Source organism: Budorcas taxicolor, chromosome 19 (assembly GCF_023091745.1).
Source record: "Budorcas taxicolor isolate Tak-1 chromosome 19, Takin1.1, whole genome shotgun sequence".
Taxonomy (NCBI): Eukaryota; Metazoa; Chordata; class Mammalia; order Artiodactyla; family Bovidae; genus Budorcas; species Budorcas taxicolor.
In genome coordinates, this window is record NC_068928.1 from 11,309,703 (window position 1) to 12,463,135 (window position 1,153,433).

Below are 1,153,433 nucleotides of genomic sequence, written 5' to 3' on the forward strand. Positions count from 1 at the left end.
TTTCACATTGCAGTGAAATTCCACTTTAAAAGTTTGCATTGTTGAAGTAATTCTCTCTTATCTCTGTGTTTTTTAATCTATTCATTTACACTTAATCAGACAATGCAAAGATTAGCCTTGTAAAATAGGGATTGGATTTCCAACTCAAGGTACACTACCAGTGCACATCCTAAACCAAGCAGATTCAAAATTATAATAGTAATGTAAACAATTTGGTTAGAGACTTTACAGTTCCATCAGAGGATGGAAGTACTTTCACCAAATATACTTTGAATAAGACTATGTTCTTAAAGAACTACGAATAACATCACTTAAATAAAATGAAATCCCACGTAACCAGGTGTAGTATGATTTTTAAAGATATTTTCTTAGTGTAATATAGTAGGGCAGGTTAAAATGTGAACTCTGCAATGAGACTGGTTGGATATCAAATTCTACTTCTGCCTCTTCATTTGCTCTATGACCTAGAGCAAGTTGCTTATCTTATCTGTGCTTTATTTTTGTGCAAAACTGGGGAAATAATAATACCTAACTAATATGGTTGTTTTAAGGATTAAATGAGTTAATTCCTATAAACCACTTACAATGTTGTCTGGAATGATGATACAAGAGCTCATGCAACAATAATCATAATGATAATAATGCTATTACTTTAGAAGTTTAGTTATTAAAAAGAACAGGATCATTCATTATCCTAGCATTAACAAAATTAGAGACTAGAACATTTACCATTTTAGTTTTTAAATTATCTGATGATAGCTAGGTATATTAACAATTTAAACTATCATATTTCTGTTTTTGCATCATGAAATGGTAACCAAGACGCTTAGCAACAAGAAATGCTCCACTGCTGTGGATTTTATAAGGTGAGTTTCAATACACATTCAGAGGAAATACCATTTATAAGCATAGAGTTAATTGAATGCTCACAGGAAGAGCATAGTTAAGTACTATTCCTTGGTGGGCTGGTGAATTATGCCTTACAATTACTACTTCGCTGTGGGAAAAAAAACAGCTTGTCTTTCTTCCAAGGAAGGTAAAATTGGCAGTATGGGAACATTGAAAAGTTCTGGCAGGTTTATATATTTTATTTTTTTTTAATTCATTCTTCCCAATTGGAAATATAATAAAGATTTTTCTAACAAGGTTTTGTTCCATTGTCTTGTCTGATAAGTTTAGACAGGAGGGTAAACATGACCTTATTTTAGTTGGGACCACTGGGGATTATCTTTCAAATATGACTTTTTCTTGTATAGTTATGCCTCTATATCATATCTATCCATATTACACACTTTATTAGTGAGTTAGGAAATTGTATCATTTATCATGTGTTAACCAAACATTCCCATCACCTGTGTTCAGTTCAGTTCATTCGCTCAGTCGTGTCTGACTCTTTGCGACCCCATGAATTGCAGCACACCAGGCCTCCCTGTCCATCACCAACTCCCAGAGTTTACCCAAACTATGTCCATTGAGTCGGTGATGCCATCGAACCATCTCATCCTCTGTCGTCCCCTTCTCCTGCCTCCAATCCCTCCCAGCATCAGGGTCTTTTCCAATGAGTCAACACTTTGCATCAGGTGGACAAAGTATTGGAGTTTCAGCTTCAGCATCAGTCCTTCCAATGAACACCCAGGGCTGATCTCCTTCAGAATGGACTGGTTGGATCTCCTTGCAGTCCAAGGAACTCTCAAGAGTCTTCTCCAACACCACAGTTCAAAAGCATCAATTCTTCGATGCTCAGCTTTCTTCACAGTCTAACTCACATCCATACATGACCACTGGAAAAACCATAGCCTTGATCAGACGGACCTTTGTTGGCAAAGGTCTCTGCTTTTTAATATGCTATCTAGGTTGGTCATAACTCACCTGTGTTACTGAGATGTAACTTTTTATTCTCTTGTTTAATCTTACCTAATAGTAACATGGTAAATGAATTGATGCTTTTGAACTGTGGTGTTGGAGAAGACTCTTGAGAGTCCGTTGGACTGCAAGGAAATCCAATCAGTCCATTCTAAAGGAGATCAGTCCTGGGTGTTCATTGGAAGGACTGATGCTGAAGCTGAAACTCCAAAACTTTGTCCACCTGATCCGAAGAGTTGACTCATTGGAAAAGACCCTGATGCTGGGAGGGATTGGAGGCAGGAGAAGGGGACGACAGAGGATGAGATGGTTGGATGGCATCACCGACTCGATGGACATAGTTTGGGTAAACTCCGGGAGTTGGTGATGGACAGGGAGGCCTGGCGTGCTGCAATGCATGGGGTCACAAAGAGTCGGACACGACAGTGACTGAACTGAACTGAACACAGTAAAATTCAGATATTATTTTTTTGCTTGTTTTAATATAGTTATTCTTTTTAAGTATTGAAGATATTTGGAGATCTAAAATCTGAAATGACTACATGCAAATGAAAGATTAGTTCTGCTGTTTCTGGTTTTACTGAAGGTGGGTTTTATAGCTGTAGTTGGCATCTCACTGATGAAAATAAAATGTGCTCTAGAGATGCTAATATTTTTAACCCAGATATATCATATGTAACTTAATAGCTTATGGGAGATATATTTTAATTATCATGAAAGGTAACAAACTATATTTTCTCTGATTTATGATTTTTAACATCTCCCTTTTTCCTTTTATCTTTAAAACACCCACTGAGTATTAGTTTTGTAGAAAGTTCTGTAAATCTGTTTTTTCTTATTGACTTATTTCTCTCAATTATTCCTGTTTATAACCCTTCTCTCTTTTTTGGCTTCTATTTATACTAAATTAGGACTTGCATACTAGTACTCCTTAAATAGGACTTTCCAGGTGATTCAGAACGTAAAGAATCTGCCTGCAATGCAAGAGACATGAGTTCAATCCGTGGGTTGGGAAGATCCCCTGGAGAAGGGAATGGCAACCCACTCCAATATTCTTCCCTGGGAAATCCCATGGACAGAGGAGCCTGGCTGGCTACAGCCCATGTGATTGCAAAGAGTCAAATGTGACTGAGCAACTAACTTGCACTTTCACTTAAAATAAATGTATATAACATGTCAATTGATTAGAAGATGTAAAATGTTAATTATTCCCAAATTGATAGACAGGTTTAATGAAATTCCTTTCAGAATCCCAGAAAGAGTTTTGAAGATATAGACAAAGATTTAAAAATGTGTATGAAAAGGAAAAGGCACTGGAATAGCTAAAACAATTTTGAAAAAGAATAAAGAAGAAGTCTACTTGATTCCAAGACTTGGTATATACCCACAGTAATCAAGACTGTGTGAAAGCCTTGACATATATACACTCAGTTCAGTTCAGTCGCTCAGTCATGTCCGACTCTTTGCGACCCCATGAATCGCAGCACGCCAGGCCTCCCTGTCCATCACCAACTCCCGGAGTTCACTCAGACTCACGTCCATTGAGTCAGTGATGCCATCCAGCCGTCTCATCCTCTGTTGTCCCCTTCTCCTCCTGCCCCCAATCCCTCCCAGTATCAGAGTCTTTTCCAATGAGTCAACTCTTCTTGACCAACTCTTCTTGAGGTGGCCAAAGTACTGGAGTTTCAGCTTTAGCATCATTCCTTCCAAAGAAATCCCAGGGCTGATCTCCTTCAGAATGGACTGGTTGGATCTCCTTGCAGTCCAAGGGACTCTCAAGAGTCTTCTCCAACACCACAGTTCAAAAGCATCAATTCTTCGGTGCTCAGCCTTCGTAACAGTCCAACTCTCACATCCATACATGACCACAGGAAAAACCATAGCCTTGACTGGACGGACCTTAGTCGGCAAAGTAATGTCTCTGTTTTTGAATATGCTATCTAGGTTGGTCGTACCTTTCCTTCCAAGGAGTAAGCGTCTTTTAATTTCATGGCTGCAGTCACCATCTGCAGTGATTTTGGAGCCCCCAAAAATAAAGTCTGACACTGTTTCCACTGTTTCCCCATCTATTTCCCATGAAGTGATGGGATCAGATGCCATGATCGTTTTCTGAATGTCAAGCTTTAAGCCAACTTTTTCACTCTCCTCTTTCACTTTCATCAAGAGGCTTTTGAGTTCCTCTTCACTTTCTGCCATAAAGGTGGTGTCATCTGCATATCTGAGGTTATTGATATTTCTCCTGGCAATCTTGATTCCAGCTTGTGTTTCTTCCAGTCCAGCGTTTCTCATGATGTACTCTGCATAGAAGTTAAATAAGCAGGGTGACAATATACAGCCTTGACATACTCCTTTTCCTATTTGAAACCAGTCTGTTGTTCCATGTCCAGTTCTAACTATTGCTTCCTGACCTGCATACAGATTTCTCAAGAGGCAGGTCAGGTGGTCTGGTATTCCCATCTCTTTCAGAATTTTCCACAGTTTATTGTGAGCCACACAGTCAAAGGCTTTGGCATAGTCAATAAAGCAGAAATAGATGTTTTACTGGAACTCTCTTGCTTTTTCCATGATCCAGCGGATTTTGGCAATTTGATCTCTGGTTCCTCTGCCTTTTCTAAAATCAGCTTGAACATCAGGGAGTTCACGGTTCACATATTGCTGAAGCCTGGCTTGGTACTAGCATGTGAGATGAGTGCAATTGTGTGGTAGTTTGAGCATTCTTTGGCATTGCCTTTCTTTGGGATTGGAATGAAAACGGACCTTTTCCAGTCCTGTGGCCACTGCTGAGTTTTCCAAATTTGCTGGCATATTGAGTGCAGCACTTTCACAGCATCATCTTTTAGGATTTGAAACAGCTCAACTGGAATTCCATCACCTCCACTAGCTTTGTTCATAGTGATACTTTCTAAGGCCCACTTGACTTCACATTCCAGGATGTCTGGCTCTAGGTGAGTGATCACATCCTCATGATTATCTGGGTCATGAAGATCTTTTTTGTACAGTTCTTCTGTGTATTCTTGCCACCTCTTCTTAATATCGTCTGCTTCTGTTTGGTCCATACCATTTCTGTCCTTTACTGAGCCCATCTTTGCCTGATATGTTCCCTTGGTATCTCTAATTATCTTGAAGAGATCTCTAGTCTTTCCCATTCTTTTCCTCTATTTCTTTGCATTGATCGCTGAAGAAGGCTTTCTTATCTCTTCTTGCTGTTCTTTGGAACTCTGCATTCAGATGCGTATACCTTTCCTTTTCTCCTTTGCTTTTCACCTCTCTTCTTTTCACAGCTATCTGTAAGGCCTCCTCAGACAGCCATTTTGCTTTTTTGCATTTCTTTTCCATGGGGAAAAGATCCCGGTCTGATCCCTGTCTCCTGTACAATATCATGAACCTCAGTCCATAGTTCATTAGGCACTCTATCTATCAGATCTAGGCCCTTAAATCTATTTCTCACTTCCACTGTATAATCATAAGGGATTTGATTTAGGTCATACCTGAATGGTCTGGCGGTTTTCCCTACTTTCTTCAATTTGAGTCTGAATTTGGTAATAAGGAGTTCATGATCTGAGCCACAGCCAGCTCCTGGTCTTGTTTTTGTTGACTGTATAAAGCTTCCATCTTTGGCTGCAAAGAATATAATCAATCTGATTTCGGTGTTGACCATCTGGTGATGTCCACGTGTAGAGTCTTCTCTTGTGTTGTTGGAAGAGGGTGTTTGCTATGACCAGTGCATTTTCTTGGCAAAACTCTATTAGCCTTTGCCCTGCTTCATTCCGCATTCCAAGGCCAAATTTGCCTGTTACTCCAGGTGTTTCTTGACTTCCTATTTTTGCATTCCAGTCCCCTATAATGAAAAGGACATTTTTTTGGGTGTTAGTTCTAAAAGGTCTTATAGGTCTTCATAGAACCGTTCAACTTCAGCTTCAGCATTACTGGTTGGGGCATAGACTTGGATTACTGTGATATTGAATGGTTTGCCTTGGAAACGAACAGAGATCATTCTGTCGTTTTTGAGATTGCATCCAAGTACTGCATTTCGGACTCTTTTGTTGACCACGACGGCTACTCCATTTCTTCTGAGGGATTCCTGCCCGCAGTAGTAGATATAATGGTCATCAGAGTTAAATTCACCCATTCCAGTCCATTTTAGTTTGCTGATTCCTAGAATGTCGATGTTCACTCTTGCCATCTCTTGTTTGACCACTTCCAATTTGCATTGATTCATGGACCTGACATTCCAGGTTCCTATGCAATATTGCTCTTTACAGCATCGGACCTTGCTTCTATCACCAGTCACATCCACAGCTGGGTATCTTTTTTGCTTTGGCTCCATCCCTTTATTCTTTCTGGAGTTATTTCTCCAGTAGTGTGTTGGGCACCTACTGACCTGAGGAGTTCCTCTTTCAGTATCCTATCATTTTGCCTTTTCACACTGTTCATGGGGTTCTCAAGGCAAGAATACTGAAGTGGTTTGCCATTCCCTTCTCCAGTGGACCACATTCTGTCAGACCTCTCCACCATGACCCGCCCATCTTGGGTTGCCCCACGGGCATGGCTTGGTTTCATTGAGTTAGACAAGGCTGTGGTCCTAGTGTGATTAGATTGACTAGTTTTCTGTGAGTATGGTTTCAGTGTGCCTGCCCTCTGATGCCCTCTTGCAACACCTACCATCTTACTTGGGCGTGGGGTATTTCTTACTTTGGGCGTGGGGTATCTCTTCACGGCTGCTCCAGCAAAGCGCAGCCGCTGCTCCTCACCTTGGACGAAGGATATCTCCTTACTGCCGCCCTTCCTGACCTTCAACGTGGGATAGCTCCCCTAGGTCCTCCTGCGCCCACACAGCCACCACTCCTTGGATGCGGGGTGGCTCCTCCCAGCTACCCCTGACCTCGGACGCGGGGTAGCTCCTCTTGGCTGTTCCTGCGCCGTCGCAGCCTGGCACTCTCGGCCGCTGCCCCTGACCTTGGACATGGGGTAACTCCTCTTGGCGGCCGCCCTTTGGGCATGGGGTCCTCCCGGCTTCTGCCCCTGACCTCGGATGTGGGGTAGCTCCTCTCTGCTGCTCTTAGTGCGCCTGTCGCAGCCGCCCCTGCCTAGTATATGTACACTACCATGTCTAAAATAGTTAGCTAGTGGGAAGCTGCTATATAAAATAGGGAGCCCATTTTGGTGCGCTGTGACAATCTAGAGGGGTAGGATGTGGGGAGTGGGGGAGTAGGAGGAGGCTTAAGAGAGACGAATATATATATATGTCTACACACAAGACCACCTTACCTGCCTTCTGAGAAATCTCTATGCAGGTCAAGAAGCGATAGTTAGAACTGGACATGGAACAACAAACTGGTTCAAATCTGGGAAAGGAGTATGTCAAGGCTATATATTGTCACCCAGCTTATTTAACTTATATACAGAGTACATCATGTGAGATGCTGGGCTAGATGAAACTCAAGCTGGAATCAAGAATGCCAGGAGAAATATCAGTAACCTAAGATGCAGATGACACCACCCTAATGGCAGAAAGTGAAGAGGAACTGTAGAGTCTCTTGACGAAGGTGAAAGAAGAGAGTGAAAAACCTGGCTTGAAATTCAACATTCAAAAAACTATGATCATGGCATCTAGTCCCCTCATGTCATGACAAATAGAAGAGGAAAAAGGGGAAACTGACAGATTTTTGTTTTCTTGGGCTTCAATATCACTGCAGATGATGACTGCAGCCATGAAATTAAAAGACGCTTGCTCTTTGGAAGGAAAGCTCTTACAAACTGAGACAGTATATTAAAAAAACAGAGACATCACTTTGCTGACAAAGGTCTGTATAGTCAAAGCTATGGTTTTTCCAATAGTTATGTATGGATGTGAGAGTTGGACTGTAAAGAAGGCTGAGTACCGAAGACTTGATGCTTTTGAAATATGGTGCTAGAGAGTCTCTTTGACAACAAGGAGAACATACCAGTCAATCCTACAGGAAATTAACCCTGAATATTCATTGGAAGGACAGATACTGAAGCTGAAGCTCCAATACTTTGGCCACCTGATGTGAAGAGCTGACTCATTGGAAAAGACCCTGATGCTGGGAAAGATTGCGGGCAGGAGGAGAAGCGGGAGACAGAGGATGAGATGGTTGGATGGCATCACCAACTCAATGGACATGAGTTTGAGCAAACTCTGGAGATAGTGAAGGACAGGGAAGCCTGGTATGCTGCAGTCCACAGTGTTGCAAAGACTCAGAACTGACTGAGCAACTGAACAACAACAGGAACAACAACATAGTTATGACTGACTCACATTGTTGTGTGGCAGAAACCAAAACAATATTGTAAAGCAATTATCTGCCAATCAAAAATAAATTAATTTTTTAAATGACTGTGGTATTTGTGGAGGAGTAGACGTGTACATCAATGGAATGCCATAGAAAATCCACAAGTTTATCCACGCAAATATGCCCAGTTAAGTTTTGACAAAGATGCAAAAAAAATTCAATGAAAGAAAGATTACCTTTTCAACAGATGGGGCCACAGCAGTTGCACATCCAAAGGCAAAATAATGAATGGATGGCATCACTGGCTCAGTGGACATGAACTTGAGGAAACTCAGGGAGATTGTGATGAACAGAGAAGCCTGGTGTACTGCAGTTCATGGGGTCTCAAAGGGTCAGACATGACTTAGCAACTGAACAGTAACAACAACAAGGCAAAATAAAACAAACTTTGACAGAAACCTCACACCTTACACAACATGTAGCTCAAAACTGATCAAGGATTTAAATGTAAAGTTACTAAACTTTAATGTATTTTTAAAATTAATTATTTATTTATATTTGGCTGTAACAGGTCTTCATTGCTGCATGCAGGCTTTCTCTAGTGGCGGTGCATGGGCTTCTCACAGCAGTGACTTCTCTTGTTGCACCGCACATGCTCTGGGGCACACAAGCTTCAGTAGTTGCATCACACAAGCTCATAGTAGCGGTGCCCAGGCTCTAGAGCAATGAATTCAGTGTTCAGTAGCACTGAATGGGCGGGCTCAATAGTTGTGGCCCATGGGCTTAATTGGCCTGTGGCACGTGGAACCTTAGTTCTTGGACCAAGCAGCAAACTATGTCCCCTGCATTAGCAGGCAGATTCTTAACCACTGGACCACCAGGGCAGTCCCTATTAAACTTTTAGAAAACAGTCATAGGACAAAAATCTTTGAGATTCAAAGCCAGGAAAAGAGTTTTTTAGACTTTACCCCAAAAGCATGATTCATAAAAGGAAAGAATAATCAAGTGGACTTAATTAAAAACTTTTGGTCTGCAAAACACGCTAGAATGAAAATTCAAGCTACAGAGTGGGAGAAAATATCTGAACCACATTTCTGACCAAGGACTGTCAAATAGGTGAACCCTCAACACTAATCAGTAAAAAGAAACAATCCAATTAGAAAATGAGCAAAAGACATGAGACGTTTCACCAAGGGAGATATAAAAATGACAAACAAGCACATGGAAAGACAGCTGACAGCGTTAGCCATTAGAGAGGCAGATGAAACCAAAATCTGATATCGCTACACACCTAACAGAATGACTAAAATCTTTAAGTTGTGACAATACCAAATGATGAGAATACAAAGAAACTGCATCGTTTAAACATTACTATGGTAGTATACGGAGAAGGCACTGGCACCCCACTCCAGTACTCTTGCCTGGAAAATCCCATGGACAGAGGAGCCGGGTAGGCTGCAGTCCATGGGGTTGCGAAGAATCAGACATGACTGAGCAACTTCATTTTCACTTTTCACTTTCATGAATTGGAGAAGGAAATGACAACCCACTCCAGTGTTCTTGCCTGGAGAATCCCAGGGACGGGGGAGCCTGGTGGGCTGCCGTCTATGGGGTCGCACAGGGTCGGACACAACTGAAGCAACTTAGCAGCAGCAGCAGCAGCATGGTAGTATAAAATAATACAACCATTCTCAAAAACAATTTGGAATTTTCTTTAAAAACCAAGAATGACAGCTTCCCTGGTGGCTCAGTGGTAAATAATCTACCTGCCAATGCAGGAGACACAGGTTTGATCCCTGATTCAGGAGGATCCCACATGCTGTGGAGCAGCTAAGCTTCACTGAGAAGCCTGCGCACTGCAGTCACAACTAAAGGAAAGCCCAGGCAGCAACAAAGACCCAGCACAGCTAAAAAATAAATAAAATTATATAAGAAAACAACAAACCAAGAATGAACATTCACCAAAATAGACTACATTTATTAATGAAAGAGTAGAAATCATACAATATCTGCTCTCAGACCACAATAGAATTAAAACAGAAGTAATAGTGCTTAGTCTCGTCCAGCTCTTTCTGGCACCATGAACTGTAGCCCACCAGGCTCCTCTGTGGAATTTCCCAGGCAAGCATACCAGAGCGGGTTGCTTTCTTACTCTGGGGATCTTCCCGACCAGGGATTGAACCCGGGTCTCTTACGTCTCCTGCATTGGCAGATGGGTTCTTTACTACATGCATCACCTGGGAGGCCCAGATATAACACAAAGATAACTGTAAAATCCTCAGGAACATGGAGATTAAGCAACATGCATCTAAATAACACATGAGTCAAAGAAGAAATCTCAAGAGAAATTTTAAAATATTTTCAACTAAATGAAAAAACATCAAACTTTGTGTGATACATTGAAATCAGTGCTTAGAAAAAATGTACCATTGAATGTATTTATTTAACAAAGATCTAAAATTTTAAATCTAAGTTTTGATCTCAGGAAAGTAGAGAAAAGGGCAGGAGAAAAATAATAATATAGCAGAAATCAGTGAACTTAAAAATAGAAAATAAGTAGAAAAAGTCAATGAAACCAAAAGCTGCTTCTGTGAAAATAAAAATTACTAAGTCTCTAGCCAGACTAACTAAGAAAAAAGAGGACAAAGATTACTAGTATTCAAATGAAAGAGGGGACATCAGTACAGAACCTAAAACTTTAAAGAATAATAAAGAAATACTACAAACAATCTCTGTCCACAAATTTGACAGCCTAGATGAAATAGATCCCATTCCTCGAAAGACATAATCTGCCAAACTCACACAAGGAAATAAGCAATCTTAACAGGCCTTTATCTATTAAAGAAATTGAATCAATAAATAATAACCTTCCAAAACAGAATGTACCCAGCCCAAATGGGTTCACTGGTGAATTATACCACACATTTAAGGAAGGCATTATACTAACCCTTCACAGTCTCTTTCAGAGGTAAAAGGCAGAAGGAATACTCATGAGGCCAGAATTACCTTAACATGAAAATCAGACACCAACACTCCTTTTCAACATTGTACTGTAAGTCCTTACTAAGGCAATAGACAATAAGCTATAAAAGATACATGGATTGGAAAGGGAGACACAAAACTGACTCTGTAGATCTCATGGTAGTCTATGAAAAAAATCTGAAAGAATCAACAAAAAATCCTCCAGGAACTAATAAGCCATTCATAGCACAGAGTCAGACACGACTGAAGTGACTTAGCAGCAGCAGCAGCTGCAAGATGGTGGGATACAAAGTTAATCTAGAAAAGTCAAATGCCTTCCCTGTTACAAGCAATGAACAAGTAGAGTCTGAAGTTAAAAGCACAATACCACTTACATTAACACCCCTCAAAGTGAAGTCCTAAGGTAGAAACCTAAATATGTGTAGGTCTATATGAGGAAAACTATAAAGCTAATGCAGGAAATCAGAGAAGAAACAGATATTCCATGATTGCAGTTAAGAAGGCTTAACACAAGGTCATTTTTTCTTGAATTGATGTATAGATTCAGTGCAGTCCCAATCAAAATCCAAGCCAATTATTTTCTGGATGGTGCCAACCTGATGCTAAAGTCTGTGGGAAGAGCTTCCTCTGAGACAGCCATTGAAGAGCAGCAGCCATGGCTCTGCTGTGGGCCTCATCAGGGGTCACAAGGGGACCACAAAGAAGCAAGCTGAGGCACTGCTGCTGCGGAGGCATGTCCTGAAGCACTGCAGTTTCATGGAAAACATGATTCAAGAGGCGTGCAGCTTTGCTTCTTATAAGCAGCAGGCCACGGACTGCTCAAGGCCTCCAAGGGCGAGCAGGCCCTCAAGTCCATCAGAAAAAGGCTGGGGATACACATCCATGCCAAGGGGGAAGGGAGGTGGGCTGAGCAATGTCCTGGGAGTTATGAGGAAAGCAGCAGCCAGGAGCACTGAGCCTGAATGCCTCTGTACATAATGAAACCTTTACTATATATATACAGTTTATTAGAAGAGTCCAAGGACCTGGAAAACCAACACAACATTGAAGAACAATATTATAGGACTGAGACTACCCAACTTTAAGACTTAACTGTAAAGTTATGGTAATCAGGACACTGTGTTATTGATGAAATGACAGACAAATAGATCAATGTCACAGAATAAGAGCCTGGAAGTAGACCCCCATAAATATAGTCAACTGATATTGGATAAGGGAGCAAAGTCAGTACAATGGACAAAAGGTAGTCTATTCAAGAAATGGCTCTGGAACAACTGGACAACCACATGTAAAAAATTTTTTTCACAAAAATTTGTTAATTTTTCACAAAAATTAACTCAAAATCAATCACAGACTTAAAACACAAAGGTATAAAACTTCTAGGAGATAGCACAGGAGAAAATCTAGATGACCTCAGGCATGACAATGACTTTTTAGATACAATACCAAAGGCACAATTCATGAAAGAAATAATTGATATTCTAGACTTAACTAAAATGAAAATTTTCTGCTGTGTGAAAGACAATGTCAAAGAGAATGGGAAGAAAAGCCACAGCCTGGGAGAAAATACTGGCAAAAGACACATCTGATAAAGAGCCATTATTCAAAACTTATGAAGCCCTCTTAAAACTCAAGAAGAAAACAAACAACCCAGTGTAAAAATGGGACAAAGACCTTAACAGATCCATCATCAAAGATGACATACAAGCAGCAAATAAGCACATGAAAAGACGTTCAACATCCTATATCATCAGGAAAATGCACATTTAAACAGCACTGAGATAACCACATACCTATTAAAATGGCCAAAATCAGGAATACTTACAACCCCAAGTGCTGATGAAGAGCAAGGAATTCATTCATTGCTGGTGGAATGTAAAACTGTACAGCCACTTTGGAAGATAGTTTGACAGTCTGTTACAAAACTAAACATATTTTTACTGTACAATCCAGCGATTGCACTGCTTGGTATTTACTCAAAGAAGCTGAAAACTCACACATGAATGTTTATAGCAGCTTTATTCATAATTACCAAAACTTAGGAACCACAAAGATGTCCTTCAATAGGTGAAGGTACAAATAAATTGTGTTATATCTGGTCAATGGAATATTATTCAGCACTAAAAGGAAATTAACTATTAAGCCATTAAAAGACACTGAGGAACTTTAAGTACATGTTACTAAGTGAAAGAAGTCAATCTGAAAAGGTTACTTACTGTGTGATTCCAACCATATGACGTTTTGGAAAAGGCAAAACTATGGAGACAATAAAAAGATCAGTAGTTGCCAGGGTTTGGGGATGGTTGAAAGGATGAATAGGAAGACCACAGAGAAATTTTATGACAATGACAGTATAGCATTATTGTTGTTCTTGTTTAGTCTCTACATTGTGTCTGAATTTTGTGACCCCATCAACTATAGCCCACCAGGGTCCTCTGTCCATGAGATTTCCTAGGCAAGATTACTGGAGTGGATTGCCATTTCCTTCTCCAGGGGATCTTCCTGACCCAGGGATCAAACTCAGGTCTTCTTGCACTGGCAGGTGGATTCTTTACTACTGAGCCACCAGGGAAACCTTTAGTATAAAAGGTACTAGAAGAATGAATGTGAAAAAAGGGAAAGTGTTGCTCGGTCGTGTCTGACTCTTTGCGACCCTGTGGGATGTAGCCCACCAGACTCCTCTGTTCATGGAATTCTCCAGGCAAGAATACTGGAGTGGGTAGCCTTTCCCTTTTCCAAGGGATCTTTCTGACCCAGGTATCAAACCTGGGTCTCCTGCACTGCAGGCAGATTCTTTACCATCTGAACATCAGATGGTAAAGAATAATGGTAAACTATAATCATAATCTATATAGATGGATGCTGTGGTAAGTCTCTTCAACTGTGTCTGCAACCCTATGGGCCACAGCTCGCCAGGCTCCTCTGTCCATGGGATTCTCCAGGCAGCAATACTGGAGTGGGTTGCCATGCCCTCCTCCAGCGGATCTTCCCAAACCAGGGATTGAACCCACATCTCTTATGTCTCCTTCACTGGGAGGTGGTTTCTTAACCACTAGCGCCACTCTGGAAGCCCCAGGGATGGATACATGTAATTAATACAGCGAAAAGTGAAAGTGAAAGATGGTCAGTTGTGTCTGACTATTTGTGACCCCATGGACTAGACAGTCCATGGAATTCTCCAGGCCAGAATACTGGAGTGGGTAGCCATTCCCTTCTTCAGGGGATCTTCCCAACCCAGGGGTCGAACCTAGGTCTTCCACAATGCAGGTGGATTCTTTACCAGCTGAGCCACCAGGGAAGCCCAATTATTACAGTATCATTATCCATTTGTCCATAAATACAACACCGAGAGTAAACCATAATGTAAAATGTGGACTTTGTGTGATTATGATGTGTCAATGTAAGCTCATCACTTACAACAAATGCATCACTCTGGTGGGGAATGTTAACACTGAAGGAGGCTATGCATGCCTGGGGTCAGGTGATCTATGTAAATTTCTGCACCTTCCTCTCAATTTTTCTGTGACCATAAAATTGTTCTGTCTTAATTATTAGATGAAATCCCTTATGGTTATACAGTGGAAGTGAGAAAGATTCAAGGGATTAGATCTGATAGACTGCCTGAAGGACTATGGACGGAGGTTAATGACATTGTACAGGAGGCAGAGATCAAGACCATCCCCAAGAAAAAGAAATACAAAAAGGTAAAATGGTTGTCTGAGGAGACCTTACAAATAGCTGAGAAAAGAAGAGAAGCAAAAGGCAAAGGAGAAAAGGAAAGATATACCCATTTGAATGCAGAGTTCCAAAGAATAGCAAGGAGAGATAAGAAAGCCTTCCTCAGTGATCAGTGCAAAGAAATAGAGGAAGACAATAGAATGGGGAAAACTAGAGATCTGTTTGAGAAAATTAGAGATACCAAGGGAATGTTTCATACAAAGATGGGCTCATAAAGGACAGAAATGGTACGGACCTAACAGAAGCAAAAGATATTAAGAAGAGGTGGCAAGAATACACAGAACTATACAAAAAAAGATCTTCATGACCCAGATAATCACAACGGTGTGATCACTCACCTAGAGCCAGACATCCTGGAATGTGAAGTCAAGTGGGCCTTAGGAAGCAAAACTAACAAAGCAAGAGGAGGTGATGGAATTGCAGTTGACCTATTTCAAATCCTAAAAGATGATGCTGTGAAAGTGCTGCCCTTAATATGTCAGCAAATTTAGAAAACTCAGCAGTGGCCACAGGACTGGAAAAGGTCAGTTTTCATTCCAATCCCAAAGAAAGGCAATGCCAAATAATGCTCAAACTACCACACAATTGCACTCATCTCACATGCTAGTAAAGTAATGCTCAAAATTCTCCAAGCCAGGCTTCAACAGTACGTGAACCATGAACTTCCAGATGTTCAAGCTAGTTTTAGAAAAAGCAGAGGAACCATAGATCAAATTGCCAACATCCGTTGGATATCAAAAAAGCAAGAAAGTTCCAGAAAAACATCTACTTCTACTTTATTGACTATATCAAAGCCTTTGACTGTGTGGACCACAACAAAGTGTGGAAAATTCTGAAAGCGATGGGAGTACCAGACCACCTGACCTGCCTCTTGAGAAACCTGTATGCAGGTCAGGAAGCAACAGTTAGAACTGGACTTGGAACAACAGACTGGTTTCAAATAGGAAAAGGAGTACATCAAGGCTGTATCGGAGAAGGCAATGGCACCCCACTCCAGTACTCCTGCCTGGAAAATCCCATGGACAGAGGAGCCTGGTAGGCTGCAGTCCATGGGGTCGCTGGGAGTCGGACATGACTGAGCGACTTCACTTTCACTTTCCACTTTCATGCATTGGAGAAGGAAATGACAACCCACTCCATTGTTCTTGCCTGGAGAATCCCAGGGATGGGGGAGCCTGGTGGGCTGCTGTCTATGGGGTAGCACAGAGTCGGACACGACTGAAGCGACTTAGCAGCAGCAGCAGCAGCAAGGCTGTATATTGTCACCCTGCTTCTTTAACTTATATGCAGAGTACATCATGAGAAATGCTGAGATGGATGAATCACAAGCTGAAATAAAGATTGCTGGGAGAAATATCAATAAGCTCAGATATGCAGATGACACCACCCTTATGGCAGAAAGTGAAGAAAAACTAAAGAACCCCTTGATGACAGTGAAAGATGAGAGTGAAAATGTTGGCTTAAAACTCAGCATTCAGAAAACTAAGATCATGGAATCTGGTCCCATCACTTTATGGCAAATAGATGGGGAAAGAGTGGAAACAGTGACTGACTTTAATTTTGGGGCTCCAAAATCACTGCAGATGGTGACTGCAGCCATAAAACTAAAAGACGCTTGCTCCTTGGAAGAAAAGCTATGACCAACCTAGACAGCATATTAAAAAGCAGAGACATTACTTTGCCAACAAAGGTCCATCTAGTCAAGGCTATGGTTTTTCCAGTGGTCATGTATAGATGTGAGAGTTGGACTATAAAGAAAGCTTAGCACCAAAGAATTGATACTTTTGAACTGTGGTGTTAGAGAAAACTCTTGAGAAAGTCCCTTGGACAGCAAGGAGATCCAACCAGTCCATCCTAAAGGAAATCAGTCCTGAATATTCATTGGAAGGACTGATGCTGAAGCTGAAACTCCAATCCTTTGGCCACCTGATATAAAGAACTGACTCATTGGAAAAGACCCTGATGCTGGGAAAGATTGAGGGTGGGAGGAGAAGGGGACAACAGAGGATGAGATCGTTGGATGGCATCATCAACTCAAAGGACATGAGTTTGAGTAAACTCCAGGATTTAGTGTTAGACTGGGAGGCCTGGCGTGCTGCAGTCCATGGGGTCGCAAAGAGTCAGATGCTCCTGAGCGACTGAACTGACTGAATTATTACACACACAAAAAATCTAATAGTGCAAACCCCATATAACAGCAGTTATTCTCTAGGTATGTATCCCAGAGAAATGCAGACTGTGTTTATCCAGAAATCTATACACAAATGTTTATAGGAGCTTTATTTATATTAGCCAAAAGATGAAAACTATGCAAAAGTTCTTCAATAGGTGAGTAAACAAACAGTATATACATACTATGAAATACTACCTAGCAACAAAATGAATGAATTATTAGTACACAAAACAACCTGGACAAATCTCTAGAAAATTAAGTAGAGTAAAATGTCAGTTTCAAAAGATTGCATACTGTTTGATTCCATTTATAAAAAATTCTTGAAATGAGTAAATTTTTCAAATGATGAATGGACTACTGGAGAATTAAAGAGGGATTAAGGAAGAAGTACAGATGGGAGCCCATGGGTGTGGCTGTAACAGGCCAACACAAAAGATCCTTGTCACATTGAAAATATTGCATGTTGACTCAATGTCAATATCTTGGTTGTGATATCATGTTCAGGTTCTGCAAGATATTACACTTGATGAAACTGAGTAAAAATTCATAGGATCTTACTACTATATCTTACATATCAGTCTCTAATTATCTCAAAATAAAAGGTTTAATTCTCTAAATGAAGGAGAAATTGTGACCGTCTCAAGTGAACAAAAACAGAGAATTCATCACTAGCAAACTTTCCCAGCAAGGAATGCTAACCAGAGTCCTTCAGGGTAAATGAAAACACACTGAATGGTAACTCAGATCATCGTGAAGAATAAACAGCCCTGGTAAAAGTAACTACAGAAATAAATGTTCATGACTGTAAATTTATGTTCCTCTAGTAGCCCTTTTTATCTAACCTCTTTTCAATAACAACAACATAATGTAACAATTATAAAACTATCAATGAGGTTATAGTAAAGATGTAAATTGAGTGGAAATAATAGTACAAAGGAGGGGAGAATGGAAATATCAGAGAAAAGATGGAATACACTCTTAAAATTAAGATACTGTTAATCTAAAATAGATTGTTTTAAGTTAAGATGGTGATTGTAATCTCTAGAACAGCCACTAAGCAAATAACTCAAAAAATATGGGAAAATATGAATTTTGAGAATACAATTTAACTGATAACATTGAGCAAAATTTTCTCCTTTTTTTCTGAAGAATTTCTTCTAATATTTCTTGCAAAGCATGAAAGTTGTCTACTGGCAACAAATTTCTCTCCATTAAAAAAATTTTTTTCGACACATACGCACCACTATATTTATTTATTTATGGCTGCTCTGGGTCTTTGTAGCTGCAGCAGGCTTTCTCTAGCTGTGGTGCTCAGGCTTCTCCTTGTGGTGGTTTCTCTTGTGGAGCACAGGCTCTAGGCATGGGCTTCAGTAATTGCAACACAGGGCTCACTAGTGATAACTTGAGGACGCTAGAGCATGCAGGCTTCAGTAGCTGTGGTCTCAGTAGCTGTGGCTTGGGAGCACAGACAGTAATTGTGGCAGACGGGCTTAGTTGCTCCATGGCACGTGGAATCTTCTTGGATCAGGGATCAAACCCATGTCCCCCTGCACTGGCAGGTGAATTCTTATCCACTGGGCCACCAGGGAAGTCCAGATTCCCTCAATTTTTGTTTGTGTGGAAGGATATTTATTTTTCCTTCACTTTTGAAGAATTCTAGGTTGGTTACCTTTTTCTTTTAATACTAAATATTTCACTCCTCTCTCTTCTTGCTTGGATATTTCTTGAAGAGAAGCCCAATGTATTTATTCTCTTTGCTTCTCTATAGGTAATGTGTTTTCTTTCTCCAGCTTCTTTAAAGATTTTTCATTTGTCTTTGATTTTTCTGAAATTTGAATATGATATGATTTGGTGCAGGTTTTCTGGAGATTTCCTCTTTAGTAGTGGATGAGGTTCCTGGATCTGTGAAAGTGAAGTCGTTCACTCGTGTCCGACTTTTTGCGACCTCATGGACTGTAGCCCACCAGGCTTCTCGGTCCATGGGACTTTCCAGGCAAGAATACGGGAGTGGGTTGCCATTTCCTTCTCCAGGAGATCTTCCCTACCCAGGGATTGAACCTGGGTCTCCCACATTGTAGGCAGATGCTTTACCATCTGGTTTGATGTTTATCATTGATTTCGGGAAATTGTCAGTCATTATTGTTTCACGTATTTCTTCTGTTCCTTTTTCTCTTTTTCTCCTCCTTGTGCTGTTCTCATTACCCATGTTACACCCTTTGTAGTTGTTAACTGAATATTTCTTAAATATTCTGTTCTCTTGCATTCTTTTTCTCTCTTTGCATTTTACTTTTGGAAGTTTCTATTGACATTTCTTTGAGCTCAATGATTCTTTCCTGACCTGTGTCTCCAATCTATTGATGATTCCATGAAGGCATTCTTTATTTTTATTATTGTGTTCTTAATTTCCAGCATTTCCTTTAGATTATATTTAGAATTTCCATTTTTCATTTTTTTTTTAGTATTAAGTTTTTTATTTTTTTAATTTTAAAATCTTTAATTCTTACATGTGTTCCCAAACATGAACCCCCCTCCCACCTCCCTCCCCATAACATCTCTGTGGGTCATCCCCATGCACCAGCCCCAAGCATGCTGTATCCTGTGTCAGACATAGACTAGCGATTCAATTCTTACATGATAGTATACATGAAACCTCGAATTGCCAAAGCAATCTTGAGAAAGAAGAATGGAACTGGAGGAATCAACTTGCCTGACTTCAGGCTCTACTACAAAGCCACAGTCATCAAAACAGTATGGTACTGGCACAAAGACAGACATATAGATCAATGGAACAAAATAGAAAGCCCAGAGATAAATCCACACACATATGGACACCTTATCTTTGACAAAGGAGGCAAGAATATACAATGGAGTAAAAACAATCTCTTTAACAAGTGGTGCTGGGAAAACTGGTCAACCACTTGTAAAAGAATGAAACTAGATCACTTTCTAACACCGCACACAAAAATAAACTCAAAATGGATTAAAGATCTAAATGTAAGACCAGAAACTATAAAACTCCTAGAGGAGAACATAGGCAAAACACTCTCCATTTTTCATTTTATTCATCCATTGTTGAATGCTGTCCACTCTCTTTTTTTTTAATTTTTATTTTTACTTTATTTTACTTTATTGGTTTTGCCATACATTGACATGAATCCACCACGGGTGTACATGAGTTCCCAATCCTGAAGCCCCCTCCCACCTCCCACCCCATATCATCTCTCTGGATCATCCCCGTGCACCAGCCCCAAGCATCCTATATCCTGTATCGAACATAGACTGGCGATTAGTTTCTTACATGATAGTGTACATGTTTCAGTGCCATTCTCCCAAATCATCCCACCCTCTCCCTCTCCCTCTGAGTCCAAAAGTCCGTTCTATACATCTGTGTCTCTTTCGCTGTCTTGAATACAGGGTTATCATTATCATCTTTCTAAATTCCATATATATGTGTTAATATACTGTATTGGTGTTTTTCTTTCTGGCTTACTTCACTCTGTATAATCAGCTCCAGTTTCATCCATCTCATTAGAACTGATTCACATGTATTCTTTTTAATGGCTGAGTAATACTCCATTGTGTATATGTACCACAGCTTTCTTATCCATTCATCTGCTGATGGACATCTAGGTTGTTTCCATGTCCTGGCTATTATAAACAGTGCTTCAGTGAACATTGGGATACACGTGTCTCTTTCAATTCTGGTTTCCTTGGTGTGTATGCCCAGCAATGGGATTGCTGGGTCATAAGGCAGTTCTATTTGCAATTTTTAAAGGAATCTCCACACTGTTCTCCATAGTGGCTGTACTAGTTTGCATTCCCACCAACAGTGTAAGGGGGTTCCCTTTTCTCCACACCCTCTCCAGCATTTATTGCTTGTAGACTTTCGGATCTCTGCCAATCTGACTGGTGTGAAATGGTACCTCATTGTGGTCTTGATTTGCATTTCTCTGATAATGAGTGATGTTGAGCATCTTTTCACGTGTTTGTTAGCCATCCGTATGTCTTCTTTGGAGAAATGTCTATTTAGTTCTTGGGCCCATTTTTTGATTGGGTCGTTTATTTTTCTGGAATTGAGCTGCATGAGTTGCTTGTATATTTTTGAGATTGCTTGTTTGTCAGTTGTCCACTCTTTCAGTTAGAAACTTTAACATATTTATCATATATGTTTTGAGTTACAAGTATGATAATTTCAACATCTCTACCATATCTGAGTCTGCTTTTGACGCTCTGTCTCTTCAAACAAAGCGTTCTTCTCTTGTAGCATACCTCTGTTGCTGTTTTCAGTTGCTCAGTTGTGTCCGACTCTGCGACCTCGTGGACTGCAGTGCACCAGGCCTCCCTGTCCATCACCAACTCCCAGGGCTTGCTCAAACTCATGTCCATTGAGTCGTGGATGCCATCCAACCATCTTGTCTTCTGTCGTCCCCTTCTCCACCTGCCTTCAATCTTTCCCAGCATCAGGATCTTTTCTAACAAATCAGCTCTTCTCATCAGGTGGCCAAAGTATTGGAGTTTCAGCTTCAGCATCAGTCCTTCCAATGAATAGTCAAGATTTATTTCCTTTAGGATTGACTGGTTTGATCTCCTTGCAGTCCAAGGGACTCTCTAGAATCTTCTCCAACACCACACTTCAAAAGCATCAATTCTTCAGCACTCAGCCTTTTTTATGGTCCAACTCTCACATCCATACATGACCTCTGGAAAAACTATAGCTTTGACTATACAGACCTTTGTCAGCAAAGTGATGTCTCTGCTTTTTAATATGCTGCCTAGGTTTGTCATAGCTTTTCTTCCAAGGAGCAAATATCTTTTAATTTCATGGCTGAAGTCATCATCTGTACTGATTCTGGAGCCCAAGAAAATAAAGTCTGTCACTGTTTCCATTGTTTCCCCATCTATTTGCCATGAAGTGATTGGACTGGATGCCATGATCATAGTTTTTTGAATGTTGAGTTTTAAGCCAGCTTTTTCACTCTTCTTTTTCACTTTCTTCAAGAGGCTCTTTAGTTCCTTTTCACTTTCTGCCATTAGAGTGATATCACCTGCATATCTGAAGTTGGTGATATTTCTCCCAGCAATCTTGAGTCAGCTTGTGCTTAATCCAGCCTAGCATTTCACATGATGCACTCTGTATATAAGTTAAATCAGCAGAGTGACAATGTATAGCCTTGACGTACTCCTTTCCCAGTTTTGAACCAGTTCTTTGTTTCGTGTCCGGTTCTAAGTATTGTTTCTTGACCTGCATACCAGTTTCTCAGGAGACAGATCAGGTAGTCTGGTATTCCCATCTCTTTAAGAATTTTCCATAGGTTGTTAATTAGTGTTTATTTAGATAAGAAACAATTATCAAACTCCACTGGATCCAAGGTATTTTAGAATTATATATCTGAGTGAAACAATCCCTTCAAGTTTTTCAGAAAAGACCATTAGTAGAAAAAATTAATCAATGAGACTGCTAAATCTCCGATGACATGATTTTTCTGTTTTCAGTGTTTGGAGATCAAACCAAATTGATTTAAAATGTCTCTAAAAAATATGATACCTACAACTTATAAAGAAGTTTGGTCTATTATTTTCCTAGCTGATCAGATAAGTGAGCAGTTAAAAAGGTGCCCTTTGTCTAGTAGGGATTTTGTGTTTTTCCTTTTTAGGGGAATCCATGTTAACACATTTGATAAACTTTTATCTTAATGCGCCTTTCTGGAATCAGTCTGACCTCAATCTGAACAAAGCCTTAGTTGATGTTTACAGGTGGTAGCTTGGTGATTTTCTCAGCCTGTACATTTATTATTGACTGTTAATCAGATTCATCATTAAAGGTTTCATCTGCCACACAAACGCATAATTGACTATGTCTGAGTGGCCACCTTTTGTCTCGAGCAGATTGTTAAAACTGCATTAAGCATCATTAGTCCAAAACAATGACCTTCTTAATTTGTCCTTTCTTGTTTTCTAACAGATTGGGTCTTACTATTATTGTAAACACACTATAAATAACAGTCTTAGGGAAAACTCATATGAATTCTTCTTAGTTTGTAACAGGCATTTTTATTGAAGGATGTATGAAATAATTGCTAATTATGTTTATTAAACTGTTTCCTTTTGTGAGTATTATACTGCACCATTCAGAATCCTTGGGTTAAAAGTTGTATGAAAGTGAGAAATTTGTAAGCATTGCTCTTCTACTCTTGTGTCTTATTATCCAACTTATTAATGAAATAATATAGAAGTTAAAAGGATTAAGTATATTATTTAAACTTACAGGTTTTCTCTTAAAAATCAATCAATAAGATAGAAGTAAGCAAAAAATCATCATGAAAGTATAATTTTAAATACTATGTGTATATATCTACATTTTCCTACAACATATTTTTCTTAAACTCTTATTTGCTGATCCACAGAATTTTATTTGGAAAAATATCTATCTGATTTCCAAATGAATTATATGTAGTGACATCTTTCTTGTTTAATTTCTATTACCGTGGCTATCAAATGCATGAAATTGGCTGTCATCTGTGTTCTGACAATTTCTTCATAATTGGTTTATGCAGAATGTGCTTCATACTGATCTCAGAAAATCTTTGGTAATCCATCTGCTTCTGGAGCTGAGACTTGGCCACAAATGAAATTATTGCAGCCTTAGAAATGAAATCCTCACTGGTGAAGGGTTCAGGTGGACTTAGCTTTATAATCTGGTTTAAAAGTTTCGAGTAGATGGAAGTAGATGATTGTATCTTGTATTTTCTATCAGTGAGCTTTTAGGGAAGAATATTTATTATTTTATATTTTATCAAAGAACTGAATTCTCTCAAATGCATAAATTCCAAATCATACTGAGTTATTGTCAAGCATAAGCAAAGCAATTATTATAGGCTATGAAATTTATTTCTGTAGAATCTATTTGAGTGAAAATATTCACTTTAAAAATTGTCTACTGCCTTTGCTTTTTTACTCTTCTCACTTAGATTTATCATACATCTAAGTTTTTCCCAGCTTCAATGAAATATAATCGACAAATACATAAAACTGTGTATATTTGAAATGTACAATGTGATGTTTTGATATTGTGAAGTAATTACTGCCACCAACCTAATTAATATACCTATCACTTCTCATTGTCACCTTTGTGTGTGTGGGTGTGTGTGTGGTGAGACAATTAATACCTACTCTGTTCGAACATTTTGAGTATACAATACATGGCATCTGGTCCTATTACTTCCTGGCAAATAGATGGGGAAACAGTAGAAACAGTGACAGACTTTATTTTTCGGGGCTCCAAAATCACTGCAGATGGTGAGTGCAGCCATGAAATAAAAAGACACTTACTCCTTGGAAGAAAAGCTATGACCAACCTCAACAGCATATTAAAAAGCAGAGACATTACTTTGCCAACAAAGGTCCATCTAATCAAGGCTATGGTTTTTCCAGTGGTCATGTATGGATGTGAGAGTTGGACTACAGAGAAAGCTAAGCACTGAAGAATTGACACTTTTGAACTGTGGTGTTGGAGAAGACTCTTGAGAGTCCCTTGGACTGCAGGGAGATCAAACCAGTCCATCCTAAAGGAAATCAGTCCTGAATATTCATTGGAAGTATTGATGCTGAAGCTGAAACTCCAATCCTTTGGCAACCTGATTCGATGAACTGACTCATTTGAAAAGACCCAGATGCTGGGAAAGATTGAAGGTGAGATGAGAAGGGGACGACAGAGGATGAGATGGTTGGATGGCATCACCAACTCTCTGGACATGAGGAGTTGGTGATGGACAGGGAGGCCTGGCATGCTGCGGTTCATGGGGTTGCAAAGAGTCAGACATGACTGAGAGACTGAACTGAACTGAACTGATACAATATATTATTATTTATCATAGTTACTATGTTGTACATTGGGTCTCTAGAATTTTTAACTGAAAGTATGTACCCTTTAGCCAATGTCTCTCCATTTTCTCACTTCCCCCTGCCCTACCTCTGATAACCAATTTTTCACTCTCTTACTCAAAGAATTAGGCTTTTTTAGATTCCACATATAAGTGAGATCATGCAATAATTGTATTTTGTGTCTGGCTTATTTCACTCAGTCTCTTGATGCCCTCCAGTTTCATCTGTGACATGCAAATGGCAGGATTTCTTTCTCTATTTTTTAGGCTAAGTAATATTTTATATTACATTTGAATATGTATGCATATAACATATATGCATATACACATGTACAGACATACCACATTCATTTTCTTTATCCATTCATTCATTGACAGTACTTAGGTTGTTTTCATGTCTCAGCTAATGTGAATAAAGCTGCAGTAAAACTGATGGCAGCCCACTCCAGTACTCTTGCCTGGAAAATCCCACGGATGGAGGAGCCTGGTAGGCTGCAGTCCATGGGGTCGCTAAGAGTCAGACTCAACTGAGCGAGTTCACTTTCACTTTTCACTTTCATGCATTGAAGAAGGAAATGGCGACCCACTCCAGTGTTCTTGCCTGGAGAATCCCAGGGACAGGGGAGCCTGGTGGGCTGCTGTCTATAGGATTGCACAGAGTCGGACACGACTGGAGCGACTTAGCAGCAATGGTAAATGATGTTTGCTGTTGCTGCAGCCTACCAGGCTCCTCTGTCCGTGGGATTTTCCAGGCAGGAGTACTGGAGTAGGGTGCCATTGCCTTCTCCGAAATGATGTTTAGTACCTTGTAATTTACCCACTGTCTGTTCATATATCTTTTTTGGAAAAATGTCTACTCAGTTCCTCTGATCATTTTAAAATTGGATTTTTTTTTTTTTGCTGTTAGTAGTATGAGTTCCTTATACACACAACACACACACACACACACACACACACACACACACACACGTATATACCTGGATATTTGTTTTCCAAATATTTTCTTCCATTCCATTGGTTGTCACTTCACTCTGATGATTGTTTCTTTTGCTATGTAGAAGCTCTTTAGTTTGATGCATACCCACTTATTTATTTTTGATATTTGGTTTGATGCAGTCCCATTTATTTATTTTACTTTTGCTATGCATTTGCTGTCATATCCAAAAAATTATTGCCAAGACTAGTATCAAGGGTCATGAAGATCTTTTTTGTATAGTTCTTCTGTGTATTCTTGCCCTCTTCTTAATATCTTCTGCTTCTGTTAGGTCCATACCATTTCTGTCCTTTATTGAGCCCATGTTTGCATGAAATGTTCCCTTGGTATCTCTAATTTTCTTGAAGAGATCTCTAGTCTTTCCCATTCTATAATTTTCCTCTATTTCTTTGCACTGATTACTGAAGAAGGCTTTCTATTTCAAATCCTAAAAAGTAATGCTATGAAAGTGCTGTGCTCAATATGCCAGCAAATTTGGAAAACTCAGCAGTGGCCACAGGACTGGAAAAGGTCACTTTTCATTCCAATCCCTAAGAAAGGCAATGCCAAAGAATGCTCAAACTATCACACTATTGCACTCATCTCACATGCTAGCAAGTAATGCTCAAAATTCTCCAACCCAAGCTTCAACAATACGTGAACCGTGAACTTCCAGATGTTCAAGCTGGATTCAGAAAAGGCAGAGGAACCAGAGATCAAATTGCCAACATCCACTGGATCATTGAAAAAGCAAGAAAGTTCCAGAAGAACACCTATTTCTGCTTTATTGACTATGTCAAAGCCTTTGACTGTGTGGATCACAATAAACTATGGAAAATTCTGAAAGAGATGGGAATACCAGACCACCTGACCTGCCTCTTGAGAAACCTATATGCAGGTCAGGAAGCAACAGTTAGAACTGGACATGGAACAACAGACTGGTTCCAAATAGGAAAAGGAGTATGTCAAGGCTGTATATTGTCACCCTGCTTATTTAACTTATATGCAGAGTACATCATGAGAAACTCTGGGCTGGATGAATCACAAGCTGGAATCAAGATTGCCGGGAGAAATATCAATAACCTCAGATATGCAGATGACACCACCCTTATGGCAGAAAGTGAAGAAGAACTAAAGAGCCTCTTGATGAAAGTGAAAGAGGAGAGTGAAAAAGCCTTAAAATTCAGCATTCAGAAAACTAAGATCATGGCCTCTGGTCCCATCACTTCATGGGAAATAGATGGAGAAACAGTGGAAACAGTGTCAGACTTTATTTTTTTGGGCTCCAAAATCACTGCAGATGGTGAGTGCAGCCATGAAATAAAAAGACACTTGCTCCCTGAAAGAAAAGCTATGACCAACCTAGACAGCATATTAAAAAGCAGAGACATCACTTTGCCAACAAAGGTCCATCTAGTCAAGGCTATAGTTTTTCCAGTAGTCATGTATGGATGTGAGAGTTGGACTATAAAGAAAGCTGAGCACCGAAGAATTGATGCTTTTGAGCTGTGGTGTTGGAGAAGACTCTTGAGAATCCCTTGGACTGAAAGGAGGTTCAGCCAGTCCATCCTAAAGGAGATCAGTCCTGAATATTCATTGGAAGGACTGATGCTGAAGCTGAAACTCTAATACTTTGGCCACCTGATGTGAAGAGCTGACTCATTGGAAAAGACCCTGATGCTGGGAAAGTTTGAAGGCAGGAGGAGGAGGGGACGACAGAAGATGATATGGTTGGATGACATCACTGACTCAATGGACATGAGTTTGAGTGAACTCCAAGAGTTGGTGATGGACAGGGAGGCCTGGCATGCTGCAGTCCATAGGGTGGCAAAGAGACGGACATGATTGAGTGACTGAACTGAACTGAATGTCAAGGGGATTTCCCTTTATGTTTTCTTCTAGGAGTTTTACAGTTTCAGATCATATTTTTGAGTCTGTTTTCCATTTTGAGTTGATTTTCATGTAGGGATGAAAAATAAGGATGCAGTTTTATTCTTTTGCATGTGGATGTCCAGTTTTCTCACCATCATTTCCTAAAGAGGCTACCCTTTTTTCTTTGTGCATCCTTGGATCTTTTGTCAAAGAATTACTAGACTGTACATGCTTGGGTTTATTTGGGGGATCTTTATTCTGTTCCATTTGCTTGTGTGTTTTTGTTTATGCCAGTACTATACTGTTTTGATTACTATAGATTTATTTATAATGTAGTTTAAAATCAGGAAGTGTAATGCCCTTACATTTGTTCTTCCTCAATATTTCTTTAGCTATTTGGAGTCTTTTGTAGTTTTATATGAACTTTAGGATTTTTGAAATATTTCTGTTAAAAATGCTCTGAAGTTTTTATGGGGATAGCATGATTTTATGGATCACTTTGTATAGTATCTAATTTTAACAATAATTCTCCCAATCCAGTACAGATATCTTTCCATTAGTTTGTGTCTTCTTCAATTTCACTCATTAATGTTTTGTAACTTTCAGTTTAAAGATTTTTTGTGTCCTTAGTTAAATTTGTTCTTAAGTATTTTACCTTTTTGATGCTGTTATAAATGGGATTGGTTTCTTTTTTGGATAGCTTGTTGTTAATGTATAGAAATACAACTGATTTTTGTATGTTGATTTTGTGATTTTAACTTTATTTATTAGTTCTAAAAGTTTTTTTGAAGAAAAAAAAAAGGTTTTTAGATGGTGTCTTTAAGGTTTTTATAAAGATCATGTCATCTGCAAACAGAATAATTTAACTTACTCACTTCCAATTTGAATGCCTTTTATTTCTTTTTCCTGCCAGATTGTTTGGGCTAGGACTTCCAGTACTGCGTTGAATAGTAGAGGTGAGAGTAGCTATCTCTGTCTTTCTCCTGACCTTAGAAAATTTTTTTTCAGATTTTCACCATTGGGTATGATATTAGCTATATACTTATCATAGATGGCCATCATTATGTTGAGGTACAGTTCTTCTACACCGAATTGTTGAGTTTATATCATGAAGAATGTTGAATTTTGTCAAATGTTTTTTTCTGCTTCTATCAAAATGATCATGATTTTTATCCTTTTGTCTATTAATGTTATATATCACATTTACTAATTTTCATATGTTGAATCATTCTTGCATTCCAGAGATAAATGCCACTTGATCATGGTATGTGATCCTTTTAATGTGCTGTTGAATTCAGCTTGCTGATATTTTTTGAGGGTTTTTCCATCTATGCTCATCAGGGATTTAGCCTGTAATTCTTTTCCTTGAAGTATCATTGTCTGGCTTTTTTAGTAGGGTAATGCTGGCCCCATAAAATGAGTTTGGACGTGTTCCCTCCACTTCAATTTTTATGAGTTTGAGAAGAATCAGTTTTAATTCTTCTTTAAATATCTTGTGTATTTCACTCATGAAGCATCTGGTCCTAAAATTTTGTTGTGGGTGTGTTGGGCATTTTTAAAATTATTGCTTCAATCTCTAGGCTTCTGTGGTGGCTCAGATGGTCAAGAAACTACCTGCAATGCGAGAGACCCAGGTTCAATTCCTGGACTGGGAAAATCCCCTGGAAAATGAAATGGGAACCCACTCCAGTATTCTTGCCTGGAGAACTCCATGGACAGGGGAGCTTGGTGGGCTACAGTCCATGGGGTCCGTAGAGTTGGACACGACTGAGCAACTAACACACTTTCAATCTCCTTAATAGTAATTCATCTGTTTGGGTTTTTTATTTCTTCATGATTTAGTACTGGTAGATTGCATGTTTCTAGAGATTTATCCATTTCTTCTAGGTTACCCAATTTGTTCATAGTAATCTTTTATGAAGGCTTCCCTGATAGCTCAGTTGGTCAAGAAACCACCTGCAATGCAGGAGACCCTGGTTCGATTCCTGAGTTGGGAAGATCCGCTGGAGAAGGAATAGGCTACCCACTCAAGTATTCTGGCCTGGAGAATTCCATGGACTGTGTAGTCCATGGGGTCACAAAGAGCAGGACGTGACTGAGCAACCTTCACTTTCACTTTCAATCTTTTATGATCCTCTCTGCTTCTGTGGTATCAGTAGTAATGTTCCCACTTTCATTTCTGATTTTATTTTCCTTTCTCTTTTTTTCCCCTTAGTCCAGCTAAAGACTTGTCAATATAATTTACTTAAAAAAAAAAAAAACAACTCTGTCTTTGATCTTTTCTGTTCTTTTTCTAATCTCAATTTCATTTGTTTTTGCTCTGATCTTTGTTATTTCCTTCCTTTTGCTAACTTTAAGTTTAGTTTGCTTCCCCCGCCCTACCCTAGTTCTGTGAGGTGTGAAATTAGATTGTCTAGTCAAAGTCATTTACTTTTTTTGGCCACACCACCTGGCATGTGGAATTTTAGTTCCACAAAGAGAGATGGAATCCATGACCCCTGTAGTGGAAGCTAAGAGTCTTAACCACTGAACCACCAGGAAAATCCCTCATTTTATTTTTTTACTGTAGATGTTTATTGCTTTCATTTCGCTTTTAGAACTGCCTTTGCTTTGTCTCTCAAGATTTACATTATGCTTCTATTTTTGCTTGTCTCAAGATAGTTTATTTCTCTTTTGATTTCATTTTTAACCCACTGGTTATTTAGGAATATGTGGTCTAATTTTCACATATTTTGGATTTTCCAGTTTTTCTCCTGTTACTGATTTCTGATTTCATATCATTTGGGTCAGAAAAGATATTTGATAAGATTTCAGGATTCTTAAATTTCTTAATTCTTGTTTTGTGGCCTTACAATTTATCCCAGGAAAATTCTGTGGGCCCTTGCACGTGAGAAGAATGTACACTCTGCTGTTATTGGATGGATTGTTTTGTTAGGTCTATTTGGCCTGAGGTGTAGTTCAAGTTCAACATTTCCTTATTGATTTTCTGTCTGGATGATGTATAGCTGTTGAAAGTGAATAATGAAATCTCCTACTATTATTGTATTGTAATCTACTCTTCCCAGACAGTGTGTTAATATTTGATTTATGTACTTAAGTATAGTAATGTTGGGTGCATATATATTTACAATTGCTATATCCTCTTGATGAATTTACTGCTTTATCATCATGTGGTGATCTTCATTGTCTCTTGTGACTTTTTTTTTTTTCTTGTGACTTTTTTTGACTTAAAGATCACTCAGTCTGACTTAAAAATAGCTGACACCTGGTTTCTTTTTGTTCCCAATTACATGAAATATCTCTTTCCATTTCTTTCCTTTCAGTCAGTGTGTGTCTTTAAAGCTGAAATGAATCTGCTGTAGACAGTATATAATTAGATCTTGTGTTAAAAAAAATCCATTCAGTCATTCTATGTCTTTTCTGGAAAATTTAACCCATTTACATTTATGTTTTATCTATTTCTATCTTATTGTTTTCTGGATGTTTTTGTAGCTTCTTTCTTCTCTCCTCTATTGCTACTGTCCTTTGTAAATTATTGATTATTCCTTAGTGGTATGCTTTTATTCCTTTTTCTATATCCTTGTGTATTTACAACAGGTTTTTGGGTTTTGGTTTTTGGTTACCATGAGGCTTATCTAAAATATCTTATAGTTATAACAGTTTTATATCTATTTTAAGGTGATGACTTCAATTGCAAAGAAAAACCCTACACTTTTCCTGCCCCCCAATATTTTACTCTTTTAATGTTACAATTCATATCTTTTAAAATTGTATATTAATTAATAACTTTAGCTATAGTTATTTTTAGTACTTTTGTCTTTCATCTTTCATACTGGAGTTAAAAGTGATGAACACACTACCATTGAAGTATTAGAGTATTCTGAAACCAGTGAGTTTTATTGTTGGTTGGTTGGTTGGTTTTGATTGTGTTGCATGAATTGTGGTATTTTAGTTCCCCAACCAGGGACTGAACCTGGGCAGTGAGAGCACAGAGTCTTAATCACTGGATCTCCAGGGAATTACCCCTCCATATGTTTTTTTATATTGCTATTTATCATCCTTTTGTTTCAACCTTGAGAACTCCCTCTAGCATTTCTTGTGAGGCAAATTTAATGATGATAAACTTATCAGTTTTTGTTTGTCTGTAAGAGACTTTATCTCTCCTTATTTCTGAAGGACAGCATTGATGGGCAAATTTTTTGGTCGGTAGGGTGTCTTTTTGTTTCAGCACTTTGAATATACACATGCATGCCTGCTCAGTCACTTCAGTTGCAACCCTATGGACTGTAGCCTGCCTGTGTCCTCTGTCCATATGATTTTCCCAAACAAGAATACTAGAGTGGGTTGCCATGCCCTCCTCCAGGGGTTCTTCTCAACCCAGGAGTCAAACCCATGTCTCCTGTGACTCCAGCATTGCAGGTGGATTATTTGCCACTGAGCCTGAATATACACATAAACACATCAATATTGTCTCCTGACCTACAAGGTTTCTATTGAAAAACCTCATAGTCTTGTGGAGATTCCCTTATATGTGATGAGTCTCTTCTTTTACCACTTTAATAATTCTCTCTTTTTGATTTTTGACAGTTTGACTATAATGTGATCTCATGAAGCCCTCTTGGGTTAAACTTGTTTGGGAATCTTTGAGTCTCATGTACCTGGGTGTTCATCTACCTTCCAAGATTTGGGAAGTTTCCAGCCATTATTTTTGAACTTTTATGAAAAAATATTCAATTTAACTAGTCAGTGTGCACTTCTTATAATAGATACCTTGATGTTATATTAGATTTCCAAATCCTTTGAAGAGCAGTTAATAAGTGATCTCACAGTTCATCATCAGTGAGTGAAAAGGAATTCCATTCATTATTATTTCAATATAAGTATACTTTTTAAAAAAGAAGTCACTTACCATTTCTTATTGTTCTATCTTTTCCATTTCTATGCTTCTCTCATATGTATTTGTTTTACTTTTACTCCTTCTGATATGTCTTCAGTATCCTGAGATATTTAGTTTATCATCCCAGTAAAGTATTTAGCCATTATTTCTTTAAATAAGCTTCCTGCCCCCTTTCTCCCTCTCTTCTGAGATTCTCATAATGCATATATGAGTATTTTATGCTTTCCCATATATCCCATAGTTTTTCTTCTTTCTTTTTTATTCTTTTCTCCCCAACCCCTCTGATTTTATCATTTCAATGACTTATTTTGAGTTTATAGATTAATTTTTCTGTCTTATCAACTATGCTATTAATGCTCTCGGTTGCATTTTTCACTTTATTTATTGTGTTCTTTAACTCCAGAATTTCTGTCTGGTTGTTTTTTATGATTTGTGTCTCTTTGTTGAACTTATAATTTTGTTCATGTATGTTTTCCCTGGTTTTGTTGAGTGGTCTGTGTTTGCTTATTGCTTGTTGATCTTCCTTAAACAAATTCTTTTGAATTCTTTTCTCCATATTCTCATCAATACTTACTATTTTTTGTCTTTTTGATAGTAGCCATTCTGACAGCTGTGAGGGGATATCTCATTATGGTTTTGGTTCTCATTTCTCTGATAATTAGTGATGCTAAGTATCTTTTCAAGTGTCTGTTGGCTATCTGTATGTATCCTTTGGAAAAATGTCTATTCAGATTTTCTGCCCATTGTTTAATTAGGTTGTTTGGGTTTTTTTTAAATGTTGAATTGTATATATAATTTGTGTATTTTGGATGTTAATTTCTCTCACTCTTTCTCAGTCTTTCTCTCTCTCTCTCTCTCTCTATATATATATATATATATATATATATAATTTGCAAATATTTTCTCTTAAAAATATATATATAATTTAAAAATATCTTCTCTTAATCTGTAGGTTGCCTTTTCATTTTTTTGATAGTTTTCTTCACTGTGCAAAAGCTTTATAGTTCTATTTGTTTATTTTTGCTTTTGTTTCCCTTGCCTGAGGAGACAAATCCCCCCTCCCCAAATATTACTAAAAGCTATATTGCCTATGTTTTTTTTAGGATTTGTATGGCTTCAGGTCTTACATTAAAGTCTCTAAACAAGTCTGAGTTTATTTTTGTATATGGTGTGACAAATTAGTCCAATTTTATTCTTTTGCATGTACCTGTCCAATTTTCCCAATACCATTTATTGAAGATAGTGTCTATTCCCCATCGTATATTCTTGCCTCCTGTTTTGTAGACTAATTGAACATAGATGTATGGGTTTCCTTCTGGGTTTTCTATTCTCTTCCATTGATCTATGTGCTTATTTTGGAGCCAGTACCATACTGTTTTTGATTACTGTAGATATGTAGTATACTTTGAAATCAGAGCATGATACCTCCAACTTTGTTCTTCTTTCTCAAGACTGATATGGCTGCTCAATGTTTTTTGTATTTCCATACAGATTTTAGAGTTATTTGTTCTAGTTCTGTGAAAAATGCCATTGGTATTTTGATAAGAACTGCATTGAATCTGTAGATTGCCTCAGGGAGTATGGTCATTTTAACAATATTGATTCTTTTAATTTATGAGTATGGTATATTTTTCCATTTGTTTGTTTCATCTTCAATTTCTTTCATCCATATATTAGCAGTTTCTGAGTTGTTGTTTAGTTGCTAAGTCATGTCCACTCTTTTGCGATCCTATGGACTGTAGCCGCCAGGCTCCTCTGTCCACAGGATTCTCCAGGCAAGAATACTGGAGTGGGTTGCCATTTCATTCTCCAAGGAATCTTCCCAACCCATAGATCAAACCCATGTCTCCAGCATTGCAGGCAGATTCTTTACCACTGAGCCACCTGGAAAGCCCAATAAAAACAAATTTTATTCTTTTTGATGTAACTGTAAATGAAATTGTTTTCCTAATTTATCTTTTTGATAGTTTATTATTAGTGTGTAGATATGTAAGATTTTTGTGTATTTTGCATTCTGAATTCATTTTGTATTACTGAATTCATCTATTAGTTCTAGTAGTTTTTAAGCTTTTCTGTATGTCTTAAAGATCACACTCACACACACATACACACACATATACATAATCATGCCATCTGCAAACAGTGAGTTTTACTTCTTCATTTTCAATCTTGATTCCATTTGTTTTTTTCCCTTGTCAAATTGCTGTGGCTAGGGCTTCTGATACCATATTGAAGAAAGGTGGTGAGAGTGGGCATCCTTGTCCTATCCATGATCTTACAGAAGATGCTTCCAGCTTTTCACCATGAGTATGATCTTAGCCGCTTGCTTGTCATATATGGCCTTTTTAAATTTGAGGTGTATTCCCTCTCTACCCACATTATTGAGAGATATTACCATAAATGAATGTTGAATTTTGTCAAAACATTTTTCTGCATTTATTAAGATGATCAAATGAGTTTTTATTCTTCCTTGTTAATGTTGTGTATCACATTGATTGGTTTTTGAATATTGAACCATCCTTGCATCCTTGGGCTAAATCCCACTTGATCTTGGTGTATGATCCCTTTAATGGGTTGTTGAGTTCAGTTTGCTGACATTTTGTTGAGGATTTTTGAGCCTATGTTTATCAGTGATTTTGGCCTTTCTGTGTGTGCGTGTGGTTTCTTTGTCTGGTTTTAGCATCATGACTTTTGCCTTGTAGAATGAGTTTGAAAGTGTTCCTTCCTTTTTTTGGAATAGATTGATAACAATAGGTGTTGACTCTTTTTTAAATATTTGGCAGAATTTACCTGTGAAGCCATCTGGTTCTAGACTTTTATTGTTTAGAGTTGCTTTTTGTTAGTTTGTTTATTACTGATTCCATTTCATTATTGTTAATTGGCCTGTTTATACTTTCCATTTCTTTCTGATTCAGTCTTGGGAGTTTGCAGATTTCTAGGAATTTATCCATTTCTTCTAGGTTGTCCCTTTTATTGGTGTATAATTGTTTGTACTAATCTCTTATGATACTTTGTATTTCTGTGGTGTCAGTTGTAACTTCTTTTTCATTTCTGATTTTATTTATTTGGGCTCTTTCTCTTTTTTACCTGATGAGTCTGGCTAAAGGTTTATCAGTTTTGTTTATCTTTTCAAAGAAGTAGCTCTTAGTTTCACTGATCTTTTTTTTTCAGTTTCTATTTTACTGATTTCTGCTATGATCTTTATTATTTCTTTCTTTGTATTAATGTTGAGCTTTGTTTGTACTTCTTTTTCTAGTTTCTTTAAACATAAAGTCAGGTTGCAATTTTCTTGTTTCCTGTATTAAGCTTGGGTCACTCCAAACTCTCTTAGAACTGCTTTTGCTCTGTTTCATAGATTTTTCTATCATGCTATTTTCATTTTCATTTGTCTCCAGAGTATTTTTTTTTATTTCTTCTTTGATTTCTTCAGTGACCTATTTGAAGTTTAGTAGCATAACTGTTTAGCCTCCACATGTGTGTTTCTTGCAGGATATTTTTGTTGTTGTTTTTCCTTTCATAATTTTCATATTTCTAGTCTTTTTCTTTTTTTTTTTTCTTCTTCTTCTTTTTTTCCATTTAGAGAAGTCTGTTTAACATTTTTTGTAAAGCCAGTTTGGTGGTGCTGAACTCTCATAACTTTTGCTTGTCTGTAAAACTACCTCTCCTTCAAATCTCAATGATAGCTTTGCTGTGTTGAATTATCTTGGTTGTAGATTTTCTCCTTTCATCGTTTTACATATATTGTGTCACTCCCTCTGTCCTGCAAAATTTCTCAAGAAAAGTCATATGTGTGTTCCCCATATGATATATCCCATACAATATGTAACTAGTTGAATTTTCTTTCTGTTTTTAAGATTCTCTCTTATCTTTAATTTTTGTCATTTTAATCACAGTATGTCTTGGTGTGGATCCATTTGAGTTTATCTTGTTTGGGACTCTCTGCTTCCCCCAAATGAGTGTCAACTCTTCACCCCAAGTTAGGGAAATTTTCAATTATTATCTCTCCAAATTAGATCTCTGCCTTTCTCTCTCTCTTTCTTCATTCTGAGGCCCCTATAAAGCGAATGTTAGTATGCTGAATGTTGTAGAACTCTCATAAACTGGCCTCATTTTCTACAATTCTTATTTTTTTCTGTTCACCTTGGGAGATTTCCACTAGTCTGTCTTCCAGATTGCTGATGCATTCTTCTATATCTTTAAATCTACTGTTAATTACTTCTTGTGCATTTTTGAAAATTTCAGTTATTGTGTTTTTCAGCTCTGTTTCATTCTTCTGTATATTTTGTAACTCATTGTTAAACTTCTTGCTATGTTCTTTCATTATTCTCCCAAGTTTGATGAGCATCTTTATGATTATTACCATGAACTCTGTTGAGTAGATTGCTTATTGCTACTTTACTTAATTCTTGTTCTGAAGTTTTATCTTATTCCTTCATTTGCAATATATTTTTCTGTCTCCTCATTTTGCTTAATTCTCTGTTTATTTCTATGTATTTAGTTGGTTGGCTACATTTCCCACTATTGAAGAAGTATCATTATGTAGGAGACATCGTATGGAGCCCTTTCCTTCTGGTTATCAGAACTATGTGCCCTGGAAGCATCCTCTATGTGGGCTACATGTGCCCCTCTATTGTGGTGGGGCCAACTATTGTTGGCATGCTAATAGCCAGGGCTGGCCCTTGGCACAGGTTGCTGTTAGTTCCTACTTCATGCAGGGGATGCTAGCTCACTGGTGCATGTGGCTGGTTTGGCTGGCTGCTTGACCTTGGGGGCATCCCAGGACTTGTATCAACCACCTGGTAGGTGGTAAAGCCCTGGAACTCATAGCCTAGAGGGAGGAGTCCAAAATGGTGTTGCCAACACTAGTGTCTTCTTTGTAGAACAAGCTCCCCCAGATGGCTGCTTCTACCATCTATATCACCAGAGACAGACCCAGATGTCTTTTGTCTCTCTGGGAGTCTTTTCCAGATCAGCAAGTGGGTCTAACCCAGGCTTCTTTCAAATTACTGCCTCTACACTGGGCATATGAAACCTGTGTGAGCCTTTATGAGCGGATTCTCTTTTTCCTGAAGCCCTCTGTCTCTTTCATATCCAAGCCCTGCTGGCCTTCAAGAGCAGATGTACTTGGCTTTTTTCTACCTAGTTCAGGACCCCTGGATGAGGGAGTCAAATCAGACCCCTTGCTCCTTGGGGAGAACCTTTTCGATTGTGATTGTTTTCCCATTTGTGAGCTGCCTACCCAGGGATGTGGGTCTTGAATGTACCCTGTTTCCTTTCCTCCTATGCATCTTGTTGTGGTTCCTTCTTTATTTCTTTATTTGTTGAAAATTGTTTCTACTAGTCTTTAATTGTTGCTCTGTAAATAGCTGTAATTTTGGTGGGAAGTGAACTTAAGGTCTTTCTATTCTTGCATCTTGGCCACATGCTATCCCTCCCACCCCCAATGGGGAATATTTTTTAAAACTTTCAGCTATCTTCATACTTAATGAGAAACTTCAAACTTTCCCGCTAAGATCAGTATGAAGCAAGGATGTCCCCTTTCGTCACTGCTTTCCAACACTGTTCACTGAGATACTTATGCATAGATCTAACAAAATATGTACAAGATCTATACAAGGAAAACTGTAGAACTCTGATGAATGAAATCAGAGAACAATGAAGTAACTAGAGAGATATCCCATGTTTATGGTTAGGAAGACTCCATATTGTCAAGATGTAAGTTCTTCCCAACTTGATCTCTATAGATCAAGTGGAGTCTTCATCAAATCCCAGCAAGCTACTTTGTAGGTATCAATAAACTGATTCTTAAGTTTATGTGAAGGGGTCAGAGATCCGGAATAGCTAACACAACACTGCATGCATACATGCATGGGTGCTCAGTCACTTCAGTCGTGTCTGACTCTTTGCTACCCTGTGAACTGTAGCCTGCCAGGCTCCTCTGTCCATGGGATTCTCCAGGCAAGAATACTGAAATAGGTTGCCATTCTCTCCTCCAGGGGATCTTCTAGAACCAGAGATGGAACCTGTGTCTCTTGAAGAACAATATGGTAGACTCAGACTACCCAAGTTCAAGACTAACATAGTAATCAAGACAGTGTGGTATTTGCAAATAATAGGCACATAGATCAACAGAACAGAAAGAAGAGCCCAGAAATAGACCTCTGTAAATATACTCAGCTGATATCTGACAAAGGAGCAAAAGTAGTATAATGGAGCAAAGATAATTTCTTCTACAAATGGTGCTGGAACAACATGCAAAATCATCATTATACAAAAATTGACTCAAAATGGATTACAGATCTAAATGTAAAAGGAGCATAAAATTTCTAGAAGGTAACATAAAAGAAAACTTAGATTACCTTGGGGGTATTGATGATGTTTTGGATAAGGACCATAAGCGAAATAATTGAGAAGGTGAGCTTTATTAAAATAAAAACTTATGTTCTATGAAAGATAATATCAAGAGAATAAGATAGTTCATAGCTTCAGAGAAAATAGTCACAAAAGATTCATATGATCAGTTCAGTTCAGTCGCTCAGTCGTGTCCGACTCTTTGCGACCCCATGAATTGCAGCACGCCAGCACTCAAGGGCTATTATCCAAAATACACAAGGAACTTTTAAAACTCAAGGAAAAAACAACTCAATTTTGAAATGGGCCAAAGTCCTTAGCAGACACCTCATCATGGAAGATATACAGATGGCAAATAAGCATATATAAAGATACTCAACATCCTATGCCATCAGAGAAATGCATGTTAAAATGATGGAATACCACACACATCTATAAAGTGGAACACTGACAACACCAAATGATGACGAGAATGTGGAGTAACAGGAACTTTTTCATTGCTGGTGGAATGCAAAATTTTAAAGTCACTTTAAAATATAGTTTGACAGTGTTTAGGAGATAATGAAGGACAGGGAGGCCTGGCATGCTGCAGTCCATGGTGTTGCAAAGAGTCGGACATGACTTGGTGACTGAATAACGATAATATTAGTAGTAATTTTAGCCAGGAATAAACTTAATTATGGTAAAAGATTAAGTACTTTTCTCTAAGAGCAGGAACAAAAAAGGATATCTGCTTTTACCACTTCTGTTCCGCATTGTACTGGAGGCCCGAGCCAGTGCAAGGAGGGGGGTAATAAAAGTAAAGCATACAGATTTTAAAGGAATACGTAAAACTGTTTTTATCCACAGACATCATGATCACCTGTGTATAAAATGATAAAGAATATATCATTAAAAGTTACTGGAATGAATCAGTGTGCTTAATGAGGTCTTACAATACAAAATCATTACAAAAGTAAATTATATTTTTATATGCTGCTGCTGCTGCTAAGTCACTTCAGTCGTGTCTGACTCTGTGCGACCCCATAGACAGCAGCCCACCAGGCTCCCCCGTCCCTGGGCTTCTCCAGGCAAGAACACTGGAGTGGGTTGCCATTTCCTTCTCCAATGCATGAAAGTGAAAAGTGAACGTGAAGTCGCTCAGTCGTGTCCAACTCTTTGCGATCCCATGGACTGCAGCCCACCAGGCTCCACCATCCATGGGATTTTCCAGGCAAGAGTACTGGAGTGGGGTGCCATTGCCTTCCAGTTGTCTGAAAATTCACTTCTTTCATATTTATTTTTGAAGGGTATTTTTGCTGGATGTAGAATTCTAGCTTATAATTATTTTCTACAACCATTTTGAAAATAGCAATCTATTGTCTTCTGACTTTCATTGTTTTCATTGGAATGTCATATGTCCTTTCTTTCCCCTGGCTACTTCAAAGACTTTTTATTTATCATTGGTGTTCAACACTTTGACTATGATATTCCCAGTCCACTTTTTCTTTATGTTTATTTTCCCTGGGGTATTAGCACTTCTTGAATGTGTGGCTTGACATCTTTTGTGAGTTTTGGACCATTCCCAGGAATTTTCAAATCTCTTCAACATTTCAATATTCAGTATTTCACATCTCTTCAAATAGTTCTCTTTCCCATTCTTCCTCTCTGCTCCTTCAAAAAAGTCTTGGAATTTTTGTACCCAACTTATTCCATGTTTACTGGAAGAAATACCCTCATCCCTCTCTGTGTTAATGTTTTTAGACAATCATGCTATAATTTTGTTGCATGGTATAACAGAAGTAATTCATTACTTAAGATGAGTACCAAAGCTCTTGAATAGCTTTCCAAAGGGCAAGTGTAATCTTTCTTTATTTGATTTATACCTTCCTGTGAATTAAATGGATGTTTCGGCTTTAACAAAAGAAGCATCAATCTCAAATACTGTTTTGGTACTTTGTATTTTATAAGCATTAACTTCTATTCACCCAAACTTATGGAAAAAGTCTGTATCCTTCATTTATTGCTACCAGCCAGGGATATATGATTGTGGATGCATATTTCTGTTTCAAGTTTTGTTTGAGCAGCTTCCAAAACATCATCCTATAGGTTTTTAGAATCTGTGCCAAGTTCTGCTCAGATTAAGTTTCTTTGTTAGAATTTCTTTTTAAAGCATCTGGATCAGAAATCATATACCTCTGCTGCATAGCAAAGAAACATTTGGAAATCATCATAGACATCACAATAGAGGATAATAGTATTGTATGTTTTTTCTCAGTATAGGTAAAGGCTACAACAACAAAAAATTATTAAGAATTTTTAAAATGTTGGGTTGATATTGTTAAAACATGTTAAGCAGACAATAGCTTGCTTTGAAAATAATAATATTGTTCCTAAAGCTATCATGGAATATTTCTGAGTAAAAGTAGAGATTTCTGCTTTTGCCTATTATTAGTGCTACACATACATACAGCCATGTTAAGAAGGCATGAAAGATTAAAATTGTTAGTTTAATCATAATTTTATTTTTGTTTCTTGCTCAAAAGACCTAAATTATTCTCATATCATTTCAACAAATAGCATCCATTTCTTTGGGGTGATTTAGATTTCATTAGATGACAATAATCCATATGCTTTCCAAAAAAGAAGGACCTTCCTTTATTTAAAAAAAAAACAAAAGCAAACTAATAAACAAAAATCTCCAAGGGAAGCCTTCCATTTCTATCAATAATATAATATATTGTGTCATTTTCATAAATAGGCTAGAATTTAAGAAATGGTCTCAGAACTTTTGTGCCTATGAAACAAATCTATTGGTTTTAGACTCTCCAATAGTTTCCAAAATGATTAATGGGTTTGAGGGAGGTCATTTAATTATCCCATATATAGCCATAAGAAGGTACATTTAGGCTGTGGTCTGGAAATCCAAATGATTTAGTGGATAAGCTCCTGACTGGAGAACCAGAAGAAAAAGAATTCCTTTTCTGGCTGGAGTGTGACCTTTTTCATGCTTCCTTCTGTGCTTTGCTTAAATTTAGAAATAACTTCCTCCTCAAGTTATCTAGGTACATCACAACCTAAATGTACTGTCCCATGACTACATGTGGTATAATCAAATGTCTCCAAATCTTACCAATCATGAAACCATACTAAGTATGATTAGTATAACCATTTTGGTGCCTAGTAAACATCTGTGGTTCTAATGTTTGTGAGTCAGATCCTTCATATTGGTAGAGGTATTTTTCCAAAATCCCTGATACATATTTCTTTTTCTTCATCTTATTAGCTAAGGAAGATATTAGAGGAAAGAAGGAGAGATTCTTCAGGGAGTAAAGAAATATACTTTTGCTTCTTTATAGCCTACCTTATCTCCACCTAAAAGACAGCTAGAATGTGATGTCTGAAATATGTGCAGCAATGAAGTTTTTATTGATTGATATAAATATGGATAGCTTTGTTCAGTTGAATACTGCTGGTAGGAGTTAGTGGCGTATGTAATACATTATCTTATTACATTCATTTTATGGAAGCTGGTCCTGTTGGGACAGTGGAAAGGGAGCTTACTCTGGTTTTCTGGAAAAGCAATTAATCCTACTGCTTATGTAGCAACCATGTCTTGGATCACATTGGTGTGCTGGCACTCTTTCTCCTTTTATTAAAACAAAAATGCAGCTGCTGACCAGAAGTACAGCTCTACAAGTGGGGCTTTCATCGTTTTGGTAAGAGATTCATATCCAGGGTTGACATCATTTCAGTTATGGCGTTTTCATTATTAAAGCTTGGAATTTCAAGTTTGTTTATTAAAGATTTAAAGCTTTAGGTTAAATCACCAAATTGAAATCCACTTATTTTCCCATACTATGATAAGTGGATAGGTGTGCTGGAAAATATATTTTTCAGATTTTCCCACCAAATGAATTATTTTAATTGTGAAATGCATTGTATCATACAGAAACTGACACTGTCCCCCTGAATCTTAGCATTCTTCTTTATAAAAGTAACTCTCTACATCCTTCGGTTTCTAGTAAATTTAGCAAATAAATTTAGCTCTAAGAAGAGCTATTGACTATTAAGCATTGACAAAAATAGTGGCGAGGATTTTTACTTAGCCCTTGTGGCAACTTTGCTGTGTACATCATCTGTTTCTCATCAGTCTCTAAAATTGATAATTCTTTAAAACATGTGGCATTCACCAATGTTTACAAAGGTTTTAAACTCAGTATAGTCTCGTATATAGGGTTCTCTTAATTGGTAATCCTATCTTTTTCACAGCAGTGCATCTTTCATTGCAAAGCAAAAATTAGCAGAATGCTTGTAATCTAAGGTTTAGTGTAAATTCTATTTTAAATAGAAGAATTAACATTGTATAGTTAACAAAGACACTTTCACAAAAATATTAATGAAACAAAGTTCCAGATACATTAAAAAAAGTCTGGAAGTGCCTGTAGTTCAGGGCTATTGTCCCTGTGGAGTCAGAGTGTGCCACCAGTAAATCTGTATGTTCACCAACCAGGAAGCCCCCAGGCCAGGAGGTCCAGATAGTTTCATTACACTGGCAAGATTGATCAAATCGTAGAATATTGATTGAATGTTCGAGCCTGTCTCCTTTCCCTAAAGATTGGGCTGGCCCCAAATCTCAGTCCTCAAATCATGCGGTTGGTCTTTCTGATGACTAGCCTTATCCTGAAGCTTTTATGGGCCCCATCTTGAGTAACCTCCTTAGCATAACAAAGACATTTCTATCACTTAAGAGATTTCCAGAGTTTTTGAAGCTCTATGCCAAAAACTAGGGACAAAGGTCAGATATGGGTTTTAATTACATCAGAGTTCCATATTATAATGACTGTTAAATATAAATAGTTATTGCAATAAAACCCAAAAAGATATTTAAAAAGATAGTTCTGATGAAATTTCACTTGCAGAGATAATCAGTAAATAGATCAACCCTGGGATTTCTTTGGAAGGAATGATGCTAAAGCTGAAACTCCAGTACTTTGGCCACCTCATGAGAAGAGTTGACTCATTGGAAAAGACTCTGATGCTGGGAGGGATTGGGGGCAGGAGGAGAACGGGACGACCTGCTAAGTCGCTTCAGTTGCATCTGACTCTTTGAGACACTATGGACTATAGCCTGCCAGGCTCCTCTGTCCATGGGATTCTTCTGGCAAGAATACTGGAGTTGCCAGTATTCTTGAGTTGCCATGCCCTCCTCCCGGGGATCTTCCTTAGGAACTTCCTCTCCTATGTCTCCTACCCTAGCAGGTGGGTTCTTTACCACTGGCGCCATCTTGTGGGAGTTGCAAATTTTAAATTTCTATATCTACATTTGAAATAGATGTAAAGATCCATTATAACTGGTAACTTATTTGATGCAGAATTGTGAAAATAATATTCTGATTACAATTTTAATATCTAATAAATGCATCTAGTTTTTTTAAAACAGATAAACATTGCTAGAATTTCACAATCAAGTGTTTGCTGAGTATATTTCTTACATACTCAACACTATGCTAATAGAGGGAATGAAGGGGAAGTTTAAGACATGGTCTCTGCTTTTAAAGAATGTAAAATCCAATGGGAGTTGGATTGAATTAGCATACATAGCACAACCAGAGGAGTTATATGGTAGTGGTGTGGAATAAGTTAGCTTCACCAAGGAGGTAGAATTTGCAAGTTTTAAACAAAAAGCATGTAAATTCCTTCCTGAAGTTTTATACAAACATTCCTGAAATCAGGTCTTCTTTGTGTTCACTAGGAGATTATAATGTCTTTCCTAAAGAGTATGGTTACCACAGTTCCTTTTACAGAGAAGCAGATCTATTTTAATGCTAAAACATCACTATTTTATGTTTTTCTAAAACATAGCTGCTAAAGATTTAAAGCCACATTTTTGCAACCTTTCCTGTTCCTACTTCAAGAACCAGATAGAGTTAAGTTGATGTTTTTATTCAATCCTGATATTAGGCTGCAAGTTCTACTTTCTTTTTTGTCCCTCCCCTTTGTAGAATAGATCAAGAAAAAAATATTAACAGGAAGTGTCCACAAAACCACTTAAATTATCAATGGGGATACATTTGCAGGAAATAATTCTTCATCTTATTCCAACTCTATTAAAATTATTTCAGAAAACATAAATTTTTAATATGAAAACTTTAAACTAAAATTAACATCCATTTGGTGAATGTTGTTGTTAACTAGAATTGTACAGATCAAGACTGTTTTACAATAAAGGAGTCATTTGTGGTCAGTGGGGCATAAAATGTGGTTTTAGATGCCAAAGTGTAATGAAATTAAATTTATGTCACTCTTCTTGCTTTCTTTTCTATGGACTAATCATGAATCTACTATGTCACTCAAGTTTGTTTAACAGCTGGTGTTGATGAAAAGACACTGGTCTTAAAATATAGTAAGGGTGGTTATAATAAACCTAGTACAATATGCTGAAAATTTTTATGAGTCAATTCATAAAGTACATGTGAACTTGTAAAAAGAAAATCAATACCTTAGTGAAGGATAAATTTGGGAGGGATGGATAATATCAGAGCTTTTCAATTATTCTATCATTTGTTTTTAAATTTTTTGAAAGCTATTTTAAAATTATATGTGGATTACATTTGCATATTTTAGCTGGCTATTTTGTCTTATTAGATTAGTAAACAAATCAAAGATACCTTACTAAAGAACTTTTCCCAATCTGATAGCTTCTAGATGTTGAGAAAAATTGGGTATGATGATATTAATTTGCTGTTAACTAATGTCGTACAACATTGCTAAATGACAGTCCATCTGTCAAATTAACGTCATGACATCCTACTTGTTATTTTAATATGTTATGAGGATGAAATGTGTTTTTTAGATATGTTTTACATTTGCACTAAGTAATGGAAAGTACAATATATTATGTGCCTGTGCCCTGAGGAGAGTTTTTAACAAAAATAATTGAAGGTAATAAATCTTACTCCGTTTCCCTCTCTGTTGCCCCTGCGCCAGCATACATACCTTCTGTATTATTCTATCTTCTATGCATAGGAATCTTGCTAGATAGTAACAAAGGCTGAACATGATTGTGTGTGCTATAGAATAAACTCCATAATACTTGCGAAAATTTTGCTTTGCCCTAAAATGTCACTTTAATAAACCTCTCTGTGATCACTTTTATAATGTTTTGATCCCCTCTACTAAGACTGAAATGTGCTCTTGAATGATGTTGCTATTGAACAGAAGACAAGTTTTTCAAATAATTAGGAATGTCTATAAGCTAATAAATCTCTCCAATGTTTAATTTGTATACCTGGTAGGTGTTTTTGCTTAAAAGAGTGTGTATAAGGGTGATTGATTTATAATGTGTTTAAATTTTTTGTTTGTTTGTTTTGTTTAAATTGTCATAGGTAACAGTGATAAAATTTGCTGCAAAGAAGTAATGCAATTCATATCTGATATATAACTTAACATTGTCTTTAATCATGCCTTTATCTTGCCAACATTTCTTAATGTGAATTTTTAAAATGTGAAGATAGTTCATTTTAAGCACATTATTCTAACAGCTGGTATTCCTCATAATGCTTGATTTTCATGTGTAAATATATAGCACATATGATTATTTTTAACAGTGATTAGAGAGTTTCCTAGCTTTTGTGTAACAATACCCAGAGCAGTTTCAGTGTATATTTAAATGTGACAATGTATTGTGAAAAGTGAATTTTTAAACTATTTAAATAGGATACTTTTCAACAAGAAATAATGATGTGAATGAAAACTAATCCAATATATATGAATGTAGCCCAGGCTTGCAATATTGGTTTATCCATTAATTTTCTTACCCCAGGTGTTTGTTTAGTGGGAAGTCATCTCACAAAGTGATGATAGATGTATTTTACTCAGAACTGGTTATACAAGTCCAACATCTTGTACTTTTCATGCTCAAAACTGTTTGCTTAGAAACAATTGCCTATAAATGTTTTAAAGTCACAATTCAAAAAAATCGTTCACGATTTTTTGATAGAAGGAACACTTTCTAAAAGCTTTCAGTGAACAAATTAGAACATTTAAAAACCTAGGTAGAAGTGAATTTTATTCATAATTTTATTATAAAATTCTTATTGAATAACATTAGAACAGAAATTTTTCTAAAATGGAAACACTTTACTGATTTTTCACACTCTTAAGTAATACATTATCATTTTCAAATAGCAGATTTTTGTTGTAAAAATCAAGCAATAAGAAAATATCAAGATTGTAAATTTTACCTATAATCTCACCTTTCAGAGAAAACTATTGTTAACACCCTGTTGTATATCCTTCCAGGATATTTTTGAACAAAATACTTCAAAAATATACTTATGCATAGTACTTTGCAAGCTGATGTTTTCACTTCATATATCATGGGTATCTTTCCATGTCAATGTAGGTAGTGATGATAATTTTTAATGATGACATAGTATTTTGGTCATAGTTAACTCCCTATAGGTAAACGACAATTCATTTGTTGTTGTTTTATTTCATTTGGAAGATAATTGCTTTACAATGTTGTGTTGGTTTCTGCCATACAACAACATAAGTCAGCCATTAGTGTATATATGTCCCCCTACATTGAACCTCCCTCCCACCCCCACCACATCCAATCTTTCTAGGTTGTCACAGAGCACTGGGTTGAGCTCCCTGTGTTTTACAGCAACTTCCTACTAGCTGTTTTACACGTGATAATATACGTATTTCAATGCTGTTCTTTCAATTCATTCCACCCTCTCCTGCCCGCGCTGTCTGTTCTCTGTGTCTGCGTCTCTATTCCCGCCCCGCAAATAGGTTCATCCTTGCCATTTTTCTAGATCCCATATATACGTGTTAGTATGTGACATTTGTTTTTCTCTTTCTGACTTACTTCACTCTGTATAACACACTCTAGACTAAGCCAGCTCACTAGAATGGACTCAAATTCACTCCTTTTTATGGCTAAGTACTATTCCATTGCATATATGTACCACAACTTCTTTATTCATTCATCTCTTGATGGTCATCTAGGTTGCTTCCACATCTTAGGTATTGTAAGTAGTGCTGCAGTGAACATGGGGGTATATATATGTTTTTTTGAATTATGGTTTTTTCACGTCAGAATCTATTTAATGAATCTATTGACAGACATTTAGGTTGTGTCCAATTTGAGGCTATTATAAACAATGTTGTATTGTTTAATGATTTTCTTGGAAGAAAAATTTATAAAAATTGAAATTACTGGGTTAAGTGTTTAGATGCTTCAAAGTTTTACACAGCTCATCAAATTGCTCTCTCAGAGTTATGCTGATCAATATATAAATTTACAGTGTCGCCAACGGTTGTATGGTGCTCTCCACCCTCCACCACCCTGTGTACAGTCCATGTTCCTAATATTTGCTAATTAGATGCAATGGAGTAGCACATCTTACACATTTATTGATGATTATAGATTTCTTCATTTGTGGAGTACCAGGAAGTGCATGCTTTTCCCCTAGTCTTCTAAGTATTTGTCTTTTTCTTATTGATTAGTAACAGGTTTGTAGTGATGATATTAACCCTCTGTGCATCATGTATTGAAGTTTATCCTTTAACGTGATTGATGTTATATGTCAGCTTGTGGTCAATTATATTTTGTTAAATCTTTTTACTGTTAGTTTCTAGCTTTAGTGCATGCTAAGAAAGTTCTTTCTCACCCAGGTTATGAAAGATATTTTATTTTATTCTAGTGCTTCTACAGTTTATTCCATTTATTTCCTTTCTAGTCATTTAAAACTGATATAATTAACATACGATAAGTTGCACATATTTAAGGTATACAATTTGACAAGTTTTTATATACTTGTGACCCATGAAACCATCAGCATGATCAAAATAATGAATATACCTGTCACCCCCAAAAGTTGTTCCATGTCTGTTGTAGTCCTTTCCCCCCACCTCTTTCTTCCTCACCTCTCACCCCCATCCCCAAACAGTTACTGATCAACTTTCTGTCCTGTAGGTTAGTTTTAATTTTCTAGACTTTCATATGAATGGAATCGTGGAGTAGGTATCCTTTTATGTTTGGCTTCTTTAACTTAGCATAGTTATTTTGAGATTCATCTATGTTGGTGCGTATAACAGCAGTTCATCCCGTTTTATGGCTGAGTAGTACTCTTTATATGAATATAATAAAATTTGTTTATTTAGTTACATGGCAATAGACTTTGGGCTATTTCCAGTTTCTGGCTATTACCAATAAAGTTACTGTGACCACTCATGTACAAGTTTTTGCATAGACATATGCATTCATTTCTCTGAGCAAGCAACTAAGTGAATGTTATGGTAGGTGCATATTTCACTTTTTGAGAAACTGCTAAACGTTCCTAAAGTCATTATACCATTTTACATTCCTTCCAACAAGGCCTAAAAGTTTCAGTTTTTCCGTATTTTTACCAATATTTGGTAGGATCAGTTTTTTAAATTTTAGCCATTTCCGTGTGTGTGTGGTTGTATTTTATCGCAGTTTTCATTTGCATTTCTCTAATGACTGATGATGGTGAGCATCTTTTCATATGTTTTCAGATATCTGTATATTTTACTTGATGAAACGTGTGGTCAAATCTTATGTCCATTTAAAATACTTGGGTTGTTTCTTAGCAAACTTGAGAAAGAAAATGGAGCAGGAGGAGTCGGGCTCCCTGACTTCAGATTATACTACAAAGCAACAGTCATCACAAAGTATGGCACTGGCTCAAAAATAGAAATATAGATCAATGGAACAGGATAGAAAACCCAGAAATAAACATATGCATTTATGGTCAATTAATCTATGACAAAGGAGGCAATAATACACAATGCTGGAAAGACAGTCTCATCAACAAATGGTGTTGGGGAACTGGAGAGCTACATGTAAACAAAAATGAAATTAGATCATTCTTTAACACCATACACAAAAATAAGCTCAAAATGGATTAAAGGCCTAAATGTGAAATTAGACACTATAAAACTTCTAAAGGAAATCGTAGGCAGAACACCCTGATATAAATCGTAGCAATATCTTTTCTGATCCATCTCCCAGAATAATGGAAATAAAAGCAAATATAAACAAATGGGACCTACATAAACTCAAAAGCTTTTGCACAGTGAAGGAAACAATAAACAAAATGAAATGACAACCCACAGATTAGGAGAAAATATTTGCAAATGATGTAACCAACAAAGGATTAGTCTCCAAAATTTACAAACAACCTGTGATGCTTAACAGCATCAAAAGAAACACCCCAATGAACAAATGGGCAGAAGACTGAAATAGACATCTCTCTGAAGAAGACATATAGATGTCCAAAAGGCACATAAAAAGATGTTCAACATCACTAATCATTAGAGAAATGCACATCAAAACTATCATGAGACATCACGTCACACAGGCAGAATGGCTTATCATCAAAAAAACCACAAATGATAAATGCTGGAGATGATGTGGAGAGAAAGGAACCCTCCTGCACTCTTGATGGGAATGTAAATTGGTAGCTGCTATGGAAAACAGGACATATCTGAGCATATATCTGGAGGAAAACATGATCTGAAAGGATACATACAACCCAGTCTTTACTCATTTTTTCATGACTATGGGAAAAACTATAGCTTTGACTATATGGACTTTTGTTGGCAAAATAATATCTGCTTTTTAATATGATATCCAAGTTTGCCAAAGCTTTTCTTCCAAGGATCAAGCGTCTTTTAATTTCATGGCTGCAATCATCATCTGCAGTGATTTCGGAGCCCCCAAAATAAAGTCAGTCACTGTTTCCACTGTTTCCCCATCTATTTCCCATGAAGTGATGGGACTGGAGGCCATGATCTAAGTTTTCTGAATGTTGAGCTTTAAGCCAGCTTTTCACTCTCTTCTTTCACCATGATCAAGAGGCTCTTTAATTCATCTTCGCTTCCTGTCAATAGGGTGATGTGCACAGAGTCGGACACAACTGAAGTGACTTAGCAGCATTGCATTGCATTGCATATCTGAGGTTGTTTATATTTCTCCTGGCAATCTTTTTTTTTTAATCTTTTAATAAATTTTATTTTTACTTTAATTTACTTTACAATAATGTATTGGTTTTGCCATACATTGACATGAATCTGCCACGAGTGTATACGAGCTCCCAATCCTGAACCCCCCTCCCACCTCCCACCCCATATCATCTCTCTGAATCATCCCCATGCACCAGCCCCAAGCATCCTGTATCCTGTATTGAACATTGACTGGTGCTTCGTTTCTTACATGATAGTATACATGTTTCAATGCCATTCTCCCAAATCATCCCACCCTCTCCCTCTCCCTCAGAGTCCAAAAGTCCGTTCTATACATCTGTGTCTCTTTTGCTGTCTCAAATACAGGATTATCATTACTATCTTTCTAAATTCCGTATATATGTGTCAGTATACTGTATTGGTGTTTTGCTTTCTGGCTTACTTCACTCTGTATAATTGGCTCCAGTTTCATCCATCTCATTAGAACTGATTCAAATGTATTCTTTTTAATGGCTGAGTAGTACTCCATTGTGTATATGTACCACAGTTTTCTTATCCATTCATCTGCTGATGGACATCTAGGTTGCTTCCATGCCCTGGCTATTATAAACAGTGCTGCAATGAACATTGGGGTACATGTGTCTCTTTCAATTCTGGTTTCCTCAGTGTGCATGCCCAGCAGTGGGATTGCTGGGTCATAAGGCAGTTCTATTTGCAATTTTTAAAGGAATCTCCACACTGTTCTCCATAGTGGTTGTACTAGTTTGCATTCCTACCAACAGTGTAAGAGGGTTCCCTTTTCTCCACACCCTTTCCAGCATTTATTGCTTGTAGACTTTTGGATCGCAGCCATTCTGACTGGTGTGCAATGGTCCCTCATTGTGGTCTTGATTTGCATTTCTCTAACAATGAGTGATGTTGAGCATCTTTTCATGTGTTTATTAGCCATCCGTATGTCTTCTTTGGAGAAATGTCTATTTAGTTCTTTGGCCCATTTTTTGATTGGGTCATTTATTTTTCTGGAGTTGAGCTGCATAAGTTGCTTGTATATTTTTGAGATTAGTTGTTTGTCAGTTGCTTCATTTGCTATTGTTTTCTCCCATTCAGAAGGCTGTCTTTTCACCTTGCTTATAGTTTCCTTTGTTGTGCAGAAGCTTTTATTTTAATTAGATCCCATTTGTTTATTTTTGCTTTTATTTCCAGTATTCTGGGAGGTGGGTCATAGAGGATCCTCCTGTGATGTATATCGGAGAGTGTTTTGCCTATGTTCTCCTCTAGGAATTTTATAGTTTCTGGTCTTACGTTTAGATCTTTAATCCAGTTTGAGTTTATTTTTGTGTGTGGTGTTAGAAAGTGATCTAGTTTCATTCTTTTACAAGTGGTTGACCAGTTAAAGAGATTGTCTTTACTCCATTGTATAGTCTTGCCTCCTTTGTTGAAGATAAGGTGTCCATAGGTGTGTGGATTTATCTCTGGGCTTTCTATTTTGTTCCATTGATCTATAGTTCTGTCTTTGTGCCAGTACCATACTGTCTTGATGACTGTGGCTTTGTCAGAGCCTGAATTAAAAAAAAATTTAATCTCCTGGCAATCTTGATTCCAGCTTGTGCTTCATCCAGCCTGGCATTTCTCATGATGTACTCTGCATATAAGTTAAATAAACAAGGTGACAATATATGGCCTTGACGTACTCCTTTCCCAATTTCGAACCAGTCTGTTGTTCCATGTCTGGTTCTAACTGTTGCTTCTTGACTTGCATACAGATTTCTTAGGAGGCAGGTAAGGTGGTCTGGTATTTCCATCTTTTGAAGAATTTTCCATAATTTGTTGTGATCCACACAAAGGCTTTTGCACAATGAAGCAGAAGTAGATGTTTCTCTGGAATTCTCTTGGTTTTTCTATGATCCAGCGGATGCTGGCCATTTAATCTCTGGTTCCTCTGCCTTTCCTAAATCCGGCTTGAACACCTGGAAGTTTTTGGTTCACATACTGTTGAAGACTAGCTTGGAGAATTTTGAGCATGACTTTGCTGGCATGTGAAATGAGTGCAATTATACAGTAGTTTGTACATTCTTTGGCATTGCCCTTGTTTGGGATTGGAATGAAAACTGAGGTTTCCAGTCCTGTGGCCACTGTTGACAGTTTTCCAAATTTGCTGATATATTGAGGGCAGCACTTTCACAGCATCATCTTTTAGGATTTGAAATAGCTACCTGGAATTCCATCACACCACCAGCTTTGTTCATGGTGATCCTTCCTAAGGCCCACTTGACTTTGCAGTCCAAGATATCTGGCTCTAGGTGAGTGATCACACCATCGTGGTTATCTGGGTCATGAAGATCTTTTTTGTATAGTTCTTCTGTGTATTCTTGCCACATCTTCTTAATATCTTCTGCTTCTGTTAGGTCCACAGTGTTTCTGTCCTTTATTGAGCCCGTCTTTGCATGGAATGTTCCCTTGGGATCTCCAATTTTCTTGAAGAGAGCTCTAGTCTTTCCTAGTCTATTGTTTTCCTCCATTTCTTTGCATTGTTCATTTTGGAAGGTTTTCTTATCTCTCCTTGCTATTCTTTGGAACTCTGCCTTCAGATGGATATATCTTTCCTCTTGTCTCTTTCTGTTCTGTTCTCTTTTTTTCTCAGCTATTTGTAAGGTCTCGTCAGACAACCATTTTGCCTTTTTGCATTTCTTTTTTTTCTTGGGGGTGGTTTTGATCACTGCCTCCTGTATAATGTTATGAAGCTCTGTCCATAGTTCTTCAAGCACTCTATCTTATCAGATCTAATCTCCTGGGTCTATTTGTCACATCCACTGTATAATCATAGTGATTTGATTGAGGTTATACTTGTATGGTCTAGTAGTCTTCCCTACTTTCTTCAATTTAAGTCTGAATTTTGCAATAAGGAGTTCATGGTCTGTGCCACAGTCAGCTCCTGGTCTTGTTTTTGTTGACTGTATAGAGCTTCTCCATTTTCAGCTGGAAAGAATATAATCACTCTGTTTTCAGTATTGACCATCTGGTGATGTCACTCTATTTTCAGTATTGACCATCTGGTGATGTCCATGTGTAGTGTTATCTCTTGTGTTGTTGGAAGAGGGTGTTTGCTATGATCAGTGTGTTCTCTTGGCAAAACTCCGTTAATCTTTGCCCTGCTTCGTTTGATGTTAGACATAGATTGTTTTGGTAAATACCTTTTATTTATTTATTTATTTATTTATTTTTTTGGTAAATACCTTTTAATAACTTGAAAAAAGTTTTATTTCCATTTGCCGAGCATATTTATCAGGAATAATTGTTGGATTTTGTGAAATGCTTTTTCTGTGTCTATGAGATGATAAAATAGTTCTTTTTTCAAGTGTTAATAAAATGATTCATATTGATTTATTTTTGAATGTTAAACCTACCTTTCACTCCTGGAAGAAATCCAACTTTACTATTTTATATATTGATTATATTTGCTAAAATTTTACATATAATTTTCATGTCTATGTTTGTTAGTAGTATTGGTTTACTTTTCTAGTTTGGTCTAGTTTTCTTTTCTTCTGATATTTTTGATGTCTTTGATATTAAAGTGATGAACTCATAGAATGAGTTGAGAAATTTTACCTACTATTCACTCTTTGGAAGTTTGTGTAGAATTGATATTATTTCTTCCTTAAATGTTAGGTAGGAATCAAAGTACAGTTTTCTCTGCGGGATTGCTTTTTTAAAAAACTTTTAATTTTATATTGCAGTATAGCTGATTGACAATGTTGTGATCATTTCAGATGGACAGCAAAACGTGGGATTGTGTTTTCTTTTTGTTGTTTTTCAGTCACTAAGTTGTGTCTGACTCTACCAGGCTCTTTTGTCCCACACTATCTCCCAGAGTTTGCTCAGATTGATGTCCATTGAGTTGCTGATGCTATCTAACCATCTCATTCTCTGCCTCTCCTTTCTCCTTTTGTCTTCAATCTTTCCTAGCATCAGGGTTTTTTCCAATGAGTCGGCTCTTTGCATCAGATGGCCAAAGTATTGGAGCTTCACCTTCAGCAACAGACCTTCCAATGAATATTTGGGATTGATTTCCTTTAGGATTGACCAGTTTGATCTCTTTGCAGTCCAAGGGACTCTCGAGAGTCTTCTCCAGCACCACAGTTTGAAAGCATTAATTCTTCAGTGCTCAGCCTTCTTTATGATCCAACTCTCACATCTATACATGACTCCTGGGAAAACCACATAGTTTTGTTTTACAGACCTTTGTTGGAGAGGTGATGTCTCTGCTTTTTAATATGCTGCCTAGATTTGTAATAGCTTTTCTTTCAAGGAGCAAACATCTTTTAATCCCATGACTCCAGTCACTGTCCACAGTGATTTTGGAGCACAAGAGAATAAGAATCTGTCACTGCTTCTACTTTTTCCCTTTCTATTTGCCATGAAGTGATAGAACCAAATGCCATGATCTTAGTTTTTTGAATAGTGAGTTCCAAGGCAACTTTTTCATTCTCCTCTTTCGCCTTCATCAAGAGGCTCTTTAATACCTCCTCACTTTCTGCGATTAGAGTGGTATCATCTGCATGTCTGACACGGCTGATATTTCTCCTGACGATCTTGATTCCAGCTTGTGATTCATTCAGCCTAGCATTTTGCTTGATGTACTCTGCATAGATAACTTCATTTGGGAAATAAAGCTAGAGACAGATGGGGCTTTGTAGGAGAAATTTAGTCTTTATCCTGCAGGTTATGGGAAGCTATCAAAGGATAGTAAGTAGAGTTAATGTGATAAGTTGGTGTTTTGGGAAGATCACTCTGGCTTCAGTATAGAAAATAGTTTAGGGAGGGACAAGACTAGAGGCAAGAAGACTAGTTAGAAAGTTATTGCAAAGGCTCAGGTCAGTAATGATGATGGTCTGAACTAAACCAGTAAAAGTGATAAAGGAGGCATATTTTATTTTATTTTAAATGTTTGTTTATTTATTTATTTGGCTGCTTCTAGTCTTAGTTGTGGCATGTGGGCTCTGGAGCTTGATGGCTCAGTAGATGCCATGTGCAGGCTTAGGTGCTCTGTGGCATGTGGGATCTTAGTTCCCTGACCAAGGATCGAACCTGTGCCCCTTGCATTGCAAGGCAGATTTTTAACCACTGGACCAACAGAGAAGTCCTCAGAGGCATATTTTAGAGATTAATTAAAAGGAATTAATGATTTAGCTATTGATTTAGGTTGGAAATAATGGTGAAGATAAGAGAAGAGAATGTGGTGTGATGTTTCTCATCCATTCATTTAACCACTGAATGAGAGAATTCTTAAATATTTTCTCCAGGTCAGGTACCCCACTGGGTGCTGGTGATCCATTGGTGAGAAAAATAGATATGCCTCCTACCCTCATGAAACTTACAGGCACTGGGGAGAGCAGACATTAGGCAAATAATTGCATAATTAAGGACATAAAAATAGTGGTAACAACTATGAAAGAAAGGAACAAAATACCTTGAAAGAGGAGAGCAAAAACTTGTTTAGAGTAGGAGATAAAGAAAGGCCAGCCAGGCACATAATTGAAAGGGAAAAGTAGCCTAGGTGGAGGGAGCCCCAAGTTTGAAGTTCTTCAGATAATAAAGAGCTTAGTGTATTTGAGAAACCAAAGGAAGCCAGAGTTGCTGGAGCTCCATGAACAATTCTATAAAACAAGATTGGTGAAGTCATCAGGGTCCAGATTATAAAAGGTCATGTGAGCTCTCTTAAGGATTATTAATTTTATCCTATGGAAAAGGGGAAACAACTGAGAAGTTATACTGAGGACCAACATGATCAGATTGGAGTTTTAAAAGATCACTGTGGGGGAATTCCCTTGTGGTCCAGTGTCTAGGACTCCAGCACTTTCACTGCCAAGGGCACAGGTTCAATCCCTGGTCAGGGAACTAAGGTCCTGCAAGTCACTGGCATGGCCAAAAAAAAAAAAAAAAATCACTGTTGTCACAGTATGAAGAATAGATTAGATTTGAGAATGACCATAGTGGAGGCATGAAAGCTCTTGCAGTGACCTGGGTAAGGAAAAAAGAGGTTGTGGGTTGGATTAGGGGTGATGTCAGAATAGCTGTATAGATATGCATGTAGAATCATCTTCAAAGCAGAATTAACAGGACCAAGTGATGAATAAAGCAGTGGAGAAAGGGATATTGAATTAGAGTCTTTTTTAAGGTGACCCTTTTTCCTTAATTTCATTTTCAACACAATTTTAGCTCAGACAGCAATTCAGAGAGAGTTTCCCAGTAAATGATCTAAGTGGTCTTTTTTATATTGAAGTATAGTTGATTTTCAATGTTGTGTTAGTTTCTACTGTACAGCAAAGTGATACAGCAATAGTGTACAGCAAAAATATCAGTTTTATATTCTTTTCCATTATGGCTTATCACAGGATTTTGAATATAGCTCCATATATAGTAGGACCTTGTTTTTTATCCATTCTATGTATAATAGTTTGTATCTGCTAATCTCAAACTCCCAATACATTGTTTCCCTACTCCCCCTCAAGAGAGGCAACCACAAATCTGTTCTCTGTCTGTGAGTCTGTTTTTGTTTTGTAGATAAGTTCATTTGTGTCATATTTTAGATTCTACATATAAATGATATCATACGGTATTTGTCTTTCTCTGATTTACTTTACCTAGCATGATAATCTTTACGTCCATCCATGTTGTTTCAAAGGGCTTGACTCTTCTTTATGTCTGATTAGTATTTCATTGTATATATGCACCACATCTTCTTTACCCATTTACCTGAGTAGACATTTATGTTGTTTCCATGTCTTGGCTATTGTCAATATTGCTGCTATGAACAATGGGTTTCATGTATCTTTTCAATTAGAGTTTTCTGGGATGGTAGGATCACATGGCTAGTTATAGTTCTTGGTTGCAAGATGTAAAAACCAACTCTGGCTGACTTAAACAAAAAGGGAAGTTTAAAAATAGGGATTATGAACAACTCATGAAATTGATTGAAAGGTTAGAGAAGTAGGATTAGGAATGATGGAGTAGAGTCAGGAGGAACTAATTGACAGCCTTATCAGGATACCAGCCCCAGAATGAAAGAAGTCTAACTGACTTTTCTATCTTTGTATCAATCCACCTGTGACTCAGAGTCCCAGAAAAGGCACTCTGAGCAGCTGAGCATTAGCTATATGCCTGGCTTTTGATATAAGACAATAAGAGAGGAAGAAAGCATTAATTGCATCTGGGAACTTCTTCAGCTTTCATACAGGGCAGGCACATTATCTTGATTTACAGTCCTCAAAACTGCACAAAATTTAGTGAAGGATATACCTACTCCCCACCCACAAAATTAAGGTGTGGTTAGAAGGGGAAATTGAATTTGGGTTAGCCAAAGAAAAATCAAATATCCACCTCAGAGAGGGAGATATCAGGGGTGACTCCTTTTCTCAGACTTAAAAAACACAAATGTCTGATTAATCCAGTTAAAGAGAAAGACCATGGGCACAAAATGATGTTACTTGTGCTAAAACTCATGATATCAAACCTAGATTTAAGACCTAACCTAATTGCAGTTTTGACCTTCCCCAGAAATGTAATCTTAATCAGTTTGAAATTTTCTGGTCAGCATCAATCAGGTTAATCTGTCATGTGGACCCTTTCCATCACCCCCTCAGGAGGAAGAAGAGGCAGTCTGCATGATAAAAACTCTTGCCAGTTCTCCCACAAAGAAGACCTCTGGCCCCAAATAATCTTTTACTTTCTTTCCTAATTACTTCCTTGCTCCACCCTCCTTTCTACAAAAGCTTTCCATTTTGTACCATTTCTCTGAGTGCCTTCTAGTCGCTTGATGGGATGCTGCTTGACTCCTGAATTAATTGTTGAATAAGGCCAATTAGATCTTTAGATTTACTCAGCTGAATTTTGTTTTTTGACAATCTTCTTTGAAGTATTAAGAGGGTCTAAATGAAAGAAACATAGAAGACCTCTTCACCCAAGGACATGACCTCTTTGCAGACTCTCTACCCTTAAAAAAAAAAATGGTGAGAAGCACCCTACTACAAATGGAAAAATGAGCGAATTTGGGAATAAACCTGCAGTCCCCAGGGCATATTAATGATTGGAGGCCTTATAGTCCTCTTTAATCAGAGAAGGCAATGGCACCCCACTCCGGTATTCTTGCCTGGAAAATCCCATGGATGGAGGAGCCTGGTAGGCTGCCGTCCATGAGGTCAAGAAGAGTCGGACACGACTGAGCGACTTCACTTTCACTTTCATGCATTGGAGAAGGAAATGGCAACCCACTCCAGTGCTCTTGCTTGGAGAGTCCCAGGAACCGGGAGTCTGGTGGGCTGCCCTCTATGGGGTCGCACAGAGTCAGACACGACTGAAGCAACTTAGCAGCAGCAGCAGCAGCAGCAGCAGCAGCAGCAGCAGTCCTCTTTAATAGGCTTCCCAGGGGACGGTCCTAAGATGGTGGAGGAATAGGATGGGGAGACCACTTTCTCCCCCACAAATTCATCAAAAGAACATTTAAACGCTGAGTAAATTCCACAAAACAACTTCTGAATGCCGCCAGAGGACATCAGGCATCCAGAAAAGCAGCCCATTGTCTTCAAAAAGAGGTAGGAATAAAAATAAAAGACAAAAAAAGAGACAAAAGAGGTAGGGACGGAGCTCTGTCCCGGGAAGGGAGTCTTAAAAAGAGAGAAGTTTCCAAACACCAGGAAACACTCTCACTGCCGAGTCTGTGGCGAGCCTTGGAAGCACAGAGGGCAACATAAAAGGGAGGAAAAATAAATAAATAATTAAAACCCACAGATTACGAGCCCAACGGTAACTCCCCCAGCAGAGAAGCAGTGCAGACGCCTGCATCTGCCACTAGCAAGAGGGGGCTGGGCAGGGAGGTGCGGGCTGCATTGCTTAGAGTAACGATCAGGCTCGAATGCCCCGAGGGTAATCAGAGCAAACTAACTTGGGCTAGCAAACCAGACTGTGGGATAGCTACCACGCAAAAAGCTCTAATATAAGACACCGCCAAGACCGCACACAGAACAAAGGACGGAACAGAATTAGCCGGCTGCAGACCATCCCCCTCTGGTGACAGGCAGCCAGAGCCAGAAGGGCTGGAAGGGGGCAATCGCAGCCCCAGAGAGACATTATCTACCAGACTTCAAGCAGGCTTCTTTGCTAGCTAAGACTTCTTGGGGTTTGGACAGTCATCATCTGCCTGAGAAGGTGCACCAGTTGTACACCCAGAGAACCGAGCAGCAGGGATGGGAGAGGCGATAAGTTGCAGCGACCACACTCGCCAAACACCTCATCACCTGAGCTGCTTGGACCTGAGAAGGGCACAAAACACAGGCCCAACCAAATCTGCACCTCTGAGGACTACCCGAGTGCCTGAACCTGAGCAGCTTAGACCTGGGTGGTGCATGCAGCCCAGGGCCGGCCTCAGACGGTTCCCAGCGGAGCAACCTAGAGCCTGAGCAGTGTGGGCAAGGAGGGCACATGCGCCATGAGCAGGGGCAGGCCCAGTGTGGCTGAGACACTGCGAGCACACGCCAGTGTTATTTGTTTGCAGTGTCCCTCCCTCCCCACAGTGTGACTGAAAAAGTGAGCCTAAAAAAGTGTCCACCACCACCACCTTGTGTCAGGGCAGAAATCAGACACCGAAGAGACCAGCAAACAAAAGAAGCTAAAGCAGAGGGAACCGCCTTGGAAGTAACAGGTGCAATAGATTAAAACCCTGCGGTTAGTACCGACTACATAGGAAGGGGCCTATAGATCTTGAGAAATATAAGCCAAACCAAGGAACTATCTGAAAATGAACTGACCCCACACTGCCCACAACAACACCAGAGAAAGTCCTAGATATATCTTTACTATTTTTATGATCATTTTTTAAAACTTTTTTAAAATTTTAAGTCCTTTATTCTCCTTTAATTTTCATTTTTATAACCTACTATTACTTTTCAAAAAAAACCCCAGTTTTAAAGCAAACTTCATATATATATATATTTTTAAAATAATTTTTGTGACTTTTTTTCTTTTTCTTCTTCTTTTCTTTAATATTGTATTTTTGAAAATCCAACCTCTACTCTAGATTTTTAATCTTTGCTTTTTGGTATTTGTTATCAATTTTGTACCTTTAAAAACCCAATCTTCAGTACCCATTTTTACTTGGGAGTGAGATTACTGGCTTGACTGCTCTCTCCTCCTTTGGACTTTCCTTTTTCTCCACCAGGTTGCCTCTGTCTCCTTCCTCCCCCTTTTCTTCTCTACCCAACTCTGAATCTCCGTGTGTTCCAGACGGTAGAGAACCCTTAGGGAACTGATTACTGGCTGGATCTGTCTTGCTCCTTTTCATCCCCCCCCCCCCTTTTATCCTCCTGGCCACCTCTGTCTCTTTCCTCCCTCTTCTTTTCTCTGTATAACTCCGTGAACATCTCTGAGTGGTCAGACTGTGGAGCGCACATAAGGAAGTGATTACTGGCTAGCTTGCTCTCTCCTCTTTTGATTCCACCTCATCTCATTTGGGTCACCTCTAACTCCCTCCTCCCTCTTCTCTTCTCCATGTAACTCTGTGAACCTCTCTGGGTGTCCCTCAATGTGGAGAAACTTTTCATCTTTAACCTAGATGTTTTATCAGTGGTGCTGTATAGAAGGAGAAGTCTTGAGACTATTGTAAAAATAAGACTGAAAACCAGAAGCAGGAGGCTTAAGTCCAAATCCTGAGAACATCAGAGAACTCCTGACTCCAGGGAACATTAATTGATAGGAGCTCATCAAACACCTCCAGCCCTACACTGAAACCAAGCACCACCCAAGGGCCAACAAGTTCCAGAGCAAGACATACCACGCAAATTCTCCAGCAACACAGGAACACAGCCCTGAGCTTCAATATACAGGCTGCCCAAAGTTACTCCAAAAACATTGACATCTCATAACTCATTACTGAACACTTCATTGCATTCCAGAGAGAAGAAATCCAGCTCCACCCACCAGAACACCAACACAAGCTTCCATAACCAAGAAACCTTGACAAGCCACCAATACAACCCCACCCACAGTGAGGAAACTCCACAATAAAGAGAATTCCACAAACTTCCAGAATACAGAAAGGCCATCCCAAACACAGCAATATAAACAAGATGAAGAGACAGAGGAATACCCAGCAGTTAAAGGAACAGGATAAATGCCCACCAAACCAAACAAAAGAGGAAGAGATAGGGAATCTACCTGATAAATAATTCTGAATAATGATAGTAAAAATGATCCAAAATCTTGAAATAAAAATGGAATCACAGATAAATAGCCTGGAGACAAGGATTGAGAAGATGCAAGAAAGGTTTAACAAGGACCTAGAAGAAATAAAAAAGAGTCAATATATAATGAATAACACAATAAATGAGATAAAAAATACTCTGGAGGCAATATATAGTAGAATAACGGAGGCAGAAGATAGGATTAGTGAAGTAGAAGATAGAATGGTAGAAATAAATGAATCAGAGAGGAAAAAAGAAAAACAAATTAAAAGAAATGAGGACAATCTCAGAGACCTCCAGGACAATATTAAACGCTCCAACATTCGAATCATAAGAGTCCCAGAAGAAGAAGACAAAAAGAAAGACCATGAGAAAATACTTGAGGAGCTAATAGTTGAAAACTTCCCTAAAATGGGGAAGGAAATAATCACCCAAGTCCAAGAAACCCAGAGAGTCCCAAACAGGATAAACCCAAGGTGAAACACCCCAAGACACATATTAATCAAATTAACAAAGCTCAAACACAAAGAACAAGTATTAAAAGCAGCAAGGGAAAAACAACAAATAACACACAAGGGAATTCCCATAAGGATAACAGCTGATCTTTCAATACAAACTCTTCATGCCAGGAGGAACTGGCAAGACATGAAAGGAAATAACCTACAGCCCAGATTGTTGTACCCAGCAAGGATCGAATTCAAATATGAAGGAGAAATCAAAAGCTTTACAGACAAGCAAAAGCTGAGAGAATTCAGCACCCAAACCAGCTCTCCAACAAATGCTAAAGGATATACTCTAGACAGGAAACACAAAAAGGGTGTGTAAACTTGAGCACAAAACAATAAAGTAAATGGCAATGGGATCATACTTATCAATAATTACCCTAAACGTAAATGGGTTGAATGCCCCAACCAAAAGACAAAGACTGGCTGAATGGATACAAAAACAAGACCCCTATATATGTTGTCTACAAGAGACCCACCTCAAAACAGGGGACACATACAGACTGAAAGTAAAGGGCTGGAAAAAGATTTTCCATGCAAATAGAGACCAAAAGAAAGCAGGAGTAGCAATACTCATATCAGATAAAATAGACTTTAAAACAAATGCTGTGAAAAGAGACAAAGAAGGACACTACATAATGATCAAAGGATCAATCCAAGAAGAAGATATAACAATTATAAATATATATGCACCCAACATAGGAGCACCGCAATATGTAAGACAAATGCTAACAAGTATGAAAGGGGAAATCAACAATAACACAATAATAGTGGGAGACTTTAATACCCCACTCAACTAAACAGAAAATTAACAAGGAAACACAAACTTTAAACGATACAATAGACCAGTTAGACCTAATTGATATCTATAGGACATTTCACCCCAAAACAATGACTTTCACCTTTTTCTCAAGCCCACACAGAACCTTCTCCAGGATAAATCACATCCTGGGCCATAAATCTAGCCTTGGTAAATTCAAAAAAATTGAAATCATTCCAAGCATCTTTTCTGACCACAATGCAGTAAGATTAGATCTCAATTACAGGAGAAAAACTATTTAAAATTCCAACATATGGAGGCTGAACAACACGCTGCTGAATAACCAACAAATCACAGAGGAAATAAAAAAAGAAATCAAAATATGCATAGAAATGAATGAAAATGAAAACACAACAACCCAAAACATGTGGGACACTGTAAAAGCAGTGCTAAGGGGAAAGTTCATAGCAATACAGGCATACCTCAAGAAACAAGAAAAAAGTCAAAGAAATAACCTAACTCTACACCTAAAGCAATTAGAAAAGGAAGAAATGAAGAACCCCAGGGTTAGCAGAAGGAAAGAAATCTTTAAAATTAGGGCAGAAATAAATGCAAAAGAAACAAAAGAGACGACAGCAAAAACCAACAAAGCCAAAAGCTGGTTCTTTGAAAGAATAAATAAAATTGACAAACCATTAGCCAGACTCATCAAGAAACAAAGGGAGAAAAATCAAATCAATAAAATTAGAAATGAAAATGGAGAGATCGCAACAGACAACACAGAAATACAAAGGATCATAAGAGACTACTATCAGCAATTACATGCCAATAAAATGGACAACGTGGAAGAAATGGACAAATTCTTAGAAAAGTACAACTTTCCAAAATTGAACCAGGAAGAAATAGAAAATCTTAACAGACCCATCACAAGTAGGGAAATTGAAACTGGAATCAGAAAGCTTCCAGCAAACAAAAGCCCAGGTCCAGATGGCTTCACAGCTGAATTCTACCAAAAATTTCGAGAAGAGCTAACACCTATCCTACTCAAACTCTTCCAGAAAATTGCAGAGGAAGGTAAACTTCCAAACTCACTCTATGAGGCCACCATCACCCTAATACCAAAACCTGACAAAGATGCCACAAAGAAAAAGAAAACTACAGGCCAATATCACTGATGAACATAGATGCAAAATTCTAGCAATCAGGATCCAATAACACATTAAAAAGATCATACACCATGACCAAGTGGGCTTTACCCCAGGGATGCATGGATTCTTCAGTATCCGCAAATCAATCAATGTAATTCACCACATTAACAAATTGAAAAATAAAAGCCATATGATTATCTCAATAGATGCAGAGAAAGCCTTTGACAAAATTCAACATCCATTTATGATTAAAAACTCTCCAGAAAGCAGGAATAGAAGGAACATACCTCAACATAATAAAAGTTATAAATGACAAACCCACAGCAAACATTATCCTCAATGGTGAAAAATTGAAAGCATTTCCCCTAAAGTCAGGAACAAGACAAGGGTGCCCACTTTCACCACTACTATTCAACATAGTTCTGGAAGTTTTGGCCACAGCAATCAGAGCAGAAAAAGAAATAAAAGGAATCCAAATTGGAAAAGAAGAAGTAAAACTCTCACTGTTTGCAGATGACATGATCCTCTACATAGAAAACCCTAAAGACTCCACCAGAAAATTACTAGAGCTAATCAATGAATCTAGTAAAGTTGCAGGATATAAAATCAACACACAGAAATCCCTTGCATTCCTATACACTAATAATGAGAAAATAGAAAGAGAAATTAAGGAAACAATTCCATTCACCATTGCAACGAAAAGAATAAAATACTTAGGAATATATCTACCTAAAGAAACTAAAGACCTATATATAGAAAACTATAAAACACTGGCGGAGAAGGCAATGGCACCCACTCCAGTACTCTTGCCTGGAAAATCCCATGGATGGAGGAGCCTGGTGGGCTGCAGTCCATGGGGTCGCTAAGAGTCAGACATGACTGAGCGACTTCACTTTCCCTTTTCACTTTCATGCATTGGAGAAGGATATGGCAACCCACTCTAGTATTCTTGCCTGGAGAATCCCAGGGATGGGGGAGCCTGGCGGGCTGCCATCTGTGGGGTCACACAGAGTTGGACACAACTGGAGCGACTTAGCAGCAGCAGCAGCAGCAGCATAAAACACTGGTGAAAGAAATCAAAGAAGACACTAATCAATGGAGAAATATACCATGTTCATGGATTGGAAGAATCAATACAGTGAAAATGAGTATACTACCTAAAGCAATCTATAGATTCAATGCAATCCCTCTCACACTACCAGTGGTATTTTTCAGAACTAGAACAAATAATTTTACAATTTGTATGGAAATACAAAAAACCTCGAATAGCCAATGCAATCTTGAGAAAGAAAAATGGAACTGGAGGAATCAAACTGCCTGACTTCAGGCTCTACTACAAAGCCACAGTCATCAAGACAGTATGGTACTGGCACACAGACAGAACTATAGATCAATGAAACAAAATAGAAAGCCCAGAGATAAATCCACACACCCATGGACACCTTATCTTCGACAAAGGAGGCAAGAATATACAATGGATTAAAGACAATCTCTTTAACAAGTGGTGCTAGGAAAACTGGTCAACCATTTGTAAAACAATGAAACTAGAACACTTTCTAACACCATACACATAAATAAACTCAAAATGGATTAAAGATCTAAACATAAGACCAGAAACTATAAAACTCCTAGAGGAGAACATAGGCAAAACACTCTCCGACATACATCACAGCAGGATCCTCTATGACCCACCTCCCAGAATACTGGAAATAAAAGCAAAAATAAACAAATGGGACCTAATTAAAATTAAAAGCTTCTGCACAAAAAAGGGAACTATAAGCAAGGTGAAAAGACAGCCTTTGGAATGGGAGAAAATAAGCAACTGACAAACAACTAATCTCAAAAATATACAAGCAACACCTGAAGCTCAACTCCAGAAAAATAAACGACCCAATCAAAAAATGGGCCGTAGAACTAAATAGACATTTCTTCAAAGAAGACATAGAGATGGCTAAAAAACACATGAAAAGATGCTCAACATCACTCATTATCAGAGAAATGCAAATCAGAACCACAATGAAGTACCATTTCACGCCAGTCAGAATGGCTGCAATCCAAAAGTCTACAAGCAATAAATGCTGGAGAGGGTGTGGGGAAAAGGGAACCCTCTTACACTGTTGGTGGGAATGCAAACTAGTACAGCCACTATGGAGAACAGTGTGGAGATTCCTTAAAAAGCTGAAAATAGAACTGCCTTATGACCCAGCAATCCCACTGCTGGGCATATACACTGAGGAAACCAGAACTGAAAGAGACACGTGTACCCCAATGTTCATCGCATCACTGTTTATAATAGCCAGGACATGGAAACAACCTAGATGTCCATCAGCAGATGAGTCGATAAGAAAACTGTGGTACATATACACAATGGAGTATTACTCAGCCATTAAAAAGAATATATTTGGATCAGTTCTAATGAGGTGGATGAAACTGGAGCCGATTATATAGAATGAAGTAAGCCAGAGAGAAAAACACCAATACAGTATACTAAAGCATATATATGGAATCTAGAAAGATGGTAACGATAACCCTGTATGTGAGACAGCAAAAGAGACACAGATGTATAGAACAGTCTTTTGGACTCTGTGGGAAAGAGGGAGGGCAGGATGATTTGGGAGAATGGCATTGAAACATGTATAATATCATACAAGAAATGAACCACCAGTCTAGGTTCGATGCAGGATACAGGATGCTTGGGGCTGGTGCACTGGGATGATCCAGAGGGATGGTATGGGGAGGGAGGAAGGAGGGGGGTTCAGGATTGGGAGTGCGTGTATGCCTGTGTCGGATTCATGTTGATGTATGGCAAAACCAATACAATATTGTAAAGTAATTAGCCTCCAATTAAAATAAATAAATTTAAATTAAAAAAAAATAATAGGCTTCCCAGGTGGCTCACTGGTAAAGAATCTGCCTGCCAATCAAGAGACACAGAAGACACCTGGATTGGGAAGATCTCCTGGGGAAGGAAATGGCAACCCACTCCAGCATTCTTGCCTAGGAAATTCCATGTACAGAGGAGCCTGGTGGGTTACAGTCCATGGGGTGGCAAACAGCTAGACACAACTCAGCAACTAAACCACCACCACCCGTCCTCTTTAACACTCTTAAGGACTGGAAAACATTTTCTTTAGTTCTCCTATTTTCAAAACAATTAACTTCAGCTTCCTAGTGACCCTTATACCTACACAGTTTTCCTATTTTCTCTGCCACACCAAACTAAATGTTAAATTTCTTTCCTTCCTATACAATGCCTTCCCTCTCTCGTTTTCTTCCTTCACTGATTGAAATAAGCAGTGCTGTGGAATTTGAGGTTTGCACAATTCAGTATTTCTTAGGAGTACTTTTTTGAGTGGGGTAATTTTAGATTTGGGGACCTTCTACTTGCAACCAAACAGCATCCAGAAATGTATGCATCTGATATTTCACTTGGTGAGCATGATGGGGGAACAATATTAGTACTTTGGTCAAAAGCCCAGGCTTTAGGAGTTCTAGAGAACAAATTCCATATGGAAATTCCTGGAGTCGTTAGAAAATTAGTGCGAGTGCATGCATGCTCAGTCGTGTCTGACTCTGCAACACCATGGACTATAGCCCTCCAGGCTACTCTGTCCATGGGATTTCCCAGGCAAGAATACTGGAGTGGGTTGCTCTTTTCTCATCCAGGGGATCTTCCCGACCTAGGGATCAAACTCACATCTCTTGGATCTCCTGCATTGGCAGGCAGATCCTTTACCACTACACCACCTGGGAAGCCTTAGGAAATTAAAATTGTTCTCTAAGTCATGATTGTATCTTTGGTCCTATTTGAAGAATTGACACTACTATCTGGACATGACTATGAAGGTACTGTCATGAAGATGGACCTGAGTAAATGGGAACCACTCTAATAAACTGAGACCCTTTAACAAACATCATTTTGGTCAGAACTAGTGATGAAAGACTTACCGTTTGTAGTTATGAGACTATAGTATTTTTATCTCTCATCCCATAGTCACCTATTGATGCGACACTTGGAAGCCATTTTGGATGCTTTCTTAAGATTGATTTTCTTTCCTACCTGTAAATGGGGTCTGAACCATGCTTCAGCTTGCCCTATTCACTTCCATAAATCTATCCTTGTCCCTAATCTTGTCTCAATCTGTCTGTTGCTTTAATGAGTTCCAGTCTAAATTAATCCCATTGTTAATCCTGTTGTTTGTGCATTTTGCTATTGTTTTGCAATCACTTTTTCCTGGTTCCTGCCATTTGACCATGCACTCACTTAATATTATTGCAACTCCAACTTGTCTGCATAAAGAAACTAATGTGGTATATATTGGTATTTGTTGGCAGATCTACGGGTCAGATGCCTGCAATGCAGGAGACTCAGGTTCGATCCCTGAGTAAGGAAGATCCCCTGGAAAAGGGAATGGTTACCCACTCCAGTATTCTTGTCTGGAGAATTCCACAAACAGAGGAGCCTGGCAGGCTACAGTCCATGGTGTCACAAAGAGTCAGATACAACTGAGCAACTAACGCTTTCACATTTCTCACTTTCATCATTATAGTATCCTGGTAGCTCAGTGGTTAAGAATCCACCTGCCAGTGCAGGAGATGTGGGTTCTATCCCTGGGTCGGGAAGATCCCCTGGAGAAGGAAACAGCAACTCACTCCAGTATTCTTGCCTGAGAAATCCCGTGGACAGAGGACCCTGATGGGCTACAGTTCATGGGGTTGCAAAGAGTCAGACATGACTGAGAGACTAACACTTTCAACAAGCCCACAGTGGTTGAAAACTTCCCACTGATTTTGAAGGTCATCATTGCAATTAAATCAGTGAACACTTCTTTAAAGATGTAATGCCTGAATATGCTAGTGTAAAACTTAATAAACAGAAATTTCAATTAAAATAGAATCAGGTATTAAGTCAACTATACTTTATATATATGTATAAGTTTATATATATATTTAAAATTATATATATATATATAAAATTGTATATATATATAATTACTTACACACACACACAAAAGAGTAGGGAGGCCACAGGGGGAGCTCTCATGCCCTACAACAATAGCAGAGCCCAAGAGGAGAAAGAAAGACCTACTCTTCTTGCCTGGAAAGAGCATAGGGAATGAGAGACTGTCACAACTCAGCCAATGAAAAGCCGCTACAAACTCTCAAACACCAGTGGACTCTGCTTGCTAGAGACTGCCCAACTTCCCTTTCCCCTCTTTAAAAGAATTCTTCTCTCCTTGCTGTGTGGAGACTTGCAGGTGGCTTACCACAGCTGCAGACCCTGAATTTAATTCTTTGTTGATCCTAAGTGAATCTATGTTTTTCTGGAGAAATAACAGTGTATTTGTTTTATGTCAGGGCTAAGGACTGGGGAGGAGGATGATTCAAAGAGAATTCATAGTTCATAGTTCTTGCCTCAAATAGCTTACTGTCTCATGAGGGAGAGGGAAAAATAAACAATTAAGTTCAATATAAGTATAAATAGGAAAACAAGCTCAGGGTCTTACAGAGATGAGGATGAGGAAGATTTCACAAAGAAGTTAGAATAAAACTATATTAAAAGTTTCTACAGTACCTTGTATGTTCTACATATATTTTCATTCATGTAAAGTATCATTTTTAAAGATATAGGTAGGATTTTAATATATAACTACAGAGGGATGAGCATAAGTCAAAGCCCAAAAGCCTGACTCCCAAGTTCTTTCTTATCTGTAAAAAAGAAAGGTTGGACTAATATTATCTCTTTCTCAAGACCAGTAAAGGATCTGATTAGACTGCTTGGAGAAGTGGACTGCATGGCTGACGAGAAGTCCCCAGAACAGTCTTTTACTAGGGTTAGTCACTGTGCTACGAAAAGCTAGATTATGGAGCTGCTTTACCTACTATAATGTCAGCCTATAGTTATTTTTCTTTTTATAAATCTCACCTAAGTAGTGAATAATTTTTTCCCACTCAGAGAAGATAAGCATTTTGAGAGTGTGTTGCTATAGACAGTTTGAAACAAGATGTACAAGAGAAAACAGGGCTACCTCCCCAAGCTGTGAACACAGGGAGAAGCCTTAAGCCCTTGGGTGGTGGCAACAAAAGCCGGAATTTAGCATTTCCTCACAGGATGTGAGAGAGTAATCTCCATTTGTATGTGTAGAGAAGACAAGTCATTTAAACAATTTATCTATTGCTACATAAGGAATTGGTATTGGACAAGGAATTAAATCTAATTCAGCTAGAATATATGCTCAGCTGCAGTTTAAATTACCTTTCAGGTAGCTGAATAAGCAGGAGGTAGCATACACAGCTCTGTTAATTTTGGCTAATGTCAAACTATAGTCCGCCTGTAACCAAGCAGGCTGTCATTTTAAGACCAGGGCCAGCCCCTCTATTTATAGTGCTATAAATCCCAAAGGTCTATAAGTTAAAGCTGGCCACTTACAGAGATCTCTTTGAGACTACACATATGAAATGAATAATGGGATTAAAATTTAAAAAATTAAATCCAGAGAGGTTTCCCAGCAGTTATGTATAAACCTTCACTAGGTACATTTTCCATTTTGAATTCTGATGGATGGGAGCCAATAGTTGGTGAAGCCAGCATCACATACTTCAATATACTTGATACTTAAATGCTTAGTATTTTTGGCTGAGTATAAACCAACATTTTCAAATCAAGTGAGCATGATGAAAATTTTCATAGGTTAAAAAAATACCCACCAATTTTAATAAGACACTAGAATCCCATGATGCTTTGACACCTAACCCCAATATTTTTAAACATATTTTTATTCATACATATTTCAACTTTATGTATTTATTTATTTTTGGCTGTGTTGGGTTTTGTTGCAGATAGTGGGGGCTATTCTTTGCTGTAGTGCATGGACTTCTCATTGCAATGTCTCCTCTAGTTGTGGAGCCCGGGCTCTAGGCTTGTGAGGTTCAGCAGTTGCAGCACATGGGCTCAGTAGTTGTGGCTCATGAGCTTAGTTGCTCTGAGGCATGTGGCATCTTCCCAGATCAGAAATCAAACCCGTGTCCCCTACACTGGCAGGCAGATTCCTATCCACTGTACCACCAGGGGAATCCCCTAGCCCCCATTTTTAAGTACATAAGGAAAAAAAAGTATTTATCTTTGATGGCTTTGGAGAAGAATCCTTTGAGGATCCAAATAAAATAAATACACATATATTAATTTTTGTTTTTATTTTTAAGTCTTCAGACTTAAGCAATGTATATACATATATTTATAAAAATACATATGAAACAAATAAAATTATCTTCTTATTTTTAAATGGTCAGACTTAAGCAGGAGAAATAATATTAATGCAAACTTATGCTCACTAAAAAACCAATATACAAATTGGAAGGGATAGAAGCTGTATGTGGCATCTTTCCATATTGCTTTGCTCTGGCTCCCTCTGGGAAAGTGAGGCATTCATAATGTCCTTGGAAGGGTGATGAATTGAGAAACATTGTCTTCTGATAAGACTCTGAACGTAAGTGTAATCCTTCTTAGGAAGCTTCACATCAGTAGTTCCTTTACAGACCCAACAAGTTACCAGACAGAAACTGTGACATTTTCTCAGACAGAGATCCAGATGGCAACAAGCAAGAGATAAGAGTAAAGGTGTAATTTCTTTGGATGTGATGAGAAACACAGCTGTAGTTATATATTAAAATCCTAGCATATCTTTAAAAATGATACTTTACATCAAAGAAAGTATATGTAAAGCACTTAGAACATACAAGGTACCCAGCTGGGGATGTGACTGGTGATAGAAGCAAGATCCAATGCTGTAAAGAGCAATATTGCATAGGAACCTGGAATGTCAGATCCATGAATCAAGGCAAATTGGAAGTGGTCAAACAAGAGATGGCAAGAGTGAACGTCGACATTCTAGGAATCAGCGACTAAAGTGGACTGGAATGGGTGAATTTAACTCAGATGACCATTATATCTACTACTGCGGGCAGGAATCCCTCAGAAGAAATGGAGTAGCCATCATGGTCAACAAAAGAGTCCGAAATGCAGTACTTGGATGCAATCTCAAAAACGACAGGATGATCTCTGTTTGTATCCAAGGCAAACCATTCAATGTCACAGTTATCCAAGTCTATGCCCCAACCAGTAACACTGAAGAAGCTGAAGTTGAACGGTTTTATGAAGACCTACAGGACCTTTTAGAACTAACACCCAAAAAAGATGTCCTTTTCATTATAGGGGACTGGAATGCAAAAGTAGGAAGTCAAGAAACACCTGGAGTAACAGGCAAATTTGGCCTTGGAATGCGGAATGAAGCAGGGCAAAGACTAATAGAGTTTTGCCAAGAAAATGCACTGGTCATAGCAAATACCCTCTTCCAACAACACAAGAGAAGACTCTACACCTGGACATCACCAGATGGTCAACACCAGAATCAGATTGATTATCTTCTTTGCAGCCAAAGATGGAGAAGCTCTATACAGTCAACAAAAACAAGACAGGGAGCTGACTGTGACTCGGATCTTGAACTCCTTATTACCAAATTCAGATTCAAATTGAAAAAAGTAGGGAAAACCGCTAGACCATTCAGGCATGACCTAAATCAAATCCCTTATGATTATAGAGTGGAAGTGAGAAATAGATTTAAGGGCCTAGATCTGATAGATAGAGTGCCTGATGAACTATGGAATGAGGTTCGTGACATTGCACAGAAGACAGGGATCAAGACCATCCCCATGGAAAAGAAATGCAAAAAAGCAAAATGGCTGTCTGAGGAGGTCTTACAGATAGCTGTGAAAAGAAGAGAGGCGAAAAGCAAAGGAGAAAAGGAAAGATAAAAGCATCTGAATGCAGAGTTCCAAAGAATAGCAAGAAGAGATAAGAAAGCCTTCTTCAGTGATCAATGCAAAGAAATAGAGGAAAAGAACAGAATGGGAAAGAATAGAGATCTCTTCAAGAAAATTAGAGATACCAAGGGAACATTTCATGCAAAGATGGGCTCGATAAAGGACAGAAATGGTATGGACCTAACAGAAGCAGAAGATATTAAGAAGAGGTGGCAAGAATACACAGAAGAACTGTACAAAAAAGATCTTCACGACCCAGATAATCATGATGATGTGATCACTAATCTAGAGCCAGACATCCTGGAATGTGGAGTCAAGTGGGCCTTAGAAAGCATCACTACAAACAAAGCTAGTGGAGGTGATGGAATTCCAGCTGAGCTGTTTCAAATCCTGAAAGATGATGCTGTGAAAGTGCTGCACTCAATATGCCAGCAAATTTGGAAAACTCAGCAGTGGCCACAGGACTGGAAAAGGTCAGTTTTCATTCCAATTCCAAAGAAAGGCAATGTCAAAGAATGCTCAAACTACCACACAATTGCACTCATCTCACATGCTAGTAAAGTAATGCTCAAAATTCTCCAAGCCAGGCTTCAGCAATACGTGAACCATGAACTCCCTGATGTTCAAGCTGGTTTTAGAAAAGGCAGAGGAACCAGAGATCAAATTGCCAACATCTGCTGGATCATGGAAAAGGCAAGAGAGTTCCAGAAAAACATCTATTTCTGCTTTATTGCCTATCCCAAAGCCTTTGACTGTGTGGCTCACAATAAACTGTGGAAAATTCTGAAAGAGATGGGCATACCAGACCACCTAACCTGCCTCTTGAGAAACCTATATGCAGGTCAGGAAGCAACAGTTAGAACTGGACATGGAACAACAGACTGGTTCCAAATAGGAAAAGGAGGACGTCAAGGCTGTATATTGTCACCCTGCTTATTTAACTTATATGCAGAGTACATCATGAGAAACGCTGGACTGGAAGAAACACAAGCTGGAATCAAGATTGCTGGGAGAAATATCAATAACCTCAGATATGCAGATGACACCACTCTTATGGCAGAAAGTGAAGAGGAGCTAAAAAGCCTCTTGATGAAAGTGAAAGAGGAGAGTGAAAAAGTTGTCTTAAAGTTCAACATTCAGAAAACAAAGATCATGGCATCCAGTCCCATCACTTCATGGGAAATAGATGGGGAAACAGTGGAAACAGTGTCAGACTTTATTTTTGGGGCTCCAAAATCACTGCAGATGGTGACTGCAGCCATGAAATTAAAAGACACTTACTCCTTGGAAGAAAAGTTATGATCAACCTAGATAGTATATTCAAAAGCAGAGACATTACACTGCCGACTAAGGTCCGTCTAGTCAAGGCTATGGTTTTTCCAGTGGTCATGTAGGGATGTGAGAGTTGGACTGTGAAGAAAGCTGAGCACCGAATTGATGCTTTTGAACCGTGGTGTTGGAGAAGACTCTTGAGAGTCCCTTGGACTGCAAGGAGATCCAACCAGTCCATTCTGAAGGAGATCAACCCTGGGATTTCTTTGGAAGGAATGATGCTAAAGCTGAATCTCCAGTACTTTGGCCACCTCATGCGAAGAGTTGACTCATTGGAAAAGACTCTGATGCTGGGAGGGATTGGGGGCAGGAGGAGAAGGGGACGACAGAGGATGAGATGGCTGGATGGCATCACTGACTCGATGGATGTGAGTCTGAGTGAACTCCAGGAGTTGGTGATGGACAGGGAGGCCTGGTGTGCTGCGATCATGGGGTCGCAAAGAGTCGGACATGACTGAGCGACTGAACTGAACTGAACATCTTTGGATGTCGGTGACCTCTGTTCAGCCCTTGTTAATATTCTTCCTCATTGGTAACATTAAAGGGAAAAACTTGATAGTATCAGGGCAACAGAGGATGAGATGGTTGGATGGCATCACTGACTCAATGTATATGAGTTTGAGCAAACTCCAGGAGATAGTGAAGGGCAGTGAAGCCTGGCGTGATGCAGCTCATGAGGTCACAAAGGGTCGGACATGACTTAGTGATTGAACAACAACAACAAACATTGGAAAGCAAAATCTTCAGGACCTTCATAAATTCAGACTTTAAAGGAGGAGATTTCATAGCAATGACTGACAAGAGTTTCAATAAAGGAAAAAAGAATTCCAAACCAGGAATTTGAAAATTGAGGAAATTCTCAGTGTTGATGAAAGATATGGATATGGAGATTTAAGGAAAAGGAATTGGTTTCCCTTGGAAAGTCTGAGAACTCCCTGGAAGCGTTTTTTCCCTGGCATCCAGGGAATACAATTTCATTTTTTTTCCTGTTCTTGAAATTCCTGGCACAGTGTCCATTTGGCACTTGAGACTAATTTACATTCTCTTGTTTGCTGAAATTAGAAAATTTTGTTTGATTTTGAGGCACAGAAGTTATGTTTGTCCAGAATTACTATATTCCCACTATGAACCATTTTGCTGCCATTATATTTAAATCAAAATATATCTATGAGTCATGTAATTTTAAATCAAATAGAAATTCCATGACTAAAATTTAATTTCTCAGAAGATGATGATGCCAGTCAGCTCTGAGCTCTTCAGTTTAGTTCAATGCTCAGTTGTGTCCAACTCTGCGACCCCATGGACTGCATCATGCCAGAGTTCTCTGTCCTTCACCAACTCTAGGAGCCTGCTCAAACTCATGTCCATCCAGTCGGTGATGCCATCCAACCATCTCATCCTCTGTCATCCAGTTCTCCTCCTGCCTTCAGTCTTTCCCAGCATCAGGGTCATTTCCAGGGAGTCACTTCTTCTCATCAGGTGGCCAAAGTGTTGGAATTTCTAGCTTCAGCATCAGTCCTTCCAATGAATATTCAGGACTGATTTCCTTTAGGATGGATTGGTTGGATCTCCTTGCAGTACAGGGACGCTCAAGAGTTTTCTCCAACACCACAGGTCAAAACATCAATTCTTCAGTGCTCAGGTTTCTTTATGGTCCAACTCTCACATCCATACATGACTACTGGAAAAACCATAGCTTTGACTAGATGGACATTTGTTGGCAAAGCAATGTCTCTACTTTTTAATATGCTGTCTAGGTTAGTCATAGCTTTTCTGCCAATGAGCAAGCGTCTTTTAATTCCATGGTTGCAGTCACCATTTGCAGTGATTTTGGAGCCCAGGAAAATAAAGTCTCTCACTGTTTCCATTGTTTTCCCATCTATTTGCCATGAAGTGGGACCGGAAGCCGTGATCTTAATTTTCTGAATGTTGAGCTTTAAGCCAGCTTTTTCACTCTCCTCTTTCACTTTCATCAAGAGGCTCTTTAGTTCTTCAGTTTCTGCCATAAGGGTGGTGTCATCTGCATATCTGAGCTTATTGATATTTCTCTCGGTGTTCTTGATTCAGCTCTTAGAATACAGGAAATAGAAAATTCACTAGTTTTGGCTACAGCTCACTGGAAAATGCCTGGGGATTGAGATTCATTTTGTTGACTTAATTTACCTGGGTCAATTTAGGTAATACAATGGAGGAAGAAGAGAAAACAAGGAGTCAAAGAAACCTGGCTTCTCATCCAGAGTGTCACTTATTAGCTAAGTGACATTGGACAAGTTATTTAACCTTACGGAGACTCAGCTTTAAAATCTGTGTAACGGGGATAATAACACCTATTCTGCATTCCTCCTAGGCTGGTCAGTTATGAGAATCAAAAGAAATAATATGACTAACAGTTCTGTATAGGACTCCCCTGGTGGTCTAGTGTTTAAGAATTTGCCTGCCACTGCGGGGAACATAGGTTCAATCCCTGGTCCAGGGATATCCCACATGTCAGTGGGCAACTAAGCCCACAAGCCACAACTACTGAAGACCGTGCGGTTAGAGCCCATCCTCAGCAACAAAAGAAGCTACTGCGAGAAGCCTGTGCACCACAGCTAGAGTAGCCCCAGTGCACAGCAACAAAGATCCAGTGCAGCCATTAAAAAAAAAAATTCTGTGTAAAGAGTTGAGAAGTGTCTAAATATACTATGCATTCACATATACAAAGGGATATATAACTATTAAGTGATTACTGCCGGAGTTATAAAACATAGATCTGATTGTGCTATTTTCCCACTAATTAAATGCCAGTGGTTCCCTGTTGACTGAAGATAAGTTCAGAATACTTTCTCATAGCATGAATAAACCTTTAGCAGATTTTACAGCTTTACCTTTCCCCTCTCACCATTCCCCACATCGACATTCATCAGCCGCACCAGCCTTCTCAGTGTTCTGCAAGCAAAGACACCCTTTCACCTCGCCACTTCTTTGCTCATGCCATTCCCTCTGCTTGCCATGTTCTGTTTACTTGTCAAGACTCAGATGGAAGATTATAGGGCACAGTGGTTAAGAGTGGTTGAACTGAACCAGATGTGATTTCAAACTACTGCTCTGTATCTGCTTAGCTCATGTGGCATTGGCCAAGTTAATTTACTTCTCTTTATTTCAGCTTCTTGATCTGCAAAATGGGAAATACAATGCCTCCCTCATAGGATTGTTGTGAAAATTATACAAAATGATATAAGAGCACATTGTGAATGGCCAATGAATGGTAGCTCATTCTTTTTATTACTATTTTAAAATATTTTCTTTTCTGCGAAACCATTCCTGACACTGTCAGACAGGGTTGTTCCTTTACCTTCATGGCACTTTTATACGTACTGTGATAGCACTATGGAACACAGAATATGTAACATTTGAAATGATACTCTTTTAAAAAATAGTTTATGTATTTTTTATTTGGCTGTGCTGAGTCTTAGTTGTGGCCTATGGGATCTTTTTAGTTGTGGCATATGAACTCTTAGTTGTGACTTGTGGAAGCTTGTTCCCTGACCCCGGACCCTGCATTGCCTGGAATCTTAGCTGCTGGACCACCATGGAGGTCCCTGAAATGACACTCTTGTTCCTTTATTTGCTTGATTGACTACTTGATGGTCTTTCCATTGTGAACTATAATACCTTCCAAAAGATGTTTAACCATAAATGTATTAATACATTATAACAGATCATTGTTCCTGGAAAGAAAAGCTATGAACAACCTAGACAGCACATTAAAAAGTAGAGACATTGCTTTGCTGGCAAAGGTCTGTCTAACCAAAGCTATGGTTTTCCAGTGGTCATGTATGGATGTGAGAGTTGGACCATAAAGAAACCTGAGCACTGAAGAATTGATGTTTTGAACTGTGGTGTTGGAGAAGACTCTTGAGAGTCCCTTGGACTGCAAGGAGATCAAACCAGCAATCCTCAAGGAAATAAGTCCTGAATATTCATTGGAAAGACTGATACTGAAGCTGAAACTCCAATACTTTGGCCACCTGATGCAAAGAACTGAATCATTTAAAAAGACCCTGATGCTGGGAAAGATTGAAGGTAGGAGGAGAAGTGGATGGCAGAGGATGAGATGTTTGGATGGCATCACTGACTCGATGGACATGAGTTTGAGTAAGTTCTGGGAGTTGGTGAGGGACAGGGAGGCCTGATGTCCTGCAGTCCATGGGGTCTCAAAGAGTTGGAGTGACTGAACTGAACTAAACTGAACAGCTAATTATAAAGTGAAACTCATGTAGCCACCTGAGCTGGACCATTTTATTTTCAAATTGATAACCTGGGAACTGTATTTCCCAGAATCCCCTTCCCTGAATGGCTCTGGTTTAGGGTTGGGTGAAAGAACATATTGTGTGAGATTTGGGAGATGGAGGTGAAGCAGCAGCAATTCCTCTCTGCAGGCCTTTGGTTCTAACTTGTCCTCAATCTCCTCTGCTTCTCATGCAGCTCTTCTTCCCAACAGCAGGCCCAGGTTGATTACCAAATGTTTGGCTGCAGACTCACAGAGGCAGTAGCTTCTCATAGACTTCTCCACTGGTTATTCCTTTGCTGTCACAGTTGAACAGCTGGGCAAGCTGGGCTTCAAACTCTTCCATCCTCGAACTCCCTCGTGAAGAACGTCACTTCTCCAGCTTCTCCTACAATTACTTATGGTCTAATTTCTGTAATAAATTCCTCTCTCTAACCCAAAGTGGATTTACTTTCTTGATTAAACTATAACTAAACGTACCATTATCCAAGTCAAGAAACAGAATATAACAAGCACCCAGGAAGTCCCCTATATGTTCCATCCTGATCACACTTGTTTCCTTTCTCCCAGAAGTAACCATGACCAGACTTACAGTAATCATTCTTTTGCTTTTCTCATATTTTATTAGATCTATGTGTATGTACTCTTAAAATATATAGTTTAATCTCTTTTTGAACTTTGTGGAAATGGAATTTTACTATATGTATTTTTTGTGCCATGCTTTTTGCACTCAACATGAAGTTTTTAAGATTTGTTCCCATTACTATGTGAATCATATGCCAATTTGTTTCATAATATACCAAAATTTATACATTCTTTTCTTTTAAAGCTGTTTGTTTATATGTCCCTCTTCCCCATTTGGTTAACAGGAATGATGTTTTATCCATTTTTGCATCCTCCTTCCATTCCAACTCTATTTAACCCAACATATAACATAGTGTTTACCTGTCGCAACTAGGACCTCAACACTGAGTCGCAACCCTCTGTATTTCTTTAGTCATCATTTCCCCCCCTTCTACACAACTTTATTTTAAATATTTGACATTGTCCATAAACCTTTAACTGTCTTGCATTCCCCTCATTTTCAGCAGATGATTCCTCTAAGTTCTCAGAAAAAAAAAATAGATGTTATCAGATATGAGCTCCTTTAGGTTTGTGCCTTCAAACCTGAAACCAACCTGCACCTATATCCATCTTTTCCTCCTCCTCTCTTATTACAGCACAAAAGATGCCATTCCTATTATTCAAGACTAATTATTCTATGTGTTCACTGAATTTTCATTCCTGCCTTGGCTGATCATCTTCTCTCTTTTCTTTATGCTTAGCTACTCTTTCTAGTATTTAAACTTGCTGAAGTCTCTTCTATCTTAAGAATAATGCATATTTATCTATACACCAACTGTAATTATGTCTTCAGTTACTACACTCTTCTCCCTCAAGGTCAAACTTCTTGAAAGAGCAGTCTAATTCAATTTTCACATTCCTTCAACTCCTATTTCCTTTTTAGTTCATTGCAATATAACTTCCACCTGATCATCTCTGGGCTCTACATTAGAAACTCTCATAACTAACTTCCATTTAACCAACATAATACAAATTAATTGGTACTCTCCATTACCTTTATAAAGCATACCAACTGATGCCTACAGCACACTGAACACATATGAGTAATACATTGCTGCTTAGTTTATTTATGGATTTTTGTTCTCCCTAGATTGTAGTAGGCTTACCAAGAATCAGTTACGTTGAGATATCTCTGGCGGTCTAGTGCTTCCAATGCATGGATGCAATTTTAATCCTTAGGCCTGGAACTAAGACTCCACATGCTGTGCAGGCGAAAAAAAAAAAAAAAAAAAATTAGTTGTGTCTATTCAATTTGTTTATACGAGGTATAATTTTTACTCTAATTATAGAAGTTGGTAATTATGTAAACCATCATTTATTATTATATGAAATATTAATAGGAAAAAGAAGATACTTATTTCTATGAAAATTGAATCAAATATTTTTGAAAAATCATAAAAGGAAAACGGCATTAAATGTTTTCATTGGATTGAGGTGAACAAAAATAGATTGGGGAAAATCATATTTAGGGTTCTGAACTCAGATTGTGAACAAGCACTTTTTTCCCAATTTTGTTTTTATTATAGTGAACAACACACAGCATGAAATCTTAACCATTTTTAAGTGTAGACGTCAATGGTACTAAATGTATTCATAATGTTGTGCTATCATCACTACCACCCATCTTCAGAACTCTTTTCATCTTGTAAGACTGAAACTCTATACCCATTAAATTCTAACTCCCCAATCCCTCCTCTCCTCCTGTCGCTGATAACTATGAATTTGACTACTTACTATCTCATGTAAGTAGAATCATACAGCATTTTTCACTTTGTGATTGACTTATTTCAGTTGACATGATGTCCTCAAGGCTCATCTATGTTGTAGCATGTCAGAACTGCATTCCTTTTAAAGTCCATATAACATTCCATTGTGTGCATATAACACATTTACTTATCCATTCATCTGTCAATAGACATTTGGGTTGTTTCTATGTTTTAGCTATTGTGAATAATCTGCTATGAACACAAGTGTACAAAGTTTCTTTGAGATACTACTTTTAGTTCTTTGAGGTATACCCAGAAGTGTAATTGCTGCATCACATGGTAATCCTATTTATAACTTTTTGAAGAATCATCAAATTGTCTTACACAGTGATTATACCATTTTACATTCCCACCAACAGTGCACAAAAGTTCCAATTTCTCTACATTCTTATCAAAAGAATTATCGTAATGGATACAAGGTGGTATCTCATGGTAGTTCTGATTTTCATTTCCCTAATAATTAATGGATTTAGAAAAAGCAGAGGAACTAGAGACCAAATTGCCATCATCTGTTGGATTATAGAAAAAGCAAGAGAGTTCCAGAAAAACATCTACTTCCTCTTCATTGGCTACTCTAAAGCCTTTGACTATGTGGATCACAACAAACAGGGGAAAATTCTGAAAGAGATTAGAATACAAGACCGCCTTTTCTGCCTCGTGAGAAATCTGTATGCAGGTCAAGAGGTAACAGTTAGAACTGGACATGGAACAACAGACTGGTTCCAAATTGGGAAAGGAGTATGTCAAGGCTGTACATTGTCACCCTACTTATTTAATTTATATGCAGAGTACATCATGAGAAACGCTGGGCTGGATGAAGCACAAGCTGAAATCAAGATTGCTGGGAGAAATATCAGTAACCTCAGATATGCAGATGGCACCACACTTATGACAGAAAGAGAAGAGGAACTGAAGAGAGCCTCTTGATGAAAGTGAAAGAGGAGAGTGAAAAAGTTGGCTTAAAACTCAACATTCAGAAAATGAAGATTATGGCATCTGGTCCCATCACTTCATGGCAGATAGATGGGGAAACAATGGAAACAGTGAGAGACTTTATTTTCTTGGGCTCCAAAAATCACTGCAGATGGTGACTGCAGCCATGAAATTAAAAGCCGCTTGCTCCTTGGAAGAAAAGCTATAACCAACTTCGACAGCATATTAAAAAGCAGAGACATTACTTTGTCAACAAAGGTCCATCTAGCCAAAGCTATGATTTTACCAGTAGTCATGTATGGATGTGAGAGTTGGACCATAAAGAAACCTGAGCACTGAAGAATTGATGCTTTGAACTGTGGTGTTGGAGAAAACTCTTGAGAGTCCCTTGGACTGCAAGAAGATCCAACCAGTTCATCCTAGGGGAGATCAGTCCTGGGTGTTCATTGGAAAGACTGATGCTGAAGCTGAAATTCCAATACTTTGGCCACCTGATGCGAAGAGCTGACTCATTGGAAAAGACCCTGATGCTTGGAAAGATTGAAGAAGGAGGAGAAGGGGATGACAGAGGATGAGATGTTTGGATGGCATCACTAACTCGATGGACATGAGTTTGCTCAAGCTCCAGGAGTTGGTGATGGACAGGGGAGCCTGGTGTGCTGCAGCCCATGGGGTCACAAAGAGTTGGACATGACTGAACAACTGAACTGAACTGAATAATTAATGATGTTAAGCCTCTTTTCATGTGGTTAATAGCAATTTGTATATCTTCTTTGAAGAAATGGCTGTTCATGTTCTTTGCCAATTTTTGAATGGAATTGTTGGGGGTTTTTGTTATTTACTTTTATTTATAAGTTTTTTTCTTTCAGCACTTTAAATATATCAGCCAACTACCTTCCAGCTTGCAAAATATTTAATGAGAAATCTGTTGATAATCCCATTGAAAAGCTCTTGTATGTGACAAGTCACTTCCCTCTTTTGCTTTCAAGATTCTTTCTTAGTATTTGTCTATCAAAAGTGTAATTATTATGTATCTTGTTGTGATTCTCTTTGAATTCATCTCTTTGGAGTTCCTTGAACTTTTTAGATGCTTATTTTTAATTATTTATTTTTATCAAATTGGGAAAATCTTCAGCCATCATTTTCAAATATTCTCTCTACACCTTTCTTTCTCTTCTCTTACAGGGATCCTCACAATGTGTGTATTGGTCCATTTGATTGTGTCCTACAGGTCCTTCAGACTCTCTTCACTTTTCTTCAATCTTTTTTCTTTCTATTCCTCAAACTCAATCATTTACGTTGTCCAATCTTCAAGTTTCGAATCCTGGAAGATGATGCTGTGAAAATGCTGCACTCAATATGCCAGCAAATTTGGAAAACTCAGCAATGGCCACAGGACTGGAAAAGGTCAGTTTTCATTCCAATCCCAAAGAAAGGCAAAGCCAAAGAATGCTCAAACTACCACACAATTGCACTCATCTCACATGCCAGTAAAGTAATGCTCAAAATTCTCCAAGCCAGGTTCAACAGTTCGTGAACCATGAACTTCCAGATGTTCAAGCTGGTTTTAGAAAAGGCAGAGGAACCAGAGGTCAAATTGCCAACATCCTCTGGATCATGGAAAAAGCAAGAGAGTTCCAGAAAATCATCTATTTCTGCTTTATTGGCTATGCCAAAGCCTTTGACTGTGTGGATCACAATAAACTGTGGAAAATTCTGAAAGAGATGGGAATACCAGACCACCTGACCCACCTCTTGAGAAACCTGTATGCAGGTCAGGAAGCAAAAGTTAGAACTGGACATGGAACAGCAGACTGGTTCCAAATAGGAAAAGGAGTACATCAAGGCTGTATTGTCACCCTGCTATTTAACTTCTATGCAGAGTACATCATGAGAAACACTGGACTGGAAGAAACACAAGCTGTAATCAAGATTGCCAGGAGAAATATCAATATCCTCAGATATGCAGATGACACCACCCTTATGGCAGAAAGTGAAGAGAAACTAAAAAGCCTCTTGATGAAAGTGAAAGTGGAGAGCTTAGAGCTCAACATTCAGAAAACTAAGATCATGGCATTTGGTCCCATCACTTCATGGGAAAGAGATGGGGAAACAGTGGAAACAGTGTCAGACTTTATTTTGGGGGGCTCCAAAATCACTGCAGATGGTGATTGCAGCCATGAAATTAAAAGACACTTACTCCTTGGAAGGAAAGTTATGACCAGCCTAGATAACATATTTAAAAGCAGAGCCATTACTTTGCCAACAAAGGTCCATCTAGTCAAGGCTATGGTTTTTCCAGTGGTCATGTAGGGATGTGAGAGTTGGACTGTGAAGAAAGCTGAGAGCCGAAGAATTGATGCTTTTGAAGTGTGATGTTGGAGAAGACTCTTGAGAGTCCCTTGGACTGCAAGGAGATCCAACCAGTCCATTCTAAAGGAGATCAGTGCTGGGTGTTCACTGGAAGGACTGATGCTGAAGCTGAAACTCCAATACTTTGCCCATCTCATATGAAGAGTTGACTCACTGGAAAAGACCCTGATGCTGGGAGGGATTGGGAGCAGGAGGAGAAGGGGATGACAGAGGATGAGATTGGTGGATGGCATCACTGATCGATGGACGTGAGTTTGAGTGAACTCTGGGAGTTGGTGATGAACAGGGAGGCCTGGAGTGCTGCAATTCATGGAGTCACAAAGAGTCGGACAATACTGAGTGACTGAACTGAACTGACCTTCAAGTTTATTGATTTTTTCTTTTGCTGGCCCAAATCTGCCTTTGAATCCCTCTAATGAATTCTTAATTTCATTCATTGTTCTTTTCAGTTCCAGAATTTCTTTTTGGTTTCTTTCTAGATTTTCCTATTTCTTAATTGATAGTCCCATTTTACTGATACATTGTTTTCTTGACTCTCTCCACATCTTCCTTTAGTCCTTTGAGCATCTTTAAAGGAGATTTTTTGTTTGTTTGTTTAATTTTTTTGACAACTCTGCATGGCTTGTGAGATCTTAGTTGCCCAAGCAGGGACTGAAGCTGAGCCCCCTGCAGTGGAAGTATGGAGTCCTAACCACTGGACCTCCAGGAAAGTCCCTTAAAGTCTTTATCTAGTAGATCCACTATCATGTCTTTTTCAGGGGCAGTTTCTATTGATTTATTTTTTTAATTGAATGGATCCTACTTTCATGTTTCTTTGTATCTTGTGGATTTTTGTTCAGTACTGGGCATTTGACTTGAATAATGTGGTAGCTCTGGAAATCAGGTTCTCCTATTTCCCAAGAATTTGAAGAGTTTTGTTTTTGTTTATTATTATTATCATTATTATTAGTAGTATCTTGTGCCAAGGATTAACCTGAGGTGTAAACTTTGAGTTCTTTTCGGGTCTTTTCTGAGCCTGTACTTTTCCCTGGCCAGGCACGATGACTTTCTGATTTTCTTCACTCACCAAAAGGGAAAGGAAAAATGAAGGGAATATAAAAATGTACCAACCTTTTAAATTCCCTGAGGTCACTTCAGATAAGGGGATGGAGATTGCAACAATTGGGGGAGGTACAACAGTGGGCACCCATCTCTTGGTCTGCACCTCCGAGTTTAGAACCAGTAATCAACAATCAGAGCACAGATCCCTGATATTTTATGGACAGAGTTTTCTCTGCTACCTTGGCTCCTGAGAACTGCATTGCAAGCTGTTCCTGGAATCTGCTCACAGCTATCTGCCTCTGAACTGAGAGGTGGGGAGATGGATAAAAACTACTGTGCTGAGAGCTGAAATTGATCAAGATTAACCACAATTTACCATCTAAACCTTCCATTGGGATTGCAAGACTTCAGGAGAGTCTAGAGTTCCAAAATAGTTATATCAAACAGATTCCATCAGTATAATTGGTTTAAAAGGGAGAAAGAATCCTTGCGCTTCTTTACCATCTTCTCAGAATCCTGTCCATGAGTGTCTTTAAATTCTTGATTTACTGTAAATAATTCCCCCAAACAGGGAAATACATTTATGACAAGGCATTTATGTATATTAGTTATGCAAGAAACCTGAGGCTGATTTCAATACACAGATTCAAATAACAAATCATAAAGCAATGTTTAAGCCCTATATCAAAAACTGGCAAATAAATGTACAGTTGTATGTTTTAGATTAAAATAATATGTGAAAGAGTGTAATTTTGTTTGTGATTACCCAATTTAATCACTTTTCAGTTAACTACTAACCGATTGGAGACCCAGGTTTGATTCCTGGATCAGGAAGTTCCCCTGGAGAGGGAAATGACAACCCACTCCAGTATTCTTGCCTGGAGAATCCCATGGACAGAGGAGCCTTTCAGGCCACAGTCCACGGGGTTGCAAGAGTCAGACACAACTTAGCAACTAAACCACCACCAATTCCCAGGTCCCATGCACAAGACATTAATTAAAAGAGTTTCTACTGTATTCTGGATAATCTGTAACTTATATCCTCTAAGCCCCATAGATGCATTTCATGCCAACCTTACTTGACCTCCTGGCAATATCTGACACTATTGACATATGTCATTATTTTTTTTAACGCTGTCTTTCTTTGGTCTCCATGCTACCACATTCTTCTGGTCTTCTTTCTCTCTTTCTTACTCCTCAGTTTTAGCAGGCATCTCCTCCTCTGCCCAGCTCTTAAACAGTATCTCAGGGGTTTTTCCGAGCTTTGTATTCTTTTCACTGTATACTTACCTTAAATGATCTGATTCATTCCTGTTGCTGATGCCTCACAAAGCTATAATTCCAAGTTCAGTCTCCATCTTGAGGCACACACTTATATATCCAACTGTCTTCTTAATATCTTTACTTGGATACCCCTCTGGTACCTCAAGGATAGTATATTCAAAATGGACTAATCACTTCCCCCCCCAATGAATGATTAGAGCTGATTCTTCAGTATCCCTAACTCAGTGAGTGGCACCATCACACCCTTATTTTCAAACCAACAACCTAATAATTGTTCCTAACTCTTCCTATCCTTATCTGTGATAGCCAATGAATCTGTTCCTTTTACCTTCTGAGTATTTCTCAAATCTACGTACCTCTCTTCATCTTTACTGCCATCATTCTCTCCTAATTTTTATAATAACCTACTAAGTGGTCTTCCTACCTCCAGTCTCTCTTCCTACCATTTCACTCTGCAACTAAAGTTGCATTCGCATGCTTCAGTAAGGGTACAACTGAATTAGTAAGATGGCTTGTTAGGCTCTGTATGGTCCAGCCTCTACCAGTAGTCTTGCTATTCCCCCAAACAGTCTAGCCATGCTGACTTTTTTTTTCAGTTCCTACAACATCATGCTTCCTTGCCCTCAATATTTTACATGGTATTCCCCTACCTGGAACACTCCTACTCGTTTTTCAAACCTCAATTTTAAAGTCAGTTCCTCAGGAGAGTTAACCTATCCCTAGACTAGCTTAGATCTTCCTGAAACATGTTCCTATTACTGTAATTACTTACTGTAATTACTTATTTAATATTTGTGTCCCTACTAAATGAAGTGTCTATAAGAATAGTGGCCTTAATTATCCTACTCACTGCTGGATCCATAATCCAGTGCCTAGTGATACTCAATAAATACTTGTTGAGTGAGTGAATGAGTAAACAAATTGGCAATAGTTAGCACTTGATAAACGTTTGTCGAATGAAACAGTCAAAAAATATACTACAACTTTATATTCAGAGCAGAATTGTCCTCAGTGAGCCCAGTGACATGGAAGATGTTATTCAAGTATCTGGAATTCTGGAGTTCTTTTTGGAATTGCCTTCAGAAATGTGATATATTCTCCTAAATACCCTAGATAGTGGCAAATATTCAGTGTTTACCCTTTGAGGATGGATTTTATTTTGGAATTAGAAAAATCACTCAGAGCCAAGACGGGTAATCATGCTGGGTAACACTATCAGAGGTGAAAAATTATGTGTGACTATAAATTAATGAGTCTGACTTTTTTGTACGGCTCATAAACTGGGTCTTAAGGCAGTTCCAAAAGAGAAGTTCCAAAAATGTTTTGAGCAATGGCAAGATTGTTAGAATATTTGTATAACTTCCCAAGGGAACTACTTTGCAGGGGGTACTGCTCATTCAGATGTATACAGTCAGGGATGTTTTGTTTCATTAAATAATTCTTGTTTCCTTTAGACACAATTTCTACCTATGTATAAGTTTTACTCAGAGCTTCACGGAGAGCATGATATAGTAGATGGAGCCCAGAAATGTGAAGTCCATGTTACTTATCATCACCGTTATTGTGAACATTTAATAATGAGCAAAGCAATTACAAATTAATCATCACTATAATTTGGCCACATAGCACTGCAAAGTAAAGCTGCTTTAGCCCACCTACTTTAACTACCTCTCCCAGCTTAAAAAAAAAGTTATGAAATGTAGGGTAATCCTTTGCCAAATAAGATAGCTCTCAAGGGTACCAACCACAGTGAGATTTGGTTGGCTCAGTTTATTGAAGCTAATGAGTGAGACCAACTGCCACAGATGGTGCCTTCAGACTCTGGTCAGACATCTCAAAAATATGTATTATTGGTCACAAGGGAAATTATAGGCAAGAACAGAACTACAGAAATAAATCTATCTTCCCTATTAAAAGCAAAAATAATAGAACTCTCTTAGATCTCCCACTACATACCAGAAACTATGCTAAATTAGGCCCTTAATATACAAGTATTTTTTTTTCATTTCAGAAATCAAAGCTAAGAGAAGTTAATTAATTTGTCCATTATCATACATCTAGCAAGTAGAAGAGTTAGACTGAGAACCTGTGATCTGTATAATTCCAAAGACCCAGTTCTTTCCACTTTACTCATCATATGCAAAGTTGGTACATTTTAAATCCCACCTTTATCAGTCTGATTCTTTTTGTGGCCCATCTTCTCACCAGTGACTCAGTTTTCTGGTGACTCTCCTTTCTTCAAAATGAGTATTAAAATGTTTCTATTGAGTATATTTTTATCAACTTCTTACTATAAAGTTGAGTGTTTTCTGATTGTGGTCTCAGGAACTGTCTTTGAAGAGTTATGCCTAACTTCTAACTTCATTGCTCCAAAGTTGTTACTAAGGCTCAGATCCTGCCTATATGACCTGCCCTAAATAAACTAACTTTCCATGGTCTTTGCTTCCTATGGAATGCTAACGCACCAATCTTTCTTTGTGGGGAATTTTTCTTGCCACCTGACATTGAGTCTTCTATGGGAAATGGGAATGGTGGTTGATGGGACATTTCCAATTACTAAATCTGATGTCTACACCTTGTCCAAGCATAGACTCCAACTTGTTTGTTCACCTTGCTACTGTCAGCCTCCCACAGAATACGTTGACTGTCGTAAAGTTTTTGTCATATTTCCATCTTGATCATGCCATTATGTAGATGGAACCACATTTATTTACCACTTTTAACTGGATGCCCTTAAAGAAAAACATTTGTCTTGGGTAGATAGTATGACATATTATCTCTGTCTTCTAACTTAAAATTAGCAAAACAAACTATGTTGCAAGAAGCTTTAGTCCCCAATGACAAGGAAACACGCACCTAAAGGAAATTAGAAAAGGATAGTAAAACTTTATGTCAAAAATTTAGCAATACATTCAAATATATACTAAACTATAAATAATTTTTTTTACCTATTAACAAGCTAGTACACTTTAACTCCATGGTTTTGTGTTTTTCCCTTTGTCTCTATCCCTGACTGATTTCATGGCATTTATTTTAAGAGTCTGTTTCTAGCTCCTGATAAATTTTAACTCTTCACCTGTCCTTCATTGTGATTTAATTACTATAAGCATCTCTTAAGTCACATCCATTCATAGAGTTCTTTTCTGGGTCTTAAAATAATGTTGAACCTTCTAAATCATGTTCTGTATTCTCAAAAGTCTTCTTGGATTGTAATGGGAAGATTACAGATGTGAAAAATAATCTTACCTAAGACAAATATATTTTGGTGAAGTGAAAGTAACTCAGTCATGTCTGACTCTTTGGGACCCATGGACTGTACAGTTCATGGAATTCTCCAGGCCAGAATACTGAAGTGGGTTCCCTTCTTCAGGCGATCTTCCCAACCCAGGTCTCCCTCATAGCTGGCGGATTCTTTACTAGCTTTACTACCAGGGAATCCCTAAATATTTTTAAAGGAACAATCAAAAAGAATATGCAATGAAGCTAATTAATAGGGGTCTTGAAATTGCTGGTTTAGCAGGTCTCTCCATCCATATATTTATCCTACTCTTGCTCAGAACAACCTATAGTAGTATTAGTCTGCTAATATTAATTTTCCAAGAGTTAGCATCGGGAATTATTCTTACCAAATAGACTAGGGAACTAAGTCACAGCAGACTTTTACAAGGTCTTGTGACAATCACAGAAATAATATTTAGATGACCTGACTTCTCCTTAGTTATTTACTAAAAATAAGTTGATTTCTAAGGAGGTCTAACTACATGTTCCTTTGTTATCTGTTAGCATACAGTTTTATTACATGTTAGAATACTAATATATATGTTAGTATAGTTATGTGTTAGTATATGTATTTTTCCTCCTGCAAAGCTTTAAGTGTGAAAAATAAATTCCAGGGTGTGATAATAAGTGCTAAGAGAGTCAAGGGTTACTAAGAAGAAAACCAAAAAAGAGAAACATGTGCACGGCGTTGAAGCAAACTAGCAATGATTTTCATAATTCTCTTACTCTGACTCAGGGCCTTTCAGACTTTTAAAGCCATGATTCACATTAATAAATACATTTTATTTTAAGACTCAGAGTAGTTACCCTTTCTATGCATAGTACACCTTTGATGCTATTTCTGTTTCATTTTTAAAAATTCTGATCAGAACCTAATAAATGGGCCAAAATTCATAGTTTGAAAATCACTGTTCTGGGCAACCAAGGAGTGTGTCAGGTAATGGTCATCAGCACAGGGGTCATTTTGTAGCTGGGAAGCTCTCACCCTTGGAGATGGTGGTTAGCAAGATGCACAAAGATGTACAGATGAGAGCAGCGATTAACCAAAAGTTGATGGAAACTGGAAAAAGAGAGGACTTCCCTGCTGGCTCTGCTGGTAAAAACAACCCACCTGCAATGCGGGAGACCTGGGTTCGATCCCTGGGTTGAGAAGATACCCTGGAGAAGGGAACAGAATGCCTCAAAGAGTTGCTAGAAGCCAAGTTAATTGAATGTGGCTGAAAGGACACAGTTGAAGTCACACCATTAAGAGGTAACTCAAGGAAAAGGACTACAACATGTTACTGTTGATGACTGGGTGGCTCAAATCACACCCAAAGGCAGAACCCAGGTACCTGACAATGTAAAGGAGGAGCTCCTAGGAGAATAAGAACATTCCTTGCTTAGCAAGCCAGCCTTTAAGACTGAATTAGATTGTGTTGTTTTGTGGTTTTATTTCTGAAAGTAAAACTTGCCATAAATTAGGAATCAGTTTCCCAAAATAAAATCCTTTTTTTGGTATGATGGTATACAGTTTTTGGCTTCCCTGGTGGCTCGGTGGTAAAGAATCTGCCTGCCAAGGAAGGAGACGCAAGAGACACAGGAGGATCCCTTGGAGGAGGAAATGGCAACCCGCTGCAATATTCTCGTCTGGGAAACCCCATGGAGAGAGGAGCCTGGCCGGCTACAGTTTATGGGGTCACAAAAAAGTCAGACACCACTTACTGGCTAAACAACAATGAAAGGTCAGGGCGAGGTCAGGATGAAAGGTCAGGGCGAGGTCAGGACGAAAGGTCAGGGAAAGGTCAGGCGTGCTGAGGCATTCCCTGGGCATGTCGGGACATCCCCGGCAGAGGGCGCTACAGACACACCCCGGAGACCGGCCGGACACAAAGCCGACCAATCAGGAGCCGACATGAAGCCCTCGCCGTCCAATCAGGAGCCGACACAAAGCCCTTGAACACCAATCACCGCTGAGCCCGCGTTTTCTTCCTTATATGGGAGCCCCGGCCCGGGCTATAAAACCCCTTCCCCACCCCTCACACCTCGCAGACTCCACAGACTCCCTTTACCCTGCAGACTCCCTTTGCTTCGCAGGCCCCCCCTCGCTCTCCTGCTTACCCGCCCCCGGGAGTTCTGCCGGAGAGCGACCGCCCAATAAAAGGCCCTGTTCAACGGTCCATAGGGGTGGTTCCTTCTTCCCGCGGCGTTTCTTACAAACAACAAACATGTTTTCAGTAACGATGCGTACGTTGTATTGATTTTTTTCTGCTCAATGTGTTGTTTTAATAAATATCTCATGAATGAAGAAAAAAAAAAATCACTGCTTTAAGTTGTCCATATCTACCAAGGGGGAGAAGAAGAGGAGGAGGAAGAGGAATTAGTTAATGATGACATAGGCTAATCGAAGTCAAATTTTGTAAGCGATATTTAATATGATCCTTTTTTCCCCTCACTAACAAATATGTACCTTTTCTTCCAAAGAAACTTGTGTGTGAAGTCGCTCAGTCGTGTCCGACTCTTTGCAACCCCATGGACTGTAGCCTACCAGGCTCCTCTGCCCATGGGATTTCCCAAGCAATAGTACTGGAGTGGATTGCCATTTCCTTCTCCAGGGTATCTTCCCAACCCAGGAATCGAACCCAGGTCTCCCGCATTGTAGACAGACGCTTTACCGTCTAAGCCACCAGGGAAGTCCAAAGAAACTTGGTATACTTGAATTCATATTTTACTTAACACTCACCTGGGAACGTAAAACATTGTGTTTACTAGTTATGGATCATACAAGAAACATTTTTTTCTGAATTTTATACCCGATTTTAAAAACAAAAGATATGACACAAATGGTATTCTAATTCCATCTTTAAAAATTTCCAAGGGAAGTTATGTTTCATATTTTAAGAGTCCTGAGGTTTCTTGTTCTTATTTCAAGTGATTGTCCAAAAGCAAAGATGTATTTGCTTTTTTAAAAGATCAGCTAGTGTGAATTTTGAATATCAGGTTTCTGCTTTCACAGATAAATCATTTGTATCAAATTCATCTGTTTCTTCTTCCGTCACAAGTGGATTGCAGCTGGCTGCTTTAAAAACCAGAATTTGGATTCTATTAACAGCTCTGGTGTAAGTTCCCTCTCTGGTGTCTGGGCTTCTTCAGTGCTGCACACACTGAACATGGCTTTAGCACAATTACTTAAAGCTCCTTCAATTAGAAATTGCAAGACAGTTGTCATCAAATTTATGTAACATGGATCAGTCAAGCATCTGGAAGAATCTGTATGTGCAACAGATTAAAAACCTACAATACTTTCTCATCTTGAAATATATTATTGATTTTATAGCTAGTGGAAAAATCAGCAGTGTTTCCCTTTTCCTGGTTTTAAAAATACATATACATCAAACCCAATCTCAAAGTATATGTTTTTTTTTTTTAATTGCAGTTAGGAAGTACATAATCTAGCTTTTCTTTTATCAGAGTGAAATGTTAGCATTACTTTTAAGACATGAAATAGAAAAATCACAAGAAATTGATAATTTTTGTATAAAGTAGCCTAGTTGCTAAGCATAATGAATTTTTCCATCTGGAGAGCCCATTTAAAACTTCACTCTACTTCTAAGCAATATTGTGTCGTATAGTAGAGTAGATGGTATAAAAGGCCAGGGATTTGGACTTAGCATATCCATTAACTGATAATGCAGATTTGGGTGATATGCTTATCCTTTCTAGCCCTTGGTTTCCTAATTTTTAATTTACTTTTAAGATTTTTAAAAATGTGGACCATTTTTAAAGTCTTTATTGAATTTATTACAATATAGTTTCTGCTTTATGCTTTGATTTTTTGGCCATGAGGCATGTGAGATCTTAGCTCCCTGACCAGGGATCAAACCCGCACCCCCTGCACTGGAAGGTGCATCTTTTTGTTTTCTTTTAGTTTTACTTATTTATTTTTATTTTTGGCTGCACTGGGCCTTTGTTGCTGCATGCAGGCTTTCTCTAGTTGCAGTACATGGGCTTCTCACTGAAGTGGCTTCTCTCGTGGAGCATAGGCTCTAGGAGCGTGGGCTACTAGGCTTCAGTAGCTGTGGTTCTCGGGCTTAGTTGCCTAGCAATATGAGGAATCTTCCCGGAGCAGGAATTGAACCCATGTCCCCACATTGCAAGGCAGATTCTTAACCACTGGACCTCCAGGGAAGTCACCTAATTTTAAAAAATGAAGATATTAACCGCATGGTTTCTAACTTCCATGGGAATAGTGAGGGTTGAGATAACTGAGTCTACAAATATTAACAAATTATCCACTTTTTTCTTTCTGCATTAATTAATGGGTACACCTCATAATCTAGATAGGAAATAAAGCAGTATTTTTGCTTGAATGTTTGAGAGTTTAATAATCCTTAAAAAAAAAATCTCTGACCCCACTTAGGAACAACAACAACAAAAAGAGGTTTCTGAAAGTCTGTCCTGGTTATCTAGGCAAAGCTTGTGATGACTAGAGTAAAAGAATAAATCCTATAGGAAAACACATTAGCAAAGACTGAAGTGAATAATAAGATGAAACAGTGTGCTCATCCACCCACGTCAGTGAGAAAAGGCAATGTGTTTTTGTACAATTGAATTGAACAAAAATTACACTAACATATGAATCCTAGGGCTACCCGAGAGAGAATGGTGACCATCTGGGGTGAAGAAGTTTCTTCTTCATGTAATCACAGTGATGACATCATCCACAAACGGCAGAACACAGTGAAGTCTTTATCTTTCATTCCACAAGGTGGTGTGTTTTATGTATAAACTATTCGGGTCGTGTTTTTATTCTGAATCTAATGATGTGCTTTTTAAATGGTTTTCTTATTTTTGCCTTGTTAGTACATCACTTAGGATCTTGCCTCTGGGTCTAACAAATTGCCTGATGCTGATCTAGGTGCACATACTAGTTCCCAAATTGATAACACATGCCAAGATTTTCTGTATTGCCCTCAATAAACACACTCCTGGGGGTGTTCTTGACCCTGATCTCAATGAAAACTCCAACCGTATTCCCACTCTGCAAGAAGATAAGTTTCCATGTGCTTTCCCCTCTGTGGATATGGCTTTAAAAATCAAATATACTTTAGGGAAATAATATGACTCTTTTCTTAGAAATATTATTTGCATATAGTATAGGACTGAATGCGGTTTGTGAAATAATAGTAGAAGTTATTTAAAACAAAAGCTGAAGAATTGTTGGCAATAAACCTCACCAACTTTAACCTAAAGTACCTTGTTGTTGTTGTTTAGTTGGTAAGTCATAGCTGACTCTTGCAACTCATGGACTGTAGCCCACCAGGCTCCTCTGTCCATGGGATTTCCCAGGCAAGAGTACTGGAATGGGTTGCCATTTTCTTCTCCAGAAGATCTTCCCGACCCAGTGATTGAACCCAGGTGTCTTACATTGACAGGCGGATTCTTTACCACTGAGCCACCAGGGAAGCCCAAGAATCTACTCAGAACCTGCCAAACACCTAGGATTCTGCTTTTCTTCTTTTCCATAATGACTTCTTCAACCAAACTCCCTCTGAAAAACTGACTCTCAAAAGAGTCTAAGATTAGTTTCAAGGAGTCTAGGTTAACAGCGTTTTCCAATTCTTTGTGTTTGTCTCCTAGATCTTTGTTTCAGATACATCTGTAAACTGAACGTCAGTGGGTAAGGTAAGATACAAACTTATTCATACGCTGCAGTGTGTATTTAGAGTGCATTCGCCATTAATTAACTCATTCATTCATTCTCTCACTCATTTGCCAAATATTTATTAAATGCCTTCATCGTTCCAAGAATTATGCATTAAAACTAAGGGTACAAAACATAACAAACTCTAAGAATAATATTATAGTAATGACAGCATTAAACCTAGTAATATTCAGCAAGTTGAATGAAACAATAACTTTATTTTAATATCAGAGGTTTTCCCTCCATTTTTCATTATTGATTTGAAATCATTGTTTCAATTATTTTCTGGTTTCCTGTCTTCAGCATAGTTTAAGCTAAGAATTATTTATGGTTTAAACACCACAACTTGCCAAAAAAAAAAAAAAGATCAGAAAATGCATTTAAACTTTTTATGAGTTTTAACTGACTCCTAATTGTTATTCCACTTTAATGTTTGCTTTAAAATAATTTTATAATCCTATCCTTGGGTCCTAGAATACTAGAAAAATGGAAGGAAATGTTCTCTGACAGCAGATCTATGGGGATTGAATCTTAGATGTTATTTATTTAGAGAAGATTATAATAGTAATGAGCTCAGAGATCAGGAGACAGTGTACACTACAAAAGCAAATATACTTATTAATAGGATACATAATAGAAGGTTTAACTGTGTATACAACAGAAATGAATAGTCACTTTCCACCCTGGGAGCGGCTGGTTGTCTTCTTAAAGAGTGTCCTTGTTCAAAAGTAAAGCAAAACTAGTGATCAAATGCTTTCCTTACTAGAGATTAGCTCAAGTGTTTACCTTTGACAGTCTTTCTACTCGGGGCATAAAAAATGGCGTGTTAAAATGAAAAAACATTCTGTATACTGAGAGAAAAAGATGCTATTTAATGGCAAGATAATTCTTATTCAAACCAAAAATGTCTTTTTTTCTTTCACTCAAATTGAGTCATCAGAATGTTCAGTATTAAGCTTAAGCCGATAAAAGGAAGAAAGAATAAAATATTCAGAAGTTCAACATGTCCATACTTACACAGTTTCAAGCTAGAAAGTGTTGGTTAATTACCCGCTGCAATATTTAGTGCTGTCTATTTCTGAAGTGCTGCGCAAAGACCAACAAATTGGTTCTAAAAATTCTATAAAGTTTGTTAGTGTTGTCCCTGAGATTTCTAAAGCAAAGAGAAAAGAGATTATTTTAGTGGGTGTACTCTGGGTTGAGGGGACTAGAGCATGTTTAAGACACCCTTAAAATTAACTGTTTTGAAAGTAAGGTATGCCCTTCTGCAACATTTAACGAGTCTTCAAGATTGTAATGATGATTACCAAAATAGACAATAAATGCTAGGAATCAGCGTAGAGGAAACCAGATCTATAGTTGATCTTAGAGCAAAGAGTTATGCTACTCTTTAGGAACAGGAGGAATTAATATACCACAATTTTGTCTTATGCCCTAACTACCTCAGTAGTTAGATTGAAAGCAAGGAAGGTAGTTGTGCTTCCTCAGTTAACTCTGCACACATATGGAACATACTACCCTTGCACTCAAAGGCAGTTACTTTAGCATCTAGTAAGGGTGCAGCCATGCCTGTCAGATTTTTCCAAAACAAGGCTCAGTAAAAGCTAGCCCTTCCCCAGAAGCAGATCTTCAAAATTAGAAAAGTGATCAGAAATTTGGAGGAAAAAAAAAGTTGGGGCAACACTGTGTCAGTTTCTATATGAACTCCCTCCACCCACTGGCTTTCTAAAAAATAAATTAACTCATCATGAGATTTTCAAATGCATTCTTTTAACATATGGTAAGAGTGTAAACATACTGGATTTATTTCAGGGGGAAAGTAACCTGATCGATTCAAACAGTACCTCGGAATTTATTCAGTCATGTCAAAAGTCACAACTTCTTTTTATCACTTTGGATTCACAAAATTGCATCAGGGGAAGATATATGCTTGAGTGTGATTGCTCCCAGACATGCATTTTTCCCTCCATCAGGGATCTGAAATAAGACTAAAAAAGCCAACTTGTATTGGTGTGGGTTTTAGTGACATCCATCCAGAATGATTTCCTACTGAATACTATGCCAAACCTGTGAAATAATAAGGATATATCATGACACCAGTAATTTTCTCTCCGGCATCTAAAACTCAGATCCTTCTGTTGATAGAACTGTTCTCCCTTGAGTTGCTCCTGCTAGGTGAGGGGAGAAGTACTGAGCAGGCAAGTATGGGAGTGAACCTGGGAAAAATCAAAAGAATGTGAGAAATTGCTTAATAATAGAAGGGTTCTAATAACAGAGATAATGGTATTCTTACACTTTGAAATGAGCAATGCGAAATTCAAAACACAGTTTAATTGAATGTAGAAAAAGTATGCTGCGTGCTCAGTCGTGTCCAGCTCTCTGCAACCCCATGGACACAGCCCGCCAGGCTCATCTGTCCATGGGATTTCCCAGGCAAGAATACTGGAATGAGTTGCCATTTCCTCCTCCAGGGGGGATCTTCCCGGTCAGGGATCGAACCCGTGTCCCCTGCATTGGCAAGGCGGATTCTTTACCACTGAGCCACCTAAACTAAGGTGAAAATATCTCCTGGAATAAAGTCAAGTACTGCCAAGGATTGAGTCTTCATTCCTTCTCACTTGGACGAGTTCCTCCTCTTGCACATGTGTCTTCACGCTAATAGGCAGCAGGAGACACAGTTGCTCTGTTTTCTTCCCAACCTGAGAGGCCTGAGGATGAAGTCAGAGATCATCTGCTTGTGAATATGGGGAAAAGAATCCATTTTTACTGCAAGGATTTAATGTGACATTGATGGTAAGTGACATGATCACTGAAAACACATGCCATCTGGAGTCTTGCTGATTGATGTGCAAACCTCTGACAGCAGAAACCCACGTTGTCAGTTTGCTCTCCTGGTTGTCTTCCTGAGGTCTAGTCAGGAAAGGATCCTCTTCATTTCAAATGTTGGGGCATGAATCACGCTGACAAGAGAAATAAAAGGGCCTTCTAACTGGCCTTATTATTCCAAAGTGTAAGCAACAGGGGGAATTTTTCTAAAGGTGAGACTCAGGACTTTTGAAATCCCCTTTAACCAATTCTCTTAGAATGAATAACATCACTAGAACCTGTTTTCTTGTTTAAAACAATGTTTGATTGTCCTTTTCGACGTGTAGCTATTACCTTGAAAGTGTTTGCTGTTCTTCCGGTTCTCTATGTGACAACTTTGATTAACTCGTGCGTTTTTGTGAAATGAAGAATTATGGCCCCTCATGCCTTTGTGTGAGTGCAGATACTGCAAAGAGAAAACAGGACTTTACCATGTGCAGCAAGAGAGGGACTGACTTCAATTAGGAAACCTCTCAGGAAGCAGCCAGGAGCCTCTCCACCTGAACTAAGTTTGGGAGACAAGTGAGGTTTGGTTTTAATTGGTGCGGTCTGACCAAGCAAATCAAAAGAATGATGTATTTATAAGCTCTGGAGTGAATGGTATTCTTTAGAATCTCAAAAAACTATTTATTATGATAGATACTAATCGTACGTGATTCTGTAAAGAAAAGCACTTGGCAACAACATGCGAAATGATGGTATTGGATAATGCGATGTAGTGGAAAGTCATCTGAACCCAAAGCCTATAAATACTTCATTCCAAAGGCAGATTATAATTTTATTTTTTGAATTGGTTTTTCATTGGTTGGCTCATTTTGTGTTTATTTTAATAACAGCACCTATTAAAGGTTTTCTACTATAAAAACCATACATATTTTTCATTTAAAAATTGGATAATATAAGCAAAACCACCCATAGTTTTACTACTGAAAGGCAATCAATGTATGTTTCTATCCATAAGTTTTTATATTTTTAAATATATACCACATATAAAATTTTGTATTCTGCTTTTAAAACTTACTATATCACATATTTTGCATTAAATTCCGAATTTTCTTTTATTAGCTACGATGACAATTGTCAATTGAAAATACTATCATGTTTGCCGTTTCTTCTCATGATAAATAAGGCTGCAACGAACCTTTCTCTGCAAAGCTGTGTTTCTGGATCATGGTTTATATTTATATAATTAGTTTCCAGATATAGATTTATTAGTTTAAACTATAAAAAATTTCAAAGGCCTTTGATAGAAACTGTGAAACTGTTTTCCAGAATGACTGTTTCCCTTCACTCTCTCTAGCAGAGTGTGATATTATTCGTTTTCATGGTTCATTCAAATGACTAATTTTTTTTTTAACCCTCTTGGGATTTTTGTGAGGCACAGTGGAATTTGGAAAGAGATGTGATTGTTTCCTGGCTCCTTCCTTAACCCTTCTAATCTCTCCTTGTGCAATTTTCTTTAGCATGAGATGAATTACAAAATATCTCACAAAACTGTTTGTGTATATTTTACACAAAAAATAAAAATAAATGGAAAATAACTCATAATTTAAAAATATTCCTTAAATGCCTACTATACATGAGATTATTTTACATACAAGTATTTTTTTAAAACTGGAAACACCTAACAAATTTTAATTTTCCCTAGATGATAGTAGTTTAGGGAATGAGAGGATGCAAATTTGGGGTTAGAGAATCAAGAGAACCACTTTCTGTTCTACTCTTTCACTAACTTGCTACATGACCTTGCACAAATTACTTAACCTCTTTGGGTCTTTGTTTCTTCATCTAGGAAGGCAGTGGATTTAACCAGATTATCTCTAAAGTGCTTTCTGACTCTTAAGATTCTTTGATGCTATCAAAACCATTTTTCCAGAAAATAATGACCCTCCTGACTATTCCTCCTTCCAAAATCCAAGTGGAGAACGTCTGAAATATTATTTCCAAAAACTTTAAGTGAGTTCAAAACTAGATGTTTGTACTGGGGTAACATTCATGTTTCTATCCAAATTTACTTTAAAGAAATATCAGAATGAGATATCATCATAACCTTTGCTTGATCCTTTTGTCAGTTAAACAAAAACAGATGAAAGTGACAACAAAGAATCCTTTAAAAATATAAGTATACTGCACAATGTGCCAAATGATGCCCTACGTTTTATCGTGTAATGGTGGGTTTCAGTGGAATTTCACACAGGTCTCTCAGATTATAATTTGGGAATCAAGACTGTAGCACAGTAAATATTCTGTCTCATAGACAGCAACACCTTATCTGGGCTGCAGTGAACATTTAGTTTGTTTATTTCACTTTTGTATACACTCTTAAATATGATGCTAACAAGGAAAAAATCATTTATTTCCTAGCAGGATTTTCTTACAGAACACTTAGTTAGATTTTTAAAAAATAACAGCTTTATTGAAATATAATTTACATATCATAAAATTCACCCTTGAAAGTGTATAATTCAGTGGGTTTTAGTATATTTACAGAGTTGTAAAACCATCACAATAAATGTGTTTTTAAAACAAAATGAAAGTGTGTGGACAGTACACCAATTGCTTCCTTCTGTTTACTGGATTTGGTATTATGTGTAGTTTTTTTTTTTTTTTTTCCACTCAAGACATGGTTCAATTGCAAGAATTTAAACTATTCAGAGCTAATGAAATAATTGCTGTGTTATGGGCACTTTTTAAATTTAATTTGAAATCCACCATCTACCAAATCCTACTTGGAAATCTTTTGTTTACATAATATAGAAAAATTGACAGGGCATGTGTTTGATGGTTTTGCAATATGATGAAAGGTGAATAAGAGACTGAGGAGAATTCATGTTTCTCAATGTATTTGAAATATTTAGAGTCATTCAAAACTTTTTGCTCCCTCTGTTGACTTAGAATTCTAATGGATGATTAAACACGTAGCCCAGAGGATGGTTGGGGGGACTTCTGAAGGTGAGAGAGGGATGATCTGGTCTTTTCAAGCCATGAAAAATAAAACCAAAATCCTGCTTACGTTTTGAGAAAGCATTGGTATGGTTCAAAGTGCTAAATAATAACTGAGACATTTATATTTTTATCCTAAACATTTCATAAAATCAATTATGAAAGAGTTAACTAGATTTTTGTCACTTAAGCCTTTGCCGTAAACTTACTGTAATCTTTTCTTAACTATTGTAGAAACAAACTGAATAACTTGCTACTGCATCAAATGACTTTTTTTTAACTTGTACCGTTAATACTGAGGCTGTAAAAAATGCAACACTACTTTTGTAACTGTAGATAAAACCTTTTCTCTTTAATACTCCAATATAAACTTTCAAATGTAACATCTCGTTTTTCTTCCCCAGTCCATCTCTTAGGAATTGAGTGGGTTGTCATAAATTATCCTCTCATTGTTAACTTTGAGAAATTGACACCTGTGGAAAAATTGAAGTAAACCTCTCACTAGAGAGAGAGGTGAAAAAGAGGAGGCCTAACATTCTTGCTAGGACCTCAGGGCAGTTGTAATGATAGAGTTTCTTCTTTAGGTGTAATTTGTACAAATTACTTGCAATGACCTTGAATAAGTCATTTAACCCTCACATGCCTTATTTTTATCATCCACCAAATGAGAGTAAAGAGTGATCTGAAAAATGGTGGCGATGACCTTACTTGCAAAGCAGAAGTAGAGACATAGGCTAGAGAACAAACATACAGATATCAAGGCGGCAAAGGCGTGAATCGGGAGACTGGAACCGACTATCAATATACACTACTGATAAAATAGATAGCTAATGCAAATCCACTGCATAGCACAGGGAACTCTCCTCCGTGTTCTGTAGTGACGTAAATGAGAGGGAAATCCAAAAAAAAGAGGGGATATATGTAAGCAACAAGCTGACTCACTTTGCTGCAGGACAGAAAGTAACATAGCATTGTAAAGCAGCTATATTCCAATACAAATTAATTTTTAAAAATGAATGGTCTAGTTAAGTGATTGCTTATGATGATCAAAAGTATAGCGTCAAATGTATATATTTTGTCCCTCAGAAAGACATTAAAAACTAATATTTTTAATGACTATAAATTTTCTGTGATACTTTTATCATATTCGAGGAACTAGTTGGACTCTTTAGCCTGAAGTACACGGAAACATTGTAAAAGAACAAATGAGCTAACTCTTTTCATGGTATTTCAGAGACATTGTGAACGTTGATTTTTGTTCTTTTGTATTTCGGTGAGTATTGAGACCTATAAGAAGCAAAGTTAGCTCAAGGAAAATAGCTGACTCATAATGAGATATAAGAAATATTCAGAAAAAAAAAGTAAGACAGCAGAGACTGAATACTTAGCTGAGAAAAAACAAACTTGGAAACAATAGACTGGAAATAGTGGGCATGATTTTAATTTTTGTAATATTGGTTGGTTATTTCTGGGAAGAGTCTGAATTGTATAAATATGATTTATATCTGAGTTGGATGCTACTTACTGAGGCAGCATTGTTCTCTAGAGAAAAGACAGCTCTCTGCTGTCATCTTATTTCCTCTGCTTGTTGTCAAAACAAAGAGGGAAAGAGCAGAACCCAAGTAGAGGGGTCCAGGTGCAGTGCTGGAAAATTCTGGTATCAGCACCCCCTGAGCTGAGTCATCTGCCTATGTCTGACTGGTTTATAACTTCACTCAGAAGTGAGTTCATCTCTTCATAAGAATAATGAACATAATCCTTTTTAAAAGAATTTTTTCCTAGTAATTCCATCTGATAGACATGTATGCTGTGGGAATTCAGGAAAATTCGTATGAGGCAGACGTATCTTTTGTATGAAATTTGAAGTAAAGCTAAAATAGATTGCTTTGGTAATCAGAAGAAACCTCAGCTAAAAATTTTTTTGGAACTAATGAACTTATTTCATGAAGCGAGCAAAAATGTAATTTGAAGTGTATGAACAGTGTATGAATTTGACTGAACAGGCCTGGTGTTGTTCTTTTTCATTATTTTATCAAAGCACATGGAAAATTCTGGCTGTAGATGGCAGCATTGCACTAACACATCCTTTCTAAAGCCTTCCAGGGTGAATTTGGGAAAAAGATGCTAAGAGCTCTGGTGCCTGGAGGACTGCAGTTCATTCACTAAAACCAGCTGCAATTTTTCTTTGTCGAAGGTGAAAACTTCCCTTGATTCTACAAGCATCCACCTCTGAATTCACTACATTCAGATTCATCCTCAAAGCTTCGAGAGTGTTCCTTTAGTTGTGGGGTTTGGCAGACACAATGAATATGTATTTTATTAGGGCTTCTGAAAATACCAGTTGAAGGGCCTTTGAAAACCCAGATTTGTCAGCCTTTTGCATTAATGGGTCTTTGAGTTGTTTGTTTTTCTTCCTGATTTATAGATAGCACCCCATTATAGAGGCAATATATCTTCATTTAAATAACTTTCAAGTTATTTATGACGGGCAATGACTTTGAGGCCGAGGTGTTTAACTTTGTTTTATTTTTGTTAACAGGTTCATTCTGGTGCTAGTGGTAACAGTAGAACCTAAAACAAAGGCAGTTTTACAGAGTTCTCTGGATGATTAGAATAATCTAGCTAATTGCATGAAAGAACCACGTTTTTCACCAGAAGTCCTTTTTCACTTTCAACTATATTCTAACTTTAAAAACTTTTTAGTTTATTTATTTATGTTGGCCGTGCTGGGTCTGCGTTATGATGTACAGGCTTCTCTTGTTGCAGAGCTCAGGCTCAGTAATGGCGGTGTCCAGGCCCAGTTGCCCTGAGGCATGTGGAATCTTAGTTCCCCAGCCAGGGATCAAACCCACATCCCCTGCATTGGAAGGCAGATTCTCAATCACTGAACCACAAGGGAATTCCCTAACTTAAATTTTTAACAACAGCAAATAATAAGTTGCCAGTAAATGATAAAAACTCACTATGTGACAGATATTATGTATGGCTCTTTTGTGTCGTATTTCATTTAACCCTTTTACAAGCCTGTTCAGTTCAGTTCAGTCACTCAGTTGTGTCTGACTCTTTGTGACCCCCTGGACTGGCACGCCAGGCTTCCCTGTTCATCAACAATTTCCCGAGTTTGCTCAAATTCATGTCCATAGAGTCGTTGATGTCGTCCCCTTCTCCTCCTGCCTTCAATCTTTTCCGGCATCAGGGTCTTTTCCAATGAGTCAGTTCTTTGCATTAGGTGGTCAAAGTATTGCAGTTTCAGCTTCAGTATCAGTCCTTCCAAGTTATTCTTATTTTGCTCATAAGGAAGCAAGGGCAAAGAGATTCAGTGACTTGCCCATATTTCATGACTAATTGTGGAGGAGCCAAGCTGCAATACAGGTTTTTTTTTTTTTTCATATCAGTCTCTTCTCTTTTTTAAATATTTATTTATTTGGCTGCACCAGGTCATAGTTGTGGCACATGGGATCTTGGATCTCAGTCGCAGCATACAAGCTCTTTAGTTGTAGCGTATGGGGTCTAGTGCCCTGACTGAGGATTGGACCCAGGACTCCTGCATTGAGAGCATGCAGTCTTACCCACTGGACCACCAGGGAGGTCCCTCAGATCAGTTTCCTCAGAACCATCCCAGCTGCTTCTCTGAGGAGAAGGATGGACTGATAAGTAAGACATGAGAGATTTAAAACAGAAAAATGGACACCATTTGTAAGCAAGTGCTTGGGATGGGTAGATGGGTGATTTTAAAAATTGGTTTCTTTGTTCAATAAATACTTATTAACTGTCTGGTATGTTCCAGGTCCAGGATAAGAACTTCAGAAACATTGATATAGCCTACTATACACAGTCCTTGTCCTTTCATAGACCGTAGGGAGAGACCAACACCCAAGTATATTATAATACCCATGTGCTTGTATACTCTATCATTATCTGCCTTATGTGGTAATACAGGAACAAAGAGAAGGCAAATCTCACCTGGGGTAAGGAGAAGAGAGCCTTCTTGAAGGAAACGATATTTCAGTTGCATTTTATAGGCTGGACTAGTCAATTTTAAGGGATGGAGAAAGGGCATTCCACACAGAGGGGTAGCATATATCAAAGAGAGCATGATCAGCACATTAAATAACATAATCTCTCCAGTGTTCTTGCCTGGAGAATCCCAGGGATGGGGGAGCCTGGTGGGCTGCCGTCTATGGGGTCACACAGAGTCGGACACGACTGAAATGACTTAGTGGCAGTAGCAGCAGCTCTGATACTAAAGTGCAGAATTTAGAAATAATATTATTGAGTTCAGAGGGCTAGGGTCACTATTTTTTCATCAATCCTTACTATAACCTAAAAACTATTTTAATAATGCTAAATCTCAAGGACACTTACATGACAACCTTATCCATTAAAAAATATAGTGAAGTACCTGGGAGGGGAAAGAAAATAAGAAGACTGACATTTATTGAATAGCATTCATGCTGTCTCAACACTTCAATTAACTCTGTAATACTAATATTAATGTACGTATTTTATGTTACTTGGAGGAGGGCAAGGCAACCCACTCTAGCATTCTTGACTGGAGAGTCCCCATGGACAGAGGAGCCTGATGGGCTGCAGTCCATGGGGTCACAAAGAATCGGACACAACTGAGCGACTAAACACAGCATATTTTATGTTAAGACTTAAAAACATTTAGGAACTTGCCCACACCAAGCTAGGAAATGGTAAAACCAGAGTTGGTGGTTTGGTGACTCTAAAGTCCAAGTTCTTTTTATGCTTTTGTAGGAAAGGAAAAATATCTTTTCCCCTACTGTCCTTCCAAGATTTTGACTGGGGTCCCTATAACAAAAGACAGATTAACAAGAGTAAAGAAGACAAATTTATTTATGAGTTTTATGTAATATGGGAGCTTTTGTAAGGAAACGATGACCCTAAGAATGATTTTATGCAAGTGTGATGAAGAGTAGAAAGTCATGGGAAAGTGTGACAGGACAGAAAGAGTATAAGCCAAGTGTAGTAGACTGGGGGACACTCAGTAGGGCCTCTTTGGTGAGAGTCCTTTTGGTGTCCCTCTGTCTTCAGACATAAGGGTGCTCCTCTCCTCCAGGTCTGGGTGGTGGCGTGGTGGGGGAGGGTGGGTAGGGCTCTCACGTGAGAGTCTTATGATCTGTTTCAGGGAGGCATCAGGAAGTTCCACCTGGAATTGCTGCATCTCAAATTCCTTTAACGTAAGATATTCAGTGGGCTTCCCTGCGGCACTAGCAGTAAAGAACTCGCCTGCCAATGCAGGAGACATAAGAGACATGGGCTCAGTCCCTGGGTCAGGAAGATCCCTTGAAGGTGGCTGTCCTGGAGGATCCCCGTGGACAGAGTAGCCTGGCAGGCTACAGCCCGTAGGATCACAAACAGTCAGACACGACTAAAGCGACTTGGCATGCACGCACACACACACAAGATATTCAGTGTCAAGGGGCAGCATATCCTGAACCCCGTCACTTTATTTCCTTGTAAGAGCCCACAGTTAAGGATCACAAAGTCTATACACTATAACTTCCTTATGTACTTTACCCATAAGAAAGTTCCCTGAACTCTGACTCAGGTGGTTTACTTTCATAAATCACAAATCTATTTTGGTTACCCACTGCTCATCATCACAGACAGAGATTAAAAATTAACTTCCTCTCTCTGCCTCAGTTTTACCACTAGTACCACACTGCATACCACTTAAGCCATTTTCCTAAAACAGAGCTAGTCACATCACTTATCCAAACAAAAACCTTTACTGCCTTCCAGTTGCCTTCATCATGAAGTTCAAGCTCTGCACAGTATTCAAGGTTTTCCACTTAGCCCTGGGCTTGTCCAGCTGTGTGTTTCTCTCCTTCCCACTCTCTCCCCACCCTACCTTTCCCTCTCTTTCTCCCTCTCCCTCTGTCTCTTGCATCCTCTGTCTTCCCCTCTCCACCTGTCTCCTCCTCTTCCTCTGCCTCTCTCGGTCTCATCCCCTTTCCTTTTACCGTGACCCTAGTCACGCTGGAGTTTATTATTGTTCCCTGAACATAGTATATTCTTGTCCCCTAAAATGTTCTTTCTATCATTCTCTATCTGATATGACCTGCCAAAATCTGATTCATCCTTCAAAGCACATTTAAATGTTACCAACCCTGTGAAATCATCTCCCATCCCCCCTGGGTTAAATTTGCACTCACAATACCATTGTCACCTGGATTAGTGTTCTTAGCATTTTATTTGATGATTCGCTGTGTATCTGTACACCAGTTAAATGGGGAGTGTGTTCATGCTCACCGTAGAGTATGAAAGTCATTAGCCGAACCTCAAAAACTGAAATACTGGACGCTCAGAATGTTTATCGAATAAATAAAGCTTAGTTATCCAAATTCACAGAGGCATTAAAAACAGTGAATTAGGAAGGGAAAAAGGAGATTATAAGTTATGATAGGCATCGTGATTGTAGCAAAAATGGCAGCTGTCACAAAGGGAAGGTAGAAACCACATCTTCTTTATTGGCAGGCGGGTTCTTACCACTAGCACCACCTGGGAAGCCCCCACATAAAACATAAATGACTAAAAAATACCAGTCTGGGACACTTTGTTGTGGAGCCAAACATCCAATTTATTTTGGTGAACCTTGAAGTGGCACTATTATTATATTATAGAATATAATTGATACTAAGAGTAATGATCTCATATCATTACAAAAGTATTTACAATTTGTTCTGTATAGCGTGTTTAAGAAAGCATGGTAGCATAAACACAGTCATGTAGATGAGTGGAATAGAACTGAGATTCCAGAGATAAACCCGTGTCCACAGTCAACTCATTTTTGACAAAAGTGCCAAGACTATTCAACGAGGAAAGCGCAATCTCTTCAACAAATGGTGCTGGGACAACCGGAAAAGAATAAAGCTGGGCTACTACCTTACAGCATAAACAGAAATTAGTTCATAATGGATCCTAAATGTTGTAAGCACTAAAACAGTATAACTTTAGGGGAAAATTTTGATGTCATTCCTTATGATGTTGGATTTGGGAATGGATTCTTAAGTATGGCACCAAAAGTGCAGGCAACAAAAGAAAGAATAGATAAATTGGGCTTCATCAAAATTTAAAACTTTTTAGATCAAACGACACTAGAACATGAAAAGACTACCAAAGCACAGGAAGCATTATCTGAAACTCATATATCTGATAAGCATCTATTATCTAGAATATATATAAAACTCTCACAACTCAACAGAAGATACACAGTTCAATTTAAAAATGGGCAAAGGACTTGAAAAGGCAATGGTCAATTAGTGCGTGAAAATATACTCAATATCATTTGTCATTCAGTTCAGTTCAGTCTCTCAGTCGTGCCCGACTCTTTGCAACCCCTTGAACAGCAGCACACCAGGCCTCCCTGTCCATCACCAACTCCTGGAGTTTACCCAAAGTCATGTCCATTGAGTCAGTGATGCCATCCAGCCATCTCATCCTCTGTTGTCCCCTTCTCCTCCTGCCTTCAATCTTTCCCAGCATTGGGGTCTTTTCCAATGAGTCAGCTCTTTGCATTAGGTGGCCAAAGTATTGGAGTTTCTGCTTCAGCATCAGTCCTTCCAAAGAATACTCAGGACTGATTTCCTTGAGGATTGACTGGTTGGATCTCCTTGCAGACCAAGGGACTCTCAAGAGTCTTCTTCAACACCACAGTTCCAAAGCATTAGTTCTTCGGTGCTCAGCTTTCTTTACAGTCCAACTCTCACATCCATACGTGACTACTGGCAAAACCATAGCCTTGACTAGATGGACCTTTGTTGGCAAAGTAATGTCTCTGCTTTTTAATATGCTGTCAAAGTTGGTCATAGCTTTTCTTCCAAGAAGCAAGAGTCTTTTAGTTTCATGGCTGCAGTCACCATCTGCAGTGATTTTGGAGCTGAAAAAAATAAAGTCTCTCACTGTTTCCATTGTTTCCCCAACTATTTGTCATGAAGTGATGGGACCAGATGCTATGATCTTCATTTTCTGAATGTTAAGTTTTAAGCCAGCTTTTTCACTGTCCTCTTGCACTTTCATCAAGAGGCTCTTTAGTTCTTCTTTGCTTTCTGCCATGAGGGTGGTGTCATCTGCATATCTGAGGTAATTGATATTTCTCCCAGCATCTTGATTCCAGCTTGTGCTTCATCCAGCCCGACACTTCTCATGATGTACTCTGCATATAAGTTAAATAAGCAGACTGACAATATACAGCCTTGATGTACTCCTTTCCCGATTTGGAACCAGTCTGGTGTTCAATGTCCAGTTCTAACTGTTGCTTCTTGATCTGCATACAGATTTCTCAGGAGGCAGGTCTGGTAATCTCATCTCTAAGATTCTTCCACAGTTTTTTTGTGATCCACACGGTCAAAGGCTTTGGCATAGTTAATAAAGCAGAAGTAGATGTTTTCCTGGAACTCTCTTGCTTTTTTGTTGATCCTGCCCTTTTCTAAATCCAGCTTGAACATCTGGAAGTTCATGGTTCACATACTATTGAAGCCTGGTTTGGAGAATTTTAAGCATTACTTTACTAGCATGTGAGATGAGTGAATTGTGCAGTAGTCTGAACATTCTTTGGCATTGCCTTTCTCTGGTATTGGAATGAAAACTGCTCTTTTTCAGTCCTGTGGCCACTGCTGAGTTTTCCAAATTTGCTGGCATATCGAGTGCCACACTTTAAGAGCATCATCTTTTAGGATTTGAAATAACTCAACTGGAATTTCATCACCTCCACTAGCTTTGTGCGTAGTGATGCTTTATAAGGCACTCTTGACTTTGCACTCCAGGATGTCTGGCTCGTGGTTATCTGGGTCATTAAGATCTTTTTTTGCCACATCTTCTTAATATCTTCTGCTTCTATTAGGTCCATACCATTTCTGTCCTTTATTGTGCCCATATTTGCATGAAATGTTCCCTTGGTATCTCTGATTTTCTTGAAGAGATCTCTAGTCTTTCCCATTCTATTGTTTTCCTCTATTTCTTTGCATTGATTGCTGAGGAAGGCTTTCTTATCTCTCCTTACTATTCTTTGGAACTCTGAATTCAAATAGGTATATCCTTCCTTTTCTCTTTTACCTTTCATTTCTCTTCTTTCCTCAGCTATTTGTAAGGCCTCCTCAGGCAACCATTTTGCCTTTTTGCACTTTTTTTCTTGGGGATGGTCTTGATCACTGCCTCCTGTACAATGTCACCAACCTCTGTCTATGGTTCTTCAGGCACTCTGTCTATCAAATCTAATCCCTTGAATCTATTTTTCACTTCCACTGTATGATCATAAGGGATTTGATTAAGGTCAAACCTGAATGGTCGAGTGGTTTTCCCTACTTTCTTCAGTTTAAGTCTGAATTTTACAATAAGGAGTTCAGATCTGAGACACAGTCAGCTCCCGGTCTTGCTTTTGCTGACTGTATAGAGCCTCTCCATCACTGGCTGCAAAGAATATAATCAACCTGATTTCAGAATTGACCATCTGGTGATGTCCATGTGTAGAGTCTTCTCTTGTGTTGTTGGAAGAGGGTGTTTGCTATGACCAGTGCGTTCTCTTGGCAAAACTCTGTTAGCCTTTGCCCTGCTTCATTCCGTATTCCAAGGCCAAATTTGCCTGTTACTCCGGGTATCTGTTGACTTCCTACTTTTGCATTCCAGTCACCTATAATGAAAAGGACATCATCTGGGGTGTTAGTTCTAGGAGGTCTTGTAGTTTTTCATTGAACCATTCAACTTCAGCTTCTTTAGCATTACTGGTTGGGGCATAGACTTGGATTACTGTGATACTGAATGGTTTGCCTTGGAAATGAATAGAGATCACTCTGTCATTTTTGAGATTGCCTCTAAGTACTACATTTTGGACTCCTTTATTGACTATGAAGGTTATTCCACTTCTTCTAAGGGATTCTTTCCCACAGTAGTAGATACGGTCATCTGAATGGAATTCACCCATTCCAGTCCATTTTAGTTCACTGATTCCTAAAATGTCAATGTTCACTCTTGCCATTTCCTGTTTGACCATTTCCAACTTACCTTGATTCATGGACATAACATTCCAGGTTCCTATGCAGTATTTCTCTTGACAGCATCGGACTTTACTTCCATCACTAGTCAGATCCACAGCTAGGTGTTGTTGCCTTGGCTCCGTCTCTTCATTCTTTCTGGAGTTATTTCTCCACTATTCTCCAGTAGCACATTGGGCACCTACCGACCTGGGGAGTTCATCTTTCAGTGTCCTATCTTTTTGCCTTTTCACACTGTTCATGGGTTTCTCAAGGCAAGAATACTGAAGTGGTTTGCCATTCCCTTGTCCAGTGGACCACGTGCTGGCAAGGATGTGCAGAAATTGGAAATCTTGTGCTTTGCTCATGTGAATATAAAAAGTGAAGCTGCAGTGGAAAGAAGTTCGGTGTTTCCTCAGAAAGGCATAGCATTACCATATTATCCAGCAGTTTACTCCTAGGTATATACTCAAGCATTGAAAAAAATGTGTTCATACAAAACTTTGTAAACAAATCTTCAAAACATCACTATTCATGATAGCTAAAATGTGAAAACAACCCAAATATCCATCAACTAGTGAGTGGATTCTATAAATGTTAACATTTTGCTGGATTGGCTTTATTTTTGCTTCTCAAGAAATAAAATATTACAGGTAAAGTCCCTTTTGTATCCCTCCTTGATTCCATTTCCCTTCCTCCTGCTTCCAGAGAAAACTGCTGTCCTGAACCTGATGTGAAGTGACTCTGTCCCACTTATTTTTTACACGTTGAAGCCGTAAGCATTCCATAGTGTTGTTTGATGTGATTTTTAAACTTTATACGAAAAGTATCATATCTATCCAGCTGCATTTTGCTTTTATCACTCAACATTTTATTTTATTTTAGGCTAAATCATGTGGCCTGTGGGATCTTAGTTCCCTGACCAGGGATTGAACCTAGGCCCTTGTCAGTGAGAGCACAGGATTCTAACCACTGGACTGTTGGGGAATTCCCTTGACATTTTAAATATATTACAAAACTTAGGTAACTTTGAGACATTAAAAGATTGTCACAAATGTCACCTAATTTGGTGTCCCTCCATTGAGTGTTCCACTATCTCCATGCAACCCTGTTTAACTATTTCATTAGCTGAAAATTCTAATGAATCAAGGTAATATATGAATACAAGACAATTCTGTGGTCCAAAAATATAGTTTTACTATGGTATACATACTTTTCTGTTAAAACTAAAATTAAAAAGTATTTAAGCATACTTAAAAGGGACAGCAAGTACCCAAGAATTTTGTTTAATTATATTTCAGTTTCTGGAGGACATTGGCCATATATATAATTCAAATTTTTATAAAGATTAACATTACTGAGAAATGTAAGCACATTCCAAATAGTCAGATAACTTGGCAATAAAACTATGCAGATAATCATTAAAGTCATAAGTATGGGCTAGATCATAACAATATTTAATATCAAACACACGTGGCTCTGCATGTTTGTATCTTTAGATCAGAACTTACAATAGTGTATACTCAGACCAATACTTAGGCTTCAACCATATTTGCTTTGAGAAACTAACTTTATCAATGGGTAAACTTTGGTGTTTGATGGTTTTATACATCCTTCAGGTACTCCTACACCTCACTTGAGTCTGGCTGTTTTTCATAACTGTATATGAGACAAAGGCAATCATTCTTTTGACTCAGGAAAGATATTTATTCTGACATGAAGTGTTGTGTAAGCCCCTGAGCTTCTCCTCCCTCTCCCATTCTGCCATTTTTTTGTACTCATGCTGTGAGCTACAAGAACTCAAAGATGGATCAGAGGTTTATCTCCAGTTAATATCCTCCAGCACCTGAGCAATTAGGTTGGCAATTCATTTATGTATCTTTCTGGGTGGATTGTGGCTAACTCATGATCCCCCTCAATGACAGCATTTTCCTGGGTGGTATTTTTTGTTGTTGATCATTATGCTTAAATATGAGTTATTTTTCTCTGTGAATCATTGTATCAACATAGGTGTGGCTGGTTAAGTAAACACAAAAGAGATAAATGAGCTAAATCCGAACCTGTAGAAACACTCAATTTTCAGTGCTTATAGTAATGACTTGCACATTTGTAATATTTATATCTGGGGGGTAGTGAGTGTGCAAGCAGAAAAGAAGAAGATAGGTAGAGGTAGGTAGGGAACGTTTCCCACCGTGAGCTCAAGACAGGGAAAGAAAAAACTGGCTTTTGAGTAACAAATATGTGCATTAAACACTTAAAAGGAAATAAAGATACTTAATAGTTCTCAGGTAGAATTAGTCACCATAACATTGCAATACCTTCCAAAGTGTGCTTCTTCTTTGAACTTCCAGTTGAAATGAAACTCATGTTAACTAGCATGCAGCTTCTTGTCTTAAATATCAACACATTTCAAAACCAGGTTGAGAAGTCAATTTCAGTGTTAATCTAGGAACAGCCTAGAATAACCTTGAAACTTCCTTTAACTTTAAAACAGACAGCCTTCCAACTCTATTTTTTTTAAAAAGTTCATTGAGGAACTTTTCAGCTTGTTTTTGCTTCATTTTCATTGTTGGTTTTCATAGGGATAATAGTTCTTAATAATAATTGTTTCCAGTGAAAAGAAGTTCAAGGCAAGTTGAAAATACTTTTGAATGAGCTCAAACAACTTACAATTTATATAGAATGCAGCACTCTCTTACTCATAGGCAATATTGTTTGGTCATTGTTAACATGTTAGGTACAAGATCAATGATTTCTGCCTAATAATACCTTGCACTTTAAAGTGTGTTTAGTGTTTACTTATCATCTGGTTTTAATGTGGTGGAGTCATAATACATAAAAGAGGATATTCACTAGAGACATCTTTTGGGTTACACCCATTAACACAAAAGTTGTAATGTTTTCCAAAATGCCTTCATTTAATTACCAGTTATGCCAAACTTTTCACAAGTTGCATCAATGGTGAGTCACTTATACTAAAATCCACCAGTGTGTACAATAGAACAAAAGAAAGGCGCAAAAGAAGTTTCAGTCTCTAGACAAAAGTAGAATTTTCAAAAGGTACAAAGAAATAACCTTTTGTCAACTTTCCATCCTATAGAGGAGCTGTAAGAAAAAGACTAAATAGTCTAGTACCATGTAAACATTTAATAGAAAACTAATATTTCAGCAGGTGTGCATGTTGCTTTTAAATAGAATACAGTAATCCTTTGATCATGTTTCTGAAAAGGTTTTCTTTCCCAGATATGTTGCAGCAACTTTTCTTAAAGGTATAGCTTTCCTTTCTGGAAATCTTTTGATATAATTATTAGTTTTTGTTTAAAAAAATAATAAAATAATAAAAATAAAAACCTCCGCAAAAGTAATTTGGAAAGTAAGTATTGGCCATTCTACTTTTAGAATAGAGTAGGAAATAGCAACCCATTCCAGTATTCTTGCTTGGAAAATTTGGAAAATTCCATGAGCAGAAGGGCCTGGCGGGAACCACGAGGTTCCAAACCATGTGGTTCCAAAGAGTTGGACACAACTGGGCACACATGTGCTGCTTTAAACTCTCTCCTATTTCGATAAATTTACTAACTTCTATTATTAGTCTTGTTATTAACTGATTTTAAGCTGTAATGTAGTTAGAATTATACTTTTCTTCATAAGACCACACTATATTGACATAATTAATTTCACTAATAATTATAATGATAAAATAATAATTAGATGATCGAGTTCACTAATCAAATATTTATAGTATTCCTATTACATATTTAGAACTAAACTATATACTGTGTTAGATAAATTTAAGAAGCAGTTACTGTCTTCAAGAGGTTTATAGTCTGAGGGAATGACATTAACATACATTAACATAGTATGTTCAGGATTAAAACTATACATGACACCAAAATAATAGCCAGCCAAACTGTCAGCAATTAGAAAAGTTGTTGTTGTTGTTGTTTTAGAAAAAACTATACAATTTTTAAAACTATAAAACATATTAAGGTGATAACCTCAAAACACTGCAAAATGTTTCCATCAAGTTTTGTCCAAGTCCTATTGACATAGGCTGAGGACAAATGTCTCCATCGCTGCCTCACATTCTTTAATTCAAACCTGCATCCTATCTTGCCTCCAAGATAGATTTCCTGCCTCTCTCTAATCTTACCCTCTCCTAAATCTGTCATCCATATTGCACCCGGAACAATCTGCCTACAACCGCTTGCTTAAAACTTCAATAGTTCCTCACTGCCAACAGAATAAAACACAAGTTCTTTAATGTGCATGTAAGGCTTCTGGCTCCTCATTGCTCCATCCTATCTTCTGCAGTTCTCCATCTAGACTTTTATGTTCTAGTAATACTGGATTTTCTTTTTTTTTTTTTTGGTCCCATATACACACGTACTATTTCAGACCTTTGATGCCTTTTTTCTTATTATATTCTCTTTACCTGGATTGCTCTTTCTGTGAGTCTTTGCTTGTCTAATTTCTTATTCATCTTTTAAGACTGCAATTCAGGCATCATTTTCTCCTGAGGTCTTAGGCTGAACTTAAAAATCCCTTTCTCGATTATCCCATAACAACCTCTGGAAATCTCTATTCAGGGTCTAATGTGTGGTGAAAGCATTTATACACATATGGAGAGAAGATATGTCTTCCTTTTTATGTCAGCAGTGCCTAATACCAAACTTAATGCATACATTTGTATGTTTTCTGGTGCAACCATCTAACTGTATAATAGTTTAGTAGGCATTTTCTTTCTTGTATATTGCTTTACTCTTTTTTAGCTAATTTGCTTGGGCCAATTATTTGCCTCTTTGTAACAGTTTGTTCATCTTTAAAGTGAAGATAATAATTGCTAACATTTATTAAGCACCTGCTATGTTACAGGTATTCTTCTAAGTACTTTGCGTGTGTGTGCAAAGTGGGGTAGATGCTATTATCATCCCTATTTGACGCATAAGAGTACTGAAGCATAAGAAAAGAAACTTTGGGGCTTCCCTGGTGGTCCAGTGGTTAAGAACCCACCTTTCAATGCAGGGGATGCTGGTTTGATCCCTGGTCTGGAAACTAAGATCCCACATGTGGGGCAACTAAGCACGTGCACTGCAACTGCTGAGCTCACCCGCTCTGGAGCCCAGGGAGCCACAGCTAGAGAGAAGCTCACACAAGATCCTCCTGACACAGCCAAAAATAAATAAGTATTAGAAAAAGAAAAGAAAGGTAACCATTTTGCATAGTTAGTAAGTGGAATAGCTGAACTTCTAGCCTTAAGCTGGCAGATTCCAGAATTCAGACTTTTAACAGCTTCACAATGCTACATCACATGAGCAAGGTTAATCAGGGGACTAAGTGAGATGCCGGTGACTACATTTTGTAAAAAGCATATGTTGTCTTTAGGGTTTTCTATGTAGAGGATCGTGTCATCTGCAAACAGTGAGAGTTTTACTTCTTTTCCAATCTGGATTCCTTTTATTTCTTTTTCTTCTTTGATTGTTGTGGCTAAAACTTCCAGAACTATGTTGAATAGTCGTGGTGAGAGTGGGCACCCTTGTCTTGTTCCTGACTTTAGGGGAAATGCTTTCAATTTTTCACCATTGAGGATAATGTTTGCTGTGGGTTTATCATATATGGCTTTTATTATGTTGAGGTGTGTTGCTTCTATGCCTGCTTTCTGGAGAGTTTTTATCATAAATGGGTGTTGAATTTTGTGAAAGGCTTTCTCTGCATCTATTGAGATAATCATATGGCTTTTATCTTTCAGTTTGTTAATGTGGTGTATCACATTGATTGATTTGCGAACACTGAAGAATCCTTGCATCCCTGGGATAAAGCCCACTTGGTCATGATGTATGATCTTTTTAATATGTTGTTGGATTCTGTTTGCTAGAATTTTGTTGAGGGTTTTTGCATCTATGTTCATCAGTGAGATTGGCCTGTAGTTTTCTTTTTTTGTAGAATCTTTGTCTGGTTTTGGTATTAGGGTGATGGTGGCCTCATAGAATGAGTTTGGGAGTTAACCTTCTGCAATTTTCTGGAAGAGTTTGAGTAGGATAGGTGTTAGCTCTTCTCTAAATTTTTGGTAGAATTCAGCTGTGAAGCCATCTGGTCCTGGGCTTTTGTTTGTTGGAAGATTTTTATTACAGTTTTGATTTCTGCACATATGATCAGTATGTTCAGATTTTCTATTTCTTCCTGGTTCAATTTTGGAAGGTTATACTTTTCTAAGAATTTGTCCATTTCTTCCATGTTGTCCATTTTATTGGCATATAGTTGCTGATAATAGTCTCTTATGATCCTTTGTATTTCTGTGTTGTCTGTTGTGATTTCTCCATTTTCATGAATTTTGTTGATTTGATTTTTCTCCCTTTTTTTCTTGATGAGTCTGGCTAATGGTTTGTTTATTTCATTTATCTTCTCAAAGAACCAGGTTTTAGTTTTGTTGATTTTTGCTATAGCCCTTTGTTTCTTTTTCATTTATTTCTGCTCTGATTTTTATGATTTATTTCCTTCTACTAACTTTGAGATTCTTCATTTCTTCTTTTTCTAGTTGCTTTAGGTGTAAAGTTAGGTTATTTATTTGAATTTTATCTTGTTTCTTGAGGTAAGCTTGTATTGCTATGAACCTGCCCCTTAGCACTGCTTTTGTTGAATCCCATAGGTTTAGGTTGTCATGTTTTCATTTCCATTCATTTCTATGCATGTTTTTATTTCCTTTTTGATTTCTTCTGTGATTTGTTGGGTTATTCAGAGGCGTGCTGTTTAGCCTCCATATGTTTGTGTTTTTAATAGTTCTTTTTTTCCTGTAATTGACATCTAATCTTACTGCATTGTGATCAGAAAATATGCTTGAAATGATTTCAAGTCTTTTGAATTTACCAAGGCTAGATTTATGGTCCAGAATGTGATCTATCCTGGAGAATGTCCTGTGTGCACTTAAGAAAAAGGTGAAATTCATTGTTTTGGGGTGAAATGTCCTATATATATCAGTTAGGTGTAATGGGTCCATTGTATCATTTAAAGTTTGTGTTTCCTTGCTAATATTCTGTTTGGTTGATCTATCCATAAGTGTGAGTAGGGTATTAAAATTTCCTACTATTATTGTGTTACTGTTAATTTCCTCTTTCATACTTGTTATCATTTGCCTTATGTATTCCTATGTCAGGTGCATATATATTTATAATTGTTATATCTTCTTCTTGGACTGATCCTTTGATCATTATGTAGTGACCTTCTTTGTCTCTTTTCACAGTCTTTATTTCAAAGTCTATTTTATCTGATATGAGTATTGCTACTCCTGCTTTATTTTGGTCTCCATTTGCATGAAATGTCTTTTTTCTAGCCCTTCACTTTCAATCTGTATGTGTCCATTGGTCGGAGGTGGGTCTCTTGTAGACAGCATATATAGGAGTCTTGTTTTTGTATCCATTCAGCCAGTTTTTGTCTTTTGGTTGGGGCATTCAACCCATTTACATTTGCAGATGACATGATCCTCTACATAGAAAACCCTAAAAACATCACCAGAAAATTACTAGAGCTAACCAATGAATACAGTAAAGTTGTAGGATATAAAAATATACAGAAATCCCTTGCATTCCTATACACTAACAATGAGACAACAGAAAGAGAAATTAAGGAAACAATCCCATTCACCATTGCAATGAAAAGAATAAAATACTTAGGAATAAATTTGCCTAAAGAAACAAAAGACCTATATGTAGAAAACTATAAAACACTGATGAAAGAAATCAAAGATGACACAAATAAATGGAGAAACATACCATGTTCATGGATCAGTTCAGTTCAGTTCAGTGGCTCAGTCGTGTCCAACTCTTTGTGACCCCATGAACTGCAGCACGCCAGGCCTCCCTGTTCATCACCAATTCCCAGAGTCCACCCAAACCCATGTCCATTGAGTCAGTGATGCCATCCAACCATCTCATCCTCTGTCGTCCACTTCTCCTCCTGCCCTCAATCTTTCCCAGCTTCAGGATCTTTTCAAATGAGTCAGCTTTTCGCATCAGGTGGCCGAAGTATTGGAGTTTCAGCTTCAACATCAGTCCTTCCAATGAACATCCAGGACTGATCTCCTTTAGGATGGACTGGTTAGATCTCCTTACAGTCCAAAGAACTCTCAAGAGTCTTCTCCAATACCACAGTTCAAAAGCATCAATTCTTCAGCACTCCGCTTTCTTTACAGTCCAACTCTCACATCCATACATGACTACTAGAAAAACCATAGCCTTGACTAGATGGGTCTTTGTTGATGGATCAGAAGAATCAATGTAGTGAAAACGAGTATACTACCCAAAGCAATCCCTATCAAGCTACCAATAGTATTTTTCACAGAACTAGAACAAATAATTTCACAATTTGTATGGAAACACAAAAAACCTCGAATAGCCAAAGAAATCTTGAGAAAGAAGAATGGAACTGGAGGAATCAACCTGCCTGACTTCAGACTATACTACAAAGCTACACTCATCAAGGCAGTATGGTACTGGCACAAAGACAGAAATACAGATCAATGACACAAAATAAAAAGCCCAGAGAAAAATCCACATGCCTATGGACACCTTATCTTCGACACAGGAGGCAAAAATATACAATGGAGAAAAGACAATCTCTTTAACAATTGGTGGTGGGAAAACTGGTAAACCAGCGTAAAAGAATGAAACTAGAACACTTTCTAATACCATACACAAAAATAAACTCAAAATGGATTAAAGATCTAAACGTAAGACCAGAAACTATAAAACTCCTAGAGAAAAACATAGGCAGAACCCTCTCTGACATAAATCACAGCCAGATCCTCTATGACCCACCTCCCAGAGTAATGGAAATAAAAGCAAAAAATAAACACATGGGAACAAATTAAACTTAAAATCTTTTGCACAATGAAGGAAACTATAAAAAAGGTGAAAAGACAGCCTTCAGAATGGGATAAAATAATAGCAAATGAAGCAACTGGCAAAGAATCTCAAAAATATACAAGCAGTTCATGCAGCTCAGTACCAGTAAAATGAACAACCCAGTCCAAAAAATGGGCCAAAGAACTAAACAGACATTTCCCCAAAGAAGATATACAGATGGCTAAAAAACACCTAAAAAGATGCTCAACATCACTCATTATCAGAGAAATGCAAATCAAAACCACACTGTGCTGCCTCTCAAATGTTAGTTATTATAAATACAGTCACTGTGTGTTCCCTATAGGTGAATTTTATCACATAAATCTTCCCATTTACATTGTATGTATCTGAAATTAAATGCGCTTTAATCAAACTGGGTTTATTCCATTTGGAACCAAAAGGAAGTGTTCCTAAGTGAAATATATCTATCATTGCAAATGAGGACTTTCAGGGTTGGCACCTTTAAATAACTTGCTTACCTTCTTAAAAGGCATGTGTTTAAATTTAGAATCACATATATACTAAATTACTTACACATATATTGTAACTAGTGGAGGAAATCAATAAAAAATTCTATTATGATTTAGAAATCTAAGTAGTTCATTATTATCTAATTAGTTACTTCTTAAATAAGAAATAACAGCATTATATCCTCTTCTAAAGAATTATAGCAGATAAAATAGCCACAGACACATTAAAAAAAAAAAATCCTAAATTGGGATCCACTGCTTACTGGAAATAGAGGATATTAGTTCCAAACACCCTTACTTTAGTGGAGCTAGGTGACAAAATAGAGTGATTTCATGTTAGCGCTGGTTTTTAACATTTAATTTCCTTTTACTAAAGTAGTTTGACCTTTGTGGAACATGGGAAATGTAAAAGGACTGAAAGAAAACCCCAGGGTTCTCTCCAGAACCATCTTCTCCAAAGGATCTCACAAGCAAACCATCTGCTCTAGTATTACTCAGATGGGTAGGCTTATATCTTCTAACAGCAGAAATGCTAACTGAATCTCCTACACAAGAGACCCACAGGTTAATGTTGTCCTTAGAAGTTATATACTTGATATAATATGGCATGTTTACCTAGCGGCTTGCTACGTGCCTAACCTGTGAAGTTCCTTCTAATGTCTGTTTGTTTCTGTTGGACTCTACGTGTTAAAAATAATATAAGGTCAAATTCCATAGGAAAGCATGGTTCTGATTGAATTTCCAGTTCCAAACTCTGGACCTAAGCCAGTAGGATCTGGGAATGCGGCAGGGAGAGTATGCCTTACATGGCAGCACTCAAAAGTGACTACTTAGGTTGACTAACTAGTGGTGAAGATAGGTTTGGAAAGAGATTTCAACCAGGCTAATTAGCAAGCAGTCAGATGTGACAGAACAGTGAGTAAAATATATGCCGCCTCTCTGGAAGGGAGCTAAAAAATGCACTGGGAAAAGATGGAAATAAGTCAGATATGTGCTGGGGCCAGGGTGAGAAAGTTAGCCCCATTGCTTGCTTCACACTGTTTAAAAATAGAAGCGAGAGCTCTTAAACGTGATTTGACTTAAGACTCAGAGTCCAAGCCTTAAGTCTGTGTCTTTAACTATATAATTTTTGGTGCAATTTATTATAGGCAATGTTGCCTTTAAGCCTATTTTAGAGTTTGAATTAAGACATAAAATCTTAAAAAAAAAACAAAAACAAGCCCTTATGCATAGGTCTCCTGTTTTGATTATTAAAATTTAATCACTTTTTTCACACACACACACACACACACACACACACTTGCACACAAAGCCCTTATGATGTCCCTCCAAACTGCTTTAGTCTAAATTTAAATTCTGAAAGGATCAGTTTCTTATCTTTATAATTTCCTTTGTAAAACAGCCAGCAAAACACATGTATTTATGCTGACACTTTTTGGAGCAAATGATACTATTATATGAAAAAATCTGCTCAAGAAAAGTACCCTTTTAAAATGGATTGTGATTGTGAAGATGATGACTTCTCTTACGTGACTCACACAATTAAAACTTTAACCATTGTTTGGTCACTCACACACACTCAATTTTTGTCTCTTGGATTTTGGTTCTCACTTATATTTCCGCTCTGGGACACTTTCAGTCATCTGCCTAGAATGCCTTTCTCACCTTTTTAGCTTAATAAAATCCTGTTCATCTTTCGAGGAATAATCACATTTTAAAATCTGGCTACACCACCTGTTAGTTCTGGCACTTGGGACTTTCAATCTTCATTATGACATGCAAGATCTTCAGTTGTAGCATGCAGGATCTAGTTCCCTGACCAGGGATCAAACCCCAGGCTCCCTGAATTGGGAATGCAGAGTCTTAGCCACTGGACTATCAGGGAACTCTCTAAGGAATATTAAATATTATCTCTTATAGACTCTTCTCTGCTTCCCACCCTCCATTCCTCCCCACAGAATGATTCCTTCCCCCTCTCATGGTTCTGTAGAATCCAGTACTGCTTCTATCACAGCACTTATCAGGTTATATTACAGGTAGTCTGTCATTCTCCTAAATGAATTGTAAGCTGCTTGAAGGCAGGAATTGCCTTCCTTATCCTGGAACACCTATTCTCCATGTTCAAGAAATTAACACAAAGACTTGCACATGGTTGACAATATGTTTTGAAGCCAAAGAACCTTCAAAGTAGAAATTCTGGTGAGCAGGGAGCATTCTTCCAAACATTGTCCTGCTTTGCTATTGAACTAGGCTTCCTATTTGTCCACATTCTCCATGATATAGAGATGGGCTTTCCTTCTTATACTGGCAAATTTGTTTACCAGTTGTTCTCACTATGAGATTGGACAGGTTACTTTGAATCCATTTATTTATTCAGAAAGTGTGTGTTCACTATCTACTCTGGCATTGCTGAAATTTTCAGCAATGTGAACTCATCATTTTTCTAAAATACTGATAATCGTATCTACTACCACGATTGTTTATACAGCATTTTGCAGCTTCCAAAACTCTCTCATTTCATTAAAATTTCCAAAATGGATGGAGTGGATATTATTATTATCTCAACTTTTGAGGCATTTCTTAGTTTCCTAGCTAATTCACTGAAGAATGTTTTTGTTGTTTTTCAGTCACTCAGTCGTGTCCTACTCTTTGTGACCCCGTGGAGTGGAGCATGCCAGGCTTCCCTGTCCTTCACTATCTCCTGGAGCATGCTTAAATTCATGTCCATTGAGTCACTGATGCCATCCAACCATCTCATCCTCTGTCACCCCCTTCTCCTCCTGCCCTCAATCTTTCCCAGCATCAGGGTCCTTTCCAATGAGTCGACTGTTTGCATGAGGTAACCAAAGTACTGGAGCTTCAGCTTCAGCATCAGTCCTTCCAATGAATATTCAGAGTTTGTTTTCCTTTAGGATCGACTGGTTTGACCTCCTTGTTCTTGTTTAACCATGTGTAATTATAAAATTTAAGATCTCTAAGGGACCTTAAAGGGCTTCCCTAGTAGCTCAGCTGCTAAAGAATCCACCTGCAATGCAGGAGACCCCAGTTTGATTCCTGGGTTGGGAAGATTCCCTGGAGAAGGGATAGGCTACCCACTCCAGTATTCTTGGGCTTCCCTGGTGGCTCAGATGGTAAAGAATCCACCTACAATGCGGGTGGTCTGGCTTCAGTCCCTGGGTTGGGAAGACCCCCTGGAGAAAGGAACAGCTACCCTCTGCAATATTCTGGTCTGGAGAATCCCCACAGACAGAGGAGCCTAGCGGGCTACAATCCACAGGGTCACAAAAAATCAGACAGGACTGAGTGACTAAGCACACAGCATGGGACCTTAAAAGGTCCTTCCCTTCCTCTTACAGATGAGTAAAATATCTGGACAGACATAGTGGCTTCTCTGTCACATATTCTTTTCTTTAAAAATTGGAGTATAACTGCTTTAAATGTGTTAGCTTCTGCTGTACAACAACACGCATCAGCCATATATACACATATAGCCTCTTTAGCTTACTTTCAAAGTCTCCCTTTGGGTTCCCTGCATCATACATCAAACTCCCACTGGCTATCTATTTTACATATGGTAACGTATATTTTTCAATGCTATTCTCTCTGATTATCCCACCCTCTCCCTCCCCCACTGTGTTCAAAAGTCTGTTCTTTATGTCTGTGTCTCCCTTGCTGCCCTGCATGTAGGATCATCGGTACTATCTTTCTATGCATTAATAAACAGTATTTGTCTTTCTCTTTCTGACTTGCTTCACTCTGTGTAATAGGCTGTAGGTTGATCCACCTCGTTAGAACTGACTCAAATGCGTTCCTTTTTGTAGCCGAGTGATAGTCCATTGTGTATATGTGCTACAATTTTCTTTTCCATTCATCTGCCAATGGTATGTCACATATTCTTAATAAATGGCAGAGTCTAACCTGCAGTAGAGTCTGTCTTCTGAGTCCTAGTTCTAGCCACTACCCCTATTGCCTCTAGGACAAAAACAGTTTTGAGGGTGTCACCCTCATTTTTGAGATATTCCATTCACTCATTTTGGGGAACTGTCATTTTGGACACAGTTTTGTACATCTTGGTGTTCGTATCAGTCTTCTTCCTGGGTTTGTGTTCTCTTTTTCTTTATCTGCTTTCACTACCTGAAATGTAAATTTTACTAGCTACAATAACATTTCTATGCAATTTTCTCTCTCAAGTGGCTTTTATCTAACCCTCATGTTTTTCAAAACTCCTAGTTTCTAGGCCTTTAGTTCCTACTTCAATATTCATATAGGTAATTGGGTAGTTTTATAACATTTACCCAAAGGTCTACAGACATACCTGGGTGATGTGATATGTGGGCAACATTGTCTGGTCCTCCTCCGTTGCTGAGAATTCAAGAGTTTTAAACTGGAATGAATTATTAGAGATACTTGGTCTAGTTCTCTTGTTTTCCAGATAAGAAGAATGAAAATTTTAAAACTTGCCTAAATTTATATAGCCTAGATCCAAATCCAGGATTCTAACGATGATCCTTCTACAACTTACAGGGCTTGTTGAATGGAAATAAGATCTCTGAACAAGGACAAGGGCAATAATTGAATAGAAGGGCGGGGGGGGGGTGGGGGGTGGGGGGGGGGGTGGGGGTGGGGGTGGGGAGGGGAGAAGGGAAAGCAAGAGTTTCTGCTAATGAGGCTCCCAAACTCGAGAATCCAAAACTGTTTAAAATTTTTAAAAATTGACCTACTTTGCAACCTGACAAGTCTTCTGCAGAGCCTGACAAATCTTATCTTCCTATTTTGATTAATCAAATTATTAGAAATGTGCTGTGTAGCACAGGGAACTCTACTCAGTGCTCTGTGGTGACCTAAATGGTAAGAAAATCCAAAAAGGAGGGGATATATGTTTCTATATGGAACTTCCCTGGTGGCTCAGTAGTAGAGAATCCTCCTGCAAAGCAGGAGACCTGGGTTCTATCCTGCGTTGGAAAGATCCTCTGGAGAAGGAAATGGCAACCCACTCTAGTATTCTTCCCTGTGAAATCCCAGGGAAAAGGAACCTGGCAGGCTACAGTCCATGGAGGTGCAAAAGATTCAGACATGACTTAGCGGCTAAACAAATATATGTATACATATAGCTGATTCACTTTGCTGTACAGCAGAAACCAACACAACATTGTAAAGCAACTATACACCAATAAAGAAAAAGACATGAAATCATTTTTTCCTAAGGAAAATTATCTTCGTGTGACAATTTTCTAGCACTGTATGTCATTTTACCTCTAGATGCAAGTCCCTTTATTCTTTTCAGGACACATTATAGAGGAACGCTGATTGTGTCTCAGCTGAGACTAGTTGAACTTAAACACGGTATGTGAACCCTTTATAATTTATTAACAAGATTTGAGCACAGAGGCTGATTTTTGTAAAGTTTGGTTCTGTGAGACAGAGTCTTTTGCATTGATTTAGGATACCTACATTCAGACTGAAACTTTCCAGACTTGAGAGTGTTCACATGTTCGTAGCTTAATGGTAAATCATCTTTCATTTAGAAGATTTAAAGACAGGCTCAAGACCTAAATCTTTTCAGTCACCTTCCTAACTGGGAAAAGCCTCTAGATGAGCCTTATTATGGTTTTTTTGAATGGATTAGAACAAACAGTTTGATAACAGTTCAAATAGAACAAATACCATCAGAAGAAAAACAACTCTTGCCTCCAAGAGTTAAATGTAAAATTAGGTGTCATTATAAGGCATTTGGAAGACGTTTGAAGCCGTCTAGCCCAAGCAGGCCAAACCGCTTGACTGTAATGGGCAGCAAATCAAAACCAGAGTGGGAAACTTGTTTTCTCCTATTTGTTTTGCTTCATTCTCTTTGATTATTTTGGCAAAGTTAAGCTGAAACGGCAGTGCTCTGAAGTTCTGTAAATGTAAGCTTTTAATTAGGTTAAAGACTCCTTTGCAGCTCTTGTCGAGTGCTCATTTTGTGCTTGGAATGCTTTCTTCCATACTTTGGTATGTTTTGAAAGGCGCTGTGGTCCTCTTTGTCAGTTCCCTCCAGTAGCCATGGAAACCCTCTGTGGCTCTTTTCCTGAGTTTTATCTTTTCTTGGAAGTTGCTCTGTAGGTGCTTCGTGCATTTGAACAACTCGGATTGTCTGCTCATTTGCACCATTAAAAAAACAAACAAACTGATTTCTGCTTCAAGTTGACTCTGTTTAAAGATCTTCTATTTTAAATCATTTTTAAGTGTTCAAAAACTTTTCATTAACCCCACTTGTAGATGGTAGATTTTTCTCACAGGAGTATTTTCTACTTCACTTTTTTTGCTATGATTCTCTTAAAGATTTAGCTGCTTTGCACATGTTTTTATACCTGTGGTTTTAACTAATAAATGGAACATAGGAGAGAAATGGTTATCAAATGATGGTATAAGACTGTAGCTGTATGTGTTAAGAAAAAAAAAAGTATGGTTTTTACATTGATATTTCTCATTTGGACAAAAACCTATAAATAATACTCTCATGTACTAGGATTTTCAGAAGTTCAAGTCTCCCCTTTGAAGAATTCTTTTGAACATTGTAAGGATCATGAGGAAAATCTGGATCAAAATCAAACAGGTTAAATGTGTGTGTATAGAAACATAAGTCACTTTTAGTGTGTTTTGGTGCAGTTAGAGGAAATCTCGAAATGGGTTTCTTTCTGAAATAGGAAATACATTGCTTATAAATTAGTAACCACAATTAGAGGATACTCTATTTTCAATTAGAATCTGGTCTGCTTTTTTCCTGGAATTTAACACTTATCTGTATTAAAGATTGGGCTTCCCAGGTGGTGCTCATGGTAAAGAATCCGCCTGCAATGCAGGAGACTGGGATTTGATCCCTGGGTTGGGAAGATCCCCTGGAGGAGGGTATGGCTGCCCACTCCAGTATTCTTGCCTGGAGAATCCTACAGACAGAGGAGCCTGGCCGGCTACAGTCAGTAGGGTTGCAAAGAGTCAGACACAAGTGAAGCGACTTAACACGCATGCGCCGCTTGCACTACCTTCTAGATAAAGCAGCCACGCTTATGAAAATAGATCCTCAGGTATGTGTGCCAATATTCAGATGTTAAGACTGTCTACAGACAATCTTATCACACTTACTTTGTGAAACAGGTGACTGAACTGATCTGGGAGCTTTGGTTTTATTTTTGTCAGTGTTTAATTTCCTGCCACGCAGATGCACTTCGTGTTAAGGGATTTATGTGATTAAGTGGCAAAATGACAAACAAGGTTGTCTGGCGCTCATCTTCTCTCTTTAGTCGACTAATCACCTTTGGGATTCTGGGCTTGTTCAGAGTGAGTCCCTTACGCAAATAAGCCACGCTTCTCAATCTAGACATTTGATCTGTAGACAACCATATTGTCAGAGGGGGAGTCAAAGACAAAAGTTACCATTTGGATTTAGGAAGAAATTTTATAATCCTTGATTGGAAATGGTTTCCTTGGTTAGTGTAAGCGTCTTTTCTCCTGGTAAAGTTGACACTCCTGTCCTGCACATGTATTTACTTCAGCTTAACTGGGACTCACAACACCGTTGCCAAGATCTAAAGCCTCAGGAGAGTTAAACTAGTCAAGGCCGTATCTTACAGCGATTCAGCATCATTTTCTTAGAAGCCTACTGTTCACAGTGAAGCCCTGAGGCCTATACAAAATCATTCTGACACCAACACTATATTACAGTCTGCATATATCTCTCAGTTGCCCTTGACTTGACACACAGCTTGAGGGATTTAAGGTGATTAATAGCTCTCCCTCTCTGCTCTCCAAGGTGATGATTACCTCCCTGCAGGTACTATCATCCTAGCCTATTAGTGGTAGTAATGACTGGGATTTATGTAACACTGTCTTAAGGAAGATTACAAAGTATTTTATGCTTATTATATCCTCCCTTTGAGGTATAAGCCAGAATTGTTATTTAGAGCATTCTGGCGGGGAAACTGAAGCACCGTATTTAGAGGACTTATCTTCGGGCCCACAGATAGACGGTGGCATAAGCAAGGTTTATTGTTGATCTCCTGATTGCCAAACCACTATTCCTTTAGCCAGATTGCTGCTCCCTCTTCATTTTTCAAAGAAGCCATTGACTTTTATATTTCACCTGAGCCACTGAAAACAACAAAAATAAATCTATGCACTACCTTGAGTTTGCATTGTACCACACAATTCTCTGCATGTGGTTTGGCATCAGTTCAGTTCAGTTGATTTGCTCAGTCATGTCTGACTCTTTGAGACCCCATGGATTGCAGCACACCAGGCCTCCCTGTCCATCACCAACTCCCGGAGTTCACTCAGACTCATGTCCATCAAGTCAGTGATGCCATCCAGCCATCTCATCCTCTGTTGTCCCCTTCTCCTCCTGCCCCCAATCTCTCCCAGCATCAGGGTCTTTTCCAAGAGTCAACTCTTCGCATGAGGTGGCCAAAGTACTGGAGTTTCAGCTTTTGCATCATTCCTTCCAAAGAAATCCCAGGGCTGATCTCCTTCAGAATGGACTGGTTGGATCTCCTTGCAGTCCAAGGGACTCTCAAGAGTCTTCTCCAACACCACAGTTCAAAAGCATCAATTCTTCGGCACTCAGCCTTCTTCACAGTCCAACTCTCACATCCGTACATGACTGCAGGAAAAACCATAGCCTTGACTAGACAGACCTTAGTCGGCAAAGTAATGTCTCTGCTTTTGAATATGCTATCTAGGTTGGTCATAACTTTCCTTCCAAGGAGTAAGCGTCTTTTAATTTCATGGCTGCAGCCACCATCTGCAGTGATTTTGGAGCCCAAAAAATTAAAGTCTGACACTGTTTCCCCATCTATTTCCCATGAAGTGATGGGACCAGATGCCATGATCTTTGTTTTCTGAATGTTGAGCTTTAAGCCAACTTTTTCACTCTCCTCTTTCACTTTCATCAAGAGGCTTTTTAGTTCCACTTCACTTTCTGCCATAAGGGTGGTGTCATCTGCGTATCTGAGGTTATTGATATTTCTCCTGGCAATCTTGATTCCAGCTTGTGTTTCTTCCATCATGAGAAACGGCGTTTCTCATGATGTACTCTGCATAGAAGTTAAATAAGCAGGGTGACAGTATACAGCCTTGACGTACTCCTTTTCCTATTTGGAACCCGTCTGTTGTTCCATGTCCAGTTCTAACTGTTGCTTCCTGACCTGCATACAGATTTCTCAAGAGGCAGGTCAGGTGGTCTGGTATGCCCATCTCTCTCAGAATTTTCCACAGTTTATTGTGAGCCACACAGTCAAAGGCTTTGGCATAGTCAATAAAGCAGAAATAGATGTTTTTCTGGAACTTTCTTGCTTTTTTTCCATGATCCAGCGGATGTTGGCAATTTGATCTTTGGTTCCTCTGCCTTTTCTAAAACCAGCTTAGCTTTGACTAGATGGACCTTTGTTGGCAAACTAATGCCTCTGCTTTTTAATATGCTGTCTAGCTTGAACATGGTTTTTCTTCCAAGGAGCAAGAATACCTTGTAACAAAAACTTCTGTGACAGAGTGGCCTAACTCTGACTCTTCAAGGGTGAGGCATGGAGCTGTTGAGCTTTCTTTGTGTAAGCTGTTCAGCTACACAGGTTGCATGTTGTGAATGTGACTGGATGATATTAGAGGGGGTGTCAGCCCCCTTTATGATTGGAGCTTCAGTTTCTCTTGTTTTTAACTTTCATTAGAGTCTTTCTCTTATCAGCCGCTGTACCAAACCTCACATTCACATGTGACTATAGGAGTTGACTGAACTATTTTGTAATTCTATCAAATTCATTATACAAAATTTGGATTATGCCTTTGGTACTTATATGTACAACCAAACCCTCTAAAACTTAGTTCCTTTGGTCAGGATCAATATCTGTCTTATAGTCTTTCTAGCTATAAAAATCCACTCTGATGAAAAGAAGAATTTGGTTTCACTCACATTTCACTTTTAAAATGTTGTTGATAAAGGACTCCACCTAAGCATATTTTTTTCAGGTGAAATTGACTACTTCCTGAAATATAGGCTTATTTTAAAACACAATTCTTTGTTGTTGTTGTTGTTTAGTTGCTAAGTTGTGTCTGACTCTTTTTTGACCCCGTAGACTATAGCTTGCCAGGCTCCTATCGTCCATGGAATTTTCTAGGCAAGAATGCTGGAGTGGATTGCCATTTCCTTCTCCAGAGCACCTTCCCGATCCAGGGATCAAATTCATATCTCCCGCATTATAGGCAGATTCTTTACTGCTAAGGCACTGGGGAAGCCCAGATAACTCTAACTTTAAAATTTTTTAAATTTTATATTGGAGTATCATTGATTAACAATGTTGTATTAGTTTCAGGTGTACAGCAAAATGATTCAGTTACGCATACACATGTATCTACTCATTTTCAAATTCTTTTTCCACATATATTATTACAGAATATTAAGCAGAGTTCTCTGTGCTATACAGTAGGTCCTTGTTGGTTATCAAATATAGCAGAGTGTATATATATTAATCCCAAGCTCCCAATCTATCTCTCTTCCATCCTTCCCCCTAGGAACCATAAGTTTGTTCTCTAATTCTGAGTCTATTTCTGTTTTGTAAATAAGTTCATTTGTATCATTTTTTTAAGATTCCACATATGACTGATTTATTTGTCTTTGTCTGATTTACTTCACTTAGTATGAAAATCTCCAGGTCCATCCACATTGCCACAAATGGCATTATTCCATTCTTTTTAATGGAATAATATATTACAGATAATTCTTACTTTGAAGTAATTATTTAATGTGCTGTTTATAAAGGGAAGGGAAAGGAAAAGAAGGGATACTTAGAATATTGAGCACTGATTTTGTACCAGTCTTGGTGAGACATGTTTTCATAAATGCTATTTTATTCAAACCTCATAAAACCTGCAAGATAAATATTATCTTCTCCCATTTTAATAGAGGAGAAAATTTAGAATCAGAGAGGTTAAGTAACTTGAACCAGTTATGTAGTAACGAACTAATAAACAGCAGAACCCGGATTCAAGCCCTAGTGTGTCTGGTAGTTATTAGCCAAACTATAACTGGAGACATAACAGATGGTATGGACCTAACAGAAGCAGAAGATATTAAGAAGAGGTGGCAAGAATACACAGAAGAACTATACAAAAAAGATCTTCATGACCCAGATAATCACAATGGTGTGATCACTCACCTAGAGCCAGACATCCTGGAGTGCGAAGTCAGGTGGGCCTTGGGACGCATCACTGTGCACAAAGCTAATGGAGGTGATGGAATTCCAGCTGAACTATTTCGAATCCTAAAAGATGATGCTGTAAAACTGCTGCACTCAATTTGCCAGAAAATTTGGAAAACTCAGCAGTGGCCACAGGACTGGAAATGGTCAGTTTTCATTCCAATCCCAAAGAAGGGCAATGCCAAAGAATGCTCAAACTACTGCACAATTGCACTCATGTTACATGCTAGCAAAGTAATGCCCAAAATTCTCCAAGCTAGGCTTCAACAGTACATGAACTGAGAACTTCGAACTTCCAGATGTTCAAGCTGGATTTAGAAAAGGCAGAGGAACCAGAGATCAAATTGCCAACATCTGCTGGATCATAGAAAAAGCAAGAGAATTCCAGAAAAACATCTACTTCTGTTTCACTGACTATGCTAGAGCCTTTGACTGTATGGATCACAACAAACTGTGAAAAATTCTTTAAGAGCTGTGAATACCAGCCCACCTTACCTGCCACCTGAGAAATCTGTATGCTGGTCAAGAAGCAAAAGTTAGAACCAGACATGGAATACCAACTGGTTCCAAACTGGAAAAGGAGTACGTCAAAGCTGTATATTGTCACCTTAGTTATTTAACTTATATCATGTGAAATCCTGGGCTGGATGAAGCACAAGCTGGAATCAAGATTGCAGGGAGAAACATCAATAACCTCAGGTATGCAGATGACACCACCCTTTGGCAGAAAGTGAAGAGGAGCTAAAAAGCCTCTTGATGAAGGTGAAAGAGGAGACTGAAAAAGTTGGCTTAAAACTCAACATTTGAAAAACAAAGATCATGGCATCCGGTCCCATCTCTTAAAGGTAAATAGATGGGGAACAATGGAAACAGTGACAGACTTTATTTTGGGAGGCTCCAAAATCACTGCAGATGGTGACTGCAACCATGAAATTAAAAGAAGCTCACTCCTTGGAAGAAAAGCTATGACAAACCTAAACAGTGTATTAAAAAGCAGAGACATTACTTTACCAACAGAGGTCTGTCTAGTCAAAGCTATGGTTTTTCCAGTAGTCACGTATGGATATGAGAGTTGGACCATAAAGAAGACCGAGTGCCAAAGAATTGATGCTTTCAAACTGTGATGTTGGAAAAGACTCTTGAGAGTCCCTAGGACAGCAAGGAGATCCAACCAGGCAATCCTCAAGGAAATCAGTCCTGAATATTCATTGGAAGAACTGATGCTGAAGCTCCAATACTTTGGCCACCTGATGCAAAGAACTGACTCACTGGAAAAGACCCTGATGCTGGGGGAGGCAGGAGGAGAAGGCAACAACAGAGGATAAGATGGTTGGATGGCATCGCTGACTTTATGGATGTGAGTTTGAGTGAACTCTGGGAGTTGGTGATGGACAGGGAAGCCTGGTGTGCTGCAGTCCATGGGGTCACAAAGAGTCAAACATGACTGAGCAACTGAACTGAACTGAACTGATACCTGGAGAGGCCCCTGTGTTAGTTTAAACAAGTATCATGGAAATAGTGGAACTAAGGCTTTCCTAAAAGGAAAGCTGTACACGTGCAGATATTAAACAAAAGAAATCTCTCCCAGTCCTATAGGTTGTGGCATTTGAGAAAATCTTCTCACAAAACACCACTTTAAAAGCTAACTGTAATGTTTAAAAATCTTCTGAGATAACTATGAGAAAACCTGAGGGAAAATGAATGCCAGAGGCTCAATGGCTTGGCAGAATCAAACATCTTTTGGTTTCAGACTTTGTGGGGGAGTAAATTTTAGGAGAATTTGATGCTTCCAGTCAATGTTTCAGCATCTGAGTAGAGTAAAGGAAAAATTATCTGAAAAGGAGACTATTTCTATTGACCATTTCACGTTTCTAAGCACTTACCATTTTAGATGGAGAGTTTTTCTTGAGAGGCAGGAATGGACATAAGAAAAACACCCTCTCCCCTTTCTAAAAGGATCTAAGCATAGACTGGGGGACATTAGATAACTTTTACTTCCAACTCTTTGATTCAATGGATTTAAGTAGTATAAATATTAAATTTGCTTGTAATTGTGACTTGACAAAGCTTCAGGAAAATGTAAGCCTCAAAAAAAAAAAAAGAAGAGAAAACACTAGCAACAGCAACATGGTAGTAATCAGACCCAGCACACACAAACCAAAAGAGAGCAATAGGACAGGCTCAGTGAAGGTCAAGGTGAAGAAGTAGTTCCAGGAGGTAAGATGGAACCTAGATTCTGCGTTATAAGGATGTCTGCATAGAGTCCAGTGACACAGATACCCATGTCCCTCTGCAAACCATTTCCAAACTTTAGCAGGCTGTAAATTGCATGTGCTTGGTTGATGTTTTTCCGAATGTCTGATCCTAGCTTTGAAGTCATTTCATATTCTCAACACTAGAGGTCCTCAGCGCCACTTCAACTAAGTGCCACTGCAACTATCTCTTCAACGGAAACACTGAAAAATTCTCCCATCCTTGAATTACTTGGCATTTATTGTTGCTTGTGGAATTTAAGTCATTTTGTGGATACTAGTGTCTATTTTTATGTCACTAATAAATGAAAAAAATTGAGTCCTTATTGCCTGATCTTGGCTTAAATTTTCAGTCTTTTGTGACAGCTGAAATGATGTGTCAAAATGAGTTGATTCCATAGTGGGATATACGAAAAGTATATAAATCATTTTCTTGAAATTTTGAAATAAAAAGACCATGAGAAACTATTTAGAGAAAACTTTATTTAAAGTTTCTTGAGATGAAGGACAACAGTGATTCAGTGGGAGAGGTTTCAGGGGTTACCAGTTCTGGAAATAGATGGGGAAACAGTGGAAACAGTGTCAGACTTTATTTTGGGGGGCTCCAAAATCACTGCAGATGGTGACTGCAGCCATGAAATTAAAAGACACTTACTCCTTGGAAGAAAAGTTATGAGCAACCTAGATAGCATATTCAAAAGCAGAGACGTTATATTGCCAACTAAGGTCCGTCTAGTCAAGGCTATGGTTTTTCCAGTGGTCATGTATGGATGTGAGAGTTGGACTGTGAAGAAGGCTGAGCGCCGAAGAATTGATGCTTTTGAACTGTGGTGATGGAGAAGACTGTTGAGAGTCCCTTGGACTGCAAGGAGATCCAACCAGTCCATTCTGAAGGAGATCAGCCCTGGGATTTCTTTGGAAGAAATGATGCAAAAGCTGAAACTCCAGTACTTTGGCCACCTCATGCGAAGAGTTGACTCATTGGCAAAGACCCTGATGCTGGGAGAGATTGGGGGCAGGAGGAGAAGGGTCCGACAGAGGATGAGATGGCTGGATGGCATCACTGACTTGATGGACGTGAGTCTGAGTGAACTCTGCGAGTTGGTGATGGACAGGGAGGCCTGGCGTGCTGCAATTCATGGGGTCGCAAAGAGTCAGACACGACTGAGCGACTGAACTGAACTGAACTGAGTTCTGGTTTTCTTAAAACTTCCAATTCACTTATGGTCTATTATGTTTAGAACTATGGATCTACAAGATACTTGAGGAAGGAGAGGGTAGGTTTTGGGGGTTTTTGTTTTTGTCCCAGGGTTTTTTTTTTTACTTGAATTTTCTGCCCATAGATGCCATTCACTAAGAATGTCCCCAGTTACACTTTCTTTTCACCCAAACCCTGCATTGTCCTTGTTTGCATGTGTGCTAAGTTGCTTCAGTCATGTCCTACTCTTTGAGACCCCATGGACTGTAACTCGCCAGGCTCCTCTGCCCATGGGATTCTCCAGGCAAAAATACTGGAGTAGGTTGCCATGCCCTCCTCCAGGGGATCTTCCCAACCCAGGGATCAAACCCACATCTCCTGTGGTTCCTGTATTGCAGGGAATTCTTTACTGCTGAGCCACCCAGGGGAAGCCCGGCAATGTCCTTAATTCCTCCCAGTTGCTTTTACTCCATAGCAAAACAATCACTATATCTTTCACTTCTATCTCCTGTGTATTGCTTGCACCGTTTCCCATCACGGCTCTAGTTTCAGCCTTTAACTTAGCTATTGGAACTGTCTTCATGCTAATCTCCCTATTTCCAGTCTCGCCTCCTTCTAAACCATTCCCTGCATATTTACAAAACCACCTTCCTAAAATGCTGTATTCTCGCTTAATACTTTCAGTGGTTTTCCATCACTACTCAATAAAGCCAAATTTCCTTAACATAGCCTACGAGTTCTTTTATAACCTTGTCCCTAACTATATTACCAGCTTTACTGCTTCCTTCTCCCTTCACCACAGCCCTCAAACCTACGTTCTAACCATATAGTCAGCTACTTAGGTTTCTTCAAATGCATCTAATTATTTCAACCGTTCTGTCTTTATGCGCTGTTGTTCTAATACTGCTTTCTTCTCTAACTCCTTGTTTGCCTGAAAAACACCTAGCTTTTTCCTTAAGACTCTGGCCAAATATCTACTGCTTTGAAAAACGTTTCCTGAACCCCAGGCACAGTTCGACTCCTACCCTTTGTGCAGATACTCCACTGTGCATATGCTTCCTCTAACATACTCCCCATATTATATTAGCTACTTTTCCTGCAGACCAATGGTTCTGAGGGGAAGAGGGAGCGTTTGGCAATGTGTGGAGACATTTTTACTGTCACACGGGGCAGAGGCAGTGCAACCGGCACCTAGTTGGTTAGGAGACAGGGACTCGGCTTAACCTATAATGCCCAAGACAACCTCTCACAACAAAGAATTATTCAATCAAAAATGCCAGCACTGCCAAGGTGGACAAACTGCCAGACTGTAAATGTGTGTCTTTTTTCAACTTTGGATTCTCAGGATGTAGAACGATATTAACCAAAATTACATAATAAATAAATAGGATTCAATGAGTAAAACATTTCATAGGATTCTCTGAAGGCATTCATCCAAAGGTAGAAAAAATTCTTTGAGAAAATAGCCGGAGCCCAAATTCAATCACATGCAAAGGTATAATTTTGAAATTCATTTAAAAGTTCTCTTCATAAGCATGAAATTGAAAGTGTTAGTTGCTCAGTCACATCCAGCTCTTTGGGACCCCAACAACTGCTGGCTCAGATGGTGAAGAATCTGCCTGCAATGCAAGAGACCTGGGTTTGATTCCTGGGTCGGGAAGATATCCTGGAGAAGGGAATGGAAACCCAGTCCAGTATTCTTGCCTAGAGAATCCCATGGAGAGAGGAACCTGGTGGGCTACAGTCCATGGAGTCACAGAGTTGGACATGACTGAGCAACTAACACTTTTCCCTTATAAGCATAGAGAGACTAGATTAAAATTATGATCTGATTATGTGCCTACTTCTTCTCTTAAAAAGTCATGTAAAATGTAAGGGAATATGTTAAATGAAGAAAAATTTCATCAGATAGATATTTTGAAGAATCTCTAAAAGAGATTACAGAGGATAAAAGGAAGAAAATAATTAAAGAAATAATAGAAGAAAGTTTCCAAGATCTAAAGGGAAATAGAAGCCTTCAGATAGAAAAAGCCTACATCAGAATACCAAGGATAAGGAGAGGAAAAACAAATAATCTAGTTAAAGATAGAAAATTATTTTAAAGCTAAAATCTTATTCCTAGCCAAAGTATCATTTAGGTAGGGTGGAGAGATGCAAAATTAAGACATTTTCAGACACATTAAGACTTGTAAGTTAATCACTCACAAACTTCCTCTTTAGAGAATTACTAAACAATAGAACTCAACCAGTTTTCCCCCAAAAGGATTTATAGGATTAAAAAATATATAAGAAACAAATGCTCAGCAAAGAAACAAAACCTAAGTAAGTCTAATGATGTTCATGAACAATAAGAAATCATTAACAACAACCTGGAACTAAAATGCAGATAATTTCAGCATAGGCAGTAGGAGGGGAAAGATGAGAGTACAGGGAAATGAATGAATGCTTGCTAAGACAGTGCGGTCTTAAATCACTGCAGATGGTGATTGCAGCCATGAAATTAAAAGACACTTACTCCTTGGAAGGAAAGTTATGACCAACCTAGACAGCATATTAAAGAGCAGAGACATTATTTTGTCAACAAAGGTCCATCTAGTCAAGGCTATGGTTTTTCCAGTGGTCATGTATGGATGTGAGAATTGGACTATAAAGAAAGCTGAGCGCTGAAGAATTGATGCTTTTGAACTGTGGTGTTGGAGAAGATTCTTGAGAGTCCCTTGGACTGCAAGGAGAGCCAACCAGTCCATCCTAAAGGAGATCAGTCCTGGGTGTTCATTGGAAGGACTGATGTTGAAGCTGAAACTCCAATACTTTGGCCACTTGATGCGAAGACCTGACTCATTTGAAAAGACCCTGATGCTGGGAAAGATTGAGGGCAGGAGGAGAAGGGGATGACAGAGGATGAGATGGTCGGATGGCATCACCAACTCAATGGACATGGGTTTGGGTGGACTCTGGGAGTTGGTGATGGACAGGGAGGCCTGGCGTGCTGCAGTTCATTCATGGAGTCGCAAAGAGTTGGACACGACAGAGTGACTGAACTGAACTGAAGACAGTGTGGTAGGGGACAAAAAGCGTATTGATATATAAACTAACCAATAGGAAAAATGATTAAAATATTTTAAAATTTAAATTAATATTTAAAATGTAAAAATAACCATTAGAAAAGTAGAATAATATCTTTCAAAACAGTAAGAGGAAAATAGAGAACTAAATCATCCAACAAAATGCAATAAATAAGAGAAAAGAAGAAATCACAGTAAGTAAAAAGCATAAAATAAAGTAGCAGGACTGAGTCCAGATATACCAGTAATCACAATTAATGTGAATCAGGTTAAATTCTCCAACCAGAGGATAAAAACCCAATTGGGCTTTCAAATCTTCCCAGATGCTGTTTAAATATGTGTGTGTGTGTGTGTATTTTACAAAAGGATAAAGAAAAGTTTAAAAGAAAGAAATGGAAAAATGTATCTCATGTAAATGCTAACAGAAATAAAGCAGACATAGGAATATTAATTTCAGACAAAATATTAGTTTCGATCTAAAAAGTGAGAACAATCCACCAAGGAGAAATAAGACTTTTGACCTTTTATCAACTAAGAACATAACTTTGAAATATACAATCTTAAGCAAAATCTGATAGAAGTACAAGGAGAAATTGACAAATCCACAATTAGAGTGGGAGTTTCTAGCCACCTTTTCTCAGAAATCAAATGATCAAGTGCACACACAAGAAGTGTAGATGGAGAGGATCTAAAATACACACCAAAAAGCTCTTTTTGTTGTTGTTCTTATTTGCACTCTGGCAAATGGCAAAACTCTCAGAAAATGAGCCATCAGAGAAATGAGAAAGTGAACCAACTGGAGGAAACAGCGCAAGAAAGGGTTAAAGGAGATATTGTAACCATAACATGAGGAAAGTGAGAAAGATCTTCTCATGCCTTTCCCTCACTCATTCTGTTCCTGCTCTTTGGTTGAAGCATCTCTGTTTTAATGATACACGTAGAATATTATACCCAACAAAGAAGAATACACCTATTTTTTTAAACATCCATGAAAGAGTCTTAGAATTTAGCCATGAATTAAATTACAAAGAAAATTGTAACAGGTACCAGAATGGAATGATCTCTCTATGTTCTGCAAATCTCTGACCATAATGCAGAAAATGATGATTAGGAAGTAATAATTAAAGATATGTCCCCAAACTTCTCTGTACAGAAAAAAAAATTTGATGTCCTAAATGCTGTTGTATCAAATCACAAACTATTTAGAAATGCAAACCAATAAAAGCACAACATATCAAAATCTGGTGGAATCAGACAAAGTGATATTTAGAGGAAATTTTCAAGCATTACCTGCATTTATTAGAAAATAATAAAGATTAAAAATGAATGAAGTAAGCATTCAACTCAGAGAACTGGGGAGGGGGGACATAAAATAAACCCTAAAAGGAAGAAATAACTAGTCAAGATGGCAGCAGAAATTAATAGGAAGATCAAACTAGAAACCAATAAAACTAAAGATTGGAGTTTGTTTTTGAAGACCAGTAAAAAGTAATTTGCTTAGGCAAATCTGACCCAGAAAAAAAGAAAGCACAAATTAACTCATTGGAAAATATATAAAGTTGTATTTATATACCCCAAATTTGAAAATCTAAATGAAATGAGGGACTTTTCTAGGGGTCCAGTGGTTAAGACTTTGTCAGGTTTCATCCCGGGTTGGGGAGATAATATCCCACATGCCTCTCAGCCAAAAGAACATAAACAACAGAAGCCATATCATAATAAATTCAATAAGGACTCCACAGAGAGGCCACATTAAAAAAAAAACAACTTAAATGTTTAAAGAAAATAAATGAAAGACTTTCAGAAAAGTATAACTTAGCAAAATCTACTTCACAAAATAAACAATTTTAAATATCAAAAGTAAAAGCAATTTTAAAAGTGTGAAAAAGCCTTCCTCTAAGAAGGCATCAAGCCCAGTTTTTTTTTTTTTTTTTTAGATCTTACTTTATTTAAGTCCATGCTAATGTATTTACATCTTACTGATTATGATACAGACTCTTTGTTGGGTTTTAGTACTTAAACAGTGCACTATAAATAAGAAGGTAATTTTAAATTTTAATTCCTCAGGCTCTCTATCTAGAAACTGAATAGCTTAGACCAGACTTCTGATTCAATACCAGGATTTTTCCTGAAAATGAAGTGGTTGCCAGCTTATTTCCAGTAGTATATTCTTGAGTTAATGCAGTGTTAACACGATAACAAGAAAGCCTTTGACAACTTGATGGACAAACAGTACTGCATGCTAATTTCCATTTATACTAAAGAAATTAACCCCTATACACTTAAATCATTCTTTTTCTGAAGCAACTATAGTGGGTATATATACCCACTCAAGTTATTCAGACATTTGCTGGCCCTTTCACAAGTGTTTTCAACAGTCAAGCACCTTGAGTTTAAGAATGTATAATATTCAAATTCTCATTCTTGCAATTCAGAATCACTGGTTTAACATGATTTAGTTTACAACTGTACTGTTCATCAAAGTAATATACTTATAACTCTGCATAAGAGGAAATTATCTGATCGTCCAGGCATCTTATATTCTCCATAGTTGCCACTTACAAAATTGTCAGATTCTTGCAATCTTCTAGAAACAGGCACACAAGCCCAGTTTTTTACAGATGATTTCTACAAAGCCTTAATGAAAACTGTCTCTTGATGGATAAAATGCTCTAGAATGTAGAGAATGAGCTCAAGCTTTCTAACTCAGCTCCTAGGCTGAACCCAAATCTAGCTGTGGTCAGTATGTACTCCAATATACACTACTGTCGTTTATAAAAAATTCAAAACTTTAAATAACATATTCAAAAATCAAACCCAGTGATGTATTAAAAAATAAATGCATTATGTCCAATTAATGTTTATCTCAGAAATTCAAAAATTATTTAATATTGTGTAAATTATCAGATTAATAGAGGGGAAAAAAAGGTAGTCTCCAAAGTCCCCACCTCAAAAAAAGAAACGTTTAATATAATTCAGCACCTTTCCTCCTTAAACAAACAAAAAACAATATAAAATTTAGTACATTAGGAATAGAAAGAGACTTCGTTACCTTGACGTTTATCAGAAATATACAGGAAATATATTAGCAGTCCCTTCAAAATCTAGAACAAGATGGGATGCCCACTACAACTACTGTTTAATGTTATCACTGAAAGCCAATGCAATATGAAAAGGAAAAGAAATGAGAAAAATATTGGAAACAGAGACAAAAGTGTCATTGTTTGCAGACCACATGAAAGTCTGGTTAGAAAAATCAACAGCTCTAAAAACTAAGAGAATTTAGCAAAGAAGCTAACTAAAGATCAACATAGAAAAATCAATAGATTTCTCATATCCCAGAAATTACATGTAATAGATAAACTGGGAATAAACCTAACAAGAAATCCAAATGACCTGGATAGAGTGAAATACAGAAGTTCAGTGAAAGTCATAAAAGAAGAATCAATGGAGACAAACACCATGCTCTCGCATTGGCAGACCCAGCATTGTAAAGACGTCAGTTCTCCTCAAATTGCCTGTAAGTTTAATGCAATCCCAATCAAAATCCCAATAAGTATTTTTCATGGAACTTGACAAGCTGATTCTCATTTACTGAAGGCAAACTGAAGGAGACCATGAGAGAACTGTTAGACGCAGAACAATGAGGGGGGAATTGCCTTATGAGATATGAAAATATACTGTAAACCTATGATAATTAAAACATTCTGACACTCATGCAAGAATAAGCAATTCAGTTAATAGAACAAATGCAGAGCTCAAAAACACACGGTTGTGTACAGGAACTCAGTTTATGATAAAAACAGGTGTTTCAGGGTATCATTTACCAGTGAGGTAATTAACAGTCAACATAGACAAATAAATATCACAATCTCACGCCAAATACAAAACTAAATAACTTAATTAGAAAGCTAAAATAAAAATAGCAGGAAAAATAGAAATGAATATTCTAAATCTGGTCTGTGAAAGTCCTTCCTAAGCGTAATGAAAAATCTAGAAACCACAAAATAGACTAAGAGTAAATGAAAACTACTGAAGCTGAAAACACAGGAAGTGTTAACAAAATGGCACAACCGTAAGCATTTACAAACACTTCTGAACTCTACACTTACCATATATAAATTATACCTCAATTTTTGTTAAAAGATAAGAAAAACTGTAGGGAGAAAATAATTGCAAGCTGCATGCAAAATGTATGTATATGAGTAAACTAAGTTGGCAGGCTAGACATCAAAATATTAGTAGTGGATATTTCTGGATTACAGGCTAAATTTTATTTTCCTGTTTCCCTCCTTTGCAACCTGCAATTATTTTCATAGGTTTACAGCATATGTTATAAATTCATTTAATGTAAGAGATACAGAGTAGTATAAAGCAATTAGAGAAATTAGAAACCAAGAGTAAATATGACAATAGACAGAAGAAATAAAAATGACCAGTTATCATCTGAAAAGATATTCAAATACACCAGTAATCAGGAAAAGGCCAATGTAAGCAACAAATACCACTTCTTTGCCCATTTGACTGGCCAAACCTTTTAAAAAGATAAGTAATAGCTACTGTTGATGAGTGTAGAGTAGACACTCGTATGAATCACTGACTGAGAACTAATGGAGTTTGAAAGGTGATTTTAAGTTCTCATCAGCCATTCTCATCTCTGAAGTTTCTTGGTTTTTATCCTAGATAACTCCTTACACCTATAAATGTTGAAATACATATGAGGATGTTTATCAAAACATTGTTTATAACAGCCAAAAATAAAAGAGGAATAACATAAACAGTCCCGGAGCTAAGTAGACTAGGATTCTATGGACTCATGAAATATGCTTTCATTTATAAACAAGACAAAAAATGAAAATATATAAACAAACATAGATAAGATACAAATGTATAGAAAAATAATCAAGAAGGATACACCAAACTATTGAGTAGTTACAACTTAGGGAGGAAGTAGAATTGGAAATAGAGATGAAAAGAAAGAACTTTTTGATATTTATGCTATCTACTTGCATATTTTTAAAAATTTAATGAGACTATTTCTTATATAAAAATTTTAAATTTACATAAATGTTTGAAATGATACCATTATTATAAAAGCAATGCATGTTTATTATAGAGAAGTTAGAGGAGGAAAACAGGAAAATAAAATTTAGCCTGTAATCCAGAAATATCCACTATTAATATTTTGATGTCTAGCCTGCCAACTTAGTTTATTCATATACATGCATTTTAAAATAGAAATGGCATTGTATATTGTGACCATCTTCGCTAACATAAAACTCTGTGTGTGCAACATCCTTTTCAAAAGGATATATTCTCCTTCATTTGTTCAGTAAGTACTAGGAATACAACATTGGGTTCAAGTATAATGTATTTAATTAATCTTCTGTTGTACTTTTAGATTTCTCCCAATTTTTCATAGAGGTGTTGAAATACCTCTATGACAATTTTGTCATTGTGATTTTATTTGTGATTTTGTTTCCTCAGACTAGATTCCTAAATTGCTGGAAGTGTTGTTGCTGGATCAGATATCATGTGCATTTCCTAGACCTTTGACATGTATTTCCACAAGCCTTTTGGTAAACTACTATTTAATACCCACCAGCAGTGCCTGAGAGCAGTTTCCCAATGCCCTGACCAACACTGGGATATTGCAATTTTTAAAAACATGAATTTAATAAATAAAGTCTAGCATTTGTTTTTATTTGTGTTAATCAATTCTTTGATTACGAATAAAGTTTAATATTAAGGATATTAACCCTTTGACAGTGTGTTGCAAAAACACATAAACTTTTTAGCCCCCAAGCCATAAACTAAGATTACATTTGATTGCCTTTAGAAGTCTCAGTAATATTAGTTGCTTAAACATGCTCTTAAGCAAGTATTATGTGTTTGTGTGTGTGTGTGTATGAAATACATCACTCTACATACGAAAAAATAACATTACCATCTTGGCTTGTGCTTGACTCTCATATTCCCTTCTAGAAAAATTAATTTATTTTCAATCAATTAACAATGTTTTTAAAAAAATTAAAATGTTTTCTGGAAAACTACATTCTTTGGGAAAGCCTTTCTTCATGAGAGATTAAAATCTGCCTTGGACTTTTACATGGATTAAGTTTTAAATTAGTATAGAAGAATAACAATATGAATCAATTTGATCAAAGAAAAAGTGTCACTAATTATTTAAACAAGACACTTACAACAGGGATTTAAAGGCAAAGCAGCGGATTTCCCTTGCATGTGGATCAAATCAGAAGTATCCCATAATTGACTCTTTACAAGACCCTGCTTCAGTATAATGGACTAGATATTAAAGCTCTAAGTATTTAAAGCTAGTTTCCGTCTTTCTCTAAATGGAGGCCCGCCACTAAGAGCTATTTTACAAGTCTGACACATTAGCTACATCGCAGGGAAATACACTGGCTCTGCTTCTAGGGTCCGGAATTTCAAGTGCTTTCAATAGTTAAATGGTGTGAAATGGGTAACATTGAACCTGTGAGAAGCAATGAGCGCCTAAAAAATAAATTCCAGATGGGAAGGCTGATGGAAAGGGATATAGATACTGTAACGGTTCTTTCAATGAATTAATTCCAAAAAGGGCTCATACTTTTTTTTTTCCTGTATTTTTAGCCAACTTATCTGTGCATGACTTTGGGAAAGAAAAATATATTATGATTTTCCCATTCTATTATTTAACTTTGTTTGGAAACAAAGCAGGTTTTGTAAACTATTACTGTCAGATCAAACACAGGAGTAGCATAGGAGGAGTCATATAAGGAGTATTTTATAACTTTCTTAAAGCAGTAAAGTCAAAAGGGTCAAGTCAAGACCACAGCTCTTCCTTACAGTGTAATGTTAGACTAAATAACTAACCGCGTCATATGTTAGGATTCCCACTACAGAATAGACATTTTGGTACCTAGCCCTGCAGTACATTTTTTAGCGTAATGAGGTGTGTTTTCATGTACCCTAGCATTTTGATCTCATAGCATCTTTAGTAGGTCACATACAAAACACCTTTGAAGAAGAATTATAGTGTAGTGAGAAGAGTTTTAATGTTTGACTAGAATTGGGTTCAAATCACAAATTTGCCACTTAGTCATTAATCTGGATCATTTTACTTAATCTCTCAGGGTCTCAGCTTCCTCCTTTATAAAACAGAGCTCATAGTCATATTGCCAGGAATGCTGAGAGGATTATACAAGATGATGTCTGAAAAGTGCTAAACAGAGAGACTAACTTGTAAGTCTTCAAAAATCATAGCTCTTATTATATTCACTGTGAGTGCTTATTGAATTAATTTTTGTGTAATGTTTCTACCCCATAATCAAAATAATTACTAATTGGTATCCAAAAGAGATGTCTATTTTGACACGCAAATATTAGTCATTCTTTCTCCTGTACAGAATATAGAATGTTGGAAAATGCATTTGTGCTTCTACCACCCAATATAATGAATAAAATAGAGCCAATGCAACACCCTCAGAGTGGGTTTTCGAAGATCTAGCTTCATAACATATCAAGGCAACTGCAAAAACCAAGAGCTCTAAGCCACTGCTGTATTCCGTAAGTCTGAAAGTCACATCCGCCAGTGAAAGGGGACTCAACGGGCAATCCCCCGCCCTCCATTTGGCAGTAACTACTCGTCACTGAAAGGTGCTGGAGGAGTCGAGATCGGGGTCTGGCTCTGACTCTAGTTAAAGTCCTCCATGTTTTCATTACCAACTCCATTTTTATGGCTTAGATCTTGGCTATAGTAAACTCCAGATTGAATAGACGCCTCAAATATACATCTGAGACCAGCATTCAGTCTTAAATAGCAGCCAAGTTGCCTGCAGATGCATTTTTTTTTTTGAAATGGGCCATAGAAAGGGTTTTTTTGTGTTTTTTTTTTTTTTAAGTCAGGCTTCAAGCAGCCTCACAAATCATTTTTACGTGGCTTCCTGGACCTTTGTTTTTAGCAAATCCTTTAACGGGGGATAGACTCATTTGTGTATTTCTTCAAAGGAAGGATTTTGCAGGTAGCTCTTCATGAGGTCTGTCACCGTCTAGATTTGGGAGAAAGAGAGTTTTAAAAGAGTAGAGATGTTTACTTTGGGGAAGTCATTGTTTGGTACCTGTAGCCATTAGCACAGGGGCTAAACCACTGGCAATGTGGAGTAAAAGCCAGTGTCTATACTACAGGTCTGAGGTCCCAGGACTGAGCTGGAGACGAAGCAGTGATGTTTTAGAATCTCATTAACATCTTTCCATCTTACAATTTCTTTTTTCTCCAGCTTTATTGAAATCCTATTAGCATTACTATTAAATGGACCTGGTTCCCCATTAACCTAAGAGCAGATTGTGGCCTATTCATTTTATAAGCGTGAATTCTGTTGCACGATGCCCATTCTGAAAGCAAAGTCATTTAACATTATGAAGTTATTTTTCGTCCCTTCATTCTGGGTTTTTGAAATAAAAATATATATGTAATTTAGGTGGCGTGTGCCTCTAGCTAAGTTAAAACATAAGCAAATCTACTTAGCCAAAAAGCCAAATTTATTCTCATTTTATTAGGCAGGTGGTGTACATATTAGATGATTTCCCTCTTGGGTTTTACATTTATTTCATGTGTTTTCCTCCAAAGAACAGGAGTTATTCTGTCAAAAGTGGGGAGGTGAAACCTCGGTTAAGGGGATACTGCAAATTCTACCCTTTCAGCAGAAGTAATTTATAGTTTCATAATATTCCAGAGTTTCTCTTTGTCTTTTGCATGACAATTTATGGCCAGGGTATTTTCATGTTTCCCTTACTCCTTGGTACAAGCCTGAACAAATAAACTGTGTGCATTTAGGGTCTGTTTCCCAGTGCTATTTTCCAGGTAACGTTATTTTTTCTTCCCCCGACCTCAGATGACATAAGCTGAATTCTGCATTGCAGTATTTTAATCCAGAAGGCACATAATGTGAAACTAAACTAATGAGAATGAGGTTTCTGTGTTATTTTGTCTAAAAATATTCTTTAAATAATCTATTTGTTAAAAACCTATATCCTGAATAATTTTTAAAAGTTCTTGGCTTCATAAATATATATGTATATATATATACATACATACATACATACATATATATGTATTTTGGTTTTTTGTTTGTTTTGTGTTTGTGTTTGGTGGTGCTGAGTCTTCATCGCTGTGTGGGGGCTTTCTCTGGTTGCAGCGAGCGGGGGCTACTCTCTAGTTGGGGTGCATGGGCTTCTCACGGAGGTGGCTTCTTTTGTTGTGGAGCACAGACTCGAGGTGTGCAGGCTCAGCAGTTGTGGTGAGTGGCTTAGTTGCTCCCTGGCATGTGGGATCTTCCAGGACCAGGGATCGAACTCATGTCCCTTGCATTGGCAGGCGGAATTGGATTCTTAACCACTGGACCATCAGATAAGTCCCTTTATTTGGTATACCTAAAGAAGGACTTTTTCAGGCATCTGCTTTAGGGTTTTTACAAAAATTATTGTTACAGGTATAAAATTGAGGGAAAAATAATACAACAAACCCCTTTCTGCTCTAACTTAAGAAATGAAACATTAGCCATAAATTTGAGGTGCTCTGTGTGCCCATCTCCTTAGTTGCATCCTCTTTTGAGTCCCCTAGATGAGGGAATCTGGAATTTGTCATTTCTAGGCATTTCTGTATATTTTTTATTGCATAAGTATGTATCCCTAACTGATATTTAGTATTAATATCCATTTTTAACATATTCTATGCATGTTGTCCTACTTGCTTATGAAACTTGCTCTTTTCTCTCAACATTTTGTGTCTGAGATTTGTCCACATTGATACATGTGGCTCTGACTCATTAATTTCCATGGCTGTAAGGTATTACATTGATGGTTAAACCACAATCTATGTAGACATTTCCTGTCAATGGACATTCAGTCTATTATTGCTTGCTAGTATTAACATGGCTGCTGTGAATATTCTTGTCCATATATTTTGTGCATACACATGAGGATTTTTTAGGACATAGCCCCAAAGTAAATGCATATTCACTCTTTTCTACTTATTGCCAATTTTTTTTTGCCAAAGTGGTTGAACCCCTTAAACTCCCACCAACAGGTTCTGCTTCACGGTCTCACCAACACTTAACACTATAAGGCTTGGAAATTTTGTTAATCTGGTAAGTATGAAACTCATTTCCCTCATCACTGAGTGAGATTTACCATCTATTTCTTTGTTAGCCACCCATGTTTTATCTTCTGTGGAATGTAAGCTCATGCCTTTTGTCTTTTTTTGGGGGGGGGGAGGGGATTATTGGTCTTTTTAATACAGATTTGTAATATATCCTGAGCACTTAACCTTTGTTTGTTCTGTGTATTACAAGGTTCTTTTCTAGCCTGTGCCTTCTCTTTTCATCTTCTCTGTAGTGTGTCATTTGATAAACTAAAGTTTCAGTATCTAAAACAGTATCTATCTTTTCTTTCTAGCTTTTGCTTTTTATGCCTTGATTACAATAGTTTCATAATAAATCTCAATTTGGGATGAGAAGATTTTCTCCATCTTGTTTTTATTCAAAAGTGTGTCTTTGGATTTTTAAAGTGTGATTATTACTGCTTTTCTAATAGTAGGACTTTACTTTGAATAGCCTTTTCTAGACTTCTGATCGTTGCCATACATGCACTGATTATATCTTTCCCTTCCTCTGCTCCTTCTGTACTTCATTTCCATCCGAGTCTTCTGCCTGTTTGGATTTCCAGGAAAATGTAAAAAAAAAAAAAAATGGTTATCCCTATGCAGATTGTCAAATGAATGATTGCTCACTCTATAAGGATAGAAGATTCATACACTTTTAATGCTATTTAAAATTTTTAATGCTAAAAAGAATCCAAGATGATTGATTTAAACCCCTTCGTAAATGATACAAAGATGAGAAAATCTTTAGCTAAACCAAATTTCTCTAGATGGTAAGAAATCTAACTAATAATTAAGTACAAAGAGCATTTGCTTTGGATTCAGCAGTTGCTCTTACCAGCTACATTATTCAGCCTCTCTAAACTTTGTTTCCTCATCTGTAGAATTATCCCACAGTGTTTTTTTTTAAACTTTTAGAAAGATTACTTATTTACTTAATATTTTTTGGTCTTCGTTGCTGCTCATGGGCTTTCTCTCATTGGGATGAGCCTGCAGTTGGGAGTTGTGGTGCATGAACTTAGCTGCTCCAAAGCATGTGGGATCTTCACAGAGCAGGGATCAAACCCGTGTCCCCTGTGTTGGCAGGAGGGTTCTTAAGCACTGTTTCACTAGTGAAGTCCCCTATCACAAGTATTTGTAAGGATTAAATGTTAAATATCTTGCATGATGCCTGAAATAAGGTCCGGAATAATGTTATTCTTTTGCTGCCCCCATGATAACCCTTTTTCTTGGTGGTGAGCACAGTGCTTTGGGTATACGGTCTTAGCGGACTCAAGAAAGCTTCCCTAAAGAGGTAATGCTCAGCTGAAACTTGAAGAATATGTAATGGTTAGGGTTAGGCAGGGCCAAGGACACTCCAGGACCACAGAGCAACATGTGTTTGGGAAGAGATCACAGTCTGTTTCTTTAGACCACAGCTATCTTTTGATAATTAATAGAGAAAAGGACTTCCAGAGTCTTCCCTGCAGGTTATGTACTGTGGTGATGTTTTGGCATGAAGGGGTTGGCTTTCTTAATGAGTTTTGGATTTCCATTCCTTGCTAAGCATTTCTATCGGTTGTGATTGTGTCAGCATAAAAGCAGTATAGAGCAGTGTATTTCAATTTGGATGCAGCTCTGGGAGTTCCCAAGATCCTTTCAGGGGGCCCACAAGGGCAAAACTATATTCTTAACAGTACTAAACATCATTTGCCTTTTCCACCATGTAAATATTTGCAGATGGCTCAAAATGATGGTAGATAAAACTGCTATTAATAACATTCAGTAATCAATGCATTCTTCACCACTGCACACAAAAACAAAGCAACAAATAAAAGCAGCCAGTTTCATTTGAGAAATTCTTGATGAAGCGATAAACATTATTAATTTTTATTAAATCTCAACTCTTAAGTACTGGGCTTTTTGAATAGTCCATGTAACAACAACAACAAAAAGCGTAGAGCACTTCTGACTGCTAAGGTGTGATGGCTGTCTCTAGGAAAAGTGCTGTGCAGCTGTTTGAGTTGAAAGTTGAGCTAGCTGCTTTTTGCACAGAATCTTGTTTTTACTTGAAAAAATTACCAACAGACAAGTTGTGATTACTGAGGTTTGGCAGATATATTTTTCAGTTCAGTTCAGTTCAGTCGCTCAGTCGTGTCCGACTCTTTGCGATCCCATGAATCGCAGCACGCCAGGCCTCCCTGTCCATCACCAACTCCCGGAGTTCACTCAGACTCACATCCATCGAGTCCGTGATGCCATCCAGCCATCTCATCCTCTGTCGTCCCCTTCTCCTCCTGCCCCCAATCCCTCCCAGCATCAGAGTCTTTGCCAATGAGTCAACTCTTCGCATGAGGTGGCCAAAGTATTGGAGTTTCAGCTTTAGCATCATTCCTTCCAAAGAAATCCCAGGGCTGATCTCTTTCAGAATGGACTGGTTGGATCTCCTTGCAGTCCAAGGGACTCTCAAGAGTCTTCTCCAACACCACAGTTCAAAAGCATCAATTCTTCTGCGCTCAGCTTTCTTTATAATCCAACTCTCACATCCATACATGACCACAGGAAAAACCATAACCTTGACTAGACAGACCTTACTCGGCAAAGTAATGTTTCTGCTTTTGAATATGCTGTCTAGGTTGGTCATAACTTTTCTTCCAAGGAGTAAGCGTCTTTTGATTTCATGGCTGCAGTCACCATCTGCAGTGATTTTGGAGCCCCCCAAAATAAAGTCTGACACTGTTTCCACTGTTTCCCCATCTATTTCCCATGAAGTGATGGGACCAGATGCCATAATCTTCGTTTTCTGAATGTTGAGCTTTAAGCCAACTTTTTCACTCTCCTCTTTCACTTTCATCAAAAGGCTTTTGAGTTCCTCTTCACTTTCTGCCATAAGGGTGGTGTCATCTGCATATCTGAGGTTATTGATATTTCTCCCGGCAATCTTGATTTCAGCTTGTGCTTCTTCCAGCCCAGCATTTCTCATGATGTACTCTGCATATAAGTTAAATAAGCAGGGTGGCAATATACAGCCTTGACATACTCCTTTTCCTATTTGGAACCCGTCTGTTGATATATTTTTAATGACGAATAAAAGGAACTAGTTATTTCAACAATTAATATAGTATTTGTCAACCATGATAAAAGTCTAGCTCCCAAGAAAGATTCAAATTTTGGAAAACTTCAGATATTTTAAATTACATCAATAGTGATATTAAGAAGGTTGATTTTTTCATATTGTATAATGAAAAGTGTCAACATTTGGAAGATCTACCCAACCCAGTGAACAAATATTTTCTAAATTACTAATGACTGATATTAAAAAATGGGTAAATGATCCATTCTAAGTGCATGAGAGACTAATGATTTTAGTGTAACAGAGTACAAAAACTTCATTGATAAGGTTGCAGATCCTACCTGGCAACTAACCTCTAAGAAACTACTACTTGTCAATTTGGGGGGTAGCATCAAAGAGAAACAGCCACAGCTATCTCCAAATCCTACGTAAGACACTTTTTCAACTACGGGTCTGTATGGCTGCTTCTCTTCATGTACTTCTGCCAAAACATTTCACAGCAGATCAAATGCGGAAGGAGGTATCAGGATCTCTCTGTCTTCTATTAAATCCAACATTAAAGAGATTCGTAAAAAATATAAAGCATTACAACTCTTCCTGCTATTTCTTATTTGTTTGTTTTGGAAAATACAGTTTTAAAAAATTACTTCTATTAACATACATTATCAAATAATGACATTATCTTTAAATCAGTTAATAAGTACATACATATTATTTTCTCATTTTTAGTTTCTAGTTCTGTAAATACTGATAGGTATAACTTACATACGTAAGAAGTCTTTGGGGTTCTCGAAAACTTTTACGAGTAAAGGGTCCTGAAACCAAAAACTTTAGACAGAGAAGAAACTTTGAGATTTAAAGAAAACAGTAATCAGTATGTTAGTAATTAGTACGGTTGACGGATTGTGTTGGGTTAGGGCAAAACTGTAATATATTACAAGATAGCAGAGTGAATTAAAAAATGTATCACTGGAGTCAAAACTGATTTCTCCTAATTCTACCATTAAGCAACAGTTACTTCAAGTCAAGTCACTAGAAGTCATTTCCTCTTAGGGCTGCTAGAATTAGCAAATAAAAATGTAGGATACTCTGTTACATTTGAATTTCAGATAGGCAATGAATAATTAGTATGAGTACGTCCCAGATATTGAGTGGGATTCACCTTAACCAAGTGTCCTGCATTTTATCTGGCAGGCCTACTTCATTCCTGAAGGAGGGCATGGCAACTCACTCCAGTATTTTTGCCTGGAGAATCCCATGGATGGAGAATCCTGGTGGGCTACAGTCCATGGGTGGCAAAGAGCTGGACATGACTGAGCAACTATCACTGTTTGTTTTTTTTTTGTAATAATTGATCCTTAAAAGTGCTTTTGAAATTTGGTTGTGTAAAATGCGAAAGATTGGAAACCACTGCAGCAGACAGGATCTAAGTTTTCTCCTGGCTCTTACATCTTATGGACTTTGCCTTTGGGAGTCAGGGGGCATGAGAACTACGCAGACTTTTTCTCCTATATGCCTATGCGACTCTAGTACAATTTCTTTTCTAAGTCGTATTTCCTCACTATGTAACATACAGAGGACGGCTCTCACTCCCCTCTCCTGCACCGTTACTTACTGGGAGTGAATGAAGTCATGTCTGGAAAGTGCTCTGAGCTCTTCAAAGAAGTACCTAGAGAGGGAGGGAGGCACACATACTCCGCACTGGGAGAAAGAGTGGAGTTTTTTAGGATAAACTGAAAAGCTGAGAGTATGTTTAAAGTATTGTTTTTGATTTGCACATCTTCAGTTTGATCCTTAACAACATGTTTGCTCTGATTCCAGGAATTTTGTGATCTTAGTTCAGTGTTGACATTTTACATCCTCCCCAGGACTCTAAGTACTCTTTAAGGAATGCGTGGTTAATGTAGTAGAGAGAAAAATCCAAAATCACACTGTATCTGGGAGCCAAAAAGTCCAGCCTTTTTATTGGCTTCCAAAACTGGCCTTAAACAAACATAACTCGCTTTTCTGGAAACACCTGTCAACTTAAAACAAGCAAAAAAGGACAAAAGGAAAACCCTCAAGATTCACTGAAGAGCTCAGTCAGACATCATTTCTAATCTTCCAAAAGTTGTGATTGTTTGTTTATTTTTCCATATAATTTCTTAGACTAGCCTTTCACAAGAAATAAAGGCTACATAGGAAGTATCACAGGGAAGAGGATCCTTGATCCAAAGCTCCAGGGGTTACCTGACTTGATTATTCCACATGCTTGGTATTCTCTACCAAAATAGACTTCTTTTTAAAGAAAATCCAATTTCCAATGGGTTTAACCTAGAAAAACAGAAAAAAGCTAATAAAAGCTTGGAGACTGGTCCAAGGAAAGCATTGTGGCTGCTACACGTTTGGAGGCCTGGTCCAGTGGAGAGGTTTGCAGTCGCTGCCAGTTTCTGCAGTGAATTTGCTGCTCTCTGGGATGTGGGATGGGGTACCTGGTAGCCTCCTGGTAAGTTCTCAGGAATCAATTATGCTTGACTGCTTTCCTGTATTGCCAAAACCTGTAATAGTTGTGATACTGGAGTTGTTAACAGAAAAATATATTTTAAACACCTGGAATAATGCCTACCACTCTCCTATTCATTCTCCACCCTGAGGCAGTAAGTCCTCTGCATGCAAAACCTTTAAGTTGTGAACTTTCAAAGATTCAGACATGCGTTCGCATCCAATCACGTAGGTTAGTTCACGTGTCTGGTGTACATTGTCATGTGTGTGCAGCCTCTGGTTGTGCTTTTGGGTACTTTGTACAGTACTGTATAGAATACAGAAATAGCGTATCTTTGTTTCAATCCCAGGATGTCCAGGGCAAATGTAAAAGCAGTGAAGTAGCTGGTACTACTGTACTTTTTAAGGTACTGTACTATAAGATTAAATTTTTTTTTTCATTTTTATGTTTGCTTTTTTAATGTATTATTACGTGAAAAGTATTATAAGCCTGTTACAGTACAGTGCCATATACAGCCAATTGTGTTAGTTGGGTACCTAGGCTAACTTTGTTGGACTTAGAAACAAGTGGGACTTAGAACACACTCTAGGAATGGAACTCGTTGGTATACAGGGGACTTATTGTATCTCACACCAGGAGTTTCTACCCCACATCAGGAATTCTAACCAAGCACTATTCAAACTTGATTTTTCTGTTATTAGTCGCTCGGTGATCTTAAGCACCAGATGGACAATGGCCTTCCCCCACCATTCCCCCACATAAGATCTGTGAATCTGGTGCTCTAAGTCCTGCTGTCAGATTTAAGTCTTTGTATGATGGCTTTGTACAGATGGAGAAACAGTGGAGACAGTGGCAGACTTTATTTTTTTGGGCTCCAAAATCACTGCAGATGGTGACTACAGCCATGAAATAAAAAGACGCTTACTCCTTGGAAGAAAAGTTTTGACCAACCTAGACAGCATATTAAAAAGCAGAGACATTACTTTGCCAACAAAGGTCTGTCTAGTCAAGGCTATGGTTTTTCCAGTAGTCCATGTATGGATGTGAGAATTGGATTATAAAGAAAGCTGAGTGCTGAAGAATTTATGCTTTTGAACTGTGGTGTTAGAGAAGACTCTTGAGTCCCTTGGACTGCAAGGAGATCCAACCGGCAATCCTAAAGGAAATCAGTCCTGAATGTTCATTGGAAGGACTGATGTTGAAGCTGAAACTCCAATACTTTGGCCACCTGATTCGAAGAGCTGACTCATTTGAAAAGACCCTGATGCTGGGAAAAATTGAAGGCAGGAGGAGAAGGGAACGACAGAGGATGAGATGATTGGATGGCATCACCGACTCAATGGACATGAGTTTGAGTAAACTCTGGATGTTGGTGATGGACAGGGAGGCCTGGCATGCTGCAGTCCATGGGGTCGCAAAGAGTCGGATAAAACTGAGCCACTGAACTGAACTGAACTGATGATGGCTCAAACAGTAAAGAATCCACCTGCAATGTAGGAGACCTGGGTTTGATCCCTGGATCAGGAAGATCCCCTGGAGAAGGGAATGGCTACCCACTCCAGTATTCTTGCCTAGAGAATTTCTTGGACAAAGGTGCCTGGTGGGCTACAGTCCATGGGGTCACAAAGAACTGGGCATGACTGAGCAACTTTCACTTCCACTTTTTTGCTTTTTTATTTGCATATATTGTATAGTATTGTATGGCAGATTTCACATCTGCATATTGTGTAGGGTCTGATCAGGAATTTCTATTTTACTTCCTGCTGAGTTTCAAAATCTACTTGTTTTCCTCTTTTTCAGCAGGATTGACTATGAACAAGAAGTTCATAAAAATTTAGCTGTCAAAGCTGTTAAATTGAGAGGATTTTTTTTTTTTTTTTGGCTAGTTTTAAGGACCTAGTATGTCTCAATATTTCTCTGAATTCCAGGTTTCTTTGGCTGCTTCTTTTCCATATCTTAGAAAAACTGACTGAACACCCTCTAGATAAGAAAAGTTCTACCTAGAAAGTGCAAAGCAAACAATTAGGAAACATCATGATGGCCAAGGAGGAAAGTAGACATCAAATACAAAATAGTAAATGTCATTATATTAAAATTCTCACTGAGGCTCATATTGATGCTACCTCGAAAGAGCTCATTTCCAGTATATTATACATGTGGGGAGAAGGAAATGGTAACCCACTCCAGTATTCTTGCCTGGGAAATCCCATGGACAGAGGACACTAAGCACACAAACATGTGGGATCCTAACATCAGTTTGGAGAAGGCAATAGCACCCCACTCCAGTACTCTTGCCTGGAAAATCCCATGGATGGAGAAGCCTGGTGGGCTATACAGTCCATGGGGTCTCTAAGAGTCGAACACAACTGAGCGACTTCACTTTCCCTTTTCAGTTTCCTGCATTGGAGAAGGAAATGGCAACCCACTCCAGTGTTCTTGCCTGGAGAATTCCAGGGACGGAGGAGCCTGGTGGGCTGCCGTCTATGGGGTCGCACAGAGTTGGACACGACTGAAGCGACTTAGCAGCAGCAGCAGCAACATCAGTTAGTAGTTTGGGAGGGTAACGGACAAACAGAGAAGTTTTTGTGTGAGATGAACTCAGCCTGTTGGGTTTTGATGGGCCTGAACCACTGAGAAAGTCAGGTGATTCCAAACTAACTCCTAGAACAGCTTCAGGGAATTTGCTTCAGAGTGAATTTACTGAATCTCTCTGATGGGCCACAGAAAAGGAAATCGATAACTCATTAGAAAACAAAACTAATTTTTTGAGAGCTTACCGTGTGCCAGTAATTATGCACATGCTATTCTATTCTTAAGACAGCTCTGCAAATCAAGATGTTATTGTCCCCATTTTAGAAATAAGAAAATGCTTCAGAGAAATTAAAGGATTTAGTCAAGTTAATGAGACAACTGGAATTTAAAATCAATCCGGTGGCTCACAGGTTAAAGCGTCTGCTTCCAATGCAGGAGACCTGGGTTCGATCCCTGGGTCAGGAAGATCCCCTGGAGAAGGAAATGGCAACCCACTCCAGTATTCTTGCCTGGAGAATCCCATGGACGGAGGAGCCTGGTAGGCTACAGTCCACAGGGTTGCAAAGAGTCGGACACGACTGAGCGACTTCACCTTCACCTATAGTCTTAGAAGTCCTTTGGTCTAAATTGGTCCTCTTTATACAAATAGGGAAGCTGAATCCCAGAAAAAGAAAATGGACTTTCAAAGTCAATGCTGTTGGTAAGTAGGAAAGCTGTAGTTAGAACCTGTTTGGACTGTCTGATTGCATTTATATGAAGCAAATCTATAGACAGGAAGTGATTAGTGGTTGCCTAAGGGTAAGGTCTGGAGAAGACTCTTGAGAGTCCCTTGGACTGCAAGGAGATCCAACCAGTCCATCCTAAAGGAGATCAGTCCTGGGTGTTCATTGGAAGGACTGATGCTGAAGCTGAAGCTCCAATACTTTGACCACCTCATGCAAAGAGCCTACTTATTGGAAAAGACCTGATGCTGGAAAAGAATGAAGGCGGGAGAAGAAGGGGAATGACAGAGGATAAGACGGTTAGATGGCATCACCAACTTGACAGACAGGAATTTGAGCAAACTCCAGGAGATAGTGAAGGATGGGGAAGCTGCAGTTCATGGAGCCACAAAGAATTGGACACAATATAGCAACAGAACAAGCATAGGGTCTGTGAGGTATAAGGGGGTGATCACTAGATGACACAGAGCCTTTTTTTGAGGTGTTGAAAATGTCCTAACGTTGATTATGGTAATAGTCAACAACTCTGTGAACATACTAAAAATCATTGAGTTGCACACTTTAAATAGATGAATTACATGGTGCATGAATTATATATCTCAAAAAAGCTTTTAAAAAATGCATCAGTGAAAGACAGTATTATAATTAGAGCACTTCTGTTAGTACAAGGCCAAACAAAGAGGCAGCAAAATAAAACTTTTCCAAATGTTTTAAAAAATGACCCTTAAAACTCAAAAGAAAAGTGAGGTGAGGTATGAATTTGAAAAATCACAAGATCAAGGCTGACTAAAATCAAGTCACCTAACATAGGTTCTCACTCAACGTGTTGAGATCTTTCAAGAAATCACAAGGGCTCCCATTGTCAGTTTCAGGTCCTGTGTTTCTTCACATTCAAAAAATTTCTGAACAAGAAGGAAAGGGTTTAGTTGTGATAACAATGAGAAAAGAGGAGAATGCTTTCTGGGGGGCATGGAGACAGTGGTTGAAATCCACAGAGATATATTAAAAGCCTATTGTATGTTTTGTACTAGGCCTTGTAGGAAACACAAAGATGAATAAAAATACTATGTCCTTGCCCATCAGGAGCTTGCAAACTCTAGAAGAGAAGATAGAGAAAATGACCAAGCTGCCTGAGATGGAGAGATGGAGGGAGGAGGGACTATCTGTCCTGAAGTTTCCTGTCACGTTTCATGCGTCACAAGGTTAAAAAACTGGAAAAGCACTAACCGGACTGGTTACAGTCATGACACGGTGTGATGGATGTTTCTTTTTCACGTGTCTGGTCAGGTCAATCTAAACTTTTCCAGTGTAGATCCTCCAGCAAATGCAACAGTCCCTCTCGGTGATGTGGTTTCTTGTTTCCTCCCCGTTTCCTTCACCGTCTCCTGTTGATCTCCCCACATCTAAATGGAGAGCAGAGCACAGTCCTTTCTGACCTTAAAGATAGCCATCTCTGTCTCCTGTGGCAATCAGAGTTTACCTGTCGGAGCCCCAAATTGGCCACTTGTTGCACGCAAGGCTTCTGTTGCTTTTTTTTTTTTTTTTAATAGAGCCAGTAATGTTCTGGGTGACTCTGCGGTTAACTGTGGTCTGACCCTGCACCTCAGTGGTTTTATTAGCTGTGTGTTTGGCTCTGGGATCCTCTCTCCAGCTATTGTCGTTATTGGGACTGTGTCTCCAGCGAATCTCCCCTAAATCCCTGGCTGTTATCTGGCCTGGGTATGTGTGTCTAAGAAGTGAGTGCATTCCTGTCTGAAGTATGTCCTGACTGTCTCTGATAGCAGCCATTTCTGACCTAACTTTACTGGTACTCAGATTGATATGATTAAGATTAATGAGGCTCCCTCTCAGTCATGAACCTATTCAAGGATAAACTTGTAAATCCAATGAGTTCTGAAGATGACTAGTTACTACTTACCTTTCAACCTTTAGGGATTTGAAGGACGATTTACAACTGCAGTCTTTTTCCCTCCAACAATCTCATTAGAAAGACATCGAGAAAGATACTGCTTCTGCAGCCCCCAGCTTATTTTTCATGGAAAAATAGCTTTTATTAATAACAATCCATAAATTAGATTTATCTGTTTGTAACAAACAGTGGTTCAATAAAGTCATGGCCCCAAAGGCAGGATAAACCACACACCAACTGAAAAATGTACCGTTCTCATGTTTTTTGTGATAAAATCCTTCCTGGAATGGATGCTTTCAAAATGACCATTTAGAGAACGGTATAAGATCTAGAAAGACAGACAAGAAAATTACAAAATTGCACTAATGTAAAGATAAAGTTGTGAAAAGTATAAGGAGTCTGATTGTATGGTTGTTGTTATTGTTTAGTTGCTAGGTCATGTCCAGCTCTTTTGTGACCACATGGATTGTAGCCAGATGGGTTCCTCTGTCCCTGGGATTTCCCAGGCAAGAATACTGGATGGGGTTGCCATTTCCTTCTCCAGGGGATCTTCCTGACTCAGGGATCGAACCCACATCTCCTCCATTGGCCCTTGGACTTCCTTACCGCTGAGCCACCAGGGAAGCCCGATTGTATGGTAGAGCCTGTTTCAGAGAGTTAAGTTTTCCAGGTAGCTGGGTGCTTGCCCTTTAAGTACACTTTTCCATGAGTTTAACCAATGCCATTTCCCTGGCTTTTTAAACGGTTATAAGTTAATCTTCTTTTTGTGACTCGGAGCCAGCCCTATGAACGCGGAGGCAGCATTAACAGTGGAAAAAGCACTGGCTCTAAAGTCTGCAAACCTGCGTTTAAATACTGGCTCCTGCTCTTCAGAGCTATGTGACCTTGGGCACATTTCTTGATGTTTTTGAGCTCTACTTTCGCATTTATAAAATGAGAGTGGTGGAATGAAACTTAACAGTGGCTGATTTGAGGATTAAGTAATATAAGGCAGTGGTTTTAAGTATTTCTCACCCCACAGTTCTTTTTGCAAATATCTTATGCAGAGCCCCATTGTGAACAAATAAAAGTGGAAATGCTTTGAGTTTTAAAAGTCACTGTATCTAGTACAGAGCCTGGCACATAGTAGATTTTGTTTAAACAACCGCAGTTTAGTATTGTTATCATTTCATGGGAAGCTTTTATTCATATTAATGCTTCTATTCTTGTATCTACTTTTTTAAAAAAATTGAAGTATCGTTGATTTATAGTATTGTGTTAGTTTCAAGTGTATAGCAAAGCGAGTCAGTTACACATACATACATATGTATGTATATATATATTTTTTCAGATTCTTTTCCACTATGTTAAAATATTAAATATAGTTCCTTGTACTATACAGTAGGTTCTTATTTATCTGTCTTACATATAGTAATGTGTATCTATTAACCCCAAACTCCTAATTTATCTCTCCCCTCCTCTTTCTGTAATCATAAGCTTATTTCCTATGTCTGTGAGTCTATTTCTGCTTTGTAAATAAGTTCCTTTGTATCATTTTTTAAAGATTCTACATATAAGTGATATCATGTGATATTTGTTTTTCTGTCTGACTTAACCTGATAATCTCTAGGTCATTCCATGTTGCTTTTTAAAATTCTTTCTCATGGTTAAGTAATATTCCATTATATATAATTCATACACACACACACACACACATATATATATACACACATATATAGCATATCTTCTTTATCCATTTATCTGTCAGTGGACATATAGGTTATTTCTATGTCTTGACTATTGTCAATAGTGTGGCTATGAACATGGGGCACACGCATCTTTTCAAATTAGAGATTTTGTCTTTTCTGGATATATGCCCAGGAATGGGATTGCTAGATCATATGGTAGCTCTACTTTTAGTTTCTTAAGGAACCTCCATACCGTTCTCCATGATGGCTGCACCAATCTTAAATCTGCTTTTTTAATGTGGCCTTGCCATCAAGATGTCTTTTATCTCTTCTCCTTGTAATCATTGCTCTTGCTTACAGAAACCTTTCTTCCTCTTTTCACCCGTCACTTCTCTCTGATCAGCTCTGGACTTGGAAATCAGGCAACCACAACTTAGAATTCTGTGTAAAACAAGAGCAACCAAGTTCTGCAAGAGGGTTTTGTACCCCTTATGTGAGTGAAATACACAATCACCTACTTTGGACTTATACTTTGTAACCCAAATCATGGTTATCCAGAAACGTTTTCAGAAAATACCTATATGGGGGAAAGAATCTGAGTTTGTGAAAGCCAAATCTGAATGTTTGACTTCCATACTTGTTAGTTATATGACCTTGGGCAAGTTACTTGATTTCGCTGAACCTCAGATTTATCAACTTTGGAGAAAATGAAATCTGTATGGTAGAATTACAATGATTGAATGAAGATATATCTATAGATATTGATATGTCTATAAATATATATAGTAGATAATGGAGTCCTAGACACATAGTACGTGTGTGTGTGTGCACGCGCACAGTCGCTCAGTCATGTCCAACTCTTTGTGACTATATGGACTGTAGCCCACCAGGCTCCTCTGGGATTCTCCAGGCAAGAATACCGGATTGGGTCACCATGCCCTATTCCAGGGGATCTTCCCCACTCAGGGGTCGAACCTGCATCTCCTGCATTTCGCGCACTGCAGGGGGATTCTTTACTGCTGAGCCACCAGGGAAGCCTGCTGCATTCTTGATCATGCACTGTGCTGAGCTATCCTCTCTGTTAATTTTCCACATAAAATCTTGACGGTCATGTGAACTGGAATTTGATTGGTTTGAGTAGCATCAATAGCTAAAAGGTTTGGGGACTTCTCTGGCGGTCCAGTGGTTAAGACTCCACTTTCCCAATGCAGGGGCATGGATTCAGTCCCTGGTGGGGGCACTAAGATCCCACATGCCGTGGCCAAAAAAAAAAATGGTTAAAGGGTTTTGTCTGCTTCAACTCAGGTCTTCATAAAGACTTTTAAAAGGATCTTTGGAGAATAACTGTATATTACAGAATAAACTATATTTTATCAAATAGTTAATTTAAACCTAAGTATAAATACAACTATAGTAATAAATGATACATTTCCAACATTAAGTACTGGAAGAATGGCTTTCTGTAGGTCCAGTTCAGACCCTCATCTTGCCTTGTACGCCGTCTGCCTGTCTTCATGCTGTCTGTAGTCCTCACTTTTCAACCCTGTCCAAATGTTTTAACTAATCGCAGAAAATTTTCAGCTTCTCTGTCTGCAGTGGCTCAAAGTTTAGTCTTTAATGACAGTCCTTCTGAACTGTACTACCATAGCACTAGCGAAAGCTCTTCCACGTCTGCTCCCGAGCAGAACCACTGAAAGCTCTCACGTGGGAAGGCTGATTCTCGGTGGCTGTGCTCCCTGCAGAAGGATGACCGTGCTCACTGCAGAAGGCATGCCACCGCCGTCCACTCCTTATCTCACGCAGCTTGCATATCTCTTGCTCTCGCTCACTTGTTTGCATTGTCGCTCTCTGTCTCTCTCTGTTTCTTCTTTTAAGAATGAGACTAGTTTCCAGGTTGAAACAACTTGAGAAGTCTTCTCCTCTGTGCAGAAGAAATGATATTCTGTGTCATACCACACTTTCCTTTCTGGCTGTGGCAAACCAGAGTTCTGTCTAAATATTTCAGGCCCATGGGTATGGGAACATCAACTATCTAAGGATATCTTACTGAGTTATGCAAAATTTCCTTCTTGTTTCCTTTGTTTTGTGTTGTTTTACTGTATTATTCGGAGAAGGCACTGGTGACCCACTCCAGTACTCTTGCCTGGAAAATCCCATGGGCAGAGGAGCCTGGTAGGCTGCAGTCCATGGGGTCGCAAAGAGTCGGACACGACTGAGTGACTTCACTTCACTTTTCACTTTCATGCATTGGAGAAGGAAATGGCAACCCACTCCAGTGTTCTTGCCTGGAGAATCCCAGGGACGGGGGAGCCTGGTGGGCTGCCGTCTTTGGGGTCGCACAGAGTCGGACACGACTGACATGACTTAGTAGCAGCAGCAACTGTATTGTTCTCTCATTTAATTCTGATCATGAAACGTAAGGTTTTATAAAACAGTCTCTGAGAACAAGAAAATCACTAAAACTAAAATTGGAGAAAGTATAAAAGAAAAAGGAATCAAGTTAGACAACAGATTTAATTCCTTTTAAAATTTTTATACCCTCATTTAAGCCTTGATTGCACCTATCCAAGGTAGTTTCTGAGGTCCTTGGTGATAAAGAGATGCTATATGCTTTCTTTAAATGATAAGTCCCAAGTGAAAGTGTTAGTCACTCAGTTATGTCTGAGTTTTTTGTAACCCATGGGCTATAGCCCACCAGGCTCCTCTGTCCATGGGATTTCCCAGGCAAGAATACTGGAGTGGGTAGCCATTCCCTTCTCCAGGGACTCTTCCCAACCCAGGGATTGAACTTGCACTACAGGCAGATTCTTAACCATCTGAACCACCAGGGAAGCCCTAGTGAGACTTTTAAGAAGTATAAGATCAGTCTTTTAAGCAGTGAACCCATAAGGTGATGAGGATTCACTCTTGCTGCCATGAAGCGAAAAGATTCTGATAGAGGTTTTCTTTCGGGAGGATGTAAACTCAGCACCAGCCAAAAGCCATTGGTAGATCAGAGGGAGCCCTGGAAGCTTCAGGAATGGTACCTTTCTGCATCAAAAGAAGGATTCACAGGAAGGCAGTGGCTGGCCCCAGGACAACAGCTTGCTGAACTCAGGGCCACTTGGGAGATCTGAGGCTTGGAGAGCCTGGAAGACAGCAGTCTACGGCAGCACCAGAGAGCTTTGAAGCCAGTGAGGCTTCCACAGGCTGGGCTCTACAGCCGGTCCAGGCCCCACACTGAACATCTCCAGATGGGCCTGCATCTCAGCTGCCTTTCAGAGCTGGGCCAGGGGGAGGTTTGAGAGATCTGAGAGAAAAACAAGAGGCCCAAAGTAAAGAAAGCTGGACAGGGAGTTTCCTAGCACCGCAGAGGCCAGCAGTGGCAAGAGAATAGCGCGTCCCCCCACCAGCACTCAACCTTTTACAAAATGCAAAGATTGTGTCAGCGTTTCCATTTTAAACCCCTAATTTCATAGGCTTACAGCTCAAGTCATAAAAATTCACTCTGGGCTGGAGTTTGGCAACCCGTCTCTTAGCTGTTCTTGTGTGCACAAAAGTAAAGACATTTCTAGTTTCAGACCTTTGGGGGGCTTCTAGAAATACCCCCAAAACTTCATCTGGGAAAAAGGAGTTTCTAAGCTGTTGTCTTCTATACAGCAAAAGCCTGCTTCTATAAATACATGAGAAATCTGTTTTGAGAAGATAACATTGGCCCACCAGAAATATGGATTCTCCACACACTGCCCGAGGACAGTGGAAATGAGTGGAATCTAAGGTTATTGCATATTTCGAGTAAAATGTCATGTGACCTTCACTGCCTCTGACCACCGGGGGCTGGAGCTGTTCTTGTCCTAAAAGACATTTGAATTTCCAACTGAGCAGCTTTGTAGGGGTTTGGAGTCAGCGGTTGATTCCAATTTTTACAGGTTATTGGATCTTGACTGTTTACACCTCAATTTAGACTTCCCTTGAAGGTTTGGTACAATCAGAAAAGATAATATATGTCAACATAGTCTGACATATTTTCTGTTCAGTCGCTCAGTCGTGTCTGACTCTTTGCGACCTCACTCTGCAGCACGCCAGGCTTCCCTGTCCTTCACCATCTCTCAGAGTTTTCTCAAACTCATGTCCATTGGGTCAGTGATGCTATCCAACCATTTCATCCTCTGATGCCCCCTTCTCCTCCTGCCCTCAATCTTCCCCAGCATCAGAGTATGACATATAACAGACTGACTTTCATCAGGAGAAACGTAATGGTAACTCAGGAAAGTATATGGGTAGTCATTACTGAAAAGTCCTCTAACCTCTTCATTTTAAGATTTCCAGGGACTTCCCTGATGGTCCAGTGGCTGAGCCTCCACATTCCCAATGCAGAGGGCCTGGGTTCAATCCCTAGCTGGGGAACTAGATCCCATATGCCGCAACTAAGTTTGAAGGCTGCAACTGAAAAAAGAAAAGATATCGAATGCCACAATGAAGATCCCACATGCTATATCTAAGATGTTGCACAGTCAAAGAAAAATAAGTCAATATGTTCACCCATTCTGCTCTTCCCTAATACCTCTCACTGGCCCCTAAAGCTACGAAGACATTAAAAATATTAGGTAAATTGAAAAATAAATTCCCAAGAGAAAGCTCCTAACAGTGACGTTATAAACTCCCATGTTTGATTAATCAGACAAGTGACTAGGAGTTAATAATTCTATGGGTATGATGGGGTCTCTGAGACCTGTGAGAGCTTGAATCAGATGACTCAGCTCTGTAAGAGATGCTCAGGCAGCCCAGCTCCTTGTCACAGTCAGCTTGATCTGAAAAGAAGTTAGGAGAGGCTGGTCTTGGGATGTTCCTGGTGGTCCAGTGGCTAGGACTCCCCCACTCCCAATGCAGAGGTCCCGGGTTCGATCCCTGATTCATAAACTAGATCCCAGTTCTGCAACCAAAGATCCTCCATGCCACGATGAAGACTCAGTGCAGCCAAATAAATAAAACTAAATAAATATAAATATTAGGGACTTCCCTGGTGGCCCAGCGGTCGAGAGACTGCCTTGAAAGGCAGGGGATGTGGGTTCGATCCCTGGACAGGGAACTAGGGTCCCGCGTGCCATGGAGCAACTAGGCCCATGTGCCACAACTACTGAGCTCATGCACCACAACTTGAGCGTCTGTGCCCCGCAACAAAAGATCTCCTGTGACGCAATGAGGATCCCACATGCCACAGCTAAGACCCGACACAGCCACATAAATGAGTGTTTTAAAAATACTAAAGAAGAAGATGAGGCTGGTCTTCTCGAGAGATTTTTGGCAGCTAAGGAAGAGGAAGAATGACAGTAACTGAGGCATATGTCACAGCTGGAGGAAGGGCAGGGTGGGAGCAGGGCAGCCACCATATGGGACCACCCATCCCTGGGCAGGAGGTTGCCCTGCTCCCCAAACACTCCGAGAGGCTGGGGGAGTCAAGGCTTATCTCAGGAGAGAGAGAGGGAAGGTCTGGCTCTGAGGCCTGGTTTGGAAACCAAGGGAGGAATTCATGACTCTGAACCCCAGTCCCAAGCTGCCAACATGATTTCTCTCTCTGGAAACAGGTTTTTCTATCAACAAAGGGATTTTTTAGAAACATCTTCTTCATTAATGGAGGCATCGCTGAGATGTCTGGGGACCGTTTAGGGGTCAGGGAAACCTGAAGCTTAACTTTTACTTTTGAGATGTCGAAAGCAAACTTCAGATCGACCAACAGTTAACAATTTTACCTACTGCTGTCTCATCCTTTTATCCACTGCAAATTCCATTCCGAAGGGAGTCGTTAAAGCAAAGCAAAAGTGTTTGGTGAATACTAACTGATTAAGGAAGGGAAGTTAGTGAGATTCCTATTAAAATCAATGTGTTTCTAAGCCCTTAATACTTTCTTTATATTTTTAAATTATGCATTCAACAGAACGCATATAAAGTATGTATTAGGCAGAAGAAGAATGAGATAAATGCTGATGTACCCAAAACGCTCCAGAATTCTTGCCTGGAGAATCCCATGGACAGAGGAGCCTCGTGGGCTACAGTCCATAGATTTGCAAAGAATCAGACACGACTGAAAGGACTTAGCATGCATTCACGTGCTCAAAACAAGGCTATGAAAAGAACACCCATACGCCCAATGACTCCTGTGTGCTCCTCCCCCGTTTCAGATTCTTTTCCCTCTTCCCTGGAGGTTACCATATCCTAGCTGTCATATTTATTACTCCTCAACTTTTCTCTAGCATGTGGCTCAGCTATTTGAGTACATATCTTTAAAGTATACTCTCAATTTTTTCTCTTGAGCTTCATAAAAATGGTGTCATATCATATCTTTCTTCCACAATTTATTCATTCAACATGCTTGCAATATTCACCCATGTTGATATATATGGTTTAATTAATTTTCAGTGCTGTAGAATATTCCATGGTTTGACCGTACTAAAATATATCTAACCATTGTCCTTTTAGATGTTTTGGTTGATTCCAACGGTTGGCTCTTGCAAACAATTTTGCTTTGAACCTTATTATACCTGCAGCTTAGGGAACATCATGTGAATTTCTCTAGAAATTTATTCCTGGCAGCTCATAAAGTTTTCACATCTTCAACATCCCCTAAAAATGTCAAATGATCTTCCAAATGTTTATATACAACATCTAGCAATGTGTATTTGTTTCACTCATTCCATATCCCTTTAAATTCTTGGGGGTTTTTTGACATTTCTAAGTTTTGAATGTGAAATGTTATCCCTTTTGATTTTAATTTGCATTTCCCTGATTTTCAATGAGGTGAAGCATCTTTTGAGCTTCATAAAATGGTGTCATATTGTCTCTTTCTTCCACAATTTACTTTATTCATTCAACATGATGGATATATTTACCCGTCAATTATGTTTATTCTTCTGTGAACTGGTTTTTCTATGCAGTTGTTTACCTTTTTCTTATTAATTGGGAGAAATTCTTTCTATGTCACTTGATGTGCTGCAAATATGTTACTGACTTGTCTTTTCACTTATTTATGCTGACTTTTGATAAGCGGAAGTTTTCATACAGTTTGTTATTACTATCTTTGTTCTTTTCTTACATGATAGCTTCTCACAGGAGGGAAAATAAGCTGGAATTCAGTTCACCTTTTGTAAATGGCTCTGCTAGTCCCTCTTGGGTAGTATTGGTTGGGATGGATCTGGAGTTGATTCGGTTTATTTTACACTTTTTTTTTTTTTTTTTCCAAAGCAGGAGCCTGTCTCTAGAGGGTCTCAAAAACGTACTGGCTTTTGTTGATAACTTTCACCTGTTTGGGAGGAATTCTGCTTAGTGTCAAACAACCATCCGAGTCTCAGAAAGATTTTTCTGTTTTAAGTCAGTGAGAAATTATAAAAAGGAATCCTTACCCTTACTTAGGGTTGGTGGTGATGTGGCCACATGGAGCTAACAAACCTGGCATCCAAGTTCCAACCCTTATCTACGTGTAAGCTCTCAAACCCTCAGGCTTCTTGTCTATTTCATGAAGACAACTGCACTTGCCTCGCTCCCTTGTGAGACCCAGTGAGCTGAATCAGGTCAAGTGCCTCCATGACACACAGCTCTCAAAAATATGTGTTCCCTTCACATTAGGAAGGCTAGTCTTTTGACAGCAGACAGCCTGTTCAGCTCATCTTTGATCTTGGACCAAAACCCTTTACTCCACAAATCTCCCCAAACTTGCACCTGTACATTTGGCCTATGTTAAAACTAGAGTAGACAAATAATTATTGGCTGGGACTTCTGATATTTTTCTCTTATTTTTCAAATGCTCGGGAATATTAGCACCATGTGCTTAACCATTCCAACTCAACACACTCACCATGGTTCATATATTTGTCAAATGAAAAGCTGGTTTTATATTTATAAGCAGAGAATCTTAGGGAAGATCACTTACAACAAAGTACAACTGGACATTTTATTAGTCTCAAAGTTCACTTACAAATGCCACATAGACTTTCCTTCATATTTGGTCTGTCTTCTCTCTCTCTCTCCAGTTATGATCAGAATGACTCAGAAGCAGTTGCATTAGTGTTCCAGTTAAAACCTTCCAATTCCATCTTTACTACTTTTTATCATAAAATTTAGGAAGCTTTCTAAGACCTTTCTCCTTGGTCAACCTTTTCATTAATTGACCCTGCTCTGGCTGGCACCAGCATTTGTGATCATGGTAATGCGTTGACCCAGCATATATGCTGCTCATTTTTTCTTTAGTCAACTTTACTTTTTACTAAGTGTACCAGCCCAGAATCTCAGATACTTTTCGTAAGCCATTCATTCCTTTATTTTACGATCTTTCCTGCTTGATCAGTTGCACTGGTTCACTCATCACTTTCCCATTCTGAATTACTTCAACAAATTCTTCATTCATTCATTCATTTAATCAACATATGTTGAGTGTTATATTTTACTTTTAAAAATGTGCTCTTGGACATCCCTGGAGATCTAGTGGAAGAAAGTTCGCCTCCACCAATGTAGGGGACATGAGTTCAACCCCTGGTCCAGGAAGATTCCATGTGCCATGGGCAACAAAGCTCATGCGACACAACTGCTGAGCCTCTGCTCTAGAGCCGGTGCTCCAAAACAAGAGAAACCGCTGCAATGAGAAGTCGGTGCACTGCAGTGAAGTGTTGCCCCGGCTTGCCGCAACTAGGGAAAGCCCACGCGCAGAAACCAAGACCCAGTGCAGCTACAAATAAATACATAATTAAATTTTTTTCATGTGCTCTTAAATTTACCATTGCAGAAATCATTGCTACAGCTTAAAGTAATGCGGAGCATATTTAATCTGTGTATCGTTGGTACGTACGGTGCTTTTATTCTGTATATATTCAGATGGTTCTATCTCATTCTACTTTCATTAATATCAAAGCTCTCCTTTGAAATGATGATCTCCAACATTTCTGTTTTCCAATTCTGTTCTTTGTACACACCACTCTGATGGCATGAATTTTACACTGCTTTCTATCATAGTTATGATTTTACTTGCGTTATCTTCCCTTCTAGATTGTAAGTGCAGCCTAAGTGTCTGCCTGCCTTGTTTCAAAGATCGCTTTCTTCTGAGATCCTGAAGAAAGGGAGGGGTGGTGTTCATTTCAAGGGTAAATCTTGAATTGTCTTCCACTCATTGCATCTACCAGCCACTCTGCCTCAAGCGGAGGGATGTGGAGAAGGCTTCACTTCTTTTTACTGCCCTCACCCTTGGCTTCCTGCAGACCACTTATGCCAAGCTGTTATGGATAGCATATTTTCACTGGGGACATAGACAGGCTACCAACACAGCACAGCACACAACTCAGAAGTGAACATCCCTGTCCCAAAGTCCCCAGGCCATCCCCATTACAGAGAATTTTTCCCAGAGAGAAAGGAACTTTCTCTTCTTCGGTTCCCGCTTCTTGCCGTCGTCTTAGGCTCTCTTTTCCCTCTTCATATCTCCAGACCTCTCTATCTTGTGGTCCCACACCGTCTCTTTCACTCTGATGTTCTATAGAAATTCAAGTCTTCTCTCTTTCTTTCACAGAGAAATTCAGCTCTCTCTGTGTTGAGCATATCTAGGCTAATCCTTTCTCAGCCAAAAAGTTCCGTCAAAGTGTTCTAAACAATGGACAGGGAGGCCTGGTGTGCTGCGATTCATGGGGTCGCAAAGAGTCGGACACGACTGAGCGACTGAACTGAACTGAACTGAACGTTATGTACCCTGAAAATCAGTTTGGCAACTTCCCTATAGTAGAAGTGGCTGCAATCAGGTGTTTTTTAAATAGCATCATTTCACATCACTACAAATGTGAGGACCGTATCTTTCACACATCATAGCATCTTGCATACGAGGAGCTCTGATTTTGCTATTTCACTCTTTTGGCCTTATTTAACAGAAGCATCTGCATTTCCATTGTATGTGAAAAGGAAAGGGGAGGAAAATGAAGGAGATGACTTTACTCCAAGTTTTCCAGCTTAGGTGAGTCATCAGTCTCTGCATAGGGCAACAGGAGGAGGAACTTTTTGTGTGGGGAAAAGAGTTCAATGTTGAGCAGGTCAAACTTCAGGTATCCGTGTGTGTGTTAGTCACTCAGTCATGTCCAACTCTCTGCAACCCCATGGACTGTAGCCCGCCAGGCTCCTCTGTCCATGGAATTCTCCAGGCAAGAGTACTGGAGTGGGTTGCCATTCCCTGCTCCAGGGGATCTTCCCAACCCAAGGATTGAACCCAGCTCTTCCCCATTGCAGACTCTTTACCACTAGATATCCATAACAATCATATCAGATAACAATTCAGATAAATATTCTGGTCTCAGATAACAACACCCAAATGGCAATACCTATGCAGATGTTCTACTGGAATTCTATCACCTTCACTAGCTTTGTTCGTAGTGATGCTTTCTAAGGCCCACTTGATGTCACATTCCAGGATGTCTGGCTCTAGGTGAGTGATCACACCATCGTGATTATCCGGGTCGTGAAGATCTTTTTTGTACAGTTCTTCCGTGTATTCTTGCCACCTCTTCTTAATATCTTCTGCTTCTGTTAGGTCCGTACCATTTCTGTCCTTTATCGAGCCCATCTTTGCATGAAATGTTCCCTTGGTATCTCTAATTTTCTTGAAGAGATCTCTAGTCTTTCCCATTCTGTTGTTTTCCTCTATTTCTTTGCATTGATCGCTGAGGAAGGCTTTCTTATCTCTTCTTGTTATTCTCTGGAACTCTGCATTTAGATGCTTATATCTTTCCTTTTCTCCTTTGCTTTTTGCTTCTCTTCTTTTCACAGCTATTTGTAAGCCCTCCTCAGACAGCCATTTTGCTTTTTTGCATTTCTTTTCCATGGGGATGGTCTTGATCCCTGTCTCCTGTACAATGTCACAAACCTCAGTCCATAGTTCATCAGGCACTCTGTCTATCAGATCTAGTCCCATAATCTATTTCTCACTTCCACTGTATAATCATAAGGGACTTGATTTAGGTCATACCTGAATGGTCTAGTGGTTTTCCCTACTTTCTTCAATTTAAGTCTGAATTTGGCATAAGGAGTTCATGATCTGAGCCACAGTCAGCTCCCGGTCTTATTTCAAATTCTGAAAGATGATGCTGTGAAAGTGCTGCACTCAACACACCAGCAAATTTGGAAAACTCAGCAGTGGCCGCAGGACTGGAAATGGTCAGTTTTCATTCCAATCCCAAAGAAAGGCAATGCCAAAGAATGCTCAAACTACCACATAATTGCACTCATCTCACAAGCTAGTAAAGTAATGCTCAAAATTCTCCAAGCCAGGTTTCAGCAGTACATGAACCATGAACTTGCAGATGTTCAAGCTGATTTTAGAAAAGGCAGAGGAACCAGAGATCAAATTTCCTACATCTGATGGATCATGGAAAAAGCAAAAGAGTTCCAGAAAAACATCTATTTCTGCTTTATTGACTATGCCAAAGCTTTTAACTGTGTGGATCACAAGAAACTGTGGAAAATCCTGAAAGAGATGGGCATACCAGACCACCTGACCTGCCTCTTGAGAAACCTACATGCAGGTCAGGAAGCAACAGTAAGAACTGGACATGGAACAACAGACTGGTTCAACATAGGAAAAGAAGTATGTCAAGGCTGTATATTGTCACCCTGCTTATTTAACTTATATGCAGAGTACATCATGAGAAATGCTGGACTGGAAGAAACACAAGCTGGAATCAAGATTGTTGGGAGAAATATCAATAACCTCAGATATGCAGATGACACCACCCTTATGGCAGAAAGTGAAGAGGAACTCAAAAGCCTCTTGATGAAAGTGAAAGAGGAGAGTGAAAAAGTTGGCTTAAAGCTCGACATTCAGAAAACGAAGATCATGGCATCCAGTCCCATCACTTCATGGGAAATAGATGGGGAAACAGTGGAAAAAGTGTCAGACTTTATTTTGGGGGGCTCCAAAATCACTGCAGATAGTAACTGCAGCCATGAAATTAAAAGACACTTACTCCTTGGAAGAAAAGTTATGACCAACCTAGATAGCATATTAAAAAGCAGAGACATTACTTTGCCAACAATTGTCTGTCTAGTCAAGGCTATGGTTTTTCCAGTGGTCATGTATGGATGTGAGAGTTGGCCTGTGAAGAAAGCTGAGTGCTGAAGAATTGATGCTTTTGAACTGTGGTGTTGGAGAAGACTCTTGAGAGTCCCTTGGACTGCAAGGAGATCCAACCAGTCCATCCTAAAGGAGATCAGTCCTGGGTGTTCATTGGAAGGACTGATGCTGAAGCTGAAACTCCAATACTTTGGCCACCTCATATGAAGAGTTGACTCACTGGAAAAGACCCTGATGCTGGGAGGGATTGGGGGCAGGAGGAGAAGAGGACGACAGAGGATGAGATGGCTGGATGGCATCACCGACTCGATGGACATGAGTTCAGGTAAACTCCAGGAGTTGGTGATGAACAGTGAGGCCTGGCGTGGTGTGATTCATGGGGTCGCAAAGAGTCGGACACGACTGAGCGACTCATCTGAACTGAAGTGATGCAGATGTTGGTCCTCAAAAGAGGAGTAATTTATCTCTTGACTTGGGGATCACTGGGATACAGGGCACTGGTTGAGCCAAAAGAGAAGTCAAACAGTATTCTAGGAAAAGAGAAAACACAATGAGAGAGGACATGACAGATATCGAACTCAGTAGATACATGATGCCCCTGAAAAGACTAGAACAAGTGGGATCAGATGCAATAATCAAATATGTAATGAAAGAAAACATAAGGAAAAAAGAAAGAAAAGGAAACATAAGGATAAAACACTAGGAGGACTTCAATAGATGTCAGGGTCAAGACAAGAAGGTTTACTATCTCTCCACTTATCATGGTTGTCAAATAAATTCTATCCAACGACAAGATATTAATAAAGAGGAAGGAAGGGAGGGGAGAGGTCACAGAATGATCAATGTTTGCAAATGATAAGCCTGTGTAATTAGAAAAACCAAGAGAACCAAGTACAAACTACTAAAACCAAGAGAGTAAACGTACTTATTTACAAAGTAAAAACTGTTTTCCTCCTATCTCTCAGATACAACCACTTAGAAAATATAATGGAAAAGTGTTAAAGTAAATATGCTTGTGCTAAGTCGCTTCAGTCATGTCCAACTCTGTGCCACCCTATGGACTCTAGCCTGCCAGGCTCTTCTTTCCATGGGGTTCTCTAGGCAAGAATACTGGAGTGGGTTGCCTTGTCCTCCTCTAGGGGATCTTCTCCACCCAGGGATTGAACCCAGGTCTCTAAAGGCTCCTGAATTGGCAGGCGTATTCTTTACCACCGGTGCCATGCATAATAAAAAAAAAATAAGGAAAGAGCAGAAGAAGGGAGTTCAAGGGACTCCTTTCTTATGGTTCATGTTACGAGAGGTAACTATACCCCACACTTTTGCTGTTGCTGCATACGGGCTAGTTCTGAGCCCCCAGTTAAACTGCACACTCCTAGACCACAGGACGTGTCCCTCTTCTGCTTCTCATCTGAAATCCACAAAGTTAAGCACGATATGGGATCTTGGTTCCCTGACGTTGGATTGGGCCCCCACACCCTGCAGTGAAAGTGCAGAGTTTTGACCACTGGAGGACCAGGGAAGTCCATGCCACACATGCTTTATAAGACAGCATTCCGTGCACATCACTGAAGGTTGGGTAGTTTTGGTGGCCACTTGAAACTTAGGTGCATACATTGTTCCTCTTATGCCAAATTGATTACCTTTACCCACCATGTGCTGCACTGAAGTCTTATTTTAAAATAATTTTAAAAATATTCATTGATTTATTTATAGCTTGTCCTTCATGCACGCAGCCGAGCCCAAAGGACACCATTCACTTTCAGGGCCTTACCACCGAATCTCTGGCTCAGACTTGTCTTCCAGCTCAGAATCTGCATGCTGGACTGCCATTCCACCTCTTGACCTGGGTGTTTTCTAACATCTCAAACCTTCAGTAGAACTCTTGGTCTCCCACCTGGAAGTCCACCCTGCCTGCTTTTCCCCATCATCCAAGCAACACCCTCACCACCCACTGGCTCCAGCCAGTTGCCCTGGATCAGGCTGGGGAGGGGACAAACTCATAGAAAAAGAGACCAGACTGACTTGTGGTTATCAGAGGTAGAGGTCAGGGGAGGCAGAATTTGGATAAAGGTGGCTCATAGTTATAAATTTCCTGTTATAAGTACTACAATGTAATGTATAACATGATGACTAGAGCGAACACTGCTGGAAATTTGCTGAGAGTAAACCCTAAGAGCTCATCACATGGAGAAATTTTTTCCTTTCTTCTTTTTTCTTTCTTGTCATTTTAATTGTAACTGTATGAGAAGATGAATGTTAGCTGAACCTATTGTGGAAATTATTTCACAATGAATGTAAATTGAACCGTCATGCTGTGTGCCTTCAACTTACATAGTGGCGTGCTGTATGTCAGTTATTTCTCAATAAAACTGGAGGTGGGGGATCCACAGGAATCCAGGGTGATATATGAAGAATCATTTAACTTAACCTAAAGATTGTCATTCTCAGTGACATAAGTCAGACGGAGAAAGACAAATATCATATGATAGTGCTTCTATGTGGAATTCTAAAATGACACAAGTGAATTTATCTACAAAACAGAAATAGAGTTACAGATGTAGAAAACAAACTTATGGTTACCAGGGGATGATGGGGGAGAGATAAACTGGAAGATTAGGATTGACATATGCATCAGTTCAGTTCAGTTGCTCAGTCATGACCAACTCTTTGCAACCCCATGGACTGCAGCACACCAGGCCTCCCTGTCCATCAACAACTCCCGGAGCTTACTCAAACTCATGTCCATCGAGTTAGTGATGCCATCCAACCATCTCATCCTCTGTCGTCCCCTTCTCCTGCCTTCAATCTTTCCCAGCATCAGGGTCTTTTCCAGTGAGCGAGCTCTTTGCACCAGGTGGCCAAAGTATTAGAGTTTCAGCTTCAGCATCAGTCCTTCCAATGAATACTCAGGACTGATTTCCTTGAGAATTGACTGGTTGTATCTCCTCACGGTCCAAAGGATTCTCAGAGTCTTCTCCAACATTACAATTCAAACGCATCAATTCTTCCATGCTCAGCTTTCTTTACAGTCTAACTTTCACACCCATACATGACTACTGGAAAAACCATGCTGCTGCTGCTGCTGCTAAGTCACTTCAGTCGTGTCCGACTCTGTGCGACCCCATAGATGGCAGCCCACCAGGCTCCCCCGTCCCTGGGATTCTCCAGGCAAGAACACTGGAGTGGGTTGCCATTTCCTTCTCCAATACATGAAAGTGAAAAGTGAAAGTGAAGTCGCTCAGTCATGTCCGACCCTCAGCGACCCCATGGACTGCAGCCTACCAGGCTTCTCCATCCATGGGATTTTCCAGGCAAGAGTACTGGAGTGGGGTGCCATTGCCTTCTCCAGGAAAAACCATAGCTTTGACTATATATGAGCATATATATGCATATATATTTATGCATACTACTATATATAAAATGGGGTTTCCCAGGTGGTGCAGTGGTAAAGAATCCACCTGGCCGTGCAGGGGACACAAGAGATGCAGTTTCAATCCCGGGGTCAGGAAGAGCCTCTGGAGTAGGAAATGGCAACCCACTCCAGAATTCTTGCTTAGGAAACCCCATGGACAGAGGAGCCTGGCAGGCTACCATCCATGGGGTTGCAAAGAGTCAGGTACTACTGAGGGTCTGAGCACACACACATATATAAAATAGATAAATAATAAAAACCTACTGTATAGCACAGGGAACTCTATACAATACTCGGTAATGGCCTATACGGGAAAATACTCTAAAAGAGAGTGGATATGTGTATATGTATAGCTGATCTACTTTGCTGTACACTGGAAACTAAAACTATGTTGTAAATCAACTATACTCCAATAAAATTTTTTTTAAAAACTATGAAAAAAGTCTCTTCTAAATCACTAGTCTTTTATCTCAGTTGACTGAGCCTAGATTCCCTGCTTCAGTTAGAACAGAGTCACTTGAGGAGTAAAAATGCTTATGGAAATTCAAATAAACAGGGGTATAATAATATTATATTGTGGCTATCATTTGCATTTCACTGATGACTACTGAAATGGATCATATTTTCATAGAAGACTTTCAATTTTGACAGTCATGACATAGATAACCTGAAAATGCTTCTGTTCAAAAACCTTTTGCAAAATGGATAAAATGTAGCAACTTTCTGCTAAGACAGTAGATCTTAAAAGTTCTCATCAAAAAAGTGTATAACTACATGTGGTGATGGATAGTAACTAAACTTTATTGTGGTGACCATTTTGCAGTGTATACAGACATCAAATCATTAACTAGTACACCTGAAACCAATACAGTGTTACTCATCAACTACACCTCAATAGAAATATATAGCAGTTTTCACTTAAGTATACAGCTGACCCACTCCAGTGTTCTTGCCTTGAGAATCCCAGGGACGGGGGAACCTGGCGGGCTGCCGTCTATGGGGTCGCACAGAGTCGGACACGACTGAAGTGACTTAGCAGCAGTAGCAGCAGCATACAGCTGAGCTTTCAAGAAAGCAAGAAAATCCTCAAAAAGGAAAAATGTAAGAGGAACGAAGATAGTCAGTTGTAAATTTAAGTTGATGCTTGAACTACCTGGGGGTAAGGAACCTATCTTACTCACCCAGGGGCTGAAATTTTTTTCTCTTTTTAATTGATTAAGGATTGTATTTTTTCTTTTTTTTAGTAAACTTTTTTGAAGTGTAACCTGCATAGCAGAAATTTGCACAATCATAATTGTACAGTTTGATCTATTTTAACAAGTGAACACCCCCATGTAAACTAGTATGCACACCAAGAAACACCTTTTTTTACTGGCACTCCAGAAATCTCCCTTGTATCCCATCCAATCACTGTCCACCTCTTCAAGGGAAGCCTCTATCCTAACTTCCAACAGCATCAAATTAGTTGTGACTGTTTGGACTTTGTATAATGAAAATGCGTTATCTGTGTACTAATGTGTATGACTGAAAAAGGAAAATGTTCGTCTCTCAATTGTGTCTGACTCTTTGGACCCCATGGACTGTAGCCTGCTAGGCTCCTCTGTCCATGGATTTCTCCAGGCAAGAATACTGGAGTGGGTTACCGTTTCCTTCTCCAGGGGATCTTCTCGCCTCAGGAATTGAACACAGGTCTCGCGCATTGCAGTGAGATTCTTTACCATCTGAGCCACCAGTGAAGCCCCTGCATACACATATACTTAATACAGACTTAAATACATACTCATCTAAGTCTTTTTGTTTAACGTCTTATCTTTGTAAGACATATCTACAATCTTGCAGTAAGTTGTAATTCATCCATACCCATCGCTGTGTAGTAGTCCAGTGTATGAATACATGACCGTTTGTTTATTTTGCCTACTTCAGATGCCACTGGGTTGCTTTCACTTTTGAGATAAAATGAATAGTGCTACTGTTAACATTCTGTACAGACCTTTTTATCAGCATGTGCACACATTTCTTTTCTGTATATACCTAAGAGGGGAACTGCTTGGTCATCAGGTATGTTCCCATGTTCCTACTAAACATCATTATAGGATACTGACAAACAGTTTAGTAGACACTGTCAAATACTTTTCCAAAGCAGTTATGCCAGTTTATATTCTCACCAGCTGCCTATGAAAACTCTACCAACGCTGTGTTGTTGATATTTTTGCTGTTTTCGGCCATACTGCATGGGTTGTGGGATCTTAGTTCCCTGACCAGGGAGTGAACCTGAGCCACAGCAGTGAACGTGTCCAGTCCTAACCACTGGACTACCAGGGAATTTCCCTGTCTTTTTCATTTTAGCCATTCTAATGGGAGTACAGTAGTATTGCATTATGGTCATAATTTGCATTTTCCTGGTCACTACTGAAGTTTAGCATTTTTTCATATATTTCCTGGAAATCTGGATATCCTTTTTTTGCAAAGACCCTGTACAAGTATGTTGCCCATTTATCTACTGGGATGTCTGCTTTTTTCTTTCCATTTTACTATTTCATATTTTCATCACAATCCATCTGGAATTTATTTTTCTGTATGGTGTGAGTCAAGGGTCAAGCGTCACTTTGTTCTACAAGGATATCCAATCAATAGAGCACCATTTTATTTTCCACTGTAATGCCATGTTTTTCATCATTCAGGTAGTATATGTACGTACGTCAGTTTCCGGACTCTGTTCTGTTGGTCTATGAAACCTATCTTTGTACCAGTATCATACTGCTTTAAATGTTCTAGTTTTACGACAGTTCTTCTTACCTTATAGTATAAGTCCTCCAGTTTTGTTCTGCTCCAGTGTAAGGGACTTGAGCTTTTAACTGACATATAAGGACAGGAAAGTAGAGAAGTAGATACTGAGACTTAGGAATAGATAAAACCCTAAAAACTTTCATCCAGAACAAGACAAATTTTCCCCTCCTTTCAATTTCCTGGTCTGAACTTATTCTTCCTGCATAGTTTAAGAACCCAGGCTGAAAAATCAACGTAAAAGGTAATCTTTCAAAGCAAAACCCAAAACGTTCTGAAAGGATCTGACAGGAGATAAAGACTGACATAGGATGAGTTCTTAAAAATTTGTAAAACAACAGAAGAAAAAAAAAAAAACTCATGAAACATCAGTAGACCCAATAAATAGCAGAATTAGCTCTTGCTCCCCAAGAACCTCAGATAACAAAATTGTCATCTAGAGATTATTTTAAAGCAGGTTTAAGATAATTAAATACATAGAAAGAAGAGAACAGAAAACAGAAAAAGCAATATTTTTTCAAGACTGAACTGACTTGAAAAAGAATCACATAGAATTTCAAAGAATGAAATATATACTCCTTAAAACTGACCGTATTCACTGATTCCATGAAGGTGGAAAGTCTTAGTTAAATAAATGATGGGTTTTAATCATAGAAGCAGAAACATGACCCCGATTATTGTCCTTTCTAACTGCAGGCATCAAGCAACCTTTCATCTTTGGTTGTGACATGATTAATGCCAGAAGACACGGAATAAGCAGGAAATGATCAGAATGGACTGGGCATCCCTACCAATTCATCTTCACGGTATTTGTCTTAAACGTCAAAAGTGGCATTTGTAGTGAGACACCACCAAGAGGGTAATGCTCAGAAATGACCGAGCAAAATAGAAATTCAGAGGAAGCTTTCCTGGTGACTAAGTAGTTAGTGTTGGAAGAGGGGTTTTAATGTCACATGAGCAAAATAAGTGCCATCTGGCTGATTCAGGCTTGGGTTGTGTTGCAGGCAGCTGGCATAATTCTCCATATTTAACTTCCCCAAGCGGGATAGTAGAACCAGACTTTGGAGTCAAATCTGGATTTAAACTGTGCGTTTTTGTCGCAGAATTGGGTGTCTAATCCCTATATTTGGCCCAGAGTTGGGCATCCAATCCCTGAGGTCTCTCTTCCTCTCCCACTTTGAGGACCTTTAACAAAGCCTGAGCACTGTGGACATAATGTTAGTGCTCTGCCTACCTGAGTCCTAAGGCCCCTCACAAGAGAGCCGTGATGGCTGTTTACAAACACTCAAGTCAGCCACGACACCCAACGTTTTATACATTGGGTTGGCCAGAAAGTTCGTTAGGGTACGAACTTTTTGGCCAACCCAATACATCCCTTTGGGGTTACCTGATAGCTCAGCAGTGAAGAGTTCCCCTGCCAATAAAAATACAGGCTTGATCCCTGGGTCCGGAAGACCCCCTGGAGGAGAAAATGGCAACCCACTCCAGTATTCTTGCCTGGGAAACCCCATGGACAGAGGAACCTGGTGGGCTACAGTCCATGGGGTTGCAAAGAGTCGGACACAACTGAGCATGCACGCATACATACATCCCTTCATTTCAGTCCTCACAATAACCCTGAAATAGGAATAGACAAATAGAGATATAGCTAATTTCCCCCATTTTGTTTGCCCACGATCATGTGCTAAATTGTGCCTGAAAGGAGATTTGAACCCATGTCTATTCTCGGTTCTTTGCATAATACTCAGTTGCCAGACTCATGGCTCATTTCCATACTCGCTACCTCCAACTTCCTTCTGAACAACAACAGCAGCAAGCCCTGGCAAAGAAACAAAAGGCTGGGTTGATTCACTCCTAGGCAGCTCTGTGGTCTTCCCGGCAGCCATGTTTCTGTTGCACGGCTGGCCGTTCCCCCTGAGCTGTGTGTAAACCCCTTCTTATGTAAACCCGTCGTCCAGGGCAGGCTTTATTGAGGCCGCCTTCAAAGCCAAGGCGGCCATCTGAGAGGATGGAAGAAACCAGTAAAAGATGGGCTTCTGGGGCGCCATCCCAGGTAGAGTTGTGTTTTCATGCACCAGCACATTTGTGGAGCAAATTTGGTGCACTCATAACGGCAGTTAATGAGCACAAGTGAAGTTCAGTTTTTTGTGTAAACAAGGGAGAGAGCATGTGTCTGAATGTAATTCTGACTGCATCAAGGTCATTTTAGAGCTGGTAGAGCTCTATTTGTCTTAGGAAATCTCGAAAACTTTTATAGGGAATTCGGAAAATATTTTCTGCCAGCAGGAAAGATAAAATCCGTGCACACAAAGTACAGGCATGGGCCCAGAGACTGAACAGACAGACTGCTGTAAAACCCCCGTTTAATAAGGCATTAAAATGCCATCGACCTGGACACATTTTAAAAAAGAGAGAGAGAGAGCTATGAAAACAAATACCATTCAAATAATTAGGATCTTATGCCTGAGGCCAGCCTTGATGCCAAGCAGGGACTTCCCTGCAGGAATCGGAGCTGAGCCTGACCCCCGAAAGGAGGAATTGGCGAAGACAAAGGCCAGTTCTGCACCGGGGTGTCTTTCCCAGTCCCGCTGCCATCACCTGGCCCTCGATGCTGAAGGCAGAGCATTTCAAACATTTTCCCTCATCTTGGGGGACTTTGCATTCCAGTAACTCAGTGGGGACTCTGGGCCCCGGAGGACTGCTGACGAGTCTTCTGGAAGGGTGCGCTCCCTAAGGTGGCCACGAAGCTGTCTCCAGCTCCATAGAGGACAAGGAGGCATTTGAAGGCCCACTCTATTGGGTAAATATGCTCCCCTCGGGGTGGGGGTTGGGGAGAGCACATTTGTTTGTGAATGTAGCTGTAAGGGGAAAAAAGATGTCTTTTCAGCGGCTCCTGCAAATACGGAAGCCGCTGCAGAGCTATTTCCTGCTGCCCAAGCTTCTGAATAGTCGAAGGCCAGGTGCACAGCCGCACGCTTCATTACCCGTGTCCCCCAAGGTAGTTCCCAAGGGCTCAGCCTCAGAAAATTTGAAAAATAAAGGACTTGTCTTCTTATTTCTGGAGTGATTGTTTGTTGGGAGGGTGAGGGGGCAGGGCACCAGTATTGTGTGCAGAACGGCCTGTTATGAAATGATGCTTAGCAGGTCTGATGGAAGGAGCTTTCCTAAAATGGAATTTTAAATCAGATATGTCTCTGATACAGTCGAGAGGACCTTGTATTTTTCCTTTTCATTCTCTTTTTTAAAAGCTTCTCATATGAGTTTGTGTCACTCATCAAGAACTTTCTTTAAAGAAGCCTGTATAGAAATTTGTGACTTATCCGCATGTTTCCCATATGTTATTTCTTATTCCTCTTGTACATTCCGTTTCTTCCAGTAGATTGTAATCACCAGCAACATTTGAAAATGAGAGAGTGATGAAAGGGAGAGAAAAAGAAAAGAAAAAGAATGAAAGAAACCTAATTAAAGTCTATGCATTTGCTGGGGTTCATTTGAATGGACCAGTTGGTTTCATTTTGCAATACAAAAGAAAAATTCAGGCCTAAGGGCCTAAGACTTTCATTAAATTCAGCTTTGGTGAGTTCTAATAATACAGCGGTTTATTAAAAGTGTGAAAAATGTCATTGCAGAGGCCTTCCCTGAGCTGCAGCCTCACCTCCCGGGTATGAGTCATGCTTCCTCCATGGCCGCCTAGGCTGTAAAGTTGTGGGCAGGATATTTAAGGTCCAGGGAACAGGCTTCTTGAATCTCTCTTGCCATTTGGCTGGGATCACACCCCAGTTAGCAATCTTGCCATCCAGAGCAGTAGCTGGACAGCAAAAGTGAAAGAGGGGCAGGGTGCTTGAGGCTGTTGTAAACGATTAGTCCAAAAAGAGTAACATAAAGCTTAGAACTCAGTCCCCGGCAGGAGTTGGCTGGAGGAAATGAAAAGATCAACAAGGAGAGAGGAGCACCGTGGCTGATTGTTCCCGACCACAGCCGCGGGCTTTTCTGCCTGTGCCGGAAATTGATCTCGTCAAAAGCTGAGGATGCAGGCAGAGGATAACGATAAGGCAGGTGATGATGCTAAATCATCCACCCCGCAGAGCTGATGAGATTGCTCAATGCCTCGCCAGCCATTCCCCTTCCTTAACCTATATATTAAAAAAAAAGCAGTGGTGGATTTTTTTTTGTATGAAAATGCAAAAATGAGCGTGGATTGGTACGCACTGGACCAACAGAAAGCTTCATAATTGCAATCCCTTTCATTTCTTATGAAGTATTTTTACGCAGAACATCTCATTTGGCCCATGAACCGAACCTAGGAGGTTGGCAGCCCAGATATGACCCATCTCTCTTCGTAAATGAGGACCTTGAAGCCAAGAGAGGCTGAGGGATTTTTCCAAGGCCTCCAACAACATAGTGGCAGAACTGGGCCTATCTTTCAAGAATAGATTAATTCCTAGTGTCCCTGAGTTTGGTGATGGGTTCTGAAGGAAGAACCCAGCAGAAAACCCAGCCCATCCCTTCCTGGAGGCACTGGTAAAGATAGCTGGCTTTTCCTTTGCAGGGCCACCCCTTCCTAACTGTCCTGGAGTGTTGTCCTGAATCCTGGATGAGCCCCAAACCCCTGAGAGTGTGAGGTGCTCCGAGGGCTGGGGAGACAGCAGGATTCTTCCCAGCATCACTTTCCCACTCCCCTGGCACTGTGTACCTAACTGCGCCTAGATCTCGGCTTTGGCATCTGTTAAAGGAGGCTTAACTGTGAGACAGGAGAAGCAATAAAGTCCTGAAAGGCAATAAAAGGAATTTCCTTGGGGGGAAAAAAAAAAACCCTCACATCTTTTAAGCATCAAAAATGAAATCTGTGTAGACTGGCATTCCATGTCAGGGAAGGGGAGCACACTTTTTCTAAAAACATTTAATTGGAGTATAGTTGTGTTGTGCTAGTCTCTACCATACAACAAAATGAACCTGCTGTACGTACACATGTGTCCCCTCTTTTTTGGATTTCCATCCCACTTAGGTCACCCAGAGCACTGAGCAGTGTTCCCGGTGCTATACAGTAGGTTCTCATTAGTTATCTATTTTATACATAGTATCAACAGTATATAATATGATATTGGAATACATTCTTAAATAAATAGGGTTATGTTATTTTTTAAAAATTTAAAAAAAAAATGTGTATATATCCCAGTCCCAATCTCCCAATTCATCCCACTCTCCCGTTCCCCCTTGGTTTGTTCTTTAAGTCTGTCTCTCTATTTTTGCTTTGTAAATAAGATCTTCTAAACCAATTTTTTTCAGATGCCACATGTATGTGCTGATATGCACACTTTTATCGTTATTATCTTATTTAATCTTGTCTATAACCTTGGAAGTTAGGTAGTACTTCATTGGTCCTAATCAACAGGTGGGGAGATGAGGCAAACATCTAATAAGTGGTGGTTATCCAGGTTCCTTCTCTCCACTACCTCCCTGTACCTCTCATTCCAAAGCTCTGATAAACCATTCCTTGAAGATCACGCAAATCAGAGCTTCATGGCGACTCCTCTATCACCCTACAGTCACCATAATTTTTAATCTTACCTTAAGGCAAAAAGCCTTAAAGTACATGCTCCCAATATATTCTTTATTATTTAAAAGCACTGGAGAAGACTCTTAAGAGTCCCTTGGACTGCAAGGAGATCCAACCGATCCATTCTAAAGGAGATCAGTCCTGGGTGTTCTTTGGAAGGAATGATGCTAAAGCTGAAACTCCAGTCCTTTGGCCACCTCATGCGAAGAGTTGACTCATTGGCAAAGACTCTGATGCTGGGAGGGATTGGGGGCAGGAGGAGAAGGGTACGACAGAGGATGAGATGGCTGGATGGCATCACCGGCTCGACGGATGTGAGTTTGAGTGAACTCCGGGAGTTGGTGATGGACTGGGAGGCTTGGCGTGCTGCAATTCATGGGGTCACAAACAGTTGGACACGACTGAGCGACTGAACTGAACTGATTGTGTGTGTGTGTGTGTGTGTGTGTGTGTGTGTGTGACTTAACAATGTAGACATTAGATATTTGAAAAAGAATGAGATTAAAATAAATAGAAAAGGAAGTTCAGCTGATTCACAGTGCTGTACAGTAGAAACCAATACAACATTGCAAAGTAATTATCCTCCAATTAAAAATAAATTTAGGGACCTCTGTAGTGGTCCAGTGTTTAAGCCTTCACCTTCCAATGCAGAGGGTGCAGGTTCAGCCCCTGGTTGCGGAACTAAGATCCCACATGACTCATGGCCAAAAAATCCAAACAGACAACAGAAGCAATATCATAATAAATTCAATAAAGACTTTAAAAAATGACCCTAATCAAAAAAAAATCTTAAAAATATATTTTAAGAAGACTTTAAACAGAAGCACTTATTTTTAAAAAATACAATAGTTGCATGATTGTTTTAAAATATTTAAGCCTACCCTAAAATAAACCCTGCCCTCCATAAAAAAGAAAAGAAAAAAGTTGTAGTATTTCCTTCTGTTACCCTACTTTGGAGAGTCCTACTACAGATTCAGACAGAGTGCTAAGTATAACTAGGAAATTCATGACTGTAGACATTATTGATGGAATCACAGACTCCCAGTGCTGCAAAGGATATGAGGAGCAGTGTGGAAAAAGGAAAAGGAGGCTCAGAAAGAGAGCAAGTCACACAGCCAGCATGTGGCTAAACTGGCACCAGGACCAACATCTCCTCACGCTAGGTCCCTAGCCCTTTCCACAGATCTACACTGATGTAGAAAGAAGCCCAAAGCTCCTTTTCTTGGGCTAGAAAATTACATTAGGGTCTTCGGTGTGACAGCCTGGAGCTTAATGCCTGAACCTTCAGTGCTGTGTTTGGAGTAAATGCGGTCCTTCAGCTGCCCAGAAGAGGCAGCCCCTGACTTTTCAGTTGGGCTACAGAGCACGTGCACCAGGCCTCCAGCACATGGGGTCCACAGAGAAGGAAGACTGCTGTGCCATGTTTGATGCTATTAAAAGCAGCTCACATAGTTTCCATCATTCTTAATGGAGCCACGTCATTTGACACCCAGCCCTCGCTTCAGGCACCCTAACAAGGAATTCTTGGTGTAAAGGAAAAGCAACTCCAAAACAAAAAGTAACTCTCTTCTAGGTCATCCCAAGACAGCATGTTGTGACCAGGAGTTGGAAAGCAAGGAAATCACCCTGACTTTGCCATCCATACCCGTGTGGGGCTTGGGGCCATCGCCCAAAACACTTTAAACAGTTGTTTTAAAGGTATCTGGATTATTTACTGACTGTTGGTTTGGACCAAGCAGACCCAGCCTCATGGAGAAGATGAAGCCTAATGCAATGACAGCCCCTTCCTTTATCAGCTGGGAGGCAACAGATAACCCAAGTTCATGGCCCGGAGTGGGTGGGTGGTTGTGGTTGGTGGAAACAACTGTAAATTTCAGTGCCACAAATTATTCAGTAAATCATATTTAGAAAAGTCTCCCAATTCCTTAGACCCAAGCCTGAAGAAGTTCCAGATTAGACAGGAATAGAGACACAGACATAGAGAACAAATATATTGATACCACGGGGACAGTGGAGGGGGGTGGGAAGAATTAAGAGATTGGGATTGATACGTATACACTATTGATATTGTGTATAAAATAGATAAGGGCTTCCCAGGTAGCTCAGTGGTAAAGAATTTGCCTGCCAGTGCAGGTGATGCAGGTTTGATTCCTGCGTCGGGGAGATCCCCTGGAGAAGGAAATGACACCCCACTCCAGTATTCCTGCCTGGGAAATCCCATGGACAGAGGAGCCTGGTAGGCTGTAGTCCATGGGGTTGCACAGAGTTGGACATGACTAAACAACGACAGAAACAACAAATGAAATAGATAACAAGTGAGAACATATTGTATAGAACAGGGAACTCGACTTAATGTACTATGGTAGGTGCCCTGAATGGAAGGAAGTATACGGACATATGCTGATTAGAAACTAGCACAACATTGTAAAGCAACTATAAAAAAAGAGAAGTTTCCGATCAGAAGACAGTGAGGAGCCAAGGTTGCTCCATAGTTGATTGTGCAGGCAGGATGGTGAGTACCACTCCCCAGCTCACGCCAGCACCTGCGTGGGACAGAGGTCGAGGTGTGAGGGCACAGGGGAGTAAGGAACACCATCGCTGCCCAGGCACACGCCTTCTCCCAGAGGCTTGTGTAGGAGGCCATGTCTGTTCGCCTTGGTTTGGTTTTTCTCTTCTTTAGCAAGAAACAAGGCCAGTCCCTTCTTGGCAGAGGCAGAGTGGTCTCACAGAAGAGTTTGGGGGAGAGGATAGTTTGGAAATCCCCAAAGGAGAAAGAGATGTGAAGACAACCGAGAGTGGAGGCTGGGATCTAGTACTTCAGGCGCTTATTTGCCCCGAGGAAGTAACTGGATAAGAGGACAGAGAGCTATCAGCCAGAGCATCGCTGTGGGTGTCAGCCTGTCAAGGCAGGAGGTTCTCAGATAGCTTGTGACCCTGGGGACCAGGCTGTGACCCTGAACCTGAGCTGCAGGAGTGTCCCGCTTTCTCATTTCACCCAGGACAGTGGCCAGGAGCAGAGGACTCAAGCCACTCCAAGCTGCAAGCAGAGTCCCCAGTGAAGGCAACATTGCTATCCTTGAGTAGCCTCCTGTCTCCTGCTTGGGCAGTTCCCTGACTCTATGTGTCTGAATAGCCTTCACCCCGAGATGGATACTTTACAACAGCCCGAAGCTCTGCAGCCTCACACAGCTGGCAGCCCAGACCTAAGGCTTTGCCACTGGGCAGAAAAGCCAGGCCTAATGGAAGAGAGGAAAATTGCACTGATGTAGGCACTCTTTACAAAGTAGAATCTACATAATTCCACAAGTGTTTGGGGTGGGCAGGTGGTTAAGTCAGCTGAGGGTGTGCCATTTACCCAAAAGTAGAAAGGGAGGGGAGGCCTGGAGGGTGGGGATGGGAGGCCTGGAGGGTGGGGATGGGTTCAAGAGTGAACTGGTGGAGTCGGAGGTCCTGACATTTCTTAAGTAGAACCATCCAGGAGACAGACTCAAGAGAGGGAAGTGAGGTTAGACTTGAGATGCAGCGGTGTTTCTTGATGAAGGACGCCTGTGGAAATAGCATCATTGAGGGAGACCAGTTAGTGAGAAGAGTGAAAAGTGAGAGTGAAAGCTGCACAGTTGTGTCTGGCTCTTTGCGGCCCCATGGACTACAGCCCGCCAGACTCCTCTGTCCCCGGAACTCTCCAGGCCAGAATACTGGAGTGGGTAGCCATTCCCTTCTCCAGGGGATCTTCCCAACCCAGAGGTTGAACCCAGGTCTCCCACATGGCAGACACATTCTTTACCATCTGAGCCACAAGGAAAGCCCAAGAATACTGGAATGGGTAGCCTATCCCTTCTCCAGGGGATCTTCCTGACCCAGGAATCAAACCGGGGTCTCCTGCATTGCAGGCAGATTCTTTACCACCTACCAGCTGGTATATAAAACTGATAAACAATAAGGACCTACTGTGTAGCACAGGTTACTATATTCGATATCTTATAATAATCTATAATGGAAAAGAATCTGAAAATTATATACATATATGAAAGTGAAAGTCACTCAGTCATGTCCAACTCTTTGTGACTCCATGAACTATACAGTCTATGGAATTCTCCAGGCCAGAATACTGGAGTGGGTAGCCATTCGCTTCTCCAGGGGATCTTCCCAACCCCAGGAACGAACCCAGGTCTCCTGCATTGCAGGCAGATTCTTTATCAGCTGAGACATGACTGAAGCGCCTGAGCGTGCGTGCACACACACACACACACACACACACATGCACATATATATACATATGGGGTTCCCTGGTGGCTCAGTGGTAACGAACCTACCTACCAATGCAGGAGGGCTGAGTTTGATTCCTGTGTTGGAATATCCTCTGGAGAAAGGAATGGCAACCTACTCTAGTACTCTTGCCTGGGAAATCCCATGGACAGAGGAGCCTGGCGGGCTACAGTCCATGGGGTCACAGAAGAGTCAGACAAGACTTAACGACTGAGCCCCTGAGTGTATCTGTGTGTGTGTACATGTGTGTATTCACACACATAGATACAACTGAATCACTTTGCTGTATACCTGAAGTTGACAGGTTGTAAATTAACTGTACTTCAATAAAAAAGTGAATGTGTGAATGAATAAATGAGAAGGCTAATGCTCCAGCCCTTGCACAAGAGCAGCGTCAAAGGCCTAGGCGGAGGAAGGGCTGTCTAGGAGGGAGGTCCCAGGGTCAGGAGGAAAGGGAGGGACAGGAGGGCCTGGAAGTCAGTCTCAGGCCTCTTGACTTCCGTCCATAGCGTTTGGGCACAGTTTCTTTCACTCTTCCCTCTTCTATTTCAGGCACTTCGATAACCCTAACATTTTTCTTTTTTCTCTAAGTCTTTTCATTTTGAAAGTAGTGCATGTTCATTGTAACAAGTCAAACAAAAGAGACTATCAGAAAACAATCCTTCCTAAATTGTTCCTGTGCTCCATCAAACACACACACATATACACACAAGTACATATCACAGGCTCACACATCACTCACAAGCATATAGACTCACACACCACACACATAAGTTGCACACACATGTGTGCACACATACACAGAGGTTTTGTTTTATATTTCACACAAATGGGAAGCCATACATATTACTCAGAAATTTTTTCACATAATATATCATGGAAAAGTGAAAGTGAAGTTGCTCAATCGTGTCCGACTCTTTGCAACCACATGGCCTGTAGCCTACCAGGCTTCTCGGTCCATGGGATTTTCCAGGCAAGAATACTGGAGTGGGTTACCATTTCCTTCTCCAGAAGATCTTCCCGACCCAGGGATTGAACCTGGGTCTCCCGCTTTGTAGGCAGACACTTTACCGTCTGAGCCACCAGGGAAGTCCATATATCATGGAGGTATATATTTATATATTTCTTGATCTTGTTGATTGCTATTTAATGATCTATAGTTTGACTCTGCCAAAATATTTTTCATTTTCTAGTATTATTGAGATCATATTCTACATTCTGTTCTATAGTGTTCAATCATGTCTGACTCTTTGTGACCCCATGGACTGTAACCTACAAGGCTCCTCTGTCCATGGGATTATCCCAGCAAGAATCCTGAAGTGGGCTGCCATTTCCTCCTCCAGGGAATCTTCTCAACCCAGGGATCGACCTGGCATCTCTTGCATCTCCTGCATTAGCAGGCAGATTCTTTACCACTGCACCACCTGGGAAGCCCATATACTATATTACAATCCTCTTTTTTCACTTGGTTTTTAAATCATTTCCCCATGTCATTAAACACACTTTGTAAACACAGGGTCAATGACTACATCATATTCCAGAATCTGAGTATATCATAATTTACTTAACCATAATTTACTCTCTGCCGATTCAAAGCTATTAAAAATAATAACCACAATGAACATTATAGAACATTAAGCTATGTCCACATTTCTGGTTATTTTCTTTAGGATATGAACACTTTTAGAGTCTTTGTGCGCACTACCAAATTGGTTTTTCCAGAAAGACTATAGCAATCTGTTCTCCTGCCAGCAAGGGCTAAAAGAGGCTACCCACATCTTTTCTTAAATGTTGATTTACTTGTTAGAAAAAAGCAGTATATTATCACTTTAAATCGCATTTTCAATTATTAGGGAGGTTCTTCTTGTTCAAGACATTAATCATTTGTCCTTCTTCACTTAAGAGCAATCTGATGGGTGGAGATGGAAGGAGGGAGATTTAAGAGGGAGTGGATATATATGCATACGTGGCTGATTCACTTTGTTGTACAGCAGAAACGAACACAACTAACATTATAAGGCAATTATACAACAATAAGATTATTTTTCAATTTTAAAAATTAAAAAAAAAAGAATGATCTGATCATGGGCACCCACAGCTCTCATCTTCCAAGCCAGCCCTTTCTCCCTCCTCTCCAGCCCTGCCCCAGCCCTGAGCCCTCCTGGCCTGGCTGTTCACTCTTCTCCGTGGGCTCTGAGATCAACCTCCCCATCCAGCTTCTGCATCCCATCTGCCTCTCCTGTCCCCTCCACAGTCCTAAGGCCAGTCTCTCTCACAGCCTCTGTGCCCAAGGGTGCCCCCTTGTTCTGAGTCCCCTAAACCCCTTGCACCAGAGAACCAAGCACAAGCCTGGAATTCTCCAGCAGGCTGCCAGGGTTCGCCATCAGCCTGGGGTCAGTGGTGACGGCGGGCAAACCCAGCAGGGCCCTTCTTGCCCCGCACTGGACCCGGGTACCTGGGGAAGGGCACCCAGCAGGGGCCTAACCTGCTGGCACTTTGCACAACCTCATCTCATCTTTCCCATTTTCCTGCCCTCTGCATGATTCCAACTCGGGCTTTAATTTTCTCAAATGATACAATTTGGTGGTTTGGGGTTTCTGCAGGAGAATTTCTGTGATCCTCAGAGTACTGGGGCCTGTTTGCTCTTGTTAGAGAAGAGGGACTGTGGATGCTCTGCAGACCCCGTCAGGCTGTGGTAATAACCAGGGGCTGCTAGTGCGGCAAGGCATAAACCTGGTCCTTCTTAGTGAGACTTCGCAGAAATCCCACTGGAGATTTTTCGGCCCCTGCCCTGTCTACTTTCCTTCATCATGATAAATGACTGAAAAGAAAACTATCTAATCTCCAAACTGCTCGCTCTTTTTTTTCTTCCCCCAACTCTTTCTTCAAGGAGAGATGGAAGCACACAGTCACATAAAACAGAGTCCTTCATCGCCTGCTTCTCAGGAGACGGTTCTTTCCCTTTTCATCCGGGCCTGTTTCTGATCTGTGATGGGCTCGCCCTGAAAGCTCCAGCGGGGCCCTCTCTAATCAGCTGCGACAGACGCGGCTGTGGCTCCGGTTGCCCATCGAAATTGAATTGATTACCTGGCCCCTTTGCCATTTTGTTCTGCACACAATTGCTTAATAGCTGTCACCTTGGCTTTCAGTCGCAGCCGGCTTTGGGGCTGACTGGTTCCCATTACTCAGGATGGCCAGTGCAAGTTCATCACCTTTACAGGATGTCCGTGATTGATTCCGTATGCCTTGGAGACCAGTAATGTATTTGCATAGCAGGGCGGTGGGCGGACCCAATAGAGATCTCTAGGCATCGGGAACTGCCAGGTTTTGCTGGCGGCCATATTTGAATCATTACCAGGGCTCCTTGTCAGGAGTCTGGCCTCTGCTGACATCGCTGCTAATGAATTTGTAAATTAAAAAAAAAAAAAAAAGAAACAGCCTCTTCTAACCTTTGCTGTTGCCACCTGCTGCCTGTAAGGCGGGGCGGGGTGCGGGGGGTGGGGGAGTTCGGCCCGTGGGACCCCAGATTTTCCTGCCTAAGCTCCTGCCAGACTTTGAAATGAAGCTCTCTCCTTCCTCATTCCCTCCCCCTGGTCACCAAGCAGGAGAAACCTGGCTTGGAGGCAGACATCTTTCAAGTGAAATCCTTTGCGCTGGGAACTACTTCAATTAGACAGCAGGGGGAATGTTAACATGCCCTCCGGCCTTTTAAGTGGGTTTTAATTTTATGTTGTAAGATAAGACACTGCATGGCTGGGACTGCTACTCCTTCAGGAGGCTCCATTAGTGGGAAGAGGCGAGGCCTCTTGACCCCCTGAGGCCCAGCGGAGGCTGCAAGTTGGTTTGGTTTTTTAACAATTTGTCAGCCTGACCCAGCTTCATCTTTGCGTTCTCCCTTCAGTGATCCCGGGCTCTTCTGCTGTTGGCGGGGAGCTGGGTGGCTGAGTTGAGGCTGGGAGTCTGGTCTAGTTCCTCCCGGGGCCTGGCCCTGGGCTGAGAGCAGGGCCCTGTTGGGGGTGGGGGGGAGTTTGACGGGGGGCAGGGTGTTGAGGGGGCAGCCTGCCTGCCTATGGCTCACAGTTGAACGTTCATCGTTTTTTTTTTATTTCCCTTCCCAGGCAGGGCACCGCCACAGCAGCCACTTTTCATGTGGCAGGTTTCTGGCCTGATGATGTATGACCTGTTGGCGCTACTGAATGGTGCCCTTTGTTCCAGGGGATCCCATGTGCCCCCTTTTTATTGACTTGTTGATTCAAAGGGGCAGGAAAGTTCCACAAATCCCACAGCAGGCCCTGTTCTAGCCCTGCCCAGGTGGGGAAGTCCACGGACCTCATGCTTCCCAGAAAAGCTGGTAGGAAGCTGCGGGCTGCCTGAAGACAAAATCTCTCTTAAGAAGCAGCTTTCTTTACCTTGAACTCAGGCAACTGTGTGTCTGGAGAGAGCCTAGGAACATACATCAAGCTCCCAGCCCTCTACTTGTGGAGTATTCCAGAATGCCATCTGCACCCAGAAAGAAAAGAGCAGAGCAGGTGTGTGTTAGGAAGAGCCCCCACTGCCCTGTCCCCTGGGCCAAGTTCAGTGAAGTTTTTCTCTGTGACCGACAAGGTGGGTACGTATGTATGCATTCAGTCGTGTCCAACACTTTGCGACCCTATGGACTATAGCCCGCCAGGCTCCTCTGCCCATGGGATTCTTTAGGCAAGAATACTGGAGTGGGCTGCCATTTCCTCCTCCAGGGAACTTTCCCAGTCCAGGGAATGAACCTGTATCTCCTGCATTAACCAGTGGACCCTTCACCACTGAGGCACCTGGGAAGACAGCAGCAAAATGAAGAAGGCGCCTGGCTTCCTTCTGCAGGGACAAGTCCTGCCAGAGAGCAATCCCAGGGCCACAGGGGAGGACTCTGGGGAAATAGGAGACAAGATTGATGTCTACCCAGGAGGAAATTTCATCTTAATCCTGCTGAGGACAAGGATTTACAGGGTCCCCCTTACCCTTGTCTTCTCTTCTCTGGCTCCCTCCTGGAGATGGTGGGTGACAGTGAGCAGTTTTGGAAAAGGAGCCAGGAAGGGTAGGTAGCCAAAGAGGTGAGGAGTTGCTAGGAGGGAGACCCAATACACCTTTGGACATCAGTTTCTCTTCTCATTTAGGACTGTGAACCTGGACTGGATTTTGTCTCCTTTTTTTTACCCCATCCTAAGACCAAACTTCAAGCATTTGGCAGAGGACTGGACAAACAGCGGTCTCTGCCAAGCCTCAGTTTCCCTTCTAGGGGGTGAGGTGCAGGGGGTTGATGGGCGCACACATCTGATTGTTGTTCCAGGAAGCCGCAGGCTCTGACTCCAACCAGCTCTTCAGTTCCTTGTCTGAAGCAGCCACACAGATCCCACCAAGAACTCCCTACCTGTGAGCATACTTCCCACACATTTCAAGGCTGCATATCCACTACTCAAAGGTGACAGATTCTTGTATACTGTCTCCCTGCCCTTCTGGGGTTTTCATGGGTCCTGGAATCCAGACCCACCATCTGGGGAGTAGCGTGAGATCAAAGGCACGATTGCTGCCTTGGTCCTAAATTACTTCCCTCTAAGCTCAGAGGCTCCAGGGTACGAATGCACAGAGGCACTAAGGGCTCCCCCTGGCCCTTGAGAAACTCAGTAAGGAAGAGGGAAAGCAGAGACTGTGGCAGAGCCAAGAAATGACAAGTCAGGAGTAAAGAGCATCCACACACTTCACAGTTGTAAAATGGCTTTATGTTCCAATATGTAAAATAAAATGTCCATGCTATATAACAAAACACTTGACGTTTCATATCCCGTTTGCTAATGTGTCTTCTAAAAAAGTGGAATCTGTACTGTGTGTGTGTTTATATATATTTATTTATTTATACATTTTATCTAAGTCATTCTTTGTTTTTAACATCAAATGTGTAATAAAAATTTAAATAGATGTCTTTCCAAATACCCTCTCCAACGTTCATTTTATTAAGTTTGTTCGTTTAAAAAAAAAAAGCAAAGCTGAATTTGACATGTGGCCTGCATTTGTGAGATATATATATTTATATATTTTATTTATTTATTTTATTTATATAATATATAAATAGCTATTCGGCATGCAAAGAGTTTAGTGATTTCCCAAATTTTGATTAGAGAGTTCTCACCAGCCCCACGGATGGGCTGGTGACATTCAATGCTGAAGAGCTGGGCTCGGGACCATGGGATCCACCTTCCTGGAAAAGCGTTATCCTTGCTCTGAGCTCACTGGCTGAATTTACTGGAAGAAAGGAACGCTTTCTCAACTCTCATTTTATTTCTGTTGGGCTCCAGGCGCCAGAGGCGAGGGTTTTCTGGGAGCAGAACAGGCTCTGGAGGTGCTGAGCAGCGCGGTCTCCTGGGGACACCGCCAGGTCAAGTGCGCTTCCTAACGGCCAATTGTAGGCTGCAGACGGCGCCTGAGAAGAGTCTGGCTCATCAGAGTAAGGGTTGTATGCTGGGGACCAAGGTGGAAGGGCTCTGTCCTTTATAAGAAAACCTGAATGATTCCAGAGATGTTATTGGTTGCGTTTTCACACTTCTTGGAAAAAAAAACAGGGTTTTAATACCTGTCAACTGGTGCTTAGCCCATGATTCTCTCTCTAAAAATGGTCCCTCAGACCTCAGAGCTCCAGGGATCAATTTCCAGGCCACTAACCGAGCAGTCAGCCCTCCTCTCCGAGCGGGCTTGGAGGCTTAGCTGAGCCCACCTCTCAGGTAGTCTCGCAGACTCTCCGGAAGCTGAAGGAGTGGGCCTCCTCCTCCCTGAACAAGATGCTCAGCGCCTTTCACAAGAGCCAGGACTCTGCAAGATGGGCAGACAGCCCCACCTCCCCAGCCAGGAGAATCCTCCTCCCCCAACCCCCTACTCTCGACTTGCCCTGCCAGAGAGACTTCACCACCTGGCCCCTGAGTTAATCGAAAATTATAAAAACCTCTAAGTGACTCACATAAACACTCCACTCCCTTCCCACCCAAGGGCATGTCAAGAGATGTCAGAAAAGACTGGATCCAAATCCTGCAGCCAAAAATCTCTTCTTCGTTAAGTGTGTATTTTTTCTTTTTTCTTTTCTTTTTGCTTTGTCGGGGCCTCAGTTGTATGTCAGAAGACAGGTGCTTTCCAAATACAGGCGCGCGGGTCGCTCACTGCACCCCATCCTTCGAAATACCTTGCTGGGTTTCTTGGTGAGGGGCAGGCCAACCCTCAGAGGTTAAGACTGGGTTAACACGGTCCAGGGGCTGCGGAGGGGACCTGGGAGTCATCCGTCAGTCCAGTTCTCCACGGTCCCCATGCCTGAATGGTACTGTAAGGAAGCTTCCCGGGACAAGGAGAAGCTCTGCGAGTAGAGGAACTCGTTGGCCGCGTTCAGGTGTGGCGAGGGCGGCTTCCGCTCGCACACGGCGCCCGGGAGGCCGCGATCTCTGGGGAAGGAGGCGCTGGGGCCCCGCTCTCGGACCTGAGACTGGGAGAGTTGATTGTAGACGCTGAAGTGGGCGTTGCCCGGCGGCTGGGAGCCCTGGGCAGAGATGGTGGGCAGCCGGGGCATCATCGTGGTGGCGGTGAAGTGCGTGGGGAAGGACTGGTAAGGCACAGTCTCCATGGTCTGAACGCTGTAGCTCGTGTAGGGGGACACGGACGTCCACATGTTACAGCTTAGAGGGGGCGGGGGCAAGTCGTCCACCCCGGACACCCCCGCGATCTCGGGCCCCGACCCTGAGTACATGCAGGCCTCTCGTGGGGTCACCTCGCTGCAGTAGGAGGGGCTCAGCATCTGCTGGTCGTAGGGCGGGGGAGAACGGAAATAATGGTCCTCCCCCACCGCCGAGGGTGCTTCCAGATAAGATCGCTTACAAGGTAAGTCCAGGTGGCGGGCACTGTCTGCTGGAAGACAAAGAAACCTCAGGAAGAGCCAGGTCTGCCAGCCCAGGGCCCAGAACACCACTGCCCCACCACCACCACCCCGCCCCCGCTGGATGCCAGGACAGCCTATCCTTGTCATTGGTGGGAGGGGGGGTGCCCCACACTGCGACGGCACTCCCAGACCATTTTAATCAGCGACAGCTTTTATAAGGTGGCAGTAGCCCAGAAGTGGTCAGATCATGGACTGCACTCAAAGGCCACTGGGGGACAACGCATCACTGGACACTGAGTGATGTGTTTAGCCAGGCGGCGTATGCCTTTGATCCCTTGCCGCCCTGACTCTTGGGGACGGTAAGAGGCTTTAATGTGCACTGGCATTCTTAGGCCAGGCCCACCCTGGCCAAGGAAAGTGCAAGCGACTGCCAGGCCACACCAGGCCCAGAGGCTACAATCTGTCTGAATTAGCCAGAAAATTAAAGCCACAGTGCTTCTGCCTCCATCCTCCGCTCCCAGGAAGGCCTCAGCAAGCCAAAGCTACTCACAGGCACGTTCCTGTTGCTCTCATAAGAGGAAGTAAACCTTATGTATGTTCAAAGAAGTCCCATCAGATTGTCATTACGCAGATTCCAACATAACAGGGTTTACACAATTAAGAAATGGAGCTGTTAATAAGTAAAAGGTGACTTGCACTTCTAAGGCGAAGCTAATATACTCTGTTAGGGGGAAAGATGACATTAAGTGCCCCAGACCATGGATGTGTACCTTTCAACATCCTCAAGCACGAAGGCTTGATTCTGGACGAGCTCATCCACCCCTGGGACCCAAGGATAACCCAGGCCTGAGCACTTGGGCAGCAGCCCACTCTACAAATATAAGAACACTTGTCCAGTTTCTTGTCTTGGCCTCCATCCTTCTATCTTCCCTAGGGATTCTCAACAGGAAATCGGCCATAGACAATAGGTAAATAAATGTGTATGGCTGTGTTCCAACAAGATTTTATTTATAGATACCAAAATTTGAATTTCATAGAATGTTCATATATCACGAAAGAGTCTTCTTTTGATTTTTTTTTCAACTATTTAGAAATGTAAAAACCATTTCATATGACTCAACAGATTGAACAAAAATGGACTGCAGGCCAGATTTGGTCCAAAGGCCACAGTTTGCTGGCCCTTGTCTTAGGTCTCTAATTCTAATAGGACTGGCGCAGTGGCTACTCAGGGGTCTTCCAGGGTGGTCCCTAGGAGCTGGGCTGAGAGAACATTCTGTGCGGCAAGCAAAGTCCCCAAACCTATTCCCAGGAGAATTTCAGTGGCCCTGTGAGGACTTCTGACATGGTAATACTAATCATTTGCATTTTAGAGAAGACAAACTTGAATCCTCGTACCAGGGCACAGACTCTTCCTCACAAAGAAGCCAGCATGGACAGGTCCGTGGCCTGTCTTCCTAGCCCCCAGTCTACATCCCCCAACAGCCCCCATCCACTCTCAAGAAGCCTCTGGAGATCTGACGGGATAGGGTGGGGAATCTGTGCTCGGCCAGGACTCCCAGGGTCAGGGTGGAGGTCGCTTCTACAAATGACCAACTCCGGACTGGGACGCTTCCGCCTCCCCCATGCCCAGAGGCAGCGCCTGGCTCACTCTGTGCCCTCTGCACACCCCGAGGAGGTGCTCAAAGCAGCGGCTGCCAAGGGACACCTGGAACTGGGGACTGCTTGCGGCAGACCCTCCGATCCTGTCTTCTGCTCCCCCGCCTGCTGTGTGCTCACTTCTGCCCTCATCACTCTCTCCCCGATGCCTGTAGAAGCCTCTGTCCACGTCACCCCCTCCTCATCACCCCGTCCCACACGACTGTCGCGGCAGGCTCCACATGCCTGTCCTCGATGCCAGTCTGACTCTGTCCCTCTTCTGCCTAAAATCCTTGTCTAGGGGACACCCCGGCCACAAGCTGTCTGCGTGCAAAGCAAGAAGCACTGAGCCGGACCATGGTCCCCAACACTGTAGGCTCGCTCTCCCAGGCCACAGCAACCTGTGTGTGTGTGTGTGTGACAGAGAGTGTGTATGCGCACACACACCCATGCACAGCCGCATGCTCACGTGTGCAGTGGGGAGTGTTTGTGGGGAGGGCATCACCCCCATCCCGACCCTCCGGGGCATCCAGACCAGGAGTGAGCTACCTCGTCTTTTCAGGCAGTGGTAGAAGAGGCTGGAGTCCCTCTGGGCTGGGAAGGTGTTGAGGGGAAGGTCCTGGGGCTCGGCCGTGGCAAACTGCATGTGAGCCCCGTTCTCGTACTGGTAGTGCTGGAGCGCCTGGTGAGCCCCGTGCAGGGGGCTGACGTCAGGCTTGGACGACAGCTGGGTGGAGACGAGCCTCTGCCTCACGATGCTTTTGGAGATCACGGGGTATTCTTTGCTGGAGGCGAGGGAAAGACAGTCAGCCGGAGACAGGAAGGAAGGGGAGATACTCTGAGGGTTCTCGCATTCATGTGCTTGAACCCTGTCCACCCGCCCCAGGCCCCCTGGCCAGGGCGGCCCCCACCTCTGCAGCCGGGCCACACGCAGGTCACTGTCATCACTGCCCCGAAATCCCTTGGCGAAAGGGTTGTTCTCAATTTTCAGCTGTGTGATCTGTCAGGAGAGGAGACACAGAGGAGTCATGGGGGGAGAGGCCTGGGCCGGCCCTGCCCACCCCCAACCACAGGCACATTCAGAACCCCAGGCAGCATCTGGGGAAGTGGCATCTTGCAGGAGCCTCCCCGGCCTTGAAGTGCTTGCTGCAGCCCTTACCCGTTCTCCTAGCGGCAGACCCCCATTCTATGTCCTGCGCTCCTAAATTCAGCCCCTCGCCACTCTCTTCTAGGGCCTGTAACCGCTTCCCACCCACATCACCCCATCCCGCACAACTGCCACGCCAGGTTCTGCCTGCCTGTCCTAAACGCCAGTCTGACACAATCTGACACAAGAGGGACAGTCTTGTCCCTCTTCTGCCTAAAATCTTTCCCCCACATCCGACCAGTCCCAACACAGGTCTAGAAGCCTTCAGGGAAGGGCAGCTTGGGCACAGGCAGGGAGGAAATAGGCTAGCCCGTTAGGGGATCAGAAGACAGTCTGGGGTAGTCGGGCCGGGGCGGGAGGTGGGCCAGGATATGCCAGGCGTGTGCTGGGGAAGGGCTTCCGAATGGCTCAGTCACCTGCTCCCCCACCACTGGCAGTGCCCAAGGGCTCCTCTCCCACCCTCTTCCCCTACTCTCTGCAGGCCCGGAATTCCACCAGGGAGAAGACTGCAGAACAAAAGGGCCCCACAGTGAAGCCACAAGGCAAGCTCCACGCTCCCGGTGTTCCTAGTTGCCACCTCTGTCCGTCCCGGGCATGGACCACAGACAGCTACCCTGTGCTGGGGATCAGGAGCCTCGTCTCCTTCCCCTGCATGTCTTCCATTCTCACGGCTCTGTAGGACTGAGTGGGTTCCTGAAGCAACTGCCCTGCCCGTCTTGCACCGGGGCTTCACTGCCTGCCTCCCTGGTGGCCCAGAAATGTGTCTGCGCTGGGGGCGGTGGGGGGCTGTACCTTGTGATTCTGGTAGGAGGTCACAGAAATGAAGGAAGTCTCTGGGAACACGTGGGTGCAGAAGGCCGTGTTTTTGGAGCCAAAAGCATTGTTCTCGTCGGCCTTCACGATGTGCAGCCGTGGCTGGTACTTGTGCATGGAGTTGAGGATGATCTGGAAGAGAAGGGTATTGAGTCAGTGCCAGGGCCCCCAGCCTTGTCCAGCCGGCCCAGGGCTGGATTTCCTTCTCCTGAACACCCAAGTCTCCAGGGTTTGACCACAGGGGGCTGAGCCCAGAAGGGTCCATAAACCTCCCTTGCAGGGTGAAGAACCAGGCCCCTGGGCCCCAAACTCAACCTCAGGGACACCCGTTGGCCTGTCTGCTTCAGCACCAATGCCTGGTCCCAGGGCCTCCCAGATGACAGTCCCTTCGCTGTAGTAATGGGGGACGGAACCGTTTAAAGGCCCCCAATGACTCGACACAGTGTTAGTAGGCGGAACTGAGTTGCAAGCAGAAGTCCAGGTGCCACTGACTGATGTGTGATCTCAGGCAAGGCCCTGGGTTTCTCTGAGCCCCGGCCTTCAGCCCTGTGGGCTGCCTCTTCCCTGGCTCATCCCTCCCCCACATATGTGGGACCTGCCCTATGGTGGGTGCTCGGGCCCTCCTCTCACGACTGTCAGCAGCAAAAGCCCAGGGTCTGCAGGACGGGGGAGGGGGAGGCCGAGGAAGATGAACTCTGATCTGTCTGGTCTGGGCAGGCGCCCATCCCTTCATCCGCAGAGGGCTTGCAGAGCCGAGGCTGGGAACACCCTGATGCACCCAGCCTTCAGACCCGCCCCAGGCAGCCCACAGCCTGGGCGGGGGCCGGGGGCGGCGGGGAGCGCCATCGTGGGCTGAAGTTCACAGTACCAAGGCTGGAAGAAGACCGGAGGCCCCGGGCACCCCCCAGCCCTTGCGGGTGCCTGGGGAGAAAGGCCGAGTGCCTGGGACACTCAGCCCGGAGCCCTGGGACCAGCACACGGTAGTTGCGGCCCCAAAGCCTCTTCCTTCGGCCATGCCCCACGGTAGCGGCAGCATCATATGCCATTAAAATGTATTTTTTATCGTTGACATTTGCCAGACACCCTCCCCACTGGAGGTAGGACAAGGCATTTGGGGCATTTTATCAGCAGGGCGCTGGTTTTTGTTAACCCTTCAGCTCCCTTCCTGGCTGGACGAGGCTGGTCCCTGGCAGAGCTCCTTTCTCTCCACCGGGAAGTGCCCCCCTCTTGGGCTGGCTCCCCCACTCCCCACCACCCGCCAGGTTCCCAGGGACCTGGCCTGGGCTGAAGCTTAGTGGGAGATTTAACCCCTGAGTGACAGAGTGCCAAGCGAGAGTTCAGAGCCAGGTTTCCTCTGGCGGGGCTCGGCCTCCTCACCCCCTGGGAAGGAAGGCGGCTCAAGGAGACGCTCAGCTGAAGGAGTGGGTGGCCTGGCACCCAGGCTGCGGGCTCCGCCCTGCCCCGGCCTCCAGGCCTCGCTGGGCAGCTCCAGCAGGAACTCTTCCACCTTCTGCACTGGCGCCTCCCCTGCTCTACTCTCAGTGGACAGCGACAAACCTCCAGAGCCTCCTGGGACAAGTGCAGAGCCCCCCGAGCCCCAGATCCCATCTGCAGCTGGGGAACCCACTGCCCAACGCGGGGCCTGCCAGGTGAAACACTCAGAATGAGGCTGAAGCCAGGGAGGCCTCCTTGGACGGTCCATTCCAGGAGCCCAGGGAGGGGCACTGGGGAGAGCGGCTAGGGACACACTGCCCAGGCCCCAGAGGTTCCTCTGTCACCCTGCGTGGTGCCAAGGTCTCAGAAGACCCAGCAGCTGAGTGCCTGGGAGGTGACCTAGGGGCCGGATTCCTGCCTCTGCACCTCCGCACCTGCAGTTCTCTCTGCTGTCTTGATCTTTTTGCCCCCATTCTCCCTCATCTTCTAGGCCCAACTCTTCCAGGAAATTGTCCCAGATTACCTGAGGCCTGCTCTAAACTCCCAATTCTGAAGCTTCCTTTCCCCAGTACGGTCTACTGAGCTATGGTGCTGCTTCCAGGGGCCTCCCGTTCCTTCTCGTCCCTCCAGTTAAATTATAACTCCTCAAGAGGAAGGGCTGTATCTTCTACTCCTTTTGCACCTCCAGGCTCCTCCTTTACTCCAAAGCAGGAACAAGTGAGTGCAAGACCAGGTTACGGGAAGAGGAAATCCAGGGCCATAACCACAAACTCTCTGTCCCCTCCTCCCTCATCTTTCTTTGCCCACAGGATAAACTCTAAGGCATGTTTCAGGCAGAAGTACTGAATGAACATGTGCACAGACAGTCCTTCTGTGATCACTTACATGCTCCAGCCCCCCTGGGTGTGGGGTGGGGGTGATGGGGGCCCAAGGGGAGAACACAGACAGGAGGCAGACAGAACCCAGAGCAGGCACTGTAGTCCCCAAGCAGTGAGGCTGTGCCATCCCTAAGGACCGCTTGGGACAGACCACAGCCACCCTGCGCCTCTGCCACCTAAGCAGTCAGAGCTCTGGGCATTGTCAGGCCCCCTGGCCCCTCACTGTCCCCCACCTCCGAGTCTGGTCAGTGACCAAGCCCTGTGACTCCACCTGTAAAACAAAGATCAGGTCACTCCCTTGCTTAGAACCTTCTGGGTCATCCAGGAAGACTGCACCTTGCTTGAAGGCAAGGCCCTTTGTATTTCTCCCTCTTCCTCCCATTTTCCCACCACCACCACCAACCACCATTCCTGCCATATTTAAGGCTCAGTACTTGGCTTCTGGGCTTCCCTGATGGTTCAGACAGTAGAGAACCTGCCGGCAATGCAGGAGACCTGGGTTTGATCCCTGGGTTGGGAAGATCCTTTGGAGAAGGGCCACCCACTCCAGTATTCTTGCCTGGAGAATCCCATGACAGAGGAGCCTGGGGTTGCAAAGAGCTGGACACGACGGAGAGACGAACACTTCACTTCACTTCACATGCCACTTCACTTCTATTCCTAATGCCACCTTTGATGGTTCCCTCTTGCCCTTGGGATAAAGGCCAAACTCCTTAGCCCATGCATCAGCCATGGTCCTTAATGACAAGGGTGGAGAGACTGCCAAACACACCTTCTAGGAGAGTGAACCAGACAGGCAGGCAGAGAAATCTGGGGGAGAGAGCCACTGCCAGACTCACAAAGGAAGGTGGGGGCCCCTAGGGGAGCCCAACTCCAGCCACAGGGAAGTCAAGGAGGGGCCCAGAAGTGTCTGCAGATCTCTGCCCGTGAGCTGCCAGTCCTGGGCAAGCACTCGGCCTCCAGTCATCGCGGTCCCCATCTGTACAGTGAGGCTTTCGACTACCTGGTCCCAAACACCCTTCCTGATTCTGCCAGTCTGGAACCTGGGCAGGTGTGTGGAAGAAAGTTCCAGCCACTGAACTAATGCAGACTCAAGCTGGAGCATCGGCCCCGACCGCCTGGGAGAACGGGAAACCAGCTCGGTGACTCACACCTGGCTTTCCTCGGAAGTTCCTCGGGCGCCACACTAAACTATTTTGCCAGGGCCTCACATTTATATTTCTTGCAGAGGACATGGGGCCAAATGGGCCAGCCACGTCAACAAACCCCACTACACGGCTGGTCCCGTCATCATCGCCGTGCTACAGAAATGGGATTCATTATGTTCTGGCTACAGTTCAGAAGCCTGTTCTATTTTAACAATTGTGATAGCGCCAAACAGCCATCTCCTCGAGAGATCACCATGGCCTGCTTGGCTTAACGAGGCCCAGATTCATCTGCGCTGGAATCACAGAACATTAGGGCATGGAAGGGCAGGACATAGCGATCGCTCTAGTGCCACCCCCTCATCGTACAGATGAGGAGCAGGAGGTGAGTAGTGGGAACGAGACGCGCCCAAGGACACACAGCTGGTGGGAGACTGGATCCGGAGAAGACTCCAGATGGCCCTGGAGCGAGCATGAACTGCTCTCAACCACAGGCTCGGTCATTAATGATAAGGTTTCAACTAAACATGGCGGGAGATGAGGGTCCACCCGGCCCCGTCGCCCCTCGCACGCGCAAGGTTATCTGGATGCTAGGCACACAACAAGTGGGGCTAACGTCTGCCTGTCAAATATTAAAACCAGATTGTTTCCTGCCTCACATTTGTACTTTCTGAGATAACCTTCTCCATCATCCTTCTCACCCTCTCCTACCCCACAAAGAGGTTTGGGACAGAGACAGGATCTGCAGCTCAGAAAAGTTTTTAAAAGAAGAAGAAAACACTGAGACCACAAAGGCCCAAAGATTGGCTCAGAGAAGATCCAAACCAGGACTGAGTTGGATGGCCCATCAGCCGACTCAAGAGGCCTGGGCCGGGCAGGCCTGAGTCCTCACGCCCAGGGGAGCGGGCGTGGTGCTTCCTCTGCCAGCCAGTGTGGACAGAGCACAGCCTCTGTGCCAGGCCCTGTGCTGAAGACTGTCAACGCAGCACACAGTTAAGCTTTACAACGTCCCTGTGAAGTATTAATTGTTGTTGTTGTTGTTGTTCATTTGTTAAGTTATGTCCCACGGACTGTGGCCCACCAACTGGAGTGGGCTGCCATTTCCTTCTCCAGGGGATCTTCCCGACCCGGGGATCGAACTTGCACCTCCCAAATTAACAGGCATATTCTTTGCCACTGAGCCACCAGGGAAGCCCCAAAGTATTAACAGGTGTTAGTATTCGCCCCACTGTAACAGACAAGGAGCTGAGGCTCAAGAGGGTGCCGGTGTCTGCCCAGCCTCAGACAGTGATGGGGGCAGAGCCAGCATCAGCACTGATCTCTGAGCCTCAGCTCATACCTGCACCTGTACCTGGCCGGGGAGGGTGGGCCGGTCTAGAGCTGGGTGGGGAGTCTGTGTCCCAAAGCACACAGCAAAGCTTGGCACATCGTCAGGGCTCAGCAAATGTGGGAGGAAAATAAAGAGATCGGTAGTTCTGGGTGCCCCCGGCATATGCTTTGTGGGGACATCAGCTCCCAGCAGAGGAAGTGCCTTCGCTAAGTAAACCCCGCTTCGGCAGGTTACTGAGAGAAGTAACAGTCACTCCTGCTCACTGCCACTCACACTGTCCGGCAGCAGGACACGATGGTGGTAAAAAAAAAACAACAACAGCAAACTCCTGGTTTACCGTCTAGTGGGAAACCCACACGGTAATCCAAAATCAAGCAAAGATCAGTGGTGAGAAAAAGTGGCAGACGAGAGACTGCATTGATGATAGCAACAAACGCGATGACACGAAATGTGAAGGGCCTTGCAAAGAAAACACTTGAGTACACTTTTGAAAGACAAAAGGCAGGCTTCAGTGAAGAGAAAGGCATCATGATCAATGCCCCCCCCCCGGGAAATTTATAACTTAAAGTGATTCTAACAAAAATACAAGTAAGTTTTTTTCTCAACACTACAAGCTTTTTCTAAAGCCCATAAAAAAAAAAAAAGACAAGACCAGCCAAGAAAACTCTGAAAAAAGAAGAGCAACGGGGGAGGACCGAGTCTGCCAGACACTAAAACCTATTATGATGTCTCAACGGTTAAAGCACTGGCGTAGGAACAGACACAGATTCAGGAGGGGATTTACTGTACAGAACCAGAGAGTGTCCTAAACCAGAGAAGGGAGAGGGCTAGTCAGTTATTGGTGTTGGGACCACTGGATAGCTCTCTAGAAAAAAAAAAAAAAGTTGGATTCACACTTGGTATCTAATGCCAGAATAAACTGAAAAAGGGCCAATGGTTTAAATGTAATAATAAATCCATAAAATACTATAAGAAAACACAAGAAAAATCCCTTATAAGTAAGGAATGGATAGGGGCTTTTCAATTACTCAAAATCCAGAACCCATAGAGAAAAGACCGACACAGTCAATCAAAAACGTCTGTGTAGGATTACCACTCTAGGCAAGACCAATAAGACAAGTGACAAACTGGGAAAACATATAAGCAACTCAATTTCACAGATGGGAGCTAAATCTTCCTAGCTTATAAAAGCTTCTAGAATGGATAGGTGACTTTTTAAAAAGTAATCTAAGAATGAGAAAAGGATAAGGGCAGGAGTTCACAGAAGAGGAGATCTCACAAAAGTAAGATGCTTATGTTTACTCATAATAAAGGAAAGAGAAACTGAAGCTAAAACTGATATCTGTATTTCAGCCATGAGACTGGAAAAGATCCAAAAATTTCTCTCCCACCATGTTCGTGAGGCCACAGCGATGGTGGGAAGACACGTCACTGTGACACCAATGCAGGACAGGGTGACAAATTGCAAATCCATATATCCCTCAAACAGGCACTTTATCACAAAGAATACTTGGCAGAGGTATAAAGCGACATATGTACAAGCTTAATCGAAAGAGCAAAGATAGGGAAACCTCTAATTCCTTCCATAAGGACTGGCTACACGATTAACGGAACAATCATTGGATGAAACGCTACGCAGCTGTGTAAAAGGAATGACACAGCTCTACGTGAATGAAATGATCTCTGAGACACAGTTTACAAAGCAAGGTGCAAAGTGTTTACAACATGGTACCTCTGTGTCAAAAAGAAGGGATCTGAGACGGTATTCTGCCTACATATGCAAAAAGAAACACAGAAAAGAAATTAGTAACACTGGCTCCTTGTGGCCAGAGCTGGAAGAAACTGGGTGGATGGGAAACCAGTGGAGGGAGATCTCTCACTGCAGACCTTTTTCATTTGTTCACTGATTCATTTTTCAATCATCTGAATGTATTTCCTATTTAAAAACAAATTTGACAAACAAGTATAAAATTATAACTGTGGCAAGTACTCAAATTGAAAAGTGTGTGGTGCACTGAGGGCATATAATGGGGACCCCGAACTGTCTCCCTGAAGCCATGCATTTGAGCTTGGATCCCAAGGCTCAGGAGTAACTGACTAGGCTAAGAGGCCCGTGGCTGGTGGAGGAAGCACACTGAGGGGACGGTGCCTGTGCCATTCTGTGGCCCGGGGAGCCCACATCCGCGGTCTGGGGCTAACTCAGCCTCTGCAAGGCTCAGACTGACTATGTGAGCAATCATAAGCTAACCTTTCTCCTCTGCAACATGGGAGTCCAGAGACACAGGAGGTGGTGAAGATGGCCATCTCCCTGCACACACACACACACACACACACACACATACCCACCACGCAGCCATCCCCTCCCTGCCTCCAGATTAGGAGAAAAGCAAGACACAGGAGGTGGTAAAGATGGCCATCTCCCTACACACACACACACCCCCACCATGCAGCCATCCCCTCCCTGCCACACACACACACACATACCCACCACGCAGCCATCCCTCTCTGCCTCCAGATTAGGAGAAAAGCAAGACCCAGGTGCCAGCCATCTCCATGTCCCACTGCAGGACGCAGGCCCCAGCCTAGCAAGGCTCTCCTCAACTGCCCGGAGCAGCTTCTCTTCCCATCCCGTGGTCACCTGGCACAGGACCCTGCTGGGGACAGGGGGCAGTGAGCAGGAGCGGAGGTTGGCAGGTGTCCTCTTAGCCAGCAGAGCCACAGCTGTGAAGCTGACTTGGAGCAGCCGGGTCCCAGGCTCCCGACCGTTTCTGCCCCTGCTGCCTGCTTATGCCCAGAACCTAAAGGTCACACCCTGACTCTACCCCTCAAGAACAGAGGGCTTTCCTGGACTCACAGCAAAAACCCACAGGAGTTTTCTAATTAGAAGCCAATTTTATCTTATCTGAACACGTGGCCTGCGGGGCTTCTGGAACCTGGACCCTTCTCCTGGGTGGCTGGGTGGCACATGGGAGACAGCTGCTGATGTCTCTGAAATCCTGAGTGGGGAGTCCACCGTCCACCTGGCTGGAAAAAGTTCCCTGAGGTTTGGAAGCTTTTAGGAAAAATGGCAAAGTGTGGAGGTCAGCTGTGTGCGAGGACTTGTCAGGGGCAGGTTCACAGTACAAATGGGTTTTTCCCAGGTTTCTGCACCGAGAAGCCAGGAAGGGCGACTTGGAGAGCTCACTGCTCCAGTTGGCACAGACCAAGGGGCAGAAAGCCAAGGCTCAAATGGGCCACTTTGCCTTGATATGTCTAGGAAGTTAGCTCATCCTCCACAGCCCTTCCCTGCAGGGTCAGAGGCTGCGCGCTCTCCAGTGATGCTCTAGATTGCTGAAGATCTGACAGCTGGAGCCCTGGGTACCGAAAGATGGGGGGAGGAGACAAAGGAGCACAGGTGTAGGCATCAGAAGGCAGGGGTCCATCTGTGCTCTGTTACTCCAGGCTCCTGAGACAAGCACTTTGTCTCCGTGAGCCCCGCCACCCCCACAGAAGGTGCAGTAACCAACAGACTGCACTTGTTGGGAAAACGGGATGGGGAGAAGGAAGATACTCTACACCGCAACCCTCCGGGGAGGAAGCTGAGTTAATAGCCCCCCAGCCGAGGAGAGGAGGGCCCCAGGCTGGTGTGGCGAGTGTAGCCAGGGGCACGCCCAGCATCACAAGCCCAACAAGCCAGCCCCGCTGGCTGCTCAAGACCACTGCAAACCCTTTCAGGACCCCAGAGGAGCCACCAAAGCAGCAAGCCAGGGTGAGAAACCTACTGCTGGGCAACGAAAGTCGGGTCACACCCTCCTGCTTCCAAAACAGCCCCACTTTTCAACCACCTGACTCCCTCCCCTGGCCCTCTCTGCAGGGGTCCAGGGAGGTGGAAGGGTCCTCAGAGACATTCCTGCAGCTGGGAACCACGAGAGCGACCTGTGTGTCTAAAATTCTCACCAGAGCTTTGATCCCTGGGTATTTCTGGTCACTCACCCAAGGATCCAGTTCCCGCCCAGCTCTGCCCACCCCAATGGTCGGTCCCTGGGGTGTGTGTGTGTGTGTGTGTGTGTGTGTGTGTGTGTGTGTGCAGTTGTGGGAAGAGATGTGGCTCCCACCGTAGAGGCCCTCATTAATCTTTCGAGGTGGATCCCAAAGCTTGGCCAAGCAGAGGAGGCCAGAGAGGAGCTGACCACGAGCAGTCTTGGCCAGAATGGCAGTCTCTCTGGCCCTCCGTCATGAAAGACCCTGTGATCTGAGAGGTGGGGGCTTGGCTGACCCTTCCCCTTGGAGGGCGGCCTGTTGTCGCCCCTGTGGAAGGCTGCAGGGGCACATGTCCCGGGGCCCACCTGGGTGTCTCTGTCCCACACCCAACAGCATCTCCCTGTGTGGGAAAACCCCATGCTGCTTGCCAAACAGACAAGTCAGGAGTTGATCATATTAACTAAGCATTCTCCTAATTGTTGGTTTATCGATCACCGATGACTTGGAAGAGAACTGAACAGACTCTGAGAAAATTAGAACCAAGAGCTGCTTGCCAATTACACACCCATCAACCAGAAAGGACGCATCGCTGGCATTCTCCATAAGGAGCTATGATTCACAGAGTGCTGATTTGCACACAGCTCCCCAGAAACAGAACTGAGGTATAAAAGAGGCACGTGCCTGCACGCCCCCCACCCTTGCTTTCCCCCACCACCCCCCACCCCCCACACACACAGATGTTATGAGCGTGCAGCCGGGGCAACCACATCCAGGAGCCAACGGCACCCACTGCATCAACACCCCACCCTGTGTCTCCAGGGTAACCATGCGTAACCTAGAGGGGCGAGGCTTGCTCCCTGGCAGATAATACTGGGTCCCCAGGCTTCTGTTTGCCACGCGTATGAGCTAAAAATTTCCACATAAAGAGCTTTTTGTGGGCCTGCCAGGGCCAGACTGGGGAAAGAATGAGCTTCAGCAGCCTGGACAGGGCGTCAGCAGCAGCATCCCTACGGTTTCAGAGTTGCTCTTGTGAGAGCCAGGCCCCGGGCGAGGCCAGGAAGGGGCTGACACAGGAGCCAGTGCAAGGCCTGCCTTTCCAAGGCGGGCGGCTGCGGGGCCAGGCGGACGCCAGGGATGAGGCTTCTGAGCTCATGGGTGACTCTTTCTCAAGACAGTCTCCTGGTCTTAGGCCCCAGCAAGGCCAGATCTGGGGAAACTGAAGCTGAGATTTGTGAGGTGTGGGTCCATCCATGTCGTCGTCGTCATCAAGTGTTACTTGCTCAGTCGTGTGTCCGACTCTTTGCAACCCCATGGGCTGTAGCCCACCAGGCTCCTCTGTCTGTGGGATTCTCCAGGCAAGAATCCTGGACTGGGTGGCTATCCCCTTCTCCAGGGGATCTTCCCGACCCAGGGATTGAACCCACGTCTCCCACATTGCAGGCAGATTCGTTACGGTAAAGGGAAATCATCATAGTCGACATTCATTCAGAGCCTCTTGGGCGCCACATGCCTTCTGCATAATCTCATTTAATTTTCACCTGGGCATCCCCATGTTCTGACAAGGAAACTAAGGTGCAAAAAGGCTAAGAAACTTGCTCCAAGTTACCCAGCCAGTAAGTGCCAGGGGAAGGATGCTTACTGTGGAACTCAGACCCTGTGCTCTGGCCCATAAACCTGCCTGGGACTGGGTCCCAAGAATGGATTCTCCAGATGAGCACCTCTGAGCGCCCCACCTCCCTGCCCCAGCACCACACTCGAGGCCAGGCAGCCCCCTGCTTACATGCCCAAAGGGGTCCAGGTGGTTGTTTGTCAGCTTCAGCTTCTGGAAGGAGACCAGCTGCCGCATCCAGTGGGCCCCCGTGGCAGGAGAATCCGGGTGCACGTACAGCCGTCCAGGCATGGCCGGCTCAGCCTTCCCTGCCACCATCCTGCCAACAGAGTGTGGGGAAGCCACAGTCAGTGAATGCCCTGTGGTCTTGGGGAGCCCAGATTTCCTGTCTCCCATCCCACAAGAGCAAATCTCCAGAGGCCTGAGAACCACATCACTGCTGGAGCTTACTGTACCGTCCATTTAGGGCTTTGGGGGTAAAAGGGCACGGGGGGTGGCGCAGAGGAGAGGGTGCTGGGAGGGATAGCTGTCCTGAACCTCCCGTATCTCACTGCAGTAGAGAAAGAGGGAAACTGTAGAGAAATGGGATGGTTTATTTGGAGGAGTGGGGCTAATCACAAGTGTGTCATGGGGAGATTTAGGCACTTCCATGTCTGGGTTGTATTTACACTTTTTACATGTTAGAAATAACATTATTTGGAGGTAGCTTCTCAGACGACAGAAACGATTTTCAGACTGCTTGCCCCCAAAACAATGGGAAGAAGTGAACTGGTAGCTGTCCGCTCAGGGAGAATCTGCCTTGAGTGCTAAACCAGCCCAGAGAGAAAACAGAACCGAGCTCCTGGCAGGACCCGGACACCGAACCTGGCCTTCTGGGCTCAGGTTCTGTGACCTTACTACCCCACATAGCCGCGCTCACGTGCTGGGCTGTGGGGTCATTCATCCCTCCCACTCTCTCCTCAGGAGCTGTCCTAGGCTCCGGGGGGCAGACGGGGAACATGAATGGGATGGCCCAGGAAAAACTGCCTTCATTTACTGGGTCCCAGTTTGGGTTCGGCCTTTAACCTGCCTGCTCTCCCTGGATGGTGGACATGCAGCTTAAGAGGGAGGGTCCTGGGGTGGGTGGGGGTGGGAGGAACTGGGAGATTGGGGGTGACACCCATACCCTACTGATGCTATATGTAACACTGATAATGAATGAGAACATACTGTGTGGCACAGGGAGCTCTACTGTGCTCTGGGGACCTGAATGGGAAGGAAGTCCAAAGGGAGGGGATGGATGTGTATGTCTGGCTGGCTCAGTCTGCTCCACAGTGGAAACTAACACAACATCGTAAAGCAGCTGCACTCCAATAAAAATTACTTTAAAAAAAAACAACACAAGAATAAAAAAAAGCCGGAGCAAGGGGGTGGAGAGACAGGAGAGAGAGTCACAGTCCAGGATCTAAGCATGGACTATCAAGGCCCCCAAGGAAAGTGGCTCCTACCTTCCGCTGTACCCCCACCTCCAGCGCAGCCCTGTCAGAGCCTAGACCCACCCAGCGCTGGGACTCGCGCGTCACCCCACAGCCCAGTCACCCACCCTTGGGTGTCCACAGCCATGGGGAGAGCGCAGACCCTTGAGATCCATCAGACACCCAAACACTGTGGCTCGTTTTCACTCCAGCCCCCACCCCATCTGCAGCAGGTGTGCAGACGACCCTGTGGCTTCGGCAAGCCCGGTGCCTGAGCTGCGGATCTGGCCAGTCACTGGGACTAATTGGTAAGTCCCCAGACCACACGGCAGGCAGGGGACGGGTGTGCATGACTGGGAAGGCGGGTGACGTGAGGGTCCCGAGTTCTTACCATTTGTTGTCACAGAACTTGTAGCGGTGGTCATCCGCCGGGACGATGTCGATCAACAGGATGTACTTGGTCTTGGGGTTCATGCCCGTGACCTTTACCTTGTAGCTGGGGAACATCCTCCTGGGGGAAGCCGAGGGGTGAGGCAGGGGCGGGGACAGAGCACCAGAGGGATGGCACAGCGCAGGCGAGATCTCGGCACCAGTCGGAGCTTCCTGACCTCGTGTAAATCACTTCCCTCTCTGGCCAGCCCCTCCCACCTCCCCTACAAGGAAAGGGCTGCACAAGCCACTCCTCTGAGCCCCTGCAGTTGTCAGCCTGTGGCTGTGAGCAGCTGAAGCACAGAGGCCCTGCTCAGGACTTTAGCACCAGCCAGGCTGCCTTCATCTCCCTCCTGTCTGTCATCCATACACAACAGAAGTTCCAGAGGGTCATTCCAGGGGACCAGAGCAGAAGACCTGGGAATCCCTGGCAGCTTCCTCTATGGTCCATGAGATGCCACCTCTGGGCCATGTCTCTATGGAAACAAACCCCCAGCCTCAAACCAACTTGCAGGAGAGTGCTGCGGGGTCTCTGGATGCCTGCTGTGTGTGGAGAAGAGGTGTTTATCCCTGTGAATGCCTTGTCTGGGCCTGTGCACACTAACTGGGTCTCAGGGAAGGTCAGTCCAGGAACCTTGAGGAGAAGAGCATGGATTTCTAGAACCACCCTGCCGTGGTCCACAGCCTGGCCCCACCACTGACAAACCACGATGCCTTAGGCAACTGGCTTGGATATTTTTACACCTTGGTTTCCCTATCTCTGGTGAAAGAAAGTGAAAGTGCTCATCGCTCAGTCGTGTCTGACTCTTTGTGACCCTATGGCTTATAGCCCACCAGGCTCCTTCATCCATGGAGTTCTCCAGGCAAGAATACTGGAGTGGGTTGCCATTTCCTTCTCCACTCCAAAGGGGGGACGTTATCAATACACCCATCTCACAGGTTGCTGGGTGGATTGAATGAATCCACTTTTGGCTCTTACCGCTGACCCTGACTGCTCTCCTTCCTCTGCAGGAGGTATGACCGACCTCCATGAAAAAAGACTCATCGAAAAGAAAGTCTTCCAGTTCCTGCAGCCCATGCTGAAACTGCCCAGGACCCCGAGGCTCAGGGGACATTTTGGAGAGGGACACTACCTGGGACCACTCAGTGCACCCACACCTACATCAACATGTACACATACCTGTGGGCTATGCCCCCGGTCACCAGGTCCCTGACCCTGGAATTCCCCAGAGGGGAACTTCCTCACGGTCCTCATCAGACCCTCACACTGCTTCCTAGCTGACCTTTTACAAAGATGCCTCCGAGACAGGCAGGATCAAATCCAGCAGGACAAGCCAAGACAACTGGGACCCAGATCCCCAGAGCCGATAGAGTGCCCACACAGTCCACTCTGGGAAAGCCAACAGGGGGCCTCTGGCTCTCACGAAGCCGAGAGACAGCACAGGGACCCTCGAGAGTAGCCGTCCTAAGCGCCTCACAGACAGATGACCTGAGTCTCCCATTGCGCCAACATGGAACCAGCTTACCTCGACAGGGCAGGGCTTCCAGAAGGGATCAAGGCCTGCCCCCAGCCCCACAGGCCCTACAGCAAGCCCAGGACCCTGAGGCGGAGCGTGCCCTGGCCTCTGCACCCTCCCTGGTTGAAGGACAGGCCCTTGAGAGCCTTGCCAGGGGCCAGGGGTGCAGGAGCCGCGTGACCCTGTGCGTGCCCGAGCACATGAGTTTGCGGACCCAGAGGAGTGCGCATGAGTGCATGTGTGCGTGCCTGGAGGGAGGAGGGAAGTTCTCGCTGCAAGTCTAGGGACTTATAAACTGTGTGGAAGAATTTGTCTCAGATGTCAACTGAAAGCATTTTCGAATGTCCACCCCACCCCCTCTCCAGGAATGGGCGGAGCGAGAGGACCCAACCCTGCCTCCTGCTTACCCTTGCCCAACCCTGGGGGCGCAGCTGGAGCCTGCACTGCCTCGTTCCTGGCCCGGCCTCGCCTTGTGAGCCTGAGACTGGAGGGGAGGGAGGGAGGCGGCACTTGCCTCAGCTCCCCCCATCCCTAGAGGAAGGCCAAGAATCCCGTCCCCTGCAGGCTACCATTTTGCAAGGGCTACAGAAACAGCCACGAGAATGACTTGGGGCTCTCCCGGAATCAGGACCCTGTACTTGGCCTGTTTCTCCTGCAATCACTCCAGGTGGCAACAGCAGAGGACAGACCCAGCTTCCCCCCACATCCCCCCCCCCCCACCCCCCCCGGGCCGGTGACCACAAAGGGGGCAGATAAGACAGCTGGCTGCCACTGCCACAGTCTTTATAATCTAGGTTGGTGGCGAGGCAGGGGGCGGGGGCAGCAGGGTACTCGATCCTATTTTTTCCCCTTCTACTCCCTACCACATTAAAAAAAAGATTTTCTTGATGTCTTTATTGAATTTGTTACAATATTGTTTCTGTTTTATGTTGTGATTTTTTGGCCCCAAGGCATGTGGGATCCCAGCTCCTCAACTAGGGATCAAACCCATACCCTCCCCGTCGGAAGGTGAAGTCTCCACGGCTGGACCGCCAGGGAAGTCCCTCCCTACTGCAGTTCATCTCAGCAGCTCAGGAGGCCAGGCTGACACGACTGGTACTTTTTAGGAGGCAGGCGAGGAGCTTGTGCTCAGCCGCTCAAGGCCTGGGGCCGCTGTCCTGTGATTTGGCCTCTCTTGGAAGCTGGGTGTGGACCAGGTTCCCAGCTGATAACAGCCTTCAAGAGGGTCTGAGGGAGTTGGGGCAGGGCAGGAAGGTGTCTCCTAGCCGCTGCCTCCCTCTCCCCTCTTCGGAGGGCAGGAGCCCTCAGGAGTCAGAAAGGAGGATGAGGTAGGTAGTCTCAGGGTGGAGTCAAAGGTCCTTTGCTCCAGGATGAGCAGGCCCAGGCTCAGTGAGCACCCCTGACTTCGTGGAAACAGGTATCTTCATCTCTCTGAGGATCCAGTGTGGTGGCTGTTTCTGGACCATGGAGGACGCAGGCACTGGGGACCCTGGGCCCCCTCATCTCCCCACCTAAGGGGCTCCAGAAGGATAAGGCCCTCTGTGCATGAAAGGCGAAGGAAGAAGGTGAGGCACACCAGCCCGCCAGCCTCCTGCCCCAGCTGATGGCATCTGCCCTTCGGTTCCAGAGGGGCTGAGCTTGGAGCCCAGAGGCCTGGCGTTGGAGTGTGCCCCAGGAGGGCAGGACGCAGGCCACAGGGGCCAGGAAGGCCTGGGAGCCGCGACCTGCCCTGGGCTTGCCCTGCACTCTACAGGTCCTCTCTGTTGCAACAGATGAAACCACAGATGAAACCGCCTGAACTGCTTCTGTGATTTAGGATAGAAAAAAGATACCCGAAAACCAACCCCTTTGGGGGGAAGTGAACCCCTCAGAGGGACAGGGAGGGGCGACGTGACTCTGCGCAGCCCATGTGGCGCTCAGCCCTGGCACCCGGCTGGCAGGGAAGCCCTGTCTTACTTGTGCCCAGCACCCGTAGCCACCCAGAGGCGGGCTCCGCGAGCCTTCTGTCCTGCCCGCTCCCTGCGCCCCTCCGCACCCCTTGCATGTGCACTGCGGGCCTCCTCTCTGAGGCCGGGGCCCCCTCTCCCGGCTCTGGGTCCCCGCCTCCTCGGGGCACTCTGGGGGACCTTGCGGAAACCGCTCCGCCAGGGGATAAACAAGCCGCCTGTCCTGCCAGGCCGGGAGGAGATGAAAGCCTGGGGGTTTCTCCTCTGATCATGAAACAGGCTCTGGAAGGGTGTGGGCCTGAAGCCTTATCTACCATTCTAGGAAATGGTTTTAGAATGAACTGCTAAAACAAGCTTCCTTGGACGTTTCTTGGTGTTGGAGGCTTTCAGGGCGCGGGGCAAGGGTCTGGGGCATTTGGATTTTGGCAGCAAACCAGTAAATACGAACGATGCTGAGAGAGGGGCCAACAAGCTTCATCTGGGCTCAGAGAGCTGTGGGGTGCCAGGGCCTGGGCCCAAGGAGGGGGCAAAATTCAAGGTGCTGACCTGTTCCCTCTCCACCAATCCTGCAAGGAGCTGGGGTAGCAGGGAAGAGAGGACCTGGGGGATTGGACAGATTCTCTCCAATCAGTGGGGACCCCAAACTCCAAGTCCACTGCAGTCCCAGCTGCTCAGGAATCCCAGGAGCAGCTATGTGCGCTTCCCTGAAAATGGAGTTGCAAAATCAAATCCAAGGGGTGAGAAGCCTGGAGAAGGCTTTTGAGGTGGGGAGAAGTGGTGACTGGGAGGGCAGACAAGGGATGCTGGGGGTCAGTAATGTTCTGCTCCTTTATCCGGGTGGTGGTAACACCAGTGTGTTCAGTTTGTAGAAGTCCATAGGGCTGTACAATTAAGACTTGTTCACTTTTCTGCAGGAATGTTCCACTTCAATAAAATTGACATTAAAAATTATATATGTGTGTATATATCATAAAGATGTGTACACACACACACAGAGGCCAGAGTTTGAAAGGAAAGTGCTTCAGGAAAAGGGTAGGGGGTCCACAGAAAACCCCATCTATTTTCTATTCCTAGTGTCTGAGGGTCTTAAAGAAGAATTCTGGGTGTTTTGGGAACAGGTTGGGGCCCAGCAACTAAGGCTGAGTTTGGGGGTGGGAGGTAGGGGGTGCCATTTAATACTGAGACCAAAGCTTTTGTAGCCAAATGATTTCTGAGAGCAATGGACAGAGCAATGTAATTTATTTCCACTTAACACACACACACACATTTACATACTCACACACACATGCACAGAGTTTTCTACTTCTCTCAAAGCATTTTTCAGAAATATTTTCCCTAAGATGGGGGCAGGAAAGAGGGTGTGTGGAATGGATGCTGTTTTGGAAGACCAGTTGGTTCTCTGAGATTTTTTTTTTTTTTTGAAGACACTTCCTTCTGATAGACTTTTGCTTTCAGAAAATACTTTAGAAAGAGATCAAAGCACTCTCTCCCCAGCCCACTTTCCCAGTGTCTTCAACCCTTACTTCTCTTATCACCCACGCCACTGGGCTCTGACGCTCTGTATACAGAGTGAGGGCAATTGGCTTTGAAGCCCCGGATTAAGCCGGGCCAAATCCTTGCCTCAGAATAACAAACAATACAGGTTCAACAGGAGTTCTCATCAGTAGTTCATTTTTCAAACACAAATTCACTGTCACTAACACAAGCAACATTGAACTCAACAGGCTATGAAGGCTGATAGTGGAGATTTATCTGGTGGCAAAACCATGACCTAGGAGCGGAGCAGTCAGACGGTTAGGAAATTTTCATATTGGGGAGGTTTTTATTTAAATTTTGTGGAGCTCACTTTTATCTGTGTTTGGGAGAAAAGGCAGTTTCTCACATGGATCAAGCTTGGCAGAGATGAGAGGTGGCAGAGAGGGCCCTGCTCTCTGCAGTTAAGGGCATAAACTCTCTGGGTGCAGCCTTCTGAGAGGCTTAGAGAACACTCTGGCCCCATCTGACACTCGACTTCAGGGCTTTCTGAGCATTCAGAAATCGGCTGTCTTGAACTGTGGTTGGCATGTTATTCACCCTCTCGCGTTGTCAGAGAACTTAAAGTCACTGTCCGATGAAGGAGACCCTGTTTCCCTTTGGCCGTCAGCTCTTCACGGGCTTAAGGCATAACTAAGGACTCACACTGGCTTGAGAACATTCGGGCTCCTTTTCTCCAGCCCCGCTCCTTCAGCCAGAGAGCAGTCGTGCCCCTAACCAGCCAGGGTCTCTAGGGCAGCACAAGAACTCCACCTTGAGCAGGCCCCCATAAACAAGCAATCAAGGGGATTTCTCAAAGTTGGGGTTTCGTTCGGGGGGTGGGGCATCACTTCTTGGCTTGTGTAGAACCTGGTAACTGCCTAACCCTGCTGCTATGGGCAAGCGCCAAATGCCTCCCCTTCTCAGGGGTCGGGTTTATGTTCTCTTGGTTATCCAGCTCAGGCAGTCTAGGACTCTATGACACAAGGTTCAGGAGAAACATTGAGAAACAGAAGTGTCCCAGGAAGGCCGATGGTACAGAGCACAAAGAAGAAAAGAGGGAGAGGCACCAGACAGGACATGGAGGAGCCAGGAGCCTGAGCAAAGCAAGCTGCCTTTCAAGGCTGCCGTGGGCGGGAGGCGGGGGGAGGAGGTGGACACAGGGGTCGGAGCAGTGAAAGTGGTCTCTGAAGTCAGTGGGCAGCTAGGCAGGGGGTTCTGTGAGAACCGTGCTGGCAGGGGATGAGGCTAGAGACTTTCCTAAGCACTAGGCTGGTGCAAGGAAAACTTTCTGCCAGAGAAATGAAAGACTGCGATGGATCCTTAATTGGCCAACATCATCACGGCCATTTAAAAATTATTATCATCATTCCCTGAGGTCCATCTCTAAGCCTCCATTAGGATCAGGCACAAATATCTGCCTGAAGCCAGTCACCTCTGGAAATGTGGGATGTGTGTATGTGTGTGTGTGTTGGGAGAGGGAGGGAGGAGGCCTCGTGCAGGTGCAGGAAACCCCACTGAGGAGAATCACAAATGCCTTTTGTTTAAAAAGGCAGGGGCCAGGCATGCCCAAAGAGCATGCCGACCATTCATTTTCAAGAGACAAGGTTATTTCTGCAGCCTAAAAATGGAAGTTCTGGATCTTTCTCTTCTTTCCTTCCCTATATCCCAGCAGTAACAAGAAATAACCACCTCTTCCATTCACACCTATAATCCACTTAGCCATTTACCAAGCACTGCTCACAATATCCCTGGTTTGAATCTCAGAGTAACTGAAAAAGAAAGAACGGCAGGTAGGTCTATAGTCGCCTTCCTGTTTGAACAAATACCTCTGAGCCACAGGAAATTTGGGGACTACCCCAAGTGCACACAGCTAGGAGAAGGCAGGGCTCATGACACCTGGCCCCCACTGTCCTCAGTGAGTGCTCCATGAGGCACTCCCCTCACCACATCCCCCAATATATCTTCTCTCCCATTCCCAAGTGCAGCAAACTCAAGCCCTGACATCTTGTTCCTTCCCTGATAGAAGCCCTGGATGGCCATAGCACCTCCCTGACTTAGGCAAAAGGGCAGGGAAATACCCAGACCCCCATCCCCAACAAAACAAAAGAAAATTTGCAAGGCCTGTCAGTGGGCAGACTGGAAGGACCCAGCACCGCTACTCTGTGTACAGCAAACCACCAGCTTTTTATGTCCTTTGACGCATCATTCCCTAAGCAGCTCGGGGGAAGTTCTCTAAAAAGGAGAAGAAAAACGCTGAGTGAATGCCGGACATTTCTCTAATTGTGATGAACGGAATTCGCTAGCATTCACCGTGTGCTCACATGTGCCAGGAGCTGTGCTAGGGCTTTACAGGCAACTGTACAGAGACCTCTTATTTTACAGATAGAGATGAGAGAGCAGAGACGCTAAAATACCTGGCCGGAGGGTTGCACAGATGGAAGGAGGTGAGCGGAACCGGAAGCCCCAAGTCGGACTCCCCATTCCTGGCGCCTGATGCTTCACCGTCTTATTCCTCAGAAAACTCAGCTAGGGGCCCACGGCCAGACAGAGGGACATTTTCACACCTAAACTGTACCCCGGAGACCAAAATCGAGTGTGAGTTGGTGGAGGAGGCAGAGTAGAGGGAAGGGACTCCGGAACTGAACTTTGTCCAGGTTCGGTCTGCAGCAAGCCCCCTTCACCTGATAACCGCCCCCCTCGCGGTTCCAGCCCCACCCGGGCCGCGCCACCCCAGCGAATGTCTCCATCCTGCCCGGGTCCGCGGCTTCCTCCTCTCTCCCTCTCCTCCCGGGTCTCTCCCACAGACACCAGCGCATTTTAAAGATGTTTCCACTTTATAAATCACTCCTCTCTGGCAGCCACCCGAGGACTGCTCCCCGAACAACACACACACACACACACACACACACACACACAGCCGAAGGGTGCCTTCTCCTTGGCTGAAGGGGACCGGCAACGGCCAAGCGGCACCCGTGAGATGAGAGCCTTGGGGTTCACGCTCCCCACCACCCCACCCCACAAAATTTAGGGAAATAGGAAAACATGGTCCAGTCCCCTTCCATCTGTGGAGGGGCATCTCGAGTCCCCAGTCAATGCAACCCTGAGCAGGTCCCCAAAAGGAGGCGGACAAAGCTGCACCCCCACCCCCACTCCCCCAGGGCCCAAAAGTTCTGGAGCCGGGACCTCCGGCGGCGCGACCCGAATTTGCATTTCATTTGCATAACACTGCCCCGCCCCTGCCTCCGGTCCCGTGGGTCCCGCCGCTGCCTGGGCCGTGCAGCTCGCTACCGGCTGCCCGAGGCCAGTTCAGAAGCTCCGGCAGACCAGGAGCTAAGGCCTGAATGGCGGAGGAGGCTAAGTTGTCCTCTGGGCTGAAGATCTAGGGGGCTGCTAAGAGAGCCCCTGGGGATCCCCACTGCCCCCGTCTGTCACCCACCCCGAAGGAAAATCAGCGCTGACCTGCCGGCCTTGGTGATGATCATCTCGGTGCCCGCCTCGTGGAACTTCTTCCAGAGCTCCTTCTCGTGCAGGCCCACCTTGATGTTCTCGATGGTCTAGGGAGGGCAGGGAGGGACTCGTGTCGGCCTGGCCCAGGGCTCAGAAAGAAGGACACAGGCCCAAGGGGCCAAGCAGGACACTGCCAGCCCTGCTAGGAGCCCAGGCTCCCGGAGTCCTGGCAGATTTCGTTTCACAAAATGGTTCTGTACCATTGGTGAGTTTTTAAAAATGTGAATGTAATCAGTGAGTCTCCCTTCTTCGGAGCTGCACCTACAGACGGGCCCACAGAGGACAGGCACACCGACCTTGCCTGGGTCAACGACACACTCCTACACAAACATAAACACTCTACCCAACACGGCCACAGACTTGCGGGCAGACACACCGACCTGGGAGGGGCACCTCTGCCCCCGACCGACAGCGCCGCACTCGCAGGCGCGGCCTGCAGACCCGCACAGGCAGAGGGCGTGCACAGGGTCACGGTGACGTCCGTCCCCTCGGCCCCCGGAGCTGGACGGATTCCCGCAGCCACCGGACCAGGGGCCACTCTCCCCGCCTGGTCCCAAGGCTTTCGCCTCTCGTCCTCTCCAGGTCGAGGCGCCGGACCCTTTTCCCAGGCTCGCGGCACTGCGGGGTACCCCCTGTCGCCTGTCCCAGAGCAGCCTCGAGAGCGCAAAGTGGAGGAAGGACGAAAGGCAGAGAAGGCGCCCTGCCCGGGGGAGCGCGGCAGTCCTGCCCTCACTGAGGCGGGTTGGACAGACGCTGGTGGCCCTGCAGACAGATCGACGCCCGACCTTCACGAGACGGCCGGCCGGGCCCTTACCTGCTCGGCGGCGGCGGCGGTGGCGACGGCGACGTCGGCGCCGGGGCCCGGGGGGCTGGCGAGCGCGGCTCCGCTGAGGCCTGGCGCAGCCAGCGCCGGCTCCGGAGCGTTGGCAGCGTTGGCGGCGCTGGCGGCGCTGGCGGCGCTGGCCTCGCCGAGCGCGGCTCCCGGGGCCCGGAAGGCCTCCTCGCTCTCCGACAGGCCCTTATCCTGCAGCATCTCCTGTGGGCACAGCACACACGAGTCACATGCCCCGGTCCACACTTGCCTGGGACCCCGCAGCCCTCTGGAGCCTGGCCTTGAGGGGGCTTCGGCCCTGGCGCACGTGGACCCCGCCCCCTCCTGAGCTGGAGGAGCGAGAATACGCGGGGCCGGGCCAGGACCCTTTCCTCCTCCCTCCAGGTCTGGACCTGTGAGGGTTTGTGCGCGGTTCAAGGTCCTGCCTGCCCCTGGGTGTGGGGCTATGCGATGAGTAGGTCTGGGGGAAGGACCGCCCTCTCGGCATGGCCCCAGCTGCACCCCGAGTCCCTCCTCCTGCTGGGCTCTAGTGGAACCTGAAGCCTGGTTCTTTTTCGGCTGATCCTCCATCACTGGGGTCCAGGCTCCCTCCTGGCCCAGTGCAGCTAGGACCCTTTCTGAGCCGGAGGAGAGGAGAGTCAGGCCAGGAGGGAAGGGCCCAGGTTCCGGGGGCTCCACACCAGCAGAGAGGGCCTCTCTGTTGAGTGGCCTCTCAGGCCCTGGCTCACTCCCCTTCCCTAACCCACTCCCTCAGACAGCAACCAGGTAGATGATTCCTGAGCCAAAGGGTTTCCCTCCTTCACAGTCCCACTCCCTCGCCACCTGTGTGGCACCCACGCGTGCACACACATACTCACAGCCAGACGCAGCTGGCAAGTCACCCAAGGAGCCACATTTCCCTAGGGTCGCTCTGATTCAGGCCCTGAACTCAGCCAGGGGCACTCCAGCCGTGCCCTCACATGCACACTGGCTGGCTCGGTCACTCACATTTTTAGTTACAAAGGGCTCTGCTTTGCGGAAGGGACCCAGACCCCTCCCAGCTAAGGACCAGGCCAGCTGGGTGGGCCCAGTTCACCAGCACAGCCTAGTCCTGCCCCTTCCCCAAGCGACTAGGACTATTCACCCTCTTGCTCATGTGCCTGCTCCCTTCTGGAAGCTGGTCCTGGGATGTCAGGATGAGAGCCCAGCCTGCAAGGACCTACCTGTCCTGCCTCCATCGTGGGTGCAACCCTGCATTATCTCTGCTTCTCCTTTCCACCTCCTAGCTCTTCTCCCTTCATCTGGATCTGGGCAAGCTCTAGGGAGGCTTTCTAAATGTCCAGCTGCCTCTTTTGTGACCGAATGTTCCCCCTTTCTCCTCCTACCTTCTTTCCGTCCTCCCCAGGATCTCTCTGGGCATTCCTTGGCCCAGGCCTCTCATCCACTGGCCTCCTCATCCCAGGCCTAGACATCGGCTCCCAGGGCCTCACAAAGTAAACAAGCCAAGTGCAACCGAGGAGATAAAAAGGGGCCGGGGCCAGTTGGGGCTGGGAAAAGCCCATAAAGATAAGGCCGACAGCCCTGCCAGTCCTTGAGCCACAGGCACGGAGGAGGCAGGCCCGCGGGGCATAGCCAATGCCAGCACGGTCCCTGGGCCACAGGCGGGTTGCGGGACTGAGCCTAGAAACCCAGGAGACCCCACACAAGGGGACACCGCAGCACCACCACGAGGGTGGTTATGCACTCTGGCCCAGGCGTTGGTTCCGATTGTATCTGAGGTCAGCCTGGATGGGCCCCCGGGGTCGGCTGGTCCAGGTGTGGCGGCCCCCGGGCCGGGAGGGGCCGCCTGGTGAGATGTTCTCCTGGCCGCTAGGTCCCCTGCGGGGCACTTGTCACGCGACGCCCCGCGACTTGCGCCGCGCTCTCGGTCCTGCCCCGTGCGGAGCACATCCGCGGCCCGCGGCCACTGAGCGCCAGTCCCGAAGAGGGACGAGTGCTGTGCGGGGCTCTCCTTCCCCAACTCGAGGTTCGCCTCTTCCTTGTCTCTCAGCCACGCAGCCACATCCCGACATCCCGACGATTCGCCTTCCCTGGAGCTCTCCGCTCGTTTCTTTGTCTTCCCGCCCGGCACGAGCAGACCCGAGGTCCGGTCCGCTCGGACCCCTAGCCCCGGCGCGCTGGGACGCCGGTACCAGCAGGTCCGGCACCAGCCAAGGGCCGCGGCCGGCGCTCGCCCTGCTCCTAGAGCCCTCAGCGGGCGCGGCCGATCGGCTCCGCGCCCTGTGCGCTCGGGTCCGTCACTTTCAGCTGTCTCGTTTTTTAAGGATAGCATTTTTCTTTCCGTTTCTAGATTACTGGTGATACTTTTCTTGTGCCGGGGGAATTGTTAATAGTTTATACTATTTTAAGCCTTTGAATTATCTTTATTAGCAGAGTAGTATTCTGGCCAGTTCAGTAACATTAAAACTATCCTATCACACACTAGTTATTAGTGCTTTTATTTTTAATACTGTGTGGTTCAAGTACTGGTTTGATTTGTTAATTCGTCATTATCAAATATGTTGTTATGGCTTTCCTGTCACATCATTCTAGGGCCTCCTGGCATGTTAGTAATTCTATTAGTATTCTACTAATACTTAGGCAATCATTAAATACAGTCTTCCAATAGATCATGTTAATCTATCATTATTTTTACTCTGTATCCCTAAAATATAGGGATAAAATAAAATCCATGGCTGGTTCCGCAGTCTCCGTTCTTGGTCACAGTTTTGATAATTTATTTACCATAATATTATTGTTCTCAATATTCACATTAATTTTTTTCACATCCGTATAACACTCTTTGTTATTTTACCGTTACTTGTTTTGTTAAGATTGTTCATAATACTTCAGGTATTCTTCATCACATTGTTACAATATCTCGTTACTTCGTCATTATTTGTAATGTGAATCTTAATTCGCTTCTCGTTACTTTGTTATTATTTGTAATGTGAATCTTAATTCGCTAGTTATTTTTCATCACATCATTACTTCTCGTTACTTTGTCATAATTTGTCATATTGTAGCTCTTAATACTCTGATTATTTTTCATCACATTGGTACGCTACTTCTTATTACTCTATCATTATTTATACTGTTGTTGGGACTATTAAAACCTTGGTCATAAATTGTCATATTACTCCAGTAATTCTTGTTGCTCTCTTTATTTATAGTACTACTGCTCTTAAGATTTTGGTTAACATTTATTATAATAATTCACTACAGCATCAATAATAAATTATATTATAGTATTCTGTCAATACTAAAATTAGTATTTCCCTTATTAGTATTTTCATTGTTCACCTTTTTCCTGTGGTTTTATCATTTTGACATTATTGCTCTTTCTTATTCTATTGCTATTGATTTTAAGACTACTGATTTTAACATTCTTCTCACATTGTTCCATCACTTTGTCTATGATTCTTTCAAATTTGAGGTTACAGTTTTCATTTCGTTTTAAGAATGACTATTATTTTATTCTTTTACAGTCCCGAGTACTCTGTTAGTTATGCCGTTTAGCCCTGCTTTTTGGGTAATGGCTTATATTTTGGTAATTCTTGACCGTGGATCATTATTTATATATATTTATATATCCTTGCTTTAATTTTGACGACCCTTGTTGCATCAAAGGCTCTAAAGTCCAATGTTCTCATCACACACAGTTCCACATCGATATTCGCCAACTACCGGGCCCTCAACCTTGGCCTTTCTTCTTCTGCAAACACCAATTTCAAGACCACCGCTCTGCGTGTCTCATCCTAACCTTGTTCCTTTGGCGCTGGCGCTGTCCTCCCTATGCTCTTGGGTCCTCAGACCCAATTCGCCCGGCTGCTCGGAGGAGAGGTCTTGAGCCACGACCGCTGGGAGTCGGGCCGAGGCGGCAGCCGGATCGGAAAACACTTCGCGCCGCCCTCTTGCCGCCTTGACCGCCCCCGAGGTTCTTACCCCGGTCCCGTTACTCGCCCCCTTTCCAGCTCATCCTCTTCCACCTTGCAACCTCACCCTGGTTTCGGGGTGGCCCCTGTCCCGCACACCCTGCTCACCCCCACCCACGCCGGGACCCTCACTCACCCTAACTGCTCTGCCGCAAGCGCTGGTGCTCGCGGCCCGAGGTCCACTGCAAGCCCGGGTCCGAGGAGCCCGGGTCAGCCGGGACTCCGACTCGGGGCCGCTGGGTCAGGGTCCCACTGCCCGCCGCGCCCTCGGGGCCGGACGCATCCCGGTTCTGGAGCGGGCCCTTGATCTCCGAGGCTGCACTTCGGGCCCTCAGCTCCCTCCCCTCCTCCCTCCCTCCGGGGCCGCCCCCCTCCCCGCGCTGACGTCGCCGCTGTCAATCAGTCCGCGCCCGCCGCCCCCCGGGGAGGGGGCTCAGGGTCCCCGGGCTCCGCTGCCGCGGGACCCCGAGCTCCGAGCGGGCTGCCGGCTCCCCCAGCGCGCGGCCCGCTGCCCTCTCCGCGGCCCTCGGGCCCCGCCGGCCGGCCCGGGCTGGGTTGGGAGCCCCGCATGGTTTAGATTAGAGGGGGCAGGAAGAGAGGGCGAGCGGCCCGACCGCGCCGCGCGGCTCCCACCCGAGGCTCGACAACCCGGACGGCCCGCCGGCCGGCCCGGAGCGGGGCGCGGCCCGCATCCCGGGACGCCGCACCCCGGGGTCAGCGGGGCCGGGTCCCGCTTCCAGACGGCCGCCCCGCGCGGAGCCGCGGGCCGCCGGGTCCCCCGCCCGCACGCGCCCCGGTCCGAGCCCGCTCCTGGGGCCGTGCCCGCCGCGCACCCGCGCCCCGCCGGCCCGCACGGCGGCTCCCGACCATGCCAGCCACACATTCTCACACCTCCGCGCGCCGGCCCGCGCTTGCGCCTGCGGCCGGGCCCTGGGCCTTGTCGCGACGGCCGGGCCCGGGCCTCGTCTGGGACCGACCCCGCTGCTCACCGGCCCGCGCTCTTCCGGGCCCACCGGGCAGCGAGCGCTGCAGTTGGGCGCGGGGGTCACGGGTGAGGGCAGGCCCTGCGCCCAGGCGGGGAGGAGGCCCCGTGGCCCGGGCCTGCAGCGGCGGCGGCGGCGGCGAGGAGGTGCGGCGCCGGCCTGAATCGGAGCCCAGGCCCAGGCTCCGAGGTGCCAGCGCTTGGCAGAGCCTCTTGGGGAAACTGCGGCCGAGGGCCAGGACTCTGCCAGCAGCTCCCCGAGATCCCGGAGGGCTGAAGAGGAAGCCCAATGCCTGCTCCAGTCTAAGAAGCCCAGACGGCTTCGCACCGAGCCAGCCGGCCTCTGGGTCTCGAAAGTGAGTGCCCCTCAGCGGTCTAGACCTTCCTGCCCAGCCTCTGTCTCACTTATCTCCATGTCTCTGTGTCTGTCTGTACCTCCCCGCAGGCCCCTGCAGCTGCACAGGCAGGAAGTCCCATGTGGACCGCAGCCCATGCCCAGCCTGCCCATTCATGTGCAAAGGCCCCGGAGTCCTTGGTCAACAGAATTCCTAGATAAGCTCCTCAGTTCTCAGCATGGGCTGCATCCTCAGTGGTGTTCCAACCTCTCCAATCAGCCTCTGTTCCTTTCCAGATTCTGACCTCAAAAACAGATTCATGGGAACAGGACAGGGAAAATCCTTTGCTGGATGTCTCCGTCCCGTTTATAATGCTAGGAGATGGAGAGCAGGGGATCAAGGCTTTCCCCACCCCCGGCACACAAAGCAGGAAGGAGAACACCAACTCAAGAAAAGCCAGCTGCCCTTCTCAGGAGCCTGTGATGCTGGTCCATCGTGGGCCCACTGCCCAAGAATCCCTGTCTCCCCCCATCAGTACCAGAGCCTGCGGCCCCATCTTCCCTTCATGACTTCTTTGACTTCTCTCATGGAGCAGGCCCTGGTCATGGAGTCCCAAACCAGGAAGGGAAAGTAAGGTCTGAGAGAGGTGGAGAAGCTTAATCCTCCTCTAACTGTGCCTCCTCCTGGAGTAGAGCCAGGGAAGGCCCTGGTGTTTCAGGAGATGCCTGGGGAGTCATGTTTCCTATGTTAGGGAGAACTGGATGACATTCCTCAGGGTCTGGCCCAAGCCCCCTCCCATGTCTTCTCCAATAGCCTGGAGGGAAATCCCTGGCAGGTAAATAGCATTTGGACTAACCAAGCAACTACTGTGTGGCATGGTGAACAGCGAGGGCAGTCAATCACCAGTACCATGGGAAGACCAGAGTTAGGCCAGACCCTGGAAAGAGTTTCCTGACAGTCATGGAGGAAGTTCATAATGAGACCATCTAACGTAGCTCTTTAGAGAAGCTATAGAATGGAAACTTCCTAGCAGTTCAAGGCTTTCTGGAGACTCACGAGAGATAACCTAAATCAAAATTGACCAGTTCATGACAACATGGAGAAATGTGATATGGAAGAGACAGGCTAGGTTTTGGTGACTAAAAGGAAGGGGCAAACCAGCCAGCAACTGAGGAAGAAAAGGGGAGAGGTTATATGTACAAATTCTCCATTACTAGAATGGAATACATTATTTTGTTGATTCTAAGAAACACATTTTTTCCACATTTCGACATCTCTTAAATTAGGATGCATCTTAACATCAGTGGTGTGTCATAGTTTAAGTAGCAGTTTTATTTTTCTTAGTGGTACATAGTGGGTGGGGAAAGCCTTGATGCCCCGCTCTCCATCTCCTAGCATTATAAAAGGGACGGAGACATCCAGCAAAGGATTTTCCCTGTCCTGTTCCCATGAATCTGCTTTTGAGGTCAGAATCTGGAAAGGAACAGAGGCTGATTGGAGAGGTTGGAACACCACTGTCTTCCCTGGTGGCTCAGATGGTAAAGCGCTGCCTGCAATGTGGGAGACCCGGGTTTGATCCCTGGGCTGGGAAGATCTCCTGGAGAAGGAAACAGCAACCCACTCCAGTACTCTTGCCTGGAGAATCCCACGGGTGGAGGAGCCTGGTAGGCTACAGTCCATGGGGTTGCAAAGAGTCGGACACGACTGAGTGACTTCACATAGGGTAATAGATAGAATAGTTTACCATTGATGAAGTATAGTATTTGCTGATAAATGGCCTGTGGAGAAAAGGAAAAGACCAATTTTTCCCTCCCAGGACAGATTCGAGGAGTTCAAAGTGCAAACACTCTCCCCAACTAGCTGAGCTAAGTTGATCATAGCCAAGTGTCGATAACACCACCTTGGGTTACTCAGGGGAAGAGTCTCAGGTTTGGTGTCAGACTGTTCAAGGTTTTGAAATCTGGCTCTGAGTCCTGGCTCACTATTTACCAGCTGTATGACCTTGAACAAGTCCCTTGACACCTACATAAAAAGGGGATAATCACACCAACTGGCGCAGTGGTAAAGAATCTACCTGCCATTGCAAGAGACAGGAGACCCAGGTTCAATCCCTGGGTTGGGAGGATCCCCTGGAGTAGAAAATGGCAACCCACTCCAGTATTCTTCCCAGGAAAATGCCATGGACAGAGGATCCTGTAGGCTATAGTCCATGGGGCTGCAAAGAGTCAGACATAGCTGAGTGACTGAGCATGCACGTGCATAGCAACATACTAGCAAATTGTGAGATTTGGGTAAGTCAGTACATATAAATGCCTGGCATGTAGTAAGTAGATAATAAAGGTTAGTTCCCAAGTATTTATAAAATGTATTTTACCCCACCTCTTTCTCAAAAAGGCTTGAGGTGATTTGTAACCAAAATAAGAAAATAATAATACAAGTAGAAAGGCAAAGTAGGGTCGAGGAAAAAGGAGAAAGAATATATGCCATCACTAAGTGTTGAAGAAGTTGCTATAATTGAGAGAAAATTCTGGCTTTCTACCAACAGGGCAAAATGGTAGTTCTCCATTTCAGAAATGTGGAAACACTATTTCCTTGGTGAAGAATGGGGGAAAACTTTACCTTGGCCCTAAACATTAAAGTATTAATAGCTTCTCATATAAATGTTTATTCTTATTCTGTACATTGTCTTATCATTTACAAAATGGTTCCACAGCTACTTTCTCATTTGATGCTGTATTAACTCTATTTTTAATCTCCATTTTATGGATTCATCCACCCAAAGAAATATTTATAGAGTACCTACTATGTGCCAGACACATAAACAAGAGGAAAGGCCAACTAAGCATTCTATTAGTTAGCCAGCTGCTTAGCTAACCACTTACTAACTGCAAATTCACAAACAACCTAAAAATGTACTAATTCATCACCTATACAATCAGTCCCAAAGGGAGCAGGGGCTACAGGATAATCTGGAGAATCCTAGTCAATACGATAAGGTGGCTTGTTCAGAGCCTAGGGTGGGCTTGGTTGAAGATGATTACTTGAGATGCCACCATATGGTAGTGAAAAACAATTTTCACTAAATTACAATTTTTTAGAAAACCCTAGGTTTTGGAGCATTTAATAAATACCAACATCAAGCCCCACCCCAGACCAACTGAGTCAGAATCTGTGAGAATAGAGCCAAGGTTGTGCCAATCATGGAAATCCTATTTCCAGCTCTCCTAGTCTCTTTCATAGCTGAGAGTGGTCATGTGACTCAATGTTGGCCAATGAGGCCCAAGGGAAAGACTGGAGGGGAGATAGGGTGTGGGGAATTTTTTGCTTTGTTGATAAAAAAAAGGAAGACAGGCTTCTTTGCGCCTGTGGATGAGATCCTTGGAGTCCTCATGCTCTAGAGACCTTGAGGCAAAAAGGATGAAGATCAATGTGCTAAGGATATCAGAGCAAAAAGAAAGAGCCTGGGTTCCTGATGCCATCACTGAGCAGGTAAACCTGCTCTTGCAATGTGAGAAAAAATAAAACCCTATTTCTTTACATCATTGTTAGTTTGACTCTCTATTACTTACAGTCTTACTCCTGAGATATATGTGAAGGTACCAGCTCAGTGCTGGGTGAGTCCTTGGTGTTCCATAATGAAAAATACACATTTTAGTGTCTTTATGTGTTCTCGTGTATGTGCACATACCTTCTCATTCCAATCCAAGAAACAAAATCCCTCCACACTTCCTCCCAGCCACATATTCTGTGTGTGCTATGATCTAAGGCCTGGGATCCTTAGCAAGAGAAAAAAGAATGGGTGAGGCAGCAGGGAATTTACCTGTCCCCTGTGTCTTTCTTGTTACCCAGTAGCCCTATTCTTGGTTCCAGATTCCCCAGCCAACATCCCACTGGGATTATCAAACTCAGGACAATTGGTGGGGGCAGGAGCTTGAGCTCATTCTGGAAATTGGAGGATGGAACAAGGAGAATGGGTAGTGGGTGGCAGCTGCCGCTGCAGGTGCTTCCCCTCTTACCACAGGCATAGGTCTGCACACCTGACCTCTCACCCTGGCCTCCCAGGCCTTCTCCCACAAAGAGAATTAGGAAACTTCCAGTTAGAAGGAACTGGGGACTGGACTGGCTGGATCCTGGACCTGGGTGAGATAGGCTGCTCTGAGCTGCCTCAGGACTGAGGACAGAGGCAGTGGTTCACCAATAACACAGGTAGATCCCTCCTAAAATTCTCACTGGAGGAACTACAGAGATAAAGAATCATCAGATCTGGGTTTTGCAACCTAGATCTCCTGTTCCAGAGTCCTTAACAGTAGGTGGATTCACTGCAGAAAATCAGCTAATTTCTTCCCCCTTACACTACATGCTCCTGAACTGCCACTTCTTTCCATTTCCCCCGATAAGACTTCCCTGAAACACACATTTATTTTACGATCTGTCTGAGGAAGGTATATCTGCACTATCGTTGTGGTCAGAAATTATTTAAATTTTCCACCCTCCTGCCCCTTCTTTCCTTCTCTTTCTCCCTTCCATCCTTCCTAAGCACAGATTATCCACAACCAGCTTTTAATTTGGGTTTTCAAGGGTTTTTCTGAATAAGGGGCTGAAACAAATCAGAATTCAAGAATAAGAGAGTATTTAGGCTATCAGACAGCCCTTGAAATTTGAAGTTTAAGAAAACCTGAATTCATGTCCTCAACAGGCTGTTGACAGAGGGACCTAGAGCGTGATCTCCTTTAAGCCTCTGTTTCCTCATCTGTAAAATGAATTGAATAATAACTGTCACCTCATAGGGTAGTAGAAAGCACGAAGTGATTTCGCATAGATAAAAGTGCTCGCGAGCTTTCACCCCTCTTGCTGCACTTGGTCCGTTCTCTTGCTTCTAAGCAGTCAGAGGCACTCTGGGGTTGTTAACTGGTCAGACCTCCGTAGTAAGAGTTTCCATTCCCTCAGCCGAAGCTGGGTGGATGGAGCTGTCCAAGGAGCCCTGCACTCAGGGGCCATGCCAACACTGGCACTGAACAGGGCACAGCCCCCGGCCTGTGCGTTCTTGGGAGGTAGCACCCCAGACCGTGGCTCCTCTAGAATTCAACAAACCCTCGAAGGGGAGGGCAGGAAGGCGTCCAGAGGCCCGACCCCCACGTCTCTGCATTTTCTGAAGTTTCCCCTTTGAACACGTTCCTTTATTTATTGGGCCTCATTTAACCTCAGCCATGTCCTCCTGGGATCATTTATTTGGTAACTGTCACTCAGCCTGCTCTGGTATTAACCCCATAATCCTATTGATTTCCTCCAAGCTAGCTGGGGGCTTTCTCGACTTCTTCCCGGGGCCGGTAGGGGCTGATTCCCAGTTCTGGTCATTACCGAGGAAGAGGCCCCAGACGGGAAAGGGCCTGCCTGGAGGACCATCTAGGGGTTCCTAGTTCCCACCTTGGCTCCTTCCAGGCTCGGAGAGGCAGATTGGTGAAGCCTTGGATGCTTAAGTGTGAGGTAAAAGCGGCTGAGCACCCACCAACCCCGCCAGGAGTTCTCTGACTGGCTATCGAGGCCGTCTTTCAGCTCCAAAGGCCTGCTCTTCACCAATCGCAGCTTTGCTTGGCCAGGAGCCCCGCCCCCTTCCGCCATCTTGGACTCCGGAGGGGTAACGGGCCCAATCACTGCGGTGAAAGGGGGGAGGTGGGGCCGAGTCTGCAGCTCGTGCCCACGTGGCCGTGGGCCTGCGCCTTCCCGCCACCTGCGGCTGGAGCCTGGCCCCTGTCGAGCTGCAGCTGCAGCTCCCAGACACCACCCCTGCCCGTCGCCAGGGGATTAGTGTCCGTCTGTCGTTTGGGATCGCCTCGGTGGGGGTTGTCCCAGCCCGGACCAGGGCCTCCCTTTTGCCCTTCCCACAACCACTCTTTCAAGGGCCCAACCTGGGCGGAAGGGATTGTGTTGGGGATCCAACAGCCCGGGGTGCTGATCTCTCCCAGAGCGGAGGTGTGGGGTGACGGGAGTCCCCCCTCCCCACCAAGCCTGAGCCACATGTGCTGGGAAGTTCATTTCCCCTTGTTTTGCAGAACGGGCTCAGGGATTGACCCCAGGAGTGACCCCAGTGTCAGGAGGCATTAATGATCTCCATACGGGCAATAAACAGGCAGACTGGCTGGTTTGGTGTGGAGGTGCCCTGGAATGGGGCAGCCTTATTAGCCTCACATTCGCTCAAGGGTAGAGGCTTAATTAGCAAGGGCTCCCTCCCCCAAACATCCTTGAGCTCCTCGGGTACATGGTTGGAGACACTGGAGCCCTCTGGCTGGTTCCTCTGCCTTGTAGGCCTCCTCAGGAGGCAACTTCTTGAGGGCTCTGCTTAGCTATTTGGCCACTTCCAGCAGGAATTCTTGCTTGCTCCTGATGAAGTCTCTCTTCGTTTAAAAAGCCTCCAAAGACCAAATCCACACGTTCTGAGTCACCTCTCTTTTTGGTCTATAAGAACCCAGGAACAAGAAGACCTTCCTCGTCTTTAACTTAATTCTCCCTAAGCCCTGTTTTCCCAAAGAGCAAGGGGACTAAGTAGGTGGTTGCCAGCCTTTTGGGGGAGTGGGAAACTGCCTCAACATGAAAAACACAATCTGATTTGTCATATTTCCCTCCAAATGTATTTCCATCAGGTTGGTTACTTGTTCTAGATGCTTGTTGGTTACTTATTCCCACCCAGTCTAGTGGGAGAGATAGACTTGTAAACAAAAGCCCAGTAATAAAAGGGGCTCAGGGCTCTGATCTATTTCCATGTTAAATGCGAAGAAACTACAAAAGAGGGGATAACTAACTCATCCTTCCTTGTTCCATGAGGTTCCACGAGGAGATAACATCTGAGTGCATTTTTGAAAGATGAATATGTGTAGGATCCTGAGAGGTAGAGGATGTGAAAAAGAAGTCCCAGGAAAGCAGAAGGGCAAGTATTGGGTTGGCCAAAAAGTTTGTTCGTGTTTTTCCTAACTGTCTTCTGAAAACAAAACATTCTAAAGGAGATCAGTCCTGGGTGTTCTTTGGAAGGACTGATGCTATAGCTGAAACTCCAATACTCTGGCCACCTCATGCGAAGAGTTGACTCATTGGAAAAGACTCTGATGCTGGGAGGGATTGGGGGCAGGAGGAGAAGGGGATGACAGAGGATGAGATGGCTGGATGGCATCACTGACTCGATGGACATGAGTTTGAGTAAACTCCGGGAGTTGGTGATGGACAGGGAGGCCTGGCGTGCTGCAATTAATGGAGTCACAAAGAGTCAGACACAACTGAGCGACTGAACTGAACTGAATAAACTTTTTGGCCAAAGCAATATAAAGGTTCAGGGGCTTTCCTGGTGGCTCAGTCGGTAAAGAATCCACCTGCAGTGCAGGAGACATAGGAGATGCTGCTTCAATCCCAGGATTGGGAAGATCCACTGGTGAAGGAAATGGCAGCCCACTCCAGTATTCTTGCCTGGGAAATCCCTGGGCTACAGTCCATGGGGTCTCAAAGAGTCGGACGCAACTGAGTGACTAAGCACGCATGATACAAAGGCACAAAGGGCGTGTCTGAGGAGCAGCATCACTGCAGTGGCAGAAAATGAAGCTTTGTAGAAAGGTACCATTTGGGAATGGCCTTGTAAACCGTGTTAATTATCTAGATAGTGGTTGCAGAACATTGAGCTCCTCAGAGACAGCGCAAATGAGAGCTCAACAGGTACTGAGTGACTCAGCCTCACTGAGGAAAAAAAATTAAACATGAGCAAGGAGAGCCTAAGAAACTGAGAGGCAAATTGTCATCATATGCATTCTTTGTGCAGACTTACCAATTTGCACAAGAAGGGAAGTCCCTGGCAGTCCAGTGGTTAAGGACCATTTGCCTTCTGATGCAAGGGGTGTAGGTTTGATCCCTATTTGGGGAGCTATGATCCCACATGACTCATGGCCAAAAAAAAAACAACAACAAAAGATAAAACAGATCTAATGTTGTAACAGATTCAATAAAGATGTTAAAAATGGTTCACAGAAAAAAAAAAAAACTTAAAAAAAAAAAGAAAAGCACAAGAAGAAACACCCAGATGCTTTAGTCAGTTTCTTGGAGTTTTCAATAGACCACGTCTATAAGGAGAAAGAAAAATTTGAAAAAGAAAGAAAAATGGGCGGACAAGGCCCATTGTGAAAGAGACATGAAAACCTGTATCTCTCTTAAAGGGGAAACAAACAGAAAAAAAATGTTCGAGGGTACTCAAGAGGCTTCCTTCAGCCTTTTTCTTATTTTATTCTGAGTTTGACCCCAAATTCAAAGGAAAGCGTCTGGGCCTATCCATTGCTGATGTTGCAGAGAAACTGGGAGATATGAGGAATAACATTGCAGCAGATGACAGCCAGCGGCCTTATAAAAAGAATATTGAAGGGAAAATATGGACAGGATATTAGTGTCTACTGAGCCAAAGGAAGCTGATGTAGCAAAAAAGAGAGTCACCAAGGCTGAAAAAAAGCAAGAAAAAGAAGATTAAAAGGGAGAGGAAGAGAAAGAGGAAGAAGATGATGATGAATAAGTTGGTTCTATTGAAGTTTTTTTTTTTCTTGCCTTTAAAACATTTATGGAGAAGGAAATGACAATCCACTCCAGTATTCTTGCCTGGAGAATCCCATGGACGGAGGAGCCTGACAGGCTACAGTCCATGGGGTCGCAAAGAGTCGGACAGAGCTGAGTGACAAAATAGCGTAAAACATTTAGCTCCCTCATACGCAACTCCTTTTTAAGAAACAACTGGAATGTAAGGCTGGATAAGATTTGTTTTTACACTGTACAGTGTCTTTCCCCCCGCCCCACCCCCCGTAGTTACACTGCTAAATGTGTCTTTAGCTAGCTCTGTTTTGGTGGTATTTTCAATGGCTGCTAACCTGATATAGTGTGAAGGTTATAAACTGGTATGGAAATTTAAAGCAGGTTCTTGTTGGCTTCCCTGGTGGTCCAGTGGCTAAGACTGCACTTCCCACTGCAGGGGGAACAGTTTCAACCCCTGGTCAAGGAACTAAGATTCCACATGTCTTGTGGCTAATAAATAAGTGAAAAGTAAAAAGTACTTAAAAATAAAATAGGCTCTTGTTGGTGCACCACACAAATTAACTATGTATGAGGATGGTAGTCTTCTCATCGTCAGTTGTCTTTGATGTGGTTTATATTAATACAAAATAATTGTTCTTCTGTTACTGAATACCACTCTGTAACTGCATTTTTTTGGGCTCCAGAATCACTGCAGATGGTGACTGCAGCCTTGAAATTAAAAGACGCTTACTCCTTGGAAGGAAAGTTATGACCAACCTAGACAGCATATTCAAAAGCAGAGACATTACTTTGCTGACTAAGGTCCGTCTAGCCAAGGCTATGGTTTTTCCTGTGGTCATGTATGGATGTGAGAGTTGGACTGTGAAGAAGGCGGAGCACCGAAGAATTGATGCTTTTGAACTGTGGTGTTGGAGAAGACTCTTGAGAGTCCCTTGGACTGCAAGGAGATCCAATCAGTCCATTCTGAAGCAGATCAGCCCTGGGATTTCTTTGGAAGGAATAATGCTAAAGCTGAAACTCCAGTACTTTGGCCACCTCAAGCGCAGTGTTGACTCATGGGCAAAGACTCTGATGCTGGGAGGGATTGGGGGCAGGAGGAGAAGGGGACGACAGAGGATGAGATGGCTGGATGGCATCACGGACTCAATGGACGTGAGTCTGAGTGAACACCGGGAGATGGTAATGAACAGGGAGGCCTGGCGTGCTGCGATTCATGGGGTCGCAAAGAGTCGGACACGACTGAGTGACTGAACTGAACTGAACTGCAAAAACAAAATGTTGCAACAATTTTGTTGACCATCTGAATTCCTCTAAGTAAATACAATTTAAAATATCAGTCTTGTTGTCCTTTTCCTAGGTCTGAAGCTTTTCTTATTGAGGGGAAGCTTGTCTTTTGCCTTCGCCCATTTTGGATCACATAAATTATTAGCGTGTTTATCTTTTCAATACAGTTAGCTGATAAAAAGCTATTGTCTACACACCTTGTATATGATGAAGGTAATAAAAGTTGAATTGAGACCAAAAAACCCCCACAACTCCCTCCCCCAAACCCAAACCAAAACCCAAGCAAAAACAACAGCAAAAAAACTTTATTGAAGGGCAATGGGTAAACATGAAGGGTTTTTAGCAGGAAACAGAACTGGACTGATCAGATTTGTGTTTTAGAAGGTGACTGCTGGTAGGGTGGGTAGATTTAGGGGTGAAGAATGGTAACAGGGATACCAGTTATGAAGGCAGGGAAATTATTCAAAAGATGTTTAGAAGACGTGGAGCAGGAAAGAGGCTGGAGTTTAGGATGTCTCTGGGTAGGAATATGATAGACATTTGTGATTTTGTATCCAAAGAGTTGACTCTCCTTTTTCAGAGTCAGAATCCCAGTTTCATTGTAGAGGAAAGAGTCATTGTCATTGGGTAGAGTTGGATGAGAAGAGTTTCAGTGAAGGAGCTCTGCCCAGCCCCAGCCAAGACATTAGATGCTCTCTTCCTAGAATTCTAATCTTGAGCATCAAGGCAGAAAGAACAGAGGCAAAGGAATTGACACATCCTCTTTGGGCCTCAGCTTCCTTACCATACAGTTCATTTAAGATTCAACAAACAGACTTCCCTGGTAGTCCAGTGGTTAACACTCTACATTTCCACTGCATGGAGCGCGAGTTTGATCCCTGGTCTAGGAACTAAGATCCCATACGCTGTGTGGCATGGCCAAATATAATAATAATAAAATTCAACAAATACTACATAGTGAGTAACATTCTTCTTCTTTTATTTCATTGAAGTACAGTTGTCTTACAATGTTGTGTTTATTTCTACTGTATAGCAAAATGATTCAGTTATATGGTGTGTATGTATGCTTGTGTGCTTGATTGCTCCATCGTGCCTGACTCTTTATGACCCTATGAACTGTATGTAGCCTGCCAGGTTCCTCTGTTCAGGGGATTTTCCAGGCAAGAATACTGGAGTGGGTTGCCATTTCCTTCTCCAGGGGATCATCCCAGACCAGGGATCAAACTCACGTCTCCTGTGAATTCCGCTGAGCCACAGGGCAGTTTTTAATCCTTCCTGACCCAGAGATCAAACTCGTGTCTCCTGCATCTCCTGCACTGCAGGTAGGTTCTTTACCACTGAGGCATTGGGGAAGCCCGTGTGTGTGCGTGTGTTATTTTTCATAGTCTTTTCCATTGTGGTTTCTCACAGGATATTGAATATAGTCCCTTGTGATATACAGTAGGACCTTGTTTTTATCCATTCTATATGAAATATTAATAGCATGTATCTGCTCATCTCAAACTCCCAATCCATCCCTCCCCACCCCGCTTTGCCCTTGGCAGCATGGTAGGTAACATTCCTATTCTACATTCTCCAGTCTTTGTGCCCTGAAGGAGCCATTCACCTGTACCCACTGTTCAGCTCCCCATAGCTGCTCCTACCTCGGTCACTTCTGAGCCTGGATTTTGAGCCTTCCCTTTGAGTCAATGAATTGCTTCATCCTTCCAATAAATCCCCTCCCTCTGCATTCATTTCAACAATTCCGAAAACAGAACCCTATCTGGTTGTGATGACGTTGAGAGAAGAGGCAGCGGGCAGAGATGAGTTTCGTTTTAGCTGTGCCAGGACTGTAGTTGGAAGGATGGGGGGCTGAAGATTCAGAACGCATCAGTGCATGGTGGGGATTCACATTGTAGCTGAGAAAACCAGTATGGGAGAATTCTCTAAAAGGAAAAGGAAAGAAAAGAAAAGAAGGAGACCAAGAAGAGAATCTGGAGGGTATGGAAAAGAAGATAGGAAACAAGTCCCAAATGGTGCTTGGGACTTGAACCCCTGTGGCTGGGACTCAAACTCAGCCAAAACCCGCAGTACCTACTTTCAGGACCTAATGAAGCTTGGGTCCTTGATGTCTTATTGCAGAAACAATTCAGCGAGCGACAAAGTGATAGGCTAAGAAGTGGATTTATTCAGATACAGCAAGAAGCACACTCCACAAACAGAGTGTGGACCATTGCAGACGGTGAGTGCAGCCCTGAAATTTGGTGTGGTTAGTTTTCATAGGCTGCATAATTTCATATGCTAATGAGTGGGAGGATTCAGTTCAGTTCAGTTCAGTCACTCAGTTGTGTCCAACTGTTTGAAACCCCATGAATCACAGCACGCCAGGCCTCCCTGTCCATCACCAACTCCTGGAGTTCACTCAAACTCATGTCCATCGAGTCCGTGATGCCATCCAACCATCTCATCCTCTGTCGTCCCCTTCTCCTCCTGCCCCCAATCCCTCCCAGTATCAGGGTCTTTTCCAATGAGTCAACTCTTCGCATGAGGTGGCCAAAGTATTGGAGTTTCAGCTTCAACATCAGTCCCTCCAATGAACACCCAGGACTGATCTCCTTTAGGATGGACTGGTTGGATCTCCTTGCAGTCCAAAGGACTCTCAAGAGTCTTCTCCAACACCACAGTTCAAAAGCATCAATTCTTCAGCACTCAGCTTTCTTCACAGGCCAACTCTCACATCCATACATGACCATGGGAAAAACCATAGCCTTGACTAGACGGACCTTTGTTGGCAAAGTAATAGCTCTGCTTTTCAATATGTTGTCTAGGTTGGTCATAACTTTCCTTCCAAGGAGTAAGCGTCTTTTAATTTCAAGGCTGCAGTCACCATCTGCAGTGATTTTGGAGCCCCCCCAAAATAAAGTCTGACAATGTTTCCACTGTTTCCCCTTCCATTCCCCATGAAGTGATGGGACCAGATGCCATGATCTTCGTTTTCTGAATGTTGAGCTTTAAGCCAACTTTTTCCCTCTTCTCTTTCACTTTCATCAAGAGGCTTTTTAGTTCCTCTTCACTTTCTGCCATAAGGGTGGTGTCATCTGCATATCTGACATTATTGATATTTCTCCCGGCAATCTTGATTCCAGCTTGTGCTTCTTCCAGCCCAGCATTTCTCATGATATACTCTGCATATAAGTTACATAAGCAGGGTGACAATATACAGCCTTGATGTACTCCTTTTCCTATTTGGAACCAGTCTGTTGTTCCATGTCCAGTTCTAACTGTTGCTTCCTGACCTGCATATAGGTTTCTCAAGAGGCAGGTCAGGTGGTCTGGTAGTCCCGTCTCTTTCAGAATTTTCCACAGTCTACTGTGATCCACACAGTCGAAGGCTTTGGTATAGTCAATAAAGCAGAAATAGATGTTTTTCTGGAACTCTCTTGCTTTTTCGATGATCCAGCAGATGTTGGCAATTTGATCTCTGCTTCCTCTGCCTTTTCTAAAACCAGCTTGAACATCTGGAAGTTCACAGTTCACGTATTGCTGAAGCCTGGCTTGGAGAATTTTGAGCATTACTTTATTAGCGTGTGAGATGAGTGCAATTGTGCAGTAGTTTGAGCATTCTTTGGCATTGCCTTTCTTTGGGATTGGAATGAAAACTGACCTTTTCCAGTCCTGTGGCCACTGCTGAGTTTTCCAAATTTGCTGGCATATTGAGTGCAACACTTTCACACCATCATCTTCCAGGATTTGAAATAGCTCAACTGGAATTCCATCAGCTCCACTAGCTTTGTTCGTAGTGATGCTTTCTAAGGCCCACTTGACTTCACATTCCAGGATGTCTGGCTCTAGATGAGTGATCACACCATTGTGATTATCTGGGTCGTGAAGCTCTTTTTTGTACAGTTCTTCTGTGTATTCCTGCCACCTCTTCTTAATATCTTCTGCTTCTGTTAGGTCCATACCATTTCTGTCCTTTATCGAGCCCATCTTTGCATGAAATATTGCCTTGGTATCTCTAATTTTCTTGAAGAGATCTCTGGTCTTTCCCATTGTGTTGTTTTCCTCTATTTCTTTGCATTTGGCTTGTAGATTCCAGGGCCTGGCTTCTAGAAGCCATCGGACTCCAGAAGTCTGCACAGGCCACTTTCTATTTGTGTGACTTCGGGAAGATCTCTTTACTTCCCTGAGCCTCAGTTTCCTTATTTATAAAAAGGGTGCGATGATCCCACTTCCTCTGTTTCTGTTCCTCAGGGCTATTGCCGGCTCAGGTATGGAAACTGTCAAGTGTGCGCATAGGCAGGAAGTCAGAGGAGAGAAGCGGTGGAGAGTGAACAAGATGCAGGCAGGCACTGTGAGAGAGCTGTGTTCAGGGGACTTTGGGGTCTGAGAAGCAGGGTGGGGTGGGGATTTGGAGTTAGTCGTGGAGGCTTTACTGACAGCTGGTTGAGTCTGGACGGCAGCCAGCCGCCGTGAGGTGGAAGGGTGGGTTGTGAAGGAGAGTCTGCTGCAGGGATCCAGGACCTCGGCAGGTTGTCTTCAGCTTCTCAGCTGGGCCCTAGGCTCCTCGCTGAGTCTGAGACAGAGTTCCCTAGGACAGGCCCTCTGGGTAGGTGAGGGGTCCAGTGGGGTGTGGGGACTTACTGGCAAATTTTTGTCAATGTCCACAAGAGAGAAGGATGATACAGGAGGCACGCACTAAATTGCTCTTTCTGGAAGCCCCTGGGAAATCAGAGTACCAGCTTTTATTTGGTGCACCCCCACCCCACCCCAATTCACTGCAGCCAGCTCATCTGAGCCTCCAACAGTCTGGAGGGAGGTCGACTCTTCTCTTCCCTCCACTCCATCTGCTCTTTCTAACATCCCCAGTCATTTATTTTCCTCTGTGACACTCTGGCTAGTATCTTACACTATACTGACCTCTTTCTTGCTCCAAAAAAGTTCTTTTTCTGCCAGGACCACACCCTTTCTTGGCCAACCCTTTAACTGATTCTGTAATAGGAGGGAAGGGGGCAGGGCACAACTTTTGAAAGACTGCCATAGCCCAAGGACACAACTTAAACGCATTAGAATCAAATGGGACCAAGTTGGCAGACAAGGCCAGGCCTTGATCTTCAATCAGCAAGTGAAATGACACACCCAGAAGTGCCATGACAGTTCCAAGCCACTGTTAAGAGACCAAGGAGTGGGTGGTGGCCCAAATTCTGGAAATCTCCGCCCCTTCCCAAAAATAGTTGGAATGTTCATGCAAAGATGGACTCGATAAGGGACAGAAATGGTATGGACCTAACAGAAGCAGAAGATATTAAGAGGAGGTGGCAGGAATACACAGAAGAACTGTACAAAATAGAGCTTCACGACCCAGATAATCACAATGGTGTGATCACTCATCTAGAGCCAGACATCCTGGAATGTGAAGTCAAGTGGGCCTTAGAAAGCATCACTACGAACAAAGCTAGTGGAGCTGATGGAATTCCAGTTGAGCTATTTCAAATCCTGGAAGATGATGGTGTGAAAGTGTTGCACTCAATATGCCAGCAAATTTGGAAAACTCAGCAGTGGCCACAGGACTGGAAAAGGTCAGTTTTCATTCCAATCCCAAAGAAAGGCAATGCCAAAGAATGCTCAAACTACTGCACAATTGCACTCATCTCACACGCTAATAAAGTAATGCTCAAAATTCTCCAAGCCAGGCTTCAGCAATACGTGAACTGTGAACTTCCAGATGTTCAAGCTGGTTTTAGAAAAGGCAGAGGAAGCAGAGATCAAATTGCCAACATCTGCTGGATCATCGAAAAAGCAAGAGAGTTCCAGAAAAACATCTATTTCTGCTTTATTGACTATACCAAAGCCTTCGACTGTGTGGATCACAGTAGACTGTGGAAAATTCTGAAAGAGACGGGACTACCAGACCACCTGACCTGCCTCTTGAGAAACCTATATGCAGGTCAGGAAGCAACAGTTAGAACTGGACATGGAACAACAGACTGGTTCCAAATAGGAAAAGGAGTACATCAAGGCTGTATATTGTCACCCTGCTTATGTAACTTATATGCAGAGTATATCATGAGAAATGCTGGGCTGGAAGAAGCACAAGCTGGAATCAAGATTGCCGGGAGAAATATCAATAATGTCAGATATGCAGATGACACCACCCTTATGGCAGAAAGTGAAGAGGAACTAAAAAGCCTCTTGATGAAAGTGAAAGAGAAGAGGGAAAAAGTTGGCTTAAAGCTCAACATTCAGAAAACGAAGATCATGGCATCTGGTCCCATCACTTCATGGGGAATGGAAGGGGAAACAGTGGAAACATTGTCAGACTTTATTTTGGGGGGGCTCCAAAATCACTGCAGATGGTGACTGCAGCCTTGAAATTAAAAGACGCTTACTCCTTGGAAGGAAAGTTATGACCAACCTAGACAACATATTGAAAAGCAGAGCTATTACTTTGCCAACAAAGGTCCGTCTAGTCAAGGCTATGGTTTTTCCCATGGTCATGTATGGATGTGAGAGTTGGCCTGTGAAGAAAGCTGAGTGCTGAAGAATTGATGCTTTTGAACTGTGGTGTTGGAGAAGACTCTTGAGAGTCCTTTGGACTGCAAGGAGATCCAACCAGTCCATCCTAAAGGAGATCAGTCCTGGGTGTTCATTGGAGGGACTGATGTTGAAGCTGAAACTCCAATACTTTGGCCACCTCATGCGAAGAGTTGACTCATTGGAAAAGACCCTGATACTGGGAGGGATTGGGGGCAGGAGGAGAAGGGGACGACAGAGGATGAGATGGTTGGATGGCATCACGGACTCGATGGACATGAGTTTGAGTGAACTCCAGGAGCTGGTGATGGACAGGGAGGCCTGCTGCATTTCATGGGGTCGCAAGGAGTCAGACACGACTGAGTGACTGATCTGAACTGAACTGAACTGAGTGCCGTTGTCGCCTCTCTGCCAGCACAGGACAAGCTGTTGGCTTCTGCAGTTTGGCCAGAGGTGCTCTGGGGGTGTCCTGGGTGCAGCTGTCAAGAGTTTGGCCTCTGGACTCATGTGCCTTGGGTATTACCTTGGGTAATTTAGCCTCTCTGGGCCTCAGTTTCCTCATCTGTAAAATAAGCAAATAAAAAAGAAAGAAAGTAAAAGTTTTAGTCTCTAACTTGTGTTTCTTTGCAACCCCAGGGACTGTAGCCCACCAAGCTCCTCTATCCCTGGAATTCTCCAGGCAAGAATACTGGAGTGAGTTGCCATTCCCCTCTCCAGGGGATCTTCTCGACCCAGAGATCAAACCTGGGTCTCCTGCATTGCAGGTGGATTCTTTACTGTCTCAACCACCAGGGAAGCCATAAAATCAGCAAAATAATACCCATTTATGTAATCAGATCATTAAATATTTGGAAAGCATTTAGAACACTACATAGTAAATAGATTTAATTGAAAGAAAATCAGTGAACCCAGGGATGGATTTAGGCAGGATAGCACTTGGTTGAAAAAGACGAGATCCAGTCACTCACGGTGCTGCTGCTTTAGAGTCAAATATCTGCCACACAGGAAACCTGCCAGTCACAGCAGGCTGCAGAGGAAACGGAAGAGCCAACCACTGCCAACATTGTACCATATTCCCTTCACTTCTTTCTTTCTTAAAAAAAATTTTTTTAATGTATTAAATTTTAATGAAATAGATCTAGAAAAGTCAGTCATCAGCTTTTCAGATGAGGGTCATTTTGATGAACCATTGAGCGCCTTTTGTGCCTATATAAGAATTGGTGTCTTTTTTTTTTTTTTTTTTTTAATGTTTTTAGGGTTTTATCCCCTTTCCAATTAATATTTAGTTCATTACTTGTGCTCTTGGTTACTTGTAACAGCAAAGAGTGGGAACAACAGAAATGTTACTTAATCATGACCACTTACCAAACTGCATGAGGGGTGTGATCCAAGTTTTATAAAAAATTAGTTACATCTCAGGAGGAGTACATGGGAAGGTGTGACCAGTAGTTGCCCCAGGGAAGATAGGGTTGTGGGTGTTCTACTTTGTTCTTTTGTGGGTTATGTTTTCCTTTGGCTCACCTGTAAATTTTTCTGTAATGCGTATGTATTGCTATTTTTATTATAAAAATAGAAATAAGAACAATAATGATAAACAGTAGGTAGCTTTAGACACTTACCGTATGCCCGTGTAATTAAATCCTTGATACTGGTTTCCCAGGTGGTGCTAGTGGTAAAGAATCTGCCTGCCAATACAGGAAACGCAAGAGACGAGGAGGATTCGATCCTTGGGTTGGAAAGATTCCCTGGAGGAAGAAATGGCTACCTGCTCCAATATTCTTGCCTGAAAAATTCCATGGACAGAGGAGCCTGGCAGGCTACAGTCCATGGGGTCGCAAAGAGTCAGACACGGCTGAGCAACCGAGGATGCACGCACACATCTCCATTAGCTCATTACATTAAGTAAACGTAAACTATGGATTCCCTAAGCGGGTGCATCAGCATAATGTAGGCGCTGTTATCCACTTTTTAAAAAAAACTTTTATTTCAGAATAGACTTATAGAAAAGTTGCAATTGGAGTTCCCCAGGGGCCTAATGGCTAGGATTCCAGGCTTTCACTGCTGTGACCCGGCTTCAATCCCTGGTCAGGAAACAGATCCTGCAAGTCACCCAGTGAGGTCAGAAAAACAAAAGTGCAAAGATGGACATCCCAGATAGCTCACCTCCAGTCTACCCTACTGTTAGCATCTTTTACACCACACGAATAGGGTATATTCATCCCAACTAGTGAGTGAATATTATACATTGTTAACCAAATAGAGGCTACCCTTACTTGATTCAGATTTCCTTAGTTTTTGCTTCCTGTCCTTTTTCTGCTCCAGGATCCCATCTAGCATACCACATCACAGTCAGTCATCGTCTCTCCTGAGGCTCCTCTTGGCTGAGACAGTCAGCTTTCCTTGTGCTCAGCAACCTCACAGCTTTAAAGACGGTGTGTCAGTCGCTCGGTCACTCAGTTGATCTCTTTGTGACCCCATGGACTGTGGCCCTCCAGGCTCCTCTGTCTGTGGGATTCTCCAGGCAACTGGAGTGTGTTGCGATGCCTTCCTCTAGGAGATCGTCCCAATCTTGGGATCAAACCCGTATCTCTTAACGTCTACTGCTTTGGCAGGCGAGGCTCTTTAAAACTACGCCACCGCTGGTCAGGTATGTGGATTCTGCCCCTTGACTGGGGTTTGCCTCGTGTGCTTCTCCTGGTTAGACTAGGGTCGTGGGTTTGAGAGAGGAAACCCTCAGGGGTTTCAGAAGCGCCCTTCTCATCACACCCTATCAGAGGGACGTGTTACCCAGATGACTTACCACTGATGATACTGACCTTGATCACTCGGGTGAGGTAGTGTTTGCCAGGTTTCAACTGGGACGTTCTCTGCTTTTTCGGGAGCAAGGGAGGCACGGGGCACAACCCACATTTTAGGAGTGGGGCATTCTGCTCCCCTCCTGGAGGGAGGGGCATTTACATCCATTATTTGAAATTCTTCACAGTAGATTTCTCTGTTCTCCTCAATTTATTCCTTTATTCAATCACTTAGTTATATCAGTATAACCTCTCAGACATTCATGTCATACTTTGGGCTATGATCCAATGCTATGTTATTTATTTTTTCACTCACCTTGTTGCATTTTGGCCATTGGGGGCTCTTTCAGCTGGCTCCTGGGTCCCTTTGACATCCCACCATTATCCTCCACCTTCCACGGATGAAAAAAATAAAATTGAGAGAAGATGACTCACTGCAGAAGTGTCACACTGCGGGTGAATAGAGGTCTCTTTCTAACTTCTGGGCAGCCAATATGATCATTAGATACCATTGTCTCCTCTAAACTCACACACACACGTTTTAAGAAATTTTGGAGTTTGGATAAACTTTGCCCCGCTTACAAAACTTTTCTAATTTTTCTTAATCAGTAATCTTGGCTATGGTACATTTTCATGCCTTTGTGTGTGTGTGTATGAATATCTAGTTTTTCCCACAAATCCTTGTGGTTATATAATAATTTTGTTTTGATAAATACTTTATTGTTGGACATGGCAGTTATTTCAAATGTTTGCTAATATACGCAACATAGAGAAGAAATAATTAGCTATAAAAGTTAGAAATAATAAGTAGATTTAATGCTTCTTGAAAAGATGGACAGAAATGCTTAAAGGCGTCTAAAGGTTGCAATACCACTTCACAAGCAACTAAAAATTCAAGGACTTTCAAAGCAGCAGCTGTGGATATATATGTTCATCATTTCCAAGGCCATGCGGTTGATTCTGCTTTGGGCCAGCTACCTGGAGCCTGTCTGCCGGCTCCTCTCTGCCGGATAACTTCCTTCAGCACAAATGGCTTGGGCACACTTCCGGTTTCCCGTAGGGCTCCTGCAATGCCCACACCCCCTGCCCCCGTCGCCACCCCTGATCTGAAAGCTGCAAGACAGCAGAGTCCACGGAGGAAAGACTGCCAGCTGCCCGCACCATGATGCCAGGCGCTCCCCATCCTCCCCGGTGCTGTCCCAGCACAGCCCAGCAGGTGGCTTGCACGCTCACAGCTTACACGCTCCACCCTCTGCCCAGAGTTGCCCTCCTCCCACCTGCCACCACCTCGGTCACCCCTACCCCTGCACATACCTCCCACAACAAAACCCTGTGAGGGGGGCAAGGGCAGGAACCGATGCCCAGAGGAGGGACTGAGGAAACCGAGGCACAGAGGTTAGGGAGCCAGCCAGAGGCAGAGTCAGGCAGAGCGAGAAGCCAGGCACCTCCCTCAGAGTCCAGGGCCCCTTCCTGCTCCCTGGCTGGGGGGCTTCTGCCCTGGACCCTCTTCTGTGGTGGGAGATGCTGACTCAAGACCTTCCCGTCTCTTGCTGTGCTCGGCCTGGTGTCTGTGCGCCTCCTCAGAGGCGGTGGTCCTGCTTCTGCCAACATAAGAGGAAGCAGTGGAGCACTGGGGGGCCCCCAGCCTCTCCCCTCGGACCCCACCAGTCAAGACAGGACCAAAGTCAGGAGGAAACACCCATGCAAGACGGACACCCTGGGGTGCACACATGCAGCCCCAGGGGGCCTAGACCGAGGTTTCTCAACCTCCCACTGTTGACGTTTGGGGCCAAATAATGCCTTGTAGTGGGGCTGCCCTGTGGTTGCAGGACACTCAGCAGTGTCCTGTCCCTCTCCGGGGGCCTTGAGCATCCCTACTCCAGGTTATGGAAACCCCAAATATCTCCAAGCACTGCCACTGTCCTTTGGGAGGGAGGTCAAAAATCACCCTCATGTAGAAACACTGGCCTAAATAGACAACTGCTGGGTTCTGAGGATAGTGTCTGCCTTGATTACATTCTTTTCCAGAAATATATTCCTATTTATTCAATATGTAACCAACTGTGACTTGATTTGTATACTTTTAAGATTGAAAGCAAAAGGAGAGGGCGGCAGAGGATGAGACTCAGTGGACGTGAATTTGAGCAAACTCCAGGAGACGGGGGAGGAGAGGGAGGCCTGGTGTGCTGCAGTCCATGGGGTCACAAGGAGTCAAACACGACTTGGCCACTGAACAACAACAACAAAGCAACTTTTCACATCAGCGATTTACAAACTTTTTATCAGAGCATGATGTCCTAATTTGGGGGTTTGAAACTATGGTCTCCGTGGCCTGTTTTCAAAGAAAGGATAGCAATCATCTTACAGCTAAGACTTGAACTCCTATCCTTGACCCAAAGTTCCAGTGTCCTGGGGAAGAATCTGCTTGGCTTTGGGAAAGGGTGTAGCTGCTGACCCAAGGCGTTGGGGCATCTCTGGCAGTGACACAGACCCTTCCTGAATATTGTCTCTGCACCACACAGCCTCCTGGTGAGCAGGGGCTTTGCCCATGAAAGCAGGATGGCAGCTTGCTGAGCAGGGGGTGCTCACAGCCCTGGTGAGTCTTCTGTGGCCTAAGTGAGTACAGGATGGAACATCCCCCCAACACATCCATCCAGACAGGGTGGGCAGTGTGTTTCCTAGGTTAGCACTGAGTTCTCAGGCCAGAGGAGCAGGCACAGTCTCATCAAAAGATACATATATTTGGTCCATATGGCGGTCTCAGAAAAACATTCGCCCTTCTGAAAGATGGTGGAATTGAAGTAGAAAGCCCTGTTTTTTGCTTTTCCCAGGATGGCCCAATAACGGGAGAGTCAACCAGACAGGGGTACTTCTGGCAGACAGGCGAGGTCTGGGGATGGAGGGAGAGAAGATGTTGGTAAACTTTGACTCTCACTGACCAGAGGCAGAGTGGGTAATTCAGTTCAGTTCAGTTCAGCCGCTCAGTTGTGTCCAACTCGTTGTGACCCCATGGACTGCAGCACACCAGGCTCCCCTGTCCCTCACCAACTCCTGGAGCTTGCTCAAACTCATGTCTACCAAGCTGGTGATGCCATTCAACCATCTCATCCATCCTCTGTCATCCCCTTCTCCTCCTTTAATATTTCCCAGCATCAGGGTCTTTTCCAATGAGTCAGTTCTTCGCATGAGGTGGCCAAAGGATTGGAGTTTCCGCTTCAGCACCAGTCTTTCCAATGAATATTCAGGACTGATTTCCTTTAGGATGGACTGGTTTGATCTCCTTGCAGCCCAAGGGACTCTCTCAAGAGTCTTCTCCAACACCACAGTTCAAAAGCATCAGTTCTTTGGCACTCAGCTTTCTTTATGGTCCAACTCTCACATCCATACATGCCTACCGGAAAAACCATAGCTTTGACTAGATGGATCATCGTTGGCAAAGTAATGTCTCTGCTTTTTAATATGATGTCTAGGTTCATCATACCTTTTCTTCCAAAGAGCAAGCATCTTTTAATTTCAGGGCTGCAATCACCATCTGCAGTGATTTTGGAGCCTGAAAAAATAAAGTCTGTCACTGTTTCCACTGTTTCCCCATTATTTGCCATGAAGTGATGGGACCAGAAGCCATGAACTTTGTTTTTTGAATGTTGAGTTTTAAGCCAACTTTTCACTCTCCTCTTTTACTTTCATCAGGAGGTTCTTCAGTTCCTCTTCACTTTCTGCCATAAGGGTGGTGTCATCTGCATATCTGACATTATTGATATTTCTCCCAGCAGTCTTGATTCCAGCTTGTGACTCATCCAGCCCGGTGATTCACATGATGTAATCTGCATATAAGTTAAATAAGCAGGGTGACAATATACAGCCTTGATGTACTCCTTTCCTGATTTGGAACCAGTCCATTGTCCCATGTCTGGTTCTAACTGTTGCTTCTTGATGTGCATAAAGATTTCTCAGGAGGCAGGTCAAGTGGTCTGGTATTCCCATCTCTTTCAGAATTTTCCACAGTTTGTTGTGATCCACACAGTCAAAGCTTTGGCTTAGTCAATAAAGCAGAAATAGATGTTTTTCTGGAACTCTCTTGCTTTTTCAATGATCCAGCGGATATTGGCAATTTGATCTCTGGTTCCTCTGCCTTTTCTAAATCCAAAGTGAATATCTGGAAATTCACGGTTCATGTATTGCTGAAGCCTGGCTTGGAGAATTTTGAGCATTACTTTATTAGCGTGTGAGATGAGTGCAATTGTGCGGTAGTTTGAGCATTCTTTGGCATTGCCTTTCTTTGGGATTGGAATGAAAACTGACCTTTTCCAGTCCTGGTACTCCCTTCCAGTTCAAAGTTCTTTTCTTTGGCCATATACAGCATTCCCACCTGTGCCTGAAATGGAGATCAAGTCAAACCTTTTTCTAAACTTACCTGATCTGAAGATTTACCTGGGCACTTGTTGAAAATAAAGATTCCCAGGCTCTTTCAGCGATTCTGACTCAGTACGTCAGGGACTGAGCCCAGATGTTTCTAGTATCTGTAACAAGCACCTCATGGGCTTCCCTGGTGACCCAGTGGTAAAGAATCTGCCTGCTAAGCAGGACATTCATGTTTGATCCCTGTGTGGGGAAGATCCAGTAGAGGAGGAAATGGCAACCCACTCCAGGATTCTTGCCTGAGAAATCCCATGAACAGAAGAGCCTGGTGGGCTGTAGTCCATGGGATCGCAAAGAATGGGACATGACATAGCATCTGAACAACAACAATAAGCACAAGGCAAGCTGGGCAACACCGAGGAGGCAAATTTGTATTCTTTGCCACTGGCATGTTCTTTTCATCTAGCTCCTCTCTCTCTTTGAGAATTTGGCAAGTTCTGATACCACCTGGGGCTCCTGAGGATGGGACTTATCCATCTCTAGGGTCAACCAGATGCCTACACTGAGGGAAGTTCAATACATTTTTGTGGACTAATTAACTTCTCAAATAGACCTCCTCCCAGGCAAGTCCCATATCCTATTTTTATTGGAGTAGAAGATGAAGTATTCAAGATACAAACTTCATCAATTTTCTTTTTAATCAACTTCATTGAGATACAGTTTTACATACAATAGATGGCACCCATTTAAAGTATCCATTGGATGAGTTCTGACAAGTGACAAGTTCTGACAAGTTCAGCATTGATATAACCACAAAAACAAGAGAAAGACTATTCCATCATACCCAAGAGTCCTGTCTTGTCCCTTTGCAGATAGTCCCCCTTTTGCGTCAGCTCCAGGAAACTTTTCCCTGGCAACTCCCTATCACTATAGATTAGTTTGCATTCTCTATCAGTTCAGTTCAGTCGGTCAGTTGTGTCTGATTCCTTGGAACCCCATGGACTGCAGCACACCAGGCCTCCCTGTCCATCACCAACTCCTGGAGCTTGCTCAAACTCGTGTCCATAGAGTTGGTGATGCCATCCAACCATCTCATCCTCTGTCGTCCCCTTCTCCTCCTACCTTCAATCTTTCCCAGCATCAGAATCTTTTCCAGTGAGTCAGTTCTTCGCATGAGGTGGCCAAAGGATTGGTGTTTCCAATTCAGCATCAGTCCTTCCAATGAGTATTCAGGACTGATTTTCTCCAGGATGGACTGGCTGGATCCCCTTGCTGTCCAAGGGACTCTCAAGAGTCTTCTCCAACACCACAGCTCAAAAGCATCCATTCTTCCGTGCTCCGCTTTCTTTATAGTCCAACTCTCACGTCCGTACATGACCACTGGAAAAACCATAGCGTTGACTAGATGGACTTTTGTCAGCATTCTCTGTAATTACATGTAAACAGAATCACACAGTATGTAGTCTTTTGTGTCTGGCTTCTCTCTAAAATCTAATGCTTTTAGATTCATCCATACTGGTGGGTAAATGTATCACATTTATTGGTGAGTAGTGTTCCATTGTATGGATATAAGCACAATTTGTTTATTCAGTCACCTGGTGATGGGCATTTAGATTGCTTCCAGATTTGGCTGTTGTAAATAAAACGTCCATAAACGTTCATGTACAAGTCTTTGTGTGGAAATACGTTTTCATTTCTCATGGAATTTTCTAGGACTGGGGCAGAGGTAGCCAGGAGTAGGGAGACAAGAAAAAGCCTTCCCTCATCTGTTAAGTCAATAAACATTTATGAGGATGGTGATGTGCCAAGCCTGGACTACAGGCTAAGACAGCCAGGACAAAGAGGGCTCTTATGACCTTTCAGTGTGGTCAGCACCGTGGCAGAAGTGCCCTCTGTGGAAGGGGGCCAGCCCAGCAAAGGAGGCCAAGACGGCCTCAAAGGTCTTCAGACCACAGTCCACCAAGAAGGCTTCATTTGGAATGCAGGTGTGCGAGGGAACATTTTTTAATGGCTCTGAGGGAAAGACTTTTAAATTAAATTATCGTATTTTTTTCCCACTTAACACCAAGGTAAATTTCCCTAAGAGATGGGAGTTTCCACTGGGAGGAGAGAGAACTGTGGACAGACCCCTCTGGGGACAGTGAGTCTGCGTAAGGTTTCTGGACAATCAGACAGAAAAGTATATTCATGTAGCACAAACTTGGTGGCTCAAACAAAAGACATGGATTCTCTCATGGTTCTACAGACCAGAGTTTGGAATCACGGTTGTGTGGGGCCACACTCCCTCTGGAGCTTCTAAAGGAGATCCTTCCAATTTCCTCCCTCCCTTTCCCTCCCACCCCTCTTTCCTTTAAGACCTAAATCCAGGATGATGTCACTTGAAATCCTGAATTGATTGCATCTGCAGAGACCCTATCCAAGTAAGATCACCTTCACAGGTACTGGGGGATAAGATTTGGTCATCTCTTTCTCAGGGCACAGTTTAACCCACTGCAAATGGTGAACTACCAGGAGTTTAAAAAACTCTGGCCCAGAAGCTAAATAAAATAATAGTAATAAAATGAAAGTGAAAGTCACTCAGTGGTGTCTGACCTTTTGTGACCCCATGGACTACATGTCCATGGAATTCTCCAGGCCAGGATACTGGAGTGGGTAGCCTTTCCCTCCTCCAGGGGATCTTCCCAACCCTGGGATTGAACCCAGGCCTCCCGCATTGCAGGTGGATTCTTTACCATCTGAGCCACAAGGGAAGCCCATTAAAGTCAGTATTATTAAGAGTTTCCTACATGCTAAGATCTGTCCTGGACACTAGACACAAATTCTCGCATCTAATGTCCCTGGCTGTTCTGAGGCACGTGAGGTCACTGGCTGCAGCCCAATGGAGGAGGAAACCACGGGTGGTACCAGGCACTTGATTAGCATGCTCACAGCTGCACTGCAGACAGATAGTCTGTCCAGCTCCAGAGCCACTGCAGCACTTTACAGGTGATGCAGCAGGTGTCCCCCTAAAGTTCTTGGAGGTGTTGGACATCTTTCTCCTTTCAGGGCTTGGGGGAGTTGAGGTGGGGGAGAGCCTTCCCCTTGGGAAGGGGACAGAGGTGATGAGTGAATCTCCTGCCAGCTGGCTTTGCCCATGCGTGCTTTAAACCCTTGAGCCTGGGAGCCACCACTGAGTCAGAAGGGCCAGGCAGAGACCCACACACAATCTGGGAAGAGAAGCTAAGGCAACATGATGGTTTTGAAACATGCAACTCAAGAGTGGGACAGGAGACCCAGAGAGGTTAAGAATGAGGGTGCTCAGGGTGAGGCTAGTCAGCAGCTGAGTACTGCCTCGGGCATCTCTTCCAACTGGGGAAGAGGTTTGCACTGCCTGGGAGTCTGGGTAGGCCAGGCAGCCACTTTCTTGGCCTGGCATTTAGGAACAGGGTATGGAAAGCAAAATCTTGACAGTACCACCAATGACAAGTAAGAGGCAAAGGGGGCAGAGGGGCCCTCTCCTAGTTTAGCCAGTCCTCCTTTCTCTATTCTCTTCTCCCCGTTCTTCCTTAGATAATCAATCTACTTTCTTCAGGTCATCAATTTTGAAACCTACCCATTGCCCAAACCAACCCACAAAAAGCTGAGGCCAGTAACTGACAATCTCTAGCTTCAGTGTGGGGTTGAGCAGTTTAGAAAAGCACTCAGCACAGATTCATTACCAGGCATGTTAAAATAAATGTCACTATCACTTAGGTGCTAGGCAGCTAGGCATTATTTATTTATATGACTGTGTCAGGTCTGAGTTGCCACAGGTAGGGTCTTTGTTGCATCATGCAGGATCTTTCCTTGTGGCGCACCGGCTCTCCAGTGGTGGTACATGGGCTCAGTGACTGCAGAGCACAGGCTTAGTTGCTCCACAGCATGTGGGATCTTAGTGCCCCGACCAGGGATCGAACCCACATCCCCTGCATTGCAAGGCAGATTCTTAACCACTGGACCACCAGGGACATTCCAGCAAGGTGTTCTTATACATTACCTTTTTAACCCACAGTTACCCTGTTAGGTAAGATTATTATCTCTATTTCAAAGAAATTGAGGTTCAAACAGGTTAAGGTCTACCTGACTCTAGAACATTTGCCGTTATCCCCCCATACATCAGTGGTTCTCAAAATGTGGTCCCTGGACCAGTGGCCTTGGCATCACCTGGGAATTTACCAGACATGAGAATGCTGAGGCTCTATCCAGAATCTGATATTCTTTGGGAAGAGCCCAGCCGTCACCCTCTAGGTGATTCTGATGCAAGTTTGGAAACAACGCCCTGCAGTATCCTACCCCCTTCAAAGATTCGGGCAAGCCGAAGTTCTTTTGTAATAGGACGTCCAGACTTTCAGATGAATGAAATAGCCTCTCTCCAGAGTTTAGTAAAGACTTTCATCTAGTTCTCCTGAAATCTTTGAGGACAAATGAAAAGACCAGTGAGAAAGGAGGCTGGTAAAACGTGACAGTGTGTCTTCAATCCAGAGGCACAAGTAAGACCAATAGCAGTTGGACAGTCAAAGAGTGCTGATTAACAGGTCAGTACAAATCTGGCAGGAAGTCTCCACCAAGGAGCCGCAGGAGTCCACCCAGTTTGACTTTTTACTCAATGATATGGAAAATGACATGGCATCAGCTTGGTAGGTGCCACAAACTGGAGGACATGGTAAATACATCAGATAACAGAATGAGGACCAAACATGATTTTGACCAATCAGAAGGAGACATAGATATGAAATCCAGCACACGATTGCCATGTATGGTTGTGTAGGCTGTTGACTACCCAAGTGAATTCTTTGAGTTGAGAAACTAAATGGGGGCTGAAATTCAAACAGCGCTTCACTTAATTCCACTCAAAAGGGGAGGAACCTTTAAAAGATTCAAATCAAAGGTATTTTATGAATTTGCAACATGCTGGCTCACCTTTTTCTACTGGAGTAAAAAAATATACATAACATAAATTGGTCATTTTTAAAAAATTACAACAGCTGGAAGTGTCTATTAAACTCTTTTTAATGTAGCACCATTCACAGTCGGGCAAGATTCTTGATTTCAGGCAGGGCAGAGTTTTGCATGTGGGTTTCATGGAATATGTAGAAATTACCTGGATAAGCAGTGGCTGCTGAGTCAAGGATCAGAAAACTAGGGCCACGTGAGATCTTGTTCTTGCATCAGCTCCCTCCCAGGGCACCAGCCATCACTTGAAGCAGGCATCCTTGGGAGAGCTGGCTATGAGTTGGCAGACATCCGACATCTCATCCACATACAACTGGCAGATGAAGAGCTAGCTGGTCCTTCTCCTTCATGGATTTCCCCTTGTCAGAAACCTAGGGCACATATTCGTGGGGAGGCTGCAGAGCGTCTGTGAGCTGGGCTTTGGTGTATAATAGCTGCCTGCCACCATCCCCCATCGCACACTCCATCATGGAGTCCAGGGACACCTTGGGAGCTTAGATCTGCAGGCAGCACGGCTTCAGATTTTTCTCCATGTCATCCATTTCCTCCATGCAGACAATGATCAGGAATACTGAGTTCTCCAGCTGGTCTAACCAGCAGGCCTCCACCTTGCTAAGCCGCACTCCTGCTCACCATGGTGACACGTGAACTCCTGCACGCTGCTGACGTTTCGTTCCTGAGCGTTTCTGTAGGGCACCGAAAGAACACTGAGGGTTTTCTGGACCATCAGTTGCTATGGGAGGAGCTCTCGGTTGCTATGGGAAGAGCTCTCGGTTGCTATGGGAGGAGCTCTCAGTAGCTATGGGAGGAGCTCTCGGTTGCTATGGAAAGGTACCAGCAGCCAGAGCGCAGCTCACACCGTAGAGCTCACACTGATGCGCAGGGCAGCAGGGGGTCAGACTCTGGAGGCGCCTGCAGCCACAGCTCACTGGCCTTGCAGGGGGCTGCCCCCTCAGGGAGTTTTCCCAGTGGGAAAATATTTTTTCCACTCTGTTTACTGTTCTTTCACTCTCTTGATAATGTTTTTTGAGGTACAGAGATACTTAATTTTGTGAAGCTTATCTATTTTTTTTTCCTGTCACTTGTGCTTTTGGTATCACATTTAAGAAACCATTGCTAAGCCTAGAGTCATGAATATTTTCCTGTATAATTTCTTCTAGGATATAGTTTTAGCTTTTAAACTTAGGTCTTTCATCCCTTTTTGAGTTTGTATATCATATAAAGTAAGAGTCTAAGTCCATCCTTTGTATGTGAATATCCACTTTTCCTAGCACCATTTTTTGAAAAAACTGTCTTTTCCCCATTGAATGACTTTAGCTCCTTCATGGAAAATCAATTGACCATAAATTTGAGGGTCTGTTTCTTGGCTCTCAATCTATTTCTTTAGTCTATATGTCTATATGTCAATACCACACTGTTTTGATTACTGTAGGTTTGTATTATAATTCGAAATTGAGAAACCTGAACCTTTGTTCTTCTTTAAAAAAATTTTTTTGGGGAGGGGACTATTTAGGGTTGCTTGACATTCTACATGAATTTTAGGATGGATTTCTCCATTTCTGAAAAAACTACTGTTGACCCATCACTTTTGATATTTTAAAAAAAATCAGTGTCACCTGTCCATAGTGGAGAGTGGAGAAGGGATCTGGCATAGAAGCAGCTTGAGCTAATATTGCTCCGTGGCAGCCAAAGAATGAGTGACATTTTTGTTGTTGTTCCGTCACTCAGTTGTGTCTGACTCTTTGTGATCCCATGGACTCTAGCCCATGAGGTTCCTCTGTCCATGGGATTTTCCAGGCAAGGATACTGGAGTGAGTTGCCATTTCCTTCTCCAGGGGATCTACCCTACTCAGGGATCGAAACTGTGTCTCCTCCATTGCAGGCAGATTCTTTACCACGGAGTCAGCAGGGAAGCCCCAAGTAACTCTGGACTCTGTTTAAACCAGTACAAGAGGAGAGAGGGCCCTGAGGCCTGTGTTCCACCCACTCAGGCCCATATTTTTCTAGAGGACTCTTGAGACCACAGATACTGTCTCTAGGGACAGGATAATATATACTGTGAACAGTTCTCAGTTGAGGAAACTTGGGAGATGACCAGGTAGAGTTAGAGGAAGGGGTTGTGTGTGTGTGTGTGTGTGTTCAGTCACTCAGTCATGTGCGACTCTTTGTGACTGTATGGACTGTAGCCCACCAGGCTCCTCTGACCCTGGGATTTCCTAGGCAAGAATACTGGAGTGGGTTGCCATTTCCTACTCCAGGGGATCTTCCTGACCCAGGGATCAAACCTGCGTCTCTTACATCTATCTCCTGCATAGACAGGCAGATTCTTTATCACTAGCACCACCTGGGAAGGGGTTGTGTGGTAACTTTCAAATATTTGGATGGCCCATCCTACCCAAACTTTCTCTCTCTTCTTCTACCTATAAAACAAAAGCTTCCCCTACAGATGAATGAAGACGAACAAACAATCTGGAGCTAGTCAAGGCTATCCTGTTTCTAACCATTGGTGAAGTTTTTAACTGTTAGATCTGTTCAAATCTGTAACAAGCTGCTACCTTGGGAGGTGGTGAGCTCTGCATCATGGACAGTGTCCAAACAGGGCCCAGGTGATGGATGACTGATTCAGTATGGCAACAGGAGTCAACGACCCCAGAGACCGTTTCAGTCATGGAGCAGGGTTTATAAAAGATCCTGTCTGAGAGTGTGGCCTCCTTCTCCTCCCAGAGCCTCTTCTCTGTGACAGGTGTTGCAAGAAATGCTGGGAATGACATGGCTGCCAAGAGGAATCTACTTCAAGTGATGTTTCAATGTCCCTCGAGAAGGAGGCAGAGTAACAAACAAAAAGAAAAAAGAAGAAAAATAAATAAATGAAGGAGACACAGTGAAGAATGTCCCTGGTGGTCCCATGGCTAAGACTCTGCACTCCCACTGCCGGGGCCTGTGTTCCAGCCCTGGTCAGGAAACAACTAAATCCCACATGTGGTGCCACTAAAGATCCCACACGCTGCAACTAAGATCCTGTGTGCTGTACCTAAGACTTGATGCAGCTAAATAAATAAAGAAATATTTTTTAAAAGGGAAGGCAAAGTGACGTTCTGGGAAGGGCAGACAGACATAGGTCCCAGCTGGGGCTCTAGTTATACGGTGCTGGCAAGTTACTTTATCTCTCCAAGACCCAGTTTCCTAATCTGTACAATGGGAGAATTAATACTGACTATAACTGACCGTACGCATACTGTCTGCCCCCAGACAGTTCTGGGGCACCAACTCCCACAGCCTCATCCTCTTGCTTGCAGATCTGGCCAATTATGGTTGCCTTCCCCTTGCCCACTAAGTAGATATGGAACCCTCAAAGGAACCGGTCAGAGTCTCCGCAAGTGATCTGCTCGACACACAGAGAGCCAGGCCTCTCTCTTCCCCTGGGATGGAGTGATGTAAAAGCCACCTGAGCCTCAAGTGCTTTGGGCGTCTCTCCTGTTTTGTGGGGAGAATGTGCCTGAGAGTGGAGCCAGTACAGAAGAGAGTCAGCTTAAGACCCAGAGCTAATGAGAGATGTCCTGGACTACTCTGACTCCCTGGATCCAGCTATGCCTGAAGTCCATGCCTGCTTTTACCAATTATGTAAGTAATAAATTCCAGGTTTGGCTTGAGCTAATTTGAGTTGGGCTTCTGTCAGCAGGAATCCAAAGAACTTTCTGCAGAGCAGTTGTGTGGATTCAGAGAAATATTGCCAAGTACCGGGCACTTAGGCAGGCATTTTGGGAGAGCCCAGCAAGCTGTAACCATAATGGGTAACAGTGGCGGATGGGAATGGTGTGTTTGAGACAAGTGAGTATGTGATTCCCACGGTGCCAATCAGCATTTCCTTGGCTTGTTCTGAGGGGCACAAGGGGCAATTTCCTCTCCTCTTGGGCCACAAAACTGGATTTCTATAACCACAGTCACCCACAGCCAAGCTCCCTGTCCCACAAAGAGGCCCATCTGCGGTGGGAGAAAATGACACCAACCCAACCCAAAGAGAAGAAATGACAGAGGAGGCCAAGAGCGTGAGAGCCGGGGACGGCCATGCGCCCGGCCACCCGTGTTCTGAAAGTGGGCTGCCCCCTCGCCTGTTCTCCAGGTACCACATGAGCCAACAAACTGCTCTTTTTCTTCAGCTTCAGCTGGATTTCCGTCCCTTGCCAGCAAAGGATTCCTGACTGACACGCCCAGAGGCCGGCTGAGGTGAGGCCGTAAAAGAACCAGTGGGTTGGCTCTGCGGCTGGGACCGTCCATGCCTGGCTCCCGCGTGGGAAAGGCTGGCTTCCTTGCCTGTCAAGGAGCTCTCACATCTGGTGTCTCCCCGGAGGGGGACAGATAAGGCCGATGGAGGGTACTGATGTCACGGTCAAATGCCCTCTCCAACCGCCACCTCTCAAATCCTCTGAGTAAACTGTGCCCATAAGCCATGTGCTATCCGGTAGGTGGGCCAGTCTCAATGACTGCATGGCCTCCTGCCGGTTTGGAGGGTGGGCTGTGTTCCCCTGCGCCACTGGAGGGTGAGGGTGAGAGCTTGAGTACTCTGGGCTGAGCCCCCAAGGCAGGTTTGACAGGTGGAGAAGTGCGCGGGGCCTTGGTAATACTCAGGGTGCCCCCACCCCCCAGCCCCCACCACGTTCTGCCCTGGGTGCCCAGCAGAGCGCCCTCCATCTCTTTATCTGGGTGTCACTCGACAAACACTGAGCAGATGCTGCGTGCCCGGCGTTGTGCTAGGAACATGATGACAACCATGAGCAAAGTGAAGCTTACGTTCTAGTGAGGGGAGACAGTCAATAAAACAAGTTTAAAAATCCATAGCATGTATGATGTTAAAAATGACAATGAACAGAGGAAGGGAGAGAGAGAGTGGGGAGGATGAAGGTGGGTGACTATTTTTACAAAGGTCGACCAAGGACAGTCTCAAGAGAGACATTGGGAAGAGAAGCGGAATGTGCCTGGCGTGTTCAAGAAATGGCAAAGAATCGCTGGTGGGAATGGAAAATGGTGCAGCCATGTTGGAAAACATTTTAGCAGTTCCTCCAAAAGTTAAAGTTATCCGTTGAACCAGTCAAGTCCACTCCTCGCCATAGACCCAAGAGAAATGAGAACATGTGTCTACCCAAAGACGTGTACATGATGTCCACAGCAGTATTATTCATAATAGCCAACAAGTGGAAGCAACCCAAATGTCCATCAATGGACGAATGGATAACGAAAATGTGGTATATCCATGCAATGGAATATTATTCAGACTTAAAAAGGAATAAAAGTGCTGATCCCTGCAAAGGACAACATGGATAAGCCTTGAAAATATTATAAGTAAAAGAAACTAAGTCACTGAAAAACAAATGTTGCATGATTACGTTTATATAAAATGTCCAGACTAAGCAAATCCATAGGGACACAAAGGAGCTCAGTGGGTGCCAAGGGCTGGGGTCAGGGGTAATGACGGCTAATGGGTCAGGATTTCTTCTGGGGTTGAAGAAAATGTTCTGGATTTGGATAGTGGTGATGATGGCACAACCTTGTGAATGTACTAAAACCACTGAATCATATACTTTAAAAGGATAAATTTTATGGCATGCACATTTTAATCTCAAAATTTTTAAAAGACATTAAGAAATAAGGAGACCAGTGCCCCTGAGAGAGGGAGAATGACGTCTGGAACACAGCAGTGTAGAAGTTGCGCAGGGGCTCAGGGGGCTGGCTCAGTGGTAAAGAACGCGCCTGCCAATGCAGGAGACGCAGGTTCGTTCCAGGGTCCAGGAAGATCCCACATTCCAAGGAGCAGCTGAGCCCTTGGGCCGCAACTACTGAGCCTGTGCTCTAGAGCCCATGACTGAGCCCACGCACCCTAGAACCCGCGCTCCGCAACCAGAGAAGCCGCTGCAGTGAGAAGCCCGCACCCCGCAACCAGAGAGTAGCTCCTACTCAGTGCAGCCAGAGAAGAGCCCCCGCAGCAATGGCGATCCAGCACGGTCAAAAATAAATAAATAAAATTATTTTTAAAAAGCACTCAGTGTGTACTTGAAGTGACATAAAAGCGAGACTAATTAACCCCGTTGTGGCCCCCGTCTTTTCCCCTGTGGGGAAGAGACCTCTGGATCCTCAAATGGTGAGAACCAGCGACCACAGCTGTCTGTGGGCCTGGTTAGTTCAGATTTCTCCACAGCTGAGGATTCTCACTCAGTCCCTCCCACTCCAGGGGACAAACGGAGGAGCTCTGGGGAGGAAGGGCCACCTGATTCCAGGAAAAGGCCCCTGATGTGAAAGGAGCCCTCCCAAGCTCCACGATCTGCTGCACTGGACCAGTCCTTCGCTTCTTCCCCCTTGTGGAACCTGCGCTGGGCCCTCTGAACCGCAGTTTTCCTGCCCATCATTGGGGGGAAAAGGGAAATGAGCCCTTGGCCCTGGCCCGGGGCTTGATGGAGTGAGAGGAGACCATGCCTTTGTGTGAGGGGGGCCAGGAAATTCTGAACATCTGAACCGACGCCCTGGGGCCCAGGTCAGGGTCTGCTCCCCGGCTGCTGATGGGAGCTGCCAGCAGGGGAGCCCTGGGAAAAATAAGTTTCCACCAGTGATCTGGAAAAGCGGGAAGGGCTTGGAAAACAAGGCACTGTCCAGAAAGATGGGGAGGGGGTGCGGGCTGGACAACCCTGGGTGTTTGGAGGTTGAAGTGCAAGGACATGAGGCCACAGAGACTCAGACACAACTGAAGCAACTTAGCAAGCCCCGAGGTCACCGTGCACGCCGTCAGGGTGGCCCCGTTTCCTCCCGTCCTTTGCAGGATCCGCAGACGAGTTTATGTCAGAGACCCCGACACTTGAGGCTCAAAGGGTTAAAGCCACAGAGCTAGAGGTGCGGCTGGGAATTCAGCTCAGGTCTCTGTGGCTGCACAAGGTCCTTGCTCGTATTCACGTTCCTCAGTGCCATCGTCTGGCCGCAGGACTAGCCAGAAATCAGGACGGCGGCACAGAGGGCAGGCCCGGACCCCCCACCCTAGAGGTCGGCAGGAAACCCCTGTCCTGAAATCGGCCTGGAGCTGAAGGGACGAGGTTCCAGGTCCGACTCCACGCCGGGATGACTCTAGACCTCCACCTAGTGGTGAGAGGAGGGTACTGCCGCACCGACCACGCAGCTCAGTGAGACAGGTACAGGCAGGTCAGCAGCGACCCACTCTCTAGCAACAAACACCGCCTGTCTGGGCCTGGGGTGAGGGAGGCCCAGAAGAAAGGGCCTCTTAGGAGGCAGAGGAGGCCCCACCAGCTGGCCCCAGTGGGCTTCACTGCCCTCCGGATTTCTCTGTAGCAGCCTGGTCAAATGTCGGGGCTCTGTGCTCAGCCACAGACCCTCCAACACCCAGCCCCCTACCCCCACCCCCTAGCCTGACATCCAAGTCTAGGACAGGTGCCCCTGGCTCAGGGACTTGGTGGTCTGTCACCCCAGACGGTAGGGTCTCAGTGGCCCGAGGTGGTCTCCAGGGTAGAAGGGGTCACCCAGCTCTGGTGGGCTCAGCCCTGGCTGCTGCCCAGGCCGGGGGAGAATTTGCCCTGCCCCCAGATGGCCCCCAGGTCCCATCCTTAAGCTCCTCCAAAGGGCCAAGTCCTCCCCAGGAGGGGCAGGGAATCAGCGTTCACTGCACCAGGTGCTGCTCTAAACAGCCCCTCATTTCAGCCTCAATCAACCCCAAGAGCTAAATACTATAATCTCCAGTTTGAAGAATCGATGGGGAGGAGTAAACTAATTTGCCCACATCACAGGTTCATTGAATCAGTTCAGTTCAGCCACTCAGTCATGTCTGACTCTCTGCGACCCCGTGGACCGCAGCATGCCAGGCCTCCCTGTCCATCACTGACTCGTGGAGCTTGCTCAAACTCAGGTCCAACTATAAAATGATGTGAGCGACACCCACTCAGAAGGGAGAAGGCCAAAGGGAAGGTTCTTGGAGAAGAAAGTGATTCCAGGCAGAGGGCAGGGCATGAGTGTGAGAAGTCTCTGAGGCAAGGCCAGAAGGGTTACCCCAGACCTGGGTAGGCGGACAGTGGGGTGGAGGTGTGCGGGGTGGGGCTGGGGAGAGGTGGACTGGGGTGGGGGGGGTTGTAGGCAGGACTCATAAAAGCCCCTCTCCCAGGCTTGACCCCAAGAGCGCAGGAAGACTTTGGAGGGCGTCAAGTGACCTTATCTGGTCTGTATTTCAAGAAGGTCCTGCAGGCAAGAAAGATCAGTGGGTAGACATGCTGGGAGAGTCCCACTGGTCCTGGGCAGAGGGCATTGCCCTGGAGTCGGGGGATGAGGGACGTTTTTGGCTCAAGGCAGGGGTTCAGAGGCAGCAAAGACCCAGAGGCCAGAGAGCCCCAGAGCCCTTGGGGAAGAGAGTCACCCAGGGTGGCTGGAGAGCAGGGTGCGAGGGCTGGGAGGGCCGAACGTAGTCCATTCAGGCTACTGTAACAAAATTCCAGGCTGGGTTCCTTGTAAACAACAGACATTTCTTTCTCCCAGTCCTGGAGCCTGGAATTATGAAATCCAGGTGCCAGCATGCTCCGATGAGGACCTTCTTCCGGGTCGCAGATGTGGAGGAGAGAGTCTCTTTCTTTTCTTTTTTTTTTTTTTAAACTTTATTGAGATACAATTTATGGGGTATCTTTTATGACAGCACTGATCCCATTCAAGAGAACCCGATCCTTACAACCTAAGCAGCTCCCAGAGTTTCCACCTCCTAATACCATCACTTTGGGAGTTAAGTTTCAACATGGATTTTAAGGGGACACAAACGTTCAGACCATACAGCAGCCTGGAGGCTTCTCCTGAAGAGACAAGTCCTCAGGCAAGATACCTGCCCTCCCCCAGGCCTCAGTTCCTCAGAAGAGAGAGGAGGAACTGTCTTTAGTCGACTCCAAGTGAACTGCAGCTACTGGTCCAGGGCCGGGCACACACAGCCTGAAAGGATCAGGTAAGGGCTTCTGGAGGGGGCATGTCATTCATTCACTTATTTGGTCACTCATTCAGCAAATGTTTCTTGCACCGCTTCCACGTGTTAAGCAGTTTTAGGTCTGGAGACCCAGAAATAAGCAAAGCAGACACCAGCACTGCCTTGCAGGAGCCAATGACCTCATAGGAAGTGTGTTAGCCACTCAGTCATGTCCGACTCTTTGCGGCCCCACCGACCGCAGTTCACCAGGCTCCTCTGTTCATGAAAATTCTCCAGGCGAGAATACTAGAGTAGGTTGCCATTCCCTTCTCCAGGGGATCTTCCAGACCCAGGGATGGAACCTGGGTCTCCTGCATTCTTTACCATCTGAGCCACAAGAGAAGCTCCTAGGAAACAGAGACCCTAAACAAATGTGTCCCTTCCCAGAGGAAATGTGGCAAGGCCAAAAGGCAGTGTGGGAAAGGGGTTGGACCTAGCAAAGTGGGGCAGGGGGAGAACCTCAGAACTTCAGAGAGGCTGGAGCTGCCTTCTCCATGGAAAATCACCCCCACCAAGAGGGTGTAGGCTTGTCTCTATGTGTTTGCATGCACAAATGTCTGTGTGGTAGGTACAGGTATATGTCTGTAAGTGTGTCTGTGTGTGTCTGTGGGCATTTGTGTGTCTAAGTGTGTTTCTCTGTATGTCTCTGTGCATCTCTCTGTGTGTGCAGGTCTATATGGGTTTGTATGTGGTTGTTAAATGCATGCCTGTGTATGTAGGACTGTCCATATATGTACACATTTGTGCGTCCGTGGGGGGGGGGTTAGCATGTTACATCTGGGTCTCCATGTATGTGCATGCATGTGTGTGTTGGTGTGTGAGTGGCAGGGTGACCAACTGGGTGACTTGCTACAATTTAAAGAGTTTCTTAGAAGTTGACCTATCAGTACGAAAGTCAGAACTGTAGGAGACACAATCACATCAGAGTTGTGGGAAGCCAAAGCTGGGAGGGTGGACAGCCCCTCCAAGGAGGAAATAAGACCCAAAGTGAGTATCACAGAGTGTGCATGCTCAGTTGTCTCCGACTACATGTGGCCCCACGGACTGCAGCCTATCCGTTTCCTCTGTCCATGGAAATTCTCCAGGCAAGAATACTGGAGTGGGTTGCCATTTCATTCTCCAGGGGATCTTCCCGACCCAGGGATCAAACCCATATCTCCTGCATCTCCTGCAGTGGCTGGAGGATGCTTTATCACTGTGCCAAAGTGGGACAAGGCTAAATTAGAAGGGGGGTGGCCTGGACTGAGTACCCAGTGGGATGGGCAGCAACTCTCAGGGCTCCAGGAAGGAGCCCAGGCTTGGGGTTGGCCAGACCAAGCCATGACCCAAGACTTGCTTCTTAGCAGCTCTGTAACCTTGGGCAGGTCTAAGCCTTGGTTTTCTCCTCTGTAAAATGCGATGAGCATATCCACCGCCCAGCTGAGAATGAAGTAAGAAAAAGCATGCCCAGCATGGGCACACGGTGGGTTTTCCACAGCTCCTCCCCTCGGGCTGAGGAGAAGGTGTGGAGGGGCCAGAGGATACCTTGTTCTCTAGGGGATGGAAATGAAGAGAGCAAATGTGCCTGAGCTTAGCACTTGCTGGGTGACGTCACCTCTGCTACGGTTTTACCCAGAGGAAGTCACTGCCCCTTGGGTTGGGGTGGGGGGGCCTTTGCTGGGCTGACATGAAGCAGGGTGGCCACACTTCCCCTGATGTCCTGGTCTTGGGCTCCGAGCCAGGCTGCTTCTCCCATGGACACGTGGCCTGGTGGCCAAAGAGGGCACCCGGCCCCTTTGCCCTTTCCCAGCTGCAAGGCTGACTCTCACCCATCATCACTTCATCAGCTAACATTTCCAAGGAGCAGGCCCGTGGGATTGTGAAAGAACTCTTCCTTTATTTACTGGATGGCTTGGGGGCACGTCACTTCACCTCCCTGAACCTCACTGTCATCGGCTGTGAAATGGGGATTCATCATGAACACCCTGCCAATGAAAAAGAAATAGTAAAAAGAAAAGGGGGCTTCCCTCGTGCCTCAGATGGCAAAGAATCCATTTGCAGTGCAGGAGACCTGGGTTTGATTCCTGGCTCTGGAAGATCCCCTGGAGAAAGGAATGGCAGCCCACTCCAATATTCTTGCCTGGAGAACTCCATGGACAGAGGAATTCTGTCCTAGTCGGCTACAGTCCATGGGGTTGCAAAGAGTCAGACAGGACTGAGTGACTAACACTTGACTTTCAGTGAAAGCCCATACACAAAGGTGCTTCGACTGCCCCCCACCCCCGACCCCCGACCCCCGACCCCCGACCCCCGACCCCCGACCCCAAGCCTTACTCCAGTTAAGGAATTAGCCCGTTGGGTTTCCCAGGTCTGGGAGGCACCCTTAAACAAGAGTATCTGAATGTCCTCATGAGTATGTACCTGAATGAGTATCCCCTTGTCTCTTTTGAAGAAGTCACAGTCAGCGAATAAACTGCCGTGCTGGGTGCCCAAACCACCCTCCATCAAGATACGCCTCTGCTGCAGCGTGTACCAAGGTGCCCTCTGGCTTGGATGGGGGAGGAACCACATCCCACAAGGATGCTGGAGGCAGCTGGAGCCAGCCGGTTCCGGAAGTGTTCAGGACCTGGAATGTGATTTCCTAATTGTGAATTCATTCTGGCCACCAGCCCTGCCCCCACCCCCAGGAATCTCATCAACAGCCTGTGTGGATGACCCGGCCCATGTTCCAGGCTTAGGTTCCTCAAACTTAAATGGAAGTGGAGTCCCAGCCTTTTATCTATAGACCAAGACTGGGGTTTGGAGTCTTGGCAATGGCAGATCAAGATCACCTGGCCGCTCACAGACCAATTTGATTTTACTCCAAAGCACTTATTTTCGGGAGGAGGATTTGGGGCCCAGAGGAGGAAGTCACATTGTCGAAGGTCATTACACATTGGAGGACATTCAGGTACAGCGAGTCAGAGCTTGACTTTATACCTATCCTCCCAGCTTCAGCGGTAGATGGACATGGAGAGGACTACTAAACTTCCAGGGTTTGATCCTCTCCTGGGTTACGCTGTGTTGAAGGGGAAAGAGCTGGAGGCCGAGTACAGGAAAGACACCGGCTGGGGTCACACAACAAGCTGGTGAAGTGTGTCCTGGCTTTCTAGCTGTGGACCCTTAGTTAATAAGAAGGGAGGTCATCTCTGGGAGTGAGATGACCAGAGCTCCTCCGGGGACCTTAAGGATCAGCTGGAAGCAACCTTTCAACCCCGCCACCGAAATCAACTTGGACCTCACACTCCCTCCTCCCCATTCAAGCCTGACCCAGAACCTCGGTGGCTTGTAAACCCAACCCTGTCGGGCTGACTCCTGGGGCCTCCTCAGTCCCCACCACTGAAACAAAGCAGACCTGAAGCCTCCCCAGGCGTCTGGCACCCGGGCCTACGCGGGCAGGACCCTGGGGGTGAAGCTTTGCAAAGTTCTCCCGGGCGAGGGGGTGGTGGTGGCGGAGGGTGCATCCTGCCCGCCGCCGCCCTCGATCTGGGAGACGGAGTGGGGGAGGTGAGCTGGGGGAAAGCGCCTCGGGGGACCTCCGGGCAGGAGGCACCCTGGGTCCGGCCCGTCCCTTCACCCCACACCTTCGAGGGCCCCCACCCGGCAAAGCAGTTCGTCCAGCGCGCGACGAGACCAAGCCCATAGCTCCGCTTTTGAGACGCCGGGAAGGCGGTCGTCCGGCGGCCTCCGGCTCCGGCGGGGAACGCGAAGGCTCCAGCCCGCGGCGCACGCAGAGGGCGGCCGGGCCGGGCCGGGGCGGGCTTGGGTGGTGTTTGCAGGTGGGGCTTCGCAGGCCAGGAAACTGGCCCGGCAGGGCGGTCCCAGGAAAAGGGAAGAACCCCCCACCCCATCCCGAGCCTCGGGCAATCCCATCCTTGTGTCTGCATCCTCTGTCTGGAGTTTCCTTCGGGTGCGCGGAGCGCCTCGATCTCTCAGCGGCCTGCGTCCACCCCCTGGGCCTGTGGCCCAGTCTCGGAGAGGATCCTGCCGCGGCTCTGGGTCCAAGGTAGGCTCCAGCCCGGGGGCGGGCTGCCCGGCTGCCGCTCGGCCCCTGGCCTGGAGCGCCATCTGGTGGACATGTAGGGGGTTGCCACGGCCTGCGGACAGGGCCGGCTCCCAGTCGGTTCTCCGCCCGGTGCTGCGGGAGAGGGGCGCTGGGCAGAGGGGCTGCCGTCGGCTCCGGGAACCAGGTGCTTCAAGGAAGAAGTGAGCGGTAGGGGGAGAGGGTCCGCGCCTCCAGAGAACACAGAAGGAGCTCTAGGTGCAAACCAAAGTCCCCGGCGCGTTCTGGACTGAGACTGGGATGTATTCAGCGAGCGTGAACAGGTTGCACTGCCAAGGACGCGCGCAAGGCAGTGCCTAGATAGGACCGGAGCTCAGGCTCCGTCCCCTTGGCCCCTGACCCCCGGGAGCGCACAGGTCTCCCCTCTGCTGCCCAGGCCCTCGGCCCCTCGCCGGACCGTGTAAATGCCCGGCTGGTGCTACGGACTTTGGCGTCCAGGGAAAGGAGAGGACAGAGTGGGATTGGATTGGGGGTGCTTCCGAAAGCCGGGAAGAAAGGCAGGCCCAGAGTTTAAACCTCGGTTTCACCGAGACTGTCCCCTGAACCGTCCCTTTTACTGGGACTTGGGGAGGAGGGCGGGTAGGGGCCTCGAGCTGGGGCTTTCACCTGTGGGGTGTCCTGGGGGCGCGTCAAACTGAACGCACCCCTCTGGCTCAAGGGGTTGCCCTGCATGGGGTACCCTGGGGAGGCCGGTCCCAGTTCTGCGTCCTTGGGGTGGGATTGGGGGAGGGCCGGGCCACTGGTGCTCAAGATTTCCTCCGAAGATAGGAGAATGACTTGAGGGCTGGGGAGACTTGGATTGACAGAAGAGAAAGCGAAGTCCCTTTGGCTTCCCAGGGTGGCTAGGATGGCAAAAAAATCCGCCAGCGATGTGCGAGACCCCGGGTTCGATCCGTGGGTGGGGAAGATCCCCTGGAGGAGGGCATGGCAACCCACTCCAGTATTCTTGCCCTATGGACAGCGGAGCCTGGCGAGCTACAGTTCACGGGGTTCACGAAGAGTCGGACACGACTGAGCAACTAAGCACAGCACAGGTCACGCAATCATTGCTGCCTAGCCGCTAGGGGTCTCATGGCAAGCCCCCTCCTCCCCCAGCCTCCAAGCTCCCCTGTGAATCACACTCCTAACCCCAACACCGACAAGCACAACTCCCTCCCACACCCCCTCGGTGCCAGCGCTCAGCGCCCCGCGGCGACGCATCAGGTCAGCAGCGCCCATCACGCCCAGATTCGCTGGTCCGCTGGGGATCCTGCCGTCTAGGGCACCCCCCGCCCCGGTGCCAGGCCCTGAAGGGTTAAAGAGGCCTTGGGGGCACCGGAGCGGCGGGACGCGGGGCGCCTGGGCTAATTGGCGACCCGGGAACAATGAAGGCGGGGAGGCGGGTGGCTTAATTGGGATAGAGAGCGCCCTGGCCTTTGTCTGAGGCCCGACCGCGCGGGTTCCCGCAGCAGAACGCAGGAGGCTCGCAGCTGGGACCCAGCGCACGGCGGCGAGGGCGACCCCGGGAGGGGGGACAGTGAGGTGGGGGGCGGCGGTGACGGGGGAACGGCTCCCCAGGCTGCGCTCGGGGCCCCGGGGCGTCTCGGGGCCCTGGAGGATCACTCCACCCCACCGGGGCGCTGCAGCCGCCCTGCGGCGAGAAGGCGGCCGCCACTAAGCCGCTCTGCGCGGCCGTGACCGCGACCCTCCTCGGGAACCGGGTCTTCCCGCTGGCGCGGCCGCGGCGCCAGCTCGGTGCTGCCCCCTGGCGCCAGCAGCCCACTCCGCAGCCTCTTCACCACTCTCCCTGCAGCTGCTGCTGCTGCTGCTGAGCCGCTTCAGTCGTGTCGGACTCTGTGCGACCTCATAGATGGCAGACCACCAGGCTCCTCTGTCCCTGGGATTCCCCAGGCAAGAATAGTGGAGCGGGTTGCCATTTCCTTCTCCAATGTATGCCTGCATGCTAAGTCGCTTCAGCCGTGTCCGACTCTGTGCGACCCCATAGACAGCAGCCCACCAGCCCGTGGAAGTGTCCATGGGATTCTCTAGGCAAGAATACCAGAGTGGGTTGCCATTACCTTCTCCCCATTCTCCCTAGACAGTGAGAAATCAGAAGAAACCCACGCGCCCCTCTTCAAATGTTAGAGACCTCCAATAAACACACTGTCCACGCAGGGTTTTATTTGAGCCGAGAAAGGGGCCTTTCTGCCCTGCCCTGGTCCTGAACTGCCCTTCTGCACGCCCGAAGGTCAGAGGCAGGGAAACTCCAGCCCACCCTCCCCAGAGCCGGAACAGTCTTCTGTGCCCTCGCACTGGTTCACGGGCCGACACCCTCCCCCGAATTCAGCGTGGCGTGGGGGCCGGCTCCCTCTCTGGAAGAGGAGGACACGATTCTCTTCTTTGCAAATGGATGAGCCCACGAAGGTGTCCAGGGAGCCTGGAGGCCAGTTCTCCTTCACCCTTCCTCCATCTTACCGTCCCTGATGTCCCTGGTGAACTGGAAGCCAGCGCCTCTCGGCCTCGGAAGTGCCCAGGTTGAGCTGCCTGCTAAGCCAGGGCATCATGGACACTCACACGCTTCAAAAAGAGGAAGCAGCTGGGAAGGGGTGATGCTGAGGAATGGGCAGACCCCGCGGTGGTCTGAGGGAATGACTTGCCGCTCTCCCACCCCTTCCACTGCTAGGATTTGGGGCTGGAGACGCCTGTCGGCTGGGTGAGGAGGGGTGGAGAGGCCGTCCTCCTGGGGCAGCAGCTGTCCTGGCAGACTCGGGCCACTGGGAGCGAGGCCTAACGGCGACTGACACAGTGCGACTCCCTGCGCGATCTCCAGCTGAACCCACTATTGTACAGGGGGAAAGTGGGAGAGGAAAAAAGAGCCTCATGAGCCCCAGTCTTCATACACTGCTCCCCACCCCCGAGAGAGATAGATGATTTCCACGGGAGGACCTTCAGTCTAGACTCTGCCACTCCGGTCAACAATCCTGATAGGAGAGAACGTGTCCTTTTGAGGTTCAGGAGACGGAGGGATAGAAAAGGATTCTAGGTTCTCGGTATTTGGGTGGCCATGGCCAAACCCCTCCTCCGGAGGGAGAGAGAGAGCACCCGTCTTATCAGCCCCCCTCCCAAGCCAGAAGCTCCGAAAGGAGATGCAATTCCACGGTGGCGCGCGCCCCAGGCCGGGAGCCGGGAGGCCAGGCGCGGAGTGGCGGACGGCGGAGAGCGGCCAGCAGAGGGAGCCCGGCCCCCGGCCCGGCGGCGGCGGCGGCGCTGGACGCGCGCGGGGGGCTCACGGCGGCGCGGCGCCTCCCCGCCCGCCCGCAGCCCGCGCCGGCGCCGCCCGGCCTCGCGGCTCCGCTCGCGGCCCCGCCGTCCCTGGGGGAGCCGCCGCCGCGAGCCCCGGGCGCCCGCCCCGCCATCCCGGCCTCCGGTCCCGCCTGACGCGCTCGCGGCGCCCCCTTGCCCCGCGCGGCCCACAGAGCGCACTGCGCCGTTCACTTCGCATTGCAGCGTTTTATTGTTTTCTCGAGTTTTTGTCGTTTTCGTCTCGCTCCGGAGCGAAAAGTGAAAACCTGAGGTGGAGCCCGCGGGCCGGGCGAGCAAAAAACGCCCGGGCGCAGGGGCCGAGGGGCTGGCGGGGTGGAGGCTTCTCCGGGGGCCGGGGGCCCTCTCCCGCAGCCAAGGACCTCCTCCCCACCCCCCAGCCCTGTACAATATAGATGCTCATGTAAAAGGAAAAAAAAAATTATAGGCTATGAGTTAATCTCTAAATATTCTGTACACAGCAATGTACACCTTTGAATAAATTAATACCAATTTGCATATTCTGGGAACCTTAAAGCTTATTTACACAAATTACCATTTATTTCATAAATATCTCTTTTTTCCCGCCCCCTGGGGACTCAAGGCAGAAATGCCACTCCCTCCGCTGACCCAGGGGTGGGAGGGGCGCCTGTCCGGGAGAAGAAATGGAAGGACTAAAGGAACAGGCCCCTCTCAGCTCAAGTCTACACTGACTTCGTCTTCACTGACCTCAGCTCCCCTCACCCCAGATTCTCCAGCGGTCCGGGGCTCCAGGATAGGGGCCTTTGGAGCTTCCTCCCTGACCCCTGCACCTTCTGGCTCCCCAGCCAGCCAGCCCCTGGCTGATCCGGGGACGAGGCCTCCCCCATAGCGCTGGAGGAACCCTGAGAGGCCCCGCCGATGACACCTTGACACCAGAGCAGACCTGGACCAAATCCAGTGGCCCCAAAGCGACTGTGTTCCGGATTCCTTGTGAGGCCCAGGGAAATGTCCCAGGCCCCGGCTGGCCGATCAGGGTTTCATTCCGGCTGCAGCCCGCTTTCTCTCCTTTATTTAAATAAATACCCATTCTGTGCTGTACACGTCCCAAGCAGCAAGGAAGGCAACCCAGGAGGCCTGCGCGGTGGCGGCGGCGGCGGCGGCAGCGGCAGCGGAGCAGCAGGGCGGGCCCCCTCACTTGGGCGACTCCCTGCCAGGGGAGAGGGCTCGCTGGCTCTCCAGCCCACTCACCAGTCTCTGAATGCTCTGCAGTTCACTGGCCGCCTCTTTGGCCGCACCGCCGGGCGACAGGGCCACGCGGGCCGAGGCCCCCACTTTGCGGAGGGCCAGCTCCGGCAACGGGCTGGGCTCCCGGCTATTGCCGCCGCCTGCAGCCTTGGAGCCCTCCGCCGCCAGCCCGGTGGTGAGGAGACTAGTGCTCGGTGGGATGGAGACCGGGATCTGGTAGGGGCTGAAGCGCAGGCGGGGCCGGGCACTGCCCAGAAAGGGGCTCCGGGACAGGGAACCGGCGGCAGCCGCGGCCGCGGCCGCAGCGCTGGTGGCTGGCAGAGCCGAGGCCGCGGCCGCAGCGGCCGCCATGTAGGTGTAGGGATAGGGGAAGAGGCCTCCGAAAGTGGGCATGGGGATTCCCTGCAAGAAACAAAACAAGACAAGGGTTAGGCATCCCGCCTGGGGTGTTCCTGGGGGTGATCTGGGTGCTGGTGGCCGGGCAACAACTGGGAATCCTTGCCCTACTCTGCTCAGGAAGACCGGTGCTCACATAACCTTACTCCCCAAAGAACGCAGGTAGTAATGGGCCACTATGCCTATGTCCAAACCCACTTAGAGGGGAGCCCACTTAAGGTTATGTTTGGGAGTGGGCCCTACCAAGCTCTGTGCCAGGTATTACTCTAGGAGTAAGGGAAGGCCATTACAGGCAGCTGAACTAGCAAAGGGCCTTGGGGGAAGAAACAAGGCCAGCTGGGGGCCAGGTGGCCGGCAGGTAACTTTGGCTGTGTTGGCAGGGAGGTGCCGCTCGCTTCCAACAGTGCCCTGCCCTGCCTTTCTATCCACGGGTGCCCTGAAGGGCTGGGGCCACGTAGGACTGGAGGAGCTTTGTACACTCTCCCTTCCTCTGCCCACCTGCTCAGGGGTCTCCTGCCCCGGCCAGGAGAAGGCTCCAGATGCCAGTCTGTTCATAAACTGGCCTGAATGCAAAGAACTCCCAGCGGCTCCCTAGTGGCGGCTGAGGAAAGAATGCAGAGTCTTTGCCTGTGGAAAGCCCAGTAGCTGGGAAACCCTGCACAAAACACTGCCTGCGGCCCAACTTTTGGATTATCTGACCTTTGGGATCATGGTTCCCTCCACGGAGTACGTGGGTATATGGGGAGGAGGGCAGGAGCTGACTGAGCTGGGCTTCCAGGAGCCTCAGGCCTGGCTCAGGCAGGGAGAAGGAAGGGAAGTAGCTTAGTCAGGGATGACAAAATACCCTTCCTGAGAAGGTCAAGCCCTACTGAGCATTCAGACCTGGCATCTCAGAGGAAGGAGGGGGCTTCAGATCTCCAAGGTTCTGTCTCTTTCTGATGGCCATAGGAAGATCCCCTGGAGGAGGGCATGGCAACCCACTCCAGTATTCTCGCCTAGAGAATCCCCATGAACAGAGGAGCCTGACTGGCTACAGTTCATAGTCGCGTAGACTGAAGTGATTTAGCACGCACAGTACGATGGCCATAGGTGAGCGGTTAACCACTAGCAGTATACCTAGTGATGCCTCCTGAGTGCTGAGTGCCTGTTCCCTGGCCTTGCACCTGTTAACCAGGCTGCCTCTGGAGGCCCTGACTTCCCTGTGACCTCTGCGATGCCCATGCTCAACACCAGAATTTGTCTGGGGAGGAGGTATTCACATACCTCCAGGCAAATTAAACCTCCAGGCTCTGAACTCCACTTTCTGGAGGCTTCCTTACCAGCTCAGAGCCCCAGATACGTGATGCCAGTGCCTCCAACGTTCACTCCACACACCCCTGATGCTGAGCTCTATTTAAAACTCATTTCAGAATCCCTTCCCCCACTTTAAAAATATTTGCTTCTGAACCGAAGGACCTAAACTCCTATTTTCCTTCCCTTAAGATAAGATCTTAAAGGTTCAATTTGCCAGAAACCTCAGAGGGAAGAAAATGAATGTAGAGATTCCAAATCTTTCTACAGGGAATATTCCGCCCAAGCAACCAAAGAGGCCACTCTCCCCTTCGGATCTTCTAATTTTGCCCGCAGTTTCATAAGCTCTCCCCTGGGAGCTCAGAATTTCGACCTGGGCCTGGAGGACTGAGATGTGTGGCTGGGGGAGTTGGGAGACTCACTGTGGGGGAAGGAAAAGCCCTGTCCTTTGCCAGGTCGCTTCCTGAGGGTCTGAAAAGAGCCCGAGACATCTGGGAGGTGGGTCAATTTGGTGGTCAGTTATCCAGAACACACTGCAAATTCTCCTACTTTTTTTGTCCAGCCACTTTAGCCTTTCCGGGACTAACTGTGGTTCCCAAGAAAAATGTCCTGAGGCAGGCCAGGCAAGTGGACTTACAAAAGCTGGAGGCAGCCCCAGTCAGACAGGGCAGAAAGAGTCTAATGGGTCCCAGTATTCTGGGGTTAGAGGGAAGAAAATAGGTCCAGAGAGGGTCAGGGACTTGCCCAAGGTCACGCAGGAGTCAGAAGCAATCTCCTGGCCAAATCCTGGACCTGGTCCTGGTCTCCCAGAAGCCAGGCAGGTGTGGTTCAGAGGGCCCACCGGGTCTCCCCAGGAGGGAGTCCTTGCCGGCTGGAAGCCTGGAGCGCCTTCAGGCCCTATGCCTTCCTCCTCTGCCCGCCTCGGATTCCCCTTCCTTTCTCATGCTGCTGCCAGCTCACAGGCCTTACCTGAGATGCCAGCATGTGCTGGGAGAGGTGGAATGGGAAGGGCCCGGCGGTGCTGGCCGCACTCCCCGCGGGACCCAGCCCGCCCGCGTCCAGCCCGGTGGCGGTCCCTGGCCCGCCGCCTCCGCCACCGCCGCCGCCGCCGGCCACCGAGGCTAGTAGGTGGCCCATGCCCATGGCAGAGAAGGCTCCGGGCCCCATGGCGAACTGTCCCGGGTGCAAGAAGAGCGGCTGGCCGGCCCCCAGCGGACCGAAGAACTGCTGCCCGTGCAGGTGGCCGGAGAAGGCCAGGCCGGGCAGGTGTCCGGCGCCCAGCGGGGACGCGCTGTCCGTCTGCACCACCAGCGGCGCCAGGCCGGGCTCCTTGCCCTCGCCCGCCTCCTTGCGCCCCTCGTCCTTCCGCCGGGCTTCGGCGCGCTCCTTCTCTAGGCTCCTCAGGCCGAACGGGCCGTTCCCGCCGCTCTCGGCCGGCTCCTTGCCCCTCTCGGGGCTGCGCCGCTCCCTGGCGCGATCGGGTTCGGTCAAGCGAGGGGGGCTGCTGCTGTCCAGGGCGGGGCTGCGGCCAAGCGCCGGCCCCGCGCGCTCCTCGCCCAGCCGCTCGGGCTCCGGGTCACTGTCCGCGGCGCACGACTTCTCCTCGGCTGCGGGGAGAGAGGATGCGCGGCGTTACCGGCCCGGGGACAGACAGGCGCGAAGTCCGAGCCGGAGAGACGTGCACAAGCCTGCTCTCGGGAGGCCACGTCGGAGGAACTCCTGGAATCTCGGGGTAGTAGGGGTCACCCCATCCAAGATCCCTTATTTACAGTGGGGAGGAAAGTGAACCCGGCAGAGGAGGCCTTGCTGCCGCAGTCACACAGCGCCAGGGCCCTAGCTCAGAGCCCAGAAGGGTCTGCGGGCCACCAGGGACCGCACTCAGGGGAGGCCTGGGGTAGAGGCCCGTCCCAGACTCGCCGCTGACGCTCCCCCCAGGCCTTTAGTCAGCCAGATGCTGAGCGCCAAGCCAACCCGGCGCCCGGGGGACACCCTGCCCTTCTCCTCCCGGCCCCACCCGCACCTCTGGTCCGGTGCAGGCGCAGGGGACTGGGCGCCGTCCCCGGAGAGGGTGGCGGTTCCCGCGCAGGGGGAGGGTCGCAGGACGAGGCGTCCGACTCCGCGCCGTCGCGCTCCGGCTTGCAGTGCTCCTCGTACAGGCGCAAGGACGGCAGCGTCAGCTGCTTCCTGCGGATGAGCCGAGGGAGCGGGTCTGAGCGCAGCCCACCCTCTGGGCCCCTGCACGTCCTGTTCCCCCAGGCACCCGCCTGCCGGCAGCCCCGCGCACCCTCACCTTTTCTCCCGCCGGCCGTTCCCGGTGTCCCGGAAGCCCTTGGCAAACGGGTTGTTGTCGATCTTAAGCTGCGTGATCTGTGGGGACCAAGGGGGCGGCGCCAGGTCAGGCTGCGGGCTCTTCTAGTCTGGCCCGGGGCACCTGGAGGTCAGAGGCTGCTCGCCCCAGAGAATAGCCCCCGGGGAGGGTACCCTGGGTACCTGTCCACCTGGGCTGGGCCGCCCCAAGCCACAAAGCAAGGTGAGGTCGGCGGGCGGACGTCGAAGAAAGCGACCTCCAAAAACTATTTTCGAGATATAATCCCTCGACTTGCACACACAAGCCCAAAGCTGTGCACCCCGAGTGGAAATCTGTCCAAGCGAGCATGCAGGCCCACCCGGCCATTCGAGTTAAGGGAACCCCGCACCTGAGCAGGAGCACACGGACAGCAGAGCACACCCAGGTCAGCAGACACACATGTAGACAACCACACGCACAGGTCCACGCACATGCAAGTACACACATGTAAAACAAGTGCCCAGGGAGTCAAACGAATTCACACGCCTCCACACGGATTCAAGGCACTCCAAATGGTGCACGCATATACCGGCCCAGGACAGATCGGTTCACAATGACAGAAGAAAAAAAAAAGAAAAAAAAAATACGGCCGGCAGGACACTCAGACACTGTACTTCAACCCAGAGGGGTGCACACAGAGAGGGTGTAGAAAGAGAGCAGCCAGGAAAAGCCCTTCCCCTTGAAGGAGAAGTCGCCGAGCACATCCCAAGGGGTCCCAGGCCTGAACTGACCCAGAGAGGGATGGGGGGCGGGAGGGGTGGTGGCTGTCACCTGTCCCCCCCACCCCCACCTCTGGCTCGCCCAGGAGAGGGAAAACTAGGCCCCAGGTTCCCAGCAGCCGGAAAGCCTGGGCAGATTGCCTCGGGAGCCCTCTTTTCATTTAAATTCCCATCCCTGAGCCAAGAAATAAACGAATAAAATGTAAAAATGTCAGCGCGGGCCCGGAGTCTCTGCTAATTGCTAAGTAAACATCCCCACCCCAAGGAGCGCCCAGCTGTTCGCGCGCCCCGGGGAGCGTGTGCGTACGTGTCGCGGGCTTGCGAGAGAGAGTCCGGGGGGTTTCGCTGGGTGCTGCGCTTACAGAGACTGGGGGCCCGGGAGCCGATCGTGAGGGTGCGGGGGGCGGGCGTGCAGGGGGCCGCGGGCGGGTGTGAGTGGAGGGTCGGAGGCCGCCCGACCCGCGCACCTTGTCGTTCTGGTAGGCGGTGACCGCGATGAAGTCGGTCTCGGGGAACACGTAGGTGCGGAACGTGCTGTAGGGCAGCTTCAGGATGTCGTTGGCTCGCACGATGTGGAAGCGCGGTTGGTACTTGTGCATGGAGTTCAGGATGGTCTGCAGGGAGGGCGAGGGTCAGCCGACAGCCCCCAGCCTGTCTCCCGAGCCTTTCTATTCTCTGGGGGCCGGACCTCCTGCCATTTTTCTCAGTCTCTCTCACGTTCTGCCTTTCCCACTTCACCCCCAAACCTTCCCCCCTTTTCTCCTGTCTTCTCTACTCCTTACCTCCCCATATTAATTTTTATTTCCCTCCCCCTCGATTTTATCACAGTTTCTCTTCCCATTAAAAAAAAAATTACCCCAGCTGGAAACCGAAATAAAACAAAACCCACTACCATTCCACTCTTAACTTCTCTTCCTCTTCATGTCTAAGCCCCTAGTAAACTCAGGGAGAGAAGACTGGAACCTTTGCGGCCTCACCGACCTGCCCTACCTCTGGATGGGGTAGTCCCTTTAGCCCCATGAACTGCCCCTTCCCATTCACTGGGACCCTGGCTCAGGCAGAAACGGTGAGAACCCCAAATTCCCTTATCCCAGGTCAGACATCTGCCTGAGGGAGGAGGAAAAGGTATGGAGGGGAGTTGTTTGAACTTTTAAATCTCCTCCTTCAGGGATGGGGCTGGTCTTGGGGAAGGGTGAGAACCAACTGAGGTCCTGGGCCAGTCTTCCAAGCTCAGACCCCAAAGACCAGCGGCTCCACAACCCGTCCCAGCTGCACCTGCCTCCTGCTGGACTCCAGAAGGGAGTTTGGAAGGCCTGAGATTTTGAGAGTTTGGAAAGTGAGATTGTGGGCAGCCTGGAGCTTAGTGGCCACGAACCCCAACATTCCCCAGGCTTGCAGAGCAGAGCCTCTGCGTCCAGGCAGCAAAGGCCACAGGGCAGTGATCTGGGCAAGGGCACTCTGGGGGTTCTGCGAGCACTCCCCTCTGGGGAACCGGGGTCTCCTCTCCTCCCCACCACCCCCTGCAGTGCTAGGTCCTCGACCCCCAGGGCACTTGGCCTGCACTCACGAAGCCGTGCTTGTCCGAGATGTTGTTGGTCAGCTTCAGCTTGTGGAAGGCCACCGGCTTGGCCATCCACTGCTCCCCCGTGGCCGGGCTGTCCGGGTGGATGTACATCCGCTTGGGCATCTCGGGGTCGGCCTTGCCTGCCACCATCCAGCGTGAGTTATGGAATTTATACCGGCAGTCATCAGCGGCCACAATGTCCATCAGCAGGATGTATTTGGCCTTCTTGTCCAGGCCGCTGACTCGCACCTTGAAGGGAGGAAACATCCTCCTGCGAGAAAGTGAAAGAGGGAGAGGTCAGGGAACCCACTGGATCTCGAAGACCCCTCTCCCCCGACGCCTGGAGCTTCGCCACCCGTGTTCCTCTGTTACCCTTGCCTTGCCCTCTTAGGAAGGTCTGGGAGATTCCACCTGTGGTGGTTATTCCTAGGAGATCTTATTTCTGCCTGTCAAGACCCTCTTCTGTTATAAGGCTTGCTCTCAGCCCTGTGCTCAGGTCTAGTGACCCCTTTTTTCTCCCTCATCTGAGATGAAAGCCGAGCTCCAAGAAAGAAATCCAGGGCCTTTGCAAATATACCCGCTTCTCATGAACCTCCCTGAAATTCGTTCTTGGGAATATGTCCACTTAGGGCCGAAGCTCTCAGAAGTGCAGTCGGGTGTTTGTTTGGGGGAAGGAACTGGGTTACAGCAGCAGAACAAGGACCCTGACCCTGAAGTTCGGGCGAAGAGGGTGAGTGAGCCGAGGCCTGGATTCTCTGCTTCCGAGCCAGAGGCTTGAGCGGTTGGCGATTGTAGCTTTTCTTCCGGCTTCAGGGCCTAGGGAGCCGTGTGCCTCCGGAGCTCCTGGCTCCTCGGCCGGGACAAGGCTCACAGGCCGGGTCAGGCTGCGGCTGGGTCAGCTCGCGGCTCGCGGCGAAGGGCCGCGACCGGCGGCAACTGGAGGGCCGGGCTGGGCCTAGCAGGGGTGAGAGTCTCATTCCGGGCTCCGGGGTCGGAGGAGAGCTTGGGATACGCCGCATCTTCGCGGAGCACCGAGCCAGATTCGCCTCCGAAGCAGGAGAGAGGGGTCTCGGGGCTGAGGAGTTGCGGCCGAGACCGCTGAGACCCTCCAGGGCCGAGCCGCGGGGCCTCCCCGGCTTTGGGACTCTGAGCGCTGGGGGACTATTCTGCAGGGGCACGTTTTCGTTTTCATTTGGGAGACTTCGATGCTTCGTTTTAAAAAAAAAATTCGTTCGGTGCCAAATGAGAAAAGTCGACTCGATCGTCTGTGCGTGGCTCGGGGGCCGGAGCCGAGAGCCGGGAGTCGCGGGCGGCGGGCTCGGCGCTGGCCAGTGCTGTCGGGCTCCCCTCCCGCCCACCCGCGCGCCCTCCGGCCAGCCGGCCGCCCTACCTCCCGGACTTGGTGATGACCATCTCGGTGCCCAGCTTGTGGAACTGGTCCCACAGCTCCTTGGCCTCCAGCGTCACCTTGGGGTCGTCCTCCACCTCGTCCTCGGGCTCCAGGCTCTTAAGCGAGCGCAGATGAGCGGCGGGCGGATGCGGGCCGAGTGCCGAGACGTGCAGCCCCGCCTCGGCCGCCGCCGCCGCGGCCGCCGCCGCCGCCGCCGCCCCCGCCAAGCCCGGGTCGGGCAGCGGCTTGGCCAGAGCGCCGGGCGGCAGCGCGAGAGCCGGGAAGAAGGAGGGCTGCGCCGCCGCCAGGAAGGCGGACATGGGGAAGTCGGCCGGCCGTGGCGCGTGGAACGGGTGGTAAGCCATGGCGCTGGCCGCCAGCGCCGGCTCTCTCATCGGGACATCCGGCCCAGGCGCCCGGGGGCCGGGGCCGGGGGCGCGCGGCTCGGACCCCCGGCCCGGGCGGCGGCGCGCGCGGAGGAAGGGCGACCCGGGTGGCAAGCGCGGTGGCGGCTCCTCCCGGTTCCCCGTCCAGCGCACGGCGAGGGACGCGGGGCGCTGGGCGCGGGGGCGGCGGGGGCTCTGCGCGGGGCTGGGCTGGGCTGGGCCGCTCCGGCGCCGGGGACCACGCGCGACTGGTTAGATCTTGTCGTGATCTCTGGAAAACTGTGACTATCTCACATGTCCTGCCCTGCTCGGATCCCCTGCGCTAACGAGCCAGGCCCCCCTTGATTGCTGATTTTACGCTTTTTGGACCAATTGTGGGTCTCCGGGGGCGGGGTTTTGACAGCTCAGGCCAAGCTCGGAGCGGGAGGGGGGGCCCGGGGAGAAGGTGTCGGAAGCCTCAGCAGTAAGAAAACATGTCAACAGAATAAAATATTAACCAATGACGGGCCAGCGGGCCCCGAGACCCCTCCCACTGCCCTGGCCCCCACCCCACCGCCCGCGCCCACGGCTGCCTGCGCCCGGACGGCAAAGCGCGGCGGGCCGAACCGACCCGCCGAAAGGGCCTGAGGCGGGGGGCGCCCGGGCGCCAGGGCCCGCGGGGAAGGACCCCCAGCCGCAAGCCGCCCCAAGTGCAAAGCATTGACATGGCCCCGCGAGGAGAGGGGGCGCCCTCCTCCCACGCCCGGCGACCCCGCAGCCCTGGCCCGCGCCCCGGCTTGGCCTCCGACCCCGCTCCCGGCCGCGGCGCCGCCCGGGCCCCTCCACTCCGAAGGGAGTCAGCGGATGCTGGAAGGAGAGGCCGGTGGGCGGGCGAGGCGGGAGGCGCCGGCTGCCGAGGTCCCGGAGCGGAACCCAGGTGGCGGGAGCCGGTGAGTGCGGCGGTGGCAGAGCCCTGGTGGGGCCGGCGGGTGCGGGAGGCGGACGCGGCTTTTCCTCGGGGAACGCGGGGACCCCCCTAGCCCGCGCCGACCCCCTCACAGGAAGCCCCTGGAAGAACCGGGAGTTCCGGGAAAGCCCTGGACTCAGCCCAGTATCCTTTTGCGTCCCCGAGCTAATCGGAGCTCTCCTAGGAGAGCGGGTCCTCCGGACCGGGAAGGTGTAAGCGCACCTTCCGCCGGGCACCAGGCTGCAAGACGCGGGCGGATCCCGCCCCCAGGTTCTTGACCCAACGAATTTTCGTCGCATCCGGTATTAGAGACACAAGCATGCCTCATCCTCAACACTGACATCTTCTCTACGCCACTTTTCTGGAATTGGTTCCCAGCTCTCGAAAGCTCACGTCTCCCGGGTTCCGTGGTGCCGACTAGCGAGTGTGGGGGTCTGAGTGTCTGTGCGCACCTGCGGTTGAACCTCCCTCCCCCCGCCCCGCAGCCAGACTTCGTTCTCCCGCAGGACCAGGGTTTTCTCCCGCCCTCGGTGTGTGTGTGTGTGTGTGTGTGTGTGTGTGCGTGTGTGTGTCTCGCGCCCACGGTGGTAGTTCCCTCTGTGCTCAGCGGGAGTGTCGAACTTAAGGCGGGCGGCCACACACCTGCCTCGGATCAGTCTCGAGCCCTGACACTGCCTGATTCCTGGAGGTTGGAGGGCAAGACGGACCACGCAGTGGACACGGGTGACACGCCTGCCCGCACCCCTGATTCAAATGCGAGTTAGTTCGGCCGGCACGGGCTCTGCCCTGGCGTGGTGGGCGCGTACAGCCCACACCCACAGTGTCCATGCGTTGCGCACACCAGCCGCAGGGACTCTTTATGCTGCACATGCAGACCTGGCGTGTAAAGTCTGATCACCCCGGGCAGTGCAGTTTGGGGACCGGCTGGAGTGGTTTGGCCTCCTCGACCTTTTTTCTACTTTCCTGAGCCGACCCCAGAGATCTCGCTACATCCCTGTACAGCGCGCCACAGGGCGCCGCCCCCAGAGGGTTTTCCTTCCCGACCTCACTCTCCACGGGGTCGCTCCACTTAGTGCCTCCTCTCTGTCCAGAGCGAATCTTTGACTCCGCGCCGCGCAGTCTATGCAGCCGGGGCCAGATTCATTGCCGCTTTGCCCCGGCAAAGTCCTGCCGGCTCCATCTTAGGCGAGATGTTGCCCCTGGGGAGGGATTTGTGTGGACAGGATTGCGCAGCTGGTGGGGTGACCAGATAAGAGCCAGCGTTCCGTACCCAGGAATTCGGGCACTGGCCTGGGAATCCGCCCAAAGTCGTGTGTGTACGCGTACTTTCAAACTTAAGAATGGCGTGGAGAACACCTAAGTGTGTGCAATTTGCACATCTCCCTGGGGAAGGTCTGTACCTGGTAAAGGGGTCCAAGACCCAGAGAATTTGAAACACGCTGGCCCAGGTTGTTTGCCCAAGAAACCGCGTGGCGACGGTGCAGCGGCTGTCTTTGGGGGACCACGATCCCACCTGGCCAGCCACTGGGCCACGGACTTGCCCTCTGGCGGCCGCGGGCTCTTTCTCGGCCCGGACCGCATCAGCTGCCCTGCCCTGCCATCCCGCAACCAACCCGAGGTCCCGCTACAGCCACTCTTAATAGTCTGAATTAACGTCCCCATTCCCCCCACCGCGCCCAACACCTCCCGCCAAACTCTCCAGCGAGGAATATCCTTGGCTCAACGAAAACCTGCGAAGGGGAGGCCCAGGCAGCCCCGGAGCTGCGCCGTGCGGCGCTCAGCTCCCGCTCGGCCCCTCCCCCGCTGGGTCTCCCCTCCCCTTCCCCTTCCCGGGAACAGGCGCCTCCGGGGGGTCCCCAGGGCTGAGAGTGCGTGTCTCTTTAAGAGGCCCCGGGGGGCGCCTCGCGAGCCGCCCGGGGCTGAAGGGGGAGGGAGCGGGCGGGAGCGGCTGGCGCCAGGCGGCCGAGGCTCCACAACAAAGCTCCGGCCCCTGTCACTTCGCATCGGTCGAGCCGCGCAGACGGGCGGGGGACGCGCGCTCAGCCGCGCCCCCCCTCCCCGCCGTGCAGGGCCCGGGCGTCGGGCGGGCGCGGGCCTCCGGCCTCCGGCGCGTTGCGCGCTCCGGGACCCTCTGCGCCTCCCGCAACCCGGAAGCCGGGCAGGGGCGGCCCGGGCCGGGTGTGGCCGCGGCCCTGAGCCCGGGCGGGCCGCCGCCGGTCCCGGGCCCCTAACCTTCCGCGCGGTCAGAGGCCGCGGCGGGGGTCTTCCCGGGTGTCTCGGGCTGTGTCCCTGGGCGGGGACCCGCCTGGAGTGATGGCCTGGGGCGCACGGGCCTGTGGCAGAGGGGGCACGCGTCCCCGCGGGTAGCGGGGCGCCGGCCTGAGCGGGTACCAAGCGCGCGGCGGTTTAGGAGTGTGCCCGGGCTGAGCGCGGGTGACGCGCGGGGCCCTGCGCCCGTGACCAGCAGTGCAGGCGCCGCGGGGCGCGTGCATCTTCGCCTTGGCTTGTTGTGTGCGCAGGAAGGAGGGAAGAGGAGGACAGCGTTGCCTCCCATCCCCGTCTCCCCGACCGGACCCGCGCCTTCCGGAGCTTTGGCGCCAGCCTGCCCCGTTCAGTGGCCGGGCCTGGCTCCCCCGCAGTCCCGGGTCCGCCCGGGGTGGGGGCCGCGGCCTCGATGACCCCGGCCCGCAGCGGCCCGGCCTGTCCCGTCCACTTAGACAAATTGCGGCTGACAGGCGCGCAGTCTCTCTGGAGTCGCCGCCCGCCCGTCGCCTCCCTCCCGACCCAATTACCCCGCGCAGGGTCGGGCCAAGTGGCTGGGACCGGGCGGAGGGCGCGGGAGGCGCGACCTCTTCTCCGCCGGTCTCGCGCGAGGCCTGGCGGCGGGGCCCCTTCTTCCGGTCAGGTTCTGGGGATGCCCGGTAGCAGCACGGCCCCTGGGGTCCTGTCCCCAGGCTTCCAGGCTGGCGGGAGGCCCGGGCTGGCAGCTCTGGCGTGGGACAGCCCCGGCCCTCGAGGGTGGTCGCTCCGCACTTCCGAGGGCAAGCAAGGTCGCAGGGCCCCAACACCCAGGACGCGTCCCTGCCGGACTTTGGGCGACTTCCACAGAGTGTGGGGCACTCCCATCATCCCGGGAGCTCCTGGGACTACTCTGTGCTCTGGGGTCGAGGTCCCGGGGTCGCAGCGGTCCGCTTGGGACGCAGGGGTTGGTAAAAGTGAGGTGGACCTGCACAGGTGTGAGTTCTCAGTCCAGGATCGTGGCAGAGTGAACAGGCCACGATGCTCCGTGGCTTGAGTGAGGGGGCAAAGCACAGGAAGGACCCCCGCCCCCCCAGGACCAGCCCACCTGCGAGAGAGGGGCGGGGCTGGCCTGAGCGCTCTCAGCAGGTTTTTCATTCGCTTTCTGCAGAGACGTTTTGCCGGATTCCCTAGAGCGGCTTCAAGGCAGTTCGTGACAATCGGGTTCCAGCGTCGCCTCACCCGCCCTTCCCTCTCCCTTCCAAAGAGCTACCTGGCCTGTCCCATTAGCCTCTAGGCCTCCAACCAACCTTTTGCTTTTTTGACCTGCAGCTTCCTCTTGGATCTTGGACCTTGTTGCTCGTCTCTGCTGGGTATATTCCTGTCCCCCATTTTGCAGATGAGCCCAGAGGGGCAGTCATTTACCGGGGGCCACACAGCTACCGGTGGCAGAGCTGAGATGGAACCCATGGACCTTAAAAGAGAGCAAGGCCGCTCCTTAGCAAGTTAGTGATGTCGTTGCTGGCCCACTACCTACACCTGCACAGGCAAACAGGCAATACTGAGACTCCTGGGCCCCAACCCTCAAGCGGGGCCCTGGGTTCTTCGAATCCAAGATAGTCCAAGATGCTCTTCCCTTTTGCCCCTCGAGTTTCCAGCTCTAGGTCTGCAGAAGGGGGATGCTTTCTCAGTGACACAGGGACATAGCAGCAGCTTCAAAGCCAGCCAGGGGCCAGGCCTGGATGCTGTTAGGGGTAGGGAATGGGGGAGACGGGGCCAGAGTCTTAGACTGTGTGGGGGCCCAGGACAGGGAGGTCGATGCAGAACAGAGCCCCCTAAGGGAACTGGCCAGGGCACGTGAGGCAGCAGGGAGCAGACAGGGGTCCACAGATTAGCTGTGTGACTTCTTAACCTGGGACAAGGGCTCAGGCTTCTCATCTGCCGAAATGAGGACCGAACAGTGCTCTCTGGGGTGCCTTCCAGTTTAGGGATTCTCTGATCTGTGAAAATCAGAAAAATCAGCAAGCAACCATTTCCAGTCTCGGACTGGCAGCTGCTTGCTCTGGCCTCAGCTTGCTTGCAGAGTTGACACTAGTGTTGGACACAGGTCAGTGGCACTGAATTTACCGTGGGGCCACTGGGCCATGGCCCTAGTCAATCCCAGACAGTGCTCTGCCTCCTTGAGCTGCCACCCCAGTTCCCATCAGCCTCCGCGCAAACCATGAAGGTATTTTTTTCCCCTCCATCAAACTGGGAGAAAGTCCACAGTAATTTGCCTGTTGAGCGGGTAGCATTGTAAGAACCAGGGAGGTCACATGGCTTCCTCAAGGTCACCTGGTCAGGCCATAATTAGATGCATGTCCTCCTAGGTGATGCCATCCTGCGGGGGTGCGGTGGAGGGGAGCTGCTGGAGGTGAGGCACAGATTGCCCTGGGAGTTATCTCTAGAGGACAGGAGGCTGGCTGCTCCAGGGCCAGTGGGCAGTAAGGCCCCCCACCCTGGGGCCCAGTCTCACTTCCAGCTGATTACAGGCTGTGGCAGGGTCTATAACCTCTCCAATTAGCCGGAGGCCAGACCCAAGGCCTCTCTGATAACCCCAGCTCCAGTGGCAGCCGCCATGGGGCCAGCTTATCTGGCCTCTCTTATCCTCCCCCTTCCCCCACATACTCCAAGAGTTGCTCTGGCTGCGAGCAGATGAATAACCAGATTGTCCTGCAAGCTCAGCCGGCAAGTCCAGCCCTACACCCACCACTTTCCCTGACCGAGGGAGGCCACAGCTGTTTTTTGCACCCCCTGGAGAGAATGGGCTGAGCCAGGGAGGACTCCTGACTCTAGGCTGCCAGTCACTCCCGAGTGGTTGGGGAGCACTCCTGGCTCTCCATCTTTGCTCCGGCGTCTGTGTGCTGGAGGATGGGTGAGAGAGCTGGACCCTGCCTGGAGCTCTAGATGTGGCCCCAAGGAGCCAGCCAGTAGGCACAGCAGGCTGGGGGCACCCCTCTCTCTCCTGGCCCCCTTTTGACTGAAACACGGCTCTGGAGGGGTGGGGCTGTGCCTGGCATTATCAGTGTGTCCAACTGAGCCAAAAAGGCGAAAGCTGCTGGTTGCTGTCAGCCCCCGCTGGCTGGGCCTCCTTCCTTCTGGGCATGTGATCCTCTGCCCGTGGGTCCCTGGGCAGGAGGGACTGGCTTCGGCCACCCTCTGCAGGGCCGGCCACTCAGCCTTCGGAGCGGAGTGTGGTTTGGGTCCTGTCTTCCCCCACCACGCCCAGCTGGCTCTCCACTGAAGATTAAATCTGTCCTCGGGTGCCAGGGCTGGATGGGGTGCATGTGAGCAGGGCCGGGGCCCCGGGGCTGCCCTGCTCTGGATGGACGGCTGGAAGGCAAGGCCTGCCTGTTTGTGAACTCACCTCTTCTGTGGGTGTTGCATTAAACTTCACCCCAAAGCACGCCTGGCTCAGTGGTTTCCTTCAGTACCCCCAGGCCTCTCCAGGGTCTCCGGGGAGGCAGGATGGGGACTCGCACCCATTTCCTTCCCACTCAGCACCCCCTCTTCGCTACCCCCCTGTGCTTGTCTCCTTCCTGCCCATCACCTTAGGTCCAGAACTGGGAGTGGTGAGGGGACCGCATCCAGAACCTGTTATCCAAGGTTCTGCCCATTCTTCACCTTCTGAGTTGGCAAAGAGAGGTATGGGACTTCCCTGATGGTCCGGAAGACTCCCAGCTTCCAATGCCAGGGGTGTGGGTTTGATCCCTGGTTGGGGAACTCAATCTCACAAGCCTCGGGGTGCAGCCAAAGAAAAATTTAAAAATTAAGGAAAAAAGAGATATATGCTTTAAAAGAGGTAATAACAGGGAGCCTGTCCCAAAGAGAAGGCCAGAGTCTTCATCAGGCTCTCCTTCCCACGGCAACCCAGCAGCACATTGCAAGGACCTGACTGCCACAGCCAGGGAGGCCCGGGGTGCCCTCCAAAACCCAATGGCTCCAGTGACAGGCAAGAAGGTCAGAGGATGGGTTTGTCAGACGCCATCCAAGTTCTGGAGTAAACATCCTCCTCCACCTTCCTCCCTGCTCCCTGACTCCCCACCTCCCACACTCGTCCAGGTGGGGGCGTTGGGCGCAGGGCCATGCGGTCAGGCTCCCAGGACCCTGCTCCGTCCTTGGAGAGGACCCTGACCCCAGCCACTCAGGGATGGACACCAATTGCAGCGTGATTTATTGAACAAGACGTGCACTTTTTGACAGGGCCTCAGAAACCACGGTTTCCTTCACCGAACAGTACAGGATCAGGGTACAAGGACTTACAGACAAGAAAGACAAATCCTTTCCATGAGCCAAAGAGGGGAGAAAAGAGGAAGGGGAGCTTCTCTTTCCCTCCTCCTCCCCTAATGCTCCGGGCCTCAGTTCAGCGCCAGCGGGACGCTGGGCAGTGTGTGCTGAAGCCAGGCCTGGGTCGGGGCTGGCCGCTTGGGGGCCAAGATGCCCGCCGAGCCATCCCCGCTCCCCACCCTAGCCACCCCCCCACCCCACCCCCCCCCCCCCCACAGGAGCTGAGTTAGAAAATACAAAAGCGGTTCGACGCGGGACGTCATGTGCAAATGGAGGCGGGGACGGAGCTTCTGCAGAGTCTCGGCCGCGGCCTGCCCCACGACGGGGGCAGAGGTCAGCGCGGGCAGAGGTGCTTTGGAGAAGGGTCTCTTCTCGATCCAGGAGGCTGGGCGGCTGTCATCACGAAGCTTGGGAAAGGTGGTGGGTTCAAAGAGGAGCGGAGTCTGAAGGGTAGGAGCAGACGAGGGGGGGGGGGGGGCGTCTCCCTCTCCCTCCGGCAGGAGAGTGGGCCGGCCAGCCTGAAGCAGGCTGCTGGGACCTACGGGAAGCTGGTAGGGAAGAGGCTGAGGGGCTGGCTCTCGTTGGTGGGCAGCGGAGATCGGTAGCCATCGAAGTTCCTCGGGATGCTGCCGCTGGTGGAGCCCGAGCTGTTACTCAGAGTCTCGATGCTTCCCTCTCGCTGGAGCTCTGTAAGACAGCAGAGAGGGCCAGGCCGGGTCAGGCGGCGTTCTCAGGGGGTAGGCGGGTGGGTGTGCACTCTGGGCCGGCTGCCTGCCCCGAGGCCAATCTGGGCCCACTGACATCCTTTTACGGTGGGCAGGACGGTGGGCAGGGCGGCGGGCGGGCGTGGTGGGGGGGTTGCCCAGGGAGAAGCCCGCTTGGCTGGCAGGCTCCCGTCGCTTCCTCAGCGTGTGAACCCCGTTAGCCAGGAGCATGGCTGCCCTGATGATACATCTGGGCCACACTGCCACTCGTAGGGCACGTGCCCAGGCCTGGCGCAGACTCGTGCTCAGCCAGCTTGCTTCCCAACTCCACGAGAGGCTCCTGTTCTGGAGCTCCTGGTCTGGCAGGAGGCAAGAAGCCGGGAGGCAGGAAGGACCGAGGCGTCCCCGTCTGGTCTGTCCGCCGCTCACCTCTCCTACCAGACACCCAGGCTCAGCCACTCACTTGCTCACGCATCCTCACCCACACCATCTGCCTGCCTGCCGGGCCCCTCCTGTGCCCTCCCCCTTCAAGGGGGAGTGCCTCCCTTCCCCTTCCTCTGGGCTCCCACGTGTCCTGGAGACCCCTCTGGAAGGGACGTGCTCAGGGTCCACCCGGGAGTCAGGTCAGGAGGCTCCCAGGCCCTCCCCTGGCATCTGTAAGCCAGGCTACCATCTTGGAGATGGCACCTGGCTCCATCTCCTTCCACTATGGGCACCTTCCTCAACTGCCCTGCCATCTCTTGACCCAAGACAGGTACTAGGGTGGGTGGGCTGGGAACAGACTTCCCGGCATGCTAAGTGCAAGGCAGAAAGGATTACTTCTTGGCTTTCTGAGAGTGGTCAGTTCCTATCCCCTCTCCCTCACAGTGAGATGTGGGCATACATATCCCTTGGCAAACTCTGGGCCTCAAGCCAAGATGAGGCACCTGCGGTTTCTCCTTCCCCAAGGTACACCTGCCTGGGACAGAGTGGGAGGGGGTCTTGCCTGTCCACTCTGGACGCCCAGGCTCTCAAACTGGTCATATGAGATAGCAAACGAGTGCGCTCAAATGTGACACGTGTCTGGTCTCTTGTGCCTGCAGTCCGTGCCCAGGCCCCCTGCCACCCTCCACGCGCAGCACAGCTGGCTTTGGTTAGGGGATGGGTCACGGCCTTCACTCCTGGGCTAGCCACCACCGGCCAGCCAGGAAGTGACCACTGACCCCCACTCCCCGTGGGTGAACCCTGAAGCATGCTGGTGGCCCAGCAGCAGCAGCAGCAGCAGCCACAGAGTGGGTTGGGGGCATCTGTGCTGGCCTCCTTCAGACGCCTCCCAGTTCCAGTGTGAGGCGTGAGGCACCAGCTGTGTCTGAGGCCCTGGCTGGAAGGGTGTGACTGCAAACCAGAGCCTCTCAGCAGATGGGGGCCATGGACACGGGCTGCAGGCCTGGCAACGGGCCCTGACTGCCAGGAGGCACCGGCTGCCCTGTTGGGCCTGACCCTGAGAGTAAGTCAAGTCATCCAGATACAGCTGGAAAACCCAGACCCCCGCATGGGCTCTCTCCTTCTCCACTCAGCCTCTAGCCTCCCCCTCATTTGGGGCCCGTTGTGCCAAGAGGGACGGGACAGGAAAGCAGGGAGCAGACCCCCAGTTTTCTACACGGAAGCTTAGCACTCCAGGAAAGCTCTCCCCATCCCCTTGGTTTCCCACGAGCGCAGCCAGGAGGCCCTGGCCCCGGTGCCGGCCGTCCCGGCGCTAGGGGGCGCCGACAGCAGGCCGGGAGGGAGAGAGGAGGCGAGGCCCCAGCAGGGCAGTAGGGGATGCCGGGCCTCAGGACGCCAGGCCTCGAAGAGAGCCCGGGACGAAGGGGCGAAGGGGCGGAAGAGGCAGCCTCCCGAGGCAGGCCCAGCGTTCCTGATGCAAAGTGCAGGCGCGTCCATACCGCCCCGGAAGCCGAGGCGCAGGGAGCCTGGGACCAAGCAGGGGACCCCCACTGCCCCGACACAGGCCTGTAGCCACCTCCCAGCAGCGCAGGGACCCCGGCCCGCGAGCCTGCACGGCCGCCTCGTACCCCATCCTGTGAGAGTGCGGGGACAGGTGCCACAGGGATTTCAAGATGACTCTGGGGTCCTGGGGCCAGGGAGAGCCTGCGCTGTCTTGCTCGTGTTTTCTTTTCACCAGCTAAGTCTTGGGTGAGACGGAGGTGGCCCCCGCCTCCCAGGTGACCAGGCTCCGCTGGACTCATGTCCCAGGCGTCTCCCCTGGCCTCGTCCCTCCTCTCCTTGCCTGTGGCTGCTGCCCACCAGATAACCCAAAGCTCCCTACTGGTCTCCGGACCCCCAGAGCCCCCTTCTCCAAGCCACCACATCCCAAAGCCAGAGCGTTCTGCCTGCAGCATGAACCTCATCTTGCCTTTCCTCTGCTTAGAACCTTCACCGTCTACTAAGGGTCCTGAGGATGAGGTCTCTCAACGCCTCACCTCTATCAAACTGCCTTCCGGGACCTGCTCCTCTCCAAGACCTCACCTCACTAAAGTGGATTTGAGGAATCCAGATAATGAGCTTGGGCAGTCTGGGGGCCTCGCGAGGCTGCTGCAGGCCTCTGGGTGTGTGCTCATCCGGGGAAAAGCCTTTCCCAGGCTCCTGTGGCCCCCAGGACACCTACTTATCTTTGAAGCTTGGCATGCCTGCGAGCCTGTGCTGTCTCCCTGGTAGCATGGCCAGGCCCCACCGCACTCTGTACTGACTCCTGCCCGGGGCCCCCTAGCACGCTGGGCATCGTCTGCTCACGTGTGTCACCGTCCATGTTGGGGGAGTCCCTTGGAGGCCGGCTCTGTGTTTGATTCCCTAGTGCCAACCACAGGGCCTACAAAATAGTTGGTGTTCAGAAAGCAGTTCTTGAATGAATGAGTGGATGAATGAGAGTGAGTGTGGAGGGAAAGGGATGGGTCACTGCTTCTGCAGCTCGGCTGCCAGTTTAAGAACCCGGGGCCTGGGTGCTCCTGCGCCGTTACCTACATGCCCCGGTCAAACCCCTTGCTCTCTGCTCCCTGAGATAGGACTGTGTGAGTGTGTGAAGCAGACGTGGATGTGGAGGAGGGGTGCACACGCGGCCCCCCGCAGGCCACCCAGCCGCCCAGCCCTTTGGAGCAAGCGGCGAACGGAAGTGTGCGGCCTTACCTTCCTCCATCCCGAACACATGCTTTGTTACTGTTGGGTTGTTCGCGGGCGCTGGGCGGTTGGCATTGTTTTTTTTTTCCTTTTTTTTTCCCTTTTGAAAAGAAAAGCATTGAGGAACCTTTTGGGAAAAGATCCGGACAATGATGGAGTACACTGATGTTGGCAAGCAGGAGGCGAGGGCACCAGGAGGTGTGGGGAGCTCACGCCAGGAGAAGGGTAAGCTGGCAGCAGAGTTCTGCAGTGACATGCACGTGTGGGGGGCTGGGGACCAGTCTTGGGGGCCCTGGAGATGGAACTGTTGTGGCAGAGCCGAGACCTCCTTTGTCAAGGGGGCGATGTGGGGGGAGAGGGTCCGTCCCCTGAGCAGGAGGAGCAGCTGTGGGGAGAGGAAAGGCGGGCCTGCCGGCCCATGCAGTGCCCGTGCAGGTGGGACGCAGGAGAGGACAGGAGGCAGAGAAAGCCTGCGGTTTCCAGGGATGCCTCCATGTGATCTGACTCAGTGGTCCAGCTCAGGCCACCACCCTCCTCCCCCCAATTCCAAGACTCCTGGGTCTGAACGGCAGTTGTGCAGCTGCACTGGATTTGCGAGGAAAGCCCACCAGAAACCTGCCAGGGCTGCAAGGGAGAGCGAGCTGGGGGCTCGTTATGTGGGGGCCTGGTGGCTTCCCAACTCAACACAAGTATGTGGATTCTGGGTGGTGGGAAAGAGCCCGCTCTTACAGAGGCTGCTCTCCAGGCCCCTAAGATAACGGACTGCACTCGGACGGAAAATCTTACTGTGACCTCATGTTCCCCAGCGCCTCTGTACACCTGGGGGGTGGGTGCTGGTCTCCCCATTTTGCAGGCAGCTAAACCAAAGAGCAGGAAGCCGCTGGCTCTGGGTACACAACCCCTCGAGAAAGAACTGGACTGGTGGAGACGTGACAACTTCAGGCATCACTCTGACTAGTCCCAATACCCTCCACTGGCTGCGTCCACCCGCTCGCTGCTGGCTCTTTTTGGAAAATGAGGCCTGCCACCCAAGCTGCCCTTCAAGGTCATGGGCGGGACGAGGTAAGCCACAGGGGGTAAGGGGTGATGGAATGAGCAGCAGCTCCAAAGAAGAAGCCTCAGCTCTCATGAAATAAGCAAAGGACCGAGAAAGCTCAGTTCTCACGCCTCCCTCACTCTATATGGAGCCTGGCAAATTTCAAAGGTCTTGGGGGGCGGGGCGCAAACAGGTGGCTGGCCTTGTCAGGGAGAAGCGACCCTGGTTCCCTGGGTGTGTATGCCAAGGGAGACCCAGGGGGAATGGAAGGAGGCAGGAGCCTGGCTGCCCGCAAACGCTGCCCCCCTCTTGGGGTGGGCCGTGCAGATGAGGGACATGGTCTGTCCTGGCCCCTCGATTCTCAGTGGGAGACTGTGGCCCCTCGGCCAAGGCAGGGGCAGTGGAGACCGGCTCCTGGGAGATCCGGGTGGGTGCTGATGGCCAGGGCTGGCTCCACCTGGGGAGAGGCAGAGGATGAGCCAGGAAGGGGACACACAGCCCCGAGACGGCACGGGGGGTGGGGCATGAGGAAGCCCCTCCCTCTGGAGTGCTGGTCCCCGAAGAAGCTGCTTCACCCTGGAGGGCCTTCTTCCCTGGGCCTATCCTCTCCCCAGTGTATACACCCTTCACTCCCTCGAGGCCACTCTACGCCTGGCAAGGCAGGGACTTTTGGGGACACCCTGGATGCAGGTCTCTCTAAAGCAACAGTCACTTTCCTAAGCATGTGGTCTTGGTTCCCCCAACCCCGGGGAGGCATGAAACCCTGAGGACACAGGGTCTCTGTGAGTTTCAGGGAGAGCTGCGGTGCCCAGGAAGGCAGGGGACCCGGGGGGGGGGGGGGGGGGGTGGTGTCAGGTGTGACGCACTACCTTGGGCTTGGCCTTCGGGCCTCTTCCAGGCCAGATGGCAGTGGGGGTGGCTGGAAAATCAGAGCCCCCAGGGAAGCCCCGGTCTCTGGACTCAGAGGGAGGCCTGTTTCAGGGACCAGTGAGGGCAGTGCTGTGCTTTGGGGAGGAGGGTCCCTGGGCCCCCTGGCACTTCTCTTACCACAGAAGGAGCAGCGTGTGCTGCGGGGCCCCTCTGGTGTGCTCAGAGGCTCCAGCCAGCCCAGCTCTGCATGTTCGGCCTCTCGATGCTGCTCATTAAAGGGATTAGCAGAGCACTTTTATTGGGCCCGGCTGCAGCCACACACCCCATTCCCAAGCTAACCTCCCGGGCAGCCTGCGGGGAGCAGGATGAGGCCTCAGGGCAGAGTCTCAGGCAGCACTGGCCACAGGCTTCCAGCAGAGAGAAGGGAGGGGTCCCCCACCCCACCCCTCGGCCTCAAGACCCAGGTTGGGGAGGCAGATGAGGCGAGTGGTTCAGAGAGCCAGCTCTGGGCCCTGCGACCTGGGAGACTTTAGGCAAGGTCCTCAACCCCTGTGCCTCAGTTTCCCGCACAGGAGGCTAGCAAGGTCTGTTTCATGGTGCGCGTGTAGAATTAAATAATGCATGCAGAGTGCATCACAAAGTGCTTAAAGCTTCCAGTCAGCAAATGTGAGTTTCTCCCATTGCTGCAATTGTATTAGTGATTGTGATTACCCGCAAGACCTTGCTGGGGGTGCCTCCGGCTTCCCTCCCCTGGCAGGTGTCCCTGCCATCCAGACCCTCACCCCCACCCCTTCCCCACTGGAACCCTGGGAGAGTCTTTCTTTTTAATCAAGAAATGGCCTGAAGAGGAAGATGGCAGATATGTGTTTACAGCTTTTCATTTCCCTCCTTGCCTCTTTGGAAGTACCCTCTTCCAAGCTGGAAAATAAATTTCCAACCCTGTTGACGTGCATTGATTTTTCCCTCCTGCGTGCACCTCCCAGTTCTCCCCTGTCAGCAGGACCTGTGGTTAAGCCCCCTGCCTGGGTTGGGCTCAGTGGTACCTCTGAGGAGCGATGGGGGGTGGTGCAGGCAGAGCACAGAGCAGCCAGCCAAACTGCCCCATCCTGCCCAGTGCCTAGCTCAGAGGAGGTCTGCAAACAGAAATAATCTGGGTTCCTTTCCATGGTGAGGGGTCTTGGCTGGGGGCAGGGGGAGGGATCCTCTGACCCAGATCTTCAGCATTTTTCCTGCAGCCCCCTGGGATATACAGGGAGAAGACCAGGGGACCACAGGATGGCTTCGAGCTCAGCAAATGGTTCTAAATGGGCTCTGCCCCAAGCAATGGACATTATCCACAGGGGGCCTTCCAATGAGGGCCTGGGACCAGCTGTGCAGACTCAGAGACAGAGGTGCAGAGGATGGGGGGCGGTGGCTGGCCGCCTCCTGCAGGGCTCAGCTTCGGGTGCAGGAAGAACCCAAAGAGATGGTCTGGATGCCAACGAGGGGGCGGTCCTGGCGGATGTGGCTCTGGGCTGCTTGTCTCACACCAGCCCTGGGCCTGGAAACTACTGTCCTCTCTTCCAGAGTGTCACTTGGGGAGGTGAGGGGGTCTCTTCAGGGAGAAAGAGGGGGGAGTCAGCTGAGATCGCTTCCTGAAACTCGGACAGCTCTGTCCACACTGTGGGCGAAGCCAGCCTCAGCCCCAGGGCATTTTTCAGGTGGTTAAAAGGGCAGCAGTTAAAGAGGAGGCGACCTGCAGGGGGGCCCTGATTTTCTTCCCACTCGGACACACCCACCGTGGCTCCTCCTGCCCCCTCGGCCACCTCAGGCACCCCCACCAGGCTGCAGAGGTGCCAGCTGACCAGGGACCCGCTTCTGTACCCACGCCAGGTCTTGGGGGCTGGGTGGGGCTGAGAAGGTGTCCTCTTTCTCCTCCAGCAAGGAGTTTCTGCTCCCCTCCCAGGCTTGCTTGTGAAAGGAAGGAGGGCAGTTTCCCACGTTGAGGGGCTGAGGATGAAAAGGCCCTTCCACGTTCAGATAAGGGGAACCCTGATCTGGTCGATGGAATAAAGGAGTGGATGAAAAGATGGCTAACAATGGCCTGGGACTCTTCCAGGCTCCACACCTGTGTCTGAGCTCTGAGGCTGCCTACTTCCGGGCCTCTCACCGCACACTCAGCCTGGGGTCCCTGAAAGCTTGTGCCCCCGGCCCCTGAGTCCTGTAGCCAGTGAGCAGGCACACGCCTTCCTTCCCGGCAGGAGTCTCTTCCAACCCAAGTGCTCCTGCAAACCTGCTTTCTTATCTCCCTGCCCAGCTCTTCTTCCTGGCTGTCCCGCAGGTACTGAGACCCAGAACATTGCAGGATGAGGCCAAGGTCACATGGCCTGCCTTGCCCCTTCCCTCTCCCGTTCCCCAGCTCCAGACGTTCAGGGCAAATACTTGCTACTCTTGCCTTGGGTCCCTTGAATTGTTTCCCTCGGCCACTGGGGCCACGCATGGGTGCCTAATAACCTCAGGGTTTGGGGGAGACTTGGGGCCTAAGGGAGACCCCAGTCCTTCTGGGCATCCACTGCACCACCCCCCCCCCCCCCCCGGAAGGTGAAAGTCATGATCAATACCTGGAAAGGATGGCTAAGGAGACCATCAGGTGGAGAGCCCTCTCTGTGTCTGGAGGAAAAGACACAGCCCTTTCCTTCCCTCCAGGAGGATAGGTCCTCAGGGCTCTGGAAAAATCCTACTCAGAGCAGGCCAGTCTGGCATTAATACGCGAGGCAGGGACAGAGAGGCAGGCTAGATCCTGGAGCTCCTGGTGGGCCCAGTGGGGATGACACAAGAGGCGCATGCCGGAATGCCGGGGAAGAAATAATCAAAGAGGGAAAAAGAAGGGGGGAGGGAGGCGTGAAGAATGAGGAAGGGTCAGTGTTCAAAAGGCGTCCTCCACCTACAGCTGGGTATGTATGTGTGCATGTGTATGCATGTGTGTACATGCGTCCACGTGTGTGCACGTGTGTACGTGCATGCGGGCATGCGTGTGTGCTGGGGTGGGGCAGGGAGCAGAGCATCTGAGTTCCAGGCAGAGCAGCTCCCTGCCCAGCCTTAGACAGGGGGTTACCCAGGAGGTGGGCTGGAGTCTGGGGGCTGCAGCCTTTCCCTGAGGCCCCTCCCACCACAGCCATGACGTAGCACCAACTCCAGGCAGGGAGAGACCCACTCCCAGGAGCCCCACGTGACCTAGGCCCTCTCCAGGCTTCAGGGCAGGAGGGCAGGAGCCCCCATCCCGGCTGCCCAACAGCACCCCGTGCGCAGGGACCCTCTCAGGGCCACTACATCAGTCTAACTGTAAATCCAGACCCAGGCAGAGTGAGTCCTGTCACGGAGTATTACACATGGGGCCAGCACGGGCGGAGCCGATCTGGCTCATGATCCCGGTTTTGAGTGATGTGATAACTCTGGCTGGAACGTGCTTGAGATCAGCCTGATGGAGGAGCGGCCTGGAGCCGACCCTCCCAGTGGCCACGAGGAAGAGGCAGCAGAGAACTAGCCCTAAACCCCGCTCTGCCGCTGACGTGCTCAACGACCTGGGCAAGTCCCCGCACCCCTTCTCCGCTTTACCACCTGTCAGGCAGGAGGGCAGCGGCTGCCCTGGTGACCTCACAGGCCGTGTGAGGCTCTGAAGAGAGGAGGATGTGAAGGTGCTTCGAGAAGCAGGATAAGCCCTGAGGGCGTGGCAGAGACTCTCACTGCAGTGGGGTCTTGGCTAGAGAGCTGGGGGTGACGTCTCTGAGGCCCCTGGAGAAGCGGTCCTCACCCAGGATGGCCCAAACCGCCCCCTCTAGCCCCAGGCCAGCAGCACGGCCCGGAGGCAGAGCCTCGGCAGATGGCACCTGAGACAGACATGGCGGGGTGGAGCAGGGCATAGAGCTAAGGGATGCCTGGCCAGGCTCTGGGAACAGCCTCCTCTGCGCACGCCTGCATGTGGTGCCCCGCGAATAGGCTGCTCAGCACAGCTCCGGGGAGGACACGGGCTCCCAGCGAGGAAACTGTCCCAGCGAACCAGGTGTCCAGCAGCCAGTCTCAACCTGCCCTGCCTCCTCAAGTGGGGTCTTCTCAAGACCCTCTGGGGCTGTGAGATGGTGCAGTGTGGCTTGCAGATGGCAGGGGAGACGCTGCTCCCCAAACGTGGCTGGCCTGATGGGCTCGAGCCACATCTGGTTCCCATTCAAACGTCCAAACGTAATTAAATTCTCTCCGATGCAGCGGAAGAGTTTGGTAAGATGTGGCTTTCCCCCTTCCACCGGGGTTAAGAAATCACTGTCTCGCACTCCGGTGGCTGACCGGCACTCCTCTCGGCCGCTGATCCCTCCTGCTCCACCAAGGAAGGGCCTGTGCTCGGCTCTGTTTTCTTGGGCTGAAGGGGCCGGGGCCCTCCCCGCAAGGAGGAACAGCCGAAGCCAGAGGTCCTGGGGGCTTCGTTGGGGCGGGGAGGCGAGCCACCCTGGGCAGACAGCTGTGGGACCCAGGCTCACCCTGGGGACACACCAGTGTCTGGATGTGCGGGGTCTTGTGACACCCTGCCGAGGGATTCCCCTCTCTGTAGCTCCTCACAGCAGGATGTGCATGCATCTCTAGCCTGCCTCTGTGGGCAATGCAGCCTCCCCCAGTCAGGCCCAGGGTTGAGGGGCGGCTGCCCACCTCCCATGCATGGAGGAGGGTTGCAGACAGCCAGGGGCAGCCCGGGAGCCTGCCTGAGGGACCCCCGGGGCCGCCACGTCACAGGGGCTTGCTGGTTGCCTCTGGCCTGTCAGAGCCCCAAACGGGTTAAGGGGCAGCTGGGTCCAAGGTGCCGGGCCTTGGTGGGATGGAGGGCAGTCCCTTCCACAACGAGGAGGTCCACTCACCCGAGGCATTGGTGCCTCTCCTGGCCTCCTATTCAGTCCCTGCCTGAATTCAAGCAGTTCCCTGGGCGGGTTTGCCTTTTCCAGCTTCCTTCCCAACTGAGCACCTTCAGTATACGGCTTCTTTTTACTTAGGGATTTATGGCTGTCACGGTAATGGGTTCCATTCTACTTCTCTATGGCTATTTTCCTAATCATTGTGGTATAGGCTTTATGAGACTTTTTTTTTAATATAAAATAAGTCGGGGTATTATTCTTTTTGAAACAATCTGTCCTGCGAGTTAATGACTTCAAGAGGGTGTGGATGCTCCCCAGAGACAAACGGGGGCTGGGAAGGGGATAATTCTGGTGGGGGTAAGCGAGAATCTTCCAGATTCAAGAGAGGTCCCCTGATGACTCTAGGCCAGGTTGCTCACTGACACCCCTGTCTGAGCTCTAAGACCACTTTTAGGCTCACAAGGCATTTCCACACCAAAGAACACTCACCCTGGGCCCAGCACACACAGCAATCCCAGTACTGCTGACCTGGCTCTAAATAGGAAGAATTTTGTATATCTGGTTCCAAATGGTTAACGGTTAGTAATGGATTTAATTTAATTTCTGGGTGGCATGACCGCCAAGGCCATGTGTCTGGTGCCTTCATATCAGTGAAGGTTTTAAGGAAATAAACCCAGTTCATGGATCAGTCATCCTAGGCCAAGCCTAGCCAAGACATTGGCGCTGGGGTCAAGGTCTCTGTGGCCCCCGTTAGGGTCCTGGCCTAGGATCCTGAACCCATAGTCACGAGTCTCAATTAATTGCCGTGGCACCGCCCATTGCAGAGGAGAAGGTGGGCAGACGCTGCGTTAGCCTTTGTGCTCTGCGCACAGACTGCCTACTGGTGCCGGGGCTCTATTCATTATTCAATTCCGCTCGCTCAGACGAGCTTTTCCATTTGCTCCTCCAGGAGGAATAACAAATCTAGAAATGCAATTCCACTTTGCTGTATTAAGATATTGATTTGCCTGTCGAGTGGAAGTGCATTTGTTCCGTCACCCCCCCTCCTGTGGGCAGGAAGGGGTTAACCAAATGTTTATCACAAGGCTGGCTTCAGAGTTGAAAGTAATGTGATCAGTAATGAATTTTGTGTTACATTAGGTTGTATAAATGGACAGACAAGCGCAGACAACAAGTGGCCAGGAGTCGGGGCTAATCTAATGATGTAAAAATAGAGACAGGACCAATTATACTAGGGGCCAGCTCCAGGCTCCTGCAGGGACTGCAAATGAATAGGTACAAATCAAATTACTCACTAATAGACGCACTACAAGAGGGGCAGTCAATGGTAAATGCATTAGAGCCTAGTGACCTCTCTGCTCTGCACTGCAGAATCCGAAAATTTGACTTCCATCTTAAAAGTGGGGGGCGGGGAATGAGCTTCTCAAAGAAACTCTTGTTGGGGGAACAAGAGCGACTACTCCCCACCCCAAACCAGGCCACGGTCAGAAGGTACCCCCCGTTTGAGTCGACCTCCTTCCCTCGCTCCGATGGCTCCCAAAGCCTGAGCACCAGGGGGTGGGGGGGGCGGTGGTGACCTCTGGGGGGGACAAAAAAGGACCAGGGGATGAAGCCCTGCACGTAGGCAAAGACAGGAAGTTACATACCAACACACTTCACAGCCACGTGTCTCTCAGGGGTGGTGGTTTTTACTGCTACGTCAAGGGCTGTGTCTGTATTGAAAATAAAATATTTCTTTAAAGAGGATTGCAACACGGACCCTGCAAGGAGCAGCCGGTGCCGAGATCAGGGGAGGAGAGATCAGAATCTGGTCTGGCCACTGGGAGCTGTGTGGGATGCTTGCGGTCTGTTCTGAGGTGCGGCGTGTGCAGAGCTTCATCTATCTCCCCCAAACTGGTCTGTCCTCACCCCTCTGCTCCTCCTCCCAGTCCCGCCGACTTTCCTGCCTGGGGATGGAAGCAGGGAAGGCTGTAGAGGTCCCGCCAGCACGTGGGCAGCCCCTCAGGTTTTCTTCCTTCTGTCAGGCTCTAAGAATGGAGAGACCAGGCCTGAAGTTCCAACCTGCTGGGCAGGGCGAGGGGGCTGCTCAGAGAAGCCTTCTGACGTGCCCCAATGCATGAACCATATGCTTACGTCGCATGAACCATATGCTTATGTTCAGCTCCCAGTGGCTTGGGGAGGCATCAAGTATGAAACCAAAGACCCTCCAAGCGGTCGTCCAAGGACCCGGCCCACGCCCGAATGGAGGCGGGGGCCCTGGTAGGCCTGGCCCCACCTGCTCCCCCGTCTAACCGAGCCCTAAGGCCAGCCCCAGTCACACACATCGAAGTGGAGAGTGCACACTGGTCCTGGCCAACTGGAGATGAAGGGAATAGGCCAGGAAGATGGGGCCCGGCCCCCAGCCGGGGCAGGGACAGGCACCCAATGGGAAAAAAGCATCCTGAACAAATGAAGCAACAGGATGTCAATTCTCCGCAAACTCAATTAAGCACATGGAGGGGTGGGATTGCAAGCTATCGGGCTACAATAAACAAAACACATGTGAGGGGGTTGGGGGGAGTCTGGGAAGCCTGGGGCTGGGAGATTCTGCCAGCATATCTTAGAATGCCTTCTGGAGTGGGCCTGAAGGTGTCTGGCTGCGGGGTGGCGGGGTGCAGGGGTGGGGTTCAGAGAAAAGTGAGCAGGAAAACAATCACCCAGTGTCAGAGGGTAGACAGCTGACTCTGGTGTGGGTGCTCGGAAACGCCTCGTTCTGTTAAACCCAATCTGATGGGCGTGGCTTGGCCTTCTCAGTACAGGCCTCTCTTCTGCTTTAAGAGCTCAGGCTCTGGCTTCCTAAGGGGTCAGAGGGCCATTTCCAACGTTTATTGTCTGTGTGTCTGTCTTTCCTCTGTCACCAGCCATCCCACCTCGGGGGTGGTCCAAACACCTCAGACCATCTTCTGAGGCAGAAGGGCAGAGGCAGGGGCCGAAGGGAAAGATGGGTATTTAACCATCCATGACTGTATTCAACTTTGTTCAGATCTTACACCTCGCAGAAAGGTCAATGGTTAAAGATGAATTCTCTGGCAGAAGAGGAGGAACAGAGAGAAAGCCTCCCTTTTGTTAACCATTTACCCGTGTTCATGTCTTCAGAGAAGGGCCCTTATCTGGGGGGTCCAGTGGCCCTTCTCCACCCTTTGTCCAAGCCTGTCCATTTCCCACAGGAATCCCTGCTTCCCTGTTGAGGCAACGCCTGGAAAGGGGACTTGAAGATTCACCTGTGAGGTCACGGGGGCACTTCCTCCTTATAGATAGGAATCAGTGTGCTCTGGTTAAAGAATTCAGAGTCAACTTTGGGCAACTGAGAAATGAGCAGGATGCTTCTCAGCCCAAAACTTCTGCATTATAGCTCTGCCTTTGCCTGGGGCTTTCAACAGCCTTAGGGGAGAAGAAGAGGGGGGTGTGGGGGTGGTGGGGGGCAGAGGGAGAGGAGGCGGGGCAGGAGAAGCTGCCTACCTAGAATGGGCCGGGAACCAACAAGTGTGTATTTTAAACACAATCCCTTTTCCCATTGCTCTGACTGGCTTTCATTGACCTCTCAGGAGCCACAAAAGCCCATCCAGTCATTCAGCAAACATTAACTGGAGTTCAGCTTGGCTCTGCTCCCAGAGCTGGATGCTGGGCAGGGAAAAGGTTGCTGGTTAGAGGTAACAAAGATGAACTGGATTCAGTCCAAGGACCCGGAATTGGGCTAAGACACACCGGACGGGCAGTCTGGGTGAGGTAGGGGCTGGAAGGACCACCGGAGCTGAGCCTTACCCCAGTGGGTTGGAGAAGGGAATACGCTGCTGCTCACTAATGTTAAAGGCAGCATGCGTGGCCTGTCCTGGACCAAGCATCCTGTGCACAGGCAATGCAGAAGTTGAGAGAGAGGGGAGATTAGAGCCTGGTCTAAAAAGGGGACTGGGTAGGGGGCGAGGGCAGCAGGCCCCTGAACAGAGACAGGTCAGCAGGGCTCGTGCTGGGGATGATGGCCAAGGGTGTCGGCATGAACTACGAATGGGGGGTGACTGTGGAGGGGGTGGAGGGGAGAGGCTGGAAAGGTGCGGGAGCCGGAAAGAGACTCTGAAATGTGATGGCAGGAGCCCGGGCGGTCAGCTGTGGGCCCAGGAGGGCGGACAGGGAGAGTGGGCCCTAACATGAGGGCGGCTTCCTTCTCTGGGGCTCCCGTCTCGAGGGTAATGGGCGGAAATGACTCAGGTGACTGGATATTAAGAACCGGAAGTTCTTCCTGGGCATCTCCTTTTAATCCCACAGCTCTGAGTTATGATTTCACATCAAAGCTCTCATTTTCTCCTCCTCTGTCCATTGTAATAAGGGACATCTACTGAGTGGTGGTGTGACAGGGCGTTTGCACGGGTGGCATGGAGTCTGAGGCGTCGAAGCCGTTTGGGAGGTGGTGCCTTGAGGACAAGACAGGAGGAGACGAGGCGACCGAAGCGCTCAGCATGGGGAATGGCGGCGGCCAGGACGTGAAGGAACAGGAGGCCAATGTTTACTACACGTCGTGGCTTCCCTCTCCCAGGCCTTAGAGAGGAAGAAAGGAGAGAGGGGAAGCTTTCTCTCTCCCTGAGGGCAGAACTGTGCCCAGGGGCACCCTCAGAGAGCCCGTCTACAAGGGGAGCCCCAGAGAGACAGCACAGGTCTCCAGAGGAGGCAGTGGAGAGGAGGCCCTGAAAGCATTTTGTAAAGACACCGAAGAAGGAGGGGGAAATCTAGGGCCCAACTAGGTAAAGCAGAGAAGGATCTACGGGACTGGCCAAGTTGCTTGGACGATGGCGCTTGCCGGGGAGTAGGGACGTTTAACAGCTAAGAGAGGGCTCTGCGGTGGCTCCCCGGTGATAGAGTCCGCCTCCCAGTGCAGAAGACACGGGTTTGATCCCTGATCCAGGAAGATCCCACGTGCCGTGGAGCAACTAAGCCCCTGAGCCACGACTGAGCCCATGCACCCTAGAGCCCACACTCCGCAACCAGAGAGTAGCCACTGCTCTCCCCAACTTTTTAGAGAAAAGCCCGCCCGGCAACCAAGACCCAGCACAGCCAAAAACACAAATACACAAAAAATTTAAAAGCTGAGAGAATTAATTCAGCCCCCACGCCTGCAATTATGGTCACGTGATCACATGGCACCTGCGATGGGAGGGGATATTACGGCTCCTGCCGCCTTAGCAGGAAGAGGTCCCCAAGCTGCAGCAGCGAGGCAGGCAGGAGTTCCAGGCCCGTTGGAGCAGCTAATCCTAGACGAAGGATGCAGGGGCCAGCATGCAGGGTTATGTGTTTTGGGGTGCCTAGCTGGTCAACTCCAGTACCAATAACTAACACTGGTTGAGAGCTGAATTCCTACAGTCCTGAAATGAAAGCTACACACACACACACACACAGTGCTTGGAGTTATCTTTTGCAAAACATAGGTTGTCAGTGGACATTTATTAATTCACTTATTGAATCCTTCCTGAGATCATTTAAAAACTTCACACTGTTCAAAATGTGCTTTCCATGTTAGGAAGGAAACAAGGTACTTTTCAAAGTACCTTTACACCTTTTCAAAGAGTAAAGGTAAAGACTTCTGACAGAAATCTTTGGAAGACCTTTAGTTGAAAATAAACTCATAGCCTTTTCAGTTGAGTAATTAATATACATTCAGGAAAACTCAGAGGATTTAGCAGAATAAACTAGAGCACTGGTTTCCAAACTAGATTACAATTCATCAATGTGTTGCAAAATCAATTTAGTGGGTCCAGACTGCATTAAAAAAATGAAATAAAATAGTCCTAGAGTGCTGTGCCTATACTACTGTTTTCTGAAAGTTCTGACTAAGAAATATTTGAGAGAAAGTATACTTGAGCAAGGAAGTAAGTGTATGGAAGGTAAGAGGTAAAGACTGAGCCCCTGGGGGGTTGTAATCCCCAAGAGTAACTGCTTCTGGACTAGAAGAGTCAGTTAAAGAGATGCTGGACACAGTTCCATGTGCTATTCAGTAGCTCCTTGCCTGTCATTTTATATATAGTAGTATGTATATGTTAATCCCAAACTATGCTCAGTAATCCCAAACCTACAGGGGAAAAGAATCTGAAAAAAAAAAAAAAAAATGTATGTATAACTGAATCACTTTGCTGTAACCAGAAACTACATTGTAATCAATTATATTTCAATTAAAAAAATACTTTAAAGAAAGAGACGCTAGACAGAAAAAGTTGCAGCCTCTTTCCTACCCTGAGAGCTGTGATCAAACAGGAGAATGAAACAGAGTTCCCAGGACTGTGGGAAGCCAGCTCTTGACCATGACTGCTGGCTTAGTGAGCTCCTGAGAGTCAACAGCAGCCAGGGGAGGCAGCCTGCAACAGACACGTGTCAGGAATACTTCAAGCAGCTGATCGGGACCTGTGAATTAGGCCTAAGGGCTTTTGCTATTGGATGTGGGAGAAAGCCACACACACAAAAAAGACAAGGTTTAGCTAAATAGTGATTGAAAGAGTTAAGGTCTAAAGTGACAATGAAATTAATATGTATCTAGGTGTTTATGAAAATTTTTTGTGTTATATTTTTGCCATTTTTGTTTAGTCGCTAAGTTGTGTTTGACTCTTTGCAACTCCATGGACTAGACAGCCTGCCAGGCTCCTCTCCATAGGATTTCCCAGGCGAGGATACTGGAGTGGGTTGCCATACCCTCCCCTCCAGGGGGAATCTTCCCGACCTAGAGATCGAACTTGCGTCTCTTAGGTCTCCTGCGTTGGCAGGAGGATTCTTTATGGTTGAGCCACCAGGGAAGCCCAGGTGGTATCTTCCCTCAGACACAAAATGACTGGAATAAGTAAATGTTTTGCTTATGGAAAAAAAAAAATCCTATTTTTCTAGAAAAGGCAATATTGAAAGGAATGTCTGCTAAGCGGGAATTAGTCAAGTTATTTTGAGGGGGAGTGATGGAGAGAGGAGGGGGCCGCGGGAGACAGCATTCCAGGCCGAAGGAGAAGTATGTGCAGAGGCCCCGCAGGCAGAGAGAGCACGTGTGCTCAGGGACCCTCCGGGGAGTTGAGTGGGGCTGGGGCTCGCCCAGAGCAGGGACAGGAGCCTGGAGAGAGGGCAGTGGCTGGTCACGAAGGACTTGGTGCATGACAAGCCGTGAATCCAGGAGAAGGACAAAGCTGAGGGCAGAGCAGCCCAGTGTATAGATACATGGAAACATGGGCAGGGGACTGGATGATGGGCTTGGAGATCAGGAGAGAAAGCCAACCTGGAGGCACTTTGGAAATCATCGGTTTATGGATAGTAACCGAGGCCACGGAAGCGGAGGAGATGGCCCTGGATGGATGGAGGGAGGGGAGGAAGGATTGAGATAGGGCCTTGAGATATGGATTTAAGGCTGACAGAGGAAGGAAACTCAGGGAAAGGATGGAGAAGTAGCTGGAGGCAGGAGAAAACCAGGGGCGTGCGGTGAGGCAGGAACCACAGCGAGATCACTCCAACATCACCGGGCCTGGCTCACCAGGCCAACACTGGGGCAACATGGACACTCGGGGGGACTCTGGGGAGGATGGGCACTGTGGTTGCGCAGGCTGCGGGCAGGGACTGCTCTTCCTCTGGACAGGAGGAAAGAGGGTTTTCAGGGTCTGGGTGCAGGAGGCCAAGGGATTTCGCAAATGCTGACCACTCTCTTCTGATTGGGAGAGACAAGCTGGTGGGAGTAAGAGATTTGAGGGGAACAGGAAACCTGGAATAGTATCCATCAAGAAGGAAAGAGACCGATTTTAAGCTGGTGGATGGATGGAGCCCAGGTACCATACTGAACAAAGAGCAGACTAATTCATACTCAATAAACAGCAGTAACATGGGAAAGATAATAAAATACAGACTCTCAGAGGACCAGAGACACAAGAGACTCTCTAAGGGAATGAAAACAGGCTGGAAGCCACGGCAGTGAAGCAGGGGCTACAGAGAAACTGCTAACATGGAGGTTAAGTGCAGGATCCCAGGCACCCGGCAGTTCCTGCACATCTGCCACGTGCCAGACACTGTTCTAGGCACTGGTGTCTCCTGTGAGAGATGAGTGCAAACTGAGAATCGGGAAAAGGCGCAGAAAGACTGCCTGGGCTCACTGGGGAGTAGAGACCGCACATTGGCAGAGGGGCACCGACCCATCTGAACAATTCACGACTTTTCTTCAGCCACCTAAGTGTACAAGCAGGGTTGGCCTGACCTAAATTTTGCTTTGCTGAATGGGGAGATGTGATGATGTTAGAGAGAAAGCAATTTAGTCAGTTATTTTCAAGCTGGACTTGCAAATCCCACATGTGATCTAATTATTCATAGACTACTTGGTCAGCAGCCAACCTGGAGGACTGAGCCAACACCTGCCTCTAGTTAACCATGTTTTAAAATGGATCTTCTCTGACTTTATACGCACGGTGAAAGTGAAAGTGTTAGTCGCTCAGTCGTGTCTGGCTCTTTGTGACTTCACTGTAGCCTGCCAGGCTCCTCTGTCCATGGCATTCTCCAAGCAAGAATACCGGAGTGGGTTGCCATTTCCTTCGCCAGGGGATCTCTCCCTACCAGGGAACAAACCCGGGTCTCCCGCATTCCAGGCGGACTTTGCCGTCTGAGCTACCAGGGAAGCCCCATGCACAGAGATCTTGTCCAGCTGCAGGTGCTGAGTCAGCAGGGTTCGGTGGGGCCTGAGATTCTGCATTTCTAATCAGCTTCTGGATAGAGATGTTGCTGCTGGTTCACATACCACTCTTGGAAGAGTAAGGTTTTGAAAGGCTTTGCTTTACTTTGGGGGAGAGCTGGTGTGCACTATGGTGCAGCTTACCAGTGGAATGCTGGGGCTGGCTGGCTGTTACACTTTCAGGAATTCTGCTAGATGACTGAGATCGTGTTGACAGCCTGAAACTGGCTGTAATGGGAGCTTCTATGCTATGGAAATGCCCAAATGCTATAAATCAGGACTTTCCTGCTTCCCTTTGTAGAGCTGGCTGTTAAACCCTCACCAGCACATCACTGGCTAAATCTGTACAACAGTGAAACATGGGTACAGTGGGCTTTGGCGTCAGGGGTCATGAAAGCATGTGCCATTCACAGCTTGATAAAGAGGCCACCTGTCCCGGATGTACACTAAACAAAGAACCTGCTGGAGGCATTACAGGGACTGATCGTCTCTGCCGCCTCAGAGAGACCAACGGAGGCAGACGCCTGGGTCACCCTATCCTCCACCCAGAGAAGCAGGTTGTGGAAAGAGACAGGGACCAGGAGGCTCCCTTGAGCAACGGGTGACGTGCAGGAAATTCTCAACCACGTCACACTGTACTTCCCTGGCTATCCCCGGGCACCAGGCGGACCCTGCTGGGGGTGGGTCAGCCTGCCCTCGCTAGGACCCATGGCTGCACTGCTAGGCTGAAACTTTATCTGGAGTTGCGAAATGTGAAGACTCAATCTCAACAAAGGCAGAGGGGAACAGGTTAACTTCTACGATATCTGCTTTACTTAGTGACCTTTAAAATCACGGCAGAGATGGGACTTCCCCAGCGGTCCAGTGATTAAGACTTTGCATTCTAATGCAGGGGGTGAGGGGTTCAATCCCTGGTCAGGGGGCTGGGATCCCACATATCTCAAGGCCAAACACCAGAACACAGAAGAGAAGCCGTGTTATAACAAATTCAATAAGGACTTAAAAAATTGCCCACGTCAAAAATAAAAAAATCTTAAAAAATAAAAAACCAAGGCAGAGTTTTATATATATATAAAACACACACACACACTCACACACATGTCAAAGTAAACCAAATGAATCCCATTTGGTGACAGTTTGGGGAGGAAAATGAAATCCCTCAGCTCTCAAAGGGCGTCTCCTATTTTCTGACCTGTGGGTCAGGCAGTTTTAATTTCCTCTTTCCCTCTCTCTCTTTTTTTAATTTCATGAACCCGCTTAAGGCCACAAAGACTCCTGAATCCCTCAGCTGTCCGGCAGATGAACCGCTGCCAGCTTCTCTCAGGTTACTAATGGTCCGTGCCAGGCTGAAGTTCCCCAGCCCGGCCTGAGCGCGCCTTCCCGTCTGACTGCTGGATGATACGGCCGGGCTCTCCGTGGCTTCCGAGGAAGGCGGCCAGGAGGAGGGCCGACCCTGAGCTGCTCTGGCCCTGGAAGAGTGGCTCCTGGGCATGTGTCCGGTGCCACTGGCCCTGCTGGTGTGAGCGGGGCTGGACGGGGCCCCAGGGTACAGGGGAAAGCTGGGCTGCAAGTGAGGCTCATGAAGGGAAAAGCTTTTCTTCCAGCTTCTGAGCAAAATGGGGTTAGTAAGTGTTAGTCCTCAGTCGTGTCTGACTCTGCGATTCCATGGACTGTAGCCCGCCAGACTCCTCTGCCCATGGGATTCTCCGGGCAAGAAGACTGGAGTGAGTAGCGATTTCCTCCTCCAGGGGACCTTCCCAACCCAGGGATCAAGCCCGGGTCTCTTGCGCTGCAGGCGTATTCTTTACCATCTGAGCCGCCAGGGCAGCCACATGGGGTTCAAATCCCCTGATAATGGCCCTGCTCCTCATCTCTGGGTCCAGGTGGGAGAACAATGGTGTGATGAGCTGCCGTTCACAAGGCAGAGGACTTTACAAGGAGGGCTGACAGGTGGTGTGCCTGTGTGCATGGGAGTCAAGGGTGGAACATGGTTGGTCGCAGCTTCCAAGGCCTGCATCTCCCTTCCCAGGGAAGAAGGAGGCATGGAGCGGGGGTTGGGGGGCTGGTCCTGAGACGGCGGTCTCCCGTGGCTGGATAAGGCACCTCTCCATCTCTAGCCAACTCTTTCTCTCGCATCTGTTCTGCTCGTTTGCCGATTATCACACGAGCGCTATGGGCAGGCGTGAAGCTAATGCTGTGGAGGCAGAGTCGAGGACAATATGTCTCTATCCTCTTAGGACAGAGACAGAGGAACTGAATGGAATGGGAAAGAAGAGAGGAAAACCTAGCCACTAAACCCAAAGATCTAACAGACCGAGAGGTTCCACAGGGAATCGGGATCGCGTGATAATGTCAGGCATTCTGAGTTCTGCCAAAAATGCTTTGACTCTCAGTCTTGCTGGTCCTACTTCCTGCCCCAGGTGTGTCCGTTTCTCCTCCCTGGGATCCTCTCTCCAAGGAGGTGCATGGAGCGGGGATGAGCAGTTCATGGTAAAGGACAACAGGCTTGAGAGGACAGGGGCAGGCAAGAGCAGGAAGACCTGCAGCCAGGATCTGAGGATCTGTGCTCCATCCCCTGGTGACCTCAGAACACTAAGAAGATGCCTGTCGGGTGGTCCTCCTCGGACATAAACGCTGAGCTAGAGCCCTCACTAACAGCACAGATGTATAGGAGGAGCTTTAGGAAAAAGGAGAGGCAGGCTGTACTGTAATTCTGTAGAGATGGAGGAGGTTATAGCCTTTCCTAAGTGCGTGTGTGTATGTGTGTGTGTGTGTGTGTGTGTGTGTGTGTGTGTGTGTGCGTGTGTGTGCTTATAGCTGCTTGCCTGGGGCAGGGCACACCCAATCATCCAAGGATGCAAGAAACTGCCCTAGCCCCCAACTGCTGGACTCACTGGCAGACAACAGTACCAAGGCCAAAGGCAGCATAAGAAAAAGCTGTCTGGCGGGGGTGGGGGCGGTGGTCACACCAATCCTGCCTGCTTCATCCTTGCCCCTCGGGCTTGCAGGACCCACTGACACTCGCCAATCTGTAAAGCCTGCAGCAGGATAGAGGAAGGTGTGCTGCCTCAGCGTTCGTTGCCCAAGGGCTGCTGAAACCTTAGTGGGCAAGGCGGTCCCTTTCCCTGGAGAAGGCTGTCCTTCAGGCACCGCCTGTACAACACAGTGGTGGAACCACAGCAAGCCTGTAGGCAGCAGTCCATGGAGCAGGGGTCGGTTCCATGGGAACTCCCCTCTGCACCGGGTTTCTCAATACCAGAAGCTTCCAGAATGGATGGCAACCAGAATGTTAACTAGAGAAACACAGAGGGTTAAGACAAACACACGCACCCTCTCCCAGCAGAGAAGCTCCACACCCACAGGTGCCGCTCACGACCAAGTCAGGCTAGGAGTGCGAGGCCATCTTTACCTGTTCCGGGTCCCACTACGTCCCGGCTCGGGGACTCAGCCATGGCGTCGGCCAGCCGCTCCCGCAGGCCCTCCTCAGTGTGCTCCATGGAGGCCATGTGCCGCAGCCCAAAGCCCTCTGGCCAGCTCCCGCACACCTCCAGCAGGGTCACGCTCCGGTCGAAGGTACCTGCAGCACACACGGGGACATCCGACCTGAGTCACCTTGCAGAGGACAGGCTGTTCTCGGCGCTGGCCCACCGCCACCTCCCCACCCCCGCCCAGGGCCTGTTTCAGCCCTTCCTGAGGCTGGAGGAAGGAACACAATGAAACACGGATGTGCGGGGCAGGACGAGACAGCTCATGCTACCAGCTCAGGGCGTGGAGACTGCCACGGTATGGGGCTAGTAGTTTTTGAACTGTTTTTTCTTTTTTTTTTTTTTCCTATTGAGTGGCTTGTAAGATCTTTATTCCCTGACCAGGGATCGAACCTGGGCCCTCAGCAGTGAAAACATGAAAAAGAGTCCTAACCACTGAACTGCCAAGGAATTCCCTGAACTGTTTTCGGAGGACCTACAGGGTTCCCCTGAAGTCTTCAGGGACTACTTCAGGCTGGAGGTCAAGGGCAACGGAATCCTTGCCCAGGTTCAAGCAAAACTCCCCTACTTGACTCTGTTAATGCAACAGGACTTCCCCTAAAGCTTCATTTTTAAAAGGGCTTACTGAGTTCACATTAAAAAAAAAAAAATGCTTTCAAAGCCACTATAGCCTCTAACCTATACCAAATGTCCTCGTTTTACATCTGAAGCTCAGAAAAGTTACGTCCCAAGATCCAACAGCAGGTCTGTGGGCCGGTTTGGTTCAAGGACTTGGATGCCCTGACAGTTCGGTCTACACCTCATCCTCCTCCACTGCACAGAGTTCCCCAGGACATGCTCATCACTGGGGTGCCATCTGGGGGGACGGCAGCAGGAAGGCTGGGTGACAGCATCTTCCCCAAAGATCTTTCCTCCACCAGGAGCTGCAGCCCAGTTCCAAAGATACACGGCGCTCTGCTGAATGCCAAGCTTAGACTTTACATGCAAGATCACTTCAAAGGCTACCTTTAAATGATTCGACTTTATTATACAGCAAGTCTTCTGTGAAAGCTTATTTCAGCCGCTCTCTCGGAAGGAGATTATAGTCATGCTCTGTTACTTTAAGCACATACCCCTTCCCCAGTGATTAGGTAACTGAATCCACCACATTTATTGGGCTTGGTTCCTGCCAGCACCAGGAAGATGGGGGAAAAATGCAAATGCCAATGTTTCCCAAAGTTAAAAGTACACCAACACACACTCTTTTTATCGGGCCTTGCTTCTCCTCTTTGATCAGCCGTCAGAAACTATCTTCCTTCGGCAGTCTGGACTGGGCAGCGTCAGCGCACACTCCCTGCCAATGACAGGTGGTAATAGAGAGGGTGCGAGCCCCAGCCCCGGCAGGCGGCCCTGCCTCTGATAACGGCCCAAGCATCGAGGTGATAACCATTCGTAAACACTCCGACAGCCGGTGACTCCATACATCAGCAAAGAGGGCCAGATAATCCTGGGCTCTCCTGACCAGACAAAGGCCCTTGGCCAGTCCGCTGGGATTTCTATGTGTGGCTGGGGTCACTCCTGGCTCCTGAATGTCATCAGCCAAGTTTGGCTTTGATTTATCTCTTGCCTAGTTGGAGGGTGGATTCCTGGTGCTGGAGGAATGGGCAGCGTCTATAAATGCATCTCCCCAGGAAGAGGCCCACCTGGGGCGGGGGTTGCTGGGGATCAGCTTGCTGGGTGGCACCCGGGAACGGGGACCTGCCCTGTACCACATCCTCTCTCCATTGGGCAGGGTCAGGTGATGGGCCTGGGGAGCCAGGTGCTAGGCAGTGGGGCTGGAGTGCTCAGTGTCAGCCCCTCAGAGGCCTGGGCTGTGCTTATCTTGCCCTGGAGCCCACATTCAGTATCAGCATCAACCACGACTCAAAGGTGCCCAGTCCCCAAGGACATGCGAGGACTGATGACACCCAGCGGACTGGCGATCCCACTGTCCACTCACTAAGTGGGAAGAGGCAGGGCCCCGCATGTCCTTTTTCCATTTCTGAAGTGGAGCTAACAACACTCTGCCCTGTGTCAAAGGAGGGGAGAGATCAAGTGAGGTTCCTGCCAGCTCTCCTCCAGCACCGCCCCACTCTTAGTTGACAAGATCAAGAGCTACAGCACCAGTGTTTCTCTGAAGGGTCTGCCTGGGACGTCTATGCCTAGTAATTTACAGAAGAGGAGATTAACAATAATACACGGGCATACTCCTCTGCTCTGTGCACTCAGGGCTGAGGCAGCAGCTTCTTCTTCTTCTTTTTTTAATGGACAGAGATGTCCCAGAGCCAGGGAAAGGAAAGAGAATCATTGCTCCTTTTCTCACTTCTCATGAGCACAGTGCCTGCCTTGAGAAAGGTGCTCAGTTAAGGTTTCTAGGGACTGTGTTCGGCAGTCAGGGCAGGTAAGCTGAGAGCAGGACCGGGAGAAATATCAGAAGCCAAATCAAGAAGAGAACAAAACAACGCAGCAAGATGTTATAGCAAAAGCTGTGTAGGACAGAGGCCGTGACAGAGGGTAAAGGCCGGAGGGTCTGTAATATTTTAAGGGACAAAGTGACAGGACACAGGAGAAAAAGATCAGGACTTAGTGTTAGAGTGGAGAATGGAAGCAGAAATATAGGCTCCAACACAGAGGAGTTGTGTGTGTCCTGGCTCTGGGCAAGCCGGTTATCTTTCTGGGCCTCTGACTCCTCATCCATAAAAGTGGAAAACCAATACAGTCTCACAGGGGTGTTGCAGGGTATGTGTTAGATAAACGGCGCATGGTGAGTTCTCTGCACATAAGGGGTATGCTTGTGTATATGATAATAATAACAAGTTTACACCATGTGAAGCATCATCATAGATGGTGACTACCACGACGATCCTGACAGGCAGGGACGGGTACCACTCCAGCATACGGGAGAGGAGCTGAAAGCGCAGAGAGATTCAGGGAGGCTCAGGGTCTCCGAGTGACAGATCTGGAACACAGGCTGCTAGTCCTTAGCTAGGAGCTCGTTCTATCAGCTGCATCTGCCCTGGAGAACTGTTCTAGGGAGAAATCACCCCTGTCTTTCTTAACTTGTTCTGGGAAAAACTCCTGTCACCTTCAACCATGGTCTTTTAAACATGCTTTCCATTCCCAACCTGCCCAAGTTCCTTGGAGTATCATGATTAAAGCTATAACAAACCTAGACAGTGTATTAAAAAGCAGAGACATCACTTTGCTGACAAAGGTCCGTCTAGTCAAAGCTATGGTTTCCCCAGTAGTCATGTACAGATGTGAGGGATGGACCATAAAGAAGGCTGAGTGCCAAAGAATTGACTCCTTCAAACTGTGGTGCTAGAGAAGACTCTTGAGAGTCCCTTGGACAGCAAGGAGATCAAACCAGTCAACCCTAAAGGAAATGGACCCTGAATATTCATTGGAAGGACTGATGCTGAAGCTGAAGCTCCAATACTTTGGCCACTTGATGGGAAGAGCCGACTCACTGGAAAAGAGCCTGATGCTGGGAAAGATTGAGGGCAGGAGGAGAAGGGGATGAAAAAGGATGAGATGGTTGGATGGTATCATTGACACAATGGACATGAGTTTGAGCAAACATCAGGAGATGGTGAAGGCCAGGGAGGCCTGATATGCTGCAGTCCATGGGGTGGGTCACAAAGAATCAGACACGACTGAGCGACTGAACAACGAACAAATCATGATTATGCTGAGGAGCCATTCTGTCTGGTGGATGGTACACAGGAGAAAAGAAAAATTGATAGGAGATCCAATCTGCTCTCTCTCAGCAGGGGCACTGTGAGGAAGCAGGGGTTAGGGAAGTGAAGCATTAGTCACTCAGCCGTGTCTGACTCTTTGTGACCCCATGGACTGTGGCCCTCCAGGCTCCTCTGTCCATGGAATTTTTCAGGCAAGAATACTGGAGTGGGTAGCCATTTCCTTCTCCAGAGGATCTTCCCAACCCAGGTCTCCCACATTGCAGGCAGATTCTTTATCAGCTGAGGCACCAGGGATCCCTTCCCAAGCAAGTGTTCAGTAAAGGAGCACCCAATCATTTCTACTGTCCCGAGAGGCCACAGAGAGGAGGTACTTAGAGGGCGAGGAGGAGTCCCAGCAGAGGCTCAGCAATGCCCCTTCCTGCCCATCCTTCCACCCCTCCAGTGCAGATGAGGGCAGCAAAGGAGCTCACAAGATCTCCTCGTCCTGGAGCGAGAGAAGGGCTGCAGGTGTGTGTGTGCGTCAGCAGGCGCTGGGGTGAGAGGCCAAGCCCTGGGGAGAGTGAGGTCACCTCTGGGCTCTTAGGCAACTGCATATCTTGTCAGCATGGTCGACGCTGCCATCATTCATCTGGCCAGCCCACAGACACTCCATCAGATGGGCTGGCCCTTCGAGCCCCATTACGGGGGGGAAGGGTCAGTTTCAAGGGGGAGAAGACACTTAGTGCAGGCTGCTTGCAAAGCACAAAATACATGTACTTAGCAACTCAGATCTTTAGCTGAAGCAACCCTCTGCTGTTTACCAAACCTTCTCACGTTGATTGTTTTGGTGAACTCACACATTCATTAAATATGGATTAGTGTCCACTGTGATATGAGTCAAGCACTGTGCTGAGGGGTGGGGAAAGAAAGTGAGCCAAAAAAAAAAAAAAAAGGCCCACAAAGCTCGGAGAAGCAGCTGTGATCACCGTTTCACAGACCTGCGTTTTACTGAGACTGAGACAATGGAAGGTCACCGGTCCTGGGAGTGACAGTCTTCCCTGATACTTCCTGGGAGCCCCTTCCATCAGGCCTACCTCCCACCCTACTCTTCCTGGAATATTTCTAAGATTCAGTTTAAGTCCCACTGGCGCAACGAAATCTTGCTATAATGATAATCAAAATTATCAGGAGCGCTCTTCCATGAAGTTTGATTGTCTACAAAGTTCTTTACCTGTTGGGGGGAGGCTGGTGAAAGCAATAAACTCACCACCCCCGAAATGTGTGTGCTGGCAAACATGAAATGATACAGGCCATTTTGGGGTGCTGATGGATGCCTCTGAAGCCCGTCCTCAGATTCCCAGGTTAATGAGATCGGTTTCACGGCGTCTTTCCCACGCTGCCTGACACGATTCACACGATCTGCTCTTCAACCTAGTTTAGAAGCCGCTTGAGGGCATGGATTCCTCCAGAAGCCACAAGTCTGTAATAAACACTGGGCTTTGTGTATTGCGCTTGCTCAGAACATGTTTATTGACTGATTACAACCATCTGAGAAATTTGACAGTCGCTCTGGAGTCAATATACCCTTTGGGCGTATTGTCCCAGAGATCATACCTCTAGGGCCAGCATGGTGAGGGGAGAGACGGAGGTGGGCAGAAAAAGCAGCTAAGATTAGAGGAAGGAAACAGCTAAGTGAGTGAGCAGAAAATGCTGCAATATCAATTCCTACTGTCTTCTGTGCACTTATTTTAGAGCCAAGGTTCTGGGAACTGGAAGAACCAAAACAATCTGCCTTGGATGATAACAGAGAGTCGGGCTCGTACAGGTGAGCTTCCTGAATCCTTCATCCCAACTGGGCATCCTGTATTATACTGTCTCCCCAGAGGAGAAACAGGTCAGGTTCTTGGGTTTCACACGCCCATTAAAGGCCTGCCAGTGACAGCTGGTGAGCCAGCAAGGTCCTGGGGAGGCTGGGGGCACACGTGCTCTTTTGTGCCCCACTGTCGAGGGGCAGGGAAGACCAGTGGGTGAGGCAGCATGGGGGAGCTGGGATGTCCTCGGAGCTGATAGTGTCTAATCACACCCTCGCTATTCAGGAGACTGTGGCTCAGCCTCCGCTTTGGACTTTCATGAGAGCCTGCTGATCTGATTTCCAGCCACCGGGGAGGCCTGGTACCAAGAGTAAAACTTGTCATTAAACAATGCTCTTCAAGGCACAAGCCCTCAGGATGACAGCGCGTGATGATCATGATATCCATGATAACTCAGAGATGATCCCAGGCATGATGAGACCAGCCATTGGAGAGTCTCTCCACCTGCTCTCCAAACTAGCTCACCAAACTGAGCTCCAGACTGGTGCTTTCACATAAGCATGGGGTGTGGATATTAGCTTCCTGGTTATTAGGTGTGGCCGCGGGCATGTTTCATTGTGTCAGCATGCGCTATGCCATGGCTAACAGACATGAGGAAGGGAGGCTGAGGGCAGAGGAGGACCCCACCTGTCCCTCTCAATCCTTCAGGTCACTCCCCAAGCTAGCTGTAACCCACATCCACCGACGGAGTACAGAGCAATCTTGTGGACTCAGGTTATCGAATGTTCACCAAACTTGTGGCTGGGCACTACCTTTGTTCCGTAGTCATCCATTTGGCTGTGAGGTTCAGATTTGGGAGTTAAGTCATTCCTAAAGGCTCTACTTCTCCAGTTCAGAAGTGAACTTAGGAAGAGAAGGGAAAGGTACCAACAAAGCACAGAAACACCTAGGCTGATGCTGGAAGCCAGGGGGTGCGTCCAGACGTGCTGATGGCATGCCTGTCCTCACGGGCCCTCAGGGCCACGAGCAGGAAGGGACTATTCACTGCTCATCAGAGGTCCGGAACAGACAGCTGTGAGGGGCCAACATGTCAAAGGCACCTGAGCCAGGGAAGAGGAGTTCAACAGCAACGGAGACACCAAGAATTTCTTTGTAACGTAAAAAGAGGAGTTAAAAGCAACGATACAAATGAGCTTATTTACAGAACAGAAACAGACACACAGACTTAGGGAAGGAACTTGTGGTTGCCAGGGGGTAAGGATGGTGGGAAGGGATAATTAAGAAGCTTGGGATGGACAGGTACACAACGCTATATTTGAAATGGATAGCCAACAAGGTCCTACTATATAGCACAGGGAACTCTGTTCAATGCTATGTGGGGGTCTGGATGGGAGGGGAGTTTGGGGGAGAATGGACATGTGTATGTACGGCTGAGTCCCTTTGGTGTTCGTCTGCAACTATCACAACATTGTTAATCTGCTATACTCCAATATAAAATAAAAAGTTTTAAAATAGATAGTGAATAGGAAAAAAAATAGTCATTTTGACAACTACTTGCCCAATTGCAATGTCTGTTCACAACTCATACTTTAAAAAGCTTATAATAGAGATGACAAATCCAGACATCCAGGCTGTAACTGGAACTCTCCCATTAGCTTCTCTGCTTACTCTAGGCCTTAGTTTCCCCACTTACCACATGGAGAATAAACGAGTGACTCTCATTTAAGGGCTCTGCTAGTATCTTCAATGTAATTCATAGTAACGCACTAACAAAGTAATGGTGAAATGATGTTTGAGGTGCCTCGGGTACCCAAGGACCTCCCTGGTGGCTCTGATGGTAAAGCGTCTGTCTACAATGTGAGAGACCTGGGTTCGATCCCTGGGTTGGGAAGATTCCCTGGAGAAGGAAATGGCAACCCACTCCAGTACTCTTGCTTTGAAAATCCCATGGACAGAGGACCTTGGTGCAGGCTACTATCCATGGGGTGGCAAAGATATCCAAGGGCACCAAATTTCATTTTCTGTGAAAAAGTGAAAGTCGCTCAGTCGTGTCCAACTCTGCAACCCCACGGACTATACAGTCCATGGAATTCTCCAGGCCGGAATACTGGAGTGGGTAGCCTATCCCTTCTCCACCAGATCTTCCCGACCCAGGAATTGAACTGGGGTCTCCTGCACTGCGGGTGGATTCTTTACCAGCTCAGCTACCAGGGAAGCTCTCATTTTCTGTGAATCAGTTCCATTAATCAAACAACTACCCCTGTAAAGCAGTCTTGCCTGGAAGAAGCAAGGAAGGTTCTCCCACGGAAACTCTGGCGGGAGTGCAATGCTGCGAACACCTTGATTTTGAACTTCTGGCCCCAGAAATGCAAAAGAATAAATCTCTGTTGCTTTAGCTCGCCAAATCTGCAGTGACGTGTTATGGCAGACTTAGGATAATAAAGGGATAATACCTATAACACAGGGAAACGAGCATCTGCCTTCCAGGGCTGTCACGAGCGTCTGACCAGAACCACTAAAGGCCTTCCCTGGCGGTCCAGAGGTTAGAATCCGCCTGGCAACGCAGGGGACACGGGTTCAATCCTTCGTCCTGGTTGATCCCACGTGCCAAGAAGCAACATCACTACTGAGCCTGTGCTTTAGAGCCTGAAAGCTGCAACAGGAGAAGCCACTGCGATGAGAAATCTGTACACTGCCAGGAGAGAAAGCCTGAGCAACGAAGACCCAGTGCGGCCAGAAATAAATGTGGACAGTACATGAAAGCGTGCTTTGCGTAACTGCACAGGGCCACCGGGCCACTCCAACATAGCGGACGACCTGGGGGCTGTGTGAGCAGCTCTTCTGAAGGACAGTGGGATCTGTGAGAGGCTTAGAAAGTGAGTGGGGGCCCTTATAGGCCAGAAGACAAGCAGCTTGAGGGAGATACTGGGCAGGGAGGGGAAAACAGTCACATCAGCTCCTAGTCTGGTCAACTCCATCGTGAAACCTAAGGGCATCTGTGTTATTATGTAGCCAGAGCCTTTGATGGGGAGTCATAGATGGCATCAGCACGGGTGTGTGTCCCCACTTCTCTGAGGATGCCTGCAGGGGGCACAGGAGGGCAGGACAGGTGGCCTCTTAGCTTCGAGGTCAGGCCCTTCACATCCTCTGATCTCCCCATCTGCGGGTGGGGAGAGGATGCTTCGTCATCCTAAATTCTTTAATGGATAAACAGGATTGTAGTCAACGTGGATAAGGATGAAATGAGACAACTGTTGCTAGTAGGAATACTGGGCTTCCCTGGTGGCTCAGTGGTAAAGAAGCTGCCTGCCAATGCAGGAGACATGGTTCGATCCCTGGGTCAGGACGATCACGTGGAAGAGGAAACGGCAGCCCGCTCCAGTATTCTTGCCTGGGAAAGCCCACGGGCAGAGGAGCCTCGCGGGCTACAGCCCGTAGGGTCGCAAAGGGTCAGATATAACTTACTGACTAAACAACAACAAAATGGGAATATTATAGATAGAAACCATCTCAAGGGCAATGTGGCAATAAGTATAAAGAGCCTTTTAAAAACATGCTGAACTACTGGCCTGGGGATGCTGCTGCCAGAAGCCTAACCCGAGTAAGTAAGATGCCGACAACCTTCACGCATACAGATGCTCACTGCCACTTTAAAAATAGGGTATTTGTTAGTAAACTATGTTTCATTGCAGCCGAAGAATACTAGGTAGTCTTGAAAAACGACGTTTATAATAGTAGAAATTCTATAAGAGATGATGCTAAATGATTTGAGATCAACAGATACACACTACTAGAAAGAAACAGATAAACGAAAAGACCTACTGTATAGCACAGGGAACTCTATTCAATATCTTATAAAAACCTACAGTGGAAAAGAATCTGAAAAAGAGTCTATAACACACATATCTGAATCACCTTGCTGTAGACCTGAAACACTGTAAATCAACTTTAATTCATTGTTCTTACAAAAGTAACACAGGGACTTCTCTGGCAATCCAGTGGTTAAGAATCCATCTAGCAGTGCAGGCGACATGCGTTCGCTCCCTGGTCAGGAAGCTAAGACCTCACATCCCTCGAGGCAGCTAAGCCTGGTGCCATATCTACTGAAGCCTGCGTGCTCTAGAGTCTGAGCTCCACAACAGGAGAAGCCCCGGAGCTGCGACGAGAGAGAGCCCACGCGCAACAGACTCCCAGCGCAGCCTAAAAACAAATAATATATTATAAAAAGTAAAACAAAACCATATAGTAAATATACTATAGTATATTAGTATTTCATATAGTAAACTGAACAATGTAAAGAAATCATAAAAAAAAAAACCCACTTTACATGATTCATGTAAAGTGTTATTAACTGTGGTTGCCTCTGGGCAGTTGGGTTATATGGGACTCATCTGTTACTTTAAGCCTTCTCTATATGCTTCTTATAACTTCCATAATCAGCGTAAAACAAGCCCACAAATACTAGGAAAAAACTGAGAAAACAATGCCTGTGGCAGGAGCACTCATGCTGGGACCTGGATGCGGAGCCTGTGACACGCACGGGACGGGAAGCCCGCTGGGCTGGCTCCCGAGCCCTGTGCTTGACTCCGCAGGGGCACCTGAGCCTGCGGCCCCGCCGCCCACATGCGGCTTCTCTCCCAGCGGCCTGGCTGGCTGCCCGCGATGTTGACCCATCCTTGTGTACCTCCGGCATGTTTCTTATTAACTCGTATCAGGAATGTGCACCAACCGGCATGTGACAGATGACAAACAACTCCACCTCTGTACAAACTTCATACATCAGATCAGAGAGGGCCAGTGGAACACCCTGGAAGGAGTCGGTTTTTACATTAAGTTCCTTTACCTGTCACTTTCGTTCCCACCCTGCCCTGCCCCCCGAAACTCCCACTATCCTTTGGATGAAGAGGATGCAGCTTCCTAGGAGACACCCTTTCGTGTCTGCCAAAGAAGGTTCGAGCCCCTCACACATCATCAAGAGGTCACCAAGCAGGGCCCTGCCTTTTGTCTGGGAGAAGGGTTCAGTCATGTCAGGAAGGAGAATTTCCACTGGCTTCACACTCGGACCAAACCTGGGGGTGCCTCCAACAGCAGAGCTTTCCGAGTCAGGCTGACACTGGCATTTCCCAGACAGGATCTCAGAGACCCTCTCCTCCTCTGCTTTAAATGAGGCACAGTCAAGATTCGTTTCCTTCCAGGTGGGAAGAGAAGAATCATTTTGCAGCTCAACAGCAATGAAAATATTCCCTTGGGATGCTTGGGTGGCTTCTGAGGGTGGAGAGAAAGCTCACACACAGCCTAGTGTCATGGGACTCTTACAGCAAGGCTCAGAATACACTGCAGGACCAACAGTATCCCAGGAAACCTAACAGCTCCTTGAACGGAAAGACTTTACGCCACTGTATCGCTCAAGACAAGTAAGCACACAAACTAGGTTTTCTAGGACAGTCCCGACTCCATCTAACTAGTTCGGTGATCAGATATCAGGAAAGGGAAGACAATAAATATTTGTTGAGTGTCTCTTTTGTCTGGGATCAGCCACTTCACGTGGATGAGACATCGCTCCAACAAGTCTAAGAAGTTGGTGCTAATATTCCCATTTTAAAGATCAAGAAACTGAGGCAAAGGGAAGTAACTTTTCGCCCAAGGTGACAGTATCAAAGGTACAGTTAGGATTCTGATTCTTCCTCCAACATCTGTACTTTCCTCATGAAAATCCAGGCTGAATTTTGATTTTAAAAACATGGCTGTAGGAACAAGAAGGGTATTTTCAGTGGAGCCTGTCTTCCTATTCCAGAATTTTAAAGTGGTTCTTGAAATTGAGCTGTAGTGGGGGTGGGGGCAACAACCCCACTAAAATCCTGTGTTTGTCTTAAAAGAGATTACAGTGCTCCACAAAGAAGCCGAATTTGAGGCTCTCAACTGAGGAGAACTTTGAAGTCGGAACCTGGGGCTAAGACATCCTCTATTTTTATTAATTAAGGGTAATGTTTCAAAACCATCAGATTTATCACAACTGGATTTCAGATAAATGCACAGGCAAGCATGACTTGTCCTTTGGGTTATTTTTGCTCCTCCCTGAGGATCTGTATTTCCTCACATGAGACTTCTCTGCGTCCTGGGCTGGCTTGAGGTAGATGGAGGCCCAGCTTTGCAGGCCTGGGTCCTGCTAACCTCAGGGCTTTTCAGAGGCAGGAGAGGGATGGGTGTGCACAGTGGGTGCTACTGCCATCTGCTCCTGGAAGCAGGGGTAAGAACTCACCTGCCAATGCAGGAGGCATAAGAGACACAGGTTCGATCCCTGGGTCGGGAAGATCCCCTGGGGGAGGGCATGGCAACCCACTCCAGTATTCTTGCCTGGAGAATTCCATGGACAGAGGAGTTTGGCGGGCTACAGTGTGTGGGGCTGCAATGAGTGGGACATAACTGAAGCACATACGCACACCCCGGGGGCAGAGGCTGAGGGGAGAGGATGGGAGCTGCCCACCCCCACCCTGTGCTGCAGGAGGCTCCTGAATGCGCCTGTGGATCCTGGAGCTGACTGGTTCAACATCCTGGCCATTTTTTGCTTTGTTATTCTGGTAGTCACTGAACTCTGCAGCCTTGAAAATGGTACCTTCAGCTCGGGCAACGGGCATTTTCATCAGGAATATGTGGTCAGCTTTTACCAATCTCCACCACCAAGATCCACCAGCCCTCACTCCATGGGGTAAACGTGCATCAGATTTGCTGCCACAGGCACCCTGGGATGAAGCTCTGGGCCTGGCCTGCCATTCTGATGTGGGCTCAGTTATATTACATGTCAGGATCTCTACTTGCCAGGCCCTTGCAACAAAGCTGTTCAGCAAAGACTCAGCCTCGGCCTTAGGGGAGCCAGATGAGAAAAGCAGTGTTGGACAACACGGGACACCGACGGGAGCTGGGGTGGCTGGGGACGCCGTCCATCCGAGGTGGAGACGGGTGGTGGACAACCCACAGTCGGGGAGGAGGGGTGTCTGAGCACAGAAACAAAAGCAGGGATGTTTCTCAACTGGGGGCCATGAGTCAACTCCACAGGAGCAGGAAGTCTCCCACGAAGAATGAAATCTCATGTAATTTCACAGAATCATTGCCTATTTTCACACAATCATTTCACTTTGATTCTGTAGTGTGTACCGTAGACAGGACAGACAGTGGTGATCCCATTTTATGGAGGAGGAAACTGTGGGTCAGATGGCTCGAGGACTTGCCTCAGTCACCGTGGTCTCTTGCTCATGGGGTGGCTATGAAGCCACCCGTTCAGGTTGTCCGTGAACAGACCCGGACATGTGAAAGTATCATTGGGGCTGCCTGTGGCGGGCACAAAAGTAGGATCGAAGTGGGGACCGGTGAGCCACTCTGCCGGAAGCTTGGCTCGGGCTTTGCTGGGGTCCCCTGTCCTTGACTTCTGGCCTCATTTCTTGGCCTAGCAGCCCATGGGGGAGGAGGTGTAACTCTGCCTGGTATCGCTTGAATTTATCACAGAAGGGTGTGTTCGGAGCTTGTTCTGCATCTGAATCAGTGAGGTGCCCAGGAACTGTCATTTCCTGTCTTGACATGTCCAAGGATTTGTTCAGCCCTGGCTGGTGACCACGACTAGCAGCCCAGGCCTGGAGACCAAGGAGGATGGAAGGAGAAGTCAAGCGGCTGCAGGAACACACAGCGGGGAGCAATGAGGCAGAGAAATCTGCACGATGACGATGATCCCTTACATTCACACTGCCTTGCCCTCTACAAGGTGCTTTCACAGGCCTTTCCCCACCCTGATCACACAACACCCCCAGGCACGAAGGCAAGGCTACTGTAACTAGTCCCCATTTCACAGCTGAGGAAAGTGCAGGGAGCTGAGCAGGTGGTAGAGAGGAGACTGGGGAACCACCAGCCTCCACACCTTCCATACTCAGAGGGTGGGGCCCCAACCAGGGGCAGCGGGAAGCCCGTCAGAAATGGAGGCTCTCAGGCCCCACCTGAGAGAGGAATTAACCAGCATCGGGGTTTAAGTCAGGCCCCCAGGGGATGCACAAACCGTGAGGCAGGAGGCTGACAGCGCTCCCCCACCCGCCCCGGCCCTGTCTCCCCACCATTCCTAGAGCCTGTTTGGGTCTAGACAAAGACCCTGAGGCCCAGGGAGGGGATGGGTTCCTGGCCCTGAGAAGAGCAGGAGCAGACAGAGCCTTGGTCGTGCAGGTCCTTCCCAGGCCCCTTGCATCCAGCGGATGCCCGAGGGCCATCTCCCTTGCCTCCTCTGCCCTCCGCCCCGCCCTACGCATCTACCCCCAGACCACCCTCAGCGGCCGGCCCCTCGGCCTCTCCCCTTGGTTCCAGTCTTGTGTTAAGTGTTGACGCAAGTTCTAAGGCCCAGGGTTAACCCTCTATTAAAGCAAACAAAGAGGGCAGTAGCTTGTGCTAAGTCTAGGACCCAAGTGGCAATGTACACGTGTGTGTGTTGGCCGGTAGGATCGATGCTTGGATTGTCCCTGTCCATCCCCCTTGGGCCTTCCTGCCTCTAGGAGAAGGCTGGGGAACTCTTGTTTGCCTGGGAAGGAGGCTCTGCTCACGCTCTGCAAAATACCTACTTCATTACTAAGTGTGAAAATGACCCCCGAAGTGCGTTAATCTGGTTATGATTTCCCCTCCGCTCATTGGTCGCACTGTGTGCCAAGTTTGGCGCCTGTGGGTAAAGCGATTCGTACGCTGTGGCTGGAGACTGGGGCCAGGATTCCCCCTCCTTTTCCTCCACTTCTGCTCCACTGGGGCCAATCAGGATGTTATTCATTTCCCCAGTTGAGAAGCGAGTTCAAAAAGGCCAGCAGAGCCTCCTCTGCCCCTTCCCTGTGTAAGCAACGCCAACCCCTCCCACGAGGAGGAAGCGACATATTTTGTTTCTGCTTCACTCACGCAAGGAGCAGGTTTACAGAGTCGGCCCAGAAGGAGTGTGTTTGTTGAAACCTATCTTTTCATCTCTGAACCGAGGGTACACAGTGAATTAGAGGAACAGCAGAGCCATCATAAGGAGAGGGTGGGTGGAGGGAAGTCAAGGCACCCAGAAACCCTTAGGAGGAGGCTGGAGACCTCATGTCACCACATCCGCAGACACGGCCTTGTCATCTCCCCTTGAGTCAGAGCTAACAGCTGAACGAGAGAATTAATTTCTCACTGTGCTTCATCTGAGTTTTAGAAGTGCCTTTAGGGTAGAAAAGTTACCAGAATAGCTTTCTCATATGTCTTAGGCTGTTACGAAAAAAGTAAACAAATAAAAACCAAGCCATTTTCTTATAGAAATACCTACCACGCTGCTCAATGAACATGCAAACTCACCGACATCCTCTTGGGCAAGTCATTAACGAAGCAGTCTGGATATGAGCTCGATAATCTCTTGATCGGGGGGGTGACTCTCTAGTTCTCAAGAGCCAAGATGGTGGGGTACCCCATGGACTGGTGAACCAGCCCTCCTCCTCTTCCGCCTGCCTGCGGTGTCTATCTTCAAGGCCCAGTAGTAACCTGCACCCTCTGAATCTAGCTGCAGTCTCTTCTCTTCATGGAGCACTATGTATCTTATTTTTAAAACCATGGGGAGGGGCTTCCCTGGTGGTCCAGTAGTCAAGTCCACCCTGCGATGCAGGGGACGCTGGTTCGATCCCTGGTCGGGGAAGAGCCCACATGCTGGGGAGCAACTAGGCCCCGTGCGCCACAACCGCTGAGCCCACGTGCTGCGACCACTGAAGCTTATGTGCCCTGGAGCCCGTGGTTCTCAATAAAGAAGCCCCCAAAATGAGATACTTGTGCACCCCAACTAGAAAGTAGCCCTACTCAACCAGAGAAAGCCTACTTGCTGCCATGAGACCAGGCACAGCCAAAAAATTGCTAATTAAATAAATAAAAACCTAAAAGAAAAAAACATGGTGAGATGAGAGCAGGGGGCCAGATCCTTTGGACCTATGAGGTGGTTATATGGTCACTGAACTCTGCTGGCAGAAAGAGCATGTGGTTAAGCGTGGGACACGAGCGCAGGCTTTGGTTCTGGTCTGCTCTATGTGACTCTGCGGGCCTCCCTGGTGGCTCAGTGGTAAAGAAGCTTCCTGCGATGCAGGAGACATAGGTTCAGTCCCTGGGTCGGGAAGATCTCCTGGAGGAGGGCACAGCAACCCGCTTCAGTATTCTTGCCTGGAGAATCCCATGGACAGAGGCACCGACAGCCCACAGGGTCACACAGAGTCAGACCCGACTGAAGCGCCTTAGCACGCACATACGCATGTGACTTTGTGCAGGTTCCTCAACCTCCGGGCACCTGAGTTTTCTCTGCTGGGAAAGAGGAATAACAATGCTAGTTATTATGGCTAGTTATTCATAATTTTCAAAATCATGTGAAGATTCAAATGACAAGGTATGAGACAGAACCTTCAAGACGATAACGTGTAATCGGCTTGCAAAGTACTGATTCTGCTTTCAGAAGTCAGACGGATGGCCTTAGGCTGGTGGTGCCTTCACCACTTCCCTCCAGCTCCTCTGAGACATCAGGAGGGTGTCTGAGCTGTGTGGCTTCCTGTGGTGTGGGAACATTCGCATAGTTTAGCCGGGTTGCTCATTTCTAAACCAGGAATGTGAAAGTCACCCGTAACGTCTTTATTATAGCTTTCATGTTGCACAAGATTCCCCCGCTGCTGCCCTCCAGGATCAAACGGGCTCACCCTGCAGTTGTCCTGATGTCCCAGAGATACCTGAGAGCCAGGAGCCTGCAGCACAGATCTTGCCACATAAGAGGTGCCCAGGAAAATGCTTATTAAATGAATGGATGGAATGGCAAGGCTTAGTTATCTTTCCATCTGAAGTATGCGTGTATCATGGGTCTGAAAGGGAGCTCCTAAAGGCATTTCTCAGCCACCCTCCTACCTCCAGGCAGCATCACTCTTCAATCTCTCTTTGTAAAATAACTCCAAAAAGGAGAGGTCGCTATGCTCCTTAGAGGGACACTCCTGAACCCTCGACTCAGTAGCCACCTTCCGCCTACAATATTAATCTAAGTATAATCAGTATCTCTATTTATGCTGGAAAGATCATATCCCAAGGCCAATCATTTAGGAAAGATTATTTATCTTGGTCGCTTATTAAAGGTGATATTTGAATTTTATAGATTCACAACTTTATACTCAGGGCATAGGCCCTCTGAACAGCTTCTATGCTTAATCAGAAATACCTATGGTAGGGACAGGGCTTCCCTGGTGCAGGAGATGTGGGTTTGATCCCTGAGTTGGGAAGATCCCCTGGAGAAGGAAATGGCAACCCATTCCAGTATTCTTGCCTGGGAAATCCCATGAACAGAAGAGCCTGGCAGGATGGAGTCACAAAGAGTCAGACATGACTTAGTGACGCAACAACAACAATGGTAGAATCGTCTATACATCCGACAGTCTATACATTGTTGAGAATAGCTGTCTTGAGCATACTTCATGGATCTCACTGCTGAATCAGTGAGTAGATTTAGTCTCTAAGCCTGTAAGTGAATAGAGTTGGCTCTGGCAATGGCGGTAACTTCAAAATGTCCTGTCTACACGCGCTGTCTCTTTCAAACTTCTTTAATGGTCAGCTTCTTAACATACGGTGCTTTTTTTTTTTTCTTTTTCAAATACTGGATTACATTCAGATCCATTATCGCACAAAGTGGAACCGGCAATCAGACTGTCTACACAAGAGGGCAGTGAGGGTAAATGCTTTCAGAGAAGTAGTGCGGATCAATTATCTATCTTAAATGCAGGATTTCCACTGGATTCCCGAATCCTCAGACAGTTGTTCAGAAATGCTCCTTCAGATCGGTGGGTTAGCACTTCCATTTCCACACATCTGAGGAGTCCCACCAGTCACAGCGGCTCCTGACTACAGGGATTCTTCGGAGCTTTAGGTCAGAGTCTGTGTGTAGGGTGGGGGCATGGTTGATAAACGGCAGGAAGAGTGCCCATGTTATATGACGGAAGAACCTCTGATCTAGAACATCATTCTCAGACTTTCCTAATAAGAAGAATCCCCAGGGTGCTTATTGTAAAAAAAACCTATTCTTAGGTCTGTCTCCAAGATGTTCTAATGCAGTAGAAAACAGATAGATTAGCAGATCCTGGAAGAGGGTCTGATTCTTACCTGGGAAGCTTGGGAACCAATGCTCTAGGGAAGCCGGGGCTCAAATCTAGCCTTAAGAATCTCTCAAGACTGAAAAAGCAGGTGGCTGTCCCCCGCATCACGACCGTGGTAGCTCACTCACAACCACGCGGCAGCTCAGATGCTGTAAAGGAAAGCTGACTGCGCGAAACGGGCCTTGTAGGCTGCTCGCGTCTCTGTTTCCTCTGATTTTCCTCCGTCCTCTCCAACCACCCCTCAGGCCTCTCCAAGGCCTTGCTCAGCTCCTTCCGCTCTTCAAATGTTGGTGCTTTTTCAGGGTTTCATTGTTAAGCCTCTTCTCTTCCTTTTCTGTGCACCGTGCCTGGGTGAGCTTATCAGCTCTCAGTCACAACTACCACGGACACATGGCCAACTTCCAAACCGTGCTTCTAACTCAGTTCTCTCCTGGCCTCCCAAGCCACTTGTGTCAGACCGAACACATTCCCTGGGCACCTCCAAGTCCTGTCCAAAATAAATCCATCGCCTTACTGCTCCGGAACGTGGCCTTCCTTCTCTAGTCCCCAGACCAACGGCCACACGATCTTCTTGGTGGCCCCAGGAAAACCCCTCCTCATCCCATCCCCACAGTCAGCTGACCAGGACGTTCTCTGGGTTTTACTTCTTAAACCTCTTTTATAAAATTAATTAGTTAATTCATTTTTTTTGGCCGCACTGTGTGGCTTGTGGGATCTTAGTTCCCTGACCGGGGATTGAACCTGGGTCCCAGCAATGAAAGCGCCAAGTCCTAACCACTGGACCACCAAGAGATTCCTTTCTTAAACCCTCCTGAATCCGCCCCCTGCTCCACAGCTACTGAGCTCAGGCCCTCATCAGGTCTCACGGGGAAACGTCGACGACTTAACACTGGTCTTCCTGCCTCTGTGTGGTTTCCCTTCTTTTCATTTTCCTTAGTGCCGCTTTGTCTACAACACAAATCTCAACATCTGCCTCACCAAGGCTCGGGATAAAGCACCACTGGGCCCGGTCGCTCTTCACACTCTGCACACCACTCCCCCCGCCCCCTCCAGGCACGCCGCCCCCTGTACCTTGGAAGTTGCTGCTCCTGCTGCCTGGACTGTTCTTCCCTAGTGCTAGTGTTAAGTCGCTTCAGTCATGTCTGACTCTTTGTCACCCATGGACTGGAGCCCTCCAGGCTCCTCTGTCCATGGGATTTTCCAGGCAAGAATACTGGAGTGGGTTGTCATACGCTCTTCCAGGGAAACTTCCTGACCCAGGGATCGAACCCCTGTATCTTATGTCTCCTGCGTAGGTGAGTTCTTTACCACTAGCGCCACCTGGGAAGCCAAGTCCTGTTTACCCCTGAAGACTCAGATCAGCTGAGGAGTGGCCTAACACTCTTCTTCCAGGGTGGACTTAGGTCTTCCAACAGGCCCCCCAGCACCCTGGGCTTCCCTTCCTCAGAGCCCCACGTGCAGTCACTTACACAGCGGACCCTTTTGGGGGTCTACTGGGGCTTCCCTGGTGGCTAAACAGCCTCTTGATGAAAGTGAAAGAGAAGAGCGAAAAGTTGGCTTAAAACTCAACATTCAGAAAACTAACATCATGGCATCCGGTCCCATCACTTCATGGCAAATAGATGGGGAAACAATGGAAACAGTGACAGACTTTATTTTTTTGGCTCCAAAATCACTGCAGATGGTGACCGCAGCCATGAAATTAAAAGACGCTTGTTCCTTGGAAGAAAAGCTATGACCAACCTACCCAGCATATTAAAAAGCAGAGATGTTACTTTGCCAACAAAGGTCCCTGTAGTCAAAGCTATGGTTTTTCCAATAGTCATGTATGGATGTTAGAGTTGGACTATAAAGAAACCTGAGCTGAAGAATTGATGCTTTTGAACTGTGGTGTTGGAGAAGACTCTTGAGAGTCCCTTGGACTGCAAGGAGATCCAACCAGTCCATCCTAAAGGAAATCAGTCCTAAATATTCACTGGAAGGACTGATGCTGAAGCTGAAATTTCAATCCTTTGACCACCTGATGGGAAGAAGTGACTCATTGGAAAAGACCCTGTTGCTGGGAGAGATTGAAGGCAGGAGAAGGGGGTGACTGATGATGGGATGGTTGGATGGCATCACTGACTCTATGGACATGAGTTTGAGTAAACTCCAGGAGACAGACAGTAAAGAATCTGCCTGCAATGCAGGAGACCTAGGTTCGATCCCTGAGTCAGGAAGATCCTGTAGAGAAGGGAATGGCTTCCCACTCCAGTATTCTTACCTGGAGAATTCCATGGGCAGAGAAGCCTGGCAGGCTAGAATCCATGGAGTTGCAAACAGTTGGACACTAACACCTGTATTATTGAGCAACTAACACTTTCAACTTATGGTCCAGCCACCATGCTGAGTGCTGGGAATTTGGTAAAGGTGACAGACTACAAAAAGAACAATATTTTTTGGTCTATTTTCCCATTAGGGTATAAGTTTCTGGAGGGCAGCATCTGCTTCTTCTTTTTTTAAAAACCTCTGTATCCTAAATGCAGGCAGGAGGAAAAGGGGACGACAGAGGATGAGATGGTTGGATGGCATCACCGACTCGATGGACATGAGTTTGAGTGAACTCCAGGAGCTGGTGATGGACAGAGAAGCCTGGTGTGATGAGTCCATGGGGTTGCAAAGAAGCAGACACAGCTGAGCAACTAAACAACAACAACAATCCTAAATGCACAGCACGGGGCCACAGCAGGAAGGAAGAGGGGAGGGAAGCAACTGAGGTTGCCTAACCTGGAGAAGAGATTCGGACAGTTGAGATTCTAGTACTCAAACATTTGAAGAGCAGTTTTACAGAAAGGGGAATAGATGTGTGTGTGTGGCGGGTGGGCGGCGGGTGGGGGGGTGGCCAGGGGCCAAAACAGGACCCAGGGGAGAAAACAGCACATTGGCATGTCTCAGACCAACACGAGGGGAGGGGCCACCTGACGCAACAAGCTGCCCCTGCGGCAGACAAAAGGCTCGACCCGAGCCCAAGCGCCTCCTGAAGCCTGTCTGTAGTCACGTGGCAAGTCACGTGGTTGGGCACTGGTCCCTCGGCTGAGTCTCCACAGCACACACACACCTTCAGTGATGGGACTGTGGTCGAGTAAGCTCTTTCCATGTCTTTCCTTCAACTCTGCACTGTGTTTCATTTTATTTTTGTATTCAGAAGCTAACAAAGACAGGATAGGAAGTGGTGAAAGGCTCAGGCATGTACTAGTAATATAATATTGGGCAAATCAGTTAATGCTCCTGGTTCAATGTATACATCTGTAAAACAGGAGTAAATAAAAATAGTACCTGATGCAAAGAGCTGACTCACTGGAAAAGACCCTGAGGCTGGGAAGGAGGAGAAGAGGGTGACAGAGGATGAGATGGCTGGACGGCATCATCGACTCAATGGACATGAGTCTGAGCAAAGTGCGGGAGACAGTGAAGGACAGGGAAGCCTGGCGTGCTGCAGTCCATGGGGCCACATAGAGTAGGACACGACGGAGCGACTGAACAACAAAGGCTTAAGCGAATGTGACTGATGCAATTAATGCTTAAAGGGACAGCAATCCCACTGATCATCAAAATGACCCTGCCAAGCTCTTCTGTTTCAGAAAGAAGCTGTGGTATAAAGACACTCTGTATTAGGCCAAGGAGCTGACCTCAGGGCCAGGATTTGAGACATCTCATATAGTATTCCTTTCGGGCATTAAAAAGAAAGTTTTCTCTCTGATTTTTCAATCATACTAAAATGATCTGACAATAAAAGGAAGTACTGTGTTCACCAAGAGAATACAAATGCTCTTCGTGAATGACATCACCTCTCCCAAAGGAATTATCTGACCAACCAGGGGAGAAGCTCAGAGCTCATCACCCAGTCTCTAGAATAGCGCACTGCATCCTTGCCATGGGGCTCACCAGACCTAAGTACCAGTCCCGAGACTTCAGAGAGGACTATGGCGCTACACCCCTGTCACCGCCTCAACAAGCACTGCCAGATACTGAGAACGTGGGGTGCTCAGATGCCTGACCAAACCAACCCCCTTGGCCTCACAATTCTCTGACCTCTGCACACCAATGACCTTCACCTTCTTTCTAGCCATTCATTCACCTGGATTCTTGCAATTGGCACTTCCAGTGTTTGAAGCAAGAGACCCCGCAATTTTGATCATGAAACTTCCTATCTGTCAGTTTCATTCACTTCCTTATTTATACTGGGTTGGCCAAAAAGTTCATTTGGATTTTTCCATAACATTTTACAGAAAAATCTGAATTATCTTTTTGGCCAACCCTATCACTTCATGGCAAACAGATGGGGAAAGAATGGAAACAGTGACACAGTTTATTTTCCCAAGTTCCAAAATTACTGCAGACAGTGACTGCAGCCATGAAATTAAGATATCTGCTCCTTGGAATAAAAGCTATGATAAACCTAGACAGTGTATTAAAAAGCAAAGACATAACTTAGCCAACAAAGGTCCGTATAGTCAAAGTTATGGCTTTTCCACTAGTCATGGACAGGTATGAGAGTTGGACCATAAAGAAGGCTGAGTGCCTAAGAATTCATGCTTTAGAATTGTGGTGTTGGAGAAGACTCTTGAGAGTCCCTTGGACAGCAAGGAGATCCAACCAGTCCATCCTAAAGGAAATCAACCCTGAATATTCATTGGAAGGACTGATGCTAAAGCTGAAGCTCCAATACTTTGGTTACCTGATGGAAGAGCTGACTCACTGGAAAAGTCCCTGATGGTGGGAAAGATTGAGGGCAGGAGGAGAAGGGGGTGCCAGAGGATGAGATGGTGGGGTGGCATCATCAACTCAATGGACATGAGTCTGAGCAAACTCTGAGAGATGGTGAAAGACAGGGAAGCCTGGTGTGCTGCAGTCCACGTGGTCACAAAGAGTTGGACACAACTGAGTGACTGAACAACAAAATACTAATGATGCTTTTCAACCTCGCGGAGTCTGATAGTCTCTGAAGCCCTCCTTAATATCTCAAGCCACTAGCTCCCTCCTGGTGATACTTCACCATTGCCGACCCCCTGCCTCCTCTCCCCCTGGTTTATCTGCCCCTCCTGCTTTGCTAGAGGCATCCGGAATGATCCATCCAATCATCAAATTTCTCTGTTCCTGGGTTGCTGAGCTGTGCTGCAGAAAGTTGACTTGTGTCAACTGGCACCATGACAAATTTATCAGGCAGGCTCTCCCTGCTCCTCAACCTTAAAAAAATTTTTTTTTATTTCCCATTTGTTCCTGGTCGGCTCCCTCCTGGATTTCCCCATCTCCTCAAGCTCCTCCATCCTGTCACAGCTCGCTCCCTCACTCTCAGCAGATGACCTGCCAACTCACTGCCTTTGGGATTTTCTTTTGAGTTCTTTCTTTTAAAGATTCAGAAGTCCTTGCCTCTTAAAAGCGACCCGGGGCAGGAGTGACAAGCAGAAAACACGGCCCCTGAAGAATCGTCGAGCCAGCCAGTCAGGCAGAGTGGAAGCAGAGCCTTCTCTAGACAGACAAAGTGGGCGTGGGGGTGTCGGCTGGGAACACGCCCGCAGCTCTCCCTGACTCTCCTCTCCCACCGAATGTGTTCTGCAGAGTTTTTGATTTTGCCCTTGTCACTTCCATTCTCCGTCAGCTCGCTGGTGCCGTGTGAGGCTGAGTGCCATCCTAAGGTGGAAGGAAAGCTGATGACAGCCGGCGGTGAGCCCCTGCCCCGGGGTGGTTTATAATCCAGATTACCCGGGGCTGCCTCCAAACGAGGAGAGACAGAACAGTAATCATTCCGGCGAGATTTGCGTGTGAGTGTGTGTGTGTGTATTCACTGCAGAGTCATCCCCGGATTTGGAAAATACCTGTCCAAGGTAGCAAACAAGAGGCTATCGTGTTACCACAACTCCTGGCCATGGTGGCCAAGCTCCTTGGTGACCCAGCCCGGCTCGCTGCCCCCAGGCTTGTCTCCCTGACTCTCCCTTGCCCCTTGTGTTACACGTGATGTACCGCTTTTACTTCCTCGGGTAGACTCCTCCCTCTCACCTCTGGGCCCTCACAATCTCCGCTCGACGACAGCTTGAACAGAACTGGGCAGGTCCGGTGCCCCTCCTATGCGCTCCCATAGCAGAGCCCCCTGAACCCACCTGATCACATTCTCTCCATGGACGCTGCTGGTTTGTCTGTTTCTCTTTCTACAGTGTAAGCCCACGATGGTGTAGAGATCATGTTTTGCTCTTTACCATATTCTCAAAACCTAGGATCCACGTATGCCAACGTCTCGAGACTAATCCCTGAGAATCAGGGGTTTTGGAGGCTAACGGAAGACTAACATCAGTGCATAGAAGGGGAAAGAAAGTCCCAGAGAAAATAACGCTGCAAGAGGGAACCGGTCTTGACCAGAAGACCCAGAGTTGACTGCTGCCTGGTTTCTCAGTGCAACGGCTCCAACTTTCAGCCCAGGGTCTTGGATAAAGAGGCCCATGTCTCTGATGAAGCAGAAGAAACAGGTAGGAGGTTGGCCCTTTAAGACCCAGAGGGTCTGCTGGCCAAGGCCGATGAGAGAACGCAGGTCCCTCCGTGCAGAGGGTTCCCGTAGTCCAGCTCCTTGCCGGTGTCAGTGAGCCGCTCTCCTAGGCTCTTTGGGATGGGAGTTGGGTGCTGGTCTGATCTGCACCCTCAGCCTGCCCTCCAGGCTAAGACTGACCCTTGCCTGTCTTAGCCCACCCGGGCCCTTCCTGCCAACCACATTTCACCAGGCCAACTCCATCCAAGTCTGCATCCAACCAGGCACTCAAACCAGCTGGAACAACCTGACTTCACCAACTGGGCACCAAACAGAGCGCTGGACTCTGTGGCAGGAAGAAAGTGGGGGAGTGATGTAGAAAGGGTGCCCCATGGAGGCTGAAGAGCTGATCGAGCGAAGCACGCTGCCACAGATTTGCTTGTCTCATTCCAGGCAAAATGCCCAACTGGCACTGTTTTCAGAGGAATTAAGCTGCTTTTGACTTAGACTGAGGATAATCACAAGTTCCTGGAGGATAACGCTGAGAAAGGAACTGTCAGAAGAGACATTTGATCACACTTAGACCTGGTGGAGGAACGGCCGTGGGCTGCTGGTTATCTTGCCATCCAGCTGTTTGGCACAAACCCCTGCATACACTCCTCTAATAGTACTTCTCATCGGGGTCTATACATCAGAATCCACAGGGGAGCTTTTCAAATATACGGAGGTGCAAGTCCCATCCCAGATCATAACCCGAATTTCTGGGGCCTAGGATTAGGGAGCCTGGGCATCTTTATCTTTGAAAAGCTCCCCTAACCCTATACTCTAATCTGAGCCCTAACCCAGGTGACTCTGAGGCAGTCCCTGTTGCCATAAACCATAGCCAGGCCTCTCCTGTCTAAGTTAGTGTGTCTGCCTGAGACCATTACTATGCAGAGAGCAGGGCACACACATCTATAACTCTCCCTTCTCAGAAGCCACCCTAGTGCCGTTTTCTATGTTTGCGTCTCCCTTGCTGCCGGAAGGAAACGTTTTTAAGAACCAAGCTCTGAACCACCACCCTAAATTCATGATTTCCACCATGGCCAATTGCCTGCCTTTATCTCACAATAACATTTTTTATTCATTGTTGCTAGAAAGGCATGTTTTAGGACACCTAAATTCCTTAAAACTAAAATATTGTGTTATTTCTAAATAGGACATTGTCTTCCAAATCATTCCTGGAAGGGGCCTGTCAACTTGTGTCCCACTGCTGGCAGCTAAGTTTAAGATAGTTTGGGTATGGAGAATGGTCCTTAATATCCAGGTGGACCCAAGGGGGCAGGGTATAGGTCAAATGATCACCACTTCCCCTAGCCTCTTTCTGGGTGCCAAATCTCAGGCTATAGAGACAGCACGGGAAGAACAGTCAAGACTCTGGATCAAGTGGGTTTGATGGGTTCTGTGGAAGGACTGCTGGCCTCCTGAAGGAAGGGAGAACCATGTGGTGAAAAGGACACTGGACTTGGAGTCAGAAAGCCTGGACCCATCACTGGCTGGCAGAGTGTCACTGCACAAACACTTCGTGCGAAGGACACTTCACTTCAAGTGTCCTCAAGTGCAAAATATCTGCCCTCCCTGTGCGAAGCTTTGTTGGAACAATCAAATAAAATTGGAAGTGTATATATGCTCTCTATAAATTCTAAGAGAAAGTGTTTGTTAGTCGCTCAGTAGTGCCTGACTCTTTGCGACCCCATGGACTATAACTCTCCAGACTCCTCTGTCCATGGAATGCTCCAGGCAAGAATACAGGAGCAGGTTGCCATGCCCTTCTCCAGGGGATCTTCCAGACCCAGGGATCAAACCCGGGTCTCCTGCATTGCAGGCAGATTCTTTAACAACTGAGCCAGCAGGGAAGCCCCTAAAGTGATGATATAGTTTGAGAAATGCCAGGTTTTCCTCTGAGGACCTGGCCCATCCAGCAGTCTGCTCCTGACTCTCCCACATCCCTCAGCCCCTGGGATGGAGCCAGCATCATCTGGCTCCATCCCAGAGGCAGACATCTCTTCTCTGTTTCACAGCAGCTCTGCTTTGGCTCCGGGGCTATTAGACTATACAGCCCCGCCCCTCCTCCAAGTCCCGCCCCTCCCCTGACACCCCTCATCCTTCAAAGATTTCCTGGGTTCACCATCAGGCTCTCCATCACAAACCCCATCAAAAGTCACCCAGATGGCCCTTCCAACAACTTGGCCTCTCAGCTTCTGAGCCACCTCACTGCTAGTTTACTTCTACCACCTGGTAAAGAATCTGTGTGCAATGCAGGAGGCCTGGGTTCGATTCCTGGGCTGGGAAGAGCCCCTAGAGAAGGGAATAGCTCCTCTAGCCTCAAACCTCTGATACCTTCTCCAACTTTTTCACCTTCAGCTGAAGCCTTATGACTTTGCTAAGAAAACGGATGCAACGAGAAGGGAACTGAATCCACCCACCCCTCTGCATCTGAGCCAAGACCAATCCCTCCATGTGTGAGCTGGACCCCAGGTCCTCCTGCCATCATGCTGCTAGTTTTTCTTCCATTCAAAGAAAGGCAGACTCTTGGACCCTCCTCCTCCTCTAGCTGCCCCCTCATTTCTCACCTTCCCTTAAAACTCCTGGAAAGAGAGGTCTGGACTTGCTGTCTACAATATCCTTCCTTTCCATTCTCTCTTGGAACCCACTCCAATCAAGGGGTTGCCCCCACCTCTCCACAGAAATGTTTCCTCCAAGGGTGGTGAGCTTCACGTTACTAAACCCCACGGCAGGCCAGGTGTGCATTTGCCATGACTGATCCCGCTCTTCCTTTGGCTGCGATATGCCGCTCACCTGGTTTCCCTCCCATTTTCCAGCAGTTACTTGTCAGTCTCTTTATTCTCCCCTCCAGCCTCTAAATGCTAAGATGCTCAAGTTCACATGCAAAGCCACAGTCTGCTCAGAGAAGGATTAGAGGGCCCGGGAAGCCCTCATCACAGCTCCTCCCTTGTCTTCCCACTGTGTACTCATCACCTAGGTTTTGCTCTCACTCGCTGCAGCAAAACCTTTTCTCCAGTAGCTCTGCTGGTGTGACCTGGGGATGAAGGAGAGTGAACCCTGGCGGGACAGATGGTAAAACAGACCGAGGGCAAGGGTGGTGGCCACTGTTAGACTTGGTGTTCAGGCCAAGAGCTTCAGAACGTGGTTGCCAGCCATCAGCTTTGCAACCTCCACCGAACCTTCCCCGGAGGTCACGTGTTGCTTCTTGAACAGGCTGACTAACAGAGTCCAAAAGAACATGAGAGAATGGGAGAATCAGATGGGTTTTTGCAAGCTTTCTTTCTTGAACGAAGATGTTAAACTGCCTCGTTAAGAAATTGAAGACAAAGATGGATGTGACGACCATGAAGCGGAGAATCCAGGGTTCATTTTATTTGTTATTTTGTGTGTGTGTGTGTGTCTGTGTGTGTGTGTGTGTGTGAGGGTACCAGACAGGCTTCCCATTTGAGGACTGAAAAGGATTTGCATTAGGACACTGAAAAACACACACACACACACACACACACACACACACACACACAACAAACTTTTCTTAGCGTCACAGGGGAAAAGGCCTTCTTCCTGGGAAATGGGAAAGGCACTAGTTCGAGTGAGGGCAGGAGGGCCTACTCCCCCATGGGCCTGAGTTTCCAGATCTAGTGGTGTCTGGCTGCCTTCTCCTTTCAAGGCTGGGCTTCGCCTGACTCACAGTTCCAAAAGCCCCTACCTCCACTCAGCCAGCAATGCCAGAAAAACATCTGCTATCCCTAACCCTCCACTTCCCCAAAGAAATGATTAAAAAGTTAAAGAAACACTTCCATATGGAAAAATCCACTCCCAACAGGTCACCACAGAGATACTTCAAACACAATAAAACAGGAAGGACTGAAAAAAAAAAGGCAGAGAAGTTCATAGAACCCACACAATCTTTTATATATGGGGCGGGGGAAGCCACCCTGTAACTTTACACAGTTCAGAACACCATTTGGCAGTTAAGTATGTCCTTAATCTGCTCGATTTGCTCATTACAGTAAAAGGTTAGAAGAATTTGAGAGTGGTGGCCAAAAATACTGCCATAATCTCTATTCCTAAAGTAAACTCACAAAGTGAATTAACTTCTTCAACTGAAATATTTCAAAGTTGAAAGTCCCACCTCCCCCTACCTAAAGACTGGCCACAGGGAAGACACGGTCACTTAAAATCAGAAGCACTTGAGTGGATGTACTGTTATCTATCCAACGAACATTTATTGGGCATCTAAATACAAAAAGGTCCGGGACCAGTCACTGGGATACAAAATGAGGCATGACATTCAACCTACCTTTGAGGTGATTATACCACAGAAGGGATGCTGTGGTTTTCAAGCCAGAACTCAGACCTTCGACAGGAGAAGGGACTGAATGGAAGCAGCGGGGAGAGACACACAGCCCTGGCTTGAAGTCACACAGATCCAGGATCTAGCTGTTCATAAACCTTGGCCCTGCCATGGCTGTGTGTCATCAGACGAGGCCCCCACTGAGCCCCGGCCTCCTCAATGATAAAATGAGGTGAGAACCAGCTTCCTTGCAGGGATAATATAATGCTTAACAGAAATATACATAGGCATGCCACTAATGGTTGAAACCAGAGAGACTTTTTCCATCTCGAACGCCCTGTGACATGCTGAAAGGCTTCGACTAAGAGCCTTGGGTTTCTTTAAGGCCAGAGGAGAAGGAGCAGACAGAAAATCATCTCCAAGGAGTGAAAGAAAAAGAGAAAAAGGGAAAAAAAGGAACACTACCAAAAGGAAAAAAAGAAAAATCCCACCGATACTTAGCTTAGGTGGACGTTCTTTGGAGAGGGAAAAAAAAAAAAAACCAGAGGCAGTTCACACAGAGCTTGGCAAACCCGAGGCCGAGGGAAGCCCACTGGGAGCTTGGCAGAATGGTGACCGGGCACTTTGCTGCTCGAGGGGCAGACTGGGCCTCCCTTCCAGGAGGTTGAAGGCTGACTTCTTTGGCTACCTCCCCTTGGCCTTAAATTGCTTCCTGAGGCAAGGACCCAGCTAATGGTTTATTTACAACAGGAAGAAGCAATTACCTTGGAGAACACGGAGCCATCTACCCCACTATTAGCCAGGAATACGGGCACTCTCCACCAATAACCCCGAAGATATACGGAGCAGCGACTGCCCCATTTAAAGACACAGCCCCTGCTCTCCTCCCCACACTGCCCTGGGAGGTGATCACGAACCAGGCAGGAGAAAGGGAGCCCGACCAGCCACACCAGGCCTTGAGTTGGGAAGGTATAAAGTCATTTTTGGTTCTGCTAACGCCTTATTGGGTGATGCTGGGCCTTTTTGGTGAGACTCCATCATGTCTGGGGAAAAGCCACAACACATTCATGTGCCAAATCTAGGTCTCCCCAAAGAATGCCATCGGTCATGCTAACACAGGGCTTCCCTGGGGGCTCAGCGGTAAAGGGGCTGCTCGCAACGCAGGAGATGCGGGTTTGATTCCTGGGTTGGGAAGATCCCCCTGGAGGAGGGCACGGCAACCTACTCTAATAATCTTGTCTGGAAACTTCTATGGACAGAGGAGCCTGGAGGGCCATAGTCTATGGAGGTCACAAAAAGTCGGACATGACTGAGCACATACACACACAACAGACACAGACACACACACAGACACACAATGTTAAAACAAACAGAAGATCCTTGTGGATGAGTGGAACTGAGCATTAGGACAAATTCCTCAGTACTGGGAGTGTGGGGAAGCCAGGCTTGGAATGAGCACACTGCACCTTGAAACTAGAAAGTCAGATGACCCAATAGGGAAAAATTGACAGGAGTGCCACCAGGGGAGCTGGGCTGGGGGTGAGAACAGGTAGGCAAGGTTTCTAGAAAACCCCAGAGAGAGAACAGGAGGAAAGCTGGGAGCTCTCTATGGGAGGAGGCTGACAAAGACAAAGGGAAAGAAGCCTCAGGGAATGCAGGCTGTCTGTTCTGATATTTAATATCCGAGAACGAAAGGCAGGAGAGGTGCAAAAAGCTTAATAGTATTTGTAGTTCAAATTAAAGTGTTCAAAGCCCCGTTATAGAGCAGGGTAATGTATGCAATGACATCTGGGACTGTAATCAGCAAAGCGCTTTCAAGAGCTGCCAAAGCAAACAGCCAAATAACAAATCCACTTTACAGATCATCAATCTGGTCCCGGACTTGCCAAGGTAAATAGTACAAGGCTGAAGTTTGCTTTGCAAACCAGGGAGCTGAGAGTTTAGCGAGGCCTCGATCCAGAGCAGCACCGTTGGGGCAGGGCCTCTGGAGCTTTGCTCGCATCAGGGGAGTCCGATGAGACCGGCATCTGAGGAGAAGGCAGGCGGGGGGCCGCCAGAGCCCCCCTCAGTCTGCAGGCCGCCGGAGCCCCCTCAGTCTGCAGGCCACCGGAGCTCCCCTCAGTCTGCAGGCCGCCGGAGCCCCCTCAGTCTGCAGGCCGCCGGAGCCCCCCTCAGTCTGCAGGCCGCTAGGACTGCCAGGCCAGGCTGTGCCCGCTTAGGTGCCCACTCTCCAGCCCAGACTCGGGCCAGGCTGAAGTCTGTAGACTTTTAAGAAGAAAATCCAGCCTAGAGTTGGGTTTTTTCCTCCCTTTTTCCTAGTCACTGTGAAGGGCTATGAATTCCCAACACGGGAAAGATGTCTCTCAGAAGCCAGGCAGTCTTTGCAGGAGGCGCAGCCCTTGGCAGGGGACAGGGGGCACACGTTCCAGCTCACAGGCACCCAGACTCCTTGCTGCTTCTGAGTCTGCAGCGGCCCTAAAGGATGGCAGAGGTTGTGACCTGTGGGCACTGCTCAGTCTTAGAGAACAGGGGAAAGGGGGCCAGCCTCGCCTTCATTTCCATACCCAGCTGGCCTCAGCAGCCTAGAAACACAGCCATTGTGCTCCTTTCTCTTCCACCCAAAACTGTCTTGATGCAATCTGCCTTAGTCCCTGAAGGGCAAGAGAAGGGACATTTGTAATTCCATATTTATTTATGTGATTCTTTGTTTAATGTCTTTCCCCTCCTAGATTGGGCTAATGACTTCCTAATTGCCTAGGTCTCTGCATGACACTATCCCCAGGGTCCCCTGCAGAGTCTAGTCCATATATGTGCTCAGTCAGACCCTGCAATCCCATGGGCTGTAGCTCTCAATAAATATTTGGTAGCACTAAAGGCAGATGACCAACAACTACCAAGTACTGAGCACCTCGTCTGGGCAACTCATCTAAAGACAGTTTAACCCTTAACGAGAACTATATGAGGTATTATTACTATACCCACTTTCCAGATGAGAAAACTGAGGTCTATTAAGCAAAACAACCATTTAAATAAATTTCCCTCAATGTGTAACATGATTACTTGGCAACAGGAACTCTGCTGGTAGGGATACAGCTGCTTAGATGGTCCCTATCCCTTCTGTCTTTGCATTTCTCCTAGCGTGGGGTTCAGAGAAGCAGTGAGGAAAGTTATCTGTTGAATGACTAGCAAAGAAGAGTAGAGTCCACTCTGCTTACATCTTGTTCGGTTGGCTAAGAAGTTTGTTCTGGTTTTTTTGCAAGATCGCATGAAAAAACTTCAACAAACTTTTCCTGGGCTACTCAATACCACTCTAAGTTGCTGTTTAGTCACTAAGTCATGTCTGACTCTTCAGGGACCCCGTGGACTGTAGCCTGCCAGGCTCCTCTGTCCATGGGATTTCCCAGGCAAGAATACTGGAGTGGGTTTCCATTTCCTTCTCCAGGGGATCTTCCTGATCCAAGGATCAATCCTGCATCTCCTGCATTGGCAGGCAAGATTCTTTACTGCTGAGCCACCAGGGAAGCCCCACTATGCTAAGGGCATGGGGCAAAAACAGCTGATTTGGGTGACAGGGGATGAAGGAGAGACAGTTCTGAAAAACCAAGTGCCTTGACTGAGGACACATGGTAAGTCAGCCCTGGAAAGCAGGACTCAGCGGCGAGGTCGGAGGGAATATCCCCGCCCCACCTGAGAGGAATCTGCTGCCCTGAACTTACAGGGTTTTCATGGAAACAGACTTGACTAAAGGAAGGTTTGCCTAGGTTGACTTGCTGAGAAGCAAAAATGGGCTGAAAACGATACAAGGCTACGAGAGGCGGGCAGTGATGAGTCTGAGAGAGAACGCCTCGGCCTTCTAGGACCTTCTGTGGTAACAAGAGTGCCGGCGCCATCAGAGCTTCATTCTCGAGGCCGAGGTCCAGAATCGGGTCAGGCGTTTACTGGGCACTAGTGACTACTACTTGCTGCTACAATAAGTCATCCCTGTGACACTCATGCTTTCCAAAAAGGACAATTCAATAATCTCTCTGGCCCTTCTGCTATGATTTATCACGTGCAAGGCACTGGCTTGATGCTTGAATACACTCTGTATTATCCTTATGCTAAAACTCTGTAACATGGGCTTTATCATTCTGCTTTACAGACAAGGAAACTGAGGCTCAGAGAAGCTACAGAACATGCCCAAGGTCATCCAGCTTACCCGTCTCCCACATGCCTTTCCCTGACTTCTAAGGAAGGATGCCCATGTTCGCCTTCCCTCAACAGCTCTCAGCGGACACAGCTTTGACAGGAGCTGGGAGATCCTTTGTCCATGTTCCCACTGCGTCATGATCATCTGTTTACACATCTGTCTGCCTTGCTAGACTATGAGCATCTGAAGGGTGGTGAGATTGTGTCCAATTACATTTCAGAATCTCTAGGGCTTCGGGGCCCTAGAATCTGAATCTTGAGGACTCATCAACTTACATGTTGAATTTTTATAGGGGAACAAATTGGTAAGTGTGAGCATGCGTGCTGACCTCATATCTCAATCAGGGAAACCAAGGACCAGAAAGGTTCAGGAACTCGATAAAGCTGTATAGCTATTCTAGTGGGCATAAAAGGGACTCTTGGGCTTGGGAAGGAAGTAAGAGCTGGCACGACGGTGTGGTATGCACGGGACTGGTGAGGTTGGGGGCAGCAGGGTGTGGGCTGAGAGGCCCACCTGGCTCACAAAATACCTCCATTTTGACCAGGGTCTGGCTTGAGGTCACAGACAACTACTATCACCTGATGAGAATGGGTACCCTCTGAAGACTACAGGTCATGTACAAACCCTTCTGAAGACAGAGCTCTTTCTGTCTTCGGAGCAGCAGTGGTGGACAGAATCTTTGAGGGTCCCTGGGCAGTGACTGTGCTTGTTCTTCTCACAAGGATTTCATCTTCCTGCTTAAACAGGCTTCTCTCCTGACCCAGACGCCAACCAAGGTCCAGAGATCGGCCTGAGGTGTCACCATGATGACAGGAAGAGCCTTGTAAAAGCACCTTGATGAGGCTAACACAGAGGGGCTTGAGGAAACCCTAGACAGCAGCCTGCAGTTTGGGGGAGGACAGAATTCTAGAAAAGAGCTCTGAATCTGGAGTTAAGGGCCAGGATTTGGTCCTGGCCCTGCCTCTTACCAAGCAACAAGATTTCTCTGTAGTTTGAGGAGACAATTCCTACTTCAGAGGGTGGCTGTAGGGATTAATAAAGGTATTGACTCTGAAAGAACTTTGTAAAACCATAACACGCCTTTCACATGAAGTTTCTTCTTCTACTGTCAAATGGTTCCCCTTTCTTCAACCTGCAACCATGAACTCTACCCAACACGAACATAAACCCCACCCCATCACAAACATAATGGGCAAGGGTTCCATCCTGCTGGGGAAGGAAGCAGCTTTCTAGGACGGTGAAGGGAGCTGAGAAGAGGAGGCTGGTAGTCAGAGCAGGGAGTTCGAGGCCTAGAGGGCTCCTGATGTGAGCGCCACATGGAGCGGCTAGCAGCCGGGTATACTGCAGGCCCACCGTCCTGGTGAGTCTCAGCTCCGGGGGGGTCACCAGTCAGTATCTGTTCAAAGAACCGCTTCTTCTCACACCCCACTCAACTCAGAAGAGAAGCCATCTAGGTTCCTCTTCACAGAGCCTTTCCAGAGAGAGGAGGCCTAACAGGGGCTGGCCCCTTCAGAGAGCCGGCCAGTGGCCCAGCTCCAGGGCCTGGCGGGCTGGGCGGCAACTCACTGTGTTTGTCTGAGGCAGCCTCACCCTCTCATGGGAGGTAGAGACGCACATGCCAAACCAGACACACATATGGAGAAGATTAGCCCGACGTGCAAACGAGACAGACCGGCACAGGAGGGTCTGTGGAAAAAGACTGGCTTGGTACAAACCAAAAAAATAGAAAAGTACACCACCCAAGCCCATGGTGGGCTAAGTTATGGGCAGAGAAAGCTCTTGTCAGCCCTGGTGATGGGTTGAGGGTTCAGAAGGGTAGTTGCTTCAGGTCAATAAACACAGGCTGTACACCTGCTGTGTGCTGAGCACACACTGACAAACCCACATGGGACAGAAATGACAGACGTGGCGCTGAAATGTGCTCCTTGTTCATGGGTTTCTTGACAGGAATCCCCTTTCATTTTCCCTGAGGAGTGGGATGTAAGAAGGGTTGTATTATTCGGACCTTTCCTTTTTGCCAAGGTGGGCAGTCAGGGCATTCTAGAACAGAAGGGGAGGGGCTGCTCAGCGCTTTCCAACCAGGCTACAGCCCCAGGAAATTCCAGAAGCTCCAGCATGCGCTCTGTCAGAAAGTGACCCAGAGAACAGGACACTCGGGTATCAAACAAGCCAGTGGGATCATCAAACACCTTTAGAAAGAGGCAATTTCTCAGCAGGAACCTTTGAACACTGCCTAAGGAGCCCACCTCTCACGTCCAGCCTTCACTATCTCCACCCCTTTGTCCTGATAGTTCTTGGGGCTGCTGCTGCTACACAGATATTTCTCTTGCATTTCAGAAAGTCTGGAAGCTCCTAGAAGGCAGGATAAAGTCTTACAGGCTTCTCTCACTTCTACCACACCCAGCACTTGTAGTAGGCTGTCAACGATGAACACACGTGGAAAACCTACTCTGTGCCTGGCACTGTGGCTTCAGGGACCATCAGGGAGATGGCAGAATTGTTTCAGCCGTGGTTGTAGCAGGTCAAAGCTATTGGGGACCACTCAGCACCAGCTGCTGATCTTGCAAATGAGGAAACTAAAGTCCAGAAAGGGAATATTAGGTGTCCTCTGGGTACTCATCAGCTTGTGTTACTGATGACTGACCAGGCAGGTTGGGGGACTTTCTTTGGGGCTGACTTTTGAGAAGCTGTAGGTTCATCGGTTCAGCCAGCTGGCCACAGACTCACGCGACTGCCTCCCCCATAAGACCTTCTGCTGAGGGGAACAGCTTGCTGCCCAGTCGATTCAGGTGTGCCTTTGGGAGCTGAGGACAATTCAGGAATGAATACTGCTCACAGGACATTGCCCCCAACTTGTGAAAAGAAGCTGGAAATTTCAGCAACTGAAGCCTTTTCAACTGGGAAGAGACCTCAGGGCATCCAGACCTAATTCTGTACTGCACTCATTTGCTTCCCTGGCAATTTCTGCCCCGCAACAGTAAGTGGCTTCAGGGCAGAGACTGTATCTTATTCACTCTCTCCACTAGGCATCTCCAGAGCCCAATGATGGTTGATTACAGGAGACTGTCAAGAAATGCTCACCAAACCAACATCCTGAACTTGATAACAGGGAGCAGCCTCCTAGAAGAGTTGGCACTTGAGCACGGTCTTGCAGGACGCTGGCGGCTCAGTGGCCAAGAACTTGCCTGCCGATGCAGGAGATGCGGGTTTGATCCCTGGGTTGGGAAGATCCCCTGGAGAAAGGCATGACAACCCACTCCAGTACTTCTTGCTTGGGAAAGCCCATGGACAGAGGAGCCTGGCAGGCTACGGTTCATGGGGTCGCACAAGAGTGGGATTTGACTAAACAATAACAACTTGCAGGGTCCATAAGCAAGTGTGGCTGAGTCACATAGGTGAGCCTCGAGGAAGAACAAGTAGAAGCAAAGAGATCTTCCTGATCACCACCCAGTAGGCACTCCTGGCCCCTATATAAAATCTTCACTCTCATTTCCAATTAGAAAAGTCATACATGTTTTTACTGCAAAATATATATACATAAAACCTCATAAAAATGAAAATTCTTTTTTTAACTTCCCCAGATAACTACTATTAACATAGGTTTGGTTTCTTTGCTAGCAATAAAATGATATTATACACACCGCTTTTCAACTGCTTTTTGTAAAGTCTAACAGTGTTCCTCATACCTACCTGCTATTGCTATGATATGTACACACTCAAATTTACTCTTACCCATGCCTGTATTGATCGACAGCTGTGTTACTTATTAATAGCTTTTCTTTGCTATTACAACAGCACTTTTTCCTGTACCTTAGTAATTTGACTGATATTTTTATAGGATAAATTCCTAGAAGATAAATGGCTAGGTCAAAATGATTGAACTGTTAATATGTATATGGTTATCACCAAACTGCCCTCCAGAAGGGGTGACCCAGTTATACATGCCACTGCCAGGGCCTGAACAAGCACCAAGCACGAAGGAGAGCCAGTGCCTCCTGCTGAACTGTTGTGAATGGATCTGCGGCCCTCACCTTCACCTGAGTTCCTGCGTCAGTTCCCTCATTCTCTATGGGCTCCGTTGCCTCATCGCTACACCCTGCACACTTGGCTGTCATCTCACTCTCAACACAGTCTCATCACACTTCTACAAAATCATGAATATTTACATTTATTATATTAATTTGTAAATGTCTCCCAGCCTCTCCAAATTGATCTGGGGCTGCCTCAAGGGAGAGAAGACCTCTATTTCCACCCTCTATCATCTCCCAACCTCTCTCCCCATCCTTCTCCAAAGTAACACCAAGCCCAAACATCTCTTCTGTGCTGAAGACCCATAGACTCCACTCCCCAGAATTGGAGTCCACATCTTGACATCTCCATAAAAGCTCAAGTCGGAGCTGACTTCTCCACGTGACTGGCGACTTCCAGTGAATGAAGTGAAAAGAGTAAAATAAGTCAGCAAACTGGAGAGCATCCGTAACATCTTTTCTTCCCTCACTCATACTGATTCGATCACAAAGGCCTCTGACTGTATGTCCTAAATATAACTGCTGTCTGCCTGCTTCATTTTGTTACTGAGACCAGCCTAATCCATCCCATCACCTCCTACCGGACTTCTATAGAAGTCGGTTTTCCAGCGTGATCTTTTCAAAACTCATACATGATCCTATCACTTTCTGATGAAAATATATTTCCTGTTCCCATGGGGTCGCAAAGAGTCAGACACAACTGACCGACTTCCACTTTCACTTTAGGATGAGACTCATATCCTTCCCGTGAGCAGCTAGACCCCACAGCCTTACCCATGCTATTTTCTGCCCTTTCCTCCCTTGAACACTGAGCTATAGCCACACAGGACCTCTTTCTTTGTTTTCAGGTTAATTTGTATTTGAGTGGAGTTTATTTATACTGTTGTGTTAGTTTCTGCTGTACAGCAAAGTGATTCAGTTATACATAGGCACTTTTTTTAGATTCTTTTCCCATATAAGTCACTACAGAGTGCTGAGTAGAATTCTCTGTCCTATACAGGAAGTCCTCATTAGTAATCTATTTAATATAAAATAGCGTGAATACGTCAATTTCAGTCTCCCAACTTATCCCTGCCCACCCCCTCTTCTCCCTTGGAAACCGTAAATTTGTTTTCTATATCCACACAGGCCCTCTTTCACCTTGACCACTCCCCTCACCTCTTATGCCCCTGCCCTCTTGGCTGACTTAACTCACCCCCCTAGGGCTTAGCCTCAATGTGACTTCTCAGGAAAAACTCTCCCCAAATAGCTCTTTCAGATGCTCTCATACCACGTGGAATGCCGCCTTCGTAAGACTTCACACAATTTGTAATCATGTTTATTTGGGAGTCTATTTGATTAATGTCTTTTTCCCTCCCTAGACCATAGGCTTCACAAGCCCCATTGTGTCCAAGCACAGTGCATTTGACAGTACACACAGCGGCATTGAATAGCTATTTGATGGATGATGAACTAATGAATGGCGGGTGCTCAGGCACATATGACAACACGATTTCTCAATTCTTTTCTGTCAAGGTCTCCTCACTGGCTATTTTAGCCAGATTTAATCAAATACTGTGAGTCTTTTCGTGGGAGAAGCACTCAGGCTGACTGTTCCCAGCTGACAGTCCCTAGGGACCACCCTACACTGTTTATCCTACTACAGAGACCAGCAGCGATGGAGTCGCTCTTTTCAAAAACACCTCCTTGAAAGAGCCCCGGCTTTGCGGAGTTGGCCCATCTCTCTCTCGCCAGTCAGGCCTGTTACTCCTGGAATCCAGCCAGACACTTTTTGAAAAAGAACCCCTGTCACTTTAAGATTTTAGTCCCTTGCTTGGGCCATATATCAGTGTTCTTTGCTGCAGTGGCTATGCTGCCTGCTGTTCAAATTTGTCCAATTAGACACAGCCCCATGGGGTGGAATTCAGTGTGAAATCTGCCTGCCACTGATCAAGAATGAATTGGTGTCAAAGCTCCTCCTTTGCTGGGCAAAGCCCACAGGGAGCCCAACACAGGTCTTCCCCAGAGATGGCTCACCACCCTCGGGCAGTGCCCAGTGCCCTGAGGCTGAGGGTCACCCTTCCCACCCCAGTGACACCTGAGGACTGAACAGGGCAGGGTGGGGAGGGGCAAAGCTGCTGGGGCAGGTGTGGGATGGGGTGGAGGCTGAGAGGAAGCACCAACAGACACAAAAAGGTACGGCTCAGAGTTCCTTGTCATCTCTATTCAAACAGCACAGAAACCAGGATTCTCTCCCTCCCTGAACACAACTAAGCTACAGCCTACGTCCTGAGCTGTGGTCCGTGGAGACACAAACACTCAGAGTCTCTAAACAGTGACACAGTTGGTGGTGGGAAGAGGCATGAGATGCTTCCAAAGCACAGGCAAGGGATTTCCCTGGTGGTCCAGTGGTTAAGCATTCACCTTGTAATGCAGGGGACGTGGGTTTGATCCCTGGTCTGGGAAGATCCGACATGCTGCAGAACAACGAAACCCACAAGCTGCCAACTACTGAGCCTGAGCACCACAACGAGAGTTCTGTGTGCTGCAACGAAATCCGCGTGCTGAAGCTAAGACCTGGCACAGCCAAACAAACACTGCAAAATAGATAAGCAATGGAAATTCGCTGTGTGACTCAGGGAACTCAAACTGGGGCTCTGTAACAACCTAGAGGGGAGGTGGGAAGAGATTCAAGAGGGAGGGACATATGTGTACCTATGGCTAACTGAGGTATGGCAGAAACCAAACCAATATTGTGAAGCAATCATCCTTCAGTTAAAAATAATTAAAAAACAAAAAAACAAATTAAAAAAATAAAGCACAAGCAAAGTGCTTATGAAACCACGGAAATGAGTTTCCAGGTAACAATTGTGAACAAAAACCCTCCTTTGCAGTCAGTCTCTAACTTATTTTTTAAATGTTCTCAAATTTCTTCTCGAGAAGCTCAAACTTAAACTTAAGAAATTCTTAGGATATTAGACGTTTGAACATGGAGAGACTTCAGAGGTCATCTAATCTACATCCTTATTTTCTACACGAGGTGCCTGAGATGAGGGAGAGGAAATGACATAGCCAGGATCATACAGTCAGTCACTAGCAGGGCGGGAAGCCAGGCAGCTGACTCTGAGCTGGGTTCCTGGGTTCCTGCCTTCCTGTTCGGCATTGCCTTCTTTTCTGGGCTATTCCAGTTTGCTTTTTAACACATGAGCAATGCTAAGTCAGGACATACTATGCTCATGAACCCGTGGTATATGGAGTTGGGATATATTAGAACTGCGATTATTTACATATATCATAAATATATAAATACATCTATTTGTTATACATACATATGTAATCCCAGTTCTAGTTTCCTCTACATGATCAATTCACACATGATCAATTCACACAGGATCTGTGCTGTGGGCTTCAGTTTCATCAATGTGTATAGTAAAGGAAGTTGGGGGCTATAAGTATTCCAAGGCTCCATTCATCTCTCATTCATTGATTCACTCACTGAAACATTTTCTGAGTGCTTAGCATGAGTCAGCCACTGGGGACACAGAGATAAAGAAGGAGTCTTCAGACTTCCCTGGTGGCTCAGATGGTAAAGAATCTGCCTGCAAAGCAGGAGACCTGGGTTCAGTCCCTGGATTTGGAAGATTCCCTAGAGAAGAGAATGGCTACCCACTTCTGTATTCTTGCCTGGAGAATTCCATGGACAGAGAAGCCTGGGGGACTACAGTCCATGGGGTCACAAAGAGTTGGACACAACTAAGCAACTAATACTCGGGACTTCCCTAGTGGTCCAGGGGTTAAGAAGCTGCCTTCAAATGCAGGGGACACAGGTTCAATCCCTGGTTAGGAAACTAAGATGCCACATGCCCCAGGGCAACTAAGACCACACGCTGCAACTAGGGGGAAGTCCATGCACAACAAAGATTCCCACGTGCGCCGCAACTCAGATCTGATGCAGCCAGACAAACAGATATTTAAATTTAAGAAAAAGAGAGAGGAGGAGTCCTGACAGGAAGAGAGGGCCACAGAAGGCCCCGAGTGCTAAGTGCTCTAGCAGATGCCCGTGCCCTGGGAACACAGAGGAAGGAGGCGCGAGCTGAAGCAGTGTCAGAATTCCTGCTGGAAGCTGGGGTGAGCATGGTGAAAGCACCCCCAAACCCTTCATAGACCCTAGCAGCTCGAATCCTGTCTCCCACCCAAGCCTTGACAGTGACTTATCATCTCCAGGAAGAACGCACAGATGAGAAGGAACAGGTAGTCTGGGAAAGAGGAGGAACAGACAGCCCACTAACCCACACAGGGGACCGGGGGGCCCGAGGAAAAGCAGAGCTGCTGGATAGCTTACGAGCAGCGGAGCACAGCAGCTGGGCCCCGCCTGCTTCCTGGGGATTCTGCACCGTGGTGATGAATGGTCTCTGGGTCCTCACAGGGAAGAGGGGCTACTCAGGAAACTGAGACCCACCTTTTGACTGAGAAGCCATATGGAGGAAGGGAGTGCAGAGTGCGTTCACCAGTCCCTGCCCAAACTCACCCCTTCCACGACCCTCAAGCGAATAATTTTAAGAACATCTAAGATCTTTTTTTTTTTTGGTGGGGAGGGGGGCATACCGTGCAGCTTACGTGATCTTAGTTCCCCCATCAGGGATCGAACGTGGGTCCAGGCAGCATGGTGTCTTAACCAATGGACCACCAGGGAATCACCTAAGATACTGCTGAAAGCACTGGACATTATCAACTGACTTTCTCCTCCACACCAGTCTTCCAAGGTAGGAAGGAGTTGTTTCATTGCTTCATTTTACAGGAATGGAAAACGCAAGGCAGTTCAGGGCCAGTGTCTCCACGGCTTTCTAGGGAGAGTCAGAGCTGAGACTGGGACCCAGGGCTAGGACTCCCTGATGCCAAATTCTCACTGCATGACTTATTTTCATGTTGTAGTGGAGGGTTCCACATATATTCATATTTAACCAGTGAGATTTCAGAGGGAAAATTAATCAGAATGGGTTATAAATGAGTCCTTCCCCCTGGGGAAGTTTGGGCTCTAGACAAAAGTCTTCTCATCTTTAAAAGACTCCCTTTTGTGAAATGAACAATCTGGCCCGTGGTCATCAGCTGTCTAAAAGACTGCTGGGTTACAGCGAATTTCCCCATGTGATGTTAAATCCATGTGACCATTATCCTTTCTCTTTCTTAAAAAAAAAAAAACCAACGGCTAAGCAGCTCAATCAAATTAATTGTGGTGCTTTCAAAAGGCATCAAAATAGCCACGACTCTCCCCCGCCAAAAAAGGAAGGCGCCTTGTTTTCAGGGAAAGATGTAAAGTCCTCACTCGAGAGTACTCAAACAGATATTCATTCCATGACAAATCCTCCTTTTCTCTCAGAGCATTTTTTTTTTTTTTAAAGAGAGACTTAAAAATATCAACACTAATAACGAGACTATATTCTCAGCTTACTTCTGGCCAAATTTTATTTTCAGCTTTGAGTAACTGGGAGTTCTTTATGGCCAAGGACAAAGAAACAGGAGGCTGGAAAAACCTCATTAAAGAGCTAAGCAACACAACTCACTTGTTTGAAATGAAGTGGAGGCCAGAGAGAGGGAGGAGAAAGGGAAGCAGGGAGGGAGGCATGGCAAGGCCATGCACTTGGCCAAGCCTTGGGCCTGCAGAAATGTCCTGGCCAAATCGTGGCTGAGTTACAACTTCCCTCCTAAGAGGATGGCCGAAGGCTTGGAGGGGTGGGTGTAACCCCAGGGAGGCAGTCCTGGTCCTCAGCAAGAGTGAGGAGAGGAAAGAATCCTTTCTGCTCCTATAAACTGCTCGGTTTGGCAGCTCTCCTAAAACAGAACCTTCCAGAGACTAGCACTTTCCCTCAGAGTGAGTCCCTTGCATTTGCCTGGGTTTTACAATGAGCAAAGCGCCTTCACACGTGAGCTCACTTAAAAAAAAAAAAGTTTATTTTATATGGGGTCGCAAAGAGTTGGACACGATTTAGTGACTCAACAACAGCAACAACGAATGAGCCTGTGGTTACCAGGGGAGAAGGGAGGTGGTGGACAGGTTGGGGTCTGTGATCAGCACGTACACACGCTATGTTTCAAACAGGGAGAGGAGGTGGGCGAGGAGACGTGTAAGTTCATCTCTCAGTGATAACCAGCATCTTTCTTCTTCTGCTACTGCTTGGTCCTGCCTTGGATTAGTAAAGTGCAGCCATTTAATTTCACGCCACATATATCCAGAAAACTGGACGCTAGGAGGAAGGTGAGAGTCTACTTTAAACAAATAAGCAGAAAAGGGAAAATGGAAATACCACATGTTTAGTTGTATCTTTAAAGCTCGTAAGAAAAAAGGCTAGATGAAAGGATTCAAAAGACTTAAATTCTAGTCTATAACTTACCCATCATATGATGTGGGAAAATCTTAAATTCTCTAGGCCTTTTTAAAAAAAAATCTGTAAAATGAACTAATAATAATAATCCCTGCCTATATCACCACATGCTTTAAGGTTCATCTGAGATAACATCTTTGACAGCTTTCTATAAATGTTAGAGCATTATACACCTATGATACATTATTATTATTATGACTGAAGAGCTTATTACACACGTCTCAAGCAGATTGAAGAAATCCTCTTTGCCTATTAAGAAAACATGTGAAACATCCAAAGCAAATATTAGAAAACGTCTAATTATATCCTCTGGGTCCTGTCACTACGGCAGGTGAATTCTTATGACTTAACAAAAGTAAAAGAACTGGGCTGAAAAAAGAACCCGTGGTCACGGGTTCTTTCTTCAGTGTGCCCTGGAGGAGAGTCAGGGACAAGTGAGGAACCCAAATCTTTTCAGTCTGAAGAGTAGCTGTTTAAGACTGATACAGAAATAAAAACTGGGTTTTAGAGTCAAAGTGACCCGAGAGGATGAGATGGTCAATAGCATCACTGACTCAATGGACATGAATCTGAGCAAACTCTGGGAGACAGTGGAGGACTGAAGAACCTGGTGGGCAACCGTCCACAGGGTTGCAAGGAGTCGAACATGACTTAGTGCCTGAACAAATAACAATGACAATCCGAGTTCAGGTTCGAGCTCTGCCAAAGTCTATCCATGACCCTGGAGCAATTTACTTAACCTCTTCAGGCTTTGGATACTAACCTGAAAAATGAAGAGGAGAATATTTATTTGTGCAGAGTTGCCATAAGAATTCGGAACTTTGTATGCAAATTCTGTATGGCCGGTAGCAGATGTTCATTGTATACGTCATCTTGCATTTTACATAGTTCCTGAAAGGTCATAAAATTCTACTGGCTTGCTGAAGGAGGTCGCTATGAGAGAAAGAATATAAAGACACTAGTATGGGAGCGTGGAAAACCCAGGCTTTGAAGGTTTGAGACTAGCTGTGAGAGCATGCGCCAGGAACAGCCCAACGCCCTCATCTGTAACACAGGAAAAGTGCTCTATTGTCCATATAAAGACTACAAAACCCAAACTAGGAACAACTCTACAATGTCAAGCATATAAACAGGGATCCATAAACATCAGTCACGGGGCACAAGTCATTTTCTCAATTTATCCCTGTTTAGTTCACTACGTCTGAAATTTCCCTCTGTAGGTACCATAAACATGTTATACAGACTTTTCTATTTCTTTTGCTCTTTCTTTTGGCCCATGTGGAAAGGTATATATGCACAAAAGTGGCCAATTATTTTTTCCTGGCCCATCACGTAGAAAATGTCTTCGTTTTTTCTTCTTTGGGCAAACATTTGGAATCTTGGATATAGAATAATAGACAGCTTTGGTATAACAAGAGTGTAACATTTAACTGAATGTAACAAGCGTATTTAGATAGTAAACATCAGAGATATAGGTGTGTCTTGTAGGCCTCAGATGTTATCCCATCTGCTCTCATTTCCTATCCCTCCTGCCTCCATCCTTGGCCTCTTGTGCTCTAGGACAGCTCTGAACACACCTTTGCCGCCATATCTGTTCTCACAATCTCATCCAAAAATGCCTCTTCTCTCTCAATTCCCAGCTTACCTACTTTTCATCTTATAAATGATCTTAAGTCCATCACCTTAGCTGAACCAGCTCTCATTTCTAATATTCTTAGAGTAGTTGATGAATAAACATATGTTTACTTGCTATTTCTATACTGGAAGAATAAAACTGAAGGCTAGAAAACCAGCAGAAATATACTTTTTCCTATGGAAAATTTCTCATAATAAACGCATAGGGAAAAAAATGTTTTCTGAAAATTATGAGTTCAGTCTGAAAAAGACATTTGAAATCCACCTTCAAAGATACACACTACTTTTCATTTTAATGGAATTATAGCTATTTATAGTCTGACTAATGACTAAACAGAGATACAGTACAGCACAAGAGAGGAAAAAGAAATGACTTCAATGTCAGAATGACAAGCCATCAAAAATCTGTGGTTTATTAAGAAAAGGGAAAAAAAAAAAAGGAGATCTCCTAAACAGATCTAGATGGCCCAGCAAACTTTTGAATTTAATCTTGTGATACACTGTAACGACAAAAGGCCTCTACGGCATAGCAGGCAAATTTATAAGAATATGATCAATACATTTGACATATTATTTAATTATAAACTCTAGTGACAGAGACAATATGAAAACCTAGCGTCAACATTCTGACAGCAGAATAAATAAATAGATATAATTATTCCTCATACTAATCCCAGAAGAATTGCAAATTATCAGGCCAGACTGGAGATCTGAGTTCTAAGGTTTCCTTAATGTGATACAGTTTGATGTAGGGGGTGTCATATCACCAATATCATGCCTTTTTATTAGAATGAAAAGGTCTCTGAGGATTTCAGGTTCAAATGGTCAGAACAACGCCAGGTTCTCTACATATTATTAGTACTCCCCGATCATGGCTTCCCACTGGGATACACGCATGGAGAACTGTGGGGAGGGAAGAAGGCTAGCGGCGGAGGCAGAGGCAGGAGCCGAGAATCGCTACTGTCGCTGTTGTTCAGTCGCCCAGTCGTGTCTGACTCTTTGCAACCCCATGAACTGCACCACACCAGGCTTCCCCGTCCTTCACCATCGCCCACAGTTTGCTCACACTCATGTCCACTGAATTGGTGATGCCATCTATCCATCCCATCCTCCGTCGCCCCCTTCTCCTCCTGCCCTCATCTTTCCCCAAATCTGGGTCTTTTCCAGTGAGTCGGTTCTTTGCACCAGGTGGCCAAAACACTGGACAGCAACTATGCATGCTCTGGATCCTGGAATCTCGACTAGGAGGCGGAAGCCCTTACCCATCATTTCACAGAGCAGGACAATGAAAACCAGAGAAACGGATGGATGTGCTCAAGGTCACAGGGCTTCCTGGCAGAATCAAGTCCAAGCCCAGGGCTCACGATGTACAGCACAAAGCTCTTTCTCTATCCCGGGTGAGAAAGCAATTGCCGAGGTGGTCAGCTAGAACGTGGCCAATATAGCCATGGCTAGCTATTATCGTACCAACAGAATGAACGCACTTTCCAGCGAGGGCCAAGAGAAATGACAGTTAACATTTAACATTATGGGACCACTTCAAAGGCACTCCAGCTGGACTCTAATGATGGGAGATGAAACTGCCAACACTAGCAGAAAGTTGCAGGTGGACAGCTTGGACTGGAAATGGCACACACGTCCTCGGGGCAGGAGTGCTCTGCAGAAACCCCACACAAGGCCGCCGCCTCACTGCAGGGTGGGGAAACATGGGAAATAACCTTCTGTCTGTCCATGGTTCAATATGTTATTAAGCTGTTCATTTCTCGTTAACGCTAGAAACAGTCACGTTTGCCATTTAGTGGAGGGTGTGGCTGCTGATGACAATATGAAAGGGAGATGGTGCTGCTGGGTGGGCGTCAAGAAAGACTATTACTTTTGTTACAAGGAGAGTGGACAGCTGCTGCTTGGGTGCCACCAGTGAATAGAGATTGGACTGCAGATCCTGGAGCCTTAGGAGGAAAGTTCCAATGTAGAAAGGTCAGTTCATTCTGGAATTTCTATTCTTGCCTCAGAAAAGAGCAGAATTCACCTGTAGAACTCTGGCTAACTTTTGGCCACAGAGAGTCTCTTGAATGAAGGGTTGATTCCACCTACCAGGGAAATAGTCCATTCTTTTTCCAGCAGATTCTAGTCTCTTCTAGCAGATTCTAGTCCCTTCTAGCCAGTGTTCTGGTCCCCAGTATGATGATGGATGAAGAGGAGAGGAGCAGGACAAAGCTCTGGCAGCAGGGTGGGGGTGTCTCTGCCCTGGTGTCCCATACATCCCGAGATGTCCCAAACATGAACACTGCCCAGGCTGTCCCTCCACCACTTGGTTTGACTTGTCAGGCCTGCAGAGCCACCCTGGTCAGGGCAATCTGGCATGTTCCAGCTGGTTCCTCCCACCTTCAGACTTCATCCAGGGTCTTGGCCTGAGTCTGCCCACAGATGGGTGGAGTGGAGAAGCTGGCCTCAGGCCTCGCTGGAAGGCTGTGCCTGCTCCGGGCTTCTGTCCCCTCCCCAAGGAAAGAGTCCCCGGGATATCTGTGCACTGGATCCCTGCCTTGAGCAGGCCCGGCTTCCAGGAACACGACTGGGTCTCACCTTGCCACCCACTGTTTCCCCACCCAACTCAGGAGAGTCTTGCTAGATTCTCAACGTGCTACTGAGGCCCCACTGCCAGCTGCCCCTGCTGCTGCTGCCATCCCACCAGCCCAGACGTCTAGATGGGGCTGTTTCCTAGAATCTCCATCACTCCATGATGCCAGTACCTCCCTGCTCCACGGCCCAAACACCAGAACCGTCCAGTTGATCAGGCCTAATTCTCAGCACAGGCCCGTGAACGAGCAGGTGTTTGAGAAAGGCCATTTGCTGATAAGGAAAATAACACCATCCACAGATGAATGAATGAAAGTGCCAGACCTGTTATCCAGGCAGTGTTGCCTTTATGTCGTTTTATTACATCCTATTATAGATGGCATCTGGGGGTGGGTTCTGGAGAAGAGTTCTCTCTCACTGGTCCATCAGCTTTGCCCTGATTTAGTGAGGGTGGCAGGGAAACGTGGAGCAGAGGCTTTAAAAGCCGAGCAATGAAATGCACAAACTGATCAAACACCTGGTGGGGGGGAACATAATACAAAGGGTATAATATATACATGTGCATATATTAAATTCAGAGAGAAGACATAACTCTTTAGAAACCTGAAATTTTGAGGAATAGAAAGCAGTGAAAGATGAGCACATACTATAGTCATCTCGGACTTGTGTCACCAGTCTCCAGAGTCTGACGGCATCATCAGTGTCTGTTGTGAGAAAGGACCCTTGGTTCCTGCTGTAGCACTTCCAGAAAAGGACTAGCTATGGCCAGAGTGCACTTCTTACACCAATCGATCGCATACATGAAGAATTCCTTAGGGGAAGAGGGCTAAACATAATTTAAGTTGAAACTGTTAATTTAATAAACCTAAATGGCAGGAATTGTTGGCTATTACCCTGAGGAATTGAGCACAGCACATGCAGGGTTGCGTGTGAGCCTGAGTAGGTGTTTGAGAAGAGGGCCATGCCATTCGCAGTGCCTGGACTTCTTTTCTGAAGAATTCTCCTTTTCTCTCTGTTTATTTCCTCCTTCTCCTTCCCTCCCTCTCTCCCTATTTCTTGGATCAAACAGTAGTACAGCTCTGGGACCCTATCATTGCTGCTCTGAGAATGACATCCTAGGCTCTTCTCCCAAATGGCTCCCATTCAGCACATATTTACAGAGCGCCTGCTATAGATCAGATAGGACTCAAAGCACCAGAACATCCCCGATGGAAAGATAAAGTCCCACCCACGAAGAGGTGACAGAGGAACCGAAGGGGAGACGAGAGAGGGGAAGTTAGGATACTGGACACGGGAGGGATTTCCTTGGTAGTCCAGTGCTTAAGACTCTGCTCTTCCACTGTAGGAGTTTGATCCCTGGTTGGGGAACTACGATCCAGCAAGCTGCGCAGTTTGGCCAAAAGAAAAAGATACTGGCCATGGGAACCACTGAGCTTACTGAGGGGGTGAGGGACAAAGTTGTGCAAAAAGTCCTGCCACTTGAGGTGGTTCTTTTCTCTTTTAAAAAAATTTTTTTTATCTTTTTTAAATTGAAGGATAATTACTCGACCATATTGTGTGGGTTTCTGCCAAACATCAACGTGAATCAGCCACAGGTCTACCGATGTCCCCTCCGTCCTGAACGCCCCCCTCCCACCTCCTTGAAGCAGCTCTTGGAGGAGGAGCAGGTGACATCCGGCTGACCGCAAGGAAGAGGAGGCAAGGCGAGGGGCCGAGGAAGGGGACATCCTGGCGGGAGCAACGGCGAAGGGTGGAAGACTGGGGTCAGGGAACGACTAGCCTGTTCCGAACCCAGGCCCCACGTCGGGGGAGCAGGGGTTGTGGCTGTAAAGTGGGGCTTTGGGGGGCTCGTTGGAGCACTGGGCCCGTCATCCTGGCGCTGTCGTTGACTGGCAACGTGGTGCTGCCCGTCCGCAGGCTTCTCTGCTCTGAGGTGAGAGCACAGACCCCCAGGCTGAGGGTCCGGTCTGAGGCGGTTCTGGAGCCTCTCCTGGGCCTCGGAACAGGGAGTGCAGGCTGACACGGGTGGAGGTGCAGAAGGGCGCGCCACTGGAATGTTTGGGAGAGGATTAAAGGCATTTTCTAAGCCAACGGTTCCACGGATGGGTGAAGGGGAGTTCCAACACCAGATGCACGCAGGGATGGCTGAGAGCGTTTGGGTCCGGAATTCCCGTTGGTGGCTGGAATCAACCGCTCTGACAAAGGCCACCTGGACAAGCCCCGAGCTGGAAGGAGCCCGACGCACTCCATGGGTACGACTGATTGGCCCAGAATATCAGGTTAGTGAGTTGAAATAATTAAACATCAGGCCAGCTGTTTTCGGCCATTAGGTAACATTTTTCATTTTGGAGACCACACAACGGAGAGGGGGAGAACCGAGAGATAAGACCTGTGTTTTGATTTACTGAGTCTCTGCGGCAGATAAAGTCCAGCTTCTTGGAATCCTTCAGGCAATTACTATTTCAGGCTTGGCAAGGACTGGAGTCTGAAAACTAACTATTGGGCTTGTCTTGGCAAGACTTGAAGTCACTGTTAAGTTGTACGGCTGTCCCGGGCGGCGGTGGCGGAGGGCAAAGTCAGTGGCCAGAGGGAGCCAGGGACGGTAGAGCTCAGAGGAGCCCAAGGCTGGCCCGCCCCCAGCACGCTCTTAGAGAGGGAGTGTGGTCAGGTGGAGAAGGCCCGGGCCCGCTGGTTGCGATCCTGTGGTTCCCCTTCTGGCATCTGCTCTTGTCGGTCCTATGGGCACTGCTCACACTCCCCACCTTAGTATCCTCTGCTATAAAAATGGAGAGAGAGCACGCTTATGTTTGTGGGGGTCGGGGGAGGAGTGCAGAGGACTGGCAGGTTGCCCACTGCGCTGGCTTGGGACACTCGGGAGTGGGGGGGCCAGGGTGGACAAGGGGACACCAGAAGACCTCGACTTGAACCTCCTCCTCGCCCCTCACCTCGTAGACAAAGACACTATGCTCAAGTCACTTCCCCGGTCTGGGGCCTCAGTTTCTACCTGGCGTTAAAATGCCAGGGAGCTGGATCAGACTGGCTGGAACCCAAGGACCCTCCTCGTTCTGACCACCTGCCCTCCCCCAGACGCCGAAGAAGATACACGGCGGGGCTGAAGGCATGCAGAGATTTTTATTTCGAATGGAAACGAGAAAAGGCCCGTGCGCTCCAGCTGACGTCCCCCACAAACTCCTGGAGCCGACACTAAGTATGGGGCGGGGAGCGCGGGGCCGCCTGAGGAGACAGCAAGCCCGCGTGTGGTCACTGGCGACTCCGGACTGAAACATCTCTTGCGCGAGCTCTTCCACTTAATTGGGAGCTTGCCTTCCCAGTTGTATATTTTTATCCTGCACCCTGGAACCCAAACCGTGAGGCCTGTAGCCAAAAGCTGCTTCTTGTTTCGTCGTTAACTGCCTCGGCCCTGCTGGGGTCTACCCAGGCCGGAAAGGCCTCCTCGGGGGCCGCGTCTCCTCGGGCGAGCACCGCTCAGGGGAGGCTGCGGGGCTGGACCAGAATCCCAGCCCCGTCCTCCAGCTCTGGAAATAAATCCCCTCCACTGTCTGGCCCACACAAATCCCAGTTCAGCCAGGCCTCTCCTGTGGGGTTATTCTGGTAACAAAACGCCTGAGCTCAGCAATTCTTCTCTACTCTTACCCATTCTCAGTGAGAAGCCAACTGGGCTATTCCTTAGACTCCGCTTTCTGTGTCTGAAATGTGGTTGAAAACTAATATCCCAGATGTTTCCTCATATTTTAAGTGGAACCACAGATTAAGCTTCCTGCAGGAAGGCAGTGTGGCACCGCGGAAGGAGGACGGTCTTGGGGAGTCAGACTGGCGTCTGAATCGGGGCTCCAGCCTTTGCAGCTGCATGGCCCTGAGAAACCCACCATTTCTTTGAAGCTTGTTTTCCTCTTCTTTGGGAGAAACAGGATTCCGTTCTCCTCAGCAGCAACCTCCATGCGCACAAAGGCTGTCTGATTTGTTCATCATGATATAGTCTACACCTCGCAGAGAGTACGTTTGTGAATCAGTACACGTCGAGTCTGTGATTAAAAACCTCACAGGATTTAGAGGAGCCCAACGGCTTTCCTGGTGGCTCAGATGGTAAAGAATCTGCCTGTGACACAGAAGACCCAGGTTCAATCCCTGGGTCAGGAACATCCTCTGGAGAAGGGAATGGCAACCCACTGCAGTATTCTTGCTTGGAGAATCCCATGGACAGAGAAGCCTGTGGGCTACAGCCCATGGGGTCACAAAGAGTCAGTCACGACTGAAAAACTAACAACGGGATTAAAGATGTGAAGTGTCTAACCTTGTACCTGGCCTTAAAAAGTGCTTGTTCAGATACCCGGGTCTCTGCAGTACCTGGAGACATATCCCTTCTACTGAGTGGAGTGGGTGCTCAGAGAAGAAGACAGCCCTTGGTCATGCTCATCGAAGTAAGGAAGAGGCCACCTTGTAGGAGAAAAGACAGGCACTTAGAAAGCCCTTCGATTTGGGAATCTTTTCCTAAAGCTCACTCCCTGGCCGTGGAAAAAGGAGCCAATCAGATGCAAAGCCACTGATGTCACAGATGGATGGGAGTCGTAGGAGGCCTTCGGTAATACCAATGGCTTTCCTGGCCTTGGGGTCTTCCAAGGAGATTCACAAAACTAGATCCGGGCATGGAAACCAGATTTTCAAGGGCCCTGGGTACACTGGACTATTGTTCCAGGACAGAAACAACTCAGAACAAAGTGATGAGTGGGATTTTCCTTGCATTGGCCACAATACATATGTTTGTTCAAGAAAAAAAAGTTGGAGCGAGAAGACATGAACGTCTGCTGCTAAAGAAAAGCCTGTTTGTGCCAGCCACAGTGGTGGGATTGTTCAGGGAGTTCATCTTGAAAGTCCAATTACCCCAACAGCATGGCCAAGGTCAGTGTCATTTTGGGGTGTGGCAACACTCCAGCCTCTTCAGTACCAGATGTGAATTACCCAGGGTATCTGCCTTGTGGGAGAACTGGCATCTGCTAGACGGGCCAGCCCATCTCCTGGCTGATACCACTGGTCTCCTTGCTCCCTTCCATTCCCTTGGACAGGCTTGTCTAATGGATACACCACGGGTTTTATAAAAAGTAGGATCCTTGACTGAGATTTGGATCCATCATTCCTACGGCGTAAATCAGGAGGAACACTTGCAATGGCTGGCACATCTTAATGATGATCCAGGACCCATATCTGAGCAGCAAGAGATGAAAAGATCCCCCTGCTTCATTTCTAACTCCCAGAAACCACAAGGACTTGGAGCAGTACAAGTCTTAGGAGGCTGAGATGTGAAGTGACCTATTCACCCTAACACTTAACTTCAAAATGTATCTTTTAAACACAGGATGCCAAGTTCCTTTCTGCCCTCAATTTCAGGGGGATTTAAGAGCAACAATCTACCTACAAATTCTTCAAGCAGCCCAGGATTTATTTAGTACATACTGACTCCTTCAAATAGTGGATAATATGTCTGCATGTAGATTTAAAAAACAAATATCTAAACTTTTCACAAGTCAGTTTGAATAGACCTTACAAATCTGAACACTGAAGGATGTAATTCCATCAAGCAAAGGAGGACCCAACCTAACAGAGGTGCCACCACTTAGAATCTCCAATCTCTGGGGTTAGTTGTAAACTTTCTCAAAAGGAAAGCTGATTTTAAATCAATGTCATAAGATAAATAGATACTGATAGGGAAAGCAAGTTAGGCTCTCTGTATAACAGGAGCTTAAATAAGAAAGGATAGGTACACATATATTACATTTAGATACATTCCCATAAAATATGTGACCATAAATAATAATAGCTAATTATTATATACAGCATTTACTGTCAGGCATTATTCTCTGTGTGGTGGGCAGGTAGGCAGTATTTTAAGTGTTCTACACATATTAACTCATTGAAGCTGCACAACAACCCTCAGGTGTGGGTATACTATTTTACGGATGAAGAAATGAGACACAGAGAGGTTAAGTAACTTGCCCAAGGTGGCACAGCTAGTCAGAGGCAGAGCTGGGAACTGAAGTCAGTGAACACTGCTCCAGAGCCCGGGCTCTAACCCACCAAGCTGCCACTACTGTCCTGGGAGGTCCTCTGAAGCCATGTGGAACACAGCCTTCCCTCTTCTGCATTCCACCTTCCAGCTGCCTCCCTCAGACACACACACAGGCCAACGGAACTGGGAGTCCTCTTCCTTTCACAGCATTTGCCACCAGAACGATCTTGTTATATAGAACAAGACTGGAAGCTCTAGGAGGGCAGCGTGTGGAGCTCAGATCCTTGATATGTCCCTCCTACCTCTAATTTTTGGTTCACAGCTTGGCTCGTCAACTGGGCACTGGGGGCAGTACTGGTTTCCAAGAGACGGTTCACATGCAGGCTGGAGAGAGACTTGGGAGTTCCTTCGATTGTCTCATTTCTGATTATTCAGAACACCCATCAAAATATGACGGGATGAGTGGCTCAAAGAGATGGGGGGCCCTAGGCGTGTACGCGTAACAGGGAGGAAGGGCTGGAAACCTGGAAGCTGGGAGAAGGAAGAAACGTGATCTCTTCTGATCCATTCACCTGGCAAACCCATGGCAATTTGCACTGATAACGGAGAGCCAGGATCATGTTCATTAACCTCTGAATTCTTATTTTTACTATTACTAACCATATGGACGGCAAGGACTAATTCCCACCATATGGCTGGGACACGGCCTCCTTATTAACGAAACACAAGGTGGTAGCCTAAATGCTGTAGTTTTTATAAGGAAAGCTGCTTTAAGCCTAAGCTTTTCTGTTAATTTTATACCTTCATCTTTAACCAAGATGAACATCTGCCAGTGTTCATGGCTTCCTTTTACAAACTGCCATTTGACTTTAGGAGCTGCTCCTTACGAGGGTGTATAGACCCATGGGAACCTCCTGGTCTCCCCCTTGTCATCCTGTCCTTCCTCCTCAACCCAGAAACTGGCCATTGCTTTCCCCAGCAGCTGCTTCACAATCCAAAAGGCACCTGGGTCACCTCTCCAGCTCCAGATTTTGTTCAATGTGCTTCACATATGGGTTTCCTTGGGAAGAAGGATGTCACTCAGGGAAAGGAGGTGACGCCTATCTGGGATGGGAGTCGTCCTCTCACAGGGAAAACAACCCTATCAGGATGCTCTTTTGTGCCATGATGAAGCTGAGACGCAGAGGGTCAAGTGAGGAAGTCAGGCTGGCTGTGCCCCAGCCCATCTGATACCCACTTCGGGTAAACTGACGCCCCGTAAGTGGTTCCCTGCTACATCACCTATAAAAGGGGAACGTGGGGAGTGGTGCTCGAGTTTAGTACCCCCAGGGTTCTCCCCACACCAGTTCCCTCAAAAGATTTCTATCTCTACCTAATCCCTCATTATCTGAGAATGAATGGGGAGGAAAAAGGAGGCTCTGGATATCTTCTTGAAAAATTTGAGAGATGTTTGCACATCAGTGGAGAGCTATCTAATTCCCCTATAGACATTCACACACGGGCCAAGGTTCTCTTTTTCCCCCTCTTACTAGACCCAGCACTGAAAGGAATATTACTCCTTTTAGGGGTAAAAAATTAACCCTTGTTTGGGTCAAGCATCATGAAATCCAAAGGGAAACATGATTTCATGCTAAAAACACTCAGCGGATGCGACAGAGGGGTTCTTGGTATCTGTGCTGGAAGAATCTACAAGACCGGATGGAGGGGGCACATATAATACTCCCCCAACTGACTCAGACTTTGGTACATAAACTTTACAAGTACAATGTTGCCAGATTCCGGTGCATAAAAAAGTAGCTGAAAAAAAACTCAAACCATAAATAATGCCAAGTAATAAAGGAGGTGAATGTTTCTGTTATTAGATTCTTTCATTGTATAAATCTGTTTAATAAGCTGGCTAGGAATCACTGATAGAAAACAGACTTAGTATGGTGTTACAGACCAACCCGTGCTAAGAGGCCAGCATGGGAACTCCTGCCAAGTTATATTTTTCTGTTCTTAACCAATGCAACTTAGAATGTAATTGTTGTTTCCTTGTTCAAAAATGGAAAATGTCTTATGAGGCTGTGTTCAGAGGGAGTAGACGGCATGCGCGGTGTCTCACGGTGCTCCTTGTCTCTCTCCTCCCCTCCTCCCACCCCAAACCTCAGCATTTGAAGGCACTTTACCATATTTATAGATCACGCTGCCTTTTGTCTTACTCACTGAGCGGGACTGGGGTCTGTGTATAACTCCTACTTTTTTGAGTCCTATTTCTCAACATTTATATGTGTGTGTTTAGAAAAATCCCTCCAAATATCCTCCTATGACCCAAGAACCATGGCAACCACTTTGGCTCAAGAAAGTCACTGGATGCTAAAGGGGGTGGGATGGGATGGGGTGGTATGTGGAACGGAGGTCTCTGAGGCCACATGCATCTTCCAACATGATGGTTTCTAACGGCTTGTTGATGTTTTTCTGGGGTTGGTTACTATCATCGTGATGTGCTGTAAAACGAAATGCTATAAACTAGCTGATGGCTTGAGGAGAAATATTTGCCAAATGGCATAAACAACAACACCAGGAGTCCCCACACACTTGGCCACACTCACAGGGCTTGCACACTTGTACCTGTCCCACTGCTGGCTGGTCTTCTTTCTGACCCTCATTCCCAGGTCCTCTTTGTCAGGAGGCCCACACACAGCTCACTAGATACAACAGAAGGCGGTGGGGTGAACTAGGTATTTATCTGCCCCACTTAAGTGGTGCTTGGAAAATGCAAGTCTCAGTGGTATAAAGGTACCTCATTTGGAGATGTGCATAAAACTGTAGTGTTACGTTTTTAAGTCTGTGTCAGATGCTTTGCTGTGCATTTTACACAGGTCATACAGAAGTGCCTAAAAAAGGTGCTCCCCACAAATGAGTTAAAAGTTAGCATTAAATACTTTTAATTTGGTTGTTTCCCAGTGAGTTGGCTATTATGTTCTTAGGCACGTAACCCCTTCTAGAGAGCACTGTTTACGTGGGAAACAGTAATTCAACGTGGAGCACGCGGATATGAAGTTAGTTAGCGCCCTCTCTACAGTTTCTGGGATTTACAGAATTCCTTTTGTCTCTGAATGTTCTTTTTTCAGTGCATTGAGGGGGAAAAAATCCCATTGAGAAAGACTGGGATTATTTTTTATATATCTTCATTTTCAATTAAATTTATTTTGAACCAACCATAGGTACACATATGTCCCCACCCTCCTGAAACTCTCTCACACTCCCACCCCTCTACGTTGTCACAGAACCCTGGATTTGAGCTCCCGGCATCATACAGCAAATTCCCACTGGCTATCTATTTTACACACGGTAATGTTTATGTTTCAGTGCTAAGATTGGGATTATGGATATTTCGCACAGGTAGATGCCGAACACAGAAAAGAGTTTAAAGGGGCCACTGAGGAATGTACAATATAACAACTCTAGCTAACAATACTGTATTGTATATTTGAAAGCTGCTAAGAGGGGTAGACCTTAAAGGCTCTCACACAAGAAAAAAAATATAACTATGTGAGATGATGGATGTTAATCTTATCGTGGTAATCATTTTGCAGTGTTTATGTGTATCAAACCTTTATGCTGTACAACTTAAATTTATACATGCTGGTGTCAATTATATCGCCATGAAACTGGGAAAACATAAAAAGGACCACTTGCATGTTGACTACAGAGGCTAAAGAAAGAGGCTTCCACATTTCTTATGCTTACAGCCGCAGGACATGCAAGGCAGAGAAAGAAAGGATGAGTTAGATTCTTTTCTGAGATTACTCTCCAAGAACGCGAGTCAAAATCTAGTAAATGCTAGTAACAGTAAGGGGGTAATGGGAAGAATTACAGGTAGTATTTATTGTTCTCCAAAAAGCACCCTAAAAGCTGACAGAAAAATTTCCTTCTGGGAACAGTCCCAGAGGAATGACATGGCTGAGGTAGACAGCAGTGTACTTTCAAACGAGATGAGAAGCAACACTCAGCAAGTGCCAACCCACGCCCGACAGGAGGCGGGGTCCTTCATCCCTCCTTTTCTAAATTCTGTGGCTTATGGGGAAGGAAAACCACGAAGACTCAGCAGAAACGGCTCTCTGATGGACATTGTCAGACCTTTGAGAAAATCACAGAAGCGGAGGAAACTGGCCCAGAAACGCTTATGCCAGATTGGCCAAGAGACTCAGAGCTGTTCCTAGAAAGATCTGATGCCAGGAAATAGCAGACTTAGAAATAACCACTCTACCAAAGCCTGGGGAAAATCTCCAAAGTTCCATTAAGGAATGAATAAGAAAGGTGAAGATTCTACGGGCTTATATTCCAAGAACTATTTTAAAGAAAAAAGCTTTTTGAATTATCTCTGAAAATAAATAATTGGTAATACTGACTATGTTCTGGCTTTCAAGGTGAATTTTGTTTTCATCTGAAGACAAAGCAAAGCCTATTGTTGTTTAGTTGCTAAATTGTGTCCAATTCTTTGTAACCTGTAGCCCTCCAGGCTCCTCTGTCCATAGCACTTCTCAGGCAAGAATACTGGAGTGGGTTCACTTCCTTCTCCAGGGGATCTTCCCAACTGAAGGATCAAGCCCAGGTCTCCTGCATTGGCAGGTGGATTTTTTTTTTTTTTTTTTTTTTACCACTGAGCCACCAGGCAAGCCCAAAGCAAAGCCTGCTCATCTCTAATAACTATATATAAGCCTGAAGTCTGGCTCCTATATAGTTATAATCAAACCTCTACCATGGTGCCAAAGTACTTTCGCTATAAAGCCAAGTGTCCATTGGGTTCATTGTGCTCAGCTGTGTCTGACTCTTTGCTACTTCATGGACTGTAGCCCACGAGGCTCCTCTGTTCACGGACTTTTCCAGGCAAGAATACTGGAGCAGGTTGCCATTTCCTCCTCCAGGAGGTCTTTTCAACCCAGGAATCGAACCCACATCTCCGGTATTGGCAGGTGGATTCTTTACCAATGCACCACCTGGGAAGCCTGTAAGTGTCCAGAAGGACATTAAAAAAGCACACACAACAGAAAGTTCCATATATATGTCAGCACATGGGTTTTACGGCTTAGATGCAGAGGCTCTAAGAGTTCTGCCCAGGGTCACACAGCTGCCAAGAAAAGGGACCAGGACCAGAACTCGACTGCACCCTCTTTTTTAAAGAAGCACGCTGCTTCCCCACAGGCAGGATGTGGGGCTTTATAATGTTCTTACCAACTGTCTGAAAACTGGAAGCCCATATGAGGGGGCGTCTGAACCGGAAGCCACCCACTGAGGTGGATTTGAAGGCTAAGCCTCAGGGCCAAGGTCCGTGAAATAAGAAGAACACATACAGACCTCAGGGACTGGGTTATTCTCATTGCACGGCGACCTCTTTCTGGCGGAAGCGAGACAGGGAAAACGGCAACAAAGGCAGTCCTCACTTCTGATCACCTCCTAAGTGCTGGTGACTCTTCTAAGCATGCAACTCCTTGAATCCTGACCACAATTCAGTGTGTATGCACGTTTAACAGACGAGGAAGGGGTTTAAAGAAAGTATTTCCGTTTTATACTGAAAGTGGTGAATGATGGACTTCAGCCCAGGCTTGTCAATTTTTCAGAGACCACACTCTTTCTAGAATGCCAGGCTTTTTTACTGGTTGGGCTTAGCATCACTTTTGGCTCGTGGCCCCCTTCATGGTGAGTGACCGGCACACAGCTGCATTCTCCCTTCTTCACCCTATACTGAGTGGCAAGGGAAGTGTTACTAACCCAACTGAGCAGCAGGGCCAGAGTTCAGTGGATTTGTCATTTTCCTGGGGTCATCTGGCAAACCTAAGAGATGCCTCCTCATTCATTGAAAGGCCTGGATCCCATCTGGAGAGGAGTGGCAATCCAGGGCTTCCCTCATGGCCCAGCGCTAAGACGCCATGCTCCCAAAGCAGGGGGCCAGGTTCAGTCCCTGGCTGGGGAACTAGATACTGCATGCCGCAACAAAGATCAAAGATCCTACGTGTGGCAGCTAACACCTGGAGTGGCCAAAACAAATAAATAAAAATAAATTTTAAAAAAAGAGGCAATCCTCCTAAGAAAGGTCACACATACCTGTTGCTTTGATCCTAACAGGAATAAAACCTTTAGAAAAGGACTGGGAAGGAAATGGTGAGATCTGAGGGTGTTAAGCAACTAGAAGAGGCATACTGGAAGTTCCAGACGCCATGGAAGTGTCTTCCTCTACCTGAGACACTGAGGCGCGTACAGAGCTCTGTGAAAGCCCAGCGGATGTGGTACCTATCCACTCTCCCCATCTCCCCCACTCTTCTCCTTCCATGGGGAGACAGGATCAGATGTGGAAGTCACATATGCCCTGAGTTTCACAGTAGGACTGAGAACGGTAAAAGCCAAAGTTTCCTAGGCAGCAAACAGTGTGACTCACATGGGGAACCATAAAAATTTGGGTGATGCTGAAACATGAAATTCAAGGCAGGAAGTGGTCAGAGCTGTGGATGTGCAGACAGGCAGAAGCCAGAGCAAGGGGAGGCTTTCTTCAGACCGTGATAAGATCTGCCGAGGGCAAACAGGAAGCCTCAGACAGACCTCGGAATTCCCAGGTGACACAATGGTAAAGAACCTGCCTGCCAATGCAGGAGACAAGAGTCGCTGGTTCAATCCCTGGGTCAGGAAGATCCCCTGAAGGAGGAAGTGGCAACCCACTCCAGTATTCTTGCCTGGGAAATCTCATGGATAGAGGAGCCTGGTGGGCTGCAGTCCAAGGGGTCGCAAAAAGTCAGACACGGCTAAGCACACAAGCAGCAGAAAGAACTCCAGGCAGCACAGTGACAAGGCCAGACGGGTGGTGTCACAGGACAGAAAAATGGAAGCCGACGTGAAGAGTGGAAGAGCAGACAATGGCAATAAAGAGGCCATGACCCAGGCGGTAGTAACAGGAATAAAAAGAAGAAAAGCCAAATCAGAGAACTTTTGGAGGAAAACATCAGCAGGAAGGTGGCTGATCTGTGTGGAGGAGGAGGCTGTGGTGAGGATGACCCCCTATTTCCAGATCTGTTGACATGAAGGATGGTGGTGCCACTGCCTGGAAAATAGTGGCAGTGGTACTGTTGAGAGTGGAGCATGGATAGGACGGGTTAGGCTAGAAAAATGATGGCCATCCTTCAGCCAGCCAGCCAACAAGTATTATGGAACATCTATCAAGTGCCAGGCATGGAATTTCGTGCTAGGATCACAGAGGTGACGTCAACCTTTGCTCTTCAGGAGCTTCCAGTCCAGAAGGGGGTCAGAATCGTTAGTGGAAGACTACAGCATGTTGGGATATGTGCTGGATATAGATGGGACAGAAGAAGATGGGGACACATGGATTCTGTCTCAATCCACGTGGAGCCAGAGACAGGCGGTGGACGGCGGGGAGCGCTGTCCCATACCTGGGCCCGCTTCCTGTGGGCTGGTCACTCCTCACTGCCCCCACACCTCTAAAAGGAAGTCAAGGACAGAAATGAGAAATGACAGCAGGAGGAGAAAGCACCAAAGTCCAATTAACAACAGGTGGTAAGGCTGTCAGTTCAAATCATTGTCCTGGAAGCCGAGCAGAGTCGGGGTTCAATCAGAGCGGGGCCAGATCAGAACTCCAACTCCAGCCAGCCTACGGCGCTAATTGCTCAGCGGAGCCCATGTGCTCCTCCTCACCCACTGCATGTTTCTCTGGCAGTTCAGAAGTTCCAGGCTCCCGCTGCGTCCCCGCACACGGGCATGTGTTTACACTGCCCGCCCCCCCCACCCCGGCCCGCCCTCATAGATGAGGGACTATTTTTTTCCTTTTATTTTTTTTAGGCCTTCTGCAGCAGGGTGCACTCTGGGTCCCCATATATCCTTTTCATTTTGTCCCAATGAGATGACATTTCGATATTATTTGAAAAATCAATAATAGCCCTGCTTTGCTGGATCAGCACACAGGATGGTGGCCGCAGTGCTTATGAAACCACCTCCGAGGTTTCATTACCGGACCCACCTTTGCCTTCAACGGCCCACTTGAAAGGCAGGCTGGGGGGCTCATCACGAGCTCCGCTTCCTCAACATCCTTTGCACTGAATGTTCTAGAACACAGATGGTTAGAGGACACTGGAAGGGGCCTGAAAAATGGGCTCCTCTCTTGAAGTCCTGATGGTACAGATGAGAAAGCTGGGAAATGATCTGCAGTCTAGATCCCCTGAGTCTACAGTCAGAACTATCCCACTTCACTGTCTTTCAGTGTCTGAACTACTACAGAATTCTCTTAGATAAAAACACACCCAGGGCCACAGCTGATCCTGAAAAGGAACAGTCACATAAAGTGACGTTGTTTTTTCTCTCAAAGTTGGGGAGGGGGGTAAATACATGAATTCAGGAATCCTGTCACTCATCAATGCAACCTAAACTCTCTATATCTTAGTCATCTTCCCAGTAAAATGGGAGTAACAAAGACCCGGACTTTCTGGGTCTGTTGTGAGGATTAAATATGAGAGCTTATGACTAGGTGAATAAATCATTTAAAATAAGTGTAAGACTTCTAAGGTGAGTCTAAAATACGGCACAAATGAACCGATCCACAGAACAGACACAGACTCACAGACATAGAACAGACTCGTGGTTGCCAAGCAGAGGCCGAGGGATGGACTGGATGTTTGGGGTTAGTAGATAAAAACTACTACAATTAGAATGAGTAAACAAGGCTCTACTGCAGAACACAGGGAATTATGTCCAATCTCCCGCGATAAACCATAATGGAAGGGAATATAAAAAAAGGAGGGTATGTATGTGTCGCTCTGCTGTACAGCAGAAATTAGCACAACACTGTAAATCAACTGTACTTCCATTTAAAAAATTAAAATAACTGTAGAAAACTCTGCATCTTTACTTCCATTTCTCAATTCATAATAAAGAGGATATTCCATTCCTCAAGAGTCTAAAAATGACCATACTGGAAAAAAAAAAAAAAAGAAGAATTTGCATTTCATTATTGGAATGGTGTGGTTAGCATGTTGAAGATTCTATTAGATGGTACCAATTTTCACATTAAGTGGACATGAGTTATTGCTGGATACTCGAAGCTGTCTCCGGAGCATAAGACATCACAGCCGTGACACTGAAAGACAGGATGAGGAAAGTCCGTGTGTGCACCAGGGAGGACAGGAGGACCGTGGAGTGGGGGAGGGGAAGACACTGGGCTCCCCTCCTGGCAGGGCGCGAGTGGGATGGGCAGGGGCTATGAGCTCATTGTGCAGAGATCGCAAATGTTTCTCAGCAGGAGCTGATGGAAATAACCTTTCCTCGGCAAGACACTGGGTCTTTGCAGAATGGTACTAAGAGGCCTAGGTGGCTCTGAGTCACCTAATTCTAGGGATGGCCTGGCTTCTTTTTCATTTACCCCTTAAAACTCCTTACATGAAAATATGAAATTACAACACACCAATCTGCGGGAAGGGTAGAAAGGGAGCAGATTTTTCTTTTCCTTTTGGCTGCTCTGTGTGGCATGTGGGATCTTAGTTCCCCAACCAAAGATGGAACCCTCGCCCCCTGCAATGGAAGGGAGGGGTCTTAACCACTGGACCCCCAGGGAGGTCCAGAGGCAGATTTTTCACACTGCAAAAGAATTATTTCTTTCTGATGAAAGGTCTTTTAAATTGTAATCCCATTCAGAGGTTACTAACCTGGGGTCCACGGGTCCCCAAGCAATCCACGGATAACATTCAGGTGATCTGTGGAGTTGGATGGAAAAAAAATTCCAGCCATATTTTTACTAACCTGTAACTGAAATTTGGCACTTACAACAATTATGAATGTAGGCAGTATACAGTAGCTAGCAGTGCCTATATGACTGTCATCCACAGAAATCACATTTTTATTGCATGTTACTATTATTGCAATTTACATAGGGTTTGGAAAACTTTTTCTGTAAAGGACCAGAGGGCCAATATTTTAGACTTTGGGGGCAATATGATCTCTCTCCAACTGTTCAACTCGGCCACTGCAGCATAAAAGAAGGCAGAGATGACATGTAAACGAATGAGCATGGCTGTGTCGCAATAAAACTTTATTTACCAAGCAGTCTGTGGGCTGTGGTTTGCTAATCCCTGATGTACACACACTATGACTTTATAGTAGCAATTAGTTTTGGTTATTTAATATGCTAAAATGTATGTATCACTATATTATAAATATGAGAAGAAAGTGAAAGTGAAGTCACAGAGTCGACTCCGACTCTTTGTGACGCTATGGACTGTGGCCTGCCACGCTCCTCTGTCCATGGGATTTTCCAGGCAAGAATACTGGAATGGGCTGCCATTTCCTTCTCCAGGGGATCTTCCCGACCCAGGGACTGAACTCGGGTCTCCTGCTCTGCAGGCAGACTCTTTACTGTCTGAGCCACCACGGAATCCCTATTATAAATGTGTAGGCATATAAAATATTTTAATAATTATGTTCTTATACCTTTTATGCACTGAAAAATATTCTGAGAAGGGGTCTGTAGGCTTTACCAGGTTACCAACAGTCCATGGCAGAAAGATTTAGATGCCTTGTCATAGGTAAATGTGCTTGTTTACAAATGACTTCTGGGCAAAGACTAGAAGGACTGGGGAAGAGGAAGGATGGAGAAACAAAGTCAGCATGTGGCAGACATTGTCAATTGAAGCTCATCAGATACGAGATAAGAACCTTCCTGGGACTTTGCTGGCGGTGCAGTGGATGAGAATCCGCCTGCAGTGCAGGGGACAGACGTCCCGTCCCGGGTTCGGGAAGACACCGCGTGCTGCAGAGCAGTGAGGTCTGTGCGCCACGACTGCTGAGTCCACTCACTGCAGCCACAGAAGCCCACTCTCCTAGCACCTGAGCTGTGTCACGAGCGGAGCCAATACAATGAGAAGCCTGCTCACGGCGACAAAGAGGAGCCCTTGCTTGCCACAACTAGAGAAAGTCCGCACGCAGCAACAAAGACCCTGCACAATCCCAAACCTCCTTGCACTTTCCGTGGCAGGTGATAGGAAAAAAGAAAAAAAGACATAAATTCTTTTCTCCATTTTCAGTGACTGCATTAAGAGAGTTCCACTTTTTGTACATTTCTTCTCTCTTTGTTTAAGAGGCACTCACTCTCCCCATCTTGCCTCCCCATGCAATTACTTCTTGCTGTCGTGTATTTTTCTGAAGTGTTTATAGTGAAAATCTGTTCCTTAAGCACGATGAGCTTACACATCTCAAAGTGAAAGTTGCTTTCTGATGATTTCTTTCCCCAAATATCACTTGAACAAAATCTTCTGACATATTAGAGAGCAAGTGCTTTCTTAGGAGTTTTTTTTTGGGGGGGTGGGGCCATGCTGCTCTGCATACAGGATCTTAGTTCCCCCAAGAGGGATCGAACCCAGGCCCCTGGCAAGGTGTGTGCTGAGTCTGAACCACTGGACTGCAAAGGAATTCCCTAGAATTTTCCATTTAGAAACCTGAGATTGAAGGGATGGGAAAGCTGAAGGGGGTGAGGGGACACAGGGACCAGGCCTCTCTGTGCCTGATCAGAGTCAAAGCTCTAGAAAAATACCCTTAGGGTTTCAGAACAATGAAACCAACTGGAAATGCACATGGCAAGTCACATCCTTCTCACAGAAGACAGGCTGTTTCGCCCTTCAAGTATAAGTCGTATTTACATCTAATAAAGCAATGGCAAAATATAATGTGAGGAGAAAGCACCTTCTGCTTAGTCCTGTACTAAACAGCTCTGGATTACATTTACAATTTTAATAAACTGATTTGTCAAAACTGTCAGAATCAAGGGAGATCATCTGGATACCAGATGAACAAAAATATCTGCAATTATAAGCTGTCCATTTTTCTCTTTCATCTTCTATATACGTATCTGTGAGCAGCTACATATTTCCATGCACATACATACACATAAATTTTAAATCATTTTAAAAAACCTGTCATAATAGAATTCAGGAGAGTAGAAAATACAGTTCTCCTGGGAGAGCAATGGGACTTGAAGGCTGAGCTACATTCCCCATCTTAGGACGATCATCCTTTTGCTGAACTGTTGTGTCAGAGCCCAAACATTTCAGTTTTGTTACCACCTGAGTTGTTCCTCATTCTCCCTGATCACTTACTTATTGTGTGACCACAGGCACGTAACTAAACCTCTCTGATATCTGAATGTGAAATAAACATTTCGAGAGATGCTAACTGCCCTACAAAAGTGGCACACGTATTAATGAGATTCCTTTGGGAAAGTAACCCAAACCCTCTGAAGAATGCTACAGGACTGCCATGAAATAATCCATATGAATACCTATCCCAGGTTTGATCAGAATCTCATCTTTGGCAGTGTAAGTGTCAAATTACATGTGACAGCTCTCACCTGGAAGGTAGCCTGTACTTGAGGGCATTGAAATCTCTGTTCTGATAGGGGCGTAAGAGTGAAAGTGAAAGTCACCCAGTCTTGTCTGACTCTTTGTGAACCCGTGGACTTAAAGCTCAGCCTTCAAGTCCCATTGCGCTCCCAGTCCATGGAATTCTCCAGGCCAGAATACTGGAGTAGCTAGCTATTTTCCTTTCCAGCGGATCTTCCCAACCCAGGGATCAATCCCAGGTCTCCCACATTGCAGGCAGATTCTTTACAAGCTGAGCCACCAGGGAAAGGTGGGAGGATGACACAGGCACCAAAGCAGCCTGAGTGCCATCCCCTTTGGGGGCCAGGATCGGACTCCCTCTTGCAAGTAGTTCAGAAAGACAGCGGGACTAATCATCAATGATCTTTTTCATCATCATTCTCAAGGTAGAAGATTTGAACTGGACAATCAACTCAGAGAATAAAGATGCGGAGAAGAGCCGATGTTAGCGGGGACAGATAGATCAGGACATTTGGGAGAGCTCAACGTCCTTTTCATTTCATTTTGCTCTTACTTGAAGATCGATAAGAAATGAAGACTCTCAATAAGGCTAGCTAGAAAGCTGACGTTGTTTAGGGAGTGGGAGGCAGGGAAAATGGTTTTTTAAACCTGACATTCTAAATGACCCCTGCTGTGTTTTAAGAACAACGGTGAATGTCTCTGTGGCAATTTTCCAGCCCGGCTACACACCAGGCACAGAGTGTGCTGTAAAGTACCATTGACTAAAGTATTTTGCTGATGTCCAAATCTGTGTCTTTGGTGAGTGAGGAGAATCTGCCATTCTAAGCAACACGTGTGGCCTTTTCAAATCAGAAATGGATGCAAATACAGGCTGCTAGTGCTAGAAGGGACCCTAGAAACCAGCTGGGATGTGTTACTTGAATTTCCGGAGGCAAAAGCTAAGGTCTAGATTGGGTGAGTGATGGACTTGATGTTCATAGTGAGCTGCTGACGAAGCTGGACCCCAGTCAGTCTCCAGATGCTAGTCCAACACGCCAACCAATCCACCTCTGAAATTATTCTCTCTGGACTATTTAGAAACAGTCATTTTGAGGGGTGAGAAAAGTGGAATATATTACTAACAAGGGGTAGAATAAAACATTTTTGAAAGCCTAGCCATTTGCCTACGTCACCCTCTCCATCAGACTCAGCTGGCCTTGTCTGCTCTGTCCACCCATTCCTGGGACCCACATCTCACCGACCTTTCTAGCAAGAACACTTGGGCTTGGCTTTCTCTGTGGCCCTGCTCCCCTGTCTGTCCCCACAGGGGTCTAGGTCTCTGCCGACTGCCGCTTTAATCATTTGTTAATTTGCTTAAACATCTGGTCGAATTTTGGACATAATCTCAACAGGAGGGTTTATGCTAACTTCTCTCGGAAGTTGAGAGTTTCCACATGCCCGCTGCTCCACTCCCCCACACTCACAAACACACAAGCCAATCGTCAAGGGCAGTGAGGCGGTCTGAGCCAAGAAAGAGAAAGGCAAGGAGTGTGGCCTGTCCCTGTTTCTCTTGGCTGTTTCTTGAGCTCCTTAAACGCCAAGTAGATGCCTTTTCTCTCCTCTCCCCCACCCTCCTTCTGTATGGATCGTACTGCTTTCTGCTCAGTTGCCCAATCAGACCTAGAGCATCACTGTGGACTCTTCCCTCTTAATTACATTCTGGGCACAATATGCCACGAACCCTCATAAGTCCTTGAACTCTCTCTGTTTTGTACCTCCTCCCTATTCCCACCTTACTTCAAGCATTCCTCACTTATCATTTGGATTAATCCAGTTATACCTGAAGGTTTTCCTGGATCTAGCCTCACCCCACTCGAATCCATTTTCCACACTGTAGTCAAAGTGGTTTTTCTGAGATATGTATCTGATCATGTTGACTTGCTTAAAATTCCACAGAAGCTCCCCAAAGCCTTCAGCCTCTACCATGACACCCAAACTCCTCATGATCAGCTCTCCATTTCTCTCAGCTCGTCTCTCATTTACGCCCAATAGCCTGGCCTTGCTGAACTACGTGGAGCTTGTGCCCTGGACGCTCTTGTCAATGCACCTTGTCCAAGACTCTGTCCCTCTGCACTGCTGCCTGGCTAATTCCAACTTGTTCTTCAAGACTTGGTTCAAGCAGTCATTCCTCCAGGAAGTTTCCCCTGGCACCCAGTTGGTGCTTAATAAATTTACTGAGCAAATGAATAAACCAGACAAAATGGTAGGAAGATGCTCTAGCAAACACATCTCTTTCCTACAGAAGCACAGTAGTAACTACCGAGGGAAAGAAGGAGTGGAGGCTGGAGAATGAGAACTTTGGCCAAATGTAACATCATCACGGCAGGGGAAGAGGCATCCTGCTTCAGGTACCTTTGTCAGAATCACCTTTTCAAAAGTGAGATGGAATCAGGCTTCAGAAGACCTGAAGCCTGGAACAGCAACACTCCCTGCCTTGGAGTCATCGGGAATCAGCAAATCATAGTGAGTGATTTCACTGATATTGGCAGCAACTGCCCTATCAAACTGCCATTAAGTCTAACTCAAGGTAACCATGGAGAACTTGGAATATCCAAATGACCTCTGGGTTGTGGCTGCCTAACCTGATTGGGGGAATGAAGCAGTGGTGTAGGCAGATACAGGGATGGTAACACATCTAGATTCTGGGTCCCTAGGAAATACTTTGGGAAATATTTTACTGAGTATCATCAGGAAAACAAAGCTCATGTTCAGAGAAGAAAGGGAAACTTTTCCTGATCCCCTGGGGCCAGTGCAGGAGCTATCTAAGTAACTGTTATGGCTAAAATTGTCACAAGTTTCAGAAATTTCAAATGAACCACAGACATCTCAACTCACTCCTCTTGACCTGAGTGGTAGCAGAAATAGGCTTTACCATAAATAAGCATGGAGAGGCTTCCCTGGTGGCTCAGTGGAAAAGAATTCACCTGTCAATGCAGGAGATGCAGGTTTGATCCCTGGGTCAGGAAGATCCCCTAGAGGAGGAAACGGCAACCCACTCTAGATTCTTCCCATGGACAGAGGAGCCTGGCGGGCTACAGTCCATAGGGTCACAAAAGAATCGCGCACGGCTTAGTAACTCAACAACAACAATGTAATGAAAGAAAGAACTAGAAAAAGGGATCTTCACCTGGAAGCCACTGCCTTGGCTCGCGGGGGCAGCAAACTCACAGGAAAGCAGCACCTCCATGATCCTGGAGACAGAGGCGGCTCCTCTTCTAAAAGACTCTCCCTGCCTGCCCTGTGCCTTGGGGACAGTGCTGGGTGCTGTGAGTCTCAGAGACAGAGGTTCTTGAGTCCGTCCACCCCCCGGGAGCCAGACTGCTCTCTGGCCAAAGTCTCCATCAGCAACACCTCCCTGTCGCCATCACCTGCTCCTTATAAACCACTTGACTTGAGAATTCAGTCTGAGGGAAGGAGGAAGGGGTGGTGGGCTAGGCTGCCCAGTAACCCAGCACGATCGTTCCAGATGTTGTGACTCACTTAAAGGGAGTTCCTTGTCCACATTGCTCATCTCAGGCAGCTTATTAGGGAGCGTGCCCTCCAAAGGTTTAAGATAAGTCTCTGGTGGAGAGTACATTCCCCAATCAAGACTTCATCACCCAGCAGGGGCTATTTAGAAGCTGGGTTTCTCAGCTTGTCTCCTCCGTAAAGTGACACCAAGATCTTCCTGTCAGCCGCAGTCTTGAGTAGTGATGTCATTAAAGGGTTTGGTCTTTAAAGAGCGGAGGCGGTCTTGGTTTTCTAAATTAGTGAGAGGGTTTAAATGCTGAACTGCCCTGCCCTACTTCTAGCACGGTACGAGGAGAGAGAATTGTCTTAGGGGGCAAAGAACCTCAAGGGTAAGAAATGAACCAGAAATCTCAAGAGAAACTCCGTTGTAAAAGATTGATCTTATCCCCAAGACCAGTTGTTATCAAATGTAGGCTAGATTTCAGTGAATGGGACTGGATTAGAGGCTGGCAGTAAGGAATGGAGCTGTCCAATTGTGTTTAAGAGACAACACTGTCTAGAGAAATCTGACAAATAGAGGGACAGGGGAGACGGAGCAGAAGAGGTAACCAATGGGACCAGACAGTTCTGCCACCCAGCCGAGGCCTGAAAGTCAACTCAAGGTCTTTCAAATTCAAAATCTACCCACTAAAGCCTGAAGTGAAAGTAAAAGTGTCAGTCGTTCAGTCATGTCTGACTCTTTGCAACCCCATGGACTGTAGCCCACCAGACTTCGCTGTCCATGGAATTCTCTAAGCGAGAATACTGGAGAGGGTAGCCATTCCCTTCTCCAGGGGATCGAACCCAGGTCTCCTGCATCGCACGCAGATTCTCTACTGCCTGAGCCACTAGGGAAGCCCACTAGTAAGTACCTGAAGGAGTACGTTCAAACAGCACTAGACAAAAGCTCTCTATTTCTTATCCCTCCTCAGGATTCCTGAACTCATACTATCAGTGTGGAATTTTTTAATAACAAAAGGAATTCTAAATACCATGCTGTGGGTAGCATAACTCTGCCTGCTCCTTGTATGGCTTAATCAAGCATTTAAAGATTCTCAGGATGGGTGATTCTTCCTGGGCTGGTGGGAAGTTCCATGTCTCTCAAACACAGAAGCCAAGGACTGGCGAGCACTGGGACACGACAGGGCTACTACCTACATGCGGGCCCAGAATATAAACACAGGTTATTCCACTCCAGCCTCCTTTCAAACATAGTGAGTAAACTCCATTATGACTTTAACTACAGTCGTTGGGCGTCCCTCCTACACATTTCCTTTTTAAATAACCACTTATTTTGGAGGCTGGAAGATACAAGGATGAAATGCTGTCATCTATTACTCAGCTCCTTGGACGGCAGACACAACAAGGTGCTTTCCAGCAAGATCGGTTGGCCGCTTTCAGCAGCCCTCTCAAAGCCTGCTGCACATTATGGAGCTGAAGTGTATGCCGCTCCTCACAGCATCTCACCAGCACATGGCCTTTCTTTTCTGCTGGACCACTGCTGATCCCCGGTCACCTGGCAACTACATGATGGTTGTGATGATGTCTTAGAAACGGCTGGTTTGCGTTATGATGGAATAAGAAGACCTTATTCTGTTTTTTTCTAGAGACGTTCTCTGAGTCCTAGTTTTCTCAATTCAAAAATGAGTCAGTATAGACACAGAACTTATAGTTCCCAAAGGGGAAAGGGGGAGGGAGAGGAGGATAAATTAGGAGCTTGGGATTAACAGATATATACTACTTTATATAAAATAGACAAGCAACAGAGTCCTACTATATAGCACAGGGAACATATTTGGTATCTTACAATAATCTATAATGGAAAAAAATCTGAAAAAGAGTATGTATATATGCACATAACTGAATCACTTTGCTGTACATGAGAAACTAACACAACATTGTAAGTCAACTACACTTGAAAAAAAAATGCCGGGAAGCTTAAATTAGTGGTTCTTATTTTGTTTTCCTCCATCTCAACACATATGGGCTTCCCTGGTAGCTCAGATGGTAAAGAATTTGCCTGCAATGCAGGAGACCTGAGTTCAATCTCTAGGTTGAGAAGATGCCCTGGAGGAGGAAATGGCAACCCACTCCAGTATTCTTGCCTGGAGAATCGTATGGACAGAGGAACCTGATGGGCTACAGTCCATGGGGCTGCAAAAAGTCGAACACAATTGAGTGACTAACACTTTCCATTTTCACATATCTGAGAGACATGCATATCTCAGAGTAAGAGTGGGAATGATTTTTAAATTGGGGTAGGGAAGATAAGAAATAAAAAAAGTTATCAGATTGGAAGGGCAGGGGAATTTTCTCAAACTGTGAGATTTCCAGCTTAAAGGGTTTCTAATATCCTTTCTAAATAGAAAACTTTACCCACCTCCACATCCCCTAATTTTTTCTCCACTGGTTCCCCAGTGAGGTATGGATCATATCTCCTTCAGGATTGCATCAGTAATATTTTTTTGCTAACATGCTGGTGGTCCCTGAGCTTGCTCACAGAACATGAGTTCCCAGAAACTCTTCTGGTTGCCAAAATTTAGCAGTAATTGGCGTTTATACTTGGGGAAATCTTTATCAAAAATCTCATACATATATCAAATAATGCATTTGTCAAAAATAACTCCCCATAAATGATTTTTTTTCCTGGCACATATGATTACAGGTTATTGCTGAAGTTTCTATGATTTAATTGGAGAATTTTAATCACCAAGGGTTCAACACTGCAAATATTCTGTGTGCCCTGATGAAAAACAGACATCCCAAGGCCAATTTTTAGAAACGAAATCCACATCCTTCGTTACTTGCATGACATCATGTAGGGGATAGTTTGCAAGGCTACGGCAACTCATTCATCAAGGACAAACACTGGGCGCATGATTAAGAGACCCTCTGTCTTCTCCGACCCTGGCTTCACCTACCCAATTCCCAAGCATGCAGGACCCCCCTCACCTCCCGCCTATCTCTTCTGAAACGAAGGAACTGTCCTTTCAATTCCCTGCAGACCCACCTGGGGATAAAAAAAAAGAGAGAGAGAGAGAATCTAAGAACTGCTCTGAGAAGGCTCAGAGGCAAAGAAGGAAGGTGGGGGTGGGTGGGATTGGAACTCATCTAAAGAAAGCATGGGGGTGATCCTAGAATCCTATCTCCTGGAGGGGTGAGTGGGTGCCAAGTTCTGCATTTCTCCTAAATGATCCCAGCAGCTGCAGCACGTTATATGTGGCGACTCTTGTAGGATCTGAAAGGGTTTTCAAAGTCACGCTGGCAGCTGCCTGCTGTCGCCCCAGTCTGTAATGATTGAACCTCTTGTTCCTTTTATAGAGTTGTTCTCTCCTAATAAAACACTAAAGGCTGGTCCGAGCAACTGTTCCAGGATCACTAGATGCACTGCTCCCTCCCTCTTCCTCCTCGCCCTTCGTGCCTTTGCTTTTCTGGTCACAGTGGAGCTCTGTGTAAATTGCTCCAGCACTGACCTGCAGCGGCACACCAGTGCACGCACGGGTTCACACGAGCACCACCGACCCCAATGCAACCAAGCCTGAACTCGCGTCCACTTCCAGCTATTTCCCGAGTTGCTTCTTTCAAACTGGGCGACTGTCCTAAGTACATGAAAACACGCACAAAGCACACCCTGCCGTAAGCGAGGAACCACAGTTCATCGTGGCGGGAGCCTGGAGAGGTGACACCCGCAAGCTGTTTGTCAGGATGCAAAGCTGCGACTAGTCAGCTTTTGGAAGAGAAGCACTACAGAATAAGCTGGGCCTTTTGTTGGCTGGTTGGTTGGTCAATATGAACCGTATTTGAAAGGTGTGAACTCCCTGCAGACTTCAAAATGCAGATGGAAACACCACCATCCCAACTTAGGAATCAGCTCAACGAGGGTTCCCTGCTCATCTCAAACCCCACCGTCCTCCCAGCTGTGACCTGGGAATTTCGGAAAGAAAGTACGGCTCCCTTTCCCACGTCAAGGTCAGCAACATTTAAAAGTGGCCTTGGTTTTCAAGGTTTCACACCTACTTTACACTGGATCTGAATTTTTATATTCCCATTTAAGACTGTAAGCGCCTCATGAGTGGGAGCCTGGGTTAGTCAGTTTTTTAATCACAGCCTGGGATGTAGCAATCATTCAGAAAATGCTTGCTGAATAAACATGGAAGCCCTGAAAACAAAAATGGACTTGGCTTGTGGGTGCTAGGCAAACCCCAAAAGCCCCTTGATCACATTTGTTCCCAAGATTCGGAAGACTTTCGGTTGGGCTTTTAGTGAGGAAATCCTACCTACGCAAAATAATTCTATTTAAGTAACGGCCATTGGACTAGAGATGAAAATAACAGAAAGACGCTTCAAGCCCTAATGGGTAGTAAACAAATTAGAGGCGCCTAAATTCTCTGTGCAGCTTCTCTTTATCTTAAGATCTCTCTGAAAGTATACATAAAAATGTCGAAGTTGGTGACTTAACCTTTTAGCTCACTCTGGTTAGCATTCTTTTCTCTTTACACCGAGTGCTGAGTATTTTATTTAAACTGATTTGTTACTATAAAATTTTTAAAAATATGTAAGCAGAGAAATTGGTATAATGAACCCTAAATATTCATCACCAATTTTAATGACTGCCAACTCACAGCCTCTTATTTCACATATATAAATTAGTTTTTAAGATAAGTTTTGTGACAATCAGACTTTTGCCTAGAGCTCCCCCAATTAGTTTATAATTACTACCAACTCTTTAGTTTTGAGAAAAACCTCCCACTCAGAAGGTGGAAGTTTTGAGCCAAAATATGACATTTGACTTGGGTGCAGCTGCTTAAAATATGTCTTCATTAAAGTCAGATGAAGGAGATAAGCTTAGTCTCAGCCTTCAATGGAACGCAGTCAACGTTTGCATTTTTTCTTTTAAGTATAAAAGTAGAACTGTTTTCCACCACTCCCTCCCATGCTCCCTTCACACACACACACACACACACACACACACACACACACACCCTGAAATACCCTCTTTTCTGAACAATTCCGTCAAGAGTGCATTCCCAGACCTTTGGGTTGTGAGCACACATGCCTCTGATTCCCAGGTTCTACACTCGCAACTTAGAAGGAACCCAAAGGCAAGGACACGGGGCAAAATGAATGCCCAAACAAATTGATTTTTAAGGAACAGACCTTTATACATCTTTTTATTTTTATGGCTTAAGATGGTGCAAAAATGTTACTTACTCCCTAAACAGTTATTAGTCTCTGTAATGTAACATAGCAGATACTTTCTAAATCCTTTTAGCCTTCTCCCCCTTACTGGAAAGATCATCATTTTTTTTTTTTTTAATTTCAAAGTGGATTTAATAAAGAAAAGGAGTGCTGTTAAAGAAATACGTGAGGCTTTGACATTAAGCAGTGCAACCCCGGAGAGTCGGCAAGAACAGGGTCTCTAATCTCCAGTGATTTATAGAGGCTCTTCCTTCATCTCTGTGCTTGGGGAGGGCCAAAAAGTTTAGAGACAGCCTGGCGTCCCTCTTACTCCACACCACTAACTCCTGCTGGCCAGGCTGCCTGCTAAAACTTTTAACCCTTTAGCTGCCAGCTGCCAGCACATGCATTAAAGCCATTTTTTTTTTTGCTTTTGCTTTCAGAGGATGGAGTGATATCATATCACAGTAATGCCCATAGAGATAAACACTGATGTCTGATACTAAGACAGTATAAGCCAAGGCAAGAAAAGAAGCTTAAAAACCAAACTGGGTTCCCCTGAAGATGTTTGGAAAAGGTTAGAAGAGGAGTTCCTTTTCAAGAGTGAATGAGAATTCGGGGGGTCATGTCCACACTGCAATCCCAGCATTCTTTGTGAGCCGGCTGTTATGGAGGCGTCCTCTCCTGTGTGACACTTAGTACTTGGAAACAGAACTCAAGGTCAAAGTTCCAGAGTATGAGTAGAAGGAGGGAGACAACGTGAAGAACCTGAAATGAGTTGTTCCAACAAGTGGACGAAGGGGTGCGAAGGAAGGGAGACTAGCTTCCTGACTAGGGATCGAACCCGTGGCCCCTACATTGGGAGCGCAGGGTCTTCGCCACTGGACCAACCAAGCAGTCCCTCAAGCAGCTTCCTGAATCACAGAAAACACACAGGGTCTATGGCTAGAGAACAAGGAAGGTCTTTCGCAGCTTGCTCCTCCTCTGGGAGGCCATAATCTGTGGTTGCCTCAGGCTTGGTTACCTGTCTCTGTCACTCAGAGAACTTCAGCTGTATAGAACTTACCCAAGTCAAGGTCTTGGGCTGAACCACACCTTTTCTCTTTAAACTTCTTATTTTGTATAAGATACAGCCGATTGACAATGTTGTGATACTTCCAGGTGCACAGCAAAGGGACTCAGCCATACATATGCGTGTATCCATTCCCCCCCCATCTCCCCTCCCCCTCCTTGTATTTGTCACCAAGGCCTGACAGGAGATCTGAAGCAGAAAGCCCACGCTGATCTCAAGCCACGAGCGTCTGCAAGTGGAGACGGCCCTGGGAAAAAGCTCTTACACTACGTAATCTTGGGCCCCTGCCGCCTGGGCCACTCCTGACAAAGAAAGAGAAAGAGCTCTACTTTAAGAGGCTTTCTAGAATCAAGTACCCAGGTCAAGACAACTGACAAAGATCAATATCCCTTACTTGAGGGTTGTCAGATGGCAAGGCAAGGACACAATATTCACCACTGACAGGAGCAACGGCAAGCTGCAAAAGACCTTCCTCATTCGCTAGCCATAGACAATGTAAATTTTCTCTGATTCAAGAGGCTGCTTGGGGGACTTCCTGGTGGTCCGGTGGCTAAGACTCCGAACTCCCAATGCAGGGTTCGATCCCTAGTCAGGGAATCAAACTGCCTAGGAATCCCTTAGTCAGAGAGATCTCACATGCTGTAACTAAGACCCGGCACAGCCAAACAAATGAGTTAATTAAAGAAAGAAAAAGCAGCAGCAGCAGCTAGTTGAGCATCTCCCTTGATGGTGAGGCTGGAGAGGGAACTGAGGCAGAAACTGGAAGCAACTTGATCAAGAGCTTGAAGCCAGTGGGGGAAAACCAGAACTGGAGGCCAAAGCTCCAGACTCACAGTCCACGACACCTTGATGAAGAGGGGTCAAGGGCTGTAGATCTTAGACCCAAGTTCAAGTCCTAGCTTCTGTCTTTGGCAAGTGATTTCATCTTAAGCTTCAGTTTATGCCTCTTAAAATGGGAATACTAAATTACCTATTGCTGTGAAGATTCAACAGAGAGAATCAAATATTGAATAAAAGCCTTTAGAATGCTACCTAGCATATGGCACATACTGGAAAAAAATGTTCTGAATTATTGTAGTTGTTCTTCAGTTCGGTCGCTCAGTTGTGTCCAACTCTTTGCGACCCCATGAACTGTAGCACGCCAGACTTTCCCGTCCATCACCAACTCCTGAAGCCTGCTCAAACTCAAGTCCATCGAGTTGGTGATGCCATCCAACTATCTGATCCTCTGTTGTCTCCTTCTCCTTCTACCTTCAATCTTTCCCAGCATCAGGGTCTTTTCTAATGAGTCAGTTTGCATCAGGTGGCCAAAGTATTGGTGTCTCAGCTTCAGCATCAGTGCTTCCAATGAATATTCAGGACTGATTTCCTTTAGGATGGACTGGTTGGATCTCCTTGAAGGCCAAGGGACTCTCAAGAGTCTTCTGCAACACCACAGTTCAAAAGCATCAAATCTTTAGTGCTCAGCTTTCTTTATAGTAGTTGTTTTTATTACTGGTTTTCTTTTTTCCCCCTTTGGAAATTCACGTGCTGGTCCCAGCCAAGTGAAAAGAATAAGAAGTGCACTTTCTTGGAATAAGACACGGCCCAAAGCTGCTCTGAACCAAGGCAGTATGGCCGACAATTTCCCCCACGACAGCCGCCACCATATGCTTCCTTATTTCTGCCACGGGACATACCACATTTGGTTGTAATTTAGTTCGGTACAGATCTGCTCCCCAACTAGCTAGAGCTCTTGTGGGGCAGAGTCCATAGCTTATTCCTAGTCACATCTCCAGCGTCTGGCTCAGTAGGTGGCCCACAAATATTTACTGGATGAATAAATGAATGAATGTAGTTTAAAGGGCCCAGAAAGCCTTCTCTGCTTTTCTTTGTTTGGGCCACAGTATAGCTTGTCTACATAGCCTGCATTCTCACTCATGGGAGCCCAGGGCAGAATTTAGATGCCAATCATCCTTGCAGTCCAACCTTCTCTGAAGGTGACATGCTCAAGGAGTCACTCTGTGACTCTTTCACCACGCTGGGAAGTGAGCATTTAACACATCACGCCTCTTAGCAGCACACTCCAGATCCTGGCCCGCTGTTAGCACTTAGTGTGAAAGTCCCGATTTTGCTGCGTTATTTTTTGGTCCTGCACCAAGTAGCAGCATGCTAACGTGAGAAACCTCTTCTAGGCCCAACTGTCATTGGTCTACAGGGTCAAAAACATCTGGCATAGTTATCAGGTGGCCCATTTGCCAGGCTGGCTCTAACCAGAGACCTTTTCCTGTACCTGCTAGACTTCACCCACCCTGTAGGTAGGAGCCAACATCAAGCCAAACCCCAGAGACCATCTCTCCATCTCCTGTGATGACTTTCAAAGGTAGATTCGGAGGATCTATGAGCAAGAAGGAATGTGTCACACGCCCCATCCAGGCTCACCAAGGAAAAATGGCAAAGACCTTCCCTTTGACTATGGCAAAAGGATCCAGGAGAAGGTGTTATCATACTTTCATAATTTAAAAAAAAAAAAAAAAGGCGATCCAAGAGGAAGATGTGTGCAGGGTTAAGCTGCTTTGTAAGCCATCTGTTGACTCACATCCACACACTGGGAACTCTTTGGAGACAATTCCCACCAGGTGTTCTCTTTTATGAAACATTCCTGGTCAACAAGTAACCAAGGTGTCACAATATTCTGACAGCTACCGCCAGGGGCTGATTTTAGGTCTGAGATTCCATAAGGCAATCTCCAATGGTCATGTGACTTTTTCTTAAGACAAGCTCCCCAGGTCTTGAAAATGAAAAATGAAGTGGTGGAGCTTTAGAATTCAGAGAATTAAGCCAGTTCGCCCAAAGCTGGGACCAGAAATGGGGAGGAAAAATGGAAGAACTGGGCGGGGCAGGCGCTGCAGGCTCTTTACCTTGGAAATTGCAGATCCCCAACTCCAGCATTCTGGGCACCCTGGATAAACAGCCTTATCGGCCACCCACACTACTTCAGTGAGTAAAAGGGCTTAAGAATGTAAATCACAGTGGAGTGAAGTGTGATCCTAATTTGCACTTAATCAAAGCCAATTAGAGAGACATTATTTACACAAAGCCCATGCATCTCAATTATGCAGAGCACAGCCCACCACAGTTTTGAGTCCAGACCTTAATTCTGCTTAATTAGAGAAGTAAACATTTTCACTGAGTCAATCCCCCAGTCTAGTCTAGAGCCTATGGGAAAAATGAACCAAACACACAGAGTTCCACACTTTAGGGCCAAGAAAGTGTAACTGACACCTGTTGGAAATTAGCAGAAAACAAAGACAAGTATTCAGACCTGGGGGCTCCTCTGGGCCTGACTAAGTAACTGGGTCCTCTCTTTTAACACACATGTGTTAGCACCTACCTTGCCAGGCACCAAACAGCGTAATAGTGTCTCTTCTGTTTCTGCACTTTAGCAAGATAAACCGCGATCCAGGAGGATGGGAAAGCAAAGGACCCCAGTTCAACGCTTAGTTGATACTTTTTTCATTTCTCTGGTTCATGTGGTCCCTGGTCTACTGGTAGAGGCAGATTCAGGGTAGCTGGCTGAGTCACCAGGGGGCAGAAAAGGCTCCGAGGTCATGACAGAGCAGCTTTGTCTGAGTAGAGACTGAGGACAAGAATTTATGGCAACAAGGCTTCAGAAGCCCACAGATGAGATGACCTGGAGAGGGCCCTGGTGAGAACTCCTTGGGAACATCACCCACCCATCCATTCTACAGTGCTGGGGGGACATCTGCTGCCCTTTCTGAGCTCACTGTGCTGTGCCCTGTCCTGCCTAGGCAAATCCACGCACTTTATGGTGAGCAGGGGTAAGGGGGCGCTCCCAGCAGATGCCCTGACAGCTCACCTAAGGGTTCCTCCTCTCTGTGTTTACAGCCGTCTACCTGGCCTTACAGGAACCAATCAACACCCAGGCAGGTTGAAAAGGGCTGGTGCACTGGGATGACCCTGAAGGATGGGATGGGAAGGGAGTTGGGAGGGGGGTTCAGGATGGGGAACACACGTACACCCAAGGCTGATTCATGTCAATGTATGGCAAAAACCACTACAATACTGTAATTAGCCTCCAATTAAAATAAATTATTTTTTTTAAAAAGTCAGTAGAGTTGAAGCCTAAACAGCATCCTCCAAAGCTCAGCTGGAGAAAGCAAAAAAGAAATGCAGTGAGAAAAGAAATGCGGCTGTGGCTTCATCGCTGATTCCAAGGAGCCCCGAGGCAGCAAGGTCAACTCATAACACCAAATACGATGAAAGCTGCCCAAGTGAGGGAGTTCAAATTCTAACCTGAACTGTAGTTCTCAAGTTCTCACCAGAAAATCAACTTATTTTTTTAAATCTCATTTTGGTACACATCCCCCTCTAAATTCACTTGGCCATTCCTTTGTCAGCTCTGCCTCCTGCCAAATACGGACAGACAAGGAGAGTGAAATAAATAGAAAGTACCTGGCATGAAGTGGGTGCTTAAGGAGAATCTGGTGGATCAACTGTAGGAGCCAATTAGATTCATGGGTACTTTTCCAACACAGATGGTCCCCTTAGTCTTAAAAAATGAGAAAATCTCTGAAGGGACTGGGCAGCGTCACTGAGCATCCCAGTGGCCCAGCTGCTCTCACCACATAAAGGAGCAAAGCAAAGTGGAATGACCGTCACAACTTCTAGTGTTAAAACACCACAACATCATAGTATTATGCAGATATAAGAAGTCACGAGTGGCTTTAAAGAGGGAAAAATAACAGTCAAATATATGTATATAAAACTTACTTCAATAAAAATGTTTTAAAAGTTCACATTTTAGGTAGATAAAGGGATAACACAATTTGTCCGATTCATTAAACCAGGAAAAGAACCCAAAATAATAGTGTTAAATTCTTCTCAAACTGAAGTATAGCAACTTTGGGAAGGGTTTAGCCAAGAGCACCCTATGTTCACAGGCTTCCTTCTTTTTCATTCGATCCAGCTCTTCTATTTTATTAGCAGGGACCAATCCAAACACAATTTTCTGTAACTTAAGCATTTAATATGTCTTTGGAGCCTTCATAGGTCAAACAAGGGAATTTTCCCTTGCTGACATAGGAAGTCACATTTAAGAGTAAACCAACTCTAGTTCCCCAAAGACTTTTGCCTTTGAATTCATTTGGCACAACCTCAATGAACTGGGTTCTCTGTTTATGCATATTAACCAAATGCCCTGTCCACTTTCCCCAACCATCCAACGCTCAGAAGTCACCAGTCAGAACCTCTCACTAAAGACAAAATCTGACCTTCCTTTGTCAGCTTCCAACTAAGAAGCTTAGTAAAGACTTCACAATGATAAGATATTCCCAAAGAAGCAATAAAAGAAATTTCAGATTTATGAGGTTTGCTTTTTCCTAGAGACACATTTTATTTTAAACCTGAGACCCATTAAGGAGAAAAATAACAAAGGCATGTATGAATGTGTTCACTAAGAAACCAACTCAAATGATTCCTTTACAGCTTAAAAAGTACTTGCTCATATATTACCTCATTTTGATAGTATTAGATATTTACACAAATCTGAGAGACAGGTACACAGTAGATAACTGGTATCTATATGTTACAGTGAGTCAATGAGGTATTCTGAATCCAAATTCAGTGTTTCTTCCACTATACACAACAGCCTAAATGGAAATAGTTGTTTAGGAAAATTTTATTGAGCATCTATTAAGTGTGCAACCTTCTTGCAAAAAGGGAGTAACAGAAGAATGTGAAGATTTATCATGAAAAAATAGAATTTTCTAATTAATAGAGAAGTGGAGAAAGTTATTCTAAGTGTGATGCAAACTCCCAAAACTGTGAAAAATTACTGATAAATTTAAATACATAAAAGCTTAAAATATGGCAAAAGTGTCACAAATATATTAAAAGATACTGACAAAATGGGAAACTATTTATAATACATACACAAAATGCTAATTTGCTTAGTATGAAGAAAGTTTCTCCAAATCAATGCAAATAAGACCAACCCCCAAAACCATAGAATAGTGAGCAAAGAAGATGAACAGAGAACAATATATATATAGAATGCAAATATGTGAAAAGATGCTCAATGGCTGTCTAAGAGAAGCAGAAGTACAAATTAAAATTACAGTGAAGTATTACATTGAATCTGTCTGATTAGCAAAACTCAAAAAAATTGATCAAATGCTGTTTTGAAAAGATATAGAAAAGCAAGCACTCTCACACTGTTAGTGGGAATGTAAGATAGTTTACAACTGTGATGGAAAATGTGGCATTTAGAAAATAAAATTACAAATGCACCCACCTGAAAGTAATACAACACTGTATACCCATTATATTTCTTTTTTTTTTTTAAATAAAGAACAAACAAACACCCCCCACCAAAAAACCCCAAATGCACATGCCCTATGACTTGGGAATTTTACTTCTAGGAACTAATTGTATAGCTACACTAATTGTATATCTACACAAATGCTCAAAAATATAAAAGGATATTTACTTTAGCCTTGTTTATAATGAAAAAAGGTTGAAAACGATTTATACATCCAACAGTAGGGGTCCTAAGTAAATGATGGTAAATTATTGCAATGGAAAATTATGCTGTCTCTAAAAAGAATAAAGAAATTCAATAAATACTAAAAAAAAGAAAAAGTATCTGAGATACACTGACATATGATAAAACTGAAGGACAAAAGAGTGTGCCTTGTAGGGTGTCCCTTTGATATAAAGAAAAAAGGATGTTTGTATGTGCACAGAATATCCCTGGGTTGACACACCAGAAACTCATTAACAGTGATTACCTCTGGGAGACACTGGAAGACAGCGGAGGGAGACTGCTCACTACATACTATTTGGACTTAATTGTCTTTTGTAATCGCATGGTATATAGTATCTATTCAAAAAGCTGAGATACCACGTGAATAAAGTAGGCCAATGAATTGAGACTTGCTGGAAAAAGCCTTTGACCTGTTAAAAGTCCAGAGACACCCACATGGCTCCATCTTTGCTGCCCAAATGAGCAGGCATGTGTGAGAAGAACTGGCAGAGCCCTCGGCACTGGTACTGCTTGTGTAAACACTAAGCCGTCATAAGAATGCACTTGAAGGGGCCACATCTTGCTGGGCACAGATACACACATACACACATACAGGCTGGGCACAGACACATACACACAAACAGTACCCATCTTTTCATCTGAACAGGGCTCCCCTGGTAGCTCAGTTGGTAAAGAATCTGCCTGCAATGTAGCAGACCCTGGTTTGATTTCTGGGTCTGGAAGATCCCCTGGAGAAGGGAAAGGCTACCCACGCCAGTATTCTGGCCTGAAGAATTGCATGGACTCTATAGTCCATGGGCTTGCAGAGTAGGACACAGCTGAGTGACTTCCTGGAAATCACTTTTTTCATCTGAATATTCTCTTTCTTTCAAGTTATAAGAAGCTTTCATATCCATCATTTCACTAATCTTTACAACCACATTCCAGGGAAGGTACTTTGTTATATGGGTCTGTACACGGAAGTTCAGATGCAAAATCTAAGTGGCAGATCTGTGACTCCAGCCTAGATTGCCTGATTCCAAATTACATGTTCTTTCCACCAGGTCAACTACCTCACTCTCTCCCAAGGAGAAATCAGTGACTCCTCTTCTACGCCCAAGCTGTGCCAATTAAAAGCTACAAAGTAATTATTCTGCTTACACAACTCCCTGGATCCCGTGATATTCATCGGTCTCCTTGGACTTTCACAGACTGTAACTTGCCTTTCTCGGGGCATCTATGGTGTTCAAGGGTGGAGTAAGGAATTTGGACTCCCAAGGACTCTGAGATGCCTTACAAGTCTACTCTTCAGTGAAATAGAGGATTTCTTGAGTTCTGCTGATAGGGGGGAGAGAATTATTCTAGGGATGAGCATTTAACTAAAAAAAGTACTCAGAGTTCTGCAGTTAAGCTAAACAAAGAATTAACACAGAGACTGGGAGAGGGAGAAAGAGCTGAGTTCAGAGGAGGTTTAACAAAACTCACACCACCTCAGACATCCAGCTGGTCTGAGTCAGCCAAGCCCAACATGGCTTGTGGTTACCTGGAGGGCTGTTTTTTTTAAAACTCAAGTAGAGGGATCAGAGACACCTCATCAAGGAGTCTCAATGGCTTGGCCCACTATTTTAAACATGGTTTGTGGTCTATACCAGGATGGACTGAATAACTCAGTATCTTCCAAGGGATTAAGATCGACTGTAACATATCCCAATGGCAGTGATGGGGACAAGTGAACAGACATTGGGCTCACATCAACATTAGAGACACATTTTTGCTAAACATATCCTCTGCAAGGCTGCAGGGAAAATCCGCAAAATACAAACAATGCCTAGCGAATCCTTTAGCTCCAACAGGCTAGGCAAAAGCTGTCATTCAAAAAGAATCCAAACAATAAGGAATGGAATGGAACTTCCCATCTGCTCACAAACCTGCCCACAAAGGGAATCACTGATGGAGGAAAAAAGAAGAAATAAGCAAGAGCTGCTACTCTGTGAAGAGTGGCCAGTTCTAGGGTTGCATCTTTTTAAAAAACAACAGCTTTATTGAGATATAATATACCTATCATACATTTCACTCTTTTAAAGGGTACAATTCAACAGCTTTTAGTATAGTCATAGAATGGGTAACCATTTATTTTACAAGTTTAATTATTTCCAAAAGAAATCCTGTACCTCTTCACCAGCACCTTCTAAACTTCGCAACTCCCAGTTCCGGGGAACCACCAATCTACTTTCTGTCTCTCTAGATTGGCCTATTTTGGACATTTCATATAAATGGAATGAAACAACCTGTGGCCCTTTGTGACTGGCTTCTTCCAGTCACAAATATTTCCAGGGTTCATCTGTGTTACAGCAAGGGATAAGAACTTCATTCCTTTTTATGGCTGAATAATATCCCATTGCATGGACATGCTACATTATGTTTATCCATTGATCTGTTCAGCGTTGGGTTGTTACATCTTTCAGCTACTGTGAATAATGCATACAAGCATCTGTTTGAATCCCTGCTTTCAAGTCCTTTGGGTATATTCATTAATCAGTTGATAGCTGTTTCAATTTCTTGGCTATTAATGATTATTAATTATTACTTGAAATGAATGTTACCACGAACATTTGTGTAGACGTTTTCATTTCACTTCATTATCTTTCATTTCATTCTCTTTTACTTAGGTGTGAAATTGCTAGATCATATGGGAACTCTATGTTTAAAAATTTGAGGACCTGCCAGAGAGTCTGCTAAAGGAGCAGTACCATTTTACATTCCCAAAGGCAGTTCCAATTTCTCTACATCCTCACCAACATCTTTGAGGTTACAGCCCTGCTGGTGCATGCAAAGTGGTATCTCACTGGGGCTTTGAGTGGTGTTTCCCTGATGGTTAATGAAGTTGAGCATCTTTCCACATGATTATCAGCCATTAGTATATCTTCTTTGGAGACATGTCTATTCAGATCCTTGCCCACTGTTTAAGTTCATTGTTGAGTTGTAATACTTATTTATATAGTATAGATAAAAGTTCCTTTTCAGATCTATGATTTGCAAATTTTTTTTTCTTATTCTATGGGTTGTCTTTTCACTTTGTGATACTGTCCTTTGAAGCATAAAAGTTTTTAATTTTGATGATGTCCAGCTTATCTACTTTGTGTTTCTGCTTTTGGTGCCATAGCTAACAAACCATTGCCTAATCTAAGCTCACAAAGATTTACAGCAATGTCATCTTCTCGGAGTTTTATAGCTTAGCTCTTTTATTCAAATCTTTGATCCATTTAGAGTTAAGTTTTGTATATAATATAAGGTAGGGGTACAATTTTCATTCTTTTGCATGTGGGCTTTTAACTGTTTCATCATCATTTGTTGAAAAGACTATTCTTTCCCCAGTTATCTTTGCACCCTTATTGAGAATAAACTGACCATAAATAAGGGTCTATTTCAAGACTCTCAATTCTATTCCACTGATCTATATGTCTATCTTTATGCCAGTACTAGACTGTCTTGATTACTGTAACATAGTAGTAAATTCTGAAATTGGGTGGTTGATGCCTATAACTTACGTTCTTTACTTTCCCAAAACTGTTTTGACTATTCTGCATTCCTCAAATTTATACATGAATTTCAGGACCAGCTTGTTGACTTCTGCAAAATCAGTTGGGATTTTTATAGAGACTTAGTTGAATACACAGATCAATTTGGGGAGTACTGTCATCTTAATGATATTGTCTTCCAATCAATAACATAACATGTCTTTCCATTTATTTAGGTCTTCTGTAATTTCTTTTAATACTTTGTATTTTTCAGAGTATAAAGCTTATACTTCTTTTGTTATATTTATTCCTAAATATTTTAATCTTTTGTTGCTATAATAAATGGAATTGCTTCTTAGTTTCATTTTCGATTTGCTTGCTACCCTTGTGTAGAAAGCCCTTCATGGATCACAGCCTTGTCATGGTGCAGGGGCTTGTGTAACTCAATGAAGTGTGAGCCATGCTGTGCAGGGCCACCCAAGACAGACAGGCCATAGTGAAGAGTTCTGACAAAACCTGGTCCATTGGAGAAGGAAATGGCAACCCATTTTAATTCAGATGACCATTATATCTAGTACTGTAGGCAAGAATCCCTTAGAAGAAATGAAGTAGTGCTTATAGTCAACAAAAGTGTTTGAAATGCAGTACAATTTTTGAGATTGGGTGCAATCTCAAAAACAACAGAATGATCTCAGTTCATTTCCAAGGCAAACCATTCAACATCAAAGCAATCCAAATCTATGCCCCAACCGCTGATGCTGAAGAAGCTCAAGATGACCGGATCTATGAAGACCTACAATATCTTCTAGAACTAACACCAAAAAAGGATGTCCTTTTCATCATAGGTGACTGGAATGCAAAAGTAAGAAGTCAGGAAATACTTGGAGTAACAGGCAAGTTTGGCTTTGGAGTATAAGATGAAGAAGGGCAAAAGCTAACTGACTAACAGAGTTTTGTGAAGAGAACACCCTGGTCATAGCAAACACCCTTTTCCAACAACCCAAGAGATAACTCTACACATGGACATCACCAGATGGTCAATACTGAAATTAGACTGATCATGTTCTTTGCAGCTAGATGGAGAAGCTTTCTATACAGTCAGCAAAAACAAGACCTGGAGCTGACTGTGACTGAGATCAAGAAAGGGAAAACCACTAGGCTATTAGGTATGATCTAAATCAAATCCCTTATGATTATACAGTGGAAGTGATGAGTAGATTTAAGGGACTAGACCCTGTAGACAGAGTGTCTGAAGAACTATGGATACAGGTTCACAACATTGTACAAGGGGCAGTGACCAAAACCATTCCCCCCCAAAATAAATGCAAGAGGCAAAGTGGTTGTGGAGGCTTTACAAACAGCTGAGGAAAGAAGAGAAGCAAAAGGCAAGGGAGAAAGGGAAAGATATACCCAACTGAATACAGAGCTCCAGGGGATAGCAATGAGAGATAAGGCCTTCTTAAATGAACAAAGCAAGAAAAGAGGAAAACAACAGAATGGGAAAGATGAGAGATCTTTCAAGAACTGGAGATATCAAGGGAACATTTCATGCAAGGATGGGCATGATAAAGGAGAGAACTAGTAAGGACCTAACAGAAGCAGAAGAGATTAAGAAGAGGTGACAAGAATGCAGAGAACTATACAAGAAAGGTCTTAATGACCCAGATAACCATGATGGTGTGGTCACTCACCTAGAACCGGACATCCTGGAGTGTCAAGTCAAGTGGGCCTGAGGAAGCATGATGATGAACAAAGCTAGTGGAGGTGATGGAATTCCAGTTGAGCTCTTTAAAATCCTAAAAGATGCTGCTGCTAAAGTGCTGCACTCAATGTGTCCACAAATCTGGAAAACTCAGCAGTGGCCACAGCACTGAAAAGGACAGTTTGCATTCCAAGCCTAAAGAAGGGCAATGCCAAAGAATGCTCAAACTACTGCACAATTTGTGCTCATTTCACAAGGTTACGCTCAAAAGTCTTTCAAGCCAGGCTTCAACAATACGTGAACCAAGAACTTCCAGATGTACAACCTGGGTTTCAAAGAGGCAGAGGAACCAGAGATCAAATTGCCAACAACCACTGGATCATAGAAAAAGCAAGAGAATTACATCTACTTCTGGTCACTGACTACACTAAAGCCTTTGTGTGGATACAACAAACTGTGGAAAACTCTTAAAGAGATGGAAGTACAGACCATCTTATCTGCCTCCTGAGAAACCTGTATGAGGGTCAAGAGGCAACAGTTAGAACCAGACATGGAACAACAAACTGGTTCAAAATTGGGAAAGGAGTACGTCAAGGCTGTATATTGTCACCCTGCTTATTTAACTTACATGTAGAGTACATCATGAGAAATGCCGGGCTGGATGAATCACAAGCTGAAATCAAGACTGCCGGGAAAAATATCAACAACTTCAGATATACAGATGATACCATTCTGATGGCAGGAAATGAAGAGCAACTAAAGAGCCTCTTGATGAAAGTGAAAGAGGAGAGTGAAAAAGCTGGCTTGAAACTCAACATTCAAAAAACTAAGGTCATGGTGTCTGGTCCCATCACTTCATGGCAAATAGAAGAGGACAAGTGGAAAGTGGTGACAAATTTTATTTTCTTGGGCTCCAAAACCACTGTGGATGGTGACTGTAGCCATGAACTTAAAAGACTCTTGCTTCATGGAAGTAAAGCTATGACAAACTTAGATACAGTATTAAAAAGCAGAGACTTCACTTTGCCAATAAAGGTCCGTATAGTCAAAGCTGTGGGTTTTCCAGTAGTCATATACAGACGTGAGAGTTGGATCATAAAGAAGGCTGAGCACCAAAGAATTGATGCTTTTGAACTGTGGTGTTGGAGAAGACTCTTGAGAGTCCTTTGGTCTGCAAGGAGATCAAATCAGTCCATCCTAAAGGAAATCAACCCTGAATATTCAATGGAAGGACTGATGCTGAAGCTGAAACTCCAATACTTTGGCCAACTTAGATGCGAAGAGTTGACGCATTGGAAGAGACCCTGAGGCTGGGAAAGACTGAGGGCAAAAAAAGAAGGGGGCAGCAGAGAATGAGATGGTTAGATAGCAACACTGACTCAACGGACATGTATTGGAGCAAACTCTGGGAGACGGTGGAGGACAGAGGAGCCTGGGGTGCTACAGGCCATGGGATCACAAAGAGTTGGACTTAAGAGACTGAACAACAAAACTGCTCTAAAAAGTATGTTAAAAAAATTTTTTTTAAATTTAAAGGATAAATACTGCATGATTTCACTTACACGAGATGTGTAAAACAGTCAAACTGAGAAACAGCAGAATGTGATTACCAGGGGCTGGGAGTAAGGGGGAAGTGGGGTGCTGCTGTTCAACGGGTAAACAGTTATGGTTTTGCAAGATGAAAAATTTCTAGAACTGTCGTACAACAATATGCATAAAGTCAACACTATTGTACTATACACTTAAAAATAGCTGAATTGGAGGGGGCGGAAACTGGATGAAGGTGGTCAAAAGGTGTGAACTTCCAGTTATAAGATAAATACTAGGGATATAACGTACCCTATGATAAACATAATTAACACCACTGTATGCTGAATATGAAAGTTGTTAAGACGGTAAATCCTAAGAGTTCTCATCACAAGGAAAGAAGAAATTTTCTTTTTCTTTTGTGTCAGTGTGAGATGATGGATATTTACTAAACTTATTGTGGGAATCATTTCATGATGTGTGTAAGTCAAATAATCAGGCTGTACATCTTAAACTTATACAGTGCCGTATGTTAATTATATCTCAACAAAACTGGGAGAAAACAGGGTAAAATGGTTAAAACGGAAAATTGTATGTTACATATTTTTTAAACCACACACACACACAAAGCATCTAAATTAGGTAAAGGGGAAGCAAAAGAAAACTTTAAAATGTGGTGGTGACAGAAAAGGAGAGGGACAGACAGACGCTACTGTAAAATTCTGCACTCTCATGTGGAATGAGGATACACCTTTAGGACAGAGTTCATGGCTCATTCACTCATTCTGAGTGGTCAAGAGAACCTTTAGTTAATACAAGTAATGAATGAGTGAATGCAGAAGAGGCAGGGATGGAAAAAAAATCAAGGTGTACAAGGTCATAGATGGCTGGAGATAGTGACTCTTTGGTGAGTGACTTCAGCCTGAGTGACATCTACCCGTGAGTCACAGCAGTTACTCTCCAGGCACAAAATGTAGGACATGATATTAAATATTCAAGAGAGACGTGACCTGGTTTTTGGGGGGGCTGGGGGTGCCGCGTTTTCGGTGAGCTGTGAGCACACACAGAACTGTACTGGACAAGTCTGTGGACACAGGAGACCAAAGCAAAAGAGAGCAGTCTGTAACCTCCGCGGTCATGTTTCAGGTCGAGCAGTCCTCCCTTCCTGGCTCTGCTCTGGAAAATTCCGTGTTTCACCTGCCTGCCTCCTTCCTCTTTGAATTCAGAATCAGACTGTAAGCCTGTGGGCAACCCAGGCTACCTGCCAAGGATAATATGTTTTGGCAACATGGCATTCATTCATTTATTCGCTCACTCACCCACCAGCGGCTAAGGTAATTTCTAGTATGGTAGCTGTCAGTTAGGGCCCTTAATGTTTTTCAGGGACTGGTCAATCTCTCATTTAAGCTTCCAAAGAAATAAAAGGCTTGGCATCACTACTTATTCTCTTTGAAGTTACCAACCACAACGCAAATTTAAAAACTAACTTTCCTATCCTAGTAGACAGGAGACAAGGAGAAAAGAACCTTATTTTTTGAATTCTGGCTTTATGAAGAAAATAGGGAATGTCCCCATTTGAATGCATCTCTGGCCGGAGATAGTTAATCTCTGGCGATGGATGATGTGCGTGTGTGAGGACGCTGTTTATTCTAGACTTTCTGCAATTTACAAATTGAAACAAATAATGGTGGAGACATTTGCAACTATGGAAAAAAGGGTGTTTACAAAGTAGGAGAAAATAGACTAAATAGGCTTAGATGACAGAAAATTTCTAACACGGCATGGGATGGACTCCATAACAACAGAAGGTGCAAAGGATTATGAGTCATACTTGTTGTAGCAATTAGATCTTTTAGAAGATTTTCTAAGTATGTCAGTTTCAGAAAACTGCATCTACATGCAAGGTCACGTTAGTAAACCCTGGGGACACTGGACAGGGAAATTTTCCTAGGCCTCTTGTTTCATCTCTCCAGCCTTAGATAGAGCTTCTCAGATACAGGTCTTAGTTTAGTTGTTAAATCATTCAAGCTCAAGGTGCTTCTCACACTTTCCTTTGGAAACTAATTCTCCTTTCCTAAATCGTTCCTTAAATGGCCTTGCTCACAGCAAGTTTTCCTGTGAGAAGCCTGCGAGAAAGATCACCTTTAAAAATTCACACACCAGTCATTTTCTTTGTCCACCCAATGGGCTAAGGTCTGTCTCTTTCTGTCTTTCTCTCTTTTTAAAGCCATCTGTCTCCTCTGCTTATTGTACTGTTTCTATTTTTAGCACTGAATTTCATATTAAACTCCTCAAATGCTAGAGTAAAAATGAGGTTTAACGCCAAACCATAATCCCTAATTTGCTATCTTGGTTGTTACAGAAGTGTTCATATGAAAAACATCAAATTGCTTATTAATGGTCAAAAAGGGTCTGCCTAACCAGAGACACCTTAATGACAGTAAGGACAAATTTCCCCCATGTAGAAGCTGACCCTGACTACATGGACTTTCATACAAATTTCATATCTTTATAAAAACAATAATCAAACAGCAATTCATTAGCGATGAGGAAGGGAAACAGTTTAGTATTCATACTGGTTTGCACAAGAAAAAGACACTTATCTTTTATGGGGTGGGAGGGAATAACTATTCTCCAGTTCAGTTAGCAAGAGAAGGTGTAAGTTCACAAGTGCTTATTGCAAAAATATAGTTAAATGTTTTTTAGGATAAAGGGAAGGAACATAGTCATTTGCTCTTTTTTTACACAAAGCCCAAGACAGCAGTGCATACCCAAACACTGGGAAATAGAACACTTGATGGAAAACAAAACAAAAAAAAAGAATGATGGTTTTATGCAATGAGATCCTGAAGTTCATTTCTTTATCAAATGAGCTTGTTTCTCTAAGTTTGGGTATGTCTTGGCAATCCTCACTTAAAGTCAACATGAACTGAAGCCAAGAAAAGATTATAGAAACCAGGCCCACGGAAGCAGAAATTTGGTCTAGAATATTTTCTGAGGAAAATCTTGATTGGACATTTTTCTTCCTGTACAAGAGGGAAAAGAATAGATTACTGAATATTATGTATCAGGTCCTATGCTATGTTATATGCAGTATCTCATTTAGTCCTCAAAATAGCCTGGTGAGATAACTAGTGTTAAGTAGCTCTATGAGGTTATACAGCTAATTAAAAAAAAAAAAGTGGAATGGAACCCTGGGCTGTCTGCCTCTAAAGACTAGATCCCTCTACAGGGCGATGTCTTTCTACCATATTCTACTGTGCTCTCTCTGTGCTAAGTTGCTTCAGTCATGTCTGACTCTTTGCGACCTATGGACTGTAGCCTGTCAGGGTCCTCTGTCCACGGGATTCTGCACTAGCCCTTTTGTATTTTTAAAACCTGACAATAACTTACCATATAGCCTTCTCTTCCTTCTTGATTCAGAGTTTTTAAAATGTTTTTAAAGATATAAAATATTATGGATACAGATGAAGTCTCTGTGTACCTTATCCCAATCCCACGTCTCCTTCTAGCCCAGCGTCACACTGCTCTTACTCCTCTGCAATCTGTTTTTTTCCTCAACATGTTTTGCGGTTTTGGTTGAACCGTGTGGCATGCGCATGCGGGATATTATTTCCCCAACAGGGATCACACCCATGCCCCCTGCCTTGGAAGCACAGAGTTTTAACCACTGGACCACCAGGGAAGTCCCTCCTCAACATGCTTTTTAAGACTTATCTGTGCTGCTCCAGTTCATTCATTTTTACTCTGTATAATGAACATACCATGATTTCTTAAAAAATCCCTTCGTTTGCTCATCTGCAATGAACATTATTATGCGAGTCTTCTTTTACATAAGTCAGAACTTCCCCTGGACTACATACCTAGGAATGGAACAGCAGGATCTTAGAAATGACAATGATAATAACTGATAACTTAAACAGTGCTTATTTTGTGCCAAACATTATTCTGAGTGGTTTATATATATTAAGTCGTTTAATTTTCATGATAACCTTATAAGGATTCTGTTATTATCTCTATTTTACAGTGATAGGGAAGTAGTCTGGAAGTAGTCTGATTCTAGAATCTATGCAACTTTACTATATATCATGTAGTCTAATTATCACCTTCTAAAATGATATCAATTCATACTTCCAGCATCAGTTGATGAGTTTCAACATCCTTGCCAACACCTGTGATCAGAGTTTTTAACTTGTGCTATCCAAACATGACGTACTAAATTTTTCCTATACTGTTTTTCCTGGCATAATTTATTGACCAATAAATAGTCCATCTTACAGCATTGATTTGTATGGTATCTCTATCATATTTCAAGTTGCTACACACATGTGGATTCCGTTCTACTATTTGTCTCTTTAACGATACCATTCTGCCTTAATTGTTACAGTTTATAAATATATTTTAATATCTGGTAGGACAGAAATTGAGAATCTAAGGAAAATCATAATAGATCTGTTGGTCTCCAAAACTGTTCTTTCAGAATTTCAATCCTTTGGTTTTCCACGTGAAGTTCAAGATCACCTTGAAAATTTTTATGGAAAGAAATCTGTGCTGGATATTCTGATTGTTTCTTCAGATTCCCTTCCTACTTTTCACCTTGCTCCATCTCCATGAGGCTGTCCTCCAGAAAAACAGCATCAATGGGGTCCCTTCGTCCTGGACTCAGCCACTGAAAGTCAATGACAGGAGAAGGAAGAGCAAGAGGGAAAACAGGTCAGGGTATCTTCCCTCATTGGTTTTGTTGCCAGGGGTCACAATTACCACTGGCTGTTCCTATAGCTTTGTCTGGACTTTTGTAAATAAGCCCATTATTGCCTCTCTTCAGCAAACCCTTTGGTGTGTGTCATTGGTTTCTTGATCACTTACTGACTTCAGTTCAGTTCAGTTCAGTCGCTCAGTCGTGTTCGACTCTTTGTGACCCCATGAATCGCAGCACGCCAGGCCTCCCTGTCCATCACCAACTCCCGGAGTTCACCCAGACTTGCGTCCATCGAGTCAGTGATGCCATCCAGCCATCTCATCCTCTGTTGTCCCCTTCTTCTCCTGCCCCCAGTCCCTCCCAGCATCAAAGTCTTTGCTAACGAGTCAACTCTTCGCATGAGGTGACCAAAGTACTGGAGTTTCAGCTTTAGCATCATTCCTTCCAAAGAAATCCCAGGGCTGATCTCCTTCAGAATGGACTGGTTGGATCTCCTTGCAGTCCAAGGGACTCTCAAGAGCCTTCTCCAATACCACAGTTCAAAAGCATCAATTCTTCGGCACTCAGCCTTCTTCACAGTCCAGCTCTCACATCCATACATGACTACAGGAAAAACCATAGCCTTGACTAGACGGACGTTAGTTGGCAAAGTAATGTCTCTGCTTTTTAATATGCTATCTAGGCTGCTCGTAACTTTTCTTCCAAGGAGTAAGCGTCTTTTAATTTCATGGCTGCAATCACCATCTTAAAATCTATTATAATTTTGGTTAAAATTTCATTTCTCAATTAATTTGAGGATAATGAACACCTTTAATATTCTGAGTCTTCTTATCCATGAACATGTAACCATTTATCTAGGTCTTCTTTCATCTCTTAAGTGTTTTTTTTTAAGATTTTTTTGATGTGGACCATTTTTAAAGTCTTTACAGAATTTCTTACAATGGTGCTTCTGTTTTATGTTTTGGTTTTTATGACCTTGAGGCATGTGGGATCTTGGCTCTCTGACCAGGGATCAAACCCACCCCCCCTTGCATTGAAAGGTGAAGTTTTAACCACTGGGTCACCAGGGACGTTCTTCATCCCTTCAATTTACTTTTACAGATTTTCTGTAAACATTCTACATATCTTTTCTAAGAATTATTCCTAGCTTCTTTGCGCTTCTTTGCATTTGTAAAAAGGGCCATTGCTTTAATTGGTTATTGTTGGCCTGTAGCAACACCATCAATTTCTGTATCCAGCATCCTTGCTGAACTCTTTTATTAGTTCTAATAGTTTGTTGATTCTCCTGGATTGTCTATGTAGCAAATCATATCATCTGCAAATAAGGTCAGTTATCTCTCTTTCCTTCCAAATCTTACATTTCTTAATGCTTGTGCTTACTTTATTGCATTGGCTAGTACTTCCAAATAATGCTGAATAGAAACAGTATTAATGGGCATCCTTGTCTCATTTCTCTTTGCTCTCTCTTCACTGAGTAAACCCACCATAAATTCTAAAGCTATGCCTCCCAGCTTCCATCTGTATACGTAACTGTATACAAATTAAAGGAGGCACATTAGCCAAAAGAGTCATGTGACTTCCATGTGCCTCAGAGCATATGATGTAACATTCTAATAAAGACACGACACGCCTCGACAACCGCAGTCTACAGTGAAATAGCCTTACGTGAATTGTGAGCCTTGGCTTGGGTATAGCTTATTTACAAAATAAGGTTCAACCAATTCCTGCATAAGCCACCATCAGTTCATATTCCAGAAACTGTGGAGATGATCACATCAAACATTGCATGATTTTTACCATGTTAGCTTTTGAAACTGGGGGGGAAAACAGGCAGAAAAGAAATAAACAGAAATAAACAGCGTGCTCTCTCTCTCTTAATGAATGTAATAACAGAAGAGTAATGAGGTTGGAAAACAGATGTGGACAAAGGAAAACGCATGCTACAGTGTGGCCCACACAATCTGGAAGGGAATGATAAAAAAAAAAAAAAAAACAACTTTACAAGCTGTTTTGAGTCTTGAATTAAAAGGAGTAATCAAGCAAGGCTGACCTATAAAGGGTCAGGGGGTAGCATCCTGCAGCAGAGAATAAGCAGGACTCCTTCTCCTTCACTGTCTCCTGCCCAGCTAAGTCCAGGAAGGAGGATTTTTTTCCCATGCAGCAGCCTCTCTGAACATATTTTTGATTCTGGGTTTAATAACTGCCATCTAACCTCCTTCCCCTATCCACCCGCTCCCTAGGGAGGTACTTCCCTAATGGGTTGGCCCTTTTCAGTCTGGTTTTAGCCTCTGGCTCTTTATATTCTGAACAGGGGCACCTCAGTCTCCTTATATTACTTCCAGGCAAAAAAATGAGTCCAATTAGATAAATGTATGTGATGCTGGTTTGGGGATGCCCTCATTCTCTGATTTCTTCCCACACCCTGTTCACCATGTTCGTCTCCTAGAGTCAATTAGAATGTGTATACTCAAAGAATTCCAACTTGAGAGTATCTAAATCCTCAAGTAGAGGGCTTTGTTGTTGTTGTTTTTAAACTTTAACAGTATACATATAGTAAAGCAAAGAGGCGAATGCAGCATATTGATAAAAGAAAGATAAAGCCTTATCCTGTTTCCAAGGAGATTAACCACACAAAGATAATTTTTTTCCCTCTGCTCCTGTGGGCATTGTTATTAATGGCGTCTTATGGCAGAACTGTCAGACGCTCATCAGTTTACCAAACTATGTTAGTCTGTACAAAGCATCTCTCAGAATGGTCCTGTGAGAAAGAAATCTGCTGAAGTTGTCTGACTGGGGCCTCTGAAAGCTTTCAAATTCAGCTACTGAAGTCCAGCCAGCATCTAATTTTACCCGTGAGTTCCAGGAGAGAGGAAAGCTGGTGGGAAGATTACAGAGTTCCTTGAAGCTCTGACCTACAACAGGAAGAGAGTTGTCAGCCTTCATGTCTCTCACTCTAAATCCCAAGGCAAACAACAGTGGCAGGGCGTTTTATAACACGTTCCCATTGTAAAATTGCATATTTCAGAAACGTGATGTTGGCTCCCTCATTTTCCACAGACTTCGTGTCAGTATAAACGGATGACCTTAAAATGAATTTTTCACTTAAGCTTTTCAATTCGAATGTGTTTAATGTACTTGGGCTTCTCTGGATTTTCTTAGAAAATGGTGGGCATCTACTCTTGTCAGTTGGCCAGTGCCTCTACACATTCAAGTCTGATCACTGCCTTAAGGTCTGGGAACTACTGGTAATGTTAGCGTGAAACACTACAGTGATTTCAGAGTTTCAGGGGCCTTTTATTTTGAGCTTTTTGTAAACAGAGTGGAAAAACAGGGCTTTGAAGTTACATCTTGGCTTCAGCACTTAGTAACTTGGCTGAGTTACTTAACGTCTTCAATACCTATCTGTAAAATGGGCATAATAATACCTTTCTTAAAGGCTGGGAGGACTCATGACATTCAAGGTTAAGCAACTTGCCCAGTGCTTAAGTCATGTAGTTCAATAAATGTTACCTATTGCCAATCCGAAGTGACATACGGCAAATTCGCAGTTATCTACAGTAAAGATGTCACTGAGTGACACCTCCTAAGGAAAAAGATGACCTCAGGTGCCCCTAAGAGCATGTGGAGGATCCGCCAATGCGAGAGCAGAAGTGATAGCAAGTATCTGGTGGCAGGGAGATCTCCAAAATGATTGTCCCAGGCCAGTAATGGACAGCTGCCCACCCCAGGGCTGGTGCCCTGGGAAAGAACATGAGCTTCTTCTTGCTGGTAGGCTGATGAAAGGGAAATAAACAAGAGAACCAGCTCCCATGGGGAGAAACGTAAATGGCTTCATTAAAATTCTTACGCTGACCAACTTGCCTTCTGGAGCAGCAGTTCACACAGTAGCCTAAGAAAGGACCACAAGTTAGGCCACCCTCGGCTTCTCCAGAGTTGAACAGATGAACTGATGTCCTCAGTCCCCACGGACAGGAACTGACAATTGCTGTGCTTAAAGTCAGCTGGACTCCCATCGGAACAAAGCACAAAGCAAACTGGAACATCAACCATAACTCTGGGTTGTTATCTGGCTGAATTTTAGTGTTCTCAAATTCTACGTGCCCTCAAGAAGAAGAGAGATCAACACAGATTAGTCCTTAAGTTCTGCTTACTGCCCTCAGCCTCTTCCAAAGTAAATAAAAAGTGAAGTCGCTTCAGTCGGGTCTGATTCTGTGCGGCTCCAAGAACCTTAGCCTGCCAGGCTCCTCTGTCCATGGGATTCTCTAGGCAAGAATACTGGAGTGGGTAGACATTCCCTTCTCTGGGGGATCTTCCTGACCCAGGGATCAAACCTGTGTCCCTTATGTCTCCTGCACTGGCAGACAGGTTCTTTACCGTTAGTGTTAAAGAACTATTAACTAAGCAACTACAAAGTACCAGGTACTACTGCTAATCCATACCATTCATCTGCCTGCTTTTAGAAAGAAACATTTTAGAAGTGGCTCAGCTACTAGAAAGCTTCTTCAGTATCTGACAGAGAATAACAAGGTTACTTCTGACATTCAAATAAGCTGTTTAGGAGAGAAGGGCACTGTATACTTAGACCCTTGGGTTTAAGAAGGAAACTCATCTTTTAATCAGAAATGAAATAAGAATCCCCAAGAGCTCAAGGCTCACTGCAACATCTGTCAGTTTAGAATGGATTAATAAAATTAGGAGGGATGGCAAAATCTTATCAAGAGGGAATTACAAATCCAAATCCATATGCTGGAAGGGGATGGGACAGTCAGTTGTCAATATTTAGCTAGTGTCCTGTGATTCTTTCACAGAGTAACACGTGGCTTCCCAAACAAACTACAGAGTATGTTTACCAGTCCTTGTTATACTAGATGAATATACTAAAATTATTAGTAGTAAATCTCCTGGTTGGAAAATCATGGCAGAATGGGTGAGCATCCAAAAAGGCTACAAGGAGGAGTGATATTTGATCTAAACCTGGAAAGATGAATAGAACTTCTCTGAGAGTATGTATAAAGGGACACTGATGACAAGAGGGCTTTTCAGAGAAACAGGACAGTGTGCACAAAAATATGACGGTGGAGAGACTTCCCTAGTAGTCCAGTGGCTAAGACTTCACCTTCTAATGCAGGGGAAGTGGGTTTGATCCCTGGGGAGGGAAGACTCCACGTGCTGTGTGGCGAGACCAAAAGATTTTTAAACAGTGAAGGTGGCAAGGTAAAAGGTGTGTTTAAGAGAGATAAGTAAGTAAATTCAGCACAAACAGTCCATCTAAGGAAGGAGTGGGCGGTCAGATAGAAGAGCTCAGTTTGAACCAAAGGGAGCTCAGTTTGAAAATGGGAAGGGAGGCTTTGTGATGACTGTGAGGCAAGGTGCTGGCGTTTCATTCAGATTCACAGGCTCTCCTTTGAGGTGGTTTGCTAGTCACATGTGTACAGAAGAAACAGGCTAAGTGAAGGTCCCGCATTTATGGCAGAACAGTCACACTTTTTAATTACTTGATTGCTCCTCGATTTCATGTTCCCCACCACCACCACTACCACCGTGTTACCTTACACAGGAAATTAATGAACTTGGATTTCTATTATCTGAAGGTGGCAACACAACATTCAAGTTTCCAAGGGGAAAAATATTTCGACATGATCAAACTATTTGCTATTTGGGGAAACAAAAAGACTCTCCTGGACCACTAAAGTCTCCCATTTGAAGGAAGGTAACCTGAAAAAAAGTTTTCTTGAAGGAATGACGAGGACATGGATCGAAGACCAAGGTTCTGGCCTTTATTAGCAATATGACTGATTTCTTTTTAAATCTTTATTTATTTTTAACTTTTATTTTATATTGACATATAGCCAATTAACAATGATGTGATAGTTTCAGGTGGACAGCAAAGGGGCTCAGCCATACATGTATGTCTATCCATTCTCATCCTAGCTCCCTTCCCCATCCAGGCTGCCCCATAATATAGTAATGTGACTTCAGATGAGTTTCTTTCTCTAAGTCCTATTGGCAAAATGGGGATGACAACATCTGTCTCACAGGTTTATATTTAGAACACACACAAAGTGGGTAGAAATGCTCTATAACTACACGGCATAAAGAAAAAAATTTTTTAAAAATCCAACATTCTTGATTTGGTACAGAAAATACCTACACATAATTTGAGTTCACCCCCAGAAACTGCTCAAAGACATACATACACGTGGTAAGAAGGCCCACCCCTTACTTGTAGGCTGCTCAAACACTATCTGCAGGGGCTGGGGTTAAGGCTGAGAAATTTGAGTTCCTGTGTGATGGGATACAAACAGCACTAAAGCACTTAGGTCCCTTCTGTAACAGTTATTTTTGTGTGGCTCTGTCTCTTGTTCACCTTTGTCTCCCTCTGGGCCCTTCATCTCTCTCTGGGCCCCTGACTCAATGGTTTTAAAGGTATTACATGAACAACAATCTTAAATGCACAGCATTCCACGGACAAAGACATTCCATTTAAAGAATCTTCAAAACAAGAAACTACCTCGTGGCTTGAAAAAGGAAGGCTTAATGACCCATGTTGTCTGATCCAGCTCAGGGTCACTTTGAAGGCACTTGGAAACACAGCACTCTCATGTTAAAAAAGAAGCCTCAATTATATAATGAGTCATCAGCCCGTTTAGCCTATGACTACCAGCAGAGGTTGACAAAGGGTGGGAAACATTTTATTAACTGTAAAAAATGAAGATCAAAGTCAGAAAATAAATATGATATACTTGTGACTTGGGAGCTTCAGAAAATAATCTCTCGTTTTGAGCAGACTCAATTTTCAGGGGAAAATGGATTAGGTGGCATCTCCCATCCCTAAAGTCTAGGAACAAAGTTGCAGAGTAGCCTGGCAAGAAAACTAGCAAGGGACCCAAATTCCTGAAAGCCAAACACCATCCACTTATTATTTTATTAGGTGTTATTCACTGAACACATAAACAAATTGCTAGGACTTTACTACTAATAGCTCAGGGAAAAGAAAGCTGTGGTAAGGTTCTTGATGTGAGCAGCTCAATCAGGAAACCTTTAGTCCCAGAACGCTACACACAATGTGGTCAGGCGAGAAAACATCTTCCCCAAATGAGCATTCGATGGAAAAACTCCACTCAATACCCACAGCTGGCACTTAAGTCAGTCAACTAGCAAGAAGCACACAAGTCAAATCAGAGTCTGATTCCAGGGCCCCTACTAACATCACTGGGTGCAAAGATGTGGCCTCTGGGGTTTCAGAGAAGGATGGGAAGACTTCTGAGTGCTGATGGTATTCAAAAGTCTCTGACCACTGGAAGTCATCACCAGTTTCCCATGATGTTTTCCAGACATCATGGGATGTGGAAACTGAAGAGAGGGAGTCATGGAGGTCTCTGTAGGCTCGAAGGGGAAGGAACTTGGGTGCACCCATCCAGGCTCTCTTCCTACCTTGTCAGGTGACCTTGAGATGAACAGTTACCTCTTGAGATTCAGTTTTGCTCTTTGCAAAACAAAGAATGTGATGGAAGGGTATGTTTGACAACCATCAGAGAAGGGAAAGCTCTGATATTTTCATCCAAATCTGGGGCAGAGAAGAGGATGAGGAACTGGTTCCAATCTCCAGTAGCTCCAAGCAGAGCAAAATCTGAAACTTCAATAAGTCATTGTGCTCCTTCTGTGACGATGACAGCTCTCAGGAAAGCTGCTTCAGTGCCTTTAGAGTGAATTGAGATTAATGAAACTAAAAAAGAGTTCCAGATAGGAAGGTACCAGGAAAAGTGGGATGTCATGACAGGGGTGTTTCAACACAGCCAAGGCAATCCCAGAGCCTAATTAACATTTTAAAAGGGAAAAGCTAAAATATTCTTATTGAAAGTTGGAATGAATTTATGGTTGATGTTTCAAGATAAATGATGATCAGTGTTGTTGTGGTATTGCTGTTAGTAAGGATGCAAGAACGTTCCAGCAATCAAACACTCTGCTTATCTGCTATTTAAAGCAGTGTAGTTAAATTTTTTAATCTTACCAAGTACTTGGTCAAACATTTTAGAAAAACAGGAAAACTGATCTGACACTAGGGCAAAGGAGAGATAAAAGCACAATGAAAATACAACTGACGTATAAACTAAGAAACCAATTTTACTTTTTAAATCAGTGAGCCTTAAGTTAAGCAAAGGGGCTTCCCAGATGGTGTTAATGGTAAAGAATCTGCCTGCCAATGCAGGAGACGTTAAGAGATGCAGGTTTGATTCCTGGGTTGGGAAGATGCCCTGGAGGAGGGCATGGCAACCCACTCCAGTATTCTTGCCTGGAGAATCCCATGGACAGAGGAGCCTGGCGGGCTACAGTCCATGGGGTCACAGAGTCGGACATGACTGAAGCGACTTAGCACGCATGCGTGCAGTACCTAAGGAAGCGGTCAGCTCTCTTGAATTTTTCTTGTAGGGTTGTTTCTATGCTAAGGAATATGGTCGTGACTAGGGTTTGAATAGGGTCCCAGTGGGCCTGATGTAGTAGAAAAGCTGAGGGACTGAAGTCTTATGGGTATTATCCTAAGGCTCTTTCTCCTGTTTTCCTTTTATATATAAATAAGACAAGGGCTCCAGGCAACTATGAAATTAGGGTAGCAAAATGTAAGGCAAATCACTTGGTCTCTGGGAGCCTTGGTTTTTCCACAGGTAAACTGAGGAGACTGAACCATAATATACAGTCACTCAGTCATTCCCAGAGTCCTTTGCAACTAAAATCACATAATGAAGTTAGAAATGTACCATCAACACCCCCCAAACACACACACTTCTACACCTCTGCTCCTCAGCTGAAATCTGACGGCAGAACTTCATGGAGCACTAGACCAGAGGTATTCACAACCCATCAATCCTGGGTATGACAGTTTCCTGGTGGTAGAGCTAAGACTGTGAGTGCTATTATGAATGATAATAATAGCTAACATCACTGAGCTCTTATTAAGGGCCAGGCACCAAAAATGTCACAACAATTTATTCAGTCGATCCTGAAACAACTCTGTGAGGAATTAACCCTGATATGTATCCATTTTGCAGATGAAGAAACTGAGGCTGAGGCACAGCGCGGTTAGGCAAGTAGGAGGGAGCAAATGATACAGCAACAAATCATTGGATCCCCAAGATCCAAGGAGAAGGGACCACAGGGCTCCTGAAAACACTGCAGGATGCTAAGGACAGGACAGGGCTCCCAAGACGGAAGATTCAGCCCACTGAGGCGACGCTAGTGGGTTTAGCTGACTGCAAAGTGGGACACGTGGGTGCCGTGTTGGTTCTACCACTGCAGTTAAGCCAAGTCCATTTCCTTGTCTATAAGACAAGGGCAGAGCAAGAGATAACCTTCAAGGCCCTTTTCAGCTCTGACATTCTCCATGAGGGACCATGTCCCATAGGGACTCAGCAACTGTTTCATTCCCAGGCTCTTTTTTTCCCCAAAGTTCTTCATTTCTATTTTAAAAAATTGCACGTTCCCGTGGCCCTGGAATGCCTGCCTCCGGCCCCTCTGGAGCCCTGGGTTATGTGAAAGCGGCCGTGCCAAGCTGGCCCATGGGCGGGGCCGAGGCTTCCTGGCTGGCCTGTGACATGTTCCTGACGTACTGTGTGGTCAAGGAGCTGGAACTGGGGGGGCTGAACAAGGGCCAAGCCTTGCACTTCAGCTTCCTGACCTGGCAGCCATTCAGAGAGACCCTGCTAAGTGCTATTTCCTAAATACACTCTCTTTTCATAACAATCTTACCACATTGCTTTCCTTTACAAGCGCTCTTAAAAAAAGGGAACTGGACTCCTTCTGGTTAATCTACACAGACTACATTTGGAAACCATCAGAAACTGAACTCTAAACAAAACGTTATTAATGTGTTGTAATCTGCCCTCTATGTTGCAGATGAAAAGAAAATGTTTTATAGTTTCAGAGCATACGTTTTAATTGCCTTTTAAGAGTGCATATACTTTTAGTACTTAGTGTTATAAAACTGTAGTATCTGTTTCTTGATAACTGTTGAGTGATCTCAGCTATTTTTATTAGTTTTTTTCCCCCCTTATCCTTTTCTCCCTTTTTCTCCTGAACTGCCACCATGCAAAGTTCCCTTAGATCAAGCTTGATAGGGGGCTCACATATTTGAGATCTTCCATTATAAATAGCTTCTTAACAACCTCCACCTCACTATAAAACACTTGTTCCTGAAAATGAGTTCTATAAACAAAGATGGAGTGGATGGCTTTGTCTAATAATCCAGTAGGGCTGGGAACCGAGCAGTCTCGCCTTTTCCCAGTTGCTCTTGCTTTTTATGGGGGCCAGATGACCCACAGAGATCTGATGCCCTTGCTACTTTCTCAACTGTACAGCCTTGTCCCAGGAGACTAACATATCCGTCAGCGGCCCAGAGGTTTCAAGGGCAGAGTCATGGCCATACCAAGATCCAGCCTGTTTTTCAGCAAAGAATCCCAAATTCACTAGAATTAGGCCTGAAATTAACAGAGGGGTTGGCCTCTCCACCAGCTGACAAACCCCAGGAAGACCAGGTCACTTGACAAGAGTCTAAGGGGCTGAGGTGTCCACTGTCCCACCCTCCAGCTGGATGAACAGTGCCCAGCTCATGGACCAATGATATAAACCTGAATCACAGGCTCACAGGAAATGAAGTGACCTTTCTCAGCTCAGGGCTTCCTGGAGCAGGGCTGGGGGATGGGGACATTTGGCCATCCGGATGACTGGTCAGCAGGAAACTGCAGAATTTGCCAGGGGTCTTCCGAGTGGTCCAAGTATTAAGTGTTTTCCGTGATGGACCACAACGGCAGCCACAGTTGATAAAACCTCCCAGGATCACCCAACGTAAGGTAACGTTCCCAGAAATCAGAGTCAAAGAGACTCCTTGGACCAGACAGTTCATAGAGACAATGTGGTCCATCACTCATTTTCAGGTGGGGAATTGAAGCCGAGATGGGCTAGTTATTCACCCAAGGTTTCGCGGCCTATGTGAGCTCAGAAACCTGGCTTCTAGTTCTTTGCCTGGCTCTTCACCGCCACAGGACAACCACTGCTGAGTAAAGGAAGCGTCACTAGGAGGAATTCCCTTTAGTTATCTGAAAATGGAAGCCTGTGCCCTTTAATTTCAGTTTCTTTTCAGAGATAGTCATCTTTCTTATCTCAAACATTAACTCCAATGTTTCTTAGTCTGTCTCCAGTGTTTCCCTAATGTCTTCATGACTCACTGGATATTATGGCTTGATACAGTACAGAGTGGTGCTCAGTTACAACCTTAGCTTCTAAAGCAATTTTTCTTTTAATGAAAAACAAGCCTTTCTCTCAGTCCCCTTGCCATCAAAACTTGCACAACACATTGAGAATTCTTGCAATGGCTTAGCAGGCTCTGTTTTCATAATATGTCAGTCAGAATCCACAATGTGAAGCCGCAGTTGTTTATAAATCTATCACAACTGAAATTTTAAATTGGAGTTTTCTTTCCTACCCTCGCTTCAATAGTCTTTTACTTCGTGTATGGGATAAGGGGGAAAAAACCACTAGGCCTACTCAGATCTCACTGCGCGCTGACAACTAGGAGGCAAAGCCATCTGCTAGGTCCAGGGCATGAATGTCTTAAAATGCCCACCAAGCAAACCCGACCTTCCTTATGGGAAAGCCAGGCCATTCCACAGCTCTCTTTAGCTCTACAATGGATGCTGTTATTCAGGACCTTATTTTTTGATCCTCTTCAAGCCTGCCTCATTCAATTTCTGGATTCTTAATCCTTGGGGCAGGTGACATTTTAATACTCTAAGAAATCAGCTCAAAAGAAAGCTTTGAAAAACTGGGTCATCACATTTTAGTATTCCAGGGGTCTATCAGCTAGATACGGCAGGCCTTTCTCTCTTCAGACAGATCACAGATTAAAGGATAATAATTATAAAAAGACAGGACAGAGAACAGCTACTTAAAAACATCCTTGGAAATAACTTCTTCTACCACCATTTTACAACTGCTTCCAAAGAGTTCTCTTCTGAGATGAACAATGTGAAACCAAGAGTTCTCCTTGAGACAGGTTGAAAGTCCTTCCATTCAGTTGTTTTTGTATTAATCGGTGGTCCTAAAACAAACTGTTTCTTCAGCCAGGAACATAATTCTATGTTGGGATACTGGAGTCTGTCTCTCTCCTTAAGATTTCAGCAATATAGTTTTTGGGTGTGTTTCATGACCTTTTGTGCTAGCAAATAAGCCTTTGGAGGATTAAAATTAACTTTTCTCATCCTAGTTTAAAGAGTACTCTGCTCTGGGAACATCAAAAAAAAAAAAAAAAAAGCCTGAGTCTTGTGCCAAATACCAGTCTAGCAATGCTGATATTGCTTTCAAGGTTCTTATTTTAAAAAGAAATTTTTACAGGAGTAGCAGAGAAAGTAGCAAAAAGAATCTACAAAAGCTCTTCTTTTTTAGATCAAAGAAGAATCGAGTTTTGTTACCAGTCTTTGAGAGTATACGACTACTTTAAACTACGCCAAGTGGTGTAAAGCATTAAATGTGCTTCAAACTTCTTGACAGAGAGATCTAAGAGTAGTCACTCAACTTGACCTAGGTATCCTAATAAGGACCACATAGAATATTCAATGAAGACTTGGTATCATATGTGTTAGGAGCTTTGAAGTCAGGCTATCAGATTGGTCATTTGCCACAGAGCAGGCTAGATAAATTCCCACAATGACACACTCCTGGAATGAACACTAAGGGATTCAGGTCAGTGCTCCTTCCTGCTAAGAAAGCACAGGGCAGGCAAATTCTCACCATACAGCCTTTGCCTCTGATCTTATATCTTACCTGTCCTCCCCAGACCCAGGACTCTGTGGGAATTCATGACAATCTGACACTTGGATCCTCAATTGCCATAATCTTTATGAGTTGATTTCTTTGAAAGTTCATGGGAAATAGGCTGGAATCATTACAGGGAAGGTACTTTAGATTTTCTTTAAAAAAAAAAAAAAAAAGTGTCAGCTTCAACTCCAAAATCTATTCCTTTACAAGGAGCACAGATAAAAATTGTATTAAATCATCCAGAGGAAAATACAGGACTTTAAAATATTTTAAAGGACTTTAAAGGACTTCAGACTCAAATAGGGTGTCATCCATGACAGGTACAAAGAAGAAGGATCAGAAGAAGTTCCCTTGGCTGCCTTCACGGGGCAAGGATTCAAGAAGTGCTCAGGAAGGCAGAAAGCTTTCCAAAAGAAGCTAATTGGAAAGACATTTCCAAGTCAACATCCAAACCAAAGAGATGTGGAAAAATTCACAAAAGCATCCTAACAAAACATCCCGACAAAGTACCCTAACTCCTTTTTGCAAACCCACAACGGGTAGGAGCAAAGTTCTAATGTGACAGCCTTTTAAAGCAGCAAGATGCAACCACAAATGTGGTTGCTCTTCCAACATTATTTCCTTTGGGAAAATTACATGGGTGGGTAGGGAAGCAAACCCAAGAGGACTGCAGTTTACGAGGCCTGAGAGGTAGGCTGCACAGAACCTAGGAGTGGGGGCCTCCTGGTCCAGAGGAGAAATCTCACCTTATTGTACAAGGTGGCGAAGATCTCTGGCTGCTCTTCAGGCAGAGTATGCTGCTCTCCATTTGCAAAACTGCTCAATAAAATTTTACTGGCAAGGCAAAAGGAGAAACATCTGCTATACTCAAGAGCAGCTGTGGTCAGCAATAAGGCAGCTGGCACAGGGTCAGCACTGTTCTTGCTGGTAGGTGGTATTGTGGTCACCAGTAATTACTTTGGAGAATTTCATGGAGTCAAGGATAACTAAATGGACAAAGAACATTTTATTTTACTTTCTATCTTTAGCCCAGGAGCAAAAATCGTGACATGCTGTACAGAATTCAGAAGCCCAAAGTAGTCCCTGTTTTTCATGGAAGGACTTCTGTTACCTCAAAGACTGGAAACCCTTAAACGTAAGTATTTCAAACAATATGCTCTTGACAAGTGACCTCTCCACTCATTATTTCTGATTGAACAGTTCCTGTAGATTGCATTAGTCTTTGTTTCCTTTTGCAGATATATTACAGAATACTTTATAAAGAAAAATGTGAAAATTATATTGAGCAATCAATAAACGGTACACGTTTTTAAAAACCTCATCTTTATCAAATTTACATGATACCTTCAAAGTTAAATAAACCCTGCACAGAGTGGGAATTTGGAGTGTAAATAGAAATCTGTTCAAGGCATGCAGTTGATAATTTTTCTACAGAATGATGTCAGAAAGTAGCAGTTAAATTAATATACACTGTACTTAAAAAAATTAAACACTTGGGAAATAACCTCTCGAGCCACTGGAAAATGACAATGTCTAAGATATTTCAATCAAGTTAATTTCAGTACCAGAGCAATGCATTTTTCCCACCAGAAACTATATGAAAAAAACAAATTAACCAAAATGGGCCTCCGAATGATGGGATAACATCAACCTCAAAGAGAATGTCATGATTGCTTGTCAATTAAGTTATTCTACACACACATACTCCAAGGCAAAACTAGCCACATTCATTTTTAAATCATGTCAAGGCCGAATGGTTGATATTATATTAAAATGAAAGCATGACTTGCATTTTAAAAAAGAAAAGGAAATGCTCTTGCCAACCAAGAGAGCTAACCTGCAACGGCTGGTGTAGTTCAGGTATGCAAGCTCCAGTGAGGCCATGCAAGGTGAACCATGTCCAAAATGTTATTGGATACACAACCCCAGGGCTTCCCCTGGGGTGGTTCAGAGGGTTAAAAACAAAACAAAACAAAACAAATCCGCCTGCAATCCACCTGGGTTTGATCCCAGGATTGGGAAGATTCCCCTGGAGAAGGGAATGGCTATCCACTCCAGTCTTCTTATCTGGAGAATTCCATGGACAGAGGAGTCTGGTGGGCTATAGTTCATGGGGTCGCAAAGAGTTGGACATGATTGAGCTACTTAACACACAAGCCCTAAGTGTACCCCTTACTGCCGGGGCTCCTAGAACATCCTTAGATGTTTTGGGAGTGGAGGGAGAGACTCAGGGACCAATTTCAACCAATTTTAGACCTATTTCTGACTCAACCATCTCTACAATGCCACTTCTGATCAGGTTAGGGTCATGGTAGGTCCAGGGTTCTCCTAGGATGGAAAAGAACCCCTGGCTGGCATTCAAGGCACATCAAAGCTGGGTGTTAGAAGGCTGGGATTCTAAATGTCAGCCTTGTTAGTCACTGTGCGTAGATCACTTGAACCCTCAGAGCTTTAGACAAGTCAGAGGAGGAGGGCTTCCAGTTTTGATGTTACTTTGAGTCCACGAAGATCCTAGATCCTCTAGACTCTAAACAGGGACCCCATGACTTTCATAGCCTTCACAGCTAGGCGATAAGACGTACCTAAAAACTCCTGCTGTTTTTTTCTTCTTTCAATGAGACTTTCCCTATCATTTAAAAAAAGTACTCAATTAAGGTGCTCCCTAAGGAACGGCTTTTATGGTAGCCCAACATCTCATAGTTCTAACATTAGTTTACGGTCTTAACAACTGAATAGTAGTCAGAGGACTTCTCTAACTTTGGTTTGGACATATAACATTTTGATCAGAAAATCAGAAAAAAACTGATTGATATCCAATAGTATCATTTTTTAAAATGAGTGATTTTATTGATTTATCAATAATATTTGCTTAAATATTGTCTAAAATTACAGTCCAATATACTGCATTTAGGAAGATAAGTAGTGAAACCACAAACCCAATGGAGTTCCAGTTAAGTCTTAAAAAACACCATGGTGTCCCTGTATGTCCTGTTTTGCAAAATGTAGAGTCAAAGAAGTCTGTGAGCATCAGGCAATTTTAATACTAAATGAAAATAATCATCTGAATTTTACCTATTTATTCTTTTATGACACATATTTTGCTAACTTCTAGTCACCCTGTTTTTAAACTGATGCCTTTGCTGATGTTACTTCTATAAACTGAATGGACTTTCCTTAGGTTTTTTTTTTTAACCTGCTGAAAACTGATTTGTCTTCTAAAGACACTACCTTCTAAAGAATCAGCAAAAATAAATCCTGATACATCCAATGATGAGATAGTATGCACCCCATTATATGAGATTATAAATAAAGTTTTCAAACTGTCTGGAAGAAACTGGGATTAGGGATTAGTTTGTAAAGACAGAGAGAGATGCAATAATCTTTGGAGAACTGTGATCAAAACTATTCCTTCTCGTCAACATTAGCTCAGAAAAAGTGGGATAAACCTCTAAAAGAACAGGCTGACTGGCAGAAGTGAAGTTCTGAAGGTAAATTTTTCCTTTAGTTTTCTGAATTCCAGGCTCTTTTCATCTCATGAGACTTTATGTACAGGTTCTGGCATTGCTCTTTGCTTTCAGTGATATCTTTGTCTTTCTTAACATACATATGAGCCAACTTTTTGTTTGTTTGTTTTACTTTTTGGCCACACAATGAGGCAGGTGAGATCTTAGTTCCCTGACCAGGGATAGAACCCACACGCCCTGCAGTGGAAGCTTGAAGTTTAACCACTGGATTGCCAGGCAAGTTCCCAGTTATGTCTTTCTAATTGGAGGAAGGGTCTAAGCATGATGGGCAAGTCAGTGAGAAAATTCTTATCATGGCTAAAGCATAAAAAATACAAAGGGAGGAGGGCTTGGGTCTGGACACATTAACCAAATATGGACTGATTTCAAAAAGACATGAAAGTTTAAATACCACTTTAAATGTCTTTATGTGTTAACAGGTACAGCAACTCAGGGCTATTCAGGACATATCTAAGAGTCTCTTAGGTCAAATTCTGATATTTATACTGTCTTCTTCATGTTCTTGGCTTCTTAATCTTGAATAAGGAGAACCATTCTGGTTCTAGATTTACTTGTCACTGGGAAAGCGTTCTCCTTTAATTAAAACACACACATACACTGAATCTCACTGCATTATCATGAAGGCGCTTAGATTTCTTACCAAATTAAGCATTTATTCAAATTAAACCCTTTATGTTTACTATTAGTAGAAGGAAAAGTATAATGCTTAAGCTGTTTTTACCTTAAAACTATTGTTTTATTAGGCTTATTTACTTTCTCTCCTGTTATTAGCTTAAAGAGATGGCCAAGTTGTTGCTGGTGTGTGTGTGCAGTAAATCTTGATACAAGACAAGCAGAGACAGCAGAGCAAAGGGCAGTGCAGGCACAGAGTGGTCAAACAGGCTGCTTCTGCCACTCGCTTCTACACATAACCTGTAAATCAGTAGCAACAGCAAATTCCTCATTGACTTCTGGAATCATTTCCAAATAGTCAAACCTCCAAGGTCAAATCCACCAATCCAGGGTGTCTGTTGTACTGAGAGGCCCCCAAAGAAAGGACTGCAATTTCGTGCTGACTTCTTCAGAGGGCGAGAGACAGCGAGTGGGAGTTGCGGGGGAGGGAGCTGATGGATTCTCATGGCAAGAAGCCTCTCCTGCCCAAATACAGGAAAATTCCCAAGTAAGAGTGGCATATTGAAATCTAATCAAATGGCTAACCTATTTTTGCCCTTGGATTCGTCAAAACCGTCTTAAGAACAACAACCCTTGGTACCTTTCAAGAATGCTTCCTTCAGAGGAAGGTTTTAGTTAAGATGCTCTTCAGTTTGAGTTTAATTTAAAATTTAGTCCCAGGGCTCCTGACACAGGTAAATGAATGTGGTCGACTGAATGAGATAAGATCGGGCTTGAACTTCTTAGGGGATGTGTGCTAAAACAAGTAAGTTTTAAATGAGCATCAGCTGCAATTCGGTCCTTTTTTAACATCATGATGTAGCGGAAAGAATATGGACTTTGGGGGTCAGAGAAACCTGGGTTCAAGGCCTGTCTCAATCACTTATCTTTTCTTAGACATGGTTCTCTTAAAAATACTATTCTACCTGGCAGGACAGTGGTGAGGGTAAGAAAATATATATACGCAGTGTCTATCACAGAGTAGGCATTCAATAAATGATTCTTTTTTGCTATTAATACTACTACTCCTACTATTATTATTATTTGAGGTAATACGGTTACTTACAGTTTCCAAACATCCAAACAGCCACATCAACATGTAGGTCACAAGGAGAATGTAACTGTCCTAATGGAAAATCCCATAATCCCAAAATATTTTTATCATAGACACGTTTAAAACTTAAGTATAAGACTTTTAGGCCTGTGAACTTTCAACACAATAGCCATGCCTTCACATACCTGAGTGTTCTTAAAAAAAAAAAAATTCACATTGAAAAGGTCAAGTTGTAAGGCCATTTGATTAAAATAGTAATAAAAGAGTAAACATTAACTCACAATTTCTCCTCTGGTCTTTACGATTCCAAGTAGTATCACCTCCCAAATAAGTTGCACCTTAAGACATTTTAAGATTATCTCGATTAACATCTTTGAGCTCTTATTTAAGCAGGGAAAACCTAATCTCTGAAAGCCGAGTTTAATACTTCTGCCACGATCTAGATCTTAACTGCAGCATGCTATCCTCTGCCACTCCTGAAACATGACTGCCCAAGGTAAATGAAGTTCTCTTTTTATATTAATTTTAGAGCCACTGATAAAAACGCAAATGACTAACATCAGAAAGGAAGAACTGTTCATCACCAGGCCACCCCAATTTCCAGAAGCATCATAAGTTATAGAAAGCTTATCTCTGGAATTTCAATAGTTTCCTCACAGGTTTCAGAGCTGTCTACTAGAGGCTTTGCAAACTGAATTAAATAACGAAAATAAAGCAAATGAATAACCACCCTCCAAATCTGTCAATATTTCAAATCTAGGCTTTCCTCCTGGGTATATCACTGTCCTCGAGGATAATTCTGTTCAAGCTAGTATCTCCTCTCCAAATTCACTTTTAACCCATGCTAAATAAGGATGTTGGTACCAATCAACTCCCAGTATCTAAAAGAGGGTAACCCATTTAATTCACTTTTGCTTTTGTGTCTCAAAAATAAACTCACTAAATCAGCACCTGATCTTTTCCTAAGAAGAGTAAGCCTATTCTGTATGTAGAAAAAAACTGACTCAAAAATAGGTTATATTGCTTCCACTGTTAAAAACATCTACAAGTAAATTTAAAAATCTGAAATATCCAAGCATTTGGATTTCTTATTTGCCCGTCTGGACTATCTGCAATATCCATTTCGATTTTTGCTATTTCTAACTGCGAAGCCATCACAGGAGTGGGCCTCAGGGCGGGGAGAGGAAATCTGGCTTCCACCTCTGGGACACACGTTTCAGCGCTTATGTCTGACTGACCCTGCCAATCACCTCTCCCAGAAGCCACAAGCCTGGCTTACAATAACAGAGTATATCAAAGAGGACAGGAAAGACAACAAGACAGTGGCAGGGTCAGCAGAGGATAAGAACACGGTGAAGATGCCCTGTGGAGGCAGGGAAGAGGGAGCCATATATTCAGGGTATTAAAATATGTTTCTTAGAAAAGGTAACATCATAAATGCACAGGACCTTCACTGCCAGTCAGCCCAGTACGACTATAAAATCACTGTTAGACACAACTAAGAGAGCAGATTGTCTCGTTATGATGGGATTGATCAAGGAAAAACACTCCAGTTCACATGAACTTGGAATTACAACCCATACGCTTAAACCAGCTTAGAGTGATGATTATGGTAACTGTATATTGACTTCTGATATAAAGATCATCCAAATAAAGCGACTCTTTTCACTAGAACCATCTAACTCCAGAACTGTGATAATCTATTCTTGCCTCCATATAAAAACACGCCTGATCCATTCTGCACTGTGATCATCAACTCAGCAGACTTAAAAGGCATAGAGAGTGGGATAGAAAAGAAGTTAAGAGGTGGCGGTGGGGGTTTATAGTCCATCTGCATTTGACCTTGACTCTGCTACTTATGGGCTGTGTGATCTTGGGAAAGTTACTAGTTTCTCTGAATTGCAGTTTCCTCAGAAAATTATTATGAGCACTCAACATCCAAAAAAAGGTAAACTTTCAATATACATTAACTCAGGGAAGGCTGATATGCTACAGTCCACAGGGTTGCAAAGAGCAGGACCTGACTTAGCAATTGAACAGCAAATTATTAAAGACAGGTAAAAACAAAAGATAACTTTTAAAGGCCACACTCATGGGCCTGACATTCCCAATCTACTTTTAGCCTCAATCAACTTTTTCAGCTTTTGCTTCTGCTACTTCCCTTCACAGCCAATATCCAACTTTCCTGTATCTACTCCTTTATCTGTGTGGTTCCTTCCACATAAAATCACCATTAGAGTCACTTTCAAAGTTTCAAGCCTACCATTCTAATAATACCTTCTTCAAACGGCCTTTTTTATTTTCCCCATTCCTCTTCACTAAATTACTCATAATATATTGCTACCTTCTGACAACTGAGTATTTTATGCCATCTGTTATAGCCAGTTGTATATAAACAGAGCAGCTAACACAAGGCTTAGATACTTACATACAGTAGCACTTAATGAATGTTGATTAGAGGAATAAAGGAGTAACATCGATTCTCTCTCTGCTAGATCTAAGGAAAGGAGCAGCTTGCCTTCACCCTCCCGCTTTCCTCCAGAACCCCACGAAAATGCCGCTGCCTCCCTAACTCTGGCAGAATGGGAGATGCATGATGCCGGGAGTCTAAGCTGTGAACGCTGACACTTTGCTCTTTGCCTTCAAGGAGTTAAACTGAGTCCCGGGGAGATAAAAATCTCTGGTTTTTATTGTTTAGTGAGAATGCCTGACAAAGGAAGATCCAGCTGTAACTGTAACATTCCAGGCTCATAAGGCGCCAAGTTTTACTAACTATAATTTAACTGGTCCGACTGCTGCAGTCCAAATTCTTGTTTGGATAATCAGTCTTTGTTTGAATATGTTCAAAAACAGCCCAGGCTAGCATTAGCCTCTGGGTATGTCATGTGAGCTGATTACCCTGTGGCTCCCAGTAGCAGAAACTCATACACAAGAGGAGGATTATTTTCCTAGTATTACTGTTACGCTAACATATAATCAGCCCTTTTCTCCCAGTCTCCACATCTCTTTCACGGCCTCCCCCAACCTTCCTCCTCCAACCTTCCCCACCCCCCCACTCCTGCCTTTCTTTTTTCTTCTTTCTTTTCTCTCTCTCTCTCTTTTTTTTTTTAATAATTCAAAAGTCTTCTTTTCAAGTTCAACCAAAGTTGAAAGGTGAAAAGGTCAAGAAAGTTTCATGGCTGTGGCTGTTTAGAAAAGGGTAGGACTAACTGGGGTCTCTCTTGCTCAGCCTCTACTCAAGGCTCAAGAAGCTCATATTTCACTGTACTTCTGCAGCGCCCAGTCGCCTTGACACAATCTGTTTGGAATGAAATTAAGCCCTTGTTAATCATTTTTAACATAATATATTAATAATAATTTCACCTGCCAAACAATCATTTCATACTTAAGTAACTCAAGTGGCTCATTTGTTTGTTAAAAAAAAAAGAATCCAAATTCTCCAAGTTGCACATTTTAATTGAAGGACACTTACTTGGGACCTGCCCACCCTGCCTGTCTGCAAGTCATTTGGCTCTAACAAGCCAAGAAGGATTCTGGAAATTCTGTACCTATCCTGTCACTTGGGCCTTGGTCTGGCCATTCTCAAAGAGCCCAAATGCGCTGATGCATTTACACTGCTTAGGACAGAGGCTGGCTGATAGAAAATGCCAGATGGTATTTGCTATGAGAATTTTGGGGAAGAAATCCTGACTCGAGGGTATAGTTCTAGCAATCAGTGGGAAAACTGCTGGCAGGGAAAGACCATGGCTCAGAAAAGGCTGGAATGATTGGTACATGGGTGGGTGAAATGCTGTAAACTGGGAAACTGATGTTGGAGCTCTCAGCTGGTCTGGAATTGTAGGTGTAAATCTGGTCCTCGAGGCTCCTACATTGCTAGAGGGAAGGCCACCAAAGGAGAAGGAAACTCCGATCCCTGGGAGGGAGATCTGTTTATTTTACAATTAACAACAGCAAAGGACCGCTTTCTGAAATCTTCCCTGGAAGGCTCAGAATTTAATCCTATACAACAGTTTGGTATTGAATCTTCAAGGCCTTAGTTGAGATGACAGGCAGAAATCAGAGTACTTCAGATCTGCTCCAGAGAGAGAGACACACACACAAGGAAACAAGAAAAGCTCCTTCTGGGACCAAAATTCTAAACTACACAGTGATCTAGCATTCGAGAGAGAAGAGGAAACAGAGGAGGCTGCACACGAGAATGCAGCGGAAAATGACAGGAAGTGGCGTCTAATGCTTGAAGGGTTATCACAAATCTGTTGTTGTTGTTGAGTCACTAAGTCATATTCAATTTTTTTGTGACCCCCTCATGGACTGTAGCCTGCCAAGCTCCTCTGTCCACGGGATTCTCCAGACAAGAACACTGGAGTGCGTTGCTATTTCCTTCTCCAGGGGATCTTCCTGACCCAGGGATCAAACCCGTGTCTCCCGCGTTGGCAGGTGGACTCTTTTACCCCTGAGTCATCTGGGAAGCCTGTCATGTATCTACTACTCTGTATTCTTGCTCCAAGCATTCCAGGGCAAAGAAGAGCAAGTCTATTGTGAATTCCCACAACTTCTAACAGTTGCATGGTAGACTGTACTCATCTTTAACATCCATGAATTACATCTTTTACTCACTTAAATCATGCTGAAATTTAAGACCATGTTTTTCCTCCCTGCTGTGGGTATTGTGTGAAAAAAAACACACACCCCACTGTTATTAATAATGCTCAGTTCACATTAATTAGAATTTTAGAATGTCATAGGCCAAAGAACGCTTAAAGAAAAATCAAAGTAGAAGTGTCTCGGGGCCAGAAGTGAGGCCAGAGAAGGACTTTCCATGTATACTCCATGAACAAAATATCTCCACTTGGATCTGTTTTCTGTATAGGGGTCCTGAAAAGATTTCACTTGAAAATAAAAGGTTCTGCTGTTTAAAAATTTCATTAGAAAAAAAAAGGCTCTGCTGTTGAGGAGGAGGGTATAAGAGGAAGGTTTGAAAACCAAAGAGCCGGTCCAAGCTTTCATTTTAAAGTTAAAGAAACAGGGGACAGTAAAGTTGTGTCCAAGGTGCCCAGTGCGTGGAGAACCAGGTTAAGACAAGAAACCCTCTGCAGCCCCCAGCTCAGTATACATACTCCATCTCCAATATACCTTTTAAGGAAGCCCTCCCTCCATTCACTATGTTTGGATCACAAGACTGCAACCTCAAAAGAAATACTTTTTAGCAATATTTAACTGGCACTGTAAGTCGAATCAACAAATAATTTTTAGATCTGGACAATGAAGTAAGACAAATCTAGGGGGTGGCCATCTTTAGTTGCAAAATCACTTCTGCTAAAGCCATTAGCTACACAGTGTTCTCGGCAGCTCGGGTTTTACAACAAAACCCGTAAAAGCTGGGGGTCAAAGCTTCTCCCTTAGGGTTTAAAGGTGTGAAGCTTCCAAAATGCTTCTTGGGCTTTCAGAACCTTCCCAATCAGCTCTAATCTTCATCACCTTCTTCTGATTATCCCTGTTTTGCCAGACAATATGGAGGCAAAAAAAAAAAAAAAAAAAAAAAGGAAGTATTTTTAGCCTCTTTTTAAGTGGTGACTAAGTTTATCACACTCCTACTCAAATTAGTCATACAGGTTAGTCCCAAGGGAGAGCAGTCTGGCTACAGATCATTGCAAAGGAATGACTTCTTGGAGGCCTAAAACAAACACTTAGCAAGGCTCATGGTTCTATCTGGAAATATAGTCAAATAGAAGCAAATTCCATGAAATTCCCAACTGATGCAAGCCAACATTATTTTATATCTTACAATACTAGCTTGGGTTAGCGGCTGTGGTCTGCTAAAGAGATAGATGACTCTAAATGATGATAAAGGAAATAGTTATTTTAATAATGATAATGATAATTTTTTTCCAACATGCTTATTCACAGGGGCTGAAGATGCCAACACGGCAGCACTGGAGAAGAGAGACAACAACTGAGAATAAAACAGGACTTACAAAGGATTTCCCACCATTTTGGTTCTTTTTTTCCTTTTAAGAAAGAGAAAACTGGGTCTTGAATCCTCATGATGAAACTCAGGGACTTAAGGTTTTCAAAGTTTTTCACCACAAACAAGAAGATTTTCAGGGCAGAACTAGCACATGGGCCATGAAACTGGTTATCTTCAAGGGTCTGTCCAAGTGCCATAAACGCAACAAAGATTGCCACAAGAGTCTTTGTTTCTCTGTTTGAATCTGAAAACAACCCCTCCTTACCATGCCAGATAGTGTTTTTGAAGGGAATTAGCCCCCTACTCTTTTTTTTTTTTTTTGCCAAAATGCATTAGTCATGAAACATTACCACCAGTAGCTCCAGTTACATAAAACCTACATGCTTATCCAAAATTAATTGTTTCCAAGCTATCTGGGAAACTAAGCATGCTGTGCATGAATAACTCATAGCCACTAACTTTCCGGAATATTTTAAAACCCTAACCTCCTTACTTCTTTTGAAAATAAGATGTCTTAACACTCAGCATGGTTGTGTATTATAGATTCGGAACTCAAAAAGTTTCTAACATGGTTTAAGAATGGCTTTGCCACTTAATGACCTTGGTGTGAGTGCCTAAACTTTATAAAACCTGTTTTATTATCTGTAAAATGGGAAGAAAAGCAATTTTTAAAAAACTCTCTGCCAATGTTTGTGTTATTGCAGAATTGCTAGAGTTATCCAGTGGTGGGCAAGGGAGAGCTGCATTGCTTGAAAATTTTACGGGGAAAAGTGAAGGAATTTAACTGACAAATAATTCACATGTGAAGACAAACATACATATTGTGGATGAGAATATAATATCAACACTAATTTTGGGATAAAGCCATAGCTTCAAGAAAAATTTTAACACAGTAACAGTCAAGGTTGTGGCTCTAGAACCAAGGACTGAACAAGGGGGGCACATAAGCACCTCTCTCCTGCTCTTCAAGGTACTTTAATGGAAAAGTCTTAAAAGCACAAGAAGGGGGTTCACTAACTGAGACTGGGGCTGTCAAGGAAAAACACTGTTGAATTTAGACACAGAAGACTGACCTATGATTTAAAAGATGACAACTTTCATTCTTTATGATAACATCCAATGATTTTGGAAAATACCGTAATTATTGGACCTGTTACTTTAGCGTGTTGAAATCCTTTCAGTTCAGTTCAGTTGCTCAGTCGTGTCCCACTCTTTGCAATCCCATGAATCGAAGCACGCCAGGCCTCCCTGTCTATCACCAACTCCTGGAGTTCACTCAAACTCACGTCCATCAAGTCAGTGATGCCATCCAGCCATCTCATCCTCTGTCGTCCCCCTCTCCTCCTGCCCCCAATCCCTCCCAGCATCAGAGTCTTTTCAAATGAGTCAACTCTTTGCATGAGGTGGCCAAAGTATTGGAGTTTCAGCCTCAGCATCAATCCTTCCAATGAACACCCAGGACTGGTCTCCTTTAGGATGGACTGGTTGGATCTCCTTGCAGTCCAAGGGACTCTCAAGAGTCTTCTCCAACACCACACTTCAAAACCATCAATTCTTCAGCACTCAGCCTTCTTCACAGTCCAACTCTCACATCCATACGTGACCACGGGAAAAACCATAGCCTTGACTAGACAGACCTTTGTTGGCAAAGTAATGTCTCTGTTTTTGAATATGCTATCTAGGTTGGTCATAACTTTTCTTCCAAGGAGTGTCTTTTAATTTCATGGCTGCAATCACCATCTGCACTGATTTTGGAGCCCCCCAAAATAAAGTCTGACACTGTTTCCACTGTTTCCCCATCTATTTCCCATGACGTGATGGGACCAGATGCCATGATCTTCGTTTTCTGAATGTTGAGCTTTAAGCCAACTTTTTCGCTCTCCTCTTTCACTTTCATCAAGAGGCTTTTTAGCTCCTCTTCACTTTCTGCCATAAGGGTGGTGTCATCTGCATATCTGAGGTTATTGATATTTCTCCTGGCAATCTTGATTCCAGCTTGTGCTTCTTCCAGCCCAGCGTTTCTCATGATGGACTCTGCATATAAATTAAATAAGCAGGGTGACAATATACAGCCTTGACGTACTCCTTTTCCTATTTGGATCCAGTCTGTTGTTCCATGTCCACTTCTAACTGTTGCTTCCTGACCTGCATATAGGTTTCTCAAGAGGCAGGTCAAGTGGTCTGGTATTCCCAACTCTTTCAGAATTTTCCACACTTTATTGTGATCCATGCAGTCAAAGGCTTTGGCATAGTCAATAAAGCAGAAATAGATGTTTTCATGGAACTCTTGCTTTTTCGATGATCCAGCGGATGTTGGCAATTTGATCTCTGGTTCCTCTGCCTTTTCTAAAACCAGCTTGAACATCTGGAAGTTCACGGTTCACGTACTGCTGAAGCCTGGCTTAAAGAATTTTGAGCATTACTTTACTAGCGTGTGAGATGAGTGCAATTGTGTGACCGTTTGAGAATTCTTTGGCATTGCCTTTCTTTGGGATTGGAATGAAAACGGACCTTTTCCAGTCCTGTGGCCACTGTTGAGTTTTCCAAATTTGCTGGCATACTGAGTGCAGCACTTCCACAGCATCATCTTTCAGCATTTGAAATAGCTCAACTGGAATTTCATCACCTCCACTAGCTTTGTTCGTAGTGATGCTTTCTAAGGCTCACTTGACTTCACATTCCAGGATGTCTGGCTCTAGGTGAGTGATGAAATCCTTTAAAAATACACTATTAATTATCGTTTCTTATCAAAGGCAGCCTCTTTGGTTAAAGAGTTCAACTTGTTTACAGTCTCCTTCATAATTTCTAACACTACTAGGGCTTAAGAGCATCTCAAAAAATAATAATAAAGAGCTCCTGAAACCATTCAAGGCTTCACTGAAGAGCCAGGTGACTGGTCCCACAAAAGGGAGTCATGCTTGGCAAAATGAGGAAGTTCCTGCTGCTGCATTCTACTGGCCTAGGGGGATGATGCAAGAATTTGCAAAAATGAGTGTAAAAAAAAGGCATTCTTAGTAGAACAAGACGTGAAAAACTTTAGGACTGAAAATCTGAAGGGAGAGCCTCCAGGTGGGAAAGGAGTCTGTGTCTACACCTGTGGCTGAGCCCTTGCTCTCTACTCCCTGGGGTTCACTCTCAAGAAAGAGGAAAAGTAATGCTAACACCACTGCACGAGCTGTTCTTCTCTTTATAAAGGCTCAAGGATTTATCTGCAAATCTCTCTTTCCATGCTGACCTCAGTGCAAATTTTACATAAAGTTAAGAGAGAAAAAAATCATTATAGAAAAAATAAACATGGTGTTCTGTGATGACCCAGATAGGCAGGATGTGGGGGTGGGGTGGGAGGAGGTCCAAAAGGGAGGCGATGGGCTTCCCAGGTGGCTCAGGGGGAAAGATTCCTTGTGCCAGTGCAGGAGACACAGGAGACCTCGGTTCGATGCCTGGGTCAGAAAGATCCCCTGAAGAAGGAAATAGCAACCCGCTCCAGTATTCTTGCCTGGGAAATCCCATGGACAGAGGAGCCTGGTGGGCTACAGTCCATGAGTCGCAAAGAATCGGACATGACTGAGCATGCAAGAGCCTGCATATGTACACACAGATTCACTGATTCACTTCACTGTACAACAGAACTTAATACCACACTGTGATGCAATTACACCCCCGCCCCAGAGAGAAACAGCATCAAAAGCTATGTTTCCAAGGTTTCGGGCTCTGAAGATCTCTCCTAGAGCAGCAGAAGCCTTCCTGACACGGCACAGGTGCTCTGCTGGATCATCATCCACGGGGCCTTTGCCTGCTTTCTTCTCTCTCGGCCTCCGGTCCTTCTCTCTGTCAAGCGACCAGCACACAAGGGCTCCCCCCACACTCAGGACTGGCGCTACTGTCCACCTGCTCATCTCACCTCGAACCCTCAAGGGCAAACATGAATGCTCCCCTTTTCTGTTTCAAATCTCCCCGTCCCAAGGGTGCCTCTGCCATCATGATCGTCTCTGGCCTGCAGGGCATGTTTAGCTTTCCACAGTGGCAGGGACTACCACCCACCCGCAGAGGCCAAGTCAGTTATCTTCATTTGGGGTCCAGGAATGAACCTCTGGGTGTCCTGAAGTCCCTGAAAACATATACAACATTGTGTGTCTGAGAGTATCCACCCCCTTCTGGAGTGGACTCACAAATTTCATTAGCTTCTCAGCTCTGTCTATGACCCCAAAATATTAGGAGCCACTGACTTAGATTTTCCAGATTTAGGTGGTGGAACCTGCACCCCTTTGGAAATCTGTGAGGAGCCATTGAGGTCATTCCACTACATTCTCAGACATGCAGATAACACCACCCTAATGACAGAAAGTGAAGAGGAACTAAAGAGCCTCTTAATGAAGGTGAAAGAGGAGAGTGAAAAAGCTGGCTTAAAATTCAATATTCAAAAAATGAAGATCATGACATCCGATCTCTCCATGACAAATATATGGGGAAAAAAATGGAAACAGTGACACACTTTATTTTCTTGGGCTCCGAAATCGCTGTGGTTGGTAACTATAGCCATGAAATTAAAAGATGCTTGCTCCTTGGAAGAGAAGCCATGACAAACCTAGACGGCATATTAAAAAGCAGAGGTATCATTTTGCTGACAAAGGTCCATAGAGCCAAAGCTACGGTTTTTCCAGTAGTCATGTATGGATGTGAAAGCTGGACCAAAGAGAAGGCTGAGAGCCAAAGAATTTATGCTTTCAAACTGGGACACTGGAGAAGACCCTTGAAAAATCCTTTGGACTGTAAGGAGATCAAACCAGTCAATCCTAAAGGAAATCAACCCTGAATATTCATTGGAAGAACTAATGCTGAAGCTTAAGCTCAAATATTTTGGCAACCTGATGCAAAGGGTCGACTCATTAGAGAAGACTCTGATTCTGGGAAAGATTGAGGGCAGTAGAAGGGAACGATAGAAGATGAGATGGTTGAACGGCATCATTGACTCAATGGCCATGAGCTTCAGCAAACTCTGGGAGATGGTGAAGGATAGGGAAGCCTGGTGTGCTGCAGTCCATGGGGTCGCAATGAGTCTAACATGACTTATCAACTGAACAACAACAATCACTACTCCGAAACAAAGATAGTCTGTATCCATCCTGGCTAACAGTGTAACATTAGCTTCACACAGAGTAACTCTAACCTGTATGAAAGGGGCACTAGCACCCACATACAACATCTCATAAATGCCCAGCCTGGAACCCCTCTCCCAGTCTTCATCATTCCTTCCCCAGAGGAAAGCATATTCTATTTCATGCATAATCTAGTTACCTGAATTTCTGGTCCTCAGAATTAGAAGCAATGTATTTAAAAGGAGGCTTCCCTGGTGGCTCAGAGAGTAAAGCGTCTGCCTGCAATGCAGGAGACCTGGTTTCGATCCCTGGATCAGGAAGATCCCCTGGAGAAGGAAATGGCAACCCACTCCAGTACTCTTGCCTGGAAAATCCCATGGATTGAGAAGCCTGGTAGACTACAGTCCATGGGATCGCAAAGAGTCAGACACGACTGAGCAATTTCACTTTCTTTCTTATTTAAAAGGAAAGAGATGGTATAAGTAGATGCACTGATAACAATAAGAAAAAACTTGGTCTCTCTGAGCCTCAGTTCCCTCATCTGTAAAATGGACACAGTGAGAGCTTGCTCAGAGGGTCACTGTGAAGATTAAATGAAGTTTCCCATGTGATGTTATGTGCACCTAGCATATATTACATAGTAAGAGGTTTCTTACTGACTGGTTGTCAGTCTTGATGGCAGAAAAATAAATACAGTCACAGTTAATACACATGAGTACTGGAGCTATTTTGCATCTGAGCAAAGAATATGACACTTAAAAATAACCTCAACCTTTAAGATGTAAGACCTAGTACAACATTATATGCTTATAACAATGAGTCATTCAACAACTCTGAACACAGTATTTCTAAATTGTATATACATATATGCAAATGTAGAAAAAGTATAAAATCATGCATAGATAGGATGATATATACCAAACTGAGGCCAGTGATTACCTCTGGTAGCAGTAATTAGTTAGGAGGCTCTAGTTTCTTTCATGAAAAAGGTGAGAACGAATACTACATGTTGTTTTTAAGTTTTAAAATTTGCACAATGGGTCCATGTGGATACTATTATGTTCTGTAGTTTTCTATATGTTTGGAATATTTCATAATTAAAAATTAAAAATAGATAAAAAGAAAAAAAAGAGTTATTCAATAATTAAGAACTACATGCCTAAGTTGTATAATAGCTCAAAGGGTCCTCAAGAAGCAAACAAGCATGAATCCACTTGAGAAAATCTCCATGCAAAGGGTTAAAACATTTAAAATAATTATCTGCACACTTTCTTCTCCAAATATGCACAAAAAGACAAAGTGTCAGCTTAACTTAATTGCTTCAAATATGGTCCCCCCTTTTTTTTCTGACATGCTGGAGTTACCCAAAAAGTAGGTATCATAGGACAAATTTTTTTCAAATTCAATAGAAAGGATCATGGACCGAACAGTGAGAACATTAAAATGCATATGAATGACACTACTGTGGTCAGCAGGTGTTGTAGAAATCACACTGTATTTCTGAATGTACAACAAGAATTAAATCAGAATCAGGGGCTCCCCTGGTGGCTCAGTGGAAAAGAATCCGATTGCCAGTGCAGGAGACACAGGTTCGATCCCTGGTCTGGGGAGATCCGACATGCTGTGGAGCAACTAAGCCTGTGCACCACAGCTAGTGAGCCTGTGCTCCACGAGAGGAGCCACCACAACGAGAAGCCAGCAAGGCAACCGGAGAGCAGCCCCTGCTCTCTGCAGCCAGAGAGAAGTCCACAGCAATGAAGACCCAGCACAGCCAAAAATAAATAAATAAAATTATTTTAAGAAGACTCCATTATGAAAAAAGAATTAAATCAGAATCAACATGTGATAGAGAAAAAAGTGAACCTTAATTTGCAAAAGGACAATCATATATTCTGTAGCTGAAAATATATGGGTAGTGTCCATAATACCATATGTAAAGAAAATAGATCCATTGAAGAATCACTAATACCTAAGCTTTCACCCTCCCTTCCTTGGTTGTACCCACTGGAAATAGGAATAAATATCCCCTTCACCACCATACTAGATCCCGCTAAAGTCTGAGGTGGAAAATGAGGCTGGGAGAATAACCTGATTACATATGCATCAAGTGCAAGCACAAATAAATGCTTCTGGATTGTCGGGATAAGATGCTCAGGGCTTATTAGGGCTCCTTGATCCAGAGAGATTTAAGGATCTGGTTTCAATTAGATGCTTTAAGCTAGTAAAACTACGTTCATAAATACACACTTATAGAAGAACTTAAAACTAAGATAATTAAGATGCTGAGGAAAGGAATTCCTTTCCTTCCCCTCCTTTATTTGCAATCCAGTTGAAAGAAGAAAAAAAGAGCTGAATGATTTCATGAATTAAACAACGGTGGCAAAATTAAATAAACGAATCCAGAAGGATCTTCACAAACCGAACACTGATACAGTGAATCTTTGGGGAGGAAGTGTACAAGTTCATGACCTTTGACACAGTGGCCACTGGCTAAAACCAACACAAGTGTAAAAAGGTAAACTTCAGAAGCAAGTGGAATTAGATCAGTGCAGGGAATTCAGATGGTTGCTTATTAAGCGAAAAAGGGTAACTATTATATTTAGCACATAATCTGTGTTCTTCCAAGACTGTTGGGCCTTAAAACAAAGGCAGGCTGGGTCAAGAAAGAAGAAAAGGAGAGATGAGTCTTATTTCTCTAAACAAATGCCTGAGCAAAACTCACATGTCCACCAGAACAGACTTGCTACCAGTGACTGCTTCCATTCTAGATCACCGTTGACAAATTTCTTATGGTCAGATTAACTTCTGACATGTCAAAAACATCTCTAGGTGGTAGCTATGGCTATCAGCATGGCATGGCTTTGGAGTTCAAATCAAACGTCTCGCTCTTCGTATTCAGAAAACCAAAGGCAGAAAAGCAGAAGAAAGGGTTCTACCTGTCGTCAGTCTGTGCCGCCAAGGTGTGGCTGTCGAGCACTTGAAAGATGGTTAGTCTGAATGGGGATGTGCCTTAAGTACAAAATGCACAGCAGATTCCCAAGACTTGGCAGGGAAAAAGCCCCTCAAATATTCTATTAATCATTTGTTTATCGATTAAGCCTTGAAATGGTATTTTAGATATACTAGGCACACCAGGAAACTGAAGGACAGAGAGTTACAGGAATTTCAGGTCACAGAGGTAAGCAGCTGAGGAAACAAGATTCAAGGACAACTGACCAACTAACATTCAAGACCCCATACTCTCTAGTCTAACTTTTCAGATGGTCTCTCCTTTCCCCTTTCTTTGTCACACCCTGTCCCCTGCAGGCAAACCAGAACACCTACTTTCCCTGTCTGCACATCATGTCTTCAGGGTACTATTCTCCCCGCCAGGAATGACTTCCCTTTCCCTATTTCCATATATAACAAAACTCAGCTCACATGACACTTCTTCCATGAAGCCTTTCCTGAACTTCAAGTGGAAACTAATTCCTTTTTCTTGTATTACTTTTTAGTCATAGACATATTTAGTCTGTCTTCTTGATAAGAAGAACTTGGCTTTGTGCATATTTAGATCACCTATGGTTCCTAGCCCAGAGATCACATAACAGGCGCTCCAAAGTTCCTTTAATAAATGAATGAGTATTTGAAGTATTTAAAGATACAGGATAGAAACTAAAACTGCTTTCTATCCTCAAAAAGGTGTACAGTCAAGTACAGGAGGAAAGATGGACTAACCAACTGATATAAAGCAAACGCTTTTCTGTCCCCAATTAGAGCAGGCCAAAGGGAATTGAAGAATGGCAACTTCACTCTCACTCACCTCCTTCTATTCAAATCCTAGCACATGGCAATGCTTGGCAGACATCCTTCAGACAGGATCAGGCTATGACTGAGTTCTAGCCATACTGCCTGGCTGACATCTGTAGCAACAACTTTACACACCACAAAGAACCCAGACTTAGGAAGCAGCTGTTCTGAAAATACCTGCACTCTTTCCTCATCACATGGCCACCTTGCCAGTGGCTCTCAGAGATGCCAATATAAATTACTCCATACTGTGTTCTAAGAAATCAAGATATTCCTCCTGGCAAGTGTATTCTAATTGCTGGTTTTAAATTTTTTAAAACTTGACATCCGGAAAAGACACTGTGTAGCCCTTTATAATGACTCATGGTTAAAGATATCTTTTAGCGACATGTTGGCAGGTGGTATATAAAATAAGGAAATGCATGAACATGAAGAGAGACAGTACCCAAGATGACCGGATGAGGCTGCTTGCCAGCCAGCCAGGACCTGATTAGAGGTGTCTCTACTAAGTAACATTTTGAAATATTTGTTAAAAAAAAAAACAGCTCTGAATCCTGTCATGCGTGGAAAGCAAAAATAAACATTTGTAAGAAATGTATTCCACAATTACCATCCCCAGTTATGACTAAGGGTAGGGAGATACTGCATTGGCGTTCCTCCAATGTGGAGGGTTAAACTACTGAATTTGGGACCAGCAAACCAGGAAATGAGAAAAGTCCAAGGTGGAGTAATATCATCACTGAGGGAAACCTGAAGGGCTAGCTTTGGGTTACGCAGGCGACAAGTTTCAGTCCCCACTTTTCAGGGAGGGTACAAGGATGAAAGCAGGGGAGGCGTGTGCGCAGGGGGCAGCAAATGGCTTTACTCAAGGCCGCTGAGTGAAGCAGAAGGGAACCTCAAAGCAAACCCCAAAGCCAGCGGGGCAGAGGAATCAGCCCGACCTGCGGACCAGCCAATCCCCACCTTGACCGAGACCACTGATCACATGATGTAACTTACAAAATCAGCCATAACACAGAAAGAATTAACTGCACTGCCTCACTGGTAAGCTATACACGTAAGGCAGGAGTGCAGAATTTCACAGAAAGATCTATCAGGTAAACACATCTTTACCTCGGAGAAAATACATTGAGCAACTTTGAAAACAGGAATGCCACAACTCTCTTCTTTTTCAGTAAACCTCCAAAATTTGAGGCCAGGAGCCATTTCCTTCTCCAGGGGATCTTCCTGACCCAGGGATCGAACCTGGGTCTCCTGCATTGGCAAGTGAGTTCCTTACCACTGAGCCATCATCACGAAAACAGAAGATTCTCTACCACTTTAGAGAAAAATAAGGCCTTAAAGAAAGGAAAAACCATCCCAAGACCACAGTAGGCAGTCAGGCCTAATCTTGATATTATTATTCTTTTTTAAATGTTCATTTATTTGGCTGTGATGGGTCTTAGTTGTGGCATGTGGGATCTTTTACTTGTAGGGCAGTTGGGGCATGTGGGATCTGGTTCCCTGACCTGGGATCACACCTGGACCCCTTGCATTGAGAGAGCAGAGTCTCAGCCACTGAACCACCAGAGAAGTCCCCCAACCTTGATTTAAGACTGTAAAAGAGAATATAGATTCTCGAAACTGAAATCTGGAGCTTGACAAGTTTAGGGGTGCGCTTTCTCTCAAAGGTTTATACTGAATATTTTTATCATTTATTTACAGTTCCTCACCATTCTTTCATATTTTGGCTAACTGAATCCTTCTGCCATTCTATATCCCCTACACTTGTATCTTTATCTGCTTGTACTATATTATGACCGCTAATAAATTCCCTAAACTAGGCACTTTAAATGTATGCAGGGATTACATATACATTTATTGAGTACTGGGCATGTATATTCTTAACAGAAATAGTAATATCAATCCCTGTTAACCAAACACTTGCAACTGTGTGCCAGGCACTGTGCTATAATTGTACATTTTCTTCTTTAATCCCCAACAATATGAGTAGGTTACAATTCTCATTATAATTTTTATTTTACAAACGAGGAAGCAGAGGCAGAGGGAGGTAGACCCACTGTTGGTTAGTGATGTGATTAGCTTTTCCCTGACTCTAGAATTTATACTCTTCGCCATTACATTCTCCCATAGGCCATAGTCTTGCGGTTTTCCCTTTATATTACGTAGCCTCCTGCAGTTTTCTTTATTCAGTGCCTTGCTGAAGACCCCAAACACAGGCACATGTAAAAGCCATTTTTATGATCTTAGTTGGAGTAACAGTCCCAATAGGAACATAGCTAGCAGCAGCTTCAGGAAAGGTAGCTAGCTGTAAGAAAGCAAAAAACAGGCTTGGGCCTTCCCAAGAATCCATTTCTGAATGTGTCCCAGAGGTGCACTTTTTCTTTTCCCCTTCCAACCTTGATAATCAAATTTATCCCTTAATAGCTAAAGTCATGCCTCTGCTGGTGACAAGAAGTTAAGAATCTTAAATCTCTGAGGGACAGATGACAGCCTAGTACTATCAATCTGGTTTGGGAAGAGAAGGCTGTGAAATGGCCTTAAGTGTCTGATAGGAGATTCTTCGCAGGCAGCCTGAAAAATCCGTGGAGGGTGATAATGATAAAAACCAATTCTCAGCAGGTAGAGCTTGAAGTAAAAGCAGTTTCTCTCTGACATCAGAAGGAAGTATTCTTAGACCTTCTTTAAAAAGAGCCAGGCAAGCTATTGTTTCTACTCCCTCAGAAGGGAAATTGATGGAGAGAGACAATCAAAGCTGTTGATGTCTGCACTGACATTTCCAAACACTGGGATTCTACTCTGAACCACACTTTTTAAATGAAACACAGACATTTTCTTCAGGGGTGGGAGGTGGGGTAGGGGTAGGATGTGTGCCTTTCTGAGAAGACTGGGTTCTTGCGTTTTAGTAAAAAGTTTATTATTCCAGCCATCATGTTTTTCTTCCATTTTTATCACCAGTTCCCTTTCGGGTACCCTGTTGACCTTGGGCACAGATAATCAAGGACCATCTCTGGTGCCATAGCTAGGTCAAAGTCATATCATTTTTCACATCATTGTCTTAGTTAAAAGAATTCTAGGAGAGGTGGATTTCCATCTCCTTTCATCCTACGATTTGCGGTTTTAAGCCACTAGTTGGGAATTCAGTCACTTTGTTGCAGCTAAAGATCAAGTAATGGAACTTTCACTTTTTTAAATTTCAAAGATCAAGTAATGGAATCCAAGTTGAAACTGTATTAATTCACTCTGCTTTAACCCTGGAGACGTATTTCATAAAAATCCAAGTATTATGAAATAGTCAAAATTGTCTTCATGTGTGGAAAGGTGTTTTCCTCTTTGGTGTGCCTGTCAGCCGTGAAATAAAACTCTAAAATGTGGGAAAGCTAGAAAACAGGAGCTCTGGGCATGGCATTCTCCAAAGAGATCCTCATGACTCCGCCAAATGAGAACACTTTAGTTTTAATGACACACCAGGACTTTTCTCTGGAAGGTTCTGGGAATGGCAGACTTATTCCTGGTTAGACCCTCTCTCTCGCCTTAACCCCCATAACCCGTCTTGTTTGTCCTGCCCCCAACAGGATGGGAAGAAAACGTCCTTAGGAGACCTTTCCTTTTTTATATTACACAATCTCATCTCTGGAATTCAAGTCCTCTTACGGCTCAGCCCAAATAAGAAGTGCTTGTCACCAGGAAGGCGGCCATCTGAACATGCAGCAGCTGGATGAGAAAAGAGGGCATGTCAGCCCAGAGCAGCAGAGAGGGTTTCTCACGGCAGCTATTTGCAACCCTCCAAGGAGCTTCAGAGGCTGCCCATTAAAACCCTGTTAAAACACTTCTGATGTTGTCAGCAGCAGAGAGCTGAAATAGCACAGCGATCGCCGAGATGCTATCTGCCTCGAGCAATTCAATGGTACTGTCAATACTATGAGCAAGAAGGTACAAGATAAGCAACAACCTAATTTCTACATCAAAATTTCATAAACTCCCTCAGCGGGCAGCACTCCATGTGGGCACATAGAGACCAAGCTAGTGGACCACCCTGGGGAGAAAAAAAAAAAGACCTTTGTGTTCAGATCTGGCCCCAAAGTCCTGAACCTACACACACCTACTGAACTTACAACACTCCCTAGGAAATTTGCCCAGAAAGGAATTGTTGGAATGAATGGTCCTTTCCCGGGCACCCCTGAGCACCAGTCAAGACATGGGATTTCTGGATGAGGTTCCTTTCTCAGAGGTCTTAATATGTTCAAAAGACAACTTGCTGTATCAACATCCATCCACGTTTGTTCCTCATGAGAAGAGTCCAGTTGTATCGAAAAGGCTACAGAATCTGCTGGATTTCATACTTCACTGTCCTGCTTCTGATTTCCTACAACAGTATTAGTCACAGAGACCAGAATCCTAATTCCAGAGCACCTTTCCTTGTCAGCAATATCAAGAAGCAGCTATCTGTTTTGGATCTGAGTTGATAACAGCAGGTTACAGAGGTGAATCCGTCTGTTTTAGAAGCACACACCCTGGTATCATTCCATTTGGTGGCTCTTTCTTTTGGCCAACATAGGGTGATAAGTAGAGTGGCTGTCATCCATATTGGTGGACTTTTAAGGGTGAAACGGTGAGCACCGCTGATAAATAAACTGACACGTGCAAGCAGGATCTGGGGAGACTGGGACCTATGGTTAGCCAGGTTGAGTCCTCGCAGTAAATCGAGGCTTGAAAAGTTGTGTGATGGGATAGGAAGTGAATAAGTGGTTTTTTCCTCACAGAATGAACAGCAGTCTGGAATGAGGATGCTCAGCCCACCAGCTGGATGTCTTTCTTCCCTAATAACAAACATCAGGCTGTTTGATCCACAGTCGTTCACGCAGACAACCGTGCCAACTCAGCCCTGACTTCTCGGTGAGAAGGCGGGGGCGTCACCACGTGATTACAATGCAGTCACATTTACCCGCTGCAGTTTCACACGCAGGGTCCTGGGACAGCCAGCAACATCCTTCCAGGAAATCTACCTGAAGCCAAGAGCATGCTGGTCTTAGGGTCCTCTTCTCTAGCCCCAAAGGACAGACCCCAATGGACAGAAGGTAGGAAGGGGACTCCAGACTGAGAAAGCCAGTGCAGCCAGCTCCACGAGGAACAAGAGATAAGCACTCAATTCAACTTCTCATGACCCAACATTTAGCATTTCTTCTTTTAACCTTCTTAGTTCTCCTTATTCAAGTTGGCTGGAGACCATGAAAGCCCAACCAGGCTGGAGGCAAAGCAATATTAAGTGAAGACCTACTTGGAAAAGGTCTGCTAATCTCAAGATTTCTGGCAGTCACTAGTCTACCTAATTCATCAGTGGCCAATTATAACTGTTAACTCAAAACACAAAGGTATCTCAGAGCCATAAATTCAGTAACCAGACTACTCTGAGGAAGTCTGACACTTTACTTGCCTAGTTTATTTTGTGCCTGGCATTAGACAGTATTTAAAAACCATTTTGAGGAAGGGAGAAAACAAGGCTTCAAGGAGTTTCAGCAGAGCAAGTATGAGTCACTACATGATCAAGAAAAAGATTTCTCAAGCATATCAATGAGTGAGAGGAATCTGCCTGATGATACCAGATCTGTAAAACCTAACATGAGATAAAAGGCAGAGGGATTCTGAAGGGTGTCTAGGTCCTGGGAATATGCCCTTCATTTATTTGTCCATTCCTTCAATCGCTCCAAATAACCATGACGGGGAAAAAAAAAAGTGTTTCTGCTCTCAGTTCCTGTTTATCTTTTTCATAAAAGATTTCCTATAATTTACATTTCTAAGGCAAGCCAAACTAAGCCACAGTGATTCCCGGGTCACAATATCCTCACCAAATACTTCCAAACCATTGTAAGGACTGGAGATCATCCAGGTGGGAAAAGAATCTATTCTTTTCAAGAATCCAGATTTTTCACCATCACAAAAGGCAGTGTGCGTGCGTGCATATGAAGTCGCTTCGGTGGTGTCCGACTCTTTGCAACCCACTGGACTGCAGCCCACCCGGCTCCTCTGTCCATGAGATTCTCCAGGCAAGAATATTGGAGTGGGTTCACAAAAGGCAGAGGACACTTTAAAACCAGCACTAACTTTAAACTCTTCGTGGCAGACAAACAACTATGCAGATTAAGGACTTGATATTTAGATAAAGGAAAACCTGCACAAGTATGTCCAAACTCACTGTTAACAAACGCACATTCAATTCTGCTATCTTAGAAGAATGGGTTTGAAAATTATCATTAAAAACATTTTTTACTGAAGTACAGTAGATTTACAATATTATGTTAATTTCTGCTATACAGCAAGTGACTCAGTTATACATATGTATAATCTTTTAATATTCTTTCCTATTATGTGAGAATTATCTTACTTCATATAAAATCAACAAGTATTTATTGAATTGCCTAGTTCATAGATATTGTATAAAACAGAAAGAAAGTATTAGCTGCTCAGTGGTGTCTGACTCTTTGCGAGTCCATGGACTGTAGCCCGCTAGGCTCTTCTGTCCATGGAATTGTCCAGGCAAGAATACTGGACTGGGTTGTCATTCCTTTCTCCAAGGGAATCTTCCCAACCCAGGGCATTGCAGGCAGATTCTTTACTGACATTATGACATTGGCTAAATCCTCCCTGTGTTTTAATTTGGTTTCTTCATTCTGAACAGTTAGGTTTTTGTTTGTTTTTACTTTAAAGTTCTATTGAGGGTTAGGATGAATTCTAGAGAAAAATAGCTTCTCCCTCAATACTCTGTAAACCTGAGTTAAGGCAAATCAGACAAAAGAGTGACAGAAATCCCAATAGGAGTATCTTCTGTTGTAATTAAACACATATTGACATCACTCTAAATCCACTATGCTCAATTTCTGGACATCCCACGATACACTAGGAATTTCTCTCCTCACTTACTTACTTTATTTACAGGAAATGGGAAGAGACAACTCACATCAGCTGCCTAATCTGAAATGATGCTATACCTCCACAGGGAGGGAAACGGCTGAAAGATTATGGAATAAAATATACAATCAGCAAGATACTCAGCAAAATGTTCTGAAATATAAGAGATCTATTGCTAGGAGAACCAACATAAATATATATTTTCATAATTTAGAAAAATGGACTTATATATTACACTCGTAAAAGCAAAAGAGATTCAACTAAGACAGAAGTTTTCCTGGACTTCTCTAGTGGTCCAGGGGTTAAGAATCCACCTGTAATGCAGGGTACAAGGGTTTGATCCCTGGTCTGGGAACTAAGAACCCACAAGCCATGGAGCAACTAAGCCTGTGTGCTGCAACTGCTGAGTTTGCACACTCTAGAGCCCGTGTGCCACAACTACCAAAGCTCAAGTGTTCTGCAGCCTGCAACAATTGAGTCTACACGCCGCAACTAGAGAGTCCCGTGCACCGCAACAAAAGACCCCACATGATGCAATGAAGATCCTGCATGTCCCAACTAAGACCCAAAGTAGCCAGATAAGTAAATAATATTTAAAAAAAAAAGGAAAAAAAAAAAAACAGGTTCTCAGATTTGGCTCTACACTGGAATCATCTAGGGATTTTTTTTTTAATTTTTATTTTTACTTTATTTTACTTTACAATACTGTATTGGTTTTGCCATACATTGACATGAATCCACCACGGGTGTACATGAGTTCCCAAACATGAACCCCCCTCCCACCTCCCACTCCATATCATCTCTCTGGATCATCCCCGTGCACCAGCCCCCAAGCATCCTGTATCCTGCATCAAACATAGACTGGCGATTCGTTTCTTACATGACAGTATACATGTTTCAATGCCATTCTCCCAAATCATCCCACCCTCTCCCTCTCCCTCAGAGCCCAAAAGTCCGCTCTACACATCTGTGTCTCTTTTGCTGTCTCGCATTAGGGAGTTTAAAAAAATACTAATGTCTGTGCTTCACCCTCAAACTGCTCTGAGTGCAGTCTGGAGAGAGGGAATTTTTGAAAGGTTCCCAAAGAATTCTAATGTGCAGCCAAGGTTGAGAATCACTGCATAAGCGTTGCTGGTGTCCATATCTAGTGAAGCCTGGATATCTTGAACTGGGGGCAGTTAGCAAATGGAGGAGGTGAATATGAAAGAAAGAGAAATTGGGAGAGACTAAGAGTCGGACACGACTGAGTGACTGAACTGAACTGAATGTTAATCTTTCACACTTCTCGTAAATAATCACAATTTACTTTGAGATTAAGGAGCTTTAAAAATATGTCAAATATACTCGTCTGTATTCTAGAGTCTGCAGCACAATGCACACTCGTTTCCACTCTATGCAAGGGAGCAATGCATACTAGTCAGGAGACATATTCAAGTGTCTGCATGTCTCTAGTTTAGGTCTTTCACAAAATACTAAACTGAAGTAGAGAACGGTAAAGTGTTAGGAGAAAAGAGACCTAGGTAGTAATAGAGACAAATAAAAACCAAGACCACCAGATTCTCCATCCAGAGAAAGAAGAATCAGCTAAGCTAGTTCTTTTCTCTGGTACTTTGATGCCTGAAATATTTTCTCTAACTCATGGGTTTCAAGAGACATCTGTTTCTCTCTCAAAAGAGTTAAAAGAATTAGACATCAGTGAAATATATCCTGGTCTTTAATTCTCAAGAAGCTAGCTCCCTGAACTGAAAAATATTAGACCAAGCCAAGAAACAGATTAAGAAAAATCATAATAATAGACAATATGTGAAATTAATCCTGGTTAGTTACATTTCCTGCTTATCTGCTCCTGCTCTCAAAAGAGAGATCCTGGTTAGTTCCTTATATTCTATCTAATGGATGTAAGAGAAATGTAGGTTGCATTTATAGGCTAAGTCTGCGCATTAACTACGCAAGTGGCAACTTTTGTGAGATGAAACCAATAACAGACTGGTGGTACATTCATTGATAGCCAGAGACTACCCTTTTGAATAGTTATCTTTCAGTAGTTTCCAGGAAAGTCACTGTTAATCCCAAGTAGTTCCAACAAAATATGCCTTTAGTTGGAATCCGATTCTTTGAAACCAGCCCTACAGAGTCCTCCCGTGAGGTTAGTTAGTATCTGCGGCCCCACTTTAACTCAAGCAACCGGGCCTCCCCGGTGGCTCAGTAGTGAAGAAGCTGCCTGCCAAGGCAGGAGACACAAGTTCGATCCCTGATCTGAGATCTCACATGTTGTGGAGTGACTAGGCTTGCACACCACAACTATTAAGCTTGTGCTCTAGAGCCCAGGAGCCACACTTACTGAAGCCTGTGCGTCCTAGAGCCCACGCTCCACAGCAGGAGAAGGCACTGCAACGAGAAGCCTGCACACCGCAGCTAGAGAGGGGCCCCAGCTCGCCACAACTAGACAAAAGCCACTGCAGCACGGCCAAAAATAAAATAAATAAAATGTTCAAGAAAGAGAGAGCTGCATTTAAAAAAAATCCAACCACCACTCTGGACAATCATTCTGCCTTTCACTTAAGGAGGCATTTGGCTGGCAGAAGGCCTCACTCAATCCTTTCCACTTATTGTATGATTTTGCTTTAAATTCCCATGATGCCTAACTTTTGTTCTGTGAAAAATTTATGCATAAGAATTAAACAAAGGAAGGAAACTAACACGTTCTAAGGCACTGAACAGTTGGCTAAACTCTGAGGAACACAGAAAAAGTATGACACAGATCCTGCCTCAAAGAAGTTAACTATCTGATGCAGATTCAATTCTAAAACATAAAAGCAACTGCACACAGAAAAATCAAAGAGGTATTAACTAAATACGGGAATAACTCTCAGGAAAGGCTTTTGGAGGAAAGGACCAGAAGAACATACGGATACAGGCAAATTTGCAAAGGAAGTTCATAGAAACATTGCTAACCAAGGTCATTGCCCCAAAATGGGACCTCCACGAAGGCCATTTCATTTTCTAGTGTGATTTCTAAGATAGGTTGAAAAATGGAAATTGGAAACTAGTATTAGTGAGTGTAATAATTGCCTTGGTTACAATTAAGGTGGGGGTAGTATCTGCCTAAAGCAAGGCAAATATAAAGCTATCTTGGCTAAATCCATTGACTTGCGTAGGCTTCCCAGGTAGCTCAGATGGTAAAGAATGCCTGCACTGCAGGAGACCTGGGTTGGGAAGATCCCCTGGAGAAGGGAATGGCAACCGACTCCAGTATTCTTGCCTGGAGAATTCCATGGGCAGAGGGGCCTGGCAGGTACAGTCCATAGGGTTGCAAAGAGTCAGACACAACTGAGCAAACACTTTCACTTTCCCTGACTTGCATATACATACATTGTGCATTCGTGCTTCCTTAGTCACGCAGTCATGTCTGACTCTTTGCGACCCTGTAGATTTGGCCCACCAGTCTCCTCTGTCTAGGGATTCTCCAGGGAAGAATACTGGAGTGGGTAACCATTTCCTTCTCTAGGGGATCCTATACTGTAGGTGGATTTTTTTTACCATCTGAGCTACCTGTGAAGCCCATACATGCATACTTACATTTTATACACTCATGTCTATTATATTTATTTTAAATATATTATTATATATAATTTTATATATCCAGGTGTACATATAAAAATAAAGTATGTGTATATGCGTATAAAACTTTATCCCATGCCTTGTCTTTTGCAGACTTCAGATAGCTCTTTGAAGGTGTAGACAAATTCTTTGCTATAAGCAAGTAATTTAGGGGGTTAGTACATATATCGGGCTTCCCTGGTAGCTCACCTGGTAAAGAATCCACATGCAATGCAGGAGATCCTGGTTCGATTCCTGGGTGGGGAATACCCCCTGGAGAAGGGATAGGCTACCCACTCCAGAATTCTTGGGCTTCCCTGATGGCTCAGACGGTAAAGAATCTGCCTGTAATTCTCGAGACCTGGGTTCGATCCCTGGGTTGGAAAGATCCCCTGGAGGAGGATGGCAACCCCCTCCAGTATTCTTGCCTGTAATATCCCCATGGACAGAGGAGCCTGGCAGGTTACAGTCCATGCGGTTGCAAAGAGTCGGACACAACTGAGTGACTAAGCACAGCACAGTACATATATCATCTTATCTTTAGACTAATTGAGCTCCAAAAGAGGATATCCTTCCAATGGAACAGATCTCTTTCACAGGTAGGCTTTTTGTAAACGGGATATGTATACTCTTTAAGAAGCAGCAAGTTGAGGATATAAATCTGTCAAGTCTAGAATATTCCTATTGAGTTTTACAAATGGCAGAAAACAATAGGGTACCAGTTCTTTCTAACATTAGCCGTTTTGTTCCTCTCACGGCCTTACAGAAAAGATTGTTTGCAAGTCTTCACATCCTTACAAAATATTCAGATTCTTCAATGAAATGAGGTTCCCACATGGTGGATACACCCACACAAACTGCTACAGTGAATGAAGAGGATTATAGTCAGATCTTTGATGATCCTAACTTTATGCGAAGGCCCTGCTCTGGTGGGCAGCTTTCCCTCCAAATCTATGCCTGAAAAATTTTACCCAAGAAACAGACCCTGGACCTTCAGAAGAGCTGTTTGAGTGGTTGAATCGAAACATTTCCTGTGTAGGAACATTTCCTGGTGTAAGTACAGTGATGGCTCCCTGGCTGAAATGTCAGAGGCTTTTTGCTGTTGTTGTTGGAGAAATGACCTGGATGCAAGGAAAAGATCCTGAGTCTAATGATGCATAATTCCTCCTCGATCAATGCACATCTGGAATACCAACCTCAGGAGAGCCTGCCTGCCTTATGCGGACACCTCTGCTGCTTCGAGATAGCACTCTTTCAGCCAAAAGCTCTTACACGGAGCAACACTCACTTTAAATCACCTTTCAAACAGCTACTCATCCAAGGGAAGACAATTCAAAAGGGATCAAACTGGGCAGCTAAGAAGTCTGCGGCTAGAGACACGACAAAAGAGGTCAGAAGGGACCCAGGGAGAGGATGGCTTTCAAAGGGACAGGAGAATCGCTGGATGTTTACCTTCTTGTTTGAAAAGTCTTTCGGGGCACAAGTCTCGTCAATACAGAAGCACAGTCACTTGGTGACCAACTGAGCTATCGTATGAACTAACCAGGCAATGATTACAGATGATAGAGGGGAAAAGGGAAGAGGGGCTGGTTCTAGCAATTGTGAAGGGGGAAGGTGGAGAATGTTAACATCGTTCCATTTCTTCTGAAGAAGACAGACTACTCTCCACTCTCACCCCAGGTTTTTTTTCTCCTTTCTTCTACCCAGGGCCAAGACCCTGGCTCTGAGAAGGCTGTGGGCAGCTAGGACTCTGGTTCACTTCCACCATCTCTAGGGGTGTGGGTCCAGCTTGGCCGGGGACAAACTGGAGAGAGGATGCTTTCAGTTGTTGAAGGAGGCTTACACATGCCTTTATTTCCCCACGATAACCTATCCTACCTGCAAAGAAGCAAAATGCCCGTGGAGAGTAGATTTCCTGTTTCTTTCGCAGGATTCCTGACTCCCTGAGATGGGAGAGCGTATTAGTAGCTGAAAAAGTCCCTTCCTTTCACTCTCCATTCGTGTCTGTTTTAATTCTGAGTTAGGGAACCACTTTGTGATCCTATTTAATAGCTGCCCCTGAAATTGTCTCTGCTGAGCAGTTTACTAGTACTCTTACCACAGCATGAGGATTTGATGCTTAGCACTTGGTCACAGGGCAATTTCAGCAATAGATCCCAGATGAGAACTTAGTGAATATGAGCCTTTCCCCGATATTCTTCCTGGCCACCAGGTATGAATCAGGTAAGAAATTCAGAACGCTTGCTTTTCAAAAAAATTTTTTTGATGTGGATCATTTTTAAAGTCTTTTTGAAATCTGTTACAATATTGTTCTGTTTTCTGTTTTGTTCTTTTGGCCACGAGGCATCTGGGGATCTTGGCTCCCTGACCAGGGATTGAACCTGCACCCCCTGCATTTAAAGGCAAAGTCTTAACTGCTGGGCCATCAGGGAAATCCCAGAACACTTGCTTCTTAATGCTGGCCCCATCTTTCAGGACTTAACTCCAATATTCACTCCTTTAGGAGTTCTGGATAGCATCTCATAGACTATAAAGGTAAATCTCTAAATGGCTCTAAAGGGAGCTTTCAGGACTTAAAAAGCCACTCCTTCACAAAAGCTACAAACTTCCTTATTACACAACAGGAACAAATCCGCTGGGTTACTTCACCTTCTAACGGATGAGTGACTCCTCCACCTGATGGGATGACATTAACTTCCATGGATGTGATATGGCAGTCACATACCAAATCAGCAGGTGCCAATATTCTTGATGAGATCTGGCTCGATTTTAAACTTCTTCATATTCTATCCTTTCGGGAACCCTGACACCTTCTCTCTGCAACTGATGGAATCGGCTCCCAGACCTGATGGATTCTGTGTCTAATTAGAGCACGGCTCAGACCTTTCCTGTAGAGGGTGAAGACTGGACCATGTTCAACTGGCTTTCTGTTCAGCCTCTTTAAAAAGCAATGGCAGCAGCTCTCCTACAAAATGGTCCAGGGCGGCCACCTAAAAGGGTGGGTGATCTTCATAAATGGACAGGAAACAGAAAAGACGAGTATTTGGGCGGGTGACAGATCCCTTAACTGGCCCTTCAAGATACGAGCTGTTCTGTTAAACATAGGGCCATTATGCTGGCCGGCCATCCACTTTAAACCCCAGAGTGATTAAAATGCTGGCAGGAAATGAAAGCTCTCTATTGAAGGTCCTTCCCTGAGGTCCTAATTTCAAACCAAATTTTACAGCACCGCACAGGAACAAAGGAAGCCCAGTCTTCCAAGTCTTCTTTTTGTCACTTTGGACAAAGACACCCCCTCATACTCTTCAAAGAACAATGGCCTCTGTAGAGCCACAGCCACGCCAAGAATGGGCACAAACCATACAGAAACACATTTTAAAAATACATTTTACACTGCCCTTGACATTTCGGATAAATAGAAACCACGGCGCTGAAATTCCAAATATTTCATCCTCTCCCTCCTCCCTTCGCCTCTATAATGAGAATTTTCCTATTCTCCCAATCTACTTGATCTTTGACATTTTGGCCTCTGTGAATGGAGGATACAGTGGAGTAGCCAAATAAATTAATTATTCAGATAACTGCATTTTATTAAAATAATCACTGGCATTGAGACACAGTCGCACAATTTTCCACCATCAGGAGACAAGGATGGCTATGAACCTTTCTTTCATTGAAACGTCGCCAGAGTCTTTCCTGTCCCTTAGTCCACTGTGACCAAGCCAGGCAAAACATGTTATCAGGACAGGATTTCTTTTCTTTCTTTTTTTTTTTTAGTAGCTGTTGTTTCGGGGTGGCCCTTCCCCCCCCCACCCCCCCGCCCCGTCTTCTTCTGCAGCAAAAACAGCTTTCATGTTTTTACTGAACCACTTCATATTCACTCTTCCACACAGTGGATGTTTACTTGGATTTCGCAGGCTGAGAACAGCTGGTTGTTTCCTAACAAATGGAACACGAGACCATATGTTTCAACATTTAAGCAATTTTGAACCAGAGGTATAATTCTGACTGTCCTTTGTGGAAACTGTATGTTAAATACCCAAAGGATCCGCGCCATACAAGAGATACGGTACCCCCCTCCCCTCCCTTTTTTAGCGCATTTCCCTTAGCAACAAAACCACTCCACACCACTTACATCACACACTCACACCACAAGTTTGCAGAGAGTACTGGTGAGCTGAGTGTAGCCCTGCTTCAGGGGCAGCTGTATTTTAAACAGGAAAAGACAGCTAAGCAGACTTTTTCCTTCTAATTCTGTTTGGGAACAAAATGTGTCTGAGGCCCTCTGAGGGCACATCAACAATATGGATACCTATTTTCTTCCCAGAAGCCCGGACCTAACAGATGTATAAAAGAGGAGGCTCTGATAGTCATAGTCAGGATGACCAGATGCTGTGTTTCTCCCCGCTTTGCTTTTCAGAACTTTCTCATGTGAAGCTGGGCTAGTGAGGTTCAACTTAAATTCATGCCGAGGATGAGCTATGTCCTAAACCGAGGAACTTTTCACAAAACTTACTATCTCACCTCTCCCATGAAACCTATTATCACATTTCTTTTAAATTCAAGGCTTCGATATTAATCATTAATAACACTGAGGCTAGTGGTAAAGAACCCGCCTGCCAGCGCAGGAGATGTAAGAGACCTGTGTTTGATCCCTGGGTCGGGAAGACCCCCCAGAGGAGGGCATAGCAACCTGCTCCAGTATTCTTGCCTGGAGAATCCCGTGGACAGAGGAGCCTGGCGGGCTTCAGTCCATGCGGTCACAAAGAGTCGGACACGACTGAAGGGACTAAGGACGCATACATGCATTGTCATAAAACAAGACTATGGATTTCAAGTCAGGCTGAGTCAGAGCATTAGCAAGACGTTAGCACTGCATCAGGAGGAAGAGTCTCTTGTTCCTGGAAGATGAGAGCTCAACTTTAGAAGAAACTAAATGTAGTGAAAAGTCAAATGTATGCAAATAGGCAATACAGGAAGTCAAAGACCAAGTGCAGGAGAGTTGAACAGGAAGCTACCAGCCTCTGGAAGGCCTGAGAGCTCATGAAACCTCCCCATTTTGAATTTAGATTTTGAAATAATAAGTTGAAGTCAATACATTTGTATAGGTCATTTTCTAAAATATTAAATAAGAATTACTTATTAAGATAAACTAGGTAAGAGGTAAAAACTGTAGGTAACAGGCTGTTTTTACCCTAGACTCAGAAAGGCATTTCTTTGGACTCGATCCTAAATGCCCCAGTCTCTATAAGTTCCTGTATATGTCATTAGATATAGTTTTTGAAGAAGATTTTTAAAATAGCCCTCCTTATTATCATTACTATACACTTCAAGGATAATTTAAAGAGGTGATCAATATTAATTCCCAAGATTTTTTTCTCCATCCACGTTCTTATATAAAAGGGAAATTAATAATACCACCAATATTTTTCTTTCTCTGATTTCACTTAAGTGCAAGAATCCTACAGAGAATTTTACAAAGCCAATGTGTTCAGCCATGTTACTAATAAAATTTCAGCAAAACCAAAACCATTATTCCTCCCCACCACTTTCACCAAACAAGACACAAACATGTCCTTAGTTGCTCAGTCATGTCCGACTCTTTGCGACCCTACAGGCTGGAGACCATCAGGCTCTCCTGTCCATGGGGGTTCTCCAGGCAAGAATACTGGAGGGGGCTGCCATGCAGGGGATCTTCCTAATCCAGGGATCAAACCCAGGTCTTCTCATATTGCAGGTGGATTCTTTACCATCTGAGCCACCAGGGAGGCCAAGACACAAATACATATATGCATTATTTCTGTCTCAGCTTAATCCTCACAGCTCCAGGAAAATTCGGAAAATGGACCTTTTGCCAGCTGACTTTCTTTGAGCTCTGGGACAGGGCAGAGCTCCTCTCCTGGGTTTTGGAGCAACATAGGGACTGCGTGGGGTAGGAGTGGTTGGAGAGGGCAGTTACATCCGTGCTTTTAAGATGTTACTCAGTACACGAGAAAATGTGTACCAAAGCATTCAGTGTAGTTTTGCTTGCAGAAGCAAGCATTTTTAACCAACTGCTACAGGGAGGCAGTTAAATAGATTATAACATCTCCATACAGCAGAATGCTACTGGAAAGAGCTCAAGGAACTGGAGCAGAGGCCAAGGAGTCAGAATACCTTCGTTTGAATCTAGTCTTATTTTAAAAAAAACTTATTTATTTATTTGGCTGTGCTGGGTCTTGGTTGTGGCATGTGGGATCTTCTTCAATCTGGGTTGTGGCATGCAAGATTTTCAGCTGCGGCATGCAAACTCCTCCAGTTCCCTGAACAGGGACTGAACCTGGGCTTCTGGCACTGACAATGCAGAATCTTAGCCACTGGACCACCAGGGAAGTCCCTAGCTTTGGCTTTTACTATCTTTGTTACCTTGGGCGCAACTTCAATGTTTCTTTAAATCAGTTTCTTCATCTATTAATACTTATATCCTAAAGTTATGGTGAGGATTAAGTGAATTAACACACATCTGCCTTGAGAAATAGTTTCCATCTTTATTAATATACAGACAATGAAAGAATAAGGCAAATCTACAAGTGCGATATGTACTGACAAGAAGACAGTATCTGTTAGAAATTGGTGAGAGTAAAATACCAGTTGGAGAGCAGTACACAGAGCAGTATGAGAACAGGGAAGAAAATCTGAATTTCTGTGCTTTCATGCATATAGCAGATAAAAGTTTAAGAAATATCCCTGCTCCACTGACAGATGAGTGGATACAAAAGATGTAATGTATACACACAATGCACTACTACTCAGCCATAAGGAAGACTGAAATAATGCCATTCACAGCAACAGGGATGGACCTAGAGTTATACTAGCTGAAGTAAGTCAGACAAAGACAAATATCACACAGCATCACTTATATGTGGAATAAAAAAAAAATGATACAAATGAATTTATTTCCAGAACAGACAGACTCACAGACATAAAAAACAAAGAGGAGGGTGGGTGGGGAGGAACAAATTGGGAGTTTGGGATTAATAGAAAGATACATACTACTATGTATAATATTAACAACAAGGACCTACTGTATAATACAGGGGACTATATTCAATATCTTATAATAACCTATAATGGAAGAGGATCTGAAAAAGAACACACACACACATATTACTGAATCACTCTGCTGTACACCTGAAACAGATGCAACATTGTAAATCAACTACATTTCAATTAAAAAAAATTTTAATAAAATAATTAAAAAATAAAAAGAGATATCTCTGCTATCTTTGGCATTATATCAGAGTTTATGTTTGGAGAAGAAAATGGGAACCCACTCCAGTACTCTTGCCTGGAAAACCCCATGGGCAGAGGAGCCTGGTAGGCTGCAGTCCATGGGGTTGCTACGAGTTGGACACGACTGAGTGACTTCACTTTCACTTTTCACTTTCCTGCACTGGAGTAGGAAATGGCAACCCACTCCAGTGTTCTTGCCTGGAGAATCCCAGGGACGGAGGAGCCTGGTGGGCTGCCGTCTATGGGGTCACACAGAGTCGGACACGACTGAAGCGACTTAGCAGCAGCAGCAGAGTTTATGTGCATGAAACCTACAAAGGTCTAAGAACAAATATTAATCCTATGTCTTCAAATAAAAAGAGACTTGAAAAACACACTCCTCTGTAGCTTACATATCAGTTGTTCCCCTAATACCTCTGTTCCTTCAAAACAAAATTAGTTTGGATCTATACTGAATTTTTTAAACTAAAAAAAAAAAAAGTCCTAGATAGATTCAATGCAAAAATTGTTATATTCATAGGGGAAAACCACCTCATAATTTTCTAACATAAAAAAGTAGTTTTAGTTGACATGATAGTTACAGTGTCACAAAAAAACTAGCATAAATTATAGATTATATATATATACATATACATACGAAGCAAGATAAAATATGCCTTACTTATTGTAAAAAAAAAAAAAAGTTATTCCCAGAACTCAAGAATCATCTAGACAGCTCTGACTCAGAATATAGGGAAGGCTGTGTATACGATGCCCCAAGAAGGCCTGAGGAGGCCCCCAGCCCCCGGCTGTTCCAACGTGCAGTCCCCCCCCAGTGTATGTGTCAAGCTGACAGCATTACAAAAGCTAGTGGATCAGTCTGAAGCTAAAACTCAAAGGCACAGTTTAAGTTCCTTTTTCAAAGGTGATGATTGCACTAGGTAAGGCTTTTTCCAAGATTATGACTTATCCCACACATTCTGAATCATGCAAGAGTCACTCATTCACGCAACATTTATTAAGTGTCTATAACTAGAGTGCCAGAAACAGTCCTCTAAAACTTAGGCTGAAATCTATGTTCCTCAGATACATGAAAAACTTATAGAAGTAAAGAAGTATAATGCAGGAATAAGCTAGTCTCAGTTGGCTCATTAGGTGGGAAAAGAGACACATGTAATTGCTTTTCCTTTAAAAGCTCAGACTCTACTGATCAGATGGGTACAGATAGCATAAAGGGCTTTGGGGCAAAAATTATCTTCGTAACTGATCACAAAGGCTGTTTTTCCGATTACATTTGCCTTAAACGCTGCTTCTGACATAGTTCACACCCTAAGAAATACCAAGACTATTCATTTATTAAGAATTTGCGTAAAACTAGGTCCATTCCACAGGCCCTGCAAAGCTTTGTTGTTTAGTTGCTAAGCTGCCTCTGATTCTTTGCAACTACATTGACTGTAACCCGCCAGGCTCCAGGCTCCTCTGTCCTCGGGACTTTTCAGGCAAGAATACTAGAGTGGGTTGCCATTTCCTTCTCCAGGGGATCTTACTGACCCGAGGATCAAACCTCGGTCTTTTGCACTGCAGGCGGATTCTCTACCGCTGAGCCACCACTTAGGCCTCTTTAAATTAGCCATTTTCAGACTAAGCAGAGTGGGAAAAGCCTGCCAAACAAGGGTCTAGAGAGTATAAAAGCAGCACATTCTCTGATGAGCAGTCCTTTCTCCTGCCCTCTTCCCTCTAGACCAGTGGTGGGGTTAGCAAGCTGGACAGCATGTGGTAGCAATCACAAAGACCAATTTGTTCTGAGCATGTCAAGGTCAATGACATTATGGCTGAGGAGACTGTCTTGAGCACTGGACGTCTGCAACAGTTCCTGAATGTCACACAGGATCACCTATGGTGTTTGTTTGTCATTTCCTCCACACTAGCTCTCAACAGCTATCTTTCCTATAGACGTAGACATATGCAGAATTGGCAATACCTCATTCTGGTGGTCTTCTGTTGGTCAACAGATACATACTATTATTGATGTTGACAAGGTGGGAGGCCCACCAGGAAGTTCAGCTGGATTTGTTGAAATAAAACAATTTTTCCTTCCTGAAACACATTTTATCAGGAAACTGGTCTCTCTAACTGTATCCCACTCAGGATATATTGCCAGAAAAGGAGGAAAGAAATGTCTCCCCCCACCCCACACTCCCACTCCCTTTTACTTTCAACATTTTTGGACAGGTAGAAAGGAGAAAAATCACACTTCTTGTATTTCCCAGGCAGGAAAGTTCCAAAGAAAGTCACTGTTGTTGTTGCTTTTTAATAATAAGAGAGTCTTAAAACGCTCTTCATTTTAACAGTGGACTGGAAAAGTGAACAGAGTGGGAGAAATCCACTGCATATTTGTCAGAAATTGCTACTTAACTTCTTCTTACTGTGAATCACAAGTTAGCCTTTGATTTCAGATAGAACTGGACTTGTTAATTTTTTATCCTATTACTCTTTCTCTTCCAATTATTCCTGATATTTAATAAGTTCCAAGGCATTTGTTTCATTCTCAGCCAATGTCAAGACTGAATAATACAAGCGGAATCAGTGTTTTCAAAGGTAATTATATTCCAGAAACACTTAATGTAAGGGCTATAAACTGTTTTAAAGAAAGTTACAGTGACGAAGCAACAATTTTTGTTATTTTTAACATGGGTATTTTCGTTTTAAAAAGATTCCACTCAGTGTTTCCCAAATTCAGTGTTTCACATAATGGTCCGTCTAATATGAATGTGGGAAAAAAAGACAAATCCAAACATGGAATACTCTTTTCAAAAAATAGTGAACTAAATGTAAAGGTCCAGTAAAATGTGATATTTAGATTTTTCTGAACTCGTTCACATGACCTTCCTTCTATTTATAGAAGTGCAGCAATTCCCATTTGAATATAGAGCAATACCTTGTAAGAGAACTTGATTTAGCACAAATAAACTTGGGGAAAGTGTTGACTTAAAAATAAAACACTGGAAGAGGAGGGAGGGGTTTTTCTTTCCCCCCTCTGTGAAAATTTCCGGAAAAGCTGTAAACAAAGGCAGGTTTGGCTCAGACACTGAGTGACTCTGGTGAGCTGAGGAGGATGAAGAGTGTATCAAACCTCCCAGAGTGAGGAAATGTTTGTAAAACAGTTAGTAAATCACAAGGAGCCAGGGTCACCATGCTGAATAAGCCGAGGGACTCGAAGCCAAAACCCCAGCTGTGAAAGAAGGGGCCCGGCGTGGCTTCACAGCTTGAACCCCATTTTGCATGATCTCTCCTGTTCCATCCTCTGCCCTTTTCCCTCCTGTCGCTTCAGAGCTTGGAGGGCTCCACGATTAATTAGCTCGGGGCCAAGGGTACTGCTGACCATCCCCTACTGAGTGCCAAGGTGAGGATCCCTGGTACAATGAAAATAGAGTGATACTGATGGAATCTTTGGTCCTAGGGACAAAGCTGAAAGTTCCAGCTGGGAAAAAAGAATCACACTCAACCTGGAAAAAAAAAAAGTTTACAAAGATGAGCAGGAGGCAAAATATGTAGCTGGAAGTTTCTATGGATTTTGAAATCTCTTTTCAAGCCCCTTTTTGATCACTAGTCTCCCTAACTCCTCTGTGATACATCTGTTAATTATTCTTTCCTTGATTTTACACAGATGAAAATGTGGAAACTGTTAAGTCCTTCATAAACTGTCTCTTTTGTGCCCCGTTGTCCCCCAGAAGTCAGGAAGACAAAAATAAAATAAGAATAGTAATAAAGGGAGAAAGAGAAGGGAACATACAGTCTGGAGGACTCTTCTCAACTACTCTGGGCAGAAAGTTCTTTTTGGCTCGATTGACATTTAGTTCTCTTCATTCGTCTTTAGTCTCCAAAAATGACTTTTTGAAGACTGCCTATTCTTTCTCCACACCTAACTCTATCTGCCCACACAGAGACTAATACTATGCACTTAAACTATGAAATAAAGGAAGAATAATTATTAATGGTTTTTAAAAATTCTTAAAGTGAAAAGTATGATGATAGATGAAAATGTTTATTTTTCAAACACTGAATGAAAGGAAGGTGAAAGTGAAAGTCGCTCAGTTGTGCCCAACTCTTTGTGACCCCATGGACTATACAGTCCATGGAATTCTCCAGGCTAGAATACTGGAGTGGGCAGCCTACTCCAGTAGGCTTGGATCCCTTCTCCAAGGGATCTTCCCAACCCAGGGGTTGAACCCAGGTCTCCCACACTGCAGTGTGGATTTTTCACCTGAGCCACCAGGGAAGCCCAAGAACACAGGAGTGGGTAGCCTATTCCTTCTCCAGCCGATCTTCCTGACCCGGGGTCTCCTGCATTGCAGGTGGATTCTTTACCAACTGAGCTATGAAAAGAAGGTGGGATAGACAAAAAAGCAGGCACCCCGATCACCACCAACAGGGACCAAAGACGGACAAAGTAAGGTGCAGTGCTTCCATTAAAAAATAATTTGGAAAAAAAAAAGAAGTTTTGAAATTGTAAACAAAAACCTCTTTTGGAGGCACCAAAATATTTCCTTTTGAAAAAGAGAGGTAAAAAGCACAGGCATTAGCAAACTTCTCCAGCAATTACACATAATTTAATATGAACCCTGATTCACAACAGAAGATGAAAAAAATCCTCATCGCGATGCTGATGCTATAAATATAAACTGCTTAGAGAAAATTGGGAACCTTGATTATCTAAATTGAAATGAGACAGATACATTAGAGTCAGCTTTACTGTTGAAAAGCTACTGACTTGGTGTAAGTTATCCGGGCTGTTTATTTCTACTATTGGCGCATTACCTTTACTCCTTTTAAATAGACCCTGTGAGAGCAACAGGACACGCGCTTTTGAGTTGTTTTTCTGGGTTGGCACTGAGTCAGGCACACTCTCAGCTCATCTCGCACACTTTTGTCCCAGTGGCAGGCCAATGGTGATGCTATATAATCCTCAGCTTTGCTCTGTAAAAAATTCATTTGGTCCATCCAGAGATCAAACAAGATTTTCGGCCCAATGTATTCGTATTCTAACTAATGGAGTGATTAGCCCAGATAGCCTAGGGCAGAAAAACAAGGAGGACAAGAAGGAGAGGAAACTCTTGCTTGAGAGGGCTAGTGAACGCTTTGAGTAATGTTTCCAGGCAACTCGGAAAAGTATAGGCTTTGGAGCCAGCTCTGGGATCAAATCCTGCCCTCAACCTTGACAGCTCTGTTGGGCTGGGCCAGTCATTTCATCCTCTCTGCAAAATGGCGGTAAAAATCACTACGTACCAAAAGTGTTGACAGAGCTAAATGTGATACTTTTGAACATACTTGGAATGGCATCCAACACATAAAAATACTGAAAATGTTAGCTTCCTTCCCCCTACCTCTCCCCTCATTTCACTGGAGTATATACAAAAGCCTTTAAAAGTTCCTGGTTTTTTTGGATTGCACATGGACTCTTAAGTCACATACATGAAGCCGCACCACTCTCTCATCATCAACTGGAACTTGTGCAAACGCCATAGGCCTCCCGGCTCCCACCTCCTCCTGCACCACATTTGTTATACTCTGAGTCAAAAGGACTCCTTTAAGCCTCAAAAAAGAGAGTGTCCCCCCCAAAATAAATGGCCTTGACTCAAACTTTGGATATGTAGCTATTTAAACATGTTGTTCGCAGCTCATGTTCTCAGCTTGCGGAATTCCTCTTGGATCCTGTCTCCAGTGGCAATGGATGGTTTCCACATTACATTCTTTGCCCCCTTATTCAGCTGGCAAGCCAGATAAAATAAAAATAAATTCAGAACACACACACACACACTTCAGTGCTATTGTGAGATAGACAAGTAGGTGATTAATACGGGCTGGAGATATGCTTATCATCAACAGTCCTCCTGGTTCTGATTTTGCTACTAGTAAGTGCTTGCCCATGTCAGGTAGTCTGCCTTCGAGAAGAAATATTGCTGTCACTGTTTGATTTTAGGTTTAAGTTACAATATAGCTTACTGATTTTTAAAAGCAAGATATCATCATTTTAATGGGACTGAAAGACAACTGAATATTGACCTATACTTTTTTTTTTAACCATTTTTTACCTCTTTTGCACTGTCTGGTAGGTGGGTGAAGGATACTCTCGAAGGATCAAAGACAAACATTTGCCCCGTTAAAAATGACTCAGAGCTTCTAACTTGGCTTCAGAATCCTACGTGAGGGTTTCTTCCTTCCTCCCTCCTTCTGTCCTTCCTTCCTTCCTTCCTTCTCCCGTCCGCTCTTCCCTTCCCCTCCCCTCCTGTCCTCGCCTTTCTTACTCATGGAGATATTACTGGGCTCAGGCCATGGTACAGAGACATATACCCTCAAAAAACTGCATTTTCCAGTTCTATTTGGAGTTTCAACACTCGATTATAAGGCTCAGAGAAGTTTCTTCATTTGGAGAAATAAAAATTTGGCCTCATCGTACCTGGCAGTGTGGGTGTGGCAAAGAAATAAAACTCAAATGCAGGCTGAAACAAAAGCAATATCATAATAAAAACATATTAACAAAATGAGAGAGCCAGCTGGGTGGCCGAACAACTGGAGATATCTTACCACCACCCTAGTTGAGAAGCAACAGAAATTTGCTCCATTCCTAAAGCCTCTCCAACAGGGATGGGGGGTTGGTCACAAAGAATGGTGATCCAGGAGGTTCACACTGCATGCCAGCTCTGCCACGTATTTTCTCCCTGGCCTTGGGCAAGTCAAGGACCTTTTCTGAAGCTCAAGTTCCTTTACTGTGCGCTGAAGACAATCTCTCTCTCCCTAAATCAATATGGCTATAAAATGATAAATGCAACAATGCTTTGTCAACAGTAAGTGCCGTGCTGATGTTGGTTATTACTATTATCAAACAGCATACTGACAAGCCACTTGTCACTCGTGCTCACACTCAGTGCTGTCTGACTCTCTGCGACCCCATGGACTGCAGCCCACCAGGCTCCTCTGTCCATGGGATTCTCCAGGCAAGAGTGCTGGAGTGGGGTGCCATTTCCTCCTCCAGGGCATCTTACCCACCCAGGAATCGAATCTGCCATCTCCTGCATTAGTAAGCGGATTCTTTACCACTGAGCCACTCGTGAAGCAAGAATAATAAGTTAATCAGCTGTTTTTATTAATCTACTTTTTAGTCACTCAAACCTCTCTGAATCCCTCTGATGTCTCCTGAAAGCTGTGTTGTGAAATGAATAAAATGAAAATTTTATCTATTAAGTCAACAGTCAATTCTAAGTTGTTGTTTTTTCATTTTTCTGGACAACAAGAAACGAAGGGGCTCGAGTTCAAACTGGCTTAGACAGGATGCTGTAGTTAGTTTTGTTAAGTTTTTTTGCCCAAGTATGTTTCTACTTAAAATCATCCTTTTGCATTATTCTGCAAGAAAGGGTAACTCTTATCTCATCCAAAATTGGTGTTTCCAATTTCCTTATATAACAAGGCTTGAATGTCGTGGAGGAAGTAGCCAAAAAGCAAGGAACCAAGAAAGATCAAAAAGCAAGAGACCTATAACCTGTAAGGTTAAGAGGTTATGACCCGAGGGCCCTGAAGTAAGGTGGGAAGTCTAGAAAGATGTTTTCAGGTATGTTTAGGGAACTAACTTTACAGGGCTTTTTGAAAAGCCACAGAGATAGAATCTAATGCTTAGGACTAGATTACTGGCATGAATATTCTTTACAAAGATCATAGGGATCCATTCAAAATCAACCTGCCTCTGTTGGAGAAAGGAGCTTTACCCTCTGTATTCACTGTTTACAGTGTGCATTTGTCTACTCTGAAAGTACTTCTTTTAACTTGTTCATCACTGTCCTAAACCTTTGATACAGCACAGTCAGACTACAAATTAGAAGGAAAAATATATGTGATTAGATAACCACACTGAATCACATAGACATCTAAACAATGGTGCTAACTGCAATCTAAATTTGGTTGTGATAGCTAGTATTCACCTTGAAACTAAGAGAGGAAAAATGCAGTCAATATACTATCATTAATGTAACACCACACACTGGCTTCCTTTCTGTTTCCTTTAATATTTGATAGGAAGTGGTTGTAGCTGCGGCAGCGTGGATAGAGTAAGACTGGCTGGTTGCACATGTATTATACAAAAGAAAACCAATACACATATATATTATTTGCCTATGGGCTTCCCTGGCGGCTCAGTGGTAAAGAATCTGCCTGCAGATGAAGGAGAGGTGAGTTCAATCCCTGGGTCGGAAAGATCCCCGAGAGAGGGAAAATGGCAACCCACTCCAGTATTCATGCCTGGGAAATTCCATTGACAGAGGAGCCTGGCGGGCTGTACTCTAGCAAGACCACAATGTATTATGGATAGCAAAAGTTTTAAGAAACATAAAAATAAGATGCAGAACTGCATTAACTAAATTCAGGAAGGACAGCCTCTACCGGACACTTTTTTTAACTAAGAATTAAAAGATAGAGAAAATGTTTGTTTCAATTATATATTATTAGTCATCAGAGTATGGTAAAATACATTAAAAGTCTTTGGACCTTGTAAACATATATTAAAGACATTACTCATCAGGGAAGAATCAGTGATTTCAAAGTATCATTATCTTAAAAGCTTTAGAAACATGCACCTTTCAAACTTCCAATTAAGTTAAACTAATCTGCATCAATCTAAGGAAACATTTAGACTCTCAGAGTCAGGAAATTAAGCCACCAGTTCTTAAATTCAGAGCATACCTCTAAGTCTGTCTTGCTTTTGTACTTAATGTTTGCAGATAAATGCTAAGAAAATGCTTGAGACAAACAGTGTTTTCAAATCAAAAGTGCACAGAAACAAAAAAAAGTGGCCAGGTTAATGGAACCAAAGGTACAGGAATACAATGATAATTTGTCAAAAACACTTGTTCCATACTCCCTATCCTGCAAAACATGACTGATCTACTATAGAAACTAAGGTAATAAATAGTGCCTCCCTCCCAAAACACTTTTAGCATAAAATGGCTACAGATATTTTAGAAGAAAACATTTAAATGACTGAATGATTTGTACATCAGTATTTCCTACACTTTATTTATGTTCATATCAGCAAACACCTACGGGTACTTTCATATGTCTAAGACCGTGGAGAAAACCCAGTTTTATTCTTTTATTTCTGTCTTGCCCTCAAAATCTTTAAAATCTAGAATGACAAAGACAGAGAAGACAGACTCCTAACATACTCCTAACACATCCAACACGCACATTTATTACTTCTCCATGGAAATACTTGAGTAAAACAATCTAGAAACTGTCAAAATATCTAATAAAATATTGATGCTTGAGTGACACTTGCTTTGATACTGCAGAGCCAGAGTAAAGTGGGAAGTAAGTACAATTACACAGCAGATCTGGGTAAATCTGGGATCAACAGAGCTGATAATTCAAGTCTTCTGCAGGTCTTTATCCAGCTTGGCTTAGCACTATTCTTCTCAGGATAGGGTCTTCTGTATAAGGCAGCTGGGAATGCGTACCTGCGGAGGGGTCCCTGCCATCCTCCAGCTGTGATCTTCTCTACTACACGGGCAGTAAGATGAGAAGAGGTATCTGAGAGGCTCACTGAAGTTCCTTCCAGATGTGACATTCTGTGAGCAAAGCTAAAATGTTTCTTTCAGTTTGACCATTCCAAGAAAGAAAACACGTTATTTAACTTCTGTCTCAGACCAGCACATTCTCTAAGATAATGTCTCAATTTTGGCAAAAGACCCTAATTTATGTCTCTTTATGGATTCCAATATCATGAGCTCACCCTACACCTAAAAAAAATGCATTCATTATGTAAGCTTTCTCTTAAGCAAATAGAAGGCTGGAGAGTAGGAAAACACTGCCATTCAATCTGGCGTCAGCAGAACTTTCCATTATTAAGGAGGAGGCTGCCCATTTCTAGATAATGAGGACAAATTTTTCATCATCATCGTGGTGCCTTTCATTTCACTATGTCACTCTGGAAGGGTCTGAATGTCCTATACTCTCCACCTTTGCCTCTTGTAGCATCAACAGGTTATAAAAATAATACTTTGTCTCATGGTATGCAACCTTAAGATGAACTCGGGGAAAATGGTATTCGTTATTCTGTTGGATATATTAGATGTGCAATAACGATGTATTATAAAGTAAATCAAATTACAAAAACGAACCCTATCCCTTGGATAAAGTTCTGGGAGTGGGCCAACACCACAATTATTATCTTCCCTAGCATTGAATGTTCTACATAAGTGTTTGGAAGATGTAAACAGGACATAAATCTGAGATCGGTTCTTCAATCTGTCTACAAATAACCATGACATTATATATAAACTATACTTTAGAGCATATATGCTTTCTGTTTAAGCAGTTAAGAAGTGTATTAGACACTATGATAAACAGAAAAAACAGAGCGTGAATACCGATAAATGCAAGCCTTCCGTCTCGGAAAGTCTTCACTTATTTGATTAAGTTAGGTGAAAAACAGAGCAGTCATGCTTGTAGCCTTTCTTCCTTTCCCCTTTCCTCTCCTCTTTTTATTTCTAATGCGAATCGGAAGTCTATGTGGAGCAGTCTGGCTAGCCCCAGTCTAACCTCCCCATCTGGAAGGGGACTAACCAGCCTTGGGGCTACTTCCAACCCTTCCCAGCTGTTGGGTTGGGGTTTTTTGTTTTTGTGGGCTTGAGAAAGCATATTTATATAAATGATTGCCATATCCTTTGCCAGCTGTTGACCCTGCTCTTGTCCCGGCTGGGGCATGGTTTTCATTTTTAGCGGCCACAGACTGGAACTGACCCTGATAGAGTTAGCACGCTATGCAAACAGCTTTACGCGCTATTGCTGTGACAGTTCAGACAATGGATGCACAGTGTAATCCAAGGGACCGGTGTTTCCCTTTGGGCAAATGTCACAGAATCCAGAGCTGGAAGTATCAGTTGAAAAAATAAATTCTGAGATGCACTGTGTTACAGAACAACTTCTCTTCAGTTATTCAGACTGCAAAGATTTTGGCTAGCGTCACAGCAGGGATGTATCAGCAGCAACAAATGAGTATTCTCTTATCCACATATGAATCTGAGAAGTACCCTATACAGATCTGCAGAGGCAGGGGTCTCTATAGTTATATGAGAGGTTAAAAAAGAAAAGCTATATTTTCAGTTTTAAACCTATGTATAAATGCTTCTGATGCTAACGTCCATAAATTTAAAACAACAAAAAAAGGTCCTTGTACCTTAATAGGACAAGAAGATGAAAATCAGTTTGGGCTTTTGGTAATTATTATGACCTACATATACAATCATTCCTAAAGATCCAACTTGATTATTTCTTAGGCACATTACTAACCAGAAAAAAAAAAATCTATGTTTAATCTGTGGATAACCGTAGTCACAGAAAGCTAGAAAGTTTAGAAATATTATTAGGGAGAGTACAGCTGGGGGAGGGGCCCCACAGGGACAGGAGGGGTGGATATTCCATTAAGGATAATGCATCCTGAACAACCAGTTTTCATCTGCAGTTTTCATCTTTTAGGGAACAAGAGAATAAACAGCAAATTTTTACAACTTTCATAAATTTTCTTAAGTCCTTCTGTTCACAAGCACAAATGTATATGTGAATAAGGAAGTTTAATTAAAAAGAAACATACTGTTAATGCTTAAAGTGATACACTTCAAAAACTGAAGACTTCTAATATTTGATAATTTACAGGTCACTCAGTCATTGCAACAGATTATTATTTTGAGAGTCTAATTGTAAAGAGAGAACAGCAAGACAGCTAGCTTGTCAGAAAGAAGTCCTGTATAATGTTCCCTCTCCCTGCAAGCCTGCAGGCTGGCTGGCTATGGCAGATGGAGTCTGCCATACATAACTGTAATTAAAATGTGAACCCCATCTTAGAGGTCAGAATAGACTAGTTGACAAACAGAGAAGCCGGGAGATGGAAAGAGAAAATATTTCCTGACATAAGCATTTTCAGTCTTTGAAAAACAATCCAAAAGGAAATATAGCCTATGAATTTAAGCGTCACATACTTAGTATATCTTTAAAAAAAAACCCTCAGAAGCTGGAGGTCTGGAATTGCTTTAAAGGCAGCTCAGAATTTCAATCAGCTTTAGCACAATGAAAATTTCAAGTGCTGGGGGAATTAACTGATGGGATATTTGAAGCTTCTATGAACTCTGATTAACTAATGACAAAATCTGTGAAATCATAAGGCGATATTTTTTCCTCTCATGCAAATATATTTGTAATAACGGGGAAAAGAAAATAAAACCATATATTGCTAACAGTAGATTCTGACTGAAAATTTTCACCATTGGTACAAGCTAACAGCACAATCTCCATATTATTTTGTAAATAGAGTATGACTAGATTTTTAAGTTTAATATTATATCCCTGTGTTTTACATTTATTTTGATCACTGATGTACTGGGGCTTATTCTACCATCTTATTTTGTAAGATCTGTTCTCCCTTGCTTATTATGACACTGATAGTTTTTTATAATCATTTTTTCTCTATACGTTTGTATGCTATAGATTATATTTCTGTTAATGGTTTACCCTTAATTTTTATCATACTATATACAAATATAAAAATCCCTAAGTTACTCAATATCACAATATTTGTCCTAAGTATGCTTTAATTGCCACTGAACATGCTCACAGTTTCTTTGTCATTACTGTCTGGCATTTAAGTTCCATGAAAGGTATTGTTATTACCTTAACATTCACAGTTAACGGCACATCACTCTGCACTCACATTTTCATGATGAAGTACATCTTTAAAGGATATTTTTTTCCAGCAAGAACAAGTCAAGTCAGTAGTAAACCCTTACTACCCTGTGAAAATACTAAATGAAAATTTTAGCTGGGTATAGAATTGTACTTCAAGAGTTATTTTTGCTTAGCACTTCTGGTGTATTGCTCCACTGTCTTCTAGCATCTAATGTGCTCAAACAGAAGTCTACCGTCTATCTAATTTTCATACCTACTTGGGTAACGTATCTTTTCTCTCTGATAACTTTTAAAAATCAGTGGTCTTCAATTTTACTATAAAGTATGTAGATACGAATTTGTTTGTATACTCTGCTCAATACTCAGCTATACTTTCAATCTGATGACTAAATCTCATCTATTCTACAAATTCTAGATGTGAACATCACTTCTTGGTCATTTTCTCTATTTTATTTTGGAACTCTTACTAGTTATATACCAGAGTTTCTAAACTCCTTATTTTTTTAGCTATTATTTATTAACTATTATTTCACTTTTTTTTAATATCTCTGTGCTGTTTTCTAAGAACTGCTATCCAAAAATAGTCTAAAACCGTTATTGAGTTTTAAGTTTTCAATATCTTTATTATTTTATTGTTACTATATTTAGCTTTGCCATGTCTTCTAAATTTTCTTTTCTATTTTTTGTTTTATGTTTACAATAGTTTGTGATCAAAGTACAGATGTGTAACATCATCTTTATTCAAAGAGTTCCCACAGCCAACTTGTTAGTAGTCTCTAAATCATCCACCTTTTGATTTTCCCTTAAGCCAAACCAGCCTTATATACTGAAGCCAGGCTGTAAATTTCTTATATTCAAATGATTTCTTATAGTTTTTTATTATAATTACTTTCTTATACTTAATTACTAAATTAATGAGGGAAAATATTTAAAAACATTCTCTTAAATATCAAAAGAAATGACAAACATCAAAGAAATGCAAACCTAAAGCAAAAGACACCACTTGTGAATACTGTGATGTCAAACTACCAGAGTTAAGAAAGAGTTAAGAGAGTGTTAAGAAAGTAAAAAGAAATCATTTTTTACACGGCAGTGCAAACCTGACAAGCCATCTGAAAAGTGATTTGACCAATATATATTAAAAAAACCAAAGAGAATGTATACTCAATAGACAGCATTTTTACTTCTAGAATTTGATTGTGAAGAAACAATAAAAGATATATAGTAAAATGTATAAGGAATTCTTTGTTTATAAAAGTAAAAAACCAAACCAACAATAGCACAACAAAGAAAAGCAAAGGGATAAACTATTCATTAACATGAGACTGGTTAAATAAGTTATGGAATACTACACAGTCACTTTAAAAATGCATCCACATACACAAAAGAGAGGCAAAAAGTTATAACAAAATGTTATCTCTGGAAATATGTTAATGGGTAACCTATATTTTCTTTTTTTGTAGTTAGGTTATTATTGATATAGGACTATGTACGTATATCTCTGTAAAAATTAAGTAGAGATGGGGGTATAATTACTCCTAAATGTACAGAAGGCAAGAGTGAACTTGAGGCCAAGGAACTAAATCCCTCAGCTGATTGTCTATAAATGCAAATATATCCCGACTTGCCCAGGGTTATTTCTCCTTATTACACAAATCTGAGCTCTCCTTCCTTCTTTTCAACACCTCCAATCCAATCTCCCCCTTGATCTGTTTCTCAGCCTTTTGGCTAAGATCAAGTGCAATCTCCTCCTTGTTTGGGATCTTGCTCTGTTAGGCATCCAATCTCTCTTCCATTTCTGATTCACTCCTCACTTCTGCCTTCTTCCCTTCAGACCATAAATATACTTAAGGTTTTTAAAGGAAAAAACAAATGTTCCCTTGAAAATGACATTAAAAAAGAGACATCCCATGTCCTGTTTTCTCACTTCCTGTTAATTCTTATTCACTCCATAGTTTGTGGCTCTCATGCTTACTGCTACATTCAAATTGCCCTTGCTAACACCTCTCATGATTTGCCAGTTGCTAAATTCAATATATATTTCTATCCTTGTCATCCAGGACCACTGCACAATCCTGTATTTAATGACATTGCTGATAGAAAACCCCACACCCACTCCATGACTTTTGGTGGCATTGCACTTTGTGAGTTTTAGTCTTGATTCTTTCTCAGCCCTTTCTGAACAAATCATCCTTTGCAGGCCTATTATATTTTGCTGATTTTCAGGTTCTTGACCTCCCCATCTTTCTTACTGCCTACACTTTCTCTTTCATCTACACTGATAACTTCCAAATTTTTACTTAGGACCAGGTGGGCTGCCTTGGCTGTCTCAAAAGTACATCAATTTCAACCTTCCTAAAATTAAAAGTATTAAGTTCCCCATTAAACTGCTCTCCCCTTATAGCCTCTCTTCCATTCAATCAACACAGACAGAAACCTGGGATTCATATTAAACTCCTCCCTCTTCCTCATGCCTCATATCCAATCATCGTGCCTGACAGTTTTTACTCTTCAACACTTCTCCACTTGTTTTCCTACTTCTCTTCATTCTTCTCCTTTCATTCCCACTTACCACTGCCCTAGTTCAGGTCAACACTCTAAGTGCTCTCCCTGACCCCAGTCTTAACCTTTTTTCCAAATCTGCCTTCTCTGCAGCTACCAAATCGTATTTGAAATGCTAGCCTAACTGTATCACTCATCTTCTGCTTAAAATCCTTGTCCATTCCTTACAAAATGAAGTCCAAACTCCTTAACTAACACACACACTGTTCAGGATTCATCTCTCACAACTCCTGCCTAGGAATTTATATTATGGCAACCTCTGTATGAGCCCTTGAAAGATACCATGGATTTTCTTGCCTCTATACCTTCACTTCCACTATATTCTCTACCTGGATTGCTACCTCCTCATCCGGGGTGTCATATCTCTAAAAAGCTTTCCTTAAATATTCTCTCCCTTAACTAACTCCAAGCGTGGAAGGGAATTCAGCAACAAAGATGATACCCTTTGAAGTTTGCTGTTCTCTACGGTATAACACAGGGCTTTCCAGGTGGCGCTAGTGGTCAAGAATTGGCCTGCCAATGCAGGAAACTTAAGAGACGCAGGTTCCATCCCTGTGTCGGGAAGATCCCCTTGGGGAGGGCATGGCAACCCACTCCAGTATTCTTGCCTGGAGAATTCCATGAACAGAGGAGCCTGGCAGTTTACAGTCCAGAGGGGTCGTAAAGAGTCAGACATGACTGAGGCAACTTAGCACAGCATGCACAGTATAATATGATTAAAAATCCAGTTGGTTTTCATCTCTTTCTTATCATAGGTTTTATATACTTGAAATTTTCTATGTATGTACATTACTTTCCTCTCCTTCTTTTACCCATTGAAGCTTGGTACTGCTTTAAGGACTCTGAGAGGTCTGCATTAAGGACTGTTCTCTGCTTGCTTCACCTTGTACTTATAGGGTATTCACTATATACTTATTCAGAGGCTGAGGTTGACTCCTAAGGTTAGAGAGAAAAAGAAAGCGAATTACCTATAGCAATAGGCTTTTAAAAGTAAGTAAATTTTCCTACTGGTAATTGAATCAGCAATGTCATAAGAGAAACAACTTTGTTACAGAAGACCTAACATCAACTTAGCTTCCAGAGCAGTCTTGTGGTTCATATCAGAATGTAAACTAGGAATTATGCGGAAATTCTCAAGGGGAAATTCCACAGAGAACACTTGTTACACAATGACTAATAAAACTACATTATAAGAGGTGATCTTTTTGCTGAAGAGTAGAGAGAAAAAGAATGTTTCAAATATATGGCACCAACTAAAGAGGTCCCTAAAGTTAAGCAACAATAACAAAACTTGCTAGTTTAAGAGTTGGATATTGTTTATTAGCAAGAATAGCAAAAAGAAAAAAAGCCAAAATAGTTTAGGGAAGAATCCATCCCTGAAATACTAAAATTCTGCATGTATTGATTCATATGTTTTGGATTTTTTGGTATGCATATATGTGGGGGTGGTGGTGGTGCAGGAAACAGACCTTAAGACATCAAAAATATTTTTTTAAAAAATAGCTGTATTTGCACATGAGGAAATGAATGTTAAATGTATAAGATTTTTTAAATCTTAGAAAAAGTTCACATTGCTTCATGCACCAGGAAAAGGGGCCACAAAGAGATCTGGATAGAGAATTTCTTTTTAATTTTATAAAATTAAAAAAAAAATTCAAATGAGAAAGGAGAAAGTCTTCTAAAGAGGGCAAGATTAATTTGGCATGTTATACAAATAGGAGGAAATCTGCTAAAATGAAAAAAAGAGGGGAAAACGTAGCTGCTAATCTTAGGTTAATAGTAAATGACCCCATCCACTGTTAACCTCAAAGACTGACCTCTTGACCCACAGCCAGTGGCCCTGTTCAGAAACATGTTGCCACCAGAGTAAATAAAAAGAGAACATAACGTGCTGAAATTGTTACTGCTAATGACAAGTGACACACACTTTATACTGCCAATGAGCAAGCCATCAATAAATAACTCTAAATGTTTGCCAATATTCTGCTAGATTGCAGTTTCCTGTGTTTTTACATTTTTAGTTATTTATTTATTATGGAAGAGAGAGGGTAAAATTATTATCCTGATCTCTAAAGATTTTAAAAGGAAAATTTTTAAAGTACTGATTATAACAGTAAGGGGAAAACCACATGGGTAGATGGGCTGATCATCAGTACTACTCAATAATTCATATCCACACTCTTTAACTAGCACGGTCCATGCTAAAAGACAAATGGTAAAAGGGGCATTTCACGGACATTCCAGAATTCTGGCCTAGAACACAGGTCACAGACATAAAGTCCAGATAGAGGAAACTCTAAAAGCCTGGTATTCAGAGCATTTTTAGTTCTTAGAGTCTCCTAGTGAAGGACCGATCTGTTCTGATAACACTTAACATCTGAGGTTTGATTGATGTTGGCAAGTTGATTCTATATAAACCAACACGTGGAAAGTGATAACACTTTGATAGTTCTGAAATTTTGAACCCAATTTATAATTAAGTTTTATTTCCCTTTTTTTCCCCTCCACCCAAATAGATAACGCATAAAACACTTCTAGAAGGATAAAGAAATTAATAATATTGTTGGCCTCCACAGACAGGAATTAGGTGATTGGCGGACTATGGGAGAGAAAGATTTTCCACTCTTGTACCCTTTCGTATGTTTTGAATTTGGAACCTATGAAAATTTTTGAAATATTAAAAGTAACACAAAAATTCAAATGGACAAATAATGCAGATTATGAGCATATCTATGAACAAATTCAGAAAGCAGGAAAAAACATACAAGAATGAAAAGATATGAATTACAAATGGGAAGCCAGCTCTGAGTTAGCAGTATAAATTTGCATGTGTATAAACAGTGAAAATAGAGGCAGATGTAGGGACACATAACTAATTTTAATAAAATAAGCCTTAATACACAGGTTTAAAATGATTGTATAGAATGTGTATGAATTCACACATAATACATAGTACAGTTAAATAATAATTTAAGCAAGTAGAAAGAATTGGAAAACTATATTTTTCAGAGTGATTGGAAAATACAAATTATACTTCATCCTCCACCCCATCCCCACACCTCTCCCAAAGAAATACTATTTAGTTAAGTATACAGATGAAACTAAATTGTATACACACAGTTTTGTATTGTATATTTTCTTATATTTTGTACTTTCTTATTACTAGGAATTTTCAACTTGAAGATGAAATGAAAAAGGCTTTTTAGCACAGCTATAATTTGTAACCAAACAAGAGCATACAAAATAATATAATGCATAATTCTCATAATTCTCATAATTAAATTATATTTAATTATGGAGAAAGTAACCAGTTTCTCTCAATTTCTCACTCAAGTTTTTTATTTTTATAAAATGTTTCCTGCTTTAAAGTTGTTCAATAGTGAGAGATGCTCTGACATGCTTTTAATTGATTCGTTTTACACTCAGAAGGAGGATAACAGTGATTTGTGGAAAGGATTTTTTTCTGTCTTGCACACATCTCTCATTTGTCCATCTTAATTCAATTAAAGGAAATAAGGACAGTTTGACCGATGAATGAACCATATTTTAACCAAGGACACTTCTATTTAAACTGGAGTGTATCAACCACTGTAATTGTCAGTTAGTTACTTCCGATTTCTAACTTTTGTTTTGAGAGGTCACAGCATGGTCATGAATGAGAAGAACATATTAGAATATGGATAAGTATTTAAACCATTAGTCCATTAGCCATTTTAAGAAAGCATTTTTTAAATTATTACTGGCTTGTACAGTGATAATTCAACTCCAGAAGTAGCTTCTGTCATGCTGAAGGCATAGGAATACAAATACGATAAAACTTTTGTTTCTGTAAGTTGAAACAGTAGGCAGAAGTTTTATTATGCTATGCTGGGCCTTACAGGTTTTGGTAAGATGTTTTGTTGTTTTAATTAGCTGTACAGGGGTATTAATTTACCTTCAAGTAAGCATGCCCATTTTAAGTGTTGCCTTTCAGGAGATTACGGTTTTTAAAAAGCATATAGTATGTGATCATCCCCACAATCAAGATATACAACATTTCTATCACTTGAAAAAGTCCATTCACACCCCTTGGAAGTCAGTCTCTTTCCTTCAACTCCTGGTCCTCAGCAATCACTGATCTGCACTCTGGCACTAGTTTTGCCATTTCTAGAATTTTATATAAATAGAACCATGCAGTAATAGTATTTAATGTGCCTTTTCACTTAGCACAATGCTTTTGTGATTCATCCATGTTGCTATGTGTATCAGTCAGTAGCCCCTTTCCTTTTATTGCTATGAAGGGATATAATACAAATTTTTTTCTCATCATAAACAGATGAACATTTGGTTTGTTTAAAGATTTTGTTTCTTATGAATATAGCTGCAATAAACAACATTTGAGTACAAGTCTTTGTATAAACATATGTTTTCAATTGTCTTGGGTAAATATATGTGAATGGCATGATGGAATCATAAGGTAGGTATATGTTTAACTTTATAAGAAACTACCAAACTATATTACAAAGTGGTTATACCAATTTGCATTTCCAACAACAGTGTTTAAGGGTTCCACCGTTTTTCCACATCCTCATCAACTCTGAGTATTAACATTAATACTCAGTATAATACTCAGTATAATACTCAGCCATACTTACAGTTACAGTATCATTTCCCTAATGACAAATGTCAGAACATCTTTTCACACACTTGTCACTTTTTTATCTTCTTTGGTGAAGTCTCTGGTCAAAGACCTATAGTTTGAGTTATTTTTCTCATTATTGGGTTATAAGAGTGCTTCACATATTTTACACATGATTTCTTCATTCTGTGCATGCAAGCTAAATCACTTTAGTCACGTCGTTACGCTTTGTGACCTTATAGACTACAGCTTGCCAGGCTCCTCTGTCCATAGTATTCTCCAGGCAAGAGTACTGGAGTGGGTTGCTATGCCCTTCTCCTGGGGATCTCCCCCACCCAGGGATCAAACCCGCATCTCTTCTGTTTCCTGCATTGGCAGGTGGGTTCTTTACCACTAATGCCACCTGGGAAGTCCCAATTTCTTTATTAAATAGAGTCAGTTCTTGCTATCTGTGGTATTCATATTCTATAAAGACATCATGAACAATGAATTAATGAAATCAATGAAATTTTCTGGGGAAAAACAGAGTGAGCCTCTGGTTATATTTCCATCAAATAGATTAGGAGAGGCCTGTGGAACCTGATACCACCCTTATGGCAGAAAGCAAAGAAGAACTAAAGAGCCTTTTGATGAAAGTAGAAGAGGAGAGTGAAAAAGTTGACTTAAAACTCAACATTCAGAAAACTAAGATCATGGCATCTGGTCCCATCACTTTATGGCAAATAGACGGGGAAACAATGGAAACAGTGAGAAACTTTATTTTCTTGGGCTCCAAAGTTACTGCAGATGGTGAGTGCAGCCATGGAATTAAAAGATGCTTCCTCCTTGGAAGAAAAGCTATGACCAACCTAGACAGCATACTAAAAAGCAGAGACAATATTTTGCCAACAAAGGTCCATATAGTCAAAGCTACATTTTTTTATAGTAGTCATGTATGGATGTGAGAGTTGGACTATAAAGAAAGCTGAGTTCCAAAGAATTGATGCTTTTGAACTGTGGTATTGGAGAAGACTCTTGAGAGTCCCTTGGACTGCAAGGAGATCCAACCAGTCAATCCAAAAGGACTGTGGGTTCTTTACCACTTGATTCTTTACTTGAAAAGGAATATTCACTGGAAGGACTGATGCTGAAGCTGAAACTCCAATACTCTGGCCACCTGATGCAAAGAACTGACTCATTGGAAAAGACCTTGATGCTGGGAAAGATTGAAGGTGGGAAGAGAAGAGGACAACAGAGGATGAGATGGTTGGATGGCATCACCGATTCAATGGATTTGAGTAAGCTCCGGGAGTTGGTGATGGACAGGGAGGCCTGGCATGCTGCACTCCATGGGGTTGCAAAGAGCCGGACACAACTGAGCGACTGAACTGAAATGTGGGGCTCCTCCCCATCTTGCACAAGCAAGGGAACTGGGACATACAGTCCCCTTTTGAAACTATGCCTCTGTGGAGTGTCTCCCAGTCTGTGTGATCAGAAAGGATAGGAGAAACCTAGAAGTTGCATAAGCCCAGCAATACCCACTGAGAAATGGTGGGCAGAACTGATAGTCTGCAGAGCTAAGCCAGTGGCTCTGTTCAGCCAGGGAACCTCGGGTGCAGGTCTGTCTGAGTTAAGACAACAAATGCAGAGATCTACCAGCTTTAGAACTGTTTCTCTCACTAGTCCCGAGGGGAGCAGTGGTAAAGAACCTGCCTGCCAATGCCAGAGATGCAAGAGATGTGGGTTAGATCGCTGGGTCAGGAAGATCCCCTGGAGGAGTGCATGGCAACCTGCTCCAGTATTCTTGCCTGGACAATCCCAGGGACAGAGAAGCCTAACAGGCTACAGTCTTTGGGGTTGCAAAGAGTGGGACACAACTGAGCATGCATGCTTCTGGGCTCCCACCACACCTGGGCAGAGAAACTAATTCACAGCCCTGCCCGTTACTAAATATAGCCTTCAACCTGACCAACCAAAGAACCTAACCAGAGCACACAGGAAGCTGTGGAGCCCACCCAAACGCCTGCTTAGAGTGGCACTTGAGAAGCAAGCACAGTCCATGGCTTTCCCCATCTGCAGGGCAAAACTGGCGGCCTCACTTGATCAGGGAATTCAGTGCACACTCTTGCCTGATCCCAGGCCCCCATAAATGAGCCTGGGTCCCATCTTGTTGCCCTGCCAGAGCAGGGAAGCTCAATCATAGCCCTGTCAACTACTGAATATAGTATTCAATTCCAACCATCTAGCCTGACTGGAGAATACAGGCAACCAGGGAACCTCCGACAGCCTCACTTGGGTAGGAAACCAAGCCAGCAGTCCTAGTCAATAGTAGTCAGACAGTGGGAGGATTTTTTGCAGAAACTAGTGACTGTGGTGTTATTATGTCTCTGGTTGATAATGTGTTAAGGAAGTCCAGTGAGCTTCAAGAATATACAGACAACTGAAAGAAATGAGGAAAACAATAGATAACAAAATGAAAAGTTTAACAAAGAAACAGAAACCACCAAAACAAACGAACAGAAATCCGAAATCCTAGAGATGAGAAAAATACAGTAATTAAAATGATGAATTCAATGCAGACTCAACCACAGAAAAGACAGAATCAGTAACCTGGAGGATAAGACACTGGAAATGATCCAGTCAAAGGATCACAAAGAAAAAAGAATGAAAAAGAGTAAAGGAAGTCTATGGGACTTATGGGGGCTTCCCAGGCAGCACTAGTGGAAAAGAACCACCTACCAACGCAGGAGACATAAGAGATGTGGGTTTGATTCCTGGGTTGGAAAGATCCCACAGAGGAGGCCATGGCAACCCACTCCAGTACTCTTGCTTGGAGAACCCCATGGACAGAGAAACCTGGCGGGCTACAGTCCATGTGCTTGCAAAGAGTAGGACACGACTAAAGCAACTCAGCACACACGTGGGACTTATGGGACACATGGGAAAAAAACGAAACAAAATCGTATTTCTTTTCCAGAAGAAGAAAAAGAGAAAGGGACAGAAAAGTACCCATTTACAGCAATAATGGCTGAAGACTTTCCAAACATGGAAAGAGAAATAAACATCCAGATCCATAAGGCCCAAAAGACCCAAAATAGGTTGAACCCAAATAAGGCTATACTGAGACATGTGATAATTAAATTGTTAAGAGTCAGAGACAAAGAAAGAATTTTAAAAGCAGCAAGAGAAATCAGAGAAGTTATATACAAGAGAGTCCCACAAGACCATCCATAGATTTCTCAGCACAAACTTTTCAAGCCAGAAGAGAATGAGGATAAACATCTTCAAAATATTAGGGGTCGGCGGGGGGTTGGGGTAGGGGGGAACTGCCAACCAAAAATTCTATACCCGGAGAAGCTGTCTTTCAGCAATGAAGGAGGAATAAAGACTTCTCAAACAAACATAGCAACTCCATACTCTGCTCTGATCTGCTTCATTTGAGCACAACCAGTGGGCCTGAAAAGTTTCAGGCCTTACCACAGAAGCATGGGCTCAGGCCAGGATCTAATCATCTCTTGCCCCTTATGAGTCATATCAACTAATTAAATAAAGTTTTATATCAAATTGCCAATTTTCTGCCAACTTCTAGAAATTCAATGACAGAAGAGAAAGTCTGGCCTCATGGAGCTTATATTCCATCCCTGGGCTCTACATGGCTGTGTTATTTTCTCCTTTCAAGCTCAGCATGGCTGCTGCTGCTGCTAAGTCGCTTCAGTCGTGTCCGACTCTGTGCGACCCCACAGACGGCAGCCCACCAGGCTCCCTCTTTCCTGGGATTCTCCAGGCAAGAACACTGGAGTGGGTTGCCATTTCCTTCTCCAGCAGCATGGCTAGGACAATTTTATTTATGCGCCTGAATAACAGAGCCTCCTGCAGTTAATGCCATCTGTGAAGGTAAACTGCTGCTTTCTGTTCCACTGCAGAGACACACAGAATGGGGCTACTGTTCTCTGATAAAGGCAGCAAGTATCAGCCCCCATGTATATCAAGGTCTATCACTTGCTATAACAGTCCCTCTGAGCTGTTTCCTCATACTTGTAAGGCACACCTGTTACCCAAGTACCTGACAATCAACTCTTGGATACCTTGGAGGCAACTGACAACATTCAGTAATTATCTCACATCCGACAACACAGGGTCAACATTTAAGCCAAATTATTTCTACCCAGTGGTTGCCAGTTTAACAGAATATGGGCTCAGTATTTATTTATCACAGCTTGTGGCCTGTATAGTTTAATTGCTTATCTATGGCCATAATCATTTTCTGTCTTGGTTTATCTGCCAAGATATTTTAATGAAATGATGTATCATCTTCTCAAACCACTCATTATACAGAGAAAAGAGAATATTGTAAAGCTCTTGGGATTAATATAAAAATGTACAAGGGCTTCTCTGAGCTTTTAATCAGTCCTTCACAACAAGTCCCCTACACTAATGACTTAATGATGTTTGGCAAAACAGAGCACTGAATCTGGTCTCAGACACTAGAATATCTTTAATACTGAGAATTAATTACATAGCAACTCTATGCTAATATATATCTCTAAAAAAACAAAAATCTCAGTGAGCAAGAGCTTACAAACATGTTTTAATGAAATATCACAGCAAACACAAAGGCCTCTCCATGATATACAACTGAATATCCTGCTGAAAGTATCTAAACGGAGTTTTTGTAGAAAAGGGGTCCCCAACCTCCAGGATCTAATGCCTGATGATCTGAGTGGAGCTGATGTAATAATAATAATATAGTGCACAATAAAGGTAATGTGCTTGAATCATCCCCAAACCATCCCTCTCAACCCCAGTCTGTGGAAAAACTGTCTTCCACGAAACCACTCCCTGGTGCCAAAAAGGTTGGGGACCACTTTTCTGGAAGATGGATGTCCCTAGGCCTAGAAGAAATTGGACTACAAGAAAAGGACTATATCATTCCACCTGCAAATTTCTAGTAAGTACAGACATTCGCCCCTGCCCTCTGGAGACCATCAGGTTATTCTTGTGTTAATGACCTCACACAGCAGACAGAGCCAGTCTTTCTGATTCTCTTTCTTGTAGAATGATTTCCCTAAAGCCAGTGTTGGGCAAAATGCCACTAATACCACCATAAAGCCCCTACAGTGCTTGAAGGGGGAGGGAAGAGATAGAGGGGTTAGGAGGTAATCAAGCTTACAGATTAAAGCTTACTAAAGCTACAAGATGAGCACAGCTCTTGGTGTTTATTAACTCTTCTAGTACTGAGCGCTCCTCCCCCACCCTCATGGCACAAATCACAAAGGTCTTTTCATCAATGGACCTCAAAGGCAGGCCTGCTTTAAGCTTCCAAGTACAGCATCTCTACTAGAGTGTTCTTTGGTATATGTTAGCCAGGCAACAGTCCCTGCTTTTCCATGTAACATTAGAGTTATTCACGCCTGCAGACGATGAAATCTTTCTATACATGCACTGACATCTGTGCGGGCTGAGTATTGTAAGCACTATGTTCTAGACTTTGTTTCCCCCAAAGGCCTTTTTCTAACACACGCAGACACACAAAAGGCCTTTTTCTGTGAGGACAGGAGACTATAATAGGAAAAAGTTAAAATAAGAAAAAACAAAACAAAAAAACTTCAGAGCAAAAAAAAAAAAAGATAAACCAATTTTGATTACAATTCAATGGTTTATATATCTGCTCCACTAATCTACTCAGGTGGAGGTGTCCTAAGGATTAACTTTTTTCTTTCTTTTTTTTTCATAAAACAGGCTGATGTGAGGTATTCACCAGGAATGCCTATCGCAGCCTGGGGATCTAATTCAGTCCTGCCTTACAAGCACACGTGGGGCACCAGCTCTGTGCCACAGTGCAGCCGCAGTGCTGTGGCACTGGGATGCACAGGGCATCCTGGCCGCTTTTCTTGGAGTCCAACTTCTTCTAGGCCTAGGGGCATCCATCTTCTAGAACAGCAGTCCCCGACCTTTTTGGCAGGATGCCCTGCGCATCCACTTTACCAGTACTGCACCTCAGTTTTTCAGTACATTAAAACAAAACCCAACAACTCCTTTGCCTGCCCCCCACCCCCAATTCCACAACCTAAGCCTAGAAAAACCCTGGGAGTTGGTGATGAACAGGGTAGCCTGGCATGCTGCAGTCCATGGGGTCATCGTAAAGAGTTGGAAATGACTGAGTGACTGAACTGAACTGAAGCCTAGGAAAAACAGTCACATCATTTCTAGAATTTAACAACTATAGGACTTCTGTGGATAAGCTGATGCTTATTATTTTGCAAACCTCCAGCACCTTCATTTATTATTTTTACTTTTGACATCTGGAAGGGCTATACATACCAGGTTGTTCAATTTAGGGGTACTAATACCTCAGGGATATTTATTTGATTTGAAGTCATGAAAAATTTCCCACCTCGATTTGATAAATTATATCCCTTCATCCTTACCACTAACTTAAAAGTTATGTAAATTATCCAGATGAACAAAAACAATTTACGATTATAATGTTGTTAAATGAATTAGATAACAATGACTACAGCTTCCCAATTATAGTTTGAGACAGATAAATTTATACTTTATTGATAGCAGGAGCAGAAAGCCTAATCACTAAACGCCAGCACAGTCTGGTTTCTGTAGGGTAATGACCCATCTCTATATTCATAACAACAATCTCATTCATCATAATTCACATTTTAAAAAAAAGAAAAAGAACTCTAGTCAAGCTAATGGAGGAAACGTGTGAAAAGTGATTGGCTGGGTAAAACTCTGTATGCAGCTGGAGGGTCCTAATTGATTATATTGTGCTGCAACTAAGCCTTCTGCTAGCACAACAGATCTTTATCTAACCACATTTCAATTGATTTTCACTGATAGTCTTCTTTCTTATGTCTAAGGCTTAAAGTACTAAACTAATAAAAGGATAAAAGACTTTGTAATACAGATTTCAAAATATAATGTCCAAGCAGGACTTCCATGGAATAAGATGGCAGGCTGGGTGTGTATAGCCCACCACATATATAAGAGCCAGAATCTGTGAATTTGGGAGGTAATTTTAAAAAAAAAATGTTTAGGATTTTAGTTTGTATTTCAGAGCCCAAGGCAAAACACTAACCAAAACATTCAAAGATACAAATGTCTAATATTTACTCTATTTTAGGATGCAGAAGTATAAGACAAAAGCTTATCCATTTAGTAGCTCTTATACAGGTTTTCATGTAATATAAAAATTTCTGTTTTATTGGTTTAGTACAGTATCAAGAGTTGTCTCCTCATTAAATACTAATTAGTTTAAAAATAAGTATCAATGGCTAGACATTGTTCATCTTTCAGATGAAAGACCTACTGGATTAACTGAACACAAAACCAAAAATCTCAAAACAGAATTAATGTATGGAACTTAGAATGAAAGTATAAACTGTCATTTAGAAGTTAAACAGTTTAATTGACATACAATACACTGTGTAGATTAAAGAGTACAATTTGATGTCATAACATATGTACATATCTATGAAACCATCACCACAAATGAGATAATGACTGTGTCCATCCCTGCAAAAGGCTTTCTCAGATGACAGTCTACTCACTTCATCTGACCTCCATATCGGAAACTGTTCACTGGCCTTCTATTACCATGGATTTGTGAGCATTTCCTACAATTTTATATAAATGAAACCAAATAATATGTATTTTTTTGGTCAGATTCCATTGACATTTGGAGATCTATCCATGTTATTGCAAATTCATTTTTATTGCTGAGTAGTATCCAGTTTCATGGATAAATACCGATTTATTTATAGATTTGTAGATGAACATTTAAGTTGTTTTCAATTCTTAGCTACTACAAATATGGCTGTTATTGAATTCTGATATATGATAAAATTAAGAAACTGCTGAACTGCTTTCCAAAGTGTTTGTAAAATTCTGTACGTTCAGCAATGGTATATGAGGGCTTCAATTGCTCTATGTCCTTGCCAAGATAAGGACAATATTTTGGTCAATATTAGACAATCTGATAAGTACGTAGTAGTGTCTCAAATATAGTTAAGAGTTTTTATATATTCACATAATCTGGACATCAGCCTTTTATCAGCTGTGTAAATTGAAAATATTTTCCCCCAATGTGTGGCATCCCATTAACAGTATCAGTAGAAGAACAGATGTTCTAGACTTTGATGAAGTCTGCTTTGTCAATTTTTCTTTTATGTGATCATACTTTTGTTATGAAAACTAAGAAACTATAGTTTTTCTTTAATAGACTATACTTTTGTTATCAAAGCAAAGAATCTATAGCTTTTTCTTAATGGACCATACTTTTGTTATCAAAGATTTTTAAGAAAAAATTGATTTCTCTATTTTTTGTTATTGTTGTTTTTATTATTTCCACTTTGATCCTTATCCTAGTGGAAGGTAAGAGCTGAAGTCGCTGATCTGAAGCCTTTCCTCACTAGGTATTTAGTGCTATAACTTTTCTTCTAAGCACTCTGTTAAAGCATTCATCCCACAAACTTTGATATGTTGTGTGTTAATTTTTACTCCATTCAAAATAACTTTTAAACATTTCTTCTTAAAACTATGACTTATTTAGAAGTGTTCATTTTCAAATATTTGGGGATTGTTTTCAAATATCTCATGGTATTGATTTCTAATGTAATTGCACTGTGGTCAGAGAACAAACTGTATGATTCGAATCTTTTAACTTTATTGAGGCTTCTTTTATGGCCCAGAATATGAATCATCATAGTAAATATTTTATGTACATTTTTTAAAAAGGTGGTTCTGCTGTTGGTGGTGTTTTTTTTTTTTAATAAATGTCTATAAGATTAAGTTGTTATTAGTGTTATTCAAGTCTTCTATATCCTTGCCAATTCCTTGTCTTTTATTATTGAGAGAGGGATTAGGAAATCTTCAACTATAATTGTATGTTTGCCTAATTCTGCTTGTAGTCAGCTTTATTTCATATGGTTTGAAACTATAATCAGACACATCAGTTCAGTTCAGTTCAGTTCAGTTCAGTTGCTCAGATATGTCTGACTCTTTGCGACCCCATGAATCGCAGCACGCCAGGCCTCCCTGTCCATCACCATCTCCTGGAGTTCACTCAGACTCACGTCCATCGAGTCAGTGATGCCATCCAGCCATCTCATCCTCGGTCGTCCCCTTCTCCTCCTGCCCCCGATCCCTCCCAGCATCAGAGTGTTTTCCAATGAGTCAACTCTTTGCATGAGGTGGCCAAAGTACTGGAGTTTCAGCTTTAGCATCATTCCTTCCAAAGAAATCCCAGGGTTGATCTCCTTCAGAATGGACTGGTTGGATCTCCTTGCAGTCCAAGGGACTCTCAAGAGTCTTCTCCAACACCACAGTTCAAAAGCATCAATTCTTTGGCACTCAGCCTTCTTCATAGTCCAACTATCACATCCATACACGACCATAGGAAAAACCATAGCCTTGACTAGACGGACCTTAGTCAGCAAAGTAATGTCTCTGCTTTTGAATATGCTATCTAGGTTGGTCATAACTTTTCTTCCAAAGAGTAAGCGTCTTTTAATTTCATGGCTGCAATCACCATCTGCAGTGATTTTGGAGCCCAAAAAATAAAGTCTGACACTGTTTCCACTGTTTCTCCATCTATTTCCCATGGAGTGATGAGACCGGATGCCATGATCTTCGTTTTCTGAATGTTGAGCTTTAAGCCAACTTTTCACTCTCCTCTTTTACTTTCATTAAGAGGCTTTTTAGTTCCTCTTCACTTTCTGCCATAAGCGTGGTGTAGACCTTTAGAATGGATATGTCCTCTTTAGGAATTAATACCCTTAATGCTATGAATGTCCCCTTATTTTACAATAATATTTTTCTGAGGTCTGTTTTGTCTATTAATATAACAGTTCCTGCTTTCTTCAGTTTTCACTGGTATATTATTTCCATCCTTTACTTTTATCCTATTGTATCTTTAATTGGGTTTCTTGTAGACAAACTATGGTTGAATCTTCCCCTTTGATCCAATCTGACAATTTCTGTCTAATTTTAATTGGGTCTTTTGGCCATTTATATTTAATATGACTTTCGGAATGTTGGATTTAAATCCACCATGATGTTGTATATTTACTATTTGTCTATATGTTTTTTTTCAGGGGTGGTTCCTTATTCTCCCCTTGACTTCTTTCAGAGTAACTGAGTATTTTTAGGGTCCCATTCTATCTAAGTTGTTATTAGCTATATAAGTTGTAATTTTAGTGGTGGATTTAGCATATGTTTTTAACTCATCCTTAAAGATTACCTTGAAGGAATATCATACCACTTCACGTACAGTATAAAAACCTTATAACTTTTTAACACTGCCTTAAAGTAATTTAATTATGATGTGCCTCATGTCATGCTTTTAAGTTCTGTTAGGCAAAACTGCAATAGTTTAGGAGAAATTTTGCCTCACTGCAGAGGAAAAAACTTTCTGTGTATTATCCCCATTTCCCTATAGATTATGAGATTTTCCACTCTTACTGCTGGAAACAGAGGACTCCCAGTCCTCTGAGAGCACTGGCGAATGCTCACTCTAACCCTTATAAGGTGTTCCTTCCTGGGCCTCGGGTACTTTCTCGTGTGCTGGTCAGCACTCAGCTGAAGGCTTACAGGATGTCCTCTGCAGATCTTTAGAGCCAGATATCTGTACAGCTCTCTGTTCTCTAGTACTGAGCTCCTGTGAATACAAGTTTCTTGGCCTCCCCCAAACTCCCAGCTTCATCTTTTCCACTGAGAAAGACTGCTGTGCTCCATGCGGATTCCCCCTCCCTTGTTACAATGTGTCCTGGTCATGAGCCAGCACAACGGTAGGACTCACTTCATTCGTTCGGCATCTCTCAGGGTAACTGCCTGATACCCAATACCTCGAAAACCACTGTATCATACAACTGTCTACCTTATTTTTTTTCAGGTGGAAGGATATGTCTGATACATGCATTTACTGCAAGCCTTGTAAAATTCCATGTACAGTGTATCCAACTAATGTTTAGAAAACGAATGCCAATTATTTCACCTTTATGAAAATCAACTGAGAGAAATTGAACAAAATCTACTTTAAACTAAATTAGTAAAAAATGATCCATGTCCACAAAACTCCAATTCATGATCTTATCACCAACATCAATTTCTGCCTCTCAGATGGTCTTTAACATCTACATAACAAATGAAAAAATATACTGATTTTTCTGATTTTGTGTTTATTTATGAAGATTGGTGTTAAGATTTTCTAAAGTATACTGAGGAATCCTTAACTAAAAGAATCCTCTCACAGCAGCTGCAAAACCCCAAACTAAGTCATTACACTTCTGTGTAAAGGACTGGACACATGTTATCTTCATTCTAGACTTCATACACACACAAATCTGTTAAGTTTAAAATGATTTACTATTTTGCTTCAAGTAAAACACTTTAAAAGTCATTTAAAAACAGGCTTATTAGCAATATAAGGCACTGTATAAACACAGGAATGAAACCGGGTGTTTGAATTGTTGAACAGACACATTTCTTGTTTATGAGATCTTAAAATTACCAGGAAAAATATTCCAATTTTAAATAATGTGTTAGATCAAAGCACAATAAGAATCCCTTATATTGCTCCTTAAAATAGATCATGGTTTCAGATGCTTAAGAAAAGAACAGGCTCCTGCCTAATGTGCCCATGGATGGGAGCATATTTATCCACACTAGTATCTTGAGAGGTGAGATTTTTCTGTTTGTGGGCACTAAGAAACTAGGCAAAATGACCAGAAATCAGCTTTCACTACTCTGGATCTTTCAACATCCTAGGACATTACTGATGCGAACCTAAGTCTTTGCAAAACCATACTATATTGTAACTAGAATATAAGGTATGAGCAGTAGTATTTACAGTGACTATAAGCCCTCAAAAGAAGTTAATGAACTGAGGCTGACCTTGATCACTGACTCAGATCCTGTAGCACAGGGCAGTACCTGCTCCCTCTCCCACATTGGCCAACCTCTGCTGCAACAGTAATCAATTTGCCGTCTTGATCTCTCAAGCATATCATACATTTTTTGATCCATCATTAAGCCTCAAACTTGTGGCCTAATTAAATTACTGAGGAAAGACACTTTGGAATTCTAGACTTTGGCAGGAGAAAAAGCAGAGATAAATATTTGAGTAAGGTGAGAAAATTATTACCTAATCTCCATGGGGTTATTTATATTCAAAGTCACTGTTCAAAATAAAATTTTATTTGACTGCATTTTTTAAACATAAAACTATGTCCAACCATTTACAGCATGGTAATTAAAATGCCAAACATAAAACAAAGGAGAAGGAAGAAAGAGAAAAGGCTCAAGGGACAAGACAGCTCCACATGACAGGTGTAAACAGATATGGAGGTGGTGTCTAAGGGTCATCAAGGTGATCTTCCAGAGTGTAGAAGTTACATGGGAGAAACTGCGGAAGGACAGAAAAAAGCTTAGAGTTAGAGAAATGAAAGGAAGGCACAGAGAGATAGATCAGAAAAAAGAAAAGTCAAGCTTGGTCTTCCAAATAAAATAACCTAACAATGAATTTTGTCAATAGGCATATAAATTTCAGTTGTTTCCAATGAATGATAAAAACCAATGGGGAAATCAAATTACTTCTAGAATTAAGAGACAGGCAGTGTCATGTTATAACAGAGAGGAAAGAAAACAAACCTATAGTTGGTGCAAAGATCACAAAGTACGTTTTAGCAGCAAGGTAAAACCCCAAGCAGAAGTGGCCACGATGGTGAAAAACAGATATGGGGAACAGAGATGAGATAAAGGAACAGAGAAGAGTAAAGGAAAATAGCAACTAATTGTAAAAACACTAAAAAACAGAAAACAAACCATAGCCACTTCCCTTTACATGGAATGCCCGTCCAAATACTGCTATTATGTTCAAACACACCCCCTACAAGAAAGCCTATGAGGATGATGTTAGTCACTCAGTGATGTCCAACTCTTTGTGACCCCATGGACTGTAGCCTGCCAGGCTCACCTGTCCATGAATTTCTCCAGGCAAGAATACTGGGTTGTTCCCTTCTCCAGGGAATCTTCCACATCCAGGGATCGAAACTGGGTCACTGCAGGCAGATTCTTTACCATCTGAGCCACCAGGGAAAGACTAGTTCTCATAAACCCAATTTCTCCCTCCACCACTGGGCACCCACAGCATTATATTCATCGAAGGCTCTTCTGTGGCACTTACTTAAGTTTAGCTCATAGTCCAGTTAACAACACATATTTCTATCCCAGTAGACTGTAAAGTTAAGGATCATTTTTCATAGTATCTAGTATCTCTTGTCCAGGACACAGAAGACTGCTGGATTTGCTGTGGGTTTAGTTGCTACGTTGTCTGACTCTTTTGTGACCCCATGGACTGTAGCCTGCCAGGCTCCTCTGTCCATGGGAATTTCCCAGGCAACAATACTGGAGTGGGCTGCCATTTCCTCCTCCAGGGGATCTTCCCGACCCCGGGACTGAACCTGCGTCTTCTGCATTAGCAAGCGAGTCCTTTACCACTGAGCCAACCGGGAAGCCCAGAGTGCTGGGCAGATACCCACTGAATCATGTCAGAAACTTAAAAATACTGATGATGAGGTCTCATTTCTCTCTCAAAAATTCAACTGATTACAAGTCTGGGAGAGAGGGTAGTTTTGGCAAGAGACTGGCCATGAAAAGATCTGAATTTGAAGTCCAGATATGACAATATTGTGCTGTATAAATTTATGCCTGTATATTAATCTTGCTGAGTTCTAGCTTCTCTTAAGGTGGCAGGATTACACATTCTAAGATTATGATTCTCTCTTCCCTGAACTCAAAGCATTTACTATCTGTACATTAATTTTGCAATTGATCATAAAATGCCTTGTGGTATTTTGTCATCTTTTAAGTAATTCAAATGCATTTATGTCTCATCTTTCCCAACCATAGCTCCTTGAATTGAGAAAGGCACACAGTTTTCTCGTCTCTCACATTTCTAAGAACAGAAAGACACAGAGAGCATTCGATAAATACCAGCCTATTTCATACAATGAATTTCTATTTCATAGAATGAATCGATTCTTTAAGAAAATGCTCAGAGGGCTGTCACCTAGTGTTTGGAGGCTCTGTCGCAAGTTGCCTTTTTAACTAACTGGAAGGAATTCGGAAGAAAGACTGACGAAGCCATCAGTTACAGGAGCTTCTTTATAGGACAAAAATATGCCAGGAAGCAATTCAAGGCTTTTTGCTTGTTGTTGTTGTTCAGTCGCACAGTCGTGCCCGACTCTTTGCGACGCCACGGACTGCAGCACACCAGGCCTTCCTGTCCCTCACCATCTCCCAAAGTTTGCCCAAGTTCATGTCCACCGCATTGGTGATGCCATCTAGCCATAACCCGCCAAAAGAAGCTACTGCTGCTGCTGCTAAGTCACTTCAGTCGTGTCCAACTCTGTGTGACCCCGTAGACGGCAGCCCACCAGGCTCCCCTATCCCTGGGATTCTCCAGGCAAGAACACTGGAGTGGGTTGCCATTTCCTTCTCCAATGCATGAAAGTGAAAAGTGAAAGTGAAGTCGCTCAGCCGTGTCTGACTCTTCGCGACCCCATGGACTGCAGCCTACCAGGCTCCTCCGTCCATGGGATTTTCCAGGCAGGAGTACTGGAGTGGGGTGCCATTGCCTTCTCCCAAAAGAAGCTACTAGCAAAGGTGTTTTGTTTTGCAAGGATGAAAAGGAACTGGGCAAGGGGCATCTCCCCTAACTAGCAGACACCAGGGAAAGACTTACCAAGAAACCTGGTTTCCTTTGTTCATTGATAAGTCCAAGCAGCAATTATCTACTTTAGCAATGATCACTACCATCACAAAGAATTAGGCTGTGTGCCATGGTGGCAGTGTCTGGATTTACAGGACCTTACTTTGACTCCAGCTCTAGTACTTGGTAACTGTGCTGATATTAATTAACATCTCTAAGTCTCATTTTGCTCATCTATAAAATATAAAATAACAACTCCTTCCTGAGTCCATTCAAGAATCGAGAAGCAACATGGCTGGAACTAGGAATGACCACACTAAGTGAAGCAAGTCAGAAAGATAAAGACAAATACCTTATGATATCACTTATATGCGGTATCTTAAAAAATGATACAAATGAACTTATTCACAAAACAGAAACAGGCTCACAGACACAGAAAACAAACTTATGGTTACCAAAGGGGAAAGAGGGGAAGGGATCAATTAGGAATTGGGGATTAACAGACACACTACTATATATAAAACAGATAAACAAGCACCTATATGACAGCACAGGGAAGTATTATAATAACCTATAACGGAAAAGAATCTGAAAAAAATTAGATATATATGTATATGAATAACTGAATCACCTTGCTATACATCACTGCACGTCAACTACAATTTTAAAAAAAAGAATAAAAGAAAGAATCAAGAAAATCTAAGTATATGTGTGTGTGTTTAGTCGTTTGCTGCTGCTAAGCTGCTGCTAAGTCGCTTCAGTCGTGTCCGACTCTGTGTGACCCCATAGACGGCAGCCCACCAGGCTCCCCCATCCCTGGGATCCTCTAGGCAAGAACACTGGAGTGGGTTGCCATTTCCTTCTCCAGTGCCTGAAAGTGAAAAGTGAAAGGGAAGTCGCTCAGTCGTGTCCGACTCTTCGCAATCCCATGGACTGCAGCCCACTAGGCTCCTCCATCCATGGGATTTTCCAGGCAAGAGTACTGGAGTGGGGTGCCATCGCCTTCTCTGGCTTAGTTGCTTAGTCATGTCCAATTCTTTCTGACCCTATGGACATTAGCTCACCAGGCTCTTCTGTCTGTGGAATTTGCTAGGCAAGAATACTGGAGTGGGTAGCCATTTCCTACTCCAGGGGATCTTCCTGACCCAGGGATTAAACCCATGTTTCCTGCATCTATCTACAGGTGGATTCTCTGCCACTGTGCCACCTGGGAAGCCCATATATATAAAGCAGATAACTAATAACAACCTACTGTGTAGCAAAGGGAGCTCTACTCAGTAGTCTGCAACGACCTATATGGGGTAAGATGCTTAAAAAGAGAGGATATATGTAAAACTAATTCACGTTGCTACACATCTGAAACTAACGCAATTCTGTAGATGAACTATATCCCAATAAAAATTATTTTTGAAAAGGAAATGTAAGCTATGTAAGTGAAGAGTCCTCTAGAACTTAGAATGGTTTTTATAAAAGCAGGCCACGAATGCCCTCTGAGTGCTTGACACTCTTAAAGTAGGTGTGGTCAAGCTAAACCATGGTGGGCAGCAAGGTTCCTATATTCTAGACAGCATCTGGGTGCAAACGTAGGTTTACCATAATTCCTTTGGATCCTGGGACTCCCTCTGAGAGAAAAGTCTTAGCACTCTGGGCCCTAACAAGGCTTCCTTTGGAATGTACCGGATAATTGAAGAAACTAAGAGATAAGGGTACTGAAATGAGTTAGACTCGAACAGGTAGAAACTGTCACTGCGTGTGCTGTCCCAGCAGGCCCCTCAGCACTCTGCTTCCTGGACGACACCTAGATGGAGAACCACCTAGGGTTCAGTATCCTTCAGTCTGAATGTCCCTGTGGGGTCTGTCTGGTTCAGCCTTCTCACAACAGACCAGCAGAGTGGTCTAACCAGGACATTCCATGCTGGGGTTAAGAGAACATTCTTACCCATGAAGAGGTATCATAGCTATCATATCCTATCAGTAAGATACTAGCTTATAAGGACCTAGAAAATTATGAGCCAAGTTTAATATAAAAACTACTTCAGACATAATTTAACATTTCTTTGCTGGCTAAGAAGACAGTTCAGTGTCTTGCCACTGCTGCATACTCTATGCATGATTCCATGGTACTGTGAGTGCTCGCTTTCTCTCAAGGGTTTTCTAAGTTTTCCAGTATCAACGTTTCCATCACCCCCGCCACCCCACAAACTTATCATTGATTTCAGCGACTAACTGAAATAGGATTGCTTCGATTAAGTCTTTGGCTTACTTGAGTTTTATTTCTCTGACTCCTGGATAAATGGAATATGACCACTCCTTAAGCTATATTCCAGAAAGACTCTGGGACGAAAACTTTAAATCAGGAAAGAGGACTTCCCTGGTGGTCCAGTGTTTAAGAACCTGCTTGCCAATGAAAGCAGGGGACACAGGTTCAATCCCTGGTATGGGAAGGCTCCACATGCGGCAGAACAGTGAAGCCCCTGCACCACAACTACTAAAGCCTGTGCATTCCAGAGCCTGGGCTCTGCAACGACGAGAAGCCCACCACTGTGCCTAGAGTGCAGCCCCTGCAGCAAAAAGACCCAGTGCAGCAAGAAATAATAATAGATTTTAATCAAGTTTCTAAATTAAAATAATGAACTACTAAAGAATTTGAGTGACTCTGCACTGGAACAATGTACTGTCGTTATTCCTTCAAACATAAAATATCTTAGGGTCAAGTGTTAAAAGAAACTATCCCGATTCTTGAGAGCTGAGAAACGCTGACCCTCTACATTTTAGCGTAGAAGAAATGTCCTGTTCAATAATATTTATCATCTGTATTGCACTGTTTCGCTCTTAATAGATACACCATCATCTACTCTGGTGGCAAACACATTCTAAGTATTCACTACTGGACCACACAAAAGGTGTTCAACCAAAATCTGTTCAATGTGACTAAAACGTTGCCCTGACCTTTCACAAAGTAAGACCAAACTTACGGACCTATTTTACAACCTGAACAATATATATATGTATATAATTTTTTTAAGGAAAAAATCAGAATACCGTGTTGATCCTCTTGAATGTCTCAAATAATAAGACCTTAAGCATGTAACTAATTCCCTCTTCTCTCTCACAGTCCATCAGGGGTGGCTCCTCTGCCTTGGCTAGAGAGCCAGTTCCTCCCCCAAGGAGGGCACTAAGGGAATCAGTTTCAGAGAAAGAAGTGTAGCCCTAAACTGGTTTACTTATTATTTTTGTTTTCAACAACAAAAAGCTGAAAACTGCAAAATGCTATCAGAGAAGTCTGCTGAAATAAATGCAGAGTCCAAAAAAATCAGTGAACCATACCAATAAGGTTTATTACTGGGATCATCTTGGTCTTGCTGCTGTATAACAGACTGTAGCATGTAGCATGGAAAAAGGCAGTGAGGGATTCTCTCAGGACATCTCCAAATAAAATATGCTGTGTATATCTGTCCTGTCCCTGGACCCATGTAACAGGAGAAAATTTTCTTTCTGGGGAGGCAAATACATTTGAAACCTCTCTCTGTTGGGAATTCAAAAAAAAACACCCGGGTGTTAGGAACACTTCCACAATTCTATCACAAGCCCTCCCTCCAGAATGACTCTCACTTACTCCCATCCCATAGAGAATCAAAATCTTCCTGAACCATACATATTCCTGTAAGAGCGGCAGCTCTATACACATAGCAGTCACTGTCAAGTTTATTTACCCAAGATATTTTCCGAAGAGAGGTCTTCAATTTTTACTTAAGAAAAAAACACTGCAGGACCAGATACATACATATCATTTGGGGGAGTAAAACCATCTACATACCGACCAAATTTTATATTCAATGAACCAAATCAACAATCAGCCTGTAAATGTAAATCAGCTCTACATTTATCTGGCTATTAAGCACAAATTTAGGATTTCTTAGTAGAAGGAATCCAATTTAGCTATGGCATTAAATGTGTGCTTTTTTTCCTTTCTGAGAGGGAGTAATATAATTGAATTCTGTCCATCATAGCAGATCAGGGCTGCTCATCTTTGTCCAGCCATCGTGTCTGTGAAGGCCAGAGAAAGCAGTAGTGATACTCTTCCAGTACAAACTACTAGTTAAATATCAGCTGAGGAGAATGAGTTCAACCAACCAAACAGCAACTCAGGCACCATGAAACTGGATTTGCGGAGGCTGGTGTGTGTGTGTTTTGCGGGGGAAGGGACAGATGACTACCCTCAACCAGCAACCACCCTTGCCCTTGGCTGACATCACCTTTCCAGATGGCTAGCTTAACCACTGCCAGATTGTTTAAAATAAATACATTGTCTGTATTTCCACCCTAAAATGTGTACGCTGAGGTGCAGAAGGCAAGAAAAGAAAAAGTCACTGATAAAATCACGTGATCGATCAAATATCGCTTAAACCCACAGGCACGTTTGGTGGCACTGTCTCTGTCTTGTAAAGTATTGAAAAGCCCTGGGCTCTGGGATAATGATAAAAGAACAACTGCTTTAAATTAAATGCAACAAGAAGCCTTGTAACACGACCAAAATCCATCCCAGGTTTTTCCTAAATTCCAAAGGCACCAAACTCTTTACCAGTATTTGATAAGAAATGCTTAACACTTTTCTTTTCATATATTTCCTGTAATTACACATTTGTAACAAAATGTGGATTTACTTGGCAGCCAAACCAAAGTGTTTCATATTGCTTTTCGATTGCAACCCTTGCTGCTGAAATACAGTATACTAAAAACGAAATAACTTTTCTATTTTAATGTGGTTATAAGCTTCCTGCTAGGCAGCAACCTAATTGAGACTTTTGATGTTCATTTTTTTTTTTAAAGACATGCTATCCTTCATCATCTACAGAGTGTTTTAACTACAGATCTCTTGCAGTCTTCCCAAAGTTGACACAGGGGAGGGGGAGGGTGTGGGAGGAGGAAGGCCACTTTATCAAAGTCATTGGAAATACAAGGTATTAATTATGTTAAATGAAGAAATATGGGCATTTGGTTACTTTTGTGGGTCAGAAATATTTTAATCTGACGCTGCCAGCCAGCTGCCTTTCCCTGAACACCCCTCTACATTTCTACCAGTTGCAGATACATCAAAGCTCCAAAAAGTGAGGAAAGCAGCCACCAGTAGGGCCTTTCCCCATCCCCCAACCAAGGTCACAGTTTTAGCTGGAGAGACAGCAGCACTATCCACTACAATCAGTAACAAGGCCATGATCTTTTTTACATTTTGGAAGTATGTATAGATGTTAGAAAAATTGGTACACCCTTAGCCAAAAGCAGGAAAAAATAAAAAAGCCTCGGTGAATGGAAAATAAAACTTCTGTGATATTTAGAAAAGAAAACAAATGGTGTTCTCGATTGCTCCCAGTCAAAGCAGAGCTGGCTCACACAGATGCAGCTGACTTCTAAGCTTTGCTAAGTCGGCCAAGCACACGGTCCAGAAGCAGAGTTATAGGGAGGGGAAACAGAGCTGTCGGCCCCCGATGCCTGAACGCACTTTATTAAAGCGACGCGTGGAAACTTTGGATAGGAACAATCAAGGAAACGAACAGCAATTACGTAAATGCCACATATTTCCTGTATGACCAGAGCAGGGACTTCTACAAGGTCACCTAGTAACATCTGAAAAAAATCCACTCTGCGTACTTCATAAAGGTTTTCTGATCAAGAAATCAAATCATATGTTAAGAAGTCAGATCACTATAACACGCAATAATTGTGCAAGACAGAACAAACACAAACAACAACTCTACTTTAGACCATAAAAAACAAACTTTCAGTGATCTGTACTTTCCTGCACTTCATGTCTGATTCTAGTAGCATATAAGCATTTTGGGCAAAGGTATTTATAGATGATCCACTGTCAATAAATATTTTATTTGAATCATAACTACCGCATTTGTTCTTCTTTGACTTCAACTGCAGAAAATTCTCAAAGGAATCAATTTGACTGTGGGCACTAATTTACACAAACAAATCCTTTGCATGTAATATACAGGCACACAGAACTTTTCTGTCCTAGGATTGGGTTTTGAGAGCCTGTATGATAGAATTTTTTAAAGATAAGAATAAATCAAAATAAAACACGACTATACCATGTTTGTCTTGAACCTTACACTACATTACAGGTAGAGAGCGGGGGCGTCTTTTCGGTAAAAATACGACAAACAAAACAGATAACTAAACCCAGGAGACTCAAGTGAAAAGACAAAGACCCTCCCTTTCCCTGACTCTGAAAAGAAACGGATGAAGCCAAGGGCTTTTTCACTATTGTTGACTCATTTCAACCTTATCCAAATGTTTGTGCTTCACTGTAGCCCTCCCACCTCCTTGAAGATGTTAAAAAATGCACAAGATCTCTGTATAAAGATATTCATTATGGAGCTGCCTGGACTTTTGCTAATCTTAATGCAATAAAAATCCACATATCATGAGTCAGGTTTACCAACTAATTTTAAGTCAGGAATAAAGGGAGTTAGAAATACATTCACCAACAATCCAGTTTTCTTCCTCATTTCACATACTACTTCTCGGAATAAAAATGGAGTGATGAGAAATCTCACTTTTCTTGATAGTTCATTGTTGTTGGAGGGGACAACTATCACCACCAAGGAATCTAAAACTAAACCAAACGGCACCTCTCTCAGCTGACGCTGGGTATACCTTCTCTGAAATTAATACAGAGCAGTGTTCAATTTGGAGAATAAGCAGAAGTAGACATATTGATTTTCTGTTTCTATGTGTAATTCTTATTGAGTAATCAAAGGCAAAAAAAAAAAAATCCTAGCTGAGACAGTGAGGACTATAACTCTCTTCTCAGGCTTTAAAGGATAAATTTTACAAATACACGTGGATTCATAAGTTTGTCCTTTAAATGAGAAAAATTATGGACATATATTTGATTTGTTGATGTTATATTGAGTCAAGAAAATATGCAAGCTGGTATATAACTAATTTCTCTCCTTTATACCTGTAAGAAAATAAACACATTTCTGACAGTAGAACATGTGAACTTCGTATCAATTTTCTGAGCTTTTAGCATTTTCATTACTTGGCAACTTGTGCACTTGTTAGCATTTTCTAAACACATAAGACCTTTATTTTACACAAATGTAGTCGGACTAGTCTGGTTTTCCCATTGATGTCTAAATAAAATTCCTTTACAGCAGCTTCCTTACTGCCTCATGTACTGTTCCTCTCTCTCTTTAAAGCAAATACCAGAATCATGCTGTTAGTGCAACTTGAATTTCATTGTTAAGACATGAATGTTGAAATTATTCTAAAGCCTGGATGAAGACAGCCTGATATTTGATGCAATATTAATGCAATTTGCTTCATCTCAACTAAAGATTCAGTACCAAAATTACCAACAATTACAATACGTGAATTCAGTAAAATACTTTTGAAAAAGGTACCAGCCTTGTAGGTCTAACTTGATTTTTCAAAATGACTCAGAGATTTAGCCTAATTACATGAAAGCAGCCGATGTTGGATTAAAACAAATACCAACCACAAAAAGTCATGCACATATTCTAGCACTCTGAAAAATGACCGAAACACTTAAAAAAAAACTTGGCATAAAGGTGCAGGTACTAACATTACAAGAGCTTTGATGGGTCATATAAAGAATAAGAAATCACCTCCCTGATGTTTGAAGGACAAGAAAAGAAATCTTTCCATGTAGAAAAAAATATCTGAGTATAAGCAAAATATCCATGATTAAATAAAATTTTAGGTGAATGAAATTGACTAGCATTTTACAATATTAATGCTAATGGTTCATCACAGTCTTGTTTGCACATTTAACAGCTCCCATTAAAACAAACAGAAAAAAGACGTGTATGCAGGAAGGAGACGGGAAGGGAAAACTAAAGCCATACATGGTAAGGATGGAGATAGAAGAAATATCAAATCAGCCAGAAATATACAATAGCAGTTTCCAATGTTGGGTCAGGAAATAAGGTAGAGAAAAGTTGCAATCTAAAGAGAAAACACTTTTAGGAAATGGCAAAATTAAAACAGAAGTAGATATGTAAAATAGATGAATGAAGACAAGGTCTTCCTGCACCAAGGGAGCTGTTTAGGAGAAACAGTGTCCGTTTGTGGCCAGCGATAATACTTTCCATTCAATAGAGTTTGCAGCTTGCTGATTCATATGATTGCAGGCTGGCGCCCTGCTGGCGAGCCTCTCCACTGAAATTAAATCCACTCTCTTCAGTTATAAATTATAATGCTCTATAAACAACACTCCCATTGGGAATGGGGAGAGAGAGAAAGGGAGGAAGAGAAGGAGAGGGAACAGTGGAAAAAAAAGAGGAAGGGAGGGAGGCAGAGGGAGAAAAAAAAGATGGGAGAGGGAGAGGTTTCTGCATAGTCCACTCACTGTTTAATGTTCTGCTCTTCTGCAACAAACAAGGGGAGTAACTCTTCCCTAGATAGCACTCCTGCTGTAATTCCTCCACTATTTGATGTAGAGCCCAGAGAGGAACGTGGGACAGTAATGTGAGTCTATGAGGAAAAGCACTTAGGAATCAATGAGTATGCAAGAAGAAAACATACAATAGATTTTATACATGGATTTTTCAAATCCATTATTGAACAGATCTTTGGAGTCCCAGGGGACCACCAAAATAAAATAAAATTTCTGATTCTATTTATATAAACTAGGTCTACATATGGCACATCTTTCGATATCCAAATCAATCAGAGATATTCCCTCAAAATGCCCAGGCAAGTAAGGAAACTTAGGAAAGCAAAGACAAAAAGAATGATGCCCAAATGGCCACACACAAGGAGTCCAGGACGAAAAGAAAGTTCAATGATCTGATTACCCACAGCACCCAGAGATGAAACACATTTTTAATGAATATCCATCTCAGAATTCAATGTCAAACTTACAGGAAAGTGATAATTCAATTGTTTAATGTTAAAGAGTCTGTTGGTCATTTTTTTTTTAAGGTGTCTTTGAAAGGAAAAAAAAACAGAAAACATTCAGTTTTGTCAATTAGCTAAATAACTCTTGAAAAGAGTCCATCACAGAGTTGGTTTGAACACATCAGTTTCAGGGCATTAAATTATATCTATATTCTGTGTTTCTTTTGTGCATCAGTCTTGCTTAGCAGTGATTTATGCCCCGAAGTGGGACAGAAACAACTATTGTCATACGCCAATTAGTATTCCAAAGGATCACGTCCACAGGTTATTCATCAACCACAAAAGAACACGGTTCCATATGAGAAAACACCTTTGAAATTTCTTACTAAATGATGAACCTGCACATAAAAATGTCAGGGGAGGTCAGGGCTGGAGGGAATGAGAGAGCGAGGGAGGGAAGAGGTGGGGAGAGAAGCCAGGCTGGTCAAACCTAGGTTTGAATGTGATTTAGGAAAACAGCAAAGCCTGCAAACCCAAGAAGTGTCTTCAGTGAGGAAACTCAAGGCAAACAATCCTCCACAAACCCCAGACGTGCATTTCCGTCTCTCATTTACACAGACCCAATATTACTCCCATTTTTCCTCCCAAAGTAACAAGATGAATGACAACTCCAGCTTCCTACTTTAGTCACAGGGTAGAGAAGGAAAGGAAAGAAGACTGAGATTTCAGTTTTAGGCTTGAAGTAATTATACCAAGCTAAATGCCAAACTCTGGGGAAAAAAGAAAACAAAAAACAAAAACTTTAAAATTGGAACATTGACTCAAATCTTAACCAGAGAATCAGGCTCAGGAACAACTCAGATTTTGCGCACTCTCTCTCTCTCTTTTTTTAAAATGTGTCTAGCTGACTGTCTCTCTCTGTGTCTCTGCTTTTGGTTGTGGTGCATACCAAGTAAATTATTTGCTGATAGGTGAATCTCAGCAAAGGCTTTTTCTTCCTTTGAATGCCTGGTGAGCTTGTTGGGAAAAGTCATTTAAGTCACTTAAAACAATCCCATGAAAAGTAAAACTCAATTCTGAAATAAGAGTATAACTTAGAGCTTAAAAATAAATTAAATAAAGGAAACATTAAAAGATAAATGGAGCAGGATGCTCTGTGGCTGAGGTAATCTGAGTGGAAAGGGAAGAAGGAGGGTTACGTTAATAAATGATTAAAAGGCCTTAACAAGAGCCTATCAGGTTGACCAGCAAAGCATTCTTCGCCTCAGCTCCTCCTCGAGACCACCTTTTTTACATTTGTTCTCAGTGCTGATCAATATGGTTTTCATTTGCTGATTTCCATAATGCCACATGTGATCTGCCAGCCTGACATAATGAAGCTGGAAAGAGCTGAAGTCATTTGAGCATTCTCGCTAGCATGACTGTCGCCAGTTCACCAAATGCCTATTATCTGAAAGCCAGTGTTTTTCTTTTGCTTATTGACAAATACCAGCAGCGTGTGCCCCTAGACAGATGTAAAACCTCAGCACTGGGTGACAAATTTAAATTAAAATTCAAGTTAAATAATACACTTTTTCCTGGAGCTTTTTTTTTTTTTGCCACCACTCAAACTGAAATTTTAAGTTTGATTAAATAGAGAAAAACAAGATGTGTGAATAATCCATTTCTGAACACAAATGCTCATTTCTCTTGATGAAAACAAGGTATCACAAAGAATAAAGCACACATCCTTGATTATGCCACCAAAGCCTCAGGAGATATTTAAATTCAAGTTCTCCTATAGAGATACCAGTTTAATTGACCTACTACTACTTGCCTCTGATAACATTCACAGAAATTCATATCAGATTACGCTTATCAATTTTTTTACTCCCTATTAAAACTTCTTTAATCTATGCTCTAAGGTGGAGAGAGATTTTTATGATATGTAAGTATCTAATGCTTTTTTCTTTTCCATTGTATAGCAAAACTGAGTTTGTTAAGGTCATCTCACATGAGAGAACCATGCAGAGACCTTCCACGATGCCTGAGAGGTCTCATTACAAATTCTGTGTATTGTGCACTGGTCACTTTTCTATATTCAAAAGACAATTTCAAGGAAAACTGCAGACAGGAACACATTTCTGAAATGATTTCTTTTGCCTTTGCAAGCCAGGAAAAAAAAAAAAAAAAGCCAAAGAAACAGTTGCATTCAATCAGAAGAACACTTTAAGTTTACATTTTAAAAATAAAACTATATTTTGAGCCAGTAACTTCATTCACAATAGATTTTATTCCTTTTTATGTTAAACTCATTAAATAATGAATATTCTGGTGATTAACCAATAGTCATGTTTTTGTTCTCAAGAATGTAAAAAACCTGTGGTGGCAGTTTTACACCGAAACTATGAAAACAAAATGATAGAGTTTTGCCAAAAAATCTCCCTGAGTTTTCCCAAAAAGGTGAATGTGTCATGGCTGAGTCAGTGCCCAAAGTTTTATAAATAGTTCTATCTCCAAATATTGCATTTGCTCCCAAGACTCAGCTCAAAAATCTGTGCTTCACTACATGGGTTTTCTTCCTCCCCTTCCTTTCTCCTTCCCTCCCTCCCTTTTTCCCTACCTTCTTTCCTTCCTTCCCACCCTCCCTTCCCTTTTTATACATGCTTATCCAGCAAAAGAGATGGCTGGCTCAAAAGAAAACAAAACAGAAGGCAGGCAGTGTGACAGACATCTTCAGACAAAGGTCCTTCGAGAGAACCACGTGGTCCCAGGGAACCAACACCAAGCTCACTTACTCAGCCCTTGCTTCCGTTCTTTGAAAGAACGGATCTGTTTATTCTCCTTTCTCGTGATTCCTTTATCACCAGCAAAGGGATACTTAAATGATGAGAGCTTTAAACTGGCGAGCTCCAGATCATGGACTGTTCTGAAATGTTTGCTGTTGGTGGTGGTATGTTAATTCCTTTGGAACAAACAGTAGCAGACTCTACCCACAAATGGAAAGATAAGAGTTGAGGCATCACCATGTTACTAAAGAATCTTATAAATGCTACTGAGTTCTGGTATTAAAGTTGATAATGAAGTTAAATAGCAAAGTTTAGCAAAAAAAAAAAAAAAAAAAAGAAAAGCCAGTACAAGGATTCTAAAGGTGCAGAGAATGCATTTCAGGGACCTTTCAGTGGGACTCTGAGATTTCGGGCTTATGGTAAAAGCAAAGGATAAAGAGCACATGGTCTGTCTAAAAGTACCAAGCTACTTTCTCTTATGAACTCCAAATTTAAGAAAATAAGAGCTGTCACATTACAACGGTGGTGGGGCGTGGGGGTGGCGGGCTGGTGAGGTCAGATCTTTTAAGCACATTAAGTCATCTCTTTCCCTATGAGAGTCATAGTAAAAAGTGTAACATAGCAAGAAAACGGAGAGAAAATGTAATTTTGCCTAGACATGAAGCAGGGGGAGGGGTAGGAGTAATATTCTTAAACTCTAGTGGGACTGGCGGCAGACTGCCCTATGGGATATGTAACACTAACATTTTGCTTCGCTTGAACATGGACTCAGTTGCCTTAACTCTAAAATATCAGCCACCAAATCCAATTATGAGAAGTTACACAAGTTACTGTCACATTGAGAGCACTGTGTGAACACTCCCTCAGATGAACCCTCTCCTACCTCATAACATTATGGTAACAACATAGAATAGTTGGGAAAAACTCACAAAAGATGACATCCTATCAGAACAGACTTCTAAAGTGAGGTAATGAGGTAGAGGAGGGGGCATGACAGGGAAGGGCCACTCTTACTTGCAGTAGGAACAGGAAGACAGAGAGAGCTCTACAGACAATTGACACGCAGGGGAGAAAACTATCAAGGCTCTTTTGAGCTCCAGCGAACTCAGGAGGGTTAGAATAACTCTGAGAGTAAGATGACAGAAGAAAAAATTTTTAAAAGGACAAAGGAAAGGCACTATCTCCTGCAATGTCAAGATATCATAAGTAAGAAAATTTAGTAACAGGTGGTTCAGTGATAGAGAAAGCATCTCTGGGAGGCTGTGGATAGCTCCTCTGCTAAAGGTGGGGCAATCCTGTCCTTCACCACCTCGTAGAGGGAGGTGTCCCCACCAAGCTCGAGGGCACCTCTTACCCTCCAAAAGAAAAATGACCAGGAATCTGCAGCCTTAGGATGGATGTTGTTCTTTAGTCGCTAAGTCGTGTCCAACTCTTTCACAACCCCATGGGCTGTAGCCCACCAGGCTCCTCTGTCCATGGGATTTCCCAGGCAAGAATACTGGAGTGGGTTGCCATTTCCTCCTCCAGGGAATCATCTCAACCCAGGAATTGAACACGTGTCTCCTGCATAGGCAGGCAGATTCTTACCACTAAGCCACCAGGAAAGCCCCACAGTATTGGGATACTAGTGGTCTTTAAAAAAAAAAAAACATAATCTCAAGATCTTGCACTCTTAATAAAATGAAACATAAAATTCTGAACTGGATCCCTTGATCCTCTCTTGTATCTCCTCCCAGTTCAAGGAGGGGATAACCTAGTCCGCCCACCTTAGCCTCTCGTTTAGTCGCTGTCGTGTCTGATTCTCTGCCACAGCCTCTGCTTCCTGTCATAATGCTGCTCTCCACAGGCAGGCAGAGGACCCTTGCTCCTCTCGCACTGGGTCACTTTGTGGGGTTGCTGCTTGTCGCATGTCTTATAGAAAGTTTGCTGGGTGTTGTCAGCAACGTTTGCCATGTGTGGGGGAGCGAGATCAGGACAGAAAGCTGTGGTCTACAGCACTGCACCTGCAGTACTTGCAAGAGTGCCTAGAATGGGGCGGTCATTCAAACATGGATGCTAAATGATGGAGAGCTTTGGGAGCAAAGCGAGGATCTGCAGGAGTCCTTAATATGTTTTCTTGTTTGTTTTGTTTTAATAGCAGCGGTAAAATTAAAGAAGTAGGAGAAGCAGGAGCAGCGGCAGGAGCCGGGGTCATCGCAGCCTGCGGGACCAGCTGGAGGCACAGGTGAACTCTAGTTGTCTAGACGCGGCTCTCCGGAAACCTGTGGCTCAGGGCCTTATCAACAGTACAGATTTACTTCCCTTAGATGGGTTCCCAGGGAATGCTGAACTACAAAAGAAGGTTTGAGTGAGGGTGGGAAAACCAAGATCTTGAGTAACGGAAGGATTTATAGTCACATTTAGCACGTGAGAAATGAAACGATGAGGTAAGTACCTTATTAGTAACGCTCGGGTCAGGACCAGGTCAGGATGGGTTAAGACGGAAGGGCCCTGTCAGGAGCCCTGGAAACAGAGTGGATGGTGCAAGGCATTTTGGACGTGGCCTCAGTTTCCTGAGCTCTAAAACAGCAGCCACCAAATCCAATATTAGAAGTTCTACAAAAGCAAATCCAAGTGTAATCAAGAAAGGCCAAGGAACAGGGAGAGCTGAGGAACCTGTCGGTGGAAGGCAGATAAGGAGAGGACCGCAGCATTTTGTCTCGTGATCTTCAGCGAACTCTCTGCTGGGGGCAGAATTTTCGCTTTCTATAGCAGGTTGGGCTCTATCGCACAGCTTGTCCCATGGTTCCCACTTTTCAGTCCACGTGGGTGGTAGTGATTATTTTTAATGTATTCCTCCTTCAATAAGTCATAAAGAAGCTTACCTATTCAAATGACCACAGTAAATGATGAGAAATAGTGCACTGACCCCTAAGCAGCAAAGACCCAGAAGGCAACACTTAAAACACAAACTGCCAAGAGCGACCTGATCGGGTTTCATAAATCAGGCCCTAAAAAGTGGGAATGAGAGCTCCAGTAATTGCAGCCTTCTGTCTGGGAGCATACAGTAAAAATAGCCACAGTAAGCACTCCTCCCAGCCAATCAATAGAGTCCTATTAACCTCCCGGCCAATTACAGGATGATTGGCTAAGCAAACAAAGAATTATTGGCTGTTTAGCTGGGACTTCATTCAGGCCTCTCTCTTCCCCTGTTTCTCATTCTGTTCCTCTCCTCCCCACCCCCTTTCCTGTGAGGAAAAAAACCATCTGCAAACACCTGATATTCATCTAAGTCGCTGCAGTTGTACAGTCTTGTTAAATTGTTACCACCTTTTCCACAAGCAGTTTTGGCAATTAACCTCATGGCCAGGGACTTCAAAGAAAACAACTGTTGAGTTTAACCTCTCTGAGCTACCATAGATTCTTTTATGATTTTTCCTGAAACACTTTCATCCAGAGAGGAAAAAATGCAGACTGATAAAAACGAATGTTTATTTTAATATTTGGTTAATTTATTAAGGAGACGAACGCGCCTCAGACATTTCGCCATAACGTGGTGTGTTCGCTTCTCCCAAGTCTCCACAAAGTGAGGTTTTATTTTAATTTACATTCCCAACACATGTGTGCTTCTCTGCTCGTCCACAAATCCTACATTTGCTGGAATCCAAGGATTTGATACATTTGACCCTCTCTTGCCCCTGTTCACAAATCTCTCATATGTTTCTCCAAACTGTTTAAAAGTTCAGAATGAAAACGGCATGTAAAATTAATGCTAAGAACCAAAGTTGCCATTAAAAATCTATTTTCATTTTATATTTTTACCCTCATAGATACACTTTTTACATTAAAAGCAAGGCTAATCCCCAACTCTCAGGAGAATAAACTACCAGCAATAAAGATCAAAATATATGACTGAACAAGCAATACAATTCTTCTTGAGTAATCTTGTGGCCTAAGTGTTTCAATGCAATTTATGCTATGTAACCAGCTTTTTACAGCTGTATATAATAATAATCATGGGCCTGATCTTACCAGCTGAAGGCAAGTTTGTGGAGGTGTGTTAACTCCTTCAGGCCACAAAGTTCATGTCAGAATTTTAACAAAAGTGCTTGAATATTGCGGAGATCCTGAGAGCGATGGATTCCTCCTCTGTCTCTGGCAAGGTCAGGCCTTGTAAAACTGCCGCTAATACTTCTGCCACTCTGTGAAGCAGAGAACTCTGCAGACGGTTTAGAGTATTCGTGCAGCTTTTCTAGAAGTAGAATGAGGTTGAAATAATAAATCTGCAGCAAGGGTAACTGAGTTTTTGTTTGGAATTTAGTCACCCAATATCTTCATGTTATAATTAACTCCCCCCAAAGCCATACGTCACTGTTCTCTGGAAGATGACGTTCTGCAGTATAAGGCTATAGGATGTGATGGTTTTGTGAAGGGTTTGGCTTTAACCAAACAGTGCTTTTCTGCCAAAACTATCCCCAGCACCATTCTCAAGAATCTAGGGGAGAAAAGAGAGGGCAGAGTAACGCTGTAGTTTTTGGAGTCAGACAGACCCGGGGTAAAACTCTACTTTTGCTGCTTATCGGCTGTGTTGAAAGTAGGCAAATACAACCGATGTCTTGCAGGGATGCTGTGAGGAAACAGTGGAGTTGAGTCTATAATGCACAAGTCACAAACTTTTATTTGGCCCATACTGTTTTAAAAATCAGGAAATATCCATAAAAATGTGAATTTCCTGTCTCTCTTGACTAAATGGAAGGTCTGGCAACTCCAAGCCCACATTTCTGGAACAGCAACATGGAGCAGAGTAGCGACAGAATCTTAAATGCAGGTGATTTGCTATAGATAGCCCCTGCGGCTTAAACCTGGTGGTTGAAGCATCTGAGTTTTTGAACCCTCCATGAATAGCTTAAAACAGAATTTGGAACTGTGTCTGGGACACAATATTTGGTACACAGTAAGTACTCAATAAAAGAACTACTATACCAAATAAAATCCGTTGACTCCAAAATTGTGAGAGGTTTCATAAATATCAGCTGAACATTTTATGGGGTAGAGAAAATATCAAGTCCTAGAAATAATTTTTGAAAACGTTTGTGTTTATTTTTATATATATTTGAAGGTCTTTTTGAAAATGGCATATATATGTACATGTGCTATCTTCAGAACTTTCTAAATATCTCTGCTGACTAAAGCTCCTATAGCATGTATTTTCTCATCATGCTTCTTCTGGAGTTTAGCACTATATGACCCTAGTATTGGTATCTGCATCCCCAACCAACTTGTAAGCTCCTCAAGTATGTATTCCCAAAGCATGTTGAGACTATCAAAATACCTCTAATTCAAGCAATGGCTAGTCTCAAAGAAACAGGTGAGTGCTACTTAAGAAGAATACTTGCTAAGAGGTAGAAGTCTGTTGGGGCTTCCCAGGTGGCTCAGTGGTAAAAGAAGCCACTGGTAGTTCCTGCCAACATAGAAACTACAGGAGGTGCAGGTTTGATCCCTGGGTAGTGAAGATCCCCTGGAGGAGGAAACAGCTACCCACTCCAGTGTTCTTGCCTGGAGAATCCCATGGACAGAGGAGCCTGGTTTGGAACACAACCATCGGGTCACAAAGAGTCAGACACAACCGAGCATGCACGCACATGCAGAAGCCTACTCGACCTTCTTTGATAAAACAAACATCTATAATTAGTGCTGCTGCTGCTGCTAAGTCGCTTCAGTCGTGTCTGACTCTGTGAGACCCCATAGACGGCAGCCCACCAGGCTCCCCCGTCCCTGGGATTCTCCAGGCAAGAACACTGGAGTGGGATGCCATTTCCTTCTCCAATGCATGAAAGTGTAAAGTGAAAATGAAGTCGCTCAGTCGTGTCCGACTCTTAGCGACCCCATGGACTGCAGCCTACCAGGCTCCTCCACCCATGGGATTTCCCAGGCAACCACTAACTGTATGAGGACAAGTGTTTGACATGTTTTTGTTTCTTCAGTACGAGAATGTTCTCTGAAATACTATTTAAGATACCAGTTTGCATAATGAACTTTACTTCTAGACAGTTCACAGGTCAATTTCAATTCCGCATCATCACACATTCCGCATCAGTGGGATCTGAATCAGGAACTTTGACAGTGTTAACACTCTTTCACTGGGTGTAACCATATGAGGGTGGGTTACAAGGAAAGAAACTGAAGAACATAGAAGAACAAAGCTTAGGATTCAAAGCTGCCTCTCTAGTGCAGGATTCTCTCGTTTTTACTTTAATTATAGTCCCATACTCAAAGCCAGGAAAACAACCCACCATCTTGATTAGGTTGTCTCAGACAGCCGGGGAGGGAGTGGGTTGGAAAAGGCCGATGAGGTCAGTCATTATAAACAATCTGCATTCACAAGCAATTTTCAGACAGACCCAAACTGGTTCACAGGACATAAGTGATCCTGTGCTATGAACAGTAACGCAGCAGCTGTCTGTCTGGGGTACTCTGTGCAGGGAGGAGTGAGTCCTCTGTAGAGGAGTCGAGGGGTTGCAGAGCAAAGGACAAAAATATGTCTCTACCGGGGAGAAGATAAAAGGCAATCTCAAATTCCAGGAGTGTCTTAGCAGCAGCCAGGGAAGATTTGGCAGTTTCTGCAAACAAGTGGCCCGGGTTGAAGTTTGTGAGGGAAGGAAAACAAAAAAATGAAATCTGTCATGTACATGAAATTCAGCTCAAACCTAAAACTTCCCCTGTCCGCTCTCGTTAAGAGGACTTTCCTATTCGGCAGAACTCTTGGGAGCGAGCAAACGGATGTCTGGTCATTCTCATGGCAATATTTTTGCTTTTTCCTTCCTTTTAATTTTGCTATTCTTTGTCAACTTCAGTCAAAGGGGGAGGGCTATTTGTGCTGAACATTTAAGCACGATTTTCAGAAGGAACGTGAAATGACACGAGGGTCTGGTGCTCTGCTGTACAGTTCAGTGAACTCCCCCACACCCCCCCACAGATCAGCAAGATGGTTGGAAATGCCTCTCTCCGTCTGTTTTTCATCTCCAAAGTCTGTGTACTCAGTAGAGTGTGAAGAGAGCCTCTCTTTTCTTCAGCACATTCTCCCAGTGGTCCTGCCTCCCACCCCCACTCCCTCTCCGTAGCCCCTGCAGCAGAGAACAGGAACTAGAGCAAATGCTTTTGTGAATTAAGAGATCTTGTGAGCGTAAATTCGGCCAGGCTGCTCCTTTCTGCAGGCCAGACCCCGCTGCTGCCCCAGGATGTGAACTGTCAGTTTGCATAGCTGGTGATGAGTTGCAGAACCATCAGCAAAGGTGAAGACGGCAGAAACAAGAAAGATTCAAGACTGGTGGAAATCATTTCACAAGGAAAATTTCAGCCATCAGTGGGAGGAAGCTTTGAAAAATGCTGCCATTTCCGAGTCAGAATGAAGGAAAAATTAAATTACTGCCGGTGAGGCGAGCCAAAGTTGCATCTCCCTCCAGGGAGAGTTTTGATAATGGTAAACATTTGACAGCTGGCCTGGAGTTGTTATCTTGTTCTAACAGTTGTTATGGTCTAAATGAATATTTCTGATAAGGAAGGAGAAAGAAAAATTTAAACACTTTTATGGTTTTTTTTTTCTTCTGTTTTTAAACCTGAGGGGGGCTAAGCCAAACAAGTTTAGAGCCACTGAGAAAGTACTCCGCTGGCCTGATTCTGGTCTGGAAATCTCACCAGCATCATCATTTCCGTGAATCTAGATGAAATAATTCTTTGATGTAAATCAACTTACTATCATATTATCCTTAACCTTTAGCTTTCTCAGTCACTCAAAAACAATTCCAATCATTGACTTGAAGTACTCACGGAAATAAAGGGTTAATAAGAACAAATGTACCAGTCCAAGAACTTAAGCTCCAGAACCTGCAGAGAAACATTGCATTGTTACGGAATCAGTTTTTCAGCTACTGAGGATCAACCATCAGAAAATCTTAATCTTGCACAGATTTTATTATTTTATGAAAAATATAGGGCCAAATATTTCAGAAAGGTAACAGAGAAAAAAACCGGCCGAAAGAATTTTAAACTTGAAAAGGACTGTTTACTGGGTGTCTGAGGGTTCTGCATCACACCACCAGGAGATGTGGAGTGCCTGCAGGGAGATTTCATTATAAAACACTTGCTCAATTCCTATATATAGCATAAGAAAACAAGTCTGAGTTATTGTCTGAAACGTTCCAGGTCTTCACAGGCACTGGATCTATCACGGTATCTAGACATACGCGCAGGAGGCTCAGAGGACAGGGGAGGCAGTCCAGCTGCCTTATATGGGTCTGCTGATAGTTGCGGCCTCAGAGAGAGCACTGAAGTCCTGAGAATTCTATAACCCTAGGCGCGCATGTTAAAACAGAATATCTGCACTCCCAAATTTACTCTGCCTCTGACATTCTCCTAGGTGGGAGTTAACCAGAGGCGAAGAAAGGAGGGACAATGGCAAAGAGAAAGAAGGAGTCAGAACACCGTCCTCCTCTGGAATGAACAAAAACGTGGAGGGTATTTTCAGCAAATTTTATAAACTTTGCACTTTCCTTGCTTAAAGTATAACTGCCTTAAAAGCTGGGAAAATTAGTATTTAGCACTCAGAAACAAATTCACAGAGCATTTGCTTGGGGGTATAAACTGAGGATTCAGTCTTCATTCTCACAGTTGTAAGGCACATAGGCCAAGGGAATCCAAGCTGTATAATAGGTGTCCAAGCTTTCTGTCACTTGTATGCTTAGAATGCATTTGCAAACATTATGCCCTACCCAAAGGAAAACTTTACCCAAAGTCTTCCCCATTTTTCTTTCAAAAACAAAATCGGAAAATCTACCTTTATTCTTGTATTTGTGGGAAGTCAGAGTTTCATTATTTTTTTTTCCCCAGGGACCCTGCCCTGCCTTAGTATGAAAGTATATAAATCGATATTAAAGTATGGTATTTTGAGAATGTTTCAAAGTAAGGTCAAACTGGTGTTAAAAACCCTACTAGTGAAGGCTAAAATAACAGTCTGGCTGAACAGTCTTAAGTGCAGCTGACTCCAATTACTAAGTACATCCTAGCGATTTTTTTTTTTTTTTTTACTAACAAGAACAATGCAAGCAAGTCTTTGAGTTCAAAAATAATGTCAAAGAGAAGTTACTCATAAGAGAAATTAGATAAATTATCCCAATGCTGCAGCCATATAGGCAGCTGACTGTTAATTAAAGTTGAGTTCTTTTTTTTTCAAACAAATATTCGGAAAAAGAGACGAAGGAGATTCTAAGAGGGAATCTGAATACTAGGGAAAAAAATGCTGTTTTTGACTAAAACATATGAGACACTTTTTGGATAAGAAAACATATACATAATCTAACCACTACAAAATCATGAAAACAGGGCTTTCAAGTAAAATTTTTAAAACATTTTATTATGGAGGATTTTGAACATATACCAAAATAGACAGAAAAATATAATAAAACCCAAGCATCCTTCACACAACCCAACAACCATCAAAACCACGGCCAATCCAGCCCCATCCACTTCTCTCCTCCTGTATTATTTTGAGGCAAATTCCAGATGTCATCAAATCAGACACTACACATGGAAAAGGAGAGGTCCTTCAAGTACTTTATTCCACACTGAATGCCTCTTTCTGCCTTCACCTCCACCACAAAATCTTTTTTTTTTTTAAATGATAAACCTTTCCCTTTTCCCATAGGACACTGTTACTAGTACACTAACTACCCAGGGCACTACCTGAATCAAGCTGAATAGATAGCACATCTCAAGATATATACACAAGACTTTTGTTTTACGTGTGGGCTCATGACCTTCACCTACACTCCCATTCTTAAAAGTCTATGGCTCCTTTATGCAAATAGCCACTCTGGACCAGTGTTCTTCCATTACCAAAACTAGGACCCCATCGTCTTCTGGCACCAAGGGAGACAGTGGTCAAGGAAGTACAGTGGTTAAGGCATCAGCTTCAATTGAACAGATCTGATTTTGTTTTAATATCTATTTATTTGGCTGCACTGCATCTTAGTTGCAGCACTCGAGATCTTTGTTGCATCATGCAGGGTCTTCTCTCGAGGTGCACGGGCTCTAGAGTATGCTGGCTCAGTAGTTGCTGTGCACAGGCTTAGTTGCCCTGTGGCGTGTGGGATTTTCATTTCATAGTCAAGGATCTAACTTGTGTCCTCTGCATTGCAAGGCAGATTCTTAACCATAGGACCACCAGGAAAGTCCCAGATCTGGTTTTAAGTTTGGCTCGGCCAATTACTAGCTTTGTATCTTTGGGCAAGTTTCTTAACCTCTCTGAGTCCCTATCCTCCTCATCTCAAAAACTGGGATAATAATAACTCCCTCAAAGAACTGTTGAGAAGAGTAAATGAAATAATATGTGTAGAGTGCTTAGCCAAGAATAGCTAATAAATGGTAGCTCACTTTAAAGAATTAAGCAAGAAAATCTTACATGTGATAAATATCAATAATGACAGAAGGTTATGTATAAAGTAGAAGGGAGGAAGTGAAGGAAGAAATGGAGTAAAAATACTCCATTTTTATAGATCATAATCCTCAACAAACTTCTTTTAAGAACTTGAGTATATCAGTGTAATTGTTTAATGGGAACTTGCAATCAGCTCATAATCTAAAATAAAGGTTCAATCTATTTATAACTGTTGATCCTTTAAAAATCAAATGTCTCATACACAAATGTAAACAGCCTTGGTTGAAGAGTGTAATATTTATACACCAGGGTGAGGACTCGGGATAGAGGGGGGTGAATGCTTGCTGCCTTGTCTAATGAACCAGCCCAGCACCTTTGCTCAGGTGAGCCACAGCAAAGCCAAGAAGTGACAGTACCCACAGCGGAAGGTAGCAGTGGCGGCAGTGGTCTCTCACTTGGCTTTGTGCCTGAACCATTTCAGAAGCACGCTTTTGAAAAAAATCACTCAGATGAACAAAGGGCATTGGGAGGCATGCTTTTTTGCTTAACATGTGTCAGGACACTTGCAAATCGGGACCAAAATGTATCTTAAATCATGCACTATCAAATCACTACATTATGATCGGTAATGTGCCCAATGTCATGCAGTCATTTAATAAGGAAAATAATGGACATCAACGTCTTATGTAAGAACTCTCTACCTATTAATCAAAAAGCACAAACTAGAAGTTTTCTGCTGACTTTTTAAGTGAGTGTATGCTTTTCTGTCTGTGTTTTTGCATTCCAAAGTTATACAAAGGTTATGCTAAAATGGCCAAATGCCAGAGCGCAATTTTTTCAGGGGGAAAAAAAGAGGGGGAAGATTAGCGACTTTTATGTGGTTTAACAAATCAAGCCTCTGTTGGTATGATTACCAGGTAAATGGCTGACTGTGATAACCACTTAACAGAGTTATTTCTCTTTAGTCTTTACCACATCTATTTAATCCTGCTGCTAGAATAATCTTCCTAAATGTATCACTCACCACCTCAAAAACTTTTCGTTCCTTGCTCTCTGTTCCAACTCTTTCACCAGCATTTTCCTTTCACAGTCTGGTTCTGACCTCCCTAGACAGTTGAAGCTTCCAAACTTCCCTTCATATGTCCCTTCCTATATATTCAAAGCAGATTTCAATCTGTCCTCAAACTACTCAGTATGTGTCTGCCTTGGTACCTTTGTTTCTAGTTAATAGGAGTCCCTTTCCTGAATCTTCATCCATCAGAATGCTACCTGTGCCTCAAATTTTAGCTCAAGTGGTCATTTTTTTCCCTCCATACAACTGTCTCTGTTCAACCCAGTTAGAGCTCGTCTTTCCCTTCTTTGTACTTTAAGAGGACTTGAGCTGTCTTGAACTATGGTCACTAGAGTTCGACTTTATCCCCTGAATTCCAAGTTTCTAAAGATCATCCCCTTTTCACTCTTTTTTGTACCCCTCAGAGCATGGAGCATGGTGACTTTTAATCACACTGAACTGTATTGCATATTTGATATCTAGAAAATTATCAGTAAGAGCGTTTACATCTTTTCTGATAAGCAGTCCAAACAAGGAATTCTTCAAGGGGAATTTCTTAATTGGCTCACCAACTTGGGGTTTCTGCTAGAGACGAAGCCCCCACAGAGCCCATCTGATATACGCACATTACCCCAAAAGAGCAGCCAATTCTCTCCTGACCCAGTAAGAAACGGAAGAAGGAAGACATGTGCAGGAGGAAACACCAAAACCACAAATATGGAAACAGTGTTTGTGAACCTCTTTAGGCCAGATCACAGACATCCTTAATTTCATCACATTCCTTAAAAGGAGCAAGTTGGGAAATAGGGAAGAGGAAAAAAAAATATCTTTAAGCTTTTTTTTTTTTTTCAGTCTTCCAAATTTGTAGATTAGGTCGTCTGTAACTCTAAGGAGAATAATGTACAATATCTGAGAATATATCTAACGTTTCTTGCCCTTTTGGCTAGTATCAAGTGAAGAATGCATCCGGATTTCAAAACTTCAACCACCAGCAATTAACACGAGGTAAGTGCTACAGCAAAATGCATGCGTGGGCGCATGCTCAGTCGCTTAGCTGTGTCCAACTCTTTTGCGACCCCATGAACTGTAGCCCAGTTAGGTTAATCTGTCCATAAAGTTTCCCAGGCAAGAATACTGGAAGTGGGTTGCCATTTCCTACTCCAGCGGTAGGGCAAAATAGATGTAGATAAAAGCTAACCATAACTCTTGTTGGTTATCCATTTTAAATACAGCAGAAATGCATATTCTATGTACTTTCAAAGTATAACCAACCTCGGGGGAAATCTAAGCATTAGTACTATAAACACACATGTGCCAAAGCACATGTGCGGCTCAGTCCTTCCTATATCATGAACCACTTTCTGTCACCACCTCCCAGTTATAGTTCTAAAGTGGCACTTGAGATTGACATACACACTACTATATTTAAAACAGATAACCAACAGTACCTACTGAATAGCACAGGGAACTCTGCTCAATATTATGTAACAACCAAATGTGAAAAGAATTTGAAAAAGGATGCATACATGTGTATGTATAACTGAATCACTTTTCTGTGCGCCTGAAACACTGTACCACTGTTAATCAACTATACTCCAATATAAAATAAAAAGTTAAAAAAAGAAAATAATAACTCTTGCAAGTCCAAAAATCAAACTCATCTCTGTCTCCATTATAACTGAGTTGCTTTTTTCCTAGATTTAATAGATGCAATGAACATACATAAGCAAAAGATGAGTCTAAATATAACTTGTCAAAAATTACAGCTAATTTAGGGTGGTGTTTGAAATAAAGTGTTCCTCTAGGTTTTATGAATTTATTGCTGATGAAAATATTACAACTTAATATTTTTATACTCAACATCATAATTAGGGCTTTCCTGGTGGCACAGTAAGTGAAGAGTTTGCCTGCAATGCAGGAGACCGCCTGCAATGCAGGAGACCTGGGTTCAGTCCCTGGGTTAGGAAGATCCCCTGGGGAAGGAAATGGAAACCCATTCTAGTATTCTTGTCTGGGAAATCCCATGGACAGAGGAGCCTTGAGGGCTACAGTCCACGGGGTCACAAACAGTCAGACACATCCAAGCGACTAAACCACCACTACCACATCATGATGAAAATAATATGAGTATGAAAAGTATTCCAAAACAATGCATCTTCTGCAAGCAATATACCCAAAGAAGAAAAATTTTTATTAGTTTCCTGCTGTTTTCCTAAATATAACTGTCATTTGGACCAAGAGCCAAAAAAACAAAGCTATGGCAAAAATTCTAGAATTTCAAAAAAGCAAGTCTCTCACTCCAACAATAATTCTTAAACACCTAAAGCAATCAAATACACCAGATGACCCATTTTATTTCTTAATGGGTCAACACTGGGTTTCTTAATGGGTCAAAGCAATGTCTCAACATTGCTAGATGGATAATTTATTAACAATAAAGTCAAATAAAACCTGAAAATTACTTCCTAGAAAATGTTATAAATGTTGAAGTAATACTCTAAGTATATCCCCTACACAGTAATTTTGTCCTCTGCAAATCACAAAGCTGTAGTATAACAATAGCCTTTCCAACTGTACCATGAAAGGAGATATTCCTATACTCTCCATATTATTCAACACTGGTAAATTATTCAATCTAAAAGTGGACTCTCTTTATTCAATCTGAAACTGGGGTCCCTGACCCCTAAGATATTTTCTGGGGTTAAGCTTAGGTTTGTGGTTTTATCAAAGCAAAGACTTCTAAAGCTGGGCCGTCCAATCTGATAGCCACTAGACACAAATGGCTATTTAAATTTCAATTAATCATAATTAAATCCGAAATTCAGTTCCTCAGTTACATTTATCACATCTCCAGTGCTCAAAGGCTACACGTGGCCCTCACATTGGTCAGCATAGAATCTAGTGCTCCTCCATCATCACAGAAAGTTCTACTGTACAGTTTCAGTCTAAGGATGACCAGTCTTACCGGTCATATTTGCTTTAGTTCCATTGTTTTAAGGCAAAGTGAAAAAACTGATACTGCCACCTATCAATTTTCTTTTTTTATTTCTAGGCTGAAAATCAAAGCTGTATGATGCTTCAGAATAGATTTCCCACTGCCTCTGGATCCAAAGACAAGAAAGAAAAAAAAAGTGGTCCCCTGGCAGAATCAACGAAAACAAAACTACAACAGCTAAAACAAAACCAAAACTCCACCACGGTCCATAAAGCACGCAGGACGGTCTACCTATAGAAACTCAGTGATTGGCATGTTGAAGAAAAATAATCCTCCCATTATTTAGAAACTGCTCCATCTATACAAACACACTGTCCTGAGTGGATACATGTATTGTCACCTAAACAAGAAGATATACCTCCTGTGGCTAAAAACTGGCTAGTGTACGCAACATGGTCAAGTGATACAAACATGGGTTTTGAAACCAGACAACAGCTGAGTCCTGTAGTCCTTCATACATGTTCACTAGTTTCATGACTTTTGAGCAAGTTACTGAATCGTTTTGCATCTGAATGTTCCAAAAGAAGAAAGAAGCAAAACTCAGGTCAACCTCCCAAGGGATCATGATCAGTATCAAAGAAGATAAGGTGGGACTTCCCCGGCAGTCCAGTGGTTAAGACTTCATCTTCCAGTGCAGACGGTGTGAATTGATCCCTGGTCGGGAAGCTAAAACCCCGCATGCCTCGGTAGCCAAAAAACCCAAAACAAACAGAAGCAATACTGTAACAAATTATCAATAAAGACTTTAAAAATGGTCCAGATCAAAAAAAAATTTTTTAACAAGAAGATAACGTATACTTGGCATTAACTAGCACAGTATGTGACACCGTCAGCTGCACTGGTAACTATTCTGTCTTCTATAGAAGACAAAAAAAAAAAAAAGACAACCCTCACAATAATAATGCCACTAACAATAGCTATTAGGAAACTGGAACTGTTTTTTAAAAAACAGCTTTATTGAGCTTTACCTGACACATTATACAAATCATCCTTTTGAAGTGTATAAATCAATGTGCATCAAGTCTTCTAATACATAATTTAACATTATCCAGCACCCATTAAGGGCTATGACGACGTAAGGTTCTAGGGTTCTCAAACAGGGACAAGTTTGCCCACCAGGGCACATTGGGCAATGTTTGGAGACATTTTTGATTATCATGGTAGGTGCAAGCTATCTAATGGATAGAAGCCGGGGATGTTGCTAAACATCCTACAGTGCATGGGACAGCCCCACAATAAAGAATTATCCAGTCTAAAATGCCAATAGCATTTATGTTAAGAAACCTGTTGTTGGGATACAAAGATGAACAACAGACAGTATCTATTTGAAGCTTACTGTCTGGTGAAAGACTGCAAGGTGGAAACTGAGCAGAGGATGCCAGGGTTGCAGAGAGAAAAGGATGCCTAAGTCAAAACATACTGGAAGACAAACAGAAATTGGCCAGGAGGACTAAAGATGGAAAGGAGTGATTTCATGCAGAGGGAACAGGATGGAAACAGTGCTGATATGCAGGAAGCTTGTTGGAATCCAAGAAGATTCCAGGAGTTGAGAATGGTGAGAGCTCAGGAGAGAATGAGAGAATAGAAGATTACACAGGAGCCGGATCATTGTGATTTTGTATGCCATGCTAGGAAAGAATTTGGAGTTGATCTTTTAATCAGTGGTCAATGCACACTTTCTGTAGTGAGCCAGATAGGAATATCTTTAGGCCATATGGTCTCTGTTACAACTACTCAGCTCTGTAATCACAGCGAGGAGAAAGCAGCCATTGATGATGCGTAAACGAATGAAGGTGGCTAACAAATAAAGGTGGCTTCCTTTAGAACTTTATTTATGGGCACTCAAATTTGAATGTCATAATATTTTCTGGGTTAATAAAATATTCTTCTCCTTTTAACTTTTTCCTACTAATAAAACTGTGAAAACCATGTTTCACCTGTGGGCTGTATATAAGCAGGTGGTGACAGTGTTTTGCCAAGTCCTGCTAGAGTGAATACACAGGACTTCAAGGTGACAAGTCAGATTATAGGATAAAAAATGAAACAGAACATTTCTCTTGAGATCTCTGGAAGGACTGACCATCTTTTAGCCATTTCTGCTAAAGAACAAATGGATGTGGGCCTAAGTTTTGTCCATAGCTTGTTTGCAATACTTACAATGGGGTGGTTTGCTAACTAAAGGAATGAAAAGCTCATTTCAGGCTACTGTGGTGAAATGACATTTACCTAATGCAGATATAAATTTCTTCTTAATTAGTGGGCACTTGACACTAATGTAATCTGATTACTGCAGCAAAGTCATCCTTAAACTAACTCCCCAGTACTGACAGAGTATGTCCTTGAAATAAGTGAATTAGGGCTAAGTGACAAAAAAGTACCAGCTATTAAGAAACAACCCCATATTTATAACCATCTGTTATACTGAAGGAAAAAACCCAAACACTTCACAGTGTCAATATGAGAGGTATGACACAGGGCACTTGAAACACAAGTTAGGAGTTCTCACTATCTTAGTCCTGATATTATTCCTAGGCAAATTCTAGAAACGTTAAACGACTGGAAACCACTTACCTTTAATTTTCAAGAGAGAGAGGTCTGACAACATAGATTTGATTGTGAAGAAAATATGTCACTTTTACTCAATTTAAAAATGTTTTATTAAAAAAAAACTGTAAGAGAAATATACAACATACTAACCTGGAGAAATATTTCTTTAAAAAACTTATTTCTTCCTGATTCCAATTTCTTATGATTTTTAATAGCCACAATGGTGTACTATTCTAACTAAAGTCATTTCAAATCTAAACAACTGTCATTTATATCTTTGATATGGCTGACTCATGGATAATTATGATCTTTCTTAGGGACAATAATCATATGTCAAAAGGACTGTTTTGAGGATTAATTGATTTGTTTGTAATTTAATTATATAGTGCCTGGTATATAATATACGCTTCACTGAGGTTGAAATTGAAAGTCATTCTGTCGTGTCCAACTCTTTGCGACCCTATGGACTATATACAGCCCATGGAATTCTCCAGGCCGGAATATTGGAGTGGATAGCCTTTCCCTTCTCCAGGGGATCTTCCCAACCAAGGGCTCGAACCCAGGTCTCCCACATTGCAGGCAGATTCTTTACCAGCTGAGCCACCAGAGAAGCAGGTGTCATTAACACAAAATATTTTATAGTTACTACTTCAGCTTCTCTCTAAATGCTTCACCACAACAGAATTCTCCCCACTTTAAAATACTTTTCAAATATTCAAGAACCAAAAGAATCTAGCAATTGCATGATCAAGCTCTATACCATACAAGTGGATAGACTGACTGAAGTTGAACATGCCTGGTTTTAAGTCCTGATGACACCAGCCCATTAGCTCAGTTAATTCTGCCAAAACCTTGATTTCCTAATTTATAAAATGGAGATTAAATAAGATGCTGTAAGGTACTAAGTTCAGTGACCAGCACATACTTTTAAAATCAATAAATGTTCACTATTATTATTGATTTTAATCTTCCTACCACGAAATTTTATTTCTTCTTTCCATCTTTTGAAGAAATGTGTGTAAGCTGCCCCATATTTGTTTTGAATGTGACTCCTATCTAACCATACTGACAGGCCATACCGGACTGAGGCACATTTAAATTTAAATTATTTATTTTCCAAAGCAGGCAAACTACCTCTTCCTTTCTTTGTGTGACTCCTTCGTTAGTATATACCGCAACTTCAAAATATTTTAGTAAGTCTTCCAAAGCTTCAATTTTTCCAAATCTACTCCATGGATCTTGGGAATATGTATGTGAAAACCTGCTAAATAGGTCTGTGAAATGCTTTGTTAAAGATTACACGATCACGAACAAAAGATGGTGCTTTTGGAGATTCCAAGCAGTTGCAGGCCAGTGAATGTAACAGAAAGCACCCTTCCGATTCATTTGCTTCAAAGGGCTAAGGAAATAACCTATTTCCTTTTCCCTCTTTTCTATCTGGTTTCTCTGATGTGTTCCCAGATACTCAAAGAAAGATTCAGATATCCATGAAATCTTAATATGCCTGTTTGAAGCCAGAAAAAATAAAGAACAGTACGCCCATATTTAAGACCAGGAAGAGTCCATCAGTACTTGAGGGGGAATTTGGTTCAGTCTTGGAAATTACTGAAAGAGTCTTTCTTCTGCGGTTAACATGGAAGTCATGTCAGATGGCTTAAATCTGTATGGAATTCCACAACCCTGAAGCATGCTCCTGAAGCCATCCTACGAACTTGGCAATTACTCCGACAGCCTAAATCTTCATCTGCTGCCAGATAAGCTGCAACAGTTTTTGGCCTTGCCTTACAGCCCTTGCACTTGACATCATTTAGCCTAGACTCAGCCCTTGACCTTGCCTTGATAGCTGGGGAAGAGTTCAGAGGGACCCAATCTCAACAGAAACAATTTTAAGTGTGAACGGTTCTACCCAAGGCTTCTGTCAATGAGCGCTCTTTAACACTGATCTTTAATCTCCTAAATTCAAGAGAATGGGATAACTGCAAATTCGCCCTTGTATCTGAGAAACATGAAGCTCGTAATTTGTTGTTCTTGTTTCTTTGTGTTCGTTTTTGCCTTAAGGCAAAAGTACAAAGGCCATAAGGGTAACCTGAAAGGCTCCTCTCACTCTTAAGGATTCTTTTTATCAGCTTTGTTCATCTGATTGAATGCTCCTTAACTTTTCCTTTAATGTTGGATATTTGATGGGTTCCTAAACACACTGAGACTTTTTCTACAAAAAGAAATCCACTTGACTGGATTGGAAACCAGTACCTACTTCTGGAAACAGAAACTAGTTAAAGACAGATAAATCAGGGTGGTGGCATTTTTTGAACTTTGCTTGAATTGATATTTTCTTGTTAACCCATGTAGATCTGCTCTGGAGCTTCTTATTGACAGGGAGAGGGCTCTGGCTGTATCTCCTACTTTTTGTCTTTCCTTCCCTCCACCTTGCGTCCTCAGCACTGAACAGAGTACTCAGCACACTAACCAGCTACATGTGTACTGTGTACTGATCTGCTCTTACCACCATACTCCATGGCATCCAGGGTACTTTGTCTCTCTCCCTCCCTAAATTTAGTTCTGGATATGGTATTTTGACCAGTCGATGGAGTGCAGAAACTCACTGTGTAAGCCTGTCACAAACAATCTATATCCTTAACATGAATCCCAACGTTATAGGACCTTCTGAAAAGACAGAATTTTGGCTGGGTTTGACCAGGGCAGGGGATTACAGCTCACGTGGCCACAGAGAGTAAGATTACTGACTTGGTAGATGACCAGAGGCCCAGATCAAGCAATGGCACTTACTTGCAATAACTCCACCTAGCCTCAAGGCATTTTGGAACAGTGTCTTGAGTTATGGACAAAACCCTAGATTTGGGACTTCTGACCTAGTTGTAATCAAAATTAGCAAGTGAGTAGGACTTTGTGCTAACTGGCATTCTATCTTGTAAAAAGAAGAAGCGGAGGTGATTATAGGTACCTAACATCAAATTTAGTAAAAAGCACTGGATAAAAACACCTGAAGTGTGATTTAATGATCTAAGAAATTAGGCAAAAGCGTCAAATCTGAAGAATTTTAAAATGGCTATAGGTCAAAGCATTAAAACTACTTTGGGAATGGAGTGGCTATAAGGGGAACCCAGTGCAGAATCTGCCAGGGGTTAATTGCAACCCTGCATGAAAAGCAGTTAACAAGTGAGAATTAGAACACCCAGGAGGAAAAGAAAAATGTTTCCAGTGCCATAAGAAATAAACAACAAAGGAGGAATATTTCCTTTGGCTACCACTATGTCCTTTTCAAAAGCTCAGAGGAGCTAAGGGGAATGCCAAGGACTGGTTTTCTCTCAACTCCCTCTGAAACATTTGTCTTCATTACCACTCTTTTTAATCAGGGCTCCTTCATGAGTGTTTCTGCTCAGCCCCTAAGGGGCAGCTCTGGTCTGCGATAAATCAGAGTCCACACCGCAAGTCACTAATCAGCACTCCCAGGGAAAGAAAAACAGAGAAGTGCAGACCACGATGCTGAAAAGGCCTGGGGGCTCACAGGCCTCAAGGAAGAGAGGCCTTAATGTGGAAATAATAAATGGGTGGAGGCGGACGAGGACTCCAGTGCCTAGGACTTATTTCAAAATCTCAAACGCAAATTGTTCACACTTAGTTGTAAAAGTTTAGAAGATAATTTCGTTTAAGCAATGTAAGGGATATTATGTATGGGTCTGCTTATTAACAAGTCGAATCTGTACCCCTGGCTCAATGATTTCCATACCTAATTCACAGATGTCATTAGGAAATAAAAAAATTCCTGGTGAGAACTCTAATATCTATGACTTTACTTTGCTTAAATGGGAGTACATAAATTATGAACATATTACATTTTTTCCTCTGGAAAGGATCTTAGAAACAATCTTAAAAAAGATTAAATGCAGTTGCTGAAAGTCACCAGAGCTGGTGAGCAGCAGAGCTTCCTCTAGAAACCAGGATTCCAAACACCTTTTACAACCACAGATCTCATGCATGACTCAAATACTGAAAAAAAAAATACCAGTTAACAGAGACAGAAAAGTGAAAAGTAGACTATGACTTAGGAAATGCGGGCTACAGCCCTATGTCCACCACCGAATCACTTTCCTTGGTTAAATCACCGAACACTGCAAATCTCAATTTCTTTGTCTGTGAAATGGGGTTTACAAATTTCCCGAATATACTATAGGGCTGCTGCAACATATACACTGGATTGGTCAAAAATTTCATTTGGGTTTTTCCATAAGATATTACAGAAAAAGAACTTTCTGGCTAACTCAATACAAGGTATTATTTAATTACTAGAAGCAACTTTTCTGAGAGCTTAAATGGACTTAAGCGCTAACAAGATGTAAAACTGAGAAAATTCACTTTTCAGAGGAAGACAGATCCAGATTTGGCAAATAATTCCAGGACCCTAGGATACAAGCTTAGATATGAAATCACTCCCGAGATATAAAATCAGATGACAGTGTGGCATGCAAATTCACAAGTCAAGAGCTGAGCCCACGGCTTCCAAAATAAATGCTAACTTTTCTAATGGCAAACCTAAGACCTACTTTATATCCACCCGCCTATGACAAACTGAGGATGGCAGGGACTCCAGAAAGACATCATAGGTGACACTTAGCCAAATGCATGACGCTGTGCACCAATAAAGGCAAACACCTGCCGAGGAGCCAAGATCTGGTGCCATTCCAACTTTGCTGGCATTTTATTGCTTGTTGCATGTGAAAGCTAAGGCATGATAATGTCATCTCACCATGGCCTGATAATATATGGATACTGTCCTTACACAGAGCACAGAGGAGCCCCAGTGACTACCAGGCAGAGTCATAGCAATCCGAAAGTCCTAGTTCTCCTCCACTCAAATGTCATTAAAACATAACTAACGAATGAGCATCCCTCAAAGTGATAAACGCTTTCCGCATCTAAGTGCATAAAACAGCCTCCTGCTTTTCCTTTTGAAACCAGAAACTTTGTTTGTCACTGACTTTATGAAGACAAGCTCTCACAAGACGTCAGGAGAAACAGTTGGATACTGCTCCTAGGAGGACTGAAACTGCTTGGAGCCCAACCAAACTAAAAAGAACAGTTTGACTAGACTGCAGGTGCTTGTAGAAGGGATATAAAGAAGCATGGCTAGAATTGTGAATGTTCATTTAGAAAACTAGCCTTCATATTGTAAACTGGGAATAATGACATGATAAGACCAGTATTTGTGGAATACGTTTCTATCAGCATTATGTAGGGCTTCCCTGGAGGCTCAGACAATAAAGAATCTACCTGCAATACAGGAGACCCAGGCTGGATCCCTGAGTTAGGAAAATCCCCTGGAGAAGGGAGTGGCAACCCACTCCAGTATTCTTGCCTGAAGAATCTTATGGACAGAGGAGCCGCGGGCTACATACAGTCCATGGGGTTGCAAAGAGTCAGAAAGGACTGAGTATACACTCAAACACACAGGGTAAACTGGGAGAAGCGGCATGGCCAGACAGACTAACATTTAGGGGGCCAATCTGGACGCTGCCGCAGTGCTCCAGGCAAGAGGTAATTAAGAACCAGTTTGTGGTTATTCTGATGGATGGGGACAAGGCTTGTACTGACTATTCTCTTGGACAGAGAGAATTAATGATATTGTAACAGCAAAGAAAAACTCTCTCTCCATATTAGATCTGTTTCTTTTATTTTAACCTTTATAATCGATTGCTTTTGCTTGAAGTGAAGAATGTCGCCTATAGTCTGAAATATTAATATATAAGACTGCCCATTCTCAAAGCTCTGATCTTTAAGGGTGTAACATTTTTTCACTCACATAGACTTTAAAAGATAAAGAACAGAGAATAACATTTGTCTTATTGGAGTTTTACAGGAACACTGTGACCTGACCTATGAAGACAGCTGCAAGAACAAAGGATTCCAACACCAAGAAGTGTGCGGCAACCAACCAGACCCCTCCCTCACCTTGCCTTTAATTTAACAATAGTTCCTTGAAACCTCTTTGGGGACTGCAGGGTTCTTTGGGGCATTAGCCACCCATGTTCCTCGCATGGCCCTGCAGTAAACCTTCCTCTGCTCCAAACTCAGATGTTGTTTTGGTATCTTTTGGCCTCACTGTGCGTTAGGCACAAAAACTGGCATTTGGTATTAATGCTAAGGAAATCATACAGATTAGTTTCTCATAGTTAACTGGGAAGATATTCTATTTGTTGGTTTTTAAGGAGCTGTGAAAGTTAGAATAAAGAGGAATACTGATGCAATTGTTATTAAGTACTGTTAAGAATCTGAAAGAGCTTTAGATAAAACAGTATTGACTGTAAATTTTGAGTTAGTCATTATGAACTTAGTCAAGTTGAATGTGGGTCTTTCAGCTGTCAACCGAATATGTGATCAGAACTGGGCAGATGCTATTAGGGAATCATCCACATGCTCTGGGGGACGTGCCAGCTATCTAAGCCACAGAAGCAGAGTATGGGTGATAACGCCATGGAATCCAACACAGCCTTTGTGAACAACAACAGACCAAGAATCACTCATGGTCTAAAGAAGAGCATCAACAGATTTGTTAAGCACAGATATGGACTGTATTTTTCTTTCAAATGGTGCAATTAAGCCAGATATCATTTAATGCTGCGCTGTAAGAAATGAATCAGTCTGCCTTTACACACAAAAATGGGCTTCCCTGGGGGCTCAGTGGTAAAGATTCTGCCTGCCAGTGCAGGAGACACAGGTTGGGAAGATCTTCCCACGGGTTGGGAAGATCTTCCCACGGGTTGGGAAGATCCCCTGGAGGAGGACATGGCAACCCACTCCAGTATTCTTGCCTGAGAAATCCCATGGACAGAGGAGCTTGGTGGGCGACAGTCCATGGATCACAAAAGAGTTGGATATGACTTAGCGACAGAACACCACCACCACACAAAAATGGCTTCTATAGACCGTGAAGAGTAGCTTGGCAGAAGAAATCAATCAAGGCGTGTTTCCTAAATATGGGCAGAACACACATACAGAAGTTCATAGGAGAATGAAAGGTGTCTGAGAGAGGTTCAAAACTGAGGATCAGCACCTTCTACTGTACAAGACCTCCCCCGAGAGAGCAAAGCTCCTCCTCTGTAAGGAACTGAGGTGCTGTAAGGAATGCCTTGAAGTCCAAAATCAAGTCTGGCTGCTAAAAAGCAACCCCTCTCAGATATATTGTCTTTCCTGACAAATACCCACCCACCAGCAGGCCTGGGAGACACATGGCGAGCAGAGCAAGTTGTCAAAACTTATCATTATAAAACGTCCATCTTCTAAAAGCACAACCTCTGCTCAACACAGTGTTTCCCTTGGAAGACGGCTCTTCTGAGAGCTATAAAAAGGTAGATAGAATTGATGAGGTAAGCTCCTGTAGTCGAACTAACAATCACGTCAAAAATGTAAAGGTGAGTAACGATGGTGGAATGCTTAACCAAAACCCCTAAACAATACGGACAACAAAATTCATTAATTATGTCCTTCTACTTCAAAGACTTTCATAATTCTTAGCATTCCTCTCTGGAGAAAAGAAAGCTGCGTACGAGTTCCATGGCCCTCCTCCTTTAATTTCCTTTCTCATTCCATACCCTCAGGTGGCTAGCCTGGTGCTACATGGCCTAGGCTACATGTAAGTTCACAGCTCTTTGCCTGATCTCCTGATCCTCTATCAAAACAGCACTTTCAGGAGTGTTTCCTGTCTAGTTCTGCCATTGCGTGAGTGTTTCCTTGGCTGGATCAGCTGCCAAATTAAGTCCCTTTGGTTTAAAAAAAAAAACTGCAGGGAACTCAATATAGCCCTGTCCCCCCTCCACCTTAGGTCTGACATCCGGAAGTGACTTAGGAAGTACTCTAATGGTTACCAAATTTTTGGAAACTGATTTAACTTTCCTGAGCTAAACATGTGTTTAGGAGAGACGGCATCACTAATCATCACTTGACCTTGTGACAGACCAAAAGTTGCTGATTTTTTTCCTTAAAAAAAAAGAAAAAAACAACTTCTATCAGCTAGCACAATGATGTAAATGCAAAATCATGCTGTGAGACAACTGCAAACATGCTGATTTCCAGATGTTTGACAAGATAATGCAGAAACACCAAAGAGGAAGGTGAAAAGTTTCCGTCACAAACTCTGCTTGGTTATTTGCTTTCTGGGGACTAGACACAGCTGTCAAACCGTTTAGGACAAAGAAGAACTAAAGGCTTTCTGTTACTTGTCAAATTCTAATCCATTGACTCTGGGTAAAAAGAACTTTGTCTCTGAACAAAGATTTTTCTCTGTACAAAAATTTTTTCCAAATTTGTTGTTACTACTGTGATCAAAAATAACTGCAGTGTTATTTACTCAAATATATATTTATTGTTGGGCTTCCCAGGTGGTGCTAGTGGTAAAGAATTCGCCTGCCAATGCAGGAGTTGGAGGAGTCGTAGATTCAATCCCATGGAGGAGGGCATGGCAACCCACTCCAGTATTCTTGCTTGAAGAATCCCATGGACAGAGGAGCCTGGCAGGCTACAGTCTATGGGGCTGCAAAGAGTCAGACATGACTGAAGCGACTTAGCACGCACACACATATTTATTGTTGCCATACCTTTTATTTAAATAAGCTTGTACACCAATCACAGAAGGTACAACTCTGGAGCAAAGCTCTGTACATTCCGCCAAATATCCCCTTCGAACATCAGCCACAGATAAAATCATGTCAAAACAGAATCTTACTTGGCCTGTCCCTGCTGCATCTGCTGCTTTTTATAGACTCATCCTTGACTCACACTATTCCTGGTGGAAGCCTTCCCCTCAAAATCCAGATTTAGTTGTCAGCTTTGCAGTATCCAAAAAAAAAAAAGTGTCTCCAATGAATGAGTTCCTTAAAAGAAAAGCCAAACTTTGGGTAATTACATTCAAATTCCTTAATCACATTAACTGAGCTCACTGGGAACTGTGGTGTTTCTTTCCTATATATCTTCTCCAGAGCCACATAAATGTAATACAGATTCTTTGTCCAAGGGGAAATCCAACATAAAGACTCCCCCTTGGCAAAAGATAGTTTCAAGTGTATGCTTCTTGTCTGTTTCATGCAGCTGCTGCTGCTAAGTTGCTTCAGTCATGTCTGACTCTGTGCGACCCCATAGATGGCAGCCCACCAGGCTCCACCGTATCTGGGATTCTCCAGGCAAGAACACTGGAGGGGGCTGCCATTTCCTTCTCCAATGTAGTTTCATGCAGCTACAAGCAGTATATGTGTGTGGATATATATGCAGGTTGTATTCAGTCACTCAGTTGTGCCAGCTCTTTGCTACCCCATGGACTGCAGCACACCAGACTTCCCTGCCCTTCACTATCTCCCAGAGTTTGCTAAAAACTCATGTGTATTGAGTCGATGATGCCATATTTATATCACCCTCCTCACACCTCATCCAACCCTCAAAAAAAAAAACAAGGGGGGAAAATGGATTCAGAGACTATCAGGAATATTTGCAAGTACATCGTTTACCAACAGTGTTAGACGTTACCACAATTTAGTACTACTTGCTTCTTTCCCACCTCTGGGCTAAGAAGAGGATTTTACGTCCCCATCCCCTTAAAACTCTAATCCACCAGTCTCGGAACTTTTTGTGATAATGGAAATGTTCTACATTTTGTGTTGTCTGGTATGGTAGATTTAAAATGCGGCTAGTGCCACTGAGGAACTTAATAGCAAATTTTATTTAATTTTCATTAACTCAGTGGCTCAGCTGGTAAAGAATCCGCCTGCCAATGTAGGAGACAAAAGAGATGTGGGTTTGATCCCTGGGTTGGGAAGATCCCCTGGAGGACAACATGGCAACCCGCTCCAGTATTCTTGTCTGGAATATTTAATGGACAGGGAGGCCTGGCAGGCTACTGTCCAGGGGACTGCAAAGAGTCGGACATGACGGAGCACACAATTTGACTTTAGATAACCAAATGCACCATTGGCTATTGCACTGGACAGCACAGCTCTAACCCACGAGCTGTGAGCAGAAGTGACCAGTGTGACGCCTCCAGTGTCCCCTCTCCCTTGCCATGGTCACCTGCAATAACTTGATGATGAAGCTTCAGTTAATCAAGGTCCAAGAGTAGAGACAGCATGAAGCAGAGACTCCTGCAACCTCTGATGGACAATAATGTAGCCAGAAAAGTCACAAAATGTACAAGAAAAAAAGGAGAGTAAGAACTGATCTTTGTGAAGACCGTATGGGTCAAACATTATCCACAAAAAGCTCAAGGAGCTCCTGCTTCTCATGTACAGGTGGTGGTGGAATGAGAAGGGGAAAGGCAGCTGCTCTATCAGCCTAAAACTACTCCTAAAGGTGGAACATAATATAAAATCTAAGAGCCTGTGATAGAGGGTGTATGACTTAAGACATTGTACTAACGGCTCAGAAAAATAACCCAAGTGAAAATTTTAACACATTTTATGTTGCTGTTGCCATGGAAGAGATTTTTGTATTCAAAGCAGCAAAAATATATTTCTGAGTAACAAAATTTCCCACAAAAAGAAAAATCCCCTAGTCATGAAAGAGTTAAAAGCGACCAAAATTAGACGCAGTTCATGTTAAAGGTTAGAAGAATAATCAGTCATTTGAAAAACACTACATAAACATTTTTCCGGATGCAATTTTCAGTCCAAGGATACATTTCCCAGTAGAAATCAGCAGCTAAAAAGGAAATCATTTCGTCTCCATAAGTGCCAAATTGTATCCTGATTTTTCCTGGTCTGGCTCAACTTTCAAAACTAGTGGTTCAACTTCTGCAATCTTTCACCCAGTGACTATGTAAACACATCTTTATAAGACAGACATAATCCTTGGGTGGGCCAATTTATGTTGGATTATGAAAATACTTAAAATACAAAATCATATAATGACTGTTGTCCTTTGGTTTTTTCAGTAAAAGGAAAGGAAAATCCAGTTAACATAGGCAGTAGTTCCTATGAAGATAATATGACACACATACATTGCTTTCTCTTTTTTCCAATGTTTTTGAAAATAAATATTACAGACAAATCAGTAAAGCACTGCATCATATTTTGGCAAAGTGGTATGTAAATTAAGATTTGCAAATATACCTCCGACGTGCTCCATCACATGCCACACAATTGGAATGAATTAAACTACTCGCACGAGGCCAGGAAAAATTCTCACCCTTGGAAATACTTTGGATCCTCAGTATTCGGTCAGAGGTTATAGAAACATTAGTTTTAAGGATAAAGTAATCTTAAGTAAAAACCAAAGATTCATTCAGAATTTATTACTGCCTCTGATTCATATGTATCTCAGATTATTCAGAATGCTTCCTAACACAATTCGAGCAGACTATCGAGCCTATCGCTAGAAAAAACCATAAACTGTAAATCTTCATAGAAAGATAAACTCTGCTTTTTCACTTCTCCCTTGAAATTCTAGAGCTTTTATGGTCAGCTACAAAATGCATCATGAAAAGCTTATCTTGAACATTCAGTGTGCGGAGGGGAAGAATTTTAACTTTGCCTCCAATGAATAAAGTTATGTAAAAGAAGACATTTGAGGAGTCTTTGGAGAGTGCAGAATAAATTACTGCTGCAGATCTGGAAAAGTTCGGTAGAACGTTAAGAGATTTTCACATCTGTGTCTGTACATTCATATCTTGGGAATAATGTATCTTCAAAACCATTCACAGAAAAATGTTGTCAAGTACTCCTGCCTTCAGTAAGCAAAGCTTAAGAGTTTCAATGACAAACATTTCATTGTACCATATGTTACTGAGAATTACACCAAATATCCATGATTGTGTAATCACAAAAATGATTCCTGCCAACACTATTAAAATTATAACAAAGCAAAGAATTTTAAGTAGATTAATTCAACAAATGTTTTACAAATTATAGTATAACTGTATGAATAATCTTCTAATGGCTATATTAGTCCTTCACGTTTGCTCCTGAGAAAACAGCAAGTGTGTCACTGAAGCAGCATGAACAGACTAGAGCAATGAACACAACACAGTGCACACGCTCTCCCCTGTGTTAGGAGAGGCCAATGAATGACATGACTTTTTAATTCACAGAATTTTAACTGAACATAAGACTATACTAGAGTTGCATTTTTCTGTTCAGACGACTTGTTCTGCCCAAACCATCATGAAGTGTTTCATTGAGTGTTTTCATTTAACTATAACTTGAAAGACACAAAAATTTTAACTTGTTGCCACAATTAGAAAATCTTTGTTTCTTCTGAAAAGAATAAACATATACAGATGTTCAAAACTAAAAATTAAAGGCTGATTATTTTAATTTTGCTTTTAAATTAAAATATTTTGCATTCCTTGCCCATTTAAAAAACACTCTCCAATGAAAGCCACCATTATTTATAAGTGGAGAAAGAAAAGGGAATTTGTCTTACTTCCCCCCACTCCTCACTTCGCCATTGTCACCTGTATCTATTTCCAGGAAGCTAAGATTCATTAGGGTTAATCTGCCTACTAAATGAATAAACAAAGGATTTCTCTGTCACTAGAGGCCAGGTGAACTGATAGCATCTTCTGACACAGAAAATCATCTGTACCATACAGCTCAGGAAATTACCTACTGCAATCCCACACCTGGGATCATTTGGCAGGTAGATCTTTAATGCTGAGTAATATATGGAAAATTGACTATAATCATTTTTTCAAAGGACTGAAAATCTTCCATATTTTAGAAGAACATTTTTTATGAAATTAACTTTATAAGTTACCAAGGAAAACTAGTGAAAAACACAGCAAGTTTTCCATGACTTCTCCCTAAAAACCAACAATGGATGCAAGAACCAGTGTCAAAATGCCAACATGCAATGAAATAAGAACTGATACAACACCAACATTTTTATGAATCACAAAATCTTAAAACATACATAAATATATATGCAATTCTAGGATAGAATATGATCAATAAACTAAATTTAAAAATACATTATCATTGACATGAATCCACCACAGGTGTATATGCGATCCAATGTATGGCAAAACCAATACAGTATTGTAAAGTAAAATAAAGTAAAAATAAAAATTAAAAAAAAAATACATTATCATAATCCGTACCTGAACAGACTAATTCAGGCCAAATAAGGCTACATGACCTCAGTAGTTCATCAAGATGCCAGGAAAATTATTTGTTAATACATTAAATTGAAAACACTGCTTCTACATGTTTCCCTTTGTGGAAAAGGATCCCAGTACATAAAAAGAATTTACTTCCATATAGAAATCATTTTCCAGTTAAATAATCCAATAGGAAAACAACTGGTAGTAAATAAACATAAAAGTAAAAAAAATCAGGTCAAAGATAGGTGACCTCTCTTCAAATTTTGGGGGAAGGGGAAGAAATATACCCTAGCTATTACTTTTTTAAGATTTTTTTTTTTTTAATGTGAGCCATTTTTTAAAGCCTTTACTGAATTTGCTACAATACTGCTTCCGTTTTATGTTCTGGTTCTTTGGCTGTGAGGCATTTGGGATCTTAACTCCCTGACCAAGGACTGAACCTGCAACTCTCCCTACACTGGAAGGCTAAGTCTTAACCACTGGACCACCAGGGAAGTCCCAAGATACTACTTTCAAATAAAAGCTGATAGCTTAAAAATCATGTGGGATAAGCAGGTAGGAAGGAGAACCAGAGGACTGATTTGATTTGGTACAAGACACTGCAGCAACCAAATACTTAGACAAAACACGAAAACAGTGGTTAGGGATTATTACCTTCTCACATAGGTTCAAGCCTACAAGAGGGTCTAGTTGTGACACAGAATGAAACAAGGCTAAATCTATCAGCCAAACTACTGGGCAGATTATATGTCATTCTCTAGAGGGAGTAGAGACCGAAGAATGCAAAGACTTAGGAAAAGGGTTAGTCAGCATTTAATGCATGCTTACCGTGTGTCAAATCCCATGGGAAACAGGACTGCATTTGCTCAAGGGTGATAAAAAAGATACGATCTTTGTACATAGGATGTGTTATCAATATTACTACATTGGAATTTCTTAGCTTCACAAGGGTGCCTTGGTTGTTTTTTATACTGTATATGTATATATGGGGGAGGTGTGCATATAGGACAACAGAGCTATCAGTGGGAAAATCCTGACAATGGGGACTCGAGCCTTCTGTTCAACACGCTGCACCTAAGGAAGAGCAGAGTAGAAAAAACTACAGAAGACTTACTCAAAATATGGGATCTTTCATCGTCTTTTTTTTAATCTATTGGGCCGAGTCTTCTGAAATCAGCCATTCAAACGTAAATCAAAGTAAATGCAAACTGTCTGTGACTCCCAATAGCCATCAGCTTATATTGTTGTATTGACAGCAGATGCTAAATAGATGAATGTCATATATACATATTCCTGAATTTATTTTTGCTGAGAGGGTCCTTTGGTGTATGTGGGAAAATTCAGCATGTCAGTTTAAGGAAATGTATACGATTTCCCTTTCAAGACCCTACAAAAACATATGGGAGCAAGATAATGTTTGTCCTGACCTGCCAAAATCCTGGGGCGATCACCTTAAATCCGCGCTGCATTCCTGAGTACTAATGCTCACACTGGGGCTCTTGCATCAGCAGATGTGTGAAAACGCCTGTACTCGGAGAACTCCCTCAAGGCTCCACATCTGAAGAAGCGCCTCTGCAACAGCTATTCCAGCCAAAAGCTGAAATGATATTTCCAAGTTCAGTATACCTTCACTGAGGCCAGTGTCTGGACAGAAAAATTCAACCAAAGAGTTTGTTATCTGGCTCAGAACCAAGAGGAGCCCGAGCGAATGTGACATGGATTTTCAGGAGGCCTCCCCTGCTCCACGCCCCGTCCTCCCGTTCTAGCAGAGATGCTGGGAAATTTTCCTTGCTCATGTAACGATTTCCCACTTCAAACTCATCACTGGAAGAGGCATGTACTCGACTTTCGGCTGCGATTGAGACAGGGGCATGCTGAACACTGCCAGTAATTATTTCTGCAGTGGCCAAAAAACGGGCTGAGAACATTAACAAAACCAAACTACCTTTGCATACTTTCCTTACAATTTTTTATTGTAAAAAATATAATAGATTTTTAAGCCTTATAACAGTAAGACAAACTCCCTGTAGAAAACTTTGGAAACACTTTAAAGAAGAAAGTTAAAAATGCCCCACATCCCAGCACTAAGAAGTTAAATAATCTTTATATTCTGGTCTTTCGCCTTCTAGTTTCTCTAAAGTATAAAATGCAGTTCTGCCTCCTTTTACATTTATAACAGCAAAATGAAAAGCAGTAGTCACGATCTGAGTTAGACAAAAAGCATTAAACAACAACCAAAAAAGCATAAAATCTAGAAATGTTCAGAAGGACACCTAGTATGCTCCGTTCTGTGGTGAAGCCCTAACGGTTATGGATATCTATATGTCATGTAACATGGACATTATATAGCAAAGCTACACAAATATAAGGAGAAGTATTAGTAGCCTGAGGTTTGAATTTACCATTCTCAGTCTAGGATAGGACACGTATGGCATCAGAAGACACAAAAACATAATGAGGTAAATTTGATATAAATGCAACTTTATCTTGAAATGGAGATTATATCCCTTTTCAAGTGCCCATAACAAAGTAAACTCATTAAAAAATAAGTATTTTTGCCAAAAAATAAAATCCCATCTAAGCAATCTTCTAGATCTAATGAACAATTCACAGGAAATTTCAGGGACAAAAGAACACTACAGGGATACAATCAGCAAAATCCTATTTGTGGGAAGAGAAATACTACAGAATAAATGTTTTTTAAAAAAACTGTAAGGAAGTGACAAAAGGAGATGGAAGAGAACTTTATATTTTAAGAGAATCTTATGAGACAGCAAGCAATTGCAATGTATGGGTCGTATGGAGCAGGATTTTTAAAAACAAGATAATCAGAGAATTTAATATGAATTAGAAATTTGATAATAAAGAATTATTGACAATTTATTTCAGGAGTGATAATACTTTGCTTTAAAAAAGTTTATTTTTTGGTGATATGTGCAGATATAGTTACAGACGAAATAATATAATGTGTGAAATTTGCTTTAATATAATTTGGTGGGGTGGTGGGGTAAGATATGAAACTAGTTTCGTCATGAGCTCTTACTTGCTGAAGTTATTTGATTGTTAGGGGGATTGTAATGCTATTCCTTCTGTGTCTGCATAAATGTGAAATTTTGTATAATAACGCATTAAAGGAAGAGAGAGCATTTGTGTGTTTGTGAACTGACACAGGTGTGCACATACAGAAATTGATGATACCAAAGATAGATAATTCTTCTGAGAAGTTATAATTTAAAGGAAAGAAATGGGTCTATACCTGATAATGCTTTTATTTGTTTTATTTAAAAAATTGTTTTGGCTGTGCCACATGGCATGGGAGATCTTAGGTTCCTGAAGAGGGCCCAAACCCTCACCCCCTGCAGTGGAAGCCTGAAGTCTTAACCACAGGACTCCAGGAAGTCCCTGATATTGCTTTTAAAATGCACCTCATGGTTGATAATTTCTAATTAAAGTTCAATTTTGTGTGGCAAGAGATCACAGTATTAGTAACTGCTGAATCTAGTGGCAGTACATACATATTTGCTACATTATATATTTCTTTAAACTTTTTCCACAAATTAGAAAGTTTTCACACACAAAAAAACTGTGAAGTAAATTTCCTATTCATTACCAAGACAAAAAAATTATCTTAGCAATTCCTGCCTGTTTATGTTTTCAAATATAATGTTAAGACTCAAATAACAACTACTGGTATTTTGACTGGAATTGTAAGAAAGTTCTGAACTAATTTTGGAATAACTGCATTTTCTACAATACTCAATTTCCTTCTTCAGAAACATCATGTACTGGTAATCAGTGTAAACTATACTGCACTGAAGAGCCTCACTTTTTCTCCTCTTTCTGTACATTTTCTGTATTTCTTCTAGGGTTATTCCTACGTATCTTACGCTTCTTGGTATTACGATGAGTACTTTTTTTAAAGAACTAGATCATCTAATTGTTTTTTTTTTACTGTTTTACAGAAAGAGTAAGAGTTGGGCTTCCCCGGTGGCCCAGACGGTAAAGAATCCACCTGCAATGAGGGAGACCTGGGTTTGATCCCTGGGTTGGGAAGATCCCCTGGTGAAGGGAACAGCTACCTCTCCAGTATTCTGGCCTGGAGAATTCCATGGATTGCACAGTCCACGGGGATGCAAAGGGTCGGATGTGACTGAGCAACTTTCACTTTCACAAGAGTATGGATGTTTTATGCATTAATTAAGTCTCTGGTCAGTAAATTCATTAAAACTTGATGTTCTTGAATTCTCTCTCTAAAAAAAATTATATTGTATAAAAAATTATATTATCTGCAAATGCTGATTTTGTAAATATATGTCTTCACAATGCTTTATATATTACTGCATTGTCTGAAATTGTTAGAGTAATTAAATAATAATGGTCATAGCATGATTACCTTCTTCATGATTTTAGAAGGAATACCAACAGTATTCTGCATTGAATAGGATGCTGGTGCTTGGTTTAAGTTAGCTATTTCTTAGTATTTAAAGAATTTCCCTTCTATTCCTAGATATCTCAGAATAAATCTCATAAATAAATGCTGAGTTTTATCAAATACTCTTTTAGCAACCATTGAGATGATCATATTCTCTTACTGGACCAATTATATATTACAACAACAGATCTTCTAATTTGACAATAATTCATACTGGGTCACAGTTGATGAGTCTTTTACTGTAATGTTCAATTTTGTTGGTTGGTATTTTAATTGATATTTATAAACCTAAATTCAATGTAAGAATGATACATAGTTCTCTTTCTTTTTTAATACTATGTTTGTTAGATTCTAGTCATTCATTTTTAAAATTCTCTCTTATACAGAATTAGAAAAACCCTGTCCTCAATAGGTGTTAAAAAGTTCCTGAATGCTAATGCTATTTATTATGAAATAGGAAATGGCAAGAGGCCACAGCCTGCAAGCACAAAGGTGAGATAATGGCTTCCACATCACTTAACTGTCAGCCTTCCTTAGTGTGAAGTGTTGTGTCTAGAGACTCCCAACCAAGCAACCATTTAAAAATATATAGAGTATTAAAGCAATTGACAAACACAAGAACTGTCAACTTTTTGGAAGGTAGTTTGAAAATGGTCTTTTTTTTTTTTTTTTTTGCAATGTCACGATGGAGTAAGAAACAAGAAAGCCGGGTTAGAAACAAATAATATTCATTTCTAAATTGTAGCACCAGAATCTTGAGAAGCGAGTGCTGAATTGGTAAATATTACTGAACATTTCTATAACTCTCTGGGGTCCTTAGTACTAGTTTGCAACAGTTTATGACAGAATTTACATAGTGACCTGGAGAAAGCATAGGTTCTTTATTTTATAAGAACTCTTCACTCTTTATTCCTGAGTGATGACATTTCAAATGCAAGAGATTCAGAACACAAAGGAACTAAATGAAGGGAGTAACTCATCACCTACCGTATGAGACTCATAGATTATTGAGCTCCATGCTCATCTTTACCTCTTTCTGTAGAGACCGGCTCCAGAGAAGCCCAAGTTTGAGGTCCCTACAGATTTACTAGTAAGGTCTTCAGCAGAGAAGAGATTGGTCTACAAATTCTATCTGTAAAAGAATGGAGCCAGATAAGAGAGATGGAGGGGAAGCAAAGCTATGCTCAGACTTAGCAAGACTCAAGGTTCCTCACAAAAGGCCCACCTCATACTCAGTCAAGGCACATTCTGTGGCCGTCCATATTTCAACGTTTTTCCCTCCCAGTTTTTTTGCAACATGTTTCAAAACGAGAAACTACATTGGCAAAATTTTAGCTTACTTGAATGTACACAAAATGCCTAGCCTGGCTTTAAACTTGTGTAATACTGAACATGATACTCTAAGAATACTGGTAAAGTAAAAGGAAGCAAGGAAGAAATGAAAGTTTCAAATGCACCTAACATTATATTATGGACTTCAAAGTCTAAAATACTTACTGTTTGGCTCTTTAGAGAAAAAGCTTCTTGATTCCTGATACCAAATCAGGAACGTACAATGTATTTTCACTTATAGACAGAAATATGCATATATATATATATTTTTTTTTTTTCTGAGAGATTTGAGTAAACCGCACAAACTAATGGAAAATAGAGTAGATGTCTATTTCTCTACCTAAGCACAACCAAGTGAAAGTGAAAGTTGCTCAGCTGTGTCCAGCTCTTTACGACCCCATGGACTATACAGTCATGGAATTCTCCAGGCCAGAATAGTGGGGTGGGTAGCCGGTCCCTTCTCCACGGGATCTTCTCAACCCAGGGGTCGAACCCAGGTTTCCCACATTGCAGGTGGATTCTTGACTAGCTGAGCCACCAGGGAAGCTGAAACCCTTGTATATTAATTACAGCCAACCCTTGAATAACAGGAGTGTGAAATGGAGTGGATCAGGGATTAGAACAGGGATTTTTCCCCACAACAGTAAATACTACGATACTGTACAATGTGCTACACAAAACCCTGGGCATGAACTATAGCTGAGTCTAGAAAAACACATGTTTCTACTAGGCAGGTCCACTCCCACCAGGATTTTTTTAATTTCCAACAGTAAATACTATAATACTATGCAATCCACGTTAGTTGAATCTGTGGATGCAGAATGGGAACTGTGGATAGGGATTTTCAACTCTGCGGAGGGTAAGTACCCCTGACACCCACGTTGTTCCAGGGTCAAATGTATATACAAAATAAACATAAGACTTTGAAGGGTTGAAGAAAGGCAGCAGAATGGCTAGGACCTTCACGACACAAAGAATAACACAAAAAGAAATCCTTGGGGTTTCTTTATGCCTCAAATATCTCAGACTTGGAGCTGAAGAAGCCGGCAACCTGAAAACTCCAATGGAAATGTTAAAAAAAAATAAAAGAAGTCTGAACAAAAGCCTGATCTCTAGCCAAGGGAATAGGAAAGGCTGAAGGCAGAGACTTTTAGAAAAATAACTGCTATATTCTAGACAAGCACCAAAGGAAAAAACTGTGGTTCTACCACCACCCAAGCCAGCAAAGGCCAACTTCCCTGCCACAGTGGTGTCAAGAAAGCCAGTTAAAACAACAGGTTTGGGGACTCCTCTGGAGGTCCAGTGGTTAAGACTTTGCCTTCCAATGTAGGGGGTGCAAGTTTGACTGCTAGTTGGGAACAAAGATCCCACATGCCTTGCGGCCAAAAACCCAAAACATAAAACAGAAGCAATATTGTGACAAATTCAACAAAGAGTTTTAAAATAGCCCACATCAAAAGAAATCTTTAAAAACAGAACAAGAGCAGGTTTAAGATCCAAATCTCGGGAAAATACCCAGGTTCAAATTGAAAATCACTGGACATACCAAGAATCTGGAAGACATCAAACTGAACGAAAAAAAGACAGTCGATGGACACGAACACCAAGATGACAAAGATGTTTAAGTGATCCGAGAAAGATTTTTTTAAATGCCATGACAAAAGTGTCTCAAAGAGCACTTAAGTCCATCCAAGAAACAAAAGAAACAGACAGAAAGCTTCAGCAATGAAACAGAAACTCTCAGCAAAGAAGATGTAAAGAAGAATCAAGCGGAAATTCTGTACCTCCACCATCTAATACAATAAAATCAAAAGTTCAGTGGGTGGATTCAATAGCAGAAGGGAGGGACAGTAAAAATAAATCAGCAAACTGTAAAAGAACAACAGAAATTGCCTAGTCTGACCAACACAGAGAAAACAGACTGAAAAATTAACAGAATTTCAGGGATCTGTAGAATTATTTTAAACGACCTAACATGTGGGTAATAATGCGCCAGAAAGTGAGGGGAAAGAAGATGGGGGTGAAAAAGTATTTGAAAGAACAGTGATTGAAAACTAACCAAATTTTGCAAGAGGCATAAATCTACACATTAAAGAAGCTGTGTGTGTTAGTCGCTCATTCATGTCCGACTCTTTGCGACCTCACAGACTGCAGCTCACCAGGCTCCTCTAACCCATGATTTGAATTCTTCAGGCAAGAATACTGGAGTGGGTACAGTCTTTCCTTTCAGGGGATCTTCCCAACCCAGGGATCGAACCCGGGTCTCGTGCATTGCAGGAGGATTCTTTACCATCTGAACCACCAAAGAAGCTGAATGAACCCCTAATAGGACACTCTCAAAGACACCCATGAAAAGGCTCATCATAGTTAACTTCAGAAAACTAACGACAAAAACACTTAAAGGCAGCCAGAAAAAAAAACAACAGTTTAACTAAAAACACCTCAAATGAGAGCAGATTTCTCATCAAAAATGCACGGAGGATAAAAGAAATTGACTTTTTTTTTTTTGAATAGATAAGAACTGTCAACCCTGAATCTTGTACCCAGAGAAAATATATTTCTCTAGACTTTCTCAGATGAACAACAACAAGGAGAGCTTGTTGCCAGCAGACTTACTTTAAAAGGACAGCTAAAGGAAGTTCTCCTAAGACAAAGAAAACAATAAAAGAAGGAACTCTGGAATACTGAAGGAAGAAGAAATACAGTGAACAAAAATGTGAGTGAATATAATAGGCTGTCCTTTTCCTCTTGAATTTTCTAAACTATGTTTAAGAGTTGAAGTAGGACTTCCTTCGTGGTCCAATGGTTAAGAATCTGCCTGTCAAAACAGGCGACAAGAGTTCGATCCCTGTTACGGGAAGATTCCACATGCCACGGGGCAACTAAGCCCATGCGCCACAGTTACTGAACCCACACTCTAGGGTCCACAAGCTGCAACTGCTGAGCTCATGGACCCTAGAGCCCATGCTCTACAACAAGAGAAGCCACTGCAATGAGAAGCCCACACACTTCAGCTAGAGACTTAGCCTCTACTCGCTATAACTAGAGAAAGCATGTGCGCAGCAACGAAGACCCAACCCAGCCATAAACAAATAAATAAATTTTATTTTTAAGAGTTAAGCTAAAAGTAACAACCACACATGTGGTTCTAAATGTATATAGAAGAAAGATTTAAGATAATTATATTTTAAATAGGGAGTTTCCCAGGTGGTGCTAGTGGTAAAGAATCTGCCTGCCAATGCAGGAGACACAGGAGACCCAGGTTCAATGCTTCCTGGGTCAGGAAGCTCCCCTGGAGTAGGAAATGGCAACCCACTCCAGTATCCATACTTAGAAACCTCAATGGGCAGAGGAGCTTGACGGGCTACAGTCCATGGGGCTACAGAGAGTCGGACATGACTGAGGGACTAAGCAGCAGCAGCATTTTAAATATGAAGAGTGAAGGGACATAGAGGGAGGAGACTTCACTCAAACTGGTAGAATGATACCAGTAAACTGTGATAAATTATACATAGTTAAGGTAACAGCAACCACTAATAAAGCTATATAAAGTGGCATAATAAAAACATTATAGATAAATCAAAACGGAATTTTATCAAATGGTCAGGCAACCTACAGGAAGTCAAGGGAAAGGAAACAAACAGCTAAAACAGAACAAATAGAGAATAAAAAATTAGAGAAAAGACTTACGCTCTAATATATAAATCATTATATTCAATGTAAGTGGTCTAGAAAAATGAAGTAAAAGACAGGTTGGCAAAGAAGAATCAGAAACATAGACTATATGCTGTCTGTGCGAAATTCATTGTAAGACATAAAGATATACACAGATGAAAAGTAAAATTTGGAAAAATAGTACATGATCTTAAAATCATCAAGAATAACTCCACTAAGCAACTAAACTAGAAGAAAAAACTTTCAACTTAACTATAATTGACATATATTAGTTTCAGATGTACAACATAATGTTTGATATACATATATACTGGGAAATATCACCACAACAGTCTAGTTAACATCCATCACCACAAATAGTTACAAATTTTTTCCTACGATGAGAACTTATAAGATCTACTCTCTCAGCAGCTTTCAAATACAACGCAGTATTATTAACTATAGTCACCATGCTTTACATTCCCAGGACTGACTGACTTTTAAATGAGAATTTTGTACCTTTTGACCACCTTCTCCCATTTCACCCATATCCCTCCACCTACATCACCCCCCACCAGCAACCACCGCCTGTTATCTGCATGTATGAGTTTTTGTTTTTATTTAGATTCCTCTTACAAAGTATGATCATACGGTATTTCTCTTTATCTGACTGGCATAATGCCTTCAAGGTCTATCGATGTTGTCATCAGTGGCAGAATTTTCCTTTCGTGTCTGAATATTACGTTGTGGTGTGTGTGACATTTCCTTCATCCATTTATCCATCAATGGACCCTTAGATTGTTTCCATGTCTTGGCTATTGTAAATAATTCTACTGTGAACGTGGAGACACAGATATCTTTGTCACTTAATGTGTTTCTATAAGTATATGTTATGTTTATATATATAGAACAATCATATGATTGTTCTATTTTTAATTTTTTGAGGAACCGCCATACTGTTTTCCATGGTAGCCACAGCAGTTTGCGTTCTGGTGTTCAAGTTTACAGTACACAAGGATTCCCTTTTCTCCACACTCTTGCCAACACTTGTTATCTCTTGTCTTTTTCACGATAGCCATTCTAACAGGCATGAGATGGTATATCATTGTGCTTTTAATTTGTATCTCCCTGATAATTAGTGTGTGGAGCACATTTTCATGTACCTATTAGCCAACTGTATGTATTCTATGTGATGTCTCTTCAGATCCTCTGCTCATTTCTTTAATGACGTTTTTTCCTCTATTGAGTTGTATGAGTTCTTCATATATTTTGGATATTACCCCTTATTAGATACATGATTTGCAAATATTTTCTCTCATTCTGTAGGATACCTGCTACTTTTTTATTTTTCTTTTGTTTCTTTTGACATACAGAAGTTTTTTAGTTTGATGCAGTCTTGCCTAATTGCTCTGGCTAGGACTTCCAATACTATGCTGAATAAAAATGGCAAGAGTGGGCAACTTTGTCTTATTCCTGATCTTGGAGGAAATTTTTTCAGCTTTCCACAACTAAGTATGATGTTAGCTGTGGACTTGTCATACATGGACAAGCTGAGTTGTCATACATAGAGTTATCATACACAGACAAGTTATTATGTTGAGGTATGTTTCCTGTATACATCTTTTAATAAGAGTTATTATAAATGAATGTTGAATTGTCAAATGCTTTTTATACATCTATTGAGATGATCCTATGATTTTTATCCTTAATGTTGTTAATGTGGTATAGCATATTGATTGATCTATAGATGCTAACTCATCCTAGCATCCCTGGAATAAATTCCGATTAGTTGTGGTGGGGGCTCCTTTTAATGTATTATTGAATTTGGTTTGTTAAATTCTGTTAAGGATCTTTACCTCTTGTTCATTAGGGATACTGGCCTGATTTACTTTTCCTGTTGTGTCCTTGACTGGTTTTGGTATCAGGATAATACTGACATCATGAAATGAGTTTAGAGGTGTTTCCTCCTCCTCTGTTTTTTGGAATAGTTGAGAAGTATTGATATTATTTCATCTTTAAATGTTTAAAAACATATAAACCAAAGATCTATATATGGGAATTTTATTTCTTCTTAATTACTATGGTAGAAAAAATCAGAAACTGAAAACTTTAAGGATAAAAGACTAGACAAATGATTCAGAGACTATAACCATTAAAATATCTATATTTTGGAAAATACTGAACAACTTGAAGGAAATCTGATGATGACGTAAGCTACAAAATATTATTTAATATTAAGTCAATATTAAAATATAAATTTTAAAAGGTTAAGCACTAAGAAGTTATATGCCAAAATGTTAAGAATAATTATATCTATGGAATGAAATTAGTTTTTAAATTTTATTTTTCATACTCTTCTGAATTTTCAAAAATTTCTGGAAATAGGACAAACTAAATAAAATACCAGATAAGTAACAGATGAACTCAACCAAACTTCCCTCATTCTTCTTTTTCCCCACAGTGGACCAGTACTAAAGCTCTTCCATCTTTCTTGTTTTTTTTTCTTCTCCCCAACACTGAAAGCAGGAAGTATAAGAATTCTGTAGGTTTTTCCTCTAGTGTCAGCAGAGTCATGGCTTTTCAGGGTCTGGTTTTCTAGCCACACTCCACTTAACTTTTATTGAAAACCTCACAAATGAAACTAGGCTCCTCCTAAGTTTTTGTGTGATCATTTGGTTTAAAGAAATTAAAGGTCTGAGGAAAGCAAAGTCCAGGTTTTTGGGTAAACCATGTGGGTTTGGAAAACTGGGCTGGTGCGAGGCATTTTTTTCAAAGTGCTATGCCCTGCGGCAGAGTAGTTTTCAATAAACATAAGTAGGAAATATTTAAATAGCACCCAATTTACTTTTTAGTCTCATAAAAAGAGAGGGTTGAAAGAGTGGAGGTGCAGATATGGCTCCAATATAAACCAGAGCTGAGCCAAAAGCATGGAGGAAACCCAAGGAGGTTACCTGAAGTTTGTGTTATTTAACCTGTGATGATAAAAGATTCACAACTTTTCCTCTTCTTACTCATGACTACATTTACATATAAATTTATGTACAAGATAACCTACTCAAGGATACTGCTTGCTTTGGACAGGAAATCCTTAGGTTTCTTCAGTGGTTTCTTGTATTATTTTTATGAAGAGGGCAAACATTTTTCACTACATTGAAGCCCTCAGATACCCTGGAGAAAAATGAAGATGCTTAAATAAAGTCCTGTAATGAAGCAGGACTACAGATGGACAATGCACAGACTCCCTCACAAGGTGACAAGTAATATACGATTTGGAGTTCAAGGTGCTGACATGGATCCTAAGTAAATGAGACTTGTTATTTGATTCAATAAATGATGAAATATGAGATTAAAATAATAGCAGGAAAGTGTGTCTTGCTTAGTCCCTGGTAAATGATTTACCTCGTAGAAGCCTGGAATTATGCTTCAAGCCCTCAGCATCTTGGCCAACATGAATGTGTGGGTGGGGAGGTGGAGTGGGACAGAGGACAGCAAGCCCACCCAACTCCTGGAAATTTTAAAGAAAAGGCAAAACTTTCCAAGAGTAATAGTCATTTTGGTAAATGAAACCATTTGTAACTTTAGAGGGTTTTTTCTTTTCCTCCAACATATCATAAAAAAATCCACACTGTGCTCTAATAGGCTATAAAGCTTTGGTTAAAAGAAGGGTCAACAAGAGCTAAAACCACTAATGTCATACTTGAAGAAGGAAGAGTGGAAGGCAGTGACGCCCCAACACTTTCATGATCCCAATGAAAAGTCTCACCCAGGCTAAAAACTATCTGCCAAATTTATGCCAAGAACAAGTTTTACAGCCAAGCTAAATTCTTCTGTGCATATAAGGAGTGTTATAAAAAGAATGACCTATTCAGCATCCCTGGGAGAGATTTTCATTTACAGGAAAAAAAAAAAAAAAGAATTATCAAAACAAGAAGATAAACTGAAACAGAGACAGAAGGGGAAAAAAGAGGGAAAGGGAGACAATGACATATCAAGACAGAGTCCAGAACAAATGTAAACAGCCAGTCTAACCCAATTAGGAGAACGACTGCTCCTCAGGCAAACAAAATGGCTCTATTTCTTCATCTTTTGTAGACTGAGCAAAATGCATGTACACACAAAAACAAATACGACTCAAGTCAAATCCAGCTGGGCAGAACTATTTTGCGGTTCTTCTTTGTTAAGGAGATGAAGAGGCTTGAGCAGTTAAATTGTGTTCTGTCATTTCTAACAAAACCCCCATGAAATGGTTAATTTCACTTCAGTACTTGAGTCACCATCTTCCCTATTAGGCCACAGTGATGAGTACCTTTCCCTTAAAGGACTGTCAGAGCTGCCTCAGCATAAGGCACGTGTAGCCATACAATACAGGACAGATTTTAGAATCAGAAGAATCTTTGAACATCTAATTGAACAAACTTACTGTAGGAATCAACTGAAGATCAGGAAATGAACTGTCATACTGTCACAATCTAAACACGGGAGAACTGGATATGGGAGAAGGAGGGACTGGGTGAAAATTTCTATGGTTAAGACCTGAGATACCAGAATCTAACCTAACACATTGTTATAGATATCCTTCGAGAAAATTATATATTAGCTAAGAATACAAGCTCCCTTGTAAATCAACTATACTTCAATTAAAAAAAAAAAAAAACCAACCTCTGTAATTAGACTACCTGGCCTCCAAGCTGGGATCTACCACTTCTCTCCTTCCTTGGGTATAAAATAAGGACAACAGCATAATCATTCTCCATGGGAAGCATGACTAATAGACATCAATATATTTCTGAAAAACCCAAGCGAACATGTTTGGCCAATCCAATATTAAAGAGCAAAATAAAATCACTGGGATATAGTAAAAATCTCTCTTCCTCCTCCTATTATTGAAATAAAGAAACAAGGGGAGAACCAGGGGTTTCCAAGGTGGCACTAGTGGTAAAGAACCCACCTGCCAATACAGGAGACATAAGAGATTCAGGTTCAATCGCTGGGTTGTGACGATCCCCTGGAGGAGGGCACAGCAACCCACTCCGGTATTCTTGCCTGGAGAATCCCACAAACAGAGGAGCCTGGTGGGCTCCAGTCCCTGGGGTCACAAAGAGTCAGACACAACTGAGTGACTAAGCATGCAACAAGGAGAGAACTAATATTTAATGAATCCTTGTTATGTATTCAAACCGTGGTCAGAAGACATCCAGATGTTACAGCTTCTGACTCTCATGCCATAGGAGATAGGTATTTTCATACAATTCTGAAGGACAAAGGGCCTGAAGGTAATACACCTGGCTGGCTACAGAGATGACACCAAACTCACATTTGATCACTAAGTTCAGGCACTTTTGCTACACAACCGTCTATCCCCAAAATGCACTTATCAAAAACATATTTTAATAAAGATCTATGCAAAATGTGTTCACAATAAAGAAATTCAGATGGCACTGTCAAAATGGGAAGTAGTATAGTACCCATAATTTCTCTGGGCTATACCCCTTTATTCTAAAAAAGGGAAATTATAACAATACATGTACCTCAACCGATCTCTATGAAGAATAAAGAAGGTAATGCATGTGAAATGCTTAGCACAGTATGTTAAGCAATCAAATGTTATCAAAACCCACTATTATTCATTATGCATGGAATTTAATAGGCAGCACAGAAACTAAATGGACTAAATATAGCTCAATATTTAAGCAGAGATGCTAAATATCCTATTTCCCTTTACTGTGATAACTTTCCTCATATAGAGTAGTTAGGTTTCCTTCATAAGGACACATAATTCAAAATCATATTAATTTACATTAATTTTGATGATCACAACCTCAAAATAATTTTGTCTCAGCTAAGTACATCTTTTAATTTGCATATTACTATTTTTGTGAGTGTAAATATTACTACAGAGTTTCCCTTAGTAATTTTTAAATTTTTAAAACCCTATGACTGGGACTTCCCTGGTACTCCAGTGGCTAAGACTCCATGCTCCTAGTGCAGAGGGCCCGGGTTTGATCCCTGGTTCAGGAAGATACCACATCGCATGTGGCATGGACTCCCTGCAGCCCACACAAAAAAGTATTACTAAAATTAAACCATAATAAACCACTGTTGATTCCTGACACCACAGTTTTAAAGCACACTTCAATGAAAATTTCACTATCAACAGCAGAACTGATAGAAGTATCATCTCAGTACCTTTCCATTTATCAGTATTCTGATCCTATCAATGCAACAGGCAAACTTTAGTACCTTTTTGCACATAAAAATACAAAGGCATAAAATGGGTCAGCTGAAGACTCTGTAGTCCCTAAATATTAATGGATAAGCAAAGCAAAGCAAAAACATTTTTCTCCCAGATATACTTTCATATCTGAGCACTACTTTTTTAGTTTATTGAAAAGCCTAATTTTATTATTCAGAACTGGGTGGAGGAGGTACTTCTGAGTACACTACACCAAACAAATCAGAAAAACTTTATCATGTGAAACACAAGTCCAGTGTATGGGATTTGAACAGCTCTTACAAGTTTCAAAGTGACTAAGAACTCTTAGAGCTTTACAGTAATAAATATTGTAGTGTATCAAGGTCCATTGGGAATCTCCACTCACGTTATATCATGATAGAAGATCAAGGTGTCAGGTCCATTTAGAATCAGAGCTTTGGCGGCTTCTTTTATGCTTTAATCTATACTGTGAAAAAGCAATTAACAATATTTCCAGGAGAAATACAGTCCCTTTGCCTCTCTCTCCCTCACTCACAAATGTAGACTAGACTGGGAGTCACAAACACCAGTATTCCTTTAGTTTGCATTTTCCCACAATTAGATGGGTAAAGAAATGTGACGGTGCGCAATCACTATGCCTTAGTGAAAGCCTTTTTCAGCTTGAGAAAACATCACCTGATTGATAGTGGCTTTCCTAGCTGAAAATAAATGGTTACTGCTTAAAGGGTAAGAGTCTCTCTGTGAGCTACAGGGCTACCTAGGTGAAGCATGAGCACAATTGTTTTCAACCAACAAAACCTTATCAAAGAGGCTGTACCGATGGCATCTTAAAATAGATGAGCCACTCAAAGCGTCTGGAGGTGCTGTATTCTGTGACTTCTGAGATGTACACAGTATAAGAATAAGGAAAGATGGTTCCTAGGTCAGATATATACCTTTTGCTGATTGTATGAACAAAATCAAGGTAGGCTACTGTGCTGGGGCTCCCTTCATGATCCAATGGCTAAGAAACCACCTTATAATGCCGGGGACATGGGTTCTATCCCTGGTCAGGGAACCAAGATCCCACATGCTGTGGGGCAACTAAGCCCAGGTGCCACAGCTACTGAGCCTGTGCCCTAGAGCCCATCAGCCTTAATGAATGAGCCCACGCACCACAACTACTGAAGCCCGGTGCCCCAGAGCTGCTCCTAACAAGGGAAGCCAGCGCAAGGGGAACCCTGTGCACCAGAACGGAAGAGTAGACCCGCTCACTACAACTAGAGAAAGCCTGTGAGCAGCAGTGAAGACCCAGCACAGTCAAACATTACACAAATAAGTAGAGTAAAAAAAAATTTTTTTAAATCAACTATACTTCAAAAAAAGGGGTAGGCTACTGTGGTCAGCATGGTGTTCAATATCCTGGAGAAACTGAAGGTTTCACAGAGTTGTATCTTTGTTCTATCACTAACAAGGTAACAAAATACAAGTTATTAACCATCACTTAACCTCAGTTTATTTGTATAAATAAATGAACAATAATATCTTGTGATGGTAACCTGTCAAATTCTGAAAAATATGATAGCTGGTAAGAGCTTCATTTATGTTTTGCAAGGATAACGCATGAGCGTAGTCTAAAAGACTAAAATGAAAAGAAAGTCATCTTTTCACTTCTGTTCCCCAGACACTTAGCTCCCCTCCTAGGAGGCAACTTCTATGTCGACTCAACTTCAAAAATTTGGTTTCAATATTCCATGCTGAAACGTTGAATTCATTAACCTTTATTGAGTGCCTATTATGTGTCAGAACCATTCAGGGTGCTGTGGGAAGTTCAAAGATGAGCTCACAGTTTTGAAAGGGAAATGGTTCCCAACTAACTTTAATACGAGGTGATAAACACAACAGTAAAAGTTTAAGAACAGAGGAGAAAGTAATTAATTTAATCAGTGAGGTGGACTGGAATAAAAAGTATAATTAAGAACATGTTTCAAGGCAAATGAAAAGTTTCAGGCACCATACTAACATTTTTCCAAGGTCTCTCTGGCATAGGCCCTCTGATTCAGGAGTTAGGACCCTACCATAGCGATTAAAAACTCTTATTTAGAGGTATTCACTCGTGACTAAAAATCTCTGACATAAGTCAGCCTGATAGGAGGAATGTCAAAGGGGTTATCAAGGACGCACTACGTGTCCTCTTTAGGTAGTAAGAAGCTTAAGGGTGAAGGAGTCTTTTCCCAATCATACATTCTTTATTTAGAAACTGTATGGTGTTGTCGTTGTTCAGTTGCTCAGTGATGTCTGACTCTTTGAGATCCCATGGACTACAGCACGACAGGCCTCACTGTCCCTCACCATCTCCTGGAGTTTGCCCAAATTCACGTTCACTGCATCGGTGATGCCGTTCAGCCATCTCATCCTCCTTCACCTTCTTCTCCTTCTGCCTTCAATCTTTCCTAGCATCAGGGACTTTTCCAATGAGTCGTCTGTTTGCATCAGATGACCAAAATACTGGAGGTTCAGTTTCAGCATGAGTCCTTCCAGTGAATATCCAGGGTTAATCTCCATTAAGATTGACTTGATTGGTTTGATCTCCTTGCTTTCCAGGGGACTCTCAGGTGTCTTCTCCAGCACCACAGTTCGAAGGTATCAATTCTTTGGCGTGCTGCCTTCGTTGTGGTCCAGCTCTCACAACCAGACATGACCACTGGGAAGACCATAGCTTTGACTATACAGACCTTTGTCGGCAGAGTAATGTCCTGCTTTTCAACACACTGTGTAGGCTTGTCATCGATTTCCTGCCAAGAAGCAATCGTCTTCTGATTTCATGGCTACAGTCACTGTCCACAGTGATTTTGGAGCCCAAGAAGAGGGTAATGAATGACTAACTGGAGAGTTCAAGTTTCAAGTGCAACTTTCGGTATCTGCACAATTGCAACAACGAGCATTTGCAGAATAACTAGGGTCTCTTCAATATTCTTAGAAACCACACTGAAATAGGTTGAAGACTCAAGATGGTCTGTCTGATAGGACTGCCGAGAGCTCAAGTACAACTCACAGGTCTGCAATGGCATTACCAAAATGGTAGCAACTCAAAACAAACCTTTTCAGTTTAATGGAATTTAGGTCAAATCCCTATAAGTGAATATCCTGGGCCCATGTACAAGAGAAGCTAGCTAAAAAGACAGTCCCAAACACCCCCACAGCAACATAAGTGGGAGTTAGCCTAGTATGACCAGAAGACAAAAGCAGAGTCATTACTTTCACTAGACGTTTTACACACTTGACAACAGATCTAAGGATGCAGGGATTGGCCAGCTAATGTTTTACAAAGATAACCTTCAAACACAAATTTCCATGCCAGGCTAACAAAACTAAAGCAAATCTGACTCAAAGGTCATAATTCCCTTATATTTTATTATTTGGTTATGTAAAAGCTATCAAAGAGGGGAAACGTATACACAAACATAATTTTTTTTTTAAGAAAAAAATGACATGAAAGATCATTTGAAACACTCTACAAAATATGCCAACTGATCACACAGTTTACCCAGGGCTCAAACAAAGGAATAGTGATTATAAACATAATAGCAACTGAAACAAAGAATACTAGGTCAAGATTCTCTTTTCTGGGTTCAAAGAGGTAATATATACACAAAGATGCAACATTCAGTTCAGTTCAGTTGCTCAGTGTCTGACTCTTTGCGACCCCACGAATTGCAGCACACCAGGCTTCCCTGTCCATCACCAACTCCCAGAGTTTACTCAAACTTATGTCCATCGAGTCGGTGATGCCATCCAGCCACCTCATCCTTCTCTCGTCCCCTTCTCCTCCTGCCCCCAATCCCTCCCAGCATCAAGGTCTTTTCCAATGAGTCAACTCTTCGCATGAGGTGGCCAAAGTACTGGAGTTTCAGCTTTAGCATCATTCCTTCCAGAGAATACCCAGGACCGATCTCCTTTAGAATGGACTGGTTGGATCTCCTTGCAGTCCAAGGGACTCTCAAGAGTCTTCTCAAACACCACAGCTCAAAAGCATCAATTCTTTGGAGCTCAGCTTTCTTCACAGTCCAAGTCTCACATCCATACATGACCACTGGAAAAACCATAGCCTTGACTAGACGGACCTTTGTTGGCAAAGTAATGTCTCTGCTTTTATTTTTTTTTTAACATAAATTCATTTATTTTAATTGGAGGTTACTTTACAATATTGTATTGGTTTTGCCATACATCAACATGAGTCCACCACAGGTATACACGTGTTCCCCATCCTGAACCCCGCTCCCTCCTCCATCTCCGAACCATGCCTCTGGGTCATCTAAGTGCACCAGCCCCAAGCATCCAGTATGATGCATCAAACCTGGACTGGCGATTCGTTTCATGTATGATGTTATACATGTTTCAATGCCATTCTCCCAAATCATCCCACCTTCGCCCTCTCCCTCTCCCACAGGGTCCAAGAGACTGTTCAATACATCTGTGTCTCTTTTGCTGTCTCGCATACAGGGTTATCGTCACCATCTATCTGAATTCCATATATATGTGTTAGTATTCTGTATTGGTGTTTTTCTTTCTGGCTTACTTCACTCTGTATACTCGGCTCCAGTTTCACCCACCTCATTAGAACTGCTTCAAATGTATTCTTTTTAATGGCTGAGTAATACTCCATTGTGTATATATACCACAGCTTTCTTATCCATTCATCTGCTGATGGACATCTAGGTTGCTTCCATGTCCTGGCTTTTATAAACAGGGTACATGTGTCTCTTTCAATTCTGGCTTCCTTGGTGTGCATGCCCAGCAGAGTCTAGGTTGGTCATAACTTTCCTTCCAAGCAGTAAGCGTCTTTTAATTTCATGGCTGCAATCACCATCTGCACTGATTTTGGAGCCCAAAAACATAAAGTCTGACACTGTTTCCACTGTTTCCCCATCTATTTCCCATGAAGTGATGGGACCAGATGCCATGATCTTCGTTTTCTGAATGTTGAGCTTTAAGCCAACTTTTTCACTATCCTCTTTCACTTTCATTAAGAGGCTTTTTAGTTCCTCTTCACTTTCTGCCATAAGGATGGTGTCATCTGCATATCTGAGGTTATTGATATTTTTCCTGGCAACCTTGATTCCAGCTTGTGCTTCATCCAGCCCAGCATTTCTCATGATGTACTCTGCATAGAAGTTAAATAGCAGGGTGACAATACACAGCCTTGACGTACTCCTTTTCCTATTTGGAACTAGTCTGTTGTTCCATGTCCAGTTCTAACTGTTGCTGCCTGACCTGCATACAGATTTCTCAAGAGGCAGGTCAGGTGGTCTGGTATTCCCATCTCTCTCAGAATTTTCCACAGTTTCTTGTGATCCACACAGTCAAAGGCTTTGGCATAGTCAATAAAGCAGAAGTAGATGTTTTTCTGGAACTCTCTTGCTTTTTCCATGATCCAGCGGATGTTGGCAATTTGATCTCTGGTTCCTCTGCCTTTTCTAAAACCAGCTTGAACATCAGGAAGTTCATGGTTCATGTATTGCTGAAGCCTGGCTTGGAGAATTTTGAGCATTACTTTACTAGCATGTGAGATGAGTGCAATTGTGTGGTAGCTTGAGCATTCTTTGGCATTGCCTTTCTTTGGGATTGGAATGAAAACGGACCTTTTCCAGTCCTGTGGCCACTGCTGAGTTTTCCAAATTTGCTGGCATACTGAGTGCAGCACTTTCCCAGCATCATCTTTCAGGATTTGAAATAGCTCAGCTTGAATTCCATCACCTCCACTAGCTTTATTCGTAGTGATGCTTTCTAAGGCCCACTTGACTTCACATTCTAGGATGTCTGGCTCTTGGTGAGTGATCACACCATCGTGATTATCTGGGTCATGCAGGTCCTTTTCGTACAGTTCTTCTGTGTATTATTGCCACCTGTTCTTAGTACCTTCTGCTTCTGTTAGGTCCAGACCATTTCTGTCCTTTATCGAGCCCATCTTTGCATAAAATGTTCCCTTGGTGTCTCTAATTTTCTTGAAGAGATCTCTAGTCTTTCCCATTCTGTTGTTTTCCTCTATTTCTGTGCACTGATTGCTGACGAAGGCTTTCTTACCTTTCCTTGCTATTCTTTGGAATTCTGCATTCAGATGCTTATATCTTTCCTTTTCTCCTTTGCTATTCACTTCTCTTCTTTTCACAGCTATTTGTAAGGCCTCCCCAGACAGCCATTTTGCTTTTTTGCATTTCTTTTCCATGGGGATGGTCTTGATCCCTGTCTCCTGTACAATGTCATGAACCTCATTCCATAGTTCATCAGGCACTCTATCTATCAGATCTAGGGCCTTAAATCTGTTCCTCACTTCCACTGTATAATCATAAGGGATTTGATTTAGGTCATACCTGAATGGTCTAGTGGTTTTCCCTACTTTGTTCAATTTAAGTCTGAATTTGGCAATAAGGAGTTCATGATCTGAGCCACAGTCAGCTTCCAGGCTTGTTTTTGCTGACTGGATAGAGCTTCTCCATCTTTGGCTGCAAAGAATATAATCAATCTGATTTCGGTGTTGACCATCTGGTGATGTCCATGTGTAGAGTCTTCTCTTGTGTTGTTGGAAGAGGGTGTTTGCTATGACCAGTGCATTCTCTTGGCAAAACTCTATTAGCCTTTGCCCTGCCTCATTCTGTACTCAAAGGCCAAATCTGCCCGTTACTCCAGGTGTTTCTTGACTTCATACTTTTGCATTCCAGTCCCCTATAATGAAAAGGACATCTTTTTGGGGTGTTAGTTCTAAAACGTCTTACAGGTCTTCATAGAACCATTCAATTTTAGCTTCTTCAGTGTTACTGGTTGGGGCATAGGCTTGGATTACCGTGATACTGAATGGTTTGCCTTGGAAACAAACAGAGATCATTCTGTCATTTGAGAGTGCATCCAAGTACTGCATTTCAGACTCTTTTGTTGACCATAATGGCTACTCCATTTCTTGTAAGGGATTCCTGCCCACAGTAGTAGATATAATGGTCATCTGAGTTAAATTCACCCATTCCAGTCCATTTTAGTTCGCTGATTCCCAGAATGTCAACGTTCACTCTTGCCATTTCCTGTTTGACCACTTCCAATTTGCCTTGATTCATGGGCCTAACATTCCAGGTTCCTATGCAGTATTGCTCTTTACAGCATCAGACCTTGCTTCTATCACCAGTCACATCCACAGCTGGGTATTGTTTTTACTTTGGCTCCATCCCTTCATTCGTTCTGGAGTTATTTCTCCACTGATCTCCAGTAGCATATTGGGCACCTACCGACCCGGGGAGTTCCTCTTTCAGTATCCTATCATTTTGCCTTTTCATACTGTTCATGGGGTTCTCAAGGCAAGAATACTGAAGTGGTTTGCCATTCCCTTCTCCAGTGGACCACATTCTGTCAGAATGTCACACGGCATGGCTAAGTTTCACTGAGTTATACACGGTTGTGGTCTGTGTGATCAGATTGGCCAGTTTTGTGTGATTATGATTTCAGTGTGTCTGCCCTCTGATGCCCTCTCACAACACTAGCATCTTACTTGGGTTTCTCTTACCTTGGACATGGGGTATCTCTTCATGGCTGCTCCAGCAAAGCGCAGCCACTGCTCCTTACCTTGGACGAGGGTATCTCCTCATGGCTGCCCCTCCTGACCTTGAACATAGACATCAGAAGTGGGTAGAAAGAGTACCCGCTTGCTAGTGTTAGCAATGGAGTTATATACTCTCCAATGAATCCAACGAATCCAAAGATGCAACATTATTAAGTTTTAAATACTTTGTGATATATTTAAAGGCTTATGTTTTATCAGAAATCAATAATGCAACACATATTGATTATTTGCTCTGCGGCAGGTACCAATACCCAGCATGTGGAAATACAAAGACAACCCTTGTTTTCAAATAGCCCTCTATTATATGGCATTACTTTTTCCCTCTTTTTGAAGGCATCCTACCCAGACCCTGCAACTTCATGCACTGTAGCCCTTCAGGCTCCTCTTGTCCATGGAATTCTCCAGGCAAGGATACTGGAATGGGTAAGCCATTCCCTTCCCCAGGGGATCTTCTGACCCAGAGATTGAACCTGGGTCTCCAGCATTGCAGGCAGATTCTTTACTACTTGAGCCACCAAGGAAGCCCCCAGTAATGCCCATCAGAGGTATCTTAAGCCAAGTGGTGACAGCAATCAGGATCCACATTGACCGTGAAGTCCTTTTATAACTACACTACTACTATTTTCACATGGCAAGTTAATCTTGATCACAATAGACTTACATACACTGGTACAAACAGTAACTTAAGAATTGCTATCAGTGTCATCACCTTCGACTCACATCCGTAGATCATGGATGCTGTAACATCCGCTTACCCAGTTTCTTTTTTTCAGCATATGCTTAGCTGCAGGAAAAGATCAAGTTCAAATGTGTTATGATTTAAGCTGCACTTTTAATCCAAGTATTTGAATCAGTGAGAAGAAATTCTATTTTGGTATTTGAAAAATCACAAGCTGCAAACACTGAAGTCATGACTTTCGCATCAGAGGTAAAATTCAAACTTACGCACCCCAAAATGCAAGAGATACAATGTTCTAATCCTTTAAGAATGCCCTTATCTGCGGTTATTATGATAGCCTCTTAAATACGAGGAAGCAGAAAAAGAGGGACAAAGCCTCTGTTTTCCTTCGCTCCATTCACAACTTAGCCCCAAAGTTCTGAATATAAGCATTTTCTGTAACAATAAGCCACCTTCACAACAACCAGATAATTATAGGTTCAGGTCAAGAACTCTAGACCATATTGATTACAGCTCTATGCAAGAAGGACCCTCCAGCACTATTTGTATCCACTCTAACAGGGACAGCTTTTAAGTATCTGTGACACTAAGTATTTTCAGTCCTATCAATGCCAGAAATGGAAAGCCAATGACCAGTCAGGCCTGTCAGTCGTTGCCTGAAGCAATAAGGACAAGCTGGGAATTCATCACACTAGAACTTCATCTGCCAGCTGCATTCACACATTTTCACCACCTGAATAGTTGATTCTCTTCAACTCCCACGTGGCTCAGTTCAGCATACAGTGTTTTGAAATGAATATTTGATCAGGCAGGGTAAAAAGAGGTTTGGACTTATCTGAGGTGTCACCATAATGCACTCTAAGTATTTCTAAGTATCAGGAACTAGGTGTCTTAAATCCCACTCTTTGCATATTTCTGAAGTGGATCTGTGATCCTAATGAAATATGATTAAATGAGATAAACCATGTGAAAACACCTAACACGTTGTTGGGCACATAGCTGTTTATAAATAAATACTAGTTCCCCATTTTCTTACTTCATCTAATGGTAAACATCCTGACGATTCCTCATAGAGCACTGGGAAACAGGTATCTCATACTGTCAAAGAAACTTAAAAATAATTCTAACTTTGTCAAAATGCTAAACCCTAACCCAAATATGAACCTAAGAAATAAAGAAACATGGTAGGCTGAACATTAAAATTGCTTTGTGATTTGTGGACTTCAGGATTAGGGTGCTGATATGACAGATATTGTTTTCTTTGTATTTATCCTACTTGAGGCAAGCTAACCTACTTGAAATTGGAGTTGATGTCTTTTTAATTAATTTTGCAAAATATTCAGCCCTTCATATATTTATTTTGCCCTGTCCTCGCTTTTTTTTTCATCCATCCATTCAACGTACTAGACATCTAAGCAAATACAATAAGGGGGAAAAGAAATGAGGTGTAAAGATGGGAAAAAATGTAACCATCTTTATTTGTAGATGACATGACTGCTGAGCAAAAAATCCAAACAGATCTACTAAAATTAATACATGAATTTATAAAGGATTCGGGATACTAGTTCAATATACCACCCCCCCCAAATTGTCTTCTATATACTATGGAAAACTCCTGAAAAACAAAACCTGCTATTCATTATAGCATTAAAGCATCAAATGACTGAAATAAATGTTACAAAATATGTGTAAGACTTCTACATTAAAAGTTAACAAACATCAGGAGAAATTAAAGAAGACCACTGGGCTTCCCTGGTGGCTCAGTGGTAAAGAATCTGCCTGCCAATGCAGGAGACACGAGTTTGATCCCTGGGTCGGAAAGATCCCCTGGAGAAGAAGATGGCAAGCCATTCCAGCATTCTTGCCTGCGGAAAGCCTGGTAGGCTATAGTCCATGATGATGCAAAAGAGTTGGACATGACTTGGCGACTAAACAACAAAATAAATGGATAGCTATAAAACATTCATGTATTGAAAGAGTCCATATTGTTAGGATGTCAAATCTCCTAAATTTGACCCACAGATTCAATGAAAGATGACTCAAATCTCATCTAAATTTTTGTAGAGATGAATATACATTTAATCTGTAGTATGTGTGTATATCAGTTCAGTTCAGTCGCTCTGTCGTGTCCAACTCTTTGCGACCCCATGGATCACAGCACACCAGGCCTCCCTGTCCATCACCAACTCCCGGAGTTCACGCAGACTCACGTCCATCGAGTCAGTGATGCCATCCAGCCACCTCATCCTCTATCGTCCCCTTCTCCTCCTGCCCTCAATTCCTCCCAGCATCAGGGTTCTTTTCCAATGAGCCAACTCTTCGCATGAGGTGGCCAAAGTACTGGAGTTTCAGCTTTAGCAACATTCCTTCCAAAGAAATCCCAGGGCTGATCTCCTTCAGAATGGACTGGTTGGATCTCCTTGCAGTCCAAGGGACTCTCAAGAGTCTTCTCCAACACCACACTTCAAAAGCCTCAATTCTTCGGCGCTCAGCTTTCTTCACAGTCCAAGTCTCACATCCATACATGACCACTGGAAAAACCATAGCCTTGACTAGATAGACCTTTGTTGGCAAAGTAATGTCTCTGCTTTTGAATATGCTATCTAGGTTGGGCCTAACTTCTCTTCCAAGGAGTAAGCGTCTTTTAATTTCATGGCTGCAGTCACCAAATGCAGTGATTTTGGATACACATATAATACATATATACATGTACATATATTATATAAATATGATGGTTGTTTTGGGGGAATTAAGACCATTTTGTGTGCTTAAAGATAGGTATCCAAAGAGCTTTTATATGTGATTATGTCTATCAATATTGAAAACATTTATGTGTTAATCCATTAAAATTTTAATTTTGAAACATTACAAATAACGATAGTCATCCTTTCTGTTTTTGAGGTATATTACATAAATTTTTATTTTTATTGATGATGTATGATACTATATTAGTTTCAGGTATACAACATGGTGAGTCAATATTTTATACTCTATTTAAATTTATTAAAAAACAATGGCTATATACTTGCTGTTTATATCATCCATAGTAATTTGTGCCTCTTAATCTACCCACCTACCTCTTGAGAAATCTGTATGCAGGTCAGGAAGCAACAGTTAGAACTGGACATGGAACAACAGACTGGTTCCAAATAGGAAAAGGAGTATGTCAAGGCTGTATATTGTCACCCTGCTTATTTAACTTATATGCAGAGTACATCATGAGAAACGCTGGACAGGAAGAAACACAAGCTGGAATCAAGATTGCCAGGAGAAATATCAATAACCTCAGATATGCAGATGACACCACCCTTATGGCAGAAAGTGAAGAGGAACTAAAAAGCCTCTTGATGAAAGTGAAAGAGGAGAGCGAAAAAGTTGGCTTAAAGCTCAACATTCAGAAAACGAAGATCATGGCATCTGGTCCCATCACTTCATGGGAAATAGATGGGGAAACAGTGGAAACAGTGTCAGACTTTATTTTTTGGGCTCCAAAATCAGTGCAGATGGTGATTGCAGCCATGAAATTAAAAGACGCTTACTCCTTGGAAGAAAAGTTATGACCAACCTAGATAGCATATTCAAAAGCAGAGACATTACTTTGCTGACTAAGGTCCGTCTAGTCAAGGCTATGGTTTTTCCTGTGGTCATGTATGGATGTGAGAGTTGGACCGTGAAGAAGGCAGAGCGCCGAAGAATTGAGGCTTTTGAAGTGTGGTGTTGGAGAAGACTCTTGAGAGTCCCTTGGACTGCAAGAAGATCCAACCAGTCCATTCTGAAGGAGATCAGCCCTGGGATTTCTTTGGAAGGAATGTTGCTAAAGCTGAAGCTTCAGTACTTTGGCCACCACATGTGAAGAGTTGACTCATTGGAAAACACTCTGATGCTGGGAGGGATTTGGGGGCAGGAGGAGGAGATGACAAAGGATAAGATGGCTGGATGGCATCACTGACTCGATGGACCTGAGTCTGAGTGAACTCCGGGAGTTGGTGATGGACAGGGAGGCCTAGTGTGCTGTGATTCATGGGGTCGCAAAGAGTTGGACACGACTGAGCGACTGAACTGAACTGAACTGCCCTCTATCTTGCCCATTTCCCTTTCCCTCTCTTTACTGGTAACCACTATTTTAATCTCTGTGAGTCTAATTTTGTTTTGTTATATACATTCATTTGTCTTGTTTTTTGATTCCACATGTAAGTGATAATATACACGTTTGTCTTTGTCTGTCTTATTTCACTAGGCATAATACTCTCCAGATTCATCTACATTTCTGCAGATGGCAGAATTTCATTCTTTATTATGGTTGAGTCACATTCCGTTGTACATACATACTATATCTTCATTATCCATTCATCTGTTGATGGGCAATTAGGCTGCTTCTCTCCCTTGACTACTGTGAATAATGCTACTATGAACATTTAGGTTCATGTATCTTTTTGAATTAGTATTTTCATTTCTTCAGATATATACTCAGGAGGAGAACCTCTGGATCAGTTCTATTCTTAGTTTTCTCTGGAATATATACCATTTTTGTAGTGGCTGCACCAAACCACAATGCCACCAGCAGTCCACTTGGGTGCCCTTTTCTCTATATCATCACCAACATTTGTTATTGGTTGACTAGATTTTTCATCGATAGCCTTTCTGAAAGCTGTGAGATGATATCGCACTGTGGTTTTGGTTTGAACTTCTCCTTTGATCTCTGGTGGCTCAGACAGTAAAGAATCTGCCTGCAATGCAGGAGACCTGGATTCGATCTCTGGGTCTAGAATCCCCGGAGAAGGGCACGGCAACCTACTCCAGTATTCTTGCGTGGTGAATCCCACGGACTGAGAAGGCTGGCGGGCTACAGTCCATGGGATGGCAAACAGTTGGACACGACTGAGCGACTTACATTTTGATAGCAATGCTGAACTTCTTTTCATGTGGTTGTTGACTATCTGTATGTCTTCTTTGGGAAAATGCCTATTCAGGTCTTCTGCACATTTTTTTTCTTTTTTAAAAAAATTAATTAATTTATTTTAATTGGAGGCTAATTATTGCCATTTTTAAATTGGGTTTTTATATTAAGTTGTAAGTGCTATGTATATATTTTGGATATTAACCACTATAGTCATATCATTGGTTAAATTTATTTCTAGGCATTTTATTACTTTTAATCCAATTCTAAATTGTTTCATTAATTTCTCTATAGTTCATTATTATATAGAATAAGCAACATATTTCTGTATATTAATCTTGTATCCTATAACTTCACTGAATTCATTTATTAGTTATAGTTTTTTTGATGGAAACTTTAAGTTTTTTCATATATAGTATCATGTAATCTGCAAACAGTGACGGTTTTATTTCTTCCCTTCCAACTTGGATGCTTTTAAATTCTTTTTCTTGTCTGATGTCTGTGGCTGGGACTTCCAATACTATGTTAAATAGAAGTGGTAAGAGTGAGTGGGGATCCTTCTCTTGTTCCTGATTTTAAAGGAAAGACTTTCAGCTTTTTACCACTGAATATGTAACTGGAGGGTTTCTCAAAACTGGCCTTTATTATGCTTCTCTTACACCCACTTTGATGTGAGTCCATCATGAATGAATATTGGATTTTGTCAAATGCTTTTTCTCCACCTATTGATGTAGGAATTGGAAAAGGATTGCACGTATTCATGTTCTGAGTCTTTTCAGATTCTGGGGATATTCTTCCCTGATAGAACACTTAATGTGTTAGTTACAATAATATCAGAAACCATATTATATTATTATTATATTATTAATTAACTTCTGCAGTCTGTCATATTAAAATCCTTTGTTCTATCTTGCACTTGAAATGAGTCCATTACCATACATAATTTTATAAGACCAGTCATTTGGAAAATACTGCATATCTTCCAAATGTTGACTTATTTTATGACATAAAATACCATACTAGGTAGTATCACCACCTATCTCATCAGAAATGTGTTTAAGTATGGGACCTGTTATGCAGACTGGTGGATACATGGTTTCCAAATTTCTAATTTTCAACTTAAGACTAGAATTTTATCATTGCTAGTAAATATTTGTCAGTTTGTTTTTTTTAATGACAGGCTTACTTTGTTCATTTTTGAGAAAATTTCTACCAAATACCAATGTCTGAATGAACGAAGTTTCAGTTTTTCTTTTAAGTAAAATGGCATTCCATGAAAACAGTTGCTAGTTCAGTGCAAAACAAACACACAAGCGCAATTCCCTCAAGACAACTGCTGCTAAGTCGCTTCAGTTGTGTCTGACTCTGTGCGACCCCACAGATGGCAGCCCACTAGGCTCCTCTGTCCCTGGGATTCTCCAGGCAAGAACACTGGAGTGGGTTGCCATTTCCTTCTCCAATGCATGAAAGTGAAACGCGAAAGTGAAGTCACTCAGTCATGCCCGACTCTTAGCGACCCCATGGACTGCAGCCCACCAGGCTCCTCCATCCATGGGATTTTCCAGGCAAGAGTACTGGAGTGGGGCCCCATTGGACAACTAGTGTGCATTAATTCAATTATGATATATAGAACATAAAAAGTATACAAACATGAAAATTTAATAAAATTTATTAGCTTCTAAAGTTTAGTAAAATTAATAATGTTTACTGTATCAAAGCAAGCCTTAAGTAACTATATCTTTTTTTTTTTTAAACTATGAGCGAGTTGCATCTGCTATGGGCATAGTTTGGTGCCACTGCTTTTTACCATGCTAAGATGTCATCAGGTTTATATACTAGTGCTTCAGCACCATCTATACTAAATGTCAAGATGGCAAAAAAAGACAAAAAATGAATTCATATTTATAAAAATAGTTTTAACTCGCTGACCCCTTGGAAGTGTATTGGACACTTTCAGAGAGGTCCATGGACCACATCATCTGCTGGTATGTGTGTGCATATGTACGTGCATGGAAATGTAAAGATATACATTAATCTATATTTTATATTCTAGAATAGCCAAGAAACGACAAAAGGAAAAAGTAGAGACATTAATTTGTTATATTTCAAAACTTACTAAAAGGCTAGTTATTAAGATAGTATGATAGTGGTATAAAAGACCGGGGTGTGTGTGTGTGTGTGCATGGAAGAAAATAGATAATCCAAGAAAAATAGGATTTTTTTAAAAAAGCATCGTCAAAATTCACTGGGGGAAAGATCTTTTTGATGAACAGTGCTGGAACACACTTATCTGGAAGAAACTGAACCTTGATCCTTGCCTCATCTCATAATAAAAAATAATTTGAAAAGATTCATAGACTAAATGCAAAAGCCGAAACCATATAGTTACTAAGGAAAAGCATTGAAACACATAAAAGGAAAGACAATGGAAAAAATGTATTTCTGCCTGTCAAAAAACACCAATAAGAAAGTGAAAGGGCAATGAATTGAAAGGACATACTGGCAAAATATCCAACAAAAAGCCTAACCAGAGTAAAGAACCCCTGAAACTCAACAGACAACAGACCCCATAAAAACTGGTGAAAGACTTCACAAATACATTGCAAAAGATATCCAAATCTCTAGTAAGTATATGCAAGGTGCACAGTATCAGTATTCATCAGAGAAAAGCAAATTAAGACCACAGTTTACGGTCACTAGAATGGCTCACACACTGCTGTTAAGAATGAAAAAATGGTATAGTCATTTTGGAATACTTCCTTGGCAGTTGCTAATAAAGCTAAACACATACCTACCTTCTGAGCCAGCACTTCCAATCCTATGTACATGCCCTGAAGATATGAATGATTATGTCAAAAAAAGACTTATACAGCAAAGTTTATAGCAGTTTTATTAATAATACGCCAAAAGCTAAAAACAACAAAGTAATGGATACATAAACTGTGTTATACTCAAACTATGCTGCCGTGTAAAAAAATGACCTAGTGACACATGTAATACTTGAATGAGTCTCAAAAACATTAAATTAAGTAAAAGAAGCCAGATGCAAGAGAATGTACAGAATGATTCTATTTACTTGAGATTCAATATAAACAAAGCTGATTTACGATGATAAAAGTCATAGTCTGGGTCAAAGGTAGTCTTGACTGGAGGAGGAATAAAGGAACTTTCTGAAATGATGAAAATAGTCTAACTTTGATCTGAGTGGTGATTATCTGGGTATAAAAACTGATCAAGCTGTATGATTAAGATATGTGCATTTTTGCTATATGTAAACCGTACCTTGATTTAAAAAAAATCCTTAAAAGATGATCTAAAGTATAGACATATCAATTTTTCAAGCTAGAAGGAACTTTGTAAATAACGTACTTCAATTCTTTTCTTCATTTTATAGAAGCAAGCCCTGGGTTTTGAAGCCATTTCTTAAAGAGCTAGTTCCAGGCAGAGCAGAGACTAGAGCCAAAGATCTGTAAGTGACTAGTCACTATTCCTTCCACTGCCTCAAGCTTCAAAAACAAAACTGTTCCCAGGAACAATTATTTCCACTTTGATTATTTGCTTTAGTTTTTCTCTGACAGTTTTCAACAATATCCAGGGGAATACCACGAGCTCTGGTTCCGACTAGTTGCCTGGGTGAGGTCCCAGGCTGCTTTTTAATTGCTCACTGGGCTTACACAGTCAATGGAGAGAGGCTCCTTTGTTTGTTTCTAAGTTTATAGATGGCACCTATAAGCATAAGCCTCTCAGGCTCTTGGACACAATTTAAAATAGTGTGGCACTAACAGTTTGACACTAATGTCACTAAGACAAATGGAATCCCCGGTTCAGACTTAAACAAATTCTAATACTGCCCCCAATATTGTCCCTCTGCCACCACAGTCTCAGGCAACAGACTACATAAACAGTCCAGCCTTGTATTAAAGATGTAGCAATAATGGTACAAAAAAGAAAAGCTGGGTCTTTTGGCCCAAAAGTCTCATGTAAATATGTGGTACCCTGGTATATCAACAGTAGGGAGAATTCCATCAATTCCTTCTCCAAATGCTTAGGAAAGTCATGTCAAAGATTTGGTGCTCGCAACAGAGAAAGCCAAGGCGAGGTTTCAGCTGACACAAAGATTTATTCAAAGAAGCAATGTGTCATCAGAAAAAAACTTTCCCAACAGCTTCTTCTACTTCTGTTTACAGTTTCTTCATCTTCAAGTGGGGCAATCATTTTTTCCTTAATTGTGCTGAGCTAAAATTTTCCACACTGTTAACTTGAATTTCATCTTCTAACATCCTATAAATATTAGAAAGAAGAATGAGAGGAGTATTTAAATCAGGAGGAGAGATATGTGACTGAGCACTTTTGTGATGGGAAATCAACTCTTTTCCCTATGTTCTTAATCTCTATAATTTACTTTTGATTCTATAGAGGCAGTAGGTGTTCACTAGATGAGAGCTCAAATAAGGCACAGACTTCCTCTTTTCTAATGAAAAAGCCAACCTTAATTATCTTAGTTTGAATACTTACTGTTCAAAGTATAAATAGTGTCACAGTAAAATTACTGACCTCCTTTTTCCCCTCTAAAGGACTCTGTTCACAGGTCAGGACTAAGCCTTCTTTTAATTTCACCCTCATCCCTAATCCTCTTACTGATTCCACAAAGGCTTTGAATACCCAAGGTACAAGTATGCCTGGAGTTTTCGTCACCTTACAATCACAAAGACTATCTGGAACTCTATTAAATGAAAACCATATCATCTATTCGAAGAAATAGCTCAACATTTCAAAAGAACTTTATAGCCTTCATATTTGGGAATTATTTTAGGAAATAATTTGACCATATTGCTGCCCAAAAAGGTACAGCAAATTTTTATAAAAGGAAACAAATTCTTTTTTGTATTTTTTCTCAGTCTTTTGGCCATCCTGCATGGCATGTGGGGTCTTATTCCCTGATCTGGGATTGAACCTGTGGCCACTGCAGTGGAAAATGGGAATCTTAACCACTGGACCATGAGGGAAGTCCCTTAAATTCTTTTCACAGAGGCAGAGAAGAATGGCTAGGTAGGAAACATGACTTGTTGAAGGTTTCAGCAAGAGTTCAAGACCATGACTATAACACCATGGTGTCTAGTTCAAGGCCATGACTATAACACCATGGTGTCTATCACCTGTTCTAGTTATGAAATCATGGAGCTAAGTGACCTCACCACGGTAGATTGAACGGTGTTTCTTATAAATCCCTTTGCTCTTACCACCAGCATCTCTTATGCCCCTGATGGCTTTAAGATACAATAACAAAGTTTGTATGCCTCAGACTGGAATGGCAACTATAGATACATGAAATGTAGCCCTTAAGAATATAGTTCCTCGAGTGCATCAGAGAAATCTCTGTAAGATAAAAGCATGCCTCCATAAGAATATCTCTCCAGCAGAGATTTGACTGCTAGTATAATACCCTTGTTGTCTACTCAACCATATTTTTCTAATAGGTATAATCTTTTTAAGGTCTGATGCACAAATGCCAAATACACAAAGTAGGCACAGTTGATCATTCAAAAATCAATAAAATCAAACCAGTTTGGATTTTCTTCAAGCAAACAAATTATTTAGATATCTGCAAGAACTGGGTGCTGAAAGTCTGAGTTAATTAAGTCCTTAGAAATCATTTAGATGACTCCAGTTGTACAGAAAAAAAGAACATTTCTCTAGAGTCAAGAACAGCAACAAATACCAGATCTGCAACTTTGTCCCTATTTAGTGGAGTGTGATGTTGCACCAATATCTTATGTATCAAAGCCTGCTAGAAAGAATAAGAACTTGTTTTACTGCTCTGTCACAGCTTCCCTTCCCCTTCTGTCATCTGCTCAGGAATGTACACCCAAGCTGCTCTCACCACTTCTAATAACATTTTCTCTATAAAATGTTTACTTTAGTAGAGTCTGACAAAGATGTCTGCTCTTCATACAAGTGGGGCATAAGTTTGTCTTTAAATCTCAGTTGCTTTGAGTTCTTTCTTGGTAAACACCAATTTCCACAGTAAAACTACAAACGAGGACAAACAAACTTAGGATGAACCAGATCTTTCTAGGCTCTTTGTGTGGATGACTCACAAGCAATTAGAGTGGTTATTAAGTTATCCAACAAGTTATACAGCCTGCACATCTTGGAACAAGAACTTCAGCCACCAATGTGGGAAACAAAGTTTGAGCAGGATGCTGACACTGTTTCTACCTTTTCTCCCCCTCTTTCAGCCCTACACCTTTAACAAAAGAAGGACACATGTTATAAAGGACAAACCAAGGAAGAAATTCTTAGATACTTAACCAAAAGAAAAGTACAAAGGGGAAAAAAGGAAGTAATCCATGACACATGTTGTCTAGAAATACTGTCTGATTCAGACACTGATGTTAATCAGCTGGATAGGAAAAATGGAGCAGTTCCTTCAGATCTCATTTTTCTGGGTAGCCTGTGTGTATAGGTAAATCTATGAAGTCCACTTCCAGAATGGCATTCTCCTTAGACAAGAAGGGAACCTCTGACAATTAACTTTGAAATCTGAGGCACGGTAGTATTTTTTTTCAGTCTCCAAAGATCAGAGGAAACATGTCATGGGAAGTAACATCTACATATAAAACAATTATAGATCTGTTGAGTCTAAAATATACATATATAGAGAGACAGCAAGAAACTGGTTCACAGGTACCTAAAGGTATAGAATTTACACTATGCCTAAATCATCAAAGTTAATAAGTGAAAAACTTGTAGTCTAGGTTAATACATGTCTATGTGAAGGAGTAAAGCACAAACATACTACCTAATCAAGAATCTTTTTAAGAATTTGCTAGCAAGAGTGGCACAATGTCTTGTTGATTTTCGTTTCAGCAGAGTAACACTACGGGACACACACATACTGAAAGCAGAACATACAGATCCAAGGTGTAAATAATATTTTCACTTTGAAAATGGTCTCAGCCATCAGAAGATCTGATCATATCAAGTTATATTTTTAAATTCTACTCCTTTGAAAAGTAATTTGATGAAAAATAATTACACCACCACTAGTTTAGACAGAGCAAGAGCTGTCACTAAAATAAAGGGATAACTACAAAGTCTGCCACAGGAACAATTAAAAAGACAATATGTTCAGTTGTATAAATTGTTTAAAGGTAAGACACAAAGCAATGAACTCTGATAAGAGGAGGCGCCACACTGGTCATACCTCTCTAAGCAAAGGCAATCAAAACTCCAGATTAGCATCTTCATAACAAGCAGCTGACTCCAAGGCATGGGTCATAATCAGAGACGTATTTCCTGGTTCAGGAGCAACTAGACTCTTTTTAATAGAGGAATCTAAAACAGAATTTCCCTATAAACCTCTCTTCATAAAGAACCCAAATCAGAGTTTGAGATTAGCAGATGCAAACTATTATATATAGAATGGATAAACAACAAAGTCCTCCTGCACAGCACAGGGAACTGTAGTCAATATCCTGCGATAAACCACAGTGGGAAAGAATATGAAAAAGAAAATAAATGTACAACTGAATCACTTGGCTGTACAGCAGAAATTAACCCTACATGGTAAATCAACTGCACGTCAATAAAATAAAGTTTTAAAAAAGAACCCAAATCATTTATAGTTTATCTTGTTAAATCAATAGAAAAGTAACACTGTTACAATAGTGGCCCCACTAGACAAAATAGATGAAGTTTTGCCAACAAAATATTATCCACCCACTTAAAACATGTGATCAATGAAAGAGATCCAGACCATTGGAGAGGTGGAGAATAACTCACAGAAGTCTAATTCCTCATCTACGGTGCTTCTTTAGCTCAGCTAGAGAAAGCACACACATTTCATTGCTCTGGCTGTCATTCTGAAAGGGGCTAATGATTTTCTGCATGAAAACAGGCTGAGAAAAATAATGGAACTTAGTCGCCAAGAAGTAAAGACAAGTCAAGCAGAGGTTCAGAGTTGGGAGAACAATATCCGAGAAACTGCTATGTGTTTCACTGATAGAAATCTAAGTGTTGATAAATCAAAGACGTAAGATCTATTCCTTACTCAAACATCAACAGGAAACTCTTCTTGCAGCAGAGTTAAACAAAATTATGGAATCATTAGTTCATTGAAGTTCCTCTCCGTGGCATGAGAGAATTTTATAGAGCTAAAGTTGAGATAGTGCTATATGATATATACAGTCTTTCCCCAGACTATAGCACTGAATATGGCACATTTAATAATACACACGGTAACTGCTTTAGTGACATGCATTTCATCTGACCAACGGCCAGTTACCTGACTCTAAGACATTAATAATATGGCAGTTTAATAATATAAAAAAAAAACAAAAGCCCCAATCAACAAAGCCTGCTACTGTAATCTTGAATAAAACACTTCAGGTTAAAATATATCATTTCCAGGATTCACAGTTGTAAATGATAATTCCATATGAACAGGATCTGTTAAGCATTCTTAGACCGAAACTATCAAAAAGATTTATTAAGTCACCTATCTCAGTATCTCTTGCAGTGCAAGTCTAGGGACCTTAGATATTACTGTGCTTGTTTCCAGGGGACAACCCTGGTTGCCAAGGTAAAGCTGAGGAACAAGTACAAGCCCTCTAAAATACAAGTTTACACTAAGAATGAAAGCACAGCCCTCAACGTGGACCATGCGATCAGACACAAAGTGCAATCCACTGACAAACACATCAGGAAGCTAAGAAAAAGTACAAAACCCATCAGCTTTCAAACTTCGAAAAATCCAGAGACAGAATCAGAAACAGAAGCTTTGGTCTTTTTAAAGTGGCCTTCACAAGTCAGTTTTGTGTTTGTTTCCATTTTCTTTCACAGTTTAAGCCTCAATCAGATCAGCTGTCTCCAGGGATTTTGAAATTGCTATAGATTAAAATCCTCTCTGACTCAACTGTTTGACTAATGCCGGGTGTTTAATAATTCTACTTGTAAGAGACTTTTTCTGATGAAACCCTGCTGTATGCTAGTTTCAGATGCGCCACAGCTGCGCCATACAGAAAGCATCACTGTCCTTAGTTTTGTTATCACTGCATTTAGAGATGAGAAAATGTATCATGGAAAACAGTTCTGTTATTTGGCAGATGGGGCCAAAAACAATTTTACAATATTAATTTAGCAACCATCACCTATAGAGGCAAAGACCTATTTCCAGGTACCAATGATACATATTTGTGGCTTGGTTCCAAGGATAGGAAGTTAATAACTGTGATAGACGGAGTTAAGTTAATGAATTTCTAAACTTCATGCTTTCAATAATAAAGCCATTTAAGCTATAGCAGTTGGACTCCCCGCTTCCACAGATCAGGCACTCTGATACTCAACAGGTTGAGTAAATTGAATCCATATATTGTATTTACGTTCTCTGTCAAGGTTGCTTCTCCACATTTGAGAGATCAAAGGCAAAAACAGTCATCAACCCTGTAGCCTTCAATACTGTGTTCATTACAGTTAATCAAGTGCCAACTCCATGGTATCATTCACCAACCTTAACAATATTTAAACGCATGGCGTTTAGCAACAAATGTAGGCACAGTATTGTTTTAATACACAGACACACACGCAACTTGCCACACTCATGTGCACGCACACTTGCTTGCTCACATGCAGCCATCCCTCCTCACCCTCCTTCCCCAAGAGAAGAGAAAGATGGCAAGAAATATACAGTATCTACATTTGCAAGAAAAGAAGTTTAAAACGCATGGGAAAAAAAGCCATTAAACATTTTATATGTGGTCTTCTACCTGAGGCAGCATCAATCACGGTGGAAATTCCCCTTCGATCAGACACTGGACGGGATGACCCTGGCATGCTGACTGGGTCAGAGCGGACTGGCTGGATCCTGCAATGCAATTGAGTTTAATTCACATATGTTACCAGCATCAAAACTGTCCCATGCTACAACAGACCTTAAATCAGCAATGCTGGAATAGCGCAGTCCATTAAAGAACCATTCACTCTAAAACAAGGCAAATGGGTAAAGTGTAGTCCTTAAGGTTCTTTCAAAAGACTTAAAGCACAGTATTCTCTACACTCTGGACCCCTTCTTCTCTTTGTGTGGTTTTCAACAGCTTTTAAACAAGGGATTAAAAAACGGATGTTCATTTACAAAGGGACAAATGAAATGGAACGAGAGAAGACCCAAAACAAATTATGCCGAACCCTTTGGCATTTGAAAAGTATATGTGGAATCTAGAAAAATGGTACGTAGGAAGTTATTTGCAAAGCAGAAGTAGAGACACAGACGAAGAGAACAAGTATATAGACACCAACGTGGGAAAGGAGAAGTGGGATGAGTTGAGAGAGACTGACATACATACTATGTATAAACCAGATAACTAATGACAGCCTACTGTATAGCATGGGAAACTGCGCTCAGAGTTGATGGAAGGGGAGTTTGGCAGAGAATGGATACATGTTTATGTATGACTGAGATGCTTTGCTGTGCACCTGAAACTATCACAACTATATTTTAGTTACACTCAAATACAAAATAAAAGGTTAAAAAAAAGGGAGATGAAGAGTTTTAAGAATCTTCAAATTCATGAATAGAATCGTTGCCTTCCTTAAATGACATCAATTGATACAAAAATTTGAGCCACTCCCTTAAAATCTTTAAAGAAAAATATTTTACATATGGCAACAAGCATAGGATCACAAACCTAGACAGCATATTAAAAAGCAGAGACATCACTTTGCCGACAAAGGACCATAAAGTCAAAGCTATGGTTTTTCCAGCAGTCATGTACCGATGTGAGAGGTGGACCATAAAAAAGGCTGAGTGCCAAAGAATTGATGCTTATGAATTGTGGTTCTGGAGAAGACTCCAAAGAGTCCCTTGGACTGAAAGGAGAGCAAACCAGTCCATCCTAAAGGAAATCAGTCCTGAATATTCATTGGAAGGACTGATGTTGAAGCTGAAACTCCAATACTTTGACCACATGATGTGAAGAACTGACTCATTTGAAAAGACCCTGATTCTGGGAAAGATTGAGGGCAGGAGGAGAAGGGGGTGACAGAGGATGAGATGGTTGGATGGTATCATCAACTCAATGGACATGAGTTTGAGCACACTTCAGGAGATAGTGAAGGACGGGGAGCCTGGCGTGCTGCAGTCCTTGGGGTCGCAAGAGTCGGATATGACTTAGCAACTGAACAACAACATAGGGTAACACAGCTGTGTTGGGATGTGGCTGCCAGGGGGTTAGCTAAAATCTCTACACTCTAACTGAGTTATCTCCACAATATCACTAATTAGCATGTAAGATATCAATTAGAATGTCAGCAAAATTGCAATTTACTACATATGAGTTTAAGTCGCTTGGGAATGGTAAATCTATTAAAGCTAAGAGTTTAGTTCCAGCTGTATTTCTGTACTATTCACTGAAGGATTTCTGTATGGCTAAAAGAGCTGAGAGGCCCAGGCAACTTAAAGGAATAAAGACTTACTATAATAGTCTAAGTGTGTATTTTTTGGCAATGCATTCATTCAATAGGTATTTGTTGAGTATTAGTTATGTGTCAGTAGGATTTTAGGAACAAGCAAAAACAAAACACAAAATGCAAAGTCTGTGTGCAGATATATGGTATAGCACATGAGCATTCAAAACTGATGCCAAGGAAAACTGGTGTGAAAATGAATGAAACAGCTAATAAAAGCTCGAAAAGAGGAAATGAGGGAATGAATGCATGGTACACAGCAGAGTGAGGGGATCTTGTGGAGCTGGAACAGAAATTGGACCTCTATACAGTGTTAGGATGATGTATTTATATGCAAAGGAGCAAGAAGATCCCTTTAAACACAGAAGCAGAAAAAGCAAACCCTTGGATCTGTAGCCAAGCATGATAAATGCAGGTCATCTTGACGAGCATGATTTGGCTTATGCATAGAGTTTACAGAGGATACTGATGAAGATAAGAAGTTGATAAGCACGATGAGACATTACAGAAGCCTGACATTTCAATTATGGACTGTAGAAAAAGGATCCTCACTGAAAGCACAGGAGGAATGTATACGTGTTTGTTGTATGAAAGGAAGAAATAGGAGGGGGGTGAAACATGCACTTGGCCTAGCAGTGGAAGTTGGAAATGCTGGTCACTGATCACTGCTCTAGTGGTGTACTACCCAGCAGCCCTTCTGTATCAGCTTATTCTCCCAAGCCAGTCATGGTGATCCCATCATCTCATGGTGAGATTAATTAGGTCTGCAATGAGTGGGTCTAAGCAAATGTGGGCCAATAAGCAAAGAGGAAGAGTTTACTTGAAGTTTCTAAGAGAGCTGTTTTCTGGGTCTTAATGAAAAACAAGCAGCTAGCCTGTTAGATATGCTCAGTGCATGCAAATTAAAGCTACCTCCCAGTCTAAATAACTTATGTGGGCTAATAAATTTCCTATTATTAACTCAATTTATAGCACTGGAGTTTCTGAATTAACCAGGGTCGTGGGTGGAGTGTGGTTTGGGCTAGCTGAAAGCAGGTTGGCCAAGAACTGATGTACTCAAACCAGGCAACAGATACACAGGGGTTTAGTCTATCCTTCTTAATTTTACAAATTTTATATATGCTTTAATGTTTCCATTAAAAAAATATATAAAAATAAAAGCAAACTGGTAGGGGTGATGAAAATGTCCCAGAATTAGGAGGATGCAGCAAAACATAGTGACTATACTAAAACCACTGAACTGTACACTGTGTTTTATGTTATATTAATTACATATCATTTAAAATAACATGATTAAAGTGTGAGAATCTAACGTATCACACAGTAACTATGGTTTTGATAATACCGAAGTTTGCTAAAAGAGTAGAAGTTAAATGTTCTCACACAGAAAGATCACAACATACATATATAAAATGTATCAAACAATGGATGTATTAATTAACTAGATGAAAAAAATGAAATGAAGTTGATTTCCCAGGAGCTAACCTCGAATGGAAAACTAGGTTTTATGTCTCAGTTTCTTTTACATTATCTATTTCTCAGGTCTATTCATAAATATTTCATTGACCTTTTTCTTCATGTTAAATCCCTATTCCAAATAAGGAGCTGCTATGAGATTAGCCAGGCTTCCCTGGTGCCTCAGTGGTAAAGAATTCACCTGCCAACGCATGAGACATGGATTCGATCCCTGGGTCGGGAAGATCCCCTGGAGAAGGAAATGGCAACCCACTGCAGCATACCGGCCTGGCAAATCCCACAGACAGACGATCTTGGTGGGCTATTGACCATGGGATCATAAAGGAGCCAGACACAACTGAGTGATGAAACAACATCGAGGTTAGCCATGCCTGATCCCCTTATGGATATGACAGCCAACAACACACCTGACAGTTGCCATTTTGGTTAGGATACAGGGAGGCAGACTATCCCAGCATCATATTGATTCTCAGTGATCTGGGGTAAAGAAGGCACTGAATGTGAAGGGCCAGTTGCACCGAAAAATCTAAACAAGACTTCACAATTTAAAGGAGAAAGTAAAATCAGCAGCCATAATGCCATTGTACATAAGCCGAAAGAATGGTAGAACCAGACGTGAGGAGCCAGGATAAAGTGAAAGTGCACAGAGATGAGGAGACTATCAGGAGTGGGATTTCTAATTGGATGCTGGGCAGGAAATGGTACTAAACAGGACATGCAATTGAAATAATGTGACATAAATCTGAATTTTTCACCAAAATTGTGTTCTAATGGGGTTAAGATCTTAACCAAGGGCCTATATGCTCAAAATTTTAAATATAAACTGCAAGCAAAATACAACAAAATTATAAACCTGGGACTAATATAAAGGTTTCTAATATTTACATATGCCCAACAAATAGGATATAAACAATTTAAAGATAAATACCAGGAGCTTTGTAGTATAAGAAAAAGGAAAAGTCCCTGAGGAAAATTCTAGAAGGATTTCAGGAATAAAGCTCTGTCTGAAGCAGCAAGATAGAGAGCTCTTAGACAAAGACCTGCATCTGAAGTAATGGGTAACACAGAAAGCCAGAGGAGGTCCAAAACAAAGGAACAGGCCCATCCTTGGTGGTTCAGCAGCTGGGACTCTGTGCTCCCAATGCAGGGGGCCTGGGTTCAATCCCTGTTCAGGGAACTAGATCCCACATGCCACAGCTAAGAGTTTGTATGCTACAAATAAAGATCCTGCATGCAGCAACTAAAACTCAGCACAGCCAAATAAATAAAAATTTTAAAAACTCAAAGGAACAGAGCTGGAGATGTTCTCCAAAGAAAAAGGACAGACTCTTATCAGAACAGCAGGTGACAGTCATCAGGAAAAAAGAAAAAGGTTGGGGGGGGGGGGTGGTCGCTGAGAATCTTGTAAATAGTAAAGAGAATAAACATAGTTTTATAGGTCCATTTTATTACTATTTAAATAACAGAATAACCTACAAAAACAGATGAATATAAACTGAATCACTAAGCTGAGAACTGACTCTGCTTGACTTCCTGAAAATGGATCATACTTTATAACTGATATCTGTGAAAAATGGTCCAGCATCCACTGAGTTGCCTCATAACTTAATAAAGTTCTATTTCTAGAAAGCTGAAGAAAATATAATAGACCCAAAAGAGAGAAAAAAAAAAAAGTGAAGAAATAAACAAGGAAAGCAAACTAAAATAAAAAACTAAAATACTTGAAAAAGTATTACAGGAGGCATGTTTCATTACCTGTGCATGTGTGCTAAGTCGCTTCAGTCGTGTCTGACTCTCTGCAGCCCTACAAACTGCAGCCCACCAGGCTCCACTGTCCAGGGGATTCTCCAGGCAAGAATACAGGAGGAAGTTGCCATTTCCTCCTCCAGGGAACATTTCCAGGGATCGAACCTGGGTCTCTTATGTCTCCTGCATTGGCAGATGGGTTCTTCACCACTAGCGCCACCCGGGAAGCATTACATGAGTTGTTCTTCAAGAGGATGAGATGGTTGGATGGCATCACCAACTCAATGGACGTGAATTTGAACAAACTCCAGGAGATAGTGAATGACAGAGAAGTCTGGTGTGCTACAGTCCATGGGGTCGCAAAGATTTGGACACGACTTAGCGACTGAACAGAAAGAAGAAACTAGTCCTAATTCACCTCTACAACAGCTTTGCCTTAACAAAGAATAAAAATCTGTTATATATTTGTATACTTACAGTATAAAAATTTGTTACTAATGTTGACAAAGAAGTAGAATAAAAACATATTCCCAACATATGATTGGAACACATTTTTCAAACAATTTTTTTAAAAAGAGATGCAAGAAAAAAGTGAGAGGGTTACTTTAGATTCATATAAACATATAATGTAGAAATTTTTCTGAAAAGAACACAAAGAAAGGAAATCATATTGCATTAGACTGGGCCATTCATCAGTACCTTGATATGTCAAGTCTTGGTATAACAAATTAAATTGCTAAGCAAACTTAAGTTGCAGAAGTCAAAAAGTTCTCAATTATGTTTAAAACAAACCCCTAAAAATAAAAAGCATACTTTGTAAACTTTGTATACTGATTCTTACAAGTGAGGATCAAAGAATATATATGATGAAAACACAGAGATAGAGGATAATCAGAAATACGAGAAAGGCAACATAAAATAGAATGGCTTTTAAAAGTGCACTGAATATTCGATCCAGGAAAGTACAATCTGGAACACAGATATTTATTGGAGGTGATGAGATCTCACATAAGACCCCCAGTGATTAACAATGAATCGCAAGCTACAGTGCATGTGTTCTGCAACATGATACAGTGCAAAAGAGGGAAATGTAAAGATTATGCAAGGTGTTCACTACAAATGAACTTATTAATCTGGTCAAATCACTCTCTAGCTCTTATTTCTTACCTGAGACTGTTGAGGTCAAGATCATCTGTATCAAAATCCGAAAGGGGCTGTGGAGTGTCACTTGGACCATGAGACTGCAACACAGATGAACTGGATGATATGACTGTGGTTTGGCCTGAGGGATGGATGGTTTTGAACTGAAACTGTGGACCCATCCACAGACGTCTGTGGGGTCCGGTATGCGTTACAATTTCTACCTGGAACAGATCAGAAATCATGATTGAGATGTATCATGACCTCCCTCTGAGAGCCTTTCATGATCCCCCCATCTCATCTCCGAACACTCACAGTCTCCAAGAAGCCCATCTTAACCTAGTGGGAGAAGGAGAGGGTGTCATCCACAATCAGAAAGCTGTGACCACAGCAGCCTGTATAGACATCCACTACATCCATCTACTGGTTTGTCATAATATAATAAAAATTCATTTAGTGTTTGTATGCGTATAAACAAACACACACACCCCATACACAATACAAAAATCATACGGATATAAAAGGACCAGTTGCCTGCCTCATGCACCTAGTGTCGGCTGCCTAAGGACTACCTATTTCACTAATATCAGACAGTCCTTATCACTCTGTGGGCATGCAATGAACACTACACTTCACAATCCACATATTAAAAGTAATTCCTTCACTGAGGATTAAGCTCATAACAAATGTGAAGTTGTTCTTGGAGTATCCAAGGAAAAGAAAAGGTCTGAAATAATTTAACACTCACAGCCAGTTTCTTTCCACAATTAAATATTATAGTATTTCGTATACTTCCCCCAAAATTCCCCCAAATTCACTTTTAAAAGAAGACAGGATTACAGATTTTCTCTCAAACTAGATTTGTCTTCAGAAATACCATTTCTTAACTACAGTGTTTCCTCAGCTCCCATGAATGTTGACATAGGTATTTTAAATGCTGCGGAACAGTAATACCAAAATGCTTTATGAATTTCATGCTCTATGGAAGAGGCAGGGAATGTTGCCAATATTAGACAAAGCAGAGAGGAGGACATGCGGTAAAAGCTAAAAATAAGCATGTGATTTTATAAACGAGTGACTTGAATAAGAGACTAAATATGCAAACCTCTGGTGAGACGGTATTTCTCAATGTCTTATAATTGCTACATCCACGTCTATATACACAGTTCATAGAACTGACTTCCCATGGGCCTTAGTGTTGCCCTGAGTTCTTTTATATTTAATCACATTTCTCTGATTGTGGTGATTAATTCTTAACAAAACACAACTGAAAAGGTTCACGGAGTGCAGCTCTGTGTTTGTAAAGTCCTAAAGGGCAAAAGCATCATAGTCTTGGAACAATATCCACATTCCCGCTAATCATGGGGAGAAAACGACTCAGATTTAGGACAGTGATTTCTCATTCAAGGAGTTGTACTCAGCAACATAAATGAGGCCACAGATAAAGCATGCTGTGTATTTTAAGCTCAAAACCATCAGTGTCACAGAGCCGAGAGGTAAACAGATGCCTGTGCAATTTCACTGAGGCGATGGCCAGATGTTCCAGCTCATCCGCCTGTTGTGTGCGGTACAAACATATTGTGTATACTTTCACACTGACAGCACACATTACCCCTTTTTCTAACTGAAAAGTTGAAGCGAAGGACAGTGGTTTCTCTGCCAGCATCCTTTTTTTAAAAACTGCATTGTGGTATCCTCAAGAAAGGACGCATCTCCACGTGCAACCTAAAGGAGCTTTTCCTGTGAGTATTTTCAGTGTGATGAAATGTATGTCACCTAGAAACAATTTCATTCTCTGGTTTCCAGATTCCCTTTAGTAGTGTGGGCTCTCCTCCCTGAGAAAGCAGTGAAACTGCACCCGGGCTCCTAGGAGGCACCTGTCTGCTGAAAAGCCGCGGGATTTGGTAATCCGAGACCCGGTCATTAACTTCACCCAGTGATGTCAGACTTGAAACAGACATAACAGCATCTGTAATGAAGTCACTTGTAATCTCATCATTTTGAAATCTGCCTGAGTATCTTTTATTTCAAAGCCCTTGAGATGAAGACAGCTTCACCTGGCAGGGGGAGGAAGGGTCCATGGAAGCTGTTACAGGACTGATTTGGAGACCCTTGGAAGCCACATGACAGGAGCTTAGGCAAGGAAGGCCAGGCCAGCACTTGTGCAAATTAGGAGGCAGAACTTCCCTAATCAAAGTCTGGGCCCAGTCTTCACAAAATGTTGCCTCCACAAAAGAATGCCCGAAGATTGTTGAATGGCTTCACCATTTTAACCAGGCCAGTTCTTATCTTAATCCAAACAGTCCATCTGAAATCCAGGGTTCTGGGGGATATAAATGGCTTGTTTGAAAGATATGCGTACTTTATGTTCTCTGCATGAAAGCTAATGTACACACACATATATGTATATGTGTGTATAAAATATATGTATATGTAGCCCTGCAGCAGTATTTCTGAGAAATTCTTAATATGGAAAGATGATTAATTCTTGATGATCATAAAAATAATCCGAATTCTGCCCGTTTTCCTCTAAGGAAAAAAATTTTTTTTAATTTTGAGAATAATAAGAGCTAAATGGATCTCTGTTTTCTGTCACCTTAATAGACTCAACGTTTCAGAGTCTCACCTGAGACAGCCACTCTTCATCTTCCTGTCCACTATGGTCAGACGCTAAACTGTCATAGGACCCGTGCCGAGTAATGGGCCCAGGACTTCCAGGGGGAACCACTGAAAGAGAAAGAAAACATATTTAAACAACTTTAATCCATGCCGTGAAAAAAAAAAAAAAAGAATATGGGCATAACCATCCTGGATACTGTGGTGATTTATAAGCTAAACTAAGACATTTAACACACAATTCAAATAACTAATGAAGAAGAAAGATTAAATTTCTTAGAAGCAAGAGAAATCTCCAACTAGGAGCACACCTTAAAAAATATCTGTGGGAATCTAATCATTACACGTATCGCTGTTGAAGAAATAAACAACTAACTGAATCTTAACAGCACAAGTACATAAGAAGCAGTAACAATTCCATTGCCTGTGCACCAATATAATTCCTATACCTCAGAACACTTCAATGCCTTCCACCTGACAAAGAAATTAAGTTGATGCAGTTCTTATAATTTGGGAAGGGGTTTTAAAAACAAGTATCATATAAGATTCTTTAAGAGTCTACTTAATATTTTCATATAAATGGAAGGCATTAAGACATTCTAAATTTTAAAACACTTTTAGTTCCTAAAACAATGATTTATCAAAAGAAATGTTTCTCTCTTTTTTTTTAATGCTTCTATAGTTTCCCTGATTTTTAGGTCATAGGATATAGGCTTAAAACAGAAACAGCCTGTTTATCATACACAGAACCTCTGCTTAGTGTCAGTCACTCAGCTGTGTCCAAGTCTTTGTGACCCCCAAGGACTGTGGCCCACCAGGCTCCTCTGTCCATGGAATTCTCCAGACAAGAATACTGGAGTGGGTAGCCATTCTCTTCTCCAAGAGATCTTCCTGACCCAGGGATTGAACCTGGGTCTCCTTCATTGCAGGAAGATTCTTTACTAATAGTAAACATGCCTAGGTTAGGAAGATCTCGTGGAGAAGGGAACGGCTACCCACTCCAGTATTCTTGCCTGGAGTATTCCATGGACAGAGGAGCCTGGTGGGCTACAGTCCATGGGGTCACAAAGACTTGGACATGACTGAGTGACTGATCTTTGCTTAGTCAAAGCCATAAAATGATTCAGTAAACATTTATTGAGTTCCTACGAAAGAAATATTATCCCAACAAAAACTTACTTAGCCTCCTCTACTTAAAGTCCCATACTTTTTATTTGCTTATTTTTATTATAAAATAGCACTTTAATTTTTTAGAACAATTTTAGGTTCAAAACAAAATGGAAGAGAAAATACAGAGATTTCTCATACATTCTCTCCCTCACTAAACATTTTAATACTAAGAGAAATAAAGCAATAAAGTACTGAGGGGAAATAGAGAAAAGAAAAAGAAGAGAACCAAAGAGGAAGGAAAGACGGTGAGTATTAAAGAAACCTGGAAGAAACAGAAAAGAATGAGAGAAAGAAAATAATCTCAGAATTTCTACCACCCAGAGATATGTTTCTATACTTCAATATGTATATTTTCCATAGGCTACATTTCTAAAATTGAAATCAGAGGATATGAACATATCTATATTTCTTAATGCATATTCCCAGAAAAAGATATACATTTCCACAAGGAGCAACTCACAAGCCAATCTCACAACCCTCTTGCCAGAACACGTATTTTGAAGAACTAAATCTTAACAAAACAAGTGTAAGTGAAGTAGACAGAGCAGAACATAGGGCAAGATTTTAAAGAAGAGATGCTCACAAAAGCCTTATCTCAGCTAGCTGGGAGGGGGGAAATGATACTTAAGCCCGCCAATCACTCATCAGAGGGAGACAGATAGTATTAAAATATAAGATTTGCAATGGTTAAAACTATTAGCTGTTAGTTCTTCAAAATCCTAGTTCTGCAGCTGAGAGGCAGGCTGGCAACTGGCACAAAATACAAGAGATCACCAAAGCTAAACAATTCCCTAGAATTCTGAACATCATGAAGAAAAGAATATCATAATAATCAATTAATGTTGAAGCATCCTTTTAAATAAAAACTGATAAGTAACTATGTTTGCAAAAGGTTAGGTGTTTCCCAACCACTTGTAATCTTTTAATAAATAAAGTTGAAATTCTTAATACAGAACAGAGCAAGAGTATGCCTCAAAGCTGCTCTCTCCTTAAAGACTAATCAAGAAGGCAACTAAGAACAAACAGTTAGAGGTCAGCACTCTTTGGAACGCAGCTGAGGTCAGAGAAAATTTTAAAGACGTGAATGAATAGGCCATGCATACATCTGAGAAGAAAGTGTTACAGAAAATATCAATTACAAAGATTTTGAAGTGGGACCATGAAATGTTTCGGTCATGTCAGGAAGCCAGTATGGTAGGTACGGTGAGGGAAGCTGAGAGTGGAAGATGAATCCGGAAGGCAAAGAGGCCAGGGAGGGAGGGTCAGCAGATGGTTTAGGACTTTTCTTTTTTTTTTTAACAAAGCTAGGGTAGACAGATAACTGGAAAAATTAGAAGAGAAGTAAGAAATTATACCCTTGTGTTACTAACTAGTACCTAATGTGATTTTTTCCTCAAGAGTTTGCAATATACTCAACATGTGCTGAGCCCAGCCTACTACCTGCTGCAGAATAAACACTTTATAAATAAATGAATGAATGGAGCTTTTGATTCTGGAATAAATAATGAAGGATACCAGGATGGTAGGATACCTTATTCACCCATCATCAAAATGGGGATGAACTTGGGACTTCCCTAGTGGTCCAGTGGTTAGGATTCTGTGCTTTTACTACTGAGGGCCTAGGTTCAATAAGATCCTGCAAGCTGCTAGCCATAGCCAAACAAACAAACAAAAAAAGATGTGTGTGGAAGGGTAAATTTAAAAATAATCCAATGACAGAGAATGGTGAGGAAGAGGATTATAGCTGAAAAAAAAAACATTAGTCTGAGTTGGTGACTTTTGAGAATTACAGGTACATGGAGAGTCATTATACTGACACAGTTTTTTTCTAATTTTGTGTATGTTTGACATTTACCACAGTGAAAAGTTTCTCAAGGAGGAAAAAAAAATCTCTTTCTCCTCCTCCTCTTCCCACCCATCCTGTTTCCCAAAGGAACTGGTAAAAATACCAATCATATATCTATGAAACATTAAATCTGAACCCTAAATTTCTAAATAGAGATTGTGAGAAGAGTTACCATACTTTATGTTCACTAAAAAACTGTATTCCAATTAAGAATGCTTCGAAGCATTCAGAAGATTCACAATATAAAAATATGTGTGGTGGAAAAATCTTTTTCAACATAAGGTAAATATCCTTTCCCTCTCCCTCACATTTCTTTACATTTAAAACTTTCTCCAATCCAGGTAGGAAGAACACTCTATGATTACTAGCTGGTAATAGCTGGTGGAAACAATGACATACCCAGTCACAAAGAAGAGAGGAATTCAAAACCCTGACCCTGGGATAAGAAAGAGAGATTTAAAGTATGAGTGTTAGGAGCAAAGCTCCCATGGTTTCCAAGCAGCTATTAGGAAAGACATGCAGAAACTGGAACAAGAGCCCCACAAACAGAAAGGGGAAAAAAGAGGGTTCCCAAGGAAGGGTACTAAATGTCAGAAAGAGTTTTAGGGATGAACAACTGTGAAGAATCCTAATTTCATTCTTGGGTAGTTTCAGGAAGTAGCAGGAGATTCCACTTGGGAAGTAGCACGGAGATTTTACTCTTCTACAGTAGAAGGTGTGCACACAGTGTGTTTCCACAGCTGAGCCTGTGACAACCTCTCCAAGTCCCCTGTGAATGTGATGATGAATATTTACTATACATTCAAGAGTAATATGGACAAGGTCCAGGCAATTGTCAGGCTTTGAAAAGGCTTTGAAACAAGGACGGATGCTACAAAGACCTATATGAACCAATGTGCTAACTAGTTGCTCAGGCGTGTCCGACTCTTTGCAACTCCATGGACTGCAGGCAGCCAGGCTCCTCTGTCCACGGAATTCTCCAGGCAAGAATACTGGAGTGGATAGCCATTTCATTCTCCAGGGGATGTTCCTGACCCAGGGACTGAACCCAAGTCTCCTGCATTGCAGGCAAATTCTTGACTGTCAGAGCCATCAGGAAAGCCCATGAACCAATACAATAGCCAACAATTAAATCTGGTAAGGAATTGGGACATCTCAGTGGTTAAAAAATAGAGGTAAAATATCTTTAGCAATCCCATCTCATATCTTGTACTATGTAAGCCCTATAGAATTTAGATGCAACTATGTAGGAGGTTATGATTGATTGAGATTAATTTGTCCCTATTTGTTAGGACAGAGGTACAAAAGAGGACTAAAGACAATTTATAGGAAAATAAAGTTACATATATTGCAAGCATGAGTTTAATGGACCAACATAAGCACCTTCTAGCTAAAGAAAAATAGTATCTTTTACATTTACCAACTACTCTTAGGGGTTTCCCTGGTGGTTCAGTGGTCACGAATCTGCCTGCCAATGCAGGAGACGCCAGTTCACTCCCTGGGTCGGGAAGATCTCCTGGAGGAGGAAATGGCAACTGACTCCAGTATTCTTGCCTGGAGAATCTCATGGCAGAGAAGCCTGGCGGGGTGCAGTCCATGGGGTCACAGAGAGTCAGACATGACTGAGCATGCAGCACTGTTCTTAGTTAATGATCCTGGGTTAGGAAAAGGGATATGGAATTTTGAAATAAAAATCTCTGCTATGCTCTATCCCTACTTTTAGTACAGTCATTTAAAATAAGCCTATCCATCTAACTATAAAGGGTACACTGTCAATTTTTTTTTACAGAATACAACTCCAAAAGTACTGCCTGTACACACAGGCATTTGATAAATATAGATCAACAACCCAGGGCAGGCTGAGCAGATCATTATGAGGTAACTGTGAGCTAGACTTTGTTTATATTGTGTTTTCAGGAAAGCAGATCATGCTTCTAGTGAGTAAATAAAAGTTAAAAAAAAAACCACGAAGTGTATTTTAATGTCTTACAGTGATATATGAGTATGTGTACATATGTGTGTATTCCTATGAATATATTTATACTTATACGTGTTTATGTGCAAAGCAAACAAACAAAAAAAACTTCAATGTTGACCTTTGCAAGTTAGTCTCGTTAATCAAACCTCCCCAAAATTTCCAAGTCAGTAGAACAACTGAAGTAAAATTATGAACAGAAACACTGAATGGTCCTCTTGAAAATACCCCTACAGCTGAATGCCACATAACAAAATTCTCAGTCTGAAAACAGAAAATGTCAATTCATAATATAGCTTCTCAAATCCGTACGTAGTTAAGAAGGGGATCAATGAGCATAGAAGTTTTACAAATTACCCACATAAAATACAGTAAAGAGTTATAAACATTGTATTAACAGATATCTAAAATGATACTCTGAAATCTCATTTTTAACACTAGTTAATGGACTACTTAAAGGTTAGGATACATAGGTTTGAGTCAAGCTTCCAAGAATGAGTTATTACCAGTCCTGAAGAAAGGTAGGACTCTCTCTGACATTTCAGGCTGTTTTATCCAAAGTAATAACTGTATATCCTCAATTCCAAGAAATCAAATTCTTTTTAGAATACCCAGAAACTAACAGCTAGATCTCAATAACCTAAGTTCATCTGCAACAAATCTAGTCTTCCAGTTGAAAGAGAGAAAGTACATTTTTATAATTAATATTAATACTTTATATTAGAACAGGTAATTACTTTTCTTAAGTGTATTGGCCACGGTTTGGATACTCAGGAAAAAATTAGATCTCCTAACTACCAAGTTTACAACAGGGGGCAGAGGATCTAGATACTCTATTAAAGAAAGAATAACTATAAATATGAAAGGAATAACTATTTGATCTCAGCACCATTCATCCTTAAAAGCAATGAAAGGAAAAAGAGTTGACAATACATTTGAAAGTTAAGAGACTAACCACATACAGGTTATAGCATCGTTTTTCTAAAAACTAACACAAAGCATACTGCTGCACAACGAGCCACACTTATTTATAAACTCATTGAAGGGACAATCTATCTGATTCTGTTATGTTCTTGTTCTAGTCGTTCCTGCATCTCTTGAACTCCCAGTAATAAATTCTCGTAGCTTCAGAGGACACAGCTGCTAATCAAGCACAGGCTCCGCTGCTAGCGAACTCCAAGCTCCCAACTTTAGGAGATGCTAAAAAAAAAACTGCTATACTTCCTGAAACGAATCTCAGTGCCACTGGAATCAGGGAGATCTACTTCCCAAGTAAAGGGGTGTGGAGTGGGGCTGACCCAAATGGTATCTACTTTTTTATCTGAGATGCAACTTTCGGCTTTAACTGCTGTTACAAAGCCTAAAATACGTTCATATGTTGAACAAACAGCACTAGAAAGAAACTTAGAGAGTCTTTCAATATGAAGAAACAAAAATGAATCCCAAGGTTTTTATTTGGAAAAGAGTGTGTGAGCTGGGTCATACTGGCAGCTAAGTGGGCTGCAGAATAAAGTATTCTCCAGATTCAGGACCAGACTCAGTTTTTGCTTGCCCCTACTCCTTAACATATCCCCACAAATCCTCCGTGAATAATAAAACCCTTACCATGCTGAAGTCTTTAGTGGAGACCTGAGAGGTGAATAATGTTGTGCCAGCATTATTCAGTCCTTCAGGTTATTTAGGGGAACAACATTCCTTTTTCTAGCAACAGAGAAATTTGTGAGTTAAATGACATCATGCTGCCTTGAATGAAACAGCTCAGGCTCAAAGTTCACCCAAAGGCCAACAGTGATAAACCCTCATCCAAGGACAAACTTCAATATATTTTTGGTACTTATTAAAAACAGCATTTATAGAGCAGCCATACAATAAGAGAAGGCTCTTTACCAAACTCTGTTTCTGATCAGAAAGCACTCAGGATCTGAGGAAGAAATTCTGCTTGGAAAGGTAGTTTCTTAGTTCAGAAAATAATATTTGCCTTTTAAGAAGAAAGGCTCAAAGACAAGTAATCCAAAAGCAAAATGGACTAAGGCATTTCCTAAGGAACAAGCAATTCACAGAAGAGGAAATACAACAGCCAACAAACACATATAAATAGTAGTAATCAGAGATTTGCAAAATTTTACAGTTTATGCTTTTATACTATCAATCTGGTAAAAATTAAACTCTGGACTTTTTAAAAATAATTTTTTTGAAAGGAGAAGGCTTTCAGGTCAAAAATAACACATCTAACTATCTCTATGAAAGTCTAGAAGTTTTCTAACTTATAAATGTTTCCCTTTAAATGTAAAGGAATTTGCTGAGTTTCACACACAGAATAATCCAGCAATAGCACCATATATTACTGGTTATTCTGTTCATTAGGAGCCATCTCTTGTCCAGCGCAACAACAGCTGAAGCACTACAACACATATAAAAGGGAACAGGCTCTACCTACGCTATATATTAAACGGATCAATGATCTTCCTTGCACCCTGACCCTGCGGTACCATAGATGTTCCCTAATTAATTATTAAAGTTTTCTAACAGTCAGTCATTGTACATCTCTGGTTTCACTTTCCTTTTATTCCACATTCCCAGAAGAACAGTCACAGGCAATATATAGTTAGAAAAATGACGTATTCTCATTGCCTGCAAGATAACAGATTTCATTGGGTAACCAACAACACAGGGTGCATCTCTGCCCCACCCTGCTCTTCTCCCTTGCCCTACCCCCAAAGCATCATTTCATATTCCCACAGAAGACATAAACTAAGGAGCTTTCATTTGGCTCTTCCTGCTACCATAATGGTTCACTGCCATTTTGCATCTCGACAAGCTATACCTGGGGGTAGTCTGGAATGGTTCACAGTTTAGTTTTGCTTGTCCATGTAACTCTAAATGTCATAAAAATGGACACATAGAATAAAACGTAATGGCTTTATGCTATCAGCAAGATCAGCTACTCTACTGAAAAGTTTAAACTGTCCCAGCACACTTCTGAGAACTTAATAGGCTGCAACAGTCCCTTCAAAACATTTGCAATAAAGGTCACCTGGAAAGATACACACAATTTAATGTGTATCATGGCAACTCAATTCACAGTACAACCACATTATATATACATTAAACCAGCAGCAGGATAACTAGAAAAGTCCACCCTGGCTATTTGAAAGGAACATAGCATGTCTGTATAATACCTTGCTTGCTGCTTACAGATAAGTTTGTCTTGCCAAGGGTTAGATAATCTACTCAGAAAAATAAGTCTGAAAACAACAAAACCATTCTTATCAAAGCTCACCTTTACATAACAGTTGCCTCAGGGAAGAAAGGGATGAAGCGATGACTCATTTTCCACTAAATATTCCTTGGCACCATTTAAATCATGTATACTACATGCCAACTTAAAATTTGATAATTATAAAAGTTGAGGAATAAGCACAATACAAGTAATATGGTTAGTGAAATCAACCGAACAAGTCAAGAAAAGAAAACAGAGAAATCACAAGCACTTCAATGAATGATGGAAACCCAATGCATGAAACGAAAAGTTGAGTTTATAGCATTTTCCCTCATATTTCCTTAGGTTTTGTGACATTTTCCTTAAAAGGGGAAATGGAAGTGGTTTTACACACTCTTTCTCTCATAGTCACTGCACACATCTTTGTTTATTAGCTTTTAGCATCTACTCAAGTACACATGGGCTTCCCTGGTGGCTCAGTGGTAAATAAAGAATCTGCCCCCCGATGCAGGAGATGTGGGTTCGATCCCTGGGTCAGGAAGATCCCCTGGAGAAGAAAATGGTATCCCATCCCAGCATTCTTGCCTGGGAAACCCCATGGACAGAGGAGGCTGGGGGACTACCGTCCCTGGGATTGCAATCAGGTATGACTTAGCAACCAGGCAATCCAATCAAGTACACATGGTGGTGTGCGTTTTTATTGAGAGGAATGACTGTTTGCTGGTGCTAATTCTGGGCAGCATCATGAGCTGTAATCTCTTGATAATGGCAACTGTATTCTCACAGCTACCTCTCGTTAGATGCATTTCTTTCAGGAATAATCAGTTCTCAATTCAAACACTCTAAAATACAATATCCTCTATAAGAGACTAAGATGGGAGAGCTTATAAAGAAAGCATTGTGAATTGATGTCTTGGAAAATTAAAAAAAAAATCACTATTTTGGATTATTAAACTGCATTCAATAACCAATGTAGACAAGTAGGCAACAGGCCAGGTATTGGAAATGCACTGTTCTCCATCTCACCTACAATGGCACAATTGAAGAGCAAAGAGTTTAATTACTCAGTCTAGCCTCCACAACAAAGTCTCACAAAAATAAAGAAGCGGTAGTTGTGGGACTTCCCTGGTGGTCTGGTAGCTAAGATTCCATGTTCCCAATGCAGGGGACCTGGGTTCAATCTCTGGTCAGGGAACTAGATCCTACATGCCACAAGTAAGAGTTTGCATGCCGCCACTAAGACCCAGCACAGCCAAACAAATAAAATGTTAAAAGTATTTTAAAGGGGGGGAGGGGGAGTTGTTTGGAAATGGAAAAACAGCAAAAATCTTTTTTTTTTTTTTTTTTGCAAAGAGTTAATGCAGCTTCTTCCATGCTTCCCTTATTTATTATCTAGTTACATTCCTGATAAGACCAAATCATTATACAGCAGGAAGAATTAAGTGCAGATTTTCCCATGCCTAAGCAGAAGAGCAAAGTTCTCTTGGCATGCAGAGTTAAAAGCTTTTAGTTGTGGAAGACATCAACATTTTCAACCTATACTTTAGAATATAATTTAAAATCTTTTCAAACAATCATTAAGGACCCTTGATGTATTCCATAAAATAGAGAAATTAAATGATTAAGATTTTTACCTCTAAATAAATCAGAAAATCCATAGAAACAAGAGGACTGGGGAAAGAATGAAACAGAAAATACTACAAGCACCATAGGGTTCTCTCTCTTTCCAAACACAAGAGAACACTTTTGAAGGCTTGTTCTTTCCTGGACTGCACATCGTACAACTACTAGAAAGAGCTATCCCCGTATCAGTAAGTCTTTGTCATTAGATACATGCAAGTGTTGCTGTTGTTCAGTAGCTAAGTCATGTCATCTCTTTGTGACCCCATGAAATGCAGCAGGCCAGGCTCCTCTGCCCTTCACTATCTCCTGGAGTTTGCTCAAATTCATGTCCATGGAGTCAGTCCATCTCGTCCTCCACCACCCTCTTCTGCTTTTCCCATCAGTTTTTAAAAGCATCAGGGTCTTTTCCAATGAGTCAGCTCTTTGCATCAAGTAGCTAAAGTACTGGAGCTTCATATATATATATACAGATAAATGCAAGTATTAAATAGGTAAAAAGATACAATAGTGGTGGCTTTCTCATAATACTTTATCCACCATACATTAAAAAATAACAACAGCTAAAAAGATTTCCGTATTTCCTTTGTGGTACAGTGATTAAGAATCCACCTGCCAATGTAGGGAACATGGGTTCAATCCCTGGTCAGGGAACTAGATTCCACATGCTGCAGGGCAACTAAACCCATGCACCACAACTACAGAGCCTGGGCTCTAGAGTCCACAAGCTGCAACTATTGAGCCCACATGCACAATTACTGAAGCCCTCACACTTTAGAACCCACGCTCTGCAACAAGAGAAGCCACCACAAGAAGAAGCCCGTGTATCGCAACTAGAGTAGCTCCCGCTCGCCACAACTAGAGAGTCCACAGCAGCAATGAAACCCAGTGTAGCCATAAATAAATAAAATTTTAAGATAACATCAGAAACAAGAGCGGCAGAACGTTGTTAATTCTTCAAGCTGGGTAATACGTAGATTCATTATACTAGTCACTGTACTTCTGTGTATGTTTGAACATCTCCATAATAACAAACTTTTAAGACTACTTCATGAATGGAAAAAACAGCAAATATTTTTTGACCTGTAGATGGACAAAGAGTCAGAGTCACCTTGATTCTTTCGTGGCAAGACTAGGAATTCTGTGAAGGATTCAGGACTACGTCGTTTTCTCACAGCATCATATATGTGAGAATCACCCATGCTGACTTTAGTTTACCGTAGAACACTTAATTTCTGTGCCGTGTAACAAACTGTATAGTTCATCCTTCCATTTTCCCTTCTTTCATCCTTTTCCTTCCTTCCTTTATTCCCTCCCTCCTCTTTCTTCCTCTCTCTCTCGTTCCTTTTCTAAGAAATTCACCTGCCATAGGAAGACAGGTTCATTATAAACTTCAAAAAAATACGGAGTAAAAAACAAAAGGCTCACCAGAATAGTGAACAATGATTTCAATGATAATCTCAGGAAATCAAATGTCCTTCTGGCATGTCAGAAGTTGGGTTTCAGAGTCTTAAGGCAACTAACTATCAGAAAGAACTTCCAGAGGAAAGCCTTTCAGAATGCAGTGGACACCAAGAAATATCCCAATTCCCATAATTTACTAAGGGATTGGAGATGCTCAAAACAAGCAGGTCTAAGACAAATTTTCAATTTGCTTCAACAAATTAGAGTTACTAAGTAAAACTGCTTTTTATAGCCTTGAAAATGCTCACATTAAAACCTTACTTGTCCAGATGACCACTTAACAGAAGAGAAAGGATTTACCACAAACGTTTGCTCTTCACTGTCATTTTCAAAAATTGCTTTATGTATTTTCACTTTTGGCTGCACTGGATCTTCATTGCTGCACATGGACTTCTCACTGCAGTGGCTTCTCTTGTGCACAGCACAGACGCTGGGGTGCACAGGCTCAGTAGTCATGGCTCGTGGACTTAGTCGCCCCATAGTACGTGGGATCTTTCAGCTCCAGGAATCGAACCTGTGTCCCCTTCAAGGAAGGTGGATTCTTAACCACTGGACCACCAGAAAAGTTCCTGTTGTTTGTTAACAATAAAGCTAGGCCACCCGGCAGTATCTCAGTCATAAAAGCCCTTGGAACACAGAGAGATAACAAAGACCTCAAAGGAGAACAAGAATACTATTTCTGTAAATGTCACCCACAAAGCTAATCTATAGTTATTTTTTTATTCTATCTAAGGTAATGTGTGAAGCTTTTTGGATGAATTCCCTCATTTAATCTAAAAACAATTTTATAAGGTAGGTATTACTAATTCCCATGTTAATGGTAGGTAAACTAAAGCCCAGAGTGGCTATTTGCCCAACGTCACCCAGCTAGCAAACAGCAGGAATGGAATTTAGAACTGCAAACTCCAAAGACCATGTTCTTAACCTGAAGTATGAACTGCTTAAATTCATGATGTCTTTATTATTATTACTATTTATTTATTTGGCTACGTTGGGTCTTAGTTACAGCACATAGGATCTTCACTGTAGCATACCAATTCTTTCACTGCAGCGCATGAACTCTAATTGCAGCATGTGAGCTGAGCTGCTGTGGGATCTTAGCTCCCAACCAGGGATTGAACCTGTGTCCCTGGCATCACGGGACTGATTCTTAACCACTGGACCACAAGGGAAGTCTCCAATTAATGATGTCTTTATCTGTAAGTATTTTAAACTAAAATTTTCATGTAAAACATCTTGAGAGTTGTTTATCCCCAAATATAAACTATATCACTGATTTAGTCTCCATGATTTCTTTATTCCATATCTTAATATAATTTTCTCATCTTAATAAATATCTTATTAAATATCTATGCATCTTGATCAGAAGTACCATACAAAGCTATCAAACAATGGGGAAAAAATGACTTTGACCAGAAGTCTCAACATATGCAAGTTACAGACATTCAAAGAAGCCTGCCATGCAGTAAGAGAAGAGAAAGTACTTAGGGCCACATTTTACATTCTCTATAATACCCCTGAGGAATTAGAAGATTTTATTTTAGAAAATATTGGTTTGGTTTCATACTTAAAGGTATAAATGGCATAACCATAGAAGGACCACTGGCACCTAGAAAACAGCCTTGGAAGGCAACAGAATGCCTAACCCCCAAATATTCCTTATAATCTCAGCTCTGACCCAAACTTGACATCACATAAGGGAAGTTCTGAGGCTCTTCATGTGGTTATAAAATACAAAGAAAGCATAGTAGAAAAGGCAAGAAACTAATGGCATAAAGGCAATAAAGGCAGTTCAGTGTTTCTCATCTCTCCATCAACTTCCACAGAATCACATGGCAGAAAGCTTCCTGTCATATGACAACAATAAGGAGAACAGATTCAAACTGGAGAGGGACAATCAAGGGCATTCACCCACCACCCTGCGCCTTGGTCACTCAGTTGGTTACCTTCAGTAAGAAAGATCGTGAGAAAAAAATTTGTTTCCAAAAAGAAGTTGAGTGATGATCACGGTTTTTACATCATCAAAGCAAAAGTAAAGCTTTTGACTTAAATAATAGGAGAATGCAAAGGGCAAGATAGACAAACAGAGGTACAGCTGAGAACTGAGCAGAAAGGCTTAGTTTCTCTTGTATTTTCTATTCTTCTGGACTAAGAACTAAAAGTTACCATGCAGTCATAAAAGCCTGGCACATAGAGCACAGCAGAAATTATTATTTTTTATTACTTAAAGGGCAGTGGCCAAGAGCAGCCCTTCTGTTAACAGCAAAGAGGTGCAGGTAAACACATAAGCAATGCTACCACGAAGTAGAGATTTTTGTTTTAACAAAATCTATATTTATATGATTATATTTCTTATGGTTGAGAGCGGCTATAATTAATGGATTTCTCTCCTTCTCCTAATGCAGCCATTTGTCAATTCAAATACAGAATGTCCAATCAATTTTGATGTATTTAGTAAGCAATTTGTCAAATGGTGCTATAATCCAGTTAATATATTAATTCTTGGCATGGAGAGAGCTCTGCCATCTACATGGTTTTCCATAGCTGGTGTGGAGTGAAAAATCTGTGCTGGAACTCAACGGTCACTCTCTAGAGGTGACACCTGTGTGTCCGGGCATCAGGAAGCACGGCACAATTCATCACTTAATAGGGAAACTGCTTTGCCGAACTAGAGACCTGGGGTCGACTGGACAGTGTAGCTGCCAGTTCACTGTGCTAAACTGGGTTTCTTTGAGTGCCTGTGTGTCTCATATATTTTAAAAAATTGATCAAGCCAACATACGTGACACTAAATGCAAAGTAAGCTTCTGAGAGAGGAACAAGGCTTTACTAATGAAATGTATGCATCTTAAACTTAAAAAATACTTTTATAATGTTTCTTCATATGAACTGGTAAAGAAGTGGCTCTCAATCTTTTATTTTTTCCTATCCCAACATCCTTCAGGTAAACGACTGATTCCTATTAGTATTTAACAAGACACTGTACTAAGGCCACATAGGAACCAGTGGTCAAGATTCTTAGAAGGCCCTCTTCAGTATACACCGTGTGATGCTCTGAACATGACAGTTTTCTTACTTCATTATTGGATAAGATATAAATATATATTTCATCCAATAGTCACTATGTTATCTCCATCTTTTTCCTACATCTGTCTATGTACTGGGGCCTGGAGAAAGAGTAGCAGAGATTTCAAGTAGGTGGCCCAAATTTATACGATAGGATGAATCTGGGTTAGAGAGATAAAGGAAGGATCATATTCTTTCTCCAGCTTTTTAGCGGGATAGTCAATCCCTACCAGTTTGGGCAGAGCAGGGAATAAGAGAGAGATTTTCAGTGTATCACAGATAACTTCCATGGGCATGTTTGGCAAATACTCGCCAAAAATGATGACTCTATCCATTCACTGCATCCAAATCTTCCCACATTTCTCTATCAGGAAATGCAGTAGCAGAGATGGAGGCACATCTTTCCAGAACACAGCACTGAAAACGAGGCAAAAAAATTCACGTTGCTGTGTGGCAGAAACCAGCACAGCATGTAAAGCAACTATCACCCAATGAAAACTAAACTTTTTAAAAAGCAGAAGAAGAAGGAAAGAAAAGAGGAAAGGATATTGCCGTCATAGTCCAGACATTAGGCTCCCCTTAGCCCATTTATGAACCATGAGCGAGCAAACTGCCAGAGCGGTTTGGCACAAGGCTGTGTATTTAAACCCTGCCATGTACACTAGTCCTCCAGACTACCAGACGTCCCATTGTTCGATGTGTCTGCTGAGAAAGGTGCCCTGTGTGTCAGAAAAGCACACTGAATCTTTTTCAATGACCCAGGGGGCAGAGGTCGCGTATTATAAATGGATAATGAGACCTAATGCAGTGCTGCGAGTATGGACAATGAAAGGGTCTATCCATAGCCCCTGGTGGATTGGTCATTCAGGCTTTTATTTCCTCTGCACACTTAATGGAGTCAAACAATTGACAGAAATTCTATAGAGAAGGCTGGAACTGGGAAAAACAACTGTCTCCTAACTCTGATAGACAGATACAAAGAGTGACCCTGCAATGGCGCCAGAACTCCCATCACCACTGACAGCAGACTGCTGTAGCATTCCCCCTAAATTCTCATTCAGCCATTTGTTAGCAATTAACCTTCCCGATGGAAGTGATGGTGCATCAAACTACAAGCTCCCACCAACAACAACCGATTACATTGCTGCAGGTGAGCAGATACAGACCATTCTCTTTTGGCCCCTTATTTTTGGAGAAAAGGGCAAACAGATCCCCCCACACCCTCCATCTTGTATCCCCACTACCCAATTAACAAAAAGCAGATTCAGAGGTATCAGTATCTGAACAGAAGAACTTTAAACTCTGCTAAAGTGAAAGTGTTAGTCGCTCATTCATGTCCAACTCTTGGCAACTGCATGGACTGTAGCCTGCCAGGCTCCTCTGTCCATGGAATGCGCCAGGCAAGAATACTTCAGTGGGTAGCCATTCCCTTCTCCAGGAGATCTTCCCACCAGGGATTGAACCTGGGTCTCCTGCATTGCAGGCAGATTCTTTACCATCTGAGCAACTAAACTCTGGTGGGACAGAGTAAATGACATCAGAAGCAGTGGTACTCATGGACCAGAGGCTTTATGACCAAGAGATCACTTTTCTTTAATCTATCAGAAACAATGTTCTACCCCAGCCAAATCTGCCAATTCAATGGCAGTGAATATTAACAGCATAAATAGAAATGAACATACTCAATCGTACCTGGGGAAAAAAAGCATGTCATAAAACAAAGGAACAGTAAGCTGTAATAACACTCATAATTTTGTAACATTAAAAAAGACATCTAAAAGAACAAAACAACCCTCTATAATAACTTTTCTTTTGTTTCATTTCAATTTTAAAAAACAATTACAACAGGATGGTGCTGTGACATAAGAACTTCTTTCCTCCCATATGATGAACACTAAAGCAAATGGCAGAAATAATATTTCATTAAAAATGAAGTCTAGGTCATTATGTTGTAATAGAAAGGACTTTTGACGCTGAAACTTCTCAACAATAAATAAACAATGACAGAGAAACCCAACCAACTATTCCACAGGTATGAAGATCTAGGTAAAGATATAGGTATCAATAAAGAGCATGCATCCCATGAACACAAAGGGAAAGAAAGTACACTGAACTTTTTGATAGACTATATATTTTCATTGAGGAAGAAAATGTATTGAATTTCATAATGTTCCTCAAGTTATACAGCATATATACGGCTAAATTCAGGGTCAATATTTCTCAAACAGATAATACGTCTCTTGGAGAAAAACACCCTTTCACTAAAATCATTTCTCTAAGGAAGGACATATGTCAGTTGATAAAATTAAGTATAAATGAGAGAATCCACCAAATATAATTCAATATGAAGTGGTGTTTTAAGTACTGCAAATATTCAGACCTAGATAGAGCAGTATGACACACCCAATGACCCAACAATGGACTATAAATACTCTATAAATAAGTCCTACATTACAAGTTTCCTCTACAGGAGAAAAACATTTCTTTCTTTCCCCTTCCACCCTACCAACTCTTGGGCAAATATTTATTATGGACAATGCAAGGAAATATTGTTGAGTACCTCTACCATACTTGGTACATACCACAACAGCGATGCAATCCAGGATGTTAGGTTAAATCTAACGTGACACTCTAAAGAGAGCGGTCAGAAAATTACTGCATGTTTAATTGCTTTTCCAGGGCACTGATGATGACCACGGTAGAGGAGACCAGTACTTTTTTCATCCTTTTTGTACCAGTATCTTCAAAATAGATCACCATTGTATTGTAAAACCAATAAAACGAGATAGTAAAATGCTCTAAAAATGTCTTCACTCTAAACCTAAAAGTGTGATTTTATTACAAGGAAAAGCATTTCCTATTTTTACTCTCACAGTTGTACCTGGTAGGCCAGCAGCACAAATTTAGGTCAGAATCAAGATCTCTAGAATCTAACCTTAAATATGCTGCCTACTTGTGTTTTTCATAGTTCTAAAGTGTTAGTTGCTCAGTCGTGTCCAACTCTTTACAAACCCATGGGAGTGTAGCCCACCAGGCTCCTCTCTCTATGGCATTCTCCAGGCAATAATATTGAAGTGGGTTGTCATTCCCTTCTTCAGGGGATGTTTCCAACCCAGGGATCAAACCCGGCACTCCTGCACTGTAGGCAGATTCTCTATCTGAGCCACCAGGAAAGTCCTTCAAGCCCTTCACAGTTCTAGGTAAAAGACAAATCTCAATACTAGCTTTAGGTATTATCTACTTCATTATACATAAAGACTTAAACAAAAGTGCTAGTGAAGTCCAAGTGATCAGTAAAACAACATTTTTAAAAAGTCAATATATCAATAGACAGTCTAGCTATTCAAAAGTAACATTTCAGGTGGATTTTTTGAGTGATTTATATTGAGTTTTTAAATGTTATGCTGTCTAAATCATAACGAAACCTCATCTCTTCCCTCTAAATTCTCTCTGGGATAAAATTATTTCAGAGAAAGTTTACATCAGTTACTGATTATAATCCAAAAAATCTCAGAAAGGAGCTCAAATCTATAAATACACATATGGAGTATATATAGATGGAGTTTCTGAGTTATCTCCAAGAACCTACTGAATATTATCACCACACTTTATTACTTTGCCAACAAAGGTCCTTACAGTCAAAGCTATGGTTTTTCCAGTAGTTATGTATGGATGTGAGAGTTGGACCATAAAGAAGTCTGAGTGCCAAAGAATTGATGCTTTTAAACTGTGGTGTTGGAGAATACTTTTGAGAGTCCCTTGGACTGCAAGGAGATCAAACCAGTCAATCCTAAAGGAAATCAGTCCTGAATATTCATTGGAAGGACTGATGCTAAGGCTGAAGCTCCAATACTTTGGCCAGCTGATATAAAAGAGCCAACTCACTGGAAAAGACTTTGATGCTGGGAAAGACTGAAGGCAGGAGGAGAAGGGGACGAGATAGTTCGATGTCATCACTAACTCAATGGACATGAGTTTGAGCAAGCTCTCAGAGATAGTGAAGGACAGGGAAGCCTGGCGTGCTGCAGTCCATGGCGTCTCAAAGAGTCGGAGGTGACTGTGTGACTGAACAACAACAAATATACTACATGCACCAAAACAGAGGCAACACTGTAATCAGCAATTCTTTCTCCTGCTCAGGGCAATATATTTCTCTTAATGTTTCAGTGAATGATATAACCTTTTGTTCAAGCCAGTCATCTATTTCTCTTTACTTTTCTTCAGTAACCTCACATAGTCCCAAATCCTACAGATGCAACTTGTTCAATTTCTCCAAAATTCAGCCACTTCTCTCCATCCCCACTAAGAATTAACTTCTTCCTTCTTTAATTAGCCCTAAGCAAAAGGCTATTTTTTGAACCATCCATAACAAAGCTTAAAAGCAAACAAAGAAAGAACAAAATTTATTCCAAGTAACTTGAGAAGGCCAAAGGAGAAGAGGGTGGCTGAGGATGAGATGGTTGGATGGCATCACCAATTCAATGGACACGAACTTGGGCAAATTCCAGGAGACGGTGAGGGACAGAGAGGCGTGGTGTGCTGCAGTCCGTGCGGTCGCAGAGTCAGACACAACTTTGTGACTGAACACCAACAACAGCTTGAGTACCTCTTAGGAATAGAGAATAATCCACTAGTCAGTAATGCGAAACTAAAACTGCCCAGCATCCTATCAAAAATCATTAGGTACACAAAAATGCAGGAAGGCACACCAAGAAGAAAAAAATCAGTCAACAGAAAAACTCCCCAACAATACCAGGGTGAAAAGAGTTAGCACACAAGGATTCTAAAGCAACTATTACAAAATAAATGCTCTATATGTTCAAACATGTACATGATGAAGAAAGAAATGAAAGACATAAAAGAACATCCAGATGGCACTGGATGAAAAATATGGTATCTGAAATGACAAATGTGTTGAATAAACTAGCACACTAGACAGAGCAGAAGAGATGACAATATATATATATAAATACACAGAAATACAAACTATACAAAATCAAACAGAGTGAGGGAAAGAGAATTTTTTAACTGAGCAAAGAATCAGTGAGTTGGGAAAATATCAAGTGATGAACATACATATAACTGCAGTCAGAAAAGGAGCAAAGAGGAATGATAGAAAAAAAATTGAAGATATAACTGCACTAAAATTTTAAACTCTGATGAAAACTAAAATCCCACAAATCAAATAATCTCCAAGGAGAAGAACACCATACCACAATTTTATAATTTAATTACTTTTCCCATCTGATCTTTACCATTTCCTTTCTTGTGCTATAATTCACTCTACTTTTGCTAGTTTCCTAATATGAAAGCAGACGCCACTGATTTCATTTTATAACATGGGCATTTAGTCCTATGAATTTCACCCTGAGTACCATTTTAGTGCCATCCCACAAATTTTTCATTTTTTCTCCAAAGTTTTTATTTTCAAATAACTATAGATTCCTATCAAGTTGCTAAAATAGTACAACGAAGGTCTGCACAGCCTTCACCTAGTTTCAAAACCAGGAAAGTATCATTGGTACAATCCAGCGACCTTATTCAGATTTCACTAGTTTTTCACATACAATTTTACATATACTCATTTTGTGGTGAGAGTGTGAGGGGGTGTTTATATGTAATTCTATTCCATTTTATCACACGTTTATCTGTATAACCTCTGCTTCAATCAAGATACAGAACTGTTCCATCAAAGATCTACTGAATTCTTTATGGTCATATTCAACCCTCCCTCTTACTCTGTCTCTCTACAGGATGCCCTTGAGAATCATCCAACTTGTGGCATGTATTTATACTTCAACCTACTATTCTTTTCTCCCTGAATAGTAGTCTAAGATAGGGATGTGTTCTGTTTTTATTTTCATTCAGCTAAAAATATCCTAATTTCCCCTCTGATTTCTCCTATGAACCATGTATCATGTAGAAGTGTACTGTTTACTTTCCATATATTTGTAGATTTTCCAGAGATCTGTTAATCATTTCTAATTTAATTCCATTGTGATCCCAGAATATACATACCTTGTATAACTTGAAAGCTTTTAAATTTACTGGGACTTGTTTTATGGCCCGGAAGAAGGTCTGTGCACTTGAAAAGAATGCACACGCTACTGTTGTTGGGTGGAGTGCTCTACTTCGTCTAATAGTAATGTAGCAAGTGAGAGTTTAAAGTGGGTTTTCCCAGACTAGTGATTGCCAAGGGGGTGGGGATTGAGGCAGGAATGGAGTTAGTGGATATAAGCTTTTTTTTTTTTCCCAGATATAAGCTTTTATATATAAATGGGTAAACACCAAGGTCTTACTGGAGAGCACAGAGAACTATAATGAGTAACCGATGATAAATCATAATGAAAAAGAATATTTTAAAAAGGAATGTATATATATGTATCAATATAACCGAATCCCTTTGCTGTAAAGCAGAAATTAACACAACATTATAAACCAACAGCTGTAGCAGTTCTTCAGTTGCTAAGTCATATCTGACTCTGCAACCCCCATGGACTGCAGCAAATACATGTCAATAAAAATCAACTATATATCAATAAAAAATATATCGATTTTAAAAAGTAAGTTTCTCCTAAGCAGCATATAACTGGGTTTTATTTTTTGACCCAACTTGACAATCTCTGACTTGTCCAGTATTTAGGCCATTTATAACTAACATGAGTACTGATGATGCTTAGGGTTACATCAACTTGCTTATTCTTAACATTTTACTTCCTTTTTCAGCACTTAGCTTTGCTTTTTATTTCATCATACATCTTTAACAACACAGTTTGCCTCCAAATGATGTTAAAGTCAGACATACAATAAAAACCTTACAATAGTACAGTTCCATTTCCCACTCTCCTGGCTTTTATACTACTCTTGTCACACACACATATGTGTTTTAAAGACCACAGTGCATTCACACTATTTTTGTGTTAACAGTCAATTATATTTGAAAGATAGTTAAATAATTAACAAAAACCCCATATATAGGTCTTAACCATTTTCACTGTGTATCAAAGCTATACTTCTCTTGCATGATCCTTTGTTACCATTTAACAAAGAAAATTCAGTAAACTTAGGGAGGAACTTCTCACATACCCATGGATTATCTTAGAAGTTCAAAGCCTGACCTATCCCCAACAAAGCTAGTTAATGTCAGCAATTTAAAAATACTGCTGCTGCCAAATCACCTGAAAGAAAAAGAGGAAACATTATTTTTTGCCCAAATAAAACTTCCCCAGTTTAACTCGTAAGCCCTGCTTTTAATTTACAATTTGGGAAGCTCGGAAACAGACTAAAGAAAAAGTATTATCTACTTTGGGATCACATTCAAAGCTGGTTGATATCTGTTAGTCTCGTCTTTGTTTTTGGCAAAGGAATACACTGAAATAAAATGCCTATTTTAGAAAAGGTTAACTATAGTTATGTATTTTTTCTGAAGGAAAAAAAAAATCCTGTTACCACAGAACAACTAATCATCACTATTGTAACCTTTTTATAAATGACTCCCAAGATTTCTTATGACCCAGGCAAAACTTTTTTTTTAATATCAGATTCTTAACTTTTACCCTCACTGAGCTAGATAGCAAGATCAGACTGCCATCTGCATATCTTCTTTACACACATCAACTAACCAGTCTACTCAAACCATATGACTTTTCTGGCTTATTCTAAACAGCAATTTCTTACGGCTCACCCTAATAACAAAGAAGCAAATTCCACCTCCAAAGTGCCCTTGTAAGGGGCAGGTTCATATGAGTCCATTTATACACCAAAGTTGTTCAATTTTGAATCATTCCATTCAATTAGTATGGGTAGTAAACGTGACTAGAGTTAAGAATACAAAATTTGGAGTTTTCACTTACTTCACTATTTTTAGGTAAGAAGTCTTTAATGTTCAGGCACGTTTCCCTTTCCCTGCCCAGCAGTGACCCTTAGGCCACATATGCAGAACTTTTGTTTATCAACTAGTGGTGTACTTGTTATGATTACAGGGCTGGAAGGGGAGGTGGGGATTCCTTGCTAAACATCCTGCTCTCCTAGTCTCTTCTCCCTGTGACAACTGCGACAAAGTGTCTTTCGCATTTCCATTTACATCATTCTTTGTCCAGTATTATTACAACTTCCGGAGTTTGTACAAGTCTACTTCACTAGATCCACAGATTCAGACACAACCAAAGAAAATGCTGATGACGCTAGCGAAGTTTGCATTAGTTTTACTCCAAATGATTATATTTGGAGATACTTTCCATACTCTATTATCAATAGTCTGCAGATTTTCAATATGGTCAAGTAAAACAAAAACTTCCTGCCGCCAGGTACAATATCATCTTTTCAAATGGTTTCAGTAAGGGAAATGGAGAGAAGGCAAGAAGGTAGTAACAAAGTCTTCTTCAGGAGGTTCTAACCTGCATAAAGATGGGCTCAACAGATGGGCAGGTAAAGGTACTCTCTCTAAACCGGCTCCAGCACTGCTTTAACCAGTTATATTTCAGCTTTTACTCCCCTGATGCAGATGTCCATGTTCTGAATGTTTAATTTCTTCAGTCGTGAAATATACTAGTTTGTCCAGGACTCTAAATCAAATAGCCTTTTTCTTTAAAAAAAAAAAATTTGGCTGCACTGTGGCAGGTGGGACCTTCAGTGTGTCACTCTGATCTTTCACTGTGGCACACAGACAATGGTTGTGAAGTGCAGGCTCAGTGGTTGCGGTACTGTGAGCTCAGTTGCTCCATGGCATGTGGGATCTTACTTTCCCAACCGGGGATCAAACCTATGTTCCCTGAATTGCAAGGCAGATTCTTAACCCTGGACCACTAGGGATGTCCCTCAACAGCCTTTCTTTATGTAAGAAAATATGACTTCAAAATTCAGGCTAAATCTGTGTCTCTGCCGTCAATGTAAAGAAGTGATATAATACTTGTTACAGAATCACCTATCTCTGCGATTCATAGGGTCACAAAGAGTCGGACACGACTGAGCGACTGAACTGAACTGAGGTGTTTTATAAATTAAGTTGTATCTATAGTAACATTTCACTAGATAAGAGGAAACATAACAATTATGTAATCTAGATATAGGACACACATATTAAGTCTGTCACTTAGACAACAGATCTGGCAACAAGGTCAAGATCACAGATTCAGAATAGGTATTCCATTGTTAAATCCTTGAAGTCTATTAATTGAAAATATTTATTTATTTCTGAAATAAGAAAGAAAGTTTCAGAATGATGCTTAGCATCACTGCACTGACCACAGTAACATATTTATAAGAGCAAGTATTATTATTGATACTTTATACTTATCAAGTTAATGAGAGGTGGTCTGGAACTAGAAACTTGGCCTTTTCATCCTTATTCCTATGCTGGTCCATCTGGAATTCAAAACATCTACCATGACATGCATTATATTACATATTTTATTTAGAAATCAAACAATCATCAGTGACCAGTTCAAATTGCCTAATTTTGTTCTAGTCCAACTGTGCAACATCTCACAGGTTTATTCTGTCTTCTCTGTAAAAGCCTTAATAAACACCCTCCCATCTTGCTCCAGTATCACATAACCACTACACCTCTTCCCTATTACTGAACCTCTTCTTACAACACTGCCAGTGTGTTCTTTCTAAGGTGAAATTCTGATGGTGTTGTTGCAATGTTTGGAAACAACTGACAGCTTGGGCTACAGTGGCATTTCTTCAGTCATGGACCTGGGGGGTTTTGTAGTTCTAAGAATTGGACAAAGGTGTTTAGAGCTGTTAAAATAAAGTTAGCTTAACTCACTGGAACAAATAAGTCAAGGAATAGAGATAGCTGCATTATTTTTTTTTTTGAAACTTTGCCTGTATCTTTTTCTACATGTTTGGAACTTGCTACTGTTTGTCTAATGTAACAGACTTGTCAAAATAACTAAAGAGGACTTTCCTGGGGGTCCAATGGTAAAGAATCTGCCTGCCAATGAAGGGAACATGAGTTCAATCCCTGGTCTGGGAAGAGCCCTTATGCCACAGAGCAACTAAGCCCATGTGAAACAACTACTAGAGCACTAGTGTGCCCGAGAGCCCATTCTCTGCCACAAGAGAAGCCAGTGCAATGAGAAACCTGCATACGGCTATGAGAGGGTAGCCCCTGCTCAGCTCAGCTAGGGAAAGCCCACCTGCAGCAATGCAGACCCAGTGCAGCCAAAAATAAATAGAAAGTATATTCAAAAATAACTAAACAAAGAAAACTGGTATTAACGCCGAAATAGTCAACTATACTTAATTCAACAATTAACTATTTTTACCTCTGTAGAGAGGTATGGGAAAATGTTCCTATAAACATTGACATATCAATATATGTTTTTTTCCAAGTCATATGATAGAGTTAAATATATGCTGAGATAACCTAGAACCTACGAACTTTTATATACTCTGCTTCTTAAACCAGAAAACCACTTACTATCCCTCTGTAAACAATTTAGCAACTTAAGCCATTGCCTTCACAATTCCATGTATAACCCTTCACTGATGACCTGTCTCACTTTCTTCTATGTTTTGATAAAACATCTGTCTCCTGAATTAGCTACTGAATTCACTGAGGACAGAAGCAACATACTACTCTCATTTAAACCATGAGTTCCTGACACAGAGACGTCATTCAATAAATACATGCTGGAAGAATCAGTGAATTCAATTATATAAGAGAAATGAAACCACCAATTATTCGTTACAATTACGGAGCTTCATAACTTTACTGCAAAGTCAGTACACTTCCTCTGTTTCCAGTATAACATATGACACATTATAAACATAAAATTGTTTTACAAATTTTTTACTTCATACTGTATAATGCAACCAGGCAAGAAAATAAGTCTGATAGAATAAAACTCCATTAAAAACATGTCAGTGTTGATTTACAGAAAATTTCCTAAAAGCATACAGTACTCAGAGCCATCTATTTAAATTAAGGATTCAGTGAATTCTACAGAATTGCATTATAATTGTAAAGAATTTTTAATTCTATGACCGTAAGCTGGATAATAAATATTAAATTATCTTTTCCGGTCTCACCTACAAAGAAGGCTGTTTCTAGTTCAACGTATACTTTTTTTTCCTTAAGTAAAAAAAGAACCCAGATCAAAAGTAAACAAAATCCTTATGGAGCTGCAATCACTACTTCAATGTTGCAAAACAATCCTACAAAGCAAAAAGCCTGCTAATAACAATTTCCACAGCAAAAAGTGTGTAACTTCTTTTTATGTCAGAAATAGATTCCAATTTTTATTATATCCTAGAATCTTTATTTTTTTTAAAAAATTTGGGGAATACCCACCAGATATTCTCTATCAATTTATATATAAAAGTAAGGGTATATGTCATGACCAGGGAACATGAACATCCAGAGCCACAATTAATGTGTGCTAAAGCTTATGATGTATCGTATTAAAATATCTTCCTTGCCTCCATCAGATTGTTTATGGCCTCTGGCCTATGTACCACTGGTAATATGTATGCTTACATTAAAAGTCCGCATTTTAAGATGAAAGCTCAAAATAGTGTCTGGAAGGAAAAAATCAAGAACTACTCACAGCCAGCAAGCAGGAACTGGTAATACTGTACTGCGTCTGCAGCGAGGAGCAGAGGGTGGTTTGCATTAAATGGTGGCTGCAATTCATTCCACTGAGGAGTTCTAAGGAAATAACAGAAGATTATTAATATTCAGGCTTAATAGATGGAATATAAATCATTATCACTGTCACCACTTATAGACACTGATATAAATTCACACTATCTTTTAATCATTAAAATGAACTTGTTGGAGTGCTGAAACCTGAAACACAAAGCCATCTGCTTAGGAAGAATAAAAAGGTGGCAGTGAGTCATACAAATTACATAGAGTCAATATTAGTTTAATAGCAGATGACCCTCCAACATAATAGACAAGACATTCAAAACACTGAATAGAGAGGAAGTGTGAAACTCAAATGTCACAACTAATTTTTACCTAATTTCTGACAGTTGTTAGTGTTTCTGACAATTGTTAGCACCCTCTATTCTTAGAATATATTTGCATTTTAAAATAAAGCAGAAAATAATGGTTAAAAAAACACAGTTAATGGTTGACTTATTGAAGACCTGATTATCTTGAGTTCCAAAATAAGCCACTTATTTCAATGATGGTGTACTAATTTTAATTAGATCTGCCCACTCCTAAATAGCTTGACACATAAGATATTGATCAGATCAATCCAGTGCAGTCAAGTAGTAGGAAAGAGTGCTGGAGCTGCCAAAAATCAATACAAGAATATTTTTAAATGTCAAAGAGAGAGAGATCATTTTCATATCCTTTTTTGTCTGTTTCCTTCCATACATAGCTTCCCTGATAGCTCAGACAGTAAAGAATCTGCCTGTATCACAGGAAACACAGGTTCGATCCCTGGGTCGGGAAGATCCCCTGGAGCAGGCAATGGCAACCCACCCTAGTATTCTTGCTGGGAAATCCCATAGACAGAGAGGCTACAGTTCATGGGGTCTCTGAGCCGGACACAACTGAGCAACTAATACTTCCACACACATCAGGACCAATTTTCTCTGTCTCTCCTGTACCAGTATACATTATATTGAATGGGTTTTGTCCTAGATCTTATTTCTCCCTCTTTACACTAGATTATAAAAGTTCTAATGACTATGTACTTTCAAGGAGGACTCTGATTTTAATACGCATTTTTACAGTGATGAGCCATTTTATCTTGGGAAATCACTTTATTTATTATTATTATTTTAATATTTATTTACTTGGCTAATATTCTTTGGAGCATAATTCTTGACAGCTAAACAGTGGCAATGTCCATCAACTGATGAATGGATAAACAAAATGTGGTACATCCATATAAGTCACTTGGCCATAAAAAAGAAATGAAGTTCTGCTACATTCTTAACATTGCTGGGCATTAAAAACACTGCACTAAGCGAAGGAAGTCAGACGCAATAGGTCACATTTTGTATGATTCCATTTACATAAATGTCCAGAGTAGGCAAATCCAAAGACACGAGGTAAACTGGTATTGCCTAGGGCTGAAGGGTTGAAGGAGAATGGTTGGAGAGGAGTGACTGCTAACAGATACGGGGTGTCTTTGGAGGGTGATGAAAACTGATTGTGGTAGTCCAGCGGTTAAGAATCCATCTTCCAATGCAGGGGATGTGGGTTCGATCCCTGGTTCGGGAACTAAACTCCAACATGCTGCAGGGCAACCAAGCCCATGCACCACAACAAGAGAAGCCCTCATGCTGCAACGAAGACCCCACCACCCTCAAAAAACTGACTGTGGTGATGGGTGCACAACCTAGTGAAAATTCATGTTAAGTGACTGATTATATTATATGCATTAAATATAAATTATATCTCAATTAAAAAAGGAATGAATTATCAAAAACTGCAACAAGAGGCATTTGTTGTTCAGTTGCATCCAACTCTTTGCAATCCCACGGACTGCAGCACACCAGGCTATCCTGTCCTTCACTATGTCCCGGAGTTTGCTCAAACTCATGTCCATTGAGTCCATGATGCCATCCAACCATCTCATCCTCAACCACTCCCTTCTTCTCTTGCCGTCCATCTTTCCCACCAATCAGGGTCTTTTCCAATGAGTCAATTCTTTGCATCAGACAGCCAAAGTAATGAAGCTTCAGCTTCAGCATTAGTCTTCCCAGTGAATATTCAGGGTTGATTTTCTTTACGATTGACTAGTTTGATCTCCTTGTAATCCAAGGGACTCTCAAGAGTCTTCTCCAACACCACAGTTCAAAAGCATCAATTCTTTGGCGCTCAGCCTTCCTTATGATCCAACTCTCACATCCATACATGACTACTACAAAAATCATAGCTTTGACTAGACAATAAGAGGGATAAATCAAAATAATTTTGCTGGGAGAAAGAAGACAAAAAGAGTATCCACTCTGATTCTATTTATATAAAATTCTAGAAATTAATAAACTGACCTACAATGACAGAGAGCAGACCAGTGGTTGCCTAGGGCTCAGTGGGTGAAATAGGAATGAAGAGGGGCAAGAGGAAAGATTACAAAGAGGCATAAGAAAATATCTGAGGTGAGAATATGTTCATAATGTGGGGCTTCACAGATGGCATAGGGGTAAAAGAATCCGCTTGCAATGCAGAAGATATGGGAGTCACAGGTTTGATCCCTGAGTTGGGAAGATGCCCTAGAGAAGGAAATGGCAACCCACTCCAGTATTCTTGCCTGGGAAATCCCATGGACAGAGAAGCCTGGAGGGGCTACCATCCATGGGATCGCAAAGAGTCGGACACGACTTCGCAACTAAACAACAATGTATTTATAATGTTAATCATGGTGATGTTTCACAGCTGTATACATATATCAAACCTTATCAAATTGTACACTTTTAATATTTTATACTTCAACAAAGTTGAGTTTTTAAAATAAAAAACAAAAAGAGATACTACCTAACCAGAGTCCAGCTGGCTCGAGGAGATGTCATCATTTCCAGTGGGGTGTCATCACTGATCTTGGGGGCGGTGCTTAGTGGTCGTGGCTCCATCACGTGCTCCACTAAGGTCCCATAGCAGCTAATAATGTAGAGGGATTCAACTACAACTTGTTTGGACTGATCTACAAACAGAAAAACAGATGCTGGATATGTGAAAATGGCACAAAAGGAGAAGAGCTTCACTTTTACAAGTTACTGACCCTTCAATCTGTTCCTGAGGCTGGCTGCGAAAATAAGAAGGCAGAAGCTTTTTCACACGGTGCCCGCTCCTTGTCTAAAGGTTATTCTTATAAGTAGATGCTAATAAATATGAAGGGCTTCTTCAATGGCTCAGTAGGCAAAGAATACGTCTGCAATGCGAGAGACGCAGGAGATACAGGTTCGATACCTGGGTCGGGAAGATCCCCTGGAGGTGGACATGGCAACCCACTCCAGTATTCTTGCCTGGCAAACCCCATGGACAGAGGAGCCTGGTGGGCTCCAGTCCACGGGGTCGCACAGAGTCAGACGTGACTTAATGGCTGAGCACAACAACAGTGAACATGAAAAGGTCTTTGCTATCAAAATACTTTTAAATCTTCACGCAATTTATTTCAAGAATGACACAAATACATTCAAAATTCTAGTATGCTGAAACAGTATTATACAATCTTTTGCATTTGCCTACAGTGTAGTAATTTGTCCCACAACACGCAAAATGAATACCAGGTGAGAGAGGGAAGGACGGACAGAAAAGGAACCCCGTGAGGACTAAGATTTAGTTATATCAGAGGTACCAACTCAACTGCATGAGAGACTGTGTCTGCCTAAATCAGCCTAACTTCTCACACACTCCCTCTCAGAAAAGTTTCTCCTTTAAATTTCTGGATTAAAACAAACAAACAAATGAAAAACAGGAGCAAATCCTCCTCCCCCAAGCCTTCTTCCTTCATTCCTTTCAGTGGGCTCACTGGCCCCCACAGTAAGTGAAGAGCAGGCATGCTTTGATGTCAGGTGCTGAATATGGATCTAATCAAATGACTTTATAACAAGTACACATGTCCTCATTACCAAGACAGGTTTAGTCCTCTATCTTGGGTTTTACAGTAAACCTAGGAGCACATAAAATCCCTCATGAGTGCTGGGCGGGTCACCTTATCTCTTTGCCAAAGGACTCAGTTACAGCTGATTGGAGAACATGGCTAACGACCAGTCAGTGGGACACAAAGAGCAGCAAGTTAAAAGGGTAATTAGAACAGAAGGGAGAAGCATTTGAAACGGAGCTTCACAGAGGGTTTTAACTAGTAACAAAAAGTCATTTCGATAGCATCATTAAAGCAAAGGGGGTAACAAAAAAAATAAAGATGGGATAAGAGAATGGAAGGCTTGCCTACTCCACAGTATCCTCTCCCACTTAGGTCAAGAGCTGCTGTGCCTGGGATCCTATTTCCGAGGAAAGGGCCACTGAAAGGCGATAACGAGGGAAAGAGCTGATGTCTGACTGCCAGTATTAAGCGTCAAGGAGAGCCGTTTTGCCAAGAACAATACAGCCTGTGGAACTCATCAGAAGAGGGCTTCGCTAACAGTTCAGTTTCTGACCTACTTCAATAGAATCACAATAATAAGAGGAAATTTTTAACATTCAAAATAAAACACTTGGCCCAGGAAAGTAGGCACTCTTTTCTACGTAAGAACAATAAGGGATCATATACAGTATTTCTGTAAGCTGATTCTGGTGGTCAAAGAAGGGATTTAAATAAACAATACTATATAAGTTCAAAGGGACACTGGTTACCATAAAAGATTCTTATTTCTGAGTGGAGCCTGTATATCTTAATTTATAACATGGCAGAGCTGTTGTTGATTATTCTTAGAGATGTATCAGAAAACCTGGATTCAAACTGATACCACTGCCAACTAACTAGCATTTTCAGCTAAATTACTTAAACTCACTAAACTCAAATTCTTCATCTCTAAAATAGGGATAACAGCATTTTTCCTCTCCACAGTTCATAGACAATGGCATGAAAATATCATTTGAGAAGAATGTAAAAGATACATATAATGATATGGGACTGACAACTTTGACAGCACCTGTATACTGTCACCAGCAAAACAAAAACACTCAGTGGGCAATTTATTTCACATTTATAGTGAGAGGACAGCCTTTTCTGTTGATGAGACTTGAGCAGTTGAGGAAAGACAATGCTAACTGAGTGGGGGGAAAATTCTGTTATTGGGCTGAAGCTTATTCAAAGAGAACTGCTATGAGTTTTCTTCAATAAACACAAATTACATATGGTAAGTTTAACTTCAGTAAAAACACATACCTTTTTCTCTTTTCAGACCTGCATTATTTGCAAACCACGATCGGGATGTCCCAAACGTTGCTGCCACACAAAATTCTCCGCCCATTGATTTGCTTGGTGAAATTTGTGGAGGCGGTTTAACTTTGCTTAAAAGATAAAATGATAGAAAAAAAATTACCAAGTTGAAATCACAGTCCTCAGGATAATGACATATTTCCCTTAAAATTCTGCCACATGTAGACATGCGTTTTGCCTTAAGTAGAACTGTGATCAGCAGCAAAACTAGTTGAAAGTTTCAAGGTATTATCAGAATAGCAGCTTCTAAGACCAAGAAGGATTGACTTCTTTCTGAAGAATATGCTGCCAAAATCCAAGTCAACTTATTTGAAGTGGATAATATTTCCCTGGATATTTCAAAGTGGAACAATAAAACCAGCATAAACCTCTCATAACAATAGGACAGCTTATCATTTCATATTAAATATAAAACGTGAGACTGACAATGCAGTTGAATGGAGACAGCATGTATGAAAACACAGATGATACAGAATGGAACCCTGACAAAGCTCGCAGCCACATGCGATGTATGGTTAGACAATGTCTGGAGAGGAGATCTAACGATCTAATGCAATTATAATCACTGATCTTCCTATTTCTTACGTTTTCTTTGTGGATTTGTGAAAATGACAGGTCTATTTTTGTTCTATCTCTTCTAATGTTTAAGAATACAATAAGTAACTTCTGCTACTTCACGTAACTACCATAAAAAAGCACAAGCTTTCCTCTTTGCTTTCCCCAAATCAGCTTCCAGCTTCTAGTACAATCAACTTCTGATAACAACCTATTGTCTTCTTTCAATCCTGTATCTCTTCTCTATGTCAAAGTCTGCCCCCAAAGTTCCTTAGCAGTTTCACCAGGGACCTTATAAACTCTGCTAGACAGTCTCCAATGTCAAATGACATTATTTCTACTTTCCTTTGCTCATTATCCTTTATCTCTTTGTCTTTTAATGAAGTAAGGTTAGCTGGAGAAAGACTGGGTTTTGGGGGTCAGGTAAAAACATGACTCTGAATCCCAGGTGCAAAAGCACCTGTGTGAATTTCGCTTGTTAACCTCTCAGAGCTCACACAACTAATATATAAAACAGAAAGATCATAATGCCTACCTCGTAGTGTTATTTTAAGGATTACCATATTACATGTGTTCTCAAAGTGTGGACCCTGGCACTGAGAAGTTCTTAGACATGCAAATAATCTTCAAGCCATGCCCCACCCTGACAATCTGTTTTAACAAATCTTCCAGGAGATTCTGGCAACCACTCAGGTTTAAGAACCATTGATTTTGTAACGTGCAGAAAGCACTCAGGGCAGTGCCTTCCCATACCTCAGTTCTTAATGCTAACTATCTCCTATTTAGCACACAGTCTTAAGTTTTTAAAAGATCAGACTTCAGTTCGGTAATCTCACTTTCCAGGTGTTATGACACCTGAAATAGTCTCACGTATCTGATTTCCTGAGCCCTCTGTTTTGATGTCTTCCTGGTAGGGAAAACAAAATGTCTGGATCAGAAGCCACTCTGCTTGGTCCTTTCAGTGTCTGCCTTTGACAAAATCCATACGATGCACCTTGTCATATACGACAAGGCCTCTTCTTTCCAACATTAACATTTTCTAAACACTCCAAGTTATTACCCATAAAAGTCACATCCATGCCTCAAACACTGAAGACTTCCACTGACAGGGCACAGAATAATAGCGTCGTGTGTGTGTCAAGAGTCTGTGATTAAACGAATGTTTCTACCAACAATTTCATATCTCTGCTGCATTTGCCACAGCTGCAATGTTGCTGTTGTTGTTCAGTCACTCAGTCATGTCCAACTCTGCAATCCCATGGACTGCAGCACACCAGGCTTCTCTGTCCTTCACTGTCTCCTGGAGTTTGCTCAAATTCATGTCCACTGAGTTGGTGATACTATATAACCACCTCATGGTCTGCCACCCTCTTCTCCTTTAGCCTTCAATCTTTCCCAGCATAGGATCTTTTCCAACGAGTTGGCTCTTCACATCAGGTAGCCAAGATACTGGAGCTTCAGCTTCAGCATCAGTCCTTCCAATGAGTACTCAGGGTTGATTTCCTTTATGACTGACTGGTCTGATCTCCCTGCAATCCAAGGGACAATCAAGAGTCTCCTCCAGCACCACAATTTGAAAGCATCAATTCTTCGGTGCCCAGCCTTCTTTATGGTCTAACTCTCATATCCGTACATGATTACTGGAAAAACCATAACTTTAACTACATGGACCTGTGTCAGAAAAGTGATGCCTCTGCTTTTTAATATGCTGCCTAGGTTTGTCATAGCTTTTCCTCCAAGGAGCAAGTATCTTTTAATTTCATGGCTGCAGTCACCACCTGCATTGATTTTGGAGCCCCCAAAAATAAAATCTGTCACTGCTTCCACTTTTTCCCATCTATTTGCCATGAATTGACGGGATTGAATGCTCTTAGTTTTTTGGAAGCTGAGTTTTAAGCCAAATTTTTCACTCTCCTCTTTCACCCTCATCAAGAAGCACTTGAGCTCCTTGGTGCTTTAGTTCCTCTTCACTTTCTGCCATCAGGTAGTATCATCTGCATATCAAAGGTTGTTGATATTTCTCCCGGCAATCTTGATTCCAGTTTGTGATTTACCCAGCCTGGCATTTTGCATGATGTACTTAATGTGCATATAAGTTAAATAAGCAAGGTGACAGTATACAGCCTGGATGTACTTTTCCAATTTTGAACCAGCCCGTTGTTCCATGTCCAGTTCTAACTGTTGCTTCTTGACCTGCATACAGGCCTTTCAGGAGGCAGGTAAGGTGGTTTGGTATTCCCAACTCTTTAAGAATTTTCCACAGTTTGTTGTGATCCACACATTCAAAGGCTTTCATGCAGTCAATGAAGAAGTAGATGTTTCTCTGGAACTCTCTTGCTTTTTCTATAATCCAATGGATGTTCGCAATTTGATCTCTGGTTCCTCTGCTTTTCCTAAATCCAGTTTACACATCTGGAAGTTCTTGGCTCACATACTATAGAAGCCTGGCTTGAAAGATTCTGGGCATTACCTTGCTAGCATGTGAAATGAGCACAATTGTATGGTAGTTTGAACATTCTTTGGCATTGGCCTTCTTTGGGACTGGAATGAAAACTGACCTTCTTCCAGACCTGTGACCATTGCTGAGTTTTCAAAATTTGCTGGTTATGTTGATTGTAGCACTTTAAAAGCAACATCTTTTAGGATTTTAAATAGCTCAGCGGGAATTCCATCATCTCCACCAGCTTTGTTCAGGTGGTTAAGATCTTTTTTGTATAGTTCTTCTGTGTATCCCTCCCTGCCATCTCTTCTGCTTCTGTTAGGTCTTACTGTTTCTGTTTTTTATTGTGCTCATCTTTGCCTGAAATGTTCCTTTGGTATCTTCAATTTTCCTGAAGCAATCTCTAGTCTTTCCCATTCTATTATTTTCCTCTATTTCTTTGCATTGTTCACTTAAGAAGGCTTTCTTGTCTCTCCTTGCTATTCTCTGGAATTCTACATTCAGTTCGGTATTTCTTTCCCTTTCACCTCTGCCTTTCGCTTCTCTTCTTTTCTCAGCTATTTGTAAGGTTCCTTCGTAGTCTTTATTTCCATTGTGTGTGTGCTCAGTCACGTCCGATTCTTTGCAACCCCATGGACTTGGATTTTCCCAGCAAGAATACTGGGGTGGGTTGCCATTTCCTCCTCCAGGGGATCTTCCTGACCCAGGGATCAAACCCACGTCTCCTCTGTCTCCTGCACTGGCAGGTGGATTCTTTACCACTGAGCCCTTGTTTCTGTTACTGAACTGCTATCAGGGAGCTGTAAGTTCCTGTAACTATTAATAGCATCTTTTAACTTCCATTGGTTAGTTTCTGGAGGCTGGAAGGCTGAGAAGAGAGGCGGAAAAAAAAATTCCAGAATTTTTTTGAAAGGTGCTTCATCTGTATGACTTATTTTTTACTAGAATCACCATCAAGCAGCAATGACAGTACAAAATATACAAATTCAAAGTTCTTTGCAAATTCCTGAGTTGTTTTTGTTTTTCTTGTTTAAATCATGTGGTAAGCAACAAGACTGAAGCTGACACTCCTATACTTTGGCAACCTGATATGAAAAACTGACTCATTTGAAAAGACCCTGATGCTGGGAAAGATTGAAGGCGGGAGGAGAACGGGATGACAGAGGATGAGATGGTTGGATGGCATCACCGACTCAATGGATACCTGAGTTTGAGTAAACTCCGGGAGTTGGTGATGGACAAGGAGGCCTGGCATGCTGCAGTCCATGGGGTCACAAAGAATTGGACACGACTGAGCAACTGAACTGAACTGAACTGAGGCAACAAGACAGAAAACAAGTAGCATGCCACTTCTTAAGAGAGTCTACGGTGCATCTAAGCTATGTATCCTAAATAGATTTTTAAAGTTGCTACTGGGCCAGTTGGCTACCTTTGTAATATAATAATCAATTTAGTCTTTAGTCAAGCAAATATATATTTTGTATGTTTACTGGCTTACAGTCTAATTATTCAATGTCAAAAGCTGAAGTCTCAGACTTCTTTAATGTTATACATAACTCAATTTCTGAACACATGACTAAAATGCATCAATATAGTATCATTTTACATAAACTCATTATTTCCTGCAGAGAATAAGTACCTTATGTTAAAAAATTCTTAAAATTATGAAAAAATTATCATTTTTATTCTTATATTTCATCATTTCTTCTTATTCTTCTGATAGGACCTTCATAAATCACATTAGTAAAAGTTTGTGTTTAATATTAAAAGTTTTTATCCCTGAAAATAACTTGCCACCTCCTGCATGACACAAGGCAATGTATTGGGTACTTAGCATATTTGGTGAACATAGTCATAACAAGTTAGTTCTATCATCAATCTACCTTTGGAATGATTATGGTATTTAAGCAAAATAGAAATTTTAAATATGTGCAGTATATGTGCACAAGATTTTCTGAAAAATAGAAAAGACACATAATCTAAAGAAAATATTATTATTAATAAAGTAATCTCTATATGAAATATCCAAAGGAAGAAAATTTAATATTGATTCAATTTCCCATTTATCCTGAAATTTTAAAAGACCAAGACCAGGTGGAATATTGGGTGGAAGCAGAATTGAACTTTTCCCCATGACCCAGAATATTTCTACTGCAAAATCACCTTTTGTTGGCAGAAAGATAAAATATTGAAAAATGATATATATGTGAAAAGAATAAAAGAGAAAAGTGCTAGCCTTGTAACTCATGCTTATTTATAGATTGGTGTTCCAACCATTTTAGAAAAGCACTCCAATATTAGCCTTCTTTTCTTTCTTCTCAATATCTATCTCCCTTTATCTTCTGAAAGAGACTTAAAAAATTCTATTATAAGACATTTGCAAGTTTAAAACAAATGCCTCTCACTGTTTAACTAATTTACTCAATTAGTAGTTGATAGAAAAAAAAAATGTGTATACGGGGGTCCAAAAATTCAATTGTGTTATCATTACAAATGAATACAAAACATCCTGATAGAGCTGGTGGACTCCTATCCATTAATGACTCCTGCACTATATTCTCCTGTGCCATAAATAATGCCAAGGTCAAAAACTAAAGAAAAATTTGCCTTCACTTGTGAGCAAAACATAACGGACTACAGAATGAATTCAACCTTCGCCATATCAAAAAACATCACATTTACAAAACTTAATACAAGAGACAACATAATCAAAACTAATATAAATATATGATTAAAAAAACAACAACAAATAAGGTGCTAAATTGAAACTCAGGATTTTAATATTTCATCATTTCTTCTGGGAGACCTAACCATCTAACCATAGGATGAGAATCATTTTTAATGCCATCAGATGTTCTAGGGACATTAACATGATGACATCTTTAAAAATATTTACAAAGACTATGGAAGTTACCCATTGGCTCCTTCTGCATTATGTAATTCAGTCAGATAAACATATTAAATTTCTCTGCTGGTTTTTTTCTCCACACTCTAACCACAGACAGACCAAAAAAAAAAAAAAAGCAAGACTCTAATGATACAGGCTTTAAAATTATAGCAAAATTATGTGCATCTGGATAATTTTCTATGTTCTATAAAATAGGGTATAAGTGGTGAATCTGTGGATGGCATGAAAAGCGACTATGAGGTCTGGGGCCTTGTTTAGAACACAAGCATGGAAAAGGGATAAGCTGAGATAGAAGCACCGTTTCTTTCATTCCCTGAATCACAAGGGTACAGTCAATACTTCAGTTCAAATCTTAGGCAATATTTATATAAGAATTACAAGTGGTATTATACCTTGTGTTAAAGAGAAAAAGCTTTTCTTTGTATTCCTCACTGTGATTAGGCGTTCAAAAGGAGTTTAGAAGTTTCCCTCATTCTCAGCTTTATGTTCGAAAATAAAAACTAAGAAGGAAAATGAAAGTACTGCATTTTTTAAAAAGATACTAACCAGGTATCTAAAAGTATTCTATCACAAATTCTTTTTAAAGATCTAAGAGATTTTCTTTGAACTCGGCATATGAGATTCTCCTCTCCATATAAATCTTTTCTTCTGAAAATGAATTTATATTTTTTCAATACTGTCAGAATAACTAGATTAGTTGAAATTAACTATTTATAAACAGATTGAAAATTTGGCACTAATTAAAACTAAATATAATTTGATACGTAATTTTTAACTCCTCTTTAAAATTAACCTTATATACTATAAAGATATATTCAAATGAACTACCTTTTGTCTACACTGTTGTGCATATATTTTTTCTTTCACTAAGAAATTAAAAAAACTAGGAAAGTTTACTAGATGCAGATTAGGAACTCCATAACAACTTGTTACTTATTTGTAATATTGAAAGCAACATTCATTTTTAAAATTTCACTGTATTTCTCTTAAATTTTCTGCATTTAAAAAGTGTATCATGTGTGTGATTCTTTTACATCATTTATACCATCATTTAAATTCCAAAATCCTAGAAAATACATAATCTTCAGAATGTATAAAATGGCGAAAGTGTTGAAGTTGGTCTGCATAGTTAACTTTCCAACAAGTTTATTTGGTTGTCAAAGGAAAAGAAATTATTATAAACTGACTCATCTGAAGCCGCATGCATTTAAACAATTAAAACAGTTTATCAAAGAATGGAGAAATTAGCAGAAATTGTGATCAATCAAAAGCAAAATCTCAGCTAAATATAAATGTTTCAACTGAAAAATAATAAAAAATTTGTAAGAAATTTATATAACATTTTAAGAGGAACTATAAAAGTTTCATATTCTTCCAAAATACAAATCCTACCCTATACTGAAAGTCCTAAAAACTTGATGAAATAAAGAAATAATTTTATTTAACATAATATTTATTCCAAAACAGTAAATAAAAACATTCTCAGGTTGAATGCTAAACATGGAAAAATAATAAAAACTCTTAAAACAAAGAAGCTTTTTATAAACAACATGGAAGAAGTTGTCAAATTTATATTCATTTTGCTGCCTTAAATTGAGGTTTCATTAAGATCTTAATGGGAAAAACATGCACCACCAGTAAAGAGACGTATTTTAAAGGAGGATCTTTTAGGCTAGTACAAGTGACTAAAAATGAGTTTCTTGCTAGCTAACGATGGCATCAAACAAACCACAAAGCAGTCTTCTAAAAGACAGGCAATGATTTAAAAGTCTACTATATTTCATATATCCCTTTCTTTAATCTGGCTCTTTTAATCTTGTTTCAACCTCAAATCATTTCTGGTTGACAAGTGCTTTTGCTTAAATTTGAGGAGCACATAAGCTGTTGAAGGCATGGGCTTTTCTTATTTCACATACAACATTTGTCATTCCATCTTTACATCTATGCTAAAACTTCAAACTTTATTAACATACTAAAACTCTTTTCTTTGTACTTAAAATGAGAAATTTATCCTGAGATGGAATTTAATTCTAAATTGAGTCTACAAAGAAATCTTGTCATATGTTGAATCTAGCATTTAAAATTCCACTGTTTGCTACAAGCTCCTCAGTAAGATCCATATATCTTATTTGTTTTTGGGAGAAAATCTAGTTAACACAAAGAATGAAGATTGACTTTCAGGGAGTTTTTACTCATGTATACCCTGAATTTGCTTATCACAGTTTCACAATCTGTGTACTGATTTTGATACTGCATTTTAAGGAGGAAATCTTTACGATGATTTATCACCCTACTCTAATGCAATAATGAAATTTTCAGATGTTCCTATTAGCGTATGAACACTGAAATTAGTTTGTGTCAAATTATTTCTTTTTGTCCCAGAGGAAAAAAGACTGTAAGACTTTTCCCTAGGACCGTAAGATAGTATAAACAAGTCTCAGAAGCAGTTATGAGAATTTCACATACATGTATTCTGACTAAATTTATAAAACTGATATAAATTAACCAAAATGTCTCATCGGCTCACTCACTCCTAGAACCAAAACAAAACAACAAAAACATGATCTAACTTAAAGAAGCTTCTTCTCAAAAATGGAATTTCCCCCTTAAACCAGAAAAGAAACCATAGCATGGCAGGTAACATTTACTGAGCTCTTATTATGTGCCAGGCACTGTTCTAAGTAATTTATACATTGGTTCATTTAATCCTCATAATGAACCTATAAGGTAGGTACTACTGGTAACTCTAATAGAGATAAGAAAACCAAGATAGAGACAGGCTTTAGAAAACTGCCCAAGATCATATAGGTAGTAAGTGTGTGACCTGGAATTTAAGACCTAGACAGTCTGATTCTGGAGCTCTGACTCTTAACTACTTTGTTAAACATATTACACCAAGCTCTAAATACATTCTACTGCACATCTTTACATAAAAGTATGAAATATACCGTTTCTTTTCTATGATCATCATGCTAAGGCTGACAAAGTTATATTTTATGCACTCTTATAATAATGTAAACAAGTTATAGTGGGTAGGTGCTAATAACTCAAAATAATAAGTTATTTAGGAATTTAGGAGTTTGTACATAAAACCCAAATTTCCCCATGTAGCTCCTTAACTACCTAGACTATTCAAAACAGAACTGACTCTTTTTCCTTTGGTACCAAATAAAATGCAGTAAAAATTTATAGGGTATTTTTAGTATAACTTAAACATATTTATATTTCAAAATAAATCATGTCTTCAGAAGTTCAGCATGTCAATGTAGGGAGTTTCTATCTTCTATCACTATACTACTAAAAGCTTTAAATGTGGGTGTTGGCCATTTTTATATACCAGCATTATTATGAGAGAATTCTTCTCCTTTCTTTTTTTTTTTAAATATTATTCTATGATTTTTTAATGTGAATTTTCAAAAAATGAAATGAAACCAAGAAAACTGCTCTTTTCAAGCTTAAATACCAACATCTACCAATGACTCAGTAATTCGGTGCATCTATCTGTGATCAGGCCATGCAACTGAAAACAAAGTACAAAACAGAGTCACTTTCGGAGAGAACAGCAAAGGAATTAGGCATGCGGGACTGAACTGAGACTCACCATGGAGCTTTTATGGAAAAACACCCCGCTCCAAACAGATAAGGCCTTCATGGAAAAGGGGGGAAAAGGCACAAAAATATTAGAGGAAAATTCATTTAATATTAACAAATACATGTTGATCATACTGTTAAAGAGTATGGATAAAATAGCTAAAAAAATTAGTAATCGTTTGCAATTCTGCTGTCAATACTAACAAGTCTGATATAACCACTGAACAGAAGGATGTGTAGTAACAAGTCCCTTCATTTTCATAAGGTTACAGATTTCAAAATGCTCTGTTTCTCCCCCTTTTCTGGAGCACCCCTGTAGGGTTCCTAAGGTAAAATAAAATTTACTTCAGAGGCCCTTTAAAACAAAGTACAAGTTAAATGGAATAACTGGATGGAGAAAAGAGTGGAACCAGTAGCAACACGTGTGGTTGTGCGACACGAAATGTTTAACACCAGTGCAAGAGGACTCGATAAAAATTTGATAAGCACTGTTGCTGTTCACCAGTTGTCTCAGAGCCACAGAAAGTACGTATTTTCTAAGCTGCTTCATTACAGTAAGCTGTACTGCATGCTGCTGGTCAAAGGAACTAACACTGAATACAAGTCTGTGGTATGATTTACTTCCATTTTAGGGTCACATTCCAGGAAATCAGCATTTCTCTTAATAATGACAGAAGAGGTTAGCTTCCTCTATCTGGCCTATACCGGGCTAGGTTGGAATACAGGAAACTAAAGCCACAATTGCTTGTTTTAAATATAGCTGGGGATACAAAGGCAGACTTCCATGTTACACATATTTCTTCTTAATATTCTGTTCATAGCATTTAAGACATGCTATGCATACTTGCACAGAGAGAAGACTGATTTAATTATATCCAGAACAGAATACTGTTGTTGCATCTAACATTTGGAAGGAAGACATAACAAACTGAGAAAGAAAGAGCACTGCATAACTTGGTAATTCTCTTCTTCAACTTTGGTGCCAAGAACATTAAAAAAGAAAACTCATGCTAATTAGCATCAATCTCCCAGTGAAGTGGACGCACAACACCGAGTACAGTTCTGAGGACTGAAGCACAGAAGATATGAAGAAGAGAACAAAAAAGCAAGAGACTATTAATATTAGAAGAAACTGTGAGTGGGGAAGACAGAGATAAGAGAAAACTTTAGAGATGATTCAAATGCAAAGCAAGGAAATCTCTTGATATAAGAGAAGACCACAACCAGAGATACGATTTCATCACTCACATCTAAAACAATGCATTCCAAAATTGTTTTGACTGTGACCCATGGAAATACGCAGTTGGCCCTCCATATCCAGAGGGCCCATACCCACAACCAACCATAGATCAAAAATATTCAGAAAAAAAAATTCCAGTAAGTTCCAAAAGGTAAAACTTGCTATGCACCAGCAACTATTTACAATTTAGAAAAGACTTAAAGTATATGCATAGATGTGTGTAGGTTATGCAAATACTAGGCCGTTTCATATAAGGAACTTGACCATCCACAGATTTCAGTACGGGGTGGGAACTGATCCCCCTCAGACACTGAGGAATAAATGTACTAAAGTATAAGCTCACGTGTACTTGAACAAAACAAACTGAAATAATTTAATGAATGTGAGGGGTTTTGTTTGTAATCAATTTTACTATTTCCATTTCAATGTTCTGTAGACCTAGATAATATAAGGCTGTTAAGTTTGAAGAACAAGGAGCAAGATTACATTTTATTATATTCTATTTCATTAATGAAAAAAAAAGTTAGCCATGATTCCCCCGTCCCTTGATGTCATGATTCACTGATTACATCAGAAACAAAATGTTACTGGAACTCATCCTGCACTTTGACCAACACCAATTTAAATAACTGTGACCATGTGAAGATACCAATCTTTCAATGGCACTGTGATACCATGAAATAATGATCAGAAAATGGAAGGTTCAAAACATTTCCACATGCCCACAAGTGAAAGTGAAAGTTGCTCAGTCGTCCCTCGGACTTGGTCCATGGAACTCTCCAGGCCAGAATACTGGAGTGGGTAGCCTTTCCCTTCTCCAGGGGATCTTCCCAACTCAGAGATCGAACCCAGGTCTCCCACATTGCAGGCAGATTCTTTACCAGCTGAGCCACAAGGGAGGCCCAAGAATATTGGAGTGGGTAGCCTATCGCTTTTCCAGTGAACTTCCCGATCCAGGAATCGAACCGGGGTCTCCTGCATTGCAGGTGGATTCTTTACCAACTGAGCTATGAGGGAAGCCCCTAAGATACTGCCTAAATGAAGAAGTTATTGTTGACACGTACTACCCAACTTCTTTACATTTTCTTCCTTAGGCAGACACCTGAATTAATCAAACAGTCCAAACTATTCTGACAGAAGCTTTTGTGATCTGGAATGTCTGGGCATGAGTTGCTCTTTCCCATAGATTGCACAGAAGCTGGATAAGTCTCCCACCTCATTCCAAATATCAGAATACAGGGTTCCCATTGGAACTGGATTATCCATTTTAAATGTAACAGTGTATACATGTCCATCCCAAACTCCCTAACTATGCCTGCTCAATGTTAAGAGGCAGCCTGGACAGGAGAGGAGTTTGGGGAAAAACAGATACAAGTATATGTATGGCTAAGTACTTTTGCTGTCCACCTGAAACTATCACAACATTGTTAATCAGCTATACTCCAATATAAAATAAAAAGTATTAAAAAAAATCAGAATAAAGCTGATTCATCACAAATAATCTGCAAGTTTTATCTTAGTCCTTTATGCCTTAAATGGCTTCTGAGTGACCCCCAAAACCCAACAAACAAAAACGAAACAAAACTTTAACTTTCTACAGTTCAAAAGACCAGCTGATTGTCCCACCTACAGAACCAGTAAATACCTTTTTCCAAGTTTCAATTTCCTTATGTATAAAAAGTAACATATTAGCCGAACAAATTAAACACTTTTTTTTTAATCTGCTAGATTCTCCTTCCCAGGCAATAGCAGCATGTTACCAACAAGATTTCCACGACTTCACAATCCCCAAATGCACTGTTAACTCTCAGTCTCTAGAAACTGCAGTGAACAGGCACGCACTGACCAGCAGCATGGTCAAGCCTGAAGACAACATGGCTCTCACTGTTCACAGTCTAATTCAGTTGTATGCATTAAAAGTCATCCTTCTTTGGCCAAAGAAGAACCTAGAGACTGGCCTAGCTCAAGGAGAAGACAGGGGACGGGGAAACAGGTGAGGACTCCTTCCTGGCATGGTCCCAGTCCATACTCACCCACTTCTTAGCCGCTCCTACAAACTGGATCTCCGCCACATACATGGAAAAGAAGACCCATAAACACCGAAGAATTAGAGTGGCTGATGTAGTCACTGATTTGGTATGGGGAGTGTCAGCTGTTCTTTTGAAATGTGCCCGCCTCATCTTTTCTCAGTAGTGAAAGAATGAAAATAAAAAGTCACAAAGGCCAAGTCCATGATCCAGCTGTCTTCACCTATGGCTTTCCACTCCAAAATCCTGCAGCTGTAGTTTTACAAGGGGTGGTTTAAAGGAGGAAAACAGCACGTGAGTCAGAGTGTATGCTGAATTAAAATGGTCTGTATTAATAAATGCAACTCCAATTATCATATTCAGGTGTTAAGAATGTGTATATTTCCAAACACTATTAAGTTTCAGCAGGTTGAGCAATCCTGCCATATAAAACTATCCACTTAGTCATGATTATGTCCTTCTGAAGCTGAATTCTGATTGGAAAACATCAGGGTTAGCCAAGAGACTAAAAATCAGAAATACTAGTCCTGCATTAAGTGTCATTGCCACTGGTTCTCAAAGTGTTTCTTCTGGAGATTCTCAGAAGACAAGAAATAATTGTGCTACACATCAAATCACTGTGGGCCCGCATGCTAAGTCGCCTCAATTGTGTCCAACTGTTTTCGACCCTATGGACTGTAGCCCGCCAGGCTCCTGTGTCCATGGGAGTCTCCAGGCAAGAATACTGGAGTGGGTTGCTGTGCCCTCCTTCAAGGGATCTTCCCAACCCAGGGATCGAACCCATGTCTTTTATGTCTCCTGGATTGGCAGGTGGATTTCTTTACCACTAGTGCTACCTGGGAGGTCCCATTTCAAATCATTAATACTATGCAACTCTTTAAACTCTGATTCATTTTTTTAAAGGCCACACAGTACCACATAAGCTTTGGTCTTCCTAGCTAAAAATAAGACTAATAAAAAGACTGTTCAAATGTTAAGAGGAAAATAAAATCAGATTTTATTTGAACATGGTAAAACCCTTTATAACCTGACTCTGCTGCTAAAAGGCAGTAATAATAATTAGATTTCACCATCTTCAGAGTTAAATATAGTTGGCACCTAAAAAACAGCGAAGAAAGGAGAGGGTGGGATGAACTGAGGGAGAAGCAGTGACATATACACTACCATGTGTAAAAGAGGCAGCTAGTGGGGATTTGCTACACAAGACAGGGAGCTTAGGTTGGTGCTCTGTGCTCTGTGATGACCTAGACGGGTGGGATGCGGGGAGTGGAAGGGAGACTCGGGAGAGAGGGGAGACAGACAGATAGATATATCCCCACATATATGTATACTTATACTTGATTGACACTGTTGTACAACAGAAACACAACACTGTAAAGCAATTATTCTCCAATTAAAAACAAACAAAAAATTCTGAAAGTTCCACTTTCCAACTAATCATGTCCTATGAGAATGCAAGCACTGTCACTTAACAGACATAAGAATGAGCCCATATAAATATTAAACATACTGAACAGAGAAAGGGCTATACAACATTATCTGTAAGATAGTAAAGAAAAGCCATATAGTCTAACACCACATTCCAGGAACCCCAATGACTGTGCTACACTCTACACCCCCTCGTGTTAAACAGTAACTTTGATGGACTCACATTCCCCATGTGCATACAAACAAGTTAGTCCTCATATCATTTTCAAGTATTACTCTAAATTTTTCATTAATTTAACTACTAAAGAGACCTATGGCACTACTGGCTCTCAAATTATTGTTCTGAAGGCAAATTCAAGCTGAAATATCCAGGTGAATTTTCTAATCTGAGATATATTCAACATGCAAATTTAAATTACAAGCTCAAGATTTTCATCAGAAAAAACTCTCTTGTTCAATTTCCACCAGATGTGGCAGAAGAGAGACTAGAATAGCACACACAGATTTCCAAATTTCCATAGAAAATAACGCTTGCTGACTTGTAATACATTATACAGGAGACTTAATCTCCTCCCCACTCCCACTCCCCAAAATTCACAGATTTATGGGAAAAGGGAACAAAGTACGGAAAGACTTAAGTACTCTACTGACTTAGTACAAAAACTGGAAACTCAAACTGCGCATGTATATTGCACATGTAAACATATCCATCCTAATGAAAATACACATTGCTAGTTATTTTATATCTGGAATGAAACATTTATAGCTTAGTTATCAAGAAATAATACATAGATAAGACAGGACTAGGAAGTGGAGGATTACCATTTGGACTACAAGGAGATCAAACCAGTCAATCCTAAAGGAAATCAACCCTGAATGTTCACTGCAAGGACTGATACTGATGCTGAAGTTCCATTACTTTGGCCACCTGATGCAAAGAGCCAGACCCTAATGCTGGGAGAAACTGAATGCAACAGGAGAAGAGGGCGGCAGAGAATCAGATGGTTAGACAGCATCACCAACTCAAAGGATACAAGTCTGAGCAAACTCTGGGAGATAGTGAAGGACAGGGGAGCCTGGGGTGTTGCAGTCCATTGGGTTACAGAGTTGACCATCATTCTTTTTGTGTGGGACACAACTTAGTGACTGAAAAACAACAACCACTGTAACTGGGTGGGGGGTGGAGGGGTGTCTTTTTCCAAATCTTTCCCATTTAATTCTTCAAACTTCACCTATAAGATTTAAGGCTTAGGTCAAGGTGTCTAAATAAGCCAAGGCAGACCAAAGTGAATTAGAAAGAGGAACAAACCTTCCTCAAGGACTATATGCCAATGTCAGTTATTCACTTAGCAAACTCTGATGGCAGATTTGGTCTACAAATTTCAACTCGAGATAATCAAATAAATGCTATTAAATGCTTCCATTTCTAAAGAAGAACAATCATCTATGTTTCCTAAATGGAGCTCCTGTGAAGCACTGGCCTAGGGAACAGCAATGAATGAGGCTTAGAAAGCACATAATAGAACACCTGTTGGAAACTCATACACTGTAAGGCTGACAGGTTATAATCCATACATACAAATATACCTCGGATGGCGAAATTCATGTAGGCACACTGGAAATGGCAGAACCAAGATAAGAAGATGGAGCTTCAGACTCCTAAGATGATATTCCTTCACTATATTCCCTAGCCTACTTCTCCAGAGTCAAGCCTAAGGTTCCTAATACCTAGCTCAAACTGTTCACAAAAAAAGGAATACATACAAACATGGTGGAGAGCGAAAGTAACAGGAAGCTGCTCAATTTAAGAAAACCAGTGAAACACAACAAATAGTATCAGGTTACTTCACTAAACATGTCAGCCAGTGAAGGGCAAGGAAGTAACTTCATTCCCAATTTCTATATTTTTTATTCCCATGAAATTACTAAGACCACTTTAAAAAAAGTTTTATTTGTTTATTTATTTGGCTATGCCGGGTCTTAGTTGAGGCATCTGAGATCTTCGATCTCAGCTGCAGAACGCAGGATCTTCAGTTGTGGCTTGTGAACTCTTGGTTGCAGCATGTGGGATCTAGTTCCCTGACCAGGGATTCAACCTGGGCCCCTGACTGGGAACGTGGAGTCTTAGCCACAGGACTACCAGGGAAATCTCTCTGACCACTTTTTGAAATATCCTGTTCCCCGCTTGTGCCCACAAAATGATGTATGTGTCAATAATTTTAGATTTAATGTATGCAAAATTATGCATATTGATGAAAAACTGTCTACTTAGTAAATTTTTACATAGGAAGCCTTTAAAAAAACCCTTCATCACTTATTTGATCCATTAATTCAGTCAAACATCTATGAGCTATTGCTTTGAAAGTCCCTACTACAAAAAATTCACACTTGAAAACAAGGAGCAATCCCTTGGCACCCACTTTCACTTTTAATAGATGAGAACTATGCTGATTTACACATGATAAAAACAATATGGAGGCCCTTCCAATCCTCTCGTCTTAGACTGGAAGAAACGGGTTTTGTTTGAATGAGCAGCTATTAAACCAAATGATTCCTAGCACATCTTTCGCCTTCATCAGCGTGTACCACAGTTGGGCTGAGCAACAGCTGTTGCCAAAATAGGCCTTATTTCCTCCCAGTGCTGCTTCAAGGTATAGAACATGAAGGTGTAAATACATCTGTCTTCTGCCATTTGCAGTTCTACTGGCCTTGCGAATGTCTGTGAGTAAGACAGATGGTCCCTGACACTGCACAGGCTTTCAGGGATGTATCTTTCCATAAATAAGGGGGCAGATGTGAAGCGTGGTAAGCACACGTCTATCCCCTGAAGGTTTGGGTTGAGATTTCCATCTAAATTTGGTTATTTAAATATAGGATCCTAAGCAATCCTTGGAAATCTCTATGCTAGAATGCATTTTTTAATGTTCATTTTATGCCATTATGGCAAATATCTAGGACATGGAACATATATTTGTAACTAGATGTAATATCAGGTGTATTGGAACTTAATGCCTATAAATGAGTCAGCTCTGTGTTCTCTTTCTACATAATTAATGTCAAATACATCTGTAAGTTTTATTTTTAAATGCTAGAAAACACATTTCACTGAAGCAAAGTTAGAGTAAATTAGGATTTCCACAATGACCTGGAAAATTAAAAGACTGTTTGCTCATCACTCTGGTGACCTTAATGTGCTAATCAAAATCCTCAGGACACAATAAAACTTGATGGAAATAATGCAAGTGAGCTAACTGCAGCTTAAGAACTGCTGTTGCTGCTGCTAAGTCACTTCAGTTGTGTCTGACTCTGTGCGACCCCATAGAGAGCAGCCCACCAGGCTCCCCCGACCCTGGGATTCTCCAGGCAAGAGTACTGGAGTGGGGTGTCATTGCCTTCTCCAGCTTAAGAACTGGTCACAGTAAAAAAAAAAAAAAAAAAAAAAAAAAAAAAATTTTAAATAAAAATGAAATTAATGTAAATCTTAAAATCTAATGGGAGAAATCTAATGATTCAAACCATTAGATGTGCTTTGGGATGTGCTTCAAATCTCAGCATATGTCAAAAATGGAAATTCAAGGAATACCTTACTCTCCCAAAACAAGTACTACTTTTGGTTAGTCAAAATACATGTATGTCAATGAAACTGCTAAGTATTAAGATAGTAAAACCACAAACTACACTCTGATAATTCTATGACCAAACAGTACTATAAGAATCATACAGACAAGCGCAGGGAAGCCTGGCACGCTGCAGTCCCTTGTGTCGGAAAGAGTCATACGCGACTTAAAAGACTGAACAACAACAAGGGATTATAAGTAATGTCACAATAGCAATTTCTGAATACAGTCAGCCAACTCTTCAGAAAATGGTTTAGGAGTGTTAGGTCTTATAATCTAGCAGTAACCTGCATGAATTATGAATACTATCATCAAAGTGTTTCTTGTCACTGTAATCTGTGTTAATAGGAAGAGAAAAAAGAATAGTAGGAGGGGAGGGGAGGGGAAAAAAAAGAGTGGATGGGGTAATTTCCGGAGCACCAAAGCTCTGCCACAAGTAAAGAATTCATTATAGGAAACAGACATGTGGAAGAAAAAAACTAATAAAATGAGTTTTTGGTGGATGTGTATGTATGTGAGTGCGTGTATATGGAGTGAGAAAAGATGAATCAGGCAAATTCATTAAACTGTTAACATTTGGAAAATCTGGGCATGCAGCAACTCCCTTTTTTATTAAAATAATTAATTTATTTTAATTGGAGGATAATTTCTTTACAATATTGTGGTGGTTTTTGCCATACATCAACATGAATCACCCTCGGGTGCGTATGTGTTCCTCCAACCTGAATCCCCCTCCCACATCCCTCCCCAGGAATTCCTTTTACTGGTCTAATAATATTTTTTTCCCCAGTAAGTCTAAATGAATCTCTATCAAAATTTTGGAAATTAAAAGCCAAGTACTCATTATGGAACAAATATTAATTTTTCTCTCTAAACACTTTAACAAAGGACATGCTAAAAAGTTTTAAAATCTGGCAAAAATAAAAGGGTTTAAGAACTGAGATAAAAGCCCAGCAAAAAATATGATACATGGATCTTAAACTAATATTAATTTCAAAGCACACAATTAAAATTCCTATCACTTAATTCATTTATAAATAATTATTAAATTATCTAGGATACAAGAAACATAATACACATGCTCTAAAAAAATCTAGGAACTGTAATCAAGTTTTTAAAAAGAAAAGGAAACATAAAAGTTATGTAAGTTCATACAGTATGGTAGCTTAGGAAGAGACTAGATGATAAATAGTTCCCACCCATCTAAGGACAGACAGAAAGAATAGCAAGAGGGAGAGTAAAAGAGGTGTGATGGAGTTTATCTTTTTATCATGGGAAGTTTCAAATACATGCAAAAGTAAGCTCACTTTCTAAGTGTGTATTAGTCACTCAGTCATAACCAACTCTATGAGACACAACAGACTATAGCCCACCAGGCTTCTCTGTCCATGGAGTTCTCCAGGCAAGAAGACTGGAGTGGATAGCCATTCCCTTCTCCAGGGGATCTTCCTGACCCAGGGATCAAACTTGGGTCTCCTGTACTGCAGGTGGATTCTTTACCATCTGAGCCACCAGGGAAGCCCCCAGAAAACTCACTTTCTAATCCTCTCCACAAATAGTTTGAATTAAATTCTAACATCACACAATTTCAGGCATAGAACTTCAGTCACTATCTTAGAAATAAAATAAAAATCACAAGGAACAATTTTGAGTGTTCTTTCACTTATATTCAGGAAAGATAGACCAAAAAAGGTAGAATTATGTACTGATATCTGTGAATGAAAAAATACTAAGATTATGATTCAAGATTTAGTCTCATTTTTATTTGATTGTATATCCCAGAAATATATCATTATCCAAAGAAAAAAGCCAGCCACCTGTAAATTTAAGTTTGTAACCTCTTTACTATTCATAGTGACTCTTATTTATTTTAAAATAAAGAAACTAGAAGAGGAAAGGGAAGTAAAAATTTTACTTAAGCTACTACTGAAGGGTTAAAAAGCTGAAATCAATTTTTAAAAATATAGCCAAATGATTTGTATCACAAGATGTCAGATTTTGGAGCTAGGTTTGCTGTTTCCCAGCTTCTTTTTTTCCCCCCCTTAATACACCACAAACTCAGTTTCTACATTCAAAATAGGATCACTTTATAGGAAACACCACTCCACTAGACAAAGGGTTCATTTCGGTGTCACAGTGAAATCTAGAGCTCAAAGGCCTGGTCCCTGAGAATGGGTAGTTCTTACAAAAGTATCTCACGTCAGCACTTTACCACCTAGCACAACAATAATGACAGATTATTATATGTAAATGGTACCTCAATATAGATGTTCTTTCAAAGTATCAGAAGCATGGCTGTCATATTAAGTTCTCTCTCCTTAGTCAAAATTTGGGGGCCATTATAAATCCAAATCATGTCCACAAAATCAAGAAAATGAAACTTTGCTACTTTCAGACAAAGCCACAAGGCAGGAACTACAAGACTGAGTAGATGGATCTGGTTTTCATTAGCCAATACTAGTTCTCACAACTTGTCACTGCTTGGTTTTTTCCTATGAATGTGTGTGTACATGCCTGTGCATGAACGTGTTTGCGCATGTTCTATACTTTGTACTTAATCAGCTGACATTAAGTCTCATGTGGGCTGGGAATGAAGAAAATAATCAAAACCACCCAAAGAAAGAGTATGCTTTATTTTTATGTATTTAATCCTCTAAAATAGCTATTTAAAAAGTATCAAGCCTGAGGCCTTACCCTGTTCGTTTGGTGATGGTACCAAGTGTCATTGGCTGCTTGATTTGGGCGAGAGGCATCAACACCATCAGGCTGGGGAGAGGAGAGAGTCGAGGGTTGCCAGGGTTGTTGTTGGCAAAATTATTGTAGGAGTCTTGGCTGTTGAGCTTCCCTATGAAGAGAAAAAAGAAAAGAAAAGCATCACCAAGAGAAGTTTCCTTCTCTGACAGGATTTGCACTGGCTCCACTAATCTTCTAAGAAAATTATCAAGGGCAGACATGATTCTAAAAGAATCATGACTATATGGAAGGGGAGGAAAAAAACAAAGGACTCTGGTAATACCAAACATGACTTGACTATGAACAGAGACTCTAGTCTTTGAGGATGGAGGCTTGGAGGATACAGAATTGGGTAGACGTTAAATGGTTATACAAATAATTGGCATAAAACTGAATTTTATGGTGTTACAAAGAAATATAGGATAGTAAGAGAGAAAAAAAAAAAAAAGAAAAGGTTTAAATTAGTCTAAAGTAAGCAGGGAACATTTCCTTAAACAAGCTTGGGAGTCGGAGCGGAAGAATATTCCAGCCATGGCAACCTATAAAGCCTCCAGAGGGCAGAAGAAACATGAGGCATAAGGATGTATATCCACAGAGAATAGCATGAGAGGCACAGGATGAAACTGACCAAAATCAACAGGCAAAAACACTGTCTTCCTCCCAAAATGTACCACTACCCACCATAAAATTAAAAATCATGAATCAATCTTTTATTTTATGACCGCATTAATACAAAAAATAAAAAGAATAAGAATTATGTCTCACTAACAACCAGGAAAAACAAACTGGAATAAAATCTGATCTGCATAGAGAGAAATTACTCCCATCTCACCAATAAGCAAAATTCTTCTTAGGTACTTACCTTTTCTCCCATTCCATGGCTCTGCATTTTCCAGAATGTCCTATAAATGAAGTATGTACCGTACTGAGTCTTACCTCTTTCACTTGCCAGTAAGCATCTGAGATTCAACCACTCTACATTTTCCTACAGGTATCAATTCCTTCCTTTTTATTCCCCAAAATAATCTCACTGTATGGAAGTACTACAGTTTGTTGATCCAGTCATTGGCAAAAAGACATTTGTTTCCAGCTTTGGTTATTACAAATAAAGCTGCCATAAACATTCCTGCACAAGCTTTTCTATGAATGTAAGTTTTTTGACATTCAAAGGAGAAAAGGAAAGATATACCCATTTGAATGCAGAGTTTCAAAGAATAGCAAGGAGAGATAAGAAAGCCTTCCTCAGCGATCAATGCAAAGAAATAGAGGAAAATAATAGAATGGGTAAGACTAGAGATCTCTTCAAGAAAATTAGAGATACCAAGAAAACATTTCATGCAACGATGGGCACAGTAAACGACAGAAATGGTATAGACCTAACAGAAGAAGAACATATTAAGAAGAGGTGGCAAGAAAACACAGAAGAACTGTACAAAGAAGATCTTCAAGACCCAGATAATCACCTAGAGCCAGACATCCTGGAATGTGAAGTCAAGTGGGCCTTAGGTGGCAGCACAAAGAACAAAGCTAGTGGAAGTGATGGAATTCCAGTTGAGCTATTTCAAATTCTGAAAGATGATGCTGTGAAAGTGCTGCACTCAATACGCCAGCAAATTTGGAAAACTCAGCAGTGGCCACGGGACTAGAAAAGGTCAGTTTTCATTCCAATCCCAAAGAAAGGCAATGCCAAAGAATGCTCAAACTACCGCACAATTGCACTCATCTCACACGCTAGTAAAGTAATGCTCAAAATTCTCCAAGCCAGGCTTCAACAATACGTGAACTGTGAACTTCCAGGCATTCAAGCTGGATTTAGAAAAGGCAGAGGAACCAGAGATCAAATTGCCAACATCTGCTAGATCATCGAAGAAGAAAAAGAGTTCCAGAAAAACATCTATTTCTGCTTTATTTCTGCCAAAGCCTTTGACTGTATGGATCACAATAAACTGTGGAAAATTCTGAAAGAGATGGGAATACCAGACCACCTGACCTGCCTCTTGAGAAGTCTGTATGCAGATCAGGAAGCAACAGTTAGACCTGGACATGGAACAACAGACTGGTTCCAAATAGGAAAAAGAGTACGTAAAGGCTGTATATTGCCACCCTGCTTATTTAACTTACATGTAGAGCATATCATGAGAAACGCTGGGCTGGATGAAGCACAAGCTGGAATCAAGATTGCTGGGAGAAATATCAACAACCTCAGATATGCAGATGACACCACCCTTACAGCAGAAAGGGAAGAAGAACTAAAGAGCCTCTTGATGAAAGTGAAAGAGGAGAGTGAAAAAGTTGGCTTAAAGCTCAACATTCAGAAAACAAAGATCATGGCATCCGGTCTCATCACATCATGGCATCCGGTCTCATCACTTCATGGCAAATAGATGGAGAAACAGTGGAAACAGTGTCAGACTTTATTTTGGGGGGCTCCAAAATCACTGCAGATGGTGACTGCAGCCATGAAATAAAAAGACGTTTGGTCCTTGGAAGAAAAGTTATGTCCAACCTAGACAGCATATTAAAAAGCAGAGACATTACTTTACCAACAAGGGTCTGTCTAATCAAGGCTATGGTTTTTCCAATAGTCATGGATGGATGTGAGAGTTGGGACTATAAAGAAAGCTGAGCACTGAAGAATTGATGCTTTTGAACTGTGGTGTTGGAGAAGGCTCTTGAGAGTCCCTTGAACTGCAAGATCAAACCAATCAATACTAAAGGAAATCAGTCCTGAACGTTCATTGGAAGGACTGATGTTGTAGCTGAAACTCCAATCCTTTGGCCACCTGATGCAAAGAGCAGACTCGTTTGAAAAGACCCTGATGCTGGGAAAGACTGAAGGTGAGAGGAGAAGGGGATGACAGAGGATGAGATGATTCAGTGGCATCCCCAACTCAGTGGACATGAGTTTGAGTAAACTCCGGGAGTTGGTGATGGACAGGGAGGCCTGGCATGCTGCAGTCCATGGCATTGCGAAGAGTCGGACACGACTGAGCGACTGAACTGAAGTTTTTTAAAATATATATCTAGGAATGGAGTTGCTGATGATAGTATATGAATGTTTGCAAGGAGATAATAATTATATGTTTAAGGTTATGAGAAAATGCGAAACACTTTGACAAAGGAAATGATCCATTCACATTCCCACCAGCAAAATATGACACTTCGAGTTCTTCTGTATCCACAACAGAATTTGGTGTTGTCACTCAAAATTTTGATTTCAGCCATTCTGGGCAAATACGCGGCTGCTGCTGCTAAGTTGCTTCAGTCAGGTTCGACTCTGTGCGACCCCATAGACGGCAGCCCACCAGGCTCCTCTGTCCCTGGGATTCTCCAGGCAAGAATACTGGAGTGGGTTGCCATTTCCTTCTCCAATGCATGAAAGTGAAAAGTGAAAGTGAAGGCACTCAGTCGTGTCTGACTCTTCGAGACCCTATGGACTATAGCCTATCAGACTCCTCCGTCCATGGGATTTTCTAGGCAAGAGTACTGGAGTGGGTTGCCATTGCCTTCTCCAGGACAAATATGGGCCAAACAGGTTGCTGTAGTTGTGGTTCATGAACTTATCTGTCATCCATTTATTTTCTTTGTTAAAATACCTATGTAAAGCTTTTGCCAATTTTAAAAACTGGGTTAATATTTTTGCTGAAATGTAATTCACACACCATAAGATTGATCCTTTTGAAGTATACAGTTCTATGGTGTTTGGTATATTCTACAGAATGATACTAGGATCGCTATTTAATCTAAGAACATTTTCATCACCCAAAAAGAAAGTCCATACCCTTAGCAGTCACTCTTCTTTTCCCTACCCATCAGCTTTTGATACAGGAATCTGTCCAGTTTCTATAGATTTGTCTATTCTGGATAATTCATATAAATGGAACCATACAAGGTGGCCTTTTGTGAGTGCTTTTTCCAATTATGTTTTCAATGCTTATTCATGTTGTACCATGTGTCAACAGTGCATTCCTTTTAATGGCTGAATAATATTGTACTGTATGGATATACCACGTTTATACCAGCTGATGAATATTTGGGTTGTTTTAACAGGCTACTATGAATAACGCTTCTATGAACATTAGTACATAGGTATTTTTGTGGACTTGGGCTTTCAATTTTCTAGGGTACATATGACTAAGAGTGGAACAGTTAGGTCTATATTTACTCTTTTGAGGAACTGATAAACTATGGCTACACCAGTGTACGAGGGCCCCAAATTTTCCACATCCTCAACACCTCTTGTTGTGGTCTATCATTTTTATTTTATCCATGCTAGTGGGTGTGAAGAGGTATCTAATTGTAGTTTTGATCTGCGTTTTTTAAATATCTTTTTCATGTGCATTTTAGTTAATTTATATAGCTTCTTGGAGAAATGTCTACTCAAAACATTTGCCCAAAATTGAGTTGTCTTTTTATTGTTCAGTCATAAATTCAGTCATAAATAACAGTTAAGCTCAGAAGGTAAATCCCTTAGCAAAAACATGGTTTATAAATATTTTCTCCCCTTCCTATGTCATCTTTTCACTTTCTTCATGGTATGCTTTGAAACATACAAGTTTTTAACTTTGATGAAGTCTAATTCATCTGTATTTTCTTTAGTTGCTTATGCTTTTGTTGTCATACCAAAAAAAACAGTGCCCAGGCCAAATATACAAAGATTTATAGCTATGTTTTCCGCAAAGAGTTTTATTATTTTTAGTTCTAACATTTAGGTCTCTAATTTTGAATTAATTTTTATAAATCATGTGAGGAAGGGGTTCAACTTCAGTTCTTTCGAATGCTGAATATCCACTTGTTCCAGCATCACTTATTGAAAAGATATTCTCTCCTAACCCAGAGGATTATCCTGCACCCCTGCTGAAAATCAAATGACTGTAAAAATGTAAGAAATTATTTATGGATCTTATTCTCAAATTTTAAAAGTTCTTTATATATTCTGGATATAAACCTTTTATTAGATATGATTTTCAAATATTTTCTTACCCTGTTCTGACTTGTCTTTTTGTTCTCTTACAGATCTTTTAACAAGCGGAATTTTTTCTTAATAAATTCCACTTCATGAATTTGTTTTGTACATTCTTATTATAAAAATTCAATCTAAAAACATTTTAATTTTTATATTTTACTCTTACAAAAATATAATGAGACTTCCCTGGAGGCTCAGTGGAAAGAATCTGCCTGCCAATGCAGGACACACAGGTTCGATCCCTGATCCAAGAAGATCACACACACCACAGAGCAATTAAGCCCCACGTGTCACAACTATGGACCCTGCGCTCTGAAGCCCATGGCGCAGCTACTGATGCCTGCGTGCGCTAGAGCCTGCGCTGCTCAGGAAGAGGAGCCACTGCAGTGAGAAGCCCACGCGCTGCAGCTAGAGCAGCCCCCACTCACCACAGCCAGAGAAAAGCCCGTGCAGCAGCAAAGACCACCACAGCCAAAAGTGGCGACTTACAGAAATAACATATGTCTTCATGGTTCACAGTATTTATATGATATAGCTAACTTTATTGTAAGGTAGAAAATATGATTTTTTAAAACAGAATAATGAAATGAAACAAATGAAAGGAAATAAAAACAAAATCTCTGAAGTTTAACTGACATTTACTACAACCTTACAAATATGCATTTCGATTTTGTTTGTTTGTTTCTTTAACCAGCGTCCTCAAAATAGTACCAGCAATGTCTATTACTTACATACTGAGATACTTTAAGTCTGAGGCAAAGCGGGATGCATGATCTCTCATTTTTCCATTCAACTGATATCCTGGCCTAAAGACAAACTGAGCTAAATTTTGTTGAGCTGATATGTTATACCAATTTGTTCTGCTATCTGAAAATAAAAATAAAATATACATAGTCACCGATAAGAATGAGACGAGAATATCAGAAGGGAACATACTACACTGCAGAGCAGAAGCACCCTTTGGGCATTTATTACTTCTATATTACTTGGTGTCACCACCTTGTAAGCCTACTGCTACAAAATCCAAATAAGCTACAAATCTCCCAGAGAGAAGAGTATGAAACATAAAGGCAGACGTTAGGGTAACATTAGCAACGTCCTCTTCGGATACAAGCCACATGGAATTAGAAAATTTAGATCAGTGTGTTTGTTTTTCTGATTTCTGTAATGCTTTGAAATTCTGCCATATCGGAATGGTTTCTAAAATAGCCATTACATAAATCCTTGCCTAAATACAGACACACAGAACTCCTTGAAGATAATACTTTAACTTTCAAAACTCCAAAAACCCTTGTTCCAAGAAAACTTTTCCCAAGAAAGAATAAAGATTGTGAAGTATCTCTGTCACAGCAATAACTGTTTTTCACAGGGACTTAAGATAGGAAAAAATAGTAAAATCAGGTTGAGTTGTTTTTGTTTCCAAGACAGTCAGTAGTCTGTTACAAATCTTTGATGTATCATCATATCCAATAAAACTTCTACCTATATTTTGTCATTATCTGCAAAAATGCCAGCTCACATTTTGATAGAGATTGCACTGACTCTGTTGATCAGTATAGGAAGTATTGCTATCTTAAGCATATTAAGTCTTTCAAGCCAAGAACATGGGATATCTTCTCACTTATGTAAGTATCCTTTAATTTCTTTGACTACTGTTTGGAGCTGAAATCAGGCCACAACATGAAATATGTCACAAGCTAATGAAATTCAAGGCCTATGTTTAACACACACATATCACAACAACAGTCAAATATTTGTTGAGTGCCTCAGCCGAAGATCATACTCTGTGAGGACTGCATTCTTTGCTGTTGCAAAGCTTACAGTCTAATATGCATGAAACAGGAATAATTAAGTGCTAATTGCCTGGTACTAAAGATAAGTACACATGGGATCAATTATTTGGAGAAGGTATCAGGGAGCAGATGCGACATGACTTAGGCTTTAAACGATGGATAAAATATGGGTAAGAGCAGGAGAGAAGAAATATTCTGAGGATGAAGGATAACATGAAGAGCAGAGACTGTAAAGTGATGCCACAGATGTGAGCAAGAGTACGAAATCTCTTAGAGAGAGAATTATAATGGAAAGCAATGGGAAGAAAATATATTTCAGTTTTAGAAGAAATATTTCAATTGAAGTGGAAGTACCTAAATTTAGGTACCTAAATTCCTCAGCAAGGGAACAGCACAGATTTTGAGAACACTGAACTTAAGAGATACAATGAGAGGTCTAGAAAGTGAAGCTTTTCACTGAGAAGCTGCAAATCTTGTGGTTTAGTTAGGTTAGGTTGACTTAAAATCCTTCACTGCCCCACCAGCATAAAAACAACCTCAAGGTACATCACACCTATCCTTCTCAGTCTTCTGGGACATCCAAGTATTTATGAGCTTTTATTCTTGGTGTCTGTATTCATGATGGAACCTCTGAAAACCAGTGCATCTGAAACAGTAAAGTAAGCTGGGTAGATTTTATGTTCATAAGAATAGGGGTAGTGTCTGACTTATGTTTTATTACGTGGAAGTAATTTATTTAAAATGGCTTTAATGAAAAAAAAAATGTGTTCAACAACACCAAGGTTCAGAAAGGCAAACTCAGAGAGAAAGCTGATAACTCTGGTAATCTTCTACTGAAGATTACCTTTTCAAAGAGCTTCCTTGTGGCTCAGTTGGTAAACAATCCGCCTGCAATACAGGAGACCTGGGTTTGATTCCTGGGTTGGGAAGATCCCCTGGAGGAGGGCATGGCAACCCACTCTGCTATTTTTGCCTGGACAATCCCCACAGACAGAGGAGCCTGGCAGGCCACAGTTCATGAAGCCGCAAAGTTGGACATGACTGAGTGACTAAGCGCAGCATCGCAATCTTCAATAGGGCAGCTTCACTAAAGAGGCAAAAAATCAGATTTGTTGTTGTTGTTGGAAAGGGATAAACAATGGGTACAGTAACAGGAAATGATCATGGTAATGGATACAGAACACAGACTTAAGGACTTTGAGGCTAAAAAGACATTAACAAGATGAGATAATGTACCAGGCAAAGGACTAATTCAACATTCATTCTTTCAGTTCACACTTTTGGAGTCTTATTGGTATGAGGTCCTGTTCTATGCCAGGCTGAACAAATCCCAGGACTCCTAAAATTCATAACATAATAAGATAGAAGGACTTTAAAGAACTTAAAGGGAGCAAGCATGCTATGAGAGACATCCTCAAAATGTCTCAGGAAAAAAAGGAAGGAGATATTTTTACTATTGTTGTTTCAAATTTTAAGTACAGAGGCAGGAACTTATATCTTCCCATCTTTAATTTCCAACTAGAAAATAATGGATGAGAGATGTGTGAATAATTAATTCAGGAATTAGTAAAATGAGGGAACTCACATAGACAAGAAATCTCATCATCTCACATATAATGATTTATACATAAAAATATACCAAATTTTAAAATGAAAGTTCATATTGAATCTAATACACAAAAATAGTATAATGATCCTTTCTTCCCCTTTCAATTGCTCAAAGTCTTTATTTAAAGATGATTCTATCACCTCCTTGTGTCATGGATTTTCTTGGAAAATGCAGCTAGAATTTAACAAACCTCCAGATTTATCCTCCGCAAAAACTAAAGACTCCTCCAGAATAGTATCAGCATCTTACTAATTGTTGACATCTCAACAGATGTTTGTTGAATGAATGAAGGAAATACATTTTTTCTCATATCGAGTAAGTACAGGAAAATACAACCCTATGATCTATAGAAAAAAAAATTAATTTTGAAGGGAACCCAAAGTACTTCACAAGATAGCAAGGTGCTAGAATCTATCGCTTTCACTACTCGCTTTAGTTTCAGGTTGACCAGGAGCACAGGTTTGGTAATTTTAAGAACAGATCTTCAGCCACTCCCTTATGGTTACATCAAGCCTAAATTTCCGAGCCAGGATTTTTCATTATGCCTGAGGCTTCTTACTATAATGAGATTTAGCAGAAGAAACTCATAGTATCCTAAACCTTGGACTTGGCTTAAGTATGTCCCTCCAGCTTATGCTTCAGCTTTCCTTTGGACGGAGAGGGAGAACAGTGTCCCTTTCTTTATTTCACCTTCTAAGCACACATATGATAGTGACCTTAAAATTCAAAATGTCTGAGATCAGTGAAGAGTCACTATGTCAATTCTAAATGTCACCTTCACCAACCATTCTTTACTATACTTTACTATGTAAGTATAATGAAAATAGTAGAGGTTGTTTAACTGCAGCTTTAGTAGTGGGCTTCATAAAACTTTGAAATACATACAATATCTCACACACCATTCTACTTACAAACCCCAGCTGGGATAAGACCTGTAAGTGGCAAATGCCATGAGAATGGATATTCTCACAGTATTTCTGGCACATCCAAACAGAGGAAGTCCCAAAACTCCCATGAGAAAATAAGCTCTTCTAAAACTCTCATCCCAGTTCTTTGGGCTTACTCTATATAGATAAACTTCCATAAGCCTTCAGGCTTTCGGGTCTTTAACAAAATCCACCAGAGCTTTGATCCTTTAGAGGTTTACCAGTCCCCAAGATAGACGGCGTTCTCTTGGGGGGGAAAAAAAAAATCCTAAGTTCCAATAAAATGGTTTTCTCAAAGCAGGAATTCTACTTGCGAACAGAAAATCATTTAAAAATCAGAGTGTTCAAAACATCCTTTGATGTTTAAAGCAATGATATTCTGTTTTCAGTTGTTTATTTGTTAATGGTTATTATTGTTTTTAACATTACAAAGTCCTAAGCCAGAACAGTTCACATTGGGGTTTAACTACTGACTTTCTGTATTTCCTTGTACAAGTTGGCATTTTTGAAAAAGGAATTATGAAAACAACCTTGCGAGGTCTTTTCTTCCCCCCGTTCTGCTTTCTGGATGAAGAGTACCTGCAAGTACTTTGGGAAAGGACTCTCAGGCTCCTCATGAGTACACAGCACTGTCCATGTGTGAGGTGGACAGAGTATGATCTCTGTTTACTAAAAAATGCTGCTAACTTCAAAATGCCACCTTATCATGTGTGCATGGTCCCAAAATATGTTTTCACACACTCTACCCTGTAAAATCACAGGGGGAAAATGGATGAAGTTGAGGATAAAAGTAAAGACAGAAAATAACAATGGTCTTTGTTGCTGCGCTGGAGCGGCAGCCTGTCAGGTCAGCCTTGCAGAGGTATATTCCCAAACCAGTCATCATTAATGGACTCACTTCCACAGGAAAAAAAAAAAAAAGACAGAGTCTGAAAACTCCGGACAAAAGAAATCCCTACAGACAAAGTAAAAACAAATTAAAAGACCCATTATAAAACACAGATGCTACAAGGAAAATAAACTTTCCAAGATTTACTGGGCTTTGACAAACTTGAACATTTGTGGAAAAGACATCAGCAACAACTCCCAGGTATGTGGCTGCGAAGCTCGACTCCTTTCTGTTTTATCTTTACCCTCCCTACACAAGCTGCCAGGTTGGTATTCTTAGCTTCTGAACGCAGTGATGTGAGAACATGTGAATGTGGCAAACTGCCAGCCACGAGAAATCTCTAAAGCCGGCAAGAGCTGAAATTATTGACCACCTCAGATTATGTTAAATATTAAAGTTAATACCAGTGTATCTGTGTGTACACATGTATTTCTTCTTAAATGCAAACCAGAAGAGGAAAAATAAGACATAGATGCAATTACAGGCTTCCTTCCCATCCTTTAAAAAAATTTCCCTACCCTACCATGCTGTGAGCAAAGGCAAATAAGAGCAGTTAAAATAACATTATGCAATCAGGGGATCAGAGCTGTAGATGAGAAAGTACCTTAAAACAGTATCACATCAGTGAGAAAGAGAAAACTTTTTGTTTCAGGTTTCTAGAGGCACAAGCTACAGATTATTGCTAATGAGGGTCTAAGGAAGATTCTAGGAACAGAAGGTATAAGAAACTAAGAACTACAATGGAAACAAGTGGACCAAATGGAGAGGGGGGAGGATAAAGAAGCATTGTCTTTTGTTGTCATTAGGGATGCAGGGACAAATACAAAAATGGCAGAGATTCACGTGGAAAAAAGCAAAAGGACACTAGGCAGAGTTGATGATTGGACACACTCTTATCTCCTTTAGGCACTCCGTCTTTCAGAAGCTTTACAACAGAAACATATGCAAAATGAGACTCCAACAAGAGTTTCAAATTCTCTTCTCATCTCCCATTCACAGGACCCACTCTTGTTCTGGGATATAAGCCCCCCAATCAGCGTCCTTGGTCCCCTAATATTTTAAACCCTCATGCTGTGCACCTGGAGCAATGAGGCATACTGAGAACCAGAGAGTGTGTGACAGGCTGCCAATCCTGGAAGACGATTCTACAGCAAGAACTCTATTACCGAACATCCCATGACTCTCCTCCTTCCAGCAATGTCCTTGCTCGAAGACCTCACGGAGATAGATGGTTCTCACTCAACATCACGTCTTTCCAAAATAAAAACTGGCAGTAAGTTCATACGGGGCTTATTTTTTGGTGCCTTGGCTTTCCACAGAAGACCAAAACGTCCAGTCTGCTTTTAATATCCCGCTGTGGAATCGACATGGGTAAAAATCCAAAATATACCAATGAGTTTAACCAAGTTAACTCTGTAGTTGAAAAGCTCCTAACTTCTAGACTCTGTCAAAGGGAGTACAATGGTAGCTTGTTTTGAAACAATCACTAAAATCTAGGCTTTGAAAAGTTAAAAACGTACTGAGCTCTGGCTTGCCATCTAATTTAACATTAAAGCTTTCTCAGCTAAACACTCGATAATTATTTAATCAAAACCAAATAAAGTCCTTTCCGAATATATAAAAAGTATCCTGTGCAAATGGGAATTTCCTGACTGTGGGCTGCTTGGAGTTGACATGAGAGTGTCTATTTCTCTTTTTCTTTCTCTCTTTTTTTTTCCCCTTCCCTAGATGAGAATGACAAGCTTCCCAGCTGCAGTTCCAGGACTTTCACCTCCTTTTTGACCTTTTCTCAGGCGTATTCCAGTATAATCTGTAATCTACTCAAGTAGGAAGAGGAAACAGCAGCGCCCTGGTGAGAAACAGCGCCTTCTGACCCACATACCAAACTGGGCGGAAGCAATGCTTGTTCACAGGAGCCAAGGCGAGCAGAACACACACAATTAGGAGAAAATGAATAATGCATCCATATTTTTTTAAAAGACTGTTAACAGAACAAGCAAACAGCTTTGGTGACAAAGTGCAAGATAGGAAGTGTTCAAGGCCAATTCTGATTCGGTACTGACTTGCTCTCCCTGTAACTTTTTTGGAGAGTAATAGGTGGGGAAGCAAAGATACTGTAAAAACGTTTATGCATTTCAAGCAAAAACACTTGTTGCTTTTTCAAGTAGACAGTTCACAGCACAAGAGACATAACTATAGGTACTTTGGGGAGGGATAGGAGGGTAGAAAAATAGGAGAATACCAACAAAATTGACTTGAAAACAAGAATCCAATTTTTTTTTTTTTTTGCAAGATGGTGATTGAGGCTTTTAATGATACTGTCATCACTCTTCCCATCACATACAAAGGAGCTGCATGGAACTTCACACTAGTGCTTATTAAATGTCAGGAGAATTAAAACTTCACATCCTGGAGAATTAAAACTGCACTAATTATTAAAGTTATCAAGGTATAAATTTACAAATAATCAAATATACAATTTGCTAGGTGGTTTCTTTTTCCATCTGAATCCTTTTTCATCAGTTAGTTATTACCTGAATGTGTTCACCACTGTTACATGTAAATGTGTTTTTCTTTCCTTAAATCTAAAACTCAGTAAATTTAGAAAATGTATATGTAAAAACTAAAAGTCAAAAGGAGCTGCTGCTAAAACTATATGTAGAACAAGATCAGTCCACACTACTCTTAAAAGATTCTAAAGCTGTCTGAGAACAAGGAGCCTTGGAATGCAAAAATAAGCCTAGAAAGGGAGATGAGATCAAGAGTTAGAAACAACATTCATAAAAATACAAATGTGGGGAAACAGAAATATTTCCAGAAATTTTCAGAGATAAAATGTGTATGGGGACAGGCAATTAAATATATTGTGTGAACATGTTTTGTCTACATTTCCTTTCCACTCTATTTCTGGCACAATCTGTTCACAGGGCCAACCCAAATTTACAAAATGAATTTTTAAAATCTTTCCCCATAATTGGGAAGTTCATTACCTTAGTTTATTATTCTTACAGCATTCTAAGATTTGAGATGAAGAACATTTGTAAGAGCTGGTTCTCTTAATATTTTAGAAGTTTCAGCAATTATTAATTCATTTTAAACATTAGGGTTGTAGTTTACCACTCTTTCAACAATGAAAAATCAAAACAGTAAATGGACTATACTTAACGCTAAAAGGACTATACTTAACACTAGAGGGACCAAAGCAAACTCTTTGTATAAATAAGAAGAATAAAGGAAAAAGATCTTGAGACTTTTGCTTTCAGATTCACATTATTCCTAAATCTAACAAATTTAAGCAACCTCAAAATTTCCCAGTCTTCTGAACTGAGCTTAAGCAGAGTTTTGGGAGTAAGTGCTTAGAAGTGAAAACTTTTAATAAACTTAGTGAAAAAAATCCCCAGAACTAAAAACCCCATAATCTGACATCACTTAAACCAAATTTGGGATTAAATGAGTTCTCCAAAGTATAAATAAATCCTCATTGAAATGCTTTTTAAAAATATACTACACCCATATCTCTCATACTTAAATATCTTGCAATGATATCATGTCAACAGAGCAAACAGAAGTACTTAACTGACAAAGGAAAAAGCTTATAGAAACTTATCGGCATCATTCAGTAAATATAATACTATTATTTAAACTGAACATATAAGATGTGCAAGAATGGGAACTGGCACTGAAATAAAAACAAACACTGTAACAAGATAAAATACTGAATAAATTGCCAGATTTAAGGTGCAATGTTCTTAGACTCGGAGGACTCGAAATAATTAAAACATTTGCAGAACTGGTCTTTTTCCAGTACATTAAACACCGTATACTGAAAGAAGAACTAAATATTAAAATCCAAGTATTTTCTGCTGAATAACAACTATCACAGTACACTGGAAGCAACTTTCCTAATAATAAAAAAGACATAATTCAAAATAGCAATAGCAAAGATGTTCCCCACAACCTCCTTCTCGCTCCCTTACCCCCACTCCATAGAAGCCTTCCTTCTTTTAACTCATGACCAGTAAGGATATTTTCTGGCTCTACTTCAGCATCATGACTCAGGTCATGAGAAGTGTCAAAGATGCACTTCCTTCAGATGGGAAAGAGCAACAGATTTTAACAACCATACAAAGATGGGAGTACTGTGCAAAAGAGCCAAATCAGCATTTTTGACAGAAGGGAAGATAAAACCTTTTATACTCACATATATTTTATTTCCAGCTTAAAAACACTTAAATAGCATTCTATCTAAAATATGCTTACATGTTCTGCTCAAGAAGAAAACAGGAAACCCATACACAATTTAGCTGCCTAAATTATCAACAATGTATGAGAGAGAACTGTTCACCAATCAAAAAAGAAAAAGAAAGAAGTCAAAGTATACCCTACGAACATTAATAAATAGTTCAAGTCTTTGTCTTCTAAATGTATTTCTCCAAAAGCAAAAACCATGAATTTACCTGTTTACATTAAAAACTACTTTTGATAGAAAAAGTCCTTGAGCAAGAGAATCACAAAGAAGAGTGATACCTGACCCTACCTGGGCACCTGAGCATGAAGACTCTACCACCTTCCTTGCGACTCTGCTGCCTTAGCAGAAACACTTTTTCTTAATCAGCTGGATTACTGCCCGGAAATCATATTCAATTATCAGTACTGTCGCTTTATATTTTCTTTCATCCATGATTTTATCAAAGTGTACATGTTTTAATCCACTCCAAATTGGACAGGAGTGAAATATTATTGAACATTTGTTAATTCCTGACCAGGAAAGATTCTCAGCACTGAAAAGGGAATGGCCCGTCTCGTCTGAAGCTGCCAACAACGGCAATGCCCACACTAACTCTACCCTATCCATTTTGAAACAGCTTCACTCCTGTGCTTCATTCTAGCTTCAATATTCTCACCTGCAAAAACACACCATCCAGTGTTAATAACTCTTTCAATGAACCTTAAATCCCCTTCCTTTTCTCATCCTTCTCCAAATTCTAAATGTCATTTTATGCTAAGATCCATAATAGTTTCTATTTCTCAACAGAAACCATTATGGTCTCTATTTCTGTGTAACCCTGGCACAGCACAGACCCCACTCGCCGTACCCTTCTACAGTCTGCAAACTTCAAGCCAGCAGTCAGGTTTTTACTTCCTGCTCAGATTCTTAAGTTCAAGACTGCTCATGGCTGCTACTCCCAAGTCTCATAATTTCTAAATCCGTTTACTTGGGTCACTCCTGCTGACACTGGTCATTGGGTATCAGAATTTTCCTACTTAATTATCTTCGTCATTGGAAAACTAAGGCTAAGCTTACCTGCAAATTGATAAGCCAAATCCTCTTATAAGGAGGCAAAGAAATGGATCAAAAATTATAACTACCTTTTAAAGAGATAAACAATTTTACATCTATAGAATTAGAAAAGGGTGAGATAATAAAGAAACATTCACAGAAAAGGATATTAAAAGCATATTGCAGAAATTTAAAAACCTGTAGAAATAAAAAAATACTATAGAAATTAAAATGCAATAAGCAGGTGAGGAGATAAAGTTGGGGATATTCTTTTAAAGTAAAACAAAAAGACAAAGAGATAGAAAATGGAAAAGGAAGTTAGGGGTTCAGTGTAGGAGATCCATTATCCAACTGACATGATTTTGAGAAAGGGACAAAAAAACAAAAGAGCAAGAAATAAATTATCAAGAATTGAAGCCTCCGAGTGGGAGCAGTGGGTGCAGGAGAGTGCAATTTTTCATTATAAAATTGTGATATCATTTTACTTTTCAATAAATGTATGTACTGCTTTGGTACAAAAATTTTATTGAATAGGTAAACAAAAATAAAACTCCAAATGTCAGCAGAAAGGCATCAGGCCTAATGATGCCTCAGTAGTGGAGTGGAATCACTGCTCCCATAAAGTACAGAGACAGATCCTTGAGTATCAACATACAGAGAAACAAAGAAAGGAAATGTTAGAACACACAGAAACCATTCCCTCCAATGATTAACTAAAACATTTGCCTTCATTCAACTCCCTAAATTCATTCATAGGAGCTAGGTACCTGGATGAGATACTAAAACTAGATAATAAATGACAGCAGTTTATTTCAAAAATTCAATTCTGTAATAAGACTTTGAGGAATAAATCATAGAAAACATAATAAAAAGGAAGCTAAGGTATTACAACATCTTATACGGCTGCAATATCCATAGAACACCACGTTCATGCCAGGGCGGCCATGATTACAATCATGGGAAAGTTTAGAAGAGATCGCCCTCTAGAGGAACGTCTCATTAACCATTTTAAAACAAAACTTGAAACCTGCAGTCTATGACCTGCCAAAGTTAAAATACAGAGAAAGCACAAAATATTTCATAAAGAGTAAAAAGCAAAATAAAAAGTACCAATTTAGCTTCAACTGATAACTACTTTAGCCAGAATTTATTTCAAGGAATAAAATAAAAAAGAGAGAAAAATATGCCATATTACAAATGATATAGACAAAAGATAAAATAGTCAAATAGACTTGTTTTTATTGCATTAAATTTAATATAAAGTAAAATTTAGAGATAATATAAGAGTTGTTAAAGTATATTCCATAGGTGATTTTATTTTCCTCAAAACTATCTTATCTTAAACTTTCTCTCAATTTTGCTATGAACCTATAACTGCTCTATAAGATAATCTATTAAAAAATCATGCTATCTTTATTTAGTAGACGGTTTCTTCAATGAGGGCTTGTGAAATAGAAGCACTTTGTCTTCAGGACAGTATTTATTATAAGGCCTCTCTTTTCAATCTACTTTCCCTAAAGAACTCATCTGCCCTCTCCGAGAAATAAGAGGGAGTGACATAAAAATAATTTCAGTATGCATAGTTTTTGTGCATAGAAATGTAAAGACAAAGATGATCAACTAATTTATAAGAAAAAAAAACTCACTAGGAAAACTAATAGACTTAAAACAAGAAATTAGAAACTTCACCAGAACTACAAGAAAGTACATGCAACCAGTTAAAAAAAAAAAAAAGGTACTGAACTATGATAGCCTAAAAGAAGATTTTTATCCATTTAACATGTATACACTATATATATACTCTGTGTCATATGAGGCATAAAATTTAAAGCAGAGCTACAGTGCACATGATTGATTTTTCTTGGCAAAAATTAAAACATACAAATGGAAACTTCAATCCAGAAGTAAACAGTGATGTGGAAAGAGAAGTCAAGAAACATCACATTATTATTGATTGTCTTAAGGACGTGAAACTATATAAGGTTGAAACGTGTGGTTGCTTTGTATTTACAACTGTGATGTGGTCTGTATCAAGCAAACTACCGATCAACAAAAGTAAGTAATTACAATAAACCATCAAATGAAGGCTATAAACAGAGTTTCTAACAAAAACAAAGAATGCCTCATATAGATGCCAAGAAGAAAAGTGATGCTACCAGTTACTTAGAAGCACTTTATTAAAATAGAGAGACTTCAAGTCCAAGAAATTGGAGGCCCCATCTACAGGACTCAGAGTCCTATCAACTACTTCCATTTGAAAGAAGCAGAATCTGGAATTCAGATGCCTGAAGCTATGATTCCCTTGAGGACTTATGACTTAATGGAAAGGAGACACCTCTGAGAACCACAGAAGTGAATCCAAACTCTCTGTTGATGCAACAGAAAGGAAAAAAACAAATTCTTTGAAAGACCTATCACATAGTAACTACCATATTCTTGAATCTAAACTGGAAAACTAATTTGCAAAATAAAGAAATGCAAAGGACAGAGAATGGATGGATTAATTTATTCAACAATATTTCCTAATGTATGGTATCACATACATAAAGAAAACTGAGCACCAAAGAATTGATGCTTTCGAACTGTGGTGCTAGAGAAGACTCCTGAGAGTCCTTTGGACAGCAAGAAGATCAAACCAGTCAATACTAAAGGAAATCAACCCTGAACATTCATTGGAAGGACTGATGCTAAAGTTGAAGCTCCAATACTTTGGCCACCTGATGTGTAGAACACTGGAAAAAATCCTGATGCTGGGAAAGACTAAGGGCAGGAGGAGAAGGGGGCGACAGAGGACAAGATGGTTGGATGGCATCACCGACTCAATGGACACGAGTTTAAGCAAACTCCAGGAGATAGTGAAGGACAGGGAAGCCTGGCATGCTGCAGTCCATGGGGTCAAAAAGACTCAGACACATTAAGAAACAATGTCAGAAATCAACTTACTAATTTTGAGCTTAATAATGCTATAAGATCCTATACATAATAGGGTCACAATTATATTTCAGTCACTTCTTATTGGATGAGTTCTTCATTTACTCTCTTTTCTGTATATAAGGTACTATACAAAAATATGAATAGTGAATAGGTCCTATATACCTCATCAATAATAAACAAAATCAATAATGAAACTAATCACAGCAGGTAATCTTCTCCTAAGTTATTTCATATGTGCCAGACACCATTCAAAGTGCTTTGATCCTCACAGTAACTCTCTAAGGGAGGTACTTTTATTATCCCCATTTTACTGATAGAGAATTAAGGCACAGGCAGAGCAAGTACTGTGTTTGAATTAAAGGAGTCAGAAAGTCACCCAGCTTCCACCACAGGAAGTCTGACTGCAGGTCCTCCAACTGACTCCAGAAGAAAGTCACAGTTAATAACGGAGATCATCAAAAATAATAGGTAGAAAGCAGTAAGCAATAAATCCAGATAAAGAACTTCCAGAAGAAACAAATACTGGAGTTAGGCGCTTTATGTTAAGAGGGAGAAAGCACACTGCGAGCTGAGCTGAGCTGCCAAGATGCATTCAACATTTACCTGAAGAAATAAGCAGAAAGCAACTCAGGTGCAGAAACAAGGTGTCGACTGAAGCTGAAAAGCAAAAGCAAGTAATTAAATTTGCTTGAAGCGTAAATAATAGTGCCAGAAAGGGTTTCTTCATTCAGCAAAAACTTCCTAACTGGTACAGGGAATGCCTCATCTCCCAGAGGACTACTTGCCTGTCTCCTTGAAGCTCCCAATACCCGCAACCACACTCACTTCCTATTTCTATGAGAGAACACAAGCAGCCGTCTCTTTGCCCTCCAGTGTGAGTGCACGCATGCTCAGTCAGGTCCGACTCTCTGTGGATCCCATGGACTGCAGCGCGCCAGACTCCCCCATCCACGGAATTTTCCAGGCAAGAATACTGCAGTGGGTTGCCATTTCCTAGTCCAGCTTTGCCCTCTAACTTTTCCTCATTTTCCATCAATGCTCATGGAAACGCCTGTCAATATGGCCTCCAATCTCTCTCTTCCCATCCTTAATAAAATCCACCCCTATCAGGCCCCCAGGGCTCCACCAAAATTGCCCTTATCAAAGCCACATGTCCTCTCTTGACTAAATTCAATGGTATTCTATCTTTTTCTCAGTCCTTATCTTAATTGTCCTACTGGCAGAATTTAACACATTAATCACTCCCTTTCTTTTCTCAGAAAAAAAAAAAAATGTTTTCCTTTGGCCTCTAGGATTTCTCATGTGTGGCTTTCTTTCTATGCCACTTACTACTTAAAGTTGGAGGGCCCTAGGCCTCAGACCTGGGACATCTCCCTCTTTTCATACTCATTCATTTACTAGGTGATCTCCTCCTGCTTTGGCTTGCTTTATCTACGCCTTGTCAACATTTATTCTCAGCCTGTTCCTTCCCACTGAACTCCAGATTCATAAAACCAACCACCTGCCTAGCATCACTAGGTCAAGATCCCTCTTAAACTAAACATATCCAAAACATGTCCATGTCCTAGTTTCTAATCCTGTCTCTATTCTCAGACCTGCTTTACCCCCGTGATCCTCATTTCCTGTGATAGCAGTCCCACCCTTCCAGGTGCTCAGGTGAAAAGCCTTACTGGTCACCCTGACTTTTCTCTTTCCTCACCTGGATTTCTGCGATATCCTCTTCACTGGTCTCAAAAGGGTTCTAATCTTACCAGACGGCAGACGGTGCATTTTCAATACACATCTCCATTCTGCAGTCTTGCCATGTCACTCAAAACCCTCCACAACTTCCCCATTTCACTCTGAGTAAAATTCAAAGCCTGACATGACCTGGCTGCACTTCCTCTCTGACCACATCTTCTACTCTGCAGCTTACATGATGTTTCTCAGCCACATGGGTCTCCTTGCCACTCCAGCGACACTCCAGACACATTCCCAGCTCAGGGGTTTTCCACTGGCTGTTTCTTCTGCCTGGAACACGTTCTGCAGGTATCTGCATGACTTCCTTCCACAGTTCCATCAGAACTCCTTTCAAATGTCATCTTCTCAGTAAGGCCTGCTGGAAGCATCCTAATTTCAAACTGCAGTCCTCTCCGGTACACCCTATTTCCCTTCCTTTACTTTGCTCCATAGCACAGAAAACTATCTGTTTATCCATCCATCCACCTACCATCTATCCTATGTATCATACATACCACTCCACTAGAAAGTCAGTTCCATGGAAACAGAGATGGTTTCCTCTTTTAGTCACTGCTGTATCCTTAGAGCTCAGGAACGTAGTAACATTAATGAAAAGTTCTTGAATAAAATGAAAGAATCTTACAGATGTTAAAATGAAAAGCAACATTACCATGAATGAAAAGTTGTTCATTCTGACAAGTAATGAATTGTTTTTATTAGAAAAGCTTGATAGATGTTTGAAAACTTTCATTTGAAGACTTAGAATCTACATTTTACCAAATACTACGTGAGGTACCAAGGTACAAATATGAATAAGAAAAAGATCCTCTCTTCATAGAGGTCAATCCACTGGGAGACACAGGCATGCAATGAACAAATAACATATTAAAATATAATAAAATTATGTTCACAGTACCAATACCAAGCCTGATAAAGAAGACACAACATCAAGAGATGTTTAAAAGAGGTTTAAGAGATGAAGTAACAGTGTTAGCTAGATCAGAATGAAGTAGGGTTTTAGTAAACATTCAGGGGATAAAAATTATTTCCAGAAGAGTATGTCAAGAAATGAATATATGTGGCCTTTTCAGGGAAGGGTATGGAAATATAGGTGCGGTGGGACAAGAAGCTGGGAAGAAGATAAAACCTTCCATAACATCCCCAAAGCATGGTGAAACACTGAAAGTAGGAAAGTGGAAGAGTGTATTTACGGTTAACAAAGAAAATGCTTCCAATAATTAAAAGAAAAAAAAAGGGCTAGAGGCTACTGAAACAGATGAGGTAAGAAATGATGGTAAGAGGTTCTTAATCATTTCTGTCGTGGACTACTTCAACAGTCCAGAAAAGTCTGTGGATTCTTTCTCAGAATAATACTTACAAATGCGTGGGATATAATACACAGAATTACAAAAGAAAACTGTATTATTATATTGAAGTAAAGCTAGCAATTTATTTTAAAAATTAAGTTCTGCTATAGTAATACATGTAAATAAATATTAAAAGCAGTAACATTACATAATAATATATAAAAATTTTCAAGCAATGATGAGCATAAACCATATTTCAAAATATATCAACAATTCAAAACACTTCAAAATATATTTTTTGTATATGATACAAAAGCATCTGTGTTTTTATTGGTGACAGTGTTACAAGAACTGCTATTACTGGCATGTGTTGTCTATATTCATAGTAAAAGAAAACATTTAACTTTGGGTAGGGGATCATAAACCTAAAGTTGAGATATTTTCCTATCCACGTTCATGGATCTTAAGAATGCCCTACAAAGACTAAGGTCCAGGCAACAAGATTAGAAATGAAAGAGATATTTAGAGAGAGTTATGTTTCAAATAAATAAACATCCTCTGTTCAGTAAAAAATGGCAAATAGATAAAATAATCCTAACAAACTGGATTGCCTCCAGAAAGTAAAAAGGAAATATCCCTATATCAACTGTTATTTAACAGTTTCCTTTACTTTGCTAAAAAGAGCACAGACAAACAACAGTAATACCGCCAAAGCATGATTCATTTTCAAGATGAATCCCTCCCCGTTCAAAAGTTTACATTGTTTTTGACTAGCATCAGATTGTTTATCCACACAAACTGTAAATACATCATTTTTAGAACTAACCAACAACAATGCCCATTTTGTTTTGACATGTACCGTACAAAAAGAACATAAAGAAAAATGACCAGCACTCGAATGTCTGCACTTGAAAAATGAGAAAAAATGACGGAGTAAGCAGGTAAAATTCCAACTTAATAAAACTTCAGCACACATTATGAGAAGGAAAATGTCCCCTAAAATTCTTTGCTTTCAAAGGGGAATTTAAGAACAGCTGTGTTGCCCAATAACCCATAATCTTCTCTCTGAGATGTCTTCTCTTAACTTGATGCAAAAATATTGAGAAAGTTGTGAAAGCAATAATGCTGAGACAAAATAATATATTTTGACAGAGAATTCAAGTATTGCTCTTCAAAGGTCTGATCTTTTACAAATGACAAATCCTTAATGGGCTGGCACTTCGCACTCTTCAGCAAAAATACATGGAAAGGTATTTGTTCAGCACTCAGTATGTGCTTTTTCCCCTTAGACAAGAGCAGAGACGACCTCAATTTTCTGTGCATCTTATGCCCAAAGTCTAACACAGAACCCGGTATATGGTATCTTATTAGAGAAGGAAGAATGGGAAGGAAAGAGGAGCTCAGAAGAACACTCTCTGAAAAGGCACACATGCAAAGACTATACATTCTCCCTATTTCTCTACTAATATATCTGGTTCTCTGGTCAGCCTAGCCACCCAGTGTGCACACTGAATCTCTCTCCGTGAAGTTTATGGTGAAACTGAAGTTAAGAAAAATATGCAACACAAAAAGCAAAACCCTTGAAGAACCTGTTGTTCAATGTTCAGTCACTAAGTTGTGTCTGACTCTTTGTGACTCCATGGACTGTAGCATACCTGGCTTCCTTGTCCTTCACTATCTCCTGGAGTTTGCTCAAACTCATGTCCATTGAGTTGAAAATGCCATCTAACCATTTCATCCTCTGTTGCCCTCTTCTCCTGCCCTCCATCTGTCCCAGCATCAGGGTCTTTTCCAATGAGTCGGCTCTTCACATCAGGTGGCCAAAGCATTGGAGCTTCAGCTTCACCATCAGTCCTTCCAATGAATATTCAGAGTTGATTTCCTTTAGGATTGACTGGTTTGATTTCCTTGCTGTCCAGTGGACTCTCAAAAGTCTTCTCCAGCACCACAATTTGAAAGCATTAGTTTTTTGGCACTCAGTCTATACCGCCACCTAATTATAGAACAAAGCTATATTGTTGTTGTTTAGTAGCTAAAGTTATGTCCAGCTCTTTTGTGACTCCATGGATTGTGGCCCACCAGACTCCTCTATCCATGGGATTTCCCAGGCAAGAATACTGGAGTGGGTTGCTATTTTCCTTCTCCAGGGGATCTTCCTGACTCAGGGATCAAACCCGCATCTCCTGCATTGGCAGACTTTACTACTGAGCCAACAGAGAACCCAATGTGACAAAAGTTACACCAAAAACTATAAGGAATCATTTCTGAAGTAAAATGTCCTGCAAATAGCTGAAAATATGAATAAATATCTCAAAGCTTTCTAAACCTTTTAAACATGCTAAATACTTTTTGTAATGACTGTTTTCACCCAAGACTTATTGTAAAAGATTTTCATGGACCACCAGTTAAATATAAATGAATCACAACTGTTCTTATAAAAAATAATAGAACCAAAGCACAGAACATCATCTAGGTAGAAAACAAAGATCTCAAACTTGGGACTTCCCTGGTGGTCTGCCAGGTAGGACTTCACTTCCTAATGCAGGGGTTGTGGGTTCCATCCTTGGTCAGGGAGAGAAGATCTCCACATGCCTGCCTTGTGGCCATAAAACCAAAGCAACATAAAACAGAAGCAATGTTGCACCAAATTCAATAAAGACTTTAAAAACGGTCCACATCAAAAAAATTTCAAAACAAAAACAACAAAGGGCCCAAACTTTTCTGAGTTGCAGAATTTCTCCCCAGGATTCTAGTTACAAATATATTTTTTCAGTCTATCTTAAAATTTCCTCCAAAGAAAAAATATATCTAAATTTATCTATTACATGTATCTTTAATTGACTAGGTATTACAAAAGCCCATGTGTTCAAGCAGGAGCTAAAACAAATAAGGATAAGGATATATCCAGAACCACAAAGATATACTCAAACAAGTACTTGTACACACATGTTCATAGTACCACTATCCACAAAAGCTAGAAGGTGGAAACAACCCAAATATCCATCAATGGATGAATGGATAAAATACTGTGGGACATACACATAACAGAATACAATTCAGCCATAAAAAGGAATGAAGTGCTGATACATACTACAAAGTGGCTGTCCCTCAAAGAAGCCAGAGAAAACGTGACGTATTTTATGACTGCAGTTATATGAAATATCCATATCAGGTACATCTGTAGAAATGGAAGCAGATTGGTGGTTGCTAGGGACTTGGGCACAGAAGAGTGGGGAGGAATTTCTTAAAGAATATGCAGTTTTTGTCTGGAGTGAAGAAAATATATTTGGAACTAGACAGAAGTTGTTGTTGTAAAATTGCTAAATCATGTCCAACTCATTGGAACCCTATGGACTACAACACAGCAGGCTCCCCTGTCCTTCACTATCTCCCAGAGTTTCCTCAAGTCCATTGAGTCAGTGATGCCATCCAACCATCTCATCCTCTGTCACTCCCTTCTCCTCCTGTCCTCAATCTTTCCCAACATCAGGGTCTTTTCCAATGAGTTGTCTTCTTCCCATCAGGTGGCCAGAGTATCGGAGATTCAGGCTCAGCATCAGTCCTTCCAATGAATATTCAGGGTTGATTTCTTTTAGGATTGACTGGTTTGATCTCCTTGAAGTCCAAGGGACTCGCAAAAGTCTTCTCCAGCACCACAGTTCAAAAGCATCAATTCTTCAGCACTCAGTCTTCTTCATGGTCCAACTCTCACATCTGTACATGACTACTGGAAAAACCATAGCTTTGACTATAAAGACCTTTGTCAGCAAAGTGATGTTTCTGCTAGATTTCCAAGGAGCAAGCATCTTTTAATTTCTTGGCTGCCGTCACCATCCACAGTGATTCTGGAGCCCAAGAAAATAACTACAACCACTCTGGTAGTATCTACCAAAGTCAAGATTTGCATACGTTGTAACCTAGTATTTCCACTCAAAAATGAGCACACATTTGCGCTATGAAACAAGTACCAACATTTTCATATCTTCATTATATATAAGAACTCTACAAGAAACCACCAAAATATAAATCAACAGTTGGAGAAAGAATAAATAAGTAGAAATATATTTATACAAATGGAATATGTAAGAGAAATGGAAATAAATGAATTAAACCTACATAGAAATATATGAATTAATCTCACAAACAATAGTGAGCAATAGTTCACTTTTTTAAAAGTAAGGAAGTGATTACCCTAAAGTCAGAATCATGGTTGGCTTTTATGGAAAGGGGGCACAAAAATGGAGTTCTGATGTTTTATTTATTGGTTAGGATGATGGTTATACAAGTATTTTCTCTAAAATAAAGTAATGACTTATACGTGTCTTTGGGATTTGGGGGGCTTTTTGTGCAACACATTAATAGAAATCCCACAGAGGTATATTTTAAGATAAAATGCAAATGCTGCTCTAAAATATGTATGACTCAAGACTATCCCTCTCCCACAATAGATATTTCTTAATGAACTATAGTACTGACTCTGGTTAAAGCCAGAGTTTTCTGGAAAAGATCTACAGATTAAAAAATTCAATCTCTAAATTTATGAAAACGGTCTTGAACACCATATTCCATATAGATGGCATCAAGTAATCCTTATACAGTTAAAAAGTTAGGGAGTTAAAATAGTATGGTAATGATCATCATCACCATTATTTAAATTTATTAAATGATTTAATATATTAAGAATGTCCTCAAATGAACCCAAGATCTTCTTTGTATGAACAGAGTAGAAAAACGGGTTTACTTTATTCCAGATCTCAAAAATTAAAGGTAAAAGGGAGAAGGACTGTCGGGAACAGTGAAGAGAGAGAAAACTGAGTTTACCATGCAGAGGGGATCCAGAGGGGCTGCTGGATAGACCTGGAACAGGGCTACAGCGACCTCCTTGCTTAGACGTCAGTTCCTGTTCAATCTCTTCCAGCCCAGCGCTCTTCTGGAAACGGCTCATACGATTCACGACTCGTGGTGACATATGTGTTCGAACACAAGGCTGGCCACCATAAGGGTTGATTGGGAAAACATGGGAAGTGCCCCGGAGTGTACTGACCACAACCCAGCGACAGTCATGGCTGAAGCATATGTCTTGCACCTAGAAATGAAACATGGAAAAACACAGAAATGACTGAAACTATTCAGATTTAATGAAGAACACCACACACATATTTCCAAATATAAACAGAAATGTTTGCCTGGTTACCAAATTTATCTCAGATCAGGTTATCTTTTCAAAATGCTTATTTTAAAGATTAGACTCATTCTGAATAGTGATCAAAACTTCACATCAGGGATTTGATAAGATTTAGATATTCTAAAGGGAATTCTGTCCCTTGCTGTATAGAGTGCCAAATCAGAAAACAAGACCCAGGCGGTTTCATCTATAAACCTATATTTAAAAAAACAAACAAACAAACAAACAAACAAAATATATATATATACACATACATGGATAATATTCATTTCTTTAAAGGCATCTGCCTTCCAAAAAGTATAGAAGAGAAAAATTAAAACATACATTATACAATGTATACAAGGTGAAGTTATTCATCTAATCATTTGTTCAACAAATACCTGCTAGGTAACATGCTAATAAACACTAAGAACAAGAGGCAGATAAAATCATCCTTGATCTCACAGCCTACAAGGAAGGAAAGACATAAGAAATTAACAAAAATATAACATATAAAAGTGAAATAACTATTACATATGAGGCACAGTGGTAACAAAAGAGAAGGAATATACAAAATCTGCTTGTGATAGGCAAAAAGGACATGTTCGAGAGGGTAGATACAGGATCAGGAGTGGCATCAAAAAACATGCCCTGAATAGTTCTGGGTTCTGGAAATGAGTTTTGAAGTAGGATATATTTATAAAGAAAAGAAAGAAGAGCATTCTAATTCAGACATATTAAGATATTCTACTTTGGATATAAATGCATAGACATAAGATGGAAGGGGCTTCCCACATGGCTCAGATGGTAAACCTAAGTTCAATCCCTTGTTCAGGAAGATCCCCTGGAGAAGGGACTGGCAATCCACTCCAGTATTCTTGTCTGGAGAATTCCATGGACAGAGTCGTCTGACAGTTTACAGTTCATGGGGTCACAAAGAGTCAGATACACCTGAGAGACTGACACTTTCACTTTCAAGATGGAAATGAGTGGCAAGTAATTCTCTATGCCGGAAACAACATGAAAGTCAGATCAAGTGGTATCTGGATTTTACTTAGAAAAGAGCGCAGTACAGATTTCAATTCCGAGCAACTCCCGAGCAGTCCAGTGGTTAAGACTCAGCACTTTCACTGCCCTGGGTCCGAGTTCCATCCCTGGCAGAGAACTAAGATCCCGCAAGCAGCACGGCACAGCCAAAGAAAAACAGAGCATTCAGTTCTTGAAGGATGACTGTGGGAGTGAAATGCAGGCGAGTGGACTTGTAGTAGAGATACGGATAGCTGAAGGAAAGTTAGGTAGGAGTTCCTTCAATAAACACAGCAGCTAAAGGACTCTGAAGAGAAGGAAGAGAAAATGTCTCAAAACACTCTACTGCTGCTGCTACTGCTAAGTCACTTCAGTCGTGTCCAACTCTGGGCGACCCCATAGACAGCAGCCCACCTATGATGACCCAAATGCCCATCAACAGATGACTGGAGAAAAAAGATGTGATACATACATACACACAATGGAATATTTCGGCCATGACAACAATTTAAAAATATAAAAACTTATGTATTGCAGTGGTTGGCAAACACTGCAGGCCATATGCTCTCTCTCAGCTATTTCAACTACTCAACTCTGCCCTTCCAGTGTCAGAGTTACCATAGAAATATACATAGATCAATGCATGCAGTTATGTTCATTAAAAAAAAGAACTTTTTTTACAGAAACAACTGGCTGGCCACAGACCTGATCCAGGTAAAGTTAGTCACTAAATTGTATGACAGTTATCAGACACTAATATGGAATTTCCAGTATTTTCATATTAACAAACTGAATTTATTCCTTTTATCTTGAAACCAGTCTAATGGTGACAATTTAAACAAAAATCTCTATTTATTTTTATACTTTAAAAAGACAGCCAAGTAAAATTCAATACTGCTTTAACCACATTCTCTTGAAAAACAGGCAAGTCACAGGTACATAAGAAAGATTTCTACACTGGCTAAATGATAAACTAATTTTCCAGAACATAAAGCAATTATCAAACATTATTTTTATTTAAAAAAATAAACCAGACAACGAAAGTATGGTAATTTAAAGATGCTGATGAGTAGGATTTAACATGAAAAATGCACGTGTGTCTCTATATATATGAATACGAAAAATAGTAGCTAACATTATAACAACATGAACTAAGTAAAACTCTTCAAGCAATCCAAGAAGCTAATTTTCAATATATTAAATCTTTGATAAGCCTAAATTCAGCTCAAAATCTTGACTAACATTCCAGAAATATCCTACAAATAAAAGCTATAAGTATTCATCAAAGTACAAGAATCTAGAACCTTTGAAATAAAAAGAAATTTTAGTTTTATACATCAAACCACTATTTCATTGCAAGACGACTGATAGAAAAAATGATCAATACACAGATAAAGCCTAAACTGAACCACATGCCCACCCATTTCAATTATTGTGACACATCCCAAATGCCACGTTAATGTTATAATTAAAGAAGCTCCTAATTCTTTATGTGAGAAATTTAACTCCCAGCGAGTCTAGAATTACAAATAGAAAGTCGTTTCTCAAGTGTCTCATCTGCCTTCTTCACCTACAGTAACTTTCAGCTAAACAAATTACAGAAAAGCAAAAGAAAAGCAAGCAGCAGGCCAAAGAAAGGGTAAATGGCAGAAGCAAGAGAGAAGAAACACAGCACCAGACGAATTTAATGTTGTTCTATCATATGCATTAACACAAGCCAGAATCAAATAAATAAAAAAAATCTTTAGGCTTATTGAGTAACTTACGTTCCATCATCAGTGGAACTAAACCATGTTATCTAAAACCTTTTTCCAACACACTTATAATCAAGACAACTTCTTGGTCTTGTCAAGGAAAAGAAGTTTCCTTCTTTTAAGAATACTTCTGAAATGAGGTGGTGGTAACAAACAGTATCAAGGCAAGAAGACAGAATCCCACTAAAAGCTTACTTAGAAAACTGCTGTTAGAGAAGTGATTCTGCTCTATGACCTTAAAGACACATCAGGATACATAAATGAGCAGAGACGAGTTCCTGAAGACATCAGCAGTCAAGAAACTAGGGAAAGTTTAATCCTTTAAATAACGTTACAGAGGATAACAAGTCGCCTATCCACAAAATGCAAAATGATGTAACTCTCCATGTTATCAAACAAGTTGGGTGGTTTTTCACATTTGTTAAAAATAAGAAAGACGGGGAACCTTCATTAGGACACTCATTATTATCAGTTTTGAGCTTTTAAATAAGCAAATGTCAACATGCTTAACAAGATATAAATGAGAAATACACAGTGCTTAATTGTTTTGCAAATTTCTATTGGGTTACATAATTTATTGCTCTTTAAATGCATTATTTGGCATATTTATAACATCTCACAGTTGCTTCTTATTGTAATGATGCAAAATTTGGCTATGAGAAACCAATTAGGCCTGTAGAAAACTAAATTTTTCTTAAAACTTAGTACAGCTATATTTCAGTAATTCTAATTTATACAAACATTTTTTCAGCAATCTAAATCAATTTCATTGATTTATTCACCCAAACAATATTTGGGGCAACAAAAATCTAATATAGCAGACATATATGGAATAATTATGTCCAACATTTTATTAAAACAAAACCCCAAGAATATATTCATTCACAGAACAGGCTGAATTCAAATTACATAAAAAACAACAGTATTTGAGCACTAGAATTAAGTGTTATTACATTTAAGAATCTAAGATACAGCAATCAGCATCACACAAGGCTCTAAATTTATGCCACCAATCTACTCCATGGTTTCAATTAACCAGTAACAGCAGTTTAGAATTTTAGGGTTATTTTAACATCCTAAAATCTAAAGTAGATATTCCCTAACTTTAGTGTGCTAAGAAGCACCTAGATTATCTAGAAGAAATACAGATCTTTGATGCCACGTTCAGAATTACAATTCAGGAGGTGTTGGGAGGTCTTGGGGGAGACACGATCAAGAAATCTGCAGTTTTTGAACACTCAGATAAGGACTCTGCAACTGACCTTAAGTCTCTAATATAGAGCTAGAAAAATTAATAAACTGACCAGAAATAGCAGCCCTGTAGCCCCATACCAAACCTTAGAAATTATGTAAAAGATACTTTTAAAAAAAATTAAGTAAAAGCAATGATTTCGTAGGGTGTGAGTGGGGCAGTAGATTGACTGAAAAGGGCCAGAGGAAACTTTCTGAGACGATGAAAATGCACGATACTTTGATTTATGGTTATACAGATGTAACTAGTGGATGGCACATGGAACACCGAACCTCCTGCTTTCACAACCTCATCTGCCACCACTACAGACGCCTCCTATGCATTGCCCACAGTCTCTCTTACAGCAGGCGCTGACACAGTTATGATCAGCCAGACAAAAGCAGGATGCTGCTGCAGTATTCTGGGAAAGTATCCACTTTCCTCATAAAAGGAATGAACATCACGGAAGCTGTCCTTACTGTGTGAATTCATCTTACTGCTTTGAATTCAGAAACGATGCCCAGTGGAGTGGCAATTACAAAGTGATCACAAGAAAAAGAAAGTCACTGAGACATTGTACTAAAACCAGCAGCAGCCTTCTTGTAAGGTGAGAAATAAACCCTGTGTTTTTATTTCTGTAGCCAAATATATGCCTAAGGATTCAATTACCAATTCCCTTTCCAACTCCCTTTTAAAAAGAAAGAAAACCTGAAAGCAGAGAGTACTCAGATAAAATATCTCAAATCCCAGGGTACTTACTATCCTTCAGAAGCCTGTTAAGAATGGCAATCAAACCATAAAGACAAGTCCCATACCACAAACGCTAACTGGTCAAGGTCCAAGCCATCAGATGAGGTTATGTTTAATGAAAACAAAGGAAAATATTTAAAATAAGCTATGTGCCCAAGAATGAATATATAACATTAATTAATTAATATACAATATATTAATATGGGCTTCCCTGGTGGCTAAGTGAAAAAGAATCTCCCTGCCAATGCAGGAGATGCAGGTTCAATCCCTGAACTGGGAAGATCCCCTGGAGAAGGAAATGGCAGCCCACTCCAGTATTCTTGCCTGGAGAATCCCATGGACAGAGGAGCTTGGTGAGCTACAGTCCATGGGGGTCCCAAAAAAGTTGGACACAACTTAGCTACTAAAAACAACATAGATATTTCCAACCCAACAGTTCAATGATTTTTCTTTCAAAACTGATAAATACACTGTCATTTAAAATAGTCTACCTGACAAAGCAACAAGGTTAAAAGCAATAAGCTGGTGTGAGAATAAGTTGCTTAAATGGAGATGTGGTAAAGACAGAAAATCCATACATAGCGTCTAACTCATCTGCCTACTCCCTCCCCATATCGATTCTTCAGATTCATTTATGTAGTCAATAACATATTCAGGGGAAGCCTTTTAAAGCCTGCACTCCGCTAGGTGCTAAAAACTTGAAAATGAGCTAAAATAAGTAGCACACTGAACTCTTGGGCATCTATGTCAGAGAAATGAAAACTATGTTCACATAACATATTCATAATAATGAAAACTGTAAATAGTCAGGTGAATGTTTAAACAAACTGTGAAAGTTAGGTTACTTACAAAAGGGTAACATGAGGGGACTGTTCAGTTTCTTGACAGCAGTGGAGGACACACAAACCAACACATGTGATTAAAATATATACATTTACATACACATATACACACACACGAACACAAGTAAATCAGGCGAAACCTGAAAAAGATCAATATATTGTGCCAACATCAGTATACTGGTGGTCACATGGCAGCACTGGCATTAATTGGGTAAAACGTACATGGGATCTCTTAGTACAATTTCTTGTAAGTGCACATGAATCTATGATTATTTCAATAAAAATCGAAACAAACAAAATGCGGATGTGACACCTTGGGAACACCACGGTGCCAGCAGTGCGACAGGAGCCGACTCCTGCTGAAGCTGGAACGTGAGTGGAGACGAGGATGAGGGGTGGCCCCAACACGCCAAGGACTACAGTGTGAACCGTGGCAGTGCCAGGAGGGGGGACAGAAAGGAAGGGGCTGCTGTGCCCAGATCCTCCCTGGACGCTGGTGAGCAGCACCGCTTCTCATCCAGAAATAACTGGCATGAACACTTTTGGCCAAATGAGGAAAAGAGGCTAACACTCCTGGCTGCTCCCATCGTATCTGCAGGCTGGCCTCCCCCGCCACCAAGACAGGGGATAACGAGATCACCTGGCAGCTGTCACTGGAAAAACTGGCATGAGCACCTTAAACACGTTAGTGCATGTCCTCGTGTAAGGGGAGACAGCCCATACCCTCGTAGAAGCAGAAAACACCCCAGAACAAAGCGTAAGCACAGTTCAGAGAACTAACGTGATCTTGTGCATGCGTGTGTGCGTGCTCAGTCGTGTCCAACTCTGTGCGACCCCATGGACTGTAGCCCGCCAGACTTCGCTGTCCATGGGACTCTCCAGGCAAGAACACTGGAGTGGGTCACCATTTCCTTCTTGAGAAGATCTTCTAAAAGTAGAGGCTGAACCCACGTCTCCTGCATTGGCAGGCAGATTCTTCACCACAGAGCCACAGGCGGGTGTACTATTGTAGTTTATGTTCATGAATACAACTAGTGGCAGTTTCTGCCTTGTGGCAGAAAGCGAAGAAGAACTACAGATGAAAGTGAAAGACGAGAGTGAAGAAGTTGGCATAAAACTCAACATTCAGAAAACTAAGATCATAGATAGCATCTGCTCTCATCACTTTGAGGCAAATAGATGAGAAAACAGTGACAGACTATTTTTCGGGGGCTCAAAAATCACTGTAGATGGTGACTGCAGTCATGAAATTAAAACATGCTTGCTCCTTGGAAGAAAAGTTACGACCAACCTAGACAGCATATTAAAAAGCAGAGACATTACTTTGCCACAAAGGTATATCTAGTCAAAGCTATGGTTTTTCCAGTAGTCATGGATGGATGTGAGAGTTGGACTATAAAGAAAGCTGACAGAGTGAAGTAAGCCAGAAAGAAAAACACCAATACAGTATACTAACACATATATATGGAATTTAGAAAGATGGCAATGACGACCCTGTATGCAAGACAGCAAAAAAGACACAGATGTGTATAACGGACTTTTGGACTCAGAGGGAGAGGGAGAGGGTGGAATGATTTGGGAGAATGGCATTGTAACATGTATACTATCATGTAAGAATCGAATCGCCAGTCTATGTCTGACGCGGGATACAGCATGCTTGGGGCTGGTGCGCGGTGATGACCCAGAGAGATGTTATGGGGAGGGAGGTGGGAGGGGGGTTCATGTTTGGGAACACATGTACACCCGTGGTGGATTCATGTCAATGTATGGCAAAACCAATACAGTATTGTAAAGTAAAATAAAGTAAAAAAATTAAATTAAATTAAAAAACATAAAAACAAACAAACAAACAAAAAGAATTCAGCTGTAGTGCAGGAGACATGGGTTGAATCCCTGGGTCGAGAAGATTCCCTGGAAGAGGAAATGGCAACCCACTCCAGTATTCCTGACTGGAAATCCCATGGGCAGAGGAGTCTGGTAGACTGCAGTAAAAAAAAAAAAAGAAAGCTGAGCACCAAAGAATTGATGCTTTTGAACTGTGGTGCTGGAGAAGACTCTTGAGAGTCCCTTGGACTGCAAGGAGATCCAACCAGTCCACCCTAAAGAAGATCAGTCCTGAGTGTTCACTGGAAGGACTGATGCTGAAGCTGAAACTCCAATACTTCGGCCACCTGATACGAAGAACTGACTCATTTGAAAAGACCCTGATGCTGGGAAAGATTGAAGGAGGGAGGAGAAGGGGACGACAGAGGATGAGATGGTTGGATGGCATCACCGACTCAATGGACATGAATTTGAGTGAACTCCGGGAGTTGGTGATGAACAGGGAGGCTATGGGGTGCTGCAGTCCACGGGGTCGCAAAGAGTCAGACATGACTGAGCGACTGAACTGAACAACTAGTATTAATGGCTTAATTAATTGTACTTACATGCTTCTATGTGTCGGGGGGGTATCCTCTGCCATCAAGACCAAAGCCCATAGCAGCTCACCTACTAGGCTTTCTGTTTCTTCCCATGTTACGTAACAGACACATCAGAATCCAAGCAAAAAGTGAAGGTGGAGACTTAATGGCTGCTAAAGCATACAGAGGTGTTGTCCCAGTACAACATCGCCACCTGCCTGAGCCAGCATCCAAGTACACTCCCTCTTTTAGATGGCAGCTACTAACCTGCTTCTGGGTTCTTGTCACTGAACAACTGACTCATGGAGCCTTTGTGATTTTTTCCAGACCCGTACTGGGACAAGTCAATTCCAATCCAATGATGAGCATGGTGGAAGGTTCCAAGAGGGATTGCTAGTCAAGTGGGAAGGGTATACTCCAGAATGTGTTCCAGAACACCCCCAGGAGCACCTTGTTTTTACAAGTACTTTATCACCTACTCTACTGCCTGAAACAATGCCGGTGGTTCAATAAGCCCCTGAATCACAGAGTTTCCTTTGAATGCCTGACTCACTGATGTTTGGCTAAGATGAATAGTGATGGTATCCACAGGCCCAGAGCAGCTGCACAGCACCAACAAAAACTTGGGATAGACAAACGTAAGGATCAATCAGCACAGCAGGATAATGGAAAGCTGTCGCCTCTGCTTTAATTGAGGAGTCACTATAACTGTGGGCCAGTGATGCCCATTCATTTTTGTATGGACGTTTATGTGCTACAATGACAGGTACTACAAAGAACATATAGAATGCACAGCTATTTTACTTTCTGGCTTTTTAAAGAAATTTGTGGATCCCTGCTTTAGATAATCCCCCTAAGGACTGTTAATAGAAGTGTTATATTTATACTGAAACTTGGGCATCTGTCAATGGCCTTGCCAATGGTCTGATTGCAGATGTCCCTCTTTTAGGGCCAGGAGCTGTACAAACACATCATGGCTGGTAACGGAAGAATCTGGGTCACTAAGGCCCAAGGTGTGAGTCCAGCCGCTGGTGAAGAAGGCTAGAGTCAAGCCGCTCATCATAGCCGCTTTGCCCTGCCCTGCATAGTGATTTCCATCCAAATTCATCAGTTATGCACCTCTGCCCATCTACTGTCCACTGCTTCCTATCATACAAAGTATACAAGATGTCACAATTTAAAGCATAAATATACTACAGGTGTTGGGGGTTAGCTGTTCAGGACAATATAGTTAACAGGACTGCTCAGAGATTTGCCCTTTTCTCCTTATGTACTTAGTTGTTCAGTCGTGTATGATTCTTTGCGACCCCATGGACTGTAGCCCACCAGGCTCCTCTGTCCACGGGGCTTCTCCAGGCAAGAATCTTGGAGTGGGGTGCCATGACCTCCTCCAGGTGATATTCCCAATTCAGGGAGCGAACCCAGGTCTGCTGCATTGCAGGCGGATTCTTTACCGTCTGAGCCGCATCAAATGTTTAGAAAGTGTTATTAAACTTAGTTTTAGGTGCACAGACATTTAAATCTCCCTGATAATTTGACTCTTGAACATTGTGAAATATCTCTGGTAATAGTCTTTTGTCTTAACCTCTTTCTTAGTTGATATTAATATAGTCGAATTTTTAATATTCATGTTTATTATTTGCATGACATACATTTTAACATGTTTTAACTATGATTATATTAAAGACTCAAAGACAATCTTTAGTAGGTAATTTGTCCCTTTAGTTTAGAGTTCTTTGGGCTGAAATATGTCAATATTTAGTATATGATTTACATGGTTGAATTTTGATGTACTATTTAATTTTGTTTTCTGTTTATCCTCTCTGTCCTGTGTCTCTGTTCTTCCCTTTCGGCTAAATTACTTTTGAGTTAATTAAACATTTTAAATGAAGTTTTGTATTTTTAAGTACAGTATAAATGAACCTTGAAACAGTATAATTCCATATACCCATTCCCACCCAACCACCAATGGTATTATGCTATAGGTATCATATGTATTACATGTATACAATATAAGCCCCAGAAAATGTATAAATTTCTTACATATAAGAAGTATCTTAACATTAAATTTAAAATGTTAACATTTATATTTTAAATGAATTAAGAAAGGGGGGAATCCTCTTTAATGTGAAGTTGATCATTTCTCAGGTATTTCATCACTTCCAAAATATCCAAGTTTGCTCTGGTTATCCTTTCTCCCTGCACAACAGTGTGGATTTGCAAAGTTTACTGTTCACTTCATCATTCTTGGACTTCCTTGGTGGCTCAGACGGTAAAGCCTCTGTCTACAATGCAGGAGACCCGGGTTCGAGCCCTGGGTTGGGAAGATCCCCTGGAGAAGAAAATGGCAATCCACTCCAGTACTATTGCCTACAAAATCCCATGGACAGAGGAGCCTGGCAGGCTGCAGTCTATGGGGTCGCAAAGAGTCGGACACGACTGAGCGACTTCACTTCACTTCACTTCACTTCATCATTTTTAAATGATACTCTTGCTAGATGGAGAACTTTTTATTACCAGTACTTGTTTCTTTCAGTCCTTTAAACAAGATATTCCACTGCCTTCTGACTTCCATGGTTTCTGATAAGAAGTCAACAGTTTGAAAATGTTTTTTCTCTGTATGTGCTATTTTCCTCTGGCTACTTTCAAGATTTGTTTTGGTTTTCAGAAAGTTTACTATGTCATTTTTAAACTTCAGCTTTGTCATATTCAAAATGTGTCTTTCAATAAATCTGGAACGTTTCCCATCTTTATTTCTCCATGTATTTTTTTCTGCCTCATTCTCTCTATACCTTCTCCTACACAGATCAAAAGGAATTTTGCTCCAGGATAGATCATACATAGGGTGACAACTATACCTAATTTGGATAATTTTGATGAGGAGATGTGAACTTTGAGTCTGATGACATTTTAAAGAGATTTTACTGTTAAGAACTGATGTTGTAACATGCTGAGATTTCCAGGGATGTTTGTATGTAACGTATTTTGCACATGAAATTATTCTGAATTGGAGGGTTCAGAGAGGGTGGACTGTAATGAAGTAAACAGTGTCTCAAAACAAGACATATCCAGATCCTAATCTGTGGAACCTACATACACTGCATTATAGTACAAAGAGTGACTATTACCTTATATGACAAAATATGTGATTAATATCTAGATCAGAAGTTATCCTGGATTATCAGTGCTAATATTAAATGGAATCATTTAATCATATTAAATACTTATTTAATGTACCCTTAAAAGATACAAAGACGAGGAGAAGACACAGAGAAGAGGAGGAAGAAATGAGACCACAGAGGTAAATACTGGAGTGGTATCTAGCCGTAAGGAAAGAAATGCTGACTCACCAGAAGTTGGCAAAGGCAAAGAACAGATTCTCTGTTAGAACTCTAGAGGGAGTGCAGCCTCGCCAACACCTTGATTTTGGACTTCGGGCTTCCAGAAATGAGAGAAAATAGATTTCTGTTATTTTAAGGCCATTTGGTTTTGTTCTGTTATTTTAAGGTAATTTGCTATGACAACCACAGGAAAGAAATGTGCAGTAAATTTGTATACAATATGAATTTTATGTTATGGACTCCCCATAACTGAAGTTGCTGGGTGGTATGGCAACCTTATGTGAAGATTTTCAGAAACTGCCAAACTATCTTCCAGAGTAGCCGTACCACTGTACATTCCCAAAAGAACTGTGTGCAAGAGCCAGTTTCCACTCATTCACTTGTTGAGAGTTCCCTTAAAATGTGGTGTAGATACCAGACAACTTGAGTCTAACTCAAAGGGTTTCTCCTGTGTTTTCTTTTAAAAGCTTTACAATCATAGATTTTATATATTTAAATCTATGGTCTAGTATGAGTTCACTTTTGTATATGGAATGAGACATGGGCTAACACTCATTTTTCACACATAAATACCCAGTCAGTCCATTACCACTGTTGAAAAGACTAACTTGTCTTCATTTTGCACCTTTGTCAAAAATCAATTGTACACATGTATGGAAATGTGCCTGTTACTACACCTTTAATAAGTCTAATTACTAGGTAATGCTCCAACTTTTTCTTTTTCAATATTATTTTGCCCAGTATAAGTACTATGCAGAGAAATAGCTTATTAATTTTTATCAAAAATCTTTAATACTGCTGGGATTTTAATGGAGATGGCATTGAATATACAAATCAGTTTGGGGAGAAATTATATTCTAATAATATTATGTACTGTAGCCCAAGAATATGGTTTAACTCTTTATTTAATCAGATCTTTACTCTCAGTACTGTTTTACAGTTTTAGAATACAGTCCTACATGCGATATGCTTAACAATTTTTAAATTGACAATTGTTTGTTTCTAGTATATGGTACCCAGAAGTCTTGTTAAAATCACCCATTAGTTCTAACTTTTTTTGTGGTATTCATTAGATTTTCTGTATGTCATCTTTACTGTAATTTTACTTCTTCCAACTGGTATGATGGTGGCTCTTCCCATGGTTGCAGATTTCTCGGCAGATCTCAAGGGTTTTTTCTTTGTAGCTTTCATCTCTCTGATACTCAGTCCTGAGAACTCCATGATCTTGGTCTTCCTAGACTCACCAATATCTCATCACCAAAGGGAGTCTAGACTCCATTTGGGTTCCCCTTTCCTGTACCATAGGCTTTTTCCTGAACTGACCATCGCAAAGAATCCACCTGCCAACCCAGGAGACACAAGAGATGTGGGTTCAATTCCTGGGTAGGGAAGATCCCCTGGAGAAGAAAATAGCAACCCACGCCAGTACTCTTGCCTGGGAAATCCCATGGACAGGAGCTTGGCAGGCTACATGCAATCCATGGCATTGCAAAGAGTTGGACACGACTGAGCACGCACACGCAGGTACCTTCCTCCTTGAGAATTAAACATATTCATCATACCATTTTGCAGGATTGCTCTGATAAAGTAGAAGTAACATGTTTCTAATATGCAGAGGTTTCCAAAGCAAGTGTACCATTGATCAAAATTAGCATGTTAAATACAAAAACTACTAGTGTCAGCTTCGGTAAGACTTTACAGAAGTATATTTTTAAATACCGTAACATTTTACTACATCTGACTTTACTGATGAAAACTAAGAATATTTTGCTAACTACACATGTACTTTATGAGGAAAATTACTGTCAGATGCAGAGGATATCCCAAGTCATAGATCATAAAACAACTTAATTCAACATAATTAGATCCACATATTTGATCCTTTTTTCCTTGCATGATTAAAGTATCCTCAGAGTTCTTGGAAGATTCCAGAATGACATGATTTTAAAATACTCAAAAACAGGCAGATTACTTGCCATACAGATTTCATCATCAGTGTTAAATTTTATATATCATGTCAAAATCATTTCAGTATACACTTATAAAAATTAATTTTATGGTTATCAATTGTGTTTCCTTAGATCTTGATGTTTAAGGTTTAGAAATTTCCAATCTCCTACATTATATGGTTTTCCTACCTGTTAAATAGGAATAGCATTGGCATTAGCAAATATTATACCTACAAACATTTGTCCATGTGCAGCACACTGTTTTATGGATGAGAGACCCCAAGAAGCTTAAGCAAGATCTCTGTCCTCATGCTAGAAATTGAATGACAAATAATGTTAATGCAAAAGAGGTATCAAAAATGGATGTAAATTTTTTACAAGGTGTCGGTGCTTAAAATGTTCAAATTACTGGAGATTATAGTTGAGGTGGAGCATATCAGTAAGTAGGGAGGACAGGACAGGGATTAAAAAACAATAAAGAAATAAACTGTGGGGCTTTCCTGGTGGCTCAGTGGTAAAGAATCAGCCGGCTAATGCAGGAGACACAGCTTGGATCTCTGATTTGGCAAATCTCACAGCCCATGAAACAACTAAGCCCCTGCACCACAACTATTGAGCCTGGGAGCTGCAATTACTGAGCCCACGTGCTGCAACTACTGAAGCCTGCGCGCCATGGAACCCATGCTCCACAACAAGAGGAGCCTCTGCAATGAGAAGCCCACACTCTGCAACTAGAGCAGCCCCCGCTTGCCACAACTAGAGAGAAGCCCACACAGCAGTGAAGACCCCGCCAAAGACAAACAAATAAAATTACTTGTTAAAAAATTAAAAGAAATAAAATGTGCCCTGTATTGTACAACACAGGGAATATAGCCAGTATTGTTTGGTAACTATAAACGGAATATAACCTTCAAAAACTGTGCATCACTATGCTGTACACCTGCAATTTACATTGTACATCAACTATACATCAATGAAAAAAATCTTTTCAAAGAAGTAACATGTGCCCAGCAGCACATTTTTAGTGAAATAGTAAATCTTGACTAAAATGCTCATCTAATTGAAAACTTCCATACGAAAGCAGTAACAGCAAATGGTTATTAAACAGGAGAAAGCAACTTCATTGTGCCAGAAAGTAAGGACACTGTCAAAGAATACTGTACATATTATAAGCTAATAGATGTCAAAGATGTCAAGCTAATAGATGTCAAACTAACAGGCTCCAACTGGCTAAATCCAGACTGTTCTGAGTACTAAAATAATTTTTGAATGAATATAACTCATTTAACAAAGAATCTATTCAACCAAATGATATATGTAAATAAAAGAAGTAATAAAAAGTTTGATGAGGAATGGGATATTTATATAGTTTTAATTGACTTCTCCTAGCCCACTATCCACTCAGGCCACAGCACAAAGACAGCAGACTAAAAATGTCCTTCTCCGAGTCTTCCCCTGAGAGCAGTATATTTGCGTACTTTAAAAGCTGCTGTCTGAGGGCTCAGCTCCCAATCAGTCTGCATCTAGGTGCTGAGATCCACACCACATCAACAGAATGAAAAATAAAAATCATACAACCATCCCAATAGATGCAGAAAAAGCACTTGACAAAATTCAACAACTATTTATGATAAAAACTCATTGAAGTGGGTACAGGGGGAATATATTTCAACATATATTTCAATATATTTCAACATAATAAAGGTCATATATGACAAGCCCACACCTAACATTATACTCAATGGTGAGGAGCTGAAAGCACTTTCATAAAAGCCGAAAGCATTTACAATTGCATCAAAAAGAATAAAATACACAGGAAAATTTAACCAAGGAAGTGAAAGACCTGTGCACTCAAAACCATAAGATATTGATGAAAGAAACTGAAGAAGACACAAACAAATGAAAAAACATTCCATACTCATGAATTAAAAGAACCAATATTGTTAAAATGTCCACACTGTTGAAAGCAATCTACAGATTCAATGCAATCTCTATCAAAATTCAAATGGCATTTTCACAGAACTAGAAAACAATCCTAAAATTTGTAGGAACCACAAAATACCCCAATAACAAAAGCAATCATAACCAAGAAGTACAAAGTTGGAAGCATCATGCTTCCCGATGTCAAACTGTATTACAAAGGTAAAGTAAATCAAAACGGCATGGTAGAAAGTTTAAAAATAGGAGGTAACTATTAACAAAGAAAAGACCACAATTATTACTTTTAATTACACATTGTTTTTGAGTTCCAAACTAACGCAATAACAAAAATAAAACTGAAAACAGTCAAAAATTAGCATAATACTTGTCAGAAAGTATGTTCTATATAAGGGCTTCCCTGATAGCTCAGTTGGTAAAGAATCCACCTGCAATGCAGGAGACCCCAGTTTTATTCCCTGGATCAGGAAGATTTCCTGGAGAAGGGATAGGCTACCCACTCCAGAGTCCTTGGGCTTCCCTTGTGGCTCAGCTGGTAAAGAATCTGCCCACAATGCAGTTGAGAAGATCCCCTGGAGAAGGGAAAGGCTACCCACTCCAGTATTCTGGCCTGGAAAATTCCATGGACAGTCCATGGAGTCGTAAAGAATCAGACACAACTGAGCGACTTTCACTTTCACATTCTACATATAAAATACAAGAAAAATTCTTCTGAAAAAGTATTGGATCTCAAAATAGAGTGCAGCAAAGCAGGAAAACACAAATCTAATACAAAACAATATATAACCTATTATACCTCAGCAATAATAATTTTAAAATGTAGTAATTCCTAGATGTAAAAATTCTATAATTAATGATACATATTCTAACTGCATTAAAATGTAATTTCAATGTAATTCAAATTAAAAACTTCAAAATATTCTTTATATAACTTCAAAATAGTTTTATATAACTCAATATTCTTTATATTACCCCATAACTAAAATGCATTTCAATGAGAAAATGCTCAATAGCTGAAAATGTTTTCAAAAATGAACAATAAGTCTGCTATAAAACAGTAAAAGTGAGTAACACAGCATAATGCTGGTGAAAGGTACTGCTTTATTTTTACTTTCTATTAGAGGAATTTCTTAATACACACTAAGTCTAAAGACTGTTATAATGAACCACCAACATCAACATCACCTAGCTTTGACGATCATTAACACTTTGCATATTGTTTTCAACTTATGTCTTAGTTTATTTTGTTCTGCCAGAACATTCAAAAGCAAACCAGACATATCATATCATTTCACCAATAACTACTTCAGCATGATTGCAGAATATATGCCTAATAGACTGGACTTGAAGAAAACAAACAAAAGAACGGTTTGGGGACAGGAAGAGAAGAATAAATAGAACTTCTGTTTTATCAACGTTCATGGTTCACCTACTGCTTATATTATTAACTGGGTCAAAATAGGATAAAGTTCTTAAATATCTGACCCAGTCTAAAAAACAGTATTAACTCACCAACATTAACGTTAACCTCCAGTATGATATAAATAACTTCTGGATTAGATGTCATATTACACAAAGAAAACACCTTGTGAAAAAATATACAACTTACTTTGGCTTCAGTTTCTCCCCTGTGAAGAGTATATAAATGATGGACAGCACTTTGTGATGAGGACCAAGGATGAGTCAAAATTTGGAAGACGTGGAAGTCATGGCCAAGGGTATCTGTTGTGACTAGAAGCATTCCTGAAGGACACACCAAAAAAGGGTAAAAATAAACACCATTATGTATGTGGATAAAATATTTTCACAAGGCATTCATCATACTTTAAAATATTATTGAAGGGGAAAAGTGACCAAATATATAAGAACTTCCTACAATTAAAAAAAAATTAAAACACAGGAATTTTTTTCCCATGGGAATACAAAACCTTAAGGTCACATCAGTATTCAAGTATAGTGACATACTTACATGTGAAGGTTTTATGATGTTCTCATACAACTAGTAGAGAAAAGTTTACAATGCTGGAATCAGAGAGTTCACAAGCATTTTAAAATAGCAAATCTGATAACAAAGAATGTGAAAGACTTTCCTCCATGGAATTAAAACCCACTTTCACTTTTTCCGTTTCTCAAAACCTGAATTCTAAGTTCCAATTTAAGTACTATTACAACTAATTGTACCCTACTCAATTCACTAGTTTAAAACTTTTCTCCACTTTGCCTATTTATTTAAATTCCCTACTGTCTTTCACAAAGCAAATTTTGATGAGATGTCATAGCTAAGAATTATGTACCTAATACAAGGTCACAAAAATTTTGGTTTCCTGTTCAATTTCACAGTTTTATATTTTACATTTAGGTCTTTCATCAATTGTCTCAGCAGGATTTCTTGAAGAGGCTAATCTTTATTCATTAAATTGTTTATCTTTTATTCTACATTCAATGTCAACATGCCAAAGATCGACTGGCCATATTAGGGTGGGTGTTTTTCTGGAAGTCCTATTCTGTTCCATTGATATCTGTGTCTATCATTCACTAATATCACACTTTCTTAACTTACTATAACTTGGAAATCACATACAGCAAGTCTTTGTTTTCTGACCTTTTCCAAGATTGGTTTAGCTATTCCAAATCCTTTGCCTTTCCAAACACAGATTCAGGTTTTCAATATCTATATAATGGGGATAATGAACATCTTAACAATAATGAGTCATCTGATCTATGAACATCGCATATTTCTTGATATGTTTTGCTTTTTCTCTTTTAGCATATCGATTATATTTCCTTAGTGCTACTATCAATGGTACTCTATTTCAATTACCAAATTTTCCTTGGCAGTATATAGAGATGTAACTGATATTTATATAAATATTTGTATGCAAGGAGATCCAACCAGTCTATTCTAAAGGAAATCAGTCCTAAATATTCATCGGAAGGACAGATGCTGAAGCTGAAACTCCAATACTTTGGCCACCTGATGCAAAGAACTAACTCACTAGAAAAGACCCTGATGCTGGGAAAGATTGAAGGCAGGACGAGAAGGGGATGACAGAGGATGAAATGGTTAGATGGCATCACTGACTCGATGCACATGAGTATGAGTAAGCTCTGTGAGTTGGTGATGGACAGGGAGGCCTGGCGTGCTGCAGTCCATGGGGTCGCATAGAGTCAGACACAACTGAGCGACTGAACTGAACTGTATGCATACCTACATATTCTACAAATTCTATGAGCTTTTATGTAGATTACATGGAATTTTCTTTCTGAACATATAGTATGTGAACAGACATAGTTTGATTTTTCTCCTTTCCACACTACAAGAACTACATGCCTCTTTTTTCTCTTGACCTGCTATTTTTGCTGAGGTAAACAAAAATGACGAGAGGCAATATTCATGCCTTGTTCCATGTTTCAGAAAAAAATATTCAATCTTTACGCATGATGCTAGTTGTAGATTTTCTGTAAATGCTATGTATCAACTTAAGGACATTATTTTCTCCTTCTAATTTGTTGAGAGTTTTAATAATAAACAGATGTCAAATTTTGTCTAATGCTTTTCTGCACCTATGAGACGATTATGTGGTTTTTCTTCTTTGGTCAATTAGTATGGTGCATTTTAATAATGAAAGGTTATCAAATGTGGAACAATCTTGCATTTCTGGAATAAACTCCACTTTGTCAAAATCCTTTATTACATGCTGCTGCACCAAATTAGCTACTATTTTGTTGTTGTGAATGTGTTCCTGGGGGATACTGGTTTGTAATTTCCTTTTCTAATACTGTGTTTGTCTGTTTCTGGTACTAGGGTAAAGCGGGTTTGGTTGCATAATGTTCCTTTTATCTTATTTCTAGAGGAAATACTTTAATAAATGTCCAGTAGAATTTTCCAGTGAAACTATGTGGGCCTTTTCTGCGTTTGTGTGAAGACTTTCAGATATAGTAAATTAATTTCTCTTTAAATTTTGTTAATATAAAATGTAACATAATTTTTATAATGTAAAATATATTGTAATGTTTTTTCTTGGAAGAATTACTCTCTGTAACTCAAGGAAATAGTCTGTAGGGTCTTTAGTAATGTCCAATTTTTCATTCAGGATATTGAAATTTTGTATCCTTTTTCTTTTTTTCTTGGTCAGTCTAGCTAGAACTTCTCAAAGAAACCATTATGGTGTCACTGGTTTTCTCTTTTCCATTTCACTGATTTATCTTCCTTCTTTTGCTATCATGACCATCTGTTACTATTTCCTTCATTGCCCTTGCTTTAGTTTTATTTTCCATTTCTTCAAGTTTCTTAAAAGCTGAAGCTTAGATTATTGTGTCAGGAAGATATGTTCTTTAGTTTCCAAATGTTTGGGTATATTCCAGTTATCATTCATATACTAATTTCAAGTTTAATTCCATTATGATAAGAAATTAAAGTTTGTTTTATATCTCAGAACAACATATCTTGCTAAGGGTTCCATGTACACCTGAACACTTGGTGTATTCTATCAGCGTCAAATTAAGTTAACTGATACTGTTATTGGATCTTTAACATGCTTACTTGTTTGCCTACTTTTGTGTTCTATTATTGAGTAGAAGTTAACATCTCCAACCATAATTATGGATATTTTTTTCAGTTATATAAGCTCCCTAAATTTGAGCCCTATTTTTTTAGGTTCATACACACTTAGGATTGTTACGACTTCTTGGTGCATCACCTCTTTTATCATAATGTCCCCTTTTGACCTTAGTATTTCCCTTATTCTGAAGCCAACTTTCTTTGGTATTAATATCACTACTTTTTCATTTTACTTTCACAGCCAATATAATTATAAAAGGACTCTGTTTTGGATAATAACTGGGGTTCAGTCTGGGGTTTTTTTCTTCCTATCTCAAACTTTTAATTAGTGTTTATAGATCAGTCACATTTAGTGTAACTTGAGGGTAAGGCTGGATTTACATCTACCATTTTGTTACCTTTTACTATTTTTCTGATTGTACCCTTGTGGGTTTTGTCCCCTTGATTTTTTAAAAAATTTTCCTTGCTACTGGAGTACAGCTGATTAACAGCGCTATGTTAGCTTCAAGTGTGCAGCACAGTGGGTCAGTTACACATGGATCTATCCTTTTTCAAGTCCTTTTCCCATTTAGGATTTTACAGGATATTGAGTAGAGTTCTCTGTGTAAGACAGTAGGTCTTTGTTGGTTATCTCTTAAATTTCACACTTGTTTTTACTTTTACTTATTTATCTGCTCTTACTTCCTTCCCTTTTTTAGATAATTTCACTATTTTTAATATAAAATTTTAACTTATCTATTGGTTTTACTGGTTTTTCCAGAAATTAAAATATACATATTAGAATGTTTGTGTTTGTTAATATTTTGTCCAGAATATATTGCTTTCTGTGAGAAACAGAAGCAAAATCATATTTTGTAATTCTTAAAACTTCTTTGTTGAAAGAATATCAAGCATCTATGGAAAGATAAAGTGGGCATTTATATGGGAAGGTGAAGTATATATGAGTTTTCTATTTATTGGCTAACATATGGTACAGCTCCAGTCATTATATTTGATTAAAAATAGCATTTTAGATGCCAGTATCTTGGCTATTTCCAAGAGAATACATTTTAGATGATGAACCATGTCATTTATTGAGATCTATAACAATTTATTTAACATTGCCAACCATTCTGTGCACAGCTATCAGCATGAGGTCAATAAACACTGTTGTTATTCACACAATAAATTTCAAACATTGGACATGTTCTTTTTGTGGACAGTATTTCTTGACTCCTATTTTTTACTTAGTTATAGTAAGTCTGAATTATCACAATTCTACTACTATGTTTTGATTCCACATTCCCACAGCAAAATTATTTCTGCACATGAAAAACAATTCAGTGGAAACATCATTATGACAGGAAATGTGATGCACTTGTATTTATAGCACAAATATATTACTCATTCCCAAACATAAACTTCACTTTCTTTTATTAGCGTATCAATGATTTACTCATAATTAGCATTCACATAGTAGTCCCTATTAGCCAAATCAAGACTCTTATTGTTTTGCATATAAAAGATAATCACAAATAAAAACTTTTCAACATGCTCCTAGTTTTTCAAACTGGTATGCAAAACAACTTCAAATTTTAAGAGAATTAGCCATTATCCTGGTTATCTTCTTGTATCCTGTCTCAAAACGTTTTCTTCCACTTATTCATGCAAATACAGCTTATATAACTCAGAAATAAGTCCAACTTTTTGACAAAACTTTAAAATAATTTTTTTTAAATTTATCGAGAGGAAAGGAGGAAATAGCTAGTGTAGTACTATACCAATAATATGCTTCCTTTGAATTTATAATTTCCTCTTTTGCACACATTCTGCAGGAAGAAATGACAAGCTGGCTTTTTTTTTTTTTTTCTAGAAAACAAGTTAAAAAGCAGATATACATAAAAGGAAAAACTTGTACAGAGTAGACTGTGGCTTGAGAACTATTTATGCAGCATCAGAAGACTAAACCAGACTCCAGCCTGGCCATAAACTAAACCCACGCCCCAAATGAGGTGCCAAGCCACAAAAAGCATTTGCGTCATCTGGGAATACAAGGAAAAGAAGGACTTCTAATTATAGGGCCTGGAAGCGGAAGCCTAGAGTGATTAGCTGTTTAGGCGCTGCTGTATGTTTATCTGGAAGCTTCCTTTCCTTCACTCTCAGCCTTAAGTTTGATAGATGAGCGCTAGCATTAGAGGGTAGGGACTAAAGCTGCTGATGGTACATGGCGTTCCCCAAAATCTGAGGTAGCTGAAGACTGAACATTAAGGCTTTTGTGGCCTCATAAGAACATAAGTCTTTTCAACTGGGCGTCAGCTGGTTAGCCCAAAAGGCAAAATTAAAGAGTAGCAAACCTCGACTGGGCATATGCTATAAAATCTTGGAAACTTGAGTAGGGATGTCTTTTCTGCCATATCCTATTTATAACACCTACCTAATTGTATGGTTCTTTATCACATGCACACATATGAACTGGAAGACAAATTACCAGCTTATTCACACTCTCCTCCAAAAACAGACATAACCACTGATATGTCAGGTCAAATGGAAATCTTTACAGGGAATTCACATTATCATCACTCATAAATAACTGTATATTTTAGTATTAATTACTGCAAATTTAATACTTTCTCATCAACACCTGTAGAGATGAAAACCTAAAAATTATTAAAGTTTGTAATTTGCAAACATCCTAACATCTTTATTTAAATAATTACTTTCTTCCTTTCACTTTACATAACATGAAATTGTTACCGTTCTGAAGATATCTTTGGCCATATCCAATGGCCACATCCAAAGGCCATAATCAAGATAGAGGACACGTGAAAAAATTCTCTTCTATTTGCAGTCCATCCCCTCCCCATCACCTGGCCCTGGCAACCACTGATTGACTTTCTGTCATTACAAATTAATGGTGGCATTAATGGTAGAGAATCTGCCTGCCAACACAGGAGATGCAGGTTTGATTCCTGGGTCAGGAAGATCCCCTGGAGGAGGGACTGTGGTGTTGGAGAAGACTCTTCAGAGTCCCTTGGACTGCAAGGAGATCAAACCAGTCCATTCTAAAGAAAATCAACCCTGAATATTCACTGGAAGGACTGACGCTGAAGCTCCAATACTTTGACCACCTGATGCGAAGAACTGACTCACTAGAAAAGACCCTGATGCTGGGAAAGACTGAAGGCAGCAGGAGAAGGGGACGACAGAGGATGAGGTGGTGGATGACATCACCAACTCAATGGACATGAGTTTGAGCAAGCTCTGGGAGATAGTAAAGGACAGGGAAACCTGCTGTGTCCATGGGGTCACAAAGAGTCAGACACGACTGAGCGACTGAACTGAGTTGAGGAACAATTTGATAACAAACTGAGAAAATGTTTTTTCAAGGCAGTGGTATCATTTTACTTTCTTTCCCATGAACTCCATAATTTTGGAACATTTGGTGTTGCTGATATTCTTAAATTTACTCACCTCAGTGAGTATTTGGTGGGTTTCTTATGGTTTAAAAATGCTATGCTCCTTGGCGATCACTGATGCTGGGTGCTAAATAGTTACTTGCATATTTCCTTGACTTTACTGTTCAAATCCTTTTCTTATTTTAAATTGTTTTGTCTTCATTTTATATACATTAAAATTATATTTTATCACATTATAAAAATATTAAAATATGTATATGTGTGTGTGTGTATATATATCTCAGATATATACTTATAGCTTATATATACCAGTTCATTTGCTTCACCATAAGTTTCCCAAATAATGAAGACCAATCTGATGGTTTGTTTCTTTGGTGTCCTATCTAAGAAATCGTCCTCTATGCCTCCTGGGTTACAATGATACAATCTTTACATTTTCTTTTTGAAGATTTATAGTATTAGGTTTTAAATTAACCGTATGAGTGATTTTGAGTTAAATTTTTGTGTATGGTGTTAAGGAAAAGTTTTGCTGTTGTTCAGTAGCTAAGTTGTATCCAACTCTTCGTGACCCCATGGAGCATGCCAGGCTCCTGGGTCCTTCAACATCTCGCAGAGTTTGCTCAAATTCATGTCCATTGAGTCAGTGATGCTATCCAACCATCTCATCCTCTGCCACCCTCTTCTCCACCTGCCCTCAATCATTCCCAGTATTAAGCTCATTTCCAATGAGTCAGCTCTTCACATCAGGTGGCCAAAGTACTGGAGTTTCAGCTTCAGCATAAATCCTTCCAATGATATTCAGAGTTGATTTCTTTTAGAGTTGACTCATTTGATCTCCTTTTGTCCAAGGGTCTTCTCCAGCACCACAATTAAAAACCATCAATTCTTCAGCACTCAACCTTCTTCATGGGCCAGTTCTCACATCCATACATCATTACTGGAGAAACCAGCTTACTTTTCACCAAATGGATATACCAGTTGTTCTAGGACCATCTCTTGAGAAAATCATGCTATCCCTATAGTGAATTACTTAACACTTCGGTCAAAAATCAAATCATCATAAGAGTTTGATCAATTCCTGGATTTTATTCCATTCATCTACGACTATACTTACCCAAAACCATCCTTTCTACATTACTAAATACTTATTTTAAAAAGTATATACTTAAGTAAGTCAGAAATTTAGGTAGTGTCAGTATTTTTAATTTGTTCATCTTTTTCAAGATTGATTTGACTATTTTAGATCCTTTGAATCTCCATATCATTTTAGAATAAGCTTCTGTTGATTACTTCTGGTTTAAACATTCACTTAATAAAGTTAACTAATACTGAACAATATTAACACAAAATACTAATAGGATGTCAAAGCACAAAAGTGATGAAATATCTTTATGAAAATGTGGTTTTCTCTCGTAACTAAATACATGATTTTTCTTATCATATAATATTATAATCATCACAACATAGAGGTCACTAGGATGGCAAAAATGTACAATTTTTAGATGAAGTAGTTATCTTGGGGACATTATTATGTACCAGCACAATGCTATTGCCCTATACAGATACAAATACACAAACACAAAAGCAGTACTAACTTAATGTCACAGAGAAACCAGCCACAAGAAATCACTGCCACAAGTTCATAATAAAATACAAAATGAATGAAGGTTAACAGGAATTTGGTAGACAGATCAGTCTGCTTAGAAGACATTTTATATATTAAGATTTTAAGATTTAATTTGAAAGGTAAATTTGGAAATTTAGGAATTTCCAAAGGAATGCCATTTGATGTACTTCAGAGATGCATGAAAATAGAAACTTAAAATTTTCTGGATGGAATGTATACGGAGGTGCATATGTGTGTATGTATGTGTGTGTAGAAATTCACCAAGCTATACACACATTTGTACACACAATCTGTATCATGTAATTACAGCTCAAGAAAAATGAAGATGAACCAAAACAATAACAAGGATGAGGGAACAAGATAATTTTTATGGCTTTAGCTAGAGTGAAAGAAGAGAGAGATGATAAGATGGTAAATAGAGCAGTTAGAAAGTTAAAACTCTACCCCTACAAGTGGAAAAAAAAGACACATCAAAAAACATAGCAGTCACAGAGGGATGTATATGAAATGACAATACATAGAAAGAAGTCAAGAAAGAGGGCTACAAGCCTCAGATGTGCAAATTGGCCAAATGATAGTCAGAGCAGCATTATTCATGAATTCCACTTTGTATACACAAAAATACAACAGATTTAGTTCAGAGTTCTGACAGGGGAGATCAGAAACTGTGTAACACATAACAATTAGATGGAAGATAAAACTGGGTCATCTCACTTAGCACTTTCACTTTAGGAATATTTGCAAATGTAGCAAATATTTTTCTTAGCCCATCAAAAGATATGATTTGAAAAGAAAGACTAACAACAATAACAAGAATAATCAAAATCTTCCCATGAAATAATCAAAGGGATGACATGGGAGTGGGGGGAACCTAGTTTATTTTTTATTAAATAATATTATTTCTTCTATGCTGTTGGTAAGACTTTGTTTAGATTATATATATTAAGTTTGAGTAGACTGCTGTTTTTATGTTTTCTTTTTCATCTTCCATTCCTAAATCCATTCCCCATTGCCATCCTTTCCCCACCATAAGTATGCATCATACTGAATTTAATATATGTTCTTTGAAATACATATATCCTTGAAAATTTTTCAGAGTACTGGTCAAACTATTTAAAAATATATATATTTATATATATGTGTGTGTGTGTGTGTGTGTGTGTGTATATATATATATATATATATAAATAATATGTACAGACAGAGTGTTAGTCACTCAGTCATGTCCAACTGTGTGTGACTCCATAGACTGCAGCCTGCCAAGCTCTTCTGTCCATGGGATTCTCCAGGCAAGAATACTGGAGTAGGTTGCCATTCCCTTCTCCAGAGGATTTTCCCAACCTAGCAATCAAACCCCAGTATCCTGAATTGCAGGCAGATTCTTTACTGTCTGAGCCACCAGGGAAACCTCCAACATGTATATACATATATTTAATATATGGCAAGATCTGAACGAGGAAACTGAAAGAAGCCTGAAGCTGGAGAAGGGCCAGAGTATACAAGAAGAGTGGAAACAAAAAGGGACAATGATAGTCAAGGCTTAACCATTTTAAAGTTGTCCTGATAAGCAAAAGTACAGTTCAACCTTGGCTACTTCGCCTGTATCTACTTGGTTATAGACATCCTTTTTTACCTTTTTCAGAATGTAATACTAGATCTAATAGATACTTGCAGCTGCAGTGTTATGGGCATTTATATTTGCCTCACATTTTTACATGGTAGGTATGCCCCTGTATGTATTCTCATCTTTCATTAATCCATTCAGTATTAACTGAGTACCTTTGCTGTGGCCACTGTATGTATTCACATCTTTCATTAGTTCATTCAGGATTAACTGAGCCACTGTATATATTCACATCTTTCATTAGTCTGAAAGATGCCACTGTATGTGTTCAGTGTCTTCATCTTTCACGAGTTCATTCAGCATTACCTGAGCACCTTTGCTGTAGCAGTGGTGCTAGTGAAGCAGCAGGGTTCCTTCTTACTGATGGACATTTAGAATCCAGGGCTGCATTAGGACTTTCATATACCCTGGACAATTTTGCCTTCATTGGCCCCCTCTTCCATGAAAAAACTATTTTATGACTACAGTTGCTGGTTTAAATGTATATTATGGATATTAAGGCATTCCATTAAAACTTTATACATTTTTTTGCATTTTAAAGGAATTAAACATTTTGAGGGGACCCTAAAATGACTGTGGGCATGCTGCCTGCTGTACTTCATGGCCAATCACACCTGAAAACTCCCTCTGACTCTCAGATAAGCCCAGTGCCACAGTGAATGTAGAGCGAACACAACAAATTCTTCAAGGAGTAACTCATTACGTGAGTAAAAGATATCACTTTACAAGATGAAAAAACAGGAGATAACTACAGACTTCTAATGGAAACAGCCCCACGAAAGGGTCGGGGAGGAGGCAATAAATTCTTCAAGCTGCATTTGCACTGCTAGTGACACAGCATACATGACTAACACTAAGACACCTGAAACTGTCAGGTGAGAGGAAAAACCTAAAGCCACCTAATTCTATAAATTGAGAAGACACTGTAAATGTTAACAAAAATCAAGACAAGGTATTTTACTGACCATTTGCTATGATCAATGGGGAAAACTACAAAAAACAAACAAACAAAAAATCCAACTGTTTAAATGATTAACCCAAGACCACCAGCACCTTTCAATATATAGCATTTAAATAACCAGAAAAATGCCAAGTCTGTTAAAGATGCAGCCAAGCATTCAGAGGGGTTCATGTTTAATCTACTTTACTAGAGACCCAACATTCATTTTCCTCTTATTAATGGATGGAAAAGCAATTTCCCTGCCAAGGAAGGGTAATTATTTAAGATGTGGATGTGTTGCCCTTCACAGCTCTAGGCTACTCAGCTGGCAGAAGTAATGCCTCTGGAAAGCAGAACAATTATTTACTGAATTAAAGACAACAGGTCTGTGAGAAACATCAGGCCACACTTGCAGAGAGCTGAGAATTTCTTCCTTATGTTTCTAATTTCAAAACTAATTAAAAATACATATCTTCTTTGATGTCAAATGTCATGAAACTAATAATATTCCCATCTAGTGTACCAAGTCACAAAAATGTAATGTAGTTTCCACAAGATACTTTTAATTTCAGTATTTAATTACATGTGATATGCACCTGCATTTAATATAATTTGCATCATGGAACAATCCCACAATTGAGGGAGGGAGATAATTTTTATTCAAATCAGAAATTGGAAATAAGTTGGTTTTATTCACGAACAACTAAGTACATTAAATTAATCCCTTATCATGGCCCGATTATGTTGCTGTTCAGTTGCTCAGTCATGTCCGGCTCTTTGCGACCCACAGATTGCAGCATGTCAGACTTCCCTGTCCTTTACTATCTCACTCAGTTTATTCAAATGCAAACCACTGAGTCTGTGATGCCATCCAGCCATCTCATCCTCTACTGTCCTCTTGTCCTCCTGCCCTCAATCTTTCCCAGCATCAAGGTCTTTTCTAATAAGTCAGCTCTTCACATCAGGTGACCAAAGTGTTGGAGCTTCAGCAAAAGTCCTTATAATGAATATTTAGGACTGATTTCCTTTAGGATTGACTGGCTTGATCTCCTTGTCATCCAAGGGACTCTCAAGAGTCTTCTCCAACACACTTCAAAAGCATCAATTTTTTGATGCTCAGCTTTCCTTATGGAACAACTCTCACATCCATCCATGACTACAGGAAAAACCATAGCTTTGACTAGATGGACCATTGTTGGCAAAGTAATGTCTCTTTTTAATACACTGTCTAGATTGCCATAGCTTTTCATCCAAGAAGTAAGCGTCTTTTAATTTCATGGCTGCAGTCACCATCTGCAGTGATTTTGGAGCCCTAGAAAATAAAGTCTGCTACTGTTTCCAGTTTTTCCCCATCTATCTGCCATGAAATGATGGGACCAGATGCCATGATCTTAGTTTTCTAAAAGTTGAGTTTTAAGCCAGCCTTATCACTCTCCTTTTTCACCTCATCAGGAGAAACTAAAGAGCCTCTTGATGAAAGTGAAAGAGGAGAGCGAAAAAGTTGGCTTACAGCTGAACATTCAGAAAACGAAGATCATGGCATCTGGTCCCATCACTTCATGGGAAATAGATGGGGAAACAGTGGAAACAGTGGCTGACTTTATTTTTCTGGGCTCCAAAATCACTGCAGATGGTGACTGCAGCCATGAACTTAAAAGACGCTTACTCCTTGGAAGGAAAATTATGACTAACTTAGACAGCATATTAAAAAGCAGAGACATCACTTTGCCAACAAAGGTCCATCTAGACAAAGCTATGGTTTTTCCAGTGGTCATGTATGGATGTTACAGTTGGACTATTAAGTAAGCTGAGCACCGAAGAATTGATGCTTTTGAACTGTGGTGTTGGAGAATACTGTTGGACTGCAAAAAGATCCAACCAGTCCATCCCAAAGGAGATCAGTCCTGGGTGTTCATTGGTAGGACTGATTTTGAAGCCAAAACTCCAAACCTTTGGCCACTGATGTGAAGAGCTGACTCAGTGGAAAAGACCTTGATGCTGGGAAAGACTGAGGGCAGGAGGAAAAGGGGACGACAGAGGATGAGATGGTTGGATGGCATCGCCGACTCAATGGACATGGGTTTGAGTGCACTCCAGGAGTTGGTGATGGACAGGGAGGCCTGGTGTGCTGCGGTTCATGGGGTCACAAAGAGTCAGTCACGACTGAGCAACTGAACTGAACAGAAAATATGTTGAAAGGATACTCTAGATGAGTGTAAATAAATTAAAAACTAGGATGAGGGAGGTTAACAACAAAGCAAACAACAACAGTTAATATTTATTAAGGTCTCACTATATTTTAGGTATTGTTTTAGATGACAGTACAGCCCTCATTTTATTGATGAAGAAACGAAAGTACTGGGAGTGATCCAAGCAGATTAAGTCATTTGCCCTATTAAGTAGCCAGGTTAAGGGGGGACATGATATCTTACATAGGGTCAGGTAAGTTTTCCCAAAATGATACTTAAGATGGGACTTAAGAGACACTAGGGCTTCCTTGGTGGCTTAGACGGTAAAGAAACTACCTGTTGTGTGGGGGAACCCGGATAGGATCTCTGGGTTGGGATGATGCCCTGGAGAAGGGAATGGCTACCCACTCCAGTGTTCTTGCCTGGGAAATCCCATGGACAGAGGAGCCTAGTGGCTCCTTTGCAACCCCAAAGAGTCAGACATGACCGAGCAACTAACACTTTCAAGAGATAAATAAGAGGCAGGAAAATGAGCGTTCCCGGAAGAGGTAAAATGATGTAACATGTTTAAGGAGCTGAAAAATAACTAGAATCGCCAAATATGGGAGGAAACATGTCGATAAGGTTGAGGTGGTAAACTTGTGCCATGCTGTAATACTTTTAGACAATACACTCAATAATAATAAAGTTGTTAAAAGATGTTTGTATTATTAACATTTCTTACAAAACATGTGAATATCTTAAAATGGAAGTAAACATGGAACATGATACAACAATCATAGTTGAATAGAATAACCTAGAATTGGGCTGTGATAAAATAAGACTGAATGATTTTCATACATATGGTTATAGAATAAATGTCTGTAGAGCCCCTAAGTTCCTATAATGAAATGCCAGAAACCTAGTGTGGTTATATGTGGAGTTAGGGGTGGGAGCTATATGTGGAGCTGGGGGTGGTGTATCTATGGAAGTAATCAAGTTTACATGAGGTCATATGGGTGAGGCCCTGATGTGAGAGTATAGTGTCCTCGTAAGAGGAGTCACCACAGAGATAGCTTGCTTTCTCTCTCTCCTTGCTCCCTTGCATCCAGGAAAGGCCATGCGAGGACATGTTAAGAACGTGGCCATTTGTTAGTGATGAAGAAACACCTCAGGATAAACCATCAGCCAAACCATGATTCTGGACTTCCAGCTTCAAACACTGTGAGGAAAGAGATTTCTGTTATTTAAGCAACCAAGTCTATGGTGTTGCCTTCTGGCAGCCTGAGCTAATATATGTTCACAGGTTACTGTCTAAACCACGTATCATAGAGAGCATTTTACATGCTCAAATGACCAGTAAATAGGCTTTGGGGCTGGATTTATAAGATCAAAAGAAGCTGTTGTTCTTGCTCTATGAGAAAATGGTGAAAAAACAAATCAAAGTTATAAAAAAATACTATTGAAAACTAAATTCAATACAAAGTAATTAAAAGTAGCTGCTCTCAAATTGAGCAGAACAGAAGAAGGAAGAAGAGTTCAAACAGGTAAGGGTAAGGAGAACTCAGTAACATTTTAAATAATTTTCAGTTGCTCCATTTGAGCTGATGTGATAGATCAGAAAACTGCCCCCACAAAAATACAACTCTGTACCCAATTAATCAAGAGGGATAAGATTAATAATGCCAAAAGCTATGAACAAAGAGAGCTGACAATTGCTGAAAGAAGAAATAACCATCAAACTAAACTATCAAATCTAGTTGAAACAGTCCTCAAAATTATGGACAAAACACAGATGTTGACAGTCAGAAAATGCTAAAAGAAGTCATCTTCATCACAGAAACCAGAAATAGGCAACGGAAGTGTGCTACTTAGGAAAGTACAAAAGTAATTCAAAGGAAGAAGGATAATATCTTGGAAAAAATAATGAACTAGCAAAAAGCAGGGACCAACCATGACCTAAACCTGTTACCTTACACTCAAAAATAACAAAAATATTTAAATTATAAATTTAAATAAAAATGTGAAACTAACATCCTGTTAGAAAATTACATAGGAGAAAATCCTAGCGCCCCACCCAGATTGGTGACCATTTCTTAGACATGAACACAAAAATACAACTATCAAAATTTTAAAAATGCATTTGACAAAAAGGAAAGAATTTTGCTCTGCAAAAGACCCTATTAAAAAGATAAAAGGAAAAACTCACTGGGAAAAGAGATTTCCACATCACATATCTTACAGAGGATCCATAAAATAGAAAATGATGAGACAACCAAATGTTGGCCAAGGATGCAAAGAAACCATGTCTAGAGGATTAAAGGGAAGTTTGAGAAAAATGTCTCACCAAGTAGGAGACATCAATAAAGAGATAGCGTTATAAATATAAACAAACACAAATCTGGAGTTGACAAGTACAGTAACTGAAATGAAAAAGTCAATAAAGGGGCCCAAATAGAAACTTAAATGGCAGGAAAAAATCAACTGAAATTATCCAGAATGAGAGGGGGAAAAAAAAAAAATGAAGAAAAATGAACAGAGTCTTTGAGATCTGTGGGAGGTAAATCTGCAGGAGTCCCAGAAGGAAAGAAGAGGGGGAAAGAGACAAAGAAACAATGACTGAGAAGTCCAAAATTTCATGAGAAACATTTAGGACAGTGAAACTATTTGGTATGATACTGTAATGGTAGGTACATGTCAATATTAATTTCTCAAAACCCGTAGAAAATACAACACCAAGAGTGAACCCTAGTGTAAACTATGGACTTTGGTTGATAATAGCGTGTATGACAATAGTGTGTTGATAACAGTATGGGTTCATCACTTGTAAGAATATGATCACTGTCAGGTGGAAGGCGGATAGTGTGGGAGACTGCATGTGTGTGGGTGTGGCATGTGGGCAGAGAGAGGGGGAAAGCAGAAATAGGAGAGCTCTCTGTACTTTCCATTCAATTTTGCTGTGGACCTAAAAGCACTCTAAAAAATAAAGCTTATTAATTAAAAAAATAAGTTCCCTAGAAAATGTCAGTCACTGTGTATCTAAATAATTGAAAGCAACAAACTTACACCACCCATACTGAAGCTGCCCTGATCTAAGCACAAGGTCTCTCTGGCACTTCTAAACAAATCATAAATGTTGCCATTAAAATATTTGTTTTAATTCAGGACTCGGAGTCACAGCTAATAAACAAGAACGGGAAGGAGAAATTGAAAAACAAACTGAATACAGCTGCTGAACTAAAAGTTTCACAACTCTATTTAATGGTATCCCCTAATTTCTTTTCTGAATAGGTTCCACACAAGGCCAAACTGCACGCCACCCAGTCAAGCAATCTACATTTTCTCCTTAATTCCCTTAGCAGGGTTTTTCCATCATGTAAATTGTTTCTAAAATTTCTCAGGAGTTGGACAATATTCCTGGTTTGATCCTGGATTTTGATATCCAGGACATTTTAATAACTCTGTTATCTAAAGATAGCCTCTCTAAATAAAAATATTTAACAGTGAGATATACACAGGTAAACTAGTTAGAGAAAACCAGGTTTACAAACAAAAGACAGGCAATCAACTTTTCTTATGTTTTGTTTCACTTAGTTTTCTAAGTGAACTTCCCTATACTTTTCTAAGTAGTACCAACAAGTACTACTCTTATTATTGGCCACATTGCAGACCCAATGAGAAAATCTTTAACCAAACAGAGAATTCCTGGAGTGTCAGTTAAAACTTGCTGAATATAGATAGGGAGGCCTGGCGTGCTGCAATTCATGGGGTCGCAAAGAGTTGGACATGACTGAGCGATTGAACTGAACTGAATATAAATAAATTTTGAAATATATATTGGATCCATGTAAGGAAAAACTGGGGTATTACTGGAGGATCTACAAGTTATATTTTGAAAGGGCCAATTTATTTTTTTTTTAAATGTGTGTACAGCATGGTAAGATGGTAAGATTCAGTTAGATGCCATTGTGTGTCCATGGTGAGTGTGCTAAGTCACTTCAGTCATTCCAACTCTTTATAGAGACCTTAAATCTTGATAGAAAATACATTTGATCTCCCCCAAATATTTTTGAAGTGTTACAAAAATAATTACAGGGAAAAACAATAACTACTAAGGTATTTACAAATAGCAAAGAAGCTTCTTGACTCAAATATTTTGTACATATGAATGTCTCAGTCCAAGAGTGTTAGAATAAACCAAGAAATATGATACAGAAATTAAACAAGCAAAATAAAATGTCACCTAGTGATAGGAGCTGGATAATAGGTAGTCACAGCTGAGCCCAATGCCTTTCTCTGAGAAGCTGTTCAGTTACTGAATAGCTAAAACAAAACCAAGACCTTCAAATCAATGAGAACTGAATATTTTATACATATACTTGTTTATATTCAACCAATAAAATTCATATTCTGAACAGCAAAAATACTCAGAAATAAACAATAAATAATTAAGATGAACTGTATGCAATGGCATGAAATCTGTGCCTATCAGCTTCTATACAAGATCCTGCAAACCAATTTTCTGAGTGCTTGCTGAATTATGAACCCTTCATTTCAAACTTTTAAACAGATACAAAGCAGAAATGATGACACACTGAAAAATTAATCTGCTCATAATAAACTGATGAGTCCACTGTACACAGCCTTTACTTCAAAATCTATGTCAGCCATGCCATATTTTTCTTGCTTCATTCACTCAACTAATATTTATTTATTTACTAGGGACTGAATCATTATTTCCTAATGAATCATCTTTTGGTTCCTGTTTAGAACTGGCTTTCTTTTGAAGAACTTTCCCCAAAAGCAAAATACCAAGTTAATATTCATCTCCTAGCATTCTGTCCTTGCTCCACAAAGGACCTGTCTTCCTTTTTTCTTTTTTTTTTGGAAGTCCCTATTCCACCAGCAGACTCTATGGGTAGGGGACTAAACCAGGCACTGAGAATGAAGTCTAGCTTCCGATGTGTTTAGCTGAAACAAGTGAAAGCATAAATGGGCTCATAAACATTTTAGTGCCATGAAAATTTTCAGCAATATGATGAAGCCTAAGAACCTCTTTCTCAGAATAATATTTTTTAAAGACAAGGTAAAATACTTAGGGTTATTAAAATTGACATGCAGTAGAATATGTGCTTTTTTATTAATAGTAATACATTATAATACAGGCTCTACCATGATTTTGAACCATAGCATTAATTAGATAATTATATAAATAACATAAAAAAGATATGAAAATATCCATTATTTATATTATCAATTCACAAAAAAGCTAGTAGTTCAGTAGTTTATTGTACATATTGATAAGCGAAAGAATATTCATTAAAGGTTAAAGAAAACAGGGTTTCCCTAGCAGCTTAGACAGTAAAGATTTCGCCTGCAGTGCAGCAGACCTGGGTTGGATCCCTGGGTTGGGAAGATCCCCTGGAGAAGGGAATGGCCACCCACTCCAGTATCCTTGCCTGGAGAATCGCATGGACAGAGAAGCCTGGTGGGCTACAGTCCATGGGGTCACAAAAAGTCAGACATGACTGAGGGACTAACACTTTCACTTTTCACTTTCACTAAAGAAAATAAAGATGCGATTTTTTTCCCTAAGTTCACATACTCTCTAAATATTTTCCATGGACCTCTCGGACCCAGGTTAAGAAGCTGTATTTTAGATTCAAGAAGAAATGTAAGAGATCCTAAAACTCATAAAATATCAAGGCTTCCCTGGTGGTCCAGTGGTTAAGAACTCACCTGCTAACGTAGGGATCATGGGTTCAATCCCTGGTCTAGGAAGCCTCCACATGCCGAGGGGCAACCATGCCCGTGTGCCACAATCACCGAGTCTTAACCTAGAGCCCGTGAGCCACAACTACTGAAGCCCACACGCCCCAGAGCCCGTCCTCCTCAACCAGAGAAGCCACCACAATGAGAAGCCACAACCACAACCAGAAGGGAGCCCTCACTCTCTGCAACTCAAGAAAGCATACACGCAGCAACAAACACCCAGAGCAGCAAAATATATAAATTTTTAAAAAATATTGACAATTTTCATAAAAATCTCTTTCTTCCAAGAATTATAAGATTTGGTGTGAGACTGAATAAAGATAAAACAGTATAAAAATGTCGATTTACATGTATTGAAGCATTACATACAAAAGGAAAGATCAGTCAAAGAAATAATTGATATTGGACTTCATTAAAGTTAAATACTTTGATCTTCGAAAACCACTTCAAGATAATGAGAAGACAAACCACAGACTCGGAGAAAATATTTACAAAACACATCTGATACAGGACTCTCATCTAAAACATACAAAGAACACTCAAAACTCATCAATCAAAAAACCAACAAACCAATTTAAAAATGGACAAAAGATACAGACAGCTCAGTAAATAATATATACAGATGACAAGCAAAGTATGATACAGTAGAACATTATTCAATGCTAAAAAGAAGTGAGCAATGTAGGCATGAAGAGATATAGGAGAGTTGAACACATTAGTAAGTGAAAGAAGCCAATGTGAAATGGCTAACTATGTAACACTCCAAGTATATGACATTCTGAAACTATGGAAAGAGAAGAAAGATCAGTGGTTGCAGGAACTGAGAGAATGAGGAACGAACAGGCAGAGCAACAGGGATGTTGTTCAACTGTTCAAACTCTTCTGTGAAGTACTATTATGATGGATTGTTGCTGCTGTCATTGTTTAGTCACTAAGTCGTGTCCAACTCTTCGAGACCCCATGGACTCCTGCCCACCAGGCTCCTCTGTCCATACACTTCCCAGGTAAGAACCAGTACTGGGGTGGGTTGCAATTTCCTTCTCCAGGCGATCTTCCCAACCCAGGGATCGAACCCATGTCTTCTACACTGGTAGGCGGCTTCTTTACCACGGAGCCATCAGGGAAACCCTTATAATGGTGGATATATGCCATTATCTATTTGTCAAAACCTTGAATGTATAACACCAAGAGTGAATTCTAATGTAAACTGGAACATACAGGCTGGCAAAAAAATATTTTAAAAAATTGTTACTCCAAGATAAATTATACAGTTATACAATTAACATGCTGGGAACACAGCAAAGTACAGGACCTACTACACAGCACAGGGAATTATATTCAATATCTTGTAATGACCTACACTAGAATCTAATACAACTGAATCATTTTTCTGTGTACCTGACACACTGTAAATCAACTATACCTCAATTTAAAAAATTAATAAAATTTTAAATATAAACATAAACAATTTTAATCTTTCCATTAAAACATAAATTTGGGAGTTAAAACATAAATCAAGTGGCAAATGTAGAACAAAACAATGAAATCACAGGAATTTATGGTCTTCTAGAACTAACTGCTACACGACGACAGAGGTAACTACAATATCCTTTAAGTTATATAAGTTGTTTTTATAACAATGGAGATTCACAGACAGGGAAAAATACAGCTTCAAATGTCTGAAGCATCCCAACTCTGGCCATATGAAACATATTAACACAAAGGAGATCTGACATAACAGATGGACTATCAAAAGTGAGTCATACTGGTTACTCTAAGAAGAGTACTGTAAGTGACATAACTTCCAGACTGTTTCTTCAAATTCAACTTAAATCCCACAACATTCAGAGCATTTCAGTAAATCTGTCTTCATTAATTAAATCTATCCACTGATCAACAATTACTACAAAATCTTCCTCTCTATTGAAAATGGCTAATTAAGAGGAGGAAGATGACTCAAATACTTTATATTATCCTCCTATGATCATTCTTGATCTCAAAAGATGAAAAGAAGGAGGAAAAAGATGGGTCTTTCCATTAGTTTTAACTAATATTCTGCAGAATAAGAAATGGCAGTCTCCTCAGACCCACCAAGCAAGGAAAAGTCCATAAACTAATGAAGACTATTTCAGCTCTGAAAGCATCATCATCAAAGTATTTTTAAAATAAGTCCACAGGAGTGAAATTTTACCACTGAAAGTATTAAACCAATTCCTAACTATGAAAATTGGTAATTAAAGAGGAAGTATTACATATTTACCCTGCCTTTTACATCCAGGAAAACTGTGGCTCATTTCTGGTTAATGAGAGAAAACTCTTTCTTTAAACAGAATTAACAGAAGTTAATCAATGCTGAAAATATGATAGAAAAACTATAGCCTTCAATGTATCATAACAAAGCTATTTAGTAAAAAGTTGTTTCAGAAATGAGACCAAGGGCTTCCCTGCTGGCTCCATGGTAAAGAATCCACCTGATGATACAGGAGACACAGGTTCGATACCTGGTTTGGGAAGATCCCACGTGCCACAGAGCAGCTAAGCCAGTGCACCACAACTATTGAACCTGGGAACCTCAACTACTGAAGTCCAAGTGCCCTAGAGCCCTCACTCTGCAACAAGAGAAGCCACTGCAATGAGAAACTCGTGCACCACACCTAGAGAGTAGCCCCTACCCACTGCAACTAGAAAAAAGCCTGTGCAGCAACAAAGGCTCAGCACAGACAAAAATTAAATAAATTATTTTTTTTAAGTAAGAAATGAGGCCAAAGTAACACTTTGCACTTGCAAATCTCCACAAGAGAATCTATTTTCAAAATAATAGACATTTGATGGTCACTAACTTATTCATGTGATCAAACGTACAAGACAGCCTGATATAATGTATCCCCTGCTAGGATGAAATGATGTAGACAGCAATATGAAGGAAGTTTGAAAAAAAATAATCTTCAGGCCTGAATGTATTTAAAAGCCTTTAAGGAAAAAAAGAAAAACATTATTATAATGAAAATATATGTGACAAACACAGAATTTGGACAAGATAACTAGTCTGGACATTGCAACTTAGGGGGGAAAAGGTGAAAGCTATAAACTGGAAAAGAGCTAAAGAGATATAAAGTGGAGAAGGAAATGGCAACCCACTCCAGTATTCTTGCCTGGAAAATTCCACGGATGGAGGAGCCTGGTAGGCTCCCGTCCATGGGGTCACAATCGGACACGACTGAGCGACTTCACTCACTCACTCACAAAGAGACATAAAACTTAAGGAGTGAACTTTAATTAGATCTTGATTTGAATCAGTTAGAAAACTCATTTTTGAGACAGTTGGGAAATTTTAAATTATGACTTGGATTTTAGATAATATAATGTGTTACTTTTCTGAATATAATATACTATTTGGTTACAAAGTACAAGAAGGGCCTTACTCTTAGAAAATGTACGCTTAATTTGTAGTTGGTAAAATGTCATCATATATGTAACTTACATTCAAACAGTTTAGCAAAATACATACACACACATATAAAATGGGAAGACTTGTTTCATCAACATGACATCTGTCACTGTACTGTTTAAAAGGAATGTGCAGTTACAGAGAAAATGCCATTTACATACCTAAGTAGTTTTGAGTATTAAAGTCCTTGCCTTATAACACAGAAATAAATGTAACTCAACAGCACTGTTTATGTACTATTCTATATCTACTATTTATCTTTACTACTCAATCACAACTTTACTCAGTAAAATTAATCTTTATAGGGTTTCTAAATTTTTATTATAAATTCATTTATTCAATAATCACTGAAAACTACTTACTTAGGTCATATAACCTAACACATATATTTCATATTTTCCATTTCCAAAAAATTAGGTAGAAAACTCATAATATAAATAGGGGCAAGGGGAAGGACATACCACTTGTATTAAAAGCCATACAGCACACTGGTTTTTCATGAGCAGGGAAATGGGCCACGATGCCATCACTGTCAGAATCCTCGCTCAGAAGCACCTTTACAGAAAGGAAGAAGGCAAATGGAAGTTAACCAATTACTGACCTTGAAGATACACACCACCACTACATCCCTGACCAAGTAACAGGCTTCTGCTACATTTGAAGATTATTCTTCATAATACAAAGTGAGAATGCCACTTCAGAAACAGAGAAAAGATGTAAATTGCCCCCAGTGAATTAATCACATAACCTCTAAAACAACTGGTTGACCTGACTGCAGATAACAATGATTTCTTGAAGCTTCAGTTCAGAAAAAATGAAAAGCCTAAAATCAGCTCTACACAGCTTTATCTAAAAATAGGAATAGGAGTTCTTATTGTGTTATGGCCTGCTGAAAAACTCTTGCCCATGACTGGAACAGAACAGCAAAAAAAAAAAAAATCATAAGTTAAATACAAACAAACAGGCATATATATATATTTAGGTGAATTACCAAATAATTTTTACTTAAAGTACAAACACTGTGGCCTTTAACCTCTAGTTTTTAGATGGACACAACACTTCTTTGAAAATACTACCAGTAGAACAGGCAGTTTGGTATGTCAAATTCATTCCCCTTCATTTTCTTATAAGCATACTGAAATACAATTTACATTCCATTCATCTGCCTATTGAGAGTGTACTATTCAATGAGCCCTAGGGGAAAAAGTTTTAAAACAGCATGTATTCATTTCGCAAAGCAAGCAATTAGCTCAAGAAATAAAACTTTTACATATCTAATGTTACAAAGGGAACACCTACTATACCAATATTGGATCATGATATTCAGACAAAGAATTTATCTGAAGCAATCCAGGAAGTAGTCCTACACTGGCAAGGTTAATTTTTCTTTTAGACTTAGAAAGCTTTACAGAGGTATAATTTACATAAAATTTATTTATGTTTACAATTCAGTATTTTTATATAGCACTATAACTGTTACAACAATCCATTTTATAGAAATGTCTGATTTGTCATCCTTTTCCTATCTTAATGCTTTGATTTTCTTGCCTTATTGTTCTGGCTAGAACCTGCAATTCAGTCAAGCTGCAGATTGTCAAATTTTTTGTCTATAGGTCTTTTTTTATTACCACTATAACCATTTTTAAGTATTCGGTTCAGTACCGTTAAATATATTCACATTGTTAACAGAGTTCTAGAACTTTTTCACCTTGCAAAACTTAAATTCTATACCCACTAAACACTAAGTCTTCTTTTTCCCTCCTCCCACCCTTAGTGACCACCTTTCAACTTTGTTTCTATGCTTTGACTTTTTTAGAAATTCAAATTAAAAGGAAGAATTTAGTGTTTGTACTTCTGTGACTGGCTTATTTCCCTTAGCACAATGGCCTCAAAGTTTATCAACACTGTAACATGTGAAAAGATTTCCTTCTTTTTAAAGGTTGTGTAATGTTATTACACTGTGTGCATGTGTGTGTGTGTGTGTGTGTTTGTGTGTGTGTGTGTGTATACATTTCTCTTTATCCATTTACCTGGTGGTGGACATCTGGATAGCTTCTACCTCCTGGGTACTGTGAATAATGCTACAATGAACATGGGTGCGTAAATACCACTTCAAGATCCTGCTTTGAATTATTTTGCATATAAAGGTGGAAGTAGGATGACTGGATCACATAGTAAGTCTATTTTCAATTTTTTTTAGAAATGTTCATGCTGATTTCCATAATGGCTTTATCATTGTATATTCCCACCAAAAGTTCCCAAGGGTGCCAACTTTTCCCCATGCTTGACAACAGTTATTTTCTGTTCTGTTGATAGTGGTCATCACCTGATAGGTGGGAGGTGATACTTCACTGTAGTTTTGATTCACTAATGATTAGTGATTCTGAGCATTTCTTCATATGTTTATTGGACATGCCTACATCTTCTTTGGAGAAGTGTCTTGATTAGAGTCCTATGCTCATTTGTTAATTTTTTTTAATTGTTGAGTTGTAGAAATTCCTTATTTATACTATATATTAACTCCTTATCAGATATATGATTTACAATGATTTTCTTCCACCCCATAGGTTGCCCTTTCACATGGCTGGTTATTTCCTTTTAGGCATAGAACTTTTAAAGTTTGATGTAGTTCCATTTGTCTATTTTTTACTTTGTTACCTGTGCTTTTGGTATTATATGCAAGAAATCATTGCTCGATCCAATGTACTAAAGATTTTCTCCTATGTCTTCTTGCAGGAGTTTAATAGTTTCCAGTCTCATGGTTGAATCTAAAATCATTTTTGTATATGGTATAAGGTAAGGGCCCAGCTTCATTCTTTTGCATTAGCTATCCAGTTTTCCCAACCTCATTTGTTGACAGCGTTTCCCTACTGTGTAGTTTTTCACCCTTGTCAAAAATATTTTGGATGTATATGCATGGGTTCATTTTCACATTTTCTACTCTTTTCCATTGGTCTACATATCTATCTTTATGCCAGTATCACATCATCTTAATTACTACTGCTTTGTAATATGATTTGAAGTGAGGCAGTGTTCAACATATTATAGTTTTTAGTGTGTAAGTCTCTCATCTCCTTGGTTAAGTTTGTGCCTAAGAGTTTGCTTTCTTAAAAAAAAAAAAAAGACAGAATTGACAAACCCTTAACTAGACTAACAAAAACAAGAGAGAAAATTAAAATAGCTAAAATTAGAAATGAAAGAGAAGCCATTAAAACTGATGTCACAGACATAAAATGGATTATAAGATATTTCTATGAGGCCCTCATTGCCCTGATACCAAAGACAAAAAGAAAACTATAAATCAATATCCCTGAAGAATAATGATGCATTCGTCGAAAAGAAAATGGGATCAAACCAAATTCAACATATGAAAAGGATTATACACCAAGAAAAGTGAGGTTTATACTTGGAATGTAAGGATGGTTCAACATACAAAAATCAATCAATGTAATACATATCACATTAACAAACTGAAAAACAAAAACCACATGATGGTCTCAATCAGTGCAGAAAAAGCATCTGACAAAATTCAACCACTTTCATGACAAATCACTCAACAAACTAGGAATACTGGGAAATGACCATGTTTAGTAATATAGTAAGTCACATACAGAGTCCAAAGTTAACATCACACAAAATGGGGCAGGACTGGAAGCTTTTCCTCTAAGATTACTAAAAAGGCAAGGACGCTCTCTCTCAGCACTACTGTTCAACACAGTACTGTGAGGTCTAGTCATAGCAACCAACTCAAAAGAGAGGGGGGAAGAAAGGGAAAGAAATACAAGGCATAAAAATGGTTAAAGAAACTTCCCTCTCTAGATTACACACACACACACACACACACACACACACAAAATTCAACAAAGTTGCAGGATACAAAATTAACACTCTTAATTGTATGGCAAAACCAATACAATATTGTAAATTAATTAGCGTCCAATTAAAATAAATAAATTTATATTAAAAAAATAAAATCTGAAAAAAATTTTAAGAATTTTTAAAAATCAGTTTTTTTCTACATAGTAACAAACATTAATTAAAAAAAAGAAACTAAGAAAACAATCTCATTTGCTATACCACCAGATTTATCAAATTTGTTAATATTTTCAAAAAACCAGTATTGATTTTCCCCATCGTTTCACTGCTATTTTGTTGACTGCTGGTCATATTTCTATTATTTACTTCATTTGTCTTGCTTTCATTATAATTTGCTGTTTTTAAACTCTCTTGATGGAGAGCTAAGGTTATTAATTTAGGACCATTTTTCTTTTCTACTATAAGAATTTAAAGCTATAATTTTCCCATTAAGGAATAATATAGCTACAATTATAACTTCTGATATGTTCTCTTTCCATGCTCATTGCATGCAAAATATTTTCTAATATTCTTGAGATTTTTTTAATATCACAATTTCATTCTATTATTGATTTCCATGCTTTAAATTTGCTTTATGGCCAATCACATGGTCTATCTTGGAGAACATTCCAGATATTCTTGAAAAGAATGTGAAGTCTGTAGGTTGGGGGATGGGGAGTTTCAGATCATATTGGTTGATAGTGCTAATCAAGTCATTAAATCTATCAATCTCTTAAAATTTTTGTACAGTTTTTCCATCAATTGTTGAAAGTACAGTATTTAAACCTCAAACTATAAATGTTAGCTAGAATTTCTTCTTTCAGTCTGTCAGATTTCGCTTAATGTTTGTTGCCCTATGTTGTCGTGTGTCTATCATTTCATCTACCTAGTACATTGACTCTCTCATCATTATAAAATCTCCTTCCTTTTCTCTGGCAATATTTCTTGACTTAAAATCTTTTATTGGATATTAATATAACCACTCCAATTCTATTACCGTTACTGTTTGCATGGTACATTTCTTACAACCTTTTACTTCAGCCAATTATGTCTCTGAATCTAAAGTGATTCTGGTCTGACGATCACTCTCTTTTAACTGGAGTCCATTTATAGTTAATACAATTACACATATAACTGGATTTAGGTCTGCCATTTTCCATTTACTTTTATGTCTCAGGTGTTTGTTGCTCTGATCCTCTTCCTTTGTACTAAACAATTATTCCTAATGTTTACTATTTTTATCTTCTGTTGATTTTGGGGGAGGAATTTCTTAGTGATTTGCTATATAGATTGTAAGATGCTTTATAGAAAACAGGATTACAGGTTAATTTCAGACTTAATTGTGATAAATTACAGCTCCTTGCGCCAACATAGCTCCATTTCTTTTCCCACTCCTTTGAGATACTACTGTCTCGTGAATTATCAACTAAGAAACATCGTATTCCCTGAAACAATCTTCCAATTATATATACATATGCTGGTATGTTTGCTGCTGCCCAAAGGTCTCTCAGACTCTCTACATGGCATCAATTCTTCCTCTCTATTCTTTTTGAATCGGCCCCAAACTGAGATTGCACGCTTGGGCTACGAGAGCACACATTATCCTATTCATCACCTACCAAGTCTAATGAAAACACTGTTGGACTTAGGTTTTAACCTTCTATTCCAAATCAAGTAAATCCATCCTCTAAAAGGGAACTGCTTGTTTATATGGCTTACTCTGCTCTGGTTAAACTACCACACTCACGAAGCCCCTGGCAGATGTAGATAAAAGAAATATGCATTTACGTTTATCACTTCTTTCTTAGCTTTCTGATCAATTTCTAGAGCCCTCTCCCCAAAAATAGTTACTTGTGAAACTTCTGTCCATAATGTACTTACTATCTGGGAAAAAGGGACTGTGAGAACAGAGGAATGGGGAGATATTATTTAATCGGTACAGATAATGAAAAATTCTGGACATGGATGATAAACAATGGTTATTCAACACTGTGAATGTACTTCAGTTCAGTTCAGTTCAGTCACTCAGTCGTGTTCGACTCTTTGCGACCCCATGAATCGCAGCACGCCAGGCCTCCTTGTCCATCACCAACTCCCGGAGTTCACTCAGACTCACGTCCATTGAGTCAGTGATGCCATCCAGCCATCTCATCCTCTGTCTTCCCCTTCTCCTCCTGCCTCCAATCCCTCCCAGCATCAGATACCACTGAATTGTAAACTTAAAAACAGGCTAAATGGCAAATTTTACATTATATATATTTTACCACAAGTGGGGGGGAACATGCATTACAAATTATTTCTCTCATCTCTCTTTTCCATTCTTCCATTCAATTTTCAAAAATGTTAGGGAGGAACACAAGAAAAAGAAGTCTTACAGGAGCAGTCTCCAGGAAAGTCTGCTAAATATACTAAGGATTTGCTTTAGGATACACGGCATATTCATGGAGCTGTGCAACCATTATGACAACCAAATTAGAACATTTTTATCACCTAAAAGAAACTTCATACCATTAACAGTCACTCTGCAACCCCCTGTTTTCTTCAAACTCCGAGCCCTAGGCAAACAATCTACTTTCTCTTTCTATAGATTTGCCTGTTCTGGACATTTCATATAAATAGATTCATACAATATGTATTCTTTTGAGACTGGCTTCTGTCACTAAGCACAATATTTTCAAGGTTCATTCATTTTGTAGCATTAATACTTTACTTCTTTTTACTGCTAAATAATATTACATTGTATGTCTATGTCACATTCTATTTACCCATCCATTGATCAGTCAAAGTACATTTATTTGGGTTGCTCCTATTTTCTAGCTATGAACATTCATGTACAAATTTTTACACAAACATATATTTTCACGTTTTCTTGGTTATATACCTCCTAAGAGCAGTTCTCTTAGGAGATAATTGTCCAATCAAATGGTAACTCTTCTCCAAAGCAGCTGCACTGTTTTATGTCCCCACCAGCAGTGTGCGAGGGCTCTCATTTCTGCTCACTGGCCATTGGTATATTATTTCCAGAAAGATGTCTATTCAAATCCTTTGCTCACTTTAAAATAAAGCTATTTATCTTTTTATTATCTAGCTATAGGAATTCTTTCAATATTCTGAAAACACACACAAACGAATGCAGGTAAAAACAAATGGTGAGAGCTAAAAATGGTCAGAAGCCTAGTTAACAGTAAGGTGTCATTGTCGATACCCTGGTTCTGACATTTTATGCCCACTATGTAAGATGTCACAGTTTGGGGGAACCTGGAGGGAACTGGGTGAAGGGCGCATGGATGTGTGTGCAACTTACTGTGAGTCTACAATTATTTCAAAATTAAAAGTTAAAAATGTAGAGTATGCCACAAGCTTTTAATTTCTCTCGTACTGATAGGTGACAAGTGGTATCTTGGCACAGTTTTTTCTTTCTCTGATAACAAGTTAAATCTATAGATTTTATACCAGTTGTATATACTTTTTTCTGTGAAATATTTTATCCTTGCCCATTTTTCTATATCAAACCAATCTCTTATAAGAGCCTCTTATCTTTCATGTATTATAACTCTGTACCTCTCTTTGCAATACAATTAGTATTGGGTAATCTATTTGATGGTGCTAATACAGAAGCCATCGAGCAAAAGGGCTCATTAATCTTGGTGAGTACCAAAACCTCTTAAAAACATATAGGCTTCTTTGAATCTTCTCTGTATGAGCTTCACAAATATAACAACAATGAGACACTTTTGAAAAGATTGTCTCCACTGCATCATCACCTTGCCTAAAATATCAAATCAATACCAAAGATATCCCAAATCAGTTGTTCTAAGACTTTATTTTCACTATCTAAACAGGCTAAAATCCTGTAACAATTTAATATTATTAAAGCAAAGCACTTTAATTGATACAAGGTGGATAAGGCTTTACCATATGAACAAAAAGACAGACAAACACCACAGGAACCACTAAATTTTTATGAATGTCACTTGTATTTACACTCAGGGCAAGAAGAGCTCTAGTTTATGTCATCATTCTGCAGTATTTTTCTTTGATTAGAGAATTTGCCACCTGCTAACTTAAATTATGTTACTTCTAAAAAGCAAATTATACTGCTTATGCTTTTAAATAAAACATGGAAGTAACATAGGCAAAATGCACAGTTGACCAAATATATTCCTCTTTAATGCAGTTACCATACAGTGATCCTGCCACCATCAAATAATACTAATCAATTCAGCATCAGAAAGATGGTGAATCAAATTTTATATACTATCCCTGTAAACATGAAAATATCTCTACTGAAGTCTCAATGGATTTAAATAGCAAAAGTGAACTTAATGTCAGCTTTAGCTTCTAAGATGGAGATGGACAAGAAAAAAACACTACAGTTAAGGTCAAACATCAGTGGGAAAGGGCTTAAAGTGATAAATCCATGACATTAACCACTGCAGTCTTTTTAATACAATCCAGCATAACTTAAAAACAGCTCTGTACTCCAACTGAACTATTTATCAGAGACAAAAATGTCTTCTTGACAAAAAACAGATTCATGTTAATAAAAGAAGGCAGTATTATACTGAAGAAATCTTACTGCTTAAAAAAAATACTTATGATTCCTTAAAAATGTACATAGCAACTTCTCATTTATTTCCTGTCTTTTAACAGAATTTTAAAATCAATCAAAATTTCAGAATATAAGTAGGAATGGAAAGAGATTATGCTCTCAACAAATGACAGAAAAGATAAAATTTCTCAGGTTGAGCAACACTTTCAATTTTTTAACTTTTAAAAGCTAACATTTTATTATTCTTATTTCCTAATGAACTACTTCAGTTGTTTCCAACGTTAACAATGCACTTCTCACAGAAAAAATAAACTTTCATATAATCTACAATCCATTTCCATATTCCAAATGTGAGAATTCCAATTTAAAGTTACAAAGAGTTAACAAAGAACTAGGGGGTAAAAAAAAAACCACATTTGAAAACACAAGACCTAAGGCTATGCTTTTTGTATAAATTATTTTTACTCATTATATAAATTAACAAGTTATAGCTCTATTTCATCAAAAATAATAGAAGATAACAGTTTCAACTTTTAAATCACCACACATCAGTCTGTCAACAAATGCTAGATGTTTCACAGACTTAGGTATACCTGTCAAACTAGACAATATTGAGGAGGGTTGTTACTACTTAGTAAATGTGGGTGGCCTTGGAGGTGAATTAATTAAGAATCAAAGGACAAAGGAAAATATTTGTTAACACTCATAAAACACTAAGTGTTTAAATATTTAATTCCAGTTTAAAAAGAGAACATCTGTATGTGTCTGTCAACTTGAGCTAATTAACACAACTTTAAAAAAAAAGTCATTACAGTCAACTGAAAAGTTTGCTAGCACTTCATTAAAAAGAGTTTTATAGGAATACAAGCCTGTAACATATCTGGTTAACCACAAAGTTAAGATGGGAAAGGCAGAGAATTATATTATTCATATTTTAAATAAAATATAATAGCCAGAATTTCAAAGATTTTTTCTTTTCACTGCAGCACAGTCTGTTTTTTTGAAAAGCCACTGGATCTTACTATAGGAATTAGTATATGAGTACAGGCCAATGTAATCTCTCATTAAGAAACAGAACCATATATACTGGAAGCAGATTTCTAAAAAAATGCAATATTTAGGATTAATATTCTAATGGCTCACATAACTATGTTCTGAAAACAGAATTAAATATAAGTTCTATGTTTATATTTAATATTTAAATAAATATATTGACTATAAATCGAAATAATTTGTATTTCCAAATCTTGCTCTACTCCTATCTCATTCTAGTAATCAATTTTAGATTGTGTATTTACAGCAAAGATCACAAGCCATTAAAATTACCTTCCTTTAAGAAATGCATTTTAAAATCCATAACTATGATTCAAAAGAAAGTACCGTTTATGAGTGCATGGGGGAGAAAAACAAAACAAAACCGGTTTATTTCTAGCAAGACTTACATAAGCATAGCATATTTTTCCATGTTTATAATCACTCTTGAATGTTTCTAAACCTAGACTGTAAAAATCTGTTTTACATGAACATATAAGATCTATTTTTTATCTGAACATATAATAAGTTATTACCATTTACATATTCTAATATACTCTGAGATTTTGTATTTTTTTTCATATTTCTCAGGAAGTATAGGTAATAAAATTTGTAATAAAATTCATTATTTGTCATTTATAACCACCACGTGCGTGCATGCTAAGTCACTTCAGTTGTGTCTGACTTTTTGCCACACTGTGGACTGTAGCCCGCCAGGCTTCGCTGTCCATGGAATTCTCCAGGCAAGAATAATGTGGGTTCCATGCCCTCCTCCAAGAGAACATCCCAACTCAGGGATGGAACCCACATCTCTTTCGTCTCCTGCATTGGCAGGTGGGTTCTTTACCACTAGCACCACCTGGGACACGTAATTAGTTATAATTAGACTGATTCAGCTTATACAAAGTGTCATTTTAAAAAAAAGAAACAGTAATAAACAGTATAAAAGATATATAATTATTTATTTATGGAACAAATGTCCTGATGAAGAGATAACAAGAGAATTCTAAAGAACCTCAATTTTAACTTCAAGTTTGATACATTAACAATGTTTGAAATAACAGGTTTTAACATGTTACTTCCCAGGGGACTCAGTGATAAAGAATCTGTCTGCCAAGGAGACTCAAGTTTGATCCCTAGGTCAGGAATATCCCCAAAGTAAAGAAATGGCAACCCTCTCCAGTATTCTTGCCTGGGAAATTCCACAGACAGAGAAGCCAGGCAGGCTACAGTCCACTGGGTCACAAAAGAGTCAGACACGACTTAGCGACTAACAGCAACATCATTTTTTAAAAGTTTCTATGCCAATTATAGTGGGCTTCCCAAGTGGCTCACCGGTAAAGAATCTGCCTGCTAATGCAGGAGACACGGGTTCAATTCCTAGGTCCAGAATATCCCCTAGAGGAGGAAATGGCAACCCACTCTAGTATTCTTGCCTGGAGAAAATCCATGGACAGGGGAGCCTGGTGAGCTACAGTCCAAAGGGTTGCAAAGAGTAGGACACGACTTAAGTGACCAAACAGTAACAATAATGCCACTCTCGGGGCTTCCTCAATGGCGCTAGTGGTAAAGAATCTGCCTGCCAATGCAGGAGACATAAGAGACGCGGGTTAGAGTCCTGTGTTGGCAAGATCCCCTGGAGAAGAAAACAGCAACCCACTCTAGTATTCCTGCCTGGAGAATCCCACAGACAAAGGAACCTGGAGGGCTACATAGGGTCGCAAAAGACAGACATGACTGAAGCGACTTAGCACACACGCATGCCATTTATAATTATTACAAAATATTGGTTATATTCCCTGTGTTGTACAATAGTTACTCATCATTTTTTGAAAAAAACAAAATTCTAACCTGAAATAACCTTAACTTTCTACAATTCCAAATTAACACATCTCCAAGGCCAAACACATTTTGTATGCTTGATCCCAAATGATACTCTTAATTGCTCCATCCTCTGCACAGAATGAACATTACAGGCATCACAAACTCTTACCTGGCCCTCTCCAACTGTTTCAGTGTCGATCACTGTGATGATTCCTGGGACCAGAGGACTCCGCCTTGAATTACTATGGATGGCAACATCATCTTCTGTCACACCTGAAGGGAGCGTGCCCGTCAGCTGGGTCACCACTTTCCCAACCATTGTCAAGCCAGTTTTCAGTGTCTAAACAATGAAAGGTAAATGTACCATTCTGCATCAGTACTTGGATTCTAAATAGAAATATATGTTTTGATAATTCAGATTAAATTCTTTATTTTCTAATTAGCTCATATGTAGCAGTGCTTTGTCACAGAAATTCAGCCTGACTTTTTATACAACCTAAAATTTTAGTTAGAAAATTGGCATTAGTTTGAGTAAATGGTATCAGTAGGTACCCTCAAGTCAGCATGGTGAGAATTAGGCCACAGGTAAATAATTACAGAGTTTGTTTCACATGAGAATACAATTATATTTTTATTAAAAATATTAATTTTCTCCCTTTCCTCAATGCATGTAACTTAAAATATGTGAAATATTAAGAAATAGGAACTATGTGATATTCTATTTTTTAAAAATTGTATACACCTAATTTTCAGTCTACTTTTTAGCATAAAAAAGACTAAGCTACAGATAGAATCCATACGTGAAAACGACTTTCTCATTTAAATCTATAACATGATGCTATATAATACTGTACATCAAGATTTGGAATGTAGGTAATGCAGACTCCATCTAAGATATTTCAATTACTACCTGAATGAAACATCATAAAATTAGTTAAAAGGGTTCTTTTCTCTCCAGAAACAGAAAACAATTTAATGCAATATTTCTAATATATTATTTCAATTAAAGACGTTTCATAATTAATTTTAGTTCCATTTCATTCAAAACGAATAGTTAAAAAACTAACTCATCTGTATGTTTTCTTTTATGTGAATTTCATCTGATTATTCTCATAACCATTAACAAACAATCATGTTAAGTAACGGGGGTTTTTCTTTTCCTCTGAAAGGGAAGAAAGCAAAAACAAAGAGAAAGCTGTGTGATTCATACACATTAACTCTAACCATTTAAAGCCAAAATAAACTGTCCAGTCTACATGGGATATATCAAAAATTATGTACAATATAACAGACACATCCTCATTATTGTGAGGAAAAGTTTTTATTAAGATACTTTAAATTAATCTTCAACAATGTGACTTGCTCTTTTAAAATAATTATGCATCTATATTCTGACATAGGCTACATCTAAATTTTAAAAAGTATATTGCTTCCACAGCATATCAAATATTAATTTACAAATGATAGGCAAAGAAGGTTGTTTATAAGGCCTAAATATAATTTAAGCAACAATAAGATGGAACTTAAAAAAACGAAATGCACATAATATATGTATTATTTTACTGTAGCTATTAATATATTCCATGGAACCTTTATTATGAACTCGGAATTGGTCAAGGCTCTTTAACAAACAAAGATGTGGATAGATGTCCTCACACACCTCGGGTTTATAGAAGAGAAAACTGAGGCTACAAAAGTTAAGGAAAATGGCTGTTCAAACAGCCAGTCAATAACAAAACCAGAACTCAAAACCAGGACTTGCTCCAAACCACTATCCAATATTGCCCTGTAATCTATTCCTGATACTACTTGTGATCTCACACTTCATGAATTCAGAACACATATATATACTGGGAAGGAAAAAAGGAAAAATAAACTCTATCATAGTGTTTCCTAATAAATACTTAAATAAAATGACCAGCAAAGCCATTTGCAGAATTCAAGCAAAATGATATAACTTACAGCTGACTGAAACCAAGAAAAAGCCACAAATCAATTGTAACAGTTTTGTTTAGTGCTAAAAACTCAAACTGCAGTGATTAGAAAACACATTAGTGTTCTTCAATTAGCCGCCAAACATTTGTTTCAATAATTCACAAGAAATGACTTACACAAAGTCTGTTAGAGTGTTGTCAAGAAAGCCTCCAAAGGACCAACAAAACCAGGCGCCACAGTGTATTGATGTCAAAAGCTGGCCAGGAAGCCTGATTAACCTCTGAGATGCCTCAGCTGATGTCCTCACTCCATTAATGCTAATGGAGATGCTCCCACTTCAACGGAGCTATCCCCTTTATCAAAGGAATGCCTTTCAGGTTTAAAGTCTTTGATATACTCCCCATTTGCCCTTGAGCTTATTATTTCATGCTCTTATACCAATGAAAAGGAATAAAGCTAGAATAACTGGAGCACACAGAAAGTGGGAAGTAATGTACCCAAAGCAAACCACGAGATAAAGGGAACAGTTAATGCAAGAGAACTGGGAAAGAACTCCAGAAAGAGGGGAGAAACAAAGTAGTACGTTTCACAGTCACAGGTGAATAAAGTATTACAGGAGGAGTTAATGATGTTTCTCACCCGCCCCAAAACACTCAGGGCTCCTGGTGGCACCTTCTTATTAGTGGACCAAAACCTAAAGCCCAAATTTAACAGCCTCAAATCTGTAATTTGTATAGTAAGTGACAGGACAGTACTCTCATAGCTCATTAACTTTCAAAGTAAGGTCTTAGGATGTAAAAGAGGGGTACCGAAAGCTTTCTACATTAGTAAGGACCTTTACCTTGGGGAGAAGTTTGTTTCCATGTTAGAATCACACGTACCAATGAGCACTGCTATCCTCACAATCTGAAGAATATTACAAGAATATTCACAGAACTAATCTGGACTGTAAAGTGCTGAACCTAAGACTATAATGTATGTGTCAGACAATCTACTGTGACCAAAACTTCAAATGAACATGGTACTTATTCTGTTCTATTGCACAGAGATTTGCCAAAGGTCACTAGTCATCTTTAACCTTTCTCAGGCCATATCAGTTGTCCTCCTTATCCATTAGGACTAATGGTGCTGCTCTCACAAAAGCTGTTAGTTGTCCTAAGAAGTTATCAGATAACAGAGAAAGCAGAGGCATTTTTATTAAATCAATTCACCATGCTGGGTTTAAAACACATTAAAAGGAAAACTCAAATAGGACAGTTACAGGGTAACTAGAATATATGGACCAAGATTTAATAAATGTTTCAAAATAATCCAATTTGAACAATTTCAATATTAAAAATTTTCTTTCAACATGACCTCAGAGAATTTATTATTATTATATTCTTTATAAGGAAAAGTCGAGTAAATTACTTGGAAAGATGAATTTTAAGTGCTATTTGAAAATCCAGGGGGGAAAAAAAGATTATTTCCTTGAAAACAATCTAAGCACATATACAATTAATACAATTTATATTTACATTTATAATGTGAGACATCAAAAAGAATTAAAAGTTTAATAATTAATCCTTCTATGTAACAAAGAGGTAACCTCTATGAAGCCAAATTAAGAAGCTGTCATCAGAGAGAAAAATATCAATGATTACTTTTGTCAGAGAAAGTGACTTAGTATTTTCTTAAGGAGCACATACTCCATGGCTTTTAAATATTTTTTCATGTTACAGCTCAACAAATATCATATTACCTAGAATTATTCAAATGCTAAGAATATAATAAATTTTATTTTCTATTTTCAATATGATAGGCTAGGTAAATCAGATCAATCCTACCAATGAAAACAAGTAGGAAAACTAGAGTCTTTCTTTTTTTTAACTCTGCTTGAAGGTACTGAATATTTAACAAAATAGTGATGAGTTATCAGGTCCAAATCCAAGAAAACAGGGAAATTCAGCTATGGGAGCTGGTATTTAGGCCTAAATGCACTGGATAATGGGCTTCCCCAGTGGCTCAGCAGCAGAGAATCCACCTGCACCACAGGAGACGCAAGAGATGCAAGTTCGAGCCTTGAGTAGGGAAGACCCCTGGGATGAGGGCATGACAACCCTCCAGTATTCTTGCCAGAAGAATTCCACGGACAGAGGAGCCTGGCGGGCTACAGTCCATGGACTCTCAAGAGTCGGACACGACTGACTGACTCAACAACGATAACTAAGAGACTGAGGAGTACTTTTGATCGACTTGTGGTGGGAACTAGGTTGCCATGTCCTACTTTCCCCGCATGCCTCATAGTGAAATATAAAGGGACATACAACAGAAATAAGAGTGGACTTGTACTAATCAGGCTCTCACAGCTATTTCAGGTGACCTTTATTTAAATAATTTAAGTACTTTCAATCCATAAAACTGGATAAAGATGATCCAAGCCTGAGAGCGTCACAGAACTCTGGTATCTCAAACTAAAACCTTTTTCTAAAGATCTTTTAAATCAATTTTAGCAAACAAAGAGTCAAGACATCATAAATGAGAACGAAGAGAAATAGTAAACAACAAAAACAACAAAAATGGAGCCAGATAATGGAATGATCAGAAACAGAGCATGTTTACTGTGTTTAAACAGTTTAGCAATTTGACAAAAATTGAATTCATGAGAACCAAAGACTATCACTATTTACTAAAATGTTTTATCAATACACACATGTTCGATTTCATCAACCTCTTTTGGTACATAGATTGAGATCATTTTTATCATTTTCTCCTTTATTATGTTAATGTGGCCATGAGACTCACTGATTCTGAGTAATAAACCAGTCTTATATTGTGGAATAATCCCAAATGAATTGTGACACATTACCCCTCTGTGTAATTTTTTTCTGCTAATATTTTATTTAGGATTTTTCATAACTATGTTAATGATTTAATGAGTAAGACAGGACTGTAGCTTTCCTTTTTCGTAACACTCTTGTTAAGTTTCAACATCAAGGTGATCCTGCATTATGAAACAAGATTAGGCATAATCTGACCTTTTTATTCTATATGAGTCTTTGCAATATTGCCATTGTTTATTCTTTTTCTAACTGAAGTATAGTTGATTTACAATATTGTGTTAGTTTCAGGTGTATGGCAAAGTGATTTAGTTATACATATACACATTTTTCAGGTTATTTTCCATGATAGGTTATTACAAGATATTCAATATAGTTCCCTGTGCTAAACAGTAAATCTTTGTTATTTATCTATGCCATTGGTCATCTGTAAACATTAGATAGGATTCTCTGGTAAAAGTTTCTGGTTTGAAGATATCTTTTTGTGAGGTTTTACCTTTCTTAGTAAAGTTTCTATACCCACTTAAACAACAAAGTACAGGAACTGTCATGTAAAAAATGTAAAATAATAAATTTCAAATTATACTACTTAATTATTGAAGTAATGTTTATGTTCTTACCTTGGAAAACTGGAACTGCTTATATCTCAGAAGGTTAATTTACCCACAGTTTCTAATATTGAGTAACTTATTAGAAGAAATTACATTTGGGGAAAAAAGTCACCCCAACTTTCTAGCCTTTCCCATATAAAATATCCACACTTTGAATGTGAAACGAAGAATCACTCCAGATCTGATAATTTTAGGAAAACAATTCGACAGTATTTTCAAAGAAATCTCAAAATATTCATGTCATCTAATTCAGGAATCCATAAATGCACAGAAAAAGATTATATAACTATAAGAAAAATGTTTTTAAAATATTTCATGACATTTAAGCTAAATATGAGTTAAAAGAGCAGGGTACAATATATGACAGGACATGTTAAGACTAGCAAGAAACAAGTGACTTTTGCATTCATGGCTATATTTTTTCCCTTAATTTTACAAATGTCTAAGCAAGAACATGAATAAGCACTAAAATCAGGGTAAAGTAGTTAAAACAAAAATTAAACATTAATCACTTAATTTAGGAGTTAATGGCAGAAACTTCTCTTTCGTCAGAGGTAACAGTGAATTGCAATCAACACCAATTTCACTGGTGACTAATGGCCCATTAAGGTGCTGTCATCAACACGGTTTCATAGAGTTTCAGTGAGGAAGACATGAGTATGTTCCTCACAGTTCACAATATTGCGGTTTAGAAAATTAGGGAGTTTGGATTTGTTTTTTTCAAAGCACATCAAGTCTAGCCTCATTCCAGTAAGTCTATTTTCAGCTAACAGTTAAACAGCTAAACAGTTACTGAATGAAGCAGGTCACTTTCCCTTTAAGTAGGCGCACAAACACACAATTATACCAAAGAAGAGCTGGAAAATTATCCCCGGTCACACAACTAAAAATTATTCAGAATAACAATACAGTGAACTATCCTGACCAAAGTACGTGACACAGATAAGTCAGAAAGAAATTCAATACTTAAGAACTAGATCTCATTGGTATATTGTAAATTAACTAAATAACACCGACGCTGCCTTTACTCTGTTCAGATTTCTCTTCACTGAGCTAACCATCATAACTTTTTCATACCCAATACAGAAAAGTAAGCCATTCTTACAAAGATTCTGAAATCTAATATACGCTGCTGTAAGCAAAAAGCCATTCAGTATTTTCCTTTGACTGAAAAATATGTAATGATTCTCTCATCAAACCCCATCATGGAAGCATTTGTGATCAGTCTTGAAGTATTTCTGTATTTGTTTTACATAAAACAGTGTGACCTTTGATTCCCTCCCTGTGGTTTGTTTTAAACTGTTGTTCTTTTCTGAATAGTTGTGCTTTCTATTACATGCTGTCATTCAGATTCACTATGTCATCCCTATTATTAGAACTGTTTTGTTGTATACTTCACAATTCAAAAGAACGGTGATTATAAGGATACCTTATAATCAGCATAAAGTTTACGAGCCATCATCAAAATGAACCCTCACGCATACACAAAAAGAACTCACTTGACAAACAGGCAGGGGGGCAGTTCTGTGACATGAAAGGGTCTTTGAATGCACCAGGGCCTTCACTCAAGTTTTCTTAATGAGTAATATTCTTTTTGTATCAAGAAGATTCATAAATGTTCAAAAATGCAAAGGGATGTCAGTATGGGTAGAATGATGCAAATCACACACACACACAAAAATAGAATCCAGAAGTCACTACTTAAAATATGCAAAGCTTCTTTCCAAAGTAATTATAGACTTTGACCCTAGCAAACAGACGTAAATATTTTAAACTAGATAAACGCAAACCTTAAAATCATTACAAGAGAAAATAAAGTGTGATTTAGGAACCTTAAGAGATTAAATACCTAATCATTTGGGCACCAATTCTCAGGTGACAAAATAATTCTGACTTATTTCCTAAATTTGTTCGACACTTGTGAGTGAAAAGGGAAGGGACAATCTCAGTACAATTCAGGAGAAACGTGATAATTACTCCACGTAAGCAAACCTCCCAGAGACTCCACGTAAGCAAACCTCCCAGAGACTCCAGGCTACTCACTTTAGCAGCACTAATGACTGTGGCAGTGTAAGACTGAACGTTGTCTCCACAGGCTCCACCACGGGACTGATGACATCGAATTAACTGCAAAGACAGAGAGAGTGACCATTCTGTTCAACTGTTTAACTCTACAGGCTCTTAGCATAGAGCTTATTTACCGCACAGAATGATGGTGATGGGTGGGAATGTTTGCATGAGCCCTTTTCTGACAAACAGCTAAAAGCCCTGCTGAGACACTTTTACCCCTTTTTATAATCTATCGGTGCCACTCAGGCAGTTTCATGCTCAAATACGATTTTTAATTACAAGATGAATAGTCTTTAAGAATTCATAAACTGAAATGGTAGGATTTGAGATCTGGCAGACTTTCCACAAATAAATTTTAGAAACATAATCAAAGGACTTAGCCACGACTTCCTAACATTAAATATTTAACATGCTAGCAAATTGGAGGTTTTGTCCTTTTAATTCCTACATAAAGACAGCAAAAGAAAACTTTAAAAAACAGACAAAAGAGTGTGCCATATTTCCATTTTCGATTGTGTTTGTGGGAAAGTGGCACAAATTATGCATAAATCAACTATGACACATATAGTAGCTGTCCACTTCAGAGGGCTCACTAGTTTTAACATCAGAATGAAAGAGACATATCCTTATTCATGTCCAATGTAAATAAGTAACTTGCCAATTTTCAAAATGAATCACTAGTTTCACATGCATGATTCTCTCATGTGTTGAGCAATAAACCAGGACTGAAGCCTCTACTGCCCCTACACTTTCTAAATTTAGGTTTAAAAGAGAAAGGGAAATATAAAAATTATTAGCCATATTTTTATACCTAAAAGTTTTTAATAAAATGGCAATAGACTATTAGAATAACTCCACACTGTGATATGAATTATTAAAAGCCTATAGAAATCAAAATCTTCCTCTCCCAAAATATATTTTTTAAATGCCTTAGATAATTTAAAACCACCCACCCAATAAAAACTAATGTGTGAACTTTTTATTCTTTTATTTTAAAATCAAAATTTTCTTCATCTCTGACATTAAAAAGAAACAATCCCTTAAGACAAGAGTGGTGAGGTATTTCCCAAATCACAGGTAATTGGTAAATATAGTCCAACACATGGGAAAAGAGAGAGTCTGGAGGGTGCTCATTTTAGCTAATGAAAAGAATCTCCCTCATTCACCCATTCACTCACACATTCACCCATTCATTCATTCACAAATACACATTCGAAGAATTATGAAAATTATCCCTCTGCTGCCTCCTGCAGGACATGCAAGGAAAGACATTATCTTAGAAACACTACCAACTTTTCTCAGTCTCAGCTAATTAAATAATCAAGGAAAACAAGCCATACTATTACCTCTTCAATTCAACTAAATCTGAGTCAGCATTTCTACATAAACATAATTAAGCCAGAACTCCGTTTAAAACTCAGACCCATTGCAAAAATTATATTTGCATCTGAGGTGCATCAAAATGAAAGATAACTCAGAAATTTCTGTAGTGCAAAACTCTTATCACAACTAAATTCTAGGAAATACTGGTAAGTGAAAAAAGCAGTGTACAAAAGAACATATGTATCTATATACACACACATATATAAAACGTTATCTTTTAGGAAAGAAAGGGAAATATATATATATCAAACACATGATACAATATATAAGCATATAAATAAAATATAAACAAAAATACACAATTACCTACCAAACAATACATCATTTATACATTATGTACTATTCGATACACAATACATAATTGAATAATACAATGTAACAACAATGGAGGATGAAAAAAAAAGGGACAAAGAACAAACTAACTCAAACAACCTATGAACACAGTATTTGATCTCATATCTTCAGTCTTAGGAAGTAATAGAGAGAACTGCAAAAGAAAATCCTGAACTCTTTCTAGTTGGTCTGATTTTTGTAGCAGTGTGAGCAAGCAATTCTGCAATTCCTTTTTGTATTACAGAATTGAAGAGATGAAGAAAACGTGCTGATGTCATGGTCTCCTATCTGAAACAAAGGAAATGGGGGACAAACAGAGAGAATCCTGTGGAAATGTCAATGTAAACTCTTCATTTCCAAAATGTATTATGTATATATGGAAATACATGGGTGCACAAATATGCATCTATGTATATTTGCCTATTTGTGTGTATATATATAGAAGTATGTTTGGGTATATAACATGCATGTTTGTGAACTCTGTCCACTGAAAGAGTCTAAAAGCAAAAAGACCCCAGGAACAGTAAACACGTCTACTGGACAAAGTTTAGGTATCTAATATCACTGTCAATTTTAAAGAACCAGTAAAATCAGACAATTTCAGGCCTGAGACAGGGCAAGTACAAGATGCATCTGGACACAGACTTATGATAGTGAGCAAGGAAAGAGTATTTCTTTTTTAATTTTGATGAAGCCACAACACAATGTCACAAGAAGCAGACTAAAGGGGCTCTTGTTGATTGACTCTGGGACAATCTGAAAACCAAAATAATTAGACAGAAAAATATTAAAAAACCACTGGAAAAAAAAAAAAAAGGAATCCATGAGCCCATATCAAAAATACAGATACATTAAGATTTTTAAAAGATGGGGAAGTTCTTGATTATAACAGAGAGCCAAATACCTACTGGTGGAGAGTGGAACTGGAAAATCATTGACTTGGAATATTCGTAGGAAAGACTGATTCAGGCAAGAATCATCGATGGGTGCTAAGCTTAGGTAAGGCTAAGATTTTGATGAAAAGTAGGATGTAAGCCTGCTCTTTCCAAATTATCTATTGGTTAACAAGAGCAAAAAAAACAGTGATTATTCAGTACGGAAATTGGACAAGACCCTGACAAAATTAGCATCACCAACAAGGAACAGATGTGTATCGTGTACCTCCAGATGTGATGCTGCGGGAATTATCGAACAACCCCCATGCACTGTTCCAGCCAGAAATACAGAACCCGGTTACAATCAAGAGAAAACATCAAAAAGCTCAAAAGAAAAATCATTCTGTTAAAAAGAGTAAGGGGCAGAGGAAGAGGGTTGTTACCAATCTTGCAAAAGACAAAGAAAGAAAGGGACACTCCTACAAAATATAATACCTGATCCTAGATTGGATGCTGCACCACAGGAAAGAAGCTTTTTACAAATGACAAGATAGGGTTAATTGACAAAATTGGAACAGGGACAGTATAACAGATAAAAGTAATTTATCAACATTAAATTGGCTGATAACAAGTATTTTGGAGGCCCTGAGATATATGCAACTTACTCTGAAATGGTTCAGAGGTTAAGCTGAGTCGAGAGTACATGGGTACAGCTTGTTGGACAATTCTGTGGTGCCCAATTAAAACAAACCAAACTAGTAAGGTACACATTCATTACTAGTTGTGAATTACCTTTGGAAAACTCAACACTTGCTCCATTAACAACATTCCAACATGGGCTCTGCTTACCTTGTTTTCTGCATAGGCAAGCCAGCGACTCCCAAGAGCAATAGGATTCATGTTGGGTCCGGGACAAGGGTAGCAGCCTGAAATATATCAAAGGCCAATATTAAGAAATTTCTTAATAAACTTTCTGTTGATACATCATATTTTGATGCCATAAAAACAGAAAAATCAAGTGCTTTTTTTTTCCCCAAATCTCACTTAAAATTCTCATAACCTAGCTATTATTTTAATAGCTCAAAGAGGTTCCTTTTTTTTCCTCCTTGATAGTTTCCTTCGGATTTTGACTCTGTTCCCAATAAGAAACAAATCTGGGAAGAATTGGTATTCGCTTTTTGCAAAAACTGGGCATTTTTAGTTATTCCTAGAATAAGAGAGAGACGCCCAGAAGAACCATATAAAGTTCATAACCCTACAGTTTCAAAAGTCTAGCAAAATCATTTGAAGAAGAAAGAGAAAGCATACAATTGACTCTGGAATTTAAGGGCAAAGAAAAGGAAGATATACACCCAAAATGAAATGACGTCAACATGGAAGGAAGGAGGTTGCAGAAGTAACTTAGGTATGGGGCCAATGGGGGGAAGAAATCCACACAGGGTGCACGAGCAGATGCTGGGAACTAATTCACACAATCCTGAGCATTTCCTTTAAGCATCCAACTTCATTCTTCTTGCTTTCAGCCAAGCCAATAACAAACTGGTAGAAAGGATTATTTTGCAGTTCTCTTCCTAAAAAAACTAATCCCATATTCCTGACAGTGGACACCCATACCATAAAACACCAATGCCATCTTCCTGAACTCCACTGAACAAGACATGACACAATTCAGTCAAGTAAGTGGTACCTGTCATCCTTGAGGCTCTCATCTCCCCTCCTGACTACGCCAGTAAGGTCTCTGGGCAGAAAGTCCTCATCCATCAACTACACAGAACAATATTTCAGTGGTTCACAGAACTGCTTTTAAAGGACTACTCAAAGGAGACTAACCTAAAGAATTTTAGGTCTATCATTCCACAAGTATCTCATTAATATTTCACAAACACTTTTCTCTAAAATGTACACTAGAGCAAGGGCCCCCAACCTCCGGATTCTAATGCCTGATGATCTGAGGTAGAGCTGATGTAATAATAACAGAAATAAAGTGCACAATAAATGTAATGTGCTTAGATCATCCTAAAACCATCCTCTCTCCCCAGCTCGTGGAAAAATCGTCTTCCATGAAACCAGTCCCTGGTGCCAAAAATGGTGGGCCCTAGAAGATCAAACTGAGGTTATCTGTTTCATAGTTTGGGGCTCTATTTGGAATCTAAATTAATATAATGAGACAGATAGGTTTTTATAAAAAAGTAACTTTTCTTACCATGGCAAAAAAAAAACAGCCAAACTACATGAAACACATGAGCATAATTAGAAAAGCAGCATAACTGGGAATAGCTTGAACAGCACACCTGAAAATATCTAACCCAGCAGAAAGTCTCAGTCTACTACTGATCCTGAGAGGGAGAGAGCTATCAAGGCTTGAATAATAATTAACTACTTTGACTTGTACTGTCAAAAATAAAAATAATTTATATGTTCAGTAATATACTATCTTTTTGCCTTATTTTCTATCTTCCTCCCACTTGATAAAGCATTTGTGTCTTCTGTTCACAGCTAAATCTCTACTGCCTAAAATAATACCTGATAAATAGCTTAATAAAAATGCTGAGTAAGTTAAACAATGTAACTAAATAGTAACCAACCTTAATATGTATAAGGCATATAGGCAAAAAAGAAAAAAAAGTCATCTGCTGAAGAAAATTTTTCAAATAGTGTGCTTGCTTACTCTTTAGGCTAGGCTTTCTGTGTTCATTTTAAAGCCATTTTTTGAATAGAAATCTTCCTTAATTGTACATTTGTGCTTCCCTGAATCCAGGAAGGCTTTTGAGTAGCAGTTTCTGAACTGATACTGCTGTTGTTTTCACAACCACTGGAGAAGCACAAGTCACCGTTGTTTCTGGTACCCTTTAGTTTTCATTTCAGCTCCTTCAACGCCATCAATTTTGAGTTTTCTTTTCTTTTTTTCTTTTGGCTACACTGAGCGGCTTGTGGGATCTCGATTCCCTGATGAGGGATTGAATCTGGGCCCTTAGCAGTGAAGGGCCTAACCACTGGATTGCACGGGAATTCCCTGAGTTTCCATTTTTAAAGAAGATGTGGAACTTATAAAGAAGATATGATCCTGAAAGAAAGTCCATATGTCATACAAAAATGCAAGGTACCAGCTTTCTAATCTGCTGCTCACTGTTAAAAGAGATTTTTTCTGTGTATTTCAGAGTTTAAAGGATGGTGTATGGAAAACTTTGGATTTCCGAAAAATCAGCTCCTGGGTAACTGTGATGTTACTATAATCACTGAATGCATATTATGGACATATACATAGAAAAAAGGACTTCCCTGTTGGCTCAGCGGGTAAACAACCCACCTGCAATGCAGGAGACACAGGAGATGGTTCAATCCCTGGGTCAGGAAAATCCCCTGGAAGAGGAAAATGGTAACCCACTCCAGTATTCTTGTCTGAAAAATCCCATGGACAAAGCAGCCTGGTGGGCTACAATCCAAAGGGCTACAAAGACTCAGACATGGCTGAGTGACTTCGTATACAACATAAGCAAAGACAACATACTTTAACATATATATCGCACAGTATTTACATAGCAATTCCATGATTACACTCCCATCTAATTCACACCAAAATGTACTTTATCTGCCTGCCAATATAGGAGACATGGGCTTGATCCCTGGGTTGGGAAGGTCCACTGGAGGAGGAAAATGGCAACCCACTCCAATATTCTTGCCAGAAAAGTCCCATGGACAGAGGAGCCTAGCAGGCTACAGTCCCTGGGGCTGCCAAAGAGTTGGACACAACTTAGTGACTAAACAACAAATATACGTATTTCACACACACTTTCAGAACTGGAGAAAAGAGCATAAACATGGTCTCTAAGAAAATTTCCCCTTTTAAAATGTAATGTAAAAAAAGAACCAAATGAAAACCAGAAATAAAACACCTGTGTATTGTGGCATTATATTAGAGGTGACTAATCTCTTGAATTTTAAAGTAAACATGTGCTTAGCTGCTCAGTCAAGTCTGATTCTTTGCAACCCCACAGACTGTAGCCTCCCAGGCTCCTCGGTCCATGGGGATTCTCCAGGCAAGAATACTGGAGTGGGTTTCCATGCTCTCCTCCAGAGGATCTTCCCAACCCAGGGACTGAACCCAGGTCTCCTGCATTGCAGGCAGATTCTTTATCATCTGAGCCACCATTTAACTCAATTCTGATAACAGTTTGACTCAACAGATCCAAATAAGTATATCTGCTTTCCAAATATTAAAGAATATTAAGGAAAATGTAGTTTACAATTCTTCATTTCACTTTTTGAGTCAATGTTTTTAGAAAGCCAGTGGACCTCAAGAATTAGCATGTACTGGAATGAAAGCAAATTGTTTTTCTGCTCTCCAAAACACGTTTTACAGCTAGAATCGGCAGACCATCAGCCTCTCAGCACTATCTCAACTTTAGAAGCATGACTCCTATAAACATTAACCACTGCTTCCAGCTAAACTCTGAAAACAAGTGAAGGAAAACAACAACAACCACCACCTAAACCTCTACATATTAGGATTAATTCTAACAAGCTTATAACATTTGTGAACAAAGTGAAAGAGAACTGGATATTAAAAAACCTCAAGTTTACAAATTTAAATAAAGGTAAGATCCACGAAAAGCCCCGCTACATGAAGATGATTCCATAACTAAAAGACTGATGCAATTTTACATGGCGTTCTTACAGAATAGGGGCCCTAGCGGAGAGAAGGCCTGAACTCATTTTGAAATACAAAGGATTTAACTACTCTCTGTAATACCCTGCTTTATTTTCCTTGAAAAGAACAACTCAAAAGATTTCACACCTTTTTGGAAAAAGCAGATGTCTGCACTTATGATCAACTGACTTTCAACAAGGCTACCAAGACAAGTCAATGGGGAAAGAATAGTCCTTTCAACAAATGACGATGGGCCAACTGGATATCCACGTGCAAACAAATGAAACTGAACCCAGACGTCGCACTGCATACAAACTGGAAACGAATCAAAGACTAAAGCTTGGAACACAACCGTGGTAAATCTTCATAACCACAGGCGATCGTTTCTTAGTGCAAGCCTGCTCAGTCATGTCCGACTCATTGCAACCCTATGGACTGCAGCCGGCCAGGCTCCTCTGTCCATGGGATTCTCAGGCAAGAATACTGGAATGGGTTGCCACTCCCTTCTCCAGGGGATCTTCCCGACCCAAGGATCGAACCTGGGTCTCCTGTATTTCAGATGGATTCTTTACCATCTGAGCCTATTACATTTAGGTCTGTGACTCTCTTTGAGTTAATTATTGTGAAGGATGAATAGTCTGAGTCTAGATTCAGTTTCATGCCTATGAATGTCCAGATGCTCAGCACCATCTGCTGAAGAGACTATCTTTGCTCTATTATGCTACCTTTGCTCCTTCATCAAATACTTATTTCTGGGCTTTCTATTCTGTTCTATTGATCTATTTATCTGTCCTTTTGCCAATACCACACTGTCTTGATTACTGTGGTTTTATAGTAAATCCTAAAGTTAGGTAGCAACATGGAGGAAATTTTATACTATTAAATAAAATAAGCCCATCTGAGAAGGCTATATACTATGATTCCATCTATATGACATTCCAGGAAATCCAATGGTTGCTGGGGGTAGGGGTAGGGGGTGGGTTGGGGAAGGCAGAGATGAACAGGCAGAGCACAAAAGATTTTAAAGACAGTGAAAATATCCTGCATGATATTACAATGATGGATATACAGCAATACGCATGCACACATGTGTGTTCAGTCACGTCTGACTCTGCAACCCCATGGACTACAGTCCCCCATGGAATCTTCCAGGCAAGAGTACTGGAGTGTTGCCATTTTCCTCCTCCAAGGGATGTTCCTGGCCCAGAGACTGAACCTACATCTCATGTCTCTCCTGCACTGGCAGGCAGATTCCATACCACTGGGGAACCATATATGTCATTATACATGTATCGAAACCCAGTGATGTACAACACCAAGAGTGTGTCCTAAGATAAACAATGGACGTGAGTAATAATTTTGTGTCAGTGTAGGTTCCTCAAGTGCAACAAATGCACTACTCTGGTGAGGGACGCGGACAATGGGAGAGACTATGCACGTGTGGAGCTGGGGGCATGTGGGGAATGTCTGTGCCATCTGCCCAATTTGCTGCGAACGTAAAACCACTCTAAAAATGTAATAGTCTACTATGTTCAGCGAAGGACACAAAGTCACAGAAGACCATACACTGAATGAAGTTCAGAAAGGACTATAAAAACCCCTCCAGAAGGACATGAGGACATAAAATATTAAATACCACTTCACAGATTTGACAATCTTACTGCTGATTAATGACCCTCTTAAGATTCCATGAGCTTTGACTTTAAAACTTGATTTCATTTTTGCTTTATTTTTTATGTATACAAAACAGTAATGCCATTCAATGGCTCAATGGATGAGAATTATTAATATGTGCAGAGAATAGGGAAGCCATGCTATTTCATGGCACACATGTTTAGAATCCACTTCATACTACACACCTGCCCGGGCTACAAAACATCATGGTAGCCTAGTCTTTCGTATATTTATGGGAACCCAAAAGAATAGCATTTTAACTTGAACTGGTCTTAGATGCCACATTAACCCGCCAATCTCTCCTTACGGAAGTTACAAGCTTCCTTAGAAGCATAAAAAGAAAGGCTCCTCTTCTCAAAATTAAAAATAATTTCGCATTTTAAAGATCCTTTAAATACATTCCTTATTCACCACTAACATAAATGAAGAATATACACTGTAACACTAAGAAATAACGATAGGATTGTAAGGATAAATTTTCCTCCTCAAAGCAAAAACAGAAGCCAATGGAAAGAGTTACTTACTACACAATACTTTGGTCTCTCTGGAGACTTCGTATCTGAGTTTAAATTTAAGCACACTGGAAATGACTGCTAATGACATCTATCAGTCTTTGTCCTTTGTTTTCTTAATCATACGTGGGTTTTGGATTTCCACATCAGACAGCTGCTCAAGGCCACCTTTTCTGTTGAGCCAAATACAAAGGCGTCTCCTTTCTCATCACACTGGCTGCATTCCCTTTCCAGCTCTTTATCGGCTCTCTTTAGCTGACCCTTCCACCCTCTGGCACAAATCCCCATGATGCTTTCTCTCATGAACACAGTTGTGTCTACTTACTTTACAGACTCATCATTGTATTCATACCCAACTCAGGCAATCACGATTGTATTACACAAGAGCTTTTCAAACTTTTCGAGAAATGAAATGCTTGCATGAACAAAACAATATCCTCATTAAGAATCTGTCACTCTACATGGGCTTTGGTACTAGTTCTTTAAGAACTAGAAACCATTCAATGGGGGTGGGGGGAGAGGACTACACGGCACAGGAGAATGGACTACCACATATGCTATTCTCAGTATGCCCATCAGCTCGCCTGTTCCCCAGGCGCGATATCCTGGCTTACAAGCATGAACAACCCAAATTTGGAGAAATACATATAACCTATACCATGCTTCTTTCGACCTCCCAAAAGTTTCAGTCTGCTTAAAGGAATGGGGGAGAGGGGAAACTGCAAAAATTAGGGGAAAACAAGCTTCTTTAAAGTCAGAAAATGGCTCCATTTGTTCCTTGTTTTTAAACATTAAGTCTTGCTCAATTCTGCTCAAAACACTGATAAAATTTTAAGGTACAGTTGCGTTTCAAAGAAAAGAAGCTAAATTTCTTCAGAAAAATGTGTCAAATATCATCAATCTTATGAACCTAACATTACTCAAATAAATCTGGTCTACAGGGTTTTCAAGTAAAATAAAATAACATGTAACCAAGAGTGCAACACTTCTTAGTGGAAGTATGAAATGAGGTATATAACTACTAATGGCCAGAGTATTCGAGATGCAAGGTTTGGGGGGATCTGTTATGAAATGCTACAATAAATAGCAATCGGAGTGTGAGGAAAGAAATCACAAACTTTTGTTGTTTTTGATGCTTTCTGAAGTCCTTTTCTTAATATAAACTACAATACATATTTAAATACGATATAAAGAAGTAACCAAGTCAACCAAGTAAACATATGCATACACATAAGCAGTACTCAAAACAAAAGAGACAGGATATTATAGAATCCCGAAAACCCCTTCTCACACCCCCTTTATCCAGGTTATGCAGCATTCTGCATTCTGACAACTAGTTGGAGCTGATGGGCATACTGAGAATAGCATATGCGGTAGTCCATTTTCCTGTGCCGTGTAGCCACTTAAAAAGCATCTGACTGCAACACTAAAAAAATCTGGTGATCCTTCCATCTCTCTTCTTCCCATCATGAACAATTCATGGAATACACTTGTTCAACTAATACTTTAATAATACTTGTTCAGTGGTTCAGCAATACAGAGGGAAGCATTTAGGACTATATAACAAAGATTCTAAAAAAACATTAACTAAATAAAAAGAATAAAAGCATTAAGAAAGTAATAACATCTCAGTCTCCCATTCATTTTTATCAAAATCAACTGATATTCTGTGTTTCCTAAAGGCTTATAAGGGCTTCTCAGGTGGCTCAGTGGTAAAGAATCTGCCTGCTAATGCAGGAGACATGGGTTCAATCCCTGGGTCAGAAAGATCCCCTGGAGAAGGAAACGGCAATCTACTCTGGCATTCTTGCCTGGGAAATCCCATAGACTGAGGAGCCTGTCGGTCCAAGAGGTTGCAAAAGAGTCAGACGCAACTTAGAGACTAAAAAAACAACAAAGGCTTATAAAACAGAAGCTCCTATTCCTGAAAGGGGAAGCAATACTCCAGATACAGGAGAGAGACTCAAGAGCTGATAATTCAGTTCAGTCGCTCAGTCGTGTCCAACTCTTTCCGACCCCATGAATCGCAGCACACCAGGCCTCCTTGTCCATCACCAACTCTTGGAGTTTACCCAACCTCATGTGCATAGAGTCAGTGATGACATCCAGCCATCTCATCCTCTGTCGTCCCGTTTTCCTCTTGCCCTCAATCTTTCCCAGCTTCAGGGTCTTTTCCAATGAGTCAGTTCTTCACATCAGGTGGCCAAAGTATTGGAGTTTCAGCTTCAGCAGCAGTCCTTCCAATGAACACCCAGGGCTGATCTCTTTTAGGATGGACTGGCTGGATCTCCTTGCAGTCCAAGGGACTCTCAAGAGTCTTCTCCAACACCACAGTTCAAAAGCATCAATTCTTCGGCACTCAGCTTTCTTCACAGTCCAACTCTCACATCCATACACGACCACCGGAAAAACCATAGCCTTGAATAGACAGACCTTTGTTGGCAAAGTAATGTCTCTGCTTTTGAATATGCTATCTAGCTTGGTCATAATTTCCCTTCCAAGGAGTAAGCGCCTTTTAATTTCATGGCTGCAGTAACCATCTGCAGTGATTTTGGAGCCCCCCAAAATAAAGTCAGCCACTGTTTCCCCATCTATTTCCCATGAAGTGATGGGACCAGATTCCATGATCTTAGTTTTCTGAATGTTGAGCTTTAAGCCAACTTTTTCACTCCCCTCTTTCACTTTCATCAAGGGGCTCTTTAGTTCTTCTTCCCTTTCTGCCATAAGGGTGGTGTCATCTGCATATCTGAGGTTAGAGACTCAAGAGCTGATCATTACAAAGATAAAAATTTTCAAACAAACTCATACTTTAAAAAAGTTTTGTCCTTATTCCAACCAGAGGGAGAAACTTCATTCATATATGCATTCATATATTCATTCCTTTAAATATTCACCAAATTTATAATTCCCAGATCAAACCTCTATCACTTTCTCTAGAGATGAGTACTGATCTTCTATAAATAATTTTCCTTCTTATCTGATTATTTTTGACAGAGTTGTACTACGTTCTCAACCATTTTGGCAAACTAAAAATCCTGGAAAAGAACCACTGATGCTTCAAAACTTGAAATAGTTGTGATAAATGTTTTCATATTATAAGGAGCAAAAATAAGCATCGGAAATATTTTTAAGTTAGCCAGAACATAATGGATATATTTTACCTTGCATGATGGACCTTATTTTCTTAAACCAAATCAAGATGCACAACTTTGTTCTCAAGAAGATTACTATAGGGTATCAAAGAAAGAAAGAGTAGACAGAAAACACATACAATAAGACAGAAGGTAAGTGTCTTAACAGAGGGAGAGATAATACTATAAGAGAATTCCCAAAGGGTACTGGGTAACAAAAGAGATCTCTAATCAGATAAATCTGGGAAATACTGAAATGTAGTAAATAAATTTAAACAGATTAAAATGTTAATCACCACTGGTATCCTCCAACAGAAGGCAGCATTTCCTAAGTCTGTTTTACCAGGGCATCCCGATTTACACAGCATGTTGAAGGTCTACTGTTCTGCAGACAGATTTGGGAATTGCTATCTTCGGGGATTTAGGAGGAGAGGCTACTTTAAACTAAGGGGATCAAGAAATACTTCATATAAGAACTAATATGCACACTGGGGCTAGAAAGACACATGGGATTAAGTCACTATGGGGAGACAGATGGTAGTGAAAAGGCCCTTTCAGGCAGGGAAGCAAAGCACCAAAGCATCTCCAAAAACTGATATTTGTGAGTGACTCAAAGTAAAGGTAGCATAACCGGCATGAAAATGGATTTAGAAACAAAAGATGTAGCAAGGACACTGGATTTTGGTAAAGAAAGTTTATCTATGTCAAAAACCTTGGGAGTTCAGTTGGAAAGGATGCACAAGTTTATACTTGCTGACCAAAGTTAAATCAAGTATGGCCTTTGTTCAAATCAAAAGACCTCAGTTTAGACGACAAGTTACTTGATCATTTGGCAATACAGAAATAATGATTCTGCAAATTCTTGTCATTTAAACATAGATGATAGATTAAATTGTATCTCACGGATATGCTTCAAAATAATTTGGGAAGGGTATAAATGAAAAAGATTGTCCACAAGTTAGTACTTATTGAAACCACATCATAAGTACATGGTGGTTCATTACACTACTGTCTTTAAACAATTGTATATATTTCCTGGAATAAAACTTTGGAAAAAAAAAAAACACTCAAAGAAAATGAATGGTAAATCTATGACTTCAGTAATTTAATAAAATACAGTAATTTAAAATTCAGTAATTTAATAAAAATGTTGCCATATCACTAAATGACTACATTTATCAAATATGCAAACTTTTCGAAAATCAAAAGTGACTAAAAATTCACCTCTCTATAAGAACTGCATAACTTCAAGTAAGAAAAAGAAGACATATTATATTCTATCTTTTTCTGCTTAAAGGTATTTTTGCTCTCATTTCTACTATAAATGGTTTAATTGGGAAAGTACAGTCAAACCCCATGTAAATATGGAATATCTTTAATGTGCCAGTTTCTATATTGATCCTGCCAACTGATTCAAGAGCTTTGCGTATTTGCTGTAAGATGACCCAAATAAGGATATGCCAAAAATAAACTCTCCTACTGTAAAATCTCAGACTGCAAAACACTCCCCCAGTAAAGCTGCAAATATCATTAACGTGCAAAAACAAAACTTTTTTTTTTTTAATTGTAACTACAGCCTACAGTGAGGTAGGATTTTGTTTAAATCTTATTTATAGATCCTTATACATTTCCATCACTCATTAGTAAAAAACAGACACATGTCAACTGAAATAAATTTCACTCATATTTAGATATATACAATTAAAGATACAGGCTATATGTACATGATTATATGCAAAATGCAATTAGACCATCTAAGCTCCACCTGACCTGCCTCTTGAGAAACCTGTATGCACGTCAGGAAGCAACAGTTAGAACTGGACATGGAACAACATTCAGACTAGTTCCAAATAGGAAAAGGAGTACGTCAAGGCTGTATATTGTCACCCTGCTTATTTAACTTCTATGCAGAGTACATCATGAGAAATGCTGGGCTGGAAGAAGCACAAGCTGGAATCAAGATTGCGGGGAGAAATATCAACAACCTCAGATAAACAGATGACACCACCCTTATGGCAGAAAGGGAAGAGGAACTAAAGAGCCTCTTGATGAAAGTGAAAGAGAGTGAAAAGTTGTCTTAAAGCTCAACATTCAGAAAACGAACATCATGGCATCTGGTTCCATCACATTATGGGAAACAGATGGGGAAACAGTGGAAAGAGTGGCTGACTATCTTTTTGGACTCCAAAATCACTGCAGATGGTGACTGCAGCCATGAAATTAAGAGACGCTTACTCCTTGGAAGAAAAGTTATGATCAACCTAGATAGCATATTCAAAAGCAGAGACATTACTTTGCCAACAAAGGTCTGTCTAGTCAAGGCTATGGTTTTTCCAGTGGTCATGTATGGATGTGAGAGTTGGACTGTGAAGAAAGCTGAGTGCCGAAGAATTGATGCTTTTGAACTGTGGTGTTGGAGAAGACTCTTGAGAGTCCCCTGGACTGCAAGGAGTCCAGTCCATTCTAAAGATCAGCCCTGGGTGTTCTTTGGAAGATATGATGCTAAAGCTGAAACTCCAGTACTTTGGCCACCTCAAGCGAAGAGCTGACTAATTGGAAAAGACTGATGCTGGGAGGGATTGGGGGCAGGAGGAAAAGGGGACGACCGAGGATGAGATGGATGGATGGCATCACTGACTCGATGGATGTGAGTTTGAGTGAACTCCGGGAGATGGTGATGGACAGGGAAGCCTGGCATGCTGCAGTCCATGGGATCACAAAGAGTCGGACACAACTAAGTGACTGACCTGAACTGACTGAACTCTCCATTATTAACTTATTTACATATATTAATGTCTCTCTAGTCACTGTGACAACTGACTTCGTAGCCTAGCATTTATTACAAAGAAGGAAACTGACATCTATTGGCAAGTGTAATATTACTTTCAACATACAAAACGCAGTAGGCACAGTGTTTAAATAAGGCTTAAATTTCAACACATACATTGTCATTTAAACAAACTATCTTAACAAATAATTATTGAAGAGTTCTCCCCAATTTAATACTCAGCTGAGGCAGCAAGAGCTATCCATAAGTATAAAATTAAAATGGACTCACAATAGAGATATCTAACTTTTCAGAAGCCAAAGCACATGATATCATTTAATCAATGATAAACAACAGAAAAGTATTGATAACATGTGAAGACAAATGCTCAGGAAAAACTGGCATCTTAATCTGGCTGTAATATTCATATTCTGTTCTAAATTATTCCTCTGTAGCCCACAAACTTGGAAGAAATGGAAAGATTTATACATGATTCCTCTATTTCTCTACTTGTTTTAATTCTAACAATGAGTGACGAAATTATAAAGTAATATATTAATGCATAAGGTTTGTATAGGAACAAAGAATTAATATGCCCAAACAGACCACGTAATATCCAAAGCTTACTATATTATGTGTATGCAGCATTTGTGAATGAAGATGTTAGTAACAAATCTATGCTCCCCCAAAACTTTTAATTTATACATGAAACAATAAAAGATCCTTTCTAGGAATCTATATTTAATAATTATTAAGACATCAGTAAATTTCTGATCAGCACAATATTACTGACTGATAAGTAGGTCAATGTATTCATCATTCAAGAAATATTTAATGAGAGCCTACACTGTGCCAGCTAATGGCCTAGGTGCTGGAAACACTAATGTAAATGGTAAATGGTGTACATTACACCTTGTCATAAGACAAAAAATATCTCAATGAACATGATCTCTAGTATTATCTCTGTAGATCTCTGAAAGTAATGACTACAAGATCAAGGAGATGAGTTGTATACTGTATTCTTCTTCGTAGGATACAAAATGATAAACTATACATTACAATGAATTATTATGTATTGTTATGTATAGTACATATTACGTAACCCATGCAATTACATATAGACTACAAGGTATTATCAAGAACATGAGCTCTTATCAGAAAGGAATAATGTCTACTACCAGGGCTTAATATACAGATAAACATCTGATAAGTAAGTGTGTAAATAGTTTCGATATTTCAGGAGATACAGTAGTATGACTGGGATTCCCTATACATAATAAAATTGATCTCTGTTCCAAAAGAACTATTTCTGCAGCATACACATAACAGAGTCTCTGAAAAAATAGCTATAGCTTTGCTGGTGAGTGTTAGACGTTAAAATGTAAACGAGGGAAAACTATTGCTTCACTAGACTGTATTTTTTTTTTAAAATCTAACTCCAGACTTCCTACAGACTCAGCCCTTGGAATTTCCAGCCTGCTGGACTGTCCTACGTGTGAGTGTGTGTCTCTGTGTGTGTATATGTATTTGGATCCAGAATCTGGGCTTATTTCTGCAAATCCAGGCAGAGTTGTGAGATGTAGGGGAAAGAAAGAGAGAAAGACTGACACAGTTCCCTCATGAATGATAATACAGTTACATCCACAAGAATGTTATGTTAATTAAATAATTTAACAACATAGTTACACAGATCTAAATTAGTCACAACTACTCAAGGAGAATATACAAGAAAAAACTGAGTATACGACAAAGCATCTACAATAACATGAAGAAAACACGCTGTGGGCTGAACACAGGTGCCATAAAATTATATTACTAAATAAGGCATGCACAGAAGCAGAAATACACTACCTGAAGAAGCAGGACATACTGACGCCATGATTCCAATTAGCCTGCTGATTCTATCAAGTAAATAATATAAACTCAAAGGCATATAATAGAAAATAAATCAAGTTGATACATACTTGTGACAAAAAATTTTTTCGTGAAAGTACAGCTATCAAAGGCAGCAATTTTCTCCTGCAATACTACGACAAGGATCCTAAAATTAGAGGGAAAAAAAATCATAAAAGAAAATGTTAATGTGAAGTTCTATAAACTGAATCATAAATAAATTAACTCAGTATCTACCATAGCAATTTTTAAAAATCAAACACATAACATATAAGCTAGAAACATCTGCTTCTTAGATATAAAAATATAACCACAAAATCCTTACTATGATCAAGACAGACAAGATTAGAGGAAGAAAAGTGATAGGAGATCTACACCTCAAAATAAAATTTTATTTTTTATAATATTTTAATTCATTATAAATCAAATGAACCTATCTTCATTAAGAATGTATGAATTCAAAAAAATGCTGGCTATTTACAAAAGGTGTTTTTCCATTGCTGGCTCAAAGTCATGGAATTAAACATAAAATGGATTTATACAACCTGTCACTTAAAATGACTATGGGAAAAAAAAAATGACTATGTAATTTCCCAACACAAGAGCCAAAGAAGAGAGGGAGGGAAGGAAAACAGGAAGGAAGAAAGAGGAAAGAAGGAAGGAAAGGACTGAGGGAGGAAGAAAACTCAGACAACTGTTATTCAGTGTAAATGAGATATTTCTGCTTAAGGATATATTAAAATTAATCAGAATTTGTATTTTTCCCAAAGTCCAAGATTTAGAAATAATTACGTAAAAGTTACAAGTTTTCAAAACTAAAATGCATCCAAAATGAAGCCACTTTAGAGTATTGCTACATGCTCTCTTGTACAAGAAACACACGAAATACTGCTTTACCTTTTGTTGCAATGGAGATCATAGATGGGCGTTTTAAACTGAATGGACTTGACCATCTCCCCAGTACGAAGTGAATATAAATCCACACAACAGTAAGGTGGACTTGTGCTACAAAAACAAACAAAGAGTCATTATGCTTTAAAAGGTGGGATGGCCAGTAACTTTTCTTGTTAACAATACACTCAAACCGATTATATACATATATATTCCAATCAATTTATCTCAGGAATGCCAAATGAAAACAAATAATGAAACATCACTCAATACTGTAGAACAGAAAAATTATAAGATGATCTCAATAAATAAAGTAAAGCATTTGAGAGAATTAAAACCAGTTCATAAGAAATATTTCATTAATCTGATAAAGGATACCAACCTTAAAACTAGTCAACAAAATTAGCAATCACAAAATCGTGAAATACTGAAATGTTTCACCCCAAATTAAGGAATTAGGAAGGAATATTTGAAGACTGTGGCACTGTACACCATATAGTATGGAAGGTCTATGTATAAGAAATTACTACAAGAAAGAAATAAAGCTACCATTATTTGCTGAGAAGTATAAAACCCAGTAACACAAAGTTGCAATATATATACAGACAAACTTGATAATAATACGATTAACCATTAATGTATGCATTAATATGTAAACTGATTATTACTATGGATTATCAATTAATATATGGATTTACCAAGGTCACTAGATAAAACATTACCTCTTCTATTACAAACTAAGGATAAACAATTATGAATGAGATCAAAGATACAAGTACTTGAATACCTCAAATAATTCAATTTCTAAAGGAAAGATTTCAATGCATTTACAGAAAAAGGAACAAAGCAAACAAAACAAAAAGGCCAAAATGAATGGATGTATACACCATAGGCTGACCATTTCTAAACAGATACATTTCAAGCCTAATCAAGAATCTACCAGAAATGAGATCTCATCCATAAATAAACATTCAAAATAAGATTTAAACTATAAACACAGTGTGCTCCAGACACTAAAACAGATGATGAGATCAATGTTTCCACCTTAACAAAGTAGGAAAAGAGCCAGTAAAATCAAATCAAAGTGAAATGGAGGAATTAATACAAATCAATGAAATAAAACTCAGGAAAGCAAAATAAGAAAATGAATGAAACTAAACCTAATTCCTTGAAACAGCTAATTTGAATATTCCAGTATCTACAAAGGAATTGAACTCATAACTTAAAATTTCTTACAAAGAATTTCTTAAAAATGGCTTCATTTGAAAATTTTACCAATCCTTGAAACAAGTTTAGATATCCTATACAAATTCTTTTAAAGGTAGAAGAGAAGTCACCAACTTACTTTATGAGGCTGTAACACACCTGATTCCCAAAATAAACAAATACTTCACAAGAAACTATATATACATTCACAATGTCTCATGAATATACATCAAGAATTCTCAACAAAATATTAATGTCAAATCCAGCAATACAAAACTAGATGAGATTCTTCCTAAAATAAAAGACTGTTGAATAGAAGAGAACTTCTTCAACCTGATGAGGGGCATCTACAAAAAACCCACAGATAGGAGATCAACACTTTCCTGAAAGATGAGGAACAAGGCAAAATCAGCTACTCTTAACTTCAATAACCTCAGATACGCAGATGACACTACCCTTATGGCAGAAAGCGAAGAGGAACTAAAAGCCTCTTGATGAAAGTGAAAGAGGAGAATGAAAAAGTTGGCTTAACACTCAACATTTAGAAAACTAAGATCACGGCATCCAGTCCCATCACTTCATGGCAAACAGATGGGGAAACAATGGAAACAGTGACAGACTTTCATTTTAGGGGCCTCCAAAATCACTGCAGATGGTGACTATAGCCATGAAATTAAAAGAAGCTTGCTCCTTGGAAGAAAAGCTATGACCAACCTAAACAATATATTAAAAAGCAGAGACATTACTTTGCCAATAAAGGTCCATCTAGTCGAAGCTATGGTTTTTCCAGTAGTCATGTATGGATATGAGAGTTGCACTATAAAGAAAGCTGAGCACCAAAGAACTGGTGCTTTTGAACTGTGATGCTGGAGAAGACTCTTGAGAGTCCCTCGGACTGCAAGGAGATCCAACCAGTCCATCGTAAAGGAAATCAGTCCTGAATATTCACTGGAAGGACTGATGCTGAAGTTGAACTCCAATACTTTGGCCACCTGATGCGAAGAACTGACTCATGTGAAAACACCTTGATGCTGAGAAAGACTGAAGGCAGGAGAAGGGGACGAGAGAGGATGAAATGGTTGGATAGCATCACTGACTTGACAGACATGAGTTGCAGTAAGCTCCAGGAGTTGGGGATAGACAGGGAGGCCTGGCGTGCTGCGATTCAAGGGGTCACAAAGAGTCGGACACAACTGAGTGACTCAACTGAACTGACCTACTCTTACCACTCCTGTTCAACAATAACAACAAGATTTAATTTTTAAATCTTTATGAAAATTCATAAAACATAGTTTGGGGTACTTTAAATGTATAAGAAAAGAGGAAATCCTGCCACTTGACAACAACATAGGTTGAGGGCATTATGCTATGTTAAACACAAGAAAAATACTGTATGATATAATTTATATAGTGAATTTAAATAAAAACTCAACTCATAGAAAAAAGAACAGGGGCTTCCCTGGAGGTCCCATGGTTAAGGCTCTGAGCTTCAAATGCAGGGGGTATGGGTTTGATACCTACATCCCACATGCCACAAAACATGACCAAAGAAAACAAATGAAGTTTTTTCTTAATCCAATTTAAAAAAATTTAATAAAAAAGAACAGATTAGTAGATGCCAGAGCCCAGGTCAGGTGGGGAGGTATGAAACAGGTGAAGAGAGTAGAAAGGTACAAACATCCAGTTATAAGATCAGTAAGTCTTGAGAATGTCATGTAAATCACGGTGACTACAGATAACAATGAGTGTAGGTGCTCAGTCGTGTGCACCAACTGTTTGCAACCCCATGGACTATAGTTTGCCAGGCTCCCCTTGTCCATGGAATTTTTTAGGCAAGAATACTGGAGTGAGTTGCCATTTTCCCCCTCAGGGGCTCTTCCCCACCCAGGGATCGAACCAGCTTCTGGTTTTTATGCCCTGGTCTTGTGGCTGTAGGGCATGTGGAATCCCTGCTCCCAGACCAGGGACTGAACCCACACCCCTGCACAGGACGGTGAAGTCTCAACCATTTGATTGCCAAGGAAGTCCCTGGCCATAATGTTTTAAAAGATACTTTACTATGGAAGATACATATATAGTAACTCACGGCTTGAAAAAATGTTAAATATCACTAATTATCAGGAAAATACAAATGAAAACCACTAAGGGATATCACTACTAGAACGCCTAAGATTTTACAAGACAGCTAATTTAAGATTGCAAGACTTTCATACATTGTTACTGGGAATGCAAAAAGGTAGTCACTTTGAAAGGTAGTTTAGCAGCTTCACATAAACATATCTAAGTCATGCTGTGGTACTTTGTTATTCTTTTTTTTTTTTTTTAACGCACAGTTAAATGTTGATCAACAGGTGAATGGCTCAATGTATTGTGATATATTCAACCAACAGAATATTAATAACAGGGCAAACTATCCACCTAACAGCACAATGAGTTTCAAAACCATCATGAAGTTCTTGGGGGAAAAAAGGTCAAACATAAAAGTCTACATACTCTACGGGTCCCTTTCAATGAAAAGCTAGAAAGGTAAAACTGTAATAACAGGAAGCCGATCAGTGGTGCCAGCAGCCAAAGAAGGAGGGGAGCTACAGAACGCAAAGCGGCATGATGGGTGCCCACTTACAGGATGACAGAAACAGTGCTGGGTCTCGATTGTGCTAGAGATGTACACAACTGCACACAATTGGCAAAACTGAAGATGGGGGAGCATCTTGTAAAACCTAAATTCCAAACTCCAAAATGGACACAAGGCAAAAATTCTTTTCTTAATGTTCCCAACTAATTAATCCAGTTCTCTGCTGAGAAGCAATGAGTTAATAATGAATGAAATCTAACATTTTGCCAGACCAACTGGGAAGGAAAAAACAGCTTGTCACCTTCAATTAGCAGCTCATTAGAGCCACTAGAAACTTGAATTCTGATCATTTTGCTGGCATCCATACAATGTCACAACTGAGAGTCTTCCTGCAGAAAGCCTTCAATAGTAGACAAAACAAATGCTATGAAGGTTCAGTTTAGAGTTGAGTGAACAAGACATGGTAGAGCTAAAAAATTCTATTTATATACGGAAAAAACCTCTTCTTCAAAGCCTAACAGAAAAAGATAATTCATTTAAAATCAGTTTTCAGAAAGTCACACATTCATAAAGGAGTCACGCTATCTGCCAATAAGACAGTTGCGTACACGCCTGACATATCCTTTTGTTCTCTATTTTCTCTCTTTTTAAAAGCCTTGACTATTTCCCTGGGACACAGCAAGACAATCTTAATTTTCCTCATGGGTAGGCTGATGAGAAAGCTTTCCATAACATCAGCAGTATGCAAGCCCCATAACAGAAAGGACGTGTGTTGTGCTAAAATATACTGGTAAGAAAATAAGCTTTCACTTTATTACTAACGTACACCAAGCAGTGTCAAAAGCTGTATACAGAAGTCTTCATTAGATTTCTGGAGCTCAAATGGGTTAACATTTTTATTGGTTTGCATCTGACATTTAAACCTAAAGTTGTGACTTCACTTTAAGATAAACTTAATTAATACCTTAAGGAGAAAAAGTTCACACGGAAGTGTAGAGAATCTAATTTAGAACATGACTGAATCTATTGCAAGCAAAACCAGAATGGGAAAGAAAAGCAGAAATGATGTAATTTGTCTTATTAAACGATTGGTTAAAGGACTCTAAACTGTGCCCAGGCACCACTGCCTTTCCAACACATAAATAATCAACAGGGGTAACATAAAGTTATTTAGTACTTTTAATGAAATATAAAATAGAAATGAATGCAAATTCTGCTTAAATGACCTTTCCTTTACCTAAGTTACTTGTTTTATAGTGAGTAACCAGGACATACATTAAAATTTTTTGCACTGGAGCAATCTTTTACCTGCTATACACATGACCTATACACAAAAAGGAAGTTATAAAGCTTTTATTAGCAAAGGCCTAGTCCTCCCAGAGCCAAAGATATGGAATTTACACATTTAATTCATTTCAGTGAACAGAATTTCCTTCAATTATTGAAAGAATAAATTTTTAAAGCTTCCATGACTGAAAATGAAAGGGATAAATTAAGCAATTATATGATATAAAATAGCTAAACTGGATTTCTTAAAAGCAAATCCTGAAAATATACAGAAGATAAACACCAAGAGGAGAAGACTAAGGATTTTCATTTAAATACGTGGCTTATTTTATTATTTCTTAATTTCTATGTAATCTTTCTCATCAGATTTAAAAATTTTTTAAACATGCTTAATGTTTTAGAGCAGTTTTGGGGTCACGACAAAACTGAACAGAAAGCATAGATTTTCCCATGTAGTCTCTGCTCCCATTCATGCCATCTACTCTATTACCAATTTCCCCTACCAGAGTGGGATATTTGCTTCAACCTATAATGACACATCATAGTCACCCAATCTCTACAGTTTACAGGATGGTTCACTCTTGGGGTTGTACATTGTATGGGTTTGGGACAAATTTACAATGACATATATCCAACAGTATAGCGACATACCTAACAGTCTTACTGCCCTAAAAACCGTTTTTTGTCTTCCTATGCATCTTGTGTCCGACTCTTAGAGACCCCATGGACTGCAGCCTACCAGGCTCCTCCGTCCATAGTCCATGGGGTCGCTAAGAGTCGGACACAACTGAGCGACTTCACTTTCACTTTTCACTTTAATGCATTGGAGAAGGAAATAGCAACCCACTCCAGTGTTCTTGCCTGGAGAATCCCAGGGACGGGGGAGCCTGGTGGGCTGCCGTCTATGGGGTCGCACAGAGTCGGACACGACTGAAGCGACTTAGCAGCAGCAGCATCTCTCCTAAAACTCACCTTCTTACTGTCTTACTGTTTCTGTCTTTTCCAGAATGTTGTTTACCTGGAACCATACAGTATGTAACCTTTTTAAACTGGCTTCTTTCACTTACTAATATGCTTTTAAAGCACCCCCGCCCCGTTCTTTTCATGGCTCAACATCTTTTGTGTTGTTGTTTCTCAATCACCATGTCAGGTCTGACTCTTTGGGGCCTCATGGACTGCAGCACACCAAGCTCCTTTCTTCTCCAGTATTTTCTGGAGCTTGCTCAAACTCATGCCCATTCAGTCCCTGAGGCCATCCAACCATCTCATCCTCTGTCACCCCCATCTCCTCCTGCCCTCAATCTTGCCCAGCATTAGGGTCATTTCCAGTCAGTCATTTCTTCGCGTCAGGTGGCCAAAGTATTGGAGCTTCAGCTTCAGCGTCAGTTCTTCCAATGAATATTCAGGACTGATTTCCTTTAGGATGGGCTGGTTTTAGGACTGAATAATATTCCATGATCTGGATGTACCATATTTTATTCATCCTTTGACCCAGAGAAGGACATCTTCAGTTCAGTTCAGTCACTCAGTCATGTCTGACTCTTTGCAACCCCATGGACTGCAGCACGCCAGGCTTCCCTGTTCATCACCAACTCCCGGAGTTCACTCAAACTCACGTCCGTCGAGTCGGTGATGCCATCCAACCATCTCATCCTCTGTCGTCCCCTTTTCATCCGCCTTCAATCTTTCCCAGCATCAGGGTATTTTCAAATGAGTCAGTTCTTCGCATCAGGTGACCAAAGTATCTGGAGTTTCAGCTTCAGCATCAGTCCTTCTAATGAATATTCAGGACTGATTTCCTTTAGGATGGACTGGTTGGATCTTCTTGCAGTCCAAGGGACTCTCAACAGTATTCTCCAACAACACAGTTCAAACACATCAATTCTTCGGCGCTTAGCTTTCCTTATAGTCCAAATCTCACATCCATACATCACTACTGGAAAAATCATAGCCTTGACTAGACAGACCTTTGTTGGTGAAGTAATGTCTCTGTTTTGTAATATGCTGTCTAGGTTGGTCATAACTTTTCTTCCAAGGAGTAAGCGTCTTTTAATTTCACGGCTATAGTCACCATCTGCAGTGATTTTGGAGCCCAAAAAGACAAAGCCTGTCACTGTTCCCATTGTTTCCCCATCTGTTTGCCATAAAGTGATGGGACCAGATGCCATGATCTTAGTTTTCTGACTGTTGAGTTTTAAGCCAACTTTTTCACTCTCCTCTTTCACTTTCATCAAGAGGCTTTCTGCCATAAGGGTGGTATCAGCTGCGTATCTGAGGTTACTGATATTTCTCCTGGCAATCTTAATTACAGCTTGTGCTTCATCCAGCCTGGCATTTCTCATGATGTGCTCTGCATATAAGTTGAATAAGCAGGGTGACAATATACAGCCTTCATGTACTCCTTTCTGTACATAGAACCAGTCTGTTGCTCCATGTCCAGTTCTAACTGTTGCTTCCTGACCTGCATAAAGATTTCTAAGGAGGCAGGTCAGGTGGTCTGGTGTTCCCATCTTTTGAAGAATTTTCCACAGTTTGTTGTGATCCACACAGTCAAAAGCTTTGGCATAGTCAATAAAGCAGAAGTAGATGTTTTTCTGGAACTCTCTTGCTTTTCTGATGAGCCAACAGACGTTGGCAATTTGATCTCTGGTTCTTCTGCCTTTTCTAAAACCAGCTTGAACATCTGGAAGTTAATGGTTTATGTACTACTGAAGCCTCACTTGGGGAATTTTGAGCATTACTTTGCTAACGAATGAGATGAGTGCAATTGTGCAATAGTTTGAACATTCTTTGTTATTCCCTTTCTTGGGGACTGGAATGAAAACTGACCTTTTCTAGTTTTCCAAATTTGCTGGCATATTGAGTGTAGCACTTTCATGGCATCATTTTTAGGGATTTGAAATAGCTCAACTGAAATTCCATCACCTTCACTAGCTTTGTTCGTAGTGATACTTCCTAAGGCCCACTTGACTTCACATTCCAGGATGTCTGGCTCTAGGTGAGTAATCATACCATAGTGGTTATCTGGGTCATGAAGATCTCTTTTGTATAGTTCTTCTAAGTATTCTTGCTACCTCTTCTTAATATCTTCTGCTTCTGTTGCTAAGTTGCTTCAGTCATGTCCGACTCTGTGCGACCCCACAGACGGCAGCCCACCAGGCTCACTCATCTATGGGATTCTCCAGGCAAGAACACTGGAGTGGGTAGCCATTTCTGCTTCTGTTAGGTCCATACAATTTCTGTCCTTTACTGTGCCCATCTTTGCATGAAATGATCCCTTGATATATCTAATTTTCTTGAAGAGATCTCTAGTCTTTCCCGCTCTATTGTTTTCCTCTATTTCTTTGCAATGATCATTGAGAAAGGCTTTCTTATCTCTCCTTGCTATTCTTTCCTTTTCTCCTTTGCCTGTCACGTCCTTTCTCTTCTCAGCTATTTGTAAGGCCTCCTCAGAAAACCATTTTGCCTTTTTGCATTTCTTTTTCTTGCGGATGGTCTTGATCACTGCCTCCTGTACAATGTCACCTCTGTCCATAGTTATTTAGGTACTCTGTCTATCAGATCTAATCCCTTGAATCTATTTCTCACTTCCACTGTATAATCGTAAGGGATTTGATTTCGGTCATACCTGAATGGTCTAGTGGTTTTCCCTACTTTCTTCAATTTAAGTCTGAATTTGGCAATAAGGAGCTCATGATCTGAGCCACAGTCAGCTCCCGGTCTTGTTTTTGCTGACTGTATAGAGCTTCTGCATCTGTGGCTGCAAAGAATATAATCAATCTGATTTCAGTTTTGACCATCTGGTGATGTCCATGTGCAGTGTCTTCTCTTGTGTTGCTGGAAAAGGATATTTGCTATGACCAGTGCATTCTCTTGGCAAAACTCTTATTAGCCTTTGACCTACTTCATTTTGTACTCCAAACAAATTTGCCTATTACTCCAGGTATCTCTTGACTTCCTACTAGTGCATTCTAGTCCCCTACATGAAAAGGACATGTTTTGGGGTGGTAGTTGTAGAAAGTCTTGTAGGTCTTCATAGAACCATTCAACTTCAGCTTCTTCAGCATTATTAGTTGGGGCATTGACTTGGATTACTGTGATACTGAATGGTTTGCCTTGGAAACAGAGACCATTCTGTCATTTTTGAGATTGCACCCAAGTACTGCATTTCAGCCTCTTCTGTTGACTATGATGGCTACTCCATTTCTTCTAAGGGACTCTTGCCCACAGTAGTAGATATAATGGTCATCTGAGTTAAATTCACCCATTCCAGTCCATTTCAGTTCGCTGATTCCTAACATGTCAATGCTCACTCTTATCATCTCCTGTTTGACCACAGTGGAAACAGTGACAGAATTTATTTTGGGGGGCTCCAAAATCACTGCAGATGGTGACTATAGCCATGAAATTAAAAGACGCTTACTCCTTGGAAGAAAAGCTATGACCAATCTAGACAGCATATTAAAAAACGGAGACATTACTTTACCAACAAAGGTCTGTCTAGTCAAGGCTATGGTTTTTCCAGTAGTGATGTATGGATGTGAGAGTTGGACTATAAGGAAAGCTCAGCACTGAAAAATTGATGCTTCTGAACTGTTTTGTTGGAGAAGACTCTTTAGAGTCCCTTGGACTGCAAGGAGATCCAACCAGTCCATCCTAAAGGAAATCAGTCCTGAATATTCATTGGAAGGACTGATGCTGAAGCTGAAATTCCAATACTTTGGCTACCTGCAAAGAACTGACTCATCTGAAAAGACCCTGATGCTGAGAAAGATTGAAGGTGGGAGGAGAAGGGGATGACAGAGGATGAGATGGTTGGATGGCATCACCAACTCAATGGACATGAGTTTGAGTAAGTTCTGGGAGTGGGTGATAGACAGGGAGGCCTGGCATGCTGCAGTCCATGGGGTCGCAAAGAGTCAGACATGACTGAGCAACTGAACTGAACTGAACTGAATTTGCCTTGATTTATGGACCTAACATTCCAGGTTCCTATGCAATACTGCTCTTTACAGCATCAGACTTTACTTCCATCACCAGTCACATCCACAACTCTGTGTTGCTTTTGCTTTGGCTCTGTCTCTTCATTCTTTCTGGAGTTATTTCTCCACTCTCTCTAGTAGCATATTGGGCACCTACCTACCGGGGGAGTTCATCTTTCAGTGTCCTATTTTTTTGCCTTTTCATGCTGTTCATGGGATTCTCAAGGCAAGAATACTGAAGTGGTTTGCCATTCCCTTCCCCAATGGACCACGTTTTGACAGAACTCTCTACCATGACCTATCCGTCTTGGGTGGCTCGACATGGCATGGCTCATAGTTTCACTGAGTTAGACAAGGCTGTGGTCCATGTGGTCAGATTGGTTAGTTTTCTAACCAATGACTGTGGTTTTCATTCTGTCTGCCCTCTGATGGAGAAACATAAGAGGCTTATGGAAGCTTCCTGATGGGAAGGTCATCGTGGTTGCTTCCAAATTCCAGCAATTATCAGGAAAGCATAGAGAAACACCTATGTGTAGTCTTTTGTACCGATGTAACTCCTTTGGGTAAATACCATGTAAGACAATTGTTGGACTGAACAGTAAAAGTATGCTTGGTTATACAAAACTGCTAAACTGTCTTCCAAAGTGGTTTTTCCCTACCAGAAATTAAGGACTATTCCTATTGTTCCCCTTTATTAGCATTTGATATTGTCAGTTTACTGAATTTTGGCCAGGTGTATAGTAGTATATCCTTGTTGTTTTCCTGATGACAGATATGGAGCACCTTTTCATATCTTTATTTGACATTTGTATATTGTCCTTCAGATGGGGTCTTTTGCCCAATTTTTAATCAGGCTGTTCATTTTCTTATTTTTGAGTTTTAAGAGCTTTGTGTATTTTGGATTACAGTCCTTTATCAGATATGTGTTTTTCAAGTGCTTTCTCCCAGTCTGTGTTTTAGAAGAATAGGAGTATGTAATTTTAATGAAGTCCAAATTTTATTCAGAAAATTGAATCTGTATAGGAAAAACCTCAGAAAATTTTCCAGAATGAAGAAACAAATAAAAGATGAAATGAAAGACAGCAGATTAAAAGAACTAAACAGAGATTCGACCTATAAAAATTCATAATCCTCAAGACTGCAATGTCCATCTCTACCTGATAGTTTTCAGCACGCTAGCCTTCTTTGGTTCTTCTACAAGCCCAATCACATAAGCCAATTCCTTGAAATGAAAATCATCTGTGTGTGTGTGTCTGTGTGCGTGTCTGTGTGTGTGTATCTGTGTGTGTCTGTGTCTGTGTGTGTATCTGTGTGTGTCTGTGTGTGTGTCTGTGTCTGTGTGTGTCTGTGTGTGTGTATCTGTGTGTGTCTGTGTGTGTCTATGTCTGTGTGTGTGTGTGTGTGTGTGTCTATCTGTGTCTGTGTATACTGAATGATATGCTGGGGAATCTAGAATATAGCACATATGACCAGAGTCAATGCTTGCTCAACAAAGAACTGTGAAGATATTACTCTTACATCCCTGGCCAAACTTTTGACTTCACAAGCCAGAGGTAAAGGCTAAGGCACAGCAGTAGGTGGTATCATGACACATTCAAAGGGCTGTCACAAATAAAGTCTTTACAAAAGGTGCTTGAAAAAGTCAATAAATGATGGGCGGCTATAGACCTCAAGAAGCAAAAGAGCAAACCCTGGGAAAGGGACAATATGATGTTCAAAGTTGCCACATTACCATATGCAAAATGTCCACTGTTCCATAAAAAACTGCAGTGCACACAAAGAAACAGGAAGATACAGCCCATCCAAAGAACAAAAACAAACTGTGAGAAACCAACACTGAAGAACCTACACAAAGAACTTAAATCAATTGTCATAAATAAGCTCAAAGAGCTGAAAGAAATCACAGACCAAGAATAAAGGAGAAAGGTGAATTCACAAATTAAGAATATCAATAAGATATTGGTACATTAGGACAAAGGAATCACAAAGAAATAATGGAACAGAACGCTCTATTGTTGTTTAGTCGCTAAGTTGCATCTGACTCTTTTGCAACTATAGACCGCCAAGGTCCTGTGTCCATGGGATTTTCCAGGTAAGAATACTGGAGTGGGTTGCCATTTCCTTCTCCACAGGATCTTCCCAACCCAGGGATCAAGCCTGCATCTCCTGCATTGGCAGGTGAACTCTTTACCATTAAGCCACCAGAGAAGCCCAAAAACTAAAATAAAAAAGGCACCAAAGGTTTCAAAGTATACCTGAAGAACAGAATAGGCAAAAGAATCCTGGTCCACTACTGGTGAAAATAAAAAACGGTACAGTTGCTGTCAAACACAGTTTGGTGGTTCCTCAAAAAGCTGAAGATAGAATTAACATATGACCCAACAATTCCACTCCTAGGTATATACCGAGAAATGAAAGCATGTGTCGACACAAAAACATGTATATGAACATTCATATCAGCACTGTTCATAATAACCACAAAGTGGAAAAAACCCATATGTCATTTTAAATGATGAGTGCATTAACAAACTGTAGTATCCACATACAATGTAAAATTATGGTGCCCTAACAAGAGTGAAATTCCAACCATATGATGCTCTAGAAAAGGCAAATCTGTGGCGACAGTAAAAAGATGTACTACTACTTCGAAGTAACATTCAGTTGCCTTTTCACTTACTTATTTGAATATTAAATTTCAGCAATCTAGAGTTATGATTTACTGTTTAAGCTTTCAATCTAATTTCTTTCCTTTAAGTCATATATGGACAATTATGTTAAATTAACACACATGCAAATAAATTTTTACTATTATAAACTATACTGAAACAAATCTGAGTGGGCTTCCATTTCTCATGTTCTTCTGTAACACACTACAATTGTTGGTATCCTTTTCAGTTCATTTTATATACAGATAATGCTATACATGTTGTAAACATGGTGAAATATTCTGACAGTCTGTTTCAAATCCAACAATTGCTATTTAAAGCAAAAGTCAGCAATACAGTGAGGCCTACTTAAATGAACCATTAAACGGAGCAAGTAGCATGTATCGGTCAAAGAACAGGAATTAAGTAAGAGTTTTAGGTATGTGTAGTTAAGTATTCCTATCAAAGTACATCTTTTCATAGAAGAATCAATAATCCCTTTTCTAATGTCAAATACTCAGTCAATAGCATCTAGAAAATAAGGAATAACCTAGGTATCTTGGGCTTTCTGTGAAGACTTAGAACAATGTTGAGTAATTGAGCTCCTTTCTACTAAAATAATTAGTAAGTATACAATAAACATATATAAACTTTATATATATTTAATGCACAGAAGAATGATGATGGTGATCTAACATTTATATCACTGAAATTTAAAATGAATGAAAATAATATATTACCTAGGTGCAAACTATTTTTTATGCCTGACAGAAATAAGAATCACAAATAATATATACTAAGCCTCTAAACTTCTAATCTTCTATCAAAAATAGTTAAATTTTGAGTCTTGGAGTCTACTTTAAAGTTTCTTAACAATATTTTTTCTTAATATTCATATATATTATTAGAATCATAGCCATCTCTTACTCTGGACAATGTTTTAGAAAGAGTTTTTTTATAATGCGATACAATGAGCACCACGTTAAAGCAATGTGAGATATGGCTTTTATGATTTGAAAATTCTAAATATTAATACCATTTTCCTTTACAAAAACTTATTATTTTTATTCATTATATTTAACAGATTGAACCAAAATTAGGAAAAGCGGAACAAAGTATTTGAAAAAGTGACATTTTCCAAGAATGTGCATGTATAAGTGAAACACAAAATAGCAAAGACATTTTAAATCTACCACAAATTGCAAGAAGCATGGAAACACTTATTTTTAAATGGGAAAAAGCTGCACAACCTTCAACATGTGTTACTGAATCTAATCCTTTAAATATAAGAGGAAAAATTTTGATAGTATTACATTATTTGTATTCTTATTCTGCTCCTAAAGAACAAAAGCCAGTTGGTGGCATTTATTTATTAAGTAATTAAAAAGAAAAAGCCAAGTAAATGGAAACTTAACCATATTAAAGGCTAAATTTTTGATTAGCCTAGTTAATAATAACATTTATTCTTCTGCCAAGTTCAGAATAAACACTAGATAATTAAACCTTCCAACACTACTACAAGTTGAGAGAGTGGTATTAATGATGCTTTTACATGGAGTGGTACCCAGGCAAGAAGGAGTAAGCCTCCACACAAAAACAGGAGGCAATGTAAAATTTGGCTTGGAATCAGATGCTCTTCAATAGGGTCACACACTAAATAAGAAGCAAAGACGTAACACACTATATATATTTTTTAAGTAAGTTTCTATTGTTTGCAATTAAGTACAAAGATCAGTTAGAAATATTCTACCTTCAGGGAGATTTCAAAAACAATTAACTGGTTTGTTTTTAAGGACAGAAAATAAAGTTTTAACACAAGGAAAGATGTTTAATATACCACCATGGAAAAAAGTGCAGTGAAAATTCAAACTACAGAAGAGATGTTACAGGGAACAAAAAAGTCTGCAGATTAGATCATATATCCATATACAAACAATGTAAACACTATATATTTTACACATTTATGATACTGTTTTTCATTTATGCCTAAACAATTTTTGTCCACTAAACACTATTCCTAAATACAATACTTAAAATTTTGTTTAGGAAAAATTTTCAAAAACTTTATATAGTGTGGTAGAGATCAGCAAATTTATATCCCAAATCCAACCCTTACTGCCAGTCCACCAGAATACAGCCACATCCATTTATTTATTTGCTATGGCTAAGTTGAGTAGTTGCCACAGAAATTATATGGTTCTCTGAGCGCTTTCTATACAGAAAAAAAAAAAAAATATCTTTACTGACCCCTGTAACATAGTTCTCCAGTTCTAGTGTGACTGAGCTGTTCTACACTCTCTTTCTCAGGGTCTTTTAAGTACACACCTCAGTTGAGAACAAATATAAGGTGAGCCTGAGTTCCTGAAATATAGAACTCTACAATGATATATTTTGGGATTAACCATTTTGATGCCTGACATTTCCTCCACTGCATTACTTCACTTTTCTTTATTTGGGAACTATACAAATATTCTAACTTTATTCCCATTTTGTCCAAGCTCTCATTTTATTCAGCTTTCTATCTAGTCTTCCTTCTCTACTTTCTAATTCCTTTTGTCAGTTCTGTGATGAATTTGTGAGGCTTCTTCCTTCTGTTTCTTCCTGTAGGTCATGTCTCTCATATTATCTCACCTTGTTTTCCCTAAGTTCTTATATTTCTGCTTTGTGCTCGCTCTTTATAGAAATGATTGTGAAATATCTATTTGCAATTATGAACTACTCCACGGCAACATTATTCTATTGATTGGTCTTCACTTGCCAATAACTCTTCTCTAAGGGACTTTCCATTTGTACATTTCATGTTAAGTTTTCCAAGATCACTAGTGTTCGACTCTTTGCAAACCCATGGACTCTAGCCTGCCAGGCTCTTCTGTCCATGGGATTCTCCAGGCAAGAATACTGGAATGGGTAGCCATTCCCTTCTCCTGGGGAATGTTCCCAACCCAGGAATTGAACCCAGGTCTCCTGCACTGCTGGCAGATTCTTTATTATCTGAGCCACCAGGGAAGCCCAAAGTTGTTTCTAACACTGCTTATTATCTTTATCATACCATAAGATCTGTAGTAATGCCCTTTCATTCACTCTTGATATTTATAATTTGTATGTTCTATTTTTCTTGATTGTCATGCTAAAAGGTTATCAATTATATTGATATTTTCAAAAAACTAGTTTTTGACTTAACTGATTTCCTGTTGTTTGTCCATTTCTTTTCATTAATTTCCATTTATCGTTTCCTTCCTTTTACTTATTTTAGGTAAACTTGCTCCTATTTTTTAGATGCTTAAGGTGAAAGGTTTAAATGTTTCTTCATTCCAAACATGAGCATTTAGTGCTATAAATATCCTCATCCCTTCTTTAGTTACATCCCATATGCTGTGTTTTTTCATTCCTTCAGATCAAAATCTGCTCTATTTTCTCCTGATCTCTGTTTGACCGTTTTTAAATTTCTAAACATTGTAAAGATTTTATAGACACATGTTTATTACTGAAGTCTAACTTAATTGCACTGTGGTTATAAAAAATACTTTGAGACTTGCTGTAACACCCAGCGTATGATCAGTCTTGGTCAATGTTGTATGTACAGTATGTGGATACAGTATTCTACACATATCAGGTGAGTCAAACTGATGTTGTACTAAAAGTTGATGTCTTCTATATTCTGACTGATTTCCTATCTCCTAGTTCCAGTATTTACTAAAAGAGGATTGCTCATCTCTAACTTTAATTGTTTCTCTATTTTTCTTTCAGCTGTAATATTGCTTCATGTATTTTAAAACATAATTGAAAAGTCATTTTTGTAAAAGACTGAACCTATTCAAGGAAGAACAAATAAATATATGTCAGTCATTGCCACTAAAGAAATAAATATTAAATAATAAAATACTCATTACACATGAGTAGGTATTTTTATAGTATATAGTGTGTTAGTCATTCAGTAGTATCTGACTCTTTGTGACACTATGGACTATAGCCGGCCAGGCTCCTCTGTCCATGGAATTCTGCAGACAAGAATACTGGAGTGGGTTTACATTCTCTTCTCCAGGGGATCTTCCTGACCAGGGATCGAACCAGGGTCTCCCACACTGCAGGCAGATTCTTTACCATCTGAGCCACCAAGGCGGCCCATTTTATAGTATTTAAGTATGGGTACGTTTAGAGACCAGAGAAGGCAATGGCAACCCACTCCAGTACTCTTGCCTGGAAAACCCCATGGGCAGAGGAGCTGGTAGGCTACAGTCCGTGGGGTCGTGAAGAGTCGGACACGACTGAGCGACTTCACTTTCACTTTTCACTTTCATGCATTGGAGAAGGAACTGGCAACCCACTCCAGTGTTCTTGCCTGGAGAATCCCAGGGACGGGGGAGCCTGGTGGGCTGCGGTCTATGGGGTCCCACAGAGTCAGACACGACTGAAACGACTTAGCAGCAGCAGCAGGAGCAGCAAATTTAGAGACAGAGGGGTAAAAATCTAAGGCAACTGCCAATAAACTGGATTAAAGTTCTAGTCACATAGGAGGTATGGTACTCTGCTGGAAATAAAAGAGCATTAAACAAAGTTATGAATATTTGGAACAGCTAATTTGTCAATTTCTATTACATCTATTTATTTAATATACCATCCAAATCTAAATAGTTCAACTATTCTGACATCTGCTAAGAAAAGAAAATTTTTCAGAAGGTAGAAAGCTAAAGTGTAATCATTCAAGAATAGAGCAAAATCTTCCAAGTCTCCAAGAGATCATCAGATCTCTTTTCCCAATAACACAAGGGACAAGTTTGTCAACCTGGCAAACATCTCTTCAAAACTCAAAATCTGAGGATATACCACCCCGCCCCCCAAAAAAATCAATACAAATTAGAACATTTTAAAGCCTCTCAACTTATGTTCATTGGAAGGACTGATGTTGAAGCTGAAACTCCAATACTTTGGCCACCTGATGAGAAGAGCTGACTCATTGGAAAAGACCTTGATGCTGCCAAAGATTGAGGGCAGGAGGAGAAGGGGACGACAGAGGATGAGATGGTTGGATGGCATCGCCGACTCAATGGACATGGGTTTGCGTGCACTCCAGGAGTTGGTGATGGACAGGGAGGCCTGGCAGGCTGCGGTTCATGGGGTCGCAAAGAATCGGACATGACTGAGCGACTGAACTAAACTGATAACATGATCTAACACGAAGTAGTACATAACTATGCTAAGGTTCCAAAAACTAAAACCTTAACACATAGAAAACACTGCATTTCAAACTCCAAAAATAATATATGACAATTCATAATAATACACGTGAGATATTTATAAATAACAATGAACCATATTAATAAATTCCAACTAGTCCAAGGACAATGACAATAACACTTAAAACATATAATGAATTTCTCTAACAAATAAGGAAAAGAACTGTCCATTAATTCTGCCAAAATATTTTCCATGATTTTTTAAAATCATTTGGAGATATTAAAACATTCTTAATGAAGGAATACAAACAAAGGTACTAAACAAATCTAGTAAATGTCATCTATACATTTCATGAACTTACATGCCCTTTCACGCAAAAGAACTAGAAAACTTCTAAAAGACAGAAAATACACTTTATCAGTGCATACTGAACATAACACTACTTGTTAAAAGAATCTATTAAGAATTAAGAAAAGAATATTAACTACTTGCTATCAATTAACAATGCTCTATGATTCTAGGATACTATACTAGTATATACATGTTTATCCAAAATCACAGAACATAGGTTTGTCCAAATATATTATAAATATATTTATATAAATATATATATATAGTACAATGCATTACTGAACAAACTCAAGAGAGATACTTGGTAAAATTCCATTTATGAAGATATGAAAATGTTTGACACTCTACCTTTTGACTCTCACTTTTCTAAAAGAAAGTGCCATGCTGTGGCTGCTCTGTGATTTTTATTATTGTGCATTTGATAAGTACCAGCCATTGTTATAAAGATAATGTAATATATTATTTCCTTTAACCCTTATGTGATCTATTTATAGAGGAAGGTTTTTCATTAAGCCTTTTCAACAATGAATGATCATAGGAAAACATTTCTATCAACAGCAAAGACTTCAAATGTTGAAGAGTTAATGTTTTAAATTTATGATATTAATTTACTAATTGATTAGGAAAATGATTTACAGAAACAGGATACAAAGAAAACAAAGACTGAAACCTGTAAACATGGCTCACCAGCATCAAGTTTCCAAAAAATCAAACAGAAAACAAATATATCTGCCTCTGGTATCCACATAGTAAATATTATAATTAGTCATAATTAAAGTATAAGTGGGGCTTCCCTGGTAGCTCAGACAGTAAAGCGTCTGCCTACAATGCGGGAAACCCGGGTTCAATCCCTGGGTCGGGAAGATCCCCTGGAGAATGAAATGGCAACCCACTCCAGTATTCTTGCCTGGGAAATTCCATGGACTGAGGATCCTGGTAGGCTACAGTCCATGGGGTCTCAAAGAGTCGGACACGACTGAGAAACTTCACAGTGTAAGTGTTATGCTGTATTCTTTTAATCATTCAGGATACTAAAATCTTACTTTGGGTATGGAACAGGGAAGGACTGGGAGTTTGAGATTAGCAGATGCAAGCTATTATACACAGGATGAAGAAAGAAGGTCCTATAGAGCACAGGGAACTATATTCAACATTCTGTGATAAATCATGATGAAAAAGAAATATTCATGTGAATAAACTTGTAGCACAGCAGAAATAAACACAACATTGTAAACCTGCTACATGTCAATAAAATTTTTAAAAAATAAAATCTTACTTTGTAAATCCCAATGTAGAAGAAAATCAGTTTTTCTTGATAACAGCAGAAATGTTAAAAAATTACTTACTATTTTACAAATTTTGAAGATATATTAACTTGGGGAGTCTAAATTCTACTATGATCTATTTTTTTTTTCCTTTTCATGGACAACATAAGGTAAACCACTGGCAGAGGGATACCAAAAAACAGGAAAAAGGGTAATTTAAAAATTAAAATTTTACTTAATGATTAAGAAATGGATTATAAGACAGTTCCCTAAAGAAAGAAGTTAATTTTGAGTCATGATATTATAAAGATACTTTGAATACTACAAAAATACACTTGGAAAAATCTGTGTGTTCTTTAAGGTACAAGCAGTAACACTCCAACAAAACAAAGCAAACTCTTGCTTGAATTAATTTCTCAGAAAGCAAGCTAATTTGTTAAATGCTTATCTGTCATGATAAAGTGTATACAAAATCATTTTGCATATCAACAGATAAATATAACTATAGTTTAACTGAGAAACTTAAGATACTTGAAATGAGAACACTATATATATATAGTGTTCTCATTTCAAGTATCTTAATATATACACACACACACACATACACTTTCAGAGCACAACTATACAGTTCAATTCTTCTAATTTGACTTACTAAAAACACAAGAAAGTCATTATTTGTACACTATAGAGTATGTTTGTTTGAAACCTATGAAGAATAGTCACAATCTGTAATACCTGATAAAGCCAAGAGATTGTCCTTTCTGTTCCTATGGTATCAGGTTTAGAAAATAAGCAGATGACGCTTTACATACTTATAATAACATGCAAAGTTATTTTATAGTGAAAGTGAAAGTGAAGTCGCTCAGTCGTATCCGACTCTTTGCAACCCCATGGACTATAGCCTACCAGGCTCCTCTGTCCATGGGATTTTCCAGGCAATAGTACTGGAGTGGGTTGCCGTTTCCTTCTCCAGGGGATCTTCCCGACCCACAGATTGAACCCAGGTCTCCCCCATTGTAGACATTGTGGCTTTACCATCTGAGCCACCAGGAAGACTATATAAACTAAATTGCAACACCACCAAATGCCTAAGATATAGATATGGTTAAAAATTAAGAGTCATTTTCCATTATTTCTTAAGAAAGATTGGTTTTTTTTTAGTAGTTAGTCTAATGTGCCTGCTCTTATCAAGGTAGGTGGAAGCAGGAGTGGTCGAGAGGGATTGCGAAACAAACCAAAGCTGTGACATACACAGATTACACCCAAAGGGGCTAATCATAAATTTCAAACAATATCTTAGAAGTGAAACGTATAACTGCCTTCCACTAATTAAAAAGTTTTTATAAACATCTATAGGGAAGAAAGTGAAAATAAATTATTTGTAATATAATTGTGAAACTCTGGTAATTCAGAGGAACAATTCTTAGTCACAGTTCACAAAGAAAACTACTATGTGAATGGCCACAGATGCACTTATACAAAATACAAAATACTAAGGCTTTATTGGAGCAATTTGTAACCACAGCTTAACCACAGCAAGATGTGAATTTTTGATCCAATCTTGTAAGAAATCTTAGATTTAGATTTCATTATGAGGAATAAAAATGTCCTTATTGTCCAGGATCAAGAAAACTAATAATATACTACCTTCACAAATTAACGCTATCTACACAATACCTAAATAAAAGACTGCCAAGATAAATTTCTTCCCAAGTGAAACCATGAATGTATTTGCATTACAAAACAACAGTGCAATTAGATTTTTCAAAAATTATATAAAAGATATTTAACAAGACTAGGAGACAAAAGTTAGCACAGACATTCATATGACAAAAAAACAGACTAATTGAAATTTAGATTCTTTCAGAATACATAAAATACAGGGTCAAAGTATTTATCCTATATATAGTACAGCAACACAGATTTTAAAAGAAGAGGATGAAAAGCAGGTGGTGACAGATGAATGGAACCAAGTAAAGCTTCAGAGAAATTAAAGGGAAGTATCTCTAAGGTTCTGGTCCGAGCTAAAAATGGAAACTGGAAATTCCCATTTCAGCTTCCAGGATTAAGCAGTTTAATAGCCATCAGTCTGATGCTCCAAAAGTTTATAAGCCTCCAAAAGGCTTTATTTTGAAAAGCATACTTTAAGATCTAACTTCTGCTAAGAAATGGGCAGAATGTTTCTTCTCACTTATCAAAAATAACTTCTTTACATATTGAACCTAGATTTTTAAATAAAGGAGAGACTTAAAAAAAAAAAAAAGACCATACCTCAGGCAAGCCTCAGTTCACTGGATCTATGTCACATTGATTTATAACAGTTATTTCTTAGGGGAAAAAAAGCACACACAGATGCAAACAATTACTCTATTTTTGTAGGCAACAAGTGAGGTGGGTGGTAACTGAGAAATTTTTTTAAAATCCTGTCACAATATTCTGCTTTTTCTTAAGAAACCCTCCTCACACAACAAACGTTTGCCACATCAGAGAATTTCCAGGGCCCGAAGCACCACTTTGATTCCAGACCGCTGCAGGCATTAGCAGGAGGTAATTAGGGTAAAAAGTTCAGCCACAGTTCCATGTCTAGAGTCCTGCCAGAAATAAATTTCCTCTCTATTCACTGGTTTCTACTGTACCCTCCCTAAGAATCGTATTGAAAACACATTTATCTTTGCGGAGTTTGTTCCTCTTCTAATTAACGTTATGGCGTTTACAGTGTTTAATAATTTAAAACGTCCCCCCATCGCGGCAGTTTTCAACAGTGGAAGGGTCCATTATCATTTTTCCTGTACTGCGGCTTCACTGGACAGTGACTCACAGAAGTATGCAGTGCAGCTGTTTTCATCAAGCTCTCTGGCCATCATAAACTTTACTTTTATTTCCTTGTTTGAAAAGGTGCATGGACGAAACTGACAACAGATGCGTTCAGTATGTTCGTTGAAATTTTTCAGGGAAATGAAGACTAGTAAGTGCATATATGTTACTTTAACACATATTTATTACATTTCATTATTTCCACAGAGATAAATAAAAACTGTTACACTTAAATAAGTGATAAAACCTAAATATACCACACATTTAAACACTTAAAACTTTAAGGAGGGAGGTTCAAAAGGGAGGGGATGTATGTATACCTATGGCTCATTCATGTTGTGGTTTGACAGAAAAGAACAAAATTCTGTAAAGCAATTATCCTTCAATTAAAAAATAAATTTTAAAATATATTTTTAAAAAATTTTAAAGAGGACACTCCAAAAGGGACACTCAAAATTCTGTCTCTTGTTCATTCCTATCCATCCACAAGCACGTTGATCCACCCCCACACCAGGAGGCTCTAATTAACATGCCAGTTATTGTATAATAATAACTGTTTTAACCTTTGGATACTGTGTTTGAAAAATAAGATGTTAGTAAAATCACTTGAATGCCAAGAAAAAAGACTTGTTATACTAAAAGTTACTAACAAAGACAAAATCACTTAACATTAAGATATAACACATTCAAAATACTTTTTTTTAAAAATCTTGCTTCTAGGATAATATACCGTTTGTGACAACTACCTGTAGGCCAGATTTATTTTTTAAATAACAGTAATCTGCTTCTAAACATAAAATACTACTTCAAGTCATCTGTAATTTTAAGTTTCTCGGCAGAGAAGTCCAAAGGAGTTTTTGTATATCACTCCTCCATATCCACAGGTATATTCAGCTTTACAAACTGAAATAAAGAACAAAATTGTGGCCCTCTGTAATATCTCACACAGAATATAAATCCAGGATTTTACCACATTAAAAAAAAAATTTAACCAATCTGCTCTACCAATCTTACTTTCCCACGCTATTCGGGACTTCCTATTTGTCCATCCTTCCCTGCCCCTCATCATGATATGGATGGCTTCAAGAATTTCTGCCATCTTTAAGGGAAGTTTTCCAACTAGACTTATAGAACATATCATGCTTTGTACCATTATAGTTGGATTTACATTTCTCGAACATTAAAGATCTATTTAAATATATTCTATAATTGGAATTAAACTAGGAAAATAAATTAAGAAACAGAATTTTTAAACAAATACCAAAGGAGAAAAAGCAAACCTTTGGATTTAAATCCTCATTTTTTCTTTTTAAAATTTATATTTTAATTGGAGGGAAATTGCTTTACAATGTTGTGTTGGTTTCCATCATTAAACAAGCCAAATCAGCCATAATTATACATATATCCCGTCTCCATATACTGACATTAAGTAAAGGTTCATAAAATAATAAAATCCTGGCTTTTCATTGTATTTACATAACAGGATATCATGTATAAGTCATATACCAATAATGAAGCAATTTTCTATATAATATTGAAACCAAAAGAATATAAATGCTTTCCTTTATGGTGAGTGAAAGTGAAAGTGAAGTTGCTCAGTCGTGTCCGACTCTTTGCGACCCCATGGACTGTAGCCCACCAGGCTCCTCAGTCCATGGAATTTTCCAGGCAAGATTACTGGAGTGGGTTGCCATTTCCTTCTCCAGCAGATCTTCCCAACCCAGGGATTGAACCCGGGTCTCCCACACAGCAGGCAGACGCTTTACCGATTATATTCTAATTAGAGAATATCTGCCCACCTTAAAATCATGAGGATATTTTCTTCATCTTCAAAATATTCTGTTCCTTTTTTCTCTGACCTTTAAGCCTACAATACATCTTAGGTTGATTTTTGCGTATGTGATAGGAAACAAGTTTCTTCATTTTCCATATGAATACCCAAATGACCCAAAACCATACACAAATCACCTCTGTACTACAGAGCCATTTTTTATTATAAAAATATGTGAATCTGTTTCTGGACTCCCTAGACAGTCCACTAATCTAATGGTCTCCCCTTATGTCAATGCACCTTGCTTCATAAATATTAAGTAGTATAACCCTATCAACATTGTTCTTTAAAACTATCTGGGCTATTCCTGGGCCTCTGTATCGTAAACCATGTGCATTCTGGAGTCAGATTCATGACCTTGAGGTAAACAGAATATACAATGTACTAATCCTAAAAGCACGGACAGGGCATGTATTAAATCTACTCCAACAAATGAGTAAGAAAAGGTCATTTAACACAAAAGACAAATAGGCTTAAAAGTTGGTCTTGCACTTCAGAGGATGCTGAAATAGATTTAAATATATATAAAAGTATTCAAATTCCATAGCTGTCAGTAAAATTAAAACAAAAACCACCTGAAATGCCAATGCATATTCACCAAGATGGCTAAAATGAAGACTATCAATGCCAAGCTCTCACACAAAGTACTGCAATTGGAAGGCTTATGAAGGTAACTGGTATAACCACTTTAGAAACCTGCTTGGTAATATTAAGCAAAGCATAACTTATGACCATGCAACTCCACTACTAGGTACATATACCAAAGAGAAACAGACACCAAAAATTGTACACACATATATACAAATGCTCGTATCAGCAATGTTCACTACAGCCCAAAACTGGAAATTATCCAAACGTCCATCAACACAGAACACTGCCCTAACATTCTCTAACCACATTCTCTAGTATTTTTTACACATCACTTGCCACCATAATATATATTTTACTTATTTGTTTCTCTCTCCCTGCTAGAAAGTCAGCTCAGTCAGTACATAGATCTTTTGTCTCCTTAGATCCAAGTGGCTCAACGTTAGCCCTATTGACATTACAGGCTGGAAATTCTTTGTCATCAGGAGTTGATCTGTACTTTTAGGATGTTTAGCAGCAACCTTGACTCTACCATAACACTACCACATCCCAGTCCCTAGATATGACATCCAAAAGTGCCCCAGGCATTGGCAAGTGTCTCCTGGGGGTCAAAACCACCCCTCTCAACGCCTCACCTCAAAGCCACTGCCCTGGAGTACTAATGAACTAGAAAAGCAGCTGAAATATACTAGGGACCCACAGTGTAAGTACCCATAAACATTTCTTGAAAGAATAATAAAATTCCTTCTTAGAACAAAAGGGGGAAAAACATTAAAGCACTTTTTGAGATAGCAGCATAGGTAATCTAATAGCAAATATTTTAAAATCATACACACAGGTATGATTTATGCAGTAGCAAACAAGGATTCCTTACACCTTACAGAGGCATGCAGTAATGAATTCATAATCAATTAATTAGCTTACTCTTTGACAATAACATATTTAAGTTTTAGTTAAAGCAAGTTACCTTTCTCAATTCCCAGTACTTTGATTCAAGTAATAGAACTATGAGATTTAGCAAGATTTTTATTCTGCTAAATACCATACAACTACATTACCAAACTATTTCCACCAGAATTGTGAAATAATACTTGATCTGAAAACGAACATGGTTCTTCATAATGAATTACCTAGTTTTCGGCAACAATTCTGTCTCTGGGATAAACACAACAGTGATCTCTTTTCAAGGCTTGTTCACTGTGCACATGCCCGTTCCACTAGGAGGAAGCATGCCTGGACGGAATTCCACAAAGTCAGAATCGAGGCAGATGTTCTTTTCCTTTTGGTTTTCCTTTAATTTACAAATCTTGTAATCTAAGCCTGAAGTTGACTGAACCAACATTTAAACCAGTACAGCAATAGCAGCCAAAAACTCAATCTGTTTTCTATTTGTATGTCAAGACTGCATCCTTTTGGTGGCTGAAAAAACTGTTGTTTTGAAATGATTACACAGAAAACTGCAACCCCTTTAGTTGCTTTGTGAACCAGTTCTAGAGTGAAAATGTTTCTTTTAAAGGGCCTTTAGTTTAAGATACAGAGCGGAAGAAAAAACAACTTTGCATTCAAGGTTCCCATCTTTTGTTTTGAACTACGTAATAAACAGTCACATTAAATAACATGACAGCAAACTTATCTCCCCTCAAAAAAGATCTCAAAGATACTCAGAGACTTAGTACATAGAAATGTGCTTCTGCTACTGAGCGCTGGAAGGAGCAGCAGGGTGCACTATAAAAAGGCATGAGAAAACTATTGTGGGTGGTGAGCATGCTCATTACCTCCACCAGAACGATGGTTTCATGGGTGTGCACGTATGTCAAAATTTATCATAACATACACTTTAAATATGTGCCGTTTGTGATGTTTCAATTATACCTCAATAAAGATATAAATAACATGGGTTTTCTTGGGGAATATAAACAAATTACCATTTTCCAATGAACATAAAGGGCTCCAGTTCATCACAGATACTAAGAGACACAGTACTGGGTTAGGACATGAAGCCTACAAACCTGTAGCACAAATTCTGGACAAACTGGGCACAGCCACGTGCTTCCAACAGTCATACAGACAACACTTTCAATTTATGTATAAATATATATTATGTATATATTTCTTTATATATATATGAAAAGAAATTCCTAGTAAAGAGTTTTCCTTGGGTGCCCTTACTATCTTTCTAACCAAATAATACGAGGTGCATCTAATAAGGGCCTGACATTGTGCTAAACACCTGAAAATACTGCCTTATGTAATCCTCACAAAGACATAGCATACGAGTTGTAAATGAACATGGTCTTACACTTATGGAAACTGAGACTGAGAACTACTGAATAATTTCAGTCTAATAATTCATATCTAGGTCTGTGTGACCCCAATTCTCTGTTCTTTCCATTATTCTATACTTATCCATGGATTCAGGGGTATCAGTGAATATTACAGGGTACCAACCTTAGGCTAAATGCATACGCAAAGAACATGAGAGATCCCAAAATGAAAATCAGATCCATTAAACATAAATATCACTATAGGTAGAGTTCCTATTAGATTAGGACTACAGAAGCTGCCACTGAAGGCCCACTGTCATCCAGGATATCATAATGTCAAAATCTGTCACTTGTCAAAACTAAAATTTCCTGGCTAACAGCTCTGGATTGATACATCTATAGATCTGTACAAGTAATAGGAAACCGTGATGGTTTTCCACTCAGAGGTAGTCAGAAATATACACCTTTAAGCCCAAAGCAAGGTAAGAACAACTTTGCTATTGCTGTTAAGTTTCTAAGTTGTCTCCAATTCTTTTGCAACACCACACACTATAGCCCACTAGGCTCCTGAGTCCACGGGATTTCCCAGGCAAGAGTACTGGAGTGGATTGCCATTTCCTTCTCTAAGGGATCTTCCTGACCCAGGGATAAAACCTGCATCTCGTGCATTGGGGGTGGATTCTTAACCACTGAGCCATCTAGGGAGCCGAGAACAGAGTCCAATAGAAAGACAAATTGAGCTATGTAATTTTAAATTTTTTAGTAGCCACATTAAAAATAAGAAATAAGTGAAATCAATCTTAATACATTTAACGTAATATATCCACAATATCAGCACTTTCATTGGCACCAACCATGTTTCCGTTGCTCAACAGCCAAATCTGTCTGAAGAGTCCATGAAGAGACTACCTACGCAGCTAATAATTTAGGTGCGTAAATCCTAAAGAGAAGTGGCGACACAAAAAACACATCCCAAGGAAAGAGTTATCACCATGTTCCCAATTCTCGATAATGACAGCATTTCAATACTTGCTTTCTGAATAAAGGTTCAACCACTGATGTGATGCGTTCCCCAAGAGCCGCTATGAAACTCAGCTGGGACCACAGAACGAGAAGTAGATGCAGCTCCTCGCAACACGGCCACAGGAAACGGGAGAGGCGGCCCCATTTTAAGTAAAATCTGAGGCTACTTTCTGTTCTCAACAAATCTCAAATCACACAGCACAGGAAACAAACCTTTCACAAGTGATTTCTTCTTCTTTGTGACATGATTCTCTGACACAAAATCTTAAAACGCCAAAGAAGAAGTTTTAGACCTGGTGGCAGCATACGATGGCCTATTTAAAGCTTTAAGCTCTTTCCATTTGTGACTAATATTTTAAACAGTGTATATTAAATATGTATATTAATATTCCATCTTAAGGAATATGCATTAAGTAGGATAATATATATAATAAGTAGCACCAATATTCATCATTAAATAAAATATGCCATAATATATTAATAAGAGGCAAGAAAAAGCAAGGTGCAGATGAGAACAATACAACCCAAATATTTTCACAAACGCATTTATGCAAGTATGTAACACCACGTGGGCTTCTCTGGTGGCTCAGATGGTAAAGAATCTGCCTGCAATGCAGAAGACCTAGGTTCAATCCCTCAGTCAGGAAGATCTCTAGGAGAAGGGAATGGCCACCCACTCCAGTCTTCTTGCCTGGAAAATTCCATGGACAGAGGAGCCTGGCGGGCTACAGTCCATGGGGTCACAAAGGGTCAGACACAACTGAGCAACATTTGACTCGACATGATAACACCACCTAACTCTGAATCTCCAAAGGTCTTTGAAAAACACCACCTATCAACAAATAAGGCAAATGAATCACCCTGAAATCACACTACAGCATAAGTATGAAAGGGATGAGAAAGAAAAGCTAGGAATTTTAAATAATATCTACCTTATGGTAGAAGGTGAAGAGGAACTAAAAAGCCTCTTGATGAAAGTGAAAGAGGAGAGTGAAAAAGCTTGTTTAAAGCTCAATATTCAGAAAACTAAGATCATGGCATCTTGTCCCATCACTTCATGGGAAATAGATGCGGAAACAGTAGAAACACTGCCAGACTTTATTTTTGGGGGCTCCAAAATCACTGAAGATGGTGACTGCAGCCATGAAATTAAAAGACGCTTACTCTTTGGAAGGAAAGTTATGACCAACCTAGATAGCATATTCAAAAGCAGAGACATTACTTTCCCAACAAAGGTCCATCTAGTCAAGGGTATGGTTTTTCCAGTGGTCATGTATGGATGTGAGAGTTGAACTGTGAAGAAAGCTGAGTGCCGAAGAATTGAGGCTTTTGAACTGTGGTGATGGAGAAGACTCTTGGGAGTCCCTTGGACTGCAAGGAGATCCAACCAGTCCATCCTAAAGGAGATCAGTCCTGGGTGTTCATTGGAAGGAATGAGGCTAAAGCTGAAACTCTAGTACTTTGGCCACCTTATGCAAAGAGTTGACTCATTGGAAAAGACCCTGATGCTGGGAGGGGTTGGGGGCAGGAGGAGAAGGGGATGACAGAGGATGAGATGGCTGGATGGCATCACCAACTGGATGGACATGAGTTTGGGTAAACTCCGGGAGTTGGTGATGGACAGGGAGGCCTGGCGTGCTGCGATTCATGGAGTCGCAAAGAGTCAGATGCGACTGAGCGACTGAACTGAACTGAACTGAACTGACTGAGGCAGAGGAGGAGGGGGCAAAAAGGAGATCCTGATTCAATACCGACAGAGCCGGAAATTTCCTGATGGTTCAATTGGATAGGACTCCACGCTTCCACCGCACGGGGCATGGGTTCAACCAAAGAAGGTGCCTTCTCTGCTGACAGAGAGCAGAGGGGGATTACTTGCAAAACAAGGAGAGAATGCAATAGTCCTATCATGGTGGAGCATAGTTAAACCACCCAGGATTTGCTCTCAGAAGCAAAGGGGTCTCATCCTGAGTAGGGAAATGCCACAAACAGGTCTGAGATCAGTTGACTCACACCCTTGATTACTAATGAGTCAAATAGGGCGATGAGGGGCTTCCCAGGTGGCGCGAGTGGTAAAGAATCTGTCTGCCAATGTAGGAGACACAGGTTTGATCCCTGGGTCGGGAAGATCCCCTGGAGGAGGAAATGGCAACCCACTCCAGTATTTTTGCCTGGAAAACTCCATGGATAGAGGAGCCTGGTGGGCTACCGCCACAGGTTTGCAAAGAGTAGGATATGACTGAGCAGGCACACACACACATGGGGATGAGGGTGTGTGCAGGACCAGAGATGCTTGCATGTTTTTTCTTAAGCTCTGTACTAATGATTATATAACAACCTGTATCTTGCTCGAGGACATGTTTCTCCTTCTTAACAAGAACCTTCTGACTAATCCTGTTGTCTTAAGATGTATGTTGTGGGAGTGGGTCTGGTAAGATCTTTCTATTGTTAGTTCAGTTCACTTCAGTGTCTCAGTTGTGTCCAACTCTTTGCGACCCCATGAACCGCAGCATGCCAGGCCTCCCTGTCCGTCACCATCTCCGGGAGTTCACTCACACTCATGTCCATCATGTCTGTGATGCCATCCAGCCATCTCATCCTCTGTCGTTCCCTTCTCCTCCTGCCCTCAATCCCTCCCAGCATCAAAGTCTTTTCCAAAGAGTCAACTCTTCGCATGAGGTGGCCAAAGTCCTGGAGCTTCAGCTTCAGCATCATTCCTTCCAAAGAAATCCCAGGGTTGATCTCCTTCAGAATGGACTGGTTGGATCTCCTTGCAGTCCAAGGGACCCTCAAGAGTCTTCTCCAACACCACAGTTCAAAAGCATCAATTCTTCCGTGCTCAGCCTTCTTCACAGTCCAACTCTCACATCCATACATGACTACTGGAAAAACCATAGTCTTGAGTAGATGGACCTCAGTCGGCAAAGTAATGTCTCTGCTTTTGAATATACTATCTAGGTTGGTCATAACTTTTCTTGCAAGGAGTAAGCGTCTCTTAATTTCATGGCTGCAATCACCATCTGCAGTGATTTTGGAGCCCCAAAAAATAAAGTCTGACACTGTTTCTACTGTTTTCCCATCTATTTCCCATGAAGTGATGGGACCAGATGCCATGATCTTCATTTTCTGAATGTTGAGCTTTAAGCCAACTTTTTCACTCTCCATTTTCATCAAGAGGCTTTTTAGCTCCTCTTCACTTTCTGCCATAAGGGTGGTGTCATCTGCATATCTGAGGTTATTGCTATTTCTCCCAGCAATCTTGATTCCAGCTTGTGCTTCTTCCAGCCCAGCGTTTCTCATGATGAACTCTGCATATAAGTTAAATAAGCAGGGTGACAATATACAGCCTTGACGTACTCCTTTTCCTATTTGGAACCAGTCTGTTGTTCCATGTCCAGTTCTAACTGTTGCTTCCTGACCTGCATACAGATTTCTCAAGAGGCAGGTTAGGTGGTCTGGTATTCCCATCTCTTTCAGAATTTTCCACAGTTTCTTGTGATCCACAGTCAAAGGCTTTGGCATAGTCAATAAAGCAGAAATAGAAGTTTTTCTGGAGCTCTCTTGCTTTTTCCATGATCCAGAGAATGTTGGCAATTTGATCTCTGGTTCCTCTCTGCCTTTTCTAAAACCAGCTTGAACATCTGGAAGTTCATGGTTCACGTATTGCTGAAGCCTGGCTTGGAGAATTTTGAGCATTACTTTACTAGCGCGTGAGATGAGTGCAATTGTACGGTAGTTTGAGCATTCTTTGGCATTGCCTTTGTTTGGAATTGGAATGAAAACTGACCTTTTCCAGTCCTGTGGCAACTGACAAGTATCCAAAGCACCTTGTGCTCAATAAAGCATTTGTCATGGAAATGAATGGCAACAAACATGTCTTGTGCGTCCCAAACGGCTAAGAGGAGTCCTAAGATTTTGTGCACCACTGGCCTTTGAAGAAGACATCAACACCCAGGTTCAGGACATGTGGTTCCTCAGATTAAGACATTTTCTCAACCATAAAAAAAAGAAAGTGTTACTAATATTCAAAAAAAGGATGAGTATGACTGTACAGAAAACTTATTAAAATTCATTTAGCAAAAAACAAATAGTTTTGGGCCCTGCTAGTTAGAAGGTGCTGTGCTTAAAACCAAGAAAGAAATATCTTCGCATTCATTTATCAGTAACAATTCTTAAAACAACCCAGCAAAAGATACAGACATAGAGCCATCTCTTTGCAGAATGAAATAAATATAAGGAGCAGACATGGGAGAGGGGAAATGAGTGTCTACAATAGATTTTTTCCAGTATGCAAATACTATTTTAATCAGAACTATATTATATAATCGCCCCTGTGGTGATTAATGTATCAACTTGGCTATGCCACAATAATCAGATTTGGTCAAATATTATTCTAGATATTTCTGTGAGTGTATTTTTTTACATAAGAATAACATTTAAATTAACAGAACTTGAGTAAAGCAGGTGATGCTTCATAACTTGAATGGGACTCATCCAATCAGCTGAAAGTCTTAATAAAATCTTCAAAAAATTGACTTCCTTGGAGGAAGAGGGTTAGAGATTGCAACTCTTTCCTCAGTCTGCAGATTTTGGATGTTCAAGCTTCACAATCATGAGTCAATTTCTCAAAATCAACACCCCCATTCCCTTCTTCCCTCTCTCCTCATATATATAATCCCACTCCACACTGGTTCTAATTCTCTGGATTAGACTAATATAACCCACATACCATCAGAGTCATCTCTCATTAAATAATCTCATCACCTACTATATATATTCAAGTGACACCTCAATAAATGAATCCTGTAAAAATAAAAATAATCTCCTTGGGACTTCCAGGTTGTCTGGTGGTTAAGACTTTACGTCCCCACTGCAGGGAGTATATGTTCAATTCCTAGTCAAGGATGTAAGATCACACATACCACACAGGGAGGCAAAAAAAAAAAATCTTAATCATACAGTTAAGCAGGGTTGCTAAGGAATGAGAAATCTTTCAACACTTGCAAACCAAACTCAGCAAATAGTTGATTATCTTCCACAAACATCCTTTTGTGGGGCTTCAACAGGACTGGGTGTACCTGAATCGTAGAGGTTATAATAAACATCAGGAAAAGTGACAAGGAAGGTTTCCTTCACCACAGATACTTCTTCAACTCTTCTCTGTGGTTTCCATTCCCTTTTTCCTTTAAAGATCTATTTATTTATTTTATTTTTGGCTGTTTTGGGTCTTTGCTGCTGCATGGGCTTTCTCCAGGTGCTGAGAGCAGGGCCTACTCTCTAGCAAATCACACTGCACACGGTAGCTTCTCATTGCGGTGACTTTTCTTGTTGTGGAGTACAAGTTTCAGTAGTTGCAGCACGTAGGTTGAGCAGCTGTAACACGTAGGTTCAGCAGTTGCAGTGTGTAGGCTCAGCAGCTGTGGCACACAGGCTTAGCTGCTCTGTGGCATGTGGGATCCTCCTGGACCAGGGACTGAACCCCTGTCCCCTGCATTGGCAGGTGGGTTCTTAACCACTGTACCACCAAGGAAGCTCTCCCCATTCCCTTTCACCTTTCTTGTTAACATAACAGTTCTCTGCTCCACGTGCTGACCTGAATATAGTGTTGTGTTCTTCTAGCAAGCTTATTGTTTCACGTTTTTTTATCTCTTCAACTCTAGAATTTCCATTTGGTTTTTCTATAATTTCTTATGTCTAACTGAGATTCTCTATATGTTCAGTCATTGTTACCAAGCTTTCCTTTCATTCCATAAAAACGGTTCATTTACTTTTTAGAAGATATGTATAACAGCTGCTTGAAAAGCCTTGTCTCTAAAATTTAACACTGGAAGCAATCAGCAGCAGTTTCTATCACCTACCTCCTTTTCTCAATATTTCATACTTTGCTATTTCTTGGCATGTGTCATAATTTTACATTGGAAATTAGACATGTTTTATAATATGGTATAAGAATTCTGGAAAGCTACTTTGCTCCACAATGTATAGTTACCAGTGATTCTGCTAGATTTTATTTTTAATTCTTGCTTTCATTTTAAAGCCTGCTTTCCCGGCGGCTGCCCCTGTGTCTGAAATAGGGAACTGAAAGTGGAACTCCCCAAGACAGTAGGTGCCCAACACGCGACTGGAGATCAGTGGAGAAAAAACGTCAGAAAGAATGAAGGGATGGAGCCAAACCAAAAACAATACCCAGCGGTGGATGTGACTGGTGATAGAAGCAAGGTCTGATGCTGTAAAGAGCAATACTGCATAGGAACCTGGAATGTCAGGTCCATGAATCAAGGCAAATTGGAAGTGGTCAAATAAGAGATGGCAAGAGTGAATGTCGACATTCTAGGCATCAGCAAACTAAAATGGGCTGAATTTAACTCAGATGACCATTATATCTACTACTGCAGGTAGAAATCCCTCAGAAGAAATGGAGTAGCCATCCTGGTCAACAAAAGAGTCCGAAATGCAGTACTTGGAAGCAATCTCAAAAACGACAGAATGACCTCTCTTCATTTCCAAGGCAAACCATTCAATATCACAGTTATCCAAGTCTATGCTCCAACCAGTAACACTGAAGAAGCTGAACGGTTCTATGAAGACCTACAAGACTTTTTAGAACTAACACCCAAAAAGATGTCCTTTTCATTATAGGGGACTGGAATGCAAAAGTAGGAAGTCAAGAAACACCTGGAGTAACAGGCAAATTTGGCCTTGGAATGCAGAATGAAGCAGGGCAAAGACTAATAGAGTTTTGCCATGAGAACGCACTGGTCATAGCAAACACCCTCTTCCAACAACACAAGAGAAGACTCTATACATGGACATCACCAGATGGTCAACACCAGAATCAGATTGATTATATTCTTTGCAGCCAAAGATGCAGAAGCTCTATACAGTCAACAAAAACAAGACCAGGAGCTGACTGTGGCTCAGAGCATGAACTCCTTATTGCCAAATTCAGACTTAAACTGAAGAAAGTAGGGAAAACCGCTAGACCATTCAGGTATGACCTAAATCAAATCCCTTATGATTATACAGTGGAAGTGAGGAACAGATTTAAGGGCCTAGATTTGATAGATAGAGTGCCTGATGAACTATGGAATGAGGTTCATGACACTGTACAGGAGACAGGGATCAAGACCATCCCCATGGAAAAGAAATGCAAAAAAGCAAAATGGCTGTCTGGGGAGGCCTTACAAATAGCTGTGAAAAGAAGAGAGGCAAAAAACAAAGGAGAAAAGGAAAGATATAAGCATCTGAATGCAGAGTCCCAAAGAATAGCAAGAAGAGATGAGAAAGCCTTCTTCAGCGATCAATGCAAAGAAATAGAGGAAAAGAACAGAATGGGAAAGAATAGAGATCTCTTCAAGAAAATTAGAGATACCAAGGGAACATTTCATGCAAAGATGGGCTCGATAAAGGACAGAAATGGTATGGACCTAACAGGGGCAGAAGATATTAAGAAGAGGTGGCAAGAATACACAGAAGAACTGTACAAAAACAATCTTCACGATCCGGATGTTCACGATGGTGTGATCACTCACCTATGACCAGACATCCTGGAATGTGAAGTCAAGTGGGCCTTAGAAAGCATTACTATGAACAAAGCTAGTGGAGGTGATGGAATTCCAGTTGAGCTATTTCAAATCCTGAAAGATGATGCTGTGAAAGTGTTGCACTCAATATACCAGCAAATTTGGAACTCAGCAGTGGCCACAGGACTGGAAAAGGTCAGTTTTCATTCCAATCCCAAAGAAAGGCAATGCCAAAGAATGCTCAAACTAAAACACAATTGCACTCATCTCACATGCTAGTAAAGTAATGCTCAAAATTCTCCAAGCCAGGCTTCAGCAATACGTGAACCATGAACTTCCTGATGTTCAAGCTGGTTTTAGAAAAGGCAGAGGGACCAGAGATCAAATTGCCAATATCCGCTGGATCACGGAAAAAGCAAGTGAGTTCCAGAAAAACACCTATTTCTGCTTTACTGACTATGCCAAAGCCTTTGACTGTGTGGATCACAAGAAACTATGGAAAATTCTTAAAGAGATGGGAATACCAGACCACCTGACCTGCCTCTTGAGAAATCTGTATGCAGGTCAGGAAGCAACAGTTAGAACTGGACATGGAACAGACTGGTTCCAAATAGGAAAAGGAGTACGTCAAGGCTGGGTATTGTCACCCTGCTATTTAACTTCTATGCAGAGGACATCATGAGAAACACTGGGCTGGAAGAAACACAAGCTGGAATCAAGATTGCTGGGAGAAATAGCAATAACCTCAGATATGCAGATGACACCACCCTTATGGCAGAAAGTGAAGAGGAGCTAAAAAGCCTCTTGATGAAAGTGAAAGTGGAGAGTGAAAAAGTTGGCTAAAAGCTCAATATTCAGAAAACGAAGATCATGGCATCCGGTCGCAGCACTCCATGGGAAATAGATGGGGAAACAGTGGAAACAGTGTCAGACTTTATTTTTTGGGGCTCCAAAATCACTGCAGATGGTGATTGCAGTCATGAAATTAAAAGACACTTACTCCTTGGAAGAAAAGTTATGATCAACCTAGACAACATATTCAAAAGCAGAGACATTACTTTGCAGACTAAGGTCCGTTTAGTCAAGGCTACGGTATTTCCAGTGCTCATGTATGGATGTGAGAGTTGGACTACGAAGAAGGCTGACTGCCGAAGAATTGAGGCTTTTGAACTGTGGTGTTGGAGAAGACTCTTGAGAGTCCCTTGGACTGTAAGGAGATCCAACCAGTCCATTCTGAAGGAGATCAGCCCTGGGATTTCTTTGGAAGGAATGAGGCTAAAGCTGAAACTCCAGTACTTTGGCCACCTCATGCGAAGAGTTGACTCACTGGAAAAGACCCTGATGCTGGGACAGATTGGGGGCAGGAGGAGAAGGGGATGACAGACGATGAGATGGCTGGATGGCATCACTGACTCGTTGGACATGAGTCTGAGTCAACTCCAGGAGTTGGTGATGGACAGGGAGGCCTGGCGTGCTGCGATTCATGGGGTTGCAAAGAGTCGGACACGACTGAGCAACTGAACTGAACTGCCCCTGTGTCTATGCAGCTTAGTGATTAGCCAAAGGTTCAACAGAGAATTTATTCAACCACCCTGAGTCAATAAAGGTTGTCATTCTTTCCAAAAGGATCTTTGTGTGTGCAGAGGAACACATTCAACAATCAGACATTTTCAAGTCTCCCAGGTTTTAGTTTCCCTTAGATGCTTTCATGGCTCCTTTGCACATACACGAAGCTTTAGCTGATTATAATTTTAGGCTAAAAGAGCCATGGGCCCACACAACCCCTTGACCATCGTTCCATGGACAATGCTGTGGAGCAGGGCCATGACATTCCTCACCATGGAACAATCAACCAAGTTGGAATCAGAAAGGCTGGAGTGTGACTCAAGCAGCTCCAGGCATGAATGCCACAGATTCCCACAGCTATGACTTAATATTTACCAGTCTCTCAAACATAAACACTTTGCACATTGTTGGAAGCCTTTGGTTGAGTTCTAGAGAAATGAAATGGTTGTTATTATCTATCTTGCAGATGAATTTCACTGTAAGTCACAAACTTCCATCTTTCCTAAGAATATTTATACCAGTTTCTGTTCCCCAGCTATAGCTTTATAACCTATTCCGGAAGTTCTTAGTCTTCTATAACACTACCAAACTTTCTTATTCCTTTAGGCCCAGCACATGCTGTGCCTTCTTCATGAGGCTTTCTCCTATCAATCCAGGTACACTGACCTCTACCTTCTTTGAATTCAGATTAGACATCACTGGGCTTTGCAGGTGGGGCAGTGGTAAAGAATCTGCCTGCCAGTGCAGGAGATGAAGGCTCAATTTCTGAGAAGGAAGATTCCCTGAAGTAGGAAATGGCAACCCACTTCAGTATTCTTGCCTGGAAAATTCCAGGGACAAAGGAGCCTGGCAGGTCACAGTCCATGTGGTCACACAGAGTCAAACATGATGGAACACACACACACACACACACACACACACACAGATGTCATTATCCCATAATCATTTTCTATGTGCCATGTTTTTGCTTTCAACAACATTCTTAAATCTTTGGGACACAGAATTAGGTTTTCAGGTTTTGTATCCTTATCCCATACCTAGCAAAGTGATGGGTACACAGTAAATTTTTGCTCACTTCAACCCAAGATTTTACACTGGAAGAAAATTGCCTTGTAACACATGGAGTCAAACCATTTCCCCAGAAAGCAACAATTAAGACTCCAAGATCAATCATGTTACACCGTTAGCACATTCTTTCCCTGTGCACTGCATCCATGACCCAGACACTATCAGCTGAAAGCACATGACAAGGACTAATGGTTGCCAAGCCTAATATTCATTTTGATCCTCTACCTTACTAACAAAACCACAGTAATATCCCTGATTTCCTTGTAGCTAGGAGTTCAACATGAGATACTAACTGATAAGACAGTAGCCTTCTTGAGATCAAAAGGGGAAGGGGTTGTACTCTAAAAGATGTCAAAGCTAGAAATGGAAGACTCTAGATCATTAATGACACCTGGCAGAAACATTTCACTGGCCATGGACTGCCTACCCAGCCATTCAATTCCAAGGTTTGTACAGGCCATTGGAACTTTTACCAGCAGTTGAAAACAATTCCTAACTGGAATTATATAGTGATAACTAAATCACTATAAGCCATTATGAAGAATATTGTTCTCATTTAATATATAGAGAAAGTCGGGAAAACCTGACTTCATGAGCAATAACAATTAATCCTCTTAGTCAGTAAGCCTCTCACCGTCACAAATGCAATGAGCATGGAACTAAGAGTATGCCTGCTTGAAGAATTTAGAAAAAGAGTGGATATATGTAGATGCATAATTGATTCACTTTGCTGTACATCTGAAACTAAACACTAAAAATCAACTATATTCAATAAAAATTTTTTTTAAAAAGTATGCTTGCTTGCGTTTCAATCCACAGTTTCACTGTGAGAATTCAGTGCCTGAGTTTCTCTAAACTACAAAATAGGAATAAGAACAGTATCTATTTCAAAGTATTGCTAACAGAAATCAAAGAAAATTCATGTAATGCCTTTAGAACAGTGTTAGGCACATGCTACAACAACAAACTGTAGGCCAAGACACAATATACACTATGCTATATTATTAAGATATATTAAATTATCTTCTATTAACATCTTACCTAAGGATCATAATATATATTCTAATATAAATATAAAAGCATGATGGAATATACACTACTATATAGAAAATAGATAATCAACAAGGACCTACTGTCTAGCAAAGGAGGAACTCCACTCAATACTCTGTAATAACCTACATGGGAAAAGAATCTGCGAAAGAAAAGATATACGTATATGCATAACTGAATCACTTTGCTCTACACTTGAAACTAACACAACATTGTTAATCAACTATACTCCAATATAGAACAAAAATTTTTTTAAATCCTCAAAATAATGTAAAAAAAATGTTAATAACAGTTGATGATGATGATGTAACACTAACTTCTAATCCACTGTATAAGGCCATTATAAATACTAAAAAAATAAATAAACAAAATGAAACATATTTTTCTTAATGATGCTACTCTTTCATGACTAAATTCTGATATACTGCTGGCTTTCTTTCATGTCCTGCTATCACCCTACATTTGAGAGAAAACGGTTGAGCAGAAAAATCAAGTGGCCTATGTGGCAAAAACCCTAAATATGTTATTAAGTCCTGTCCCATCCCTTTTGTAAAAGCATAGTCTTATGGTAAACAAAGACTTGAAAACATTAAAGTTCCCCCTCTGAAATAACACAAAATTTTAATAGTGGTTCAAAAAACTTTTTTTTAATTCCTTACCCAGAAGATCCAGTGCTCTTACAAACACCAAGGAGGGGCCTTTTTTCAGCAAAGTTGTCACACTTTTGAGCACCTGATAAGGAACATGAAGTAAAATGTAAAACAAAACTTCAAAAAGTATTCTTGTATATTTCCATTATTTTCATCCTCTCAAAATATTTATGGCTAAAGAGACAGCAAAACATTCATTTAATTCAATATATTTATATAATTGAAAAAAAAAAACAGAAAAGCTATAAACCTATAACTACTTTTTAAATGAACCAACATTTAAAATCTTTTTTATAATTGGCAACAACCTCAATTTTACACATGTTCTCCATGCAATCAGAAAGCTACCCCCAATTCCACCAACTAATTACCTAAGAGTTGTATAATTTTGATGTCAAAATTAAATAAAGTAAGGTCACAACAGAAACTTTAAAAACCTCAAAATTTCAGGCCATTCTCAATGTACGACAGTGTAAAATCCTGAAAAAAGACTAGTAAACTGAGTAGCAATGTATTAGAAAACAAAAATCAGTCAGACCATGAAGAATGAATGAAAGACACTGTCAAGTAAAGAGCTCCAAGAAACAGCACAAGCAAAGCACCCTGAATGAAGTCAGAGGATGCAAACATACATCACTTGCAATCAACTTTTTAGTTTGCTGCTTACAAATAGGTAAAATCACCTGGAAATGTGGCTTAAAAAAACAAAAAATTTGAAACTATCATTAATAATTTTTTTAATATAAGAAGATATTTTAAGCATGAAACAAAATAACAATGCAAAGAAAAACTGATGCTTAGAAATAAAAGAGAGATCTGGGAAATTAGAAAGATGGTAGATATTATTTGAAAACTCAACACAAGAATATGAGAAAATTTCCTAGAGAACAGAGTCAAGAAAAAAAGAAAAAACCCACCCGCAAAAAAAAAAAGAGAAAAACGGCATTAATTTATATACACAGCATTAATTTATAAACAGGCTTCCCAGGTGGCTCAATGGTAAAGAATCCACCTGCTGATGCAGGAAAGGTAGGTTCGATCCCTGGGGTCAGGAAGATCCCCAAGAGAAGGAAATAGCAACCCACTCTAGTGTTCTTACCCAGAGAGGAGCCTGGCAGGCTACAGTCCATGGGGTTGCAAAGAGTGAGACACCACTGAGCGACTGAACACAAACACACACGAGAGAACTGTTAAAGGACCGTCCCAAAGTTCCAAGATATAGATAGGAATTCCAAAAAGAAAGAACCGAGAAAAATAGAAGAAAGAATCCATGAATTGTTTCAAAATTTTTCATAGAACAAACAAATGAGTCTATAAGCCCCCTGCAGGTCTAATACAATGAATTCAATAGCTCAACCACATGTCCATCATTTCAGGATACTGAGTCCTAAAAAGAATTTTCTATAGAAGCTCCAGGGAAAATAAAAAGGTTGTTTACAGGATCAGGAATTTAAATGACTCCTCTAGATACTACACTACTTATCCAAAAACCTACAGCTAACATCATGAATCCATTCCCCCTAAAGTCAAGAATAAGGCAGTCTCCACTCTCACCACTGCTATTCAACATGGTACTGGAAGTTCTAGACAAGACAGAAAAGAAAGGGGGGGACTTCCCTGGTGGTACACTGGAATCCACCTGCCAATGCAGGGGACACAGTTCGATCCCTGGTCCAGGAAGATTCCACAGGCCACAAAGCAACTAAGCCCAAGGGTCACAACTACTGAACCCAGACTCAGGACTCAGAGGCGCAACAACTAGGCCCATGCTGCAACTACAGAAGACTGCGCACCTGGTGCCTGTGCTCCACAGCAAGAGAAACCACCACAATGAGACACCCGCGCACCGCAACGAGAGGGCAGCCCCTGCTCACGGCAGCCAGAGAAAGCCCCCGTGCACAGCAAAGGCCAGGCACGACCAAAAACAAGTGTAAAAATAAGAACTGTATAAAAAAAAAAGAAGTAGAATGAAAGAACAAGGATAAAAAGAAAAGAGTGGGGAGGAAAATCATATGGATAAGAAAGGAATAAATAAAACTCCCAATTTGCAGGGCTTTCCTGGTTGCTCAGACGGTAAAGAAGATGCCTGCAATGCAGGAGGCCTGGGTTCGATCCCTGGATCTTCCCTCCAGGAAGATCCCCTGGAGGAGGAAATGGCAACCCACTCCAGAATTGGTAAATCCCATGGACAGAGGAGCCTGTAGAGCTACAGTTCATGGGGTCAAAAAGAGTCGGACTCAACTGAGTGATTTTTTACAGATACACACACACACACACACACACACACACACACACACACACATATTTGCAGACAACACAACTGATACATCTGAAATCCCAAGGAATTAACAACAACAAAGACTCCTAGAGCTAGTGAGTTAGCTCAACAAGGTTACCAGAGTCAAGATCAACATACGAAAGTCAACTGTATTTCTAGGGACTTCCCTGGTAATCCAATGGTTAAGAATCAACCTTGCAAAGCAGGGGACACATGCCTGGTCAGGGAACTAAGGCGCCGCCACAAATGATGCCGCATGATGCAGTGAAGATCCAGCGTGCCACAACTAAACTCCAGTGCAACCAAATAAACGAGTAAATATATCTTTAAAATTTTTAATATAAAAATGAGGAAAAGATCCGAACCTACACTTAAAGTAAATATAGAAATGGGCAATAAGCAGATGAAAAAATGCTCCACATCACAGGTCATCAGGGATTCAAATCAAAACAATAAGACACCATTCCACAAGCATCACACTGCCCAAAATGTAAAACAACAATATCAGATGCTGACAGGATGAGAAACAACAAGAACTCTCCACCACCGCCAGAGGGAATGCAAAATGGTATGGTCACACTGGAGAACAGTGGACAGCTTCTTACAGAACTAAACGTACTCTTACTACAAGATCCACCAATCATGCTTCTTGGTATTTACCCAAAGGAGCTGAGAACCTCACTCACACAGAAACTTGCACATGGATATGGACATCAGCTTCGTTCACAGCTGCCGAAAGTTGGAAGCAGTCAAGATGCCCTTCAGTAAATGGGTGGATAAATAAATGACAGTACCTCTAGAATTTGCTCTATGACACAGCGAGCTCAAATCTTGTGCTCTGTGACAACTGAGAGGGGTGGGAGGGAGATTCCAGAGGGAGGGGACATACGTGTATCTATGGCTGATTCATGTGATATATGGCAGAAACCAATAAAATATTGTAAAATCCCGATTTAAAATAAATTAAAAATAAATAAATATAGTGCCTCCGGACAATGGAATATGACTCAGGATTAAAACAAAATTAGCTAGCAAGCCATGAAAAAACACAGGGGAGGCTTAAATATATATTGCATTGCTCTGGAAAAGGCAAAAGTCAGTTTTTAATATTGAGACAGTAAAAATATCAGTGGTGTTCAGGAGTTTAAAAGGAGGAAGGCATGAATAGGCAGAGCACAGAGGATGTTTAAGGCAGAGAAACTACTCTATAGGGGCACAACAGTCTTGGTAAAGGTCAGTTTTCATTTCAATCCCAAAAAAGGGTAATGCCAAACAATGTTCAAACTATAGCACAATTGCAACTCATTTCACATGCTAGCAGAGTCATGCTCAAAATCGTTCAAGCTAGATTTCAATAGTACATAAACCGAGAAATTCTAGATATACAAGCTGGATTTAGAAAAGGCAGAGGAATCAGAGATCAAATTGCCAACATCTGATGGATCATACTGCTCATACGGTTCTCAAGGCAAGAATACTGAAGTGGTTTGCCATTCCCTTCTCCAGTGGACCACATTTTGTCAGAACTCTCCATAACCTGTTCATCTTGGGTGGCCCTAAAGGGCATGGCTTAGTTTCACTGAGTTAGACAAGCCTGTGGTCCATGTGATCAAATTGGCTAGTTTTCTGTAATTGTGGTTCCAGTCTGTCTGCCCTCTGGGGAAACAGTGGAAACAGTGGCTGACTTTATTTTGGGGGGCTCCAAAGTCACTGCAGATGGTAACTGCAGCCATGAAATTAAAAGACATTTGCTCCTTGGAAGGAAAGTTATGACCAACCTAGACAACATATTAAAAAGCAGAGACACTACTTTGCTAACAAAGATCCGTCTAGTCAAGGCTATGGTTTTTCCAGCAGTCACGAACGGATGTGAGAGTTGGACTGTGAAGAAAACTGAGCGCCAAAGAATTGAAGCTTTTGAGCTGCGGTCCTGAAGAAGACTCTTTGAGAGTCCCTTTTACTGCAAGGAGATCCAACCAGTCCATTCTAAAGGGGAAAAGTCCTGAATATTCATTGGAAGGACTGCTGAAACTGAAACTCCAATACTTTGGCCACCTGATGCGAAGAACTGACTCATTTGAAAAGACCCTGATGCTGGGAAAGATTGAGGGCAGGAGGAGAAGAGGACAACAGAGAATGAGATGGTTGGATGGTATCACCGACTCGATGCACATGAGTTTGGGTAAACTCCGCGAGTTGGTGATGGACAGGGAAGCCTGACGTGCTGCGGTTCATGGGGTCACAAAGAGTCAGACACAACTGAGCGACTAAACTGATCTGATGGATCATAGTAAAAGCAAGAGAATTCCAGAAAAACGTTTACTTCTGCTTCACTGACTATGCTAAAGCCTTTGACTATGTGGATCACAACAAACTGTAGAAAATTCTTAAAGAGATGGGAATACCAGACCACCTGACCTGCCTCCTGAGAAACCTGTATGCAGTCAAGAAGCAACAGTTAGAACCAGACATGGAACAATGAACTGGTTCCAAACTGGGAAAGGAGTATGTCAAGGCTGTATATTGTCACCCTGCTTGCTTAACTTCTATGCAGAGTACATCATGCAAAATGCCAGGCAGGATGAAGAATAAGCTGGAATCAAAATTGCCAGAAGTGTCAATAACCTCAGATACACAGATGATACTACCATAATGGCAGAAAGTGAAGAGGTGCAAAAGAGCCTCCTGATGAAGGTGAAAGAGGAGAGTGAAAAAGCTGGCTTAAAACTCAACATTCAAAAAACTAAGATCATGGTACCTGATCCATAAATTTAAGGCAAACAGATGGGGGATAAAACGCGAACAGCGACAGACTTTATTTTCTTGGACTCCAAAATCACTGCAGATGGTGACTGCAGCCATGAAACTAAAAGATATTTGCTCCTTGGAAGAAAAGTTGTGACAAACATAGACAGAGTATTAAAAAGCAGATACAACACTTTGCCAATAAAAGGAGTATAGTTAAAGCTATGGTTTTTCCAGTCATCATGTACGGATGTGAGAGTTGAATCATAAACAAGGCTGAGTGCCTAAGAATTGATGCTTTTGTACTGTGGTGCTGGAGAAGACTCTGGAGAGTCCCTTGGACAGCAAGGAGATCAAACAAGTCAATCCCAAAGGAAATCAACCCTGAATATGTACTGGAAGGACTGATGCTGAAGCTCCAATATTCTGGCCATCTAATGCGAACAGCTGACTCACTGGAAAAGGCCCTGATACTAGGAAAGATTGCAGGTGGGAGAAGGGGATGACAGAGGATGAGATGGTTGGATGGCATCACTGACTCGATGGACATGAGTCTGAGTAAACTCTGGGAGTTGGTGATGGACAGGGAATCCTGGCATGCTGCAGTCCATGGGGTCACAAAGAGTCGGACAGGACTGAGCGACTGAACTGAACTAAAAGTAGTCAAATCCTAGAAACAGAAAGAAAAATGTGATTACCAGGGCCTGGGATAGAGGGAGAAATGGAGAGCTGCTGTTCAGAGGATATGGAGTTCTTTGAATGTACTTAACACTGCCAAGCTTTACAATTAAGTTTACCAGGAATTCCCTGGTAGTCCAGTAGTTAGGGCTCTGCACTGCCACTTCAGGGGATATGGGTTCAATTCCTGATCAGGGAACTAAGATTCAGCATGTCACACTGCATTCCTCCCACCAAAAAGAAGTTTGTAAAGATTTAAAGACAGTAAATCTGTTGTGATTTTTACCACAGTTTTGAAAAAGGTACAAAGAAATTGTGTGGTTGCACAAGTGTGTGCCTATTGGCTGCGTATCATTAGGCAGATATATAGACAGATATTTAGTAACCTTAAGTGCTAAAAACAAACACATAAACATCAATTTCAGGATAGGGTAGTCTTCTTTGGGGTTTACGATGGAGAGAATTTCGGGGAGGGGTAGACAGGGGGCTTAAGCACTCTTAACAGTGTTCCATTTCTTTGCTAGATCGTATACACCAAGTGTGGGGCTTCCCAGGCGGCGCTAGCAGTAAAGAACACCTCTGCCAATGCAAGAGACACAGAGACGCAGGTTCAATCCCTGGGTCGGAAAGATCCCCTGGAGAAGGACATGGCAACCCACTCCAGTATTCTTGCCTGGAGAACCCCATGGAAAGAGGAGACTGGCAGGCTATATAGTCCATAGCATCACAGAGTCGGACACAACTGAAGCGACTTAGCATGCATGCATACACCAAGTGTAATGTATGTGCTAATATTCCACATTAATGGATCCCTCCAAAAATAATGAGGTTTAAATGTGGCTACACATTTATATTGTGCTCTGACATAATATACTTTTAAATTGTAATAATAATTATACAAAATAGGTTAAGACAAGTTATATGATCCATTCACAGACTGTATTATCATACCTTAAAAAGATCAAAACTATAAACACAGTGTTGATGAATAAAGTTCCCCATAAGCAACTTAAATTATGAGAAGCTTAGAACAATTAGTGTCTACATTTTCACTAAATATTAATTTACTATGGATTGTGTGCTTTCCCCCTGCTAAACAAATAAATCAGATTTCACAATTAACAATATGACTTTCAAATGAAGCACAAGTTAAAAATTAACTAGTCCAAAGCCCATGATATTTATGCTTCAAATTAATTATAACTGAGTTTCAGCTACACAAGGCCAATTCTTCACTCCTACATTTTTCACCTTCACCTTTAACAATACCTATTCTGCCTCTGCCTCCTGGTGTTTTGACAAGGTCTTCATGGTTTGTACCTGGTATTATACACACCAATTTGCTATTTTGATGAGTGGCACATCATGTCTTTAAAGTGCAAATAATACTGGCAAGAAAGGTTTGACTGTCTTTGTGTTTTTCAAACCTGAATTGAAGAACCTCATTGGTTTCCAGTGAACTACTGGGTTACAAATGGAGAAGGGAATGGCCACCCACTCCAATGTTCTTGCCTGGAGAATTCCATGGACAGAGGAGCCTGGCAGCTACAGTCCATGGGGTCGCAAAAAGTCAGACACACTGGATTACAACAGTCCTACCGAATTTGCTCTCCAGGTCAGTCACCTGACACTAAAGATTTATACTCTTCATGGATATTTAGAAAAGGTAACCAAGCAAAAAATTTACACTACAAAATAAGGCCCTCACTAAAGAACAACATAAAGCCAAAAGCACCCTCTGTACCAGCAAAACTGTCCAGAAATAGGAAAGACTAGTCTACAAAAAGCACATAAATCATAACAAATCCTTCAAATTTCTTTGAGGAACACTGTCCACTGAATTTTTTTCAAAGTTGGAAAACTATATAACATAACTTTAACTCTGCCTTAAATAATGTTGTTACGGACAGTTTGAATAAACACAATTTTTTAAGTGTTGGTATAAAAATTCTACAATCTCATGACCACTGTAGCTATTAACCTGATTTTTCTTGGAATATAAATAGCATGTACTCTCCATGTGCCTAATGGAGTCATCACCCTCCCATAATGTAATCCTCCAAATTGTAGAGGATTAACTTTTTATATATAAAATTGTGTTTATTTGCATGTACAATAGAGAGAATGACGTTACACACACCTGTTCTACAGCATTTAACAGAATGTAGCACGATGATTGAAATGAAAAGTGGTTAGCTAAATCCATCAAATATAAAAACTATTGCAATCCTGTTGCAAAGTCCTTTTGTTAAACTCCTTTTATTCTAAATCCTTTTAATTCTGTCCTATAACACTAAAACATTTATAAAAAAGCTTAAAATCCTAATAAATCACACAATTAAAGTAATGAAAATGGGCCTGCCCACCAAGTCACCAAACTCCTTCCCCCTCAACAAAATTCAACAGTTTTCATGTCAGAAAATGTTAAATGATACCCTCTACCACACACACCATTGTGAATTCACTTAAACTGAAGCGTGTAGGTTCATTAATCAGTCTTAAGAATTTCAAGATACCAAATAGAAACCAGTTCTGCATGGATCCAAAAGCATATTCAGAGGCAAATAAACATCCAACTGATATTAAGATTCTAACTCTACTCTGTGATGTTGAGGATGATATCTGGAAAAGAGAGATTTTCACATAAAAGTATGTTAAGTAGGCACTAAGGAATTTTAACTGAGTCTGCCTGCTGCAGAAAGATTCCACTGAACAATTTATTTCACTTTATCAGTTAAACTGTTTCCAAGTCTTCCATTCCATTTGTTATTTTATTGAAATAATTCTTTCAGAAAATATTTAAGTCAATGGGGTTGTCCAAACCCATTTTCCTTATAGATTCTCTCAATGTGAGCTTCAACCTGTAGTCATATTTTGCAGATATAAATTGTAGGTAGAAAGTATGATCCCATGCAGTTTGTAGTCAATGTATCTTATTGTATGTTAATTTCAGATTCTGGGTAGATATTTTCCCACTAAAAAGTTCTATTTTATTAGACAATGTCCTATTTTGTGCTATAAAACAATCTCCATTATGAACTAGATTACTCCTCATGTTTACTTCTCACCTAAAAGAGAAAACTATTAGGAATATTTTAGTACAAAGAAGACAAAGCTAAAATGGAAGATGCAATGAAGAGGGAGAAATGGGGAAACAGATACACAGGTTGCAGGTACCATCAACCAACCACAAGAAAAACAGGACAGAAATCTTACTTCCTTAAATATGCTTTATCAATGATCACCAAGTACATCTCTGCATTTGCCTCAAATATCCAAAACATGCATATATATTTTAGACTCCACAGTGACACAAAAACATTAAAATGTTAAAGGCAACATTTTTTAGTTCTTCCTGGCTTTATTATCTTCCTCTGTAAGTTAAACGCTTTAGTAAACGAAGTATCCCTTAATATACATCAATAGCGTCATATTATTTCTCTTCAAGGACTGATCAGGCCCTTTATGTTCTTTCACAGATTTGACTTGCCAGACCTTTTAATAAACACCAAACACAAATCATACATGTGATAAAGGAGTAAAATGAGACTTTGAGAGGCTAAATCATTTTCTCAAGTTGCTGTGGTACTAAACTACATGTGAATCAGAAAGAGAGCCCAGAATTTGTTCCTCTGTTTCTCTGGCTCGCTGAAAAAATCACTGTCAGAAAGTTATGGTTGAGAAAAGAATAAAATACTTAGGAATATATCTACCCAAAGAAACTAAAGACCTATATACAGAAAACTATAAAACACTGATGAAAGAAATCAAAGAGGACACTAATAGATGGAGAAATATACCATGTTCATGGATCGGAAGAATCAATATAGTGAAAATGAGTATACTACCCAAAGCAATTTACAAATTCAATGCAATCCCTATCAAGCTACCAGCCATATTTTTCACAGAACTAGAACAAATAATTTCAAGATTTGTATGGAAATACAAAAAACCTCGAATTGCCAAAGCAATCTTGAGAAAGAAGAATGGAACTGGAGGAATCAACTTGCCTGACTTCAGGCTCTACTACAAAGCCACAGTCATCAAAACAGTATGGTACTGGCACAAAGACAGACATATAGATCAATGGAACAAAATAGAAAGCCCAGAGATAAATCCACACACATATGGACACCTTATCTTTGACAAAGGAGGCAAGAATATACAATGGAGTAAAGACAATCTCTTTAACAAGTGGTGCTGGGAAAACTGGTCAACCACTTGTAAAAGAATGAAACTAGATCACTTTCTAACACCACACACAAAAATAAACTCAAAATGGATTAAAGATCTAAATGTAAGACCAGAAACTATAAAACTCCTAGAGGAGAACATAGGCAAAACACTCTCAGACATAAATCACAGCAGGATCCTCTATGATCCACCCCCCAGAATTCTGGAAATAAAAGCAAAAATAAACAAATGGGATCTGATTAAAATTAAAAGCTTCTGCACAACAAAGGAAAATATCAGCAAGGTGAAAAGACAGCCTTCTGAATGGGAGAAAATAATAGCAAATGAAGCAACTGACAAACAACTAATCTCAAAAATATACAAGCAACTTATGCAGCTCAATTCCAGAAAAATAAATGACCCAATCAAAAAATGGGCCAAAGAACTAAATAGACACATCTCCAAAGAAGACATACGGATGGCTAACAAACACATGAAAAGATGCTCAACATCACTCATTATCAGAGAAATGCAAATCAAAACCACAATGAGGTACCACTTCACACCAGTCAGAATGGCTGCGATCCAAAAATCTGCAAGCAATAAATGCTGGAGAGGGTGTGGAGAAAAGGGAACCCTCCTACACTGTTGGTGGGAATGCAAACTAGTACAGCCACTATGGAGAACAGTGTGGAGATTCCTTAAAAAATTGCAAATAGAACTCCCTTATGACCCAGCAATCCCACTGCTGGGCATACACACCGAGGAAACCAGAATTGAAAGAGACACATGTACCCCAATGTTCATCGCAGCACTGTTTATAATAGCCAGGACATGGAAACAACCTAGATGTCCATCAGCAGATGAATGGATAAGAAAGCTGTGGTACATATACACAATGGAGTATTACTCAGCCGTTAAAAAGAATTCATTTGAATCAGTTCTGATGAGATGGACGAAACTGGAGCCGATTATACAGAGTGAAGTAAGCCAGAAAGAAAAACACCAATACAGTATACTAACACATATATACGGAATTTAGAAAGATGGCAATGACGACCCTGTATGCAAGACAGGAAAAAGACGCAGCTGTCTATAACGGACTTTTGGACTCAGAGGGAGAGGGAGAGGGTGGGATGATATGGGAGAATGGCATTCTATCATGTATACTATCATGTAAGAATTGAATCGCTAGTCTATGTCTGACGCAGGATACAGCATGCTTGGGGCTGGTGCATGGGGATGACCCACAGAGATGTTATGGGGAGGGAGGTGGGAGGGGGGTTCATGTTTGGGAACACATGTAAGAATTAAAGATTTTAAAATTAAAAAAAATAAAAAATAAAAATTAAAATTAAAAAAAAAAAAAAAAAAAAAAAAAGAAAGTTATGGTTGAGAAGAACTCCACTGGAAAATAAATAAAATTACTGATAAAAGCTAATGTATCTAATCGTTCAGTGCTTTAATTCTCTCATCTGCAAAGTGGAGATAAGTACCCGTACCTCACATAGGATTGTTGTGAGGATTTAAAAAGATAATAAATGGAATGGCCTAAACAAGGTGCTGTGACAAGAAAGAACTCAATAAACTTTATGCAGTTATTATTGTTGCTGGCAAATGTCATATTGTGAATCTATTCATCTACTTTCCTGGTAAGAAAAAAATACTGTTCACAACCTTAACTCCTTCCGTGCTCCTTTACCAGGGTGTCAGTATCTCTCTGACCTAACTCTCTGAGCTGCTAACCCACACTGGAATGTGCCGAGGACACTTCTGCCTCAGGAACCATTTTCAGCTATCTCCTTAGAACTGTCAAGTTATACTCTAGTCACCTCCATAGTTGTCTTACACACTGTTTTTAGGTCATTGCTGAAATACTTTCCAACCAAAAAGATCATCCTCTATCATGCCTCCACTCCTTATTTTGACTTGTTTTTCTTTAAAGCACTGAACAGAGCCTCGTATTATACACATTTGATTGATTTACCTATTTCAACACACTCAAATGGCGCCTCAAACTCCATGACACAAGAACACATCTATGAAAGTTCACAACAGCTTTACTCATAATAGCTCAAAATATATGAATTCAACTCAATAGAAAATGAATAATACGATCATAAAATGGATATGATTAAGTAATAAAAAGAAAAGATGTACTGATACATGCAACATTGTCAAGAACAGGAAAACGACTCCTCTAAAGTGAAAGCGGGACAAGAGAGGCTTCCGAGGGGGCGAGGTTGACTGGGAAAGGGCATGTAAGGACCTTCTGGGGTAACAGAAATATCTTTATAGAAGTATGAGTTACATAAGTGCATGCATTTGTCAAAACTCAAGCTGTAACAGGTAAATCTCTGCACTTCTCTACTGTAAATTACACCTACATTAAGAAATTGAAGCAAATAAGCAAGTTGTTTAGCAGCAAAGAAAATAAACTGTGTGCAAGACATGAATAATGGTTGATTCTCTTGCCTGGAAAATCCCATGGACAGAGGAGCCTGGTAGGCTGCAGTCCATGGAGTCGCAAAGAGTTCGACATGACTGAGCGACTTCACTTTCACTGTTCACTTTCATGCACTGGAGAAGGAAATGGCAACCCACTCCAGTGTTCTTGCCTGGAGAATCCCAGGGACAGCAGAGCCTGATGGGCTGCCGTCTATGGGGTCGCACAGTCGGACACGACTGAAATGACTTAGCAGCAGCAGAGTGGTAAGAACAGAGGTGGGCTTTTCCCTCTTTTTCATCTAAAATGTGACCAAAATATCAGTAGTCAGTCTAGGAGAAGGGTATACATGAGTTTACTATCATATTCATTTCACCATTCTGCAAGTTTTATGTTTTTTGCAGAAACAAGTTGGAATATGCATTCTAATAAGTATTAGCCTGGCATGCTATGTCCATGGGGTCACTGAGTCAAACACAACTTGGCAACTGAACAACAGCAACAGTGCATTAGAATAAAAGGATTAACATGAAGATGTAAAATATGGTATCAAAAACACAAAATGTGAGGGAGGGGAGTTAAAATGTATACCTTCTAGGTGTTAGAACTTAAATCATTACCAATTTAAAGCAAGGAGATAGAGTTAAAGATCAAAATTTATGAACCCAACAGCAGTAACAAATCAAAAGCCTAAAATAAATACACAAAAACTAGAGAGAAAGTAACACAAGCATACCACTGTAAAAAAATCAAATCACAATGGAAGAAGCTAAAAGAAGTACAGAGAAGAACTATAAAAATAACCAGAATAAAAGGAACAAAACGATAATAAGCACAAACACTTAAATGTCAGTGGAATAAATGCTTCAATCAAAAGACACAACTGCGGGGGGGTGGGGGTGGACTGGATTAAAAAATAAGACTCATCTATATTCTGCTTAAAAGAACTAAAGACATGCACAAATTGAAAGTGAGAAGAAGTAAAAAGAAATTTCATGCAAATGGAAACAACAAGGGCGGTGGTAGCAATATTCATATCAGACAAAATAGTCTTTAAAACAAAGTCTATAAAAAATAACAAAGAGCATTATTTACTGATAAAAGGATAAGGATATAACACTTTAAAATATATGCACTTGACACATGAGCATCTAAATATTCAAAGCAAATATAAACATGGACACAAAAGGAGAGCTTGACAATAATACATTAATAGTAGGGGACTTTAACACCTCACTTACATCAATGGACACATCATCCAAACAGAAAATCAAGAAGGAAACAGATCTTAAATGACACATTAGACCAATTAATCTTAATAGATATCTATAGGACATTCCATCCGAAAAGATCAGAATACACATTCTTATCAAGTACACATGGAATGTTCTCCAGGATAGATCATATGTTAAGCCAAAAATAACTCTCAACTAATTTAAAAGAATAGGAATTGTATCGAGCAGTTTCTCCAACCATGATAGTATAAAAACAGAAAGCAATTATAGGAAGAAAAATGGGGAAAATGAAAACAATGTGCTACTAAAAAACCAAAATGGATCAATGAACAAATCGAGGAGGAAATCAGAAAACAGCTCAAGACAAATGAAAATGGAAACACAGCTTTCTAATATCTGTGGGATGCAGCATTTGACAAAATTCAACATTCATTCATGATAAAAACTCTCATCAAACTGGTTACAGAGGCAACGTATCTGAACATAATAAAGGCAACTTACAACAAACCCACAACTAACATCATGCTCAACAGTGAAAAGCTGAAAGCTTTCCCTCTAACATCAGGAACAAGGCAAGGATGTCCACTCTTGCCACTTCTATTTATAGCATTGGAAGTCCCAGCCACAGCAGTCAGACAAAGAAAAGATATAAAAGGCATCCAAATTGGAAGGGAAGGAGTAAAACTGTCACTATCTGAAATGGCATGGTATTACATGCAGAAAATCCTAAAGATGACACCAAAAAAAAAAAAAATACTATTAGAACTAAAAAATGACTTCAGTAAAGTTGCAGGATACAAGATTAACACATTTAAAAAGTTATTACTTTTCCATACACTAGTATTAAGCTATCAAAAAGAGAAAGCAAAAAAAAAAAAATCCCATTTAAAATCACATCAAAAAGAATAAAATACCTAGGAATAAGCTTAACCAAAAAAGTGAAAAGACTTATACTCTGTAAACTATAAAACACTGATCAAAGAAACTGAAAATGACATATAGCCATGGAAAGATGATATCCTATGTTCATGGACTGGAAGAATTAACATTGTTAAAATGTCCATACTTCCCAGCACAATCTACAGATTTAATGTAATCCATATCAAAATACCCATGACATCCTTCACAGGACTGGAACAAATAATCCTAAAGTTTATATTTGGCCATGAAAGATCCTGCATTGACAAAACAATCTTGAGAAAAAAGAACCAAGTGGGAGATATCACTCCCTGACTTCAGATTATATTACAAAGCTACAGTAATCAAAACAGCATGGCACTGGCACAAAAAGAGACACATAGATCAAAGAAAGAACAGAGAGCCCAGAAATAAACCCACACATTCATGGTTAATTAATCTACAACAAAGAAAGCAAGAATATACAATGGAAAAAAGACAATCTCTTCAATAAGTGGTGCTGGAAAACTGGGCAAATACATGTAAAAGAATGCAACCCGAACATTTCCTCATACTATATACAAAAATAATGTCAAATGGATTAAAGATCTTAAATCGGGAAACCAAACATAAGCCAAACACCCTTTGAATTTTGGCAGAATTCTGACCACATTTGAGAAGTTGACATACTTTCCTGACACCAGTTCTATGAAGTATATGTTTTATATTATACTCAATTTCTATGTCCACATAGCCACATGTCATTCAACCTCCCCAAGTTTGAGCACACTTTACACGGCACAGTTTTTATCATATGATAAAGAAATCTAGGGATGTCAAACATAAAATGAGAAACAATAAAGTCAGAAATAAGTTTCAAGCCATAGATATGGCATTATCTCATAGTTTATAAACATGGAAACTCTATATACCAGGAAAGAATACATTTCGTTTTGAACAAATATGCTCAGGTAATTGAAAATTAATTCTGGCAATTATTGAAAATAGAAGAAGAAAACTATAATACCAAAATCTTAAATTGCTTAGAAATCATCTATATTTACATACACAAATATGTAAAAATAAATATATAATCACTTAAGGAATTTAACTAGCATAATATGTTAAGCCTTAATTTCAAATGTCCAAAGGCCAAACAACCTATTTTACAGTCACAAAAACTGATCTGAACATGAGCAGTTTGAAATCAGACACAAATGGACTTGAGGTTTATGACCTTAATTCTGAACTTTAGTCCCACATTTGTAAACTGGAGATTCTACCTTACTTGGACATAGCAAGTGATCAAAAATAATAGCTATTATAATAAAGTAAGACTAAAATGAAAGAATTCTGTGGGACCTAATGTTAAAAAGCTGGTAAAATAAACTTTTAACCATAAACTAAACATAGCAGACAATTATTAAGTAGTAATTATGAGCCTCACAGGGCCACATCAGAAAGGATGAAACAGATAAACAAAGTCATCTCCCCTGAGTAGGAAGTTCTAGACTACTCAGGAAACTAGTAAGAAATTATAAAAAGCAAAGTAAATAACAGGCATTAAGCTCTCTTTTAAAGCACCCAAAAAGCTCAGATATATAATCTTTCCTTTGTTGATCAGAAAGGTTTAATGGAGGTGCTTCCCTGGTTAAGAATCCATCCGCCAATGCAAAGGACATAGGTTCAATCCCTGGTCTAGGAATATCCCCCATGCTATGGAGCAACTAAGCCCAGGCACCACAACTACAGAGCCCACGTGTCATAACTACTGAAGCCCATGTGTGCAGAACCCGTGCTCAGTAACAAGAGAAGCCACCACAATGAGAAGTTTGAAATCTGAGATGCCCCTGTTCACTGTGCCCCTGACACAGAGCAGCCAAAAATAAAGTAATATTTTTTTAAAAGAAAAAGAAAAGAACGGTTCAATGGAGAATGTCCAATTGAATTAGGGTTCCTTGGAGAAGAGGGATAAAGGAATTAAGGAAAAAAATCAAACATGGAGACAAGAAAATACAAATGAACGAAGACTAAAGTCTAAAGTATGTATAATCTGCTGGAGAAAGGCTTTTCCAATTGACCAGCAGAAAACAGAGTCCAAGAAGATCATGTGCAAAGATCCTGAATTCTCCTCCTCTCATGGACATACCAAATCCACAGCTACACAAAGATCATTTCCACCAGGAAATGATCTAAAAACCAGATGAACTACTTCCCCACAACAAAAGACCACAACCAGACAAGTGAAGGGACAGACAGAGGACTTCTGTGGCGGTCCACTGGTTAAGATTCCACACTTCCAATTCAGGGGCCAAGGGTTCGATCCCTGATGGGGAAACTAAGATACCACATGCTGCACAGTGTGGCCAATTTTTTTTTTTTTTTTTTAATTAAAAAAGGGCGGGCAGAGACAAGGTCTCAGCAAAAACCCCACCCCTGGCTCCACAACACCAATAGGGAAGACTCACCAATCTAGAATTCCCCTCCTGGAGGAGTAGAGTTGATGCCTCACATCGGGCACCCCACCCCTCCGGATCTGCACTAGAAAGACAAGCCCCCCAAATGTCTTCCTTAGAAAACCAACGGGGCTGACATCCAAGGGACCCAAAGCACTATATGAAAACTAGAATTCCCCTTTCAATGGGTCTACATGCAGTCTCACTCAAACTAAGATCAAGCAAGAAAAGAAAAAAAAAAAAACAGCAATTTAGAAAGTGCCTAGACTATATGCGAAGGAAACTCATTTGCTCATCTAAGAGCAACTGCTGGAGGGACAGGGAACAGCAGAATCTCGCCTTGGAGAGCGCTGGTGGACACCGTTACTGCACTCTCCTGCTAGCCTGCCAGCAGGGCTGGGCTGAACCAGAGGCAGCAGCCTCCCTCCAGCCTTGCTAAGTCAGGCAGGGGAAGGTGGTGGCAACCACTGCCTTGCTGAGGCCGGAAAGCTCAGGGGGCTGCAGCACTCCCTCTTTACTGGTTGGAGTGGATGAGCAGAACAGACAAACATTCTACTGCTCCCTAGCTAAATTCCAGCACTACACTTAGCCACTCCGTGGCGGAGGCTGACAAGCATGAGCCGGGCAGCATTCTTCCACCCCCAGACCAAAGCTGGCAGGGGTACACAGGAAAGGCACGCCCCTGCTGCACGGCTGAAACCAAAGGCATGTGGACTCAAGACCTTTTCCCACTGTCTCTGGAAAGCCAGAGAGTCAGCCTGCCACTGACACTCTCCAGCTGACTTGCTAAAGCCAGCAGGCATGTGCAATCCACACAAGGGCCACCCCTCGATTGCCTAGCCCTGCTGGACAAGGAGGCCGACATTATTAAGCTCTAGGGGACTATAACAATTGAAAAGACAGTTCTTGGCAGGCCACCACCCCCACAGCACTGCATAGAAAGTCAAATGAAATTCAACCCTAGTCTGCTTGTGAAAAGGCCCCATTTACTTAGCCTGGAGCTTCGGCCTGAGGCACAGGTTTCAGGTTTCCCACACACCCAGAGCTAAGGAGGTGCTCCCAAGGAGATGCCAGCCCTACCTTCTCCTCTGACCTTACTACAGCTCTAAAAGACCTTCCAGAAAGGAGCTGCACAACTGTCTAGAGCCTCAATTTTTCTGTCACCCAGAGTACTACAGCTCTCCTGGACTGGAGGCCAGCAGGAATTACAAATGTGATGCACAGGACTGTATATATTTCTATACTTTAAAAGATCCTGCCTGGGGGTCTGGCTTCCAACCAGCCTGAAACTAGGTGCTAAATGAGATTTCTCCTATTAAAACACTGATAGGTCTTTGCACTCCCTCAAAAAGCCTACAAGGGGAAGGGAATCCATAGAGAGATTCCAAAAAAGTTTGGCAACTGAATATATGGAGGAGGCTATAAGGAAGAGAGAGAATCTTTAGGCTTCTTATGATGACTAAACTCAACAAGCATAAAAGATATAAGGAAGTTCTCATAGCAACACTGAATGTACCATGAGAGGGAGAGAAAGAGAGATGGGAGAAGACACCAGAATTCTAGAGCCACTTTTTCCATCCTGCCAGTGGTGGAATGGAGGTCATGGGGCACCCTCTTCACAACTGCTCATTTTAGGCACTTTTTCAGTGAAATTAAAAAATAAAAAAATTATATCTTACTTCATTTGTCATGGTAGATAGGATAAAGAAAAATAGTGTTGATGCCTATAGTCAATTAATCTTTGACAAAAGAGATAAGAGTATACAATAGAAAAAAGACAAATCTCTTCAGCAAGGGTACTGGGAAAGCTGGACACCCACTTGTGAAACAATGACGTTAGAATACTTCCTCACATCATACACAAGATTTACCAAGTACACTATGGAAAACAGTATGGAGGTTCCTAAAAAAACTAAAAATAGAGTTGCCATTATGATTCCACAATCCTACTCCTGAGCATATATTCAAAGAAAACTATAATTCAAAAGATACAAACACTCCCATGTTCATAGCAGCAGTATTTTACAATAGCCAAGACATGGAACCAACCTACATGTGCATCAACAGATGAATGGAAAAAGAAGATGTGATACACACACACACACACACACCAGAATATTATTCATCCATAAAAAAATGAAATACTGCCATCTGCAGCAACATGGATCTAGAGATTATCTTATTAATCAAAGTCAGACAGAGAAAGACAAATACTGTATGCTATCACTTATATGTAGAATCACAAAAAATGATACAAACGAACTTACGTAAAAGATAAAACAGACTCAAAGACACGGAAAACAAACTTACGACTACCAAAGAGGAAAGAGAAATGGGGAATAAATTAGGAATTTGGGATTAGCAGATACAAACTGCTATATGTAAAACAGGTAAATAATAAGGTACTACTGTACAACACTGAGAAATATATTCAATATTATGCAATAAACTATAATGAAAAATAATCTGACAAAAAGAACATGTATATATACATATATAACTGAATCACTTTGCTGTATACCAGAAGCTAACACAATATTGTAAATCAATTATGCTTCAATTTTAAAAAGATTTTTTAAAGGAGAATATCATTTACACTTGAAAGACTATAAAACTATGGTATAAAAATATAATAGACAATGAACTTGAAATCATACTACAGTGGCCTGTTCAAAATATGAATAAAAATACCAAGAACAGATGTTAGCCACAGTCATATTCTGGTTAGAGAAAACATATATAAATACACTACTTTAAAAATGCAGAAGTGACTTAATACTGTTAAATTTAAAACATTAGCACCTTTAAAGAATACGTTTTTATATAAGAAAATCTCTCAAGACAAAATATATACAAAGAGAAACATCCCTCCTTCTTATTTCTTCACTCCAAACTTTCAGTTCTCATTTCTGATTTCCACTTCTGACCAAATATGGTTTCTCTTGCTTGCGCCTTTCTCCTCTCCACTTACAGCTCCAAACACAAAGAATTAAGACCATTCATAATCCTTGGTAGGGGGCTTCTCTGCAATGCAGGAGACCCAGGTTCGATCCCTGGATAGGAAAGATCGCCTGGAGAAGGGAATGGCAACCTACTCCAGTATTCCTGCCTAGAGAATTCCATGGACAGCAGAGCCTGGTGGGCTACAGTCCACAGAGTCACAAAGAGTTGGACACAACTGAGCAACTAACACTTTCACTTTTTCAACCCTTGGTTCACTTTAACATTAAATGCTTGGGCTTCATTTTTACATTTTAATAATATAATAAATACCTATTAACCCATCACCCAAGATAAGAAGTAAAACATTGCCAATAGTTTCCATTTACTAACACAGATTCATACATCCTAAACCCTGTCACTCACCCACTACTAGGTAGCCCCTCTTCTAAATTTTGTGCTTTTCACTCCTTTGCACACACACACACAGAGAGACACACACACAGAGACACACACACACAGAGTTGTATTTTCCATTTTTGTATTATAAAATTTGAGAGTTTTGATTAGTCTGTGTGTCTGGTTGTTGCTGTTAACTGTGAAGCTATATAAATTCACCTGGCCTCAAATTAGATTCTTTCCATGTTCCACAAGTGAAATAATCGAAATTCCGAAATATTCCCAGAGGGAACACACATACACATAAAAACTGACAGATAGACTAAAAATGACAAGTGGAAAAATCTCAGTGAAAACTAGGTTAAACAGGAGGTGCCAAGAAGATATTCAAATGATAACAACTGAGGCCCAGTCCTCTTGCTTTTCAAGATTAAAAGCATCACAGTCAGAGGGAAAAAATGCCATTCTCTAAAAGGTAAGAGTCATCATAATCCCCTGACAATAGTAAGGCGAGAGAGAAAGTTCAAGCCTCCTTTACCTATTCATGAAATCAAAAGGAAAAAAGAATCCCTTGATGTTTTTATCATTTTCTTTTTCTACTACATCTAGTACCAGAGAGAAGAAAGCACAATTAAAACTACAATAACTAAAAATGCTTGCACCTTTTAAATGATCCGATATTCAACTTCCCCCAAAGACACATTAATATTTAACCTATTCTACAAATAAAATCCAATCCCATTTTATTTTTCTTTATTTACAAATAAAAACCCCACAAGCCTAAAATATTTTCTTGCTGACCCTTTAAGAAAATGTTAGCACACTACTGCCTTAGACTGAAGGCTGTTCGGACATATCAAACAAAAACTGAGTAATTTGACTATATTCCAGAATCAAGCCCAGAAATATTTAAAGGAATACAAAATATCAGCCCTGAACAACATAAAATTCACAAAGTGTGGCATCCAGTGGAATGTTTCAAAGCAAGAAAACCTGATTCATAATTAGAAAAGCAATCAATTGACAGAACAGATTGACATTTCTTTAATGATGTATAGCTGACTTACAATATTACATATGTTTCAGGGATATAACATAGTGAGTTACAATACAGTAATTCACGATTTTTAAAAACTATACTTCATTTATACTTATTATAAAATATTGGCTATATTGCCCATGCTGTACCATATATCCTTGTAGCCTATTTTTAACTGAAATATTAGTTTCTGGTGTACAGCAAAGTGATTCAATTATACATGCATATGTATGTATGTATATGTATATGTGTGTATACACACACACACACACACACACACACACATTGTTGTTGTTCAATTGCTCAGTTATGTCCAACATTTGGTGATCCCATCTACAAATACTCTTTTACAAGATACTGAATATAGTTCCCTGTGCAATTCAGTAAGACCCTGTTATCTAATTTTTATACAGTGGTTTCTATCTCCTTGTAGCTTATTTTATACCTAATAGTTTATAACTCTTAGTTCCCTGACCCTATTTGCCCCTCTCCCCTCCCTTCTCTCCACTGGTAACTACTAGTTTGTTCTCTGAAAGTCCACTTCTTTTCTGTTACATTTACTAACGTACTGCATTTTTTAGATTCCACATATAGGTGATATCATACAATACTTCTGTATGACTTATTTTTCTGACTTAAATCACTAAGCATAAAACCCTCCAAATCCAACCATGCAAATGGCAAAATTTCATTGTGTGTGTATATGTGTATATACATCTTCCTTATCCATTCATCTATTGATGGACACTTAGATTGCTTCTATATCTTGGCTACTATAAACAGACTTTTATTTTCCGGTTCTCCAAAATCACTGCAGACAGTGACTGCAGCCATGAAAGTAAAACTCACTTGCTCCTTGGAAGAAAAACTATGACAAACCTAGACAGTGTATTAAAAAGCAGAGACATCAATTTGCCGGCAAAAGTCCATCTAGTCAAATCTATGGTTTTTCCAATAGTCATGTATGGATGTGAGAGTGGGGCCATAAAGGCTGAGCACCAAAGAATTGATGCTTTCGAACTATGGTGTTGGAGAAGATTCTTGAGAGTCCCTTGGACAGCAAGATCAAACCAGTCCATCCTAAAGGAAATCAGTCCTGAATATTCATTGGAAGGATTGAAGCTATAACTGAAGCTCCAATACTTCGGCCACCTGATGCAAAGAGCCAACTCACTGGAAAAGACCCTGATGCTGGGAATGACTGAGGGCAGGAGGAGAAGGGGATGACAGAGGATGAGATGGTTGGATGGCAACACCAACTCAATGGACATGAGTTTGAGCAAACTCTGGGAGATAGTAAAGGACAGGGAAGCCTGGTATGTTGCAGTCTACGGAGTCGCAAAGAATCGGACGCAACTGAACAACTGAACAACGATACTGTGAACAATAGGGTACATGTATCTTTCTGAATTAATGCTTCAGCTTTTTTTCTTTCTCGATATATACACAGGAGTGGAATTGTTGGATCATACAGTAGTTCTACTGTTAGTTTTTTGAAGGACCTCCGTACTATTTTCCATGCGGCCACAACAATGTACATTCCCACCATCGGGGTATAAGAGTTCCCCTTTCTCCACATTCTCACCAACATTTGTTATATGTGGCCTTTTGGTGACAGTCATTCTGAGAGGCATGAAGCTTTGATCTGCATATCTGACGATTAATAACGCTGAGTACCTTTTCATGCGTTTGCTGGCCATCTGTACAGCTTCTCTGGGAAACTGTCTATTTAGATCTTCTGCCCATTTTGTTAAATGAGTTGTTTTATTTGATGTTGAGCTGTATGAGCTGTTTCCATATTTTGGATATCAATCAGTCATATCACTGCATCTTCTCCCCTTCAGTAGATTGTCTTTCATTGCGTCAGTTGTTTCCTTTGCTATGCAAAAGACTTTAAGTTTAATTAGGTCCCATTTGTTTATTTCTGCTTTAATTTCTGTTACTTGAGAAGATAGATTTTAAAAAAATTTCTACAATTTATAGTTTCTGGTCATCTATTTAGCTCTTTGATCCATTTTGACCTTATTTTTGTATATGGTACATGAAAATGTTATAATTTCACTCTGAACATGTAGCTGTCCAGTTTTCCCAGAGCCACTTATTGAAGAGATTGTCTCTACTTCATTGTATATACTTACCTCCTACATCATATATTAATTGACTAAAACTACATGGGTTTATTTCTGGGCTCCTTATTCTGTTCCCTTGATTCATGTCTGTTTTTCTGCCACTACCACATTGTTTAGATTACTGAAGCTTTGCAGTATAGTCTGAAGTCTGCAAATGTGATACCTCCAGCTCCATTCTTTCTCAAGATTCTTTTGGTTATTCGAGGTCTTTTGTGTTTCCATATAAATTTTAAAATTATATGTCCTAGTTCTGACATTTTCACAAGGAGGGCACTGAATCTATAGATTGGTCTGAGGAGCACGGTCATTTAACAATTTTAATTCTTCCAATCTACAAACACAGTATAGCTTTCCACAGGACAGACTGACATCTAAATGCTATGATAAACATACTCCGTTTACACAAGAAGGTAAAAGAGAATGTGAACATGTTAAAAAAAAAGACATGGGAGAGCTCTCCATAAACAAGCATACAAACACACATACAACTCCTAAAAATGAAAAATGCAGTGTCTGAGATGAAAAATATACTAGGATAGATTAACAATATATTAGATACTGCAAAAAAAAAAAAAGATTAGTAAACATGAAGAGGCAGCAATAGGAAGTAACGAAAACACAAAAGGGGAAAAAAAACTGAAGAAATATACATACACACAGTTATAAGCAAGTAACTCTTAAAACTCAACAAGAAAATAAACAATCTGGGCTAAAGACCTGACAGATACCTCACCAAAGAGGACATATAGATGGCAAACAAGCGTATGAAAAGAAGTGTCCCATCACGTTATTAGGGGAAAAAAATTCAACAAAGAAATACCGTAACACAGGTAGCAAAACACTGACATCAATGCTCATGAGGATGTGGAGCAACAGAAACTCTAAATTCACAGAATATATGGGTATTTTCTACAGTTTCTGTTCAGTGTTTCTGTAAGCCTGAAATTGCTCTTAATAAAATGTATGACCAGAAACTGTAAAACTCCTAGAGGAAAACATACGCAAAACACTCTCTGACATAAATCACAGCAAGATCCTCTATGACCCACCTCCTAGAGTAATGGAAATAAAAGCAAAAATAAACAAATGGGACCTAATTAAACTTAAAAGCTCTTGCACAATGAAGGAAACTATAAGCAAGGTGAAAAGAAAGCCTTCAGAGTGGGAGAAAATAATAGCAAATGAAGCAGCTGACAAAGAATTAGTCTCAAAAATATACAAACAGCTCATGCATCTCAATACTAGAAAAATAAATGACCCAATCAAAATATAGGCCAAAGAACTAAACAGAGATTTCTCCAAAGAAGATATACAGATGGCTAACAAACGCATGAAAACATGCTCAAAATCACTCATTATCAGAGAAATGCAAATCAACAACACAATGAGGTACCATTTCACGCCAGTCAGAACAGCTGCTATCAAAATGTCTACAAACAATAAACACTGGAGAGGGTGTGGAGAAAAGGGAACCCTCTTACACTGTTGGTGGGAATGCAAATTAGTATGGCCACTATGGACAACAGTGTGGAGACTCCTTAAAAAACTGAAAACAGAACTGCCATACGACCCAGCAATCCCACTACTGGCTATACGCACGGAGGAAACCAGAATTAAAAGAGACAAGTATACCCCAATGTTCATCACAACACTGTTTACAATAGATAGGACATGGAAGCAACCTAGATATCCATCAGCAGACTAATGAATAAGAAAGTTGTAGTATATGTACACAATGGAATATTACTCAGCTATTAAAAAGAACACATCTGAATCACTTCTACTGAGATGGATGAAACTGGAGCCAATTGTACAGAGTGAAGTTAAGTCAGAAAGAAAAACACTAATACAGCATCAGTTCAGTTCAGTCGCTCAGTCGTGTCTGACTCTCTGCAACCCCATAAATCGCAGCACGCCAGGCCTCCCTATCCATCACCAACTCCCGGAGTTCACTCAAACTCATGTCCATCGAGTCAGTGATGCCATCCAGCCATCTCATCCTCTGTCGTCCCCTTCTCCTCCTGCCCCTAATCCCTTCCAGCATCAGACTCTTTTCCAATAAGTCAACTCTTCACATGAGGTGGCCAAAGTACTGGAGTTTCAGCTTCAGCATCATTCCCTCCAAAGAAATCCCAGGGCTGATCTCCTTCAGAATGGACTGGTTGGATCTCCTTGCAGTCCAAGGGACTCTCAAGAGTCTTTTCCAACACCACAGTTCAAAACCATCAATTCGTCAGTGCTCAGCTTTCTTCACAGTCCAACTCTCACATCCATACATGACCACTGGAAAAACCATAGCCTTGACTAGACACACCTTAGTCGGCAAAGTAATGTCTCTGCTTTTGAATATGCTATCTAGGTTGGTCATAACTTTTCTGCCAAGGAGCAAGCGTCTTCTAATCTCATGGATGCAGTCACCATCTGCAGTGATTTTGGAGCCCAAAAAAATAAAGTCTGACACTGTTTCCACTGTTTCCCCATCTATTTCCCATGAAGTGATGGGACCAGATGCCATGATCTTCGTTTTCTGAATATTGAGCTTTAAGCCAACTTTTTCGCTCTCCTCTTTCACTTTCATCAAGAGGCTTTTCAGCTCCTCTTCACTTTCTGCCATAAGGGTGGTGTCATCTGCATATCTGAGGTTATTGATATTTCTCCCGGCAATCTTGATTCCAGCTTGTGCTTCTTCCAGCCCAGTGTTTCTCATGATGTACTCTGCATATAAGTTAAATAAGCAGGGTGACAATATACAGCCTTGACGTACTCCTTTTCCTATTTGGAACCAGTCTGTTGTTCCATGTCCAGTTCTAACTGTTGCTTCCTGACCTGCATACAGATTTCTCAAGAGGCAGGTCAGGTGGTCTGATATTCCCATCTCTTTCAGAATTTTCCAGTTTCTTGTGATCCACACAGTCAAAGGCTTTGGCATAGTCAACAAAGCAGAAATAGATGTTTTTCTGGAACTCTCTTGCTTCTTTGATGATCCAGCGGATATTGGCTATTTGATCTCTGGTTCCTCTGCCTTTTCTAAAACCAACTTGAACATCTGGGAGTTCACAGTTCACGTATTGCTGAAGCCTGGCTTGGAGAATTTTGAGCATTACTTTACTAGCGTGTGAGATGAGTGCAACTGTGCGGTAGTTTGAGCATTCTTTGGCATTGCCTTTCTTTGGGATTGGAATGAAAACTGACCTTTTCCAGTCCTGTGGCCACTGCTGAGTTTTCCAAATTTGCTGGCATATTGAGTGCAGCACTTTCACAGCATCATCTTTCAGGATTTGAAATAGCTCAACTGGAATTCCATCACCTCCACTAGCTTTGTTCGTAGTGATGCTTTCTAAGGCCCACTTGACTTCACATTCCAGGATGTCTGGCTCTAGGTGAGTGATCACACCATCGTGATTATCTGGGTTGTGAAGATGTTTTTTGTACAGTTCTTCTGTGTATTCTTGCCACCTCTTCTTAATATCTTTTGCTTCTGTTAGGTCCATAACATTTCTGTCCTTTATCGAGCCCATCTTTGCATGAAATATTCCCTTGGCATATTAAGACATATATATGGAATTTAGAAAGATGGTAACGATGACCCTATATGCAAGAGAGCAAAAGACACACAGATAAAAAGAACAGACTTTTGGACTCTGTGGGACAAGGTGAGGCTGGGATGACTTGAGAGAATAGCACTGAAACATGTATATTACTATATATGAAACAGATCACCAGGCCCAGTTCAATGCATGAAACAGGGTACTCAAAGCCAGTGCACTGGGACAACCCTGAGGGATGGGATGGGGAGAGAAGAGGGAGGGGGGTTTGGGACGAGGGGACATATGTACACCCATAGCTGATTCAGCTCAACGTATGGCAAAAACCACCACAATACTGTAAAGTAATTAGCTTCCAATTACAATTAATTATGGCGACCCCACAGACTATACAGTCCATGGAATTCTCCAGGCCAGAATGCTGGAGTAGGTAGCCTTTCCCTTCCCCAGGTGATCACCCCAACCCAGGGATCAAACCGAGGTCTCCTGCAATGCAGGCGGATTCTTTACCAACTGAGCTATCAGGGAAGCCCCAATTAAAAAAAAAAAAAAAAGTCTATTAAAACAAATATATCTATGCATTTTATTTCTTTAGAATTTCATACCCCAAATTCTTCACAAATTCACATTTTTGAGAAAGCACCATACTACTTTTCACAGTGGCTGCACTAGCAAAGCACATGGATTCCAAATTTTTCCAACTCCAGCCTCACAATACTTCATTTTGTTGGGGCTTTTTTCTTTTCTTTATTCTAGCCGTTATAATGGGTGTTACATAATGGATGTGAAGTGTTCCTTTTTGTGGTTTTTATTGGCATTTCCCTAATGATGATGCTTGGAGAAGGCAATGGCAACCCACTCCAGTACTCTTGCCTGGAAAATCCCATGGACAGAGGAGCCTGATAGGCTGCAGTCCATGGGGTCGCAAAGAATCAGACACGACTGAGCAAATTCACTTTCACTTCTCACTTTCATGCATTGGAGAAGGAAATAGCAACCCACTCCAGTGTTCTTGCCTGGAGAATCCCAGGGACGGTGGAGCCTGATGGGCTGCCGTCTGTGGGGTCGCACAGAGTCAGACACGACTGAAGCGACTTACCAGCAGCAGCAGCAGCAGCAATGATGATGCTGGGCATCGTGTGCTTATAAGCCTTTTGTATATCTTCTTTGGAGAAACGTCTATTCAAAATCCTTGCTCATTTTTCAATCAAAATGGGTTTGTTTGCTATTGTTAAGTGTTTCCAATTTTTTATAATACAAGAAATGGTATAATATTACCTGAAGGTAGGTTGTGATGAATTAAAAATAAATACTATAAATCATAAAGAAGCATTAAAAAACAAAACAAGACAAGAAAAACATATTTAAGATATACAACACAGGAGATAAAATGGAATTATTTTATGACTTAAATCCCATAATACACACATTAAACAAAATGGTCTAAAACACAATGATAATCAGGATACAACATCGGATAAAAAAGCAACACTCAATTTCATGCTGCCTACAAGAAATGCATTTCAGGTATAAAGAAAATCAAAAGTTAAAAGTAAAACGACCATAAGAGATATACCATGACAAAACTACTCAAAAGAAAGGAGGAGTGTTTCAGAGCAAGAAATATTACCAGGGACTTCACTAAAAACATCAGTACAGCTCATGCCCGACTCATGTCGCTCAGTCATGTCCGACTCTTTGTGACCCTGTGAATTGCAGCACACCAGGCCTCCCTGTCCATCACCAACTCCCAGAGTTCACCCAAACTCATGTCCATTGAGTCAATGATGCCATCCAGCCATTTCATCGTCTGTCGTCCCCTTCTCCTCCTGCCCCCAATCCCTCCCAGCATCAGACTCTTTTCCAGTGAGTCAACTCTTCCCATGAGGTGGCCAAAGTACTGGAGTTTCAGCTTTAGCATCATTCCTTCCAAAGAAATCCCAGGGCTGATCTCCTTCAGAATGGACTTGTTGGACCTCCTTGCAGTCCAAGGGACTCTCAAGAGTCTTCTCCAACACCACAGTTCAAACCCATCAATTCTTCAGCACTCAGCTTTCTGCACAGTCCAACTTTCACATCCATGCATGACCACAGGAAAAACCGTGGCCTTGACTAGACACACCTTAGTCGGCAAAGTAACGTCTCTGCCTTTGAATATGCAATCTAGGTTGGTCGTAACTTTTCTTCCAAGGAGTAAGCGTCTTCTAATCTCATTGCTGCAATCACCATCTGCAGTGATTTTGGAGCCCCAAAAAATAAAGTCTGACACTGTTTCCACTGTTTCCCCATCTATTTCCCATGAAGTGATGGGACCAGATGCCATGATCTTCGTTTTCTGAATATTGAGCTTTAAGCCAACTTTTTCACTCTCCACTTTCACTTTCATCAAGAGGCTTTTTAGCTCCTCTTCACTTTCTGCCATAAGGGTGGTGTCATCTGCATATCTGAAGTTATTGATATTTCTCCTGGCAATCTTGATTCCAGCTTGTGTTTCTTCCAGCCCAGCGTTTCTCATGATGAACTCTGCACAGAAGTTAAATAAGCAGGGTGACAATATACAGCCTTGACGTACTCCTTTTCCTATTTGGAACCAGTCTGTTGTTCCATGTCCAGTTCTAACTATTGCTTCCTGACCTGCATATAGGTTTCTCAAGAGGCAGGTCAGGTGGTCTGGTATTCCCATCTCTTTCAGAATTTTCCACAGTTTCTTGTGATCCACACAGTCAAAGGCTTTGGCATAGTCAATAAAGCAGAAATAGATGTTTTTCTGGAACTCTCTTGCTTCTTCCATGATCCAGCAGATGTTGGCAATTTGATCTCTGGTTCCTCTGCCTTTTCTAAAACCAGCTTGAACATCTGGAAGTTCACGGTTTATGTATTGCTGAAGCCTGGCTTGGAGAATTTTGAGCATTACTTTGCTAGCATGTGAGATGAGTGCAATTGTGCGGTAGTTTGAGCATTCTTTGGCATTGCCTTTCTTTGGGATTGGAATGAAAACTGACCTTTTCCAGTTCTGTGGCCACTGCTGAGTTTTCCAAACATGTCTATACATAAAGAAGACTTTACTATCCTAAATGTTTTGTTCTCAATAACAGAATGGCAAAACACATAAAGCAAAAACTCATAAAATTACGAGAATTCATTAACAGTGGAAGATTTCAACAACTAACTCCTATAACTGACAGGATAAGCAGAAAGACAATATGTAAGGATACAGAAGAAAGGAACAAGACAGAAAATATTCTGGGACATAAAACGTTATCTCAGAACACTTAAAAGGACTAGAATCACATCAACTATGCCTTCTAATAACAATGGGATTGAATTAGAAATTAATAATACAAAGGTTCCAGGAAAATCTCTCAAAATTTAAAAAGAAAACAATATCCTTCTAGATAATTCATGGTTCAAGGATAAAAATAACAAGGAAACCTAGGGAAAAAAACTGAATGAAAAAAGAAACACCAAAATCACAACCTGTAAAACACACACACACACACACACACACACACACACACACAAACACACACATAAAATTCAGCAAAAGGTAAACAAAAATGAATTAAAATTGAAAGGTAAATACTTCTGAAAAACCTGTATTCTGAGAGAATGTTGATAATGGGGGAGAACAAGTATGTACAGAGTCAGGAGGGTATAAGAGAAATATATGTACTTTCTGCTCAATTTTGTTATGAACCTAAAGCTGCTCTAAAATGTAAAGTCTTTCTTTTTCAAAGCCCATTAGGGTAAGTCACATGAAGGAACACATCTTTGTACATATTTTATATACATACACACACACATATCTAAAGGAGGGATTCTATCTAGAATATATATATAGGACTCTTACACCTCAATAATAAAAACACCATTAAAAATGGGTAAAAGATTTGGAGAAACAATTTTATAAAAACAATAAAAAGGCAAATAATCACAAGAAAAGATGATTAGTCATTACGAAAACTGGAACATTGCCAGTGGGAATGAAAATCAAAATAGCCACTTTGGAATTCCAATTTAGCACTTTCTTACAAAGTTAAATTGACACTTACTATGTATGTGCTAAGTCACTAAGCACACACAGCCTTTTATAGCTGTGCTTTTTTAATTAGCATAATGTTTTCAAGGTTCATCAGGTTATAGTAGTTATCAGAACTTCAATTATTTATGACCAAATAATATTTCATTATAATCACATTCTATTTATAAACTGACAGACATCTGGATTGTTTCTACTTTTGGGCTAATGTGAATAATGCTGCTATAAATACTCATATACAAGCTTTTGTATAGATATATGTTTTCATTTTTACTGGCTATACACCTAGGTGTGGAATTGCTGGGTCATATGACAACTCTGTATTTAACTTTTTAATAACTGTCAAGCTATTTTCCAGTAGCTATACTATCTTACATTCTCAGAAGCCATGTATGAGAGTTTCAAATAGCCCGCATCCCACCAACATCAATTATTATCTCTCTTTTGGATATAGCCATTTTAGTGGGTGTGACGTGGAAAGGGGGACTTCTTACAGTGATAAAAGGCTTTGTGTTTTGATAGTTACAGAACAATATCCACCTGGCAAAACTCATCAAATTTTCTACTTAAAATTGATGAGTTTCATGGCGTGAAAGTTATTTCTCAATAAAGATAAATCCTTTAAAAGACTTACTTTAAAATATCTATTATTTATAAAATTATGAGTTTTCGTTTTCACACCTAGGAATGTATAGGGATAAATAAACAATTTCCAAGACCATAATTTGTCCAATTCACTAAGACACCTACAATCTTCTTTATAGCTCTACAGTTTAAAAAAAAAAAAAGGCATTTAAACTGTACTGATAAGGATCAGCATCTCCATTACAAGTCTGTTTATTTGGGTCAGAATCATTAAGCTCACATGTAATTTAGTTGCTTCATGTTACACCTTTGTTTTTATCTGATTTGAGATATCCGTCACTAACCCTTCTGATGTACTTTTAATAGTTTATACCAAGTCCTATAAAGGGAACCAACATTTCTTTTAAAGGGCTGATTTAACTTAGAGTGAACGTATCTTGAATAGATTACAGCTGTCTTTGTGATATACTTCATCCCAACAGCTTAAAATTTTCAATGTACTTAATGTAGGAAAATAGATTACCTATATATGGGTCCCAATATTGACTATCTTCATTGCTCTTCACTGTTAGACTAAAAACCAAAGACTTCAAATATAATGAAGACACAATTGAAGATACCTTAGAGCTTCAAGTGTGAATGAAAATACAGAAAAACAGAGCTACTTTTACAAATTTCAATGAATACAAAATTGTTTGATTTCTGCTATCAGAGTCATAGCCTAGAAACACCTGGACTTGTTAAAATTATTTTCCTGTAATAAAGGAAAAATCATATAATGGAAGACAATGAGGCCTAAATGGTTAAGGGTGAGCTTGAAACTTCAAATTCCAACTGGATCACTTAACAGCTATGTATCTTGATGCTAGTCACCTACCTCTTTGAGTTTAGTTTCCTCACCTATAAAAGAGGGTAATGGTATTCACCTTGCAAAATAGTGGTAAGGTGGTGATAATGTTTATAATCAACCTAGAATTTTATCTGAAGAGTATCAAAGCAATATTATACATTTGATTTTTCCATTTACTTCCTCTCTTTTCTCTTTAGTATACTTCCTACTCACTATAGCCCTCATAGGAAAAGTCCCAAACTATACGGATCAAATATTTAGGTATGAACTGAGAATAAATACTCTTAGATCAGTTTATCTAACTCAATACCACAGCATCACCAAAATCTAAAAGGATTTTTAAACTAAAAAAGCAGTATTTCTAAAACAAACATTCTCCTTTAAAAACACTGTTTCTCTGGCCAAAAACATTTAAAAAAATTTAAAGTGAACAGAACATATGTTCCCAAGTTAGAATTCACCTAAATCACAGGGTTCACAAAATTTTGTAAAAATTTAAATGATCCCAAGTGACAAAGGCCCCAGTGATAAGGACTAGGTGTTACGAAAAAAAAAAATACACAAAGCAAACTGAGAAGTAATTAGAGCAGAAAACATTAGGGAAGCCCTAAATCTCATAGTTTGGCCATTTAAAATGTCGATAAGCCTGTTTCCTCTTTGCAAAATACTGGTGATGACTGTAAGCAAATGTCAGTTGGCCTACTTTCAGAAAGGCACTAGTGTTTTGGATGAACAGACTGTGAGTGTGTGTGTTTTTACAGGGTTTACTTGTTGAACCATAGTTATTAGAGTTTTACAGAAAAAAAAAATTATGACAAACCCTTCTGGAAAAGTTAATCAGAATTTCTGAATTCATATAACTAAACAAATCAAACAGCTCTTCCTTGATTGTGACAAAACTTGTTTGAAAAGGATGAAACACGTAGTTAGCACATTGAGAAAATAATGAAATTCAACACATACAAAGTACAACCTATTCAAAAATTTGCAAAGAAAAAAGGAAATAAGAAAAAGTTTAACAATTCTAAAGGTGTTCTGCTCATATCTGTTTCTAGAAAATAACTTCAGCCATTCATATCATGAAACAGCAGCAACAATTAGTGTTTTTGACTGCATGGGTGGGCTGTTTACAATATTATAAGCTTCAAAAAAATACTAGGCATTTACACTCCAGTAGGGAAAAATAGGTTGGACCTTGCGGTTTTTTTTTAAAACCTTTTAATATTTTAGGATGTGAACTGTGAATTCCAGGCATAGCAGAACAAAAAAATAATAGTAAATTTCCAGCAGTAAGTAATAATAAAATAACCTAAAAGGAATAAGCCAAGTTGTCTACCCAGTGTTTTAGATGAGAAACAGGATTTTGGCTCATAGACACTTGAGGAAACTGTATCTCTACAGTTCGTCTGCTCTCAGAGTAAAAGCCCTAGTTTATAAGAATTTGCTCTAAAACAAGAAAATTCAGACACTCAGTATATTAGACTCCTAAGGATAATAAATAAGGTTCAATCTGGATTTCTAAAAAAATCTGGTTCAGGTGAGAAGCCAAAATGGTCATCCACTCCATAAGCAATAAGCAAACGGCGTAAGCACCTGGCTAATATAATTCCTGACAGAATTACAAGCTCTGTTAGAGTCAAAAATGGTGCTATCCATTTGGTCAGTGATAAATGATTTTAAAAAATACATTATACCAAAGTAGAGTTTTAGTTTTTCTTTGGCAAAATACTGCATAAATCCATTTGGTGGGTACCACCTGTAGATATTCCACATATTACACAACGCACTGCAGAGAATGCAATGATTAAAAACAACTATACCTGTGGTTCCAAAGGAAGATATAACAAAGGAGAAATTTCCCCAAAAAAGCTATGAAAATCAGAGGTTGGCAAAAAAAACATTCAAGAAGATATAATAGAAAAACTTCAACTTTCAAAGAGAGTCATGATTTAAAATTAGATATGGTAAAGATATGCAAAGATTTTCTTTGTATGAAACTAAAGACACATAAAAAACTGATAAACATCACAAGTAACAGGATAACTTGCAAACTATATAGGATGTCCTATACAGTCCTTGAAATTCTTCAAGCTAGGAGTCAACAGTACATGAACCAAGAACTTCCAGGTGTACAAGCTGGATTTAGAAAAGGGACAGGGCCCAGAAATCAAATTGCCAACATCCACTGCATCACAGAAAAAGCACGAGAATGCCCAAAAAAAAACATCTACTTTTGCTTCACTGACTATGCTAAAGCCTTTGACTGTGCGGATCACGACAAACTGTGGAAAATTCTTACAGACCAACTTACCTGTCTCCTGAGAAACCTGTATGCAGGTCAAGAAGCAACAGTTAGAACTGGACATGGAACAACAGGTTCAAAATTGGGAAAGGAGGAAATCAAGGCTGTATACTATCACCCTGCTTACTTAACTTATGTGCAGAGTACGTCATGAGAAATGGCAGGCTGGATGAAGCACAAGGTGGAATCAAGACTGCCAGGAAAAATATCAACAATCATAGATATGCAGATGATACCACTCTAACAGCAGAAAGTGAAGAGGAACTAAAGAGCTTCTTGATGAGGTGAAAGAGGAGAGTGAAAAAGCTGGCTTAAAACTCAACATTCTAAAACAAAGATCACGGCATCTGCTCCCATTACTTCATGGCAAATAGATGGGGAAACAATGGAAACCATGAGAGATTTTATTTTCTTGGGCTCCAATACCATTGTGGACAGTGACTGCAGCCATGGAATTAAAAGATGCTTGCACCTTGGAAGAAAAGTTATGACAAAACTAGACACCATATTAAAAAGCAGAGACATCACTTTGCCGACAAAGGTCTGCATACTCGAATCTACAGTTTTTCCAGTAGTCATGTACAGATGTGAGAGCTGGACCATAAAGAAGGCTCGGCAGCAAAGAATTAATGCTTTTGAACTGTGGTGTTGGAGAAGACTCTTGAGAGTCCCTTGGACTTCAAGGAGATCAAACCAGTCCATCCTAAAGGAAATCAGTCCTCAATATTCATTGGAAGGACTGATGCTGAAGCTGAAGCTCCAATACTTTGGCCACCTGATGCAAAGAACGGACTCACTGGGAAAGACTGAAGGCAAGAGGAGAAGGGGACAACAGAGGATGAGATGGCTGGATGGCATCACTGACTCGATGGACATGAGTTTGAGCAAGTTCCGGGAGTTGGTGATGAACAAGGAAGCCTGGCGTGCTACAGTCCGTGGGGTCGCAAAGAGCTGGACATGACTGAGTGACAGAAGTGACTGATAATGAAGCTGAAGCTCCAATATTTTGACCGTGTGATGCCAAGAGCCGACTCACTGGAAAGACCCTGATGCTGGGAAAGACTGAGGACAAGAAGAGAAGAGGGTGACAGAGGGTGAGATGGCTAGATGGCATCATCAACTCAGTGGACATGAGTCTGAGCAAACTCTTGGAGATAGTGAAACTCAGGGAAGTCTGGTGTGCTGCAATTCACGGGGTGGCAAAGAGTCAGACACAACTTAGTGACTGAACAACAATACAGGACATCTACAGACACATATACATAATAATATATCACTAATAATCTGGTAAAGAGTTGAAATCAGTAGTACAAACAAGCATGGTATTATTAGAATAAACAGCAAAAATATGATGACTATCCACCCTCCCTAGCATTCAAAAGAAAAATTTGCCAAAAATAGGATTTTCCCCCACCACATAGGCATAAGAACCAATAAAGCACAGAACTGGGAAAAGGGAATTCACACATATAAATGACAGCATACTTTCTTTGAGAAGCAATTTTATAGTATCTGTCAAATTTTTACATGAATACATTCTTTTACCTAGTAATTATCCTTCTAGGAGTTATCCTAAAAATAATTCCTTGTATACTTTTAAACTTTATATACTTATATATAAACTTGTATACTTTTAAAACTTTCAAAAGATATATATATATATATATATATATATATATATATATATACACACACAAGTATATAACAATGTAACACATTACGGGGCAAAGGTTTAAAATTAATATAAATGTTCATACAATGAAATAACATAATTTTTGGCAATGCTGAAAGAACTTCTGAAATGGAAAGATGTTCACAATATAAACTGTTCTACATACACAAACATCCAAAAGCAAATACATATAGTACATGTAAAGAACTTGAATCAAGTACTGTATATAATACAAGTTAGTTTCAAGAATGTATGAATAGCTCAAGGGTGAAAAAAAAAAACAGGAAATGCATACTGTAAGCTGTCAATACACACTCAGTATCTGAGTGAGGAAATTAAAGAAGTAAAGTAAAGAGGCAACTAGGTTTATCACTAATAACATAGAATCACATGAATTTTCACTTTCTACATTTCAGCATTCCTTGATTCTTATAATGAATATTTTAAGTGGTTAGAATTAATTGTATGGTCTTTAAATTAAAAAATTTAAAACATTTAAGACAAATGTGGCCTCTGATACCACTCCTTGGAAATAATCATTATTAGCACAATATCCATAGCTATCTAAAATTTTTAACTTACACATTAAATTACATATATTGCTATACTTTATTTCACAAGTCAGGTACTGATTTACTTAAAACCACTGGAGTCATTGAGAGTAGTAAGAACTGACTCGATATTAATTTCTAAAAAGGACGGATTTGAAAGATAATAAATAACAGCTTTTATTTGACATGAAAATACCAATTGATTGGTCAGAGCTTCCTGGAAGAGTGCACTGATAAAAATTCTAAAGCAGGTGTAGGTTCATTAAGAAAGTAATCAATTATTATTAGTGACCATGAAAAAATAGGGAAGCACAAACTGTGCTGATATGAGTAAATGCCAATTAAATATAATAATGACCTTTGTGGGGTAAAAGTACATCCAAATCTTTAAGTTTTTCACTTTTGTTAGGAAACAGACCTTGTACAGGAACACCTACAGAAAGGGCACTTGCTTTTCTTCTAGATAATAACTTTCAAAAGATTATATCATGTAGGAACATTCAAATATATATTAACACCTTGTATCAAGTACTCTGTTAGGTACTAAAGATTTGAAAACAGCCTACAAACCTACAAGTAAGAGGCAATGAGCAAATAAAATAAACAAAACAGTAAATCCTAGGGGAACACATACTACTGACGCTGAATAACGTCCTAACTCAAAAGAAGCTGAATAACGTCCTAACTCAAGAGGAGTTAGGACATGTGTGTTCTAGAAGAGGAAGTAGAAAATGAGAGACCTGACAGAAAGAAGAGGGATCATCCTAGGAAATGGAAGCTCAATAAAACTATCACAAAGGAGTGTTGCTGCGGAGAGGAAGGTGGAGATAGGGAACACTGGTGATGGCCAAAGATAATGCTGGAAAAACACACTGTAAGGGAATCAGTTCACCAAAGACCTAACGATTCTGCTGTGCAACAGTTCTTATTGATTTCTTAATTCTAACCATTTGGAGATTTCTTTTTATTTTCTACATACACATTCAAATTATCTATGAAGAAAGATGATTTTATAACTTTCATTCTAATATTTACATCTTTTCTTTTTCTTATCTTATTGTAATGGCAAGGACTTGAGTTCAACAGTAAAGAGAAGTTCAATGGTAAATCCATCCCAAATTCAAAAGGAAATATTTAATATATCATTATTGATTATAATATTAACAGTAGATTTTTTATAGACTTTCTTTAGCATACTGATGTTTCTTTCTATTCCTAATTTGCTCAAAGTTTTTAAAATCATAAATAGGTATTAAATTTTGCTAAAGGTTTTTTCCATTTCTATTGAAATGATTATTTGTGTTTCTTCTTCTTTCTACTAATATGGCGAATTACACTGATTGATTCTCAAATGTTAACCAACCTTGTATACCTGGAATATCTTTTACTTGGTCCTGACATATAATTCTTTCTATGTATCACTGGGTTCTGTTTGATAATACTTACATGCAAATTACATCAAGAAAGAGAAAGGGAAAGAGGGAGAAAGGACAGAGGGAGAAAAAAGAAAAGAAAGACAAAGGAAGGGAGAGAGAGGTAGAAGCAAGGGGAGGGAAAGAAGGAGAGAGGAAAAAAGAGGAAGGGGAGGGAGGGATGTGTTGGGTATGAGAAGGTAAAGTTAAGAAAAAAAGGTAACAGCAAAGAATTACTCAAGAAGAGTTAACAAGCCACATTCAGACACTATCCCAAAGAGAACAGGGATGAAATTATTGTTTAATTGATCATCCTGGGGGTGTAACAGTCAAATACAAGTCCAGAGAGAACATGGAAAATTTAGGAAAGGAAATCATCAAAAAAGTAGTTTAAGGAACTTTCTCAAAACTATACTACTTGCATTTCTACACTGAAGAGGTCCAGAATAATATATGAACCAACAAAAAACACTGCAAAATTTCAGAACACTGAGAATAAAACCAACATTCTACTAGATCCCAGAGAAATAAACAAGCCATTTACAAAGAAAAAGGTATCAAAATGACTTAAGATTCTTCAACCATAACACTATATTAATACCTTCAAATTTCTGAAGTAACATTACTTACAAGTATTTCTTATCCAGCCAAATTAACAATGACGAATTAATTAAGAAAGAATAAAGACATCTTCAGACAAACAAGATCCACCACACATCCTTCTTCCAGAAACTAGTAAAGACTTATTCCACCAAAATGCGTGCAGAAGCAAAATGGGCAAAAGAGAGGAATTAGGCAGTCTATTTTCCATTACAAAATTTATCTGATCAGTTGCATGTATAGCTTTAATGAAAACAAATCTAAAAAATTAAATAATAAAATCAACACATGCATTTTGTGTAAGTCAGACATTTAGCTTTGTGAAATTACATCTTAAATATTAAAATTAAAATATTAAAAAGGTATATTATAGTGGATGGAGAAATTTTTCTTTTAATTAGACAAAGTAAATTAAACAAACTCAAATCCTAATAGCAATATTAACTTCTAAAGTTTTATGCTCTCCCATGAAGTATTTCTGCCCAAAGTAAAAAATTTGAGAAAAGTTGAACATTAATAATTGGCATAAATAGGGGAATTCCCTGGTGGCCAAGTGGTTAGGACGCCATGCTGCAACTGAAGGAGGCCTGGATACTATCCCTGATCATGGAACTAGATCCCACAAGCCACACCGTGCAACCAAAAAAATTTTTTAATAAATAGTAACTGGTTGATATAAAGAGAAGAACTTCATAAATGAAATGAAAGAAGAAAAATCTGCCCCTGTGAATTACATACAAAAGAAATGAAGACACAGCAGACAAGCAGACTCCTTTAGTAATAAGGTTCTTAATTCCAATCATCCAAAGAGAAAGCTGGCTATTCCAAAAACAATCTTCTTTGTCAAAACTTTCACCAAAACACAAATACAACAGAAAACAGTGTGTGTGTGAAGCAGAGACAGAGCTGATAACTGTACAATGCCACATTCTTCAGTAACAAGGGAAAACCTCCACATGACTGCAGGATATTGTTGACTTATTACTTCTGCCGTTACCATTTCAATTAAGCAAATTTAATAATTGAATTAATCTCTAATAATACTTAGGCACACAATAGTAAGTTTAAATTAACATCATTCTCACTAATTTAGAGAAGTAATTGTAAAAAGTGTGAGGAAGATTTCCAGCTTCTGTACAAACTTTAAAAATATAGCAGAATTTAAATATTTTAATATTTCCTTTTATAAGTATGCAAATGGTATTAAAATGATTGTTTTTAATGCACATGCAAAAACATTACTGAGTGAACACTAGCAAATTAAAGAGAAAATACAGTCTGTAGAAAGCTTAGATCATTAGAGTTGGGAGTTATTTAGGCTTCTGAACAACTGATATAATTTAACCATATATCTGATTTTTTTTTATAAAAAATGCCTATTTACATACAACATTAAGAAGTTTTCATTATTAAAGCAGAGATTCAAGGCCAAAAGTCCAAAGTTGTACCTCTGCCATCGCAATAAATACAGACAAGAGACTCGTCTACAATCCAGATAATGGTGAAAACCAAGCTCTCCAAGGCAGTAAGTAAAACTAAGAGCAAAGACACTGAGAACATCAGAGACTTGGGGAATACCCACAGCAGAAAGCTAAAGGAGCAATGTAACAAAAGCAGCACAGTCAGCGAGGGAGGGACCTAGGATGAGTGCGGCCACGAAAACCAAGAGAAGAGGCCTTCAAGGAAGAGCCAGCAGTCAGAGACTAAATGGAGATCAAAGAGGAGGAAGATAAATCAAAACCACAGCAGAAAGTGAATGGCCATATTGAATTGGTTAAGATTACCTATTTCCATCTCAACTGACAGAACTTAAGACTTTATCTTAGAGGGAGGAGGGGAAGGGGTATAGAAACTTGGAGGAAAACAGGCTTTAGTTATCATTCTTGCTGTCTGTTGTCCAAGACCAATAAAAGAGAAACCTCTTTCTGAATGATTTGTTTCTTCTTAAGGGCTACACTCACCAAACTGTGGAGCAGGCAAGATTCTAGCCGCTCGAATTGGGCCATGTCGAACAGAAAAAAGCTCCTGTGCTTCCCCACTGATCTGCAGGAGGAGACAGAAAAAATACAGGAAATGAAAACACAGGTCAGAACATTATTATACAAAAACATGATCTCCTAAATTTTTACCATGATTTTTGGTCTCAAATGTAATATACACACATACACAGATACTAACAGTGACCATACACATTAGGCATATTGATATGTTAAAGTATCATAAATATTTTTAGAAAATGTTAAGAGCATGCATTTCTTATGAATAGGAAAATAAAAGGTCTGTTTTGGAAGCCTATAATTTTTATCTTTAATAAACTACAAGTTTGTTAAAGTTTGTTCAGTTCCTACATGACTGCCTTCCATTTTAGAACAAAGCAGCTAGGATTTTTATTAGTATCCAGCTTTCTATGTATGAAAATAAATATTCTTAACATTCTCAAAAGCAGAACTTAAATGCTATAGTAACTTTCACAGATGTGCTACATATGAGAAAAAGCAAAACATGTTGCAAAGAACACTGAGGTGGAGGGTGAATGACCTGGGTGCCAGTTACAGTTCTCCAACCCTAGCTGTTAACCTCCTTGAGTAAATCATTTAACCTGTATAAACGTTTATTACTTATTTTCTTCTCTAAATACATTTTAGTAAATACTGTATACATTTAGGTGTACAACATGAAGATTTGACATACATATATTTGTATATATATATATTTCACCTTCTCAGAGTAACCTTCTGTATGTGATAAAAGCACCTGAAATCTAGTTATCTAGTTTTCTTTTCTTTCTTTTATGGCCATGTCGCATGACATGCAGGATCTCAGTTCCCTGACCAGGGATCGAACTCACATCCCCCTGCAGTGGAAGCACAGAGTCTTAACCACTGGATCACCAAGGAAGGCCAAGAAATCTATTTTTTCAGTATTCAATACAATATAACTAATTACCGTCATCATGCCTAAACATTAGGTCTCCTGACTTACTCAACTTATAAAACTGAACCTTTAGACTTTTTGACCAACATTTCCTCTACCTTCTCTAAGCCTATATTCTTTGCATTCATAAGCTGAGACAATAAAGATGCTAAACAAACTCAAAATGCTTTTAGTTTCAATATTCTATTCATTAAAAATGTATGCATCTTTAAATTTCATTTTTATTATACACTAAGATCAAACACTATATGAATCTCTGTTCATTTTAAGTCATTATCAAATTTGTTCCTCAAATATAAAGGGTATAATAGTCTATTAATCCAAAAGTAAAAGAGGTAGACTAATATATGTGTCAAGTGTGAAAACAATTGCTTTTCAAAATTACTAGTTCAAAAGGACAATCTGCTGCTAACTGAAATATTGCACAGATTAAATCATAATTAGTTAAGAAAGTCTTTGCAGAGTACTGTAAGTGGTTTTCTTAATTGTCAAGTGTTTGATGGAATACGTTATATCAGATCAAGAAAATGGCAAATACTATAAAACTCATTCTATAAACCCAAAAACTTACAACAGATGTAAAAATGGTAAACATTCCATAAAGTAAACACGCCGATGGTTATTTCTTTAAAAACAGGCCTGCCAAACAAGGAATTTAAAATATCAACACTTTATATATTACAAAAGGTCTATCAGTCTTCCAATATTAAACAATAAATCTGCAGCGCTGCCTTTTAGATCAACACTTTTTTTAGATCTTCAGCTTCTCTTCTACCTGAATTGAAGTGCTGCAAATTGTAAATAATTTTGTCTCTTATAAATGTTAAATTATCCTAATGCCCAAAGAGCCATCATATTCATTTATAATACACAAATAATTAAAATGTATTCATTGCCCACAGTGGCAAATCCCTCTATAAGCACTTGGGAAGCAGAAGCTATGAGGAATGCTAGGCTTTTCCCACTAACTATGCAACAACAGCACCACCTACCACCAATTAAACACACAAAAGCTACAAACTCAGGATAGCAAACTAAGTTTCAGTTCAGTTCAGTTCAGTCCGCTCAGTCGTGTCCGACTCTTTGCGACCCCATGAATCGCAGCACGCCAGGCCTCCCTGTCCATCACCAACTCCCAGAGTTTACCTCTCTACAAATTCCTCTGTAAACATTAAATTTCTAAATGAACTACGAAGGCCATTAGATAACTACAGCTTTTAAATCTACATTTTCTTCTTCTAGAACAGAATTTTAAATTTAGAAAAATCCTTAAAAGGTCATTTTGTCCAATCTCCCACCCCATCAAATAATCACACATTCCCTGAAATCTAAAAATTACCATCACCTCTTCGATTTTAAGAACACTTTAACAGAAAGGTATATCACTAATACAGTCCAATTACATTATAGGTACATTACTGGCTATCTCCAAAGCTGCCAAGCCATTTACTTTTCGAAAATAAATTGCCGTTTGACAATGGATAAATAATATTCTTCAATATACATACTATTTCCACCAAGAATGAAATGAAAAATAAACTGTAAAACAATACTGTAAATATTGCACTGAAGTTATAATTCAGAGTAATGAAAACCACTTCTCACAAATAAGGTTCATTATACCTATAACGAATCATAGTATTCTTAACACAAAATCCACTGCTCTGAAATATTATTTCCATATGCCACAAGTCTGGCATTTAGTTTTTGGTTCTATCAAATAAAGTTTAAAAAAAAAGTTTAAAAAAAAGTCTAAACATATTTACCTGAGCTGCTATACTAAATTATAATGAAGAATAAAGAATATAACAAACCTGTCTTGCCACATTCACAATATGATAAACGTTTGTTATCACTGGATTTAATACCCAAGAGCTTACTTTGATAAACAAAAACATTTTGAAATCTGAACATACCATGCTTTTGAACATAACAGCTTTTAAAACAAACCAAAATGCGTTATTCTATTCTAAGCTTTTACTCTAAATCCCTCTTTAAATGTACAGCAACAGGTTAAGAAAAAACATTAGGACTGATTACAAAAATACATCCCCATATTCATTACCCCATCCTTCTTACCCCTAAGTTAAGGTCCTAGAATCTTTCATTAAAACATCAGAGAAGGAAGTGGGGAAAGCACTATCACTATTCACAAAACAGTGATAGAAATTTATGAACATGTTAAAATCAAAATTGTTAGAAGCAGAATTCTAAAGTTTCCTGAGTCACGAATGTCAAGCATGACACTTGGAGGAGAGAACCATTCAAATAATATACGCAAATTCTACACTGGAATATAATTTCAGAATAGAAAAAGTGCTAATAATGTGGATACAGATAAGATGTGCATATTTTAGGGAGGACACAGAGAAAATGGATATGGTCTTACAGGCTCCACTTTGGCTGCCGTTTTCAATTACCTCTAATCATTTCATACAACATGTTCACTGGCAATATTGCTCTCAAATGAGTGTCAAATTGATTTTTTTAAGCCTTTCAAAGTGATTTTTAGGTTTCTTTAAAAAAAAAAAAACCTCATTGAAAATAGCAAAGAATAAAATCCTCGGAGATGAGGATTTTAACTGATCCTGGGAAGAATCACCAGGGGCTCTAAGTTCACTTTTAAACCAACACTAATAATAAATAGAAGGGTAGAACTACCAGCAAGGCATGTACCAAGCAAAGTTCCAACTTGCTGGCAACTGCAGTAACTTGGGGAGAGGAGCAAATAGGAAGGAAACCTCCCCAATAGCTCCTCATGGTCTCTGCCTTTGTTCTTACTGGCATTTTAATTTCTGATGACAGACTTTTGTTGTTTGGAGCATAAACCGGACGTACCAGTTTGGAGGCACAATAAGGAGAACAAAGAATGATTTGTTCACACTGTTGGAAAAAAATCTTTTCCAACCATAGAAAATAGCTTTCGCATGGTGAAAATATGCAAATTACATACCAAACCAAAAAGCGGTGGAGGGGAGGACAAGTTTAGAATCTCACAACTCAGTCGAAGGCAAGAGGAAATTATAACAGCCGAAGACAATCACACACACACAGAAAAGGCTGTGAAAGTAGTGGGAGAGCTTTGTAAGTGCTTTCAGAGAATCCTAAAAGCACATGAAGGTCATCTAACCCTCAGAACCAAACCTGCCTCTGAAATCCTGATGACTTTTCAAAGACATCTGACTACAAAATAGAAAAGTCAATCAAACACAAAGGACAATAATAACACTCTACAGTGACACAGAATCAGGACAGAACATATTTACACCCCCAACTTCTCTTTGAGACACTGCAAGTGGAGAACTTTGGTCTGCCATTGATTCTTCTTAGCAAACTTTATTGAAAGATAACAGACACAGAAGTAATACAGAAATCTTAGGTGTATGTACAGCTTAATGAATTTGCAATGTTAATACATATCTGTTACCAGCACAGACATTAAGAAACAGAACATTACGGACATCCAGAAGGTCCCTCCACACCCATTCCCAGTCACGAACCAAAGGCAACAACAACCGTAACTCTCGTGGTCTGGGTGCAGGTTGGAAAAGAATTTCCAGACATGAGACAGAATGAGAAGGAAATGAAGTTTATCAGAGTAGGAGATGCTGTTAGAACAGCAGGCCAGCTCAGGGGAGAACCAACCCTGGACAGGGGTCCGTAGTCCACTTCTATACCCAAGGAACAAGGAGTGGGACAGGGGTCTAACGGGGCATTTGCTGATGGGATGAAGCACATATACTGGGTGGGGGAAGAGTAAGGCAAATACCTTCTCCCTACCCATTATGGCAGAACGCGAAGAAGAACAGCCTCTTGATGAAAATAAGAGGAGAGTGAAAAAGTTGGCTTAAAACTCAGGATTCAGAAGACTAAGATCATGGCATCCGGTCCCCATCACTTCATGGAAATAGATGGGGAAACAGTAGAAACAGTGTCAGACTTTATTTGTTGGGCTCCAAAATCACTGCAGATGGTGACTGCAGCCATGAAATTAACAGACGCTTGCTCCTGGGAAGAAAAATTATGATGAACCTAGAGAACATATTAAAAAGCAGAGACATTACTTTGCCAACAAAGGTCCGTCTAGTCAAGGCTATGGGTTCTCTAGTAGTCATGTATGGGTGTGAAAGTTGGACCATAACGAAATCTGAGCGCCAAAGAATTGACGCTTTTGAACTGTGGTGTTGGAGAAGACTCTTGAGAGTCCCTTGGACAGCAAGATCAAACCAGTCCATCCTAAAGGAAATCAGTCCTGAATATCACTGGAAGGACTGATGCTGAAGCTGAAACTCCAATACTCTGGCCACCTGATGCAAAGAACTGACTCATCTGAAAAAAGACTCTGATGCTGGAAAAGATTGAAGGCAGGAGGAGAAGGGGAAACAGAGGATGAGATGGCTGGATGTCATAACCGACTCCATGGACATGGGTTTGAGTAAACTCCGGGAGTTGGCAATGGAAGGGACGCCTGGCATGCTGTAGTCCACAGGGTTGCAAAGAGTCAGACACAACTGAGCAACTGAACTGAACTGATGGAATAGGAGGGGAGATAGGTTATACTGCTCAGGAAGACCTGAAATCTGTTAGTAGTTACAACATGGGGGAGGGAAAGACAATAAGGGTCTGGTTCTTCCATTCCTGCATTCTAAGACCCTCCCTGGTTTTATCTGCTCTTTTCATCCTTGGGTTACTACAATAACCACTATCTTGATTTTTCTGACATGTAAGTTTTACTTGTTCAAGTTTATAATGAAAACACACAGTATGTACTCTTTCGTGAATGGCTTTTACAACATCACATGCCTGTGAAATTCATTTGTATTGTTGCATATGATTATTTCTGTTGCCACACAGATTTCCATTGCATAAAAATACTACAGTTTGTCCATTCTACCACTGGCTGATGGAAGTCTGTTGTTTCTAGTTGGGGCTCATAAAATATCAGGAAAAACGGCACAAACTTTCAAAGGAGAAAAAGGTTACTGTGTGTTCTTTCAGTGGATTATCAAGAACTGTACAGTAGATCCTTCGGGGCTATTTGATTCTGTAAGAACCTGCACCTTTGTTCTTGACCGAGCTATCTTACAATACTTTCAGTTGTAGAAAACTGATAGTAAAGCAATTGACGTTTGCCCACAGAAATGCAAATCAACTTTGTCTAGCAGAGATGCAACTGAATTCCACTGGTAAAAAAGATCCCCCTCCCCCCCCCAAAAAAAGATCCCAAGCAGTACAGTTTTGTCCCAACAGGATATGAGCTGGGTTCACATTTCTTAACAGGTTCATTTCAGCATTCTTAACTGCTTATACCGTTCTTCAGATTCTCCTTTGAACCAGCAATAACTTGCCTAACACCTCATTAACCAGTTAAATAAAATCTGTGACACATGTCCATTTTACAGTTGTATAAGTGTCATGATTTTACCATTTTTAAAATGGTAACATCATAAGGAATACTGCTATGAATATTCTTACACATGGCATTCAGGGGACATGTTTATTTGAGTACAGACTACTGAAACTGCTTTTGTACTAGGAATATGGGCACATTTTTGGAGATTTTTAATGAAACAGTAACTGAACAACTTACCAGTGTAAGAGAGTTCTCTACCTGTTCCACTTCCAACACTTGGTATCACTCTGGTGGATGTTCAGTGGGATTTTAATTTGCATTTTCTTCCAAGAAGGTGCTTGAACACCTTTTCATGTGCTTATCGGAATTCAGTTATACTCTTTCATGAATGGCCTGATAAAGTCTCTGGCCCAATACAGCTGCTTGATTCTAAAAACTATGGATTTAGTCCTGTTTAGCAGCAGTGAGTGAAAGGCATAAATCAGTCTTCTCTGGCAAAGCAATGCTGCCTCAACCTAAATAAATAAACAACCTTTAGTATAGTTGTCCTCTACCAGGGTGCATGACGTAAGAGTTCTGTCCTGAAGGACCCTTCATTCCCAGCGTTCTGTATGCTAATCAGCACAAAATATGAATGAGATTCTTTTTAGCAGCTCTGGAAAAACTAGAGCTTTTGGTCCATGACTGAATTCATATCTTAATTCTAAATCCAGTAATAAGCAGCTCTCCTCCCCATATAAGGTAAAATGATTGGGTTATAACAAAGTGATAGCCCATGAAATGGAAAAATGTTGACTTATAAAAAATCACACAAACACTCAAAGCAAATACCGCTGCTGCTGCTGCTAAGTCGCTTCAGTCGTGTCCGACTGTGTGTGACCCCGTAGATGGCAGCCCACCAGGCTCCCCCATCCTGGGATTCTCCAGGCAAGAACACTGGAGTGGGTTGCCATTTCCTTCTCTAGTAAAGCAAATACAGTCCCTATTAAAGATAGGAAACATAAAAAATTACTGTATCTTCCCCCTATAACTCAAGCAGTTCAAACACAAAAGATAATGTCTGTAGTCTTTTTCTTTGATAAACACTTTAGCAAGTTTCAATCTCTAAAAAACTTAAATAGAGGCATTAATTTACCTATTTTTCAAAATGGCTATAACATATATAGTAGGGCAATTTTAGACTGGAAATATAAAAGACCAAGGCATCAGACATAAAAGACATCAGAAATAGAATTCCTCATGTTTATCTCAAGCACATCCTGACTTCCAGTCAAAAATATCTTTCACACCTGAATTCTCCAAACATTGCCTCTGGTTCCAGCTAGAAAATCTAAAAGAGTTAAAAGCACCTTGGAGAAGGAAATGGCAACCCACTCCAGTATTCTTGCCTGGAGAATTCCATGGACAGGGGAGCCTGGTGGGCTACAGTCCATGGGGTCACAAAGAGTCAGACACAACTGAGCAACTAATACTTGCACTTTCAAAAGCCCCCAATAGGTACGACCCCAGAAGTTTTATTCTTATTCTGAAATCATGGCCTATGGTAACAATGCCAAGTGAGTACAGTACAAGAGACCATCAATTACAAATATCACATCAACAACATCAAGGATTCCAACAGTTTATTACAGTAGAAAATAAACTGGATTTGTGTTTATAAACTATTTAAGTGGGCTAAATCTGAGTTTGGCTTTAAAATAAGGGTAATAACATATCTATGTAACAAAGTAATGGTACTAAATTTCATAGTTATTAATAAAATGTTTTATTTATCAATAAAATATTGAAGCTGAGACTCCAATACTTTGGCCACTTGATGGATGCAAAGAACTGACTCATTTGAAAAGACCCTGATGCTGGGAAAGATTAAAGGTGGGAAGAGAAGGGGACAACAGAGGATGAGATGGTTGGATGCCATCACCAACTCAATGGACATGAGTTTGAGTAAACTCTGGGAATTGGTAATGGACAGGGAGGCCTGGCGTGCTGCAGTCCATGAAGCACTCCAGGTTGCAAAGAGTCGGACACTACTGAGCAATTGAACTAAGTGAACTAACAAATTATGTAAAATACATAGTTGGCACACAGAGAGAGTTAAATCAAGAAGATGCCTTTCAGAACTTCCCTGGTGGTCCAGTGGTTAAAAATCTACCTTCCAATGGAGGGGAGGCAGGAGTTTGATCCCTGGTCGAGGAACTAAGACTCCACATGCCAAGGGGCAACTGAACCCTCATCTGACAACTAGACAGCCCACGAGCCACAACTATAGAGCCCACACACTTACCTGCACACCACAACTAAGACCCTGCTGCTGCTGCTGCTGCTGCTGCTAAGTCGCTTCAGTCGTGTCCGACTCTGTGCGACCCCATAGACGGCAGCCCACCAGGCTCCCCTGTCCCTGGAATTCTCCAGGCAAGAGTACTGGAGTGGGTTGCCATTTCCTTCTCCAATGCATGGAAGTGAAAAGTGAAAGTGAAGTCGCTCAGTCGTGTCTGACTCTGTGCGACCCCATGGACCGCAGCCCACCAGGCTCCTCCGTCCAGGGGATTTTCCAGGCAAGAGTACTGGAGTAGGGTGCCATCGTCTTCTCCGCAACTAAGACCCTACACACCCATAAATAAATATTTTTTTAAAAAAGAAAGATACTGGTTGGATGACTGAACTGATAAATAACTGACTAGGTCTATACTGGCCTCATCATTCAATCTCAACAGTACCTGGCATAATTTGCCTTTGCCCCCTGGTTTTCAAAACATGTTGTTAATATTTAATATCTGGAAATGTGTTATAATACCATATCATGAAACACATTTGGGTACAACTCATTCTTGAACCCACTGGTGTAACACTTCCTAAGCTTTCCAGCTCTCAAGAGAAGGACCAATGCCTAAGAGACAAGCAGCACCTCCTCTGGGCAGCACGTTTCATCACACTGGTCTTCACACTCCTGGCCCCGGATCAAGGGCCACTCCACCTGGCAAACATCCCACACTCATTCCAACCTTTCTGTGTTTATGTAAAGTTTTTACCTGCAACAGGTTTTCCTACCAAGAATGATGTAAAAACAGCCCACTTAAATAAACAAATGGAGACATCAATCTTTTCTAACTGTCTCACAGGCAGCAGCCATATAGACACAACTGAAATGAAGTTCTTAATAAGTAAACATTGCTTCATCAGTCTTACAGTTAAAAGTAATACCAAACAGAATTTTTTCACTAAGGAGAAAAACGTAAACTATGGACTTAAGTTAATAAAGTGTTAATGTTGGTTCACTAATTTAAAAATAAGTACCTCGGGAATTCCCTGGTGGTCAGTGATTAGGACTTCACACTTTCACTGCTGTGGGTCCAGGATCAATCCCTGGTCAGGGAACTAAGATCTTGTAAGCCAGGCATTGCCATCATTAATACGAGATGTTAACAGGGGAAACCAGGGCAGGGAGGCGATTATGTTTGAGGGATACAGGGGAATTCTCTGTATTTTCTCCTCAACTTTTATGTAAACCTAAAACTGCTTTGAAAATTGTCTATTAATGTGTATTTAAATATATATGGAAAATGTGAAGATCCCACAAATAAATTTTAAACTTCTCTGATACCCTCCCAGCCCCTCACCCAAAAAAAAAAAAAGAGAGAGAGAAAAGGTAAAAAAGTAAAAATATACAGAAAGGTCTTCAGCATGGCCCTTAGCCAGCTGATGGGAACTAGGTCTCCAGTTGCCATTAACAATCCTCTGGGTCTTGCAAAGGTGAAAGGTAAAAATATAGAGAGAAAGGAGGAATGAAGAGGCGTTAAGGTCTTACACTAAAGAATTCAGTTCCTCAGGCAACAAAAGGCCCTCACTTGGTCTACTTAAATAAACAAGCATGTAAGTTATCACTTTGCTAGTTCTCTCACATACATACAGCACAACTGAACTTGCGAAGTTCTTTAAAATGAAGATTGGTTCATGACAGTTTTTGCGTTGTTATTGTGTGTTTTCTTTTTTTCGGTCAAGCCATGGCCCTTGAGGGATCAGGAATCAAACTCATGCCCCCTGCAATAGATGCACACAGTCCTACCCACTGGACAGCCAGGGAATTCCCAATAGCCTTTTTAACTTACAGAGTAACAACAATAATTTTTTTTTAATCAAGGAGGAAAGGTAAATACATACACACACAAAATTTATTTAGTTAAAGAAAAAGGGTAAAAATAAAAACATAAAACAAGAGACAAGGGTAGGAGATGGAAGAGTCACCTTACACTAACATATTCGGTTCCTAAGCAACAGGAGGCTAGCACCCAGCTACATGAGTGCCAATCACAACTACAAAGCAAGCTCTCCCCAAACTGATGATATGCTTTCATTTTAGACATAAGGAAACAAAAGAAAACACGTCCAGATCAAAGAGGCATCAGAATCTCCTGTTAACACTGTATTCAAAAACAGTTTTTAAACTCGAGTTGTTTTTTTTTCTTCCCTCGAACAAGACACTGCCAGGCAGTCATTTTATGCGCTACAACTCTTCTCCAACAATTTCAAAAACTTAAGATAGCACACTTTGAGCAAAGTAATCCTAATGGTAAAAAAAAAAAAAAAGTAGTTCTTTTGAAAGCTCCTAAAAGTAGGAGGAAATAGGGGACAAGTTTTTTGTTTTACTTTTTGCCTAGCTAACCACAAATGATTCAGTTAATGTCAGTGTCAGTATCTTTGTAACCTACTCTGCATGCCATCAAGAAAAAAATGCAAACCACAAAAACCACCTAAAATGCATATTTGTGAGGACTAACAACTTATAGAACAGATATTCACTAACCACATAAAGCAGACAGCAACCAAGTCTGTATTTTGGTCTTAACACTAAATTCAAAATACAAAACTTGAGGCAAGAAGGAAGTGAGCTTCAAGAACAATATGAAAACCACAGAACATAAATAATGAACGGAACTTGTAATCATATTTTCATACTTCCAAATTTTTTTTACACACAGAGAGAGGAGTATCTTAAGGAAACTTTAACCTTTCCCCTTTATCCTGATTTTTGAAAGGAAGATCAAAGAAAAGCAGTTTAAACTCACACGTTCCTCCAGTTATGCAACGCAGATTTAGACATTACACTTCAAAACCCCAGCCATTACTTCAGCACCACCAGTCCAAATATCATCACGGAGCTTTGAAGCGGCCCTAATGGTATCTTCCATTTGCAAGTAACACTTCTGTAGTCAAAAGATCTTACCCCGGGTAGATGTTAATGTAAAACCACTCAGACTACACAGACACACACGCCTGGAGGCAGACTAGAAGGTGTTCAGAAGTCAATGTAACACCATTACAGAGCGTGTCAGCCTAGGAGCTGTCATAAACACTTCATAATCACTCAGACACACAAACTGGATTCCCCTTAACTCGTTATTTTATTTCACGCTGAGTACATGTCCAATTGAAAAGGAACAAGAGAAAACGATGCTACAGATAAGCCAATTTTGGCTTATAGCCTTTTTCCACTTTTAAAAGACTGAGCTTGTCATATTTTATTGGCATTGTAAACCTACACTGATATAATCTGTGGATTGAAGATAGTTTTGCAGTAGATATCTAACCAAAGAGAAACTGATTATATCAAAGAGAAGGAAGGCTAAGGTTTTTCTTCTGTAAAATAGGTATCATACAAACTTGTAAGATTGACCGGATGATAAAAAATGACTTACAGTGCCAAAAGGTGCAGGAAATGGAGCTACTAGAATTCTTAGATATTGCAGATGTTAAGTGTATAACGGTACAGGCTCTTTGGAAAACTCCAGGAAATTTCTAATAAAGTTAAATACATGCCTAACCTATGACCCAGCAATTCTACTCCTAGGTAGATACTCAAAAACAGAGTATTATTCACAGATCTACAATGATGTTCATAGGAGCTTTATTCACTATAGCCAAAAGCCAGAAACACAAATGCCCATCAAAAGAACAGCTAAACAAACTGCAGCATATTCAATCCACAGAATGAAACACAGTCATGAAAAAAATAAAAAATACAAACTACTACAAAATGTAACAACACGGATGAATTTTTAAAAAGACACAGCACAAAAGATAGACACAAAGTATAACAGCACATGCTGTGTGCCTCTACGTATACAAAGTTCAATGAGACAAAGCTAATCTACAGTTAGAATAGTGATTACCTTGGGGTTAATACTGTCTGGGGAACCTTCTGAGTAAGAAAAATGTTCTACATTTTGTTCTCAATGGTAGTTCCATTTATTTGCATGTGTATACACATATATACACACTTACATAAACATACATAAAACATACAGTCATCAAACTATAGACTTGACATCTGTACATTTTGTGGTAATCTTTACAGGTATATGTCTTAATTTTTAAAGGTATATGTCATAGAGACACTGTGGTGCCTCCAGACAGAGGGGTATCACCCAGCACTAGAAATAAATGTGCTATCAGCCATGGCAAGATGTGAGGCAGACGCAAATGCATGTCACTAAGTGAAGGAAGCTGACCTGAAATGGCTGCATACTGCATGATTTCAAGTACAGGACATTCTGGAAAAGGCAAAACTACATGGACAGTAAAAAGACCAGTGGTCGCCAGAGGAGGGAGCACACAAGATTTTTCGATCAGGGCCCAGGCAGAGCGCACTTAGGGCAGTGAGACTCTCTGTGTGATACTGTAATGGTGGGGACGTGTCATTACACATCTGTCAAAACCTGCAGCATGTGCAACACTGAAAGCAAATCTAATGTAAACCATGGACTCTGAATGATAATGTGGGGTCGGCACAGGTTCATCAGTTCAAACATGGCACCACTCTGATGTGCAATGCTGATTAATGGGGAGGCTATGTGTTTGTGGGGGCAAGAGGATGTGGTGGGAACTCTACGTTCAGCTCAATTTTGCTGTGAACCTAAACTGCTCTGAAAAATACTTTTTTTTTTCCTTAAGTTATCTATCAAAGAAGCTGAGCTGGTTAAATACGAACTTCAATTTTTTCCTCTGTAAACTGGGAATAATAGTAACTAGTCAAATTGATAAGATAATAAGACAATAAAGGGTAATGTGCCTAAAATAATGTGTGTAGTACATTCTGATTTTTAATAGTTGTTACTATTTGTATTATGAAATTTCACTGTGCAGCACAAGCGTCAAAATTCCCCAAAGCACCCCAACACTGCTCAGGGTTCTACTGCACTCTGCTCAAACCCCCATTGTGACATGAATCTCATAGACTCAGTACTGCCAACATTTTGGACGCAACAATTTTTGTTATGGGAGGCTGTCTAGTACACGGTACGATGTACAGCATTTCTGGCTTTTACTCACTAGATGCCAGTAGCAACTCCTAATGATGACAATAAAAAATGTCTGCAAACATAGACAAATGTTTCCTTGGGGGCAAAATCACTCCCATTTGGGAAGCTCTGACACAGACTGCAATTATGTAGTGACATAGCGCACAAGTAAAATGCGATCTCCTCGAGGCAGGGCTCAGCCCTTAGCTACATTATACATCCTAATATGTGGCATAAACCTAAAGTCCCAGTGTGGCTGAAGGGAAAAACAAGGGTTCTGCTAATTAATTTTTTTAAGAGATTTTAGGAAAAGGGGATAGACTGGGAATGGAAATAGAATGAAAGCAAACAGCAAAAGATTATAAAATTGACTTGGAATCTTTCTGATACTGACTCCCTAGCACACTTAGAATATCCAGCAAAAGGCTGAAATCTTGAAACATATTTATTACCATATATACTCATATATACATGTGCATATATATGTGTGTGTGTGCACATACATATGTAAATATATATGTAAATACACACACGTATCCTACCAGACAATGTACCTGGCACCAGATATATAGACCATGAAAACCTGATCATAGTTCTAGAGACACTTACAAAGAATTCTCCCAACTGCTAATGTAAAATCAAGATTTCCAGAAAATACTGAAACACACAGGAAAACTGAATCAAAAATTATGAAATCAGAAACTCTTAACTTCATTCCTTCGGGCCTATGTTCAAAATTCAAACATTAAATAGATTATGAACAAAATTTAGAAGATAGAAATACTACTTCAGTTCCCTTTTAAAGCCCCCAGAGGGGAATTCTCTGGTGGTCTGGTTGTTGAGACACCATGCTTCTACTGTGTGGGGCACAGGTTTGGTCCCTGTCAGGGAACCAGATCCCACATGCCACCTGGTACAGCCAATAAGAAAGTCCCCAGAAACCTATTATTTTCTATTATCTCACCCTTCTCATCTGAAAAAAAAATGAGAACACAGTTATTACTACCGATCAACCTGAATGAATATTAAGGGAAAGAACAGGCTTATAATGGATAGCACTTAATTTTAATATTTAAAAATACAGATATTTCAATTCCATTATTCTCACTATAGTGTGTGTGCGTGTGTACACGTATACATGTACAATAAATCTTTGGTATGCTTAACTACACTCAACAACTTTTCCCATCAAATTATATGTATCTAAGCCAGTAGTTTCAACCAAAATTTTCTCTGGAGTTGTGGTTCTCAACCAGAGGATATTTGGCAATGACTGGAGACATTTTTAATTGTCATAATTAAGGGAGTTGGTTTGGGCATTTAGTAGACAGAAGCCACAGATGTGACTATGTATGCTACAATGTACAGAACAGCCCCCCATAATAAAGAGTCACCTGGTCCAAAATGCCAATAATGGCAAGAATGAGTCACAAATATATATAACTTGTATTTGCATACTTTGATGTGTTATGTATTAACATTCATTTAAATTAATTTCTTATTTTAAAAAGTATCAGCCTTTTAAAACAATCATTTGTTAATTCGGTTATCACTTCTGACAGTTCACATCAAGATGACCAGTACTTTTTAAACCAGAAACATATACATAAAGAAAGAAGACAGGGCTTCCCTGGTGGCTCAGTGGTAAAGAATCCATCTGCCAATGCAGGAGACACAGGTTCAATCCCTGATCCTGAGCCTGCTCTCTAGAGCCCCAGGGCCGCAACTTCACTAGCTGCACTGCAGCTAGAGTAACCCCGCCTGACGCAACTAGAAAAAAGTCCGCATAGCAACAAAGACCACGTCTTTGTTGGTCATAAATAAATAAATGCAATAATAAATCTACTTAAATGAATTTTTAAAAAGGAAAGAAAAGTAGATTAAAAGCAAAGGCATAAGAGAAAACCGTGTGATCAATGTACTCTATCTAGCTGCAAATAATCCCCCAGGCCAAGGTGAAGAATATTCAAATATGGCAAACTGAAAAAAAAAAAAAAATGGGACTTAGTCTCAAGATTAATCATTGCATCTGTAGATGAAAATCTGATTGAGTTCATATACTATGAATCCATCAACATAAAGTTCAAAATAGGTAAAATGACCATAATTCATGGTGTTAAAGATCAATGTAGTAGGTCAACTAAATCTAAATAAAACTGGAAAAGACAAACTATAAAAAAAAAATTTTTAATCACTGTAAATATCTATTTCCTGGTTTTGATATGGTACTATAATTTATATGTCACCTCTGGGAGAAATTGAGGGAAATGCACCCAGGACTCTAATAGTCTGCAATTTCCCATGAGTCTATAATTTTTTCAAAATTCAGAGGTTTTAAAAATCAATTTGAAAATAGACTAAAAATAAAAGCAAAAACATAGAAATGGTCAAAATTACGTACTCATATTTGGTGGGCAAAGAATGGTCCTTTCAGGAGTGTTGAGTTCATGCGTGCTCAGTCATGTCCAACTCTTTGTGACCTCACTGACTGTAGCCCACCAGGCTCCTCTGTCCATGGGATTCTCCAAGCAAGCATACTTCAGTGAGTTGCCCTTTCCTCCTCCAGGGGACCTTCCTGACCCAGGAACTGAATCCACGTCTCCTGAATCTCCTGCATTGGCAGGTGAATTCTTTACCACTGAGCTACCTGGGAAGTCAGTCCGTTCAAGAAATGGTGCTAAATCAATTACATTTTTTTTTTCAATTATATTTTTTAAATTTTTTCAATTCAGAAAAGTCTTGACCCCTGTGTCAAACCATATACCAAAAATTTCAAAAGGATTATAAATCTAAAGATAATAGCAATCTTCTAGCAGAAAACATAACAGAATATTTTCACGGCCTTAGAATAAACAAGGATACAAAAAGCATTGAGAATAGAGTAAACCACTTAAAATTTGATTTGGATTTCCTTCATCAAAACACAACATTAAAAAAGGGAAACTTTAAAGAAACCTATAAGGAAGACTAACAGATAAATGATGAAATCAGAAAATGGACTGGATTATTATTTGTATCAAATTTAAAGGTGCTGGTTTTGATTACAGTGCTACGGTTATAAAAGATAATGTGCTTGTTCCCAGGAAATATGTATAGAATTTTTTATGGAAGGAGGGCATAAATTCTCCTACTGATAAATGGTTCAGAAAAAAACCTGCACACACAGAAAAAATTGAGAGAATGATAAAGAAAAAGTAAAATCTCCTTCACTGGTAAATCTGAGTAATGAGTAACAGGAGTTCCTTCTATTAGTACAAAATTTTCTGAAAGTTAAAAATTATTGCAAAATAAAAGCATCTTTAAAGCCACAATAAGATACCAACCCAAACACACAGGAATGGTTAAAATTAGAAAGACTGACAATACCAAGAGCTAGTGAGAATGTGCAGCATGTAAAACTTTCATAAATTGCTGGTGGGAGTACATACTGGTAAAGCCACTTCAGAAAACTGATTGGCAATATCTACTGAAGTTTTAAACGTACACGTTCACTTCGACACAGCAAATCCACTTCTAGGTCTACATCCCAGAGAAACGGGTGCAGCATCTATCCACCAAGAAACACATACAAGAGCACCAGAGCAGCTTTATCCACAATATTCAAAAAGCGGAATCAACAAAAATGTTAATCAGTTGTATAATGGAAAGGCCTCCCCAGTGGCTCAGATGGTAAAGAATCTGCCTGCAATGCAGGAGATTCAGGTTCGATCTTTGGGTCAGGAAGATCCCCTGGAGAAGGGAATAGCAACCCATTCTAGTATTCTTGTCTGGACAGAGATACCTTTCCATGGGGTTGCAAAGAGTAGGACACTAAAAATAGTATACAGCAAAATTAAGAACAAATCACTGCTACATACAATAACATGAAAGAATCTCATAGCCACACTGTTGAGAGAAAGAAGCCAGACACAAAAGAATAGACTGGATTATCTCTGACCACCCCGCAACACACACCCTGTTTTTTTTAAGTTCAAGAATAGAAAACACTAATCTCTGGTGATAGAAGTCAGAATAGTGGTTACTTAGAGGTACAAGGAGGGCAGTAGTGACAGGCAGGTGGCATGAGGGACTCCTGAGTCGCTGGAAAGGGTCTGTGTCTTAATCTGAGTTGTGCCCAGAAAGTTATATACACACATTAAAAACTCAATCTGCTCACTGATGATCTCTGCACTTGATGGTATTTAACATAGTCAGTGAAATTCGTAAGAAAAACAGCTGCCTTCCGCACACTCACTGGTCAGCTTGTGTCCAAAGAAGATCTTCCATTTTAGAGTGGAAAAATATCAAAAATATTTCAAACAAGAGATTCCCATTTACAATAATAAATTTCAAACTCATTTTTCAAATCAACAAAAGTCACAGAAAGCCACTATTTAAACACTGGAAAGACTAAACTTTAGATATAGACTTGTTTAAAGTAATACCTAAGGAAACATATTCCACAGAAAATATTTTCCTCTACTGATCTAAGTGAATTCCACAAGCTACTTAAACATTATTCTTCACTTCTGCTTTTATTAGGGCTTCCCTGCTGGCTCAGATGGTAAAGAATCTGCCTGCAATGCAGGAGACCCACATTCGATGCCTGGGTCGGGAAGATCCCCTGGAGAAGGAACAGCAACCCACTCCAGTATTCTTGCCTGGGAAATCCTGTGGACAGAGGAGCCTGGCAGAATTCCACAAGTTATTTCAATATTATTCTTCATTTGTGCTTTTATTCACTCTGTGACACCCGAAGATCGTCCATTGCCAAGTGACTAAAGAGCCATCCATTACTTCTCTTTCCAGTAATAAGAGACTGAACCAAACAAAATAAGGCTCTACTCTCAACAAAGGCAATTCTTTTGATTTGGGTCCATATTCAAACTTTCTCTGCTTGCCAGTTACCCAAATCACTGACTTTAGATTGTTCCCAAATGAAACCCATAAAAATTGTTTCCTAGCTAGCAATCTCAACATGGCAAAGTTGGCACCCATCTTCTAACAAATAATAAGCTAATTGGTATTCACCTCAAATATGTCCTTGCAGGTTTTCTCTGAAGTTTTCAATGTAAAGGCAAGACAAAAAGTGTAAAAGCCACACTAAAAGCTTTAGGGAAAATATTTTCTTTTAAGGGAACAGCTGGACTCTTCTTAGCTCAATGTGTTAGCGACACCTAGTGTTGCTTCTTTGCAGCACACCCAAGAAAACACTCCGAATCTTTACTTCAATCGTTCAGTCGTGTCCGACTCTTTGCGACCCTGTGGACTGCAGCACAGCAGGCTTCCCTGTCCATCACCAACTCCCAGAGCTTGCTCAAACTCATGTCCATCGAGTCAGTGATGCCATCCAACCGTCTCATCCTCTGTTGTCCCCTTCTCCTGCTGCCTTCAGTCTTTCCCAGGATCAGGGTTTTTTCCAATGTGTCAGCTCTTCCCATCAGGTGGCCGAAGTACTGGAGTTTCAGCATCAGCATCAGTCCTTCCAATGAATATTCAGGACTGATTTCCTTTAGGATGGACTGGTTGGATCTCCTTTCAAAAGACTTCTCTAACACCAGAGGTCAAAAGCATCAAACCTTTCTTTATGGTCAAAGCTTTCTTTATGGTCCAACTCTCACATCCATACATAACTACTGGAAAAACCATAGCTTTCACTAAACAGCCTTTTGTTGGTAAAGTAATGTCTCTGCTTTTTAATATGCTGTCCAGGTTTGTCATAGCTTTTCTTCCAAGGAGCAAATATCTTTTTTAATTTCATGGCTGCAGTCACCATCTGCAGTGATTTTGGAGCCCAAGAAAATAAAGCCTGTCACTGTTCCCCATCTATTTGCCATGAAGTGTTAGGACAAGGTGCCATGATCTTAGTTTTCTGAATGTTGAGTTTTAAGCCACCTTTTTCACTCTCCTCTTTCACTTTCATCAAAAGGCACTTTAATTCCTCTTCACTTTCAGCCATAAGGATGGTGTCACCTGCATATCTGAAGTTACTGATATTCCTCCCCACAATCTTGATTCCAGCTTGTGCTTCATTCAGTCCAGCATTTCCCATGATATACTCTGCACATGAGTTAAATAAGCAGGAGGACAATATATAGCCTTGATGTACTCCTTTCCCAATTTTGAACCAGTCCGCTGTTCCATGTCCAGTCCTAACTGTTGCTTCTTGACTTGCATATAGATTTCTCAGGAGGCAGGTCAGGTGGTCTGGTATTCCCATCTCTTTCAGAATTTTCCACAGTTTCTTGTGATCCACACAGTCAAAGGCTTTGGCACAGTCAATAAAGCAGAAATAGATGTTTTTCTGGAATTCTCTTGCTTTTAGGATGATCCAGCAGATGCTGGCAACTTGATCTCTGGTTCTTCTGCTTTTTCTAAATCCAGCTGGCATATCTGGAAATTCTCAGTTCACACACTGTTGAAACCTGGCTTGGAGAATTTTGAGCATTACTTTCCTAGCATGTGAGCCAAGTACAACTGTGTGGTAGTTTGAGCATTCTTTGGCATTGCCTTTCTTTAGGATTGGAATGAAAACTGAACTTTTTCCAGTCCTGTGGCCACTGTTGAGTTTTCCAAATTTGCTGCCATATTGAGTGCAGCACTTTCACAGCATCATCTTTTAGGATTTGAAACAGCTCAGCTGGAATTCCATCACCTCCACTAGCTTTGTTCATAGTGATCCTTCCTAAGGCCCACTTGACTTCGCATTCCAGGATGTCTGGTTCTACGTGAGTGATCACACCACTGTGGTTATCTGGGTCATGAAGATATTTTTTGTACAGTTCTTCTGTGTATTCTTGCCACCTTTTCTTATTATCTTCTGCTTCTGTTAGGTTCATACTGTTTCTGTCCTTTACTGTGCCCATCTTTGCATGAAATGATCCCTTGGTATCTAATTTTCTTGAAGAGATCTCTAGTTTTTCCCATTCTATTGTTTTCCTCTATTTGTCTGCACTGATCCCTTAAGAATGTTTTCTTATCTCTCCTTGCTATTCTTTGGAATTCAGATGGAAATATCTTTCCTTTTCTCCTTTGCCTTTCACTTCTCTTCTTTTCTCAGCTACTTTTAAGGACTCCTCAGACAACCATTTGCCTTTCTGCATTTCTTCTTCTTGGGGATGGTTTTGATCACTGCCTTCTACAATGTTACGAACCTTCGTGCATAGTTCTTTAGGCACTCTATCAGATCTAATCCCTTGAATCTATTTGTCACTTCCATTGTATAATCGTAAGGGGTCATACCTGAATGGTCCAGTGGTTTTCCCTAATAAATCTTAACTTACTGAACCTCAAATACACTGTTTCATACAACTCTCATCTTTTAGGTACTGTAATGAATACATTTTCAACATCTGTTTAAGATATTAAGCACTTCAAAAGAGGATGAGAGGACTTCCATGGTGGTGCAGTGGATAGGAATCCATCTGCGAATACAAGGGACATGGGTTTAATTCCTGGTCTGGGAACATTTCACATGCTGCAGAGCAACTAAGCCTGAGTGCCATAACTAAAACAGGCAAAACTAATCTACAGGCAAACTCATCTACAGTGGAAAATAAGATAACAACAGTGGCTGTTTCACAGATGGGATGGAGGAAAAATTGAGAACAGCCATGAGGGAAATTTCTTGAATGATAATCATGGTCTATATCTTGACAGACATTTGGGCTGCCATGTACTTATCAAAGCTCAGGAAGTTTACATATTAAGATCTGTGTATTAAACTGTGGGTAAACTTTACATTAAAAACTAATCAAATATTCAACTTTAATGATAAGCCATGCAAAAGTAGTTAGGGGAAACCATGCTGATTTTGCAATTTACTTTGAAATGCACCCAATAAGATCTATAGGTAGAAAGAAAATTAAGCAAATACAGTAAACATTTTCATGGTATAATCGAGGTGGTAAGTATATATATTTTCCGTAAAACTGGTTCAACTTTGCTCTATATTCAGACTTTTTGAAGTTCTTACAATGGTACAAAGCTCATTTTGTAAGTTTTACCTTGCAAAACTATAGCCCAGCACCACCTCTGAGATACCCAGCATTTTTTACCTCTCACCAAGCTCCATCAAAGTGACTCCCTGCTATTTTTAAATATAGAAAACAGAATCCTATATGAGAGAGTACTGCCTTTAAATGCCCCTTACTCAAATGCCCACAAGACTTAATCCTCCGCACTTCTGCTCTGCAAATCACTGAGAGAGGCTTTCCAAGACTACCTTACATAATACAGCAACCCACAACATCAACCACCCCACTATAACACCTGGTATGTGTTTACCTATATCAAAGCATGGTACATGTTTTAATATCATCTTCCCCACTCTTCAATCCACCTACCTAGAATAGATATTCCATAAGAATAATGGTTTTGTTTAGCTCATTGTTGTTTTCCCAGCACCTTGAACAAGGTCTGGCATACAAAAGACAATCAATAAATCTTTGCTGAGTGAATGAATTAATGAATGAACGAGGCAAGTATAAATGGCATGACCATATAAGAATGCAATTTGGCAAATCTACCAAGAGCCTTAGTATACCTTTTATTGATCTCTCTAAATTACATAATCATAAAGATATTTTTCTCAATATTCTTAAGAAGAAAAAAACTTAAGAAATCTCAATGTCCAACTATAAAGAACATTTCCACCTCAGAACCTCTGACTTTACTATTTGCTGTTCCAATCATACTGTGGCTAAATTTAATTACTTTCATGCCACTTCCTTATTATAATCTCTTTCTTCTTCATATTACAATTTATCTTTATTTTTATTTAAATCCAGTTCTTCTACTAGCTCCATTAGAGAAAAGACCCTATTTTGCTCAAAATACATACTTTATTACAGGCTTGTGTTGAATAAATGAACACTTTTTAAGTTCTCATATCTCAGTGTACCCAGTCAATCTATGTGTAAGACTGGCTGAAAATATATATAGAATACAAGCAAGATATTTTAAAATAACTGAAATACATAAAATAAATAACTAAGATAACAAGAGCTAAAAGAATTACGGGAGTTCAAGGAAAAGTACAGAACTACTGGGTTTTTTTTGTTTTTTGTTTTTTTTTTTCATATAAATCCCATAAATCTGTTTGGTCTTTAGTCCATGTACTGCTGATTTTTCTAATTAACTTACATTACCATATGTAAAATAGACAGAATTTGCTGTATGACTCAGGGAACTCAAATAGGTGCTCTGTAACAACCTAGAGGGGTAAGATGGAAGGGAGGGAACATATGTATACCTATGACTGATTCATGTTAATGTTTGACAGAAAATAACAATTCTGTAAAACAGTTATCCTTCAAATAAAAAATAATTTTTTTAAATTTTTTAAAGAATTTTAAAGGAATTCCCTGGCAGCCCAGTGGTTAGAACTCTGTGCTCTCACTGCCAAGGGCCACATTCAAACCTTGACTGGGGAACTAAGATCCCACAAGCCACGCACCATGGCCAAAAGAAAATAAAATAAATTTTTTAAAAAAGAATTTTAAGCAAGAGCACCGATATTTACATAACCAAAAAGAGGTAATGACATTGCTGGGCATGAGTAGGAAAGGGACCTATTTATCCAGACCAACAACATAAATAATCATTCTTTCTCATGTTACATCAGATGTGTTGACAGAAGGCGCCGGACAGCTTGGGAAAGCTATGAATACTGGTGTTTTCCTACAGGCATCTCATACACAAAGTCGCAGGGACTGGGCAGGAGAGATGCTACTTCTGCACAGTTTTGAGCTAACTCTACTTAGCTAGATTCTGAGATACCATCTAAGCCTCAACTGCATTTGTGCATTTCATAAAAAAAAAAAACAGTCAATTCTAAAGGAAATCAACCCTGAATATTCATTGGTAGGACTGTTGCTGAAGATGAAGCTCCAGTACTTTGGCCACCTGATGCAAAGACCCAATTCACTGGAAAAGATCTGACTCACTGGAAAAGATCCTAATGCTGGGAAAGACTGAATGCAAAAGGAGAAGAGAGTGTCAGAGGAGGAGAAGGTTAGAAAGTATCACTAACTCAATGGACATGAATTTGAGCAAACTCTGGGAGACAGCATTGGACAGAGGAGCCTGGCCTGCTACAGCCCATGTGATCACAAAGAGTCACACATGACTTAGTGAATGAACAACAACAACGAACTTCATAAAAGAATTTTTTTTTTAATGTTTAGCCAAGATGTTTATTTTCTTAATCTGAGACTCAGAGGTAGGACAATTATATAAAATCAACCTTGGGCACAAACTTGAAGCAAAAACTGAGCTGAAATTCAGACAAGGATTGACTTTTTGCCCACCCTCACTTAACTCAAAAGCAAATACGCTTTGTGGTCTCAAAGGTCCCTTAGAACCAGGTTTATTTCTAGACTGACCAACATAAGCTCCTCATCTATACATGGTAACACTTAAATGATAACTGAATGGCTAACTAATGATAAGTTTCAGAAGGGTTTAGTTAGAGTAATGGGTAACTCACACTAGTCTATAAAGGATGAACATATGAAGGTACATCATAACCGTTTACACTGAAAACTAACACTAAGCTGCCCTACCACTTGCATGGCACATCTTCTGCTACCGCAGAGAGGAAACAGAGCCCTTAGAGAGTGGGCTTTGAATATGAAGTCAGACAGAGCTGGGTTTGCATTCCAATTCCTCCTCTTTTAAGTAGTGTGACCTTACCACCTATAAAATAGGATAACTTCTCCCTCACAGTATACAGCACATGAGACAATGTGTATATAAAGCTCTCTGAACACAGTAAGAGCTCCATCAGTGCAACAGAAGGAGCTTATTTTTTCCAAACTGCCTCCTAATTCTTGAACCAGTCCTCATGGGGGTTATACTACTACAATAGTAACAACTGACAGTCAATGAAAATTCCACAAAGAAAAGATTATTTAGTTCTCTCAAAATACAATCTGGGCATAAGAATTACTTTAAAGAAGTAATTAAAATTACTCAGAAGACCTTTAAGTTATTCAGAGCTAGACATAAGTCAACTATTAAAAGCGATACCTCTAATTATAACCAAACCAAGTGGGCAGCCTGAGTACCACCAAAGGAATGTGCTCCATCTGGTCAACACCCCTAATCCCACAAGGCCCAACCCTGTTAAAGCTCGAGCTTCCTCTTTGCCTTCAACTCTGTCAACAAACAGTAAAGAATCAAAATGGTGGTGACCGAAATGGGAAGGGAATCCAAGAAAGAAGATATATATATACATTTATATACATATAGCTGATTCATTCTGCTGTGCAGTAGAGACTAACACAGCATTATAAAGCAATTATACTCCAATCACTCCATCACTAAAAACTAAAATTTAGTCTCCATTAGTCAAAATTAGTCTCCATTAATAAGAAAAGGTTACATTTACAAAATCCTCTCCTCTGAACACAATCTAGAATTATTTCTCTTGTTAGGAAAAAGCAAACAAACAAAACACCGTTTCATTTTAGGTCCTGTGTCTATGCCTTTGGCATGATACTTCAATTACAAACAATATCGCAAAGTCTTGAAAAAATGTCAACCTCACATCCCCAAAGGCAAAAAAACAAGTTCACTCAATCCATGACATACAAACAGGATTCTTCTATCTCTGCAAAATAAAACCAATCTTTAAGAAATATAAAGCCTCAAACCCTAAACATTTACTACTATGATATGTAATTATTATAAGATTAGTACATGTGTGTGTGTGTGTGTGTGTGTGTGTGTTAGTAGCTCAGTCGTATCCGACTCTTTGCAACCCCATGGACTAAACAGCCTGCCAGGCTCCTCCGTCCATGGATTTCTCCAAGCAAGCATACAGGAGTGGGTTGCCATTCCCTTCTCCAAGGGATCTTCCCAACCCAGGGATCAAACCTGGGTCTCCTGCATTACAGGCAGATTCTTTACCAACTGAGTCACTAGGGAAGCCCCCTATTAAGATTAGCGGGAACTATAACATGATTTACAGAATATAAGAATAAATAATATTTTTACTTAAAATGTTTAAGAATTATGAAGATCAATATATTCATTATTCAATAATCCTTAAGCCAAATTCTGTAGAACATCTAGCATTTCATTAAATTTGAGGCAATGTATATTTGCTTATAAATCTTCTAGGAAGTAACCATAAGAACTCAAAAGAACCGAAAAGGGAAGAAAAAAAATTCTAGTTGAACCACCCATGCAAAATAGGCTTCAAACAATGTAGTCAATGCGTTTACTAAAGGCACAAATATTGGCCCCAGGTCTCCAACTGCAAAAAAAAAGAAAAAAAAAAAAAAACTACACAATAGATGTCCCACCTGCCAACTAGGCCTTCCACCCCAATCTACAGGAGAGACATGATACCTAGGCCATGCCAAACACCAGAATATAACTAAGTATAAGCCAAAGTATGTAGTCCCAACTACACTTCACTGAGCTGTGATCCCACCAAGCCTCTTCCTCTTCTGGTACATTTACTTCCTGTCATCCCAGAGAAGCACATGTAGGACTGAAGACGGAAACTGGGACCACTGCTAGGCAATTTACAACATTTATCGAAACTGTGATTTATCCTAAACTGATACACAGACACAAAATGACCTTAGTTCAAGCTCATGTATACATCATTTCTAATATCAGAAAAGGCGAGGGGAGGGTGCACTCAAGTGTTTCCAATAATTGGAAACAAGTTATGGAAATTAAGGAAAGTCCAAATAAGAGCATTATATGTGGCTATATATCTCATAGAGAAGCTCTTGGAATACTAATTCATAAGTAAAAAATAGCAAAGTACAGACAGTTGTACAGTATGTTCCCTTCTGTTAAGGAAGGGCAGGGTGGGAGAAATATACATGTTCTTATTTGCCAAAAAAATCAGGATACATAAGAAACTAGAAATCCTAGGGAACTAGAAACTACTCAAGATAAAGGAAACTGAGGAAAACAGTGGTAGGGAGTTTTGTTACCCACTTACACCTCTTGAATTTTGTACCATGTGGATGTTTTAACTGACTCAAAACATTTTTTTTAATAATCGCTAATTTTTTAAGCCTTCTATAAGCTTCTTTGTTGTTGTTTAATCACTAAGTCATGTCTAACTCTGCAACTCCACAGACTGTAGCGTGCCACGCTCCTCTGTCCAAGGGATTTTCCAGGCAAGATCCCCCGGAGGAGGTTGCCATTTCCTTTTCCAGGGCTTAGCCTCTTTACTCTTTTGTAAAAATTTCAGGAAAAGAGAACAATAATACTCGTAGGGTTACCATGATGAGACGTGAGATCTTCCATGTAAAGTGATCCCCACAATCGCTGGCCTACTTTACAAACCATTTACCGCATGCTTCAGTTCCCACTTGCCCTTTACTCCTTGGGCCTCCTATGGGGTTCAACACAAAGCAGTCTCTGAGCAACTGCTTGCAAAATAAATGGAGGAGTCCTTAGAGAAAATATGGTCACCAGCTAGCATGCTGCCAAGTTTTCTATTTCACGGAGTCAGCATCTTCATACTTACAGGGATGCTCCAGACCTGCATTCCATCACTGTAGCCAATCATAATCAGCAAAGGCGGCTCGTTCCCCGTGCTATGAATTTCATGAAATTCCAGATTTCTTGATGTATCTGCATTAGAATTAAATAACAGAAGAGGAAATTTAAGACACAATCAATCAACAAAAACGACACTCCTTTAATGCATAACGACTGCTTCAATTATCTTGCAATAAAAAGTTCAGAAGTTTTGGGACTTCCCTGGTGGTCCAGTGGTTAACAATCTGCCCTGCAATGCAGGAGACATGGGTTCAATCCCTGGTCAGGGACCTAAGATCCCACATGCTACGGGGGCAACCAAGCCTGAGCACCACAACTACTGAGGCCAAGCACCACAAGTAGAGAGTCCGACGCAATGAAAGGCCCCACAGGACGCAGTGAAGATCCCGGGTGCCACAACTAAGATCTGATCCAACCAAATAGTTTCTTTAAAAATTCAGAAGTTTTGGAAAACATTTAAAGGAAAGTGAAAAGAAAGCTGAAATCACAAAACTAGTAGTTTTTTTTTGTTTGTCGTCGTTTCGTTGCTAAGTCGTTTCTGACTCTTTTGTGACCCCTCATGACATTGTGCAGGAGACAGGGATCAAGACCATCCCCATGGAAAAGAAATGCAAAAAAGCAAAATGGCTGTCTGGGGAAGCCTTACAAATAGCTGTGAAAAGAAGAGAAGCGAAAAGCACGGGAGAAAAGGAAAGATATAAGCATCTGAATGCAGAGTCCCAAAGAATAGCAAGAAGAGATATGAAAGGATTTCTCAGCAATCAATGCAAAGAAATAGAGGAAAAGAACAGAATGGGAAAGAATAGAGATCTCTTCAAGAAAATTAGAGATACCAAGGGAACATTTCATGCAAAGATGGGCTCGATAAAGGACAGAAATGGTATGGACCTAACAGAGGCAGAAGATATTAAGAAGAGATGGCAAGAATACACAGAAGAACTATACAAAAAAGAGCTTCACTACCAAGATAATCACGATGGTGTGATCACTCACCTATGACCAGACACTCTGGAATGTGAAGTCAAGTGGGCCTTAGAAAGCATCACTGCGAACAAAGCTAGTGGAGGTGATAGAATTCCAGTCGAGCTATTTCAAATCCTGAAAGATGATGCTGTGAAAGTGCTGCACTCAATATGCCGGCAAATTTGGAAAACTCATCAGTGGCCACAGGACTGGAAAAGGTCAGTTTTCCTTCCAATTCCAAAGAAAGGCAAAGAATGCTGAAACTACCACACAATTGCACTCATCTCCCACGCTAGTAAAGTTAATGGTCAAAATTCTCCAAGCCAGGCTTCAGCAATACATGAACCATGACTTCCAGATATTCAAGCTGGTTTTAGAAAAGGCAGAGGAACCAGAGATCAAATTGCCAACATCTGCTGGATCATGGAAAAAGCAACAGAGTTCCAGGAAAACATCTATTTCTGTTTTATCGACTATGCCAAACCCTTTGACTGTGTGGATCACAAGAAACTGTGGAAGATTCTGAAAGAGATGGGAATACCAGACCACCTGACCTGCCTCTTGAGAAACCTATACGCAGGTCAGGAAGCAACAGTTAGAACTGGACATGGAACAACAGACTGGTTCCAAATAGGAAAAGGAGTATGTCAAGGCTGTATATTGTCACCCTGCTTATTTAACTTCTGTGCAGAGTCCATCATGAGAAACGCTGGGCTGGAAGAAACGCAAGCTGGAATCAAGATTGCTGGGAGAGATATCAATAATTTCAGATATGCTGATGACACCACCCTTATGGCAGAATGTGAAGAAGAACTAAAGAGCCTCTTGATGAAAGTGAAAGAGGAGAGCGAAAAGTTGGCTTAAAGCTCAACATTCAGAAAACGAAGATCATGGCATCTGGTCCCATCACTTCATGGCAAATAGATGGGGAAACAGTGGAAACACTGTCAGATTTATTTTGGGGGGCTCCAAAATCACTGCAGATGGTGACTGCAGCAATGAGATTAAAACATGCTTACTCCTTGGAAGGAAAGTTATGACCAACCTAGATAGCATATTTAAAGGCAGACACATTACTTTGCCAACAAAGGTCCATCTAGGCAAGGCTATGGTTTTTCCAGGGGTCATGTATGGATGTGAGACTTGGAGTGTGAAGAAAGATGAGCACCGAAGAACTGATGCTTTTGAACTGTGGCGTTGCAGAAGACTCTTGAGAGTCCCTTGGACTGCAAGGAGATCCAACCAGTCCATTCCAAAGGAGATCGGTCCTGGGTGTTCTCTGGAAGGAATGATGCTAAAGCTCAAACTCCAGTACTCTGGCCACCTCATGTGAAGAGTTGACTCATTGGAAAAGACTCTGATGCTGGGGGGGATAGGGGGCAAGAGGAGAAGGGGACGACAGAGGATGAGATGGTTGGATGGCATCACTGACTCGGTGGACGTGAGTTTGAGTGAACTCTGGGATTTGGTGATGGACAGGCAGGCCTGGCGTGCTGCAATTCACGGGGTCGCAAAGAGTCGGACACGACTGAGCGACTGAACTGAACTGAACTGGGCTATTGTGTAGCCAGCCAGGATCTTCTGTCTACAGGATTTTCCAGGCAGGAAAACTGGAGTGGGCTGCCATTTCCTTCTCCAGGGTATCTTCCTGGATCAGAGACAGAACCAGCATCTACAGTACCTGCAGGCAGATTCTTTACCACTGAGCCACCAGGGAACAGTATAATTAGCACAGTTCAGTTCAGTTCAGTCACTCAGTCGTGTCCGACTCTTTGCAAACCCATGAATCGCAGCACGCCAGGCCTCCCTGTCCGTCACCAACTCCCGGAGTTCACTCAGACTCCTGTTCATCGAGTCAGTGATGTCATCCAGCCATCCCACCCTCGGTCGTCCCCTTCTTCTCCTGCCCCCAATCCCTCCCAGCATCAGAGTTTTTTCCAATGAGTCAACTCTTCGCGTGAGGTGGCCAAAGTACTGGAGTTTCAGCTTTAGCATCATTCCTTCCAAAGAAATCCCAGGGCTGATTTCCTTTAGAATGGACTGGTTGGATCTCCTTGCAGTCCAAGGGACTCTCAAGAGTCTTCTCCAACATCACAGTTCAAAAGCATCAATTCTGCGGTGCTCAGCTTTCTCCACAGTCCAGCTCTCACATCCATACATGACTACTGGAAAAACCATAGCCTTGACTAGACGGACCTTAGTCGGCAAAGTAATGTCTCTGCATTTGAATATGCTATCTAGCTTGGTTATAACTTTTCTTCCAAGGAGCAAGCGTCTTCTAATCTCATGGATGCAGTCACCATCTGCAGTGATTTTGGAGCCCAAAAGAATAAAGTCTGACACTGTTTCCACTGTTTCCCCATCTATTTCCCACGAAGTGATGGGACCAGATGCCATGATCTTCGTTTTCTGAATGTTGAGCTTTAAGCCAACTTTTCGCTCTCCTCTTTCACTTTCATCAAGAGGCTCTTTAGTTCTTCTTCACATTCTGCCATAAGGGTGGTGTCATCAGCATATCTGAAATTATTGATATCTCTCCCAGCAATCTTGATTCCAGCTTGCGTTTCTTCCAGCCCAGCGTTTCTCATGATGGACTCTGCACAGAAGTTAAATAAGCAGGGTGACAATATACAGCCTTGACATACTCCTTTTCCTATTTGGAACCAGTCTGTTGTTCCATGTCCAGTTCTAACTGTTGCTTCCTGGCCTGCATACAGATTTCTCAAGAGGCAGGTCAGGTGGTCTGGTATTCCCATCTCTTTCAGAATTTTCCACAGTTTCTTGTGATCCACACAGTCAAAGGCTTTGGCATAGTCAATAAAGCAGAAATAGATGTTTTCCTGGAACTCTCTTGCTTTTTCCATGATCCAGCGGATATTGGCAATTTGATCTCTGGTTCCTCTGCCTTTTCTAAAACCAGCTTGAATATCTGGGAGTTCACGGTTCACGTATTGTTGAAGCCTGGCTTGGAGATTTTTGAGCATTACTTTACTAGCATGTGAGATGAGTGCAATTGTGCAGTAGTTTGAGCATTCTTTGGCACTGCCTTTCTTTAGGATTGGAATGAAAACTGACCTTTTCCAGTCCTGTGGCCACTGTTGAGTTTTCCAAATTTGCTGGTATATTGAGTGCAGCACTTTCACAGCATCATCTTTCAGGATTTGAAAGAGCTCTACTGCAATTCCATCACCTCCACTGGCTTTATTCGTAGTGATGCTTTCTAAGGCCCACATGACTTCACATTCCAAGATGTCTGGCTCTAGATGAGTGAAAACACCATCGTGATTATCTGGGTCGTGAAGATCTTTTTTGTACAGTTCTTCTGTGTATTCTTGCCATCTCTTCTTAATATCTTCTGCTCCTGTTAGGTCCATACGATTTCTGTCCTTTATCGAGCCCATCTTTGCATGAAATGTTCCCTTGGTATCTCTAATTTTCTTGAAGAGATCTCTATTCTTTCCCATTCTGTTCTTTTCCTCTATTTCTTTGCATTGATCGCTGAAGAAGGCTTTCTTATCTCTTCTTGCTATTCTTTGGGACTCTGCATTCAGATGCTTATATCTTTCCTTTTCTCCCTTGCTTTTCGCTTCTCTTCTTTTCACAGCTATTTGTAAGGCTTCCCCAGACAGCCATTTTGCTTTTTTGCATTTCTTTTCCATGGGGATGGTCTTGATCCCTGTGTCCTGTACAATGTCACGAACCTCATTCCATAGTTCATCAGGCACTCCATCTATCAGATTTAGGCCCTTAAATCTATTTCTCACTTCCACTGTATAATCATAAGGGATTTGATTTAAGTCATAGCAGTTTTCCCTGCTTTCTTCAATTTGAGTCTGAATTTGGTAATAAGGAGTTCATGATCTGAGCCACAGTCAGCTCCTGTCTTGTTTTTGCTGACTGTATAGAGCTTCTGCATCTTTGGCTGCAGAGAATATAATCAGTGTGATTTCGGTGTTGACCATCTGGTGATGTCCATGTGTAGAGTCTTCTCTTGTGTTGTTGGAAGAGGGTGTTTGCTATGACCAGTGCATTCTCTTGGCAAAACTCTATTAGTCTTTGCCCTGCTTCATTCCGCATTCCAAGGCCAAATTTGCCTTTTACTCCAGGTGTTTCTTGACTTCCTACTTTTGCATTCCAGTCCCCTATAATGAAAAGGACATCTTTTTTAGGTGTTAGTTCTAAAAGGTCTTATAGGTCTTCATAGAACCATTCAACTTCAGCTTCTTCAGCATTACTGGTTGGGGCATAGGCTTGGATTACTGTGATACTGAATGGTTTGCCTTGGAAACGAACAGAGATCATTCTGTCGCTTTTGAGATTGCATCCAAGTACTGCATTTCAGATTCTTTTGTTGACCATGATGGCTACTCCATTTCTTCTGAGGGATTCCCGCCCGCAGTAGTAGATATAATGGTCATCTGAGTTAAATTCACCCATTCCAGTCCATTTTAGTTCGCTGATTCCTAGAATGTCAACGTTCACTCTTGCCATCTCCTGTTTGACCACTTCCAATTTGCCATGACTCATGGACCTGACTTTCCAGGTTCCTATGCAATATTGCTCTTTACAGCATCAGACCTTGCTTCTATCACCAGTCACATCCACAGCTGGGTATTGTTTTTGCTTTGGCTCCATCCCTTCATTCTTTCTGGAGTTATTTCTCCACTGACCTCCAGTAGCATATTGGGCACCTACTGACCTGGGGAGTACCTCTTTCAGTATCCTACCATTTTGCCTTTTCATACTGTTCATGGGGTTCTCAAGGCAAGAATACTGAAGTGGTTTGCCATTCCCTTCTCCAGTGGACCACATTCTGTCAGACCTCTCCACCATGACCCGCCCGTCTTGGGTTGCCCTGGGGCGGCGACCGAGAGGAGCAACCTTACACCCAAGGAGTGGTGGCTGCTGGGGCGCAGGAGGGCCTAGAGGAGCCATCCCACGTTGAAGGTCAGGAACGGAGGCGGGAGGAGATACCCCCTCACCCAAGGTAAGGAGCAGTGGCTGTGCTTTGCTGGAGCAGCCGTGAAGAGATATACCATGCCCAAGGTAAGAGAAACCCTAAGAGAAACCCAAGTAAGATGGTAGGTGTTGCAAGGGGGCATCAGAGGTCAGACGCACTGAAACCATACTCACGGAAATCTAGTCAATCTAATCACACTAGGACCACAGCCTTGTCTAATTAGCACAAGTAGGTTTTAAAAATCAAACTCTGTCAGGAGGGTACCAGTAGCAAGTATCACTCCATCTCACATGAAGAGGAGACTACAGAGCCTGGCAGAGTGACAGCAGTGCCCAGGGGAAACAGTAGCGCGGGGTGAAGGACAGCGGAGCAGCGCCCGCAGAGGCAGACAGCATGAGTTGTGTGGGTTCACAAGTTGTATCTGGACACTCTGAGGAACAACAGGCAGAGGATAAGGAAAAGTAAGACGCAAGATGGGGAGCAGTGGGGGAACTTCCCCGGAGGTCCAGTGGTGAAGATTCTGTGCTCTCAATGCAAGGGGCAAGGGTTGGATGCCCAGTCAGGGAACTAAGATCCCACGTGCCACATGGTAGGGCCAAAAAAAGATGGAGTAAAGGTGTCTGCAAAGAGCTAGCGGGCTTGTGTAAGTTGGCACAAGAAGCACTGTGCCAGTATGATTACTCTTGTCATAAAATCATGCTACATTAAAAAATTTTTTTCTAATTAAGAAATTTTTTAAAATAAAAATCAAACTCTCACTAGATACCCAGGAAATACTAATATCAAGAACACAACCACCTATAAAGGCAAATCAAGGTAAAATATTTAGCAAAATTAACTAAACACAAATATGATGTGTAACCATCTAGAATTCTAATATGTATAAATTAGCAATGGAAGAAAAATTATGTTCCTTTACTTACAGGGGATAGTAAATCCTGACACATTTGAACGCACTGGACATACAGTTCACAATAAAAGAATTATGTGTACTTTTCTAATCAACTTTTCCAGTTCACATCAGTGAATATTAAGCATTTATCATCAGTACTATACACTATATCCTTACTGAACAGAACTAATACACCTCAAAAATCACTCATCAAGCCTTTTCTTCTCAGATCACAACCTTATCTTCCAGTAAGTTTGCTCAACTATTTGCTTTGTGATTTGCTCTCTGACTTCATTAAGACCTCCAATCCACTGAAACCCTGCCTTCTCCCTACTCTTCAGGCCTCTCTTATATATTTACTCTCCTCCTGCCTTAACAGTCTTTGATCAGGCATCTCAGTAACTTCTGCCAGTCATCTACATTCTCTTATCCCTTTGTGTGGGATCTCTGCATGGCACCCAACCAGCAAAACCTCAATGCTAGATGAGTCCAACCAGTCCACTACCCCAGTATATTCCATGGCAACCAAGTACCAGGAGAGAAAATCACACGAGACATAACTGTCACCACTATAAATTATCTCCACAAACCTCAACAGAGCCTTCAAAACTGCACAACAAATGTACTCAATTTTCTGAAACTTCTACAATTTCAATGACTTTCTTAAACTGTTCTTCAAGCCCTGACTCCACCCAGTCTCTCCTCACTCAGCAGAGAATGTGTCTCATATACCACACAAGGAATCTAGAAACGTTCTGTTGCCAAAGACCTACATGCATCTGTACCACTCACTCTCTTCTCACTCCACTCTACGACACACAATTCTCTTTCCTTTTGTCGAAAGTAAATCACTCTGCAAGGGGGAAGGGGAGGGTGGGATGAATTAGATTAGGACTCTTTGCGACCCCACAGACTATACACATATAGTCCATGGAATTCTCCAGGCCAGAATCCTGGAGTGGGTAGCCTTGCCCTTCTCCAAGGGATCTTCCCAAGCCCGGGATGGAACCCAGGTCCCCTGCACTGCAAGCGGATCCTTTACCAGCTGAGCCACAAGTGAAGCCCATAAATACATCACCATGCAGTATACCACAGGGAGCTCAGCTGGGTTTTGCCCTGGATGGGTGAGTCGGTGGAGAGAGGGGAGGTGTGGGCGGGAGGTCCAAGAGGGAGGGGACACATGCAGACATATAGCTAATTCACTGTGTTATACAGCAGAAACTAATGCAACACTGCAAAGCAGTTATACTCCAGTAATTTTTAAAGTGAGAAACCTCCAGTCTGACAAGGGAGACAGATGTATAAGCTGATGATTCTAAAACAGCATGAAAAAGGCAACAATAAATGTAGGTGCTAGGGCAGAGATGACTAACATCATGGAGAAATGATAAAGCCAGAGTACCAAGAGAGACGCCATAGAGCCTCAATCACCTACAGTTTTAAAGGATGAATAGAACTTCTCTAAACAAACAAAAATAAAGTAAATCACTCTGCTTTGGATCCTATTCTCTCTCACCTTCTCAGGGCTCTTTTTCTAACCCTTCCTTTCCTGTATCTCCCATTCCTTCCACGTCCTGTATACTCCCAATGAGTATTTAAACATGCTAAAGTGTCTATCTTTTAAAATGTTTCAAATAAATCAATACCAGTTAATTGTAGATATAAATGACAAAGCTAAAATTAACAAAACACTAGAGGAACACTGTAGAAATGTATTTTCATGATTATGGTACAGGGAAAATACTTCACAACAGGACACAAAAAACTCCTAGTATAAAAAACCAGCAAATTCTACTACATTAAATTTATTACATTAAAATGGAGAATTTCTGTTTCTCATGAGCCACCCTGACCAGGAGAGTGAAAAGCCAAGCCAGAGCCTGGGAGAAGAGACAATTATAACCCCACAAGGATTTGTCTAATTCACATACATACATACATATAGTTGCTAAGTCATGTACAAATTAAAAATCAATATGAAAAAGGTAGGTCATTAGAAAAATAGGCAGGAGACATGAAAAACACTTCAAAAATAGGATATTCAAATCAATCATCAGTGAACATGAAAAGTGGCTCAACCTCATTTGGAATCAAGGAAGTGTTAATTAAAACCACAATGACAAAGCCAAGAGTTGGCAGGATATGGAGTGAAGAGGCTGCTTATTTAGTGCTAGTAAATGCAAATCAGTAAGACCACTTGGGAAACAGACTATATACACTCAGGTTGATGATCCCATGCCCTTTGACCAAGTAGTTCCACTCTAGGTATAAACTCATTAGAAGCCTCAGCACAGATACACCAAGAGACAAGAATGCTTACCACAATATTACTGCAATCAAGTAATTACAGCTGGAATCAACCCCAAGTCCATGAAGAGGAGAAAGGATAAGCACCAGGGGTACACGGATACAATGTACAATACAACACTACTCAGCACAGGAAAAAAATGACCTACTATCATATACCATAATATGGATGAACCTCACAGACATAGTAAGCAAAAGAAGCCAGACACAAAAGCCTATATACGGAACGATTCTCTATATGAAATTCAGAATCACTAGGCAATTAGGTAGCAACATTCTATTTTCTACCTTAGTTATGGCTCCACGGATTTACGATGTGTAAAAATTCAGTGATCCATACTTTTGTGCTATTTATCATGATATATTTGCACAATAAATAAGGTGGGTTTGTTTTTATATTTTTGGCTGCTCCAGGCAGCATGTGCAAATCTTAGTTCCCTGAATAGGGATCAAACTTACAACCCCTGCAAAGGAACCCTGGAATCTTAACCCACCAGGGACCACCAGGCAAGTCCCTAAATAAGGGTTTTTTTAAATCATAAACCAGGAATATCCCTGTCCCTTTATTTGACTTCACTATTTCCCCATTCTAGGAGCTGAACTCTTTGTTTATAGCTGCCATCTGTTTCTCATCTCTCATTCACCCCAACCTATTCCAGAATGTGTTTCTGCCCCAACACTCCTCCCAGGTGACTTTTACTATGGTCATCCGTAACCTCCAAGTTGTTGAATCCAATATATGTTCTTTAAGAACATCTTGTTAAGATTATTCAGCAGCTATAACCAATGCTAACCATATTCTCCACTGGCTCATCCTTTTCTAACTTCTCTTGAAATATCAGAGTTACCCTAAGCAAATTCCTAAACTCACTTTTCTTCTTACGCTAACCCTCCTTAAGTGACCGCATTCCAACCATTGCTTCAGTTACTCTCTGCTAGTGACTTCCTCCGTATGGGTTTTGGATGTCTCAACAGAAGATCAAATTCCACTTAAAGATCAGGATTTCCTCCCCAAACATGATGTTCCAGAGTTTCCTATTTTGGGGAACAGCATGATTATCTATCCAGATAGCAAAATCAGGAACCGCCTTCTTCCTTCCCTCCAGCAATAAATCTATGAGCAAGCTTCCTAAATAGCTCTCTGCTTACACCACCACCACCTCTGTCTACAACATCTATTGCAAAAGCCTGAGTGACTTTCTGCCTCCACCACTGTCCACCAAACTCTGTATTAGAGTCAGAGTGATCTTTTCAAAATACAGATATTGGGAATTCCCTGGCAGTCCAGTAATTAGGATTCTGTACTCACTGCCATCGGCCCACAGTTCGATCCCTGACTGGGGAACTAAAATCCCATAAGCTAAGAGGCACAGTTGAAAACAAAAACAACAAAAAATGGCATACCTACTCACTTCTACCCTCTACACTAGTGACTTCCCATCACTCAAATATAAAGATCAAAATCTTGAACACCGCTCATAACCAGTAATTTTTTCTTCCTATTTTTTGGCTACAAGGCTTAGCATGGGGGATCTTAGTTCTTCAACCAGATATCCAATCCATGCCCCCTGCAGTGGAAGTACAATGTCTTAAACTCTGGACCATCAGGGAAGTCCCAGTTATTTTTTATGCTGATTTTCCTTTGATGGGAATTCACTAGCATAAAATTAATAGCACATGATTCGATATCCAGCAAAATTCAGAATCATAAGCTTATTTAACCTAAGGGCATAATTAATTCTCTTTCATTATCATTTAGTCACTCAGTTTTAAGCAAGCAATGCAAAGAAATAAAGGAAAAACAACACAATGGGAAAGACTAGAGATCTCAAGAAAATTAGAGATACCAAGGGAACATTTCTTGCAAAGATGGGCAAAGTAAAGGACAGAAACAGTATGGACCTAACAGAAGCAGAAGAGATTAAGAAGTGGCAAGCATACACAGAAGAACTTTAAAAAAAGTCTTAATGATCGGGATAACCACAATGGTTTGGTCACTCACCTAGAGCCAGACGTCCTGGAACATGAAATCACTGGGTTTAGGAAGCATTACTACAAACAAAGCTAGTGGAGGTGATGGAATTCCAGCTAAGTTATTTCAAATCCTAAAAGATGATGCTCTGAAAGTGTTGCACTCAATATGGCAGCAAATTTGGAAAACTCAGTAGGGGCCACAGGACTGGAAAAGGTCCGTTTTCTTTCCAGTCCCAAAGAAGGGCAATACCAAAGAATGTTCAAGCTACCCTACAATTTTACTCATTTCACATGCTAGCAAGGTAATGCTGAAAATCCTTCAAACTAGGCTTCAACACTACATGAATCGAGAACTTCCAGATGTACAAGCTGGATTTAGAATAGGCAGAGGAACCAGAGATCAAATTGTCAACATCCACAGGACCATAGAGAAAGAAATGGAATTCCAGGAAAAACATCTACTTCTCCTTCACTGACTACACTAAAGCCTCTTATTGTGTAGGTCACAACAAACTGAGAGATGGGATACCAGACCACCTGACCTGCCTCCTGAAAAGCCTGTATGCAGGTCAAGAAGCAACAGTTAGAACTGGACATGGAACAATAGACTGGTTCAACCTTGGAAAAGGAGTACAACAAGGCTGTATATTGTCACCCTGCTTATTTAATTTATACGCAGAGTACATTATGGGAAATGCAGAGCTGGATGAAACTCAAGCTGAAACCAAGATAGCCAGGAGAAATATCAGTAACCTCAGATATGCAGATGATACTACCCTAATGGCAGAAAGCAAAGAGGAACTAACAAGCCTCTTGAAGAACGTGAAAGAGTAGAGAGAAAACGCGGGCTTAAAATTCAACATTCAAAAGACGATCATAGCATTCGGTTCCATCACTCCATAGCAAACAGATGGGGAAACAATGGAAACAGTGACAAGACTATTTTCTTGGGCTTCAAAATCGCTGTGAACAGTGGCTGCAGCCATGAAATTAAAAGACGCTTGCTCCTTGGAAGGAAAGCTATGACAAACTTAGTGTATTATAAAGCAGAGAAATTACTTTGCCAACAAAGGTCCACTAGTCAAAGCTATGGTTTTTTTCAGTAGTCATGAAGAGATCTGAGAGTTGGACCATAAAGAAGGCTGAGCACCAAAGAACCGTGGTGTTGGAGAAGACTTCTGAGAGTCTCCTGGACAGTTAGGAGATCAAACCAGTCAATCCTAAAGGAAATCAACCCTGAATATCCATCAGAAGGACTGATGTTGAAGCTGAAGCTCCAATACTCCGGCCATCTGATGCAAAGAGCCGACTCACTGGAAAAGACCCTGATGCTGGGAAAGACTGAGGGCAAGAGGAGAAGAGGGTGACAGAGGATGAAATGGTTGGATGGTATCACTGACTCAATGGACATGAGTTTGAGCAAACTCCCGGAGATAGTGAAGGACAGGGAAGCCTGGCGTGCTGCAGTCCACGGGGTCACAAAGAGTCAGACACGACTGAGTGACTGAACAACAACAAAGCCACTCAGTCGTGTCCGACTCTCTGTGACCCCACGGCCTGTAGCCTGCCAGCCTCCTCTGTCCAAGGGATTTCCCAGGCAAGAATACTAGAGTGGGCTACCATTTCCTTCTCCAGGAGGTCTTCCCAACCCAGGGGCTTTACCTGCGTCTCCTACACTACATGCAGACCCTTTACCACTGAGCCACCGGGGAAGCCCAATTCTCTTTACATCTAACATTTAAATGTTCTTTTATAATATTCCATTGCTTTGTATACACATTATCTAATCTGATGCAAAAAAATCCTGTTTTATATGTAGAGCAGGAGCTGATTTCATTTTATCACTGACAAGAACAAGTTCAGGGAATCCCCTGGTTGTACAGCGGTTAGGACTCTGTGCTCTCACTGCTGGGGGCCCAGGTTCATTGCCTAGTCAGGGAACTAACATCCCACAAGCCATGTGGTGTGGCCTAAAAGAAAAAAACTTAAAAGGAACAGGGGAGTTTCCCAACGCAGGGATCAAACCCAGGTCTCCCACACTGTGGGCAGATTCTTTACGAGCTGAGCGTGGATCTCAAACCAGGGCCTCCTGCGTTGCAGGCAGATTCTGTACCAACTGAGCTATCAGGGAAGCCCTGTCACCCAGAAACAAAGAACAAGGTGGGTACAATTTACTCAAAGCTGAAGAGCAATCTCAGGATTCTCGATCTCAGTCATCTTTGTACCACAGCTACCACCTTGATCACAGGTTGTCACTTTTAGAAGGGCTCAAATGCCACATATAAAACCCTGACGTCATTATACAAAAATCTCCCTTATCTTACTTTAGGTTCTGCTTAGTCACTTGTGCTATTTTTCTTTCTCTGGATGGTGGGAGAGCAGACTTCATTACTTTTAAGTGAAGCTCTTAATTTTGTAAAAATTTTAGGTTATTCTTCAGAACTATTACAGCCTTAAGTAATCCTTATTCTTTGACTTTATATCTTTTATCATACCATCACTGGTTATTCTATAACTGCTCTTTAACTTTTTCACTGGTTTCTTTTTTCTCCCCTAAGTATGGACTTTACAGTTTTTCCTATAGAGATTTGTAGCATTTCCTCTGCGGTTTTAGATTAACTACGACATTTTCCTTTGATTCACTCATCCTTCAACAACATGTCTATCTTCACTGAGAACACAGTTGCGGCTGCCAAGGAGGAGGGAGGGAGAGGAGAGAAGGATTGGGAGTTTGGCATTAGCAGATGAAAATTATTATATATAGGATGGATAAACAACAAGGTCCTGCTGTATAGCACAGGGAACTATATTCGATATCCTGTGATAAACCATCATGGAAAAGAAGATGAAAAAGAATGTATAGATATGTATAACAATCACTTTGCTATACAGAAGAAATTAACACAACACTGTAAATCAACTATATGTCAATAAATTTTTTTTACAGTCTATCTTATTTGTTAACCTCACCTATTAGCACACTCAGTATACTCTCTCTCCTTGGAAAAATGTTTGCACTTGGGAGGAGGAGAGGGGGATCCTGGATTTTCTGCTCACCTCAAAAATCAAGGTGTAAATGAAATTAAATCTTTCCTCCCAAACCAGCTTCTTCTGTATTTCACATCTATGTTGATAGAAGCAATATTCTACCAACACCCAGGCTAAAAACTGGAAAAATTCACTTTTCGTAGATGCTGACAGGTGAATGAGGGGCTTCCCAGGTGGCACAACGATGAAGATTCTGCCTGCCAATGCAGGAGGCGCAGGTGGTGTGCATTCAATCACTGGGTCGGGAAGATCCCCTGGAGGAGGGAATGGCACCCCACTCCAGAATTCTTGCCTGGAGAATCCCAAGGACAGAAAAGCCTGGCAGGCTACAGTCCATGGGGTCGCAAAGAGTTGGACACGACTGAGTGACTGAGGGCACACACGTGCACACAACAGCTGAATGAGGATTAAGGCTGAAATGCTCATTTCAGCCAGAAGATCCCATGTGCAAAGATTCCAAGGTATAAAAAGTTCTTTGCTTTTAGTGACTTTTGAAAGGGAAGTGAGGTTAAAGTATAGATATTGAAGCATTGTACTTAGATGGGAAACGATTAAGAGTTTGAGGTATTTGGGGATATCTAAGTGAAGATGTCTAGGAGGCAGCTGAAATGGGGACCCAGGCACACTAGAGCAACAGAGGCTTACAGCCCCTACTCTCTCTGCATGCCTCACACGCTTCCTCCTCTATACCTCCCCTTTTCTGATAACTGATCTTACCCTCCCCCCGCATCAAGCACAGGGACAGGCACACAACCAGCTGAGCCAGTTCTAACGCCACATCCTTGGCCACTGCAACTACTCCCATAACTGGAAGGTAATCCAGACTGAGCATGCTGGATTGCCCAACGGACTCTTTTTTCCTCTTTGATCATAAAGTTATGAACAGAGAGCTTTGAGCAATCACTGCTCCAACCTCGTTAGACAAGTCGGAAAAGAGAAGAAAGCATCAGAGAGGAGCAGTGAGAAGTGAAAGACTCAAGGGATTAAGCCACTACACTTCCCAGCCATGGGAGTAGGTTTAAAAAGAATTCCCTATGGAAAACAGCATGGTGGTTTCTCAAAAAATTATGAAGAACTTATGGGCCAACAATTCCACTTATGGGTATTACTCAAAAAGAACTGAAAGCAGGGACTCAAAGAGTTATTTGCAAAAATAACTGTTAAAAGCAGCATTCTTTGTAAAGCCAAAGGAAAAGATAAAATGATTTAAAAAAAAAACAGAATATCACACAGACTTAGAAAGGAAATTTAGACACATGTATGATATCACATGAGAAACGCTGGGCTGGAAGAAGCACAAGCTGGAATCAAGATTGCTGGCAGAAATATCAATAACCTCAGATATGCAGATGACACCACCCTTATGGCAGAATGTGAAGAAGAACTAAAAAGCCTCTTAATGAAAGTGAAAGAGGAGAGTGAAAAAGTTGGCTTAAAGCTCAACATTCAGAAAACGAAGATCATGGCATCTGGTCCCATCACTTCATAGCAAATAGATGGGGAAACAGTGGAAACAGTGTCAGACTTTATTTTTGGGGGCTCCAAAATCACTGCAGATGGTGATCGCAGCCATGAAATTAAAAGATACTTACTCCTTGGAAGGAAAGTTATGACCAACCTAGATAGCATATTCAAAAGCAGAGACATTACTTTGCCAACAAAGGTCCGTCTAGTCAAGGCTCCAGTTTTTCCAGTGGTCATGTATGGATGTGAGAGTTGGACTGTGAAGAAAGCTGAGCACCAAAGAATTGAACGCTTTTGAACTGTGGTGTTGGAGAAGACTTTTGAGAGTCCCTTCCGACTGCAAGGAGATCTAACCAGTCCATTTTAAAGGAGACCAGTCCTGGGTATTCATTGGAAGGACTGATGCTAAAGCTGAAACTCCAATACTTTGGCCACCTCATGTGAAGAGCTGACTCATTGGAAAAGACCCTGATGCTGGGAGGAATTGGGGTCAGGAGGAGAAGGGGACGACAGAGGATGAGATGGCTGGATGGCCACCGACTCGATGGACATGAGTTTGGGTAAACTCTGGGAGTTGGTGATGGACAGGGAGGCCTGCAATTCATGGGGTCGCAAAGAGTCGGACATGACTAAGCAACTGAATTGAACTGAACTGATGATATCACTCAATGATGCCGCTTATGAGGTGGCTTAAGTACCTCCAATTCAGAGACAAAGTAGAATGGTGGTTGCCTGGAGTTAGTGAGGAGGAGAGAATGTGGAGTTGTTGTTTAATGGGTATAGTTTCAGTTTTACAAGGTAAAAACAGCTCTGGAGATTGGCTGTGTAACAATGTGAATGTATTTACAACTACAGTACACTCAAAAATGGCTAAGAAAGTAAATTTTATGTTAAGCACATTTTACCACAATTAAAACCTTTTTTCCCTTAAACTGATCACATGCAACTAAAAAAAAAAATCCTATTGAATAGAAAAATTGATATCTAAGTATATTCTTAAACCTTGATATTAGAACTGACCAACCCAGGATAGTAACAATTACCCCGCAAAGGCTAGAAAGTTGGCAGTTCTTATACTGAAGCAAACCAGCTGATTAAACCTGATGTGTTTTGGGACTCACACTACATGCTCACCTTTAGAGAATGTGACAGAAAATGTCAGGATATTAACCTGCTTTGGCTACTTCTTATATCTTTTTCAGTACAGTGAGTGCCTCAAGAAAAACGAGACTGGGTATAAACGAGACTGCCTGAAAGCAGATACAAAACGATAACCATGACACAAAGGGCCTTAATCCTCCTTTCTATTAAACTCCAACAGTCGCAGTCTCTACCAGACACCAAACCAGATTAGGATCGGAGATACCCAAAAGGATTCGGGAAAGGAGAATCCCAATAACCCAGATTCCTCAGAAGTATCTCTCCTATAAGCTGTTACCTGCTCCACCCCCAACTCTGATAAGCCCATAATCAAACGGGCTGCAACCCTGTGGTAAGGGGCCAAGTGGCACCATTTAATAATTCCATGATGAAAAGCAGAGTTCTCAGGCCTGTTAGAATAAACAGAAAGAAATCACCAGAGCACAGTTCAATTCAAAGACTACAAGTTTTAAATTAACAGCTAATAGAGTTTCATTAATATTATAAAATAACTTAAATCTATGGACAGGTAAAAGACTTCTAAATTGTTTTGCCAGAAAAAAACTCCAAGTGTAGCAAAGAGAAGCCTAAGTACCTAATACAATCTCTGGGTACCCAACTGCTCTACAAAGAAACAGGCTGCTGAGCTACCTTGGCTGCGGCCAGAAGCAGCCTCTCCACTGTCTCCCTTATGATGTCATGACAGACAAAAGGCAATGATCAAGGGATCGCATCCCAGCTATGGAAGACAAAATCAGAGAAGGGCGGGTTGGCTGATCAAGAATCTCTAATGCAATGGAAAAGTGCCAGAGCTAGCGGTAAAGAACCAGCCTTCCTAACGCCAGAGATGCAAGAAACACAGGCTCCAACTGTGGGTTGGGAAGATCCCCTGGAGAAGGGCATGGCAACCCACTCCAGGATTCTTGCCTGGAGAATCCCATGGACAGAGGAGCCTGGAGGGCTACAGTACAAATAGTCTGAAAGAGTCGGATATAACTGAAACAACTTAGCATGCACACACGCGGCCTTCTTCAGAGAGATGCTGGACTTGCAGCCAGTGAACCCTACTTTTTCTCTCCCATGCCAAATTTTCTTTCAATTATAAATATCTCAGAAGGTCTGCCACACAAACAGCTAAATAAAACATTCCTAAAGAAAGAACACAAATAAGAGACAAATCCAAGAAATGCTGTAAGAGACTGGGGAAGTTAAGGAGGATCAAATATCTTGGTAATATTTACTATGGCTTTAAGTCACACGCATACATGTGCGCACATGCACACACACCCCTAGGGCCAGAGATGATAGAAAGAATATCCATAAAAGTCCAGGACAAAATTTCATACACTACCAATATGATATAGAAAGGAGAGACCAAAGGATATGGGAGTGTGCTACAGTATTTAACAGGAAGATGTATAAATTTAAAAGTTTAATAAGTCAACTAAGATACAGGATACTCTTAAGGACAACCATTATAAGTTCAACAGAACACAAAGTCCCAAATAAGCGGTATCCATCTACATTTCCAGATGCAAATGCATTGCACTTCAATAATGCAAAGGCTTTATAAAGCATTATTACCCTAGCAATTCTTATTTGCTGTTAAAAAAAAAAACTTTCCTAAAGATTATTTTGATAACATTTTTAAGTTAATTTTGTGAATTTTTTTTTTGACCATGCCGTGAGACTTGTAAGATTTTAGTTCCCTGACCCAGGATTGAACCTGGGCCCCAGGCAGTGAGAGTGCAGAGTCCTAACCTCTAGACTGCCAGTGTCCAATTATGTGATTTTTTTTTTAAGTCATTTTACTGCTGACGTAAACCTTTTAAAAATCAATTACTTTTAACATTCTGCATATGCTTTATAGTTTTTTGCTATTGTCTAATATTTTCAAGACCATAACCACATTTCCTTTCTTATTAAATGAAGAAAGTCCTCTAATACACTGACATCCACAAAGCAAATACACTTGCAGAAGAGAAAAGAGTCTGAATTCATGAGGAAATGGTGACAGGAAACAAAAGATGACAAACAAGTAACCAGTTCTTAATAAAGAATGGAAAAGAAGAAAAGGAAGAAGAATATACTAGTAACAAGGAAATTTTAAATATAAAAAGCTTTCAGAGAGAAATACTGTAGGAAAAAGTTATGTATCATAAATAAACACCTATACAAACGAATGTGTTATTCTGCTCAGTACGGCATAACAAGTTGCCATTGCGGAAGTGGCAGCCTCCCGCGTTCTGGACAGTAGTTTTTAAAGGAAAATGCGGAATCTTAAACGTCCCAGAGGAGACAAAGACTCAAGAGTAAGGTACCCATCAATGTCCAACCAGCAAATGAAAACAACTCAGTGTATTCGTAATTGGGAACTTAATACAGACAACTGGTCCCACAGATGGTGGCCCACTGAATTAGCAACAGCAGGAAGCCAATACCACCGCTAAGCTAGGAAGACAGGGAGGAAAGCAGGGTCCTGGGGTCGCCCCGCAGAAAGACGAGCGGAGCTGCCCAGGGGAAGAGAGAAGCACGGAGGAAATGCAGCTGCCAAAAGAGAGGGAGAGGGAATAATACTCTCCCTTGCTCCCATCTTCCCTTCCGATCTCCTACCAGTGCCTCCGAAACTCAGCCAGAAGACAACAGACAAGGAGCAGCCCTTTGCAGGAAGAGCAATGACATGGAAGGAAGGTGTCTGAGAACAAACAGGCCTTGGACTGGCATAAATTCTGCTCAGGAATATAATGTTTTTTAAAAATAATTTCCCTTTTATTTACTTATTTGGCTACACCAAGCCTGGGCTTCCCTCATAGCTCAGTCGGTAAAAAATCTGCCTGCAACGCAGGAGGCCCGGGTTCAATTCCTGGGTCAGGAAGATCCCCTGGAGAAGGAAATGGTAACCCACTCTGGTATTCTTGCCTGGAGAATTCCATGGACAGAAGAGCCTGGTGAACTACAGTCCATGGGGTCACAAGAGTCGGACACGACTTAGCAACTAAACCAAACTACCAAGCCTTGCTTGCAGCATGCAGGATCTTCCGCTGTGACATTCAAACTCTGAGTTGCACCGTGTGGTATCTAGTTCACCAACCAGGGATTGAATTCGAGCCCCCTGTACTGGGAGCACAGTAGCCACTGGACCACCAGGGAAGTCCAGAAAAATATTTGAAAGTCTAAGAAGGTCAACACTAATTCTTACTGTGCTGTTAGAAATCCCATACAACTGACCAAACTTGAATTAGAAAAACTTTTTTTCTAAGAAATTGTTATCTTACTTGGACTTAAAAGTTTAAGGCTAGGCACTACATGTACAGTGACTCTAAGACTTGTACAATATTAATTCTAATCAAGTTTCTATAGTTGAAAATAAATGTTTTTTGGAAACTTAAAAAGTCATTTTAAGAGAAAGTAACCTGACAAAAGGTAAGGGTTCTCTTTTTGGAATCAGGTCAACCTCAAACATTTAATTCACATGGCCCCCCCGCAAAAAGTTAAAAGCATACCATTTAAATCTGCATTTTCAAATCTGACCCAGACTATTTTCTCCTTTTCTTCTGTTAGAGGTGTTCCACTGTAAGCCTGTAGAGTAAACAGAAATATCTGAATGAAAATGTTTTATAGCACGAATACTACTGATGTTCAAAACAAAGAGTAACTGAACCCCTCCAACCTCACCAATCCTACATCTTGAGAAATGGCACATTTTGTAATATTTTTATTTTCAAAGAAAGCTATCAAGGAGTCTGATAATCTTGGTCAGGAAAGGGTTTTTAGCCTACGAACTGCAGAAACCTAAAATACAATGATGAGAGTCTATTGCAGTGTCACTATAATTCAAAGACACTCAAAAACGAATCTCCTTTACTGGTCAACAAATAAAGCTGAAGAAATAAACCAAACCACCACACACATTGATTTAGTTTCCAAGTGTTTAGGATCAAGCAATTATACTCTACCTAAAACTGTCAAGATCATTACTTTCCGCTAACCACCAGTTCCAGGTGGGGGGTGCTGGCCAGAGTTGGGGATGGAAAAACCATTACTTTTTCAGTCTCTTATCTGGCCTCTAGACCCAACCTATAAGCTTTCTTGCAGGCCCACAAGGGTCACAAAGATAAGCATAAACTGCTGTGAAGTCACTGGGAGAGTATCAACAGTATCCACCAGTATTCTTTTTACAGTGAACCACTTTTAAAGTTTTTATTGAATTTGTTACAATATTGTTTGTTTTATCTTTTGGTTTTTTGGTTGTGAGGTATGTGCGATCTTAGCTCCCTGACCAGGGATTGAACCTGCGCTGCCTGTGCTGGAAGGTGAAGTCCTAACCACTGGAGTGCCAGGGAAGTCTCCCGTCAGTGTTCAAAGGGAGTCATCTCTCCACAAAGCAAATGCTTTTATTTAAAAGTGTCTAGATTTTTCTAGGTTGTATATACTTGCAAGCACTGAGGATGTCTACAGAAAGCTGCAACATTTTCAGTTATAAAGTGATACTCAGTTCACAGAAGTTATTTAATATAAACTGTATCGAAAGCTTACAAAAACTACTATCCAATATATAATGTGTTATACATGACTTGCTTTAAATTTCCATGTCACTTTATAGCCTTTTTCTGTACTATACAGTGTTAATGGCCACTAAAGATATTACTAAAAGACAGGATCATTTTAATAGTAGGTTTATTAAACAAAAAAAAAATGTTATCTTACACATTCATGTGATTTCAATTGTCTTTGTTTAAAAAAAAAACAACCTGAGATATAGTACAACTGATTCCTTTGGAGAAAAGGAAAAGCTATACTAGAACTAACGAATTCATCTACTTTATCTTCAACCATCTCATCCTCTTCTTCCTCTTCTTCCTCTGTCTTGCTCTCTTATCCTTAAAAACTCTTGAAAATTCCCTGGGTATCCAGTGGTTGAGAAACCATCTTGCAATGCAGGAGAGGCAGGTTCAATCCCTGGTTGGGAAACTAAGATCTCACATGCTGCAGGAGCAACTAAGCCTCAGTGCAGCCAAAAATAAAAAATCTTTAGAAAAAACAGAACAAAACTTTCCCTATTAAAAATAAAGTTCTCACCTGGGAATAATTTTAGATTATTAAACATAGCACCGAGTTCTCATATACCAGTCAACCAAATTCACCTACTATTAACTATCTAATCTAACCAAATCTGACCTTACCATGGTACCTCTGTCAAAACCAGTGACTAACACGGGTGCTTTACTACTAATTAAGCCCCAGTCGTTATTGGGATCTCAGCAATTTTTCCACTAATGTCCTTTCTCTGCTCGAGGATTCAACCTAGGGTACCGCATTGCATTTAGGATGACCCCTTTTCCCCTATGTCAGGCTCTCCATTAACCTGGTAAAGCAATAATACATTTCTAAATCTTCTTCCATTTAGCATAAGGCTGCTTGTGTGTGTGTGTGCACTAAGTCACTTCAGTTTCATTGCAACCCTATGAACTGTAGCCCACCAGGCTCCTCTGTCCATGGGATTTTCCAGGCAAGAATACTGGAGTGGGTTGCCATTTCCTCCTCCAGGGAATCTTCCCGAACTAGGGATTGAACCCAGCTCTCCTGCACTGCAGGCAAATTCGTTACTGCTGCGCCATCAGGGAACCCTTAAGGCAGCTTATCACCTCCTTAATCAACATTCTCCCAATTCCTCTGCAACATTTACACAATGCTCTCCTTTGACTTCTGGCCAACATGCAGCATGAAACAAGGTTAAAAGAGGCTTTTCAGTGGATTGGGATTCTTAAGACTTCTTCTCTTTCCCCTTCAGGGAGAAACAAGACTTTCACAAGGCTTACAATACTTTTGCTACGTCTTCAGGTTTTCATCTTTCCTCAGTAGACATACTGCTCTCTACTAAGCATTTTTGAGAAAATTCTATGAAGTTGACCGAAGCATATTGTGTGCCTTCCTGCAGGTTGGCATCTAGAAGGCACGTGACATCATGTCATTTTGCCTCCCAGCTTTCGATGATATCCTTTATACACGTTTGAGTCGTTTATTGTCAGTGAAGCACAGACTCACCAGGTGCCGATTCAGATATTTTTTTATTATATACACACTGCTCTATCTATTTGGTTGCACTAGGTCTTCGCTGCTGCACGCAGGCTTTCTCTAGTTGTGGATGGTGGAGCTACACTCCAGTTGCAGTAGGCAGGCTTCTCGCGGCGGTGGCTTCTCTTGCTGCGGAGCACAGGCTCTAGGCACCCGGGCTTCAATAGTTGCGGCCCAGGGACTCATTAGTTGTGGCTGGAGGCCCCTAGAGAGTGCAAGCTTCAGCAGCTATGAACAGGCTCAGTTGCTCCACTGCATGTGGGATCTTCCCAGACCAGGGATCAAACTGGTGTCCCCTGAATTGGTAGGCAGTTCCTACCCACTATGCCACCAGGGAAGGCCCCCATTCAGGTTTATCTGCTATCTTACTGGAGGTCAGTGTACTGGCACATAATTTCTCCCCCAGCACTGATTTTTAGCCCTCCTTCAATCAAGATCCAACAGCACTGCTCTCTTATTTAGACTTGATGGTTTTATCCCATTACTGATACAGGACTTGTTATTTCTCCTTTTATTCCTTATCTGGTTTCTGAAACATATACACATTAAGAAGCACAGAGTTATTGCTGAATTTAAAAAAACACAGCAACAGTCACTGTAGGTATGTTTTTCCTTCACTGGAGAGAAAATAACTTCCATTGCATGCTCTTTGTCAAAAGTATTACTTTTAATTATAGCAAATTATTCTACAGAGACCACATATAATTTGCTTGACTATTACTGACATTTGGGCAGGCTATAATTTTATTTAGATTGATTTGGCTGCCCTGGGTCTTCGTTGCAGCATGTGGGATCTGGTCCCCTGACCAGGGATCTAACCCTGGCCCCCTACATTGGGAGCACGGAGTCTTAGCCACTGGACCACCAGGGAAGTCCTGTGGCTACAATTTTTCACACTGAAAAATGTCAAAATTTCTCACTGAAAAGTTCTCGGCTGTAACTTTTTTTTTTCCTGAGAATTTTTTAGTTAAGTTTTCCTAAGTACAATTATTAACTCAAAGGGCACAGCTTAGAGCTTCAACAGCCATCAATGACATCTGTTAAACACAGCAGGAATTCACACTATTTGTGACAGCTGAAGCAGCTGATATAAGTCTGACAACACATTTTCTCCCTCTTAGGGATATTTGGAAACCCAGAGAATAATTTTTAGGTTCCATGAATTCAGTGATTCCCAGGATAAAGCAGGAGTTGGAACATAACCTCAACAAAGATGTATCATTTTCCACGTGGCTGAATGCAAAATGGCAGATTCTGGATTTGTTGTTGTTCAGTCGCTAAGTTGTGTCTGACTCTGCGACTCCATGAACTGCAGCAAGGCAGGCTTCTCTGTCCATCACTATCTCCTGGAGTTTCCTCAAACTCATATCCATTGAGTCAGTGATGCTATTCAACAATCTCATCCCCTGTTGTCCCATTCTCCTCTTGCCCTCAATTTTTCCGAGCATCAGGGTCTTTTCCAATGAGTCACCTCTTTGCATTAGATGGCCAAAGTATTGGAACTTCAGCATCAGTCCTTTCAATGAATATTTAGGACTGATTTCCTTTAAATTAACTGGTTTGATCTCCTTGCAATCCAAGGGACTCTGAAGAGTCTTCTCCAGCACCATAGTTCAAATACATCAATTCTTCGGCACTCAGTCTTCTTTATGGTCCAACTCTCACATCCATACATGACTACTAGAAAAACCATAGCTTTGACTAGACAGACCTTGGTCCACAAAATGATGCCTCCAGCTGTATAGGTTTGACATAGCTATTCTTCCAAAGAGTAAGCATCGTTTAATTTTGTGGCTGCAGTCACTGTCTATAGTGATTTTGGAGCCCAAGAAAATGAAATCTGACACTTTTTCCACATATCCCCCACTTATTTGCCATGAAGTGATGGAACTGGATGCCATGATCTTCATTTTTTGAATGTTGAGTTTTAAGCCAGCTTTTTCACTCTCCTTTTTCACCTTCATCAAGAGGCTCCTTAGTTCCACTTCATTTTCTGCCATTAAAGTGGTATCATCTGCATATCTGAGGTTGTTGATATTTCTCCTGGCAATCTTGATTCACCTTGTGATTCATCCAGTCCAGCATTTCACATGATGTACTCTGAATATAAGTTAAATAAGCAGGGTGACAATATACAGCCTTGATGTACTCCTTTCCCAATTTGGAACCAGTCTGTTGTTCCATGTCTACTTCTAACTGTTGCTTCTTATCCTTGCATGCAGGTTTCTCAGGAGACAGGTCAGGTAGTCTAACATTTCCATCTCTTTAAGAATATTACACAACTTGTTGTGATCCACACAGTCAAAGCTTTAAAATAGTTAATGATGCAGAAGTAGATTTTTTTTTTGGAATTTCATTTCTTTTTCTATAATCCTGTAGATGTTGGCAATTTGATCTCTTGTTCCTCTGCCTTTTCTAAATCCAGCTTGTATATCTGGAAGTTCTTAGCTCACGTACTGTTGAAGCCTAACTTGAAGCATTTTCAGCATTTCCTTGCTAGCCTGTGAAATGAGTGCAGTTGTGGGGTAACTTGAACATTATTTGGCATTGCTTTTCTTTGGGACTGGAATGAAAACTATGGCCACTGCTGAGTTTTCCAAATTTGCTGGCATAACGAATGCATCACTTTGACAGCATCATCTTTTAAGATCTAAAATAGTTCAGCTAGAATTCCATCACCTCCCCTAGCTTTGTTTGTAGTAAGACTTTCTAAGGCTCACTTGATTTCACACTCCAGGATGTCTGGCTCTAGGTGAGTGACCACATCATCATGGTTAACTCAGTCCTTAAGAGCTCTTTGGTACAGTTTTTCTGTGTATTTTTGCCACCTTTGCTTAACATCTTCTGCTTCTGTTAGGTCCTTGACATTTTCGTCCCTTATTGGGCCTATCTTTGTATGAAATTTTACCTTAGTAACTCCAATTTTCTTAAAGAGATCTCTAGTCTTTCCCATTCTATTCTGGATTAAATGTGGAAAAAAGGGACCATGGGTCATCAAATCTGGTCTACCACCTGTGTTCACTGGAGAAGGAAATCTCACCCTACTCCAGTATTCTTGCCTGGAAAATCCCAAGCCTGGTAGGCTACAGTCCATGAGGTGTCAAAAAGTAGGACACGACTTGTGACTGAACAACCTGTGTTCATAAATCAAGCTCTATTTTAATACAGCCATACCTTTTCTTTTAGGTAAAATGCAGTGCTGAGCAGTTGTAGCAAAGACTATATGAGCTGCAAAACTTCTCTGGCCCTTTAAAGAAAGGGTCTGCCTGACTACTGCACAAGACCAAGAAGCTTTTTTTAATTTGGCTGCTCCAGGTCTTAGTTGTGGCACATGGGATCTTTAGGTGAAGAATATAAACTCAGTTGCAGCATGTGGGATCTAGTTCCCTGATCAGGCATAGAACCCAGGCCCCCTGCATGGGAACCATGGAGTCTTAGCCACTGGACCACCAGGGAAGTCTCTAGACTATGAAGCCTTTAGGACAGGCACTGAGCATCCCTTAACACAGCACCCGACCAGTGGCAGCTGGTTGAGTAAAATCTGCTGCCTGAATTTTTGCTTTCTTTCCGGAGTCACTAGAATAATGACTTACACAATGCAAACTTATTAAATGACTATTCTATTTCTTAGATCCATAACTACATCTTTACTTCCACAGGTACCTAACTCTGATCCCAATCTTCACAGTCAATTGCATAGCTTATCCCCTTCCTGATGTATAATCCTCATAAAAACTAAGTTAATCTTCCACCTTGCACCATCATAACATTCTTGGCTAAAACCCAATCAGTTCTAGCAGCCCCCTATTTTCAATCTATTGCTCAATCCAGTATTCTTGTTTCTCTAGAAAACTCTCCAACTAGTCCCTCAAAGCCTCTGATCGCAGTCTCTCTCTTCCAGCTGACAAAAAACTGCTTGCTATGCAGGGTATCCACGAACACAAAAGGTGCCTTTGAAAAATTTTATAAAGGGCCACTCTAACGGGAAGGTAGATTATCAAGATGTTCAAATGCTCCTCCCTTAGAACTAGCCTCATATCAAGACTCAGGGGGTAAGAGAAAGGTACAGTTTGTAGAAGACTAAGTTGGATTTTGGCCCTGATTGCGCTCTAAGCCTGGCCTATACAAGAGTCTCTACAGCCACAGCAACTCTGCTGCCTACCATACCCAGCTGGGCAGTTTCCTTCACTATCACATTTGCATTCATTTCAACTGACCCCACTTCCAATGTCCTTTGGAACTTGACTCTTTCACTCTTCCTTCGCTGTGCATTCCCTGAGCAATTAAATATTCAGCCTGTTACTACCAGGTGCAGCACTTACTGATATGTTACTACTACCTCTGACTGTTTCAAGCCATTGACTTCCCTACTTACCCAAGTTTCTCAAGAAAAGAAAGCATTTATGTTGCCTTACAGGCCCCAGAGATCTTGCCATCATGACCTATTTTCATCAAAGTTGACTGAATATAATAAAGGAAGACCAAATATGCCTTAATATTTTCCCTTATTTGAAGAACACAATTGATGTAATACAATTGAAATCTGGATTTTAGACTTTTCCAGGACCTTCTCCTAAAGCTGGGACACTGGATTTATGAATGCCCTTTTCCATCACTGCAATTACAGATATCATGGCAGTCGGAACACTGACGGCACCAGAGAAAACCAGAACTCTTCCCCTTTAGGAACTCCACTAACCAGCAACTTCCCAAAGATACTGTTTCCAAGAATCACCTGAGATTCTTCCTAGAGACACAAGTTACTGGAGGCCGCCTCAATTCCCTTAAGACAAACTCTCCTGGAGATGGGCCTGGAAATTATTATTTTTAACAAGTGCGCCAAGTCTTATCTACGTTAATTGAAGTCTGGGTGATGGTGCGCGAGAGATGATCCCAGGAGAGTTGCTCTCATTCTTTATTCTCACAGTTATAGAGTGAGCAGTAAAGGGCTTACTCTCTTAGAGTAACAAACCATTGGTCACTCAGTTGTGTCCGACTCTTTGCAACCCCATGGACTGTAGCCCTCCAGGATCCTCTGTGCACAGAATTCTCCAGACAAGAATACTGAAACAGGTAGCCATTCCCTTCTCTAGGGGATCCTGACCCAGGATCAAACCCAGGTCTCCTGCACTGCAGGCAGGTTCTTTACCGTCTGAGCCACCAGGGAAGCCCTAGAGTAACAAGTGATACAGATCTGCACTTAGTATTTGGTTAATATAATATCTTGTTAACCAAATGCAAAGCACATATTGCTTGTTTCACTTTCAACAGGCAACATTTAAGACAAGAGAAAGATTTTGGAAACAGAACCCAAATAGGCAGTCCCAAGCCCCATCTCTCAACTAGTACCTCACCTTGATTCCTCTTAGGAAATCAAGTCCTAAAGAAACATAATTATGACAACATCAGCACAAAACTAAGGCACATCTAATAGTAACAGCAGGAACAGTTCCACACTACCAATGCTCGCGATGCTAAAACATCAAAAGTCTTTCTTAAGTTGATAATACTGGTATCAAACTCAGGGAACAGAATATTTCAGAACTTCCCTGGCCAAGAGTAAGACATGGTATTTCCGAAACCAGAGAGATACTTACCTGAGGCACAACATCTTGTAGAAAAGTCACGACACTTTCCATGTAGGACTGCTCCCTGAAAAGGGGGTGAGATGGACAAAATTTAACATGACAGCTAAACATAAAACAAGGAAAAGCTCTTTCTACATGCTCTTTTAAAAAAGAAAAAAACAACTTTCATCACTAGGTAATTCTGCCAACTTGCTTTCTTAATTTCTCTGAATATGTTTTTAAAGGCAAAAGAGCTTTAAACTTCTTTCAAACATTAACTCTGTTTAAAAGTCATGTGTTTTGGGGTTGTTTGTTTGGTTTTTTTTTTGGCTGTGCAACATGGCATGCAGGATTTCAGTTTCCTGACCAGAGATCAAACCTGTGCCCCCTGCAATGGAAGCAAGGATTCTTAACCACTGGATCATGCAAGTGGTTAAGAATGAAAATGGAAGTCCCTCCATTTTTAAAAATTGAAATAGACCCCAGTTCCATTCCTGGGTTGGGAAGATACCCTGGAGAAGGGAAAGACTACCCATTCCCGTATTCTGGCCTGGAGAATTCCAGAACACTGGGTCACAAAGAGTAGCTTCTCTGGTGGCTCACCTGGTGAAGAATCTGCCTGCAATGTGGGAGACCCGGGTTTGATCCCTCGGTTGGGAAGATCGCCTGGAGAAGGAGGGAAAGGCTACCACTCTAGTATTCTGGCCTGGAGAATTCAATGGACTGCATAGTCCATGGGGTTACAAAGAGTCGGACACAACTGAGTGACTTTCACTTCACTTCACTTCATAGTTGAATCACAATATTGTGTAAGTTTCAGGTGTACAGAGCAAAGTGATTCAGTTTTCTATTTTTTCCTAATTCTTTTCTATTATAGGTTATTATAAGGTATTGTACATAGTTCCCTGGGCTATACAGTAAATCCTTATTGTTTACTTTGTGTCTACTAGTGTGTATCTGTTAATCCCATACTCTTAGCTTATCCCTCCCCTTCTCTTTCCACTTTGGTAACCATAAGTTTGCTTTCTTTATCTGTGAGTCTGTTCATCTGTATTTGTTTTTAGATTCCACATATAAGTGCTATCATAGATTTGTCTTTCTTTGCCTGGCTTACTTCACTCAGTATGATAATCTTTAGGTCCATCAATATTGCTGCAAATGGCAATATCTCATTCTTTTTTATGGCCACACAGTCTCTTATTTTGATATACTGGGTTGGCCAAAAAGTTCATTTCTATCTATTGTACCCAATAGATACAACTTTTAACTTGTACGGAAGGAGTGATGAGAGAAGACTTGACTAAAGCAGGATCTTCCTAAGTCAGAGCAGAAGAATGCCCTAGTTAGAACAAGAAAAACTACTGCTGACAACTCAGTATTCAGTGACCTTCTCTTTAAATTGGTTATGAACCTAATCCTAATCCCTTACCTGTGTACAGCAAAATGAATCTGTTTTGATGCAGGTGCAGGCATTAGGCAGAGAAGGCAATGGCACCCCACTCCAGTACTCTTGCCTGGAAAATCCCATGGACGGAGGAACCTGGAAGGCTGCAGTCCACGGGGGTCGCTGAGGGTCGGCCACGACTGAGCGACTTCACTTTCACTTTTCACTTTCATGCGTTGGAGAAGGAAATGGCAACCCACTCCAGTGTTCTTGCCTGGAAAATCCCAGGGACGGTGGAGCCTGAGGGGCTGCCATCTATGGGGTCGCACAGAGTCGGACATGACTGAAGCGACTTAGCAGCAGTAGCAGCAGCAGCAGGCATTAGGAGTTATTAAGAAATCCTCACAGAACTCTTGACATAGGTAAGGCATGAGAAAATATCAAAATGCATAAAAGTGAAGAACTATTAAGGACACTGCACGTGTGTGTGCATGCACTGTCATGTCCAACTCTTTGCAACCCCATGGACTGTAGCCACCAGGCTCCTCTGTTCACTGGATTTCTGCAGGCAAGAATACTTTAGTGGGTTGCCATTCCCTCCTCTAGGGGATCTTCCCAACCCAGGGATTGAACCCACGTCTCCTGTGTCTCCTGTATTGGCAGGCAGATTCTTTACCACTAAGCCACCTAGAAGCCCATATTAAAGATCCTGAAGATATTTCAAATGTGAAAAATATGGGTATCAGCAAATGGAGAGAAAAAAATTATTCAAAACACCAAATCAACTTCATTTTAGAGAAATGTGAAAAATTACATTTAGAGGAAACAATGTGAGTTATTCTAAATCCTATTTTTTTTTTAACGGCAATATGCTTAGATACCTATAAAAACTGATTAGGCCTTCCTCTCCAACCTCATTTTTCTCCCCCTCTCCTTACTTAGCCTGCTTCAGTCACATGCAACTTCAATTTCTAGACCACACCAAGCTCTTCTTTGAATCAAGACCTTTACATCAGCTTTTGTTCTCCATGGATTCCTTCTCAAACTCTTCCCTGTCTTTCAGATCTCCAGCCTTAGTGTTACTTCCTCAGAGAGGCCCTCCCTGACAGCCTTAAATCACACTCTCCGATGTCACTCTCCATCAGAGCACACTGGGCACTGATCACAGCCTGTAATTACTTTACGGACTGTGTCCCCCACTGGAATGTAAACTCTATTACAGAAAGGAATCCCTCTCTCATATTTACCTTTTATCTCCAGAATCCATAGTCAATATTTAGGCATAGAGTAGATGCTCAACCATTATTTGTTAAGAGAACACTGAATAAATTAAAGAACTTCAAAAAAACTCTAAAATTACATGTTGCATAACGAAAGCAATATATGTGGAATACCATATGGTGAGGCAGCATAGAACAGTGCATAAAGCGCACAGACTCTGGACACAAACTGCCTGGGTTTGATCCAGGTTTCCTTTCTTGGCTGTTATCAAGGAAAATTGGTTATCTCTCTGCTTTGGTTTCCTCACCTGTAAAATGAACACTGAAATAGTACCTAACTCATAGCTAATAATATGCTTAACCTATTGCCATGGTCCTTAGTTAGTGAAGGAATATACAGCCCTGGGAAACACAAGAGGAAAAGGAAGGAAGTTTAATGGTATATTATCATAGTATGTATATATTTCTGTTAATCTACAAAGGGAATCTTTAGGTAACATGCTAAACTGTCCAAGGGAAATAATCCAAAATGCTACAATTCCTTTATGAACATTTTTGAAAGACAGAAAACAAACTTCATCTCTTTAGCCATGTATCCAAGGGTCTTGATTGTCCACCCCAACCTCCTTTAAATAGGTCAACTTCCCTAAGATTTCATTTATGAAAACAGCTTGCCTTTCCCACATCTGCTTACTCCATCCCCTTTGCTGAAAATGTGCCCTTGATTCTAACTGCCCAAATTATATTCTACTTTTAAAGTATGCTATAAATGTTATCCTCTTAACAAAACCTTTTCAGATCTAAAGTACTCCAACTAAATACTTTCCCTAAAATATTCCCTCTAAATTCTCATGCTATTTTGCTGGCATCTTTTTTATTCATTATAGTGCTTACAAGCATATACATCTTAAACTACATTAGATTATAAGCTCCTAGAAACTACAGATATGCTTTGTCAAAAAAAAATGCTTAAAATATAGAAATGTACTCTCTGTGACATTGACTTTGAAACTTTCTGACTGAGACCTGGAGTGATATATTTTACATCACAATATAGTATTCTTGTCAGGAAAATCCCATGGACAGAGGAGCCAGGTGGCCTACAGTCCACAGGGTCACAAAGAGTTGGACACAACTGAGCACATCCACACACACATAGTAAACACACACATACATGTGAATGAATATATCTATGTGCTCGTCAGAACACAATGCTAACCTCCAATTATATTTTCTATTATATTCTATTTTTTAAACGGTCCTGATCGACTAAACTGATTTAATGACCCACTAATCGTTAAAACTGAGGTTTGAAAAAACAGTACTCATGTGTTTTTCATGTAGTCTATAAATGTGCTAAACACATCAACTTGACCCTCCAATTATTGCTTTTATTTGGCTTTGGTAACCAATGATATCTGTCATCCTGTAAAGCCAAGTTAAGCAGATTTTCAAAAGTAAGCACTGCTCAGGAAAGAAACCTGATTGTTAGTTACTATTCTGAGTAATCTTTCTTTCACCTATCAGGTTCATCTGAAATTCGCTTACGTGACAGCCTGAGGGCGAACCACAACTCCACCAGTACAACGACTGGGTCTTCTGGGGGATTCTGTAGCCATTGCTTCATTCACAAAACCTGTTTCCAGAATGAACAGACAGACAAAAAAAAAAAGGATCATTACTGTTCAGGATAAAAAGAAAGATATATGACTGCTCGCTAGAGATCCGTTGTCAAAAATACATAAAATATAGGAAAATTCCCCAGCAATTCCTCTTATACCTGAAAGGGCAGAGGGCAGAATAGGAAAAAGTAGACAAAAGTACTTTTCAAACTACTGTGAGGTCTTATTTGGACCAAGCCTCAGAACTACAAAACTAGTTAAGACTCTTGTAGGACCCACTGAGCTCCTGTTAACAGAAACTAGGAAGGGATGGAAGTTTAGCAGAGGATCACTTTATAAAAACAAATGTGCTACCTTTGTGAGCCAAAATTAGAGGATTAACTGAACTCTAATGTTGAGATAATAAAAAATATACACGGTACAGTTTTTTTAAGACCAAATGGAGCAGTAAGGTAACACCTTCCAACTAAGATCTTTCCTAATCTATGAGTGAGACTACATATGTATCCTAACGGGTGTTTTCTAGTCTTATTGTGGTGATCACTTCACAATATATACAAATATCAATCATTATGGGTACATCTGTAACTAATCTAATACTTCATGTCAATTATGTATTTTAAAAGAGACTGCATGGTCACAGTTTAACAAGATTTTCAAAATCATATCTGTTAACCCCTCTGCTATTGTAACCTAATCACCAGAGTCTAAGTAAGTAATAAAAACTTATATGACATTAGAAGCCCTTTATCCTTTCCAGTCCCATCACTGCATCCTGATTCTTGAATGTCTAACAAGCATGTGAATCACTTGGGAGGTTTTAAAAGCATGCAACACACTTGGTTAAGGTTAAAAGAGACAGCAATGTGAAAGATCTTAGGAGACAGCACATAGCCTGGAGCTAATCTTGAAAGCACCTAAAGCCACCTCTTTTAAAGCAAGGGGCATTCTATCACCTTAATGGAAATCTCGCCCACAGACGATTCCCATCTGCTACAGGCGAAAGACCCTCTGCCCCAGCTAGCCCAGGGACCCCTTCCTCAGAAGGGACCTTCACCTCCAGCCTCTCAGCCCTCTCATTTCCATTCCACCCTTTATTTCTCGAAACACAGCCTCCCAAGAAACTGTCTTTAAGGACCCCGTCTCCCGAGAACGACCCTCGCCAGCCCCTCAGGCCCCACTCTCTTGAAAGACATCAGCACGGCGCTACCCACTTAACCTCCAACACCGAGCTGCCGCTGCCCCCGGCCGCCCTCTGGCCCATGGCCCTGCCTCCCATCCCCCTTCGACCTCCAGAGCCCCTCCTCGCTGAATCTCCGCCAGCCAAACCGCCTGCCCTCACGCTGCCCGGCCCTGGTCCTCGCCCAGCCTCCCCCGAGCCACACCGCACCGCCAGCCCTCTCACCGGCCGCCCCGCCGGTAAACGCTGCGCTCCAGCTCAAGGCTCAGTGTTTGGAGTCTCCCCCTCGTGATTGACGGTTACCACTTCCTACCACGCCTCAGCGGAACTACATCTCCAGCCAATCCCAGGAGCACACCGGCCGCGGCCGAGCACCGCCCCCAGGGTCAGCTTCGCCAACCAGCAAGTAGGAAAGAGGCGGGCCCGCCTCCTGAATTGACCCAATCCGCTGGGGCTGGAGGGAAAACAAAACAGTATGCCGAGTTCGAGTGAAGACGAGGTGTCAGGTTCGGTTGCGAACGCAGGCAGGTGGCTGGGAGTTACAAACACGTCTGTTTTCCTCTGTGCCCAGCGCCTTCGTGGCCCAGTCACAAAGCGTCATGCCGCAAAAGCCCGTGCCCCTCACTCGGGCGTCGCAGCCTAGCAGTCAGACTCGACACCGGGACGGGTGTGTTTACATCGAATTCTCGCGACACCTGGTTCGAAGCTCAAAGCACGTGGACATGGCAGCTGCCAATCACTTTTCGCTGGCCACTCAGCCATTCCGAACCCGCCTTCTGCCCCGCCTTTTTCGGTGTGTTTACCTTCCGGGAGCTGAGGCTGGTTTGCCCCCGGTGGGCTCCCGGCAGCCGGGGTGGTGATCTGAATAAGGGTACGGCTGTATTGTTGTCTGTTTAACCTAGGTGGTGGACCACGCCTGACTCCTTCCTCACTTGTTTACATTTCCCGTAAGGAACAGATGGAGATCTCCCTGGGGTTATTCCGTCAGTGTCATCTTTTATAATAATAATAACATTTATTGCTTTGTTGACCTAAGCACTTCATAAGTACTATCAAATTTAATACCTCTGACAGTCCCCTGAGACTATGGATCATTAATAGCCATGGGGTTTGTAACAGAGATGTTGATACCTCAGTAAAAATTTTAAAAAGGTTTTAGCACCGTGAGAAGAAAAAAGTTTAGTCGCGAAACTGTCTCACCGGAAATATGCAGTTAATCAGGTGCTGGAAAGATAAATATAGATATAGGCAAAAAGCCACCCATTTGATTATGACGCTCAATTAGTGCCAGTAAAAAAAAGACACCCAAACTGATATTTATCAGCCCAATGTTTGAACATTAGGCTAATGAAAGATTTTGAGAAAAATTATCTTCTTCCACTACACAAATGCCCAGCACCATCAGTCTTTTATGATTTGCTTCCTACATGAAGCCCTATAAGGAAGGAATCTTTCCCAATATTTTGAATTCTTTTTGATCTTTTACTATCCCTGGCTAGCTTGTTATCTCTGAAAATGTTTTTTTGGTATGTCTTATTTTCTCCCATGGAAAGTTAAACTCCGCCGAGGCATGAGTTCAGTTCAGTTCAGTCGCTCAGTCGTGTTCGACTCTTTGCGACCCCATGAATTGCAGCACGCCAGGCCTCCCTGTCCATCACCAACTCTCGGAGTTCACTCAGATTCACGTCCATCGAGTCAGTGATGCCATCCAACCATCTCATCCTCTGTCGTCCCCTTCTCCTGGCCCCCAATCCCTCCCAGCATCAGGGTCTTTTCCAATGAGTCAACTCTTCGCATGAGGTGGCCAAAGTACTGGAGTTTCAGCTTTAGCATCATTCCTTCCAAAGAAATCCCAGGGCTGATCTCCTTCAGAATGGACTGGCTGGATCTCCTTGCAGTCCAAGAGACTCTCAAGAGTCTTCTCCAACACCACAGTTCAAAAGCATCAATTCTTCAGTGCTCAGCCTTCTTCACAGTCCAACTCTCACATCCATACATGACCACTGGAAAAACCATAGCCTTGACTAGACCGACCTTTGTTGGCAAAGTAATATCTCTGCTTTTGAGTATACTATCTAGGTTGGTCATAACTTTCCTTCCAAGGAGTAAGTGTCTTTTAATTTCATGGCTGTGATCACCATCTGCAGTGATTTTGGAGCCCAAAGAAATAAAGTCAGCCATGTTTCCACTGTTTCCCCATCATTTTCCCATGAAGTGATAGGACCGGATGCCATGATCTTTGTTTTCTGAATGTTGAGCTTTAAGCCAACTTTTTTGCTCTCCAATTAAACTTTCATCAAGAGGCTTTTTAGTTCCTCTTCACTTTCTGCCATAAGGGTGGTGTCATCTGCATATCTGAAGTTATTGATATTTCTCCAAGCAATCTTGATTCCAGCTTGTGTTTCTTCCAGTCCAGCGTTTCTCATGATGTACTCTGCATAGAAGTTAAATGAGCAGGGTAACAATATACAGCCTTGACGTACTCCTTTTCCTATTTGGAACCAGTCTGTTGTTCCATGTCCAGTTCTAACTGTTGCTTCCTGACCTGCATACAGATTTCTCAAGAGGCAGGTCAGGTGGTCTGGTATTCCCATCTCTCTCAGAATTTTCCACAGTTTCTTGTGATCCACACAGTCAAAGGGTTTGGCATAGTCAATAAAGCAGAAATAGATGTTTTTCTGGAACTCTCTTGCTTTTTCCATGATCCAGCGGATGTTGGCAATTTGATCTCTGGTTCCTCTGCCTTTTCTAAAACCAGCTTGAACATCAGGAAGTTCACGGTTCACGTATTGCTGAAGCCTGGCTTGGAGAATTTTGAGCATTACTTTACTAGCGTGTGAGATGAGTGCAATTGTGCAGTAGTTTGAGCATTCTTTGGCATTGCCTTTCTTTGGGATTGGAACGAAAACTGACCTTTTCCAGTCCTGTGGCCACTGCTGAGTTTTCCAAATTTGCTGGCATATTAAGTGCAGCACTTTGACAGTGTCATCTTTCAGGATTTGAAATAGCTCAACTGGAATTCCATCACCTCCACTAGCTTTGTTCGCAGTGATGCTTTCTAAGGCCCACTTGACTTCACATTCCAGGATGTCTGGCTCTAGATGAGTTTATATTGTTGAATTTCCCTTAACACCTAACAGGCCTGAATACAACAGATGGTTCAAAATTCAGAGTTAGTTAATTAAATCATTATTCTCATGTTGTCTCTGACCCACGAAAAGAATAAAGACGAAATCCAGAGGAGACCAATAGGCAACAGTAACAAGTAGAATAACTAGTATTTGTGCAAAGTGTTTCAGTCTAAATAACTGTTGTATATGCATTTTTAAACTCCATAACTCTTTCACTATTCCCCTTCAGTTATGGAAGAAACAAGGAGACAAATATGATAAACACAAACTCATTCAATCAATAAATATCTGAACATCTACTAAGTGTCAGTCACGTTCTAGACTCTGGAGATACAGCAATAAATAAATCAACCAATGTGTCTTTCTTCAACCAAAGAATTTGCACTTTGATAGGAAGACAGAAATAAACAGACAAAGTGAAGTGAAGTCACTCAGTCGTGTCCGACTCTTTGCGACCCCATGGACTGTAATCTACCAGGCTCTTCTGTCTATGGGATTTTTCAGGCAAGAGTACTGGAGTGGGTTGCCATTTCCTTCTCCAGGGGAATCTTCCCGACCCAGCAATCGAACCCGGGTCTCCTGCATTGCAGGCAGAGGCTTTACCGTCTGAGCCACCAGGGAAGCCCTCAAAGAGGGAACTTCAAATAGTGTAAAATGCTATGGGGGAAAAAATAAGCCAGATAAATAGAGATAAGAGATAGCTTATTTTAGGTAATGTGGTAAAGGAAGGCCTCTAAGGAGATGGCATTTGAACCAAGATTTCAGTGAAGCAGGTTTTAAGCAGCTCTGAGTGAAAAGCAGTTTAGACAAAACAAACAACAGGTACAAAGGCCTTAAGAAAGGAATGAATGTTGAAGAAGAATGGGAAAAATAGTGTGGCTAAACAAAGTGGATTGGGACTTCTCTGGTGGTCCAATGGCTAAGACTGTGCTCACAATGCAGGGGCCCCCGGCTCAACCCCTGGTCAGAGAGCTGGATCTCACACACCACAACAAAGAGTTCACATGGCTGCAACTAAAAGTTCGCGTGCCGCAATTAAGATCTAGCAAAAATAAATGTGTTCCAAAAACCCCAGAGTAGATTAAGTAGAAAATGATAGCAAACTAGTTAGGAAAGGTAAGCAGTGGCCAAATGGAGTATAGTGTATAGAATTATAAGGAGTTTTAGTTTTATCCTAGGGTGGGAATCTATTGGAAGACTTCCAGTTAGGAAGTGTTGTGATCACACTTACATGTCTAAAAGACCATTATACCTACTAAACAGACATTAAACTGTCTTTAGGGAGGGGCCAAGAGTGGATGCAATGGGTCAAGTAAGGAGGCTATTTCAAGAGACCAGATGGGAGAGCTATCTAGAACTGGGGCTAGAAGTGAAGCAGTAGAGGTGAAAAGTAATCAATTTCAGAATATTTTGGAAGACAGAATTGAAAGAACTTGATAATGGGTTGGATGTATAAGAGACGGGAAAGAGAGAATCAAAGATGCTGCCTGTGTTTTGGGCTTGAGCAACTGAGGAATGACATATTATGGATCTGATGAACCCTCTTGAAGTCATACATTTTTTAGTGGAGAATTTCTGTGATTTGGTTTCATCCTTTGTAAACTGTAAAAAGAATATTATGCTCCTCTGAAGATTTTTTTAGTAATGTGATGGTTTGGTAGGAGGTGTGTTTTATTTTATGTTGTTTACTTTATTGGGTCTTTTTTTTTTTTGGCATGTGAGATCTTGGTTCCTAGACTGGGGATTGAATCTCTGCTCCCTGCAGTGGAAGCAAGGAGTCCCAACCACTGGATTGCCAGGGAGTTCCCAGTATATTTTTCTAAGTTTTAAAACTTTGAAGAGTTTAATGCTGGTACTGTTTATCTCCATATCAATTGGTACAATTTGCATCATGTTTTATACTATTTCATCTTTGCAAAGACATCGCATACACAAAAACACACATTCAACAACTGAAAAATATGGAATGCTTCATTAATTTGCATGTCATCCTTGTGCAGGGGCTATGCTAAACTTAGTACATATGTATCATTCCACTTGGAGGGTATGTGTTGCCTAAGCAAGCATCAGCCTCGTGGGATTTTTATGAGATGTAAATAAATTTAAAATTCCTGGGACTTTCTTGGTGGTGTAATGGTTAAGAATCCTCATTGCAATGCAGGGGACGCGGGTTAGATCCCTGTTTGGGGAACTAAGACCCCCACATGCTGTAGGGCAACTAAGTCTGCAAACCACACTGGAGACCCTGTGCACTGCATGATGGAATGAAGATCCCGTGCGCTGCAACTGAGACCCAACACAGCCGAATAAATAAATTTTTTTTTAATAAAATTCTCAGAACCAGTTAGAAATGTGTACAAATTAACTAGTTCTTGTCTGTCTTACAGGATTAGAAAGTTCCAAGCCTTAGGACCTACTTTCCTTTCTTATTGAAGCTTTCCTGCCAGACCACAGTGCCGTGTTATCTGCCTTGAACTGGAAAACAGTTTGCATTCACACCTGTATATTTATTCATCCTTTTATGAAAGGCTTTGGTGTACAATTCTCAATTCTTTAAGAGACGACAACAGACTCGGTTTTCCACTGTCACGTGAGAACATTAGGCCCCAGCAATGCATCACTGCCAGATAAAAGTGCTACAGTAAACTAAGAAAACAACAATAAAATCAGCTATTTCTAATTAGGCCATTTTTTTTCTTCACAGAGATGGTGTTCGATTCACTCATGAGCCTCAAATAGAAAACAAAATTTGTGGTGATCATGGTTTAACTTTTTGGCCGTGCTGGGTCTTCACCGCCGTGCTTGGACCTTCTCTGGCTGCAGCAAATGGGGGCTACTCCCTAGTTGCAGCACGCAGGCTTCTCTTGTTATGGAGCACAGACTCGAAAGCACTCGGGCTTCAGTAGTTGCTGCTCTGGCGCTCTAGAACACAGGCTCAGTAGTTGTGGTGCATGGGCTTTGTTGCCCCACAACATGTGGAAGCTTTCCAAACCAGGGATTGAGCCCTGTCCCCTGCATTAACAAGCGGACTCACACCCAACCCAACCATCAGGTAAGTCCTGTGGTAACCATGTTTTGAATGAACATGACTTATGGGGGGCTTAGTACATATTGTTAGTTCATGAGTCATTTCAGATTACTGGGTCATGGAGAAACTTTTCAATAATCTCGTTTTTGGATTGAGCAATCCCAGCTGGGAAATTCATATTCAGTGTAAAAATAACTTCAAGCTAGAGTCCTGTTTTCTTCCAGTTGCTATAATCGCCCATTGTAATAAATCACTGATTACTAAAATCCCGTGGCCCTGCAGTCCAGAATCAAAAGTTTGAGATTTGTCAAGGAACTATCCATAAGCAAACCAAACATCAAGATCAGTTAATATTTTCTCCTCTATTTTTGTCTGATAGGATTAGAATTCTTTTTTTAGCCTCAAACGAGCCATTGCCACTTGTTCTGACCACAAAAACACTTGGACAATATTATTTGATTTAAGCAGTGGTGAAATAATCTGATTTCACATAGAACTATTCACATAGACCTATTAATGTTCACTGGTGAACATTAATATTTAATTGTCAGTCAAGTATAAGGAAAAACGAAGAAGGAATTCCCTGGCAGTCCAGCGGTTAGGACTCCACGATTTCACTGCCAAGGGCTCAGGTTCAGTCCCTGGCAGGGGAGCTAGGATCCTGTAAGCCTGGAGCAGCAGCCGAAAAAAACAAAAAAGGAAAAACACAGAGGTAAAAAAAAAACCATGAGCATCAGCCTTCTCCCTCTGGTTGGGCATTTTGATGGCAAGGGTGATTGTACATGTGTTAAGGCAGAACATACACTAAACCACCTACATACAGACCTGCAGGTTGTGAACCTCCAAAGGTGCGAACGTGCATTTGTGTCTAGCAAGGTAGGTTAGTTCACGCGTCAGGTGTGCCTTGTCGTGTGCGTGCATCCTCTACAAGTGGTTGCACTTTTGTGCACTTTACTGCACAGCATTGTACAGAATACAGTAATACAGTGTCTTTATTTCACACCCAGCAAGTCTGGAAACAAGTGTGAAAGCAGCGCGGATATAGCTGGTACTACTGTACTTTTCAAGGTACTGTACTGTAACTTTTAAAATGTTGTCTTTATGTTTTGTATTTGTTTTATATGTGTTATTTTTGTGAGAAGTATTATAAACACACTACAGTACAGTACTGTATAGCCAGCTATGTTAATCGAGTTCTTATGAACAAACTGGACCTACAAACACGCCCTGAGAACAGAATTTGTGTGTGGAGGACTTATTAAAAAGCAGAGACATTACTCTGCCAACAAAGTTCGTATAGTGAAAGCAATGGTTTTTCCAGTGGTCATGTATGGATGTGAGAGTTGGTCCTAAAGAAAGCTGAGCATCAAAGAATTGATGCTTTTGAACTGTGGTGTTAGAGAAGACTCTTGAGAGTATCTTGGACAGCAAGGAGATCCAACCAGTCAATCCTAAAGGAAATCAGTCCTGAATATTCATTGGAAGGACTGATGCTGAAGCTGAAACTCCAATACTTTGGCCACCTGATGCGAAGAGCTGACTCATTGGAAAAGACCCTGATGCTGGAAAAGATTGAAGGCAGGAGGAGAAGGGGGAGACAGAGGATGAGATGGCTGGATGGCATCACCGACTCAGTGGACATGAGTTTGAGCAAGCTCCAGGTGAAGGTCAAGAAAGCCTGGCGTGCAGCAGTCCATGTGGTCACAAAGAGTCAGACATGACTGAGCGACTGAACAACAACAGGGGACTTACGTGGGAAATCTGTACCTTCCCTCTCTAATTTTGCTGTGAAACTGAAACTGCTCTTAAGAAAATGTCTATTAAAAAGTTACATTTTGGACTTCCCTGGTTAAGTTACATTCTGGACTTCTTCCAGTGGTTAAGAATCTGCCTGCCAATGAAGAGGACATGGGTTCGATCCCTGGTCTGGGAAAATTCCACAATTAAGTCGTGTGCCGCAACTACTGAAGCCCCGCACCCAGAGCCTGTGCTCTGCAACAAGAGAAGCCATCACAGCCAGCAGCCAAAGCACCCCGAAGAGGAGGAGCCCCTGCTCGCCACAACTGGAGAAAACCCGTGCACAGCAACCAAGCCCCAGTGCAGCCCAAAATAATAAGTAAATAATAAAATTAATGAATGTTTAAAAGAATTACATTTCTCTGGGGAGGGTAAGAGGGAGGCTCAAGACAGAGAGGATACATGTATACTTATAGCTGATTCCTATTGTTCTGCAGCAGAAACTAATACAACATTGTAAAGCAATTACATGCCCATTAAAAAAATCAATTTAAAAATTAAATAAAATTAAAATAAGTTATATTTCTCTAAAATCCTCCAATTGTGAGTACATTACTTATTCACTCCCTGGGTATTCTCTGATGCGTTTATTAGGCTGAAACTTTTGCACACTATCGTTTGTGGTAATCTCTAAAAATTAGAATTCGAAACTTTAGAACTGCAAAACCAACATAATCCAGTTATATCCCTCATATCTATTTAATTACAACAGTGCCTGCCATTTTTCTGCCCTGGATATTACTAGATAACTGTGGTTTCTAAAACACCATTTCCCACATTGCTATTCAGAATTCTAAGTATTTGTTTATTATCTTGGTCCCTTCAACCTAACTCACAGATCTCTTTAGCCCACTCTGCTCATTCTCAGTCCCAGCCAACTTTCTGAAAATACAGTGATAATTTTCTTTTGCTTTGTCATTTTCTTAAAACTATTATCTATAAAGTGGTCATGTAATTTGTCATCCCAGCTAGGAAAGCTTCATGAAGGGAGGCTCTATTAATGATTAAGACAGAGACTTCTCTGGCGGTCCAGTGGTTGAGACTCAGTGCTTCCAATGCAGGGGTATGGATTCGATCCCTGGCCAGAGAACTAGGGTCCCGTATGCCACTTGGTGTGGCTGAAAAAAATAAATAAGCCAAAGAAAACTAAGGTAAACCATGAAGTATGGTTGGTTGCCCTTTATCTTTGACACATCAGTACTACTCTGTAACTATTTTCTACAGGATTAATGTATAATTGCATTGTCTATTTAGCTAAAATGTAAACTCTTTAACAGAAGGGATTGTTTGTGTTTCATTTCTATTTCCCTTAAGACTCTATTCACTAACAGGAAAAATTAGGTGTCAGAGCCCCAGCAATTTATCTTACAATTTGGAGCTGGCGTTTATACTTAAGGACTTCCCAGGTAGCTCAGTGGTAAAGAATTTGCCTGCCAGTGCAGGAGAGACAGGTTTGCTCCCTGGGGTGGGATGATCCCCTGGAGAAGGAAATGGCAACCCACTCCAGTATTCATGCCTGGGAAATTCCATGGACAAAAGAGCATGCAATAGTCCATAGGGTCACAAAAGAGTCGGACACGACTTACCAACACACACATACACACACATTTATACCTAAAGACACTAGAAATTAAAACTGTTAATTGAAGACCAAAAATTAGTTTCATCAACTCTTTTTTGATGCCCATGGCATAATTTATTTCCCCTTCACATACATAAACTTGGATAAAGATTGTTTAAATCAACGAAAACTGAATCTGTAGTAAGTTTTGAGAAGCTAAAAATTTAATATTAGGAAACATTTATTTAGCTCTATATACCAGTCGTTGTAGTATATTTATCTGCATTTTACATGTGAGGACCAAGACTCAAAGATGTTAGTCCATTTACACACCAAATGCAGGCACAGTGACAGAAGTGCGTGGTCCCTGAACCTCAGCTTTCTGCCTGAAAAAGAGGAACCTCCAAAGAAAGGGAAAGCTCATGGAGACTCTGGAGAGGGGGCAGCTCTGGAAAGTGATTCCACTGAATACCTTAGGCATGAATCTTATCCTCATCAGCATATCAAAGACTCTGAGAACTAAACTGGCGGACAGATCACTGCCCAGTTCCCCAGCTAGCCCCTGGGTAATACACACAAGGGACAGATAAAATTACACAATGGCAAAGGATTTGGAAAATGAATCGACTGAAACCACAACCCACGGAAGGTATGCAGACAGGAATGGGGAGGGAACAACCTTTAAAAGAATGATCGCCATTGAAGACCCAATATAAACTAGTTAGAGCCAAGGTGGGGCCAAGATGGCAGATGACTGACCTCCACTAGACCGTGAGCCTCAGTATGTGCTCACTGTAATACATCAGTGGGTCTTCCCAGGTGGTGCTAATGGTGAAGAGCCTGCCTGCCGATGCAGGACACAAGAGATGCTGGTTTGATCCCTGGGTCAGGAAGATCTCTTGGAGAAGGAAATGGCAAGGCACTCCAGTATTCTTGCCTGGAAGATACCATGGACAGAGGAACCTGGTAGGCTACAGTCCACAGGGTCCCAAAGAGCCGGACACGACTGAGTGGCTGAGCACACACGCACAGTACATCAGTGAGCTGAATGACTTGCTCAAAGACACCATGACAGTTCCGAGGCTGGCCAGGAAAGGCCAAAAAGTGGGCAGTGGCCCAATTCCTGGAAATCCCTGCCCCTTCCCCAAAACAGTTGGAATAATCCTATCACTCATTATCCTATGAAATTACCCACCCTAATAAAAACTGACAACCCCCCACCTTCTGAGATGGCCCATTTTCTGTCTATGGAGTAAACCCCTGAATAAATCTTTCATTCTCCTATGACTGGCTCTTGAGTTCTTTCCCTCATGAAGCCAAGAACCCACGTTTAGCAGCCATCCCCGGAACTTGCCTGAGACGTGGCAAGTGACCATTCTCTCGTGCCCCACTTTCTTTCCTGTAACAGAACAAATTAACCGGATTGACTGCCTACTAAAACAAAAATATCAATGATCTCCATAAGAGCTAAATAAAGTGTCATAATAGTCAAGTATCTGGGATATAATCCAAAATTACATGGTAGGGGTTTCCGTGGCCCAGGGGTTGGGAGTCCACCTTGCAATGCAGGAGACACCAGTTCAAGCCCTGGTCCGGGGTCCAGTGTGCCACAGCTACTGAGCCTGCGCTCTGTAGCCTTCGAGCCACAACTACTGAGCCCATATGCGGCAACTGCTGAGCCCCACGCACTCTAGCGCTCACGCTCTGCACCAAGAGAAGCTGCCGCAGTGAGAGGTCTGCACACCACAAGGGCAGACCCCATTTGCTGCAACTAGAGAAAGCACGTGCATAGCAATGAAGACCCAGCACAGCCAAAAATATTTTCTAAAAATTACATGGTATACAAAGAACCAGGAAAAATCTCAATTCACATGCAAAAATTAACAGATGCCAATACTTAAATGACAAAGAATCATATCTGACACTTTAAAGCAAAATTACACAAATGCTCTTGCAAGCAATTATGAACACACTTGACATGAATGGAAAAAAAAAGAAAATCTCAAAAAAGAGAGGATACAAAGAACAGAAAGGGTAGGGAGTCCCTGGAGAAAGAGAACCAGGCCTGGTTTTCTCAACAGAAGAGAAGCACTTTGGGCCCAAGCCATTTTGTAATCTAAGCCTGGCTGCAATGCGTGCCCTTGAACAGGTGTCAGTAACTAATGACATAAAAGGAAGTAAGGGACTACAGGAACAATGGGAAAGCAGTCAATAGTTCAGTGATGAGAGTCCTAGTTCCTCCCCAAGGGGCGTATATAACTACCTGATACATACCCTCTGATACACTCTTTTCCGTGTCCCCCATTTCTTGTTTGTAGGAAACAGGGTTCATTCAGCCTCCTGACCTTCCCTGAGTTCCGCAGATTTAAACAGGTGGTTATTATCAGGGAAGGGAGGGGAAGCAGAAACAAAGGAGGGGCAGTCAAGAAATAATAGTGCAGCTTCGGGGCAGGGTCGTGGTTCCTCCTCAAGGCATAAACATTATTCTTCGAGTGCTTCAGTAGGAATGAGGCCCCACCCGGGTGGAGAATGGTATCTTAAGGGTGAGCACAAGATTCCTGGAGCCTTCTGCCTCACCACTGACCAATCAGAAGAAAGTCTGCACAGGGGAAGATAAGGAAGACACTTATCCCTCCTCCTCAAATGATTCTCCCTTTAAAAACTTTCATGGTCAAGCAGAATCTTCAGAGTTGGCTTTCGACACTAGACACTAGTCAGCCTTCTCCCAGGTTGCCAACGTCCTGAATAAATCAACTTTTCCTTTCCAACGAACACTCATCTCTTGAGTATGTTTTCAAGCAGCAAGCAGCAGAACCTAAGTTCAGTAACAGCAATAGCATCCTCCTGGGAGAAGGGTCTGGAGATTGAGGTAATAATTGATCATGTCTATATAATGAAGCCTCCCTGAAAATCCCTGGACTGTGGGCTTTGGAGTGCTTCCAGGTTGATTCACATACTCATGCACTAGGAGGATTCAGTTCAGTCGCTCAGTAGTGTCCGACTCTTTGCAACCCCACGGAATGCAGCACACCAGGCCTCCCTGTCCCTCCCCAGCTCCCAGAGTTTACTCAAACTCATGTCCATTGAGTCAGTGATGCTATCCAACCATCTCATCCTCTGTCATCCCCTTCTCCTCCTGCCTTCAATCTTTCCCAGCATCAGGGTACTTTCAAATGAGTCAGTTCTTCGCATCAGGTGGCCAAAGTATTAGTTTCAGTTTCAGCATCAGTCCTTCCAATGAATGTTCAGGACTGATTTCCTTTAAAATGGACTGGTTGGATCTCCTTGCAGTCCAAGGAACTCTCAAGAGTCGTCTCCAACACCACAGTTCAAAAGCATCAATTCCTCAGCACTCAGCTTTCTTTATAGTCCAACTCTCACACCCATACATGACCACTGGAAAAACCATAGCCTTGACTAGACACACTTTTGTTGGCAAAGTAATGCCTCTGCTTTTTAATATGCTGTCTAGGTTGGTCATAACTTTCTAGGAGGGTAGTGCAACCTAAATCCTTGGGACAGAACCTCCTACACTGTTTCTTCATCTGTTCATCTATAGCCTTTATTATATGATAAACCAGTGAACACAGTTCCCTTTGCTGTTCTAGCAAAGCTTCAAACCTGAGATGGTGATTGTGGGAACACTGATTTATACCAGTAAAAATGTTGTATCTTTTTGCCTTTTCATACTGTTCATGTGGTTCTCCAGGCAAGAACGCTGGCATGGTTTGCCATTGCCTTCTCCAATGGACCATGTTTTACTTAGACTGGAGGCTCCGTTGCTCTTAATAAACCATAACTTCCCCCAATATAGCACCAAGACACTTGGCTATCCCAGTTCTGGCGGCCATGGAGCCGACAGAGACTCGGTAGCCAGTGCGGCCGGGCGTTCATGGCCTGGCAGGCGGCAGGGCAGGCTTGGGGGGCTTGGAAAGCAGAGGACACGGAGAGCAGGGGCCCTCAGCAGCAGCTTCTTGGCCATCATCTGGCCCAGCGGCACAGTACAGCTGGCCACGTGGGGCTGCACCCGGGAGTGGTTTTCATGGAGGCGGCCACGAGACCTGGCTAGCAAAGGCTTCAAGAAGACCGGCACTGAGGGAGAAGGCGCCAGGACCCTCACCCTCCTTGTTCCAAAGGTCACTAAGGATCTGGCGCAGGAACCTGTGCCGCAACCACCTCAAAGGTCCCTATAGTCAAAGCTATGGTTTTTCCAGTAGCTATGATGGATGTGAGTCAGACCATAACAAAGGCTAACACTGAAGAAATGATGCTTTTGAATGCGGTGCTTGAGAAGACTCTTCAGAGTCCCTTGGACAGCCAGGAGCTCAAACTGGTCAATCCTAAAGTAAATCAGTCCTGAATATTCATAGGAAGGACATGCTGAAGCTTCAATACTTTGGCCTGATGAGAAGAACTGACTCATTGGAAAAGACCCTGATGATGGGGAAGATGAAGGGCAGGAGGAGAAAGGGACAAGAGGATAAGATGGTTGGATGGCATCACCGACTCAATGGATATGAGTTTGAGCAAAGTCCAGGAGATATTGAAGGACAGGGAAGCCTGGCATGCTGCAGTCCATGGGGTCACAAAGAACTGGATGCAACTTAGTGACTGAACAAAGGAGAAAAGTAGGTGACAATCTGGGGCTTGCAATTGGTATCTTAAGTGTAGGCATCACTAGGAGACAGCCCTTGTGGGATCAGATGGACAGTGTCACAATAAATTGGAGGACACTCAGTTGGTATCTGCAGAATATTGGAGCATTTCTTGGTACAGGAAAACCCACACATCTGGCACCTTCAGTAAAGGAAGAAATTGTTTGTTCCTTTCAGTGGACATGGCTAAGTAGCTGTTGTTCAGTCACTATGTCATGTCCGACTCTCGTGAAGTCATGGACTGCAGCCTGCTGGCTCCCCTGTCCACGTATTTCTGAGACAAGAATATTGGAGTGGGTTGTCATTTCCTTCTCCACTGGATCTTCCCAACCCAGGAGTCAGACTCTCGCCTCCTGCATTACAAGAACCACCTGGGAAGACCCAGTTAAGTAGTAGCATAGTTAAATAACATAGCCAGGGGAGAATACTAAAGAATGAGGAGGCTCTGTGATGTTCTGATATGGAAAAATCTCCAAGATATAATATTAAGAGATAAATACATATATAGCTGTAGGTCTTTGTGTAGACTTGTTGGCTACCCTGAGGATTAAAGTGAGGGTATATTCATTATGTACCCATTTTATACATTATGAAGTTTCCATCATGCATTACACTTCTGATCTATATGTGATAAGCAAATAAAATTTAAGAGACATTAAAACATTATTTGTGATTCCATGACATCTTTACCTCCTTGAAGAACAGGCTAAAAACAGCCCTAGGAACCCATACCATAAAAAAAGTTAATTTTACCTTTCAGTTATGTATGTCAAACCTAAAATGTTTACAGTATTAGATAGCTACTAGTATGGTATGAAACTGGACTATTATACTAAAAATAAAATCTAGGAAAACTTCCAACATTTTTACATAAAAAAGTTGATCTGAAAAATAAAGATGAAAAAAATCTTTCACAAAAAAGTGAGTCCAAAAGTGTTTGCTACTTGCTGTCATTATCTTGAAAAGATCTGAAAAACAAAATCTAGTCTTGAAAAAAGAAATTGAAAGTGTTAGTCCACCTCTTTGCAACCCCATCAACTGTAGCTTGTCAGGCTCCTCTGTCCATGGGATTCTCCAGGCAAGAATACTGGAGTGGGTTGCCATTTCCTTCTCCAGGGGATCTTCCCGACCCAGGGATCGAACCTGGGTCCCCTGCATTGCAGGCAGACTCTTTACTGTCTGAGCCACCAGGATCTATCTCTAGTCTTGAAAAACTAGCCAAAATTAAAACAAACAAACAAACAAAAAACCTAGCCAAAATTAATGTTTCACCTGCAGCACTTGTTCTCAGTTAATCCTCTTACAGACAGCTAGCATGCTTCCAAGTGCACAGCTCCTAGCATACTGTTGGTGCATGGTCAATGCTGAATGCATGAATTAACTCTTCAATGTCTCATTTAGAGTCCTATTCTAAAGTCATACATTTTAAAAAGTTCTCTTTGTAAAGCAACTCATCACACCAAAACAACATACTCTTAGTATTTCAGTATTAGTTCCTTTTAGTTTTTTCAAATAATACAGTTTTATTCACTTTCAATTGCTACATATTTCATCAAATTCTTACAAACCATAACTTATAAACCATAACTGACCTAATCATTTTCTTATTGTTGTATATTTAGCCTGAGTTGATGTACTCTCCATTAAAATTAGAGTGCAAAAATGAACATTACATACATTCTAAGTTGTTACTCTAAAGCTTGATCATGGCATAACACAAAGTTAATATATATCATTAAAACAAACCAGTAACAATAATTCAGCAACATCAGTAACAGTTCACTGATTTATTAGATGAACAAACATATCCATAAAATCAATGAAAACTGTATGATATATAAAATAATTTAAGAAATGTTGGGAATTAGCAGCACCATCCATTATTGAAATAGCAAGAAAAACTTCACATATTTTATGCAAACACGAGAAGAGGATATAACTACTTTAAGACTTATTAATGCCACTGAATGTCTGGGATGATTGAAAAGGGCATCTCTTTAGGCAAACATACCTCCTTCTACTTCAAAGATCTGGTGAGCAAATCTGATAGTTAATGTTTTAGAAAAAATGCTACTGAATGAAATAAGAGATACTGCATAGTATTTTAATTAGGACAAGGAGACTAACACCCAGCTACTTTTGCATGGCTCAACACTTCGGCTTCTATGAAAAATTTAGTTCTGGATTATGAAATTAGAAATAAAAAATAATTTAAAAAAGACACTAGCTGTCTCTAAGAAACATTAAGTGAGACACAGGTCACTATGAAAATACATCACTTTTCCAGTTTGCTTAATAATTTACTTTAAAAAGTTGTGTAGTTTTCATCACAAGTGACATACAAATTTTTTATAAGCATTTTTAAAAGTTTTAATGTATTTCTAAAATCTAATAGATTTTTTTTTAAACCTTTAGCCCTGTTGTTACATTTACTGTGTATCAGAGTAAGAGACTGAGTTTGTGTGAAGGATACAAATTTACACACATTTTACAGCAACTTACACCCTAACATCTACAAAATTCACATTTATAATACAAGCAAGTACAAGGCCAGGCTAAAATTGTTGAATTCCAAAAAGTCAAACTCATACTATTTTTATTTTGTCCCCTTAAAAAAAGTTCAACTTCGGCACCAAATTCAAAAAAGCCCTCTTAAGAAGTTTGGAAAAAATTTCCAGACATATTTCAGCAAACACAAACAGTTTTTCTGTGCTGGTGAAGTAAAGGATTCCCAATTTTCTTCTGGCCCCTGAGTCTGCGTCGCATGGTAAGTTTAACAGAGTTCTTGCGCTGGGAGGTTGTGGGGAGGCTTGCAGGCTGAGCACCACTGCTACGACTTAAACCATTCCGTCTGTGCTTCTTCATTAGAGGGCCAGAGTTGGATTCTTCTAATGTCCTTTTGAAGTTTGCCGGAGGGGTTCTTTCAACTTCTTGGGCTTTCATTTGACCTGGGCTCGATATCTTCACATTTTTTTGGTCCATGATGGTGTTTGTTGAATTGGTAGGCACCAGGCCAACAGACAGGCTATTATTCAAAGAATCGTGTATCCTTAAAGTTAGGGCTTTAGTGCAATTTTCTTCTAGTGGCTCTGGATCTTTTGAGGATATGACTGCAGCCTGGACATTCCCTCGAGCTATCTCAGGTGGGACTTCTAAATAATTCTCTGAGAAGGCATTACTACGAATAAGGGCAGGTATATGGTCCTTGGAGTTCAGCCTTGGCCATGGGTCCTCCTCCAGGGGCTGAAAAACAAGAAGGTAAGACCAAGTGAGAAATAATTTATCCTAGAATTCAGCTTAACCATTGGGGAAATGAAAGGGTTTCATTAGAATAAATGACAAAATTGTTTACTTGGGGGGTTTATTTCCTACTTTCTATATTTAATTTCTGAATATTTAGTAGTGTGGAAAATGTAAAGTGCGACATTAAAGCAATTCTGTCACAATGGAAATTCAGACTGTTGCTTTGCACCCATCTCCTGAACACTAGATGCTGTTCTGGGATTTGAGAAAATAGGATATATGAGAATGTGCTAAGTATGGCTAGGGCAACTTGCAAAGATACAAACGAAAATCATATGCAATTTTCAGGTGTTGTTTCTTAAAAGCTTCACAAGGAGGCACAGCTGTGCACTACGTTAGGTGCAGTGCACCAAAGCTAAATGTCGGAATATCCTCCCATCTCCAGACAAGAACATTCTTCCTATCAAATAAAAATCTTCCACTATTTTAACATTTTATAAAATCACTATTTCAATAACTTTCTCAAGGACAAATTTTAAGCATAAATATTTCCTCTTCCCCAAATGTGTGTATCATTTTCCTTAATCTTTCCTCTTTCAATCAAATCAAATTTATTAAAATATTTTCCAAAAATAAGTAAATCCTTTTGTATTGAGAATGGTAAATAAAGATATATTACTAGTCACCTTCTGATATAAAGTTCCCTAGGAATAAACACCTTTTGAAAAAGTACTTTATAAAAAAGCATATTTATAAAAGTAATGTTTCCTTTAATGTTTCTAGAATTAAGAAGAAAAAGGGAAACTGCAGGAATCTAAAAGCATTTCAATTTAACCATAAGCATGAGCATGCTTTACTAAGAAAAATACACCGACTTTAGGTCCACTGGAGGCTAGAGATGAGAAACTCTGAAGTTCCTAACGTAGTACTGCCCCAAATAGAATACTGCTATGCTCTTTAAAATGCTTTTATTTATTTATTTGGCTGTGCTATGTCTTAGTTGCAGCATGCAGAATGGTTGCAACATGCAAACTCTTAGCTGCAGCATGTGGGATTTAGTTTCCTGACCAGGGATTGAACCCAGGTTCCCTGCATTGGGAACCTGAAGTCTTAGTCACTGGACCATCAGGAAAGACCCTTAAGAAAAAAAAAACCTAAGTATATTTCTTTCTTTCTGGGGTCACTGGTTCATTTATTTATTTTACACTGCATGGTTTATGGAAAGCCCAATTCTTATCTGTTTTAACACTGACTAGATGTTGGGCAGCAATCTTATTTTGAAGTACCGATGTTGAGAATGGATAACAGAACAGTCTCTATTCTTGAACATTCACATGTGGCTTTCAGCAATATCAACGACAACCTGTCTGTAAATTTATCCCCTCTGCATTAGGTTGATTCCAATGCCTACCCTGATCACAAGCATATACTGACTGATCACAGAAAACTATACCTCACCATATGTAATTGTTGACTAAAGGTTCATCTTGCTTTAATATAAAAAAGGATTTGCAACAAGACCAGGCAGACAGAAGATTTCCTACTACCAAACAAGCACATTACTAATTTAGGGACAAGAAAAAAAGATACTAATCAGGCCACTTATAGGAATAGAACATAATTGCTTTAGCTTGTACAACGAGGTTTAGACATTAGATGGAATTTCTTTACAAAAGAAAAACAATGGGATGATTTTAGAGTTAACACAGTTTATTGTAATTTCTGTTGTGCTGTGATCTTTTAAACTCACAAACTATTATTCTGATACCACAGGTGCACTGACTTTTCTTCCCCTACTTATTCCTTTAACTTTTCCATTTCCTTCTCTTCTTATTGGCATTCTATGGGAATATACTGCATCTGTTTGTGCAGCCAACCGCTTAGACTTCTGAGACTCATTTCAGATTAATTACCACCTGTATGCTAAGCCTTCTTACATGTTCATAAAACACATGATATTGAGAGCTTACATCCTAAAAATTCACACTTGCAAAGTTTCACTTCAGAGATCCACTTTGAGAGCTCCATATATTTACAATCCAACAGTAAACAGCTAATTACAGCCTAGAATGCAACTGAAACTAAGTGCTAATCCTCTGGAAGAACTCTCTTCCTCATTCCTCCTTCCTAGAGCTCTTGGCTTACTTAAAAAACAGCTAAAATTAGTTTTGCACTAAAGAAAGATGGAGAAAGAAAGGTGTGCCATAGTAATATATCACTTAAACAGAAGTATTTCTACTATTTTTGTCCCAAAACAAAGATTTGAGTACTGATTTAGCTTACAATTCAAACAGAAGTTGACATGTCTGTAGATACATAACCTAGTCTCAAGGGCCTAATCTAAATATGGGTAAGTCTTAAAAACCATTCAAAATCAACCAAAATGTCATTATATTTATCTAGATGCTACTAAACACAGGATTATTATTATAACAATGAAATAAATCAGAGATACTCATGAGTAGCCATGGTTAACTAAGATAAAAGAAACAAAACAAAACACAATCTCTTGAGCAGAAATCTGTCTTTATTTACTTGTTAGGCCAGAGCTTACAATAGTGATTATTCTGAATGGCTCTAAATATTTTTTCATATTTAGGTGTGGCTAAATGATTAACAAATAACCATGCCTACACAGAAGTCAGTCCATACATAAATCTCCTAATCTTTACTTTAGTAACATAAATCTCCTAATCTTTACTTTAGTATAATTATTAGATCATTATTTTTCAGAATTTTAAAATATATTTTGAAAGGCTTCCCTGGTGGTCTAGTGGTTAAGAATCTGCCTGCCAATGCAGGGGACAGGGTTCCATCCCAGGTCTGGTAAGATCCCACACGCTACAAGGCAACCAAGTCCATGAGCCAAAACTACTGACGCCCACATGCCTAGAGCCCGCGCTCTGCAACAAGAGAAGCCACCACGGTGCGCACTGCAACGAAGAGCAGCAGCAGCTCCCGCTCGCTGCAACTAGAGACAGCCTGCACAGCAGCAAAGACCCAGGACGGCCAAGAGCAAGTCCTTACACAGTGCTTCAAAACTGATTCCTGGGTGTAGTTTCTGTGCAATTTTACTAACGCCAATCCACAGATTAACATTAAGAATGTCCAATTCAGTATCTTCTCTCCCCTCATTCTTACCTCCATCCTGTGGCACCTCTATACTACCTACAATTCAGTTACAAATACAAACAGTTTGGGGAACACAAAAGTAATGAATACTTTCAAATACAGAAACTGGTGAATTCTGAAATGAACATAAGCTCCTTCACAACACTGAAAAGAGAATGAAGAGACTTTAAAGTCCTTGACTTTTTAAAAGTCTCACCCTGCATTATTATTCAAGAGTTTTCAAAGAAAGTTTCCACAAGAAATTCTTTTAGGAAAATAAGCATAAAATATTAATTTGTCAATTTCTAAATGAAGAGTCCATGTAAGGAAAATTAAGTTGCCATATATATGTGAAGTAAAAGATAGGAAAGCAATAATGGAAAACTTCCAAGTACTCTACACAGGATCACAATACCCAAAATTAAATAAATTCTTTGTACTGTGCAGCTTTGCTCATCTTAAAAAACTGTCTCAATACATGACATAAAATTCCACTGTGTTTCCCATTTTAACGGTCATTCTTCTGAAAGCACATTCTCAGAAGGCCAGGTGTATCACAACAGTTATCAATATTACTAATTATTAGCAGAAGATTGGAAAAAAGTAGGAAAAAATTGGGATGAAATCAGAAAAAAGGGGAAATACTATAGCATGTAAACTTATTTCTGAGCACATCTTAAATTCATTCAATATTAATATGGGTAAGAAACAGGAATGATGTTTCTAAATTCGTGTTAATTGGCTGATATCCTAAGGTCTAGTTCAGCCTTGATTCTGTATCTTATTCAAACTGCTTAATATCTCGGTCTTATTATCTATAAAATGGAATTAATTATCTGCACTATTTAGCTTCCAGGGTTATGAGGTTCAAATGAAATACCACATATGAAAGTCCATCACAAGTTTTAATTTAAATCTTACAAACGTGCATAATATTAGAAGGGAATCAGCATGTTCCAAATATTAATATTGTTAACAGTCGTCAGGGGCCTCATCTAGCCACTGTCTATCAGGTGCTCTACGGAGATCCAGCATGCACTTTAGTACCTCTGGGTGCTAAATAAGAAGCACTAAATAAGAAGTACTGAAAAGTTATATAACAAAATCCAAAATCCTATTTTATAAAGAATCTGAAAACTGTTTTCATGTAATACTAATCAGAGAAATTCCATCTATTACAACTTAAATACTAGAGAACCGTATACCTTGACTGGTGGTGTGGAACACGGAGAAGGAGTCATCACACAGGTTTCTTGACTGTTATAGGAAGGGCTATCAGTCAGGTTCAGATAGAGCTCATCTTCACTGGTGAAATTTCCCTGGCTGTCCACCCCCGGAGAGATGCAGATTACTATGGCACTAGTATTATCTGCTCGAAGCATTCGCTGCCTCCAGCGGCCTAGGGCTCGATTCACAAGCATTTTGGCACAAGATTGTCCATGCTCACCCTGTATTTAAAACAACAAAAAAGAAGATAACTCAGACTCCGTTACCACTATGGTTGTATCAAATTAATACAGATTAATAATGTTCAACAAGGCCTACATAAATAGTTAAAATTTCAAACCTTATCCACAATCCCTATAACTATGTTAAGACAGCATTGCTCTAAATTAAAAAACAAATCAATAAAACAAAGCCTTATCCCGTGGTTAAATTTCATCTGTATTTTTATCTTTTGTGGAGCAAGAGACTTGGTCTTCATTGTAACCTTACTTAAAAAAAGTTATACAGAAATTATCTAAAAGGGGGAAGTAAACATCAAGATATTACAGATAAACAACTATAGTCCAATAAAAATTAATTTTAAGAAGTATTACAATAAATAATTCACAAATGAAATAATCATACATGGCAAAAAAAAAAAAAAAAACACACACTGCAAAGGACCAATTTCCTCCTAAAATAAAGGATTCTGCAAATCAAAGACAACCCCAACATAAAAAAAGTGAAAGGACATGAACAAACTTCAGAGACAAACACAAATGGTTCTTAGCTATATATATATATACAGAGAGAGAGTTGCTGTTCAGTTGCTCAGACATGTCCAACCTTTTGCGACCCCATGGACTGCAGCACACCAAGCTTTCATGTCCTTCACTATCTCCTGGAGTTTGTTCAAACTCACATCCATTGAGCTGACGATGCCATCCAACTACCTCATCTTCTGTCAGTCCCTTCTCTTCTTGCCCTCAATCTTTCGCAGCATCAGGGTCTTTTCCAATGAGTCGGCTCTTTGCATCAGGCAGCCAAGAACTTCAGCTTCAGTTCAAAGTCCTTCCAGTGAATACTGAGCATTGATTTCTTTAGGACTGACTGGTTTGATCTCCTTGCTGTCCAAGGGACTCTCCAGAGTCTTCTCCAGCACCACAGTTGGAAAACATTTATTCTTTGGTGCTCAGTTTTCTTTATGGTCCAACACTCACATCCATATGTGACTACTGGAAAACCCATAGCTTTGATTATATGAACCTTTCTTGTCAAAGTGATGTCTCTGCTTTTTAATACACTGTCTAGGTTTGTCATAACTTTTCTTCCAAGGAGCAAGTATCTTAATTTCATGGCTGCAGTCGCAGTCTGCAGTGATTTTGGAGCCCAAGAAAATAAAATCTGTCACTGTTTCCAGTTTTTCCCCATTTATTTGTCAGAAGGCAGTACAACCAGATGCCACGATCTTAGTTTCTTGAATGTTGAGTTTTAAGCCACCTTTTCCCTCTCCTCTTTTTGCCTTCACCAAGAATCTCTTTAGTTCCTCTTCACTTTCTGCCATTAGGGTGAAAGCATATCTGAGGTTATTTGGTATTTCTCCTGGCAATCTTAATTCCAGCTTGTGATTCATCCAGTCCAGCATTTCACATGATGTACTCTGCATATAAGTTAAATAAGCAGGGTGACAATATACAGCCTTGACGTACTCCATTCCCCAATTTTGAACCAGTCTGTTGTTCCATGTCCATTTCTAACTACTGCTTCTTGACCTGCATATAGGTTTCTCAGGAGGTAGGTGAAGTTGTCTGGTATTCCCATCTCTCTAAGAATTTTCCACAGTTTGTTGTGATCCACCCAGTCAAAAGCTTATACATACATACATACATAAATGGTTAATGTCACTTATATGAAGAAAAAAGCAATACGAGTCATTATAGTATAGAGATCAAATATATACCAACAGTATGCCATCAAATTTGGAAAACTCAGCAGTGGCCACAGGACTGGAAAAGGTCAGTTTTCATTCCAATCCCTAAGAAAGGCAATGCCAAACAATGCTCAAACTACCACACAATCGCCCTCATCTCATACGCTAGTAAAGTAATGCTCAAAATTCTCCAAGCCAGGCTTCAGCAATACATGAACCGTGAACTTCCTGATGTTCAAGCTGGTTTTAGAAAAGGCAGAGGAACCAGAGATCAAATTGCCAACATCTGCTGGATCATCGAAAAAGTAAGAGAGTTCCAGACTATGCCAAAGCCTTTGACTGTGTGGATCACAATAAACTGTGGAAAATTCTGAGAGATGGGCATACCAGACCACCTGACCTGCCTCTTGAGAAACCTATTTGCAGGTCAGGAAGCAACAGTTAGAACTGGACATGGAACAACAGACTGGTTCCAAATAGGAAAAGGAGTACGTCAAGGCTGTATATTGTCACCCTGCTCATTTAACTTACATGCAGAGTACATCATGAGAAACGCTGGGCTGGAGGAAGCACAAGCTGGAATCAAGATTGCCGGGAGAAATATCAATAACCTCAGATAAGCAGATGACACCACCCTTATGGCAGAAAGTGAAGAAGAACTAAAGAGCCTCTTGATGAAAGTTTAATTGGAGAGTGAAAAAGTTGGCTTAAAGCTCAACATTCAGAAAACGAAGATCATAGCATCCGGTCCCATCACTTCATGGCAGATAGATGGGGAAACAGTGGAAACAGTGGCTGACTTTATTTTTCTGGGCTTCAAAATCACTGCAGATGGTGACTGCAGCCATGAAATCAAAAGACGTTTACTCCTTGGAAGGAAAGTTATGACCTACCTAGACAGCATATTAAAAAGCAGAGACATTACTTTGCCAACAAAGGTCCGTCTAGTCAAGGCTATGGTTTATTCCAGTGGTCATGTATGGATGTGAGAGTTGGACTATAAAGAAAGCTGAATGCTGAAGAATTGATGCTTTTGAACTGTGATGTTAGACAAGACTCTTGAGAGTCCTCTGGACTGCAAGGAGATCCAGCCAGTCCATTCTGAAGGAGATCAGTCCTGGGTGTTCATTGGAAGGACTGATGCTGAAGCTGAAACTCCAATACTTTGGCCACCTGATGCGAAGAGCTGACTCATTTGAAAAGACCCTGATGCTGGCAAAGATTGAGAGTAGAAGAAGAGGACGACAGAGGATGAGATGGTTGGATGGCATCACTGACTCGATGGACATGGGTTTGGGTGGACTCTGGAAATTGGTAATGGACAGAGAGGCCTGGCGTGCTGCGTTTCACAGGGTCGCAAAGAGTCAGACACGACTGAGCAACTGAACCGAACTGACTGAACTGATACACCAACAGAAACAGTACAAAAGGAAAAAAACAAATTAAACAATCTCGTTATACAAATAAATGTGGCTTAGAATAGAACTAATAGCGTTATGTTGTTGTTTAGTTGCTAAATTGTGTCCAACTCTTTGCAATCGCATGGACTGTAGCCCGCCAGGCTCCTCTGCCCCATGGGATTTCCCAGGCAAGAATACTGCAGTGGATTGCTATTTCTTCTCCAGGGGATCTTCCTGACCTAGTGATCAACCCCACATCTCCTGCACTGGCAGGTGCATTCTCTACCACTGAGCCACCAGGGAAGCCCCCAAAGCATCATACAATGGATTTATAACTGTTAAGTTTCAAAGAACAGAAAAGAAAAATGATGTGCTCCAGAAAAAGAGTTTCATGTTTTAAAAGTACCTCTAGAAACAGCTGAATAATGAAAATGAGTAGAAATGTTTGAAAAAGAAATGTGCCATGAACTATAAGCTGAAAATAATTTTTACTTAATGTGATAAATAGATTAATGTGTTGCAAGATTAAATATTAACATGCTGTAATGTATACTATATAATAATATATAATGTACTACAGTACTATACATACTTTATTAAAATATATATAATACATATGTCATTTAACTGTCAGCTCTACCCCTAAAGTTTATATAGTCAAACTGAATAAAGAACTGTTTTTTTTTTTCATTCTCTCCTTGGGAAACAGGTAATCACTTTTATTTGGGGTTGTCTGATCTTGGTCATATTACAGTATTCAATATATTAATGATGGCAAACTGCAAAAACTCATCTCAGCTGCTTTAGTATTAAGCCATCCTTGCATCCCTATGAAAAGCATCACGTGTAATGATGTTTTAAAACACTGCTTGCCCCCCTTCTAATATGAAAAATACGTACGTCAATTCATGAAAGGCAGCATTAATCTGTAACTCATCGATCTATCACATCCCCAGTGTGCGTGCATGTTGCACCACTCGTCAAACACCAGTGCCCTGAGAACTCGCTGAAGGGCTCTCCCTCTCACCTCTGTGTGCCTGTTTCACTCCCAGCAACGCTCCACAAAAAGGAAATCTGTATCAGCCATTTCTACTAACTTACTTGCATTCTCCCTCAGCTCACTGATTCTGCTGACTTCAAAGTCGCTCAGTCATATCTGACTCTTTGCAACCTCAAGGACTATACAGTCCATGGAATTCTCTAGGTTAGAATACTGGAGTGGGTAGCCTTTCCGTTTTCCAGGAGATCTTCCAAACCCAGGGATCAAACCCAGGTCTCCCACATTGCAGGCAGATTCTTTACCAGCTGAGCCACCAGGGAAGGCCCTGTCGACTTGGGCCACTCCGTAATACCGTGTCCTTTTCTTCCACCACACTGTCTCACTAGGTGAGGTCACAAATTGCTGTGGCTTTACTTTACTCCTGTTAACACTGAAATTAGCATTTCCAGGCATTGCCTTTCAGTAACTGCCTACTGAAAATATCTATCTAGATGAACCAAAGGCACCTCCTATTCAATATGCCTACATATCATCCCTCCTCACAAAATGGTGTGTTTCTTCTTCATAACAGCTTCCAGCCATCACTAAGAAATTTGCGCGTCATACTCTGCCTTCTTAAAACCCAAGTTCTGTCAGTCCTATCACTTAATGCATTTCTTTTTTGCTTGTGTGTGTGTAGCAGATATAGTCTTTTTGTTTTTCCATTGCTGCCTTAGATCAAGCTTGCAAAAATTTTCATTTGGAACGTAACAGCAGCCTCCATAGAAGAAGCCTAATAAACTCATTAAGAAAAATCAAATCAAAGACACTGGCAATAAAAATCAACATGTAAAGAGAAATGAAGACAGATCTTATAAATATGACTCTATTCATTGAAATTCACCTCTCGCGGGGATTCTTCACTAATCACTGCTGACACTCATTCTCTTTCATTGCCAACTTTGCTGGTTTAATTTTATTAAGGCGTCAGATGGTTTTCCTGCACATCCTAATAAATACAATCTTCACATCCATTCTCATCTACCCTCTATTTTATATTCCACTCTGTAATGAGGACGCTTTCTAAAATGCTTTTCAATGCTCTCCACTACCTGGTTACAAAGACCTAACTTCATAACAGACCACTCAAAACCTTTTTGCCTCTTGTTTTCCAACCACATCAAGTTACTTGTGAAACTTGAATGTATTGTAGTCTCGTCTCTTCGACTTTACACATTCTACTCCTTTGTCTGGAAAGCTTCACTCTCCTCCCTTGATTTCTTAACCTGGTAAATTCAACTCCACCTTTAAGACTTGCTCAAATACGAGTCTCACCCATGAAACTTCCTTATGCAATCTTCAAGTTTCCTATCCTCTCTCTCTCAGTCCTCAACACCTGTTCTAAATATTGTTCTATAGACGCTCTTTCAATACTCATTTAGGTGTTTATGAATAGGTGCTTCCAGCCCAATAAAACTGGCTTATGGCCTCATTATGCCACTGAAATGTTTCTTTTTCTCTCATCATTAAAGAATTATAAATCCAGAGACTTCCCTGGTAGTTCCAGTGGTTAAGAATCTGCCCTCCAATGCAAAGAACATGGGTTCAATCCCTGCTCAGGGAACTAAGATCCCACAAGACACGGGACAGCTTAGCCCATGCATCATCACTACTGAGCCTGCGTGGCACAACTAGAGAGCTGGCATGCTGCAACTAAAATGTGACAGCCAGAAAAAAAAAGAATTGTAAATCCAACAGACATGGGAATTCTCTGGTAGTTCAGTGGCTAGGACTGCATGCTTTCACTATCAAGGGTCCAGGTTCCCTGGCCAGGGAACTAAGATCCTGCAAGCGAGCACAGCCAAACAAAACAATATTTATTTTATTTAATCTTTCTTTTACATCTAACATCACTGACCAAATGCATCATGCTAGACCCGAGTTTGTAGAATTGAATTAGTGGTGAAGAATCTGCCTGCCAATGCAGGAGATGCCAGAGATGCAGCTTCAATCCCTGGGGCAGGAAGATCCCCTGGAGTAGGAAACGGCAACCCACTCCAGGATACTTGCCTGGGAAATTCCACAAGAGGATCCTGGCAGGTTACAGTCCATGGGGTCGCAAAGAGTTGGACATGACTGAGCATGCATGCATGCACCTGCCATTAAAACAACTCCCAGTCAAATGGTACTGATAGGTATCTACACATCCTAGTTGCAATGATATGGCAAACGCTGAGCAAGGGCCATAGTCTATTCACCTTTGCATCCTGCGTGCCTAGTGCCTAACACGGCAGCTGAGGGAATAAATGCAGGCAATTTAACACAAGTTCTTTTATGCTGTCTCCTTATCTAGCTTCACTGACCCTCTCATCTTAGGAAAAGACCATCTTTTCCAAGGAGCCACTGACTCCAGTTACTTCCATGTGCTTTGGACCTTCATCTCTTATTTCTCTTACTCTGTCAACCTTTCTTGGAAAGACTATAAAACTGTTTCCAAGATCCTGTCTTTTCAAGGTAACAATGGCAATTCCCTTATCTTGCTGAACACTCACTACATCTGTTTCCTAGGCTCACAAAGTATTCTTTCGTCGTCACTCCAACCTGCCAGCTAATGTTCCCATCACTTCAACTGAAACTCTGCATCCTTGAAGATCACTAATACTAGAAGATCCTAACTGTAAAACCCAATACCCTGTTTTCATCCATCTGCCTCTACTTCTTTGTAGAATTTGACATTGCTGGCTACTGCTCCAAAAACATTCTCTTTCCTTGCTTTCAATAACATCACACTTTCCCAAATCTTCCTTTGTCGTTGCTCAGAATGAAGAGATCAATTTTCAAGCAAGCCATGAAGGAAAGAAAAGAATTTTCTCATTGATGGTTGTTTCAAGGTTTATAGGTATATAAAGTATAGGTATTGGTAACAGAGTTACCACATGACCCAGCAATTCCATTCCCAGGTCGATATGAGAGAACCAAGAACATGTCCACACAGAAACTTGTCCACAAATGTTAATAGCAGCGGCATTCAAAATAGCCAAAAAGTGGAAACAGTTCAAGGATCCATTATTCCCCTAATGAGCTGCAGAAATCTATACTTCACTTTCTTCTCCAGCCAGGGCAAATGCAAAGACCTACTCCACAGGTACACGCTTAGTTCACATTCAAGACTCCTGACGAAAGCACCAGAACAATGCGTAGGTGATCATATTGAATTGAGTTACTTCTCACCATCAGGTATTTTTTCTCCTCTTGGTCCTGGCACATTGAGATGGCGTCTTGAGGTGGGATCATATTCCAAAGTCCATCACTTCCCAAGATAATATACTTGTGCTTCTGGGGGTCAAGAGTGTGGACGCTTGTGTCTGGTTCAGGTGACACCACAAACTCGCCACTGAAGAAATCATAGCTCCACAAATCACCTGGGGAGCAGGAGGCAGAAAAAGCCAGAAGCATTATTTCCAAGAGAGTAGTATCCTATCAACAGATTAAAGAAGAAAATCTACATGTTCATCTCAAAAGATGCAGAATAGCATTTGATAACATTTGAAATCCATTCATGATTTTAGAAAAGAAAAATCCTTAGCAAACTAGAAATTTTTAAAGTTAATTCTCTTATTAACCTGATAAAACCATGTCTTCTATCACCACTTTTCTTCCAGTTCTATACGAAGGACCCTTCTCAACACAGTAAGAAAATAAAAATATATCATTTATGTGTATTAGAAAGGAGAAAATAAAACTATCATTACTTGCAGATAATTTTATTTCTACATAGGAAATCAAAAAGAAATTAGATAAATTATCAGAACAGGAACACTTAGCAAGGTTGCTAAATACTCAATAAATAAAAGTCAGCAGTATCTCTATATAACAGCAAGAAACAGAAAATATACACAGAGAAATAAATTCTAATCAAAGATAGGAAGATCATGAAGATGTTAAGTCTTCCAAAAATAACCTATAACGTCAGTGTAATTCCGACTAAAATCCCAAAAGGATTCTTGTAGAATTTGACGAACTGATTCAAAAATGTATAGGGAGGAACTACTGTGTAGCACAGAGAACTCTACTCACTATTCTATAATGATCTATATGAGAAAAGAATCTAAAAAAGAGTGGATATAGGTACTAATATATGTATAACTGATTCATTTTGCTGTATAGCAGACACTAACATGACATTGCAAATCAACCATATTTCAATTAAAAAATTGTTAAAAACATTGAAAAGTAGGGAAAAAAAAATAAAATGTATAGGGAAGAGCAAATGGCCAAGATTAACTGAGATAACTGTGAAGAAAAGATAAAATGGGGGGAACTTGCTCTGTAAGTAGCAGTTCTAGTGGCTAACTGAAAACCTGTTAATCCCTTAGGTCAACAAAATTTGATGTAACCCCCTACATCAAATCGGTAAGGATGAGTGCCAGCACTTGGAAGAAAACTGCGGAGATAAAAATGAGCATTTTTATGCTTTTAACCTATCCTTGGACGCTAAAAAGTTTTAACCAGTCTTTGGAGATCAATAGTGCACCCTTTCAGTGAACCAGTAAAAGAAGATTCTTACATAGTTATCCTCTCCTTGATTAGCTCCACATAAAACAACGCCTAAAACTTCTGCCTTTCAGAGCGACTGGATGAACACCTCAGAATGTTCAACATAAAAAAACTTTTAGTTGACTCAGCTCATCAACAAGATCAATAAAACAGAAATAGAAAGAAAATTTATAGAAACCATCCATCCTTTTGTGATACACAAGATAACTAAGTAGGACAATATAAACTCTTTGCTCCCTGAAACAGGAAGGAAGGGACAAAGAGAGGAAAACAAATTTCTGCCTCTTTTGTTTGTTGTGATAGTCTTTGGGGAAAGACCTTAAATTAAGAGCAAAAAGTTTTCAGACAAGAGAATAAGTTGTGTTTGCCGCTGCTAAGCAGGTCTGACTTATGCTAAATAAGACGAAGTTCTCTGTCCTCTCATTATTCAAACTTCACCATACTTTCCCATCAGAAATACTGGCCATTTCAACTATGCTCAGAGCAGAAGGAAAGAATAGCTCGAAGCAATTACTCTAATATAAAATAGCAACTCACTGCTAAACCAGCCTCTTGAAAGGGGCAATTCATTCTTCAGAGTAACAAAAGAGAACACATATGACCACTAAAAGCTAGTTATAATCCAGGCCAGCTCACAAAGAAACATTCATCTCTTTATACCAGTAAAAGAAAAATCCCTCGCTGAAACTATAAAAATGAACATGGATGGAAAAACAGTTAAGATAAATATTAAAGTAGCAATTACAGGGTTCAATATGTGATGTTAAAAGCCTTCAAAAGTAGTTTTCCCCCAATATTTGGAATTAATATTGCCATTCCAAGCAAGAACTTAGATTTACATACAGCTGAATCCCTAATATGGCTAAAATTAAAATCTACGTTAAAAAAAAAGAAATTCCAACTTTCAATCTAATGCAAACTATATGACCTTGAAGAAGGGTCACAATTTCTCATATGTAAACTAACAATAATATCTTTATAAATTGGAAAATACTTTTAAATAAGTTATTTCACATAGCACAAAAACCAAAAGATACAAAAATCTCTGTTCTGACTCATGTGCTTTCTGGTTCTCCACTGAGGGAGTAACTGTTGTCCTCATGTATTCTTCTAGAGATGTCTATAGATATATATACAAGTATATATGTATACTCCTTCTACAAAATCATTCTCTCAAGCTTGCAACTCCCAAATCACTAGTCCCCAATATGCTGTTCATCTCTTTTCTTTCCCACTAAACCTCAATACATTTCCAGAAGAAACATACATTTCTTTTAACTTAAATTTCTGAAACTGTTTCTTAATTTTTTTGTTTTTGGCCATACCATGCAGCATGAGAAAAGGGCTTCCCTGGTGGCTCAGCTGGTAAAGAATCTGCCTGCCAAAGCAGGAGACATGGGTTTGATCCCTGGGTCAAGAAGATCCCCTGGAGAAGGAAATGGCAATCCACTCCAGTATTCTTGCCTGCGAAATCCCAGGCACAGAGGAGCCTGGCATCACCAAAGAGCGACTAGACAACAACTTGGCATGTGGGATCTCAGTTTCCTCACCAGGGATCAAACCTGTGGCCCCTACAATGGAACCAAGAAGTCCTAACCACTGGGTCACCAGGGAAGTCCCAAACTCTGGGTTTTGAATAGGACTACATATCAATAACCTCAGACACGCAGATGATACCACCCTTATGGCAGAAAGTGAAGAAGAACTAAAGAGCCTCTTGATGAAAGTGAAAGAAAGTGAAAAGTGCAAGTGAAGTCGCTCAGTCGTGTCCGACTCTTTGCGACCCATGGACTGTAGCCCACCAAGCTCCTCCGTCCATGGGATTCTCCAGGCAAGAATACTGGAGTGGGTTACTTGGCCTAAAGCTCAACGTTCAGAAAACTAAGATCATGGCATCTGGTCCCATCATTTCATGGCAAATAGATGGGGAAACAGTGGAAACAGCGGCTGACTTTATTTTTCTGGGCTCCAAAATCACTGCAGATGATGACTGCAGCCATGAAATCAAAAGACGCTTACTCCTTGGAAGGAAAGTTATGACCAACCTAGACAGCATATTAAAAAGCAGAGACATTATTTTGCTAACAAAAGGTCCATCTAGTCAAGGCTATGGTTTTTCCAGTGGTCGTGTATGGATGCAAGAGTTGGACTATAAAGAAAGCTGAGCGCTGAAGAAATGAACTCTTTTGAACTGTGGTATTGGGAGAAGACTCTTGAGAATCCTTTGGACTCCAAGGAGATCCAACCAGTCCATCCTAAAAGAGATCAGTCCTGGGTGTTCATTGGAAGGACTGATGTTGAAGCTGAAACTCCAATACTTTGGCCATCTAATGCAAAGAGCTGACTCATCTGAAAAGACCCTGGTGCTGGGAAAGACTGAGGGCAGGAGGAGAAGGGGGAGACAGAGAATGAGATGGTTGGATGGCATGACCGACTCAATGGACACGAGTTTGGGTGGACTCCGGGAGTTGGTGATGGACAGGGAGGCCTGGTGTGCTGCGGTTCATGGGGTCCCAAAGAGTCGGACACGACTGAGCAACTGAACTGAACAACGAACCTATAGATCAATTCGGATAGAAGTGTCATCTTAACAATACTGTATTTCTCAACCTGACAATATGGTGTATTTCTTCTTTAATCTGAGCATAAGGATATTTCTTCTATAGAACCACAGTCAGAAAATGTCATGCTGATCCAGAATTGTGTAATCTTCAATTTAAAAATCTTCAAATTTTTCCAGTCATCTCAATAATGTCTCTCTTTTTTGGCCACACTGCGTGTCCTGCCTGACCAAGGATCAACCCCGGGCCCCCTCAGTAAAAGTGCTGAGTCCTAACCACTGGATCACCAGGGAATTTTGCAATAATTCTTTTTTTTTTTTTTTTTAAGAAACATTTATGGCTGTTTTGGGTCTTTGTCGCTGCTTTCTCTAGTTGCAGCAAGCAGGGCCTCCTCACTGCAGTGGCTTCTCGTGTTGCAGAACATGGGCTCCAGGGCTCTCGGGCCTCAGTGGCTACAGCACATGACCTCAGCAGTTGTGGTACATAGGCTTAGTCGCTCCCCGGCATGTGGGATCTTCCCAGACCGGGGATTGAGCCTGGGTCCCATGCATTGGCAGGCAGATTCTGAACCACGGGACCACCAGGAAAGTCCAACAACCCTTTTTTTAATGTCCAGGATCCACTCAAGAATCATTCATTGCATTTAGTTGGCATATTTTTAGTTGTTTTTAACCCAGAACAACTCTCTAGGTTTCGTGATTTTTGTCATTCATGACACTGATAGACGACTGTCAAGTCTCCAGGCCAGCTGTTCTGCAGAATGATCCTTGATTTAGGGTTTTGCTTTCTGTTTGCTTCTTTGTGTTCTGCAAGATATAAAGGCTTGTGTTCAGGTTAAATTTGGTTTTGGCCGGAATACTACATCTTTCTCAGCTAGGAGGTACACTGTCAGTCTGTGCCATTGGCAATGCCGAGTTTGATCATTCAGTTAAACTGCTGTCCACCAGCACTGTAAAGGTATCCCCAAGTAATCTGAAGGGTGATGGTTTGAGACTGTGTGAAATATCCTGTTCCTTACCAAAAAATGCCAGGTTTTAGCATCCATTAATGATTTCTGCACAAATCACATGTTATTGTAATGGTTGTAAACTGAAGACAGAACACTAACCTTTATTAGTTGTCTTTCCCCATCTATGTATTTTTGGCCGCACTGGGTCGTTGCTGCACTCAAGCCTTCTCTAGCTGTGGCCTCTAGTTGCAGTGCCCGGGCTTCTCATTGTGGTGGCTTCTCTTGTTGCGGAGCAGAGCCTCTAGAGCCTGGGCTCAGGAGTCGTGGCACACAGGCTTAGATGCTCCGCAACATGCTGAGTCTTCCTGGACCAGGGATCGAACTTGTGTCCCCTGCACTGGCAGGTGGATTCTTAACCACGGGACCACCAGGCAAGCCCCTAATTATCTTGTCTAAAGAAAAGCTTTCCATTCTTCTACTTCTTTATCATCTTTTTGTTTCAGTATGGACTTAGGGAGTCTCCTGCACTTCAGGTAGACTCTTTACACTGAGCCACCAGAGAAGTCTTCTACATGGCTTTCAGTTTGGTTCAGTCGTTCAGTCGTGTCTGACTCTTTGCGACCCCATGGACTGCAGCACGCCAGGCTTCCCTGTCCATCATCAACTCCTGAAGCTTACTCAAACGCACGTCCATCAAGTCGGTGATGCCATCCAACCATCGCATCCTCTGTCTCCCCCTTCTCTTCCTGCCTTCAATCTTTTCCAGCATCAGGGTCTTTTCCAATGAGTCAGCTCGTCATAGCAGGTGGCCAAAGTATTGGAGTTTCAGCTTCATCATCAGTCCTTCCAACAAATATTCAGGACTGATTTCCTTTAGGATGGACTGGTTGGATCTCCTTGAAGTCCAAGGGTCCTTCAAGAGTCTTCTCCAACTCCACTTCTGCGCTCAGCTTTCTTTATAGTCCAACTCTCACATCCATACATGACTACTGGAAAAACCATAGCTTTGACTAGACAGACTTTTGTTGGCAAAGTAATGTCTCTGCTTTTTAATACGCTGCCTAGGTTGGTCATAGCTTTTTTTCCAAGGAGCAAGCATGTTTTAATTTTATGGCTGCAGTCACCATCTGCAGTGATTTTAGAGCCCCCAAAAATAAGGTCTCTCACTGTTTCCATTATTTCCCATGGCTTTACCTGAGACCAAATGAGTAGGAATCAGAATTGAGCTAAGTGTTTTTATCATTGGTCTAGGGTTTGTACACCATTAAATGGGCACAGAATGTTCTTCCTCTACATATTGAAGGGAGGGATACATCATGGCAGATGCTGCTGGTTGCCTGTTCAATGGCCATTTCCCTTTTGCTCTCACTAGGGACACTGGAATGATACCAGATGAGAACAAGGCCTTTCTTCTGGGCTTCAGTGTGTTCTCTGCTCACTCCTGAGACACACTGTGGCCAGCAGGGTGCAGGACACCTAGTAGCCCTTATCCCTAGGGAATTTCAGCATCACCTCCTCACACTCACTCCTTGAGTGGCTTCCCACGAAGAGGTTCTCAGCAACTTTTGTCTCACCTAATCCATCCTCAAAACTCAACCAAAATCATCTCTTTAAAACACAGATTTAAGGCGGATGGTGGTGGTGGCTGCACAACAATTTAAATGTACTTAGGTCCGTCTAGTCAAGGCTATGGTTTTTCCAGTGGTCATGTATGGATGTGAGAGTTGGACGGTGAAGAAAGCTGAGCACTGAAGAATTGATGCTTTTGAACTGTGGTGCTGGAGAAGACTCTTGAGAGTCCCTTGGACTGAAAGGAGATCCAACCAGTCCATTCTAAAGGAGATTAGCCCTGGGTGTTCTTTGGAAGGAATGATGCTAAAGCTGAAACTCCAGTACTTTGGGCACCTCATGCGAAGAGTTGACTCACTGGAAAAAACTCTAATGCTGGGAGGGATTGAGGGAAGGAGGAAAAGGGGACAACAGAGGATGAGATGGCTGGATGGCATCACTGACTCGATGGACGTGAGTCTGAGTGAACTCTGGAAGTTGGTGATGGACAGGGAGGCCTGGCGTGCTGCAATTCATGGGGTCCCAAAGAGTCGGACACGACTGAGCAACTCAACTGAACTGAATATACTTCAACTGAACTGAATTCTTAAAATGATTAAAATGGTAGATTTTGTTATAGGTCTTTTGCCATAATTAACACACACACACACACACACACACACACAACCTAGTTGCTTCCCTAACTCTGCAATAGTTTACTCTTACAGACCTCCTAACCACAGCCTAGGAAAATGCAGTCTTTTCTCACTTGATCAACGCCTCTTACTCTCATACCTATCTATGTTCCACACACCCTACTCAGAGCCCCTTATGTCCGCCAGGCCTCCTCCTATCACAGAGCTGTTCACAAATGCAGTTCTTATGCCAAGAACACATTTCCTTCCCCTATTAGCTTTTGTAATTCTTCAAAGCTCAGTTCAAACATCACTTCAGTGGCTCTCCAGTTAGGTAAAATATTCCTATTTAAAGTTCTCTTTAACAGACATACAAATACTTAAGAGTTGTCCTTTCTTACTTCTTTTTGTGATCACTTGATGAACGCCTCTCCCCTTCTCTAAACCATAAGCTTCCTTGAGGGCAAAGACCTGTGTTCGGCACTATCGTTGTTCAGTAGCTAAGTCAGGTCTGACTCTTTGCAACCCCATGGACTGCAGCACACCAGGCTCCCCTGTCCTTCACAATCTTCTAGAGTTTTCTCAAACTCACGTCCATTGAGTCGGTGACGCTATCCAACCATCTCATCCTCTGTTGCCCTCTTCTACTCCTGTCCTCAGTCTTTCCCAGCATCAGGGTGTCTGCACTCAAATATCTGTACAACGAATCAATGATTTATAAGACTCACATGCAATTCCATCAGGGAGACACTAGGAGGCACCTTTGCTACATCTGCTCTCAAGTAATTCTAATCACCAACAATACAAATTTTGATAAGCAAACTTCTCTCCCAAAAAGCTAGAAGAAAAATGACTATTAACCATAAGAATGGTGCTAAATACTGTAATTTAATTTTACTACGGGCCAATAAGAATTACCACGCAACAAGTTAAACTTTAACAAAGCATTTCTTTTAGCTTAAATATTCAAATCTAAAGGATATTATCTTTTTAATGCTGTACACCTTAAACTTAATATACAGTACTATATGTCAGTTAAATCTCAATGAAGGTATTTGAGGTGAAAATATGGGATAGAAAAATAAAATCAAGAGAAAAATCAGAACTGATGTTTTTCATTACTGAAACAATATCATCTCTCCCATACGTCTTTTTATACGAAAAGATCCATTTATCTCCATACATTTGTTTACAAAATTATGTTAATGCAGTTGCCACAGGACATTACTGTAACAATTGTATTTTATCTCCTACATGGTGTTTTGCACTGGTTGAGTGGATCTTTCCCATAAACTGTGATTATTTCTTCCCTTTTTAAAACAACAGTAGCAAACCCTCTCCTGGGTTTTGACTCCAGCTAGAGCCCCATCTCTCCTTCCCAAATTCCTAGGAAGAGTGTCTAAAACTTGTTATATCAAAATTTCCTCTTCTCGCTCTTTCTTGAACCAACCCCAGTCACAACTGTGGTCTCACTATCCAACCAAAAGCCACTTTGTCAAGGTCACCAATGACTTTCACATCACCTCTCAGATCTTTGCTTTACCTGAGCTTTCAACAGTATTTAAATACATTTTTTTTTAATTGAGGTATAACTGACATATATAAGGAAATACTCACCTTCTTGAAATACTTTATTCTCTTAGTTTTTAGGACACCCTCCCGAACTATCTTCTATTTTACTTGTGGCTCTTTCTGTCTTGTCTTACCCCATTCCTCCATTCATGCCCCTACCTCTTAACAGTGAGAGTATCTCAGGGCTCAGTCACTGGACCTTTCCGTTTCTTCCCCTCCCCTTTTCTACCTACACTCAATCCCTTGATTCAGCCACAAACTGATGTCCTTAGCCTAGCTCTCACTAGCTGATTCTCATAACCAGAAGCCAAATGGATATCACTGCTTCAATATCTGATAAGCACCTTGAATGTAACTTGTCTGAAACTGAACTCCTGACCGGCCCCTCCTAATGCACTCTGGCCCCTCCTAATGCGCTCTGGTCTTTGCTCCATCAGTTAATAGCAACTCTTCCTTTCAAGTTCCTCAGTTTAAAAAAAAAAAATTATGAAAAGGACACTGAGGATTGTTGCTCCTTCTGCCTGAATCCTCATGCCCCAGTCACCCCCAGGCCCTCACCTCTGCACTCCAGCGTCATCTCTTCACACCTCCTCTGACCATTCCATTTAAAATTATGACTCCCGCCTCCCACAACGGTTCCTGCTTTATTTTTCATGCCAGCACTTTTCACTGCATACCACAATATATATTCTACTTATTTATTTTAGTTTATCATGTTTGCCCCTACTATAAAGGACGATCCATGGGTCAAGAAATCTTCACCTGTTTCATTCACTGCCAAATCCTCAAAACCTAGAGCAGTACGTGTAACATAGCAGGCATTTAATAAATACTTGGTGAATGAATAAACAATCATGAAGAAGCGGGGACTCTGTGCAGTTTTAGAATATTTGCACATACTGATACTTCTTAAGAAGTAAAGCTTAATCCCCCTCCACTTAAGGGCAGACTGAGTGACTCACTGCTAACCAAAAAAAAAAAATATGGAGGAGGTGATGAGATGTCACTTATTTATGGTACTAGATCATAAAAGCACATCATGGCTGCTTCCCTGTTCTCTCAGATCACTCACTCCAAGAAGGCGGCTCTACTCGCTCCACGGCATGAAGACACAGCAAACAGCCCTACAGAGAAGCCCACTGGGCAAGGAATGGAAGCCTCCTGGCAACAGCCATGTGAGTAGGTCGTCCTAGAAGTGAATGCCCCACCCCATTCAAGCTTTCAGAACAAAGTCATACTTGACAGTTTGACTGCAACCACTCGAGAGACCCTTGAGCCAAAACCACCTAGTTAAGCCATTCCCAAGTTCCTAAGCCACAGAAAGCATGGGAGATGATAAATGTTTTGAACTGTTAGGTTTGGGAATATTCTGTTAAGACAGCAATAGATTCTTAATACAGTGAGATTTTAATAGCCTGGTATAATCACTTGGGGGGAGAAACTTGGCATCACATAATAATGCTAAAGATATACATGTCTTTATACATCTTGGACTGTGCTTTCCAAGTGATATGCCGTGGATGGTGTAAGTGTGACCGTGGGTCAACAGGGTAGGTCCTGAGTGGCTAGAACCTCTAGGTCAGTTGCCCACAGCCTTGAGTAGCCTTCCCTCTTTATTCTAAAATATTATCTTATTATTTGTGTGTCATGGTACTTTAAAAGTTGGTGAGTAATGTAATGTAACCCAGCAATTCCATTTCTAGTTATGTGCCTTAAATAAATCTCATAGATGTACACAAGGAGGTATTTATTGCAGCATTTTTGGTAATAGCAAATGTGTGCATATAACCTAAATGTCCACCAATCAGGGCACAGAGGGAAAAACTACAGGTTCATATTGGAACTGAATGTACAGCAGTTAATGCATGAACTAGAATCATATAAAAACATGGATAAATCTAAAAATAATGCACGGTGAAAAAACAGCTAGTTGGAAAAGCTATTTTAAATACAATGGAAAGCTAACCAAGGATCAACTATTTTAACATTACCATGCACTCTCAGAACTGTAAGAAACCCAGTTTTATATTCTCTAGCTTCCGAGCCAATGTAGACATCTCTGTCAACCACCCAAGCACTTTTAGTGAAGGAAAGGCTCACTACAGTTCACAAAATAATGTTATTATTTTTTATCATCTGTAATAATTCTGTTTTACTGGGCTAAAATATGGTTCTCTCTTTTATAGTTCATCACACCTTTTTTCTGAGAATTTTCACCTGTTGCTCTCATTTTTGCATGCTCAGTTTTTTGAAACATTCAGTACTTGGAAGCTCCCCGCCCCCTACACCCTTGGCTGAGCCACACAGCTTATGGGATGTCAGTTCCCCAACCAGGGACTGAACCCAGGCCATGGCAGTGAAAGCCCAGAATCCTAACCGCTAGGCCACCAGGAAGCTCTCAACACCTTTTTAAAATCAGGTTAACTTCTCTTCTAGATGACAAAACTTCACAAATACTAACCCAGCTATAGGTGTCCTCAGTATTTTGATTCCAGGTTATACTCTGCCCAATTATCCTGTTTAAGTTAAGGAGAGTGGCGGCAGCATCCAGTGGAAAGAGTGGGGAAAATGTTTATTTATGGCTGCGTCAGGTCTTATTCACACTTGCAGGCTTAGTTGCCCTACAGCATGAGGGATTTGTTCCCTGACCAGGGATTGAACCTGTGTCCCCTGAAATGAAAGGCAGATTCTCAATCACAGGACCACTAGGGAAGGTCCAAACTTATACTTGGAAGTTGAACAAAGCTGTATGCAAAATCCCACCTACACAGACTTGGTCAACTGACTAACTGGAAAGGCAGTTTCTGAACTGATACGTAGGGCAGTCTGCTGTATTACTGCGTTCTAAGACTTCACTAGTTTTTTATGGCTAAACTACACCTAGGGGTTTCCCAGGTGGCTCAGCGGTAAAGAATCCTCCTGCCAATGCAGGAGACACAGGTTCAATCCCTGGGTCAGGAAGATAGCTTGGGGAAAGAAATGGCAGTAGAAGGAAACCTACTCCGGATTCCTGCCTGGAAAATCCCATGGACAGAGGAGCCTGGCAGGCTAGTCTATGGAGTTGCAAAGAACTGGACATGACCAAGCGACTGAGTACGCATGCACTTAACACTGCAGAGTTATCTCATGCTCATTAGCAATCAACAAAAAAGACAGCAAAACAAAAAACCCTAGTTCTCTCCCAAATGAAATGCTACGAAAGCAGATAATCTCCCAAAGCATATTATGAACTTAAACCTAGCACTTTTTATTTACTTTTATTGAATTTCATATTATTACAGCCAGCCTATTAAAAAAAAAAAATCTCATCTGGAGATCATTTCAAATGTATAAAGTGATAAAAATCAAAACATATCAAAGAACCCCCATCTTTACTCAGATTCATTATTGCTGACATTTTGCCCCATTTGCTTGTTTTCGATCTACATGTGTATAAAGATTCTGTGCATGTAACCTTGCAACAAAAGTGTTTTAAATAATAGTCTTTTATCCCTAAATACTTCAAAGTGTATTTTCTAAGAATAAGGACACTGCAGTTATCAACTTCATAAATTTATATTAATATAACATGAACCTAATATACTACCTACCATTCATATTCTGAATTGTTAGATGGCCTAATAATATCCTTTATAGGATCCAGTTGAGGAGCCAGGATAGCACTTACTTAGAACATTTCTTTAGCCTCCTTCATCTAGATTGCAGCCATGCATTCTTGACCAGGGTACTACCTAGGGGAAGTGTGTATCACACATCTGAAGGCATACAATGTACTCATTAGTGACGGTAATTTTCATCATTCAATGTGTTGCCTGATTTCTCTACTCTCTAATTACTATTTTTTCTCTCTGGCAACTAAAAGTAGTTAAGCAATGCTAATAATATTCTGTTGCTTACATACTTCTGAATATGCATAATACACAAAATCGAGAACTACACACATTATTTCTTTCTCTAGATAGTTAATGTTGAAACTGAGCTAAGGGGAAAAAAAATCACATCACTAAAGATCTCTTCAACTACACACTCATCTATTAATTTTGTATTGATTAATATATCCTGCAAAAAAGCCCATCTATTATTCAGCCTCCACCTTCCCACCCTTGTTGTTCAGTTGCCCAGTCATGTCCGACTCTTTGTGACCCTATGGACTGCAGAAAGCCAGGCTGCTCTGTCCCTCACCATCTCCCAAAGTTTGCCCAATTTCATGTCCATTGCATTGGTGATGCCATCCAGCAATCTCATCCTCTGATACCCCCTTTTCCTTCTGCCCTCAATCTTTCCCAGCATCAGGGACTTTTCCAATGAGTCAGCTATTCGCATCAGATAACCAAAATACTGGAGCTTCAGCTGTAGCATCAGTCTCCTCAACGAATATTCAGGATTAATTTCCCTTAAGGTTGACTGGTTTGATCTCCTTACTGTCCAAGGGACTTTCAGGAGTCCTCGAGCACCACAGTTGGAAGGCATCAACTCTTTGGCATTCTGCCTTCTTTACGGTCCAGCTCTCACAACCGTATGTGACCACTGGGAAGACCATAGTCTTGACCATACGAACCTTTCTCGGCAAAGTGATGTCTCTGCTTTTCAACACACTGCCTAGCTTTGCCATAGCTTTCCTGCCAAGAAGCAATCATCTTCTATCTCACAGCTGCAGTCACCATCCGCAGTGATCTTACAGCCCAAGAAAAGGAAATCTGTCACTACTTTACCTTCCCCCCCCTCTATTTGCCATGAAGTAATGGAGCCGGATGACACGATCTTAGTTTTTTTAATATTTAATTTTAAGCCAGCTTTTTCACTCCCCTCCTTCATCCTCAAGAGGCTCTTTAGTTCCTCTTCACTTTCTGCCATTTCCCCACCCTAACACCATCCCAATAAAAACCAACACAGTACGTAATAGAGAAACTTGACTTAGTAGCAATTCACAAGAGAAATATCTAGAGATCTGAGCTTAATAAGCCAACTAACGTGAAAAGATTACTAAAAGCTAATGACAGTTATAATTCTAAAACTCCATTATTACAAGTACAATGCTCAGGGAGCAGGAACTACATATTTCCACTGTACTTCAAACTGATGAGACCACATCTTGCAGTGTTCCTAATTCTGGAATCACGTTTATTGGGGGAAATATCCAGAGGGATAGGACAAGACTAATGGAAGGTCTGAAATTAGCCTAGAGAAACATGCTAGCCAATTCTGAACAGGTGAATGACTGTCATTATGCAAAAAGGTAAACACACTGACTGTCTGAAAGCTTCATGGAGACAGATTTTAACTCATGGACTGTCTAATACTGCAACAACGTGTCCTTACAAACATAAAGTAAAGATTACGGAAGATGCTCCTGTGTGCTGAATTACTTATCTGAATTACTCCAGCACTGTACCTGAACAGACCAGCAATGTTAGAAACAGGAGCACCAGCTGGTTTTCCTGCTCTTTCTGCTGCTCCTTCTCCTCCTCTCTAAAGTCACATAAGGGTTTCAAGGCTTACGTGAAAAGCAGGGCACACACACACTTCACATACTCCAGATCACCGGGCATCTGCTTTTCTAAACTGAAGTTCACCTTGCTTTTGAACCTGGAGGAAGACCTTGCCCTCAGTCCATGTTGAGTTCCCCATGAAGCTCCTCTCCATTCTTCAGGAATATTAATTCCTTGCCTCCCATGCCCTCGGGAGCTCACTAATGCTACAAATGGCAATAGTTAACTTGAAATTTGCCATCTACCTGAAAAGTAAAGAAAAGCTGACTATCACTTTCCCCCCTCTTTTTTCCTTGCTAACAGTTGAAGGGTCAATTATATCACATATATACTATGAGTGAATGGCCTGGGTAACTAAGACAAAAATCTATAAAATAGGTGCTTAGAAACTGCTACAGGCCCCCAAAATGGCACCCTGGCCTCCAATGTTATTACCCTGTCATTTTAGCCAGTATGATCCTTTAAAAACAAACTCGATCATGTCATTGCCCTACTTTAGTAAACAAGAATAGTAAAAACAACTAACATTTACAGAGCATTTACTATGTACCAGGCACTATATTAAGCACTTTGCATGTGTCAAGTTACCCAATACCCACAACAGTATGAAGCAGGCCCCACTTTACAGCTGAAAATACTGTGACAATATATTAAGTAATTTTCCCCCCAAGTCTGTACAGTAGATGACAACACTGGGATTGGAAACCTAGGAACTGTGGCTCGAGTCTACCTCTTAATCACTGGGGTTTATTTCCTCTCCTCCTCTTCAATCCCCTCCCAAAATCATTTAAAATAAAATTCCTTATCATGCTCTAAAAAGCCTTGCAGGATTTAGTCCTTGCCTACCACCCGAAATGTCTTCATCACACTTCTTTCCTTAGTCTGTACCACCCTTCTCATCAGGCAAGCGTCCTCATCTTCACCCTCATTTTAAATCTCTACCTTCTCTCTCTCACTAAAGACCAGGAGCCCTTTCCTTCCAGCATTAGGGTTCTTTGCATACAAATGACAATTTCCAGTTCAGGTTAACTTAGGTCAGGGTACTTCCAAACAATTAAGCAGGAAAATCCAATCACATCAATGAGCACTGCCAAAGGAGGTCAATTATCACCTGGACGTATTCATACCAACCAGGTTTCTTGGCTTTTAATTTTGATCCTTACTGGATTCACAATTCAAAATCATGGAACAGGGAATCTAACTGATCCAGCTGGGGTCATATGCCTGACCATTTATATTTTACTAAAGGACTCTAAACAGGAATGTCTAAACTAAGACTGCACAGAGTAGGGGAGATACAGTTTCCCAAAAGGGAGTCAGGACATCATTCAGTAGGGAAAAAGAATATGTGCTGAACAACCCCCACCACCGCTCCTCCCAAGTCCAACGTCCACCAGTTGCCTGACGGCCGCTGCAAGTGTTATGCCTTTGCTTGGACTTGGCCCCTTTCCCTCCTTCAGGTCTTATTCAAAGGCCACTTTTTGAAAGAATCTTCCTTAAACATCCTCTCCAAAGTACCTCTTCTCCTGGCCACCACCTATCCCTTCCATCAACTACTGGCATATCATATTGCTTAATTCCTTTTTGATGCTTTTTAAAAGAATTTTCTCATTTGTTTGCTTATTATCAATTCTCCCATTAGATTATAGGGTCCATGAAGGTTGGGACTACGTGTACTTGATCAAATACCGAAGATGAACAAGCAACAGTAGCATGATCTTTTAAAAACTGCAAATGAGGTAACATTACTCTTTAGCTTAATATCCTTCAATGTTTCCCAGTAACCTTAGTCTAGAACAAAAATATCTGATGTTTACATTTGCCTCAATTAACTCCCAACTTTTGATAATTCCTAGAACATGCCAAGCTCTTTCCCAATTCAGGATCCATGCCTAGAATATTCTTCAACAGGCTCTTCACAAAACCTGATTCTTAGCCATCACATCTCAGCTAAAATAACACTTCCTAAAAGGAGCACTTCCATCACACTACCTAAGATAGATTTTCCCTTCTAAATTATTCTTTATCACAGGACCCCTGTGATTTCTTTCTTTCTTTCATATTTCCTAGTCTGTAATTATTTCATTTACAAATCAGTTCAGTTCAGTTCAGTCGCTCAGTCATGTCCAACTCTTTGCGACCCCATGGACTGCAGCAACTCCCGGAGTTTACTCAAACTCTTGTCTATCGAGCTGGTGATGCCATCCAACCATCTCATCCTCTGTCGTTCCCTTCTCCTCCCACCTTCAGTCCTTCCCAGCATCAGTGTCTTTTCCAATGAGCCAGTTCTTCGCATTAGGTGGCCAAGGTATTGCATTTTCAGCTTCAGCATCAGTCCTTCCAATGAATATTCAGGCCTGATTTCCTTTAGGGTTGCCTGGTTTGAGCTCCTTGCAGTCCCAGGGACTCTCAAGAGTCTTCTCCAACACCACAGTTCAAGAGCATCGATTCTTCGGCGTTCAGCTTTCTTTATAGTCCAACTCTCACATCCCTATATGACCACTGGAAAAACCATAGCTTTGACTAGACAAACCTTTGTTGGCAAAGTAATGTCTCTGCTTTTTAATATGCTGTCCAGGTTGGTCATAGCTTTTCTTCCATGGAGCAAGCATCTTTTAATTTTATGACTGCAATCACCATCTGCAGTGATTTTGGAGCCCAAAAAAACAGTCTCTCACTGTTTACAGTACAGTGTACAAGCTACCTTTTACAATGTACACGCTTACCTTTTACAATGTACACGCTTACCTTTTAAAAAAGCTGAAATATAATTGACCTGCAATATTATACTAGGTTCAGAACAGGTTTACTTCTTTATCACCCATCTCCCCAACTATTTATTCTTGCTCGCTGAGGGCAGAGTGTATCTGTATCATCACTCCAAACCCTAATACAGTACCTGGAACCAAGTTAGTGCTCAAGTATATTTAGAGGAAGAAGGAAAGAAAGAAAAAATTGGTGTTTTCTAAGAGAAATTTTCTTTCGAAGAAAACTTAACTAGTACATCCAAAGTAAGATATTTCTATAGTTACAATCCTCTAGCCTTCCTTCCAAAACAAAACAGAAGAGAAAATAAGTACGTTAATTTTGTCACAATTTACTTTGCTAGCTAATGAAAAAGAAAAAAGAGCTCTGAAGGCTCTGAAGAGAAATTTGAAGGGCTGAAGTAGGAAAGGACATTTAGAAACAGTTTTAAGGCTAACATCAAGCCTAGGCATACATTTACTTCCTTAGGAATAAATGGAAACTATCAGAACATTGAACACAACTCAGGATCAAAGAGCAAATGGCACTGATAATCCTCCTCTCAATTAGGTTTCAATCATTTACTACAGTATCTATTTACACACTCAGTATGTGCCAAATGAGTGTTTAATTCTCAGTCTTGTCTTTTATTTTACCACCATACGCTGCAGAACATCCAACATGGTTTCACCAAACAGAAGTCCTACTTACCAAGTGCTCTGGCTACTGCCAGAAAGGGAATCTGGTCAATGACTGTGCTCCTCCTCACAGGTCCATTGTGAGTGAGCCGAGGCCGTTTCCAAACCACACGGTTCACCCCAGACTTGTTCATCACGCTGAAAGACAAGAGTTCACAGAAATACACTAAGTGATCACAATGTATCAACTCAAGTAGTTCCACATGTTAAATAACTGTTACAATCAGATTGTAGTATCACAAAATAATGATTCATCTGCTTTAGACAGGTGCATAAATCAAAGTTCCTGTTCATAAGGCAAAGGCAACACAGGGTACATTAAGATGAGAATTTGGAGATTATTTAGGGAGCACAGAGGAACAGAAATGAGTAGGTAGCATGCATACAAAAGCAAGATAATCTGATAACAGGAAACCGAGGGGAGGGAGAAGTGGCTATAAAAGAAGAGGGAACACATAAAAGAAGTCGAAAAGGTTGTATAGTTTCTGAAGGATTTAAGGGTACTGAAAACAGAACTTCCACTTTAGTATTTTTGATCTGAGGAATTAACAAGAAATGCCTCACTAGAAATACCTATCTATTTAGATATTTCTGTATTTAGAAATGTGAGACTAGACCTTGGAAACAGATCAGCTGTAGAGAGAGAGATCTGGGAGTTAGAGAACAAGAAAACCCTCCTAGAAATTTGGTGTAGGAACAAGAAAAATCTGTAATTAATACACAGAGTAGTTAGTACACTCCAGGGTGCCTAACATATTGAAATATGGTCAAATATTTCAGCAAAAAGCGTAATACTAAAAACACAGTGGAGATGGTCTCTCAACCTATGCCCGAATGACTGAAATGGGAAACTGGCCCTTAAATCAATTTAACCATAATCTGCCTGGAATTAAAAAATAAATAAATAAAAGAAAAATGTTTCCCTGGAAGGTTTAAAAAAGTTGAGGGGAAGAGCGGAAAGAGCATTTCCAAGAAACCAATATTAGCCTGCCTGATATCAGGGTTACCTGCCAGATAGATACACGCACAAGACTGGATTCCTGACTCTCAATGATAGGTGACATTCAAGTTACCAAATTCAGTCTTCACACTCAGGTCCCAGGTGTGCACTGCAACCCTCTGATTACAGTCTGAAATTCATTTCATCTATGGCAGGTCAGCTGACAATCACCTGTGGTCCTCTTGTCAGTTACTCTTCTCCTTATTAATGAGCACTGTGACATCCTGATATACACGTGAGTCTCAATGGTTTACTATGCTGACGGTGAGTAGCATGACTCTGTCCCCCTAAACTTAATGAACTCAGAAACTAAACCGGGTTCCAGACACACAAAGCAGAAAATGGGACAGACAATGGTGGCCATCTCCACAGGAATGTCGCTAAGAAATGCTGTGGACATTAGCAGCGGCCAGCCAGTTCACCCCCATCTATGGCTCTTCTGCTTCTGCTCTAACTTCAAAGGAATGAAGATACTAGAGAAGAAACTACAAATGGAATAAAAGTTCCAGCAGAAACAAAGGCATAAATATGGATAAATGAGAAAAAAATCTCCCTGAGTCCAGAAAAACATGAATATAGCAGAAGAACAACCGCAACCATCCTTCTAAAGTAGAGAACAAGCCTCATGAGACAAGGGCAGGCCAGGCGCCTTAAGCGGCGGGGTCTCACCAGACTTGCAGCAGTGATGGAAACGCTCCCTCCGCACATTCTAACATGTAGCAGCCACCAGCCATGCCCAGCTACTGAGCTCTGTCAATGTGGCTAGGGCAAATGAGGAACTCAATTTTTAATTTAACTTTAATTAATTTATATTTAAGGTAAAACAGCCACATGGGGCTACAATAACCAGACAGAACAGGAGGGGAATGAAACAAGAACATGGTAGAAATTTTGGTCGATGTTAACACAGAAGAGAAATATCAAGAAAGTTGCTCATTTACTCTCCCTTTTGAGAATTAATTTGTAGTACTGAAAGAAACACTGTTCCAGGTCTTAGTAAGCGTCAGCAAAGGTGGTTATCTTTTTTTTTTTTTTTTGAGGTTGGAATTGCTTTTATTGGGGCAGGCCCACCGTGATCAGGTGAGTGCTCCAGGTGAGTGTTCCGCCTCGGAGGCAGCAAAGCCAGGCGCCTCCTGGAGCCACCTCCCCGGGCGAGGAGAACAGGCAACGTTCAGTCCGAGGGAGGCCGGGACGGAGCCGCCACCCCTCCTCCCCGCCTCCACCCCACCCCGGGCGACGCAGCAGGAGCGGGCGGCACTGGTTGGACGGCCCTGGCAGCATCCCGGGGCAACTCGGGGACTGAAGCTCCCTGGGAGAGGCAGGCAGACAGCACCGGGGAAGGGGTACCAGCAGGCCTCGGGGGGCAGAAGCCTACGGGGGCCCCGCCGTACCTGGCTGGCACACCTAAGCGCTGGGCAGTGGCGAGCCTTTCACCAGGAGGGTCTGTCTCCCACCCCAGGTCTGCGTCGTTGGGGCCTGGGGTGCGAATGGGGACACAGCGGGCACTTACTAGGGAGCTGAGGCTGGAGGGCTGAAGCCAGAGGCCTGGGGTCTGGGGGCCTGGCCTAGGCCGGCTCGATCTGCTTGGGGACCTCTCCCTCCCGTGGGGAAGAGGCTTCCTGAGCAGCCCAGGAGACTAGGGACTCGCTGCCGCCCCCACAAAGCGAGCGGGTTGGTCCCAGAGACACAGAAGCGCTGATCCCTATGGCCCTGCTGCTAGGGGCTCCATCCCAGGCAGATGGGCCTGGGGCTGGGGCTGGGGGAACCTCGCCCAGACAGAAGCCCCTGGGGAGATGGAGGGCTGAGTTGGGCGGAGGTTACTTTTTATTTTATGCTTTCTTCAAAGCTGATCCTCAAAAAGCAAACAGTAAAGACTACATCTACCATTCATGGACTTCCCCTGGCAGTCCAGAGGTTCAGACTCTGCTCTTCCAATGGAGGGAGCCTGGGTTCTATCCCTGGTGGGGATCTAAGATCCCCCAGACTGTGTGGCGTGACCAAAAAAAGAGAGAGACAAAAAGTGTTTGTTGCTGTCCAAATCTTTGCTAATATCCAACCAAAATACCATTCACAAGAAACTATGGAACACAAGAGTTACGGGAAAAGAGACACCAGCATTCTGCCTTCCTAACAGCTTATACCCTGTAGCTCTTTCCTAAACCTGCTCCCTAAACAGTCAGGCCAGCGTGTGTGCCATGCTCAGTCGCTTCAGTCGTGTCCAACTCTGCAACCCTATGGACTGTAGCCCTCCAGGCTCCTCTGTCCATGGGATTCTCCAGGCAAGAATACTGAAGTAGGTCGCCATGCCCTCCTCCAGGGGATCTTCCAGACCCAGGGATCAAACCTGTGGCTCCTGCACTGTAGGCACGTTCTTTACCACTGAGCCACCGGGGAAGCCCCAAAGTAAGGCTTAACGTTAAGTAATTACAGTAGCTACCCACATTGCTTTCAATATAACACTCCTGGGAGCTCTCTTGACACGTAATATTCAAAGTTATTATGGTCTCTGAGTATAAACACCGACAGAGGAACAGATGACCAAATAAGAGCACTGGCTTTAAGTTTTACATCCAGTATCAAAACCCAAAGCAATGCTGTAAAAGATGCTGTTTCTCTTGCACTTCCTGCCATTGTCCTGTGTGATTAGAAGGCATACAAAAGCATCAGCCTGATATGCAGGGCCTGACAGAGAAGCAACAGAAGGCTGGGAAAACAGAGCACTGGCCAGTTGCCTAGGGTGAGGACAGAAGGAAAGCAGGAAATAACTTATAACAAAACAGCTCAATTTGTGCAAAAAGACACCTGCTCTCAAATGGCAAAGAGTTCCTCCAGCTGTCCAGATGGTATTTTAAGTAACAGCACAAAAACCATAAACTCAAAAAATAAAGTTAAATACAAATACATAATTTAAAAATTCATAGAGAAAAAAAGGAATAGTAAACAGAAAGATTTTTTACAAGACTAATGAGAAGAATCAGGCCTACCAATATTAAAATTTATAAAAAAGCCTCAATTTTAAAAAAAAAAGTATGGTATTGGTATTTAAGGACACCCAGAAAAGGCCCAAATTTGGGCGAGCCACAAAGTTCGTTCAGGTTCTGCCATATCATCATATGGGAAAACCTGAAGGAACTAATTTTTTTGGCCAGCTCAATAAATATGATTGCAAAGCTCACTTTACATAACTACCAGTAGTGGTCTCAGATGCACACTGACCTTCACACTTACAGGACCTAATAAACTATAGCATGAAACCAGGTTCACCTGACTCTGCAGGATGCAGGACAGGAAACAGTCTGCCAGAACTGCAGCTCCAGCAGTGCCGCCTTCAGCAGTGATCCTTACAGAAATCCAGGAGCCAATTTCCAGCCACAAGTGAGCTTCGTAGGCCACAGGAATCTGTGTCTCAAGAGCCCCTGACTTCCCGGTCCCCACACAAGTCCAGCTGCATGTACACAGGGCAGCCAGGATCCCTGCTTTCCAAGGGAAATCTCAGGTCCCTGCTTTCCAAGGGAAATCTGAGGTCCCCAGAAACCTTTCCTATCCACCTGCAGTTCCATTCGAGGATCCTTCTACAAGGAGCAATGTAACATAGTTACATTCCACATTTATCTTAACCAGGAAAAGAGTGGTAGAAGAGGATAAACTCCAGGTCATCTTCCCACTATAGAAGGGTTTTATGCCTGGTAAGCCTTCTAATCAGCAAGGAATGGCTGTGGAATTGTTCAAGTGGCTACTGATGGCCAGTTAGAAAAAAATACTAACTTGAATCTCTACTACATAACTTTAAAATTCCAGAGCTATAAGATTAAAATGTAAATGGTAAAACCATACAAATACTAGAAAAGTGGCTCTTGAAATATGGGTCAGGGACACCCCTGGAAGTCCCCCAGACAATTTCAGGGGATCTGCAAGGTCAAAATTATTTTCCTAATAATACTAAGACCACATGCATACAGTGGAGTTTTTAAACAGCTACAGAACTTGATATACTCTATGATAAAAGATGTCAATATTTGGATGATCTGCATAACCCAGCTAACCAATATTTTATAAGTGACCAATACTTAGGTTTCAAAATCATGCACAAGGGCTATATACTTTATGATTCCAACTATGTGGCACTCTGGAAAAGGTAAAACTAAGAAGATAATGAAAAGACCAGGGCTGCCAGGAACAGAAAGGGAGGAAGGGGAAAGGAGGCAGAGCAGAGAGGATTCCCAGGACAGTGAAACTATTCTGTATGAAACTATAAAGGTAGACACCTGTCATTACACATCTGTCAAACCCTAGAATGTACAACACCAAAAGCAACCCAAATGTAATCTATTGACTTTGAGTGATAATGATGTGTTAATGTATGGTCATCAACCATAACAAATGAACCACTCTGGGAAAGAGAGCTGATAGTGAAGAGACTATTCACACAGAGGAGGCAGGGACTCCTGTACTTTCTGCTCAATTTTGCTATGAATCTAAAACTGCTCCAAAAATAAAAGTCTATTTAGAAGATCATGCATGGATGAAGATATTATTTAACCAAAGGCTCTTAACTGATACACCAATGGCTCTCAATGAAAGAATATGAAAAAGTTACTGATAAGATTTCAAACACCACATGATCAAGAAAGTCCCTCTTGATGAATTTTAGAACAGTATCAAAGAAAAATACCCCCAAAATATGAAAAAGCTTTAAAACAGTCTCCCTTTTCCACCTACATATCTATGTAAAACATGATTTTACTTTAGATACTGCAACCAAAATACCTTATCACAACAGTTTGAATGCAGAAGCAAATATAAGAATCTAGCTGTCACCTACTAAGCCAGACAAGAAAGAGACTTACAAAACTGTAAAACAGTGCCAATCCTCTCAAATATTTGTTTTGGGGAAACAGCTATTTTTTCATTAAAAAAAAGTTCTTTATGTTAACATATAATGAGCTTAATATTGTTATTTTTCAATAAATTAACAAATATCTGAAAACATCTTCATTTTAATTCCTAATATGGTTAAGTCAATACATCTGACCCATATAAACAAAAAAACTCTTTGAAGGCCTCAATTTTTAAGAATGTAAGGTGTTCCTAAGACCAAAGTTCATAACTGTTGTATGAGAAGAAAATATAGAGGACTTTATAACAACCTCAGAGTGAAGGAATTATGTATATGGCACAAAAACCAAAAGTCATAATGGTAGACACGGATAAATTTAATTACATTAAAATAAACTTCCACATGGAAAAAAAATTCCAGGAGCAGAATCAAAAGACAAACTGTGAAAGCAACATCTTAAATTCATCACATACATATAAGTCTAATTTCTCTAATATACATGTGGCCCCTATACATTAATACAAAAAGAAGGCTGATTACTCTCCCTCATAAATAAACAAAGATGATACACAAAAACACACAGAAAAGGAAGTCTATATGGCTTTTCAACAAATAAAAAAAGAAATTCAACTTTTCTCAAGATAAATTCAACTGAAAGCATCACCAAGATGACTTTTTTTTTTAACCTACAACTGGTGATGGTCAAAAAGTTCTATAATTATGTTGTCAGGGTCATTCACATATATTGCTGACAGAAGTATAAACTGGTACAATCTCCATGGAGACAAATAGTTACCAACGTAATTTTATATCCTGCTTATTGTGACCAACAAGCATTCTCCTATATTATTAAAAGTTCCTGGCAGGGGAAAGGGGGAGTTGGTCAAAGGTACAAACCTCCAGTTATAAGATAAGTAAGTACTATGCATGGAATGGACCACATGATGCCTGTAGTGAACACTGCTATACGACACACAGGAAAGTGGTTATAACAATAAATCCTGAGGGTTCTCATCACAAGAACCTTTCTTCCCTTTATTTTTTCTCTTTTTAAAAATTGTATCTGTATGAGAAGATGGAGATTAGTTGAACCTATTGTGGTAATATTTCACAATATAATTAAACCAAACCATGACGTAGTACGTCTTAAATCTACACAGTGACATGTCGATTATCCCTCAGTGAAACAGGCAAAAAAACACTGTATTTTTTAAAATCCCTCATATGTGTTGGAGGTCCTTATACTAGTCTACCCCTACTTTTTTGTCTATTTGTTCTGGCCATGCCATGCAATTTGCAGGATCTTAGTTCCCTGAGGAGGGACTGAACCTAGGCCCTCAGCAGTGAAACTGCAGAGTCTCAACTACTGAACTACCAGGGAATTCCCTGACCTTTACTTTAACGTTTGAAAATTTTCATAATACCATAATTTTTTAAAAATTTTGTTCACATCATAACCACTGTTACGAATATAATTAAATGTAATTAACCATTTTCCAGATGTTGGGCCTTCAAGTTAATTTCAGCTAAATTAACCGTCAATAAACACTGCTGCAATCAATAACTCTGTTTAGACATTTTGGTCCACATTTCGTATTTCTTCTTTAGAGGAGATTCCTGAAATTACTCAGCCTATATAAATTTGAAGTTAGTGGTATGTTGTTTTTTGTATAGGTCATACCAATATATAATCCTAGCAACAGGATACCCATTACAATTAAAATACTGCTAACTCAACAACAAAAAATAGAACTTCACTTCAATGTTAACAGTTTTTCAAATGCTTCTACTACTGTTTTTAATTTTTCCTGTCATTCAAACTTCTCCTTTATGCCATCTGAAGGTGGCAGAGTTTTACTGCTTCTCTTACTGATCTTTTGAACTCTTGGTAATTTAAGGATGTTAATTCTTTCCTTCAGCTTATTATTTCTCTGAAAAAAATTTTTTTTATTTAATAAAAACAAGAAAGGAGAAAAAAGTAACAATATTACGGTAAGACTTGAGTTAAATGATTATTTAGAAAACACTGGATTCTGTTTACTTCCCTCAGATCCTTGATTTTTTAAAAACTAGTATTGGAATGATTTTTTAATTTTCTTATGTTATTCCTTCCTCTGCTTGTAGAATAACCTTGCATTTTAGTTTATATCATAAAAATACTACACTTAAGTCAAATTCACTTCATAGTTTACAAACTGTCTCAAAACACACTGAGAACATAACACAGAGGTTTGCCGTGTACATGACTTACAAACCAAAGGGTAAAACTGAAGGCTAATTCTAACAAAATTCTATTCCCCAAAATAGATTCAAATTGTTCTGTTCTGAAACTCTGAGGGCTGCTTTGTCCAGATTCTGAAGGGCATGCTGTTCAGTGCTTATACAAAAGGCTTTAAATAAATCCCTGTTTGTTTTGTTACTTGAGTGCCATTAAGATATTATTTCCTTTTGGAGCCATTTATCAGAAATAAATCAGTCAATTCAAAATAATAAAATAAATATGAATATACATGGATACTTTACCAGGCAAGCTAAAAATCTGTAACTTTATTAAAAGGGAGAAGTAGGTCAATCTGGTAAGTAAAGCTGCAGCTGCTGCTGCTGCTGCTAAGTCACTTCAGTCGTGTCCGACTCGGTGCAACCCCATAGACGGCAGCCCACCAGGCTCCCCCGTCCCTGGGATTCTCTAGGCAAGAACACTGGAGTGGGTTGCCATTTCCTTCTCCAATGCAGGAAAGTGAAAAGTGAAAGTGAAGTCGCTCAGTCGTGTCCGACCCTCAGCGACCCCATGGACTGCAGCCTTCCAGGTAAGTAAAGCAGAAAAGGACTAAATAAAACCAAGAGAGGAAAGACAGAGCAGGACAATCATTACCTCCCACCAAGTCCTTCGATTCGCTCTCTTTCCTTGGGAAGTTCCGGCTTATGGTCCTGTGTCACCTCCACAGCTCGGATAAAATCATCCTTGGGATCATCTTGAATTCCAAGAACCACCCCCGAGTCGCCCACATGAGCAACATACATCTTCAAGCCTCGGATGATGACCACGCTGGCAGTTGTCCCTGACGTGCTGGGAAGACCTGTCATAGTCTTTGGCCATTCTGCTGTAATAGAAAAGAAAAAATGTTACTTTCAGGTGTATACATAACTACTGTGGCAGAATAAAAACTGCAACTTACGTTGAGTTAGTATGTTAAAATCTGAATGAGCACACAACAATATTTAAGAAACATATTTGAAAGCTATTAAAGAAGGACTTGTGTTAATCCCTTCATTCTTACATTAATAAATTAATTATATAGATAACGCAATTATATTGCGACCATCAAGGCAATCTTAGGAGAAAAATGTTACATCATATGTTTAATAATTCCACATAAGTCTTAGTCTTAACTACATTTAGTAGCAAGGATATGTTAAAAGTTTGATACCATACTGGCAGCAGCTTATCATCTGTTTATATTAATTTTTCTCCAAAAAGATTTTCAGAAAAAGCTACTTGATTTGTTTTTAAAATAACTCTGCTGAGTATTCATAACCTAATAAATAACATTTACCAAGCACCTACTGGATACCACTTGCTAAGACCTTTACCTGTGCTAAGAGCTTTACCTGTATTCTCTCATAACACTAACAATAAGCTAAGATCAGTTCCATTATTTTCATTTTGCAGATGAAGAAACCAAAACCTTGGTTAAGAAAGTTGCTCAAAATAACTCAAATATTTTAAGCAGCAAAGATCCCATGTATCTAATTCCAAAACCTATACTGATTATATTCACTATCATTTAAAACTTCTGAAATATTCTATGAAATGAAGCATAGTCATTCAGTCGTGCCCGACTCTTTGTCTGGTGGACTGCAGCCCACCAGACTCATCTGTCCACAGGATTTTCCAAGCAAGGATACTGGAGTAAGTTGCCATTTCCTTCTCCAGGGGATCGTCCTAACCCAGGGATTGAACCCAGGTCTCCTGCACTACAGCTAGATTTTTTACCGACTGAGCTACAAGAATGAAATATTCTATAACATTAAACATTACAGTTCAAGATAGCAAACAAAGTCTGAACACTAACGTATTCTCCCCACAAAATCCTAATGAAAGGACAGATTACAAATAATAAAAAGTTCTGAAACACAGTCATGAAACACAGAGAAGGGTCATAAGAAAATCTGAGGAATTCCTGAAATTTTAAACAAATGCAACCGTACTGAGGGGAAAAAATCAGAACGCAAAATTGGTAATTCAACAGGAGGAAAAAGCAGTCAGTAAGGAAGGCAGTACATCAGTATTCCTTGTTAACAGAGTTCCAGAAAAGTTCAAACTCAGAGGCAGTGACAAAGGCTGAAGTAAGGAATGGATGGTGGAAGCTTGGCAGATTTATTTAAAACTGGGAGCTAGGTTAGTGCCTAACCTAGCACATGGTAAAAGGTGAAATACTTAAGTTCCTAAGATGTCAGTACTAACTACAGTGCGTGCATGCTAAGTCGCTTCAGCCATGTCCGACTCTTTGTGACCCTATGGACTGTAGCCCACCATACTCCTCTGCCCAGGGATCCTCCAGGCAAGAATGCTGGAGTAAGCTGATGTGCCCTCCTCCAGGGGATCTTCCCAATCCAGGTATCGAACCTCCATCTCTTATGTCTCCTGCATTGGCAGGTGGATTCTTTACCACTAGCACCACGTGGGAAGCCCCAGTACTAACTATAATACTTCTCTTCTTTTTAATTAATTTACTTATTTTAATTGGAGGATAATTACAATATTGTGGTGGTTCTGCCATGCATCAGCATGAATCAACCACAGGTGTACATGAGTCCTCCCCATCCTGACCCCTCTCCCACCTCTCTCCCCACCCTACCCTATCCTCCTAGCTTGTCCCAGAGCACTGACTCTGGGTGCCCTGCTTCATGCATCAAACTTGCACTGGTCCTCTATTTTTGCAGGTTTCAGAGCTATTCTCTCAAATCATCCCACCCTCGCCTTCTTCCGCCGAGTCTAAAAGTCTGTTCTTTACATCTGTGTCTCCTTTGCTGCCCTGCATGTAAGACCATGGGTACCATCTTTCTGAATTCCACATATATGCATTATTATACAGTATTTGCCTTTCTCTGACTTATTTCACTCTGTGTAACAGGCTCCAGGTTCATCCACCTCATGAGAACTGACTCAAATGTGTTCCTTTTTATAGCTGAGTAATACTCCATTGTGTATATGTACCACAACTTCCTTATCCATTCATCTGGCAATGGACGTCTAGGTTGCTCCCATGTCCCAGCTATTGTAAATAGTGCTGCCATGAATCCTGGGGTCCTTGTGCCTCTTTCAACTCTGCTCTCTTTTAAGGAAAGTGGTGCATCTGCCAATGGGAACAACAGGATCTCAAAGGAGGTGTGGGAGAAGAAATAAATTCCGCCCCCGCCAAGTGGATGAGGTGTCACTCAACTTTTATAGCCATGAGCCTTCTCTAATATATCTAGACTGACTAGTTCTTTTCTTTTCCAAAATTATATATGCCGAAAAGCCATCTCTTGAACCCTACAGTGCATCTTCCTGGCCCATCACATGATACAGATGGAATCCATCCTCCAGCGTGACCTGTCACAACAGAGGGCTTCCTGCAGCACAGGAAACAACTGCTGAGGGAAACCAGAACAGCTACCAATATTGATGTAGCTAGAAATTCATGTACAGATACCATATACACACGTAAAACCATCTGCAACAGTAGCAGACACATGGTAAGTAGTCAATAAACATTGGTTTGCGGGATTCTCTGGTGGCTCTGTACTTAAGAATCTGTCTGCTAATGCAGGAACATGGGTTCGATTCCTGGTCCAGGAAGATCCCACAGGCCACAGAGCAACAAATCTACAGAACCTGTGCTCTGAAGACTGAGAGCCTGTGTTCAGCCACAAGAGAAGCCACTGCAATGAGCAGCCCTCACTCACCACAACTGGAGAAAAAGTCTGCACAGCTACAGAGACCCAGCAGATCCAAAAATAAAATAAATAAATAAAATTTTAAAACATCAGTTTTTGTTATTACCATTATGTATTTAAGAAAAAAGCAAACAGCCTGAGAGACACCAAGTGGAGTTGCCAAAAAAAAAAAAAAAAAAAGCCCCAAGGAAAAACAGTTGTGGCTAGATTACTGGCATTGATAAAGTTCAATAAGATCAATGGATATAAATACTTATATAAAATATCAATTCTATTTTTGTAAAATAGAAAAAATTACAAAATGTAACTTTAAAAACAAGATCCCATCCACAGTAACAGCAAAAGGTGTGAAATATCTGGGAACAATGCTAACAAATCTCTAATAAGACACTTATGGAAAAGTAGTAAACCAGTGAACAAATAAAACAGCACAGACCCATGCATATTTAGACACTTGGTATATGAACAGTGGAGAAAAGACAGACATGCAATAAATGGGGCTGGGACAAAATTTAAAAACTCGTAACTCTGAGTTCCTGATGCCAAACACAAAAAAATCACTTCCAGGTACATTAAAGACCTAACATGAGGGACTTCCCTGGGGGCACAGTGGATAGGAATCTGCCTGCCAATGCAGGGGACACAAGTTCGATTCCTGCTCCTGGAACTGAGTAGGGCAATTAATCCCATGCACCGCAACTTCTGAGCCTACGGGCCCTAGAGCCCGTGCTCCACAGCAAGAGAAGCCACCGCAGTGAGAGGCCTGCACACGGCCACTAGAGAGCAGCCCCTGCTCGCTGCAACTGGAAAAAGCCTGCGTGCGGCAGCGAAGGCCCAGCAAAGCCAAAATAAGTCAATTTAAAAAAAGGCCTAACGTGAAAAGCAAAGTTAAAAAGCTCAGAAAATGCACAAAAAGGTACATTCGTGATCTCAAGGTAAAGAAGGATTTCCTAAAGACAAAAAATGGACTAGCCATGTAAAATAAAATGACTGTGAAGTTGTACTACCATCAAGACTTTCATTCAAACATATTGGAGTGAAAAGACAACTCACAGAATGGAAGAGGATATATTTGTAACATATATGGGTCAAAGGAATAGTATGCAGAATACGTAAAAAGCTCCACAAATCAAATCAATAAGACTACTCAACAGAAAAACAGATGAAGAGCCTAAACAGGCTTTGACAAACGAGGACATGCAGACACCCAGGAAGCATGCGGAGATGTCTGGCTTCTTTAATCATCAGGGAAATACAAATTAAAAGCCGCAGTGAGATACCACACATAATTATCAGACTGCATAAAGCTTGACAATAGTAAGTTAAGAATGTGGAATAACATGTTCTATCGTCAACTACTGGTAGGAGTGTAAACTGGTACAACTACTTTAGAAAGCATCTAGGCATTATACGGCAAAGGTGAAGACAGGCATACTCTGACTGTTTACCCTTTGGTATACACGATAAACCAAAGCACATGTGCACACAATACCTATGAATGCTCACAGCAGCAGTGTTCATCTGGGCTTAAAATGAGCAACAACTCAAATGTCCTTCAAAATAACAATAGATTATACTACACACCATGGGCAAGAACCTCACAAGAAGCATGAGATAAAAGAATGCATACAGCATGATTTTCTTCAGAAAAAAAAAGAAAACTACCATATTTACAGGCAACAGGCAAACTATTAAGAAAAATGAGTAAATCACTACAGAACTATAATCACGTAAGTCAAGATCCTGGTTGCCCCTTAGGGGAAGTGAGGAATATGAGATCAGAAGGGCCTACTGGGGTGCAGGCAATGTTCTCTTTCTTAACTGGATGGTGTTCATTTTATAATTATTTATTATACTGTACATTTATGTTTTACGGCCTTTTATGTATGCATGCTATATCTCAGGGTTTAAGTTAAAAGAAAAAAAAGCAGCAGGAAAAAGGCATCAACTCTGCAAACATAGATCCCAGCAGACAGCTCTATAGACCATGCAGTTTTGCAGTTTGGTTATAGACATCATTCCTTAGAAGCTCAGCCTAGAGTATGGTGTATGTTTCTTTAGACCTTTATTTTATGGCTCTAGGTAAAACCTTTCCTTTTTTTTTTTTTAAGAAACTGGAAAAGATTGTTTTCTGCAGCTAAATATAATGGGAACGAAGTGAACTCCCAGAGAAAAGAGTTCTTAAGCACATTCAGAAAAACAAAATTAACCTACAGTATACAAGTAATTCAGCTGTTGGCAAAAAGCACCTAAAATGAGATGAAAAGGGAGGAAAAAAGCTAAAAATAAAAAGGATATTCAAAGAAATGTTAATGTTTAAATCACATTTTTTGTCAAAAGCACTAATATATTATGAAAGATATTCTGCAATGATCTAAAAATACTGAATAATCCATGCTTTCCCTATTCATTTGAAATGTCACCTTTTATCATATGTTACATCTTGCCTCAGATCTATTTCTGGACTCATCCTACTAATCTATTTATGGTGCTTTTTAATAATTGGGAGTTTAAGTATCCTCCAATTATTTTTCTTTCTCAATATTCTCTGAAGGATTTTTCCACATTAACTTCAGAAGCAACCTCCACCCTGTGGAGGTTCTGAGTGAAATTGCAATGACTTTATGTATTAAGGAACCTGCCTCTTTATAATGTCTTCCTTAGCCTTTCTTGTTTTCTACTTTACATTTTAATCAAAAAACAAAAATGACTTAAAACAGGGAGCATATCAAAAACAGTATCAGACAGTATATGAATTCTGATTTAAGCATCTTTTAGAATATGTGTGTAAGTCATTAAAACAAAGACTAATAAATTTTATAACACAAAAATGTAAAATTTCTGGATGAAGTAAAGCTATTATAAACATGTATAGAAAGCATATGTTCTTTATAATAAGTTTAAATTTGGGGGTACTTATATACTTATCATGTTTTAATATCTATTAATATATCCTGAGACTCATATGCCAAAGCCTTTGACTGTGTGGATCAGAATAAACTGTGGAAAATTATCAAAGAGATGGGAATACAAGACCACCTGACCTGCCTCTTGAGAAACCTATATGCAGGTCAGGAAGCAACAGTTAGAACTGGACATGGAACAACAGACTGGTTCCAAATAGGAAAAGGACTATGTCAAGGCTGTATATTGTCACCCTGCTTATTTAACCTCTATGCAGAGTACATCATGAGAAACACTGGGCTGGAAGAAGCACAGGCGGGAATCAAGACTGCCAGGAGAAATACCAATAACCTCAGATATGCAGATGACACCACCCTATGGCAGAAAGTGAAGAGGAACCAAAAAGCCTCTTGATGAAAGTGAAAGAGGAGAGTGAAAAAGTTGGCTTAAAGCTAACATTCAGAAACAAAGATCATGGCATCCAGTCTCATCACTTCATGGGAAATAGATGGGGAAACAGCGGAAACAGTGTCAGACTTTATTTTGGGGGGCTCCAAAATCACTGCAGATGGTGATTGCAATCATGAAATTAAAAGACGCTTACTTCTTGGAAGGAAAGTTATGACCAACCTAGATAGCATATTAAAAAGCAGAGACATTACTTTGCCAACAAAGGTCCGTCTAGTCAAGGCTATAGTTTTTCCAGTGGTCATGTATGGATGTGAGAGTTGGATTGTGAAGAAAGCTGAGCGCCAAAGAATGGACGCTTTCGAACTGTGGTGTTGGAGAAGACTCTTGAGAGTCCCTTGCCATGCAAGGAGATCCAACCAGTCCATCCTAAAGGAGATCAGTCCTGGGTGTTCACTGGAAGGACTGATGCTGATGCTGAAACTCCAATACTTTGGCCACCTGATTCGAAGAGCTGACTCACTGGAAAAGGCCCTAATGCTGGGAAAGATTGAGGGCAGGAGAAGGGGAAGACAGAGGATGAGATGGTTGGATGGCATCATTGACTCAATGGACATGGGTTTGGGTGGACTTCGGATGGACAGGGAGGCCTGGCGTGCTGCAGTTCGTGGGGTCGCAAAGAGTCAGACACGACTGAGCAACTGAACTGAACTCAACTAAGACTCATTTAACTCTCAAGAGGTAGGCGCTATTTTTTTTTAAAGTTTTGACTGCCAGTTTTTCAGTTTGTTGCTGCACCAGGGCTTTCTCCAGCTGTGGTACATGGGCTCATTGCAATGGCTTCTCTTTTTGTGGAGCACAGGCTCTAAGTGTGAAGGCTTCAGTAGTTGTCGCACACGGGCTTAGCTGCTCCTTAACATGTGGGATTTTCCTGAACCAGTGATCCAACCTGTGTCCCCTGCTCTGGCAGGTGGATTCTTTATCCACTGTGCCACCAGGGAATTCCGAGGTGGGTACTATCTTGATTCTATTTTAAAGATGAGGATATTCAGGCACAAAGAGGTAAGGTCACACAGGCAGTGAATGGAGAAACTGGGATTTAAACCCAGGCAGTTCAACAGAGTCCTAATCACTGCACTAGGAATTTTTACAGCATTCTAATGTCAAAGCAGTACAGAACAGTAGAAGCCTTCAGGAAGCAATTTGAAAAACATGTATCAAGAGTCATCAAAAGATAAAACATATTATTCTTCAACCAAATAATTCAGCTTTTGGAAATTTTTTTTCCTGCAGAAACATCCGAATGGAGGAAAAGGCTACGTTGCTTTCATTGCTGTTGTTGAGTCACTGAGTCGTGTCCGACTCTTCTGCGACACCATGGTCTGTAGCCCACCAGGCTCCTCTGTCCACGGGATTTCCTGGGCAAGAATACTGAAGTGGGTTGCCATTTCCTTCTCTAGGGGATCTTTCCAGACCAGGGATCAAACCCACGTCTCCTGCACTGGCAGGCAGATACTCTACCACTGAGGCACCAGGGAAGCCCTTATGTTGCTTTTACTTTAGTCTTTACTTACAGTATTAAAATGCAGTACACACGCGTCTAACACACATTCCCCCTTCTAATACTAGCATCCCAATTTTGTTCTGGAGTTCACAGCCTCCATTGCATGCAGTCTTTAGGAACGGAACTAAAAACCTGCTTGCTCCTGGCTTAGCTGTAGGCAAATGACCTGTGTTACTCTTCATATATTTGCATCTTTAGATAGAAAGGCATAGCCAACTTTTGGAGCTGATTCACCCCAGAAACTAAAAGCTTTCAATGAGTGTCCACTAGTTCCTATCAGCTAGAGCCCCAGGGATCCCTGCTTCTGTCACTGCGAAACCTCGTTTAGCCTTTAGTCTGATTCTGTGAGCTGCCGAACATCCTTCTACTGAACTCCCATGCTCTTTTCCCTCCTTATTGTAGACTGAGTCACTGTGTTGTTTTCAAAGAATTGTAATACAAAACCAGCACCACAGAGTAGGCTGCAGGCAACTGCTTCTCAGAAAAATGACCATTAGTTACGGAACCAATAAGGGGTAGAAGACACTGAGTCTCCTGTTCCTATTCCAGGTAGTAACCAGTGGTGAGACAGGGCTGAATTGATCAATAAACAGTGAGTGGATAGTCTACAGTGAGCATACTAGCTTAGAATTATGGTAATAAAACTTCTCTGCAAACAGATCCAACTCCGGCCAACAGTTCCATGACTGAGAAACAACAAACAATTTGACATGACTGTTAAGGAGCGGAACTGTGTCCTTCCAAAAAAGATATGCTGAAATCCTAATACTCAGTACCTGAGAACATGATCTTACTCAGAAAGAGGGTCTTTACAGAGACAGTCAAGTTAAAATAAGTCGTGAGGGCGGGCTCTAATGCAGTAGTAGCACTGGTGTTCCTACAGAAAGGGGAAATACGAACACAGAGACAGACAAACCCACAGAGGAAAGATGGGAAACGCAGAAGGGAGAGTCATCGGACTAGAGGGCTGCTCCTACAAGCCAGGGAATGCCACGAAGTCCTGGTAAACATGAAGCTAGGAGGGGTAAGGGGCTTCTTCTCAGACTGTCAGGAGACAGGAAGAGCATGGCCCAGCCAGAGCCCTGATCTTGCACCCTGGGCCTCCAGACCTGTGAGACAAGAGACTTCTGCTAAGTCAACCAATTTTTGGTACTTTATTATGAAGTTCCAGAAAATACACACAATGATATAAAGGAAACAATTCAAAGATTTAGGGAAATAGGGACCTTAGATTAAATCTAGTCTATGAATATGCATCCCACTTATCCACCCCAAGGAAAGTTGAGAAGACTCTCTTCAATAATTAAGGAAGTAATTAAGTAAACACCAAAACCTTTTTTTAATTGAAGTATAACTGATTTACAATATTGTGTTAGGTATTTAGCAAAGTGATTCGGTTAGACATCTTTTTATTTTTTTTTCCTTTCTTTCTTTTTGGATAGATACACCGCGTGGTATGTGGGGTCTTACTTCCCTGACCAGCAATGGAACCCAGGCCTCTTGTATTGGGAGCTTGGAGTCTTTGACACTGAACTACCAAAGAAGCCCCTATATACTCCTTTTATGCTTTTCCACTGTTGGTTATTACAAGATCTTGAATGCATTCACTGTGCTATGCAGATATGCTTACTGTTTATCTATTTTATATACGGTACACCAAAATCTTTTAAACATATTTTACTGACTTTTCTCTCTAAGCAAGAAATACTAAGGGAAGAGGCTGCCATGAAGATGGGTCTCCTGATCTCTGTGGGTGGGAAAATCCTGAGATGATGGAGATCAGCCAAGAGCAGTTAATTACCCAAAGACAATGGTTACTTCTGGTATGGTTACTTCACCGACACCAGGGGAGAAGAAAAACTGGATCTCCAGAATGCTCTTTCAACAAAAAAAAAGAAACAAAACAATCTTCCAAGTTTAAAGAATTGTTAACCATCTTCAAAGTGGTATGTGGCCATTTTCACACGCAGCTAAACACGAAGGAAAAGGAGATACCCACAACACTGAGTAACTACTGAACAACAGCTCTAAGATAAAAATTCTGGAGCTACAGAATACAGCCACAGTCCACTGATAAGGAAGAGCTAAGGCCCATGGAGGTCAGGTTTTAAAGACTTTCAATCCAGTCTACCTGAGACCCAATGGAATCCCAAACCTATCTATCCCACAGCTTTTGGTCCCCAAATAACCTCAGCAACTAACAGCTTCCTCTCACGGTTCTCGGTAATTGGTCACAAAGTCTGCTACGGTAGAAAAGGCCAAGCGCAAGACTACCAACAGCACTCTCTTCCAAAATAGCAATTTAAAAGCATTACCACATCTCTCAAAGAACCACAACGATTTGTGTCACCTAAAACATAAGCAGAGGTGATGATCTGATATAGTCTCACGACTGCAAAAGTCTGACAGGTCTCAGAAAATGACAGGGGATTATAATCAAATATAATCAAATGATGATGCCAAATGTTGCTGCGGTTTTGATTTATCCTCCTTACTGAAACAAATAAACACAGCCTTGGTTATCTGGTATGCATCCAACTGCAGGGCTCTGATGAACAGCTACCTAGATTCCTTTTCCGATCGGACACCTACTTCTTCAGGTTTACTTCCCTGCCCCCTCAGGAATAATCCAAAGAACTTTTTTCTTGAACCAATAGAAAGTCAACCACCACAAAATATACCATCACTCCCAAATACTATTATTTTATCTAATTCCTGTCTCTCAGTCGTGTCCAACTCAGCGACCCCGCCAGGCTCCTCTGTCCATGGAATTTCCCAGGCAACAATACTGAAATGGTTTTGCCATTTCCTTTTCCAGGATTCTTCCAGGCCCAGGGATCAAACCCGAGTCTCTGCGTTTCCTGCATCACAGGTGGATTCCTTGCCTAGAGGGTGAAATTTGAGGAACAGAACTGCAATATAAGCACCGGGAAGCCCTAATTTCTACACCGTCAGAATCAGGAAATTAACATTGATAGCACAGTACCACCTAATCTATAGATCTCACTCATTTTCATCAACTAGCCTAACAATATGCTTTATAATAAAAAATAAAATTCAGGATCCCTTGTTATATATGCTTATCATGTATCTTTAGTCACTTCCAACTTGGAACCTCAGTGTTTCCTCGATGCTTTTTAGGAACACTTGGCCAGTCATTTTAAGAATGTCTCTCAATTTGGGTTTGTTTCATGTTTCCTCATGTTTGTAACCAGATTATGCACTTTTGGCAGGAACATCACAGAAATATGATCATCTCCCTGCAGGCAGTATACAATTTCGATTTGTCCCATGAAAAGTGATGCTACTCTTGAATCACTCAATTAAGGTGGTGTCTGCCAGGTTTCTCCCTATAACCTTTTTCTTTTTGTAATTAATATGTTTCACAGGGAGATTATCTGAGACAACATAAATATCCTTTGGAGTGAACTGAATGGTGACCCCTCCCAACACCAATAAAAGATATGCCACCCAGAAGCTGTGAATGTGACCTAATTTGGGAAAAGGATCTTTGCAAATGTAATTAGGTTAAACATCTTAAGAAGCGATCACCCTGGATTAGAGTGGGTCCTAAATCCAAAGACAAGTGTCCTTTAGACAGAAGGGGAGAAGACACAGGCGATATAAAGACAGTGGGGACGGAACAAGCCAAGAAATGCAAAGAACTGCTGCCAGCCACCAGAACCTAGAAGAGAGGATGGAACAGATTCGCCCTCAGAGCCTCCAAAATGGGATCAACCCTACTGACACCTGGGTTTCAGACTTCTGGCCTCCAGACCATGAGAGAATACATTTACGTTGTCTTTAGAACATCCAATGTGTGCTAACCACCCCTCTAGGGAACTCATTATAGCAATTCTGTTCCTCAAAGTTTTACCTACTAGTTTTAGTGTTTATTGATGTTTCTTGGCTGAATCAACTATTATGATGGTTACCAAATGAAATTTTCTAGTTCCATCACTCTTTCTACATTCACTCTTGTAAAGAAAAGCTTTACATCAGCTTTATTCGTAACAGGCAAAAGCTGTGGACAATACAAATGCCTATCAATGGGTGAAGGAACAAACCGTGGTTTATCTAGACAATGGAATACCACTCAGTAAGGAGGAAAAAAAGGACCGAACTACATGCAACAACATGCGGCAGCACAGATTATCTAATACTGATGGAAAGTAATGAATGATTAACAAAAACAGAAAAAATCGGTACTTGATAAATATGGCAAATTCATTCAGCACATGTGATGAGCAAGACGATGAAAGTCCTTGATACTAAAAACTGAAAAATATGAAACTAATGATACAAGCTTAAATTCCATGATTTAGTAAGTTTTCTTCAAATGTGGGAAAGATTCTGGTGGCTCAGAGATGGTAAAGGATCTGCCCGCAATACAAGAGACCCAGGCTCAATCCCTGGGTCTGGAAGATGCCCTGGAGAAGGGAATGGCAACCCACCCCAGCATTCTTGCCTGGAGAATGCCATGGTCAGAGGAGCCCGGTGGGCTACAGTCCATGGGGTTGGAAAGAGTGGGACACAACAGAGCCTGGCTTTCTCGTTTCCCTTTACCCCTTCTGCCCCTCTTCTGCATTTGTCCATCTCTGTTTCTGTCTTTAAATTTAAGATAATGAAAACTATCTGCCAAACACAGAATCAACAATTTAGGTTAAGACCAGTTTCTTCATAATTCATTCCTTTAGCCACATTCTTTTAAGTAAATGCTTTGATTTTCAGTTGAAAAATAAAAAAATAAAACTTCCCATATCTCATCGTCCTTTACAAATACTGTGGCGAATTTCCTGTAATCACATCAGCGATCTCACTTCATTCATTTCAAGTGTATGTTGTTACCTTTCTAATGGTTCTCTTGATAACACAAGTCAATGAACTATGATTCAAAGGAATAAAAGCTGCATGTTGTTCACTAACTTCTCTGAACTATCAAAAGGAAAGAACATTTCAATAAGAACATTTCAAATGAATAAGCCTAAAAAGAAGCACACATAAACTCTGAAACATTATTTCTTAGAAGGCAAGCATAACACAGGAACAGTAAATCCACACATAGGAATATAAATCAATTAGGCATATACTGTAACTTAAGATCAAGAAGTAATAATGATATGAAAAAAAATTTTTAAAGAATATGTTGAGACTTCCCTGGTAGTCCAATGGATAAGACTCCATGCTCCCAATGCTGGGGGCCTGGGTTCAATCCCTGATGGGGGAATTAAAATCCCACACACTGCAACTAGGCCTGCGCTGCAACTACTGAGTCTGTGTGCTCCAGAGGCCATGAGCCCCAACAAGACCCAGCATAGCCAAAATAAACAAACTTCCCAAAGAGGATATGTTGGGAATTCCCTAGCAGTCCAGTGATTAGGACTCCAAGCCTCCCACTGCTGGGGGCCCAAGTTCAATCCCTGGTTGAGGAACTAAGACCCCACAAGCTACATGACACGGCCAAAACAAAAAAAAAAGGATATATTCACATTCTCTCTCACTCTATGCTATATTTATCAAGTCCCTCTGCCTCAAGACAAAAATAAGTCATATAAAAATTTTTAGATAATTGAAGTTTTCCTTTGTAAATTTGGCAAGAGTATATAAGCACTTGAACAATGCTAGAGAGGTCAAGCTTAATGGTAATTAAATAAATGAAGAAGGGCTTAGGGGACTTCCCAGGCGGTCCAGTGGTTAAGACTCCACCCTCTGCTGCAGGGGGTGTGGGATCCATCCCTGAATGGGAAACCAAAATGTTGCAGGTCAGAAGCGGCCAAAAAAAATAAGGGGGTGTGGTGTAGAAAGACAAGGAAGCATTCTTTAAAAATATAAGAAAGCTCTCCCCACCCACTAGTATGGCTATTATTTTTTAAGAAAAGAAAAATATCAAATGGAGGCAAGAATGGGGAGATATCAGGACCCTTGGAGAACTGCTAGTGGCAATGTGAAACAGTGCACCTGCTGTGAAGACAGTTTGGTGATTCCTCAGAAAGTTAAACACAGAATTACCAAATGACCCAGCCAGTCCACTTCCAGGTTTAGACTCCAAAGAACTGAAAACAGAGAATCTAACAGGCACTTCTACACTCAAGTTCTAGCAGCATTAAAAGATGGAAACAACCCAAATATCAATGGATGAATGGATAAAATGTGGTGTGCATATACAGCGGAATATTATTCAGCCTTAAAAAGGAAGAAAATTCTGACACATGCTACAATTTGGACAAACCTTAAAGACATCATGCTAAATGAAATAAAATTCAAAAAAGGCAAATGTTGTATGGTTCTCCTTATATGAGGTACCTAGAAGAGGTGAATAGCAACTGGAGGTAAAATGGAGGTTTACCAGGGCTGGAGAAGAGGATAATGGGAAATTACTGTTTAATGAGTACTGAATTTCTGTTTGGATAATGGATGAGTTCTGAAAATGTAGAGTGGTGACTGTTGCACAATCCTATGAATATACGAAATGCCACTGAATTATACACCTAAACCTGGCTAAAATGGTAAATTGTATGCATATACATTATAATTTTTAAAGGGGGAAAATTTTAATTTAAAAAAAAGGTAAAAATGCCAATTTAATCACCACACCCACAGAAATTCAACTAAACTAGCAGCCACTTTGGGCAAGGAATTGCATGGTCAGCCCTAAAAGATTAACTATAAGATGTGTAAGGCAGTATCTCTGCTCCCAAAGACCCCAAGATTTAGCCGAGAAACAGACAAAACACAGCAGTTATCTCACAATGGTGCGAATCATCTTTACAGGGATTCCACAAGACCAAAACCATTTTCATAATATTTCTAAGTTTATTTGCCCTTTTCACTGTGTTGACATCTGTACTGATGGTTGAAAAGCAGTGGCTAGTAGAACTGCTGTTGCTTTGCAGGAATCAAGGCAGTGGTACCAAAGTGAACTGGTAGTCCTGTATACGCTATAACCAGGGACTTCCCTGGCAGTCCAGTGGTTGACTCTGCACTTCCAGTGCAAGGGATTGGATTTGATCTCTGATTGGGAAACTAAAGACCCCACATGCCTCGAAGTCAGAAAAACATAGCCACTCACTTCCAGTTTAAAAAAAGAAAAGGGAGAGCTTCCCTTGTGGCTCAGTTGGCAAAAAAAAAAAGGGAAACCAGTTTAACTTATGAATGTCCTTGATGATGCAATAAAAATTAATTTTACTAAACTTCCATCCACGAATACACATCTTTTCAACATTCTGTAAAACAAGAAGGGAGGTGCATAAAAGGCTTCTGTTGCATAGTATGGCTGTAAAGAGGAAAAGCATTTGTGACTGAGTGACTTATGGAAAGAAGTAGCCACAATTTTCACAGATCATCATTTTTACTTGAAAGACTGATAAAAATGACTTAGTAAGACCTGAGCAGGGAATTCCCTGAGGTCTAGTGGTTAGGATTCTGGCCTTTCTTTTTATATATATTTATTTATTTGGCTGTTCCAGGTCTTATTTAGTTATTCATTCTTCATAGCTCAGTTGGTAAAGAATCCGTCCCGGTTCAATTCCTGGGTCCAGAAGATCCGCTGGAGAAGAGATAGGCTACCCACTCGAGTATTCTTGGGCTTCCCTTGTGGCTCAGCTGGTAAAGAATCTGCCAGCAATGCGAGAGACCTGGGTTCGATCCCTGGGTTGGGAAGATCCCCTGGAGAAGGGAAAGGCTACCCACTCCAGTATCCTAGCCTGGAGAATTCCATAGTCCATGGGGTCGCAAAGAGTTGGACACGACTGAGCAACTTTCACACTTTCACTCCGAGTCTTAGTAGAAGCACATGGGATTTTTACTCTTCAGTGTAGCACACGGAATCTTTTTTAGTCTCCAGAACATAGTTTTTGGCATGTGGAATCTAGTTCCCCAACCAGGGATCAAACCTGGGCCCCGTCCACTGGGAAGGCATTTAGCCACTGGACCACTAGGGAAGTCCCAGGTCTGTGACCTTTCACTGCTGTGTCCCTGGTCAGGACACTGAGATGCTGCAAGCCACAAGGCACAGCCAAAAAAAAAGAAAGACTTGGGCATGTGGCATACATTTTTTTCAAAATGAAGTTTTTCAAGAAAAGCAGACAGTTATTTGTTGCCAGTGATAAACTTCGAACTGCTGCTTAAAACCTCGTATTTATTTGGCTGCATTGGGTGTTAGTTGCAACAGTCGGGATCTTTATTGCGTCACGTGGGATCTTTCCTCACGGGGCATGTCCTCTCTAGTTGTGGCATGCAGGCTCAGTTCTTACAGCCCCGTGGGCTTAGCTGCTCTAAAGCAAGTGGGATCTTAGTTCCCCTACCAGAGATGGAACCTGAGTCCCCTGCACTGCAAGGCAGATTCATAACCACTGGACCAGCAGGGATGTCCCCAAACCTCATATTTTAGAATATATGTGTCCACTACCTTGTAGTGATGACAATAAACTTGATAACTTCCCAATCTTAAGACTTCTCTGATGAGATCAGTGATCGTAACAAATGTGGGTATTTTAATATTGTATAATGAAATGCATCAATACTTGGAAGATCTACATAAATTCAGTGAGCCATTATTTTCCAAATGACTCATGTACCATGCCACAAGAACACATGTGGGTAAAAGGCTGATTCAAAGTGCAAGAGAAACCAATGGCTCTTACTGTTAAAATAGAAAAGTTCATTGATAATGTTTTAGATTCCATTTTGACTAATCTTAAGAAACTACCACTTTGGGGTGGAATATCCACAATTATCTGAAAAGACAAACTATTCCTCCCTTTTTCTACTACATATGTGTGTGAGACTGCCATATAAAGCAACTTGATAAATTTGATTTAATCGAAATTAAAAATTTCTCTTTAAAAGACAATGTTAAAGTTGCAGACTGGGAGAAAATGTTTTCGAATTGTATATCTAATTAACGTCTTGTATCCAGAATGTATTAAGATCTCTCAAAACTCAAAGAAACAAAAAATGGGCAAAAGATTAGAATATTTATTTCAATATTTATTTTAGGGGGGAAAGTGATTTTTCACTTTAAAATGTCAACACACAATAAGCTTATTTTTAATAGGTTAAATTTCATTAATTTCTCAGTTTTTGGTTTTTTCTTTTAAGATTTATTTGTTTTTGGCTGCGATGGGTCTCCGTTGCTGCATGTGGGCTTTCTCTAGTTGCAGCAACAGGGGCTTCTCTTGCTGCAGAGCCCAGGCTCTAGGCATCCAGGCTGCAGTAGTTGCAACACAGGGACTCAGATAGTTGTGGCATCCAGGCTTAGTTGTTCATGGCATGTAGGATCTTCCCAGACAAGGGATGGAACTGGCGTCCCTTGCACTACAGTGCAGATTCTTAACCACTGGAACACCAGGGAAGCCCCTAAATTTCTCAGTTTTAACTTCTCATACAGTAAAATATGATAGATGTAGCCCACATAAACAAAAGCTGCTTAGAACCTCGAATCATTTGAGTACAAAGGGTTCTGATAGCAAAAAGTTTGAGAACCACTACTATAGCCTGACACACAGGAAGACTGTGTTTGTCAAGACTTCCATATATGTATCCTACTCTTTTTTCCTTCAAGTTTTGATGATGGAGTATAAGGTTAACTGTGGGAACAAAATAAGCTTTAACATTTGGTGTATAAATCTTGGTTCAGAAAGTACATATATGTCAACAGACATACGCATTCACATTTAACAGCAAGATTTCTGCTTTATTAAAAAATGTTCAAGTAACAGGGTTTATATTTTATCCTTTCAGTGAAAACACATGGCAAATTTATGTTGCTCCAAGTGTACTCCAAAATACACAGGATTCTAAATGTTCTCTGCGTCTAATTTTCCTCTATCTTGTCTTGCCGTCCACTCCCACTTGCCCTACTAGCAATGAAATGACAAATTTCTGGAATATGCTGCTGGTGCTTTCAGCTGTGCTCTGCCTACACAAAAACAAAACAAATCCATAATAGGGGCCTCTGGGATTGGATCAAACAGCCTCCCACAGGCGGACTGGAGGTTCTATGAGTCAATCAAACAATTCTTGGCAGAAATCCAGGCAAACAGAAAACAGACTTTGAAAGAAGCTAGTCTACAACTCTATGACAATACTTTTAAAAAATGTTCTGTATTTGATTAACCTTTACACTCTTCTCTATGTCTCTGTCCCTCTGCTGAAAATAAAGCAACATTATGCTACCTTAAACAAGAGGACTTTCTCAAACAACAGAAGTGGTATTGTGTTTTCTCTAAAAAAAGATTCATGCCATTCATTCACAGCAATGCCTAAGCACCTACAACTCTGTATGATAACACAGGTTGGGAACACAAACATCGGCTGCTTTAGAACACATTCAAAGCTTCGATCAAACTACAACTACATCAAATTTTTAGAAATTAGGGTCTCCAATTCCTTTTGGCACATCAGTAATTCCTTATCTCTTCCTACTTCGACGGGTATCTACAATTTACAAGCATTTTTACGTGGGAACTGTTGAAAACTCTCTGACATCAATTAGCTAAGGTAAGTACCAAAGGGTTAAAAAAAAAAAAGTGCACTTTTGAAAAGCCCTAAACTGAATTTAACACATCCCGGTAACGGGGCCAGTTTAAGTGGTAAGAACCCATTCCATGCTTTTGTTTTTCATAAGCAGTACAAGCATAAAGATCCTAGAAACATTTCAGGATCACCATACCGAATTCCTTCCCAAAGCTAAGTCGCTGGATGATAACTTTTTAGCCTCTCTACTATAGCCAACAGCTTCCTTCAACTACCAGCCACCCGGGGTCAATTTTGGAGGCCTGACACCGCCGGTAGGAGGCCATCGATAGGAACAAGTCCTTCAAGAGCAAAATTATGACAGATTTGAAGGAGACACTTTTTTTTTTTTTTTTTTTGACATCTCCCGCTTCCTTCGCGCGTCCTGGGTAGCAACACGTCTTCAGTGCATCTTTTGGCTAAAATCTGGCGCCAGGTTTCAAACACGCTTTCCGGCTGGCTGCCACCAGAGTGGCGTAGCGAAGGGAGGAGGGGACGGCTCCCCACCGATCCTGGCCGGGGCGCGGGGGGGTGGAAATAAAGCGAGGGATGTCTGAAAGGAGACCGCAACCCTCTCCTTCCGAAAAGCCACTTTCCTTTGACCGGAGCCCCCCATCCTGGAAAGCGCGCTGAGAGACCGCGGAATTTTCCCTCCCGTCGATGGACACACAGAGAGCGCCCTCGGTGGCCGGGGGTTGGGGGGCTCGCGGGGCCGGCGCAACAGAGAGCCCAAAACTGCCCGGAGAAGAGGAGGCGGGAGGCCGCAGCAAGCCGGGGAACTCACCCAGCTTCTTCCACATGGCGAGATGACAGGCGAGGAAGCCTTTACGGATGGCGGCGCACACCTTCGCCGGCTCGGACGACGTGAAGCCCCTCTGCTTCTTGATGAAACCCCACAGGTGCTCGCGGGCGAACTGCGCCGCCTCCCGCCCGCCGTGCCCGTCGCACACGGCGAAGAAGGCCACCGAGGAGCGGCGGCGGCAGCAGCGGCCGGGAGCCGGCGAGGCCCCGGCGTCGGGCGGCGCGGCGCGAGCCTCCCGGGCGGCCCCCGCGGCGCCTCTCCCCGCCACTTCGCCGCCGGCCGGGGGCGGCGGTGACCGCGGCGGGGGCGGCGGCCGCGAGGGCGATCGCCGCGGCGAGGGCTCTTCCTCGGCCGCCGGCTCGGGCTCCACCACGATCTGAGTAACGTCCTCCATGTACTTCCTCCCGCCCTGGTCGGAGAAGACGCTCACTCCCAGCGAGTACAGCCCCGCCATGGCCGGCTGGCCGCGATCCCGCCGGTGCCGCGCGGCCCGCCGAGTCCCCGCGGCGGGAGGCACCCTCGGCGCTCGCCAGCCAACTATTGTTTATCTCCGACGAGGCCGAGCCGGGGGAGGGGGCGGTCCCGGAGGGCGGAGGTAGGGGGGGCGCGCGCGATGTCGGGACTTGTCCGCGAGAGCTGGGCCCGAAAGCCGGGGGCGGACGGAGCCCAGCCGCTGCGCCTGCGCAGTAGGCCTCCCTCGCCTGCCCGCCCGCGCCCACCACACACATCCGACGTTCTCGCCGGCTGACGTCACTCGGCTCTAAGGAGCCGACCAATTCGGAGTCGGGTTGGCGCGCGCGCCCGCCCTCCGCCCCCGAGCTTCGCTCCTCCCGGCAACGGCCGCGCTCCTCCGTCCGGACCCGCGCGGGCGCTGGGGGCGCGCCCGGCCCGCCCGGCTTTGGCTTCGCCACAGCGGGCGGGTTTCGCAGTCCGGCTTTTTCGGCGGGTGCTAAAACGCTTTATCTGCTAGTCTGCTGGCACCTTTTGGCACAATCCCCGGGATCACGATGCATGCAGCCGCCCAGGGCGTGCCGCTGCTTGCCTTGCGGGGAAAGCCGTGTGGGCTCGGGCCTCCGGCGAGTCCGGAGAATCTGCCGGGAAGAGACTTTTCATTTCTTGAACTGAAATGGCGGGAAATCTCACTTCGGAAGGTGGTTTGCGAACAGGCTGGGGGGAAAGAAAGCATGCCACCGCTGAGCTGGATTTGGGTGGGATGGATCCGGCCGGGAGTTGACAGCGCAAATCCAACCTGTGTTAAGAAAACTTGGGATATCCATCTGGCCGGCTACCCAGTCGCATTTCAACGTACGTCGGAGACTGAAAAGACTTATATTTTAACTTTTTTTTTTTAACATCTTTTCACCTTTTGTTGAAAATAGTTTTTCCCACGAGCCCTGGGTGCAAGCATTTTACTCCTTTGGTGGGATCACTTGAAAATAGGTTACAAAAACTGCCCAGTGCTACAGGGCTCCAACAGTTCGGTTACCTTCCCGCGTCTTCTCCCAGCAAATTACAATCTATGAGCTAAAACCTTTGCACGGATTTCAACAGCACTAAACCAAGCCTCGGAGTGGGCAGGTTGGTATGTTGTCACCAGCAAACGTTCTCGGGAATCAGTTTAAAGTTCACTTTGTCAGTTTTTGGCCGCTTCACCACCATCAGCTCTCCTCTGTGTTCTTTCCAGTAGAGCCTTGGAGATTTTTCAAGTGAAATGATGCTAGCACTGGGAATGGGGAAAAATGTTCATTTTTCGACATGTGACACAGACATAAAATAGGACAAATCCTTCTACCAATAAAATATAAATAAAAATGATTTCAAAATGTAGCAAATCTGACTAGATCAATTAAATTGAAAATGTACTTTGCATCAAAATGCACTAGGCCAGGTGGTTCCAGAGGGTAAAAGGACTCGGGAAAAAAAATCCCAGCGTGTTCTGAAAGATGATAATAATCCTGTCATCAAAACCTGACAATTATAACACTGGAAGGAAATGATAACCTATATTTCATAACTATTAATAAATGAAAAAAAAACCAGTGTTCTCCATAACACCACCTGAATGAACAGCTTGTGTAGCTCTGTATTACTCTTCTTAAAGAGCTTACCCACTTTCCTTTCCATTGCAAGAGATAACAAGATAATCCCTCCAGTTCTACAGTCCTTTTTACTCAGTCACAACCGGGTCGCCTCAGGGTCATCTATCATTACCCTGATTAACATCTCCATGCTACTCTCTCTTTCTTTTCATCTGATTCAGCAACCTGCTCTTCACAAACCATCCTAAACCATTTCACCCCACCCTTTAGATTTCAACATCTGTTATCACCCATTTCCTCTATACTTCACCTCTTCTCTAAATCTTCCCATCAACTTCCTGTTCTGACAGAAAGCTGGTTTGTGTGTGTGTGTGTGTGTGTTTGGTAGTGTGCAGCTCTTTGCAACCCAATGGACTGTAACCCAGCAGGCTCCTCTGTCCATGGGATTTTCCAGGCAAGAATACTGGAATGAGTTGCCATTTCCTACTCCAGGGGATCTGCCTGACCCAAAGATTGAACCTACATCACCTGCATTAACAGGCTGATTCTTTACCACTAAGCCACCTGGGAAGACTGGCTTATTGCCTAGCAGAACTACCTCCTTTCAGTTCAGTTCAATTGCTCAGTCATGGCTGACTCTTTGTGACCCTGTGGACTGCAGCATGTCAGGCTTCCCTGTCCATCACCAATTCCCCGAGCTTGCCCAAACTCATGTCCATTGAGTTGGTGGTACCATCCTACCATCTCATCCTCTGCTGTCGCCTTCTCCCGCCTTCAATCTTTCCCTGCATCAAGGTCTTTTCCAACAAGTCAGTTCTTCGAATCAGGTGGCCAAAGTATTGGATCTTCAGCATCAGTCCCTCCAACGAATATTCAGGACTGATTTCCTTTAGGATGGACTGGTTGGATCTCCTTGCAGTCCAAGGGACTCTCAAGAGTCTTCTCCAACACCACAGTTCAAAAGCATCAATTCTTCAGCACTCAGTTTTCTTTACAGTCCAACTCTCACATCCATACATGACTCCTGGAAAAACCATAGCTTTGACTATAGGACGTTTGTTGGTAAAGTAATGTCTCTGCTTTTTAATATGCTGTCTAGGTTGGTCATAGCTTTTTTTTCAACGAGCAAACATATTTTAATTTCATGGCTGCAGTCACCATCTGCAGTGATTTGGGGGCCCCCAAAAATAAAGCCTGTCACTGTTTCCATTGTTTCCCCATCTATTTGCCATGAAGTGATGGGACCGGATGCCATTATCTTAGTTTTCTGAATGTTAAGTTTTAAGCCAACTTTTTCACTCTCCTCTTTCACTTTCATCAAGAGGCTCTTCAGTTCCTCCTCACTTTCTGCCATAAGGGTTGTGTTATCTGCATATCTGAGGTTATTGATACTTCTCCCAGCAATCTTGATTCCAGCTTGTGCTTCTTCCAGCCTGGTATTTAGCAGTATGTACTCTGCATATAAGTGAAATAAGCAGGGTAACAATATACAGCCTTGACGTACTCCTTTTCCTATTTGGAACCAGTCTGCTGTTCCATGTCCAGTTCTAACTGTTGCTTCCTGACCTGCATATAGGTTTCTCAAGAGGCAGGTCAGGTGGTCTGGTATTCCCATCTCCTTAAGAATTTTCCACAGTTTGTTGTGATTCACACTGTGAAAGAATTTTGTGTAGTCAATAAAGAAGAAGTAGATTTTTTCTGGAACTCTCTTGCTTTTTTGATGATCCAATGGATGTTGGCAATTTGATCTCTGATTCCTCTGCCTTTTGTAAATCCAGCTTGAACATCTGGAAGTTCTCAGGTCATGAACTGTTAAAGCCTCACTTGGAGAATTCTGAGCATTACTTTGCTGGCATGTGAGATGAGTGCAATTGTGTGGTAGTTTGAACATTCTTCAGCATTGCCTTTCTTTGGGACTGGAATGAAAACTGACCTTTTCCAGTCCTGTGGCCACTGCTGAGTTTTCCAAATTTGCTGGCATATTGAGTACATTACTTAAACAGCATCATATTTTAGGACTTGAAATAACTAGTTCAGCTGGAATTCCATCACCTCCACTAGCTTTGTTCATAGTGATGCTTCCTAAGGCCCACTTGACTTTGCATTCCAGGATGTCTGGTTCTAGGTAAGTGATCACACCATCGTGGTTATCTGGGTCATTAAGATCTTTTTTGTATAGTTCTTCTGTGTATTCCTGCCACCTTTTCTTACTATCTTCTGCTCCTGTTAGGTCCATACCGTTTCTGTCCTTTACTGTGCCCATCTTTGCATGAAATGTGCTGTTGTTATCTCTAATTTCTTGAAGAGATCTCTAGTCTTTCCCATTCTATTGTTTTCCTCTATTTCTTTGCACTGATCACTGAGGAAGGCTTTCTTATCTCTCCTTACTGTTTTTTGGAACTCTGCATTCAGATGGGTATATCTTTCCCTTTCTCCTTTGTCTTTAAATTCTCTTTTCTCACCTCCCTTACAACATTTCTACCTCCCTTACAGCATTTCAAGTACAAGAGAATATTATTCCTCTCATAGGTATTCTTACATCTGAAGCAACTTCTCATGTTGCCCCAAATCATTTCATCATTTCTCTTGCTTTCTCCTTGAAACCCCCAAGCTACTTTTCTTTGCAGTCAGTCTAAGCACGTGGGCTTTGGTATTTGCAGCATAGGCTAAGTAGGGCACTCCAGCTCAGTAGCTGTGGTTCATGGGCTTAGTTGCCCTGTGGCATGTGGGATCTTCCTGGATCCAGAATCGAACCCCCGTCCCCTGCATTGGCAGGTGAGTTCTTAACCTCTAGAACACGAGGGAAGTCCCAACTGAGAAATGGAGTATTTCCTGCTGTATCAATAAACAAGGATGTCAAAATCATCATCAATTCGAGCCTTCCAGGGCAACCAGGAAGGAGAACAACACCTACCATCCAGCCCCTTTCAGGCTGCAGCCACTCCCTATGGTGAGCACCGAAGAGAAACATGATGCTGGCCCCAGATAGCCGAGAAGAATATGAAAAGTGAGCCCAGACTCTTGCATCTTGCCATACATAGAAAAGTGCTAAATTCCTAAACTTGAGATATCTGGTTTTCTTTAATTCATGAAAATACTTCGGATGTTCAGACTACCTACCCTTTGTTGCAAACTTCTATATAGCCTGACTCCTCCCCCTGCCCAGAGCAGTTCTCTCAAGGTCACTTGAAATGCTATCTCCCAGGCTTGAAGTCCTAAAAATTCCCACCAAATAAAACATAACTGTCAACTTTTAGGTTGTGACTATTTTTTTTTAACTCAACACTACACAAACTCTTTTAAAGGTAATGCCAGCTGCCACTGCACCAAGATGTTGTCACCAACTGATCCCTCTTAACTACCCCTTCATTTGTTCATGGATCACTGTCTTCCCTTCTTCCATTATTCTTATCACTTCTCAGCCACTTTATGTTTCAAAATATTCATCATATTTTCCATCCAACACCCTGGCTTCTCCATACCTCATCCTCCTTCTTACCATTACAGGCCTTGTTACCGTTAAAGGCATCCCCTCAATTTGTGTTTTAGTTCCTGTTTCCTCTCCTCTCAAGAGCTCTGCTCCACCAGTTATCCTTTCTTGCTCTTACTAAGGTAGGAGATAGGTGGGCCCCTGGCCTGGACAAATAGATGGGGAAATCATGGCAAATAGATGGGGAAACAATAGAAACAGTGAAAGATTTTATTTTCCTGGGCTCCAAAATCACTGCAGATGGTGACTGCAGCCACAAAATTAAAAGACACTTGCTCCTTGGAAGAGAAGTTATGACAAAACTAGATAGCATATTAAAAAGCAGAGACATTACTTTGCCAACAAAGGTCTGTCTAGTCAAAGGTATGGTTTTTCCAGGAGTCATGTTTGGATGTGAGAGTTGGACTATAAAGAAAGCTGAGCACCAAAGAATTGATGCTTTTGAACTGTGGTGTTGGAGAAGACTCTTGAGAGTCCCTTGGACTGCAAGGAAGTCCAACCAATCCATCCTAAAGGAAATCAATCCTGAATATTCACTGGAAGGACTGATGCTGAAGCTGAAAATGCGATACTTTGGCCACCTGATGTGAAGAACTGACTCATTGGAAAAGACCCTGATGCTGGGAAAGACTGAGAGCAGGAGGAGAAGGGGACAGCAGAGGATGAGATGGTTGGATGTCATCACCGAATCAATGGACATGAGTTTGAGCAAGCCCTGGGAGTTGGTGATAGACAGGGAAGCCTGGAATGCTGCAGTCCATGGGGTCACAAAGAGTTGGACACTGAAGAGTTGGACTGAGCAACTGAACTGAGCTAAACTGGGCTGGGCAGCTGGTGTTTGTCAAGTGGAGTAAAATTCAAGCTTTGTTCTCACCCAGACACTCTAAGGACAAAGCTAGTGACAAAAGCTGAGCTCTGCTAAAGTGATAAGGTTCCCACTCCTGAGGTCAAGGAAGACTTCCTAGTCTGCACGTGACCAAGGAGGCTTTCTTGGGGGTTGAAAAGAGAGAGGGTTTCACCCCACAATAAGTGTGGACATGCACCCATAGGCCTCTGCAATGAGATCCATCTTAAAAAACGTTGTGTGCACATTTTGAGGAGGATCCTAGGACTGGTCACATGTGAAGAATGGAACAAAATAATTAGCCAGTGCAAACAAAGACCCAGAAGGAGTGTCTTATGTAAGTGATTTAAGTCACCTTCTTCCTGGGCTCCTCATTCAGGATGCCTACACTCCCCTCTGGGTATATATTTCTGCCTAATTTCTGACATAGACTGTTTCTCTGTATGCTCTCCCACACGCTGTGCTGTGTCTCTAATAATAAAGCTTCCTGTTTCTACAGTTTTTGCCTCCTTGAAATATTCTTGCTTTTAAATGTGGGAAAGGGCCAGGGCTACTTTGCTTCTAGCCTCTAGCTCTTGGTGGAATGGTGGCTAGAATTCCTGGTTCTTATACAGGCTGCTGCTGCTGCTAAGTCACTTCAGTCGTGTCCAACTCTGTGCAACCCCATAGACGGCAGCCCGCCAGGCTCCCCCCTCCCTGGGATTCTCCAAGCGAGAACACTGGAGTGGGTTGCCATTTCCTTCTCCAATGCATGAAAGTGAAAAGTGAAAGTGAAGTCGCTCAGTCGTGTCCGACTCAGCGACCCCACAGACTGCAGGCTACCAGGCTCCTCCGTCCATGGGATTCTCCAGGCAAGAGTACTGGAGTGGGGTGCCAGTGCCTTCTCTCTTATACAGGCTACCCAAGTTCAATCCCTGGACAAGGAGCTAAGATCACTCTTCAGGACCGGTCACTGCTGTCTCTCTGAGATTACTACCTCATCAGTTTCTCTTTTTCTACCGGATTATTTCCATCTTTGTACAAATATGTTCTGGTTTGTATTTTAACAAAAATACAATGACAAAAGCTACCTTGACTCATTCTACCCAATTTTTCTGCTCCCTCTCTTAAAAAAAGTTTTAAAGATTTGTCTCTTTCTAGAGTCTACTTCTGATTCCTACCTCATAATTCCTCCTTAACCCAATCCAGTTAAGCAACCATCCCGCTAATGCTAAGACTGTTTTTATGTCATAACCAGACCTCTCTGTTTCCAAAGCTTATGATGACTGTTCTGAACTTACTGACTTCTGTTCTAACCGAAGCTGCAAGCACAGCCACTATTTCCTTCTTGAGACTTAATATGCTTCCTTCTGGAAACTTGGTTCTCTTAGCTTGTGAGAGACCACACTAGGTTTCTTCCTTCCTCATTAAGGGACCCCCTTTTCATTTTCTTTTGCTTATTTAACACCAGCTAGTCTTCAGGTTGTTGGGAGAACTCAGGGCTTTGTCATAGGCTCTTTTCTTTTCCTGTACACTCTTTGCAAGCAACAGAATTCAGGACTGATGTTCTGAAAACTATTCACTGATGACTCCCAAATGTGTATCTCCAGTCTGAACTTTTCGCTGAATCCAGATTCTGAATGCATCTGCACACTTGATAGTTCCACATGAGTGTCTAATGGGCATTTCATTTTAACATGGCAATGACAAACTCTTGATTTCTTCTCCATTTCTCCTCCTCCATGTCTTGCCAATATCAAGAAGCATCATCATCCACCAGGCTGTTCAAGTCAACAAACATTGGAGATTTTTATTCCTCTCTTTCCTCCATTTTCTGTCCTTTTCGTTGTTGTTCAGTTGCTAAGTTGTGTTTGACTCTTTGAAACCGCATGGACTGCAGCACACCAGGCTCCCTTGTCCTTCACTATCTCCCGGAGTTTGCTCGAATTCGTGTCCACTGAGTCAGTGATACTATCTAACCATCTCATCCTCTGTCACCCGCTTCTCCTCTTGCCCCCAGTCTTCCCCAGCATCAGCGTCTTCACCAGTAAGTCGACTTTTTGCATCAGGTGGCCAAAGTATTGAAGCTTCAGCTTCAGCATCAGTCCTTCCAATGACTATTTAGGGTTGATCTCCTTTAGGGTTGCCGGTTTGATCTCCTTGAAGTCCAAGGGACTCTCAAGAGTCTTCTCGAGCACCACAATTCAAAACCATCAATTCTCCAGCATTCAGCCTTCTTTCCTACCTTTCTAATTTATCAGCAAATCCATTTGACTAAATCTTCAAAATCAATACCAAACCCACCGCTTTTTACTTCGTCTGCCACTATCTTTCCATTCTAAGCCACTATCTTTCCATTCTAAGCCACTATTACCTCTCACTTATGCCACCTAATCGGTCTTTTCACAAGTCTTATTTCTTTCACTCTTGGACCTCTGTAAGTGCCTCCCAGGTGGCTCAGCTATAAAGACCCCGCCTGCAACACAGGAGACGTGGGTTTGATCCCTGGGTCGAGAACGTTCCCCTGGAGAAGGAAATGGCAGTCCACTCCAGTATTCTTGCCCAAGAAATCCCATGGACAGAGGACTCTGGCGGGCTACAGTCCATGAGTCTCAAAGAGTCAGACACGACTTAGCAACTAAACCACAACCACCTCTGTGATCCCTATTCCACTAGCTACTATCATGATCTTTCAAAGCCATAAATCAGATCAAGTCATTCCCCTACTCACTGCACTCAGTGACTTCCCATCACATTTAAAATAAAATACAAACTCCTTATGAAGGTCTACATGATCTTCTTTGTCCCTAAATGTTTGGAGCATTTAATGACATTTAATTCCCCCTTCCCCACTACCCTCACAGCCTCAGTGACCTTTCTGTTCCTTGAAACAGCCAAGTTTTTAAGGGCCTTAAGACTTTTTGCATTAGCTATTCCATCTCCTTAGGCAATGGCAGCCCACTCCAGTACTCTTGCCTGGAAAATCCCATGGACGGAGGAGCCTGGTAGCCTGCAGTCCATGAGGTCATGGAGAGTTGGACAAGACTGAGCGACTTCACTTTCACTTTACTGCATTGGAGAAGGAAATGGCAACCCACTCCAGTGTTCTTGCTTGGAGAATCCCAGGGACAGCGGAGCCTAGTGGGCTGCCGTCTATGGGGTCGCACAGAGTCGGACACGACTGAAGTGACTTAGCAGCAGCAGCAGCATTCCATCTCCTTAGAATGCTACCCCCACCTCTACCATCTTCAAAAGAATGGCTTCTTTTTGCTATTAGATCTCAGTTTACTAATCCTATCTAAAATAAACTCCCTATGCATGCGTGCTAAGTCGCTCAGTTGTGTCCAACTCTCTGCAACACTATGGACTATAGCCCACCAGGCTCCTCTGTCCATGGGATTCTCCAGGCAAGAACACTGGAGTGGGTGCCATGCCCTCCTCCAGGGGATCTTCCCAACCCAGGGCTCAAACCCGCATCTCTTATTTCTCTTGCATTGGCAGGTGGATTCTTTACCACTAGTGCCACCTGGGAAGCCCCCAGCCTCCCTATATCTCTATCATATAACTCTAATTCTCTGCAGAGAAATTCTATGTCATCTTTTTTGTTCGTTTGTCTGTTGACCGTTTCTCTCAATTAGAATACAGGCTCCACAAGAACAGAGAACGTGTCTTGTTCATTTCTATATTCCCTGAGTCTAGAACAAAAAATCATTATATAAGTTGGTTACTTCATCCTTTTAGCCAGAAATGGGTAAAATTTATGTGAAGAAAACAATGAAACTTTACCAAAGGAAAAAATAATTCCCTGAATAAGTGGAAAAACATGTCACATTCCTAGATGAGACCCTTTATTTGTTATAATTCATTCTACACATTTGTTATAAATTTTAATCAAAATTCTAACTGGGTTTTTTTTCACTTGACAAGTTGATTCTAAAATTTACCAAGCGACTTCCTTGTGGTCAAGTGATTGAGAACCCCCTGCCAATGCAGGGCACATGGGTTCAGTCCCTGATGTGGGAAGATTCTACATGCCTCAGGGCAACTAGGCCCATGTGCCACAACTACTGAAGCCCTCTAGAGTCCGTGCTCTGCAACAAGAGAAGCCACCACAATGAGAAGTCCAAGCATTGCAACTAGAGAGTAGCCCTCGCTCGCTGCAACTAGAGAAAGCCTGAGTACAGCCACAAAGACCCAGTGCATCCATAAATAAATAAATAAATATGTTTTAAAAAATAAACATAAAATGTATCTAGAAGAGAAAATGGATAAGAATGGCCAACATGTTATCGAAAATGAAGAATATTAAGATGATTAGTTGTCCTGAAAGTACCTGAATATTCTATAAAGTTGGGAGGGCAGAGATAGGGCAAATGAACCAAGAGACCATAGCACAGACAGAGTCCAGAAAAGGATCTATATATATATATATATGTGAAGAGAATATATGATGGTTGTGGCATTTCAAACAGTTGAATAAAGGCCTGATGATTCATGAACTGATATTAGGACACCTGGCTATCCATTTGTTGGGAGAACTCACCATCTCTGAAGAGGAGAAAAGGTGAAGCCCTTAACTGAGACCAACTGTAAAATAAAACGGCAGGTGGATTAAAGAGGTAAATTAAGGGGAAAAAAATGTAAAAGTGCAAGAAGAAACAACGAAATGTTTTACCTATCAGACAGGCAAAATCCTTTTAAGATTGATAATAAGCAGAGGTGGGAAACAAGTGGAGACTCTCATAAACCTTTAGTTTATTTCTAGCTTCAGCCCATATCAAATGAAATTTAAAGTACATCTATGCTTTGACCTAGAAGTTCCACTGCTAGTAATTCATCATAGAGTATCTTTGCAAGAGGTACACAGATAAAGATTTTCGCAGAAGCATTGCTCCTAACAGGAAAGGAGTAAATGTTTTTTAAATGCTAGAATAAAAGATAGGATAGAAAATACTAAAACACCTGGAGCTTTTCTTTTTTATATTTCCAGTGGGTTTGTGCTTAAAATATCCTTTTCACTTCTGAGATCAGTTAAATGGGGTTAAAATTTCATGCTTTCTTCTAGTATTTTTATGTTTTAAAATGTGTTTTTACATTCACATTTATTTGAAATTATTTTGGCATGAATTAGATTTGAATTTCTTTCAAACAGGTATGTTTTCCAATGTCTTTTGTGCAATGACCTTATTTTTTGATAAATCAGTGATATTCCCATTATTAAAACAGGAAGTTTTTCATACACTTGGATCTATTTCAGTGTTCACTACTCTTACTAATTTGTTGACTTGGGAGTCATGTCTTGCTTTTAATGACTGAGTTCAAAATCTTCAAATGTATACTGTAACAATTAATCTTAGAAGGAAAAATAAGACACTAATTAATTTGCTGTTATTTCTTCCTGTGGCTAAGTAATAGTCCATTGCTCAGCTATTAGAGTCACCCTTCGTAATTAGAGTTATGAGATACTGTGTCTCAAGAGGTTAAATTCTTAAACTTGCTTTTACTCTGACCCTGTTGTTTTTGCAACTCAGCATTTAACAAAATAAGCAGTCTAATCTGGCTACCACTGTTTCATTCATCATGTGCAAATGTAAATTGGTAGGAGACACCAAATTAGAATCATGGCTGCCAGGGTCCCAAAGGTGTCAAACTTGTATGTGTTCTTAACTAGCCATGGAAATTCAATCTGTCACGTTCTCTGCAGCTAACTGGTGTTGCTGTCATTAGTGTGGAAAGAATATTCATACCTTTTCACTTTAGGTAGCTCTGCTTACACAGTTAGGCTTTTCTTCTAAAGAGATATAGCCTACTGTTGGATTGATTATTGCTTTTCCTTGAAGAAAATTTCCATTTTATCAGTTCCTGAAAAGTTAAACAAAAGTCGTTTGTTTTAATACTTTGAGGAATGCATTTTATTTTACCCTTGAAGTACTGTGTGCTATTAGTTTTAGTTAACAGTCGATCCTAAAGGAAATCAACCTTCAATATTCACTGGAAGGACTGATGCTGAAGCTGAAACTGCAATACTTTGGCCACCTGATGCGAAGAACTGACTCACTGGAAAAGACCCTGATGCTGAGAAAGATTGAAGGCAAGAGGAGAAGGGGGCAACAGAGGATAAGATGGTTGGATAGCATCACCAACTCATTGGACATGAGTTTGAGCAAGCTATGGGAGATGGTGAAGGACAGGGAAGCTAGGGGTGCTGCAGTCCACGGTGTTGAAAAGAGTCAGACATGACTGAGAGACGGAACAACTGCTTACTATGCTTCTGTTGGAAGTTCCAACTTCCAAATAGTGCACCCTTCATAATTAGAGACAAAATCAGAGAAGACCACTTTAAGATAGAAACTAGCAAAAATTAAGCAATTGATTTATTTAGAGGTGCTAATGTCATAATTTTGGTTTCTGAGCTATGGCAGGAAAAGAGCATTTTAGAATACTCGCTGCCTCCTCTGTGTTGAGCAGAACTTGTAAGGTATACCATAATTTTTTTCCCCCAGATTTTCTTTTTTCTGTCCAGTCTGTGGTAATTGAGTGAACTTAGAAAGGAGTTCAGAGTTGATTTTTAAAGGTAAGCTATTTTTAACAATTTATTTCCCTGAAGTATGGTTAATTTGCCGTGTTGTGTTAATTTCTACTCTATAGGAAAGTGATTCAATAATACATATACATATATATATTCTTCCCATATTCTTTTCCATTATGGTTTATCATAGAATATTGAATATAGTTCCCTGTGCTATACAGCAGGACCTTCTCGTCTATCCTTTTTTTATTTTATTAGTTTCTTTATTTCTGGTTGCACTCGGTCTTTGCTGCTGCACACAGGCTTTCTCTAGTTGCATGAGCAGGGCCTACTCTTGATTGCAGTGCACGGGCTGCTCTTGGTGGCTTCGCCTTGTTGTGGAGCACAGGCTCTCACACACGGGCTTCAGGAGTTGCGGTGTGTGGGCTCAGTAGTTGCGGCTCTCGACCTCTAGAGCTCGGGCTCAGCAGTTGTGGTGCACGGTCTTAGCTGCTGCACAGCATGCGGCATCTTCCCAGCACAGGGGTAGAGCCCACGTCCCCTGTGTTGGCAGGTGGATTCCTATCCACAGCGCCACCAGGCAAGTCCAGGAAGCGTGTATTTTTTAATGAATATTGGTCAACCAGCAAGAACACTTAATACTTATAATTTGCTTTTGATTGAATCCTTTTATTTTTATTTCTGGAATATCCTCTCATCAGAAAAATCCTGAGCTTTTTCCCTCCAGCATGTGCTTTACCAGAAAAATCAGTTTCACTTTCTTGTGGTTTAATCTGGCACAAGTTACTTAGTACTATCTCCTAAATTGTTGTAAAAAAAAAAAAAAACAGTGCATAGAAAATGCTAGGATAGTACCTGCATACAATAAGCACTCAATAAATGTTAGTTCTTATCATTGTTAGTAGTGATTTATTTCTATCAAACTTCTTGATTAAATTTTCTCAGTGGTTTTATTTTTTTCACCTTACTTTCCTATAATCTGAGCTCCATCCTCTTTACTTTCCTGAACCATCTACTTCTTACCTGCTAGTTACTAATTCAATTCCATTTTTCTTGCTCATCGACTCCTGTGCTTGATTTGTAGCTTTTGCCACACACACACACATGTACTTTAAACATTTTAACTTACACTCCCATATATTCATTTGCCAGTCTTTTGATGTAGGGCCGAGACCTTTACTTTGAATATGAGTCTACTGTTTGGGGTTCAGCACCCCTCCTTCTGCCATAAGCCACATCAATAGTGTATCACCTATGACTTTCAGTTTTTACTTCCTTAAAGTGGAACAAGACTTTCAAAACTGGTACAGAGTGCTCTTGATGCAGAATTCTGCTGGGTTTTATAACTTACACAACTCGCCATCCACCTTTTCCAGTTGTCTCTCTCACCCACACCTAATTCACAACAGTTTTTAAAAACGGATTTGCCTTTGTTATTAATAAAGCTTTCCATTTAATTTTTAATAGAGAGAACTTTATTTTTCTTCCACTCATATTTCATCATGTTATGCAATATTTAATTAAACTAGAACAACTGGAACAAACAGGTTTGTGAACCAGCATTGACTCAACACCTGGGAGCAGAAATGTCTAGCAGAATGAAAGTCTAATCCAAAGATTCATGTGCAGTGGGCATCTGGACATCAGGGTCCTCTCTGGAGGCAGAGCAGAGCACTGATTAATCATGTAAGTGGTGCCAAGTGGTGGGAAGAACTTCTATTGTGTAATTATTCTTGAAAGAACTTTATGAAAAATGAGGTGGCAAAGTCAAAGAGTTCATAGAAAATGACTGGGACTGGCTTTGTAATGAGAACAACATGACTTGCTCTGCTTACTTACTGCAATAAACTATTGTAAACAATATCAATGAAATATCTTCCAATACTCTTTTTGATATATTTATTTATTTGGCTGCGTCAGGTCTTAGTTGCAGAACTCAGAATCTTTATTCCGCCTTTGCAAGACCTTTGTTGTGGCACACAGACTGTCTAGTTGCAGCACCCAGGTTCCATTGCTTCTTGACCAGTGGGAGCTTAGTTCCCCGACCAGGGGTTGAACGGGAACCAATCTGAAAATGAAGCTTAACCCTAAGAGGAAGAAGATCTGAGAGCTAGGTCTGGTGGCAGTATTTGAGCTTCGTGGGTTTTTTAAAAATACCTATTTATTTTTGGCCATGTTGAGTATTAGTTGCTGCATCAAGCTTTGAATGATGTTATGATTATCCCTGGACCCACCAATGGTCTCTTCAGTTCCCCTTTTCAATGAAATCAGTTTCTCTTGAATTTTTCTTCACTTGCAATGTGAAGAATCTCCACTGACAAAAATAGAAACCTCCTGTTCCTCTTCTGAAAGGAACCGGGGATGGCCTGTAACCAGTGTGGTTGGTCTTGTTCGTCTGGGCCCTGAACCGACCTGTACTCTTCTGTGTTGCGGTGTTGCTTTATTTATTTTTTTCTTTTTCCAGTGTTGCTTTCATCCCATGTGTTCTGTGCTGAGATTTCTGATTCGTTTTGTTTCCTTTTGATAGATCCTAGTTTTTGCTTATGAACTAATTCAAATTATGGTCTTTATACACTTAGACTTTATTGATTTATGTGTAGCAGGAAATTGTTCATATGTTTACTGGCTTTCTACTCCCAGAAACTCCTATTACCCCAAGGAGAAACTCATAAATTCACTTCAAGTTTATACCTCAGGAAAGTGATGCTAGAGGTAAATATTGAACTTTTTGTTTCAAAATCCTTGCTAAGCAAAAATGTATTATTCATTAGAGCCAGTTTTTGTGGAGGGGAGGGGCTGCCCTGGCGGCCGTGTAGTAAAGAATCCTCTTGCCAGTGCAAGAGGTATGGGTTCGATCCGTGGGTCAGGAAGATCCCCTGGAGAAAGAAATGGCAACCCCCTCCAGTATTCTTGCCCAGGAAGTCCTATGGACAAGGGAGCCTGGAGGGCTACAGTCCATGTGCTCACAGAGAGTAGGACATGATTTAGCAATCAAAACAACAATTTTTGTGTTTGATGAAGATGATAAAGATTTTACAAAATTAGAAGACAAATGCAAGAACATTCATTGCACCATGGTTTGCAATAGCAAAAACAAAAAAACATCCATCAAAAATGGAATAGATAAGAGTATGTGGTGTGCTCATATGACTGTGATAGCTGTTGGAAGGAATGGTCTTTCAGGAATAGTATGTCGGACATTATTTGACTGACTTATCAATATTCCTAACTCCTGTCTCCATTTGCCATCTCCTCTGTAGAAGATATAAAAGCCCAACACTCCCTTCCCAAACTCCATTGTACCTGGATCTTTGGATAATAAAGATTAAGAAAATGCAGGGACTTCCCTGGTGATCCAGTAGCTAAGGCTCTATGCTCCCAATGCAGGGGGCCTAGGTTCAACCCCTGGCCAGGGAACTAGATCCCACGTGCCCCAACTAAGACCTGGCACAGTCAGATGAATAAATAAATATTTTTTAAGAGATCAATGAAATATAAATGGAAATTTGTTGGGGGATTTTGAAGACAAATGTAGTTGGCACTCCATTTCCCCCCAGCATACAATCAGAAACGAAAGGAAATGCCAAGAGAAATACAGAGACTCTGGTCCTGACGTTACTAAGCCATGGAAAAAATGCCAACATCTAGAGTATTTGCTATGTGGGGGAAAAATCCTTGTTTAAGTAACTCTTTTTTTTAAAGTGAAAGTCGCTCAGTTGTGTCCAACTCTTTGCAACCCCGTGGACTATAAAGTCCGTGGAATTCTCCAGGCCAGAATACTGGAGTGGGTAAGCCTTTCCCTTCTCCAGGGGATCTTCCCAACCCAGGGATCAAAGCCAGGTCTCTCGCATTGCAGGTGAATTCTTTACCAGCTGAGCCACAAGGGAAGCCCAAGAATACTGGAGTGGGTAGTCTATCCCTTTTCCAAGGGATCTTCCTGACCCAGGAATCAAACTGCGGTCTCCTGCATTACAGGCGTATTCTTCACCAACTGAGCTAGTTACTTCAGGGAAGTAACTCTTGGTTGGATTTTATACTATTCTCAGCTAAAAGCATCACTAACTAGTATGTTGTAACAATATGGACATATCTCAAAAGTATCAGTCACTCTGTCATGTCTGACTCTTTGCAACCCCCTGGACTATAGCCTGCCAAGGGGCTCTTCTGTCCATGGAGTTTTCCAGGCAACCATATTGGAATGGGTTGCCATTTCCTACCCTAGAAGCCTAGCAGGCTACAGTCCATGGGATCACAAAGAGCTGGACACAAGTGATCACATACACACACACACACATGCCAGGGGACCATCCCAACCCAGGAGTCTTCTGTGTCTCCTGCACTGGCAGGCAGATTTTGCCATTGCATCACCTGGGAAGACCAAAAAGAATGTTACAAGATATAAAATGAATAATGTTAAATGAAAACAAATTGATATGGTCATAGCACATTGTTATACAAATTTGAACGCATGTAAGGCAATACTTTATATTGCTAAAGTAATATAATTTGGGTAATATATAGAAAATATAAGGTCTAAAATCTTCAAAAAAGTGCACTGAAAAAGTACAAACATATCAAAGCAGTGATATTTTTGGAGGTGAGGAGATAGGTCATAACACTTTGGAATGCCTAATGAGAGGTAAAGGGACGTCAAATTCATCTGTGATATTTTTCTTCTTTAAAACAGAATAAAAAAGTATAACAAAAATGGTAACAATCTTCAATCCTTGGTAGTAAGGACAAGGTGTTCATTTTATTACTGTCTATATTTTTCTGTATTTAAAAACATTTCTCAAAAACACAAAGTGAATGATTCTACAGGCTGTATGAGGAGAAAAACTAACGGAGAAACTTCAGAGCTTACATACTGGGTGTGTCCGAGAGACACCTTTATTTTGTGCCTCATCCTCTTTACAAAGGTAACCCTGCGGAAAGTCAATCGAATTCCTCCAGATTGTTTGAGGATCAGATGCAGTAGGGGATGTGCCTCATTTCCTTGGGAAGGTAATCACCAGCCTCTAAACCTTACCCTCTAAGCTGTCTTAAAACTCAGCATTCAAAATACGAAGATCATGGCATTGAGTCCCATCACATCATGGCAAATAGGTGGGGAAAAAGTGGAAACAGTGACAGATTTTCTTAGGTTCCAAAATCACTTCAGACAGTGACTGCAGCCAGGAAATTAAAAGATGCTTGCTCCTTAGAAGAAAAGCTATGACAAACCTAGACAGCATATTAAAAAGCAACTTGATTCTAACCTGTCTTGGGTCTACATGTTTGTGGGCAGCATGTGCTTATGCTTGGTCACTTAGGCAAGTCTAGCTCTTTGGGATCCCATGGGCTGCAGCCCGTCAGACTGCTCTGTCCATGGAGATTCTCCAGGCAAGAATACTGGAGTGAGCTACCATGCACTCCTCCAGAGGATCTTCCCAACCCAGGGATTGAACTCAGGTCTTCCGCATTGCAGGGGGATTCTTTACTGTCTGAGCAAGGAGGGAAGCCCATGAATACTGGAGCAGATAACCTATCCCTTCTCCAGGGGATCTTCCCCAGCCAAGAATCGAACTGGGGTCTCCTGAATTGAGGCAGATTCTTTCCCAGCTGAGCTACCAGGGAAGCCCTGTAGGCAGCATACAGTTAACTTTTTGCACCGGGTGGGGTTCCAGTCTCTGCAAAACAGTTCAAAGGACATGACTCAGAATATTATCCATAGTCCTTGAGGAGGAACTAAAAGTTCTTGACTCATTTACTGGCTAAAGTACTATTATTTTGCCTTGCTTGTTTTCCTTCCTTTTGCATTTTCTCACTTCTCTGATTTTTTGAAATTATTTTTATTTATTTGTTTCTGGCTGCACAGGGTCTTTGGTGCTGTGCGTGGGCTTTCTCTAGTCTCGGTGAGTGGGGGCTGCTCTCTAGCTTCGGTGTCTGGGCTTCTCATTTCGGTTGTTTTTCTTGTTGCCGAGCACAGGCTCTAGGTGGGCGGGCTTTGATAAATGTGGTGCACAGGCTAATTTGCTCCGCAGCATGTGGGATCTTCCCGGACCAGGGATCAAACCAATGTCCCCTGCATTGGCTGGCAGATTCTTAACCACTGAACCACCAGGGAAGTCCTCACTTCTCTGATTAAATTTAAGCTTTGAAACTCAGAGAAGACCTAGAAGGCTGAAGTTTCCTACAGACAAGAGGCAGGGAGAGGGTATGTGGGGGATCTGTCCTGGGAAGACCCTCTAGGGTCTTGCTCAGTTACAGATTTGTTATACAAATACAGGAATGTCTCATGGAACCTGAATAGGGACTTGTCAGGAACCAAGACAATTGTTCTTTTTATCTATCTAGGAGCATAAAGGGTGTCAACTATGCCTTTCTCCGCAGACCAGTCCTTTGTTTGCTCATCAGCACACAGTCACTCAGCAAATATGTTTTACATTCTTACCTTGGACTAAGGCTGTTCAAGGCACTGTGGCTAGAGAAGAGAATCAAATAGACTAGAACACATATCCTCAAAATGTTCATCTAAGCCTGTCGAACCGACATGTTCTTTTGATTCCAAGAGCCCCAAATTTTTGAACTTCCTGCTTCTATTTCTCAATTCCACTTCTACAGGTTCGAGTGAAGGTCTTATAACTCCAGAGAAAATCGGTTTTAGGTTGGAGCGGTGCAGGCTCCTGAGCTAGTATCAGCAGAGGGCACCAATGAGCCTGAGGAGCAGTGAAAGAGCGTTCGGGAGCCCAGTCAGACCTCTGTTCTGACTTGCGTGTTCCAGGTGCCCCTCAGCTGTGCAGAGTCGTCTCTGAGGTTTCAGGTTAAGGCCTAGAGTTGGGAGTCACCGTGACCACGATGAGATAACTAGCTTTCCTGAAAAACATGGAGAGGGACTTCCCTGTGGTCCAGTGGCTAAGACTCCATGTTCCCAAAGCAGGGGGCCTGGCTTTGATCCCTGATCAGGGGAGCTAGATCTCACATGCCACAACGAATGATCCTGCAAGCCACAATGAAAATCAGAGATCCTGAGTTTAGCAACTAAGATCCAGCACAGCTAAATAAAGAAATAAATACTTTTTTTGTTTTTGTTTTTGTTAAGTGGAGAAAGAGTTAAAGTTAGTATCTGCTGGGAAACTGAAGTAGAAAACCAACCCAGCAGTGCAAACAGAATCTCACACTAAAGGAAACAGACTGAGACACACAAAAAAAACAGATACAAAGGAAGGAGACAAACAGGAGTCAACAAGATGAGTAAGCGCATTTAGAAGGTTTATTATTCAAAATTAAATTCAGAGGAAGGACAGACATTAGGCCTGGTTGATCCGGTGATTCAGTGATGTGATGAGACCCTTCGCTTTCTTCATTCCGAGTTATAAGGAAGTTCACATTGCATGCTTCCCCAGTGTGGTGAGAGAAGAATGACTTTCCACAACTCTTTCTCAAGTGAAGATTTCCCAGAAATCTTCAGCAAACCTCTCTTGGTGCTCATTTGAAGTAGCTTACGTGAGATTAACCTTTACTTTTAGAAATGTTTCATTTAAAAAATATCTGGGGACTTCCCTGGTGGTCCAGTGGATAAGACTCTGTGTTCCCAACACAGGAGGCTCGGATTTGATCCCTGGTCAGGGAACTAGATTACCACATGCCGCAACTAAGAGTTCGCATGCCACAGAAGACCTGATGTAGCCTAAAAAATAAATATTAAAATTTTTTAAAAATTTATTTCTGGCTGCACTAGGTCTTTGTTGCTGAGCAAGGGCTTTCTCTAGTGTCAGTGAGCCAGGGCTCCTCTCTAGCTGCAGGGCTCAGCTTCTCATTGTGGTTGCTTCTACTGTTGCAGAGTTCTAGGTCATACGGGTTTCAGTGATCGTGGCTTGTCATTTTTGTTGTCCTCGGGTATGTGGGATCATCCTGCACCAGGGACTGAACCCATGTCCTCTGCATTGGCAGGTGGATTCTGAACCTCTAGAACACTGAGGAAGTCTGCGATCACTTTTAGATTAGTGGCTCTTAACCACAAGGCAGTCTTCTCTGAGGAGACTTTGGGCAATATCTCGAGACATTTCTGGTTGTCACAGCTGGAATAAAGGGGTGCTACTGTCATCTAATGCTAGTTGGGTAGAGATCAGGGATGCTTCTAAACATCTTGCAATGCACAGGACCTCCCCCTCCCCACCAAAGCTCCAGAACAAAGAATTATCCTGTCCAAAATGTCAAGAGTGTCGGGGAATTCCATGGTGGCCCAGCGGTTAGGACTCTGTACTTTCACTGCAAGTGACATGGATTCAATCCCTGATCAGGGAACTGAGATCTCGCAAGCCTCAAGGCACAGCCAAAAATATAAAAACAAAATGTCAAGAGTGTTGAGACTGGGAACCCTGCTTTAGACCAAGTAGGCTCACTTCTCTGAAGCACCCAGCCTGGGTATGGGAGGGCTGGTAATGAGTGGTCAGAGAAACAGGTGTTCCATATGCTCTTATGCTCAGTCAACTCTTCGTGACCCCATGGACTGTAGCCCGTCAGGCTCCTCTGTCCATGGGGTTGTCCAGGCAAGAATGCTGGAGTGGGTTGCCATTTCCTTTCCCAGGGGATCTTCCCCACCCAGGGATGGGAGCCAAGTCTCTTGCATCTCTTGCACTGATGGGCGGATTCTTCACCACTGCCAAAGGAGGAGGATGTTAAGACAAACATGGGACTTCCCTGATGGTACAGTGGATAAGAATCCACCTGCCAGTGCAGGGGTTGAGCGTTCGATCCCTGGTCCAGGAAGATCCCACATCCTCAGGGTAGGTAAGCCCATGTGCCGCTACTATGAGAAATCCCACACTCTAGAGCCCAAGAGCCGCACTACTGAGCCTGAGTGCTGCGGCTATGGAAGCCCGAGCACCTAGAGCCCGTGCTCCACAGCCGGAGCGCCTAGCGGCCGTGCTCCACGGCCGGAGCGCCTAGAGCCCGTGTTCCACAGCAGGAGCACCTTGAACCCGTGCTCCACAGCAGGAGAAGCCACCTCAGTGAGAAGCAGTGTGGGGGAGAATCGGTTCATTTCAGTCGCTCAGTCATGTCCAGTTCTTTGCGACTCCATGAACTGCAGATCACCAGCCCTTGCTGTCCATCACCAACTCCCGGAGTTCACTCAAACTCACGTCGGTCGAGTCGGTGATGCCGTCCAACCATCTCATCCTCTGTCGTCCCCTTCTCCTCCCGCCTTCAATCTTTCCCAGCATCAGGGTCTTTTCTAATGAGTCAGTTCTTCGCATGGGGTGGCCAAAGGATTGCAGTTTCAGCTTCAGTATCAGTCCTTCCAGTGAATATTCAGGACTGATTTCCTTTAGGATGGACTGGTTGGATCTCCTTGCAGTCCAAGGGACTCTCAAGAGTCTTCTCCAACACCACAGTTCAAAAGCATCAATTCTTTGGCACTCAGCTTTCTTTATAGTCCAACTCTCATATCCATACGTGACTACTGGAAAAACCATAGCTTTGACTATAGGACCTCTGTTGGTAAAGTAACGTCTCTGCTTTTTAATATACTGTCTAGGTTGGTCAGAGCTTTTCTTCCAAGGAGTAAGTGTCTTTTAATTTCATGGCTGCAGTCACCATCTGCAGTGATTTTGGAGCCCCGCAAAATAAAGTCTGCCACTGTTTCCCCATCTATTTCCCGTGAAGTGATGGGACCGGTTACCATGATCTTAGTTTTCTGAATGTTGAGCTTTAAGCCAACTTTTTCACTGTCCTCTTTCACTTTCATCAGGAGGCTCTATAGTTCTTCTTCACTTTCTGCCATAAGGTGTCATCTTCATATCTGAGGTTATTGATATTTCTCCTGGCAATCTTGACTCCAGCTTGTGCTTCACCCAGCCCAGCATTTCACATGATGTTCTCTGCATATAAGTTAAATAAGCAGGGTGACAATATACAGCCTTGACATACTCCTTTTCCTATTTGGAACCACTCTGTTGTTCCATGTCCAGTTCTAACTGTTGCTTCCTGACCTGCATACATATTTCTCAAGAGGCAGGTCAGGGGTCTGGTATTCCCATCTCTTTCAGAATTTTCCACAGTTGGTGGTGACGGTAGGTGCTGGGGGAGGATGGACACATGTATATGTATGGCTGAGTTCCTTCACTGTTCACCTGAAACTATTCCAACACTGTTCATCAGCTCTACCCACAATACAAAAGAAAAAGTGTTTTGTTTTGTTTTTAAAAAAAGCACGTGCCCCGAAATCAGAGAGGAGCCCCCACTCACCACAATTAGAGGAAGTCTTCATGCAGCAATGAAGACCTAGCACAACCAAAAATAAATAAAGAAACATAAATAATTTTTTTTTTAATGCTGACAGGAGATACCCAAAAGAGGGTAATAAGTAATAGAGAGAGGGGGAGTGTGGATGGTCCCTGAGAAGAGAATGCTATCGATAGCAGTGTTTCTCAAACTTTATTATTCACCTGGGGATCTTGGACTCAACGGTGGGATTGAGCCAACAGGTCTAACAAGCTCCCAGGTGATGCCAATGATGCGTCATGGGCTCCACTTTGAATAGTAAGAATTTAGAGCAGTGGTTCTCAAACTGAAGGGTGCATCAGAAACACCTTGTGGGCTTGCTAAAACAGGTTTCTGGGACCTATTCCCAGAGTTTCTGCTTCAGTACTTCTGGAATGGGGCACAATAATTTGCATTTCTAATAAGCTCCAAGGTGCTGCTGATGCTCCCTGTCCGGGGATCATACCTGAGAGCCATCGATTCAGCATGGAAGTAAAGAGAATCACCTTAGAAGCAAAACAGCTTCATCACTGAGGACATAAGGAAAAGGCAGACAAATGTGTAGGTTTGGAGGGCGGTGGGAGGCTGAGGGGGGCTTCCCTGATAGCTCAGCTGGTAAAGAATCGGCCGGCAATGCTGGAGACCCTGGTTCAATTCCTGGGTTGGAAAGATCCACTGGAGAAGGGATAGGCCACCCTCTCAAGTGCTCTTGGGATTCCCTGGTGGCTCAGCTGGTGAAGAATCTGCCTGCCATGAGGGAGACGTGGGTTCAGTCCTTGGGTTGGGCAGAGCCTCTGGAGGAGGGCATGGCAACCCACTCCAGTATTCTTGCCTGGAGAATCCCCATGGACAGAGGAGCCTGATGGGCTACAGTCCATGGGATCGTAAAAAGTTGGACACGACCTGAGCAACTAAGCACAGCACAGCACAGGAGGCTGAGGAATTTACTGACCATTGGCCTATACCTTCTCAGCGAAATAGAAGTGAAATCAGCTGAGAGCAAGGGAGAGATTGATGGGGTAAGGAGCTGTAAATATTAGGTGCAGGCTTATGACTTTCTAATTAGCCCTTCTCGTAACCCAAAAAGTCAATTTATTTTGTTACTGATTAAAGGAACATTTTCCAATTCCTTCATCCAGACAATCTGACCATAAAGTTATGTGGTGCAGTGGAAGAAAGATTAAGATCGTATTAAGCTTTTCCTGTGGCTGGTAACTAGAAGCATCTGCTTTGGAAAGGGCCAAGCCTGCAGGCAGATTCTTAACCACTGAGCCACCTGGTAAGCCCATAATAATGGTTACTATTTGTTGAAGGCCTATTTCATGCCAGATCCCTAGTATACCATAGGGTTAATATAATAGCTCTGCAAAGGTGAATAGTAATACATCCTTTAACAGACAAAAATCTGAAGTTAAAATTTTGTTTGAAGTGAGGAATTCCCTAGCGAACCAGTGCTTAGGACTTGGCGCTTTCACTGCCAGGGCCTGGGTTCCATCCCTGGCAGAGGAACTAAGATCCTACAAGCCACTGAAAGTGAAAGTGAAGTCGCTCAGTCGTGTCCGACTCATTGCGACCCCATGGACTGTAGCCTACCAGGCTCCTCCATCACTGGGATTCTCCAGGCAAGAGTACTGGAGTGGGTTGCCGTTTCCTTCTCCAGGCGATCTTCCCAACCCAGGGATCGAACCCGGGTCTCCCGAGTTGCAGGCAGACAGTTTACCATCTGAGCCACCACAAGCCACTGCTGCTGCTGCTGCTAAGTCACTTCAGTCGTGTCCGACTCTGTGCGACCCCACAGACAGCAGCCCACCAGGCTCCTCCGTCCCTGGGATTCTCCAGGCAAGAACACTGGAGTGGGTTGCCATTTCCTTCTCCAATGCATGAAAGTGAAAAGTGAAAGTGAAGTCGCTCAGTCCTGTCCGACTGGTAGCGACCCCATGGACTGCAGCCTACCAGGCTCCTCTGCCCATGGGGTTTTCCAAGCAAGAGTACTGGAGTGTGTTGCCATTGCCTTCTCTAGGCACAGCCAAAAAAAAGAAAAAAAAAAAAAAAAAAAATTTTTTTTTTTTTTGCTTGAGGTCAACAAAGTTTCCCTATTTCCCAAATTTTAGATGGAAAAAGATTATTTCTAAACAAAGTATTATACACTGAACCTTGACTTAGCGACTAACACACACACACACTTCCCAACTTTGGGATCTATCAGTCTCCCTAACAGGGCTTTACCTTCAGTTTTTGAGGTGTTATTTAACATCCAGTTCTGAGTAGTTAAGGGTAATCCTATTCACCACTTATTCTACTGCAGCATAGTAAAGAGAAAGTGAAAGTGAGAGAGTCTCTGTTTAAAAGAAAGACATTTTCCTCCACCTCAGTCCTGTCTGACTCTTTAGGATCCCGTGAACTGTACAATCCATGGAATTCTCCAGGCCAAAATACTGGAGTGGGTAGCCTTTCCCTCCTCCAGGGGATCTTTCCCAACCCAGGGATCGAACCCAGGTCCCCTGTATTGCAGACGGATTCTTTACCAGCTGAGCCACAAGGAAACTCATAGTAGGGAAGAGCAGTAAAGAGAGAGGAGGAAACAAATTAGTTAACAAATAAATATAGTACAAAAACCCAAAGATAAATGACAGTGTCATGGAGATTAGACCTGAGAAAATATTCAGAAGATGGAGTGAAATGAGACTGTGTCGGAACTGCTGGGTAATTGGATGGAGAGGATGGTAGGGGGTGAGGGGGACCAGGGAGAGTCTCTGTTTAAACGAAAGATATTTTCCTCCACCTCATCTGTCAGTGAACTGATTTCCCCATCTTCATTTCAGAAGCTTGAATCTCATACAGACATTTCAGTGAGTGACTTTTTTGGGACGTGTTCCATGGGACGGAGTATGAAGAATTCTTCCTCTCTTCCCCACCTCCTTTTCTTTTTTTAAACACTTGCTTATTTATTTGGCAGTGCCAGGCCTTAGATGAGGCATGAAGGATCTTTGGTTGCAGTATGCAGAATCTTTGCTGGGGCATGTGGGGATCTAGTTCCCTGACCAGGGATCGAACCTGCGCTCCCTGCGTTGGGAGGATGGGGTCTTAGCCACTGGACCACCAGGGAAGTTCCTTCCCCACCTCCCTTTCCACAGACATGCCTTTGTATCCAATTCAAGATGAAAGGATAGTCACTCAGCCCCTCCTGTTCTCTGAGCCAGGCGAATCTCAGCCCCACCCCATCTCCCAGTTTTCTGACTCTTGAAATGGGAAGGGAAGGAAGAATAGCTGAGATCTTCTAGGCTTTTCAGTCCTTTGGCAACTTCATCTACTTTCTTTGGTCACACCCAGTCCCTGTTTCATTGGACAAGAAATGAACACACATTGAATACTTACTGTCGACAATGGCTTGGACGTTACTGAGCAATAGAGCCAAACTAGACCTGCTCCAACACGATCACCCAGCTCCCCAGCCTGCATGTCATGATACAGAATCCACTGAGACCTGATCTGAAACTAGCTATACTCAGAATATCAGAGGTACCGAACAGGACACTAGAGTTTCATGCAGAAGACAACTGAACTCACTTATCTTTCTTGGGTTTTACCCCAGATATGGGCAGCTCATCTTTTAACTTCTGTGTCTCTCTCTCTTTCCTTTTTAGATTTTTTTTTTTGATGTGGACCATTTAAAAATTATCTTTATTAAATTTATTACAATATTGCTTCTGTTTTATAATACGTTTGGGGTTTTTTTTTGGCCCCGAGGCACGTGGGATGTTAGCTCCCTGACCAGGGATGGAACTCACACCACTCACTGCAAGATGAAGTCTTAACCACTGGACGGACTGCCAGGGCAGTCCCCATACTTTTCTTTTCCTCTCCTGCACTTTCAGGCCAACGCCACTTTACTCGCTCTTTCCTGACTCATCCTCCCACGCTCCCTTCCCCAAAATATTTTTCTGCTGTGCCTTCTGGATATTTGCTCCCATTATAAATGAACTCCTCTACATTCTTTTCTCCTCTATAATCTTCCCTCCCTCCCTTCTCATTTTCTCTTGAAAATCCTACTTCTGGGACTGCTCTTCTGAAGTTAGGTGGCTCATAACCTCCCACAATCCATACATTGTAGGGGCTGGAGGGAGTTCTCCTTTTTTTTTCTTTTTTTAAATTTCCATTATTACCAAACCAATACTCCTCTCAGGTGGGTAAAAATTCCTCCACCACTTTTCTTTCTCATCCACCGGTTTATGGTTCTAGTCTACATTTACAAGAGCTTGTAGCCCCTGGCTCCTGTCTACTGCTAACCCCCGTCCTTGCCAGCACCCTGATAACGTCATCTTCTCTTGAAAGAGACGTGAAACCTCATGATTATGAGCCACACTTCAGTGACTTATGCAACTCAAGTGATATATAGTTTCACTCCAGGTCAAGCGGACTCACCCATGACCATGTGCTCCCTGTTAGGAATCTTTGGGGGATCCCTTGGCAGTCCAGTGGTTAGGAGTCTGCACTTCCAGGGGCCCGGGTCCAACCCTGTGGTTGGGGAACTAAGATCATGCAAGCTGCGAAATGTGGCCAAATGTTAAGTAAAAATAATAATAAAATGAAAAATGAAATGGAGATCTTTGACTTCAATGTACCTACCAGTCTCTATTTCTACCTCTTCCAAACCCTAGCTTTTATTACTGTTTTGAGATCATACAGAGTCCTGTAGGTTCTTTTTTTTGCCAGCTTTGAGGTTTGATTGACCCAAAAAAGGCATAGGTATTCTTTTATTTTGTTGAAGTATAGTTGATTTACAATGTTGTATAAATTTCTGAAGACATGTAGGTTCTTGATCTTTCTTTTCTCAACACATCAGCTCCATTACTCCCAAACTTCCCTTGCTCTGTAGTCTGACCCCCCTGGTTTATCACCTCAACTGGCCCTTCAGGAGCACTCTCACTTCCTGCGTCCCTTCCTTCTGTTGTCACTGAAAGGTGTGTGTGTGGGGGTAGTATACAGGCCTGCTTGTCACTCAAAAGCCAGTAAACAGGCCAGGTCACTGGAAAGGAAAGTTTGCTTTATTTCAGATGCCGGCAACTGGGAGGGAGAGTGACCCACCCTGTCCAAAGGCCGACACCGCTCCCCCGGCCCTACAACCAGGGGGTGAACTGATTTTTATACACAGAGTGGGAGGATTACAGGCAGAAAGAATACAGTCATCTCTACATCTTCAAATTGGTCATCAGTGGTCTAACCGACATCATCTTGGTTGTTGTAGGTACAGTGAATCTTCAGTTCCGGGGCGCACTTGTTCCCATTTCTTTGCAGTCAGTTCTCAGAATTGTGGCAGCTCAAGTCCTGGGCACTGTCTGGTTGCCATGCAGTTAACTTCTCCACCTGGTGTTTTGGTATCTGTAAGACAGCTATGAGACAAGTCACAGGGTATGGCTCAGAGTATTATCTATAGCCCTTGAGAAAATATTAAAGGTCCTTGACTCTGCTTAATGACTGCATTATTATTATATAGTCTCTTTGGACTGTTTTCCTTTGTTTCGGCATTTCTCACTTCTCTGATTAAACTTTTTTTTTTATAACTGCAGTTTTTCACAGGCAAAAGGCAGGCAGAAGATGTTGTGGGTGGCAGTGGGGGGATCGGGTGGGCAAGGACCATATGGTCCTGCTCTGTTTTACTATCGGAAAGTGAAAGTTGCTCAGTCGAGTCCAACTCTTTGAGACCCCATGGACTATAGTCCATGGAATCCTCTAGGCCAGAATATTGGAGTGGATACCCTTTCCCTTCTCCAGGAGAATCTTCCCAACCCAGGGATTGAACCCAGGTCTCCCAAATTGCAGGTGGATTCTTTACCAGCTGAGCCACAAGAGAAGCCCAAGAATACTGGAGTGGGTAGCCTATCCCTTCACCAGGGGATCTTCCCAACCCAGGAATCTAACCGGGGTCTCCTGCATTGCAGGAGCATTCTTTACCAACTGAGCTATGAATTGACTGACATCCAACACCATCTTGAGAACAAATCCAGTGCTGTCTTCTCTGCCCCTATACCAAGAATGATGAGGCATGCTACAAGGGTAAGTACTGCCTCAAATTTCTGGAGCTGTACACCCAGAATAATACTCAAGAACCCCCTTCCTTGTCCTTAGTTGATTCTCCTCCTCTTCCATTCTCTCTCCCTTTCCAAGCTTCCCCCACGCACCTCAAGCCCTCTCAAACCCAGAGCTTACTCATTAGTTTCTTTTAAACTAGTTTTTAAACTTCTTTTTTGCTTTTTTGACACAGGCAGCTGGCGCGGCAAGTCCAGAACATTCCAGCCCCAACCTTAACTATTCAATGTTGGCACTTATTTTTTCTTTGCTTTTATTTAGAGGTGCCACAGGGCATGCAGGATCTTAGTTCTCCCACCAGGAACTAAGCCCCCTGCTGTGGAAGCTCGGAGTCCTACCCACTGGACCACTGGGAATCCTCTCTTCACCAGTTTTTAAGTCACTTTCATGTTATGCATCTATACAGGTATTTATTGGTCAGTTTTATTTATTTTTATTTTTCCCAAATCGTTTGCTTAATCCAGATTTCCAATATATTTCTTTGACATCTGCAGACGGAAAGCAACCGAATCACAGAGAAGAGCTGACAAGAGAGACGGAAGGGAAAGATCACTTTGCTCCCCCTTTTGACCCACCAGCGCTGCTCAGTTATTTGAGCCACTAATCCTTTTTCCCTGAAGATAGTTTAAATTGGATTTCTGACACAACCTAAACTATCTTTGCTAATATCTCTCTCTCTGTATGCTGTATCTATCTTTTTCTGCTGTGTTTCATAAGTCACAGATCCAGTGATTTTCCTCATTATTCATATTTGAGTGAGGATAAGTCTAGATCGGGCTTCCCTAGTGGTTCAGTGGTAAAGAATTCGCCTTCCAGTGCAGAAGACATGGGTTAGAAAATCCCCTGGAATAGGAAATGGCCCAGTCTAGTACTCTTGCCTGGAGAATCCCGTGGACAGAGGAGCCTGGTGGGCTACAGTCCATGGGGTTGCAAAGGGTCAGACACGACTGAAGCAACTTAGCACACACGCATGCACTAACACTTATTAATCACCTCTAGGCCGGTTCCCAGTTATGTGGGCTCCAAAGAAGGGGTCACCATTCACCTAGCTCTCAGCTAGGAGGTTAAGAAGGCCTTGGCTTAGCCCCTCTTCCATCTTGGACCGTCGAGTCTAAAGAGGCAGGTCTGGCCTTTCCTGGGTCAGTAAGGGGTACACACAGGTAGGGGCACAGATGGTGGCCAAGAGCCCAAGCTTGCCACCCATCTGCCAGCCTGGTTGTGTTCAGAGAAAGATTCCGTTGTTGTGGTTCACGCTGGGCTTGACTGTGTGACTGTCTGGCACCCAGCCAGCGGGACAGACTTCCTCGTGTTCCCCTGTGAACTGTATGGCCTGGACCAGCCGCAGAGCCTCATCCACGGAGTACCCAACAGGCAAATCACTGCGGGTGATCTGGGGATCACCCTTGCCATCGATGATACAGAGGCCCCTGTAGGCAATGCCTTCGTCTTCCTTGGGACCATAATCACGGGACAAGTTTCTGGTTACATGGGCCAGCAGGCGGATGTTCGGGGGCCCAAGCCTCCCTCCTTCTGGGGGGTGTTGATCCAAGCCAAGTGAGTGAACTGAGAGTCCACGGAGATGCTCAGCACTTTGCAGTTCAGCTTCTGCAACTCCGTAGCATGTTGCTGAAAGCGATGATCTCCGTGGGGCACACAAAGGTAAATTGCAGATGGGAGAAAAAGCAGGCCCTGTATTTTCCTTTGTACTCAGAAAGCTTCACCTTCGTGAAGGCACCATCCACCACTGGGGGAGCCTGGAATTCCAGGGCGGGTTTTCCGATACGCGCGTTGCCAGATGCCATGACTAAAGCTGCGTGGGCAAGGGAGGGTGCATGGACTCTGAGATGGGCTGACTCCTTTTGACAAGGCCCCCCACTCCAGTATTCTTGCCTGGGAAATCCCATGGACGGAGGAGCCTGGCGGGCGGCAGTCCATAGCATCACAAAAGAATCGGATACAACTTGGCGACTAAACAATATCAACAAGTCTAGACCAGCAAACTACAGCCCATGGGCCATATCTGGCCAGGGGCTAATTTTGTTTTTAACAGCCCACAGGTTAAAAATAGTTTTTACATTTTAATGATTACATTTTTAAATAATAAGAGCTTTCACTGTGTCTCTTGGCCCACAAAGCCAAAAATGTTTATCCATCTGGCCCTATAAGAAAAACTTTGCCAACCTCTGATTTAGAAGGATTTGATAATTGACTATAAATATTCTGCGTTTATTTTCTTTGGGTCTCTCACTATTTACCTGGCTGCTCTTGGAGTCCTTCATTATGTGGGTTTAAATAATAAGTTCAGAATGTCAGTTTTCTGCACAGAATTGAGAGGAAGTTAGAGTCATAGGTTGTCTCGTCTAGAAGTTCCTCCAGGTAGACTTTTATCTATTGTTTGTTCAAATTTCTGTTCCAGGTAATAGTTTTGGGGATCTATTCTCTTGTTTGGCTCGGCTTCTGCTTCAGGTTCATGTGTCTGGCTTCCTTCCTGGTTGTTTTGTAAGTTGAATTTCCTCATGGGGTCAGTTGCCCCTAAATATAAGGGAACTTCCCTCAGCCCTGAGATGAGCTTCTTGCTTTAATGGGATGTACAGTCAGGGAAAGACTTCTCCACAGGTTTTTCTGTTTTCATGGCCTCCTTTTCGTTCCTCAACTATGTGCAGGTGCTATTAATCTATAGCATTAAAAGAAATTCCATGTAGAAATGGCCCCATCTCTAAAAAAAAAAACAAAACAAAACCACACACACACACAAACTGCCTTTTCTAGGAGACTGTATTTCTCTGTTTAGTGGGTATTAGTGAGGATCTGCTAGGATTTCCTCTATTCAGTTTTCATGATACTACACTAATCTCTCAGAAATGAAAGGTGTAGGTTTTAGTCTTAAATTGAGTCCCAGGTGACAATGATCCAGCAGAAATGATTGTGGTATATATCCATGTCGCCCTTCCCTTGTTTCATCAATGACATGTGTTCTCATCATTGATGTTAATATTCCTTTATTTAAATCAATTACATGGAGAGAGAGGAGTTGGTGTATGTTTCTTTCACTCACATTCAATCATTGGAGGTTAACAAAAACTCACTAATGACCGAAAACTTTTGTCAGATTATCAACTGGGATCCCAAAAAGGCATGGTTCGTGTCCCAGTAGTAAAGTCATGACTGGCGTGGAAACAATCTGAGCTGATTCTTAGGGGAAGGACTGAGACGTCTGGAGATAAGATATTATTGATTGGCTCCACTAATACCAGGCAAAAGGTCCACAGCTAAGTAGGAGAGATTAGCGCCTCCTCCCAAATAGCCCACCATGCATTTCCTTCCCCATAGTTAGCAATGGTGGATCAAGAACACACCCTGGATGACAAGCTGGATAAAAACGAGGACAGGAAGAAGCTACTGGGATTTGTTCCAGCCAGGGCACTTGTGCAGGGAACTTGACAGTTCTCAAGTTATCACCTTCTGCCCAGGGTGCTGTTTCAGTAAGCAGTCTTCTGCTGTGCAGCAGGCTAGTGGAATGTTTTATTTTTTGGGTGGGGGGAGGGGGCGGTGTGCTTCCCTGCCTCTCTGTTGCTGCACGTGGGCTTTCTCTAGTGGCAGGGGCTACTCTTTGTTGAGGCGCACAGGCTTCTTGTTCTGGTAGCTTCTTTCTTGCTGTGGAGTGCAGGCTCTAGGGAACTTGGGCTTCAGAAGCTGCAGTGCACCGGCCTCGTTGCTTCTCGCATGTGGGATCTTCCCAGACCAGGGATCAAACTTGTGTCTCCTGCGTTGGCAGGCAGATTCTTTTTTTCTTTTTGGACATGTAGATTCTTAACCACTGGATTGCCAGGGAAGTGGGATGATCTGATGAATACGTTCCAACTGTTGCGGGAAGCAGGACCCCTTCCAGGGCCCGAAACCGGGCTCTTCTCTAACACTCAGAAGTGAACTGTCTGAGGAGACACATGTGCTGGCAAAGCAAGAGATTTTATTGGGAAAGGGCACCCGGGTGGAGAGCAGCAGGGTAAAGGAACCCAGGAGAACAGCTCTGCTACATGGCTTTCAGTCTCAGGTTTTATGTTGATGGGATTAGTTTCTGCGTTGTCTTTAGCCAATCATTCTGACTCAGAGTCCTTCCTGGTGGTGCACACCTTCTTCAGCCAAGATGGATGCCAGAGAGAAGGATTCCGGGAGGTGATCGGACACGTGGTGTCTCCTTTTGACCTTTCCTGAACTCTTCTGGTTGGTGGTGGCTTATTAGTTCCGTGTTCCTTACCAGCATCTCCTGTAGTAAAACAACTCATGCAAATAGCTGGTGCCTGGCCAGGGAGGGCGGTTTCAATCAGTGTGCTTCCACTAACACAATGACTTCTGGAAGTTCCATTTAAGAGAACTGTACACCTTAAGGATAACTGAAATAGTCCACACCAGAATAAGTTTAAATCACAACTGACTCTAAGTCTGAAGCAGGACAAACTCTAAGTAAAGACTCTGCTGAGAGGTGGGGGATATGTAAGAACGAACCATGTTTAGGAATGAGCTTGCCTGGAGATCAGCTTCCAGAATGACAGAGTGAGGACCTCAGTGAACAAACTCTCCCACAAAAAACCAGTGAAAATACAAGCAAAACAACGAACATCAACCTTTTCAGAACTTGGGAAACTAACCAAAGCCACAGAGCAAACTGAAAATCATCTATCTGAGAGAAACGACAGGACTGTGCTTAGAAAATGGGATCAGTGGTATTTTGTGAATGGGATACTCTTTCCATCCCCTCCCTCCCCAGCTCAGGTGGGTGGTAGCCACAGAAAGCCAGCAGTCTTTCAGCCAATGGAGAGGACTGACCTCTTGTGGAGCTCATTGAAAAGCAACACCCCCAGAGCACAGTCAATATTTTGTCTGAACTTGGAGCTCCCTGGAAAATCTCTATTCTTAGGCAGTTGTGGCTGTTTGATTTGACTCAGACTTCAGCGCAACAGAACAAAATAACCCTGCTCCCAGGGCATTATCAAAACAATAGCCATCCACTGGCAACGTAGCAGCTCCCTGAGGCTCTGCTTTCAGTGGAGTTAGCAAGAGGCAGGCTGGGAATCTGAGTATACCTTGGAGAACTAGATAATCATGGGGCACTCTGGAAATCTCTAACATATTCCAGGGATCCTGAAATGCTGTGTGAATGCACAAGGTTTGCACAGGAGAGATGTGGAAATGGAGAAGGTCTTATTCACTGATTTCTGACTTTCAGGCTCTTTGCAAAACAAAAGTGAAAGCTAAGGAGATCCGGTAAACTGCCTATAGTTTGAAGGCATGCGTTCTCACAACAGTCCCTTGGTAAAGGGTGAAAGCCATAGGGATATCCATGGTAAAGGGTACCTCCTGTTCCTAAGTAACTTTAAAAAAATTTTATTGGACTGCACCAGGTCTTAGTTGTGGCAAATAGGATCTTTTTTTTTTTTTTTTTTTTGCAGCATGCAAACTCTTAGTTGCAGCAAGCAGAATCTAGTTCCCTGACCAGGGATCGAACCTGGCCCCTGCATTGGGAGCTCGGAGGCTTAATCCCTGGACTGCAAGGAAAGTTCACCTAATGAACTATAATTTTTCTTCATAAGGTTAGGGAATGAATAACAAGATCTAGAACCTCATTCTAAAGGAGTGTGAGAAGAAGGGAATTATTCCTCTGGAGAAATTAGAGGATGAAAATGAGGCTCAGTCCTGTCTAACTCTTTGCAATCCCATGGACAGTAGTCCTTCAGGCTCCTCTGTCCGTGGGATTTTCCTGGTAAGAATACTGGAGTGGGTAGTCATTCCCTTCTCCAGAGGATTTTCTGAACCCAGGTCTCCTGCATTGCAGGTGGATTCTTTACCGTCTGAGTCACCAGGGAAGTCCAGAGGGTGAAAAGGGAAAGTGATACAATAATGTGATCCTGTGAAGATTCAAAAGTGACCCTGGGATTGAGACTGGGCCCCCACTCCCGAACCTGAGACTCAGATCCACAGGGGGAAAGTGAAGAGCCACAGTGGCCTTTGCCTTCCTCTAATTTACCATGAAAATCTACCCTATGGCCAGCTGGTGCTCAGTCCCTTCAGTCATGTCTGACTCTTTGCGACCCCATGGACTGTAGCCCCCCAGGCTCCTCTGTCTGTGGGATTCTCCAGGCAAGAATACTGACGTGGATTTCCATGCCCTCCTCCAGGGGATCTTCCCGACCCAGGGACTGAACCCATGTCTCCTGCGTCTCCTGCATTGCAGGCGGATTCTTTACCGCTGAGCTGCTGGGCAAGCCCCATGGGCAGCGAGGAGTATCAAGAAAAGCAGGGAAACGAGGGGCTAAGGAAGAGTAGGAATGAACTAGGGATCCTCGGGCATAGGGCCTGGACCATGCACTCCCTTCTGTCCTTAGAATTTTCGTGTTTGTCATGTATCATCTCTGGAAAGTGAAAGTGAAGTCGCTCAGTCGTGTCCAACTCTTTGGACTGTAGCCTACCAGGCTTCTCCCTCCATGGGATTCTCCAGGCAAGAGTACTGAAGTGGGTTGCCATTTCCTTCTCCAGGGGATCTTCCCGACCCAGGGATCGAACCCCGGTCTCCTGCATTCCAGGCAGACGCTTTAACCTCTGAGCCACCAGGGAAGCCCTGGAGTGGAGGCAATAGCCATGACTGCTTGCTCTTGCCTCTGTCGGGGACTCACACAATCATTAGAGCTATCAGAATATGAATTAGGAGGACAGCAGGGAGGCAGACCATATGTCACCATAGCCTCAGTCCTGGGCTCCTCCCTGGAGTGAAGGTCGGTGCTCCCTTTTGGATGGTCCAGGATCTCCATTCACCCTCTTTCCCATTCCATCAAAGCCGTTCCTCTTCCGCCTTGTCCAGTTCTGGATTCTTTTCTCTCCCCCTTCATCCTTTTTTTCTTTAATATTTGTTTATTTATTTGACTGTGGCTGAGTCTTCGCTGTGGCTTGCGAATTCTTAGTTGCAGCATATGGGATCTAGTTCTCTGATCAGGTATCAAACCAGAGACCCCTGCGTTGGGAACATGGAGTCTCAGCCAGGGGACCACCAGGGAAGTCCTCTGCTTTACCTGTCTCTGTTCTCTGCAGTCTTCTCTCCTTCTTACAACCATCCCCAGCCATAGTTCCTTAGAGGGACCAGGTGCCAAGATATCTAAGTCCCTGTACCGAAAATACCAGTAATGACTCCTGAGTTCGCCTGAAAGCAGAGCCTGAGACAAAGAATTGAGTGAAGGTAGTTTATTTGGAAGATGACCCCAGGAGGGCCTGAGGAGAGTGAACCAGAGAAGGAAGAGGCCATGTAAGGGTCATTATCTAGATGGTTGCTGTGGGCATCAGGGGCTCCAGTTAGCCCGAGAAACTACTCCTGAGAAACCGCAGAACGCCTCCCAGAATGGTGCATCTGAAGGGTGGGAGGCTGGATCAGCATCCACCCCCGTTCCCCTTTGGATGACTTTGCTCCAGACTATACTTTGTCTGTGGGTCTAGCAGGTTCCTGTGGCACCGGGAAATGTCCTGGGGCAGAATATGTAGACAGTCATGGGCTATCTCTTCAATTAGTGCTAGGTACACCTGAGCTCACACGGAACTAACCACTACAGCTGCTTCTGAAAGCAGAGACGGGTCCACGCGACTCACTGTAAGAACCCAGAGGGTCTGCCAGGTCCCCTCCTCCGATTTCGTCTTGACTTTTGGCTGAGCTGGGTCTTTGTTGCTACTTCATTTTCTCCAGCTGTGGCTGGTGGGGGCTACTCTCTAGCTGCGGTGTTCTGGCTTCTCCTTGCGGGGCTTCTCTTGTGGAACAAGGGCCCTAGAGCTCTCAGGTTTCAGCAGCTGTAGTGCCTGGATTCGGTTGCCTCCTGGCACGTGGGATCTTCTAGTTCAGGGATCGAACCCACGTCCCCTACATTGGCAGCCGGATTCTTAACCACCGGACCGCCAGGCAAGTCTCCTCTCTCTCTGTTTTTTTTTTGTTGTTGTTGTTGTTATAGTTTTAAGTTTAATGTTGTAGTTAGAAGTTTGAGAATGATGTACAATAATATGTGCATGTATGCATAAATACAGTCCCCTCCTCTAATTCTTTAAAAATTTTCATCAGAAACCATTGTTGGGACTTTCTCAGCAGTCCAGTGGTTAAGACTTGTGCCTCCACTGCAGGAGTGCAGGTTTGATCCCCAGGTAAGATCCTGCATGCCCTGTGGTGTGGCCAAAACGAATAAATTTTTTAAAAATTTTTTAAAAATGAAGAAACCATTATAGATGACACAACTTGAGATGGGGGTTTATTTGTGTCACTTCCTCTGGCTGAAATTCAAATGTGAAAATTCTGGGGGCAGAGAGGGAGAAAATGTACAGTTTCCCTAAATCTAGGCTAGAGCAACAGGGGAAAGAAACAGAAAAGGGCTGTAATGGCTTGTATGTGCGTGCTCAGCCCCTTCAGTCATGTCCGACTCTTTGTGGCCCCATGGACTGTAGCCCACCAGGCTCCTCTGTCCATAGGATTCTCCAGGCAGGAATACTGGAGTGGGTTGCCAGGCCCTCCTCCAGGGGATCTTCCTGACCCAGGGACCGAACCCGCGTGTCCTGCATCTCCTGCATTGCAGGTGGGTGCTTTGTGGCTGAGCCACTGGAGAAGTCCTGTCATGGCTCAGTAAAGGTCAAATCACATATAATTTGGAGTTTCAAGTACTTGCGTAAGTTTCAGATAATTTTTCCGCCTAAGTCCAGAAATTGGATTTCAGTGTTACTGTGATATTTCTCAAGAGAAGATTTGAAGGATCTTGTCTAGAAGGGTTCTATGTCAGAGGTCATGGAATGCTTCTTACCTTTGTTTAAAAAGTTTTCAGAGGTTTTAGTTACTGCTGTTATGGATGGGGAGAAAAAGTCATGACTTACATTATTTTGTAAATAATAAGGCACCTATTGATTCTCACATGATACATGGGATTTTGGGTTTACTGATTTTCCTGTTGGGTATGAGTGTTCTATACTGTTGGAGAGTGAACTTATCCACTACTAACTTCCCATCATTGCCTGGGGCTTCTCAGTTGGCTCAATGGTAAAAGAATCTGCCCGCAATGCGGGAGATGCGGGTTCTATCCCTGGGTCAGGAAGACCCTCTGGAGAAGGAAATGGTAACTCACTCCAGTATTCATGCTTGGAAAATCCCATGGCCAGAGGAGCCTGGTGATCCACAGTCCATGGGGTCTCGAAAGAGTCAGATACGACTTAGTGACTAAACAACAGCAACATTGCTCAGCACCTGAACCTTTACTCCATATATTTTCCCCAAATATCTTGATTATCACAATAAGCAAGAACTTGGACAAGATGAATTGCAAAAGCAAATACTTTCCTTTTAATGATTGTATTGTGATTAACTTGGAGGGGAGCAGAAGAGACAAAGAGAAAAGATGGTGGAGTCATCTGAAGCTCTCTAGGGCTGATGTGTGTTGTGAGTAGACCCAAGTGGAAAGTTCGTTCATCCCCAGGTCCTTTCTATTATTCTCAAGTGACATTTTGGTCAGAGACATTACTTTGCCAACAAAGGTCCATCTAGTTAAGGCTATGGATTTTCCAGTGGTCATGTATGAATATGAGAGTTGGACTAGAGAGAAAGCTGAGTGCCAAAGAATTGATGCTTTTGAACTGTGGTGTTGGAGAAGACTCTTGAGAGTCCCTTGGACTGCAAGGAGATTCAACCAGTCAGTCCTAATTTCCTAAAGGAAATCAGTCCTGAACATTCATTGGAAGGACTGATGCTGAAACTGAAGCTCCAATACTTTGGCCACCTGATGCAAAGAAGTGACTCATTGGAAAAGACCCTGATGCTGGGAAAGATTGAAGGCAGGAGGAGAAGGGGACAACAGAGGATGAGATGGCTGGATGGCATCACCGACTCAATGGACATGAGTTTGAGTAAACTCTGGGAGTTGGTGATGGACAGGGAGGCCTGGCGTGCTGCAGTCCATGGAGTCGCAAAAAGTTGGACATGACTGAGCGACTGAACTGAACTGTTATACTAGTTCTGTCCACCAGGGGGCATTTGCAAAATAGCATACATATGTATAAAATTATGTTACAAGATTCACTCTTGCCTAAATGAAGAATGATCCAAAGTTACAAAGACAACATCTGGTTTCAAAGAGGATATGCCGCTTCTAAGAAACCAGGTCCTTTGAGGATACTTTAAGTAGACAAGAAAGATGTTACTTAAGGTCAGGATGTAAGAGAGATTTCTGTTGCCAGTCCATGGTGAGCTACAGAAACTCAAGGGTCATCTGGGTTCCAGGTCTCAGTATAGGAAGTATTTGCTGACCCTGATTTTTCTTAGGATCATAAACAGGTTCTGTATGGTTTGGGGCACCAGAGTTCCCCCTTCTCTCTTGGACATTTCATATAATGCTTTGACCCAAAATAGACAACTTGCTTATTGCCTCACAGAAATTGTCCTCCACTTTGAATGGACAGGAAAGTACCAACATCAGACTTTTTGCTTATCTCCAGCAAACTGATAAGAAAGCAGACACCTAGAGATTAACCTTTGCAGATCAGATTGGTGGTTTGTTTGTGGGACTCTCAACTACCGAAGTACTTAATTGGTTTTATCCTCTCGGCATCTCTTCCATTGCTTTCTTCTGGTGTTAGACTTACTCTCTAGGCAGAGAGTAGGTCTATGGCCCAAGCAAGGCTAATCTTACAACACCTCACCTGCAAGGATGAGGCCATTGGCCCAGAAGTTATGGGCATGTGCCAATTCTGTCTCCCAGGATTTGCAACCTTAGATGCAGATGCATAAAAATAGTTTAGGATAGAGATGCCTTATGGCAGTATCCTAAAGAGAAGTTCTGTGAGGTGACTGGACTGTTCTAATGTCAATTCTTTCCAATATAGGAAGAGCAAGTAGGCAAGAAAAAGAAATAAAAGGTATCCAAATTGGAAAAGAAGAAATAAAATGACCTCTATTTGCAGATGATATGATCTTATATGTAGAACATGCTAAAAAACACATTAAAAAACTGTTAGAGCTAATAACTAATTTGAGTAAAATTGCAAGATAACAAAAAAAACAAACAAAAATCAGTTGTATTTCTGTATACCAATTATAAAAAATATGAAAAGGAAATTAAGAAAACAATTCCAAAGAAGCCATGGGGATGTGATGCACAGCATGGTGACTATAGTTAAGAATTTGTGAAACCATTTGGTGTTATTTTGGGGGCCCCAGAGAGCTCTGGTACCACAGTCCTTTATGTCTCAGTGCAGAAAGAATTCAGTGAGAGGCAAAATGATGACTATAAAAGTCACTTATTAGACTAGGACACTTGTGAGGTTTATAAACAGGTGGGTGAGGGGCTGCCATGCTCCAAGAACTTACTGGACTACAGTTTTATAATCAAAGGAAAAGTGGGGAGGGAGAGAAGAACTCCTTTGTCTTTCTTGAGTAGACGTCATGCTTCCATCATCAGCTCCTTCTCCAGGTTGGGCAGGGGAGTTTTCTTGTCCCTGTGTGGTCAAACTAAGTCCATAAATTATCGTTTTTTTGTTTTTATGTGTGCAGAGAGCATGTCCTAGGGATTATTAACTTCCTGAGCTCACTGGGCAGGATATGTGTCTCATGCCACCATTGTTTTATTGTTTGGGGGCATATCTCGTGCTTCGGTTGCATGGTTTTGTTGCTAAGCAATCCTGCTTGGTTTTGTGGTTCAGCAAACCTGCTCTCTTGAGTAATCATTACTTCACAGGGGTCTCCCATATTTTTTTCTCCTTTTTTTTCTATTAACTATTTTTTCAAACACTTTCTCCCCTTTAAATTTTTTTTTTTACTCACCTGTTTTTGGCTGCACTGGGTCTTCGCTGCTGTGCATGGGCTTCCTCTAGTTGCAGCAAGCAGGATGGCTCTCTCTAGTTGTGATTGCTTCTCATTGCAGTGGCTTCTCTTGTTGCAGAGTTGTGGTGCACGGGCTTAGTTGCCCTGAGGCATGTGATAGCGTCTCAGACCAGGGATGGAACCCATGGCCTCTGCATTGGCAGACGGGCTCTTAACCACTGGACCACCAGACAAGTCCTGGGATTAACCATTTAATCACCCACTTTGTCCCTATTAAATCTGTATTACATATTTGAAAGTTGCTAAGAAAATAAACCTTAAAAGTCCACAGAACAATAGCTCCTCAACAAGAATGAAATACTTCAGGATAGATTTAACCACAGAGGTACAAAACTTGGTAAACTGAGAACTATATACAAAGCTGGATGAAAATGAAGACCTAACTCAGAGGTAAGATATCTTGTATAATGGATTGGAAGACTTAATATTGTTTAAGATGTGGGTACTACTCAAAGAGATCTACAGATTCAATGCAATCTCTAGCAAAACCCCAATTTTTTTGCAGAAATGGACACGGGCAAGATTATTTTATCCATTCTAAGTGTTCCGATATGCTCACATTTGAGAAATACTTTCTAAATCACATAAAGAATCAGTATAAAAGGAAGAAAGAAATCTTACTTAAAAATGAATTTACGGAGAACAGTATGGTGGTTTCTCAAAAAAATTAAAGACAGAACTGGCATATGATCAAGTCCTGGGTATATACCACAAGAACTGAAAACAGGGACTTAGATATTTGTACATTCATGTTCACCGCAGCATTACTCACAATGCCAGAAATCTAGCAGCCCAATTGTGCTTCCAAAGATGAATGGATAAACAAATGTGGCCTATGTAAACTGTGGGATATTATTCAGCTAAAAAGGAATGAAGTTCTGATACATACTACAACATGGATGAACCTCGAAAGCTATGTGAAATAAGCCAGCCACAAAAGAAAACATATTGTATGATTCCACCTATGTGAGGTACCTAGACTAATCAGATTTGCAGAGAATAGGAAGTAGAATAGAGTTTACCAGGGGCTGGGAGAATGGGGAACAATTGCTCAACGAGTGCAGTTTCTGTCTGGGATGATGAAAAAGTTTTGGAAATAGTGGTAACAATTGGGCAATATTGTGATTTGGCACTAATTAAGTGTCACTGAGTGGTGCACTTAAAAATGGTCAAAATGGCAATAACAAAAAAAGACTACTATTATTTCCACGATTTCTGAGCTACTTCATCAAATTCCTTTCCTTTTTTCTTTCCTCCCCTGAGCACGTAGCAGTGCTTTTTCTATGTTTATAAATTCAAAGGAATTTGACTGATACACTACTATCAACCTCCCATTCTTTGCTGAGTAGGGATCCTGAGTGGTCATTAGAGGGGCCTTGAATTTGTGGATTTTAAAAGTCTACAGTGTTGGTTCAACCACAACAGATAGGAAGAACCCATGGGAACTGTGTGTTTAGCTGCTTGAAAAAAGGTGGGAGAAGGGTTTCCCTGGTGGCTCCGTGGTGAAAAATCCACGTGTCAGTGCAGGAGACAAGGGTTCAATCCCTGGTCCAGGAAGATCCCACCTGTCAAGGAGCAACTAAGCCCGTGCACCACAACTACTGACCCTGTGCCCTAGAGCCTGGGAGCTGCAACTACTGAGCCCACGCGCCGCAATGACTGAAGGCCAAGCACGCCAGAGCCCGTGCTCCATAACAAGGGAAGCCATGGCAATGGGAAGCCCGCAGGCCGCAAGTAGAGGGTAGCCCCCGCAGCAATGAAGATCCACACAGCCAAAAATAAATGAAGACAATTTTTAAAAAGAGGAAGCAAATCTGCATTTGAAATCCTCAGCTTTATGAATTCGGTTGAGAGAGGTGGAAGAAGGACCTCTGGCAGAGGGCAGAGTCACTTACAGGAAACTTGAAACAAAGAAACAAACAGTGGTTTTGGTACAGAATCCGCAGAGTAGACTATAGGTCATCAGCAGGAGAGGGAGGAGAGGTGCTTATCAGAAAGAAAGGCTGTGCTCTTACAGTGAAAGGGAAATAGGAAGAACCTCTTTCTCAGATATGATAGTTCAGAAAACAGGCGGTCTATCAACCGTTACTATTTCAGGGACCCCAGAGATGTTTGGGACCTCAGAAGATTTAGCAGAGGAGTGGTCAAGTAGTAATTCCACAAGTAGCTGAATCCTTCCCCAGAAAAAGCCCCAAAGTTCAAGAAATCATTAAAAGCATTACAAGGTATCAACAAAAGCAACAAAGAAAGAACAGGGCTGGTACTTGGGTTAGGTAAATGAGACAGTGAGCAGTTAAAAGCATGCTCATGGGGTACTTCCCTGGTCGTCCAGTGGTTAAGACCCTGAGCTCCCAACGCAGGGGGTGTGGTTTCCACCCCTAGTCAGGAAACTGTGATCCCATGGGAAATAATTTAATTAAATAAAAAAAGGTGCTCAGTCCTAGGGACCTACAGATGTCATGCTCAGACACTCAGTCGTGTTCAACTCTTTTCGGCCCCATGGACTGTAGCCAGCCAAGCTCCTCAGTCCTGCCAAGCTCCTCGGTCCATGGGATTCTCCCAGCAAAAATACTGAAGTGCATTGCCATTTTCTCCTCCAGGGGATCTTCCCAACCCAGAGAGCTTCTGCATTGGCAGGTGGATTCTTTACCACTAGTGTCCCCTGGGAAGCCCCCTACAAGCATATGGTGTGTATAAAATAGAAGTGCTATTCAATTGCAATTTCTGATCTCAAGTCAAATTCCATTAGATCTCAATGCCTATTTAAAATACAGTGTGCTTAGATTTGTTGCTACTTGGTCCTTCTCCCCTTCGGAGTTTAGAGTCTTGTGTGTGGGGGTGGGAGTGAGGAGAGCGGGTCAAATTCTCACTCTCCACCTGTCTGCTTGCAAAGAGTCGGACACGGCTGAAGCAACTTAGGACTCACACCTGTCTGGTCCTCTACTTTGCATCACCTTTCTCAATATTTTTTTGCTTTACAATACAGAAGTAGCCTTCGAGCTTCTCAATAAACCTGTATTGGCACTTCCTGGTGGTCCAGTGGTTAGGGCTCCATGCCTCCACTGCAGCGGGCACAGGTTCAACCCTTGGTCAGGGAACTAAGATCCTGCATGCCACGCAGTCAAAAACAAAAACAAATAAACAAAAACAAAAATGTATTGATTTTTGTTCCTGACCTTGCACAGTGATATCCCCACCCTCCACCCCCATTTCCCGAAAGCCGGGGGAAATTTAGAGCTAACTGTAGGTCGTCAAAAGTCTCTTCTGGAAGAAGAAGAAGAAAAAGATGATCTGGAGGGTAAGGAAATACACATTAACGTTTGGAGTGGTATAGTGCATCACACATACGATGGCGTGTGTTACAAGTAGCGTGCTTGGGCTGTATATGAAGCTGGGCTTAGGATACGAAGTGGAGGGAAACCACAAGTGTTGAGACCCACGAGATAGGAGCCAGATGGCACCACAGGAGGTCGCGTGTGAGACTGGGAGGGGTGTGAGGGGAAGTTTTCAGACCTCAAGCTCATTGACTCACAGCTTCCTCTTAGAAGAGCCCCTCAAGGCAGGAGATAGAATTATGAAAATAACTCTATGTTCCTGTAATAGTTTCCTAGGGATACGGTAGCAAATTACCACAAACTGGATATCTTTATTTTTTGAAAGTTATTTATATATTATTTATATTACATATTTCTTTTTGGCTGTGCTGGGTCTTCGCTGCTGGGCAAGGGCTTTTCTCTAGTTGTGGCCACCGGGGGCTACTTTCCCTTGCGGAGCTCGGGCTTCTCAATGCGGCGGCTTCTCTTGTTGAGAAGAGCAGGCTCTAGGCTCGTGGAGCTCAGTAGTTGTGGCACGTGGGCTTAGTTGTTCCGTCACATGTGAGAGCTTCCAGGACCAGGGATCAACCCTGTGTCGCCTGCATTGGTAGGCTGATTCTTAACCACTGAACCACCAGGGAAGCCCAAACTGGATATCTTTAAACAAGAGAAATGTGTTCTCTCGAAGTTCTGGAGGCAAGAAGTCCAAAGTCAAGGCATCAACAGGACCATCATCTCCCTGAAGGCTCTAGGAGGCTTCTTCCCTGCCTTATCCTAGCAGGTGGTTGCTGGCAGTCCTTGACATTTCTGGGTTTTTGATACATAACCCCAAGCGTGGCCTCCATTATTGCATATGCTCTCCCTGTCTATGTCTCTGTTCAAATTTCCTTTTCTTGTTACTATGATAACAGCCATGGATTCAGTTCAGTTCAGTTCAGTCGCTCAGTCGTGTCCGACTCTCTGCGACCCCATGAATCACAGCACGCCAGGCCTCCCTGTCCATCACCAACTCCCGGAGTTCACTCAAACTCACATCCATTGAGTCGGTGATGCCATCCAGCCATCTCATCCTCTGTCGTCCCCTTCTCCTCCTGCCCCCAATCCTTCCCAGCATCAGAGTCTTTTTCAATGAGTCAACTCTTCAAATGAAGTGACCAAAGTACTGGAGTTTCAGCTTTAGCATCAGTCCTTCCAATGAACACCCAGGACTGATCTCCTTTAGAATAGACTGGTTGGATCTCCTTGCAGTCCAAGGGACTCTCAAGAGTCTTCTCCAACACCACAGTTCAAAAGCATCAATTCTTCAGTGCTCAGCTTTCTGCACAGTCCAACTCTCACATCCATACATGACTACTGGAAAAACCATAGCCTTGACTAGACGGACCTTTGTTGGCAAAGCCATGGATTAGAGCCCCTCTAATCCAGTATGACCTTATCTTGATTTGAGTATAATCACAAAGACCTTGTTTCCAAGTAAGGTCACATCCTGGAGAGAACTTCAACAAATTTTTTTGGGGGAGGAGGACACAATTCAACCTTATTGATGCCTGAAAGTAGAGAAAAAAGTATAGGTGGTTCAGTGTTCGAATGTTTTTAAAAAATCAGCTTTATTAAGGTATAATTTATATACTATAAAATGCACCCATTTTATTTTATTTTTATTTTTAAGCCACACAGCATGTGGATCTTAGTTTTCCGACCAGGGATCAAACTCATGCATTTGAGTTTGCACTGGAGGCATGGAGCCTTAAAACACTGGACTGCCAGAGAAGTCCCAAAATACACCCACTTTAACTACACAGTTCTGTGCTTTTAGACAAATGTATACACCCGTGGAGGGTTTCCCTGGTGGCTCAGACAGTAAAGAATCTGCCTGCAATGCAGGAGAGCCTAGGTTCGATCTCTGGGTTGGGAAGGTCCCCTAGAGAAGAGAATGGCTACCCACTCCAAATCTACTTGCCTGGAGGATTCCATGGACAGAGGAACCTGGGGGCTCTAGTCTATGGGGTCACGAAAGAGCTGACTGACTAAGTAGGCACACATGCATATACCCACGGAACCAGCACCATAACTACTCCAAAATAATTCCCTTATCTTCCTGTGTAGCAAATCCCCCTATCTGCAGCTCCAGAAACCCACTGATCTGTTTTCTGTTACTATATCTTAACATTTGCCTTAAATGGCAACCCACTCTAGTATTCTTGCCTGGAAAATCCCATGGATGGAGGAGCCTGGTAGGCTACAGTTCATGGGGTCGCAAAGAGTCAGGCACAACTGAGCGACTTCACTCACTCATTCATATAAAAGCGTAAGCTCTCAGTCGTATCCACCTCTTTGTGACTCCATTGATTGTAGCCCGCCAGGCTCCTCTGACCATGGGATTCTCCAGCAAGAATACTGGAGTGGGTTGTCATTCCCTTTTCTAGGGGATCTTCCCAACCCAGGCATTGAATCCAGGTCTCCAGCATTGCAGGTAGACTCTTTACCAGCTGAGCTGCCAGCGAAGACTTTCCTATAGTCATATATAAATGCAAGCATGCAGTATGTAGCTTTTGGTGTCTGGCTTGTAACTGAACAATTATTAAGTGCTAACCACTGTTCTTCCAAGGAGCAAGCGTCTTTTAATTTCATGGTTGCAGTCACCAAATTAAAAGACGCTTGCTTCTTGGAAGAAAAGCTATGACCAACCTAGACAGCATATTAAAAAGCAGAAACATTACTTTGCTGACAAAGGTCCATCTAGTCAAAGCTACGGTTTTTCCAGGAGTCATGTATAGATGTGAGAGTTGGACTATAAAGAAAGCTGAGCAGCAAAGAACTGATGCTTTTGAACTGTGGTGTTGGAGAAGACTCTTGAGAGTCCCTTGGACTGCAAGGAGATCTAACCAGTCTATCCTAAAGGAAATCAGTCCTGAATATTCATTGGAAGGACTGATGATGAAGCTGAAACTCCAGTACTTTGGCCACCTCATGCGAAGAGTTGACTCATTGGAAAAGACTCTGTTGCTGGGAGGGATTGGGGGCAGGAGGAAAAGGGGATGACAGAGGATGAGATGGCTGGATGTCATCACCGACTCGATGGACATGAGTTTGAGTAAACTCTGGGAGTTGGTGTTGGACAGGGAGGCCTGGCATGCTGTAGTCCATGGGGTCCCAAAGAGTCAGACACGACTGAGCAACTGAACTGAACTGAGGGCTGCTCATTGTGGTGACATCTCTTGTTGTGGAGCACAGTTTCTAGGGCTCTCAGGCTTCAGTCGTTGTGGCTCATGGGTTCTATAGCACGGGCTCAGGAGTTGTGTTGCTTGGGCTTAATTGTTCCGTGGCAGGGGAAATCTTCCCAGTACAGCGATCGAACCCATATTCCCTGCATTGGCAGGTGGATTCTTAACCACTAGACCACCAGGGAAGTCCCAGAGATACGCCTTTTATTAAAACATGGAATCATATCCTTAAAGGAGAGTGGAGGACTTATCGTAAGACTCTCTTTGGCATTGTGCCAGGAATAGAGGACCCACAGATGAAATGGAACTTCATAGGTTTTATGCGTGAGATAAACACAAAGGAACCAAAAAGAAGATGTAGTAAACCTTCCGTCACTATTTTTAACAGTTCAACATCATCCTCCTTCTTTTAAAAATTTTTTTCTTATTTGGCTGTGCCAAGTCTTGATTGTGCCATGCGGGATTTATTTCCCTGCCCTGGGCCCCGTGCATTGGATAGTGCAGAGTCTTAGCCAGTGGACCCCCAACAAAGTCCCTCAATTCTTGACTTCCTCACTTCAGATAGTCTTGTGATTGCCTCCCAGAATTAATGCAATTCTGGAGAATCAGGCTCAGAAAACCAGCAGAGGCCAAGACAACTGAGTTGTTTGTGGTGACTCTGGCCTAAGAAGCAGCAGTCTCCACAGCTGTCTTTTATCAAGAAGTGTTTACTGACCCTGCCATGGCAAGGCTTTGCCAGAGTAGCCCCTCTTGTGAGTGAATTCTGACCGTCGTTTTTTCATAACTATACTCAAGACTCAAATTCCAGGGCAGGAGCATTTGTCTGGGTGCTGGCCAGGGGAAGAGGGCAGGGAGAATTGGCCTCTTTGGTTTCTGTAGTGGGAGGTGAACTAGCTCCTCTCACTATGGAAGAGGTTAGTCCACTAGTGTGAGTCTTTGGAATAACCATGACAAGCTTCCTTCCCTTTTTTTTTTTTTTTTTCTGAGACAAAAGTAATTCAAATGCTGCTGTTTGGGAATTGGAAGTTTACACGTAAGGTAAATTTTTCTTTTCAGGCTATCAGAAGATAAATGTCTTGACTTTTTTTTTTTTTTTTTTTTTGCTGCACCCCAGGGCATGTGGGATCTTAGTTTCCGCAACCAGGGAATGAACCCCTGCCCCTGCAGTGAAGCATAGTCTCAACCACTGGACCACCGGGGAAGTCCCAGGGTCATGACTCCTTATTGTGAATCTTCTCCCGGTTGAGTTTTATTTTTTATTTTTTTCACACTATAGCATGTTTAATGAACTTGCAAAAGAGAAAAAGGGTCAAAGGAAGGTGGAGAAATTTTCTCTTCTCATTAGAACCAAGGGGCTCCGTAATCATCTGGCATCCGCTCAATGTTGTACCTCTGGTTAGAAATGTACATGATGGGAACTCCAGGGATCTTCTGGATTCTTCCTTTAAGGTCCTGGTCAACTGTGGCCACAATGTAACACTTGTGCTGAGTTACTCTTTGTACTAAGCAGTCATCTGCATAGGTTCCTTGATGTACACACGTAATCGTTCAAATCTTGGCTCCTTGGCAATCCTTAAAGCCACTCTATACTTCTGCCCCAATTTCTCAATTTCAGCCATTACACAGTCAGTTATACAAGGGATACACTTGGCATACAGACAGTCCATCATTGACTGCACTAAGTCCAGTTTGGCCTTAATGGAAAAGTTGATAAAGTTGGTATCGACCAGAATGTGGTAAGGTGGGCCCGGCTGTGTGTTATATTGGAAGAATAAGCCGGAAGGGTATTGGGGGACTTCTCTTTCCTTGAGTGCACTGGGATCTTTCTTTTCTTTCTTTTTCGGTTTTAATCTATCCTTTTCTTTAAGCCTCTGATCTCTGAGACTAAGCATTCGCTTCATGGGCGCATACTTCCGTGTTTTCTTTGGCTTCCCCATGTTCATGCCGTGCTCTTGTTTCTTCCGGAACCCCCAGTTGAGTTTTATTTTCACAGATGGTGTGCTCTGGCATCTGGAATGGACTGATAAGATTCATGAAAAATCTGAAACAGGGAAGCCCTTTCTTATTGCCTCCACTTTCTTATCCCAACAAAAGAAATTCTGCTAAAGCCAATGGTTGGCTCCCAGCCTATAGATTTAGATTGCTATTAGATTATGGAAAATCAGTATTGCATAAGTTTTGTGGACAAGGGGATTATGCTGAAATATTTTCATGTGTTCCTCTAGAACTCAGGAGTAGTATAGAGTTGGGTTGACCCACTGCGGTCCAGTGAGAGATGGATAGAGCTGCAGTTGTCCAAGAAAGAATTCTGACAATAAGCTGGCGCTTGACTGAGAATGAGACCTCTCCTGCTAAAGCCTTGAATAAGGAGAACTGGGAAAGGGGAAATTTGGGGATTTTAGTGCTTCTTTGGGTACATCAATTTCTCTTAAAATATAAGACAGAAGGATCACTATGTTCAATTCCAAATGTGGCGGTTTTTAAAAATAGATGATTTATGGTGTTATTTGGGTGATGTCAGTCAATAAACTAAATTTGAAAATATGACTGAGCAGAAAATAAGGTGTGACATCTCATACAGTATATAATGTGGCTGTTGTATTAAAAAGTGAATGTTGCGCCTTGATCCATTCCAAAGGCTTCAGAGAGCAGGATCAAAGAGGCATTCATGCAGGCCTTGAGGAGCTAGACTGCCTGTCTTAGTTACTCCAGACCAGTGTCTGGGAGGCTGGCCCAGGATGTGTGGGCAGCATTTGTCTATTACCTTGATCTCCTCAATTAGAACATCCAAGAGTACGCTGTGTTCCAGGAAAAACTGATGCACAATAGTCAACACAAGACGTATTCTGAAAAACTTGCCTGCTAGACTTCAAGTCTGACAAGATACTAGAAAACATTAAAAACATAAAACAGGACACATGAACATTTAAAATACTTTTCCTAAGGCCCCAAATCTCCATAAATGAAAACAAACTCCAAATGACAAACCAGGAAAAATAATTTCCACCGCTTGATAAAGGGTTAGTATTCTGAACACGTATATTAGAAGTAAAGCACTCCCTAAGGGGAAAAGAAAGAGAAAAACGTAAATAAGCTGCTCATGAAAAATAATAACCAGGGACTTCTCTGGCAGTCAGTCCAGTGGTGAAGACTCCTCTCTTCCACTGTAGGAGGCATGGATTCCGTCCCGGGTCGGGGGACTAAGATCCCATATTCCTCACCATATGGCTGAAAAACAAAACAAACAAATGGTTAACATGGAAAGTTTTCAATTTCACCAATAATTTAAAAGAGCTGAAAATGGCTTTTCAGCCACTATGAACCTGGGGAATCCTGGCCAGGAGAAGGACATCAGAGCTCACAGTCCTCCCATCCCTTCAATTCCCCCAGAAGCCCCTCAATAAAATGGCTTGATCTCCCCAAAAAAGTTAAATAAAATAAAAGTACAAATGAACACAACAATTAAGAAATGCTTTGGGACTTCCCTGATGGTCCAAATGGTTAAGATGGTTAAGAACCCACCTTCCAATGCAGGAGACGCATGTTCAGTTCCTGGTCAGGAAACGGTGATCCCACACGCCTCAGGGCAACTCTGCAGCTACTGAGCCCGAACACCTCAAGGAAGACCCAGTGCAGCCAAAGTAAAAAAAATGAATAAAAGTAAAATTCTATGAAAGAAAGAAATGTTTTCACATGCTAGAGAAGCAGCAACTAAAAGTCCAATACTACCCAGTGAATTTCCAGGTTATGAAAATTAAGACATCACGTCCTGTTGGCACAAATGCAAATTGGTAGAGCTTTATTGCAGAGTTATAAAACAATGCCCATCAACCTTCACAATATGTATTCCTTTTTTTTTTTGGCTGCGTCTTGGGGTTCCTGGACCAAGGAAAGAGATGAATCCTAACCACTGGACCATCAGGGAATTCTTAATGTATTCTTTTTAAAGCATCGTTTGTTCTACTAAAAATGTATCTTACAGATATATTTAAACAAATGGAAAAAGGTGCATGCACAAGATTGTTCATTGCCACATTATAATAGGAATAAAAGCCTAAAGTTCAACGTAAATGTCTAATTAATAGAGAAAATGAGTGAATTAGTAAATATCCACTCAGTGGAAGACTCTGGAGCCATTAAAAAACATATATTTTAACTGCATCAATGTTTGGCTCAATAAATTATTACAAAGCAGTTACAGCCGTTAACAGCCCAGATGCCCATTCATGCACCCGTGCAGTCACGAGCATCTTCTCCAGGGGTAACTTCATCCTGGTTTCCATCACTATACATTATTTTTGCCTGTTTTGAACTTCATGTAAGTGTAACCATAGCATATTTTCTTTTGTGTCTGGGTTCTTGTTATGAGATAGATCCATACTGAATGTGGCTATAGCTGGTTAATTTCTGTTGCTACGTGATATTTTTACTAGATATACCAAAATTTACTTATCTGTTCTACAACTTGGCTGTCTCTAGTTTTGAGTTATTATGAATAATGTTCCATGAAAGTTCTTTTTATATATTTTCACATAAGTCTACATTTTTGTTGGTTGTACACTTAGGAGTAAACTCTTGTGTTTCTATGTGTACATTGTTTTAATAGATGCTGCCAAATAGTTTTCCAAAATGGTTGTGCCAATTTATATTCCCACCAGCAATGTATGAGAGTATCAGTCGCTTATATTAAAAAATCCCTGGTGGTCCAGTGGCTAAGACTTGGTGCTTTCTATGCAGGGGGCCCAGGTTCAATCCCTAGTCAGGGAACTAGATCCCCCATGCCACAGCTAAGATCCAGGACAGCCAAATAAAATATTTTAAATATTTATTATGCTTAACAACAGCTATATCAAGAGAGTGGGATTAGGGAAGACTGGGGAGTTGTATAGTTTATACGTTTAAGTACTTGTGTTTTTAATAACAGCATTATTTCTTTTTAATAAACTAATACTGTTTTTCTTCTCTATATTCCATTGAGTTTGTAATTTAAAAAGTAACATCTTGGGCCTTCCCTTGTAGTCCAGTGGTTAAGACTCCACACTTCCATTGGAAGGAGACATGGGTTTGATCCCTACTCAGGGAATTAAAATCTCAAATGCTGCATGGTGTGGCCAAAAATAGTAAGTAAATAAATAAATGAAAATTATAAAGTAAAGTCTTAAATATAAGGACAGAGATTTGGTCCAAAGAATTGGAAAAGACAATTAGGCTAACGAGAGTTCAGTAAGTTGGCATCAAATTTAACTTGGAGCTGTCTGATAGTCTAGGCAGGATATATTCTAATTCAGGGTAAATAGGTGGTCTCAATAAGTCGTGTGAAGAACACGAGGAGGGACTTCCTTGGTGGCTAGGTGGTAAAGAGTCCACCTGTCAATGCAGAAGACACGAGTTCGATCCCTAATCCAGGAAGATCCCGCACTCAAGGCATCTAACCCTGTACAACAGCTAAGCCCACTCGCTCACCTAGAACCTCTGCTCGGTGACAGGAGAAGTGATCACAGTGAGAAGCCCGAGCACTGCGACAAAGAGGGGCCCCCACTCACCGCAACTAGAGAAGAGCCTGCGCAGCAACTAAGACCCAGCACAGCCAAAAATAATTAATGAATAAAGAAAAGTATTTTAAAAAATTATGGGGAGCATGACTCATTGTGCACTGACTGATTAGGCAGCGGCCAATTTTTTGGCATGGTTGAAGACCAGATTTCAAGAAATAGGGGAGCAGGGTAGGAGATCAGGTAGGAATAGTGAAAGAGATGGAAATGGAGGTTTGGACTGGATCGTGGGTGTGGCAGTTTAGTCCCTAAGTTCTGTGTGTCTCCTGCAACCCCAGGGACTGTAGTCCACCAGGCTCCTCTGTCCATGGGATTTCCCTAGCAAGAATGCCAGAGTAGGGCGCTATTTCTCTCTTCTGGGGGTCTTTCCGACTCAGCCGTCAGACCCGGGTCTCCTGCATTGCAGGCAGATTCTTTGCCGACTGAGCCATCAGGGAAAGCCCTGGATTGGACTGTGAAGGGTTTTAAAAGCCAAATTAGGAAGCGTAGACTTCATGATTTGGGCAATGATGAATCATCAGAAGTTTTTAATCAGGGAAAGATTGAAGGCAGGAGGAGAAGGGGACGACAGAGGATGAGATGGTTGGATGGCATCACCTGAGTGATGGACATGAGTTTGAGTAAGCTCCAGGAGTTGGTGATGGACAGGGAGCCCTGGCATGCTGCAGTCCATGGGGTTGCAAAGAGTTAGACACCACTGACCAACTGAACTGAACTGAACTGAAAACCATAGATTTGTACTTTAGAAATATAATCAGTAACCATGTTAACAGTTAACACCCTATATTGCTAGTTATTTCCCTGAAGAAATACAGCTTAATATAACCACTGGCACAGGAATCAGGTGTCTACTTCCCCATCTATCCAATGAACTAACAGACCAACAGTAAAGCAGAGATGAGCCCTTCCAATCCTCAGTCAATTATTTTACAAACCAACTCTGAGAGGAAGACCTCCGTTCTCTTCCTCAACAACAAAAAATCCTTCAGGACCACTCTCAGTAAGTGTTTCCTTATAATGAATCAAATAGGATATCTCTTTCAACTATTACTGGGCGGAATAATTCCCACTTTGAAGATATTTCAAAGGGGCTTCACTCTTTTGGGTGGGATAGGGGTCCTCCTATTGGAAATCAAATTCATCAGGACCAGTGAAAATTGGGAAGGATAGATTTTTGGAACTTTAATTTATAAGAAGAAGGGAATTTCACTTTTTGACTGCTTTCTCTGCAAGAAAGCCAGAGTGTGTGGGTCAGAAGGGCTGGATTCAGGTTGGCAATAAAAGTCTTTACTTTGGCCTCAGACCTCAGCAAAATTACAGCTTAGCATTGGAGCACTGGGATCTTGTCCATATTTACGCAATTGTACTTCTATTCCCTTTTGACCTTTGTGTGTGTGTGTGTGTGTGTGTGTTCTTCATTAATCAGAGTTGTAGTTGGAGGTGGAAAAGGAGCATCCAAAGTCCCCAGCGACACTATTCATGGTAGTGTACATTGGTATGATGTTCATTGAAGGAAATTTGGCAGTATTTATCAAGTTTTTCCTCTTGCCAATGCAGGAGACACAAGAGACACTGCTTTGATCCTTGGGTTGGGAAGATCCCCTTCAGTAGGAAATGGCAATCCACTCCAGTACTCTTGCTTGGAAAATTCCATGGACAGAGGAACCTGGTGGGCTACAGTCCACAGGTTTACGAAGAGTCGGACATAACTGATGGTCTGAGCACACAGCACGTCAAGTCTTTATATGAACATACCTTTTTCACTCAGCAATTTCATCTCTAAAAACTTATCTTTTTTTTTTTTTTTTGGCCACACCGCAAAGCATATGAGATCTTAGTTCCCCAGCCAGGAATGGAACCCACTCCCCCTGCATTAGAAGCACAGTCTTAACCACTGGATGGCCAGGAAAGTCCCTAAGAATTTATTTTAAAGATAATACAGAGGTAGGCAAAGATATGTAAGGGATGTTTGATTGCAATATTATTAATAATAAAAACTGGAAGTAATTTAAATGTCCAAGGACAAGACAGCTTAAATTATGCTATATATACTTTATACTCTATTACAATTCTTCTGATTGCAAGCAAAAGAATCAGATTTTGGGTGGCTTGGAGGGGAAATGGGAATATACTCAAAATAAACTGTATTTCATGAAAAAGAAGGAAATAAAAGTGAGGGAGTTGTCCTATTTACATAATTCTGTATTCTGTGTGTGTGTGTGTGTGTGTGTGTGTGTAAGAAAGGCTCGTTATGTTTATAATCTTAAAATCTTTAAGAAATAATTGTGGGATTTTTTGCTTTTGTTTATACAAAAGCTAACATAAATAATATATTCCTAAGGCAGCAGTTTAGATTCATTAGGCCCAGTTTTACTGTTTGTATTGACCTCAAGTAACTCTTTCAAAATTCTTCTAAACAACATGGTAGATTAGTTATTTATTACTGTGGCGCAAGATATACCAAAATTTGATTGTTTAAAATAGCAAATATTTGTAATTTCACAGCGCTTGTTAGTTAAGAATTCAGAAGCTGCTTCGCTAGGTGGTTCTGACTTAGGATCTGTCATGATATTGAAATTCAGATGTCAGTTGGGGCTGCAGTCATTTTAAGACTTGTTGGGGTTGGAGAGTCCCCTGCCAAGGTGCTTCACACACACAGCTATTAGCAGAGCCCTCAGTTTCTTACAGGCTCTTGGCTGAGGGCCTCGGTTCCCGACGACGTGGACCTCTCTATAACGCTTGAGTGTCTTTGCAGCATGGTAGCTGCCCTCCCACCCGCCTTTCCAGTGACTGATATGAGAGACAGCAGGCAATTGCCATGTCATATTATACCCTAGCCTCAGAATGGACACACCACCACTAACTACAGTAGTCTATGGTCTGTGTGACCAACCCTGAGCCAGTGTGAGAGAGGATTATACAAGGGAGTTGTTTAGGAAAATGTACTGTTTTCCCTTACTCTCACGCTCTAACTGGTCACCAAGTATGTGGGGTTTTCCCCCATTGACCAATATCCCAGCACCAGCTGGGTGTCGATAATTCAGTTCAGCTCTGACACTACCTAGAGCTGATATCAGATACCATAAGTTAGGCTTGGTCCCACAAGCCTGCCCTCACTTCACACGCCAATCTCATGTCCCAGGTTGCCACCTGTGCTTCTTGTGACTGACGAGTTATAAATTGGGGTTCCCATCTCCCTCTCCTCAAGGTTAACAGTTTGCTAGGATAACTCACAGAACTCAGGAAACACTTACTTATGTTTACCAGCTATTATATAATAAAGGATATGAGGGGCTTCCCTGGAGGCTCAGTGGTAAAGAATCTACCTACCAATTCAGGAGATGCAGCTTTGATCCCTAAGTCGGAAAGATCCCCTGGAATAGGAAGTGGCAACATGCTCCAGTATTCTTACCTGGAAAATTCCATCGACAGAGGAGACTGGTGGTCTACCGACCATGGGGTCTCAAAGAATCGGACATGATTGAGTGCACACATACACGCAAAGAATATAATAAAGGACTCAGATGAACAGCTAGAGGACAGGGTGCATAGGTGAAGGTCTGGAAGGGTCCTGGAGTGCAGGAGTTTCTCCCCTGTGGAGTTGGGATGTGCCTCCTTTTCAGCACGTGTATGTGTTCACCACCCCAGAAGCTCCTTGAACCCTGTAGTGGGATTTTTATAGAAGCTTCATCACACAGGCATGATTGATTAGTAACTCGATCTCCAATCCATCTCCCCTCCTCAGGTAGGAGGTAAGGCTGGAAGTTCCAAGCTCCTAATGATGGCTTAGCCTGTAAGGTGACCAGCTTCCATCTGAATCTGACCAACAGTCACCTCATTAGAGCAAAAGATGCTCCTGCCATCCAACCTCCAGGGATTGAGGAGCTCTGTGTCAAGAATCAGGGTCAAAGACCAAATTTTAAAAGAGAAGATATTCCTAGCACCTTTATCACTTAGAAAATTACAAAGGTTTTAATAGCTCTGTCCAGGAACCCTCTTACACTGTTGGTGGGAATGTATATTGGTACATCCAGTATGAAGAAGAGTAAGGAGGTTCCCTAAAAACTGAAAATAGAACTACCACATGACCCACGTGCTTCCCTGGTGGCTCAGAGGTTAAAGCGTCTGCCTGCAATGCAGGAGACCTGGGTTCGATCCCTGGGTTCGGAAGATCCCCTGGAGAAGGAAATGGCACCACACTCCAGTACTTTTGCCTGGAGAATCCCATGGATGGAGGATCCTGGTGAGCTACAGCCCACGGGGTCATAAAAAGTCGGACACGACTTCACTTTTCACTTTCACCACATGACCCAGCAATCCCACTACTGGGCATATACCCTGAGAAATTAAAAAAGATACAGGCACCCCAATGTTTACTGCAACACTATTTACAATAGCCAAGACACGGAAGCAACCCAAATGTCCACCAACAGAGTAATGGATGGAGAAGATGTGCTACATTTATACATGGAATATTACTCAACCATAAAAAGGAACAGAATTGTGTCATTTGCAGAAACATGAACGGACATAGAGACTGTCACACAGAGTGAAGTAAGTCAGAAAGAGAAAAACAATTATTGTATATTAATGCATACATGTGGAATCTAGAAAAATGATAAAGATGATCTTATTTGCAAAGCAGAAATAAAGACACAGACATAGAGAACAAACATATGGATACCAAAGGGGAAGCGGGGTGGGTGGGATGGACTGGGAGATTGGGATTGAGGTTATATACACTCAGAAGTGCTGCACTCAATATGCCAGCAAGTTTGGAAAACTCAGCAGTGGCCACAGGACTGGAAAAGGTCCGTTTTCATTCCAATCTCAAAGAAAGGCAATGCCAAAGAATGCTCAAACTACCGCACAATTGCACTCATCTCACACGCTAGTAAAGTAATGCTCAAAATTCTCCAAGCCAGACTTCAGCAATACGTGAACCGTGAACTCCCTGATGTTCAAGCTGGTTTTAGAAAAGGCAGAGGAACCAGAGATCAAATTGCCAACATCCGCTGGATCATGGAAGAAGCAAGAGAGTTCCAGAAAAACATCTATTTCTGCTTTATTGACTATGCCAAAGCCTTTGACTGTGTGGATCACAAGAAACTGTGGAAAATTCTGAAAGAGATGGGAATACCAGACCACCTGACCTGCCTCTTGAGGAATCTGTATGCAGGTCAGGAAGCAACAGTTAGAACTGGACATGGAACAACAGACTGGTTCCAAATAGGAAAAGGAGTACGTCAAGGCTATATATTGCCACCCTGCTTATTTAACTTCTATGCAGAGTACATCATGAGAAATGCTGGACTGGAAGAAACACAAGCTGGAATCAAGAATGCTGGGAGAAATATCAGTAACCTCAGATATGCAGATGGCACCACCCTTATGGCAGAAAGTGAAGAGGAACTAAAACGCCTCTTGATGAAAGTGAAAGAGGAGAGTGAAAAAGTTGGCTTAAAACTCAACATTCAGAAAACAAAGATCATGGCATCTGGTCCCATCACTTCATGGGAAATAGATGGGGAAACAGTGTCAGACTTTATCTTATTGGGCTCCAAAATCACTGTGGATGCTGACTGCAGCCATAAAATCAAAAGATGCTTACTTCTTGGAAGGAAAGGTATGACCAACCTACATAGCATATTAAAAAGCAGAGACATTACTTTGCCAACAAAGGTCTGTCTACTCAAGGCTATGGTTTTTCCAGTGGTCGTGTATGGATGTGAGAGTTGGACTGTGCAGAAAGCTGAGCGCTGAAGAATTGATGGGTTTTAACTGTGGTGTTGGAGAAGACTCTTGAGAGTCCCTTGCACTGCAAGGAGATCCAACCAGTCCATTCTAAAGGAGATCAGCCCTGGGTGTTCTTTGGAAGGACTGATGCTAAAGCTGAAACTCCAGTACTTTGGTCACTTCATTCGAAGAGTTGACTCATTGAAAAAGACTCTGATGTTGGGAGGGATTGGGGGCAGGAGGAGAAGGGGACGACCGCGGATGAGATGGCTGGATGGCATCACCGACTCGATGGATGTGAGTCTGAGTGAACTCCGGGAGTTGGTGATGGACAGGGAGGCCTGGCGTGCTGCGATTCATGGGGTCGCAAAGAGTTGGACACGACCGAGCTGAACTGAACTGAACTGATGTATAAAATAGTGAGAACCCACAGTATAGCACGGGGAACTCTACTTGGTCTTCTCTGGCAACATAAATGGGAAGGAAATCCGAAAAAAGGGGTATATACGTATATGTATAGTTGATTCACTTTGCTGTACAGCAGAAAGTGACGTGGCAGTATAAAGCAACTTCCAAAAAAAAAAAAAATTGCTCTGACCAAAGGGCTAGGGATGAAAACCAAAATATAGACTTATATCACAATGTCAGAGGAGTAACTACTAGGAGGCAGGGATCCCTAAAGGTCATTTTGGAGGCTATTTACAAACAGACCATCTTGATTGCTTCTAGGGCTGGTTTGGGCCGGAGCAGCAAAGGAGGTTTCTCCCTGTATATGCTTTTGTACTTTGAAAATTTTGACCCATATTGAACATATTATGTATTTAACAGAATTAAGGAAAAAATTTCTCCAACAGCTCTCCAGCAATCTTGCAGCAGTCTTGATTCCAGCTTGTGTTTCTTCCAGTCCAGCGTTTCTCATGATGTACTCTGCATAGAAGTTAAATAAGCAGGGTGGCAATATATAGCCTTGACGTACTCCTTTTCCTATTTGGAACCAGTCTGTTGTTCCATGTCCAGTTCTAACTGTTGCTTCCTGACCTGCATACAGATTCCTCAAGAGGCAGGTCAGGTGGTCTGGTATTCCCATCTCTTTCAGAATTTTCCACAGTTTCTTGTGATCCACACAGTCAAAGGCTTTGGCATAGTCAATAAAGCAGAAATAGATGTTTTTCTGGAACTCTCTTGCTTCTTCCATGATCCAGCGGATGTTGGCAATTTGATCTCTGGTTCCTCTGCCTTTTCTAAAACCAGCTTGAACATCAGGGAGTTCAGGTTCACGTATTGCTGAAGTCTGGCTTGGAGAATTTTGAGCATTACTTTACTAGCGTGTGAGATGAGTGCAATTGTGCGGTAGTTTGAGCATTCTTTGGCATTGCCTTTCTTTGAGATTGGAATGAAAACGGACCTTTTCCAGTCCTGTGGCCACTGCTGAGTTTTCCAAACTTGCTGGCATATTGAGTGGAGCACTTTCACACCATCATCTTTCAGGATTTGAAATAGCTCAACTGGAATTCCATCACCTCCACTAGCTTTGTTTGTAGTGATGCTTTCTAAGGCCCACTTGACTTCACATTCCAAGATGTCTGGCTCTAGAATAGTGATCACATCATCATGATTATCTGGGTCGTGAAGATCTTTTTTGTATAGTTCCTCTGTGTATTCTTGCCACCTCTTCTTAATATCTTCTGCTTCTGTTAGGTCCAGACCATTTCTGTCCTTTATCGAGCCCATCTTTGCATGAAATGTTCCCTTGGTATCTCTAATTTTCTTTTTTTTTTTTTCCTTGGTATCTCTAATTTTCTTGAAGAGATCTCTAGTCTTTCCCATTCTGTTGTTTTCCTCTATTTCTTTGCATTGATCGCTGACGAAGGCTTTCTTATCTCTTCTTGCTATTCTTTGGAACTCTGCATTCAGATGCTTATATCTTTCCTTTTCTCCTTTGCTTTTGCTTCTCTTCTTTTCACAGCTATTTGTAAGGCCTCCCCAGACAGCCATTTTGCTTTTTTGCATTTTTTTTCCATGGGGATGGTCTTGATCCCTGTCTCCTGTACAATGTCACGAACCTCATTCCATAGAGAAATATCAATAACCTCAGATATGCAGATGACACCACCCTTATGGCAGAAAGTGAAGAGGAGCTAAAAAGCCTCTTGATGAAAGTGAAAAAGGAGAGTGAAAAAGTTGGCTTAAAGCTCAACATTCAGAAAACAAAGATCATGGCATCTGGTCCCATCACTTCATGGGAAATAGATGGGGAAACAGTAGAAACAGTGTCAGACTTTATTTTTCTGGGCTCCAAAATCACTGCAGATGGTGACTGCAGCCATGAAATTAAAAGACGCTATGACCAACCTAGATAGCATATTCAAAAGCAGAGACATTACTTTACCGACTAAGGTCTGTCTAGTCAAGGCTATGGTTTTTCCTATGGTCATGTATGGATGTGAGAGTTGGACTGTGAAGAAGGCTGAGCGCCAAAGAATTGATGCGTTTGAACTGTGGTGTTGGAGAAGACTCTTGAGTCCCTTGGACTGCAAGGAGATCCAACCAGTCCATTCTGAAGGAGATCAGCACTGGGATTTCTTTGGAAGGAATGATGCTGAAGCTGAAACTCCAGTACTTTGGACACCTCATGCGAAGAACTGACTCATTGGAAAAGACTCTGATGCTGGGAGGGATTGGGGGCAGGAGGAGAAGGGGACGACCGCAGATGAGATGGCTGGATGGCATCACGGACTCGATGGACGTGAGTCTGAGTGAACTCCGGGAGTTGGTGATGGACAGGGAGGCCTGGCATGCTGCGATTCGTGGGGTTGCAGAGTCGGACATGACTGAGCGACTGAACTGAACTGAACTGATCAGCTCCCCATGATTTAGACTGCTAGTTTTCAAATTTAGCATGTTTCAGAATCATCTGAAAGGCTTGTTAAAAAAGATTGTGGGCCCACACCATCAGTATTTTTTTTTTTTTGGCCAAAATAAGTAGTATTTATTATAGGATAAGATTTTTGATAAATGAACAAATATCCATGACTCTCTGGTTAGGCTATATTTTGAAAGAACTAAGTACAAAATGAAATAGACAAGTGTGGTATTTAACTCAGTACATAAATCATTGAATACGCATTTCAATAAGAACCTGGTTTGTGAAAATAAAGGAAAGCATTTAAAACAGCTTCATTTATTATTTAGTTGTATAAATAGGAGTATATCTATTTATTGACTTAAGTATTCTCTTCTCAAGAACTTCATTGAGTGTATTTAAAACCGAAATGAATATACAATGAATGCAAAATATGTCAATAAACTAAACGTGTACCCAGAGTTTATCAACTGTGATGAGTATTTTAGAAAAATTATACATTTGTTGCTAAATCTTATTTTTATTTTTTTAAATTAATTTATTTTAATTGGAGGCTAATTGCTTTACAATATTGTGGCAGTTTCTGCCATACATTGACATGAATCAGCCACAGGTGTACACATGTCCCCCATCCCGAAACCCCCCAACCTCCCTCCCCATCCCAAACCCCCCCCACCTCCCTCCCGATCCCATCCCTCTGAGTCATCCCAGTGCACCGGCTTTGAGTGCCCTGTTTCATTCATCGAACTTGGACTGGCGGTCTGTTTCACATATGGTAAGATACATGTTTCAATGCTATTCTTTCAAATCATCCCACCCTTGCCTTCTCCCACAGAGTCCAAAAGTCTGTTCTTTATGTCTCTTTTACTGTCTCGCATATAGGGTTGTCATTACCATCTTTCTAAATTCCATATATGTGTGTTAATATACTGTATTGGTGTTTTTCTTTCTGACTTACTTCACTCTGTGTAATAGGCTCCAGTTTCATCCACTGGTAAAAGAATGAAACTAGAACACTTTCTAACACCATACACAAAAATAAACTGAAAATAGATTAAAGATCTAAATGTAAGACCAGTAACTATAAAACTCCTAGAGGAAAACATAGGCAAAACACTCTCTGACATAAATCACAGCAAGATTCTCTATGATCCCCACCTCCCAGAGTAATGAAAATAAAAGCAAAAATAAACAAATGGGACCTAATTAAACTTAAAAGCTTTGGCACAATGAAGGAAACTATAAGCAAGGTGAAAAGATAGCTTTCAGAGTGAGAGAAATAATAGCAAGCAAAGTAACTGACAAAGAATTAATCTCAAAAATATACAAGCAGCTCAGTACCAGAAAAATAAATGACCCAATCAAGGAGTGGGCCAAAGCACTAAACAGACATTTCTCCAAAGAAGACATACAAATGGCTAACAAACACATGAAAAGATGCTCAACATCACTATCAAAGAAATGCAAATCAAAACCACAATGAGGTACCACGTCATGCCGGTCAGAATGGCTGCTATCAAAAAGTCTACAAGCAATAAATGCTGGAGAGGGTGCGGAGAAAAGGGAACCCTCTTACACTGTTGGTGGGAATGCAAACAGTACAGCCACTATGGAGAACAGTGTGGAGATTCCTTAAAAAACTGGAAATAGAAATGCCATAAGACCCAGCAATCCCACTGCTGGGCATACACACCGAGGAAACCAGAGTTGAAAGAGACACGTGTATCCCAGTGTTCATCGCAGCACTGTTTACAATAAGGACATGGAAGCAACCTGGATGTCCATTGTAGACGAATGGATAAGAAAGCTGCGGTACATAGACACAATGGAATGTTACTCAGCTATTAAAAACAATGCATTTGAATCAGTTCTAATGAGGTGGATGAAACTGAAGCCTACTATACATATCTTTCTTTCTTTTTAAAATGTTATTTATTTACTTTCATTTTTGGCTGTGCTGGGTCTTCATTGCTGCTCAGGCTTTTCTCTAGTTGTGGCGAGCGGGGGCTACTCCCTAGCTGTGTGAGGTGCAAGGGTTTTTCATTGCAGTGGCTCCTCTTCTTACGTGGCACAGCCTCTAGGGTGTGTGGGGTTCAGTAGTTGCAGCTCCTAGAGCAGAAGCTCAGTAGTTATGGTGCAGGGGCTTAGTTGCTCCAGGGCATATGGGATCCTCCAGAGCCAGGGATAGAAACTGTGTCTCTGCATTGGCAGGCAGATTCTCTACCACTGAGCTACAAAGGAAGCCCCGATTCAGTAGATCTGCGGCAAGGACTGAGAATTTTTATTCCTAACAAGTTTTAGGGTGATGGTGATATTGCTGGTCCAGGGACCACACTTTGAAAACCACTGATTTAAAACTTCTTGCTCTAATAGGAGAGCCATTAGCTACAGGTGACTATTAAGCCCTTCAGATGTGTCTAATACAAACTGAGATGTGCTGTAAGTGTGAAATACACACTGGATTTTAAAGATGTAGAAAAATAAAGAATGTAAAATATCTCCTTAGTAATTTTTAATTGATTCCATGTTGAAATGATAACATTTATATATGTATTAGGTTAAAGAAAATATAGTAAAAATAATTTCACTCATTTCTTTTTACCTTTAAAATTTTTTTCTTGAACTACATTTGCTTTATAATGTGTTAGTTCCAGGTGTACAGCAAAATACAAAAATATAAAATCTTTTTTAGATTTTTTTTTCCATTATAGCTTATTATAAGATATGGAGTATAGTTCCCTGGGTTATAGTGTAGGTCCTTGTTGGTTTGTTTCTTTTTACTTGTTACTGGAAAATTTCATAATAACATATGTGGATGGTATTATGTTTCTATTGGACAGTGCTGATTCAGATCATTCTTCTGTCCTGTTCAATGCTTACTATTTCTATGTCCTTTTGGGGGGTACCTCGCTGTGTGGCAGACATATAGGATCTTAAGAGTCCACACTTCTAACCTCCTGCACTAGAAGTGTGGAGTCTTAACCCCTGGACCACAAGGGAAGCCCCTATTTCTGTGTTCTTTAACGCCAGGAATATGCTAAGGGATAAACTAAATCGTTAATAGGTGACGATGACTTGGTAGATTCACTCCCATTTGAACTATTTTCATTTTAACAGGAGGCCCACATGTCCACATATAAAAGAGTAATAAGCATGAGGATTTTCTCTGACATCCTGACAGCCAGGTAGAAAAGATACCTTTGGTTAGGCAGACATTATCAACCCTTCCCAGCTTCCACTAAACTCCAACCACTTATACGGGCTCGGCACACAGGGGGCAGGAGGAGGGGGGCAGGGATTGCCTGAAGACAACCAAGGAGTTCATTCCTTTTTCTTAGGCTTGACAGGTGTTTTTTCTTGTAATGAAGGCATATTAAAAAAAGAAAAGCTAAATTAATGTGGAACTACACAGCAGCTCTTTTGAAGGTTTTTCAGTTATTACTTCATGAACGTTATGTTCTTTTCTTTAACTGGGTCAAAGAAGTTCACTGAATACATTCAGCAGTAAACATTTTATTTTTTAGATTACTCTCTTTATTTTTGATTGTGCCGGGTCTTTTTGCTGCATGCGGGCTTTCTCTGGTTGCAGTGAGCAGGAACGTCTTTTCCTTGCGGAGCTTGGGCTTCCCTTGTCACAGAGCCAGGCTCTAGGCACGCAGGCTCAGTAGTGGCGACGCGTGGGCTCAATCGTGGTTCACAGGTTTAACTGCCGGCCGGCATATGGGATCTTCCCTGACCAGGGATCAAACCCCTGTTCCCTGCATTGGCAGGCAGGTTCTTCACCACTGGACCACCAGGGAAGGCCAACATCTTCATATTTTAACTTAATAATTTGTTAGTTACTTAATCAAGGAGAAAGATTGGCTTTTAATTTCCATATAATAATAATAATATACCAACTAATTAAGCCATATGAGCTACTTAATTTTTAACTTAGTACCCCTAATAGAATTATATATTTTATAATTAGTTTTTTTAAGTTATGCATTCACTTAGGAGTCAAATAGTTCTATTATAGTTTTATTATGTAAAACAGCAACCCTCCTTTCAGTTTTCTGTTCTCAGATTGTTTAAGATTGGAAATTATTTTTTCCCTCAAGGTCATGTACCAAGTCTATACACTAATTAAGACTTTGCCAACAACAGTGTTCCTATTGGGAAATTTAATGCCCTTGTTATCCGTCTACTCTTTTATGAAATATTTTCCCCATTGGCCACCAATTTTCACCTTCTCAAATGATTTTCTTTTTGGAATTCACCTCCTTATCTCTAAAATAACCTGCACTGGTGCTTCTTATTTTTCAAATTCAGGCATTATCTATGGTCTTCCTTTCATGGAAGATGAGGATTTGACGCTTTTTTTAAATTAGCAAATATTTTTTAAAAATTGTATATTTGGCTGCACCAGGTCTCATTTGTGGCACACAGGATCTTTAGTTGCAGCATGTGGGATCTAATTCCCTGACCAGGGATCGAACCCAGCCCTCCAGCATTGGGAGTGAGTGTCTTAGCCGCTGGACCACCAGGTAAGTCCCAGGATTTAACTCTTCTACCATCTCTACCATGTCACATAGGTACCCTTCCCATTTCCTTATCCTTCCCATATAGTTAGTTTATAATTTCAATAGATCAACAGTTCAGTCAGTTCAGTTGCTCAGTCGTGTCCGACTCTTTGCAACCCCATGAATCGCAGCACGCCAGGCCTCCCTGTCCATCACCAACTCCCGGAGTTCACTCAGACTCACGTCCATCGAGTCCGTGATGCTATCCAGCCATCTCATCCGCGGTCGTCCCCTTCTCCTCCTGCCCCCAATCCCTCCCAGCATCAGAGTCTTTTCCAATGAGTCAACTCTTCGCATGAGGTGTCCAAAGTACTGGAGTTTCAGCTTTAGCATCATTCCCTCCAAAGAAATCCCAGGGTTGATCTCCTTCAGAATGGACTGGTTGGATCTCCTTGCAGTCCAAGGGACTCTCAAGAGTCTTCTCCAACACCACAGTTCAAAAGCATCAATTCTTCAGCGCTCAGCCTTCTTCACAGTCCAACTCTCACATCCATACATGACCACTGGAAAAACCATAGCCTTGACTAGACACACCTTAGTCGGCAAAGTAATGTCTCTGCATTTGAATATGTTATCTAGGTTGGTCATAACTTTTCTTCCAAGGAGTAAGTGTCTTTTAATTTCATGGCTGCAGTCACCATCTGCAGTGATTTTGGAGCCCAAAAAAATAAAGCCTGACACTGTTTCCACAGTTTCCCCATCTATTTCCCATGAAGTGATGGGACCAGATGCCATGATCTTCGTTTTCTGAATGTTGAGCTTTAAGCCAACTTTTTCACTCTCCTCTTTCACTTTCATCAAGAGGCTTTTTAGCTCCTCTTCACTTTCTGCCATAAGGGTGGTGTCATATGCATATCTGAGGTTATTGATATTTCTCCTAGCAATCTTGATTCCAGCTTGTGTTTCTTCCAGTCCAGCGTTTCTCTTGATGTACTCTGCGTATAAGTTAAATAAGCAGGGTGACAATATACAGCCTTGACGTACTCCTTTTCCTGTTTGGCACCAGTCTGTTGTTCCATGTCCAGTTCTAACTGTTGCTTCCTGACCTGCATACAGATTCCTCAAGAGGCAGGTCAGGTGGTCTGGTATTCCCATCTCTTTCAGAATTTTCCACAGTTTATTGTGATCTGTAAATGCTATTCTTTTCAAGTTTAGTATTACACTGTGATTTCTCTTTTTTCTTACATGTTTTGCCTTTTGTGGGATTATACTGTTGATTTTAGTTTATTTAACTTTCTACTTATTTATTAATTAAATCCCAAACTTCCTCTGGTTATGTAAATCTGCTCTTGAAACATTTAAAAACAGTACTATTCTAGCAATAATATTCTTCCAATTTAACCTTATTTTAGACATCTTTTCTAGAGGGAAAGTTTTTTTTAATATTTATTTATTTGACTGCATTGGTTCTTGGTTGCTGCGTGCAGGATTGTTTTAGTTGCAGTGTGTGGAATCTAGTGGTATGCAGGATCTAGTTTCCTGACTGAGAAGATCGAACCCGGACCGCCTGTGTTGGGAGCTCAGAGTCTCAGCCACTGAACCACAGTGAAGTCCCTTTTCCAGAGTCTTCTGCTGGGCTCTAGTCTATACCGGTTCCTCTCTAGGGCTGTGCCACTGTCCCGCTGGTTTCTGCCTTTACTATTACTATCATTCTAAGGGTTTACTTTAGCTCTGTTTTGGTTGGTCCCTCAATTTTTCAGTTCTGTTTCCTATTCTTTTCTCTTTCTTGGTTTATTCCTTCATTTTGGTGGAGTCCATTCTTTAGCTGTTTTATGAGGACAGGTAAGTGAGGAGCAATTTTTTTTAGGTGTTCTATGTCTGAAAATATTTTTGCTTTACTTTTACACTTAATTGATAATTTGGCTGAGTAGGGAATTCTATGTAGGAAATAATTTCCCCTCAAAGGAATTTTCTGACACCATACACTAATAAAAATATTCACAATGGTTTTGCTGTTGATAAGGTTGATGTCACTTTGATCGTTTTTCAAAATCTTCCTGGAAAGATTTATTCCTTGTCCTTGATGTTCTAAAATATCATGGTGATGAGCCTTGGTGGATGTTCATTTTCATTCATTTTTTTTCTAGGCAGTTGGTAGGCCCTTTTTGTCTAGAAACTCATGTACTATAGTTTGGAAAAATAATCCTAAATTATATCTGGATTATTTTCTCCCCTCTATTTTTCTTCTCTTTTTTCTACTTCCTAATATTTGAAAATGTCATTCCTCTCAGCCTGATTCCCTATTTTTTTCTTTTCTATTTCCAATCAGTTTTTTCAGCTTCCTGGGAGATTTCCTCAATTTTCATTTCCAAAACTACTATTGCGATTTTAACTTCTGGGATCATCTGTTTAATTTCCAAGATGCTTGTTGTTGTTCTGTCACCAAGTCGTGTTCAACTCTTTGTGACCCCATGGATTGCAACACAGCAGGCTTCCCTGTCCCTCATTATCTCCCAGAGTTTGATCAAATTCATGTTTATTGAGTCAGTGATGTTATCTGATCATCTCATCCTCTGCCACCCCCTTCCCCTTTTGCCTTCAATCTCTCCCAGCATCAGGGATTTTTCCAGTGAGTCAGCTTTACTAGATGGCCAGAGTATTGGAGCTTCAGCGTCAGTATCAGTCCTTCTAACGAATAGTCAGTGTTGATTTCCTTTAGGATTAACTGGCTTGATCTCCTTGCAGTCCAAGGGACTCTCAAGAGTTTTCTCCAACACCACATTTTTCAAAAGCATTAATTCTTTAGCATTCAGCTTGCTTTATGGTCTAACTCTCACATCCATACATGATTACTGGAAAAGCCGTAGCTTTGACTACATGGACCTTTTTCAGCAAAGTGATGTCTCTGCTTTTTAATATGCTGTCTATGCTTATTGTTCTCTAAAGTTCAGAATTTAAAGTCCCTTTTAAAACTGCATCTTCTTCTTGTTTTACAGACAAAGTATATCTGAAGATATGAGACATAGTTTTTGCATGTTTTCTTCTCCCTCAATATATAGGTTTCCTCCAAGTTGCTTTTTCTGTTTGCTCTGGTTACTGTGTTTTATATCAGATGCATGGCTGCATGCTCATATTTAACTGAGATGCCACCAGGCTCTGTCTGCAGGTGGGACTTGTTCACTGTGGGCCTTTACTGACCTTTGCTGAGGAACCCTGATGTCACTTTCTTTTTTAAAAAATATGTATTTATTTGGCTGCGCCAAGTCTTAGTTGCAGCATACAGGTTCTTTAGTGGCAGCATGCAAACTCGTAATTTGGGCAGCATGTGGGATCTGGTTCCCTGACCAGGGATCGAACCCAGGTCCCCTGCACTGAGAATGTGGAGTCTTAGCCACTGGACCACCAGGGAACTCCCTTGATGTCACTCTCTATAGTTCTTTTGGGCTAATCAGACTCTCTAGAGAAGCCCCTTCTCCTGCATGAAGGGTACAGACCTGGCTGTCAGCATTCTGGGAAACCAGAGGAAAGCTAGTGGATAGTAGAAGCATCTGAACATTTATAATAAAATGTTTTTCACGCATTGAACCTGTTTTTAGCATGAAACTCCTACCTTCAGCTGAACCTGGTATCCCCTTGACCAGACACCCTGTGTTTTACCCTTTGGAAAGAATAAGATTCCATTCTCTGCTTCTAAGAAGCAGCAGAGCTGTTTGTCAGCATGTGTGGAAGTGAGCACTTAGGAGCCTAACATTTCCTAGTCAGATTTTCAGTCAATCTCCCTGTTTTTAGCCACTCCTTTTCCCCCAATTCCAGAGGTACCTGGTGCCAACAATTCCTGAGTCTTTTGTGAGTTCTCTGACACAAATCAGATTAATTCTCTATTTTCTCCATTGCTGGTTGAAGACTGTGCTGTCTTAGACCAAGTCAGAAAATACCCATCCATCTCATCTACATTCCAGTTGCCAAAACATTGTTGCTATTGCCTCCATTCTTGTTTTCTTTATTCTTATCAGTCTATGCTTCTTAAAAAAACAAAAGGTTTAGGGACTTTCCTGGTGGTCCAGGGGTTGAAAATGCACCTTGCAATGCAGGGGATGTGGGTTCAATCCCTGGTCAGGGAACTAGATCCCACATGTTGCAACTAAGACCCAAGGCAACCAAATAAATATATATATTTTTAAAAGTTTACTGTTGCTGTAATAGAGTGTTGGCAAGAGGGAACATTTTGACAAAAAAAAAAAAACCACCACAGTTCTTCAAACTACCGTTTAAACTAGAAGTCAGGAATATTTTAAATACTGTTAAGAAAAAAATTAATATAAAGCAGTTATTGAATTGGCTAAGATAGTCAACAAATCACACATATTCTACTTCTTATCTCTCCAACTTCTTAATAAAGTGATTCAAGAGCTGTAAAAAGGAAAAATTTTAGCTCGTGTCCAGAAACTAAAGAGGGACTCCTTTTATACCTTTTTCTTCAAATAATTCCCATTGGAGCTGAGTTACATGACAGGTTTGGAAAGAGGCAATTTTTTTTAATAAATGCATTTATTTTTAACTGAAGGATAATTGCTTTCAGTATTGTGTTGGTTTCTGCCAAACATCAACATGAGTTAGAAGAGGCTATTTCTTATATAAGCAATTTTTTAAAGTTTAGGATTATCTCATTTTAGAATGAAAAGGAAGGTTTTCCCACAGATTACTTTGGGGGAAAATGTTAGCTGATATCATCTTTATTTTAGGTTACTGAAAGATACTGCTGCTGTTGCTGCTAAGTCGCTTCAGTCGTGTCTGACTCTGTGCGACCCGATAGACGGCAGCCCACCAGGCTCCCCCATCCCTGGGATTCTCCAGGCAAGAACACTGGAGTGGGTTGCCATGTCCTTCTCCAATGCATGAAAGTGAAAAGTGAAAGTGAAGTCGCTCAGTCGTGTCCAACCCTCAGCGACCCCTCTGTCCATGTGATTTTCCAGGCAAGAGTACTGGAGTGGGGTGCCATTGCTAAGCCACATCTAAATATAGTGTACTCAACAATATTGCAAAATGTCAATAATAATTGTAGCTGGATAATGTATAAGTGGCAATTTATTATGTTTTTGTTTTCTGTTTCTTTTTTAATCACATGATAACATTCTTATTTTATTTATTTTTTAAACTTTTTATTTTGCACTGAGGGATAGCTGATTAACAATGTTGTGATAGTTTCAGGTAAACAGCAAAGGGACTCAGCCATACATATACATGTATCGGTTCTCCCCTAAACTGCCCTCCCCTCCAGGCTGCCACATAACATTGAGCAGAGTTCCATGAAAAAATTTTTAATCTAAAAATGTATAGGGACTTCCCTGGTGGTCCAGTGGTTAAGACTCCAAACTTCCAACGCAGAAGGCCTGGGTTTGATCCCTGATCTGGGAAATAAGATCCACATGCTACTCGGTATGCCAAAGATTAAAACAGATAATAAATTTTTAAAAATGTATCTGACTCATTATATTCAAAAATATTCATTGAACACCTAATTGTCTGTGTTGAGTGCTCTTCTAGACATTGGAGATTAAACCGTGAACAAAACAGGCAAAATCTCTACACTTGTAGAACTTACATTTCAGCAGGAGAGGTAATCAACATAATAATTACTAGTACGTTGGAAGATGGTAAGTGCTATGGTTTTTCCAGTAGTCATGTATGGATGTGAGAGTTGGACTGTGAAGAAGGCTGAGCGCCGAAGAATTGATGCTTTTGAACTGTAGTGTTGGAGAAGACTCTTGAGAGTCCCTTGGACTGCAAGGAGATCCAACCAGTCCATTCTGAAGGAGATCAGCCCTGGGACTTCTTTGGAAGGAATGATGCTGAAGCTGAAACTCCAGTACTTTGGCCACCTCATGCGAAGAGTTGACTTATTGGAAAAGACTTTGATTGGGGGTAGAAGAAGGGGACAACAGAGGATGAGATGGCTGGATGGCATCACTGACTCGATGGACGCGAGTCTGAGTGAACTTCTGGAGTTGGTGATGGACAGGGAGGCCTGGCATGCTGAGATTCATGGGGTCGCAAAGAGTCAGACATGACTGAGCGACTGAACTGAACTGAACTGATGCAGATAATGGAGAGGATCAGAAGCAGATGGGTTGGAGGGCTACTTACAACATTATTTAGGGTGATTAGGGAAAGTCTCATTTGAAAGGCATCATTTGATGAAGACTTACAGAAGGTGAGAGAGTTAATAGTGAAATTATTTGTGAGAAGAGTATTCCAGGAAGAGAAACAGTAGAGCAAGGTGACCACTGTGGCTGGAATAGAATGAGGAAGAAAGCCGTAGATCAGGTCATGGAAGTGAGATGGGGTGGAGCGAGCTTCGGATCATATGGAGTCACGGTGGCCAATGTGAGGAATTTTGTTTTTACTTCAAGTGAATGCAGTACGATTGTTTTAGGAGACTATCTCAGTCATCCAGATGAGAGATGGTAGAGGCTTAGACTGGGGTGGTTGCAACATACATGGTGAAAGGTGATCAGATTCTATATGTATGTTAAAGGCAGGACCAGTGAGATTTCTTGGTGGGTAGGATGTGGGGTGTGAGAAAGAAAGGAATCAAAGATGATGCCAAGTGAATCCTGGTGAGTTTCCTGTATTCCAAAGATAAAAGAAACTCATAACTTCCCATGCTTTCTCATCTTCAGCAGTAGATGGAGAGTGACAATGGAGCAGCATTAGCTGTTTTTTGCTTTGTTTCATTCATTTTTGGCTGCACTGGGTCTTCATTGTTGTGCGGGGGCTTTCTCTACCTGTGGTGCACGGGCCTTTCATTGTGGTGGCTTCTCTTGCTACGGAGCCCCTCAAGCTTCATTCAGTAGCCGTGGCATGCAGGCTCAGTGGTTGTGGCAAACAGGCTTAGTTGCCCCATGGCATGTGGGATCTTCTGGGACCAGGGATCGAACCGGTGTCTCCTGCATTGGCAGGTGGATTTTTAACCACTGGACCACCAGGGAAGTCCAGCATTGGCTATTGTAAGGGAAGAGAATCATGATTCTAGACTGCTATACCTGGCTCCCTCTGACGTGGCAATTTACTTTGGCAGTCAGATTAACCGGCTGAAATTCAACTAATTTTTGTCAACTACAACAAACAGAGAAAGAAAAAATTTTTCAAAAAAAAGGCTCAATCAAATCACATCAGTGAAATTCCTCAAGACTCCAGCACTTCCCTTACTTTCTTGCTCTGGGAGGGTGTTCACTTTCGGGCCTGCTCCACGCCCAGGGCTCTCCTGCCAGGGTAAAGCCTGCAACAGGATGATGTAGCCTTGGAGCAGGAGGCCTTCCTTGGCGGAAAGAGTGACTGACACGTGTTCTGAGGGAGTGCAAACCATCTATCAGGAGAGATTTCTTTCTTCCTTGAGGAAGGATTGCAGCAAAATAAAACACAAATCACAATAAAAAACATCGTAAAAGGGAAGCATGATTTATTAGAAACCATGATAAGCCAAAAAACCAATGAAGCTGACAGTTCAGTATAAATCGTCATTGATAAAGTAATTTTGAAATTTAATCCAAGTCTTCAGAAGAGATTTTAAAACTGAAGAGACAAAATAAGAAAAAGTAATAACAGTCTTGAACTAAATCACAATAAAAGTGGAGGCATAAGGTAGCAGGGAATGAAATCTTGTTCCAACTATCCTGGGTAGGGCAGCAAAATTATAGATAACAGATCTTGATGGTCATAAAAATATTGGATCACATCATAATTCTTAACAGATTGTGGGCCACCACAAGTAAAATAGAAAAGGATTTAAACAGAAATTGCAAACCCAAATGTCCACAGGGGCCAGAGAGGTAATATAGTAGACATTCTTACTTCTTTTTGTTTGAAAAAAGTATACTATAGTTAGCTCGGGCTGATATGACAAAATGCCACAGACTAGTTGGCTTAAACAACAGAAATGTATTTCCTTATGGTTCTAGAGGCTGGAAGTCTGAGATCAGGGTGCCAGCATCATCAGGTTCTGTGAGAGCAGTCTTCCTGGCTTGTAGACAGCTGTCTTCTTGATGTATCCTCATATTGTGGAAAGGGCAGAGATTGCAGTCAGGTGGGAGGGCTCCAGTGAAGTCCCTATCTCTTTTTTTCTTCTCTTCTTATAAGGACACTAATCCCATCAAGAAAGCCCCAATCTCATGACTTCATCTAAACCTGATTATCTCCAAAGGCATCATCTCCAAATACCATCATTTGGGGGGTGGGGGGGGATGTTTAAGACTCCATCAGATGAATTTTGGGGATAGGGAAACAATTCAGTCCATAACAACAGTCCTTAGGTCTTCAGTAAAACTGACAGCACCATGCAAACAGGAGCATATTCTACCACAAGAAAACAATAGTAAAAGCAAAGATTATAAATATAAAATGCAATTCACTCACCAGTTTGGAAAAAGAACACAAAATAGGGACTCCAGTGGACCAGAGGGGACACATCTCCTCTAGGGGGTCCAGCAACCATTCAGTTCCAGACGATTGTTGCCACATAAAGCTAGGGACCCCATGTTATAGACCTCATTGTTCAAGTGTGGCTAGAAAAATATTTCAATTTCTGTATAAAAAAATCCAGATTTTTCAATGTTGATTCGAAAAAAGTTAAATACCCTATGAGACAAACATCCCAACCATATCTGTGGGTTGGATATAAAGCTATACCATTTGCAACCTCTGATATAGGACTTCAAAATTACTAAAGAATGAAACAAAATACATAGAATGCGTGAGTCAAAATAGAATAAGAAACAAATATGTAACTAATCACTATAAAAATAAACATCATAAATTCTTCCAAAGGCAAAGACAGGTTGAGAAAAGAAAAAACAGCACCTAAGGAGGCACCTCAAACAACATGACTAAGAAACCTTGAAAGTGAAGGGAGATGTTCATTTCAAAGCACGTGCAAACCAAAGGAAGGCTTTAATGACTGAAATGACAAGGAAATGCATGGGTTCACGTAACCGGAAGACTAAATTTAAGGTGGGGGACTTCCTTGATAGCCCAGTGTCTAAGACTGTGCACTCCCAATGCAGGGAGTCCAGGTCTGATGCCTGGTCAGGGAACTAGATGCTAACATGCGGCAGCTAGGAGCCCACATGATACAACTGAAGCTCAAAGATCCTGCCTGCCGAGGCGAAGACACGGTGCAGCCAAATAAATAAATTAATCACTTAAAAATAAAGTTAAGGTGGAGTTTATGGTTATTTGTTTCTGTAGCTCAATAATTTTATCAAAGACCCAAATTATTTGGTCTATCTGATTTGCCATCCACAATATTGTATTTATCCTAAAGTTGGCTTTTATGACAACAGGATGGCTGCCAACTACAATCTGAATATGGATTTTCATGTCTGTGGGCAGTGGAAGAGAGTGGCTTACCTAACTGCTTTTTCTTTCTTTCTTTTTTTAAAAAAGGAAGCTCAACCCTTTGGTCTAATTCGGACAGTTTAGTAAATTGCCTATTCCTAAATCAATAAAGTTTGGAGAAGGCAATGGCACCCCACTCCAGTACTTTTGCCTGGAAAATCCCATGGACAGAGGAGCCTGGAAGGCTGCAGTCCATGGCGTCGCTGAGGGTCGGACACGACTAAGCGACTTCACTTTCACTTTTCACTTTCATACATTGGAGAAGGAAATGGTAACCCACTCCAGTGTTCTTGCCTGGAGAATCCCATGGACAGGGGAGCCTGGTGGGCTGCCGTCTATGGGATCGCACAGAGTCAGACACAACTGAAGTGACTTAGTAGTAGTAGTAGTAAATCAATAAAGTTTACTGGGAATGCCACATTTTGATTGACTTAGCTTTATATTCCTAAACCAATACTGTATTAGTTATCTAATGCCACAGAACAAATTACCCTTAATCTTCATGGCTTAAAAGAACAATAAATATTTATGATCTCTCAAGGTTTCTGTGGGTCAGGAGCAGCTTAGCTGAGCTGTGCTGGGAGCTCAGGATCTGACATGAAGATTCAGCCAAGTGGTGAGGTGCAGCTGCAGTCCTCTGAAAGCTCAACTGAGGCGGGAGCATTCCTTCCCAAGGTGACTCACTCACATGGCTGATGCCTCAGTTCCTTTCTTCAGGGTCCTTTCCATAAGGCTGCTTGAATACCTACACAACATGGTGACCGACTTCCCCCTGAGTGGCTGACTCAAGAAGGAGAGTGCAGAGTAGAAACTGTGTCCCTTGAAGTCACATAGCATCTGTCATCATATTCTACTTGTTTGATGTGAGGCACAGTAGAAAAGAAACTCTTTTCCCCAATATGTAATTTCAACCAAAGCTGCAGGATTATTTCATGTCAGCTTGCCTGGGTCATTATCACTCTGATCAAACCTGGGTCTTGTACCAGCCCTTAGGGCTGAGGGGCTGGGTCAGTACCATCTGAAGCACATGAACTGAAAGTGGGGGAGATACAGGTCCCCTCCCCCAAATCAGGGTATTGTTATCAGAAGAAGAAGGAATAGATACTGGACAAGACAAAATAAAAGATATCAACCATAGTGCCTCTGTGTTACTTGAAGTTGTTACAGAAAGTGTGCTTTGCTTTTAGGGAAAAAAGGAATTTCAAGACAAAACAAGTTTAAAGATATTAACAGTGGTTATCGCTGCATGGTAGAATTACAGTAAAATTTTTCCTAGTTTTCTGTTTATTCCAAGTTTTCTTTCATGGGTATGCCTTACTTTTATAATCAGAAAATAAAAACTATTATTTTATAAAAGACAAAATTTGCCATTGGAAGAATGGAAATAGGATGCAGTGCTGCAAAAATTTTAATGCAGTACATTAAAAAAAACCTATATAGCCAAAGTAACAGAGAAAAGAAAGAAAATAAGAATATACAAAGGAAAATATAAAACTTGATTGCTGGAGCAAAATCAGATATACCAGTAATTAATACATGAATTCTTTTTAAAGGTAAATTCCAGTATTTATGTTATATTGACCACAAAAATGACATAGAATTGTTGAGAACAAAGTAGAAATCACATCTCTACATAACCATCTTTCTCTCTGGGAATAAAACATGTCCCTCCTTTCATTAAAAGCCTCTTTTGCATCTTTATTGTTTTGTGGCTTTTCTGACATAGGCCATTCATATTTCTTATTAACTTTATAGTTATGTAAGTTGTACATTTTAATGAATAAAGAATATATTTTTTTAAAAGTAATTAATCAAGCAAGGTGAAAAGACAGCCTTCAGAATGGGAGAAAATAATAGCAAATGAAGCAACTGACAAACAACTAATCTCAAAAATATACAAGCAACTCCTGCAGCTCAATTCCAGAAAAATAAACGACCCAATTAAAAAATGGGCCAAAGAACTAAATAGACATTTTTCCAAAGATGACATACGGATGGCTAACAAACCAACATCACTCATTATCAGAGAAATGCAAATCAAGACCACAGTGAGGTACCATTTCACTCCAGTCAGAATGGCTGCAATCCAAAAGTCCACAAGCAATAAATGCTGGAGAGGGTGTGGAGAAAAGGGAACCCTCTTACACTGTTGGTGGGAATCCAAACTAGTACAGCCACTATGGAGAACAGTGTGGAGATTCCTTAAAAAACTACAAATAGAACTGCCTTATGACCCAGCAATTCCACCACTGGGCATACACACCGAGGAAACCAGAATTGAAAGAGACACATGTACCCCAATGTTCATTGCAGCACTGTTTATGATAGCCAGGACATGGAAGCGACCTAGATGTCCATCAGCAGATGAATGGATAAGAAAGCTGTGGTACATATACACTATGGAGTATTACTCAGCCATTAAAAAGAATACATTTGAATCAGTTCTAATGAGGTGGATGAAACTGGAGCCGATTATACAGAGTGAAGTAAGCCAGAAAGAAAAACACCAATACAGTATACTAACACATATATATGGAATTTAGAAAGATGGTAATGATAACCCTGTATGCGAGACAGCAAAAGAGACACAGATGCAAAGAACAGACTTTTGGACTCTGTGGGAGAGGGAGAGAGTGAGATGATTTGGGAGAAGGACATTGAAACATGTACACTATCATGTAAGAAATGAATCGCTAGTCTAGGTTTGATAGAGGATACAGGAGGCTTGGGGCTGGTGCACTGGGATGACCCAGAGAGATGATATGGGGAGGGTGGTGGGAGGGGGGTTCAGGGTTGGGAACTCATGTACACCTGTGGTGGATTCATGTCAATGTATGGCAAAACCAATACAGTATTGTAAAGTAAAAAAATAAAATTCAAATTAAAAGAATAAAACGAATTAATCAATGTATGAATTGACTTTTTGGTTACGCTGGGTCTGCATTGCTTTGCATGGGTTTCTCCTGTTGCGGCGAGTGGAGTGCTACGCTCTGGCTGCTGTGCACAGGTTTCTCAGTTGCGGTGGCTTCTCTGGTTGCGGAGCACAGGCCCAGGCTTGCAGGCTTCAGTAGCTGTGGCTCCTAGGCTCAAGAGCATAGGCTTAGCAGTTGTGGCCCATGGACTTCGTTGCTCGGAGGCACAGGGAATCCTCCCAGACCAGGGGTGGAACCCACGACCCCTGCATTGGCAGATGGATTCTTCACCACTGTACCACCAGGGAAGTCCTGTTCTTCTTCTTTATTCTTAATCTTTATTCAGTAGTTTATGTTTTCCGTGCTTTTATAATCTTTCTTTCCATTTTATTTCCTAACTTGCTATAGTTTGTATACAGGAAAGTCACTGTTACTACTGGCAGGAACGTAAATTAATAGTGTATTAAATACTTTCTAGATAGTCAAATCTACAGGAAGATAAGAGCGTCAGGAGTTGTAAGTAAGGAGGAAAATATAAAAGACTGTTTTCTTTTTTTAATTTGCTTAAAAGATAATAACTGTTACAAACAGAACAAAATAAATGTAAGGATGGGCCTATAATAAGTGTCCCAGGGAAGGATATGACATCAGATTCAGTATAAAAGAGCAGGTGGATTTATTGGTAAATTTTTATTGTAAAGTTGCTTCATTGTGAAGTAGGAAGTGTCAGATAAGTAGGGATAAGAACTGAATAGAAAGTTCAGAGTGGGAAGTGTGGAGAACTATAGTATTGACTCTAAACAGATTGATAAGTTAAGAATATATATTATTAGGCACTTCCTTGGTGGTCCAGGGCCTAAGACTCTGCACTCCCATTGCAGAGGGCCCAGGTTCAATCCCTGGTCAAGGAACTAGATCCCACATGCCACAGCTAAAAGATCCTGCGTGCTGCAACTAAGACCTGGCACCACCAAATAAACCAATCTTTAAAAAAAAATATTATTAGCCTTAGAGGAAACACTAAAAAAGTAATTTTAAAAAAGCTTATAGTTAAGCTAGTAGGAAATAAAATGAAAAAATTTAAATATTAGATTATTATTCCATTTATAAGAAATTCTAAATCAGAACTAATCAATAGTATGAGAAGATCATATCAATGGGTTCCAGGAGTGGAGCAGTTGGAGCGAGTGACTGCAAATGGGGCATCAAGGAACTTCTGGGGAGATGAAAATGTACACTTTTTGGGAGTGGTGGTTTCATTTATGTGTACATTTGTCAAAAGTCATCAACTTAAGTTATTTAACTTCTATTGCATATAAATTATGCCTTAATAAAGTTGCCATTTTCCAAAGGTTATTCTATCTTTGAAGGGTAAATCTACTTGGTGACTTCATTTAGACATCTGTAGTTTTTGCTTGCCAGATATCTCTGACCTCATCTTTCGGTATTATCATCTGATATTATTTTCGTACATAATTACTGGTTTCCTACTTGACGTAATCTTGATGAATAGTCATATGTATTGCCTTGTCCCCCTCTGACCAAAGATGGACATGTGACCCAAGTTAGCCAGTATGACTTTCTGCCCTTGGAATTTTAATCTTGAGTCATATGATCCAAGGACCAAAAAACAGTTGGAGCTGTTTTATCCTGCTAGTGATCAGCTTCTGTGAGATGGTCCATGCCCATCACTTCTTTTGGATCTCAGAGCTTTTGGATCGCAGATTTCTCTCTCTCTTCGGGCCCTCTCTGCTACATTGGAATTGTCTACCCCTTTGTGGAACAGGCTGCCAGTGGCCAGTTCTGGGAGGCTGTCCCAGGCTGTTGGGTACATAGAATCATTCTGTTTTTCTGAGCAACTCTTGGGTTGCCCAGGGGTCACAAAGAGTCGGACACGACTGAGGGACTGAACAACATGCCACTCACGTGTCAAGCTGGGGTGCCCTGTCATGTTCTCTAAGACCCATCTCCCGGGGTCTATCAAACTGCAGTTTCTACTGTGTGTTCTTACTCCCTTTCTGGATGCGACTTATGAACGTAGACCCTCTGGGAAATTCCCTGGTGGTCCAGTGGTTTGAGAGGGCTTCCCTGGTGTGGCTCAACAGTAAGAATCCGCCTGCAGTACAAGAGACACAGGAGACACAGATTCAGTCCCTGGGTTGGGAAGATCCCCTGAAGGAAGGCATGGCAACATGCTCTGGTATTCTTGCCTGGAGAATCCCACAGACAGAGGAGCCTGGCGGGCTACCCTCCATGGGGTCGCAGAGTCAGACACGACCGACCGAGGCGACTGAGCATGCACTCACCCAGAGGTTAGGGTTCTGTGCTCTCACTGCCAAGGGCCTGGGTGGGAAGATAGGGAAGATTCCACAAGCCGAGCAGCATGGCCAAAAATAAAGAATAAATAAAAAGGAAAGTAGACCCTCTGTATTCAAGCCTCCTCAAATTTTTTTTTTTCATTTTTACTCTGGGATCCATGCAAGGGTTTGGAGATGAAGGTCTTCAGCTACCTATTTAATATTCAATGAGTGTGAACTAGTATTAAAACATTTTTGTATTTCACAAAAATTCACAACACAGTGATCAGCTAGCCCAATAAGAAGACAGTGTATTAAATATACAGCTGAAGACAATAAAGTTATGTTGGAAAAAATGTTTAGGCAATACATATCTAGAGCCTTAAAAAAGTACAAATTGCACCTTAATTTATAGATGTTTCCTCACCTATTTAAATAGATATATGTATAAAGATGTTCCTACAAATTCACACTCATTAGGATGACTATCAACAGTGGAAAATAACAAGAGTGAAGACGTGGAAAAATTGGAACCCTTGTGCAGGCCCAGGGTCAGGCATTCACCTAGCAATGCAGGGGATCCAGGTTTGATCCCTGATCAGGGAACTAAGCTCCTACAAGCTGCAGAGCAACTAAGTTCAAGCACTACAACTAGAGAGTCTGTGCACTGCAATGAAGGATCGCGCATGACACACTATTAATAAGACTTAAAAGCAGCCAAATAAATAAATAATTATTTGTTTAAAATAGAATTACCATGTTGTTGTTGTTTCGTCGCTAAGTCATGTTTGACTCTTTGCAACCCCTTGGACCGCAGCATGCCAGGCCTCCCAGTCCCTCACTGTCTCCTGGAGTTTGCCCAAGTTCATGTCCATTGAATCTGTGATGCTATCCAACCACCTCAACCTCTGCTGCCCTCTTCTCCATTTGCCTTCAATCTTTCCCAGGATGAGTGTCTTTATCAAAGAGTGGGCTATTCACATTAGGTGGCCAAAATACTGGAGCTTCAGCTTCAGCATCAATCCTTCCAATGAATATTCAGAATTGATTTCCTCTAGAATTGACTGGTTTGATCTCTTTGCTGTCCAAGTGACTCTCAAGAGTCTTCTCCAGCATCACAATTCAAAAGCATCAGTTCTTCAGCACTCAGCTTTCTTTATGGTCCAACTCTCACATCCATACATGACTACTGGAAAAACCACAGCTTTGACTAGACGGACCTTTGCTGGCAACGTAATGCCTCTGCTTTTTAATACACTGTCTAGGTTTGTCATCGCTTTCCTTTCAGGAAGCAAGCAACTTCTAAATTCGTGGCTGCAATGATTCTGGGATCTCTCCAGGAAGAGAAAATCTGTCACTGCTTCCACTTTTCCCCCTCATATTTGCCATAAAGTGATGGGACTGGATGTAGGATCTTAGTTTTTTGAACGTTGAGTCTTAAGCCAGCTTTTTCACTCTCCTCTTTTACCCTCATCAAGAGGCTCTTTAGTTCTTCGCTTTCTGCCAGTAGAGTGGTTTTATCTGTATAGCTGAGGTTGTTGATATTCTCCCATCAATCTTGATTTCAGCTTGTAACTCATCCAGCCTGGCATTTAGCTTATAAACTAAATAAGCAGGGTGACAATATACCGCCTTGTTGTACTCCTTTCCCAATTTGGAACCAGTCAGTAGTTCCATGTAAGGTTATAACTGTTGCTTCTTGACCAGCATATAGGTTTCTCAGGAGACAGGTAAGATGGTCTGGTATTCCCATCTCTAAAAATTTTCCACAGTTTGTTGTGAACCACACAGTCAAAGGCTTTTGTGTAGTCAATGAAACAGAAGTAGATGTTTTTCTGGAATTCCTTTGCTTTCTCTATGATCTAACAAATATTGGCAGTTTGATCTCTGATTCCTCTGCCTTTTCTAAACCCAGCTTGTACATCTGCAAGTTCTCAATTCAAGTATTGCTGAAGCCTAGCTTGAAGGATTTTGAGCATAACCTTACTAGCATGGGAAGCAAGCACAAGTGCCCGGTAGTTTGAACATTCTTTTGTACTGCTCCTCTTTGGAATTGGGATGAAAACTGGTGTTTTCCAGTCCTATGGCCACTTCTGGGTTTCCCAAATTTGCTGGCACATTTAACAGCATCATCTTTTAGGATTTAAGTAGTTCAGCTGGAATTCCATCACTTCCACTAGTTTTGTTGGTAGTAATGCTTCCTAAGGCTCATTTGACTTCACATTTCAGGATGTCTGGCTCTAGGTGAGTGATCACACCATCATGGTTTTCAGGTCATCAGGATCTTTTTTGTACAGTTCTTCTGTGTTTTCTTACCATGTCTTAATCTCTTCTGTTAGGTCCTTGCTGTTTCCCTCCTTTAAACTTCCCCTCCTTGCTGAAATGTACCTTTGATATTTCTGAGATCATTGTGTCATTTTTGAGGTTGCACCCAAGTACTGCATTTTGGACTTGATTATGAGGGCTACTCATTTCTTCTAAGGGATTCTTGCCCACAGTAGTAGATATAATGGTCATCTGAATTAAATTCACCCATTCTCGTCCATTTTAGTTCACTGATTCCTTAAATGTTGATGTTTACACTTGGCATCTCCTGCTTGACCATGACCAATTTACCTTGATTCATGGACCTAACATTCCAGGTTCCTATGAAATATTGTTCTTTAGAGCATGGGATTTTATTTTCACCACCAGACACATCCACAACTGAGTGTCGTTTCCACTTTGGCCCAGCTGCTTCATTCATTCTGGAGCTATTAGCAATCGCCCTCCGCTCTTCCCCAGTAGCATATTGGACACCTTCCATCCCGGGGGGGCTCATCTTTTGGTGTCATATCTTTTGGCCTTTTTACACTATTCCTGGGGTTCTGGCGGCAAGAATACCGGAGTGGTTTGCCATTCCCTCCTCCAGTGGACCACAGTTGGTCAGAACTCTCCACTATGACCCATCCATTTTGAATGGCTATGCACAGCATGGCTCATAGCTTCACCGAGTTATGCAAGGGCCACGACAAGGCAGTGATCCATGAAGGGGAGAATTACCATATGATCCAGCAATTCTACTTCTAGGTATACACCCAAAAGAATTGAAAACAATGACTCAAACAGATGTTTGTATACTCTGTTCATAGCATTATTCACAGTTGCCAAAATGTGAAAACAACCCAGATGTCTATGAACTAATGAATGGATAAACAAATGTGGTATATACATACGATTGAGTGTTATTTAACCTTAAAAAGGAACTGAATTCTGATACAAGCCACAACACGGATGAACCTTGAAAACATGCTAAATGAAATAAGCCAGACACAAAAGGACAAAAATTGTATGATTCTACCCATATGAGGGACCTAGAATATGTGAACTCATAGAGACAGAGAGCAGATTAGAAGTTACCAAGGGCTGAGGAGGAAATTGGGGGACTATTGTTTAATTGGTACAGAGTTTTTGAGAGGATGAAAAAGTTCTGGATGGATAATGTTGCTGGTTGCAAAATAATCTTTCTGTACTTATTGCCAACACATTGTACATTGAAAATGGTTAAAATAATAAGTTTAATGTTTTGTATATTTCACAACATTTTTTAAAAGGAAAAATTAACTATTTTAAAGTGTATGCTTTTCACAGTATGAGTTTAAAGGAAGTAAATTTTTGGAAGCAGTGAACTCTGTGTTTTTCCCCTCCAAAAGAGAAGTAGGAAGACCTATTCATTTATTAATACAATTACTGAATGCTCACCTTCTGTCTGCAGTAGACTTGGTATCTGAAACACACAATTTTGTCTAGTCCTCAAGAAGCTTACAGGCCTTCTGGGGAGATGGCATCCACACATGGTATAATTAAATTGTAACATATCATTATAAGGGATGTTACATGGCAGTTTATAATTGTGATCTTTCAATTTTCCTTTTCTCTTGAATTATACGTTCTTCTTCTCTTTTGATATACTCTTTTTACTCTCTCATACTTAACTATCTTTGAAAATTGTCAGGTTTTTCCTCCAGTCTTGAAACCTATCCCAGTTTGCCTGTGTATATTATAGAAACCTCATCCTTAAAAAATTCAAAACTGGACCCAAACTCTCAGTATGTTGTTAAGCTCAGTAGATGATCTCACCACATATTTTGTCTTCTGAGTTAAAAATCTGTATCATTTGTATATTTGGACTAAACAGTTTGGTGGGGAGTTGGATGTGGTTGGAATGCACTTGGGTAGGCTAATACCCCTATCAGATGGCTACATGAGGCCGTTACATGACTGTATCACTTTGCATATAGTTTACTCTGTTGCTATTTTCTATCTCATTGAAAAAGTTTAAAACTGTTTACTGTTCCAGATAAAGAACCATAACTCTGTTTCAAAATTCTGCATGTATTTTAAACATTCTGATAATTAGAAAATTTCCTAGAAATTGGAGGTATAGTGTCAAGGTGAAATGAACTCACCTATGATTGCTCAAGTAAATCTGTTTGTTATTATCCTATGAACTTCACTGCAACTGAAAATGCTTTAATTGACCTGTTTTAGAACTTTTATGTAACTATTACATCCAAAACCAACTCATTATCTCCTTACTACTCTTATAACATCCCAAGGAAACTCTATCACAGTGTTTCTCACATTTTATTGTGATTATGGATTAGATGTCTGTCTTTTCAAAACTGACCCTTAAACATTTATTCTGTACTGGACCAGCATTAGCAGCAAAATACAAAACCACTCAGACCCTCTATGCTGATTCTCTACTTCCTTTCTTTTCACATTTAATTTTAAAAAATTAATTAAATTGATTCATTTTTAATTGAAGAATAATTGCTTTACAATATTGGATAGGTTTCTGCCAAACATCAACATGTGATTCTCTACTTCTGATTGTCAGGGTAAGTAGGTAGACTTCGTGCAGGGTAGGTTTTAAGGGGGCTTCCTCAAAATAAGGACTGGCAAGTGATAGGTTATATTTGCTATTGCTCTTAGGATCCATATTAATGAAGACAGTAGAGAACAAGATTGGGGGAGCATCCTAGCAAGTAGCAGTTTGGATTAATTTTGGAGACAAGAAGCCACATGTAGCAAGCAGGATGAATTTAAAGAGGTCCAGGCAAGATGGATTGTAACCATGAACATGTACAGAAAAAAGCTTTTGAATTTTCTGCAGATATGGTAATGGTACTAAAAGATGAGAACAGGGCAGAATTTCCCACCTGCATTGTGTCCCCAAGTGATAGACCTTGTTGGAAAGCCTTGCTCTGTTCTTCGGTGGTTGCAAGTTACAGGATCCAGTCATTCTGCCTCTGTGATGTGTGGTGCCATAGATGTGTCTTGATGACTGCTTATGAGGACCATGTGATTGTTGGCCTGTGGTTGATGGGTGTTGACTATGTGGATTTAGACTTGAAGGTCTCTGAAAAAGCCTCTACAAATTTAGCACAAGAGTCATTATCTCAGGCTTCCCTGGTGGTCGAGTGATTAAGAATTCACCTGCCAGTGCAGAGGACACAGGTGCAATCCCTGGTCCGGGAAGATACCACACGCCGCAGAGCAGCTAAGCCCATGTGCCACAACTACGTAGCCAGTGCTCTAGAGCCCACGAGCCACAACTACTGGACGTGCAAACCTAGGGCAGTGCTCCGCAATGAGAAGCGAGGCAACAAGGAGCCCACACTCCGCAACTGGAGATTGCCTCTGCTCGCCGCAACCAGAAAGGCCTGCATGCCGCAACAAAGACCCAGTGCAGCCAAAAATAAAATAATCTTTAAAAAAATAAAAGGAAAAAAATCCTTCTCTCCATTCTGATACCTATGGTTAGGTGGTTCACTCTTATAGGTAGTATAGCATAGCCATTGAAAATTAAGAAAATTGTCCAACACAGGATATGAATTGTCTCATTCTCCTGAATGAATTCATATGTTTAGTAGTCCTGAGAGGGAATAGGTTGATTATGGAGTCTATTAAGTGATGGGTTTCTGGGAACTGTAGGGGATTGGAATGGGGTATTCCAGTAACCTGCTGTGGCAACCACTACAACTTTAGTGATATAAATGAAGAACCATCTTATCATGTTTCTGTGGGTCAGGATTTCAGAGCAGAGCAAGGATACTTGTCTCACTTAGCTTACTGATGCTTGGACCCTCATCTGGAAAGACTGGAAAGGCTGTTCAGTTCAGTCGCTCAGTCATGTCCGACTCTTTGCAACACCATGAACTGCAGCACGCCAGGCCTCCCTGTCCATCATCAACTGCTGGAGTCCATCCAAACTCATGTCCATTTTGTCGGTGATGCCATCCAACCATCTCATCCTCTGTTGTCCCCTTCTCCTCCTGCCCTCAATCTTTCCCAGCATCGGGGTCTTTTCCAATGAGTCAGCTCTCCACATCGGGTGGCCAAAGTATTGCAGTTTCAGCTTCAACATCAGTCCTTCCAATAAACATTCAGGACTGATCTCCTTTAGGATGGACTGGTTGGATCTCCTTGCAGTCCAAGGGACTCTCAAGAGTCTTCTTCAACACCACAGTTCAAAAGCATCAATTCTTTGGCACTCAGCTTTCTTTATAGTCCAACTCTCACATCCATATATGACTACAGGGAAACCATAGCCTTGACTAGACACACCTTAGTCGGCAAAGTAATGTCTCTGCTTTTTAACATGCTGTCTAGGTTGGTCATAACTTTCCTTCCAAGGAGCAAGCATGTTTTAATTTCATGGCTGCAATCACCATCTGCAGTGATTTTGGAGCCCAGAAAAATAAAGTCTGACACTGCTTCCATTGTTTCCCCATCTATTTCCCATGAAGTGATGGGACCAGATGCCATGATCTTCGTTTTCTGAATGTTGAGCTTTAAGCCAAGTTTTTCACTCTCTTCTCTCACTTTCGTCAAGAGGCTCTTTAGTTCTTCTTCACTTTCTGCCATAAGGGTGGTGTCATCTGCATTTCTGAGGTTATTTTTATTTCTCCCAGCAATCTTGATTCCAGCTTGTGCTTCTTCCAGCCCAGCGTTTCTCATGATGTACTCTGCATATAAGTTAAATAAGCAAGGTGACAATATACAGCCTTGACATACTCCTTTTCCTATTTGGAACCAGTCTGTTGTTCCATGTCTAGTTTTAACTGTTGCTTCCTGACCTGCATACAGGTTTCTCAAGAGGCAGGTCAAGTGGTCTAGTATTCCCATCTCTTTCAGAATTTTCCACAGGAAAGGCTGAGGGTAACTGAAATGTCTTGGTGGTGGTGGTTTAGTTGCTCAGCTGTGTCGGACTTTTGCAACCCCGTGGACGGTAGCCGACCAGGCTCTTCTGTCCATGGGAATCTCCAATCAAGAATACTGGAGTGGGTTGCCATTTCCATTTCCAGGGGATCTTCCTGACCCAGGAATTGAGTCCAGGTCTCCTCCACTGCAGGCAGATTCTTTACCAGCTGAGCTATGAGGGAAGCCCAACTCATGTCTTAGGATTGAGAAATCATGTGGAGGTTTCTTCACGGAAACACCTGATACCTGAGCAGGGATGACTCAAAGGCTGCATTCAGCTGGAACTGTTGACCAGGAATGCTTACATGTCGCCTCTCCATGTGGCTTGGGCTTACTCAGAGCACAGTTGCCTCAGAGTAGTTCATCTTTTTACAAGCTGGCTCAGGAATCCAGGAGTATTCCAGAGAAGAAGGTAGACTCTGTGTGGCTTTTTCTGGCTTAGCATCATTTCTGCTGTACTCCATTTGTTGAAGCAGACATAAGTCAATCAGATTCAAGAGCAAGGTACTTAGACGTCCCCTCCAACATCTCAATGAAGGGAGACATTACAAGTTAATAAGGGTTATAAGAGTCTTCTCTAGCGGTCCAGTAGTTAAGATTTTGGGCTTCCAACACAGAGGGTGTGGGTTCAACCCCTGTTTGGGGAACTAAGAGTCCACATTCTGCAGGGCTCAGCCAAAGAAGAAAGAAAAAGTTACAATGTGTATTTCCTCTTAGAATTCTCAGGATTTTTGGACCAAGTTCATGTTTCATATAGTTCTGTAGAGTGGAAGGCTTTCTGCCAAAGTTGAGGCTACCAGTAGTCAAGGCTTAAAGGAGATTTGGTGGACTGTGGGGATAACCTTGTGATATAAAGGCCCTCGTCCACCCAAATGTAGAGGTGGCCAAGACAGCTTAGCAGGCCTCCTCTGTCTTCCATCCTTCTGTAGCCAGGAGTGCATGATTCAAGATCTTCTTCTGGCTCTGCTGGTCATAGATGATTACCGTCTTCTTGCTGACACACAAATCTAATTCTTTTACTACCTTACACTCTTTTAAGGATTCCCTATCATCTCTAAGATAAAGTCCAAGGTCATCAGCATCACATTAGCACCTTTATGATCTGACCTTGACCACTGAAAACTCAGATGCTATGCTATCATCCAAAATATGAAAGGCAGCATTTATATAATTATTGAGTTCAAATACCAGCTCTGCTGGGACTCATTAATTTTCTAGAGTACAACCGAAAGGCTTTCTTCCTTCAATTGAGGGCAGACTGCCACAAAAATGGCCTAGTTTTCGACTTTCTCCTCTGTTCAGCCAGTTCACAAGGGCCTGCAAATGGATTCCAATTCTGGAATTAGCACCTAAAGTTAAGGATTGGTTGTTTATATGAAATTAAAATAACTGAATATTTGCATTCTTTTACTTGCCAATTCTGGTAACCCTATGTTAAGGCCAACCACAGCTTTCCCTGGTTTATTGATTATCGAGTAAATACTGGTATAGACTGAGAAGAGGACTGAGTGTGTTTGTTTCCTTCTTTCTTACCAAACTATTTAACCTTTTAACACTGACATACCCGGGTGAACTGGAAGAGCCACTTCCAATTCTTTTAGCTCTAAATGTCAGCACATTATTATCATCGTTGTTTTCAGGTTTTACATTGCTATAGCATGACTATGAGACCGATAGTGTCACTAATTACAATTTCCTCAAACTAGAGCAGAAAGATGTTGCATGAAGTTCTTGAAATCTAAGACACGGGAAATTAAGTTACATAAGTAGCAGATGTTCAGGCTGAGGATGGAAGAGAGCATAACAGGAACTCTCAATTATTTCTCCCCTGAGGCTGCGACTAGAACTAGGGGAGAAAGTTGAAATCTTTCTTTCTGTTTTACCAGGAAGTCATATCACGGCCACCACTTGGCCCTTTTTCTCTCACCACTATTTGTAATTCCATAATCAGGCTAACCGCCCCACCAGATTTTTCTAAAGTGGTTCTTTTTTGTTTTCTGTGTGTGTGTGTGTGTTTTTCCCCCCGGTAAATTTCATCAGGAAAAAGAAACAGTAAAGTTCAAACAGTGCGATGGTTACACAACGCAAGTCTCCCTTTCATCCTAGTTCTAGGCCGAAGGTTCCTAACTCGATCTAGGAACCGGAGCCGAAGGGACTGTTTCCAGAGCCATGTGAATTCCCTGAACGCGCGATCTTCAGTGGACTGACAAATTGTGCATCCAAACTTTCGCCTGCACCTCGAAAGGGTCCTGAGAACTCCCGAAGAAGGACTGGCTGAAAGGAGAGATGAAGCTGGAGACTCGGCAGCAGCTGGTAAAACCTGTCATAACTCGTCCCAGCGAAAAACAGTTCCCCCTCAACCACCCAGCCCCGGCCCCCATGGAAAAACTCTGTTCCCCGTGGGCGGGATCAGCGCTCTTTCCTTCCCGAGTCTCCTGCCTGCCGCATTCCTGCCCTCCGGCGCGTCGGCGTGCGCTGACGTCATGACGCCGCGCGCGCGCAGTCCCGCCCCTGCAGAGCTCGGCGCTGGGACGGAGCCCGGGGTGCTCGCAGACCCGGAATGTGAGGCCTCGGCGCTGCTGGCCGCGTTTCTCTGGCGAGCTCTCCCCCGCGGGTCTGCGCCCGCCGCCCGCAGCTCAGCCGGGAGGAGTCAGGGCGGCCGCGCCCTTCTGCCGTGTGCCCGCGTGGCCGCCGCCGCCGCCGCCGCCCCTCGGAATCCTCCGGGGCCGCTGAGGAGTTCGCTACGGAGGGAGGCGGGGGCCTTCGGGAGGAGGAGGCGGAGGAGGCGGAGGAGGCGGAGGGAAGGAAGATGGCGGCCGTGGAGCTCGAGTGGATCCCAGAGACTCTCTATAACACCGCCATCTCCGCTGTGGTGGATAACTACATCCGCTCTCGCCGCGACATCCGCTCCTTGCCGGAGAACATCCAGTTCGACGTGTACTACAAGGTACGGGCCGTGGGCCCGCTCTTCCCGCCGCAGCCCCTGGGGCCGCACCCCCTTCCACGTCCGCGAACCCCCGCGTTTAACCCCTCACCCCTCATAGTGGGATCGGCGCCCCGAGACCTCTGGGGCGGTGCCGGGCTGTCCGGTGTAGAAACGCTCCATCTGCTATCTTCCTTGTCTCAAGCTCTCGGCCTTGATGGATGGGATATCTCTTCGCAGTGAGACTCCCCCCCCCGCCCGCTTTTGGTGTTCCCTCGTACCTCGGGGCCCCTTTGGGGTAGGCCTCTTTTGCGTGGACTTCCTCTCTTGCGCCCTTGTCCCACTCAGCCCTTGCCTTCCAGCCTGTGACTTCGGGAATATTTTCTGCCCTCTCTTCCCCAATTAGTGTCAGCATCAGCTGGACTTTTTTTTTTTTTTTTTGGTGCTCTTTCCCCCTCCTTTCTGCCTTCTTTCTCCTCTCGCCTCCCTCCTTTGCAAGTATTTTTCTTTTCTTGCTTCGTGTCACCTTTCTCGTCGGTCATTGGAAGGAAGTTGGGGAATTATTGGAAGTAATGATGTGCCTTATTTGCGTATCCTTTGAAGCTGTGGTTTTTGTTTATATTGATCCTTGCGGTTGAATAGGCGGTTTTATTAATACGGGAATGGTGATAAATAAAAAAACAAAAAACACTTTAGAATTTAAATCGTGTTCATGTAGTTGAAAGTTGTAATCTTGCAGCATTCCTAAATCGCTCCCCCTCAGAAATCTGAACAAAAAGTCTCCAGTCTCCAAGGAGGTTCAAGGGTAAGTGTCTTTAGACGTGGACAGTCTTGCAGTGTTTAGAGAGGGAGGAGAACTTTATGGACTCGGAGCCTCCCTTTTCCTCTCCCCCCACATTTGAATGTGAACAGTGGCCTTATTATTCAGTCCTCTTTGCCTTGAATCGGCGAGGATATCTCCTCGTCTCCAGTAGCCACCCATGCAGAATTTGACCAGAAGTAAAAGTATGATTTATATTTTAGATCTAAACACTTCCTCTTGATTTGTAAGTTGGCTGGAGCATTGTAAACTAAGATTTAACAGATGTGTATGTTCTTACATGTATATGGTGTTTTACGGCAGTTGTTTCACTGGGAAGATTGCCCGCTTTCTCCACCCCAGAATATTTTTTCAGAAAGCTGCTGACTTGCTACATTCTGTCTACTAAATCCAGCTGCTTTACACCAGTTTAACAATTTTTACCCCCTAGATATTTGGAGAATATTCATTTTGGTCATTTATATTATTATTTGGGGGGGGGGGGCGGTGGTTAAGGAAAAATCTGCCTTTATTCCAGATCCCTTTGATACATTGATTTACTTTTGTGTGTGTCTAAGGAAGTTTTGTGTATTTAAAATGTATTCCTCGCAGGAAGGATGAGTTAAGAGTTCTTTCTCAGCCTGGGAAACTGCAACTTTGTGTGTATGCTAACTATATCCATTCCTATGTTGTAACCTTTTACACTTTTTAGAGAAAATCATTGGAAATTTAATCAAAGTACATTCAGTGGTTGAATTTCTTCAAAGTACTTGGATATCTTTCTAGTAACTTTCATTTCTAATTGAAGCTTTTCATTTGAGCATTATTAATAGTGAATGAACAGATGGTGCTTTTTGCCACATTTTGTGTTTCACATAGTCCACAAAGTTTTAATATGGCGTCTTTTGGGTGCACTTTTTATTCCTTAATAGTTGTCTGCCTGTTGGAAATGTGGAAAGGAAGGTGTTTAACATATGCCTGAAAGTGTAAGTGCTCTTACACAGTTATTTTAAGCCTCACAATTAAACTGAATTAGGGTATTAACCTGTTTTATAGGTGAGAAAGTGAAGTAATTTAGTCAAGGTCTCATATCCAGTATGGAGAAGGCAGTGGCACCCCACTCCAGTACTCTTGCCTGGAAAATCCCATGGGCAGAGGAGCCTGGTAGGCTGCAGTCCATGGGGTCCCTACAGATCGGACACAACTGAGCAACTTCACTTTCACTTTTCACTTTCATGCATTGGAGGAGGAAATGGCAACCCACTCCAGTGTTCTTGTCTGGAGTATCCCAGGGACGGGGGAGCCTGGTGGGCTGCCGTCTATGGGGTCGCACAGTTGGACACGACTGAAGTGACTTAGCAGCAGCAGCAGCATACCCAGTATTCTGATTACCTTGCTTTCTTGCTTACTGTTGACTGTTTCCAGTTTTCTCCAGTTTCCAGTTTTCTCCAGTTTATAGTTTCCAAGGAGAACCCATAATCAGATCCCTCCAGTTGCCCCAACTTCCATCAATAGGCATAGTCACAGACAAAATTATAGTGTTTGTGCATCAATAATTCCCCCATCCTGATGCACCGTAGTTCACTGTCACTCAGTTAATTTTTATCAGTAGCTTCAGGTGCAGCTTTAGAAAATGGGGTTTTGGAATAAATAGGAGATGAAGAAGCAGGTGTGCTGACTGCGCCTAAGAAGGGAAGAGAAAAGAGAGGGATGATGTGTAGAAGGGTAAAATGTGAAAGTTGTTGTTAAAGTTTAAGGATGGAAGATGTTAAAATGTACTTCTTGTCTGAGTGACAGACACCAAAACAGAATGAGAGGTGGAATGTACAAGTGAGGCAGGAAATAAATTATGGAGCAGAGACCCTGAATAGAGACATTAATTGAGTGAACTTTGCCCCTTCTTTCACCATCCATAAATTAAGCTACCAGTCTTACATTGGAGTTAGAGAAAAGACTACTTCCTCTAAGATCAGATGGAAAGATGTAAAGACATAAAGTATAAACATAAGTAAGCTTGCGAAGAATGGTTGTAAGGAATCAGGATAAGATCGCTTGCTGGCAGTAAGGGACAGGAATGGCGGCTTTTATGTAGAAAGGCTAAACAGAAGTTGGAATGGCTGCTAAGGTGTATAGAAAGGGTTGCTCACTAAAAATATGTATTTTAAAAAATTGACAGAAGGTATAGATGGTTCAGTAAAACAGTACTGAATAATGTCTGTGACTCAGAATGATGTTTCGCTAAGGGTACTCAATGATTTGGGAACAGAGGTAGATAAAGTGAATAGAAAGAATTGTGAAATTATATACCAAGTGAAAGCAAACAGTGAAGGGCTGGGTCCCTCGAAGAGTGAAGTTTGTGATCTTTTTATTGTAACTGCTGAATGGTCTGTTTTGTATCCTATTCCAGTGACAGAATTTGCCATAGAGTTAAATTTTGACCAGGTGAATTTATCTCAGTAATGTGTTTTATGTTTTCAGTCTTTAACTTAGTAATTTGGGGGTTTTAAAAATTATTATTGTAAGTCTCCTGCTAAAAACCATATGAATGAATTTCTGATTTAGTATTAGAATTGTATTTTTTCTTCCTTTTTTGTGTTTATTTCTATTCTTAGTTATGTTCACTCTCAACTAATATTCTCATAATCTTTTTAAATTGGCTGGTAACAAATTGAAAAAAAATTTCTTGCAGCATATTTGACAACCAAAGTGTTAATGTTTTTTCACATTAGAAAGCTCTTCAGATTAATAAATTGAGAACAGGAAATTCTCCGGTGATCCATTGGTTGGGATTCTGCCCTTTCACAGTCAAGAACCCAGGTTTGATCCCTAGTTGGGGAATCTCCAAGCCCTATGGTGTGGCCAAAAATAAATATATAAATAGCAAAAACTTTTGTGGAAGTGGGGCATAAAAGAACATAAATAGGCAGCCATACCCTGTATATGGATGGAAAGGTAATATGTTATAAATTTGTCAGCTCATGTCAGTTTAGGCTTTGAATTTATTGCAAGTTGAATCAGAATCTCAGGATTTTACTAAGTATAGGAAACTTTATTAAATATGATGCTTACATGGAGGAATTAATTACCTGAGAATAAAAGAACCAAGGAAAATTTTAAATGTACAACATTCAGGATAGTCAAGTATGTTAGAAGACCATATATATTTTAAAACAATATAGTATTGGCAAAGGAAGAGCAAAGAAGGAAATTGATTTCTAGGACATAGTAGACAGTCCACGGGGAAGCTAAAGCATAGTTAAGATTTTGTTTATATACTAAAGTTATAGAGCAATGCTGTATTTAAACAGTTGGGAGGAAGTTGGTTTTTGGGGGGGGGGGGAGTGTTGGACCTCTACTTAACACTTTACACCGAAATGAATTCCAAGCAAATTAAAGATTTAAATATGGCAAATGATACCTTAAAAGCATCAGAATAAATTACTGGGTCAGTATCTTACAGTGGAGAATGACTGAAATTCTTCTTTAAAGAAATTATTTTTAAAGTAATTTACAAATTTAAAAAGTGTCAAATGTTACAAAAATGAGTAATGTAAAATGTGAAGTCCTCTGTTATTCATCTTGCCAACGCTGTAATACTGTCCTGGCTTAGTGAAGGCTTCTCTAAGTGTGAAACCAAAACCCAGGATGAAAAAAAGAAATGGATTCTGTTGAATACATTAAAAATTGGGGGGGGGGGGAATGAAAGCACATTTTTAAAAAAAGACTATGCAAATGACCCTACCTAGACAGCATATTAAAAAGCAGAGACATTACTTTGCCAACAAAGGTCCATCTAGTGAAAGCTATGGTTTTTCAAGTAGTCATGTTTGGATGTGAGAGTTGGACTATAAAGAAAGCTGAGTGCCGAAGAATTGATGCTTTTGAACTGTGGTGCTGGAGAAGACTCTTGAGAGTCCCTTGGACTGCAAGGAGATCCAACTAGTCCCTCCTAAAGGAGATCAGTCCTGAATATTCATTGGAAGCACTGATGCTGAAGTTGAAACTCCAATACTTTGGCCACCTGATGTGAAGAACTGACTCATTTGAAAAGACCCTGATGCTGAGAAAGACTGAAGGCGGGAGGAGAAGGGGACGACAGAGGATGAGATGGTTGGATGGTATCACCGACTCAATGGACATGGGTTTGAGCAAGCTCCAGGAGTTGGTGATGGACAGGGAGCCCTGGGGTGCTGCAGTCCATGGGGTCGCAAAGAATCAGACATGGAGCAACTGAACTGAACTGAATTGATGCAAATGACGTTTGTCAGGTAAGAGATGAATTTCCTAATACAGAAAGATCTAATGTTCATTAGTATATAAAGTACCACCAACTGATTTCCGGAAGACCTGAAGAGCTAGCTCACACAACATGAAAATATGAATGGCTAATAAACATCAAATGAAATGCAAATTAAAGTGCAGTGTCAAGCCAAGTCAATCATGAGGAAGAAATCTGGAGAACTTACACCATCGAATATGGAGCTGTAACAGATAGGATAATATGGGAATGCCATATTAATAGACAAAAAGCCCAGTGGAGGAGTTCAGTCCATTAACAGACTTGACACGTGTCCTGTCACCTGGTCTATCGTAAAGGTGACACAGTGGTACAGTGGGGAAAGGAAGATCAAACAAGTAGTGTTGGTTAGTTGGATATCCATGTAGAGGGGGAAGGATCATGATCTTACCTGATATCATACACAGTTACCATTTTCAGTGGATTGCTGATCTAAATGTACAAAACAGTTTTTTAGGAAAAAGTTTTCACTGTGTCAGCAAAAATATATTAAATAGGATACAAAAAATGAGCTAAATGTAGAGGTAATTTGGTATATTGGCCTATTTTAAGATTAAGAACATCTGTTTATTAAAGATACCATTAAAAGAGTGAAAAGCGAAGCCACAGAGTGGGAGAAAATATTTGCAGCACATATTATCTCATAAAAGATTAATCCTGCATCTAAAAAACTAGAAATAAAATAAGAAATAGCTAATTTTTTTTAAATGAGAAAACAATTTCAATAGACATCCAAAAAGACATTCAAAGGTCCAGTGAAACATTTTGGAAAGATGCTCAACCTCATTTTGTCTTCAGGGAAATTGCTGTTCTACTATACTCCCTTCAGAATGACTAAATGAAAAAGAAGTGTTGGTAAGGATGTGGAGCAATCAGAACTCTCATAAACTGTTAGTGGAAGTGTTAACTGATACACCATTTTGGAAAACTCACATTATCTGCTGTAAAGTGTGTGTGTGTGTGTGTGTGTATGTGTAATTCCTCCTCACGATTATAACAGTAATGTGTGTGTGTAATTCCTCCTCACGATTATAACAGTAATGTTCATGCAACACTATTCATAATAACCAAAAAAATGGAAACTATCCCAATAGCCATCAATAGGAGAATTATAAATTGTGAAATAGTCATGTAGAGGAATATTTTACAGTGAAAATGAATGAATTGCAGTTGCGAAACCATATGGATATATCTCACAGGTGACATTAAGTGAAAGAAATCAGCAAAGGAGTATATACCAGAGGCTCCCAAACTTTCTCCCTTCACAGAACTTTCAGGTCAAAAGAAATACCTGACAGCTCTGTTAATTAAATAGTTAGATATAAAAAACTGAATAATACTTATGTCCTAACAACACAAGAACCATTAAAAAAATGAATAAACAAAAATTGAAAGAGTATTTTGCTCCATTCTTAAATAAGCACGATTACTCACTACTGAAATGTATGTGTCAGACACCGTACAACTGCTCAGATCTTGAAATTGAATTGGAAACTACCATTCTTATTTTCTGTTACATGAGTTTTGCACGTTCGTTTTATCATAACAACCACTGAAAATGCTGCTACACAAAGATAAGATGTCATTGAAAGGAATATAGCAGTCTAGTATTTGGCATGGTTTAATGTAAATGTTGAATATTGTACCTTTCAAATTTAAAATATCCTGCAGTGCCCCGGGGCATTTTGGTGCAGCTTGGAAAATGTGGATATATACTGTGTGATTCCGCTTACATAAGGTTCAAAAACAGGCTTAAAAAATTTTAAAGTGTTTTAAGTCTGGAGAGGTTGCCCTTGGCAGATGGTGACAGTGCAGGGGCATGAAGGGAGATGTCTGGGATTCTGATAGCGCTCGGTTTCATTAATATCATCTGCATGTTGGTATCTGGGCTTATTCACTTTGTGAAAATTTATTGAACTTTGCATTCTTTTATTTTTCTTTTTAAAATTATGTATTTTTATTGAAGTATAGTTGATGTACAATATTATATATGTTACAGATATACAATATAGTGATTCACAATTTTCCAAGGTTGTACTCCATTTATATTACTGTAAAATATTGGCTGTGTTCCCTGTGTTGTACAGTATGTTCCTGTAGCTTATTTTATACGTAATAGTTTGTACTTCTTAGAGCTTTACATTTTAAATATAAGTTGTGCACTCATCTGTGTACATGTCATATTTCAGTAAAAAGGTTTAAAAATTACTATTCCTCTTCACTTGCCAGATTATCATGGTTTAATGATTCAAATAACTCTTATCCTTTAATCTACAATACCATGAAATTTTCCTGTCGGGATGCTTGTTGACTATACAGGAAATTCTGTTCAGGAATGTTAAGTACAGTATTGTTTATGGTGGCAAAAATTGAAAACAACTGTTTGCTCATCAATCAGGAATGGAATATTGTACTTCATTTAGAAAGAATGAGAATGCTGGATATATTGGTGTAAAGAGTACACGGGGAGGATAAAAGCTTGTCACAAAGTATGAGTAACAGTCATGTTTGTTGTTTTTAAATGAGCAAATATATGTGTACATTTGAGTACGGGTTGAAAAAAAACCTAGAGGAACACAAAATTTCAGTAGTATTTATTCAAGGGAAAGAATTGTAGTTTTTAACTTTGTGCATATATTCTGTCTCTATTTTTATACTAGAATTTTTATATTTTGTTGTGTAAAAGAAGTAAAATTGAATTTTTAAGAATAAGCTATCTGTCACATGAAGTTGTACTAAGAGGGGAATAGCCTAAAAGCCGATACTCTAAATTTTAGTGTGACTAAGAAGTCAGATGGCACAGCAAAGAATCTGCCTGCTATGCAGGAGACCTGGGTTTGATCCTTGGGTCTTCTGTTTTCAGGGGCTTCCCTGATGGCTCAGGTGGTGAAGAATCTGCCTGCAGTGTGGGAGACCCAGGTTCAAGCCCTGGGTCAGGAAGATCGATCCCCTGGAGGGGGGAATGGCAACCCACTCCACTATTCTTGCCTTGAGAATTCCATGGACAGAGAAGCCTGGTGGGCTGCAGTCTGTGGGTTCGCAAGGAGTCGGACATGACTGAGCGACTAAACACTTTTACTTTCACTTAAGAAGTAGGTCAAGGTGATTGGTTTAAAAGAAAAATAAGTCAACTAAGTAGTTAATTGACCACATTAATCACTAGTTAGCCACATCAAGAAATGTGAGAGAAAGCTCACATTCTCAAAACTAGGAATGAGAAAGTAAAAATAACCATGGATACAATAGAAAGGGGGGAAATAGTCTTTTAAGTTGTAGCATAATTTGCTTTAGATGTAGCATAGCTTGTATGCATGCATGCTAAGTTGCTTCAGTTGTGTCTGATTCTGTGCAACCCGGTGGACTGTAGCCCACCAGGGTCTTCTGTCCATTGGATTCTCCAGGCAAGAATGCTGGAGTGGGTTGCCATTTCTTCTCACGGAGGATCTTTCTGACTGAAATTTGTGTTTCTAGGAAAGTAGAAATAACCAAAGAGAAGTTGATAGACTAAAACCATAAAAGAAGTTGAATTATATTTTCCCCTTTGTCCACATGCCTCTTCCCACAGCAGGCAAAACTCCCACATTATTAAACTATCTTGGGTATAGTCAAAGAATAGTTGATACTTTTGATAGTTTTTTAAAGATCTATTTTTGTCTGTGCTGAGTCTTTGTTGCTGATTGTAGGACTTCTCTAGTTGCAGGGAGTAGGTGGCTTCTCTTGTTGCAGAGCACTGGCTTTAGGGTGCTTATGCATGTGAGCTAAGTTGCTTCAGTTGTGTCTGACTCTATGTAACCTATGAACTGTAGTCTGTCAGGCTCCTCTGTCCATGGAACTCTCCAGGCAAGAATACTGGAGTGGGTTGCCATGCCCTCCTCTGAGGGATCTTTCTGACCCAGGCATCGAACCGGAGTATCTTGCATCACCTGTATTGGCATGCAGGTTCTTTACCACCGAGCCACCAGGGAAGCCCTGGTTTTCTGTTTTATAAGTTCCTTTCTATGTTTTCTAGTTTAAAAAAAAAAAAAAAAGCATCTATGCAATTCTGCTGCAGTCAAAGGAAACAATATTTGTTTCTACTTTTTGGCTGCATGGTATATGGGATCTCAGTTCCCTGAGTTCCCTGATCAGGGATTAAACCCTTGCCCTGCAGTGAGAGGGAGGAGTCTTAACCACTGAATCACCTCAGAAGTCCCCAAAACAAATGTTTCAAAGTTGGCTATCTAGAATACAGAATGCGGTTTTTTGTTTTTAGGGTTTTTTCCCCCTAATTAAAAAAAATTACAGTGTAGTTAATTTACAGTGTTTCAGGTGCAGGGAACAACGTCTCATATAGAGACAGAATGTTTTCTTACAGCCATGGACTGTAGCCCGCCAGGCTGCTCTGTCCGTGGGACTCTCCAAGCAAGAATACTGAAGTGGGTTGCCATTTCCCGACCCAGGGATTGAACCTGGGTCTCCCACATTGCAGGCAGATTCCTTACCATCTGAACCACCAGGGAAGCCCCTCTTAAAACCATGCTGTCTTCTTTCTACTGCCTCGTGGATACACTCCTGATTTTCACCAAGGTTGGTAGTGATGCTTTAAGAAGAGACGTCCAGAAACTTCCTACCTGCGTACAGAGATCTCTGATACCTATTTGGATATATATGACTGGTTATCATTGTTGGCTAGATTTTTCATCTAACTAGACTTCTGGGGCTTCCCTCATAGCCCAGTTGGTAAAGAATCTACCTGCAATGCAGGAGACCCTGGTTCGATTCCTGGGTTGGGAAGATCCTCTGGAGAAGGGATAGGCTACCTACTCCAGGATTCTTGGGCTTCCCTTGTGGCTTAGCTGGTAAAGAATCCGCCTGCAATGCGGGAGACCTGGGTTCAATCCGTGGGTTGGGAAGATACCCTGGAGAAGGGAAAGGCTATTCACTCCAGTATTTTGGCCTGGAGAAATCCATGGTCTGTATATTCCATGGGGTCCCAAAGAGTTGGACACGACTGAGTGACTTCTCTTTCACTTTTCACTTTCATGCACTGGAGAAGGAAATGGCAACCCACTCCAGTGTTCTTGCCTGGAGAATCCCAGGGACGGGGGAGCCTGGTGGGCTGCCTTCTATGGGGTCGCACAGAGTCGGACACGACTGAAGCGACTTAGCAGCAGCAGAGCGACCTTCACTTTGACTTTCAGACTTTTGTCTTGACTTGCCATTTGTATCACGATAGCATCTTCCACCATTAACACAATCATATTATCTTGAAAATGTTCCATTGACCCACCAAATGAGAGAATTAGAGAATCTGGGTTCTAGACAAAAGTTCATTCTTATAATGATTGAGGAAAAAACTCTAATTTCTCTTTTAATGGATGGTGAATCTAGTATCATATATGTGGACAGGGTATTTAAAGTTAGGAAGGGGTTACGTTCCCATTTGAGAGTTAGCTATTTCTTGTACTTTAAACAATGTGAATATGTCTACTTAGCTTACTTATCAGTAGACAAAGCACTTTGTCCTGCAAGATGCAAATAATCATATGTTGGTCAGTTTTGTTTTTTCTTTTAAGTATAATGGAACCAGTGAGTGCGGAGCAGCTGAGAAATTAAAATGTTACAAAAGCAATAATGAATTTGTTTACTTGGCTGCATCAGGTCTTAGTTGCAGCACATGGGATTTTCATTGCATCCTGTGGAATCTTTCGTTGAGCTTCATGGACTCAGTGGCTGTAGCTCATGGACTTAGTTGCTCTGAGGCATGTTGGATCTTAGTTCCCTGACTGGGAATTGAACGCACGTCATCTGTATTGTAAGGTGGATTCTTAACCCCTGGATCACCAGGGAAATCCCAGAAGAAGTAAGAAATTTAAATGTTGGTTTACCTCCAGAAGAAAGCATTTCTTTTTAAATTAAGTGTGCATTATATTAAGATACTTCTTTAGTACTTGCTTTAATCCATGAATGTATAATCTGAGATCACAGTGCACTCAAGCAACAGGTAAGGGACATTACATGTAATATACAGTGTAATATGAAAATAGAATAAAGTAATTTAAATTATATTCCAAAGTGAATTTATTTAGAACTACATTTCAAATGAACTTTGAGATTAGAGAACAAGAATAAATGTATCTTACGTGTGTTAAACAAAACAAAATATTGCTGCTTTTATTTATCTTAGAGGTAAAGGATATACTTGTTTAGCAGTAATGGATGCATTATTTTTAGAAAATGTTTTATTATGGAAAAATTAAACACAAAAGTAGATGGGATAGAATAATGGATCTCCATGTGTCCATCGCTGAGCTTCAGCAGTTACCAATTCTTGGCTAGTCTTACTGCTGAATCCATTTTCTACAATCCCCTTTCATGTAGTATTTGGAAGCACATCATTTAATTTCATCTGTAAATATCTTAGTAATCATCATACTATTATAACACCAAAGAAAAATTAATAATAATTCTTTATTAAATTGCCAGTCATTCAAATTTTCAGTTTTTAAATGTCAAATATGTGTATAGTTTTACAGTTTGTTTGTTTGGATCAGAATCCAGATAAGATCTGTGCCTTGGCTGTTGGCTGATATATCTCTTAAGGCTCTGTTGGTCTGTAGATTCCCTATCCATCTGTTTTCTTATCTTTGCAACTTATTTGTTCAAGAGACAGGATCCGTTTTCCTATCGACTACAGAGTTTCCTTTGGTTCCGAGATTCCAGTGATAGACCTTTAAAACATTTTCATCATCCCTTGTAGGTGTTTCAGCCTTTTTGCTTGTGAATACTTCATAGGTTTCACTGGTTTCAGACCAGTTTTTAAAGCCAAGTTCAGGATTTGGGGGCTGTAGATTAGGTAGTATGAATTTGGACTGCATACTTACAAATGCCCTAGGCTGAAGGTTTTAGTTTTTTACAGCAGACTTTGCCAGGGCTGTGGGAGATGTTCTAGACTTTTATTCCTGGATTTAGTGAGTCAGTTCAGTGCCAGATTCCTTTGCTTAAAAGGATCTGCTGCCTTTAATCCTTCCTATCTATTTGGTCATTGCACTCTGGTCCACAATCACTTGGAGCTATAAAACTGTTGTTTTTCTTTTCAGCTGTTTTTGAGTTCATGTCTCCTTAATTTGGGGGAGCTATGAAGTTTCTGCTCTTAATTTCAAACTTGGCTATTTATCCCCAAGTTGTTTTGTGAAATTTTATCCAGCATTACTCTGTTTGAAAAGAGGCTGCAAAGTTTTTATCTGTTTGTCGGTGCTGTCTGCCATATTGCCAGAAGCTTGACTCCTATTCCTTTTCAAACCTCTCCCAAAGTGCTTTCTTCATTGGTCTGGGTATTTTATTTGTGTTCCTAAAACACTGCCTGTCTCGGTTGTATAATCTGAACATCATTTATTTTCCTGCCTTGACAGCCTCTGAATTTTTTGAAATCACAGTTCTTTTTTTTTTTTTTTTTTTTAATTTTTAAATTTCTGGCCACGCCATGTGACGCATGGGATGTGGGAACTAAGACATGTGGGATCTTAGTTCCCCAGCTAGAGATCGAGCCCACACTTCCCGCACCCCCTGCAGTGGAAGTGCAGAGTCTTAATCACTGGATCACCAGGGAAGTCCCTGAACTCACAAAACAATTCTCACTGTCTTTGTATTCCAGTGGTGATCATAGTCACCACTATATTCTCCAAACCTAGGACAATCTGCCTTACACAAATGTTTGTGATATTTATTAAGTTAATTTTAAAAAGTAGAATGTTCCTAGCTAGAATAATCTTGATTTTGATATGAAAATTACAAAGGTTAAACAAGTTCAGTAAGCTGAGAGTTTAATACAATGAATACACCAGGTACTTGGTAAAAGATCAGATGTCAAATTAGGGAACACCTATTTTTGTCTATAAATTTAAGCAGCTATTACAATTTGTTCTTGATTTTTACATTCAGATACTAGCACCTTATGTTCTTCACTGTAGTTTATTAAGTTTGCATTCAGATTTGTCCTCAGAGTTTATTGTATGGGCATGGTGTGTTGGTATAGTAGAGGACAGGACAGGGGAACCTAGTAGATGTCGCTTTAAGATGCTTACAGTCTGATTGAGGAGACAGTAAATAACTGTGTCAAATCAGGGTTTTTCCCTTAATGTCAGATTCATCAGATGAATTTGGGCAATTTCAATAAAAAATTATAGAATAGCAGTATTGAATACTTTATTCTCTAAATGATAAGCTCCAGAGGTAGAGGGTATGTTTTAATTTTCTTGTTTGTTTGTTTCCTCTAAGGTTCTGAGTTCTACCCAGAGTAGATTGCTACCAGTTTGGATTTTGCATTCAGATAATATTGAATATATGTCTATTCCTAGGCATTGTATTGGGCATTGAGAATATAGTGGTGAAAGTGGTCAGAGTGTAGACTGTAATGGAATGACATGTTTAACAAATTATCACTTAAGTGAATGTGTGTATGCATGCCTTGGTGCACCTGTGGAAGAAAAACACATGTTATAACAGGGAACAGAACTTAGTTTGGGGAGTCCAGGGAAGGTCTCTGAAAAAGTGAGGTGTTAGCTGAGACCAATAGGATGGTTACGATTAACCAAATGAGGAATCGTCGCATCAGTGTCTCATGTGCAGGCAGCAGGTTTGTGTACAAAGTCAGGAGGTGGAATAGAACTAAAAGGTTAGTGTGGCAGAAACGTGTAGGGGATCAGGGAGAAAGAACGGTGAAAGATGAGGTTTGAAAGCTAGTAGGAGTTAGATGACTTTTAGAGACTCGTAGACCACATTAACAATTTTGGATTACGTACACATTGAAGGTGCATGCTTTTAAACAGTAATGGCATGAAATGATTCACTTTTTCAAAAGTTCATTCTACCTGCTATGTGGACGTTGACTAGAGGAGAACAAGAATGATAATGGAAAGACTCAGTCCAGTTCAGTCGCTCAGTCATGTTTGACTCTTTGCAACCCCATGGACTGCAGCACGCCAGGCTTTCCAGTCCACCAATCCCGGAGCTTGCTCAAACTCGTGTCCATTGAGTTGGTGATGCCATCCAACTGTCTCGTCCTCTGTCGTCCGTCCCCTCCTCCTGCCTTCAGTCTTTCCCAGCATCAGGGTCTTTTCCAGTGAGTCAGGTCTTCACATCAGGTGGCCAAAGAACTGGAGCTTCAGCATCAGCCCTTCCAATGAATATTCAGGACTGATTTCCCTCAGGATTGACTGGTTTGATGGAAAGACTAGTTTTATGAAACATTTGCAGTAATCTGGTAAAATATGTGCAATATAAATCCTGTACCATAGATGCTCATGGGTTATTGGATTGTTGCACCCTGCCTTCTCTCTTATTTCCTTCCGCTTGGTGCTTCTACCATAAGTGCACTATCAGCAGTTCTTCGGTGACTGAGAGAGAGGGGTAATTGTTCCAAACATGAGTGAGATGCATGAGTTGCAGAGAGTATGTGTGGGTGGCTGTGTTTGTGACTTCATAGTTATTCTTAGACCATAGTTTTGGGCTGTTTCTTTTATGTCTTTTTCTAAACTTTTCTGAAGTTTTTGTTGTTGGGAATTAGCCTATTTTGTTTGCTAATTTGATATTAACACTAAACTGTTCACTCAGCCTGGTAATTTTGGATTGGCTGAGAAAGCAGATATGTCAGTTCAGAATGTCTTGGGCTAAGGAAGGCTTTCATCTCCATCTTTATCTTCCAAAGAGTTCTCTGGGTTTGAGGCTGTCTTGCATTACCCTTGCAATAGCTGCCCTCAGTTTTTATAGAAAAAATGTTTAGTGTCTGAAAGCCCTTGCTTCTGAAACATCACCAGGAGTTTCACCCCTTTATGTATTCAAGATATTAAATCCTATATAAGCGTTCCTAATATTTTACCTTTGTTATATTTTTAATTTTCGTTTACAGTATTTTATATTCATGGACTTTTTCGGTGTTTATGAAATCACATATCTCTTCTTTATGACTTTGCCTGTAGTATATACTGCTTTTAGAAGGGCAGTATTACAAGGTTTTTAACATGAATGTTACTTAATTGTTTAATATTAATATTTAGAACTTTGATAAGACTAGGATTTATTTTTGTTCTATCAGGAGGTACCTTACTTTGTTTCTACATTTTTATGCATTCTTTATTAACTGTTTTTTTCTTCTAATGATTTTAAAATGCTCCCTTTATCACATGTTAAGTTTTTATGTATACTAAGATCTGCTTTTGAACTCTGCATTTTGTTCCATTGATTGGTCTATCTTCATACTTGTACAGTATTGTTTTAGTTGTGTTTTTATTGTCTGTTTTCATATCTGTTGGGAGATAGTTTACATCTAAAAAATAAACTTGTTCTTTCTTATTTTCTTTAAGGTATCAATAGCTAAAAGTAGTTGCTAGTCCTTTAATAACCTCCTTACTCAGTGGGTGCAGAATTTAATATTGAAACATATTATGTAATAATGAACTAAAATAAGTCAAATTTTAAAATATCTGATGTAAGAATCATTATCAAAGAACCTAGAGCCTCAGTTTTGTTTCTTCTTCGCTCTACTCTATAAGATATATGAATCTATGAAGGGATTAATCTTCTATTATTTCTTTTAAAAGTGTTTAAATTGCTTGTTTTATACTCTTTCTTACCTCCTGATATAATAATACCTTTGAGAAGTATTATAGTGTAAGTTATGAAGAACATGGATGTAAAGACAGACTGCCTGGAGCCAGATTGTCACCCTACTTCTTCTTAATTGTATGATTTTGAGCAAGTTATTTAACTTTATATGCCTCAGTTTCCTTATCTGTGGAAGGACAGAATGAGTTGCTTAGGAAAAGTGCTTAGAACAGTACCTGGCACAGTAAATGCTGTTTATTTTGGATTGGTAGTCAAAAGTCCTGTTCATATAATGTATAAATTTGCATTTTGGGGGAGAAGCCTGATAAGGTGTGTTTTTTTTAACTGAAGTATAGGTGCTGTGCATGAAAAGATGATTGGATGATTTGAAACAGTTTAAATCACTCACTATTCTTTACACCCAATTTAAATGTGGACCCATTTGTAGCTAGAAAAAATGAACTGCTGAGAGATTAAAAAAAAAAGCTTGTGTTTATTAATAGGCATAGTTTTAATATATTTAAAATGGTAACTAAGCTTACAGCTTTCCTTCAAACCCCATTTGTTAGGAAATTTTCAGTATTAAAGGGATATTGAGTTATAGAACATATAGTTTAATTGTTTTATTTGACTAGTGAATACAGGCAAAAAAGTGGTATAACTTTCATTTCTTACATTTTACAAAAGAAATTCTAAGCATTAAGTTTACTAATGGCTTATTTTGACAAGAAACTAAAGGTTTTTTTGCTCCTAAACTCTTTTTGAAGTATGTGTATGTATGTATTTTGTTAACTGCATTTATTTTTCTGTCCCAAATCAGAAATTTATCATACTGGTAAGTCCCAAAATAGGGCTTTGATTATAAATTCTCAGCTTTATTTTTCCTGAGTTTTTCCTTTGTTAGTTAATAGTGAAGATGTATGTGATGGTAGTGAGTTTTATCATAGGCATTCCCAGAAGCTCTTTTATTATTTATTTTTACCACAGAAAATGTAATCATCTCCAAAAATAGCAAATCTTTCCTTATGAAGGTTTATGCTTAATATGAGTTCCCAACTACTGTGTGAAGGTAACATTTCTGCTTCCCCTTCCTGAGCATGTGGAAGGTGGTTCTTACCCTCTCTCCCCCCACAGCAGTCATCACGGATGGTTCACAGAAGTCTTTGGGGCAGGAGGAGGGGACTTGTGTGCTGTGATGAGTCTTGGTTGTTTTCCGTGGCCTTCTCCTGGGAACCATGGGCTCTGGAGCATGCAGGCTCAGTAGTTGTGGTGTGGGCTTAGTTGCCCTGCAGCATGTGGGATCTTGGTTCCCTGATGAGGGTTCGAACCTCATCCCCAGCATTGGAAGGAGGATTCCAACCACTGGACCACCAGGGAAGTCCCTGCAAAATGGTCACTGTTACATGGTAGTCCTATGCTGCTGCTAAGTCGCTTCAGTCGTGTCCGACTCTGTGCGACCCCATAGACGGCAGCCCATCAGGCTCCCCCATCCCTGGGATTCTCCAGGCAAGAACACTGGAGTGGGTTGCCATTTCCTTCTCCAGTACATGAAAGTGAAGAGTGAAAGAGCGACCCCATGGACTGCAGCCTACCAGGCTGCTCTGTCCATGGGATTTTCCAGGCAAGAGTACTGGAGTGGGGTGCCATTGCCTTCTCCATGGTAGTCCTATATCTACCTAATATGACCTGGCAGTCTTCCCTAGTGGCTCAGACAGTAAAGAGTCTACCTGCAAGGCAGGAGACCAGGGCTTGATCCCTGGGTTGGAAAGATCCCCTGAAGAGGGAATGGCAACCCACTCCAGTATTCTTGCCTGGAAATTCCCATGGATGGGGGAGCCTGGTGGGCCCCAATCTGTGGAGTTGCAAAGAGTCAGACACGTCTGAGGGACTAACACATACACACCCCATATATCCCCACACCAGCACACACACACTCTCCACCCCCATCATGACTAGTGATTTATCCCTGAGTTTGTAGTATGTTTTCCCTGTGCAAAGTTAACTAGCCTATTTGACAAATGAATTCAGGAGTATGTCCTCTTTCTGAAACCCATGTTTTTGTCAAATGAGCTAAGTGTTAAGTGCTCATAATGTAAAAAGTGAGTTGATGGAGCAAAATCTCTGCCTTCCATAAGGCGCTGTATAGCAAATAAAAATTGAGTAACATATGGTGAAGTTGAGGCACGGGAAAGAGGGGCAGTAGTATTTTTTTAACTGTGTGTATGTATTATTTGGGATAAACATTTAAGACATTTATTTAAACACTGTTTTAAATGGAAGTTTTAGGAAGTCAGGCAAAAGGAATGGATGAGTGACATGATGAGAAGTGTGCCTTACTAGATTGCTTTAGACGTGAGGTACTGTGAGTCTGCTTGTGAAGTTTCATGCCCAGTACTGATCTGAGAGTCTTGTGTTCTGAAGAGCCTTTAATGGGGCACAGTGCCTAGTTCTGGCTTCAGAACATTATCTTTGCTATTATTTTGATAATTTTACTTTATCCAGTTTTAAGGAAAAAAGTTAAGTTTCTTGACTATAACTGTTCTAATGTTTAATAGATAATTACAATATATAGCACTTATTGTTACTTAGTATTTACCAGATACTCTTTTATAAATATTAATATCTAGCTATTTTATATAACTGTTAAAATGTTTTATGTGAATTACAGAGATGTGTTAATTTGGCATTACATTTCTCATAGCATAAGCATCTTTTCTGATATTACTGTGTAATTGTAACTTTGAGCAGTATTGATAATTCATGAAATATTAAGTCCATGAAATTACATTCACAAGTATCATTAAAGCAGAAATTGGCATTAAATTTTATTCAGTGATTTATTTTTTGTTTGTTTTTAATTTCAGCTATACCAACAGGGACGCTTGTGTCAACTGGGCAGTGAATTTTGTGAATTGGAAGTTTTTGGTAAAGTATTGAGAGCTTTGGATAAAAGGTAAATTCATTTCATAACAATTACGGTAAACTATACATATTCTGAATTTTACCATTGTGATCATTTTTTAAGATTACAATTCAGTAGCTTTAAGTGCATTCATTTTGTTTTGAAACCATCAATATCACCCTTGCTTTCTGTGTTCAAAAAACAAAGAATGAATTCATCTTCCATGTTCTGGCTATTATGTGGTAGGAGTTAAATGTAGGTGTAGGTGACATGGCCTTTGACTGTTCTTGCTGTTATTCTTCCCTAAATTTAAGTGCCATTTCTTTTCCTAACCTACATTTCTAGGAAGATAAGAATATAGTTTTACAAAATACTCTATAATCTCTAGTATGAACATTGGCAAGTTGTTTCATTTGTTCAAAAAATTAAGTAAATACTTGTTAGAGTCCCTGTATGTGTCAGATATTGTTTTAGATGTTGGGGTTACAGCAGGGAGTAAGTTCCTCAAGGTCTCTTCCTCATGGGGTTTGTATTTTAGAAAAGGATGATACAGTAATCAACAAGTAAATCACATGATTTCACTGTTCAGGGATGCCTTGGGAATGGGGCCTGTGTACTTAGCCTAACAGAAATTTCTTGGTTAGTTGATTAATTAAAATTAATCTGTAGAAAAATAACAGATGAGAACTTCATGTTGGGACAAGAAGGCTATAGGAAAACTTTCCTAAAAAATTCTTTAAGAAGAGGTTAGTTTTCTGGGATTTGAGTTTCTATATGCAGTTCTAAAGATGGCCATTGTAAAGATTTAGTGGACTACCTCTCTTTCATCTCTCAGGTTATCTTTCACCAAGTCCAAATCCCTTGGTAAGTGTTTAATGTGTTTGTGAAACTAAAAGCATGTAGTTTGACTTTTCCTCCCCTTTATCCAAAGCAGTGACTTGGTTATTTACAGTTTTGTTTAAAACAGTTTTTTTATTGAGATGATTCACATACCATAAACTCACCATTTTGAATTGTACAGTTCAGTGGTTTTTAGTATTTTCACAAGTTTTTGCAGCTATCACCACTGTCTAATTCTGGAACATTTCCATCATCCCAAAAAGAAACCTGGTACCCATTAACAGTCACTCTCTGTTTCCCCTTAGCCCTAGTCCCTGGCCTACCCATAATCTACTTTCTGTCTCTGGATGTATGTTTTCTAGACATGTCATTTAAATGGAATCGTATAATATATGCTCTTTTGTGACTGAGTTCTACTTACAATGTTTTCAAGATTCATTCGTGGTTGTTGTTTCAGTACTTCATTCCTTTTTATGAATAATTTTCCATCATATGGATAGACTATGTTTTGGTTATTTAGTCATCTGTTGATGAACATTTGGGTTGTTTCTACTTTTTGGCTACTATGAATAATGCTGCTGTAAGTGCTCACGGACAAGACTTTGTGTGGACATAACGTTCTGTAGTGTGCATATGTAACTAGGTTGAGTAACCTCTGAATTGTTTTCCGTGGCAGCTGCACCATTTTATGTCCCTGCCACCATGTATGAGGGCTTCCCAGGTGGCGCTAGTGGTAAAGAACCCACCTGCCAATGCAAGAGAGCCAAGTTTGATCCCTGGGTCAGGAAGATCCCCTGGAGGAGGGCATGGCAACCCACTCCAGTATTCTTGTCTGGAGAATCCCATGGACAGAGGAGCCTGGTGGGCTACAGTCCATAGAGTCGCAAGAGTCGGACACAACTCATATGACTTAATACACATACACGCACCCATGTATGAAGGTTCAAATTTTTCTATATCCTTGCCATCACTTTTTTTGTAAGTAGTATTATAGCCAACTTAGATGGTGTGAAGTGGTACCTCATTTGTGAGTTGATTCGCATTTCCCTAATGACTAATGATATTGAGCATCTTTTCTTGTGGTTATTGGCCACTGGAAATCTCTATTAAAATCTAGTGCTCATTTTTAAATTGGGTCATTGTTGAACTACAAGATAATTTGTTTTTAAATTTATATTCATTTTATCCTTCACAGTCATCAGTGTACACATGGAGCATCACTGGATCCACTGAGTAAAAAATATTAGGCTAACTGAATTATTATGGCATAATAGGCAAAAAGCTGCTTTTTATCTTATCCCATCTTTGAAAATAATGGTATTATTACTTCAAAAAGGCAAGTAAGTGTTTTCTAAAAGGACAAAATATGTTACCTTTATAATAACAATAATGACCTTTTCCTTCTCTTTCAGGCATTTGCTTCATCATTGTTTCCAGGCTTTGATGGATCATGGTGTGAAAGTTGCTTCAGTCTTAGCCTATTCATTCAGTAGACGGTGCTCTTACATAGCAGAATCGGATGCCACAGTAAAGGAGAAAGCCATTCAGGTTGGCTTTGTCTTAGGTAGGTAATGGTAAAATAGAGGAGTGTTTTGTCCTGTGACATGACTCAGAATTAAACCTGCTGGCATTAAAGGATCCTCCCAGTACATTCCCAAAGTCAACATAAGGAGGTTATGAGAAAAACATCAGAAGAACTAGGTGTGATACATTGAACATTAACTTTGTGCTAAGGACTATACTATGCATTTAAATACTATCTTTCAGAAAAAATCCTCATGAAATTCCAGTGATGTGATGGTATTAATAGCATTTTACAAATGAGGAATTAGACTCAGAAAAGTTGAGTAATTTGCTCAAGTCACATAGTAATGGAGCTAAGTTTAGAACCCTGTGGGTTTGTGATTCCATACCACTTACCTTCCTACTGTGTCAAACTGCTGCCAACCTCTTTCACAGCTGTGACATGGGACAAAGTTCTTTTGGGACCTGAGTTTTCCCATCTCTAAAATGAGGGTAAATCTGCATTCCTCATGGGCATATTAAAAAATATTGAAAACATAAATGGAAAAGGATTCTAAAAAGATATTTATGCTACACGTACAGAAAAATATTGTTTAACTTTTGCATAACATTTTAATATGACTTTTATAAATTATTTACATAGGTAAATATGTTTCAGGCACTTATTATTGAAGTTATTGCTACCCTTTTGTGTCAAATATTTACTTTGAAATGATTGTGGATTCACTGACAGTATCAAAACCAGGAAATTGATACTGGTTTAATAGTTTTACCTAGACTACAAACCTATTAGGTCGACCAAAAGTTTGTTCGAGTTTTTCCGTAACATCTTACAGAAATACTCAAAGGAACTTTCTGACCAAGCCAATATTTAACATTCGTTGGTTTTTATATATACTCATTTGTGTGTGTGTGTTTAATTTAAATGTAGTTGACCTACCATATTATGTTGGTTTCAGGCATACTGCACAATGATTTGGAATTTGGTATACATTATGAAATGATTGCATGACAAGTATAGTCCCCATACAAAGTTATTACAATAATATTGACCATGTTTCTTAGGCTGTATATTATATTCCTATGGCTTATTTATTTTCTAACTGGAGATTCATACCTCTTAATCCCCTTCACCTATTTCACCCCATCCCCACCTCCTTTCTCTGGCAACTAGCTGTTTGGTTGGTGTATTTATGACTATTTTCATTTTGTTTTGGTTTTAGATTCTACATATAAGTGAGATAATATGATATTTTTCTTTCTCTGACTTAATTCATTTAGTGTGATACCCTTTAGATTTATCTGTGTTGCAAGATTTCTCCTTTTTTAAAAAATTGTGACTGGGTAGTACTCTACTGTGTGTGTGTATAAATGTATCTCATACTTTTTTTTATCCATTCATCTATTGATGGATATCTAGGTTGCTTCCATATCTTGGCTGTTATAAATGATGCTGCAGTGAACATTGGGGTGCATGTATCTTTAGTGTTTTTGCCTTTTTTTGGGTGAATACTAAGAAATGAGACTGCTGGATCATACAGCAGTTCTATTTGTTATTTTTTGAGCAACCTCCGTATTGTTTTCCATAGTAGCTGTGCCAGTTTACAATCGTACAAACAGTGCAGGAGGATCATCCTCATGAATACTTGTTAATTGTTGTTTTGTGGTAATAGCCATCCTGACAGGTAGGAGGTGATATCTCATTGAGGTTTTGATATGGATTTCCCTGATAATTAGTGATGAGAAGCATCTTTTCATGTATCTGTTGGTCATCTGTAAGTCTTTTTTGGAAAAATGTCTGTTCAGGTCCTCTGCCCATTTTTAACTGGAGTGTTTGATTTTTGAGTTGTCGTGTATGCTTTTTCTACGCAGTTAATTCCATGTAAGTATTCATATAGCCACCATTACCATCCGGATACAGGACTGTCCCATCATCACATTCTACCATTCTTTTTAAGAAAAAATATTTATTTATTTTAATTGGAGGATAATTGCTTTACAATATTGTGATGGTTTTTGCCATACATCAACATGAATCTGCCACAGGTATACATGTGTCGTCCCCCACTCCCATCCCTCTGGGTTGTCGCAGAGCACCAAATCCAAAGTACATCCAAAGTTTGCTGCTTCATACATCAAACTTGCCCTGGTCATCTATTTTATATGTATCTACCATTCATTTTTAACTATCATTTTAAATTATCACATTAATACGTATGTCCCTCTCTCTCGCACGTCCACATATATTCTTCACCAACAAGTTTTCATGATCATTTCCTTCAATATTAGAGAAAATTTTTTGTAGTGATCATAGACAGTTTGCTGGAAGAACTCGACATTCTTTTCCGAAAAGAATTTTCAGCATTTATCCTTTGATAGTCCCATGGACTATAAATTGCAACACAGAATTATGACTTAAGAATGTCTGTTAACAGTAGAGTGTTTGTGATCTTGATGAATGTTAATATTGACGTCCATTTAGTCCTAGATGGTCATGTAAAAATCAGTGTGGGAGATATTTAGTATCAGGGAAGATGAAAGGCAGGAAGGCTAATATTGACTGAGCTCTTCTGTTGTCTCTACACTCATACCAATCTGCCCTCTGCAAGGAGCCAGATTGAACAACTATATTATCAGTCTTGATCCTAAAATTACTGAAACAGTGAAAAAACTTCACACCAGAAGTCTGTGTGATGTATACTTTTTTAAAAATTTGAGCTTTATTGAGATGTACTTCACGGGCCATGCAGTTTACCCAGTCAAAGTATACAGTTCAAAGGTTTTTAAACTTAAGATCCCACAAGCTGCATGGTCATCGCAAAGCTGGGATCCTGCTTCACTGGTATGGGTGCCTCAGAGTTCTGAGAAGAGGGGCTGTGGGTCTAGAATCTTGACCTCTAGGAGGGGCACCTCAGTGACTAGTTCTTTGATGGGATCCTGTGAATCTGGGTCTGTAAGTGTTGGAAAGCTGCAACTGGAATTGATTTACAGAGGTGAATTGCACTGCCGGAGTAAAGAAGCATTGCCTTTGGGCACTGTCAGCAGAGCCCTTTCTGACAGAAACCGGAAGGCACTGGGGGTGTCTCTTACTCCTGCAGCCTCGAAGCCTTCTCTCTAAGGCCTTCTTTTTAGAGACTACCAGGGAGCCAGCTGGCAAAGGAGAAATGTGATGATAGAGTCCTAGCCCTGCATCATCAGACAGCCTAGAAGCTGAAAACCATGATAGCCTCATAACCAGCACAATGCCCAGTATGTTGAGAGGATGAGTAGGAGATTGCTTAATACGAATATTTATAATCTCATTAATCCAGTCGTTTAGTGAGCACCCTAAAATAATAATCATATTTAGGGGAAGAAGTATTCTAAAGCACACTTCTCTCCATTTAAAATATTTTTTTCATTATACACAAGTAAACATAAAACACCAGACTGAGCAAAATATTTTTTCTTCAACCCAGCTCCTATTGACACTATTAAGACTAGTTGGCACTATCAAAAAATGTATGAAACCACTAGGAGGGGGTCATGAGCCTCAAAAAAGAACGACAGTATTCTAAGGAAGTGATGCCCAGATGCTCAGTGCATTAGGACTGTTGAAGGACAGCAATTTGATTTTTTGTTAAAAAAATTGAGATAATCTAGCACTACTGTTTCTTTTAATCTGTGTGTCCTCTGTAATGTGCTTTATTGTAAGAAGATGAAATTTATTTGATTGAAAAGTTAACGTTAACCTGCATGATGAAAATGTTAGAAAAATCACTAAATATAGCGGCTAATTAACTGGAAAATGTCAGCTCAGTGGAATATTTTTAGAGGATTAAAACTCTTGATTCCTAATCAGGGTGTCAACTTGGATCTAATGCCGCTAGTTTGTTTGAAAGTCTTTTTTTTAATTTCATAGTCGATGCCTTCGTTTTGGACTAGAAAACACAGAGGTTTTTTCTATTTTAGATAATGTTCATGGTAAGCATGCTTTCAGGTGATTGTTAAATTATCTGAAGATTTTGGTTTCTCTTGTCCTTCAGGTGGCTTTCTTTCAGATGCAGGCTGGTACAGTGATGCCGAGAAGGTTTTTCTGTCTTGCCTTCAGTTGTGTACTCTACATGATGAGATGCCTCATTGGTTTCGTGCAGTCGAGTGTTGCGTGAGGTAAGCTGGAGCGGTCCTGTATTACATGCTGTCATGGTGCTGGTGGCTTTTCTAGTTCCAGCTCATCTAACGAACTCCAACATTTGGTTAACCTTCTGAGATGACATTCATGTGCCAGTTTCACTGGTCTGGCCTCCTGTCTCTCATCTCCAAAATAGAGTTATCTTGCTACAGACAGCTTAGATTGAAGTATTATGAACCAGCCTGTGTTTTATATATATCTTTTTTCTTTGTCATAGATCTTGTTTGTTAATTCATTCAATAAATATTTATAGAATGCTGTACTAGGCACTGGATGCTTGGAGAAGAAATATACTTTTTTCTTGGGTGTTTTTTTGTTTGCTTGTAACAAACAGAAATGTTTGTTTACATTTCTGGAATCGTACATAACCCAATTAATATTTTACTTATAAATAACTTCTTGAAAATTCATTTTTTTACAGATATACTTAAAGGCAAGCAAATTCAGAAGTACTCTGTGCTTTTATGATCTTTATTTTTTTGTACATGTAGCATTTAGTTTTAGCTGTTTTCATGTAGGTTTTCTCTGTGTCCCCCACCCCACCCCCAATTTGATTTGACATTTCTTTAAAATAATTTTTTTTATATATAAAACTGGAAAGTTGAAATAAAGTTTAAAAAAGAATGAAGAAGTTCTTTGTCATAAGTTAACCAGAGTCTGGTCAATTTACTGAATTTATTATATTTTTACTGAATAAGCGATGAAATTTCTTGTGTATCTTAGAAATGAGTTAATTAAATCTGAACCTCTTGAGAGTTAGAATATAGGTTCTTTCACATAAAACCATTGTTGATTTATATTAACATTTACTAATGCTCTCTGCTCAGTCTTTTGAGGTTATTACACTGTTTTATACAGGGCTCACTTGTGTTAGACAAAACTTCAAATCCTGAAGTTAATTTTATAATGTGGAAACTTAGTTATAAATAATATTTTAGAAGCTTAGGACAATTGCCCAGAGATATTTTATGATAAATTATAGTAATAATTGCAATCCCAATAATTGTAGCCCACCAAGTTCTTCTGTCCATGGAGTTCTCCAGGCAAGAATACTGGAGTGGGTAGCCATTCCCTTCTTCAGAGGAATCTTCCTGACCCAGGGATCAAACTCTAGTCTCCAGCATTGCCGGCGGATTCTTTACCACCTGAGCCACCAGGGAAGCCCCAATAATAATAATAATAATAATTGTGTGCAGAAGCTATAAAGGGATTGGTTATTGGGCCTATATTTTGTAGTACTGATAAAAAATAATCTGTCATCTTTCCTCTCTACTTCTGCCTGTCCTAGGAATAGGAGACTAGACTATATGGGATTTTAGGGGCTAGCTAAATGTTTTTTTGTGTATGAACTAGTTAACTTAGAATTTAAAAAATCCATTTTGTATAATGTCATTGTAGATTCCTCTTTCATAGCAGGCAGTCTTTTGACCTACAGGTATAACATTTTCTTCTTATATATGCTTGCTTTTTACTCATGAAGTCAGATTTATTTCTTCTGGATATCTAACATTTCTCTTGTCTGTCTGATTTTAAGGCTCTTATATAAATTTTACATCAATATAACCAAAAGATTTTGTTTTCTCCCAGGACTAGGGCTCCTCTTCTCTTTCCTGTTTTTTATCAACTTTAGCATGTAGCTCATTATGTTTGTAAATGTTACAGGCAAGGAGAAGGGCAAAAGGCTCATGCCAGCTGAGTTCTTTTTTTCAGACAGAAAAAATAGTTTTCCCAGAAGCCTAGGCCTGTCTTCTTTGCTTACCTCTCTTCGAAACTAGAAAGCTGGGACAGACTCTGCATATCCTCCAACCAGTATAACGTGGTCTGGGGAGCAGAACGTTTTTAATTGTACATTTTACTGCTCCAAATGAACTCATGGGTCTACATTAAGGAATGGGGAGAGGGGAAAATATTGGATAGGTTACTGTAAATTCAGTTACTGTTTTGGCTGTGTTTAGAACAAATACATATGAATAGGAAAATACCTGTGCCAAGAAACAACTATTTATAATACTAGCTTACTGCCTGTATATCTAGACATCTTGTTCTTAAGAATTTGAAATTTCAGAATAACATTGGCTTCTGCACAGCTATACTTGATAAATTCTTGGTCATGATAGGCATAAGTAAAATTTTTAGTATTATAGTAGTAGTGTTTGAAAAAAAGATTAAATTATTCTTAGCTTTTGAGTTGGGAAGACTCTGTTTTGGAGAACATATGCTAATGAAATCCTTTAGCCAGCCCAAGGAGTTTTGAGCCTAATCTAAGAGTGTGTTTTTAAATTTAATAGCACAAAATCAGTTTCTAATCAGGATGGAATAGAAGCAGTATAGAACAGATGTTGGAGAATCATCTTGTTCAACCTGGTACCATTTCTCAGTCTTTGTTTTTTTCCTTGAAGACACGACTTAGTTTCTTTTACTTTAATTTTTTCTATTTAATATCTTTGTTCTGTGTATGCATGTGTCAATTACCAAACAAATCAAAACTATTCAAAAAGCTATGAAGAAGAAAATAAATATGATCTGTAACTCTGCTGCCCAGAAATAACCACAGTTTTTATTTTGGTATATTTTGGGGATTTTAAGTGAAAAATTGAACTTGTCAAACCGAGAGGAAAAGACTGGAATCTAGATTGAAGAAAGAACCCTGAGCCCTAGGAAGATGAATTTCTTAAAATCTAAGAATAAGTAGAAATTAGAAGCTAGGAGACAATAGCAGTATCTCAATTACTCTGAAAATACTATATAACATTTAGGATAAAATTCAAATTTTTCAAGTGTATAGAGACCAAGTATACCTCCATGGTTTTTTTCTAAGGAAAATAGTCAAGAAATTTCTCTAACCAGATAAAAGTTCAGTAATAGCAGATCTCGAGGTAGGGGAAGATAGTGTAGAAACAGTGATAAATAGTATTGTAATATATACTGGACATAATGGAGTAGAAAGAGCATGAAGAACAAATTATAAATTTGTAATATGTCTTATATAAGGATTTTTTTTTTCAAACTGGAAATGAAAAGGAAATTATAGAAATGAAAAACCCTAGTGGTTCAGTGGCTAAGACTCCAAGCTCGCAGTGCAGGAGATGTGGGTTCAGTCCCTGGTTGGGAAATAGATTACACATGCTGCAACTGAAAGATCCAGTGTGCCACGAGGAAGATCAAAGATCTCAGTGCCTCAACCAAGACCTGGTATAGCCAAAGAAATAAATATTTTTTAAAATAAGAAAATAAACTCTCAGTTACCACCTACTATTAAATGTAAGATGATTTTCTTTTCCCCCCTGAAAATTGAAAAGAGTTGCCTTACGAAGCCCCTCATATTATGTGATGTTCTTTCAAGTCTGTTGTTTTGAACAACAAAATACTATTTGGGAAAGAAACGTTAACCTAAAAACTTAGTCTGTGCCAGCATCGGGAAACTCAAAGAGGTCACCTGCCCGAATTTTCTTTTTAAGAAAGTAATGAAGAACTTCCCTGGTGGTCTGGTGGTTAAGAATCTGCCTGCCAATGCAGGGGAAATGGGTTCGATCCCTGGTCTGGGAAGATTCCACATGCCCTGGGGCAGCTAAGCCCATGCTCCGCAACTACGGAGCCTGTGCTCTATAGTTCATGTGAGGCAGCTACTGAAGCCCGTGTGCTCTAGAGCCCGTGCTCCACAGTGAGAGAAGCCACCGCAGTGAGACGCCTGCGCACCGCAGCTAGAGAAAGCCTGCAAGCAACAAGGAAGACCCCATGAGCCAGAAAGAAAGAAAGTATTGGAGTTTTAATACATTTAGAATTACTCTGGAAGTCATAGCCTTATAGTTGTGTTAGATATCTTTATTAACTGGCTTCTTGAATATTTCTTTGAAAGGTAATGGATTAAGTGGTTTGGTTGCAGAAATTATGGATGTCCACTTGTTTTAGGCAGGATGAGAAAGCCCAGTGGTCTTAATTCTTTGCAAATGGTTGATGGTACCTTTGGATAAAATTTCTAGTAACATTATACCAGGCTCAAAAGTGCTAATTTTCAAACAAGTGAAAATGTTTTACTCTGAAAAACTGTTAGGTGATTGAAAAAGTAGTTTGATGATGAAAATAAATCTTTTAAGATGCATGTGAATAGTTTGGTAACATTTCATAAATTGCAAGGAAGAGAAGTTTTAAAAATTTAGGTTTAAAATATTTATAACAAAGATGATTTAAATATTCGAGATTTCAAAATTTTATCATATATATCCCTAAAACTTAATATGTTCAAGTTGGCAGAAAACCTTTTTGGATGGAAGGTGGAGGCTGATATTATGTTCAGGTTGCTTTATACTGGGCATATATGATAGCCTATTTTAAAAGTATGTATTTGGAAAAATGTAGTACTATAAGGAAGTATTATAAAAGTCTCATCTTGGTGAGGGGAATATGAATGGCTGTCATTATTTAATGTTCAAACATTGTCAGTGCCTAGGGAAGGGTATATAATAAATTAATTAATGGAAAAACATGATAGACATTCCAAATTAGAATACTGAGAGTGGAGTGGTAAGAATGATTGAAGACTTGTCCAGGCAAGATATAAGCAAAGAGAACAGAGGACATAGCTAAGTATTGATAAATGAAAAATGGGAAAACCAAATACAAGTGTCATTACAGTACATGTTCAGTTCAGTCACTCAGTTGTGTCCGACTCTTCGCGACCGCATGAATTGCAGCACGCCAGGCCTCCCTGTCCATCACCAACTCCTGGAGTTCCCTCAGACTCGTGTCCATCGAGTCCGTGATGCTATCCAGCCATCTCATCCGCGGTCATCCCCTTCTCCTCCTGCCCCCGATCCCTCCCAGCATCAGAGTCTTTTCCAATGAGTCAACTCTTTGCATGAGGCAGCCAAAGTACTGGAGTTTCAGCTTTAGCATCATTCCTTCCAAAGAAATCCCAGGGCTGATCTCCTTCAGAATGGATTGGTTGGATCTCCTTGCAGTCCCAGGGACTCTCAAGAGTCTTCTCCAACACCACAGTTCAAAAGCATCAATTCTTTGGCACTCAGCCTTCTTCACAGTCCAACTCTCACATCCATACATGACCACAGGAAAAAAATGGTCTCAATTCCCCTGTCTAGAGACGGTGACTGCCAAGAAGGTGAAAAAATGAAACCCGGCTATATACTGTTAAAAGAAAATAGCCTCAAACAGTAATATCAACAATAAAAGCAGAATTCAGTATAAAAAGCCCATTAGTTGATTTAAAAGGATGTTGATAATAAAACGTACAGTCCACAAACAAAAAGGTCACAAACGCAGGTATAGCAAGTTAAGATAGCAGCCCTCTATGGCTTGGACAGCGGAGCTTGATGAGCTACTGTCCATGGGGACACAGAGAGTCAGACCTGACTGAGCATGCACACACATAGGCACGTAAGCAGTACACCCTAAAAACACAATTTGATTTTAAAAATATATGTAGGAGTCGAGTATCTCCAAAGTAGGTTAATTCAGAATTCATAGAGGTTATCAGGGTACTAGGTTTTCCCCATCTTTTCACTCTATCTCCAGTGGTTGTAAGAATGCTCCTGTGGTTTGAGGTATCCCATGCAGATTCCACATTGTCCAGCAGAAGAAAGACTATTTTATCTCTGATGACAAAAGAGCCTTTCTTGGAAACCACCAAGCTGACCTACCCTTGTGTCTCATTAGGCAGAGCTAGATCATTTGTTTACCTCTGAATCAGTCACTGGCAATGTGAATAGGATCGCTATGTTAGAATTGGCTTAAACTAATGATTTACTCATGAGTCCTACAAGAAAGGAGTCAGTGCCTCACAAAATCAGGGTTCTACCAATAAGCATGAGATGAGGAAAATGCCTTGGTTAGGGAGCCAGCAGTATCTGCCTCCTCTCACAGGGCTTTGCTCCCCCATTTAAAATTAAAACCACACCAGATAGGTATTTCCTAGAAATACACAGTTACCTAAACTGACCCAAGAGAAAAATAGAAATTCTTAATGAAATCTGTAGCAAATTGACTGAATCAGAAATCAGAAAAGTCCAGGACCAGAGGGAAAATTTTAAAAATAATTTTTTTAAAAATGTGGCAAAACTAGAATCCTTGTTCATTGCTAATGAGAATGTAAAATGGAGCAGCTGCTGTGGCATAGTTTGGTGGTTTCTTTAAAAGATGAGCACAAAAAGTACCATATAACCCAGCAGTTTCAGCCCTAGGTATACATATCCCAAAGAATTGAAAACTGGGATGCAAACAGATACCTATATGCTAGTGATCATTGCAGAATGTTTCACACTGGTCAAAACGTAGAAATGACTCAAGTATCCGTCGACAAAAGAAGCCTTGAGCAACGTGGGTTTGAACTGTTGAGTATCCACTTAATACACAGATTTTTTTTTTCAGTACATACATAATACAGACTACACGGTCTACTCTTGGTTGAATCCATGGATACAAAGGCCTGACTGTAAACTTATATGAGGATTTTTTTTTTTTACTGCCCTAAAGAGTCAGTCCCCCAACCTCCACATTGTTCAAGAGTCAGTTGTGGATATACAGCAAAATGTATTCAACCAATTTTGATATATGCTACAATATAGGTGAGTTTTGAAAGTAATATTCTAAGTGAAATATGACAGATACAAAAACACAAATACTGTATGATTTTACTTAAATATCTAGAATAGATAAATTTATAGAAACAAGAAGTAGATTGAGGTTACCAGCAGCTGGGGGATGTACAGAGAGAATGGGAAGCTATTGTATATTATAGAGTGTCTGGGGTGATGAAAATGTTACAGAAATGCAAGATGATTCATAAAAAAATACACTTGGATAAGCAGGAGAGAATTTTTTTTCCCTTCAGGTTTACTCTTAACATACTTTGGTCATGTCTGTCTAAAACTAGTTATCTTGCTCAGTCTTATAGTAAATATATTTATAAACTAGTGGCCTTTGACCAGGGGGTGTGAAGTGAAAGTCGCTCAGTTGTGTCTGACTCTTTGCGACCCTATGGACTGTCCATGGAATTCTCCAGGCTAGACTACTGGAGTGGGTAGCCTTTCCTTTCTCCAGGGATCTTCCCAGCCCAGGGATCGAATCCAGGTCTCCTGCATTGCAGGTGGATTCTTTACCAGCTGAGCCACAAGGGAACTCCAAGAATACCGGAGTGGGTAGCCTTTCCCTTCTCCAGGGGGTCTTCCCGACCCAGGGATCGAACCGGGGTCTTCTGCATTGCAGGTGGATTCTTTATCAACTGAGCTATCAGGGAAGTGGTGTGGTCTTTAGATTTGTATATTTTCCACTTCAAACAATGAGTAACTTAACTAATTAAATGGTTGCTTTTGATAATAGCTGTTATCAAGTAGCTATGACTTTATGTTGTCATAAAAATAAAATACTATGGGACTGTGGGTATACGGGAAGTCTGTTTATCTTCTCAGTTTTGCTGTGAACCTAAAACGGCTCTAAAAAATGAAATCTGTCTTAAAAAACTATTAAAATAAAAGACTGTGCTTAATGGTTATGCCATGTTTGGAGAACCTTGAGAGCCTGTCTTTTCCTTAGGCTGAACACTGAGATAGAATTTGATCCTTGGTTGCACCAGAAGTTTCTTGGATCCTGCATCCTGCTCATTGTAAGCCCAGATGAACACACAGACCCTGAAGAGTCTACATATGTTGAATTTGCCTTTATGTTTCAATAGATAATCAGCAGAGACTGGAGAAAATATCAAGCTGTGCTTTTTTTAGCATGAAATACTTAGTTTGCTACCCCCATCATATGCCAATTACTAATTTTCAGAAACTTACTTTTAGGGAGAATACCTACAGTGAAGTTTGCTGGAAATGCAGTTACTAGTATTGTAGAAATGATTGGTGAGCATGTTTCATTCTCTAAATTTAATTTTTTTTTCTCATTCAGCCATTTGGATAACTATCAAATCTGTATTTTCTTATTCCAGTCCTTTTTTCTCAAGGGTTTTTTTTCCCCTCCTGGACTGTTGTAATTTCTTCTGTCTGAGTTGCCTTACCTCCAGTCTTGGCTTTACTGTAATCCATTCTGCACACTATAACCACAGCTGTCTTTCTAAAATTTTACTGTTTAATATGGTAACCATTAACCACCTGTGACTATTTAACATTAAGAATTAAAAGTCAGTCCTTAGTTACACTGGGCATATTTCAGATACTCATTAGCCTCTTTTGGCTACTAAATTGAGTAGAGCAGATATGGAACATTTCAGTTGGTTTTACTAGACTGTGTTGTCCTACAACAGAAATACCTCACTCACTTTTGCAGCCAGAATGCCTTACTGTGTCAGATTAGACCCTATGAAAATCTTTGTTTTCTCTACTGTGGACTTCCCTGATAGCCCAGTTGGTAAAGAATCTGCCTGCGATGCAGGAGGCCCTGGTTCGATTGCTGGATCAGGAAGATCTGCTGGAGGAGGGATAGGCTCCCCACTCCAGTGTTCTCGGGCTTCCCTTGTGGCTCAGCTGGTAAAGAATCTGCCTGCAATGCACGAGACCTGGGCTGGGAATATCCCCTGGAGAAGGGAAAGGCTTACCCACTCCAGTATTCTGGCCTGGAGAATTCCATGGACCATATAGTCCATGGGGTCGCAAAGAATCAGACAGGACTGAGCAACTCTCACTTTCACTTTCCTCTACTTTCTCTCTCTTCACGTGATCCATTATTCATGATATTCCAGGCATGTTGGCTTTCTTACTATTCTTTGTTTATGACAGAATTATTTTCCCTTTCTCAGGGCCTTTGTACTTGTTTGGAACATGTTTCCCAAGATCTGCACATGATTACCTCTTACATTTAAGTGTCAGCTCAGATGTTATTTCTACAGACAGAAGAGAATTCTTCTGTCTGCTCTAAGCCCCTCCTTTAAGAAGGTTTTGATCATATAACCCTATTTTTTTTATCATCCTCATAGCATTTATCTTTAAATGTCTTACTTATTGATGTCTGTCTGCCTACCTTAATACACCATTCCCCAATAGAATGAAGTTCTTTCCTTTCCAGTTTTCCTGAGATGTAACTGATATACAGTACTATATACATTCAAGATGGTGTGCAACACCGTGGTTTGACTTAGATACATTGTGAAGTGATTATCACAAGTTTAAGGAGCATCTGTTACCTCATGTAGGTTCAATATTAAAGAAATACAAAAAATTTTTCCTTGTGATGAAAATTCTTGGGATTGACACTTTTATATGTTTAACATACTGTAATGTTCTTTTATCATTAAATTAACAGCCCTCATACTTATCTTATGACTGGAAATGTGTAACTTTTGTCTGCCTTCGTCCACTTCCTCTCCTCCTACCTCCCACCTTTGCTAATCGCAAATCTGATCTCTTTTTCCATGGGTTTGTTTTTAACGTATAATTGATCCACAATACTCTTCTTAGTTTCTGTTACACGACATAGTGATTCAATATTTCTTTATAACTCAGAATGATCACCAGATAAGCCTAGTTATAATGTGTCACCATACAGAGATTTTACAAACTTATTGACAATATTCTCCATATTGTACATGACATACCTGTGACTCTTGCAGTGAGAAGTTTGTACCTCTTAACCTCCTTGACGTGTTTCTTTCTGTACTCATTCCCCTCTGGCAACCACCTGTTCATTCTCTGTGTCTGTAACTCTGTTTCTGTTTGTAATGTTCATTTGTTTTTTAGATTACAAGTATAAGTGAAGTCATTCAGTATTTGTCTTTCACTCTGATTCATTTCACTTAACATAATAGCCTCTAGGTCCATCCATGTTATTGTAGATGGCAAGGTTTCGTTCCTTTATTATTGTGTATATATACCACTTCTTTATCCATTCATCTCTTGGTGGACACTTAGGTAGCGCCTATATTTTGGCTATTGTAAATAATGCTGCAGTGAGCATAGGGGTGCATACCTCTTTTCTAATTAATGTGTTTGTTTGGATAAATATCCAGGAACTTCTGTCCATTTTTTAATCAGATTCTTTGTTTTGGTGATGTTGTGTGGATTCTTTGTATATTTTGGATATTAACCCCCTATCAGATACATTGTTTGCAAGTATCTTCTCCAATTCAGTAGGTAACCTGAATTGGTTTTTTGATAGATTTCCTTGCTGTGCAAAAGCTTTTTAGTGTGATGTGTTCCCATGTATTTACTTGTGTTCTTGTTTCCCTTGCCTGAGGAGACATATTAACAAAAAAAAAATTAGTAAGATTGATGTTAGAGAGCTTACTGCCTGTGTTTTCTTCTAGAAGTTTTATGGTTTCAGGGCTTACACTCGTGCCTTTCATCTGTTTTGAATTTAGTTTTGTGCATAGTGTGAGCAGGTAGTCCACTTTGATTCTTTTGTGTGTTGCTGCCCAGTTTTCTCAACACCATTTTTTGAAGAGGCTGTCTTCCCCATTCTGTAGTGCCTGCAGAGTTAGAATGAAGCTCCTGATGGTCATAGATTCTTTCTCTCTTTACTAGATTTCACTTTTTTTTTTTTCATTGTGGCAGGGATCATTGCAAACTCTGGGTTATTAAATCAGCAATTTGTCAAATGACAGTGTCTCTTTATTTTGTATTACTTTAGCATGAAAAGTCTGTATACCAAACATATATTTTTTTCTACTTTTATATTTCTGGTTTAAAGTATAAATCTAATCCACTCACCTGATAATTACATATATTTTTTCTTCAAGTTGAAATTTGGGGGCTTCCGTGGTGATCATTGGGTAAGACTCCATGCTGCTAGTGCAGGAGGCCCAGGTTCAGTCCCTGGTCAGGGTACTGGATCCTGCACACCACAGCTAAGAAAAAAAAAATCCTGCACGCCACAAGTAAACATCCCACATACTGCAACTCAGACCTGCTCAGCCAAGTAAATACTAAGATAAATAAATGGGGAAAAAAAGGAAATTTGGTATCATGAAAGATACTTCATTCAGAATGTTTGATTAACCTTGTTGCTGTTGTTCAGTTGCTTAGTCATCACTGTCTCTTTGTGACCCCATGAACTGCAGCAGGTCAGGCCTCCCTGTCCTTCACTATCTCCCAGAGTTTGCTCAGACTCATATCCATTGGGACATTGATGCTTTCTAACCATCTCATCCTGTGCCACCCCTTTCTCCTCTTGCTCTCAGTCTTTCCCCATATCAGGGTCTTATTTGACTCTTGGTATCAGGTGGCCAAAGTAATGGAGCTTCAGCTTTAGCATCAGTCCTAACAATGAGTATTCAAGGTTGATTTCCTTTAGGGTTGACTCATTTGATCTCCTTGCAATCTAAAGGACTCTCAAGAGTCTTTTCCGCCATCACAGTTCAAAGGCATCAGTTCTTTGGCACTCAACTTTCTTTATGGTCCAAGTCCCACATCCATACACGACTACTGGAAAAACCGTAGCTTTGACTGTACATACAGACCTTTGTCAGCAAAGTGATGTCTCTGCTTCTTGATACACTCTCTAGGTTTATCATAGCTTTTCTTCCAAGGAGCAAGCATCTTTTAATTTTGTGGCTATAGTCACAGTGATTTTGGAGCACAAGAAAATAAAATCTATTGCTGTTTCCACTTGTCCCCATCTATTTGCCACGAAGTGATGGGACTGAATGCCATGATTTAGTTTTTTGAATGTTGAGTTTTAAAGCCAGCTGCTTTAACCCTCATCAAGAGGCTGTTTAGTTCCTCTTTATTTTCTGCCATTAGAGTGATAACACTGTGTTGTTTTATATAAGGCTTTTAGTCTTTCTAAAAGCAGTTAATTGTATGGTGAGTGTTGGAAGGATGCACATTGTGTAATGTTTCACCTTATTGAATAATCCTGATGATTTAGAATTACTCTTTTTATTTTTGGCTGCGCTGGGTCTAACTTGTGACGTGTCAGATCTTTGCAGCACACAGAATCTAGTTCCCTGACCAGGCGTCAGACCTGGGCCCCTGCATTGGGAGCACACACAGTCTTAACCACTGGACTACCAGGAAAGTCCCCCAAAGTACTCTCTTAGAATAGATTGGTGATTGCCTAGGGGGAGGGAGAGGGATGAATTGGGAGTTTGGGATTGGCAGATGCAAACTGGTATATATAGACTGGATAAACAACAGGTCTTACTGTATGGCATAGGGAATTATGTTAATACAATATAGTAAATCAACTATACTTCACTTTCTAAAAATAATAAAATTATTCTCTTTTTTCCTGACTATACAACAGAAAGCTAGAGATCAGAAGATTGTTACTGTCTTTCTCATCTTGGGTCATTGATCTGTTAGTATTTTTGGAATAGATATAAAAGTTAGAAGTATCTGGGTTTCATTTAATACTCCTGAAGAATGCTTCCTAACCTCTCCATACTTGGTTTTCTTTTCCTTTTTTTTTTTAAACTTGGTTTTCATTCATTTATTTATTTTCCACTTGGTTTTCTTTTAAATGATGTTTATACCTTGTTCCCTCTCAGAGCTGAGCATTTTCATAAAATTATATTGGCATGATATATGGATGTAATGTTTTAGCCAACATCATAATAGATTCTTAAATATATGTCAAGTCCTCACAGTGTTCTGTCTCGTATATGGTCTGTACAGATGTATAGCCTGTTGCTTTCTTGACCTCAGTCTGAGCAAAAGCATTTTACTACTCTTACATATCACTAGATAATCAGCATGGTTTTGCAGATACTTGTGTGTAAAAAATTCTCTATTTTTCCATCATAGAGGATAAAGGTTATGAAAGAAAGAACTGGCAGTACCACCTTTTTCAGTAAACTTGTCTTACTAGAAAGATAATTGAATTAAGCATTTTGTCTTCATTATTTTCCAAATCTCTTATAATAAAACTGTATTACTTTGGGATTTGGAACAAAGAGAGTTTAAGTAATACATGTAGTACATGATGAGTGCACAGAGTATACAAAATATTTAGAGAGGATAAGGAATCAACGTTGGATCAGATTAATCGTCAGTAGCTTTCTGGGATGAACATACGCTTCTTTCTGTGTATTAGTCAGTCCCCGCTGGAGCCGGACGGTTGTTTTCCAGTACTGCCTCGTTTCTTCTGTCTGGTGACCTTAACTCGTTTGGGTGCTACATAGCCATCTATAAGAGATTACCAAGCCTACCATACAGAAGATAGCTATCAGAAATAGGCTCATATTATTTGTGCAATTGCAGATTGCTTCATGTGCGAAATGGAAACTGCAAATACCATTTGGGTGAAGAAACGTTCAAGTTAGCTCAGACATATATGGATAAACTCTCAAAACATGGCCAGCAAGCAAACAAAGCTGCACTCTATGGAGAACTGTGTGCACTCCTATTTGCAAAAAGTCACTATGATGAGGTGAGTGTTTTGAAGTATATTCCATTATAACTAGTAAGTAACTCTTAAACTGAAAATAAGTCATATAATCTCATATTTGTCTTAATCTCATTTTCACATACTGGGTTTACGTAAAGCAATATACATTTGTAATGGAATATTTTGAATAGGCAAAAGGAGTATTCTGTGAGATGGATTTTAAACATACACGTGTAAAATTTTACATTTGTTTTTAATTTGACTAAATGTACTTCTGCCTAAATTATTTTGACAGCATGCTCTGTTAAATGAACCTTCAGTGGGTGCTTTATTATTGGTTGTGTAGCACCTCATGCGAAGAGTTGACTCATTGGAAAAGACTCTGATGCTGGGAGGGATTGGGGGCAGGAGGAGAAGGGGACGACAGAGGATGAGATGGCTGGATGGCATCACTAACTCGATGGACGTGAGTCTGAGTGAACTCCTGGAGCTGGTGATGGACGGGGAGGCCTGGCGTGCTGCGATTCATGGGGTTGCAGAGTCGGACACGACTGAGCAACTGAACTGAACTGAGCTCTGGGTGAACTCTCATAACTTGAAGGCATTCATTTCATTGGGAACCTAGATTTTATTTATACTTTAATTGCATTGTTTTGCTTCTATCTCTGAGTTATCAGAAAGTAGTAGCCTCCATTTTGGCTTTATAATATTAAATTAAGGCTTTGGTGCTAATGAATACATAGTTGAAAAGTGAGCTGTGTGGGCTTAACTCTTTTACAAGGTTACTTTATTTATAGAAGAATATCATAATTATTTTGCACTGTCAGATAGCTGTCCTTTAGCTTTAATATTTTAAAATTGCCCTAATGTCAATTTTTTCCCTGCAATGTAAATATATATGTATATATTCCACATTTAAAGGAAAGTTACCATTAGAAGTAAAATTAGAGATTCTATTTTTTTTATTCTAATTAGAGAATAATTGTAAAGTGATGTTTACAACCCCAAAGCTAGGATCATCCTGCTTTTAATATTTATCAAAGAAGGCATTATCAAAGAATGCTTTTGTTGAAGTGCATGGTGAGAGTTTGCAAGTTTTTTAAGAAACTGCCAGATTGTCTCTACCAGCATACGCTCCCACCAGGAAGGAGTGAGAGCTCCTGTTACTCCATACCCTTGCCAGCATTTGATGTTGTCAGTGTTATAGATTTTGGCTGTTCCAAAGAGGCATGCCTCATTGTTTACATTAACTATTTTTCAAAGCTTAATATTTCATTCTAAGATGAGTAAGTTCTGAGGATATAATTATAGCATGCTGACTGTAGTTAATACTATGTATATTTGAAGTTTGCTAAGAATAGCTCTTAAATGTGTTCATCACACACAAAAAAAGAACACTGAGGTGATGCATGTGTTAATTAGATTGATTGTGATACTCATTTCACAGTGTATATGTATATCAAATCTTGTACACCTTAAATATATACAAGTTTTATTTGTCAATTATACTTCAGTAAAGTTGGGGGGAAGCTTTATTTTCAGTCATCAAGCTTATTTGTTAAAATATAAAATCCTAATCAGCGTGCCTGCATTTTCTCAGAAGGTTTATATATTTTTTTCTGGTTCTTTTTGATGCTGAATTCTTGTGTCTGCTGAATCAGTTCTGTCGATGAATTGTTTTGCTGCCCCTTTTATGCAGTAACTGTTCCAAAGCTTATCAGGCTAGATATAGAATTTGGCCCCTTTCTGTTATTTTACACACCAAAAACAAAGAACCCCATTCACAAAAGGCCTTTGTGTGGACAGCCTTTATGGAAATGAGAATGAAGTGTACAGCAATGGTATTTGCCTGCCTTAAAAGTTCTTTTGGGAATTCCCTGGTGGTCTTTTGGGAATTCCCTGGTGGTTAGAACTTTGGCATTTCCACTGCAGAGGACCCAAATTCAGTCCCTGGTGGGGGAACTAAGATCCTGCAAGCCATGAGACATGGCTAAGTTCTTTAGGTGCCCCACCACGACCATCTTTTTGTCTCTCCACGTATGTCCTCCTCATCTTGGCTGTCTCTGATTGCTCTTTCATTCTTTCTTTTCATCTCTGTTTCTCATACTCCCCTGCATCCTTCTTTCTGTTCTGTAAAGTGAATCATGTCTTGCCATTTTTCACTCCTGTACTCAGCTCTAGGCCCATCTTCTTCTATCCAGACTCACCAGTGTATTCAGTGGAACAGAAATATCTTTTATTCACCAGTTTCCACTTTATTTACCAGCAGTTACTGTTTAAGTGATAGTTATTTTCTTTCTGAACATGTGAATTGGGAGGTATTATACTGGAGAAGGAAATGGCAACCCACCCCAGTATTCTTGCCTGGAAAATACCATAAACAGAGGAACCTAATGGGCTACAAAATCCATGGGGCTGCAAAAGAATCAGACACGACTTAGCAACTAAATGGCAACCAACAGCAACATACTATATTTTATTCATGATCTTTGGAGTCCACTGCACATTCATGAGGAACATTTAAGTCTAGAGATATTTCTTGTGTAATTTTGATAGTTTATAAATTTGTCATTGATACCTACAGAAAAGTACACAAATCTTGAGGATATAGTTTGATGAATTATCACCATATTCTCCTCTTAGTCCATATAGTCTAGGAAATACCAAGATAATATCAACCTCCAAACACCACTGACTTGGAATAATACCAGTTGATTTCTTGCTCATGTTGTTTCCTGTCTTGGTCTCTCTGTGGCTCTGCTTCACATCATATCTACACGTTGACCAAAACCCGCATGTTGTGGAGCAGCCTCCATCTAGAACATTACGAGCATTGGAGCAAAGGCAAAAGCAGTATGGGGAAGGAATGACTGGCTCTTGAAGCTTTCTCCTAGAAATGGCACATTTCACATCAACTCTGCTTATATTTTAATTAATATTTTGGCTAAAGGAAATTTTTAATGTGAAAGGGAAGTTTTATCTTTCCTCAAGGAGGGACAGTAAATATTTTAAAAGCAATATTACAGTTTACCACAGATTTGACACTCTTACTGGGGCAAAATCAGCTTATTTAGTATCTTACAAACCAGGTTTTTTTTTAACCCAAATCATTTTTGCTTATTTTTTCCTATTTCATTTTTGCATCAAAATTGCTTCTGAATAGTTAACATCTTTTAGGTGGAATGAAAGAGGTGGAAGCTTATAGAAGAAAACAAATGTTTACTTTCTAATTTTCAGGTGGTTTTCCCCACATTTTTATGATCTTTTTGTAATACTTTTTCTTTCCTTGAAGCAGTTCTTACTATCCAGAATAATTTTGCTTCCCCACCCTCCACCCTACTAAGCACTAGGAGATGAATGACATTTTATTTTTGTTCCCTACTAGATACCTAGGTCCTAGCACATTGTGTGATACTGTCTCAAAGAGGTGTTGTGTTGGTTAACTGTATTACTGCACATAAAATGCTTAGAACAATAGCTAGCACAAAGTGAGCACTCAACTACACAAGCGATTATAGTATAACAATATAGCAAAGAAGTGCCACAGTAGGGGGAGGAAAGTACAGGAAACCCTGTCCAGGGCTGAAACCTGAAGGACAGCCTATGTGGTTTAGGGGGTTGTGGGAAGGAGGGGAATGTATTGTAAGGCAGAGGAAATGGTCTGTGCCGAGGCTCTGGGACAGAGAGAACATGCTTCTGATGTCCTGAATGTGTGTCACATATCCAAAGAAAACGTAACAAGCATACTTCTAAGAAAACTCGGCCTCTGAGAGGAAGTTTAAGTGTGCGTATTGTGTGTGTCTTCTCACTCAGGCGCCTGAGAGCTTGCGGGGAGTCGTAAGCGTCTCACTGAACACTGTCACAGGGCTTGCTCTTCTGTGAATTTTTCAGGCTTACAGATGGTGCATTGAGGCAATGAAGGAGATCACAGCAGGCTTGCCAGTCAGAGTCGTGGTGGATGTTTTGAGACAAGCTTCCAAGGTAAATATGATGTTAGAATTATTAAATGGATTATAGAGTTTAATAAGCTTCAAGTTTGTGTTAGTTAACATACTGTTTGGGGGCTTTCCTAGTGGCTCTGCCTGCCAATGCAGGAGACACAGAGTCAATCCCTGATCTGGGAAGATCTTTCAGAGAAAGAAATGGCAGCTCACTCCAGTATTCTTGCCTGGAGAATCCCAGGGACAGAGGAGCCTGGTGGGCTGTAGTCCATGGGGTCGCAAAGAATCAGACACAACTGAGTGACTGAACAGCAGCAACCACCACCTGCTGTTTAAAAACTTCAGTGTTGCGTACTCATGGATACCAACGTCTATTTTCTAAATTTTTTCCGCTCAGTTTCAGGAATCTGGCTGCTGCTTTAACCTTTACAGCAACCCGAATTCCTTATGCCATGATGTATGGGCTTTGGTCACTTTTCTCCTAAAGGATAGCCTAGTATTAAATCTTTCAGTCACAGTATTGCAGTCTCACAGTGTGATAGCTTTCTGTTCTTGACCTGATGGGCAGTACTTACTTGATGTTTCTTCTTACTGGGTAAAAAAAGCAGAATGAATTAAGTCTTTGAAATCATTTAGTAATATTTTTAAATTGCTTTAGTAAACTGAAGCTTTAAAGCATTGATATAATTTTCAGATATAGTATTTCCCAGAGCTTTTCAATTTTGAATATTCCACTTTGGCTGGTTTTACTTATGGAAATTTCATTTAGAAGAATTTTTCTAAAATGACAGAAGAGCCTAAGATTTCTGTAAAGTAAGTCATTTTAGAGCAAGTAAATAGCATAAATATTCAGGTAATCATTAGAGCTAAAAAACATTGAGTATACGTTTAATATAAAGACAGCTTGATTTATGTGCAAGATTTATAATTCTGTATTTAAATGATACTTAGAGAGTTAAAGTCTACTGACTTTCCCATGAATCAGGACATTTTAAGAAGTAATAGGAATACTTGGAATTCTGTACATTTAAAAATTATTAGATGGAAAACTTCCAAATAGTTTTAAGCCACTGGGATATAAATAAGTACTTTAGGAAATAATGGTGAACCCTCTCTCCCCACCCTACCTCCCACTATTTTATTTTATTTATTTATTTTTAAGATGTAAATAACATATTTAATTTTTTTAATAGAATTGAAAGCGGGTTTGTCCCCCAACAATCTAGATGGAAAATGCCCTTTCCCATGAAGTTTTCTAAGTATAGATAAATACGCTCACCAAAAAGCATCTTGAAGTACTGCTGACTTCATTAATGTCTCTATGCCTCAGTTTCGTTCTCTTTAAAGTGGGAATTTGGGGACTTCCCTGGTGGTCCAGAGGCTAAGGCTCCTTGCTTCCAATGCAGGAGGCCTGGGTTTGATCCCTGGTCAGGGAACTCGATCCCACATGCTGCAACTAAGACCCGGTGCAGTCAAATAAACAAATAAAAATAAATAAACAAATAATAATAAAGTGGGAATTTTGAGGAGACCTTACTTGTTGATTTTTTCCTTTCGATTAAATGAAGCAGAGCATGTAGAACACCCAGGACATTGCTTAGTAGAGCTAAGTAATATATTTCATTTAGGTTTTTTTTTCCCCTATACTACAAAGCTAGTCATCAAGACAGTATGGTACTGGCACAAAGACAGAAATATAGATCAGTGGAACAAAATAGAAAGCCCAGCGATAAATCCACACACCGATGGACACCTTATCTTTGACAAAGAAGGCAAGAATATGCAATGGAGAAAGGACAATCTCTTTAACAAGTGGTGCTGGGAAAACTGGTTAACCACTTGTAAAAGAATGAAACTAGAACACGTTCTAATACCATACACAAAAATAAACTCAATGTGGATTAAAGATCTAAATGTAAGATCAGAAAGTACAGAGCTCCTAGAGGAAAACAGGCAAAACACTCTCTGATGTAAATCATAGCAGGATCCTCTATGACCCCCCTCCCAGAGTAATGGAAATAAAACCAAAAATAAACAAATGGGACCTAATTAAACTTAAAAGCTTTTGCACAACAAAGGAAACTATAAGCAAGGTGAAAAGACAGCCTTCAGAATGGGAGCAAATAATAACAAATGAAGCAACAGACAAAGAATTAATCTCAAAAATATATAAGCAACCCCCCCCCCCCACTATTTTAATAACATGTAAGAATGGGAATATATGAGCTTTTTAAGATGACTTTGTTATAACAGTTTAGTTCTGGGCATGACTGAAAATTTTAAGTTTTATAATTACCCAGGATATGTACACATCTGTTCATAATGGAATTTTCACATACTTGGAAGGAAAGAAATTACGAATAGATCCATTCTATTTATGTTTGAAGATTTTTTTTCTTTTTAACCATTGTAGCTTGAATATATAAATCGTATTTATTTTAACACATTCATTAACTGTTTGTGAGTTATTTAACAATTTTTCATTTCATCTTTAGGCTTGTGTTGTAAAACGTGAATTTAAGAAAGCAGAGCAGTTAATTAAACATGCAGTGTATTTGGCACGGTACGTGATTGTTATTAAAAATACCATTTAAAACTGTCTCTCTCTATTTTATATCCTAATGGTTTTGTATCTTTTTATAGGGATCATTTTGGATCCAAACACCCAAAATATTCTGATACACTGCTAGATTATGGGTTCTACTTACTCAATGTAGATAATATCTGTCAGTCTGTTGCAATTTATCAGGTATGTTAATAGTTACACTTTTTCTTTCAACCTAAATTGACTTGCTGACCTATAATTCGTTTATGGTGTATAAACTACTCTCTAAAAATAACTTTTTTGGAGCCCTTTCTCATATATGGCACACCATTATTTTACTAAATAATAACAAGTAAAACTTAAGTTCTTTAGGAATTAAAGAAGTAAAACTTCTTAAGAATTACTGTTTTAGGAATTAAAGAGACTCATCTAGGGAAAAAGTTTGGAGTTGTGGGTCGGTATTTAGGAGTAGTTTTCAATTTTTTCTTTTTACCCAGATGATGTCTTTGTTGTTACTTTAGCACAAATCATTATAGCTGACTTTGTAGTAGCAAGAAGGGTAGATAACAGTTATTTTAGGCCTTAGTCAATCTTAGGTACATGATTTGTTACGCCATCACTCTGGACAAGGTATCCCTGATTTCATAGTTTATTTCTGAAGAGGATATAGAGAAAAAACACTAATATAATTCCTAAGACATGTGAATGACTTTTTTTAGTAAGCCATTGCCTTTTAGTTCAGACTTAGTCTTCAGAAAATCAAGCCGTGAGTGACTTTTATGTTCTGTTGTGATCTAAATTTGGAGAAGGAAATGGCAACCCACTCCAGTATTCTTGCCTGGAGAATCCCATGGGCAGAGGAGCCTAGCAGGCCATGGTCCATGGGGTCACAGAGAGTCGGACACGACTAAAGCCACTAAGCATACACGTGATCTAACTACAGCAGAGCTTTTTTCCAAAACGGATGGGGTTGAGTATATAAAATATATATTTAAGTCACTAGACTGCTTAATTTAACTAGGTAGTGTTTTCTAAGGATTCACAGTACTATCAGTTATTTTCTTGACTCTTTCAGGCCGCCCTTGACATTCGGCAGTCAGTGTTTGGTGGCAAAAATATTCACGTAGCAACAGCTCATGAAGACTTGGCTTATTCTTCTTATGTTCACCAGTATAGCTCTGGGAAATTTGACAATGCACTGTAAGTTCTGCTTTCCTTTTCATGAGGAATTAAATGCTATTGCTAGTCTGTTTCGTTTAGCTTTTTCCCTAACACAGTACTATTTAACGTATAAATTAATGGGTTAAGGTTGTCCTCCTAGAACATTGACAAGATCCCTAAAATGTTCTTGAAGTCATTTAAAATCATCCCAATTTATAAGCCATTCATTTAGATCTTATGTGGTTTGACATTGAGACTTTTATATCATCATATAAAATGTCTTTTTTTTTTTAAGTATCTCCTTCCGTAATCTTTCCTTGACTAATACAGTAGTGTACAGACTTCATCGTAGCATGCCGGAAATACTGGATAATATTGACAGTCATCTTTTTTAATGCATAACTGAGCCTGTAAGAGAGAGGGAGGAAATCCCCAAGGGCCAATAATGCACTAAAACCCATAAAGGGCAGGCATGAACTATGGTGTAGCTCTTCTGGGGTGAGAAGGCTTAGCAGGCCTTAGAAGTTTCTGTAGCCTTGGTTGAATACCAGTCCTGGTTTTAAGAGATAAGGCATTTAGCCCACAGGAGGCTGTGACTTAAAGCCAAGATCAAAGCTACACCCTCAGGGAAAGAGTAGACCAGGGGAGAAACTGCCCACTGGCAAGAGAGGTGACATGGAAGTTTGTCCATCTTAGGCTGGGCTCTCAGTTGAACAAAACGAGCCTCATGGGGGAATTTATAGGCTATAGACTTCTCCCTTGTATTTGGGCATCATGCATACAGGAAACCCCAAACTGAGGAAAACATTAAGAAGTACTTTGAGACTGCTGATTTCTTTTAGGATGCTTTTAAGGAGAAAATACAAAGCTCTTGGTAATAATTAACCTTCAGTCCAAGCCATACAGACTTTGCATAGACCTAACTCTACCTAAGATGAACTCACCATAAAAAATGGTTTTAAATAAGGGAACGTTTTCTCTGTGAGTCAGAAGACATGATGAACAAGATTAGAACACTATCAGTTAACAGAATGTTTTGGTTGATGCTATAAAGTAAGGATTCTTAATGACTAAGGGTATAAATGGGTTGGCAAACTATGGTTTGAAGGCAAAATAAAGGTTTATTGGAACCTGGCAGTGCTCATGCACTCATGTTTTGTCTGTAGTTGCTTTTATGCTACAACAGCAGAATTGAATAGTTGGGACAGAGAGTGTACCACATAATCTTGAGATGTTTACTGTATGGCCCTATAGAGGGAAACTTAAGGGAAGAAGGCAGATATAAAAATAAACTGAGGGAACTGTATGTATATCTGAGTCACTTTGCAGTATACCTAAAGCTTACACAACACTGTAAATCAAGTATACTTCAATAAGACAGATAAATGGGACTTCCCGGTGGTTCAGTGGTTAAGACTCTACACTTGCAGCACAGGGAGCATGAGTTATTTCTGGTTGGGGAACTGATATCCTACCTGCCGCACGGAGCAGCCAAAAATAAACTAATGTAAAATGACTGAGACATGCTGCAGCTTGAATGAATCTTTAAAACAATGTGCTGAGTGAAAGAAGACCACACCACATTTATATAATTTCATTTGTATGAAATGCCTAGAGTAGGCAAACCTGTAAAAACAGAAAGTAAATTGGTGGTTGCCTAGAGTTGGGGGAGTTGGAGGAAAATGAAGTGACTGCTAATGGGCACAAGGTTTCTTTTGGGGGGGATGAAAATATTCTGAAATTAATAGTGATAGGTGCATAACTCTGAAATATGTCCCAAACCTCCTATTGTACACTTTAAATTGTGGTGGTATGAATTATGTTAATAAACACTTATTATGAAAACAAATTATAATAGCTAGAATTGGAAAATAGTCATTGACATTAAAACTCAGTAGACAAATTAAATAGCAGACTAGATACAACCAAAGAGACGGCAGTTTGGAAGATAGATCTGAGAAAATTGATGATCACTTCAGTTCAGTTCAGTGGCTCAGTTGTGTCCGACTCTTTGCGACCCTATGAACTGCAGCATGCCAGGCGTCCCTGTCCATCACCAACTCCTGGAGTTTACTCAAACTCCTGTCCATTGAGTTGGTGATGTCATCCAATCATCTTATCCTCTGTTGTCCCCTTCTCCTCCAGCCTTCAATCTTTCCCAGCATCAGGGTCTTTTCCAGTGAGTCAGTTCTCCACATCAGGTGACCGAAGTATTGGAGTCAGCTTCAGCATCAGGCCTTCCAATGAATATTCAGGACTGATGTCCTTGAGGATTGACTGGTTTGATCTCCTCTCAGTCCAAGAAGGATGGGAATAGGTGTGGAGTTGTTTGAAAAGGAACTGGCAGATAAAATAGACAACTTGCCTTCTGTTTGACAGGATGAGCCATGAAACAATAATCAAACATGTCAGATGAGAATACATGTGGTGAAGAAGAATAAAATAAGCTGAGTTTAGAGAGTGATGGTAGATTTTCTTTAGGGTCTTGTCTATAGGCTGGTCTGGAAAGACTTCAGTGAGGGTAAACCATATGGGTATTCAGGGAACAACCATTCCAGAGAGACAGTAAGACAAATGCAAGAATTCTGGGCTAGAACTGCTTTACACGTTCAGAAAACTGCAGTTCCTGTGTGGCTAGAAGGGAAAGAGGGAATTATTTCTGAGACTGGTAGGAGATGTGGTCAGAGAGGTAGCCCAGTGAAAGATCATGTTGTATTAAGCCTTGTAGGCTGTGATAGTTGGTTATGAGGGAGATAGATGGGAATCCACTGGATGTTTAAAAGTTGATTTAATTATCCTTCAAATAAAAATAAATTAAGGGGGGGGGCGGGGAACTCAGTATACAAAAGATTGGAACGTTAAAGCAAAAAACTAGTTCTTTACCACAGCTAGTTTTAGAAATTCTACCAGTATTAATGTTATAAATTATGGGGTTTTTTATGCCTAAATTATCTGTAACATAAATGCCAGAACTTATCTTCTGTATTGCAGGTTTCATGCAGAAAGAGCTATTGGTATCATTACCCACATCCTACCTGAAGATCATCTTCTTTTGGCTTCTTCAAAGAGGGTGAAAGGTACCCTTTGTAATCTAGTCTCCTATAGATAGATAGATAGATAGATGTATTTTAAGATTTCTTTAGCTGTCAATTATAGTAGATGCCTACTCTCTGATATTTTAAAATTGATGGTACATGGTATAAAATAGGAATATTTGTTTATTTCCTCAGACTGTATATTGCTAAAACAGCCAATCACTGATTTAACATATTTGCCCACATCTCTTAAGAATTTCCAGTGGTTCATAATGAAAAGTCGTTTGCTTCTCTCATACAGCACTGTTAATAGGCTAGAATACCTTTCTTTCTTCCTTCCTTGCACTTGCCTCTTCCTTCCTTTTTCTCTTTCCTTTCATTCATTCATTCCTTTCTTTTGAGGGGAGGATTAAAGAATCACAGTGACACTGCAGATGTGTTTTCACACACCTTCACCTTTATTGTGCAAGATTCTGAAACTCAGTTTCGTATCAGGTTACCTTTAGTGTTGTAAAGCTCTTACCACATACCACTTTCTTCTTTACTTTTTAACTCTTCTGCAGTCACTACCACGGGCCTTTCATTTTGCTGACGATTGGGTCACCTATGTGGTAATTCCTTGCATGATGAGTAACTTTTACCTTAATTCTGGAACTAGGCTTTACCCCTCCTCTAAGTTTGCATTTTTGAAGTCATGCAAGTAATACATGATTAATGTCAAGAATTAAAAGAGAAAAAATTAAGTTACTTGAAATCTCGTCAATCCAGAATTAACATGTGGGCAAATATTTTTTTTAGACTCTTCTTTCTTCGAAGACTGAAATGAGTGAATAATTTTTTTTTAGTTCTGTAATCTGCTTTGTTCACTCGATGTAGCACAAACATTTTCTCATTTCAGTACATGCAGGTATATATCTTTTTCCTGATTTTTTCTGATGTTTTTCCTAATTTTTTAATGTTTTTAATTGCATGTCTCTTATTGGACCTCTAAATTTTTTTTAACCTTTTGTTCTTTAAAAATGCTGCCGCTGCTAAGTCGCTTCAGTCGTGTCCGACTCTGTGTGACCCCATAGATGGCAGCCCACCAGGCTGTGAGCTAAATCTCTTACTTTTTGTGCACATGAACAGTTTTCCTAGCAGTAAAATTGCCTGGTTAAAGAATATGTATTTGTAAAACTTTAAATGGAGTTTGAGGGTCTCGAATAGGACTTTGAAGTTAAATTATCTTCTTATCTGATTTGACTGGTCAAGTGAGTTAGGAGGAAACCAGTTCTTTTACTTCTATTTGGTTAAAGGTTATATAGTTTGCAAATGTGGTTTCAAAGTTTTCAAGAGTGGTTAGGTAGTCCTTGACACAGTTTCATAATTTTAAAAAATTTGCCTTTTCATTTTTGTCTTTCTTCTGTTTGTTTAAAAAACAATTTCACGTCAGCAAAGCAAACTGATCTGGTAAAATAGAGGGTAATTCTGCAAAATAATTAGTTGTATACTGTTGTTTTTCTTACATTTGAAATCCATTATACTATGCAAAATAGAAGACCCCAAAAGTGTTTTTTTTCCTTTCATTAAAATGTAGTACGCTCATCTTTACCAGTTCTTTGGTATGTTATATGGTTTATGGTTCTAAACCATAAACATATATAAGTATATACAAATAACATTTATAAAATTTAATTCTAAAGTTTCTGTTCTGATGAGCTTTGATACATGGTTTGAAAGTACTGATTTTATTGCCTTCTTATTCAGCACTTATTTTAGAGGAGATTGCTATTGACTGTCATAATAAAGAAACTGAACAGAGGCTGCTTCAAGAAGCTCATGATTTGCACCTGTCTTCACTCCAACTAGCTAAAAAAGCTTTTGGAGAATTTAATGTACAGACTGCAAAACACTATGGAAACCTTGGAAGACTTTATCAGTCAATGAGAAAATTTAAGGTAGCACATTTTACTGTATTTTTCTGTCTAAGTAATCTTAGGTAATAAAGTACAGTGTGAATAACAAATCTTAAGTAATGCTTCTTCAGTAATCTTAAATTACAAAGTATACATTTATTATACCTCCACATTATTTCACATAAGAATTGCGAAAATAGCTAGTATAAAACAGTCAAAATATAAATAAAATTCAAAAATACAAACCATAGAAAAATATATATATCAGACTTAAAACATAGCTCTTAGCTAATAGTTTAAATCGAACACTTAGCAGAATGCCTGACACATAGTTAGACGTGCAAGGAAATGTAAGATAATGCAAGTATTATATAATTGTAGTGGTAAAAATATACTGAATTTAGTTTCCTTTTAGAATTTTGGGTTATAAATTCTTATTACTGTTCATTCAGTTCAGTTCAGTCTCTCAGTCGTGTCCGACTCTTTGCAACCCCATGAATTGCAGCACACCAGACCTCCCTGTCCATCACCAACTCCCGGAGTACACTCAGACTCATGTCCATCGAGTTGGTGATGCCATCCAGCCATCTCATCCTCTGTTGTCCCTTACTCCTCCTGCCCCCAATCCCTCCCAGCATCAGAGTCAGCTCTTTGCATGAGGTGGCCAAAGTACTGGAGTTTCAGCTTTAGCATCAGTCCTTCCAATGAACACCCAGGACTGATCTCCTTTAGAATGGACTAGTTGGATCTCCTTGCAGTCCAAGGGACTCTCAAGAGCCTTCTCCAACATCACAGTTCAAAAGCATCAATTCTTATAGGGTCACAATAAGAAAGGAATGAGAGTTGCTATCTAAGACATTCATTTTTATCTGAAAATCAGTTTACACATTCCTCAGTTAACCTGTTTAGTTTATTGAGATTAAAATTGTCAAAACTCAAAATGAAATAATAAACTATACTTCCATGTAAAATAATACAGTTTCTTAACACAGTTCAGTTAAATTTTGGGGTGTGTTAAATTGAAAGAAGTTTTCATTTTAGAATAGTTTGATGTTAATTTTTTCTAACAGCTTTTTATTACATGGACATGTTTTCTCTTGTCATTTTGGTGTATTTCAGTGTTTCGTCAGCTTATGTGCGTAGATAGCTTCCCCAAGCCAGTGATGCTTCCTGTAGGCAACTTCTGGAACAGTGTAGTGTCTTCTCTGATCAGATTACCTTATGCCATCATAAGCTGTTTTTGGCATTTAGAAGAATGTTACTAATTGGACAAGAGTTGTTGACATAGTAAAAAGTATAACCTAATGGTTAATACAGCTTGATTATTTTTCAGGAAGCTGAAGAAATGCACATCAAAGCAATTCAGATTAAAGAACAACTTCTTGGTCAAGAAGATTATGAAGTAGCCCTTTCAGTGGGACATCTGGCTTCTTTATATAATTATGACATGAATCAGTATGAAAATGCTGAGAAACTTTATTTGAGATCTATAGCAATTGGTATGTTTAAAATTGTTTTAATTGATAAGAGATCAACATGTCTTATATGTTGTATAGGGAAGTGTTAATAATAAATGAGTTTAGAGCTGCTCAGGATCTCCAAGAGCCACTCAGAAGTGTTCTAAAACATTTTGCTAAAGATTATTTATTGATAATTGAAGCCAGTAATAAGAAATATGACAGTAGTGTGTCAAGTAAAGGCAAAAATAGCTATTTTAAAAATTTGTGTAAACAATACCTCTAGCCCATCCTCACCCTTCTCCTGATTTTAAAGTAGACCAAGTTCAGCTGTTTTAGAACTTGATATAAATGAAATACAATGTATGTTTTTATATGCTTTGTTTCTTTGGTGAACATCAGTTGTGAAATACATCAGTGTTGTTCATATCCCTGTTGCTTATTTCCAGTGCCTTGTAATATTGTATTGAATTAGTATATCATTATTTATCCATTCTACTGTTAGTTGATATTCAGAACATTTGAATTGTTTTCAGTTCAGACTTATCACAAAATAAGGTCCTGTGGTCATCATCTAATGTTGTGCCTGTTAAAACTCTTCTCATGTTTTTATTAAATTTGTCTGTCACTTTTTTCTTGGTTTATGGAAGTTCTTTATATACTTTAGATGTAACAAGCCCTTTGTTAGTTAAATGTGTTGCAGATAACTGTCCCTCTACTGCTTGTTTCTGAAAAGTCAGAACTGTGGAGTTCCCTGGCAGTCCAGTGGTTAAAACTCCTCACTGTCACTCCTGAGGGCCTGGGTTCGATCCCTAGTCAGGGAACTAAGATCCCCAAGCCACGTAGCATAACCAAAAAAAGTCAACTATATAGAAAGGTCTTCTCACAGATGTGTGACTGCCCTTAATTTCTCCTTGCCACTCATTCCTATGAGTGATCAGTCTTGTTAGTTTCTCACTTATTTTTCCTGTGTGTTTTGTTTTTGCTTTTTATTTTTGACTGTGCTCTGTCTTGCTGTGCACGGGCTTCGCGCTGCTGAGCATGGGCTCTCGGCATGCAGGCTTTGGTGGTTGTGTCTCTCAGCTCTAGAGCTTGGACTCTGGAGTAGTTGTGGCTCACTGGCTTAGTTGCCCCAAGGCATGTGGGATCCTCCCACACCAGAGAGCAAACCTGTGTTCCCTGCATTGGCAGGTGGATTCTTAACCACTGGACCACCAGTGTCGTTCTTCTGTATATTTTTTGGCATAAGTGTTCAGAGACATAAATATTTTACTTTACGTAAAAGGTGGCATACTCCAGATACTTTGCTTTTTTAAAAACAATATGCCCTGTAAATGAGCTGTGAGCTCTTTATGAACTCCCCTCACGCTATGAAATTTTATAATTTTATTCTAGAGAGACCAACAACCTTAGACAAGAGAAATTTTTTTTTTTAAGTCTTAGAAGTAGGCTGTGGGTAAGACTGTGTCAGTAAACCCCGATAAAAGAATTGAATCTGTTTCAACTGGAGGGTGGAATGATTGGGAGTTTGGGACTGACATAAACACACTGCTGAGTATAAAACAGATAACTAGTGAGAACCCACTGTATACCACAGGGAACTCTACTCGATGTTCTGTGGTGACCTAAATGGGAACGAAATCTAAAGAAGTGTGGAGATACATATACACACACACACACACATATATATATATGTATGTATGTATGTATGACTGATTCACTTTGCTGTATAGCACGAAACTTAATATTGTAAAGCAACTGTATTCCAATAAAAAATTGTTTAAATTGAATCTATTCCTTTTAAAAGGAATAAAACAGAGACACCCTATTTTAAAGAACTAAGCTTGTGTTGTAGAAATTATTTGTTATTTCATTATTTGATCTTCCTTTCTTTTTCTGTTTATTTTCAGGGAAGAAACTTTTTGGTGAAGGCTACAGTGGACTGGAATATGATTACCGAGGTCTCATTAAACTTTACAACTCCATTGGAAATTATGAGAAAGTGTTTGAGTATCACAATGTTCTGTCTAACTGGAACCGGTTACGAGATCGGCAGTATTCTGTGACCGATGCTCTTGAGGACGTCAACACCAGCCCCCAGTCCACTGAAGAAGTGGTGCAGTCCTTCCTGATTGCGCAGAATGTTGAGGGACCGAGCTGCTGAGGGAAGACCTCAGTTCACTAACTTACCTTTTCCCAGATTCCAGGGAATTCATACTGTGAAATCAAAACCGTGTTTTTTGGGGGGCTGGAATTTGCATTGAAACACTGGTCCAGTCCTTTGACCCTATTTGGGTGATCCCTTTCTTGCAGAGTGTCCGTAGGAATAAGCATATATTCAGTTATATTCAGCATGTACCGCATGTATAAGTAGTCTGGCCCATATTTTCAACCTCGTAGAACAAACAAGAGGAATTTTTTTGTTTTCTTTTTTAAAAAAAAAGTAATTCATTTTGCAGAAAGCCTGAAAGAAAAAAAGAACCCCTAAATAAAACTATTTAAGAGTTTAAAAGAGTTGCATTCTTATTATGTAAGGATGATTTTAACAACTTTTTAACATATAATTCTTCCTTGAGGAGGTATTCAATACTGTACTGTAAAGAAATTTTATGGGGAAAACCTTTATACACAGTCTAGAAAAGCTAACACAAGTGCTAATAGCAGAGGGACACCCTGACTTAGGTCTGGTTACCTTACCTGGAGAGATGGATACAGCCACTCCAGGGCTGTGACAAGGGCGAAGGACTGGCAGATTCATCTGAACTGGACCAGTGTTGACCTGTAAGTAATAGAAATGCTGATAAACCAGCAGTTTTAACTCTTTGGTTGTTTTGGTTTTGTTGTGTTTTTTGGGGGGTACAAAAAGGCAAGATGCTCTGATAGCTTTTGCTAACAGGACCAGGAGGATCTGAAAAGGACCAGCCTAATGTAGAGAGGGGTTATTTGGACCAGAGGTTTTAGATGATTATTTTAGCCCCTGCCTTTACTTTTATTGTAGAATGATTTCATTTAGATGTATTATGAAAACTGATAATACAGAAATTGTATTCATGTAATAGACACCAAATTAGGGAAATTTGGCAATTTCAGTGGCATATCTTTAGTCAAGGCACACAGATGGCCATGCCCTAAGCAAGTCTATAAATATCTGCTGCAGCCATCCTTCTCATTTTAAATGCTACCCTAGTAACGCAGTTTGCAAGTATATTGGCTGAGTCATGAAATAGCTCATGTCCAGATGGGAATTTTAGGTTAATGTTTGGTTTACGGGGATTAATGGTAAAACAAATGCCGCCAAATAAGCAATTCTTAGAAATCCTTCATGTTTATGATAAAAATATTGCAAGCAATAGATCATTTTATATGAAATTCAAGAGTCAAATGTAAAGATTTCCCCTAATATATCTATTTCACTAACTTGTCTTTCTGTTTATTGGGTTTTGATTTTTCATTTAAGCCAGTCAAGTTATTTAATGTTGAGGTAATATTCAAATTTGAGAAGCTGTAACATGTAGCAATTCAAGAAACAAAAAAGGTCTGTTGCCGTTACCTCAGTTCTTATTATAGTGGCCTGTTTGGTGCCTCTATAGTTAAGAATCAGGGTTTTCCCCCCTATTTTCAGGGGTTCATGACTTGGCTGTTAAGAGTTGTTGCTCCTGGCTAATGCTTGGAGTGGTTTGTGGGTGAGTGGATGTGTGCTGAATTTAGGTTTTCTTTTAACAGGCGTGTTGGGATGGGAGGGGGAAAAATCTAAACTGTCCACCACATGGTGCAGAAAAAGTAATTGGAAATTTCGGATCAGTTCGATTTTAAACACTTTTTTGGCCTTCCCAAATATAAGCTTGTTTAAAGCTGTTATTTGCCATCTTGTTAGTTATGATCCCACTGTTTTTAAGTCCCCAGGAGGGGATTTCCTAGGAGAGGTAGAAGAAGTGAAACAAGCCCAGTTTTCTTTAAGATGATAGCTGTGTGATTTTGAACCCTGGATTTAATCCTCATACTGAATTATTTTGAATTGAAAAGAGCACATTGGCACACCTGCACCTCCCCCTCCCAGTTAATTGCAATCTAATGCCAAGAGGCACCTCTTTATTAATTACCAAATAGTCTGTGTGACCAAGGACTAACATTTTTAAGTTACTCAGCTCTATCCTCATGGGCCTATATATTTAATACCTCCAAAGATTTTAAGGATAGGCTTTGTATACTTTTGTTGGTTATTTAGAGTCCTGTGGTATGTTTGTGGTATAGGAATGTCATGGTAAATTGTTTTTCAATAAATATTTTGAAACTTAAGTTTTCATATGAAGTTTTTTTTTTTTTAATCTGTATTTTTGGTTTTGTGCATATACAGCATTTCCTAGAATAAAATCCAGCAAATGACTTAAGGCCTCATCTTCTCTAATTCAGTTTGAACTCAGATCACACTCAGTGATAAAGCAACATGATATTTAGAAGCCTAGGATCACAGGGTGATGTTAAATGACAGCCAGTTTTTCTTAAAAAAAAAAAATCATTGTTGATAGTTTGCCGTATTGCCACTGCTTTAATGTACTTTCTGTAAATCCATATACTTAATGCAGACACTAGATTGAGAAAAGAGATTGCTAGTTTCTGATAGTGATATAACTTAATATGTTGTTATTTCTGGTTCTAATGAAGAATAATACCCTAATAATTTTAAGTGTGGGTTTTATCCTTTTAGTTGGAATGTTTAGGATAAGTTAGGGAGGTGAATATCATCGTGATTCATGGGGGTAGGGGAAAAAAGTCTCAGAGTAAAACTTACTTCACAATAACCAATTGCTTGAACAAATTTTTCGTGTATGATGGGGTTGTGTATAAGAAAGCATAGACCAACTTAAAAGATTTTTCTGGCAGTTCAACAAAGTAATATTAAGTAAGAGGCCTTTGGTCTCATCCTTTCCTGACTTTGTTCTCTCTTGTACTCGGGTTTTTCCCCCTAAAGTTTGGTGCTACTCAACTGGGTGCATCAGGGAGCCCTGTAACACTCCTGTACCAGGCAGCTGGTCAATCACTCCTTTGTTCAGTTTCAGAGAGCCAGTTGAGGGTTTTTTAGACCATAATTTTTATGGGTCGCCAAAGCTGACTTTGTCCAAAGCATTAGGACCCTTATCATTATCAAAGCTCTGTCTCTGTTAAGCTTAAGCAGCTGGCTGTTGCTTTGGAATAGCCTCCATGCAGGTGTGCTTTGTTTTGTGAAAATGAAAGATTGGACAAAGACCTTCGTAACACTCTTAGGCTGTTAGAAAAGAGTTCATAATTTTGAGAAAACTAGATCAGGCAGCTGCAGTCTTATAAATAGCGTGCCATTTGGCTGCTCCTGACAGTGCAGACAGAATGCTGAACAGTAAACTCATGCCTAGAACATGATTGAAACTTGGCCCATACTTTACAGATGGAAAGAATGGTTTGCTAAGTAGGAGGAGGGACAGCAGGCTTTCCCCGCTATCCAAAAGCAGAGTGTTCCCATGAAACCTCTTTAAGCCAAAACAGGTGAACAGCAAAGTGGCAGTTAGCTTAGGGCACATCTTGCTAATAGATGCACAAAATAAATTGCGATAAAGCACAGAAGCTCACACGGGTAAAACTGTGGCGGCTTGAAGCTGAGGTGCCGAACGTAGTTCCAGGAGAGGAGCGGGGTGGTGCCCTCCTGCTGCTCGCTGCTGCCGCCTCCTCAACAGCCGTGTGCAGACAAACACGGAACGCCATGTTTGCTGTTCACCTTTTTTTTGTGAAAGTGATGCTCCTTTTTGGATCTGTTTTCGGTTAGTAAGATCAGGTGCTGATGCAGGTCTTTGATAACAGCAAAGTAGGATAAAGTGAACTCTCAGAAAGAGGAGGATGCCTGTATTAAACTGTCACTCTAATCTTTTTTTTCCCCTGAATCTGTAGCCTGGCTACTTCCAAACTGCTCTTTTTCTGGATGGCAAAGTTACTACTGGAAAAATATTTATAAGTAAAAGCGTCTCTAAGACTTTTATTTTTGTGCTAAGAATTAGCATATATATTTCACCTCTTGGAGGACCTCAGTTCTTGCTAGAAAATTCCGTTTTTTTTTTTTAATCTGACATTTTAATTCATCTCCAGCTTGAACATTAGTAGTTGTCCACAGATCTCAGGAATGTTTTAGGCAGAAAACTGGTTTTACCCTGTTGGTGACCTGAAGGAGTGTGCTTGAGGATTTGTTAAAATAATGCTGTTCTTTAATTGCAATCCTAGGCATCTATAGCATGAGTGGCCTTAGTGAGTTTGTTGAAGTGCACATTTGTTTTTCAAAAGTAAAATTCAAGATTAAAAATATATGCTCTATATAGTATCTAGAACACTTGGTTTGTGGTGCACAAGTGTTGGATCACTAAGTAACTTTTCAGGTTCCATTCGTGTAACATTACTCATTTCTGTAGATTCCTTTTATGGGAAGATCTGTTGCCATGGTAACTAAAACCTTTTCACTTTAGTTCTACTTTTATGATGTGAATGAATGCTATGTTTTATTAAATATTACCAGGTCAGTACTATTTTTATACTTTATTAAGCAACTGGGGAATTTTAGTTTAATAGACTCAAAAAGCTCTTACTGAAACAAAAGCAAATCACTATCAATTCTTTACATGAAAATCCCCACTAATAGTGCCACAGTAATTTCTATAGAAATATCTGAGGTCATTGATGGATTTTTTTAAAGACAGTTCTTCATTGTGTCAGAATGACCTTTCATATCACCCTTACCACAAACTTGTAGTGCCCACCATTATTTGTAACCATTAATACCATACTAAGTATGTTTGTAACCAGCATTGTGATATATTCTGTACTTGTATTGCTAAAAATGAATTATTGACTTAATAAATATAGTGTTCCTGCATTCATAGTGTATCTGTTTTCAGTTTAGTTGTGCTTACTTTTGGTTGGGACTTGGGACTATTCAAACATCACAGGCTTTTTTATTAGCGAACAACATGAGAGAAACTGTCAGAACTACAACAGCGGTGCGTTGCTTCTAGTGAGACGTGTGGCAGAGGAGACGCTTGGTAACAGCACCTGAAGACTGTGCTTATGAAACACAAGCACTACATGAATGCAGAGGGCTTTGGGGACTTCACAAAAGTAATCATACCCTTCTTTTCCCTAGGCTCACACAAAGGCTGAGAAAGGGTGATGAGACAAAGTTCTGCTGGGTGTCTGTCAGTGGCGAAAACCCTGGGTATGGGTTATGGTTCTGCCCCTGCCTCTTAACAGTAGGAATTTGAGATGTGTCATAAGCCTCTTTGTGTTTCATTTCCTCGTATGAAAGGTGGGGTCAGGTTAAGTCTTTTTAAAAATCCACCATAAAACAGCATGAATCTAAAGCACTGAAAATAATTACAGGAAATGAAACCAGGTTATGAAGAAAACTGATGAATGTTAGGCAAAGTCCCACCTTCATTTGGAATAGTCAGCATTGACTTCATCACCTGCCACCTTTGGTGATATATATATATCAAAATTATATGTATATATTTTTTTTTTTTGGCTGAGCCATGTAGCTTGCAAGATCTTAGTTCCCCGACGTGGGATTGAACCTGCATCTTCAGCAGTGAAAGCGCAGAGTCCTAACAACTGGACCACCAGGGAATTCCCTGGTGTTACTGAATTTAAATTTATTTCCTTTTCCATCTCCATGACTCTGAACATGCTCTTCTGTTGTTTAAAATGCCATTTCTTGCATAAACTCTTTCATCAGGCTGAAAGGACAAGGGAAGCTTGAGTTGCCACTTGGTGCTTAGTTAGGCAGCATTTTATTTGAAGCTTTGTTAAAGCCATCATCGTATGATCATAAGTACACCCCTGTTCACAGCAGTGTTACTCACCGTAACCAAAAGGTGAAAGCAATAAAAGGTAGTCCATACATACAGCATAATGTTATCCAGCCTTAAACAGGAAGGAAATTCTGACTCGTGCTACAATTTGGATGAACTTTGAGGGCGTTATGTTTGTATAAGCCAGTCACAACAGGGGAAAGCAAGTAAATAGTGTATGATTCCATTCACAAGAGGTATCTAGGCTAGTCACACTCAGAAAGTGGCATGATGGTTGTCAGGCTGGGGAGGAGGAAAATGGGGAGTGGCTGCCTCATGGGTGTAGAGTTTCAGTTTTGCAAGATGAGAGTATTCTAGAGATCAGTTGCATAATTAACACCACACTTAGAAATAGTTAAAATGGTAAGTTTTATGAGTTACTATAATTTTTTAAAGTTTCTGGATAACTGCATAAAGCAGTTAAGTCAGGCATGACATATGAAGTTTGAAAAGAGTGTGAATGTGCACTTCCAGACAGTATATTGATAAGCCTTGTGAGATGCATTTGTAATTAGAACATTGATGTAACATGTCAAATTGATTGGCATTTAACTTCCTGCTCAGCACAGAATCAGACGGTTTTTCACTCATCAGTTCAGTTCAGTCACTCAGTCGTGTCCGATTCTTTGCGACCCCATGAATCGCAGCACGCCAGGCCTCCCTGTCCATCACCAACTCCCGGAGTTCACTCAAACTCACGTCCATTGAGTCAGCAATGCCATCCAGCCATCTCCTCCTCGGTCGTCCCCTTCTCCTCCTGCCCCCAATCCCTCCCAGTATCAGAGTCTTTTCCAATGAGTCAACTCTTCACATGAGGTGCCCAAAGAATTGGAGTTTCAGCTTCAGCATCAGCCCTTCCAAAGAACACCCAGGGCTGACCTCCTTTAGGATGGACTGGTTGGATCTTGCAGTCCATGAAGAGTCTTCAACACCACAGTTGAAAAGCATCAATTCTTCGGCGCTCAGCCTTCTTCACAGTCCAACTCTTACATCCATACATGACCACTGGAAAAACCATAGCCTTGACTAGATGGACCTTTGTTGGCAAAGTAATGTCTCTGCTTTTGAATATGTTGGTCATAACTTTTCTTGCAAGAAGTAAGCATCTTTTAATTTCATGGCTGCAGTCACCATCTGCAGTGATTTTGGAGCCCAAAAAAATTAAGTCTGACACTGTTTCCACTGTTTCCCCATCTATTTCCCATGAAGTGATAGGACCAGATGCCATGATCTTTGTTTTCTGAATGTTGAGCTTTAAGCCAACTTTTTCACTCTCCTCTTTCACTTTCATCAAGAGGCTTTTTAGTTCCTCTTTGCTTTCTGCCATAAGGGTGGTGTCATCTGCATATCTGAGGTGATTGATATTTCTCCCGGCAATCTTGATTTCAGCTTGTGCTTCTTCCAGCCCAGCGTTTCTCATGATGTACTCTGCGTATAAGTTAAATAATCAGGGTGACACTATATACAGCCTTGACATACTCCTTTTCCTATTTGGAACCAGTCTGTTGTTCCATGTCCAGTTCTAACTGTTGCTTCCTGACCTGCATACAGATTTCTCAAGAGGCAGGTCAGGTGGTCTGGTATTCCCATCTCTCAGAATTTTCCACAGTTTATTGTGATCCACACAGTCATTTGGACAACTCAGCAGTGGCCACAGGACTGGGAAAGGTCAGTCTTCGTTCCAGTCCCAAAGAAAGGCAATGCCAAAGAATGCTCAAACTACTGCACAATTGCACTCATCTCACATGCTAGTAAAGTAATGCTCAAAATTCTCCAAGCCAGGCTTCAGCAATATGTGAACCGTGAACTTCCAGATGTTTAAGCTGGTTTTAGAAAAGGCAGAGGAACCAGAGATCAAATTGCCAACATCCTGGATCATCGAAAAAGGAAGAGAGTTCCAGAAAAACATCTATTTCTGCTTTATTTTCACTCATGCTGCTACTTAAACAGTTTTGAGTATTTTTCTGTTCTGTTAGTGGCTGTGACCCGTTGCCAGTCCACATTCTACAACTGTTGTGTCGGTATTAGAGTCATCACATATCTCTATACAAGATGAAAAAGGAAAAAAAAAAAAAAAAAGACCAGTTATTTAAAAAAACACCCTTGGCACTTTTTGACCAGGAGGAAGTTTACCTAGTATGTATTTGATCAGACAAATCAAATCTTTAACTTTTTAGAAATAAAAGCTGCTTTAGATAAATCTTATCAGAAAGTGAGAGTTCCAGGGAGCCAAGGTGCTTATGATAAAAATGAAGAATTATAAAAGGAGCTGGACAGAAGTAAGAGTGCTTGTTTAGAACTAGTTGGAATCCAAAATGGCTGCATATTTACAAGGGGAGACCATGAGATCATACGGTTACAGCAGCAGATGCTGGCAATGGCCTTGGGTCTGGTACAGTTCAAAGAAAGTTCAAGGTTTTCAGTGCTGTAGGGATGCGTCTGAGACCAAATCCTCAGTGGTCACCCACTCCATTTCTGTGTGCCTGAACTGTGAGTGGGTACCCACTCCAGTTATTCTTGGGCTTCCCTTGTGGCTCGGCTGGTAAAGAATCTGCTTGCAATGTGGAAGGCCTGGGTTTGATCCCTGAGTTGGGAAGATCCCCTGGAGAAGGGAAAGGCTACCCACTTCAGTATTCTGGCCTGGAGAATTCCATGGACTGTATAGTCCATGGGGTTGCAAAGAGTCGGACACAACTGAGCCACTTTCACACATGAACTGTGAGTGTGGCTTCCCAGGTGGCGCTAGTGGCAAAGAACCTGCCTACCAGTGGAGGAGATGTAACAGACAGGGGTTCAATCCCTGAGTCAGGAAGATCCCCTGGAAGAGGGCGTGGCAACCCACACCAGTATTCTTGCTTGGAGAATCCCAAGGACAGAAAAGCCTGGTAGACTACAGTCCATAGGGTCGTGAAGAGTCAGACACGATTGGTGAGTTAGTACACACACATGAACTGTGATTGCTCCATGATAATTTCAGTTTGTCATCATTATACAGCAATAGATAATAATTCCAGCAATAGGGGATGCATTAAATTATGGCCCATCCACCCAGTGGCATACATAGTCATTAAAAATTAAACTTACCATATATAATAGTATGGAGAAAAGGCCATGATAGAAATAAAGCTGGAGGTCAAAATATAAATCAATACAAAACACGAATGAAACAGAAAAAAGAGCAAATATGCCAATACGTTAAATGTGGTTACCTCTTTATTAGTAGAGTTGCAGGTATTAAAAAACTACTTTATAGTATTTTCCAATATAATTAATTCATATAATAAAAAATTTGTGATAACCTGTGTAACTAACCTTGCAGTTTTTGCCTTTGTAAGCCGCCTCCGTTTTGTAGGCCAATAGAAGACAATCCAAGTGCTCCTTGAATCCGTATCTCCCAGGCTGTAGTCCTAACAAATCCCAAATACACACCTTTTTATTTCAGTCCTATCTTGTTTCTAAAAGTTTGGTTAACAGTGCCATGTTATACCAAAACTTAATTGGCTTAAACCAAAAATATTAATTAACAGCTCCTGTGGAACTGGAGTTCAGGAGGGGCTTCACCGAGTTGTTCTAGCTCAGCAGACCTCATGAGACTATAATTATGGCAACCTTAGACCTGGCTGCTGCTGGAGAATCTGCTTCCAAGCTGGCTCACTTACACGGCTGTTGGCAAGAGGTCTCAGTTCCTCTGTGTGTGGGCCGCTTGTTGGGGCTGTGAGTCTTTTTGACATGGCCACTGACTTCCCCCAGGACAAATCATTCCAACAGAAAAAGCCACAGTATCTTTTATGACCTACCCCAGGAAGTCATAACTCATCATTTTCACCATACTCTATTCATTAGAAGTTGGTCCTCCCCAAGAATAGCTCACAAGGGAAGGGGAATTAAAACCCTTGCCCTGAAAGAAGCAATATCAGAATTTGTGAGTATATGTATTTTTAATTTGTTTGTTTACTTATGGCTGCTTTGGGTCTTTGTTGCTGCATGGGGGCTTTCTCTTTTCGCGGTGAGCGGTGGCTACTCATTGCAGTGACTTCTCGTTGCAGAGTATAGGCTCTCAAGCTCAGTATCTGTGGCTCACTGAGGCATGTGGGATCTTCCCGGACCGGGGATCAAACCTGTGTCCCCTGAATTACCAGACAGATTCTTTACCACTGGACCACCAGGGAAGTCCAAGAATTTGTGGATGTATTTTTAAACCTCCACACTGGATATTTAAATTGCTTCCAGTTTCTCCTCATTGGAAACTTCCTCCCTGATATTATCCTTGACAATGAAGCTTTGTGCACATGTTAGATTCCTGTCTTAGAAATAAATGCCTAGTCGTGGAGTTGCTGAGTCAGATTTTGACATGTGCTATTGGGTTGTATCAGTTTCCATTCAGGTTGTAATGTATCAGAATGCTTCTTTTTCCACATTCACATCCACAGGGGTCTTTATGATTTTTTTATTACTAATGTGATACAAAGAATTATTCTTTTCATTTGCATTTCTTGGATTAGTAGTAAGGCTATGCATTTGGGGGTCTACGACTGGTTGACTTTTCAGGGTCTTAACTGTCAGTATCTTCCTGCTGGTAAGGAGCATCCCTAACTCAGTTCTGTCTGCATGAAGAACATTTCATATTACAGACCATCTCCTAAGGCTCTGAGCCTCCTGTCCCTCTTCCCTGGAAACTTACCAGCTATCAGAAGTCAAGACTTGATTTGGACTCCAGTCTGGACCTTCATCCCATCGCCTTGCAGAAAGTGAATCCTAGGGAAGAGGTCTGGGTAGAATAAGCTTCTAGACTAAATATCAAGGCTGAAGACTACCTTGCTTGTTTTAATTCTACATCTTTTAAGAAATAAATTTATTTGGCTTCGTTGGGTCTTAGGTGCAGCATGCAGGATTTTTAAGTTATGGCATATAGGGTCTAATTCCCCGATCAGGGGTCGAATCCAGGCCCCCGACACTGAGAGCGTGGAGTCTTAGCCATGGGACCGCCAGGGAAATCCCAAGACTATCCTGTTTTAAGCCGAAAGAATTATGGCTCTTTTGGAACTAGGAAAGAGGCAATGGTTTGGCTAATCTTTTGAAGCTTTTTGTTTTGGAAACTTGTAAGCATGCAGAAGTAGAGAGACTAGTATAAGGAACCCCCTTACACATTTCATCCAGCTTATAAATACGTGGCCAGTCTCATTATGACTGTTCTCTCAGCCACCATGCACCCTGCCCTTGTGACCCAATTATTTTATTTCAGTTTTATTGAGATTAACTGATAAAATAATACAGCACTGTGTAAGTTTAAGATGAACAGCAATCATATTTGACCTACATACATCATGAAATGATTGCCACAATGAGTAAACATCCATTATCTCATATAAGAGAAAAAGAAGAGAAACTTCCTTACAATGAGAACACTTAGGATTTGCCCTCTTCACTTTCACTCAGAATATACAGCAGTGTTAATTATACTAATTATGTTGAATGTTATAGTCCAAATATTTAGTTTATCTGATAACTGGAAGTTTTTGTCTTTTGACCTCTTCTCTCTGGTTCCTCTTTCCTCCTAGCCCTGCCTCTGATAACCACAAATCTGATCTCTTTTTCTACAAGTTTATTTGGGTTTTGAAGTATAGTTGATCCACAACACTGTGTTAGTTCTATTACACAACGCAGTGATTTGATATTTCTATACATTACCAAATGATCACCACTCCACTAGATATTTTAAATCAAATCCCAGAATCATAGTTTTATCCACAAATATTTTACTGTTTATCTCTAAAACATAAAGACACACACACATATATATATATAAATCCAAAATACTATTACTAAACTCAAGAACTACTAACATTCCTTTACATCATCAAATCATCAGTTCATGTTCAATTTCTCTGAATGTTTCATGAACGTTTTGTAGAACTGGTTTGTTCTAATTGGGATGCAGACAGAGTCCTCCTATGTGCTTTGGTCGTATCTCTTCAATCTCTTAATTTTTAGATTTCTTCTCCCTCTTTTTTTCCCCCTTTGAAGTTTGTTTATTAAAGTAACTGGTTTGTTTACTCTGTGGATCTTCACATAGTCAAGAGTTTGCTGAGGGCTTCCCACTGCGCCTTTAGATTCGCAATCAGGTTGATGGAAACAAATAGCCCCAGGTCATTCACCTTAAAACCTAAGTCAAGAAACAAACAGTCGGCCAACCAGACGTGTAGAATTGGTATAGAATTTAAAGGTTCAAGAAACAGTTTTCTATGACAGTTAACCTAGGGTATCCTCTAATGCACATTAATGAAGTCTCCTTTGTGTACAGTTGGGAAGGTCCCCTGGAGGAGGAAATGGCAACCCACTCCAGTATTTTTGCCTAGAGAATTCCATGGACAGAGGAGCCTGGCAGGCTACAGTCCATGGAGTCGCAAAAAGTCGGACACAACTGAGCGACTAATATTTTATTTTATTTTTTATTCCCTGGCCAATGCAGGGTACACAGGTTTGATCCCTGGTCCAGGAAGATCCCACATGTCACAGGGCAGCTAAGCCCAGGGCCACAACCGCTGAGCCCAAGTGTCTAGAGCCTGTACTCCACAACAGGAGCCAACACAGTGAGAAGCCCGCAACCGGAGGAAACCTGAGCAGAGAAACGAAGACCCAGCGCAGGCAAAAACAAATAAATAATAAGAAATTTTTAAAAGAAGTTTGCTGATTCTGTCCCCATGGTATCATTTAATACGCTCCCCAGTCCCTTGTATTTCTTATGAGCTGGTAATTAGATCTAGAAGTTTGATCAGATTCAGGTTTGAATTTTTTGCAAACATACCACTTAGACTGGAGGCCCATAAATGTCTGGCTATTTTGCTTTATGATATTAAGATTGATCTGTGAATTCAGATGTTGTCTACTGTTTAACTTGACCATTAAGGTTTCAATATCAATGATTATTTTTATTTTTGAAATTTCATTTGGTTCTTTTTAGAAACTGAATACTCTTTCCCTATCATACCCTGTTTTGTTATTGTAGTGTCTTTTTCTCCTTTTTCAGTAAAACCCAACTCTACATGAGCAGGGAGATCAATAGCCCAGAACAGAAAGTTCAGAAGTAGACCCAAGTAAATCAGGAACTTAATAGATAATGACATTTCAAAACTGTGTAGAAAATGGATTTTTCCCCCTCTATATTATATCCTATAAATACACTCCCACTTGTGCAAGGATAACCATTTAGCTATCTGAAAAAGACATATATTGGAATCCAATTGCACAACTTTAAATTCCAGATAGACCAAAGATTTAAATGTAAAAACTGAAATCTTGGTGCTAGAAGAAGGAAAGATAGAATTTTTAAAATGTATTTTTGGTGGCATTAGATCCTCGTTGCTGCCCCCAGCCTGTCCTCTAGATGCGGCACGCGGCGGCCCCTCTCCAGCTGCCGCGCGCAGGCTTCTCACTGCAGGGGCTTCTGTGGAGCGCAGGCTCTCGGGTGTCCGGCGTCAGTAGTTGCGGCTCATAGGCCCTAGAGCATAGGCTCAGTAATCGCGGTGCATGGGCTTAGTTGCTCTGTGGCCTGGGGTGCCTTCCCGGACCAGGGGCAGAACCGGTGACTCCTGCATTGCAAGGTGAATTCTTAACATTAGTTAAGAACATTGGACCAGCAGGGAAGCCCGAAAGATAGAATTTTAAATATTCCCTGAGTGAGGAAGATCTTTCAGAGTCATAAAGAAACCATTTAAGAAAAGATTGATAATTTTACTTTATAAAAACAAAAAATGTCTGCATGCACGAAGGAAAAATCATAAAGTCAAAATTAAGGAGCATTGGATATGGAGTCAGGAGACCTGGAAAGCCCATCTCTCAACTCAGTTGTGGCAGCCCCTAAGCCTCTGTTTTCTTCTCCGGAATGCGGCAGAATCTCCCTGACGAGTTTGACATGAAGATCCAAGGAGGATGGATACAAAGAAAGCACTTTGCCATCTCCCCAGTCATGGAATCCAATCATTCATTCTACAAATATCTGTTAAGGGATTTGCCCAATAGTCCAATGTTTAAGACTCTGCCTTCCAATGCAGGGGAAGCGGGTTTGATCCCTGGCTGAGGAACTAAGGTCCCGCATGCCACTGGGTGCAGCCAAAAATTAAAGACAAAAACCCCAAATGTGTGTTAAGTGCCTCCTGGGTGCTGGGCCTGTTGTCACTGGGATACAGCAATGAGCAAAACAGACAAAAACCTCCGTCTTTGTGGAACTTCTATTTTAATGGGAGGAGAACATCAATAAACAAGAAATCGAATCATTAACTAAATTATGTAATATTTGAGAGGTATTAGTACTTAAGGAAAATAAAAACAGTAAAGGATATTTGGGGTGCAGAGGTTGTTGGACTTTAAAATAGGGGATTACGGTAGGCTATCCTCAGGAGGTGATATTTGAACAAAGATTTCAAGGGAAAGAAGAAATGACCAAGTGGGTATTTTGGTAAAGAACATTCCAGACAGACAGGGGCCTTCCCTGGAGGCCCACTAGTTGAGACTTTACACTCCACTGAAGGGAGCCTGGGTTCCATCCCCTGTCTGACTCAGGAACCAAGATATCCACACGCCTAAAGGTGCGGCGTGTGGAATAAATCAATAAATGGCGATTTTTTAATAAAGGAATGTTCCAGACAGAGGAAATAGCCAGTGAAAAGATCGGAGGCAGGAGTATACTTTAAATTTTTTAAATTTATTTGGCTGAAGCAGGAGTATACTTTAAATTATTTTATTTTTTTTGTTTGGCTATGCTGGGCCTTAGTTGGAGCACATGAGATTTTTGGTTGCGGCATGTGGGATCCAGTTCCTTGACCAGAGATCAAACCAGAGATGGGCCCCCTGTGTTGGGATCATGAAGTTTTAGCCACTGGACCACCAGAGAATTTCCCAGCAGTATGCTCGTCTGGTATGAGACAAGCAAGGATGAGTGCAAAGAGGTCCCAGAATAGACAGGGATAGATCGTACAGGGCTTCGTAGGCTCTTGCAAAAACTTTGACTTTTAATCTGAAGGAGATAAAGAGCTGTTGGAGGGTTTTGTTTGTTTGTTGGAGGGTTTGTATGTTTGTTTGTTATTTTTAGAGCAGTTTTAGGTTCACAGAAAAACTGAGCAGATGGTGCAGAGATGTCCTCTAGACTGCTCTGCTCTGTACGGCCTCCCCCGTCACCCACACCCTCCACCAGAGCGGTTATTGATTACAACTGATGGACTTACGCTGATACAGAATTACCACCCAGAGTCCACGGTTTACATTAGGGTTGCTCTTGGTGTCACACATCCTACGGGTCTGGGCCAATGTATGATGGCATGTATCCACCACTCTGGTATCATACAGGGTATTTTCACTGCTCTAGAAATCCTCTGTGCTATTGGAGTATTTTGAGCAGAGCAGTGTCATGTGATCTGTCTTTTTAGAATTCTGAGACCTACTGAATTTAAGGAAAGAGTTAAGAGGCCGCCCCCATGCCCAAAAAAAAGGACTTCCCTGGTGGTCCAGCGGTTAAGAATCTACCTTCCAATGCAGCGTATGTAGGTTCAATCCCTGGTCAGGCAACTAAGGTCACACCTGCCTCAACTAAGACCTGATGCAGCCAAAAAAAAAAAGAAAGAAAGCCTCCAAATCCAAGCCTCACCTCTTGCACATTTTACCTGCAGGCCTCCCGATTTTCCTCGAGGCTGGTAGGAATCTCCCTCACTGGCTCCTGGTCTCCAGCTCTTTGCACAGGAAGAAGGCTGTAGAGTTCCAGAATTCCTGTAGGGGGCAGTGTTGCCTCACACACAGAGGTCACTTCATTACTTTGGTTTGTCCCCTGAACAGCCAGCTTTTCCCCTGGGACCTTGTCGGTGACATCGCTCGGGAGAAAAGTGGAGAGCCCCCAGTTGTCAGAGACACCCTCCGACCTGCTGCTCTTCTTTCACAAACCCTCCCTGCTTTATCAGGACTGGCGGGGACCACCCAGTGAGGCTGACCCCTGGCCCCTGCCTTAGCCTCTCTCATCTCGCCTCTGGGAGGCAATGGGTGAGAGGACCAAAGAGATGGGGTGGCCGCCTCCCTCCCCACTGGTGCGTTCCTGTCCTTGGCCTTCAGGTCTAGACTGATGTTCATTTTACCATTTAAAACCTTTGATAGTATTTACTCCTGAATACAAATTGAAGGAGGGGAGGAAACAGGGTCACACACATTTATTCTGGTATCCCCGCCCCCCACCCTCCACCCTCCATGGACACCGGATGCTCTGCCTGGAACAGAGTCGTGATTCTCCCGTGTTCTTGGAACACGACTGGACCTGCTTCTCCTCCTGGAGTTGACCACTGTCTCCCTGGCCTTTCTAGCTAGAGACAATGTGCCATCTTCACTTCCTCCCCTTCCCCTTTTGTCATCTCCCACTTCCGTCACCAAGAGCTGTCCGTTTAGCCTTAGCCCCACAAATCCACCCTGCCTCCATCCACGCACAGCTTCACCGTGTTTGTGTATACACCCTATGGGTGGCCAATACTAAAGGCGAAAAGGGTCAAACGTACTAATAGGAAGGAGTGAAGAAGGCCGGTGTATAAGGCAACAGGGAGGGGTGGAGACTGTGGTGAACTGGAGAGAATATCCTCGAAACCTGAGCCCCAGCCAGGGGTTGTCTGTGAGAAGGCACCTCTGAGTGTGGCCAGGTTTTTCAAACTGTTGTTTCTAATATGAAATGTACCGAGTTAATATCGGCAACTGACTTTTTAAAAGAAGTTCTACTTTAGTCATTCAAAATGCCCTAGAGAAGTGCAGCTGCCTTAAAAAAAAAAATGCTTTTTGGCTGAGCCAGGTCTTGGATGTGGCATGCAGAATCTTTCGTTGCAGCATGTGGGCTCTGAGTTATGGCATGCGGGATCTAGTTCCCCAACTAAGGGTCCAACCTGGGCCCCCTGCATTGGGAGCACGGAATCTTAGCCACTGGACAGCCAGGTAAGTCCCTTGGGATGATTAATACAGTTCCTTCTTTGGTCTCCTGACTCTACTCTCTCTCACTTCCACGTACTTTGCTGGTTCCCACGTCTCATCAACTCCTTCCCCTGCCTGGCATCTCCCTTGTCACTGTTCCCTCTAACTTCCCACAGGATCAAGGGCAGATGATTTAGGAAGTCACCAGACTTATCACCCTCCAGTTGACTCCTAGCCCACTGCCCTCCCACCTGTGCTCTCTCCTGGCAGACACATATCAGGCCTATGTCGCCTCCCTTAAGGCCTTCCCCAGACACCGGCATCACCCTGTTTAACGTCTATTTGTGTGTGTGTTTCCCCCAGACTGTGTCGGTCCTTGACACAGCAACTGCCTCTTCTTACTCACCTGTTTATATGGGAGCCATTTACTATTCAGAAGGTGGCTGGCAAATATTCATTTTTAATTTAAAAAAAAACCAGAATGAGACCTCCCCTGCTCTCAGCAACTAGAGAAAGCCCGCAAAGAGCAGTGAAGCCCCAGTGCAACCAAATAAATAACTTTAAAAAAATGAATGACAATGATTAGCCAAGTTGAACTGTCTAAAGGATGTTTATTTCCTTGTCCCACTTATGCACAATTAAGACTGAGCATCCTTTTGATAAAGACAGCTTCTTCTTTCCCCTCACTGGTCCCTCATATCCCCCTCCCCTCAAGGGCAAGTGCTCTAGGATCCAGGGCAAGCTGGTCCTCAGCCCCAGCTGGGTCTTCTACGGACCGGTCTCTGGAGTGTCTGGGGCTTCCTTAATCCTCCTTCTCTTGAGTTTCGGCTCTTGAGGAAGCTTAGAACCTGAAAAAGAGGAAGGTCAGAGACAGTGCTGATGACATCACAAATAGAGACTCTCAGCCTGTAACATTTGCCGGCTGTGGTGGGAAGAGCAACAAAAGCTTACCTTGCTTTCAACCTAAGTCCCTTACCCGTTTCTCACAGAAACTCTGTGGGGTAGGCAGATGGAATCACCCCAGTTTACAGCTGAGGGATCGCACGCAGGTGCAGAGTAAGGAAATGGGTTGCTCAAAGTCTAAGCCCGGGGCGCAGTCAGGACCGACCTCTGGCTTCTGTGATTCCTCTCCACTCCTGTCTCCATTCACTCCCCGGTTTCCAGTACTTTGCTGCTGGGTTGTTTGCAAACATCATTGCCATCTTTTTACTTAAGAACTGACTCGTGAAAAAAATAAAGAACTGATTCATGAACACAGTGCCCAAGGAACACCATGAAGCTCGTATTTGGGGGGATGGTGTCGATTTCACTGATCTTTTCTTTTTTAAAAAAGAAATATTTATTTATTGTTGGCTGTGTCGCTTCGTTGCAGCATGTGGGATCTTGGTTGCCCCCTGTGGGCGGGAGAATTTAGTTGCCCTGAGGCATGTGAAATCTGTTTCCCAACCAGGGATGGAACTTGCATCCCCTGCATTGGAAGGTGGATTCTCAACCACTGGACTGCCAGGGGAGCCCCCGCACAGCTCACGTTTAATTGCATGATAGACTCAGGGATTCACCCGGTCGTGGTGGCCCCACCTGGTAGTATGCGTTTTCTCATGTAACACAGGATGAAGAATAGCACCTCGCCTGAAACGTATGCCAGTCAGAAATGTGTTTAACACAAATCCATGGGGACCCTTGACCTACAATGCTGCTCCGAGAGAAACAAGCTTCAGAGATGCCAAATGGAAGCAACAAGAAAAAAGCAGGAAGAGGAACGGTCTGCAGGACAGTAGCCTGATCTCTTCAGCACGTCGGGGTGGAAGAAAAGGGAGACTGGTTAAAAGCGACTCAAGAGACAGAACCAGGTGAAATGCGTGGTTTGGGAAATTAAGTGCAAAAGGTATCTTTGACTATTGGGAAAATTTGAAAATGGAGTATTTAATTCAATGAAGATGTTGACATGGAAGGTTTCTATAATTATCTGAAAAAAGCAAGTTCAAGTCAAAACCACACATATAGCATGGTCTCATTTTGGTTTAATACAGGTGTTTATACACATGAAAAGCATCTGGAAAGTGGTAACTGGATGACAATGTGATGTTTACATTTTCTTATTTTTTGTTAATTTGTTTTATCTAATTTTCTAGGATATGCTTGTGTTTGTGATGAAATGTTATTTTAAGAATTACAATTTCAGGGGCATCCCTGGTGGCCCAGTGACTAGGACTGTGCACTCCCAGTGGCGGAGGCCAGGGTTCCATCTCCGGTCAGGGAACTAGATCCCACTTGCAGCCCACATGCCTCTACAGAGTTCACATGCTGTAACTAAAGGTCCCGCATGCTACAACAAAGACTGAGGGTCCCGAGTGCCGAAACGAAGACCCAAATAAAGAAGTTTTTTAAAAAACACTTAAAAAAAAGAATCACAATTTCAAGCCCAACTTAACACGCCATCTGCAGCTTCTCCCTGTTACCTGCCACTCTAGCCCTTTCTCTCCACCCTTCGCCTCCAAGCCCAGCCTGTGTGCTCACTGCCTCACCTCCACACGGAACTCCCTTCCACTTCTGTGTCTCCCCCATCTCTCTCCTTTTTCCTTTCTCTAAAGCCTGTCCCAAACCTACCTCCTTCCAAATCTCCGGACCTACCCTTTGCCCTATGACCTGAGGTTGATCATTAGTGAAAGGGGGATGGTCATGCCCAGCTCCTCCGGGTGCTGCAGGGATGGGTGAAATTAAGAGACACGATGCACCTGGTACAGGGAAATGCTGGCTCAAAAGCCTGAACCACACTTTGCTCATCTGATTCATGGACTGCCGGATCCAAATCATCTTAATGATACTGACTGCCCTTCATTCCATTGTATGTTTCACTTCCTCAATCTAAGCAGTAGGCACCAGACCCACAGGCCCCCACAGAGCCCAGGCACGGGTCTGGGTTTGGGGCTCTGGGCCCTCTTCATTGACCCATCCTCACTTCCCTGCTCCCTCTGGTCCAGCTGTGGCCGCTGAAAAGGCCCTGAGCGCGGCCCCGGCTGGCCCGACCTTCAGAGAAACACCCTGGGTCCAGTTTAGGACCGTGCTCTGGGGTCCTAGGTTTCCCTGTGTGCTTTCATTTTCTCCCACAGGAGCTAAGCAAGAACAGCTACACGTGGCCCCAGAAGCCAGTTCCAGAAGGGTGAGAGGTAGGAGATCTAACATCTCTCTGATCCTTAGTGCCCGGAACGGGCCTTCACAGACTCCAGCCTTGCTGGGCCCCCCTCACTGAAGACTCTGTCCTTTAAGCCCACAGCCTCAGTCCAGGGGCCATGGTCACTGGACTGGCCTGGCCTAGCTGGACGGCCTCCTTCCTGAGGGAGTGACCCCTTCCTTCCACCCACAGCCCACCCAACACCAGGAGGGTACAGCCTGCTGCTCGGCCACTTCCTGAGAGTCCCTGCTGTTGGCCACTAGAAATGGCTCTGCTTCTGATCGTACGGGAGCATGCCTTTGTTTACCTGTTAGCTGGACAAGGCACATTTCCCGAGACCTCCAGGGGGAAACTGAGACGGAACAAGAAGGAAACACACCTAAATATGATTATTAGTCCTGCTTGTGGGTGATGGGTGACTTTTCTGTTTTATCCTATCTGGCAAATCCCAGGGAGAGAGGCACCTGGCAGGCGACAGTCTATGGGGTCAGATACGACTGAGCGTACACGCACAAACTTTTCAAATTTCCTACAGTGAGCCGACCTAAGAGAAGGAGGGACAAAGAGAAAAGAAAAAGTGGAGAAGGGGAAGGAAAATGGACAAAGAGAAATGCAGGGCAGAAGAGAAGATGGGGCGGCCAGAAGAGGACCAGGTCAGGTGCTCCCGGAGGCAGACGGGCCGCTCCTCCGGGCATACCTCTCCTGCGGGGGCCCCTGGCTCTCAGCTCCTTCAGCAGGCAGGCCGGGTGACCCGGGGCCTGCAGCTTGGACAGCCTCTCCTTCATGCCACTGAGATGGCTGCGGAGCCCCCAGGCAGTGCAGAGCTTGGGCAGACTGTCCTCCTGGTCAGCCAGCAAGGAGCTCTCCGGGGCATCCAAGGGGCAGAAGGCCACCTGCAAGGGGACCAGAGTGTTGAGGAGGAGAGAGGGGCCCGCCTGCCAGAGCCAGAGCCAGAGCCCTGCCCGCATCAGGAAGCTGCTGCAGCCAGGCTGCGCCTCACGCTTGGGCAGGCTGGAGTGAGGACCACAGATGTTGGGGGGCGGCGGGGGGACCATGGGGATCTTGAGGCCAGGCTACCAACTCTGTCTTCTTGGGTGGGTCTTTCCTTTGCAGTATCTCCTCCCTCTCGTTTTTGAGCACAGTGTCTTATGTGTTTGTAATTACACAATGGGACTTAAAAAAAATATTTATTTGGCTGTGCTAGGTGAGGAAGATCCCCTGAGGGAGGGCATGGCAACCCACTCCAGTATTCCTGCCTGGAGAACCCCATGGATGCAGAAGCCTGGCGGGCTGCAGTCCATGGGGTCGCAAAGAATCAGACACGAACGACTAAAGCAACTAGGCATGCATGGCTGTGCTGGGTTTTAGTTGTAGTGTGTGGGATCTTTAGTTGTGGCATTAGAACTCAGTTAGTTGCTGCATGTGGGATGTAATTCCCTGACCAGGGATTGAACCCGGCTCCCCTGCATTGGGCAGAGTCTTAGCCACTGGACCCCCAGGGAAATCCTGGTGCTTATTTTTTAAAGTCCTTTGCAAAATTAAAATCGAGAGCCTGGAAACATCTTTTGAAAGTTCCTTGGCTGCTGAAATCTAGGAATGACTAAAATGGCAGCTCCTCATATTCTTAAAAGGAATCACTGAATCTATCCCCACATTCATGTTCAGAGAATGAAATAAAGACCCACAGAGAAGCTGAAAGTCACATCCAACTCTTTGTGACCCCATAGACCATACAGTCCATGGAATTCTCCTGGCCAGAATACTGGTGTGGGTAGCCTTTCTCTTCTCCGGGGGATCTTCCCAACCCAGGGATTGAACCCAGGTCTCCTGCATTGTAGGCAGTTCTTTCCCAGCTGAGCCACAAGGGAAGCCCAAGAATACTGGCCCAAGGCTACTGGGTAGCCTATCCCTTCTCCAGGGGATCTTCCTAACCCAGGAATTGAACTGGAGTCTCCTCCATTAGAGGAGGATTCTTTACCAACTGAGTGATCAGAGGATGCCATTATAGTTGCCCAGCTGGAGCAATGGGCAGGATAAGGTCAGAGCAGGGCTCTCCGTTGAATGAGATTATGTTTGAACCCAGCTCTGTCCTTCCCATTTGCTGCGTGGTCTGGATCAAGTTCCTTCACCTCCCTAGATTAGGCACCCTCCTTTATACACTGTGGACAATAATTCTAATTACCACCTAGGGTTACTTTTGAAGAATGACATGAAGGAACATAAAGTCTCCTAGTACATAAAGACTGTTCCCTGTAATTATCCTTTTGGATAGTGCTTCTCAAAGGGTGCTCTGTGAAATATTCTGACCTCACAAACCGCCTGAAAAGTGGGATCCACTCAAGAGTACAGGAGAGAAATCAATGGATTCTAATGTAACCCAGTGGGAAAAGTTCATTGATAACAAATCTGAAAAGGCTACATACTGTATGATTCCAACTATACCTTCCGATTATACAGTCCAGAAGAGGAAAAACCATGGAGACAGTTAAAAGATCAGTGGTTGCCAAGGGCCTTGAGGGGAGAAGGAGGGGATGAATAGGGAGAGCACTGGGGATTTTTAGGGCAATGAAACTTCCTTTTTCCACTGTTATGATGGATACATGTTACTGTATATTTGTCAAAACCTACAGAATGTACAAAACAAGGAATACACCTTAATGTAAACGACGGACATTATTTGTTAACAGTGTATCCATATTGGCTCATCAAAGATACGAATGTACCCCTCCAATGCAAGGTGTTAATAACAAGGAAAACAGGAAAGGGTAAGTATGGGAACTCTGTGCTTTACCCCCAATTATTCTATAAACCTAAAACTGCTTTTTTTAAAAAAGTCTATTTTAAAACATTCATTGAAGGAATTCCCTGATGGTCCAGTGGTTAGGACTCTGCACTTGCTCTGCAGGAAGCATGGGTTCAGTCCTGGTCAAGGAACTAAGATCCTGCTGTGTGATGTGGTAAAAAAAAACACAAAAATAAACAGCTTAATAAACAAACATCCACTGATATGGTTTCAGATTCAATATTGCAGTTAAGTAACTGCCACTTGCTGAGTTTTGGTGTCAAAAAATATTCACCTTTATCTGAAAACGCTAATAAAATACTCCTCTCCTTTCTATTAATAATTTTATATATATATATATATATATATATATATATATATATATATATCAGTAGGAGGCTGGATTTTCTTATGTACCAAATCATTATATCGTAAGAGATTGAGCAAAAGCAGATATGAGAAGCCAAGTGTCTTCTATTAAGCCAGACACTAAAAGATCTGCAAAAATAGAAAGCAATGTCACTCCTCTCACTAAATTTGTTTCGGAAAATACAAATATGAGTTATCTCTCATAAAAATTATGTTAACATATAATGGGCTCCTTGATTTTAAATGATTAGCAGGTACATATTTTGAACTTTTTCTTCAGCTTTAATTACTAGTAGGGCAAATATCAATAGATGTAACCTATACAAACACATTTCCAGCAGTCATGTATGGATGTGAGAGTTGGACTGTGAAGAAGGCTGAGCGCCGAAGAACTGATGCTTTTAAACTGTGGTGTTGGAGAAGACTCTTGAGAGTCCCTTGGACTGCAAGGAGATCCAACCAATCCATTCTGAAGGAGATCAGCCCTGGGATTTCTTTGGAAGAAATGATGCTGAAGCTGAAACTCCAGTACTCTGGCCACCTCATGTGAAGCGTTGACTCATTGGAAAAGACTTTGATGCTGGGAGGGATTGGGGGCAGGAGGAGAAGGGGACGACAGAGGATGAGCTGGCTGGATGGCATCACCGACTCGATGGACATGAGTCTGAGTGAACTCCAGGAGTTGGTGATGGACAGGGAGGCCTGGCGTGCTGCGATTCACGGGGTCGCAAAGAGTCGGACACGACTGAGCAACTGAACTGAACTGATACAAACACATTTTGTGGGGTTATGGGATTCCCTGGTGGCTCAGAGGTAAAGAACATGCATGCCAATGCAGAAGACACAGGTTTGACTCGTGGGTCGGGAAGATCCCCTGGAGAAGGCAATGGCAACCCACTCCAGCATTCCTTCCTGGGAAATCCCATGGACCAAGGAGTCTGTCAGGCTACAGTCCATGGAGTTGCAAAGAGTCAGATGCAACTTTGCAACTAAGCATCACAAAAATTAAGAGGGGAGAAGTGATCTGAGATTAAAATGTTTGCGAATCACTGTTTTGGGACAAAGCCTACCTGGGATATTTATCCTCTGGCCTTTGTAATGGTCTCCATAGCCTCCCTGAAGCTGGCTATGCCTCATTGCCTGGCCTGGGTCGTCCCCACCCACGGCTCCTCAGGAACGTCCTTGCTCCTGCTCAGGGTGTGGTGGTGGACGGTGAAGCTGTCTCGGCCTCATGAGCCCACTCTGTGCCCACCTGGGAGGCAGTGGAGTTTTCCTCAGGCAATATGGGAAGGACTAAAGTGTACTTGTTCTATCAGAGGGCTCTTCAGGAAGTTTCCTGCCAGTCCAGTGTTGAGGATTCCGCACTTTCACCCCTGGGGGCCCAGATTCCATCCCTGGTCAGGTAACTAAGATCCCTCATGCCACGTGCTGTGGCCAAAAAAAAGCACAGCCCTTCAGGCTCAGACCTCCCCCTACAATTCAAGAACGCGCCACCCAGCCCTCTGCCGGCCAGGGAGGAGCCTCACCAGGAACTTGGTGGTCTGGTTGTTCTTGGTATATTTGTAGAGTTTGCGAAGCTGCTTCGCCTCCAGCTCTGAGAAGAGGGAGACAAACCGCCAGAGCATCCTGAAAGGCAGGGGAAACGAGGCTGAGGGGGCGGGGCCGAGGCTGAGAGGGGAGGAGCCCAGCCTCTCTCCCTCCCGCATCTGCCTTATGGCCAGGACCACCGGGGAGATACGGACCACCCCTGCCCCCTGAATTTTTGGTTGGGCGCATGGAGGGCAGGATTCTCCAGGCCTTGAATCCCCTGTATTTGGTGATGAGGCCCCACTGCACACAGCAGTTATTCTATCAGAGTTCTTTCCCAGACTCCAAATAGGGAAATGAGTACGTCAAGCCTGTATATTGTCACCCTGCTTATTTAACTTCTATACAGGGTACATCATTAGAAACGCTGGGCTGGAGGAAGCACAAGCTGGAATCAAGATTGCCGGGAGAAATATCAATAACCTCAGATATGCAGATGACACCACCCTTATGGCAGAAAGCCAAGAACTAAAGAGCCTCTTGATGAAAGTGAAAGAGGAGAGTGAAAAAGTTGGCTTAAAGCTCAACATTCAGAAAATTAAGATCTTGGCATCCATTCCTATCCTTTCATGGCAAACAGATGGGGAAACAGTGGAAACAGTGTCAGATTTTATTTTGGGGGGCTCCAAAATCACTGTGGATGGTGACTGCAGCCATGAAATTAAAAGGTGCTTTCTCCTTGGAAGAAAAGTTAGGACCAACCTAGACAGCATATTAAAAAGCAGAGACATTTCTTTGCCAACAAAGGTCCATCTAGTCAAGGCTATGATTTTTCCAGTAGTCGTGTATGGATATGATAGTTGGACCATAAAGAAAGCTGAGCGCTGAAGAATTGACGTTTTTGAACTGTGGTGTTGGAGAAGATTCTTGAGAGTCCCTTGGACTGCAAGGAGATCCAACCAGTCCATCCTAAAGGAGATCAGTCCGGAATGTTTATTGGAAGGACTGATGCTGAAGCTGAAACTCCAATACTTTGGCCACCTGATGCAAAGAGCTGACTCATTTGAAAAGACCCTGATGCTGGGAGGGATTGAAGGCGGGAGGAAAAGGGGATGACAGAGGATGAGATGGTTGGATGGCATCAGCGACTCCATGTACATGAGTTTGAGTAAACACCAGGAGTTAGTAATGGACAGGGAGGCCTGGCGTGCAGCAGTCCATGGGGTCGCAAAGAGACCACTGAGCAACCAAACTGAACTCCTGTCCCCGGGTGAGGAGAGTCCTTTATCCAATCAGTGCTGCCCTGAGTCACTAGAGGGTGCTGTTCTCTCCACCACTCTTCACCACACTCACTCCAGGATCCTGACCCTTCCACACTAAGGTGAAGGACTAGGAGATTTGCACTAAGGAGTGACCTCGATTCTGGATGGAGTGGCCCAGGAGAGAGGGTCATGGTCAGGGTAGGGAGGCTGTCCTACTTCTTCCAGTGCTTGATTTCCCAGGCTCGGCAGTAGTGCTGCAGAAAGGTGTTGATGTGGTCCCCTAGGATCACCAGGCTCTGCTTCATGTACTTCAGTTTTTTCTTCTGCGGAAGGTCCTTTGGCAGGTGCAGCTTTCGCAGGAATTTCTTCAGTGGCCTTAGATATTCTTTACACTGAAGAGGCAACAGGGGAAATGAGGGGCCATAGGAGAAAGAAGAGAAAGTGGGACAGCCCCACATAGCCAACAGGTGGCCCAGGTGCAGCCCTTCCGACCCAGTGTTATGTGAGAAGGCCACTTCCTTCCCAGGAGGGTGTCCAGTGGGGCCGTGAACTATGGATCCGAGGCCTGCCAGCTTCCGACCCAGATCTCCTGACCTGTGGGGAACAGGGTACAAGCCCCAGGCTGGCCCCTTACTCACAATTTTGAAGGTGTCCCGGTCAAGGCCCTTGGCATGGCGCACAAGGGAGTCTTTGGCTGGGGCGGTATTGGAGCTCTTCTCTAAGCTGGGTGCATTCATCCCCTGGAGGAGACAGGGGCAGCAGTCAGCTGGGGCCTAGGGCTACTGCTCCTGAGAGGCAGTGCTGGGCAAGCACTGATCCAGACGCCAGCCAAAGCCCCTCTCCATTTTCCCGGTGACCTCCTCCTTGACCCAGCTCTCAGGCCAGTGAGCCCTGGGCAAAGGAAACCCATCTCTGAGAATCCCTGCTTAGAAAACCAAGACCACCTAATCCATTTCTTGTACAATATTATAGCTCTGTATACTAACTAACTTTGCAAAGCACTTAACTCTTTTTCTTTTGGATCATAAAGAAAGCTGAGCGCCAAAGAATTGCTGCTTTTGAACTGTGGTGTTGGAGAAGACTCTTGAGAGAGTCTCTTGGACTGCAAGGATATCCAACCAGTCCATCCTAAAGGAGATCAGTCCTGAATATTCATTAGAAGGACTCATGCTGAAGCTGAAGCTCCAATAACTTTGGCCACCTGATGGGAAAAACTGACTCACTGGAAAAGACCCTGATGCTGGGAAAGATTGAAGGCAGGAGGAGAAGGGGACGACAGAGGATGAGATGGTTGGATGGCATCACCGACTCAATGGACATGGGTTTGGGTAGATTTCGGCAGTTGGTGATGGACAGGGAAGCCTGGTGTGCTGCAGTGCATGGGGTCGCAAAGAGTTGGACACAACTGAGCGACTGAAATGAACTCTTTCTGTGTATGGTTAACTTCTTTGTTTTGAGGAGAGGACTGCACTGGGTCTTCATTGTGGCTTGTGGGCTTTCCCTCTAGTTGCAGAGCTTGGGTTCTCTAGTTGCAGTGAGTATGCTTAGTTACTTCACAGCATATGCGATCTTAGTTCCCCAACCAGGGATGGAAACTGGGTCCCCTGCATTGGAGGGTGGATTCTTTTTTTAAATTTTTTAATTTATTTATTTACTTTTTTTGACCATAGTGGGTCTTTATTGCTGCATGTGGGCTTTGTTTAGTTGTGGCAAGCAGGAGCCACTCTTTGTGGTGGTATGAAGGCTTCTCTTTGCAATGGCTTCCCTTGTGGAGCATGGCTCTAGGGCTTGCAGGCTTCATAGGCTCAGGGGCTTAGTTGCTCTGAGGCATGTGGGATATTCCTGGACCAAGGATGGAACCTATGTCCCCTGATTTGCAAGGAGGATTCTTAACCACTGGACCTTCAAGGAAGTACCAACATTAACTCATTTTATTCTCCCACAGATTTTGTAAGGCTAGAACTCTTTATTTTTGGTTACAGATGAGCAGAGGGTACCCGAGATGCTTAAGTAACTCCTTGCGGGAAAGGATCATCATTCATTTACTTGCTCATTCAACAAACACTTATTGAGTTCCTAAGTCCCAGACCCAGTTCTTTGTATCCCTAATCTTTAGCTTCTTGCCAGACTAACAGGCACTCAGGAAAGTGGGTGACAGTAATGGTGATGATGAGAAGGATCTTTCTGGCAGCAAGCTGAAGCAAAAGAAGTTGAACATGAATCACAATGAGGTGACTTCAGAATAACTCTTGAAGTCAGAGCACAGGATTAGACTGACAAGAGATTTACACCTGCCTTTTAAAAAGCCTCCCAGAAAAGGGAGCGTGGGGACTTCCCTGGCGGCATCGTGGTTAAGACTCCAAGTTTCCACTGCAGGGGACACAGGTTCAATCCTTGGTCAAAGAACTAAGATCCTGCGTGCCTCACGGGGGAGCCGAAACACAAGTGAGCATTAAGTCCTGCCTGTGTTCGGGGGCACAGGGAAATTTCAGGGAAAGGGCGGGAGAAAGATGCAGAGAGAATAGGACACAGGCTCCTCCAGACTCCAGAGAGAGGGAACCCTGGCTGGTCAATTGGATAAACACTCCATATAAACCAGACAGACCATGACCCATGTACACACACACACACACACACCAGCCTGTGAGTGTTCATAACTGACAATCGTCTTGCCAGGAATCTCCCCCATCATCTTGCCAGGTATCTATGTCCTGGATAAGCATCTGTCTGGAGTTAACCTTCTCTTGTTCTTTCAGTCCCTTAGTGGTGAACCTCACCATTTCCCGCCCCCGCTCCCCGTCTTCTTCCTTGACAGTCCTCTTCTCTGCCTTCCCAAGCCAGCCCCTGAGGTCCTGCTTTCCTTCCCCCCTCACACCCTTAGCCCCACTTGACCTGCTCTAGAGGCTCCTCCCTTTCGTCCGCCTGCCCATCAGAGGCTTCCATCTCAGCAGGAGCGCTGATGGGCTCCACAGCGGCACTCCCCGGGTCCCCTCAGGCTTCCCACCTCCTGCTGCTGGGCCCCCAGTGACTCAGGGAGTGGCGCTCGGAACTCGGGGCAAAACCATGGCAACGGCCAACACAGCGCCCAGCGCCCCTCCCCCACGCGGCCCGGGTTCCTCCGGGTGCCCCGGGGCCCGCCCTGCAAGCCAGCAGCTTGGGCCAGGCACACCCCAGACTTTGTCGGGGCTCACAGCTGCCCAGGAGGGGCGGGCACCCCTTCTCCAAAGAGCACTGTCGGGTGCTGTCGATTTTGAACTTGGGTAAAGCTTTAGGAATAATTCTCCTGCCTGTGTACCATTCAAGGCCCCCCGGTTTCAGAGTGGGCTCGCCTGTGGGCTCCCCCCCACCCCCCGAGAGGAGAGAGGTTTCGTAGCCGTCCTTTTCGGACCGGGGACAATGGGGTAGAGGATGCAGGGAGAACGTGGCATCCTCAAGCTCCCCTGGGATGCATCTTCTCTTCCATCGTCCGTAGCCTCCAGGAGGGAAGGAACCCACTGTGCTGGGTTGTGGGTGGATGGTGGTGGTGTTTTTAGGGAGTATACGAAAATACTAGCCACCCTCGTACCTCTTCCCCGGGGTAGGTCCCAAGGCTGGTGGTGGTTTAGTCTCTCAGTCGTGTCCGATACTTGTGACCCCATGGACTGTTGCTCGCCAGGTTCCTTGTCCATGGGATTCTCCAGGCAAGAATACTGGAGTGGGTTGCCATTTCCTTCTGCAAGGGATCTTCCTGACCCAGGGATCGAACCCAGGTCTCTTACGTTCCTGCACTGCAGCTGGATTCTTCACCGACCGTGCCACGAGGGAAGCCCCGGGATCACGGCTGGGAAGCCCCAGGTCTCCGTCGTGATCCCATTTCCTGGAACCACCAGCCGAGAAGCACAGAATCCCCGTTATTTGCCTTGGGTCCGCCGCCACGAGGGGCGGCGCCGAGGTTCGGGTAGGAGTCCGGCCGGCCTGGCTTTTCCCTCCTGCGTCGCCCTCGGGGGAAGCCAGGCCGCAGGCGTAGAGGGGGCTGGCGGGGTCCGCGCGTCTCCCCGGCCGGCTTGTCCTGGAGGCGCTCCGGGGCGCGCGGCCACGCCGCCGCTCGTCTCTAACGCGGCCCCTTGCATCCCCCGTCAGCTCGCCGGGCGGGTCAGGGCGGTGGTAAGACTGCCGCCCCGGTCCCCTCACCTAACCAGCATCTTCTTCTTTGGATCGCTGGACACCCTCTGCTGGCCGGCCCTTCCTGTCTTCTGGGCCCGGGTCCCGTTTTCTCCACCCCGTTCTGTCCTCTCCCCCGCCTTCGACAGCAGGAGTCAGCGTGCCGTCTGCCGACACTTGCTGCCGCACGGTCTTCCCAGGCCTCTCTCTCGCCATCTGGCGGCGGCACCTGCGACTGACAGGAATATTTAACGACGTTGTAGGCTTCCCGGGTGGCTCAGATGGTCAAGAATCTGCCGGCCATGAGGGAGTCCCAGGCTCCATCCCTGGGTAGGAAAGATCCCCTGCAGAAGGAAATGGCAACTCACTCCAATATTCTTTGCCTGGAGCATCCCATAGACAGAGGAGCCTGGTGGGCCACAGTCCATGGGGTTGCAAAGAGTCGGACGCAACTGAGCGACTGCGCTTTGACTTTCCTAGAGGACAAGGTGGGTTTGTTTCCAAACTGGAAAGAGTGTTCTCTGAACATTAATTCAAGATTATTTTTCAGCTGTTTTAAGAAGGGTAATTATATTGGCAAGAGTGAGGGGAAGAGGAAATCTTTGGCACACTTCTATTGGGAGTGGTAATTAGTTTTTTCTTAAAAATGTATTACAAAATGTAATACATTTTTTTTTTAATAGGCATTTGCTTTGACCCATAAATTCTGAAAGTGTAGGCGCTTGGTCATGTCTGACTCTTTGAGACTCCATGGACTGTAGCCTGCCAGGCTCCTCTGTCCATGGAATTCTCTCCAGGCAAGAATACTGGAGTGGATTGTCATTTCCTTCTCCAGGAGATCTTCCCAACCCAGGAGTCAAGCTTGTGTCTCCCCCATTGCAGGCAGATTCTTTCCCATATCTACTTAGAGGAATTAGCCCTATGGAGAGAATATGTAGGAGAAGGAAATGGCAACCCACTCCAGTATTCTTGCCTGGAGAATCCTGTGGACAGAGGAGCCTGGAGGGCTGCTGTCCAGAGGGTCGCACAGAGTCCAGCATGACTGAAGAGACAGGAGCAGCAGCAGCAGCAGAGAAGATGTAAATGAGGAAAGTTACGGGGGTAACAGTTTGGAAACAGCTGTCATGGATAGGAAAGGGTAAATAAACTGTGGCACATCAATACTTTAAAAAATACTACTCTAATATTAAAGTTAAAGTCAATTAAAAAATACTTCACTACTAAAATAGTACTGATTATTAAAATACATGTCTGATTCTGTGACTCCATGGACTATAGCCCGCCAGCCTCCTCTGTCCATGGAATTCTCTAGGCAAGAATACTGGAATAGGTTGCGATCTTCTCCAGGGGATCTTCCCCACCCAGGGATCCAATGCGAGTCTCCTGCATTGCTGGCAGATTCTTGGCCATGTGAGCCGCAAAGGAAGCTTAACTATTAAGATACGACTGACTTTCACTATACAAATTAAATTTATATGAATAATTTAGATTAAATATGAATTAAATTTTTAAAATTTTAAATTACTACTCTATATTTAATGATGTGGAAAACAAACTAAAACACCGTGTATGGTATGATCCCATTTATTTTATTGGTGTATGTATAGTTGATTTACAATGTTGTGCTGATTTTTACTGTACAATAAAGTGATCAGTTATACATAGATATACATTCTTTCTCTTATTATTTTCTATTATGGTTTATCACAGGATATGGAATATAGCTCCCTATTTACCATGCTCTGTGTAATAGCTTGCATCTATTAATCCCAAACCCCTAAGCCACCCTTCCCCCACAGCCCCTCTCTGATGGCAGCAAGTCTGTTCTGTCTGTGAGCCTATTTCCGTTTCGTAGATAGGTTCATTTGTGTCATATTTTATAATAAAATTTTTATTGTATCTACTTTTAGCTTAGTTTTTCCTTTTTTTGGCTGTGCTGAATCTTTGTTGTCGCACAGGCTTCTCTCCAGTTGCGGAGGGTGGGGCTTCTCTCTAGTTGCGGTACACGGGCTTCTCATTTTGGTGGCTTTCCCTGTTTGGGAGCATGGGCTCTAGGGTGCTCAGGCTTCAAGAGCTGCAGCGCGTGAGCTCAGTATTTCCGGCTCACAGGCTCTAGAACACAGGCTCCGTAGTTGCGGCACCTGGGCTTAATGGCTCCGTGGCATGTGGGGTCTTCCCAGAAGAGGGACTGAACCCGTGTCTCCTGCACTGGCAGGTGGATTCTTTACTTGAGCCACCAGCGAAGCCCCTGAGCCATATTTTAGATCCCACTTATAAGCAATACTATATGGCATTTGTCTTACTGTTTCTGGCTTCCTTCACTTAGGAAGGAAGGGCCTAGGACCTCTCTAGGTCCATCCATATTGCTGCAAATGGCGTTCTTCCCTTTTCACGTCTGAGTAGTATTCCATTGTATGTGTATGTGGCACACCTTTAACCACTCGTCTGCCACCTGACGTTTGGGTTGGTCCATGTCTTGGCTTTCCGAATTCTGCTGCTATAAACGTAGGGGTGCATGTATCTTTTTGAATTATGGTTTTTGTTTGATATAAGCCCAGGAGTTGGACTGCTGAATCATGTGGCAACTCTGTTTTTAGTTTTTGAGGACCTCCATACTGTTTTCCATTTCCACCAATTTACATTCACACTAACAGTGTAGGAGGGTTCCCTTTTCTCCACATCCTCCCCAGCACTTTTTATTTGTAGATTAAAAAAAAAAAATAGTAATGACCATTCTGACCAGCGTGAGGTGGTAGCTGATTGTGATTTTGATTTGCATTTCTATAATAATTAGTGATGCTGAGTATCTTTTTATGTGCCTGTTGGCCATCTGTATGTCTTCTTTGGAGAAATGTCTATTTAGGTTTTCTGCCCATTTTTTGATTGAGTTGTTTGTTATTTTCTTATCAAGTTGTATGAGCTGTTTGTTTATTTTGGACATTAAGCCCTTGTTGGTCACAGTATCTGCACATATTTTCTCCCAGTTCATGGTTGTCTTTTCATTTTCTTTATGGTTTCCTTTGCTGTGTAAAAGCTTCTAAGTTTGATTAGGTTCCATTTGTTTATTTTTGCTTTTATTTCTATTGCCTTGGGAGACAGATCTAAGAAAATATTGGTACAATTTATGTCAGAGAATGTTTTGCTTATATTCTCTTCTAGAAGTTTTTACAGTGTCATGTCTTGTACTTAAGTCTTTAAGCCATTTTGAGTTTATTTTTGTGTACAGTGTGAGAGTGTGTTCTAGCTTCATTGGTTTGCTTGTGGCTCTCCAGCTTTCCCAGCACCACTTGGAGAAAGATTTTTTTTTCCGTTTGTATATTCTTACCTTCTTTGTTGAAGACTAATCGGCTTAGGTGTGTGGGTTTATTTCTCTATTCTATTCTATTGATCCGTATGTCAGTTTTTGTGCTAATACCATGCTATTCTGATACTGTAGCTTTGTAGTATCATCTTAAGTCTGGGAGTGTTAGGCCTCCTACTTTTTTCTTTTTCCTCATGATTGCTTTGGCAATTTGGATCTTTTATGATTCCATATAAATTTTAGGATTATTTGTTCTAGTTCTGTGAAAAACGTCATAGGTAATTTGGCAGGGTGGTATGATCCCATTTTTGTATGTATTTATATATATAGAAAAAAGTTTTGAAAGATACACTTCAAAATATCGAGGGTGATTTTTCACTTTCTTTGCATATTGTCTGCATTTTTAAGGATGATGAATATACTTTACAATTGCAGTCAGAAAGAAAGGAAAGCTGTGTATGTTTTTAAAAACTACTCATAAGGAATAAGGAAACTTCCCTAGTGGTTCAGTGGTAAAGAATCTGCCTGCAAGAAGGAGATGCTGGAGGCGCAGGTTCAATCCCCGGGTTGCGATGATCCCTTGCAGGAGGAAATGACAACCTGCTCCAGTATTCTTGCCTGGAAAATCCCATGGACGGAGGAGCCTGACAGACAACAGTCCATGGAGTGGCAAAGAGCAGGACATGTCTGAGTACACAGCACACAGCACAGCGTAAGGGATAAGTAACATCATTAAAAATGTAATATAATGCCAAGTTTACAAACAGAACATGGGAACTTCCCTGGCAGTCTGCTGGTTAAGACTCTGTGCTTCCAATGCAGGGGATGTAGGTTTGATTCCTGGTTGGGTGACTATAAAATCTCACATGCTACATGGCGTGGCCAAAAAAAAAAGAAAAAGAACACAAAAGATTGTCACATTATAACTCAAACTTAGGTAAGCGGATGTGAATATGGACCAAGGCTGGTAGAAAACACACACACACACCAAGAAACAAAGAATATTTGTACATTTATTCCTCCACCAGCCCAAACAATACCTAAAATTCAGAAGGGGGAAGTGACTGTCAGAGCCCCAAAGCTCGTTTGCCTCTACCTGCTCTTTGCTCCTGCCCCTCCTCTGCCCTCCCACAGCCCCCAGCAAATCCTATACTCTGGGTGACTGCCCTATTTTCATAATGGTTTTATTACAAACCATTATGAAGTAGGAAGTAGCCTGAAGAGACAATTAAATTGAACAGCAGCCACGAATGCTCAATGCTCAGCATTAACTAAGACAAAGCCAAACTCCATTGCCTCTGGGAGACACTCTTTAAAATCCAATTGGTCAGCATGAAATGACGACCAGGACAACCCTTTCAATAGAGTCATTCTTCCAATATTTAATTTAAAAAAATCCTTAGTGCCACATACTTTAAGCAGGAGGGGCTGGGTGTGGAGAAGGGTGGAAGTGAGCGTGTTAATTTGTCCACCCTTTACTTTCTGCAGGCTGGCATGTTCCTTGATTATATGGATCAGGGGTTAGAGAGGAATTCAGCAGAGAATTGGGGCAAAGGTCGACAGAGTCCATGCTTCCGTTGATTGACGTTGTGGAGGGTCATAACGAAAAAACAGAATGGGAAAAACTAGAGATCTCGTCAAGAAAATTAGAGATACCAAGGGAACATTTTATGCAAAGATGGGCACAATAGAGAACAGAAATGGTATGGACTTAACAGAAGCAGAAGAGATTAAGAAGGAGTGGCAAGAATACACAGAACTATACAAAAACAGATCTTCATGACCCAGATAACCACGATGGTGTGACCACTCACCTAGAGCTAGACATCCTGGAGTATGAAGTCAAGTGGGCCTTAGGAAGCATCACTACGAACAAAGCTAGTGGAGCTGATGGGATTCCAGCTGAGTTACTTCAAATGCTAAAAGATGATGCTGTGAAAGTGCTGCACTCAATATGTCAGCAAATTTGGAAAACTCAGCAGTGGCCACAGTGTTAGGGGAAGCACACTGACAGAAACCGCCCTCCCTGGCCAGGCACCATAGTAACCATTTGCATGAGCTGTTTTACGACAGGAGGTCCTGGTAAGGAACATGGAACTAATAACCTGCCACCAACCGGAAGAGTTCAGGAAAGGTCAAAAGGAGACACCACATGTCCGACCACCTCCCAGAATCCTTCTCTCTGGCATCCATCTTGGCTGAACAAGGCGTGCACCACCAGGAAGGACCTTGAGTCAGAATGATTGACTAAAGACAACCTGGAAACTAATCCCATCACCATAAAACCCGAGACTGAGAGCACATGGCAGAGCAGTTCTCCTGGGTTCTCTTCCCCTCCTGCTTTCCACCCGGCGCCCCTTCCCGATAAAGTCTCTTGCTTTGTCAGCAGATGTGTCTCCTCAGACAGTTCATTTCCGAGTGTTAGACAAGAGCCCACTTTTGGGCCCTGGAAGGGATCCCCCTTCCTGCAACATCAAGACTGGAAAAGGTCAGTTTTCATTCCAATCCCAAAGAAGGGCAATGCCAAAAATGTTCAAATAAGTTAGCCACACAGTCATGTCCAGCTCTTTGCGATCCCATAGACTGTAGCCTGCCCGGCTCCTCTGTCCATGGAATTCTCCAGGCAAGAATACTGGAGTGGGTTGTCATTTCCTTCTCCAGTTTTGACCCAGGTCTCCTGTATTGCACAGATTCTTTACCAACTGAGCCACTAGGGAACCCTAAGAATGTTTGAACTACCTCACAATTGCACTCATTTCACATACTAGCAAAGTAATGCTCAAAAATCTCCAAGCCAAGCTTCAGTAGTACGGGAACTGAGAACTTCCAGATGTTCAAGCTGAATTTAGAAAAGACAGAGGAACCAGAGATCAAATTGCCAATATCCACTGGATCATAGGAAAAACAAGAGAGTTCCAAAAAAACATCTACTTCTGCTTCATTGACTAGGCTAAAGCCTTTGACTGTGTGGATCACAACAAACTGTGGAAAATTCTTAAAGAGGTGGGAATACCAGACCACCTTACCTGCCTCTTGAGAAACCTGTATGCAGGTCAAGAGGTAACAGTTAGAATCGAACATGGAACAATGGACTGGTTCAACAATGGGAAAGGAGTACGTCAAGGCTATATATTGTCACCCTGCTTATTTAACTTACATGCAGAGTACATCATGAGAAACGCTGGGCTGGATGAAGCACAAGCTGGAATCAAGATTACTGGGTGAAATATCAATAACCTCAGATATGCAGATGACACCACCCTTATGGCATAAAATGAAGAGGAACTAAAGATCCTCTTGATGAAGGTAAAGAGGAGAGTGAAAAACCTGGCTTAAAACTTAACATTAAAAAAACTAAGATCATGGCATCTGATCCCATCACTTCATGGCAAATAGAAGGGGAAACAATGGAAACAGTGGCAGACTTCTTGGACTCCAAAATCACTGCAGATAGTGACTGCAGCCATGAAATTAAAAGATGCTTGCTCCTTGGAAGGAGAACTATGACAAACCTAGACAGTTTATTAAAAAGAAGAGACATTACTTTGCTGACAAATGTCCATGTAGTCAAAGCTGTGGTTTTCCAGTAGTCACGTATGGATGTGAGAGTTGGACCATAAAGAAGGCTGAGCACCAAAGAATCAATGTTTTTCAACTGTGGTGTTGGAGAAGACTCTTGAGAAGCCCTTGGACTGCAAGGAGATCAAACTGGTCAATGCTAAAGGAAATCAGTCTTGAATACTTACTGGAAGGACTGATGCTGAAACTGAAACTCCAATACTTTCGCCACCTGATGGCAAGAGCCAACTCATTGGAAAAGACCCTGATGCTAGGAAAGATTGAAGGCGCGAGGAGAAGGGGACAACAGAGGATAAGATAGTTGGATGGCATCTCTGACTTGACGGACATGAGTTTGAGCAAGCCCCGGGAGATGGTGATGGACAGGGAGGCCTGGTGTGCTGCAGTCCATCGTGTCTCAAAGAGTTGGACGCGACTGAGCGACTAAACAACAGCAACGTGAGGATCATTAAGGTCAACATCATCATTCTGACTTCTACTTGGGTAGGGACCTTAGATTCTGCAGAACTCAAAGATAATTATCAGCTTGCTCTGTGCTTCCCTTGAGGGGGAACCAGGACTCTGCTTTATTGCTGCCCTGGGTCTTTGTTGCTGCACACGGGCTTTCTCTAGTTGCAGAGAGAGGGGGCTGCTTTTCTTTGCAATGTGTGGTCCTCTCTAGTTGCAGGGCACAGGCTCTGGGCATGTGGCCTCAGTCGCTGTGGTGCATGGGCTTAGTTGCCCCGAGGTGTGTGGAATCTTCCAGGACCAGGAACTGAACTCATGTCCTGTGCATTGCCAGGCAGATTCTTAGCCCCTGGGCCACCAGGGAAGTCCAAGCTATTGTTTCTTGACTGCGTTTCCTTTATCCTTGCTTTCCCTCTCCTGTTTTAAGATTATTAGTTACTGAGACCTGATCAAGGGCAAGTGCAGCCAGGCTTAGATGACAAAATACCTTAAGCCTAACTGGTTTCTTTTATGTCAAGAAAATCATGACTGGTTCTTTTTCTCCAGGGACCCCCTACTCTATCTGCTTTTTCCATCCCCACCCCTTCACCCCAGGAGCACATGCTAGAGCTCACAAAATTCTATGCTGTGAATTCAGTAGACATGGAAAATGACTTGAGCATCTACGGCCTACACTTCCTCTCAAAGACTTGAAGATTTTCCCATCTCTCTGTGCATTAAACAGTGACTCAGAGCCTTCTTATTCCCCCAAAGAACTCTGCTCTATTCCTCTCTTCGATAAGAATCCAAGAACATCTGAGCATTGCCAGAAGAAGCCTCTTGATCTTGCTCTGAATAACCAATTATCTGATTAGAATTCTATCAAGACTTCAAGAAAAAGAGGGCCACTCAAATTCCTGTCATAGCTGGGGTGCTGAGTCTGCAAGGCTTGAGACAGTTCCCAGCTGAGGACCACAGCATCCGTACTCCAAGGCTACCAGGGTCTGAGTCACCACCAAAGACACAGTCTTTTTTAGATTTTATTGGAATATAGTTGGTTTACAATATTGTGTGAGTTTTATGTGTACAGCAGAGTGATTCAGTTAATCATATATTTGTATTTAGATATATCCATTCTTTTTCCACATTCTCTTCCATTATAGGATATTACAAGATACTGAGTATACTTCTCTGTGCTATACAGTAGGTCCTTGTTGGTTATCTATGTTATAGATAGTAGCATGCATATTTTAATGCCCAAAAGACTATCTTTAAAATTTTATTTTTTATTTGTTTGGCTGTGCCAGATCTTAGTTGTGGCATGCGAACTCTTTGCTTGCTGCATGTGGGATCTCCCTGATGGGAGCCCATAGTTTTAGCCTCTAGATTACCAGGGAAGTCTCCTGAAAGAGTATCTTGACATGGATTCACCGACAGTCTTGAGAGAGTCAACAAATCCTTTGAAACTCTAATGAGGGACTTCCCTGGTTGTCCAGTGGCTAAGACTCCATGCTCCCAAGGCAGAGGGCCTGGGGTTAATCCCTGGTCAGGGAACTAGCGCCCACGGTCTGCAACTAAGAGTTCACATGCTGCAACTAAAATCTTGCAAGCCACACCTAAGACCCAGCACAGTCAAATAAATAAATATAAAAGGAAAGAAAGAAATTCTAAGTAGCAAAATATATGTGAGGCTCCACAGCCTTCATCGAGCAATCAGAGAAGTCTGTAGCCCCCAGAAAGTTGGGAACCAGTGATCTAAGCAGTCTATCCTAAGCGTATGGACCTATTTCTCAGCAGTAGTTTTTCAGATGGGTCTTTAAATCTGAGCTCATGGAAGCACTCACAAGCTGAGAAATGCTAGAAACACAGTCTGGAGAGAAACAGAATGGAGGAGGAAGGTGAGGGATTTTTAGGACTGAAAAAAAAAGGAAAGTATTAGTTGCTCAGTCGTGTCTGACTCTGCAATCCCATGGACTGTAGCCCTTCAGGCTCCTCTGTCCATGGGATTCTCCAGGCAAGAATACTGGAGTGGGTAGCCATTCCCTTCTCCAGGGGATCTTCCTGACCCACGGATCAAACATGCATCTCCTGAACTTCAGGCAGATTTTTTACCACTGAGCCACCAGGGAAGTCCATTTTAGGCCCAACTAATCAATTCCAGACCCAACCCAAGAAACCAGGGATGAAGCAGAAGGCTTGACCAAGTCCAGTAAAGCTGAAACTCTGTGTCCCCTGCCAGGGGCCTACATCCAGACTTTAGCAGTGGGAAGGAAGCACCTGTTACACTAATACAAGGGTGACAGGCAGTCAGTACAGGCTGTCTGAAGCCTTCCATCACTGGGAAGACCCAGACACATCTCTGCATCTCTCCATATCCTCTCTTTTCAGAAAAACAGATCTCAAAAATGTTTGGTACATTTTTTTTCTTCACTTCTATCTGATATTTACTGTAGATTTCCATTTAATGGAGCCCTAGATTAATTTCACTTTTATTTTTTTGTAGCAATGTTTTAATTGGGGTTTTATGTGCTGTAAGAATATCTTATCAGGGCATCAAAATAACACTGCAGAATGGCACCCTGAGAACTTCAGAGCACTTTCTAAACCGTTGAATGGTATGTAGCCTTCTGTGGTCATGTCAAATTGCTGGGCCTGGACTTCCCTGGGGGCACAGCGGATAAGAATCCGCCTGCCAGCGCAGGGTTCGATCCCCGTTCCAGGAAGGTTCCACATGCCATGAAGCAACCAAACCCCTGAGCCACAACTACTGAGCCCAAGAGCTGAAACTACTGAAGCCCGTGTTCCTGGAGCCCGTGCTCCACAACAAGAGAAGCCACCGCAAGGAGAAGGCTGAGCATCGCAACTGGAGTAGCCCCTGCTCACCGCAACTACAGAAGAGCCTGCGCAGCAAAAAGACCCAGCACAGCCAAAAATTTAAATATTAATCAACTTTAAAAAATTTATAGAAAGGAAAATGAATTGCTGGGCCTGATGATTTCTACTTGGCTGTCTCTGGAAGCTGTTCTTTCCTAAGATGGGATTCGGGGAGATGAGCCGGAGAAAATTCTGTGGTCAGCGAATATTAGAGTTGGGAAGGATTTTGGAAAGAAAGAAAAGACACCCCCAAATTTCCAGCAAGTTCCCCCCAAACAACTTACTCTCACCTCCCCTTTTTTAGAGTACTGTATTTGTACCACTCAGTTTCAGGACTAGAGGTTCATATCAGGTTTTCCAGACTGAGACAAATTCTGACAAGTACGATACTTCACCTCGGAGCTTAGGAACCACAATCTCCCACGAGGGGTCTGGGAATCAATATTTTAATAGATGTCCCAGGTGATTCTGATCATCAGGCACTTTCAAAAGATGTTGGCGTTGAATCCCAAACTGACCCTTGCTGGGTCCAATTTGTCAAATAATGGACTTTCCAGCATTGTTCTAGAACCAGCTCTGACAGACTCTAACAGGTTCACCAGAGCCGATCGGTAAATTTTCAGGAATTTTGCCAGCCGTTTGTTCAACACAGACATTAAATGAAATTGATAGCAGGGACTCAAATACATACTTGTACTCAAAGCAGCATTATTATCAATAGCCACAAGGTGGAAACACTCAAGTGTCCATCAACAGTTGAATGGACAAAGAAAATGTAGTAGACAGATACAATAGAATTCCATTCAGCCATAAAAAGGAATGGATTTTTAAAAATTGATTGACATATAGTTGATTTACAATGTTGCATTAATTTCTGCTTACAGCAAAGTGATTTAGTTATACATATATATATATAGCATGTCTTAAATTTATTTTTTAAATTGAAGTATAGTTGATTTACAGTGTTGTCCCAATCTCTGCTGTACTTAATTATTCATATCTATACATCCTTTTTTTATTTTTCATTTTTCTTTTTCGCTGCTCTGGGTGCTAGTTGCTGAACCGGCTTTTCTCTCTTTGTGGCAAAGGGGGGGTGCTCTGCAGTTTGAGCGCGTGCGCTTCTCATTGCAGCGGCTTCTCTTGTGGAGCACAGGCTCCAGGGCTTATGGGCTCGGTAGCTGTGGTTCCCGGACCCTAGCTTGCTTGCTCAGTTGTGTCTGACTCTTTACAACACTTTGGACTATAGTCCACCAGGCTTCTCTGTGGAATTTTGCAGGAGGAGTCTTTCCTGCTGAGCCATCGGGGAGGGCTTCTGGGGCTCTAGAACATCAGCTCAACAGTTGCGGTCCAAGGGCTTAGTTGCTCTGAGGCCTACACATTCTTTTTTCATATTCTTTTCCATTATGGTTTATCCCAGGAGAGTGAATATAGTTCCCTGTGCTATACAGTGGGAACTTGTTTTTTATCCATCCTATGTATAATGGTATATGCATATTACATGTATATGTATATTAAGAAGAGGTGGCAAGAATACACAGAAGAACTGTACAAAAAAGATCTTTATGACCAAGATTATCACGATGGTGTGATCACTCACCTAGAGCCAGACATCCTGGAATGTGAAGTCAAGTGGGCCTTAGAAAGCATCACTACGAACAAAGCTAGTGGAGGTGATGGAATTCCAGTTGAACTATTTCAAATCTTAAAAGATAATGCTGTGAAAGTGCTGCACTCAATATGCCAGCAAATTTGGAAAACTCAGCAGTGGCCACAGGACTGGAAAAGGTCAGTTTTATTCCAATCCCAAAGAAAGGCAATGCCAAAGAAGGCTCAAACTACCGCACAATTGCACTCAGCTCACACGCTAGTCAAGTAATGCTCTAAATTCTCCAAGCCAGGCTTCAGCAATATGTGAACTGTGAACTTCCAGATGTTCAAGCTGGTTTTAGAAAAGGCAGAGGAACCAGAGATCAAATTGCCAACATCCGCTGGATCATGGAAGAAGCAAGAGAGTTCCAGAAAAACATCTATTTCTGCTTTACTGACTATGCCAAAGCCTTTGACTGTGTGGATCACAATAAACGGTGGAAAATTCTGAGAGAGATGGGAATACCAGACCACCTGACCTGCCTCTTGAGAAATCTGAAGGCAGGTCAGGAAGCAACAGTTAGAACTGGACGTGGAACAACAGACTGGTTCCAAATAGGAAAAGGAGAACGTCAAGGCTGTATATCGTCACCCTGCTTATTTAACTGATACGCAGAGTACATCATGAGAAACACTGGGCTGGAGGAAGCACAAGCTGAAATCAACATTGCTGGGAGAAATATCAATAACCTCAGATATGCAGATGACACCACCCTTATGGCAGAAAGCCAAGAAAAACTAAAGAGCCTCTTGATGAAAGTGAAAGAGGAGAGTGAAAAAGTTGGCTTAAAGCTCAGCATTCAGAAAACTAAGACCATGGCATCTGGTCCCATCACTTCATGGCAAATAGATGGGGAAACAGTGGAAACAGTGGCTGACTTTATTTGGGGGGGCTTCAAAATCACTTGTGATTGCAGCCATGAAATCAAAAGACGTTTACTCCTTGGAAGAAAAGGTATGACCAACCTAGATAGCATATTAAAAAGCAGAGACATTACTTTGCTACCGAAGTCCGTCTAGTCAAGGCTATGGTTTTTCCAGTGGTCGTGTATGGATGTGAGAGTTGGACTATAAAAAAGCTGAGCATCGAAGAATTGATGCTTTTGAACTGTGGTGTTGGAGAAGACTCTTGAGAGTCCCTTGGATTGCAAGGAGATCCAACCAGTCCATCCTAAAGGAGATCAGTCCTGGGTGTTCATTGGAGGGACTGATGTTGAACCTGAAACTCCAGTACTTTGGCCATCTGATGCGAAGAGCTGACTCACTGGTAAAGACTCTGATCCTGGGAAAGATTGAAGGCAGAAGGAGAAGGGGGCAGAGGATAAGATGGGTGGATGGCATCACCGACTCGATGGACATGGATTTGAGTAAACTCCGGGAGTTGGTGATGGACAGGGAGGCCTGGCATGCTGCGGTTCATGGGGTCACAAAGAGTCGGACACGACTGAGCAACTGAACTGAGCTGAACTGATGTATAATGGTTTGCATCTGCCAGTTCCAAACTCCCAATCCTTCCTTGGCAAGCACAGATTTGTTCTTTATCTGTGCTTGTTTGTCTCATAGCTCAGTTCATTTGTGTCATAGTTTAGATTTCACATACAAATAATATCATATGGTATTTGTCTTTCTGACTTACTTTGCTTAGTATGATAATCTCTAAGTCCATCCATGTTCCTACAAATGCCATTATTTTATAAGGAATAAAATTCTTATACTTGCTACAGGGTGGATCTTAAAAGCATTATGCTAAATGAAATGTCAGACACAAAAGAACAAATATTGCATGATTCTACTTATATTTTAAAAAAACCGAAAGTAAAATAAAAGTTACCAGCATCTGAGAGAAAGAAGGAATAGTTAGAATTTCTGTTTGGGCTGATGGAAAAGTTTATTGCAGGAAATAGATGGTGATAGCTATATAACATTGTGAATATACTTAATGCCACTGAATTGTAAACTTGAAATGGTTAAAGTGCTAAGTTTTGTGTAATATATGTCTTACCACAATAAAAAAGTTAATTCTGTAAACATAAAATTATTAACTTACAATTAAATAAATTATATTGAAAACAATAATACTCAAAACTCAGCACTTCTTGATTATCTTTTCTACATTTTAGAATGATCTTTACCTGGGAGGTTTTTATGTCTGATTATTTCTATTTGGTTGTTGTTGTGGTTCAGTTGCTAAGTTGTATCTGACTCTTTGCAACCCCGTGGACTGCAGCATGCCAGGCTCCCCTGTCCTTCACTGTCTCCTGGAGTTTGCTCAGATTCGTGCCCATTGAGTCGATGATGCCATCCAACCAACTCATGCTCTGCTGCTCTCTTCTTTTGCCTTCAATCTCTCCAAGCATCAGGGTCTTTTCAAATGAGTCAGCTCTTCCTATCAGGTGGCCTGAGTATTGGAGCTTCAACTCCAGCATCAGTCTTTCCAACGAATATTCAGGATTGATTTCTTTTAGGATAGACTGGTTGGATTTTAAATAGCTCAACTGGAATTCTATCACCTCCACTAGCTTTGTTCGTAGTGATGCTTCCTAAGGCCCACTTGACTTCACAATCCAGGATGTCTGGCTCTAGGTGAGTGGTCACACCATCGTGGTTATCTGGGTCGTAATGTAACTTTTTTGTATAGTTCTTCTGTGTATTCTTGCCACCTCTTCTTAATATCTTCTGCTTCCGTTAGGGCCATACCATTTCTGTCCTTTATTGTGCCCATCTTTGCATGAAATGTCCCTTGGTATCTCTAATTTTCTTGAAGAAATCTCTAGTCTTTCCCATTCTATTGTTTTCCTCTATTTCTTTGCATTGATCACTGAGGAAGTCTTTCTTAATCTTTCCTTGCTATTTTTTGGAACTCTTCATTCAGATGCTTATATCTTTCCTTTTCTCCTTTGCCTTTAGCTTCTCTCCTTTTCTCAGCTATTTTTAAGGCCTCCTCAGACAACCATTTTGTCTTTTTGCATTTCTGTTTCTTGGGGATAGCTTTGATCACCTCTTCCTGTACAACATTACAAACCTCCCTCCATAGTTCTTCAGGCACTCTATCAGATCTAATCCCTTGAATCTATCCGTCATGTCTACTGTATAATCACAAGCGATTTGATATAGGTCATACCTGAATGGTTTTCCCTACTTTCTTCAATTTAGGTCTGAATTTTGCAATGAGTTCATGATCTGAGCCACAGTCAGCTCCTGGTCTTATTTTTGCTGACTGTATAGAGTTTCTCCATCTTCAGCTGCAAAGAATATAATCAATCTGATTTCTAGAAAAGAATACCTAGGGAGTTTCCTGGCAGTCCAGTGGTTAAGACTCCATACTTCCACTGCTGGCGTTCAATCCCTGGTCAGGAAACTAAGATGCCAAAAGCCTCGTGGTGTGGCCAAAAATAAATTGATGAATAAATAGAATAAAATAAAAGAATGCCAGTAGGGAGAGGAAGAAAATGAGGGACGCTGCAGAGAGAGAAGCCAGCAAAACAGATGATGAGAAGCTGGGTCCCTGTGGGGTGATTTGGAAGCTGGGGATGAATGGGGATTACACTTCGAGTGGGAAGGGGTGGCCAAAAGGATTGACATGGATTGTATTCGTCGGCTGTAAGTTATGAGCTGCAACCCTTCACTAAAACCCTTCATATCTACACTACTCAACAGCCTCAGATGTTTCTTTGTATGAAGGAATCAAAAAGAAGCTAGGCTGTCTTATTTTTATTTATTTGTTTATCTTTTGGCCTCGCTGCATAGCATGTGAGATCTTAGTTCCCTGACCAGGGACAATCCCATGCCTCCTGCATTGGCATGGTGCAGTCTTAACCACTGGAGCTCCAGGGAAGTCCCTAGGCCCCTTATTTTGGGCCCTGCAGACAGTGAGAGATAAAGGGATAACTCCAAGTTAAGGCAAGAAGAGACAGAGGAACCAGAGATCAAATTGCCAACATTTGTTGGATCATAGAGAAAGCAAAAGAGTTGCAAAAAAAATCTACTTGTGTTTCATTGACTATGCAAAAGTCTTTGACTGTGTGGATCATGATAAACTGGAAAATTCTTAAAGAGATGGGAGTACTAGACCACCTTACCTGTCTCCTGAGAAACTTGTATGTGGGTCAAGAAGCCACAGTTAGAACGCTACGTGTATCAACTGACTTGTTCAAAACTGCGAAAGGAGTATGACCAGGCTGTATATTGTCATCCTGTTTATTTAACTTCTGTGTAGAGTACATCATGTGAAATGCCTGGCTGGATGAATAACAAGCTGAAATCAAGACTGCTGGGAGAAATATCAACAACTTCAGATATGTAGATGATACCACTCTAATGGTAGAAAGTGAAGAGGAACTACAGAGCCCATTGAGAGTGAGAGTGAAAAAGCTGACTTGAAACCCAACATTCAAAACACTAAGATCATGGCATCCAGTCCCATCACTTCATGGCAAATAGAAGGAGGAAAAGTGGAAGCAGTGACAGATTTTCTTTTATTTGGCTCCCAAATCACTGCAGGTGGTGACTGCAGCCATGAAATTAAAAGACGCTTGCTACTTGGAAGGAAAGATATCACAAACCTAGACAGCGTTTTGAAAAACAGAGACATCACTTTGCCCACAAAGGTCTGTATAGGCAAAGCTATGGTTTTTCCAGTAGTCATGTACGGATGTGAGGGTTGGACCATAAAGAAGGCTGAGTGCTGAAGAATTGATGCTTTCAAATTGTGGTGCTGGATGAAACTGTTGAGAGTCCCTTGGACAGCAAGGAGATCAAACCAGTCAATCCTAAAGGAAATCAACCCTGAATATTCTTTGGAAGGACTGATGTTGAAGCTGAAACTCCAATACTCTAGCCATCTGATGGGAAGAGCTGACTCACTGGAAAAGACTCTGATGCTGGGAGAGATTAAAGGCCAAAGGAGAAGGGAGAGGATGAGGTGGTTAGATAACATCAGTGACTCAATGGATATGAATTTGAGCAAATTGCCAGAGATAGCGGAGGACAAAAGAGCCCGGCATGCTGCAGTCCTTGTGGCCACAAAGAGTCAGACATGACTTAGCAACTGAACAGCAACAACCAAGATAAGGCTCAAAGGAAATAAATCAATCAGAAGGTATCACCATGGTGACATAAATTCCTGGGAATTTGGAAAAACTTTGAGAAGCACTTTGGACTTCTATTCTCTACAGATTGAAGATCAGTTTCCTCTAGATTTTAAGGAGCTGGAAGATCTCAGCTATCACTAGATTGCATTCAATTCTGTTAAAAAATTTTGAGTTATGTTATATTGCATTGCTTGACAAGTGGACATTATTACATTTTGATTTTTTTCTATAATTAGGCTTTGATTTGGAGTCCTGAGATTAGGAATATTTTGAGTACATCCAGAAAACGTAAGGCCATTATAGTGTTAAGTTACCCTGCTTTTTTCACAAAATGGATTTTGATGCCCATCAAGATCTGAGCTATCCAAAGAGTAAAGTAGGGACAGGGCATGTTAGTAACTTACCAGGAGATGACTGGCAGCCCTAAACCAACTCAGTGATGAGAGTTAATATTACCAGTGATGTCGTGCACTTGGTTGCTCAGTGGAGCCAGACTCTTTGCGATCCCTATGGACTGTAGCCCACCAGACTCCTCTGTCCATGGGATTCTCCAGGCAAGAATACTGGAGTGGGTTGCCATGCCCTCCTCCCGGGGATCTTCCCCACCCAGGAATCAAACCCGCGCCTCCCGCATCTTCTGCATTGCAGGCGGATTCTTTACCACCTGAGTCATCAGGGAAGCCCTCAGTGACGTCATGTGTGGCATCATATCCCAGGTGTGATGTATGATGAGAAGGGCACTTCAACTCCACTGTGTTTTTCAAAAAACCCACAATTCCAGTCTAAGCATGAGAAAAACATCAGACAAAACAAGATCGGGAGACATTCTACAAGTTATCTGGCCAGTCTTCCTCAAGACTGTCAAGGCTGTGAAAATTAAGAAAAGACCAAGAAACTGTCACAGGTTAGAAAGAACCAGGGAAGGGCTTCCCTGGTGGCTCAGTGGTAAAGAATCCTCGTGCCGATGCAGGGGACATAGATTTGAATCCTGATCCGGGAAGATCTCACGTGCTGCAGAGCAACTAAGCTCTCGAGCTGCAGCTACTGAGCCTGTGCTCTGGGGCCCGGAGCTACGGCCAACCAGCCCATGTGCTGTGCCTGCTGAAGCCACTGTGGCCGAGAGCCTGTGCTCTGCAACAAGAGAGGCCACTGCAACGAGAAGCCTGCAGGCTGTAGCTAGAGAGTAGCCCCCACTCTCTGAAACCAGAGAAGGGCTCCCCAGCAGTGAAGACCCAGCACAGCCAAAAATAAATAAATTTAAGAAAAGAAAGAACCAGGAGACATGATAACTAACCGTAACGTGGCACTCTTGAGTTAGATCCTAAAACAAAAATAGAGCATTAATGGAAAAACTGGTGAAATCCAAATAATGCCTTGAGTTTAGATAATTACATAACAATGTCTGTTTCCTAGCCTTCACAAACGTATCATGATAATATAAGATATTAACAATGGTGGATTTTGACTAAGGAGTATATAGAAACTCTATATAGAGCTACTCTCTATAAAACCTTTGCAACTTCTCTGTAAATCTTAAAATATTTCCAAATAAAAATTATTTTTAAAAATTTATTGAAGTATTGTTGATTTACAGTGTGTTAATTTCTGCTGGACAGTGAAGTGATGCATATATATATGTATATATATACATTCTTTTTTTATATTCTTTTCCATTATGATTTATAACAGGATACTGAATATAGTTCCCAGTGCTATACAATAGGCTCTTGTTGTTGAAAGTTTATTTTTTAAAAAATCTGAGACCTCCCTGGCAGTCCAATGGTTAAGACTGTACTTCCAATGAAGGGAGTAAGAATGGCAAAGAATCATCCTCTGGTCAGGGAACTAAGATCCCATAAGTTGTGTGGCATGGCCAAAAATAAATAAATAAAAATAAGACTTCCCTGGTGGTTCAGGGGCCAAGATTGTGCTCCCAATAAAAGAGGTTCGTGTTTGGTCCCTGGTAAGGGAACTAGATCCCACATGCCACAACTAAGACTTGGCTCAGCCTAAGAAATAAATAAATAAATATTTTAAAAATAAAATAAGGAAGGGGCTTAAGTGACCAGTTCCCCATTTAAAAGAACATAAAATAAAAAATCTGAATTACATAGCCTTGGTCTGACCCAGGGAATCTTATTTCCTTAAGTTTGGAGTTTTTCTATTTAAGGAAATAAAACTATATGGTTTAATTGTGCTACCTACCAGAGTATGTTTCAAGAAATCTTTATTTATCCCCATTGACAAAAAATGGGATTCTCCTAGGCCACAGAAAAAAGATGCATTTAGGAACCTGAACTCAGAAAAGACATTCTCACTTAAGCTGTTTCAGTTGGATCAAACCTGGCTTCCTTTCCATGCCTGCACTTGGGATGAATTACCCACGGATGGGTGTTTCATTGGCTAAACTGTAATATATTGAGATGGAGTGCAACTCTGTGCAGAACTCTGTCCTGAGTAGTTGCATAAGAAAGGAAAACAGGGACTTCCCTGGTGGTCTTAAAAAAGATTCTCAGAACAATAACAATTTTTTAAAAAGTAAAATTAAAATATTGGAGGAAAAAAAAACGGAGGAGCTTTCCTGGTGGCTCAGTGGTAAATAATCCATCTGCCAATGGAGGAGACATGGCTTCCTGCCCTGATCCAGGAAGATCCCCACGTGGGTGGAGCAACTAAGCCCACGTGCCACAACAGCTGAGCCCATGCTATAGAGCCCGGGAGCAAAAACAAGAGAAGTCACTGTGATGAGAAGCCCACCTACTGCAACTAGAGAGTTGTCCCCACTCGCCACAACTAGAGAAAAGCATGAGCAGCAACAAAGACCCGGCACAGCCAAAAGTAAGTAAGTAAATAAATAATTTTTTTAAAAAAGGAAAACAGGTACAAGGGAAAGAAGCAAGCACATGCCATTTGGAAGGCATTTATAGTTAGTGGAAAGTATCATAACTTCATACAAATCCATCATCATAGTACAAGTGGGTGACATTCCCATAAGTGCACAAGTCCCCGTATTTCAGGCTGAATCCAAAGGGCTGGTGAGAAGCAGAGCACAGAGATTGAGAAGTGTTAGGTAGGAATAATTTCCTGAAATAAATAATTTATAGGCCAAATCTGATGGACCGGCGAAGCGGGATTGGAATTTCTCAGCAGAAGGGATAGCATGGGCAAAGTTATGAAGATGGTGAAAAAGGAAGAATTGTGTGCAGGAAAAGGGTTCACATTAGCGTGACTGGAGCGGAGAGGCCAGATTAGAGAGGAGACAAGAATGTTAAGGAGGACAGCCACGCAAACCGAGGGCAGCATCTCCAGTACTATCTACCGGTAGAGAAGCGCGCAAGTTGTAGAAGAGGGATGGGGGACTTCTCTGGTGGTCCAGCAGTGAAGACTCTGTGCTTCCCAAGAAGGAGGCACAGGTTCAATCCCTGCTCTGGGAACTAAGATCCTATATGTTGTATGGCACAGCTGAAAAACTAAAATTTAAAAAAAAAAAGAAGAAGAAGAGAGATGAGATAGGGAAGGGGAGTGGGGCGAGAAAGGGAAAGGAGAGGAGACACTCATAAAGGCCTTGCAGAGGTACCTGAGTGCCTAGTTTCTCTGCCTGTTGGATAAAAGGGTGAAAGAAAACAAGACGTTGTGTTTATAGGATGAGTGTGTGTACCTTGAATGAAGTAGAGAGTTAATTTATCAGATACATATTGAGTACTTACACTGTGCCAGCCACCGTGCTAGACTCTGGGAATGCAGAAGTGAGTTAAACAGAGCCAGGCTCCACCCTTGGGGAGCTTTACTGTCTAAGGGGAGAGAAAGATGTCAATTAAGTACTCCCAGAAATGTGTAATTGCAGTGATAATGAGAGGAAGAACCAGGGGATCTGCTGATGAAAAAAACTTCGGATTATTAATTTAGTTTCCCAGGTTCCTAGATGCTGGAAGGGGAAATTTTTCTTTTTTGTTTTGGCCACACCACACGGCTTGTGGGATCTTAGTTCCCCAACCAGTGGACTGAACCTGGGCCCTGGGCCCTTGGCAGTGAAGGCACCAAGTCTTAGCCACTGGACCGCCAGGGAAGTCCCTCAGGAAATTTTTTAAATTAATTAATTAATTTGGCTGTGCCAGGTCTTAGTTGTGGCATGTGGGATCTTTGATCTTTGTTGTGGCGTGCAAGATCTTTTAGTTATAGCACGCAAACTCTTAGTTGGGCATATGGGAACTAGCTCCCTGACCACAGATTAAGCCCTGGGGCCACTGCTTTGGAAGGGTAGTCTTAGCCACTGGACCACCAGGGAAGTCCCTCTCCCCGGGAAATTCTTAACAGAGACTAACATTATCATATATCCTGGAAGAAATTTATCCTATATAAAGGCACTAACCATTTAGGTATGTATATTTTCTTCATGGGATTTTTTTTTTTCAGTTTAAAATTCAACTTTATTGAAGTAAACTTTATAAAATTATAATTCAGTTCAGTCGCTTAGTCGTGTCCGACTCTTTGCGACCCCATGAATCGCAGCACGCCAGGCCTCCCTGTCCATCACCAACTCCTGGAGTTCACTCAGACTCGCATCCATCGAGTCAGGGATGCCATCCAGCCATCTCATCCTCTGTCGTCCCCTTCTCCTCCTGCTCCCAATCCCTCCCAGCATCAGAGTCTTTTCCAATGAGTCAACTCTTCGCATGAGGTGGCCAAAGTACTGGAGTTTCAGCTTTAGCATCATTCCTTCCAAAGAAATTCCAGGGCTGATCTTCAGAATGGACTGGTTAGATCTCCTTGCAGTCCAAGAGACTCTCAAGAGTCTTAATTACATAACTGCAATTTATATAATGTGAACTCATTTCAAGTGTAGAGTTCAGTGAGTATCAACAAATACACCCTTAGAACCTATAGAGCTACAATCCAGGTATAGAACTTTTCCATCACACCAAAATTGCCTTTCATCTTTCCCAGCCAACCTTCACTCCCTCTCCTCCTTCAGCCCTCACCCCCAGCCCCAGGCAACTATTGGTCTGCTTTCCATCATCATCAATTTTCTTTACTGCAGTTTCACATGAATAAAGCATACAGGATGTACTTTCCATGCCCGGCTTCTTTTGCTCAGCGGAGCATTTTTGAGATTCTTCCATATTATCACATGGATCAAGAGTCCATTCCTCTTTATTGCTGAGTTGTACCCTATTGTATGACTATATCAGTTTAGGGAGAGTTTTGTTTGTTTTCCATATGGCTATCCAGTTGTCCCAGTAATGTTTATTGAAGAGATTCTTGCATTATCTACTGCTGGAAAACACATTATCTTAAATTTTAATAAATTAAAACAATCCTTATTATCTCACACAATTTCTGTGGGGGGAGAATCTAGCGGCTTAGCTTGGGGAGTCTGGCTTAATGTTTCTGATGACGTTGCAGTCAAGATATCAGCCAGGGCTGTGTCATCTGAAGACTTGACTGGGGCTGGAGGATTCACTTCCAAGGTGATTCACTTGCATGCTTGGCAACAGTCTGGGTGCTAGCAGGAGGTTTCAATCTCTCACTATCTGGACCTCTGCATAAGGCTTTTTGGGTCTCCTCAAGATGACAGTCATGTCAGACCTCTGGACTACAGAATTGTAGAGGAATAAGTTTTGTGTTGTTTTAAGCCACCAACTTTGTGTTAATTTATTACTTCCCTGGTGGCTGAGTCAATAAACAACCTGCCTGCTAATGCAGGAGACATAAGAGATGCAGGTTTGAGCCCTGGGTTGGGAAGATCCCCTGGAAGAAGAAAGGGCGACCCACTCCAGTATTCTTGCCTGGAGAATCCCATGGACAGAGGAGCCTGGCAGGCTACAGTCCATGGGATTGCAGAGTCGGACACGATTGAGCAACTAAACCAACATAGATCATATTACTGCAAATAGGAGAGGAATATACTAGGTCATAAGAAGCATGTGCCCTCTTTTTGTTGCCGTTTTTTTTCTCTCTGAGCGCTTGCTTTGGGGGAAGCTAGCTGCCATGTTGAATTTTTCCTTTCAGATATTATATTTTTCACTTTTAGTAGTTTTATTTGGTCCTTATATCTTCCATTTCTTTTCTCATTATGTCTGTTTTCCTTTAAATACCTCAATATAATTATCATAGTTGTTTTATCATTCTTGTCCGCCAGTTCCATCATCTCTATCATTTCTGAGTCTGTGTCTGTTGACTGAGTTTTCTCCTGGTTCGGCTATTCTTTTTCCTGCTTCTTGGTACATATGGTCATTTTTTATCAGATGCTGGGATGTTACAGTCTTGAGTGCCTGAATTTTGTAGTCTTCCCTTGAAGATCATAGGCATCTATTTTACCAGACGGGTTAGGGTTACTTTCAAATTAGTTTGATGTTTTTGAAAACTTGTTTTAAAGTTTTGTTAAAGCAAGTCTCAGTTCAGTTCAGTTCAGTTCAGTCGCTCAGTCGTGTCCAACTCTTTGCGACCCCATGAATCGCAGCACGCCAGGCCTCCCTGTCCATCACCAACTCCCGGAGTTCACTCAGACTCATGTCCGTCAAGTCCATGATGCCATCCAGCCATCTCATTCTCTGTCGTCCCCTTCTTCTCCTGCCCTCAATCCCTCCCAGCATCAAAGTCTTTTCCAATGAGTCAACTCTTCGCGTGAGGTGGCCAAAGTACTGGAGTTTCAGCTTTTGCATCATTCCTTCCAAAGAAATTCCAGGGCTGATCTTCAGAATGGACTGGTTGGATCTCCTTGCAGTCCAAGGGACTCTCAAGAGTCTTCTGCAACACCACAGTTCAAAAGCATCAATTCTTCGGTGCTCAGCCTTCTTCACAGTCCAACTGTCACATCCATACATGACCACAGGAAAAACCATAGCCTTGACTAGACAGACCTTAGTCGGCAAAGTAATGTCTCTGCTTTTGAATATGCTATCTAGGTTGCTCATAACTTTTCTTCCAAGGAGTAAACGTCTTTTAATTTCATGGCTGCCGTCACCATCTGCAGTGATTTTGGGTATAGCTTACTATAGAGTTAATACAGATCAATTAGTAATGTTTGACATTTCTGAGGTCTCTCCTGACTGTCTTGAGTAGTCAATGAGGTCTTTCTTCTCTCACTGGTCAGAACATTTCCTAGCCTGGTATGAGCCCTGGGAATTGTTCAGTTATATCTCTTTGATTATTCCATGCTCATTCTCCTGGAATTTAACTCTATCATTCTGGACCACATTCGTAGCCAGCAAAGAATCAAAGCCCTGTGCAGACTTTTGGAGTTCTTTTAATACATTCCTTCTTTCATTTTGCTATTCTGTCTAGCAACATCCAGCTACCACAGGGACCATGAACACCAACCTCTGTCTCCTCAACTCGGTGGGACTGCTGTGTTCTGCCATGTTCAGAATTTATGATCCAGAATGTGCCCGTAGGCATAAAGCCAGGGCAACTGTAGAACTCACAGCATTTGTTCTTCTTCTTTCAACGATGTCAGTTCTGGACCGTCTATTGTCCAATGCCTAAAAATAATTGTTTTCTATATTTTGTTTAGTTTCCTAATTGTCTATGGCAGAAGGGTAAATCTGGCCCCTTTTATTCCATCATGGTCAGAAACAAAGGTCTTCTGTTTCATGGTCATTTTATTAACATAAGCCAGTCTGTGAGAGACTGATCAACGTGATAAAATGGAGTTTGTAAACTTAAAAGTTCCTCGATTGAGGTGACTGCACTAAGATTAGTGTCAACCTGGGAAGCCTTTCATGGGCAGATAACAAATCGGAGGCAGTGTCATCACACACCCTGATTTCTTATACAAAATGATTATTTGACAAATGTTTGTTAAATAAATGAATTACTAAATGAATATAATTACCACTTAAGCATGGTCTTTCTAGGACCCAAAAGAATGGTCAGACTGACTTGCTCTAGCCTATGAATTGACTAAGTCCTTGATCTATGAGTCTAAACAGTAAGATGTTATCTAAGAATACTCACCATGAGAAATAAGGCTAACTTATCAAAGAACAAATTGTTCAGCATATGTGCGGGCAAAGCTCACCAATGTTCTTACAAAAAATAACTCACAAAGCAGCAACATGCTTCACTTCACACTTTACCTTATTTTATAATCCACAGTGTAACTGGAGGTTATGGGCAAGATTTCACATGTAGGTTTTTGTGTGTTGTTGTTCAGTCACCAAGTTGTGTCTGACTTTGCAACCACATGGACTGCAGCACTCTGGGCTCCCCTGTCCCTCGCTGTCTCCCAGAGTTGCTCAAATTCATGTCTATTGAATCAGTGATGCTATCTAACCATCTTATCCTCTGCCATCCCCTTCAATCTCTCAGCATCAGGGTCTCTTCCAGTGAGTCAGCTCTTCCCATCAGGTGGCCAAAGTATTGGAGCTTCAGCATCAGTCCTTCCAATGAATATTCAGGGCTGTTTTCCTTTAGGATTGACTGGTTTGATCCCCTTGCAGTCTGAGGGATTCTCAAGAGTCTTCTCTAGCACCACAATTCAAAAGCACCAATTCTTTGGCGCTCAGCCTTCTTTATGGCCCATCTCTCACATCCATATATGACTACCGGAGAAAACCATAGCTTTGACTATACAGACTTTTTGTCAAAGATATGGTGGTGGCTCAGATGGTAAAGAATCTGCCTGCAATGCAGGAGATCTGTGGTCAATCCCTGGGTGGGGAAGATCCCATGGAGAAGGGAATGGCAACCCGCTTCAGCATTCTCGTTGGAGAATTCCATGAACAAAGGAGCCTGGTGGGCTATGGTTCAGGGGGTCACAAAAAGTCGAACACAACTGAGCAACTAGTTGTTTGACTTTGGGCAAATTATTTAAATTTGATTAACTTTTTCTTCTTCTGTAAAATGGAGATAATGATAACATATGCCTCATAGAGCTAGTGTGAAGATTAAATGATTTAACAATGTATGTAAATATTAATCCAGTATCTGACACATACTAGAGCTCAATAAGTGTTAGCAATTAGTTTGTTTAAGAGGATGTTCCTTGATTACATATCTTATAAATGGACTCTCTATGTCTTTGCTATGGTGATAAAACATCTAATGTTGGTCCAAGGATTTCAGAATAATCAGTTCTTTTTTTTTGAATGTGCCACGTGGGTTTCATGATCTTAGTTCCCTGACTGAACCCGATTCCCTGATTCCCTAGTTACCTGATTGAACCTTATGCAGTGGAAGCATGAAATCCTAACCACTGGACTGCCTGAGAATTCCCAGCTTTTATTAATATTTTTTTTAGTTTTTAAATAATTTTTTCTTTTTTTTTCCTTTGGCCATGCCACAGAGGTTGCAGGATCTTAGTCCCCCAATTGAACTGGTACCCTCTGCACTTGAAACACAGACTCTTAACCACTGGACAGCCAGAGAAGTCCCAGCTTTGAATGATAAAATTGTATACATGATGGCCATGAATAAATTTATTAAATGGCCTGCATGTGCTTCTTGGAGGTACTAACAGTTCCTAAACTGGGACTTTTACTAGTGATTACTCTTTGCTTGTTTGGGGATTATGACACTGGTGAAAAGCACCCAAGTTCTATTTAAGTGTCCTTTTCAAACTGGAAACATGAGAAAGCTGTTTCTCGGCAGCCACTATTTTTAGAGCTTGTGCTCTGGGTGCACAATGATGGTTCTTCAAGAGAGTTAATCCCCGTATCTTTCTGGCTGAGGTGCACCCTTCAATAGTTTCTCTGAGCCACAACTTACAGGTGCCTGTAGTATGTAGGGAATGCAAAGACCATGGAAAAGCTGAGTTTCAACAAGGCCAAATCTCCCCTCTCAGATAGGGATCTTTCCAAAACTAACTCTTTAAAGAAATGAGATTTGAGGAATGTAGGTTAAAGTGTAGTAGGTGATGATATCTTCTTATAGACATCTGGACAAAGGGAGAATTAACGGATCTTTTCTTAATGCCCCCAAATTAATAGGCCAAGTCAGAACTTGCCCCTGGAATGAAATATATCAATATATTAATGCTCAGAACCTATTCTATGTGCATGATATTTTAAAAAACTTTTTACTTGGAATTGATTTCAAGCTTATAGAAAAGTTACAAAAATAAGAATAGCGCAAAGGATATTTGTATGATTCATCTACTGCAAACATTTTAATCAGCTCGCCTTATCATTTGCATTCCTCTTTCTCCCCTTCTCTTTACCTATATAAATACTTATATACATATATATACACATGATACATATATATGTGCATACACTACTTTATATGTGTGTGTGTGTGAATATATATATATATATATATTCTATCTTCAGATGTAACACAGTGCCATTTCTGTTGCATTCCATTCATTGAAGCAATCACAAATTTACGTTCAGGCTCAAGGAGTGGGGAAACTGTTTCTGAAATGTTGTATGTATAAAAATAGTGTTTTCCTGAACATTTTTAAAAATTGCATGGAGTCTTCTTTGCTGCTCACGGGCTCTCTCTAGTCACAGAGAGTGGGGCCGCTCTTCACTGTGGGGCGCTGGCTTCTCATTGCGGCGGCTTCTCTTGTTGAAGAGCATGGGCTCCAGAGCTTGGGTTTCAGGAGTTGTGGTGCACGGGCTTAATTGCCCCACAGCACGTAGAATCTTCCTGGGCCAGGGTTCGAAACTGTGCCCCCGGAACTGACAGGCA

At 41.6% G+C, this 1,153,433-nt stretch overlaps 6 protein-coding genes, 2 non-coding genes and 3 pseudogenes across 16 annotated transcripts; 2 read left to right on the forward strand and 9 right to left on the reverse strand.

Annotated features, from left to right (window-relative positions):
• Window positions 1–196,816: 196,816 nt before the first annotated feature.
• Window positions 196,817–222,762, reverse strand: TBX4 (T-box transcription factor 4). Its single transcript, XM_052658362.1, has 8 exons — window positions 222,544–222,762; window positions 221,682–221,776; window positions 213,207–213,326; window positions 211,533–211,680; window positions 200,985–201,137; window positions 199,957–200,045; window positions 199,595–199,830; window positions 196,817–197,436 (listed from the first exon to the last, which is right to left on the reverse strand). The coding sequence occupies exons 1-8, from the start codon at window positions 222,760–222,762 to the stop codon at window positions 196,817–196,819; spliced, it is 1,680 nt and encodes a 559-aa protein (XP_052514322.1).
• Window positions 222,763–256,544: 33,782 nt separating this feature from the next.
• Window positions 256,545–260,752, reverse strand: LOC128064810 (gamma-interferon-inducible-lysosomal thiol reductase-like; annotated as a pseudogene).
• Window positions 260,753–271,909: 11,157 nt separating this feature from the next.
• On the reverse strand, window positions 271,910–281,977 carry TBX2 (T-box transcription factor 2). The gene is made up of 8 exons (XM_052658220.1): window positions 281,583–281,977; window positions 280,196–280,463; window positions 279,096–279,242; window positions 277,853–277,929; window positions 277,583–277,746; window positions 276,532–277,169; window positions 273,880–274,278; window positions 271,910–272,188 (listed from the first exon to the last, which is right to left on the reverse strand). The coding sequence occupies exons 1-8, from the start codon at window positions 281,975–281,977 to the stop codon at window positions 271,910–271,912; spliced, it is 2,367 nt and encodes a 788-aa protein (XP_052514180.1).
• Window positions 281,978–289,700: 7,723 nt separating this feature from the next.
• Window positions 289,701–875,921, reverse strand: BCAS3 (BCAS3 microtubule associated cell migration factor). Of its 8 annotated transcripts, XM_052658880.1 has the most exons (27): window positions 875,818–875,921; window positions 874,339–874,426; window positions 870,217–870,271; window positions 862,048–862,123; window positions 841,762–841,868; window positions 814,661–814,742; window positions 773,738–773,810; window positions 733,875–733,982; window positions 733,049–733,125; window positions 719,202–719,278; window positions 715,735–715,818; window positions 708,496–708,666; window positions 697,525–697,618; window positions 675,138–675,271; window positions 657,953–658,217; window positions 631,669–631,819; window positions 620,673–620,717; window positions 611,115–611,239; window positions 608,762–608,927; window positions 605,868–605,968; window positions 579,959–580,059; window positions 577,360–577,556; window positions 571,275–571,372; window positions 312,226–312,393; window positions 301,759–301,824; window positions 293,342–293,432; window positions 290,003–290,165 (listed from the first exon to the last, which is right to left on the reverse strand). In XM_052658880.1, the coding sequence occupies exons 2-27, from the start codon at window positions 874,407–874,409 to the stop codon at window positions 290,129–290,131; spliced, it is 2,820 nt and encodes a 939-aa protein (XP_052514840.1). In that variant the 5' UTR covers window positions 874,410–874,426; window positions 875,818–875,921; the 3' UTR covers window positions 290,003–290,128. The 8 variants fall into 8 exon arrangements, with proteins under 8 accessions (XP_052514839.1, XP_052514841.1, XP_052514842.1 ...); XM_052658879.1 differs by lacking the exon at window positions 293,342–293,432 and having other exon boundaries at window positions 289,701–290,165; XM_052658883.1 differs by lacking the exon at window positions 301,759–301,824.
• A 4,757-nt stretch (window positions 875,922–880,678) lies between these two features.
• LOC128065708 (U6 spliceosomal RNA) lies at window positions 880,679–880,788 on the reverse strand. Its single transcript, XR_008201090.1, has one exon. It is a non-coding gene; the product is annotated as a U6 spliceosomal RNA (small nuclear RNA).
• Window positions 880,789–891,626: 10,838 nt separating this feature from the next.
• PPM1D (protein phosphatase, Mg2+/Mn2+ dependent 1D) lies at window positions 891,627–950,896 on the reverse strand. The gene is made up of 6 exons (XM_052658291.1): window positions 950,340–950,896; window positions 931,097–931,325; window positions 922,401–922,525; window positions 904,865–905,055; window positions 897,324–897,566; window positions 891,627–893,007 (listed from the first exon to the last, which is right to left on the reverse strand). Exons 1-6 carry the CDS (start codon window positions 950,809–950,811, stop codon window positions 892,450–892,452), a joined length of 1,818 nt encoding a protein of 605 aa, XP_052514251.1. The 5' UTR covers window positions 950,812–950,896; the 3' UTR covers window positions 891,627–892,449.
• A 29,814-nt stretch (window positions 950,897–980,710) lies between these two features.
• On the reverse strand, window positions 980,711–981,372 carry LOC128064813 (peroxiredoxin-2-like; annotated as a pseudogene).
• Window positions 981,373–999,330: 17,958 nt separating this feature from the next.
• On the reverse strand, window positions 999,331–999,926 carry LOC128065522 (rRNA-processing protein FCF1 homolog; annotated as a pseudogene).
• Window positions 999,927–1,029,785: 29,859 nt separating this feature from the next.
• Window positions 1,029,786–1,029,858, forward strand: TRNAG-CCC (transfer RNA glycine (anticodon CCC)). The gene has a single exon. It is a non-coding gene; the product is annotated as a tRNA-Gly (tRNA).
• Window positions 1,029,859–1,041,192: 11,334 nt separating this feature from the next.
• Window positions 1,041,193–1,098,009, forward strand: APPBP2 (amyloid beta precursor protein binding protein 2). Of its 2 annotated transcripts, none has more exons than XM_052657611.1 (13): window positions 1,041,193–1,041,439; window positions 1,059,957–1,060,045; window positions 1,062,247–1,062,398; window positions 1,066,384–1,066,507; window positions 1,079,678–1,079,846; window positions 1,083,696–1,083,785; window positions 1,086,241–1,086,308; window positions 1,086,389–1,086,494; window positions 1,087,366–1,087,490; window positions 1,090,443–1,090,528; window positions 1,092,233–1,092,423; window positions 1,093,715–1,093,880; window positions 1,095,749–1,098,009. In XM_052657611.1, exons 1-13 carry the CDS (start codon window positions 1,041,302–1,041,304, stop codon window positions 1,096,000–1,096,002), a joined length of 1,758 nt encoding a protein of 585 aa, XP_052513571.1. In that variant the 5' UTR covers window positions 1,041,193–1,041,301; the 3' UTR covers window positions 1,096,003–1,098,009. The 2 variants fall into 2 exon arrangements, with proteins under 2 accessions (XP_052513571.1, XP_052513572.1); XM_052657612.1 differs by lacking the exon at window positions 1,041,193–1,041,439 and adding an exon at window positions 1,060,830–1,060,858 and having other exon boundaries at window positions 1,060,003–1,060,045.
• A 15,388-nt stretch (window positions 1,098,010–1,113,397) lies between these two features.
• Window positions 1,113,398–1,124,684, reverse strand: CHCT1 (CHD1 helical C-terminal domain containing 1). The gene is made up of 6 exons (XM_052658892.1): window positions 1,124,634–1,124,684; window positions 1,122,380–1,122,481; window positions 1,121,958–1,122,133; window positions 1,120,479–1,120,578; window positions 1,116,499–1,116,694; window positions 1,113,398–1,113,477 (listed from the first exon to the last, which is right to left on the reverse strand). Exons 1-6 carry the CDS (start codon window positions 1,124,682–1,124,684, stop codon window positions 1,113,398–1,113,400), a joined length of 705 nt encoding a protein of 234 aa, XP_052514852.1.
• Between the last annotated feature and the right edge of the window lie 28,749 nt (window positions 1,124,685–1,153,433).

What these genes read in the sequence shown, in the direction of transcription:
- PPM1D (XM_052658291.1), bottom strand. Translation starts at nt 950,811, where the DNA reads ATGGCGGGGCTGTACTCGCTGGGAGTGAGCGTCTTCTCCGACCAGGGC. An exon ending in ATCGAAGGACTTGGTGGGAG is followed by an intron (nt 922,526 to 931,096) that starts GTAATGATTGTC and finishes CTTGTCTTTCAG; the next exon opens with CGTGATGAACAAGTCTGGGG. An exon ending in GTTCCACACCACCAGTCAAG is followed by an intron (nt 893,008 to 897,323) that starts GTATACGGTTCT and finishes CTTGTTTTTCAG; the next exon opens with CCCCTGGAGGAGGACCCATG.
- BCAS3 (XM_052658879.1), bottom strand. Translation starts at nt 874,409, where the DNA reads ATGGCTACAGAATCCCCCAGAAGACCCAGTCGTTGTACTGGTGGAGTT. An exon ending in CCAGTTCCTGCTTGCTGGCT is followed by an intron (nt 580,060 to 605,867) that starts GTGAGTAGTTCT and finishes TTTCTCTTTCAG; the next exon opens with TGGTTCCCCCTGGAAGTCCT. An exon ending in CGTGATTGATGCTGCCTCAG is followed by an intron (nt 312,394 to 571,274) that starts GTAGAAGACCAC and finishes TGTGTGCTGCAG; the next exon opens with GTACCTTCGACCGGAGCGTG.
- CHCT1 (XM_052658892.1), bottom strand. Translation starts at nt 1,124,684, where the DNA reads ATGGAAGCCTCTGATGGGCAGGCGGACGAAAGGGAGGAGCCTCTAGAG. An exon ending in ACCAGACCACCAAGTTCCTG is followed by an intron (nt 1,116,695 to 1,120,478) that starts GTGAGGCTCCTC and finishes GTCCCCTTGCAG; the next exon opens with GTGGCCTTCTGCCCCTTGGA. An exon ending in CAGGGGCCCCCGCAGGAGAG is followed by an intron (nt 1,113,478 to 1,116,498) that starts GTATGCCCGGAG and finishes CCTCTTTTTCAG; the next exon opens with GTTCTAAGCTTCCTCAAGAG.
- TBX2 (XM_052658220.1), bottom strand. Translation starts at nt 281,977, where the DNA reads ATGAGAGAGCCGGCGCTGGCGGCCAGCGCCATGGCTTACCACCCGTTC. An exon ending in CCGCCTACCAGAACGACAAG is followed by an intron (nt 277,930 to 279,095) that starts GTGCGCGGGTCG and finishes TGGTCCCCACAG; the next exon opens with ATCACGCAGCTTAAGATCGA. An exon ending in AGCACATGCTGGCATCTCAG is followed by an intron (nt 274,279 to 276,531) that starts GTAAGGCCTGTG and finishes TGTTTCTTGCAG; the next exon opens with GGAATCCCCATGCCCACTTT.
- APPBP2 (XM_052657611.1), top strand. Translation starts at nt 1,041,302, where the DNA reads ATGGCGGCCGTGGAGCTCGAGTGGATCCCAGAGACTCTCTATAACACC. An exon ending in TTGAGAGCTTTGGATAAAAG is followed by an intron (nt 1,060,046 to 1,062,246) that starts GTAAATTCATTT and finishes CTTCTCTTTCAG; the next exon opens with GCATTTGCTTCATCATTGTT. An exon ending in TTCTTCAAAGAGGGTGAAAG is followed by an intron (nt 1,090,529 to 1,092,232) that starts GTACCCTTTGTA and finishes CTTCTTATTCAG; the next exon opens with CACTTATTTTAGAGGAGATT.
- TBX4 (XM_052658362.1), bottom strand. Translation starts at nt 222,762, where the DNA reads ATGCTGCAGGATAAGGGCCTGTCGGAGAGCGAGGAGGCCTTCCGGGCC. An exon ending in ATCATCACCAAGGCCGGCAG is followed by an intron (nt 213,327 to 221,681) that starts GTCAGCGCTGAT and finishes GGCTTCCCCCAG; the next exon opens with GAGGATGTTCCCCAGCTACA. An exon ending in ACCTGGACCCCTTTGGGCAT is followed by an intron (nt 201,138 to 211,532) that starts GTAAGCAGGGGG and finishes CTTCTCTTCCAG; the next exon opens with ATCATCCTCAACTCCATGCA.